Source organism: Pongo abelii, chromosome 11, assembly GCF_028885655.2.
Source record: "Pongo abelii isolate AG06213 chromosome 11, NHGRI_mPonAbe1-v2.0_pri, whole genome shotgun sequence".
NCBI lineage: Eukaryota > Metazoa > Chordata > Mammalia > Primates > Hominidae > Pongo > Pongo abelii.
Window position 1 is genome coordinate 138755004 of NC_071996.2, and position 1112781 is coordinate 139867784.

Here is a 1112781-nt window from a genome sequence, read left to right on the forward strand (position 1 = left end):
TCTGTATGATTTTAGCAAAAACCCCCTAAGAATTTCCCAAGACACACATAGAATTGGAATTAAAAACATATATGCTCCAAATGTGTCTATTGTTGGCTATTTATTTAATAATACAATTATGATCTAAGTTAAAAAGAAGAAGAAAAATAGCCATATCTTTGATTCTGTCTTGTAGTCCACATTTTTCAATACCCAAGAAAGCCTTTTTGAAGCTTACCTTCCAAGAGTTGATGTTTGGTTTTCAATATTCTCCATACTAAATCAGGTCATTGGAGAATTATTAAAAAAAAAAAAAACAAGTCATTGCCACATGCAATTTTGTTGTTGTCATTCTTCTAACAGTTTTCTTTATGAAAATAAAAATGATTCTTGGTCTTGTCCTCACTTGAAACTATTAAAGAAATATATACTATATACACGTCTCTCACAGAGCTTTCAAGTTCTACCTAGTAGAAACCATCCCCCACCACTTCAGCCCTGGCAGAAATTTAGGTTGACACTAACTAAAGGGCCTAATTCATAGATTTTGTTAAAGAGTCACTGCTTTATTCAATGTCTTCACAAAACACACAGTGAGGGCACAGAAGCACACCACCACTGTAAAAACCTTCTGATCTTCCCTTTGACCCCTCCCTTCCTTTCCCTCCCATTAAACCTTACTTGAAGCTAATTTGGAAGAGGGAGCCCTGAAAAGCCTTTCTACTTACCCAATAGATGGTGGAAGTGTGCAACACATTTCTAGGAGAAGTTCTACATTGTGAAGTTATTATATCATGTATCTTGCTTAATTCAGGTGTAACTATAGCAACTGCCTATAATTGGAGATCAGTGAAGAGTAATCTCTCGGGAAAATTAGTTTTGCCTTAGGCCACTTTAATTAAAGTATAAATATTTTGAGGAAGGAACAAGTTAGATTTTTTTAAAAGGGGAAAGTAACAAGGAGAAATTGTGTGTGTGTGTGTGTGCACGCACACGTATCTTCTTTACTTCTCTTTTCTGTCATGGGCCACAAAGCTGGGAAAACTATCAACATAAACTAAAAATGTTCTTGAAAAAGAAACATTTAATAACATTCATTTTAAAATGCATTATTTAAACACATAATACATTTGTTTTCCTCTATATGCATGAACTCTATTACAACAAGTGATATCTGTTTGGAGAATGAAATAAACTCCCATTACTACTGAGGATTGAGAGGCAGTATGGATTCTTCCAGGGGGAGGCCTGATTGGGTAACAGATGCCAGCAGCATTGTGGATGCCAATGGCGTTCCAATCCTCTACCGCCAGCAGTTAGCTACATAATCTTAAGCAAGTTTCCCAACTCTGAGCTGAGGTTTCCTCATCAAAAAAGGGAAGTAATAGCACCAGCTTCATAGGGTTGTTTGTGGAATGAAGATAATGAGTGAAAAGGACATGGCACAGGATAAAGTCAACACATGTTGGGTTTTAATCTCATCGCTAGAAGTTTCATCAGCGGGGCGGAGCTGACGGGATCAGGATGGATTGCACGGAAACTTGGGTTGCATGGAAACCTGAGACTCACTCTTCCAGGAACCAGCGAGGAAGTCTCTTCCCCTGTCTGTGCTCCAGCTCCCTCACTTACAGTCTCAGGAGATCCAACTAGACCTCATTTAAAATTAATCCAATCCCCCGGTCCTGTGCTTCAAATTCAGCCTCCACTGAATACTCCTTGCCATTGTCTCATTTACTTTTCGGAAGGGCCCAATAAAGTGGAGATCGGCGAAACTATTTGTCCCAGGCAAGGACACTGGGGTTCACAGAGTGTCTCAGAGCCAGGCTGGGGAGGAGATGAGTGTTGGCCCCACTGACTCACACCTTTCTGATTCTCCTGAGTTCAGAGTATGTGCAAGGAGATTCAATCAGAGGCAAGCTGCATACCTCATCAAACTGAGGCCACGCCCCAGAGTCCAGATTGGACCCTGAGCTCAGAGCCCGTTGATTGGCTTCTCCCACGGGATCCCCTTTGCCCTGTGTTCATCCGCGTGTCCTCTCAGCATCCGCCTGCTAATTAGCCTGGAAATGACAGCCTGGACACTGATGTAAGGTTATGATTCCTAAGCTTCCCTTGGAGCTGTGAATGATGACTCTGTGAACACATTTACCAGGATTCGTATGGAGGAATTCTGATTCATTTCAGATTTTTTTTAAAGTCAAAATACTATGTAAAAAGAAAACATATGCCCCTTCAACCCCCAACATAATTGAACGTTTAAAGGGCCTGGGTGGTTCCATTTATTAGAACCACATGGGGAGAATGTATTGAATCTGTTAAATGTACGATTCTCTTAAATGGATAATTCTACTAAGAAGGGGAGGAAAATCTTTCTCATGAAACTCCTAATTTAAGTTCAACAATTCCATAATATTTAGTGAGAATGTAGAGTGCATAGGGAAAATTAAGCCAAATTATTGCCGTAGATTTGACACCATAGATTTGAGGAGTGGGTTGGGTGCCCCATTGCCTATGGTGGTGCCAGCTTTGCCTGTCGCCCAGACAACCCTGGGAGTGGGCAGAGTGACCTGGGGCTTGGAGGGGCACATAACTTCAGGGTCTTGGGGAAGACTAGCAAGCGAACAGGTTATTCTTGAAGGATGAGCAAAACTTACAGAGTGAAGAAATGAGAGGATGGTCTTTAAGGCCGTGGCTATAACACAGAGGTCAAGGCTTTTAGCCCTCAGGTGGACCGGGTCAGGTAAAGTGAACAGACAAGCTGGCCTGCTGGGTTCTTCAGGAAACAGACCCAGGAACATGTCGGTGATGACATCTGAGAAGGAAAAAGAGATGGCACAGAGCTCCCCTGCCCCCACAAAGGCCTTCCCATTGATGGAGGCCCACATTGGTAGACAGGGCTAGGCCCTTTTACCATAACCCCTCACCCTAGTCCCACCCTACACAGTCTGGGACCTCCCTGAGAAGAGTAGGACCTGGATTCAAAAGCCAAGGGTGGGCTCTGAAGGAGCCGACAGGTGGAGGCTCCAGATGACCACCTCCTGTTGAAGGCAGCGCTGGGTGACATCTCTGTGCTGGCCACAATGAGATCCAGCAGTGACAGGAGTGAAAGCTTATCGAGGGCATGGTATGTCTCCTGCTGAGCACCGTCCCTTCATTATTTCATTCAACCCTCAGGGGAGCCCGGTAAGGGAAGTGCTGTTAGAATGATTCCCGTCTTCCAGGTGAGGGACATGGCTCGGGAAGGTAATGTTAACTCAGAACCACGAGGCTGGCATGCAGCAGGAGCAGTACAACCCCAGCCCTCCACATGCAGAGCTGGTGGTTTTAACAAGATGCAGGTGCATGGAGAGGCAGACCAGGGCCAAGCCACTGAGGCAGGAGACCTGGTCAGAGGGCTGTCACAGCCCAGCCCAGAGCAGGGGCAGGGGCAGCTAAAGAAGAAAGGATGGCTTTGAAAAAGCTTCCAAGGACAAACTTGCATGGTGCTGTCTCCACACAGATGCATTAGGTTAGAAAGGTGTAACTGGAGGATGCTGAGATGACAGGCATGCTAAGCTTTGACACCGCTCCTTTCACCCATTTCAGCAGCCTGTATGAAAAGACATCAACCACATCCAGATTCCTCATTTGCTTTAATTGTTTGTTTGTTTTGTTTTGTTTTGAGACAATCTCACTCTGTTGCACAGGCTGGAGTGCAGTGGTGTGATTTCGGCTCACTGCAACCTCCGCCTCCTGGGTTCAAGAGATTCTTCTGCCTCAGCCTCCCGAGTACCTGGGATTACAAGCACCCACCACCACGCCTGGCTAATTTTTGTATTTGTAGTAGAGACGGAGGGGGGGGTCTCACCATGATGGCCAGGCTGGTCTCAAACTCCTGACCTCAGGCAATCTGCCCACCTCAGCCTCCCAAAGTGCTGGGATTACAGGTGTGAGCCACCATGCCTGGCCATAATCTGCTTAAATTCTATTCACAATACTTCTATTTTATTTATTTAACTTACTGAATAGGTCATACATTCACAGGTTTTGAAGGGCAAAAGTATAAAGGTATATATACAGAAAAAAAATCTCTCCCTTTTCTCTGATTCCATCTAATTAGTGCCTGCCATACACTATACCCAAGCATCTATCCAGTGCTATCAAACATTTTTGATGCATTCTTCTAGAACTTTTAAATGTACATGGAAGCAAAGATGAACAACATACCCATCCTTTTGCCCACAAGTTAAAGCATTCTATATACGTAATTCTAATTTTTCCATATTAGTACATAAATGTCTATCTCATACTTTTTCACAGCACCATCTGTTCCACAGACTGGATGTAATACATTTGATTTATCTATTGATGAATATGTACTTGGGTTTTTTTGTTTTTTTGCTATTAAGAATACTGCCACTATTGTGCAGCACGCCAACATGGCACATGTAGACCTATGTAACAAACCTGCACGTTGTGCACATGTACCCTAGAACTCAAAGTATAATAAAAAATAAAAATAAAATATGAGCTACAAAAAAAAAAAAAAAGAATGCTACCACCATAAAAAACATATTCTTGGCCAAGCATAGTGGCTCACACCTGTAATCCCAGCACTTTGGGAGGCCAGGGCGGGAGGATCACTTATCATCTGGGCCCAGGAGTTCCAGACCATCCTGGGCAACATGGCAAAACCCCATATCTACAAAAAATACAAAAATTAGCTGGGCTCAGTGGCTCTTGCCCGTAGTCCCAGCTACTTGGGAGACTGAGGTGGGAGAATCACCTCAGCCTAGGAAGTTGAAGCTGCAGTGAGCTGTGTGTGATCATGCCACTGCACTCCAGCCTGGGTGATGGGAGTGAGACCTTGTCTCAAAAAAAAAAAAAAAAAGTTCTTTATTTGAAAAGTTTTAGTTTACTGTCTATCTGTGGTGATACCCTCTTTCTAATTCCAAGTGTTATATGTTTTAATTTCTTTCTTTTTTTCCCTCGATCACATTTCCCCAAAACAACTCTACTTTGTTAATCTTTTCAAAGAGCTGGATCTTTACTCTATTTATTATTTCTATGCATTTTATTTCTAACTTATTGTGTTCTTCTATCATGATTAATACCTGCTTTTGCTTATTTTTGTTTTTATGTAACTTTTTGAGTTGAATATTTCTCGTTAATTCTTAAAAATATTTCTTCTTTAATAGTAAAGGCTTTTAAAGCTTTGAATTGACAACACTATTTGTAGTTTTGATTTGTATGTTTGATTTGCATTTTTCTCATTATTATTAATTTCTAACCCATCTGTAAATTTACTTTAACAATAAATTGATTTACTTTTTGACTCAAAACTGTTTTGAAAGAGTGCTTTCAAAATGTCCCAGGATACTTATAATTTATGTTTCATTATTTCTTTGTAGCCTATTTTTAGATTTAATACAAATGGTTAAATAATGAGATGTGTAATTTCTACTTTGAGGTAAGTAATCAAGTTTTCCTTTAGCCTACATATAGCCAAATTTTATAAACATTCCCTGGTTATTTGAGGGGGAAAAGCCTCTATTACTGTCTATTAGTAGGATACAAAATTCATTGTATCTGTTAAAATAAACATGTTAATTGCAATGTTCATATCCTTTTTTCTTTATTTCTTGTTTCTGGCAAATTCTGAATTGGTTCATTAATGTCTTGTATTGTTACTGTGTCTTGATAATTTCTCCTAGCAATTCGAACAATTTGCAATTATACATATTTCGATGCTATGTTGTTTGTGCATCAAAAGGTTTATGACTTAACTTACGGCATAGCATTTCTATGGAGTGTAAAAATAAGAGCTAAAAAGCTGCATTTGCTTTTTCTTATTTCTAGACCAGGCCAGGGCACAACCCCTGACTCTAATGTAATCTCTTTAACCATCAAATTTGACCAAACCACACATGGTGCCCAGATATCAATTTGCTCAGTAATTTCACTGATGACTCAGAAACTCAGCCAGTGTCTTTTCCCTGAATGTAATCCAGTCATTTTACGGAGCTCATTAACTCTTCCAAGATATTAGTTTACAATTTTTTAAATGACAGGGTCACCATAACAACATAAGCACGGTCTAATTGGTACCCAGACATGAGTTTCTACTCTTGGCAAGATTTGCCCTTTTCCTTCAAAAAAAAAGTTTACTGTAAAGATTTAAAATTCAACCGCAGTTGGAATAGTTTCTAAAGAGATCAAGTCAAACTGCAAAATTAACATTTTGCCTTGCTACATAAAGTTTTGTCCAGCACAGTAGGAAAGAAATTTAAACACGCTTCAATTTGGAGAGGTAATAGAAGGGATTTTTTTCCCTTTTGATATCACTTTTCCAGCAAAACCTTTTTTAAAGTATCTTTATATATACACTTTCATGCACTTGAGCTACCATTCCACAGCCACAAATTCCTGGAAGTGGAATTCTCCTATCAAAGGGTGAGAAACTTAAAATGTTGATATATAATTTTAAAAGGATCTTTGAAACACTTATCTCAATCTACAAATTTAGTGTGCAACTGTATCTATATCCCCCTACCCTGACTACGGCAGATAACCTCAATTTCATGTTTCCAATTTGGCAGAAAAAATATTTCCCCACTTTAATTGCATTTCTTTCATTGATAGTAAGTTTAAACATTTTCCTAAATTTAATAGCCATTTGTGTTTCTTCCATTAATTGCTTGTTCATATGCATTGCCCATTTTTCTCTTGGTTTTCTTTCTTATTTAAGAGCTGTGAATAGAAATATTAATCTTTTGTCATATTGATGATATTTTTTAAACATTCTATATTCCATCCCTGTGCACATATGGCCTTGGCTGATTTTCTTCCCAATCATCTCAATATAAAGACATTGCAAAGTAGATTGCTATTGTTCTTCTATTTACACTTGATAAGAACAGAACTCGAAGTTAAGTGGATGTAAATGGACATAAAAACCAGGATTATGTTCTGAAGTTCCATTCATTTGTCATCTTCAGTCCCCCAAGATCTTGCTGTGCACGTTTTTCAGGATGCCTGTGGTTGCTGCTACTGCAGCTCCATACAGTGCGACCAACTTTCATTGAACTCAGAGAAATCTATTGTCCCCCAAACCCATAACAACCCTTATCCTAATCTAGGACCAACTTAGTTTAAGGTCCTGCCTCCTTAAATTCATGGAGTTTCAGTTTTCAAGAATACCTATCTATGTTCAATCTTAAGGGAAAATCTATTATTTTATTTGGTTTGGTTTGCATTCTAGAAACCAGAGAACACTGAGTTCTGTGGATGGAGACGAGACGGTCCTGCGGCAAGTCTGCCTTCCATTTGGTATTGGCCATGAACACTGGGGAGCTCTGATCATAATCACAGAAACTTCACTGCAAATTTCCCTCCAGAGAATGAGGTTGACCAGATATGCATATCATGTTATTAACAGTCTTTAGCTGATGCCAGCCTGCTGAACTGTTTCAGAGAGGAACGAGGAAAAGCTAAAACACCACAGTGTCTTGTTTCACTGCCACAGCACAAAACCAGCATCTCTCTTTTAGAACCACCGCATCTCTTTGTTGAGTAGACATTTGTGGACAGGGGGCAAACTGCCTAGCCCAGTCATAAAAGCCACTGCCAATAAGCTAGTATAATTACAGGGTGGCAGAATCGTCTAACACAGCAGCATGCCTAGGCCACGGATGGTCTTTGTTCCAGTGCCGTGTCTGTGGCCATCCCTGTCCAGGCTCCAGTTGTAGGTTGGTGTGGACTGTTCACCGTGCGCAATTTCTAGACCACTGAAGCTCTCGTTTACTTTTTGTGTGTTTCACTCTGGGCTTTAGAGACTCTCGAAAGCGGCCACAGTACAGCAAGGTCAACTTTGGGCAACTCAAATTTCTGTATAGTGAATGCCTTGAGTGCAGGGAGGAACTGCTCCCTAACATGGTGGGTGCCCGAGAAGGGTTTGTTGAATTCAGCCGACTCTGCATAAGGTTTTCTTAAGAGGTAACAACATCAATTCACGAGTTAGAGAGGAGTACAGGGGCCAGGGCAGAGATGGAGGAGGAAAGCATGCGAATCTACAGTCAGAGCGCTGGCTTGAGACGCTGACTATCCTCACAGTGCGATCTTGAGCAAGATGCCTACACTTTCCTCTGTATCCCAGTTTCCTCATCAGTAACAGAACCCACCCTGCATGGCACTGTGAGGATTAAACTGGATAACACATTCAGGGCCTTACTGTGCCTAGAAAAATCAAAGAAATCAGCTGCTGTCAACATTGTCAGTGCGGTGCTCACCCCCTCACTGGGGACGCGTGGCCTGCTGATTCAGCCCAGCTGTGTCGGGTGCTCCACCTGCTTCTACCTTCCTCGTCCTCTGCTGGCCCAGCTCCCTTCAGCTCTAGTTTCAGGGGTGATCAGACCACCTCTGTGTGTTGCTTACGATTCAATGATAAATACTGTTTGTGAATTCAAATTATGCAAATTTGAAATTATATATTATTTTTAAACTAATACAACTTAGCTATATGCAAATATTTTGAATAATACAATGCCTTAAAGCCCAAACATCAAGAATCACCTAATTTCAAGGCTGGCAAGCTGCAGGACTTTGAAACCACGTCTTTGCCATTACAGCAAGGTGGTGCTGTGTGAGCTGGTGGGCAGCTGCGCCTGGATTCCTCTGCCCAGGTCACCCTTGGATCAGGCAGATTTGAATTATTCCACAGCTCAGGAGTGCATCCTTTTCACGGAGGCTTCTTCCCAATGTGTGTCACGACAGCTACTCCTAGCAATGCTTCCATTCCTGCCACCAAGGCTATTTGGTACAGTTCGGCAAACTCACTGAACAACTACTTTGCACCAGGTACTCTCCTAGTTGCTAGAGATGCAGTAAGAAGTGAGACACATTCCCCTGAGAAGCATATGCTCCAAGGCCAAGAACAGCCCATAAATGCGATGCCAATGTAATGTGACAAAAGTGATAGCAGGAAGTCTGCAAGTGGGTGTGCAGAGGCTTGCCCAGGGGGCCGCAAATGCTTCCTGGAGAAAATAACCCAAGATTTTAAGGACTGAAAGGTATTAGCCAGGTGAAAAGCAGGGGAGAAGAGGGAGAGGTGAGACAAGAATTCAAGGCAGGTGTGATGAATACACAAATGTTTTCCTATTCTTAGACTCAACACAGAATATTTCCCCTCTGGTCAGCAAAATGCAGTGTGGGGATTTGTCCCCATCAGCAACCCATTCTTCAGCAGATACCAGCTGGGTGTCCTCTAATCCAATTCAGTTCTGGCATGATCTACTTAGAGACAGCATCAGGTCCCACAGGTGGAGGGCTCAGTCTCACAAGACTGCCCGCCACTTCAGACGCCAACCACAAGTAGTAGGTTTTCACCTGTGCTTCTGACTGACCAGCTATAAACTGGGGGTTTCCATGACACCCGCCTCAGGTTCAATTAATCTGCTAGAGTGCTCCACAGATCTCAGGGAAACACCTTCCTTATGTTTAAGCATTTAGCATAAAGGATATTACAAAGAACGCAGATGAACAGTCGGATGGAAGAGGTGCATATGGCGGCATGTGAGAGAGGTCAGGGATTTTCTAAGGCGCCCCCCTCCAGGAGCCTTCTCACATTCAGCTATACAGAAGCTCTCTGAACCCAGTTTTGGGGGCTATATGGAGACTTTGTTACATAGGCATGATGAATTAAATCATCAGCCATTGGTGATGAACTCAACCTCAGTCCCTCACCTCTCCCCAGATGCCAGGGGGTGAGGGCACAGATTCGAAAGTCCCAATCCTCTAATTGCATGGTGGTTCCCCTTGCAGGCAGCCCCCCCATCCTGACGCTGTCCAGGAGCCCATCAAGGCACTTCATTAGGACAAAAGATGCTTCTGTCACTCAGGAAATTCCAAGGGATTAGGAGCTCTGTGTTAGGAACCAGGGTCAAAGTCAAACATTAGAACAAAAGATTCTCCTGGTGCTCCCATCAACAAGGGTTTTAGGAACTCTGTCAGGAACAAAGTGACAGGTTCTCCTTCTGTGGCCCAGGCTGGAGTGCAGTGGTGCAGTTGCAGTTCACTGCAACCTCAACCTCCCAGGCCTCAGGTGGTCCTCTCACCTCAGCCTCCCGAGTAGCTGGGACTACAGGCACATGCCACCATGCCCAGCTAATTTTTGTATTTGTTGTAGAAATAGGTTTCACCATATTGCCCAGGCTGGCCATGTCAAGGGCACCTTGTCCTTGGTCTGCTAAAGCTCTTCCCAAAATGAATCTCAGGCCAATCTCATTGGCCAAACCAGGCACCCTCAAGCTGCTCTCAGACCTCTTCTGTTAACCTCAAGCAGCTCTGTCCTCAGGAGCTCTGGTGGATGGTGCCTCCAACCCCTTGGGCTCCTACCCCAACCCACAAGTCCTTCAGCCATGGCTGGAAAGACTAACCTTCTCATCCCTGGGGTTTCCTGTCTTCTGGTTGACAGATCTCAGTGAAGCCTCCTTGCTTCTCACTGCTTTTGTGAAGAGCATGCTGGGAAGAACCTTCTGTCCCAACTCAGTGCAAATCACTGTTTTCAGCACTGGCAAAGCCCTCCCTCCAAAATCCACACTGACCTCTGCTGTCTTTTTCTGTTTTCTTCTTGCAAACTCAGTAAATCAAGGATATTTTCAGCTCCCACTATATGAGCCGAAATACTGCCTTCCAAGGTCCAAATTTTTTGGGTTTTTTTTGTTTGTTTTAAGATGCTTAGCCCTCTCTTTCCTCTACATGTAGGGTCATCTTAAGAAAATATACTTAAAAGCACAAATCGCTGAGCATTGGTCTTTAGGCAGCTGCTGCATTCTGTCCCACAGTGTGTCCCTGAGTGGGAGTTTCACCTGCTGGTCCTGGCTACCCAGAACTCACGTGAGCTCTTCTAGAGTCATGCAGCTTTCTTGAGCTTCAGGATCCCCCACTGCAAAAGAAAGATGGCAACCCTATGTCACAGAATTCATTTCAAGATAACATCCATAAAGCATGTAGCATAGTGCTTGTCAAATAGCATAAGCAATGAGAAATGTGATGATTATAAATGATATTATTATTTTTGCATCTTTAAAAAATATAAGGCCAGGCACAGTGGTTCATGCCTTTAATCCCAGCACTTTGGGAGGCTGAAGCAGGTGGTTTGCTTGAGCCCAGGAGTTTGAGACCAGCTCGGGAAACATAGTGAAACCTCATCTCCACAAAAAATACAAAAATTAGCCAGGCGTGAGGGTGCGTGCCTGTAGCCCCAGCTATTCAGGAGGCTGAGGTGAGAGGATCACCTGAGCCAAGGGAGGTCAAGGCTGCAGTGAGCTGTGATTGCACCACTGCACTCCAGCCTGGGCAACAGAGTGAGACCCTGCGCTCAAAATAAATAAATAAATAAATAAATAAATAAAAATTTTAAAATATGGAATGCTTCTATTTACAACCTCTTCTTTTTTATATGGTGCAGATAATTTTTTACAAGGTTCTAAAAAGTCACTAAAAGAGTCACAGTGGTGCTGGTCAATATGGAGCTCCCTTTCCTCGCCATGAGAAGTCCAGTTTGACTACCTCAGTTACCACCCAGTGTTGAACATTCTCCTTGTAGCCTATTTGAAATGGAAAGCACTGTACATTATTTTTAGCATTTTTATTTGTAGGTTGTGCTAGAAGGCCCCGTAGGCATTTCTAGCCCTGAGTCTTCACTGGGGACAACCAGCAGATCCCACTGGTTCTGGGCTGCATTTAATATGACATCCCCACAAGCCAACTGCAGGTGACAATCAATGTATTCCTTCAGGAAGTTTATCAATGCTTTCAGATTAGTAAAACAAAGTCATTTCCTATTTGTTTTAGAGTGTTTACATTTACGTATGCAATTTCCATCACTCTCTGAAATTAAGAGCACAGATTTGTTCTCAAGGAAACTAAGGTGAGGAGAGAGACGTGTGAAGGGCCATGAAGCTGGGAAAGGAGGATTGAGGTGAGGTGGTTTCTGCTCTCCCATGCTCTAGCAAGGTGTTGTCACTATGATACTGTGGCTGACTACAGGTGAAGGTGGTCTCTGCTGTACCTGACTTGACCCCCCGGCAGTATCTGGGTGTCTCTGGGGTTGGACACTGGACCCAACCTAGGCCAGTTTTTACCTCAGGAGTATGAAGTGAAATTCCATTTGGGCAACCAGCAGGCAGCTGGCAATGTGCCTTGCAAAGCTGAGGGCGAGTGTCTGTGCCCTATCCAGGTGCCCAAGGAAGCAAAGGAAGGCTGTCTACAAAGAGAAAGCAAATGAGGCAAATGAGCAGAAGAGCCATGTAGAGTCCTCCAAGCCTTCCCCATCCTGTATCCGACTCACTCCAGTTCTTGGCTCCTGGAGACACTCCAGAACCCATATATCATACAACCCCACCTTTTCCTTAATCTATTTGATTTACTTCTAATCCTTATAACTTAAGAACCTTCTACTTTTTCCTTAGTCGACCTAACCTTCATTTCTGTTGCTCATAATTTAAGAATCTTAACAAAGACTATGAGTTCCACATGATTTGCATGCCCAAACCTCAAATTCTATGAAGATTTTTTTTTTAATTAATTAATTAATTTTTTTTTTTTTTGAGACAGACCCTCACTCTGTCGCCCAAGCTAGAGTGCCCTGGGGCCATCTCTGCTCACTGCAACCTCTGCCTCCCAGGTTCAAGCAATTCTCTTGCCTCAGCCTCCCAAGTAGCTGGGATTACAGGCACCCACCACCACACCCAGCTAATTTTTGTGTTTTTTGGTAGACACAAGGTTTCAACATGTTGGCCAGGCTGGTCTCGAACTACTTGACCTCAAGTGATCCACCTGCCTTGGCCTCCCAAAGTGCTGGGATTACAGGCATGAGCCACTGCCCCCAACCTATGAAGACTTCAAATGTCCCTTTGGAGATGAGGAACATTTGAGAATACAACAAACAGGCCAGGCTTAGCTGATTCCATTGCTGCAAAGAATTTTCCACAGCAAGAATTACAAAACTAATCATTCCCTTTTCCCTGTGGCACAAACGTGCAGATATCTAACATTTAGTAAATGATCATTAAGAAAGAAAAATGGGCTGTCAGATGGCATTTCCCCTGGCATATACAAGAAAACAAACAAAACCAGATCTTGTGAGTGAAGCAAAGTTTCAATTACACGCAACTAAACATACAGTACTCAGTTTTCTAAAATTATCTGATTTCAGGTCTGTAGCAGAGACCCGAAGCTGAGCCTGGTGAGAGGACTAATCTTTCTCCGTGAGGATTCATAGGAGGCAAAGATGAGAGGAAGGAAGAAACTTAAAGAAAGAATGGGAGGAGGAGACAGAAGACTAGGGTAGGAGAAAGGGAACCCAGGAAGCAACAGAGGAACAAACAGAGGGGGAGAAACAGAGGCTCCCACAACACCCGAGCCCTGGAACCCTCCTCGGAACCTCGAAGGCAAAGCCTGCTTTCATTTCATCTCTTTTCTTCTCTGTCTCTCTCTTTTTCTCTTTCTTTTTCTCTCCCTTCTTTTCTTCCTTCCTTTCTATTTTTTCCTTCTTCAGAGTCTCAAGGAAGAGTTGGTAATTCTTTATCCGAAGGAATTATGATAAGGTTTAGAGCGCTGGGAATGTGCGATGTTTCAGAAGCACAAAGGATTTATTATCTATTCTCCAAACAAAGCAGTAATTAGATCACTCCTGATAACTAATATCATGTTTTCAGAAGCCCTGAGTAGATGATAAGCTAATATTTGTACAGTTGACCTTAAAAGTGTGGCAGCTAAGAAGCTCTTGGAGAGATGCCCCGAAAGGCACTAATTAGTAAAGGATTTAGCAATGCGATGTGGAAAGGAACTTTCAGAATTCTTTTAAAAATGTTTTCAGTTTTGTAAATCACTATGCTAGAGTAACTGTAGAATTATTCTTTGACAGTATAATTACATTTTAATTATATAGCAATTATGTGTTCAGTAGTAATCAAGGGGAAATTCAGTAGCCAATTGGCTTTTACCACTGTGAAATGTACAGACTTTGTGGTTCACAGGGTAGAAGACTTCTGTTTTCCCTTGGCCATCTGAATCTTTAGCTGTACTTGAGCATTGACAGACATGGTGGGGACTCTCTCAAAGTCATGAGAACGCTCAAATACCCCCAAAGAACCGGCCACTGTCTATTAAAAACCTAGCTAGAGGCTATTTTATGAAATGTTCTGCTGACAATTATAGGAAAATATTCTTTCTTATGCAATCAGCTCCCATGGGACAATCAAGTAAGTCTACAGAGAAAAAAAGAAAGCATTTTGTAGGGGGCTGGGGTGGGTGCGGGAGCCTCAGCCAAGATTCTTCTTGGATGGTCCCACTTAGAACTGTTCCTCCTTTCTTTCTGCTCTAAATGTTAAGTAATTCAGACTAGAAACCACAATCTGGCACTAATGAGCAATAAAATGGTCCTTAATCCCAAAGATCTGTGTATTATCTTCCCCCTATTTTTCACATTTTGTGACTTACAGATCTGCTGTCTGGGCTGTGAGGACTGTAAAAACTATTATACCATCCTTTTTCACTGTAAAGTGTTTTTCAAAACACTGTCTAAAATACTAAGCGTTTTATCTCTGTTGTCATTGTTAACCCCTGCAGCACTGCTCATTGTGTCTAATGTGGTAGTTGTGGTATATGGACAAATTGGAAGCTATTTAGAAAACTAGAGTCTGTTTTAAAAATTGATCTGGATAGGTATGATGATAAATCAAATACTAACTGATCCATATTGTTAAGGGGGAGACAAGCCAGTCATTTATGGACTTAAGGGCAGGACCAAGCTAAACTCAAAGAGATGCCAGGGAAGGGAAAGGAATTAGCTGATGGGTGTCTAGGTGAACTTGACCACTGGAGTGATTTCAGCAGGCCTGGAGGAGGGACCATCCCAGTGTCATGGAAAATGTTTAACAAGCCAGCAGTGGGGGAGAGGAGGTGCAGTGGTTGCCAATTTCTGCGGTATAAATGCTCTTGACATGGCCATTTCAAAACTATTAACATTGCACCACTGAATGCTCAATAGGAGAGAGATGCACCCAATTCGCTTTCACAATTCTCTTTCTCATTTCTGAATTGAGAGTACAGGGAGACTCTATATCCCCCTACATATTTTAGAGCACTCTGATACCAGAGGCACAGCCTGGCAGGGTCTACAGGGTGCAGGCAGCCGGGCTGGGGGCTGTATCTCCTGCATGTGCTGACTGTGGCGGTGGCACTGGCGTTGCCTGGCCTCCCTTTTCTACACTGAACTCTTTTCGTCAACTCTGCTCAAATCAGCCAGAGCAGGTGGTGGGGCTGCCCTGACCCGGAGCAGGAGAGCGGTTTTCAGGTTTCCACAGCCAGCTTCTCACCACACAAGGCAGTATGGGGTGGCTGCCGTGGCAACAGCAAAGTCAGGAGAGAAAGGATGCCCTGTTCCCTCCTTAGTGGAACTCGGTCTGGATGTCACCATGAGATGACAATGCTGTCACTATCGGACCCGCCTCAGATCTAGCCTTGGATCCAGTCTCGCCCTCCACATCCTGATTGAGTGGTCCTTGCCTCCCTGGGCCTCTTTCCTTATGTCTCCAGTGTAGTACTAACTGGTGCAGGATGGTTGTGGAGAGGCAGGCCTGCAGAGAGTACTTCTCATGCGGCTGGTGCATGGCCAGTGCCTGGGTGCACTCAGCCCCTGTCCCCGGAATGTTCCTGTGATTCCCGTGGTCACTGTGTCTGTTTTGCTAAGCACAGTAGTGTCTCACACCATCTCACAGCTATTTGGAGAGAAACAGCATTTTTATCCTATAACACAAACTGTGTTTTACAAAGGCCAGTTTTAAGATTTTGCAGTGGAGTCATGGACCCCAAAAGCCTGCTCGTGTTCTTAGGTGTCTGTGGAGCCTGGGTGAGCCCATTCTGCAGGGAGTTAATGAGATCTGGGTGGGCTGACTGCAACCAGACATGTCTGAAATCTCCCCACCATCTGGCTTTCCCCAGGGAGGGGGATAGCATTGGTTGCACGATTGTTAAACGCGCCTGTCATGCAAGGGAAACACTGAGGCGCCTAGAGGTTATGTGACTTTCCAATTTTAAGGCCTAGAGCCGGAGTGCAGCCTGGATTCTGTGTCTCCCTGGCTTGAAGGTCAGTGCCATTTCACCTATGGCAGCAGAGGATTAGCAGGACTTTTCCAGACTTCTGTGTCAGGTGGGTAGGGAGTGGGGGACTATTGGGGGGAAGAGTGCTTCCTCATGAACAGAGAATGAGATTATAAACTAGGGGATTTTTAATGAAAAGTGATGAGGTAATATGCCACAAGGATCTTGAGATTATTCACAATCTTTGCCTAATTCTGTTTCCAGGAATCCATCGATGGGACTCAACCAGAGATACAGTCGAAGCTTTAACTTCCCCACTGTTTATTTCAGCTTTATTTATAAAAGCAGAAATTAGAAACAACATAGACAGTTTAAAGGGTGAAGATGATTGAAAAATTACAATACATCTCTTGTATGAAAATCAATGTTTTCAACGGCATGAAAAAATTCTCAACAGGCAATGTTAAGTGAAAAAAAGGACATAAAACTATATTCAGTATATCAATTTTCTGTGAAACAAAAATGTTAAGAATGATTCTTTCTGGCTACAGAGGTCATTGTGATTTATAGCATTTTCCAAAATCTCTGCAACGAGATTTTGTAGAGAATCTACAAAATTTTATAATGCACATTTTGATGTATTAAAACAAAAAGAATGTGTATAGCAATTCATCTACATAGTCTCCATCTCACTACTAAAAACAAAATGTTTTGATAAGAATACATTAAAAGCCAAAAAAAGAAACCACAAAGAAATTCAGCAAACCCACAACACAATGCTTAATGATGATGGGATAAAAACAGTGGAAAGCAAAAAGGAGGCAGACACCTAATATTAATGGAAGATGAAATTGAAATTAAGAAGTTGTACAGTACTGTGAGAAACCTTGTTATTTTGTATAGAATTCATCATGAAAGGTCATCTTCAGATGTGTACTAGGGCACTATGGTGGCCACAGAGCCTGGAGTTGAGAATTAGGTGTGAATATGAACTCTTAACAGTGACCTGCTTACCTGTAACCCCAGCACTTTGGGAGGCCAAGGTGGGCAGATCACCTGAGTTTGAGACCAGCCTGGCCAACATGGTGAAACCCTGTCTCTACTAAAAATACAAAAATTAGCCGGGCATGGTGGCGGGTACCTGTAGTCCCAGCTATTTGGGATGCTGTGGCAGGAGAATCGCTTGAAGCCGGGAGGCAGAGGTTGCAGTGAGCCCAGATCGCGCCATTGCACTCCAGCCTGGGCAATAAGAGTAAGACTCCATCTCAAATAATAATAATAATAATAATAATAATAATAATAATACAACGACAACAACAACAAAAAAACAGTGACCTGCTATCAGCCAGTGTGGGGACACCAGAACCTCTCTGCACCATTTTCTTCATCCATAAAAGCAGAAATAGCATTAGTGACCCCAAAAAGTCATGGAATTAAATGGGTTGTATGTGAAGGCACTCACACGATAACGGGTATAAATAGCTGCTCAATAATTTTCTTTTTGCATGCACTGAGCAACATGGCAACAAAATATGTAAAGAAGAATTTATTAGACATATGAGAGAAATAGACAGAAATACAATCATTACATGAGATTGTGACTCACTGCCGTCTAAATTCAGACAACAGCAACCACTCAAATTGCTGTCTGGGGATCATGAGGGATACAAAAGGGCTTTGTAAACTATGAAGCAGCATAAAAGTGTTAGCTGTTTTGCAAGATGCAAAATAATATTTATGGGAAGCGATTATATTTTTTCCAAGGTCATAAAGAAATGCTCAATAAATTTTAAAGTAGAAATGTTCCAGTCCATATTTATGACCTCAATATGATACATTGTAATATTAGTTGTTTATATATAAAGTAGAGAAATTTTATCTTCTCCAACATTTTCAAGTGCTCCCTGAACTAATGCTTGCTGAACAAGTGAAATAATTTAATAGTAAATTATTGGGAAAATAAAACATTATATATTAAAATAAAATTATAATAATAAATCAAACTATGCCTGAAAAAATGGAATTGACTATTAGCATTTAAATACAAGATTAATTTATGAGTTTTGATGTCATAAAAAATCACAAAAAAGGATATTCAAAAGATTTGGTAATTAAAAATGTTTAAAATATATAAATGAGGACAGGCTAAGAAAAATACTACCAGAAAATACCAGAGTCCATAAAGAACTTACAGAAATTGATTAGAAAAAAATTAAACTCAACAGATTCATGGAAAAAAACTATTTTAACCCATAGAGCACTACTTTGTTATTAACTAACAGATGCAAAAGATGAACAAGAATATTTTATTTAATAGTGTGAAAGTTGTCAGAATCAAAATGGAGTCACTAATGTGAAGACAACCCTGACAAATAGAGACAGGGAAGGCCGTGAAGAGAGGGTTCTCATACTTGTGTGCCTGATAACATAAAAAGACTAAAAAAACCACAACCTTGCACAAAGACTGTCACAACCTCTCTCAAAAAATACTTCTGCAAGGGTATCTGCCCGGCCACTGCCTGTCCAACCTTGGAATGGCGTCACCCTTGTTATGGATCTTTGTCACCAAAGATAATTATTTCAAAATAATTACATAATCCTCCGCATTTTTTTCCTTTGAAAACCTTCGCCTCTTTACCTTCCTGAACACACACGTAGTTTACTATGGCATTGCATATAGTAATGCTCTATTCTCAAATAAAACATCTCTTTTTTTAGACAGCCTCTCTCTGTTTGTTACTTAGGTTGACAATCTTAATATATTCTCCCATGTGCTGGGGAATGTTCTGAGCACTGATGCGTTCATTCCTTTCACCCTCACAACAACCCTCTAAGGTAGATAGTGTCATCGTTCCCATTTTACAGATGGGAAATGAATCACAGGGAGGTGAAATGACTCATCCATGGTCACAGCCAGGAAGTGGCAAAGCTAGGATTCAAGGTCAGGGTCTGTTTTCTCCTGTTCATTTTATCACACAACCATGATTGATGAAGCCGAAGGTGTACCCATAAATACGGGAATACACCAAGATTTACAGTGGTTAAAACAATAGAAACTGCCAACAATGTAGTAACGCTGAGATAGATAAGCTGCATTAACTGTAGAACTTTTATACTGTCACTGAATTTATAATTATGCCAACTTTGAGCAAACTAAAAATACAAAGTTAAGTGAAAAGAACATAACCCGCATTCATGTTATGCTTGTGACCATGTGAAACATGTATGCATAAAGATGAGGACAGGAAGGATGCACAGAAAGGAAAACAGCTGACGTGGTGATAAATTGTACCTTTGCAATACCAAGTGACAGTGGCTGGGGAGGAAAGGTTAAACAGTGTTTGAGTCTCTTTGCATTTCCCCAAAACTGCACCCCTTCTCTCATTGCAGAGGCTTCCTGGGACCCAGGGGCCCCCTGCCCATCCACTCCTTTGAGGCTGCCTGCCACCTCCTTTGGAGGCACTTCTCTGGCACCCAGCCCACACCTGGCCTTGGGCTGTTCTCTGCAGCTCCACAGCAGCTTGCTTCTCCCATCGTGGTGATCCACACTGCACGGGGCTGGCTCCTTCCTTTGCCTGCACCACCCAATAGACCCTTGAGGGTGGCGCCAGATCTTCTCCCTTGTGCAGCCTCAGCTCCTGCCATAGGACCTGGCCCAGCGTTGAAGCCCATGTGTATCTGTTGAGGAACGCAGACATCTGGGTCTAAATAAAAAAATATATAAAGCTAAATAGCTAAATATAAAGCTCTAATAGCTTTATAACATTTGTTGGACAATTTCCTTCCCAGAATACTGCAAATTTGAACCCACAATTTTATAAGTTAAGCATTCCAGAGCACCATAAATGGAAAGACCGCTAGGTAATCTTGTCATAGTGAATGGGAATGGAAGACCACCATGCCTATGAAACCCGAGATGTCACCTCTTTCATGTTCACTCTTAATTCCAAGAGTTATACATCCATCGTAGTAACGACACTATTAACATCTGCTCATCTTTCTACATAGTAAATTTCAGTATAGAACATTTTGATGAGAATTTGTTTGACCTTTAAAATGGCCCTGGGAAGTAAGGTTTTTATCCCATCTCATCTATGTGGAACTGGAGGCTCAGTGTGCTGTTGTAGGCAGTGTTGTTGGCTTCAGGCTACTCAGTTTAAAAAGCAGTAACAAAAGCAGTTAGTATATGCTGAACGGCACCTAGGAAGAGCATTTAAAAGTGAATTAGTCCAGGCATGGTGGCTCATGCCTGTAATCCCAGCACTTTGGGAGGCCGAGGTGGGCGGATCACGAGGTCAGGAGATCAAGACCAACCTGGCCAACATGATGAAACCCCATATCTATTAAAAATACAAAAATTAGCCGTGTGTGGTGGCACACGCCTGTAGTCCCAGCTACTCGGGAGGCTGAGGCAGGAGAATCCCTTGAACCAGGGAGGCGGAGGTTGCAGTGAGTCAAGATCATGCCACTGCACTCTAGCCTGGTGACAGAGCGAGACCCCATCTCAAAAAAAAAAAAAAAAAAAAAAAAAAAAAAAAAGTGAATTAAGCAGAACACTGAGATTACTCCAGCTCCTTGGTGATAGTAACAATATCTGGGTGGTTCACACCAGTGTGGCACTTTGTCATTTTCAAAGCAGTGTCATGTGTAAGCTGGGCTTCCGTTTGTACCTTCTGAAATTTCAGGGCTGTATTCACCTTATTTAATTTGGGCTCTATTGAAGGCAAGGTTGAGAGAGATGCCCAGTAACAACACAGAGCCATGCTCCGCATCCAGCAAGGAGCTCTCAGCTCTCCTGGGTCCTCCCCTCTCATCCCACAAGAGCACCTTGAGTGAGCACATTAGGATGCAGATTTTATAGATGCAGGAAGTGAAGATGGGGGAATTTAGGTAATATTCCTGATATTGCACAGCCAGTGAACGGAAAAATCAGGAGTTGAGCATCTGGGTCTGCATCCACACCCAGCACACTTAGCACTAAGGCAGGGGTTCTCACAGTGTGACCCCTGCACCAGCAGCATCAGCACCATTTGGTAACTTGTTAGAGGTGCAGATTCTGGGGCCTCCCCTGACGCTGCTGTATCAGATCTGCTGGAGGTGGAGCTCTGTCTTTTTGCAAGCTCTGGGATGATCCTAATGCTCTCATCTGTACATGCAAAGCTATAGCTATCCATGGCTGCTAACTGGTGGATGATGACTTGAACACAGGTGTTTTGATCTCCATACTCTTTCAATGGACTATATCAGCTGTTCTCAGTCCCACCTGAACATTGAATCATTTGGAGAGTTTAAAAGCAACTCACCGACAACAAAAACAAAACACACAAAGAAAGAAACAAATGCATTCTCCAGGCCCCATCCCAAGACTATTAAGTCAGAGTTGCTTGGGGTGGTGCCAGGAGCTGCCTTTGTTTAGAGCTCCCAGATGCCAGGCGGCTGTTTCCCCTGACTGTCTGATAATCCTTGGCAGTCGGTTTCCATCTAAGTTCCAGGCCTTGAAAAGCAGACTGCAAGCTCTAAGCTCTGTATGTGGGTGGGGCTGCTGGCTGCGTGGCCACTGGAAGGGTCAGTCTCCACTGCAAGGTGATGACCCAGGATGCATCTTTGGGGACACTCCCATGTTGTACACTTTTTTTTTTTTTTTTTTTTTTTGAGACAGAGTTTCGCTCTTGTTGCCCAGGCTGGGCTGGAGTGCAATGCCATGATCTCGGCTCACCACAACCTCCGCCTTCCAGGTTCAAGCAATTCTCCTGCCTCAGCCTCCTGAGTACCTGGAATTACAGGCATGCGCCACCACGCCTGGCTAATTCTTTTTGTACTTTTAGTAGAGACGAGGTTTCTCCATGTTGGTCAGACTGGTCTCGAACTCCCGACCTCAGGTTATCTGGCCACCTTGGCCTCCCAAACTGCTGGGATTACAGGGGTGAGCCACCACGCCTGGCCCTATGTTGTACTCTTAATGCTCTCTAAGTGTTTGTACCCTAAGGTGAAATGCTAAGTGTTCATCTCTGACTGACCAGAGTCAGAACCTTCTTCTCTAGAAGGTTCTCCTAGTCTCCTTCCTGAAGGAGGTGTTAGGAGTCAAGTGGGGAATAAGCCTGGGGTCTGGGTGTCTGAACCACCTGCATAAAACCTTGTCGTGGAGTTTGCAGGGGCTGAGGCATGTATCAGATTGCTTCTCTGCTTTCCCTGCTTAGGTTCACCTGCTTATACAATTTTACTGCTGTTCTCTCTTCTTTCATTCTATCCTTGAAGGTTTATGTTTTTTTTAAAAAAAAAAAAAAAAGAAACTTTTTTGTTGTTTTAGTGATATTTCAGGAATAAGGGTGACTCAATGGCTGTGTTAAGCCTGCCACTTCTAACCAGAAATCTGTACAAAATTTCCTACAAGAGTCCTCCTTCATCCCAGCCTTTGTCCAGACACACTTCCCTTGCTCTCTAGAGAAGCAGCTTCCTTCTGTCCTCATATGCTTGCATCGCTCCTTCTTGCCTCCCTCTCTGCCAGAAATGCTCTTCCCCCTGCATTCTGATGACTTAATTCCTCTTGACCCTTGGAGTTCAGTCCCAGATCTGTCCCCTTATTGGCGCCTTCCCTGCAGCGCCTGGAGCTGTGCTTGGGTCACACTGTAGTGTGGTCTGATTATATGATTGATGTCAGTCTTCCCAACTAAACCGTAAGTTCATGAGGCCTCGAACCTGGCTGATTGTGTTTGCCATTGTATCTATCTCCTCTACCCAATGCATATTTTTGAATAAATAAATGAATGAATAGGCAGGTGGGGGCTGGAAGGCCTCTTGATTTTGGCAGTAGTGTAATGTAATGTGAACTGGCTTAACAGGCTGGTGAAGTTGGCACATTCCAAAACTCTCTCAGCAATACAAGAGCAATTCACAGCTACCTTGATCAACAAAAACCAAAAGCAAATGAAACCAGGCTTTTACTGAAAATATCTGTAAGATCAGAAATACATGGGCAATTAACACCTTCCCCTTTACTCCTATTTAATGTTTAATTTCTACTATTGGCAACCTAGATGAAGCTGAAGCTAGGTCATCTGCATTGGGTTGTTTCTTTCACTTCTCATCGAAAACCTGGCCATCTGATGCGTTAGGATCTCAGTAGAAAAGGAAACAAAATCCACAGGATGTTGGTGAGTTGATTTTTGTGGCAAACTTCAGGAACTTTCAGTAAAAGCCATAAAACAAATGAAGCAGAATATATCACGGATGGAAAAAATGCCCCCTCTTGTAGTGATGCATTTCTGGATGGTTGAACATTATTCTCTGAGCTGAATTCTCTTGAATAAGGGAATTCTCTCTAGGAAACAGGAGATGCAAGGTAAAGCCCCATTCTTGGACAGGGACAGTGAAGGATTCCTCAGTCTGCTGTCATGTCAAGTGAGCACAGCCCCAGGACAGGGTATCTCCTGCCAGTCCTCCTCTGGGTTCCTGCCCCTGCCTAAGCCCCACCCCCAGACATTCTGAGTCTGGCCCTGGCCCTGGCCCTGACAAAGGCTTCCTATTATTCTACCTAGCAACTACAAGCCGTCAGGACAAGAATCCAGAAACCTGACATTTTACATCAATAGGATATAAGGAGCATATGCTGGTTATCTATTGCTGCATAACAAATAGCCATCTAACTTTGTGTTTGAAAATAACACGCATGCATCTCATGGTTTCTGTGGATCAGAAACCTTGGCACAGCTGTACTGGCTCCTCGACTTCATGGTCTCTTGCAAGGTGTCAGCGAGGTGTTTCACAGCTCACAGTGGACTGGGGAAGAGCCTGCTTCCCAGCTTGTGTGGTTGTTGGTGTGATTGCTGGTGTGATACCCACGTTCTGCCTGTCACTATGTGGTGCCTGTGGCTTGTGCACTCCCTGGCCTACCTCTGAAGTGTTGGCCTGGGAATGTTTTGTAGCGTGTGCCCATGGCTGCTGTCTGGAGGCCACCATCAGCTCCTACTGGGCCTCTGCAACACAGCCGTGTGCCAGCAGATCAATGTCAAGGGTGCTACCCTGTGAGGTGATCTAATCCCATCATCTTCACCACATCCTATTGGCCAGCACCAGTCACTAGGTTCAGTTCACACTCAAATGGCGGGGGCAGGAATACCACCTTTCTGCATCCTCGTGGAGGTGGAGTCCACTAGGGAGTGTCCGGCCATCCATGGCGGCCAACTTAGGCATCAAGAGGCCACTCAGACTGTCTTGGTTTCCTGGAGCTTCCCTAACAAAGTCCCACAAACTATGTGGCTCAAACACCGGAAATGTATCATCTCACAGTTCTGGAGGTCAGAAGGCCAACATCGGACAGGGTTTGTTCTTCCTAAGGACTGCATGGGAGAATCGGGTATCCATGGGCCTTTCTCTGTCTTCTGTGTCTTCACATCCTCTTCCCTTTATCTATTTCTGTCTCTGTGTCCAGATTTTCCCTGTTTTTAAGGCCAACGGTCATATCGGATCAGGGCACACCCCAGTGACCTAATGACCATCTTAACTTGTTCATCTGCAAAGAGCCTATTTTCAAATAAGTTCACATTCACACATTCTGAGGGTGGGACCTCAGTATCTTTTAGGGGGACAAGATTCAACCCATAGCAAGTGCTAACACAGTTTTTTTTTTCTGACATAAACCATCCTTACCTAGGGTTTTGGCTTTTTCAAGTTAAGCCACTGCTTTGAGGGTTCTTAGTTTTTTTTCAAAATATTTAACATTTTTTAAAATTAGGGTGAGCTTCACACGACAAAGTTAGCCATTGAAAAGTGAGCAATTCTGTGACATTTAGCACAGTTGCAATGTTGTACAACCACCACCTCTGTCTAATTCCAAAACATTTTCATCACCCTGAAAGGAAACTCTGTCCCATTAGGCAGTTGCTCCCCATCCCCGCACCCCAGCACCTGGCAACCACCCACCTAGGCCATTGCTATTGAGGGGTTGTTTAAAGTCCGCTGAGCTGACTGTAGCCCTCAGTCTGCACCCCATTCACATGGACCCAGACAGACCTGTCACCTTCTTTTCAGAGGCAAGGAGACTGAGTTAAGGGGACATTAAGTCACTTGTCTCTGCAAGGTGGAGTTGCCATTAGAACCGGGCTGTCTGGCTTCGCAGTCCACACCCCTCACTCCGCCTCCACAGCCTGTTCTACCCCAGCCTTGAGTGAGCCATACAGCAGCGGCTTCAGCTGAGACCAGTGATCCCTCTTCCTGCAAGTGAAGGAGGAGGACAGTGTCCTTGCTGTCTGTCTGCCCTGGTCATCATGCCCACCTCCTCTGTCCTCCTCAGCCTGCTGTGAGGATTTCTTCCAGGCTGCTGGGAGGGACGGCGCTTGCAGGAACTCCCTCTGTGCATCCCATCAAGGGCATCTGCAGGTGCTGCCTGTCCTCATGGTCGCCTCTCACTGCATCTCCCCTCCGCCCCTGCCTGTCTGGGTGTCTCCCGCTGTTCCCTGTGCCCTGCACCTCACCACAGGGTGCCTGTGTCTACTGCTACACTGATATCCTAGAATTTTCCATAGCCTTCGCTAAAATAATGTGTGCTAACCCTCCAAGCTGGAAAAACCCTACTAGAAATTACCATGAGGGGAGCAAATTGCAAGCCCCATATTCAGGTATGTGAGAAAAATCACTTTTATTTCCTAAAAGTAATGGCACTGAGGCCGGGCAAAGAGGGAGGGAGCAGCACCAGGGCAGGGTGAGGTCGGAGCAGTCATCAGCCCATCCTTGTCCCAGGCCCATGGTCTCTTCTCTGCCAGACTCTGGCTGGGCACCCTCAACCCTGGGGTCCCCTAATCACATGCCCTCTGAAGTCAGCCACATCGAGGTAACTGACAAGGAGCCCAGTCAAGACCTCACGGCTGTCAGAGCCCAGAAAATTCATTCCCTCGTCCCCAGTAAAACTCATTTCCTCCTCCACAGTCTGTTGGGATTGCCTTTGGTCTGACCAGTTCTCTCTCCTTGTTTCCTCAGAGGCACACAGTGTCATTTCATGCCCTTCAACGCCTACATCCAATTTCCATAACCAATTGGGTGTTTGGAAACCTGCATTAGGAAACCCCTCTCCGAACCTTCTGGAAGGCCTGGACATTCCACACTGGTGGCTCTCGGCTTGAACAGGCAGAAGGACTAAGGAAATACCGGGGAGGAAAAACAGCAATTCATATCTCAAATGTTATTCTGCCACACCGAAGAATGAGTTTATGGGCTGGGCATGGTGGCTCATGCCTGTAATCCCAACACTTTGGGAGGCCGAGGCAGGCAGTCTCATTCGAGACCAGCCTGGGCAACATGGCAAACCCCAACTCTACAAAAAATACAAAAATTAGCTGGGTGTGGTGGTGCATACCTGTAGTCCCCCAGCTACTTGAGAGGCTGAGGTGGGAGGATTGCTTGAGCCCAGGAGGTTGAGGCTGCAGTAAGCTGTGATCACGCCACTGCACTCCAGCCTGGGTGACAGAGCCAGACCCTGTCAAAAAAAAAAAAAAAGGAATGATCATATGGAATTTTCAGGAATGTTCTCAACGTAGGCTTCAGAGAGAAGGTTTTAGACGGGACACACTACTCTGACTTAAACACCACTTCCTAAAGCATTGACATCGTGCTTTGGAAATGACAAGAGAAACTTAGAAACTTAGAGAGAGCACGCTTCCTCAGGAGTTCAGTGCACCCCTCCATGAATAAAAGCAATGGTGATGAGAAGGAAATGAAATAAAAAATTGAGAGCTGAAAGGCACCTTGGAGATCACCTAGCCCAAAATTCTTGTCATGGATGAAGTCAAGGGCCTGAAAAACGAGACAATTTGTCCAAGCTGCCAGCTAGTTGGAGCTGTCCAGACCCTACACCTGCCCACTGGGCCTTCAAAGCCCAGGCCTCAGGGAGAAGCTCCCTCAGGCCCCCAGACATGCTGCCTGCATGCCCACTGGGGAGAAGGAGGCAGCAAAGAAATGATGCTGTCCACAGAACAAACAGCAGCCTCTCCTGCTGCCTGGCAGCATCCGTTACAGAAGGATATTTCCAGATGTGTATATGAGCATTTCACAACACAGAATGCTTTTCAAAGGCAAATTTTGCAAAATGCCAGTCCAGGAGAAATTAATATTGGGTTTTCAGAAAAAGAGGAAACCAGAATGGCTGAACATTTCTGCTCTCTTGAAAACCACAGAACCCACAGCAGCAACAAATGTGACAGAAAAAGGATTTCTGCCAAACAGGGTGGAGGGAGAGACCCTTCCCTTTATAACCAAGACAGAGACCAAGCCTCACTGGAAGTGAAAGATGCCTCTCCCAAGAACGGGCTGTTCCCACGGTCACAGAACACACTCATTTTCCACAAGACAAATGAGGTGACCCGTCAGCCTTCGGTTTATGTAATAATGCAGCTCAGTATTTATGAGGCTTTGCAACAAAGGGTAATTTAAAATGAGAGCACAGTTAAGTATGATGTCATCCCAAGAACTACTCACTTAGCTGTGACAATAGGCAAGTGACAACAAGAAATGGCATCTGTTTACTAAAAGCTAAGCAGAGAGTTTGTTTTGTTTTGTTTTGTTTTGTTTTATCAAGCTTTAGATTAAATCCAGCCTTGTAAGAGATGGAAAATATCTCAAGAGCCACAGACTTACTTCAACCTCCTACTGGGATGGTTTTGGTTGCAGCTGAGTTGTCCCAGCCAGCGTCTCAGCTGTGGTTTCAGTGGCTGGAAGAGAGGAATCCCACATGATGGCCCTTGTGGCTGAGAAGCACCATCTTCCAGCCCTACAGCTGATGAGCTCAATTTATGAGCTGATTACGATGGCCAAAGGAGATCCAATGGATATTTTGGGAAATGGCTCATAAAACGCATTCAGATCAACTAGAAATAAACTCAAAGGTTCCAGGAATCACATTTTTGGAAGCACTAGCTGGAGGAGGGGAAGCTGAGCTGACATTTTGCACAGGCACTTCTAATTATATCTCACATTGTGTTTTTCTCTGCACCTCTTTTTTCATACCAACAGTAAGTATAATTGCTGAACTGCTTTCAGATAGAATAATGCATCTTTCTTTCTTTCTTTTTTTTTTTTTTGAGATAAAGTTTTGCTCTGTTGCTCAGGCTGGAGTGCAGTGGTGCAATCATGGGTTTACTGCAACTTTGAACTCCTGGGCTTAAGCGATCCTCCCGCCTCAGCCTCCCAAAGCTCAGGGATTACAGGGATGAACCACCTTGCTGGCCAATGCAGCTTTTTTTTTTTTTTTAATGACAAGAAGACTCCAAGAGCATTTTATCCAGGTTGGACTATAAACTAATCTTGAAGAGCATGGTCCCTAACCTTTTTGGAACCAAGGACCAGTTTCATGGAAGACAAATTTTCCATGGACCTGGTGGGGACGAGGGGGAGATGGTTCCAGAAAGATTCCGGTACATTACAGTTATTGTGTACTTTATTTCTGTTATTATTACATTGTAATATATAGTGAAATAAGTATACAACTCACCATAATGTAGAACTAGTGGGAGCCCTGTGCACATTTTCCTGCAACTAGATGGTCCCATCTCGGGGTGATGGGAGATAGATCATGAGGCATTAGATTCTCATAAGGAGCGTGCAACCTAGACCGCTTGCATGTGCAGCTCACAATAGGGTTCGTGCTCCTACGAGAATCTAATGTTGCCGCTGATCTGAATGAAGGCGGAGCTCAGGCAGTGATGTGAGCAATGGGGAGCCGCTGTAAATGCAGATGAAGCTTTGCTGGATCGCCCACTGCTCACCTCCTGCTGCGTAATCTGGTTCCTAACAGGCCGTTGACCAGAACCAGTCTATGGCCTGGAAGCTGGGGACCCCTGCTGAAAAGTCCTCTTCTAAGCACCAGTTTAATGTTGCAAACTTGGAGGTAAAAATTAAAAGTTTGGGACAGTTAACAAAATTTTTTTTCTAAATCTTTCCTGAAGAAAAATTCTCCCATACTCAGCCACTCCATATTGTCATGGAGTTAACTTCTGACAGTAACACTGAGCAATAATAGATTACAGAAGAAAAAAGCATATGATTATCTCAATTGATATAGAAGTGTTTAGTAATGCTCAACACCTACTAATGAAAAAATTCTTAGCAAACTGGGAGAAGAACTGAACTCCCTTAATTTGATCATGCTTTACGCCCAAACACTTGCAGCCAATCTTATTCCTGATGGAGAAACTTTGGAAACATTTTTTGCTAAGATAATAAGACAAGAATGCTAATTTTTACTGGTTCTGCTAAAGATGTTATCAGAGGGTCTGGCCAACAGCACAAAGGAAGAAAACAAATAAAGAGTATGAGAATGAAAGAGGAAGATATAAAACCATCATCACTGAATGATTGTCTACCTAGAAAACTTGGCTCCACAAAGTATTAGAGCTAAAAAGATTGGCCATTCGATTTCTGATTACTTGATTAACCTTCAAAAACCAATAGCATTTCTCTATCTGTTATTCAGCAATAAGAACAAAAAATGTTTTTTTTAAAAAGCAATAGTCCATTCACAAGAGTAATGCACTCGTAAGTATTTTTAAATTAGCTTAACCAATAATATACAACGTTTGTGTTGTGAAATGTCAAAATTATGGTGAAGGAAACAAGAGGATATAAATAAATGGAGAGATGTTCTACTTTTGGCTGAGATGATGTAATGTTATAAAGATGTCTTTTATCACCAAACTATATATAAATTCAATGCAATTCCAATCAAAATTTCAGATCTTTTTTAAGAAACTCATTAACTTACTTTAAAATTACATGGAGAAATAAAAGTCCAACATTGAAGTCAATCTTACAAAGAAGAAACAGGGGATTTGCCTTAACAGATGTTAAGACATACTTTAAGATCACAGGAATGTGGGATTTGCTGTAGAACGGACAACTGGATAAGGCAGACAGATAAACAGCTCAGGAAGAAGAAATGCTGTGGGAATTTAGTGCATGTGAATGACACATATCTGTGAACAATGGACAAATTCAGCAGATGATCTTAGAAAACTGGCTCACTATCTGAAGGAAAGTTACACTGGGTGCCTATACCAAACCACATTTGAGAGTGGACTGTATTTAGATTAAAAACAAAATGGGACAGGTAAAATTATAAAGTTAATAGAAGAAAATGTAGCATGATATTTTCGTGACTTGGGTTGGAAAAATGCTTCTGGAATAAAACTCTAAGAGCACACATTGTATGGCAAAATTGATTAATTTGAATAATTAAAATTCAAGATTGGTATTCAAGGGAAGGCACGATGGACAAAGTTATTAGATAAAAAATACAATGTCAAAAACTGACAAGGGATACACCTGTGTAATATACAAGGGATTCTTACAGACTTTCTAGGAAAATGTATCAATAAACAACAAAATGGCAAAATATCAACAAGGACATGACAACGAGAAAACTCAAAAAGCTAAAAACATATGATGATTATTCAAATTCATTAGTTTGCATCAGGAAAATGCAAATCCAAACAACTATAAGAAATCACTCTACAACTGAAGATGAGCATAAACAAAAAGTTGAAAATATGGGGTCACAGGCCCTCTGATGTCCTGCTAGAGAGAGGACAGAATATACCAGCCATTTTGAATGATCTGGCATTACTGACAAATTAGATAATAGCACACCACCTGAGGCAGAAAAATTCTGTGCCTAGGTAGATATCACAAAGAGATACAGCACAGATTGTATAAGGAAGCATGCGTAAAGATATTCATTATGGCAGTATTTATAGGGGTAGGGTGTCGGAAGCACCCGTGTGTGTGTGTGTGTGTGTGTGTGTGTGTGTGTTTCCTGACATATCATGCATCAATGAAGGGGGACAAAAAGAATTACAAGAATATTTACTAATATGAGTGAATCTTACAAATAAACATGGATGCTAGTGAAAAATAAGAAACCAAATGCGACGTATATGAATATATATCATGATACCATTCACATACAGTTGACCCTCCTTATCCATGGGTTCCACATCTGCGGATTCAAATAACTGCAGATTGAAAATATTCAGTAAAAAAAGATGACTGCACTGAACATATTCAGATTTTTTCTTGTCATTATTCCCTAAACAGTACAATATAACAACTATTTACATACCATTTACATTGTATTAGGTATTGTAAGGAATCTAGAGATGATTTAAAGCAGGGGAGTCTAATCTTTTGGATTCCCTAGGCCACACTGGAAGAACTGTCTTGTGCCTTACATAAAATACACTAATGATAGCTGATGAGCTAAATAAATAAAAAATCGCCAAAATTCTCATAATTTTTTTTTTTTTTTTTTTTTTTTTTTTTGAGACGGAGTCTCTCTCTGTCGCCCAGGCTGGAGTGCAGTGGTGCAATCTCGGCTCACTGCAACCACCGCATCCCAGGTTCAAGTGATTCTCCTGCCTCAGCCTCCTGAGTAGCTGGGACTACAGGCACATGCCACCAACGCTCGGCTAATTTTTGTATTTTTAGTAGAGAAGGGTTTCACCATGTTGGTCAGGCTGGTCTCGAACTCCTGACCTTGTGATCCGCCCACCTCGGCCTCCCAAAGTGCTGAAATTACAGGCGTGAGCCACCGCGCCGGGCCCAAAAATCTCATAATGTTTTAAGAAAGTTTACAAATTTGTGTTGGGCCGCATTAAAAGCTGTCCTAGGCTGCATTCAGCCCGTGAGCCATGAGTTGGACAAGCTTGATTTAAAGTATGTGGGAGGCTGTGTGTAGGTTGTATGCAAATACTTCACCATTTTATATCAAGGACTTGAGCATCCTCAGATTTTGGTATGTGCAGGGAGTCCTGGAACCAATCCCCCGAGGGTACAGAGAGACAACTGTATTAAAAATGTATTCAGAGAATTCACTTTCCAACATATTCTGATTAGGTCATTTCAGGCCTAACATTTCCACTAAGAAAAACTTTAAAAGTTGAAAAACATACAGACAACATTTGTCTGAAGAAGGATCTAGAAGAAGAATAAAGCCAAGAGAGGTGAGCCCAGCATTTGTGTTGCATTTGTCCTTTTCCAAAAGGAAAGACCGAAGGCCCTCCTTTTCAGTGTCCCTGCTGTGTGGGGGCACCAAAATTGGTGTTCTGGGCCCAGTCATGGGAAGCGCCCCTTGTGAACACACCAAGCTCTCAAATGGGACCCTGAAGACTGCTCCCTAGCAGGAAAGGTGAAGAGACAATAGGCTAGCTCAAAAAAGGACTGCCATCCAGCATTCAGCCACCTGAACACCTTGACCAGTTGATGTGATATGCTGCCTTCCAGAAGCAAATAAATAAATACATCTCTTTGTTAGGAGATAACATTACTAAAAGCTTAAGGATACCATTTGGCTTTCCCTTAGTGCAGGTCTACCTATGATCTTTTCTGTCAGATTTTGTTAATCTGGAAGACAAATTTTATTTGTCTTCACTTTTAAGAGATATTTATTTATTCTATTTCAAGAGGCTCCACTTCCACGTGGACCTTTATACCTATCTCTTCTGTCTTTTAAACTTTTTTTCATATTTTTGACTCTTTAACATCTACAAGCTTATTCTGGATATTTTCTTCTGATCTGTCTTCCAATTTGCTAATTATCTCTTCATGGTATCTAATCTGCCCTTCAGCTGTGTGTACAGAATTCTAGTTGGCAGTTATTCAAACTTTCAAGGTGTTCCATTGTCTTCTGATTTTTTTGGACACATTAGAAGCAGTTTTGTTTTCTGTTGAGAAGTTAGCAATCTTATTTTTGCTTATTTGAAGAAAGTTTTCCTTGATATCTGGCTGCCTTCATTCTTAAGGCAGAAGGTAATGCTCTCATACAGAACTCAGAAATGCAGGAGGGAATGTAGAGCAATAGAAAAGATGAATAGGCGGGTAAATACAAATGAATATTGACTACATAAGAAAAAATAATGTCTTGTGGTTTTGAAATAGATATAGAATAAAATACAGGACAACAATAGGATATAGTGGTGAAAGTAGTAAATAAAGTTGGAGTATTCCATGGTCCTTAACGTTGTTTCAGAAGCATTAAAAATATTCATTTACATTAGACACTAAAAAGTTAAGGATGTGTGTAGAAATCTCAAGGGTAACTTTGCAGTACAAGAGTGTATAAGTCACAAACCATAGAGGAGAGAAAGAAAATTTTAAAAATACTTAAATAATCCAAAAAAGGAGAGAAAAAGGATCATGGAACATGTGGAACAAATAGAAATCCAATAGTAAGAGGTAGAGTTAAAATAAAATATATTAGTAATTTACTGCCTGTAGTCAAACTAAAAACTATAATTAAAAAATTAAATAGTGCAAAGATGTTGAAGAGAAAGGGGGGGATGAATAGGCAGAGCATGCAGGATTTTTAAGGCAGTGAAACTATTCTGTGTGATACTGTAATAGGAGATACATGTTATTATGCGTTTGTCAAAACCCATGGAATTTACCACACAAAGAGTGAGCTCTATTGTAGCCTGTAGAAGTTAGTTAATAATAATGTATTTATATTAGCTCATTGATTATAACAAATATAGTACACTAATGCAAGATGTTAATGAGAGAGGATGGGGGCACTGAGGGGGTACAGAAGAATTCTATGTACTTCCCACTCAATTCTTCCGTAAACCTAAAACTTCCCCCAAAGAATAAAATCTACTAATTTTTTTTAAAGATAGTATTGTTAAATGGGATAAAATAGCAAATCCCAACTATATGTTTCTTACAGGAAACACATTTAATAAAAAAAAAGAGAAATATTTAAATTAAAAGGATGAGGAAAGATATACCATCCAAGCACCAATCAAAAGTAAGCTGGGGCCAAGTGCAGTGACTCATGCCTATAATCCCAATACTTTGGGAGGCTAAAGCAGGAGGCTCACTTGAGGCCAGGAGTTTGAGATCAGCCTGGGCAACATAGCAAGATTCTATCTCTGCAAAAAATATTTCAAAACATTAACTGGGTGTGGTGGCACACACCTGTAATCCCAGCCACTTAGGAGGCTGAGGCGCCACTGCATTCTAGCCTTGGCCACAGAGTGAGACTCTGTCTCTCAAAATAAATAAATAAATAAATAAATAAGCTGGCATAGTTACCCTAATGTCAGACAAAATAAACCATAATACAAGAAGTATTACTTGAGAAATGTGGGGATAATTCATAATGAGGAAAGTGTAGTCCACTAGGAAGATGTAAGAATTCTAAATTTGCATTACTAAATAGCATAGATTCCAAATATTAAAAGAAAAAATTGTCAGGCTAAAAGGAGATGTATACAATCAGATTGGAACACTAAAACACCTTGCTTGGTACCTAATACAACAATCAGACACATCCTTCCTTAATCCATAGATACTGATTTCAACAGTATTCATAACAAACTGTATCTAATTCCTCCCAGCAACTGTAGAATATATATTCTTTTTGAGTTCATGTAGAACATTTTCCAAAATTGACAATTAGCTGGTCCATAAAGTTCAAATTTTTAATGAATTAACTCATATAGTACATGAGCTAATGAGTTTTCTGTCCACAGTGAATTTAGTCTAGAAAGCAGTTATGAAAATAAAACTAAGCTCTTCTAATTATGTAAAATAAGCAATAAAATTCTAAATAACCCACCAGTTTAAAAAAAGAAATTAAAATTGAAATCAGAAAATATTTTAAGTTGAATGGTGATTAAAACACTATAGATGAAACTTACGGGATACAACTGAAGATGTGCTTAGCAGGAAATTAACAGCCTTAATTGCATGTATTGGAAAATAAGGTTTCATATGAGGACATAAAGGCATAAAATTATACAATGGACTTTAAGGACTCAAGGGAAAGGGACAGGAGAAGGGTGAGAGATAAAAGACTACACATTGGGTACAGTATGCACTGCTTAGGTGATGGGTGCACCAAAATCTCAGAAATCAGCACTAAAGAATTGATCCATGTAACCAAAAACCACTTGTACCCTCAAAACTATTGAAAATTTTAAAAAACTTTAAAAATGAAAGTAAGGTTTAAAATCAGTGCTGATAACTCATCTAGGAAAGTTTTAAGAAGAACAAACTAAGCCCCAAGAAAGCAGAAAGGGAAGTAGTTTTAAAAAGTGTAAACAGTCAAATAGAAAATTAAATGGGCAATACAGAATTGATAAAGCCAAAGTTAGTTTACCGATAAAATTGATAAACCTTGACCAGTGCTGTTTCAGAAAGGAGAGAGAAAAGGGAGAGAGGAAGGGAGAAAGGGCACAAACACACATGAACACACACACACACACGTGCACACACGCACATGTCATAAAGTGGAGGACATCACTATAGGTTCTTCAGACGTTAAAAATATCTTTAAAGAATATTGTAAAATAACTTTATGCCAATACATTTAAAAATTTAGAAAAAAAATAAAAAACTTCCAGGGGAAAAAAACTTAAAACCACCCAAATCCATACAAGGTAGAAAAATATAAACTTTCTATTTACCTAAAAAATTTAATCCATAATTTTAAAATTATCTACAAAGAAAACTGCATTCCCACATGGGTTCACCAGTGAATTCTTCCAAATTATTTAAGGAAGAAATAGTACTGTTCGTCTATAAATTATTCCAGAAAACAGAAAAAGGGAAACATTTTTTAATTCATAGACAAATCCAGCGTAACTTTGATACCAAAATCTGACAAGGGCATGACAAAGAAGGAATATTACAGATCAATCTCACTCAAGTATATAGATGTACAAGTGCTTTAAAAAATGTTTTCAAATCAAATCTAGTAGTTTTCAGAAGGATAACATATCATGGCCCAGTCGTGTTTATTCCAGGAATGTATTTAAAAATCTAGCACAGGCCAGGCACGGTGGCTCACGCCTGTAATCCCAGCACTTTGAAAGACCTCACTGTTCAGCTCCCATTTATAAGTGAGAACATGCAGTGTTTGGTTTTCTGTTCCTGTGTTAGTTGCTGAGGATAATGGCTTCCAGTTCCATCCATGTCTCTGCAAAGGACATGATCTTGTTCCTTTCTATGGCTGCGTAGTACTCCATGGTGTATATGTACCACATTTCTTTACCCAGTCTATCATTGATAGTCATTTGGATTGATTCCATGTCTTTGCTATTGTGAATAGTACTGCAGTGAACATATGGAAGCATGTATCTTTGTAATAGAATTATTTATATTCCTTTGGATATATACCCAGTAATGGGATTGCTGGGTCAAATGGTATTTCTAGTTCTAGGTCTTTGAGGAATTGCCACACTGTCTTCCACAATGGTTGAACTAATTTACCAATTTACATTCCCACCAACTGTGTAAAAGCGTTCCTATTTCTCCACAGCCTCACCAGCATCTGTTGTTTCTTGACTTTTTAGTAATTGCCATTCTGACTGGCGTGAGATGGTATCTTATTGTGGTTTTGATTTGCATTTCTCTAATGATCAGTGATGTTGAGCTTTTTTCATATGTTTGTGGGTCACATAAATGTCTTCTTTTGAGAAGTGTCTGCTCATGTCCTTTGCCCACTTTTTAAAGGGGTTGTTTTCTGTTTGTATACAACAATGAAAACTAACCTACGTGCATCAAGAATGGCTCTCAGAAATATATTGTTGACCGAAAGAAGCCAGCCACAAAACATTGCATGTTGTATTATTTCAGTTATATGAAATGTCAAAACAAGCAAATTGATCTTTTGATATTGGAGATCAGGATTGCAGTTACATTTGGGAACAAAGCAGGACAGAGCAATTGGGGGGATCCATGAGGGAGCTGCTGGGGTGGGTAATGTTCTACTTCTCAACCTGGGGCTTATCACTCCATAAAAATTTATTAAACTACACTTAAGATTTTTATAACAGCAGACTGGAGGAAGATACTTGCATTCCACATGTAGATGATGGAGTAGTATCTAGAATATACATTTAAAATAACTCCAACAAATCAATGTGAAAAAATATCAACAACTAAAGTGCAAAAAGAAACAGATGTTTCACAGGAGAGAAAATGCAATAAAAGAATATAAAAATGTGAAGAGATGTCCAACTTTAAAAATGCACTCAAAACAAAAATGGACATTTTTTTCAGAAATGCATATGAACAAGAAAATAAATGTGATATTCATTTAAATCATTACCTATAAAAGGAGAGGAATGGGGAATTTGAAATGGGGATAAAAGTATAGTAAAAGAGGCAATTTCCTTGAATCAGTAACAAAAATGGGTCATGACCAGAGAAGTGTTATTAACTCAGTGCTCCTTCCCTGAAGTTAAAAAGAAATGAAATGATAAACCAAAGACCCACCTTATCTGCACAATCTGAGCATCTAGCTGTAACAGATTCTTCAAACGTCAACAACTTAGTTTTCACATCTAGCACGTCTCACAGTCATGAACTTTTGTTCTACCATCTCAATTCCCAAAAAGTTACATCTTACTTTAGTGAGTGCAATTCTTCATTTATTTCCAATTCTCCTCTTCCTAAAAACGACACGATGTGATTTACAAACTACTCATGATACAAAAGATAAGAAAAAGTATTTGAGGAAGTTAGAGTGATTGTAAAATATGTACAGGAAGGGAATACAGAATATTGCCCCAAAATACCACATAGTGAGTTGATGAAGTTGGTCACTAATTTGACTCTGAGGTTTGGGCAAAGAAAAGAAGAAAAGCTGTCACTTCACCTACAATAAAAATCTAACAATTGTGGCCAGGCGCGGTGGCTCACGCCTGTAATCCCAGCACTTCAGGAGGCCGAGGCAAGCATCTGAGGTCAGGAGTTCAAGATCAGCCTGACCTACATGGAGAAACCTACTAAAAATACAAAATTAGCCGGGCATGGTGGTGGATGCCTGTAATCTCAGCTACTCGGGCAGCTGAGGCAGGAGAATCACTTGAATCCGGGAGGTGGAGGTTGCAGTGAGCCGAGATTGCGCCATTGCACTCCAGCCTGGGCAAAAAGAGCAAAAAAAAAAAAAAAAAAAATCTAACAGTTATTCAAGGCCAGTCCAACCAGGCTTTTCAATAGTTAGTTCTAACTGTGAGATGGAAATAGGGAATTTTTAAAAATCACCACTTAGAACTATATATTGTTGAATCTTCCTTTTCATTCCTTGATGATACCTTGAGCAGAATCCAAAACTTTCCAGTTGCTTTGAGTATAAAAACTCAATCCAGTTTAAAGCCTCATTTCCAGCATGATTTACATCCCCTCTTCTTCCTGGAGCAAATGTTTCAGCTCAGGCTCTGCTTGGATTGGAGGAGAGGATGACAGGCCTTCTCTCCTTTCTCGGAAGTGCTGCTGTGGGGAGGAGGAAGAGGCATTCTCCACCCAGCTGCTGGGCTGGCATCCCGTGGATGACTGGTCTCTGCACCTCTGCCTGTCACCATAACTGTCAGTACCTTCCATAAACCAAAAAGTATCTAAGACAGGTCTTAATCAATTTAGAAAGTTTATTTTGCCAAGGTTAAGGATGTGCCCATGGCACAGCCTCAGGAGGTCCTGATGACATGTGCCCAAGGCGGTCAGGGCACAGCTTGATTTTATACATTTTAGGGAGACATGAGACATCAATCGATATATGTAAGATGCACATTGGTTTGGTCTGGAAAGGCAGGACTACTCAAAGTGGGGAATGGGCTTCCAGGTCACAGGTAGACAAGAGACAAATGGGACAAATGGTTGCATTCTTTTGAGGTTCTGATTAGCCTCTCACTGAATATCCAATATTTTTCTTTTTTTTTTTTTTTGAGATGGAGATTTGCTCTGTCGCCAGGCTGGAGTGCAGTGGCGTGATCTTGGCTCACTGCCACCTCCGCCTCCCGGGTTCAAGTGATTCTCCTGCCTCAGCCTCCCAAGTAGCTGGGACTATAGGTGCGCACCATCATGCCCGGCTAATTTTTTGTATTTTAGTAGAGACGAGGTTTCACCATGTTGGCCATGCTGGTCTCAATCTCCTGACATCATGATTCACCTACCTCAGCCTCCCCAGGTGAATACCCAATGTACAGGAATAGTCACTTATGCTCTAGTCTGGCTTAGTCAAACAACAGGGCTGAGGAAGCAATCTAGATACGCCTTTGTCTCCCGTGAGCAGAGGGATGACTTTGAGTTCCGTCAGTCCTTTTTCTACAAGGAATTTCCTTGTGGGCAAATTGTGAGGGAGGTTGTAGCTTCTCGATCTTTGTAGCTACCTTCTTTAGGAACAGAATGGGAGACAGGTTTGCCTGATGCAGTTCCCAGCTTGACTTTTCCCATTGGCTTAGTGAGAATCTAGTGCTGCTGCTGATCTGACAGAAGGCAGAGCTCAGACACTAATGAGAGAAATGGGGAGCGGCTGTAAATACAGATGAAGCTTTGCTCACTCTCCCACCCACAAAGATGGGTACTGGTCTGTGGCCCAGGGATTGGGGACCCCTGGTCTAGATAATCAACAAAACAGTAAAGTAAGCCCTGGTTTGTAGCATTTGACAATTGCCATGATGTAAATGCTCCCACCATGACTGGTATCAGGGTAGCAACCTGACAGCAGTAAACGAGCAGCTGAGAAGAGAAGCATGGTCACACACCATTACGTAGGATTGCTACCATGGGGCTAGGTAATATCCATCATTAGGCATCAATAATAATAAAATGTGGTGAAATAATTAGAAAATGAGTTTTGTGCATTTATCACCTTTGCTTTGAATATGATTTGTTTTCTTGTAAATTTACATAATTTAATTGTTAATCCTGGCTATACTTAACAACTGGCTCACAATAAGCTTGAAATTTTCACAGTTGGCTCTCACGAGCCCATGCAAACCAGATCCAGCACCACTGGATGAAGGACCTGAATGAGACGCATGCTGGTATGCAGCCCTGCCCACGCCCCTTCTCCAGGCACTGGTCTTGTCCACAGCCCTGCTACCAACAGGGCCTGAGGGCATACTGGGGCCTTGCAATGCCCCATCCAGAGCTGACTGGATCAGGTAGAACACACATGATCTAAGAGGACCCATCCATGGACAGACTGAATCAGAGTCTCTGTTCCTCTGGATTAGAACAAAGACACAGAGAAAGTGGCCAGCAGGTAGCAGAATAGCAAAGAGACACCTGGAATGAAACTGAGTTTGTTGATGATAAATGCCAGCCCTAGAAGGAAGTGTCAGAGATGATCTTTGCTGAGGTCTAAAACAGCAAAGATCACCATACCTTAGAGTAAATAGCCACACCATTCATTTCGACTAACCTGATATTGCCTGTACACAATTGTGGACAAGAGCAAGATGCTTCCACCTTCTTTGAGGAATGCCCATGGCATGGTCCTGATGGAAACGATGGTCAGTTTGATTGACATGTGGGTCCTGTGTCTTATTCTAAGGATCATACACAGAGAGTGACTGTACACACTTAGCAGCGACTAAAATACATGCAACTCAAGGATAGGGTCAGTGAGGAGTCAATGAGACCATGTCCCTGCAGACAGCCTTCAATGAAAAGCTAGTGAAATATCAGGAAAAGCAGGCCTACAAAGATTCATTCAATTGCTGAAAATGTGAGCCAGGTTAATTTCAGGTTGCCCACATGTTTCTTTTGTTTGGTAGCAGAAAGTGTACAGCATGCCAATCCCAGCCCTGATGGAGAGGGCACATTTGACCTTGGTGTTGTTTGAATGAATAAATCTAGAGCCAGTTTTGCGCAAACCAAAAAGAGGTGAATGTTTTTATGTATTTGCTTCCTGAAACTGCTTTCTTTGTACTAATTTAACTAAAGGGAACTATACCATCCCAGGTCAGAGAAATTATCTGAATAGAAAGAAAATATAGGTCTGTGTTGACTTGTATAAGATACATATCTGTTTCCTTTTCTGTAAAATGAAGATACCTCCCAGGGATGTTGTCAGGCTCATATAAGATCCTGGGTCCATTCATTCATTCAGTCATTCACTCATTCAATATACTGATGTAGCAAAAAGCCCTTTTAAGGTGCTGGGATCTTTTCAAGGGTATGAAAACATTCCGTAAACTATAAAGCATGACGCCTATACAAGTCACTGTTCCTTCTCATTGCTTTACATGCAGGCAGTTTATAAAGAGCATGATTAGAGAATAAAAGACAGTTTAGAAGTTAATTGTACAACATTGCATGAATCCATGACCCAGGATCTAAGGAAAATATGCCTGGTTTGAAAGCAGCTCAGTCTGAGGCAGGGTCCTTCCTTGAGCCCCCACACTGAAGGTCTTGAGTCTTAAAATGTCAACATAAGCACTTTCCAAATGCTTGCCATTCTAAGGCCAATGTATGAGAAAAACCAAGATTTGCTTTGGAAAAACAGGTTGATGAATTGAACGAGATGTTAATTCTAGATATAACCTGCAACTATCTTCAACGGAGGCAGATGTGAAATCTCAGAGAATAAGCCCAACAAAAGCCAAAATGAAGATCCTTTGACAGTCTGTGTATCTATGTAAGAAATTACAAATATATCTACTAAATTGCTAAATAAGGCTAAAGCTACACAGCACACTTTAAGATCCAAGCATGTATTTAATTTCAGATCCGTGAGTTTTCTATTCATACATATTTTAATCTTTTAGAACTCCTGAGAAAACGAAGTAAACATGTTCTTTTAAAAATAAATTCTGGGCCGGGCGCGGTGGCTCACGCCTGTAATCCCAGCACTTTGGGAGGCCGAGGCAGGCGGATCACGAGGTCAGGAGATTGAGACCATCCTGGCTAACATGGTGAAACCCCGTCTCCACTAAAAATACAAAAAATTAGCCGGGCATGGTGGCAGGCGCCTGTAGTCCCAGCTCCTTGGGAGGCTGAGGCAGGAGAATGGCATGAACTCGGGAGGCGGAGCTTACAGTGAGCCAAGATTGTGTCACTGCACTCCAGCCTGGGCGACAGAGCGAGACTCTGTCTCAAATAAATAAATAAATTCTGAAGTTTGAAAATAAAAGCAGATCATTTTCTTTGGGTAAAGAACGACAGTTTCTAAGATATTGAAATTTAAACTTTGGAATCATAGTTTTAAAGAGCAGAGAATCAAACAAAATATGAGTGAAAGAAAAGCGCTTTGAAATGTAAGTTATATTCCAATATTAATTTGCTAATATCACTCACTTATTTACTTGTCAGAATAACTTTTCCAAGAAGGAAACTTTCATGTCGGATTGTGACTTACGACAATGGCCGGTTTGATGTATTGGTGGAATCAATATGACAGAATCAGCAAAGATAAAGTCCGTGATTTAATCATGCCACAGCTTGGTGAGTAAATTCACTCTCCTGTGACATGCACAATTTACAACTGCAAGTTTAATAACTGCAGTTCTCCACATCAAGCACTTTAACAACAATTTCTAACAGCAAGCAATTTCTATGATATTCCTACACGGCCTGGAGTTTACTAACTAGCTCTCCTTTGAAGATAAGTATTCATGCAAACACCAAAATCCTGCAGGAAATTTCCCCACCCCTTTTGTTAAACAGACTCAGAAACTTTGATGGCAACATAGAGAACACGTACATATTTAATTTAAATTTTATAGTTTATATTTATAACTATCCTCTCATCTCTCTTATTTTCCTAAACCAGGGGATGTTGTTAACCAAAGGCTTCCCATTCTTGAAAGCATTTGGAATGTCCTGAGGGGCTTCTCTTTGAGTTGTGTTAAAACTTATGGCCTAGGTTTATACAACTTCTAGACGAAGGCTCAATTATGATATTCGAGGCTGGTAAGTCTTATCCCCTATACAATCTTATGATGCTGGCATCCAAGCCATTGGAATAGCTTGCTGTGATGAGCCTGACCTGCCTGAGAGCCATTGAATCTACAACTGTGCCTCATAGACATTCACTTCTCTGCCTGCTCAACTGCTGTTTCTCCTTCCTTCCCCTCAATCTTCTCACATCTTGCTTTGTTTTGTCTTCCTTATCTCTACCCCATATTATATATGGCAGTATGCGAAAGCAGTGGACTCCAAACTGTCAGAGTCCTGGCTCAGTCAATGACTCTCTGGGAGGCCTTGAGGACCTTTTGTTTGGGTCTCATTATTTGCTGTAGCTCCGGTCTATAAAGTCACTGTGAACACTGAACTCGTGCATACTGAACCATTGCTCCTAAGGAAAACACAAAGTTAGGTTCCTGTGAGCCTCTGGTTACAACAGTTCCCTCAACCAATCAATACACAACCTTGTTTTGTGTGTGTTTCCGTGTAAAGACACCTTATTTAATATAGATTGTTGATTCATTAACGTTGAACTCACAGCCAGCAGAGTTATAACGAATGTCTGAGCAGGGTTTACCTAACACACGTGTTTTTTTCCCAAGACACGTAACAGCCTTCTTGTGCTATGAACATGGAAGTTCTACAGCACTACCCTTGGGGGCCATTTTAAGAGCAAAATCACCAACCAAAAGGATGAAAATGTTAAAAACAGGGCACTCGATAGACTGAAAAGGACACTTGTTTCACGTAGTAGAGCTGAAACAAGAAGACAGTGTTGCCTTGGCTGACCTTAGTTGGAAAATGTGCACGGGAAGATTCAAATTGGTCACTGCCCTGTCCATGTCTACTGGTGATCGCAACAGTGCTGAGTGTTCACTTTAGGATCACACATAAATGTTAGCAAGTAAGGCCAATTCACAAATACAGAATTGGCAAATAATGAGAATCTACAGCCATATTTTGTTTCTCCTCTTTGGCCTCAGCCTCCTTATTTGCAAAATATATTAGAAGAGGAGACAGCAGGGTCCCCTAAACCATGTTGCAGGGACCCTAGAGATGAGCTCCCAGGAGCTGGGACACCCACTCCTTCCTTTCTTCCCATGGCAGCCCCTCCTTCTGCTGCAGAGCTGCTTTCTCCCACTTGAGGTGCGTGTTGTTGCTGAACATGGATCTGCTGCACTCGTCACCAGCCAGACCTGGGCATTTGCTCAATTGGAGCCAATCTGTGAATCTTGTCTCCCTCTCCCACCTTGACACTAGCCCAAGGGGGCAGAAACGGCTGCAGAGGAGCAAAGAGGGACCCTGGGAAGGAAAGCCACTGTTGTTTTGTCTGGATGGTAGTGCAAGGACACTGTGAGCCTCGCACTGCTGTCTCCTGCCTGGGAATGATGCCATCATGGAGGAAAACAGAGCCAAGAGATGGGGTGAGGGAGGACAAGAGAGGAAGCAATGCAGGCTCATAACAGGGTCAGTTAACTCTTCAGTCTACTCAATGAATACATTTGAAAGAATATGCGGGGCTGGGTGCGGTGGCTCACACCTGTAATCCCAGCACTTTGGGAGACCAAGGTGGGAAGACTGCTTGAGCCCAGGAGTTAGAGACCAGTTTGAGCAACATGGTGAAACCCTGTCTCTACAAAAATTACAAAAATTAGCTGGGTATGTGTGCCTAGAGTCCTAGCTACTCGGGAGGCTGGGGCGGGAGGATCCCTTGAGCCCGGGAAGTCAAGGATACAGAGAGCCATGATTGCGCCACTGCACTCCAGCCTGAGCAACAGAACAAGACACTGTCTCCAAAAAAAAAAAAAAGAATATTCAATTACTTTGAGATGGATTTCTACCACGTGAGGAAAGCAAAACACCCTATTTGCTCACAAAGGCTGGACAAGTTGGAACCCATGTAGATGATCTTTATGATTTCTCTTTATGTTTTTACATTTTGCCTTTTTTCTCCCCATAGTCCTCCTTCTCTCCTTTGCCCACCCATAACATGGGATTGCAGAAGTTAGTCCCTTATTTGTCATGTTTTTGCAACCATGTTTCATCCCTGTTTTTCTTATTTTGAAAAGCAGAGGGATAAATGTTTTCTTTACCTCTTGTATTAAAACCATAGGAAACTAATTTCTCCTTGAAAGTCATGTTTCATTTTCCCCCACATCACCACAGCCATAGGCAACTGATTGTCCTTTACTTTTTAAACAGACACACAGCATCTATTTACCCAAGTGATTAAAAAAGAAAAACAATTCCATGGCTCTGCAGTGCAGTCAGGGTGGGCTCAGGAAAGGAGCAGGCGCCACGTGGTGGGACAGCGTGATTCCAGCGCCTCGGCATCTCTCAAGGAACAGACGACTGTTGTTCGCCCTGGCTCACTTCTGAGTCATCCTTCCTGTAACTCTCGCTCTTTTGATTCCCACGTGGCATCCTCTGGGCTGTGTCTTTCTGATACAGAAGCCACCGGATCTGGCACAGAGCTCAGCAGCTACTGTTCCCATAGACTCCCCTGGTGCTGTCACAAGACATGATTTATCGAGTGGAGAGCCGTCCCTCTCAAATCACTCCAGCATTTCTAAGCCAAAGACTTTTCCCTGTCCACCAGGGCTGTGTGACATCATCTTTTTGACCTTCGGACCTGGAAAATCTGTGTTCATCCTCAGAAGATACGTGTACTGGGTCTAACATTTACTTTCTCCTTTCTATTCTCTGACCTGCTTTTCACCAACGTAGAACAGGGGCTACCATCTGCTGAGCTTGTACTGTGTGTGTGTGTGTGTGGCAAGTTAGATATGTCAGTTCAGTAAATTATCACGAACCACATAAAATGTAGGTATGTTTTTCACGGTTTATAGATTAAGGTACTGAAACTCAAAGAGGTCAGGTGACTTGCCCAGGGTCACACAGCTAGAGATGACAGAGCTGGAATTGGAACCCAGCCCTGTCTGACTCCAAAGCACACAGGTTATCACTACTCCACAGGTGCCCTCTGCTGTGGATCACAGGGAGAACAATTGCTCCTTTGCTTTGAAGAAAGAGGAAGGAAAATTATTGTAGGTTTGCAAAGAATTAATCTACATTTTTCCCCTCAAAGAGGGAGATTCCTTAACCCAAATTGTCTTCATTGTCACCCTGGCTCAGCTACTTGGCATCCAGAGACACCAAAGCTGAGTGTGCACATTCTCAAATAGGTCTCCTGTTTTCATTTTGTGCAGCAGGCAGGGAGGGGAACTCTTGGCAAGGAGCCCTTCTTCGACAGTAGCCTGGGCAGAGAGAAGACCAAGGAGGGACGCATGAGTATTAGAGTGGCAGGAACAAAGTCTACACCTGTGCCGCCCAACACAGCAGCCACTCACCCCGTGGGGCCACTGGGCACTGGGAAGGCGACACATTCAAGCCAAGCTGTGTTGCCAGGGTAACGCACCCACCAGGTTCCAGAGATTTCGTATGAAAAAGAGAATATAAAATATCTCCTTGATAAATTCTTTATATTGATTTTATGTTGAAATGATATGTTGAATATATCAAGCTAAATTAAAATGCATTAAAATTAATTCCACCTGCACAGCAGGAGGTGAGTGGCGGGTCATCGAGCATTACCACCTGAGCTCTGCCTCCCATCAGATCAGCAGCACCATTAGATTCTCATAGGAGAGCGAACCCTGTTGTGAACAGCACATATGAGGGATCTAGGCTGCATGCTCCTTAGAGGAATCTAACTAATGCCTAATGATCTGAGGTGGAACAGTTTCATCCCAAAACCACCCTTGTCCCCCTACCATCCATGGAAAAACTGTCTTCCGTGAAACCGGTCCCTGGTGCCAAAAAGGCTGGGGACTGCTGGCTTAGAGGGTTACAAGCTGTGGGAAGGGAAAAATTCAGAAGAAAGAACCCTTGGGATAGAATAGGGTGCTTTTTATGAAATCCTTAACTATCAAGATGGGTACTAAATTGATAATACTCATAACGCTGCTGTGATGAAGAATCTGTAGCAAGCTAGAATGAAATACATGATTAATGTCAGAACCTAATTAAGGCTGTAAAATAATTGAATCAATGGCGTGGCCTGGAAGCCTGTGCTGGCATTCTCCAGCAGCCCCTGCAGGTCCAGCCTCCCCGTCTTCACCCTGAGTCTGCTTCAGCAGACAGCGTGGGCTTGGCCAGCTGGAGGCCCTGGCAGGAGATCAAAGGGCAGGAAGAGACAGGGGCCAGCGTGTCAACTCGCTTGGCCCTGCGTTGCTGGGCCAGGGTTGGCGTGGCTGCCTCCCTTCCCCATCCACTGTCAGATGGCCACTTCTAGAGCCACAGCTGGCTCTCCAAACCAATTCCTCCATTCAGCCCAGGGAGCTTCATCACACCTTGCTGCCTTCCCTGAATCAGGCCCACTGTTCTCTCATTACTGATCTCAAAAAGTTGAGCGAGCCAGCCAGTCCCAGCCTATCCTCAGCATCACCCCCAGTGGACCTGAAGCCTAAGGTGAAAGTACACATTTTGCCTGTGGGGTAAGTTCAACCGTGTCCCAAACAAACCAGAGAAAAAGCAAAGGCAAACCAAGAGCCCAGCAAGCATGGGCTTCGGAGCAACCAGAGAGAACCCCACGCAGAGCCCAGGAGGGTGAGTGTGGGAAGAAGAGGGGCGGGTGCTTCTCTGCCTAGCACACCTGGGTCTCACCTGCACCAACTCTGGCCATCTGTGGGACCATTTGCATGTGACCCACCTGCCCAGGCCTCATTTTCCTCATTTGTAGGATGGACAATGTCACCCGACACTGTTGGGAGAAGTGGCCCACGCATACCTGGCCCAGAGCAGAGAGATTGCTGAGTTCCACTTTACGGCTCATTGATGCCAATGGGCAGATAAGATAACCCTGGGGAACATCAGCCCTAGTGCTCCTTGGTGCTCAATCCTAGGAGTCAGGAGAAGCAGGTAGGAACATCAGCCCTGGTGCCCCTTGGTGCCCAATCCTAGGAGTCAGGAGAAGTAGGTGGGACCTGCTCCCTGAACCTCAGCTGGCCTCCCCGCTCACCCAGCACTAGAGTAGGGGCGAGCCACTGGGTATCCTCCCCTGCTCTCCTCCACCAGCTCCTGGGGTGAAAGGGAATGATGAATAGTAAGTGTCAGACATGCACATTGGCCACCTGAGCTCAGGGAGGCTGCAGCTACTGGGACAGGGGCCCACTGGCACCTTGCTGGCCCCCACTGCCAGGCAGGGTACCATCAGCCAGCTCGCTCCTCCCAGGGAACTGCCTCTTCACCAGCAGCCTGGAGTACCCCACTTCCCAGCCCCATCGTCCTCATCCCAAGCCTGATCCCATCGTGTCCTGTGACTCCTTGTCCCTTGTTGGGCACCTGCATCTGTCCTCCCTCCTCAGCCTCCCATGCCCTCTGCATCCTGTGCTCCCGCTGAACGAATGACCCAGGCCTCCACTTCCCATCAGGACGTCCTCTGCAACATGTCCCTTACCAGCAGGCGTCACTCCCTGAGCTCACTGTTTCCCTACAGCCGTGCTACGTGGCTGCTGCTTAACGTCTCAGAGGCCCCTTCTCTCAGGGTTGAGACCTGGGGTTTGCACCCCCTCTGCCTTGATGCATCCAGCCCAGTATTTCTCCAGCCTCTCCCTCCCACTTGCCCATGGCCAGATGAGGATAGGAAGTGGCACCACTGGGCATTTGTTGAAAGCAGCAAAGACTGGGTGACTCCCTTCCCACACTGCTGCCATCGGCTTGGTGGACTTGGACTGCAACTCCGCCGACAACCCCCGGTCTTCTGGCTTCCCTGAGCCTCTCACCTCTGATGACCTTCCCCACCTCATCTTTCACTCTCAACAGATGACCTCAACTCCTACTTCACAAAGAAGACAGAAACTAGGAGCTGGGACCTCCTTCACCTTTCTGCTGCAAACCCACAGACCCCCCTGCATCTCTCCTCTGCTGCTTCCCCTTCCTTCCTTGTCACAGTGGAGGAGGCATCTGTGCTCTGGGATTGGCCTTCCCACCAGCCCTCCACCTTCCTGAGCTCATGCACCCAGTCTCCTTTCTCCTGTGTCTCCAGCCTTTCTCACTGCACTCTTTGCTCCATTGCTTTCATCAGCCTATTCTGCTCAAATTTCTCTGATCTTGAAACAAAGTTGGCCATGGACCCAGTTCCTGCTGCAGCCCCGGCTGTATTTCCTGTGTCTTCCCTTCCAACCTCTCCTGCCACAACCAAGGCCTCTCTCGGCCATCAACTCTCCTCTCATAGTCCCCCAAATTCACCAAGTTTTCCAGCTCACGCCTTTCATATTTGCTCTTCCCTCTGCCTGAAATGCCCTCCCTGCTCCTCCTGTAGCTAGTGCCCTCCTTGACCTGTTCTTCCATGAATGCCTCCACCTCCTCCCAGCCCAGGCCAGGGTTCCCTGTGTCTCTCATCAAAACAGCATGAAGCCTGAATGTTCCGCTCTGCTGGCCCCAAGTCCCCCAGCATCCCAGGCCTCATCTGTCCCTTTAATATCCCAAGTGGCTCAAGCCCAGCCCATCCCATAGGAAGCTGTGGAGGGTCACCTGACTGTAGGGTATTGCCAGAGGCCCTCACATGTCTGAGCCTTCCAGGCTGCTCTCTGCTGTGGTCTCACTGCTGGGCATCGCCTGAGATTCGGACACCTTCTCCCACCAGCCTGCCTCCAGCCCCCTGAATCAACACGAGGCTCAGAGGTGTTGAAGACAGATGAGAAACTCTTCAAATTGGACAGCAGATCCCAGCATTCCAAAATGCCTTCCTTCCTCACTAAAGGAAATTCCTCATGCCCACGTCCATCTCTGCTTTGAGGACGCCTCCTTCCCCATCCCTCCTCTCCTCCCATCCTGGAGTCACCCCTCCTGCCTGCAAACCCCAATCTCCCCAAATGCAGGTGACTTTCACCCTTCCTTGTTCAAAGACAGGCACCTTCTGAGGTATTGGACGATAGCATTTCAATGTGTGAATTTCAGGGCATGCAATTCAGCCTAGAGCAGATATCCTCTTTCTCCACTGGGGCTTCAAGTACCAGTTGTGCCACTTTCTAATTGTTCATCCCTGGGCAAATCTTTTAACCTCCCCTGAACCTCAAATCTCATATCTTTCAGATGTAGGTAATGACAGCCACCTGACCGGGCACAGGCAAGGATTAAGCGAGGTGATCCGGGTGAAACGCCCCACAGGGTTCATGTAAGTTCCCTTCCTTCTGATCCTTTCTTCCCCTCTGTGTCTGCAGACATGAGCCCCCGCTTTGAGTTTGCACAGGAGCAGTGTTCCTTGTAATGACAATGACAGGTTACTAAGGCAGGCACACTCTCCTCCGATTTTTAACCTAATGGATGACCCCATCGGCCTCCTTGAGGCCTGGGTCCAGAATTGGAGCCTCTCAAAGGGAAGTTGCTACAGTTTATGATGGCAGGAAATCTGTTTACATTCTGAGTCTAAAGAGGAAAATGTAGGCATTCTTTCAACTTCCTGTTACAAAATGCTTCATACCAAAACTTCTTGCCTCCTCCGAAGTCACTGAAGGGTTACAGAGAGATCTCCTAGTTGTTTCTCTGCGTTTCCACTTCTCAGATACTTTTTTAAAGGTGGCTTTTCTATGTTTTCAGTTTTTTTTTTCTTCTCCTCTTGGCTAAATATATATCCATAATTAACAGATTGTCACTTAGAAGATTTATATTTATCATCATTATTTATGTTTATTCCTCTTCTGCTTTTATAAACTAACAAATGACATATTTTGTTCCACTGGTTAAAAACTACTTTAAAAATTTATTTCAACCATAATTTAACTTTTGAAATTTATTACCCTATTTTCTCCAATACTCCTGCTTTGTTTTTAGTTTTCTTTAAATGGACAGCGGACTTTGTGAAAATCAAAATATTGTTTTATAAATAACTCAGTTTCTCCTCCACCCTTAACCAATGAATGGAACTACACAGTATAGTTTTTCTGCTTCTCAGAAGCTAGTTACTCTATCTGATGTGTTTAATCTTATTTCTGACTTTTAATAAATCCATTCTTCCCAGGCTCATAAAAACTTCATTAGTTCAATACATTTCTTTTTATCTTGTTGTTGTTGTTGTTGTTGTTGTCCAATACAGAATCTCACTCTGTCTCCCAGGCTAAAGTGCAGTGATGTGATCTCAGGTCACTGCAACCTCCACCTCACAGGCTCAAGTGATTCTCATGCCCCAGCCTCCCGAGTAGCTAGGACTGCAGGCGTGCACCAGCGTACCTGGCTAATTTTTGTATTTTTAGTATAGATGGGGTTCTGCCAGGTTAGCCAGATTGGTCTTGAACTCCTGGCCTCAAGTGATCCACCCGCCTTGGCCTCCCAAAGTGCTGGGATTACAGGTGTGAGCCACTGTGCCCTGCCTACATTTCTTTTTAAATGCCGCACCTTGGAAGCACCATAGTGGTTTTGTCCTTGCATGTGTGAATCCAGTTTTGGTTATTGCTAAGTGGATACACCTGCTAATAATCACTTGATCTTTCCAATGGCACCCACCAAAGACTCATCTTAAGATCTTGTAAAAAAAAATGCATCCAGTGAAACTTGGTACTAAAAGACAATGGAAGCTCTTTTCAATCCTAGGGTTCTAGTAGTCTACAAAATGCCTTACTATCCAAATTTAACTGACATTTTTCTTTGCCACAGAGTATGTCAACAATCCATTCATTCATGGTCAAATATTGTAAACTTTTTAAGGTATATAGCGCCTTAATTTTTCTCCAGAAAGAGTGAGAAGCTAATATTCAACTAAAAACATGAAAACTCAGCTTGGAAATGGAGAAATATCTTCCTAGGCCTGGGCAAATCCAGCAAGGTAAATCAGAGAATTGAAAAATAGGACATTTGGGAGTTTCGCCCATGACTTGAGCAATTCTGTGTCTGCCAGAGTGGAATCTGGAGGGTGTGGTACCAAGTTCGTGTGTGGTTGGTCTCAGCATGATGGGGGAGTATGCCTTCATAACAGCCGACGGGGGTCTCTCCACAACTCCAAGCCCAGCAACTTGTAATCTAGTTTTGACAGTCAAAAGGTATTAAGTGAATGGATGATTAAATGAATAATAGCCTGGTAGAACAACACTAACATGTCTCTATACGTGTGTGCCTTGACCTCTGTTACAGAGTCCTAGGGTCTATATTTTCTCCCCCTGTGGGAGACAAAGAAACTGAGACTGAAACAGTTCTACAACTTGCTGATGTCACACAGGGACAAGGCTCTATTTTCCGACCCCTGGGCTTTTTTTTCAACAACTGTATTCCATTTCTGAGTCAAAGGGAGTGCAGACTAGAACACGGATCCCAGTTCTCTCACTGGAGCAGAAGCTCCTATTCCACCCACACCAACTCTTTCTCCATCTGTACGATGGGATAACGTGCCATTTCCCCTACCTCACTAGAGAGAGAGGAGGGGGATCCTCTAATGAGACAGCAGGGAGAATTTGAAAAACTAAACCAACATTTAAGGCCAGCTGCTGCTATTATTTTACCAGCAGCTTCTTCTATTGTGCCAACTTAAAGCTACTTAAGGTGATATTTCCTTCCTACTTTTGATACAACTGGGTCTTTATTACGAACACTTCCTCCTGGGAAAAAAAAGAATTCCTCTGAATTCTTTGTTTCATGTTTAAAAAACCCGGGCAATGGAAAGAATATAGTTTGACCAGTGAGGATTAACTTCTAGAGTTGTTGTACCATAACCTGGAATGCCAGAGAAATTGTAAAACAAAAGCTGTGGGTGTCTGCAACACTGCCGCAACCTCAGTGGCCAGCCGGAGAAAGAGAAAGAGCCTTGAAGGAAGTTAGATTTTGGTCACAGGTAACCACAAAGAACTAGTTATCACACATTGCCACATGGGTTGTAATACATCTATTAAGAAGCAGATTTTCTTTGGGGTTTGTGAATCATTGTTCAGAATCTTAGTTCTGCTTGAGAACATGTGAACTGAAATGATCTATTTCTGTGTTACTCCTTTTTTCCCTTTTCTATCTTCATTTATTTTTTAAATTTATTTTACTTGTAGCATTCTTAAAACTCTGTAAGAACAGAGCCCAGGAGAGGAATTTTCTTTACTTCATTCCTAAGCCTTCAGATTCCTTTGTCTTAGCTCATTGCTGCCAGCTATTAGTTTGGAAAGCCTAAGACCTTCCATGAGAATTGTGTAGCCCCTGAACCCATTTCTTACCCGTTAGATTGGCAAACATTTACAAGCTTGATAATACACTCTGTTGACAAAGTTGTGGGGAAACAAACATTCCTACCATGTATTGCAAGTGGGAAGGCAATTATAAATATTCATCTTATTCAAAGAGACCCCTGCAGAAATGCCCCAAATAATGTTTGACCAAGTATCTGGGCACCCTGTGTGGTGTAGCCAAGTTGACACAGAAAATTAATTATCACAGCTATGATACTTAATCATAGCTGATTAATGATCGTTGTGACCCCTATGAAAAAGAATTTGGCAATATCCAAATTCTGTGTGCAACCCCTATGTAAAAGAATTTGGCAATATCCAAAAGATCTACCTAACGCATCTGGGCTTTGACTCAGCAACTCCTAGGAATTTATCCCAAGATTTACCTCCAACAATATGCAAATACAGATGCACAAGGTTATTCACTGAAGCATTGTTTCTAATAGCAAGACACTGGAAACTACCAAAATGTCCAAGCAAAAACAAATCTATTGAACCCAGGAAATTGGTTCAGTAAACTCTGGCACATACATACAATGGAATAATAAGCAGCTTTACAAAGAATGAGCCACATGCATGTATTTCCTCATTCTTTCAGCTAAGAGAGCCTAGAAACAATGACACTCCAGGAACAATGAGCACTCTCTACTGCCAGATCTTAGTTTCCAATCCCACTATTCAATGAAAGGAATCAGGGCTCCTTGGAGAAATAGCTGATTCTCGGACTGGAGCAGGAAATATAGAAGACAAGCCTGGAACTTCTTATAGCACCAGAAGGTAAGGAAACTCAAAAACAAACAACACACGAATGCACACACACGCACATACGTGCACACATGCACATGCACGCATGCACACACACTACAACAACAGGACACATCAAAGGGACACAGGAGCCAATGGAAAGAGCTCCCAATGACCCAAACTGGGATAATTTGAGAAGAAAATACAGTGATATTGGACTATAACCCAAGTATAAAATAAATGTCCATGAATTCATAAAGGTACAAATAAATGATTGAATGGATAAATAAAGTAATGGGTGTGGTGGCTCACGCCTGTAATCCCAGCACTTTGGGAGGCTGAGGTGGGTGGATCACTTGAGGCCAGGACTTCAAGACCAGCCTGACCAACATGGAGAAACCCCGTCTCTACTAAAAATACAAAATTACCTGGGCATGGTGGCACACACCTGTAATCCCAGCTACCTGGGAGGCTGGGGCAGGAGAATTGCTTGAACCCAGGAGGCAGAGGTTGCAGTGAGCCGAGATCGTACCACTGCACTTCAGCCTGGGCAACAAGAGTGAAACTCTGGCTCAAAAAATAAATTAATTAATTAATTAATAATAAATAAATGAGTATAGACAAATCTTCTGAGATGAATTCCAAATGATTTGTATAAATATTCTGCCCTCAGATGGGAGAAGCATAACTCCTTATTTCTTAAGTATGGGCTACACCTGGTGATTTCCTTCTAAAGAGTCCAGTATTAAAACGGGAGGTGGGGAGTAATTTGACAGTGGAGAAACGTGGCAAATACTACCTCAAGCCAAGTGATCAAGGTTAGCATCATCAATGATAAGTTATGTTGATCCAGTGTACCCTTGATTTGATGTGAAGAGAATATCGTTTATCTGTGTAGTGTCCTCCTGGAAACTCATAACCTCAGTCTAATCATGAGAAAAACATCAGGATAATACCAACTGAGGCCGGACACCGTGGCTCCTGCCTATAATCTCAGCAGTTTGGGAGGCCGAGGTGGGCAGATCACTTGAGGTCAGGAGTTCAAGACCAGCCTGGCCAACATGGCGAAACCCCATCCGTCAGTACTAAAAATACAAAAATTAACCAGGTGTGGTGGCGGCGCCTGTAATCCCAGCTTGGAAGGCTGAGGCAGCTTGAACCCAGGAGGCGGAGGTTGCAGTGAGCCAAGATCACACCACTGCACTCTAGCCTGGGTGATAGAGGGAGACTCTGTCTCAAAAAAAAAAAAAAAAAAAAAAAAAAAGAATACCAATTGAGGGGCATTTTATAAAATAACCTAACCAGTACTCATCAGCCAAAGTCCCAGCCAAGATGAATATACAGAGACCTGATGAGTAAATGTAACATGATATCCTAAATGAGATCACAGAGGAGAAAAAGGACCTTGAGCAAAAACTAAAGAGATATGACTATGGTATGTACCTTAGTAAATAACAAAGTATTGATATTGGTTCATTCATTGTGACAAATATACCATCCTAATATAAGATGTTAAAAATAGCTGTGATAATTAATTTTCCATGTCAACTTGGCTGGACCACACGGGATGTCCAGATACTTGATCAAACATTATTTGGAGCATCCCTGCAGGGATCTCTTTGAATAAGATGAATATTTAAATCAGCAGGCATTGAGTAGGGCAGACTGCTCTCTGTAATGCAGGTGGGCCTCATTTAATCAATGGGAAGCCTGAATCAAATAAAAAAAAAAAAAAAAAAAAAAAAAAAAAAAAACAGTGCTCCCCTGAGCAAGAGAAGTTTTCTCCAGGAGAGGTCTTTGGACTCGAACTGGGACATTGGTTTCTCCTGCCTTTGGGCTCAAACTAAAACCTTGACTCTTCCTAGGTCTTGAGCCTGCTGGCCCTTTGGAGTAGAACTACACCATCGTTTTTCCTGAGTCTCCAGCTTCCTCTTGTCCCACCCTGCAGTTTTGGGGACTTTCCAGCCTCTGTAAGTGTGAGCCAATTTCCTTATAATAAATCTCTTTCTAGATATGTACATACTATTATTTCTGTTTCTCTGGAGAACCTTGAGTATTACAATAGGGAAAACTGGGTGTAGGTGTATAGGAACTCCCTGTATTATCTTTGTAAATTTTCTATAAATTTAAACTATTCTAAAATAAAAAGATTATTTTTTAAAGCCCAGAAAAAATAAATTGAAAAACAAAAGAATTAGGAAGATCTGTATAAATTAATATGGAAGTAGTTCTAGAAGACATTATTAAATGGGGAAGAAAAACAGCATTTGGGGGAAATTTATAGCACAATGCCAATATTAGAAAAAGAAAAAGGTCTCAAATCAATGACTTCAGTTTCCACCTCAAGAAACTAGAAAAAATACAAATTAAACCCAAAAAATAAAGGTCAGAGAGGAATCAAAGAAATTTTTCAGTTTTAAATGAAAATAAAAATAAAGAAAATACAGCCAAAGCTGCTTCTTGAAGAATATCGATAACATTGGTAAACCTCTGGGCAGAGTACTCAGGAAAAAAAGACAGAGAAGCCATAATCTCCTGACATTAGTAATGAACAAAGTGACACCACTACGGATTCTACAGAAATGAGGAGAATAATCATGGAATATCATTAACAACTCTATACCTATGATATTGATAATTTAAACAAAGTGGACAAACTCCTTGAAATATACAGGCTATAAAAGTTCACTCAAGAAGAAAGAAATAATCTGAATAGCCCTACAACAATCTTTAAAAATGAATTTGTACTTTAAAATCCCCCCTCAAAAAAAAAAATCCCCAGACCTAATAACTTCACAGGTAGATTCTACCAAATATTTAAGAAAGAAATAATACTAACTCCAAACAAACTCTTCCAGAAAATTGAAAAGGAAAGAACACTTCTGAACTCATTATATGAAGCAAGCATTGCCCTGATGCCAAAATTAGTCAAAGATACTACAAGAGAAGAAAACTACATATCAGTATCTCTCATGAACATAAATGCAAAAATTCAAAACAAAATTTTAGCAAACAGAATCCAACAATACTAAAAAGGATAATACATTATAACCAGTGCATTTCCTGGGGAAGCAAGGTTAGTTTAACATTTGAAAATCTATCAATGTATTCACGATATTAACAGATTAAAAAAGAAAAATCCATATTATCATCTCAACAAACACAGAAAAATCTAACTCTCAGTAAAGCAGCACTAGAGGGGAATTTCCTCAATCTGATAGAGAACATCTATGAAAAATCCACAGTTAACTCCATACTAAGTAGTAAAGGACTGACTGTTTTCTCTCTAAGATCAGGAAAAAAGTAAGGGATGTCTATTCTTATCACCTCTATTTCTGAAGATTCTAGCCAGTGCAGTAAGACAATAAAAAAGAAATAAAAGTTATCCTGATGGAAAAGGGAGAATTAATATTGTCTTTATTTCACTGTGATATGATTATATATAAAAGCAAATGGAATCTACAGAAAAGCTGCTAAAACTAATAAGTAATTTAGTTTGAAATGTATACAAGATCAATATGTGAAAAAATCAATTGTATGTCTAGGACCAAATAATCTGAAATTCCAAAGCCACCAATTACAATAGCATCAAAAATATAAAATACTTCGGATACATTAGTCAAAAGATGTACAAGACCTGTATATACTAAACTATACAAACATTGCTGAAACAAAGAAAACCCAAATAAATAGAGAGATATATGGGTTGAAAGGCTTGATATTGTATGATGACAATTCCCCCCATTCTATAGAATTGATGCAGTTCCAATACAAATCCCAGCAGGACTTATAGTAGAAACTGTCAAGCCAATTCTAAAATTTTGATGTAAATGAAAAGAAAAGGACCTAGAATATCGAAAACAACTTTAAAAAGAAGAGCAAAATTGGAGGACTAACACTTTCTGGTTTCAAGACTCATTATAGATCTACAGAAATCAAGACAGTGTGGTATTAGCACAAAGATAAAAAACAGATCAATGGGAAGGAATAGGAAGTACAGAAATAGATCCACACATATAAGTGGGCATGTGATTTTTGTGAAATGTGCAAAGGCAATTCAGTAGAGAAGGAATAGTCTTTTCATTAATGAAGCTGGAATGATTGGATATCCATTTGTTTAAAAAGTGAACAAACACCTCACAAAAAGATATATGGATGGCAAAGATGCATATGAAAAGATACTCAAAATCATACGTCTTTAGAGAATTGCAAATTAAAACAACAATGAGACACCACTACACACCTATTAGAATGCCTAAAATTCAAAATACCAATGATACCAAATGCTGGTGAGAATGTGGAGCAATAGGAACTTTCATTCATTGCTCATGGAATGCAAAATGGTACAGCCACTTTGGAAGACAGCTTGGCAGTTTCTAACTAAGCTAAACATAGTCATATCATGTCATCTAGCAATTGCATTCCTAAGTATTTACACAATAACTTGAAAACTTATGTCCCCACAACAACCTGCACACAAACGTTCATAGCAGCATTAATCATAATCTTCAAAAACAAGAAGCAACGTAAATGTCCTTTAATAGGTGAATACCTAAACAAACTGCAATACATTCATACAATGGAATATTATTCAGCAGTAAAGAGAAATGTGCTAACGAGTCACAGAAAGAGATGAAGGAAACTTAAATACACATTGATAAGCAAAAGAAGCCAGTCTAAAAAGGCTATATACTGTACAATGCCAACTAAATGGCATTCTGGAAAAGGCAAAATTATAGAGACAGTAAAAAGATCAGCAGTTGCTAGGGACTGGGCAGTGGAAGAATAAACAGATGAAGCGCAGGGTGTTTTTAGGGTGGCAGAACTATCTGAGTCACACAGTATCGGTGGACACATAACATTATGTATTTGTCAAAACCCATAAAACTGTACAATACAAACCGTGAAGTTTAATATAAACTATGGACATTAATTAATATAATGCATCAATACTGAGTCATTAATTGCAACCAATATACTACACTAATGCAAGATGTTAATAATATGGGAGACTGTGTGAGAGGGAGAAGGAGTATATGGGAACTCTCTATACTGTCTGCTCAGTGTTCTGTAAATCTAAAGTTGTTCTAAGAAGTAAAGTCTATTGATTTTTAAAAAGGTTTAAGAAATCAGGCTGACCGTAAGTAATGTGTGTGGCCATAGTGTCAATTTAATAATCTATAATGGTGGATAATTGTTACATTGAACACTATAATGAATAATAAAATAACTGTCAGGAGCATTCTCTCTCTAGGGAGAACTTCATGATAAGTCAATTAAAATAGAAAGAGAGGGAGGAAGAAGGAGGGAAGGAAGGAAGGAAGGAAGCAAGGAAGGAAGGAAAGAAGGGAGGGAGGGAGGGAGGAACGAAGCAAGGAAGGAAGGAAAGAAGGGAGGGAGGGAGGGAGGAACGAAGGAAGGAAAAGGAAAGGAAAGAGGGAGGGAGGGTGGGAAGGAAGATGAGTCTGGCCCCTGGGAGTCTGGGGCCTCCTTCTGCTGCTCCCTTGACAAGCCATGCTCAGGCCAGTCTGTGGTCATTCAGCCAGAAGATGCTCCACAAAACAAGCCTAGTGGGATGAAGAGGACACAAATTTCCAGGGTCTTCATGCACCACTGAGATAAACCCGAAGGCCCAAAAGAACCACCCTACAAAGTGGGTATGGGCCAGGGACAAGATTTTTTTTAAGGGAGTTTTCCTACCCTGAGGTCTGCAGACATTAACTTCATGGAGACCAAGAACATGTTTAGAAATTCATTACAAAAAGCACGCCTGAGTGAATGTGCCTGTGTCTGGAGAGAGTTCTACAGCTCCCTTCAGATTTTCACAGGGGTTTTTAACATCCCCACACTTCCCCCTGCTTTGTTCCTAGACTGGTAGACAACCAAATCCCTTACTCATAGATCCATTCTATAATGACAACCACCATGAAAACTGTGCACAGGTGAGCAAGAGCACTCAATGGAAGCACAGGAAAGCAGGAAAGGACCATGAGTTCTTTCTGGGCCTTTTCCTGAATGCAGAGAAGTGATGTGGAATCACGTACATAATTCTTGAGTAAAGAGAGTGTGGTTGATTTGTGGATGCATATACTGAAAAGAAGCCTCAGCATATCACACAACTCTCCGCACTCCCCTTGCACACAGGCTTTGCTATGTCCTTGCTCCATCATGGGCACCTTTTTCTAGAACTGAGAATTGAGATTTAGTGTTCTGAACTCAACTTTTCTTATTTTTAATTCCTGCTAAGAATGGGTTACAATGTTTTTTTTTTTTTTGAGACAGTGTCTCGCTTTGTCACCCAGGCTGGAGTGCAGTGGTGCAATCTCGGCTCACTGCAACCCCCACCTCTCAGGCTCAAGTGATTCTCATGCCTCAGCCTCCTGAGTAGCTGGGATTACAGATGTGCACCACCACACCCAGCTAATTTTAGTATTTTTTAGTAGAGGCGGGGTTTCACCATGTTGGCCAGGCTGGTCTCAAACTCCAAAGTTCAAGTCTGCCCACCTCAGCCTCCCAAAGTGCTGGGATTACGGGTATGAGCCACTGCACCTAGCCTGTGTTATAGATTTTTTTTAATCTGGGATGTTTCGTGAACATCGTAGTGCTTTTAACTCTAGAACATCTTTGGGAAGCCACTGTTTTCTGAGAGAGGTATACCTTTCAGAAAAGGGATTAACCATTTTCTAGGCAAAGGTACACTTAAGATAAAACCATAGCAAAGCATTGTCTAGACACGTGTGAGTCACTTTCCCTTGCTCACAGATCTTAAGGAGCCTGGCCCACTTTATTTCTTCAGCTTTGCTGACAAAACTCAACTTTGCTGTGTCTCTGTTCACTCATCTGTGGAGCAGGCTTTCTTTCCCAGCTGAACTTGTGCCAAGCATGACCAATTAACTAAGAGTCTTAGCAGGATTTACTGCTGATCATATTTCACATTTGCTCCTGGAACTCCAGTATGATAACAAGGATATTTGCTTTGCATACTAATTTGTATAGCCAATGATTAACTCTGTGTTGTATACAAGTGTGTGTTAGAATCAGGGCTGGGTCTCGTGCTCTTAAAGGGGGAAGAGATTGATAACCTTCCTTCAACATATCCGGGGAATTCAGGGTTTGGAAGATATTGCTCAAAGGCTGAGCAAGCTCCTCAATTTGTTATCCATGGCTGTGTAACAAATTATCACAAATTTAGTAGCTTAAAACAACATACATTTATCTCACAGTTTCTGTTGGTCAGGAGTCTGGGCAGGAGTCCTGGAATGGTTTAGCTGGGTCCTCTGCTCAAGGACTTACAAGGCGGAAATCAAAGAGTCAGCCACAGCTGAGGTCTCACCTGAAAGCTCAATGGGGGCCTGGCATGTTATTGGCAGGAATCAATTTCTTACAGGTTGTTGGACTGAGGACCTCAGTTTCTTGCTGGCTGTTGGCTGGAAGCTGCTCTCACAGTCTTACCACATGGGCCTCTCCAGATGGCTCTTCATCAAAGACAGCAAAGAAGAGTTTAAATAGAGCAAAAGTGCTAACAAGACCAAAGTTACAGTCTCTCATAACCTAGTCACAGAAGTGACATCCTCTCATTTTAGCTAAATACTACTGGTTAGAAGCAAGTTACAAGGCTCAGCCCACACTCAAGAGAAGGGGCTTACACCAGGGTGTGACGATCAGGAGGTGAGGATCATTATGGTCCATCTTAGAGTCTGCCTGCCACACCCTCCAAACTCATATCTATTTGCAGTCTCTTTACAAAGAACCTGCAAAGTTCCAGTTCTTAAAACTTGTGTATGGACCAGGATGGCTCTGTCCAGGGTCAGAATGCAAGAAATAGCAACAAGGGTTGCAGCAATCACGAAAATGAGCCACTGAGATCTCCTGCTGTAGGAGCACAGTTAACTTGCAGCCCCAGATGCCACCTCCCTGGATCTACCACTGTATTCTCTTAGAGGCTACACTTCCTGCAGGCTGCTCACAGTCCAGGCCTGAGCACTGTGGGCATACTAATGAAAGCCCATTCCTGTCATTCAGTCTAGGTCTGAGCACTGTGGGTGTATTATTGAAAGCCCATACCTGTCCTTCAGTGGCCGTAGCCCAGGCTGTGTCTCTGCTGGCATTGCAAATTTCTGAAAGAAGTAACTCTTGGATTGCGTCTTCATTGACCCTAGCAACTGCGGCCTGGGGAGAGCTGAGAGGCTATGGCAGAAGCTCTTCTCCATGGGGTTACCTGTACCGTTTTCTTCGTGAGCCAAGTGGGAAGGGAAAATACCTTACCACGGGGCTGCAAACTTTAAAGTATCAGGAAATCTTGCTCCTGGCCCCTCTCCAGTTTCTCATCTACATTAGCTTCCCCAAGACCCACCCCCATCCTCTGTCAACATAGCCTTAAGCAGCTAGTACCAGACTGAGCATATCCTCTTTGTATGGTGACCACAGGCATCTCTCTTCCTCGGGTGCAATGACTCCACACCAGGCTTGCTCATCTTCAAGTGCATAATCTTCAGTGGCTCATCAAAATATAGGGCCAGCCTGGAATCAATGGCATCCTGGCCTGTAGTGGGGGCATACCCTAGCCTAAGAGGCATATCCAAATTCCTGTTCCATTGACACAGGTCCGGAACCACCAGGCCTGACCTCAGGATGAAAGGGTCTCTTTAGTAGCTAACATAAGGGACAAGAGAGCCTTGCCATGGGCATGGTATGTAGGGTTTCACTGTAAGGGTGACTTTGTTTGTCACCCTTTCTTGCATCCAAAGATTGTGCAAACTGGAGGAATTGGTTACAACAGCATTCTTCGGCTTTGGGTTAATGTAACTAGATCTCCAGGTTCAACAATGCAACTGATTCTCTTACTCATGATCTCAGATAACATGCTGGAAGGGCATATGGTCCGTGCTCTTCCATGCTATCTGCTAGCCATCCTCCAGAAGAAGGACTATTTAGGGGCTGCAGCAGATGTACTTATGTTACAAGCTCCAATTCCAACCTCTAGCACACAGCTTTAATCCAAACCAAGGCTTTCAGACCAAGAGTCTAAGATGTCTGACTTGGCCTCTTTTCATAATTTCACTGTCAAAAGTATTTTTTTTAGCCCAACCCAGAATTGAAATAATTAAGAATTTCTAACAAATTCCATATTTGAACAACTCAAAAAGCAAATTATATTCATTTATTATAAAACAAAAAGGGGAAAAACATTCTAAGACTTTTAAAGAAATTGGCTAACAAGATGTCAGTTCTTCTATTTTGGCTTTACTTATAAGGAATATAACTTATCTTATAAAACCTGAGTAATGATTCTGAAAAAACTTGTGCATTCATTCAGCAAATATTTAGCATGTACTATGTACCAGGCTCTGTTCTAGGTACTGGGGACACAGTGGTAGAAAAAGAAAAAAAAAGGCAGCAAAATCATACAATCCAAAAATCACAGAAATGAAAATTTGGTGTGACTCAATTATAAAGCTAAAGTTATAATTGGAGATCTTGAAAGGACTTGCTAATATATATTAACATTTCCTTAAGATACTTTTTAGATTGCAGTAATTACATTTTTGATAATTCAAGAGACTTCTAAAGATCACATACACTAGGAAGGGTCTTGATGTGGTTTGGCTCTGCATCCCCACCCAAATCTCATCTTAAATTGTAAATCCCATCTCTCGAGGGAGAGACTTGGTGGGAAGTGACTGGATCAGGGCGTCGGTTTCCCCCATGCTGTTCTCATGATGATGAGTGAGTTCTCACAAGATCTGATGGTTTAAACATATTTGGCAGTTTCCCCTCCCTCTCGCTCTTCTGCCAACATGTAAGACATGCTTTGTTTCCCTTTTGCCTTCTGCCATGATTGTAAGTTTCCTGAGGCCTCCCCAGCAATGCTGAACTGTAAGTCAATTAAACCTCTTTCCTTCATAAATTACCCAGTCTTAGGCAGTTCTTTATAGCAGTGTGAACATGGACTAATACAGGTTTACTATGCTCGTATTCTTATTTCCTGTTAAATATTCTATGCAAAATTAACTTTCCACCTACCTCTCCATTTTATTTCCAAGTAAAACAAGTAAGGCTGAAAATATCAGGATAGTGTTAAGACATTGCTAACACCGTCTTTGCAGACACGGCCCAGATGCCTCAGATCTTTAAGCTCTCTGAGTTAGCACCAGAGTCAACAAACTCAGGAGCTTGCTGTGCTGCCCCGCTTGGCAGCTGTGGTTCCTGCTGGAAATCCAGAGTGATAAAATGCCTTTCATCCATCTGACACGTTGGCAGAAACTGTGGGCAGGCAGAGCTCCCCTCTGTTCCCCACGTCTTTCGCTCTTGCCAGCCTCCACTATGGAGGCCATAAGCAGGTCTGGCTTCGTGGGCACCCAACCAGTGCAGTCACACAGAGTCATGCCCTCAGAAGGGAATCCCACCCTGAGGTTTAATGCTCTGTGGTCATCATCTTAAAATTCTTAATAATGCTCTCTTTTAATTTATGTTTTATGAGTGAAGTCCAGGGACAATGGAAGGTGTGACCATAGCTTAAGAGCCTGGGCCCACAGTCTGCCCTGCCTTCTGCCACCTCCCTACATCCCCCAATCACCAGTTCTCAGCATTTTCTCTCCTCCACCCAGCAACTGCAACCAAGCACCTGGGCACAGTCACGGGAAGGACTGGGCAGATGCACTTCCCACACTGAGTCAGGGGGCACCTGGAGTGTCTATACTTCCTTCATGAGTGTCCCTATCTCCAAGCCCCCTTGGAGACATTAAATAGCAAATTAAAACACCATTGCAGATGGAGAGAGACCACTGAAGAAACAAAAATTTTCCTTTGCCCTTAAAAAAAAAAAAAAAAAGAGGGAGAGACAGGTTTCATGCTGTTGCCCAGGCTGGAGTGCAGTGACATGATCATGGCTCACAGCAGCCTCAAATTTTTGGCCTCAAGCAATCCTCCCACCTCAGCCTCCCAAGTAGCAGGGACTCGAGGTGCATGCCACCAAAGTCAACTAATATTTATTTTTATTTTATAGAGATGGGATTTCACTATATTGCCCAGGCTGCTCTCAGACTCCTGGGCTCCAGCAATTCTCCCACCTCAGCCTCCCAAAGTTCTGGGATTATAGGCATGAGCCACCGTGCCTGGCCTCCCTTGCTTTTTGAATAAGAGGCCCTGGATTTTCATTTGGCATTGGGTCCTGCAAATTATGTGGTCAACCTTGGCCATCAGCACTGAAATTCTAAATCCCAGCCTCCTTCACAACTTAGAGGTGGCTCTGTGAGCTCCATATGTCCTACAGAGCCAAACTGCCAAATGTTGCTCCTGGAGAGCTAGGAATGTTCATGTCTTACTCATTGCTGATTTCCTACTGTAGAACAAAGAGCAGATGTTCAGTAAAATTTGATAGAACTAATTAACTAAATCACACATGCTATATATTTGTGTGCTTGATAACTGTATTCAAGAGCTTGCACCATGTTTTCTATTAGATGTGTCTGATCATGGGAATGTGGTGTTATCTTTTAACATGATAAGCTTTCATCAGATTCTCCTTTTAATTCTCATTATACTTTCTATATCAGACAGCTATGATCAGTATAAAAGTTTATATATGCAAAGTATTTTTGAATTGCATCTTTTATTAACATAAAAATCCTTTTCCATCCTTTTTTTTTTTTTTTTTTGAGATGAAGTCTCACTCTGTCGCCCAGGCTGGAGTGCAGTGGCACGATCTCGGCTCACTGCAACCTCTGCCTCCCAGGTTCAAGCAATTCTTCTGTCTCAGCCTCCCGAGTAGCCAGAACCACAGGCGTGCACCACCGCACCCAGCTAATTTTCGTATTTTTTAGTAGAGATGGGGTTTCACCCTGTTGGCCAGGATGGTCTCGATCTCCTGACCTTGTAATCTGCCCACCTCAACCTCTCAAAGTGCTGGGATTACAGGTGTGAGCCACCGCGCCCAGCCCTTTCCATCTTTTTGATGACTTTTGCCTTAAATTTATTTTGATGCCAGTATTGCACAATACTTAAAATTCAAAGTAGACTGTATCAAAGCAGAGTGCATATATATGTATATGAGTATGTGTATATATATGTATATGTATATGTGTGTGTGCATATATATATATATATATATGCACACCCATGTGTACATTTTGGCTCATATATCTTTGCCCATCTTTACCAGTAACTTCTTCGTGCCTTTGGTGGGTCTCTTATGGACGAAATAGAGCTGAATTTTTATTCTTTTTAACCCAGTGTGAAATTCTGTCTTCCAACAAGGCAATTTATCCAGTTTGCATTTACTATGGATGTATTTTTGTGTGTGCTTCCTACTTTCTGGGTTTTGAAAAATTGCCTTTTTTTTCCTTTTCTGACTTTTTATGAATTGCTAAAGTTTTTTGATATGGAACTTGACTTGTTTTATCTACAGTTTTAGGAAAGCACTAGGTCCTCTATTTTCATAACTTAATTTTTTACAAGTGTATATACAAATTCCATCTTTCTCTTTTGATATCAAGAACCAAATAGCAATAGCCTTCTCTTTATTCCAGACGAGGTCTTTGTCATGCTTTTACTTTCTCGTTTTCTCCACCTACCATACTCCTTGCCTGCCCTATGCCCAGGTTCCATGGAAATGCTCTGATTTTCCCTTCAAGACTGACCTTTATTAAGAACTGTTCCTTAAAAACTGCATTAAATGTTATCACTACATTATCAGAAGTTACTTATTTAACAATTAGATGGGTTTCCTTGTTTATCCTGTTTCTTTTATATTCCGTCTCCCCTTTTGTGAGGTTTTCATTCTGATTTATTTTTCATTCTGCTCTACTACCTCCTTGAATAATCTTTTCTTAATGAGAATAACTGTGGAATATTTTCTGAGCTCTTAAATATTTGAAAATATTTACAGGGTCTTCCATGTAAAGAATAATTAGATTGGGAATAAAATTCTAAGGTCGCCATTTTTTCCTTAGAACCTTGTAAAAATCACCGGCCTTTCATTTTGTGTTGCGACTAAGAAGCCTAATGAAAATTTGATTTCTTTCCTTCTAAACTATCTCTTTTCTACTAACTGAAATCAAGTAGGATCCTCTCTCTACACTGAAAATGCAGGATATGGCCAGGTGGGATGTTTCTTTCAATAATTCTCACTGGAGACTTTTTTTCATGGACATTGCAGCTTCTGGGTCTCTCCCTTATATTATTAAGATCTTTTCTTTGATACATTTTCATGGCCTTTTATCTTTCATATTTTATGTGGTAAGAGAATTTCTCCACTTACTCTTCTACATCCTTAGCTTGGTTTTCAACAGTGCCTACCCTGCCCTACACTTGCTCTATTGAGACTTTATCCTGCTTGTACAAGTCCCATTCATGGGTGTGTTTTGGTGACCAGGAAGCTTGCACACATGATTCAGCACTGTTTTCTCACTTGCCTCAGTGGGCGACTGAACTGATCCCTGTAGGCACCAATGTAGACTCCATCTGCAATTTTGTAAATCAAGGGGCAGTATTGCCTGGCAATGAGGCGGGTGGTTCCAGGGTTCACCTGTGAGACCACCCTCCACTCAGTGTGAACTTCTATACGGAACATGGGGAGTTGGGAGAGATGGGCCAGGAGAAAGCTTGCCTTTCTGGATGTGTAGGTGGTCTGGGAAGAGGGCGTCAGGATCTTTTGCTAGGTAACAATAATAGGTGTGTTCAGGGCAATTGTGTAATCAAGGTCCCAGCTGTACCTGGTTTGCTACCTATCCTAAGTTAAGAAAGTAGATGGGGTAAATGTTTTCATCTGCACTTTTTATGTAGGCATTTCACAGAACTCTGGAGGTTTTTTTTTCTGTTGCTAGCCAACCACAACCATCCCAGCCATTCCTCCAGTTTCCAATGAAGAGGTTTAGGTGCCTGAGAGCACCTAGAGCTGGAATCATGGGAGGACAGCGTGAAGATGTTGCACTAGTGCTGTGTTGTATCTTTGCTCTTCCGTGTATTTGCTCACTGAAACCACGGTTAGTGGAAGCAACTGCCCTTCTTTTCCTTCTGACCCCTTTAACAAATCCTCCCAATGGAATCCTATGACAAAGCCCCACCTCCCCTTCCTTTACTTAGCAAAAACTCTGGACAACACTAGCATCAAGATTGTTGGTCTCTAGTATGGGACATGGAGACTGTTCTCAAAGTGAACCTCTCCCTCTCCTCCTTTGCCCCCTCCACTGCCCCAACCTTGGTAAAAGGCTTGGTTCTCCTGGACTGGAGGTTGTCTGGGGCGCTAAGCTTTTATCTCTTAGACACCTTTTTTATTCATGGAACACATTTACTGTTTTACATCATTCATTTCTTCATTGGGCAACTGATGGACACTTTCCATCAGATGACAAATGGCCAGGGCACATGCTGCAGTGGTCCAGTTTCGTACCCATGGCAGACATCACTGATCAATCACGGTTTATTTTATCTGAGTCTAAATGCAGCCTTGGCTGTATTCATTTTCTATTACTAACTACCACAAACCTAGTGTAAACCGCATAAATGTATTAGCTACAGCTCTGTGAGTCTAAAGTCTAACACAGGTCTCATCTGGTTCTGGTTAAAATATAGGTGTTGATATGGCTGTGCTCCCATCTAGAGACTCCAGGGGAATTTCCTTGCTTACTCTAGCTATTGGCAGAATTGAGTTCCATGCTGCTGTAAGACTGAAGTCACCATTTCCTTGCTGGCTCTTAGCTGGTGGTTGCCTTTCTCACCCAGAGGTCTCTCTCAGGTCCCTGCACATAACCCCCTACAGCTCAGCATCAGAGGGTCGAGTCTGTCTCATGCTGCCATCTCTCTGACCTCTTTTGCCTCCTCTCCCACTTTTAAGGACTCATGTGATTACATTGGTCTACCTGGATAATCCAAGAAAGATCTCCCCATCTCCAAGTCTTTATCCTTAAGAACACCTGCAAAGTCCTTTTTGCTATGTCTGGTAATGTAGTCACAAGTTCCAGGGGACTAGAGCATGGACAGCTTTGGGAGCCATTATCCTGCCTACCACACACCAACGGCAGATCCTTTTCAATGTGCACTCCAGGGGTCACTGCAAATTGAATGATGCTGGAACTGGAAATGTGATCTACCAGACATATTTGGAATATATAAATGAGTATGTCCAACTCATCTCTGTATAAAGATTATTCTTAGAGTAAATAAGATTGACACTTCCAGGAGAGAAGACAGTAATTAGCTGGCCCTTGTCACCACTGCACAGTGTCTTTCTGGGTTACATCTGAGCCTCATTGACTGTTGCCACCCCACTGGGAGCATCTGACTCCCACAGCAACAGCTGCAGCTGCCAAGCTCCACTGACATCACTTGACTTCCAGCCACTTAGGGGTTATGAGGCCACAGCTACCTGACATCAAAATAACCCATCCCATTCAAAAAATAATCAGCAAAACAATTATAAACAACGCAGCTGTTTGAACAAGTGTGTTTTTTTTAATCCTTTAACTGGTTGTTTTGTCCACTGACAGCCTAGAAAGTGCCTTTGCAAAGAAGGATGCGAGTTATTTAAATAATAGATTTTTTTTGCACTGAGAATGACTTTGTGGATAAGGGTGATTGACGCCTCCATGGGTCTTGGATAGGCAAGGATGTAATTAAGAAGCCAGTTGATGGGGTTAACAAATCCCGCTCTCACTTTGGAACACTGATGCATGGAATAAATTGCATTCTTAACCAGCTTCCAAATTAACCATTTCCTTCACTTCCCCTCTTTGTCAGGGTTGGTGCATTTTTGCTTGCATTTTTAGAGGTTACTCCCAGCAGTGCTATCACTTGGGCCTTAATGGGTTATCTATCTAGGAAGAGATAATTTATGATCATTATAAATCTGCATACAAGTTTATGTCTTTAACTGATTTATTGTTTAACAAAATAAAACCTGCACATTGGTTTAAACAAATCAAAAACTTCTGCAAGAATTTTAATAAAAGCAACAAATTCCTGCTTCATTCCTTTCTCCTCAACCCTTGCTCCAGGGGCAGCACTGTTTAATTTTTTCTCCCTGATGATTATCCCTTATGTCTAAATATTATGCATATACTACTCAGCTCTGATTTGTCAACTTTTTATTTGCTGGTGGCTTTCTGCTATGATGTAACTCAGAATATCATTCCCTTCATCCAACAGTGTCAAATTATTATTTTTGGTCCCTTTCACAAGCGTGAACCTCCCAATAACCTCTTCCACCCCTAATTCAATCTCCTAATTCTTTTTTTTTTTTTTTTTTTTGAGACAGAGTCTCGCTCTGTCGCCCAGGCTGGAGTGCAGTGGCACAATCTTGGCTCACCGCAAGCTCCGCCTCCCAGGTTCACACCATTCTCCTGCCTCAGCCTCCCGAGCAGCTGGGACTACAGGTGCCCGCCACTATGCCAGGCTAATTTTTGTATTTTTTTAGTACAGACGGGGTTTCACCATGTTAGCCAGGATGGTCTCGATCTCCTGACCTCGTGATCTGCCCACCTCGGCCTCCCAAAGTGCTGGGATTACAGGCGTGAGCCACCGTGCCCGGCCTCAATCTCCTAATTCTGTCTCAGCTTCTGCTTCCCAGCTAGCACACTGCTACCAGGAGGGTCTGAGGAAGCAGGTGGTAAGATGAGCTTTGCAAAAGATCGTTCAAAGCATAAAGATCTCAGTTCTCCCACAAGTTAAATTGGTAAATTTAACAAACTTCCAATTAAAATATCAATAGGTGGTTTTATGAAGCTACGGAAGTTGATACTAAAGTTCATGTGGCAAATTAAACATGCAAGAATAGCTAGGGAAACCGAGGATAAAGGAAAATACCATGATGAGATCTTCCCCTTCCAGGTGTGAATACATGCTAGGAGTCCTCCATAAGTGAAACGGTGGAGGACTGGGGCATGAATAAACAGCCAGACAGGTGAAATCAAACTAAAAGTCCAGAAATAGGCCCAAGTGCATGTGAAAATTTAGTGTATGTTAGATAGTATTTTGAATCACCAGAGTAAAAATGAACTTTTAAATAAACGGCACTAGGGCAATGAGGGAGACACTTGGGAAAAGTTCAAATTAGATCCATACCTCACACCATATGCAAGAAGAAACTCTAAATGGATCAGAGATCTCAATGCAAATCTTGAAGCTACACATATATTACATATAAACGTGGGGAATTCTTCAACTTTAGTATAGGCAAAAGCTTTCTAACTATGACACAAATTGTAAAAGCAATCACAGTAAAGATTGTTACGTTTGACTCCATAAATATAAAAAAATCTTTTGCATAGCAAAATCATCGTAAATAAAGTCAAAAGATAAATGACAATTAGGAGGAAATATTCATAATGTATATCAGGACAAAGTGTAATAGTCCTAATATAAATAATTCTTTAAAATTAAGAGAAAAGTGACCAAAAGCCTGATAGATAAATGGGCAAAAGACACAACTTACAAAAAGATACAAAAATGACCCACAAAAATGAGAATGCTTTCATTCTCATAAAAGAGAAATGCAAATTAAAACTACAATGACACTTTGGGAGGCCGAGGCGGGCGAATCACAAGGTCAGGAGTTCGAGACCAGCCTGGCCAACATGGTGAAACCGCGTCTCTACTAAAAACACAAAAATTAGCCAGGCATGGTGGCGGGCACCTGTAATCCCAGCTACTCGCGAGGCTGAGGCAGGAGAATCACTTGAACCAGGACTACGGAGTGTGCAGTGAACGAAGATCATGCCACCGCACTCCAGCCTGGGCAACAGAGTGAGACTCCGTCTGAAAAAAAAAAAACAAAAAACTACACTGAGACAGCATCGCAGGTGTATGCATATGTCCAAACTCATCAAAATGTATACATTGAACACATGCATTTTTATGTCAAGCATACCTCAACAGAGCTTTAAAAAGAAAGCAAAATTTTCCTTGAAAATAAAAAAGAATTAAAACTCATTAATTAGTAGAAAAATCATCATAATCATGCATTGGAAGCTCAACATGGAAACATTCTTAATGACCTCCAAATTCAGTCATAAAATGTTGAAACTATACAGAAAGATATTTAGGAATACTTAAGAAAAAGGAGAGACACCATTTAGAGATTTAAAGATTTTGTATTATAAATATGTCTACTATCCCTCTGCTGATCTGTAGATTCAACAAAACAATAAGTGAAATGCAGCAATAAAAATATAGCATGAATTGATACTGGGCCCCATGGGATGATTTTTTCTGGTAAATTCAGAGATTTTTTAAGTTGTCTAAAGGGGCTGAAAAAGGAGAAATCAGATATTTTGGTAAAACAGCAATATTCATACAGTGAGAACCAAGGATAAATTAGAAAGAGATAGGTAGCCAATTAGAGAATTACAAGTGGTGTCCCATAACCCTAAATGCATCACTAGAATGAATATTTGCCAGGGGCAAGGGTGGGGACCACTTTTTTATTGGGGAGGAAAACAAATTGATTATCTATGCAAAGGCTAAAAAGAAAACTGTCAAACCACTTTCTTCAAAGCACATGGCTAACACCCTGCAGCTCATCAATAGAAAAGTGGAAATCTTGCAAGACATAAAGAGGAAGAGATAAATGCTCAGTAATAAGTTTAACAAAATATGTGCAAAGCCTCTACACTTCAAGCTACAAAATGTTGCTGTAAGAATTTGAAGATCTAAATAAATGAAGATATATACACCCCCCAAAATAAAAACAAATAAGACAGTACACTAAGATTTCCATTCCTCATACATCAGGGTGGCAAAAATTTACAAGTATGGCAACACATTATATTGGCAAAACTGTGAGGAAACAGGCTCTCTCTGATATTGGTAATCAGAATGAAAATTGGTACGACCTTTATGGAAGGGAAATTGGCAATATCCAGCAAAACTACAAACGTGTTTACCTTTTGAACTATAAATCTAAGCCAAGATGATTCCTTACAGCACTGCTTGTAATAGCCAAATATTACAGCCTAGATGCCCACACATAAGACTGTGGATTAATAAACTGTGGTACCTCCAGGTAACAGAGTACCATGAGGCCAGAGGAAAGGGGGGAATAAAATACATATGTATTAGATCATTTGTGCAAAGAAACATGGGAAGGAACCAGAAACTGCTGGCATTGGTTACCTCCAGAGAATGGGATGAAAAGGATAGGGAAGGGAGTGGGCCTTCCTGAGTTTAGTTCTGACTATTAAAACCATATTAATGTTTCATATGCTTAAAATCATTAGAAATGAGAAAAAACTACCAATAATATACAAATAGAAACAAATCAACTTCATTATTATGTGATTTCAAATGAATAGCACCACCACACTGAAGGATGAGGAAGGAGGACACACCCAAATACCACATGAACCCAGTATTTTAACTGTCCTTAGGCTGGCGACAGAAAGAACAGTAAACAAATACTGAACTCTAGCTGGAAGGTTAGTTTTTCTCGGTGCTATGAGTTAGCACTTTGGACACTACTCTCTATACATTAGCATTGAGGAAATCAGTCAATATATTGTGCATCGTGGGAGACATATTTATCAATATCTGAGAAGGAAATTATAAATAAGGAGATTGGGAAAGTTTAGAGTGAACCCTGAAGTCAGGTATTGGAGGTATCAGGTAACATGATATTTAAAATAGATAAATAGGTAGGTAGATAGATGACTGAATAGATAGACACATAGATACATACATATTGATATAAACATTTATTTTGTTCTGTCTTCTGCTGAGGGCCTAGGAACGATGATACCAAGTGGTAATGAGCAAACCTTCCACCAAGATCTTGGTTTCTAAACACTAAAAAAAAAAAAGAAGAAGAAAGAGAGAGTGGGGGAAGGAAAAAGAGGAGAGGTGCTGAGGGGAGGAGAGGAGCTGAGAGGTGGGGAGGAGCGGAGGGGAGGGGAGGAGCGGAAGAGAGAAGAGAAAACAGGGCTTCTTAGAGAAATGGCTGGTTTCAGGTCTGAAGGTGGAAAACTTCAACACAGCCTGGCACATCCTGTTGTGCCTGGTGGCCTGGAGGTAAGAATGTGCACTAAGAACAATGAAAACCTATCAAAGGACATGAGGTCATCTTGTCTATTCCACTAGCCAAATCTGGGACAATTTAAGCATCAAAACAAATAGTGATAAAATACTGATACAAACAAACAAAGGGAAAAAGAAAAACATCTCCTTCTTACAGTGGAATGCCAACTAATACAGGTACATGGCATCATGAAGTCAGAAAGCCACCATTTGGCAACCACCATGATAAACTCTGGTTCACGACATGAGCAGTGAATTAATAACCATGTGACACTCACTGTAGCGATGGTCCAGATACACTGCCTAACCTAATGAGAGAGAAGACAACTCACAGAACAGCTACCAGAAAAAGAAGGCTCTTCCATTGGGAAAACCCAGATTGGAAGACAGCTGAGGGCTGAGGGCTGATCAGGGAAGAGATTTATTTGTTCCCTGTCCTCTTTGGTTCCCCTTGAGCCCTGTCACTGTCAGGCACATCGGATAAGATGCCCAGCACAGGTCTGATGGAGCTGTGGAAGCGGGTATACCCATGAGCTACCAGACTGGTAGAATTGTTTTGCTGTTTTCAAGGACAGCCTAGGTAGCAAGTTGGCACAGAGTAAGTCAGGGTTCTTCTAAAAGCCAGTGGGTCCGTTGTGCTGAAGCAGTCCCCAGATGATTCTCCTCCTTGGAAATCGTTGGAGGGATTCATTAGCATCAACAACCCAGCCTCTTCAAATGCATGTGATTCTAATTCCCAAACCACAGGCTTTGAGTCCCTGCGTGCACCATCTCCTATGACTTGCAGCATTTTTCTTACATTGGAAGTTCCTTGTCGCCGTTCAAACGAAACATATCAAGACAGTCGTGGGGTGCGCACCGCATGGTTAGCCTCCCTGTCTCTGGCAGCCCTCCTGAATGACACTAAGAAGCATAATGACATTCTTCCAGACCTGGCTAAATCATTTTAATCACATAAACCATAAGCACCCCTGCTGCTAATCCCAGCTCAGGGCTTCCCGGTTCCTGAAGTCAGCCTAGTAGGGAATTCAATTAATGATCCACCCTGGCGGAATATTTACTCAGTTGTTACAACTGGGAAAAGAGATTCTCAGCAGAGAGAAACGGGAATTGCAGGTTACCATGCAACCCCTTTGTGTCTCATAACCAGCAGCACTGCCTCTTAGAAGAAGGATGGCGGTTTTGTTTTGGTTCATTTGTCAAATCAAAATTTCCATTTTCTTGTCTAGTCACTGGTTACCATCTGTTTAGCAAAAGGACTATGAAAACTCTACTTCTATATTTAGCTTCTTGGAATGTTTGTGTGTCTACTTAAAGAGTTTTTCTTCTTATGTTTTTGAGAGAAGTAAAACCATATTCAATGTGCATGACAGCAGCACTTTCTAGACTGTAGAAAGAAAAGTAATTCAGGCCAGGCACCATGGCTCATGCCTGTAATCCCAGCACTTTGGGAGGCCAAGGCGGGCGAATCATCTAAGGTCAGGAGTTTGAGACCAGCCTGGCCAACATGACAAAACCCCATCTCTACTGAAAATACAAAAATTAGCTGGGTGTGGTGGTGCACACCTGTAATCCCAGCTGCTCAGGAAGCTGAGGCAGGAGAATTGCTTGAACCTGGGAGGAGGAGGTTGCAGTGAACCGAGATCACACCACTGCACTCCAGCCTGGGCAATAGAGCAAGACTCCATCTCACCAAATTAAAAAAAAAAAAAAGAAAATTCAAAACTTAAAATTTTTCTTTTAATTTCACATGAATATAGTTCAGACATAGTGGACATAGTGTTCAAATAGATTTTCTTTTATTTAGTGTTCTGAAGTCCTTTCTCTCATTACTTCCTTAAACTGCCAGTTTTACAAGTAATGTTTTTTTCAGAAAAATTAAAAATGCTATTTTTTCCTCTTCTTTCTAAATGAATATATAAATGTCTTGGAAGAGTTGTGTAACCATATTGCAGAAAACATGGAAAACAGAAAATATTATTCACAGCCCCAGTGTCAGAAAACAAATGTTTGGTATTTGTTAGAACTACTTTGCCCCCGTCAGTTGTTGTTTGCCTTTTGATTTTTGCAGTTTTTATAGTCACAATTTTTTTACTTGTATTTATTTAGATATCATTTTTAAGCTCAGAAAGCATTTGAGAAAAATGTGAGGCATAATAAAATTGTAAAGAGTTTACTTAAGAAGCAATTCCTGAATTAGAGAACACCAGACTGAAAAAGGTTTAGTGTTCCAGTGGCAAACTGCCTGGGGCAAGTATTTATGGGGTAAATATGGAAGCAAAATAAAGAAATTATTTGATGGGTTTGCAACAAAATTGCCCTTTTTTAAGTATCTTGATGGAAAGTCACAAGATCATATGTTAGTTGGATGTTTATCATACGTTAGTTGGCTGGGGTTACGTTTCAGTTCCAACGCAAGCATTTATCAGAAATGATGCAAGTTTTGTTTTGCTTACGCTTGCAATTTAAGCAAAATTGAAGATATTTGTAAGACTTACCTGATTTTGTTTGCTCAGAAATTTTTCAGGCCTGAGTCTTCATTTTCATTTTTTTCTTTTAACATTTCTCCCCCTTCGGTCATTTCTTAAGCAAGCCCAGAGTGTGACCAAATCGCACAGCTTTCCTCTCACTTAGCACTACTGATGCACTTGCTGGGACGAAGAGTCAGGAAGATGTTACCGTTATCAAAAGATATGCTGGGTTCAAAGTCATATCACTGCCAGGAATTACATAGTCGTTGTTGGTTTCCTCAAGTTGTCTGAGCCGGATGGCAATCATTTGATGTTCAATTGGCTGCTGGGGAGCATTTAAAACCCTTGGGAGCATACAATACACCAGGGGTAAACCCAATCGCCATACAGAGAATAATAGCCAAGGACCGAAAAACTTCCTCTGAGCAAAGATTTCCAGGAGTCAAGATTTAACCAGCTGAATAAATCAATAGAAGAGGCAGTGCTTTTCTGATTAAGAAAAAAAAATTTGGCCGGGCACGGTGGCTCATGCCTGTAATCCCAGCACTTTGGGAGGCTGAGGCGGGTAGATCACGAGGTCAGTAGTTCAAGACCAGTCTGGCCAACATGGTGAAACCCCGTCTCTACTAAAAATACAAAAATTAGCCAGGTGCGGTGGCGGGTGCCTGTAATCCCAGCTACTCAGGAGGCTGAGGCAGGTGAATCACTTGAACCTGGGAGGCGGAGTTTGCAGTGAATGGGGATCGCACCACTGCACTCCAGCCTGGGGAACAGAGCGAGACTCTGTCTGAAAAAAAAGGAAAAAATCATATTTTTTCTTTAAGATCTTTTAGATATAGGGCAACAATTTCTAATTGATTAACATAGCAAGAACTTTTTTCATCATAGCACAAACTTGTTGCTTATTAAATTGTTAAGGTATCAAGAATTTCTGTTTTGGAGTACTGTTGAGGCTAAATTGTTCATTTCAGATTGCATTGCTTGATCGGAATTCAAAGTATTATTCTATGAAAACAAAAGAAAAACAAAGGTTAACATTTGAAGCAAATTACGGTCTTTCTTATCTGCCAAAAGGCAGCTAGTCAAGATTTTAGATTTGAGATTGAAGCATCTTTAGGTGGTGGAATGAAGATGGCAGTTGAATGTTTCCTGTGTTGACGAAAAGAGTCAAACTCTGTAAAATAATTGAAATTCTGAGCCAAATATGAGTGACCAATGGCCCGTCACACAGCCCTCAGAAAATCCTGAGAACATGCGCCCAAGGTGGTCAGGGTAGAGCTTGGTTTTATCCATTTTAGGGAGACGTGAGATGTCAATCAAATACTTGTAAGATTTACATTGGTTCCATCTGGAAAGGCAGTTAGATTGGCAATCGGTTGAAAGAGTTATTATCTAAAGACCTGGAATCAATAGAAAGGAATGTCTGGGTTATGATGATAAGGGGTTGTGGAGACCAAAGTTTCATCATGCAGATGAAGCCTCCAGATAGCAGGCTTCAGAGAGAATAGACTGTGAATGTTCCTTATCAGACTTAAGGTCTGTGTTGATGTTAATGCTGGTCAGCTTTTCCCGAATTCCAGAAGGGAGGAGGGTATAATGAGGCAGGTTCGACACCCCTTTCCCATCACAGCCTGAACCAACTTTGGAATGCCCTTGGACATGAGGAGGGGTCCACTCAGATGATTGGGGGGGCTTAGAATTTTATTTTGGTTTATAATAGATTTAGTTAAATTCACAGAGAAATAAAACCTCAAAGAAAATGAGCAGGACTACACTTTGATAATGGGTGCACTATAGTTTTCTATTGAAATACAATCTTTTTTAGAGTTACTCCCATTTTTGCCAGAAGTAATCAGTTAATTCTCTGTGATGCTGGTGCCCCTCCCCCACACGTTCCCGATGGCCTTCGTGAACAGCACGTCCCCAGGCCTTCCCATGGAACAGGGAATATCACACTCTAGTGAAGTCTTATGGCCCCTGCCAACCCAAGGGGAGCTCTGAAGAGAAGACTGTCCATTAGAAGAGTCCTAGGTTGGGCAGAAATTGATCAGTCATGGTATCCCCAGCCATGATCAATCATTGGCTGAGGGCCATCCAGGAAGAATATGCCTTCTTCTCCAACGCTGAGGCAGGTCTTGAAGACACTGACAGCTGGAGTCCATCTGCTAACTGCCCTTCAATGGCAAGTTTTTTCTTGAAGGAAGACTAAAGAAAACACCTCCAGAGTTGCTATATCTCTGGTGTGATTACAGGTGTTCTCATAATTATCTATATTCTTGTTGTAGTTTTTATGTCCTCTCAAAGGATGTGTATTACTTGTGTATTCAGAAGACCTAAACATGTACTTTATAAAAGCTAACTGATCAGTTTGGCACATTTCCCACCATATTTTGCAGTCATTGGTGATCTTAGAGAAGATAGAGTTGCAAGAATTGAGGGAAGATTAGAGGAAATAAAGGAGTTGCTAGGTATCAATTCCCTGATTGGCAACATGACTATACATTACTTCCTCATAGAGTTTTTATGCTGACCACATGAGACATCTGTGTTTTCTTCCAGTGCCATGACTGACACATGGTAGGTTTGCAGTGTGGGGTCACAGCGCTCAGGCACCAAAACAGGAGGGCTCAGGCACTGCGGAGGTGTATTAGGTCTTTCTCGCATTGCTATAAAGAAACACCTGAGACTGGGTAATTTATGAAGAAAAGAGGTCGAATTGGCTCACAGTTCTGCAGGCTGTACAGGAAGCATGATGCTGGCATCTGCTTGGCTTCTGGGGAGGCCTCAGGAAACTTACAATCACGGCAGAAAGTGAAGGGGGAGCTGGCATATCACATGGCTGGAGTAGGAACAAGAGAGAGGAGGAAGATGCCACACACTTTAAACAATCAGATCTTGTGAGAACTCATTCACTATCACGAGGACAGTACCAAGAGGATGGTGCTAAGCCATTCGTGAGAAATCCACCCTCAAAATCCAATCACCTCCCACTGGGCCCCACCTCCACCATTGGGGATTACAATTCAACATGAAATTTGGACAGGACATATATCCAAACTGTATCAGGAGGAGTCATTTACCACAATAAGAGGAGGAGCTGAAAGGGTAGTTCATGAGAAATTGAGATCAAATGAGGGCTGATCTCTGCAGATGCCTCTGGGAAGATGGAAAGAACCTACTGGAAATAATTCTCATGACCCTGGAACAAAATTTCCCCACTGTGCTTCATCTCTCCAGAGGACTCGCCTGCATGGTATCATGCTGGTGAAGCCTCTTCTATGCTAATTACTGTGCTTCCTGCTCTCCCTGGGAAAGGGCATCACCCATTTCTACCTTCATTGTATGGCCGGGGAAACCAAGGGAGAAGTGCCAAGTTATGCACCTAAGAACACACGTTAAAGAATCTCCTGTGTTTCTTCTGTGGCAACATGGATAATGCTAGTTTTTCTTGGGTACATAAATGGAAAATGAAAGCTGTGGGTTTTGCTTTTGTTTTTGTTTTTCTTTTGCAAGTAGGAATCTTAACGCCAAATTCAGCATCTCAGATTCTTTTCCTCCTGTTAGATATATTTTTAAATTTATTTTTAGGTATCTTGTTTTACATAATGAGTTTTAACACTCAAGATGCCCTTAAAGCTAATGGAAGTAGAAGTGTAATTCTCAAGCTCAAAAAAAATCTGTCTTATGGAACAAATATGAAGATTAATGAGTTAATATTTACACAAAACTTTGAGAAGATTGGCAAGTATTTTCAAATGAAAAGTCATGACCGGGAGTATCCTAATACCCTCCTCCATTCTGGAAGCTGGGGAATTCTTGTTTACTCATTAATTCTCAGTTAAGAAAAGCATGGTTTACAGCTGTCACACTTCTCTAAAGTTCCAAAATTAAGTTTCCTTGGGGACCTTCCAGTGGTTCTTCAAAAGACACAATAATAGGGGAAACAGCAATCCAGGTCTTAGTATATTTTGTTCCTCATCCAGGCCTTGCTGTCGCCCACCCACAGAAACTTCACCCACTCTCCTCTCCTCAGGCCTCCGTCTCTTCATCCCCAGTGACTGGGTTGGAGAGTGGATTTGAACTAGCTGAAGGTGACAAGTCCTGGGACTACGTGATGAAAGCCACAGACCTTCTTCTCCAGTAATGTGACACACAACATTGTCGCGGGTAGCGACTATCTGAGGCCAGTATTGTGTAGGTGGTAAAAATTTACCAAGACAGTTGTAGGTAAAGAAAGGCAGATTCGAGGCCAAGGCAGGCAGATCACTTGAGGCCAGGAGTTGAAGACCAACCTGGCCTACATGGTGAAAACCTGTCTCTACTAAAAAAATACAAAAAGTCGTCAGGCCTGGTGGTGCATACCTATAGTCCCAACTACTTGGGAGGCTGAGGCATGAGAATTGCTTGAACCTGGGAGACGGAGGTTGCAGTGAGCTGAGATCACACCACTGCACTCCAGCTTGGGTGACACAGCAAGACTCTGTCTCAAAAAAAAGAAAACGCAGATTTACTAGGAAAAGTAAGTATAAAAATGCGTTACGAGGGTACAAGGGGCAAATTAGCAAGAGAGGAGCTGACTTCAAAGAGACAAAGGCTTGCTGGAGATTTTATAGGCTGGTGCTTGTGCTGTGTGCTGGGGAGGGCTTTGTCCAGTATTGGTAACATCAGGGTTGCAGTGAGCTAACTAGCATTTTTTTTTTTTTTTGAAACAGAGCCGCACTCTGTCACCCAGGCTGGAGTGCAGTGATGCGATCTCCACTCACTGCAACCTCTGCCTCCTGGGTTCAAGTGATTCTCCTGCCTCAGCCTCCCAAGTAGCTGGGATTACAGGCATGTACCACCACGCCCAGCTAGATTTTTGTATTTTTAGTAGAGATGGGGTTTTGCCATGTGGTCAGGCTGGTCTTGATCTCCTGGCCTCATAACTTGCATTTTTCTGTCACCCAAGAGTCTGGTGATAAGCTGGGCACAGAAAACAACTGAGTTATTTGTGCAGGAGGGCCATGTGTCCTGGACCATGAAGAAGGGCAGATTTACAGCTTACCTGCTTTCTCTTCTTGCTTTCCCTTGGTCCCACCAGCCTGACTCCTTTTCCCTAATTAGAGCTCCACAGACATTTCATGTACAATGTCAGGAACTTGTGGAACAAGGAAAGCCCACTCTAGAATCCTTGCTAAAGGACCCCAGGTGACCTCTTAGGTCTCTGCCAACTCTTAAATGTAGTCATCCCAAGATGAAGGTGCCTCTTTGGAGGAGGAAACCAAATGTGGATGTATCAAGCTGCCAGCTGCCCCTAAAGAGCAGCCTGCCGGCTGAGCGCGGTGACTCATGCCTGTAATCCCAGCACTTTGGGAGGCCGAGGCATGCGGGTCACAAGGTCAGGAGATCGAGACCATCCTGACTAACACAGTGAAACCCCATCTCTACTAAAAAATACAAAAAATTAGCCAGGCGTGGTGGCAGGCACCTGTAGTCCCAGCTACTCGGGAGGCTGAGGCAGGAGAATGGCATGAATCTGGGAGGCGGAGGTTGCAGTGAGCCGAGATCGCACCACTGCACTCCAGCCTGGGCAACTGAGCGAGACTCCATCTCAAAAAAAAAAAAAAAAAAAAAGAGCAGCTTACCCTTCTCACACCTCTCCTGGGTCTCGTTCAAGTGAGACTTGTGGGGAAGAGGGCACAATGCCGGGAAAGGCTGTGGGGCTCGGCCTGCTGCCAGGCATGCTTCACGTTCTTCTCTGAGACCACAAGTATTCCCATGTTTTGAAATTGTTATTCCTTTTTCCTGGTGTGAGCTTGACTTTTTCCCCTCTAAATTATGCCCACCTAGCACTCTATTCACTTTGATTTTGTAGCTAAGACTTTCTGGTAGTCACTACCCCTGGTTCTATTCTTGAGTCCTTAACTAACTCCATGAATCCAAAGGACACTCATCAGACGTAGGTTTTAGCTGATCGTTTTACACCCATTCTTCCTGTAAAGCAATGTAATTCCTTTAACGCAGCTCACGCAGGGACACCTTGACTCACAGAGGGAATGTAGCTGATCAGACACTCTGGTACCAAAGCAGAAACACTGGCATCTCAGGGCTGTGTCCTGGGTTGAAGCCTCCCGAGATGTGTTCTCCTGACCTCCTTTTTAGGCAAGACGGCTGACCCATTCCTGGCCTTTGGCGCCTCCAGTTTTCTTGTCCCACTCTCGGTGGTTCAGAGACCTCGCAGATCCACCCCATGGTGCCTCCGCTTTCAGGGGCGCTGATGGGCAGTGCTCCTCTCGATGGGGCTAGGGTCGCACCCTGGGCAGACCTGACTCTGAATCAGTTGAAGTTGCAACAGTGCAAATTCTTTGGGTTGCAAATAACAAAAACCCAACTCAAGTATAAGCAAAAAGGGGGATGTATTTAAAGAATCATGAAGTGTCTCAATAACTCAACAGTAAGAATCCATCTAGGATTCAGGCATCAATGAACCTCAAGAAAGCTGGAGGCGGGGTGTTCTCAGGAGCCTCTCTCCCCTGTCACCACCCCACCAAGCTCCCTTCCCTTCTTTAGCCCATGTGGCAGAAACCAGTTTTGTGTTAAAACTTCAGGCACCTAAAGGAGGCTGACTTTCTCAATTCCAAGTTCTAAAGCCCCACAAAGCACTCTTGCCCACCTTGGGTCTGGTGATCCAGGTAAACTGATGATCCAGCCCACAGCAGCTGCAGTGGGGTCATAGGGTCCTCTCACGGCAGCTGTCCTGGGGAGCCAGAAACAACACAGAGGACAGTGAGTGAAGTTCCCAAACATGGGTGGAAAGGTGCTGGGTGTGAAGACCTCCCCCTCCTTCTTCCTCCTTCCTCCTCGTCCTCCCTCCTTCTCCTCCCTCCTCGTCTTCTGTCCTCCTCCCTCCTTCTCCCTCCTCTCTCCTCCTCCTTCCCCCTTCTCCCCCTCCTCCCCCTCCTCCCTCCTTCGCCCTCCTCTTTATCCTTCCTGCCACCTCCTCCCCTCCTCCCTTCTCATACTCCTCCCTCCTCATACTCCTCCCTCCTCCTCCTTTCTCTTCATCCTCCTTCTTCCTCCTCCTCCCTCCTCCTCTTCTGTCCTCCTCCCTCCTTCTCCCTCCTCGCTCCTCCTCCTCTCCTCTTCCCCCTCCTCCCTCCTGCTCCCTCCTCATCCTCCTCCCTCCTCCCCTCCTCCCTCCTCGTCCTCCTGCCTCCTCCCCCCTCCTCCCTCTTCATACTCCTCCCTCCTTCCCCCTTCTCTCTCCTCCTCCTCCCTCCTCCTCCTTTTCCCTCCTCCTCCTTCTGTCCCCCTCCTCCTCACTCCTCCTTCCTCCTCCCCTCCTCCTCCTCTTCCTGTCCCCCCTCCTCCTCCCTCCTCCCCTTCTTCTACTCCTCCCTCCTCGTCCTCTTCCCCATCCCCCTCCTCCTCCTCTTCCCCCCTCCTCCCCCCTCCTCCCTCCTCCTCCCTCTTCCTCCTCCCTCCTCTTCCTCCCTCCTCCTCCACCAAGGCCCATTCCTGTTCCCCCAGCTCCCAGCTCTCCCCTGGAAGCAGAAGTTTGCCAAAGATCAACATCAGAATGAAGGAATTCACAAAGTCAGTGAAGGAAACAACATGAAAGGACACCCTGAGACGCTGCAGCCCGTGGAGCCTTCCTGGTACCTTTCCACGCTGAGTAGGTCACACAGTTCTTATTGTCCCAGTTACCACCTCAGTGCACACCGGCCAAAGTTCTTCCTGTACCTCTGACCATCTCCATGAGCAGCCAAAGGGCCCTCCCCTAAAAATGGAAAAATGTGTTTTCTGCCACTCTGGCTTCTGCTCTACAAAATGAAGTTCTTGGCTGGGTGTGGTGGCTCACGCCTGTAATCCCAGCACTTTGGGAGGCCGAGGCAGGCGGATCACAAGGTCAGCAGATCAAGACCATCCTGGCTAACACGGTGAAACCCCGTCTCTACTAAAAATACAAAAAATTAGCCCCGCGTGGTGGCGGGTGCCTGTAGTCCCAGCTACTCGGGAGGCTGAGGCAGGAGAATGGCGTGAACCTGGGAGGCGGAGGTTGCAGTGAGCTGAGATCGCACCGCTGCACTCCAGCCTGGGTGACAGAGCGAGACTCTGTCAAAAAAAAAAAAAAAAAAGAAGAAGAAAAATAAAAAAAAAATGAAGTTCTTTCCACCTTAAGGCAGTTTACAGTCTCTCTGAGCAAAATAATTTCTGTATCCAGCCCGTCTTCAGTCTTGCTGGAAAAGACCTTCCAGGGTGGCGGTGGTTCTTCACGTGGTCGCTGCCCGGGGGAACCACGGCACTGCTGCTGTTACATCTAGAAATGTGTGCGCATTTCTCTAGGAAGTTCTTAGCTTTCGTCAGAGTCTCAAAATGATCCTTGTGAGGTGCCATAGACGTAGATTGGACAGGACAGCCACTGCCCAGCCCCAGCCAAACTTCAATTCTAATGTGAGATAAAAACTAAGCAGGTGAACTGGCTCACACCGGGGGTCAGACAAAGGGTGCAGAGTTTTGAAAAAAATGGGGGCTAAGATGGGGGATTATAGGCAGCACCCATTTCTCTGGAAGCCTCTGTAAAGGAACAACGTTTAAATTGAATGTAAAGGAGAGAGACAGCCACAGGAGGAACATTCCAGAGGAAATGGGACAAAAAAAATCTTGAAGATGGGAAGGAATAGCACGTTTAAGGGCCAGAAAAGGCACGACATTATAAGAGACTATAGGGCCAGGCCAGGAGCTGAAGGTGGCAGATGGGAGGGGACATCAGGCAGGGCCACATCCAGGTGCCATGGGAATGCTCTGAGGGCAGCACGTGGGCCGATTTAGGTGCTCGGCGCCCTCAGGGGCTGGGTGAGAACTGATGGGAACAGGCAAGAGCAACCACAGGGAGACCAGTTACAGGTGGGAGTGGCCCCGGACCACATCTGGGGGAAGGCTGGTCTAGACCTGGGGGAAGGAGAGACAGAAAACCTGGCTGCCCACCCTCCCTGGCTCCTCTGACACCTCTTCAAAAGCTGTCGCCCGACGCCACCTTCTCCCCAGATCACAGCTGCCAGCCTGCTCCAGACACCCAAAAGAAAAAAGGAACATTTTGGGGAGCAGAATCCAGTTTCAAAGAAATCATTTCCACAAGACCAGGCTTCCTCGCACCCAGTACTATCCACATTCTACCGCGCACCACTGCCAAGTCCTTGTCCCCAAAGAGCACCCCCTACTGGCATTTTTCTTTCCCAAACCTTCAGTGACTCAACCTCTCCCTCACTCTCTTTGTCCCTCTCCACAGTCTTTCCGCCTCTCTCAATAGTCTCTCTGTATATATACTTGAGGATGCATCAGCTAATGTTTATGAGAAGATTTTAATTATCTTTCATCATCGATGACTGGTTTCATTGGTTAGCAATAATGCAAAAATTGATCAGGCAGAATATACATGCAAGAAGGACCATGTTTTTAAAAGATCTTTTATGCATTGAAAATCAATGTTTAAATACATCAGTTTAAGTACGATCCCTTCCGGCCGTATTGACACACCACATCTTTATCTATGTGCCATATGAGATCAACAGCATAACTGTCATCTCCAGGAATTTTGTAGTATAAGTGGAGAGAATTTCTTTCACTCTTTTATTGCATATTGTTTTGTTCCAGTCTGTAAGCACTGAAATGCCATATCATAGACGAAAAATGAACACAGCGACTTGTTCCTTCCTAGCGAGGAGGGCTGCTAATAAAATGACAAGCTCTCACTTCAGTAGTGAAACGTAACAGGGGAAAGTGGCTTGATTAGCCAAGGTGCTCTTTCCTCAGCTGGAAACAATGAAGCTTTCCAAGATTTTACATCTGATATTAATAAGTCCTTTTAGCATTCAAAAGAAGCACATAATACTCAGATCTAGGCTAGGTGCAGTGGCTCATGCCTGTAATCACAGCCCTGTGGGAGGCCAAGGCAGGCGGATCACTTGAGATCAGGAGTTCGAGACTAGCCGGGTCAACACGGTGAAACCACCATCTCTACTAAAAATACAAAAATTAGCCAGGTGTGGTGGTGGGTGCCTGTAACGCCAGCTACTCAAGAGGCTGAGGCAGGAGAATCACTTGAACTCAGAGGTGGAGGTTGCAGTGAGCCAAGATCACGCCACTGCACTCCAGCCTGGGCAATAGAGTGAGACTCCATCTTAAAACAAAACAAATATTCTGATCTATTGATGGAAAGTACTGTCTTGTGGTGCAAATATGTTGGTTACTTGGAAAACCTAGGCTGAAATAAAGAACATTGCTCTCTAATTATAAAATGTTTCTAGTGACTCTCCAAAAATAAATTATCAAATTATCCTAAAATTCTCTCTCCTAATTCTGTTTTTTCCCTTCCATCTACATTTTCCTGGAATTCCACTGAAATACCAATTTAGAAAAATAGTTAGCTAATTTAAATATCATCAACTAATTTAACTCAGCTGAATGTGAGGTTTTCTAGAGTATGGACTTCTTGTCTTCTTGGGCCCAAGGGGCCACTCTCACTTGCCAAGGGGCACTTCTCTTTAGCTCCATTACCTATCCCACCAGACACTGGGCTTAGTTTAGTACCCAGAAGTTAATTTGGCTTCTATTAAAGAAAATGAAAAGTGATTCATGAAGAGTGACAGTAGGACAACCAAACTCAGGTGAAGTTAGTTGAGGTTCAGTGACCTCCCACAGAGTGTGCTGACCAGGACAAGGAGAAGTGGGACTCTAAACTCCAACTGTGGATGCTGAACGATCTGCAACCTGCCTTTTAGCCTGAGGGGCTGTCTGCAGAGCTGGGACTTCTGCATTCTCTGCTGGTCATAACAACCTTCTTCCCAACCCTCATCTGTCATGCCAGCTTGGTTTTCAGAACCAGCGAGGGTCTATGAATAGTCTGTGCAGGGCTGCAATGAGCTGCTGATCTCCTCAGCTCAGGGGTCTGGACCAGCACTGATTTCCTGCGGTCCCTTCAGGGCTGGGACGGTTCCTGCGGTGGATGTCATGGGCAGGATTTGCAGAGACTGGGCTCTGAACCACAGGGGTCCAGGAGAGGTGTGGCGTGCTGGGTCCAGCTTGTGACAGCTCCTGAGGGCCAATTGAAATTTTGCAAGCCAGTTGGCAAACCACTGGTAGCTTGGAATCAGCCACAGTGGAATCATTTACACTACCGAAATCAGCAAATGCTAAAATTGGGGCTTTGGGTTTTTGTTTTTGTTTTTTCCATTGAGCCCACTGTTGAACTATTGTTAAACATTTACCAGCATACCACTGCGGCTGGGTCACAACTTGGCTACCGGGAGAACCTGACACAGACTTCCTAATTGCTTTCACAGGCTACTGGAAAGCCCAAAAAGATGGTACTGAAGGAGATGAGATTTCTCAGAAGGAAGGATGATTGAAGCCAGAGGTTATATCAGAAATATTCTTCCATTTGGCACCTGGAAACATGAGTCACTTCTGCTGCCTCTCATAGGGTAAGATGGCATAAGAGATGTCTGTGACAGCTTGAAAGACTGCATCTTCATTTTCTTTTGTTTTCAATATTGCTTCTCTGAGATTATACGGGATGGCTGTATTAGTCCGCTTATACACTGCTGATAAAAACATAACCAAGAATGGGAAGAAAAAGAGATTTAATTGGACTGACAGTTCCACATGGTTGAGAAGGCCTCAGAATCATGGCAGAAGGCAAAAGGCACTTCTTACATGGCAGTGGCAAGAGGGAAAATGAGGAAGATGCAAAAGCAGAAGCCCCTGATAAAACCATCAGATCTCATGTGACTTATTCACTACCATGAGAAGAGTGTCGGGGAAACCGCCCTCATGATTCAAATTATCTCCCACCGGGTCCCTCCCACAACATGTGGGAATGATGGGAGTGCAAGTCAAGATGAGATTTGGGTGGGGACACAGCCAAACTATATCAATGGCCTTGAAAGAAAAGATGCTTTTAAAGACTTAAATATTAAACCTAAAACCATAAAAACCCTAGAAGAAAACCTAGGCAATACCATTCAGGACATAGGCATGAGCAAAGACTTCATGACAAAAACACCAAAAACAATGGCAACAAAAGCCAAAATTGACAAATGGGATCTAATTAAATGAAAGAGCTTCTGCACAGCAAAAGAAACTACCATCAGAATGAACAGGCAACCTACAGAATGGGAGAAAATTTTTACATTCTACCCATCTGACAAAGGGCTAATATCCAGGATCTACAAAGAACTTAAACAAATTTACAAGAAAAAAACAAACAACCTCATCAAAATTGGGTGAAGGATATGAACAGACACTTCTCAAAAGAAGACATTTATGCAGCCAACAGACACATGAAAAAATGCTCATCATCACTGGCCATCAGAGAAATGCAAATCAAAACCACAAAGAGATACCATCTCATACTAGTTAGAATGGTGATCATTAAAAGGTCAGGAAACAACAGGTGCTAGAGAGGATGTGGAGAAACAGGAACACTTTTACACTGTTGGTGGGACTGTAAACTAGTTCAACCATTGTGGAAGAGAGTGTGGCGATTCCTCAAGGATCTAGAACTAGAAATACCATTTGACCCAGCCATCCCATTACTGGGTATATACCCAAAGGATTATAAATCATGCTGCTATAAAGACATATGCACACGTATGTTTATTGTGGCACTATTCACAATAGCAAAGACTTGGAACCAACCCAAATGTCCATCAATGATAGACTGGATTAAGAAAATGTGGCACATATACACCATGGAATACTATGCAGCCATAAAAAAGGATGAGTTCATGTCCTTTGTAGGGACATGGATGAAGCTGGAAACTATCATTCTGAGCAAACTATTGCAAGGATAGAAAACCAAACACTGCATGTTCTCACTCATAGATGGGAATTGAACAATGAGAACACTTGGACACAGGATGGGGAACATCACACACCCGGGCCTGTCGTGGGGTTGGGGAGGGGGGAGGGATAGCATTAGGAGATATACCTAATGTAAATGATGAGTTAATGGGTGCAGCACACCAACATAGCACATGTATACATATGTAACAAAGCTGCACATTGTGCACATGTACCCTAGAACTTAAAGTATAATAAAAAAAAATTTTTTAATTTAAAAAAAAGAAAAGGTGCAGTTGAAGTAAACTGCTAATAAGGTCACTCTCTATTCCATTTCCTGGGAAAGAGGTGAATTTCTGAGTGAATGCTTAAATGACACCCAAGGTTAATTGCAGGACAGGATGATGGTGAAAATACATTAAAGACAAATATCCTGTGTGGTGCATCCTTTCACTGTAGCGATACGCCCAGCCCCATATGGCCATGGGCCTTACATTGCAATGAATGCCCACCCTACTTCCAACCCAGTAGCTGCATCTTTTTGCCTGAGGGCTTTCTGCTAGAAAATCTAAGCCCCCAGGGAGCAACCCTCCATCAAAGACTGGCAGGATTTAGTGTGTAAATGTCCCAGCGCCTATGCTAGGATATCTCTGAGGCATACGCCACACTGTCGAGGAGATTTCCCCAGCTCGTTGAAGGGCCAGTGTCCCACACTGTCATTGGCTTGATAATGCATCCTGTATTGGATTTCCTTCCTTTCTTCCCTGTTTCACTTCCCCACTCTTTACTACTGTTTTCTAGGATTACCTCTCAAACAAACTACTGGGGCCACTCCACTCCTTCTCCACCCAAAGCGTGCATCCAGGGAAGATGGACTAAGACCATCTACTCTTTCACTGAAACTTTGCTCATCCAGGGCCTGATCATTTGTGCACCCCGGTCTCCTAAAGGGACCAGGCCTGCGCTGAGACACAGTGACTGTATACTCCAGCCAGAGTTCCTCCTGCATGGGAACTTAGGGCAGGGCATTGGTTACATCATTTAATGAGTAGTCATACCCAACTGAGGCTCCATTCAATCCTAAAGCCCTTAGTCGATTATCTGTAGGGGCCTGGGGACTGAGTGGAGAATGTGTGTCTGATGGGTTTTTTTAAGTTTTATTAGAGAAATTTTCAAGCATACACAAAATTAGAGTTCATTAGAGTAGAATGCACTCTTAGGTTCTTATCACCCAGCCTTAATAGTTATCGACATATAACTAATTCCTTTTTATCTATGTCCCCCATTTCCTTTTGTTGGATTATTTTAAAGTAAATTTAAGACATCACATCATTTAATTTCTACATATTTCAACAGATATCTCCAAAAACTAAGGTCTCCTAAAAATAACAATATAAGAGCATTTATTAAAACACACTACTAACCATCCTTAATGGTGAAAGACTGAAAAATTTTCCCATAAAATCAGGAACAAGACAAAGATGTCTGCTCTTGCCACTTCTATTCAACATTGTATTGGAGGTTGTAGCCAGGGCAATTAGGCAAGAGAAAGAGAAAAAAGTCATCCAGATTGGGAAATAAGTAAAATTATCTCTATTTGTAGATGACATGATCTTGTATATAGAAAATTCTAAGGAATTTACCCAAAAAAATGAATGGAATTAATAAATGAATTCAACAAGGTTTCAGGATACAAGATCAATATTAAAAGATCAATTATATTTCTCTACACTGAACAATGAACAATCTCAACATGAAATTTTAGAAGAAAATTCCATTTACGACAGCATAAAAATAATAAAATGTCCAGGAATAAATTTAGCAAAAGAAGAGAAAGACTTGAACACCAAAAACTATAAAATATTGCAAAAAAATTAAAGAAGACCTAAATAAATGGAAGAATAATTCCATTTCCAATCCGTGTTTATGGATTGGAAAACTTATTATTGTTTAAGTGGAAATACGCTCCAAAACAATCTATAAATTCAATGCAAATCTTATCAAGATCTCAGCTTCCTTTTTTACAGAAATAGAAAAACTCATCCTAAAATGCATGTGGAAATGCAAGGATCTAGAGTAGCCAAAATTATCTTTAAAAATAAGAACAAAGTTGGAACACTCATACTTCCCATTTTCAAAACTTATCACAAGGGGATAGTTATGAAAACAGTGTGTTATTAGTGTGAAGACAGACATATTGATCAATGAAATAGAATTGAGTGTCTGGAGATAACCCCGCACATCTATGGTGCATTGATTTTTGACAAGGATACCAAGATATTCAATGGGGTAAGACTTGTCTTTTCAACAAATGGTGCAGGGATAGCTGGATATCTACACGAAAAAGAAAGAAGTTGGACCTCTATCTTACATCATATACAAAAATTAACTCAACATGAATCGCAGACTCATATGTAAGAGCTAAAATTATAAAACTCTAAGAAAATAAATAGGAGTAAATCTTTATGACCTTCAGTTGGCACACGTTCTTAGATCAGACCCCAAAAGCACAGAAAACCAAAGCAAAGCTAGATAATTTTTTTTTTTTTTTTTTTTTAGATGGAGACACACTCTGTCACCCAGGCTGGAATGCAGTGGCACAATCTCCGCTCACTGCAACCTCCACCTCCTGGGTTCAAGCGATTCTCATGCCTTAGCTTCCTGGGTAGCCAAGACTACAGGTGTGTGCAACCATGCCTGGCTAATTTTTATATTTTTAGTAGAGACAGGGTTTTGCTATTTTGGCCAGACTGGTCTCAAACTCTTGGCTTTCAATAATCCACCCACCTCAGCCTCCCGAACTGCTGGGATTACAGGCACGGGCCACCACACCTGGTCAAAAAGCTAGATAAATTGAACTTCATAAGCATGAATAACTTGTGTCTTTTAAAAGACACTATCAAGAAAGAGAGAAGACAATGCAATGGGAGAAACTATCTGCAAATCAAGTATCTGATTAGAGTCTCGTATTCAGAATATATAAAGAACTTTTACAACTCCACAATAAAAAGAAAAATAACCCAATTTTAAAATAGGCCAAAGATTTGAATAGACAATTCTCTTAAAAAGAGGTATAAATGACCATGAGTACATGCAAAAGTGTTCAATATCTTAGTCATTGAAAAATGCATATCAAATATGAGATACTACTTTATACCCACTGGACAGTTATAATCAAAAAGACGGTAACAACCCTTGGTGAAGATGTGGAGAAATTGGAGCCCTCATACGTTGTTGGAGGGCGTAAAAAGTGGTGCAGCTGCTATGGAAAACAGCTTGGAAATTTCTTACAAGGTTAAACATAGAGTTACTATTTGACTCAGAAATTCCTCCTGAGAACATACGTAAGAGAAGGGCAAACAAATGTCCAGACAAAAACTAGTGTATGGATGTTCAGAGCAGCATTACTCATAATAGTCAAGAGGTGAAAACAATCCAAATGTCCACCAACCTATGACCGGATTAAGAAGGTGGTATATCCATTCAGTGGAATATTATTTGGCAATAAAGAATAAAGTGCTGACCGGGCACCGTGGCTCATGCCTGTAATCCCAGCACTTTGGGAGACTGAGGCGGGTAGATCATGAGGTCAGGAGTTTGAGACCAGCCCAGCCAACATGGTGAAACCCTGTCTCTACTAAAAATACAAAAAAAATTAGCCAGGAGTGGTGATGCATGCCTGTAATTCCAGCTACTCAGGAGGCTGAGGCAGGAGAATAGCTTGAACCCGGGTGGCAGAGGTTGCGGTGAGCCGAGATTGTACCACTACACCCCAGCCTGGGTGACAGAGCAAGACTCCATCTCGGAAAAAAAAAAAGGAATGAAGTGCTGACACACTACCAGGTGGATGAACCTTGAAAACATTATGGTAAATGAAAGAAGCAAGTCACAAAAGACCACATCTTACATAATTCCATTTACTGAAATGTCCATAATAAGCAAATCTATAGAGAGATAAAGTAGATCGGTGGCTGCCTAGGGTTGGAGACTGGGGAGAATGAACTGATAAGGCAGTATGGGGTTTCTTTTCCAGGTAATAAAAATGTTCCAAAATTAGATTGTAGTGATGGTTACAAAATTGTGTGAATATACTAAAAATAATTAAATGCTACACTTCAAGTCAAGCTTGTCCAACCCACAGCCCGCAGGCCACATGCAGCCCAGGATGGCTTTGAATTCAGCCCAACATTCTTAAACATTGTGAGATTTTTTTGTGATTTTTTTTAGCTCATCAACTATCGTTAGTGTATTTTATATATGGCCAAAGACAATTCTTCTTCTTCTTATGTGGCCCAGAGAAGCCAAAAGATTGGACACCCCTGCTTTAAATGGATGAATCATATGGTATGTGAATTATATATCAATAAAGCTGTTATTAAAAGTGGAGGGGGACTAGGCACAGTGGCTCAAACCTGTAATCTCAGCATTTTGGGAGGCTGGTTGCTTGAGGCCAGGAGTTTGAGACCAACCTGGGAACATAGCAAGACGCCATCTCTACAAAAAACTAAAAACTTAGCCAGGCACTGTGGCATGCCTCAGTAGTCCCAGCTACTTGGGGGGCTGAGGCAGTAGAACTGCTTAAGCCCAGAAAGTTGAGGCTGAAGTGAGCCACAATTGTGCCACTGCACTCCAGCCTGGGCAACAAAGTGAGACCCCATCTCTAAAATAAATGAATGAGTAAAATGAAAGTGAAGGCACTTGGCTTTTCTGGGGGAAAGAGGTTCAAGGCATGAGAGGGGTTTGATGCTAGCTTTCAAGCCGGGGAACCACATGAAAAGGAATGGGGGCCGCCTCTAGCAGCAGAAGGCAGACCACCAGGAAACAAGAGGCTCAGTCCTACAAACACAAGGAACAGCTAACAGCCTCCATGGTCCTAGAAGCAGATTCTTCTCCAGAGCCTCCAGAGAGGAACACAGCCCATTGATGCCTTGATTTCAGCCTCGCCAGACCCTGAGCAGAGAAGCCAGTCATGCCCCACCCTGACTTCTGACCTATAGCACTATGCATTAAGAAATGAGAGTCTTTGGAAGCTGCCAAGTGCGCGGTAAGCTGTTATGCCACAATAGAAACAAATACAACTTCCTGTTTTAGGGAAGGAGGTTGTATTTGTTTCTGTTTTCTGTTTTCCTTCAACATATACCTGCAAACCTGAAGACAAAGAGTTATTGCAGAGATGAAGCTGCTCAGCTCAGAAAAATGCAACTTTAGGCCATTTGCCACTTTGAAAAAATGTAAAAGGACACTACAGAGAAACAACATAAGAACTGATATAAATAAATAAATAAAGGTATAAAAAGAGAAAAAAGAGCCAGTCACGGTGGCTCATGTCTATAATCCTAGCACTTTGGAAGGCCAAGGTGAGACAATTGCTTGAACCCAGGAGTTCAAGACCAGCCTGGGCAACATAGTGAGACCCCATCTCTACAAAAAAAAATACAAAAATAAGCCAGTTGTGGTGGTGCATGCCTGTGGTCCCAGCTACTCGGAAGGCTGAGGCAGAAGGATCACTTGAGCCCAGGAGACAGAGGTTACAGTAAGCTGAGATCACACCACTGCACTCTAGCCTGGGCAACAGAGTAAGACCTTGTCTCAAGAAAAAGAAAAGAAGTTTTGTGGTTCAGTGGTAAAGAACAAGGTAGCAAAATGAAATTTAAATATTTTATCAGCCAATATAAGAATAAATCATTATATGATGAAAATCAAGTAGAGAATATTCTAAAGAGTAATGTAACAAACTAAAAGGTAATTTTTGAAACTTAAAAGGCACAAAAATTGACATTAAAAAATGACAAGATAAAATATAAAAGAAATGATAAGAAATTTAAAGTAAAATCCTTCCCTTTAAAATATGGAAGAACAAGAGTTCAAGCTTCCTAATTCAAAAATAATTAGAAGTCAGGTGAAATAAGCAGTACCATATTATGAAAATTATTAAGTATCAGGAAAACAGTGCAGACGTCCCAGAGTCAACCCAAGACTAAGGACATGGAAACCTCGGATCCCAATAAGGCACAGGTAATGGATGTAGCTTTGAGGCAGGAGAGGAGACAACATGCAGCCCCGGCCCTCAGCCTAGGGGACTTACCCAAGTGAGAGCCAAAGGACCCTGTGCCCCAGATGCCTGTCCCTTCCCCTTTCTGACAGATTCCTGCCTCCTAGTGCTGAATAACGTCCAGGAGAATGGGGAAGCATAGCTTTTGTCTACAGCCACACTTGTCCCAGCAAGGCCCTCACCCCAGCCTCCACCCATAGCCCAGGGGTCTGATTCTACGGTCAGGGAGCCCCACAGAGCCAGGGAATCTGCACGCCTGTGCCCTGAACTGAGGGGTAGACTCTCAGCCCTGGGGAGGACCCCGGGTCCAGCCAGCATTTTGTGGCTGCCCTTACTCAGACATCATCTCTGTTGAGGCATCGATCAAGTGCCATCTTTCCTACACACAGCCTGCCCTGGCATCAAAACTCTCCTGTAGGACTAGGACTCCAATGGACACAAAATTCCCATTATACCACAGCCTAACTCTGACCCCAAGGAGATTCAGACCATGCCCCCCACAATCACAGTGGGGGAGACCCGGAGACTTAACGTGACCCAGAACCCCCGAGTGAGCAGAATTTGGTTAGTGTCCCTGGTGAAAGACAGGACAATGCAAGTCCACAACTCAGTTCACTGTCATTGTCACTGGAGCAGTCTTTCTAAAAGAGCCTAAATCACACAAATCCCACACAAAAATGAGCATGTGCGCTCATTCCCTCCCCTTCCAGATGCTTGTGTCCAAAGCATCGCTCAGTGTCATTTGTGCACTCATAGCACCTGCCCACTACCAGGCAGTGCTGCCGTGGCCCCTCCTTCTGGCTCTTGCGCAATTGTCCACGGCTTCCTCTTTGCAGTATCATTATAAGCTGTGGCCTACCTGGGGATACAGAGGAGCCATTCGGCAAGGTTTCTGAGGTCAGAGTCAGAGAGGGACTCAGCTTCTTATGCAAACAAGCTTGGCTTCTTGCCCGGAGTTCATTAAACACCATCATGGACTGTTCAGAGCACAGGCATTGCCCAGCTTTGCAGGTCTCCAGTTCTATGGCTCAGGGCCATATTCACTTGGTCCCACAAGCCCTGAGCCAAAGGAAGATAAAACTGTACTCCAGGGCAAAGTTGGGATAAAAGGCCCACTCTTCTCTTAGCTGTGGATTAGACTTCCAGTAGACACCCACACAGGGAGAGCTCAGCCACTCTCAGAGGTGAGGCGAACATGGTCCAAGCCTTTGAATGAGGCATTCCCAAGGAGAGGGGAGAAATTGGAACAAGAACAAAGAGAACATAAATATGGGAAATATCTACATTAAGGGATATACATTTAAAAAAAAATACTCAGGCCCTGTGGCTCTCCCCTGTAATCCCAACATTTCGGGCGGCTGAGATAGCACAATCACTTGAGCCCAGGAGTTGGAGACCAACCTGGGCAACATGGTGAAATCTCGTCTCTATGAAAAATAAACAAAATTAGCCAGGCATGATGGCACACACCTGTGGTCCCAGCTATTCAGGAGGCCGAGGTGGAAGGATCACTTGAACCCGGGAAGCTGCAGTTGAGCCGAGATTGTGCCGCTGCACTCCAACCTGGGCGACAGAGTGGGACCATGTCTTGAAAAAAAAAATTAAATTTAAATTTAAAAAACTATATATATATATATATATATATATATATATATACACACACACACACACACACACACATATATATAATTTAAAAACAACAAATGAAGGCATCCTTAGCTCAGCATCTGGCTGCCAACCTTCAAAAGTCAAATCACTTTTGTCTTCAGCTCTATCTCTGCAGTTCTTCCTAAGCATAGAAATCTGGGTCAAGGCCTCTCAGTGGATGGATGCCACTATATCACTATAATGTACAGAGACAGAGGTCACCTTATTGGGTGACAGGCCGACATTAGCCTAGTGTAGCAGAGACACAGGATAGAGAGGAAAGACAATTTGGTGCATTAAATGTGGTTACCGTGCCCTCCAGTTAATGAAACCATGGTGACTGTATCAGTCAGAATCCTGGCAGGACACAGACTCCCACTCAGATGGTTTAAGAGCAAAATTAATGAAGTTCCCGTTTACAGAGCTGTGGGCAGAGTAAGCACAGCAAAGGACGCTGAGGTGCCCAGAGCCCAGCCACAGTGGGAGCCATTGCCACACACCTGGGTCAAAATGACAGGAGAGGAAATAGCCTAGGGGTGGTCATGGCCCCACAAGAGCCCAGCAAGAGTGGCAGCTGTGGAGAGGGGGCTGCCCAGGAGAACTGCAGACATGCAGGGATACAGCCATCACCAAAATAAGGCCTGGAAAGAAACATTCAGATATCTCTCCCTGCTTCAATAGTCAATCATTAGTGCCTCCCAAATGCCCAACAGGAAGCCAGCAGGCAGGGAGACAGAAGCTGCAGATCTGGGAGGGATCTCAGAGCAGAGGAGTGAGGGGAATGGCTGGGGCTAGGGAGGAGGCAGAGAATACCACACACAGTGATGACTAATAATTCAGAAAGTGCCGCCCAAGTGAGGTGGCTCATGCCTATAACCTCAGTCCTTTGGGAGGCCAAGGCAGGAGGATTGCTTAAGGCCAGGAGTTCAAGACTAGCCTGGGCAAGATAGCAAGATGCCATCTCTACAAAAAAGTAAAAACAAAAAACAAAAAAAACAAATAGCCAGGCATGGTGGCAAGCAACTGTAGTCCCAGCTACTGGGGAGGCTGAGGCAAGGAGATCACTTGAGCACATGAGGTCCAAGCTGCAGTGAGCTGTGATTGCACCACTGCACTCCAGCCTGGGTGGCAAAGTGACATGGTGTCTCAAAAAGAAAGAATGAGAAAGAGAGAGGAAAGAAGGAAGGAAGAAAGAGAGGGAGGGAGGGAAAAGAGAGAGAGAAGAAAGAAAAGAAAGAAAGAAGGAAAAAGAGAGAGAGAGGGAGTGAGGGAGGGAGGGGAAAGAGAGAGAGAAGAAAGAAAGAAAGAAAGAAAGAAAAGAAAGAAAGAGAAAAAGAAAGAAAGAAAGTGAAGGAAAGGAAGGAAAAGAAAAAAGAAAAGAGAGAGGGAGGGAGGGAGGAGGGAGGGATAAGAAAGAGAAAGAAAGATCCGTTCCTTTAGGACCAGGTTCCTCAACTGCGGCACTCCGAACATTTGGGACCAGATAATTCTTTGTTGTGGGATCCTCCTGGGCATCATAGGATGTCTAGTAGCATCCGATAGGCTAGATGACAGTAGCAGCCCCCTAGTCCCAACATTAAAACTGTCTCCAGACATTGCTGATTGAACCCTGGGGGCAAAAATCATCCTAAGCCAAGAACCACTACTGTAGGGTTATAGTAATAGACTGCAATGAGATAAGGTCAAGACTTCTGATGCTACAACAATAAGAGAAAAAGACACTGAGAAGACCCATTCCCCACCTTCCTCAGTTATTGTATCTAAGAGAGAGGATAGTGGAATGTAAACTAAAAGTACTTCTGTTTCTTGCAAGATGCTTGACAAAATGAATGTGAAAATCCTTCTACTAAAAAGGCAGGAAAAAATAGAACTAAAATGAAAAACAACAATGCCTAGTTAGGTCAGGAACAATAGTGCTGGGTAAGGGATGGAGTGTGGTGGGTGGGGGCATGGAGACAAACCCAGCCGCAGAGGACAAGCTTAGGTGAGTCTATGCAGGAGGTGAAACGGGAGAGTGGAGATCCACGCTTCGTCAGGGCTTTTCATGTGGGGCTAGAAAAAAAAAAATGTGCTGACCAGCCCAAGAAAAGAAGCAGGAAGCCTGTGACTCGCTGGAATCTGGGACAGGAGAAATGCCTCCCTTCAAAAATAAAACACCACCTTTGCCTCCTGCCGGTTTGGAGTTTGATTTCCTAGTCACAGGAAACTCCAAGCTGTGAAGTTAATGGTTAAAAATAATAATAATACAGAAGCAGTGACACACCTGAGGCACAAAAATCCCCATGGATGCCTATGGCTGGGAGGTGGGGAAAATGGGGGAATATTGGTAAAATGGTCTATTTCAGTTAGATTAATACATTCTGGGCTGGGCACAGTGGCTCACACCAGTAATTCCAGCACTTTGGGAGGCCAAGGCTGGTGGCACCTGAGGTCAGGAGTCCAAGACCAGCCTAGCCAACATGGTGAAACCCCGTCTCTACTAAAAATACAAAATTTTAGCCAGGCGTGGTGGTGCATGCCTGTAGTCTCAGCTACTCAGGAGGCTGAGGCAGGAGAATCACTTGAACCCAGGAGGCAGAGGTTGCAGTGAGCCGAGACCATGCCGTTGCACTCCAGCCTGGGCAACAAGAGTGAAATTCTATCTCAAAAAATAACTAACTGAACAAATAAATAAATTCTGGGGATCTAATTACAGCATGGTGTATTTGTCCATTCTCACGCTGCTATAAAGACATACTGGAAACTAGGTAATTCATGAAGGAAAGAGGTTTAATTGACTCACAGTTCCACATGGCAGGGAGGCCTTAGGAAACTTACAATCATGGCAAAAGGTGAAAGAGAAGCAAGGCACCTTCTTCACAATGCAGCAGGAAGGAGAAGTGTGTGGCAGGGGAAATGCCAGATGCTGACAAAACCATCAGATCTCATGAGAACTCACTCACTATCACAAGAACAGCATAGAGGAAACCACCCCCATGAACGAATCACCTCCTGCCAGTTCCCTTCCTCAATATGTGAGGATTATGGGGATTACAATTCAAGATGAGATTTGTGTGGGGACACAGCCACACCATATCACATGGTGACTATAGTTAATGCACACCACTGAAATTAGCTAAAAGAATAGATCTTTTAGCAAGATCTACGTACACACAGAAAGGTAACTATGTGCAGTGATGGATGTGTTAACTAACTTGATTGTGGTCATCATTTCAGTGTGTACATGTATCAAATCACCACATGGTACACCTTAAATATATACAATTTTATTTGTCTATTATATTTCAGTAAAGCAGGAGGAAGAAAAACAGAAAACCTCATGAATTCCACAGGAAAAAAAGCAACAACAACACTTAACATGAGTTTGGGATCCAAAAACCATAAAGCAATCTTCCATAACAGACACTCAGCAATGAGCGCTTCAACATCCACATCAAACCACAGACACAATAAACAGTAAGAGGAGTCAAAATTACAAGAAAAGAACTAGACTCTGAAATAAACAAGGATAGGTCTGAAGCGAGAAATTAGCTTTCACTAACAATGTAATAACATTGTTAGTGAAAATTAAAACTCCATAGAGGAGCTAAAAAGTAAATTAGAGGCCAGGCACAGTGGCTCAGGCCTGTAATCCCAGCATTTTGGAAGGCTGAGGTGAGCAAATCACCTGAGGCCAGGAGTTCGAGACCAGCCTGGCCAAGATGGTGAAACCCCATCTCTACTAAAAATACAAAAAAAAAAAAAAAAAAATAGCCAGGTGTCATGGTGCATGCCTGTAATCCCAGCTACTCAAAAGGCTGAGGGAAGAGAATCGCTTGAACCCGGGAGGCGGAGGTTGCCGTCATCTGAGATCGCACCATTGCACTCTAACCTGGGCGACAAGAGCAAAACTCTGTCACAAAAGAAAAAAAAAAAAGTGAATTAGATCCTGCAGCAGAGTTTCACATTGGAGCCAATTGTGAGGAGTCAAAGTTTAGTGGTAACTGATTTTATCCTAGAAATAGTATTACAGTAGGAAGATCTGTTCCCAGGAGATCAATGACAACTATGTGAGAAATTAACCTAACATCAAATTGGGTGAGCTGTGAATTGCATACCTGCCCTGCGCATGGTGTAAGGGTTCCTTCATAGGACGGTGGATCAGCTAATCCATGCAAGAGTAACTAATTGTATACAGTTGTATTTGATGTTCCAGTGAGGATTCCTCTACTAGATTGTTTCCTTACATTCCTGCTTCACTTTTTTTCTGAAAACTGCCTCACCTTTATAAGGGCCAGGCAGGTGGTAAGAGCTTTGTTTTCTTTAAACTCGTGTCACCTGACAGCTTCTGAGAAACTCACCCACCCATACTTATTCACTGTATTAATATTTACTGAGTATCCACCATCCACTCTTCTAGGTGCTTGGGATTAATCTATGGGGGAGGGGAGAACCTAGCCTTGAGCAGCTTGCATTTATGATAAGGTAATAATAATAAATAAGTAAACCACACTGTACATTAAAAGAAGTAAGTGCTGTGGAGAAAAGAAATCCACGCCCCTTGCCCTGTGGAATTTGCAGTAAAGGCAACAGCTGCCTACTCCTTCTTATTGTAAATTTCCCTGAAACAAGCATACATTTTTCTGCTTTTCTTTTTGGGTTTCATGTCCTCAAAGCTATCAATGATACATTTTGTCATTTCTGATGTAAATAATCTAGGTATACAGCGATCTTTCTTGTTGCTGTTCAAATGACACATATAGAGATGGCCCTAGGTGGGCACTGCAGCCTTCCACAGCCTCCTAGGCAGGGCTATGGGGAAGAAGGTAGTCTGTCGGCCTAGCCGGGCCATGTAGTCCTACTGTTCCGCCTTCCCCAACAATCACAGGCAGCCTCTAGGGATCAGCATAGCCTGAGAACTGATTAACCTTCCCAGTTGTTGCTGCACAGTGAGGGGCCCCTGGGTCACCCACCAGAAAGCAAAACCCACAACTAGCTGCTTCCCGGGAAAACATAGGTGGCATCATGGGAAGCCAGGGAATGACACAGAGTTAGCCCAGGAGGCGATGGAGACTTAATAGAGATCACCAATATTTCTGACCAAATCCAGCGCCTCTCCCCTCTCTACCCCAGGAAACACCTGATCAGGAGGAAAGGTAGAGAAAGATGGAGATAGAGGTGAGAAATCTGGAAAAGGCTAGGACACAGACTCCATCCTCCAGCCTCCATAAGGAACCAGCCCCATTGTAAGACCTATTTGCAGACCTCTGACCCAGAACTGAAAAATGATAAATTTGTGTTGGTTAAGCTAAGTTTGCTGTAATTTCTTATAGGAAACCAACATCGTCTCTTTCTTTTTCTTTCCTTCTTTCTTTCTTAGTTTCTTTCTTTCTTTTTCTTTCTTTCTTTCTTTCTTTCTTTCTTCCTCCCTTCCTTTCTTTCTTCCTTTCTTTCTTTCTTTCTCTTTCTTTCTTTCTTTCTTTCTTTCTTTCTTTCTTCCTTTCTTTCTTTCTTTCTTCCTTTCAGACAGGCTCTCACTCTTGTCATCCAGGTAAATGCAGTGGCAAAATCACTACTCACTGCAGCCTCCACCTCCCGAGCTCAAGCAGTCCTCCCACGTCAGCCTCCTGATTAGCTGGGACTTCAAGTGCATAGCACCACACCCACTTAATTTTTGTATGTTTTTGTAGAGACGGTCTGGCCATGTTGCCCGGGCTGGCCTTGAATTCCTGGGCTCAAGCGATCCTTCCGCCTCAGCCTCCCAAAGTGCTGGGATTACAGATGTGAGTCATTTTTGTATTGTTCCACTGCAAAGCTACTAGCTTGCACACCTACATTACTCTGCAGATGTTTGTTGCATGGGACACAGCCCTAGGAAAGACGACGAGCTCCCTGCCATTGTTGAGCTTACAGTCCATTGGGGAGGACCCACCTAAAACACGATGTTTTCAGATGATTTCCTACATATCATTTATACAAGAAGAGTAACCTCACGGGGACTATGGAGGGACTGCTCTTAGAGGGCAGTCAGGGAGGGCCTCTCTGAGGTGGTGACGCTTGAGATGAACCTGGAGGAATGAGAAGGAGCCACATATGAAATGACAGAGCCAGCAGCAGGAGGGAGACGGGATCTCCAGGTACAGAAGGGGGACTGTATGGCTGGATGAAGGGCGAGTGCTGCTGCTTCAGGGAGGAGGCAGGCTCGGGAGCCAGTCACAGTGGCTGTGCAACCAGTGGAGACGGGATATCCCTGACATCTCAAATACACGGGATCCATGAGAAGTAGCAGGGATCAGCTCTGCGAAGGGCCCATGCTCCTCTCCCTTTTAAATTTTGTATTGAATTACAACTCAAACCTGATTTTAAAATGCTAACCTTGGGTTTGGTTGATTCGTGGATGAATTAGCCATAACTGCAATGCAGGGCCAAGCTGTAGATAAATAGAGTTAAAGAGACACTTGGGAAAGGGATGAAAAGCAAACTCCTCTAGGGAAAAGGAAGCCAGGTGGCCTGATGGCTCCCTGCTGGCCAGTGAGGGGGCTGTGGGGGTGCTGCCTCCCTCTGAAGCAGTAGCATTCACCTGTGTGTCCAGCCACAAAGTCCCCCTTCTGTACCTGGTCCCACCTCCCTCCTGCTGTTTCCAACGCCTGGAACCCTTTTCCCCTTGCCATTTCAGACCTGGCTCCTTCTCATCCCTCCTGGTGGGCAGAGGAGGACGAAATCACAAAAGCCTTGAGAAGCTTGGGGAAAGGAGTCCTGCTAAGTAGATGTGTTGTGAGTGTCAGAGGCGTGTGAACCAGAGCAACTCCATCTTGAACAGGAGCTGGGTAAAAGGAGGCTGCATTCCCAGACGGTTAAGGCATTCTAAATCACAGGATGAGATAGGAGGTCGACACAAGATACAGGTCATAGAGACCTTGCTGATAAAACAGGGTGCCGTAAAGAAGCCGGCCAAATCCCACTAAAACCAAGATAGCGACAAGAGTGACCTCTCGCCATCCTCACTACTACACTCCCACCAGCACCATGACAGTTTACAAATGCCATGGCAATGACAGGAAGTTACCCTAGATGGTCTAAAAAGGGGAGGCATGGATAATCTACTCCTTGTTTAGCATATCATCAATAAATAATCATACAAACCAGCAGCCCTCGGGGCTGCTCCGTCTATGGAGGAGCCATTCTTTCTTCCTCTGCTTTCTTAATAAACTTGCTTTCACTTTATGGACTTGCCCTGAATTCTTTCTTGCGTGAGATCCAAGAACCCTCTCTTGGGGTCTAGATCGGGACCCCTGTCCTGTAACATGAGGGCCAGAGAGATACGGCAGTGCCCGGTGGGGTCCAGACAGTCAAGAAGACGGCCATGCAGGCCTGAAATCCAAAATTTAATGCCTGGGACCTGGAAGAAGAGACCCCGTGGAAGAGGGGATGAAGACAAAGCCCAGGTGTGACCCCAGTGGCAAACACTTGGCTCCAGCAAGTCACCCCTTCTCCAGCGAGTTATCTATGCACTCACTGTCTGAGGACAAGTAGGGTAACCCAAGCATCACATGTAGTTCTGTTTGGTTGACAATGATGAGTGTATTTTCTTATGTACATCGAAGTAGCAAGCCTATGTAACAAACACCCACCCCACTTGACTATTTTGAACCTTACCTAGACTGTATTACAAATGAAAATTATGCTGCAAAAATTCCACTTCCATAGTTCACTATATATGGAGAAACAAAAAAACAAAAAAATTATAATTCTAGGAATTTTGTCTAAGTGGTAGGCACTAAGATATTCATTATATTGGCCGGGCACGGTGGTTCATGCCTGTAATCCCAACACTTTGGGAGGCCAAGGCAAGGAGATCACCTGAGGTTAGGAGTTTGAGACCAGCCTGGCCAACATGGCAAAACCCCATGTCTACTAAAAATACAAAAATTACCCAGATGCGCTGGTGCACACCTGTAGTCCCAGCTACTCAGGAGGCTGAGGCACAAGAATCACTTGAACCCAGGAGCCGGGGTTTTCAATGAGCCAAGATGGTGCCACTGCACTCCAGCCAGAGTAAGACTCTGTCTCAGGAAAAAAAAAAAAAAAAAGTTATTAATTATATCATTTTTATAGTGGCAAAAAATGGAAACACAAAATTCACAGATGGTAAAATAATTTGTAGAATATCTATTTGGCGGACTACTAAGCAGCCATTAAAATTTACATTAAAAGAAAAATAATAATAGTTAGAATGTATTGGGCGTTGCTTTGCAAACTGAAAGCACTTGGTTTCAGCTTCCCACAACAACCCTATGAGGTGTATGCTAGCATTATCTTTTTTCTTTTCAGAGGACAGAATAAGGCACAGAGATGTCAATTAACTCACCTAAGGACACATTGCTAGTAATTCTGAGAACTAGAATTCAAACCCAGTTGATTCGACTTACCAGCTTATCTTCTTCATCCTTGTATATACAGCGAATAAAAAAATTTGAGCAAGGCACAGTGGCTCAAGCCTGTAGTCTTAGATACTTGGGAGGCTGAGGCAGGAGGATTGCTCGAGCTCAGGAGTTCAAAGCCGCAGTGAGCTATGATTGCACCACTGGGTGACAAGAGCGAGACCCCTATCTCTTAAAAAAAAATTTTGTAATGACATGGGACAATGTTCACAATTTGTAGTTGAGTAACAGAAGTAGGTAATAAACAGTATACTCTGCATAATCTCAAGTTAAAAAAACATACAATCTACGGTATCACAGCTAAAACATTTGGGGAGAGGCGATGATTTGGGAGCAGCAGCAGGATTTTATTTTTTATCCTGATGTAATTCTTTTTTAACAATTTTTACACATTTGCAGCATAAATAAGTCCATGAGTCCACGTCTTATACTGTGCAATTTCATACACTTCTGAGAGTTCCATTCCTGACGGGTACAGTACCCCCAGGGTTGTGGGCAGGGGCTTGCTCTTCCCATAATCGGCACTTGCTTCATAATCTGCAGTCTGGAAGGATAGACATCAGCATTTTAAAGGAGATTGGGAGGACTACAGTTCACTTTAATGTCCTCCTTATGCTGTGTTTATTCTTTACTGGCCCCATTTTTAAAAAACCATGAACATAACTTATATGTATTCAGAAAATGTGATAAAGTTCCAAAAAGACAAGAGTGCACTATGGGTCGCCCATAAGTCCAAGCTCCCTCCCCAGCTCAGTCCCTGAGGTCTGATGTGGGGTCTGGTTGCAACTTGAAATGCTTCCCAAGTGATTCTAAGGTTCACCTTGATGGAGAACCCCTATCTGTCACTAGGAGGGCCGCCCCTTCGAATGGAGCCTTCAGTCTTCCAGAACAGCCCCTGTACATCCTCATATGGCACAGAGGAAGCAATCCACTTTGCCTGCTGTATTTATGCAGAACCACAGACTCCAGGGTTTGATTCTTCTTAGTATTATGGAACAGCTCCCTCAGTTACCTTTCCAGGGCTGACGGGAGGCAACTTCACTGCCCCGAGTTCTTTGAGGCTGTCAGCGTCAGCATGGGTATGAAAAGATGGAAAAGATGGATGGTTCCCCATTTCCACAAATGAACTGAAGCAGATATTGTCAGACAGAGGTCGGGTGAACGGCTATGACATCACCAAGATCCACACTGACAGCCAGAAATCCCAGTTCCAGGCTGAATGGGCCCTTGCGGGGCCCCAGCACAGGACTGGAGGTAAATGGACAGCGCCTGAGTTGCAGGAGGTAAGCAGAGCCCCTGCCCTCCAGTAGGCACGCAGGGAGAAAGTTCCCGTAGGTCCAGCCCAGGGATCAAAGGCAGGCAGGTGTTTCTGCAAAGGAGGGAGCTGGGTCTGGGGGAGGGTGGACCAGGGAGGCTCCCACGGTGACTGCTTGATAAATGGGTGCTTCCTGTCTTTCCCTTCCCTGAAGCCATGGGAGGCCCCTTCTTTCTCGGTAGTTTAAACTAATTGATAAAATGGGGTAAATTAGGGCCAGTAATGAGATTAATAAAAATGCCTTTCGCAGGGCAGTAGCTTTGCTTGGAAGCACTCCAGGTGTGAAGTGTTCTCCTTCATTTCCTGCTGTTCCTTCATTTTTAACAACAGTGGATTGAAACTGTCCATTTGAAATCGAACAACTTGTTTGTATGTGGACTTTAGGTTCAGAATGATGACTTGTTGTGTTGTTGAGAAAATTCACGTCTTTGTGATTTGATATTTGTGCCGTGGTGTAGCACGTTGAGCGAATGCAAAGTTTTGAGTATGTTAATCGCCCTCTCCCCTCCCTCCCCCAGCCTAGAGGAAACTGGCTGGAGCGTGGCGGTCTGTTTTGGGGGGTTTGTCCATGCAAGGACCCTTTTACTGACTGGGAGGTCGAGGAGCAGGCTCAGCTCTGGCAGCCTCCATGGGGGAGGGGAGTCTTGTTCACTGAACTCCACAGGCTTGGTGTCACCTAAGTCACCTGTGCATGCCTCGACCTGCCTGTTCCTGCCCAGCTGCCCCTGGAGGTACAGAGCACCAGCGGGAGCAGCAGCCCGTGGGGACCAGGAGAGGGCGGTCTTGGTCTCCACTTATGGAAAAGGGCCCAAGACCCAGAGAAGCCCAACCCAGCCTGGCAGTTGAGGCCGCCCACCCCCTGCTCCCAGCTGGTCTTAGAATCTCATTTTCTAAGGTTCCCTGTTCCCCCACCATTGCCCCAGCCCCCATCCCGGCAAGAGCAGGCAACCTGAGCTTGGGGCACCGTGCATGCTCTTGTTTCTTTGAAGGCCCTTTCTCCTTCTTCCTTTCTCATTCAAATGCTACCCTATGTCCAAGAGTTCCATGTCGCTTGGCTTCCCCAAAGCCTTTCCTGCCTCCACGTGGTCTCTTTTCTGCTCTTCCATAACATTTGCATTAGGGTACATGGAGCGGATTGAGTGTTGTCCCCCAAAATTCATGTCCACATGGATCCTCAGAATGTGACCCTATTTGGAAATAGGGTCTTTGCAGTTGTGATTAGTTAAGAAATCAGTGATAATGAAGTCATACTGGATTAGGGTGGGGTCAAAACCCAGTGACTGGGGTTATAAGAGAGAACTCACAGAGACAAACACAGGTAATAAGGCCACGTGAAGACAGAGGCAGACAGCATCACTAATGATCAGGGAAATGCAAATCAAAACCACAATGCGATGTCACCTCACTCCTGCACGAACGGCCATAATCAAAAAGTCAAAAAGTAATAGATGTTGCCGTGGATGTGGTGAAAAGGGAACACTTACACGGCTGATGGGAATGTAAACTAGTACAACCACTATAGAAAACAGTGTGGAGTTTCCTTAAAGAACTAAAAGTATAATAGAACTGCCATTTGATCCAGCAATCCCACTACTGGGTATCTATCCAGAGGAAAAGAGGTCATTATACGAAAAAGATACTTGCACATGCATGTTTACAGCAGCACGGTTTGCAATTGCAAAAATATGGAGCCAGTCCAAATGCCTATCAATCAATGAGTGGATAAAGACATTGTGATTTTTATATGTGTGTGGGCATATGTGTATATATACCCTGAAAGCCTCCAGAAGGAACGGCCTCCAGAACGGAAAGGAAATAAATGCCCAATGTCTTAAGCCACCCAATCTGCTGTACTTCACTACAGCCCTAGGAAATTAACACAGCACTGATTGTCAATTTCCCTCTATACACTGTCCACAGTGCCTGATGTGTGGAGCAAAGCAGGGGGCCATCTATGAACATTTGTGAAATGATTGAGAGAAATAATTCATCCAATTATAGCATGTTCCAAAGACCCACAGCAATTAGTGAAGGCAAAGAGCAGGCTGGGTTTTTCCTTGCAAAGGGAACCTCTGAACTGGTATTCTGAGCCTCCCCAGGCCTCCACCAGGCCCCCATGCTGTCCCTGTCATTGTTCCGTGCTGTAGGAGGCTCTGCGGAACCAGGTAACACATGTAGAAGCAGCGTGGGCTTCTAGAAGTGCTCCAGGGTCTTGCTCCACGACAACACAATATGGGTCAAGGTCAGGAAGCACTTGTTTTCCCTCTGCCCTAGCCTGGCAAGGGGGTTGTGGCCTCACTCAGGGCCGGAGGGCTTCTTTCAGGGACCGCTAGATAACGGAGAGGGCTTCTACCATGCTGGAAAAGGAGGTAAGAAAGCAAGAAAAGTTAATTAGCCATTTCCCAAATGTGTCTAACATCTAAAAATTTGCCGTAGCCAAAAGCACTGAATAGCCCATCATTGCTTTTTATTTCAGCGTTGTTTTTAGAGAGGAGAAGTACCATGAGGCACAGAGGCTGACTCCGTCACTCAGGGGACAGGTAGGTGTTAGCATCTTCATGACGTATATGGCACTTCCCTGAGGTATTACAGTCCCCAAGACTGGTGTTGTACGACTTACGACACTGTTCTTGGCACCAGATTCCAGAGGGGCAGCTCTAGAAAAAAGGTGCTTCATAATGTAAAATTGGACACGTGTGATTACTAGTGGCAGACCTCAAATTCTTTCCCTTCATGAAACCTGCAACCTTCTGAGGTTTAACTGAATCACTGTGACTTCCTCCCTGGTCTGTTTGTTGACGTTTCCCTCTAAGAATGTCAGCACTAGAAAAAGGTCTTAGAGGCCGGGCGCAGTGGCTCACGCCTGTAATCCCAGTACTTTGGGAGGCCAAGGCAGCAGATCACGAGGTCAAGAAATTGAGACCATCCTGGCCAATATGGTGAACTCTACTAAAAATAGAAAAATTAGCTAGGCGTGCGAGCGTGTGCCTGTAGTCCCAGCTACTCGGGAGGCTAAGGCAGGAGTCGTTCGAACCCGGGAGGCGGAGGTTGCAGTGAGCTGAGATTGCATCACTGCACTCCAGCCTGGCAACAGAGCAAGACTCCATCTCAAAAAAAAGAAAGAAAAAGATTTTAGATGGCACCTGGTCCAGCCCACACATTTTGCAGAGATTCTGGAATGGCACTCTTTTCTTCCGTGGTGAGCTTTTCCTTCCCTTGGGAGAGCTGTGCCTCACACTCAGTCAGGGTTCTCCAGAGGGACAGAACTAATAGGATAAATAATAGAGTCAGGGTTCTCTAGAGGGACAGCACTAATAGGATAGATACATATATAACTGAGAGTTTATTAAGTATTAACTCACATGATCACAAGGTCCCACAATAGGCTGTCTGCAAGCTGAGGAGCAAAGAGAGCCAGTCCGAGCCCCAAAACTGAAGAACTTGGAGTCCGATGTTCAAGGGCAGGAAGCATCCAGCACAGGAGAAAGGTGTAGGATGTAGATGTAGGATGGGAGGGTGGGAGGGTGGGAGGGTAGGCCAGTCCAGTCTTTTCACATTTTTCTGCTTGCTTTATCTTCTAGCCTCCCTGGCAGCTGATTAAATGATGCCCACCCAGATTAAGGGTGGGTCTGTCTTTCCCAGCCCACTGACTCAAATATTAATCTCCTTTGGCAACACCCTGACAGACACACCCAGGATCAATACTCTGCATCCTTCAATCCAATCAAGTTGACACTCAGCATTAACCATCACACTCAGCAAATCACACCTGTCAGTTACTGTCATCTGTAGTGATAAAACACAAAGTTCTCCTCATCTGTATATCTGTGGCAAATTAAAGATGACCACAAATTCTTTGACTCTTCTCCATTGAGAAGGGGATTGAGGAGGGGCTCCACGTCCTCTCCCTCAGTCCCAGGTGGCTCCATGACTTCCTGACCAGGGACTGTGGCAGAAGTAGCACTGTCTCATTTCCAGGCTCAGGCCTTCAGAAACAGGCAGCTCCATTTCCTGTCTCTTGCAACACTTACCACTGGATTGCAGCCACCCAGCTACCAGCAGCCCAAGCCACGTGGAGAGGCCATTTACAGACAGCCTCTGACTTACAATGGCTCAACTTAACAATATTTCAACATTGCAATAGTGTGAAAGCCCATTCAATAGAAACCTTATTTTGAATTTTGACCTTTTCCCAGGCTAGCAATCTGCAGCATGATTCTCTTGTATTGAGCCACAGCTCCCAGTCAGCCATGAGATCACCAGGGTAAACAACCAATGCTCTACAGTGTACTGTGTTGCCAGATGATTTTTGCCTAGCTGTAGGCTAATGTAAGTGTTCCAAGCACATTTAGGGTAGACTAGGCTCAGCTATGATGTTTGGTAGGTTACGTGTAATAACTGCATTTTCCACTTATATTTTCAACTTACAGTGGATTTGTTAGGAGGTCACTCCATCATAAGTCAAGGAGCATCTGTAAAGATGCTCACGATCCCAGCTGACAACCAGCATCAACTGCTAGCCAAATGAGTGCACCATTTTGGATGTCCAGTATAATTGAGCCTTTAGCATTAGAGTGATTTGTTATGCAGCACTAGATAACCAGAACAAGGGCCAGTTCCCACGCCTTCCATCCTAGAATCTCAGAACTCAAAGAAGTCTTAGGGGTTATTTCTTCATTCAACAAATATCTACTGAGCACTTGCTATGACCCAAGAAATGTTCCAGGCAGTAAAAATTCAGCACTGAGCAGAACAAACAAGATCCCTGTTCTCACAAAATTTATAGTCTAGCATGGAGTAGAGGGGGAGAGAAAATATCAATGATAGGTGCTATGCAGAGAATTAAAATAGAGAAATAAATGCAACCTTGAATTATATCAGTTTTTATTTTATTTTCTTTCCTTTTTTTTTTTGCTTTATGAGACAGGGTCTCACTCTATTTCCCAGGCTGGAGTCCAGTGGTACAATCACAGAGATTTTTTTTTATTATTATTAGTAGTAGTATTGCTACTTTCTAGCTACAACTGCTAGCTTCCATTCTCTTAATATTTATCTGGTGTATCTTTTTCTATCTCTTTAATTTTAAACATTTTGGGTCAGCTCATGTTTTATCTTGTGAACAACATATATTTGGATTATGCTTTATTTATTTATTTTGAGTTGGAGTCTTGCTCTGTTGCCCAGGTTGGAGTGCAGTGATGCAGTCTGGCTCACTGCAACCTCCACCTCTCGGATTCAAATGATTCTCCTGCCTCAGCCTCCCAAGCAGCTGGGACTGCAGGTGCATGCCACCACACCCAGCTAATTTTTGTATTTTTAGTAGAAACAGGGTTTCAGCATGTTGGCCAGGCTGGCCTCGAACTCATTACATTGTGATCTGCCTGCCTCAGCCTCCCAACATGCTGGAATTACAGGCATGAGCCACAGCACCCGGCCGGATTATGCATCTTTTAATAGCTGCATTCACACATTCATGTTTGCTCTAATTAGATATATTTTGAACTTATTTCTTCCCAATTGTTCTCTATTTTTTAACCATGTTTTTTACTTTATTCTCAATAATTGAATCTCTTCTACGTCATCTTCAAGTTTCTCTCCAAGCCTAGCTTCTGCTTAAATATATACAATTTAAGGGCACCAACCTTAGATAGCTAATAGATATTATGTAGGTAAATAATCAAATTCCCCTTAATTTCCACCTAGGGATCTTCATGCTGTATCCCCATAGAACCAGTCTCATCTATTATCTACCTGACAACATTGCAGCTATTTGACATGTCCAGCATGTTCCTCCTCTCCTAGGTCTTCTCTCTGTAATACCTTCCATTCTTTCATCACTCTTCCTCCAGGATAGAACTTCGAGAACTATTACTTCACTTTGCTCTCCCCCCTTTAAAATGTGGTGCTCACATCTGAAGAATTAGCCCCACAGTAATCTGATCTGTCCCAAGAGAAAATGAGATTGTTCTCTCTCTCATTTTAGACAAAATCCCATCATTGCCCGAGCTAAGCTGGCATTGACTCCTGGAAGCCAACACACACAGTGACTCACAGCAAACGCACAGGCGACCAAAGCCTCGGCATCTTCTTCCTGCTGAGAAGCCGTATCTCCTCCATCTTACGTTTCACAGCTGAATCGTCTTAACGCAAATACCCAACTGTACAATTATCCCCAATCAGACGTCATCTTTTTAGAGTCAGTCCACTGCTCCAGGCTGTCAAGATATTTTTGGGTTTTTCCCAACATTGTGTCACCCACAGAAGTAAATGTTTTCTTTGTTCAGATTTTCTCTCTACAATTTCCATGGCCTCAGTCCAATAATTCTTTATATTCCATTTCTTAGGTACAAGAACTATAGTCCTATCTGTAGGCAATTTGTGGAGAGGATGAAAGAGTGAGGTAGAAAGTTGCCCCCAGGCCAGGCACAGTGGCTCACACCTGTAATCCCAGCACTTTAGGAGGCCAAGTCAGGTGGATCACCTGAGGTCAGGAGTTTGAGACTAGCCTGGCCAATATGGCGAAACCCCGTCTCTAGTAAAAATATAAAAATTAGCTGGGCGTGGTGGCATGTGCTTGTAGTCCCAGCTAGTCAGGAGGCTGAGGCATGAGAATCACTTGAACCCAGGAGACAGAGGTTGCAGTGAGCTGAGATTGCACCACTGCACTCTATCCAGCCTGGGCCACAGAGTGAGACCCTATCTTAAAAAAAAAAGAAAGGTGCCCCCAAAGAACTTGCACATGACCCCTCTCTGAGCTCAGTAAAACTGTCACACAGTGCATGTGAATAGCCAACCCCAGGAACAAACCAAGAGATTGCTAATGTGTGACAGAAAATTCTAGGGACACTCAGAGACCAACTGAGAAAAATCTCAGGAAGGTAGGATTGCATTGTGATTGGCATGTAATAAGCAGAAATCTATGCATTTGTGTCATAGAATGCTTGTAGAAAAAAGGAGTTGGTCAGCAATAGCAGTATGGTGAGAAATGCAGGTTCTTAGAACAAAGGTTGTTGGCATCTTAGATTCAATCATGGCATGGGCTGAATTGTGCCCCCCCCCATTTATATGCTAAAGTCCTAACCTCCAGTACCTCAAAATGTGACTGTATTTGGAAACAGGGTCTTTAAAGAGGTAATTAATGTTAAATGAGGCCATTGGGGTGGATCTTAACGCAATATGACTGGTGTCCTTATAAGAAGGGAAGATTAGGACACAGACACACACCAAGGGGAGACCATGTAAAGTCACAGGGAGAGGACATTGTCTGCAAGCCAAGGAGAGAGGACTCAGGAGAAACCAGCCCTGCCAACACCTTGACATTGGACTTCCAGCCTCCAGCATTGTGAGAAAATTAATGTCTGTTGTTTATGCCACCCTGCCCGTGGTAGTTTGTTAAGGCCACCCAAGAAAACTCATATAGACTCTACCAACATGTGTGGTAACCCTCCCCTGAGGCCACCTTCCTGAGACCAACAGCTTCCCTTGTGCTGACTCTACGCTCCCAGGAAACCATCTGCCTATGGCATCCCCTGAGGCAGGCACGGGTAGGAGAACACACTTGTTGGGCTGCCCCAAGCATTTATTGTGCAGGCACGTTTCACCCAACTCTTAACAAACCAGCGTAAAGTTTGTTAACATATGTGCACATACATGCAGATACAGTGGGTGCACCTACGTGTGTCTGCATCCCACAGACTTCACTACAGGTAGAGACATGCACCAGCCTTGGAGAGACAAGCACATCTGCCTCTAAGGAAACTTCACCCCCAGGTGCATTGGCAAAATTGAGTTTCTGAAGAAGCCAAGTTGAGGGTAAGCCCAGGACATTAGTGAACAAGCCAAGATTCACTTGCCATTTTGTTACCGACCACTGGTTCTTGGGCTCTCAATGCCATAGAATTTGACATGAGGCCAAAAGAGTTTTTCCAGACAGGATTTTATTGGAGTTTATTCCTGGACATAGTGAGGGCAGCACAAAAGGGAGAGAGAATTCCCTGACTGACTCTCCAGAAAGAGCCAGTAGGGCTTTTTTATTAGGCAACACTCAGGAATTGACATCAGGAGTAGGGTATGCAGGCTGGCTGGGCAAAGCACGTGAGGGGTAGGGGATGCAGGTCAGCATTATCTGGCTGCCATGGTTCTCTTGAGCAATGGGCCACCTGGTAGTCTGGCCTGCAGCAACAAGGCTATAAATCGATTGTTTAGCATTCCTTCCCAGGACAGGACACTACCGACCTTGGTTATCTCCTAAGGCCAGTTCCTTGAATTCTTTAAGTAAAAGGCACAGTTACACATTATGGTGTCCGTGAGATATTGGTGTGGGTTTTGTGAGCAATGGGAATGCTCTACTGGAGGTGAGCTGAAGCCAAGCCCTGTCTCTGTCTCAATGTTATGGGACCATCTAGGTGGCCAGAAGGCGATGCACCAGCAAATCCTTCATCTCATCACCTGTGAACTTGGAAGTGCAATAGCACTAATACAACCTAGAAGCTTTGTTTGTTTTTTAAAAGCAGAAACATGTGACAATTTAAGAATTCAGATGAGCCTAAAGGAAGAAAGGACGGGCTCATGATCTGTGGACTGTCGCTCAGTATCTGGATCTAGACTGAGTCTTGCCTGTGACTGCATGTGATTGGCCTAGCATGAGAATCTCCTAGTCACAAGGCTTCTGGGTGAGAAAAGGGGTCTTATACATTTGATACTTCCTTGTTTTACACAATGAGCTAGTGGCACAATCGAGATCAGAACCTGGGTGCAACACTTTCTCCACTGGTTTCTCTTGACATCTGGGTGCTAGCAAGGAAAGTCACGAGACTCAAAAGAGCACAACGAGGAGGTCATGTGATCAGCACAGGGCCTGATCTAAGGGCCTTCAAGAGACATAAGGCAGTCTCTACCTGCTAAAACCTCGAGGTCCCTTCCTGGGCTCCTCCCTCCCTCTGGTCCTTTCTGCACTGATGCTCCAGGAAATGTGGCAAAATGCAAGAATAATCCTAGCAATCTCGTTGCCCACCATACCTGTTTAGACACACCCAAGACCCTCCAAGTGTTTCCACCCCTTCTCCATGGTCTGTAGGGCCCTACATGATCTGGCCCATAGGCAGACACCTTCGCCTCACGGGCCCAGGCACGAGGGCCTCCACTCCCCATGGTCTCCCATCACCATAGAGACTGGCAGGCACAAGGGTCTCTACTCCCCATGGCTCCCCACCATAGAGCCCTGCAGGCATGAGGGCCTCCGCTCCCCACAGCCCCCTACCCCACAGCCCTGCAGACACAAGTGTCTCCACTCCGCATGGTCCCCCACCACACAGCCCTGCAGGAATGAAGGTCTCCACTCCCCATGCCCCCGCAACCACACAGCCCTGCAGGAATGAGGGCCTCCACTCCTCATTGACTCCCCCACCACACAGCCCTGCAGATGGCTGCTCACCCTCAGCCCAGCCTCCTCCTCAGGCAATTCCTCCTGCTCCCTGCCACCACTTGCCCACAGAAGCCTTCCAGACATGGTCAGATTCCTCAGTTCCCTGCTCAGGGAGAACCACACTCCTTTCTAGAGCCTGCTCCTGAGTCTGTATTTAAGATGCATCCATGTGACAGGTAAGCGACTGGCTCCCCCCACTAGACAGTGAGACCCGGGACAGATGCAGAGTGGACCCTGCACAAAGTCATCCTTCATCGATACTGACTCAGTGAGACAGTTGCCACAACAGCCCTCACAGTGGGCCCTGGAATAAACAGATCAGAAGCAGCCCTTTTCCACTGACTTTAGACACAGTTTTCTCCGGATGATTTTCTTTTTTCTTAAACAGCTGTGGTTAGAAGCATTGTATTACTCCTCTAACAGAAGTTAGGACATTCAAAGGCAGGTGTGAGTAACAACAGCATCAATGCTTACAGCCTGATGGTAAGAAAAACAATATTAAAACAAGCAAAAAAAGGGCAAAATAATTATCTTGGTGGCTTAAGATTGTCATTGGAAACAGCACACAATCATGTCCTCAGGACGCCTGGTGGTGTGAAAATGTTTGTCCCTACACTGAATGCCCAGTGGCTGAGGTTTTTCTCATAAGTCAAATTATTACTCATGTATTCTCACCTTAAAAACAGACAACATAGACAGGGCATTCTGGAAATATTTCCCCCTGAAATCATGACAATGTTTTGCTGCTTCCATGATCTGGAATAGGAATTGGCAAGCTCTTTCTCTGTGGGCTAAATGAAAACAGCCATAAACAACACTGTGTAAATAGACGTGGCCGTGTTCCCAATAAAACTTTATTTACAAAATTGGGAAGTGGGCCAGGTTTAGCCCCTGGTTATCATTTTCTGACCCCCATCTAGACCATTCGTACTGAGGATCTCCTCACTTACTGACAATGTCGGATGAATGAACAACAAGACATCTTAGTCTCTGGAACAGACATCATCTCAAGCACTTTGGGTGGTAAAGAGCCATAGCTGTCATCTCATCAACTCCGTCTTGGGCTAGCCCCTTTCCTCTGCACTCTTCAGGAGCTGGGGGTGAGGTTTGACCCCTCTCTACCCTGAACCATGTCCTCCAGCGCTGTCAGACCACGTAGGGTCCTCGTGAACCATTTGGATGACAATGTACATGCTGCAAAGTCCATCCCCTCCCAGAGGAGCCCCTAGACCAATGAATGGTGTTATTAATGAGTCTCACTGCCTAATGAAGAGCATTGCCCAGCTCTTAATAATACTGCCAATTGAAGCCAAGACCCTAGTCAAACAAAAGAAGCTTGTTTTGTCACTTTTAACTTTGGGCATTAGCTTAAACGAAGGATTCTTTCACAGAGTGGTAATATAAAATACTCCTGCGCAAACAAATTCCGCATATTTACCTTTGTGAGTCCTCCAGCTATATTTTTGTCATTTGCCTGGATAAACCCTCTTCCTTCTCCTTTTCTCTCCCTCTCTTTAAACTTCAAGCATCATTGCCAAGCCTAACAGGTGGTTAACACTAGAGTTAATTAACCATAAATTAATTGCCATTCTAAATAGTCAGTTCTGGAAATGACTCCAGTGGCCATGAAATTTAGACTTGAGCAAGGCTCATAGAGGCTGTGTTTTATGAGAGGATCAGAGGATCTGAGGCTGGCATCAGCACATGAGCATGGCTGGGCAATGTTCCCCTTTTGTACTCCCTGCTTGAAGATACAGTGAAGTAGTCTGTGCTTTAGCGACACAGAAAACATTGCAAACAGAGAGAATTGCAAGGAGAAGCAATTTTCTCTTAAAGAACATGAACCAGGCAGTGGCTCACGTCTGTAATCCCAGCACTTTGGGAGGCTGAGGCGTGTGGATCATGAGGTCAAGAGATAGAGACCATCCTGGGCAACATGGTGAAACCCTGTCTCTACTAAAAATACAAAAATTAGCCGGGCGCAGTGGCACGTGCCTGTAGTCCCAGCTACTTGGGAGACTGAGGCAGGAGAATTACTTGAACCCAGGAGGCGGAGGTTGCAGTGAGCTGAGATCGCACCACTGCATTCCAGCCTGGCAACAGAGGGAGACTCCGTCTAAAAAACAAAAAGAAAGAGAAAGAAAAAGAAAAAAAAAAAAAAACCCATGAACCATAGCTTTGGAATTCCGGAATAGCTAGGTCAGTGAGGCCTCAAAGGATTCTGATTTCTGGGTAGTTAATTTTGGTTTAGGTTTCCCAGAATATCTATAGCTCCAAGAGGACATATTTAGAAAATAAAAGTAAAACTATTTTGCAAGATATGGGGACTGGCATGAAGGAGAACAATTTCAGATATTTGTTAATCAGATCTTGTTACAGTGAGGCAATAAAATAGGTCAAGCCAATCAACAGGGTTTAAAAGAAATTAAACCCTATAAATAATAAAAAAGGATTATCCTAAGTCCTTTTATTACTAGGTTCAATTTGCTGTAAATTTTCAAAAATTCAACCCAACCATGAGGAACTTTCTCTCTTCTGCACAGAGAATCAGAGGGCCTGCAAACCTGAAGCTGTTCTGCCAACCCCATTAACCCCAGCATTGCAAATCAAAACTACTTCCCCTGGATTACAAATCAAACTTGGGAAGAAATCAAGATTATTTCCAGAAATATTTAGAGAAAAATCCCAAAGAAAGACAAAAATTGAATAGAGAAAAACTATGGTGCTCCTCTTCCACCTGGGCTGTAGAAAGCTAGAAAAAAAGTATCACCCCTACCCTAATGATGAAAGGCAGACAAATTACAAAATCATCACTTTGCTGGACCTATCAGAGATCTGAGGGTACAGGCAACCAAGTATCCTGAAACCCAAAGAAATGAGGGTAGCTCCAATGCAGGACACAAACACCTGCGCGCCTCTGGCACACGAGAGGAGGAGGTGCTGAGCATCACAGAGGCAGGTAAGAACTCAGCTGAAATTCTAAAAAGTTGCAAATGTTTGAGTGTGGGCTTGCATGAGAATATAGAACCTTAGCAGACACAAGGGGGTGTGTACCCAGTTAAAGGCTCTTTTCCACAGAGCTCCAGCAAATACTTACAAGAAAGGTCAGGGGTTGGGGAGGAGATGAGAATGATGGCACAGACCTTGAGAAAGGGAGCAGATGCAGGAAAGACATGAGCCCCACCTGGACCCTACTCCATTAGGGAAAAACAGTCTTAAGCCTTAGGAGGAGGCACGGTAAGGGCTATCTTCCATAGAGCACCAAGAGAGGACCCACTGGGGCTAAGAGAACAGTAAAAATAAAAAGCTTCAGCCCCTGGGGTAGGGAATGGGCCCATGATCCTATACCAACACTATTGAAGGCCTCTCCCACAAGAATCCAGCCAAAGACACAAAGTGTTTGGCCACCAGGGACAGGAGAGACACCATCACTTTGAAAGTCACAGATTAATGACACTGGCACACAGGCCCACCCGAGTCTGAGGCTTGGCCAGGGCAACAGAGAACCCAATCACTCCAGTCACCAGGCTACCAAGAACCGAGTAACAAGAAACAAGAGTCTACTCCTGCAAGAGGGCCATGAGCATAGACAAAGACCCTTGTCTGTAACAGAGAGGCACACAGAGAAGGTCTATAGCTGAATATGGAGCAGGAACATTGAGAAAAACCCTCCAGCACCCCAGACTCCTCCACAAGTAGAAGGTAGGACTAGAAGAATTCAGTGAGGATGGGGGTGCACTGAACATAACCAGACCAACAAGAAAACCCAAACCCAGCTGAACTTCTGACCAGAGTGACTCAACCCCACACTAACAGTATAGGAGAAAAGGTTTGCCCACTCCAGGCATAATACTTTTGCCTCAGTCTCTACTGTTCTATACATGATGTCCAGCAATAACACAAAAATTTTGAGACAGAAAAAAGGAAAAAGAAGCAATCATCTTCTAAGAGACAAGGAAATCAACAAAAACAGATGCAGAGATGACCCAGATATTGTTATTATCAGGTAGGAAATGTAAAATGCATATGATTAATAAGTCAAAACTTTCACGTATGAACAGATGGAGACTTTCAATAGAAAAAAAGAAAACTGTAAGAGCCCAAAGAAAATGCAACTTTTTTTTTTAAAACCCATGGTGACATAAATGAAGAGTGCCTTTGCCAGACCTATCAGTAGACCTGATATGGCTAAGGAAAGAATCACTGAATTTGAAAATAGATCAAAAGAAACTACCCAACTGTCACACAAGGAGAAAAAAAAAGTGAGAAAATAAAAAGAGCAGGACACTGAAGAACTATGGGACAATACCAAGTGGACTTACACACAAATAACTACAATCCTAGAAGAAAAGAGAGAAAAGAGGGCAAAAGAGATATTTGAAATGAAAATAGCTGAGAATTTTCCACAAATAATGAGAGACTTTAAACCACAGATCCAGGAATATTAGAGAACTCCAAGAAATTTCACTTCCCTCTCTCATTAACTACCTAGTCATATCAATGGAGTAATGTGGAAAGGTTATGTTGATGCTCAAACTGCTCAATGTATTGACAGAAAAAGAGGCTCCAAAACATGTATTCCAAAGGTCCACAACCACACCAGAAATGCCTGAATGGTAAAAAGCCTTTCAATGAGACGTGTGGAAACAACATAAGGGAAAATTCAAGTGTAAAAGACATTATGTGTCAAACCAGTAAGAGCTGGGTCAAAACTCTAGAAAAAGTTCACAACTGTATAAAATGAAATGTTCTTTCATTCAGCAAGTGTTTTATATCTTTCCTGTTTCAAAGTTGGTAAGTTGTCTTTCTCAATGATTTGTCCATTTTATCTAGTCTGTCAAATCATTATAAAAATCTATACATAGTATCATAATAGTTTATTACCCATTAAACATAAGAATCTGTAGTGTTTTTCTCCTTTTTCATTCCTAATCATGATGATTGTGCTTCCTCTCTTTCTTTTCATGCTCAATCTTGCTAGAAGTATATTGATTTATGAATATTGCCAAAAAGTCCAGCACTGAACTTCATTGTTTTCTCAACTATACATCTATCTTCTATTTCATCGATTTCTGACTTTACCTTTATTATTTCCTTCCTTCTTTTCTTTCTTTTGTTTTCATGTTCTCTTATTTTTATGTTTTTTGAGATGAAAGCTTAAAATTTATTTTTAAACTCTCTTATTTACTTCTATTTAAAGCTAGAAATACAAAGTCGAAATTTTTGAGATGAAAGCTTAAAATTTTGATTTTTAAACTTTCTTATTTACTTATATTTAAGGCTATAAATTTCTCTAAACCCTTCTTTAGTATTTCTCTCTCCTCTCTCTCTCTCTCTATTTCTCTCTCCCTACCCCCCACCATCCCTCAGTTTTCCATACACCAGGCACTGAGCAATCCCAGGAGAATAAAGCAGTAGACAAGGAGCATCCAGCTGCTTTTGAGTCTGCTCCTGACTCTGTCCATATGATCAGCACACATGGCCCATAAAGTACCTCTGGTTCCTTCTGACTCTCAGAAATAGTCTCTCTCTGATGTCCTCAGACTTACCAATTCCCCTCAGAGAGGAAAAGGTTTGCTGATCTCAGTTCCTGTAGGAATCATTTGTCTCTCTCTGAAAATTTATTCCTTTAGACTTCTTTGCAGTCTCTTAGATAGATTTTTAAAATACACTATTTTTTCACTTTTGTAGGTTTTTCTTTCTAGTTTTTATGACACAGGTGATCTTCTGCATCCTAATCTTAGGAGGAAACTCTCATTCCACAAACATATGTTGATCAATTATTATGGAGCAGACTCTATTGCTTAGAATACAGTAGTGAATACGAGACATGATCAAAACTCTATACCAGAACCTCAAGATACCACAGCACTGCTTCCAGAAGAGTCAGAAACCACAATTAAGATTTTTTAAAGTAGGGCCAGGCATGGTGGCTCACACCTGTAATCCCACCACTTTGGGAGGCCAAGGCAGGAGGATCACTGGAAGCCAGGAGTTCAAAACCAGCCTGAGCAACATAGCAAGAATCTGTCTCTCAAAAAAAAAAATTTAAATAAATAAATTAAATTAAAATAAATATAAAAACTGTGATTAAGAACTGCTACTTTCCAGAGCAAGTTTTGATGAATCTAATGAACCTGATTTGTGTTACAAGTGGGTGATTTTTTAACATACATTCAATGCCGTTTTTACTGTTTCTTTCCTAATCCTTTTTTTTTTTTTTTTTTTTTTGAGAGTGTCCACTCACTCTGTTGCCCAGGCTGGAGTGCAGTGGCACGATCTTAGCTTACCACAACCTCTGCCTCCCAGGTTCAAGTGATTCTCCTGCCTCAGCCTCCTGAGTAGCTGGGATTACAGGTGTGCACCACCATGCCTGGCTAATTTTTGTATTTTTAGTAGAGACGGGATTTCACCATGTTGGCCAGCTAGCCTCCAACTTCTGACCTCAAGTGATCTGCCTGCCTCAGCCTCCCAAAGTGCTGGAATTACAGGCGTGTGCCACCCACCTAGGTAGTTTGTATATTTTTAGTAGAGATCAGTTTCACTATGTTGGCCAGGCTGGTCTCGAACTCCCGACCTCAAGTGATGTGCCTGCCTCAGCCTCCCAAAGTGCTGGGATTAGAGGTGTGAGCCACCACACCAGCCTCTTTCCTAATCCCCTATTTTTATGTAACCTTAACTTTGCCACCTATGCGAGTTTGCAAAGCTTTAAACACTTGTTCCTTTTATTTTCCCCTATATCCTCTTTGCCCTTAAAAACCACAATTAAAACCCACCAACTATCTCACTCTTCATAAAATACAGATATCTGTTGAAAATAACAAATATTACATATGTTAAAATATTAACAATAAACCATATTTCTAGATAGTTTTGCCTCTCTAAACCTATTATTCATTTGGATTTGCATTTTTTTCACTCTCAAATAAAATAAAACAGATCAGCCAACAGTTAATATTTACATCACCACCACTAAGTAATTGGTAGGACTGCACAAATGCCAGGTGGCAGCATGTTAAATAAAAATCATCAAAGCGGTGCCTACGAGATGCCAAGCGGCCTTGTTGGACATACCGATGCAAATGCTTCAACTGCTTCTGTAGAATCAGTTGCATGTTCTGCCATGATCAATTACCCAGGAAAACCTTCCAGGGCGGTGTGACCCAACACCACCTTCGTGGCCCCCACTGAGCAGGCAGGAACAGAGTGCTGGATTTGGAACGGCAAATCTAGTTTTCATCGAGGTCTGCCATGAATGAGCCACATGTCCTGGGCAAGTTACTTCCCCCATTCAGACTCTAATTCCTCGTCTGTAAAATGAGGAGTTGGGATTAGTTAAACACTCAGTGCCTGCCATCTGCCACAGCCTACATTTTTGGTAATTGCCATTAGTTGTTTTGGAAATGTACATGTTCATTCTGGGTTAGCTCAAAAGTGAAACAAGGAGAGCTTGCCTTTGGCTTCTCCAGCCTCCCCATCTGGGCTTCAGGAAGGCCCCCAACTTCCACCTCAGAACTTGTTTTTTTGTTTGTTTTTGTTTTGTTTTGTTTTGTTTTGTTTTCACTCTTTCCCATCAGAACCACTCTTGAAAAAGAAAGAGAGGGAACCGCTGAGTAGTATTAGGACCTGGGCTTGGAAGTCAGAAGTGCTGGGCCTCATCTGTTTCTTCCAGCTTATGACTCAGGCAAGTCCCATAAATGCTGCACCACTTCACAGGATTTTTAGGAGGATTAAATAAGAAAATGTATCTAGAGTCCACAGAACTTATGTTTGACACTAATAAGGACTCTGCAAACGTTAAATATTGTTATTGTGATTCTTCCTTAGCAAGGAATAATCAAAATGTTAAGATGATAGAATTAAGTTATTTGATAGTTCAAATTGTTGTTCAGAAAAGGCTCACTCTTCTCCCATCAAGGGGTGGGTGAAGTGTGCTGTCCTGCCCCATTGAGGCTGAGCTTGGCCGTGTGCCTTTGTTTGGTCAATGGGATGTTTGTGGTCATGATGCATGCAGAGGCTTTCCACATGCCCTCATGGTGTGGCTGGTCCTGGAGGCCTCTGAGCTCTGCCAGGAGAAGAACACACCCCAGGTAGCCACTACCCTTGCAGTCTGAGAGTCAGAATGAGGATGAACTTGAGCTCAGACTACAAACTGAAGGCAAAAGTCCAGGTTGGCCCAGACGAGTTGCAGTAAACCCATGAGTGTAAGGGTAAATGCTTGTTGCTCTGAGCTGTTGAGTTCTGGGGTAGCTTATTACACAGCATTACTGTGGCAATCACTGACTGATACACATCACAATGATGATATTGTGAGTCAAAGACTGAAAATAAGGGAAGCCTTTCAGGTGTCAATCATTGGTCCTTGACTTATGTCCATGCATCTACTTCCTTTCTGGTCCTCTGTGCTTAGGTTCTCCCCATCCCCCCACCACTTAATCTCTGGAAAAATCTTAATTGATACTCCTCTGCCAGGCCCTGGGAATATATAAATTAAGAGTAAATAATTCAATAAGTTAGGGACTATTATAGAAAAATGCCAGAATGCTGTGACACCAAACAGAAGGGACAGCTGAGCTGGGATATGAGGTCAGCCAAGGCAGCAAAGTATAAACAGAAACTTAATCAATGAGTGGGAGTAACAAAGTCTCACCCCAGAAGCCAGGTAATGAGACACAAGCCTAAAAAAGCCCTTTTTAAAAGATGAGTTCCTGCCCCAAGTCTGTCCTTTCCTCCGCTGGTGAGCCAGGTTAAACCTCAGAAAAACCTCAAGATACATTCATGGTTGCCTCCCTCTCCCTGGGGAAGCTGCTTGGAAATACCCACACTGGGACCCACTTCTGGAAGTGATAAGTTTGCACATCTTGGAAATGACTCTGGTCATCTGCTTCTGAAATCAGCTCATGCTCACCCAGTTTGGGAACCACTGAGGAGCTGCCCTCTGCATCCTTCCTGTCGCCAGAGTACCACCCTCTCCTGGGAGCCTGGAGGCTGAGGAAGTCTCCCCAAGAACATCAATCACCCCAGAGAAGAGGCGGGGAGAGGTCAGGGACCCAGGGGCTCTCTCTGCCCTTTCACCCAGTACAAAGCCTTCCTCCCCTGTAAACCAGAGATCCCCTGGGGACCTCAAGGGGCTGGGAGTGGCCCTCTGCTCTTTCCACTGAGAATCGCAGCAGGGGAGGCAGAAGTTTCAGCAGCTGCCCAGATGCCCACATCCACAAGGACCATTTGTACCCAGTGCCCACACGGAGAGCCTAAAAAGAGAGTCCAGACAGGAAGACCGAATTGGGGTGAGGGCGTGGGAAGAGTCTAAACCCGGAAGTTTGATAGCGTGCTGCTTCTGGGCCTTTAAGCCCAGATTTTCAAGGAGAGCATGGATTGCAGCATTTACTCAAGACACATTCCTGGAAACTGATGGGTTCCACTAAATCATTCATGAAACTGACTGTCCTCGGCTCTGTTCCCACACACGGGGTTACCATCTCTCCCTGCCCCTTCACCCACCCACACGCTCACACACACACCTGCACCCTCTCGCACAGGCACACTCACACACATCCACACACACAGGCAAGCTCACACACACACCTGCACACTCACACACAGGCACTCACACACACCAGTGCACTCTCGCACAGGCACACTCACACACACCCACACACAAGCACACACAGACAAACACACACTTTCTTGCACAGGCACACACACACACCCGCACACTCTCACACAGGCACGCACACTTGCGCACTCTCACACAGGCATTCACACACACCTGCACACTCTCGCACAGGCACATTCATACACCAGTACGCTCTTGCACAGGCATGCTCAGACACACCCACACTCATACAGGCACACTCACACACACCTGCACACTCTCACACAGGCACACTCACACACATACACACTCACACAGGCACGCTCACACACACACCAGCTCTTGCAAGGCACGCTCACACTCTAATACACGCATTCAGTTGCATACACACACATTGCGTACACTCACAGTCACACGCATTCAGTGTACAGACACACAGCCATGCTCACACACTGTCATACAGTCACACACACACAGACACACTTGCACACATATTCATACTCACATAATCACATGCGTTCACTAGCACACAGTCACACACACACACACACAAAGCACCCTGCTCGCACACTGTCATACACAGTCACACACATTCACTCACGTGCGTGCACACACACACACACACACACAGAGCTGCAGAATTCTGAGGAAGATGAAGGTCAAAGTTGCCCCTGAGCTTCGGTAAATACAACACCTACTCACAACTCTGCGCCATCAATGTGGATCCTCTGGTAAGGGCCGCCCGGGGCCAACTGTGAATCCACCACCCAGGGCAGGCACACAGCTTGTCTGCGGTGGCGTGTGCTCTAGTAGAGAAAGATGGCCCCACTCCACACTGAAATCTAACTCCTGTCAAAGCAGCCTGACTTAAGGGAGAAGTGGAGATGGGGCTGGAAGTGGCTGCTGTGTTCATGTGATGTGAGTGTGAGTGTGTGTGTTTGATACATGTGTATGTGGCATGATATGGCATGATATATGTGCGTGTGATATGTTGTTTGTGTGCATGCATGTGGTTGTGTTGTCTGTTGTGTGTATATGTGTGATTGTGTGTGTTTAATAGATATGTATGCAGTACGATGTGTATGCATGTGGTATGGTGTGTGTGGTGTGGTGTTTCATGTGTGCGCATGTGATTGTGTATGCATGGTTATGTTGTGTGTTTTAATGTGTGGTTGTACATTTTATTGTGTATGTGATTGTGTATGATTGTGTGGGGTTTGTATTTATGTGTGTGTATGTGTATGATTATGTGTGTTTAATACATATACACATGGCATGATCTGTGTGCATGTGCTATGGTATATGTGGTATGGTGTTGTGTGTGTGCATGCATGTGGTTGTGTTGTCTGTTGTGGTGTGTGTGATTGTGTGTGTGTTGTGGTGTGTGTGGTTATGTGCATGGTTATGTATGTGGTTGTGCATATGTGTGATTGTGTGTGTTTGATGTGTATGTATGTGGTATGATGTGTGTGCATGGGGTATGGTGTATATGGTATGGTGTGGTGCTGTGTGTGTGTGTGCATGCACATGATTGTGTGTGTCTGGTTGCACGTGTGTGTACACAGGAAAACAACGACATTCAGAACAACAGTGCCATGACTGAGAAGGAAATTTCTCTCTGAAGCCCCATTTTCAGGTTTTCCCATTTTTTCGAATTTTCTTTCTGACTGTCATTTTCCCAGCTTGGCCTTAACTCAAAGGTGAACTTTTCTCCTGGAAATAGAAATGATCGAATCAATACACTTCTGAGCAACATCAGCAAATGAAATTTAAGGGCAGATTAAAGTTTAAAATTTCTCATCCATTTCTATGAACACATTAGATTTTGAAATGTCAGAACAGCTCACTTCTCAACAAGAAGCTCCCTTCCTTTGCAGGAGAGAAATTTTATAGCTGGGCCACGTGAGGCGTGCTGTGAACATCAGACACTCTCCTCCTACAGACCTTCGTTCATGTCTAATAGCGCCAATCCAGCATAGCGAAGTCACATCAGCTGGCTGCCTCCCTTTTCTGCTGACCGAAGATCTGAGCTTATGCCTTACCTTAGTGTCTCAGTCTGTTCAGGCTGTGATAACAAAATATCACAAACTGGGTGGCTTATAAACAACAGAAATTTATTTCTCACAGTTCTGGAGGCTGGGAAGTCCAAGATCGAGGCACTGGCAGATTTGATGTTCGGTGAGGGCCAGTTCCTCACAGGCGGTGCCTTCTCGCTCTGTTCTTGCTGTGTGCAAGGGACTAATTAACCCTCATTGGTCTCTAATAATAAGAGCACTAATCCCAGTTATGAGGCTCCACCCTCAGGACCTACTGACTTCCCAAGGCTACATCTTCTGATACCATCACCTTGGGGGCTAGAATTTCTACGTAAGAATTTGGGAACACAAACGTTCAGCAGAGAGATAACAACACCAGACTAACACTAGCCCCAGGGGGTGCACCGACCCTGGCCCCATCCCTGCATCCTTCTCACATCTTTGTAAATCGCCCCTTATCAAACTCTCCTCCAATAACCCGACCTGAGTGTCCCATCTGTGTCTCGCCAGGCCCCCCGATGCATCAGGTTGTACAAACACCTCCTCTCTCATTTTCTTCATCTTTAAATTTCCATTTCATCCAAGTTTCAGGAAACACATGCTATTGAAGCAATTCCTAGGAGCACAGCCACACCTATACCCACTCTGAATTTGCAAGGTGGCTGTCCCACCACGGCTCTCATCCTTGCCACCCCCAGGCCAGCATCTCTGGCCCACTCCTCCCTTTCTGCTCTTTCCTGGCTCTCCCAACATTCCTCTCCTTCGAGACCTTTTTGCTCTGCCTCTGGAACTTTGTTCCGTTGAAAACATGCAGCGCAACATCACCATACCCCACAGAATGCTCCTGGCTTCGGTGAAACCTGGCTCCCCGTCAAGGACATCGTTGTACTTGGAACCCTCTCCAGGGCACGGCCTCAGCCCCCAGAGCCCATGGGCTGACTCCTGGGTCTCCACTGTAACTTCCCTTCCAATGAGTTTCCACCGCCATACAGAGCTCTTCACAGGTGACTCCGGCCCCAAACCCAGACACCCACAACCAAAGCCTAGAGGCCCTCACTCCTCAAGCCAATCCCCAATCTCCCAGAAGTCTCACTAATCCTAGACTTTACTGCCAAGCTTTGTCTTTGACAAATTCTCATTTTTCTTTTTATTTTGCAGAAAACCCAATCAAGTTGTGTTCTTGAGTGTGATGAGTCACCACGACCTCAAACATTACCGGATTCTGTGACTCAGCACAGCCAGGGAGCTCCAAGACAGTCGTCATTAGGCATCAAAAGGATCAGCTAAGGCACTATTTAACCATAAAATCAAAAGAAAATACTTCATCAGCGAACTCCATACAATATCAAAGGCTTGCTTATAACAGGAAATGAGACACACATTAGAGTTTGAGAAAGAGATTGACCATTTCAGCTAAGAGCATTTTACCAATTCTTGACAGTCATTATGAATTTCATGGGAAGTAAATGCCTTTCCTTCTATTAGAAATGGTGCTGCATTTAAGAACATCTAAAAATAAGATAAAAGAACAATGGTTTCTGGTTTCATTACTGGGACTCAAGCCTGCTATGATTTATTGGAACATTATTGATAAAACAATGCTTTGCCTTAGGAAAGCAATTTTTCTCTTCTTGCACAGAAGGGTGACACCTAGGAAGATAAGGTTGTACTGTAGACAAATAAAGAAGAGAAAGGAGTCTCCAGAGCTGGCCTTGGATCCTGGCAATTTGGAGCAGGTCAGCACGCACAAATCATGGTGGGCCTGGAGCTGTGGGTCACGTTGGACATGTTAGGCAGCTTCTGCCTGGAGGGCTCTCGGAGAGATCAGAACGGGGAATGAGTTGGTCTCCCTGCTGCATCCCCAAGAGGCATCCTTGCCTGTGCCTAGCCTGACACTGATTTAAAGTACTCAATTTCAGATACTCCTAAGGGGCTCCAAATGTCAAAGACACTTGAATAATTGGTCATTCGGGGAAGGTCTGGGCGCCCTGAAAATCAAGTGCAGAGAGACCACTTGCTAATGAGAAAACCTGGAGCCTCTCAGCTCACTTTACACTCTACTGTTACTGGGTTCAGTTCAGAAGGGTCCCTTGCCTTTTATGGGTTTTGGTTTTGGATGGAGGTAAAAGATAGTAATATTAATAATTACCACATACTGAGCACTTACTACATGCCAAATACTGTGTTGAGGGCCTTGCATGCCTCGTCTCACAAAAGCTGTGTGAGAGAGCTGTTATCATTAAGGATCTATGGCTCAGATGGGTTAAGTAACTCTTGCAAGAGCACACAGCTAGTACCTAAGCCCAAGTCTGTCTAACTGGAAAACTCACATTCATAACGACAGCCCATAAGCACTCAAAGGCCTTGATATGGTTTGGATTTGTGTTCCCACTCAAATCTCATGTCGAATTGTAATCCCCAGTGTTGGAGGTGAGGCCTACTGGGAGGTGATTGGATCATGGAGGCAGTTTTTCATGGTTTAACACCATCCTCCTTGGTGTTATGATGGCAAGAGTGAGTTGTCGCAAGATCTGGTTTAAAAGTGTATAGCACCTTCCCCCTCTCTTTCTTCCTCCCTCTACAGCCACGTAAGATGTGCTTGCTTTCTCTTTGCCTCCCGCCATTATTTTAAGTTTCCTCCCCAGCCATGCTTCCTGTACAGCCTGCAGAAGTATGAGCCAATTAAACCTCTTTTCTTTATAAAGTACCCAGTCTCACAGGTTGTGCTTTATAGCAATACAAGAATGGATAACACAGGTCTCCACACAATCACCACAGTGTCAAGAGTGCCCTAGAGCCATTATTTGAGATTCATTCACTCAGGAAATGTTTCTGAGGCCTATACTGTGTAATGCACTATGTCCCCAACACAATGAGTTAAGAATCAATCTTTAGGGCGAAAATCCATGTGCATGGATACCAGGAACAAAGATAGTTCACGAGAGTGTGTGGGTTAAGAAGCCCTAGATGAATGGAGAGGCAGCCAAGGACTCTGCAGCTAGGTGATCAGGGATAGGACTAGGAGGGATGGATGAGACATGCACAGTTAGGGGGTCAGGCAGCCCAGAAGGATGAGAGATGGAGCAATGGTGGAGAAACCTGGGGCACACACAGGAGCCACTGAGCCCAGTGTGGCGGGAGGGCAGCGGAGGGAGCAGAACACTCCGAGCGGACGTGGAGGAAGCAAACTCATCAGATCCCTGCCAAGCTAAGAAGTGTGAATTTCATGTTACTGGCAAGACATTTTTGGGCAAGTGAAACGACATGATCTGAGCTTGGTCTGGGGAAGTCAAACTGAAGCCTTGCTGCCTAAGTTCCACTGGAGTGAAGCCAGAGCGGGGGCAGGAGTTAAAACAAGACACAACCATCCAGGGGGGAAGTGGCAAGGGTCTAATCCATAGCCACAGCGGGGAGATGGAAAATGAGAAAACTCCTGTGCTGCCAGAAAGGCTTTGAGAGGACACGGGAATGGGAAGGGGGAGAGGCAGAGCAGGATAACCTGAGTCCATGGAGACTGGAGGAGCATCATGGAAATTTGGTTTTAAGTGTTTGAATGAAGGAGGCAACAGGCAGGGGAGCTGTAGAATAAGGAGGTAGACAAACCATTCCACCCAGACAAGGATGGGGCCTCCAGAGATGGCTAACACCATAAAGGTAAACGGAGGTCCACGGGTGGGAACAGAGAGAGGAGCATAGGAGAATGGGAATGGGAGGACAGAGACACCTGCTCTTGGGAAACATGAGACGTTGGAAAGCAACAAGGATTGCACATAGTCACAGGGGCAAAAGGAGGGGCTGGGAAACTGGGCAGGTGCTATGGAAGGCACACGGGCCAAATGGCCTCCGTGAGATGTATTTTCTGTGCCCAAGCAGATCATGGTTTCCTTGGGTGTAGGGACCATGTTTATTCTTCTAGGTACCCTGCAATGTACAACCCACAACTACTATTATTAGTTAACTATTATTAACAACCCACAACTTACATAGGGTAGTTAATAATTAAAATACAGTGTAGGACCAGGAAGGCATCCTAAGCCCACCTATTCACCTCAGTTCTCCCAGCCACCCAGCACCACAGAAGAAATGCTAACATACTACTGGAAATGAGGAAGGGTTCTCTGTTACTTTTCTGAAACATCAATGATGTCATGCAGCCAACGGTTCGCCAGAAAGAGGAATGGGGAGAGGTAAGGGGAACACTCTCCTACCTCCATGCAAAATGTGGGGTGGAAGGCCGGGCGCAGTGGCTCACGCCTGTAATCCCAGCACTTTGGGAGGCTGAGGTGGGCAGATCACGAGGTCAGGAGATCGAGAGCATCCTGGCCAACATGGTGAAACCTCGTCTCTACTAAAAATACAAAAATTAGCTGGGCGTGGTGGCATGTGCCTGTAATCCCAGCTACTGGGGAGGCTAAGGCAGGAGAATCACTTGAACCAGGGAGTTGGAGGTTGCAGTGAGCCAAAATCCCACCAGGGCACTCCAGCCTGGTGCCAGAGTGAGACTCCATCTCAAAAAAAATAAAAGAAAAAAAAAGTGGGGTGGAGCAGTCTTCAGGAAGAACACATGGGCCCATCCCCGCCTCCCCACACTTATCCTGGAAAGCCACTGCAATCATGTGGACCTGAGTAAGGAGGGATAGCAATGATGAAGTACAGTCAAGGGTGAAGAGATGGCAGTGTGGTCTCTGGTCCAGTCTCAGTGCTAACCTGAGAGTTTGGATAACACCTAAAGCCTGCTCCTTGAGGCTGCGAGAGACAGAGACGATCCTTGGAAGACAGCAGAGACATAGGGGTAAGGGAAGGGGGAGGGCATTGCTGGGGGAGGTGCCAACCTCCGCTGGCTGGGAGGGCAGGTTCCCAGCACTGGGCTACCTTTCTCTCCTACAGCTCTGCCCTTCTTTAGAAAAAATGATCAGCTGTTCAAACACTCAAGGAGAATTGTGATCAGTCTAAACATTTCCCTTCCCTCTTGACAGTGATCGAAAGATGAGAACAGTGACCTCAACAGTTTTTGATAGAGCCCATCTCAGCCACTAATCCCAAACAAGTGTCAACAGAGAGAAAACGACTACCAAGCATATTAAAAGACTTTGCTAGTTCCAAAGGAAAGAGCAAGCCAATCAAATTTAAGCCCAGGAAAAGAGTTACTGCAAGCCCAAGAACAGATTTTTTTTAACTCTACTATAGTCTCGATATGATTTGAAAGGACTTTACATCTTTAAAATCATAGCCAGCCATCTTGAAATAAGAGCCACCTAAAATCAAAAAGAAAGACACGAAAAATAGGGCAATGGAAACTTTTCACTTCCTAGTGGCAGCAAACAATTGATTATATATTGCAGAAAACAAACAACCTAAAAGAACAGATGGAAAAATGCTTCCAGAACTAAAAGAAAAAGAAAAGATGGGAGTGGAGAGAGAAGAACTGAGAGGTTCGTTCATGCGTGCACATTCAGGTAACACACACTTGAGCAACTGCTGTGTACCAGACTCTGTGCTCAGTGCTTTGATGCATCAGTGAACAAAAAAGACAAAGATCTCGGCCTTAAGTGTCTCACATTCTAGCTGGAGCAGACAGACCCTAAAGGGAGGCTACCAAAAGTTATTATAGAAGACTATGGGGCCAGGCGTGGTGACTCACACCTGTAATCGCAACACAGCACTTTGGGAGGCCACAGCAGGTGGATCACTTGAGGTCAGGAGCTCGAGACCAGCCTGGTCAACATGGTGAAACTCCATCTCTACTAAAAATACAAAAATTAGCCGGGCATGGTGGTGCATACCTGTAATCCCAGCTATTCAGGAAGCTGAGACACGAGAATCGAACCCGGGAGGCGGAGGTTGCAGTGAGCCAAGATCGCAATGCTGCACTGCACTCCAGCCTGGGCGACAGAGTGAAACTGTCTCAAAAAAAAAAAAAAAAGACTGAGTGTTACAGAAATGTCAGGTAAAGGGATTGAGAGTCCCAGGAGCAAGGGATGCAGGTTGAAGTTATAAGTAGGATGGCCAGAGTGGGCCAAATTGAGAAGATGATCTCTGAGCAAAGGCTAGAATGAGTGTGGGTATATTTGGCAAGAGTATTCCAGGTAGAAGGAGCAGCAAATGCAGTGGCCAGGCTCAGGAGGGCCCAGCAGGGTCAGGGAACATCAGGGCAGCCAGGATGGTGGTGATAAGGGGAGAGTGGTGGCTGATAATGTTTGTGGGGCGTGGGAGATTCATGTTGACCTTAGAGGGTGTTGAGAGTTTGGTTTCTAGTCTAATGAAAGACTATCCCATGAGATCGTTTTTGAGTAGAGGAGTGGTCTGATCATATTTAATTTTAAAGGATCACTCTGTCAACTGTGTTGAGAAAACAGTGGGGGAGGGAAAGGAAGAGGAGGTCAGGGATCGGAGCAGGACCAGCCTAATAATAAAGGAGAAAGATGGCAACCGCATAAACGGGGCGATAGCTAGAGAGCCATGAGAAGTAATCAGTTTCTGTATCTATTCTGAAGCCAGTCAAGTATCAGGAAGGCTCCTGATGGTTTTGATGGCGGGTGGAAGACAGAAAAAGAGAAGTGAAGGAAGTTGCCAAGTTTTCCGGCGGGAGTCTCTGGAATTCTGTAGTTGCCATCCACTGGGAAGGGGGCATGCTGGTGGAGCAGGCTTGGAGGAGTACATTGGGGAGTCAGTTTTAGACACGACTGGGTTGGAATGCCTGCTGGATGACCAAGTAGGAACGTCAAGTTGAAGTCTGGAATTCAGGAAAAAGGATGAGGCTAGAGATGTACATTTTAGAGTCTCAGCCTCTAGACAGACCTCAACAAACACCCACCTGGCTTCCATCGATAATGTTTCACCCTCTGCTATGTTATATGAATATGCTTTATTTAATCACAACATGGTATACACAAACCCACAATTCATGTCATGTTGTGCTTTGGGAATTTCATTTGCAGTCTCCTTTGACCTGAACATTGCCACATACTCACAGAAACCAATTACGTGCCATGTAAAATGTTTTAAAGGCCCATGGCATCACCTTGCTGTAAGACTGGTGGCTACAATCTGCCCATTTAAAGTTGCATCTCCAGTCGATCCTCAGAGTCCTGGTACCACAAGGAAAAGTCCCCTGTCAGTATTCAGCACTGTCCTGGGAACAAATGAATTGTTCATTTTAGCAGCCACCCGACTGTCAAGACTGCACAAGAAAACTTCAGAAGACATTTATCTGTCGGCCAGGTGTGGTGGCTCACACCTGTTTTCCCAACAATTTGGGAGACTGAGGTGGGTGGATCGCTTGAGCCCAGGAGTTCAAGACCAGCCTGGGCAACATGGTGAAACCCCATCTCTACTAAAAACACAAAAACTAGCTGGGTGTGGTGTAAGGCACCTATAATCTCAGCTACTCCGGAGGCTGAGGCACGAGGATCGCTTGAACCTGGGAGGTGGAGGTTGTGGTGAGCTAAGATGGCACCACTGCACTCCAGCCTGGGCAACAGAGTGAGACTCAATCTCAAAAAAAAAAATAAAAAAGAAATGCATCTGTCAATTAATGAGTAATAATAAAAATAATAGCAAAAACATTAGTAAATGGGAAAGAAGGTGATAAAAATGGAACATTCTTATCAGGTTATACAAAAAGACGTAACTCTTGCTGGGTGGTTTTTAACCATGATTTTGTAAGTTCCTGAGCCCCTTCTGCTTGTGAATGCAGGAGGGAGACCATTGCTTCCAGGTAATGCAGTGTTCTGGATGGAAGTACACACATTCTACACAGGCTCAGGAGATAGACCAGCCTCTGAGCACCCACCATGTGCCAGAAACCGTGTGGGGTGCTTCAGACATGAACATAAAACACAGCCACTCTCCTCGCCCAGCCCCGCCTTCCACCCCTGGCTTCACTTGGACTCCTTAGCCCAAGAGATTGAGAGCAGCTTCTCCAAGGGGAGTCACACAGCTCCCATATCCCCCCTAAAAATGGAGGAGGAGAGAACTACATACACCCTCCCTATCTCTCTGTCCTTTCTCTGCTCACCTCTCCCATCTAAATTCTGCAACAAACAAAGCAATAGATTTGCTCTACTGACCTTGAAACCTACTCTTCCTCAAGGGGAAAGGAAGGGAGGGTGTCCTCGAAAAGCAACACAGCCATTGTGATCCAAAGAGTGGTTCTGAACACAACTCGCTGTGCCCCCAGGACATTGGGAGACTTCTGCAGATGTCTTTGGTTATCTCAGCTGGGGGTAGTGGGCGCATCTAGTGGGTAGAGACCAGGGATGCTGCTAGACATTCTCCAGTGGACAGGACAGCCCCCACCAGCATGCCCAAAATGTCTTCGTGTTGAGGTTGAGGAACCTCGGTCCAAAGAGATTGAGCCAGCTAATATGGAGAGATCCAGACAAACCCATACTATCCCTGGGGAAGAAGTCAAACAGATGCTAATTTACAAATACTGTATTTACTAATTAACTTATTCAAACAGCGCAATACCTACATTCCTCAGGTTTGCCACCACAGTTGGCAGCATTGCTTATGCATATTTGATTTCCTTCCACCTGGGCGACAGGACATTGGAAAAGCAGAGGTTAGAATGAGGGGGGAAATGAGAGGCTGGCAAAACTTAGATTTTTTTCTAATTTAGCTGCACAACTGCACTAAGTTTTCATACAGACCTTCTGCCTCATCAGCTTCCATCTCATCTCATTTCATGCTGGATCTAGAAGTGACTCTGCTACCGGAACACACACTGCCTGACAGTGCTATCTTGAGGGCATTTAAAAGGAAACAGATGGCCAGGCACGGTGGCTCATGCCTGTAATCCCAGTACTTTGGGAGGCCAAGATGGGCGGATGACCTGATGTCAGGAGTTCGAGACCAGCCAGGCAAACGTGGTGAAACCCCTTCTCTACTAAAAATACAAAAATTAGCCGGGTGTGGTGGTGCGCATCTGTACTCCCAGCTACTCAGGAGGTTAAGACAGGAGATCACTTGAACTTGGGAGGCAGAGGTTGCAGTGAGACGAGATTGTGCCACTGCACTCCAGCCTGGACGACAGAGCAAGACTCCATCTCAGAAAAAAAAAAAAAAAATGGAAACAGATAACGAAGCCTGGCAAATGAAATGCTTTAAAGGATTAGTACAAAAACAGAGGCTTGTGTTTTACCTAGAATAATGAGTAAAGAAATTGGACATTTGAATCAGATGTCAAGCTTGATTCTTTTGAGTATTTTACTGCTTCCACAATAAATGGAAATCTAAATTAAAATAAAGTCAGGGATGATTTTTATATTAAACTGTCTTGTATGTTCAAAAAGTAGCTCTTTGTGAAGGCCCCTGCCTCCTCACACTATAAATAATGCGTAAAACGTTGAGAGAGGCTTTGATTGTAAAAATTATTTCACCTCTGTTTATCTGCCTTTACAGCAGCCAGATCATACTGTTTAGACCCTAAGGATTATACCACACCTCTGGTGGTTTGAGGATTTTTTTTTTTTTTTTTTTTTTTTTAGATTGATGGGTTGTATGAACTTAGTTTTCTCTTTTGGTTTTGCCGGCCACATGAACAGAAACAGAAAAGGAAATGATCTCCTTTGGCATGGTTGTTATGAGTGACATGTGTCCCGGAGCCTTCATTTAATGAACTCATTTTCCATGGCCTTGGCTTTGCCAAAGGGTGGGATCTCCCTCATAGAGAAGCTGTAATGAGATCCCACCAGGAGCCTCCCTTAACATCATTCAGGTGTGGATGATACTAACACAGATGCAGAGGGGAAAAGCATTTGCTGACAAGAGGCATCCCACTGAGTTCATGCAGTCAGCTACCAGGAGCTCCATACCTCTTCATTCAGGCTGTGTCTCTGAGTCACTGAGTAACTGACACCTTTCCACTTCACCTTGAACCAGGTAGGTGTGATGCAGGCAAGGAAATCAGCAAGGCACCCAGATGGGGAAAAGATTCGAGATAACCCACTCCATGGTCACAGGTGACATGGACGGAGGCTTAGAAGACCCAAATTTTCCTGATAAGAGTCCTAATTTTCAAACGCACAAGACAAATTTATAGATTTTTTTGTTTGTTTGTTTGTTTGTTTTGAGATGGAGTCTCGCTCTGTCACCCAGGGGCTCACTGCAAACTCTGCCTCCTGGGTTCACACCATTCTTCTGCCTCAGCCTCCTGAGTAGCTGGGACTACAGGTGCCCGCCACCACGCCCAGCTAATTTTTTGTATTTTTAGTAGAGATGGGGTTTCACTGTGTTAGCCAGGATGGTCTCGATCTCCTGACCTCATGATCCGCCTGCCTTGGCCTCCCAAAGTGCTGGAATTACAGGCGTGAGCCACCGCGCCCAGCATGTTAATATTTTTTATGGCAGCTATTGTGCCTATGGTGTGCAGATCCTGTAGAAGGTGCCTCACAGGCCAGGCGTGGTGGCTCACGTCTGTCATCCCAGCACTTTGGGAGGCTAAGGCGGGCGAATCACGAGGTCAGGAGTTCAAGACCAGCCTGGCTAAGATGGCGAAACCCCGTCTCTACTAAAAATACAAAAATCAGCCAGGAGCAGTGGCACATGCCTATAATCCCAGCTACTGGGGAGGCAGAGGCAGGAGAATTGCTTGAACCCAGGCGGCCGAGGTTGCAGTGAGCTGAGATCATACCATTGCACTCCAGCCTGAGCGATAGTGAGACTCCATCTCAAAAAAAAAAAAAAAATTTTCTTCATAGATGTTCCTTCTTTCCCCACCACCCCCAACAACCCTGCAACCCTGCCAGGTTGCCGTGGTCGTTAAATTATGATTGTAAGGCTCAGAGAGGTTGTGCAACTTGCACAAAGTCAAAGTAAATAGTAAGTACGTGGTGGAGAAGGAAGGCTGCCCCACTCCAAAGCCCATTCCTTATTGTTTGAGACATTCCAAGAACAAGTGCCTGTGCAAGGTGGGGAGGAGAGAAAAGTATACCCACTGGCCCCTGTCTCCCACTGGTCAAATTCACCTGTGGGGGTGTCACCTTCCTTGCTCATCTCAGAGGCACATGTGTCGGGGTGAGTGAGGGCCATGGCTTGTGCACCTCAGCCACAATAACAAAGCACAAAGAAAGAGGTGTGTGATGCCTGGTAGGGAGGCGCTGCTGGGTTTTGCCTGCCAGTGACACTCGGGGTTGAGAGCTGCCACCACCGCAGGCCTCAGCAGCCTCGCTCCACGGCTGCAGCACCACACACACCCTTGCTAGGCCCTGGGGTGGCACATGAGCTGCATCCCACCACGTGGTAGTCCTCATGTTTCCATGCCTCCACCACAGGCCTCAGCAGCCTTGCTCCACAGCTGCAGCGCCCCACGCACCCTTGCTAGGCCCTGGGGTGGCACGTGAGCTTTGTCTGCCGTGTGGCAGTCCTGGTGTTTCCATGGTTCCATGTGGCACTCTGTGCTGTCATTACTTGTCCTCCACATATCAGAGATCGGAGATGAAGGTTCTGCCAGCTTCTAGGAGGGTCTCTCCCAGTCATCTGTCAGGAGGTTGGGGAGATTACACCAGGGTGGGCTTGCACCCCCGGGTCTGCTGTGACCTGCTCAGGCTCGGGTTTGAGCTGCATGAGGGCACACTTTTCCGTGGCAGCTGCAGGCAGCAGCCTTCTCCCCAGGCCTTGACTGTTGGTCAGCTTCCTAGGCTGCCCTACCAAATCGCCCACAGCAGACATCTCTTCCGTCACAGTCCTGAAGGCTGGGGGTCCGTGGTTATGGTGTTGGCAGAGCCATGCTGTCTCCGAAGCCTCCAGGGAAGGGTCCGTCCTGGCCTCCTCCTCGCTTGTGGTGGTGGCGGAGGTCAGCCTAGGCATCTCTTGGTTGACTCCAGCTACATCACTCCCATCCCTGCCCCCATCATCATGGGGCAGGGCCTTCTTCCCTGTGTCTCCTCAGTGTCTCTGTAGCCTAATCTCCCCTTCTCCTAAGAGCAGCAGCATTGGATTTAGGGCCCACCCTAATCCAGTATGACCTCATCTTACCTTGATGATATCTGCAAGACTCTATTTCCAAAGAAGCAAAGAAAGAAAGAAGCTCACATTTACCGGGACCAGGAGTGAGGGCTTCTACATCTTTTTGAAGAATACAATTCAAGCCACAACTTTTTTTTCTTTGAGATAAAGTCTCACTCTGCCTCCCAGGCAGTATAAGCAATCTCAGCTCACCGCAACGTCCACCTCCCAGGTTCAAGTGATTATCCTGCCTCAGCCTCCAGAGTAGCTGAGACTACAGGTGCCACCACACCCAGCTAATTTGTGTATTTTTAGTAGAGACAGGGTTTCACCATGTTGGCCAGGCTGTTCTCAAACTCCTGACCTCACGTGATTCACCCGCCTTGGCCTCTTGAAGTGCTGGTACTACAGGCGTGAGCCACCGTGCCCAGCCACCAAAATTTTTTATCCTAGAAAGCAAGCAACACTCTGGTTGGCTGTTTCATCTCTCTCGCCCCTGAGAAAACCATCACAACCTCACTGTTATCAGCACAGATCCCCAAGGGTTAGCACTCTCTGCTTGCACTGAGGCCTCGGTGCCACCCCTGGGAGCACCTGTACTACTCTGTCTCTGCTGGTAACGTGCCCTTGGCTCCATTCCTACAAGGGAGCCAGTTCTACCTGAGCCTCTCTGAGTCTACCCCAGTCATGGAGGACAGCCTCCTCCAAACTCCTCTGAGATGCCAGCAGCCCTCCTCCTGGGCACTTCCTATCTAGCTCCGAAGGGAGTGTCCTCTAGGTCCTTCTAAGCCCTCAGATCCCATGTGGCATATCCACCCTAATATCCCGCCTCTGCAAGCCTTCTGACCCATTCCTCAACACCAGGCTTGGACACTTCACATCTTCCGTGGGGTCTGGCACCTCAGTGGAAACAGGGGATGCCAGGGGTAGGAGGCAGGCAGATAGAGGTGTGGGTATGAGTGGGGAGCTGTGAGGCCACACCTACCCACAGCATGAAGGATCAGGAGGAGCGACCACTGCAGGTGTTTCTCACCAACTGGCTCCCAACATACTGAGCCCTCTGGCCAGAAAGCAAGGCAAAGTTTTGGACCTGGAGTGGCCCCAAGGCTGAGCTGGGTCCATGTGAAGTAGGGCTTGTCTCCTCCCCACAGCCCTCTGGAAGGGGGGGCTCATGTGGATGAAGAGAGGGAGCCACAGCAAGGCTACGCACCTTGCCCAGGGTCATGTGGCCAACAGGCGGCTGGGCCAGGATTCAGACAACTCCAGAGGAAGACGCTTACTGGTTTAATGTGCTGCTGTGGTGGGGGCTTGCTTCTGCGGGATGGCTGCATGGCCTGTTAGCACCCACTAGCAGGAAAGCAGAGGCAGATGCCAATGCTTTAAGAAAACTTAAGGTTGATCTGGGCACAGTGGCTCATGTCTGTCATCCCAGCACTTTGGGAGGCCAAGGCGGGCAGATCACCTGAGGTCAGGATTTTGAGACCAGCCTGGCCAACATGGTGAAACCCCGTTTCTACTAAAAACTACAAAAATTAGCTGGGTGTGTTGGCATGTGCCTGCAATCCAGCTACTCAGGAGGATGAGGCAGGAGAATCTTTTGAACCCAGGAGTCGGAGGTTGCAGTGAGCTGGGATCGAGTCCCTGCACTCCAGCCTGGGTGACAGAGTGAGACTCTGTCTCAAAAAAAAAAAAAAAAAGAAAAGAAAAGAAAAGAAAGAAAAGAAAAACTTAAGGTTGAAAAACACTAACAATTGGAAAAGCATGTTTCATTGATACTATGCTTCCTGAAAAGCGGCAGGACCCTCGCGGTAGTTTCCTTCTGTTGCAGAACCTCAGCCCTCCTCGGAAGCAAGACTAGCAAACCTCTTGCACGCACAGGCTCTCCCACTTATCACGGACCTGGTTAGTGGAGGTGACCTCCCAACATAGAGACACATTGGGCCTGGGAGCGCCAAGCTGAGGGCCCTTGGACAAGTGGCTTCAACATGCGAAGTTTCCATATCCTCAAACCTGAAGGGATTAAATACAATTCTGTTTGAAGAGCCTCTCCTGTGATATACCAGGTCATACCATGTGATGGCCAATTTTATGTGTTAACTTGGCTGGGCCACAGGGTGCCCTGACAGGTGGTCAGACATTATTCTGGGTCTCTCTATAAGGCTGTTTTCAGATGAGACTGACATTGAAATCGGTGGACTTTGAGTAAAGCAGGTTGCCCTACCTAATGTGGGAGGGGGGGCCTCATCAAATTTGTTGAAGACCTGAATAGAACAAAGAGACTGACTTCCCTTAAGCAAGAAGGAATTCTGCAGCAGACAGCCCTCAGCCTTGAGCTGCAGCCTCGGCTTTCTCCTGGGTCTCCAGCCTGACGGCCCTTCCTGCAGATTCTGGATTTGCCAGCTCCAAAATCATGTGAGCCAATTCCTTGAAATAAATCTCTTTCTCTCTATACAAACCCACACGTCCTATTAATTCTGTATCTTTGGAGAACCCTGACTAATACACATGATTTTAGAGAATAGAAATACAGGGCAGCCTCCAAGATTGCAGGCTCAGCTTAGCTGGGAATGTCTGTCTCATTACCAGGCTTATAAAAGACAGACACCTAAAAGCATTTGGCTTACTGTTGGACTGAAGCACCCTCCCTTACTGTTCTTTGAAAACATCATGTTGCCAGCAAATCTTTTAAAAATGATTCTAGGCTGGGCGCAGTGGCTCATACCTGTAATCCCAACAGTCTGGGAGGCTGAGGTGGGCAGATCACCTGAGGTCAGGAGTTCAAGACCAGTCTGGCCAACATGGTGAAACCCCATCTCTACTAAAAATAGAAAAATTAGCTGGGCATGGTGGTGGGTGCCTGTAATCCCTGCTACTCAGGAGGCTGAGGCAGGAAAATTGCTTGAACCTGGGAGATGGAGGTTGCAGTGAGCTGAGATCACACCACTGCACTCCAGCCTGGACGACAAAGCAAGACTCCATCTCAAATAATAATAATAATAATTCTAAATAGGCAGTAGCCAAGAGAAAAACAGGCTGCCCCTTACTAGCTCATCTTTAACACCCTGTGTAGGACTTTGGTGAATATCATACTGGACAGGTCACCATAGGAAAAGTCTGGTTTCTTCCAAAACTTAAAGATCTTGCTCTTAAAGTCTATGCTTCTGAAAGAGAGGATAGTTTAGAGATGAAAAGAACATCTCAATCATGTATGACTTCCTTCCACACCAGGATTCCGTCCACCTTCCTATTCCTAAATCATCCTGGACAATGACTTCCACCCTCAGCCACACATGCCCTCAGTTAACCCTTCTTTCCATTTCGTTCCCCCATAAATGCAAAAAAAATAAAAAATAAAGAACAGAAAACAAAACGAGACTTCTTTTAAGCTTTGTAAGAAAGCTTCTTGCTGCGATGTTCCCATTCTTGTGATCATGAACCTGCTTTCTTTATTGCCAGGATCTTGGTGCCCAGTGATGCGGGTGCGATGCAAACCTCTGATACGTGTGCCTCCACGATCAATACACCAACAACGCAGGGGGAGATCTGCCCGCTCAGCTCTGCCACATCTTTTCAGTGCATAGCAGTCCCCTGGCACAAGTGCAGCTAAAATGTCAACCCAATGAAAACACCCAACTCTGCCTTCCACACTCTTGCCTTCCTCTCTACATAAAAAAATGCATGGGGCTGATATGATTAACTGAAAGGAAGACTCAGACTACCCCCAAATTGCATTGTTTTTATGTAAGTACCAAAGGCATTAATTCTAAAGAGATGGGACTAATTTGCATACCAGTAGCATGATATTTGCATCTATGTAAATTTATATAGAGATGGGTGGAATTTATGGAGTGTCTGCAACTTGAGTCAACAGTGAGATAATGGGTCGCTTTCCTTCCTCTCCCCATCAGTGAAATGCTGAAAATGCCCATTGCCTCAATTCTTCTAACTTTTATTTTATTTGTTGTTTTGGTGTTTGTTTAGCTTGAATTCATTTTATTTAGTTTAATGATGCAAAACAAATGCAAAGGGACATAAAATGAAAAGTTCAAGTTCCTGCCCCTCTGACCTGTTTCCTAGGGAATAAGCAGCTCCCCCTTCATTTTCCTGGCCTGCAGCACTTCTCTCCTAGCAATGATTCCTGGTATTTCTAAAGTTCTTCCAAGCCCTAAGCTTTAGGACAGTGGTTCTCATGCTCCAGCGTGCATCCAGCTCACCTACAGCAACCCACTTAAGTAATTTTAAATCATCTAGCAGCCACAATAAACAAAAAAGTAAAAAGAGGCAAGTGGCAGGAAAAGTTAATTTTATGTGACATATTGTAATACACAATAAAATATCTTATTAAAATTAATTTCACCTGGTTTTTGTTCTTTTTCAAGACATGGTCTTGCTTCGTTGCCCAGGCTGGAAGTGCAGTGGTGCAATCATGGCTCACTGCAACCTCTGCCTCCCAGGCTCAGGCGATTCTCCCAGCTCAGCTTCCAGAGTAGCTAAGACCACACCCAGCTGTTCCATACCACCACACCCAGCTAATTTTTGTATTCTTTTGTAGAGACAGAGACAGGGTTTCACCACGTTGCCTAGTCTGGACTCAAGTGATGCTCCCACCTTGGCCTCCCAAAGTGTTGGAATTACAGGCATGAGCCATTGCACCCAGCCTGGGAAGTTAAAATTACAAATGTGGCTCGCATTTGTGGCTCAGGCTACATTGCTACTGGACATTGAGAAGACTCAATCATTCCTTTTACGGCAGCTTTTCCCAAAATATCTTCCTGAGGAGTGTCACAGGTGGTCTCCATACAAGGCCTCCTTAGTTAAGTAATTTGAGGAGTGCCATCTTGTATTTCCTCTCTCCTTGGGAGATACACACACATTTGTACACAGGTAAGGACCCTGAGTTGTCCTGTGCTGAGAAGGCCAGCTTGACCCAGCATGTCCCAAATCACTGTATTTTTCCATCTGTCCATGGACATTCCCCAGAGCTAGAGTTCCACGGATCACAGTGTCCTTTTTTTTTTTTTTTTTTTTTTTTTTTGAGACAGAGTTTCACTCTTGCCCAGGCTGGAGTGCAGTGGCACCATCTCGGCTCATTGCAACCTCCACTTCCCGGGTTCAATCGATTCTCCCACTTCAGCCTCCCGAGTAGCTGGGATTACAGGTATGTACCACCACACCGGGCTACTTTTGTATTTTTAGTAGAGACAGGGTTTCACCATGTTGGCTAGGCTGGTCTTGAATTCCTGACCTCAGGTGATCCACCCGCCTTGGCCTCCCAACGTTTTGGGGTTACAGGCGTGAGCCACCGTGCCCGGCCTACACAGTGTCCTCTGAGAAATGCTCAGCCCACATTCCATGGGAGCAAGATCCCTCAGCAGTGAAGATCTCAGTGCAGGATTGATGAGGCTCTGTGGGAAAGGCAGCAGAGGAGAAGGCGATTTCCCTGTTCCAGGTCAGTAACAGCCAAGATCAGAATTAATGTCTGCGGAAGGAGTGATGGAAGCAGGACGGACGCTCAGTCTCATCAGTCACTAAGTCATCTTAATACCTTAATCACAGCCTGTTTTTCACAGGCAAGAAAATTTCTTCGGGAGAGAGTGAGCATAGCAAACAGGGACTCTGCCAGCAGCATCACCTATGTGGTTACAGGGCTTAAAATTGTGAATATGTCCACTAATTTAGCAAAATGCTATCTGCCTTTAGAGGCCATCAGCTGCTCTTTTGCAGGGTAGGGGGCTGATATTTAAGTGGTTTGTAAAGCCCTTGTCTCTGACAAATTGTCAACCGACTGTAGGGAAGTTAACAAAAGTCTACTCTCTGTTGTCTCTTTTTAGCAGGGGCCAGGTTTGGGGAGAGGACTCCAAAATGATCAGCAAGAGGACTGCTGTTAACACTGCCCACTTCTTCTCTGACCTGGTGGACAGCAGCCACCTCCGTCACCCTGGACTGACTTCATAGGTCCTGGGAAGATTCACTCTAGAGGCCTCTCCAATGCCACAGAAGGAGTGCCATCAGCTAGCCATGGCCTTGGGGGCAGGGGCGGCGGGACTCTCTGGATGGTTCCACCAAGGCTGGGCTTTGTCTGAGGTCTCTTCCCTCAGACACACTGAGATGGTCGCAGTCATAGCATCTGCCCCACAAGGCACTGTCTCCTTTCAGGAACCCCCATCACATGAGTGGTTGCAACTGCAGCAAGACAGACATCTCTGGACACCATGGACAGAAGCCAAGGACAGGGTTTTCTGTGCCCTCCATTCCCCATCAAACATGACTTCACGCTCTCCGCAGAAGCTGCCAACCCACCCTTGACTTCTGCCTGCAGACACTGGGGGTGGCCTGAGCCCCAGGGAGTGTCTTTGAGAGTTAGAGGTTGCCACTCAGTGACTGAGAAGGGAGGACCCACCTCTGCACCCTGTAGGGACCACAGGGTTCCCTTCCAGTGAACAGGTGGGGATGTTCTGAAACTCCCCCCTCCATACCTTGGAACGAAAGTTGCAGGGCTGTAGTAAAACTCCAGTTTTAACTTGCTTTATTCCTCTTTGGGATGCAAAGATAAGGTCTTCCTAACCTGTCCATGGAGGCAACCACATGGAAAAAAGGGAGGGAGGGAAGGAGGGAGGGAGGGAGGGAGGGAAGGAGGGAGGGAGGGAAGGAGGGAGGGAAGAAAAGAAGCAAGGCGTTTAAACAAATTTCCCTGCCTGGTTTCTGGGCTGCACTTCTCTTTCCTCGGTTGGGATCCACCACAGACAGCCTGAGAAAGCTGACAAGCTTGACCTTACTTACTGAAGAACAGTGTCTCCATCTATTAGGCTCATCTGTCCCAGTGAGAGGGTGCAGCTGTACACTCATGGGTCTCCTAAGGATTCCCCGAAGCATCCCCCTGAAGCTCATCAACAGGAAAAGGCTCCAAGGAGCTGAGGCAGGAGCTGCTATGGGAAGGGGGTCTGGGCCAGAAGGCCCATCTTGCAAGGGAGGAGCCGTCTGGGGGCAAAGCAGTAATGCTGGAAGATGCCCCCACTCCAGCATTTGTTCCACCAGGGCAGAACAAAGGAGTCAAAAATAAAGAGAGCTGGAAACTCACAAGCCCAGGAATGGGCCCCACCAAGGTGGGCAGGGCTCTGGGACACCAACAGGCACCCTTGCAGCAGAGCCAGGCACACCACACAAGGCAAGGCTGCTTCCTCCAGCCACACAGGGAGGCAGGAGCACTGGCAGCAGAGCTGGGGGCTGTGCAGGGGCTGACATCCTACATCCTCCCTCCCCTAGAAGCGTTTAGAAGCAGAGCTGGCCCTCAGTCAAGAAAGCCCCAAGATTCTTGGACAATACAAAGTGGAGGTCTCTTTTCATTTGTAGTATGAGAATTTCTGAACTTTATCTTCAAGGCACTTAGGACTTTAATAAGTTGCTGTTATTTACGTACCTACACAGATACTGGTAGTACGCTCTTTTATTCAGGGGAAAATCCCCCTAGAGGGGTGGAACAGTGTCCACTTTGCACTCCAAATGTCCCCTTCTCTTGCTGTCCATCAGCCACTAATTCACCCAGTGACAGGAGCCAGCTCCCAGCTAAACAGAAGCAGCAGCATTTTCCCCTTGAACACAGCTCAGTAGCCTGAGCTACGAGGAAGGGCAGAAAGTCCTAGAGGGATTTGGTCTGGGGAATTGGTCAGGCTGCCCTGGTGCCATAGTCTGCCTGGCATGGGAGCTGGTTACACCTTGCCCTTCATAGCCCTGACACTGGGGAAGTCTCTCTTGCTTTAGAACAAGATAGAAGAGCAAATGAATACGTGAATTTTTTAAAACAGCAACGAAGCTCACCCTTTGGTCTTATTAGAATGTGATGGCTTGGGCGATAATGGGGAAGGACCAGGGGAGGGGCTGGAACACAGCTAGGCACGCTCACACCCGAGCTTCCAGCTGACACCATGGCAACTCCACCTGGCCCTCCCACGGAACAGGTCTTTCAGACTCTTCGTGGCTTCAACCCACGCCCCAGGCTCTAGCTCCTGCCACTCTCTGCTCCCAGAATATTGAAGCACATTCTTCCCTCCCCGAGGAAGGACAGTTTCCTGACCACCCAGCCAGAAACTGAACAGACAGGCCCGTTCGTTCCATAGCTCGGGGAGGCATCAGCAAGTTAGGAAAAGAGGGTGTGGACCTTGAACCCCGTGCAGATCTGGGACAACCTTGGCAGGTCACCCAACATCTCTGCACTTCCTTAACTAGGAGCTTGCCTCACTGAGGGAGGAGCTACATAAATCAAATCGTTAAGGGGCAGGAATGAGCTAATTAGCTGGCAAAGTGCTGGGCAAGTTTTCCACGATGTTGTTATTTTTAGGCAGCGGGTTGTGAATTGTGAAGCGTGGCTTCATTACAGCAGGATGTGTCAACTTTAATGAGGTGCCTCATTGAAGTCCAACCACGCACATTACCACCTGTCCTAGGGCAGGTTCCATGGGCATGAGCCATTACGAGTCGCTAGGGGGAACAAGCAGCCAGCAGGCAGGGCCGGGAGCCCAGGTGGGGAAATCATCCAGATATGCTTGATGGTCTGTGGACCCCACTTGCAACCCCTGCTCTTTATGACAAAGCTCTTGAAAAGAGCTATCCAGCACAGATGCGTGGCTCAGTCCTATAATCCCAGCACTTTGGAAGGCCAAGGTAAGTAGATCACTTGAGGTCAGGAGTTCGAGCCCAGCCTGGCCAACATGGTGAAACCCCATCTACATTAAAAATACAAAAATTAGCCAAGTTTGGTGGTGGGTGCCTGTCATCCCAGCTACTCGGGGGGCTGAGACAGGAGAATTTCTTATACCCAGGAGACGGAGGTTGCAGTGAGCCGAGATAGCACCACTGCACTCCAGCCTGGGTGACAGAGTGAGACTCCGCCTCAAAAAAATAAATAAATAAATAAAGCCATCCATAAATGCACTTCTACCTCCTCACCCTCCCCTCACTCTTCACCCCATTCCAACAAGGTCTTCTCCTCATCACTCCACTGAATTGAACCTGGTTAAGGTCACCAAGACCTCTGCATCACCAGATCCAAAGGTCAGCTGGTCCTAATCACATTTGTCCTGCCTCAATCCCTTCTCTGAGCTTCCTTGCCCACCCATCCAACGTTCTACTCCTCACTACTCCTTGGATGTCACATCAGCATCTCAAACTTTTCCTGTCCAAAATAGAACTCTTATTTTAACTCTTCTCACGCATTTCTCCACCAGCACAGCCCATATCCGTAAGGGACAAGCTCATTCACCAACGTGATCAGGCCAAAAAATGACCTCCTTCTTAACCCTTCTCTTTTCTTTCACTCTCTATATATCCAATCCATTGGCAAGCCACGCCAACTCCACCTGCAAATATACCCAGGATCTAACCGATTCTCACCCTCACTACTGCCACACCAGTCCGAAGCACCTTCACCTCTCCCAGACTAGCAAGGTTTTCTACCTGGGCTCTCTCTGTCTGCTCTGTCCCCTGCAATCTACTTTCAACTTAAATTAGATCATGTTACTTTCATGCTCAAAATCATTGTTTTCATTTCCTCATCTATTGTTTCATTTCCTTTGGTCTATGTCAGCTCGAAAAATGTGGAAGCGTCACATCTCATGCCTGTGCTCTGCCCCAGCAAAAGTACTGGGGAAAAGGAGGCAGCAGAAGAGATTGCACAAGGACATAACGTTTTTGGTCTCAGTGTGACATGCTGGTGACAAGACCATGATAAGCACATTGACACATAGGTACCCTTCTGTTACAAAAGCTACTGACATGTCTCAGCAAGGAAGCAGTAGCAAAGGAGACAAGTTGACCCATGAGGGAAACCATTCTCCTTTCTGCCCAGCCACTAGACGGCGAGGCCTGCCAAGAGAGTCGCCACGTTGATGATGGGCCAGGGTTGTTCTTCATTTGCAATTGATAAAGTGACTTGGGATAAGAAACAGAATATGCGCTTTATTGCCTGTCATGGAAAACCCCTTGGGAAAATCTAGGCAACACACAGGGAAAAGCACCTGTCCATTTCTATGGCTAAATCAGAAAATACTGTTTTAGGCCGGGCACGGTGGCTCACGTCTATAATCCCAGCACTTTGGGAGGCCGAGGCAGGTGGATCACCTAAGGTCAGGAGTACGTGACCAGCCTGACCAACATGGTGAAACCCCATCTCTACTAAAAATACAAAAATTAGCCGGGTATGGTGGCGTGTGCCTGTAGTCCCAGCTACTCAGGAGGCTGAAGCATGAGAATCTCTTGAACCCGGGAAGCGAATGTTGCAGTGAGCCAAGATCCTGCCACCGCACTCCAGCCAGGGCAACAAAAGCAAAACTCTGTCTCAAAAAAAAAAAAAAAAGAAAATATTGTTTCAATTTTGGGGACTCTGTAATACATGCATTATTTAAAAAGCCTTTTCAGTTGTAGACTTTCGTTTTCACAAAGAAAAGGAGCAGCAAACTAAATCTGTAAAAATTTGCACTTTAAGCAAGAGAAAATGAATGTGACTAACTTAGGCACTCGCTCATTTCACAAACAAGGAAGAAAGTGTTACCATGAAGAGCTCCAAAATCACGGTTTAAACATATTCCCAAGCTCTAATGTGAGCTCAAAGCAAAGCAAATTCTCACGTTTTCTTTCAAGAGTCATCACCAAGGGGAAGTAGAGGAATGCTTGAATAAATGTGAGTAATCTAGAGTAGAATGAACTTGCCTGTCTACTCAAAAGTTTGTAAATGAAAAATCTATTTCGTGCCTTACACACTTAGTCAGTGCTCAGGGGTGAGGACATGCAGACCAAGTCCATGGCGGCCAGGCTCACCCAAACCCACTCTCTCCATCCTCCTCACCTTCCTACACTGCCCACCTTACCCATGCTAGCTCCTTTCCATCGGGCCTCAATTGTGTCCCAGTCAGCATGTACCGGCCACTGTAACAGGGACATCAACCCCAAAGAAGAGTGAAAGTAATGTCTCTACTGTGGGAGAGCTCACCACAGTCCAGGAGTAAAGGCAGGGACAACCTCTGCTTCTCCTGGCAGGATGGGGGAAGATATGAAAGAGGAACAGGTAGACTATGGCAGGAATTTGGAGGAGGGGAAGGGTCCATTCCATTACGGGGATCCAGGAAGATAGTTTGAAGGAGGGGCCTTGGACTGAACCCTGGGACTGCGAATGTTAGTGGTAAGGAGGGGCTCCCAAGGACAGGCCCCAGCACTCACAAAGACAACAGGTAGAAAAGCACATTGAGTGAACAGTGGTTGTCTGGCCTGGCTGCTGGGTAGTGTGATAAGCTGAGCAGGAGAGGGAAGGAGGAGAAGTAGAGGAAGGGCCAGGCCAGGGCAGAGAAGGCTCGCATGGTAGATGCTATAGAAGCTGGCCTCAATTCAGAGTCAAAAAGCATCACCTCTTAGAGACTACTGTCTAGGCATCCCACAGCTGTACTTCCCGGGAGGACCCCCAGAGACCAGGGACCTTCCTGCTCTGGCCTGAGTGCCATTACCCTGACTTCAGCTCATAAAGCTGTTTCTTCGTGAAACCTCCTTTGAAGTTGAGAATGACGCAGCCAAACCAGTTCAAATTGGTTCAGGTTCAAGAGCTGCCCGGAGGAAGCTCTGGGCTGAGCAGGTGCTGTATCAAGCTGGGTAGAAATGGAGGAGCCCACAGGAAGTGTGCTCAGGTATGTGGGCAGGTGCATGGGCAAGTTGGCAACTCCTAAGCTAGGCAGAAATCAACCTTTCTCCACCAAATACTATAAATGCATCATGCATCAAGAGTTCCCAAAACCTTTTTAGCTTTTGGGGTCTAAGCGTCAGACTCTAATGAAAGCTATAAGACCTCCCTCTCAGCAGCCACTCACATCCACACTAAATTGTAGACCCCCAGCCCGTGGGCATCCCATGCCCCTCCTAATTTCCCAAGACTAGACTGTGACAGTGCCCTGGGAATGGGAACGGTAAGTGATTTATCTCCACAACAGCAAACGGTTAAACTACTCAACTAACCTGTGATTCTGGACCAGAGTCATCAGGCAGAGTAAAAATAATTGCTCAGAAATTGTGCTGCAATTGCATTAAGTATTGCAATTGCTAACCTTATTGTTGTCACCTAAATGAAGCCCAAAGGCAAGAAGCCGCCCTAGAGCATGTCATGGGCACCAGCATCACCTGGGAGGCATGAGGGCTAATCTAACCCCACCTGGCCCATTCTCTCCACCTGCTCACCATACGGTTGTCCAGACTCTGGGTCCTCTCACTTCCAGACTTCCCAGCAGATCAGTTTCCTCTCATCTTATGCTTCTCCACTAGGACGGATAGATCCCCATCAACTTCTCAGCTCCACCTCAAATCCTGCCTGGAAACCTCCTTAGAGTCCCAGGGCACAAGATCAGGGCTAAATCAAGGAACCCCAGCTCAAAAGTTACCAGCTGCTCATCCATACACTCCTGCAGACTCTGAACAGCTGCCCACACACCTGCCCACATACCTGCCCATGCACCTGTCTACATACCTACCCCCACACCTGCCCACACACCTGTCTACATACCTACCCACGCACCTGTCTACATACCTGCCCACGCACCTGCCCATACACCTGTCCACGCACCTGCCCATGCACCTGCCCACATACCTGAGCACACTTCCTGTGGGCTCCTCCATTTCTACCCAGCTTGATACAGCACCTGCTCAGCCCAGAGCTTCCTCCGGGCAGCTCTTGAACCTGAACCAATTTGAACTGGTTTGGCTGCGTCATTCTCAACTTCAAAGGAAGTTTAAAATACAGACAGTCCCCACTGGCTCTACTTATAATTTTTTGACTTTACAATGGGTTTATCAAAATATTGAATCCATTTTTGACTTATGATAGGTTTATTGAAATGAAACCCCAACCATAAGTCCAGGACCATCTGTACAGATTTCTAGACCCATAAGTGGTATGAGCTGGAGCTTAGGAATCATTTCTCTCAAAAGCACCCCAGTTGATTCTGAGCTGCAGTCAAGGGTGTGAGTGCTACCCAGCCTGTAAATCCTGGCTCCCAGGTCCTGTGCCTCTAGCATTGCTAAAGAACTCCAGTGCCACCTCCATCTTCATTTCTTCAACACACATGGACCAGGTACTTTCCTCGGCCCTGCGCAGTGCTAGGGACAGAGAGATGGGTGAGGAGGGGGGGAGGGAACTTATGAGAAATTAGTCAGATATGATCCCTGCAATGAAAGAGCTCACTGTCAAGTACAAATAACAGAAATAAGAATAAATCATACAAAAATTACCCAGGTGTTGTGGCAGGTGCCTGTAATCCCAGCTACTCGGGAGGCTAAGGCAGGAGAATTGTTTGAACCCAGGAGGCAGAGGTTGCAGTGAGCCAAGATTGTGCCACTGCACTCCAGCCTGGGCAACAAGAGTGAAACTCTGTCTGAAAAAAAAAAAAGAAATATGAATAAATCATTACTGTGCACAACGAACAGGTCTCTACTAACATAATTACCAAAGTTCCATTAGAGCTCAGCAAAGCAGAGGCTGCCCAAAAGTCAAAGGTGGCTGCCCAAAACTGCATCTGGAAGAACAAGCTAACCAAACAGATAAAGAGAGGGGCCACCCCCTCATGCCAACCCATTTTCTTCTATGCCATCATTTTTCAGGGCTGTAAGGGAGGCCACTGCCAGGCTGGTTCATAATTTTGATAATCAATTTTCTATTATTCCATATTTAGGTTGCCTCTTGTTGATTTTTCCCTATTCTAAGCCTATCGCAAACTTTCTGAATTAAAAATATTTCCCCCTAAAAAATTCCATATACAACTACCAAGCCTGAATAATTTACGAGGTTTTAACATTTTCTTCATCTGTGTCCATATGAAAGGTGAAAATCTGAATATTACTTTAAATTATATCCCCAAGAATATTAATTGCAATTTTAAAAATATTTATTGACAATTTTTATTTCTTCCTCTGAGGATTTTTCTAGTCTGATGGTCATTTGCCCATTGCAGTGTTTGTGTGTTTTTCTTGCTAATTTCAAAGAGTTGGTCTTAGTCTTATAAAGATATTGACCTTTTATTGCATATATGTAATATGTATTTTTAAATGTTTTAACATTTGTATACTATGTGTTTATTTTTATTTTTATATACAACATGTTCGGGATACTACGGTTTTTTTGTATGTAGTAAAATCTGCCAATATTTTGCTTTATGATTTCTGCTTTGGTTGGCAGTACCTCATTGCTAAATTACATTTTTAAACTGCTGTACACTTAATAGCTTCTGCTACGTTGTCCTATATTACATTTCTTATCCATATATATCATAATTAAATATTGATTGAATCCATTCTTAATGGTTCATTTTAGTGCATCAAAATTTTTATCACTGTATAAGAAGCACTAGTTGCTCAAAGGAATCAATTATCCTACAAATATGAAAATCTTGTTCCTACCTTACAGATGGGTTTAGTAAAATGTCCTTTCTAATAGCTACAACAATTATCATTAAGGAACATATGCTTAAACACATCAGTCTAGCAGAAATCTTTTTTTTCCTTCTGTAATTGCATCTTGCAGAAGTGTAGTCACTATTCACTTCAAAGTAGCAAGGAATCAAGATAATGAATTAGAGAGTCCTTGTTTAATACCTAACCTCTTGCCCCCTAGGTCTTCAGAGCAGCTGCTCCTTTGCTTGCCAATTGAGAACCAGCTTCTTCTCACCCTCAAACCATCGAAATAGCTTTCCAATGACTAAGTTCAGCAAGCACATCTCTGATCCATCTGCCAGAGTATTTCCCTCTGCTGCCCTCTCCCACTGCCCAGCAACTCTCCCTCCTTTGGCTTCTGTGACCTACTTCTTCTAGTTTACACCCTCCCCCTTCTATCCCTCCCCCGCTCCCCACCCCTCGTCCAGGGCGCTCTTCTTGCATTTCCCTTTGTCTACAGATTCCAAGCTCAGCTTCCTTTGCTCTGGTTGTTCTCAAAGTGTGGTCCCTGGACCAGCAGCATCAACTGGAAACGTGTGAGGAATGCAGATACTCAAGCCTCGCCCCCAACCCACTGAATTGGAAATTCTGGGGTTACAGCCCAAGCATTGCTCCATGTAATCTCATCAAAATTTCCAAGCCGTTTTCTCCAGGCCAAACATCTTTCGTGGGCTTTAGACCCACAAATTAAATTCCCCAAAGGACATCTCCTTTTCTGATGTCTAAAGGGCACCTCGACTCCTCTGGGTGAAAATCATATCATCATTTTATCCAACCTGCCCACCCCCCACCCCACCTACCTCCATCATTACCTCTCTGGATGGACAGCACCTCCCAATATCTCACCTCCTGCCAGTCTGCTCACATCTCACCTTCTCATGAGTCCTGCCCCATCACTGTTTGCAAGACTGCAAGCTGTCACCCACCCACCTCTATCCCCCCGTCCCCCTTGTCCTGACCACTCTTTCTCCCGCACAGCACCCACCACCCCTCTACATATTTGGTGTCTAGAATGGAAGCTCTGTCAGGAAGGGATCTTTGTTTTGTTCACGGTATATCCCAGACATGCAGAATAACGCCGGACGTGGAGGCATGCATTACGTATTTAAATGAGGGACTGAAACCCTCAGATTCACTGAGTTTCGAGTTTTTCTTGCGTTAAGTCAGACTTAGAAAGATGACTAAGACACGACTTCATGAGTTTCACATTATATTCCTGAGTGGAAAAAGCAGATTATAGAATATTCTTCTAGAGTGATGCATTCGTTTGCAATGTACGCACATAGAGCGTGCACAGCCAGAGAGTGACGTCTAGGAGGAGAGTCACCGAAACACTGTATTTAGTAGTTATCTCTGGTGATCTCATTCACACCTCCACCTCATGCACGTGCGTTTCAAACTCTACCGTGCCACGGGTCACGAATGAACTCACGGCCAGTTCCAGACGAAACGTTCCGTCATTTTTCCAGAATCTCAGCCGCTAGGTTTCATCAGCTCCTTTTAGAAAACCCTCCACACGCTTGTCTCCTGTAGCATTGCTCTTCCCTGGGTCTCCTCCTTCCTGTCTGCTATTTTTCTTCCTTTGCCTCCATCTCCCCTTCTCCCTCCCCTCCCTCACCACTTGCCCACTCACTGACACCCTCTTTCTTTGCTGGTCTTTCCTAAGGCCTTCCTCACTTCTCAATCCTTCCAGAAAAGCCCAGCGACTCCAGGGAAAGCCCAGGCCCTCCTGGTTTTACTCCACCCACCTGGGTCCTTAAGGACTCCTGGGCTGCAGCCTCACACGTCTAATTCCTGGCCGAACATTTTCACCTGGCCACTCAAATCCATGGGCACTTAAGAAAAACATCACTGGCCGGGCGTGGTGGCTCACGCCTGTAATCCCAGGACTTTGGGAGGCCGAGGCGGGCAGATCACAAGGTCAAGAAATCGAGATCATCCTGGCAACATGGTGAAACCCCATCTCTACTAAAAATACAAAAATTAGCTGGGCGTGGTGGTGCATGCCTGTAATCCCATCTACTTGGGAGCCTGAGGCAAGAGAATCTCTTGAACTCAGGAGGCGGAGGTTGCAGTGAGCCTAGATCATGCCACTGCACTCCAGCCTGGCGACAGAGCAACACTCTGTCTAAAAACAAAAATCACTATGACTAAAATCAGCAGCAATAGCATTTTCCTGACTATGCTTGTTTGTTCTTCCCAAGGAACTTTATAATCAATTGATCTAACCCTAGAAAAAAAAAAAGCTGTGGATTTTTTTTGAGATTGTGTTTAATGTATAAATTAATAGATATTAGGTTGGTACAAAGGTAACTGCAGTACTTTTGCACCAACCAATAGAATTTTCATCTTTAAGTTGTTGAGTTTTCTATCCAAGCACATGTATACCTTTCCATCGATTTAAGTTCTACTACTGTGTTTTTCAGAAGGATTTTAGAGCCCTCTTTATGCAGGTGATAGGCATCTGTTAAGTTTATTCCTGGCTATTTTATTCTCTTACTTGCCATCATAAATTGGGTCTTCTCTCCTATTATATCTTCTGTCTTACTCTGCTTGATATTTATATGTTAATTTCATAACTGACTACTTCACTAAGTTTCAGCTTTTCTTTCCAGTACTAATGCCTTTTATTCTTCTCCCTTGTCAAAATGCATGGGTTAATAATTTCAACACATTATAAGCAGTTGAAATAGTGGGCGTGTGTTTGTCTTATTGCTTACTTTAATCAGAAAGCCTCTCATGTTTTCTAATCAAGTAGGTGCTAGCTTTGGGGCTGATATATATATATATATATATCACACATATATGTACCACGTATATAAACATATACATATACACATACACACATATGAACACACACAGACATAATTGTAGTAAGAAACTATCTGTCAAGTCCTGTTTGATGGAGAGAGTATTGTTTTCTATCAAGTGCTTTGGTTTGGTTTGGTTGTGCATCTTTGGAGATGATTTTGTGATTTTTCTCGTTATGTCTATTAGTATGATGGATTATATTAACGGATTTCCTAATATTGATTTGACTTTGCTGTATTAGTTATCTATTGCTACATAAAAAGTCATCTCAAAACTTAATGGCTTAAAATAACAATAAACATTTATTTTCCCACAGTTTTTGAGAATCAGGAATCTGGAAACAGGTTCACTGAATTAGCTAGACATGGATCAGCAGCAGCTATTAACATCACCAAAAAAAAGACAGTCGGCCATTGTATGCCTCCTGATGGAAGGGGTTGCTTAGAAAATTGAGCTCAGATTTGATCAAGTCTTGACCCAGCTACCAATCATAAATACAAAGAACAGAAGGACATGTAAAAGGCACCACGGAGAAGCAGCAGCTAAATCCAAACCACAGGAGACTCTATGGGACAAATACTCTAATTTTCCAACATATGAATGTTAAGGAAAAAGAGAGCCAGGTGCAGTGGCTCATACCTGTAATCCTAGCACTTCAGAAGGCCAAAGGAGGAGAATCACTTGAAACCAGGAGTTTGAGAACAGCCTGGGCAACATAGCAAGACAACATCTCAAACAAAAAATTTAAAACTTAGCCGGGCATGGTAGCACATGCCTGTAGTCTCAGTTACTTGAGAAACTGATATGGAAGGATCACTTGAGCCCAGGAGTTTGAGGTTGCAGTGAGCTATGATCGTGCCACTGTACTCCAGCCTAGGTGACAGAACAAGACCTGCCTCTAAAAATAATAATAATCAAAGAAAAAGAGAGAGATGTAGGGGAAAAGAGATAGAAAGAGATTTGAGAAGCATATTATTCAATCACAACAGAGATCTTATTTGGATCCTGACTCAAAGAAATCATAAGAAAAAAATTACAAGATAATTGAAAATTTGATCACTGGCTGAATATCAGATCATATTAAGGAATCGTTGTTAATTTTTTTAGCTGCAATGACAGCATTTTTAGTATTTCTTTAATTCCTCATGTTTTATAGATATGCCCTAAACTATTAATGGATAACAGAATATGCTATCTCGGATTTGTTTCAAAATAATATGGAAGTGGGAGGTGAGTACAGAAGAAGCAATAAATATTGGCCACAACTGGTTGCTGTTGAAATTGGATAATGGCCCCTTGGGGCTTCATCACCCTTTTCTGGGTACTTTTCATGCGTGTGACATTTTGCCATATGATTCGCTTTCCAAACATCTGCACACATCATTTTCTTGTCCCATTCTGACCTGCCCCTTTACCTCAAAGTTTTATTTCAGTTAACCGCATCACCTTCTGCCCAGGCACCTAAACCAGAAAGCGTAAAACACAACCAGTTCTCATTTCACAAAATCTGTCAAATCCCACATCCTGATGGTTTGTATCTTTTAAGGTTTTTTTTTTTTAAGGTAAAATTCAGATAACATGCAACTGACTCTTTAGAGGTGCACAATTTAGCGGCATTTAGTGTTTTCCCAGTGTTAGGCATCCACCACCTCTCTCTAGTTGCTAAACTTTTCATCACATCAGAGAAATACCCTGTACCATTAAAGTCATCACTCCCATTCCCCACTCTCCCATCCTTTGGTAGCCATGAACGTGCTTTCTAGCTCCGCGTACTTGCCTATTAGGAATGTATTATATATAAGGAGTCATGCAAGCTGTGGTCTTTTGCAACTGACTTCTTTCACTTAGCATAATGTGTGTGAGGTTCATCCAAGTTGTAGCATGTGTCAGTACTTATCTAAATTATTTTAATTGCCCCCTTTATTTTTATCTCTACCGCCCCTGCTCTGTCTACTTCAGGCCTTTATCTCCTCTTCCCTCGTCCTTCTCTCTTCTCTCTTCCTTCTTCCCTCACTGTTGCCTTGAACAGCTTCCAAGTGGTCTCCCTGCCTCCAGTCTTGCTCTCCCACCCATCCTCCTTTTGCAGCCAAAGTGATTGTGTCTTTTTCCGTCACATCCCACTCCCCACATCAGCCAACCATTCTTCCATCAAGATTCATGTCTAAGTCTGATTAAAGCACTGTTCTCCATTATTCTTTCTTCTCTCTTATTTTCTTGATCACATTCATAGTATCTATCCTAACGTTTACAACACTCCTTGCCACATTCATTGCAGCATTGCTTTCATTAGCCAAACACTGAGAATAAGCTAAAAGCCATCAATAGGGCCAGGGTTGGAGTAATTCTGCCACACCCACAGGATGAAATGTGACAATCATGCAACTGTTAAGGGAAATGAGGGTAAGAGAAAGTGACATCAGGAGCTTCCTGATGTGAGGCGCTGAGATGGCAGCATCACTTAGGCAGGACTCCTGCCAAAAATGAATCACCTGACTCTAGCAATGAGGAAACATTCAGATGAACTCATACGGATGGACAGTCTACAAAACTGGCCTGTGTGCCTTAAAAGATCTCAGTGTCTTGGAGAGAGGATGAGCAATAGTTAAAGAGACTGAAGACATAGGACAACCAAAGGCAGTGAGTGTCCCTGGATTGGATCCCAAATCAGAAGAATAAATTGCAATTAAGGACACTATTGGGACGACTGGTGGACTATCAATATAGACTTACATGGTGTCTTGCTTTAAGGTGTTTTTATAGAAAACTCTAAGGTGTTTTTAAAGAAAGCTTTAAGGTGTTTTTATGTATATTTGATAGTGGTATTAGATGGATGTTAAATTCCCTGAAAATGATTTGTACTCTGCATGTATGAGAGAATGCCCTTGCTCTCTGGAAATACACACTGAGATATTTAGTGGTAAAAGATGAAGATGTCTCCCAACTTAGTCCCAAATGTCTCTGCAATAATAGCAATCCTTATGTGCATATATGTATACACACTTATGTATATGAGAGAGGGTGTATGCTTAAATATGGCAGAACGTGAACAACTTGGTAAAACTAGGTAAAGGCTATATACAAAATCATTGCATTATTATTTTTCTGTAAGCTGGAAGAAGTCCAGGGAGACTCACACAAATCACAAGCTGTTCACAGCGGCTGCTGCGCAGGGCAGTCCTGGCTTCCACAGCGTGTCCTAAAATGTGATACTTACAAGCCTCCCTTCCTCTTACAAACCTCCCTTCATGGACAATAAGCCACTTGGTCACCAGCTATAGGAATGGGTTCAGAGGAACAGAGGATTTTACATTTAACTTCTCTTAAATTTGTACAGTTTTAATTTTTTAATGGTGATCACTGATTATTTTATAATAAAATAGTCTTTTTAAAAGTCTAAACAGTTTATCACTTACAAATTCTCTCTAATCTATAATCTAGAGGAGTGGATAATGAATTACTCATCAAAAAGTATTATAAACACCTATAAAACATGCTCAGTCTCAACAATTATTAGTGAAACCCAAAAAGCAAAACAACAGCAAGGCATCATTTTCATCAATCAGACTGACAAAAATTAGGTAAACTGGCCGGGCGGTGGCTAATGTTTGTAATCCAGCACTTTGGGAGGCTGAGGCGGGCAGATCACAAGGTCAGGAGTTCAAGACCAGCCTGGCCAACACAGTGAAACCCCCTCTCTACTAAAAGAAAAAACAAAAATTAGCTGGGCATGGTGGCAGACACCTGTAATACCAGCTGCTCTGGAGACTAAAGCAGGAGAATCACTTGAACCCGAGAGGAGGAGGTTGCAGTGAGCCGAGATAGAGCCACTGCACTCCAGCCTGGGTGACAGAGCTAGACACCCTCTCAAAAAAAAAAAAAAAATTAGGTAAACTGTACCTCAGCAAAAGTGGAGGAGGAAGGATGCCCTTCTCATAGACTGCTGGTGGGAAAATAAATTCTCTCTGTCTTTTTGCAGAGTGCTTCTGTAATATCTATGATAATTTAAAATGTGCATGCTCTACAGTGTAGCCATTTAACTTTTAGTTCTATATCCTAGAGAAACTCTATGCACAAAGTGACATGTACGGAGATGTTTGGTGTAGCATTATCTGCAATAGAGGAAGCTAGGTGCCAATGTCCATAGGTGTAGGAATGCATGAATAAAATAAGTGTAGGTCTCCAAGGTTCAACTCTTCGAAGAGATGCATTAGATCCACACATGGCTCTATGCATAGACTCAAGAGCCAAAGACTGAGTGAGAAAGACAAGATACAGAATGATAAGAAAGAGTTTATGCCACGTGTGTGAGAAATTTTGAAAACACAAAAACAATACTAGATACTGTGTACATGTGGATATATGTATTTAAATTATTTTCAAATGGAACAAACGGACGTGTGCCAAGCTTTGGAGAGTAGGTGGCTTTAGGGAAGATGAGAAGATATGGAATTGAAGTGGGGGTGGCAGATCTGATAAGTACAAGGACATAAGCTATATCTGTAATATTTTAATTTTTTTAATTAAAAAAGGAAGCCAATAAGTCAAAATACTATCAGTTGTTAATTCTAGATGGTGCAAAACATGAGTGCATATTTCTAAAATTTCTAATTTTTTCAAAATAAATATGAAGATTTAAAGATATGTTAAAGAACTATCTCACAATATTATTACACCACCCAGAGGGGTTCCTGACAACATAGAATAAAGTTCCTGCACCCCGACAAAAAAGTAGATCAATATCTCGACAACAATTTCATTCTAAGGCACAAAATGTGGCTGGAATATTGAAGTCTAGACAGAGCAGCCCACAGACATGCAAGTGGGTCAAACCCAGCCCAGAAACTCAGCCCACATGTGGGATGGATTCATTCTATAATTTTACACCTGCCAATGTGTTTTGGGGAGAAATCATGGCAGCCTCTCAGATGCATGACTTTTGGTCCCAAATTCCTCTCTGAGTTAGTGACTAATGAATGGGGGGAGGAGTGACAAAGTCTTCTTTGTCATGTAAAAGTGAATCTACTTGCTGGGGACAGTGGCTCATGCCTGTAATCCTAGCACTTTGGGAGGCCAAGGGCGGGGGGGTGGGGGGTGGATCACGAGTTCAGGAGTTCGAGACCAGCCCAGCCAGCATGACGAAACACCATCTCTACTTGGGAGGCTGAGGCAGGAGAATCTCTTGAACCCAGGAGGCAGAGGTTGCAGTGAGTGAGTAGAGATTGTGCCGCTGCACTCCAGCCTGGGCAACAGAGTGAGACTCCAACTCAAAAAAAAAAAAAAAAAAATGGTGAATCTACTTATTTCAAAATGGGAAGGTCAAAATTAGAAAACTCTTCTAATCCCTGCAGCACATCAAAGCTCCAGGTATACTCAGCATATACTAAACAGTACTCAAGTTGCATTCATTAGAATCACCTGGGGGAAACTTATTAAACATGCAAATTCCTGAACACCACAGTCAGCAATTTTGATTCAAGAAGAGTGAGATGGGGCTTTGCGTTCTGTGTCTTTAGCAAACTTCCCCCAGATGATTCAGCTTTATGTAACCTGTGCAACGTGATCTGAAAAAGAATAAAATAGATTATTAATTAGACAATCACCACTTCCCACTCAACAACAGCTTTGGTTATGTGCAACCAAAAGCTGTTTCTATGGGGGGTGGTTGGTTTGTTGGTTGTTGGGGGGAGGGGTGTGAGTGGGTTGGTTGGTTAATTGGTTGGTGGGTGGATGGGTTGGTTGGTTGGTTAGTTGGTTGGTGGGTGGGTTGGTGGGTATGGGGGAGTGGGTTGGCTGGTTAGTTAGTTGATTGGTGGGTGGGTGGACAGGTTGATTTGTTGGTTGGTTGGTGTGTTGTTTGGTTGCCTAGAATGTTTGTTTTCTCTCTAACTGGAATTTCTGTCCATTCTCTCCCATTTGGCTTCTGCTCTCCATATTAGAAATATGGCGTCTCCATTGGACATCTTCCCATTTCATCCTTGTCTTTCACATCAGAACAAGGCCTTGGATGCTTCACACATGAAGGAGGACCCCCCTGCAATCAGCTCTTTTCTTCAAATCTAGCTGTTCTAGAAACCTGTCCTAAGTTATTTTAGGACCAAACACTAAGCCTAGTGTCTGGCTTTTGGTTGATTTTCCTCATAACTTGCCAGAGGGAGAATGTGTGTAATTGTAGTAGAAAGAACACTTCTTAGACAAAGTTAGTGTGGTGGTTAATTTTATGTATCAACTTCATCAGCTACAGAGTGCCCAGACATTTGGTCAGACATTATTCCGGGTGTGTCTTTGAAGATGTTTCTGGATGAGATCAGCATTTGAATCAGTACAGTGAGTGAAGCAGACGGCCTGCCCTAATGCGGGTGGGCCTCATCCAATCAGTTGACAGCCAGACTAGAACAAAAAGGCTGACTCTCCCTCGAGTAAGGGAAGACTTCTACCTGCCTGACTGCCTTTAAGCTGGGGCATTGTTTGTTTGATTTTTTTCTGCCTTTGGACTCAAACTGAAACGTCAGCTCTTTTTGGGTCTCGAGCCTGCTAGCTTTTGGACTGGAACTACACTCTTGGCTCTCCCAGATCTCCAGCTTGCCAACTACAGATCTAGGAACTTGTCAGGCCCCATAACCACATGAGCCAATACCTTTAAAAAATTATATACATATATATATATGAATCCTATTGTTCTGTTCCTCTGAAGAACCTTGACTTATATAAGCAGCAATAGGAAACAAACACACTCCTTTCACAGGAGAGAGATCTGCAATCTAGAGAAGCAAAGGGAACTTGGCAGAGTTCACACAGTTTGTGTCAGGACAGGATTCAAGACCAGATGCCCTCCTGCAGAGCCTGGACTCCCGCCTCAGACCTCTTCACCATGTCATGCTGCTCCCACTCCTTGCCTGCCATGGTTCATGACCAATGTAAGATGATCATTGAAGATGATTGACTAAAGATGACAGCAGGCCCAGTAAGAGAATGTCAGTTTCTTTAATGGCAAAGGGTACCCCACATCTGGAGATGCCTGATGTGCTCCAGATGCAGACCAGCTCCTGACACCTGGCAGATTCCTCACTTCTGGCAGGAGAGGTCAGCCACCTGCAGGCTCAGTGTGTGCAGCTCTGAGCTTCTAGAAAGCGCATGCTGGGCCATCTCTTGCCTTAGGTAGACACCTGGTCCCCATGCCCTCCTCTATTGAGTGTCTCTGGTGTTCTTCTGTCAGTCAGTCATAGTGCCAGTGACCATCATACACTTACCTGTTTAGTTAGAAAAGAAAAGGGCCCAAAGTCTTGATAATGAAGGGCTGGAATTTCTTCTACCACATGGATCTCTGCAGGACCAGTCATGTTAAAGACCACAATAAAGGCCAGCACTCCAGGGTCACTGTACTAAGACCCTCATCCTGCCCAGTGCCAAGAGAAGTCAGTGAAAATTAAACTTTAAGAAGCCCCCAGAATTGGAGGAAATGCTAGCATTTGTCCTTTGAAGCTGCCAGCTGCATGAGTGCACAGCTGCTCGTTGAATTCCGTGGCTGAGGTTGGATGCCTGCCTGACCTGGCCTCGCCAATGCTGGGTGTACAGCAGAGGGGATAGCCTCAAATCAGGCCATCAGAAGAGTGGTGGGCAATCTCAAAGAGAAGGCACAGCTGGGAGGAAAGTTTTCCATCTGCCCTGAGTAGAGGGAGGAGAAATAGGTCAGGCCAGACAATGTAGGGGCTGTCCGCAGACAGTGATCTGAAAATCAATCACTTCTGCGTTGGGCAGAGGCTAGGTCAAATTTTCCAGAAAGGGCAGAATTCCCAGTTGGATAAATGATTGGGACATAGAAAAGACACATCGTTGGGACAGGGGAAGAATCACTGAACTTGGAGATGAAAGATCTGCCAATTCCTGTGCGCTGGGTGGGCACCTTACCTAAACTCTCTGAGTTTCAATGTCTTCAACTGTAAAGTGGGTCAATGAGATGAAATAAGAAAATCTGTTTTGCAAACTATTCTTAGATTGTAGCCATTGATATTAATAAGGGCTAATTGTCTGGCCCATAGTAGAGTTTTGGGGCAGTGTCTATTGAAGAATTCCTAACTTTTATCTTGTAAGGACTATTATGCACTTAGTGAAATTTAATCCCATAGCCATCCTATGAGTGGCCATTGGGAGCTCCTTTTACAGTTAAGAAGACAGTTTCTAGAGCTTCCAGAACTCATTCATGTACATTCCAGTCCCTGCCAGGGGAGAGTCAGCGTGTGATGGAGCGCTGGGCCTGTGCTCATCTGACCCCGGCTCCCCAGCTCCTTCTTCGCCTGCTGTTTTCCATCTCAGCCTCCTCTTCATGGAGGGGTGAAAGGAAACCAGCCCCTGCCCCACTGATACCCATTCACAGAGGCCGTTTTTGTGGCCAGCCTGGGCTCGACATGACCAGCGTGGCAATGTGGACCTCTCTCCGCCGGCGCTGCCCATATCCAGGCCCCCGCGAGCGCCTCCCCTGCTTCTCCAGCATTGTCCGAGGCCTGGCGGAAGAGAGGCTTCCCGGTGCTTCCCGCGGCCTGGGAATGTACAATGAAGTCACCAGCCTGCGAAAGAAAAGGCCTCTGTCTCCCGGGTGACGGGGCTCCATTCGGGGATACGCATTATGCAGCCCTGGTCCTCACAAAGAAAGTCGCGACTGTTCGGGGCACATCATCTGGCCTGGCAGCTCTGAGAGGGGACATTTCATTTCCGCTCTGCATGTTCCCTCCTGCCCCCTGAATAGCTCTGGGCTGTGTGGCCACACAGTGACCCGCTGCCTTTCTGCCAGGATAGTGTGAGCCACCTAGAGAGAAAAGTCCTGATTAGCACTTTCCCACGCGTGCCTCAGCCTGGCCAGGCATCTGCTGCAGGCAGAGGCATTCCTGTGGCTTTGGGGTCCACAGTGGCTGTTGCTCCAGGCCCGGACAACAAGCTCTTACAGGCAATAAGAGACATTGCCCTGTCTTGGTTCTTGAGGATAAGACCACAGGAGCTGTGAGCCCTGAGCGGGGGTCTGGCCATAATGAAGGCCAGCAAGGCAGATGGTCAGGGCCAATGCCATGTCCACCCAGCAAAGCCAGAATGGGGACCAGGCTAGCTGCTGGGTTAGTGCAGAGCAGACAGCAGATCCTAGAGGGGCAAGATGAGACAGCACAGACCAGACCAACGCCAAGTCCAGCAGCAGTGAGCAAGGGGTGGACATGCCCAAAACAGGGAAGTCAAAGTCTGTCTTGATCAGCTTCTCAAATGGACTAAGGGCCACCTGTGTCAGAATCACAAAGTGAGACTGTTAAAAATACACAATTCAGGTTCCTACCCCAGACCAACAGAAAAAGAAGCTGCAAAGCTCTGGCCTGGGAATGGACATTGTGAATAAAAGCTCTAGAGGGGCCACTTGAGCTCATTAAAACACATGTATGCCTAGTGTTCCATTACTGGAATGCTGAGCATATGGGAGTTATTTATTTCCTACTGCTCAAGGTCATCACCAAGGTCTGATTGCAAAAACTCAAAAAATAGCAACCTCAGGCATAAATGGGTTAAACTAGAAAGAAGTGTGTGAAAACAAGCTCATACGTTGCTTTTTCTAGACAATGGGAAGACCAGAACCTTTTAAAGTATTTTTTAATCTCCCTTCTCTCATCTTATTATTTATTTTGCCTCTTTTCACTGCTATTTTAACCACCCCATCCTAGGCAACCAGGCCAATGGATAATATGCATCTCGTTATTTAGATGTAACCTTAGAAAGTGCCTGTTTCTTGGTGTGTACCTGTATGACTTCCACAAATAAGGTTGCCTTGCGTAGCTGCTTCTGAATTTTTTCTTTTTTCTTTTTCTTTTTTCTTTTTTTTTTTTTTTGAGATGGAGTTTCACTCTTGTTGCCCAGGCTAGAATGCAATGGTGCAATCTCAGCTCACTGCAACCTCCGTCTCCCAAGTTATGCCAGGCTAATTTTTGTATTTTTAGTAGAGATGAGGTTTCACCATGTTGGTCAGGCTGGTCTTGAACTCCTAACCTTAGGTGATCTGCCCTGCTCGGCCTCCTAAAGTGCTGGGATTACAGGCGTGAGCCACCGTGCCCAGCCTGCTTCTTAATTTTTTCATACTGCACGAAGTTCCTAAGGTGCATTCATGTGGCTAAGTGCACCCCTCCTCCATCGATTGGAAGGACTACACAGATCCCTGTGGTGTCTGCCACATTCTATCTCATCACCCCCCCAAGTGTTGGGTGCCCAGTTGTCTTCATACCCCACCACATACACATAAACACACTGGGCTATGCCCTGTTCGACACAGAGAAGATTGTTGGTGGTATACGTCTGCATATAAATTCCACAGAATCCCACGGAATTCCAAGGACATGCTTAATTGAACTCTTCCAGATTGATCTCTCAAGGAATGTACCAGTCTACACTCCTAACATCAGAGCATGGGTGTCCCCGTAGGCCACAGCCCCGCCAACATTAGCACTATCCAGCTGCTATTCTTCCAATTTTTGCCAGTCTAATAAAGTGAGGTCTCATTATAGTTTTAATTTGCATTTCTTTTTGTAAGGGAGTTGAAGTATCTCTTCACGTGATTGTTATTCTTTGAGTTTTTTTCTTCTGTAAATTGCCTGTTCATATCCTTGTCTTGTTGGTTTGCAGTATTTCCTTACATATTCTAAGTATTCTTTCCTTTTCAATTACAGACAAATGCCTTTTCCCACTTTGATATATTTTTATTAATTTTATGGTGTACTTTTTAACAACTTGAGAAATAAATCACATGTTGTACAGTTCACCCCATTAAAGTGTGCAATTTAATGGTTTTTAGTATATTCACAGAGTTGTGCAACCAGCACCATCATCAATTTTGATAACATTTGCATCATCTCCCAAATAAGCCACATACCCATTAACAGTCAGTTCCCAGCACCCTGTCCTATAAAATAACTAATCTACTTTTTGCCTCAATAGATTTGTCCATTCAGGACATTTCGTATAATGTAATTATATAATACACAGTCTTCTGAGGCTGGCTTCTTTCACTTAGCATAATGTTTTCAAGGCTCATTTGTGGTAGCATTCATTAGTACTTCATTCCTTTTTTTTTTTTTTTTTTTTGAGACAGGGTCTCACCCCATCTCCCAGGCTGGAGTGCAGTGGCGCTATCTCGGTTCCCTGCAGCCTCAACATCCTAGACTCTGGTAATCCACCCACTTCAGCCTCCCAGGTAGCTGGGACCACAGACATACACCACCATGCCAGGATTTTTTTTTTTTTTCCACCGTGTTGCCCAGGCTGGTCTTGAACTCCTAGGCTCAAGAAAGCCACCTACCTCAGCCTCCCAAAATGCTTCATTCCTTATTGCCAAATAACATTTCTTTGCTTGACTATATCACATTTTGTTAATCCATTCATCAGTGAATTGACTTTTGGGTTGTTTTCACGTCTTGGTTATTATGCATAATGCTGCTATGAATATTCATATATACAACTTATTTTATGGAAATATGTTTTTATTTCTCTCTAATGTACACCTAAGAATGGAATTATATAGTAACTGTGTGTTTCACATTTTCAGGAGCTGCCAAACTGTTTTCCATGGTGGCTGCACCATTTTACATTTCCACTCGCAATGCGTGAGGGTTCCAGTTTCTCCACTTTCTCACCAATCCTAGTGACGTCTGTCTTTTTTATCACAGCCGCCCTAGTGGGTGTGATGAGGCATCTCACTGTGTTTTGATTTGCATTTCCCTAATGGCTATGACATTGGGCATCTTTCATGTGCTTATCATCCATTTATACATCTTATTTGGAGAAATGTCTATTCAGATCCTTTGTTCATTATTAAACTGGGTTTTTTTCAAGTAGTAAGTAGTAAGAGTTTGGTGTACTTTTTGAACAACAAAAGACAAAATCATCAATCTGATATAATCACATTGGTTTTCTGTTTTGGCTTGGTGTTACCTCATAGTTTGTGATATTGAAATTTTGTTTTAGAAGTCCTTTTCTTCCCTAGGTCAAAAGGATACACAAACAATTAATTTTACAATTTACCCTTCACATTCAGGTCCAACTGGATTCCACCTTTGTGTGTGATGCTGGACAGTAATCTAGTTTCACTTTTCTCCATAGAGATGGCCAGTTCTCCCAACACTATTTTCTAAACGGCCTGTCTTTTCCCATTGATGTATGACGCCACCTTTATTACATGTTAGATTTCCATATGCACTGATGTCTGTCTCTGAGCTCTTTATTGCGTTTCTTCAGTCTATTCTGTTCCTTTGGTCTGTTTGTGTACTCTCGAGCCAATTCCACACTCTTTTAAGCAGCCAGCCCTCTTTTGAAGGCCCCAGGGGCCAATCCCCATGGAAGCCTCTCTAGTCTTGAAGGTGCAATCCTCTCTGGTCCTGGAAATGCTTCTTCTCTTCTCCAGCTGTGCCTCTGTAATTATTTGCTTTGGAGTTTCTGCAGCACTTTGGTCATCTTAGTGCCCTCTAATTTTTCTGGGTAACTCATAATATGGCCAGGGACAGACTGCTGTGAGTTTATGGTTAATACTGTCCCAATAAGGGACCTTGGACCAAGCCTGTCACTTTAATAAGCCAAATCTGCATTCAAATAGCCCATTTCCTAAGTCACGTTTTAGGAGCTTCTGTAAAGCACAGTCTTAGTGACTAGTGCCTTGAGATGGCCCTCTGCTGTCATTATCACTAATGTTCACGCCCTGCTCCCATGAACTGACATGGTGCTGGATGCTGGGCTTGTGGGTGTGTCCAGGTGCTGTGGACAGGAGGAACAGTGCCCCATACACGGAGTCTGGATGGTGATGGGCCCTGGCAAGTGATCTACCATCATCTGTCTTTTTGTAGATGAGGTAACCCCACCCTGGGAAGTACCTGGCTGGGCCGTTCCCTATAATACACAGCCTCTCAAACCTCAAGCTTGGCTGGTGCAGTGGCTCACACCTGTAATCCCAGCACTTTAGGAAGCCAAGGTGGGTGGATCCCCTGAGCCCAGGAGTTCAAGATAAGCCTGAACAACATGGTGAAACCCTGTCTCTACTAAAAAAAAAAAAAAAAAAAAAAAAAAAAATTGCCGGCCATGGTGGTGCATACCTGTAGTCCCAGCTACTTGGGAGGCTTAGGCAGGAGGATGGCAGGAGCCCTGGGGTTCAAGGCAGCAGTGAGCTGTGATCATGCCACTGCACTCCAGCCTGGGGCAAAGAGTGAGACCCTGTCTCAAAAAAAAAAAACAAAAAAAAAAAAACAAAAACAAAAAAACTTGAGTTTATAAAATATTGCCCTTAACAATTGGCTGACACTGTACAATTTTAAAAGAGCATTTCTTCATTATTGCATTAGACCCTTAGTACCTTCTGATGAAGTATTCAAGGACTTATATTGTTAGTTTCATTTTCAAGGTAGAGAAATTGAAGTGCAGAGGTGATATGTGATGGCCGTGATCCCATAGCCCAGGCAGGAGTGATGGGCAAGCCCAGGAAAGACCTCAGCATTTCTGACCTGCTCTATAGGACTATACTAGTCAGCCAGGACTCCCATAACAAAATACCACAGGCTGGGCAGCTGAAACAACAGAAACTGGTTTCTCACAGGTATAGAGGCTGGAAGTCCCAGACCAAGGCCCAGCAGGGCTAGTTTCTGATGAGGGCTCTTCCCAGCCTGCTGACAGCCACTCTGTCCACACGTGGCCTTTCCTCTAAGTGTGCACAGGGAGGGGACATCCTCTCTGGTGTCTCTTTTCATGAGGACACTAGTCCTATCAGACCTTTACGACCTCCTTTTACCTTAATTACCTCCTTAAGACCTCATCTCCAAATGCAGTCACATCAGGGGTTAGGGCTTCCAATCTACGAACTGGGGAGACCACCCAATTCAGTCCATAGCATTGCTGTAGCAAATTACTACAAACTCGGTGGCTTAAAACAACATAAATTTACTCTCCCAGTTTTGGAGGGTCAATGTCTAAAATCAAGGTTTCCACAGGGCTGCATTCTTTCTGCATACCCTTCAGGGTAGAATCCACTTCTTTGCCTTTTCCAGTTCCAGGAACCGCCTGCATCCCTGGCTCGTGGCCCCTTCCTTGCAACACCACAACCTCTTGCTCCATCATCTCAGCTCCTACTACTCAGTCTGATCTCCTGCCTCTTATAAAGACCCTTGTGATTGCATTGAGCCTCCCAGATAACCCAGGATATAATCTCCCATCTCCAGATCCTCAGCTTAACCCCCTCCGCAGTCACTTTTGCCACATTGGGGTCATACTCACAGCTGTCAGAGACGAAGGTGTGGACCTTTAGGGATCATCATCAGTTTCCCACACTCACTTGACTCTCCTAGACCATGCCCCGCTGTTCTGTAAGATGAGGAAGTAGAATGAGAAGATCTCTAAGGCCCTGGCAGATTTCTTCCTGTTGTGGCTTGTGGTTCGCCATGCTCAAAAGGGCAATGTCTGATTTGCTTTCACAGACACGTCATCTGCCAGCTGTGCTTCTCTGGCTGGGAGCACGAATGAGGTTACAGCTCCGTTAGCCCACAGTTTTTTTCCTTGTACCGTCCTTGCACCTTCTCTGAACTCCTCTGTATCTGTAGTTTTACTTCTTAACATTATTTTCTACTCTAGAAAAACTTCAAAATGGATACATTTTGCTCAAATAATAGGCAACGTTCCCTGTTTGGTCATTTCTGCTCTTTCTTGAAGGTACTCATTTACTCATTCCACAAGTGTTTGCCAAAGGTCTGCTAGCCCCACACACTGTGCAGGCTGTGCAGACTGATTGCAGACGCAGCCACAGGTCAGCACAGGAGACTGAGAAGTGCCTTCAGGACACCAGGCACATCCGTCAGGGACCAAGCAGGAAATAGTCCAAAGGAAGAGACTCTAGAGAAAGGATTCTTTACGGAGGTATGGGTGGGGCTGGGGGACCACACAGGAGATGGCGGGGAACCCCGAGACTTCTCACAGTAGGCAGTGCCAACTTCCCTATGACTAAAGGAGCAAGGAAAGGCAGGTGAGAGCTGGAACCTAGAGGAGAAAGCTGTCGTCATGAAGGGTCAGAGCTACTGTCAGAGGTGGGATGTCAAAGCAGGGGGTGGTGGGCAGAAACACCCCAGCCTCTCTCTCTCTACCTCCCGTCCACCTTACACCAGTGCCTCTCATTGGCCAAAACCAACCAGAAGCCAATGGGAAGGGGAGCCCAAGAGATGCAACTCAAGGAGTTAGTCTTTGGAGGCACAGAGAGGACAGAGAGCAGCAAGAATGGATCCTGTTGGGGTGAAGCAGGAACCAGGAAAAAGCAGACCCCTGCTTTCCAGCCTGACTCCGTCACCAACTGTAATAGCTTTGCCTCCTTGGGCAAGTCATTTACTCTCTGTAGACTTTCATTTTCCTCACCTAAAAGTGAACTGTGGCATGGAAATCTACTAGTTACAGGATGATCTCTACCACCTGTTTCGACTTTAATAATCTGTGGTTTTAGATACACACAGAAAGGTAGAAATATGCAGCTATAGATACATAGAATATATTCAACACACTGCTGAGCCATATGTTTGTTTTCTGTAAATATATGAAATACTGTGAAGACGTGACTTTCTAGGCATCCTCATGTATAAATACACCGACTGGGCTTCCCTCGGAATGCACCGTTTAAAGCTGACTTCCACAGAGTAAGGAGGAAAATCAGCAAACCGCTGCGTGTTCTAGCATTTGGTGGGCCAGATTTCTCTGGGGGTAGAGGGGGAGACGCTCAAGCTTTCTCAGGATTTTAATCTTTACGTGGACAGCTGTTGTAGAAAAATAACAAAGCTCGTGAAGCAAACTGCTCCCTAACGTGACAGTCTTCTCCTCCAACAAGCCGTGCATTTCCTGGCGGGGAAGGCAGACAATTAGAAACATCCACATGAGGAAGAGTTTTTGCAGAGCGAGGACCGCAGCAGTGGTGGTGCCTGCCTCCCAGGAAGGGAATGAAATGAGGCCTCTCGGCGCGCATTCCGGATCGGGCATCGGTATGTGACGTCACCAGCACAATGCTATTTCCATCTGTGTGACAGTCTAATAATACCTTCGAACAGAAACAGACAGCCATCGGCAACATAAGATACCACAATGCACTGGAGAATGTGCTGGAAGCCAGCTCTCCCTTGCCGCTGGGTGACATTCCCAGTTGTTAAACCGGCGGCCCTGGGCAGCCCTGAAGCTGGGGGTTGCCCCCTTGCTAAAGGTGCCTCGTGGCCTCCTGCCATGTGGGATTTGCTTTGCTTCCTTACCCCTGCAGCCAAAGATGTGCCTCTAAGAAATGAAGACCTCCATCTGTATGAGTCGAAGTCCTCAACCAACCAGGAATCCACCCTAGGAAGAGAGGCTAAGTCCCCCAGACAAGCCTATGGTTGGAGAAAATGAACTGTTAACACTTTGAAATGCAGTACTGTGGTTTGACCATCAGCAGCAATGTCAGCTGTGACCATCGGGATGACAGACGGTAGCAGATTCAGAGACAAGATCAACCCAAAATGGGAAGAATGGGATTTTCGAGAAGGTGCCTGTCAAGGATGGTCTGCGAAAGGCTCTTCTTTTCTTGTTTGTTTGTTTGTTTGTTGTTATTGTTGTTTTTTGAGACGGAATCTCACACTGTCGCCCGGGGCTGGAGTGCAGTGGCGCGATCTCAGCTCACTGCAACCTCTGCCTCCCAGGTTCAAGCAATTCTCCTGCCTCAGCCTCCTGAGTAGCTGGGATTACAGGTGCCCGCCACCACACCTGGCTAATTTTTTGTATTTTTAGTACAGACAGGGTTTCACTATGTTGGCCAGGCTGGTCTAGAACTCCTGACTTCATGATCTGCCTGCCTCAGCCTCCCAAAGTGCTGGGATTACAGGCATGAGCCACTATGCCTGGCCCGCTCTGCTCTTTTTAGAGATGGCGCTCGTCGTGGGTACTGCAGCCTGGTTTCAAGACAGAGTTACCAGAGGAAAATAATGACCACTGATTAAAAGGGATTGGTTGTTAGTTCAAAAATAAATACAGGCATGGACATTTCTGGAATGATATACGGGTAATAGCCTACCCCTGGAAAATGACAGGAGTCCCTCAGGGGAAAAAATTGAGGTCCTGAGATAGGAAGAAGAATTTTATCTTCATTTTATATCTCTTAGTTGTCTAAATTGTTGGCATGGGCATTATGACTTTTTTTTAATTGGAAAACGCTCTTGTAAAGCACTCAACCACGCCACAGGCTCTGGGCCTCAGGTTTTCAATGAGAAAGCCGTCACTGCAGAATAGTTTTCAGAAACTCTGCGATGTCTGCATGAGTCACACAACCCTGGGGAAGGTGCGATGAAAGGGTTCAGTTAGAAGTTATAGAATCTTGCCGGACGCGGTGGCTCACGCCTATAATGCCAGCACTTTGGGAGGCTGAGGCAAGCAGATCACAAGGTCAGGTGATCGAGACCATCCTGGCTAACATGGTGAAACCCCGTCTCCACTAAAAATACAAAAAATTAGCTGGGCATGGTGGCATGTGCCTGTAGTCCCAGCTACTCGGGACACTAAGGCAGGAGAATCACTTGAACTCGGGAGGCAGAGATTGCAGTAAGCCAAGATCGCACCACTGCACTCCAGCCTGGGCGACAAAGTGAGACTCCATAGCGGGGGTGGGGGAGAATAAAGAAGTTATAGAATCCAAATAAATCAAATCAAAAGGCGATCAAACATCAAAAGACAGGCCTCTCTCTATGTGCTCACATGCTCAGTTTATAGTGGCAACCAATGACATCCAAAGAGGGCAGAAGGTCCTGCGATGGGGTCAGCTGAACAGGAGAATGGATTTTCCTTGCAAGAGAGTACGTTATTGTGGGCAGTGCAGCCCCTGCCAGCACTTCCTATTCGTATGAGGTTTCCCCTGGTAGGTCCCTTTTGGTTTCAAAGCCTTCCATCAGCCCCTGACATTCTTCCAAAGAGTGGAAAGACAGCAGAGGAGACCTCTGGGAGCCTGTGCTGACATGGTTTGGCTCTGTGTCCCCACCCAAATCTCATGTTGAATTTCGATCCCCAGTGTTGGAGGTGGGGCCTGGTGGGAGGTGACTGGATCAAGAGGGTGGTTTCTAACTGTTCAGCCCCATCCCTCTAGTGCTGTCTCACGATAGAGTTCTCACAAGATCTGGCTGTTTGAAAGTGTGTAGCACCTCCCCCTTCTCTCTCTCTCTCTCTCTGGGGCTCCACCATGGTAAGACATGCCTGCTTTCCCTTCACCTTCCGCCAGGATCTAAGTTTCCTGAGGCTTCTCTAGAAGCAGAAGTCTGTACAGCTCACAGAACTGTGAGCCAATTAAACCTGTCTTTAAAGTAAATTACCCCATCTCACATATGTCTTTATAGCAGTGCAAGAATAGACTACTGCACGTATTGACCTCGGATTTGAGTATTGTCAGGCATTCTCTCCACTACCTTATGACTCAGAGTTGTTACTCATAAGGGTGGAATTTAAGGCTTACAAAAGCCTTGATTTGGAAATACTCCACCATGACCATTTCACCTTTGGACCACAGTCCAGATGACCTGTGCTCTAAGGTTGTTCTTGAGCTTTCGTTTCAGGTTCAAATCGGCCTCTTTCCAACATCCAGACTCCATCCCTTTTTCCAAGCTCACAGGCCATAGCTCCTGACCTAACTCTGGAACTTAATCACATTTTCTCCCTGAGTTCAGATGCTACAATTTCTTGAACCAAAAGTTCTAGGTCACCTGTCTTTCCCCTAGCTCCAGCTAATCTTGGCCAAAAAACTTCACTGGATGTGAATTAGAAATTTTAAGTAATTCAAATGTGGAAAAAATTCTGAAAAAAACTTGCAAATGGTTGCAAAACCATGCAACCATTGGTGCATGAAAATTACTAATACTCAAAATATTATGTATGTTCATTATGAACCAAACTATCATCTCAACCAATTTGCTTTCCATTGACCATTTTGCTTTCTCCCAGATGGCTTTCTGGCAAATTGCTTTCAACTATATCATTTGCTACCCTGACCCTGTCCCAGCCAAATATTCACACAACTTTGTCATGTCACTCTTTTGCCCAGAACACTGCCTCCCCCACCGGTACCCCAGCTTTCCACTCCTACATCTTCCCAATCACAAAACGTCCATCTATACCTGCCCTGCCTCAAGCTGGGGAAAGGCACCTGAATGCATTTCTTCCTGTGACCTATCATTCCTCTCTTCCAGCCCTGTCACAAAAACTCTGGTTACGTTTCCTCTAAGCTTCCTCTAGCCAATGCCCATTCTGCCAGTCCTCTGTTCCATGAATAATTTAATTTCTCTCATTTTGGGGACTATAACTTAACTCTCTCCTCTCCAGCTCTGCGATTCTGAAGATGAGCATTGAGGCACCACAACACATGAGATATACCCTCATGTGCAGGAAGTCACATACAATATTCTTCATCCTACAGAACCTTTCCCAATTTGGGAGGCAGGTCCTAGAAACTGCTTTCTGAAACTACATTGAGGACAGCCCTGCAGGTCATCACCACCTAACAGAGTTTTCTTCCCCTCTGGTCTGTGATTTTTATTTAGCTTTTGGATTTCTCTCAATGAATTGAAAGCTAGAGAGTGAAAGTTGTAGAGAAAGAGAGAAAGGGAAGTAGAAAACTAGAGCACTGGAGTATCCTAGTCATAGAATTTCAGATGCATCAGCGATCTGAAACATCATTATCCAAATGCACAAATTATCTTTCTTTTTTTCTTTCTTTCTTTTTTTTTTTTGAGACAGAGTCTTGCTCTGTCACCCAGGCTGGAATGCAGTGGCATGATCTCGGCTCACTGCAACCTCTGCCTCCCAGGTTCAAGTGATTCTTCTGCCTCAGCCTCCTGAGTAGCTGGAATTACAGGCGTGCACCACCACACCCGGCTAATTTTTGTATTTTTAATACAGATGGGGTTTCACCATGTTGGTCAGGCTGGTCTCAAACTCCTGACCTCGTGATCCACCCACCTCGGCCTCCCAAAGTGCTAGGATTACAGGCATGAGTCATCACACCTGGCCCACAAATTATCTTTCTATCAGCCTCTACTTGAAGACCTGTGAAGGGAGGAACTCATTTTCCCATTTTAAGACTCCTATGGTTTGATTCCTCATGTCTCTTTCTTCTCTTTTTCACACTCAAAATGTCTTTTTTTGTTGTTGTTGTTGCAGGTTTTTCCTCCTCCTTATAACAGATACCTTTTCTTATTAACTCTAGGTTCCTTTTACACCTTTTGTCTCTATTTCTACAATAAGTAGTATTAGTGAAGATTATTTTACCTGTTAGCTACAAAAACCTACTAGCTTAGACAAAAGAGAGAAGTTATTGGAAGAACACCGTGACAGTTGATGCGGTGGAATGAGAGGTTAATGAACACCAGCACGGGACGATCAGGATGCAAAGCAGCTGAAACTACCAGAGCTGGGACTCCAAGTGTGTGTGTCTTTCTCATTCTTCTCCCATCTCAGCCTCATCTCTGCTTTCCAGCCTCATTCCCTATCAGCCTGAGCTGGCTTTCCCCATGTGGCTGGAAGAGTGGTGGCCAGCACCTGCCATGTGTGAAATCTTGGGTCTCCCATCATCAGAGACAGACTCCACCTTTACAGGTGCGGTGTGAGAAGTCCCAGGGACTTTTAGATGTGCTGAGCAGCCTGGCTTGGGTCAGGTTCTCAGACCAGATCCGTCAACGTCGACCTGAGTCAATGAGTGTTAGCTCCCGGCCCTGAGTCCTCTAACCATAGGATCTCAAGCCCACCCACACACTGGAGGGAAAGTGCTCTCGCCAGGAGAGAGATGAACAGACAAAACAATACTTCCCTATGTAAGTGCACATTCTATGTAATAATAACAGCTATGACCATAGCAAGGAATATTGGCTGGCTGAGTTGGGCCAGATTCCTGGTGTAGATAATAGTGCCTGCCATTTGGATCGTTTGCACTTAGAATTATATTTGTATAGGATGATAGGCAGATAGTGGCCCTCCCCATGAAGATATTCATGTCCTAATCCCCAAAACCTGGGAATAGGTCACATTACATGGCAAGGGGAAATTACGGTTACTCATCAGCTGACCCTAAAATGGAGAGATTGTCCTGGATTATCTGGTAGCAGCCCCTGAGTGGGTCTAATGTAATCACCAGGTTCTTTAATGTGAAATAAAGTGGCCAAAGAGTCGGAGTCAAGATGATGTGCTGTGAGAAACATGAATTTGGATGATTCTGGCTTTGGAGATGGAAGAGGACCATAAGGTAAGGAATGCCAGTGGCCTCTAGGAGTATGAAAAAGGCAAGAAAACAGATCAACAGATTCTCCCCTAGAGCCTCCAGATGTAAAGCAGCCCTCCCAACACCTGATCTTAGCCAGTGAGATCCATTTTGGAATCTTTCTATATAAATTCTATAATAAATTTGTGGCTGGGTGCAATGGCTCACGCCTGTAATCCCAGCACTTTGAGAGACCAAAGAGGGATGGTTGCTTGAGCCCAGGAGTTTGAGAACAGCCTGGGCAACATAAGGTGACCCCATCTCTACCAAAAACAATTTTTTTTTCATTGGCCAGGTGTGGTGGTGCATGCCTGTAGTCCCGGCTACTCAGGAAGTTGAAATGGGAAGATCTCTTAGGTCCGGGAGGTCAAGGCTGCAGTGAGCTGTGATTGCAGCATCGCACTCCAGCCTGGGCAACAGAGCAAGACTCTGTCTCAAAAAAAAAAAAAAAAAAAGTAAAATAAAATAATAAATAAATAAATAAATGTGTATTGTTTTAAGCCTCTGAGTTTGTGATAATTTATTACAGCAGCAATAAGAAACTAATACAAGCCATTCTCCCATGCCTATGTGTTTCCAAAAAATTGTGCTCTACCCCATTAATATATACAATTTTGTCAATTAAAAATGTACAAAAATACCAAAAAAATAAACTAATGTGCATAGTAGTGAGGTTATAAAGAGAAGGTTTTAGTTCGGAGAGAAGGGTCATCATAGCAGATAAATGACGAGGAGCAGCAATTCCTTTCTGCAGCCTTCAGCCTTTGAACTAGGCTTGGGGCCCGTGTTTAGAGGGTTTGGGCTGGGTGCTGAAGGAACTGCTTTCATGAAAGAACACTGTGAGTCTCCGAGCAGAACAGAGCATTGAAAGGTGACATGACAAAGCATGTACAAAGCATGAACAGGGGGAAGGCCCTTCTCTTTACCTCTCTTCTGAACCAGTTCCACTCTTGACTCACAAAAAGCCATCAGCTTTAGAGACGCCTGGAGGCAGCATCCTTGGCATGCCCATGTGCCCAACATGATGAAAACCACCAGCCAGGAGAGCTGTGAGGTCTTGCAGGCAACAATAGCCAACAAATAAGAGCCAGAGCAGAAAAGAAAAAAAAAATGAGGCGGATGCATGTACACAAAATACTGCAGACAATTACAGGAGCTGCCCATGGAGTCCTTCCATGAAGCCAGTCCAAGACCCCAGAGTAAGAAGCACTGGAACTATCCTTCCTTGCATTTTCCCATTAAACCTGCTCAGTTCCAGAGGACATGCACATGAGCAAGATAAGGAAAGCTGTGGGCATGCTATGACCATCACACACTCACTCTGACTTTCTTAGCTTGTTATGACCTTGATCTCATGCTCAGCTCCTGTACTCTTAATATTTCTTTGTTTTATTTTTCTTTCTTTTTTTTTTTTGGAAAGACGGTCTCACTCTGTCACCCAAGTTGGAGTGCACTGGTGCAATCATGGCTTGCTACAGCCTCAAACTCCTGGGCTCGTGCAATCCTCCCACCTCAGCCTCCCAAGCAACTAGGTGATATGCTTTGGATTTGTGTCCCCATCCAAATCTCCAAATGTCCAGTTGTAATCCCCAGTGTTGAAAGTGGGGCCTGGTAGGAGGTGATTGGATCATTGGGACAGTTTCTGATGGTTTAGCACCATCTTCTTAGTGCTGTCTCGTGATAGAATTCTCACAAGATCTTGTTGTTCAAAAGTGTGTAGCACCTCTCCCTTCTCTCTTGCTCCTGCTCCTGACAAGTGAGACAGACATGCTTGCTTCCTCTTTGTCTTCTGCCATGATTGTAAGTTTCCTGAGGCCTCCCTAGCCATGCTTCCTATACAGCCTGTGGAACTGTGAGTCAATTAAACCTCTTTTCTATACAAATTAGCCAGTCTCTTTATGGCAATGCAACAATGAACTAATACAGAAAATTGGGACCAAAAGTGAGGCATTGCTATAAAGATACCTGACAATGTGAATGTGACTTTGGAACTGGGTAACAGGAAGAGTGTGGAGGGCTCAGAAGACAGTAAGATAAGGGAAAGTTTGGAACTTCCTAGAGACTTGTTAAATTGTTGTGACCAAATGCTGATAGTGATATGGACAATGAAGTCCAAGCTGAGGAGGTCTCAGATGAAGATGAGAAACTTATTAGGAACTGGAGCAAAAGTCACCTTTGTTATGAGTTAGCAAAGAGGTTGGAGGCATTGTGTCCCTGCCCTAGAGATCTGTGGAATTTTGAACTTGAGAGAGATGATTTAGGGTATCTGGAGGAAGAAATGTTTAAGCAGCAGAGCACTCAAGCTCAGGCTTATATGCACGAGCAAAGAGATGATCTGAAACTGGAACTTAAGTTTAAATGGGAAGCAGAATGTAAAATATTGGAAAATTTGAAGTCTGGCCATATGGTAAAAAAGAAAACCCCATTTTCTGGGGAGGAATTCAAGCTGGCTGCAGAAATTTGCAAAAGTAAAGAGTGGCCAAAGGTTAATAGCCAAGACAGTGGGGAAAATGCTTGGAAGGTATTCCAGAGATCTTGACGGCAGCCCCTGCCATCACAGACCCAGAGCACTAGGAGGGAAGAATGATTTCACGGGCCAGGACCATGACCCTGCTGCCCCATGCAATCTCAGGACACTGCTCCCTGTGTTCCAGCCACTCCAGCTCCAGCCATGGCTAAAAGGGCCCCATATATGTCTCAGGCTGCTGCTCCAGAAGGTACAAGCTACAAGCCTTGGTGGCTTCCAAGTGGTGTTAAGCCTGCAAGTGTGTAGAGGGCAAGAGTTCATGCTTGGGAGCCTCTGCCTAGATTTCAGAGAATGTATAAAAACACCTGGATTCCAAGAAGAAGTCTGCTGCAGGGGTGGAGCCCTCACGGAGAACCTCTGCTAGGGCAGTGTGAATGGAAAATGTGAGGTTGTAGCCCCCACACAGAGTCCCCACTGGGGCACTGCCTAGTGGAATTGTGAGGAGAGGGCCACCATCCTCCAGACCCCAAAATGGTAGATCCTCCTACAGCTTGCACTGTGTGCCTCGAAAAGCTGCAGACACTCACTGCCAGTCCATGGAAACTGCCCTGGGGCTGTACCCTGCAGAGCCACAGGGGCAGAGCTGCCCAAGGCCTCGGAGCCCACTCCTTGCATCAGTGTGGTCAGGATATGAGACATAGAGTCAAAGGAGATTATTTTGGAGCTTTGAAATTTAACAACTGCCCTGCTGGGTTTCAGACTTGCATGGGGCCTGTAGCCCCTTTGTTTTGGCCAATTATTTTCTTTTGGAACGGAAGTATTTACCCAATGCTTGTATATCCATTGTTTTTATTTCACAGGCTCATAGACAAAAGGGACTTGCCTTGTCTCTATGAGACTTTGGACTGTGAACTTCTGAGTTAATGCTGAAATGAGTTAAAACTTTGGGGGATTGTTTAGAAGGGATGACTGTATTTTGCAATGTGAGAAGGACATGAGATTTGGGAGGGGCCAGGGTGGAATAATATGCCATGAGGTAGAATTGGCTCTGTGTCCCCACCCAAATATCATGTTGAATTGTGATTCCCAGTGTTGGAGGTGGGGTCTAGTAGGAGATGATTGGATCATGGAAGTGGTTTCTTATGGTTTAGCACCATGCCCCTAGTGCTGTCTCATGATAGAATCCTCACAAGTTCTGGTTGTTTGAAAGTGTGTAGCACCTCCCCCTTGCTCTCTTCATCCTGCTCCCACCATGTAAGACACGCTTGCTTCCCCTTTGTCTTCTGCCATGATTGTAAGTTTCCTGAGGCCTCCCCAGCCATGCTTCCTGTACAGCCTGTGGAACTGCGAGTCAATTAAACCTCTTTTCTTTACAAATTATCCAGTCTCAGGTAGTTATCTACAGCAATGCAAGAATGGACTAATACACTAGGACTATAGGTGTGTGCCACCACACCTGGCTAATTTTTTTATGTTTAATTTTTTTTGTAGAGACAGAGTCTCACTGTATTTCCTAGACTGTTCTCAAATTCCTGGGCTCAAGCCATCCTCCTGCCTCAGCTTCTCAGAGTGTTAGGATTACAGGTATGAGTCACCACACCTAGATTTGATATTTCAATATAGTCTCTCAACATTTATGCATAGAGTTTAAACACGTGATCATCCCATCATTTGAATCTTGGCTTTTTCCAGTATTGCCTTTAGGGAGAATTCCTCCCCTCTCCAATACAATTCCCTGTCCTCAGACTCTTGATTGGTGTCCTTGTCAGGCAAGCCAAGCCTTTGCAGAAAATGGGGATTTGAAGTAAAGAGTAGACTTTGACCCAGATCCTTGTCGCTAACCCAATTCCCGAAGCCATTAGAGGAACGGGAAAAAATTCACCCACATTTAAAACAGCCTACAACTTTCTCCTTCTCCAGCAGTGACTGAAATTCTTTAAATGTCTAATTTTAATTTGGTACATTTATCAGTATTTCTTAACTCTCATGAACTTATTCCAATCCTATTATGCAGAGATGTAGATTCAAATACATGTCTATAATTTGCAACAGTTAATCCTTCCCTGAATCCAATGCCCCAAGGCTAAACCTGGCTTTGAGATGTCAGAACCGATTAATGACAAAAAGGTAACACTTGCTGAGTGTGAATATTTCAGTTCATTTCTGCAACAGCTCTCATTGGCCATTTTTATCAGAAGTCATCCCCCAATGATTCTCCATTTCTCTCAGACGAGGACTAGCACAGTGAAAAAAACATAATCTTTGGCACCAGACAGACTTGGGTTTCAGTCCCAGGCTTGTAATTAATAACTATAGGATCTGGGCAAACACATTACTTCTGAGCTTCTTTATCTGCCAATGGCGTCATGATTGTTTAACTTTCAGGACAGTAGTGAGACTTAGAAGTACGTGACTAGAATGGCATGATGTGTCTGTGTCATGCCAAACTCCGTGCCTCAGGTCTTCCGTGGGGTATCCGGTCTATTTCCCACCTCCATTGGCCCTAACCCCCCTCACTGGCTTTCCAAAAGCAAAAGTAGCCTCCTTGTATGGTAACCCTGAACTTTGCCTGGATCCCTTTCAATCAAAAGGAAAGAATGTTCTCCTGCCCATTAAAGGAGTGTGACATTTTCTTGCAGCCATTGATCACTGCTCAGGATTCTATTAGGAACTTGATGTTCCTTAGCAACCCCCTAGCAACAGAAGCTTACCTGCAATTGCATAAGGCTTTCCAGAAATTGTTTTCTAAAAGCACACTTATTCCTTCCCAACATTTTTACCCTCAAGGAAATAATTTCTCTTTATTGCTTTTCCTGATCACAGAAGTAATACAAACTTGCTTTAGAAAATTGAAGCAATACACAGGTAAAGAAAGTAAAACTTCCTGGCTGATACTACTCTGTTCTCACCCTTGCACCCCGCCCCCAGGAAAACCTCCCAATAGATACTGTTAAACGAGGTTGGGGAGGTGGTGCTTTTGGTTGGTTTTTGGGGTTTTTTAATGGAGTTTAAGTTACTTTCATGGGCAATATGTGACAAAACTTTTTTTAGGTGTCAAAAATAGAAGACAGTTTCCCTTTTCTTTTAAGGAAGTGACTACCACAATGCCTGAATTCTGGGTTGTTTTGTTATTGTTGGTTTTTTTCCTTTCTTTCCTAGACAATAAATATTTCCTTTATCCTGAATTTAAGGAGACTGACAAAAGGACAGACTGTGGAAAGACTGTGAATAAGTTTGCCCAACCCAATGAGTGGTGTTGGAGTGTGTGGTATAAAGACCAAAATGAATTAGCATAAAGGTCAAGATGACATGGTCACTCAGTAGCTATCATGGCAATAAGATGAGCTGGAATCCTCTGTACCTGAAAATAATAAAGCTGCTTTTTAAGCCTTAATGACAGTCTAAATGGATGCAATTAAAGCTAAAAGGAAAAATAGGCTCTCTCGACCTCACGCACATCTTAAAACAGTCCAGAACTATTGTCTTTCTACCACAGTTAGGGCTGAGCTAGTGGAATTTCATATCAACCAGCACTGAGAAAACTAGTGTAACAGACTGGGGTCTGGCCTCTGACTTCAGAAAAGCTGAGCACCTTAACTCCAAGTCTTCATGTCTAAAAGTCAATATTAAAGGTCATTTATCCTATATGGATAAGATAAGATTGAAATCATGCTTAAATGACTGTAGGCTTCTCCAAAGAAAGAAAAAGGCTGCATTTGTATAATTACCCACTCATTCAACAAATATTATTCAGAATAAAATCTTAATCAGACCCTTTGTTAGGTTCTTAAGATTTCAAGATTAATAAGAAGAGACAAGTTGACAAATAATACTGCAGTTACCACAAAAGGCATGCTGCAGTCATGGAGAGTACTGGATTTACAAAGGCAGTGAGTATAGATTAAAATAGAATATGTACTAAAAGCACTTTGGGAGGCCAAGGCGGATGGATCATCTGAGGTCAGGAGTTCGAGACCAGCCTGAGCAACATGGCGAAACCCCGTCTCTACTAAAAATACAAAAATTAGCCAGGCATGGTGGTGCCGCCTGTACTAGCTACTCAGGAAGGCTGAAGCAGGAGAATCGCTTGAACATGAGAGACAGAGGTTGCAGTGAGCCGAGATCGCACCACTAATCAACTAATTATCAACTAATTATCTGGATCGGGGATCCCTTTCTGATAACAAAAAACAGTCATTTATTCTCACACAGCTCTGGAGGACAGCAGTCTGAAGTCAAGGCATCAGCAGGGCCGTCCTCTTTCTAAAGGCTCAGGAACGATCCTTCCTGGCCTCTTGAGTTTCGGGAGGTTGCCAGCACTCCAGCCTTGGTGGAGCGAGACTCCTTCTAAAAAAAAAAAAAAGCCACAAGAACAAGAATGTACAAACCTCTACAAATGCATCAAGGCATTTTCTCATTAGACACAGCTACGAGTTGTCTGCTTAGCAACTTTTCATTTAAAAAAGGTAGGGAGTGGCTTGATTTGTGTATTGTTTCTTAGTATTGCTGTAACAAATTACCATAAACTGAATGACTTCAAACTGTCAGAGGCGTTTGAACCAGGACACCACCATCTTGAATAGGAGCTGGGTAAAATAAGGCTGAGACCAACCAGGCTGCATTCCCAGGTTCGGCATTCTAAGTCGCAGGATGAGACGGGAAGTCAGCATAGGGTACAGGTCACAAAGACTTGCTAATACAACAGGCTGCAGTAAAGAAGCCGGCCAAAACCCACCAAAACCAAGATGGCGACTGAAGTGACCTCCGGTCTTCCTCACCACTCATTATATGCTGCTTACAATGCTTTAACATGCTAAGAGACACTCCCACCAGTGCCATAAGAGTTTACAAATGCCACGGCAGCGTCAGGAAGTTACCAGGAACTGAGGAACCCTCAGTTCCAGGGATTGCCCATCCCTTTTTTGGAAAACTCATGAATAATCCACCCCTTGTTTAGCATATCATCAAGAATAGCCATAAAAATAGCCAACCAGCAGCTCTCAGGGCTGCTCTGCCTGTGGAGTAACCATTCTTTTATCCCTTTGCTTTCTTAATAAACTTGTTTTCACTTTACTTTATGGACTCACACCAAATTCTTTCTTGCCCAAGGTCCAAGAACCCTCTCTTGGGGTCTGGATCGGGACCACTTTCTGGTAACAAAACAACAGTCATTTATTCTCTCACAGCTCTGGAGGACAGCAGTCTGAAGTCAAGGCATCAGCAGAGCCATCCTCTTTCTAAAGGATCAGGAAGGATCCTTCCTGGCCCCGTGGAGTTTCAGGAGGTCGCCAGCAATCATTGGCATCCCTTGGCTTACAGATCCATCGCTTCAGTCTCTGCCTCTTTCTTCACATGCCTTTCTCTCCTGTTGGTCTGTCTCTTTCTCCAAATTTCCCTCTTTTTAAATCGACAATAATCAGCTTAGATGTAAAGCCCACCTTGATACAGTATGACCACATTAAGTTTGATTACATCTGCAAAGATCCTATTTCCAAATAAGCACATTTGCAGGTTCCACCAGATGTGAATGGGGAGTATTACTATTCACCCTAGTACAATTTGTAACTGTGTAGAAGGAAGCGTTTGTTTTAAATTGCCACCTGAATTTCAAGTAACCTTGAAACCCACTTTTCATTGGCTGGTTGTTTAACATAAATGCTTCCAGGGTAAAGAGCAACCACAATTAATTTAAGGTCAACTAATTATCAGAAGGAACCTGCGTTCTGAAGATAGGGTCCTAGAAGAGAGGAGACCTCTTAATTTCAGCCTGATTTAAGTTATAGGTCATAGAGTAACCAACCATCCCCATTGGCCTGGGACTCTCCAGTTTTTGCTCTGAAAGTCCATGACCCAGGGATCCCTCAATACCAGGCAAACTGGGGACAGCTGGTCACTCCCCACCCCCAAGTCTATGGAAAGGCAACACATCTTTGAGAAAATAATTAAGTTACCAAAACATGGACAACAGAATTAAATATCCACCCTATACATTTGTTCTTAAAGTGTGCTTATATTCAATTAACTGATTAAAACGAAGGTTTGGGCCAGACATGGTGGCTCACACCTGTAATTCTAACACTATGGGAGGCTGAGGAGGGCAGATTGCCTGAACTCAAGAGATAGAGACCAGCCTGGGCAACATGGCAAAACCTCGTCTCTACTAAAAATACAAAAAATTAGTAGTGGTGCACGTCTGTAGTCCCAGCTACTCGGGAGGCTGAGGCATGAGAATCACTTGAATCCAGGAGGCAGCAGAGATTGCAGTGAGCAGAGATTGCACCACTGCACTCCAGCCTGGGCAACAGAGCAAGACTCTGTCTAAAAAAAAAAAAAAAAAAAAAAAAACGGGTTGGTTGGAATTTTGGTATCAATACAGTCAGCACTCAATGAATAAATATTAAGTGGATGTGTGGATGCCTGGAATAGCTTCATATGACTACAGTGTGACCAACTCTCCAGGAAGCAAAAGATCTGGAGCCCCGTCCCTATACTAACACCTGTCTCAGATCTGGAACGTTACCACACCTGAGGTTCATTTCCTTTAGATCTTAAAAGCAAAGTTTGAAACTCTTCTTGGTGCAAACATCTTTGGAAAAGGATGCCCTGCAATTGTAAAGTCTGGCCTTAGGAAGGGTTGCCCGGGCTCAATACTACGGAAAGTCCTCAGGGGACACAGCAGAGGGCCAAAGGCCATAAAGGAAAATCTTTAGAGAAAGTCTTGTAGTACAAATTGTAACATATAAAACATAATATAGAAGAACAGCCCTGCTCTTATTGAAGAGTTTGTAAATCTCTGGTATGGAAGAGAATAAATAGGATTTTAATTTCACATCTGAGCCCTGGCATTCATATCTTAGGGCAGGCAAGTCATTTAATCTCATTGGACCTCAGCTTCCTGAGCTGTAAAGTGAGAAAAAGAATCTGTGCCTCCCAAACTCATAGGGTTGATATGAAGTATGTTAGGTGCTTTGAATCTTGAAAGCACAACTCAAATAGAATGTATACTATGAGAAAGAAATAGAGAAAACTTTACTCAGCTGTCTGCCCTCAGTGTAGCTGGAACAGGATATCAGTTCTACGACTTAAGAAATTTGGTTGGGTGCAGTGGCTCACACCAGTAATCCCAGCACTTTGGGAGGCCAAGGCAGGTGGAGGTCAGTGGTCAGAGGTTCCAGCCCAGGCTAGCCAACATGGTGAAACCCTGTCTCTACTAAAAATAAAATAAAATAAAAAATAGCTGCACATGGTGGTGGGTGCTTGTCATCCCAGCCACTTGGGAGGCTGAGGCAGAATAATTGTTTGAACCCCAGGAGGCAGAGGTTGCAGTGAGCCAAGATCACGCCACACGCCAGTCTGGGGCAATGGATCAAGACTCTGCCAAAAAAAGAAAGAAAGAAAGAAAGAAATTCCACTGCCTCCAGCCTGCATTATAGTTCCAAAATTGTAGATTCCTTCCCCAGATGGAAATAATCCTCATAATACCTACATCGTATTTAAGGATTTAGTCGGGGCACGTCCAGTGATGACTGGGGGATCCTAGCAAGTAACATGACTAAAAAAAAGCGGGAGAATCTGGGCGTCGCTCTAGAGATCATTGGGCTAGAGGAGAAGCTGTCCCAGTGTCGGAGAGACCTGGAGGCCGTGAACTCCAGGCTCCACAGCCGGGAGCTGAGCCCAGAGGCCAGGAGGTCCCTGGAGAAGGAGAAAAACAGCCTAATGAACAAAGCTTCCAACTATGAGAAGGAACTGAAGTTTCTTCGGCAAGAGAACCGGAAGAACATGCTGCTCTCTGTGGCCATCTTTTTCCTCCTGACGCTCATCTATGCCTACTGGACCATGTGAGCCTGGCACTTCCCCACAACCAGCACAGGCTTCCACTTGGCCCCTTGGTCAGGACCAAGCAGGCACTTCAAGCCTCAACAGGACCAAGGTGCTGGGGTGTTCCCCTCCCAACCTAGTGTTCAAGCATGGCTTCCTGGCAGCCCAGGCCTTGCCTCCCTGGCCTGTTGGGGGGTTCCGGGTCTCCAGAAGGACATGGTGCTGGCCCCTCCCTTAGCCCAAGGGAGAGGCAATAAAGAACACAAAGCTCAAAAAAAAAAAAAAAAAAAGGATTTAGTCACATGGGTTTTATATTTAAAAAAGAAATTCTGTGTATAGGCTTATTATAAAAATTTCAAGTAGGAATACAGATAAACACTGACCAAAACAAAAAATATTTTCCAGTTCTCACCCTTACCAATCCCAAAATTATATGATGACTTTTAATATTCTATAAGTGAGCTCTAAAAATGTTTGAGGCACCAGGTGTGGTGGCTCACGCCTGTAACCCAGCACTTCGGGAGGTTGAGGGGGGTGGATCACTTGAAGCCAAGAGTTTGAGACCAGCCTGGTCAACATGGCAAAACCTCATCTCTACTAAAAATACAAAAATTAGCCGGGTGTGGTGGTGCACGCCTGTAATCCCAGCTACTCATTTCAGCCTGGAGGCAGAGGTTGCAATGAGCTGGGATCACGTCACTACACTTCAGCCTGGTGACAAAGTGAAACTCTGTCTCAAAAAAATTAATTAATTAATTATTTTAAAAAATAAAAATGTTTGGGGTGCTATGCAGACTTTCCTATTAGAGGGATTGTGGGCTGCTGAAAGGCCATTCTCTGCTGTCACATTTGAGGGGCTGTGGAGTTCAGACATGACACACACAAATTCTCTGTACCTTGCTACTCTTCCTCCAAGTCGTGAGAGCACAAGATGAAGGAAATCCAGCCAAGCCCTTGGTGTGGATGTGAGGATTCAAGTGAGGAGTCACGGGACGGGCTGGTAACGCCTTATTCTCTGAGGGCAGAGCAAGGAAGCTGGGGGGTCCTCCCTGGTCTGTGAATGCTCATCCGTAATTGTGCTGAAATTGTGGAAAACAACCTTTGATTTCCTAAACATGCAGCAGTCATCACTCCAAGATGGAACACCTGGTCAAGAGACTTAAAACCTTCCACAAGGGTGGGAGTGGTGGCTCATGCCTGTAATCCTAGCACTGTGGGAGGCCGAGGTGGGAGGACCACTTGAGGTCAGGAGTTTGAAACCAGCCTGGCCAACATGGTGAAACCCTGTCTCTACCAAAAATACCAAAAATTAGCCTGATATGGTGGTAGGGGCTTGTAATCCCAGCTACTTGGGAGGCTGAGATAGGAGAATTGCTTGAACCCAGGAGGTGGAGGTTGCAGTGAGCCAAGATCATGCCACACTCCAGCCTGGGCAACAGAGTAAGACTCCGTCCCATCAACAACAACAACAAAAACTTTCACAAATACTTTATCCAAGCCTCCAGAAAGGAAAAGAAGTCCAGAATCACTACAGACATAGTCCTGGGTCACCACTCTCCTAGTTGCACCCACTACCAGGAGAGGTAGTTTTCAAACATAATTTTGTTATACACTCTTCCTTCCTTCCTTCCTTCCTTCCTCCTTCCTTCCTTCCTCCTTTCCTTTTAAACGAGAGAAACACTTCTTTTAAATGAAATCTTACTTGGGAGCCTCTTATCCCTTCTTTCCTTCCCAATCCCACTTTCTGGGAAGACCTCACTCATAAGAACAGAAACTTTGTTGGCCTAAGTCACCAAATCAGAGGTATGCAATGACAGTTGGTCAATATTTGTAAGAAAAAGGATTGTTTGCCTCAGAAATATTTTAGCTGATAGAATCTGAAGGACACAAAGTTTCTTCCCCGTGAGACCTGAGGGACTGCTTGCTGCAGGGTGCAAAAGGGAAGAAAGGGGGAACCAGGGAGAAAAGATGCAGAACCTAGAGGGGCCCTTGGAGGTCCACAGGAGCCCGACTCTGCACTAGCGGGTTGTGACTCCCCAGGAGAAGCCGTGTTTCCACTCCCCACCACCACCAGGGAGAGAGAGGGCTGTGGTCAGCCTGGGCCTAAATTCTGGCTACCGTTAGGTGAACCAAAGACCTCTAGGAAGCTGCTCTCAGGACTCTAAGGAAGGAGGACAACAACTAGGTGGCCTTGGGGAGCAGGATCAGAAGAAAGCCTTGGCACATGTGCCTTCCCCAGGCCACTCCCCCTCGAGCACAGGGAGGTGGCTGAGTGGTCTCCTGCCAGCCTCCCAGCCAGGAGAGCAACGCTGTAGCAGGAGCAGGCCACACAGTCCTTGAAGGAAGACAATGCCCTCTTAGCATGAAGTCAGCACTCCGGAAACATTCTGTGGGTATTGAACTTGAGCCTTGAGTGGGAGAAATGGTTTTTCTTTAGTTTGAGAATGTGGCCCAGGGCCAGGAGTTTCAGAATAAAAGCTTCAACGATAACTTTCAGAATTCACCCTGCTCACTTCTGAATATGTTTATCTTAAAAAGGAAAACTACAACAACAAAAAAGCAAACAACCTGATTAAAAAATGAGCCAAGCACTTGACTAGATATTTCTGCCAAGATATCCAAATGGCCAAGAAGCACATGAAAAGATGCTCAACATCAGTCACTATTAGGGAAATGCAAATCAAAACTACAATGAGATACTACGTCATGCCCACTAGGATGGATTCTATATTTAAAAAAGTTAAAACAGACCAGTCATGGTGGCTCACGCCTGTAATCCCAGTACTTTGGGAGGCCGAGGCGGGTGGATCATTTGAGGTCAGGAGTTTGAGACCAGCCTGGCCAACATGGTGAAACCCCATCTCTACTTAAAAAAAAAAAAAAAAAAAGATACAAAATATTAGCCAGGCGTGGTGGCAGGCGCCTGTGGTCCCAGCTACTCGGGAGGCTGAGGCAGGAGAATGGCGTGAACCCAGGAGGCGGAGCTTGCAGTGAGCCGTGATCACGCCACTGCACTCCAGCCTGGGTGACAGAGTGAGACTCTGTCTCAAAAAAAGAAAAAAAGAAAAGAAAAAAAAATTAGCCAGGCGTGGTGGAACATGCCTGTTTTCCCAGGCATGTGGGAGGCTGAGGCAGGAGAATCACTTGAACCCGGGAGGCAGAGGTTGCAGTCAGCCGAGATTGCACCTAATTACACTCCAGCCTGAGTGACAGAGAGAGACTCTGTCTAACAAAAAAAAAAATTAAAACAGCTTGGTGTGCTGGTTCATGCCTGTAATTCTAGCACTTTGGGAGTCTGAGGCCAGAGGATCACTTGAGCCCAGGAGTTTGAGGCTGCAGTGAGCTATGATCACACCACTACACTCCAGCCTGGGCAACAGAGCAAGACTCCGTCTCAAAAAAAAAAAAAAGAGAAAATTAAAACAGAGCTAGGTGTGGTGGTTCATACCTGTAATTCTAGCACTTTGGGAGGCTGAGGCAGGAGGATTGCTTGAGCCCAGGAATTTGAGGATGCAGTGAGCTACGATCGTGCCACTGGTCTGCAGCCTGGAGGACAAAGCAAGACCCTGTCTCTTTAAACAACAACAACTAAAACCAAACATAGGATTACCAATTACCATGTGATCCAGCAGTTCCATTTCTGGGTAAATGCTCAACATAATAAAAAGCAGGAACTAAAAGAGCTATTTGTATACCCATGTTTGTAGGAGCGTTATTTGCAACAGCCAAAAGGTGGAAGCAACCCAAGGGTCCATCAGGGGAGAAATGGACAAACAAGATGTGGTGTACACAAGCAAGGGAATATTACTCAGCCTTAAAAAGGAAGGAAGTCCTGACCCATGCTACAACATGGATGAACCTTGAGGACATTATGCTAAGTGAAAGCAGCCAGTCACAAAAGGACAAACACTGTCCGATTCCATTTACATGAGGCACCTGGAGTAGCCAGAATCGTAGAGACAGACAGTAGAGTGGTGGCTACGCTGGGGAGGAGAGAGGGCGAGTTACTGCGGAATGGATACAGATTTTCAATTTGGGAAGATGAAAAGAGTTCTAGAGACTGGTGCACAACATGAATGTCCTTAACAAGATTGAACTGTGCTCTTTAAAATGGTCAAGATGGTAAATTTTATGTCATGTACCTTTTATATCAATTAAACTTTTTTTTTTTTTTGAGATGGGGTCTCGCCCTGTCGCCCAGGCTGGAGTGCAGTGTCAGGATCTTGGCTGACTGCCACCACTGCTTCCTAGGTTAAAGCCGTCCTTTTTCCTCAGCCTCCCAAGTAGCTGGGATTACAGGCACCCCAAATGGCTGGGATTATAGCCACCATGTCCAGCTAATTTTTGCATTTCTAGTAGATACAGGGTTTCACCATGTTGGCCAGGCTGGTCTCGAACTCCTGACCTCAGGTGATCCATCTGCCTTGGCCTCCCAAAGTGCTGGGATTACAGGCGTGAGCCACAAGCCCCACCCAATTAAACATTTTTTAAAATAATAATTTTGAGGTAGAAAAAAAGAGTCATACGAAGTCCAGACATCAAGTAAAGGTGAAGGCACAATGATTTTACAACAAAAGGAAGGCAAGCTACCACCAGCTGGTCCTATTTAATAAAGAAGGAAACGTAGAGAAATGAAGGACTCCATTGTGCCTAGTGATAAAGAAGAGAGGAAATAAATATGAACCAAGGCAAAAGAAGAAGAAAAACAAGCCACAGAGAGTATTTTTGTCAGCTTCTGAAAGGCCTAAACATGGGCTTCCAGCTGATCATTCCCACAAATGGTCTAAGCTGATGCTCCCAGAGTAGATCATTACCAACTGCTCTGTGGTCTCGTGGTCGCTCATACTTTTTCTTATTGCACATATCAAAATACATAAAATGGTGCACAGCTACTCTCCACTACACTGTCACCCAAGGAGGGCAAAGTTCAAGTCTGTTCCCCTCCCCATGTTATCCACAGAGCACTTGACACATGACAGACATTCCAGTGAAGGTTGGTTGGTTGGTTGGTTGGTTGGTTGGTTGGTTGGTTGGTTGATTGAATGATTGGTTGAATGCATGCATGAATAAATACATAAAAACCCTCCTTGGAAAGCAGTGACTGCATTGATGTGCTCTTCTCAGAAATGTAAACTGCTATTGTATTTCAGGAAAGCAATTTGGCACAATCTCTCAGCATTTCCAAAGCACATACCCTTTGACCCAGAAACTCCCCTTTTAGAAATTGTTCCTGCAGGTAAACTTCCACAAATTTGCAAAGATGTAAACATGAACATCTTTTTTTTGTTTTTTTTTGTTTTTTTGTTTTTTGTTTTTGTTTTTGTTTTTTGAGACAGAGTCTCCCTCTATTGCCCAGGCTGGAGTGCAGTGATGTGATCTCAGCTCACTGCAACCTCCACCTCCCGGGCTCAAATGATCCTCTCACCTCAGCCTCCTGAGTAGCTGGGACTACAGGTGCATGCCACCATGCCTGACTGGTTTTTTGTATTTTTTTGGAGAGATGGGGTTTTGCCATGTTGCCCAGGCTGGTTTTGAACTCCTGGGCTCAAGCGATCCACCCGCTTTGTCATCTCAAAGTGCTGGAATTACAGGTGTGAGCTAATGTGCCCGGCTGACATGCACATTTACTGCAGCATTATTTGCAATTGAAAAACCCTGAAAAACATAAAATTGTTTAAATAAATTATGGTGTATTTACATGATGAAATACTATGTTGTCATTTTTAAAATAGATCTTCATGGAAAGATATTTATAATCTATATTAAAAGCTAACAGGCAAATTATTGAAGAATATATTTAAGGGAATCCCAGTTGTGTTTCTTTTATTTAAAAAAGTGTTTATAATTGAAGAGAAGAACTGCAAGAAATACTATCTCAGGAACAGGACTATGTTTAAGAGGGGGAGAGTAATTTCTACTTTTCAGATTGTTCCTTTCTACACTCTAAAATTTTTTTACCATAAGCATGTATTAATTTTATAATATAGGCCAAGCATAGTGGCTTATGCATATAATCCCAGCACTTTGGGAGGCCAAGGTAAGCAGATCACTTGAGGTCAGGGGTTCAAGAACAGCCTGGCCAACATGGTGAAATCCCATCTCTACTAAAAATACAAAACTTAGCCAGGCGTGGTGGTGGGAGCCTGTAATCCCAGCTACTTGGGAGGCTGGGGCAGGAGAATGGCTTGAACCTGGGAGGCAGAGGTTGCAATGAGCCAAGATCGTGCCACTGCACTCTAGGCTGGGTGACAGAGCAAAACTCCATCTCAAAAAATATATATATATAATATAAAGACTAGTGTGAAACAATTCTCAAACCTAGAGCATTATATTGTAGAAAACATACCAACTGAACATTGGATGCTATACATTTCCTGTATGTTTCACACTTTCCCAAATGGATCTCTGTAGGCAGGGAGTAGCTTTGGCATCATCTTGATTTTGTGGGTTTTGTTTGTTTGTTTTTTGGGTAACCTTTGAGGAATTTCAAAGTACCTGCATTAGTCAGAATAGACTCGGCTGTGCTGCAAAACAAACCCCCAATAAAGGTTGATTTCTCACAGTGCAGGTGGGGCACCCCCTTACGTCCCTGGCTTCCAAGGTGGTTATGGCAGAAGAAGGGAGAGAACTGGGGAATCTGGAGGATGTTCTTAAAGTCAGGATTGGAGGTGGCTGATATAACTTCTGCCCACATCACATGAGCTGGAACCTAGTCCCAACCTAACTTCAAGAGAGACTGGGAAATTAGAGGACAGAGGAGTATTCAGCATTCACTACTAATCACAGCCAGGGCACCCTCATGTGCATCAGAACATTTCTACCTGCAAATATCCCTGTGATGTCAGAAGGAAATTTGCTATCCTCTTTTATAAGGCAAGGAGACAGATATTTTATTCAGCATTCGAAGAAGCCAAGGGGGCCAGGCGCAGTGGCTCACATCATCTGTAATCCCAGCACTTTGGGAGGCAAAGGCGGGCAGATCCCTTGAGCCCAGGAGTTCGAGGCCAGCCTGAGCAACATGGCAAAAACCCATCTCTACAAAAAATACAGAAAATTAACCAGACGTGGTGGCACATGCCTGTAGTCCCAACTACTCTGGAGGCTGAGGTGGGAGAATCACCTGAGCCAGGAAGGTTGAGGCTGCAGTGAGCCAAGATCATGCCACTGCACTCCAGCCTGGGCAATTGGAGTGAGATGAAGAAGGAGAAGGAGGAGAGGAAAAGGAGAAGGAGGGGAAGGGGAAGGGGAAGCTGAGGGCAGGGCATTGACACCCATTAAGCTTCCCTTGTGCCAAATTATCTGTGTAAGAGGCTTGAAGTCTGTGACCTTATATAAGTCTCACAGGGAGTTACTTTTCTTCTTCCTATTTTACAGTGGAGGAAGCCTCCTTGCAGAGATGGGAAATGCTGTGAGATCAATGACTAATAGGGAGAGAGCTCTCATGAGAACCCAGGTCTTCAGACCCTGGACCTGGGCACTATCTGTCACTCCAAGTGGCCAGTCCCTACCTTCCTGAGTCATCTTGTGATATAATCTCATGTCAACATGTAATCCCCAATGCTGGAGGGGAGGCCTGGTGGGAGGTGATTGGATTATGGGAGTGGATTTCTCATGAATGGTTTAGCACCATCCTCCTGGTACTGTCCTGGTGATAGCATCTTCCTCCTCTCTCTCCCTCCAAATCTGGCCACGTGATAGACCTGCTCCCCCTTCACCTTCCACCATGATTGTAAGTTTCCCGAGGCCTCCCAGAAGCTAAGCAGATGCCAGCATCATGCTTCCTATACGGCTTCCAGAACCATGAGCCAAGTAAACCTCTTTTCTTTATAAATTACCCAGCCTCAGGTATTTCTTTACAGCAATGTGAGAATGGACTAATACTACACCTTGCAACTGCCGTCTCAGCCCCACCCAGTCCTGGAAGAGAAGAAAATATTAGAACCTTCAGCCATAGCAGTGGGTGGAGACCATCCCAAGATACCTCTCCATTGCCCCCTTCAGCCTTGTGACTAAGCAGCAGCTTATCTTGACTTCCTGCTGCCTCCTGAACCTGTCTCTGAATCCCATCCAGGCTCAGGGCCTAGAAGCCTATGAAAATCTGCCAGCCCGTGACTCCTCTCCACACTCCCTCCATAACTGCCATCTCTGGACAAGCTGATGGCCAAAGCCCCTGGACTTCCTGGCCCAGCAGTCCCCTAGTCTCTAGCTCTGGGTACCAAAGCCTCGACTCAAATGCGCAGAAGAGCACAGGTTGTCATCTTTTACTGGTGTGATCTATACCCCATAGCCACCCAAGCCTGGGGTTCCAGTGAACCAGCCCTAGACACCCATGGAAGCAGCCAAATGTCCTCTTCCTTTTCCTCCCCTCTTGTTGACTAGACCTCCAACCTGACTCCTGATTCCAACAGCGGTCCACAGTGGAGAATGTAGGCCAACTATGAATATTGACTGGAGATCTGAGATCTTAACACCTGTTCCTCATTCCCTCGACTCCACCCACTGTATCCCATTGCTAGCTAGCCCTGCACCTCCAGAGGGTCTCCATGGAACTTCAACTTTTCCAAATGTTACCTATAAAATAATCCATATTAGCTGAGAGTGGTGGCACATGCCTGTGGTACCAGCTACTCCGGAGGCTGAGGCAGGAGGATTGATTGAGCCTAGTTTGAGTCCAGTCTGGGCAACATAGTAAGACACCATCTCAAAAAATGATAATAATCCATATTGCAACACAGGCATTTATAAATTGCTAGGGAAGAAAGCATCTCTTTCAAGGAAATAGAATGAAAAAAGAATTTAGAAAAAAAATGGTCAGAATAGTACATGATTATTTACTGTTGTTATTGAGCTGCATGGAAAAGAGCTCAGAGAAATTCCAGTGTGGTTGTAGGGAAGTGGTGCCAAAGTTGCAGGGGAGGACCCAAGAGCTCTGTCCCTGTATGGCAGTCACGATTGTTTTATCTGCCCAGCAGGCCCTTCCTCCTGCTGGGACTGAGCCTGCTTTGTTCATCTACGTGGTCCACAGGGAACATCCAGGTTCATATATCACTATGCTGGGCACCTGACTCAAGCCAGACCAAAGAACTCTTTGTGTGTGGAAAGAAGTTCCATTTGTGTACTTAATTCCTGGCATGGAAGAGGATGTTTTTAATCTGAAATTTACCAAGATTAACTTTAAATGTATATGTAGTTTAGAAATGAGGCTGTTTCCATGTAAGCTTGACTCTTGTCTTGAATGAAGCCAACATGAATGTAGGAGCTGTTGGGGCACCATTTTGAAATGCGTTGGCTGGGATGCAGAGATGGCCTTTGGGCAGCAAAGCAAAGGCTGACACAGAGAATGGGGGAAGCAGAAACTGGAGTCCCTGGCAGTGTTTTTCCTGAGAGTCCCATTGAATTCCATGGCCTGATTCCATCCTGCCCTGAAGCTCAGTAGCCTCCCAGGCCTTAGGTTCGTAGAGGTCCCGATGCCCTTAAAATGGATTTCTCTTCTTGGTTAGACAGTTCATAGGACATTTTGTCCTTTTCAACCAGAATTCCTATGTAATACAAACTGTAATTGGGGCAGGCCAGCACTGATCAACTTGCAATCAGAATTTTCCATTGATACTCTCAAAAACATTTATGGAATGTATCTAAACTGTGAACAAAATAATTTGGCATTTAGGCAGCAAATATGTATCTTCCATGAAATTATTTACTATTTTGACCAAGTTTTCTCAGAATTGGCAAACACATTGTTAAATTAAATCAATTTTACTTATTCTACAGAAGGCAAAGTAAGTTGGTAGCACAAGGTAAATTGCTATTTTCAAGGTAATTGCCTTTGACTTTTTTGGCATTCTGAATTTCTAGCAGAACCTGCCAGTCTTTCTCAGCACTGGTTAGTAGAATCTCCAGTTTCCTGAACTGGATTACAAACCTGGGTTTGTTTTTTTGTTGTTTTTTTTTTTTTAAATCACAATGGCAACACACATAGCTGATCATATGCCCTAAATTTAACAGGAAGGAGGAAATTGACTAAAAAGAAATGCAGTGAATTCCTACTTGGCTTTTCCTTGGGGTGGGGTTGGGGGGTGGGGGATTGGTGTGCGTGTATGGAAGGCCTTTGTGTGGATAGCTGCAGTTCCACTCCACGTGCATTTACCCACTTTTGCTGTCTGCCAGGTCCTGTGCCAGCTGCTAGGTGCTCAAAAATAACTGCAATTGTGTTCTGACCCTCCACAAACCTTCAGAGTCATCAGGAAGATGGACAGGTGGCCAGGAACCATGGCACCATGTGACAAGCCCAAAAGAGCTCAGTCTTTCGGCACACACATAAGAGAGCAGGGCAACCTGCCAGGTCACTCTGTGGAAACCACAGGGAAGAGTGGGTATGAAGGGAGCTGGGCCAAGCAGACAGAACTGGGAAGAGCCTTCCAGGATGAATGGGATGAACAGAAGCGTGGTGTTGAGAAGGTGCATGGGGACTTGAGAAACTGCTAGTGGACCAGTTTCTTGAATGACCCGGACCCCTGGGATCTACAAGAACAGGCAGTAGCGGTGCCTGCTTTCTTCTTTCTTTCCTTCTTTCTTCCTTTTGCCTTCCTTCCTTTCTCCATTTTTTCTTAAGTAACAGCATCATTGAGATACAATTCACATGACATAAAATTCATCCATGCCAGTGTACAATTCAATAGTTTTTAGTGCATTCACAATACTGTGCAACCATCAGCACTATCTAACTTTAAAATATTCCATCATCCCAAAAAGAAAATCCATACCCATTTGTATTAGTCAAGGTTCCCTAAAGGGACAGAACTAATAGGATATATACATATATATATATATAGGAGTCTCTTAAGTATTAACTTAACACAATCACAAAGTCCCACAATAGGCTGTCTGCAAGCTTGAGGAGCAAGGAGAGCCAGTCTGAGTCTCAAAACTGAAGAACTTAGAGTCCGATGTTTGAGGGCAGCAAACATCCAGCACGGGAGAAAGATGTAGGCTGGAAGGCTAGAGAAGTCTCACCTTTTCATGTTTTTCTGCCTGCTTTATATTAGCTGGCAGCTGATTAGATTATGCTCACCAGATTAAGGGTGGGTGTGCCTTCCCCAGCCCACTGACTCAAATGTTAATCTCCTTTGGCAACACCTTCCCAGACACACCCAGGATCAATAATTTGCACCCTTCAATCCAATCAAGTCGACACTCAGTATTAACCATCACACCATTAGACAGTGGGAATCACTCTCTCTTTTTACCAGCCCCTGGAAACCACGAATCTATTTCCCATATCTACAGATTTGCCTTTTTTGGACATTTCATTTAAATGGAATCAAAGAATGTATGGTCTTTTGTGCCTGGCTCCTTTCACTTAACATAACGTTTTCAACATTCATTCATGTTTTTACACTTCGATCATTTTATTATCAAATAATATTCCATTGTTTGGATATACCAGATTTTGTTTTTCCATTCATCTGTTGATGGACATTTAGTTTACTTCCCCTTATTGGCTATTTTGAATAATTCTGTTATAAACATTCATGCACAAGTTGTTATGTGGACATATCTTTCTCTTTCTCTTGGGTAGATACCTAGGAGTGGAATTGCTATGTCATATGATAACTCTATATGTAACATTTTTAGGAACTGCCAGACTATTTCCCAAAGTGGGTGTACCATTTTACATCCCCACCAGCAATGAATGAGGCTCCAATTTCTCCACACATTTATCAACACTTAATATCTTATTATTATTATTATTATTATTATTGAGACAGAGTCTTGCTCTGTTACCAAGCTGGAGTGCAGTGGTGCGATCTCAGCTCACTGCAACCTCCGCCTCCCAGGTTCAAGCGATTCTCCTGCCTCAGCCTCCCGAGTAGCTGGGACTACAGGCATCCACTTATTATTATTATTATTATTACAGACATCCTAATGGGTGTAACTTGGTATCTCATCATGGTTTTGATTTGCATTTCCCTGCTAAGAATAGTCAGTTTTTTTTCATGTGTTCTTTCTTCTTAAAGTCTGTCCTTAAAGTTCAAAAAATGCCTGACTTCTTGACGTAAGAAAAAAACAAAAAAGCACTGAAGGTCATCACTTTAGATTGGACAGATCAGGATTGCCTAACCCAGAAGTGACATGAACACTGTCCACAGGTATCAAGCTAAGTAAAGCCACAACGTAACAGAGGGAAGCTCTGAGAACCTATTCATGTATTTAATTCTCGGCATTAAGGAGGATGTTTTAAATCTGAAATTTACCATGATTAAATATACTTGTATATGTATAATGTGTCAGAAGGCGCTTTAATAGATGAAAAAAGCATAGACTTAGAAATCAAATGCATCTAAATGTTATTCCTATTCTGCCATTTGTTAATTAGTTGGCTTTGGGCAAGTCAATCCCTACAAGGCTTAGCTTCCTCACCGGTTACAAAGGGAAGCAAATACCTAATTCACAGGTTAGTTGTGAAAATTAAATTAAATAATAGACAGAACCTGCCACTTGGTGATCACCCCTATAAACTGTGGTCCCTTTCTCTTTCTTCTAATACTTGACAGGGGGACAGTTTCGCTGTAGCACATTGTCATGACTTTCATAATTGTTACACATTTCATAGCAACAAGATGTTCTCTTGGTCGAGGAAAGGAATTTCCTGTTGTATTTACTTAGTGTTTGTCAAGGGTCGATGATCTGGGGGCCTGAGCCAATCAGCACACACTCCAGAGCCTTCTCCTAGCCTGGTTCTCAGCAGCTGAGCAAGTTCAAAGAAGAATCTAATGCATTTTCCCCCGACCTAAGGACCTCAGAATCTTCATGTTGACAACACAAGGAGTGGGTGAGATGGCTCAAATGGTACAGAGAAAATGTGCTGCGTGCTCAGGGGCGAGATCCCTGGAAGCCTGGGTTTTCTGGGAAGGTCATGGAGAAGCTGGTCCCTGAGCCAGGGGCGGGAAGAGGAGAAAGAACTGCATGGTTTGAGGGGAGGGGCATCATTTCCCTCAAAGAGAAATTGCCATGTCATCAGGGCCTGGGCTTGGAAAGTATCTGAGGTTTCGGGAAGTGAGTTAAAATTTGGTTGGGCAGAATGCAGATAGAACAGAATGGAAGATCTAGTACTGAGAAGTAGCCTCCCAGAATCCCTGCTCTTCCACCATGCATGACTTTGTTTGATGAAATGGGACTGCCAGAGGTCTCCTGGATGGCCGCTGTTGGTGTCCCAGTGACAGTCACGTGGTTTGTGCTATTTTTCTTGTGGATAATTAACTCATGGATGGATGGAAAAAGCACTCTCTTAACAATGCCTTCCCGTCACCAAACGTGCTAAGCAGGTCTGGGGGAGAAGGCAGGGGCCCCACAAAGCTGGCCCTGCAGTCAGTGCCATCCAACCTCCATCATCAAGCCAGGACAAAAGAGCTGTGTCCCTTCTCCACTCACTTCCTCTTGGCAGCCCCTTCACACTGGCTGGATGTTCCTGGCTTTCCTGCCTGCTGGCTTTCAAGGCAACAGTCTAAAAGAAGCATGGCTTTTGAGTAAATGTATGTACAAAGTACACATTATAGACTGAATGTTTGTGTCCACCCAAAATTCATATATTGAAGTCCTAACCTCCAATGGATGGTATTTAGAAATGGGGTCTTTGGGAGGGGAATAGGATTAGATGAAGATGGGGCCCTCATGATGGAATTAGCATCCTTACAGAAGAAACACCAAAGAGCTAGCTTTCTCTCTCCCTCCACGCTCACAGAGAAGCCATGTGAGCACACAGCCAGATGCCAGGTGCCCACAGCAAGAGAAGAGGCCTTAGTGAAACCTACTACCAGCACCTTGATCTTGGACTTCCCATCCTGTAGTCCTATCAGAAATCAATTTCTGTTGTTTAAGCCATCTAGTCTATGGTATTTTGTTATGGCAGCCTGAGACAATATATATGCCAAAATATTAACTTCCTGGCAAAATTCTTGGAGTATCTTATTGTAGTTTGCAAAAACAAAGAAACAAACAAACAAAAACAAAAAAACACTGTTTCTTTCTATAAATAGTTCATCAACTTTTAAATTAATCATTAATTTTTAAAGTTGCCTTTCAGGAAGAACATGCCCCATATGATAAATGACCTCTTCCAAGACTGCAGTATTGAATGAGTTAGTTTCATACATTATCATTATACCGCTTTGTTTCTAGGGTCTTCAAGGTCTTCTAAATTAATGAAGAACACAAATGCCTTCTAACAACATTCCTTTGAGCTCTTATTCTGTGTAAGGAACTGCATTTGTACTTATCTACCTGGAAGAATACTTCAGGCCAGGTGCAGTGGCTTGCACCTGTAATCCCAGAACTTTGGGAGGCTGAGGTGGGAGGATTGCTTGAGCTCAGGAGTTTGAAACTAGCCCGGGCAATATGGTGAGATCTTGTCTCTACTAAAAATAAATTTTAAAAATCAGCTGGCATGGTGGTGCATGCCTGTAGTCCCAGATACTCAAGAGGCTGAGTTGGGAGGATCAATCAAACCTAGGATTTCAAGGCTGCAGTGAGCTATGACTGTGCCACTACACTATAGCCTGAGTGACAGAGTAAGACTCTGTCTCAAAAAAAGGAATACTTTCACATTCGATATTTTTCATTTCGCTATTTTTCAACCTTAAACTAACACTCAAAATGCTACATTAATTTTATGATCTAGGACATGCATCTTTCCAAATTGCATAAAATTCTGAGTCTCCTTAAACAAAACAGAAAAAAAAAATGTTTCCCAGGGGAGTCTGTTTGCTTCCCAGCAGTTCCAGGAAATGCTGAGCTGGAGACCTGCTTAGCTCACCCCTTGTGGAGAAAATTTGATCAGATGAGAACAGAGGGTGGTAGAACTAAATGTCCCTCTCTGAAGCTATTTATGCAAAATATTATTTCCCTACCGGCTCTGCATATTATTTGAGTGTGAACGATATTATTTGCCTACATCAAGCACATCTTATTTTTTGGTTCTATTTTGGCAGCAAACCACTTTATCAGACCACGTGCAATTTACATCTTACTTTTCCAAGGCACAATTGTTTTTAGGAGATGCACTTCTTTGTGAAGATGGGCAATACTAAACTTCAGTCTAAAGGTCTGTGGCTGATTCCTTGCATATAAAGAGATTTTCATAAATGTCCTCAATAGCTATGAAAAACTGGAAAAATTATATCATTAGCCATCCCAATGTCTTCAGAGTTGCTGAGTGGTCAGCCCTTCATTTGTGGACCACGCTGTGCTGAAACTATTCTGCCAGTGCCCGCCTGACTGAGCTGCCTCTGGGCCCCCCAGCCACGCCACAGCTTCAGAGTCTGTGTCTTGATGCCTCAGTGTTCTGCCCTCTCAGGCGGAGAATGTTAAAGCCCAAAGGAAATTTCAGATTTAAAGTGTCTGTGATGAAAGGGACCTCCAGGGTCATCTGTCCAGTGCATTTATGGATGAGGACACTGAATTGCAGCAGCGTGAAGTGGCCTGCCAAGGTCATTCAGCGAGTTAAAGGCTGAGCCCAGGCTCCATCCTGGGTGTCCTGACATCCGGTCTAAGGCCCTGTCCCCCACTTTCAGTGGCCTCATGGTGACTTGTGTTTTCCCCTTCATTGCGGGATGCAGGGAGAGTGATGGCGGTCAGCGTTCCAACTCTCAAACTCCTATTGCTTCCACACAGCCAGCCCGGGTGGGGCATCCTCTCCGTGAAGTTCCATTTAGCTAATAACTGTGTTACTCGGTTAATTAAGTGGGAAAACACAGGCGCCATCCTTGACTTTCAATAGTTTCAATGCAACCTGTTCCCATGGTGTTTTAACACCTCCTCCCTCCCCCAACTCCACCCAACACCCACCTCTCCAGCAAGGAATGAATGTACACACTGGAGCTGTCTTCTCAGTAAGAAGGCAAGCTTCCGAATGGGAGGTGCAGCTTTTTTTAAATGCTTTTCTGCATCAGAAGAGGTGGAGCTAACACAGATAGGCATGATTCACATAGGCGATCACAGAGTGGTTCTTGAATGAGATTTTTAAAATAAAGGAACAATCCATTGTGAGAATTGAGAGCATTTCACTTTGGCTTTCCAGTTCAATTCAACAAATACTTAAGTAGCACCCACTGTATACAAGTCTCTGGCCATGCTGGGAAAATAAAAGATGAAGACATGTTGTCTCTGGCTTCAAAAGAGCATATAGTTTTGAGTAGGAAGAAAGCATGTATTCAAATAAAGTGCATTTATACCATGCTAATTATTCATATAAGTTAGGAAGTATCTTCAAGTGAACCCAGCAGCAGAAATCTTTTATCTTCAGGATGGAGTTCCATTTCTGCAAAGAGCAAGACAAGGCCCTTGAACTTCTGGAACACAAGAAATCCACAGGACAGAGCCAAGTCTGTGGGCAAGGTCCCCTGACCAAGTGCTCCGTCACCATTTCTGTGTTACCAGAGCACTGTTTTTGTCTTTTTTCTGTTTTTTTTTAGACAGAGTCTCACTCTGTCGCCCAGGTTGGAGTACGGTGGCGTGATCTTGGCTCACTGCAACCTCCGCCTCCAGGGTTCAAGCAATTCTCCTGCCTCAGCCTCCCGAGTAGCTGGGATTACAGGAATCTGCCACCAGGACCAGCTAATTTTTGTATTTTTAGCAGAGATGGGGTTTCTCCATGTTGGCCAGGCTAGTCTTGAACTCCTGACCTCAGGTGATCCACCCACCTTGGCCTCCCAAAGTTCTGGGATTACAGGCATGAGCCACTGCACCTGTCCAAGAGCACCGTTTTCTTCTGTCTACTTCCATTGTGACATAAGAAGCCCAAAATTCCAGCAAGAGGGCCTTTGAGAAGGATTTGGAGCTCAGATTAGATCACCTGCACTTAGGTTAAGATGCTCCAGTTTTTGACAATGAACAGGAAGAGACGGGCACCTCAGAGCAAGCCCCGGGTAGGACACTTGGAGGAAGAGCGGACTCACTCTGAGATGAGGAAAAGTTAGGGAGTCAGTTTCCTGAGGCAGGAGCCCAAGGTGCCTGGTGCCCTGCCAGCTTACCCGGCCTACCTGGCTCTTTCAACCATCCATCTGTCCCTACCCAGTGTGTCCAGTGCCACATTAAAATGGGCCTCTGATGCCCTCCTCCCACTCACAGATTCCGTCTTTATCCCTCCCGAGCCAATTTGCACAGCACATCTAATTCCCTCCAATCCTCCCAGCCCCAGCCTTGTGATTCATTTTCCCATTGTTCCCTCCCTCCTTCCTCCCCCTAACCTGATTCCTGGTGCCTTCCCTCATCAATCCGGATGCCATCACCCGCAGAAGTACTACCTGGGCCACCACTGTGTAGTTCTCACCCAGTCTGGTCCAGGTCCCAGGGTCCCAACCTCTAAAAACACCCATCTGGGTGCTGAAGCTTTCACATCCTAGCCCTGAGCCAGGCAGATCCAGTAGCAGCCCAGAGTGGCCAGCTGGAGTGGAGCAACAGGAATGGCGACAGTTGCCAACCAGGTGCAGAGGTCACAGTCTTGGCAGAGCAGAAGTGGCTGCATCATTGTGGGAGGGCAGTGAGGCTCCAGATGACAGCAACCATGGCAAGGGGGTGTTGGGATCTGGACCAGAGAGGGGTTTGGCAGGGCTGCAAGGAACTGGACCCAGCCAGAGCAGGACAGGTGCCAACCCCCAACTCCTGTCCTGAGAGGGAGGGAGGAAAAACTAGAACATCTTCAAGGTGAATCTGGATCTGGATGGCACTTGGGGGACACTCCTAGGATAGCTAAAGACACATCCACATATGGGCGTGGTGGCTCATGCCTGTACTCTCAGCACTTTGGGAGGCCGAGGCAGATTCCTTAAGCCCAGGAGTTCAAGATCTGCTGCGCAATATGGCAAAACCCAGTCTCTACAAAAAAAAAAAAAAGTGCAAAAAAAAGTAGCCGGGTATGGTGGCACATGCCTGTAGTCTCAGCTACTCAAAAGGCTGAGGTGGGAGGATCACCTGAGCCCTGAGGTCGAGGCTGCAGTAAGCCAAGATCATACCACTGCACTCCAGCCTGCATGATAGAGTGAGACTCTGTCTCAAAAAAAATAATGATAATGACAACAACAACAAAAAAAGACACATCCGCAACACATTTGCAGCCAGAGTTGCCTGCACACAGAGGAAGAGAGAGATTCTGGGGGCTCTTCCAGACCAGTGTTTCTCAAACCTTGCTTTTGTGCATGACCCACAGTAAAAAGGCATTTTACATGGTAGCCTGTGACACACACACATTCACACACACATAAACACACACACACAAACACACACACACACAAGCACATGCACAAATGAAACAAAACTTCACAAAATATTAGTTACTCCTGCTGAGTACAGTACACTCTGATACTTTCTGTATTTCATCCTTTTTTTTTTTTTTTTTTGAGACAGAGTCTTACTCTGTCGTCCAGGCTGGAGTGCAGTATGGCGATCTCAGATCACTGCAACCTCCACCTCCCGGGTTCAAGGGATTCTCATGCCTCAGCCTTCCAAGTAGCTGGGATTACAGGCATGTGCCACCATGCCCGGCTAATTTTTGTACTTTTAGTAGAGATAGGGTTTGACCATGTTGGCCAGGCTGGTCTCGAACTCCTGACCTCAAGCGATCCGCCCACCTCGGCCTCCCAAATTACTGGGAATTTCATTTTTTGTAATGCAAATCAGAAACCTCTACATTGTTTCACGACCCCCTAGAGGTCATGACTCATAATATGAAAACACACAGATCTAGGTCTCAGGTATCTTCTGAGGCAGGAGAACACGTGACTGGAGGCCAGGTGCACATGAAGGTCGGGGGCTATAGGCCTGATGGGGGCTCAGGCCAAACCCAGCTCTCATGGTGTGCAAGCTCTTGATGGCTCAGAAAGAGAGCAGCTCCGAACGTGAGAGTGACAGCTATACCTCCAGCTTTTCCACCTATGAGAAAGCAAAAGAGAGAGGAAAGTGAATAACTAATATTAACAAACAAGAGGAGAGAGCCGAGATCGCACCACTGCACACACAGAGTGAGACCCTGTCTCAAAAAAAAAAAAAAAAAAAAAATGCACAGGCATAGTTTGCCTATTGCACTTTACAGATATTGCATTTTTTATAAATTGAAGATTTGTGGCAACCCTGCGTTGAACAAGTATATCAGTGCCATTTTTCCAACAACATGCATTCACTTTGTGTCTCTGTGTCACATTTTAGTGAAATATTCTTGCAATATTTCAGACTTTATTATTATTATTATTATATCTGTGATGGTGATCTGTGATCAGTGATATTCGATTGTTTTAAATTATTGTGATTGTTTTAGGGGCTCCATGAACCATGTCCATATAAGACGGCAAACTCAATCTATAAATATTGTATGTGGTCTGCCTGCTACACTAACCTGCGGTTCCTGACATCTCTCTTCCTCTCCCCTGGCCTGCCTATTCCCTGAGACACAATAATATTGGAAGTAGGCCAATTAACCTTGTAAGGCCCTGTAAATGTTCAAGTGAAAGGAAGAGTCACATGTCTCTCACTTTAAATCAAAAGCTGGAAATGATTAAGCTTAGTGAGGAGCACACATCAAAAGCCAAAGTAGGCCGAAAGCTAGGCCTCAAGGTACCCAAAGTTGTGAAAAGAATAGCCTTATTGCTGATATGAAGAAAGTGTTAGTGATTTAAGTAGAAGAAAAAAACCCAGCCATAACATTTCCTTAAGCCAAAGCCTAATCCATAACAAGACCCTAACTCTCTTTAATTCTATTGAAGGCTGAAAGAGGTGTGGAAGCCGCAGAAGAAAAGTTTGAAGCTAGCAGAGGTTGGTTCATGAGGTTAAAGGAAAGAAGCCATTTCCATAACATAAAAGTGCAGGGTGAAGTAGCAAGTGCTGATGTAGAAGCTGCACCAGGTTATCCAGAAGCTTTAGCTAAGATCACTGATGAAGGTGGCTGCACTAAACAACAGATTTTCAGTGTAGAGGAAATAGCCTTGTACTGAAAGAAGATGCCATCCAAGACTTCCATAGCTAGAGAGAAGTCAACACCTGGTTTCAAAGCTTCAAAGGACAGGCTGACACTCTTGTTAGAGGCTAATGCAGCTGGTGACTTTAAGTTGAAGCCAATGCTCATTTACCATTTGGAAAATCCTAGGACCCTTAAGAATTATGTTAAATTGATTCTGCCTTTGCTGTATAAGTGGAACAGGAAAGCCTGGATGACAGCACAGCATGGTTGATTGAATATTTTAAGCCCACTGTTGAGACCTACTGCTTAGGAAAAAAGATTCCTTTCAAAATAGTACTCCTCATTGACAGTGAACCTGGTCACCCAAAAGCTCTGATGGAGATGTACAAGGAGGTTAATATTGCTTTCATGCCTGCTAACACAGCATCCATTCTGCAGCCCATGGATCAAGGAGTAATTTCAAATTTCAAGTCTTAATACTTAAGAAATATGTTTCATAAGCCAATAGCTGTCATATATAATGATTCCTGTATTAGATCTGGGCAAGATAAATGGGAAACCTTCTGGAAAGGATTCACCATTCTAGATGTCATTAAGAACTTTGTGATCTGTGCGAGGAGCTCAAAATATAAACACTAACAAGAGTTTGGAAGAAGTTTATCCCAACCTTCGTGGATGACTTTAAGGGGTTCAAGACTTCAGTGGAAGAAATAACTAAAGATGTGGTGGAAATAGCAAGGTAACTAGAATTAGAAGTGGACCCTGAAGGTGTGAGTGAATTGTTGCAACCTCATGACAAACTTGAATGAATGAGGAGTTGCTTCTTATGGATGAGCAAAGAAAGTGGTTTCTTGAAATGGGATCTTCTCCTGGTGAAGACGCCATGAACCTTGTTGAAATGACAATGAAGAAATTATTTTATTTAATTTTTAACCTGGCCTGGTAATTTGCATAGAAGGGATTTAGAATCTTACATAAACTTAGTTGACTAAGCAACAGCAAAGTTTGAGAAGATTAACTCCAATTTTGAAAGAAGTTCTACTATAGGTAGAATGCAATCAAACAGCATCACATGCTATAGAGAAATCTTTCATAAAAGGAAGAGATCATCAAAGCAGCACACTTTTGTGTCTTATTTTAAGAAATTGTTACAGCCACCCCAATCTTCAGCAACCACCATCCTGATCAGTCAGCAGCATGAAGATTGAGGCAACACTCTCCACCAGCAAAAAGATTACAACTCATTAAAGACTCAGATAGATTGTTAGCATTTTTTAGCAATAAAGCATTTTTTAATTAAGGCATTTTTTTAGACATAATGCTGTTGCATACTTAACAGACTATATATAGTGTAAATATAACTTTTTTTGAGACAAGGTCTTGCTCTGTCACCCAGGCTGGAATGCAGTAGAGCAATCTTGGCTCACTGCAACCTCAGCCTCCCAGGTTCAAGTGATTCTCCTGCCTCACCCTCCCAAGTAGCTGGGATTACAGGCACACATCACCACGCCCAGCTAATCTCTGTATTTTTATTTTTTTTTATTTTTTTTATTTTTAATTTATGAAGAATTTATTGATGATTCTTGGGTGTTTCTGGGAGAGGGGGATATGGCAGGGTCATAGGATAATAGTGGAGAGAAGGTCAGGAGATAAACACATGAACAAAGGTCTCTGGTTTTCCTAGGCAGAGGTCCCTGCGGCCTTCTGCAGTGTTTGTGCCCCTGAGTACTTGAGATTAGGGAGTGGTGATGACTCTTAAAGAGCATGCTGCCTTCAAGCATCTGTTTAACAAAGCACATCTTGCACCGCCCTTAATCCATTTAACCCTGAGTTGACACAGCATATGTTTCAGAGAGCAGGGGGCTGGGGGAAAGGCCATAGATCAACAGCATCCCAAGGCAGAAGAATTTCTCCTAGTCAGAACAAAATGGAGTCTCCTATGCCCACCTCTTTCTACACAGACACAGCAACAATCTGATCTCTCCTTCCTTTCCCCACACTTCCTCCTCTTCTCTTCAACAAAACCGCCATCGTCCTCATGGCCCGCTCCCGATGGTCGCTGTCTCTTCGGAGCTGTTGGGTACACCTCCCAGACAGGGCAGCTGGGCAGAGGCGCTCCTCACCTCCCAGACGGGGCGGCCAGGCAGAGGCGCTCCTCACTTCCCAGACCGGGCGGCCGGGCAGAGGCGCTCCTCACTTCCCAGACGGGGCGGCCGGGCAGAGACGCTCCTCACTTCCTCCCAGACGGGGTGGCGGTCAGGCAGAGGCGCTCCTCACCCCCCAGATGGGGCGGCCGGGCAGAGGTGCTCCTCATCTCCCAGACGGGGCAGCCGGGCATAGGTGCTCCTCACTTCCTCCCAGACGGGGTGGCAGCCGGGCAGAGGCACTCCTCACCTCCCAGACGGGGCGGCTGGGCAGAGGCGCTCCTCACTTCCCATACGGGGTGGCGGCCGGGCAGAGGCGCTCCTCACTTCCTCCCAGACGGGGTGGCGGCCAGACAGAGGTGCTCCTCACTTCCCAGACGGGGTGGCCGGGCAGAGGCGCTCCTCACTTCCCAGACGGGGTGGCCAGGCAGAGGCACTCCTCACCTCCCAGACGGGGCGGCCAGGCAGAGGGGCTCCTCACTTCCCATACGGGGTGGCAGCCGGGCAGAGGCGCTCCTCACTTCCCAGATGGGGCAGCCGGGCAGAGGCGCTCCTCACTTCCTCCCAGACGGGGTGGCGGCCAGGCAGAGGCGCTCCTCACTTCCCAGACGGGGCGGCCGGGCAGAGGTGCTCCTCACCTCCCAGACGGGGTGGCGGCCAGGCAGAGGCGCTCCTCACTTCCCAGACGGGGCGGCCAGGCAGAGGTGCTCCTCACTTCCTCCCAGACGGGGTGGCGGCCAGGCAGAGGCGCTCCTCACTTCCCAGATGGGGCAGCCGGGCAGAGGCGCTCCTCCCTTCCCAGACGGAGTGGCCAGGCAGAGGCACTCCTCACCTCCCAGAGTGGGCGGCCGGGTAGAGGCGCTCCTCACTTCCCAGAGTGGGCGGCCGGGCAGAGGCGCTCCTCACTTCCCATAGGGGGTGGCAGCCGGGCAGAGGCGCTCCTCACTTCCCAGATGGGGCAGCTGGGCAGAGGTGCTCCTCACTTCCTCCCAGACGGGGTGGCGGCCAGGCAGAGGCGCTCCTCACCTCCCAGACGGGGCGGCCGGGCAGAGGCGCTCCTCACTTCCCAGAGTGGGCGGCCGGGCAGAGGCGCTCCTCACTTCCCAGAGTGGGCGGCCGGGCAGAGGCGCTCCTCACTTCCCATAGGGGGTGGCAGCCGGGCAGAGGCGCTCCTCACTTCCCAGATGGGGCAGCTGGGCAGAGGCGCTCCTCACTTCCTCCCAGACGGGGTGGCGGCCAGGCAGAGGCGCTCCTCACCTCCCAGACGGGGCGACCGGGCAGAGGCACTCCTCATCTCCCAGACGGGGCGGCTGGGCAGAGGCGCTCCTCACTTCCCATATGGGGTGGCCGCCGGGCAGAGGCGCTCCTCACTTCCCAGACGGGGTGGCGGCCAGGCAGAGGTGCTCCTCATCTCCCAGACTGGGCAACCGGGCAGAGGCGCTCCTCACTTCCTCCCAGACGGGGTGGCGGCCAGGCAGAGGCGCTCCTCACCTCCCAGACGGGGCGGCCAGGCAGAGGTGCTCCTCATCTCCCAGACGGGGCAGCCGGGCAGAGGCGCTCCTCACTTCCTCCCAGACGGGGTGGCAGCCGGGCAGAGGCGCTCCTCACTTCCCAGACGGGGTGGCGGCCAGGCAGAGGCGCTCCTCACTTCCCAGATGGGGCAACCGGGCAGAGGCGCTCCTCACTTCCTCCCAGACGGGGTGGCCGCCAGGCAGAGGCGCTCCTCACCTCCCAGACGGGGCGGCCGGGCAGAGGTGCTCCTCATCTCCCAGACGGGGCAGCCGGGCAGAGGCGCTCCTCACTTCCTCCCAGACGGGGTGGCAGCCGGGCAGAGGCGCTCCTCACCTCCCAGACGGGGTGGCAGCCGGGCAGAGGCGCTCCTCACATCCCAGACGATGGGCGGCCGGGCAGAGGCGCTCCTTACTTCCCAGATAGGGCGGCCGGGCAGAGGGGCTCCTCACATCCCAGACGATGGGCGGCCAGGCAGAGATGCTCCTCACTTCCTAGACGGGGTGGCGGCGGGGCAGAGGCTGTAATCTTAGCACTTTAAGAGGCCAAGGCAGGAGGCTGGTAGGTGGAGGTTGCAGCGAGCCGAGATCACACCACTGCACTCCAGCCTGAGCACCATTGAGCATTGAGTTAGCGAGACTCCGTCTGCAATCCCAGCACCTCGGGAGGCCGAGGCAAGCAGATCACTCGAGGCCAGGAGCTGGAGACCAGCCCGGTCAACATGGCGAAACCCCGTCTCCACCAAAAATACAAAAACCATTCAGGCGTGGCGGCGCGCGGCTGCAATCCCAGGCACTCGGCAGGCCGAGGCAGGAGAGTCACAGGAGCCCGAGGCAGGGAGGTTGCAGCGAGCCGAGATCATGGCAGTACAGTCCAGCTTCGATAACAGCGGGAGACCGAAAAAAGAAGGAGAGGGAGACCGAAGAAAGGGGAGGGGGAGGGGGAGAGGGAGAGGGAGAGGGAGAGGGAGAGGGAGAGGGAGAGGGAGAGGGAGAGGGAGAGCTAATCTCTGTATTTTTAGTAGAGACGGGGTTTCACCCTGTTGGCCAGGCTGGTCTTGAACTACTGGCCTCAAGTGATCCACCTGCCTTGCCTTCCCGAAGTGCTGGGATTACAGGCATGAACCACTATGCCCACCCTAAACATAACTTTAATATGCACTGAGAAACCAAAAAATTTGTGTGACTCGTTTTATTGTGATATTCACTTTATTGCAGCAGTCTGAAACCGAACCCAAAATATCTCCAAGGTATGCCCGTAATTGCAATGAAAAAGAATAAATTTCTGATCATCACAATAACATGAATGCATATCACTGGTATTATGCTAAGGAAAAGAAGTCAGATACACAAGAACACGTACTGTATGGTTCCATTTATACGAAGTCTAGAATAGCCGAAACTAACAGTGATAGAAACCAGAACAGTGGTTACCTGATGGTGGAGTGTGACCACAAAGGAGAGCCCATAGGAACTTTCTGGAGTGATGGGAATGTTTTGTAGCTTGATTGAGATAGTAATTAGATGATAGACTTATCAAAATTCATCAAATTATACATTAAAATGGATGCATTCTATTGTATATAAATTAGACCTCAATAAAATTAAATTTTTTAAAAATAGCTAAACTTAATAACCATATTCAATTGAAGACAGCATGGATGATGTACTGGTAAGGACAAAAAACCTGCCCCAAAATAAGAACCTTGAGATTCCACATGCACACATGCACACAGGCTTTGTAGAAATTTCTAGGCTGGGCACGGTAGCTAACACCTGTAATCCCAGCACTTTGAGAAGCTGATGCTGGCGGATTGCTTGAGCCCAGGAGTTGGAGGCCAGCATGGGCAACATGGTGAAATCCTATCTCTATGAAAAAATACAAAAACAGTACCCAGGTTTGATGGCGCATGCCTGTGATCCCAGCTACTCAGGAGGTTAAGGTGGGAGGCTCGCTTGAGCCTGGGAGGCGGAGTTTGCAGCAAACCAAGATCACACCACCGCACTGGGCAACAGAGTGAGAACTTGTCAAAAAAAAAAAAAAAGAAGAAGAAAGAAAGAAAGGAGGGAGGGAGGGAGAGAGGGAGGCAAGGAGGGAGGGAGGAAGGAAGGAAGGAAGGAAGGAAGGAAGGAAGGAAGGAAGGGAAGGAAGGAAGGAAGGGAAGGAAGGAAGGAAAAGGAATTTCTGGCTCTTTGTGGCAGCCAGTTTTGCTAGCAACTAAACAAATTAACTCCAGCACATGCTAGTGACATGTTAGTTTTCGCTTCTGAGTGCTCCTTTTTAGAAGTTCTTGATAACTCATTTGGAGGAGCGCTTGATCATAAATGAAACCAAGTCCTTGGACTTGTGCACTCGGCCCTTAGATATAATACATGACTTGCCTCTGGAGATCTGCCTGAGGCCACCATGTGGAGCTTCTCCACGCCACACTTTGAGAATCACGGCAGTTCCCATGTTGTCTTCCACACCAGGAACACTCAGACATCCAGCCAGTCTCCAGGGTGCATGACAAGCCTCAACTACCGCACTGCCTCCCTTGCCTCTGTGGTGCTTTGTGTCCTGTGACCCAGAAGAGTGAGCAAAGGGTTTGCCATGAGGAGTCTTCATGCATCTCCAGTCCATGCCTGAGCTGTGGTCACCAAATACCCATTTCCTGGCTTGTGACTTACCCTTATGCAACCTGGTGGGCACCCACTTTCTGTCTCACCTGAAGGCTGACTGGCTCTGCCCCTCACAGACGGGGGCCAAGGACACCAGATCTCCCGAGGGATGTCTTCTCCTAGGCAGATGCCACTCCATGGAGAGTACAGCTCGGGCCCATCAGATGACCACGAGGCAGCCCCTCTTTGCCCTTTTTCTATCTCTGAACAGAGCCACCCCTGGGTCACAAGGAAGGCTGGAGCAGGTGTCCCAAATCTGTGCAGAATCAGACAAAGAAGGAAACTCGGGGCTTATGGAAAATCAGGGATCCCCTGCTCCAAGGCTCCCCCTTACCATGTGTGGATGCACACACACAAATGGAGGACATGAACCGAACCTCGGGTCCAAACACTTATGAGTCACATGTTAAGCTGCATGTATAGGCCAGGCTGCACTCTAGGCCCTGCCGCCTAGAACCGTCAGCTTGCTCCCTCAGAATCAGCCTCCAGGCCAGAAGCTACACAGGCCCTAAGCCACCTCATGCATCAGCTGGGCCCAGCCCAGGGCTCCTGGGTGATGACTGACCTGCTCCAGCACAAGAGGGGTGTACCAGGTCAGCTCCCCAGGACCCAGGATGGGCGGGTGCCCTCCTCCACCATCTCTGGATTTCCTGGCAGCTCCAAGAGATTCCTGAACAAAAGGCATGGTTGTCTGGGGAACCCGGCCTGCCTAGATACCCACTTTAGCTGATTCGGGGAGGGGGCAGACTTGGGACTGCAGCAGCCCCATCGCTCTGTTAGCTGTCGGGGGCAGGATCAGCAGGGAGGATGGCAGCACTTGTGGAGGATCAGTCAGTGCGCTCAGAGGAGCACCACGGGATGGGCACGGTCTCAGGGGCCCCTGAGGCAGCTCTGCAGGAACTTGGAGAGCTTTTGAGTGACTCTCCTCCTGCTGGGTGCAGTCTCCCAGAGGCAGGACAATGAAGAAGCCAGGTGTGAGGGTCCTTGAAGGTGGAGTCGGCCACCAGCAGCACTCCCACTGGTCCCTGGCTCACACCCCAACCAAGGAAGCATTCTCCTGTCCCGCCATTGACTCTGCGTGCTCCCAGAGGAAAGAGACCGCTTCCTATCCTTCTTTATCAATCCCAGACTAATCTTCACAAGGGCATAAATAAAACAACGGTTTCGAAGGCTTTTTTTGGGTTCGGTTTTGTTTAGTGTGTTGTATCTGTTACTTTAAATATTTATAGGAACTAGTTCTCTTAAAAAGAAGAAAAACTTTTTAGCTCTGAAGGATTTGAATGGGAATCATGATTTTGGTGCATTGAAAAGCTATGCACTGTAAAACAATGAAAGCTGTCAGTGAATGCAGAGTGGTTGACCATTCACACATTGCTCTCTGCTGCAGGGACCCCATCTGTCCCTGGTAAGAAAGGAAGTCCTGGGTCAGAAGGGGAAGCCGGACTGGTCAAGCACCCAGCTGGACCTCACTGGAGTGGCCACCGCAGGGCCAAAGAGGAAGCAAGCCAGCAGGCAGCCAGCCGTGGACAGAGAGATGATTGCTGTGGGGGACAAACATGATTCTGGGAAAGTGCCTGAAGGACGTGTGGTAAGAAGCCTCATGGATGGCGCTCCAGCAGGAGGAGAGACTGCTGCTGCTCTTAGGTGTGAATCGTCAAAGCACAGGTGTGCCTGGTGCTGTATCCTCATCCACACGCCTGTAATCCAGTGGGACAGAGTAGGAGGGGATATTCACATGATTCTGAAGTCTAAAAGCATTCACCTTCTGGTCCGAAATGGTGCCTGGACAACAACCCCAGTCTCCATGAATATGTAGAAGACAGAAATTCAGAAGGACTCCCAGTTAATGAATGACAATATAAGCTATTGCCAGGTTAGGGAAAGAAAGTGACACTGGTTATCAGGCAAACAACAATAGGTTAGGAAACGCATCCCCAGGCTTCTGCTGAAGGCAGGCCCACCTTTGTTTCATAAAATAGAATCTCACCCTAGTTTCTACTCCCAGGTTCAGATTTAGGCATCCCAACCAGAGAACCGGCCAGTTCCCTTATTACCCAGCAAGTGCCGTGTCCTGTGAAGGGGAAGAAATGATCTCACCATGCCACACACCAAAGCAAATGACCAATAAATACATGAAAATCCCTTCAAAGCAAATGACTGATAAATACTTAAAAATATGCTCAACCCCCATAGTAATCGCAGAAAATCAAATTCAATGAATCAGGCTGGGCATGGTGGTTCACACCTGTGACCCCAGCACTTTGGGAGGCCAAGGCGGGTGGATCACTTGAGGTCAGGAGTTCGAGACCAGCCTGGCCAACATGGCGAAACTCCATCTCTACTAAAAATACAAAAATTAGCTGGTCATGGTGGCAGACACTTGTAATCCCGACTACTCGGGAGACTGAGACAAGAGAATCGCTTGAACCCAGGAGATGGATGCTGCAGTGAGCAGAGATTGCACCATTGTACTCCAGCCTGGGCAACAGACTGAGACTCCATCTCAAAACAAACAAAAAATTAAATGAATCACAGGGTCATCTTTTGTCTATTAAACTTATAAAGTCTGTAAAATGATAATACTGTTGGGAAGGGTGTCATAAAGGAATAGACACTCACGGCTATTTCTGAGAATGGAAATTGGTTCACTATTCTGGAACTAGTATGTATCACAAAATAAAAAAATATGGACATATGCTTATTTGTCCAGCATGTCCCCTTCTGGGAAACCACTGTTCTCCTTTTCTCGGGGGGGTGGGGGATTCATAATGCTTCAAATCAAGGGCCATTTCTCCCTATTCCCAAGGGTAGATGTGAGACTCAAGCTGATGCAGGTCAGGCGAGCCCCAGAATGGTGGCTTAGTCCAGGAGGGTTCTGGGCTTCACCCAGGAAAGAATCCAAGGACGAACCTATGGTGTTAGCAGTTTTTGCTGAAGCGGCATTGCACAGCAGCAGCAGAGGTATGGCTCCTTGCAAGCTGGGCTACCCCCCAGGAAGTGTGCCCAGAGTCGCTGCTCAAAGGCAGTCCTACAGTCATATTTATACCCACTTTTAATTACATGTAAATTAAGGGGCACATTGTGCAGAAATTTCTAGGAAAGGGGTGGTAACTTCTGGGTCATCGGGTTATTGCCATGGAAAGGGGTGGTAACTTCCGGGTGTTGCCATGGCAATAGTAAACTGACATGGCACACTGGTGTACGTGTCTTATGGAAAGCTACTTCCGCCTGGGACCTGTTTTACCTAATCCTCAATTTAGTCCAGTGTCCAAGCCCCACCTCTGGAGTAAGTCCTACCTCCTACCTCAAAGCTGCTAGGCAAAGCCTTCCTCAGGACTTTTCCCCAGGATACCAGGAAAGACTATTGCCACCTCTGTAGACTTCATGGGACAAAACTGGCCAGTGTTCCTTCTTGACGCCACATAGAGACTTCTTGCTTGAAAATCAAGCCCAGGCAACAGGGCAAAGATGGGAAGACACAGCACCAATGCCCTCATTACATTATTTGAACTCCTGGATCCAGCTGTTCCTGAAGCTGACTCCATGCCTTTGATCTCTCAGTTAAGTGAGCCAATAAATTTCCTTGATTACATTATGCTGTTTGAGCTGAATTTCTTTCCATTGTAAGCAAAAGGATCTAATAAATACTTACTGTCCCAGCAATACCATTTCTAAATAATGTATTCTAGGGAAGTAGTTAGTTAAGAAAGAACTCTGTTCTATGGGGGTGAGAAATGATTTCTTACATAAGATTCTGAAAGCTCAAACCATAAAGGAGGAGATTTATGGTTTAAGGCCAACAGAAAGGTAAAGATTTCAATTCAGAGATAAAATTAATAGGCAGATAACTGACTGAAGGATGACCTCAGCATATATAACAAAGAAAATTAAGCCTAGAATGTATAACAAAAAAATAGAAGATGGTAAAAGGCTATGAAGAGTTTATTCACAGATGGAAAAAAATAAATAGCTAAAAACACATCATGAAATGTCCCTATTAGAAATCATAAATTAAATCAGTAAAAATGGTCACTTTGTACCTATCGGATTGGCCCACAATTTTAAATGAGATCCCACTGGGGGGTAGGAGGGGGTGCATGAGTCCCCACATACCATTAGTAGGAGTATAAACTGGCAAAGCTAATTAATGGAAATTACTCTGCACATGTAATGGTACATAGAAATTCAACTCCAGGGTAAATACCTCCAATAAACTTGCACATCAGGCCACTAGAGTACATCTATGAGAATGTTCCTTACAGCATTGCTTATAATAGCATAAAGTTAGGAATAATCTAAAAGTTCAGCACCAGGATGGAAAGACACATGACATTGAGTTCCTGCACGTGATTGAATACGCCCCAGAAATCAAAAGGGAGGAAGGAAGCTACACAAACCAACATGAGAAATGCTCACTACATAATGTTAAAGGGAAATTGAGAAGTTCACATTTTAAAACACATAAAGCAATATATATCTTTCACCAGATTACACCTGCATGTAAATAAAGGTGTAGAAAATGGAAGATAGATCAGAAGGACCACAAAAATTACTCAAAAGTAGGATCTAGGGGGAGAAATGGAGTGAGACGTGGAATGAGGGTGAAGAAGAAAAAAAAATAATAGGAAATGTTTTTTAAAATGGATTAATGAAGATAGAGTGCCCCAAGCTGGAGATAATGCCCAATCCAATCCTGTGTACCTGGGACACAAAACAAAAATGTTGCAAACATTCATGACTATTGTTAGAAAAATTGTGGTGAAAGATTAGAAGCTATTTAATCAGTCAAGAATTAAGGGATCAATTCAGTAAATTATGGCACAACTATATGATGAAATAATATGCAGCCCTTAACATTTATACTGCAGAAATAAATTAAGCAATATGGAAAGTTATTCATAATGTATTAAGTAAAAAAGCAGGTTCTGGCTGGGCATGGTGGCTCACACCTGTAATCTCTGCACTTTGGGAGGCCGAGGTGGGTGGATCATCTGAGGTCAGGAGTTCGAGACCAGCCTGGCCAACATGGTGAAACCCCATCACTACTAAAACTACAAAAAAAAAAAAAATTAGCCAGATGTGGTGGTGGGTGCCTGTAATCCCAGCTACTCAGGAGGCTGAGGCAGGAGAATCGCTTGAACCTGGGAGGCAGAGGTTGCAGTGAGCCAAGATCATGCCACTGCACTCCAGCCTGGGTGACAGAGCGAGACTCCATCTCAAAAAAAAAAAAAAAAAAAAAAAAGCAGGTTATAAATGGCATGTGATTGATTTCCACATAACATAGGGAATGCTCTGCAAGGACATTCAGAAGTCCTTAAATGCTACCTCTGATTACAAGTGTTTTCCCCATGTTTTCTCCTGCTTTATCTGAATCTTCTGATATTTCAGCAATGATCACATATTACTTGTATCATAAAGCAATGCTAAGTTTCCAAAATGAGCTTTTATTTAGTAAGATGCTCTGACTTTTGTGCCAACTGTCTAGAATAACTCCTCTGCTTGCTTTTAACATATTTTAGTGGTTGCAAGTACCGGCCTATTTTTGTGTCATTCTAGCCTATTAACCCCCAGATGTGTTGATTTCTAGAAAAAAAAAAAAATCAGCACCTTGGGGTATTAGTAACCTGCAGGTGCTTCCCTAGATGAAGGAAAAGCCTAAATATAGAATATTCAACTGTGAGAATGAACTCACGCCAGCCTGTGATGTGAACGTAAGCAGGTTTTCTTCCTGTGCCCTGTGTATGGAGTGGGGCGTTTAGGCGGATGTCAGACTACAAGGCAGCTGTCTACTCTGTGCTCGCATCACTGCCCGTTTCAGGGCCATTTGGCACCATATACCCACACCATCCTGTTGGAAGGAGCCCAAGGGAAAGACCATAGTGGCTAAGGGCGCAAAAGCTAGTCTGTGCCAAGAACCTTCACAGCACTCTGGCTTCACAGGACATGACATGACCCAAGCAGACAGGCTCTCTCCCCTCAGAGAACACAGCTGAGAAAAGAGCCACTTGCCCAGGACCCACTGAGACATTCCCCGGACTTACAAAAATAACTGCCCCGAAGCTAGAAGAGACGCCACTTCACATGCGTGTCCTCCTCCCAACCAAAAATTGAATCACAGCCCAGGACACAGTCTCCAACGTGACCTTGAAATGCTTCCTTGCACATTCGTGACCTTTTTTGCAGGTTTAAATGGTTACAAGGGAAATATTTTTGTAATTTCCATTAAAGGGTTTAAGTTGAGTAGTATAATTCAGCCTTAAATATTTCACCATCATTTAAATAAAAAGAATTCTCATTTTCTACACCAAGGGGAGCTGCTCTAAGCTTGCCTTGAAACTGTCAGCTAAGTTAGGCAGAATTTTGAGCTTGTAAATGCATCTATGGAGAAAGAGTAGAAACTCATTTGGGGAGGAGAGGAGTGGGGGGAGAAGGAGACTGATTCCAGGAAAGGAAAACAACTCAGTTGGGAGAAAGTGTGGCCTTTCAGAGGAGGCATATGACTCCATCCTACACCTAAATCACACACATCCTACATCCTAAATCACAAATCCATCGCAAAAACAAAGTGTGGTTTGAAATATATGGAGGAGCTGGGTGTCCACCAGATGTCTCATTTGGCTAAAAGAAGAGCCTCTGGAAAGGTCTTAGCTAGTTTTAATAACAAGTTTACGCTAAGAAGATGGCCAAGGCTAGGAGAGGAACTGACACTGCTGATATAAGGCTGAGCAACACAAGATCTAATGAGTGCAGTGCAAATGACGGAACTTGGAAGACAGCCACCTTGGCATCCATCATAGCCAGGAAGGGAACTGTGCAAGGCCAGTAACACAGCTGATCTAAGCTGAGGAACTGTGACTTGAACAAATGTCACCAAAGAGAAATAGACCCTACTGAGCAAGGGAGCTTCAGCTTTTTAAATGTTGACCAGGATGAGCTGAAGCACTATAGAAAACTATCCTTTTTTCTTTCTTTCTTTCTTTCTTTTTCTTTTCTTTCTTTTTTTTTTTTTTTTTTTTTTTTTTGAGACAAGGTCCTGCTCTGTCACCCAGGCTGGAGTACAGAGGCATGATCACAACTCACTGCAACCTCCACCTCCTGGGCTGCAGTGATCCTCCCCCCTCAGCCTCCCGAGTAGCTAGGACCACAGGCGTGTGCCACCACATCTGGCTAATTTTTATATTTTTGGTAGAGACAAAGTTTCACCATGTTGCCCAGGCTAGTCTCGAACTCCTGAAGTCAAGCAATTCACCTGCCTTGGCCTCCCAAAGTGTTGGGATTATAGACGTGAGCCACTACACCCCACCGAAAACCATCATTTATGTTGACATTGGTCAGTTAATCAACGCTCTGTGGTCATAATTTTCCCACAGCTGTTCATGACTGCGTGAACTATAATCCAGGTCAGACTGTAAACCCTTCACCCTAACAATATCATGAAGATTTGGGGACCCTCTTGAGGATGTCCCTCAGATTCAGTGCTCTGCTCATCTGCTCCTCCAACCTCCCTGTCAAGAAAGGCTTATCATGTGCACAGCATGCCCTGTTGGAGGGGGACACTTGCTCGTTCCTAGTGACTGCTTTACACAACTCTTTAATAATAAGATCTTAAATATTTCAGAAAGCATGCAAAACTGTCTATATCCGTTCCCTTTCCATTTCAGATGTGTTTATTTTGTAACTTCTTTCACCTTCGTTTTCTGCATCTCCTTCAGTGTTGGACAGAATGGTCCCCCTTTGCCAGTTACTTCACTATTCTGTAATGCAGCACAACTTCATTCTGTTTAATTCATTGCCACAAACATTTTTTTTGAGTGCCAACTATGTGTCTGGTGTTGAGCTAGAATCTGAAAGTACAGGAATATATAAGGCAGAGGTCCCTGTTCTCAATAAACTTATAGGACAGAGAAACTCTCCATGTGGGCTGTGGTGGGCTGTTGTCAGAGAAGTGGGTTTCTGAACCTCAAATGCCATTTGGCCTCCTTGAAAAATGCCCTGTTGTGTAAAGACTCTGAGACAGTCCCCATGATCCCAGCTTCCTGGTGTTGGCACCTTCCTGTGGTCCCCTCTGCTTGGGTGTGGGCAGGACCTGTTACTTGCTTCCAACTAACAGAATATGGCAGAGGTGATGGGATGTCAGTCTGTGACTATGCAACATTATATAAGGCTCTGTCTCAGCAGACCAGATCCCCAGCCAGTACGCTGCCTCTTTCCTTTGCCGGACATGCTCTTCACCAGGGAAGTAAGCAACTTCACACACAGAGGTCACGTATCACCTCTCAATGGACTCTGTTCTGACCACCCTGATCTCATACTCTCCCAATCTGGCACTCCCTGTCCCGTTCCCTACTTTCTTTTCTTTTTCTTTTTCTTTTTATGAGATGGAGTTTCGCTCTTGTCGCCCAGACTGGAGTGCAATGGTGCAATCTTGGCTCACTGCAACCTTTGCCTCCTGGGTTCAAGCGGTTCTCCTGCCTCAGCCTCCCGAGTAGCTGTGATTACAGGCATGCACCACAACGCCCAGCTAATATTTTTTATATTTTTTTATTAGAGATGGGGTTTCACCATGTTGGTCAGGCTGGTCTTGAACTCCTGACCTCAGGTGATCCACCTGCCTTGGCCTCCCAAAGTGTAGGGATCGCAGGCATGAGCCACTGCGCCCGGCCTCATTCCCTACTTTCAACACACGTCATCAGCTGACATACCGATGTTTTACATATGTATTTGTTTATTGTCCCCCTCTCCTAAACAGAGTGCTAATCCCATGAGGGCGAGGACTTGGACTTGTTTACTCACATTTCCCCAGAAATGTTGTTGAGTGCATTCCATAACTATTTACTAAATTACTAGGTTAATTAATTGATTAATTGATATTATTACTATTATCTTGCCCTTCAATGGAGCCAGTTGTCATCTTCGTCTTTAGACTATAGCTTCTTGAGAGCAGAGACTCTATGTGAAAAATTTCAGGTTCCCTAAATACTTAGCAGATTGATGAATGAATGAATGAGCAAATGAACAAACAAATGGTCTAGGGACCAAAGGCAAATAGCACATTACAAGTGTGGGGCCTATTAGAATGATTTTGAATGGAGGCTCAGAATTTATTCTTACTGCAGCCACTCAAGCTTATATTTCAACTGCTTATAAAAGGAATAGCCCCGGTTATTTATTTATTTATTTTAGATGGAGTCTCGCTCTGTTACCTAGGCTGGAGTACAGTGGCACGATCTTGGCTTACTGCAACCTCCACCTCCTGGGTTCAAGCCAGTTCTCCTGCCTCAGCCTCCCGAGTAGCTGGGATTACAGGTGCATGCCACCACAACCAGCTGATTTTTGTATTTTTAGTAGAGACAGGGTTTTACCACGTTGGCCAGGCTGGTCTCGAACTCCTGACCTCAGGTGATCCACCCACCTCAACCTCCCAAAGTGCTGGGGTTACAGGCATGAGTCACTTTGCCCAGCCCAGTTATTTAACTTTTTTAATTCAATGCAATTCAGAATAAATTCTGAGCCTCCATTCAAAATCATTCTGGTAGGCTCCTCACTTCTAATGTGCTATTTGCCTTTGGTCCCTAGATGATTTGTTTGTTCATTTGCTCATTCATTCATTCAATTTGCTAAGTAGTTAGGGAATCTGAAATTTTTCACATAGAGTCTCTGCTCTCAACGGCAATTCTTTTGTGTAGAAATTCAAAAGTCAATTCTAAATTTAATTTGGAAAGGAAAAGGACCTAGAATAGCCAAAATCATTTTGAAAAAGAATAAAATCAGACAGAATATTTACATTATCTGATTTCAAGTTTCACTATAAAGCTACAGTTAACAAGATAGTGTGGTATTGACAAAAAATATAGAGATATAGATCAATACAGCAAAAGAGAATTGAACCACTCATATGTTTAATTAATTTGGAGGGATACATGTGATAATTTAATGTATTCATATAGTTTGCAAAAATCAAACCAATGTCGTTGGAATATTCATCACCTCAAATATTTATCTTTCTTTATGTTAGAACCATTTGAATTATCTTCAAGCTACTTTGAAATGTATATAAATCAGCTGAGCATGCAACCTAGATCCCTCGCATGCACAGTTCTCCTAGGAGAATCTAATGCCCCCCGCTGATCTGACAGGAGGCAGAGCTCAGGCAGTCATGTTTGCTCACCCGCCACTCACCTTCTACTGTGCAGCCCTGTTCCTAACAGACCATGGACTGATACCTGTCCACGGCACAGAGGTCGGGGACCCCTGCTATAGATTATTGTAAACTATAGTCACCTTACTGATCTATCTAACACTAGGTCTTATTTCTTCCATAAAATTGTATATTTGTACCTATTAATTTCTTTTCATTCCCTTCTCCCCCATACCCTTCCACCATCTGCTCTCTATCTTCATGAGATCCTCTTTTTTAGCTCCCACGTATGAGTAAGAACATTTAATATTTGTCTGTCTGTGCCTGGCTTACTTAATGTAATGACCTCTAGTTCTGTCCATGTTGCTGCAAATGACAGGACTTCATTCTTTTTCATGGCTAAATAATATTCCATTGTGTATGTATACCACATTTTATTTACCGTATGGCAATTTTTTTTTTTTTTTTTTAGAGACAGGGGTCTCACTCAATCACCCAGGCTGGAGTGCAATGGCTTGGTCATAGCTCACTGTAGCCTTGAACTGGTGGGCTCAGGCTATCTTCCTACCTCAGCCTCCCAAGTAGCTAGAACTACAGGCACATGCCACTGTGCCTGGCTAACTTTTTTATTTTTTATTTTTTGTAGACACAGGGTCTTGCTTTGTTGTGAGGATTGGTCTGGAACTCCTGGACTCAAGCAATTCTTTTACCTTGGCCTCCCAAAGTGCTAGAATTACAGAAGTGAGCCACCATACCCGGGTTTGGCAATTCTTAAAGAAAAATTTTTCTAGAGTCAAGTAAGTTTGGAGAATTCTAGCTTAACATGTTAGATGCACTTCTTTATGACAAAACTTATAGAAGGCTTTAAAATGCTAAATGAATCACCAGTACTCACAATTTCTTTTCTTTCTTTCTTGTTTTTTTAATCACAGAGTGGTCTGCCCATGAAATAGCCATAGACACTTTGCGGTACCAGTGTTCCATAGTATAGTGTTTGGGAAATGTCTTTCCAACATAATTATAGGTTAGAAATTAGCAATAACACCTCTTTTCCTCATGGCCCATGGCCTTGTGAATTGGAAAACTATGTTAACTTTCTGGCTGCAAAAGAACTGCAGTGTAAAAGTGGTTTTTTTTTTTTTTAAAAAAAAAAAAGACAATATGACCTAGATATGGGCCTGGCCTCTGAATGTATTAGGTGGTCAGGAAGAATCCAGTATTGTTTTGAAATAATAATAGTAATCTTTTCAAAAGGCTGTAGGTTTCAAGGTAAGGAAAAAAAAACAAAGAATGAGAAAATTCCAACCTCCAGGTACAAATAGGCAGAAGGGAGAAAAATCTCACTCTCCCTTGAGGGTAAAGCATGCCTGATATGTCAGAGAATCTCTCTCTCTCTCTCTGTCTCTTTCTCTCCCTCTCTCTCATTTTTTCTCAGGCTCAAGTGACAGCTAAGATGGAGAACAAGCTTCAAATCCCAGTAGGCACAAGGCTGTGCTTCAAACCTGTTTCTGCCCATCCTCAGAGTCCTCCAAAGTCATCCCCAATACCATGTGCCCACCCCCCACCATGCCATGGCATAGGTTGCCAAGCCCTCAGAAAATAATGGCAGAAAGACAACAGATGAAGGAAAGCCTGGCAAAAGGTCTTTTCCCTTCCAACTTGTCATGAAAAACACATACACACACACACACACACAACCAAGGTTCAGTGTCACTGGACATCTTTTCTGCTTTCTGCGAGGAGCGCTTGTTTGCAGAGCTGTTTCACTTCCGGCACACAGCACAGTGCTGGCACTGCCACCCCGCTTGTTCCTGGAGGGGTTTGAAATATCAAAGTCTGCCACCTCTATTGCTGCTGAGAAAGGGAGGCTTGGCTGAGTTGTTCCATCAACAGCTTTAATCAAAATAGCACAGTCAAGTTACATAAGCATATATATGCAGAGAGAGTTTGTGGAAAATGTAAACCAAAATGCTTGCTGTGTTTTGGTGGTAAGTCTGAAGCCCTTTGGCAGTGACGGCTCATCATAAGCAAAGATGTGCAGGAGAGGTACACAGTGGCAGGACCCCATGGCTGCAGAGGGGCCACCTGGAAGCGGGAAACCCAGCCTGAATCCAAGTCATGAGACATTAGCTATCAGGCTAAGAAATTTGGTTCTGCAATTTTTCTATCTCCTCTACATACCCTTTCCTCATTTTTGACAATGTTCATTGTTTTTGTATTTAGGGAGAAAAGAAAATAAGGTTTAAAAAAATTGGGAAGCTCAAACTCCTCTTTTCTACAATCACAAAATAATATTTTAAGGATACCCTTGTATATTCAGTTGCATTATTTACATTGTCAGTTGCATAGTAAGCTATGGAAATTGACCCAGTGATGGAAGGCAAAAGAAATGCATTATTCCTAGTATTTAATGGGTTTCTCTTATGCATCCTTGCCTTGGTGTCTGTGCTCATTTGTGGGGAATAACTAAAGTGAGTCGGCTCGTCTGTCGTGTTTTCAATGGCATAGAAATGACATAAACCACCAGCCCATGTGCATCTAACCTCTACCAAAGAATGGAACTTTCCCTGCAAAGCAGGTGGTAGGAGGAGCCCTGGGACTGTCCCACAGAGATTGGGGGATGCCTGAAGAAAGGAAGGCTGTGTTCATCCTCACTTGGGCGGTGGCTGGAGAAGCCGACTTGCTGTTCTCCAGTCTATCTGAGCAGAGGAAAGGACAGTCGGTGCCGGATGAAAAGCCAGAGAGAGGCACCGCTAGCAGCAGCAATCTTCCCCAGTTTCTCGCAGCAGGGACACCTGAGCTTCCTGAGAATCGGGGACTATTCGGCACCTTGGGCCTTCGCCACGGGAGGCTGGGAGGTGAATGGCATGGCTGGGCAGCCCCCGAGGGGGAAGAGGGCAAGCAGGAGTCTGAGGACTGGGTAATGAGGGGCTGCAGCCAAACCCGAGGGGTTTGGACACACACAGGGCACCCACACAGCTACCAAGCCCAGGGAGGACACACACAGCAGCGCCAGGTAAGCGGAGACCTGGGCCCTTCCTCCATCCCTCCTCCCAGACACCAAAATGCTGGAAGAAAAAGGGAGACCCGGGAGACGGGGAGAAGGCAAGAAGGGGACGTTCCCATTGCAGGCCCCTCAGGAAGATGCCTGATGGGTGCTGGGGCCATCGGGGAAGACAGGAGCTGGATATGAGACTGCAGGGTCAAACGGGACTGCACCGAGCTTTTCAATATCTGAAAGGCTGGGACGCTGCAGGACCCTCCCAAGAAGCTGTTGATAGACAAGAAAGGGTGAATCAATGCAGGAATACAGGGGCTACAAAGCAAATCAAATCACGATTTACCCTCAATAATATCAGACGTCTTCATGTATAGAGTAGCTAACAACAGTAGAACCCCAATTCCTCCCATCCCACATGCTGTCATTCATTTACCTGCTGTAAACACAGTTACATCGGTACTACTTTATTGATTGATTGATTGATTGATTGATTGAGACAGCGTCTCACTCTGTCACCAGGGCTGGAGTGCAGTGGCATGATCTTGGCTCACTGCAACCTCTGCCTCCCAGGTTCAAGCAATTCTCCTGTCTTAGGCTTCTGAGAAGCAGGGATTACAGGCGCCGGCCACCATGCCTGGCTATTTTTTGTATTTTTAGTAGAGACGGGGTTTCACCATGTTAGTCAGGCTGGTCTCAAACTCATGACCTCAAGTGATCCGCCTGCCTCAGCCTCCCAAAGTGCTGGGATTACAAGCATGAGCCACCGTGCCCGACTCATCGCTACTACTTTTGCTGTAGACAGTCAATTATCTTCTAGTGATTAAAAATAAGAAAAAGACGTGCATTTTCTTCGTACTTTCATTCTTACTATTTTTAGCACTCTATTTCCTGTGTCGATCCATAATCTCTTCCTAATCCTTCTGCCTGAAGAATTTCCTTTAACATTTCTTTTGGTACAAGTGTGCTTGTAATGAATTCTCAGGTTTTGCTTTACTGGGCAAAAAAAAAATAATGCTCTATCTTCTTCATTTCTGAAAGGTATTTTCCTAGGTACAGGCCTCAGAGTTGACAGGTCTAGGGTTTTTCTCTTTCACTTTAAAAATATAACTTCAGGCCGGGCATGGTGGCTCAAGTGGATCACTTGAGGTCAGAAGTTCGAGACCAGCCTGGCCAACATGGTGAAACCCCATCTCTACTAAAAATACAAAAATTAGCTGGGTGTGGTGGCGGGTGCCTGCAATCCCAGCTACATGGGAGGCTGAGGCAGGAGAATCACTTGAACCCAGGAGGCAAAGGTTGCAGTGAGCCAAGATCGCACCACTGCACTCCACCCTGGGTGACAGAGTGAGACTCTGTCTCAAAAAAAAAAAAAAATCACTTCATTATCTTCTAGCTTTCTTTTTTGTTGTTGTTTATTTGTTTGTTTGAGATGGAGTCTCTCTCTGTCATGAGGCTAGAGTGCAGTGGCGCGATCTGGGCTCACTGCAACCTCCGCCTCCTGGGTTCCAGCGATTCTCCTGCCTCAGCCTCCCCGAGTAGCTAGGACTACAGGCCCCTGCCACCATACCTGGCTAATTTTTTTTTTTTTTTTTTTTTTTTTTTTTGTATTTTAGCAAAGACGGGGTTTCACTGTGTTAGCCAGGATTGTCTTGATCTTCTGACCTCGTGATCTGCCTGCCTTGGCCTCCCAAAGTGCTGGGATTACAGGCATGAGCCACCACGCCCAGCCTATCTTCTAGCTTTCTTATCCTCTGGAGAGAAGTCTGCCATAATCTTTTTTTTTTTTTTTTTTGAAATGTGTTCTCCCCTCCCGCCATGGCTGCCTTCACTATTTTCTTTTTATTCAGTGGGTTTTCCGCAGTTTGAATATGGTGAGTCTAGGTGTGGCTTTTTGTTTTGTTTATTATTTATCCTGCTTGGTATTCTCTGAGCTTGAGCTTCTTGGCTATGTAGATTAAGGTCTTTGATGCTTTTTAGAAAGTTCTTCACTGTTATCTCTTTAAATATTTCTTGTGTCTGTTCTCTCCTCTCTTCTCTTTCCGGGATTTCAATTGTACACATATTAGACCACATGCTGTTACCATCCTACAGCTCTTGGCTGTTCTCTTCTGTTTTTTTTTTTTTTAGACGGAGTTTCACTCTTGTTGCCTAGGCTGGAGTGCAAAGTGCAATGGCGCGATCTCGGCTCACTGCAACCTCCGCCTCCTGGGTTGAAGTCATTCTCCTGCCTCAGCCTCCCCACTAGCTGGGATTACAGGCACATGCCACCACACCCGGATAATTTTTGTATTTTTAGTAGAGACGGGGTTTTGCCATGTTGGCCAGGCTGGTCTCAACCTCTAGACCTCAGGTGATCTGCCCGCCTCAGCCTCCCAAAGTGCTGGGATTACAGGCATGAACCACCGCGCCCAGCTTGGCTGTTCTCTTCTGTTTGATTTTTTTTTTTTTTCTCTGTGTTTCAGTTTGGGTGAATTTTTATTAACCTATCTTGAGGTTTACTGGGGTTTTTTTCTCTGCTATGTGAAACTGTCTGATGAACCTGTCAATGGCATTCCTCATCTCTGTTGCCATGGGTTCTTTTTTTTCCCCCTAAAATTTCCCTTTGATTCCCTCTAATAGTTTCCATCTCTGTACTGAAATACCACATCTGTTCACCTACATACACACTGTTTCCATTTGAACTTTCAAATATTAATCGTAGTTCTTTTAAATTTCCTCTCTGATAGCTCCAACTTCTGGGGTCATTTCTAAATCTGGCTTTACCGATTGCTTAGTCTCTTAACAGTAAGCTGATTTTTTTTTACTTTGTTATATGTTTTGTGGTTTGGAGTTGAAAACTGACCTTCCTACATAGGCCAACAAGGGCTGAGGTACATCTTATTGTATTGTGCCTTGAGACAGGCATGCCTTTTTTTCTTCCAGACCTTTGGCTTGAGACACTGGGTCAGTCTAGGCAGGAGTTGAACTGGGTTTGAGTCTTGTTGCTATGATTATCCTCAGTGCACCATCAGCTTCAAATTCCTCTGGAATTACCTCCTGCTAGGGCACAGGCTGGGTGGCCAGAGAGTTTTTCTGAAGGCCAGTGCTGCATCTCAGTGTTGGGTTGTTCCTGTGACACATGTCGCAGAAGATGCCTCTCCCCTCCTTCTTGTCCCTCCCCTGGTGGAAATGTCAGAGATATTGGAACCAGAGGAACTCCATCTTGAATAGGAGCTGGGTAAAAGGAGGCTGAGGCCTACTGGGCTGCATTCCCAGAGGATTAAGGCATTCTAAATCACAGGATGAGATAGGAGGTCAGCATAAGATACAGGCCATAAAGACCCTGCTGATAAAATAGGTTTCAGTAAAGAAGCCAGCCAAAACCCACATAAACCAAGACAGTGACAAGAGTGACCTCTGGTCATCCTCACTGCCACACTCCCACCAGTGCCATGACAGTTTACAAATGCCATGGCAACAACAGGAAGTTACCCTAGATGGTCTAAAAAGGGGAGACACGAATAATCCACCCCTTGTTTAGCATATAATTGTTAGAAATGCAAAATGCTTGTTCCCCAGTGCCATAAAGAAATAGCACTCAAACATAAATTTAATTTTCTCACAAGGCAACTTTTGCTTTCTGCAGAAAGGGTGCTCCTCCTGGATGGAACAATGGTGAGAGCACACCTGGGGAGGGGCAGAAGGTCTTATTTCTGAGGCAGGTAGCCCCTACTGCTGTGTCGTTCCCCTGTAGGCTAGCGTTGGACCGCACAGTCTAAGCTAATTCTGATTGGCTATTTTAAAGAGGGCAAGAGTATGAGCCAGAGTGGTGGGGTGAGTAGTTTGGCGGGAAGGACAGTTAGGAGCAGATAACTAAATGTGTCTTAGGTCAGAGCAGGTGACTAGTGGTGACTCAGGTCAAAGCAGGTGACCGGGATGAGTCAGGACAGAGCAGGTGACCAGGGGAACAGATGTGAAATACTGATTAAGACTGACAGGAAAGTTGTTTACTGAAACAAGAAGCGAGGGACCGAAGAGAACCAGGAAGTTAAGCTTTAAAATGGAGAATCAAAGAATAAGAGAGCTGAACATACTGACATACTGATTCTTTGAAGAGAAACTTGGGGTTCACTATATTTAACATTATCAAGAAATAACCAAAAAAATTGGCAACCAGCAGCCCACGGAGTAGCCATTCGTTTATTCCTTTATTTTCCTAATACACTTGCTTTCACTTTACAGACTTGCCCTGCCTGAATTCTTTCTCATGTGAGATCCAAGAACCCACTCTTGGGGTCTGGATCAGGACCCCTGCCCCGTAACAGAGATGCTGTTCTTTCTAACCCTGAGTGTCAGCCTGGGGATGCGAAAAGGTTGCTCTCTGTTGCCTTGCTTCATCCTCAGTCTTAGACAGACCCTGTGCCCCTGGGTCTGGGCCTGGAGGTGGGTGGGGGTCTCTGGGTTCCTGCCTTTGCTCCCGCCTCCTGCCTGAGAAGACCGCCTGTGTTCTGTGGGTCTGGGTCTGGAGGTGGGGAGGGGGGGTTTCTGTGTTCCTGCCCTTGCTCCCTCCTCCTGCCTGAGAAGTCCATCTGTGTCCTGGGCCCGGATGGTACCCTGTCACTATCTCAGGAGTAGAAGGCTTTTTTTTCCCTCTTTCCTCCAGACAAAATGGGTCTTCATCAGCTTTAAACCTCGGTTTCTACTAATTAAAGTAACAGGGACAGCAGGGTTTGCGCCTCCTCCACCACCCCACCCCCGCCCCACAGCAGCTTAAGGCTCTCGTTTCCCATGTGAGAAGGTCCCTGGGGGCCTCTGGGCCTTTCCCTTAGTGGCAGCTGCTCCTCCCACCCCACCCCCTTTTTTCTTGTGAGCAATTGGTGAGGTTGCAGAGAAGAGCCAGGAGTGGGTGCAAAGTCTTCTTGTGGCTGCAGTCCCTGGAGGCTGATGCTCTCAGCAGAGCCCTCACTTGGCCTTCATCAATCAGTTAAAAGTCCTGGCTGGAATCTTCTCACCTGCTGTGTGTTCCTCTGCACCTCCCTCCCCACCCCCGACCCATTTCCTCCCATGCTCTGATTCGGATAAGCCGCCGCTCAGGCCCAAGCCATGCCTCTTTCCTCAACTTTCAGGCTGACTGCCTGTTGACCTCAGTGCTGTGATGGGATTGGAAAGGCCACAGTTTTGTAGATGTGCTTGTTGTTGGGGTATGAGCCCTGCTCTTTCCACCTTCCTACAACCTAAGTGGAACCTGGAAGTCCTCCCACCTTTTTCTGAAAGAAAAAGAATAGAGAGTTGATTGAAATGATTTAATGTAATCCATTTCGGTGAGTGCTCCCTGAGTTTATTTTATTTATTTATTTATTTTTTGAGACAGAGTTTCACTCTTGTCCTCCAGGCTGGAGTGCAGTGGCGTGATCTCAGTTCACTGCAACCTCCGCCTCCCAGATTGAAGCGATTCTCCTGCCTCAGCCTCCCAAGTAGCTGGGATTACAGGTGCACACCACCATGCCCGGCTAATTTTTGTATTTTTAGTGGAGATGGGGTTTCACCATGTTGGCCAGGCTGATCTCGAACTCCTGACCTCAGGTGATCCACCTGCCTCAGCCTCCCAAAGGGCTGAGATTACAGGCGTGAGCCACCATGCCTAGCCCCTGAGTTTATTTCGTTTGGTTTGTTTTTAATGAATGGGAAAAGATCTGGGGTTGCATCGTTTGTTTCGTATGATGCCTTTACACAGCTGAACTTAGGTGCAGTGTTTTAGCATTGACAGAAGGCTTGCCTTGAATACGTTATTGAATTGATCCTCCCAGCAACCTGAGACCCATATGCTTCCTGCAGGCACACGCCTGTGAGTGGCGGCACTAAATCCTTAGCCCAGCACTCTGAGCCAAGTCCGAGATGACTTTCTCTATGGCATGTTCATCTTCACAGCAATCATATGAGCTCTACAAGTTGCATGCTGTTTTTCTTACACATTATTTTAATTAAAAGAAACTTAAATTTAAAGCAGTTAGGACAGAGCAGAACTCACTCTTCAATCAATAATGATGTATAGCATACCCCTTGCCAAGCATTGTATTAGGTTCAGAATTAATATTCACTGAGGTCCAGCTTTAAGTTGGGCATAGGCTAGACTCCTTCATTGTCAGTCCTTTTAATTCTCAAAACAGTCCCATGAGCTAGAGACCATGACATCCATTTAAAATGTAATTTTTAAAGATTTCTAAAGTAATACATATTCATGGTACTTTTTAAAAACCAAGCTGTATAGAAGTATATAAAGTGAAAACTAAGGTTCCTCTCTTTTATCCCAATTCTATGTTCCATGGGTAACCACAGGTAGGTTATTTATCCTATATGGGTTTCTTCTTCTTTTTTTTTTTTTTAAGATGGAGTCTTACTCTGTCACCCAGGCTGGAGTGCAGTGGCGCAATCTCAGCTCACTCAAACCTCCGCTTCCTGGGTTCACGCAATTCTCCTGCTTCAACCTCCCGAGTAGCTGGGACTACAGGCACCCACCACCATGCCTGGCTAATTTTTTGGTATTTTTAGTAAAGATGGGGTTTTGCCACGTTGGCCCAGTTGGTCTCCAACTCCTGGCCTCAAGTGATCAGCCCGCCTCAGCCTCCCAAAGTATTGGGATTACAGGCGTAAGCCACCACGCCCGACCCTATGTGGATTTCTTATATGTTCTTCCAGATAATGTCTACCTATACAGAAGCAGACCCATACATAAACACATTTATAATATACTTAAGTGGGCTGATACTATTTTGTCATTTATTTTTTCACCTAATAGTATATATCTTGGACACCTTTCCTTACCATAGTAATAAGCATCTATGTTACTCATCCAAGCAGTTAGCTGTCCAGCATTCCATTGAATGACTATTCAATGTACCTCCCAATAGGTTGTTGTCTGAGTGAAATTAGATTATAATATTAAGTGCTTAGAACAGCATCTGGCATGTTGTAAACACTCAGTAATTGTCAAATATTATTATTATTATTATAAACCTTTGTGTTCCTGTGCCAGAATAAATGATACGTTTCTATAAATAAAATTCACATGTAAGTACAGACATTTAGTTCTGATACATGTAGTCAAAAATCACCTTCCTAAATATTGACTCTAAAGATATTCAACCTCTCTCGTAAGTGAATGCAAATCAAAACAACAACACAATACCAATTCCTACCTGCCTAATTGTCAAAGATTAAACTGTTGGAAGATGGCCAGCGTTGGCAACAATTTGGGAGAAGGCATTCTCATACTAAGTGGCATCTTGTTTAAGACGCTGCTTGGCTAATCTGGTCAGGCTGGTCTTGGCATATCTACATGCTGGGCTTTTTAAAATAATTATGCAAAGTCTAGTTTGGCCTTCAATGATCCAGCAGCTGAGGAGGTCATGGGCATTCTCCCTTCCATGAAAAAGCCTTTCCCAGATGCCACGAGCCCATTCCTGGAGCCAGATGGTTTCTCATGAGAGGCTCTCACTTGATTTCCTCTCCTTTAAAGCATGGATTTCCCATCCCAGCAGGTACAGGTGCAGCAACACCAAGGGACAGAGTGAATGACAGAGGAGGCAAGAGGGGACCCTGCCTTCATGTAGAGGCCCCAAGGCCAATGGTTAAGAAAGCGGGTGCTACAGCTGCCTCCGCAAACTACTCCTGGGTGAGCCTGAATGAGTTACTGATTCTCAACCTTTTTTTCTCCTCTGTGAAATGAAGACAATCTCAGTTCCCATCTCCAGGCTGGCATTCAGGCTACTGGCACTAGGAAGGCCATAAAATGTTGAAATGTTTCTATACCAATTGGCAAATAACCACTGTCCCCATCTCTTTGCCTGAACCTCTCCATGGCAACTCCCCCAGCCTCTCCCCCAGGGCTGTCCCACCATTTTCCCACAATGTGGCAGCGAGACGGTTTATGCCCAGTTCTCCAGCAGGCCTCCAGGGCCCTGATCCATCACTATAGCCATGTCCATTTCCAATTGATCATAGCTTATGCCCTATGAAAGCTCCCTAAGTTAAATATCACTCTTGCTTTTGTCACAGAGTCATTAGGAATATTCCAACGGGCAACATGCGGAGCTCACCTGGCACCTGGTACAAGTTAACCATCCGGACTGGATTATAAGGGAACCTAAGCTCTTAGTGTAGAACAGAGACAAGCAATACCAGTGCGGGGTCATGCTCAGCCTTTCCTCTCTCTAGCTTCCAGGGTGAAGTCATTCTTGCTTGCAGTGTCTTGAAGAGAAAAGCCAAGGAAGCCAGAGTCAGAGGTGTCTCCACAAAAGGGGACTAGAACAGAAGGGATGGGAAAGAGAGACAGAAAAGGGTTGCTGGCCAGTGTTAGGAAGGGGCCCGTGTGGGGATCAGGGTTGAAGGTGAGAGACAGCCAGGAATAAGCCAGGGGCTGATGGCATGAAACAAATGACGTCTGCATGTCAGTGCTCTTGGCTTGCAGGGGCCTTTCCCAAGACCCCAGGAGGGCCAGGTAACATGTTAATATGGTCATACATGTTTGTGAAAATGTTGCAAAAGTAAGGTTTTTTTGTTTTTGCTTTTGTGAGACAGGATCTCACTCTGTTGCCCAGGCTGGAGTGCAGCCACACAATCACAGCTCACTGTAGCCTCCCCAGCCTCCCAAGTAGTGGGGACTACAGGTGTGCACCACCACGCCTGGCTATTTTTTTTTTATTTATTTATTTTTGAAGAGACAGGGTCTCAATATGTTGCCCAGGCTGGTCTCAAACTCCTGCCTCAGCCTCCCAAAGTGTTGGGATTACAGGTATGAGCCACTGTGCTTGGCCAAAATTAAGATGTGTTAACAGCAGTTGGTTACAACCATACACTCTCTGTCTCTCTAATCCTTCCCTCTGTCCACCTCTCCTCATGCTGGTGGCATTAAACTGCTGTGGGCAGTTTTGGGATCTCACTGAGAGGAAGTTGCCTTGGTGATATATTCAGTTGGAGTGTAATGGGTTATTTATTAATATCTGGTTTGTGGTGACTTTTTGTACAAGTTATGGTACTTCTAGCCATCTCTGCGTAGGAATAGCTGCCAGGAATAATCCTGTCACTCACTCTGTGGCTTACCTGATGTACCTGATGTACCTGATGTACTGACCGGGCCATCGCTTAGTGACGTGTGGGTTTCCAGCACTCTTCGGTTCCCAGCACTCCAAACATGTAGGTGGAAGAGTAAACACAAGTTTAAAGTCAGAGGCTGAAGCTGGTCTGTGGGAAGCTCTTCCAGCCGTGACGTGTGTAAATCATAAGCTGAGGCCTCAGTGCTCACAGTGGCTACCTCCAGTGGCCATCCTCTCTCATAAGGAATCTACCCTTTAATGCTGCACGTGCAGCTGTAAATGGACAAAGTTTTCCTTTATCCATGGGAATTGTGTGAATAGAACTTACCAGAATTTCTGTGTAAATGCACGCTAACCTGCAGCAGTGATACAAACAGCAGGCACACCTGTGGATAAAGATGCATCATTTGTGCACGTCAACCTTTAGATCGTGTTTTCACATATTGGACACATTTTGTCCTTACCAAGTCTGATGGCTCTAGATGACACAGCATGCAAATTACTACCCACAGAGCAAAATGGGCTACATAAACAAGGTTTCATTGAAAGCACAATATTTTTCTTTCTTTCTTTCTTTTGTTTTGTTTTGTTTTGTTTGACGGAGTTTCACTCTTGTTGCCCAGGCTGGAGTGCAGGGGCACAATCTCAGCTCACTGCCACCTCCACCTCCTGGGTTCAAGTGATTCTCCTGCCTCAGCTTCCTGAGTAGTTGGGATTACAGGTACCTGCCACCACACCTGGCTAATTTTTGTATTTTTAGTAGAGACAGGGTTTCTCCATGTTGGCCAGGCTGGTCTTGAACTCCTGACCTCAAGTGATCCGCCCACCTCAGCCTCCCAAAGTGGTGGGATTATAGGCTTAAGCCAACTTGACAGGCCAAAAGTGTAATATTTTTCTATAAGTCAGTGTTTGTGGTATGAGAGCAATTCAATTCCAAAATTATATATAATCAAAAATCTCTTGTACTTTCTTTACCCTTTTTAAATTAGTACTCATTTTGGTGACTAATTTTCATGGTTTTTGTACCTAATATTCATAATTTTACATTCTTCTTAAAAAGGCTCTCCAAAATTATACTTCAGGCTCCACAAAATCTGGACCTGCCCCTGCATGAAGTCATAAGGAGAGAAAATGTTTTCCTTTAAACTTTTTATTTTGAATTAATTTTAGAAATTAAAAAAGGTATAAAAGTAGTATACTGTGCTTCCAACTAATGCTAACACAACCATAGTTTAATCAAGAACAGGAAATTAATACTTCTATGGTATTATTAACCAAACTGCAGTCCTTATTAGAATCTCACCAATTAGTCCACGAACGTGCTTTTTCTGCCCCAAGATCTCATCTAGGAGCCCATGTTGCATTTAATTAGTTCTTACCAATCTCCTCCCATGTGTCACAGTTCCTAAGTCTTTCCCCATCTTTCCCAACCTTGAAATTTTTGGGGAATGTTGATCAGTTATTCTATGGAATGTTCCTCAGTTTAGGTTTGGCCAATGTTTTCTCATGATTGGTGCAAAGTTGTACATTTTTAACATTAATGTGGCAAAAAAATGGCATTGCATCCTTTCCGTGCATCTTATCAAGGAGTTCCTGACGCCAATATGTGCACATTTACCTTGATCGTGTGGTTAAGTTGGTCTCTGCCAGCCTTCTCCATTGTAAGTTACTATCTTTCTCTTCTTGGCAGTTGATTAGTATCTTGGGGGAGATACTTTGAGACTATACAAACCCTACTTCTCCTGTAACTTTCTAATTTTAATTTAAAACTACTTAGTTTTTAGTTAAACTACTTAGTGGTTTCTAGGTTTAGTTTAGTAGTTTCTAAAACTACTAATTTTATTATCAATGGGGCTGTTATCTGCAGCAATTATTACTGAGGTGTTTGCTTAATGCCCTCCTCTACTTCATTCTATTTCTCTTTAGTAATTGAAATTCTATTGCTCCCCCATTCACTCACCTATTTACCAATTGTTCATTTATACCATTACAAACTCATGATGGCTTTTTATTTTATTCTTTTTTTTTTTTTTTTTTTTTTTTTGAGATGGAGTCTCAATCTGCTGCCCAGGCTGGAGTGCAGTGGCGCTATCTCGGCTCACTGCAACCTCCGCCTCCCAGGTTCAAGCGATTATCCTGCCTCAGCCTCCCCAGTAGTTGGGACTACAGGTGCATGCCACCACACCCAGCTAATGTTTAGTTCTTTGGTTTTTGGTTTTTGGTTTTCGGGGTTGTTTTTGTTTTTGTTTTTTTGAGATGGAGTCTTGCTCTGTCTCCCAGGCTGGAGTGCAGTGGCACAATCTTGACTCACTGCAACCTCCGCCTCCTGGGTTCAAGCCATTCTCCTGCCTCAGCCTCCCCAGTAGCTGGGATTACAGGCACCCACCACCATGCTCAGCTAATTTTTGTATTTTTAGTAGAGACATGATTTCACCATGTTGGCCAGGCTGGTTTCAAACTCCTGACCTCATGATCTGCCCATCTCAGCCTCCCAAAGTGCTAGGATTACAAGCTTGAGCCACCATGCCCACCCTTATTTTATTCCTTGCATTAAAATTCAGTACTATCATCATTTATTTTCTTGCTCAAATGTTTCAGCTTGGACCACTAACAGGTCCTTTGGGTTGACTCTTGCAATCTTTTGACAAACTCCATCTTTTCTTGAGCGCTCCCTTACTTCCTGGCATCACAAGATGTTCTAGGCTCATCTTGTATTTTCCCTGCCCTGGCACCATTTCCCTTGCTTCCTTTTATTGGGGATGGTGTTTAAAGACCAAGCTACAGGCACTAGGGTTACTCATTGTTAGTGGGATGTCATTGCTTCTAGACTTTCTCAGCAGACAAAGCTGGGAAATATATGTATGTGTTAATAACCCATGTGTACACATACAACTATACCATCTATCATCTATCATGCTTGCTCTATAAAATGATGAGTTTATGCTGATACCTCTGATTCCAATCCAACACCACAGGGTCCATTTATCCTGCTCTAGGCAAGTATATCGGGGAGGCTACCAGTGTCATGGAAATGGCAGCAAAACCAATCCTCCAGAAACCCCCAGTCCATTTTGTATCCAGAGAGGACTCATGAACATCCATCAAGGGTACACTTCACTTGAGCTCCTCCTCTAGTGATGCAGCTTAAAACAGATGTAGGGGCTCAGCCTCAACTGGAAACAAATACACAACCTTTTCCTTTTGTTACCATCATAGAGCCAAGGACACGAAATAGAATGAAAATGATCCTAATAGAATTGCCAACTCTCTAAACGTTATAACTGGCAAAGAGTCAAATAAATTAAGATACTTATATCACACTGAATTTTATTTCCAAAATTACATTTTCTGTAGACATTGGAGCTGTACCAATCTACAGCAATTAACTGCATTTCAGGTGAAAGATTTGTGTATAATTTAAGTTAACACTTCAATAAGGGACACTGGAAACCCCAGAGTTTAGATGCTCATGTGAAGCTTACCATTCACAAGCTAACATAAGATGTGTCCACGACAACCTCAAAATAGTGCTAAGTGTCTAAAAGGCATTCAACTCCTCCTTAATAGTGATAACTGCATTTCCATTGCTTCTCCATTGCTACACTGGTTTCCATGAGAGAAGCTTTCCCTAAATACTCCAATTCCTTGTCCTACCTCTTACTTTTCCCTAGAAGGCTGGGGTCAGTGACCTGATTGGGAAGTTAGGGAAAGAGACGGAGCATGCATAGCTCAGGCCTGCCTCACTCCTGCCAGCAAAGAGCTGAATTTCCATCTACAGCTTCCAGCCCCAAGCTTTCCAGGCTGCCATCTTTTGTCTTTACTTATGGTGAGCCAATAGGGTACTTCTAAGCCTGGTGCTGCCATACGTCTAAACCATGATCTGGTATAGGAGTCCTTTTTGGATTACAAAAGACATAGGTCAATTGAGGTTTTAGTGACAACAGACCTTGCAGATTTTGGATATCGACAGTTTCTAGTAACTACTCGTAGCTTCTGGACAAGCAGACTTAAAACAGTCCAAATGAGGTTTGACCTTGGTGAATTGCTGCAGGTTTGGGTAGTTTTGTTTTTAAACAGGAAGGGCAGTAGGTCTTGACCTTGAACAAGTACAGGCTACCCACACCTTAGCAAATACTCCCAAGCTAGGACAGCCTATGCAAACCTGAACAGGTGGTACAAGCTGCAGGGAAGCGGCACAGACCCCGGGGCCTTAGCACAGGCAGGTGCCACAGGGACCAAGCAGGTGCATTAGCCAGACATGAGCTGCGTGGGCAGCCTTGATGTGCCGGCTGTTGTGCCTTGAGCTTGAGCCGCACTGTGCCGACACATCGGGATATGCATGCTGGTATTGCAGGTGAGGCTAAGGCTAAAGGAGACCTCCTTTGACAGAATATGTTCTGCTTTTAAACTATGAGGCAGCTGGGTTCCACATTCACTGGAGCTTTAGCATAAGGGAGATGGGCAGTAATAGATTGGTTACCCAATTCTATTCTTCATGCATCGCCAAGGAGAAAGCTGGAGGGACTCAGCTGAATCATGTGGTTCCCCACTAGGGTCTCAAGTCAGCTCTGGATCTGTTCATTGCAAAAATTCTGATCTTGGCTTTTACCTTCAGAGACCCAAACTGACTCACTCTCAGGAAGTGGTGGATTTCTGGCAATAAACAAATAAAAAAAAAACACAGGTCTCTGTTGTAAAATAATATATATTTATGCTACCATCACATATATACCCGTGTGTGTGTGTGTGTGTGTGTGTGTGTGTGTGTGTGTATACATAAGCTGCCATTTTAGATTAAGACAGAGAAACAAGTCAGTAAATTATTGCCAACCCAAAAGCTAGAAAGGCCTGTGCCCATTACATGTTGTCTTTAGAGATCATATTTGCTCAAAAATCAAGAAGAAATCAGAGTGACATTTAAGAAAAAAAGCTTAAGGCTGAAAGTCAGAACAGCAGCCTTGGAAAAATAAAAATAGGGCCAACCAGGAGGTTTCCACTGGAAAAGAAGTTTCCTTAAAATATAGGAGAAAGAGTGGAATTTAGCAGACATCCACAACAGTATTGCAGAGGAAAAATAAAATCTATGGTCTAGGAAAGACAAATATCAACAGGAAAGGGCATGCCTAACTGCTCTTACAGGGGAAAGGGGGAGGGTGCTGGTGACAACATGACCTTCATTGTTAACAGATCAGAAGCAGCAATGGTGTCTGATGAAATCTAGCAGCTCTGCACTCTCAGGGCTATGTTGGAAGGACCACCTTTCCAGGAGAACCACTTGGAGCATCAGAGTCTATGGTAAGTGTAGCTGGAAAAACACCATTAATGGCTGAACAGCTCTTCTAAGTGGGTACAGAAAATCTGAACAGATTTGAGAGAAGGCCACCAAGATGAGAGCAAAACACTGAAAGCAGCATCTTTAGGTGGATTTTAAGGTGTCACAGTCAGCATGACATGAGTACTTCTGTACCGTATGAGAACAAGCTCCAGGAATAAGAACTCTAAGAGGAGATTCAGCCAAGATGTCCTGAGCCAAGGAGGGCAGTAACAAATCAAGTGCAAGCCCAGCCTAAATACTCATCTTATGGGAGAATATCACCCAGGTAGAACTGTCCCACTCAGGAAGGGAGTTAGTCATCAGCAGAAGAGAACTTTTTGAACAATGGGTGGTTGCGACAGACCTAGAACATTTTGATTTCATTTTTCTCACTATGGCAGCCTCACAAGGCAGAGTATGGAGGAGTCAGTTAGAAAAACCAAAGCCACAAGGAAATAGGAGGCAAGGCACTCACACCAGGCAAACAAGGCTCACCCTACATGCTTAATTAGAAAGAAATTAAGAAAAAATATTAAGAACAATTAAGAAGAAATACAAAATTAAGAAAAATTACATGCTTAATTTAGGAAATAACTTAAACTACTAGAAACTCAAGGGCCCCTACCACCACTGTCAGACAAGGGCAGCAGTGGGAAACCCACACCAGCCAAACACTTCAAGGCCAGGCCCCATAAAGCCCAGTGGGGCAGCCCAGAGGTTGGGCTGAAAAGGAAAAGGCCAAATCAGAGGTCTCCTTATGCAGAATGCGGAAAAGCGTTATCTCAGGTAAGACCTGGGAATGGGGTGTGCACCCACAGCAAATGTGTAAGCTTTGCCAGAAGGCAGCGAAGTCTCTGATGAGTAGATGGATTCTCCCTGAGATGAAGCAAACACAGCATCATCACAATGTCCTGATGCAGATTCTTCCACTTGCGTTTCATTGAGAGGTCAAGGATGCCCACCAGTCCGAATGCAGCTCAAAACACTTTGCTCAACCACACCCCCACATGAAACAGCAGTGATAAATCTTTAGTAATAAATGAAAGTTTAACTAAGCTATACTAATATTTAGCGTTGGTCAATTTCTTGCCAGTCACCATGGCCATACGATTAACCTGAGCTAATAGAACACGGCGTAAAGAGTGTTTAAAGTCCACCCTCAATAAAGGTAAACTCCATCTAAGTTGTAAAAAATTCCAGCTGAAATAAAATATATTACAAAAGTGACAGTCAACTGCCTTGGACTGGTGGGCATCCTTGGAGGTGAAAGCAAGACTCTCCCCACCTCCTTCCCTCATTCAGACTCCACCCCCGGGTGGCTGCAAGGCTGGTACGAGCCTGCTTCCTTAAGGCAGAAGGTATGCCCAGGGTATTCTGTTGTTCCCATCCTTTTCACTCTTGACCGCTTTAAAAGAGGTCTATGCAAGAGGCCCACTCAACTTCCTGAGGCCTGGATCAGCTTCTTAGCCATGGCTGCACTTTGGAATGGCCCAAGGAGACTTGAAAAGTCCTGTGGCTGGGGCCTTACCCTAGAGATTCTGAATCCACAGGGGTAGGTTATGGCCTGGGTGCCAGGAGTCACTGACTCTCCCCGAGTGCAGTAGCACAAAAATTTGTGTCCACCCAGAAGCTCAAAATGTGACCTTCTTTAGAAACAGGGTATATTTGCAAATGGAATTAATTAAGAATCAAAGTGAAAGTGATATGGTTTGGCTGTGTCCCCACCCAAATCTCATCTTGAATTGTAGCTCCCATAATTCCCATGTGTGGTGGGAGGGACCCAGTGGGAGATCATTGAATCATGGAGGTGGTATCTCCCACCCTGTTCTCATGGTAGTGAATAAGTCTCACGAGATCTGATGGTTTTATGAGGGGAACCCCCTTTCGCTTGGCTCTCATTGTCTCTTTGCCTCCCCCATGTAAGACGTGCCTTTATTCCCTCGCCTTCCACAATGATTATGAGGCCTCCCCAGCCACGTGGAACTGTGAGTCCATTAAAACTGTTTTTCTTTACAGATCACCCAGTCTTGGGTATGTCTTTAGCAGCAGCAAGAGAACCGACTAATACAGAAAGCATGTGGAATTTGGGTGGGCCCTAAATCCTATGAGTGTCCTTATAAGAGACAGAAAAAGGACACACAGAATCACAGAGAAGGTGATATGAAGACAGAGGCAGAGACTGGAGTGGAAGGTCCACAAGCCAAGGCACAGCAAGGGGTGCCAGCAACCCCAGAAGCTGGAGAGAGGCATGGGACGGTTTCTTTCTTAGAGCTTCCAGAAGGAACCAATCCTGATGACACCTGGATTTTGAAGTTTTAGCCTCCAGAGTTATGAGAGAATACGTTTCTGTTGTTTTTTGTTGGCTTGTGTTTTGTTTTGTTTTGAAACAGGGTCTTGCTCTGTTGCCCAGATTGGAGTGCAGTGGTGCAATCTTGAACTCCTGGGCTCATGCGATCCTCCTGCCTCCACCTCCCAAGTAGCTGGGACTACAGGTGTGCACAACCACACTCGGCTAATTTTTTCTATTTTTTGTAGAAATGGGGTCACACTATGTTTCCCAGGCTAATTTTAGTCATTTTAAGCCATCCAGTTTGTGTTCTCTTGTTATGGCAGTCCTAGGCAACTAAGACACTAGGTAACTGTCCTCTGTGGCCAAAGTTGGAAACCCTGCCATCTCCAACAGAGGAGAACCCAACTGCAGGAAGCGCCCCGGGGCTACCCGCACATCTGTCAAGAACATCTATGGCTGAGCCCGAGACAAATTAGAAACTGGGGAGCTTGATGTTTGGTCTTTTATTTCTTTGACTTTTAACTCGCAAGGGCAAAAAAATTTAATTCCAACTTTAATTCCCTTGGACTTTCACTTCTTTGAACTTCAACTTGCAAGGAAACTTAATCTTCTGGTTTTAATTTATCCCCAGGAATTTCTTAATGAAGAGAGGGCTTATATTCAAATGAGACAACTTGTTAGTGCTTCTGAATTTTGGGGGTATCTTTAGGATGTCATTTGATCACATTGCAGAACCTCTGATAAGCAATGTCAAACAACATGGTTAGATATAATTTGAGATGAGAAATAAAAGAGAGTGAGTGTTTGGCCTTGGGGAAAAGTGACCTTGAGTTGATTTAACTCACGTGGTATTCTGACTGATTTCAGAGCTCTTTAGGAGCAAACTCTGTACTTCTCTAAGCTCCTAAGAGAATCCCTGAAAGCCCAGTGCCTGGTGTCAGATAGCATCACAGGAAGGTGGGCACAGCCCTGCTCAGACAAACTGCTGCTTTGCTTGCTCTGGGAGGTGAGGCTGGCCCCTGGTCGACCACTGTCTTGAACGGGAAGCCCAGGGAGTAAAGAGGACAGAAAGCTGGGATCAGAGAAGCCGCCCCTCTGGTTTTCTTGAAGAAGGATTTTCCCAGAGCACTCCAGGCCTCCTGCCCCCACCCCACGGTAGCAGAGCAAGCTCTCCGTGGGCAACAGCTCCAGCTCTCACTGCTCCGCTGCAAGAAGGTAACCTATCGACAGTCTAAGCCCCAAGAGTCTGTCTTTTCCCTCTGTCTCTATGCAGACCAGCCCAAGGGAGGGATGGGGTATAGTGTCTAGCTGGGCACAGACAAATCTCCCTCCAAGACCTGTGCCAATTCTACACTATAGGCAGGGAGCTAGCAGGCTGTTCCTTGAATCTGGCCTTGTCAGTAATAAAGGTGACATTGAGGTCTCTGTCCACTGATTATTTTTATTTAGTTTAGCATTGTTCAGAAGTCAGGTGGGGATCAGGTGCGGTGGTTCACACCTATAATCCCAGCACTTTGGGAGTCCGAGACGGGAGGATCGTTTGGGCCCAGGAGTTCAAGACTGGCCTGGGCAACATAGCAAGATCTCCGTCTTTACAAAAAAGTTTTTTTTTTAATTAGCCAGGGTTGGCGGTATGCACCGCTGGTCCCAGCTACTCAGGAGGCTGAGGTAGGAGAATTGCTTGAGCCCAGGAGATCAAGGCTGTAGTGATTGCGCCACTGCATTCCAGCCTGGGTGACAGAGCAAGATCCTGTCTCAAAAAAAAAGGAAAAAGAAAGAAGTCAGGTGGGAAGGGGAATGCTGTTTCCTGACCCTGAAGGCCAGCATTTCAGAAACTTCCTAAGGGCTGGCTCTGTGCTGGGCTCAGTGCCAGGGTCGTTACAGTGATGGCTGTACTGAATCTTCACTACTGTGTGAAAGGCAGGCAATCTATCATAGCCATTTCACAGAGGAGCACACTAACACACAGAGAGGCTAAATGATATCACACCAACTGTGAGTGGAAGAGCTGAGATTTGAGCCCAAGGAGTCAGACCCCAACCACTAAAGTTAATGAAAGAAAAGCATACCTGCACTGGATAGCACCAAAATCATTTTTTAAACAATATTATCATATATATCTAGAATATATATTATATATATGATATGAATATGTATATACTCATAAATCTTTTGATATATATAATACATAGTAAATATTGTGTATGTTTGTGTTTCCAGCAATTTCTCTTTCAATAATTTATTCTAAGAAACAGTCAAACAGCTATAGGGACAAATATGTACAAGGCTGTTCAATTCAGCTTCACTGTAATATAACAACAATGGAAACAATTTAAATATCCAAAACAATAGCTGATTAATTAAATGTATTACAATACAGCCATACAATACAAATACAAAAGTGTTGTTTTAAGGCATATAAATGAGAAAAATGGAAGAATAAACAACAGCCACGAGACTTGGAAGCTGGAAAGCAGTCCAGTGAGTGATAAAGACCCAACAGAGCTTGGGAACTTTATGCAGGCTACGAGAAGGCTGAGATCCAAGGTGTGGAATCACCGAAAGTTCTAGGTACCTCCAGAAGTAGAGTGAGTTGGGGCAGCGGGCATAGAACTGAACCAAGGAGAATGGGATGAGAGTTCCTTTAAGCAACACTCAGTTGAGAAAATGCCTCTTCCCACCCAACAAATCCTGGGACTGGACACTTGGGAGAGAGGAAAGCAAACGCCCTCTGGACTGGCCACACCAGGCTCCCCTGAGAGCAGAGCCTCCTACTAAAGATGGGGAGGTTAGTGAATGTTCGCTTTCAAGATGCTAAGACCCCGCCCCTTCCTCTCACAGCTCCTGAGCACCGGCTCCAGGACCTCAGCTCTAAGCAGGGCCAGGCACCGTGGCTAATGCTTGTAATCCCAGAACTTTGGGTGGTCCAGGCAGGCAGATTGCTGGAGCCTAAGAGTTAGAGAACAGCCTGGGCAACATAGCACAATTCTGTCTCTACAAAAAAATAAAAATAAAAAAATTAGCTGGACATGATGGTGTGTGCTTGTAGTTCCATCTACTCAGGGGGCTAAAATGGGAGAATCACTTGAGCTCAGGAGTCCAAGGCTGCAGCAAACTATGATGGAGCCACTGCACTCTAGCCTGGGCAACAGAGCGAGACTGTATCTTAAAACAAAACAACAACAAAAACAAAAACAAAAATCCAGTAAGAATGCTAGAGGCTTCTTTCTCCTTTACAAACAGCCCAAGGATGTCAACATCAGGACAACCACACAGCCTAGCTGTTGGGAGCTGATGTCAACTAAACAGCCCAGCTATTGGGAGAGCTGAGTGGAAGAGACTGACAGATGGAGGATTGAGATGGAGTTAGGCAAAAGGGAAGAAGAGGTGAGCCTGGAGCATGCGCTACTTGCCTGTGGGTGGCTCTTGGGTCACACTTGCCCTGTCCACCAACATTGGCGAGTTTGAAGTTCTCAAACTGAACATGATGAGTCAGCGGAGGAGATGGGCTAGATGGAATGTTCCATAAACACTGGTGGAAATTACATGCTATCTAGGGACACAGCTCAGAGTCATGCTGCCAGGGGGTGAAGATAAGAGCAAAGCTGTTGGTCTGTTAGCACAGAAAACAGGATGGGTGTCAGTGACAAAGGACCAGAATTAAAGGGATCAGAATTCAGAAGAAATGCGACAAGCATGTGCTTTCACGAGGCGATTCATTTGTGATCTCAGAGGGAAATAAGTAGAGCGAGAGAACAAGTATCAAAATTCAGTTAGACCAAAGGCTAATGGTTAGGAAGAATTTGAGATTTGTGGAGAAGAGATTTTTCAAAGATTGTACTAGCTCAATTACTAACTGTGACCCACTACATTCAATTTTTGTGCATTAGTTTCGGTTTTGTGTGACCAAATGAAGAACACAAATTACGATCATTGGTCTGCCGTCAGTAGCCAAGGGCTGCTCTTCAAGGCACTGGGGAAGAGGTAGTGTGGGCTAGCTAGATGTCATCAAGACTCCAAAGCTCTTCCTCATGACTCTCACAGTAAATATCCCAACAGCAGAAGCCAGGTTGGAAGGTGTTGAATTGTGTCCCCCAAAATGATAGGTTGAAGTCCTAATCCTGTGAATACAACTTGAATTGGAAATAGGGTCTTTGTAGACGTCATTAAGATGTGAAGTTAAGATGAGGTGTTACTGGTGTAGGGTGGGCCCTTAATGCAATACAACTGATGTCCTTATAAAAAGAAAAGACACAAAGACAGACACAGGGAGAATGCTGTGCGTGTACAGGGGCAGAGACTGGAGCGATGTGTCCACGAACCAAGGGAATGCCAAAGACTCCCAGCAAAGCCAGGAGAGAAGCATGGGACAGATTCAACCTCCGGGCCCCCAGAAGGAACCCACCCTGCTGCCACCTATGCTGTTGGACTTCTGGCCTCCATGACTGCAAGAGAGTGAATTTCTGTTGTTTTAAGCTACCCAGTTTGCGGGGCTTTGTGAGAACAGCCCAAGGAGACTCATACAAAAAGGTTCAGAGTCAGAGCCAGCACCAGGATTAGAACCCACATCCTGGCTCTTCCCTCCCCTGCCTCTACTCATTGAGGAGCTGTTTATCAATGCTGCTCAACAGATGTGGGTTGAACAAAACAATGGCTCCCCTTGAGAGAAAATGAGGACGCTCATGGACTTAGAGAAGTGGATATGGACAGGCCCCTGCTCATGCATTTAGCATTGACAAGGTGCTCAGGACAGCTCTGGCTACCGATTTATATTTCTAGGATGTAAATGCAAAACCAAAAGGCCTTCAGCATGATTTTCTTTTGTCGTTTTGTTTGTTTGTTTGTTTTTGTTTTGTTCTTTTTTGAGACAGGGTCTCTCTCTGTTGCCCAGGCTGGAGTGCAGTGGTGCAATCATGGCTCACTGCAGCCTCGACCCTCTGGGCTGAAGCAATCCTCTCACCTCAGCCTCCCAAGTAGCTGGGCCCATAGTTGCACACCACCGCATCCAGCTAATTAAAATTTTTTTTGTAGAGACAAGTTCTTGCTATGTTGCTCAGGCTGGTCTCAAATTCCTGGGCTCAAGCAACCATGCTGCCTTGGTCTCCCAAAGTGCTAGGATCCAGCCTGATTTTCAACATTCAATATCAGCAGAGGAAAATTACCTTTTGTGTTTTATTTGTGAGGAAAATATCTCAGTTCACAAGCAATTGAAAATGAATGTGGAACTAACTGGCCGATATCTATTTCCCAAAGCCCCGTTTCTGATTCTCAACTGTGCTCAGCTGTGCTTCCATAAAGGACAATTAAGCCCATTGTGGCCATGAGGTTCCCTGAATCCACCAGTCTATGGCATTTGTATAAGAAGACTACTCACTGTGGGGCACAAACTGGGTCTTCTTTAAATTTCTTATTAATTAGATACCTCTTATCTGAATTCAGCACAATTTCTACCTATGCCCATGGGGAGACCTTATAGCTGTGCCAAGAATCGTGGGGCCGTCTCTGCTGCTCATACCTGGATTCCACGGGTTGGCTCTGCTCAGCTACAGCTGCAGCCACAGCCAGGTAGGATGCCTTTCACGTGCTTGCTGCACACAGCGAGCTGGAATGGATAACGTGAAGCCTATTTTTGCCAAAGAGGACAAAAAACCTTCCCAGTAGCAGTACAAATGCAAAGAAAGAACTTCAAAATGAATCTGAATACCTGTCAACTTAAAAACTTTTCTTTTTATTTTGCTATTGTTCTAGCATTTTGTTCTAAAATAACTTTAGGTTCTTAAGTCGAGCTTCAAGACACACCCTGCCCAGGCACAGTGGTTCACGCCTGTTATCTCAGCATTTTGGGATGCTGAGGCGGGTGGATCACCTGAGGTCAGGAGTTCGAGACCAGCCTGACCAACATGGTGAAACCCCAGCTCTACTAAAAATACAAAATTACCTGGGCGTGGTGGTGCACGCCTGTAATCCCAGCTACTTGGGAGGTTGAGGCAGAAGAATCACTTGAACCCGGGAGATGGAGGTTGCAGTGAGCTGAGCCACTGCACTCCAGCATGGGCAACAAGAGCGAAACTCCATCTCAAAAAAGAAAGAAAGAAAGAAAGATACATCCCCGTGGAATTTATCCTGAGTTGACCAGGTAGGTTCTGCAGTACTCAAATCCACTCCCATCAGCAAGCTATCTTGAGAAAGACTGGAGTTTACTGGAGATCGCTGGTAGGAATTGAGGAAGAAATGGAGAAGAGTCCAACTGAGATGGGGGAGGGTGCTGAAGTGTTTTCCCGCTACTCCCACCTCAAACCCCAGATGCCTCCAAGAGAACCCTCTGTAGAGGCTGCTGGTGCCTGTGCCTCACTCCACCTGAACAGTGTCTGAGCTGCAGAAGTGCAGGCCATTCTGATGCACTGGGATGGAGCATAGGTGGGAGGGCTTGGGAGAACTGGAGCCTGCTCCCCAGCGGGGGGCTCTGACAGTGGGAGCTGGCTGGGGCACCTGTGATAGATGGCAGGGCTGGGGGAGTGGGCTGCTGTACAGTTGCGCAGACCCCCAACCTTGGGTCTGGTATGAATGCATGAGTTTTTTCTTTAGGAGGGGAGCGGCAAGTGGATGCTGAGAAGATAGGCTGACTAGAGTTGACATTATGGGAACCCACCCATGAAGGCAGCCTTCAAGGGCACAGGGTCCTCAGCTGTAAGAAGCCATGGGCTGGACCCTGGGGCAGGAGTTGAGCAGAGCTGCAGTAAGTTAGAGCACAGGCCCTTCTAAGAGCTGATATCTTGAGTGTGACAAAAGAGCCAGCACTTGGACGTGTGCCATGGCCAAGGGCTTTGAGAGCCAAGAGAGAACTACAAAGAACACCCTCAAAGTCGAAGGAGTTTTACTCCTTTCTGCTAAGCCCTTCTCTGCCTGCCCTGACCCTAGAAGACACAGACAGGAAAGAATGGGAGAAGGAAGAGCAGAGGCACCCTCTCTCCCATGTTGGGGTTCAGCTGGCAGAGCTAGGCACACCCCAGTTACAAGGTGGAAGTCTGGGTATTAGGCTGGCCTCCATCATTTAATCTTGGGAAGGGAATTGGCATCACCTAAATGAGGCTGTGGCAGCTGAGATGGCCGGAAAGCTGTGGCTCTGCCCCAACGAGTCATCTAGGACAGGAAAGGGAGAAGCAATGGAGCAGGATTGGAAAAGTAAAGAAGAAAGACAACTGGGAGTCAAGACTGTTCCTTAAGGCTCCCCCTTGGAGTTTACTCACTTGACAAATCTTTTTTTTATTCTTTTTTGAGACAGGTCTTGCTCCGTTGCCCAGGCTGGAGTGTGGTGGCACCATCTCGGCTCACTGCAACCTCCGCCTCCCAGGTTCAAGCGATTCTCTTGCCTCAGCCTCCCAAGTAGCTGGGATTACAGGCACATGCCACCACACCCAGCTAATTTTTGCATTTCTAGTACAGATAGGGTTTCACCATGTTGGCCACTCTGGTCTCGAACTCCTGACCTCAGGTGATCCACCTGCCTCAGCTTCCCAAAGTGCTGGGATTACAGTCGTGAGCCCCCATACCCAGCCAACAAATCTTACAAATCTAAGAAATCAAGTTTCTTAGCAGACAAGAAGGTGACTTAACACCCCCAACTATTAGTCTCTTCTCAATGGTTATACCAGAAATTCCCCAGCAATTTGTCATTATTATTCTTATAAAGCCAGGGATCTTCTCCCCTTTGAAATGCACATCCCTCTGGGAAGGATCCCTTGGGCTTTCCTCTGAGGGGACATTGGCTCTGTCCTTTCCTGAGAGAGGAGGGGAGCACAGGTGTGGGAGGCTCAGGATGAGCGAGGAATATCTGCTGTTTGGGATGGGAGGGCCCAGAGGTGACATGAAGGTGCTAAAACTGACCTCGCCCCCAGCCCCATTTACCTGGAGCTGGCTCCAGGTGAATGAAAACTTTGGAAAAATCTGTGTGTGTGTATGTGTGTGTGTTTTTAATTAAAAATCCCACATGTCAACCCTTCAGCTGTTTTTCTATGTTCTTTGCCATCATTGTTAGTTCAGGTTAAATATTATGGTCAAAAAGTAGAATGGGAACTAACAAAGAATAAATTGCCATCTTCTATGCTAAGGTTAGTCAATAGATGCTTCTGTTAAGCAATCCTAAGGTTCTGAGATACTGTAAGGTAGAGAAGCTCTCTGAAAGCTCTCATAAAGATATAAAGTTTCCCTAAAATCAATGAAACTAAGCAGAGTATCCAGAAATAGACTCAAATATACATGGAAATTGAGCATATGGCAATGGGGACACTTCACATCTAGGGCAAAAGCAAGGTTCTGTGCATGACATTGGGACAACTGGTATCAGCGAGTGGGGGTGGGGAAGTGATCCATACTGCAATTATTATTATTATTATTAATATTATTATTATTATTATTATTTTGAGACAGAGACTCACTCTGTCTCCCAGGCTGGAGTTCAGTGGCTCCATCTCAGTTCACTGCAACCTCTGCCTCCCGGTTCAAGTGATTCTCCTGCCTCAGCCTCCCAAGTAGCTGGGATTACAAGCATGCACCACCATGCCCAGCTAATTTTTGTATTTTTAGTAGAGACAAGGTTTTACCATGTTGGCCAGGCTGGCCGCAAACTCTTGACCTCAAGTGATCCACCCACCTCAGCCTCCCAAGGTGCTGGGATTACAGGCATAAGACATCATGCCCCGCCCCTACTGCAATTTTTTTTATTTTTATTTTTTAATTTATTTAGTTTTTGAGACAGGGTCTCTGTTGCCCAGGCTGGAGCGCAGTAGTGAGATCTCAGCTCACTGCAACCTCCGCCTCCTGGGTTCAAGCAATTCTCCCATCTTAGCCTCCTGGGTAGCTGGGATTATAGGTGCACACCACCATGCCTGGCTCATTTTTTATTTTTTGTAGAGACAGAGTTTCACCATTGCCCAAACTGGTCTCAAACTCCTGAGCTCAAGGGATCCACCCACCTGAGCCTCCCAAAGTGCTGGGATTACCAGCATGAGCCGCCTCGCCTGGCTCTTACTGCAATCTTAAGACCAGAATAAACTCTAGTTGCAATAATGTAGCCACCAGTCACCTGGAGCTCTTTAAAGTTAAATTAATTTAAATTAAATAATGGTAAAAACTCATATTCAGTTGCATTAGTCACAATTCAAGTGCTCAAGAGCCACATGGGGCTGGTGGCTGCCATATTGGACAACACAGAACATTTCCATCAACACAGGAGGTTCTACTGAATGAAGCTGCTCTGGACTGTTCAAAGATTTAAATGTAAAAGTGAACATTATTATTATTATTATTATTATTACTATTATTATTATTACTGAGAGTCTCGCTCTGTTGCCAGGCTGGAGTGCAGTGGCACGATCTCAGCTCCCTGCAACTTCCGCCTCCTGGGTTCAAGTGATTCTCCTGCCTCAGCCTCCTGAGTAGCTGGGACTACAGGCACGCGCCACCACACCCAGCTAATTTTTGTATTTTTAGTAGAGACAGGGTTTCACCATGTTGGCCAGGCTGGTCTCAAACTCCTGACCTCATGATCCGCCAGCCTTGGCCTCCCAAAGTGCTAGGATTACAGGCGTGAGCCACCACGCCTGGCCTAAAGATATATCTTATTAAAGCACTAGAAGAAAACAAAACATGGATTTTTAAATCTTGGAATGGAGATAAATTAATGCAAAACCTAAAAACCAATGCAAGAACTTAAAAACCAGAGAACAATTGTTCAAACTGCTAAATAAAAATTTAAAATGTCCTCTGTGTGAAAAATAATCTAATAAACAGGATTCAAATGGTAAAAGAAACAAACAAAAAAACCAGAAGATTTATAACCTACAAGCAGATAAAGAGCTAATTTCCTTAATAAAATAATACTAGAAGGACAAAAACCCAAGAGGAAAAAAATGTGTCAAGAACAGGGCATTTCACTGAACCAAAAAGATATAAATGGCCAACAAATACATTAAAGGATGTTTAACCTCAGAATTAAGAAAATGCAAATTAAATAATGATGGTATCATCATTAAATAATGGAAGAGGCCACTTTTCAACTATCATTGGGAAAATTAAACAGTTTGCATGCATCATTTGCTAGAACGTGGAAAATCTGGTAGGTTCACACATTGATGGTAGAAGAATAAACTACAGCAGTTTATTCAGTTTGCCAGCAGAAATCAACATTTTAAATGCATGTTACCTTTGACCCAGTATTTCCATCATTAAAAATTTACCAGGCTGGGCACAGTGGCTCACACAGGTAATCCCAGCACTCTGGGAGACTGAGGCAGGCCTCTCACTGTGTTGCCCAGGCTGGTCTCAAATTCCTGGCCTCAACTCCATCAGGAGTTCGAGACCAGCCTGGGCAACATAGTGAGACCCAATCTCTACAAAAAATACAAAAATAAGCCGGGTTTGGTGGTACGTGCCTGTGGTCCCAGTTACTCAGTAGGCTAAGGAGGAAGGATTGCTTAAGCCCAGGATGTGGAGGCTGTGGTGAATCATGATTATGCCACCATATTTCAGCCTGGGTGACAGAGCCAGACCCTGTCTAAAAAAAAAAAAAAAAAAATTCCCTACAAATATACTTCGAAATGTGCACAAAGTTATGTGCACAAAACGCTCACTTGCAGCTGCATTTGTTATTTAAAAAAAAGAAAAATCCCTGAAATGTCTATTAAATAAATTATGTCTATGTAAATAAATTATGCTACAGCTATAAGTAAGATACTATGCACCCATTAAAAATATATGTGTTGGCCGGGCGCAGTGGCTCACACCTGTAATCCCAACACTTTGGGAGGCCAAGGCGGACGGATCACGAGGTCAGGAGATTGAGACCAGCCTGGTCAACATGGTGAAACCTGGTCTCTACTAAAAACACAAAAATTAGCTGGGCATGGTGGCTCATGCCTGTAATCCTAGCTACTCGGGAAGCCGAGGCAAGAGAACCAGGGAATCGGAGGTTGCAGTAAGCCGAGATCACGCCATTGCACTCCAGCTTGGTGACAGAGTGAGACTCCATCTCAAAAAAAAGTGTTGCAATGAGGTGACTATAGTCAATAATAATTCAGTTGTATATTTTAGAATAACTATGAGTATAATTGGATTGTTTATGATACAGAGGATAAATGCTTGAGGGGATGGATACGTCATTCTCCACAATGTGATTATTACACATTACATGCCTGTATCTAAACATCCCACGTACCCCATAAATATATACACCTACCATGTACCCACAAAAATAAAAAATTAAAAGTATATATGTGCTGATAAGATCCCCAAGATATATAATTAAGTGAAAAGCGTAAGGCTAGAACAAAGCGCAGTATGATCCTAACTTGGTCTGTTTTGTTTTTAAGGTATACAGAATATTCATACAGATTCTGCTCATATGCAAACATGATAGACCCGAGGATACGTAGGAATTTGCCAATAATTACTCCCAGTGAGTAGAACTGGTGGGTGGGGATATAGTTTTGTTTCTTTCTTTAGATCATTTTGTGTTTTTTGGGGTGTTTTTTTGGCCATATATTCATTTGTTTACATTGAAAATAAAACAGACTCAAAAGTAAATAAAGGTGCTGTATCAATGGAGAATATTCATCACTTCCTGTGTAAATTTAATTCCAAAGGACAGCGTGCACCTGAGTAATGTAGATAAGAAGACCCTACGAGTCTAGGGGCTGTCAGATGGACTCTGCCCCAGCACACACGGAAGCAGGAGACGCTCCTGCCGGTCACTGGGAAGGGAAGTGGAGGCAGTCCCGTTCCTGATGTCTCAATGTCAAAAATGGCCAGGCCGGGTATCACCTCCCTCCTGCTACCCGATACTCAGCTCAGCTTGAGGACTCAGCTCTGACTCAGAGAAGGATCTGGTTCCAGGGAATTTTGTCATGAGAAGCAAATCATGTGACACCCCAGTGTGAGAAATGGCTGGCCAGTGTAAAGCTGTGGAAAATTGAAGTTAGTCTTGGCTCCGGGCTTTATGGAGGTTTTTCTATTAACCAGAGGTGAGCTCAGGTGCGAGGTTAATGGAAAGGTGCAGAGAAGGCTGTCAGGGGACTGTGGTGAAGGTTTACACTGCTGTGTAGGATGCAGTTCCTGTGACAAGTGGATATTCTCTTCTATTATAAAATAGAGCCCCATGGGACTGTGGCATCAAAGGCCTCTTGTGGGTCTGGAAACTCTTAGCTGGAGGAGAAAAACAGGCTCTGCTGAGGATGCAGGCTGACAAGCATAAGCCTTGTTTTGTTCTCTGTAGAAACAATGAAACTTCAAGCATAAGGAAAAATTGCTTAAATTCCTAACATCCCACCACCCTAAGTTAATTAATTGGCATACTTTCTTCCTATCTTCCTATGCATGGGTACATGTTTTTCATATTTCTAATTAAAATACTCACAAGTTGTAGCATTTTGCCTTTTTGAACTATATACTATAAAATCTATTTTCAGCAGGGTGTGGTGGCTCACGCTTGCAATCCCAGCACTTTGGGAGGCCCAGGCAGGTGGATCACTTGTGGCTGGGAGTTCAAGACCAGCCTTTCCAACATGGTGAAACCCCATCTCTACTAAAAATACAAAATTTAGCTGGGCGTGGTGGCAGGTGCCTGTAATCCCAGCTACTTGGGAGGCTGAGGCAGGAGAATCATTTGAACCAGGAGGTGGAGTTTGCAGTGAGCGGAGGTCATGTCATTGCACTCCAGCCTGGATGACAAGAGCGAAACTCCATCTAATATATATATATATATATTTTTCCACATCTCGTATAACCCTACTACTTGTGGTCTTACTGTACCACATTTTACCAAGTTGATACACCGTTCCCTATTGTTGGATAGTTATATATTGTTAAATACATCTGATCTGATGACCTGAAAGATATCATTCCAGGGAGCATTTTCAATGTACACAGTTTTTTCCTCCTGTTAAATTGCTTCCTAAAAATACTCAGGACTGGAACGACAAGGCCAAAGGCATAAAAATTTTTGCAACATGTTGCCACATTGCTTTCCAGCTGGGTTATAATGGTGTTCTGTGCCTATGAGTTGCTGGGAGGAATTGCTCAGACAAGACTAGAGCCAGGAAACCAGGAAGACCGTAGCTACTTTGGTCAGCTGGGGCTGCTATAACAAAATACTATAGACTTAAGAAACTGAAATTTATTTCTCACAGTTCTGGAGGCTGGAAGTCCAAGATCAGGGTGCCAGCATGATTGGGTTCTGGTGAGGGCTGTGTTCTTGGTTTGCAGATGACCACTTTCTTGCTATGTCTTCGCATGGCATTTTCTTGGTGTGTGCACTCAGAAAGACAGAGAGAACAAGACCTTCTATAAGGCCACCAACCCTATCAGATTAGGACCATATTCTTAGAACGACATTTAACCTTAAGTACTTCCTGAAAGCCCTATCTCCAAATACAATCAGATTGGGGGTTAGCATTTCAACATATGCATTGGTGTGGGGGAACACAATTCAATCCATAGCAGTAGCCCTGCCTACCAGGGAAGCTCCTGGACCATCTGAGCCCAGCTTGTCCATGGACATACCACTCCACCAGCCTCTTCTCTGCAGAAAAGCCTATGTGATGTGAGAAGAGGGAACATGAGCTCTGCACCTTTAACAGAGTTTGGGGGGAAGTCATTAAAACAGAGACGTGGGCAAGTTTGATTTCCATGTTGAGACCAGCAGACCGATTCCAACCTTGTTTGTTTGTAATTGACAATCACTGGATATGAGCTCAGCTGAAGCACACTGAGAATGAGGCGGTGGCATTCTAGACCTAAATCTGCCACTTAACAATCACCTGTCAGGTTCCTGCACCTCCAGTCTGCTCGGATCTTAGGGTGACCTGACACCACCACCAGGACCTTGTCAGCTTCCCCAGGATCCTGGAGCAGCATAATGAGGATAGACTTGTTTGCTTTAGAGAATCTCTAAGAGCATCATTGGCCTCCTGATGTCGCCAGCACCTTGGAGACAGGTGATGCAATAGCTGAGCATTAGAGCAAGCTTCACAAAGGTTGGCTTCCATTGCATCAGCTGTACCAAACTGCCCCCAGGTCAGTCCTCATCCCCTTCTATTGCCATGACCAAACAGTCCACGACTGGCCAGGGGCTCTCTGTTTTGAGGCAAGATGGAAAAAAGATGGTCTCCCTACCAATATGCTCCTTACCCACATCTTATGCTCTGCAGTGCTGGACAGTTCCCAGTGGGTGTACACCTTGGCCATAGGGATTCCTCCAGGGAGCAAAAATGGTACCCATGAGACCAGAAATGGTGGGTGAAGCTGCTTGAACAAGCAAGGCAAGACTAGGAACGCTGCTCTGACCCAACCTGCACACTTGTACCCTGGGAGGCTGGAGCCTGGGAGCATTGGCCCCCACTCTCCCACTCAGCCCCAGCACTCCTTCCATCCAAACTAAAAGGTCCACATCCAGGTCCAATGCATGTGCAAGTAATGTAGATTTTATGCATTTCCTATAGAAAGAAAAGAATGCCATATAGTGGTTTAAAAAAGATCACGTGCCATATAGTAAAATTTAATGAAGCTTCCCATTAGTTATATTGTTTCTGCCTCTAGGTTATAGACCTGACTACCCATTACCGGGTATCCTCTCCTCCTCCCATTTCTTCCCAGAAAGCCTTGAAACCCTACCTTTAATCACATAAGAGTTTTAACTTTATTCTTCTACAAACATGTATTCCTTCTCTTCAAGACAAACAAACAGGGCTGGGTGCAGTGGCTCATGCCTGTACTCCCAGCCCTTTTGGAGGCCAAGGAGGGAAGTTCGCTTAAGGTCAGGAGTTTGAGACCAGCCTGGGCAATGTAGTGAGACTCCCCCATCTCTACAAAATTTCCTTCTTTAAAATTAGCAGGGTGTGGCATTGTATGCCTGTAGTCCTAGCCACTCGGGAGGTTGAGGCAGGAGGATCGCTTGAGCCCGGGAATTCAAAGTTGCAGTGAACCACGATCATACCGCTGCATTCCAGCCTGGGTGACAGAGCAAGACCCTGACTCTAAAAAACACTTAAACAAACAAAAACTCCTATGACTTGCCAAAACTTGACCAGCTTCTGCTCTGAAGACCTATCCCTGCAACTCCAGCTCATCATGCCCATGAAGCTCAGAGTCAAAGGGAAGCTCAGGTGCCACGGAGTAATAAACGCATAAACCTGAGAGAAAGGAAAATGGAAATCTGGCTCCAGACCCTTGGGGTGCAGGCACTAAAGCCAACGTCAAGTGTGACTTACCTCATGTGCACTGGAGGGCACACTTGAAGTTAGTTAATTAGTGATGAGAAAGTATTCACTTACTCTCTGTCTGCCCCGGCAGCTCTGAGAAGGAAGTAACTCTTTCTGCTTCCTTTACCATGGCACCCTGAATCTCTAGCTCCATGCTCCCCAAATACCACCTGACACAGAGCAGGACTCAACAAACATGTGTTGATTGGTTGACTGGACCCATTTTTATGCTAACCCCAACCCACCCTATAAATGCATATATCTCGAAAAATAAGATTGCAGAGGGCATATTTAAATTCAGTTAGATGTACTTTGAGTTTGAAGGCAAGTATAAAAAGACATTAAACATTATACTTGCACGTGTGTAAATTAAAGTTATTAATGTCACTAATAAGATTGCAGATGGGGCAAATTCCTAGAAACATCATCATAATTCTGTAGGCAGGAGATGTTTTAGTGGCTCCGTTTTACAGGTGAGGAAACCAAGGACTGAATAAGAGAATGAATTCACCCCAAATCACAGAGCTAACGATGGCAGAGCCAGAATTTGAATCAAGTGGACTGGTGTATGCAACTTTCTCTTTGTGTTAGGTTTAGGGGTTCTCTGGAGAGGGCGATGGAGCTGACATCTTGTCCTCCTCTTACCTCTGCCATTGACTTTGGGGTGACTTGAGGCTCTTTCCTCATCCATAAAAAAGAGCCATCAGGAGGTGCTGCACCCAGGTCTTGCCACGCAGGACCTCATCAAACTCATCAAGCATAAGACTGATTGGGCCTAACATCACTTTCAGGAAGCACGAGCCCAGGCTGAGCCCAGGCTGCTGGCAAGGCAGAAGATGGGTGAGCTTCCAGCAGTCATGGATGGCGAGGCTCTACTCCAGGTCTGAGGAAAGATAACTGGCGAGACACCCACCACACCCCAGTGAGGACATTTTACTCTATAAACCTGGGAATGACTTTCTGCTTCTTATAACCAGGCAGGCAGTGTAGCGAAATGTACAACCAGGGCCTTTGGATTTCAGAGGGAAAGAAGCAAGGATTGTGTTCATTTCTACGAAATTTCTGGGAGCTACTTTGGTTTTCACAAATGCAGTAGGCTTCCTCAAACCGGGCTATGGTCTAAAATAGTTTAGAGAGAAATTTAATAGCAACGATTAGAACACACACAAAAAAACCTTTCCAATGACAGCTGTGTAAGTTACAACAGCCCATTCCCACATCATCCTGCCTGATCAGAGATTTAGGCGGGCTGGTGCCTCCAGGCTGGCTTCTCCATGCAAGAGCAGCGGACCTGTTCCTGGAACCTGTTGGAAGTGCAGAATCTCCTTATGGATTCTGAATATTGGTCTTTCATCAGACGCATAGTTTGCAGATATTTTCTCCCTTTCTGTAGGTTCTCTATTTACTTTGTCAATAGTTTCTTTTGCTACGCAGAAGCTCTTCAGTTTAATTAGATCCCAATTGTCAATTACTGTTTTTGTTGCAATTTCTTTCTTTTTTTTTTTTTCTTTAGACGGAGTCTCGCTCTGTCCCCTAGGCTGGAGTGCAGTGGCGCGATCTCGGCTCACTGCAAGCTCCGCCTCCCGGGTTCACGCCATTCTCTCCTGCCTCAGCCTCCCGAGTAGCTGGGACTACAGGCGCGTGCCACCACACCCAGCTAATTTTTTGTATTTTTAGTAGAGACGGGGTTTCACCGTGTTAGCCAGGATGGTCTCGATCTCCTGACCTCATGATCTGCCAGTCTCGGCCTCCCACAGTGCTGGGATTACAGGCTTGAGCCACCGCGCCCGGCCTTGTTGCAATTTCTTTTGGGGACTTAATCAAAAATTCTTTGTCAAGATTGATGTTGAGAAGGGTATTTCCTGGGTCCTTCCTTCCTTCCTTCCTTCATTCCCTCCTTCCTTCCTTTCTCCTTTCTTTCTTTTTGTCGGAGTTTTGCTCTTGTTGCCCAGGCTGGAGTGCAATGGTGTGGTCTCGGCTCACTGCAACCTCCGCCTCCCGGGTTCAAGCAATTCTCCTGCCTCAGCCTCCCAAGTAGCTGGGATTATAGGCACCTGCCACCACGCCCAGCTAATTTTTGTATTTTTAGTAGAGGTGGGGTTTCACCATGTTGGCCAGGCAGGTCACGAACTCCTGACCTCAGGTGATCCACCCACCTTGGCTTCCCAAAGTGCTAGGATTACAGGCGTGAGCCACCGCACCTGGCCTTCCTAGGTTTTCTTCTAGGATTTTTATAGTTTGAGATCTTACATTTAAATCTTTAATCCATCTTGAGTTAACTTTTGTATATGGTGAAAGGTAGGGGTCTAGTTTCGTTCTTCTGCATAAGGCTAGCCAGTTATCCCAACATCATTTATTGAATAGGGAATCCTTTCCCTATTGCTTGTTTTTGTCACCCTTGCCAAAGATAAGATGGTTGGAGGTGTGAAGCTTTATTTCTGATTTTTCCATTCTATTCTGTTGGTCTATGTGTCTGTTTTGTACCAGTACCCTGCTGTTTTGATTACTGTAGCCTTATAGTATAGTTTGAAGTCAGATAATGTGATGCCTCCAATTTTGCTCTTTTTACTTAGCATTGCTTTGGCTATTTGAGCTCTTTTTTGGTTCTATATGAATTTCATAATAGTTTTTTCAAATTCTGTGAAAAATGACATTGGTAGTTTGATATGAGTAGCATTAAATCTATAAATTGCTTTGGGCAGTATGGGCACTTTAATGATATTGATTCTTCCAATCCATGAGCATGGAATGTTTTTTCATTTATTTGTACCATCTCTGATTTCCTTCAGCAGTGTTTTGTAGTTCTCCTTGCAGAAATATTACACCTCTGTGGCGAGCTATATTCCTGGATATTTCATTTTCTATTTGGCTGTTGTAAATGGAATTGTGTTCTTGATTTGACTCTCAGCCTAGATGTTATTGGTGTATAAAAATGCTACTGATTTTTGTGTATTGATTTTATATCTTTTCAAGAAGGCTTTTGGCAGAGCCGTTAGAGTTTTTTGTATATAGAATGGTATGATCAATGAAGACAGGTAATCTGCCTTCTTCTTTTTCTATTTGGATGCCTTTTATTTCTTTCTCTTGCCTGATTGCTTTGGCTAGGACTTCCAACTTCAACTATGTTGAATAGGGATGGTGAGAGTGGGAGCTTAAACAAATCAACAAGCAGAAAACAAATAGCCCCATTAAAAAATGAGCAAAGGACATGAACAGACACCTCTCAAAAGAAGACATACAAGAAGCCAACTAAACATATGAAAAAAATGCTTATCATCACTAATCATCAGAGAAATGCAAATCAAAACTACAATGAGATGCCATCTCACACTGGTCAGAATAGCTATTTTAAAAAAGTCAAAAAACAACAGATGCTGGCAAGGCTGAGGAGAAAAGAGAACATTTATCACTGTTGGTGGGAATGTACATTAGTTCTGCTGCTGTGGAAAGCAGTTTGGAGATTTCTCAAAGAACTTGAAACAGAACTACCACTCCACCCAACAATCCCGTTACTGGGTATATACCCAAAGGAAAGTAAATCATTCTACCAGAATGACACATGCATTCATATGATCGTTGTCATGTTATTCACAGTAGCTAAGGCATGGAATTAACCTTGGTGCCCATAAATGGTGGATTGGATAAAGAAAATGTGGTACGTATACACCATGGAATAATATGCAGCCATTAAAAAACCATAAAATTATGTCCTTTGCAGGAACATAGATGTAGTTGGCGGCCGTGATCTTAAGTGAAATAACACAGGAACAGAAAATCAAATACTGCATGTTCTCACTTATAAGTGGGAGCTAAACAGTGAGCACATATGCACATAAACATGGGAACAGTAGACACTGTGGGCTACTAGAAGGGGGAGGGAGACAGCGTGGATTGACAAGCTACCTATTGGGTACTATGCTCACTACCAGGGTGACAGGATCTGTATCCCAAACCTCAGCATCACACCATATATCCCTGTAACAAGCCTGCACATGTAATCCCTGTATCTAAAATACAAGTTGAAATTAAAAAAATAAATATTAGCCATTATTAATGAAACAAAATTAAATATCTTAAGTTCTAAAAAATAAAAATAAGTGCAGAATTATTTCTTCCTTAAGACCCACTGCATCAGAATACACACTGTAAGGAAGATGTCGGGTGATGTGTGTGCACTTCAAAGTCCAAGGCATGTGGCCTCCAGGTCCTCTGGTCCAGCTGACATTTTTCAAGTGAGGACCCTGAGGCCCAGGAGAGAAAGTCATTTACTCCACATGACAGGAAGCTGGTGGCTGAGCCAGGAGAGTCCTGCACCCACCATGCTCCAGCCAAGGCAAGCCTCCTGCTCCTTCCACTGCTCCTGCACCTCCTCTACAGCTACGAACTCCCTTCTCCTGCCTGCAGCCCAGGAGATGGATGGAGGATGGTATGGCTGGGCAGCCTCCTAGAGCAGCGCCCTGCAAGGGACGCAAAACAGTCCTGTCACTTGGGCTTGAGGAAAAGCTGGACAGAGGCCAGAAGGAAGATGCTCAGCCTAGCCAGGAGGCTGCAGGGTGCAGAGAACGCTCAGTGGAGAAAAGGAAAATAGAACTGGAGGGAGGTGTCAAAGGGGAGTCTTCTTAACTAATTCCTCATTTGCCCATATCATTCCTTCACTTTCTCCCTATGTAACCAGTAGAGCAAAGACACCCGAGTGGTTGATGCCCAGGTAATAATGAAGAAGTGTCATGGCACTGGAAAGTTTTGTTTTTGTTTTTTTTCACTGCAACCTCTGCCTCCTGAGTTCAAGTGATTCTCATTCCTTAGCCTCCCAAGTAACTGGGATTACAGCTACCCAACGCCACGCCCGGCTCATTTTTTTTTATTTTTAGTAGAGACAGGGTTTCACCATGTTGGCCAGGCTGGTCTTGAACTCCTGACCTCAAATGATCTGCTCACTTCAGCCTCCCAAAGTGCTGGGATTACGGGCATGAACCACCACTCCCAACCTTGGAAAGTATTAATATCTACAAAATATTTTGACACTCAGTACCGATGGTTCTTAACTTCTCCCCGCCAAGTGAGTCTAATGGGGAACCTCATATATTAAAAAGATCAAAGTGGAGCTTTTACACAAAGGGGGTCAGGGCTTGGGGGCTACAGCCAGTTGAATAGCCAGGCTGTAGGTACCAGTCAACCCAAATCTCTGATCAGACAGGATGAAGCAGGAACGGACTATTATCACTTAACCTAGTTGTTGATGGGAGAGAGTATATAAAGCACTTACCCTCATTTATTTTAGGCTTTCCGGGGTGGCAGGCTCCACAGAACACAGTCTGATTGCCATTGTTCTAAGGAAAGGAGATGACAAGTCCAAACAAATTGTTGATGTTCCTCTTCCAAAGGCCCTCTTGTGTTCTTGGGATATATCCAAAACGTCGGCCAGCCTGCTGCATGACAAGTGTGGCCATGGATCTGGGTGGTGCACATGCTGGTGGGTATCTGCCATGCACACTCACAGTTTGACCAGAAGGGATTATGGTGAGCTAGGAAGTCAACTGGGTGGGTCATACTACACAGCCAAAAAGCATTGACAGGCCAGGTGTGGTGGTTCACACCTGTAATCTCAACACTTTGGGAGGCCGAGGCAAGTGGATCACCTGAGGCCAGGAGTTTGAGACCAGCCTGACCAACATGGTGAAACCCTGTCTCTACTACAAAAATTAGCTGGGCGTGGTGGCAGGTGCCTGTAATCGCAGCTATTTGGGAGGCTGTGGCAGGAGAATCACTTGAACCCAGGAGGTAGAGGTTGCAGTGAGCTGAGATTGCACCACTGCCCTCCAGCCTGAATGAGCCAAATGGTCAGTAAAAATGTTCTCCAATGCTACAGGAAGTCATGTAGTCACCATGCACATTGATCAACATATGATTTATAATGGGATCGTCTTCTAAATCGCAGAAAAATGTCCCTGTGATCACACAGATGAAATATCCCACTGTGTTTTTCAAATTAGGAAAGACACTGTGGTAATAATGGAAAACTTGTGGATTTACACTCAGAAAACTGAGCCTTTGGCAAGTCACCGCTTCCTCAACCTTCAGGGTTTCATCTTTGGACAGTTTTGGCTTCCTTGCAAGGTCTTAGACGGTTAAATGAGATAATGTTGAAAGGTGCCTCACATATGCTTAGTGGCAGTTCAATAAGTATTTAAACTGAATCTATTTTTGGAAACCAGGTGAAAATTGAAGAACAGAAAAGCAGTCCTTTGCAGTGGTTGTCATTTTGTGTATACTCTGCTCAGGAGCTGCATTAAAAGGAACAGCTTACCAAATGTATTAAATCCTAAAGTTTAACAATAACCCTGAAAGATATTGTAGCAGAATATATACAAAACAAATGAGCAAACAACAGCTGAAGTGCAAAGATGCTTACAAAAATAAATGATAAATGTGATGAGAAGAATGAAGTTGGTAAACACTACAGAAGCCTTCCTTTTAGCTGCCTCAATAGATCTATTCTAAATCAGTTTCTTGGTATTCACATGATCTGGGAAATGATTATATAATTTCAAAAGTGTCTGTAAACTACTCATTTGCATCTGATTTCTCAATGTCTAATTTGTGCATCAGCCAAAACTATGTGTATAAAACCAGCTTTTTAATCAGCTCACAGAATGTGTATAAGCAAATTAATCTTCCATTTTATGAGAGAAGAATTCATATACTCAGAATTATCCCGTGTTTCGCACTGGGTGCACGGAAGAAATGATTTGCACAATTGTGTTAGCATGTGTCTCTATAAACATCCACTTGAAACACTGCTGAAAGCCAAGTGGGTGTGCAAGTTACAGATGAATTGTAAGTCCCCCTCCCCCCGTCCCCATAGCTGGTGTAAACGTGGACTGGTGTTTCCGTGGCACATGCAGAAGGTGGCTTGAGGAGGTTGTTTGAAGAATGAGGCCTCTTTGCACATTACCCTCATTTGAAAAGGGAAAAAGCAGCAGCTGCTGCCTCTGTGGAAACCTTGCAGGGAAGCAGTCCTTGCGTGACTGTGTTCCCATCAGAGAAGGGGGCTGGGGCGTTTCCACCCAGCAGTAAAATTTCTGCATCGCCTCTTCCTCTTCCTCATCCCAGGGGGCGGCACCACCCTCTGCTCTGTTGCCTGACGCCACCAGTCTTGGGGTCTGCAGCCAGTTCAGGTCCACCCCCATGCTGGTTCTGCACTTGGTAGCTTCAGGGGCTGAGGTCGGCTCCTGGGTCTGTTTCTAAGGAGCTGTGTGAGGTTGGGTAAGTCACTTCATTTGTGGAGCCTCAGTTTTCTCATCAGTGTGGAAAAGGAGCCCCAAGGTCCCTTTCATAGTCGATTCTGTGACACACTTAAACAATGCACCCTTCTACTTCCCTCAGACAGAAAGCTTAGGAGCTGTAACCCTGGCCTGAATGCACAGTGAACTCCACGAAGCTGAGCTGAGCTCGTACGTGACATTAAAAGGACCTGCCTGGCTGGGTGCGGTGGCTTACCCTTGTAATCCCAGCACTTTGGAAGGCCGAGGTGGGCAGATCACCTGAGGTCAGGAGTTCGAGACCAGCCTGGTCAGCATGGTGAAACCCCTGCCTCTACTAAAAATATGAAAATTAGCCGGGCGTGGTGGCACGTACCTATAATCCTAGCTACTGGGGAGGATGAGGCAGGAGAATCTCTTGAACCCGTGAGGCGGAGGTTGCAGTGAGGTGAGATCACGCCACTGCACTCCAGCCTGGGCGACAAGAGTGAAACTCCATCTCAAAAAAAAAAAAAAAAAGGACCTGCCTTATCCTGCCTTATCCAGCAGTGCTGCTTCGGGACGTACCCAGAAGAATCAAAAGCAGGTTATGGAAGAGATGTCGATACCCTCAGGTTCATAGCGGCATTATTCGCCACAGCTAAAAGCTGGAAGCAACCCAAGTGTCCATTGACAGATGAATGGATGGACAAAATGTGGCCTAGACATACAGTAAAATATGATCCAGGAAGGAAGTTCTGACATGGGCTATACCATGGATGAATCTCGAGGACATTATGATACATGAAATAAACCAGTCACAAAAGGGCAAACACTGTATGAGTTACCTAACATAGATTCACAGAAACAGAAGGTAGAATGGTGATTGCCAGGGACCTAGGGGAGCAAGAAATGGTAGTTGTTTTTTTCAAGCATAGGAAGTTTCAGTTTTGTAAGGTGAGAAGAGAGCTGGAGCTAGCTGCACCACAACGTGAATATACTTAATACTTCACAGTGCTGAACTGCGCACCTGGAAATGACTAAGGTGGGAAATGCTGTGTTATGTGTATTTTAAAATTTAAAAGAAAGGATCAGGCCGGGCACGGTGGCTTGTGCCTGTAATCCCAGCACTTTGCCAGGCCGAGACGGGCGGATCATGAGGTCAGGAGAGTGAGACCATCCTGGCCAACATGGTGAAACTCCGTCTCTACTAAAAATACAAAAATTAGCTGGGCATGGTGGTGCACGCCTGTAGTCCCAGCTACTCAGGAGGCTGAGGCAGGAGAATCGCTTGAACCCAGGAGGCGGAGGTTGCAGTGAGCCGAGATGGCGCCACTGCACTCCAGCCTGGTGACAGAGCGAGACTCCATCTCAAAAAAATAAATAAATAAATAAAAAGAAAGGGCTTGCCTTGGAAGACCCTAACCCTCTGCCTGGGCCGGGTACTGTCCTCTCTGTCCTGGCCTTAAAGGAAACATTCTATGAACTTGAATAAGAAAACATTGACTTCTCTAATTTCACTTAACTCAAATTGAAATGTAGCATTTCCTTTCATCATGAATGTAGACAACAAATCACAGAAATAGGAATATATGTGACTTTGTCACCAAAAGGAATTAGATATTCTCCTATTACATTGAAATATTACAAATATATTTAAATATTGCTTAAGTTCACCAATAATCCAGAGTTATGGTAGTTAGAACAGCGCTGGCCAGGCACGGTGGCTCACGCCTGTAATCCCAGCACTTTGGGAGGCCGAGGTGGGCGGATCACAAGGTCAGGAGATCGAGACCATCCTGGCTAACACGGTGAAACCTCGTCTCTATTGAAAAATAGAAAAAAATTAGCCGGGCGTGGTGGTGGGCGCCTGTAGTCCCAGCTACCTGGGAGGCTGAGGCAGGAGAATGGTGTGAAGCTGGGAGGCGGAGCTTGCAGTGACGATTGTGCCACTGCACTCCAGCCTGGGCGACAGAGTGAGACTCTGTCTCAAAAAAAAAAGAACAGCGCTGCACCTTGTTAATTACTTTGTTAACAAAGAAGCACATATATTCCTATATTGTGATACAGGAATATATCATGGTTAAATATCTTGATAACTGCATTTTAATATAACTAATTTTCTCTGTACTCTATGTATTACATTGAATACATTTAAAAACATTAAATTAGGCCAGGTGTGGTGGCTCTGGCCTGTAATCCCAGCACTTTGGGAGGCCAAGGCAAGCGGATTGCTTGAGCCCAGGAGTTCAAGACAAGCCTTGGCAAAATGGCAAAACCCTATCTCTACAAAAAGTAAAAAAAATTAGCCAGACATGGTGGCACATGCCTGTAGTCCCAGCTACTTGGGAGGCTGAGGTGGGAGGATCAATTGAGTCTGAGAGGTCAAGGCTGCAGTGAGCCATGGATCACACCACTCCACTCCAGCCTGGGTGACAAAGCAAGACTCTGTCTCAAAAAATTTTTTCTTTAATTAATTCCCTGCTTTAAATGAAAATGAAGAAAGCCAACAGTGCTTGAATTTTGCACTGACAGCTGGTTTATGTGTGTGTGTGTGTGTGTGTGATGATGTGATGAAATATTTTTTGGTGTGGATATATCCAAGGAACATCCCATGATGTATTTCGGTGAAATATGCAAAGCCTGTATCTATTTCCATGCATTCTCAGCATGAGTGGTAGGCACTCAGTGGTTTGGCTCCCCCAAAATGCTCGTGTCCTCAAGCCCAGAACCTGTGAAAATGCACCTTATCTGGCAAAAGGAACTCTGCATATGTGCTTAAATTAGGGATCTTAAGAAGGGGGGTTATTCTGAATTATCCAAGTGGGTTTATTGCAATCACAAGGGTCCTTAAAGCCAAAGAAGGAAGCAGGAGAGTCAGAGATTTGAAGATGCTACGATGCTTTAAAGATGGAGTAAAGGGCCAGGGACCAAGGAATGTGGGCAGACTCTAAAAGCCAGAAAGGGTAAGGAAACAGACCCTCTCCTAGAGCCTCCAGAAAGGAATGCAGCCCTGCCCAACGCCTTGATTTTAGCTCAGCGAAACCCAATTCTGACTTCTAGGTCTGTAAGACAGATCATTCCAGACAATTACAGTTCTTCCAGATCTGTAAGACAAGAAATATGTATTGTTTTAAGCCATCAAGTTTTTGGTAATTTGTTACACCAGCCACGGGGAACCAATACAACATGGGAACTCCAGAATAGTTACGCTTAGCAAAGACATTGAGGTAGAAGGCAGGATGCAGGTTTTGCTTATGTGTTTGTCCTCTGGGAAATAGTGCTTCTTCTCTGTCTTCAATTACAAAAGTTTCACAGAACAATTGTTACCTATGGATATTACCTGTGGATAGACCTTATTATCTGCGGTGCGCTGCTGTCTTAGTCTAGCCTAGCCTAGGGATCGATTGAATTGATTTCTCAACCTATTAAAAAATCCTGACCCATAGAGGTCATCTCTGAGTAACACTCCGTAATTTAGGAAAATATGTGAGTATCATAAAATATTATGGCTTAGGGAAAATTCCTTCTTGGCAATTCAAGAGGGTGGCAACTGTGAGGAAAGGAGTGACTGCACCCAGAAGAAGGGAGAGGACAGATCAGAGGGTAGACGTTGGGTCCTTGAGGACAAAAGTGAGGCAAGGTGGCCAGGACCAGATGGTTGTGACTAAGGAACTTTCAGGAAAAGCGGTATCCAGTATTGAGCTTTCATTACCTCCTGTTCCACCTTTTGTTGCCCTAAAGCTTTCTAAGAGCCTTTAAGAAACACAGCCTTGGCTGTGCATAGTGGCTCACACCTGTAATCCCAGCATTTTGGGAGGCCAAGGCAGGTGGATCACTTGACCTCAGGAGTTTGAGACCAGCCTGGGCAACATGGTGAAATCCCATCACTACAAAAAATACAAAAAAACTAGCTACTTGGGGGGCTGAGGCAGGAGAATTGAAGGATTGCTGGAGCCCAGGAGGTGAAGGCTGCATTTTGAATGAGATTTTGAAAATTGTGATGAAAGCTATAGGCTCTATTAAATTAATTTTAAAGATATCCAATAAATGTGAAAATCTTTTTAAAAGTGACTTTAAGCAAACAGTACTGCTGCACATTTTGTTTACTTTGCACATCAGGAAAAATATTCTCTTTTTTTTAGACAGGGTCTTGCTCTGTCGCCCAGGCTGGACAGGCTGGAGGGCAGTGGCAAAATCATAGCTCACTGCAACCTCTAACTCAGGGATGTCCAATCTTTTGGCTTCCCTGGGCCACACTGAAAGAAGAAGAATTGTCTTGGGCCACACATAAAACACACTAACACTAACAATAGCTGATGAGGTAAAAAAGAAAATCACACAAAAATAATCTCATAATGTTTTAAGAAAGTTTACTGATTTGTATTGGATTGCATTCAAAGCTGTTTTGGGCCTCATGTGGCCCTCAGGCTGGGGGTTGGACAAGCTTGCTCTAACTCCTGGGCTCAAGAGATCTTCCCACCTCAGCTTCCTGAGTAGCTGGGACTAGAGGCATGTGCTACCATGCCCAGCTGATTTTTTTGTTTTGTTTTTAATAGAGACGTGGTCTCACTATGTCACCTAGACTGGTCTTGAACTCCTGGGCTCAAGTGATCCTCCCACCTTGGCCTCCCAAAGTGCTGGGATTATAGGCATGAGCCACCACATCTGGCCAGAAAGATATTCTTTTAAGCCTAGAAATAAGCACAGATTAACCTAAAAAGTATTGAGTATTCTTCTAGTTATATGTAGATGTGGATTGAGATATAATAACTGGCTGGATGTGGTGGCTCACCCCTGTAATCCCAACACTTTAGGAGGCCAAAACGGGGGGGATCACTTGAACCCAGGAGTTCAAGCTCAGCCTGGGAAAGATAGTGAGACCCTGTCTCTACAAAAAATACAAAAATTAGCCAGGCATGGTGACACACCTGTAGTTCCAGCTACTTGGAAGGCTGAGGTGGGAGGGCTCCTTAAGCCCAGGAGTTTGAGGCTGTAGTGAGCCATGATTGTGCCACTGCACTCCAGCCTGGGCAACAAAGTGACACCTCATTGTTAAAAAACAAAAACAAAAGACAATTACTATTACACCTGACAACCCCAAATAGTCAACAGGAAATGCATGTGGGACAGTGGCAAGATTTTATCAACATGTCACAGGCAGAACGGCATTCCCCACCCAAGATGTCCATGTCCTCATATCTAGAACCTATGGGTATGTGACCGTACATAGCAAAGGGGAATTCAGGTTGCGGATGGCCTTGAGATGGGGAGATCACCCTGGATTATTTAGGTGGGCTCTGTATCATCACAGGGGTCCTGAAAAGTGGGAGAGGGAGGCAAAGGAGAGTGATGTGATGCGAAAACAACTCACCTTTGCTGGCTTTGAAATAGAGGGAGGAAGGGGCCACCACCAAGGAATGCAGGTGGCCTGTAGAATCTGGGCAAGGCAAGGAAACAGACCCTCCCAGAGCCCACAGAAACGAACGCAGCCCTGCCAGCACCTTGGGTTTAGCCTGGTGAGCTCCGCATCAGAGTTCTGACCTACAGAATTGTAAGATAATGCCTGTGTGTCTAAGCCACTCGGCAGCAACAGAAAACTCATAATATTTTAGAAGATGAGTCAGGGCCATCAGATAAGGGCTGCCTGGAGATGACAAGCAGAACCAGCATAGGGACTGGACTCTCTCTCAAGGGGTCTCCTATTCAAGATAAACATGTGGCCCTTTCAACATACAATATTTGGTAAATGACGACTCAAGGAATAAAGATGTCATGCATTTGTAAGCTCTCTCACACACGCCAGAATTCTCATGTATTCTCACAGGGTTCCAGGAATGCTATAAATATCTATAACAGTAGAATGAATTACTCCAACATTTAGTGGCTTCAAACAATGACAATCATTTATTACTTCTCAGAGTTTCTGTGGGTCAGGAATTCTGACAAGGCTCAGAGGAGTCAGCTTGTTTCATTCCACCGTATCTAGGGTATCAGCTGGGAGACCCTAAGCATAAGAGCTGGAATCACCTGAAGGATCTTTTATTTACGTACAGCCTTTCCATGTGGCTTGGGCTTCCTCACAACACGGTGGCGTAGCACAAGTGGGTGGGCGTAGGGGAGAAGAAACAAGTAGAAGCTGTAGAGCTTTTTATGAGCCAGACTCAGAAATCCTGCCTCACTGCTTTTGCTGCTTTCTGTGGTGGGAGAAATTACACATACAGAAAACATGGACACCACCTTTCTATTGCTTCCCACAAAAAAAAAAAAAAGGAGTAAAACTGATCTGGATTCAAATCCTAGCTCAGTCATTTCTTTGCTATGTGAATTGGGAAAGTTGACTAGAGCTCTTTGAACAGTAATAATGGAATGTTTTAGGTGTAATAATTTATCTTTTACACGTAATAAAATGGAGGCTTAAAGAGCTTCTTGGCTCCCCTGCTGGAATAACATCTCCAGTTGACAAAGCATAGATAGCATGCATATCTTATTGATGTTCACTGCCACCCTGTGAGACATCATTGCTGTCTTCAGTGAGCCAAAGAACTGAATGAGGCACTCAATTTCAGCCTAATGACTTACATGGTCAAAGATGGTGTGACAGACTGAACTAGTAGCTGGCTCTGCACTACCTCCCAGAAATGGGATTATACACCTACACTTTTGCCACATAACTTTGCAGGGCCCTCTGCTGTGGTGGGGTGTGTGTCCCTTCCTGACTCTGGGCTCAGTCTTGTGACTTGCCTTGTCCAAGGGGATATCAGTGGACATGAAGGGTGCAGCCGCTTGGAATGTGCTTGCACACTTGCACACTGGGGTTTCTTTTCTTGCACTTCTGCCATCACTAAGATGCCTGGTCCAGCCTGGTAGTGCCAGGAGGAGAATGAGAGCTCCATAGGGTAGAGCTGAAAAGCCCAGCAGAGCCCACCCTAGATTGGCTGACTCACAGCTGGCCCTAAAAGGGTGAGCAAAGTGAATGCTTGAAGTTGTGTGCTGCTGAGATTTTGTGAGTGTTTGTTATGCAGCATTTTTGTGGGCAAAGCTAACTGATACAGATTGCTGGTAAGACCAATACATAGCCGAATGGCCAAACTACAAACTACAAACACAATCTGGGTGTATCTGGTCTTCACTGCAGAGTTATTTCACCAAAGAAGGGCAAAAAGCAAGAAAAGGAAATTTGATCTGTGGCATTTCTGGATTATTTCTCCTTGTTCTTGCCCTCCTCTCCTCCCCCATATACCCCTCCCACCCTCACCTAGGAACCCAAAGCCTTTATGAGGCACTGATTAACCAAAGCTCCCACTGCTGGCTTCACAAAGACCTGCTGCTGATCCCATGCTGTGTGAATCAAGCTCTGTCATATTACAGTCCACACGCATGTCAAATAAAAATCTCATGAAGCTCTTTATCCAAGTATGGGAAGGATACTAATGAAATTGGTTCAAGTTCAGGCAAATGGATAAAGCACACAAAAGTCTAGAGACACTTAATGTTTCATACATTTCCTAAAACACTTCTTAGAGCTGGTTGAAGTGGAAGAGCTATGTAGCTATGTGTAAGGTCTGCAGCCATGGGGGGTTGAGGAGCATTTTGATGTTTAAAGTGATGGCTGTGTCTGGGTACAGTGACTCACGCCTGTAGTCCCAGCACTTTTGGAGGCTGAGGTGGGCAGATTACTTGAGCCCAGGAGTTCAAGACCAGCTTGGGCAACATGGCAAAATCCCATCTCTACAAAAAATACAAAAAATAGCCCGGCAAGGTGGCATGTGCCTGTAGTCCCAGTTACTCGGAAGGCTGAGGCAGAAGGGTCAATTGAGCCCCGAAAGCTGAAACTGCAGTGAGCTGTGTTCATACCACTGCACTCCAGCCTGGGCAACAGAGTGAGAACTTGTCTAAAATAAATAAATAAATAAAATCAAGTGATCACTGTAAAGTTATTCCTATGAAGCTCACAACTCCTACTGCTGTGCATTAGGAGTACAGGACTATGCTGGTCACTGGCAGAATTGTCTTTAATTCACACTTTTAATTAGGCACTACCAGAACTGTTCATCCAGCTCTTGCTCAGCCACTGAATGTTCATGTGTGTGAGCTCTGTGTTCATGTGTATGAATCATCATGGCTGCCTTCATCCACAGATATTCTCACTTATTCTTTTTTTCTTTTTCTTTCTTTCTTTCCTTCTTTTTTAAGACAGAATCTCACTCTGTCACCCAGACTGGAGTGCAGTGGTGCAATCTTGGCTCACTGCAACCTCCACCTCCTGGGTTCAAGTGATTCTCCTGCCTCAGCTTCTTGAGTAGCTGGGACTACAGGCATGCACAACCATGCCCAGCTGATTTTTGTATTTTTAGTAAAGACAGGGTTTCACCATGTTGGCCAGGCTGGTCTTGAACTCCTGACCTCAGACAATCCACCCACCTCGCCCTCCCAAAGTGCTGGGATTATAGGTGCGAGCCACCGTGCTGGCCTCTCACTTATTCTTTGTTTGCAGTCTCAGATTGGATTCAGAAATTGAACCCTAGAAGCAATGTTTCTTCAAGAGATAATCCCCTGGAACGCAAACTCACTAAAGGCAAGCTTCATCTTTCACCTCTGTATCCCTAGAACATATCACCCTGCCTAGGATACAGTAGATGATCAATACAGATTTGTTGAATGAATAAATAAGTGGCAGAACGAATGAACAGATGAATGGGCTGATCATTCAAACCATCTTTGATATTTCTGGGACAGAAGACATTCACTACTTTAAGACTTGGCTTGCTCTCACAGTGGAGTTTTCACTCAGAGCTTATAAGTGCCTGGAAGGACTATGACACACATACACACACACACACACACACACACACACACACACACAAGGCTAGAATTCTTGGCTTTATTCACAGAAGATAAATCTGCAGCACATTCCTGGTAAATGTCACTGGGTCCCATGTTGCTGGAGAAACTTCCATTTTAATTCAGCAGATCTTTATTAGGCACCTACTATGTGCCTGGCATGATGAGAGAACAGCTCTTACCATAGGAGAGGTATTGTTGATTAATTAATTAATTGAACGTTTGTTGCATTACAATGCTCCAAGCCCTGTGCAAGAGAAATACGGTCCTTGTCTTCATGACAATTATAATTTAATGGGGAAGCTGTTTGTTCGCCAAACATTTATTGGGTAGCTACTATGTGTCAGCTACTGTTATAGACACTGGAATAGAATGGGGAGCAAAACAGACAAAAAATAATCCTGGCCCTCATAGAGCTTATGTTTTAATAGGGGACACAAACCATACACAAGATGAATAAGTAAAGTATATGGTGAGTTAGACAGGAATAAGTGCTAAGAAAAACATAAAGCAAGTGCATTCATCTCCCATTGCTGCTATAACAAATTAGCACAGATTTAGGGGCTTAAATGACAAAAATTTATTATCTTATAATTCTGGAGGTCAGAGGTCCAAAAATGGGTCAATAGGGATGTGATCCTTCTGGAATCTCTAGGAGAGAATCTGTTTCCTTCCATTTCCAGTTTGTAGAGGCAGCCCACATTCCCTGGCTGGCGGCCCACTCCTCCATCTTCAAAGCCAGCCCAGCGGCATCTTCCAATCTCTCTCTCTCCCTTGCCTTCCTCTCCTCTCTCTCTCCCTTACATCTGTCATCACATCCCTCCTGTTTCTGACCCTCCTGCCTTGCTCGTTTAAGGCCTCCTGTGATTACACTGGGCCCACTCAGATAATCTGGGATAATCTCTTCATCTCAAGGTTCTTAATTTAATCACACCTGTAAAGTCCTTTGCCACTTAGACTAACATATCTACTTGTTTCAGGGATTAGGATGTAGGCATCTTAGGGGACCATTATTCTTTCTACTACAGCAAGGAAGGGGGACATGAAGTGTTGGGGAACAGAGATGCCATTTTAGAGAAGATGTTAGGGAAAGTCGCATTGAGAAGGTGGCTTCGGAGCAAATACATAAGGAAACAATAGTCCTGGTGAAGGGGCCAGGGAGAAAGAGAAACCGATGACAAGGGTGGGGGTGTGATGGGTGTATTTAGGGGGCAACAAGGAGGCCAGTGTGGCCGAAGAGGAGAGAACAGGCTAGAAGTAGAGATGCTGTGGCGAGAGAGACAGTCATAGGCTGAATTATGTCCCCAAAATTCATAGTTAAAGTCCTAACTCCCAGTACCCCAGAATATGACTATATTCAGAAATTGGACCTTGAAAGAGATGACTAAGCTAAGGCGATGTCATTAGGAAGGGGTCTAATCCAATATGAATGGAGTTCTTCTAAGAAGGGGAGATGGGGACACGGACACACAGAGGAAAGACCCCGTGGGAACACAGTGAGAAGGCAGCATCCACAACAAGGGGAAACCAACCCTGCAACAGCTTGATCTTGGCTCTTTCAGCCTCCAGCATTGTGAGAAAATGGATTTGTGTTAAAGCCACGCAACCTGTGGAAGTTTTTTTTTTTTGTTTTTTGTTTTTTGTTTTTTTTGAGATGGAGTCTTGCTGTCGCCCAGGCTGGAGTGCAGTGGCGCGATCTCGGCTCACTGCGAGCTCCACCTCCCGGGTTCACGCCATTCTCCTGCCTCAGCCTCTGGAGTAGCTGGGACTACAAGCGCCCGCCACCGCGCCTGGCTACTTTTTTTGTATTTTTTGTAGAGATGGGGTTTCACCGTGTTAGCCAGGATGATCTCAATCTCCTGACCTTGTGATCCGCCAGCCTCGGCCTCCCAAAGTGCTGGGATTACAGGCGTAAGCCACCGAGCCCAGCCTTTTTTTTTTTTTTTTTTTTTTTTTTTGCTTTGAGATGGTCTTGCTCTGTCCTCCAGGCTAGAATGCCATGGCATGATCACAGCTTACTGCAACCTTGACCTCCCGGGCTCAAGCCATCCTCCCTCCACAGCCTCCGGAGTAGCTGGGACTAGAGGCTCACACCACTGTGCCTGGCTAATTGTTGTATTTTTTGTAGAGATGGGGTTTCACCATGTTGCGCAAGCTGGTCTCCAACTCCTGGGCTTAAGCAATCCTCCCAAAGTGTTGGATTACAGGCATGAGGCATCATGCCAGGCCTGTGGAAGGTTTCTATGGCAGCCCTTGGTGGGTAACACAGGTACACAGGCAGAGACACCAGGCGCCTTTGCTCTGGACTATATTCTCAAGGATGTTTGCAGAGCAAACAGCCTTGGAAGACAGAGATAATGTTTTCTGCCACAGTCAAGGGTAGACATGCTTACTGTCCATGATAAAAACACTGTCTCTCTCTGGAGTGAAGGGCAGACACACTTACTGCCCATATGAAAGATCTGGGCTCTCTAAGCTCAGGGTTAAAAACTTATAAAACTCCTATAGGGCAGCTGACTCCAAATACAGGCTTCACCTGGGCCTCATGTTGCCCATGGGAATTGGGGCTCAGTGAACTGGTGCATGAAAATGCTGATATTCCGGCTAATGCTATTATTATGAATAACAAAGTCCTTTGTTTCTGATCTGGGAGTCTCATGTCTTCTGCCAGCATCCATGAATTGTGGCAGGCTAACTTGTTAGCTTACAAGTAGGGGAATAGCTCAGCCCCTGAGCAGCTCTTGATAAGAGCTCATGCCTGTGGGGGAGGCCAGATGGGAGTCATTGGAGGGTTTTGAGAAAAGGCATGACAAGCCCGGACGTGGGTTTTGTAAGTTTCACCAGGTAGGAAGCAGGGAGCTATTACAATTGTTAGATCTAGTGATGATCCAGCTAGATGATCCTGAGTTCAGCCGAGTGGTGAGAAGTCGTGGGATTCTGGATCCTTTGAAGGTGGAGCTGACACCATTTGGGATATGAGAGAATGAGAAGCAAAAAGGACAGCACCGAATTTTTAGCCTAAGCAAATGGTGGCCTGGAGTTGCCCATGACTGGGATGGAGAAGATTTTTAGGAGATGTAGCCGGAAGGGATGGCAGGAGTTCAGCTGGTGACATGCTGGACTTAAACCACCAGCTAGGCTTCAGGAAATGTTGAGGATGCAGGTGGATGTGAATTTGTTATTCAGGGGTGAGGTCAGGGCTGGAGATACATGAGCTTCATTAACCTGTGTATGAAATTCAAAGCCATAAGACAGAGGCGATCACAGCAAATAGCAAAGAAAAGAGGCCTAACCATAAGCCCTGGGGGCCTCCATATTTAGAGGTTAGGGGACTAGAAGAAAACCACAAAAGGGACAATGAAGCCAGAAACACAGCAGGAAGCCCTGGTGAGCACTGGGAGAAGGAGTTTCCAGGCGCGCGAGTGATCAGCTGCTGCTGATAGGTCAGGTTAGGTGAGGCCACATGCCTGCCTCTTGGTTACTAGAGTTACTTATGCGTGGAAAGCCCGAGGCATGGAGTGATGACCTGTGCCTAAGTGTCAAGGAGAAGACGAGCAGGCCCGGAATGGTAAAAATGTCAGCACATTTCTGGGAAGTTGTGGAGCCCAGCCAGTAAGCCAACACGGCTGGATACCAGCGTGCTTAGGCCATAGCAAACTGCATGTGAGCCGGTGAAGATTCAGCAGGCTTTAAACGGGGATGCCGGCCCGGCTGGCTGTGTTTCAGAAAGACCACGCCGATGGCTGGGGGCAAGGACTCTGCCAGTGTCCTCAATCCAGGACCTTGTGGGACCGCCCGGCAGCCGGTGCTTTCCGCAGATCTGAAGGGTCTCCTTTGCCTCAAAGCTGCGGGACGAGGCTTCCAAGCGCTGCTGCAGTGCGGTCCCAGCTCCGCAGGGGGTCCCCGGGGATGGGCTACATCGGGGATTGCGGTGGGACAGACGAGCCAGGAGCTAAGGACCCCCGTGGAGCAGGCAGCGGCGCTCAGGAGGCAGCAGCTTGAGATCCACGGCTCGATTTTTAAAAATTGTAAGGGAGAAGGATGTCTCGAAAGCCTCCGTGGTATTTTGTCGCATCTCGCACCTCTGTCTAAACTTCAGTCCACTAGTAGAGTGTGGCCCCCACGCCGCATGGGCTCAGGAGGCGCTTCGCCTTTGGAAAGAAATCGCATGTATTAAGAGAAAGCACGTGTGCTACTTTGAGAAAGGAGGCAGAAAGTTACCAAACGCGGGAGGGGGAGGCTCGCCAACCAAGCGAGGCCGTGGGACACTGGCGAGTCGCAGAGGCTCCTGGAGCCAGCCGCTTGGAAACAAACAAAAACGCGGCGGGCGGACTCCTGGGCAGCCTCCCCAGTGCCGGGGCGCGGGGGCCGCCGCGAGAACCCGGGCAGGAGCTGGCAGGCGCGGGGCCTGGCCGGCGAGAGGGTCCCGCACCCCGGCCCAGTGTGAACACCCCGCGCACCCCCCTGGCCCGGCCCGCCGGGGGCGCGGACTACAAGTCCCAGGAAGCCCAGAGGCAGGCGCGGGGCGGGGCCTGGCGCAATTCCCCGGGATCCGGCGCGCTGGGAAGCGCCGAGGAGGACGCAGCGGCGGCGGCCGGAGGGCGGCGAGCGCGCGGGCGGGCGGGGCGCGGGCGCGGGCGCGGGCTCGGGCGAAGGCGGGGGCGGGGCCGACGTGGGCCGGAGCCCTGCGTGCCAGGGAGGGGGCCGGCCGGGCAGGCGGCGCGCGGCGCTCGGAGCGGGCTCCGCGGCTTGCGCGGCGCCTGCGACTCGGTCCCAGGTCGGCGGGCGGCGCACGGCGGGCTCGCGCGGGGGCACCGGCGCGCCGGGCGGCGCAGTACGCAGCGCGCGGACCCACGCCACGGCCAGGAGCCCAGAGCAGCGCGGCCACACTGCCCGGGGGTCGGCCCTCGGCCCCGGCGCTCGGAGCGCGGCGGCTGCCTGGGCTTTAATGGCTGCTCGGCGGAGCAGCGCCTAGGGCTGGAAGGCGGCTGCGGCTCAGGAAGGCACCCAAGCGAGCCTCCTCCGGGGCCGGCCGCACCCGCCGCGGCGCGCTCCATGGGGGCGCGCTCCCCCCGGGCGGCCCGCTGACCCGGGACGCCGGGGCCCGCTCGCTCGCCGGCCGCGCGTCCCGGCCATGAACTGAGCCCGCGGGCCAGCCCCGCGCCTGCTCCGCCTGCGCCTTTCTTCTCGCGCCTTCTCCGCCCGCCGCCGGCGGGCCCGGCTCCCCGGGGGCTGCGGCGCCCCGGGCTCGGCGGCCCGCGGGCCCCGGGGCGCGGGGCGGTGGCGGCGGGGGGCGCGCGGCTCCGGGCGCGGCGCCTGCACCATGAACTACCAGCAGCAGCTGGCCAACTCGGCTGCCATCCGGGCCGAGATCCAGCGCTTCGAGTCGGTCCACCCCAACATCTACTCCATCTACGAGCTGCTGGAGCGCGTGGAGGAGCCGGTGCTGCAGAACCAGATCCGGGAGCACGTCATCGCCATCGAAGGTGAGGGCCGGGCCGCCTTGGGGCCTCGGGAAGGCACGGACGCCTGCGGCGCGGCGGGGGTGTGCGCTGTGTGCGTGCGGGTGTCCACACTCGCCGGCCGGGGCACGCGGCTGCTCCGCCGAGGGAGCACTGCGGCGCTGCTTGCCTTGCAAGGCCGGGCGAGCGTCGCCTGCGCCCCGCGCGCCGCGAGCTCCGCCAGGAAGATGGATCGTCAGCGTTAATTTGCTAATGGACAGTAGAGTCTCTCCTGCGGGAAAGTGGCTCGGTGCCTCCGCGTCCTGGGCTGCCCGAGCGTCCCGGCCCAGCAGACGCCTGGGGGCAGCCGGAGGGGTCGGCGCCACCCGACCCCTGACAGGTTACCAGGCCAGGCCTGGGCGTCTTGCTGGACGTTGAAGACGTGTTCTGAGAAGTGCTGCCGCTGGGGGCGAGGCCCGGGCCGGCGTGTTTGGGCGGTGCAGGGCTGCCCTCCTTAGTGTGTTTGCTCAATTCAGGGGTGCAGTTGAACTTAGTGGATGCCGAGAGCCAGCCCCAGCCGCGGGAGCATCGTCCAGGTGCAGGTACATTTGCCCCTGTGCAAACGCTGGCCCCGGTAGTGTGCTTTGTACCAACCAAGAGTCCTGGGTTGGATGAGAGGAAGAACTCTACCAGGAGAGCAGGGCGTCTTCCAGCGGAAGGGTCTGGCTTTCATATGTCTGCAGTTGGAGGCCACTGAAGTGGAGGGTGCTGTGGTTTTAAGGGGGGCAGGATGCTTGGGCAGAACCCCCACCCCCTTCCCTCTGCGTGTCAGGCAGGGCCATGACCTTCCAGGAGAGCTGCAGCAGCAGTCTGCCTTTCGGGGCTGTGCCCTCTGGATTTCTGGTGGCTCTCATTTCTCTGTTTCCAGGCTGCTGATTTATTTCCTTGCTTCATCCCTTTGGTCCTGCCAAGACTCACCTGGGGCACCAGGTGGCATGTGCGTGGGTAGTGTGGAGTCATATCCTGGCCACAGTTGATCAGCACTTTCTCCCTTCTCAGCGCTGTTGGCCAGTGATGGTAAAAAGCCTGCAGAGTGGCTTGTCCATAATACAGACTGGCCGGTAAGACCTCTATTGAGGAACATTGAGAATGGCCCAAAGCCGGCAGGAATGTGCCTGAAAGCCTGGTGCTGGCGTTGCCCAGCCTCGTCCCTCTGTGAGGGAGAGGGTATCAGCCCACAGAGAGGCTTTGCCTTGGCACTGTGTAGTCTGAACTACTAACCCCGAAGTGTTTTGGTTTGAAACTTGGCCAGTTAGGTGGAGAAAGTGGATGTTATGTTGCTGAGCCCTTGGCATTTGGCAGCCCTGTAGACTTGAACCATGTCCCAGCCAGGCTGGATGACTGGCAGACTATACCCTTGGGGGACTTGCTAATTCCAGGGGAGGATCCGGGTGGAGCTCCAGCCTTATGGGGTCCTGGCCCTTTGTGTGTATCTGTCTCCCATGAGGTCACCTGGCTGCCTTGTTGGTAACTTAAGATGCTCTGTGGATTCCTCAAGAGACGGGCTCTGTCTGCCTCTGCATGACTCGTGGTGAGTGGCGGTGGGACCTGGACCCATCTGCTGATGATTGGGTGGTGTTGCAGCAAGGTTCCTCCAGAGCTCCAGCTCTGCGTCTGTTACGGGAGCTGTGAAGGCTGCACGGTGCTCATTTCAGATGGTTCTTCCTGGTTCTCTGGCTGCATCCACAGAAGTCTGATGAAACACTGTGAAAGCTGGTGTCAAGTATTGAAGGCACCTGGCTGAGAGCCTCTTTTGCTGCGTGAAGACCTCTGGCTGAGTGGGGTTCACAACACCTCGTTTTTATTTCCCATTCTTGAAGCTGAGCTCTGGGGCTCAAGCACTTCCAGCAAAGCAGTTTTGACTTTCTAGCAAGAGGATGTGGTTGCATTTTCATTTCTTCCTTAAAAGAAAAAAAATGCGTCGTTTCTAGATGATAGTTTTATTTTGACAGCATGATGCCTACCTTTACGATTTCAGATTTTAGGCCCCTTCTTGGCCGCGATCCTTGTCATTTTTAATAAGGCTTAGAATCATTGGGTGAATCCTGTTTAGGACTGGGGTGATGCTGTTATTTTTCTCTTAGAAATAGGGATGTCTACATTGTGTGGAGCTGTAGTTAATTTAGTGAGGCTTAAGAACCACTCAGACATGCTGCTGTTCTTTGCATGTTCTTCTGTTATCAGTAATGATACCACTTTTCATTTCTGTAGAACTTTAACAGAAATATTTTTGCATCTATAATCTCATTGTGTGGCTTCACCAACCCTGTGAGGGAGGGTGGGTAGCTTCCTCATCCTCATTTTATGGAGGAGCAGGTGGAGGTTCAGGGAGGGATAATGACCTCCTTAACATTTGACTGAGGTGGTTTAAAGTCTGATCTGAACCAAGGCATCATTTGAATGGAGTTTCTGTCTCCACGCTGCATGTGGATGGCAGGAACCCAGTGCTGGCAACTGAGCTTGCGCTGGAACATCACAGTAACTGCAGAGGGCTCCCTGTAAGGAGCTGCCTCTGCCTCTGCGTGCACCTTGGAGGTTTTAAAGTCTAACTGTTTCCAATCAGGACAGCAGGTGCACATCATAACAAATGGCTCAAAAAGTCACTTGTCCCACCAAATAGAAAACTGGCCACATTTTAGAAGATTTCCAGCTAGGGATTTTTTTTTTTCCCTTCCTCTGTATGTACATACACAAAATTGGGATCTGACTTCCAAAGCTTCTGGACTACCATGATGTGGGCACTTCTTTTTTTTTTTTTGAGATGGCGTCTCGCTCTGTCGCTCAGGCTGGAGTGCAGTGGGGCGATCTTGGCTCACTGCAGGCTCTGCCCTGGGTTCACGCCATTCTCCTGCCTCAGCCTCCCCGAGTAGCTGGGACTACAGGTGCCCGCCACCTCGCCTGGCTAATTTTTTGTGTTTTTTTAGTAGAGATGGGGTTTCACCATGTTAGCCAGTGTGGTCTCCGTCTCCTAACCTCGTGATCCGTCTGCCTTGGCCTCCCAAAGTGCTGGGATTACAAGTGTGAGCCACCGCGCCCGGCCGGGCACTTCTTAACGTTATGAAGAGCTTTTGAAGATAGGGTTTCTCTTGTTGGCACAAAATTCCCACATTTGGCTGCACCCTACTCAAAACTTCACTGTTTTCTGGCATCTTCAGGAATTTTTGCTGTTGGAGTGAGGTGCAGCCTTGTCCAAGGGAAGGATGTTTTGGCTAATGCTTATTTCAGAGCGAGTGGAAGTGGGTCTGGGTTGGAAAATCTCTTAACGATGGACTAAATATATTTTAGTTGAAAGGCCCACCAAGGCTCCCAAATAAAAACAGATCCGTAATCCTGTTTGTAGGCATGGGATACAGGTGATTTTGCCCTCAGTCTTGTTTTAAAACACTAGCTTGTCAGAAGAGAACGGTTTTTCTCCCCAATTTTTGTTTTGTACATTGAGAGGTTTATTCCCCCCTCCTTTCACCCCCAAATCACTAGAGTTTAAGGAAGCATTGCTGATTGTTCCAGATTTATCTGATCAGGTTTCTGGGATGTCCTATGGGGCATGGCATGCTGTGAAACGTAGCCACACAGCTGTATCGTCTCTGGAGCCTCCGCAGCCACCATGCCCAGAAATGAGCCTGAGAGCCACCTCACCTCCAGTCTGAACAGCGTGTGTTAGTTTCCCCTCTGGTTCTCCTTAGAAAAGTCCATCTGGGGTTGATGGCATTGAGGTAGATGAATCAACTGCCTTTCTTGTTCAGTAAAGCTTGTTCTTCTTTCAAGGATAAAGCCTCTCTTAGCAGTCGCACATCGTAATTCAGCTTGCCAGCAGCAGGACCGTGATATGAGTGATAACCCAGCCAGCTCATTCAGCCAGGCAGCCTGATTCCCAGGTTCCCACGCATCGCCGGGAAGGTTGGCCTTCCTCTGAGGTTGAGCCCTCAGCCAGCTCTCAAGCCTCCATCCCCACCAGGTGGCCGATGAGGGGAAACCCAGGCTCTCCACTGGCCTGGCCTGGCACTTGGCGGGAGAACCCTGCCTTGCACTTCTTAAGGGCATTTTCACAGGGAGATTCCAGGACGCCTTAGTAGTATCTGAGCCCCAGTGTTGGGGGACCTGGGAAGATGGATCAGGGTTCCCCACTTTGTCCCATGATACAGCTGCTCTGTTGAGCATCTGTGTCCCACAGAGTGCGTTGCAGAGTGTCTGATGTGCATCATCTCAGTTCGTCCTGCAGTGATCCTGTGCACAGATGCACTGCTGAGGCCCAGAAAGCTTAGGACACTTGTGCAAGAGTGGTGAGCTGGGCCCGTCTGACCTCACCTCTGGCCCTCTGTCGCCGTGTGAGATAGAAGCAGAGCCCCTGTTATTCATACTTCCCATAGGCCATGTGTGCAAAGCATCCCAAGCTTGTTTCCGCCACCCAAGGCAAGAGGGTTTGAGAAGGCCCCAAAGAACCAAAAGTATTCTGTTCTCTGTAAAGCAGCTGACTGTGGCAAAACTTCCAGAAGTGTTTGTTTTCATGTGGAAATGTATTTAGTCCGGTTGATGCAGGTGTGGATGTGTAGGGAAACATTTTCTTCCTGCCGCGGATAAGTGTCATGTTTCTTTGTCACCATTGGCCATGTTCATAATCCTTCAAGTTGAATGAAAAGTGGCAAGTTTGCAGTCCCCTCCTTAAAAATAACACTCAGTTGGCTTTTAGTTGCTTCCAGGTGAGCTCTCGTACCTTGCCAGCACCCGGGGCCTCCACAATGCGGGCGTTCCTTGTGAGTCCAGCTTACTCATGCCTCTCAGTTGTGCAGGTGCTGTTTGAGATGCCGCCTTCTCTGACTGTTGCTCACCTTGTGAGGCTCGCTGTGTGTTGGTGTCACTCATGACCAGCCTTGCCTTGCCAGAATTAAGGCCCTCCTGCTCTCTGCCCACCCCATTTGGCTCATCTACTTAATCCCACTCCGGCTGGGAGGTCTGGAAGCTGGTTGAGGGCAGAAATCAGGGCTTGTTTATTGCTGTATCCTCAGTGGTTTGATAGATCATGTCTGGCCCTTGAAGGATGCCCAGGGATTGTTTGTTGGCTGGCTGACTTGCCAGAGGGTCCTTTCCAAAGTTCCTTCTTGGTAGGATAAACAGTGTTTATACGCTGCAGAAGTGAGGGCATTTTGAAACGTCCCCAGAGCACAGAAGTTAGGGTTAGACACCTTTTGGATGTGGTGGGCTGGCTTGGTGGGAACTCAGTGTCATGTGGTGTTTGGGATGGAAGTGAAATTTTCTTTACTGTAGGTAGGGGAAGCAAAAGATTTGCTTGGTAAATCTTGGCAGATTTTTCAGATCAGCTGTCCACAACAGGTTGGTGTTTATGTTGGGTGTAAGTGAATTTCAGACATAGAATCAATATTAAGAGGACAAATGGGTGACAGCCTGTGTCACTGCCGTGATATAGTATCTTCGGTGTCACACCGAGAGCAAACATGTGTGTGTGTCAGGTCACATTGAGGGCTGGTGGAAACAGATTGCTGGCCCCTCCCGTACCTCCCGAGTTTCTAGTTCTGTGGGTTTGGAGCAGGACACAAGAATGTGCCTCCCTAACAAGTGTCCTGAGGATGCGGATGCCCTGGTCCAGGGACCACACTTTGGAAAGCATTGCTGTAGAGGAAAGGCAGCTCCAGTTGACTTGGCATCATCTCTGGGCCATTGCTTCTTCTTCCTTGCTGTACTTGTAGCCAGCTGAGAAGGTTTCCTATCAGCCTCCCCTGCAGGTTGCAGGTGAAGACACCGAAGGCCAGCTGCTCAGGGAGTTGCTTGTGGTCACACAGGCTAAGCGTGGTGGAGGAGGGACTTAAACCAGATCTGAATGCTTTCAAGCTGGTGTTCATGTGATCTTCATGATGCTGTTTGAAAAGGAGCTGAATGCTGGGTGAGGGGCCTGTCGTGCCAGACCCTTTTAAATTTCATTAGGGATGGCACCGGGTTCAAGAGACTGGAGAAGAGACCTAGAGCCAGCAAACAAAAGACAGAGGGTTTATTAGGGGAATTTATTTACAGAGCGGTCCCATGGCGGCCTGGGCAGGAGAAGCGCTGCTGCCTCCTTTCAGAAAGCATGTAGTTTATATAGCATTTTCACTTAACACCCTCCCGCAAACAACCACCACCCAGCAACCTTCTTTTAACACCAATCAAAGAGCCTCAATACCCTGTATGGCCTGCTTTCCATGGGACAGGCTGGGGGTGTAGATGTTCCTCAGAGATAAGGAATGAATCTCCGGGTTGGCCACTCCCGGATTCCTTAGCTCAGAACCCCGAACACACATTCAGGTGCACCTGCCATGCAGGGCCATTCTCAGGGTGTGCTTCAGTTATTGCTGTCAGGGGCATCTGTCAGTGGGCTGCGTTTCTGCGACATGGTGGCATGTCGGATGGACATTGCCGAGAGAATCTGGTTGGGAGGCGGAGGCAGCTGATGTCCATTTCCTTCTAGACTCATTCTGTGGTTTTGTGGATTTTCCTTCTTGTCTTTCGGAGATTGTTGCTTTTTAATGTAGTCTCACGTATATTTAGATGGGGTTCTTCAGTATTCACTTATTATATGATAATTTGGCGGATGACACATTTTGTTACCAATATTTCCAAGCTGAAAGCGCGTTTCTGTAAAAGACAGGAGCTAGATGTTACTAGTAGCTTAAAAGAGCTGTTGGAGGAGCCTGAAGGAAGTGACTCAGAAGGGAGAGAAGCAGTGGGGGCAGCTGCAGGAACCTTCAGAACAAAACCTGCAGCCCTGTTGCTACCACCTCTTGTTTTTTGCCTAAACCAGGCGTTTTATTTTGTTAAGACGAAAATCCCTTATTTTGCATCCGTTTTTCCCCCTGTATACCCTGCAGGTGTTTATAGTTTGTGAGTCTCACTCTGGCTTGTTTTAACCACTGATTTCGTTTCGTCTCATGTTTCTCTACACTCTAGCAAACCTGTGTCCCCCTCCCCGCCCCCATCCCAATCCTCCAGACCCTTCGAGTCCTTAGCTTAAGTGATTGAGTCTGGCAAAGCGGATGAGGCTTAGCTATTTTTAAAATCCTGGGTTTGAGGTTCTGATCTGGTGCTTAGCTACATAATTCCTTCCCTTTGTTAAGTACCTTTCTCTGAGAAACAAAATGCACTCTACAGATGTTAATCTCTAATCTTTGCAGCATCTGTTATTTTTATTCAGGGGTACAAGTGCTTTGTGTGTGCTGCAATGAGCCCTGGCCTTCTGGAAGCTCTGTGCTTCTGAGGGGCTGAGGGGGATTTGGGGGGTCCCTTTTCATAGTGTGGGCTGTCTTTCCCAAGATGCAGTGATGACCCATCCAGAGGCAGGGCTGGTATTGTCCGTGGAGTCCAGCCCCTCTATCTTCCAGGGCTTTTCTGGTCACAAGAGACCATGGCCAGAAGTGGGTGTTGTGCTTGTGTCTGGGGCCTGGGGAGGGAAGGAAAACAAATACCACCTCCTGCAGAAGAGATCGTTAATGGATTCTTTGAATAACCAGCCAGATAGCTTGTTTGTGTGCAAGGTTGGGACATTTTCCGTAAAGAGCAGACTAAATATAGGCTCGAGGGTGGGGACCAGGTCCCGAGAGGGGGCTGCCACTGCTTGCTCCAGTATTGTTTCTTCCATTGGTAACCAGAACTTGCCACCAGTCCCGAACAGGTGGCCACCCTGAGCTCTCTGGGAACAGATTGGTGTTTTTGTTTAACCAGGGGCTCATTTGCAAATTTCACACTTCTCCCGCTGTTTGATGGGGATTGTCTTTTTTTGGGCTGCAGTGTTGGAGTATTTGTACAGTGTTTCTACACAAGCAACTGTCTAATCTTTAAAACTGCTCATGCCGTCTGGTTGTCATTAGCATCATGGTTAGAAGCTTTTTATTTCCTTTTTTTTTTTTAAGGGTGGGAAAACACTTCATGGTTCTGGGAGAAGAATTTCAAATAATTACTGGCCATCTTCATAAATGATTTATGTTTGGTCTTGGAGAAATGTCAGCATTCAGCAGGCTCTAGTAAATACAACCATGTTGATTTCCAGCTGAGGACAAAGCTACTGTTACCCTATTCTCACTCAGATAATAGTCTTAGAGGCAGAACAGTATCTTTAGAAAGTAAATTTAGCTTCAATTCAGTAAGTTTTAGTTTTAGCCAATAGTGACTTATAGTATTGAGGATACTTGAAAGAAAGAAGTTAAACATTTTTAAAAAAATTTATGAATGCCTGCAACAAATAGCCACAAGACATACCCTTTTTTCAGGAAAGAGTTTTCACTTCTTAAATGTCACCTTGGGGGCATGCCCACTGTGTGATGGTACCCTTCAGCAGGATTAGTATTGTCGGAAGTGCTGGCTAGCTTGTGTAGTGAAAAAGAAATTGATTTGGAAAGAGCTGATTGCCCTGAACTTCCATCCTGTTTGTGCGTTGAGCTGCCCTTTTCAGTGGGGGGAATCCAGCATATTTTCCAGGGAAGGCGCTTCCGGAAGCCTGTCTGCACCCCCTTTGCTGTTGTTTTCGAAGGTCTGGGGTGCTGCTGTGAGCCGGGATCAAGTATCTGCTCCTGTTCTGACGAGACTGCTCGTGCTGGAAGTTCAGCCTGGTGAACCTGATTTGGGAGGGGATGGTGTGATTGGCGGGGAACAGCATTGTGTTAATTTTAGCTTCAACAATCAAGCCTGGGTCTCTGAGTGTTCTTGTAGTACTTGAAGTTTGGGTTTGGAATTGGTGGGATTGAGACCACTTCAAACTCTCTTATTTCTTGGAACTTGTTAGTATTTATTTATTTTTTGAGACAGGGTCTCACTCTGTTGCTCAGGCTGGAGTGCAGTGGCATTATTGGGGCTCATTTGTAGCCTCAATCTCCCAGAGTCAAGTAATCCTCCCACCTCAGCCCTCCCAAGTAGCTGGGACTACAGGCGTGTACCATGCCTGGCTAATTCATTGGATTTTCAGTAGAGATGGGGTTTCACCATGTTGCCCGGGCTGGTCTTGAAATTCTGGACTCAAGCAATCCACCTGCCTCAGCCTCCCAGAGTGCTGGGATTACAGGCATGAGCCACCGTGCCTGGCCTAGTTTTTAATTTTTGAGACAGTCTGTGTCAATCAGGCTGAAGTACAGTGGCACGATCATGGCTCACTGAAGCCTTGCTCTCCTGAAGCGATCTTCCTGCCTTTGGCTCCCAAGTAGCTGGGACCACAGGCACGCACCACCATGCCCGACTAATTTTTTTATTTTTTTTGTAGAGATGGGGTCTCGCTATGTTGCCTTGGCCTCCCGAAGTCTTAAGATTACAGGCTTGAGCCACCGCGCCCAGCCTCAAACTCTTTTTTTCTTGACACATAACATAGAGAAAGGTGCCCAAGTCATAAAGGATAAAGTTTTCACAAACTGATCACGTGTGGGACCAGCATCCAGTTCAGTGGCCAGCACAGACTCATCTGTCTTGAGGGTTGTTAGAAATTGTAGCCCCCGTTTATTGGTCTCTTCTGCCTGTGATATGCGCTTGAGTGGCTGCCTGTTTTGGGGGCTGTCAGTGTTTGAGTGGCTGCCTGTTTTGGGGGCTGTCAGTGTTTGGCTGCCTGTTTTGGGAGCTGTCAGTGTTTGAGTGGTTGCCTGTTTTGGGGGCTGTCAGTGTTTGGCCGCCTGTTTTGGGGGCTGTCGGTGTTTGAGTGGCTGCCTGTTTTGGGGGCTGTCAGTGTTTGGCTGCCTGTTTTGGGGGCTGTCAGTGTTTGAGTGGCTGCCTGTTTTGGGGGCTGTCAGTGTTTGGCTGCCTGTTTTAGGGGCTGTCAGTGTTTGGTTGCCTGTTTTGGGGGCTGTCAGTGTTTGAGTGGCTGCCTGTTTCGGGGGCTGTCAGTGTTTGAGTGGCTGCCTGTTTTGGGGCTGTCATGAATAGCACCACTGTGCAGATTCTCGCTTGCCTTTTGGTGCCCATATGGCCTCATTTCTGTTGGGTGTGTGCTGGGCTGTGTCTTTCTCTCTGTGGGTTGGATGTAGCTGCTCGTGAAGCTGCTCCTTCAGCCCAGCAGCCCCTACCTGGGAAACCTTTCAGTGCTTTCAAGGTTCATTTTATGACACTCAGGATGGCCGTTTGTCTCCCTTTGCTGATTTTCATTCTTTCAGTTGTTTGTTCATAAACAAATGTTTGCATGGCTAATGCATTTCCAGCACTTAGAGATGAGGTTTTTAAACTTTGGGATTGTCTGCAGGCTATTAATTCCTTGTTAGTTGAATAATGACGGCTCTGTGCATGGAGCTGTGTGAGCGAAATCCCTCACCAGGAAGAGGGCACAGTTCCCCTGGGACTGGAACAGGGGCCCCTTTGGCTCTCCTTGGCTCCTGGCAGAAGTCAGTTGTCAACTGGGGGACTCTTTCTGGCTGAGCCCCAAGCAGCCTCAATCCATCTCTGTGCTGGGTTTTAGATAACCCACTGGATCTGTGTTGGTGTTTGAAAGGGAATTCACTCTGTATGTTTGGCCTAAACTGTGTTATGGCCTTCATAGTTACGTATTAGCATTATTCAGTTTTTGTTGTTTGTAGCAATTATGCCGAAGACACAAAAGAAGAAAAAAAGCTAAGTGTTGCCAACTCAAGGAGTAATTTTCTTTGTTCCAGCACTGCGTCCTGGGAGCTGCCCATCCCCCTCCACAAAGGCCAGTGCTAAACAAGGCCAGAGCCAGGAAGGACACGCGGGGCCATGGATTGAGTGAGGGCAGTGTGTGCGTGTGTGGATTTCTCTGGTGGCTTTGCAAGGGCAAATATTTATTTTGAGGGATGGTGGTGGGAGGACCAAGTTTACACTCACTTTGTTTAGTAGGGGAAGTGGCTAATGTGAGAATCAATAGACAAGATTTTATCAAGCCCCTGCCCTGGGCAGAGCCCAGTTTTTGAAGCTGGGAGAACAGGCAGATGTGTGAGACAGTCAGGGCCCTTCAGATCTCACCCAGGAGCCACCGATACAGGTAGGGATCGCAGCCACACAAGGCTGTGTGGGAGGGGCCTGGGGGATGGGGCCACACAGCCTTGTGTGGAGAGTCCAGGGAGAGATTCTGGAAGCCAGCTAGCAGTCAGGAGGGCTTTCCAGGCCAGTGGGTACTAGGATTGGAGCATCCAGAACAGAGTCTCTTCAGCCTGGGAAGAGCGGGGTAGGTGGCCGAATGATGAGTGATCCTTGACAGCCCCCAAGAGCAGGCTGGGAGACCTTTTGTTGGACGTTCTACTACTGATTATGGATCCTGCTTGGAGAGGGGAGTGCTTTTTTTAAAATTCTTTTCCTTTTTTTTTTTTTTAAGACGGAGTCTCGCTCTGTCACCCAGGCTGGAGTGCAGTGGCGTGATCTCAGCTCACTGCAGCCTTTGCCTCCCAGGTTCAAGCAATTCGCCTGCCTCAGCCTCCCGAGTAGCTGGGACTACAGGCATGCACCACCACACCCAACTAATTTTTATGTTTTTAGTAGAGATAGGGTTTCACCACGTTGGTCAGGCTGGTCTCGAACTGACCTCAGGTGATTTGCCAACCTTGGCCTCCCAAAGTGCTGGGATTACAGGCGTGAGCCACTGCGCCTGGCCGGGAGTGCTTTGATACCCAGCTGTTACCACGCGAGATGGAGATGCTGGTGACCGGGGGTCTGGGCTGTGGGAACAGCATCAGGACTGTTGTAAGGGAGGGAGCTCATTGCAGTCAGCGTTTCCAGAAACGTGTATTTAGAAGACCTATTTTTCCATGGTTACTGTTACCTTGGCTCTTGTTACATAACTCTTGTTAGATCCGGATACTGAGTTTTTTTTTATTTTTATTTTATTTTTTAATTTTTTTTTTTCTTTGAGACAAGAGTCTTGTTCTGTCACCCAGGCTGGAGTGCAGTGGTACAATCTCAGCTCACTGCAATCTCTGCCTCCTGGGTTCGAGTGATTCTCCTGCCTCAGCCTCCTGAGTAGCTGGGATTACAGGCACCTGCCACCACGCCCAGCTAAATTTTTGTATTTTTAGTAGAGACGGGGTTTCACCAGGTTGGCCAGGCTGGTCTCAAACTCCTGATCTCAGGTGATCTACCCACCTCGGCCTTCCAAAGTGCAAGGATTACAGGCGTGAGCCACTGTGCCTGGCCCTATTTTATTTATTTATTTATTTAGCTTGGGTTTCAATATTTTAAAAAATTTGAAGCCAGGTGCGGTGGCTAATGTTTGTAATCTCAGCGCTTTGGGAGGCCAAAGTGGGAGGATTGCTTGAGGCCAGGAGTTTGAGACCAGCCTAGGCACAGTGGCAAGTACCTTTAGTCCTAGCTACTTAAGTGGCTGAGGCAGGAGGATCGCTTGAGCCAAGGAGTTGCAGGCTGCAGTGAGCTATGATTGCATCACTGCGCTCCACCCTGGGTGACAGAGTGAGATCTTGTCTCAAAAAAAAAAAAAATTGAACCGTGATGACTATGATATTGTCTTTTGGGGGGTTTTCTGGACATAAAATTCAGAATTTTACATAGAATCTTGAATTTATTTGTCCAAGAGTTTCTTGTTTTGAAAATAGGATGCCACTGGGAACATTCTTGGTTAGGAGCCGCCAGAAGCCGGGTCTATATGGGCAGGGCCAGTGAGACACAAAGCCACACATGAAAGCTAAGCACACACTCTTGTTTTCCTCACTCACATCCATGTTCATCCTCTTTCCTGTGTTGACGGTTTGCAAAGCTGGGAGAGAATGAGGGCTGGGGCCTCGGGAAGTGAATGGCAGAACAGGTGGCATAGAGACCTCGGCCGTCTGCCCACAGGGTATGGGCAAGGTTAGTTTTGGTGCCTTTTTCTTCCAGTTTTGTGTACATTATCATCTCTCACAGGACTTGAGCTTGGAGGGAGCTGGAGTGGCCGCTTGCTGAGTCTTTCTCCCTGGAGCCTGTGGGCAGCCGGTTACGCTTGCGCTGGGGCGACCCTGACTTAGGACCTCCTGCCGTTTCTCTGGGTGACTGCTCTGTAGTCGTGAGTCGTCTCTTTAATGCCGAGCGTCAGTACCTGCACATCCCTGAATGGAGCAGCTGCCCAGAATCTGTCTTGTCATCGATAGATGGACAGTTGCCGAGTGTCCCATGTGCCGACCAAGGAGTTTTTGTCCCTATCACCCTGTCCCCCGTGGTTTTATTCAGACGTTAGTTATGAATCCGTGTTTAGGATGAGAAAACGTAAACAGTGAGGAGGGTAAGTGAGAAGCTACCAAGAGTCTGGATGGTGATGGCGGGGGACCGCTGGCGGAGGAGTCGGGGGCGTCCCGCTGGACTGGGGCACAGCTCTGCGGCAGCAGCCGGTGCGGTTTTGCCTTGTAAGTGACACCGTTGCCTGCAGGCATCTCTGACAGCTGCTCCTGCTCCAGATTCCAGAAATTTCTGTGGAACATTTCGTGAACCATCCTCCTGGTTTCTTCCCTTCCCCTCACTGAATAAAATCCGTAATAGCACCTGCCGCTTGAGTGTTTGTCTCTGCAGGATGCCGTCCGTGTTCAGGGCTGGGTGCCTTTTGTGTCATTGTGTTATGCTGGTCACTGCCAGACAGAGGTGGTAGGACCCTCGTTTGTCAGGTCAGGAGCCTGCAGCCTGGAGAGTTTAAAGCCTTGCCTGAATCCGCCCACTCCTGAAGGTGGCAGAGTCAGGATTCGAACTCAGGACCCATGGACACCAGCCACCCATGGGTCTTTATTTTTATATTTTTAAAAACTTTTAGTTTCAGGGGTACACATGCAGGTGTGTTATATAGGTAAGTTGGGTGTCATGGGGGTCTGGTGTACAGATTATTACAACACGTAGTAAGTACAGTACCTGATAGGTAGTTTTTCAGTCCTTTCCCTCCCACCCTCCACCCTCAAGTAGGCCTTGGTGGCCGTTGTTCCATTCTTTGTGTCAATGTTGAGCTCAAGTGAGAACATGAGATATTTGGTTTTCTGTTCCTCTGCTGGTTCGCTTATGATATTGGCCTCCAGCTCCATCCATTTTGCTGCACAGGACATGATCTCATTCTTTTTATTATGGCTGCATAGTACTCCACAGTGTATATGTACCACATTTTCTTTATTCAGCCCACCATTGATGGGCATTTTGGTTGATTCCATGTCTTTGCTATTGTGAATAGTGCCACAGTAAACACACAACTAACTGCGTGTGTCTTTATGGTAGAACAATTATATTCCTTCAGGTATATACCAAGTAATGCCACCTACAGTTTTGATGTTTTAATAAAGTAGAAAAGGAAACTTCAGAAATCAGCCCATAAGTCTGCAGAAGTACTTGGGGAATTCTCTCAGCAGTTCGCAGCTCTCCTGCAAATTTCGTTTTGTGATTTGAAACTCATATTCACACTCAGTTTTTTACTCACCAAGGTTATAAAGAAAATAACAGCTGTTGGTTCACTTTTATTTCCTTGCTGAGGGTTGGTGGCGGCTGGGATGCTGACTGACGGTTTTGATTACATGAGGAGGAGGCACGGAGGCAAGCTGACTGCCTGCGATTACAGGTTCCGCAGTCCGGGAGGAGGGAGGATTTTCAAACGGCATGCTTTTGAAAATTCACCTGCGTTTAGGAAATCTGCAGCACCTTTAATCCTGGCTAGCTGAAAATACAGCTTACATTTAAGCCACACAAATTCTGTGACATTTTAATAATGGAGATGTTAGTGGGCAGTTAACTTTTTATACATGTAAATAGAAGTTACTTTCCCCCTGTGCCGTAATTAGCAAAAGAGGGAGAATGGGATGCTCTGTGCATCAAAGCGATTTGCCCAGGGTTACACAGAGGAAGGTGGCAGAGCCGGAAGTGGCAGAATCCAGTGCACGGGCGGGATGCCGAGTGTGTCGCCAAACTCTCCACTGCTTTAGTCGGGGGCATGGTGGTGGCTGCGCTATCTGCTTCCTCACTCACTGGCGTCCTAGCAGTGTGGGGTGTGTGCTCACCTGCAGCCAACCTCACCTGCTTGAACCAGATTTACCTAGAGGGTGGTGTGAACTCGTGATGTGAACGATTACTTACAGTTACCGTGAAAATTAATGGTGGATTTTATAGTTGGAATGCTTTTTCTGCACTTATTTAATTTTTGTCTATCTCTTTAGCGAAGTTTTTTTTTTTTTTTTTTTTTTTTTTAAAAACTTGAGATGGAGTCTGGCTCTGTCACCCAGGCTGGAGTGCAGTGGCGCGATCTCGGCTCACTGTAACCTCTGCCTCCCGGGTTCCTGGGTTCAAGCAATTCTCCTTCCTCAGCCTCTTGAGTAGCTGGGATTACAGACATCCACAACCATGCCTGGCTAATTTTTGTATTTTTAGTAGAGACGGTTTCACCATGTTGGCCAGGCTGGTCTCGAACTCCTGACCTCAAGTGATCCGCCCTCCTTGGCCTCCCAAAATGTTGGGATTACAGGTGTGAGCCACCACGCCCGGCCAGAGGTGTGGTTTACGTGAGGTAAACTCCAACTCTTGAAAGTTTACCATTTGATGGGTTTTGACCCCTGTAGCCACAACCGAGGTATGGAAGGCAACCATTCCCCGACCCCAACACTTCCTTGTGCCCCTTTGCAACCTGCACCACCTCTGCACGTCTGCTTGCACCCATCTGCTGTCTGTCACTGTGGATTAGTTTGCATTTTCCAGAATAAAATAGAAATAAGATCATGCATTAAAAAGGGGGTCCCCAGCTTCCAGGCCATGGACCAGTACTGGGCCTATTAGGAACCAGGCCGCACAGCAGGAGGTGAGTGGTGGGCCAGCAAGTGAAGCTTCATCTGTATTTACAGCCACTCCCTTTGCCTTGCGTTACCCCCTGAGCTCCACTTCCTGTCAGATCAGCGGCAGCATTAGATTCTCATAAGAGCACGAACCCTACTGTGAACAGCACATATGAGGGATCTAGATTTGGCGCTCCTTATGAGACTCTGATGCCTGATGATCTGTCACTGTCTCCCGTCCCCCCCAGCTGGGACTGTCTAGTTGCAGGAAAACAAGCTCAGGGCTCCCACTGATTCTACGTTATGGTGAATTGTAGAATTTTTTTCACTATATATTACAATGCAATAATGATAGAAATAAGGTGCACAATAAATGTAATGCATTTGAATCATCATGAAACCATCCCCCTGCTTCCCTTCAGTGGGAAAGTTGTCTTCCACGAAACCGGTCCCTGATGCCAAGAAGGTTAGGGACCGCTGCAGTAAAGGACCCCTTGTTTGACTGGCTTCATTCAGTCAGCATGATGATTTTTAGGGTCATTCAAGTTGTTACATATATCCGTAGCTTTTTCTTTTTCATTGCTGAGTAATGTTCCATTGTATGGATTTACTACAGTGTGTTTATCCTGTGGATGGATATTGATGGAGTTGTTTCCAGTTCTTGGCTTTTACAAATAGAGGTGCTGTGAACATTCAAGCACAAGTCTTCATATGGGCACATGCTTTCATTTCTCTTGGGTAGATACCTAGGAGTGGAGTGGCTGGGAGATGTGCTGGGTATATAATTAACTTTTATGTAAACTGCCTGCTGTTTTCCAAATCGGTTGATTTTACTCTCCCGCCGGCAGTGTGAGTGTGTCCACTTTGGGCTTAAGTTCAGCAAGCTTCTGGCAGTGATGGGATAGCAGCTGTCCTTGAGAAAGAGCATTTGCCCTCTGTGTCTCTTGGGCTGTGAAGTGTCTTGTACTGATGAGGGGGGTGGGAGGCTGTAGGAGTGAGGCTGAGGAGGGAAAGGAGAAGCCTCAGAAAGAGATGCAGACTGAAGACCACCTTAGAAGGTCGCAAAACCCGAGGGAGCAGAGCCAGTGTGCCTCTCCTTGTGACCTCTGGCCTCAGTTTCCCTGTCTGTAAATCCAGATATTTGGCCAAGATCAGTTTTCAACAAGGTGCTGGTGGGGCGGTGTATGGCGTACAAGCATTGTAGCCCCCAAGAGGACATTTGGCCATGTCTGGGGCAATTTTCGGTTTGTTACAACTTTGGGGTGGCATGGTTGTTACTGGCACGTGGCAGGTGGAGGTGAGGGATGCTGCCCAAGATCCCGCAATGCCGGCGGGCAGCCCTGGGTCTTCGTCATCCCAAGACTGAGAGCCCAGGTCGGGTGAGCTCTGTGACCCCGTCAGCCTCTGATCCACACTCACCAGGGGTTACTCTGGTGCATGCTTCTGTTTCGGTGGGAACTGGTGGAATTATCTAGAGGTGTGTCTACCTGTGTGCCCAGAGGGGCCCGCCTCGATGAGCAAGGATACCTGGTTCCTTGGGGTCTGAGCCAGGCCCTCAGGGAGAGGGCAGCCAGGAGCCGCAGGGGGCTCAGCCAGCTCCTGGCCCACAAGTGTTCTAGGAAACCGGCTTCCCTGTGGGGATGTGACTCTCCCTCTCTCCTCCCATTGCCTGAGTAGGCAAATTCCACCTAGCTCTTTATGACTAACCGCCTGGCAGCCTGAGCTCAGGGCAATTCCTAACGAACTTCTTTGATTATTAACCTATGCTGGGCTCAGGGAAATTACTCACTTGTTTTCTGGCCAAGAGAAAATCTCCTGGAAACTTACATATATAAATCTTTTTGACAATTCCGTATTCAAGAGAGTTCCCCTGGCAGTTCTTCTATTTGTAGGGTGGGGTAAAAAACCCATGTAATTTCCCCAAACTGTGGATTTTGTTCCTATAGAACATGCTTGTAAGATTCAGTGTGTGTATTTGTGTGAGAGTGTGTGTGAATGTGTGTGAATGTGTGAGTGTGAATAAGTGTGTGAATGTATGTGGATGTGTGTGTGAATGTGTGTGTGTGAGTGTGAATGTGTGTGCAAATGTGATTGTGAGTGTGAATGCATGTGTGAATGCGTGTGTGTGACTGTGAGTGTGTGAGTGTGTGTGAATGGATGTGTGTGTGAATGTGTGTGAATGTGTGTGTGTGAATGTGAATGCACGCATGTGTGTGAATGTGTGTGTGACTGTGTGAATGTGTGTGTGACTGTGTGAATGTGTGTGTGTGTGTGTGTGGTGATGGTCATTGTCCACATCGGTGGTTATGTCACTCACTTCTTGATCTGATGCTGCATCAGCAGAATGCTGGGCAGATGGCTGTATCTTGTTTGGGAGTTTGGGAGTTTTCTTTGAGTATCTGTTTTTTAACTTTTAGGGGAGAATACCAAGGTTGGGAAACACTGGTTTTGTTGACATAAGAATAAGAAAATTGGCCAGGTGCATTGGCTCACACCTGTGATCCCAACACTTTGGGAGACCGAGGTGGGAGGATTGCTTGAAACTAGGAGTTCAAGACCACCCTGGGTAACATAGGGAGACCCCCATCTCTACCAAAAACCAAAACAGCCAGGTGTGTTGGTGCTGCCTATGGTCCCAGCTGCTCAGGAGGCTGAGGTGAGAGGATTGCTTGAGCCTAGGAGGTTGAGGCTGCAGTGAGCCATGATTGCACCACTACCCTCCAACCTGGGCAACAGAGTGAGACCCTATCACTAAAAATCAATCAATCAATCAATCCATGTGTGTCCTCCCCCATTCCTGCCTTGATTTCCCTGTTAGGATTCGCCATGGGGTGGGCAGCTGGGCAAAGGCATCTGAGTTGGAGGTAGGTGAAAAGCTCCCTGGGCCTCCCACCCTGCCTGCCTCTGCTCAGTGGCTCCTGGGTCCCTCCTGACCATGTAACCTTTGCGCCAGCCAGAGAATCTGCCCTTTGCCTTCCTCTCCAGGAAGTTGTTGAGATACATGAGTGAAAATATTATTCTTTTAAGTGCTTTGGATGTTATAAAAAAATACACTGTGCCATTAATGCACGTGCAGGGCTCCCGGCTGGCCTGGGCTCTCTGCACTTGAGATTCCTCCGGCAGCATCTGTTTAGAACTGGGCACTCCTGGTTCTGGTCAAGTTTATCCTGACCAGTTCATTTCGTGGCAGTTCTGGTCATTTTTGAGAAAATCTAGTTTGCAGTTTCATTGGGCCCCTTTGTGCTTTTCTAGTTCAGATGTGGCTTCGCTAGCTTTTTCTTGCTGCTAAATGGTCTTAAAGGTTTGAGATCAGTGGTTCTCAGACTTTAGCCTGCGTCAGGATCCCCTCAGGTCACCTGTGTTTTAACTGAGGGTGGGTTAAAATGCAGATCACTGTGCCGGGTGCGGGTGGCTCATGCCTGTAATCCCAACACTTTGGGGGGCTGAGGTGGGCAGATCACTTGAGGTCAGGAGTTAGAGATCAGCGTGGCCAACATGGTGAAACCCTGTTTCTACTAAAAATACAAAAATTAGCCAGTAGTGGTGGTAGGCGCCTATAATCCCAGCTATTTGGGAGGTTGAGACAGGAGAATCCCTTGAACCCAGGAGGTGGAGGTCGCAGTGAACTGAGATCGTGCCACTGCACTCCAGCCTGGGCGGCAGAGCAAGACTCCATCTCAGAAAAAAAAAAAAAAGGAAATGCAGATCACTGGGCTCTACCCCCAGAAGTTCTGATGCAGTGGGTGGTGGGTGAGGCCTGGGAACTTGCCTTCATGATGAGTCCCCTGGCGAGGCTGCTGCTGCCATTTTGGTGCCACACTTTGGGTACTTTGGCTCTGGGCACTCCCAATTCAGGTGCCATGGCATGGGGAGCAGTGGGTGAACCAAATCCTGGAGCCTGGACTGTTCCAGTGGGTGCATTCCTTGCTGGCGGATAGAGGACCACCCAGCTGTGTTGGATAGGGTCTAGAAGCATTGAAACTGGTTTGCCTTTATGATGTCCATGAGGTTGGAGTCGTTTCTTAGTTAAAAAAGCCGAAGACCCGACAACACACAGCACCCCCACGCTCAACCCTCTGAAGAATGATTGAGCTCTTCCAAATAAAGGGCGATTTTGTAGCTTTTCAGGTTTTAACAGTTTGATAACTCCCAGGCCCCTGTTGAGATGTTTTATGATGAGGTTGTGCGTTCCCCTGTATCTTTCCTGTGGGTGTTTATGTATACAGAACACATGTATCTGTACTTACGTGACTGAGCACAGGTGATTTCCCTGAGTCTCACCTTGGTGTGTATCAGTGTATGTGCCCGCGCGCGCGTGCACACACACCCACACACACACACACACACACCCCCACACCCCTCCTCTCAGAGAATGTTGATGTGGCAATTCATGTTTGACAGCTGGGTTAACCCATAAATAGATCCCAAAATATAAATCTACCCAGACCTCAACCTGCTTAAGCCTTTAAATAGCTCACTAGGGCTTTTAGAATGAAGTTGAAATTCCTTGGCCTCACCCTTAAGCCATTTTAAAAGAAGTCATGGAGGAAGTAAAGAAATGGAAATGGAGTTGCCTCCCTGGGCTCCCAGGCCCTTTGCCGTGGCCCTGCCTGCTCTCCAGCCTGGTCTCGCCCCACCTGTGGCACCTTCGCTGCAGAGGATACCATGAACCAGGCTCACAGTTCCTGGCAGGCCACTTCCTCTGCCTGGGGCCCTGCCTGGGGCTTTGGATCACCTGAGTCCTGCCCCTTGGCAAGCTTCTTTTCTTAACCCACCTGACGCCTTCACAACCCAGCTCAGGAGTCCTGCTTCCCCAAGGCCATTCCGATGGCTCCTGCTGGCGATGCCAGGGCCCCGCCACCTGGTGGCCTGTGCACTTTGCTGTGATGTGGGCTGCACGTCTCTCCCCAGCATGGGCTCAAGGTGCTCAGGAACCAAACCCCGGTGTCTCATCCAGGACTGGACACATGGTGAGAGCTCCATGGAGCTTAACTGCACGAGGGAGGCGGGACGGACTCTGGCTTGCAGGGCACAGTCTGTGTAGCAACAAGGAACATACCTGGTGTTTAGATCAGATGTTCAATGACTCATGTCCCAGAGAAGGGGCCTGCAGTCATATTGATCAGTTGGGGAGCTTGTACACTCAGGCCATTGAGGTTGCCGTGGCCACCATTTTGGGAATCTTTTCTTTGGGAGTTGCCATCAGAATTTAGGGCATTAAAAAAGTCCTTAAATTTAGGTAATGTTTGCCTTAAGCAGATGGTCTTTGCCTTTTAGAACTGTCAGAACTTGTTTACCCTTCAAGCTGGGCACTGTGGTAAGTTGACTCTTTGGGTCCTTGGTTGAAAACATGAGAATCCCATTCTGGCTGACTCAAGCAGACATGGATTTTATTTGAAGGATGTGGGGGTGGCTTTGAGCATGGAGGCATTGGGATGGACTGAACCAGGGGCCCAGGGGGCAGGCATAGGCTGCCTGTGTATTTAGGGCACTGCTTGGGTTGCCTGGAGAGTGGTTGATTGGCCCAGATTCTGCCACTCCTTGGCCAGGGGAGGCCTTTCATGGACAGCCTCATCAGAGTGGCAGCAGAGAGAAGAGCGGGGCAGGTCCTCAAAGGAACACTGAAAAGGTTCTCTGAAAGACAGGGGCATAGATACTGAGCTGGCAATAACAGCGCTGATCCACTGGGGTGGGGAAGGGCCATGAGCTGTTCTGTCAACATGGAGTTGTTCGTCAGGCATCATGGGTATCATTTTGTGTATCTGCCCTTGTTCAGTGTTTCCTTGTAATTTTGCAGAAAAAAGTCTGCTTAGTGTTGAGCCAGACATTCTGCAGCCTTTAAAAGAGAATGGAAATGGGAGATTGTGATGTGTTCGTTGGTGACTTTTGACATGGATGCTAACCCGTAAGATGTGCAGATATATCATATGCAAAGTATTAAGATGCTGTCAACATTTTGAATGACTTCTTTCAAATAGTAAAGAAATTAAACACACACAGAGCTGGGCAAATGCTAGAGGGTGGTGTTGCCTTTTGCATCTTGGTGGGAAAGAGATATTTAAGGGGGTGAGGGGAGCTCAGCAACAGTGACTTAAGGGCCTGCTAGGAGCGGGGAGAAGTTGGTTGCTGGGGTGTGCGGCCTCTGTAGCCCAGTCCTCCGAGGATCGTGACAGGTGGCTGGGTGCCTCAGTGCTCAGGTGTGGGCTCCTGTTCCTGCTGCATGGGCTCCGCTGCTACTGCTGCTGCTGCTGCTGTTGGCCCGGCGGTTCTCATGGACTCTCCCTCACCTGTGCTTCCTTCTGCTCCCCGACTTCATGGTTGGAACGTGCTGTCTTCCCATCCCTCTGGGCACGTGGCTCCTCTTTTACATGCATGCCTGGCGAATAGTATATCCCCAGTAAATGCTTGCAGAATGAGTGTCTTTCCTGAATGTTCTGCTCTGCTCCCCAGCCCCCAGAAATAAAACAGAAATGCTGTACTCCTTACCTGTCTCAGGCCCAGGAGCATTATTATTATTATTTTTAAATCTCTTGTGGCACTTTTCTACTTTCTCCTCCAGGGTACAGCTGCTTGTTGAGAGGCAGTGTATGTTGTGTCTAAGAAGAGTCCTCAGATGGAGTCTGGTGCAGCTTCTTTCTAGCTGTGTACTCTCGGGAAAGCCATTTGAATTTGGAGCCTCAGTTTCCTCTTGCTTTACTCCAAAGAAAACAAATGTAAGTGCTTGGCACCTGCAGCCTGAGCGTAGTTCGTGCCGCCTGTATTCCTGGCTGGCCTCCCTCCTCTGGGACCCAGCAGGAATGTGTTTGTTGCCTCTGGCCCTGTGTACCCTGGCTTCCCATCGTACCTGGAGACCCTGGGACAAATGCCTGTGGAGTGGATGAGTGAGTGGATGCGGGTCCACTCAGCTCCCCGGCAGGCTTCAGAATCTTCCCTGTATTCTGGAAGTAAGTGGCGTCGCTGCCCAGTTTAGGAGAGTGCCATGTGGGACTCTGTTCCATCAGCTGGGTTGGTGCAGTGGGACTGAACTTTCTTCTTTGGTTGCCCCCTGCAAACAGCCATGCAGATGTTATTGATGGGCAGTTGCAGGTAGAAGCATTTTTGGCCCTACAGGGTAGATCTACCAGCATGGCAGTCTGATCAGCCACGGGTGCCGTGTGGCTCTGGAGGGGCTTGGCACCTGCATTAGTCAGCTCGGGCTGCCGTGACAAAATATCACAGACTGGGAGGCCCAAACGTATTTTCTCACAGTTCTGGAGGCCGAGAGTCCATGATCAAGGCACTGGCAGGTTTGGCTTCTTCCCGTTCTGTGCCTCACCTGGTCTCTTCCGTGTGTGTGGTCTTCAGTGTTTCTCCGTTCTCAGGAGGACACCAGTCTTGTTGGATGAGGGTCCCACCCTTAAGCCCCCATATTACCATGATTGCCTCCTTAAAGACCTTATCTCCAGCGACTGTCACCATGGGGTGTGAGCCTCTGCAGAGGAATTTGGGGGATACTGCGCAGTCCGTAAAGCATCCTTCCCTCCCTGGTGGTTTCTGAGGATTTGTCGCTGATGTAGCGTCACGAGTGTTTTGTCACTTAACCCAGAGCAGGGCTTTGAGGACATAGTTGTGCCTAACATAGAGCTTTATGATAATTTTATTTTAATTGAGGTTGCAGGGACTAATTTTTACTGGAAAGAAGTAGCAGCCATGAGGCAGGAGATCCTCTTTACTTTGTAAAAAAAAGTAAAAGAACTTGTTTAGATCAAAGTCATGTTTTTGAAATATAAACTAGATTGTGAAAAAAATTAAAACTTGATTTAAAAAGAAGCCTGGGCCAGGTGCAGTGGCTCACACCTGTAATCCCAGCACTGTGGGAGGCCGAGGCAGGCGGATCACTTGAGGTCAGGAGTTCGAGACCAGTTTGGCCAACATGGTGAAACCCTGTTCCTACTAAAAATACAAAAATTAGTCAGACATGGTGGCACGTGCCTGTAACCCCAGCTACACGGGAGGCTGAGGCAGGAGAATCTCTTGAACCTGGGAAGTGGAGGTTGCAGTGAGCCAAGATCGTGCCTCTGCACTCCAGCCTGGGTGACAGAGTGAGACCCTGTTTCAAAAAAAAAAAAAAAAGATAGAACTCATAGTTGCCATTGAGGTCTGAGTCCTGGTTTGCCTCAGTTGGGGTTCTTGCCCCCATTTGCAGGTGAGGGGTGGAAGCTCAGGCAGGCCCAACCTCCGAAGGTGCAGTGCAGGGACCCTAACCTGAGAGCTGGAAATGCTTTCTTAGAGAAAGCGCAGAAGGGCTGTGCCCATCTCTCCTTTGCCCGAAGACGACTGTTCTGCTGCATTGGTTTCACTGTTGTTTCTGTAACTCTGGTGTTTAATCCACGTGAAGACAGTGGAGCTGTTTACACTGTTTGATTGATTGGATGCTTATCAGGAATCTTAAAACCCAGCTTTGGGCAACCGGATGCCTTTGACTTCTCTTTCTCCTCCACTGACAGAGATCTCTGAATGCTTTTTAAAAAGGTTTTTCATAAAGAATATAAAAAGTGACAGAAATAAAATTGGCAATCAACCAAATTCCTTACCTCCCAAATTGCCTCTTCTAAGACTTTTTGTGATGATGTGTGTGCCCCGCCCTGCAATTGGTTTCATAGAAATTCCTTGGATTTCCTCTTTTTCTGACGAAGAGCCAGGGCGGAAGCTGCAGGTCACCGGGTACCAGCTGTTTCCCACTGTCAGCCTCGGGAGGGGCACGGAGCTTTGCAAATGTCTCTTCAGCTGGTGTTTTCTGCCATAGGACAAAGAGAAAGGAGAGTGACACGTGGTGTTTTGAATGTTTTAATAAGAAAACAGCCTCCACCTGCACACAAACAAAAAAAATTAATGCTTGGATATAACTTTTTTAATCCTCAAAGTAATAATAACTTTCTGTATCATAAGCCAGAGGGATGGTGGCATAGCTAACAGCAGCTGCACGTCCTCAGGTTAAACTTCACATCTTGACTGGCAGGCTTGCCTCGGGTGCACTTCGTGAATGTCCGCTGCTCCTGCAGCGGAAGGGTCTCCTGTCCTTGGGCCTCAGTGGCAGGGGCAGCAACAGGAGGCTGCGGCCAGTTGGCTTCACACTGTTTGGGAACAGCAGAATGGTCAGAGCAAACCTCAACATTATCTGAAACGAGTACTATTCACAACAGCAATTTGCAGGTTATGTGACAAGAATCATATCATTTGGTGTGTGTGTATGTGTTTATTTATGAGACAGGGTCTGACTCTGTTGCCCACGCTGGAGTACAGTGCCACAATCATAGCTCACCATAACCTCAAACTCCTGGGCTCAAGCAATCCTCCCACCTCAGCCTCCCAGGTAGGTAGGACTACAGGCGCACACCACCATGCCTGGCTAATTCTTTATTATTTTTGTAGAGACAGGCAGGGTCTTGCTCTGTTGCCCAGGCTGGTCTTGAATGCCTCAAGTGATCCTCCCGCTATGGCCCCGAGTTGCTGGGGTTACAGGCATGAGCCACCGCACGTGGCCCTAGTTTATATTTATTAATTGGTTTAATCCTCCCAGCAATTTAAAGATATAATTCCTGATATATAGGTTTCAGAATTTGAGACTAAGAGTATTGAGTGATAATTCATTTCTCACCTTGCTGGAAGAAGGTGTAATGATAAGCATAGAAAATACAGAATTTCTATATACTGATATAACACATATTTTCTTGTGTGTATGTGTATATGTGTTGTGTGTGCATAGTGAACAAAGGCAGAAGAAACATTTAGGCTTGAATTTTTTGAGCTAAGTATTATTTTCTAGAGCTTACCAAAAAATCCAAACACATGTAAGTATGTAGAATAAGCGTAATGATCTCCCGTGTACCCTCAAGCAGCTTCAGTAATTAGCTCATCCTGTATACACCCTGCCACCTACCAATATTATTATTATCATTATTTATTTTTTTGAGACAGAGTCTTGCTCTTGTTGCCCAGGCTTGAGTGCAATGGCATGATCTCAGTTCACTGCAACCTCCACCTCCTGGGTTCAAGCGATTCTCCTGCCTCAGCCTCCTGAGTAGCTGGGATTATGGGTGCTCACCACCACACCTGGCTAATTTTTTTGTATTTTTAATAGCGATAGGGTTTCACTGTGTTGTCCAGGCTGGTCTCGAACTACTGACCTCAGGTGATTTGCCCGCCTCGGCCTCCCAGTGTGTTGGGATTATAGGCATGAGCCACCACGCCCGGCCTCAATATTATTTTGAAGTGAATTCCAGACACCCTGCCATTTCATCCATAAATATTTCAGTATCTCTAAAAGATGAGAACTTAAAGCACACGTGACCACATTACCACACTTTAGAAAATGAACAGTTCCTTAATGTGGTCAATATCCAGTCTGTGCCCACATTTCCAGTTGTCTCATGATTACCATAACTTTTCCCTTCAGTTTGCCTGTTGGAATCAGGATCAAATACTGTGTGCACATTGCAGTTGGTGGAGACTTCTTCCGAAACTCCTCCAGTGACCAGGTTCCACGACCGTCTTTCTCTCCTTCCCGGGGCCTGTGTTTGTTCAGAAGCCAGCATTGCTGGTCTGGAGTTTTTTGACTGCCTCCCCTTGGAGTCAGTTAGCGTGCTCCTTAGTCTCCTGTATTTTCCTATAAATTAGTGGGTGTTTGGAGGCTTGTTTAGTTTTTTAGCTTTTCTTTGGTTTGGTTGGACTCCTTCCTGGGTGGGTCTGTGTAGTGCATCAGGAGGATCCCACCTTGTATTTGTCATTTTGCCCACGTTAGCAGTCTGGACCAGTTAGCTCGTCAGAGGTTGCAAAATGATGATTTTATAATTTTCTCATTTTTTTTTTTTGCTGTTATTTGTTTAAGATGAGATAATTCTATAAAAAGGAACTTTCAGGTCATGTAGGAAAGGCAAGATAACCCTCTTTATTTACTAATCGTAAAAATAACAAGTTTTGGTTTAGTAGACTCCCGTTAAAATTGACTAATTAGTTTTAGATCATTGTGAACTCTCCGGATTAAATGTACGTGGTGCATTCCGATGGAAGCTGTTATGGATGCTCCAGTGATCCCATCTTCGGCGTGTGGAAGCGTTTTAGGAAGCCTCCTGTGTTCTCTTGACATGACATTGACCACTTCCTGGATTTCTGATGTCACAGGAAAGATAAAGATGGAAAGATGCTCCAGGTTCATATGGTACATTGGTCATCTCTCTAGCAGTCAGGGTTTGCAGGGACACGAACATAATTCCTCATTTGCTTTGGGCTTCCCCATACAACTCTCAGAAGAGAGCTCCAGCACAGCTTCCAACAGTGTGACCACCAGAACGAGTTCAACGTGCTACAAATTGCTTTTCATCTTTAGGGTGTATCTCACTTTCGGTGATAAACTCCAGTTATTGTGTTTTAAATCATGTGGAATTGGTCTTCTCTGTGACTCTGCTATCCTGGTGGAGGTGTACTTAGATACATTTCTTTATTTTCAATTTTTAGGGAAACAGTTATGTAACTAGTTAACATATTTATGTGGAACCAATGTCACATCATCAAAATAAATTCTAAGAGTCCTGGCTTTCATTCTTAAAGATAAATTCAGAGGCTTTTTGTCGCTTTTTCACCTTGTCGTCTTCTCTTCACCTATAAATATTTTTTAATAAGTATTGTTTATACTTGTCTCTTTTAAATATAAGCAAATACATGTGTATGGGTACTTATATAACCTCCTGCTTAGATACAGGTAGCTTCCCATGCACTGTTTTTCATTTGCCTTTTTAACTTAGGAATATGTTCTGGAAACCACTCCATAGTGTGGGCTCCAGAACAGGCCTCATTGTGAAACTGTTCCCAATTTATTAACAGGTCTCTTATTGATAGACATTGGGATCGATCCAGTTTCCTGTTTTTGTTTGTTTTATGTGTGTGTGTGTATGTGTGTGTGTGTGTGTGTTGCTATTGAAAAATAGTGCTGTATGGTCTACATCTATCTTTTTCTTATTTCTTGTCAATTTATTTTTGGGATACATGCCTAGAAAGGAGGATTGCTAAGTCAAAAGGGTAATGTGCATGTAGTTTCGCTAAAGGTTGCCAAATTCCCATCCATAGTAAGTGTGCCACCAGCAGTATACGTGAGTGCCTGTTTCCCAACAGGGTGTTGTCAAACTGTTGGATGTTTGCCAGAGAGGCACAGCTTGGTTTTTGAATACATCGGATGTAATCAGGATGTGCAGTCTTTTTGGTTCCTAGAGGCTGACTGGGCTCTGAGAAGCCTAGAACATTTCCTCAAGAGTTTTAGAGTCTGTTTAGGGGTGATGAGGCTTCCTGGCAGTTCCTTAAACGTCAGTAAACATTGTTCGTGTGCCCGTCCTGGGCCAGGATCTGTTAGAAGCTGGAGCTGTGGACAGGTAGTCCAGATGGAGTGGTGAGAATGTCACGTCAGTTGAGGATTTGAACAGCCCACTGGTTTTGGTAAAAAAGGTGGTAAGGAGTGGACGCACTGGACTTAGACCTCCTGGGCTTCTGTGTGTACCAGCTCCGAGGTACCTCTCCTCCTTAAGACGCTCAGCCTCTCTGTGCCTGTAGGGGATTGGTAATACCAATCTCATGGTTCATAGGAGGCGTGATGGTGGTGATGGTGGAAGGGAGGAAGGAGAGGACGCAAGAGAATGGGAGACACCCTGGAGAAGCCAAGCTGGGGAGGGAAGGAAGACAGCTCATGAGGAAGGCTAGGTTTTTGGTTGGGAGAGACTTGAACTTGATGAGTGCTTGGAGGATACTGGCCCTGATCAGGGAGCACTTGCAGGGACGGGGTGATGCCGATGAAGAGGCTGGCCACAAGGCAGAGGGGAGGCTGAAAAGTGTGTGAAGATGGCTGAGTGGGAAAGACAAGCAAGATGGGAGGAAGGGAGGACGTCTTGGCCTTTGTGCCTGAGCGTTTTCTCTGCAAGGCTGGAAAGCTGAACTTTATGGTGATATCTGTTTGGTACTGTTAGAGCTATTTGTCCTGCATCTCTGGGCAACCTGTGGGCAGAAGAGGAGAAGGATAGATCCTTCTGGTATCTCCTGGGTTTGGCAGTTGGCATGGTGGATGTCATGTGGGTGACATTATGCCACCAGGATGTCTTAGCTGGGGCTACTGTAACAAAACACCTAAGACTGAGTGGCTTAAACAATAGTCGTTTATGTCGCGCAGTTCTGGAGGCTGGGAGTCCAGATGAGGGAGCCAGCGAGGGCAGGCTCCGGTGAGGGCTGTCTTCCTGGCTCACACACGGCTGCCTTGTCGCTGTGGCCTCTCATGGTGGAGAAAGAGAGAGAAAGGCTGGTCTCTTCCTCTTCCTGTAAGGGCACTGATCCCATCATGCTCCTCACCGCCATGACCTCATCTAAACCTAATCACCTCCCAGAGGCCCCAGTTCCTCATGCCATCACACTGGGGTTTAGGGCTTCAGCATACAGATTCGGGGGGACACATGCATTCAGCCCATAACAGGGTGAGGGTGCATTTCTTCAGCTGAAGCCCCAGGAGGCTCTTGGGGACAAAGCGTTTCCTTCCCTGTGGGGATCTAGGCCTTGCTCACCTGTGCTGCGTGGTGATTGTTGTGAATTTTGAGAGGGACTGCTTCCCATCAGCGCCTGAGTCAAGGCCTAGGACTTGATGGATGGTGCCTGGCAGGGTCAGCTGCTTGGTGCAGGTTCCTGTGCCCATGTCAGGGTACATGCTGTCCACTAAGCTCCCTCCCAGCCCTTAGTGATCCTTACTGTGAAAAGCCGATTTTGAGAAATGCTTTATCCCACCCAGGGATGAAATGGCAGGTGTTACCAGTCAGGCAGTGGGGTGGGAGTGGGTGTCTGCAGGGGAGGCTGCACGGACGTGGCGGGGGCGGTGGCCAGTGGTCAGGTGACCTTGGGTTGAAAGGCCGACTGGCCACCATGTGACCTGGCCAGGGTGTGGGATTGCACCTGCTTCTCTGCCCTTCCAGTGGGAATGACCCTGCATGGACGTAGCGGGGGGACGGTGGTCCTGGATTGAATGGCCCACTGACCACCCAGTGACCTGACCAGGGTATGGGATTGCAGCCTGCCTCCCTGCCCTTCCGGTGGGGATGACCCTGCACGGATGAGGCCGGGGGCGGTGGCCTTGGGTTGAATGGCCCACTGACCACCCTGTGACCTGGCCAGGGTGTGGGATTGTGCCCGGCTTCCCTATCCTTCCAGTGGGGATGATGACGGGCATTTGCTGAGTTCCATGGGACTGTGGAAAGGTCTGTGTCACTGTAGATGCTCCATCGGAAATGCTGATGTGTGTTCTTACCATGGGCGTCCGTGGGCCACCATTGTCTCCTGGCGTCTGGCTGTCCTTGGAACCCAGCAACACCCAGGGACTTGGGCTGTGATCAGAAGTCCTGCCCAGAGCGAGTAGGGTCACGCCAGAGTGAGGCTGGGGACAGCATGGTCCACTGTGGCCCATATGTAACTTTTAGTCCTGCCTCCTCATCTGGTTTGGCAGGAACAGGACGGGGTGGTTAGCAGGCCGCGGTGTGGTGGGAGTGAAAGTGTACCGTCCTGTGTGATATTTTTGCACTGCCTGACAGTGGGGGCAAGTTTAGAGCCTTTGAGCTGAAAATCTGGAGAGAGCAGTGGATGTGGATGGGCAGTTGCTCGTCCTTGCTGTGAGAAGACAGCAAGCCCCCATGGGTAAGTATAACCCCCACCCCACCACTGCCCGCCCACCATGCCTTCCCCACATGGATGAGTTGCTCCCTCCTATAAAGTGGGAAAACATGCTTACCGCTGGAGAGGATGCCTAACAACAGCTCCTGCTGCCCAGCGAGGAAGGGACCCTGTGTCCAAGAGAAAACCTGATGGCAGGTAACACATCACCCCTCTCTTTTAGGGACCTCACCCCTTTCTTTTAGGGAGCTCATTGGCTTGTCTTGGACCCAAACATCATTAGTAGGGGTAGGGGTGAGGAGAGAAACTCTTCAGTGAACAGGCATCTTCTTGGGCCAGTTGTTGGATATTGCTCACCAGCTAGTTATTAAATTCTAGAAAAACTAATTCTTCGTGCAGATTCTAGGTAAAATGTCCGTGTTGCAAAACAGGATTTTTCAGTTAAGAAAAAGCTTTAAAATGTATCATGTGTTCCTCCTTAGTCTGCAGAATCTGAATGTCACCTTAAAATGTCAGGGTTAAATTTCTTACCGTTAGTACATGAGGCAGGCTTAAAATTTAGCACAAAAAATTGAGATTGATTACTTTCATTTACTTTCTCTTTTTTGGGGCAGTAACTGTTTAATGTTAAATTTGTATTGTATGTCGGTGCCTCTTTTGAAACTGGAGATATTGATATGATCTTAAGCAAATGTCTTCAATGCGAGAAAAAGAGGACTGATTTATAAAGTGGAGGACTGAGAGGCAGTTGGATCTGGATGGCTATTTTTCAAAGTCAAGGCCACTCAGCCAGATGAATCCAGAGGCATATCTAGGTTCTCTTGATTGACAGGAACCTGCAGACCAGCTGTGCTCTTGGTTCTGTGGCCTTCCATGGGGGAGAGTGTGGGAAGGGCTTTGGTGCACCACAGATGTCTTGGCCTGTCTCTTCCGATGACTTCCCTTTGCTTATAACTCACACCTGTTTACTTGGAGACTGTGAATTAGATTTTTAGTTTTGCAGCAAGAAAATCATTTGAAATTGTAGACTATCCTTCTTGAAATCTCATTACATAAAAAGATTTAACAAGCCTCTTGTGAATAAGTTAGGGTGACAAGGAATGAATTATTTGGAGAAGTAAAAAAACCTTAAAAATTAAAAAAAGTTTTTACAAGTAGTAAGAACTTTACAAAATTACTGTGTGTGCATTAATATAAAAGGGAGATGCTGATGAGGACCTGAACAACATGGGTGATGGGTAAAAGGTCATTGCCACCCTGAGTTTGGAAATTTGAGCTACTCGTTGCTACTTTGGGTTCAGAATAGTTATGATTTATGATAAATCTAAAAATTGAAGTACCACAGTTTTCTCTCAAATCGTATGTGGGTGGGTTGTGTCCAGAAACAAATAGGAAAGCTTCCACAGATGGAATGAAATAGTGGAACAGATATGGTGGTTTTGTTTTGGAAAGGATTTATCTCCAAACTTTTGGGGTAGAGGCATTCTAGGTTTGTTTTTCTTCTGAGATGGAAACACTGGCAAACTTGGAGTCTTCTGTGAAACTGTATCAAGCAAAAGTGAAACGGTAGTTGTTCTGTGACAAGTTAGTATTTTGTCCATGACATGCAGCAATCAGTAGAAATAGATAAGGGATGGGATATTGGAAAATCCCCTGGAAATGAGAAACGGTGGGTGACATGTGATGAGAGGAGGAGGATTCAGGGAGCAGAATGAAAACATTGGCCAGGCAAGCATCTCAGTGTGGAGGTGGGGCTGCTTAGAAATTTAAATTGTCCTAAATCAAGTAGTTATTAATAAGTGGGGAAAACACCAGAAAAATCGCACTCCATTCCTGTGCCTGTCAGGGCTGTTCTGTTATTTGGAAACAGACTTTACTTACTTACCTTATTGATTGATTGAGACAGGGTCTCACTCTGTTGCTTAGGCTAGGGTACAGTGGCATGATCATGGCTCACTGCAGCCTCGACCTCCTAGGTTCAGGTGATCCTCCCACCATAGCCTCCTGAGTAGCTGGGACTACAGGTGTGCACCATCATGCTTGGCCAATTTTTATTTTATTTTTTGCATTTTTTTTGTAGAGACGAGGGCTCGCTACGTTGCTCAGGCTGGTTTTGAACTCTTTTGCCCAAGCTATCTGCCCATCTTGGCCTCCCGAAGTGCTGGGATTACCGTAGTGAGCTACTGCTCCTGGTCTACTTTAAACATCTATAATTTGTGTTCATTGTAGGATTATTCACAGTAGGAACAGGATGGAAAAAAATGCCCACAGCCTAGCATTTCAAGGTGCAGTGTTTTAGTTCTTGTGTCTGTCATTACAGATGTGCTTTACCTGCTCCCATTCACACCTTAGAACAGAGAGGCTCTTTAGTATAAAGGTATTCGTAAAGCCTTATGCCCTGCGTTTCACATCTAGCAATACAATAAGTAGAGCATCTTCACCAAATTCTGTCTGTATCATCTTGAGTACACAGATGTGTCATAACTAGCCACACTTCTTTGGACATGTAAGTCACTTCTCAGTTTTCACTATTCTCAGCAATGCAGTGAGGATATTTTCATGATAACCTCATTAGGCTCTTTGTGATGTTGTCCTGGATCTGTCAAAAATTGGTCTGTCAGAAATTTGTTTTTAACAATAATAGCATATTGTTGCATTAACTGCAGAAAGTGTGTACCAATTTACCCTCTAAGGAGAATAGACCTCCTTCCCCATCCCCCCCACATTCAGGACTTTGCATCTTAGGGGGAACCTGGCCGCGTGGTTGGCATTCCTGAGCCATGCCAGGCTGGTGGAGCGCACAAATTCTTTCACCCCAGCAAGCCCGGCTCCATCCACCATCTGTGCACTGAGGCCCCATCCCCCGCCCCCTCTCCTCCCACTGGCGGTTTTATTTTTATTTCTTATGCTTTATAAGGATATTGATTATGGACTTTTGGCTGATTTCGGATCTAGAATTACAGAGTGAGATGGAGAAATGACAGAAATGCAGGGAAAAGTCGAAGCACAGTGTGTGGGAGTTGCATATGGTGAGATGCCCGAGAGATTGTCATTTTCCTTTAGTCAGTGAAAGATTGGCTTCTCAATAAAAGATGTTTGCTCAGCTTGTTTTCATATAGTAGCTATAGGAGACCATACCTCTCCAGCCTTCTCTTGTGTGCATTTGTATGTGGGGTTAATTTTTTGTTTGTTTTGAGACGGAATTTTGCTCTGTCGCCCAGGCTGGAGTGCAGTGGCGTGATCTTGGCTCACTGAAACCTCCGTCTCCCGGGTTGCAAGCAATTCTCCTGCCTCAGCCTCCCTAGTAGCTGGGATTACAGTCATGCGCCACCATGCCCGGCTAATCTTGTATTTTTAGTAGAGACGGGATTTTACTGTGTTGGTCAGGCTGGTCTCAAACTCCTGACCTCAGGTGATCAACCCACCTCGGCTTCCCAAAGTGCTGGGATTATGTGCATGAGCCACCGCACCCAGCCAGTGGGGTTAATTTTTGTGATCATTGTCTGGCTATTGGTTATTACTTGATTCTTCTGCTGTGTGTCTTCTCTCTGAGAGCCACAAAACACCACGTCCCCTTGCTTGAGACTCTAGCTCCGTGGCCCCTAGGCCACACCTCTGCTGCCTGGTAACTTTCGTCACTGCTCATTGCCGGTGGCCAGGCAAGTGTTGCCTTGGCGCTGGTCCTTTCCGTGAATATGGTGGAAAGTTGATCTCAGTCCTGCCAGGGAACTAGTCTTACAGTGTATGCTGGAGGCTGCTTTGTGCTGGTGGATGTAATAGCCACAATTTAGTGGACAGCCACTGTTGCCAAGTATCTTATGTACATTGGTGACCTCTTATAATAATTTACAAAATCCATGCTGTCATTGCCATTGTAAGGATTAAAGTGGCAAACAGTGAATCCAGGTTTGGTGTCCGGGGGTGCCTGATCTTAGAGCCTGTGGATGGGGATTGAAGTGGCAGGAGGTGCAGATCTCTCAAGCATGTGGAGTGTGTGGGACAGGGGACAGCTGTGCAGTCAGCATCAGACTCCAGTTAATACAGAATGCTTGAGAGCTCACGCTCCCCACATCACAAAATCCAAGACCTGGAAGGGAGCAGTGAGCACCCACACTGAGGTTATTTCATGACTATATTCACCTGACCCCCACTGATGACCCCCCATGTGAGGTGCACACGTTTGTCTGCATGTGAATCCTCAGCTCTGGACTGTTGGGAATGTTGGAAGTAGTGGCTGGGCAGCCGAGGAGAGAAGTGAAGCTGGGTGGGCAGAAATCTAGGCCCCAGGCCCATCAGCCTGAGTAGTTGGGAGGAGGGCTCAGAGTTGGGAGTTATGTGAGAATTGGGCTGGGCAAAGGCAGTGTCCACCTTGCTGGGTGATGAGGATGGGATTCAACAACTACCTGTTCTCTGGAGATTGAAAGGTTAAAATAAGGCTTGTTGGAGCCTTTGCCATCTGAAGCTTCTGTATATGGTTTTGGGGTCAAAGTAGGGTTGGGGAGGCAAAAATGAGCCCCCAGACACTGAGAAGGCACAGGACAGGCCACCATCCATCCCCTGCTGTCCCAAAACCGACAAGTCTTGTACCAGTGACAGTGAAACTTCCCCTAGGAGTACAAGACAGGGGAGGTCCCGGAGCTGCAGTTAGCCTCAAATGCAGGTTCATGAACTGACCAGAGCTAGCTGCTGCAGAGGCTGAGCTCATTCCCAGTCTTGGTGTATCTGAACCCACAATTGAAAGATTTCGATGTACTGTTGACTTGCCGTATGCCCAGTGTGATATCCAGTTAGACTGTGCTTTTGCTTTAGATAGGTAGTAGTTACAAGAGCTTTCATGGGAGCCCTTGTGATCTTGGTCCCTGTGTCCGTTTCCCATTGCAGCTGTACAAGGTTACCCCAGATGCAGTGGCTTCAAACAGCACACATTTATTCTGTTACAGTTCTGGAGGTCAGATCCTAGTATCAAGGTGTTGGTGGGGCTGTGTTCCTTCTGCAGGCTCTAGGGGAGAATTTGTTTCCTTGCCTTTTCCAGCTTCTGGAGGCTGCCCACATTCCTTGGCTCATGGCCCCTTCCTCTGTCTTCGAAACCAGCTGCGTAGCATCTTCTGATCTCTTCTTCCGTGCTCCACTCCATCCTGACATCCCCTTCTCCAGCTCCTCTGCTTTCCTTTTTCATTTGTTAAGGACCCTTGTGATTACATTGGGCCCATCTGGATAATCTTGAATAATTTCCCTGTCTTAAAATCCTTGACTTAATCACAGCGACAGTGCCTCTTTATCATGTAAAGTCACAGTTGCAGGTTCTGGGGATTAGGACTTGGGCATCTTTGGGGAGGGTGGTGTCTGCCCACCTCAGTCTCCTTCCTCCATGTTTCTCCTGAGGGCTGACTCTTCCCTCACTGTGGGAGACCCTGCACACCTGCTGTCATTGGGGCTGAGCCAGTCAACACTGGGTGAGGATAAGGGGACACTGGCCAACCCAAAGGCTCTCGGCGGTCTCCACAGACTTCCACTTCAGTTTAGGAAGTACGGTGAGAAAACCAGTAGCTGAATAAAGATTTGGGGTATTTGGCATACATCTGCTAATGCACGTGTCCGCAAATCTAGACTCAGCACAAGGAGGCTGACTTTGGGATCACAGCTGATTCTCCTGGTCCGGTGATACCTCTGGGCTCTTCTTCACTGGCCGGAGCTCCCTTTTTGCTGGGAGGCAGTGCTTCATCTTGCAGTTCACGAGATGACTGGCACTTTTGCAGCCAGCCTCACGCTGCTGGTTATGTGCACGGAAGAGGTCTCACTCCTTCCCGTGGCTTTTCTAGCTGGGCAGACTCTGGTTCCTGTATTCTCCCCTTACCCGTGGTGTTGAGTGTTCACTGCCCATCCTTTCTGCCCTGCTCTGTGGCTGCCTGTCCTCATCTCTGCATTGGTCTCTTTTCATGTCCCGTAGCTCATGAGTGGCCCGCTCCCATGTCACCTGCCACTTTGGCCTTGAAATGTGGTAATGATTCGTACATGTGTCCTCGCTTGTGCCACATCCAGTGGGACAAAGGAATTGGGACACCTTTGGTTCTCTGGTAGCTTTGCCTTTTTATTTTTATTTTTTGAGACAGTCTTGCTCTGGCACCCAGGCTGGAGTGCAGTGGCGCGATCTCGGCTCACTGCAGCCTCCGCCTCCCAGGTTCAAGCGATTCTCCCGTCTCAGCCTCCCAGAGTAGCTGGGATTACAGGCGCCTGCCACCATGCCTGGCTAATTTTTTGTATTTTTAGTAGAGACGGAGGTTTCACTGTGTTGGTCAGGCTGGTCTGGAACTCCTGACCTTAGTTGATCCACGTGCCTCAGCCTCCCAAAGTGCTGGGATTACAGACATGAACCACTGCACCCGGCCTAGCTTTGCTTTTAAATTGCAAGCTGGGACTCCAGCCCTATGAAGTGGCTGTCCCCATTAGATCGGACACCTGGCAGACGCTTGTTTAAGTTTTAGAATTTTAAAAAGGAAAATAAGAAGAAAAAGTAGAGTTGATCACAAAAAGTAGATTTTGCAGGAAATGAGTTTAACTTTTTAAAAAGTTATCAATGTGTTATATGCTAATATGGAAAACTATAAAGAAGAAGAAAACAGTCACCTATAATTCTTCCATCTGGAGGTACCTGCTGTTACTCTTGGGGATGTTTTTTGTTTTTCTACCTTTGTAGCTTTTTGGTTTTTTTCTAAGACAAAGTCTCTCTCTCGCCCAGGCTGCAGTGCAATGGTGTGATCTCGGCTCACTGCAACCTCTGCCTGCCCAGCTCAAGTGATTCTCTCACCTCCACCTCCCAAATACCTGGGACTACAGGCCCATACCATCACACCTAGCTAATTTTTGTATTTTTGTAGAGATGGGGTTTCACCCAGAATGGTGTCAGACTTGGGCTTAAGCGATCCTCCTGCCTCGGGCTCCCAGAATGCTAGGATTACAGGTGTGAGCCACTGCACCTGCCCTTCCTTTGTGTTTTATGAGAGTTGCGTATGTGTCACATATGCAGTGGTTTGTCCAGCTTTTCTCCTACAGTGATATTTTTCTGTGTCCTCGCCTTTTCATAAACTGTCTTTTTAAATGTTTGCTTGATATTTAATCATGGATGTATTGAGATGGACTCATCTCAAACTATATTAAAAACACTCTGGATGCTTTAAATAAAAAATGGCAAAAGTTAATGTTGTAAAAGAAGTGAAAAGAAAACCAAGAGCTCCTGCCTGCCTCAGCTTACCCTTTGGTGTGTGGGTGCAGCGTGGCTCTGGCTGCAGTGGGCAGTGAGCTGTGCCATTCCCTCCTGGCAGCCGGTGCATGGCTGGCCGTGGTCCTTAGCAGTGACTGTGAACAGCCGTGGGCTACTTTGTTACCCACCCAATGCTTCTTTTGTATGTTGGCAAATGGGGCTTTCGCTTTCCTTGGTTTGATTCTGTCATTGATGCTTCAGACTAGTCATGCTTTTGTTTGAAGGGAAAAAAAAAATCAATCAATCAATATCAGTAACTTGCTATAGATTTTTATAAAGGAAAAGAACGCACCACGTGGATGGTGGGGAGTGAGTTGACGTGGAGTAAGTCATGACCACGTTAAGTTAGGAGCGGCGCGGATGTGGAGTTACAGCTCTGCTGTGGATGTTTTTGTTTTAAGAAAACATCTTTTAAAAATCTAGTAATAGTTCATTAAAAACCAGAAATGGTCAAGCTCACTGAAAACCGTCATCAGCCACATTCTGATGAAAGAGGTTTTGACTTTCTTTTTTAAAAAATTAATGAAGATACATCCAAATGTTTGTGGCAGGCAGGAAATCAAGCGGATTTTAATGGGAAATTATGTAAGAAAGCTTAATGACTAATTTTTCTGGATCAGACAAGTGGAGAACAGTCTTAGGGAAATGTGTACATCCATTACTCATTAGTTTGCTGTATTATAATTACCATTGTATAGGAAGAAGCATGTCAGGTAATTAGAAACTGGGTGGCATTTTATGCTAAGGATCAAAACAAAGATTTTGCTTGGAATGTTGAGCAAAATTATACTCTGGCTGAAATTAAACACATGGCAAGCATCCTACTCCAGTATTTAAAATCATCAGGCAGGCTTTATTATATTTTTGGGTGTTTGTTCTTTCATGTTTTGCTCTAATGAAAAGGAATGCTTAGAAAATAGCATTGGGAGGCCAGCAAGAAATCAGTGTTGGGATTTTCTCATGTGTGAGGAGCTGTTACTGCTCCTGTCCCCTGGTTTCACCCCTGGGCTCTACTCCCAGGAGCTGGACCCCTCCCCACTGGCCCCTCTGTGCTGCAAGCATCCATTTTGGGCTTGGAGATAATGGTCAAGAGAGTTGGTTGGTTTGGGCTGTGGGCTGGACAACGCTTGCTGTTTAACTGTGTTGATTGTGGCTTAACTGCTGAACCAAACCAATACTTCATGCAAAGAACTTCTCCAGGGAGAGAGTGGGCTTCAAGGGAGCCACATGGGAAGCCCCCAACCAACATTTCTGTAGCACTTGACTGGAGCCTCCAAACACCGTCGCTGTCGATGCCACGGCTGTCCTGTGGGCCGCAGAAGGAATACTCACTGTGTGTTCTCCGTCCCCTTCTGTCTCTGAGAAGCAGCGTGGCGTGTTCGGATGGTGCCCTGCTGCCGATCCAGGTGGCTCAGGCAAAGGGCTTGCCAGATGGTCGGTGTTCTTTGCCAAATGGGACCGATAGCGTGCGTATGGTGGGGATGAGGGGAGGACTGGGGAAGTAAATACAGTGCCTGCTGCCACGTCACCCGCATACAGTCCATGTTTAATAAGAGGTCGCTGCTGTGATGATAGGGGGTCGGCCAGACGTCCACTGTTTAAAAAGCAGCGCCCATCTGAGGACTCATTGGATTAAATGTACACCTAAAAAAAATACAGTGGCACCTGCATGCAGTGCCCGAGGGTGGGTGTGCTGTTTTACTAGATCCGGTGTTTTTTGGAGGTGCACATTTGGTAGTTCGTTGTTGGGTTGGTATTTTTGTCTCCATAACCTGTTTCAGCCTCAAGGTCATTTACCTTTGATCAGTGCTTGAAGCTTAGCGGTTTGTTTATATACATATTCATCTATAAATTATATTAGTCTGATCATAATATATGCCCAGTGCAAATCATTTCATTAAAGCCTCAGGGATACACGGTGCCACCGTTTCCTCATTCAGGGACACAGGGATAGTGGTAGTGTGTCTCCAGCACGGCATGGGGAAATTCAAAGGCAGCCATCCATGGAAGAGCCAACGGCAGCCCGTGCAGGCGTCAGCGCCTGGGGAATAGTAGCAGTCTACATCTTTAGCTGTCAGGGTATCTCGTTTTAGCCTCATCCTGCCCTCTTTAGGGGTCCTTGGATGAGTTATCAGTTGTAGTATTGACATTTTCTGTAAATAGTGTCACTCGAGCGAGTGACAGTGGGAAGCAGACACCAGCCCTTAGGGAGCAGCCCAGGATGCTTTTTTTTCCTGCAAATGCCTCTCGCCCATTCCCACATCCTCGCTGGAGTTGGAGGACACATGTCTGCAGATATAAAACAACCTGCTCCCCCAGGTGAATGGATTCTCGCCAGGGCCAATCCTTTTCCGCAGGGGTGTGTGCCAGGCAGCCCAGGTCAGCCTCCCTCCGCTGGGCCACCCGCACCAGGTTGCCTCCCATCGTTTGCAGAAGCGGAAGACCCGATGGAGCAGGTTTCACAGTGCCCTCGCTGCTGCCTCCCGTTTCATCTGCACGTCTCTTTCAATGCGGGCGTGCGAACTTCCAGGTAGAGCCGAGTTCAAGAAAATGAAGTACTGCATGCGACGAGCAAGTTTATTGAAGAGGGTGTGAGGTCGCGGCGCCTGACCCTCATTATGTCAGTTACTACTAAATGAAATTAGAACTTCACTGCCCTTTTTCTTTCTCCCATCGAGGTGCAGGACGAATTGATCTTAGGGTAGTATTTTGGATTTAAAAAAAAAAACATGAAATGAAATCCGTGTCCTCTTTATCCTCCCCTCTCTCTGTTCTGCGCGGCAGGTAGCAAGGAACGGTGGCGGGGCCAAAGGTTTCCTCAAAGACCCTGGGGGCCGGGCGGGGCTGTGCCAGGCACCCGCGTCGCGCTCCAGCTCCAGCCCTTTAATGCTCTTTGCCATTCAAGCCACTCACTTTCATTTTCTATAGAAAAGCCTTTCTGCCGCCTTTCACAAAACTTGTATTTTCATGCCTAATAAGTGAGCGTGTGACATGCAGTGGGCTCTGCATAGCCCGGCAGGCAGCGGCTCTGCTTTCCAGAACCTTCTGGGAGTGGCAGACACACATTGGGAGCCCACGCGCAGGTAGCCTGGCCTTTGAAGCTCTCCAGGCTCTGGCCACAGTGGCTTTCCTGCCCTCCTTGTCTGGTAGACGTAAGGCTCCTCGCCCCATCTTCTTCCTGCTCTCCTGGAGCCGGCCTCGCCTTCGAGACTCATGCTTCTAAGTTGTCTTTCAGTTCCCCTGGTGGTGCCTCCTCTAGACCCCTGTGGGGATGGAGGGGGCTGCCTTCTTTGTGGCTTTCTCACGATTTCCTCGCAGTACACACAGCAGGACCCCGGGGTTTGTGTGTGGCATCCTACACACACACACACACACACACACACACACACACACACACAACAGGACTCTGGGGTTTGTGTGTGGCATCCTACACACACACACACACACAGCAGGACCCTGGGGTTTGTGTGGCATCCTACACACACACACACACACACACAGAGCAGGACTGTGGGGTTTGTGTGTGGCATCCTACACACACACACACACACACACACACACACACACATAGCAGGACCCCCGGGTTTGTGTGTGGCATCCTACACACACACACACACACACACACACACACAGCAGGACCCCCGGGTTTGTGTGTGGTATCCTACACACAGCAGGACCCCCAGATTTGTGTGTCGCATACTTCACACACAGACACACACACCATGTGCTTATGTCCTCTACCCGTCCCTGAAAACATGAGGTCTGCAAAGATGTCTTTGAGTCTGTTTGGCATCCCCAAGTGCAGCGGTGAACCAGAGAGAGAGGGAGCATTCACTTGAGTCTTCATGCGTCAGTGTTTTTAATCTCTGTGGCTGGAGGACAGTGTGTGTCACCTTTTCTTAGTTTCCAGGGACTGCGGCTTCCTTCCACCTCTCTCTTCCCTCTGCAGTTGGACAGGCCATGGCTCCCCGGTTCTCTGCTGTGGGCAGGTGCAGGAGCCCGACCAGCTCCTCCGTGAGTCCATCTATCTGTGCGTGCATTTATTCATTCCTCCCTAGTAAGGCAGGTCCCTGATGAGCAGCTCCTCTGCACCTGCCCAGGTCCAGCGTTGGGGATGCAGTGGTGAACAAAACAGACTCAAACGCATCTTCACAGAGCTCATGTTTTGGGGGACAAGTGGAGGATATAAACAATAAGCACAATTTAGTAAAACATACGGTACCACAGCTAGCAAACGTGGCAAGGAAAACAATGAGAGCGGGGGTGGTGTGAATGTGTGTGTGGGTGCAGGGGCACCTCGGGAGCCTGGCCGGGAAGGTGGCATCTGCTGCAGACCCAGGCGGGGAGAGGGTGGGTGCTGCTTCCAGGCCCAGGGAAGAGAAAGGCAGAGGCCTTGAGGAAGCACAGAGCTTGAGGGAGAGGGCTGGCGTCAGCTTAGGGAAGCAGGGAGGCCAGGCGGGGAGGCCAGGTGGTGTGGGGCCTCATGGAGGCTGGGGAGTCATGAGGACGGGGGATGACAGGGGAGCTCTGGTTGCTCAGGCAGTGGGGAGAGGACAGCACCATAGTAACGTGCACTTGTGTTCATGTCTTGGCTGCCCCATTCCCGCGCACGTGTAAAATAAGAGAAATCTTAAAGCTTGCAGCTCTCCGTGTTGAAATGATCTGTTTGTTTCTTCTTATTACTATCAGTATTAATATTGATCTGTAGTGCTTTCACGTTCAAATTGTTGAGTTCCAAATCTTGTCTAATAATTATCAGCAATTGGGATACCATTGGCTGAGGGTCATGGAGGTTTTCAGGTTAATGTCACTGAGTGATCGGAAGGACTCACTGCTGGCAGTCACTTGTGTTGTTTTATGTTTTTTTTTCTCTGTGTCTCGCCCTCCATTTTTCGGCACGGCATTAAGTCAGCCACATTTTAGATTGTGTGCTTCTGTCATCAGAATATCTGGCATGCTTTCCCCTAAATAGCAGGCTTGACATCTTTTTCTGATATTTTGTACCAACCGCACTAAGAGGCTTCTTGTTAGCTGTTAATTCATATTTTCTGAGGCTGCTAATATGCGTGGTAGAGCCATTACTGTTGCATGTTCAAGATAAAAGCCAAATATCAGCTTATACCCTGTTCTCCCAGGATAAATTCAGAGAATCACTATGAAGTCTAATCCATACTGTGATGTTGCTGAAAAGAAAATAGGGTTATAGGCTTATTTGGAGCCTTTCACTGTTTATGGTTGTACGAGTTGGGTGTTACTGACTTACCATGTAAAATCTGAATTTCCAGGGCAGGGACAAGATTCGTTTTTGGCTGAGGCATATTGTGTCTGTGGGGCTGCTGAAGAAAAAAGAGCATCTTATTTTTATGTGATTAGCATTATTCGATCACAAAACGCATTGGATTCTACTCAGACTGTCGGAGAATATGCTTGCTCCTCTCCTAGGCTCTGGAGCAAGAACCTCAGCCACTGTGTGTGTGTGTGTATGTGTGTGTGGGTGTATGCATGTGTGTGTGTGTGTATGCATACTTGTACACCTGTGCACAGAGGGTGGGGAGGGGGCTTGCACCTAAGTCCTAGGGTCCTGTTCTCTGCACAGTTCTCTGCATAGGTTTCCATACGCCTTGCTGTCTCCTCCTTGTTGCAGGCATGGAGCAAATTATCACCTGGTGGTAACTCCAGTCTCGGCCACGGAGACTGTCTTCCCTCTTCGTCTTTGGTTCAGGCTGAACCATCCCCACTCATCTTGTAGAGCCGCCTGTTCCCATCTCCGCATCAGAGTTTCCTACTTTCCTTGAGCTTTCCTTTTTGAGGAGATTTTAGAAGTGTGTTGTCCAAGATAGGATTTAGTATCCTGGAGCCAGGCTTGGAACTCTAGTGTGGGAAAGCTTACTTACTATTACTTTATTATGACATTTTAAAAGTTTTTTCGAGTAAGTGGAAAAAGGCTTTTTGAACCTGTTATTATTTTCTTATAGCATTTTAAAGCCATTTTTTTTCCTAGTGGGAGGCAGAAAGAAAAACTCGGTCATGTTTCACTCACTACTTTCTTAAAGGGAGAGTTTTATATTATACCTTCTTGTTCACAGCCAGGTGGCAGCTACATTGCTAATTGCAAGCTTTCAGGGTGAGAAAGAGAACCCATGCCTACCTGCCTCTTCCTGATTTAAAATGGTGATCTGCGTTGGTCTCAAGACCTTGTGCAGCCTTGCAGAGATTGCTGTGCCTACATATGATTGCATCTAATCAGGACTTTTTCTGCAACCCCTGCCAGGAAAATGTGTACTAGGAAGGTTACCTTCTGCAGCTGGACTTTTATGATGCAGTGGATTGTCATGGCCTTGGAGATACCATCAGGGCATGGAGTGGCAACAGTGCTTTGCTGTCTTGACGCATCCCGTAGTGGATCTCTTAGGGAGCTTTCTGATTGAATCCCACGCCCATTTTGAGGGATGGGGATGGGCCATGGGTCTCATCCCTGTCCAGCGCTGCCTTGTGAGGGGTGCTGGCCTGTCGCCTCCAGTTCTTGCTCCTTTTCAGGAAGCCATGCTGCCTCCTTCCTTGTTGTGTGGTTATTTTTTGGGTTGTGTCTATTTTGGTATTTTTTTCTCTTTCACCTCCTCTCCCATATTTCCCCTCTAGGGTGCGAGGAAGGAGACCCAGGTGTGAGATGGTGCAGGTGGCTGCAGTGTCCTCAGAGATACTGAGCTGTGGGGCAGAGGTAGCTGGAATCTAGATCAACTCACCTCTCTTTTATCAGCCATTTGTTCTGAGAAGAGAGGCTTCGAGGAGAGATGCTTTGGTAAGGGCTTGCTGTGGGGCCTGGGGTCACAGGTGTTAGTTCTGGGTGCCACTGGGGGACACGAGAGACAGAAAGGATAGGAATGAAAATGAAGAGCAACTAAGGGACATGAAGATTTCCCTTGCACTTGTTTTTGGAATAGGAAAACAAGCCCTTTTAGTCTGGGGCAAGGAAGTGTCTAGTGCCTCCACCTGGTCATCCACCGTGGTCCTCCTGGTCTCCGTTCAGGCCCACAGGACTCTGGATCACCCCATCCCTCCCAGGGAACTGCCCCATGTCCTGCTCAGGAAGGTGGTGGGGAAGGGGTAGGCAGGATGGACAGATGGACGGTGGCAGGTGGGGACACCTCCATCTCATTTTGTTCCTCTCAATCCATTTGTTTTCTCTCTCTCTCTCTCCCTCCCTCTCTCTTTTTTTTTTTTTTTTTTTTTTTTTGTTGGAGACAGAGTCTTACTCTGTTGCCCAGGCTGGAGTGCAGTGGTGCAGTCTCAGCTCACTGCAACCTCTGCCTCCTGAGTTCAAGCAATTCTCGTGCCTCAGCTTCCCAAGTAGCTGGGATTACAGGTACACGCCACCAACACCTGGCTAATTTTTGTATTTTTAGTCAAGACGGGGTTTTGCCATTGTTGACCAGGCTGGTCTCGAACTGCTGACCTCAGGTGATCCAACTGCCTCGGCCTCCCAAAATGTTGGGATTACAGGCGTGAGCCATCGTACCCAGCCTCAATCCATTTCTTTATCCTAATTGAGAGAATTTGAAAAGAAATTAATAGAATCAAAAAAGAGAAAAGGGCCTGGTTATCAGAGATGCAAAATAAATGTTGTTTTCAAAGATGCTAGAAAGCTGTGCTCCCTCCCTGGGTGCTTTCTCTTTGGAGGGGAATGCTGGAGAAAATCTTTACAAAATCTTCCTCTTGCAGTGCCTGGGAGAGAGTAATGGTGAGCAAATCCTTGTAGAATTAAAATGGGATGAAGAGACCCTTATGGAGAAAGCAGGTGAAGATGGTGGGGCTGGGGGTGGGACGTGCAGCCCCTTCACTTTCCATGCTGGGCAGTATAAAAAGTGAGAAGAAAACACTTCAGGGCTGGTGCATAAACTTCATGTTGGATAAATATGTGACTTCTGGTATTTTGGGGGCGTGGAATCAAAAAGTTGCAGATTTGGAGGGATGTTTGCAGCCACTTTTTACCCAACATGGCTCTCTATGTGGTCATTCAGTTGCTTAAACAAAGTCTGAGTAGACTTAGAATTTTTTTTTAATACAAGTAATATTTGCTTATAGTTTTAAAAAAGGGAGTATAACCATCAAAAGTAACTCTAGCGAATGATTTTGGAATATTCCAGACATTTTCTATCCTTATATAAGCTCGTATCTCCTCCTCTAAAACAGTTAAACACGGTAGCTCTGTTTAATAATCACCATTGGGCACATGGACTTTCATCAGTACACTTAGATTTGCCTCAAACAAGAATGAACTTGAATGTACAGATTAAGGGATAATAAAAATGCCAGCCTGGCTGCCATCTGGCTGAGGAGACGTTTTACAAGAAACTTTGAAGCATCTTGTGGGCCTCTTCTCCATTTACTTTTCTTCCACCCCCAACCCCTTCCTAAATGTTCTGTTCATTATTTCCTTTTTCCATTCTTATTCTTTTTTTTTGAGACGGAGTCTCTGTCGCCCAGGCTGGAGTGCAGTGGTGTGATCTCAGCTCACTGCAAGCTCCGCCTCCCGGGTTCACACCGTTCTCCTGCCTCACCCTCTCGAGTAGCTGGGACTACAGGCGCCCACCACCATGCCCGGCTAATTTTTTGTATTTTTTAGTAGAGATGGGGTTTCACTGTGTTAGCCGGGACGGTCTCGGTCTCCTGACCTCGTGATCCACCCGCCTCAGCCTCCCAAAGTGCTGAGATTACAGGCATGAGCCACCGCGCCCGGCCTCCGTTCTTAATTTTATCACTTAACATATCTGTATCTATATCTGAATCTCTTATCTCATTATGTATATAATGTCCCTAAAGTATATATTGCTCAATTTTACCTGTTTCTGTAAACTTTATGTAGATGTAATTTACCTGTATGTGGTTCTGTGACTTGCTTTGTCAGCTAAACATGATTTCTGGTAATGAGTCATGATAATGCACGTAGCTGTAGTTCATCCATTTTCACTGCTATATAATATTCTACTTAATGAATTGCACGGTATGACCTCCATTGGTTCTTCTTTCTAACGGCTGCATTATTTATTTTTTTCTGCTGACACTGGATATTATCTTGACATATTAAATGGATAAGGACCTAAGTTGCGAAGGATCAGGTTGTTCCAGGATGGAAGTTGTTATCCTTTGTGGAAGCAGGGTTATTGCTCTCAAGGCTAGAACTGTTTGTGTGCTTTGTATTTTCACTTTCATTTATTGCAGCTGGACTTCAGAGCAGGACCTAGGAAGCAAAGTGCAGTTCAGACAGTGGGTCCCTGAGGGGGGCCAGTTGTCAGAGAACCCGGAGTTAGGTGTTTGAAGCCTAGTGAGCAGAGACCCATCCTGAGCACAAGGGCCAGGGCCAGGGCCAGGGTCTTGGCCTTGGCCCTCAGGGAGCCCGCCCTTGTATGGATAAGCGGGATTGAATCCTCAGATGAAAAGGAAGCAATCAATGGAGCTGTTTGCTCCTGCAGCTTCAGACAGCGCCATCTCTACTGGATCAAAAGAGCTCATCAACTCCCAGCCTCCATCACCGAAAAAGAAAGTCTCATCTCTGTCTGATAATACCTATTCACTGTTAAAAAGGAAAAATCCCAAATCCATACATCCTCCTGACTCATGTAATACTGATACATACCTTTGATGTGTCCATTCAGATTAAAAATTCTTAACAAAATGGTACATATTTTACATGTACAATCATTTCAAAAAATAGACTGTTCTGAGAATTGTTTGCAAATATGATCTTAAAAAGTTGATTTTCTTGGAGACTTTAAAAAACTAGTTTGTTGTATTTGCTTTGTCAATCTCTATGTAAGTAAATATATGTGTATTTTTGTGCCGAGCCGTTTGAGACGCCCTGCAGGCCCCAGGGTGCTTCAGCCTCCAGCGCTGCTCCCTCTGTCTCTCAGACCGAGGCCCCTCCCGTAAAAGGCTCTGAATCTCGCTTTCACCTGTGTGAATTGCACCACCCAAGGGGAGGGGTCCAGTTGCATTGGGCTTTTGTCCTTCATTTTCCTGACCTGGGGACAGTCTCCTGGAAGCCTGACTTCCTGTTTGCTGAGGGTGGACTTTTCTTTGGGACCTGTTTGGCGAGTTGAGCCAGGAGCCACAGTCATTCCCTCCCTGGGTATTGTGCGACCCCGCTCCCCGCTCACCCCCCGCCCCCTGCCCCTCGTTGGGTGTTGGGTGTTGGGTGTTGAGTAGCCCAGGGCTTCTCCTTCCCAGCTGGGATGCAGGCAGTAGTCAGATCATCACAGTCATCAGCAGCCAAAGTGACTCAGTGTCGCCCACAGGTTCTGGGTGGGGGCTTGACTGAGCCAGGCAGCATCAGTGAGAAATGCCTAGTCGGAACGTACCCGTTCTTCAGGGTGAAGTTAGTGGCTTCCCTGCCATTCAGTTTCCACTCCAGGAGAGAGTTGAATCAGAGCCTGGAATTCTGGCTCATGGGCTGTGTCCCCGTGTATGGGGAGAACTGCTGGTTTCAGTCTTAACCAGGGGACGAAGGACATGGCAGAGCATCCAGAGAAGAAGCTGGGGCTCGGCCTGGTCTACCTGGCTGGGAAGAACCGTACTGGATTGAGCTCTGCAGCAAGGGCTGTGGCTGGCCGGGGGTGTTTCCCCAGCCTCTCCCCAGCCTGGAGCTGTGGCGCAGGTGCCTGATTACAGTGCTCAGGAGAGCAGTGAGGGCAGGTGGGGGGTTGACCTCGCTCTCCAAGGGCTCTGTGTTTCCTGGAGCCCTTCCCTGCAGGCCTGGGAGGCTGGGCTGAAACCACCTTGGGCCTGTGCATCTGTAGGAACAGCACGAGAGCTCCTTGGAGTGGTGGTGTCAGGGCGGTAGCCGTCTGAGCTCACACTGGCCCTAGGGGCTGTACTTCGGGGTATCCAGGGGCAACACATGCCCTCTAAAAGCATAGACCTGTCGGAATCACGGGATGGTTCCAGGGTGATACCTGGTCAAGGGCTTGCTGCAGAAAGGAAGAGTTCTCTCTCTGCTGCCTGTGTCCAGGCCACTGCTGTGGCCTAGATCAGGTTGGCTCTGGCCGTGCCCGGTTCCTCATGTGCTGGCTATTGAGTCACCCCCTACCCCCACTTTAAACAAGCATGTTTGAATGCAGAGCAATTCGTGGTGACATTTTCATAAGGCTAACCTCGAATATGCTCAAATGCTTAAAAGGTCTTTCATTTGTGAATGGTGGCGTGTCTTTATGAGGGGTGCCAGATTGCTCAGATATGACTCTCCCTGGCTTTCAGGAGGGGTCTCTTCCTGTGCAGTGGTCCGGAGCGGGTCAGGCGGTGTGGCAGGAATGGAGCCAGCAGACTCCCTTTTGTTAAAATCGTGCAAGAACCGCACCACCTGGGTTTGTGCCTCCTGGCGTTGCTTACGAGGTTCTCAGTCCCGCAGGGACTGGCTTTCTTCCTCTGTAGGAGTTTCCTACCATAAAAGTTTTAGAAAGAAAGGATCCTCTTTGGGGCCTCAGCGGTCCCCTTGGGCTGAACATGGGAACCTTCCCTTGGTTAGTGTGGCAGGGAGGAGGCTTCCATCGCTGGAAATCCATTTCTCCAAGCGAGGAGCCAGCCGGGCCGACCACGGAGCCCCTTCCTCTATTATGCATGAACTCATCCAGGTGTGATCCCATCAGTGGTCCACCAAGGTGGCACAGTGCATCTTGGGCCGGGCAGAGGTGGGGAGGCCTGCTGGGTACCCCTGCTGGATTGTAGATGGCCCCCAAAACCAATGCTGCCTCTCACAGGAAGCCCTTCGCCTGAGGCTCTCCCACACTGCAACTGTCGAACACGAATTTCCAGTTGACGGAAAATCTGTCTTCCTACTGGAATGTTGAGTTGAGGGGACCTTTCATCTCAGATTTCAGACTTGCTTTGTTTTTGTTGGGTCACGTTGCTGTCTTCTCAATACTCGAGTATTCTTGGTGTGGTGGGGAAGTTTTTAAGTTAAATTTTGAATAGTTTTAAAATGTAGGTTTGAGTTCAGCAGTATTCTAACGGGGTAAGGGGTCACTTGACATACTGATAAATCTTTTACATTCTATATAGTGGAATTAGACAGTTTTCTGAACCTTCCGTCCCAACCTTCCATCCCTTACCCTGGTTCTTGCTACTTTGTTGTTTAGATCATGGTCTGTTAGCGGAAATATGACTCCATGTGGTCCACGATATGGGCACCTTACAAGTTGTTCTAAATAACGGCACTTAGGTTCAAAGGGCTTGTTAATAATAGTGCCATTGAGTAAAATCATTTTGGCCATAACCCCCTTCTCATGTTGAAAATAGTGCTAGGTGTTCAAGAATGTCATCTTGAAACACAGCTTAATTCAGCTCTACAGCCCAGGTGTGAGTATTTAGCCCTGGAAAGGAAGGGACGATTATTGCAGGAGAACAGTGCCTCCCTCCTAGTCACAGTTCTGCAGGGCTGGCGTGTGAGCCCTTACTTAGAGGTTTACTTGTAGGAAGTTTGAGACTGAGCCAGAACCTTTCTGAGTCTCTTGCACCTGCAGGGGAAATAGTAGCAGCTGGGGTTTTCTGCTTCTAGCACATTGTTAGTTTTACTCTGACTCCGTTGCTGTTTCCCAAAGTCATTTGCTCTTTCTGAAGACACTGGGCCGTGGGCGTCACTGCCGTCAGTGGAGTTCCTTCCTGGCAGCTCTCCCTGCAGATTCTGCCTCTGGAAATCAACACGTATTGCCCCCGTGCTCCCCTGGATTACTTGGCTGGAGTCCTCTTTCCCTCCTCTCACCTGCAGTGGCATTCTTCTTCCAGCCTGTGGGATGTTGCTTTATGCTGGACGGAGCTGGATTCTGTCTTGGCTCTGCTGGTGCTGAAAGTGCCCAAGGCCCAGGACCACCATCCACACACCTTCGATATCTGGCGAAGCACCAGGCATCGTTGGCACTGCTGAGTGCTTGGATTTCTGACTCCTGAGCATGAAGGCAGGGAGGGTCCCCTCTGTCTGGATGGCACCCCACCCTTTGCCCCTAGGCACCTTGGCCAGACCCTCCTCATTCTTCAAGATTCAGCAGCCCTTGCCTGCTGTGAGGAGTGAGTTAGGTTCCGTCTGTGCCCAGCTGTGCTGTGTGCTTTGCAAGTGAACTGGAACAGTCTGTCTGTGAAGGGGAGGGCAGAAATTCAAGGACAGGGGACAGCTGTCATCAAAGCAGGCCACACCAATCCGGGCTGTTGTGCTAGAATTCAGTTCATTTCTTATTTTGTGTGACTGTTGTTCATCCGAGCCCAAGGTAGAGCTGCAGGAACCCCAAGTCTGAGCGTCCAGCAGGCCCACAGGCCCTCGGTTGCCACCTGATGGGGCCATCCTGCATTTTCAGGTCCTTGATTGTATCCCACAAAGAGAAATAAATGGCTTAAAAGTCTTTTTCAGAGGCAGAAGGGACAAGAAAAGTGGAAATGCAGTCTGGAAGTAGCCAGGTTTTAAGTTAACCGGGTTACACTCCTGGTGGTTCCTGGCGTCCTATCAAGAGAAGGAATTATGGCCCCAGAGCTGTGCCTGGGACCCACATGTCTGTCACAGATCTCTGCTGGGAAGCCAGGCTGGGGCCCTTCCAAGGTGAATGGTGGTTTCCATCCAGGGTTCAGGTTTCTTAGCAGCTAGTGGTGATGGTGAGGGTGTGAGTGTGGGGACACGGCTGGGGTGGTGACAGGTGTGTGGGGGCATCATTGGGAGTGATGGCGATGGCTTGTCTTCTCACCAGCCGGTTTGGAGTCCAGAACCACATGAATGACCTCAGGGTGGGTCAGAACAAGGAGCTGTCAGTCTGAGACCTCTCACTGTGCTCTCTTGGCTAGCAAGTTACTGTACCTTGGTGGTCATTAGTTTCTTCTTTGACAAAATGAAAAGATTTTTATCTAGATGCTGCTGTGCACCTTGAAGCAGGTTAAAAGAAGTTTAAGGAAAACCAGTTTGTGGAAGCTGACTGAGCAGGCGGCTCACTGGCCGTATTCAGCTCTCCACCTGTGGGGACCTGCTGTGGCAGCCATAAAGCTGTGCAGAGGTGAACCGCTTCAGCAGAAAGATGCTTCCCCACAGAGATCTAGGAGCCTTTGACTGTTTAACAGGGAAAAAATCCCCATGCTTTTAGGATCGTGGTGTAAGACCCCACTGTGGAGAGATGCTTTCTATGCTGCAACACAGACCAGGGAGGTGACAGGCAGTAGCTTTGGGACACCATCAACTCCAAGGAGATGGCCTAGCTACTTGAGGCACACGTCCAGAGTTACACACTTTCTTTTTCTGATTCTTGAAGGCTTTAAGAAATCTCTTTAGCAAGTCTTCACCTCTTTAAAAAAATTTTTTTTCCTCCCATCACCTGAATAAAACTCCAGGCAGTAATATGCTGCTTACATTGACTTTTTTTTTTTTCCCCTGAGATGGAGTCTCGCTCTGTCACCCAGACTGGAGTGCAGTGGTGCGATCTTGGCTCGCTGCAACCTCTGCCTCCCGGGTTCAAGCGATTCTCCTGCCTCAGCCTCCACAGTAGCTGGGATTACAGGCATGCACCACCACGCCTGGCTAATTTTTGTATTTTTAGTAAAGATGGGGTTTCACCATATTGGCCAGATTGGTCTCAAACTCCTGACCTCTGGTGATCTGTCTGCCTCGGCCTCCCAAAATACTGGGATTACAGGCACACACCACCACACTGGACCAGTTTTTGTAATTTTAGTAGAGGTGGGGTTTTGCCATGTTGGCCAGGCTGGTCTCGAACTCCTGACCTCAAATGGTCTGCCCTCCTCAGCCTCCCACAGTGCTGGGATTATAGGCGTGAGCCACCGTGCCCGGCCATGAGTCCTTTCTGCTGTGGGGTTGGCCTTATTTCCCCTTGCTCCCATGAGAAGCTGAATTTGCAAGTGCCAGGGTGAGCTTGGTAATGGAGGCAACAGGCAGATGCTTGGTGTCTGTGTGTTGAACAGAAAAGAGCCTGGTGAAATTCCATGCCTGTTTGTGTTTAGTACACGGTTCCGAATTATTTCATGAGAATGCAGGTATAGCAGTGACAGGTACAATATTTGTTAGCCAAGCTGTGAACAGAGGGTTGGCCTCAGGCTGCTGTTGTTGTCCCAGTGTCATGAGAAATAGCTGTGTCCATTTTAAAGCAAGAAAACACATGGCACGATTGCTCTGCTGTTCCTGTCCTAGGGTGGAGAGCTAAGTCAAGCACTCAGCGGACTGCGTCTCGTGCCCCTTGGAATGGTAGTGATAGGGCTGCCCTCCACACAACACTGCTCTCCTGTTCCTGTAGTGTAGCTCTTGTAAAATGCACTGCAGGCTGGTGCTGCTGAATCGGCTCACTTTCTCCCATTTCCTTCTCCTCCACTTTCAGATTTCTTTCACCTCTCTCCAACTTACCTTCAGAAATGGGCCAGGTGCAGTGGCTCACACCTGTAATCCCAGCACTTTGGGAGGTGGGTGGATCACCTGCGGTCAGGAGTTCGAGGCCAGCCTGGCCAACATGGTGAAACCCCGTCTCTACTAAAAATACAGAATTAGCCAGGTGTGGCGGCAGGCACCTGTAATCCTAGCTCCTCGGGAGGCTGAGGCAGGAGAATCACTTGAACCCAGGAGGCGGAGGTTGCAGTGAGCCAAGATTGCGCCATTGCACTCCAGCCTGGGCAAAAAATGTGAAACTCCGTCTTAAAAAAAAAAATGCCACGATGTATGAAGACCTGCAGCCCCTTATCTGGAATTCAAAAACCCCAAAGCACTGATTTTTTAGCCCACTCATTTGGCAGCAGAACCTGAGTTATCTGCACATGTGAGGGTGCACCTTTCATTACAAGAGTACCCATACGTTTGACTAGGGGTGCTCTGGGACATGGGTTAGCCAACTCAGGCCACTGCCCTATTTTTGAACATAAAGGGTTATTGGAACACAGCCATAGCCTTTCACTTATATTGCCTTTGGCTGTGTTTGCACCTGGTTCTTACAGAAAAAGCATCTGGACCCCTGCCCTAGAGAGGACCTGCCCTGCTTGCTAGGTGGTCCGAGCCTGGGCGGAAAGCACTGCAGGGCAGCTTGTGCAGAAACTGGGACCTGCTCTCCTTGTAGAGACACAACCCCAGGGTACTTGGAGCTCATGCTAATGACTGTAAATCATTCAAGCCTTCCTCTTCTTGGATTTTATACCTCCTAGTTCTTTGAGGACGGCGTGCCATGTTCAGCGGGATTTTCCAGACCTTTTATTTCTAAGGAATACAAACTAGAAGAGGCTGGTTCCTGTAGATGACAAAGCTGGGAGGAACGTGGAGGACAGGGATGACTGGGGAGAGCTAGCGAGTGCAGCCTGCTGGGATGCCAGCTCTCACCTGGAAAGAGCAGTGTGCAGGGTTGCAGACTGCTTAAGCCTCCTCCTGTCAGAGGACCCCAGAGAGCTCCCCCAGCTACTTGGAGAGATGCTGTTGAGGTTGGGAGGCAATGCAGGGTATTCACCAGCCAGCATGAGACCCTCGCTTCCAGCCTGTGCCTTTAGCCCAGCCTTGCTGTTCTAGGTGGTGGTGGCAGCCTTTTTCACGTACAAAGTTGCGCTGCTCGTCCGTCTTCCGCGTGCCTGTGGGCAGCTTTTGTTCCTTTGGATTACTTTTGTTTCTTTAAAACTCCTTTGCACCATCTAATTTTTTAAAAATGAGCCTAATACTGTTCACATTTTAGCACCTGGCAAATGTATTGATACTTTTCTGAGCATTTACGTGAGTTGAAGAGTGCCCTTAGCAGTTCGCGTTCTATATAGGAGAACTGTTTACACCTCTCAGGATTCTTACTCTAACAAACAGGTGTAGACAACACCCTAGTTGCATCTCACAGCGGCCTAACATCCCCAGGAGCATGGGGATTGGTGGAGTGAGTGGGAGGACTCGCCCTGCACAGGTGGAGGGTGATGAGAGGCTGGGGACGTTCTCGGATGACCACAGGTGTGAAGTGGCCCTCAGTGGTGGAGGAACCACCTGGGCCTTGGGCCTTGGCTCTGGTAGTCTCACATAACTCTTTGGTGTCTGCAGCTGTATAACATGATGGATGTCGTTGTATTGTACATTTTTAGGAAGGACAGGTAGGGTTGCTGCTTCAGAGATCGAGTGGCATGTCCACATCTGGAGTAGACCCTGAGTGGGGCAGAACCAGCATCCTGCGTGCAGCCTGCACACTCCCACCACCCGTGGCAGTCTTAGCAGATGGATTATCACCGAGCACACAGGCAGCCCGAGACACCTCCTCATTGCAGTGTTCTCCACAGCCCCGACTGGTGAGGAGGGCACGTCCCCACATTCATGCCCTGTGCTAGAGTCCCCTCCGGCACTCTTTCTCTGGGGCTCTGTGTTCCCTTTGCCTTTTGAGCTCTTTATAAAATCACTGCCAGTGACTTCTCATAGCTGTTCGTCATTGGGAGTCACTGAGCGTGCACACGGGCTGTCAGGTCCTGGTCCCAGCTCTGCCTTCTTCACCTCAAATGCCATTCACAGCAGTGTCAGTGACTGCCCGGAGTGTGCTAGAATGCTAGTTCTTGGGCCCCACCCCACACCTGCTGACTCCAGACTTGGAGTTGGTGAGGGTCCGCAGGCTTTGGTTTGGGAGCCACAGACAGGTGTGTTTGCTGCAGAGGTGCTAAGGTCCCAGCAGGGCTGTAGCACAGGATCAGCAATCGTCCACACCTGAGGCGTGGGGCTCTCCGGGCATGATGCGGAATGTAGTGATGATCGCAGATCCTTGGCCAAGGAGTGAACTCTTTGTGGCCAGAGTGAGCTCTTTGATGCTGATGAGACAGTGTTTATTTATTTTTATCTTATTTTTTTTGAGATAGAGTCTCACTCTGTTGCCCAGGCTGGAGTGCAGTGGCACTGTCTCGGCTCACTGCAACCTCCACCTCCTGGGTTCAAGCAATTCTCCTGCCTCAGCCTCCCGAGTAGCTGGGACTACAGGCATGCACCACCACACCCAGCTAATTTTTGTATTTTAGTTGAAATGGGGTTTCACCATATTGGGCAGGCTGGTCTCGAACTCCTGGCCTCAAGTGATCCACCCACCTCGGCCTCCCAAAGTGCTGGGATTACAGGCGTGAGCCACCGCACTTGGCTATAGATAGTGTTTCTTAAGAGTGAGTTTGCTTCTGAGGAAGAGAAGGGGGGGGTCGGGGGCGTCCCACCTCCCTGGCCACCCCCAGTGGTATGAGTTGGTTGCTTGATGTCATCTGAGGTGAGGCCACCTGGGAAAGGTCTTCATGTCTCACTTGTATGCCTTCTTGGATCAGGATTTCCAGGCCTCTGCGTCTCTTGAGTTGATTCTGAGAGGGTGAGGAGAGAGGGGCTAGACAAATTTTTTTTTTGAGACAAGGTCTCACTCTGTCACTCAGGCTGGAGTGCAGTGGCTCCATCGTAGCTCATTGCAGCCTCAACCTCGCAGGCTCAGGTGGTCCTCCCAGCTCAGCCTCCCAAGTAGCTGGGACTACATGTGCGCACCACCACACCTGGCTAATTTTTTTTGTAGAGACAGGAGTCATCCAGTGATACTCAGATTGATCTCTTAACTCCTGGGCTCAAGGGATACACCCACCTCAGCCTCCCAAAGTGCTGGGATTATAGGCATCAACTACCATTGCCAGCCTGAGCTGCATACATTCTAAGGACACTTTGTGAGACTGATTAAAACGTTTTTCTTTCCAAGGCACATGGCAGGTGGGTGCTGTTTCTTTCCTGCAGGACATTTGCTGAGCATTTGTGAGTGGAGCATCTTTAGGGAAAGCAGGACAAACCCTAAAAGGCTTTCTCTGATTGTTACCTTTGCTCTTCACCTTAACTGGTAGGTCCTGAAGGCGTAGAAAGAGGGTCCTCTGGAGAACACAAACTCAGCATTGCTGGGCCTCAGGAGCTTCTGGTAATGCTGGAGGCGGCCACTGCTGTCTTTCAGCTGTGAGGAGGCAGGAGGGTGATCCCAGCTTTCTCCTGGTTAATTTTACCGTCTTTTAAAAAGAGAGGAAGTTTGCAAGATTTCTTGAAAGAACTCTAGTTGGAGTTGTGGAGCTAATGTTTTTTATCTGGTCCCTGCCACCCACTGGAAGGGGCCTGCAGGGAAGTGTTTGTTGTGTGCTTGGTGTTCAGTGCCCTGTAACTCTGGCCGCGGTACTGCCACCTGCTGGAAGGGGCCTGCAGGGAAGTGTTTGTTGTGTGCTTGGTGCTCAGTGCCCCGTAACTCTGGCCGTGGTAGTCTGGACAGGGCTTCTGAGAACCACCTGCAGTTCTGCTTATTGGTGGTGTTGAGAAATACAGTTTCTGCAGGAAGGAGAGAGACATTGGCGCCAAGAAATCCTATCGGGGACATTTAATAACTGGAAATAGCTTGGGAAGCCAGGTTTGGAGTGCTGCCTTGGTGTCCTTAACAATGCAAGTGGGATTTCATTACGTGTTGAAGGCTTGGCATTGCTGGAGGTCAGAAGACCAACTAAGTCAAGCAGAGCCATTGGCTGCTTGAGCGCAGTGCAGAGCACTGGGGAATGGACTTCCTGGGAAGTGTGGGATTTTTTTCTGCTACTCCTTCATTCACACCTGGATTCAGTTGCCCTCATGAGCTCACCTGCAATGTGTGTAGGGGGATGCTGCTCCCATTGGCCAGGCACTGGGGATGCGGGGGGATGGGCAGGTGCACACACACCTGGCAGAGGTTTGGAGCTGGGTTGTGGGTGAGGGATGCAGAGAGGCTTAACCCGGAGAATGGAGGAAAAGGAGACCAGGAGAGTTCAGAGAGGTGAAGAGTGAGCAGGAGCAGTGGTCAAAGTCGAGAGAGTTGAGTTTCAGAAAGCCAGCTGCAGAGTGCAGTGCCTGACAGAGTGTGATGGGCCCCATCTCTCTCTGCTGAGCCAGGTTCTGACTCTGCAGGGCATCGGAGGCCTTCTTGTGGGCTCAAGGAGTGCAGAGAGGCAGCATCTGCCTTGGCCCTAACTTCTCACACGCATACATCCACACACGTGTATCTGATTGTGTGTGTGACACAGTGAAGGGTATGGGGACAGCCACATCTGGGTTTCAGTTTTCAGTCAGCCCCCTAGCTGGGTGGCTCCTCTGAGCCTCTGCTTTATTTCATCTGCAAGTTGTATTAATACTGTAACCGAATACAGAATCAGCTACTCACCACTTGAGAGACGAGGGTTGGTGGGAGAAAAAGCAGGTATATTTGAAAACCAAGAAGATGGTGAACTAACATTCTCAAGTACTGTCTTAAGTCAGTACAGATTTTAGGCTTTTTGTATTAAGGGCTGGGAGAAGAGGAGGGGGTGATATCAAGAGATGACCAACGACTGTGGACATCTGGGAGGCAGTGGGGGTCAGAGGAAGTTGGGAGTTTTTTTGTCTTGGTCAGGTCACAATGCTCCTGTGAATTTGTAATAAAACATAGTTGTTTACATACTTCTCCTTTAATCCCACAGTTAGTTTTAAAAACTACATAATTGTGTTGCTAGGATTAGTTAAGAACTGATTCGAGGTCACTAGCACATGGTGAGTAGTTAGTAAACACTTGCTCCTGCTAGAATCATCATTGTCAATATTAAGAAGGTGAGTCCACGCATCTCTCTGGCCTGTTGGCTCATATTTGGGGGTGTGGCATTTGTGCGTGAAGTGGAGCCTGGTCCCTGGTGACCCAGGTACAGTTTACGTCTGGAGCCAGCATTTGGAAAGTTGCCTCCAGGGCCCTGGATTTGGAAGGAGCCAAGTGCCAGAGTCTCAAGCAGGTGAGGGTGGGGTGCAGGAGAGGAGTGTTCAGGGCACCTGTGAGCACATGTGACATTCGTAAGTGGCACTCCTCATGCTGAGCAACTGACATCGTATTTCCACCCGACAATGGCTTGGTTCACTTGATACGTGAAAGGAACTTCCACGTAAGGATCCCGAAACATGGTTGCCTCCGCCTCCCACCCCACCCCGTGGTGGGGCCTGTGCCAAGACCAGCCCTCTGAGGTCAGCCCTCCTGGACCTCTTACTGGGTGGACAAAGGTTTTCTGTGTGACTCACCTCTGGCCAGAAATTTAGGGAAGCTTATTTGTAACTAATACCACCCAGTCACTGCAGGAGACCTGCAGAAGGGCTCTGGGGAAAGTGATCTTCAAAAATAGAAAGGTTGAGTGAAGGCAGGACTCTTGGGAGAAGTGGAAGGAGCCTATAAGACAGCACATTAATTTGGCGAGTAATTAGGAACTCTGATCTTGAGCATCTCATTTTAATTAGCGTGGTCCAGCCTGTCTTAACGGTGCTCACGCTGAAGCAGAGAGTGGCCTGCTTAGCTGCTCCGCACCATTTATTTGGGTTTCTTATTTGGGAAGTTTGCATGTGACCGGGCCAAGTGACATTTGTTTTGAGGTCCCTCCCAGGGCCCAGGGGTGAGCTCTTGACAACCCCAGAGTAGAGGTGGGGCACCTGCGCCCGGGGAATTGATTTCCCGGGAAGGAAAGAAAACGCCAGGCCAGGCTGCTGTGTTACAGCCCTTTAATCAGAAGCCCCCTCTGCATCTGGGCCTGCTGTTCCCAGTGCCTTTCAGGAAACCGCCAGAAAGGCTCCAGCTTTAGGGAGGATGGTCCATTTACACGCCTGTGGTTGGAGGTTCCAAGTGCCTTGAAAAATGCCTTGATGCCACTTGGAGCTGTGTCTTTCTTCTCTTTCCTTTCTCTTTGAAAATCACGGAACCATTTCTTTCTTTCTTTCTTTCTTTCGTTTTTTTTTTTTTTGAGATGGACTTCCGCTCTTCTTGCCCAGGCTGGAGTGCAGTGGCGCAGTCTTAGCTCACTGCCTCCTCAGCCTCCTGTGTACCTGGGATTACAGGCGCCTGCCACCATGCCCGGCTAATTTTTGTGTTTTTAGTGGAAACGGGGTTTCACCATGTTGGCCAGGTTGGTCTCGAACTCCTGACCTTAGGTGATTCGCCCGCTTTGGCCTCCCAAATTGCCAGGATTACAGGTGTGAGCCACGGTGCCTGGCCGGAACTGTTTCTTGAGTTTTTCAAACAATGCTTTCTCTCCAGCCAGTTCAATTGTAGAGGGTCCTGGAGAGGTGGTGGAGCAGTTGGCTTCTCAGCATCGTGGGGTGGGGCTGGGGTGAGGACAGCGCGGCCGCCAGGGTCAGCCTGGATGCTCCTAGGCAGAGGCACAGGGGTTACTGATTCTTCTTTCCAGATGGATGTTTCTAAAGTCTTTCTTAAAGGAGCCAGAGGCTTGCCCGCTCTGCAGTGCCATCCTTCTTGCCGCCCCCACCCAGTCCTGTGATGCACAGAACCTGCCGCCCTGCCCCGTCTCTTTGTGTTCGTTGGTCTCCATTTCTAGTGTGTGAGTAAAGGCAGTCCCCAGTCCAGTCTGCAAAGCCTGGCCGCGTGCACAGGAAGGTGCTCATAGATGGCTGGTTCCTGCCAGTGACACACGTGGACCTCAAGCAGGTGGGTGGGTGGAGCTCAGGGAACAGGCATGTGGGGCACACTCTCCAGGCACATCCAGGGCTGGACTGGGGCCGGCATGGGGGTCACTGGCTGCAAGCGAAGGCAGCTTATGTCATGTTCCCTCCGCCACTGCCAGCTGTCCTGCAGCAGGAAGAGGTAGTCATGTTTGGAGGCCGGGCTGTGCATGAGCTATGCAGGCCTTGGGGTCTTGTCATCCGATTCCTTTTGGCAGAATATAAGGAAGTTGGCCCAAACCACATTTTTGAACTTCTGCTTTGGCCTTGTCAGTCTCCCTCTGTGATTCAGACCGTAGTGAAGCCCTGGTTGGCTGAAGTGCTCAGGAGAGGAGACTTTGGGGGTCATCACTCATTTCTGAGTTACAGAAGTTAAATAGTGACTTGATTCGGGGTCATGCCATGTGTGTGAGGCCTGAGTTTGCAGGTCTGTGCAGGGCATTGATTGGTTGGTTGGTTGATTGGCTGAGGAATATTTGGGGCACCTGCTCTGGGCCATGTACACAATGAGGCAAAGCAATACTTAGAGCTCAAAAACAAAGCAATGTAGACCTGGCTGCTGTGTCTTTGTGTTTCTGCCTGTGGGGTGCGTGGGACCTGTGAGGGAGAAACAGCATCCTGCAGGAGAGCGATGCCTCCAGCTTGGCTTCTGGAAGCCTCCAGAAAGATGGACGGGGGCACTGAGACCTGAAGAAGGGTTGTGCATGTGGGAGGGAGCCAGCCTGGTGGAGCATGGCCTGCACACCTGCAGCAGCTCCTCAGAGCTTCCCCCTCATGCCTTGGCCCATCACAGAGCACCCTTTCTGTCCAGGCCACTGATCAGCCCCCAGGTCCAGGTCCAAGAACAAGTCTGTGAGCCCCTGGGTCCCCTTTGTCCTTGGCCTCTACCTGCCTTCTGCATTCTGGAGCTCACCCTTTGCTCCAGTGGCTACAGAAGAGAGAGGAGGGACGCTGACCCCAAGGCCCAGGCCAGTCTCGTCCAGGCTGCCTACACCTATGTCTTCAGGATGGGACAAGGCAGTCTTGGGGGACTCTGGGGTGACACAAACCAGAGAAGGGCTTCAGTAGAGGGCCATGAGTGCCTGACTGTTTACCTGTTTTCTGCTCTGACCAGGCACCTTGGGGGAGGGAAGGCATCAGGAGCCTTCTGCTGAGTTCAGTGGAAGGTGGTCTTCCTTTCCAATACTCTGGTTCCCTCTTTCCCCCATGTGCATATAAATAATACGCTACTATATGTAAATTAACACAAACGAATGTAAGATAGTTATATGTGTCTACTGCCTTAGAAAGTATAGTAAGATGAATATTAAACTTTTCAGACTGTAAGGTCATGAATCTAAAAGTCATTGCGTATTGTATATTTGAGAAGTGGCAGTTACTTACCCTGGAGTGACTGTGTTACTGGAAGTGTCTTTTGGCTAAATTCCTGACCTAAGCTGGTGTGGTCTTATGCTCTTCTCTGGCAATGTAGAAGTCAAGTTTGAACTGAGGGCTGTCTTATTTTAGATCCAGGTTTGATGATTTTCTGAGGATACAGCATTTAGTGCGCACCTCTTTTTTGCAACTCAGGGCTTTCTGGAGGTTGGGGGGGCGGATCCCGAAGGCAGGCTTGGCCTTCCCAGCTGGCGTGGGACTGGGGACTTACGGGACTGGGTCCTGGGGTGAGCTCTGGAGCCCATGGGTCTGGTTGTCTTGCTGACCTGGTCTGCCTCCTGCTTGCTTCCATAGCAGAGCCTGTGGGACGTGAACCACCATTCATGATCCTGGGAGGTGAAGCCCTGGGAACTGCCACTTGGAATGAGAGGGGAAAGCTGGAACCGAGCTGGGCTGGCCATGGGGATGCTCAGAGCCCGGCTCTTTCATGGGATCACAGTTCGTTTCCCTTGGAAGCTGTTGCTCACCGCATGTTGATTTTATTTAAGACTGGAAAGGCTTGTTCATGTATCGCCATTGGGAAGGGAAATCACTCCGAAGACGGTGATGCTGGGTACAGGCTCTGGAGTCATCTTGATTTGGTAAAAGGCATGAAGTCTGAGTTCATTCCAAAGATTCTGGCTTTTGAGAACTTATATAAAGAGAACTTATAAAAAATGGAAAATGAGAAATGATGATGTCAGTGAACATTTATTGGCCTTTTTTCTGTGCCAATAACTCTCAGTGCTTAACCTGAAGAAGCCCACTTAATCCTTCCAGCATCCTGTCCTAGAACTTTCCCTGCTGTCTGGATAAGGAAACCGAGGCACAGAGGGTCGAGGAACTTGCTGTGGTCCACCCAGACAGCCTGACCCCAGAGTGGGCACTTCAGGTCCCGCTCCATGGCTGTGTGCACCTTCATGGTATGTGCTAGGGTTGTGCCTTATGAAAACGACAGACTTGCCTACATTTCGACAAGGGGAAGTTAGACACTTTAGATTCACAGTTAACTGTTGATGCTTAAATGACATTTGAGGAACCTATTGGTGCTTTCTTGAGCCCTGCCCCATGTGAGTGAGGTTTTGTGGGCCTGGACAGGTGAGCTCCCCTCCAGAGGCTGCCTGTTTGTAAAATGATAGGTTTAGACGAACAAAGTGGTCTTTAGAGACAGATACACCTGGGGCAGAGTCCATCTGTGAATGGGAAGAGTACCAGGCACAGGCTGTGGAGAAGCAGGATGGCGAGTAGGAGGCTGGCGGCCTTCCCTGTGTGGAAGGGGCCTTGCTGTGTGCCTGGCCCTGCAGGGTATGCAGTACACGCGCACATTTATGGGGATTATTCGGTTCCGCATGGGCTGTGTGTAGAGGTGGATGTGATGCTCAGTGGAGATGGACCAGGCTCTCCTCCTTGAGTACTGTCACCTCTTCTTTTTCTATTCTGTCACCTCCTTCTCATCACCTCTGTTGTCTGTCCCTGACAGGCTTCTGTGCTTTGGAGACCTCTGTTTGTCTCTCTTGGTTTTGGTTTCTCTGTGTCCCAGCATCTCTGGGAGATACGTGTATGATTGATTCCAAGAACAAAATGTGACCAGGAAAACCATGTTTTGAAATCTGACCTCTCAAGCCCTTGAAAATACTCAGAGCTTTTCCAGAATGTTCTCATGTCTCCATCCACTTCCTTTCCCTTTCTGCTTTAACCCTGCTACCCTCCAGTCGTAGCCTTCAGGAGAAATAAAAAGACCCCAGAGAGGCCAGCCCACTTTCCCCCACACTGAGTTCCAGGAAGCTCAGTCTGGTTTTCCCATAGGAACAATGTTATGGGATGGGGACTGCATTCCTCACAAAGGACTCTGCCTTGAAATGTGCGATTAGAAAGATGCAACCGCTTTCAGCTGCAGCAACTTACAATAATGCCGTTATGCCCTCAGCCATAAATACATTGTGCAGATTGATTTCCCGAGGAGCCCCAAGGTACTGTAGATAGAAGGAGAGCATATACACATGTGAGTGCTGTGAAATCATTACCATAGCCTCAAACATGTCTGTTCTTAATAAGGAAAAAAAAAGTTCATTACACGTCATTGAAGATTTTTTTTTTTTTTTTTTAGATAGGGTCTCGCTCTGTGTCCTAGGCCGGAGTACGGTGGCATGATCTCCGCTCACTGCAGCCTTCGCCTCCCAGGCTCAAGAAATTCTCCCACCTCAGCCTCCTAGGTAGCTGGGACTACAAGAATGCGCCACTACACCCGACTAATATTTTGTGTTTGTGTGTGTGTGCGTGTGTAGATGGGGTCTTGCCATGTTGCCCAGGCTGGTCTTGAACTCCTGGGCTTAAGTGATCCTCCCGCCTCAGCTTCCCAAAGTGCTGGGATTATAGGCCTGCGCCGCCACCACAGCTGGCTTGAAGATTTTTTAGAAACTTGCCAGCTTAGTCTTTATAAAAATACAACGAAGGGGTGATTTGGGTGCCCCAAGACTGTTTGGAAGGTTGTTCTGACAAGCAAGTGCTGATGTTTTGTACTTGATCAGCTTCTCTGCGGCAAGCCAGAGGCGTCTGTGATGAGCGTGTCTGCAGACGCTGGTGGGTGCTTGCCATGTGCCAGTGGTTGATTGATGTTAGTGTCGGTATCTCATTGTGAACATTCTTCTCTAAGGCTGAAAATCAGTTTTTCATTATGAAAGTAATGTGTACTCAGTGTAGAAAAAATTAGCACAGGAAATAGAAAGCTAAAGGATATCCCTCATGATCCCTCATCCAGATCCCCAGTTGTGACCACTATTATGTGGTTATATGTTATGTTATAGCCTCCCAGAAATTTTCTATACCCCTGAAATTTAACATTTTGGTGGGTATGATGTGGTATCTCACTGTGGTTTTGATTTGCATTTGCCTGGTGACTAATGGTGTTGACCTTTTTTTTTTTTTTTTTTTTTAAAATATGCTTATCAGCCATTTGTATATCTTAGGAGAAATACCTATTCAAATCTTTTGACTGTTTTTAAATTGGGTCTTTTTATTGTTGAGTGGTTGGAGTTATTTATGGATTCTGGATACTAGACACTTATTAGATATATGATTTGCAAATATATTCTTTTTTTCTGTGGTTTGTCCATTAATGTTCTTGATATTGTTGTTTGAGGTACTAAAGCTTTTAATTTTAATGAAATCTAATTTACCTGTTTTTTTCTTTGGTTATTTGAACTTTGGTGTCATATTTAAGAAATCACTGCCTAATCCAAGGTCATGAGGATATACTCCTTGTGTTTTCTTCTAAGAGTTTTCTGATGATTTCTTTTACATTTAGGTCTTTGATTTTGAGTTACTTTTTGTATATGGTGTAAGATGGGGTAATTGTCAGTTTTTTAAAAGGAAAATGAAATTCTATTAATATTGTTGTACAGGTTGGTTTTCCTCTCCACGGCATGTTTGGCTGTCTTCGTATCAGCATGCTTAGATCAATTGATTGATTTTCTCTTCTTTCTTTCTCTCTTTCTGATTCCTTTCCCTTCCCCTCCCCATCCCTCTCTCCTCGCCTCCCCATGCCTCCCCCCATCCCTTCCCCTACTGTGGTAGACAGAAAAATGGCCCCAAGATGCCTGTCCCCTAATCCCCAGAACTTGTGATGATGTTACCTCATACGGCAAAAGGGACTTTACGGATGTGATTAAGAACTTTGAGATGGATGATCTTGTGGGCTCAGCTTAATTATGAAAGTACTTAAAAGTAGAAGAGGGAAGTGAAAGAGGAGAGTCGGGGACTGTGGAAGGAGGGCGAGAGAGTTGCAGCGCTGTTGGCTTTGATGATGGAAGGAGGCTACCAGCCAAAGAGTGTAGATGGCATCTAAAAGTTTTGGAAAAGACGAGGAAACTTTGAGCCTCCTGAAGGGCACACAGCCCTGCTGACACCTGAGCCTGGTGAGACCCACGTTGGACTTGTGACCCTCAGAACTGTCAGACAGCGCAATCATGTTGTTCTAAGCCAGTCAGCTGAGTGGTCATGGCGGCAGTAGATGAGTGCACCTCCCCTTTCCAGCCTTCTAAACCTCAGGTGTTGCCTTCTCCGCTAGGCCAAGTGATGCTCCAGGAAACCTCAGGTCACAGCCAGATGCTCCACCCTCCGTCAGTTTCTCATGTGTCCTTGAAAAGTCATTAAAAATGTTGACCAAATAGAGGTGGGAATGTTTCTTTGGAGTGGGTGCCACTGCCTGGTTGTTTGGGCCATGCACAGAAGGCTTGTGGCAGGAGACGGTGGCTCCTGAAGGGGAGAGTGTGGGACCAGGTCTCCCAGGACCAGTGCTGGGTGCAGCCCTGCTTAGGGTCTCTGTTTAGCCTTCTGTGTTGTGTTGGCTTCCATAGGGTCACTGCCTCCTCGCCTGTGCTCTTTATGTGAACACAGAGTTTCTGCTTCACTGTGGGATGAGGAGGCTTCAGTGAATTGTCCACAGACCTAGTCGCTGTTTCCAATGTTATTTCCTTAGGGAAGTGTATCCCCAATTTTAAACTGCCCACAAACAAATGACGTTTAGGAAACCTTGTAGGTCGGGAGCTGCTGGGGTCTGCAGGGAAGAACAGGAGGGCTTCCTCAGCTCTTCTGCTGATTTAGGGGGTGAGGTTGGGAGGGGCTTCCTGACATGGTAGAATTTTTCTTTATTCCTACTCGTTGGTTCAGGTGTGTAATTATTAATAGTTACACCCTTTATCTCCTGCTTCCTCTGGCTGCTGACCTGGAGGGATGCTGGGAGAAGGGGAGGGCTGAAGGGTTGGGGATGGGTGTGCCTGGCTTCCTTCTAAGGTTTACGGCTGACCCTGGACAGTCCCAGCCCCAGGCAAGTGTTCTTGAGGCTTCTTCTTGTCTGCCTAGCTGGGGAGGATGTTGAGAGGATTACTTAGCTAATTCAGTATTTGGAAAAAGTATCTGTAAACTTAAATAGAGGCCCATTACATACTTTTTGTGGATTAGAACTGTAATTGACTTAGTGTTTAAGGCAGAAACTAAGGCCTTTGATTTAAAAACTGTTGACAGATCGGAGCCTAAGCCACTTCTGTTTGCAGAGGAAAGCCATGACTTCCAGTCAAGTTGAAACACAGCTTTCTTTACACCCTTCCCAGTTGGACTTCTGTCATATTTTACAAAATTCAAGGCTTTTAATTTAACTTAGATTTATGGGTCTTCCATGGACTATCTTGAGGTTTTTCTCCAAAGCAAACCAGCTCATACCTTGACATTGTCAAAATAGCAAAAACACACATCTTAACAAATGATGGCAAAATATTTGAGCTGAGAGATTGGGGTATGTGTAGTGTTACACCTTTGCATGTAAAAGATTATGCCAAGCAATCTTCAAAAGAAATCAGTTTTTAGTTAACTTTTAAGGCCGTTCACCATGACTTAAAGCGATTCCTTGATTCCTCTGTTACATTAAGTGTGATTGAAACTGTACCTTTATTTTCTCATGCCTTGATAAGCAGTGTAGTCAAATCGTAACATTATGACTGCAATCAAGTGATTATAGCATGTGATTACACTTCTTGCCTCTGTGGCGTGAGGAGTGGAAAGGGTGTCTTTTTTTGCACCACTTGGCACTAACCGTGGGGAGAGATGTTTCCCCGAAGCCCCCTCCCTCTTGTGCGTTTTGGGGCAGAGTGCCCTGTTCCTGAATAGCACGGATTGCACGTGTTTCTGAGCACGGTGTGTGAGACTGCTTTCCCTTCCTGCAGTCACTCGCCAAGGTGCCTCCCCAGCCCCAGCAGTCCGGCTTCTCTCCTTTCCGCTGCCCCATGCTTTCTGGTGGCCTGGCAGACTCAGGACTATCTTTGAGTCCTTCACAAAACCCTCCTCCACATGCCTTCTTTTGTGAAAACCCTCAGTCCTCTTTAAGAGCAGGGCCTCTGGAGCCAGACGGCTCTGGTTCAGTCCTGGCTGCGGTCCTCTGCAGCTGGGTGACCCTGGGCAAGTCACCATGCCTCTGTGTTTTTCATCTTTAAAATGGGGATGCTGGCTGGTGTCGTGGTTCGTGCCTGTAATCTCAGAATTTTGGGAGACTGAGGTGGGAGGATTGATTGAGCCCAAGAGGTCGAGACCAGCCTGGACAACGTAGGGAGATTCCCGTCTCTGTTAAAAAATACAAAAAAATTAGCCCGGTGGTGGTGTGCACCTGTAGTCCCAGCTACTCCAGCGGCTGAGGCGGGAGAATCCTTTGAGCCCAGGAAGTCAAGGTTGCAGTGAGCCGCTGCACACCAGCCTGGGGCAACAGGACAAGACCCTATCTCAAAAAATAATAAAAATAAAATAAAATAAAATAAGTACAGTCACTTTGCCCTGGAGCTGCTGTGGGGAGTCTGCAAACAGGACCTGCCTTGTGCTGAATGCAGCATCTCTGTTGTACTTGGGAGGTGTGCAGCCCCAGCATCTCCTCATGCCTCGCACCTTCCGAGCTGCCTGGCCTTGGCCGTGCCCCCCAGCCCTGGCCCACTCGGCGTCCCCAGCACTTCATTTCTTTCCGTCCTGCCCCCCTTTGCTGTGTCTGGTCCTTTTATCACTGCTCTTGTGTCTGCCTCTGTGCCCTTCTGTCCTGGCTGCGACTTGAGCTCACACTGCCGTGCCTCTTGCCCAGGTGACCCCCTGAGAAGCTTCCCGAGCTCCGCTAATCAGCCCCACTTTCCTCTGCCCAGGCAGAAACTAAGATGCCTCGGCCCCTTCTGTGGAGGAAAGTAATGTGTTAATTGGATCCAGGGTCCTCAGCACATACTGGGCTATTTTTACAGTCGGACAGGAAGTTGTCGTTTTATAACTTTATCCTGTGTAAATTATAGCCCGGGCCGGGGGTGGGGGGACTTGGATTGTTAAGAAAGTGATCGTCCTGTTCTTGGATAGGGTGATTTTGGCTGTCTGGGTAAGTTCTAGGAATTTGCTGTATTCTCTTCATTCTAATGAACTTTGCTATGGCTTGGGAAGGGGCCTCTGCATGGAGAGAGAGAAGGAGGCTAACATTTCTTGAGGGTCTGGTATATGCTAGGCACTGTGCTGGCTGCTGAATTGGACTGTTTGATTTAATCCTTGTCACAACTCCTGTGAAGTGGTCTTGTTACTCTCTTTTACAGATGGGGACACTGTGGCTCCAGCAGGTTAAGAAGCTTGCTCCAGGTCACATGGCTATCACTGGGAAGCCGGGTGGTGGGTGTGGACAGGTCTGTGATTCCCAAACCCATCCTCAGATGCCTCCTGGAACCTCTTTGTGGGAGAGTGCATGTGTCATAGCGAGTATGTGGCTCTGCGATTGGAGGAAATGTCTCCGGACCAGTCAATAGGTCTTCCTCTTTTCAATTAGCTTTTGTTATGTACGTTTTTCTTTAGCCCACACAACCTTTTAAAATCTATGATCGTAACCCTGGCCTTTATCCATCGAATCCTAAAGTGATCTGGCTACTAATGACCAGGGGTGACAGCCAGGATGCTTTTCTTGGACCAAGAAACCTGGCTTAAATGACAGCCTTGAGCCTTGCTTTGGAGCAGTCAGACTCTGTGGGGATGCTGTTACTATTACTATTACTGAGCATTATTTGCTGCAGAAATTGACTCCTTCTGCCTTAGAGTAGGCCAGGGAGGCCTCCAGGTGCCTTCGGTGGGGGGAGGATTTTAGTTGCTCAGGCCAAATAACCGAGACTAGCTCCCTGCAAATTCCGTGGAGCTGTCTATACTTCTGGGTATATCTTCAAGTGCTACTCCTAAATTTAAGGTTCTTCCACTTTTCATCCAGTTCACATGTGGTTGAGGGCTTGCCTGCCTTGAGCCTGACACAGGGCCAGGTGTGAGCCTGGACCACCACCCAGGGCCAGGTGTGAGCCTGGACCGGCACCCACGGCCAGGTGTGAGCCTGGACCGGCACCCAGGGCCAGGTGTGAGCCTGGACCGGCACCCAGGGCCAGGTGTGAGCCTGGACCGGCACCCAGGGCCAGGTGTGAGCCTGGACCGGCACCCAGGGCCAGGTGTGAGCCTGGACCGGCACCCAGGGCCAGGTGTGAGCCTGGACCGGCACCCAGGGCCAAGGTGTGAGTCTGAACCACCACCCATGGCCAGGTGTGAGCCAGGATCATCCTTCCAGGGTCAGGTGTGAGCCAGGGTCGTCCTCACAGGGTCATGTGTGAGCCTGGACCACCACCCAGGGCCAGGTGTGAACCTGGACCACCACCCACGGCTAGCTGTGAGCCTGAACCACCACCCACGGCCGGATGTGAGCCTGGGTCATCCTCCTAGGGCCAGGTGTGAGCCAGGAGCATCCTCCCAGGGCCAGGTGTGAGCCAGGAGCATCTTCGCAGGGCCAGGTATGAGCCAGGAGCAGCCTGGCAGGGCCAGGTGTGAGCCTGGCATTGGCCCCATGCCACATGGCACTCTGTCCCTTGTCAGCATTTTAAACCAAGGTGAAGAGGTCCCACTTAGCTTTGTGGTATCTGTTTTATAGGAATGAAGGGGATACTTTAACAAGTTCATCTTAGGGTTCTCATCTCCATTGTTGCCTGTGCAGTTACACCACTCATGCCTACCCAGCATAATAGTGTGACCTGCGAAAGGTGGGGCAGGGCTCACAGGAACTAACCAGGGATTCCTGTGTGTGAATGTTATTATGAAGATGCTTTACCTCCTTAGTTATTTGTGATGAAAATACTCTTAAAAGACCTGCTATAAAGTGTCAATACCAAAAGCTTCTCATGTCATTGACATTAAAAGACTCTTTGTATTTTTTTTTTTTTTTTGAGACAGGGTCGGCTCTGTCACCCAGGTTGGAGTGTAGTGGCATGATTTCTGCTCACTGCAACCTCCACCTCCCAGGCTCAAACCATTCTCCCATCTCAGCCTCCTGAGTAGTTGGAACTACAGGTGCGTGCCACCACGCCTGGCTAATTTTTTATTTTGATAGAGACAGGGTTTTACCATGTTGCCCAGGCTGGTGGGCAATTTGTCCACCTCAATCTCCCAAGATATTAAGAAACTATTAAAGAATGTTTTGCCACTAAACTATTGTTTTACAACATTTCATTATGAAAAAATTTCATATAGAAAAGTGGAAATAATTTTATAGTGAGTACTTGTACACTGATTGCCAAGATTCTGTAAACAATATTTCCCTCTGCTTGTGTCATCTTTCATTTGTCCATTCCTCGATTTATTTTATTATTATTATTATTATTATTATTATTATTATTATTATCATTATAACTTGAGATGGAGTTTCACTCTGTCGCCCAGGCTGGAGTGCAGTGGCGCAACCTCGGCTCACTGCAACCTCTGCCTCCCGGATTCAAGCGATTCTGCTCCCTCAGCCTCCCAAGTAGCTGAGATTACAGGCATGTACCACCACGCCTGGCTAATTTTGTATTTTTAGTACAGACGGAGTTTCTCCATGTTTGTCAGGCTGGTCTCGAACTGCCTTGGCCTCCCAAAGTGTTGGGATTACAGATGTGAGCCATCACGCCCGGCCTTGTATTATTTTTCAATGCGTTGCAAAGTCAACGGCAGACTGAAGGACTGCCACATGCGTAGCCGCTGTTATTAACTCGAGATCAATATTGATTTACTGTTTTTTTTTTATTTCCAGATAAGCATTCATAAACAGTGAAAAGCACAAATTGTCAGTGTGCCGTACATTTTGGCCAGCACTTTATTTTATGGAACAGTGCTGTGAGTGGGCAGGTCTGTCTCCTGCCTCTCTTATTTATGTTGTATGCCTAACACCTTCCTCATGCCGCAGGACCAGCTGGGACCGGGGAGAGGCTGTTCGAGGAACACAGGATGCGTATTCAGGCAGGAAGTTGTTAGGGTTAACATGAGTGGACCCTAGATTTCCCTGCCCGAAGGGGGCCCCGTGTTAGTTTCCTGTGGCTGCCATAACAGCCACAAACTAGGTGGCTTGAAACAACAGGATGTCATTCTCTCACAGTTCTGGAGGCCTGAAGCCCAAGATCAAGGTGTGCCCAGAGCTGTGCTCCTTCCAGAGGATAGGGCAGGATTCCTCCTAGCCTCTTCCGGCTTCTGGTGGCCCCTGGGAATCCTTGGCATCCCATCCAGCTGCATCACTCCAGTCTCTGCTTCTGTTATCACGTGCCGTCTTCCCGGCGTGTGTCTTCTGGGTGGGTGTGAATTTTGGGAGGACACTATTCACCCCAGTACAGGCCTGAGCCTGGTTGCGGGGGCTGTGTGGACCTCTCCCACAGGTCTGTCCCCCTAAAGGGAGCGCACTGCCAGTGTGCCCACCCCCAGGCCAGCGGGCAGCCCTTGGCAGAGGGTGTGCCTAGAGCTTGGATGTGTGGGTCGGATGTCTTTGCCTCTCTTCTTACCTGTCCTGCTTTCAGTTGGAAGGATGTTCAGATATGAGAATGGGAAAAGGTAGAGCGGTGTTTGTTCATGGGAGAGGACTGCCTTGCCCTCAGCTGGCCCGTGGCCTTCCCTTCCAGAGCCCCAGAGGGCCCCCCCATCAGCTGGGAGATGGGCCCTGGGCGTCATTTAGCTCAAGCACCTACCTGGTCATCCTTCTCTGCAAGCCCCAGTCACAGTCCCTGGGAGAAGTTCCACAGCTCCCTACCCACACCTGCAGCCTTGCTTCTCCCCCTGTGTCTGTTCTTGCGCTGTCCATCTGTATGGGAGCTGTCTTTTCATGGATCTCAGGTCTGTGCCATTATGCAGCTGGGGAGCTGTGAACCCCATGTTTTCAACCTGCTTCCCAGCCCGTCGCATACTGTGGGACTGGTGGACTATTTAGAGGTCTAGGGAGTGGTGGGTAGAAGGGGCTGCAGGGGAGGAGCGTCTGATGGTGGTGGCCAGGAGGAACATGGCACTGGGGGGTGGGAAGGGTGGGAATTGTCCACTGTCGGGGGTGGCTGAGGAAGCCAAGGGGTCTGGGCCTGTAGGGGAAGTGGGAGAGGAGAGAGGAAAGGACAAAGATGAAGGTGGAAAGGGGGAAGGTGACAGTGGCCTCTCAATACGCGGAGGGGCTTGAAAACAGGAGGGCTGTGCGCTAGAGGATGCACTGGTGCAGAACTGAGACATTTCTGGAAGGTGGCTTTGGAGCCAGCATCCTTGCTGGTATGTAAGAAATGCCAGGTATATGCCCTCTGGGAGGTTGTGTGGGCCACGTGACACTGCCAGTTCCCTTCAGTCTCTGGGGCTCTGACTCAGTGGGGATTCCCACACTGACCTTGTGATGTCTCTAGTGGTCTCAGGGCCCCTGGACAGCATCCTGAGCTGCGGCCTTCATGAAAGGAGGCCCCTGAAGGTGGCAGGTTGTCGGATCGAGGCCCACATGGAAGTCATTCCTTACTGGGCTTGGTGATGCTCCGCCAGCTAACTTGAGGGCAAAGGCGTGCTTGCAGGTTGATGAGCAGCTCTCTGGGATCCGAGCTGCTGCTGTTTGTGGGCTGCCTGCCGGGGGCCAGGCGCTTTGCAGAGCATGGACGCCCGTTCTCTTACTCTGTTGATGCAACAACCTGTTGAACCAGAGCTTGTCTCTGTTTTACGGAGAAAGAAACTGAAGCTCCTTGATGAAGTGAAGCCATGTCGTAAAGCCGCTAGCACTTAGCATGTGGCGGGCACCTGGCATGCATGCGTGGGATGAACGTGGACTCGTGGCAGAACCGAGACCCAGACAGCAGGAAGGAGAAGCTGCGTGTGTGTTGGAGGAGGATGTGGATTGCTGCTGGCTCAGTGCCGGTTGTAAAAGGAAGCAATTGCAGATGTTTCTTACTGCTACTGTAACAGATTACAACATATTTAGTGGTGAAAAACAGCACATCTCATTCTCTTTGAGGTCAGAAGTCCTTAAATGCATCCACAAAGCTGTGTTCTTTCTAGAGGGTGCAGGGAGAATCCATTTCCTTCCCTTTTCTAGCATCCAGAAGCCACCTGCAGTCCTTGGCTTGTGGGCCCATCCTTCATCCTGAAAGGCAGCAGCGGATGGAGCATCTTCCGACCTCTCTGTCCCTCTGCTCTATCCTCATGTTGTCCCCTAACTTTACTGCTTCCTCTTAGAAGGATGCCTATGATTACATTGAACCCACCTGGATAGTTCAGGACATCCTCACCTCAATTTAGTCATTAATTTGCCATTAATTTAATCACACCAGCAAAGTTCCTTTTGCTATATAAGGATATGGCAGCATATTCATAGGTTCTGGGTGTTGGGACATGGACATTTTGGGGGACCCATGATTCAGTTTCCCTCACATTGTCAGAGACCATCTTGGCCAACATGGTGAAACCCCGTCTCTATTAAAAGTATAAAAATTAGCTGGGCGTGGTGGCGGGCGCCTGTAGTTCCAGCTACTCAAGAGGCTGAGGCAGGAGAATCGCTTGAACTAGGGAGGCGGAGGTTGTAGTGAGCCAAGATCACGCCATTGCGCTCCAGCCTGGGCAACAGAGCGAGACACACACACACAAAAAAAGGATCTTGGAGGAAGTACATGACCCCGAGTGGATGCCTCTCCTGGCCTGGTGTCACCTTGTGTATGTTATCCTTGAATCTTCCTAGCAACCTTCCAAAGTAGGCTTTGGGATTCAGTTTTACAGATAGGGAAACTGAGGCACAGAGAGACTTTTGGTGGCTCTATAGGCAGTAAAGGGCAAAATGGAAAGCGAACCTGGCCTCTTGTGCCTCTGAGCCCCGAATTCTGCCCTCTGCCCACGTGAGCATGGTCTGTGAGCAAACCTTCCTGTGGACAGGTTTGGAGGATTTGAAGGGACGGACATCCCTGGAGGGGCTGTGCCCAGGTAGGGTGTGTTCACTGTGCCCCTGTGTGAGGGTTTGCAGTCTTACACCTTTGCCAAACCCTTTCTGGGTTTTGCCCCTCACAGGAGATTCAGGTCTTTCTATGGAGCCTGCAGGTTCTGAGACCGAGCCTTGGGTAGTTTTTATTTCTTAGGCTCTCTGGAGTTCTCCCAAATCCCCATTGCTAATCAGTAGCTGAAAGTGGGTGCTATTGTTTTTCCGATTGCTGGTCTCTTTACTTGTTTAGTGAAAACAGCAAAAATTTAGAATGTTTATAGAATTGAACATGAAAACCAGAGTTGTATATCTAAGGAAAACATGGTGTGACTGGCCTGGGATCAAGAATATTTGCAGCGCCTGTCATCTTTGTTAACTCTCTCAGTTCTCTTTTTCTTTCCTTCTCTCTGTTTCTTTCAGTTTTGGTTTTTCTTTTTGAAGAGGGAATCAAAGGGAAATTATTTTCATTTTCTTCACGGTGAGTTCCCAGGCTTCCCCCCAGCCTTTGCTTTACTTGCCATGCCCAGTTCCATGAGAAGGAGTTGTTACATTTCTTCTTCCTAAAGCAGCGATTGGTGCTTCTGCCCTGGTGGAGAAGGCATGAGCATTCCCCGGCCAACGGCTGTTGCCACCCACAAGCCCCCGCCTCTATTAGGAAGCCATTTATTTATGGGGCCTAGATAGGGGCAGGAGGTTCCTTTCAAGAAAACAACAGATTGCTTAATGCTGGTCTCCCTCTTGCTCGCCAAAAGGAATGTTAAAGCCAGATCATTATCTTGTTATAATGTGTGAGAGGGTCCTGCTTAAAAAGAGGACAAAGACTTATCACACAAATATGCTTGGGTCCCTTTTAATGTGGGAAGCACATTCCATGTAAAGGCAGCCTCCCGTTCCTGTCTTTCTTTGCAGAGACTTTGAGAAGAAGCAGGTGCACTCATCGAGCATTCCTTTGACCATTTGCTAGGTGTGTTTGGTGATGGTTTCAGTGCTGCTCTTTGGCCTCGGCATTAGAGACTAGTTTTTTAAAATTAAGTTTTTCTGGGTGTCCCAAGATTCTTTTAAATCCAGAGACCATTTAGGTTCCAGCTTCCTTGAGCCTCGGTTTCTTCCTTTGTGAAGTGGAGATAGTGGCAAACATCTGAAAACATTTTATCAGGGTTTGGTGTGACACTGCGTGTAGGTGATTAGGCCGGTGCCTGGCAAGTACTGGTGCTCGAGGAATCTCAGGTATCTGCATTCATCTGTTCTCACACGGCTATAAAGGAATTCCTGAGACTGGGTAATTTATAAAGAAAAGAGGTTTAACTGGCTCACAGTTCTGCAGGCTGTACAGGAAGCATGGCAGCATTTGCTCAGCTTCTGGGTGGCCTCAGGGAACTTACAATCATGACGGAAGGCGAAGGGGGAGCCCACGTTTCACATGGGTGGAGTAGGAGTAAGAGAGGGGTTGCAGGGGGATGTGCCACACACTTTTAAACAACCGAATCTCATGAGAACTCCTTATCACAGGAACAGCACCAAGGAGATGTTGCTAAGCCATTCATGAAGGATCCACCCCCATGATCCAGTCACTTCCCACCAGGCCCCACCTCCAACACTGGGGATTACAGTTGGACCTGAAGTTTGGGATGGGGACAAGGATTCACACTCTATCAGTGTCTTACACATAGTAAAACATTTTATGAATGATTGTCTCTATATGCTGTAGCTGTGTATCCTCCAGTATGGTAGCCACAGGCCACTTGTGGCTAAATTTAAATGAAATGAAAGATTCAGTTTTTTGGGTGCACTAGCCACATTTTCCAGGCCTGACAGCCATGTGCTGCTGATGGCTGCCTTATTGGACCACACAGATAGTGAAAGGTTTCTGTCACGGCTGAGAGGTTCTGTTGGCCAGTGCTTGTTCAGCTAAGGTTAAAATATTAACCACCTACACTTCCTTTGTATCTAAACCCATTTCCTTGGTTCTTTTCCAATACTTATTTCCTGGGTAGCTCTTTGTGTTACAGGGAAATTGTGAATTTTCATTTTAAAGGCAACTCACCTGGGATATGGCTTGCTGAAAGGGAAGAGGCAGACGCTGTAGTATATAGTCAGTGCTCAATGAAGGGAAAGGGGCTTCACTTCCCCAACAAAGTGGCCCTCCAAAAGGGTCTCACTTTGTAGCCCAGGCTGGTCTCAAACTCCTAGGCTCAAATGGTCCTCCAATCTTGGCCTCCCAAAGTGCTGGGACTACAGGTGTTTGCCACCACATCCATCTGCTGCTCCATCTTTAAAGTTGTCTTGCCCACACTTGTGTGTGTGTGTGTGTGTGTGTATGTGTGTGTGTATGTATGTATATATATACACACTTTTTTTTTTTTTTTTGAAGCAACTCGTCTTTATTGAAACTTGTTAAAACATCCAACCTGATTTTCAAAGCTCACAGCTCTGCTCCTGGCTTTGGGGGCTTAGCCTCTAATTTGGGTCTGAACTTTATTGAGTTTTGCTTGGCAAATGCAATGAAGAAAGTGTTACCAGGTGGCATTACTGAGAGCCCTTGAGGGTGGGGGGAGATTGCGTGCCGTGCCCTGTGTGTGCGTCAGCTGACTCTTCTTGACAGCCCCTTGCACCTCAGCATGGCTGTGTGACTTAGGACTTTCTAGATGCACATAACTTCAGGAGTGGCATTTGAGTGCATTTGGCACCAGGCATGGGGTGGCTGAGCCCCATCAGTGGCACCTCCCTGTTGCTGTGCACTGGTGGGGTAGTTCTTCAGGCAGTGGGGGTGATATCCGTCAGCCAGGTTCCACCACTGGGCACCACCGCCCTTCCTCGAGGGGTGCTCCTCTGTCCTCTAGATGTCCTGCCTCCTGTGTCCTTTGCACCACAACCCACAGGTCCTGTCACCCCTGCTCATCATCTGTCTTGCTGTTTTCATCTCTGAAGTCCCTCCTATAGGGGCTTCCTGCCCACTTCTCTGCACCTGGGCTTCTGCCCCAGCTAAAATCTCACTTCTCCAGAAAATAGTGGCCAACTTCCCCCATCACCTTGGCTAGAAGTCACCCCTCCATTTGGAATGCCACAGCAGCTGCCCTTAGAGTCTTCCTGCTCTGGCAGGCCGTTGTGTGCATCACACTGACTTCAGCCCCACAAAGGAGGACCTACTGTGTGCTCAGCGTGTGCCCAGCCGCGAGTGAGGCTACACATGTGAACAGAACCAGCTCGGCTGCGGGAGCTTCTGGTGTTGGGGGCAGACAAGCAGACATTCTGCCTGAGACTCCTTTTAGAATGTGAATGAGAAGCAGCACGAGAGTTGCTGTCAGACTCCCCCATTGCTCCATCTTTTTTTCTTCTTCTTTTTTTTTTTTTTTAAAGATAGACTCTCACTTTGTTACCCAGGCTGCATTGCAGTGGCACAGACAGCTCCCTGCACCCTGGATCTCCTGGGCTCAAGCACTCCTAGAGTAGCTGGGCCACAGGCGTGTACCACCATCCCTGGTTACTTTTTTACTTCTTTGGAGAGACCGGGTTTTACTTTGTTGCCTAGGCTGGTCTCAAATTCTTGGGCTGAAGTGATCCTTTAACCTTAGTCCCTCAAAGTGCTGGGATTACAGGTGTGTGGCCTGCACCCGGCTGCTGCTCCATCTTGAAAATCGTCTCACCCACACGTACTTACATTTGTTGCTTTTTAAAGCAGCTTGTTTCGTTGAGACTCATCAAAACATTCAACTTAATTTTCGTAGGAAAAAGTCCTCTTATTTAAATTCTTATTTAGTCAGTGTGTAAAATGTTTAATCAAATGATGTCATTATAGTTACTGTTATTAAAACTCCCATTTCATCGATTTGTGTGATCTTTAAGTGATGTGATAATAGTTAGAAGGAAGTGTATGGAAGAAAGTGTGGCAACAACACTGCTGACACTGGAGGACCGAATTCTGGTCTCTGCAAACGGCATGAGTGTGTGCCCCGTCACCAGCGGGTGGGCTTGGCAGGTGTGCCCGGCTCATCTGGAGAGTCAGGTCAGGGGTGGCTGGTCAGGATAGCTGTTACCACATGGAATGTGCATTCCTAAATCCAAATGCTTGCCTCACCCCAGTGCTGAGCCTGGCCAGCTGAGAGGCTGGAGACCCTGTGTATTCATGGCTGGAGCTGGCTCCTGGCAGAGCCTCCCAGCGGGTTGGCATTCTGTTCAGCTTTCCCCTGCTGTCCGCACAACCTTTTTATTGACCCCTCCCTTCCTGTGTTGGCCAGGAGCCCGCTGGCTTCACCAGACCCTGACTGTTAGCTGGTCAGGGAGGCAGGGCCTGGGTGCCTTGGGGCCTGTCCTATCTGAGGTCCACAGCCTGCAGGGACATCACCTAAAAGTTGTCGTCAGCTTCATTAGCAGCACTCAGGCCCAGCTGGGCATTCAGCTGTGAATGCATTCTGGAACCTGAAGCATCTGGGCCTGGATGGATTCTTTCAGGTTGTTTGGATAATCATCCTAAAAACGCCTCTGAGATCCACCCCCACTCCTGCCATCAGGCATTAAAATCTTCCGAACAGAAAAACTGAAAATGTTCCCTTACCTTAAGGGAAAGTCCTCAGTGGATTGATTTAATTGTATGTGTGAAGCATTTTTTCTTCTTTGCTAAATGCATAAACTGTATAACAAAATGTAATTAGTGAAGGTGCATTATCTGATAAAGTAAATCTCAGCCACTGGTAAGAGCCCTTTTTGGCAGTGTAGTTTCTCTTTTAATAGCTGTGATCAGATTATACCTTTAAATCTCTTTAAACACTTCCCACCACTGAAGTCCTTGGTTTCCTTGATTTGATGGTTTTTACCAGGCTGTTCAAAAAGTCAAGCAATATTCTTTTAGGTCCTTTTTGGTTCTGTGTGACAGTTAATGAATAGTCATGTGCATTTGACCCCTAAAAGGAAGGCCTTTTGCTTTTTAAAGAGACTGTATTAAGAGGAATAATGGACCAAGTACACCAGGAGGGAATGAACGAGAAAAAGAAAAGAAAGAAAATCACACAAGACCAAATAACTAATTTTGAATATTTTCTGAGACCTTTGGTTTCGAATCTAAACTTTTTGAGGCTGGGTGCAGTGGATCACGTGTATAATTCTAGCACTTAGGGAGGCTGAGGCAAATGGATCGCTTGAGCTCAGGAGTTCGAGACCAGCCTAGGCAACATGGCAAAGCCCTGACTCTTCCAAACATACAAAAATCAGCGAGGCATGGAGGCACACACCTATGGTCCCAGCTACATGGGAGGCTGAGGTGGGATGATCGCTGGAGCTTGGGAAGTTGAGGCTGCAGTGAGCCACGATTGTACCACTGCACTCCAGCCTGGGTGACAGAGTGAGATCCTGTCACAAAAAAACAAAAACAACAAACCAAAAAAAGGTGACATTAAGAATAAAGAGATGGTGGTTGGATTTGTGGCTATTTTTCCAGCTGCTCAATAGTTGTACAAAATGTAGCTTGGCATGATGAGTGTTTCCTAAATTCCTAAATTACGTGTCATGTTTGTTGATTGTTTGTATATGTTTTAATGTGTATTAAAAAGACACCAAAGGTGTGAGTTCATAAATATTAATACTTAGGATAAACTTAAGATTTGAAAGAATTTAAAGTTGAAGAGAGGTGAAGTAGGTGATAGTTTAGGTGGTCTTTGAATTTGGCAGAAGCCACAAAGGTGGTGCGTGAAGTTTGGGAAAAGCTGAGCCGAGGAAACTGGAAGGCTTTCTCCTTTAAGGACCAGTGTGATTCTAGGCTGTTGAATGATATCTTCAGATACCCGTTTGTCCTGTTGCTCTGCCTCTCCTGTGAGCTGTGCTCGTGGGTGGCCAGGTGTTTGACACCAGTATCCAGAGACAAACTCAGACATGCGCCCTGGGCTCTATTCCTGTAACCTGGGAGAAAGGGCTGCCATAGGGAAAGGTGTGAATGCACAGGTTTGCATGCCTAAAATTATAGCACTTTTTTATTGCAAAGGTTCTTTTCAGCTTTTTTCTTTTCAAGTAGATGGAGATGTGCCTTCTGTTTCTGGTGTCCTTTTTCTTTCTATAAAATAACCACCTCTTTCCTGAGATTGGGGAGGGAAGTCTGTCTCCATTGAATTGTCTCCTGTCGACGTCAGATAGGACATTCCCTTCTGTTCTGTTTTCAAAAGAAGATGATGTGGAAAATGGCATTTTTATGAGACGTGTTGTCCCCTCACATAACTTCTTGGATACCTTTCCCTTGTCCTAGGGACCTAAGTCTCTCTGGGTGTCACTGTTCATGCACAGCCTGTGATAAGCCGCTGTGTGGCAGAGACCAACTGTGGGTGATTTGCTGCTCCCCGGAGCCCGGCTGCAACAGGAGGAGCCACAGGCTGGCAGGGCACCAGGCAGGAGGCCGGGTCCATACCTGGCGCAACCCTGGGCCTCAGGTTCCCCAGTGGCAAAGGTAGGATGGGGGCTTTGGTTGCCTCTGTGCTATGAGTCTTTGTCCAGTTTGTCAGTCGCCATATTCATTTTACTCTCCAGTCTTTTGTATAAAAGTGTTTGGGGGCCAGGAGGTGTTAACCTGGTTCACTAGGGGCTAATGCATTTATTGTTTTTGTGTGTGTTGTACTCAGCACATGCTTCTCAGTGCGCTGTATCCTCATTTGCTGTTTCCCCTGAAGTTTGACGAGTATGGTATATTCTGGTCACGAGGCAGGTGGTGCTTGGGGAATATCTACTCTCGGTGTGCTGGAAGCATTGCCTGATTTTAATGAGGTGACTCACTGCATCTGGTTTTAAGAACTTTGTTGCAGGTATTGGTTGACTGCAGTGTTCCCAAGTGGTCGTGCTATGCCCTAAAGGCTGCTAGAACTTCAAGCCATTGAGGGCAGGTTCGAGTCCCGCAGGCAACAAGGTAGAACTCTAGAGAGGAGAGGGATGCCTTGGCCTGGGCCGCCTCTGAGGGAGGACTGTCGCCCCTGCTGCTGGGAGCATGATTAGCTGCAGCCCCCTCATGGAGAGATGCCCAGCTTACGGGCACATCCTATCAGACTCTCTTCCCATGACTCTTCTTCCAGGGTGTGAAGGGCAGAAAGGTGGGGCCATCTGGACCCATCATGGGACAATTCTAATGGCCTCTCCATTGCTCCCTGTTGGGCTGGCGAGATGGCCTCAGGCTTGCCTGGCAGTTCAGCCTCTCTGTGGCCAGTTCTGCTTCCTCCCCTCCTTGCACAGGTATCCATCTTCCCTCCATACCCCAAATGCCAAACTCCGCCTCCGCATCTGCACCAAGGAAAGCATTTCTGTTGTCCTGAAATATCAGGCCTTCCTGAACCCCCGTACCTCTGTCCAGGAGAAGTAGAATGCCAGCCACACAGGTCATTTAAAGTTTTCTACTAGCTACATTAGAAAAAAGAAAAAGAAACAGATGAAATTAATTTTAATAAACTCTGTTTAATCCAACATATCCAAAATATTATCCTTTCATTGCAGTTACCTGGAATTTGTGGACGAGGTTTGCTGTAATCCTGTTTGGTACTGACGCTTTGGGTGGTGCTGTGTAATGTTCATTCATCGCACATTTCAATTCAGCCACATTTTAGTGCTCAGTAGCACCTGTGGCTGGAGCTACTGTATTGGACATCATGGCCTTAGGGTTTTGATTTAAACCCCTTTCTCTTGACCTTCTGCCCAGAGCCTTTGCCAGATGAGACACCGCCTTTCGCTGAATGCCTGCTTGGAGCAGAGTCCTGTGTTTGTTTGGAAATGATCTGAAGCTCCTGTGTCCCTGGTCGCTTGCTGGAGTCAGTGGGAGCTGAGAGTCCCTTGCTGCCCCAGAGCATGGCTGTGTGGCTGCCTGACTGCATGGTTCTTCCCCCGGTTATTTTTGTTTAGGCAGTTAACTCTGAGCATTCGGAACATTCACCGAGTGGAACGTGTGTGTCGTCATCCCCTCGAAGGCTTGGCTGATTGAGCCAGTAAACAAAAAGTGCATTCAACACAGGCTTGTCTGCTGGCCTCCCCCGGGAGAGAGAGTAGGTTTGCTATTCCTGAAATGTAATCCCTCCTTCAGCGTTGCACAAAAGCCCCATGTCTGCTCGCTGGGACCTGATAGTTCGCCTTTGTACGGATGAAAAAAACCAAACACTGAGCCTGGTCTGAGCGGGGCTGTTTGTTGAGGCTCCTGCTGCAGAGAAGGGAGCAGTGTCTGCACGGGGGACCTGGATCGCACCTGACACCATCCAGGTGCCTGCTTGTGCTGGCCCCACCATCAGGACTGCCCCTCGTGAGGAACAGGGTACCACTGTTATCCTGCCTGCTGGTCTGAGGGTCCGAGCATGATTAGGAACAGAGACAGGAGTTCCAGGGGGAGCCTCAGTTCTGGGACCACCATTGACCAGTAGAGCTATAAAGGACTTGGCCACCACTGTTGGAGCTGAGCCCCCCAGGTCATGAAACTGCCACCGTCAGAGCCAGCCTGAGCTCCACGGTGCCCGTCTCCCACCTGCACTGTGCCTCACACCTTTGTGGACAAGGATCTGACCTCTCCTTCCCAAACTACAACCCAAGAACCACAATGCCTGTTCCCCTTACCTGCCCCCAGGTGTTCTGGGAGAAGTCAATGACATGATTAAGACCTTTAAAAATTATGGTAAGCATGTGACAGTGTGAATGTACTTAGTGCCACTGAGCTGCACACTTAAAAGTGGTTAGAATGAGGCATTTTATGTGTATTTTGCCACAGTTTAAAAAATTACAGGCTGGGCGCAGTGGTTTATGCCACCCCAGCACTTTGGGAGGCTGAGGCAGGAGGATCACTTGAGGTCAGGAATTTGAGACCAGCCTGGGCAACATGGTGAAACCTCGTCTGTACTAAAAATACAAAAAAATTAGCCGGGTGTGGTGGTGTGCTCCTGTAATCCCAGCTACTTGGGAGGCTGAGGCAGGAGAATCCCTTGAACCCGGGAGGCGGAGGTTGCAGTAAGTTGAGATTGTGCCATTGCACTCCAGCCTGGGCAATAGAGTGAGACTCAGTTTCAAAAAAAAAAGTAATTTTTTTTTTTTTTTTACAATAAGCTATTTAAATAAACATTTGTGTGTAGCCCAATAGTTTTTCACTGTCGAAGGTCAAAATTTTACCTTTGTCTACCTATCTGCCTGTCCCTCTAGCTGTCAGTCACACAGACGGATATAGATATGTAATTTGAATTACTTCTGTTTCTTTCTCTTTGCCAGTCTAAGTCTTGGAAGAATTAAGGGTTTTCTTATTACTGGCTAAAGTTAAAAGGTACCCAGTTTAATTATCTTGGAAAGAAAACCAGGAAACCAAATTATCACCGTGAAGCAACCTTCCCCAGCTTGTGTCACAGTGGAGCGCTCATTTTTGTGGCTTGTTTACTGCCGTAAAACTTTCATATAAGGGCGCACTGTGTCAGCCCCTGCCCACTGAGGGCTTCAGAAATGAAAGGCAGTTCTATTTATGCCCAGCTGGCTTCTGCAGAGCCGGGCTCCGTTTTTCTCGGCACCTTGGAAACTCCCTGAAGGTCTCACTCTGATGCCACACAAGGAGCATCCTGGGGTGGCCAGGCCACTTTGTGAGGCAGCTCATCAGTGCTTGAGAGTTTACCAGGCGACACTTTTGCTTTAATCCTTCCTGGTGTGACATGACCTTTCACTGTCCTTTCCATGCCCTGAGGTCTCCAGCCTTTTTGTTAAAACAAAACAAACCATATTTGGGCATGATCAATACAGCTGTGGGTTGCAATCCCAGGGGGCAACTTGGCTCTTTTGTTGTTGTCGTTAAAAAATATTATTGAGGCAAAATTTACATAACATAAAGTTAAGCATTTAAAAGTGAACACTTGGCCGGGCGCGGTGGCTCACACCTGTAATCCCAGCACTTTGGGAGGCCGGGGCGGGCAGATCACGAGGTCAGGAGATCCAGACCATCCTGGCTAACATGGTGAAACCCCGTCTCTACTAAAAATAAAAAAAAATTATCCGGGCGTGGTGGCGGGCGCTTGTAGTCCCAGCTACTCGGGAGGCTGAGGCAGGAGAATGGTATGAACCTAGGAGGCGGAGCTTGCAGTGAGTGGAGATGGCACCACTGCACTCCAGCCTGGGCGACAGAGCTAGACTCCATCTCAAAAAAAAAAGTGAACACTTACCTAGCATATGCGCCACATGATGTAACCACCCACCCCTGTCTAGTTCCAAAACAATTTCGTCACCCCCGAGGGGAAACCCCATGCTCTTCAGCAGTCATCGCCCATTTCCCCCTCTCCCTAGCCCCTGACAACCACCAGTCTTCTGTTTCTGTGGGTGTGCCCATTCTGGACATTTCATATAAACAGAACCATACAACATGTGGCCTTTTGTGACTGGGTGCTTTCCCTTAGTATAATGTTTTTGAGATTCATCGAGGGTTGTAGCATGCATCTGCGTGCTTCATTCCTTTCTACAGCTGAATGATATTTCACTGTATGGAGGGACCACATTTTGTTTATTCATTCATCTGCTGATGGGCGTTTGTGTCCATCTTTTGGCTACAGGGAACCATGCAGCTGTGAACGTGCGTGTACACGGATTTGCTTGAGTTGCCATTTTCACGTCTTTGAAGTATATCCTTAGGAGCTGAGTGGTTGCGTGGAAAGATAATTGTATTTGAGTTTGTGAAGAACCTCCATCATTAGTTCTCCCCATCATTAGTGGTGAGAATGAAGACATGCCGGCCGCTTACATTTTGTCAGGTTGATTTCTTCATTTTCTTGCATCTCCTTCACAGTGGCAGCGGTGGCTTTTCCCTTGGTGCTTGTTGGAGGCAGTGGTTGGGGAGGGCGCGCTTTCTACTCCACCATTCTAGTGTCTTCTAGAGGTAGAGTGTATCTGAGAGTGCTTCTCTCTTAGAATAAATGACATTAACATATGAAAAAACAGCTACTTGTGCCTGACTATGGGCATTTTCATGTACAGGAGTTCTTGAAGCTGAGTTTATTGAGAATGGTTTTGTTACCTGATGATAGCTATCTTTTTGTGTTTAGTTCTTTTTGACTTCTTTGGCCTCTAATATTTTGACAGTGGCACTTAGATGACAGTCAGCAATTGCAACAGTGAATGAAATCACACAGCTTGAGTTCAAGGTGGAAAGAGAAAAAAATCTAGAGAGGCTGTTATCCGACCTGGCGTGAGAGGTGATCATCCTGTCTCTGAGCAGTGGGTTCTTGCTCTCGACCTTAGGGCGTAATGTGGCCCTGCTCCTTGTATGGTGAATAACTCATGACTGCTGTGTTTACCACATGGCTTGACAGTTTACAAAGCACTTTTGTGTATATTATTGTAAGCATCCTCTGATCCTTACAATAATCCTGTGAGGTGTGGAGTGGAGGCTTTTTAAGAAACAGAGGCTGCTTTGGGAGGCCTAGGTGGGCGGATCACCTGAGGTCAGGAGTTCCAGACCAGCCTGGCCAACATGGTGAAACCCCATCTCAAGAAAAAAAAAAAAAAAAAAAATGCCGGGCGTGATGGTGGGTGCCTGTAATCCCAGCTACTTGGGAGGCTGAGGCAGGAGAATCACTTAAACCTGGGAGGCAGAGGTTACAGTGAGCTGAGATCATGCCATTGCTCTCCAGCCTGGGTGACAAGAGCAAAACTCCGTCTCAAAAAAAAAAAAAAAAAGGAGGCTGAAGGAGACTTGGAGGTTGCATACTTTTCATTGGAGGTGTAGGACTTCCGGCTTGGTCTTTGTCCCCAGCTTTTTAAGAATTCGATCATGAAGAAGATTGTTCATATTGTTCTTTTTTTTTTTTTTTAATGGATTGAGTGTGAAACTGGTGGTAATATATTCCAGGAGGCCATTTAAAAAGAAAATAGGCTGGGTACAGTGGCTCACACCTGTAATCCCACACTTTGGGAGGCTGAGGCGGGCAGATTGCCTGAACTCAGGAGTTCAAGACCAGCCTGGGCAACACGGTGAAATTCCGTCTCTACTAAAATACAAAAAATTAGCTGGGCATAGTGGTGTGTGCCTGTAATCCCAGCTACTCAAGAGGCTGAGGCAGGAGAATTGCTTGAACCTGGGAAGTGGAGGTTGCAGTGAGCTGAGATCGTGCTACTGCACTTCAGCCTGGGTAATAGAGCGAGACTCCATCTTCAAAAAAAAAAAAAAAGAAAGAAAATAAGGTTACCATGGATATCCTGCAGTCACGTGGACATTCTCAAACATCACAATGATTGGTGTCAAAATTTGAAACCTGGAAGAAGAAAACTGGACTATGATTGTTGAATTAGCACCCGGGGAGGTTTTATTGTTCTGTGTTCACCCCAGGAAATTCTTAAGGCCTGAGTGTTGATGTCCTTCAGCAACCCAACATATTAACGCAGTCTTTAGGAGACATGAAATGTTCCTTCCATCCAGGGAAGACGTGATTGCAGCAGGCAGGAGTTGATAGTGATGCTATGGGGCTGTCTGCCCTATATGAGGAGCAGAGACCCCTGGATCCTAGTGATGGCCCCTGGTCACCAGATGTGAGCCCTGGAGCGCATGATTGTGGTTTTGACCCATTCTTGCCCCAGCTTGAGCCTGACCTCTGGCAGGTCCAGGGGTGTGCTGAGCCTTTCTACCCAGCTGTGTGGTGCTGCCTGCCGAGGCAGTGTGGCTCTGTGTGCTGGCATTTAGGTTGTCATTAAAGCCCAAGACCAGGATTGCTTGACCTTTGCAGCGTGCTGGACAGGAGCCACACAGTGTAGAAGTGACTTGCCCTAAATGCCTCACTGAGAAGCATGGGTGTCCCTTTAGACATCATGGGAGCTCATTGCATCGATGAAGCCCTCTTGAGTCAGATTCTGGGGTTGGTTGGTCATGCGTGTAATTATATGGTGAGGTTTGGTGCCTTGAGATTAAAGGGATGCCACATTTTGAGCTTCTCAGATATAAAAGAAGGATTCTTTGGGGGAGGACCTATAAATACTTCTTAAAAGTGTTTTACAACAAAAGCACGGAGTGTACTTCAGAAGGAAGGATTCAGCTGCCGGAGTGATGGCCGAAGGAGCCTGGGAGAAGTCAGAGAGAGGGGGCTCGTGGTCCTTCTTGGGCTCTCATTGCTGTTAGCAGGAGTTGGCACTTGCGTCCTGCGTCCTAGCCTCCCGGGATCACAGCCTTCTGCTGCATTTCCTAAAGTGCTTTCTAGCACTGACTGACTCCAGGAGGCAGCGCTGGCAAGGATTTCGGTGAGCCTTTGATGGAGTGTGTTCCGGAATCGGGAGGAAGCTTATAAGGCTGCTTTCCACTCATTTTATGTTGTTGGGAATTTGGCTCGGAACCTGCCAAGGACCCCTGTGTGTTAAAGTTGAAATAGTTCCCTAGTAAACTGGCCTCTTTCAGACCAGCTGCATTTTCTAGAATAAACCTCATTTGTCCTTGACTCATAAAGGGAAAATCCAGAAGCCAGGGGCTCTGGGGCACCTCCAAGTGGGCCAGGGTCAGGTGTGGGTCCCCTGCCTGGGTTTTAATGTAAGAACCTGTTTTGTTTGCTTTTGTTTTTAGACCAGGTCTCACTCTGTTACCCAGGCCAGAGTGCAGCAGCCGTAAACATGTCTTACTGCAGCCTTGAACCTTGGTCTTAAATGATCCTTTTACTCAGCCTCTCGTGTAACTCTGGGGTAACCCCAAGTGGGCCAGGGTCAGGTGTGGGTCCCCTGCCTGAGTTGGTCTCACTGCCATAGAACCCCGGCCATGGTGATCTTACCAGAGAAACTCATTTGAACCTATGCGGCTGCTTCAGGCCGGTGGTTGTTGGCCTGATAAGAAGAGAGCATACTCAGCCTCTCGTGTAACTGGGACCACAAGCATGCACCACCATACCTGGCTATTTTTTTTTTTTTTTTTTTTTTGTAAAGACGGGGTCTCAGAGGCTTGGTGTGGTGGCTCATGCCTGTAATCCTAGCACTTTGGGAGGCTGAGGCAGGTGGATCACTTGAGGCCAGGAGTTGGAGACCAGTCTGGCTAACATGGTGAAACCCCATCTTTACTAAAAATACAAAAACTAGCTGGGTGTGGTGGTGCATGCCTGTAATCCCAGCTACTCGGCAGGATGAGGCAGAATTGCCTGAACCTAGGAGGCAGAGGTTGCAGTGAGCCAAGATTGTACCACTGCACTCCAGCCTGGGTGACAAAATGAGATCATGTCTTAAAAAAAAAAAAAAAAAAAAAAAAAGATGGGGGTCTCACTTTGCTGCCCAGGCTGGTCTTTGAACTCCTGGACTTAAATGATCCTCCTGTCTCAGCTCCCCCAGAGTGCTGGGATTATGGGCATGAGCCACCACACCTGGCCAGGGCCTGTTTTTAATTGTCGAATTGCCCACGTTGCATTATCAGGATTGAAAACACAGTAGTGGCAGAGCCTCCTGGAGAGTGCAGACGTAGCTCGTGATACGCTTGGGGTTTCTGCAGAGCATGACATCAGGCTGTCTTCCAGCCTTGCCTCACTAAGAACTTGAAGCATGACCCTCAATAAGCCACTTTTTTTTGTTGTTTTGCATGGAAATCTGTGAAGAAAGAAGGCCTTGGGAAAGCCTGTGTCCTGGCCTGTCATTGAACGTAATAATTACATTAACAAGTGAATGATTTAAGTTCTGCTCTCTTTGTTCTTATAGGAACAAGGTTGAGGGACGACTGTGTTGTAGGTTGAAACGTGTCCCCCAAAATAGTATGTTCAAGTCCTAACCTTGGTAGCTGTGTGTGTGGCCGTACTTGGAGACAGGGTCTTTGGCCGATGTAATTAGTTAAGATGAGGTCATACTAGATAGGAGTGGGTCCTGATCCAGTGATCGGTGTTCATCTGAGAAGAGGGAGGTTGTGACAGCAACACGCAGGAAGGGCCATGTCATGATGGAGGCAGAGGTTGGAGCAAGCTGTGCTAGGAAGAGGCAAGGAGGGATCCCCTCCCCCAGCCTTCATAAGGAGCATGGCCCTGCAGACACCTTGATTTTTGAACTTCTGGCTTCCAGAACTGCGAGGGAATACATTTTTGCTGTTTGAGCCACCTGGTTTGTGGTACTTGATTACAGCAGTGCTAACCCTCCCCACAGTTACCCACGACCTCTGAGTACCTGTTTGTCGCTCACTCCTCCCTCTCCCATTGCCACGTGGTCTCTGCTTTTATTAGTTTTCTCAGCGGAAACTTGGAGGCCATTGGCTATTGTGTATTGTGTATGTGTATCGTGTATTGTGGCTAAGCCATTACCCTTTTTTTTTTTTTTTTAAAGAAAACCCAAAACCAAAAAACTCCTTTTAGGCATCACCCCCCTACCCTCTTAGGTACAGTGCTGCTGCTGCTGCTGCCAGCTTCTTGAAACCTTCTTTCTGACTCTGAGAGAGACTCTTGTGGGTATCTTGTAGCTCTGGCCTTTTTCTTTAGCTCTGGTCTTTCCCTCTTTTGGCTGTGGATTCGTTTCTTATCGCTGTTGTAACAAATTACCACACACTAAGTGGCTTAAAACAGCATAGATTTATTATAGTTCTGAAGCTCAGAAGCTCCAAATGGGTCTTATGGGCCTAAAATCAAAGGCTGTGCTCCTTTTGGAGGCTGTGGGGTAGACTCGATTTCCTTGCTTTTTCCAGCCTCAATGGCTGCTGCATTCCTGGCCTTAGCTCTGTATCACTCTGGCCTCTGCCGTGGTAGCGGCATGGCCTGCTCTGACCCTGACCTCCTGGAAGGACCCTGTGATTACATTGGACCCACCTGTGTAATCCAGAATCCTCGCAAAACCCCGGTCTCAAAATCTTTCACCTAATCACATGCACGCGGTGACTGCCCTGTGGAGCCACATGCTCTCAGGTTCCAGGAATGAGTCTGTGGGCATCTCTGGGGGCCGTTGTGCAGCCTGAATGCATTCTGAGGCTTAGTATTTGGTCTCTTTGAGTTCTACATTCATTTTGATCCTTACATCATCATCTGCAGGGGATAGATGATTCTTAATCTAGGTTTGGGAAGAGGAACTTAAAAAGGCTTCACAGAAATTTGAGTCCATTTTTACTTAAATATACTTTTACCTTTAGAAAAACTTGTAGGGAAAAACCAACAGGTGCATTCAAACCGATCACACGTCGACTTTTACCGTCCACCACCGTCTTACCTTCTGCTGCTGTGTTGGCTGATTATTTTGTGTGGACCTGAAATAAAGGCTGTCTCATCCTTTCTGTTTAATTGGAGTGCCTGGAGAGCACAGGTGAGTTGTTAAAAACCCAGTGAATCCTGCATGGATTTGCAAACCAAACTAGATGGAGAAATCAGTTAAATTCTCAGGTTTCAGGATTGCAGCTGTCACTGAGAAGTGTATTTAGGCAGGTTTTGGCAGCAGACTTGGTGTTGGGCTTGAGTGGGAAGGGGGTTTAGGAGCTTCATGAGCGAGTCAAATGCAAGTTGAGGAAGTGGCTGGAAAAAACAGTAAATGTAAGGATTTAGGTCGGCCGTTGTCTCAGTGTAAGTCAACACTACCGTGTGTGTGTGCGCGTACACACAAAGAGGGTGAGCCCTCAGCCCGCCATACGGGCATGTTATCCAGAAGAGAGGAGAGAGAAGCCCGCTGCACTCTCCACTGACCAGACCACCCACTTTGCCCTCTGCACGCTCACTCCGCGAAGGATGCAGGTGGGCACACTGCTGCAACCCCCTGGGTGTGTGTGGAGTTGGGGAAGAGACAGATGTTGAGCCTGAAGAGGCTGTGACCTCCCCAAATACTTGGACTCCCCTGTGGAAGACAAGGTGGAGGCAGATGTTATGTGGTGTGTTGGATTCACAGCAGTCAAGGCTGCCACGAGCGAGTGTCTTGTGTGCTCCTTGTGTCCATGCAGAGGCTGACTCCAGAGGATGCTGTGCACAGGCCCGTGTGACCTGAAGGCCCTTGCAGGCTGAGGTCTCTTGGTGATAATCCACACACTGTCCTGGGCCTTGGCTTTGCAGCATTTCCAACTTGTGTTGTCAGAGTGAGGCTGTGCAGGACTCTCCCTGTACAGTATGGTTTCTGTGTGTGAACAACACAGACCACTAAGAGATGTGACAAAGCTGTTCCATCAGAGGAAACATAGCCTGGGGGATAAATCCTCCCATTCCTGATAGGACAGGAGGGAGCGGTTGGCTGGGGAAGACCCAAGTGAAGGAGCTTTCTTGAGGACGGGTTTTGTTGGAGTGTAATTCATATACCATGCACAGCCTGTCAGCATACAGCTTGAATGAACTCACGTGTGTAACTAGCAACCAGATCAAGAGGCAGGAAATTACTAGGGTGGCAGTTTTGAGTCCCATGAAAACAAACACATTTACTCTGTCTAGCTCCATCTCTAGTTAATTCTAGTGCAGTTTAAATGCTCACAAAATCCTTATTTGAATGGATGAGTCAGTGGTTTGAATTGAATAGTTTTTGAGCCATTTTTAGGGAGAAGGTATTACCCAAACAGAAACATGGTGGTGATAATAGACTCACGTTGATTTCACTTGTTAACTGAGCAAACACCTCTTGTCTCCTCATTCCGTGCAGAGCATTCTGGGTGGAAAAGTCGGACCGAGTTTCTGGGGGGAGGATGGAGGAGTCCTGTCTTTTAAGCAGATGGAGCTGCAAACAGCTGGAGAGTGACAGAGATTGAGAGGCAGCAGCTTTCTTTTCAGTTGTGCATCTTCCTTGTAGTAACCATAGGTGGGAGGTTGGGATTCCGAGCTCAGGGCAGTGGGATGCTCACCATGTGCTGGCTGCTCTTTGAAGGACCGGAAATGCATCATTTTGTTCAAGTCTCACAACAGGCTGGGCGCGGTGGCTCACGCCTGTAATTCCAGAACTTTGGGATGCTGAGGTGGGCGGATCACTTGAGGTCAGGAGTTTGAAACTACCCTGGCCAACATGATGAAACCCCATCTCTACTAAAAATATTTTAAAAATTAGCTGGGCTTTGTGGCGGGCACTTGTAATCCCAGCTACTCGGGAGGCTGAGGCAGGAAAATTGCTTGAACACTGGAGGTGGAGGTTGCAGTGAGCTGAGATAGCCCCATTTCACTCCAGTCTGGGCAACAAGAGCAAAACTCCGCCTTTAAAAAAAAAAAAAAAACTCACAACAACTGTTTCACTTCATTACGGGCTTAAGAGGCCAGTGTGAGGGTCAGGAGCTAATGCTCAGCCCCATGGGGGTCTCCAGGTCCTGATGCTCCTTCCACACCTGCCCGGTCCCTGCTGCTTCCCATGAACAGAAGGGAAGTCATCTGGCAGCATTAGAAATGCTCATTTGCGGCTGGGTGTGGTGGCTCACACCTGTAATCCCAGCACTTTGGGAGGCCGACATGCATGGATCACCTGAGGTCAGGAGTTTGAGACCAGCCTTACCAACATAGTGAAACCCCATCTCTACTAAAAATACAAAAATCAGTCAGGCATGGTGGCACGTGCCTGTAGTCCCAGCTACTCGGGAGACTGAGGCGGGAGAATTGCTTGAACCCGAGAGGTGGAGGTTGCAGTGAACCGAGATTGTACCACTGCACTCAGCCTGGGTGACAGAGTGAGACTCCGTCTCAAAAAAAAAAAAAAAAAAGAAAAGTGGGCATTTGCATCAGTGATTTCATTCTGCCGGTGTTAAATGAAAATTGTTACAGGGAAGTTAGTTCTCAGGATCCATTGTGGATAAAATACCAGAACAAAGGGAAGACTAGGGTTTCTTCTCCTCCACTTCCCTACACTCAACCACCCTTCCCATTTCTTTAATGCCAACGCACCATCACCTTCCTCACCCTTGATGCTGAGACATTCGAGCCCCCTTAGAACCCAGGACTCCCGATGGCTGCTACACCCTGGTCATATCTGGCCTCTCACACTTAACCCCTCCAAATAGTAAAATCTGGATAAAAAAAAAATTGGGTTTTCAAAGAGCTATTAACAGTCTTCTGTAGCTGAGTTATTAAGAAATTATACCATATTCATTTTGACTTTTAATTCCTTTTTGGAAAAATTTCTGAATTTTGTTAAATTCACAGAGTAACAAATGGTTATCTTTCTGTTCCTTTAAAATCCATCTTTGATTTGGAGATTACTAGGGTAAATTATAGATCAAGAATATCATACATGTCATTATTCACTGAAATTTGCAGTCAGCTCTGCAGACACCGTTCTGCCTCCTTTACCCAGCACGTTGGGGATTGTGATTACTGACGAGACCTTTAAAGAATCTTCTGGCTGGGAAAGGTCCCGAGTGGCCTGCTTTCCTGGCTTATTTGAGAATTTTGCCTGGCCCCTAGGTTTCTCAGCAGTCTGTATTTCCCACTGTTCGTTGTACTCGTGCTGAGTTGTTTTCCTATTGAAATACAACTGTGTTTTCTTGACCTTGAATAGCTCTGCCAGATTTCGCAGGTGCTCCTTTCTCTGGGAGGCCCTGAAATGCCCTTTCTGGTCCCTCTTGGGTACAGCGCTCAGGGCCTCTGGAAGGTTTCAGGAGCCCCGATGCTGGTAGAAAAGGAGATTTTGAGAAATACCAGTTAATAGCTTATTGTATTTTTTTTTTTTTTTTGAGACAGTGTTTCGTTCTTGTTGTCTAGGCTGGAGTGCAATGGCGCGGTCTTGGCTCACTGCAACCCCCGCCTCCCAGGTTCAAGTGATTCTCCTGCCTCAGCCTCCCAAGTAGCTGGGATTATAGGCACCTGCCACCATGCCCGGCTAACATTTTGTATGTTTAGTAGAGGTGGAGTTTCACCATTTTGGCCAGGCTGGTCTCGAACTCCTGACCTCAGGTGATCCACCCACCTTGGCATCCCAAAGTGTTGGGATTACAGGCATGAGCCACCGCGCCATTGCTGGTCCCAGTTAATGGCTTATTTCTGAGTTTCCCGTCCAACCGAACTTTTCAAGTGTAACTCCTGGTTCTTCATGGGCAGGAGGACCATGTCCACTGTAGGTGGCATGTCCTTTTTGGGAAGGCTCTCTTTGCATTTTAAAATTATTCTGGATGACAGAGTGAGACCCCATCTCAAAAAAAAAAAAAAATAGATAGATAGATACAGATATAGAATGGAGATAATTGGAGGAAGCAGTGGTCGTTTTAGTGTTTGTGTAGCCAGGAGGGCACAGCCAGGACTCACTCAGAGTTGGGGTAGCCAGAATTCAGAGCATCTGGAGAGAGAGAGAGGCCTGCGTCTTAGGAAAGGGTTTGGGAATGAATAGGAAGTTATTTTCCTTTTTTTTTTTTTTGAGATGGTATCTCGTTCTGTTGCCCAGGCTGGAGTGCAGTGGTGCAATCTCAGCTCATTGCAGCCTCTGCCTCCCGGGTTCAAGCGATTCTCCTGCCTCAGCCTTCCGAGTAGCTGGGATTACAGGTGAGTGTCACCACATCTGGCTAATTTTTGTGTTTTTAGTAGAGGAGGGTTTCACCATGTTGAGCAGGCTGATCTCGAACTCCTGACTTCAAGTGATCTGCCCGCCTCAGCCTCCCAAAGTGCTGGGATTACAGGCATGAGCCACCACGCCTGGCCCTTTCTTTTCTCTCACTGTTACTCTCTCCCTGAATTTTTACTCGGTGGTAACGTTTAAAAGTTCCAGCTTCAAAAACTAGTTTTTAGTCTTTCTTAAAATACAGATGTAAGCACCCATAAGCTCTCTGCCCAAAGGTAAATATTCTTAACCTTTAGGTGCCTATCCTTTTATGCCAGATGCCAAGTTGACCAGGGAGTGTCTGCACAGATTCCCGGTGTCTGCACCTCCTAGGGATATGGAAGGAGGCCTGAGCTCCGCGAGGCTGGGTGTTCAAGCTGTTGATGAACAGGTGTGGGTAGGAAGAGACGGGAGGCTGGAGACCGTGACCATCCCAGAGACAGGGCTTCTGGGGGTCACCAGCAATGCCTTTCACTGCACTCTCCACCACAACCTGCTTTTCCAGTTTAAAGATAACAGAACCTGCCAGGATAGGCCACTCATTTTTGTTTTTGTTTCTGTTTTTTATTTTTTTTAATATATATATATGTGTGTGTGTATATATATATGTGTATATATGTGTATATATATGTGTGTATGTGTGTGTATATATATGTGTATATATATGTGTGTGTATATATATGTGTGTGTGTATATATATATATATATATATATATATTTTTTTTTTTTTTTTTTTTTTTTTTGAGGCCAAGTCTCGCTCTGTTGCCCAGGCTGGAGTGCAGTGGCGTGATCTCGGCTCACTGCAAGCTCTACCTTCCAAGTTCACACCATTCTCCTGCCTCAGCCTCCCAAGTAGCTGGGGCTACAGGCGCCCACCACTACACCCGGCTAATTTTTTTGTATTTTTAGTAGAGATGGGGTTTCACCGTGTTAGCCAGGATGGTCTTGATCTCCTGACCTTGTGATCCGCCCGTCTCAGCCTCCCAAAGTGCTGGGATTACAGGCGTGAGCCACCGCCTGGCCTATATTTTTAATTTTTTGAGACAGTCTCGCTCTGTTGCCCAGGCTGGAGTGCAGTGGGGCGATCTCAGTTCACTGCAACCTCTGCCTTCCGGGTTCAAGCGATTCTCGTGCCTCAGCCTCCCCAGTAGCTGGGATTACAGGCACCCACCACCATGCCCAGCTAATTTTTGCATTTTTAGTAGAGATGGGGTTTTGCCATGTTGGCCAGGCTGGTCTTGAACTCCTGGACTCAGGTGACCTCAGCCTCCCAAAGTGTTGGGATTGCAGGCGTGAGCCACTGCACCTGGCCCTGTTTTTTAAATTCTGTAAACAGCAACAGGAATGAATTGACTGAACGAGGGGGAGTGGAGTGGGAAGCAATGTGCCGCCCGGGTCTTGGGTCTGAAACGCAGTGGCCCTGGGCAGAATGCGCAACAAAGGCGCACAGCTTTGGGTTTAGAGACTTAATCCCTCCTTCTCTTGGTGTGATGTTGACTCCACAGAGGCGAATGTGCTCCAGGCTGCAGTCACCTGTTGGACCTCGAGTCTGGGATGAGCATACAGCCTCTTCAGCCTGATGTCACTGATGTGGTTTGGATGATTTTCTCCTCCACATCTCACCTCGAAATGTGATCTCCAGTATTGGAAGTGAGGCCTGGTGCAGGTGCTTGGGTCATGGGGGTGAATCCTTCATGAATGTCTTAGCACCACCCCCTTGGCGATGAGTGAATTCTTGCTCTGATAGTTCATGACGATGAGTGAATTCTTGCTCTGATAGTTCATGACAGATCTGTTTTGTTTTGTTTTAAATTTTCCTTTACACAACAGTATACAGTATTAGATGCCAAGAGACCTGGTTGTTTAAAAGAGCCTGGCCCCCCCCACCCGCTTCTCTCTCTCTTGCTCCTCTCTTGCCATGTGACATGCCTGCTCCCCCTTCCTCTTCCCACATGACTGGAAGTTCTGGGAGGCCCTCAGCAAGAGCAGATGCTGCTACCAGCTTCCTGTATAGCCTTCAGGACCATGAGCCAAAATAAACCTCTTTTCTTTATAAATTACCCAGCCTCAGGCATTCCTTTACAGCAATGCAAGAAAAGACTCACACAGTCATACATTGAAGTGGCGCTGGTTCCCAGGGGCCCAGGCTTGGCTGGACAGCACCCTGTGGCCAGGAAGACCTGGGGTGGGAGAGTGGCCAGAGGCCAGGAGCTGTGCTCGGTATCCCTGCTCTGCAGCCAAGGAGGCTCCTCCTCCACCGCCCCGGCCACCTGGATGCTGCATTTAATTCTGGGCACCACACTCCAGAAGGAGGAGTAGATGAGCCATGTTCTGGGGGGCAGTGAGCAGCGTGGTGAAGGAGCTTAGAACCACGAGAGGACCCCGCCTTTCCAGGGTTTTGGAGGGCAGGGCTCCAGGAGAGGCTCATTTAGGGCTGACTCCGGGCTTGCGGCTGGTGGCATGAGCTCTTGGGGGTTCTCCCTAAGGAATCAGCCAATCAGGCCTTCGTTTCTCGTGGGTTTGAGCAGATTCCAAGCTGGCTTCACGGGAGGGGTGTTGAACAGGAGTAACTGTATCAGAGTCAAGGCAGGGAGGGGAGACCTCAGTACCGCTTGATGTTGCACGCGGAAATGTGGGCGCATCTTAGTTATGGTGTCAGTCCCAAAGCCTGTATCTGCCTGAGGTTGCTTGGGGACGTGATGGCTAAAGCTGTGCCCTTGCAGGGTGAGGGTGCTGGGTGGCTGCTCATCTGGAGAAGAGAGCACCCCTTGGGAAATGGAAGATGGAGGTGGGGATCAGCTTCTGCACAGCTTCCAGGAACACTGGTGTCTCAGGGAGACACCTGGCATCTCAAAATAAGGAGAGGCTGTCTGACAGCTTCAGTTAAGGATGATCGGGTGGCTGGGAGGGTGGCCTGGAGGGCTGCTGAGCTTCTGAAATGAGCCTTACATGACCCTGACCTGCTGAAGGCCCCCGTTCACCTGACCAGGTGAGAGATGGCTTGGAAGTGAGGGAGAGGGGAGAGGGGTGCAGGTTGTGGGCCTGTAATCCTTATTGATATCAACCACCCTCAACCTGAGATGTAAATTGGAATCACCTGTGGCTCCCAAGCTGGCATTCAGACGGGCAGCTTTTCCTGAGCTCTCCAGGAGATTCCGTCATGTAGCTCATGGGTAACAAGTGGATTGGGTAAATAGGCTCTTACTTGGAGGGATGGTGTTACCCCAGAGACCCGAGACTGAGCTTAGGAAACAAAAGTGGAACAGAACAACCTCCTGATTTCAAAAGCAAAGGCTTAAAATTTATTTCAGAATGAGTTACAGTGATATTAGGTTTTTTTTTGGGTGGGGAGGACAGAATCTTATTTTAGTTGTTTTAGATTACGGTACTTTTTCCTGCTTGATTTACATGTTAAATGTTTCTGATGAACTGTTAAAATCTTCGAGGTTTTTGCTTCATTTAAACAAATGATGCCTGCCAACTCTACAACATAAATATGTTTTCTGTGTATATAGATATATACTTAAATATATCTACTGTGTGTTTTGGCTTTGAGGTTTTCAAAAATGTGTATTCAAGTTGTGTAGTGCTACAGCTAATTAAGTAATAAGGACTAGGCTTAATGGCTCATTCCTGTAATCCCAGCACTTTGGGAGGCCAAGGTGGGAGGATTGTATGAGGACAGGAGTTCAAGACCAGCCCGGGCAACATAGTGAGACCCACATCTCTAAAAACAAAAAATACAAAAATTAGCTGGGCATGATGGTGAGCATCTGGAGTCCCAGCTGCTTGGAAGGCTGAGGTAGGAGGATCACTTGAGCCCAGGAGTTCAAGGCTACAGTGAACCATGACTGTGTCACTGAACTCCAGCCTGGGGAACAGAGCAAGACCCTGTCTCAAAAGGAAAAAGAAGAGAAGGAAAAAAAAATGAATCGAATTCTAAGGTGAATTTAAGAGTATGCATAAGTTTAATGAAAATTTTTATTTAGTAATAATCATAGGTGCACATGTAGTAAGGATAGTTTTCAAGTGGTATTAAGGAAGTGGAGATTGAGATGTTAAATAGAATCTGATAGGCGTTTGCTTTTCAAATAGACTTTTAGTACTTGAGCTTCTTACTCTAGAGACAGAATACAGTTCTTACATGGCCTTTAAGATGCTGCCCCCTTCTGGTGACCAGGAAGATTCTAATACCTGTAACAAATAGGCATTCTGGTTTTTTGTTTTTTTTTCCATATTTAAATATTAGTTTTATTATTGAACCTGAAAAACAAAATGAGGATCAGAGGTAGCATCTCCTTCTCTGTACTCTTTTTCCTCTGTACTCTTCTTTCTTCCTTGAGAGGAGGAATAACTTTCTGTCTCTTGCTGTTCTTTGTAAATGATAGTTTCCTTTTGACTTCCTTTCTTCTGTCCTTCCTTCCTCTGATGGGTAGAGCATCTCTGTGGGTCAGATACTGTGTTCAGCATTTCATGAGATTTATCAGTTTTAAAGAAGAATTGACAATATGATGCAGAGTTTTCCAGATTGCTGTTTTGTTTGTTTGTTTGTTTTGAGAGGGAGTCTTGCTCTGTTACCCAGGCTGGTGTGCAGTGGTGTGATCTCGGCTCACTGCAGCCTCCATCTCCCGGGTTCAAGTAGCAGGGATTACAGATGCATGCCACCACACCCAGCTAAATTTTTTGTATTTTTAGTAGAGATGGGGGTCTCACCATGTTGACCAGGCTGGTCTCGAACTCCTGGCCTCAAGTGATCCACCTGCCTCGGCCTCCCAGAGTGCTGGGATTACAGGCGTGAGCCACTACGCCCGGCCCAGATTGCTGTTTTGTTTTGTTTGTTTGTTTGTTTTATGATGTAAAAGTATCAACATATTTTTTAAAGAAAATTTCATCTGCTGCTATCTAGAGGAGGTAGCTGGAGCCAGAGCACCAGGTTGGCACTGGCAAGGAGGAGAGGGGCGCCTCCTGGCATGTGGATGGAATGACCCAGGTGAGGCAGGTGTGGAGCCAGAGGGGCCTGTTGCAGACCTGAAGAACTCCAGTGTTTTTTCCAGAAAGGCAGTTTCAGAGAATAAGGGGCAGCCTTGACTCAGAGGGCTTGGGAGAGGAGTAGGGGCAGCCTTGACTCAGAGGGCTTGGGAGAGGAGTAAGTGCAGCCCAGCCTCTGGGGGAAGGGGAGAAAAACTGAGGGTTTGTAAGGGATCTAGCCATCATGGTCTTGATACCTGGAAACAGCTCCTGGGCTTCTCACCAGTATTGGGAGCTGACTCTTAGAAAGGCAGCCTTCCTGGGGAGCACACCCCCGAGGGGCCAGAAACTGTGAAATTGACCCGAAGCACGTAGGTCCAGTGGACACTGAAATACATTCTCAGGAAGTGTGGCTGAAATCCAGAACTCACCTTACTCTCACTCCTGGGCCTGCTGCTGCCTTAATGTGCCTGCTCCTGTGTTTTAGTTCTGATAAACACATATAGCACTTTCAATTATGCTGTTACTTATAGCTAAGTAAAGCAGTACTAGGTGGATTTGTCAGCGCCACTTCCTACAAACTGAAGGCTGGATTTTTGGGGGACTCATTTCCAGCAGCCGCCAGCAGGTGGAGGGAGTGAGATGCATAAACAAACTGTCCCTCACACTTGGTGTTTGTGCAGATGTATTGCTAAAGCGCACTCACTAATAAATCCCCTGCTGATATGGCACAAATATTTATAGCTGATGATTGATGTGAAATTAACAAAAACTAGCAGTTGACAGCAATATGAGGTGGCAAAGGCTATTTGGGAAAGTTTCAGTTGTCTTTGAAAATTAAGAAAAATTATACATTTACTTGCCTTGCTAAGAACTGTTTAAGAATAAATCAACATCAACTAGGGCAGCTTCTTAAACTATGATGGAGAAGCACAAGTTCGAAGTGTTTCGTCTCAGAATGAAGCAGTAATGTTGTTACCTTGCATACTGTGTGCAGGAGCCAGCAGATGTTTCTGATGGTATGAAGCTATGCTCTTGGAAGTGGTTGTGAAAATCGCAGCCCTGTGAATTGGGTGCCCTAAGAGCCTGCCGTGCTCCTAACAGTGATGCCGTCTTTCCATGGAAATCACCCATAAGCACAGCCTTCACTCTAACTTCATGTCAAGTGTAAGTGGCACAGCTATCCATGAACACTGTAAACATTCCCAACTCCATCTAAGGTGATTAAGATTAAACGGAGTCAGAACCTGGCCATGGATGTGTATTCACTGTTACTTAACAGATGCTCAAACAAGACAGGTGGGACTGTCCAGTTGCCCGTGGGGCACTACAGAGTTTTGAGGAAATAGAGTCTCAGACTGGAGCCCCAAGGACCTTGAGGACAGGAGTCTACCTGGGGAGGGGCATCTCAGAGACTTACTCCAGCTGCTTAGACTCCAGTGTGCCTGGAGTCACCTTGGGACCTTGTTACCTGCAGATTTCGATTCAGCAAGGCAGAGTGGGCCTGAGAGTCTGTGTTTCCGGTGAGCCACAGGTAGCACCCCGGCTGCTGGTCCCTGGTCTGGGGAGAGGCAGGCAGAGCTGGAGAGACCCTTCCCGGGTTCCTGGTTGCAGGTGCTGTGTCATCGTATGGCTGTATTTGATGGGATTGTGTAAGAAGATATTGTTAAATTTATTTTTAGAATAATAAACTTTTAGATAGAAAAGAAACCTCGGAGGTCAATCAGCTTTCACTCTTCCTCTCTTGTGCCCCAGTCCTAGTGATGAGAAAACCAATGATGTTTCCTAAGGCCGGGGCTGTGGGCTGAATTGTGTCCTCGTAACCCCGTGTGATGGTATTAGGAGGTGGGTCTGTGGGAGGTGTCAGGTCATGGGGGTCGACCCCTCGTGGTGGCACGAATGCCCCTCAGGAGTGCTTGCTCTGCTTGCTCTGTACCCTATGAGGACATCATGAGGAGATATGGCTTCTGCGGGAAGAGGCCTCACCAGGAACCAAACTGACCAGTACCTTCAACTTGGACTTCCAGCTGCCAGAACCGTGAGAGGTGAATGTGTGTTGTTGAAGCGCCTCTGCCGGTGGTCTTTGTCATAGCAGCCCCAGCCGACTCATCACGGCCAGATTAAGGGAGATTAAAAGAGTTAAGGTTCCAGACTCCAGCTCCAGAGTTCTTCTGTGTGGAAAGATGCCCCTTCAACCACCAAGGCCAGGGGTGCCCTGTGGTTCAGTGTTGTCACCCTTGTTGCCAGCCTCCAGGGCGGAGCTGGGGGCACTGGAGGTGCTCAGGACGTGTGGAGCAGAATTGGGAGTGAGCGTTGTGTGCTCAGGGCCACCTCCACTCTGCAAACACAGCTCCCAGAGATGAGGACGGGGCTTGCTTCGTCCTCTGCCACACATAGCCCTTCGTGCAGGGCCTTGGGCCCTCCAGGGCCACACACCTTGGCCACCCAGCAAGCACCCCTTGCTTGACCAGTCTTTCTGTCACTTCCTTTCCTTTTTCCCTGTCTCCTGAGCTTCAGACTAGTTGACCCTGAGGAGTGTCTCCAGCTGTAAATAACTGTCCAGACTGCTTGTAAAGGAAAACATTGCAACCACCTCGCTGCACAATTGATACTATTATTATTTTAGGGTTACCCAAAAATGTGCAGCACGCCCTCGAATAACATAGGTTTGTTCTAATGTTGGTGATGAAAAAAACGGATTCCCGCTGGGGCCCTGTGTGGAGCGTGCACGTGCTCCCGTGTTTCCTTTGTGTGGAGCGTGCACGCGCTCCCGTGTTTCCTTTGTGTGGAGCGTGCACGCGCTCCCGTGTGTCCTTTGTGTGGAGCGTGCACGCGCTCCCGTGTGTCCTTTGTGTGGAGCGTGCACGCGCTCCCGTGTGTCCTTTGTGTGGAGCGTGCACGCGCTCCCGTGTGTCCTTTGTGTGGAGCGTGCACGCGCTCCCGTGTGTCCTTTGTGTGGAGCGTGCACGCGCTCCCGTGTTTCCTTTGTGTGGAGCGTGCACGCGCTCCCGTGTTTCCTCTGGGTCCTCCGGTTTCCGTCGACGTCCCAAAGCTGTGCACATTAGGTGACTGGCGTGTCTGAAGCATCCCAGTCTGAGTGAGTCTGGGCATGTGTGAGTGGCCCTGCGATGGAACAGCGCCCTGGTTCCTGCCTGCTCCCACTGAGCTGCTGGGACAGGCTCCCACCACTCTGAACTGGAATAATTGGGTAAATAATTATCTTACTTATTTTTACTAATCTTTCTTACATGTATGTAAGCTCACGTTTATTGCAGTGTTTAATATTAGAAGGGCTTTGGTCTTCATTTAGAAGTTTGGTGATGTTTTTGCGACCAGAAATAAGCCATAGGAGCTTAACTCTTGTTTATATCAAATTACCCTATGGGAAACTTGGTTGCATTGTACGTCGTTTCGTTTAAAGTTGCTGTTTCCAGGAACCTATTGGTGATGTGAAGTGAAGACTTACTGGATGACATGAAACTAATTTTAACTTTCTTTTACTCATCATCCTGGGATTATTCAAGTATAAACTCAGAATTGCCAAATTAAATGCAAAGATATGAAAAGAAGCTGCTTATGCTAAATGTACAGATGATGCGTTTTTGCTGTAACGGAGTCGTCCCTCCGGGTGCTGACTGTGCCACTCAGCATGGTGGCCCAGGGCTGCGTGTTTGGTGCACAGTGGGACGTCTTAGTCCCACTACCTCAGCTGGACTCATGGCAAAGTCTTTATTTTTTAAGATAATTTATTTTTAGATTTTATTCAAAATGAAAACCCATTTAAAAACATACATCACCCCTGAAGATTGCTGGAACCAGGTCTGCTGACCACCTTTTTGGGAAACCTTCTTCAGTACACCCCTGCTGTATTAGAGTTCTCTAGAGGGACAGAACTAATAGGATAGGTGTGTGTGTATACACACACACACACACACACACATGCGTTTATTTAGTAGTATTAACTCACACGATCACAAGGTCTCACAATAGGTGCTGCCCAGGGGGTGTTGATCTGTTCTCACTCCGTGTATCGTCCGTGAAGAACAAGGCACCACATTTAAAAAATAAAGTTCTAGGAAACCTTGATTTGACAACGAGATCTTGCATTTGAACAGAAAGAACCATAGGAACTGGGGTGAGGGGAGCCCTTGATTAAGGATGTGAGCAGAGGGCTCCTCGTAAATTAAATGCAGAGCCCAGGCAGGTGATGGGGCTTGCGGGGTGGGGAGGGTGGGAGGTCATCACATGCAGATATGACTCTGCTCATCTGGAGGGAGGGTCTCAGTGCAAGTTGAGAAGTTGGGGCTTTATCCTGGGAGAAGTCAGGAGCCATTTCCTCACATCTGGGAGCTGAGAGCTCTGGAATTGTGTGGTGCTTCTTCAGGCAGGTGAGTGTGGTGGTCCAGGTCGCACAGGGGAGGTGCACGGGAGAGCCCTCATTGTCCCTAGACAGCTGCTCTCCCTTGGTGAGCCCAAGACCCCCGAGCAGAGAGAGACGATTGGTTACTTCTCATTGATGGTCAGAGAGAGGAGCTAGGGCTGCATTCCCCTCGCGCTTGCTGTGTGTACTCGATCAGTGGCTTTATTTAAAAAGCACATGAGAAACGAGTTCTTTATTCACTCCTAAATATTTAGGGCTGTGGATGGGCTCAGCTGCTTTAAATATTTGGCTGGGCGGATGAGTGGGAGCCTGTCTTCCTCTTGTTGACATTTCCTTGTGTGGTGGTATACACAGATGGGCTCACTGCTGTCCTCGGAGCAGGTAGGAATGTATTTATTTACTCACGTGCCTTCAGATGCTTGCAGTATGTCCGTTTGAGATGCTGCTTCTATTTTTCCTTGTGGAGAACTTACTTGATGCCAACAAAGAAATTTCTAGCTGCTTGTAGAAGGCACCCCAGGTTACGCAGCTGGTCCCTTCGACGAATGCCGCGAGAACCCACACAGCTGTTCATTTCAGTGGCCGAGGGCCTGTGGGCTGGAGTACATTTACACTGTGTGTTGGGGGGTGGCGGTGTGCTTTCCTCCTGTCCCAGTTTTGCCCAGGAGTAGTCTGGTGACGGAGAAGGTGTGGCGGGCGGCGAGGAGGCTGGGGAAGTGGATGCTGCAGGGTGAGTTCTGGACGACCCAGGAGGAAGTATTTGCATGAATTAGCCACACGCAGAGGGCAGTTATGTGTGATGTGGGAAGTGACGCAAAGCTGTCTTACTCTTTATTCCATAGCCACAAAAATAAGTGTATAAAAAGCCCCCACCAAGTGAGGATCTGTCCCGAATGGTCACTCTGCTTTGGAGAACTGCGCAGAACTGTGGATCCCCTGCCACGGCCCGTGTGGCTCCAGAACCTCCCGGGAGTGGCTCGTAGAGCCTGTTCTTGTCCTTCAGAGGGGATCCTGCAGGCCGCTTGCCCAGCGCCACTTCCGCCAGTGCCCTTTCTGGGCCCCACGTGATTCCACCTGATTGCTGGCTCTCTAGGCAGATTGAACGACCGAGGGCTTTTCCCCTCCAGGTTCAGAGAGAGCGCCTGCCCCAGGGCTGGGAAGATGAGCAGGGATCCTGGGATGCGATGGCACGGTCAGTCACCCCTGGCGGAGGCAATGCCGGTACCCACGATGTGGAGCCCTGAAGGATGAGGAAAATAATTTCTGAGAAACTGACTCAGGGAAGTGCCTGTATTCAGGGCGGAGGTTCCACTGTGATTTGAAAACAGGTGATTCTTCCAGACAGTTTTAAAGATGAGTAGGTGCAAACTGCAGCCACAGTAAACTTCAGGGTGCCAACTTCAGGGGAATATAAACAGCCTCCAGGGAGCCCCTCTCTCCATCCCAGCCTTTCTTCCTCTCTCATAGCTGTTATTTACTCAGTAATTACAAGTTCAAGTCCCTTGTCTAAAATCCAAAAAGCCGACACTGGAAATATTCTGTAGCTCATCTGGCAGCAGGGCCAGAGCTGATGATCTAATTCGGATGATTTATGGCCTCTGTTTACCCCACAGATGATCAGTGTGCCTGCTTCCAGGGGGCTGCTCCTAAGGGAGGTGCTGGCACTACCTTTTCAGCCGGCATGGACTGTGCTGGAAATACTCAGTAGCAACTAAGCTCAGGGAGCCCTCACCTGAAGCCCTCCTCTTACCCACCCACTGCCCTATAAACCCCCATGCTCCTGTAGATACCCCCCTCATTACAGACCCCACCATCCCCGCTGGATTAGGGTTGTCTAGAGGGATGGAACCAATAGGCCAGATATGTAATAAATGGGAGTTTATTAAGGAGTATTAACTCACAGCATCACAAGGTCCCACAATAGGCTGGCTGCAAGCTGAGGAGCAAGGAAGCCAGTTGGAGTCCCAAAGCTGAAGAACTTGGAGCCCGATGTTCGAGGACAGGAAGCATCCAGCACAGGAGAAAGATACAGGCTGGGAGGCTAAGCCAGTCTTGCCTGTTCATGTTTTTCTGCCTGCTTTATATTTGCTGGCAGCTGATTAGATGGTGCCCACCCAGATTAAGGGTGGGTCTGCCTTCCCCAGCCCGTTGACTCAAATGTTAATTTCCTTTGGCACACCCAGGATCAATACTTTGCATCTTTCAATCCAGTCAGGTTGACACTCAGTATTAACCAGCTTACCCACCGTTGTTTCACCTGCAGCCTCCCCCATCTCAGCTGGCGCTCACTTTATTTTTACAGCTTGTTGTTCTGGCCCCAGATCTCAGAGTCCTGGGAACGCCTCTCCTCTTCTCACTGCCTTCAGTATCCAGTCAAGCTGAGAAACACCACTGCCCCAGTACCTGCAGGGTCCAGCCAGCTCCCCACCTCCACTGGATGCCGCTGTCTTAGTCAGCTTGGGCTGCCGCAGCAGAGAACACAGAGTGGGCGGCTTAACAGAAGTGTATTTGCTCGTAGTTGTAGAAGTTGAAAGTCCACGGTCCAGGTGGCGTTTCTGCTGGGGCCCCTGTTTCTGGCTTACAGATAGTTCCTCCTTACTGCATCCTCTCTGCTTGGGGGAGGGGAGAGAGAGGCGAGAAGGGAAGAAGGAGATGGAGACAGGTTTGCTATCTCTTCCTCTTGTTACAAGAACACCAGTTGTATTAGTCTGTTGTCATGCTGCTGATAAACACATACCTGAGACTGGGTAATTTATAAAGGAAAGAAGTTTAATGGACTCAGTTCTACATGGCTGGGGAGGCCTCACAGTCATGGCGGAAGGTGAATGAGGAGCAAAGTTACATCTAACATGGGGGCAGGCAAGAGAGCTTGCGCAAGGGAACTCCCATTTATAAAACCATCAGATCTTTTGAGACTTATTTACTACCACAGAACAGTATAGGGGAACCCATCCCCATGATTCAATAACCTCCCACTGGGTCCCTCCCATGACACATGGGAATTATGGGAGCCACAGTTCAAGATGAGATTTGGGTGGAGACACAGCCAAACTATATCACCGGTCCATGGAGCCAGGTGTGGTGGCTCACACTTGTAATCTCAGTGCTAAGGCGGGAGGATCACTGGAGGCCAGGAGTTTAAGACCAGCCTGGGCAACCTCTTTTAAAGTTAATTACTTCCCAACAGGCCCTGTTTCTGGTACAGTCACACTGGAGGTTCAACACAATCCAGCCACCACATCACCCAGGTCACTGCAGTAACCTCTTAGCGGGCCTCCGTGCCCCACCCCAAAAGGTCCATTCTCAAAGGAGACTCCAGGGTGACCCCTAAAACCCAAGTCCAATCACATTACTCCTGGGCCTCACACCTGCAGTGGCTCTCTAAAATACTCAGGATAAACACCGATGTCTTTACTATGGCCTCCAGGGCCCCAGAGCAGGCACTGGCAAACTGCTGCCACCTGCTTCTGTATGGCTTTCTAGCTCAGCACACTTTCTGTGGTTTTAAGTAGTTGGGGAAAAAAATCAAAAGCATAACTTGTGGTGCATGACAATGATATGAAATTCATATTTCAGTGAGCACAAATAAAGCCGTGTTGGGTCATAGCCATGCCTGTTTGCTCAAATGTTATCTGTGGTTGCTTTCATGTGACATCGGCAGAATTTACTAGTTGTGACAGAGACTTACATAATTCCCTCGATTTTGTCTCTTGGCCCACAAAACCTAAACTATCTACTCCCTGGCCCGTGGCAGTGGAACTTTGTTAACCCCTGCTTGGCCTTCTTTCCTCACTACCTCTTTGCCCGCCAGGCTCACCCTCACTCCCTCTGCTCCAGCCACACACAGTCCCTGCAGTTCCTCTAGCACACCAGCCCCAGGGCCTTTGCATCAGCTGTGCCCTCTGCCTGAGTGCCCTTCCGCTTCCTGCATCTTGCCCTTCCTTCAAGCCTTTGCTCAGTGCGGCCATCCCGTTCAGCCTAACGGTGCACGTTTCCTCCACCTCCACGGTTCCTCTTATCCTGTTTCCATTTTCCATAGCAGTTACCGCATCAGACACATTTCTTTTTCTTTTTCAGACGGAATCTCACCGTGTCACCCAGGCTGGAGTGCAGTGGTGCTATCTTGGCTCACTGTAACCTCCACCTCCTGGGTTCAAATGATTCTTGTGCCTCAGCCTCCCGAGCAGCTGGGATTACAAGCACTTGCCAGCACGCCTGGCTAATTTTTGTATTTTTAGTAGAGAAGGGGTTTCACCATGTTGGTCAGGCAGGTCTTGAACTCCTGACCTCAGGTGATCCTCCTGCATCAGCCTCCCAAAGTGCTGGGATTGCAGGCGTGAGCCACCGTGCCTGGCCCATCAGACACATTTCTTACTGATATGGTTTGGCTGTGTCCCCACCCGAATCTCATCTTGAATTATAGCTCCCATAATTCCCACGTGTTGTGGGAGGGACCCAGTGAGGGATAATTGAATCATGAGGGTGGTTCCCCCATACTGTTCTCATGGTAGTGAATAAGCCTCATGAGATATGATGGTTTCATAAGGGGGAACCCCTTTTGTTTGGCTCTCATTTCTCTCTTGCCTGCCACGTAAGATGTGCCTTTCACTTTCTGCCATGACTGTGAGGCCTCCCTAGCCACTTGGAACTGTGAGTCCGTTAAACCTCTTTTTCTTTATAAATTACCCAGCCTAGGGTATGCCTTTATCAGCAGCATGAAAAACGAACTAAGGCACCTACTGTATTTGTTTTCTTGTCTGTGCACCACTGCGGAACTGTGAGCTCCCAGAGTGCACAGATGTGTGCCGAACACTGAGATCAGAATTGGTGCTTCGTAGTGCTCAATACATTATTTATTGAATGACTTAATGTAGAGTGAGTAGTTACTCAGTTCAGGTGCTAGGAGGCAGTATAAAAGTCATAGAGCAAATGCTTTAAGAAACTGTAGCATACACCAGGAAATGCAATTCTTTAGTTAGATACCTTCTCCTTTCGGTAAAATTATGTTCAGTGCTGTAAATAGGCAACTTTCAGTGATTTGTTTTTCAGATAAGTGGCTTTTTATCTTTTCCTTTTGACAGTGAGTGTCTCTCCATGTGTGAAGTATTTTCTCCTCTCATATCTGTGAAGTCCTGCTTGTAAGTGTTTCGGTTATGAAATATTTCATGGGGAATTTGAGCACTGGAATTCTTGGTCATTAGTTAGGTGGGTCTTAACCACATTTGTCAGAAAGGAATGCATCCATCAAGTTGGTTGACCGTCTGCAAGTCGCAGTCTTGGCACAGGCACCCATCAAAATGACACACGGTGACTCTGGTTTCTTCCAGCATCCCTGAGATGAAGATGAAAAACTGTTGCATAGCAGGTGGATCTTGCTAGAAGCTCTCCAGCCATGTGATTAGTTTATTTGCTCATTTTTTTTTCCTTTTAATATAAATATATCAGAATTCAGGCTGGTTTCAGAACCTGGCATCAGGAGTGGAATTAAAAAAAAAATTGGTTCAGATGTATCATTCCTCCAATTGGCATATATAAAAAGAACAGTGTGGCTCTTGCCTGTAATACCGGCACTTTGGGAAGCCAAGGTGGGAAGATTGCTTTACTCCAGGAATTTGAGACCAGCCTGGGCAGCATAGTGAGACCCCGTCTATACAAAAGAATTTTTTTAATTAGCTGAACATGGTGGTGTGCACCTGTAGTGCCAGCTACTCGGGAAGCTGAGGCAGGAGGATCCTTTGAGCCCAGGAGGTTGAGGCTGTAGCAAACCACGATTGTGCCAGTGCACTTCAGCCTGGGCAACAGAGCGAGACCCTATCTCAAAATTAAAAAAAAAAAAAGTGCTTGTTACTGTCCTCTTTATTCCAGTTCCTTTAGGTTGCACATTCATGTTTCTTTTTTATTTTTATTATCTTTTTTTTTTTTTTTTGAGATGGAGTCTTGCTCTATTGCCCAGGCTGGAATGCAGTGGCATGATCTTAGCTCACTGCAAGCTCCACCTCCCGGGTTCACGCCTTTCTCCTACCTCAGCCTCTTGGGTAGCTGGGACTACCAGCGCCCACTACCATGCCCGGCTAATTTTTTGTATTTTTAGTAGAGATGGGGTTTCACCGTGTTAGGCAGGATGGTCTCGATCTCCTGGCCTTGTGATCTGCCCGCCTCTGCCTCCCAAAGTGCTGGGATTACTACAGGCGTGAGCCATCGCGCCCAGCCTGTTATCATTTTTTTTTTGAGACGGAGTCTCGCTCTGTCCCCCGGGTTGGAGGGCAGTGGCGTGATCTTGGCTCACTGCAACTTCTGTCTCCCAGGTTCAAGCGATTCTCGTGCCTCAGCCTCCCAAGTAGCTGGCCACAGGCGCGCACCACTGTGCCCGGCTAATTTTTGTATTTTTAGTAGAGATGGGTTTCACCATGTTGGCCAGGCTGGTCTCAAACTCCTGACCTCAAGCGATCCGCCTGCCTCTGCCTCCTAAAGTGCTGGGATTACAGGCATGAGCCACTGTGCCCAGCCTCATGTTTCTTTTGACAGATAACATTTAATAGTAATAAATAAGTGGTAATAAGTAATAAATAATGAGTGCTTTTCACATTGCAGGTGCTGTGCTGTTTTGCAGTTCACGCCCCTCATCTTCATTGATATTGTTATTCTTAATTATCCCCGTTTTACAGATGAGAAAGGCCAGGCTTAGGGAGATTGTAACCACCCCGAGTCTGCACAGCTAATACCCGGAGAGCAGAATTTCGCCACATGTGAAGATTCTAGCTAATCCTAAAAACTGTTTTTCACCAGACGATGCCAGCCCTTCCAGCACAGCATTATCTGGTACCCACCATTCGTATCCCAGCATCATTTATCTTCTCCCTACCTTGTTGCCAAGGCAAGTGTGGGTCCCTAAAGGGTGGAAACACCAATTATTCAAGACACCCTAAGGGAGACCAGAAGGAAAGCGATATTTAAGACATGCAGGCACACATACAAAAATTTAAGCATTTTAGACTCATTCTCCATCAGGAACAGGGAGGTCTTTGAAGAGGCTGCTTTTGTAAAAATTGCCAGCTGTACCCGGTCAGCACATTTTTGTTGTCTAACATTTGTTCTCAACCAGCAATTAGTCAATGACTCTAGAATTTCAGCGCAGATCCGATGAATATAGAGGACGCGGTGTACGCCCTGTGTTGCCATGGCGACGCAGGCACGCACATCCTCCTCCCTCGGCTGCAGTGTGGTGATGAACAGCACTCCGGTTGCTTAAGTGCTGTCTGCAGACACAAAGATGTGTTTGCCTGGTGGAATTACAGAGCTTTTCTTTCTACTTTTTAAGAATTTTCTACACTTTCTCCAGTAAGTATGTGTTTTATAAGGAAAACAACGAAATAAGCAAACATGTTTATAGGTCTGCAGAGAAGAAGAGTTCTTGTGAACAGTGTTGAATATTCATAGTTCCCAAGATCGGCCGTTTCCCCAGCCTTTCACAGGTGAGAAGTAAGGTGTCTGCTCTGGCCGGTGGCTTGTGTTCCATTGGTCACCCTTGGCATTGCTTCACATATGTTTGCGGCTGCCCTTTTTTAACCCCTTGGTGAATGTGATGTAGGAGGCAGAAGAAAGGCCTTCTGTTCTCCACAACAGCAGACGGCTGAGAGCTGATCATGTATCTGTTTTTAAGGAAAGCAAAACCTGTTTGCCAGAGATGAACATCCTTCACCCTGGAGCCAGCCTCTGGTAGATTTGGGGGTTTGGGGATGGCAGGAATGAGTTACTCGATTCAGAGACCAAGAACAACTTCTGTGAAAGCATCATCTGTGTTTATGTTTGGAATGTCTAGTATCACATCCATAATGAACCTTTTTTTAAAAAAGTGGGCATCAGAATGAATCTTGCATGTCACCAATTCGAAAGCCAATCCTGAGTCATAGAAGCATTGATTGGTGCCAGAACTTCAGAGAAAGAAGGAGCACTGCTTACCTTAAATTTTAATTGTTTACAGTTGTTTGCAAACCTGTTGGCTTGGTGGCTCACGCCTTTAATCCTAGCACTTTGGGAGGCCGAGGTGGGCGGATCACCTGAGGGTCAGGGAATCGAGACCAGCGTGGCCAACATGGTGAAACCCCATCTCTACTAAAATACAAAAAATTAGCCTGGCATGGTGGCGCACGCCTGCAGTCTCAGCTACTCAGGAGGCTGAGGCAGGGGAATTGCTTGAGGCGGAGGCTGCAGTGAGCCGAGATCGTGCCACTGCATTCCAGCCTGATGACAGGGCAAGACTGCCCCTTAAAACAAACAAACAAACAAACAACACTGCTTACGTTAAATTATAATTGTTTACGAACCTGTTTCACACACATTATCTCATCTGGCCCATGAGACTGGCAGGTGAGAAAAATGGGTATTAAATTATTGTTTACATCCCACTGACCAAAAAAACAGGGTCAGCTGGGTAAGGGACGTTTCCTGGATTCGTTAAGGGGCAGAGGTGGAACCACAGTGAGTTCCTTTGTTTCCAAATTCAGAGCCCCCGCTCCCTGCCCAGACCCAGGGCTGCCCCTAGACCATGCAGGGGAATGCTAGGTGGGAAATAGGACATTTTGTTGAAGCCCAATGCATGATTTAGCCCACCAGTACTTGGATTCTAATATTCCATTGTGTGCTAAAAACAATGTACTTGGATCAAGCTTTACCTTATATTCATGCAATCTCGCAGTTATGTGGGAATCTAGCTATTATACAGAATTATTAGTCTACCTTTAGGACTCCCCACAGCAACAAGCAAACTCACAGAGCCCAGGACAGGAAGAGAGCTGTTCTGACTTTAGGCGACCTTGCCAGGAGCCCGTTGGCCTGGGTGTCCACTGTCAGAGGATGGAGATTGATTTGGGGGTACCTTTCTCAGCCTTTGCTTTGTCTGTCACCTGAAGGGGCTGGATCCCGAGCCTTGTAAGGCCCCCTTCAGCTGGTGCACACAAGAGGACAGCTTTGAGCCTCCACCAAGGTCTCTGGATCCCACTTTAAGTGCGGGCTTGGGTGCGGGAAGCTGCAGGCCAGCCTCGAGGGCAGCCTCCTGGAGGTGGAAGGGCAGTGGGGCGTGAGGCTGCTGCGCTGGTGGGAGGCTTGGATTCCCAGGCCCCAAGTCACTATCAGGGAACATTCTTGAGGTTTAATAGTATTTTAGGATTTTTTAAAGGATAGATAATATCTAGATGTTGTGTTCTACCAAAACAAATATTGTTCTTTTGGAAATATGTTAGACCAGAAAAATGCATCTAGATCTTCGAGTTTTGACTTGGAAGTGCCTCGAGTGAGTGAGTGCCTGCTGTCTCAGACACGAGGTGGATGCTGAAGAGATTACCCCTGACTTCATAGTCTGCCTGTCTCAGAGCGTGGGCGGGTTGGCATCGTCTGCACGTTGACCGGGTCGTTTTTAGCTTTGCTCACTTTTCATTTTTGGCTTCACAGAGTGATACCTCTGGAGCATCCCCTTGCGGAGCCTCAGCATGTCTTCTCTGCTTGGCCCATGTCTAGCAGCGCTTCTTCGTCTTGCAGGGAAAGCGTGTTGGCAAACATGCTGGATACTGTCAGAATCAGAGCAGGCTGGATCCATGGCCGTATTCTGTAAAATTCCATTGTGTCTTTCTTTCCCTGTGTAATCTGGCTCTGGGAGGAAACTCGCTGATTGGAGACCAGCTGAGAGGGCTTGGCTGGGATTCTGTGGGGTGGGGCCTTCAGGAGGTGGAGCTGCCCCAGGCCATGGAGACCTGGAGATGCTCAGGGAGCGGGGTGGTCAGGTCCTGGGTCCCACGGCGGCAGCCTCCCTGGCTCAGCGTTGGGCTGGGACCCTCTGCCTCTCCCAGTGAGACCAACCCTGCTCTCTGGACGGATGGAAGGACATTGGGGAGCCGATGATGCCCAGAGTGGCTGGGGGACGCATCCAGGGTCCCAGGCCCAGAAAACAATGGAGCCAAGACAGGAACGAGGTCTCCGGATTCTGGAGGCCCTGCTGCTACTTGGCCTCCAACCAAAAAATTGTTCTCCTTACTTTTTTAGTAGGGGAGAGAGGAGCAATATTCCATGGAATATATCTGATGGCAGGTCTTGAGGTCAGTCTGTCAGAGGCCTGGGAGATCAGGGGACAAGGGTGAAATTTGAATAGATTGTCGGAAGGTTTGAGAGCTGGTATGACCCATCTTCGGCCATAAAACCTTTCAGCTTCTTCTTGACTTCCTCCCATCCCTAATACCCCCAACTATGCAAATGATAGTACTAGGAATAATAGTAGTAGAAGTAGTAATAATAATTACAGAAGAACAAATTTAAGAAACTAAGGAGGGAGGAAGGAGGCAGTGGTTAAGTTCTGCATAGAAATGATTTTTGCACAGAGCTTTGTCATTGGGAAGGATGCTTTTCACAGGGGGCTGGTGAATTTGTTTCGTTCTTGCCTTATTTTTGGCAGTTTTCTTTCTTGATGGTCGGGAGGGTTTGTGACCAGGTCCTAGTGAGGCAGCTTTCTGAGCACTTTTTCTTGATCACTGATGATGACCGTAAACAAGCTGTGGGAACATAAGGAAAAGCAGATGTGGCCACTGGTGCTTGGAAAAGAACACAATGAAATTGAGTCCCTAGCAGGAGAAGTCGCTGTTGAAATGGCCAGAGGACATGGGGACATGGGGCAGGGAGAGCTTCAGAATGAGCAGGAAGCCTCCACAACAGGTGGAGAAAATAGCAAGGGCTGCTGGGCATGATCATTCGAGATTCCAAGACGTAAGAACTAGGGGCTGGGCTGTGGAAGAAGCGCGAGAGGGTGTGGGGAAGGCAGGCTGGGTGTGCTGTGGTCATAGGCAGCCTACACGTCTTGAGTTTTCAGTAGAGAAGGCCTGCTCCTCGCTTTGACCCTGGACCTGCATGCGCGCTGAGGATGGCAGAGGGGCTTCTGCCTGTCTCACTGCTCTGGGGTCCTGGGCTGAGGGAGCATCCTTATTGTAAACGTCCCTGGTTCTGTACCGGAGGGACAGGAGCTCTGGAGGTCTTCTGTTTGCTGTTGCATGCTGTGACTCAGAAGTTATGTGGCCACTTTCACTCCCAACTCACAGGCCAGAAAGTGTAGTGGGAGGCTGTGGGCATATTTGGCGCTTGGCAGGATTGAAGGCACAACCCTTGGCTTCGTGTTTCAGAGGTTGGTAAATGGAGTCTTGCTCGCCAGGTGCATGAGGTGAAGTCACTGGGCTGGGTGCAGGGAGTGAGTGGCCAACCACCTTAGAATACCTCATGTCTCCTTCCTCAGGGACAGTTTGGCACTGGGCGACAGCTCCATTTAGCTAGGGTAGGATAATTGTAAAGTTGCCAGCAGCAATGCTTTTCCTGCATTTGCCCCAACTCTGTGCAGGGCCAGCACTTTTAGCTCCTAGTCACAGATATGGTGACAGGCTTGTCTCCACCTTTGGAGTAAGCTGCAGCCCAGCTCCTGGCTTCTGATCTGTGTTGACTGCTATCCGATAGAGCCACAGTTACCCTGTATGCCTGCTTGAGTCTGCACCGAACATGGCTCTAGCTTCTTAGTTGGCCAGACAGGATCTGCTTTGCCCTGATACCTGGTCATCTTGGAGTCCACCGTGCACTTGTCCACTTGAGCCGCCTTAAACCACAGAAACGCGTTTTCTCACAGTTCTAGAGGCTGGAAGTCCAAGATCAGGGTGCTGGCATGGTTGGGCTCTGGAGAGACTCTTGTCCTGACTTCTAGATGTCTGCCTTCTTGCTATCCTCACATGGTGCAGAGCATGCCAGCTCTCTGCTGTCTCTTTTTATAAGGGTGCTAATCCCATCATGAAGGCCCCATCCTTATGACCTTGTCCAGCCCTAATTACCTTCCAAAGACCCTACCTCAGATACCATCACATTGGGGGTTAGAGCTTTAAATACAAATTTCAGGAGAGCTCAATACAGCCCATAGCACAGAGCTTCTGCACACATCCACATTGCAGACCCGCCATCCTCAAATGCACTGTGCTCCCGTGAGCTCCCTGCCCTGGAGTGGAAACCCTGGGCTGGGGAGGAGGTGCGCTAAGACTGGGCCACAGGTGTGCTCTGGTTCAGAAAACTCTTGCAGGTCCTACTTCCTGCCTTGACACCACCCCCTGCCTACAACCTTCTCATTCTTGTCCTGTAGCCCAGTTTCGTTTCACCTGTCCTCTGCTTGTAATCCTTTTCAGCCCCTCTGAAGAGCCACCCAGTAGGATGGTTGGCTGATGTTAGCTTGGCTTTCTTCCTAAGGCACCGTCTTCTGCATTGAAACTGTGCACCATGACCTCCAGAAGCCTGCCAGCCGCCTGCCTGCGACCCCATAGCCAAGTCAGCTCCCTGGATGGGCTAGTGTGTTGACCTTCCACTGCCCCGAGGGGAGGACTCTGCCCCACTGGATCCTCCACCTCTCACTTCATTTTGCCAGTTGAAATGTTCCCCTGCCTAGTGTAGGGACTACCACTTCATGCTGTCTTGCCAGAGCACCTTCTCAGGCAGCTGCAAAGGTGATCTTGGTTTGACTCCCTTGTGGCCCACATAACACTGTCGTTGGAGATGAAGAGTCTCCTTTTCAGATTGCAAGCCCTTGAGGTCAGGATGCTGCAATGAATATAATAGAAAATGATGTTAATATTCAAGGTCATGGTCATCGTCAATGCAGCCTTCATATTTTCATAATGAATAGTTATCATTAAGGAGCTGATTTTTGGAGGAGTGGTTTGTCTGCAGTTGCACACACCTGTGATAACATGGGGTGGGTGGTTCTGATTCCTGTTTTGAGGTGGTGATTTATGATGCCTGTGTACTTCCCTGTGGTGCCCAGGCCTGCAGATTACAGACGTGGTGTAATTAGAGAATCCCTCTCCATATGTGTTCTCTGAACAGGGAGCCCAGGGAGGCTTGGATCTTTTGATTGATAAGCAGGATAGTAAACCAGTTGTGAGGAACATTATATAGAGAAAAAACAACCTTGAGTTTCTGCTAAAATCTAGATTTGGTATAACTGTCTTTATTTCTTTAAAGAGCATTCATCAATGATATTAATGATTTTCATTTCCTACCTTTGTAATTTTCATATAAATTAGATTTGCATAGGAGACAAAGAAATCTTTCCCTCCCTGTTCCAGTTGTGGAACTTATGGTCACTGTTCTGTGACTGGGAGCATTGCTGTTTGGCGTGCTTGTGGGCACGGTTTAAGGGTTGAGACCACATCCTAGGCGGCGGTCACAAACCCGGCCCAGCGGCCTCCCTGCTAGGCAGTCCTCCATCAATATTGATGTTAATAATTATGTAAAATCATTCCTGTCCGCAGCCTAGAGTCTCACTGGAGAACAATCAGATATGCTTTATTTTCTGCTTGTAATCGTAATCTGAGTGCAATTTCAGGACTTTGTTTTCCAGATGGCTTATTGTTTCACACGTTTTCTTTTCTCAGCAAAGCCCAGGTAACCTGCTGCTTGGGTGTACGCTGGGCGGGTTCGCTGTGCTGGAAGAGAGGGTGGACAGATTTTACACCAGCACCTTTCATCTCAGGGGTGCTCGTGAATTGATTGCACCTCTCCTGTGGCGTGGAGGCGGTGCCTGGTTAAAGTGGGGCTCAGATGCCCCTTGGTTGCATTTAATGTGTGCGCATAATCAGAGGGCAAGGACAGCAGTAAATAATTTATGTCAGCTGGAGCCCTTGGCCCTGGTAATGAAATCTCAGGGGCAGCGCCTAGAGTGCTGGACCCTTCCAGATGATCTATGGATTGGTCTTTGCCTTTGTACTTATTCAGACTGACAAATACATACTTAATAGCTAATTGTATTCGGGTGCTAAGGGAAAAGAACGTGACTGTGTGTGGGGGGTCTCCCTGACTCCTTAGAACCTGCAAATGCATGAAACTCATGTAAGAACAGTTGTGGTTCACATGGACCGAACTTGGGAATTCCTGATCAGCGCATCCAGGGTCGCTTGGGGCGCAGTGGTCCTTTTGCATGGGGTGGCCAGCCAGCCAGGTGTGCTGGGTTCCACCTGGGCTTGCATGTTGGACGCCTACCTGGCACCTGCTTCCGGGTTGGCCTGTCAGCCGATGTTGTGATCTTGTGGAGGGAATGACCCTACGTCTCTGGATTCTGGCTTCTGCTTCCACGTGAGACTCAGCCCAGGTTATGTTTGTGGCCTTTTATCTCTCCAATGTGAGGCGTCTCTGATGATGCCTAAGGTTGTCCTTCTAATTTGGAGTTAACCTCTCTTTCCCAGGTGAGGTTAGCAAATATATATAGATTGTAACGAGAGAATTTTGCATTTCAGTTTTGTTTTTTGTTTTTTTGTTTTGTTTTGTTTTGTTTTTTTTGAGATGGAGCTCATGCTGTCACCCAGGCTGGATAGAGTGCAGTGGTACGATCTCGGCTCAGTGTAACCTCTGCCTCCTGAGTAGCTGGGATTACAGGCATGCACCACCATGCCCAGCTAATTTTTGTATTTTTAGTAGAGATTGGATTTCGCCATGTTGGCGAGGCTGGTCTTGAACTCCTGGTCTCAAGTCATCTGCCTGCCTCGGCTTCCAAAAGTGCTGGGATTACAGGCCTGTGCCACTGCACCCGGCCACATTTAATGTTAGTTACTTGAGATTTTTGAGGCAAGCAGCCCTGGGGATGTAAGCACCTTTTAATTTGGCAGCTTATTTGATAAGAAAATGGGTTCTATCTTAAAAATCCAAAGTTGTTTACACTTAATGCATATTTTGAGAGCGTTACCCAAAGCTTTTTGCTTCCTTCAGTGAGAAGACATGTATCTTTTTGAGCAGAAACTGTGGATTCAGAAACCAACAGAACACTTCATTCTTCTTAAGGAGATAGAGGCCAGGGAAAGTGTTTTTAGGTAAATACTAACCCCTTCTTGCCTCTCTCCCTTTATCTCCCCATTCTCCCTAAAAAAAACTACAAGAAATGGTAAGGAAGAGAATAAAAGAGGAAAATAAATCGCAGGTAACTAGAACCACTTTATTGCTATTATTCCAGGTGATCTACTGATAAATTAAAAGAAAGATTAATATAAACTGGTAATTACTTTAAAATATTCCTTTGTGAATGTGCCTAATTGGCGCGGCCCTCCCTATAGAATGAGTCTCCTCCTGCAGTTCGAGGAGAGGCTGTAATTAACAGTGAATTAGCATATAGCAGCGCTGTGCGGCCCGCAGGCTGGCCTTGTCCATCTGCTATGTAGGGGACTTAGGTGACACCTGGCTAGCGGTAGCCTGCAGGAACCCTTTGTTAATGGGAATGTTGTGCGTGAGTCAGAATTCAGAATCTTTGGTATGGTTTTTTTTTTTTCCCTTGTGTGTGTTTTGGCCAAATGCTCAAAAGCACTAAGTTTTCTTGCGTGGTATCTGTTCATATATTGATTCGCCAAATATTGATTGTGCATCTGCGAATGTGCTAGACACCCTACTGGTGCTGGTGAGCAGAAGCAGGCAAGGTCTTTGGCCTCAGGGGGTCCTTGGAGTCTAGAAGGGTTGGTGACATTGGCCAGAGTCACCCCTTAATCATACCGTTAGCAGTGTGGTCAGTGTCACTTAAAGCGGGGAGGTGGCTGGTGCTGGAGCGTGTATGACAAAAGTGGGATCCGGAACCAGAGTCACCCCATAATCATACAGTTAGCAGTGTGGCCAGTGTCACTTAAAGCGGGGAGGTGGCTGGTGCTGGAGCATGTATAGCAGAAGTGGGATCTGGAAAGGGCTGCTGGCAAGTGAGAGTTTTCTAGGGAGCCGCTGCTCTTGCTTCAGGTCTCAGATGGCATAGGAGTGTGTGTCATCCCAGAGGAGCAGCAGCAAAGGGCCTGTGATGGGCTGGATGTATTTGGGGAGGGAAGAAGGCAGTTGTAGCTCAAGGGAGAGAAAAGGCAAGGAGAAACATGGCGAGGGGTGGGGGCTCTGCTCTTTAGCCCGTGAGCAGTGGAAAGTCATTGAACGCTGTCTGGTGTAAAATCTGTTAGCAGTTTCACTTCCATCCGGAGCACCCAGGCCTGCAGGAGTGTGGGTTGGCTCTCTACCCCCATTACAGATTGGCTTGTGGTTTGGGGTGTGCCAGGCTCAGGGGCAGGCCCCTTTTTCCACATGCTTAGGGAAGATACGAGACTGGCTAACTCAATATTCACCATGAATTCTTTTGTGTGAAATAGAACACAGCGTTGGGTACCAAGAGGGTGCTGTCTTTTCCCGTTTTCTTGGCCTCTTAGGGAATCAGTTTGATTCTGTGGCTATTAAAATAATGGTTTAGCTGAGATGTTTTCTCTACTCAGAGCCCAATGCCGTATGTGATATTTTACAACAAATTTGGTTCACTGGGGCCGACTTGAAAATAGTCAAAGTCCAAGTAAACTTCTGCCTGTGTGTGGTGCGCTCAAATAAAGGAGGCTATTCGAGGTGAGTGGTTTTCCTGGTGGTGTGGTTTTTTAAAATTTCTAATAAAATGCAAACGATTACAGCCCCTTCCATGAAGAGTGCGAGTACGCATGACTCCTCTGCACAGGGAACGAGCAGCCTCTGCTCCTTCATTTGATTGCTATGACAACCCACAGAGGCAGGTGTTGTCACTTCCACTGCCAGCCAGCTTGCACGGTCCAGGGACATCCCCATCCTCGGTTGGGTTGTCCAGGGTCACATGGCTGGGAGTCAGAACCAGATTTCAAAGGGCATGTGACTACAGCATCCATCCTCCCTGCTCTGCCTCACACCGCCTTCTAATGGGTCCCACTGAGGAGCTTGCCAGTATTGTTACAATTGGAGTGATCTAATATGACCAAAAGTTGGAATGATCCCATTCTTTACTCACAGCCTGAGCTATTTTTTTCAAAGCATTATCTCTCTACTGTTTGTAGGCAGAGAATTTATTAAATCTTGCCTAAATTTATCCGTAAGCATGGATCAAATGCACATTTGGCATGATTCTCATCTCTAAGCCATTGCAACCTATTTTTTAATGCCAAGAGAAAGTATTTTAAGGAAGTGGGGTCAGCTTTCCTCTGCTCCCCTGACTTCACAGGATAGCTATGCATTTTGCCTCTTGGGGAGCTGGGTTATTGTGAAACTAGGTCAAATTATTGTTTTTTCTCTTTGTGCTCATAGCCATTCCAAAGACAGAATCCTTTCCTCAAAAAATGAATTTTTAAGTGTTCATATATTCTTGGGGATGGACTTACAAGGGCAGAAAATAAATGAAAGGGGATTACTTTGACAGCATCTGAACAACGGAACACCTTCTGAACAGCACAAATACTTGTAGCAAAATTAAAAGACCAACAAAAATATGTATTACATATAGAGCATTGTCTTCTATATGTAAAGAGTTCTTGCAAAACAATAAGAAAAACAACTATTTCCTAACTAAAGGAAATGGGCACAAAATTCATAAAAGAAGAAACAAAGGAGCAATTAAGATGTAAATATATTTGGCTTTGTTGATTAAAGAATAACAATTAAAATGACAGGTGACTTGTGGGCCAGGCGCAGTGGCTCAAGCCTGTAATCCCAGCACTTTGGGAGGTAGAGGCAGGCAGATCACGAGGTCAAGAGATCAAGACCATCCTGGCCAACATGGTGAAACCCTATCTCTACTAAAAATACAGAAATTAGCTGGATGTGGTGACGTGCACCTATAGTCCAAGCTACTGGGGAGGCTGAGGCAGGAGAATCACTTGAACCCGGGAGGCGGAGATTGCAGTGAGCCGAGATTGCGCCACTCTACTCCGGCCTGGTGACAGAGTGAGACTCCATCTCAAAAAAAAAAAAGGTCACCTCTTTTCATCTGGTTAAGTTCAATGTTAAAAACAAAGGCCCAGTGTTGGTGAAGGTGATGGAAAATAGTTCCCCTTTTACATTTTAGTGGGAAAAATGTGAATTGAGATAGCCCTCTGAAGAGAAATTTGTCAAACTGTAATAAAAACCCTAACAATGTATTTGGCCTCTGACCTAGCAATTTCATTTCTACCTATCTTCTTTTAACTCTAGATTGATTAAACTCGTTAAATAAAACACATTTGTGGGTATAGAAAACTTCATAGGTTTCTGGCTTCCTGCCTCACCTGTGGTTTCATTCTGCCCAGTTGTGTTCAACTTGAAAACACTTGGTGCCTAGCACAGAGTAGACCCTTAATAAATGTTTCTGTCCTGAACAGATTTAAAAACAAATAGTGAAAACAAAATTCTGAATGTATGATTTTAAAAATCATTTTGTAGCTTAACTAACACTTAGGAAACATACTTTTTAGTTGCTTCACTGAAGTGAGGAGGGGTGTATCTTGTAATTTTTAAATGCCATTATTAACTTCCCTAGGGATGCTTGTAAAATGAACAAATGTGAATCTTTAATTTTTTTTTTTTTTAAGCTTCGAAAGAGTTGAAAAGTCAAAGTCACATCAGCTCTCTAGGGATTGGGCTGGGCTCACATTTTATGAATTTGCTGTAAAGAAGGGAAACATTTGCTTTCATTTTTGGCATGCTGAAGTGGCTTTACCAGGGGATTGTGACTTTAATTTTAAGAATTAATCGTAATGTAGGGGGAAAAGTGTTCTTAAAACACAAAACAAACACGTGTGAATAGATGAGGAACAGCAGTTAAAATAATAACTTTCAAAAACTAGGTTAAAATGTCCAGAGAATTAGATTTTGTTAATGTTCAAAGCACAGCCAAGTTACTTTTTCTACAAACAATTCTTGAAAACATTTTTGATTTTTAAGAGGAAATTAGAATAGTGGTTGAAATCATGACGCTTGCTGTTAATTTTGTTGTTGTAAAGAACATTTGTTTTTGGCTAGGTGCGGTGGCTCACACCTGTAATTGGAGCACTTTGGGAGGCCAAGGTGGGTGGATCACCTGAGGTCAGGGGTTTGAGACCAGCCTGGCCAACATGGTGAAACTCTGTCTCTACTAAAAATACAAAAATTAACCAAATATGATGGTGGGCACCTGTAATCCCAGCTACTCGGGAGGCTGAGGCAGGAGAATCACTTGAACCTGGGAGGCAGAGGTTGCAGTGAGCCGAGATCCCGCCACTGCACTCCAGTCTGGGCGACAGACTGAGACTCCATCTCAAACAAACAAAAGAACATTTGTTTTTGAGTTATAATCTCTGTTTCTGTGGCCTGGCTAATAGTTTGGATAGAAACATGTCTTGCATACATGAGTATTTTGTTTTTTGTTTTTAAAAACACTCCGAATTCAGATTTCTTTTATTAAGTAAGTGGATGCAGTGCATAGTTTTGGGATATGCATGCATGCACTTTTGAATTTAAATACATACTAAGATGGCAGTTGGGGGACCTGAGTCTCCTTTGTGGTGGTGTGGGTTTGTAGGGGCCGGCGAGTTAACTGAACTGAGTTGAGTAGCTCACATCTCGTGGAGCATCAACCAAGAGAATGCAACTTGTGTAATTGTGAGAAGCTCAGACTTGGAAGGTCTGCGTCTATATGTGATCATGCACATTTTGGAGGGTGGGATGTGCTTGGTCTCGGGCACGTGCAGTTTTTGCTCCCTTTTATTGTTACTGCGGTGATGATGTGTAACCCATGATATCCATGAGTTACTGTGATTTCTTCGTTTATTTTGACTCAGAGCTCCAAATACGTGGGATGTAGCAGTTTCTGTGTTATCATTACTAAACCACAAGAGCTGGAAAATTCCAGTAGGTTTTTGTAGGTGATTTTTCGGGAGCAGTTGGTTTTCCTTGGCCTTTGTCTTACTCTACAGAGTGAATGTGACTAGGTTCTCTTGTCGTGGGGCACCTGGTCTGTTCTTGCAATTTGAAGCCTCTATCTGTCCAGTTTAATTGACCTCCTGCAGGTCTGGTCTGGTCTTAGTTTTTTTCTAACCTTCACTTTCTGGTAGACCCATTTCACATTAGTGCAAAAATTTTCAGTCTCAATTCAGGCATAAAGCTTCAAGTTAAGAATTTATAGATGAAAAGGCTTTAGTTATTTTATCTTTTTGTTAAGGTCCATTTTTAAGCTTATATTTAAATAATGTACCATAAAAGCTTAAAATTACAAGACTTTAAATTTTAATAGTGGCTGTTAATAATTATTATTACTGAGCTCTTGTTATGTGGTATGTATAATCTTATTTAACCCTCAAAACAAAAGCAGAAATCAAAACCTGTGTGGGTAGATGTGGTAGATGTAATAATGGCCCCCAAAGATGTCCCAAGTCCTAATCCCTGAAACCTGTGAATGTGTGACCTTATGTTGGCAAAAGAAATTAAGTTAAGGACCTTGCGTTGGGAGATTATTCTGGGCTATCTGGGTGGATCCGTCATAATCACAGGGGTCTCTACAAAAGGAGGCAGTAAGAATGATCTTTTGGGTCAGAGTCACAGAAGGAGATGTGAATATGAAAGCAGAAGCTGGAGTGATGGAGCCATGAGCCAAGGAATGGGGGAGAGCTCTAGGAGCCGGAAAAGGCAAGGAAATGGACTCTACCCCAGAACCTCCAGGATCACAGCCCTAAGTCACATTGATTTTAGCCCATATCGATTTTAGACCTTGGATGTAAGGTAAGAAATGTGTGTTGTGTCAAGCAAGCCACCAAGTTTGTGGTTTGTTAGAGTGGTAATAGGGAACTCACGCAGTAAGGAGAGGGCAATCTCCACTTTACCATGAAGGAAACCAACACTCAGAGAAGTTGAATGATTTGCCTGAGTTCACATCGTGAAGTGGGGGAGCTGGGATTCAGTCCTGGGGCTGAAGTGGGGGAGCTGGGATTCAATCCTGGGGCTGAAGTGGGGGAGCTGGGATTCAATCCTGGGGCTGAAGTGGGGGAGCTGGGATTCAATCCTGGGGCTGAAGTGGGGGAGCTGGGATTCAAACCTGGGGCTGTTGGACCCTAGGATCTAGAGTGCAGTCTCCTGCCTGGAGGAGAGAAAAGGCTCCCTGCAGATGCAGCTCTTTTCCCCATGTCCACCCCTTTAATTTCATGAGCATCCTGGGCTGGCTGCACTAGAAGTGGACAAGATTGCCAAGAGGTGGCCAGCTGCTGGAGATCAGCAACACCAGCTTCGCGCCTGAGTTGCTGCACATTGTCCCAGCAGCTCAAGTGTCTACCTCCTCTGACAGCGCAGGTGTCTGGGCAATTCTGCATTGCAACAAGGGCCCCGTTCTACTTTTTTCTGCAAGGTTTGTCCAGAGTGCGCGGCCAGACTATATGCTGGGCTTGGTTTTCCTGAGCCTTGGCCGCTGCTGGCGCCCCGATCCTGGGCCAGTTGTTCTTGGTAGCATGGCTGTCCCAAGGAGACATGTGTTACTGTCTCTGTAGCTGCCTGTGCCTCCAGGTGTGGTGCTGCCTTCCTGGACCTCTGCAGCACCTGCCCTCGGCCCCCAGGGACCGTCTTTGTCACAGCTGAAGCCCTCGCATGCTGGAGACTTGTCATTCTCCTGCAGAGCATGGATGCTGGCAATAGAACCACCTTCCAGAAATCAGCAAATGCTGGGCTGTGCCTTCAAAGTATATCCAGGATGCAGTGGCTTCCTGAGCCACCTCAGCCATTAGCACCCTGGTCCCGGGCAGCAGCGTTGCTTGACAGGTTACTGCTCTCCTCTTCAAGCCGATGCTGCTATCTCCTGGACAGTCCACTTGCCCAGCAGCCAGGGGCATCCCTGAGAAGCCGGGTCAGGGTGTGATGCCCTCTGTCAAAACCTCCTCCTGCCCTTGCCTTCTGCCACTCTCTCCTTGCTCATGGCTTTGCTGATCCTTCAACCAAATGCATGCTGCTGCCCCTTACATGTCTGCACTGCTTCCTCTTTTTGGAAAACCTTCCTGGGGGGGCCCTTGCAGCTTGGCCCTCGCTTCCTTCAGCCTCACCTCCAGTGTCATCGAGGACCCTCTGTGGCACCTGGCCTTGCTCCCAGCCACAGCCCCGCCTCCTCACCTCCTCACCTGCTTCCTATTTCCCCATAAACCCCAGCTCCCTGACATGTCTGGTGTCTCTCTCTCCCCACTGGATGGAATATAAGGGCTTGTGTTTGCCGTGTCCCCAGCACCTAGACAGGACCCAGCCCATGCTAGGCCCTTTGTCGATGTTCGTTAGGCGTGCAGGTGAACAAGTGAATGAGTGATCCTGAGTTTGCTCTGGTTTCCTTCTAGTTGTGGGAAGTAATTCCTGAACTGCAGCCCTACAGCTTTTATTGGTGACAAGTTCTTGACTCCCCATCACCTCTGATGGAGAGGGCTGGGGTCTGTTGTGAGTTCAGGAGCCAGTGGGCTGCATCTGCGTTTCGGCTCTGCTGCTGAAGTGGCTGGGTGGCCTTGGAGATCTAGTTAATTTTTTTTCCTTTTTTTTGGAGACCCAGTCTCGCTCTTGTCGCCCAGGCTGGAGTGCAATGGCACAATCTCGGCTCACTGCAAACTCCGCCTCCTAGGTTCAAGCAATTCTACTGCCTCGGCCTCCCGAGGAGCTGAGACTACAGGTGCCCGCCACCACACCCGGCTATTTTTTGTATTTTTAGTACAGATAGGGATTCACCGTGTTGGCCAGGGTGGTCTTGAACTCCTGACCTCTGGTGATCCGCCCACCTCGGCCTCCCAAAGTGCTAGTATTACAGGTGTGAGCCACCATGCCCAGCCGATCTATTTAATTTCATTGTGCCTTGGTTTCTTCATATGTTTCAATAAAATGGGTATGTTAACAGTCTCTACCTCCCAGAGTGGTTGGGAGGGTTATGTGAAGTAAGCTTAGACACGTCCGAATGAGCCAGAACCTCTGCTGCTGCCGTTGGCGTTGTCACCATTCTTACCTTCTATACCTACGAGGCTGACATGAGAACATGTCAAGAGCCCTGTCATGTCTCTGAGCCGGCATCTCTGGCCACTGGCTGGGCTGACCCCAATGGCCCCTGCCCATCATGCATTTAGGGGCTCCTCTGACTCCGGATGTCAGTGACCCTTCTGATCTCTCCAACACAAGGGTTGGTCATTCCCTGTGCCCATTGTTCATGCGTTGGAACTTGGAGTGCCTGCTCTCTGCCCTGGGTTTATGTCCTAAGGATTTGAAGATAGAAGAGGCACAGCAGTCACTTGGGAGGTATTCCCAGTCTAACAGGAGAGGGCACATGGCAGTAACCCCCTGGGAGCGGCTGCTGATGTTCTGGCTCTCTGCAGTTGGGTAGGAGTGAAGGAGGGGTGCGATCGGAAGGGAGTGCCGTGCAGACCCCGCCACCCACTCAGAACAGTGGCCACTGTGTGGACGTTTCTGACGGCCTCTTACAGACTCTGTCCTTTTTGTTGTAGCTGATGGAGCAGAATTTTAAATGCATGCCTCTAACTAGTGGTCAGCTTGCTACTGTCCAACCTAAGATCATATTCACTTTAGAATGCCTTAATCTTTTCTTGTTGTGTTTTGAATAGGTTACATGCAGACATCCAAAATAAACTTTTTTTTTTTTCTGTACAAAATTAGATTTAGCTAAAGTAGCTTAGGTTTTATAAAAGCTGATGTTCTTCATGCTCTTCCCAATTTTGGGAATGGAGCCCGTCATCTTTGCTTCCTAGGAATGGTCATAGTCACGCCAGCCCTCCTGCTGGCTTTGTAGAGTGCTCACAGTGGAATAGACTGTCAGCAGGTCCTGAGATGTGTCTCTGGACAGCCTGTGGTCTGTAGCATTCTCATCCTTCAGAGCTCCCTGAGCTTCTTCACGGCCACGCTGCTCTCCTGCATGTCCACCCATCTCACTGGGGTGATGAATGGATCTAGACCTGGTGCCTGGACTCAATCTGCAGAGACAGGTGTCTGGGATCTGAAGACAGCAGCTGGGGAGGACAGTGTTGGCTGCTGCTGTGCTTCCTTTAACTGAACCCCAGTGGCCCAGTTGCTCTTCTTGGTGGACTCACTAAGTCAACTTTGACACTTTAGCCAACGTCAGTTTTGAGAACCCGACCTGTGAAACTGGAAGCCCTGGCTGGACAGAAGCACATGGTTCTGTGGACACTGTCAGAAGTGCTGTGGATCACTTGGACCACAGTAGCTAATGTTTGTAGTGCACTCACATATGCCAGACTCCTCTTAGCACTAAGCCATTTACCCAGACCCAGTTATACAGTGAGACTTCAGGGCAGGCAGACATGTCGCTTCCTGCACACACACTGGACAGTCATTGTAGAAAGTAAATTGTGATGTTAATAGTCTCTTCTTGGAGTCAGCATTGCTTCACGGTCCTATTGGCATGAGAACCACGTCCCCAGCTATTCCCACCTGCACGTTGGAGGGAAGCAGGAGGGGAACAAAGTCAACAGCAATGACTGTCGCTGAATCTAAGTTTATTCTGGATTGAGAAGAGTGGAAGAGGTTAGAAGCTAACTTGGACATTCTTTTTGGGGGAATAGATGTCTCTCGTGCAGCTCATTTTCCAGTGGATTGCCTGATGTTCTCCAGGCTGCTACAGCTATGATATTTTAAAATCAATGGGCCTTTCCTTTCATTTTGAACTTTCAGTACAGCTGCAGAAACAATGCATCTGAACAGATGGACTGTTTCGGAGGTTTATGCGTGTTCTGCAGGCTGACCTCTGCTTGTTGATCGTATTACAGCATGTTAGGCATATCAAATGAATCTGGGCGTTAGCCTACAAATCAAGATTTGCTTTGCCTCATTGTGTAAATATCAGCAAACCATGTTTTGGGGATGGAAAATCAGTTAATTTGGAGATGCTGGGTTATTAGACTTCACTTGTTCTGCACGTGGTGGCTTTGAGATTTGCTGCTTCAAGGTTTCAGGATGACGCGAGCCCTCGGGTTGAGTATGTTTGTTTCAGCCCCACTTGCTGAGCACTTCTCTCTTCCTGTTCCTGTGCTGCTGGGTCTTCACAGCATGGTGCGCCCAAGCTCGTTGCTGAAGCTGCGGGCCATTGAGCCAGCCTGGAGATGGCTGGTAGGTTAGGGTGCTGTGTTGCAGGTCTGTGATGCAGTTGCCATGTATTTTCTGACTTTTGGATCTTCACTCCTCCCCTCATTTTGGACGTTTTCTCAGAATGAATGATACATCTCTGCTTTCAGCCTCCCTAAGCCATTAATTTACACATCAGATTTTTTTGAGTATTGTATTTTTTTTCAATATTTATAGAATGCTTAGTATTTGTAATGCAACAAAAGGTCAGAATTAATAAGGTGTAGTGCCCAAGAGGAATATTTTGTTTCCATTTTCAAGATGATTCCAATTTGAGCTGTCTCCTGGAGAAGTTGGATCCATTTGTGTTTCTGAGTGTGCTTGTAAGCAGTCTTAGGGGATTTGTCACTACTTACTACTAACAGAAGAACACCAAAATAAGGCCAACTTGCTCCCAGGCTGAATCCAGGAAAGCCAGTGGCCAAATATCAGCTCTGCAGCCACCGTTGCAAGTGAGACTTTGTGAAAGGAAACTTCTCACCATTAAATGTACGTTTTATCTGAACTGTTGAATGTACAGGATGGCTCAAATACTAAACGCTGGAGAGAAGACCATGTTGGATGTCATTTCTCCCTGATGGGACATTTTACCATGTTTGCTTTCTCTGTATGTTGTGCGTGTTGGTGTTTATGGAAGAAACCCTACAGATACAGTGGAAGTCCCCTTACCCCCTCCTCTGTTCTGTTGAAGATGGTCTGTCTTTCCCATCTGGATCTCTTTCCTCCGCGACTTCTGTGTCCTTAGACAGTCGATGGTGCTCTGTGTGCGTGCAGGGAAGCACCTACAGTGGTTGCCTGCTGAAGAGGTCCTTCAGCGGTTGGAATGGAGAAACAATTGTTCTGCTACATGTTGCTCTGGTTCTTTCATTTTACCTGCTCTAGAATATTCCATTTAGAACTTAAAATATTTCGTTATTTAAATATTGCTTTTTCTGTTCTGTGTGCTGTAAAGTGTATGTGCATGTGTGCTGGCATTGTAATGTTTGTGCTTGTGGGGAGGGTGGAGGAGATTCTGATTTTGCCAGGGGTCTCAGCTACAGCCCCTCAGGTCATTGCAGATGATATGGTTTGGACGTTTGTCCCCTTCACATCTCTTGTTGAAATGTGATTCCCACTGTTGGAAGTGAGGCATGGCGGGAGGTGATTGGGTCATGGGGGCAGATCCCTCATGAATGGTTTAGCACCATCCCCTTGGTGATGAGCGAGTTCTTGCTCAGTTAGTTCATGCAAAATTCAGTTTAAAGGAGTATGCCCCTTCCCCACTCCCCGACCCCTGTACTCATGCTCTTGCCATGTGATGTCCTGCTCCTCCTTCACCTTCTGCCATGATTGGAAGCTTCCTGAGGCCTCACCAAAACCAGATACTGATGCCATGCTTTCTATACACTCTGCAGAACCGTGAGCCAGTTAAACTTCTTTTATTAATTACCCAGCCTCAGATATTCCTTTAGAGTAATGCAAGAATGGACTAACATAGCAGGTGTAATCATTGGATGAGGAGGGCTCTCAGAGTCATTTCAGGTGCCTGCTCTAGACTCCTGGTGCTGCTCTTCTTTCTTTCATGCCCTTGAACTCTCTGACTCCAGCAGTCCCCTCTGCACATGCCTGAACTGCTTCAGGGCACCCTACAGGTCACTCAGGCCTCCAACTCTGGGGTGATGCCTCGAGCAGCATTGAGTATAAGGTGACTTGGAGGAGGGGTGAAGACCTGCACATGTGGGCAGTTTGAAAGTCTAACTGAGGCAGCTGGAAGAAATTCACAGGAGTCCTGCATTGCTGAGGTCAGGGGAGGTTCTGTAAATCTGGGAGAAAGGTGCCTTTCCTTTGGAGGGATGGTGGGTTTCAATGGTTTGAAAGAGAAAACCATGCTTTGCATATGTCTTTTTACCATCCCAACGAAATTGCTGATTTTGGAAATACAAGTCACCAAATTTTAGTTGTTTATAAACTTCAGCTTTAAAGGCGGGGTTAATAGGGAACAACATAAATGAGGGCAGGTGTGTGTTTCAGAGATCTTTGTGCAACTTTTCTAAATACGGAGTTGGTTGTGACATACTCAGCTGGGGGGAAGATAGTCATCTGAAATATATTATGGTTTGTTTGTAGCTTCAGCTAGTACTTTTCATTGTAATCATGGCTCAGGTTTCTAAGAGAAAATTAAAATAATTTAGGATGTTGCCCCACACTATTGGGAGGTGTAGATGTTGCTACTGCATCTGGAAAGCATTGTGACAACATGTGACCAAGCATTAAAAATGTTCTCACATTTAATCTTGAAATTCCACACAGAGAAAGTTGTTTCGGGGAAGTAGAATATTAGCAGAGCTATTTGTAAAAATATTGCACAGGCATTTGCTGCTGCATCCTATGAGCGAAAAATTGGGAAGTGTGATATCTGTGTCTGCCTCCATACTGTGCAGAAATCACTGAATATAGGCCAGTGCCGTGGCTCATGCCTGTAATCCCAGCACTTTGGGAGGCTGAGGCAGGTGGATCACTTGAGGTCAGCAGTCTAGACCAGCCTGGCCAACATGACGAAACCCCATCTCTACTAAAAATACAAAAAAAAATTAGCCGGTTATGGTGGTGCATACCTGTAATCCCAGCTACTCAGGAGGCTGAGGCAGGAGAATAGTTTGAACCCAAGAGGCAGAGGTTGCAGTGAGCCAAGATCACACCACTGTACTCCAGCTTGGGCGACAGAGTGAGACTGTCTCAAGCCAAAAACGAACTGAATATGGCTGACACTCTCTCCCTCGTAAGCTTGCTTGTTGCATTCATGGGGAGAACCATGTAAGCCCTGTGTGCAGTGCATGGCACATGGGAAGTGTGTGACAGTTAATGGTGGCGTTTTTTAAAAGTACATATGTCTGTAGCAGTCTGGAAAGGCATACACCAGAATTTTTGTGGCAGTGACAGTGGATTTTGTAAGTGATTTTTTTCCCTTTACATTTTTTCTTAAATATGCATTTCTCTTTTCCTCGATGAACACATTAATTATGTGAATAGTTATTTAAGAAGAAGTAACCTGAGTAATATTAAAAATGTATTTTCTGAGGGGCGAAAGTATAGTTGAAGTAAAAAGTTTTAGTGCACTTTCCAGAAAGGGCCAGATGGTGACTATTTTAGGCTTTGAGGATGGTACCGTCTCTGGCAACTCCTCAACTCTTTTGTCGGGAGAGGTACAGACACAAATTGGCATGGTGCGTTTCAATAAAACTTTATTTACAAAAACACATGGTGGACTGGATTTGGCCTGTGGCCCATAGCGTGATCTCTGTTCTAATATGTCCCATTAAGGACATTTGTTTTTGAAATCCACTGATAGTGGGTCATTCCAGCGCATAGATATGTTGGGTTTATTTTCACTGTTCACATAACGTAAGTTTGAAACCAAACTGTCTTAAGTTGAAAAGTAAGACATAGCGTGGATATTGTTTTGTTCTTTAATTTTACACTGTGGAATCCTTTTAAGAAAACGATTCAGTGTATCTTGTAAAGGGGAGTGGCATTGTCCCCTGCTTTTCCTGTGCTGGCCCCAGGCTGTTTTGAGGTTGTTTTTTGTTTGTTTGTTTGTTTTGACAGGGTCTCTGTCGCCCAGGCTGGAGTGCACTGGCGCGATCTTGGTTCACTTCAGCCTCCACCTCCCAGGTTTAAACAATTCTCCTGCAACCTCTACCTCCCGGGTTTAAGCAATTCTCCTGCCTCGGCCTCCTGAGTAGCTGGGATCACAGGCATGCACCACCACACCCAGCTAATTTTTGTATTCTTAGTAGAGACAGGATTTCGTCATGTTGGCCCTGCTGGTCTCGAACTCCTGATCTCAAGTGATCTGTCCACCTTGGCCTCCCAAGGTGCTGGGATTACAGGTGTGAGCCACGGCGCCTGGCTGTTTTGAGTTCTTTATGTTGAGCATGCTGATCCCCCAACCTCAGCGTCTGATTGTCTTGGTACCAAGTCCAGTGCCCGTGGGGCTTATTTTGTGGTGTGAGGTGAAGCAGCAGCATCTGTTGATTTTGGGGTCTGTGTCTCCCAGATTGCCCAGGATAGTAATAGTAAAATGCCTCATCCCCGGCTCAGCCCTTAGTCTCCCATTGCAATACTCCTGTTTGAGATTATTCACAGTTGGGGCTCATGTCTATTGTTGAGAAAGAGAAATGGTTTTTCTTGGTGATTTTTCTCAGTGGTTTGAATGTTATTTTTGAGTTCTGGCCAAACAGAGATGGGACAAGGTCAGGACTAGAAAAATATGTCCTATAATCTTCTGGATGGGAGGGAGGAAGAGGTTCCCTTAGGAGCATGAACTTAGGAAAGGAAATGGTGCGTTTGGTGGAAAAGAAGGGGGACATAGGCTGAGCTGGGACAGTGCCCTTGACTGACACAGGGAGAGGGTCTGAGCCCCCCATGCACTTACTGGGCAGGCTTCCCCCCGAAGCAAGGTGGATCTGCTTCCAGTGGGAGAAGGGGGAGCACTAGAGCCCTCCGTGAGACCATTGACTGCACTGGGGTAGTTCAGTGGTGAGCAGATGGGGAGAAGGCAGGGCCAGCCCCCAGCACACATCGGGCACTGTCCTGGGCACCTGTGCATTGCTGCCTACAGTCCTTTCAGAGACTCAGCAACTCAGCCAGAGTCCCTCACTTGCCTGTGAGCTGCTCCACTTGGTGGAGCAGCTGCTGGGGCAGAGGATACTGAGCCTGACCACTGCCCTGTGCTTGTTCCTGTCCCCATGGAGGAGCACTGGACTTGTCCAGGGGTACCTAGCAGGGAGCTGGGGACCCAGGCAGGGCTGGAAAGGGGTTCTTTGCATGGATTTCTGGGAATGTGCTTGGCAGAAGGGAAGCCTGGGAGTGAGCTCCAGGCAGAAGAACAAGCAGGTGAAGTGCCCGGTTCTGGAAGAGCCCAGGGTATCTTTGGGGGAAGATGGAGACAAGATTGGGTGGGTCCTTGAATGCTCTGGAAAGAAGGGGGAGCCATTTCCCGTTTCTTTTTTTTTTTTCCATAGGTTATTGGGGAACAGGTGGTGTTTGGTTACATGAATAAGTTCTTTAGTGATGACTTGTGAGATTCTGGTGCACCCACCCAAGCAGTGTGCACTGCACCCTATTTGTAGTCTTTTATCCCTTGCTTCCCCTCCCATCCTTCCCCCCAAGTCCCCAAAGTCCATGTATCATTCATTTTTTTTTTTTTTTTGACTCCGTTACCCAGGCTGGAGTGCAGTGCTGTGATCTTGGCTCACTGCAACCTCTGCCTCTTGGGTTCAAGCAATTCTCCTGCCTCAGCCTCCCAAGTAGCTGGGATTACAGGCGCCTGCCACCACATCCGGCTAATTTTTGTATTTTTAGTAGAGACGGGGTTTCACCATATTGGCCAGGCTGGTCTCAAACTCCTGACCTCGTGATCCATCCGCCTTGGCCTCCCAAAGTGCTGGGATTATAGGCGTGAGCCATTGTATCATTCTTATGCCTTTGTGTCCTCATACCTTAGCTCCCACCTATCAGTGAGAACAACAACGTTTGGTTTTCCATTCCTGAATTATTCACTTAGAATAATCGTCTCCAATCTCATCCAGCTCACTGCAAATGCCGTTAATTCATTCCTTCTTAAGACTGAGTAGTAGTAATTGTGTGTGTGTGTGTATGTGTATACACCACAGTTTCTTTATCCACTTGTTGATTGATGCCACTGCCCATCTCTTGAGATGCAACAGGATCAGACTTGTTGGGGAGCAAGGAGGAAAGTGGGTGGTGGGAGGCTCTGGCCCTAGTCAGATACCGTAGACCAAGAAAAGGAGAACAGGACAGAGACATGAAAATCAGCAGGTGAGTATCGAGTGTCCAGCACAGGGGACAAGTGTCCAGCATGGGGACTTCATGAGGTATTTTAAGAGTAAGAAATCATTGAGGGGCCGGGCGCAGTGGCTCATACCTGTAATCCCAGCACTTTGGAAGGCCAGGGCAGGGGGATTGCTTGAACCCAAGAGTTTAAGACCAGCCCTGGCAACATAGTAAGACCCTATCTCTACAATAAATGTAAAAAAAAAAAATAGCTGGACGTGGTGGCATGTACTTGTAGTCCCAGTCCCTCTGGAGGATCCCTTGAGCCAGGAGGTCAAGGCTGCAGTGAGCCGTGATCATACCACTGCACTCCAGTCTGGGTGACTGAGGGAGACCCTGTCTCTTAAAAAAAAAAAAAGAAAGAAATCACCATTGATAATGTGGCATGAATAGACTTCATGACAGACATTACTCCAGAGATTTTTATGATGCTTTATTAATTAAAGTCTCATCTTCAAAGCAGATGTTAACCACTTCATCACTGTATACAAAATGTCTGATTACATTTAATTTTTTTTTCCAGCAGGATGGAAATGCATTAAGATGAAACTTTAAAAATATAGGACTGTAGAAAGATTTTGTGCCAAATTAAAGATATACTGAAACAAATAAGTTATTTTTTGAAAACCCAGGGAGTTATCACACGATTGTTAATATTTTAGTGGAATTCCTCCTAAACATCTTTCTGTACTTTTTTTTGGGGGGGGGGACAAAGTCTTGCTCTGTTGCCCAGGCTGGAGTGCAATGGCACGATCTCAGCTCACTGCAACCTCTGCTTCCCAGGTTCATCCAATTCTGCCTCAACCTCCCGAGTAGGTGGGATTACAGGTGTGCACCACCAAGCCCAGCTAATTTTGGTATTTTTAATAGAGACGGGGTTTCACCATGTTGGTCAGGCTGGTCTCGAACTCCTGACCTCAGGTGATCCACCTGCCTCGGCTTCCCAAAGTGCTGGGATTACAGGCGTGAGCCACCATGCCCGGCCCCTGTACATTGTTTTTTTAAAGATGTTTGAGATCGGGTTTGTAGCCTTGTTAACACATCAGCGTTTTTCCATGTCATGTTGTGATATTGCACATCCATGTTATTGGTAAGCTGTATTTGAGAAAGAATTAGGGAGTTGGTTTGGGGAGCAGCGACTGATGTGTGCCTCAGTTCTCAAGTTAATTGGTCCTGCTGCTTCTCTGTCCTGGTGTGCCCCTCGGCTCGCCACTGGCTTAGGTGCAGGTACATTTGTCCTTCATCGGAACAAGACCACCCTCCCTTGCTGCCACCATGGCAACGCTCAGCCCCGCTGCCTCCGTTTGTCATTTCTCCTCCTAATGATTTGAACTGAGGTCTGTGTGCTGGCCCAGCCCGTTGCGGGTCTGCATAATGTATGAACAAGAGTGACAGCCAGCCGCAGCCCGATCAAAACAAAGAGCCGCTGCACGAGAGGGGCAGATTGTGGAAGCATATTGTGAACACGTTCTCTGGTAACTGTGAATCGTGTCGTAAAACGCGTCTTTGGCCTGTCAAAAATATTTTGACAGAGCCCACAGTCAAGCTCCTTCAGATGCAAATGCACTGGTAATGCCTGGATACCAGGGTTACACACTCAAGGAAAATCCACAGGACGAGGGCTGATGTTAGCAGGGTTCATTACTTCTGCAAATAAACACGTTGAAAAGGCTCCTTCCAGTGGGTAAATGGCAAACTCAATAACTGGAATGCTGTTAGATCCCAGGGTAACAAAAGGGTGGTGTCCCCTAAAGGTTTGGAAGGATTGAGTTAGGAGAGTTTAACTGAAAAGTCAAGCATGGCGCAAGGAAGGACGATGGATTAGCCAACCATGACCAGCCAGGCTGTGCGAGCTAGCCAAGGAGAGGACAGGTGGCGGGAGAGCCAAGGAGGACAGCCTCCGGGTGGGCCATCACTACTGGTAGAGAGGGTTCCTGGGGGTCAGGACTGGACTGCGTGGTCCTGGTTATACCTGCTGGTCAAAGGTCAGTCTGCCGAGGCTCCTCCTTGTGAAGATGGACACTCAGGGCACCCTTCCTAGAGGACCTATTTCCTCTTGGTGCTCTTGTGCTTTTTGCTTCTTCCCTGGGCTTGCTTTCCGTGTGATTCTGGGCAAGTTGGTTAACCTCTCTGTGCTTAGGTGATCTTCGATGGCACGGGGGATAGCAGTATCTGCTTCACATGGTCAGAAAATTCTGTGAGGTGACACACGGAGCCTTAGAGCTGCCTGTGGCAGGTGGCGGTGCTAATTAAGTTCCGGCTGTTGTGATGGTCTCCTCGGCTGGGTGGCCCTTCCTGCTGTCAGGTGTGGCCACTCGTGAGATGCAACTGGAGGTGTTTTGTGGCAGCTTCTGGAAGGCCTCCCTTTGACCCTTCCTTTCTGCTTTTTCCATCTGTTACCTGCATGCATATATGATAGCTGGCCACCATCTGAGACTGGGACAGCAAGGGTCATGTTGGCATTGGAAGGGGTCTGGGTTTATGGGGTCACCAACCTCCAGGGACAGCCCACCTGGAGATTTTGTTAAGGGGTGAGAGAAATATTCTTCTGTCTTGTATAAGCCACTGTTATTTGGGGTTTTCAGACATATGTGGCCAAGTGATTCTAATTAGCACACAAGGTGAGAATGTGTTATCTGCAAGATCCAGAGCTTAGCCGCCCTGGCAGTTCAGTGACTTAAGGGGAGTTAATGAACTGGTTTTCTGACTTCATCTCCCACCACCAGAGCAGTGTTCCCATGAACTGCCCAGCCAGCCATCCCCAGGAGCTAAAGAAGTCAGTTTCTGAGCTTTAGAGCCTTTGGCTATCCTCGGGATGCCTCAGAGTAGTGAGGGCAGCTCTGGGGGACTGGGACCTCTCAGCCTCCCCTCTGCCTGTGTGTTCCTCCATGGAGCCCCTGTTTCGCCACGTTCATTACACTTGCAGTAGTCAGCAACTGCCTAGTGAGCTTTGCATGCCTAATGGGCTTTGGTGAGCTGGAAGTCTGAAACACACCTGGGGTCATCCGTGACCATCTGCTGATGGCCAAGTTTGATAGGGTTTATTTTTACTTTCTTTGCTGAAATCAGGCTGGGGTCTTGGCAGCAATTGGGAAACTTTGATTGCTTCAGTTGCTTCAGTTTTTCTAGCTCCACCTGGCCTCCCTTTGGGGACCACGGTTCTGTCGCATCTCCTGCTGTTTAGGTGGCCGTGTTTCCCATGCTAAACAGTGCCTGCTGATTTAATCAAGAGACTTGATAGCCGGCCATTGCACGTTCATCAGCCCGGTTTTCCTCTTGTGGCACCTGGTGGTGTGCTGGTGTGCGGTTTATAAAACATGCTCTGCTGCTTTGATTTCCCTGCTTAGATTTACATAATTGTTTTAGAAGAAGGTTCAGGTGCTTTGCTGGCAGAAAAAGGGAGACGACCTCTTGCAAAGTGGGGTTAGCCCTAGCCTTGCAGGAAGGGGTCTCGGCTTCCTTCCAAACCAGAAGCCCGTGGTGCAGCCTCTGAACCCCCGACTCTTGGTGGGCTTTTGAGTTCTGCTTTTGCTTGAACCTCTAGCGGCAGAAAGGGGGTGATCCCTTTCTTCTCCATCATAAGGGTCATGGCCCACATCCCTGTAACAAAAGACAGGTTAACAAGAGAAAAGCATTATACATTTATTTGATCCTGGTTTTACGGCACGCGGGAGCCTACGGAATGAAGACCCGAAGATTCAGGGGAGGTCTTCTGTGTGCCTTGGTTCCATGACTTGGGGGCAGCCAAGTAGAAGTGGAATTGGACAAACAGGGCATGAGCGGGCCGGGCATGGTGGCTCATGCCTGTAATCCTAGCACTTTGGGAGGCCAAGGTGGATGGATCACCTGAGGTCAGGAGTTCAAGACCAGTCTGGTCAACATGGTGAAACCCCATCTGTACTAAAAATACAAAAATTAGCCGGGCATGGTGGCGGGCTCCTGTAATCCCAGCTACTCGGGGGCTAAAGCAGGAGAATCCCTTGAACTCAGGAGGAGGAGGTTGCAGTGAGTCAAGATCGTGCCATTGCACTCCAGCCTGGGTGACAAGAGCAAGACTCCATCTTAAAAATAAAAGAGCTTGAGTGAATTGTCATAGATGGAGTGGGGAGACCTACAAGGCCTGTCTGTTCAGATTCCTCTTGGCCTCTGTGTAACATTTCTTCCTCTCAGGTATGCGACGGGACCCCTCTGGAATGAGGATCTTAATTACCTTATGACAGCTTTACCTAAAAAGATGGGGGAAGGTTAGAGTAATGTTTTTAGGCTTATGGCTAGCTTTGGGGAAAAGGGGTTTTGGTTTCTATGACCTGTCTTAAGGAAGAAGAATTCTAGTTCCTGTGGCTCAGGGGAGGATGAGGAGCAAGAGATCAGGAGAGCAGGAGAAGCTCAGAGAGAAACTTGGCTGCTTCTGAGGGTGGCCTTTACTTTGGGGTATCAGTTTTCCGAGTCCCAGCAAGCCCCTCCCTGCAAAGTTGCAGCCCCCAGCAAGTCCCCAGCCGCAGAGTTGCAGCCTGGTGCCCTGATTTTCTAAAGATCTTGGGTGGGCGGGGCCCACAGGCATGAGGGAAGCGGTAGCTGAGGCTTTACGGCAAGTTGTGGGGCTTCTCACTTGATTTTCCCACAATTAATCTTGTCTGTCTCCTGAATTTCTTCGAGTCCTGATGATCAATTATGGCATATATTCCAGGATACATGTTTGAGTTTGCATTGGTGCATTGCTAGAGGAAAGCACCCAGTTCACTGTGTATCTCTGTGTACCTGTGTATTTCATCTACACATCCTTTGGAGTCTTAAACACAGCAGCAGCACTGTCATTGTGATAATTACGCACCCTGCATATGTTATTGTTTAAGCAACAAAGAGCTGAGACTTCGGAAGGTTCCCAAGGGCATCCCTGAGATGGGACTCGGTCCTGCCACAAGCAGCTGTGGGAGCTGGAGCTTAGAAGCTGTCCATCAAAAAACCAAGTTTTTGTGTCAAAATGGAGTCTCTCAGGCTGTGAAGCAAACCCATCTCTAATCAGTTCAGCCACCTGTATTGCAGACTAATTGTGACCAAGACACTGCGAATCATAAGAGAAAGCTGAGCCTTGTAGGGAATCTGGGGACAGCCGTAAATTCTTCCTCCACATTCCATTTTAGAGAGGCTTGTGTTCCACATTTTTGTGGCTTTTTCCTCATCAGATTTCTCTGTGTTCTTGCTTTAGTTCGAAACTGAGAACGCTAATTTTTTTTTATTTTGATCAAAATAAAATCATCTTTTCAAAATGTCAAAATGTTTAATTTTCAATGAGAATTGAGTTTACGTACCATGAAGGAGGCTCTGTTTTGTTCTGGAACACGCTTTGGCTGGTTATCGGTGTTAGGATGTGTTTGTTGCATGCACGAGTGGATGGCGCAGACAGTGCCTGGTCCACCCCCACCTCCTCACCCTTAGCCTCCCCCCGCTGTAGACAGTGGCCAACTGTGTGTCCTCAGATCTGCATGGAATTTTCTGTGGCGCTTTCTCAATTCTGGGACCAGTTTTCCCTCTGAAGCGTGAATGTTTCCTCTCCAGTTGGGAATCTCCTGCCTCAGGACCTGGTGGTCTAGAGGTACTGTGGTATAAGTAGAAAGAGCGGCTGGACTTAGAGACAGGTGTCCTGACTGTTGATGCCAGCCTTACCCTGACCCTGTGTGTGGCAGCAGTGGGTCGGTCAAACCTTTCCAAGCCTCCGCGTCCTCATCTGAAAATGAGAATGAGGATGCCTATCCGAGGTAACTTAACAGAGCATGAAACACGCCTGTGAGTGAGCTGTGCCCAGTCTCCTTGTACAAGCAGGACATTTCTCCATTTCTCCTTTTCTCTGCTCGTAGGATTGACTTTCATCTTGCCTGGTAATAAGCCCTCCTAGGAAAACAAATTACTCTGAAAATTTGTCATTTTGGTGTGGTGAATTCGTTCTTTTATTCATCATCCAAAAAGTTCCATTGTTTGAGATGATTTAACATGATTTGGAAACCATGGGGTAAGTCCCTGAGGAACAAGAAGATAGAAGAAAGAACGCACTTTGGTTTTCTCTTGGAAACCTAGAGCAACCTACTAGATCAATGAGTTTTCTAGGGTAGGCATCAGAGTTAGCCATGGCACCTTCTCCAAAGGTGCCTCGCTCCTGTACTGATGCTGTGCTATGGGGAGCCACGTTGCCCGGAAGTCTGATGCGTGAGGCGGGAAGGTTAAAATGTGTTGGTTTTGGAGGTTTACCGATAGGTTGTTCTGGGTAGGACAAATGTTTTCCTTTCAGTGCTTTAAAAGTCTCATCTTAGACTGGGCACAGTGACTCACACCTGTAATCCCAGCACTTTGGGAGGCTGAGGCAGGTGGATCATGAGGTCAGGAGTTCAAGACTAGCCTGGCCAACATGGTGAAACCCCGTCTCTACTAAAACTACAAAAATGAGCTGGGCATGGGGGTGCATGCCTGTAATCCCAGCTACTTGGGAGGCTGAGGCAGGAGAATCACTTGAACCCGGAAGGTGGAGGTTGCAGTGAGCCGAGATCATGCCAGTGTGCTCCAGCCTGGGCAACAAGAGTGAGATTCTGTCTCAGAAAATAAATAAATAAGTAAATAAATAAATAAATAAATAAAATAAAAGTCTCATCTCATGGAGCAAAAGATTCCAAAGAGAAAGGCTGGTCCTGAATTTCATCCAGCTCGGTTCTGGTTTCTTCTCCTTTCTTCAGTGAGTGCAGGACCTTTATCCTTGGGGCACCTTTCTGGGACTTTATCTGGCTGTGTGCAGACAGACAGGGACATGTCCCCTGCCCCCAATTTTTGGGGTGACCACTAAAAAATGAACACAGCCACTCAGGGAGCATTTGTGGGATCACTGAAGTCAAATAATTCACACCCAGGAGAAAGCCCTTCGCTGTGGATGTGTTCATGCCTGTGGAAAGGGAAGTTGGCTGTCTGGTCTCAAGCTCTCAGAGTCACTGTCAGGGACAGCAGAGGACTCATCCAGAAACCAAGAGATGATGTGAAGCCTCCCCTTCCAGAGGCCCCCTAGCGTCCACTCCCCTAGGCATCCCTCACCTCTGGACCCTCCACATCAGCATCCCATGACATTGGGCTGGACTCACCATTCCAGGACTCCGCTGGCCCAGAGGTGAGTCGGCCTGACCAAGTTGTCGTGTCATCACTTGTTGGGGATTGAAGTCCTACCGCCCGGTGCCTACGAATGTGATCGTCTCTCAGAATGGAAATAAGGTCGTCGCAGATGTAATTATTTAGGATGAGGTCATGCCAGAGTGGGGTGGGCCCCTCATCTAATATGATGGATGTCCTTCCGAGAAGGGAAATTTGGATGCAGATGCACAGAGGGAGAACATCATGTGAAGGCTGCAGTAATGCTTCTACAAGCCAAAAAGAATGCCAAGGATAACCAGACAGCTGCCAGAAGCCAGGACAGACTCGCAGCAGACCCTCCCTCTCCGCCCCTAAAGGAACCCGCCCTGCTGATGCCTTGATCTTGGACTTCTGGCCTCCAGAACTGTGAGACGATGTATGTCTGTTTTTGAAGCCACTCAGATTGTGGTACTTTGTTAGAGCAGCCCCAGGAAACTAAAATGTCACCTGACTCACTGTGGGATTCAGCATCTTGTACAAGGCAATTGCCACTGGTCTCAGTTCCTTTGTCTGTAAAATGAGGCTAAGACCTGCTTTATAGAGTGGTAGTGACAGTTTGCCCAGTACCTCCTAGGAGCTCAAAATGTGACTTTTTTTAAAAGACAGAGTCTTACTCTGTCACCCAGGCCAGGCTGGAGTACAGTGGTGCAGTCATAGCTCACTGCAGCCTCGACCTCCTGGGTTCAAGTGATCCTCCCACCTCAGCCCCGCAAGTGACAGGGACCACAGGTGCATGCCACCATGCCTAGCTAATTTTTTTTTTTTTTTTTTTTTTGTAGAGACAGGGTCTCACTATGTTGCCAGGCTGGTCTTGAACTCCTGGACTCAAGCTATCCTCCTGCCTCAGCCTCCTGAGTAGCTGGGATTACAGGTATGAGCCACCGTGCTCGGCCCTAATTATTATTTTTAGGACAAAAGTGAAGGTGGAAAGTTCGGACCAGTGGGGTGTATGTTTCAGACCTTTACAAATAGGAAGAGGAAGTATTGTGTATGGAAGAAAGTGAGTGTTGCATTATTCAAGGTTCTCAGAGAACCAGAACCAGTAGGATGTATGGGTATGGAAGAGGAGGTTTGTTAGGGGAATTGGTTCGTGAGATTATGGAGGTCCAGAAGCCTCATGATCTGTCTGCAAACTGGAGAACTGGGAAGACTGGTGGCATCCTTCAGCCCGAGAACCAGGAGCTCTGATGTCCGAGTGCAGGAAGAGACAGATGTTCCAGCTCCAACAGGGAGAGTGAGTTTGCCCTTCCTCCACCTTTTTGCCCTCTTTGGGTCCTCAGTGGATTGGGTGATGCCCCCTGCATGGGTGAGGCAGATTATCTTTACTCGTTCTACCGATCGAGTTGTTGTCTCTTCCAGGAACACCCTCATAGACACACCCACAAATAATGTCTTACCGGCTGTCGGGGCATTCCTTGGCCCAATGAAATGCCCAATCAAATTGACACATAACATTAACTATCACAGGTGTGGGTAGACAGTCAGGAGAGCAAGACTCTAGTTGGTTCTGTCACATAGCAGAGCTGTGTGGCCTGGGTATACTCCTCCCATCTGCCTGGGCTGCTGTATCCTGGGCTATAAGGTAGGAGGTTCGATCAGATTACCCTGAGATGTGCTGTGAGAGGTGAGTGTGGCCCCCTCACAGTTGCAGCTCTTGGAAGGGGAGCCTGGAGACTCCAGGCCTTTGTCTTGGGAGGTGCACTGCACAGGGTGGGTGCTCCGTAAACCTTGACTGAAGTCGTGGGGAAAACTGCAGTGTGCTCCAAGAACAAGTTATGAATAGAGACTCGTTAAAATAAACATCACAATGGTGATGGAAAATGTTATTTCACTTTATTAAGTTAAAACAAGTTATAAAATAGTAGGTCACATACAAGCTCAGTTTTGTATTTAAAAACCCTCAAAACTGTATATATGCCCAGAAAAAAGACAGGAAAGAAAGATACCACAGTGTGAATGGTGGCTCCCAATTAGTAGGAGAACTAGGAGCCATCATTGTCTTTGCTTTCCGGAGAAGAATAACGTGGTGTCCTGGAGTCACATGGCTGCTCTGGCTTCCCAGTGGAGAACAGGCTGAGGCCGGAGGAGGAGGGAGCAGGCAGGAAGCTGGTTGCAACCCAGGCGAGGGCTGGCGTGGGCCTCAGGGGTCTTCAGCTTCAGCACTGTTGACATTTTGTGCCGGATAATTCTTTGTCCCGTGCATGTCAGGATGTTTAGGAGCCTCTCTGGCCTCTACCTACTAGATGCCAGTAGCATCTCTTCCAGCTGCGGCGACCAAAAATGTCTTCAGACAATCCAGATCAAATGTCCACTGGGGACCAGAATCACCTGCTGAGACCCACTGGTTAAAATAGTGTCAGTAGGGGTGGAGAGAAGGGGACAAAAGAGTCTTAGAGCCATTTGAGAGGGAGCTTCTAGAGGACTTGATGGATGGAATTTGGTCAAGGCAGGAATGAGGGTGGATGTGGGGCTTGGGGAATTGGACGGATGATAGTGGCCCACAGGTTGAGGGAGGGGATGGGTTCAGCTTTGGCCATGCTGTTGTGAGTCTGTGGTTCCCAGGGAGCAGCTGAGTAGGCTGTTGGGTGAGTGGCTCTCAAGCTCAGAGCTGAGCTGGGGGCATCCATTTGAAGGTTATCGGAAGACGGAAAGCACGCTCTGGAGGTGGGTGGGTGAGCTCACCCAGGACCATGGTGTGGCCTGAGAAGTCGGCCTGCGATAGAACCCGGGGAATCCCAGCGTTTCCAGGGTGGGCAGAGGAAGAGGAGGCTGGGAAGGGAATTTGTTTCTCTGGCCAGAGCTGTTGCTCAGCGACTGTTGGCCGGTGAGGATGGGGCTCATGAACAGATGTGGAAACATCGTGGGATGATCTCATGGTAGGTGGGACTTGTCCCCGTCATCCACTCAGCACTCTCTGGCCTTTATTGGTCAAGCTGCCTGCTGTGTTTCTGGTGCCCAAATGTTCTGGGTGCACTGTTGTTTGGGGAAGAATCGCAGGGACTCTCCTTCACTGTTAGAAAGTGGCAGCACTTGCCTCGCTGCATCTCATGTTCTCAAAATCAGCACGTTCCATCTCACATTCTAGACCATCCAGTTTTGCTTCTCAGGCTCTGAAAAACACTTTAAGAGCAGGTTAAACTGTTCTCGGACTTCTTTTTGGATTATTTGCAACGTCTTGAGGGATCCAGGGATTGATAAGAGTTGGCAGGGATGGACAGTTTCCCCTTCAGAGGAGATCAGCACCTTTATAGTTGTAATTTGCCCGTGATGGGGTTAGAGACCCACAGTTGCTCCAAAGCAGTTTTTTTTTTTCTTGATAATGGGGTTCTCCGCTGGATTTGGGTTATCTCTCAGGAAGCAGTTAGCAGTCTTTAGGGCAACCTAATTGCATTTCTTTGTTTACAAGCACTTAACTTCATCCCTCTCAGGCGCACACCAGCACTGTCTATCACTAATACTGGCAGTTCTGGTGTGAGGTGGACAGTTGCTGTTAGTCAGAAACTCAATTTGCTGTTTTCCACTAGATTCCCAGATAGAGAAGGACAGTTGTTTCAGGCAAGCTTAAAACCCTGTAACATTTCTTGCCCTTTTTGATTTGAACTCCCATCTCCCTAGCTCTGGCTGGTTTTACCCTGCAGTTATAAGAGAAAAATGATCTCTACTGGCCATATGGCCTCAGGCCAGGAGAAAAGGTGCTGTTCCTTCCAGCAGAAATTCAAGGGTCCGGGGAGGTTGGCCCAACCCAGGTCAGAAGGATAATCTCAGAAAAAGAAGGAAGCATGCATTACCCATCTCAGAACTTAGGAACAAGAAAATCCTAAAACTCCAAAGGACCATTTTTCCCCACTGACAGGCCCAGCTTAATTAGAGACCAGCTAGGAGTTGCATTTCATGGTTGTTTACTGGCTGTTCTCTTTGGTAAACAGCTTCAGTCTGTAATTAAGCTGTCTAATTGGGAATGACTGCAGGAAAAACCATGAATGGGGCTGGCCTCCCTCTCTCTAGCCCCTGTGTCTGCTGTCTGTTACCTACCACCATTTTTATTCCCGTCTTCTATTAAAAATGTCGTGGGAGCAAATTCTAAAGAATAGTCTAGGCAAGCAAACCCTTTGAACTTCACTTTGCAAACCTGCCTGAGAGTGAGTCTGAGAGGCAGATTCTTTTTCTTCCCACTTGAAGAAGTGTCAGGAATTTGGTGGATTGGAAAAGATGGGAGAGAAAAGTCCAGGAGTCCTGATTGCTTTAGGCGGGCTGGCAAGCAGTGCTGGCTACTCCACCTGTTTTCCTGCCTAATAACAGTGTCTTTTATAATTGTCTGATAACAATGTCTTTTATAATGTCTCATAACTCTGCCTTTTTGTAATGACCGGCCTAATACCTTTGCCTACAATAGTTCTTTTTTCCTCTGGGAGTTTAATTCAGGTTGTGATTAGAGAGTATTTCCCATAAATCATGCAAAGCACATGTCCTGCCCACCAGCCAATTACAGAAATAAAGTTGGTCAGACTTATACATTATCTGAAACAATGCATAGTGGGAGTTTTGAACTAAAAAAATTACCCTCTAATGTTACAAATACGATTCAGGCAAATAAAACTGCAGATGTATGTGTAGGTCCTCAGTACTGCAATTCTTTCTTTCTTTCTCTCTCTCTCTCCCCTCCCTCCCTCCCTCCCTCCCTTCCTTTTTTTTTTTTTTTTTTTTTTTAAGTGTCCTGGTTGTGTTAGGGTAATTTGTGATTAAAAAAGAAATGCCTTTCCTCTCCCAGACCCGGTGTTTTTTTGTTTGTTTGTTTTGTTTTTTTGGTAGGATGCCTCCCTTTGCATTCCAAGGCAGCACTTCAAGCAGCACTTTGGTAAATGTCAAAAAGTTGGAGAGGCTGAGTGGGTTGCGTGGCCCGTCTGTGCCTGTGGGCTCCTCTCCCGCCCAGGCGGCTGTGCCTCTTACTCAGAGCCCTGCTTCTCTTGTCTTTGTCGCAAGGCTTTACTCCCCACCCCCCGCCCCCCCCACATACGTTCAGTGGCATTATTTGTTACATTTTAAAAAATACATATTTATTTCACAAACAATGTTACTGGCATAACGTTAGCACACTATAGGATACAATGATTGAATAATGATTTCCCATAATCTAATTTCAACACATTACCTGGATTCAGTATTCTGTGTCCTCTCCAGCCTTGCTTTTCCCTTTGCACAGGTATGACCTGATTCCAGTGCTTTTTAAAAATTATTAGCATTTTCTGCATTGCTCCTTGGCCTTCACAGTTATCATTTGAACAGTGGCACAAGATTCTCTGAAACTGCTTCTCTCTCTTCATTCCCATTTTGTGAGCATTTAAGCCGTTTACTATTGATTGTCCATTCCTTCAGGTATCTTCTTACATCATCTTGCTTCTTTACTCAGCATAAAGCCTCATAGTAGATTCCCAGGTCCCAGGCGTGCACACGCCTGTGTTTTTACCTTACTTCCCCGGGGGCCCTCCAGAGGGTGCCCATCCATGGAGTGCGGCGCCTGCTCGACTTGGCCTTCTGGCACTGGGGATTCCTCTCCTAAGTCTTGCTAGCTCGTGGCATGTGCAATGGGATCTCTTTCCTGAGTGTGCATTTCTTTCCTCACATTTGGGGGCATTCAGTGGGGGAGGATTTACAAAGAAACTTGAGGTGAGGGGCCCTTTGCACTCAACCTCCTGGGACCTGAGGCTGCACCCGCTGGCATTGATTAGAAGAGAGCTTGTGACCGAGGAAAACCTGGCTTAGGAATTTATCTGCAGGGACTGTCCCCAGTAGGTCTATGAGAGCCCATGACAGCAGCAGCCCTCTGGTTGGGGATTTGGGTCTTGGTTTTGCCAGCACTCCCAGTGGACAGTCATGCCTGGACTTGTCTTCTCCACCTTCCACTTGTCCTAACAGCTGTCGGGACCATCATCCACCAGGGGCCAGCTGTCCAGAGGCAGACCCACCCTGGAAGGCAAGCCAGCCTCCGGCCTCAACGCCAGCTTGGGGATGAATCAGCGGGTGCTCTGACCACTACTTTCCCAAGGCCACTTTGCTTCAGGAAGTTACAGCAGCTATAGAGGACTCTGGTTATGTGAGATGTGCAGACATAATTCTTGCTTTTAGAAGGAGGGGGGAAAATAGAGAAGTAGTTATCTCATTGTCTTGGAATAAAATTATTTTGCTTTGCAAAGATTACGCAAATCCCAGGTTGCTGAGTCTTGGCAGATTTCTCATGGCCTAGACTGTGGTGTTTGGGGCCGCCTGTCTGTGATGTGCTGCCATGACAAGGCACGGTGGTGGGGGGGACCTGGCGAGGTACCGAACGTTGGAGGTGACTGTAGGATTAGCCCCGGCTAATTGCAGCAGGTTTTCTTGGGAGGAGAAAATACACAGTTGGGACAGACTCCAGGGACCAGCTCCTTCCCCCTTCCTTCTATTGCAGAGGGGGAAACTGAGGCTCAGAGAGGGGGACTGGCTGTGCATACATGGATTCTTTGAAAGTTTAAAGGATGGCCGGGTGCAGTGGCTCACACCTGTAATACCAGCACTTTGGGAGGCCAAGGCAGGTGGATCACGAGGTCAGGAGTTCCAGACCAGCCTGGCCAACATGGTGAAACTCCGTCTCTACTAAAAATACAAAAATTAGCTGGGCGTGGTGGCAGGCGCATGTAGTCCCAGTTCCTCGGGAGACTGAGGCAGGAGAATTGCTTGAACCTAGGAGGCAGAGTTTGCAGTGAGCCGAGATTGTGCCATTGCACTCCAGCCTGGACAACAAGAGCGAGACTGGGTCTCAAAGAAAAAAAAAGTTAAAAGGATGTTAAAAATGTTCCCCACATTATCTTTTAATGTGTTGTCAAGGAGCAGTGATCATCATAGTGGCACTGGGGAAATGGAAAAAACTGGAAAACTTTCTTGGTTTGACAAAAAGGGATAGATCTAACTGTTTAGTGTTGCCAAGTGAGCCCCCAAACATCTCCCCTGGGAAAGTCATTAGGAATTTACCATCTCCATCTGCAGGGGCCAAGTGAGATAACCATATCTAGTATATCCATCTGAGCAAAACCCTGTTTCTCTTCACTTGAATAGGAAGCCAGAAACTGCTGCAGCGCACTGTTGAAACATAGCTTAGAAATAGATACTTTGTAGGGGGAAAACAACCTACTTATCTTTCCCATTATGCTATCTCTTAATAGGGCCCCTGGTATCTGAGCCAGCATACACATTTGGTTCTTCCGTGTCCTGTGATCTTCCTCTGAGTGAAAACTGATTATCTACTCAAAGGAAGCAGATGACAGAGCCCCCGTGATGTGTGCTGCCTTTGCTCTGTGCCTCTGTAGTAAGGGAGGCCTGGAATGAGCAGAAAGATGGCTCCCCTGGCCACAAAGGGGGGTCACTCTATCGCAAAGCAGCCTTCACGTTCTGGAAGCAGGGAGCAGTGGGAGCCCAGGAAGGTCAGCCTTGCAGACTTGCAGATGTCATAGGATTATTTGAGCTGCTTCCGCTGCAGGTGGTTGGGAAGTACTGGATGGAATCCTTGGAGGCGAAATGAGAGGATGGGAGAAGAAAGTCTGGAAGAACAGTTAGATTTCTTCCTGATTAGATAATACAGAGTGAGAGTGGGAAGAACGGAGCAGAGCCTGTTGCCAGCGCGGTCTCTGTCCCGTTCACTGTCATGCGGCCTCTTCACGGATGTGTGTGTGTCTGCAGGGACTCCTGAGAGCTCTTGTTGATGTTTAGCCCTTGGACCTGCTGGTGCTTACACATACGTTTCCATGGAGTCTGTACCAAAACCACAGAGGATCGCCCCCGTTTATCTGAGAGTAGCTCATCATCATTCTCTGCTTGGGTATAAATAGCTCACTGCAGAATCTTAATCCCCAGAACTGGAGACCAACCATTTTCTCTGCACTTGGAGGGAATCATTCAAACATCCCTGTTGGGCTAGCGTGAGGAAAAGCCAAGTCAGGCGCTTGGCCACCAGGGGATCTTGGCAAGAGAGGCCATGGGATTTGAGAGTTAGAACTGATACGCAGCACAGTGCACCTTGGTGCAGGAGTTCTGACCAGTAGTGTTGCATCGATTGGTCCACTATGATCCACCATGGATTGAGAACCCCTATTACTGATGTGTTGACGCTATAGCAGTATTATTGTGTGTCAGCTTCGCTGTCTTTCAAGGATGACTTGCGTAGTTTGCATTAAAGTGTAGTGGAGCAACAGCAATCAAGGTGTAAGACTTTTTTTTTTTTTTTTTTTTTTTTGGAGACAGAGTTTTGCTCTTGTTACCCAGGCTGGAGTGCAATGGTGCGATCTTGGCTCACTGCAACCTCCACCTCCCAGGTTCAAGGGATTCTCCTGCCTCAGCCTGCTGAGTAGCTGGGATTACAGGTGCCTGCCACCATGCCTGGCTAATTTTTGTATTTTTAGTAGAGACAGGGTTTCACCATGTTGGCCAGGCTGATCTAGAATTCCTGACCTCAGGTGATCTGCCCGCCTCGGCCTCCCAAAGTGCTGGGATTACAGGCGTGAGCCACTGCACCCAGCCAAGGTGTAAGAGTTCTAATCTTAGGCCTACATTCTGCCATATGACAAACAAAGTAGAATTAAAGTTGAAAACTAATTAACTCTATATAAAACAAAAATGAAGAGGTGGGCTCACATACCTATCTCAAAGTTGCTCTGGAAGATGGATTTAGCCCATTTAAAGGAAGCTAAGGGATAGAATTCACAAGAAGTGAGGTCTCCGGGGCACTATTATTAGATGGCAACAGATACCAAATTCTCAATGACTAACCAAAGGGATGTTTATTGCCCTTTCACATTAAGTTGGAAAGAGATGCTTCTTCTGTGACTGGGCTCAGCCATCCAGGACCACCGTGAAACGAGTAGAGTTCAGAGGATGGGGCATTGCAGGGCTTTACACCCCAGGCCTGGCAGGGGCACACAGCATTGCACATCCCCCTTCCATGGGTCAGCGCGCAGTCAGATGACCACCCATTCCTGCAGAGGGAGGTGGGGAGACAAGGTCGGCCTGAGTGTCCAGGGGAAGGAGAAAACCTGCACAGAAACAACTAGCCAGTCTCTGCTACCTGTTTCTTTTGTTACATCAGAATTTATAGGAAGGTGATTTTTAAACAGCTTAAAGAGCTTTTCTAATTTTTGAGCAAGGGTCTTCTCTGGGAATTACAGCTTGAGATAAGGACTTCAGAATCCAACAATTCTTTGCTCCATTGCTACAATTTCCCCAACCCAGAAGTGGTGAAACCCAAGTCTATCAAGCTTCTTGGTTGACATCAAGAAGGTTGTTCTGGCTCGGCACGGTGGTTCATGCTTGTAATCCCAGCACTTTAGGAGTCCCAGACGGGCAGATCATGAGGTCAGAAGTTCGAGACCAGCCTGGCCAACACAGTGAAATCTAGTCTGTACTGAAAATACAAAAATTAGCTGGGCATGGTGGTGGGTGCCTGTAATCTGAGCTCCTCGGGAAACTAAGGCAGGAGAATCGCTTGAACCCGGGAGGCGGAGGTTGCAGTGAGATTGCGCCATTGCACTCCAGCCTGGGCAACAGAGCTAGACTCTGTCTCCAAAAAAAAAAAAAAAAAAAAAAAAAAAAAAAAAAGATTGTTTCGTTTGGTAAACAGAAAAGGAGCCATCTTAAGATAATGCATCTTTGTTTAATAGTTATGAATAGAATCTCTCAAGGTCCAAAATGAATCTTTTGAAAGAACTAGAAATTCTTGCCTGTACCAACCATATTAGTAAGACTTGAAATGCAGGTGATTGAAATGCAACGTTCTAAGATGTGCCTCAGAAATAATCTTATTGACCAAAACCAGACGTCAGCTTGCAGCCTTGTGAAGCCTCCTCTCCATGTAGGAACGGTGGGCATTTTGGTTAGCTGGGTTAGGCTTGCTGAATTTTAACATGACACACTTGCTTTTCCTGTGCTCGTGTGTTGCTTTTCTCCCTTGGGCCCCCCGCCCCTAACTTTTCCACCTGATCTCTGACTTCTCCATCTTTCCAACCCCTGAACAACAACTAGAGATAAGTTCAAGGTCACTGCTGGAACTGACCTGTGGGTGCTTGGGCCACCCTTAGGCCTTGAGAGTCACAGGCTGAGGCCTACTGTACAACCTCCTGGCCAGCGTGGAGGGGCCGGGCTCCAAGCAAGTTCATCCGCATCATAGAAAGTCAAGAGTCTTGCCAGGTACAGTGGCTCATGCCTGTAATCTCAGCATTTTGGGAGGCCAAGGCAGGTGGATCACGAGGTCAGGAGATGGAGACCATCCTGGCTAACATGGTGAAACCCCATCTCTACTAAAAAACACAAAAAATTAGCTGGGCGTGGTGGCGGGCACCTGTAGTCCCAGCTATTCAGGAGGCTGAGGCAGGAGAATTGGTGTGAACCTGGGAGGCGGAGCTTGCAGTGAGCCGAGATCGCGCCACTGCACCGCCTGAGACTCTGTCTCAAAAAAAAAAAAAAAAAAAGTCAAGAGTCTTCACAATGAATGTTGCCAGTAATACAAGGTCAGCTTTTTGTTTGCTTTTTAAAGGTTCCAGTCTGGTCACAACTGCATGCAACTGAGTTTTGTAATTATCATCTTAACAATGTGATCACAGTCTGCCCTGCCATTAAAGTATTTACTTGAGGGTACCCATGTAGCATGACTGTCTCAGATCAGATTGAAGCCTTTGAACTTGCTTTATAGAGGTTTTTAGTTGAGCAATCACATTTCTTTTTTCTTTTCTGAGACAGTGTCTTGCTCTGTCACCTAGGCCGGAGTGCAGTGGTGCAGTCATAGCTCACTGCAGCCTCAGACTCCCAGGCTCAAGTGATCCTCTCATCTCAGCCTCCAGAGTAGCTGGGACTACAGGCGCACACCACCACACCCAGCTAATTTTTATACTTTTTGTAGAGATGGACTCTTGCTGTGTTGCCTGGGTTGGTCTTGAACTCCTGAACTCAAATGATCCTCCTCCCTTGCCCTCCCAAAATGCTGAGATTACAGGCATGAGCCGCCATGCCTGGCCAAGGAATCACATTTTAATAGCCTCACAAAGAAATCCTAGTGTCGACAATATAGGCTTTTAGGTCTGGAATGAACTTCCATTCTAGTCTAATTTCATCATGATTTTACTGTCCAGGCTCTTGGCTGACCAGTGTGTGGAGACCCTGCTGGCAGCCTGGGGATCCCCTCTAGGTCTCTTCCTCGTCCTTACTGTAGACCACCACACCACCACTAATCTCCCTCCTCTGGCCAGGTGAGAGCAGATTGTCACCATTTCAGACAAATTTGAACCAATCAGAAAGGGAGCTCAGGAGTACTGGGGTGACTGAGATGAGCACATGTGGCTTCTTGAGGACCTTCCAACACCCAAGTTATTCTTAGAAAGCTGCACACAAGCCAGGCAGCTGTAGGCTGGCGTTGAAAAGTTTTTAGCTTTAGCTAATTACATTGTGGGAGAGACTGACTAGGGGGTGTCCATCCCCTGTGTACCATGCTGCCTCCATCTCTTTCTCCCTCTCTTCTGAGAACTTCCGGTTATCCCCAGACACCTGCCCCTCCACCTCCTGTGCCCTCAGGGTGGGCAGTTTGAGTTTCTTTCCTTTTCCTTTTGTCTGCTGCTGTTTAAGATTGTGAAAGTGCAGCAGTGCACTCTATCCATGCAACAGGCTCTGCAGTGGGCTAGCTCCAGTGTTGCATTCTCCCTTCTTCAATGGAGAAATGCACTCTTGGAACCATGAAGAGTCTGCAGATGACAGCTCTGCCCTCACTAACATTCAAGCACCTTGATTCAGAGTTTCACGAGACTAAGGTGATGTTACCTTTCCCTCTCTGTCGTTCTTCCCGTGGAAAGAGGATTTTCTATTCACATTGTACATTCAGCCACAGCTGGAAACCTCATCTTCCTCCTCCAGTTAAGACAGTCATGTGGCTGGGCGCGGTGGCTCATGCCTGTAATCCCAGCACTTTGGGAAGCCGAGGCGGGCGGATCACAAGGTCAGGAGATCGAGACCATCGTGGCTAACACGGTGAAACCCCGTCTCTACAAAAAAAAAAAAAAAAATTAGCTAGGTGTGGTGGCATGCACCTGTAGCCCCAGCTACTCGGGAGGCTGAGGCAGTAGAATCACTTGAACCTGGGAGGTGGAGGTTGCAGTGGGCTGAGATCGCACCACTGCACTCCAGCCTAAGTGACAAAGCAAGACTCTGTTTTTTTTTTAAAAAGGCAGTCATGTAATTGTGACCTCAGTTCCCAGGACTTTGGAAGCAGGGAACCCTCCCCTGTACTCCCACCAAAGCCACCGTGGTAGCTCCTCCTAATTGGATCTTGGAGGACTTGGAACAGGGTTTAGCCTGAGAATGTGACTTGTGAGAACCCCAAATGAGAGTAGTTACACTTTTCTAGAAGGCTTATTTAAAACCCCAGAACATTCTTGCATTGGAATTGAGTTGCGTTGCTCTCTGGGACGGGCAGTGGGCTCTTGGAAAAGGTAAGTGAAGTCACTGAGTGGGACACTCCTCGGGGGAGGATTTTGTGGGGCAGTGGGAACGTCAGTCTTTCCTAGGCTCAGAAGTGAGTCTAGAGGACATGTTTATGCACAGGAAGCATCTGGAAGCTTATTAACACAGATTCCTGGGCCCTGCCCAAGAGATTTCAATTCCATGGGGCCAAGTAGGCCTTGAGACTATGCAGTTTTAATTTATTGTTTTACTTTTATTTAAAGACAGAGTCTCACTCTGTTGCTCAGGCTGGAGTGTAGTGGTATGGACTATAGCTCACTGCAACCTCAACCTCCTGGGCACAAGCGATCCTCCCACCCCAGCCTCCCGAGTAGCTGAGACTACAGGTGTGCATCTCTACACTCAGCACATTTTCTTATTTTGTAGAGATGGTGTCTTGCTATGTTGCCCAGGCTGGCCTCAGACTTGTGGACTCAAGCAACTTTCCTGCCTCAGCCTCCCAGAGTGCTGGGAATACAGATGTGAGCCACAGCGACTGGCCGAGATTCTGCTTTTCTAGCACCTCCCAGGTGGCTGTGCTGATGCTGCTTGTCTGGCGCCTCGCCCTGAGGAGCACTACGCTATAGGTTCTATCACTGTAACGATACTGTAATGTACAGTGCATCAGGTATCACTAATTTAAAGATCTAGGCTGATGAAAATGAAACCAATTGCAGTACTTCAGCTCCTCCATGCAAGCATGGGCTGGCTTCTCTTATTTTACTGTGGAGTGCCTTTTACACCAGAGTAGTGGCTTTCTAATGTCTGACTCAGGTTAATTGATGAGATTCCAAGGCAGCACAATTCAGTAAATCAAACCGGATGAACATCCTCTGCCATCAGAAAAATATCTTTATGATTAGATGGTGATCTTTGGATGGAAAATATTAAAATAAGAATTGATTAAACCAGCTAGAGATGGTGGCTCACACCTGAAACCCCAGCAGTTTGGGAGGCCAAGGCAGGTGGATCACCTGAGGTCAGGAGTTCAAGACCAGCCTGCCCAACATGGAGAAACCCCATCTCTACTAAAAATACAAAAATTAGCTGGGCATGGTGGTGCGCGCCTGTAATCCCAGCTACTCCAGAGACTGAGGAAAAATCACTTGAACCTGGGAGGTAGAGGTTGCAATGAGCCAAGATTGTGCCACTTCACTCCAGCCTGGGTCATAGAGTGAGTTCTGGGAGTTGGGTTTGTTCATTCATTTGTTTATTCGTCTATCCATCTGTCCTTCCATCCTTCCATCCTTCCACCCACCTAGACATCCATGTCTTCCTCCTCTCCTCCCTCTGCCCACTCACCCATCCATCCATTATATGTTAGTTGAGCATGCTCTGTTTCAGTTCTAGTCACTGGGGATACGGCAAAGAAGAAAACATAGAAAACATAAAACTGCAGTCTCGTGCTATGGCAAGTGGTGCCTTCTGAGGTCCTGAGTGTTCCTGGAAATTAGCTTGCTCTTTACCCTGCTCTGCTGAAGAAAACCTTGACAAATAGGGCACAGAAAACTCAATGGCAAAAACGTACCAATTTTCAGAGTAGGAAAAAGTGTGTTTTTTTGCAAATTACAAACCGTGAGCTTAGCTTCAAGTAAAACTAGAAAGACTTACTAAAGGAATGTCCTATAAAAAGAGCTAGTATGTGCTCTGAAGACCTGGGTCTGGCAGAGCAGCCTCTGAGATGTGTGGCACCGTTAGGAGACAGCCAAGATAGAGACCCTGGCCAGGCGTGGTAGCTCACGCCTATAATCCCAGCACTTTGGGAAGCCGAGGTGGACAGATCACCTGAGGTCAGGAGTTCAAGACCAGCCTGGACAACATGATGAAACCTGGTCTCTCTTAAAAATATAAAAAATTAGCCAGGCATGGTGGCGTGCTCCTGTAGTCCCAACTACTCAGGAGGCTGAAGTGGGAGAATCGGTTGAACCTGAGAGGCGGAGATTGCAGTGAGTCGAGATTGTGCCAGCCAGTGCACTCCAGCCAGAGTGACAGAGTGAAACTCCATCTCAAAAAAAAAAAAAAAAAAGAGAGAGAGAGACACCCTTGCAGGCAGTGGTCACAGGCCGAGGAACCTGGTGGACTAGGTCGGGAATGACTCAATGGATGACGATAAACAGGAAGGACATCTAGTACCACTTCGAAAACGATCCGTCAGATATCTCCATCAGCAACGTTCTTAACATGTTTTGTTTTTGACATACTCCAGTCCTCATTTTGACAAGCTTAAGGGAAACATATTTGCAGTGAATGTTGCAGACAAATGGTTATTCCTGATGTTTAAACAGCCCATACAAATAGATTGGAAAAACATGAAGATTCCCATAGGCAAATAGACAAAAACCAATTAATCTGAAATGCTGTTATTGAACAGATCAGCAAAGACTAAAAACAGTGATGACGACGACATAGACAAATTCAGCCCTCTAGCCACGTTGTGGCTGTTGGCAGATTAAGCCTGTGTACTGGTGGGTGGGCTGGGAGTGAGCAACACTGAGCCCCCCGAAGTAATGATGGTGGGAAGGGAAACCTTTTTAAAAACTTGCTTGGAAATGTGAATGTATAAAATGTTGGCTTCCTTTGACTCAGGAATTATGCTTCTAGGAATCTAAGCTAAAAAGATTTTCATAGTAATTGACAGGTTGATTTATATTTATACTCGTATCTTGTTCCAGAAAGGATAAAGCGGTCCACCGGGAGGGACAGGCATATAAAGGCAGCAGGGCACCCAGAAGACAGCTTGTCTTGATGAGAAGGAGAAGGAGCCCTGTTTTACAGCAAGTGTCTTTTGGTATGAAATTCTTAGGGTTTGAGGCACCCCTTTTGTTTTTTGAACGCTTGACTTTTTTAAGGTTATAATTGAGAAATACAGGATATTGCAAACCTTAGACCATATTGAAGGGGGCAAACAGTTTCATTTGAAAGACACCTGGACTGGGCAGGAGACGTGCTGATCAGCTTTCCAGGTGGCAGAGGCAGCTTTTATAGTGACTTCCCTGACTGGCCGACTGGAAGCTTGATTGAATGTCCTGTGTTCTTCTGGGAGCAGCCCACCTGTCACTTCTGTGGCCCTGCGACAGGGCCCTGGCTTCCATGCTTATCAGGAGATGGCCATCTTAGTTATCTGGCCACTTTCCAGCCTTCTGCCCATGCAGCCCTCAGACCCCCCCCCCCACCCCCCTAGGCCACTGTGTCCCTGGAGACCCCTATCCTCTGCATGCTTCCTGCCCCTTAGAGGCCCATCAGCCTCCAAGAGCCACCCTAAGCAAGTCACCTGTCTGTGGGGTGACAGCATTGAGTCCATGTTAAGAGAGCAGCCTCTATCCGGCTGGGGGAGGAGAGCCCATGTGATTCAGGAGACGCCACATCATCATTTCAGAGCCATCACTGAACGTCAGGGAAGAGAACTCAAGGGTAGAGTTGAACAGAAACATAAGTGATCCTAGGCCGGGCGCGCTGGCTCACACGTGTAATCCCAGAACTTTGGGAGGCCCAGGCGGGTGGATCACTTGAGGTTGGGAGTTCAAGACCAGCCCAGCCAACATGGTGAAACCCCATCTCCATTAAAAACACAAAAATTAGTTGGGTGTGGTGGCGGGTACCTGTAATCCCAGCTACTCAGGAGGCTGAGGCAGGAGAATCGTTTGATCAGGGGCAGGGAGCAGGGTGGGCAGAGGTTGCAATGAGTCTGCTACTCAGGAGGCTGAGGCAGGAGAATCACTTGAACGGGGCAGGGTGCAGAGGTTGCAGTGAGCCAAGTTTGCACCACTGCACACTCTAGCCTGGGGGACAGAGCCAGACTCTGTCTTGAAAAACAAAAACGATACCAGTAGGTGTTCTTTGACCCATCAACAGGTGTGGGGAAGCAGCACTGCACCGCGAAGGATAAGAGGGTGGGCTTTGCTCTCTGGCCTTGGGCAAGACACTTGACCTCTCAAAGCCCATTTGCTGCATTGTAAAGAGGAAATCGTACCCTACAGCAGCTAACCCTCTTACCTTGCTACTTAAGGGCAGACTCTGGCCGGGCGCAGTGGCTCACGCCTGTAATCCCAGCACTTTGGGGGGCCGAGGCGGGCGGATCACGAGGTCAGGAGATCGAGACCATCCTGGCTATCACGGTGAAACCCCGTCTCTCCTAAAAATAAAAAAATTAGCTGGGCGCGGTGGCGGGCGCCTGTAGTCCCAGCTACTTGGGGAGGCTGAGGCAGGAGAATGGCGTGAACCCGGGAGGCAGAGCTTGCAGTGAGCCGAGATAGTGCCACTGCATTCCAGCCTGGGCGAAAGAGCGAGACTCTGTCTCAAAAATAAAATAAAATAAAATTAAATTAAATTAAAGTGCAGACTCCCTGGCCATCAGCCTCATCTCTTCTACCTGAATGGATTAAGTAGTAAAGGGGGAGCTTTCCAAGACAGATTTTAAAATGGTCAGTTTGAGTAAACCAAGAGATAGGTTTAAAAAACAATGTATGTTTCACTCAGAGCATAAACAAAATTGTTGAAAAGCCAGCCTACATGCAAGTTTAAAAATTAAAAATGGCCTTATGTATTGAAAACAATCCAGGCTGGGCACAGTGGCTCACGCCTGTAATCGCAGCACTTTGGAAGGCCGAGGCAGGCGGATCATTTGAGGTTGGGAGTTCGAGACCATCCTGGCCAACATGGTGAAACCCCGTCTCTACTAAAAATATAGAATTAGCCGGGAGTGTTGGTAGGCACCTGTAATCCCAGCTACTTGGGAGGCTGAGGCAGGAGAATCGCTTAAACCTGGGAGGCAGAGTTTGCAGTGAGCTGAGATTGCGCCACTGTTCTCTGCCTGGGTGACAGAGTGAGAGTCCGTCTCAAAAACAAAACAAAACAAAAACAATCCATGTTAATTTTAGAAAGTACAGATACAGAAGCAGAAGAAGAATCTGACAGTTATCTAGAGGAGATTTTAATCAGTGTCCTTTAGGTTCATTCGTTGCTTATTTCCATCTGGATTGGGACAGGATGACAGAGGCCCGTGAAGGGATTTTATATGTAACTGTGTGCTTAGTGTAACGTGGGTGTTTGTGTTTTATCCCCTGGCCTCTTTGTGGCATGTGACATCTTTGACAGGAACGCCAGTTGATTCCTCTGTGCTCAATAATGTCTTCACTGCCATGGTATTTCCTGCACAGCTGGGGATGCTTAACTGTGTAACTACAATAGCAAGATAAGGGAAACAGATTTTCCAATTGGATATTTTAATAAATGATGGCTTTAGAGGGGCACAATATTCTACGCCACTGATTGAATGATGACAAGAAATATTTAATAGGTGCATTGCTGTCGCAGTGTAGTAAAAAGTAAAGAATGGTTCACCAAGTCAGAGGTCATCCTCAGATGTCCCTATGTGTTTGTTAGTGGAGATAAAGTGATCTCGAGATGGTGACACATTTAAAGTGACGTGGACTAGGTTATTAGTAGTCAGTGGTCCCCCTGGCCACTTCTAAAGATGACATGCTTCTAATCATACCCACAGGATTTTTAAGATCCTTTTTTTTTCTCTTATCAAATGACAGTGCTTGATGATAATTTCATCAGAAAGTTCTCCATCACTAGTCTCTGCTTTATTTTCACGTAGGCAAATGGTCTCAAGAAAATTGGAATAAAAATATTCAAAATATTCAATTAGAATCTCTGAATTATTTCTCCCAGCTATATCTGGAGCAAGATTAAACAATTATAAGGAGTAGGCAGTATGTTTTCAATCCCTATGTTGTCTCTGTCACGATGATTTGCATTCATATCAGAAGGCCAGCAAACTCGGAAAGAAAATGACTTTCTGATTGAATCATATCATTTTAAACAAAGCTCTTTCATGAATAAAGAATATTAATTACTATATCCAGAATGATCCTCTTTTTTTTTTTTTGAGTTGTGTGTTAACAGAAACGTTTGTGCATTTGATACAAGGTCAGCATAGATTTAACAGGAGACATAAGCTTTGAAAATTTATTCATGCTGGAATTGAACATGGAATTAATTAAGTGTACAGAAACTGGAAGGTAGACAGGTCATTGTCTCCATTTTTGTTCTTTAAAGCACTTTATTCCATTGGGAGATCACAACTTCGTAGCCTGGTATATGCATTCTTTGTGATGTGTATTAATAAATTGAGTAGGTGAAAAAGACAATAGATGGAAAGCTGGAAAGTGATGTGGCCTGAATTTCTTTCTAGGTAATTTCGATGTTGGTCATGCCCAGGGATCTCCTTAAGTGTTGCAGAATCACACCTGGGCAACCCAGGTGCCCAGTCCTTCATTGCCTCATGGGCTGTCTAGTCTTACTTTTGATCCCTTTTCCAGTATTTCACCAGTGTAATACTCCCCGCCCCTAGAAGGGAATATCTGACCTGTGTTGAGTACCTGTATCTGATGAGTTAGTAGCTGTGAAAGCGTTTCTCTAGCAAGGCTGCCTGTGAGTGGGATCCCAGGCCGAGCAGTTCACTGCGTTCCAGCAAAGCTGGTGTCCCGTGTGTCGCTCTGCAAGTCCACATGGAGCAGGATTCCTTATTTTGTGAAGAAGGGATCTTTAGTGCTGCGTGTGTATTTTTAACACATTTCCAAAAGCATGATTTCTTCAGGATTAAGTTTATTCAGTAGAAATTTCCAAGGTCTTTTTTTAAGTGAGGCACCGTCCTGGATGCTGTGGAAGAATCTTTGTTGGAATATGACCCTGGGTTTTGTATGGAAAAGGGAGGGGGCAGTGCAGGATGTGGCAAGGCAGTTGTTGGAGCTCCGATACTTCCAATAAGTAACTAGCAGGGCTGTACACACTCTACCAGGAAAGACAAAGAAATGCAGAGTCCAGGGAAGGCAGTCCATCGCATGTTTCTTCCTTCCCGGCAAGGGCACTGCAGTTCTCCTTCACCAGGAAGACTGCAGCCCCCATTCTGATTGGCCTCAGGGGGCCGCTCCTGCTGATGATGGCTAATGAGGACAAGCAGTAGAGAATATTGCTTTCATTTATCTTGGTGCTTTGTACCGTGATGGAGACAGATATTCGGGTTTCAAGAAGACAACTTTTTTTGCAGGGCAGGCATTGTATGCTTGTTTTAAGGCTACGTTCAGAAGCACGAGAACAAACAACAGTTTCAAGCCTAAGACTTGGGTTTACATGAAGCTAATTGTTAGATATGAGTTCTAAATTTCTTTTCAAAGAATCAGTATGTCAATATGTTCAATTCTTTGCCTTCTACTTTTAAACTTAACTTTCTCATAAAGCAACCTTTTTCGATTACCTGCTCCACCCTGACTCATTTCAATCACCTACTCCACCCTGACTCATTCCGATTACCTGCTACCTGCTCTGCCCTGACTCATTCTCCACCCTGCATAATGATTTTTCCCGCCAAACCATTCACCCCGTCACTGTCTTTAAATTAGCCAATCGGAATTAGTTTAGCCTGTGCGGTCTAACCCTAGCCAATAGGGGAATGACACAGCAGTAGGGGCCACATGAGTCAGGGATAAGAACCCCTTCCCTCCCTTGTCCAAGTGTACACTCACCATTGCTCCATCTGTAAGGGCGCACCCATCTATAGAAGTAACTTGCATTGCTGAGAATTAAAAAGAAAATTTTATATTTAAGTGCTGTTTCTTTTGTGGCACTGAAACTTTATATATAACATAACGTTGCCGTCCTTTAACATAACAGAAAGGAAAAGGAGAGGCGTCCTATTCGGTTTTGCACTTGGGGTCCCTGCTGAAATTGCCGACCACAATCACATGGATTATGATTTAATATTTCAGCAAGACCAGCATGATTTTAAATGAATCCAATTAATATTCCATTGAAAAGTGGAAACCACAGTCCAGATAAGCTGACCCAGCTCTCACACATGTGCTGTTAACTTTCCTACTTTCCCCAAGAGTATCACAGTGAAATTGAGCCGTGAGGGACTCTCTGCTTCTTCCGGTTGGAAGCCTCTGAACTTCCTCCTCAGAGACGGGTGATCTTGTCTCTCTCAATCCTGAGTTTCTCTCCAATTTATAACTGTTACTTCAGTTGTAGGGCACTCGGTAGCCCTGGAGTTGAGTTGTGCAATGCATGACCTTGTTTATGTTGCTATTTGAGTTTTTACTGAGAAAAAGGCCTTTTGTGAATCCAAATGTGACTTACACACTGAATCTTCCCATTACTTTAAGAATAAGTGATGGTGGTGTTGTTATTATTATTATTATTTGAGATGGAGTTTCCCTGTTGTCTCCTGGCTGGAGTGTAATGGCGTGACCTTGGCTCACTGAAACCTCTGCCTCCTGGATTCAGGCAGTTCTCCTGCCTCAGCCTCTGGAGTAGCTGGGATTACAGGTGCCTGCCACCACATCCAGCTAATTTTTAATATTTTTAGTATAGACGGGGTTTCACCATGTTGGCCAGGCTAGTCTCGAACTCCTGACCTCAGGTGATCCATCCGCTTCGGCCTCCCAAAGTGCTAGGATTACAGGCGTGAGCCACTGTGCCCAGCCCAGTGGAGTGATTATTCCATAACCATGGTGGTGATTCCTGTGGGCTAAACTGTGCCTCCCAGAATGTGTGTGTTTTAAGTCCTAACCCCCAGTGCCTCGTAATGTGATTCTATTTGGAGACAGATTCTTTAAAGAGGTGATTGAGTCAAAATGAGGTCAGTAGAGTGGGCCCTAATCCAGTAAGACTGTGTCCTTATAAGAAGAGGAGATTAAGACGCAGACACACAGAGGAAAGACCATGTGAGGACACAGGGGGAAGACGGCATGTCCAAGCCGAGAGACCTCAAAAGAGACCAGCCCTGTCCACACTGTGCTGATCTCGGCCTTCTAGGCTCCAGAACTAGGATAAATAGGTGTCTGTTGTTTAAACCACGCAGCCCGTGGTACTTTGTTAGGTCAAGGCTGGTAAACTCATACAGTGATGGCTTTAAATGTTATGAACATTAAAATCTTTCTACTGCTAGGGAAGGTCATTAAAACCTTGGTGGCCAATTAAATATTTATGGAATTTTTTTCCTTTACACTTTTGCAAAGCGTTTTTTCTTGTTTGTGCATACCTTCTTCTATTAGCAAAATGTCTTCTATTACCAGCTTTAGAAATAACGGTGCTGATATTTTCCTTGGAAGGGTCTGGGTTGACGGACCTGCAAAAGGTCTGGATGTGTTGGGAGAAATAAGTGATGTTTTGAAGGCCCAGGCCTTTGTACTGCTCTAATTATATCCTGAATGCTTCGGATGGGAAGAATTTATGGCTTTATAAGTGAGTATTTCCGCATTAGCAAAGAGACATCTACACTTGAAAGATTTCCCTGCAGCCTCCCGGGGTCGAGGTCAAGAGTCTGGGAGGAGGTGTGGAGCGGAGTGTCCGGGTGAGAGGGTGCTGGAGGCACGCGCCCAGCAGGGGTGGAGGGGTGGACAGGCTCAAAAGAGAGACCTGGGCAGTGGACAGGGCTGGGCTTCCCTGGAGCTGTTGGCGGGGCAGAGCCAGCTCAAGGTACACCTGCCCAGCCTTTCCAGGAACTCTGGAAGGAAACAGGGACTTCGTGGTGAGGGTGGGATTTGGGAGATAATCCTAATCACCGGGCTGTTCTTTGTCCTTTGACATTCAAATGAAATGGGAGCCTGTTTTACCCCAATCAGCCTTGAGTTTTCAGCAGCCTCCCCCTCGGAATACCCGTGAGGGACCTTCTGTTTTTGTTGTTGGTGTTTTACTACCATATCTGGGTACTTTCTCCGAAAGCTCTTTTAGCATGTTGCTTTTCTCTCTGCCCTCCCTCCTCCTCTTTCCTCCTTCCTGCGCTCCCTCTGAAGCAGCCCAGCAGCATGTACAGCACTTGCTTTCCTTTGAGAGGCCCTCCATTGTTCCCGCCCCGCCAACTTCCACGCCAGCCTCCTTTTGCAAATCCACCTGCTGTTCTGGGCTTGCCCTGGGGAAGGCCCTGGAGCTGGATTCTCACACCCTGCGGAGTAGAGTTTGTGCGTTTCTGTGAATCTGATGAGTGGGTTGTGGACTTCAATCCAGCCCCACCCTTTACAGTGAGATCTTTTTACAGGGACCTTTTTAACCTGTGACTGACTTTCTGCCTTTCTGTGTCTGTAAAATCGGGATAATAATAGTACCTACCTCTCTGGGGCACTTTGTGTGTGGAATGGATGAACTGAATTAACGTCTGAAGGGCCATAGTGTTGTACCTGAGCGAGCAGCGTCCTCCTTAAGCATTGGCTTTGGTGCGCTGGGAAGGGGCATCAGCTGGGCATGGGCAGGCTGAGCCTGTCACCTTTTTCAAAATTTCCAACAACTGTGGCTTCTTGGGAAATCCTTTGACAGTCAGGGTGCTATCTGAACATGTCTTTGTGGGTCACTTCCCAGGCATCAATGCCCTGCTCGGGGTCCCTTTGCCGCTCCCCTGAACGTGCCATTTGAAGCATAGCAACCATTACTTTGAGAACCTGTGCAGGTCCAGGTGCCGAGGGCTGTCAGATCCCTGCATCAACTCTGGGGATGGGTTCAGTTATTATCCTCTCTGGAAACAGTTCTCAGTTGTTCCAAGCATTCCGTTTCTTAATGGATCTTCTAAGCCCTGGATCAATAGTGTATATTTCTTTGTCTCTCAGTTGGGGCCCTGGCCTCTGCAGATAAGCCCTTGGATGCGAAATCTGGGGAACCAGCCAGCCACCTCTGGTCCTGGGAGGGTCGGGGACTCGTGAATCAACATCTGGCTCCTTGTGCACAGTGGGCCTGGCATGGGTCCAGGCTGGTGGGGGTGGACAGGGAAGGAACAGGCCCACAGGCACCCGTCCATGGGCCCCTCAAGGCTGTAGACCCCTCTGACCAGCATCCCATTCCCTGAAGTGAAGCAGCTGCCACCAGGCTGGCTTTTCCCAGGCAGTCATGCTCTGGGATGCCCCCACCCCCTCAGCACACACAGTGAGTGTGTTTTCATGTTTTCCACCAAGGGAGGGAGGGACAGGCTTTCTCAGCGGGGCGGCCACCCAAGATCAGCTGTGGCTGAGGATTTTTGTGGCTAGGGGAAGAAGTGAATCACCCTCTTCTGTGTGTCTTTCCCTAACCACTGGAGACTTCATAGATAAACTTGCGGGGTCATGGTGGGGGAGGCACTGTGTGGAAGGGTAAATGGGCTTCCTGGGGGCTTAGCACAAGTTGACCAACCTTCTTGTTGGTAACATGACTGAGGCATTACCTGGATTGATTAAGTCAACCGTCAAGCAGCATTTATTAAGCAGAACATTGATAAGAGCTTGAGAGTGAGAGAAGTTATCCTTAACTGAAGGAGGGGATTCTATAAATGGAAGTGTCAGAGCAGGGTGACAGATGCCAAGGAAGAGTGCCCAGGTGTGCACAGGTGTGCCCAGGTGTGAGTGGAGAAGAAGGGGTCAGGGCCAGCAGGGAAAGAGCTTGGGGACTCCTGAGTCCAGCTCCCAGTGATGTGTAGAGTTGAGCTCCATCCTGCTGGTCCCAGCAGGAGATAGTGGCGAGACTGGGTATGGTGTGGTTGGGAACTAGAAAGGACACTGGCGTGTTTAGATGGGGAATCTTGGGATGCAGCAGAAACAACCTCTGCTGGTTTTCAGCATTGGAGCAGATGCTCCCCATACATCATCACATCTTATTGTCGCAGCTACCGTATTGTTATTGTCCCGTTTTTGCAGAAATGAAAACCTGATGCAGAGCCTCAAGGTCACTTACCTCAAGGTCACATGTGGTTTGCATCATTCTGGCCTTGGAGCCCAGCCTCTTAGCCACTCAGTGCAACTGTGGAGACTGGAGGGTGTCGGGGCGTTGAATACCAGTTAAGGAAATGGACGCTTTATTCTGCAGGTGACAGGGACTCACTGAGGGCTCCGAACAGAATTGTACCCTCAGACTCTGATTGCAGGAGTAAGGATGGTTTGCTGAGAGTAGGCTACATCTGGGAGTGGGTCAGCAAGGATGTGTGTGCTGTGGGAATCCCGAGACAGATGAAGAGGCTGTGAACAGTAGAGGGAGAGTGGACTCTTCGGGTAGTTCAGACAGATACGCAGGTGGGGAGAGATTGGCAGGCGGAGGAGAGGCTTTTGTTGAGGGCTGGAGGGAGGGAGGAGAGGCAGGCTGTTTCTGTTTTGTGTTAAGTGGGACGTAATCGAGTGTTTTCCTCTGCCGCCTGAAGGAAAGGCGGTGATTGTGATTGAGGGTACAGGGTCCATTTGCCAACTCTGACCGGGAGAGTTGGGTATGGGCAGGAAGCGGGACATTGAGGGAGCTCTGAAGTCAAGGCTGGAGGCCATCCTACTGAGGGGATGGGGCAGTAATAGTTTCAAGGAATCCTAGGAATGGGAAAGGGGGCTGGCCAGGGCTGTGGGGGTCGGGGGGCTGTGGGATGCTGGAAGCAGCCACAGCACATGTGCATCTGCAGCGGGGCTTGGTGATGTGGACTTGGGGCTTCCGATGCTCATGCTCGCCTGAATCTCCGGGAGACGTAGAGAATCTCCGGGAGATGTAGAGCATCTCAGGGTGGGGTCAGGTTCCCAGGTGAAGCCCGTGCTGCTGATCTGTAGACCGTGCTTGGAGAACACTGGTCCAGTGCACTGGAGTTCGTACAGATCCACCTTTGGGGCATGCCCAGGGGTGTCTTATAGGAGCCAGGGACAGGTGGGGCCGTGTCTGGAGTAGACAGTGATACAGTGATGTCCCTTGGCCTCTGCTGGACAGAGAAGGAGGCGCCAGGAGGCAGCTCTGAGTTGGGATGGAAAGGATGCATGACAGTCAGCTTCCCTACAGCTGGAGGGGAAGTTCCAGAAAGAAAGGATGGCCAACCTGGGAGTTGTGGGCAGGGAAAGGGCTTTTGGAGTCCAAGATTGTAGGGCAGTGTTATCCTGGGTGAGTTAGGGTATGGCCATGGGAGGGGGCTCCAGGAATTCAGGGAAGGAAAAGACCATGGCACTGAGGAGGCGGCACGGCCTGGCCCTCCACCTCCAAGCTGACCACCCTACTCGGCTTCTTTAGGGTGGAGTGGCTGTGAGGCCATGACCAGGAAAAAAGGGACCCAGGGTGGTGGCACATGAATCCCAGCTTTGTGTTTCCACTCAGTTCCATGCCAGGTAGTCACAACTTGTGGCACGGCCTTACAGTGTCTGTGCAGGCTGCCTCTGATCCCTCAGTCAGTGTGCAGAGTTGAGCTGATGAGGAGTTAACCTCCTTTTCCAGATTTGGAAAGTCTTGGTATGTAACCAACCAGGTCTCACCTTCAGCCACACTCCTAGGGACAGAGTGCGTCCTTGGAGGGGAGGACTCACAGCGGTTTTGAAGTAATGTAGATTGTGTGGCCATCCCAATTTAGTTTATCATTCCCCCACTTGGTCTGTCTGCCTTCATGGAAGTTGGTGATTTTTTTTTTTTTTTTTTTTTTTTGGCTCTGTTGCCCAGGCTGGATTGCAGCGGTGGCATCTCGGCTCACTGCAACCTCTGCCTCCTGGGTTCAAGCGATTCTTCTGCCTCAGCCTCCCAAGTAGCTGGGATTATAGGTATGTGCCACCACACCTGGCCGAAGTTGGTGATTTTGAACAGAGGAAAGATAGCACAGGGACATAACTCAGCAAAGGTGCTCAGCAGCTGCAGGAGTTGGGGTTGTCTGGGCTCACACCCAGCCTGTGTCCCTCATCCCCCTGCCCCGCTGCAAGAACCCCTCACCCTGCTCAGTGCTCCTGGCCACTGCTGACTGGTGCATGGCGAGCAGAGGTTTTATTCCATCTTACTGTGTCAGATGTGATCCCAGGGACACAGTTCTTTCTTAAGAGCTCCGATGCACATTCTAACTAGGAGGGCGGGTAGCTGCCGCTCCCAGCAGCCCCTGATGTGTTTTCCTTCAAGCCTGGGGAACACCAAGCTAGGGACACGCTGGCTAATAGAGGAAGGGGAGCTGGGTATGGTGGCTCACACCTGTAATCCCAGCACTTTGGGAAGCCAAGGTGGGTGGATCATCTGAGGTCAGCCTGACCAACAAGGTGAAACCCTGTCTCTACTAAAAATAAAAATTAGCTGGGCGTGGTGGTGGGCGCCTGTGATCCCATCTACCTGGGAGGCTGAGGCAGGAGAATTGCTTGAACCTGGGAGGCAGAGGTTGCAGTGAGCCAAGATTGCGCCATTACACTCCAGCCTGGGCAACAAGAACGAAACTCTGTCTCAAAAAAAAAAAAAAAAAGAAGGGGAGCGATCACATGCATCCCTCTGCTGAGATGGGAGCAGCAGCGTGGGGTTGGGCTTTGAACTGGCATCGTAGGCATTTTGTTTTCTACATTTAGAGGAAAAAGATACATCAAATATTCAAGTCCCCTGGGCACAGATAAAAGATTTTTCAGATATTTCTGCAGCCAAATCCCAAATGGGATGCAGAAGGGAGAACTGTGTAAAATCACGCTCTTTCAGAAGCTGGGCTTTGTAATGGGGCTGGTAAAAATTCCCAGGGCATCGTTTGTGGCCTCGATGTGATTTTCATGTAAGTCATGGATTTTCTAAATCTTTGAGGTTAGTGGATCTAAAGAAAAGCTTGGTAAACATCCAGATGTTGTCAAACATATTTAGGTCATTGTTCTCTGACAGTTCGTGGTATTCGTTCCTACTCCAGGAGGCTCTTAGGAGAATCCAAATCCGACTCTTCCCTGTGCTTTGAGAAGGAATGTCTGCATGAAGACCATCGTACAGATGGCGATATTAGAAAAGTTCCCTCCCGTGAATCCTGTAGAGGAAAATGTTACCAAATAGGCTTGTTCCCCTGTGCACCCAATACTAGGAAGATTAGATATTGTGTAGGGATTTCCTGGTTTTTCTGCACACAAGCTCCAGAGCTGCTTTGAGGCTGTCTGATAGACAGCTGCAGTGTTGTGTGTTACCCTTGACCGCATCCCTGCTGTCCCTGAGCTCGAAGACTGGATGGTCGATGGGAGCTCCTTTGGGGACTCTGTAGCTGTGGCCAGTGCCCAGCAGCTAGCGAGTGGCCAGAACTGGGAGCTGCTGTGTTTGTGATGTGGCTGTTCAGTGTTGTTTGTGTTGGCGCTGTAAAACAATGCTTAATAGATCGGATTTTAATATATAGTTTGTTTGGGTTTTTTTTGTTTTTTTTTGAGATGGAGTTTCACTATTGTTGTCCAGGCTAGAGTGCAGTGGCATGATCTCAGCTCACTGCAACCTCTGCCTCCTGGGTTCAAGCGATTCGCCTACCTCAGCCTCCCAGGTAGCTGGGATTACAGGTGCACACCACCGCGCCCAGCTAGTTTTTTTTTGGATTTTTACAAATATGAAAAAGGTTTCACCATGTCGACCAGGCTGGTCTCAAACTCCTGACCTCAGGTGATCCACCCGCCTTGGCCTCCCAAAGTGCTGGGTTTACAAGCATGAGCCACCACACCTGGCCTGATGTAATATCTTAAGTCACCTTTGCCTGACACTTAGCAAGAAAAACTACCAAGAAATATCTAATATTTTCCTTTTATTTGGGAATAAGAATCTACTCACAATGGACACTTACTGGCTTGTTTTAAAACCAAGCTTGCTTCTCACTGGCCTGTTTAAGTGGAAATGAAGTCTCAGTGTGGGGTCTGATGCTTCCTGTGGCTGCATGGAGGAAAGGAGTCTGGGCCTGAATCTCTCCCGTGTTCCTCATGTGTGCATAGAACTAAAGCCTCTTCTTCTGTAACGTGGCAGTTCCCATTCTCAGAGGATAAAGTACGTGTGACTGATGCCACCTCAACCCTTAGCCAGGTGCAGGCATAACAAGGGAGACCCACCTGTGCAATATAGTGAGACCCCCATCTTTACAATAAATGAAAAAAACATTAGCCAAGCACAGTGGCTCACGCCTGTAATCCCAGCACTTTAGGAGGCCAAGATGGGAGAATCACCTGAGGTGAAATGTTCGAGACCAGCCTGGGCAACGTGGCAAGACCCTCCTCTCTACAAAAAAATTTAAAAATTAGCCAGGGGTGGTGACATGTGCCTGTGGTCCCAGCTATTCAGGAGGCAGGAGGATCACTTGAGCCCAGGAGTTCAAGGGTGTAGTGAGCTATGATCTTGCCACTGCACTCTAGCCTGTCTGTGTGGTGGTGTGTTCATACACAATAGACATCGCCAGTGTTCTGTTGGCAGGAATTGCTATCATTGGTCCTTAAGGAAAAACACAGGAAGGATGCAGGTGCTCAGAGGACCTTCTGGGGTCTTTTTTCCTGCTGGATCAGTGTTCCTGCCCTAGAGACAGACCATACTTGTCCTTCCTCGACTAGCAGATAAGGGTCAAGTCCTCATCTCTTTTACAGTTCCACGTTTAACCTTCAGCTTTTAAAACGAGAAAAATAGGGTCCCCAGTGAGTTCAGCTGGAGTGTCCCGGGCAAAGGGATGCGTGCAGAATTTTCGGTTCCTAGAAGCTGAGCATCATGGCAAATCTTCGCTTAGAAACCGTTCTACCATGACGTTCTCAGATGAGAATGAGTCTCATGCTAAAAATATAAAATATTAATAAGACGTAACCGTCTTTGTAATTGCTTCTTCTTACATGTATCTGTCAGTCAGCTGGCTACCAGAAAATAGCCTTTGATGTGCATGCCATGGAGGGGCTCGTGGTGGGCTCCCAGGGTGGGCATGCTCAGGCCAGGGCAGTACCAGTGGTTGGCCAGTTTCTACCGTCAGCAGACGCGGTTCTGCTAAGATGCTGCAAACGTGATTACTGGCTGTCAGGTTCTGTTATTTGGAAAGCCAGCCTGTGTAGCAGATGGCTCTGCTGACTGGCTACCAGAAGTTTCCTTTAAATAAGGCTTATCAGCTCTAGCAACACTTGGAAATACTATTTTCAAGGAGAATGTTTGATTTATAGGTAGCTAGAAATGACCCGGGACAGAGGAGTCGTGAGAGGGTGGCCAAAGCATCTCATAAACTTGGAACTAAGGGAGCGAAGCCAGCTGCTGAGGGTGATGAATGGGGGTTAGCTAGGGCTGGCACCTTTCCTGAAGTCTCCTCTGCAGTCTTCCTCTCTCGGGCGGCATTAGTCCCTGCAGCACGGAGGCATTACCCCCTGCAGCACGGAGGCATTACCCGGCTGCTATTTGGTTTTGAGGTAGCAGTGAAATCAACTACATGCTTTTTTAAAAAAAAAAAAAATGGTGATATGCTCCATGGCATGGAAAAATTCAAGAAATGGCAGTCTAGTGTTTAAAAAGCCACAGGAAGATAAAGCATAATGCCACCTGAACATATATAGTATTGTGATTTTTTTTTTCCTCTTCAAAAAAGGCTGGTCTGGCTTTGTAGAAGGGGGTTTAGATTTTGGAGTGACATGTCGGGAGCATGTGTCTTCTTTGCATCGGGAGAGCCCATCTCTCTAGGGCAGTGGGGAAAGGCAATTCTCTGTGACCAGGTTTTTCAGCACCCACAGTCGCACTTGACATGGTATCATTATGACTGGTGTGGAAAATAAGTGTTTTCTTCTGAGGTGGAAATGCTGAAAGATCACAAACACACTGGCTATGGCTGAAAGAGGTTCCCTGGAAGAGTTAGTGTCATCTAAGGTGGATGGAATGGATTCTTCTACTCCGCAGCCTGCATCTCGTATGGCAAAGTGCAAAACCTGGGATGGATTCTCGACAAAGGTACAGTAATTGGGAGACACAAACAGTCCAGTATTTTAGCCCTGAAGGAATATTACCTTATTTTTTACTTTGGGCTCTATGAATGCTTCAGATAACAAGCCAGATAGATTTACATATCTTAATTATGGACAAGCTACTTTCATATTAAAGTTCATCTCAGTATGTGAATATTGCCATGGTCTCAAACAGTGAGAATTGACCTCCCCCTCCCACACCTGGCTAAGTTAGGAGCCCAGGGTTCTGGTCCCACCCTTGACAATAGCAAAGATCTCTATCTTTCCACGTTGCTTTGTTTCTCAGCTTACAGACCTGGGTGACCTTTAAGTCTGTACAGCTGCAGTGATAAAATTTTAGACTTTTGCCAAATTTTAGTGGTGTTCATCATTAAAGAGGCAGGATGGCCCTGTAGCTGTCTCTGGGCTTATGGAGAAGCTTTTATCTCCCTCACTGTCATGTGGTAAAATCACGTAGCCTTAGCATTTTTTAGGAGTTAGGTCAATTCTTTGAGGACAGAACCCCTGCGTTGTCACTGTGTAGCATTACAGTAGGTACTCAATATATATTCGATGAATAAATGAACCAATAGAAAACTGAGTAAGTCTGTGAAAGTTTGCTAAAAATGCTACCTGGAAATGTCAAGATAACATTTACATTTGATTTGTGTGGAGTTCAGTAATCACATGTTTACTTTGGTCTTTGTTATCAACAAAGCAGAATGCTGTTGCTTACTAAGACAAAAAAAAAAAGAGCACAGGCAGTGTGACCCCCAAACCCCAGATTTCACCCTTACTGAGGAGCTGTATAGCCCTGGGGAAGTGCCCTTTGTCTCCGAGCCTCTGCATCTCCCTAACCAGACGGGCGCTAGGCTATCATTCTGAACCATTCTGACAGATGAATCCCGCCTGGCTCCTACCCTAGGGTTCCTGGTTCTTATCAAAGAGGGCTTCTTTAGCTGGGCATGGTGGCTCACGCCTGTAATCCCAGCACTCTGGGAGGCTGAGGTGGGCGGATCATGAGGTCAGGAGTTCGAGACCAGCGTGACCAACATGGTGAAACCCCGTCTGTACTAAAAATACAAAAATTAGCCGGGACTGGTGGTGCACACCTGTAATCCCAGCTACTCGGGAGGCTGAGACAGGAGAATCACTTGAACCCAGGAGGCGGAGGTTGCAGGAGCCGAGATCGCGCCATTGCACTCCAGCCTGGGCAAGAGTGAGACTCTGTCTCAAAAAAAAAAAAAGGCTTCTTTATTGAAACTCAAAAGGTAAAATGATTCTGTCTTGGAGACCCCGCCTTACAATGAGGACGTAATCAGAGGTACCACATCCAGAGCCCTTAAAGTTTGAATAGCAGGTAGGCTGAGGTGTGACCCTGTGATGGTGAAAATCATGTTAAGGTCGAGGCCACAGAGGGTGCTCAGGTGTATTTTAAAGTATCCTTTCAAGAAAAGTGAATCACCTAGCAGTCACTCTGATTTATTTCATTAAATCTGAATATTAAATTTAACGCTGTCATAAAATCTAGATTTCCTAGGCTATAACTTCTATAACGTCCTTCAAAAGAGAGCTTGCCCAATTCAGTTTTATGCCACTTCCAGTGTCATGAACACAACAGGTACTCCCACAATAAGATTAAAGTAGGGAAAGCTGGCACCTGACAATCCCTGCCTGCAAATAGCAAATCCCAAAGTAATGCTTCCACCTGGCCTGGCCACCAGCACCTTGCCCAGAAACAGCCTGTAGCAAGCTGTGGCATTTCTAGGCCTGGAGAAGGTCGTGTAAGCATGTGGTGTGATTAGGGGACATTGTATTTTTCCTTCTGAAACTTTTCATCAGGGAAACTCTGAAACAATACATCTGTGTTTAAGACAGCTAGAGGAACTGATAAGTTGATCACCTATGTCTAAATATTGTGTGGCCTCCGATAACATCCTAGACCAGTATCTATCAGCCCACCAGGTAGGAAATGGGGGATTTGATGGAAGAGAAGTTCAGTTTTCAGTATTAATGGTGAATATTTAGCATGTATACAGAATGCCTGGCACATAGGATTTTAACCAATTTAATCTTCACAGGAATGCTCAAAGTTTAGGAGCTTTTATCGGCACCCCTATTTTACAGGTGGAAAAGCAGGTGGTTTGTCAGTGGATAAGCCTGGCTTGCGGGCAGGCACGTCTGTCTTCTTGCTCTTAACCGCAGTATTCTCCTGTCTGTTGTCATGGGGAGCAAGTGCTTATCTGTAAGGAATCTTTCCCCACACATTGGTAAAATAACCCTACAAGATTATTTTAGGAGTTTTGCACAGAGGCAGTATCGTAGCCATGGAGGTTTATCTGGGGTGAGATTATTGCTAATGGAAAATGAAAACAGTAAAGAGAGTTATGTTAGGAGACAGACTGTGGCCCTTCATTGGGAGGGCATTGGTGTAAACAGCACCCTCACAGTCACATCTCTTTGTTCTTCTCTTCCTGGAAGCCCACTTGTTCCTAGGTGAGGTGGGGGGGTAACAGGTACCAAAGACACTTTGTTTTTTAAACAAGTCACATGAGTTGCATCTTCGAGGCTGCATGGTTAGGAAAGATGCCTCATATAAACGTGCAGCAGGTGAGACATGCCCCTCGTTTTGTTTTTGCAGGCCAAGCCCCAGAGTGTGCGTGGTTTTAGGGTGCAGGCTGGTGCTGGGCTAGGCCCCTCGGAGGCTCCGGTCCGCGCTGCGCCGATCCATCCCGGCGCTTGGGACTGCACGCCGCCGCGCTCGCCGCCGCCGCCGCGCTCCCGAGACTCGGCCAGCACGGCTGGGCGCGCGGCCCGCGATCCCTGCACGTCGGCCCTCGTCGCCCGCCCCGCCCCGGCGCGCGTTTCCATTTTAAACCGCCGCCCGCCGCCCGCCACCCGCCACCCTTCGGCCGCAGCCGGTGCAGCTGTCCGCGCGTCCCGGAGCCCAGGGAGTGGCGGAGGCTGCGGAACCGCCGAGCTGTGCAGCCGGAGCGGGAGGATGCGCACGGGCCCCGCGTCGTAGACAATGAAGCCGCGGGCGCCGCCGCCCGCCCTGGGCCCTGCGCACCGCGGCCGCACCTGCCGGCGAGAGCGCTCTCGCGCCTGACCGGCCGCCTCGCCTGGCCCCGCCGGCCCATGGCTCGGGGCCCCGGGCCCGGACCCCGGCACTCGGGCGGCGCGGCGCACGGGCCGGCGGGTGCCAGGGGCGCCGTCCCTGCAGCCTGAGTGCGGCCCTCGCGGTGAGCGGGGGGCGTGGGCCACACTCCCGGCCCGCCTGCCCTCCCCGCTTGGCCCGGCGCCCTCCCGGCCCGCGGGCTCGCTGGATGCGGCGGGGCCCCAGCGCGCGGGCGACATGTACTTGTTGGACGGCAGTGGCGAGCCCGCGTCGCCACCCGCGGACGCGATGCCGCGCGGGACGCCCCCCAGAAAGACTGTCTACCGCATCTCCGTGACCATGGTCAGGAAGGAGCAGCTGGCCGCGCCGGGCTCCGCCGGCCCGGACCCACGCCCGGCTCGGCGGCCCCGGCCCGCGCGCTCCCCGGACGCGCCCGGGAGGCTTGAGGAGGAGGCCGAGGAGGCGGAGGGTGCCGAGGAACCGGACGGTCCCCGGCCGCGCGCATGGGATTTCCGTACCTTCCGCACCCGCAGCACCGGGCAGCTGGAACTGGGGCGGCTCCGGCCGTGCGCACGCGGCCTGGAGCCCGCGGACCTGGCCGGCAGCCCCCCGGCCGAGGAGGAGGGACGCGGCTCGCCCGCGCCCGGCAGCCCCGACGTGGAGGGGGCCCGGGCCGCGCCCCTGCGGCGGAGCCTGAGCTTCAGGCACTGGAGCGGGCCTGAGACGCCGCAAGGCCGGACACTGGGCGGCGGAAGGCGCCACAGCAGCTCCGGGAGCCTGGCCTGGGCGCCGTGCGACGAGGCCGCGTCCGGGGCCACCCTGGAGCCCGCGACCGCCACGCAGCCCGCCTCGGAGAAGCGCAACACCCTGGACGTGGGCGAGGTGCTCAGCAAGAACGACGCGCTCTCGGACCTGGAGCGTTGGGAGCGCAGTAAGAGCAAGAACCGCACGCTGGACAACAGCGACCTGCAGCGGCTGGAGCGCGCGCGGGCGGCAGCCGGGGCCGGCGCGGCCTCAGAGCACCGGTTGCTGCGCTTCTTCAGCGGCATCTTCGCGCGCAGGGACGGGGGCCCGGGCGGCGGGCCCTCGCCACGGAGCGGAGCCTCGCGGCCGCGCGGCTACTTCAGCCTGCGGCGGGCCCCGGCCGAGGCGCACTCGTCCAGTGCCGAGAGCATCGACGGTTCCCCGCGCAGAGGTGGGCAGCGTGGCCGGTGGTCCCGGGACGGGAAGGGGCGTGGTGGGGACTTGCCGGCTCCGCAGCGGCTATGGGACCCGCCCTCCCGGGTCGGGAACCTGCACGTGGCCTCGAGGGATGCGAACTCGGGTACTGCGGTTTTCCCCAGCAGAGCGCAGCGGTCCTGGGTTTTCTGGCTGCCCCTGCGCCTGGCTGTGCGTGCGGGTGCCCCTCGGAGTTCACCGCCTTCATCAAGGAGAGCTTGACCCGGGAGAGGTCGCCTTGCCAGGCGGCGCCGACCTCCCTCGCGTGCTGGCTCGGCCTTCTGCGGGAGCCGGCCCTGAGCGGACTGCCCGCGACACCTGTGGGGCGGCCCCAGGGAGCCGAGGCTCGCCGGTCGCCGCCGCCGCACAGGTGCCGCTGCCTGGGTGGGAGAAGCCGGCATTCATCCTGGTGCCCTTCCCTGCCTGGAGTCGTCTCCTTGTTAGTGCTGCCATCTGTGAATGTTGTGATGTGGATTCAGCTGACTCCGTGGCCCTCGGTATTGAGCTGGCTGTAAGGACACCTCACTACAATGGTGGGGCCTAGGGCGGGACGGAGGCCCCTCTCTCCACAGCTTTCTTGCCAGGTGGCATCTTAATGAGGAGAGCGAGTCTGGGACCGGATTCTGTTTCCTCATAATGTAGGCTAGCAAAGGGGCAGGAAAACCGCAGCCCTGCAGCCTATTCTGAAACCTCAGGTCTCTGTTCCCTTATGTCCTCTGACAGGGACTTTGCATGGAGGGATCTCCAGCCAGATATATTATTCCACTGCAGGAATCAGTTAACCTTTTGGTAGCATTTGGGGGTCAGAGCCTCCAGAAACCTCAAAACATAGACTCCATCAACTGCGCATCACCCTGAGGGGGAGTCTGGGGGTGGAAGGTGGGGCTAGATTGCTACACCTTATTCTCCTGGGAGGGGGATGTATGCCTGAAGAGATTGTGGCCACAGACAAGTGGCCGTGCATTTTTACCATCAAAAAAAAAAATTATTCATCTTCTTATCTGAATTATTTAACTTGGCTGGTACAGATAAAGGTAGTTGGAGAGTGGGCTTTTGATTAGCAGTTCAGACTGCTGTGTAACCCACCTCTGGAGAGGGTATTCATCCCAAGTGGACTTAACAGGTCAGCTGACTGCCCCTAGGGTTTATGTTAAAACCAACTAATGCAAATAAATGACTGTCCTTATTGAAATATTTTTAAGGTTAAACTGAAGATAAAATGGTCATGTTCTAATATGCTTCTAATGATCCTCAAAATGTGCTAGAGGATGGTTGAAACCAAGCAGTTGCATGTGCAGTAATGTTAAAATCTGACCTGTTTCATTAGTGAGGCTACACTGTTGCCACACTTAGTGTTTAGCTTGCCATGGCACATCTCGTTTTAACCTCCCTTGGAGCACTTACTTTAGAAGGCACTGTATTTAACTCCAACCATTATCCCATCCCTTCATGTATTCTCTTAAAATATGAGAAAATGATGCGTGTTATTTTGTTAAAAGAATTGGTTTGCACGAAGTTGCTCCTGTCATCATTGGCTTTCAGAGGAAGTTAAGACCTGAAGGTCTGAGTTCTCTAATAGCAGGCTTGCATCTTTGTTCTGTGGACTTGGAAGAAAACAGTAATTAGCTGCCTCGGTTCCAGACAAGTTTGTATCAGAGAGAGAAAGAAAAACGCAGACATGATTTAGAGAGAATGCATTTCATTGTGGTCCCTCTTGATACAAGTTAAAAGCATTTGGAGTTTGGATAGTTCCTCTCTGGTCAAATGGATTGATAGTAGATTTGGAGTAGTAAGGGTGTAAAGTGTGTTGGAATGTTTATAGTAATGTTCAGTTTGTTCCTTGTGGTCAGTCCTTCTCTGGGCAGAATTACTTTGGTCTGAGACATGATATTACTAGCATTGTGGGTTGTATAAGAAAACGGAAATTTAATGAACTACATTATAGCACATATGGTCAGAACTCTAGGGCCTCACTTTTTTCTGAAGTTCTGGGTAATCACATGCTCAAAAAAACTACATCTTTCACCTGGATAAATTCTTTGCCTTTGGCTAAAATGTCTGAAATGTCAATATTCTTAGGATTTTGGTGATGCCAGTGTCTTGTTACAGGTAAAAGGTGTAGCCCCCACAGGTGTCACAACTTCTCATTTTATTACATTTCTCCAGTCTTTACATACTGGCTTCCTATGACGTAAATTATTCAGAATTTAGGTGCTGTTTAAAATTTTGAATTTAGGTGAGAGTCTCTAAGGTAACAGTCAGATGCAGTAGAGCCCAAGCTCGGTTTCCCAGTAAATGTCCATAGGATGCAAGTCCCCAAACCATTGGGGACAGGTGGGTTTGTAGGACTCGGAAATTTTGGATCTGAGGAAGGTAAAATGGTGTGTGTTATATAGAACACTGCTTGTGGGGTCGGGTGGCGCCCTGTAATAACACACTAGTATTTTGCAGCAAAGCCTGAGATATCCACACTCAGTGAAATAAATAGTGATTAAAAATAGCCTCATGCCAGTTAGAGTCTGGTTTTGCCACCAAAGTAATTTGCCAGCTATTTATGAAAAGAAGTTCCATTCTCAGACCTTTTTGGATTTCAGATTGACAGCTAAACTATTGTAGACCTGCAACACGATAAGCATCATGAGAAGCACCACTGGCTTTCTCTACATTTTGGCCATAATGTTTTAACATTTGGAGTCCTTGAAAATATAAAGGAAATTAGAAGTGACCTCAGCTGGTGCAGGTTTTTCTTCTGTTAGAATCTTTTCATCTTCTTTAAAAGAGCTAGTAAATTTTTGAATTGGCTACAGGAAACTAAAGACTAAGTAATTATTGCGTTAAATAGTCTATTTGGCTTAGAGTTAAATGCTTAGACAAGGTATTTCCATTAGCGCAGGGAAGCAAGATGGCTGGAGTCTTATTTTAAAGCACACACAGGCTCCTACATACGTGTACCTTTGGTTTGCCTGTATTCTGAACTCAAGGCATTAAGGATGAAAGGATTGGAACCCACCTACCTTTTGTAGGATGATTCTCTTGTACTCTCTGATCCTTGTTGGAACTTGTCCATTTAGGCTCTTCCCAGTTCTTCCCCCTCACGCGGAACGGTTCCCTCCCTGAGTTCAGGGCTGCTCCCTCTGTGTAAGGCTTGCAACTGGATAGCAGCGAGCCAGCAGACATTCCAGAAAGACCCTGTGTCAGATCGAGGGCAGTTTCGTGTTAACTGATACACATGTATTAGGGCAGAGTCCGTTGACTCAAGTATAATTTAATACAAGGGGAGATCAAATAATAAATGATTAATGATATTGTAGGGTGTCCCCTTGCAGCGCATGCTCTCTGCATCCCAGTGGATGCCGTCTGGGCCGGCCCTGGAACCAGATGCGCTGTGAGTGAAGCCCACACTGGCTATGCCCATCCAGAGCATTCGGTGTCTTTAGAGTGTTCTCTTGCTGAGAGGATTGATTACAGTAATAAAGTGATTCATTGATACCTCTTACTGAGGTTAGCTTTTAAAATTAGTAATTTACAACTGATTTTTGACAGCACATTTTATGAGTGGCTTTGTTCTTTAATTTCTGATTCCCTTGATTTGTATCACTCAATTACTGTAGGGTGATAGACTTTTTTTTTCTTGTCCTTTTTTTTTTTGACGGAGTCTCACTCTGTTGCCAGGCTGGAGTGCAGTGAGCGATCTCAGCTCACTGCAACCTCCCACTCCCAGGTTCAAGCGATTCTCCTGCCTCAGCCTCCCGAGTAGGTGGGACTAGAGGCACGTGCCACCACGCCCACCTAATTTTTGTATTTTTAGTAGAGAGAGGGTTTCACCATGTTGGCCAGGATGGTCTCCATCTCTTGACCTCTTGATCCACCCCCCTCGGTCTGGGATTACAGGCGTGAGCCACCGCATCTGTGTTTTTTTTATTTATTTTTATTTTTTAAACCATTTTAATTTTTATTTTTTAAACCATTTAAAACAAACTGCCTTCAGTGGAGAACGTTAGGACACAGCAATTAAATGAAATAAAATTACTGAAACAATTTGAAAAGTTTTGATTTTTAAATTTGATTTGTTACTGAAAAGGACACTTGTTTTCTTGTTTGTTTGATGGGTTTTTTTTTTTTTTTTTGAGACAGAGTCTCGCTCTGTCATCCAGGCTGGAGTGCAGTGAAGCGATCTTAGCTCACTGCGACCTCTGCCTTCCGGGTTCACGCCATTCTCCTGCCTCAGCCTCTCCGAGTAGCTGGGACTATAGGCACCCGCCACCACGCCCAGCTAATTTTTTTTTATTTTTAGTAGAGACGGGGTTTCACCGTGGTGTCCATCTCCTGACCTCGTGATCCGCCCGCCTCAGCCTCCCAAAGTGCTGGGATTAAAAGCGTGAGCCACCGTGCCTGTCCTGAAAAGGACACTTGTAAGGAAACCATGTAATTCAGTGTTTCTCATGTGAAACATTTTGAACTGATTAGTCTTTTGTTATTAGAATTGATTATCTACAGTCTTTTGTTGTTACAATTGAACATTCCTAGAGTTTGCTTGCTTTTTGTAAATTACTCCAGATAGCAATTTAGGAAACTCCTCATTATTTTTGTTTAGGGCTAAAATGATTCTCCTGGAGACAGAGCAGTTGTACTTGGGGTACAAGGAAGAGCTGAGCTGAAGGTCAGCCAGAGAACCTTCTAAGTCACTGCTGTGGGCTGTGTCCTGCTGTGTTTATTTCCTTAGGTTGGAGCCCAAGTTTCAGCATAGGTCACCTGTTAACATCTTTCTCTTTGATAAGTCATCAAAGAGACTTGGGCTGGAATATCCTGCCACCAGGGAGAATGTTCAAAAGTACATCTGCTCCAGAGGTCCTCCAGTGTTAACAGGCACATTGTAGCAAATTATTGGTTATACAGTTAACAAATACCTTTTGTTTGGAGCTGTAAGACCCAATTAGAAAGCACCAGTAGTTTTTGTCTTTTTAATGCATTAACAAACATATATTGCATGTCTATGGTGTGTTCTGCATTCACTAGGCAGTGGAAGCTGGAGCTAACTAGAGCACAGTTCCTGTCTTCAGAGGTCAGTAGCATACTGGAGGAGATGGAAAAGATTGAATGAATCACAGCCTCATGGGGTACTTGAGGGAAGATATGACTATTTCTCTGCACAGCATATCTCCATTAGAGCACTACTCCACTGTATAACAATAACCTCGCATACATGCCTGCCACTTCTAACTAGTGAGTCCTTCCTGGGCATGAAGCATGTATCATTCCTCTGTGTACTGCAGAGTTATAGACACTGTGCTTGACACATAGATTTTAGTAAATGTTTATGGGAGGAACTAATGAGAGAACTAGAAGAGGGAGTGAATTGAATGTTCTTGAGTTAATGGGAAGGAGTTAATGAAGGCCTCACAGAGGGGCAAATGAGCTGGATCTTGTAGGATCTGTAGGAGTTTACCAGGTAGAGAAGAGTGACTCCACCAGCAAGGTGTTTGGGATTTCTGTAGTTAATTGTTAAGAATTTATTCCTGTTCCCCAGATCTTTATGACTAATGCCAACACTAAACATAAAACAGGATGTTACTCTTTCTACAATGAGCTTTCGTGTTTTTGTTTTTGAAAAATATTTTTGGTATATGGTTTTTGTTTCTGATAGGAATTCTCCTTTAGGCTATTGTCAATGTATTTTCCTGTAATGATTTGAAACAATTATATTAACTTAAAATGATGTCACAATGAGTGAAATAATGAAAAAAAGTTATAGTTATTGAGGGTAGTCTCGTGATGAGATAAAGTGCATACAGCTGCACTCATGTCGCCAGGTGATTAAGAACAGAGTTGGTATTAAGGTCAACGGATTAGCAAAAAGCGGAGAGATTATTGTCTTTTCATTATTTTCAGAGAAGTACCATCTACCCGTGATCATTTTGGTTTAGGTTTTATTCAGCCCAAATTAGAATCCGCTGTGGTGTTGATTGTTCCTTGTTGGTGATAGCCCTAGAACTGTGTTTCCCATTGTTGATGCATGCATTCACCTTTGCTAGTTCTCTCTTCTCCTATGAAGACATGAATGTAGCCGCTCCTTTAATTTCATTTAGCTAGTTTTAATTCAGAGATGGATCTTGGCTCTTTGTTTTCTTATAATCTTTTATTGTGTTCATTTTCCTAGTTGATTTTTAATCGTGACATCACTAACAGCTCTAAAGACTCAAAGCTTACCAGACAGCACGCTTCCCTGGGTCAGAAGATGGGAGTCCTCTCCTCTCTCATTCAGTACCAGGGTGTACCAGTGAAAGGCTTGTGAAGGGTTTGTTTTGGCGGCTCCTTATCTAACAAATGAAGATAATTTTTATGAGGTGCATTTTGGTCTGTGGGAGTGGAAGGGAAAATGACGGTTGCTTTCCTATACTGTCCTTTGTTTGGAATGGTGAAAATGTTTTGAATCTGTTTCTGGTGTGATCGTTAGGTCCAAGATTTCACGTGATGTCGTGTGCCGGGTGTTGTGGTCAACACACAGGAACGCTCCTTTATTCTCTGTACGGCCTTTGGGAGCATCATTTGAGTGGATGTTCATTTGAGACGATTGTCAGAGGGAATCTTGTGTTCCCTTTGCTCTCTGTGCCTGTCATTGCGAGGGCTTCTTTGAGCCGGTCTGCTGACTGTCAGGCACTTGAGATTGACTCAGTGAACAATGCCGCCAGCCTTTCTGATGCAGCCCCTGCCCTCTCTGACTCCTACACAGGATCAGAATCACTCCTGTTGGTGGAGGCGAGAGAGGAATATTTATCCAGTTGCTGCCTTTCTGCCCCCATTAGCTCTTTACAAAAAAAAAAAAAGCAAAACCAGTTGTTCTGTGAAATACACAAAGCAGGGTTTTGGCCTTGAGGATGCGTATTTGTGACTTGCTTTCCTGTACGGTAAGTGCTGCTGCCTCAGGAGCGGGCACAGTCGCTTATGGTGCTGGTGAGCCTGCGCAGCGCTGGCTTTTGCTTCTCTGGTGCCAATGCAGCTCGTTGACAGCTCCAAGATACTTGGATATCTCGCTCTTCTGGCTATTTCAGTTGCCAAACTAGAATCCCAACCTTCTGAGAGTCTGTTCTCTTTTGGATTTGTTCATAGATGTCTATTCTCTCCTGATCTGGTTCATGAATGCTCTGGAAGCCAAGTTCATTGAAGACACTATGGATGTGTAATTTGGAAGAGGAGACTGGAGCATGGAGGCTTTGTTACTAGTATTAGAGAAACAGACATAGAAAGGACACAGTGTCTAGCGCTGGTTAAGGAAACTTAAAGGAAAAAGATTTGGGCTCAGAATTAGGAAGTAATTTCTCACAAGCATAGCCATTCTGCTTTGGAAGAAGCTGGCTTCTCCTATCACTGGAGGCACCCAGACTCGGGCTGGTGAGGGATTGTTAGGACGGGGGCTGTGTGTGTTGTTGCGGCTAGAATTGGTGGGCTTCAAGTCCCATCCTAGTTTTCAAGGTCTAGAGTCCTTTCAGGATCTAGGATTTGATTTTTATACCTGGTCTTCTCTCAGGGGGTAGTATTCTCCCAGGTTTAAAGGAAGATATTTGTCTGGAGTTTCTTTGGACTGTCCTCCTGCCTGCCTGCCTCCCAACCCCACCTTGGGATCCTGGTATATTCTGCCGGCTCACCTGAGAACGTAGTAGGAGTTCTGCCTGTCAGCTGCAGGGTGCTGGGTGGAAGGTCCCTGCTTCCCACTCCCCCCTCCCACCTGCCAGCCCCACAGTAGTGCTGCCTGGGCTTGTGTTTGGCCATGAAGCCCCTCTTGATACCGATGCTATTTGTCTTCTGGGCATCCAGATGGTAAGTGGTGGCTGGGCATGATCTTAATCGGATTCTCCCTGTGCACAGCCAGCCTTGACTCAAAAACTGATTTCAGGTGTGTGGATAATACAATCATGGCGGCAAGAAAGAATGCTTTTCTGTTGGTTGTTGGAACACGTTTAAATTGCCACATGGAGAAAGCACAGTGTCTTGATTCGGTGGGGTGGGTTTAGTCTTGACAATGATAGTTCGATTACTAAGGTGATTCTGCCTAGTATTCTACATCCCTGAGCCCTGCCTACCTTGTGCCAGTAAACAGATGTGTCACCATGCAGCCCAGCACCGTATCTTTGCTTTAGTTTATTTAGCTATAATACGGGTTTTGCAAAAGACCTAAAAATAGAAACATTGCATATGTGGCTATGTTTGCATTTATAGTTACTATGAGATATACATTTGCCCAAGTGGATTTCTTATATCCTGAAGCTACAAGTATAAGCCAACCTTGTATTTTGCTTTCACTGTTTTCCCCTGTATTTTCTCATGATCTTCAATTTAACTACTTTCTTTAAAATTATTGACCACTGTTACCTTAAAATTATAAATGGGGAGAATAGAGTTCTCTTTTTTTCCTTTGACTTAATCCCCTTCCCACTTCTCTTATTCATAGAACTGGAGGAGTAACGATTACTTGGCAACATATGGATTCGTCTCATCCCTGGTACAAACCAAATATGTGTTTATTTTGGACAGCTAGTCTGAGTGTTGCGTCCTGACATCACCTTTCCTAATCCCCGCTGTGCCTTCTCCCAGAGGGCTGGCACCAGAGAGCATTGCCTGGAAAGCAGAGTAATCTGTGTTCTTGCGAATTTAGAGAATAAGGATAGATATTCCTTGTTGGGCGTGACTTTCAGTCTTCAGAGTAAGAAAGCACTGACACGGTATATTGATCAGGTTTGTTCAGTGGAGTGTAATAAAGGTCATTTGGTGAATTCCGTATTTTCACATATTTAGGTTTCTAATATGATGCGAATGGTATTATGTGGATCTGTGTTGTACTGATGCTGACATTTTGACTGTCGTTTGTAAGTAATGACGACTACTTTGGATAAAAAGCACTGTGGCTTACCCATTGAAGATAATGTTACAAACTTGGATAATGGTTGAACCAGCAAGTAACTAGTGAGAGGAACTTTAACTCTATATGCAGGAGATCAGAGAACAGGGAGCTGGCCCCAGGCTGACCTTCCTTGTGGATACCCATGCCTTGCGACTGAAGAGCGGTAATTAAATATATATTCATAGAAGAGTGATAAAATCTGCTTTGTTCGTGTAAATGAGCTAAAATATTAAGAATTCAAGGATGTTGGGCCAGGATTTGGGCTTTGATTTGGCTGCGGGAGAAGTGTTGGGCCTGAGCCCTTGTGTGGGTGGGATGGGGCAGGGGTTTGAGTGTGAATGCTGCTGTCCAGAGGGGTCAGGGGCCCTGCAGCGCCCTCTGGAAGCTGTGACTTGGGAAGCACCCTCGTGTCCATTTGGATCCATCTCAGGTGACTTGATGTGTGATCCCCCCATCTCTGTTCTGTAGCTCTCTGTGGGCCTGGGGAAGGGGTCGCTGGCATCCTCTTGAAGCCATGTGGGGAAGCACCGAGAGCAGGAGGCTGGCTTCTCCTGGTGTCTTGCCCTTGGCAGGGAGCAAGTGACATCCGTTTTGGCTGGTGCTGACATGGTGAATGTACCTGTGTAGGTGTGTGCAGCTGGGCCTGTACCTGCCGGGAGCATCCTGGCGCGGGTCTCCTGCCTGAGCTTCTCCTTGTTGGGCATGCTGTCCTTAGGCAGATCCTCATCTTCTGGCCTCACCAGAAGAGTCGCCTGGCCTGGTGGGAAGAGAGCGGCTGCGGGCTCCCAGAGCTTCAGCTCAGAGTTCCACTCCACACTTCTTGGGCCAGCTTCCCGCTCTGAACACCTGAGCTGACACTGGGACTGTGAACCCGGATAGGATGAGCGTGCTCACAGCTGCAGCTCAGGAAGCAGCCAGCTGTGTTTTTCCTACTTCCTCTCAGCTGGGCAGTTTGCTGGCCTCTGAAAATTGTAGTGCCACCCCCACCTCCCCCCCCCGTTTTTGCCTTTTTTTTTTTTTTTTTTTTTTTTTTTTTGAGACGGAGTCTTGCTCTGTTGTCCAGGCTGGAGTGCAGTGGTGCGATCTCGGCTCACTGCAAGCCCCACCTCCCTGGCTCACGCCATTCTCCTGCCTCAGCCTCCCGAGTAGCTGGGACTACAGGTGCCTGCCACCATGCCCTGCTAATTTTTTTTGTATTTTTAGTAGAGACGAGCTTCACTGTGTTAGCCAGGATGGTCTCGATCTTCTGACTTCGTGATCCGCCCACCTCGGCCTTCCAAAGTGCTGGGATTACAGGCATGAGCCACCGTGCCTGGCAATTTTAGCCCTTTTGACACTCTATGACCCTTCTTACATGCCTCCCGAGGAGGAAGCATGCACTAGAGCGGAAGAGCTGGTGACTACAAACCTAGTGCCGTTCTAGAGCGGGAGGGGTGACTGCAAACCGAGACCTCTGTCCTGTCACCTTTACTCCAGCTGGTGAACCATCTTGTCTACTCCCTTCCCCCAACACAGCCGACAGGTGGACAGCCAGACACATGCAGAGCCATTGTTTTTTCGAAGACCTGTTTAAAGTCTTTGTTCACTCACTCTTGAGACTAACAGTTCAAGTTCACAAGACAAGAATAAATGTGGAATACAGTATGCACCTAAAAATGTAATACACTTTTAATTTTCATCTGTACTGTTAGCATTGACCAGCACTTACTGAATGATGTGCTCTTAGGACTCTGTGTTAATTGACTTTTAAAAGTTGATTGTTAATAGAGCAGTAGGTTGGGAATTACAGTATTGGTGAAATTTACTGTTTTCCACATGTGTATACCTTAAGTCCTATAAAGGGCCTAATTTAGTTTGTTTGTTTGTTTTTTTGAGACGGAATCTCACCCTGTCACACAGGCTGGAGTGCAGTGGCGCAATCTTGGCTCACTGCAACCTCCGCCTCCTGGGTTCAAGCAATTCTCTGCCTCAGCCTCCCAAGTAGCTGGGATTACAGGCATCCGCCACCATGCCCAGCTAATTTTTTGTCTGTTTTTTAGTAGAGACGGGGTTTCACCATGTTGGCCAGGCTGGTCTCGGGACTCCTGACCCGGTGATCCACCCACCTCGGCCTCCCAAAGTGTTGGGATTACAGGCGTGAGCCACTGTGCCCAGCCTCAGTTTGCATATTTTATACTGTGTTATAAAACAGTATCAGCACTGTTTTTTTTGTTTGTTTTAATATAGAAATAACAATATATACACTGTGGACTCCTCCTTTCAAGTTGGGCATATTTCATTTTCACTCTGAACTAGGTTGGTGGCTAAGAATGAGGCTTCTGGAACCAGGATCCTGTTTTATGGGGGTTTTGTTTGTTTTGTTTTGTTTTGTTTGAGATGCACTCTCACTCTGTTGCCCAGGCTGGAGTGCAGTGGTGCAATCTTGGCTCACTGCAACTTCTGCCTCCTGGGTTCAAGCGATTTTCCTGCCTCAGCTTCTCGAGTAGCTGGAATTACAGGTGTGTGCCACCATGCCTGGTTAATTTTTTTTTTAATTTTTAGTAGAAATGGGGTTTCGCCATGTTGGCCAGGCTGGTCTCAAACTCCTGACCTCAAATGATCCTCGCACCTTGACCTCCCAAAGTGCTGGGATTACAGGCCTGTGCCACCGTGCCTGGCCCAGAAACCGGATTTTGCCGGTTTCCAGATTTGTGACCTTTAGCAAGTGCCTCAGTTTTCTCACCTGAAAAACGAGGACTGACAATGGCATTTAACCTGCTGGGCTCTGGTGAGTGAACTCGATGTGTGGGTGTGTGCACGTGTGTGTGTGTGTGTCTGTGTGTGTGTGTGTTTTCAGGCAGCAAGAGCATGGAGTTCGTGTTCCAGCCTGTTGCCAGCTGCTGTAGTTCTACAGTCCTTTTTATTGATGGACTCATCCCACCCCCGCCAACACAGGGAATGTTCTGGAAGGAAGTGCGGCTACCCTGCCATGGTTCTGTGTCTATGGGAAATCTTATTCTCCTGGAAAACGCGGAGTAAATTCTTCCCTTTAAGACAGAACGGGGGGCCGGCGCGGTGGCTTAACTTCTGTAATCCCAGCACTTTGGGAGGCCAAGGTGGGTGGATCACTTGAGGCCAGGAGTTTGAGACTAGCCTGGCCAACATGGTGAAACCCCATCTCTACTAAAAATACAAAAATTAGCTGGGCATGGTAGCATACACCTGTAATCCTAGCTACTCAGGAGGCTGAGGTGGGAGAATCACCTGAATTCGGGAGACAGGTTGCAGTGAGCTGAGATCGCACCACTGCACTCCAGCCTGGGCAACAGAGTAAGACTCCATCTCAAACAACAGCAAAAAAGAATTGGTAAAAACATTGATCCCTTGGAAAGAAGTAACTATTTTAGATACCATTGTTTTATTAAAAATGTACTTGCCTCCCTCTTATACACATTTTGATATAATGCCATCTACATTTCTATAATTTATTATACAATGCTTAATATGTATTATATTTAATATTTATAAATTATACAAATAAAATTTATAGATTATAAAATAAATTGTTATTTTAATATTTAAATGTGCAAATGTAAGTTTGTAAAATTTAGGAATAACTTGTTAGAAAGGCAAAGAAGCTCTGGATTGAAAGGTGTGTGCTGAGGTCAGGAGTCCAGCTCGCTCCCCTTTGAGGAGATGGCCTTTTTTTCCTTTCTCTTTTTTTTTTTTTTTTTATTTAAGTTCTAGGGTTACATGTGCACAACGTGCAGGTTTGTTACATAGGTCTACATGTGCCATGTTGGCTTACTGCACCTATCAACTTGTCATTTACATTAGGTATTTCTCCTAATGCTATCCCTCCCTGAGCCCCCCACAAGGCCCCTGTGTGTGATGTTCCCTGCCCTGTGTCCATGTGTTCTCATTGTTCAGTTCCCACCTATGAGTGAGAACACATGGTGTTTGGTTTGGTTTTCTGTCCTTGTGATAGTTTTGCTGAGAATGATGGTTTCCAGCTTCATCCACATCCCTGCAAAGGTCGTGAACTCATCCTTGTTTTTTGTTTGTTTGATTGTTTTTCTTTTTTGAGATGGAGTCTGACACCCAGGCTGGAGTGCAGTGGTGCAGTCTTGGCTCACTGCAACCTCTGCCTTCTGGGTTCCAATGATTCTCCCGCCTCAGCCTCCCGGGTAGCTGGGACTACAGACAAGCACCACCATGCCCAGCTAATTTTGTATTTTTAGTAGAGATGGCATTTCACCATCTTGGCCAGGCTGGTCTCAACTCCTGACCTCATGTGATCTGCCCGCCTGGGAATCCCAAAGTGCTGGGATTACGGGTGTGAGCCACCGCGCCTGGCCAAACTCATCCTTTTTTTATGGCTGCATGGTATTCCATGGTGTATGTGCCACATTTTTTTAATCAAGTCTATCACTGATGGACATTTGGGTTGGTTCCAAGTTTTTGCTATTGTGAATAGTGCCACAATAAACATACATGTGCATGTGTCTTTGTAGTAGTATGATCTATAATCCTTTGGGTATATACCTAGTAATGGGATCACTGGGTCAAATGGTATTTCTGGTTCTAGATCCTTGAGGAGTCGCCACACTGGGAGACAGTCTTTCTTTCTTTCTTTTTTTTTTTTTTTAAAGACAGAGTCTCGCTCTGTCGCCCAGGCTGGAGTGCAGTGGCGTGATCTTGGCTCACTGTAAGCTCCACCTCCCGAGTTCACAGCATTCTCCTGCCTCAGCCTCCTGAGTAGCTGGGACTACAGGTGCCCACCACCACGCCCAGCTAATGTTTTGTATTTTGTTTAGTAGAGACAAAGTTTCACCATGTTAGCCAGGATGGTCTCGATCTCCTGACCTTGTGATCCACCTGCCTCGGCCTCCCAAAGTGCTGGGATTACAGGCGTGAGCCACTGCACCTGGCCACAGCCCTTCTCAAGGCAATCATGAAACCCAGCCCATCGTGGCCTGGTGAAGGAGCAAGCCCTAGGATTCACTCTCAGTTTGGAAAAAGCCATCATTGCCCAGAATGTCCCATTACACGTTAATTCCTAAATGGAATGATGGGAGCGCTGGGTGCTCAGAGGCTTCCTTTTGAGGATTTGGCAGCTGCTTCTGGACTGTAACTTCTGCAGCAACTTGTGCACTCATTCGTCAGGTGCAGAGCAGCATCTTAGAAATGAGTGAGTCTTAGTGATTTCTTGGAGTGTGGATCCATACACACTCATCTCTTTTCTGAACTATAGATGGGAAGCTGCTGGAAAAAAGCAAGGTGCAGCCCCTTTCTTGTATGAGGGAAGCTACTGTTTACCATCCATGGCTGCTTGAGGTTTTAGAGCTGTGTCAGATGAATAACTTGTTGGTATCACTCGTCAATCTTAGAGGCTCTTTTAGAGATTAGGAATTTTGACTAACAGGAGAGTCTGTCTGGCATTAGGGACACTGGGGCCTATTTTGGATCATGCTGTACTGCTTAAGTAAGTCAGCATTGGCAACCGTCATGTCCTGTCCAATCTGGGATGACTGTGGCATACAAATCACCGTGGCCATTGTGAAGCCCTTGTTCTTGGAGACCCTGTGCTCCAGGTGTGGCTGGTTGGTCCCCTGTGGCAGGACCCCCCAGAGGCCCCAGGGGTTGTGAGAGTCAGGGGTATGCAGGTTCTGAGGGCTTTGCTGGGTGGGCCGAGGTTGAGTGGGCCGGTTGCAGAATCCTAGTGCCCAGAAGGTTCTTCTTTGCCTGTTGCTGGGCACTCACGCCTTGTGAGGGGGCCTTTCTTTATTACCCTGATGAGGACAGAAGAGTTCCTGAGAGGAAGCCACAAGCCCCCTCCCTGACCTGGCAGCTGCCTGTGTGCCCTGGTGTGTGGGTTCTTCCCTTCCTGGGTTCATGCAGCAGACTCTTGGCAGTGCAGGCCTCCTTCCAGGGGCTCTCAGGGCTCAGTTCTCATCTCTCTGGGTCACACTGAGCCCTGCTGATCCCCCTCCTGTGTGGCTGCCTCTCCGATGCCTGAAACACCTTCAGCTGTTTGTCCCACGGCCTCTCATCACCTCGATATCCTTTTCTGCTTGCTTTCTGGTTTTCAGTGGCCGCCAGCAGAGGCTGTAATGCTCCCCTGGGACCTGACCAGTAGAGAACAAATGCTATGAGTACCAGAGGCCCCTCACTGCTACCCGCCTTTACAGGGTGCATCTGTCTGGACAGCCGAAGGCCCATGGGTGGTTTTGTTTTCAAAACACAATGAAAAATGACCAGTCATGCCATATTGTTAGCACCTTTTGATTTTTTTTTACTGTAAAAATCAAAACAAACATTTGGCTCCAGAGCTCTGTGAACCCCGAAAATTTGAGACGGGTCTCAGTTAATCTTGAAAGTTTATTTTGCCAAGGTTGAGGATGCGCACCTGTTAACACAGCCTCAGGAGACCCTGACAACATGTGCCCGCGGTGGCCTGAGCACAGCTTGGTACATTTTAGGGAGACATGGGACATCAATCAATACATGTAAAATAAACATTGCTTAGGTCCAGAAAGGCAGGACCACTCAAAGTGGGGAGGGGGCTTCTGACATTCTTTTGAGTTTCTGATGAGCCTTTCCAAAGGAGGCAATCAGATATGCAGTTAGTGAGCAGAGGGATGACTTTGAATAGAGTGGGAGGCAGGTTTGTCCTGAGCAGTTTCCAGCTTGAATTTTCCCTTTAGCTTAGTGATTTTGGGGGCCTAAGATTTTTTTTTTTCGCACAGGTCTTTTTAGGAATTTTAAAGATGTATCTCATCTAGTAAAGCTGAAGTCCCCCCAAGTGGTAGCTGACTAAGCCTCCTGCTGTACAGGGCACCCGCTGGGAGGGAAGAGGTGCTGGCCAAGGTGAATAGATGGTCAGATGGGCGATAGGAATGAACACTTTGCCATGGTGGGTGTGCTTTAGTGATAGAATTTGTTCAGGAGATTATCTTTGCTCCTGGTTTGGAAAGGCAGAGCTTCTATATTGGAATTCTTTGTCTCCCAGAATAAAAATTCTGACATCACCTGTATTATATTGTGGGGATTAAAATCATGCACTTGTAGCCAAACCCAGGTATGAGTGTGAGCGTGGACACTGCTGACAGATTGAAATTTGACGTCCGAATTCTGGTTCCCAGGAAGGAGATATATATCCACACACACACACATATATGTATATATGTGTGTGTGTATATATATATATATATGTGGAGGTATAGAGATATATATATTTTTTTTTGAGACAGGGTCTCGCTCTGAAGCTCAGGCTGGAGTGCAGTGGCATGATCATGGCTCACAACCGCCATGGGCTTAAGCAGTCTTCCCACCTCAGCCACCCAAGTAGCTGAGACTACAGACACATGCCATCATGCCCAGCTAATTAAAATAATTTTTTTTTTTTTTTTTTGTAGAGATGAGGTCTTACTGTGCTGCCCAGGCTGGTCTCAGACCCTTGAGTTTAAGTGAACCTCCTGCCTCTGCCTCCCAAATGTCGGGATTACAGGCCTGAGCCACTGGGCTTGGCTTAGGAAGGCTTTTTGAATAATTATCTTCCTCACTCTCTTTCCACTCACTCTCCACTCAACCTGATGAACCCTGCTGAACTTTATTACTTGTTTGCTCACTTGACATGCAGATTGCAGATCAGGTGGGCAGGAGCTGATAACAGTCTCACTTGGCCTCAGTTTCCTCGTATGTCCAATGAAGGGATGCACCCTAGCTCTAAAAGTAAACATTATTCTCAACTGAAGAATCTGGGCATTTGCTATCAAACAGATTCCCATTCTTCAGGCAGTTAATTTTCCACACCACAGGAGATGTTAGTGACATTTCCCATTTCTTTGAAGTCTAAGGTAGATATTGATCCCTTGGAAGGAGATTAAGTTCTCCGGTTCCATCAGGTGTAATGATTTCAGTTTTAATGTTCCTAGGTGGTGAGTGCTAACCCAAACCTTTCATATGTAGGAATGTCATCCCTCTGCAGACCTTTGAGTCCAGATTTCATTTGTAGTTGACCTTTGGGGGTGACAGTCCAGTATGTGTAAATCGTAATAGCCCTTCATCATAGATACCAGTTTAAAATTCATTTTAGGTGAGTTTCCAAACAGATATATTGGATGTATATCAGTTTAATTTGATAAACATGCAGATAAAAACTTATTACGTGAGGATCAGTGTTTGAAAGATGGTTTACATGACCTGATGAGTTTTCATTTTGTCCGTTTCCAAAATACACAGGAGTGCAAGAATGCCACCTTCATTCAGATCAGACTTATCTTCCTTCGCAGGATGTGGCCAGAGATTTATTTAAGACATTAGCTGTGATGAGGAAGGTCAGATAATTTAAGTAGGGGAAAGTACGCATTACTGAGGAATCAGCACTCTCTGGTAGAAGGATGTGTTCCTGGATTTTTCTTTTTCTTTTTTTCGGATTTTTCTCCTTAATCTCTGCTCTCTGACTTTTTTTTTTATTTTTATTTTTTGAGGTGGAGTCTCACTCTGTCACCCAGGCTGGAGTGCAATGGGGCGATCTCAGCTCACTGCAACCTCCGCCTCCTGGGTTCACGCCATTCTCCCGCCTCAGCCTCCAGAGTAGCTGGGATTACAGGCACGCACCACCATGCCCAGCTAATTTTTGTATTTTCAGTAGAGACGGGGTTTCACCATGTTGGCCAGGCTGGTCTCAAACTCCTGACCTTGATCAAGTGATCTGCCCACCTCGGTCTCCCAAAGTGTTGAGATTTCAGGCATGAGCCACCACGCCCAGCCTTGCCCTTGGATCTTGAACCTCCTGTCTACTCTTGCTGGTCTGTAGATGGACAGAGGTGTCAGTATTTTAGGAGTGTGACCTCTCCTTTTGCTCGTTGGTGTTTGGGGTCCGTGGTGTCTGTTTGGGGAGCAGGTGTGTGCAGGAAGGAATATGCACTATCCACTTTTGCTTTCCCAACATTGTTTTTTTTTTCATTCTCTCTGGAAAGTCATGAGGGTCCCCTCCACTCACTCACCTCTCACATTTCCAGCCCCTCTACTTCAGACAGACTTCCGAAACTTTCTGCCTCTCTCAGGGTACTTTAGTATGCCCTGCAGACGTAAGCTGCTTTCAGAAAAAGCCAGATTCTGCCACATGAAACTGAAGGCCCTGCTAGAATCTGTTCTATCCCACATCTCCAGTTATAGGTGGGTGGGAAGTGGGAATTGGAATTTTTTCCTTTTGTTGAGAGTTTCGTCATGACCACGTGTGTACCCGTTAAGACTAGACAAGGGAGTCACCGCTGCTGAAAGAAAAGTCATTGTGTATTCATTTTGCATTGGAGGAAATGAGCATTGGGGTGCTTTGGTGACAGCTTGGAGGAGCAGGGGAGTCAGTGGTAGGGCTAGGCCTGGGTCCCCTCATCCCGCCCCTCATTCACCCGCTGGTGCTGTTTGAGAGCCAGAACCAACTGTGCCTGTGTTTAGACTGGGCTTGTTGCTGTGTCTCAGTAACGCAATTGCAGCAGCAGCAGCCACACCCGTGTAACGTTCGCCAAGCTGGGTACTGTTGGAAGCACTTTGCTTGCATTTGTGCAGCGATTCCAGCAACAACCCTGTGCGGTAGATTATTGTCCCGTAGATCTATAAGATTGGTTGGTTATCTGTAGGAGACATCTACATATACGTATTTATAGAGCAATGAAGAAATAAGCCCAAAGCTATCCCATGAGTTAGGGGCTTCTGCGCTTTGCTGGCCCTTGTGCTGCCTTTGGTAGATGGCCCCGGCCCTGCCTATGCCTTGGACACTCTTCATTGGCTGCCACTGAGATGGTTCAGGGCACTTTGGAGCTAGAGCAAGAGCAATGGAGAGAGTGAGGTTGCCGTGTCCACAGGTCACTGCACAGCTCACCATGCGGGCCTGGTGTGAGCCTGCTGCTGTTCATCAGCCCATAGGGTCTCCAGCACAATACTGGGTTAGTGAGCAGAAAGTAGTGCACTGATAATGTTTCCATTAAACCGTAGAACATAACAATTTTGACCGCAGAGAGGCAGGCAGAATAGTTCGTCCAGGAAAATAATAGTGCATTTGTAAGCCAGAGAAAGATGGTACTGTGTGGTGGGGAATTCTGAAAGTCTTAAGTCTGTGTCTCAACTCCCCTCTTGTTTTCATTGTTTCAGGCAAATAATTTCTGATGGACCCCAAATTGGCAGGTCACCATAGGGACCACCCCTAACCTCAAATCTGTGTAATGAAGTATCTGCAACATTTCCACTCATTTGAAAGTTCCACTTTTCAGGGCAGTCATAGAGCTGCGCTGTTGGTAAACTGTCCTGCATGTGTGTACATGCGCACTTGCGTGACGTGTCAGCTCGTGCCTGCAGAGACTCTGTCAGCAGGGCTGAGGCTGCTGCCAGGAGAGCGTCTGGGGTGGTGTCCTACACCTCCTTTCCAGGAGTTTTTGTGTGCATGGCGTACTTCAGAACCTATAGTGTCATTTATGGTATTATTTTTTTTAAAATACTGCTTTTGTTTATTTTCCCTGGTCTAATTTTTTCAGATGGTAAATGGATCGCATTGTTGCATGCGTTTGATGAAAGTGATATCACAGCAAATGCAAAGGTGACTGGGAGTTCTAAGCCCCTGGGTGTCTCTCCTTGTGGATTTTCATGCAGTACTGACACTCTCTTCTCCCCAGGTGCTGGGTCCCCAGGTTCCCCTCTTCGCTTACCTGAGGTACTGAGGGATCTCACTTGCTACCTGCTTGGAGCCAATCCAGTGGCTTAACTTTTACCACTCAGAGAACTTCAGTACACAGTCTTAAACAACCCTGGAATGTTGAGCTAAAAGGGACTCTGACCCTCCCTCCGCACCCCACCCTTTAAATGTGAAAGCAGCAGGCGGGTGGGGGGGACTCCTGAGGCTGGGGAGGCCATGTCCCCGGGGGCAGGTGCAGGAGGGAACCTGGCTCTTCAGGTTAAATTTTGTTTCAAAGGCAGAGCTCACATTGGAGCACTTGATATTGTGCATTTGAAACATTGAGACACAGCTTCTAGTTTAAAATAAAGGTGATAACCAAGGAATAAAGTGTGGTTTATTCCTAGCTTCCGGTAGAGGAGGCTGGCCAACTCAGACACCTAAGCAGCCACATCAGACCCAGAGTCCGAGGCAGGATGGATATTGCTAAAGCTGAGATCTACAGCAGAGCGTCTGCTTGAGGAGCTCTGACGGGCTGGGCAGCCAGTGTTCCTGGCCCTGAATGTGTTTGAAGGAGCTCTTTGGGAAGAGGTGCGGGCTTCTGACTATTGGTAGACACCTGTCTGCTTGAGGCAGGTGCATTGACTTTTTGTTGCTTTTACAGTATCTTCAGGTAAAGTCATAGTGTTTCTTCTGGATTTATTTATTGTTGTCTCCAGTCTAGTCATAGTATTGGTTTCGAGAAGTCAAAATCAATGGTTTTTTCGGAGTTCTAAATCCAGCCATATAAATACTTCGGATCTGGCCTGAGGGTTTGGCAGGGACTCATGGCTGCTATTTTAGATACGCCAGGAGCCTTCTTGGAAGTCGCTCACCACCCAGTTTTCTCCAATTAGGCTATGAGCCTGTATCTTAGAACACTCAGATTAGTGTGCCTAGAGTGCCGGGGTGGGGGTTGTAGACAAGGTTCTACCCCCTCCTCCAGACTCTGCTCCCTCGGCCGAGGCGGGGCCAGCGAGGAGTCTGCCCCATGCGATTCTGAGGCCTTGGTCCCTCCTGAGAGACCCCAGCCCCGAGAGGCTCTGGGCTGCTGGATGCTGATGCCTTTTCCCACCATCAATCACGCACATGCACATAGGGCTCTGCACCCAGCCCCAAGACTGTCATATCCAGGGAAAGGCCACTCTCTGGCAGTGGACGCTGCCCTGTTGGTGGCAAGTTAGAAAGGCACACCTTTATAATGGCCAATGGTTGCCAGTGCCTTACTTTTGGAGGCAGGAATTATTACACATTTCCATTGCAAGAAGCAAAAGTAGATTTAACACATCTTTAAAATCTGCTGAAGACTCTAAAGATACTCATTTGAGATGTGCCAACATTTATTCGGATTCTGTGACTGGTCGTGAGTCCCTCTCCCTCCACACAGCAACACTGGTTCTAAAACAATCGGATAGCCACGGTCATTTGTGGATGTGACCACAGCCAGGTCCCATGTTGACAAGTGCTGGACAGTGGACACCAGCGGGAGACTCAGTACAAGTCATGTTGCTTTGGGCTCATGCACATCTGCAGAAGGCTGCAAGCTGGGGAACTGAGGGGCCTCTTGCTCTGGGGACCACGCCTCCGTTCCCTGTCCTGAGTGTGACCTCCGTCATGTTGACCCCTGCACTCCTGCCCGCCCCGCATTCACCCACTAGGAGAAAGTACTGGATAGGGATGAGCTTGGGGACAATGGCCAGTGACTTCCAGGAGAGGGAATTTAGAGGCAAGGCAGGGATGCAAAATCGGAGTTCCCAGTAGAAACAAACGTGCAGCATATTGTGAAATGTTTCAAAGAAATAACAGCATTACGATAGCACATTCTCTAGTTGCTGGTTATCTAGTTACTAGTGGTAAGACAGAGTCAGTTAACAAAGACCATAAAGTTTTCTCAAGAGGATGTAAACCAAGTAAACCAAATAAATTCAGACCCCAAGTGCGCATATTGAGTTTGACTTTGAATATTCATCTAAGAAGCTTTTGTACATGTGTTATGTATCTATAAGCCAAAGCCTGGGACTCCCTGGCAGATACCCCTGCCTGGCCAGGTCTCATCGTGTCTAGGTGGTGACACCCATGTAGATATGCCTGCTGCCTTGCACCTGCTCCTCTGGCCTCGCCCCCATAACAGAACGTGGCCCCTGCCTTCCATCTTCCCCAGGGTACCAGTGGGGACCTTGCCTTCTCCAGCACTGGGCTGTCCACTTTCTCCTTTGTGCCTGCACTGCCAGGCGCACATGGAGCCTAATCTGGCTTAGGAAACAGGAGGGGCACCAGCTAGAAAATGTGACTCCTGTTGCCTTCCAACTCCCAAAAGCCACCAGGTGACTTCCACTGCCATTACAATGAAACCCAAACTCTGCACTCCAGCCCCAGCATCAAACCATACTTCGCCCTGCTGCCCCTATGCCTTCCCCCCTTGCCCTCCCCCTTGCCTTCGTGGGCCATCCTTTTCTGACTCGGCCTCAGTGCCTAGCCAGTGGGTCCCCCTCACTGACCCTCAGCCCCCGGTCCCAGCACCTCGGAGAAGCTGCTGACTGACGTGCACCCTGCCAGCCTCCCTGCTTGTCCTTCCTCGCCGCCTCGTGTGTCCTGCATGGCATTTGTTACAGCCTGCAGTCACAGGTCTTGCAGTGGACTTGCTGGTCGCCTGCTCTCCTGCTTCTTGAAGGCGGAGTCAGGGCGTGCTTGGCGTGCGTATCTCCCTCGGTGTGGCACTGCCTGGCTCCGGAGATAGCAAGGGAGGGAGGGAGGCAGTAAGCAGGACCTGTTGCTGTGGGCGGTGGCGTCAGTGGAGTTGGTACTGTGCATGGGAGAGGGAGTGTGGCCTGCAGGCCAGTGGCTGAGGCCCAGTGTGGACTGTAGAGTGTCAGATTCCATTTGCTGGCCTAGAGGCCTTCCTGGTGTGGGCCGCAGCAGTCACCACTGGGGAGGACCATGCAGAGGCTGGCTCCTCAGGAAGGAGGCCCTGGAAGGAGAGCATGTGCAGAACGTTTCCTGCAGCGCCTCTCGAGCTCCCGCCTGAGGATTTGCTCAGCCGGCAGGCCTAGAGGGAGGGGGCTTTGGGGCTGCAGTGCAGTCTTTGCAAAGGGTTCAGGGGTCCTGAAGGTGGTGGCACTGTGGGCTTAGGAGCTGGGGTAGCGCTCAAAGCTATCCCCAATTAGGCACGGGGGCTGGGCCTTTATGCCTGTTACCAGTCTATGATTGGACGTGTTCTGCCCTCCAGGGGTCATATCCTTGGGCCACACCACTCACTTCTCTGCCCAAGTGCGGTCTCTGGCATGGGGACTCAGCCTAGAGTGATCAGCCACCTGCATTCCCGGCAGCCAGGTACTGAAGGCTTTACCCCTGAACAGAGGGACAGGCTGGTGCCCACCACAGTCATGCGAAGGCATTGCCGAAAGCTCTCATTAAAACAGCATTAAGCCAGGCGTAGTCGCTCACGGCTGTAGTCCTAGGTACTCAGGAAGCTGCGGCGGGAGGATCACGAGCTCAGGAGTTCGAGTGCAGCCTGGGCAAAATAGCGAGGCCCCATCTCCAAAAAACCCCACAAAACATTAGAAGTAGTAGTACTTGCTATTCCCATAGGAGGATGTAGAAATTAGATAAGAGTTAACTGAGAATGGATTTGAATTAGCTTTTATTCCCACTGAAAAAATCAGAAATAAACTTGATTTCCTCTGGCATAAGTATGGGTCCTGTGAGTTGATCCTCAGCCCTTACTTGGGGGTTAATGACGTTCCCATTTGAAAAACATGGCAGTTTCAATGTCTGTTAATGTTGCAAAGCATACCAGGAACATTTTATAAAAAGTAACAAACTACCATGTGATTCTGGAAGCTGCATAGTTAACTGTCCATTTATCTCGAAGTCTAGTGATGCAAAGCATGAGGAATAAGATCGGGAAGCTGGCCAGATGTGGTGGCTCACGCCTGTAATCCCAGCACTTTGGGAGGCTGAGGTGGGCGGATCACCTGAGGTCAGGAGTTCAAGACCAGCCTGGCCAACATGGTGAAATCCCGCCTCTACTAAAAATACAAAAATTTGGCCAGGCACCGTGGCTCACGCTTGTAATCCCAGCACTTTGGGAGGCCGAGGCGGGCGGATCATGAGGTCAGGAGATCGAGACCATCCTGGCTATCACGGTGAAACCCCATCTCTACTAAAAATACAAAAAGCTGGGCATGGTGGCAGGCGCCTGTATTCCCAGCTACTTGGGAGGCCGAGGCAGGAGAATGGCGTGAACACGGGAGGCGGAGCTTGCAGTGAGCCGAGATCACGCCACTGCACTCCAGCCTGGGCGACAGAGTAAGACTCTTGTCTCCAAAAAAAAAAAAAAAATTAGCTGGGCATGGTGGCAGGCCCCTGTAATCACAGCTACTCGGGAGGCTGAGGCAAGAGAACTACTTTAACCTAGGAGGTGGAGGTTGCAGTCAGCCGAGATCGTGCCACTGCACTCCAGCCTCTGCGACAGAACGAGACTTTGCCTCGGGGAGAAAAGAAAAAAAAGGAAGCTGCTACCTTCCCAAGGACACTTGCTCCTCCTCGTCTTGCTCAGGCATCTCCTGGGCACCTTTCAGGGCAAGTCCTGCTGTCCCTGCACAGCTCATAGGTATATGTGGGGTGCTCTTCTCTCCTGAGGAGTTATGGGTGATAAGGAAGCAAACGCATCTCAGACTTGGAGATCAAATGAAGAGAGGCTGTGTAAGCACCAGGATGCATGGGGGGCTCTGGCTACTTCGCAGTTTCACCTGGTGTAACCCAAAGGCGGCAACAAGGATGCCCAGAGCGGGAGGGAGGTGCTGAGCGGAGCTCCGTCGTTGGGGAATATAAGTATTTAAAAAATCTTGTGTCTGCTGTTTTACTATTAAATAGACTGTGTCACCTCAAAACCAGGTAAGAATCTTTGACATTCATGGTGTGAAGAATGAGAAGCTGGGAAACAAGGACCTTTTCCTCATGTTTCCTCCTTAATTATGCTTGCCAGTGTTTTAAGCATCGAGGCTGACCTTTGCAGGCTTCAGGGTTTCAGCTTGATCACCATGTGGATGTGGATGAGTCAGCTCACTCCGTAATAGCTCTTAGAGGTGTAGAAAGGAACTACTTCTTTACATGAGTGCACCTTTATTGCCCTATGTTATAGAAATAGTAGATGCTCGTCGTAAAGACTTACAACAGGATTGAAATTGGTAAAGAGAAAAAGGCAATCCCCTACCCCCTGTCCCTCAGAGATAGCTGCTGTTGTAAGATCAATTGGATATTCTTGAAGACACCTTCCTTCACGGGTGTTTATATGCTGTCTCTGTCAGTCAGTGACATGGTGAACAGACGGGCTCAGGTTACAGACGACCTGTAGCCCAGTTTTTGTGCTCAGTATATTACACTTGATCTGTCGTGGAACTTTTTTCGAGAACAGACAGCTTTTGTTCCGGACACAGTATTTGGTGGGGCCAAGGTCTGCCTCTAAGCATACATATTGGCAGAGCAGTGTCTCTTCCACATCTGAGCTGGTCAGGCGGAGGGCTGGGCGCAGTGGGGGCACTTTGCTGGGTGAAAGAGGTAAGAGGTAAGTCGGCAGGGGCACAAAGAAACCATGCGTATTTACAGGAGCATCTGAGCTCCAAGCCCAGGGAGCTGAGAGGGGTCACTGTCCTTCACAAGGAGGTGGCTTCTTTTCTGGACACCAGACAGCATTGTCGTGGGAGATGCTGAATAACCAACCCCTCTGTGATGTAGTCTTTACGTTTTATTCCCTTCAGTGCACCAGCGGAAGGTCTGTGCTGAGAACAGAGGAGGGCCGAGGAGACACTTGCATGGGGTTGTCGACAGAGGGGCACCAGGATGGGTATTGCCCAGAGGGAACCTGCATGATTGTTTTGTTTACCATTTTTCTTGAGATGGAGTTTCACTCTGTTGCCCAGGCTGGAGTGCAGTGGTGTGATCTCAGCTCACTGCAACCTCCACCTCTCGATTTCAAGCGATTCTCCTGCCTCAGCCCCCAAAGTAGCTGGGATTACAGGCATGCACCCCCATGCCCAGCTAATTTTTGTACTTCTAGTAGAGACAGGGTTTCTCCATGTTGTCAGTCTTGACAACTTGGCTGGTCTTGAACTCCTGACCTCCGGTGATCCACCTGCCTCGGCCTCCCAAAGTGCTGGGATTACAGGCGTGAGCCACGGCCCCTGGCCTGTTTACCAATTTTTAAACCATAGCTTATGACCCTTACCCTGGGCACCAGTGACTGGGGAACGAAGAGTTGTGTGAGGTCCCAGGATGCATAGTGGACATTTCAGTGTGAAGGGCGGGTCGGGTGCCCCAGCTTCCACGCTTTCCAGCCTGGATTGTGGCATCTTGGATGTGAGGCCACAGACCAAGCTCACAGGGATGAGAGATGGTCTGTGTGGGTCAGTTGGCTCAACAGACCTTCTCCCAGGAGGCTGATTAGATTTGCTGGGCATTACAACCTGATGGGCAGGATTTGTTTTAATCATGTAACGCAACCACAAAATTAGTAGTGGCACCATTAAATCGCTGCCCATTTCCCATATGCATGTGCTGCAGACTTATTTGTGGGGGAAAATTATCCATGCTGCCCCTCAGAATGAGCCTCGTCCCCACCTTATACGAGACCATCCCAGCCAACGGTAAAACCCCATCTCTACTAAAAATACAGAAAATAGCTGCGTGTGGTGGCGCATGCCTGTAATCCTAGCTACTCGGGAGGCTGAGGCTGGAGAATCACTTGAACCAGGGAGTCAGAGGTTGCAGTGAACTGAGATGGCACCACTGCACTCCAGCCTGGCGACAGAGCCTGGAGACTCCATCTCAAAAAAAAAAAAAAAAAAAAATCCCAACTTTTGTTTGGTTCAATTTGCCATTAATTCAGGTTATTTTAGCTGAACCTTCCCCTTTGGTCAGTGCCAGCCCATTAACCTGAGAGAAGCTGGGACAATCCCAGGCACCAACCAGCTTTAGGTCTGCATGGAAAGGGTGTTCTTACTAAGAATAGATTCTGGGAGGTGAGAGCTGGAAGAACAAGATGCAGCCCTCCTATTTTACAGATGAAGAGATTTAAGGTCCCAAGAGGCTAAGTGACTTGCAGAAAAGCTGCCCAGGCGTTCCATGCAGAGCATGGATTTGAACCAGCATTGCCACATCAGGATGGGGAGGTGCTGGTTTGCTTGTTAGCTGTGTTGGTGGATGTACATGTTGTTCGTCTTCATGTGAGGTTGTTAGAAGTAGTTTAGCCACATTAGTGCCCGGTGCCCCCACTTCCCCCTGCAATCCCCGATGAAGCAGTGCTTCTCTGTGAGTGACATGGCAGTGGGGACCAATACCTAGTGGACTCCCTGTGTCTGTCACCCCTGTGCCTGGGAGAGTGACCCTTGGCTTCACAGACTGTGCTCCCTTCACTTTGCCCCATGGACCCTCCCCCAACCAATTTCTTAGTCTGCTGTTGTGGCGAAAATTCAGCAACAGTAAGGAATGAGTTAATTCTGATTGCTCTTCCTGTAGTAATCTTCTGGATTTATTTGTGTCTGTTATTGAGCCATCCCTTATTATAAACATTAATTTCACCAGGAATTAAACAGTATGACTGACTGAGTTTATAATTCTTTCTGGAATGAAAACTGTCAGGCCCAATTATATCCAGCCCAGGACTGACAGAAACTCAGCATATGAATTGTAAATATCTTCTCTCCTACGTTCTTGATTTTAACCAGGGAAAATATTCTCGTGTCTATCAACTTGTCTTAACTTCAGCAAATACAGTGGCTCTTGCATACTACCAGCATCTAAGCTGCAGTCGAAATTATCTTTTAATATGGTGATCTCCAACCTTTTTTGGCACCAGAAGACAGTTTTTCCAGGGATCGGGGGAGGGGGGATGGTTTGGGATGAAACTATTCCAGCTCAGATCATCAGGCATTAGATTCTCATAAAGAGCACACATCCTAGATCCCTCACAGGTGTGGTTCACGATGGAGCTCGCACTCCTATAAGACTCCAGTGCCGCCACTGATATGACAGGAGGCGGGGCTCAGGAGGTGGTGCGAGCTATGGGGAGCAGCTGTAAATACAGATGAGGCTTCCCTTTGCTCGTTCACACGCTGCTCATCTCCAGCTGTGTGGCCCTGTTCCCAGCCGGCCACGGATGAGTACTAGTCCACGTCCCCGCGGTTGGGGACCCCTGTTTTAATATATATTTCCACCCAAACTGCAGTAAGACAAATAGCTGTCTACTCTTACATCTCAGGAAAAAAAATGGCTGTGAATTTAACCTACAGATTTTGTTTTTTCTTTCAGTTTCTGACTTGTACCTTTTCATAAAATATCCCTATTCAACGTTTTCACTTTCAAGGACTCAGCAGTTTTATTTTAGGTGTTAAAATGTTTTAAAGCATTCTCAAGATCTGTTCAAAATTCTACGTCTTATGTGAAATGTAGGATTCTGGCTTTGGTCTAAGGTGACAATGTTCTACCACTTCTTAGGGGTGCCAGGAACCCCTGGCAGGAGGCCGTGTCTCCCTAGTGTGACAGCTGGCGTTCTGGTGGTGGCACTCAATGTGTTCGTACAGTCATTTTCTCAGGTTCTTCTTATTGTAGCAGCTTGATGTTGCATAATTGTTCATCACACCTATCACAATTTTAAAATTTTTATTGCTCTTCCCACTTTAGATAGAAGCTCAGTTACTCAGAGGCTCAACAATAAATTGAACATGTAGTCAGCCTGTGAAAACCCCGGGGTGGGTTTTTAGCAAGCTCCTGAAGGCAGGTGTCTGGAGATTAGAGAGGAGAGGAGCACAGGGGAGCCCTGTCCCCGTCCCCATGGCTGGTCGGTGGTGCAGGCAGGAGATGGTGGCCTGGACCACCACGGGCATCAGACAACCCCCCCACCTAGGCTCGCACAGGAGGGACGGGAATGCAGGAAGGAAAGAACTGGTTGGGCAGGTCCTCCCTACATGCCCCCTCCCTTCCCCTCCAGCTTTTCCCCTGCTTTGGTAGGGTGTTACTGCTGGGGCATGGGAACAGCGGATGAGCTGGGTCAGGGGGATAGGGGTCCAGGGCCTGGGGAGACCTCCTGTAGATGCAGGCAGTGTCTCTGGTTGGGTTATCTTGCTACAGAGAGCCTGATGTATTTGTAAGAAGGCTAAGAAGATTTTGGATGATGGTGATCAGGTGCTTGGTTCCCTTTAGCAGGGGAAATTGGGGCTGACTTTTCATAACATTGGAGCTCACTATATACTGGAAGTTGAATTGTACTTTTTTCCCCTGGAGTTCTGTGACCCCTTTGAATTCTCATGGGTTAAATGGGATCCTGGATACTCCCTCCCTCTTTGTAAAACCCCTGGAGCATTTTGTGGCCGAAATTTACTTCTTAGAGCCATGAAATGCCCTCCAAAAAGTGAAGCACCACCTCCAAATTGCATTCCATGCCCAAAGTGGTTAACATCCCTCAGAGATGCAAACTCAGAAGCATTTTTGGTTTTGAGAGCCACAGTGCTTTACCCACAGGATGGGCAGGCCGTTCCTTCTCCACTGACCGCGTCAGCAGTCCGGGCTCCAGGAGAACCAGCATTCGCAGTGGGGGTGTCTGCACACTCTACCAAGCTGTCCAGGTTCAGGAATTAAAGATGGAAGTGAGACCCTGTGAAACAAGGAAGCCATGAGATGTGGGGCTTTGCCAGAAGTGCCAAGGAGGCCGCAAAATGTATTTTGGAGGCAACCTGAGGCTGGTTCTTCTGGGGACCTCGTTGTTCGGGGAACGGCCTGTTTCAGTAGCTTGGGATGAACTTCTTCCCTGCATCTGTGAACAAGCTTGTACTCAGCCTGTAGGTTAACAAGCTGGGGCCAGGAGGCTGTACTGCACTGGACCCAAAACCTGCCCTAGGAAGATGCTTGCAACCAAACTTGTTATCACCTTGGTTTATAACAGTGAGATGGAAACTGGGTGGAATTGGGGCATGGGTTTCAGGACTGTGAAGTTATTATTTATGCATTAAATATTCCGAAGCAGCCACAGCTAATGGAACACAGTTCTTCTGAAGGAAATGCAGAAGATAATCCCAGCAGTGCGGTAGAGCTGTGCTCCGCCCCTCAAGGTTGTAGGTGGGCCTCTGTTTTCACATTTTAAGAAGGAACGGGCAATTTTCTTCCTTGCCGTTTTGACTTTGAAATCCTCATACCCTCTGCTTTGCTTCTCTCAGACATGAATCCTTTAAGCAATGCTTTACACACCCACGACAAGGGCGTTCTTGGGGAACACCATGATTCTGGAGCAGGGGTATCACGAGGCACTCAGGAATGCTTTTGAAGAAACTGTAATGAAAATGAGGCCGGGCGTGGTGGCTCACACTTATAATCCCAGCACTTTGGGAGGCTGAGGCAGGCAGATCATTTGAAGGCAAGAGTTCCAGACCAGCCTGGGGAACATGGTGAAACCCCGTCTCTACTGAAAATACAAAAATTAGCCAGGCATGGTAGCGTGTGCCTGTAGTCCGAGCTACTCAAAAGACTGAGGCAGGAGAATCCCTTGAACCCTGGAGGCATAGGTTGCAGTGAGCCAAGATTGTGCCACTGCACTCCAGCCTGGGCGACAGAGCGAGAATCTGTCTCTGTCTTTCTCTCTCTGTGTGTGTATAGTATATATTATATATATGTATATATTATATACTCTATATGGTATATATTATATAGATATATATTATATACTCTACATAGTATATATTTATAATATATGTATATATTATATATCATGTATATATTATGTATATTATATACTCTATATAATATAGTTATATGTATATATTATATACTCTATATAATATAGTTATGTATATATTATATGCTCTATTTAATGTATATTTTATATGTTTATATATATAGAGAGAGAGAGAGAGAAAAAAAAATCACTATCCTCTAAGAAGTTAAAAACCTGCAAATCCTCTAGAGCCCATTTGGGCCGGCAAACTTTTGCCTTGGGATTTCCTTAGAGGAGAAGAGAGAGGACCCAGTCAAATGCTGACATTGTTGTGACAGATTCTGAGTCACCTCAGGGCTCAGGGGAAAGAGCCTTGAAATTGCAGGCAGTGGCATGGATGTGCCTGCAGGGGTGAGCATGGTGGCATCTTGGTGGCCAGGTGTTCGTCACCCTGCACTGAGAGGGCCTGGTGAATGGCGAGGGCAGGGGATGCTGTCGGGACATGTCAGGGTAAGAAACTGTCTTGTTTGTGGATCTTTGAGGCTGCTGAAAAGGACCTTTGAGCCTGAACTTCTAGGGAAGCCTGAAACCAATCTGTGGTATCCCCAGGGTTTATGTTTTATTTCATTTATTATAGGGATTCAAGGATTTCCAAATAAGAAATTAAATCATACCATTGAAACTGTGCTGGTGAACTTCTGCTAAGTCCTACATTTGAAAGTCATCAGCGGATTATGTCTGATCCAATTTACAGCGGGCTCTTTTCCGGCTGCGTTGAAATGGATTTCTTTATTCTATTAAAGACTCCACTTCCTTCCTCGGCACAGAACTGACTGGCTGCAGCAGCCACAGCCTCCTCCAATGCTCCTCTCATCTATGGATGTGCCACCTTTCTTCCATTGTTGTTTTGTTTTATATTTGGGGGCTTTATGGCAGCTTTAAACTAAAAATAAATGCTCCTCCCCTTTTCTGTGCTAAAAATAATAGTTAAAATCCTTGTGACATTTAAGGTTTTCAAAGAAACGTCCCAATCTCTGAGATACTATGTTGTTTTTAAAATGTCACCTGCAATTTCAGGTTCCTTTTTTTACCCTTGTGTATAATTTCACGAGTTTTGTCTGGAATGCGTATTTGTGGTTCCTGGAGCCAAACAGAATTGGGGGCTGGGCTGGGGGTGAATGTGACACGGGAGACCATCAAGTCGTTCTAATATTGGCTGCATGCTGTGCTTCTAGTTGATAATTTGGAGGAGAAAATTAGAGTCCATAGTTCTGCTGGGGAATGAGCCCACCTGCCAGACGATGGCTGTCTTAATGAAGATGAGGTCCTGGCTCCCTTGTCTAATGAAGAATGTGGGGGAGCCTTTAGCAGAAGGCTCTGAAATCCCGAGGAAGGACGCAGTGGAGGCACTGCTGGACAGGAGCTGCCTTCCCTGGTCCTTGCAGCCGGGCTCCTGCAGCCTGGGAAGGTGGGGCTTCCTCATCTCAGGTCCAGAATCCTCTGAAAGTTCTCTTCCTTGACCATAGTCCTTGGGCCCTGTTCCCTTGATGCTGTTGTTTGCTGCGGTAGAATGCTAAGATAGGCCAACTGGAGGCATTTCCAGGATTACTTCCCATTCTAGAATTTTTGGTATATGTTGGTAGTCATATCACACAGATGACTTTTTTCATGCACATTTATGTGCTGTAGGTTGAACCCCACTATGAAATTGCCACTATTCAACCATGTTTGACCATATTTGTGCCTCCAGCGCAGCAGCGAGTACAGGTAGCACGTGTGCCTGTCTCCAAGCAGGAACATCTCCTCCTGGCTATGGTCAGATTGACCTGGCAATTTGATGTAATATAAATTGACCTGGGATGAAAACTAACTCCAGTAATGCCTTCTAGTTTGTTTTACTCCATGTGGAGTTAATGGTCACTGTGAGCCAGTTTTCTTGGTTTGAATTTTTTTTTTTTTTTTTTTGACAGAGTCTGGCTCTGTCACTCAGGCTGGAGTGCAGTGGCGCAGTCTCAGCTCACTGCCACCTCCATCTCCTGGGTTTAAGCAATTCTCCTGCCTCAGCCTCCTGAGTAGCTGGGATTACAGGCACACGCCACCTCACTTGGCTAGTTTTTATATTTTTAGTGGAGACCGGGTTTCACCATGTTGGCCAGGCTGATCTCAAATTCCTGACCTCAAGTGATCCGCCCGCCTCAGCCTCACAAAGTGCTGGGATTACAGGCGTGAGTCACCACGCCCGGCCTGAGCCACGGTTTTCCATCACTGGTGTGGTTGCTTCATCAGGACTTGGCAGGCCATGTGTTGCTCCAGGCTCACTTGTGCTTCCAGCGCAGCAGCGAGTTCAGGTAGCATGTGTGTCTGTCTCTGAACAGGAGCATCCTCCCCCAGCTGTGGCACCTGGGCAACAGGACATCAATCCCTGCTCTTTAATCCTACCTCCAAAGGTGGTAATAGGAGGGCTTCCTCTGTGGGTAGTTGGGCCCATTCCCAGGCATCCTGCCACCTCCTTGGCAGCATCTCCTTGGAACCTTGCAGAAGCCTTAGGAGAGAATTTTTCCCCTCTTCTCCCCTCCCCTCCCCCGCCTATCCCCCGGGCTGGAGTGCACCCTTCCTTCCCTCCCTCACTCTATCCCCCAGGCTGGAGTGCAGTGGTGCAATCTCGACTCACCACAACCTCCGCCTCCTGGGTTCAAGCGATTCTCCTGCCTTAGCCTCCAAGTAGCTGGGATTACAGGAGCCTGCCACCATGCCCGGCTAATTTTTGTATTTTTAGTAGAGTCAGAGTTCTGCCATGTTGACAAGGCTAGTCTTGAACTCCTGACCTCAGGTGATCCGCCTGCAGGCTAGTCTTGAACTCCTGATCTCAGGTGATCCACGCCTCTTGGCCTCCAAGTACTGGGATTACAGGCGTGAGCCACCCCCCGCCCAGCCAGAAATGCTTCTATTTTATGGCGAGGAAATTAACCGAGGTCACTGTCAAACCCATGGCTCCCGGCTCCCTGGCCCCTCACACCCATTTCCCTCTGCATCCTCTTGGTCTCCCATGGACACTGGGATGTGCACAGCCAGGTGCGAGAAGCAGGGCTCATCTCTGAGGGCTGTGTTATGGGGTAGGAGTTTAGCCTCAGTAACTGCAGCACTTTCTGCCCATGGCAACCTGTGCTGTTTTCACATTTCTCAGAAATTCCTGCTCTTGGAGTTTTACGCTTGTAACATCTGCTTAGCAAATTTTGAAAAATTGAAGATGGAGAGTAATAAAGTGTGGACAAAGCTCTGCAGGGAGCTTGTTAGAAATGCTGATTTGAGGCCGGGCGTGGTGGCTCACGCCTATTATATTCCCAGCAGTTTGGGAGGCCGAGGCAAGGGGATCACGAGGTCAGGAGCTCGTGACCATCCTGGCCAACATGGTGAAACCCCATCTCTACTAAAAATACAAAAATTACCCAGGTGTGGTGGCGGGCGCCTGTAGTCCCAACTATGCAAGAGGCTGAGGCAGGAGAATCTCTTGAACTCTGGAGGCGGAGGTTGCAGTAAGCCAAGATCGCGCCATTGCACCCCAGCCTGGCGACAGAGCGAGACTCCGTCTCAAAACAGAAATGCCGATTTGAAGGTTCTGATTTCCGGAGTCCCGGCTGATGCTCACCTGTTGCCAGCTTTGCTAAGCGTCCCAGGTTAGTCTAGGGCAAGCAGGCTCTGAGCAAGACAGCAGGTAATGAGGGAGGGATTCAGAATCTGGCATTGTCAAGGGGGACTTTCCCAAGTGTCCCGTTGTGTCCAGGGGCAGCAGCAGGGAGAACCTGCCCTGAAGGGCTGCAGCGGTCAGTGAGCCCGGCACCTGGCTAGCTCTTGGGAAGGATCATTACTGTCACCAACCTCGATTGTAAAACACTCACAAGACGCTGTTTTTTTGTTTGTTTGTTTGTTTTTTGTTTTGGTTTTTTTTTGGAGACAGTCTCACTCTGTCGCCCAGGCCGGAGTGCAATGGTGGGATCTCGGCTCACTGCAGCCTCTACCTCCCGGGTTCAAGCGATTCTCCTGCCTCAGCCTCCAGAGCAGCTGGGATTACAATCATGTGCCACCATGCCTGGCTAATTTTTGTATTTTTAGTAGAGACAAGGTTTTGCCATGTTGGCCAGGCTGGTCTTGAACTCCTGACCTCAGGTGATCTGCCCGCCTCGGCCTCCTAAAGTGTTGGAATTACAGGCGTGAGCCACCGCGCCTGGCCCAGACACTTCTGAGAACGAGCTACATCCTCTGTGACACTGGATTCTGGCTGGTCCAGCAGCACAGGTGTGCACATGTCCGGATGTGCATCCACACACTCATGCGCACATGCCCAGCTGTGTTTCCCTGAAGCATATTTATCCTTCCAGTGTTCCTGCACCTCGGAAGGAGGCAGGACAGCTGGCCTGGACCCTGCCCCACCCTTCCGTGACCCCACCTACTGAGTAATGAACAATTCCATGCCAGCACAGTGTCCAGCCCACAGATAGGTCCACATAGTGGAGTAGGAGGAGGGACTATTTTGGTATGTATGGCTTTCGCGAATCTTTTGTTAATTTTTGTTTAGCTTTGTATGAGGCAGCATTCCATTTTGACTGGACAGTAATGGAGGTGATGAAAGTTTTTAAAATAAATATTTTTTAATGGGAGATGAAGAGTTTTGGCCAACTGAGTCAAGCATTTATTTTATTACTCTTGTTGCCACAAACACGAGTATGTTCCATTCAAGTGAGGATGTATTTGCAAGTAAAAAGATGCCTCACATTGTTCCAATGTTTATATAATCATGCATCTTTGTTTAATGGAGCACTGCTTAATTTATAATGAATATTTTATATTTATTATTAGAAAGTTAATCTTACGGTGGTATGTGTTGAAAAATCAGCAGCGCATTGATGAATAGAGCTCATTTTAATTCACAGTTTACCCTCTTTGTTTTACTATTAAAGTTCATTTTTAAAACTTCACAATTTAATTTCTTATGGGCCAAATTGAATAAAACTTAAAAGGTGCCAGAAGGTAACAATGAAAGGAAAATCATCTCATCGCCCTTGACTTCAGCCATCTAGTTCCTAACCCTAAATCAGCACCTGTTAAGTTTGAAATTTTACCAGAAATAGTCTCAGCCTTGACAAGCATACGTAGAGAGATATATATATATATATATATATATTTTTTTTTTTTTTTTTTAATGAGATGAAGTCTCGCTCTGTCACCCAGGCTGGAGTGCAGTGGCACAATCTCGGCTCACTGCAACCTCCACCTCCCGGGTTCACGCCATTCTTCTGCCTCAGCCCCCCAAGTAACTGGGACTATAGGCGCCCGCCACCACACCCGGCTAATTTTTTTTTGTATTTTTTAGTAGAGTTGGGGTTTTACCGTGTTAGCCAGGATGGTCTTGATCTCCTGACCTCGTGATCCGCCCGCCTCGGCCTCCCAAAGTGCTGGGATTACGGGCGTGAGCCACCGTGCCCGGCCAAGCATATGCATATTTTGCACCCCTCACCCCTGATACACTTTTTAGAAACGCATTTGTGAGGATCCTATCCATCTCTGTATCGCACCTGGCTGTCATCACTTGATAGTAGCCTGGAGACTTGGCGAATCCCCACTACAGTATGTTGAGCTTCAGTTACTGGTTTTACTATTCCATGATGTGGCTGTATCCACAGTTACTTAACCAGGGTGTGGTTTGTTACAGTGCAGCAACAGAGTGACGTTCTGAGAAGCTGGACACTATTGGTGCCTGCATTTTGGAGTCATCATCATTGACCTTTCAGTTTTCCCTGGACCATTAGGGTCACTTTGCAGATCCTCTAAGGCCACATTCCCATTTTTCTGCAAGAGTAGTCAATAACAGAAAGAAGTATTTTGCAACTTAATTGGTAATGCTGTTCACTGATGGTATTAAGACACAATTAGTTACCACTGACTGAGCGCCTGCTGGGTGTCAGGCCCACGCTAGTGCATTCCTCGCATCATCTGTCCATGGGTAATGTTTGTCTGCAGCATGTTGGGGTGGTGCTTGGGTGCACAATTATGCAAAATTTTGCGCCCCCGATATTTAGCTCCCAATGTGTCCATGTCAGTGGGAGAAGAGTAGAGGGGCAGTGACTTGAAGTCTTTGCGGGCAGTGCAGGGAGAAGTCCGCCTCCCGGGCATCTTCTTCCTCAGGGCTCTTGGGCTTTCCTCCTGAGCTCCTGCAGATGGGCCTCTGCCGGCCTGCTCTGCCAGCTGGACAGGCATGTTGTGCCCCGAAAGTCTCTGCCCTCTAGAGATCACTCAGATCTCCTCCTGATCTACCCAGCCATCCTTTCCTGGAGCAGGGAGTGTTTCTCTGACGGGATGTCTCACTTGGCATCGGGGGACCCTTGACACTGTCGTTGCAGGGCCTGTGACATCTGGTTTGCTGCACAGTTGCCCCCCCCGGACAACCCCCCCGGCCCAGAACACACTGGGCGGATGTGCCCCCACTCTATGACCTGGTGGGTTGTGCTCCCCCGGTGTGTGACCTGGTAGGTTGTGCTCCCCCAGCGTGTGAGATGGTAGGACATGCTCCCCAGCATGTGACCTGGTGGGACATGCTCCCCCGGCGTGTGACATGGTAGGACATGCTCCCCAGCATATGACCTGGTGGAATGCGCTCCCTAGCGTGTGACCTGGTGGGTTGTGCTTCCCCATCGTGTGACCTGGTGGGACATGCTCCCCATCGTGTAACCTGGTGGGTTGTGCTCCCCAGGGTGTGCCTGGCCTCCTTCAGATGCTGGTTTTGCCCTCCTGTGTCACACCCGTGGTGTGGTTAGGCCCTTGGCTTCCAGCCCTGCATCCATGCGGTCCTCATATCACACAGTTCTTTGAAGGTGATGGTGTTTCTAACTTTTAGGCATCTTATGAATCAGGTCACTTCTTAGACATAATGTAGAGTGAGTAAGTTTCAGCATTGGAGGACAATATATTGGAAGTAAATCCCATGTGGAAAGAGCTATTTTTCTATCAGTGGGATGCACCTCCTCCCTCTGGTCCAGCCCACTCGGCATGTGTTGCCCGAGCTGCCATGTGATCACCGGGACAAATGATGACTGCTATCATGGGGTCTCATTTATGATAAGAAATGGCATGTGGCGGATGTGGAAAACTGGGTTGCAGGTAAAGCCATGGTCGTTTGGGTCATCTGTATCGGGTGGGTGCACTGTCAGGGGAGGCGGGGGAGAGTGCCCCTGCACAGGGCTGGGCTCTGTAGACCACCCCATGGAGCTTAGGAGCCCTCCATCTTTCTGACATAGTCTAAACCATCCTGGCTGGGTCTTCAGTGTTTAATATCTTTGTGAGGGTCAAAACTCTAGCACCAGATCTTTCTTCTGAGCTGTAACCTGTTACTTATAAACACTAAAGTGTTAACTTACATTGTGAGCGTTCAAATCTTCAAATTCAATCGTCATACTTTTTGCTGTGCGTGTGGGATTTCAGAAAAATGACTATTGTAGTAGACAAGCAAAAGACATCCAAATGTGGACCGACTGGCTGTAACAGAATCACTCCCCGGAAAGCTAGGTGTGTCCTTAAATATCTCCACACTTGCGAACAGGCACAGTCAGGATGGTCTGAAGATGCACGCTCCACTGTAGGAAGGGCTGTGGCTTAAGCAGGGGAAAAACGGAAAGTTTGATTTTCAGTAACTTTCGAAGTCATTGGACAGAGCATGTGTTACCGACCACAGACTTGGACCTGAAACTCCCCACTGGCATCTAGCTGAGTATCGTGAACTGGGACAAACTGATCTTTCTGGGGTGAGAGTGACACAGGGAGGCTTGTCTGCACCATCTTCAGTGACCTTTGGATGTGAAAATGGCCCATTGGAGGCATTTTGACTTGGCCTTTACATGAGTTATGGTGTCTGACTTTGTGTCCTCCTCTTTTTCAGATGCCTTTGTGAACAGCCAGGAATGGACGCTGAGTCGATCTGTCCCGGAGCTCAAAGTGGTGAGTGGTTCCCTCTGGCCCTGGCACCTGTGGGAAGGGAGGGGCTCTGTGCACACCCAAGCCTGCATTCCCAGGCAACTGGTCATTGACTGGGGCCCACAGTGGAAGTGTGACTCTGGGTGTGTTCCTGGGAAGGGCCAGGTATAGTTGATAGCTTGAGACTAGAGTCCAAGTCCCTGAGTGCCCCTGGGACAGCTACGACAGCCATGACTGCCACTCAGCCAGGGCGGCGTCTCCTATGCAGGGCAGAGGCCATCATCATCCTCTCTCTCACATCTCGTGGGTGGGTGTGTGTTGTGTGTGTGTCCACACACACACACCCCCATGAGTTGATTTGTCCTTTGCAGGATGTCACGGAAGGCTCCACACACACACACACCCATGGGTTGATTTGTCCTTTGCAGGATGTCACGGAAGGCTTCTGTCATGAGTCGCCAAGCTTTGGTATCCGTCATTTTTGAAATGTGACTATTTACCCTATGACCAAGTATTGGCATAAAATTAAAATTTTTGTCTTTTACAAACTTTACCCTTTCGGTGAAATTATGTAGAGCTTCAAATTGGCCTGTGTAAAAAGCGATCCATTGCAGCCACCCTTTCCAGCCACTCCCCTCTAGTAACCACCCACCGTAGGATGGAAGGAAGGGGCAAGTCTTACTTTGAAACAACCAGGTTCTTTGTCGTGAAATATGTGGCATTTGTGTGTATGTTTATGTATCTGTGTATGTATGTATATATGTGTATATATGTCTAATTTCCATGTGTGTGTTTATGTATGTATCTACGTATGTATGTATATATGTCTAATTTCTGTATGTGTGTGTATGTATTTTCTCATTTGACCGTGAAAGGAAAGCAGATGTGCTCTTGCTGTTCTGCAGACTCCGGCATGGGCCTACCTGGTGTGTCTGTGCTCTGCATTTCTATTGATAGCACCAGATCTCCTGCGGCCCGTGGACTCCTCCCCACTGACCCCAACCTCATTGCATGCTTGGAGGACAGGACAAGGGCCAGGAGTCAGGATCCTTCCGGTCCCTCATGTTTGAGATGAGGAGATAGAGCAACAAAGAACTTCTAGGTCTTTGAAGAGACTTTTGTCACCAGGAAAAGTATTTGTTTTTAAACTTAGGAAATGAAGTACAATGAGTGGGAGGTGCCCTGAGATGGGAATGCCCTGTGGTCAGTGTGCCCTCTTTCTCATTGGTGTCTGACACACCCATCCCCACCTCGACTGCGGGGTGTCATCGGCTGGGCCCATCTCCTTCCCAGTGTCTGCCCCCCGCCCCATTCCTGCCTGAAGGTCTCTGGGCTGTCTCTGCAGCATTTGCCCGTGGGAGACAAAGCGTCTCTCAGTCCCAGTGCTGTCTCAGAAGCCTGGGGTTCCGCAAGACTGGCCTGGAAAGAGCCGCCTCTTTCTGTCTTTTGTGTGCTTTGTCACCGCGGCACTGGCAGGGTGTCTTAAGCCTATTGAAGCCGTCCAGGAAATATGCGTTGAATGAATGACACAGGCTTGGCAGTGTTGTTACCAGGAGATTTTCAGAACAATCCCGCAGTTTCAGTTACTTCCTGTTAAGACAGCCGCTGCCACTCGGGTGCTGTGATGGGCACGGAACAGTAGTCACAGTGCTTTACTGGTGGTAATGGTGTCAATACAGCACCGGCTCTGTGCGGGTCGTGTTCTAAGTGCTTTACAAAATTACTTAATCCTGACAAGTGCCCCATGGGGAGGGGTAGGTACGGTTATCCCCATTTCACACATGAGGAAACCGAGGCTCAGAGACATGAAGAACCTGCCCAAGGAGCCACAGTGAGGAAGTGGCGGAGCTGAGGTGTGAGCCTGGAGGTGGTGCTTCCACCACCGCACTGCCTGATAGAACTTTCTCGACGGTAAAAACCTCCTGCGTCTGCACTGCCCAGTGCAGTCACAGCTGGCGTCACGTGGCTGTTGAGTGATTGAAACGTGGCCATTCAATGCCATCAAGGAGCTGCATTTTAAGTTTGATTCTAGTTCATTTAAATTGAAATAGCCACGCAGGGCCAGCGGCCATCCTACTGCCAGCATTACAGACTAACTGATCGTCAAGTATCGAACCACCTGACTTGGCAGTTCAAGGTGTTACAGGTTCAGAGAGGGCCCACGTGATCATTCCAGCCCATAATGGAGGATGCTTACCACCAAAAACTTGTGCTCTGCCGGTATTTTGAAAGCATGTGATTTTCTGGAATGTCTGCCCAGAGCTGGAGGAGACAGTTGCGTTTGAGGCAGCGTGGGCTCCTCATTCTGAAATGGACTGTCTTAAGGCTTGCTTCAATTTGCTGACACCGTGGACTTCCATGCTGTTGGTTCTGCAGTTCTCAGAACAGTCCTGTCCCTGGCCCAAGTGTGGATGGAAGAGATCCTGGCAGGTCCACCAGCTCTGCTCTAGCCCAAGTGCCTTCCTGTTGTGGCATCAGCGGGCACTGGTCCTCATCGGCACCCCCAGCAGATCCCTTGTGTGCTGAGGAATGCTCAGGGTCTGAAGAAAGCGCTGCTTTGTTCCCTAGGCAGCCTCCAAGTGCCTATAGGGCTGCAATTGTTTCCCTCCTAGCACAGCCCCCCCAGGACAGGTGGCACTTTAGGTCAGCGTCCCAGGAACCCAGCCCCTGCTTCACAAACGCAGCAGTGACATGATGTCATGGCAAGCCTCCAATAGGCCCTTTATGTAACATTTTGCAATAAATCTTTTGAAATCTGTCAGAGAAAAAAATTCAATGTTCTCTTTCTTCTCGAGAGTGGTAGTACCATGCCTTATGTTTTCTTTTCTTTTTTTCTTTTTTTTTTGTGATGGGGTCTTACTCTGTCACCCAGGCTGGAGTGCAATGGCGCCATCTCGGCTGACTGCAACCTGCCTCCTGGGTTCAAGTGATTCTCGTGCCTCAGCCTCCCGAGTAGCTGGGATGACAGGCAGCCGCCACCACATCTGGCTAATTTTTGTATTTTTAGCAGATACGAGATTTTACCATGTTGGCCAGGCTATGCTCGAACTCCTGACCTCAAGTCATCCGCCTGCCTTGGCCTCCCGAAGTGCTGGGATGACAGGCGTGAGCCACTGCGCCCGGCCTTATGTTTTCTGAAGTTGCGCTATGGTCAGATTGTCCATGACCAGTTGCTTTTGGTGCTGCACAGGAACCAACCGCTGCTGGCTGCAGATGTGTGCCCAACAGCAAAAGCTTGATGCTTCTGTCAGAGGGGAAGGCACATAGGCCCTGGACATCTTGCCTGTGTAGGGGACCTCAGTCCCCAGCTCCTCACATCCTATTTGTGTGTCTCCATTGACCTCCAACTGGAATTTTTACTAAAAGCCTTGATTTCCTTTTCAGCAAACCTCAGGGTTAGTGTGGGGCGCTGGAGAAATCAGTTTAGAAAGACACTGCATTCCCTTTGGCTTTGTGATATGAAGGGCCAAGTGTGGGCTCCGACGCACTTCATGTCCCTGCACAGACGATGCAGGGTTGACAGTGGCGACCTCTTCCTGCCTTAAGTACGTAGTTCTGTGATTTTCAAGACACCTCATTCCTCCTCACGTAGCTCTTTGGCTCGCTCTGGATTGATTTCCTCCATCTTGGTTTACTTCCAGCAGCTGCTCTGACAGCTTCACGGGTGGTGTGACACACTTGAAACGGCATTTTGACCCCTTATTTTATTTTCCTTTCACCATCAACTGTTAATTTCCACCAGCGTTTCAAATTAAAATAATGCCATCATGTGTGACTATGAGGTGGTCTGTGAGATGGCTGTTCCAGCCAAACCAAACCCCTTCCCACTCCACTCCAAGATTGATTGCCTTTGTTCCCCTAAGGGAGAACTTATGGGAGAGCTTAATTTTTGCCCATCTTGTTAGGCGGAAGAAGGCAGTAACGTTGCTATGCAGAGAAGGCACAGACCAAAGGATGTTTGGTTTTGGAGCATTTTCTTCCTCGAGAAAGAGAAACTGATGTTAATTAAAAATTTAATTCTGTGGCATACTGTTTTGGATTTTCCCAGCATGAAGCTGACATTAAGCGGGTGCCCCTGAGCAAAAGAATAATTAGTAGGTAGAAATTCTCTGATTATAGAGGCTCAGGGTGAAAAAAAGATGTACGTCGGATTAGGAGGGAAAACAGCTTTATTTAGAATCTGTCCACACAGCCTGGCTTGAGCCTGGCTCTGAGCCTTAGTAATAAGCATCTCATTCATACTCACCAGCAGTGGAGTCATTCATTTACTCATCCATTCTTTTACTCGGCCAGTGCTGTTGAGCGTCTGCCTTGGGCTCTGCATTACACAGGGATTCAGAGAACAAGGCAGGTAAGACCCGGTGCCTCTCTGAGGAATTGTCAGTATTGGAGGGAGCCAGATCAACATACTGATGTTTCCAAAATAATGTGTTCCCTTGTAAGATATCCTTGGGGCAGAGACCTAAGGGAGCTTTGAGGAAAGGCACCCAGTTGAGGCTGTGGCAATAGGAAGATGTCTTTGTCTCTTCCGGCTCCTGTAACAAAATATCATACACTGAGCAGCTGATAAACAACAGAAATGTATAGCTCACAGTTCTGGAGGCCAGGAAGTCCAAGATAAAGGCACCTGCAGATTTGATGCCTAAGGACCTGCTTGCTGGTTTGTAGGTGGCATCTTCTTGCTGTGTCCTCACGTGGAGGAAGACGCGAGAGGTCTTTCTCAGGCCTCTTCTATAAGGGCGCTAATCTGCTCCCACAACTGCTTCACCTTGTAATACAATCACCTTGGGGGTTAGGTTTCTTTTTTTTAATTTTTATTTATTTATTATTTTGTTTTTATTTTTTGAGACAGAGTCTCCCTCTGTCGCCCAGGCTGGAGTGCGGTGGTGCAATCTCAGCTCACTGCAACCTCTGCTTCCCGGGTTCAAGTGATTCTCCTGCTTCAGCCTCCCGAGTAGCTGGGATTACAGGCATGGACCACCACGCCTGGCTAATTTTTATATTTTTTTAGTTGAGACAGGGTTTCACCATGTTGGCCAGTCTGGTCTTGAACTCCTGACCTCAGGTGATCCACCTGCCTCGGCCTCCCAAAGTGCTGGGATTACAGGCCTGAGCCACCGTGCCCAGCCGGGGGTTAGGTTTCAACATATGAGTTTGGCTGGGAGTGTTGGGGGTAGGAGGGGGAAGCACAAACATTCCTGCCATAGCTGAAGACTTCTCAGAGGAGGTGACATCTGAACTGATAGAGTAGGTTTCGGGGAATGATTGATGTGGAAAGCTTTAGTTGCCTGGAGACAGCAAGGCCTGTTAGGATGGGGCTTGGTAGCTGATTGACTAGGAGGCCTAGCAGGGAGCGGGCAGACGAGAGGCAGCAGGGTTGTAACTGGGGTGTAAGAGGACAGGACCGGGTATAGGTTTTAGAAAGGCCACTCTGGCTGATGAGTAGAGAGTGGGAGCGGCCAGGACTGGGTGACGGAGAACATTTGGATCCGTGAGCTGTCACTCAGACAGCAGACCACGGTGGCCTGTAAATCACTGAGAACCTTTTTTCCACACTGTCATGCCAAATTTGTTCTCTCATATGTTTGTTTGTTTGTTTTCTTTTTTGTTGTTGTTTTTGTTTTGTTTTGAGACAGGTCTCGCTCTGTCACCCAGGCTGGAGTGCAGTGGTGTATCTCAGCTCACTGCAACCTCCGCCTCCCGGGTTCAAGTGATTCTCCTGCCTCAGCCTCCCAAGTAGCTGGGACTACAGGCGTGTGCCACCACGCCTGGTTATTTTTTTTGTAGTTTTAGTAGAGATGGGATTTCACCATGTTAGCCAGGATGGTCTTGATCTCCTGACTTCATGATCTGCCCGCTTTGGCCCCCCAAAGCGCTGGGATTACAGGCGTGAGCCACTGCGCCCAGCCCTGTGTTTGTTCTTATAGCTATTGGCTTCATCATCTACTTAACCAACATTCCTTCCTCCCTCCTGTCTCTCTTCCTCTCCTCTCCCCTTTATTTCCATCTCTCCTCCCTCCCTTCCTCCCTCCCTCCCTCCCTCCCATCCTTCTTCCTTGCCATCCATCTATCCATCGACCCATCTTGTGTTTACCAGGCCTTTGTTGGAGCCAGGGACTATGACAAGTGTACAGATTCGGAGTTGGTGTCTTGGCCCATATCCAGAGACAGAGATCTTGGCCCTTGGGGTCCTAAGTATAGTGGGAGGTGGAGCCCAGGGCCTCACCAGCCACTGTCAAGGTTCTCTGGGGGTGAGGGGAAAGCAGGGAAGCCTTCCCAAGAGAAAGCGAAGCCCTCGTCAGGTGAGAGGGGAGGGGTGCTCAGGTGACAGGAGCAGCGAAGTGTTCTTGTGGCAAGTTCATGGACCTGCTGGGCCCATTGGCTGCCAGCAAAGTTGTGTGTGAAGATTTGGAGGGAGACAGTTTGTTCCTAAAATGTTTGGAGTTTGGCCTCCAGGCAGCAGGAGTCTCCCAGGGCTTATGAAATGAAGGAATGCCACTTTCTCATGGTCTGTTTCCAAGAACCTCTCTCGTGTTCTCGGGGTGAAAAGCAGGTGCTTGCAGGCAGAGAGAGGCCCTAGAGGCTGCTTCCTTGATCCATGCACATTGGAGAGTCCACACCGAGGTGGCAGCAAGGTGCCCAGGAGGGAGCGAACTCCCTGACTTCCAGCCATTGGGAGTCGGGGATGGCTTCCAGCTTTCTGGTTGGAGAGGCTGGGTGTGATGTGGCCTCAGAAGCTGATGAGGAGACTGGGAGAGAGAGGCGAGGTGTGGACCCGTCGAGGCGTGAATACCGCATAGGTGGCGTATGGAGCTAAGTAGGGGCGCCTGGAGCTAGGGTGGACAGTTGCCAGGGGATGCAATTTGGAAATAGGTAACTTTTTTTTTTTTTCCCCTGCATCCAACCTTCTATCAATGAGTTATGATTCCAGAGTCTGCAGGGTGTCTCCTGTTAAATGAAATCACAGCTCATTGAGAGAAGGTTGGATGTGGACAGGCGCATGTTGGGACATTAGAGTGGAGAATCAGCTGGAGATGTGAGGATGGAGCCCTGGCGAGTCCTAGTATGTCCCAGCAGATGGAGGAAGAGCCCACAGGGCTGGGAGGGAGGTAGAGGTGGAAGCCAGTGTGAGAGTTGGAAGAGAGTGTCTTAGCAGCAGCTGCTGGTGATGGGGCCAGGTCAGAGCGAGACAGGCTAGTGGCTTTGAAATGGAAGTTGCGGGTGACCTGGTGGGCAGTTTCCTGGTAGCAACAGGGCCAGAGCTTCAGATAATTTGAGTGGAGGCAGGAGGGAGGTCAACAAGTGGAACCCAGAGCAAGCAGGGCGAGTCCCAGCTCGGGGAATGGCAGGTGGCCTTAATGAGCACCTGTGCCCAGGGATGGGTCCCTTGTGATGCTTTGGGCTTTTTAAGGAATCGATTCGATCATGCTTAAATTTGATTGCTAGAGATGTTCTAGTGGGGGAGGAAAAGATTAAAATGCAGGAGATTTTTGATGAGCAGCTTCCCAGAGAAGGCGGCATGGGGGCGTATCCAGCTCCCAAGCACAGGGAAAGGGAGGCTCCCTGTGGGATCGGCCCACTTGGAGGCTGGGAGGCCAGGTGTGTCCACTGTGTCAACAGGGAGGCTTCCTGTCAAGAAGCCCCTGGAGAGTCAGCCTTGCCGCCAGGTTACTGCTAGAACGGCGGCCCTCATGTCACCGTCACTCCTGAGGGTCGCCTTCTAATCCAGCTCAAACGAGCATCTTTGCCGTCTCTCCCAGCAGCCCCGGCACTGTCCCCTTTTTCTCGGAGATGCCTTGGTGGGTCCTGTGTCTGGGAGGCAGGTGTGTGCCCTCCTCGCCTGTGTGGCCGGCCCCTGCCTCGCTCCTCCACCCCCAGGTCTCCCCACACTGCCCTTTTCTGCTCCTGTTGTCCTGCCCCCAAGTCTACCCTTGACTCATCCCCTAGAGATGCTACCATGCGTGGGTCCTCGCCACTCTCCCCACGTCACTCAGCTCTGCCTTCGGGTGCCACCTCACCTGCTGCTTTTCCCAGTCTCTGGAGGGTGCACAGTAGATGCCGGCGGGCTAACTCGAGGAACACAGCCCTGATGTAAACAATGTGCTTGTTTTCTGGAAGAATGCCAAACCAGTGTTTATACCAGCATTGCTGATGCCGTTGCAGCTGTTGAGGCTGATGAGAACGTGAGATGTTAATTAAGAGTGTTGGACTCCCTTTTACTCCAGTAGAAGTATTGAATGAGCTTGTTTTTGGCCATCCAGCCAATGCTTGGTTATGTTTGTGTTTAGGCCTCCTGTCTATTTTAGCCTCTTTGTATTTGCAAAATGCCAAATAGAGTGATTTGATGATGCTTAACGGTTGTCCGTTTCTGTTTCAGGGAATTGTGGGTAACTTGGCCAGCGGCAAGTCTGCCCTGGTGCACCGGTACCTGACGGGCACATATGTCCAGGAGGAGTCTCCGGAAGGTATGCTGTTTGGCAGGCAGTTGCAAACTTAAGAATGTAGTTTTTTAAAATTTTTCCTTAGCATATTATAAATCATGACTTTGATGTATCACAGGTCAAGAAAGCAATGAAACATACCAAGCAGTAAAAACCCTTAAGTATGTGGTTTCTTCTGTAGTATTTTTAGCAAACCCATTATATTCACTTTGATATTTGGAATAGTACAGTAGAACCATGAAATACCATTGAATTTATTTCTTATCTAATTGTTCTGTCCTTTCAAATGTCCTTTTTAATCCAGTGTCCTTTTTATCCATTGTTACTCCTTTAAATACTGACTAGACATTCCTGTGATCTGGATATTGAATTTATACATAATTTGTATGTAATGTTACTTAGTCATAGATAAGAGCCTTTCTGGATAAGACATTCAGATTACCACCACCATATGTTTGAGTATGTTTCCCCCCTTATATTATAAACATTTAATAATCATTTTGCATGAGAGTAAGATTTTTTTTTTGCCATTAGGCATTTACTTCTTCAGTTAACATGTCCATATTTTATTTTTTGCCTTAAATAAAATTATGATAATGGTAGGAAAGCATTTAGCTCCCGTGTCCCCTAATGAAGGGGTGTAGTTGACAAGCAGTTTTCTAAATGAAATTTTCTCTCCGTGTAACTTTGTTAAATCCAACTCTGAGACACTGAATTTCTGGTTCCTTCTTTTTCTTACTGGCTGTTCCATTCTTTGCAGATATGGATGCAGGTAACTATTCATTTTCTTCATGGCAGCGCTTGTCTTGTTTTGGAGAGAGAGGAAAGGCACCACTTTGTACTGTAGCGTTCCCTTCCCTCCTTGTTCTGTGTACCATCCTATTTTGCTTCATTTTATCTTTTTTTTTCAGTTGAACATTCCACCCTGTTTTGTCCCTTAGTTGTCTTTTTAGCAGTAGTCCCAAGTAGCTTCACCTGTTTCCTGTAACACCTGTCCTAGCATTTAACTCTTGTCCTGAATACTGTAGAACTGTTCGGAGAAGTGTAAAAGTGGCTTGAGGCTCTGCCACCGTTTTGCAGAATTTTGCAGTCATGTCATGAACACCTCATACATCAGGAAAAGACCTTCCATACTGAAATGATGATTTAGGAAGATTAGAGGTGTTTAATGAAGGCTCGTATGTAGGGGTCAATAAGAGAAAGCTTGCCTGTCCACTGAGAAATGCATACAGATGCTACAAAATGGCATGATTTGGAGAAACGAGCAAAGGCCACAGTTTGCCAGGGCTCTGTCCCTGGGTTTTGACGGCTTTTATTTGCTCCTTTGTGTCAGAATATGAATTTTAGCCACGGCCAGCTGATGACACCTTTTAGAGAATCTTTTAGAGATATTCCTTTGGGTTTTCCACTTATTTTCAAGGGCTAGCTATTGCAGAGGTTATACAGAGGTTAACTCACCTGCAAATGAAATGACCACCTTTTCCAAGCAAATCTACCTTCAGGGCCCTGCAACTCTGTGGATTTCAACCTGGGACCACAGGAAGTTACATGAGTCGGGCCTGGTTTTGTTGCTGTTGCTCTGGCTGTCTCTGGCCCTGGGGTTCAGGTGTCTGGTGGGGCAGCGCTGGGGGCCCTGGGTCTCTGGAGTAAGAACAAGGACCACAACTCACTCATGGTGGCCTTTCTGCTATATGCCTATTTGGTCATTTTTGTGGCTTTTTGCTGTTTTCCCTTTGGACATTCACGGTGTGTTCCATCGTATTTGGGCCCAGCTGTGATGTCTTTTGCAGTGCATAATTGACCCGTACATTTTGACTAACACCAGGGCATTTCTCTTGAACGTTTATACATCAAAAGGAAGGATTGTGGGGTGACCTAAACTGATCACTAACAGCCCTGCTTCTTTGATTTTTCAAGTAATACATTTTTCTGCACTGAAATTTCATAGTATTGTGTATGGTTTTTAAAAATACATTATTTTTAAGAGTAGGAGCGTGGGCGAGTACCTCCCTTTCTTCATCTGCAAAGTGGAAGTAGCTCATCCCCTCCATGGGGCCCCATGCCCAAGGCTTCCTGGGTCAGGGGAAAGATCATGATCCCTGACCTTTTCTCATGCCCTGCAGCAGCCCTCCCTGGGCATGTGGCCTCTCACCTTTTGACTTGAGGTCCCAGGGATTGTTCTGTGGGAGTGTGAGGAGCTGACAGCAGCAGACACCCAGGTGCACCCCAGTGGGTGTGTGTCTAGGGCCCCCGGGTGCTGAAAGAATTATGAATACATGGCTCCTTGTGCCTGGAAGCCTCTTAGTCCTGCTGAATTCATGCTTCTCATGGCTGAGCCACCTTTCCTGTGTAGAACCAAGCAGGTGGCCACTGTCTTTGCCCCTCTTGATGAGACCAGGGAATGGACTTTTACTTCCTGTTCATGTGACTGTGTGCCTCATGACAGTGGCAGGAGGGAGCTATAACTTGTTGTAATGTAACTTGTAATGAAGGGAGCCATACTTGTTGTTGGGGAAAGAAAACAAATGAGAAGCCATGTTTCTTTCATACCACGGTCTTGCCATCCTGAAATTCCTTCTCATGCTCAGGGAGCCTATACCTGGAAAGTGATTTCAATTTTTGTCCAGTGAGTTAGTGTTGATCAATTACCCATGCTTTGCTTAATTGAGAAGCTTTAGGTATGGAGTGTTGTGGGTTTGGGATATAATTTATTGTGTTGTCACCTGGGTGTGTGGAGACTATCAAAGGGATGTGTTGTCCTCGGGCAGTGCTGGAGGCTGACAAAGCTGATGATGTCCCAGCCTCACCTGTGGTTACTTACCCACACAAAGGTGAGGGCACAGCCCATGGTGGGAGTGGTTGGCGCCCGGTTGAGGGATTGGATTTGGAGTGAGCTCTGTGACCATCCCATTTCTTGGTGTACTGCTACCTTCTTATCGGACCCCCTTTCCTTTTACAACTGCTAGAGTGATGAACTGGGCAGCTACTTTGAATGAAAGGCATTTTGCTGTGTATCTGCCTGTCCAGATAGTTCCTTGGATTCTCCCTGCGCTTGTTAATGTCTGTACCCTGTTCTGATTTAATTAGTGCGTGAATATCCTTTATATCCTAATCCTGACCTGTGGCTGGGATATGTAGATTGCTGGGAGGGATGAGGTGGTGAGGGCCTTCCTGTCTTCAGGGGAGAGCTCTCTCCTGGTAGAAACATTTCTGGTGCAGAGCCGTCTCCAGATCCAACCCTGCTTTTCCTCAGATACATCAGATGCATTTTAGCTCCATCCCAGAGGGTAATATCTGCTGTCTTTTAGTTGTATGATGCATTTGGGTTGATATTTTATTCTTGTAGTGAAGAGAGCCAACTCACAAGATTTAGATTATTTTATTTAATTTATTTATTTATTTTGAGATGGAGTCTTAACTCTGTCACCCAGACTGGAGTGCAGTGGCGTGATCTCAGCTCACTGCAACCTCTGCCTCCAGGATTCAAGTGATCCTCCTGCCTCAGCCTCCTGAGTAGCTGGGATTACAGGCACCCCCCACCGCGCCCGAATAATTTTTGTATTTTTAGTAGAGGCGGGGTTTCACCATGTTGGCCAGGCTGGTCTTAAACTCCTGACCTCAAGTGATCCACCTGCCTGGGCACCCCAGAGTGCTGGGATTACAGGCATGATTCACCACGTCCAGCCAAGACCTAGATAATTTTAAAGATGCAGTTCAAATGAGGGAAGGATATGAATATTCTGTTTTTCAATTAGTGAATTAACAATGCAAAAGTGGGTAGCACCATAGGGAGCTTGTGATTCCATGAAATCAGTCAAAGAGTAAACCTCTTGGATTGACAGATTCCTTAATATTATGTGTATGTGTGTGTGTGTGTGTGTGTGTGTATACACCTAGGTGTGTAATATATGTATGTGTACTTCAGTCCTAGCACTGTAGTAACAAACTACCACACACAGTGTGGCTTAAAACAGAAATGTGTTCTCATAGTTCTCAGAAGTCTGAAATCAAGGTGTTGATGGGGTTGGTTCCTTCTGCAGCTTAGAGGTTGAATCTGTTCCATGTCTGTGCAGTTCTGATTTAATTAGTGCGTGAATATCCTTTATATTCTAATCCTGACCGTGGCTGGGATATGTAGATTGCTGGGAGGGGTGAGGTGGTGAGGGCCTTCCTGTCTTCAGGGGAGAGCTCTCTCGTGGTAGAAACATTTCTGGTGCAGAGCCGTTTCCAGATCTGAGCCTACTTTTCAGCAGATGTATCAGATGCATTTTAGCTCCATCCCAGAGGGTAACATCTGCTGTCTTAATTGTGTGATGCATTTTGGTTGATATTTTATTGTTACAGGAAGAGAGCCAACTCACAGATTTAGATGATTTTAAAGATGCAGTTCAAATGAGGGAAGAATGTAAATACTGTTTTTCAATTAGTGAATTAACAATGCAAAAGTGGGTTACTCCGTAGAGAGCTTGTGATTTCATGAAAGCCATCAAAGAGTAAACCTCTTGTATAGACAGATTCCTTAATTGGGTGTGCGTGCTCACACGTGTGTGTGTGTTCATCTAGGTGTGTAATATATGTATGTGTACCTCAGTCCTTGGGCTGTGGTAACAAAGTACCACAAACTGTGGCTTAAAACAGAAATGTATTCCCACAAGTTGGAAATCAAGGCGTTGACAGGGTTGGTCCTTCTGCAGGCTTTGAGGTTGAATCTGTTGCATGTCTGTGCACAGTTGTTCTGATTTAATTAGTGCATGCATATACTTTATCCTAATCGTGGCCTGTGGCTGGGATATGTAGATGGCTGGGGCGGTTAAGGTGGTGAGGGCCTTCCTGTCTTCAGGGGAGAGCTTCTGGGGGCTGTCAGCAATCCGTACTGTTTCTTGCCTCACAGACTCCTAACTCCAGTCTCTGCCTCTGTCGCCACAGCATTTTCCTGGCTATCTGTGACTGTCCAAACTTTTTCTTATAAGGACACCAGCCCTTGGATTTAGGGCCCATCCTCCTCCAGCATGACATCATCTTTACTTGATCCCATCTGCAAAGACCCTTTATCCAGGTGACGTCACACCACAGGTCCCAGGGCTTAGCGCTTGAACGTATCTTTTAGGGCATACAGTTCAACCGGCAGCAGTGTGCGTGTTATATACCTGTGATGTTCTCCAGGGGTGTCCAATCTTTTGGCTTCTCTGGGCTACATTGGAAGAAGAATTGTCTTGGGCCACACATAAAATACACTAACACTAACGATAGCAAATGAGCTAAAAAAAAATACATATATATATACACACACACTAAAAACTCATGTGTTAAGAAAGTTTACGAATTTGTGTTGGGCCGCACTCAAAGCTGTCCTGGGTGGCAGGTTAGAGAAGCTTGGTTTAGACGGTCGCTGCACTTAGAACTGTTGGAGTTGGCCCCATCACTTGGTGGTGGTCACGGTTCTGCCAGCGATGCTTTTGCAAGCTCTGCTGGTGTTCTAGAACCTCACAAGGACTCATCAGCTGGCAGTGACCTTCACACCTCTGAGGACAATTTCACAGCTGCCATTCACTTCCTATAAAGAGAATCAGATGAAAATTACTTATTTGCCAAATGAGCCCTATTAATGGCTGCTGATTAGAATCGTGTGACGTTTTGGGTGTGTAATGTGACTTCCCTCGTGGTGTGTTTATGTGCTTAATATTCAGCATGCGCCTCCCTCCCCCAACACAGACCCCACATGATGCCACTCAGCTTTTAACTCTCCTTTCAAAAAAGAAAAAGTCAAAGGAAACAGCTAGGACGTCCAGTATCCAGTATTATGTGGACATTAGATAGGAAGTGTGGACCTGCCCGAGACACTTCACCCCCTGCAGGTGGGGAGAGTGTGGCGTCCTCCTGAGATCTTTTCAGGTTGCAGAACTGAGTCATTGCTCTGAGACCCGTGCCCCAGGACAACTCTCTCTGTGTCACCCATGGCATCCCAGGCACCCTGGGCCATGGGCCCTCCCGAGCTGTGCAGGGTAGCTCGTGTGCTAGAAGGACCTGAGCACCAGAAAAGCTGAAAGCCAGCACCACGTTGAGATCGTGGCACTCCTGAGGAGGGCAGAAAGGTGGCCCCACAAGCTTCCCAAGATGAGACTAAACTGTATATGGATTGAGTGGGAGCTTTTATGGTTGGTTGGTTGGTCGAGAGAGACTTAGACCAACTCCAAGCTGCAAAATGAAAGTACCGAGAGTAAGGTGTGCCATCTGAGAGCCGCCTTTATCCCAGATCTGGAAGAAACCCACATCCAGGTGTGAAAGTGACAAAAGGAGGGCCGGGGCCTGCCTGCCGCTGAGGCCCAGCGGCTGCCTGCGAGGGTCAGTGGTGTCGTAGCCTGCTGCCGCCACACAGAGGGATTTGCAGGGAAGGGCCGTAGCCAGGCATGATGTGGGAGCATTGGCCCTGGCGTTCCCGGGTCTTCATGACCTTAATTCAGCAGGGGCTCCTTCCTTCAGTGATGGAATCTGGAGTTTCTGATTGATTCTTAACCAACTCAAAATTTTAGGCAGAAAGCTAGCTCCAAGGCTGAGGCAGCCCTGAATGTGCCTAGGCCAACAGCCAGCGAGCTCCTGGCCGGGAGCCTGGTAATGAGGATGGCTGGTAAAGGCTGTGCCGGCCCTGTCTCCCTCCCAGAAGGGTGACCCTCCAGCCCCATGTCCAGGCTCTCCCATCTTCCCAGCTCGGGCCACACATAGGCAGCAGCTGCCCCCATGCTCTGTCCCAAAGATGGAACACATTGGTCACTGGGAGATTAGCCTCCCTCGTTCATTTTCCCAATAGAATATGATAGCCGAGGTAGCTAGAAGAGTATGGTCAAGGAGCTCAAGGCAGCTCTTTCACTCAGGAGCCTGCCAGCATAGGGCAGGGGAAGCCACTGCCCTCCCAGATGGAAAAGGTACCTGTAGTTGGGCGGGGGGGGGTGTTCCCTATGTAAAGAAGAGTCCAAAACAGATAAGGGAGACTGAAGAAACCTGAATATCCAGTGCTCATGAGGAAAAGCTTTAAGAGAAAATACCAGGTGCTAAGAGTAATTATAACTACCAGGTAAGGACCAGTGAGAAACAGTGGGTGAGATTAAGCTTGACAGTTCCCTAACTCAGGAAAGTCGAGTTTTTGAGCATAAGTCATAGGAAATTCTCAAACATACTTTTGCTTTGTGCCTGGGAAGCAGGAAACTACACCAGACCCATCTCATTTCTTACATCTCTCCAAGAGAAGCCTTTCGCTTGTCTCTTTGGTTTATTTGGTTCACATCAGAGTTTGCTAAAGGCTTGGAGGTTCTGTAGGAAGGCATGAGCCGCTTCGCCTCCTGAAGAAAGGACGTCTCGTTTCCAGCATGTTGGGGGTCAGGCTGTGCTGCACTGAGGCTGAAGGGTTCTGGGGTTTTCCACTGCGTGTTTGGTTTCTGTTGCTTGTTCCTAGCTGCTGACGCGGCGTGCTGGATGAGAGTTCTGGCCACTGGCTTCTGGCCTCGAGGGCCAGCTGGCTGTACAGCCACCTGCGAGTCTTTGTTCCCGGGGTTAGCCTTGCCACCCTCCTCCTGGACTGCCTAGAATTGTTTCCTGTCATCAGGGTAGTAAATGTGTTCTCAGGAGCACGTGTATCTTAAATATGTTTTAACGAATGTTTACTTAGTTTCTTAGAAACAAAACATGTGGTAAACACCCAGTCTTATTTTCTGGGACACATGAAGTGTGTTTAAGCTGTCAGCTCCAAAAACCCATTCCAAGTCAAATAACTTAAAAAAAAAGGTTGTCAGCTACCACTGCATCCCAGATGTTAGAGTTTATTTCTAAAGCTGTTCTTGGGTGCTGTTTCATGTTCCAGTAGAAAAAAAAAAACAAACCTGTAATACTCCAGTAACATTTGACTAGTCGTGAAATCTAGCCATTTAGATTTTTCAACCTGAATTTGACCGTTAGTTGCAACCAAGTGGTTATAAACACATGATAATTTTTTAATGAGGATTATCCGCAAACATTGAGATTATGAGCCTGCTGCTATGCTGGTTTAATAGATAAAGCAGAAGTCAGTTCAGCCATCTTCACCGATGATTTTCGGAATTAACCTGATCATTCACCATGGAAATACCATTCCCCTTTGTTCTTGTCTTCCTCTGTGTGTGACAGTCCCTAACTTGACCCCTGGCATGGAAGCCATAGTGAGGATCCGGTGATACTGTCTAAAAATAGGTAAAGGATGCTAACATTATTACTAGATGTTCACAAAAATAATAAAAGGGAAGCATGTTCTGTTTCATTTTGAGCAAGAAAAAAAGCTGTAAAATCAGAATAAGGAGAGAGAGTCATGTTTTTGGCATTGATGAAATTGGCAGAACAAAGTGTGTTTTTGAGTTGGCTGTATGGAACTCAGAATGTATTGTCCCATATTGTTATAATTAATTTGACAAGAAATCCAGGGCTTACCAAAAGCCATACTGGGCCTGCATTGGAGCCTGTGTTCCAGAGAAAAGACCTTTCTGAATAAGTAACTGTGATTCAGGGCTGGGACTTACACCTGGTCTGGGAGCGCCCTGAAGAGGACAAGCCCGCTGGCTTCTGTGGGGATTCACTGTCTCCTGAGGGCAGCGCACAGAGGCTCATGTGTGTCCCTTCACTCACAGATCCCAGCAACAGCACAGCACATGCTGTTGACACAACTGTTGCTTTCCTAAGAAACCTCACGGCATCAGATGTTTTAACAAAACCGTTCTTTAAGAGGAAAAAGGAGACTAGAGCCTAGAAAGTTTCACGTATGTAATTACAAATCATTTTTCCTAGAGAAATTTTACCCCAGAGGTGTTCTGAGGCTGTGGGTGCATTTACCTGTTTATTGCGGATTAACAGAGCCATTGAATCTATCCCAATGGAACCACCATCACACACCTTCACCTGTGTTCACTGCTCCTCCCGTCTGCCCATGTCTTTGGCCTTGATCACACCATCTCTCTGGAAGCCCAGCTTCAGGTCCAGGAAACCAGATTATAGCAGACCACTGTGCCCCTGGCCAGGAACCGCCTGCTCTGGTCTGGAAGCCCCGGGGCCATGCTCACCGTGTTAGTCTATGCTCTTCTGGTTGCATGAGATAGTTGAGCAACTTAGGTTAGCTAAAACAGAAAAGCAGGGAGAGGCAGGCCAGTGGTGCATTATTAACTTCTTAACTTGCATCTCTGGAGCTGCCAAGGGGATGGATTTAGTTTTAGAAAGACCCTAACCTCCTGATGCACTGAAGTTCTTGAGGAACCCTCTCCCCCATTTCTTGCCTGTGTTGGGCATCATGCCCAGCAAGGTCTCCCCACTTGGTAGCAAGCCTTTCATGGTGGTTTCGTGGTCCTTAATGCTCAGATATGGTGAGGAGGGAAAGGTGAGGATTTTTGTCAATAGCTCCAGCAAAAGACTCTAAGTCAGTTCCATGTGGCCTCCTTTGAGTCACGTGCTTTTCCCTAAAACAATCAGTATCACAGGGGTTGGAGGGAATGTTTTGATTGTTCTGTCCCTTGGGGTGGGGAGATGAGGTCAGCCTAATTGAGCTGAGTGGCTTGAGCAGGAGTATGATAGACTAGGGCTGGGCAGAAGGTGGACCCCAGAAAAGGCAGGGAGGCAGGTCCCAACCCTGTGTCTTCAGGGTTTGTCCCTTTTAAACATTTTAGCCAGGGTGGGGCTGTGGGGGGGAGGTGTTGTGCAATGCAGTTCTCTTTCCTAATTCACAGATCAGGTTATACCCAGCTTGCACGGTTTGAACTTGGGTTAAAGGAGAAGCGCCTGGGGTATGTTTGAATTCACCCCAAAGCTACCTCTGGTAAATGTCTCCCTGTGACTTTTACAATCTCACTTGGGCTGTGGACCTCTGACATTTTCAGGCAAGTTTTTGCTTCTTAATCTCCAATGCTGAAAGCTTAGTCTTTGGAATGTTATACATTGTTTGGATCTTAAAAATGTCAGCTCACAAAATAATGTTTTTACATCCTTCCTCCAACATCATCAAGCGCATTAGCTCACCACCACTCCTCCTCTCCGCTTCTCCCCCAGCCTGTTTTATTGGTGTCAGGAAAGGGGAGTGGTCAGTTTCTCAGGAGGTGCCCATATTGATCATGATACAGCCTTTCTTAGGCGTAGCAGTCCAGCAATCAGGGTTGAATGGTTTCTTGTGGAAGGTAGCATACTGAAAAAGACGACGTGCAGAGAAAAGACAGGGTGGGGGTGCAGCATGTCTAGTTTGGGGGCCTGGCTGTGGGTCAGGATGGAGAGATTGACACTTCAGAGGAGGCTGGGAATGAAATTGAATGTGTGGAGCACAGGCTCCACTCATCACCGGTTAGAGCTGGGATTGCCTCTCGCAGTTCCCCATAGAAAATGTTGCGTCCTGTAAGATCGTGCCTGCCCGGGGGGGCCTGGACACTAAGTGCCACTTCTCTGCCCATGGCAAACTCCAAGGGCCAGGACGATGGAGGCAAGGGAAGTAGAAGTTGAAAGAAACTCCCAACAGCAAATTAGGTCGAGTGCCAGAAAGAATTACATCAGGAGAATCTGACATGTAGTGAAGGTGCCCCCAAGCTCCCCCCCTCTGTTTCATGTGCTACTGGCTGGCTGTGAGATCTGAAAAGGAATGGGCCAGACTCTGTGTGTGTGTGTGTGTGTGTGTGTGTGTGTGTTCGTTTTTAAATCAATGTAAATTAGGCTATATACAGCTGCCAATAATCTGCAAAAGATGACAGTTTCATATGGTTCCAATGGCTTAACCTAATAAATTCATTAATGATTGACCCAGACCAGAAACGGAAACCTGATTCAACTCACAGTGTAGTCCTTTATCCATGCTTGGTGGCTTCTGGAACGCAGTGTTCAGGAGGATTCTGAGGCAGGGTCTGGGTGCAGGAGGAGTGCTAGTGTGACAGCTACTGGTGCCTGCCCTGGGTCCGAAAGCTGGTGGTGGTCTGTTCTTGTTGTATGAGGGCAGCCCATGTTGCCAGCATTTATTTTCTGACCCCCACTTCTTAATGTTGTGTATGTTTTTAAAAAATTAACACCACCACAAGCAAGAAGGAAAAAATCAGCACTTGCTCTTTGAAGGCCAAATACGTTGAAATGAAAGCATGCCTGGTGGAGCAAGAGCGGGGCTGGGAGGAGGGGAAGCCAGCCTGCAGCATCGCCCTCTAGACACTAAGAAGAAGGGAGTAGGTTTAGGTTGGATGAAGAAGGGAGGTTTGGAGCCTGGACAAGAGCAGGGGATGTGGAGGAATCGTCAAAACCCAGGCGTGATGTGGCCACACCATCTGGCAGGGGACCAGGCCAGCTGCTGTGTGGGTCTTCCATGTCCCAGGGACGGAGAGAGGAGAAGTGGGGTTGGCCGGGCAGGCATGATAGAGTCAGAGCGGCTGGGCTCCAGGGCTCCAGGGCTCCAGCCAGGCTATTAGCAGGAGCACTGGCTTTGGAGGGGGACCTAAGAGGACAGATAGGGGAATCCCCAGGCTACCTCTGGACCTTGACATTGACTAATGGGATGAGCTGCTGGAACCCATCACCATGAAGCCCCCTGCGCTAACTAGGGTGTGTGCCCCTTCAGGACCCGCATCTGCTTATTGGGCCTAAGAAAAACTGGTTCCCAGGTGTGTTTGGACTGTCTAGAACCATGTGACCTGGCACCCACTTTAACTTGGGCAGCATCTCGGCTGGGAGCCCCAGGGAGCCTGGCAGTGCCTCAGTGGCAGATGCAGCTCATTCCAAGATGTTCCAGAGGCAGGAGGTTCCTGGAAGAACCACTGGGCCTTGCAGGATCAGCTCAGCCTGAGAGCCAGTGACCCCCTCCCCCACGAGGATGCTGTAGGGGTGTTCTCATGGCAGTCTCACCTCTGCCACTTGTGGATGAGAGGCTAGACTGGGTCTTGGTGCTTTCCAGAACAGGGCGTTGGTCCACTTGGGTATTCCTGGGGATCAAAATCCCAGCTAGGTTGGGGACACAGGCCTGGAGACAACCTGCTGGCCTCCTTCCATTAAAGCCATTACAGTGTCACCACAGGATTGTAAGCATTACAAATGCGTTTTCCAGAGTCCCCAGAGAAAAAGGAGTTTGGCAATTAGAAGAGTAAAGTGCATCTGTCAACAAAAGAAATACCAAAGATGAGACTACAGCAGCGACCTGTCACCTTGTCTGCGTTGCTACTGCCTGAGAACAGAGGTTTTCAGTTTTTTTAAAGAGTCGTAAACATAAAAACAAAGAAGGATACAACATGCAAGGTCTAAAATACTTACTTTCTGGCCTTTTACACAGGCAGTTCACCAGCCCCCTACCCTACGGTATGGAAAAACGGCGTAGAATAGTCAAATCGCATAGGATTTCTTGGTTTCTCCATGCAGGCTCATCAAATAGCAACCACCCTTTCTCAGTTTCTTGAAACAAGCACCTTATTTACATTCAGAGAATTATATGTGGACAAACAGCTCATAAGCCCGTACTTTTACATACTCACTTCCTGAATTGCATATTGAAAAAGAGAGTTCACGTAAAGCTGATTATTATTTAATCTAAAGTTATGTTCACATAGGAAGCAGTATTGTAGAGAAATAGGGTGTGAGGGACAAGGAGCCTGTGTGCCTGTGTCGGCAGCCGAGTAACTGCCAAGGGTCCCCTGCTTGGCACTCTGCTGTCCCACTCGCTTCCCGCCTTCTCTGGATTCTAACACTTGTGCCATTGTGCATCCATCTCAGGTCATGGTGCTGTTACTTGGTGAGAAAGCCTTATTTAAATACCCCAGATGAGGAGTTAGGCACTTTCTCCAGTTTTGCAATGCTCTTTCGTTTACCTTTTTTTTTTTTTAAATGAGACAAGGTCTCACTCTGTCACCCGGGTTGGAGTGCAGTGGTGCCATCATAGCTCACTATACCTTGAACTCCTGGGCTCAAGCAATCTTCTTGACTTGGCCTCCCAAAGTGCTGGTATTACAGGTGTGAGCTACCATGCCATTTACCTTTTTTATGCTTAAAATAAATGTATAAAATATTAAAAAATCATTTTCCTCCCAAGAACCAAACGTGTATTACTAAATATATATAGTTGACCATGCAGGCTATTTCAGAGACAGCAGGAGATGCTGAAATATTCAAGCACCACTGTTTTGGTGGGTATCGGAAGATTTTCAATCAATAGTTTACTTATTTGGTTATATATTAGGTTTTATTGGGTAGGGCCCATCATTATGTGACTATTTTTTTCTTCAGAGTGGTGATTGAAAAGCAGCCCCCAACCGTTTTCTCCGAGAGGTGCAGGCTGAGCCTGCCTGCAGCTCAACCCCAACCCCCAGCCCCCAGCCTGGCTCTCCTTGTCTTACATGAGTCAGTTTCCTTCTGCTGCTACCCTGGACAAAAAACTCCATCAGGGCAGAGACCTTGTCTTGTTCACCCTATTCCTGGCATCAAGGCTGTGTCTGACATGTAATGGGGATGGCTATTTGTTTGGTGGTGGTTGAGATGACCAAGATGTTCTTGACCTGTGTAGGGTGGTAATAGAGAAACAGGCACAGGCCTTTGTGGTGTAGTTGCAGAAAAGGAGCTCACACTAATAGGAACCAGATTGTATCCTTGGCTGAGTATACAGCAGATGCGTTCCCCTTTGTTATTTTATCACTTGCTTACCTGGAAGCTCTGGTCTGACTTTAGGAACATGCCACACACTTGGATAAACATGGACTCCTTTACTGGAGATTTATAGAATCTTTTTCCTAGAGCCATTTGAGAAGCACTTGTCCAAGACGTGCTGTTTTGATGTAAGGGAAAAGACGTATCCTGGATCTTCCAGAAAGCATGGAGTTATGGCTGCGTATTAGGAAGAGGCCTGGCTTTCCTACAGGAATTGAACAGAAGACAGGCATCTCTCATGTTCTGGTTGTTGCAGTTTTGCTTCTTCTGTTCATTGAATTAGCATTTCAAAACTCTCCCTCTGTGTGTGAGTTTCCATTTGGAAATGGTATAGTCATCATCGTAATGTAGCAGTCATTCGTTAACTTTTTTTGAGCCACTTGTGACGTTTCAGGAAGCTGACAGACAGCCGACATGGATTAACTCATTTATACCTAAGGAAACAGAGGCACCAGAGGCCACAAAAGCTATTCAGGGTCACACAGCCTAGAGGTATGGGCCTGAGGTGGGTTCTTGGAAGGTGGCTCAGAGCCCATTCCCCTCCATTGCTGCCCAGAGGGCTGCCACTCATTTCACTGTCAGCAGATGTGCTGAAGGGGTTCAGAAGGACTTCTCCTCGCCCAGTGGACTGGAGCTGAGCCCACACATTGGGCCAGGTGAGACCCCAGAGCAGCTGTTGAGCTATTGATCACAGGTGTGGGCCACCGCGCCTAGCCCTGTAGCCAGTTTTGAACTCGCTGATGCCTCCTTGGAAAAGTGCTCCTTGGAACTCACTTTGAAACCCTGCTGCTCTGAGGTCTTGCAGCCAATAAGAAACCCCCCCTCGGCCAGTGTGTGCTGTTTTTCCCCAGACCTCAGTTTTCTCATCTTGAAAGTTGTGAATCTGTGTCACATTTTCCTGGTGTGTCGCGTGCACTTTTGATCTGCGGATTCAGATCTTTCTGCGTCTCAGGAACATTCCTTTGTCTTTTATCTTCGAATAGTCTTTGAGTTCTTTTGTCACGGATGTGTTGTCAGAGATAACATTTATCCTTTTGTTTAGGTTCATTTGTCAATGAACTTCTCTCTTAAATACTTTACCTCTGTCTTTTTAATCTCATTGACTGTCTGTTTCAAGCCGTTCCTGTGTGTCAGAAACTCAGCTTTCAGCCTTGTCTCTTCTGCTCCTTACTTTTTCTAATTTTATTCATCATTTCCCCAAATGCCGTTTTGATCCTCAGATCTGGACGTTTCCATTTTATCTCGTCGTTTCAAATTCTCATACTGGAGTTTCTCGTCTCATGGAATGGCTGTTCTTTCTTAAGTCACATTGGAGTGGGAAGCGGTTATAAGGGACTTCCTTCTGCTTTTTGAGCTTTGTTTTCTTCTCCATTGTTGCTTTGTTTCTCTTCTGTTCCCTTCCCTCCTTCCTCTCCCCAAGCCTTTCCCGCCTTCCCGTTATCCCGTTTTCCCTGCTGGGGAGCCCTTTGCATAATGTCCCCAGTCCTGCTCCTCAGCCTTCTCAGCTTGGACCTCTCTTCCCAGATACTGTCTTTCCTTGAGACTGACGCTGACCACTGGGAAGGCTTCTCCCTCATTCTGAGTCAGATCTAGGCTGTTGGGAGCCCCTGACCGCCCTGCTTCCTGTGGTGGGAGAAGGTGAGGGAGAGGAGATGCTCTCATCCTGAGTGTCCTAGACGAGATGGGCCAGACCATTCTACCCACACTCCCATTTGCCGGACCTCAGCCACCTCCCCCAGCCAGCCACAGGGGTGTTGGGGGCATCTTTCGAGTCTCACTGCCCGCGCTGCGGGACCTGAGACTGGATGCCGTTCTCCTGGAGATCCCAGGATTTACTGAGCATCCATGCCCTGCCGTCCCTCTAGTCGGAGGGAACTGCCTCCCGTTGAAGGAGTCTGCCCTTCATTAGGGACCAGGGCTCTGCTCTTCCTGGGAATTTACCACGTCCTCTTCCAGGTTCCCTTCACCCATCCTGGGGGTGGGAGGAATATATCATTGTTCCCCTTGAGGTGCCCCCCTGCATGGATCACTTCTGCTCACCAGGCAACGCAGGCATCTTCTTCACCTCCGGAGAGCCTTTGCCGGATGTTCTTCGCCTCCGGAGGGCCTTTGCCGGATGTTCTTCACTTCCGGAGAGCCTTTGCTGGGCCATTCACTTCTGGGGCTTTCTTATTTCCATTCCTCAGTCAGGAGACCAAAAAGATGAGGCCACGGCTGCCCCTTCCGTTTCTTCCCTGCGCACTTTGGGGTGAAGTGATGGGGTGTTGGCTCAGGTTGTAGGAGAGATGAGGAGCCTCCGCCCAGCTCAAATCTTCCTTTTTGTTCCTTAGAGCCTGCGTTTTTTGAGGTTTATTCTGTAAAGCTGTGCCCCTTTTCTTGTTGGATGGTGAAGTTCCTTCCTTCTGGCTTTAATGTTTCCCCCTTGTTTTATTAGGAAAGGAGGAAAGAAAATTCAGTTACAGTGAAGTTCTAATCTGCCATCTTAACCTGGAGTTTGGCTTTTTTCTTTTTCTGTGTTCCTTTTGTACCTTACTTAGATCTGGGTTAAATGAAACCATGAGAGACCGTGGCCTGCCCAAGGAAATCGTGTGTTAAGTGCTCACTTCACTGCGGGTCAGAACCCCGGAGTGTTTCACCCACGGAAATAGTCAACAGTCGCCATGTGCGGTGTCCTCACTCACTGCTGGTACCTTTGTATAGTAGTTACTTTGTGTTTTACAATGTAAATTAAAAAAAAAAGTTGGGAGAGGAAGTGAAATCTGATTTGGCTAAATTTTGTAAACAAAGATGTTACCAATAAAACCTTTTTCCCAGTGTATAAATAATATGTGGTCCAAAATTCCTTTTAAATGTCACAATACAAAACTTTTCCAAAACCGCAACATTAGTGACTGACTTCAGTATTTTTATCAAAGTTAAATGAGCCAAATTAATTTTTTACAGATTTCTGGCGCATTCATGATTGAAATTTTAAGTATTCTCCTAGGGAAAAACGAGGGCCGATTGTCCTTTTCAAGGTATCCATCTCATCCCACTTGTTAAAAATAATTAGGGAATAATACTGTTTGCAGATTTTCTCCCGATGTCATCATGGCACTCAGTAACAAAGAATATTGTAGATGAATTTTGAAAATGTTTTCCTGGAAGAGAATCCCAAACACGTGGCCGAAGGGGACCCAGGACCTGCCAGCCATGCTCCTCCTGTTTTTCTCCCTTCCAGTCTGAACCCCACAGCGCTGGGCAGTTGACGAGGTGTGGCCAGCTTGCATCTGCTGAAAGAACCAGGGTAGCTCCACTGCATCTTGATCAGACACTGCCATGAGGTCCCTCCCCTCTCTAATGGCAAAGGGAAACAGTGGGCTCCACACATGCAGCTTTGAAGTCAAGAGTCATTTTCATCCTTAGCTCAGGCATGAAAAAAAAATAAAGAGAACAATAAAAATTAAAAACACTTTAAAAAGATAAAAATCAACAGTAAAAAATGCAAGTTACAGACAGATGTCTGTCTTTTTAGTTTCCTAAGCAGTGATGATTATTGGAGCTAAAGACAGAGGCCACCCTTCCCGAGTGTGAGTGGAGTGAGGATAAGATAGTCCCGCCTCTCTGCCTGTTTGATGTTGGCCCTGTGGGTGCTGCAAAACGCAGCAAACACGGAGGCTGCCGGCTTTGTTTCTGTAGGGCTTGTCTTAGCAGAAGTTCACATGGAAGAGAGGAGGGGTAAGAAACAGAGCGTCTGGATTTGAGTCTTGGTCCTGCTGTGTGGTGGCTATGGAGCTCTTGCTGTGTGTCTGAACTCCTTTTCCACCTGAGTGGATTTGGGTGTTGCCAGTGATGTTTGCATCATGAGATGGGGTGAGGGCTAACGGAGATGATGTGGGAAAACAAGTGCTTTGTAGACGACAGCGTTGGAAGACACACTGTCGTTGCCATAGCTGTCGCTTGGAGGACTGTTAATGATACGTTGATAGCTTTCAGTTCAATTAGCCAAAATGACAGAAACGCCAAACATCTGTTGCAATGTTGACTCCCAAAAGGGCCCTTTTTTTTGGAATGGGAAAATTCAGTTTTCTCTTTTTTTTTTTTTCTTAAAGCAGAAATGACAGCATAGATGATCTCCCTCTCCGACTTCTCTCTGTGTAGACTGCACTTGTGTTGAAGAGGCTCTGCGTAGCTCCACCTCGCGTGAGTGCAGAAACTTGAAGGAACCCAGTTGTTTTGCTTCCCCCAGCACCCCAAATTTAAAACTGGCTCTCACATTGTAAGACAGGATTCAGAATAGTAATCATGAAAGGCTATGAGGACTTAGAAAAAGGTATTTAAAAAACAAAAGAGTGCAGCTGTATCCTTTTCTTCCCGGTTCATTCGCAGCGAATGCATCCACTTCAGCATCTTGGTGGAAATAACTCAGTTCCACCTTCCATATACTTTTCTCTCTGCAGTGTGGGATTTAGGGAGAAATTAAGACCTCGACTCGCTTACGAATACAAGCTCAAGGGCAAACTAAGGTACCCAGCGCAGTTTCCACGTGTTCTGGGAACCCCAAACACTTGCCTTGGGGTGAACCAGAAACCTAATACATTGCACATTGCACTTGAAGTTGAGTTGAGACAAGAAGATGGTACCGCTGTATCCCCAAGTAGCTCAGACGAGGTGAGAGCACTCCATTCTGCTTTAAACTCAGTGCAGAAAGCCAAGCCCAGAAAGGATGTGGGTTCTGTTCTCACCTCCCTCTGCTCTAGGCTGAGGATTCCATGTGATGCTCTTTACCTCCGGTGACATCCTTGTGTCCTGGGGAAGCACAGATTTCAGTGAGACTGGGACTCTGTTTTCCCCTCTCACTGAGATGCTGTCACAGCTGCCCAGTGACCTGGTTCCACCTTAGGGTCAGGGAGCCACGGCTGATCTGTCTGGTTCCTCAGCCTGGGGGTGCCCGCCGTTCGGAGGTGCTACGGTTCCAGGGTAGGCACTGGCCCCTGCCCGCGGAGCTCGCCTAGCACCTGTTCACAGGTGTGCCTGGGCCAGATGTCTGTCTGACAGGGACATCAGGTTTGGGGAAACTGAAAACCATTTTTGAGAATGAAGTTATGCTGATGTCATTTAATGTTACGTCATCATAATTGGCAGCAGAGAAGGTTGCACATCACTCATGGCAGGTCTGTCACATGGGCCATGGGCCAAGCTGTGCATCAGGTGCGGGGAGGATACAGGTGGGCGAAAGAGACCTGCAGGAAAATACATGGAAATGGGGACAAAATAGGCATTTAAAAAGCTACATTCAGCTTGAAACTGGATGTAGAATTTGATGGTATCCTCTAAAATTTTGGTGGAAAAAAAGATCTCCCTTTGGGAGGCTGAGGCAGGTGGACCGCTTGAGCCCAGGAGTTCAAGACCAGCCTGGGCAACATAATGAGGCCCCATCTCATCTATCTAGGTGTGGCGGCGCATGTCCGTGGTCCCAGCTACTCAGGGAGGCTGAGGTGGGAGGATCTCTTGAGCCCAGGCAGTCAAGGCTGCAGTGAGCCATGTCCGTGCCACCGCACTCCAGCCTAGGCAACAGAGTGAGACTGTGTCTCAAAAAACAAAACACAAAACAATGAAAAATCTAATGACTGGGATGAGATCTGATGAAATGGTGGGTTGAATTTCAAATGATGCAAGTGGTGGTGCCTGCGGAACACCAGCTTGTTGCCAACCATGCTGTCATCGTAAGGCTCTCCTTCCGTGGTTAAAGTGGTTCAAGTGTAGAAAAGGAATTTTAAAGTGTTACCTACCTGCCAGCCCAGACTTCTCAAGGCCCAGTGGTCCTATTGAGCTGAGCCTGCTCCTATCAGTAGTGCCCTGTAGGACCTTTTGAAAATTTCCCCAGTAAAGACATTCTTGCTTTCTTACAACCTGGCTGCTGGAGCACCTGGCTAAATTTTATCTTATTATTCACCTTTGGGTTCGTGGCAAATACTTAGCAGTATTTAATTTTTGCTTTCTGATTTAAGTGTAATATGAAAAAAAATCATGCAAATCAATTACCAGTATCTAGTGTTTGAAATTGTAAAATGCTGAAAAGAACTGTTAATTATACTCTGTATCTGCGGGGGGAATGTAAACTGACTTTAGGATTCAAAGAGACCTTGCTGATGGGAGAAGGAATCACTGCTCCTTTTAGAGGCAGTGAAAGTTGGGCCTGGAGTCCTTTGCTTGAGGTCACAAAGCCAGAGACTTCAGGAGAGCAGAAATGAGACGGTTCAGTGCCCTCCTAGGGAACTTTTCGTAACTTGAATATTGTGATTCAGCCACCTGGAAGCTTCACTTGTGAACGTGACTCTGCAAAAACATGTTAGAGGAAGCAAAGGAGAGGATGGACGTGAAATCCGTCCTGTGTGTGCTCACCTGACATGCAACAGGGAGGGTCATCTGCCAAGGTGTCATGGTCATTCCATGAGAGCTGGGTGGTGAAGCTCCCCAAGTTCCCACTCCCAGAGAGGTAGGCAGCCGAGGGACACCGGCGTTGCAGGGCCCCTGGGACAGGCTCCACTCCTCCCTTCTTGCTCTGGAGGTGACACAGTCTTAGTGATTGAGGAATGGGACCTGGGGCCAGCATGCTTCAACAAGACGAAGCCTCATCAAAGTTGAACCCTAGGGTTCATCAAGCAGGGAGGGCTTCCACGTACCCTTGTATCTGGGGCAACCATCAGAGGGCAGGGCTGGAGCCGGGGCCCTGTAGGGCACTCAGCATCCGGAGGACACAGAGGAGCACATGTGGGGCTCAGGACACAGGGTCGGGACGGTGTGGCGGCGAGGTCCCTCTGGCTGTGATATATGTTAGGGGAAGGAGGGACCGAGGCCAGGAGTGAGCGCGGGCAGGCGGGAAACTTGTGCAGAAACCTAACAAAGGAGTGTAGATGATTTCAATGAATGTGAGGGGTAGGGAAGGAGAGCAGAGGGAGATTAAGAACACTTGGGGGTGAGATAAATGGGGCAGGGATGGTGAGGATCCCTGTTCGCTGAGCTCCTCTCTGTCCCAAGCAGGGTTCTAAGAGCTTTTCACGCATTAACTCATTAAGGAAGGCTCTGTTTACCCCCATTTCACAGGTGAGGAAACTGAGGCATCGAGCAGTTGAGTTACTTGCCGGAGGTCACTCAGCGAGGGAGGGCGCAGCAGGGATTTGAACCTGGTGGGCTGGTGCCTGGGGCCATGCACAGAACAGGGTATGAAGGAGAAGATTTTTGTCCAAATAAAGAGTAACAGATTTCCTTTTCAAATGTTATTTTTCTTTCTTTCTTTCTTTTTTTTTTTTTTTTTTGAGACACAGTCTTGCTCTGTCACCCAGGCTGGAGTGCAGTGGCACGATCTCGGCTCCCTGCAACCTCCACCTCCCAGGTTCAAGCAATTCTCCTGTCTCAGCCTCCCGAGTAGCTGGGATTACAGGGCCCCACTACCACACCTGGCTAATTTTTGTATTTTTAGTAGAGACAGGGTTTCACCATGTTGGTCAGGCTGGTCTCGAACTCCTGACCTCAGGTGATCCACCTGCCTCGGCCTCCCAAAGTGTTGGGATTACAGGTGTGAGCCACTGCACCCAGCCTTAAATGTTATTTTTCTTAAAACGGTCAAATTCAATTCATGTCACCAAGATACAGCAGGTTTCCAGGATCTCTTTTTAAATTTTTTTTAAAAGGGAAATACTACTACTATCACTGTTGCAGACTTTTCTGTCGTAAGCAGGCTTATTCAATGTTAAATACGACTTTTATTAAAGCAGGTTAAAAGAACCTTGGCAGAAATTTCGAATAAGACCTGGCTGGGTACTGTCAGGGTTCTTTGTGTCAACTTGTTACTCCTCGCCTGCTAGGACGTCATCCCCTTTACATCTGGGGACACTGAGGTGGGGCGAGGTGGGGCAAGGCTACACAGCTGTGTGTGGCAGAGCCAGGATTCAGGCAGAGCTAGGCCAGTATCCGGGTCTAGGGGCGACCGTCTGCAGTAGCGTCACATATGTGGGGACGTCCAGCCGTGTCAGATGTTTCCCAGCTTGTGTCATGATGACAACAGCTCTGCTAGAAAAGCATTTCTTTTTTGCCTGTGAGGACTCGCGATTCAGGGACCCTGAGTCTTTGGGACCTTCGTACGGCTGGGGCTCACCCTGTCTGGACCCAGCGTCGTGACTGGCCTGGATGTGTCCCCTGCTAGCGGGCCTCAGCCTGACCATTTCCAGTGGGCCCTGCTGTCTTGTTTCAGTGATTGGGGGGACAGCAAAATGAGAGTTTATCTGCTTTAACATCAAAAGGTTTTCTTCATTGTTGTGTTATTGAGTGAACTGAACAGCAGATTTATTTGCTTTAGCAAATGCGGCTGCCTGTGATGGTGGCGTAGGTGTTGAGTGTGAGCACACGAGCGCGCAGGAGCTCGCGGGAACGAGCCAGCGCCCCAGCACCCCAGTCAGCCCTCTGTGGCCTCAGAGGGTAGGTGCCCGTCTGGAGGGCCTCGGACACTTTCAGGATGGGATGGGGACTCCGATTTTTTGCTTCTCGGGCACTGACGTGGTTCAGACCCAAAATTCTAGGAGGGAAGGTTCCCGTCGCAGGGGAGGGAATCAAATTGTGGCTCTGGGTGGCAGAGGAGCTGGCAGGCAGCCTGTGGGCTCTGGCAGCATTGTCCTCTGGGTCCAGCGATTTGGGGTTTAGACAGGGTTTCTGGACAGCATCTGCACAGAGGGGCGGGAGATGAGAGCTAGGAACCAATGCGTGCCTTCCCTCTCTAAAACAAGAGTTCCGAATCCCCGTGAGGGTTCCCTAGCGTGGTCTCAGAACCCAGGATCTGGAGGGGGGCATCTGTCATTGGAGAAGGCAGAGGAGCCAGGGTGGAATCCTTCCCGCTGCCGAGCAGGAGCAGGGCTGGCCTAGCGGGCAGGGCTGGGCACTGCAGCAACCTTGTACCATCCCCTCCTGAGAGCCTCAGGGGCTGGGACGTCCAGGGTAGCACCGGGCCCCTCATGCCCGCACCCCTCCTCGTGGTCACCTCTTTTCCTGCAGGGTCCTGGTGGTCTCCTGCTAACCCCGCGTGGTCTCTAACGCCTCCTGTCAGCCGCTGCTCTGCTGTCTCCTCCTGTGCGGAGGTCCCATCCAGTAGTTTCTGTCTAACCCGTGTGTAGTAGTGAAGCGTCCCTCCCCTAATTGTGACCTGTGACTCTGGAAACACCATTCTCATGATGTTCTATGTCTCCCTTTCAAGAACTGGGTTTCTCTTGAGGAGAATACAGGTTCTCGGCCCTGTAATTTACCAAGAGGTTACAGATCAGGCACCTGTTAAGCATGAAAAATTTGTTTCAGTTTTGTGAACCCAACAAGAGAATGACAATTTTGGTGTTCTCTGTTTCCCAGTGAGTGAGAATTCCTGAATTTATATAGAAAGCCCACATGAAAAGTCCATGCTTCTTGGCCATGAGTGTCTGGCATTGCGAAGGAGGCTGTGCCTTCTAACTGGAAACGCACACGGGTTCTTAAAGACAAACATTTAAATCTGAGTTCGACTCTGTTAAAATTCAGCATTTGCTGGCAACATCCTAAATACTCAGTTGCCTCCAGGGCAACAGCCTAGGGTGTATTTTTCCACAAGCGAAGCCCACGTCTGTCTGCCCTCCTCACTCTCTGTTGTTCTTGTGTAACAAGATGTTTTGTGTGTGTGGCAGGTGGCAGGTTCAAGAAAGAGATTGTCGTTGATGGACAGAGCTATCTACTGCTGATCAGAGATGAAGGGGGCCCCCCGGAGGCGCAGGTGAGTATACGTGCACGCCCCAAGCCTGCTTTTTTTCCCTTTGTTTTCTAAGGTTTGATTCAAGAAGTGCTTCTAGAAATCGGTGACGTGCTTTCCAAAAAAGTGGAAACCCCGTAAAAAATGTTTCCTCTCACTGCATTTTTTCTCATCTCTAAGAAGCTAATTCTTTTTTTGTTTTTTCCAGATTAAATCCTGCAGGGAAGTTGGGTTTATGTGGTGGCTTTTCACTTTCTGTGTTTTTAAAAAGGCAGGAAACACTCACTCTGCCCTGGTTGGGGAACCCAGTTGAAATGACATCTGGAAATTTCTGTCGTTTGGTTTGTTTTTTGGCCTTTTCCTTTGAGTGGTTTGATCTCTAGAGCAATGAGAGTTAGAGAGCTTGCTGGGTGGAATTGGGAGTCCCGTCTTCTCTCTGTCTCTGGTAACTACAGGCGTTGGCCCCTCTGTGCCGCCCTGGCCTTGGCCCAAGCAAGGCAGTCTCCACCGAAAGCCGGTATGAAGCATATTATGGTTTCTTTGGAAGTTCCTGGAAAGATGGACATTCTGGAAATAACAAAACATGAGTGTGGAAGATCTCTTTTTTTGGTTTATTTAACCCGCTTTGTTTTACGTACAGCATAATTTACCAGTTAAACACTTTATTATTATTATTATTGTTATTTTTTTTTTCTTTTTTGAGACAGTCTTGCTCTGTTGCCCAGGCTGGAGTGCAGTGGCGCGATCTCGGCTCACCGCAAGCTCCACCTCCCAGGTTCAGGCCATTCTCCTGCCTCAGCCTCCTGAGTAGCTGGGACTACAGGCGCCTGCCACCACGCCTGGCTAATTTTTTGTATTTTTAGTAGAGACGGAGTTTCACCATGTTAGCCAGGATGGTCTCGATCTCCTGACCTTGTGATCCACCCGTCTCCGCCTCCCAAAGTGCTGGGATTACAGGCGTGAGCCACCGCGCCCAGCCCAGTTAAACACTTTAAAGGAGCCAAGAGCTGGTAATGGCTAGTGACCTCGAATGCAAACAGAACGTCAGACATTTTCTTGGCGTTATTTCCTGGACTTCCCTTTTTGTGAACGTGCAGCAATAGGATTGTAAGATGGAGAAAGTGAAAGATACTGAATACAGGACTTCTTAGGCCTCAGGTCTAGTACTCCACAGGTTGGAGGGCTGTGCAGTTATACAGAAGATGCCACAGATTTGCCATGTTGCACTGACTCTGAAACACCAATATTCAAAAGAAGAATGCTGCCAATTAAACTTATGAAACAGCCGCAATAATTAGGTGCATTCTGATTTCAAGGATGTTAAAGTGTGTAAAATTTTGTTTCTTAGCATTAACAATACCATGTACTCGATCATAACAAGGAAACACCTTGAAGACGTGTTAAAAGTGAAAACAGTTACAAAGCAGTTTGAGCCCACGTTCAGTGACCATCTGGTAGTTTATAGTACAGCAGGGCAAAGTTAGAGGTCTGATAGGATCCTATCAGTCAGATGCTGATAAAAGTCAGCACTTTCTTAGTCCCACTGAATGTATAGGACCGTGTTTGTTCTGCTACAAAGGAACTCTTGGAGGCAAGGTCCCTCCTGTGGCTGGTGATAGGAGAAAGAAGTAGGTAACATTTAGAATCACCTGAGTTGATTTTCCGTTTTCCCCAGCACATAAATGTTTTGAGTGACTGGAAACAAGCTTTTTTTCTCCACAATTAAAAAGCAAGTCTTAGCAGTATATGAAGCACAAAAGCTTAAATATAGAGAAAAATCTACAGAAGAGGCTAGGTGCAGTGGCTCACACCTGTAATCCCAGCACTTTGGGAAGCTGAGGCAGGCGGATCACCTGAGGTCAGGAGTTCAAGACCAGCCTGGCCGACATGGTGAAACACCATTTCTACTAAAAATACAAAAATTAGCCAGGTGTGGTGGCACGTGCCTGTAATCCCAGCTGCTTGGGAGGTTGAGGCAGCAGAATCACTTAAACCCAGAAGGAGGCGGTTGCAGTGAGCCGAGATCTCACCACTGCACTCCAGCCTGGGCGACAGAGTGAGACTTTGTCTTAAAAAGCAAACCCCAAAGCATAGTTTCAGTTTTCTGATGGTGAACATGTTAGAGTGGGGGGTTATTTGTTGGGTGCCCCCCACACAAGGAGCTGGGGAAGTCAGAATGCACCCTTGGGAGATGAGAGCCACGGTTCACGTTTCCTGGGTGGACGCTCAGATGGGCTTCAGCTCCCGGCTCGGAAACTGAGGTCTGGTTCTGGGTCAGCCAGCACTCTTCGTGGGTGCAGGGGGAGTCTACTCCTCCCGCTTTCTTGGAAGAGACAGGAAGAGCCTTCCTCAAGGCAAAGAAGAGGAAAAGGAGATGCCTTCTGTCAGCCTTGGTCCTGGCACGCTCTGTGGAAGTTGCCATCACCATCTTCCCAGGCCTCTCGCGGCCTTCTTTGTTTTCAAGTCCTCATTCTCATTTCATTTTGTATTTATCATTAGAACTTTGGGTTACATTTTATCATATACATGTTTTACATATGACTGAATACACTTTTCACTTACATGCAGAAGTCAGAGTTTAACCCATTAAAAACTTTCCCCAAATGTATTAGAGGTGACAACCTTGGCCATAAAAACCTGTCTAGAAACTACAGCTTCTTTTAGAGAAAGCAGACAGGATGGATTTCGGTTTTGTTTTTCAAATTTGCACTTGGAAAGAGAAGGATCTTTGTTGCCAGATAGACCTGATGTCAGATTTGCTGAGCCGGTTGCAGTGAGTGTGGGAAGTCGCTGCCCTGCAGGGAGCCTCCACTCACTCAGCTCCAGTTTTCCAAGATGGTTATTGGTACTAAATGAGGTACTAGTATATGCCTGACTGTGTGGGTATTTGTCAGAAAGAGGATGTGATGTAGGTTCAACTGGCAAGACAAGAATAAAATGAATACGGCAAAGCAAGGACAAAATGGCAAGAGTCAGGCTATTGTGAAGTTTTCTTCCCTAAGTTTTGTTAATTTCCCTGAAAATAAGTAGTCATTTCTTCGCAGGGGTGCAGCAGGAGTTCAGCCAAGGATGAGCCTGGGTTGAATCTTTACCCTTCAACAGAGTAGGCCAGCCACTGCAGTAGCGAGTGGGAAGGACTGAGGGGTGGGGGGGTTCTGAGCAGGTATGAGGGGTCCAGCAAGGCTTCCTTAAGAGGTTGAGAGTACAGTGGAAAGCCCTAGGGTTTGAGGGGCTCTGGCAGGAGGTGGGGCTGGCTCTCTGTCTGCGGGGCCGCCTTGGCAGGTCGGGGCAGTGGGTGGACAGGCCAGGAGCATGAGGACCGCGGGGAGACTGTGTGGTTTGTGTCCTCTGAAGACAGAGTGGCTTGAGTGGGAACAGGATGAAGAGCCCATTCCCAAGGGGAACACCAGGCACGGTGTGCTCAGGAGGAGGACGTGGTGCCATGACAGTGTGTAAAAGTGACAGTCAAAAGTCAAGCACCCAGCGTGCGACCAAGGGGATTCCTGCCGTCCCCTGTTGCCTGCTGCCATGCAGACATCTCCGTTCTTAATGAAGCCTTCTCACTCAGCTCCTGCTCTCCTCCCCTTCTTCTCTCCCTAGTTTGCCATGTGGGTGGACGCTGTTATATTTGTCTTCAGCTTGGAGGATGAAATAAGTTTCCAGACCGTTTACCACTACTACAGTCGAATGGCCAACTATCGGAACACGAGCGAGATTCCTCTGGTTCTGGTGGGAACCCAGGGTGAGTGATGTTCGTGTGCAGATTGTTTTGAAAGGATTCTAACCGTTACATATTTTCAGTATGGGGGAGTTTAAAAAATGCTTTAAAGAAGGAAAAATTGCCTACTGAACGCTCACTTTTTTGGGAAAAATTATGGAACTGAAATTATCACATTTCCTGATTTGATTCTGTGGTGAAACTACTCATTTAACAACCTGAAAACAACACACACACACATATCCCAGGTGCTTTAGGAAAAATAAAATCTATTTTCCCTTGTTTTCTGGAAAAAAAATACATATATGTGTGTGTGTGTATATGTTTTGTATATAAACATATATAGTCAAATACATATATATTTTTTCTGCTATATTTTAATTCTCTGTTCTATAAAATGATTCATAAACAATCTATTAAAGCTTATCTTTCAGTGCACCTTGAAAATAGAGCTGATTTTGAACATAGAGCAGTTCTGTTTATTAAATTCTGTTTGTCACCATCTTACGATCTGTATCTTATTTTTAATCTGGCAGGCCCCTCAGACAGCAGAGAATCCAACTGGGCACATTTCTTGTTTTCTCTCAGGGTCACTTGGAACTTGGTCTCTTAGTGGAGTGGCTGTCACATGGCCTGAGACACAACGTCCTCGCTCTTGATCACAGACCCATGGTTGTGCTGGGTCTGCCACTAGGGTCTAAGATGTCACATAGGATGTTTATAAAAGTCAGATGGAGGTTAGCTTTAAAACTGCTTTGTCAGAAATATGGGTAACATACGAATAATCCTATCAGGAAAAATTGTATATCCCTTCATTTTTGTTGTGGCTGTTAATAGACTGTTTTGCGAATTCTTTTAAAATTAGCCTCTCTGACGTGCCCATCCATGCTCTGATGTGAGACGTTTCTCTTTAGGACGTCAGCTGTATGTACTGCACTTAGGTGTGGTCTAAGTAGGAGGTTGCCCAGGCAGATGACTGGCTGCTTGATCAGGAACCTACAAAAGCCCAGAAAAATAGTGTGGCATAAACTAAAAGCATTTTCCAGCCAGGTGTGTGGCTTATGCCTGTAATCCCAGCACTTTGGGAGGCCCAGGCAGGTGGATCACTTGAAGTCAGGAGTTGACCAGCCTGGCCAACATGGTGAAACCCTGTCTCTACTAAAAATAGAAAAGTTAGCCAAGCATGGTGGCGCATGCCTGTAATACCAGCTACTCAGGAGGCTGAGGCAGGAGAATCACTTGAACCCAGGAAGCAGAGGTTGCAGTGAGCTGAGATCGCTCCACTGCACTCCAGCCTGGGTGACAGAGGGAGATTCTGTCTCAATAAAATAAAAAGCCGGGCATGATGGCAGGTGTCTGTAATCCCAGCTACTTGGGAGGCTGAGGCAGGAGAATCTTTTGAATTTGGGGAGGTGGAGGTTGCAGTGAGCCAAGATCGTGCCACTGCACTCCAGCCTAGTAGATAGAGGGAGACTCCATCACAAGGAAAAAAAAAAAAACAAACTAAAAGCATCTTCTCAGTGTGCTAGATGGGAGATGTTAGAGTTGGGCTTCCTGGAGAGCACCTCCCCCCACCTTTTTTTTTTTTTTTTTTTTAAAGCATACGTGGAGTGGCCACTGGTCACTCTCCCTCCTGAAACCTTCAGAGCCAGAGCTGTTTATCCTGATACAGAAGGGAGAAAGGATTCTTAGGCCTAATGCGCCCTCTAGTGTTCACCAGGAGACAAGGCCGCACCACCAAAAAGTCCTTGGTTCTTCTTGTGAGAATGCAGAATTGCCGTATTTGAGGTGGCATCTTGAAAATGCCTAATCGTGTTTTAAAGTGGATGCTCATCCACAGCAGATTCTGCTTAAAGCTGCCTTGAAGTCGAATAGAGAAATTCCGAATAAGCTCCCCTTCCCGCAGGCCCGACTGTGGCATTTCTGAGCAGAGTCCTTGGGGGCCGTGTGTGCAGACACCATTCACAGGCTGCTGATGCTCAGGAGGTTTGATTTTAGGACTCAGAATTGGCTTTTGCTTAGACTCACTGTGAAAAGTGGCAGTGAAGTTCCCAGCCTGGAAAGATCCTCTGCGATCAGGGTCTGTTCTCTGAGTTCTGAGTACACATCCATGTTCCGTCAGTAGGAAGGGAGTGTCTGAGATCCCAGGAGTTGGGACCACACACACCTGCGTGTGACTGGCTGCTGGCTGGGTGACCTTGACCCCTGGGGCTCTGGTGGGGTTCAGTAGGAATTCCCCGAAGACACTCAGTGCATCTGTGGGTATGGGATAGGCGTCTAATGGTGGCTGCTTTTGTTCCTCATATTTCAATATGTGACCAGTGTTCCAGGGGTCCTGCCTGGGATCCTGAACCCCACCCCCCACTGTCCCTGCCCCTGGAGGCAGCGTATCCCTCTGAGTCTCCTGCCTGAGCCCAGGGGCACATCGAGCCTCCTGCCGTGGTGGCTGCTTAGGTTCTCGAGAAACTCTGATGAAGTTGAAGTCCTTGAGTAAAAGAGAGTACCCCCATTCATTCCCATGAATTCCATGAACATCTGTTGACCGGATATGGAAAGATGCCCAGGAAGGCCGCAGGGGAGTGTCTGCATGTGCGAGGGTGGCCTCCGGGGTGGGGAGGTAAGCCGGCCCCACACCCTCCGGGGTGAGCAGGTAACCCGGCCCCACACCCTCCGGGGTGAGCAGGTAAGCCGGCCCCACACCCTCCCGGAGTGAGCAGGTAAGCCGGCCCCATACCCTCCCAGGGTGAGCAGGTAAGCCGGCCCCACACCCTCCCGGGGTGAACAGGTAAGCCGGCCCCATGTCTTCCCTGCAGGACTCCTCTTAGCTGGGCCACCCCCAGATGAACCAGAACGAAAAGTTCCAATCAGGGCTGTATTCCTCACCTGTGGGATTCTCTTGGTCCTTCCCTAGACTTCAAGGAGCACCCTAGAAAGCCCGATGGCAGGAAGCTGGCATGCACGTGGGCTCTGAGGGTCCCTGCCGCGACGCTTGCTTCCTGCATGCAGACGTGCTCTCCCTGAAGCCCGTGCTCAGCTGCTCTTGCAGGGGTTTGGCTTCCTGGGTTGCCAGAGACAAAAGAGGGATCAGGTTGTCCAGGAAGGCACCTGGCATTTCCCTTCCTGCTGGTTTGGGGTAGGCAGCGTTAGAGGTCAGAGCATATGGGATGGGAAAGAACGGAAGAGGAATTAGGTTCATTGCCAAAGGATGCCTGGGCTGGGGTGAGGCCTCCGCCCGCTGGTGGGAGGGGCAGCTCTGCCAGCAGGAGCTCTTTCTGGGCGGTAACCAAGGACTGCATGAATGTTCATAATTGGGCAAGATGGGAATGAATGAGGTAATCATTTAATGTTTGTTAAACAAGTTCTGTTTTAAAGACTTGCAAATTAAATTGATTTGAGGGAGAAGCACGATCTGTAAAAAGCTACGGAGTTAAAAGTGGAATGAAAATGAGACAGGTATAGAACCGAAATGCGAGTGCAGAAGCCCGTTTCGGTGCAGTGGCAGAGATTCCCATGGTGCACTTTTGAAGCCGAAATTTGACAGAAACCGAGTGAGCATGCCGCTGAGGACGGAGGGGCTGCGGGATTGCTGGGCTGCAGGTCAGGGTCTCATGGAAGCGGGTGGTTGGAGGCTGCGTGGCCTGTGTTTCCAAAATTATCCTAGAGCATTGAAACATCATGGACTCCTAACTTCTTTTTACAATTAAAAAGAATTGTGTATACGTAAAAAAAAAAAAAACAACTTTCTTTTCTTAAATGTTGTGAAATGCAAGTCAGATTTACTCATCAGCAAGACAAGAAGGCAGGACGAGGTGCCCTTTGACCGTATCCCTGGAACGGGGGTGCAGCCTATGGAGGCTGTAGCAGTGATTGTCAGAGAAGAAACCCTTAACTGCAGAGTTCACTTGCCTTCCGGTAACGGGGAAACGTCAGCCCAAACCTGTTTCATAGGGCTAAGAAAATAACTGAGAAAAGGGAAAAGGAAAAACTGAATAAATTCTTCAGGACATCACTTTTTAAATATACTTCAGAAACTGAAGTTGCCAAACGCCTTTCTCCACAAAAATAAAATGTCAAAGGTGGTTGCTCTGTTGTATAACTTTGCTGCTATTTCTTTGACTGGTGGAGAAATCCTGTTGGTGGATTTTTGTTTAAAGAGTTGTTTATTGTTTTCTTTGGCATAACAGCCTTCAAGCCCTATGAAAAAGATTCAGGAAACTGTCTCTGAAGGCTGAGTGCAGTGGCTCACGCCTGTAATCCCAGCACTTTGGAAGGCCCAGGTGGGTGGATCACTTGAGGCCAGGAGTTGAGACCAGCCTAGCCAACATGGTGAAACCCCATGTCGATTGAAAATACAAAAAATTAGCTGGGCATGGTGGTGAGTACCTGTAATCCCAGCTACTTGGGAGTCTGAGGCAGGAGAATCATTTGAAACCAGGAGGCAGAGGTTGCAGTGAGCCAGATCACGCCACTGTACTCCAGCCTGGGCAACACAGTGAGACTCCATCTCATAAAAAAAAAAAAGAAAAAAAAACCACCTGCGAAAAGTCCTCTCTCCCCCCTAAGCCCTGTGGCTGTTCACATTCCAGCTCCTCATTTCTCTGTTCCACGTGCCACTGTAACTCAATAGTAACGGAATGAATGGGCGGGGCTGGGGGTGGGGAATCCTGGCAGCTGAGCTTTAAAAAAAAAAAAAAAGGCTCAGTTTCTTTTTTAGGAAACTGGTGCCGACATCCCTGTGCAGCTGCTCAAACGCCCCCGTGTACACACATGACTTAGATTGGGGGGATCCAGGTCACCTGTGACCCTGAGGGGGTCCATCAGAAACTCAGGGGACTCTCTGCTCCCCTCTCCACACACCTCCCTCCCACCCCTCTCTCCCACCCCTCTAGGCCTCACCCCTGCATCTCCCTCATATACACCAGCTGCTCTGCCGGCCTCTGCCTCAGGCGCTCTGCCCCAGGCAGTGCCTGCTGCGCCCCACCTGCTGCAGGTGAGGGTTCCCTGACCCCCTGCTCTAAAACCCAGAGTCACTCAAGCCTCCTGACCTCCTTCCCAGTATCACTTACAGTGTGGCCATCTTACATTCAGAAGCATTCATCACACTCATCTTTCTTTTCTGCTTGCCTCTCTGGCCAACAAGAATGTCTGTTTCATGAGAGTGCAGATTGTGTCTGTTTCAACAATTCACTGGGTTATCCCTGTGCATAGAACAGGAACAGACCCCAAATGGGGGCTGGGTGAGCATTCATTAAATGGGTCATTGGACAAGTGACCAAACCTGGAAGAATAATGCCAGTGTAGGGAGTGTGCTTAGCCACCTGCGTGGTGCACAGAAGCGGGCCTGCACATAGGACTGTGTGTGTGATTTTTCCTCCTTCCTAAAGTGTGTGTCCTCTAGACCCATATTAAAGTCTTGTTCCTTCTTTCTGAACATTTTAAAATTTCAGTTTCAGAAGCTCTCCTGTAAAACAAATTTCTACGAATGAGTAACTTTCTCTGGTGTTTGAGTCTGTTATGTGGGAGGCAAACTATGCTCTACAATTTCAGATTCATAAACTAATTACATTTCTGTTGAGTAAGGTACCGGTTTTCCATGCTGTGGGGAATGTGGGAAGTAGTTAGAGCTGTCATTGTCACCGTGCCATTACTTTTTGGTCTTCTGTTCCAGATGCCATAAGTTCTACTAACCCGAGGGTCATCGATGACGCCAGGGCGAGGAAGCTCTCCAACGACCTGAAACGGTGCACGTACTACGAGACGTGTGCTACATATGGGCTGAACGTGGAGAGGGTCTTCCAGGACGGTAAATGCGCATGGCTGGGAGTTCACTTTCAGTTCATGATACGGGAGGCACTTCAATAAATCAGTCCTGCCTGCACTTGTGCACGTGGGTGGCGGAAATACGTCATTGATGGGTGGGCATTAGTATTGAGAACAGTCCATTCCAGAGGCAATTCTCAGGTATGTTTCATATGAATAGTGCTGTGTTCAGAAGAGACAACAAGGCATGGCTTGAGAACAGCCTGGTGTTGGGTCTGTGTGTCACTTATGGGGCCTTTTTGTGTACAGGATAGAACATTTCTTGAGCTGTTATTCATCCATGTGCTCTGTAAAACTTGTTTGTGAGCCATTTCTTTGTTGTAATTGCCCATTCTTAATCCAGTTCCGTCCTTTAAAGCAGTTTAAATATTTGATATTAGGCTTTGAGGAGAGAACTGAAAGGAGAGAGTGTGTCAAGTTTGGACCTACCCCCACCAAAAAAATAATAAAATGACCCGATACCACTCACAGCAGAGGGTGAAGACCAGCCTTTTGGAATTGTTTTTAGGTTATTTTATTCATTATTGATCACGTACCTTCAGGAACGGCCACAAATCAGACAGAAAATTCTCTTAGAAGAGCGTGAGGTTCTGCAAGGGGGTCACACACTCGTGGATGATCGTAGCGCCAGACGTCATCTATGAGAGAGGAGCCTGTGCAGATGCGTGGGGTGGGCGGGAGAGGTGGCATCACCCTGGGGATAGGAGGGTCTGGGGTAAATAAGGACTGATACTGCTAAAGCCAGTCTTTTCAAGTTGGAAGCTTGGGAGAGGCATGGTTCTGGCAGAGGGTCCCCTTGCTGGTGGGAGTGGCGGAAGTCACTTGTAGGGTCCTCTCCCCTTCTGGTTTAAATCCATGGGGGCAGAGCCACCTGTCCCCCTGCTCTGGTGCCCAGGGGTTGTTGGGCAGAGCAGGGCAACCACGCTCGGGCTCTCCGGAGAGTGCTAGAGCCGCTTCGAGGTGATGGAGGACTCGCCGCGCTCTGACCCTGAAGACCCACGGTGAAAGCAGTGGCTGCAGACTGCTCCCGGGACTTCTTCCAAGTGGGGCAATTTTCTATTACATGTTTAAATTAGTCTTCAGATGAAATTGTAGGGATTCTGTACATTCACTGTTCAACTCAGTTTCAAAGATGACATCAGTTCTCAAACTTCACATTTTCTTTCCTGGAGCAGTGAGGTTCCTTTCTAAGCCTGCCATCTCTTCCTACGCATCTCTGCCTCTCAGATAGTTACCTGTTTTTCAGCACATTGGTCCTAGTTAGTCCTTCATGGCTTAGGTTTCTTCTCGCCTTTTCCAGTGCCAATGCTGAAGAAGCACAGGGTTCCCCTGAGAAGCAGCACAAAGTCGCCGGGGTTCCACAGCCCCTTCTTCCCTCCATTCACGTTTATCTCGGGCATCTCGTGCCGCCTCTGTCGGGAGAATGTCCTGTGGGGAGTACACCTCATTTCAAGCCATGCTGGTGAACAATAGTGAGACGTTAGTAAGACTTGGAAGAACTGTGCAGGGAGGCCCTTGGAGCCCTTCTGAGAGGTGCACCCTAATGGAGCAAGGTCACTGTCGGCCGCTGCGCTGCCGAGGCCCCTGTGAATGTTGAAGTAAAGCATCGTAGATGAAGGGTCCCCAGGTCCGTGCATGAGGCCAGCTGCCTGTTTTCATAAATAGACTTTTCTTCTTTTTTTTTTGGAGACAGAGTCTCGCTCTTTGCCCAGGCTGGAGTGCAATGGCGTGATGGCAGCTCACTGCAACCTCTGCCTCCCAGGTTCAGGCAAATCTTGTGCCTCAGCCTCCCCAGTAGCTGGGATTACAGGTACACGCTGCCACACCTGGCTAATTTTTTGTATTTTAGTAGAGACGGGATTTTCACCATGTTGCCCAAGTTGGTCTCAAACTCCTGAGCCCAGGCAATCTGCCCACCTTGGCCTCCCAAAGTGCTAGGATTATAGGCATGAGCCACCGTGCCTGGCTGTAAATAGACTTTTCATGAGCAGAGCCATGCTTTGTGTCGATGGGCTGCAGCGGGTTTGGGCCCGTCTCCAGCTGTGACAGCAGAGATGAGGGTCTTTGCGGCCTGAGAAGCCCAGAATATTTACTCTCTGGCCCCGTGCAGAGAGCTTGCCGGTCCCCGATACAGGATATCAGGGACTCAGTTGTCTGGATAAGTTTAGTCTCCACAGTGACTCCTTTGCTTTTATATTTATCATGGTTAACATACATGAGTTTTCCATAAATTGATGAATACTTCTTATAAAAATAATGTTGTCAATTAATACTGGGGGTTGTCAATTAATGAATACTGGGGGATGTCAGGATGATGCTGCCTTCCTGCCAAACAACCTTTGTACATTCTGGCCGCTCTAACGAGACCCAGTGGCTTATACAACAGATTTTTACTTTTGCCACTTACGGAGGATGGGAGTCCAGGGCCAGGTGCTGGTGGGTGCGGTGTCTGCGGTGTCTGCGGTGTCTGCCGAGGGCCATCCTCCTAGTGGGCTATGTGCTTGCGTAGTGGAGAACAGAGAACACAAGCCCTCGCCTGTCCCTTCCCATAAAGGCACTTAACCCATCACAGGGTGTTCCACCCTTGTGATCAGTCACCTGGCAGAGGCCCCACCTCTTATTCCCCTGGGGGTCAGGATTTCAGTATAAGAATTTGGGTTGAGTTCCATACCACACCCAGCACATTCAAGGTAGAGGACAGGCAGCCAGCCACCTCTGTGTTGGAAGCGTTTCGTTTTCTTCAGGTTGGGAGGTGGAAGGGGAGAATAAGGACTGATATTTCTAAATATTAGTTTAAAATATTCAGAAAAAGCGTTTCCTTTGCTGTGACAGCTCATGTCACACCTCCCCAGGTGATGCTGTGATGAGTGTCCGTTTTCATGGGTACAGGAGATTTCCGTTCCAGTTTCGTGTTATAGAAATAATACACTCTCATTATGTATTCGGATTTTGGCTGGGCACAGTGGCTCACGCCTGTAATCCCAACACTTTGGGAAGCTGAAGAGGGCAGATCACCTGAGGTCCATAGTTCGAGACCAGCCTGGCCAACATGGCGAAACCCCATCTCTACTAAAATTACAAAAAATTAGCCGGGCATGGTGGCAGGCACCTGTAATCCCAGCTACTCATGAGGCCAAGGCAGGAGAATCACTTGAACCTGGGAGGCGGAGGTTGCAGTCAGCTGAGATTGCACAATTGCACTCCAACCTGGGTGACAGAGCGAGACTCTGTCTTAAAAAAAAAAAAAAGTAGGATTTTATGGAATCTGAAAAGCAAATACCTGTGATGCTACAACTTCCGTGACTATTGCGATTTTTTTTGTTCTTAAAATATTTTCATGTGAAGATACATTTTTAAAATAAAATGAGAGTTACTTTGCATATTTTATATCATAGTTATATGATATGTGGTTTCTTATTTGTATATATATTTTCACTTAAATCACAAACACTCTCATTGTTAGTGATAAAAGTAGTTGCTGAGTAGGAGCTTTATTCAGTGCTTAGCAATCCTTAACAATAACGAAGTAAAAATCCTCAAGGAAAATTAAACATTGTAAGGTTTATATAAAGTTGAAGAAATCGAAGCTCAGAGAAATGGCATAGCTTGACCCAAAGGGACACAGCCTGGACCGGATCCCCCATCTTGGGACCTGAGAGCCTTGACTTAACCGCAGCACCGGAACATTTTGTCATTAAAATGGAAGCAGATCAGGTCCTGGGGCCTCAAGAACACACCAGCTCTGCCCACAGGTCTGGGGAGGGCCTTGCAGGGGACACACGCAGCCAGCAGGGCCCCTGCCCGCTCGCCAACTCAGTTTATTCACATTTCTTGATAACTCTGGCTTCTTTTTCGCCCTAGGGCTTACTTTGTTTATTTACTTTTTGTACCTATATATGGTAGAAAGAAAACATAAAGGAAAAGCGTGTAATTTCTACATAATGTTTGGCTTGTAAATAAAAAAAAAAAACAATCCACCTGCTTCCATCGCCCTGTGGAGTCCACGTTCCTGATTGGCTCTGTACCGAGGTTCATTTAAAAGGCCAGGGACCTCATTCTTTCTTCTTCAACATTTGACTTCTTAGTGTCTTGTAACAAAAGGACATTATAAAAATTAATGGAGAAACATTGCATTCACTTTTTGTTCACTTGTGTAGTCCTGTTTACTTTTCTTTCATTCATGGAGTTGCCCGATGGCTACTAGCAAGTGGTTTTAGGTATTGGGAAGCAGCCTAGCAAGCTGGTTCGTCCATCCAGTCAGTCATTCATCTGAGCATCAGCTTCCCACCCACTGTGCGTCTGGTCAGGGGCTAGAGGCAGATTGGGAAGCGCAGGCAGGGTCCCTTCCTCCGTGAAGTTAAGGTCCACTAGGGAGGGTAAACATCAAACAGTCATGCAGAAACATGAACTTGTGTCTTGCCCAGGGGTGGAGAAGAAGTGTGGCAGCCCAGGCTGCTTTCTGGGGGGTGGAGCGTTCTCTCTCCTGCTCACGGGCGAGTTTGTGTGGCTTGCGGGGCTGGGGGAGCTGGCTCCACAAGATGGTTTCTGCTTGACCTGGGCAGCTGAGCCGGATGTGGGCCATGGGTACCCAACTGTTTGGATTCTCAGCAGAACCCTGGGGGAGGGGGGCACTGGGGGCCGGGGTGGGCTGGATGTGTGGACTTGGCAGCTGGGGGCTGCAGGTCCGTCTGCAGGGACTGCACAGGGCTCCCGTTCCTAGATTGCCTCACAGCTAGCGGCTCTGCACCTGTCAGATTCTGCGTGGCTCTGTTTGCTTCTTCCCGCAACTGGGAAATAACCTATATACAAGTTTTTCTATTTTTAAAGTTAAAATGGTGATTTCAGTGTTTGGCATTAAATTTTTCGAAAGTCCCTGTTCATTTGTTCTCCTAGGGCCTGGATACATGAACATGAAGGATTACAGAAAAATAAAGTCCATTCCATGTAGACATTGTTTCTCTGGTCCTACGATCCTTCCCACTTCCCCTTCCCTTTTTTTGAGGCAGGGTCTCTGTCACCCAGGTTGGAGTGCAGTGGCACAATCTAGGCTCACTACAACCTCTACCTCCCGGGTTCAAGCAGTTCTCCTGCCTCTGCCTCCTGAGTAGCTGGGATTACAGGCATGCGCCATCATGCCCAGCTACTTTTTGGCTATTTAGTAGAGACTGGTTTTTGCCATGTTGGCTAGGCTGGTCTTGAAATCCTGGCCTCAAGTGATCCTCTGGCCTCGGCCTTCCAAAGTGCTGGGATTGCAGGCATGACTCACTGCACCCAGCTTGCGATTCTTCTTTAAAGAGACATTTTTCCCATTTCATATGAAGAACCAGCTTTCTGAGTGGCAGCAAGCATCTCTTCCGGACAGAGTCCATGTCTGACATGGGACTGTAGTCAGGTCTCTGGAAGGTCAGGAAGGGTGGAGTGTTGGTGATGGGATTTTTCAGCCTACATGCTGAAAGGTCACCTAAAATAGTTATAACTTAGTGACAAAAATAAATCCTCCCTCCAGAAGGCCAAGTCATGTTCAAGGTGGTAGCAAGCTGTGTACAGGTAGCGACAGGGCCCCTTTGAGCATTACACGTGCACCTTGGGAGGAAGAGAGCGGAGAGAGGGCTCTGCCTGTGTATTCTTGGAGATGGTGCATTCAGCACTGTCGTTCCCTGCAGTTAGGTTTTGGAGAGCGTAAACTTTAGCCTGTCTTCAAATGCTTTGAGTTTCTCGTCTTCCTGAGTAGCGTGTTGGGAGCTTTCTCTGTTGTGGGTGGCAGTGCCATAGAGGAACACAGGGGCCTGTGTCGTGGCATCTGTTCAATCGGGGAGACAGGATCAGGGTTTTTTTGTTTGTTTTGACATTTTTGAGCCAATGCACCCTAACTTTTATTGGGCATAGTTTGTGATTGTTAAATTATGGTGTCTTTGCAGTAGCTGTGTGGCATGTGGGATTTTAAAGGCCCCTGATTCCTAAAGAAAGAGGGGTTTCCCCTTCATATGCAATCAGGAGTACAACCTGATAGTGGTACAAAGAATTGTTTTCATTTCTTCTCCAAGCAGTTTGATGCCCTTTCTCCCTTCACTCCCCCTCTCCTAGAATGAGCTGATAAAGATGTATCTGAGTGGTCCACAGTGTGGTTTTATGCATGGATTGTTTATTTGCATCCCAGCATGTTTTGTATACAGCAGGGGTCCCCAGTCAGGCCGCACAGGAGGTGAGCAGCTTGCAAGTGAGCATTACTCCCTGAGCTCCTCCTCCCGTCGGATCAGCGGCAGCCTTAGATTCTCCAAGGAGCACGAGCCCTATTGTGAACTGCGCATGTGTGAGATCTAGGTTACGCACTCCTTATCAGACTGTAATGCCTGATGATCTGAGGTGGAACAGTTTCATCCTAAAAGCATCCCCATCCCCCGCCTGCCCCCCAACCCCTGATCCTCAGAAAAATTGTCTTCCATGAAACCAGTCCTTGGTGCCAAAAAGGTTGGGGACTGCTGGTATATAGAATTTAATATTCTTGCATGCATTTTCTGAACCTTCTAGTCACTTGTTAAATCCCAGTTCAGAGCATCACATTAGATATATGATCTGCACTGTGCGAGGGCATGCTCCCCACCAAAACGTCAACCTCTTCTTAAGCTTGTATTCATACGACCATAGGAAAACCTACATGCAGAACTTTGACTCTGATAATAGTTGTTAGACCAGGTCAAGATCCATGTCAAAGAGGTAAATTACAAATTATCATTTCTCTGCTTAATGGTCTCCAGGGCCAGTTTGGTGATCTCACATAAGAGACTTCTGTCCTAGAACAGACATGCATTATTGTGGAGGGGGAGACAGTAGGTTCTAGGTGTATGGGAAAGCTGGGCAGTGGCACTGGAAGGGCTCTGTGTGCCAGGTGCTAGCGCTCCCGGGCTCTGTATGCCAGGTGCTAGTGTGGCCACAGCCTTGTGGCTTATTAGGGCTTCCTCTGTTCACACGCTGTGTACATCATCCTGGTGGATGGGTGTTTATCTGGCAGAGTAGTTCCTGGTCTAGGCAGATCTATGTCAGTCCTTTGACCTCATTGCCCCTGGCTTTTTATGTTTGTGTTGCAGTTAACATTCTGGAAAGCACTTTTATAGAAGCCATTCCATTTGTCTTTTGTCCCTTCCCAGTAACGGCTCACCTGGGCATATCTAACCCATGCCAAGAGCCCGAGCTGGGAGAGGTTGTGTGATTTTTACCAAGGTTGCACGGGAAGTCAGGGAGCCTCGGTGTGCTCTTGATGCTTTGCTTCCAGAGACTGAAATCCTGGTGTGCAAAGAACCCCATCTCACGTTAAATGTCTGCAGCTGTCTGGTCCTAATTACAGGAGTGTCCAGAACCAGGGAAGCTGTATTAATGAGCCCGTTTGTGCAACCTAAGTGCACGCGCTAGAGCGTCGGTGAATGTAAGCAGTCTTCTGGGCCTCTTCTGGGTCCTGCATCATCTTGGACCATTTTGTTTTGCTCACACCACAGTCCTTGTGCTGTTAAAGGATATATCAGTTATGCCTCTTCCATTCTTTCCTGAAATCAGCTTAATTTTCATTGTCGGGGTGGCCTGTTTTATGATTTGTTTTTGTTGCTTTTTTTTTCTCCTTTATTATATTAGAGATTAGATTGGAACTAGTGTGTGTGTGTGCACGCATGTGTGTGTGTATGTGTGTTAGCGAGGGAATACTTCAAAAAATAAGATTTTTTATACTTGAAAGCAAGCCATGTATATGTGTACATTAGGCACTTGATATATGTTGAAAAGGTGGATTAATGGGTCATTAATTGTCCATTTTTTAATCACTTGTAATGACTAATAATTATATAACAATTTAATGGCTTATGATGTAGGATAGTGGATCTCATTAGGCCCAGTTTATAGCTGGGACTACATTGTTGGAAATGCTGCCTTCCCAGAGGTATATGGTGCAGCTGGTGTCAGGCGAGGCCATCATTTCCCGTTTCTACCTGTGATGTTGGCTGTGCACCTGTACTCATCACTGTCCCCGTCTCTACACCCTCACCCCCTTCACACATTGAAAGTCTTATTTCTAAGACTTCCTGGGACAGATGGGTGGTAGATGTGTATTAGGACAGTATGAAAGAGGTTCAGCTGCTTAAATTACACTTCATTAAGGGGGTTCATATTTGAACATTTTCTGAGAACAAAGATGACGTGAAGAAAGTGACCTACGTAAGACTCTGGCAGCACTTATGCGGTACCAATACAAATGGGGGTCGGGGGCTGAGCAGAAAACATTCTTTAAGAGTTAAATGATCAAGTCACATAAGACGTGTTGTTTTTGTTTTGTTTTGTTTTGAGACAATGTCTCACTGTCACACAAGCTGGAGTGCAGTGACACAATCTTGATTCACTGCAACCTCTGCCTTCTGGGCTCAAGCCATCCTCCCACCCCAGCCTCCCAAGTAGCTGGGATTACAGGTGCGTGCCACCACACCCAGCTAGTTTTTGTATTTTTAGTAGAAATGGGGTTTTGCCATGTTGCCCAGGCTAGTCTCGAACTCCTGAGCTCAAAGCGATCCGACCACCTCAGCCTCCCAAAGTGCTGGGATTACAGGCATGAGCCATGGCACTCGGCCATATAAGGAGGTTTGATGCTGGTTTGGGAGCCATTCTGGTGTGGTTAGCCCTACGGTCATTGATGTCATTGCCCAGCAACTTCTTTTTTTTTTTTGAGATGGAGTCTCACTCTGTCACCCAGGCTGCAGTGCAGTGGCGCAGTCTCGGCTCACTGCAAGCTCCGCCTCCTGGGTTCACACCATTTTCCTGCCTCAGCCTCCCAAGTAGCTGGGACTGCAGGCGCCCACCACCACGCCTGGCTAATTTTTTTGTATTTTTAGTAGAGACGGGGTTTCACCGTGTTAGCCAGGATGGTCTCGATCTCCAGACCTCGTGATCCACCCGCCTTGGCCTCCCAAAGTGCTGGGATTACAGGCGTGAGCCACCGCACCAGGCCCTGGCATCCAGTGCATTCAGTGCATGTGAGAATCTGCAGATGGTCTCCAGCAGAGCCACATCTGACCTGCCTAGTAGCTTATCTCCCAGTGAATGGGAGAGGTGCCGACCTGCTGTTGACTGTAAGGAGACTTGATTCAGCCTGTTGATGGGGGCGCACATGTGAGGAACAAGCCTTTGTGGGTTTGTGTGGGTCTTTCTCTTATGCCATATCCCTGGTTTATATTTGGATGGGAAAATACATAAATGTTTGATAGTGATAATTTTTATGAAACATGACATTGCCAACTCCTTTCTTCATATGCATTTTCAAATTCAGTTCTTAACCAAAGAAGCTCTTTCTACAACAGGGTTAAATTAAAAACTGAAATAGCAAATTAATACCAAAAAATTTTTTTAAAATCCAACAAAATGAAAAATACTCTTGAGTTACTATTTTTAGAAAAAAATTAGTTTGGGTTGAAAAATTCTTACTCTTGTGAAGCTATAAAAGCACATGTTTTACTGATGAGAGAAGCTTCTGGCACATCAGCTGAGACAAAAATCTTCCATATTCACTCAATAAATACAAATACAGAAGATGGGCTGGGCGCGGAGGTTCACAGCTGTAATCTAAGCACTTTGGGAGGCTGAGGCAGGCGGATTACCTGAGGTCAGGAGTTTGAGACCAGCCTGGCCAACATGCCAAAACCCTCCTCTCTAAAAATACAAAAATTAGTCAGGCATGGTGGCGTGTGCCTGTAGTCCCAGCTACTCGGGAGGCTGAGGAGGGAGAATCTCTTGAACCAAGGAGGCGGAGGTTGCAGTGAGCTGAGATCACACCACTGCACTCCAGCCTGGGCGACAGAGCAAGACTCCGTCTCAAAAAACAAAACCAAAAACAAAATAAATACGAATGTGTAAGATAGAATTCATTATGAAGCTACACCAGACATTTTCAGGACTAATTTGAGAATGTGCTTGAGATGATTATCCTTAAATCATCCAAGTGTTTTTGAATATTATTTCAATTATTTCATCTTAGAAATATGAAATCAGCTTGTTTCTTGTTTGGAGTTGCCCCTTCTTTTTATTATTATTTCTTAATTCAGACAAGATCTCGCTCTGTCACACAGGCTGGAGTACATCACTGTACTCCATCCATCATAGCCCACTGCAGTTTCAGACTCGGGCTCAAGCCATCCTCCTACCTCAGCCTCCTGAGTAGCTAGCACTACTGGTGCATGCCACCATGCCCAGCTCATTTTTCAAAATTTTTTGTAGAGATGGAGGTCTCGATATATTGCTAAATCCAGTCTCCAGCTCCTGATCTCAAGTGATCCTCCTGTCTCAGCCTTCCAAAGTGTGATGGGGTTACAGGCATTAGCCACCACTCCCAGCAGCCCAACTTTTAAAGGATTCTCTCTCAGTCTATCGCTTGATTTGCTTAACACCAGCCATTTAATATGAAAATGTTTAGGTGGGGGAGGGAATATCTTAAGTATCATTGTGCTCCATACTCCACAGACTGCACCTGCTGGCCTTAGCGATACGGGGTCAAGTATGAAACATGATAGAGTGACACCCAAGGAACCTGTAAGGAAAGGAATTTTGATTCTTTCAGAAATAACAGGAAGAAATTAATCTTAAAATCTTAAGGTTGATGTTGCAAACAACCAGAGACAGTAAATAAATTGTTATTTAGTAGTGTTGCAGAATATTGTGTTAATAGAGCTTGTGATCTCTTCTGGCAATTTCTTACCCTAAGTCTGGGATTTTTCCTGCTGTGCTTCTCTTACTGGAAACGTTAAGTGTGCACAGATGCTCATACGTGTGCAAAGAAATGCCTGAATTAACTCTCACACTGCCAACATCAGATCATTAAACACACTATTAGTAAATGTTCTCTATTTTGATTTTCATGTTAAGACTCATCTCTTTTGCTCATAGAATTAATTTTATCAATGACATAGAAAATGGTTATTTTAATACTTTTCTGCACTGCGGTATCATAACTGTGTTTTGCCCCAGGACTTCTCTCTAATGACTTTAGCCAGCTTGAATTAGTGTGATGTATCATTAATGCATACAAATGGCTTTTATTTTTGTTCATAATCTGTTCGTAATGCCACGGCATTCTGCTCTTTCTAATGCTTTTAAAATGATTAAGTAGTGATGTACTTTTTGACCTAGTTAACCCTCCATGGAATCGATGATCAAAAGAATAAGAGAATATTACTTAACTAGGATAGTCAGAAGTTGTTACAATCTGTAGCTGATGTTTTCCAGTTATTTTGAAGTTTTTTACAATTTTTTTTCCTTAGAGAATATGGACATAGGCCGGGCGCACAGTGGCTCATGCCTGTAATCTCAGCACTTTGGGAGGCCGAGGTGGGTGGATCACCTGAGGTCGGGAGTTCAAGACCAGCCTGGCCAACATGGTGAAACCCCATCTCTACCAAAAGCAAAAAATTAGCTGGGCATAATGGTGCATGCCTGTAATCCCACCTACTCGGGAGGCTGAGGCAGGAGAATCGCTTGAACCCAGGAGGCGGAGGTTCCAGTGAGCGGAGATCGTGCCGTTGCATTCCAGCCTGGGGGACAAGAGCAAAACTCCGTCTCAAAAAAAAAAAAATATTGCAGAGAATATGGACATAGCCATATGGTCCTTTTTTCTAAGTAAACTTCACTCATCGAGAAGCTACCCACAAACCACTGGGTTAGCAGCACTGAATTTGTTCACTTGATGAAAGATGAGGAAAAGTAATCCTTTTTAAGTTGTGAAGTCCTTTAACCTCAGAAAGGGTGGCTTTGTCTCATGGACTTTGATATTTTTTGCATAGTCCTTGTAGGGTGAGCCTGGCCAGACACTGGCTCCAAGAGGATGTGAGGAATTCAGGCTCCGAGCAGATCAGGGGCATCCCTAAAGGTTGGGCTCTGGAATCTGAGGTGGGTTTGTGTATTGAATGTAGAGCCTCTTCGAAGTGTTGTGACGAGGAGAGCGATGCACTGACGGCCTTAGGAGTCTTCCCTGATGTAAGCAAAAGTCAGCTGGGAAGAGTGGATTTCAACTTTGTTTTCCTAAGAGAAAAACAGACCAGATGCCGTGGCTCACACCTGTAATCCCAGCACTTTGGGAGGCTGAGGCAGGTGGATCCCCTGAGGTCAGGAATTTAAGACCAGCCCGGCCAACATGGCAAAACCCTGTCTGTACTAAAAATACAAAAAAAAATTTAGCTGAGCATGGTGGCAGGCACCTGTAATCCCAGCTGCTCAGGAGGCTAAGGCAGGAGAATTGCTTGGACCCAGGAGGCAGAGGTTGTGGTGAGCTGAGATCGTGGCACTGCACTCCAGCCTGGGAGACAGAGCGAGACTCCATCTCAAAAAAAACAGAAAAGAAAAATGGATTGTAAAACCTTCAGTGAGTACGTTGGATTTTGTGAAATTTGCCAAAGAGAAGAAAGATCATTTTTAAAGGATATAAAATATGGAAATAAAAACCACTCACAACACTGCCACCCGGGGGCAATGATTCTTAAGGCTCGGGTGTGTGTTTGTGTGTGTGTGTGTGTGTGCGTGCACCTGCCGTGTTTGAAAAAAATGGACTGTCATGCATTGTGAGACTTTATAGCGTACTCTTTCACATACACGTGGAGCATCCCTAATCTGAAAATCCAAATCTTAAACTGGAAATGCTCCAAAATCCGAAATGTTTTGAGTGCAGACATGGCACACAAGTGCTCACGGAGAATTTCGGATTCCAGGTTTTCAGTTTAGGGATGCTCAGCCTGCAAATATTCCAAAAAAAAAAAAAAAAAATCTGAAATTCAAAACACCCTGGTTTCCAAGCATTTTGGACAAGAGATCCCCAACTGTGAATACTTTTCCGACCCTGTGGTTATTGATTTTTGCACGGCATTTCCTTGAGCAAACAGAACAGCTTTTGGACCCAGTCTCCAATTAGACATTTAGTTGGATTTTTATCCCTCTGTATTTGATTTAGATGAGTGCTTCCATGCATGGTTCTCTTTACTGAAAGCTGTGTCTCTGTCCTTCCTGATTTCCCAAGGATCCATCTCTGGAAGTGAGACTGTGTGTCCACGGCTTGCAGAATGTTAAGGCTTTGAATCCTCGGTGTTGACTAGCCTTCCAGGAGGCCTGTCCTAATTCAGGGTTCTCCAGCAGCTGCCCTTTTTCTGCACCTGGCCACACTGGGTATATTCATTTTGAAAACCTCTATCAGTGTATACACAGAAGGATTATTTCATGTAAGTCACCCCCAAATATGAAAATAAGTCCACGTCCTATAATCTGTTAACTGATTTCCCACCTGTCCTAGGTAGGAAAGGTGTGCTCTTGAGGATGACACATGGGACCCAGGCAGTCCTTGCTGCTCTTACAGATGCGCCCTTTTGGGGTCATCAGGCAGTTGCAAAGGTGGGAGCAGCCGTGCGCCCTAGAATGCTGACAGCACAGAGCCCTGGTCTGAAGATCTGTGTGTGGCTTTGATCTGTGTGTGGCTGTGACCCGTGTGTGGCTCTGGCCTGTGTGTAGCTGTTGCCCATGTGTGGCTGTGACATGTGGAGGCGAACTTCCATGGCAGAAGTGCCATGCTTCCGTAAGCTTTTCCGACTGGTTGCTTTTATCGGCACATCAGCACCTTACAGACAAATATCTGAAGAACACTTCAAGGGAGGCAAAGAGAAAGCAAAACTGCCAGTTCCTTGAGCATGGCTGTGTGTTGTTGGTGCTCTGAAGGGCTTGAGAATCCCTCTATACCCTTCATTTTCATGCACAGAAACTGAGTTTCAGGGAAGAGCTGTGGCCCGCCACGGTCGCTTCAGCCCCTCCCCATTGCCCATGTTTATTCCTTTTCTGCTTCTCCTCATTGTCCATCTGGACTGGGGATCTTGGTCACGTAGACCCATGTTTCCCAGGCACCTAAAGCACATCCCCTGCTTTGGTGATCATAAAAATCTGTTATTCCATGTTTGAAATATCAGGATTTCAGAACTCAGTCACTGACAGGTCACTGCCACAACAGCTAAAGAATTAAAACCCAAACATGTCTCCTTATCTCTGCTGCATCCTGAGTCGGCTCGGCTGCCTGCATGTTCCCACCCCTGATGGGGGCACCTTGGAGCGCCTGTGGGATGGGGGTATCTGGGAGTGTCTGTGGGATGGGGGTATCTGGGAGTGTCTGTGGGATGGGGGTATCTGGGAGTGTCTGTGGGATGGGGGCATCTGGGAGTGTCTGTGGGATGGGGGTACCTGGGAGGGTCGGTGGGATTGGGTATCTGGGAATGTCTGTGGGATTGGGTATCTGGGAATGTCTGTGGGATGGGGGCATCTGGAACTGTCTGTGGGGTGGGGGGCATCTAGGAGTGTCTGTGGGATGGAGTACCTGGGAGTGTCTGTGGGGTGGGGGCATCTGGGAGTGTCTGTGGGATGGGGTACCTGGGAGGGTCTGTGGGATTGGGTATCTGGGAATGTCTGTGGAATGGGGGCATCTGGGAGGGTCCGTGGGATGGGGTACCTGGGAGTGTCCGTGGGGTAGGGGCACCTGGGAGTGTCCGCGGGGTGGGGGCACCTGGGAGGGTCCGTGGGATGGGGGCACCTGGGAGGGTCCGTGGGGTGGGGGCACCTGGGAGCGTCCGTGGGGTGGGGGCACCTGGGAGCGTCCGTGGGGTGGGGGTATCTGGGAGTGTCCTTGGGGTGGGAGCACCTGGGAGCGCCCGTGGCAGCTGCTTTGCTTTCCCCATGGGTGGTAGTCTCACGCTGCCCCCACAGGCCCGGCCCCTCCAGTGGGAACATGTGCCTGCACTGTTTAGTCAAACATGTAATTAATCAGCAGCAGTCCAGCCTAAAAAGAGAAGCTGAACACTTCGTTTGGGGACTTATCGGCTCACTGCCGCGTGGTCAGTCCTGGTGCCGTGAGCGCAGCCAACTGGACTGTACCACATGTTCCCTTCTCCCTGGGCTGAGCAATCGCTTCCCCCCTAAATGTTCGGCAGCACTTTGCCTTGTACGTGTCTACGTCTGCAGGAGGGGCTGTGACTCATCCCCAGCCAACCGTATTCCAAGCATAGCCATAGTTCAGAGTGAGTCTTTATGGTCGGTGAATTGTGGAGTTTCAGAAAACTCCCTCATTCAACTTTGTGAGTAAACTAAGAAAAAATATTGAACACCAACATAGTCATCTGGATACTAGGAAATACTCCCATGCCTGCACTGAGATTTCATTATTCAGTGAAAAGTCCAAGGTAGCGCTTACATTTCTGGCCTGACCTCTAGATGTGTAGAATTTCAGAGCTGGAAGGACAGAGACCCCACGTAGCTCTACCCTTCCCTTCACAGGTGGACAGGACGGGTCTTGTCAGATACAGTGTTTAGTAGCAAGGCAGGTGCTAGAAATTAGGTCTGTATCTTTTGGCTGCACAGTTTGATTCTTGTTTTATGAATGTTACACTTAGAAGTCATTGGCTACATTTAAAAACTTGGTAGTGAGCTAAAATAAAATGCTCCTTTACGTTATAATTATTTTTAGTAAAATTTAAGCCATTTTAACACAGGGTGCTTGGATTAAATGCAGTACGATAACACATCGATTATTTTTATAAGCTAACTAATAAAAATTGACAGCGTTTTCTGCATGCAATAGAGTATGTGAGTAACAGGACATTGGGTCTGTGACAAGGTCTGAGTTAGAAGGACTGTATGGCCCATGAAGTACAGTGTATGCAAGTGCTGTTGTAATTTAGTAAACTGCCACTAGGGGGCATTGAAAGCACTTCTAAGGATTATTCTCCTGCGCAAATTTTTTCCTTTTGCTGTCACCATGGAGAATACAGATATAATAAAACACACTGGTTTAAGAGACCATTTAGACCTGTAATAAGATACACTCCATAAAGCGTGTGAAGTTACTGGATCAGCAGCACACAAGTGCAGAAGTAAAAAAGTTTCATTCATTGGAATGAGGAGGAGAACATGATTAAAAAGATGAAATTTTATATTCTGTGGTTAAAGAATTCTACATTCTGTGGTTATATATTCTGTGATTTTGCCCTGCATATAACTTTACAGAAGAATCAAAGAAAACTTGGCCAAAGATACAAAGTTTTTTTTGTGTGTTTTTTTGAGGAGTCTGGCTCTGTCGCCCAGGCTAGAGTGCAGTGGTATGATCTGGGCTCACTGCTACCTCCACCTCCCGGATTCAAGCAATTCCCATGCCTCAGCCTCCCGAGTAGCTGGGATTATATGTGCGTGCTACCACACCGGCTAATTTTTTTTTTTTTTTTTTTTTTTTTTGAGATGGAATTTCGCTCTTTTGCCCAGGCTGGAGTTCAGTGGTATGATCTTGGCTCACTGCAGCCTCCTCCTTCCAGATTCAAGCGATTCTCCTGATTCAGCCTCCCAGGTATCTAGGATTACAGCCTGCCACCACTCCTGGCTAATTTTTGTATTTTTAGTAGAAATAGGATTTCGACATCTTGGCCAGGCTGGTCTCAAACTCCTGACCTCAGGTGATCTGCCCACCTTGGCCTCCCAAAGTGCTGGGGTTACAGCTGTGAGCCACTGCGCCCCGGCCTGATACTTCTTAATAGAGTATGATAAAGGGACTTATTATTTAGACCATCATTCTCTCTTAACAGAACGCACCAAAAGTTTCTCTGGCTTGAGTGACTGCCCAGGCACCTCACGTTAGCGTCTGCAGCCTTGAATTGGGAGGCAGGTCGGGTGCAGGCTTCTCGTGCGCACCAGCGAGCACCCGGGCCAAGCGTGGAAGCTCTGCAGGCTGGGGGTCCGGCCTACACCATCATCCTCTGCCCAGCCATTGCTTCTTCTTGTTGACTAAAGCCATGACCTTACCTTTATGCAGTCATATTTAGAGAGATGAGGTCTCAAAGGCAAAATCAGACTGACGCTCCTGGGAGAATGACGGGAGTTGATCATTTTTTGGAAATGTAGATATTCCGTTTACAAATCTAAGCACTATTACCAAGAGTGGTAAGTTTCTGCAGGCAGTAGGGACCTTTCCAGAGGATTAGCAGCTGCTGTGTTCCTTGTGGGGTTGGCAGTGGGCTGGGGGCACAGCACGGATGGGATTTTAATGTATAACATGTTTATCTTGGTAGAATCTTCCAGTTTTTTTTTCTTTTTCTTTTTCTTTTTTTTTTTTTTTTTTTTGAGACAGAGCGAGATTCTGTCTCCCAGGCTGGAGTGCAGTCGCACAATCTGGACTCACTGCAACCTCTGCCTCCCGGGTTCAAGCATTCTCCTGCCTCAGCCTCCCAAGTAGCTGGGACTGCAGGCACCTGCGCCATCATGCCTTGCTAATTTCTGCTTTTTCGGTAGAGACAGGGTTACAACATGTTGGCCAGGCTGGTTTCGAACTCCTGGCCTCAACCATTCCACTCGCCTCTGCCTCCCACAGTGCTAGAATTACAGGTGTGAGCCAACATGCCTGGCCAGAGTCTTCTAGTTTCTTGAATGTTTTTTTCTTTTTCTCTTAGTTTTTCTCACCCTAAGGTAGAGGGCTTCTCCCTACCAGTTTTCGTTTGTTTGTTCATTGTTTTCACCCTTTATTTTCTCTCACTACATAAGGTTCATTAGAATTTGAGAAATTGTAGCATCTCAGAACACTTTCAATTTCTATATTTGTGAAATAGGACTAATTGTATTTTCAGTACCTCAAATGAGAAATACATCCAATCACAAACTCAGTATTCTTCAAACATTTTCTCTATCAGAATATGTACAAATTGAGTGTCTAGAATTTATAAAGATTTTGGAGAATTTTACTACTTTCAGTATATAGAATAGTGAAAATTTGGCAGAAAGTCATGAGAAAAGAAGTTAAGTAAAAGTGGGTATTTCATCAGAGTGTAGAGCCACATTCCCTTTAGGAGGGTAGCTTTCTCAAAGTAGTCTTTTAGTGCCAAAGGACAATGTTTTACCATTCTCTAAAATTTAGGGCATTCTATGGAGAGCCAGTGGGTAGAGCTGGGGCCCAAGGTTCAGGTGTTGGAGTCGAATCAGTAAACTCCGGCGGCACCCAGGGATGCGCACGGTGCCAGGGCACATTCACAGAACCTACCTGCAGGTGGGCATGGCTGCTGTGGGATGAAGCCTGCTCCCAGCACGGTGGGCGGTTGACAGTGTTGTCAGGATCGGGGCAGCCACGCGGGCCAGGCCCCAGTTTGGCCAGCGCTGCAGCTTCCTCTGTCTGATTCATCTAGTTCCCAGATCCGTTTCTTACAGAAGAAGAAACACCTGCTGCCGAAATACAGTTTGAAAAATGCTGATCTCAGAAATAGGATTCCTGATGACAGACCTTAGCAAACATCCCAATACTTATACCAACTTTATTAAAGATCCCAGTGACTTGAGTAATTCACAATAAAAGAGTGAAAATTATTCGACTGGATTAGAAATCGCCTTGGATCCTTTTCCCAGATATTTTGTTTTCCTGGGTATTTTCTTCTGGGTTCTTGGTGCCCGTCCCCCATAGCTCCGTCACACAGTCCTGTTGCTGCTGCCTTGGGGCCCAGGCGTGTCTTTTCTCACCCAGTGCCTGGCACGGTGCCCTCCAGAAGCACTCCTGGGATTGGTGGCAGGTCATGCAGTCACTGCTCACCTGCACATGGAGCTGGCTCTGTCTCCAACCCACGAGAGCCAGGACATGCCTGGGCTGCTGAGCGGGGTGTGCCCGAGTCTTTCTGCTTTGAGTTTTCTTTTTCCTCTAATGTCAGGGTTTGCATGATCTTCACTCTTTTGCAGAAAATTGTTGGCATTGCATCATTGGCTTATGCTACTAAATAATGTTTTAAGGAATTGGAGTTTTGCGAGAGAGATGGTGACAAGCCTCACTCGGGTGTTTGGTTTCTGTCCTTCCTGGGCAGTCCCTTTGCCCAAATGGTTAAAGAAACGCAGTTAGTTGTTCCGTTCCTGCTGTTGCGTGAGATAAGTTAGGATGCTCTTGAAGAAGTTTAATGACATTCAGAGGAAATCCTTCCAACACAATATACAATTAATTGCTATAAAATATCATGGTCAAAATCTCGGGGAGGCAGTGAAAAAAAAAGCAGTGACTAAAGGTCATCTCCAGGTGCCGCCTCTCACCCGGTCCTGGATCATAGGGGAGGCACAGGCGACGCTCCGAGGCAGCCTGGCTTGTGTTGGCTGAGTTCTGCACTGGCACAGGGGAGGACGTGGCCCTCAGCTGCCAAGGAGCATCCAGTGCTTTCCATGGACTTTGGTTTTCCAGAGTTACACTTCACATCTATTTCTATTAAGATACACACTTATGTATGTTTCATATATTAGCAAATGTGTCTCTTCTCTTCAGAATACACACATTTAAACATGTTTTTATGATTAAAATAACTTGTTTGTAAAAATACAGGAAACTGTAAGCGAGTAAAAATCACCTATAATCCCACCTGCTAGTAATAACTAATGTATATACACACGCATTTTTTTCTTTCTTTCTTTTTTTTTTTTTTTTTTTTGAGATGGAGTCTCACTGTGTCGCCCAGGCTGGAGTGCAGTGGTGGGATCTCCACCCACTGTAAGCTCTGTCCCCTGGGTTCATGCCATTCTCCTGCCTCAGCCTCCCGAGTAGCTGGGACTACAGACGCACACCACCATGCCTGGCTAATTTTTTTTGTATTTTTGGTAGAGACAGGTTTCACAGTGTTCGCCAGGATGGTCTTGATCTCCTGACCTCATGATCTGCCCACCTCGGCCTCCCAAAGTGCTGGGATTACGGGCGTGAGCCACTGCGCCTGGCCTCTTTCTTTCTTTTTGAGACAGTCTCAGTCTGTCACCCAGGCTGGAGTGCAGTGGTGCGATCTCGGCTCACTGCAGCCTCTGCCTCCCAGATTCAAGTGATTCTCAAGGGGGGGCTCTAGGGGGCTCCTGCATCCTATGATGGATATTCACGCAATCATAAAATCTCCTAAAGCTGCGCCACCACACCCGGCAAATTTTTGTATTTTTAGTGGAGACTGGGTTTCATCATGTTGCGCAGGCAGGTCTTGATCTCCTGACCTTAGGTGATCCACCCGCCTCGGCCTCCCAAAGTGCTGGGATTACAGGTATGAGCCACCGTGCCCAGCCAATAACTAACATTTTATTGTAAATGCCCCTCAGTTTTCAATACTTTTTAAGTAAAATTGGGACTCTCTTCTATGTTCTTTTAAATAATTTGCTTTAATAAGGCCTGAGACTATTTACCATGTTATTTAATTTCCTCTGGAACCCATGCCTTTATGACGTCATAGCATTTTTTTCCCTGCTGACATCTGCTGACCATGGATGGACAGTCCCAGAGACAGCCATGTGCTGCTCAGTCCTTTGCTGGGTCCATTCTCTGCATATTTTTTGAGTGCCCACTGGGTAGCAAGAGTGCCCGCCTCTTGCTCAAGAGCTTTTGTTGAACTCACAGCAGCTTAGGCTCTGGCCATTTAGCACAGGCGCAGTCAGCTGTGATGTTCCTGGGTCTGACCAGAGCACCCTGGTCGTGGGGAGACAGGAGCTGGCGCATGGGAGCGCTCCCAGATAGGTGCCCAAACTCCCTGCTGTGTGTGTGAGGGGACATCAGCCTGTCAGGACCCCCTCTCCTGCGTCCCTGGTCACCCGTGAACCGTGTGGTTAAAAACTGGCTTCCAGGTAGATTTTGCCACGAGAAGTCATCAGTAGCCAGAGGGTGACAAGAGTCCATCCCTTTGATAAGTAAATGTCTCATTGGAAATAATGGAACCGATATCATTAAATAAATACATTTGATGAAAATTGCTAGGGACTAGATAGGCTCATTGAGTCCCCCTTTTGCTGGCAAATGATAAGGCTGAGCTGGATTTTATAAAGATCCGTTCCTAAACCCATGATGAGTATTCACCCAATCATAAAATCTCCTAAAATAGAAGATTTAAATAGAAGTTTAAATTGAAGGACAGGGCTTAGAACACTCAGAATCATTTCAGACTTTTATTTTAAACTACTTAGAAAAGCTGGTGGATTTTGAGAAAAAAATTGCCTTTGGTGGATTATCACAGTCAGTGCTGGGATAATTAAGCTCAAAATGGCAGATTCCAATGCTTCAGGAATGTCTGATCCCTGTACCGAGATGGTGTGGTGAGCAGGAAGGTGGGGTCCCAAAAGATACTCATGTTCTAATCCCTGGAATTGACAAATATTGCATTTTGTGTCCAAAATATAAAGAGTCTTTGCAGGTGTGATTAAGAATCTTGAATACATTCTGATTGGGCCCTGAAAGCAATTGCATGTATCCTTATAATAGGGAGGGAGAAGGGTCCACGTGGAGCAGAGGAGTTTGAAGATGCTGCCTGGATGTTGGGACTGACATGGCCCAGGAGTGCGGCAGCCGCAGGTGCTGGGAGGCCCACAGATAACTGCTCCCCTATAGCCTCTGAGTCCAGCGTGGCCCCCAGCACCTTGTCAGCCAAGTGATGGCGATTTTGGACTTTGGCCTCCAGAACTTTGAGAAAATTAAGTTTCTGTTGGGCCACTGGGTTCGTGGGAACTTGTTAGAGCAGCTGCAGGAAGCTAAGGCAGATGGTCAGAGGCAGGCTGCCTCCAGAGGGCTTCTGCTGGGGAGCACTGTCTCCAGGCTGCGCCATAGGTGCAGAAGGTTCAGGTGCACATGAGGAGCCTTGGGGCCACTCTGGGGCTCCCACCACACATGGGCACAGCTGGGAGCAGGGCACCCCCAGGAACCCACGGACCTGCCACACGATGCAGCCAGGGTGACCTAAGGCATGTGGGCGTGCAAAGACGATGGGCGTGGCTTTTCAACTGGAGACATGCCGGTCTCTGCCCCGTGGAACCAATGGCCGCGTGTTCACGTGACTTGAGAGCTCCATCTGCCCTGTTGGGTCTTCCCCGAAGAGTAATCCCAGCCTGGAGAGGCTTAGAGCCCAGGAAGCTGAAGCAAGGAGAGGCTGTGTGACTCCGGCTGTTGTGGTGGGTCCTCATCTGCATCAGTTACATCTTGTGCAGTCAGGGGCTCCCTCCTTCCTTCTTCCCACTCACTCCTTACCTCCCCCTCTTCCCAGCACTCCTGTCTCTCCCCAGTGTTAGATGTGAGTTCTAAATTTCTCTTCAAAGAATCAGTATGTCATTTTAGCCTTATGATATTTCATATTTTAATCATTCATCCTATTTACTTGTTTCGAGACCTGTGACAAAAAATTCAGATGGAATTACATAACTATTCTGTTTAGAAAATAGAAGTAAATGCAATGTTCCGGAGCTGAGATGTTTGTTTTCTTTTCTTTTCTTTTCTTTTTTTTTGGAGATGGAGTATCACTCTGTTGTCCAGGCTAGAGTGCAGTGGTGTGGTCTTGGCTTACTGCAGCCACCGCCTCCGGGTTCAAGCAATTCTCCTGCCTCAGCCTCCCAAGTAGCTGAGATTATATTAATTAACCAGCCACCATGCCTGGCTAATTTTTTGTATTTTTAGTAGAGACAGGGTTGCATCATGTTGGCCAGGCTGGTCTCAAATCCTGACCTCAGGTGATCTGCCTGCCTCAGCCTCCCAAAGTGCTGGGATCACATGTGTGAGCCACCGCACCCAGCCCTAGATGTTTCTTATAATCCCGCTAATGACAAGACAAGCAGAGCGGATCCTTTGTGACAGACCACACTGAGAAACTCTGATTTCTCTTGACGAACTTCCCTAAAGACAGCTGTTGACAAATAGCTCCTCACCAGCAGGCGCATGAATTCCAGCCCCATCAGATCTCCATCTTAGCTGTTCCTCAGTCAGCTACCAAGAAGCCAACACTTGTAGGTTATGGCCTGTGGACGGATAAACACTGGGCTGGACCACAGAGTCCTCCCATTCATGGTGCTTCAGCATCTCACTTACTCAGTTGACCCAGCTGCGAAATGGATCTGCCTTTTCTTGATTATCTTCTTCTGGGAATGCCTCTCATAGCTGAGATGTGTCTGTAGCTTGGGCCTAAGAAGGTGGGTGACACTGAACACAAGGCAGAGAGTTCATTGTCACAGGGACTGAGCACAGCTGAGCGGCTGTGACCAGCCTTCACATAGAACCAGCCGCGAGCAGGCAGGCAGAGGCCGCCCTCGGAGCCTGGGATGCAAGCTGGTCTTGCTCTGACCTTCAGGAGGTCACTGAGTCCTTGTGGGCCCTGCATTATTTATGTGCCCAGTAAAGCTGTCGGAATGGCTGTTTGATTTTGTTGGGATATAGCATGAAAAGCACCAAGCTCTCTGTAGCCACTTTTTCTCCCCTCTGTGTTTTGGAAGCAGATCAACTTAACTGTTGTTCCTGGTGGAGGGGGTCCAGGTTCTTGGCCTTTTGAGCAAAGAATTGAACAAAATGCACAAACAAAACAAGGAAAGAATGAAGTAACAAAAGCAGAGATGTATTGAAAATGAAAGTACACTCCACGGCGTGGGAGCAGCCGGAGCATAGGGGCTCAAGAACCCAGTTACAGAATTTTCTGGCGTTTGAATATCCTCTAGAGGTTTCCCATTGGCCATTTGGTGTACGCCCCCATGCAAATGAAGTAGTGGCCCCCAGTCAGTCTGATTTGTTGCAGAAAGCAACCAATCCAAGGTGGAAGTGAGGTTACAAAGGTTACACTTCTATGCAAATGAAGATCTGGCCTACGGTCAGTCTGATTGGTTGTGGAAAGCAACCAATCAAAGGCTGAAGCAAAGTTACAAAGTTACACTCCTATGCAAATGTCTAATTGATTGGTTGCAGAAAGCAACCAGGCGGAGGCACTGAGTTTTCCATCTGCCTTGCAGAAAAGGCAGGGAGGGGGTTGCAAAGGGAGCAGCCTCAGGTCCTTTTGTTACTTAGGTGTGGAAAGTTGGGGTTTTCCTTCGATTTAGTTCTAGGAAGATTTAGTTCTAGGAAGTCAGCGTGAATCGGCCTTAGGTTCCCTGCCCCCATACTCTGTTCTACTACCTCACTATAGATTCTGATCCCTTTAAATAATAGCACCGGTTCATTCATTAGAAACAGTGGATGGACCTGAGAATGGACTGGTGAGTCATGTCCTCTCCTATGAAAGTTTCCTGAGATGGGGGCTGGTTTTCTTCGGAGAACCACAGTTTATCTTCTAATTAATTGAGTGCCCTTTGTTTTCCTTTATTGTCCTTGCACCAAAAGAAAAAAAAATCTCGAAAATATTGCCAACATTTATTGAAGAGACTTTTTTCTTCTTTTCTTGCTTGAAGAGATACTTGATGTTTGAAGACAACCAACTCTTCATCTCGCCTGCTGGTCCATTCAACCAACCTTTTTTTTCCCCCTCTAAGGTTTTTAACAAAAATAAACAGGACCAAGAGATAGCAATTACTACTACAATTATGACTACTGTGAACAAAAGTTAAATTTCTTAATCTCAAATTGTTTTACTGCCTTTTATCTAAATATCCAGATCTGGGAGAAAACTATTTGTAGAAGTCTTGAAAATTCAACTCATAAATAAGCGCCCTTATTCTTGATATTATAGACATTTCTCCTGTAAAGTATGGCACACCTATAACTACAAATGCACATCTGGAAAATCCGTAAGGCGGAAATGCCAGCCTCCCCCATCCACAGCCATCAGAGGCATCCCTCACGCACCTGTCGCCAGCCCAGGGATGGGAAGATGGAGGCGCTGCTGCAGAGGGAGTTCCGTGACTCACCCCTGCTTCCGGTTTTTAAAAAGGGCTGAGTCTGTCGGGTTGAGTACTTCCCTTCCACCATGGCGGGCAGTCACTTTTCCCAAGTCAGCATGGACTTGGCCAAGACCAGTAGGCTAATGGGAAAATAAGAATCCAAACCTTCAAGTGTAGTAGCCTAAACATTGCTGATAGGAAAGCGATCAAGGACTGAGAACTGTCGCATTTAAAATGGAAATGAAGCCAGGGCTCTGAAGTAGAGCTGGGCCTAAATGCAGTAATTAAAGTAGTCGTTAGGCTGCTCGCAATTACCTTAGATGCAGCAGGCTGCCTGCGTCTTTATGGCGGTACTTTGATTCCAATCAGAGATTTCAAATGAACTTATTTTGGTATTTTCAATGAAGTCTCAGAGTAGAAAACAGTTGCAGTCCTAAAGTAATTACTAACCTTTTTATCTTGTGAAAGAGAATTCAGATGAGCGAGATCTCTGCAGTGGGATGATCTGAGTGATTGGCGCCTGCATTCACTCGCCCATTCATTCACCTCCTGTGCTTGTCACCAGGCTACAAAAATGAAGCCACCACCCTTCGCTGGAGTCCCTGTTGACATGTCACAGTGTCAGTTTGGGGAAAGCCGGAGCTTCCTTCTGAGAGCCAAATTTATTTTTTTTATGGAAGAGATTCCCCTGTAAATTCTAGGAAAGTTTGAGAGAGAGCTCCAGGAGTAGTGACGAAGCAAAAGGACTGGGTGAACAGAAGGGGCATCGGAGATTGTCCTGTCTGCCTGCAGCCAGCTGGGGAACAGAGAAGGTGAGTGGGGACAGAGCCCACAGGTCCTGCAGGTGTCCAGGAACCAACCAGTGATGAGCGGTAACCAATTTGGGATTCCTGTCCCAGACTGTTGCACACTCTTTGGCACAGAATTTTGTCGTGGGGCGTGTCACACTCAACGAAAGGAGGTTTGCATCAGTATAGCCTGTGTTTGGTGCCCTGATGACTGAAAGAATTCCTGTGAGATCATTTTGTGCCAGCCAAAAGTGAGTTTTATTAGTGGAAGCATAAAAAGCTGTTCTCTTAAATCATGGATGTAATGACTTTCTTTCCAGGACGAGTTACCATAGAAAGCTTTTTAAAAAACATTTATTTTCCTACCTTCTGAGCGTGTTTCTTAAAGACAAAAAAGAAAATAAATGTACTTTCCTCTGTTATCGTCAGCCTAGATTTCTCTGTCTGCCAGGAGATAAAGGCTTAATAACTCACGGCCACTGAGAAGTGTCATAGTCCTTCCTCCCGGCCTGCTCCGAGTTAAGTGTTAACCCCAGTACATACCTGGTTACGCTCTCATTTAGTAACGATGGTACTTTGCTGTGATAAATTTTCTCTGGGGACTTGAAGGGATGGAAGAGCCTTTACTTTGTCTTAAATTCTGTGTACGTGTAATTAATCAAAACATTGATTAATACTCCTGGAAGTATTTCAAAGATAGAAAAACACTGGAAACACGTTTTAGGAATTTCTGACATAAGTTTTCAAGGAGGTTGTGCAGAGTTGGCAATGAGAATTGAATGTGAAGACGGCCTGTTGATTCCTTTTAAGCGTTTAAGTTTTTCCGTGCCTGGGATTGCCTTATGTGCAACTGCCAGCTTCTGTCCTTTGCAGGTTTTCCTAAGATATTTTCCTAGTTTAATAGGAAGTGTGGACATAGGACATTGGACGGCTTAGGAGACTGCATTGTGTTTGGTTTTGAATGTATATTAGGTGCGTGACCCTCCCTCTTAAGAACTGATTTTGCTTTGATAAGATCTACAAGGGCCAAAAGTGGACCTGTTTCAAAATTCTGGTCACAGTGTCTAGGATGTGGCGAATTCTCCATCAGTGTGGCTTAATGAATGAGAGTGACAAGGGAGGAGGGTGGGGCTCCAAGGCCTCGCAGGGGTGGTCAAGACTGGTGTTGCCTCCTCCCTCAGCCTCTCTCCCCCTACCTACTGCGCATTCGGAAGTCCAGGCCTCCTCCTCGGTCACTGAGACCGCTTTGTCAGCCTCCCGCTTCTGTATCCAGGCAGATGACCCCGCACCGAATCTTTGCTGTGCTGGCCTCTGCACTTGCCTGTGACAGAGCTCAGATAGGATTCTTTCCTGTTCAAAAGCCTTTGATGCCTCTCTAGCACCTACCACAGTGGTTTCCAAACTTGTTTTTGGCTGTGAACCCTTCTTGTCGAGGGTCTCCTAAGTTGAAGGCCAGTGTGTAAGGCAGCGGGCAGTGCAGGGCGCCAGGATTCCTGCCCTCTGAATGTGGCACCATCTGTCCCAGTGGGCGTCACTCGCTCATGAGCAGCTCTTCCCAGAGAGCCTCCTGTGTTGCAGGTGCCATGCCCTGCAGGGAGCGGAGGGCCCTACCCCTTCCCCTTGCACACCTTGTACTCCAGGCACTGCAAGCTCGGACCCTTTCCTTAGCCTCAAAGCCTTGCTCCGAGCAAAAACCTGCCCGTCCCTCAGGCATCGGCATCAGCTCAGAGCCCCTTTTCCAAAACCTCCAGGCTCCCCAGCCCTTTCTTGGCTGCAACCTATCTCTGCCTTTTCCACCAAACTGGAAGCAGCCTCAGAGCAGGAAAAGCTGGGGCCGTGCTCACCTTTGCTTCCCTTTGCTGAGTACATGACAAGTTCCCAGCACGTTTTATCATATGAGCGTCTGCTCTTGAGAGGCCGGGCTGGATCCTGCAGAGAAACAAGGAAGTAATAGGCATAAGTGATGCCAGGCACGGAGGCTCACACCTGTAATCCCAGCACTTTGGGAGGCCGAGGCGGGTGGATCATGAGGTCAGGAGATCGAGACCATCCTGGCTAACACGGTGAAACCCCATCTCTACTAAAAATACAAAAAATTAGCCAGGCGTGCGCCTGTAATCCCAGCTACTTGGGAGTCTGAGGTAGGAGAATCACTGGAGCCTGGGAGGCGGAGGGTTGCAGTGAGCCGGGATTGCACCACTGCACTTTGGCCTGGGTGACAGAGTGAGACTCTGTCTCAAAAAAAAAAAAAAAAAAAAGACAAAAGTGATTTCCTGAGCTGCTCCAAGCTGGAGACAGAACCAGCAGACGTGGGACAGAAGAAAAATTACAGGTGTGAAGCGTCCACGTGGGGCTGATTCCCACCTCCCTCCTCGTTATCAGCAGGCAGCCTCCGTCTGCCTCTGGGAGCAGAAACCATTGTTTCACCAGCAAATTACACTGGCTGTACTCACCATGTCCTGTTGCTATAGAGGACGAGTCACAGCTGTCTCACCTGCACCCCTCCAATCGCCTTCTCAGAATCCGATGCCGGTCCTAAGTGCCTTCAACTGTCACCTGAGCACGTTCAAGGCTCCTGCCCAGCACCTTCCTTGAGCACCGCCATTGGCGTAAGGACTAGGTAGGCGGATGTCCTGATAAAGGTGCACGCTCCAGTGTTTGGGACGTTAACGAATGATGGCTGTGAAGTAATTGACTCAGTTGACAAATACAGAGATAGAACAAATATGGCAAAGGACTTGTATTTATTGGATGTTAGTGGGTTTATGGGGTTTATCTATTGTATGTTACATTTTCTGTACCTTTGAAATGTTTGTAGTGGTTGGAAGAAGGGGGCTTCCTTGGCCCCTCCTGGCTCTGCCCTGGGCCTGCTGCCCTCACCCTCTGCCTCGGACCTGGGTGATCTCCTATGTGTGTTTCACCGAGGCGCTCACATTTCCGGCCACTGAGATCCTTTCTCTGAGCTTGAGGCTTAAATATCAGCTGTGTCCTTGACATCACACCTGGGCCCCAGCTGAGTGGCCCCTCTGTCCCTGGCTCAGGTTAGACCCCTGGGCCGCTCTGACTCCCCTCCCTTCCTCCCTGTGCCTGCTTGAGCACCAGGTTGTATTGGTTCATGTACCTTGTACGACCCTTGCCATCAGAGCCCTGGCCCCAGCCACCATCGCCCCGCCTGGGTTTCTTTCTGCACTTTCCACTTTGGGTATCCACCCATTTCCCCTAGTTTTTTGACCAGTGCAGCCAGCAGGGAATTTTATTTCACATCTAATCAGACAGCACCTCTTTAGTGTCTTTCTCAGACCCCCGCTGTGCTGTGGGTCCTGAGAGCCAGAAGGTTCCTCGAGGTTCTTAAGAGTCCCTGTCCTCATGCTTCCTGCTCCATGGCCTTCCTCCTGCCCGGGCCCCTCACTCACTCGCTCCTTATCTGTGAGCATAGAGCTCCAGCTCCTAGCTTCCCAGGGAGTGTTTCTTCCCCCTCTCCTCCCTAGTTCAGTTCTCAGGTCGGAATTCCTGGCTGCCATGTGCCTACCCTGACCGGAGACGCAGTGCCAGGGTCCTCATCTGGGAAATTGGTGATGACAGAGGCCCTGCCAGTGCTTGGAGCAGGGCCCCACACAAGGTGGGACTCAGCATGGCCTGGAGATGACAGTGGCCTCTGATGGCTGTGTTCTTGGTCTAGACTGTAAACCCCATGGGATCAGGAACCACATCTAGCCCCTCATATTAGGGATGCCAGCCCGGGCACCACATCTTTGTCACCTGCATCTCTGTGGCCTCTCCAGCCCCATGGCAGTCCTCACTGCGGGAGGCTGGCACCCTCTGTGCCTCACATGGATCAACTGACTTCCCTCACCAACCCCAAGAAGCATATCCTGTGTGTACCTTTTACAGATAAGGAAACTGAGACACAAAAGGGCCAGGTAACTTGCTAAAGATTGTGCAGGTCATAAATTGCCTCACTGAGCTGGGAACCCAGGCAGTCAGCTTCGGCGCTCCCCACCTCTGTTAGGCGGCCTGTGAACATTTACCAAAAACACAGACTCATCTGCAAGGAAGCCTCAGTAACTTGACAAGGAGCAGCTAGAGGACTCGAGGGAGAAAAATCCTTGTAGACACATCAGTGGATTCAGGTGTGTTATTTTTTAAATACAGCCTCACCAAGATACAATTCACATGGTCTCCAACCTAACGATTTAGCTCTGTTTTTAAGACTGTTTTGGGTTTGACTTTTTTTGAGGGGCCTCCGCCACTCTTGGGTTGTTTGTAATCTAAAAATAATTGGGGATGAATATTGGTTGCATTTCATCCCGTAGGACCTTAGTCTGTCTGGTCACCACTTACCCCTCCAGGCTCTTCGAATGCTATATTTGGCTATGTGAGAATTTGTCAGAGCTCAGCTCAGCACTCAGAACCGGCTGACTCTCCGGGTTCTGCCCTTCAGCTCTGCGAGTCCAGAGCCCAAGCTGCTCCTTGGAAAAGTCTGGCAAGTGACAACGGAGGCCACTAGATGGCAGTACCGCCCTGGCTAGAGGTGCCCTTGGGGCTGAGGCTCAGACATCCCTGCCCCTGGTTTCCTTCAGGTGAGATAATCAGTAACCTATAGGCTTTGCAGACTGAAGGTGATAGCCAGTTAATGTGCTACATCCATTTTAATTTGAAAGATACAATTAAATAAATTAGGCATAAAGTGAATGTGATAAGAAACTGGAAGCTCATGGCTGAAGACCGGTCTGCTGTCAGAACTGTGCAGCCTAAAGCCGGGACCCCTGGTAGCTGCTTTGTAAAGGGCAGCAGCAAAATCCTCACCACTCGTGCTTGGAATGTACGCTGCAAAGTTTGTACTTAACAGCAAATGGCGTAAATAGTCTGTATTCCTTTAAAGAATTGGACTGCACAGTCTCCTTAGAGAAAATGTGATGAAGCGGTTCATGCAAGACCCGGAGTAATAGTATCATGACGTTAGCCTAAAAGAGTGTTTGAAATAGGAGGTGACATTCCTGGGGGGCTGCCCCTCCCACCTCCACCCCTACCTCCTGTTTTCGCCATCTCTTGATACAGTGGTGCCTAATTTTATTTCAAGAAGAAGACAGTTTGTTGCTTTCTTTTTTTACAGCTTTAAAAAATAAGTTGAGGAATTTAGGTTTAAAAAAATTAATAGCTACAGGTAACTGCAAAAGATATCATTGGCAGATGCAGCAAAAAAAAAAAAAAATATATATATATATATATATTTCCACAGAAAATTGGATTCTGCCCATAAAACTTAGTAATACTAATAAAGACAGGTCATTACCAGTTTTAAGCCAAATAAGCAAACTCAAAGAGATCTGCTGTCAGTGTGATTCTTCGTGGTTTTTTATTTTTTTTTGGAGAAGTGTAAATCAGCTTTAGTGCAGCAAGCACACCACAGATTTGCTGAAATCATTCCTGCCCCTTCTGACGGTGGGTAGAGTTGCTCAGCCAAGTAATTTACAGTGCTGTGGCAAGATATGTTTATATTTAAGCTGTGCAACGGTGTAGCTAATGAGAAAGATAAGAAATTTATAGTCCTTGGTGATTGATAGGATTACTACCTAGGCATTAATTGAAATCTGAGAGATCACAGCTGTGGGTTTAAGTTAGGGGGAAAAAATTACTTCAAGTAAAGGAAAACTTTTAGATTTGCTTCTTAACATTTTGAAGATAGTTCTCCCGCTGACAGTCTGGTTGGTGGTAGAAACAGTTGATCCTGGCCAAGGCTGGGGTAATTATACTGAGATAATTATGGTATCTGCTGTGTAGCCTCTTCAAGGTAGGTGGTTTATAAGTGTGGGAAAAAAAATTAAATACTGTGGGGTTTTTAAATGGCTTTAAAATTTTACATGTATAATAATAAAATTCTCTGCAGCTACTCTTTGCTAAATATTCTCTGGACTATTATTTAAGACATTTAAAAAAAAGAACAAACTAATAATGACAGAGGCAAGCCTGTGATATTAGTCATTGCCTTAAAATTTCCACTGATTATATTTAATCTGGGTATGTCTAAAGTAATCTTATAGACCTTTCCCTACCTGTCATTTTTTAGATGTACCATTCTTGTTGAAGCTCAGTCTTGTGAAAATGTCTAAATTTTCCCATTAAGTGCTTAAAAAGTAATAAAACTAAAGTCATTAGACTTCACTCATCAGAGCTATATCGGGAGAAATATTCTTTGGTGCAATAAATCTGACCAGGGGTTGGACATTCATATCCCTTGGATTCATTCCCTGGAAATGGACGTTTGAAGGTAAATTGCTTAAGTAGGGCAGTTTAAATTTTTAATACAATCTTATTGTAACTGTTAGCACATGATTAAAGTGCAAAGGGGCCTTAGATGTTTTGTAAGATTTATAATAAATGCTCTATGATGCCTTTTCTGTGCTGAATTATGGATGTTATGAAAGTTAAATGCTTATAAAGGCCAGAAAGGCACAAATGAAGAGTTGGGTCTTTATTGGAGACTAAATCACACTTACTGAATGCAGACAGTTTTTCATTGGACACCTGTTCATTCCTAGATTCACAGTCTTGGAGGCACCTAGAAGCCTTCATAAGCCAAACAGTATGCAGTGCCTCTCTTTTCTAATGCAGTGGGCTCTGGAAGGGTAAGGCCTGAGCCAATGGAAGCTGTTTTGAAAAATACCCAAATAGCAAATTATTGTTCCCGTCAGCAGTTGGCTTTTTTGGGGGGAGGAGGGGCTTTTTTTTGTTGTTTTTTTGATGTAAATAATCTCATCAAAGGCCTGATTCTCTAGTGGATGGCACTAGTGTGTACGGAGTTTCCTCATTCCTTTTGTAGAATCAAGGAAGCTTGAAGCTACATCTTTATGCATCATGGGGGCTGTGATACCCTTTAACTTTCTAGACCCAATGACACAATGTGGTTCCTTTCATGTTCACTGTTTGGCCATAGTTGATTGGAATTGTTGTTTTAAGGCCTAGTTTAACTGGACAGCAGGACTAACTCTTCATTTCAGAAGGAAGGCCTGCAGCCCAGGAGATGGAGCTGGGCAGGTGCCGTCCTCACGAGAGGCTGCAGGCCAGACGCAGGGCACCGAGAGCATGGCATTTGATTCAAAGCCATGGTTGGGTGGATTTTCAATCTATTTGAAGGATAACTGGCTACTATACAGTATTTACACTCCTGCCCATTTTTTTTTTGTATTTTTTCCATCAAAAGAGAAATCTGTTTTGAAAACAGAGGTAATATCTTTACCATCTTTTCTCATGTATGTTATTTTTTCGAGGAAGGAAATCGCTGATTTTCTATACTTGGACAATGTCACCATTTGCCATCTTAAATTTCACAAGCTGTAATTTGCCTTTTACTTACATATCTCATCCACAGATGTATTTGAGTGTCCACAGTGAAATGGTTGCATTACTTTCAGATTACTTGCGTTCATTCTTTAGATGAGTGCTAATGGTTTGGGTTATTAACTGGCACAAATCTTGAGTTCTTTTTGTCTATGCACGTTGTTTTTTCCGCCTTCAAAATGAATTTGCAAAAGCATCACTAGAAAAGCTTATATGTAAACATTTATGCTAGTAATAGATAAAAGGTGCTGTGTAGCAGTACCAGTGGGAGAACGCCGAAGCCCAGAAGAAAAGTCTGCCTTCTTTGGAATAACTGAATAGGAGTCCCAGTCACCTATTCCCACTTTCTCTTTAACTATCACCCTTGGATGGTATTGAGGAAACCGTATTGCGTGCTTAATTTTCACAGCATTCAGTATTAAGGTAAACCTACTGACTGTGTTTAAGTTGAAGTATACCTTTTCCAAGTAGCTGTGTAACAGAATAGGCGTTGTATGGGAGGCAGCATTTTCAGCTGTAAGTGCAATAAATTGTGGTTTGTTTATTTTAGTTTTTAACCTTTTAGACTACTTTGTGATCGGCAGGAGATTTTGTATGTGTGTGTGTGTGTGTGTGTGTGAGTGTGTGTAGGTTGCAGAGTGAGGATCTGGTCAGTGATTGACACTTGTTTTCAAAGTGTTCACCATGGATTTTTTTTCTTAAATACCATTTTTCTCAGTAAGCTTTGAACCATGATGTCACCAAAGACAAAGTGTTTCTCGGGCTTTTCTTAGTGAAAGATATACTTTCCTAGGGTAGTTTATAGCAAGATTTGGGGGTTAAAAAAAAGAGTTGAATTTATGGCCTGAAGAGTCGTCATAACCTTTTACCTATAGCTAACATTTGCATACCTCAGGTCAAATAAATTTAGATGTATGCTTAATGTTCTAAAAGCTCTTTGTTCCTTGCTCATCCTTGGCCGGACCAGAGAAGTTATTGATAATCAGGTGTTCCTTTCTTTGTGGTAGGACATCACCATGTTCTCATAGAGTCCTGTTAGGAAGCAGAGGACGGACTGCTCTGTGTCACTGTGGAGAGAAAAAGACCTTGTCACATCCCTGTCATCACAGGATTGTAGTATCTTGTTATGCCAGTGATGTGGTTTGAAAACTTGTTTTTACGAACGTACCCGCAAAACATTATGCTCTGTGGAAAGAGGCATGCACAGAAAAGAATTATTCCATTTATATGAAGTTCTACAACGGGCAAACTGATTGGTGATGAAAGAAATCGGAAGAGTGGTTGCCAGAAAGTGAGGAGGGATTGGTTGGGGTTGGGGGTGGCTCAGAGGAACTTCTTAGAGGGATATTTTCATCGTGGCTTGGATTACACGGCATCTGTCAACATTCATGGACTGGTACAACTAAGATGTTTTGCATTTCACAGTATGTACATTTAATCTCAAAAAAAGAACCTAATAGTTAATCACGTGCATGTTGAAATGTGTGGGAGTGAACTGATGCCTGCACTGTAGTTGAATTGCATCAGAAAATGAAATGGACAGACGGACGGACAGATGGACGGATGGGTGGATAGATATATAATAAAGCAAGTATGTAGCAACATGTTACAATTATAAAATGTAGGCGGAGTGGAAGGAGGTGTTCGCTTTCAAATTTTTTTGTGTGCTTAAAAAATGTGTTAATAAAATAAAGGGGGAAATCAAAATAATCGTTACTACATTAAAAATGTCATTATAGATCTCTTACATGAAGATGGGTCCAGATAAACCTAATTTAATGTGATGTGCTTTCTCACAAGTAGAAGTGTACAGTATAATGAGGAGCCACAACTTTTACAAAAATGAATCCTGCCAGAATTAAAAGGCATACATGATTCTTTGAAGAATTTCACTAATGCATGGGAACTGCAGTAACAGAAAAGAGTACTTTGATTTCCTCACTGTTCCTAAATCACAACAGATTACAGATTCAAAATCAATCAGTATTCTCTGCTGAACTCTAACACTTAAACATTATTAGTCACACATGTGAAATCTTGATCGGCGATGACCTCAGGTATTCTAAATGTAAATAAAATTAGATTAGATCCCTTTTAATTACTTGAGGTGCTGTGAGTAATTACAATGGCAATTGATAAACTTAATTTCTTATTAAAGCGGAAAAAAAAACCATGAAAAGTTTCTCTCTGCCATATATACTTAACTCTTCAGTAGCCATGGCCTATGCAAAAAATTTTTACCTAGTTTGTATGTTAATCATATAGAATTTAGATCGTTTTAAAAATGTTTATGTGGACCCTCAAATTCATCATGCATCTCCTAACTTTGTGGGTAATGTGACTATAACATCACAAAGGGCAAAACTTCCCCAGAGGAACTTCATGTATCAGAAAAGGTAGGTTTCTGGGAGGTAATGCTGGTTAAGTAATAATAATGGATGGGTGCCGGGGAGAGTATTACAATGACTTAATGCCCAAAGCCCTGTTGAAGACCAAGTGGAAATCTGTTTTGTCATCTCATCCTTCTTCCTAATTGCATCACAATACATTGTATAATTCAACCTGTGTGTCACTGTCACTTCCCGTGCACAGGGCCACCGCTGCTGCTCATTATTAACAGAGCAGGGAGGAGACGAATAATTCTCTCAGGTTCCAACCAAGACATCTTCTCTCCCCCACTTTAAGAAGAAAATGTCTTTTTTATGGAGATTGTTGTAAGGATAATTATTTCTGGAAATAGGAAAACAGCTTCAGTTGTGGTAGATACGTCCATTTTTCTTAAAAGTTAGAAGCTATCCGAAGGAGAGTGTGCCTGTGACAAATGGAAAGATTACAGAAGTTTCTAAACTTCTTCTGTTGGTGTTCATATCTAAAAATAGGAAGCAAATTAGACCTCATAAGTTGTTAAGCCTATATTAATCAAACTGTGTTAATTTTTTAAAAAGAAAACCAATTATTGTACTTAACTGAATCTGTCTCAAGGTTCCTGATTTCAAAATTGACTTTTGGCCTTTACATCTTACATTTTCCCTTCTTTAGGACTCTTGCGTGTCCTGTTCCTCATTTATCTTGATCTTCTCATCTTTTTTTCTTTATGATTTTTTGTAGTTTTTTTAGCTGGAATAATTTAGCATAATCTATTTTTCTTTAAAATTTTGTGTAGTTTCTTTAGCTGGAATAATTTAGCATAATCTGTTTTTCTTTAAAATTTTGTGTAGTTTCTTTAGCTGGAATAATTTAGCATAATCAGTCTGGCACGCTATCATGTTGTTGGTGGTACCTTTTTCTGTTTGTATGTTTTAAAATCCTTTACCAGTCACTTTTTCTGTATTCTGTCTTCGTAGTGTATTGTATTCCTTTGATACCACCACGTTCGTCTGCACTTATCTTAGGTCTTTCATTCCACTGACAAATTGTGTTCGTTTACTTTGTAACCCCAAATTTGGGCCTTTTAAAAAAACGTGGATGGAAAAGGGAAGTCCCGTAACCTTGCCTGGCGTGGAAGAGTGTTGAGGAGCCTCATGTGCAGACTGAAGAATAGCCGGTGAGCCTTCACCTTCAGGGGGTGGCAGAAACATTTCTGCTCCAGGATCATCAACTTTCTCTGCGAGACAGCTTGATGAGTTGAGAAGAACTGACAGGTTCATCTTTCCCTTCTTTGTTTAAGCCATTTATCTTTGAGATCCTTGCCTGCCATCTAAATTGTATTGCCAGTTTACTGGGATATTCACTTGCCTCGTCTGGGAAGATGCTGATTTGCATCCAGCTTGAGAATAAGTGAGAGAGAAAGTTAATCATCTCCTGGCCTTTTGAACAGATTTGTACTGTGTTTAATTGTAGTATTTGAAATGTTACATATTTTCTAATGAGAGTCTATATTCAACTCTTGTGTTAACCTGTATCATGAGGAGAATAGCACAGTGACCTAGTCTGGAAAGCTCTGCTCTTCAGAAGATCTTTAATTTATGCTTTTTGCATATCTTTCTCCATTTCAGATTAATCTAAGCTATGTTAGCTGCTTTTAAATTCTGCCTACTTGTTTTTGATGATGATTTATTCAATTAAGTGGAATAATTAATAATGAATTATAGTTGGGCATGGAGGGAGATGGTACGCTCAGCTCTCTAAGAGATTCTGAAATTTTTATGGAGATTGTTGTAGGGCTAATTATTTTTGGAAATAGGAAAACAGCTTCAGTTGTGATAAGTCCATTTTTCTGGAAAGTTAAAAGCTATCCAAAGGAGAATGTGCCTGTGACAAGATCTCGTCTATTTTCTTGTGCCCTGTGATGAGAAGAGCACAGCTCTCTTACTCGGAGCAGGTGAGGTCTTGAAGAAGCAACTCGTTAATAAGGTCCTGAAGAATAAGTTCATTTGTTTATAGGGTTCAGGAGACCCCTAGAGTTCCAGTGAGAAAGCATGAGCTCCGTCCATTGGTCCTCCTGGCCCTGCCACTCTCTTCCCCGCTTGTTCTGGCTCCCGTATTCTCCTTGACACCTTTTCCCAGCATATGCTAGTTTTATTTCTGTCAGGCTTCCTTGAGGAAGCTGTCGCCCCCCAAATCAGGGTCTTGATACCAGCTCCTGCCACTTTGACACATACTTAGGCAGTGCTCGGAGTCAAGCTGGCCTGGGGGCATGGCCCCACAGGCTTGTGATCAGTGGGCTCCAGTTCTCACTTCTTACCTTTGAGTTCTCAGACTTCTCCCCTCTCCTGTTTTAAGAGTTGAGCTAGCAGGGGCTGCCTCTACCCTTGGCTGCTGCTTCCAAACCATGTGGGTTTCCTATGTTATGAAAGCTTTTCTTCATCATGTGCTAATGACTTTCTGTTCCACAGACGTAACACTTTCTAATGTTTCATTCATCTATCTGAGTTTTTCCTGCTTTAAGTGCCTCTTCTGTGTCTATGCAACATTCATAATTTCTCAGTATTTCCCTCTTGGAGATTATTCCTTCTTTGTCTGCATCATAGACACACACCTCTCTTTATAGCACTTCCTATATCCCACACGCTGCCACTTACCTAACACATTGGGAGAGAAAGGTGCTGACAAGGCATGCAGGAGGTGGATGTGATGTTCTGGTTGGTTGGTTGACATTTTCTAGATGATGCAGCTGGCAGATTTGTCTGGATTTCACAATCTCCCACATCTAGCAAGTTGCCCAGCACATACTAGTTGCTCAATAAAAACAGTCAGTAAATGGGATGAGTGAGGGATGCTATAAAGCATAGTAAAGAACCCTTCCTTGACACGTTAAAGGGAAAAGCACCCAAATCCACGTATTAAAGAACGGGCAGCAACTTGCTTGGTTTCTGTGAGGACTTGCTTAATTCTGCATTGACCAAGAGCAAGCTGAAGAGCATTCTGGGATCAAGAAGATGACCAAGTACATTGTGGGACCAAGAGCAAGATCAAGAGCATACTAGACCATGAGCATTCTGGAACCAAGAGCCATGACCGTGAGCATTCCGGGACCAAGAGCAAGCAAGGCCAAGAGCATCGTAGGACCAAGAGCATGACCATGAGCATTCTAGGACCAAGAGTTTGACCATGTGTTATACATTCTGGGACCTTCCTAGGCCATTGGCATCAGTGCTGCAGCCTCTGAGTCATACGTGCCTCATGGGGTCATCGTGACTTAACCTGATGGGTAGGACTTACTTGAGTAGGGCAGGAGGTTTTGAAAGGACATGATCATACACAGTACTTAGCTCAAGTGCACAGAGAAGCAGAGCACCATACTGGGACCCTACGGTACAGCCAGCCAGAAACACAGGGTTCCAGACACAGCTTAATTCCTTCACGCTGGAGTACGACTTGGATGTACAAACTCCTAATCCCTAAGGATAGGAAAAGACCTAGAAGATTTGAGGATTTTAATTCAGGAAAGTCCACCAAAAGGATAAACAGCTAGGAGCCCACTAGTAAGCCAGGATGGTGTGGTGCGGATCTTGGATGAGGTTAGCTGAGTTTGAAAACTGGAGAAGGCATGGATGAGAGCAATGCTGAGAGAAGGCAAGGCAGGGTGGGGAGAGGAGTGGGAGGCAAGGTGGGGCAAGGAGAAGAGTGGGAGGGTCCTTCGGTGTCCTCAGTGCACATCCCAGTGCTTGGAACTGAATGGTGGGCGTCCTGTTGGCGCATGGGGCAGACTGAAGCCTGAGACATGACCCTCAGGGGTTCTCCAGATAGGATCATTTGGAGCCCCTTTTCCTTTCCCAAATGGTAGGGGAGAAGTGCTGATGGAAGCAGAATGGAGCCCTCAGAAGCGCGCATTCAGACTGGCACCTAGATAAAACCAGCTGCAGGGCCACACCACGTTAGGGTGCTTTTCAGCATCTGGCAGGGGAGTGAATGTTTGCATGTTGGTGCTTCTGAACACAGGATCCCTGGTCCTCCTGAAGCCTGGAGCCTGGCAGATGGTCAGCTCCCTGGCCCCTGCTGCCCTATAGCCCAGGGTGACTATGGGAATCAGACATTCCTGATTTTTGGCAGCCCAACTTTGGGGTTAAATGTTAAGGAACTATTGTGCTGTGAATGAATGCATGGAAGAGGAAGGGATGTGTGTTTCCTGCCGCGTGATTTGAAGTCCCCTTTACCACAAATAACTACTTTATACCAGAATTGGATACACATATTAAAAATGTCAAAAACACCATATTTGTTTCAGCACAGGGTTTTTGTTTTTGTTTTTGTTTTTAATTATGTTGTTTCCCCTTTTCTCTGAAAGGAAAAGGGAAGTCCAGCTGCCCTAGACATGGTAGAAATTTCCCCTCATTCTAAAATTCTGAAATTAATGTCAGCAGCCTTGACTTTGCTCTGTCCTGAAGGTAACTGTTTATTACAGTCGGCATTTAAATCCCCCGATTAATAGGAGCAATTAAACAATAGCTTCATTTCCAGCAAATTAACAACCCTAATAGGTAATTGCGACATAAATGAAGATAAATTTGTTTTAATACAACGAGATAAAAAGAATACAGACAAGAACTGAATTTCACATTAAGAATTCAGACTTCAGTACTTCAGGAAAAACTTAAAAGCTTCACTAGAAGAAATTCAAGCAAGCTTGACTTTTTAACCACAGCCTATTTTAGATTAGAGGGTTGTTTGCTCAAAAAAAAAAATACATATATATAGTCATATTTTGTGCTTCGATACTCAGAAGGTAAGTCATCAAAGGATTACCACCCACCAGACCCGTTCTCCTGCTGGCTTGCTTGGGGCACGGCATGTCCTAATGACTTACTCGAGCAGTTGAATCTTGGCCACAGCCTGTCATTAGGCTTTCAGTGACAAGGAACCAAAAAGCAAATGCATAGAAGAGCATTTCCTATTTACACACCCCTAAGTTAAATTTATGACCTGTTTAGTTGCAGGATGTCTTACCTTCCTTGTTAGTATTTGTTCTGATTGGAAAATTATTCTGATGGTTTAGAATTTGTCCTGTTGAAATGTGGAAGTGGCTGGACCAGACTTGTTCATAAATGCAGCATCCGTGTGAAGGATGGGTGGGAATGGGTAGATTTGGGGTGAATAGCTAAGTGCTGATTTTAAAGGTAGTGGCAAAAAAATGATGAAAGCCTCTTCTTCTAGAACAAGGATAATTTCTCCTTGTGGGGTTGCCGTGCTTATGGGAAGATGGAACGTAGGTTAAAGAAACTATTGGAGTTTAGCTAAAACTGTATCACTGAGCTTGTATCACCTTATCAGAACTCATTTTGGTAGCTTAGAATCATCAGATGGTACGTAATTAGCCTAGAATTCTGTGTGCTGCCAAAATACTAATCCAGTAAAAAGGTAGAGGGACACAGTTTTAGATATCGGAGTCTCAAAAGAAAATATATGTGTGCTTCTCTGGAAACCGCTGGAACCAGGCTGCTGAATTCAGCCCCTGAGGCTCTTTCCCAGCCCCTCCGCTCATCTCACCCCTGCACACTCCCTTTCTTGAGTGCCCAGGTAGAAATGACCTGTATCTTCCAACCACCCCAGGTATCTTTCCAAAGCATAGATCTCTTCACTTCTCTATTCAATTTGAATAACCCCAATTGCCTTAAGGACAACTTCACACTTGCCACTCTTCTCTGCCTATCAGGTCCTTAGAAATGCATTTCTAGTTGCCTATTTCAGCATTTTCTCCCACTACCTTCTTACAACCTTTCCACCCCAGCCCCACTGTTGACCCATCCATTCATTCATCCAGTTGGTGTGTGCCCGTTGAGTGTCGGGCAGGCCCTGGCCCCAGGAAGTTAAATACAGCATGGCCTCAAGCATTTCCAGAAGAGGTCCCAGCTCGGTGGAATTGGCCCATTGTCTTGGAACATAGGCTGACTATACTCTTTAGTAGACGGCACAGTTTGGCAGGATTTCCACAGGTGTGTAAGTGCCAGGCCATGCCATGCGTCCCATGGTTCACTGATTGTCATTAAGAAACATACTGTAGCCAGAAAACCCAAGAGACCGTCATGGATGTGTGTGCTTCCTCACATGGCTATGATTTGACTTAGCTTTTCTTTATTGCTCAAAACACAGATCATATGAAAACACATTTAGGAGATGGGCCTGAATTATCAACAATATAGAGTACACCTTCTTTAACATTTAACTTTGAGATTTTCATGGTGAGAAAAATTCTACGTATTTCTTTTCACTCCGAAGTCACACATTCTGTACTACATAGATAATTTGGTAATTAATTTCTTCTTAATTAATAAGATAGTTTAATGATCACTCTACTGTGATTTAAAACGGAGTTGAGACGTTAGGGGATCTTTATTTGTTACTGGAAGATTACAGCCAGTAGTGGCTTTCATTATTTATGGGAGGGTCTCCAGGTAAGCCCCCTAAGGTTCGAATGAAAGATTCTTTTTCTTTTCTTTTCTTTTTTTTGGGGGGGATAGATTAGGGACAAACTGTCCCTGATATGCTGATATGCCCTGTCCAAACTCCTGACGCACAGACTTGTGATAAACAATAAGATGGCATGTTGATTTGATTTTTTTTCTTTTTTTTTTTTTTTTGAGACGGATTCTTGTTCTTTGGCCAGGCTGGAGTACAGTGGCATGATCTTGGCTCACGGCTCATTGCAACCTCTGCCTCCCGGGTTCAAGCGATTCTCCTGCCTCAGCCACCCGAGTAGCTGGGATTACAGGCACACGCCACAATGCCTGGCTAATTTTTGTAATTTTAGTAGAGACAAGGTTTCACCATGTTGACCAGGCTGGTCTCGGAACTCCTGACCTCAGGTGATCTGCCCGCCTCAGGCTCCCAAAGTGCTGGGATTACAGGCATGAGCCGCTGCACCTGGCCTGGAAGAGCCTTTCAATGAAAAGTGAAGTAAGTGTCACCTTTGGGTGGAGACACCAAAGATAGAGACAAGACATGCAGTGCCCTCAGCTGCATAAATTTTGCTTTTAAAATATTTTCGTGGAGTAAAATTAGTGTTCAGTCTCATGTGAATTTCATCAGTGTGTCTGTGTTGAGCATTTAAAATACGGTTTTATTGGAGGTGTGGTTCGTACTTTATAATCCCTACCTGACAGTGCTTACTCGGAATTGCTCCCCCTTCTCCCGAGTTACTGGCCTCACTGTGCTCCAGCTTTCCCAGTAGCAGAGGAACCCTCTTCCCAAACGTGGGCTCAATTTACACTGAGTCGTTAGTTATCATCTAATGGTGGCTCTTCAGTGTCACTGGAATCTATACGCTTTCTCTTTGTCTTCCTTAGTTCTCTGCCCCCACTTTTCCCCACCCTTCACGTGTCATCTGGTCCCTCACAAAGCTTTTGCATGGGGTTCTTTTGAGGTGTCTGCCTATTCCAGAAGAGACTATGGTCCTTATCCAGTAGTGCTAATGTAGGGAAATACCAGGAGTGGACAAGCCACCTTCCCCAAACATGAAAGAGCCCAGTTTTGCTAAGGAGCTGTTGAAGAACTAGAAATAGAACAGCGCCATGGTAAGATTTGCCTTTGAGGTCGCCCCGCGGTGTGTTTGGGGCACTTAGGGGACAGTCAGGGAGACTCATTTGGAAGCTGCTTTGATTAAGTCTTAGACCAAGGCAGTGGCAGTGAAGACGAATTTCTGAGAAACTCTGCTGGTTGAACCAATAATCTGTTAGGTCTGTTCTGTCCATGCTGAAGAGCGGGTTGTGCCATCGACTGAGCTAGAAAACAGACGAGAAGCAGGTCTGAGAGAGGCGAGGAGGCCCAGGCTGGGTGGCGCGGACTTGAAGGCGCCTCTAACAGATCCAAGGGGAGATGCCAAGTTGGTCATTGGCTACACAACTCTAGAAGGCAGGAGGTGAGGCGGAGCTCTTCATGGCAGTGGCAATCCTGGGAGCTCCTGGCACTGAGGTGGTGACCGAGACATTCGTGAGGAGGTTGCCCAGGCAGAGGGCATGGGAAAAAAGAGGACACCAGGAGGATGCCAGGGAAGCACCCGCACTTCAGGAGCCAGTAAGGGAGGATGAGAAAGAGAAGTTCCAGCCGGAGGAGGAAAACCAGGGACATCAGGGTTCATGGAAACCCGAGGAGGATGCAGAAGAGGAAAGGAGGGAATGACCAGGAACACCACGTGCTGCTCAGAGGTCCAGGAAGGTGCGACCTGGCCTCTGGGCCGCTCCCAGTGACCATGGCAATGGCAGGCCCAGCCCAGAGATTGCAGAGAGCAGGAGAGGCAGAGTCGAGCAGCATCCCCGGGCTTTCCAGAAGGCCTGGCTGGGAATGGGGTGTGGCACACGGTGTAATCAGGGCAGCCTTGGCGAGCACCTCCTGTGTGCCGGTCACCACACTCAGTCTTTTTCAGCATTTTGTTTAGTTACCCAACCCATTTCATTTAGTCACCCAAGTACAAGTTAGAGATTGATGAGAAACTGAGGGTGCAAGGGCAAAAGAACACATGATTCGTGCTGTGGAACCAGGACAGTCTGTTGGGGTGCTGGCAGGGTGTTCGATTGCCACATGGTGGTGTCATGAGTAGTCCCGGAGCCGTCGGATTGCTCTGGTGCACTTGCTGCCTGGTTTTTCTCATCTGCAAAATGAAAGAGCTGACAGGATGAAATGCGTTAATGGATGGGAAGTGTAGGCCGCCTAGCCCTGCTCAGCCTTTGAGCAGCAAAGAGGAGGAAGGGGAGGAGGAGGAGCTGTCCTCTGGTTATAGAGGGCGTGAGGTTGGCCCGGAGGCTCCTAGTGTGACCAAGGGCCACTCCTTGCCTCATTTTGTGTGATTTAGAAACAAGGTGGAAGTAGAAATTGGGCATTATGTCAGGATTTAATTGTTTGGGAGCTGTTGCCTTATTTTTAACCACTAATTAAAGGGTGCTGTTTCCCTTTATAGAATAGAACATTTACAATTTTTGGATAAAGTAAATGTATACCTCACTTTTTTTGTTAAATTCTTAAACTTTTTTTTTTTTTTAATTGAAGAATGGAAACACATGAAAGTGTATTTGGGCTTAAAAAGTTGTCATAAAATTATCTTCAGGTCAAGAAGGGCCTATTTCCAGACCCCAGAAACCCCTGCATCCTGTCCCAGGCACTGGCCTGCTCTGCTCCCTGAAGATGGGCACAGTTCTCCCTTCTGACCCCGTGGTGAGGCCAGCTTGGTTTTCACCTTTATACAATGTACACACACACACGCACACTTGCACAGTTGAAGGTGCTAGTTAAAGGTATCTTTTATCTGTTAACCCAAATAAAATTTTAAAATTATAGAAGAAGTGACTTTTAAAAGAACACTGAGCATTACTCTTGGGAGTCTCAGGAGAGAAATTAAATTGGTAGTGTCAGTAGTAAGAGCAAATGTTTTCAGTACCCGTTGACACTGTTTTAGATTTAGGAGTAGCTCATGTGACAGAGTCATAGTGAAGTGTGCTACCCAATTTGAGAAAAGATCAAATCTCAGTGACAAAGCTTCCAGATTTTTTTTTAATTAAATTTTTTTGAGATAGTCTCACTCTGTTGCCCAGGCTGGAGTGCAGTGGCGTGATCTTGGCTCACTGCGACCTCTGCCTCCCGGGTTCAAGCGATTCTCCTGCCTCAGCCTCCCAAGTAGCTGGAATTACAGGCATGCGCCACCACATCCAGCTAATTTTTGTATTTTTAGTAGAGACGGGGTTTCACCATGTTGGCCAGGCTGGACTCGAACTCCTGACCTCAGGTAATCTGCCCGCCTCGGCTTCCCAGAGTGCTGGGATTACAGGTGTGAGCCACCACGCCCAGCCGCTTCCAGATTTTTTTTAAGTAAATCCACGTGATTGTGTTTCTGATCTATGCACCAACACACATTTACATTGAACATATTTATGTCTGTACACCCACACACATTTACATTGAACATACATATTTATATAAAACAACACATTTATTTCTTGAATAATCAAATATAGACAAAAACTCAATGGTTATAAAAAGCTTCCCAGACAGCATAGTCTGGAGTAATATTCACATGTTAAACCTATTAACATTTAAATGTTCTAAATATTATGAGTAATTAACGATTACAACCACAGAAGAACAGCTCCCTCCCGTGACATTCCATCCGTTTTCTTTGAGTTGTTTTTTTTGGGTGGGAATGGAGGGGGGTTCCTCCACTCACATAGACACACCAAGCTTTTCCCTCTAGGAGCTCTTGTGAACTCACCCAGCCTGCTGCTGGGTTGTGTGGGGAAGGACTGCGGATGTCTTGGATGGCAGTTGTCATACTAGTTTTTTGCTTCCCCAAACAATTCATTTAGGGATGTCTTTAAGTGAGGCGCCCAGAGATTCCACCCCGTCCCTGGGACATCGAGCAAATAGCAGCAACAGCCTTTGGCAAATTTGTGGCTGTTTGCAGCATTGACTCTGTAGTCAGTTTGCATTTTCAAGATGGGGGAGACGTGGGCAGACGTTACAAAGGAGTCCTTTCCCCTTCCTATTCCTCATGCTCCCCCTCCTCCTCCTCAAGTCAGATACTTTTTGTTCTTCATTAAAGTTTTCCCTTATTCTAATGGGTTACCCTATAGTTTTAAAGCATTCAAGCAGTCTGTATATTTTAAAACAATATATTTATAAATCATTTTCTTTCCTTCATTTGTGTATGGAAGCAGGAAGGACATAACAGGTACAGGGGAAATAGGACAAATATGAAAAAAATAGTAGAGTTTAAAAAATACTACCAGTTATTGGATGTTGTGACTTCGTTTTATTTTTTAATTAATGTGGTAAAATAATAATTAAATGGACAGAAGAATTTTAGCAGTTAACAATGCTAAATATTCATACTTTGTACATCCTGTCTGTAGTTTGATGAGAGGCTTTGTTGTAAAAATATTCTCTTTACTCATGAACTGACTCTTCCTAGACTCCATAGGAAGGATAGACCATTCATTTGCATTTGAAGTTTCATACAACAGGCGTTTTCATAACGTATTTGACTTGTCTTAGGAAGTTTCTCGCATCTTCCCTTAGTTTCTACAAATGAAAATGTCTGCAAAGCTCTCAAAGCATGCATCCTAGTCCTATTTAATTCTGACATCTGCGCATTTCTTAGGAGTGTAAAGTCAGTGTGGCCATCCAGCTGAATAGTAACTCTGAAGCTGGGAGTAAAATCAGATTTCAGTGTAGTTAATAATCAAAGCCCCTTATTGCTATTTTTCAAAAACAAAGTAGCAATACTTTAGCACTCACCCAGGCAATTATGATTTTTGGCTAATTTACTTTTGGTTTTTGCAGTTTCAGGATACCTAGACAACACATTTTGCATCTGTTGAAATCTTAGATTTTATTTTTGAGTTCACATAATGACTTCTAAAATATTCTAATAAATGTCTTCAAAGACCCCAGATCAATATGCCAATGGTTCTGAGATGACAGAGTGCTGCGATATTCCTCTGTAATTTAAACGTGATTAGCTGATGAAGGTTATGATCGATACACTACCGGAAGATAAATTAATTCATATCATCCTTTCAGGATGATAAGAGGCCTATTGGAGGTGGGATGTAACTAATGAAGCTGCTGCTGCTTATCTGTGAGCCATTTTTTATATATTGCATTTTCACTTAATCATATTTATACTGTCATTCATTTACATGAAACCCATAGGCTGTGGACAAACCAGTTTCTTATTAAAATTGTATTCATTTGGAAAAGAAATTATCTGCAAACACTATATGGGCCCCGTCTACGTTATAACCTATTTCTGGGGAGAGATGACGTGTTCCTTTCCGTGGACATCTTCGAAAATAGCAACTATCTAGGCAAAGACAAGGATTGAAAATCATTGAACTTAATTACTGCTAGTCCCCAAAGACACACATCTATTCAAATCAAAACTGTAGTTATTCTGCGGCAGTGACACCATTGGTGTAGGAAGAGTTTTCTAATCGTTGACTTCCTTTCCAATTACATTCAGTATGCTTTATCAGCGAGCCTATTTGCCAAGAGAAGTTATGGCTGGTTGAATTTAGATTTGTATTGATTAAGATAAACTTCCAATGTGTGCAGTAATATATTTAAATAAAAAAGGTCTTTGATATAATTACATCTCCTTGAATATAATTCTGTATGATAGCTTATAGAGTTAAGAGGATTTCTTTAGGCTTTGAGGGAAAAAAAAGACTTTTGTCTTTCCAAGGGGTTTAGTTAAATTGCCCTGCCTTATTTAGGATTATTTTTGTTCCAAGTAACTGGAAAAAAAGATGATTTTATGAGAATAACTTAAATGAGATAGGTGTGTATTTTTTTTGCTTTACATTCCTCTGAGGTGGTCTGTGCAGGGCTGCTGAAGCCTTCTGTGGAGTTGGGGGACTGGCTCTATCTGTCTCCCATGTGGTTCCTGTTCCCAGTGTCACCTCATGTTCCGCAGTGCTGCTGAGGCTATGTAACATTTGTGCATTTCAGGCAACAAGTAGGAAAAACATACAAGAATTTAGGCAAAGGGAAGCTCTCAAGGAAGATCCTTAAAAGCTGCCCTGTGATCCTTCTGCTCTCATCCTGCTGGCCAGAGCTTGTGTACCCGGCCATGTTCAGCTGATGCGGGGGTAGGGGGACGGGAGGAGGCTCTGGCAAATGTCATGTTTATTCTGGTTGTCATTTGCCCAACTAAGAACCAGGAATGCTACTACTGTGAAAGAAGGAAATAACAGATTTCGACAACAGACTGATGATCTCTGCTCTGTTCCTGAATTTGGAAATTGACATGGATTTCTTTTTGTCTGTGTGTCCACCAGTTGCCCAGAAGATTGTTGCCACAAGGAAGAAGCAGCAGCTGTCCATAGGACCCTGCAAGTCGCTACCTAATTCTCCCAGCCATTCCTCCGTCTGTTCCGCGCAGGTGTCTGCTGTGCACATCAGCCAGGTACGTTAGGTGACGTGAGAAGTCAGACTCTTAGAACCAAAGAGAATGTGCAAATAGTGTTCCCAGCCAATGCTAAGGTTGATTTTTTTTTTTCTTTTCAACTTTGTAAGTAACAGCATGTTGTAATTGACTTAACATTTTCTTCAGAAACTGCTGTGGCCAAGTGATTTTTATGGGAATCATTCTTTAATGTTTTCTGTCTTCATACTGCCTGTGTTATGAGGCATGCTGGCCCGGGTGGTGATGGGAGGTGTGTGCTGCAGTCCTCACTGGTGATTTAAACCACCCTTCTCTGGTCTTGGTCCTAGTCTGCTTATAGGTTGAACAGTTGTGAGTAAATCTTAATGGCCAAACTCGCTTTATACTTAAATTTGGTAGTGGCATTCAATTATAATTACCATCTCCCTTAGGTCCCATACAAACTGCTATCTTTCCATAACAACATTTTGCAAAATTATTTACTTGGAAGCAAACGAAATAATTGTCACTTTGAAGAACTCAACCAAAAACCTCCTAAGGAAACAGTTGGCTTTGTTTTTGCCTGTGCTTGTTTTTTGATTACGTTTCTTGGGCAGGTATTCTATTGGCACTTTTTTTTTAAGGACATGGTGAAGAGGTTCGGTGTCATACTTTCAGTTTGCTTGGGAAGCCAGTGAGTTATGGCATGTATTGTCAGAGCCTGTCAAGGTACAGTCATGAATGTTCATGCTGGCTGGGCTGAGTGGCAGATGCCTGTAATCCCAGCACTTTGGGAGTCAAGGCAGGTGGATCGCTTGAGCTCAGTAGTTCAAGACCAGCCTGGGCAACGTGGCAGAACTACATCTCTGTATCTACAAAAAGTAGAAAAATCAGCTGGGCGTGGTGGCTTGTGCCTTGGGAGGCTGAGGTGGGGGGATCACCTCTGCCCAGCAGAAGATCTAGGCTGCAGTGAGTGTGATTATGCCACTCTATTCCAGCCTGGATGACAGAGTGAGACGCTGTCTCAAAAAAAAAAAAAAAGGATGTCTTCACTTGCTGTGTTTAATTTTCTGTGAATCTTGAAATACTTTTCAAAAACATTCAGATTTTCCAGGTGTCATTTTCATAATGTTGGCTGTGGTTCTGCTGATCTAGAGCAGTGAAGGAACCGTAGAATCCATTTAGTTTAACCAACCCCTTTCATTTTCAGAGGAAAGAGAAAATAATCAGATTTGAACTTTCAGAAATCTTTTAAGTTAAATGAAAGAGACTTCTTTGTCTTCAGTCACTTTTCTTAGGGGACGCCACTGAGTGAGATGATTGGCATGTTCCAGGATGAGACTCTGTAGACGTGACGCTAATACACCTGGCAAAACCATAGACGCAAGTCAGCCGTTCTCACACATCCCTTCCGTGGGGCTCATGCCCACTTGTTGGTTATGACCTTGCCTAAGTGGAGGCCTTGGGTTACTGAGTGTGTCATTAATAAAACCTTGGGTTTTAATCATTTCAGACAAGTAATGGAGGTGGGAGTTTAAGCGACTATTCCTCCTCTGTTCCATCGACTCCCAGCACCAGCCAGAAGGAACTTCGGATCGATGTTCCTCCCACTGCCAACACACCCACGCCTGTTCGCAAGCAGTCCAAGCGCCGGTCCAACCTGTTCACCGTGAGTGTCAACCCTGGGTGGAGATTTGAATGCAATTCTGAAGCATTTCCGTTAACGTAAACCTGGTTGCCACACGGTTCAGTGGTATTTGTAGAATCTCAACTATATTAAAGTGAATACCATTGATTTCTGTGGAAGACTAAGAAAATTAAGAGAAGCAAAGATTTGGATGTTGAGTAGAATGGGAATTTCTTCATGTAGATATTCCTGACTTCGTGTGTCTGAAATGAAGAGCTGGGGGTGTGTATAAAGGCACTTGTTATCCTGTGGCTGCAGCTAAAGACGTGTCACAGTGGATACAAGGAGATGACAAAACTCTAAGATTCCCAGATGTGTGTCTCTAACCGTTCAGATGATATATAAGCTATTACTGTCCACAGGCCCTCTTCTTCTTCTGCTTGGGTGCCTGGCGCTGCCCTCGGGGTGGAGATGAGGACTGGGAGGTGCTTCCTGGAGGCTCATTGCCATGAGGCTCTGCTCTCCACTTGGGTTTTTTTCTGTAGAGCATGTTGAAAGCAGAGATGAGCTATCTGGGTTCAGGTTTATAAATTCACAATCTGGGTGCACTCGGGCATGTGTTGTTCCTTTTTTTTTTTTTTTTTTTTTTGAGACAGGGTCTCACTCTGTTGCCCAGGCTGGAGTGCAGTGGCTCAGTCATGGCTCACTGCAGCCTCAACCTCCTGAAATCCTCCCACTTCAGCCTTCTGAGTAGCTGGGACCATAGGCACTCACCACTACGTGTGGCTAATTTTTTTTTTTTTTTTTTTAAGAAATGGGGTCTTACTGTGATGCCTAAGGTGGTCTTGAACTTCCAGACTCAAGCCATCCTTCCACCTTGGCCTCCTGAAGTTCTGGGATTACAGGCATGAGCCATAGTGCACAGCCAGCATGCAAAGTGCTTAAAAACTCGCTGGGTGATTGAGATGCAGAGAATCCCTGAACTACAGAGGTGGCAAAAATGCTACCAGCCTGTTCCTTCCTTGTGCATAGCAGACATTACCAATCAACCTGGAGTCTACACAGTTGAGCCCCAAACTCCAGGCACAGCTGCTGTCAGGTGACTGAAGCCTTTGGACTTGAGAAGAACGCTTTTCCTCCCTGGATCATGCATTACACGTACATGCTTTTGAAACAGTCCTTCTGAACCAGGGTGGTTTTGCTCTCCAAGGACATTTGGCAACTTGTGGAGAAACTTTGGGCTGTCACAACAGGAGTACGGGAGTGGGAAGGTAAAGGTTCTGCAGATGTCTAGTGGGTAGCAACCAGGGGTGCTGCAAAGCATCCCACAGTGCACAGGTCAGCCCCTCACAGCAGGGAATTATCCAGCCCCACATGTTAGTGGTGCCCTGCTTTAAACCATCTGACTTCCATTTTGGTTGATTACTGCTGACCCAGATGCAAAGCTCTAGAGGGGTGGCTGGGAGTTGGATTTGCTGCCCCTTTGTGAATCCGATCTTGATGTTACGTTGCAGTTCCTGCCAAGTATGAGAGATCCCCAGCCCCTCTGCCACATGTCTGGAGCAGTCTCTCATTGGATGCTCATGACTGCAGAGGCGGTTGCCAGCTGCACACACCCCCTCCTCCCCAGTCTCTCCTTGCCTTTGCTAGTTGCCTTGCGCCACATCAGCTCCCACAGAGGCTGCTGCTGGGCAGCAGGGTGAGGACTGATCAGACAGACCAAGCTCCCATCCCAGCCTCTGCTGCTGACAGATGTTTGACCTTAGGCAAATTACTTGACCTCTCTGGGCTGGAAACCATAGTACTTCTGCAGTGCGGCTTCCTGGAAGACTTCCTGGAGGAGGCAGAAGAGATCTGGTGGCATTGCTTCCGTGGTTTTCTCACTCCCATTGATGCTATAAAATGATTTCTGATAGTGTTAAGCATATGCAATAGATTAGGAGGTGGGTATTTAGGTTTCTGCAAAATACAGGTGAGTATCTCACATGCTTAAATTAGTGCATGGATAACATGTTTTATTGGGCAGTTTCTTCAGACACACCGAGAACAGCAGCAGTCACCTAAATAGCTGCTTCCCAGCTCCGTCTAACACCTGGAGCCCCTGTCTACACCCAGACTGGGGGGCTTTGGGTTGAAGTGTTTCCTCCTAGAACAGGCTGCACAGTGACTCAGTGGCTTGAGAAACCAATATCCAAAGATGCAGCTGGATTGAGAGAGGGTGGGCTGTGGGCAGGCGGCCTGTGCCCCGGGAGGAGGGGCGGGCTTGTCATCGTGGTGGTCGAGAACACCTTCTGTGTCTCCGTTAAGGGAGTGGAAGGGGGAGAGCACTCATTCTCAGACGCCTTCTGAGAGCCACATTTTCTGTTTGTTGACTTTGCTTTCTCTTTCAAGGAGAGAAATTTTAAAACCACAAAGTATCTTTAAAAATGAGAATATTTATAAGGAGAATGCCGGCACCTTCCCATCCCCTCCCTTTATAAGCTCTGGAACTGCAGTGTGCCAGAAAGTAGTATCCCACTGGGTACCTGACAACCCAGGTGACTTAGGGAGGAGAACACTTCAAGGCAGAGAGAATCAAAATAACAGCCCATTTAATAAATATTGACTTAACATCTGCTCTCTGCACAGCCCTGGTTTTGCTCAGTGTCTAGGAGGAAGACTCGCTGCCAGAGTCAACCCATGTTCAAGGGAAAGCAGTTTAGGGTGAAGGAGAAAGGGCTCTGCACACTAGGAGGAGAGACCCTGTTGCTGTGGATTCACCCTGCAGACACACAGGTGCACTTACAGGCATCCATGAAGAGTCCGGGCAGGGCAGGTGCAGAAGCCAGTAAAAACTCATTGTTACGGTGGCCAAAAATCACCATTAATTATTTCACCATTAATGTGTCACATAATATAATGGTCTGCCTGTGGATCTAAGGGTGACCAGTGTTTGTTGTCTTTCTCCTTAATCTTGGAAAATAAATATGAGATCAGATCAGAAATTGAATCCAGCTGCCTCATTGGCATTAGTGGGAATAGAAATTTGGAGTCATAAAAGAAGCTACCACTGCAATAGGTTTGCATTGTGGCATTTAAGGAAAAGATGGTGAAAGTTCTGGGCAGTGATCCATATGTTGGTCCTCAGTGGGTTCGACATTGAACAAAATGATGGTGATGATGATGGTTGTGGTGATGATGGTTGTGGTGATGGTTGTGGTGGTGATGATGGTTGTGATGGTTGTGGTTGTGATGATGGTTGTGGTGATGATGGTTGTGGTGGTGATGATGGTTGTGGTTGTGATGATGATGGTTGTGGTGATGGTTGTGATGGTGGTGATGATGGTTGTGGTGGTGATGGTTGTGGTTGTGATGGTGATGGTTGTGGTGATGGTTGTGATGATTGTGGTGATGATGATGGTTATGGTTGTAATGATGGTTGTGATGATGGTTGTGGTTGTGGTGGTGATGGTTGTGGTGATGATGGTTGTGATGGTTGTGATGGTTGTGATGATGGTTGTGGTGGTGATGGTTGTGGTGATGATGGTTGTGATGTTGGTTGTGGTGGTGATGGTTGTGGTGATGATCGTTGTGATGTTGGTTGTGGTTGTGATGATGGTTGTGATGATGGTTGTGGTGATGATGGTTGTGATGGTTGTGATGATGGTTGTGATGATGGTGATGGTTGTGATGGTTGTGGTGATGGTTGTGATGTTGGTTGTGGTTGTGATGATGGTTGTGATGATGGTTGTGGTGATGACGGTTGTGATGGTTGTGATGATGGTTGTGATGGTTGTGACGATGGTTGTGATGATGGTTGTGGTTGTGATGGTGATAATGGTTGTGATGGTGATGATGGTTGTGATGATGGTTGTGGTTTTGGTTGTGATGATGGTTGTGGTGATGATGGTTGTGATGGTGATGATGGTTGTGATGGTTGTGCTGGTGGTGATGGTTTTGATGGTGGTGATGGTTGTGGTTGTGATGATGGTTGTGGTGATGGTTGTGATGGTGATGATGGTTGTGATGGTGATGTTGGTTGTGGTGGTGATGGTTGTGATGATTGTGGTGATGATGGTTGTGGTTGTGGTGGTAATGGTGGTGATGATGGTTTTGTTGGTGATGGTTGTGATGATGGTGGTTGTGATGGTTGGGGTGGTGGTGATGGTTGTGGTGATGATGGTTTTGGTGGTGGTGATGGTTGTGTTGGTGATGATGGTTGTGTTGGTGGTGATGGTTGTGGTTGTGGTGATGACGGTTGTGATGATGATGGTTGTGGTGATGGTGATGATGGTTGTGATGGTGATGATGGTTGTGATGGTGATGATGGTTGTGGTGATGGTTGTGGTTGTGATGATGGTGATGGTTGTGGTGATGGTTGTGGTGGTGATGATGGTTGTGGTGGTGATGATGGTTGTGGTGGTGATGATGGTTGTGGTGATGGTGATGATGATGGTGGTGGTGGTAGTGGTGGTGGTGGTGATGATGCATGTGGTGTAGTCTTAAGTTGAAGTTCCTGGAAATAGTAACTCCACTAGATGTCAGTGTCATCCAAGGAACAAAAAGAAGGCAAATTAATTTTGAAATCATAGCAATTAAGAAATTAAATTTTTATCATGACCAGTTTTCTTCTATTTTTAAATATGTAAAATTGAATAGACTCTTCATCCCTGGCAGTTGTTGGTGATTATAGGCATAAACTGTCAAAATATGTATTTATTTGGAAGTGTCTAGTCGGAGGACAGATGCATGATACGCAGACAATCTTAGTGAATAAAAATTCGTGCAGACTGGGATTGTAACACCCAGCTGGAGGGGCACTATCCACCTTATTTATTAGAACATCATAAAGAGACCATAGTTAATTAAGTAGTACACGTATCATTGTTTCCAATACCATTCTTATACGTTTTATAAAGTAGACTGTAATTTACTGCTCTGGGCTAACATTTTGTGCTCCCAGATGTTTGTTTGCATATATTCATATACAATTTTTAAACAAAAATAAATGACTTTTTTATAAAATAGTACAAACAAAATCTCTGTAATAGTCCACATTATATGTTACATTTGCAGTAGGAATTCTACTTTACTAAGCAAACAGTAAGTTATATTTTATTTCACTTATTTCTTTGGGAAAAAAAAACAAACATTAAAAGACTGTATACATTTAATCCCTAGTTTGGTAATATGGGTTCTTAGAGCAGTTAATTTAGTTTAGCGGCCCTAGTTTACATGTGGTTAAAATGTTTTATTAGAAAAATTTTTCAAACATACAGAAATAAAAAACATACGTGTACTCACCACACACTTCATCAAATACAAGCCCTTTCCTGCTACACTGCTACTGCAAGAAATAAGCAAATCCTAAGTAAAAGTTGCAGCTCCTTCCATGTGCCTCCAGGACACATTTCTGCTGCCTGTCTGCCCAGGGATCAGCATTAACCTGAATTTGGTCTATATTATCTGTGTCCATGCTGTAAACTTGTTCTATTGTGAGTCTTGAAATTATACATTACATGGATTTGTCCATTTTCAAGCTTTATAATAACGATGTCATTTATGTGATATTTTTTAAAAGCTTACCATATCATGTTGATGCCATTAAACAGAGCCAAGTGTACCCAGGAACCAAAGATTGTGAATATACATTGTCCAGCTCAGAAACTTGCCATAAAAAAATAAGGCAGCAAAAATCATAGTGTGAAGAGAACTGTTTCAATGGCATTTATTTGTTTTTGCAGAGGAGCTCCTGGGTACCTCCCATAGTGTGTTCCAGCCCCTGTTGACTTAGCCACTGGTTGAAAGGGGGAAAATGGGCTTCTCTTTGATACGGAGGGCTCTTGGCAATGATGCGCTTGTTCCTGTAGGCAGGTAGTTAGTTGATGGGAGTGTCTTTCATGGCTTCTTTCACCACAGCAGGGGAAGTTACACATTTTTGTAAAGAAACAGGTGATAATTGGCTTACCTTAACCTTTCTTTCCTCTGCATTGAGTGTTTGTTGGCGGCTAAGTAGTTACTATGGTGGCTTGCCATGTGTTGACTTTAAATCTGCAGCCCTTCTGGGATGGGTGTGATCTGCTGTTGTTACATTTCTGGCAGTGTGCAGCAGGCTGTATGCAGGGCAGGGTCACTCCTGGCAGGCGCCGTGGGTGCTGAGGGCTGCCTTGTGTCTGATGATTCCTGGGAGCCATTCCAGCATCACAGAAGGATGTGCCATTAGTGATGAAGTCTCCCAAGTTGGCAGAGAAAGGAAACCTTACTGGGAATTTGTGTATGCTGGGGTGTCTATGTCCATTAGATTTGATTTAGTCTGGTTGTTGGATTTCAATTTTATGGATAGAGCCTGATGTAGACAAAGTAATTGTGGGGCTGAGGTACAGCAAACTCTTTTGCCTAACATCTTGCCACTGTTCTTTCCCGAAATTTTAGTTTTTTGACTGTCTCCAGCAAATTGTTAAAGTTGTCAGGAAATTTTTGTTTTATTTTTGCAATGAAGTCTTACCGAAGTTTCAATCTCTTTTATCTCAGAGTGTGTGATCAGATACTGAGTTTAGTTGTTCACAGTTCATGTTCTAAGGTGTTTACAGCAGGGCAATGAGCTATTTCTTCCCATTTCAAGTGGAATCTGAAATTCTGCTCTGAGAATGGAGTGGCTGGGGGGACAGATGTGCTGCGTTGAGGAAGATGTTAATTTTTTTAATGTTTGTTTTGTTAATTATTCTGGTTAATAGAGAATAATGAAGATGGATTTCCAAATTTAGAAATTTAGAATTTGTAAAATTCCCAAAGTACTCTTAAATATTCTTTGTTAATTAAAAAAAATTTTTAATGTTATCACTGCGTGCTTTGAAATTTATTTTAAAACTAGGAACATCAGGAGCCAGCTTTTCTCATCAATTGAGATGTGGAGAAAAGAATTTAAGGCTATTGTGTAGCTCTTACTATACATTATTAAGAATTAATTAAAAAGAAAAATGAGCCCTTGACAAAGAATTGATAAATACCTCTATTTTCTTTCTAGCCCAAAGGGTTAACCTTATGTTTTATATTCTTCTGCAACTTCATATTTGTTGCTTGATTTATTCCCTGTCACCTCATTCTAGGCATCCACCAACCTAAGGGGGAAACAAGTGCACAGTGCTTGGCACATAGTAGGTGTTCAATAAACATCACCTCTTATCACCATCTGAGAAGCATGTTTCCTAATGAGCACAGCTGCCCAGGAGAGTAGCACCCTTTGAAGTGCTAGATCTGAGTTTCCATCTGGGAACTGTTCTCCTTGTCCTCCTCCTTAATTTGGTAGCAGCCTCTTCTGGAATCCTAAATGTGTCCCATCAGCTCTTGTTTGTATTATGACCCATGACATTGCCCCTTTTAATATGTATGTTTTGTAAATCAGCTGTTCCATCTCACATCCCTTTGAACCTGGATTCCATTAGCTTTTCATCGTAGCAGTGGACACCACAAAGTCTGTTCATTTCATATATCATCTCAGATTTGAAAAGCACATGAAAATGTTTCTCCATTTTCAATATTGCGTGAGTAATGTTCCCATTGAAAAGTAATGGAGTGAAGTTGTCACTTGTCAGCACAGTTATTAAGGAGGACGAGTCTCCGATCTTTCTCTCATAATAAAATAAATCTGTCAGAAAATCATTGTGCTCACACTTTCTCATGCCACAAGAGAGGAGACTGAGACGACGGAGCTCATTCAGTTTTACCCAAGTCAAGGTGCGGCTTTTGGTTGGGGCTTCCGTGGGTTAAAGGTCGCCACCCTTCCTGCCCAGTGCCAGCCACTCGTCGTCTGCAGCATGTCAGCAGTGCATCGGAGATAATTGACTCAGGACTTTGTCAAATAAAGCTGTTCATCATTTCCCAAATACTGACCTTTTTGTCCAAAGGCGATTTTCAGGGTTTTTTTTCCCTTCATTATTTTTTGTGGTATTGTCCACTAGCTTAACTTCAAATTTGCCATTTTCCAACCATCCAGAAGCAGTAAACGGAAAATGTTAACAGCACCTTGATACTAATCAAGGGTGTGCCATTAAATCGCACAGCTGACTAGTTAACAGAATTTTAAAATCATTCAAACATTAATTAAATACGTATGTTTATACAGTAGATTTTCCAAATAAACATTGAACAGCCCCTTTTTTCCTCGGCTATGTGAACTGCAGCTTTCGAATGTGTTTTTCTGTTGGGCGTTACTTTCCTATATGGCCCATTGGTTTCTAGTAATTGAATTTTGAACTTTTTAAAAAAGAATTAAAAGATAATTTTGTGGTGGAAAAGTCAGGGGGAAAGTTTAGATGATTCTCTTTAAAAATGATGAAGTCAGTGGAGATGAACTACTGAGCCGTCTGCTCATCGGACGTGTCTGTGCGCACACATAGATCGCGCGTGTTTTCTCAATGTGTATTGGCAGGAATTCTGCAAACGGGCAGAGCCCCGTCTGTGAACCGCAGCCTTTACCTAGATGCCAACTTTCCTTTTGCTTTGCAGTCTCGGAAAGGGAGCGACCCAGACAAAGAGAAGAAAGGCCTGGAGAGTCGTGCGGACAGCATTGGGAGCGGCCGAGCCATCCCAATTAAACAGGTGAGCAGCCTCCCCATCCTTCCCTCCCTGTCGCCAGAGATACACCTCAGGTCTTCCTGGAGATGATGCTGGCTCCCGCGCCAAGGTCTGTGTGATGTGCTCTGTTGATGAATGTAGAAGTCTCTCACTTGACATCAATTAGCAGAGTTCCTGTGTGTATTCAAATGGGATCATTAGAATGAGAAGAGGGAACGGAGACAACAGACCTAATGAAGTGCGGGCTGCCCGCCTGCATATGGAGTGCGTTTCCAGGCTGAGAGCCTTCAAAGGCTGCCTTTGTAGCACGGCTTTGATTGGGCCGCGGGCCGCCGGGCAACAGGGGTAACTCAGATCGCCTACAAGAGCCCCTTGTGATCACAGGAACAGCCCGATGTGGCCCTAATTTGCTCTCACAGACGGACATCTGAACACTGTTTCAGGCTGGTTTGTAACAACGAGGCAATTAGCTGTAATAATCATAGCCGGTGTGTCAGCTGTGCGCTCTTGTTTGTAATTTGCTAATGAAGGAATTGTAACTTTGATTAGGTTCGGTTTCATTTAGACCTTATTATATAAAGGAACATTTACAGCTGTAATGTGGGGCCTTAATTAAACTTCCTCATTACACAACAGGACTTGAATTCAGCCATTTGTTTTGGCCTATGTTGCTAGCCTGGAAAAGGGTTTCATTAGCCCAGAAACCAGATTCTAAATCACTTTATGTCTCCAATAAGAAAAAAAAAAACCCTGGAGTCTATGTGTGACGTAGATTGTGGTTTGATTTCCAAGGAGAATAAAAATAGAGTTCAGCCCCACACAGTGGCTTCTGAAATGTCATCTTTTGGTTTGTTAAAGAAAGCCAATTGATTTAGAGTGCATCCTTCTTGAGCAAAAGCCTCTGTGGGCAGGAGAATGGCTCTGCCTCTTAGGCACAGGGCTTGTGACTGGTGTGCACCTCCGGTCCAGCTCACTGCTTTGCTCTCCTCTCTCCTGCGGGCACCTGCACAGCATCACTAATCCCTTAGGAACCGTGTAGGCACTGGCTGCCCTTAAAAAGGGGAGAGTCTTTCCACACATGGAGTTGGATTATTCTGGTGGTGCAGGTTTCGTCCATTTGAAGCAAATAGGAACGCAGCCTTAGAGAGGGGCCAGCCAGTGTCAGCATGAAGATGTGGGAGAGGGAGGGGTTAAATAGGGCCACGGCATCTTGAGTGAGACCAGAGGAGGGAGTCCACAGAGTTTCCCAAGGAGCCCAGGAACTACTGCAAAAACCACACCTCTGCCCACAGCGTGACCGACCCTGCCCGGGAGCAGGCTTTCTCCTTCCTTGCTCACAGGGCACGCCTTTGCCAGGCAGAGAAGAAAGAGGCCTGCAGGTCATCACCAAGGCCCTCATGCATCTATGTAAGACACACGATCATCTACTGGGCCGCAAATATATGGATTGGCCCAGGGCACCTTTAGGAGAAATTCTCTTCCCTCCATATATTCAAAGACAACAACAACAGAACTTTCCACTTTGATGGTGGGTGGTGTTTTCACTATAAAACACTTTAGAGGTCTGTGCACATAGTTGCTTATTCTTTCTTGGTGCATTTATTTATAACCTAACTCTGCATAAGCTGATGTTAATGTGTAATTTTTATGCCACTGATATCTTTTTCAACTGGAATTATAAAAATCAATTATAAAAATCATTCTTTTTCATAAACTGGTACCAGGACATTTCCTTTGGGGAATATTAAAACTTAATAATAGACTGTTTTCTTAATGCCTGTCTGTGGTTGATTTGGGTGATTTGGGTGGGAGCGCTCACCAGCCTGGCAGGAGTCCCTCTGTGCGAGCCAGGCAGGCCCCCGGTATAATTGGAACCTTCATTCAATTTGTACCCTGCTCATCTGTGGAGGGGGCTAGCTTTGCAGGCTAGCTTTTCAATATGTGTGCAGATTGGAGTTGACCATCAAGCGTAAAATGAGTATTATCCAGTCCTTGGAAGCCTTTCGATTGTGAATGTTCAAAGTAATCTCGTTGAAATCTAAATCATGGTCTGATTTCCCGGTGACTCCTGGGCACAGGGAGCTCCTTGTCCCTCCTAATTGTCCCCCTCTTGCAGCCACAGACAGCTCCCTCCTCAAATCCACACCTGTCCCAGCAGAGTCCCCCCGTGGCCAGCTCTCCAGGCCTCAGGTGCCTCATCTGTAAAATGGGGAACTGGATGATGTCTGAAGCCCTTGAAGCAGTTAGATGTGGAGGTTCCACAGAGGATTTTTAAGTGTTAGCAAAACTGGATTTTTGAATTAGTCACATTCAGGGCACCCTTGTCAAAGCCTCTCTGTGCATCGGGCGGATTGATGTGGGTTTGCAGACGGTCGTATCGATCTATCTCACATCCCTGTGTGTGCCCTTGTTTCTAAAGGAACATAGATCACTCCAGGTAGCCTGAATTCCTGACCCTCCTGGTGTGATGACTTCAGCGTGGAAATGAAATGAGAGGATTGCAGGGGATGGAGCCTGATGGCCATATTCTAGAAACTCAACCAAATTATTTGTTGAATAAATGAGCAATTAAATGAGTGCTTATTATGTAAGTGCTGTTCATACGAGATCCCACTTAATCCTCGACATTGCCACAGTTATGGTAGCTGTGTCCTTATTTTAAACACAGAGATAGGGAGGGCCCTATACCAGGCAGCTAGGAAGTAGGTCCAAGGATTCGGACCAGGCCTCTCTGCCCCTATGCCTGCACTCTCTCCACTGCCCATTGATGAAAAGCCTTCAGAAAGCTTAGGAAGCAAAGTTACATGTTTTAAATTAAGTAAGTGAACCACGACCTGAGACAAAAATATCTTATGACTGTATAAAGAAACTTCTGAGACTGCCTGCAGCAACATGTTTCTCCAGGGATAACACAGCCCTGCTCAGCCATTCTCCGGGTGGCAGGCATCATTCCATTCCCGTCCTTACCGTGTTTGCTGCAAACATGTTCTCTGCTCTTGTCACTTGCTGCAGAGAACTGTGTCTTAGTGCTCAGCCCATGTGAAAGACTCGGGTCTGCATGATCGAAGCCTCACACACCAGCTAGTGGACCTTTGCCTGATGGCAGAGGAATCGTTTTAGAACCCCAGCAACTTGCGTGGAGTTGCTAATGCAGACTTCTTTCCCCCAACAGAAGTCTTGTAACGGATGGTTTAGGATCCAGGCAAGGCAGCCTTCAACACTCTCTGCAGCCTAACCCCTGAGTTTACAGATAGTACATGTCACAGTGGCTTATGTTAACCCCCTTTCACTTCCATCTGATATCTCGTTTGCTGTAAGCACCCAGGCTCCCCCCACCTCATTGTGGGAGCTCGCCGAATCATGATGGTCAATGACGTTATCTCTTTCTTCTTTGTCCCAATTAAAGATTCCCCATCAAAAATATGACTTATTTTCTGGACTATAACTTCATTTCTGGTGGACCTGGGTCTACTTCTCCTTTGGTGTCCTTTCTGGGGTCTTGGAGGAGGTTGGTTCAGAGAGTTCGGTTTCTTTTTTTTTTTTTTTTTTAAATTAATAAGGTCTATTCGAGTAAAAATTAAAAAGCAAAGCAAGAAAAAGAAAAGCCAGAGGCCCGGCTCAGCGGCGAGTGGGCTTGTCACGTATTAATTTTTCATTGCTGTGGAGAGTTGTACATACATAATCACTTGATTGCAGTGGGAGTTAGGGAGCTCCTATGGTGCCATTTGCATAAATCTTGTTAAGTCAATGGCAGTTAATGAAGTACAAATGAGCCCGGAGAAGGTGACATGCAAATCGTGGGTGGCAGATGGGAGGTCTGTTTGGGGGACGGCAGCTGTGTGCTCTCCTTTCTTTCTCTTTAGCATTTTTTAATCTCTATATTTGAGTACAGATACACAGCCGTACGCCTTGGCCTCCTCCCTGCCCTTCGCAGAGCCCTGGCCAGAGAACCTGGCCATCCCCTCCTGCCTCTGATGTCCAGGCTGCAGAAACCGTTCAAGACTTGCCTTGTACTTGGTAGCGTACACTAGAAGGATTTGAATTGTTTGAAAATCATGCTCAGTTTATCTCATTGTGCTTACGCAATTGAAAGCGTATTATTTTTACTTGGTGGGGACACACAGAACCTCCTCACTACATCTTTTGAGACTTTGTGTTGTCTCGTGAGGTTTCAGAGAAAAAAAAAAAATAGAAGATACCATCTTTGCCTTATCATGCTTCCATTTGGGAGTCTTTTCTTCCTTTTTCAGACAGGCCAACTGTATTTACCCATTATTCCCCTTCCCTGGTTCGTGGTTGGACCATCAGGGGATTGGCATTCCTAGGGTTAGTCAGGAATGAGAAATACAGAAAGTGTGCGGGGCATGCTCTGTACCTCAGGCCGTGGGGGCGACCCCTCGTTGTCATGCAGACCCCTCAGAGGGGCCGCCCCTGGCCTGGCCCAGCTTTGGCCAGGGTGTCTCGCTGTCTTGGTTTTGTGTTTAAGGATTTAAGTGCTAGCAGGACTCACAGAGAGCTCTTAGAGATTCATGGGAAAAACACTGCCTACGACTTTCAGAAGTTTTGTGTTTATTTGATCAACTGGCTGGTGTTTTGAGAGAACCAGGTCTCTGCTTGCCTTGAAGAAAGGTAGGCAGAGAGATGTGCATCAGGAGGCAACAGCCCTGTTGACAGCTGCGGCCGTCACATGCTGGAGGTCCTTTTCTTGCAGGCCACCCACTCTGGTCCTTCCTCTGCAATGCCCACCAAGGCGCTGTTTCTCAGTTCTTTGGGCTGCAGGGCACTGTGGGGGACCCTCCATCGGGCAGGCTCCCTTTTGTGATGCTCGGTGGATGCACCAAAGGAACAACATCCCTCAAAAAAAACTTTTTTTTTTAAGTCTTCATTTTGACCTTGAACCCTGATGTCATGGCCACCTCCAGGGAGTCAGCCATGAGAGCAGTCATTTCCCAGCAGCCATCTGAAGCCGTGGGAAAAGCCTTCCCAAGCTGTCAGAGGAAGAGCCAGCCTGCCCAGGGCAAGCCCGCCGCACCCGCCATCGAGCCTGTGAACTGTTTTGAAGCCGTGCGTGTTTTTGATTCTCAGTTGAGTAGAAAGAGGCAATTGTCAATTAAGTGAAAGGAACCTCTGGAGTTAATCCCCTCATCCAGCCTGCAGCAGGCCACCGACCTGTGTTGTCTGGTACCTGGGATCAACACGAGGGGTGTATTGTGTGGCGTGGGCAGAATGAAAGGAGCATAATGACGCCCGCATTAACAGCTCCTGAAACTTTGACACTGGTCACAGTGAGTTGGTTGACTGCCTCACCGGCGTGTGTTGCTTTCATGGAGGAAACAAATGTGAAGACCACGCTGAAACTTGATAGAGATCGGAGGAGGTGGAGAGAAATGGCAGTGCCCTTCCTTCAGGGGCATGGAGAGAGGAGCTCCACAGTCCTGTGGGCTCTCTGCGTAGGCAGAGTGGGTTTACAGGAGGACGGCTCACGTTTATTAAGCCCCACCATTGAGGAACCACGGTGAGCGAGAGGCTCGCCAGGCGTATGGTGCCCACCCACGTGGCAAATCAGCTCTGCCTGGGCATTGGGGCCCGTTCTGCTCCCCAGAAGCAGATAATTTACCGAGTGAACTGCCGTGCCCTGCAAGCTAATTGACCTCACTTGGGTGAACAACTCCCTGAGAGTCTTATATTCAGCCCGGTTCACAACAGACCCGGCCCAGTTACGATGATTAATGTAATAGCCAGGCAGGTGTATCAGTGCTTTTACTTTGACTCCTCAAATCTCATACTGTCATTGCCAGAACAGTCCAGAATATCTGGAGGCCTACACGTGAAATGACAGTCATCCGTCTTTGAGTATATCGGGCACACCCTCCCCTACATCCCCGCCCTTTTGGCAGCGTTGGTGGGTGACAATATGTTCCTCACAAGATGTGCAGAATGTTTATTTGGAATTACTTTACCCAAAGCACAAAATCCATCATTTATACACAAATCTGCAAAGCAATCGAAAAAAATACTTCCCGTGGTCATGAGGGCTGCGTGAGGGTGATAGGAAGTAGTGTAGCCCTAGGTGCGTCATGCACGACCAACTGCCATGCTGACAGAATGGCATTTCCAAGAACGGAAGTTACTTTTAAGACTCAGTGTGTCCTCTATGTATCCATTATCCAGAGCTGGTGAAACAGGAAAAGTTCCTTTATCTCCCTCGCGGGCATATGATGGGCTGTGGCTCACTTCTTTGGTGTCCCTCAGCTCAGACCCCTAGGCGGGCAGGCAGACAGGCGGGTTGTGGGGAGCGTGGGCTCCCACCCCACAGCATGGTCTAGGGCTGGGCGTTCACAGCTCCTGAAGCCCCAGTGGGCGCGTGTTACAGTGTGCTTTTCGGTTTGGCTGTCCACAGGCAGCCTGTGATATCAGCTCAATTAGTCCCTCTGCCTTATTGCAAGGACAGAGGGTTTCTGTATCCCAGGGTTCTTACATTAGTGTACTGGAAGAATTGGATCACACGTCAGCTTGGAGAATGAATGCAAGGTTTTACTGAGTGGTGCCAGTAGTTCTCAGCAGATGGATGGGAGCCAGAAGGGGGATGGAGTGGGAAGGTGGTCTTCCCCTGGAGTCGGGCCACTCAGTGGCCGGACTCTCCTCCTACTGCCCCCAGCTGAATTCCACGTCATCCACATCGTTCTGCCGTTGGTGGCCTGCCAGAGTCTGTTGGTGTGTTCTTCTGCCAGTGTGCTCCTCTCGACACCCAGCCGCTTGTGTGTGTGCCCACTAGGGTCTCAGGGTTTTTATAGGCACAGGATGGGGGGAGTGGCAGGCCAGGGAGGTCTTGGAAAATGCAGTGTTTGGGCGCAAAAACTGGAATGCCTGTCCTCACCTAGGTCTGTGAGCAGAGGCCCGAGGGTGGAGCTCTCGCCAGGGAGCCTGCCCTTCTCTACCCAGCACTTCCCTGCCTGCCTCCCATTTCACCGGGATACTATCTAAGTGATTTGTTTCAGCAAAATAGTGCTTATTTTCTTTAAAAGTTGAACAGTGGTGGTGAAATTCAATTTCCCATGAGCTCAGAAGTACAAACTCTCCTACAGGTAGAGGAAAGATTCTCAAAATTAATGTTGCCAGAACTTGTTTTTGTCTTGATGAATCAATAAGATACTTATTTCTGGAATTATTTCTTATCAGATTTGATCAGCTAGTAACAATTGTGCACTGGTCCTTGTGTGACATGCCCTGGGTCCTCTGCTAAGGCTGGAGGAGGCAGAAGGTGTCTGTAGCCCCCGGGCCCAGCTCAGGTGTGTACTGACGATCCCATCCCATGACCCCCAGTGAAAGTAGACGGGTGTCACGCCAAGGAATGGTGAATTCTACTGAGTTAGACAGGAGAGGGTGAGGGAAAGACAGGGAAATGGAGGTGGGGATAATCCCACTGGACTGGGATATACAAGTAGATGGTGGCAGAACAGGAGGGAGGCAGAGAGCAGAGCTGCGGATGGAGGGGTTCAGGAGGAAGTGGGAGGAGGGTCCTAAAGGCCCAGGGTGTCTGCTTGCCAAGGACTCTGGCTGCCCTGTAGAGGAGGGTTGATTTCCCCATATTATTCGTAGGAGCAGTGGTGTGGGGGGTTAGAGACTCATGGCCGCATGGAGTGGATCTCCCTCCCCTTCTTACTCTGTCCCCATAGGGTTTGAGATGATGGGGGTTCTGATGTACCAGAGTATTGGTGGTAACCAGCGTTTATTGACCACTTTTCCGAGTGCCCTGTGCTAGAGCTTTCTACTACTGTCCCCCTTACCTAGGAAGTGCCATGCTCCCCTTTCCCATATGGGAACATTAAGGCTTGGGGAGACAGTGGGGCGTGCCCGGCAGCCCCACAGAGCGCATGAGTCCCCAGGGCTGCCATAATAAAATCCTGCAGCCTGGGCGGCTTAAACAGCACAAGTTGATCTCTCGGTTCTAGAGGCTGGAGGTCCAAGACAAGGCCTGGCAGAGCCCGTTTCTGGAGAGACCTCTCCTTGGCTTGAGCCTGTTGCCTTTTTGCTGTGTCCTCCCGTGGCCTGGACTCCATGTGCACACTCCTGCTGTCTCTTTTTCTTATGATGATGCCAGTCCCATTGAATCAGGGCCCCATCTGTATGACGTCATTTAACCTTGTCTCCAAATACAGTCCCACTGTGGGTGAGGGCTTCAACATGCAAGTTTTGGGGTAACATATTTCATCCTGTAACACACAGCTGGGTAGTAGCAGAGCTGGGACGGGAGCTGAGCTCTGTGTGACCGAGAGCCATCTGCCATGTTCTTTCCATCTGCAATGTCCTAGCTTAGGCCTTCCTGGTCATATAAGGTAAGGCCACTTGATTTCTAACCAACATATTTGAGAATAAAAAAGAAAACTTATTTTAAGAGGCCGCATGCATTAGATAGGAAACATATGAGACTCAAAGTACTCCGACTTGGGGGTTTCCATTGAAACTTTTCTAAGTTGTGGTAAACTATTGTCATTTGAAATAAGACTGTTGCTGGAACAAATCCTTATACCAGATGCGTAGCTCTCACTCTGTGCAGTGCGTTTTACAGCTGTTAAGGCCTTTCGGTCCCGTCCATGGGAGACCTCCTTCAGGCTGGTTTTGAAAACCAAAGCTCCCTTCCCTTGCAGAGGCAGCTCCTCAGGGCCGCGGGTAAATGTTGGGCTTGCAGCTGGGGATGTTCAGGAAGAGCCTGTGGATTGAGCAGGTGCCCACTGTCAGTTGTGTCACTGGTTGCTTTGACAGTGGCTGTGGTGTTTTGTGTTTTGGTTAATTTCTCCCAGGTATAAAAGATGGCTGTATACTCACTTCATTACTGAAAGAAAGATACAGCTGGGCACAGAGGCTCACGCCGGTAATCCCAGCACTTTGGGAGGCCGAGGTGGGTGGATCACAAGGTCAGGAGATCGAGACCATCCTGACTAACATGGTGAAACCCCCGTCTCTACTAAAAATACAAAAAATTAGCCCGGCATGGTGGCAGGTGCCTGTAGTCCCAGCTGCTCGGGAGCCTGAGGCAGGAGAATCGCATGAACCCGGGAGGCGGAGGTTGCAGCGAGCCAAGATCACACCACTGCACTCCAGCCTGGGTGGCAGAGCGAGACTCCGTCTCAAAAAAAAAAAAGGAAAGAAAGATAGAGCAGGAGTGCAGAGACCCCAGGTCAGACTTAGGAGGCCTTTCACCTTAAAGGTTAAAATCCCCACACATGACAAGTAGCTATGTCTACTTCCCACAGTCTTTGGCCATTTGCAAACACTACATAGAAACAGATGTCTACCAGCTGGGTGTGGTGGCTCACGCCTGTCATCTCAGCACTTTGGGAGACCGAGGTGAGTGGATCACCTGAGGCCAGGAGTTCAAGACCAGCCTGGCCAACATAGCAAAAACCCATCTCTACTAAAAATACAAAAATTAGCTACACATGGTGGTGTGCACCTGTAATCCTACATACCTGGGAAGCCGAGGCATGAGAATCGCTTGAACCCAGGAGACGGAGGTTGCAGTGAGCCAAGATCATGCTACTGGACTCCTTTTTTGATCTCCGTCTCAAAAAGAAAAAAAAAAAAGATATCTACCAAGACCAAGACTCCTGAGGAAATCGTATCATTAAAGTCTTATTTCAGTTCTGCAGTATTTATTTAACAGTTCCTGACAGCAGACTCGGTTTCTCCTTGCGTAGGAACTTGGACTGTGGAATAGGACTTCTCCCAAGCTGAGTTTTGTCCTTGGTGAATAGAGAATTTGACAACCAAACAAGCACCTCTCCTGGTAGAGAGAATCACTGGCCCGCCAGAATTTCATGTTTTGTTTAGAAACAGCAACTGTGGAACTTAGGGCACTTGGCATGGCTCTCAGACCAGACACGTTTTCCCAGAAATGGTCAGGAAAGCCCAGACTGCACTCTGTCCCAAGACTTGCTGTGGTTCTCCCTCACACACCCCTTGATGACATGATTCTGCTTGTTGCCTACTCCAGAGCCTTTGGCTCCACAAGTTCTAAAGAAGGTGGCGGCTTGAGAAGTCTTCACAGTCTTCTTTTGAGGCTTTTCTGGAAAGTCATCAGACAGTGACATTTTTATCAGATAGTTTTGAGTAGCAAAAACACTTTTTCCTTTCCTACATCTAAAAGTAAAAGAATTTACTTTTAACTGACTCACTGAAGGCCAAGTTTTGAAACCAAAAAACACTATTTCCTTGGTACCAAAGCTGACAGCTGTAATTAAATATATAGGAATGTAAATATTATAAAGTAGGCATAGAAGAGTTTGTTAGTTTTAGGTTGGGTATGGTGCCTCATGCCTGTAATCCCAGCACTTTGGGAGGCCGAGGCAGGCAGATCACTTGAACGTGGCGAAACCCCGTCTCTACCAAAAAGACAAAAAGTAGCCGGGCACAGTGGCGCATATGCCTGTAATTCCAACTACGTGGGAGCCTGAGGCAGGAGAATCGCTTGAACCCAGGAAGGGGAGGTTGCAGTGGGCTGAGATCGCACCACCGCACTCCAGCCTGGGCAACAGAGTGAGACTCTGTCTCAAAAAAAAAAAAAAAAAAAAAAAAGAAGAGTTTGTTAGTTTGGGAAATATGTCCCTACTTAGACATTGTCTATAAAATACCTAATACTATAGTTAATGTTTGCAGACTGGTGAAAACAGAAACATTTCAAAATACTATTAACATCTTAGGGCTGTCCCAAGTCTAGTCCTCCTAGTTCAATCTGATCTGCTCCCTGCAATATTTACTCCCTAACCTTTCCTTCTGCTTAAAAACTCATCAGAATCAACCACATTATTATTGTGTGAGACTTGTAATAAGAATGCTGGCAGTTACATGCCGAGTACATATTGCACATTGCATTGGATACTTCATCATAGGACCTCATTTAATCCTCCACCAACCTAAGATACAACTTGCTAGTCTGTTTTAGACGAAGAGTTTGAGGTTTGGGGATGTTAAGGTATGAGACCGATGTTACATAGCTCCGCATGAGTGGAAGAGCTGGGATTCAAATCCAGGAGTCCTCTCTGAAACATTCTAGAAAAGCCTGTGCTATTGCATCCCCTTCCCGCCCCATGCCGTCTGTGCTCACCATGACCGTCTTTTTTTTTTTTTTTTTTTTTTTGAGATGGAGTCTCGCTCTCTCACCCAGGCTGGAGTTCAATGGCATAATCTCGGCTCACTGCAACCTCTGTCACCTGGGTTCAAGCTATTCTCCTGCCTCAGCCTCCCGAGTAGCTGGGATTACAGGCATGGGCCACCATGCCCAGCTACGTTTTGTATTTTTAGTAGAGACAGGGTTTCACCATGTTAAGTCAGGCTGGTCTCAAACTCCTGACCTCAAGCAGTTCTCCTGCCTCATCCTCCTAAGTAGCTGGGATTACAGGCACGTGCCACCACGCCCGACTAAGTTTTGTATTTTTAGTAGAGATGGGGTTTCACCATGTTAGTCAGCCTGTTCTCAAACTCCTGACCTTAGGTGATCCACCTGCCTTGGCCTCCTCCCAAAGTGCTGGGATTACAGGTGTGAGCCACCACGCCCAGCCCATGGCCATCTTTTCTGTGTGAGATCAAGCATCAAGTACACGGTGTACTTTCCTGGTGGGGCACCAGCAAGGCAGGCTGTTTTATGCGGGGCTGTCCTGGAGAGTCTGTGCTGTCTGGCACCTGGATCAAGATCAGATGAGGTCCTTGAGCTCCAGTGTTCATCGGAGTCTCTGTGGGCCCAGAGGTTGCCTGAGAAGGTCAGAATCGAGTATCAGGAAATTGTATTTCTTTTTTTTTTTTTTTTTTTTTTTTGGAGACAGAGTCTACTCTGACACCCAGGCTGAAATAAAATGGTGCAATGTTGGCTCACTGCTACCTCTGTCTCCCGTGTTGAATTGATCCTCATACTCATAACAGCCTCCCAAGTAGTTGGGACGACAAGTGCACACCACCATACCTGGCTAATTTTTTGTATTTTTAATAGAGATAGGGTTTTGCCATGTTGCCCAGGCTGGTCTCAAACTCCTGAGCTCAGGCAATCCACCCACCTCCGCCTCCCAGAGTGCTGGGATTACAGGTGTGAGCCACTGCACCTGGCAGGAAATTGTGTTTCTGTGTTCTCAAATGATGCTGATGCTGCTAATCCAGGAGCCATACTTTGAGATCCCCTTTCTAGGCACATGGAGTCACTCAGGGCTTCTTTCCTTTCCCACCTCACAAATAGATGACTCTTTGGTTGGTACCAGCCCCTTTAATCTGTGCTCCTGAAAATTTTCCTAGCCGTGAGGCCCGTGTCAGATGCCTTCTCTTCCAGGAAAACCAATGAGATGTGTTCTCTTTCCTCTTCTCTCCTCCGATGCCCGTCCGATCTTGGGATCTTGCTCTCTATCTTCCCTGTTTATAGATGTGTGCATCCTTCACGTCTCCTTTCCCACATGCTTCCTGATGGTGCACACTCCGAGACACGTTCTTTCTCCTGCATTGTTTACACAGCAGGGAGGGTATTTGGTAGGCAGGTTGCTGGTGGTAGTAGTACTAGGTAGCATAGGTTAATTGTGTAAAATGGCTTTTTTCTTTTTTCTTTTTTTTTTGAGACGGAGTTTTGCTCTTGTTGCCCAGGCTGGAGTGCAATGGCGTGATCTCAGCTCACCGCAACCTCCGCCTCCCGGGTTCAAGTGATTCTTTTGCCTCAGCCTCCCGGGTAGCTGAGATTACAGGCATTCACCACCATGCCCAGCTAATTTTGCATTTTTAATAGAGATGGGGTTTCTCCATGTTCAGGCTGGTCTTCAACTCCCAACCTCAGGTGATCTGCCTGCTTCGGCCTCCCAAAGTACTGGGATTACAGCCACCATGCATGGTTAAAATGTCTTTTCTTCACCAAAACAGATTTTGTTTGTTTAAAAGAATATGTTATATTGGAGAAGTTGCAGTATTCATTAAATTGTATTTTCAGGAACATTATAATTTTTAAGTCAACATTCTTTAACTTTTATGTATCTAAGATAGTATATTTAGGTTACACAAAAGTGGTCACATTTTTTTTAATCTGCAAAAAATAAAGCTTTTGCCAGTGACCCAAAATAATTTCAGAAAACTGGTTTCTTGTACAACTTTTCTACTTTTGAGTATTTATACAGAAGAAAATTTGTTTAAATAAATGTCTTCACATACATAATTTTGTTTATAAGGAATTCTTTAAGATTAAACCCACAAATTTTAGTAACACTGGACTGTTTTTGTAATTGCCAAGTTTTTTACCATATTGTTCAGTCTCTATCAGCCACAGCCTCTGATTTCCTTCGTGCTAAAAACAAGAATGTTTATATTTTTCGTGTACATAAAAATTGATTTTATATGAATATATAAAACAGCTACACAGAAATACTAGTGGAGACACGAGTAATGTAATGTGCCAAGTAATGATTAGGCAGTGAGGAACCACGAGAAGCAGATAGCTCTGGTTGGGTGTGTTGGCCTTCCTTTGCTCATATCTAAAGTACTGGAGATTTAAGACAGTATGAAATCATTGTATACTAAAATGTATCATTAACAAAGAATGATAAAATCCTACTCTAAGAAAAATAAAGAAGAGCAGAGTTGTGGAAATGCACTGCTATAGTCCTGAAACTTGACCCAGTCCTCTTGAAGGGCAATCTAACAGTCATACATGATGGACGTAAGAAATTTGATTCACTTTGTCCCAGTGATCTGTCTTCTAGAAGTTTATCCTCAAGGGAATAATTCACTAGGAGAAAGGGAAAAAGACCTTTAGTGTAAAACAGTGTGCATAGCAGTTATTTATAATATTAAAATTCTAGGAGCTACAAATTTTCAACAAGCAAGAAGTTAAATTAGTAATTGCTAACTGAATAGTACCAGGATGTACAGCCATTAAAATGGCCAATTTGAATACTCTTTAGAGATAAGTGAAAACATAAAACTGTGTATAATAATTGGAACATGAAAATATGTATATATGTGGCTCTAAATTGGATGAATAGGAACACAGTAACAAGTGAATTGGGGTAGATTTAAAACAGAACTTTAAATCTTTTTTTTTTTTTTTTTTTTTTTTGAGACGGAGTCTCGCTGTGTCACCCAGGCTGGAGTGCAGTGGCGCGATCTTGGCTCACTGCAAGCTCCGCCTCCCAGGTTCACGCCATTCTCCTGCCCCAGCCTCCCGAGTAGCTGGGACTACAGGGAACTTTAAAAATTTTAACTTCTTGTTTGAAATAATTTTAGATTTGAAGGAAATTTGCAAAAAATAATACAAAGATCCCATATACCCTTCACCCAGCTTCCTTCACTGTGGACATTTTTATATAACTAGTACAGCTATAAAAACCAGGAAATTAGTATTGGTAAGGTACTAGTAACTTATCTATAGGCCTTCTTCACATCTTACCAGTTTTTCCTGAAATGTTCTTTTTTATCTCAGGATCCAATCCAGGATCCCTCCTTTCACTTAATTGCTTTATTTACTTTGCCACTTCCACCCTGAGAAAATTCCTCAGTCTTTCTTACGTCCGTGACCTTGACACTATTTCAGGAATATTGATCAGTTACTTTGTAGAAAGCCCTTTAATTTGGATTGCCCGATGTCATCTCCTGAATAGAGAGAAGATCTACATTTCTGGCAGGAAAACCACAGAAGCCTTGTACCCCTCCTGGTGCTCTCTACTGGAAGCACCTGACAGCCACCTGTCTTATTCCTGGGGACATTGACCTTGGTCATTCGGACAAGGCGAGACCTATTGGATTTCTCCCTTGAGTTCTTATTTTTCCATTTGATAAAGATAGGGATGAATGTCTTGGGGGAGATACTTTGAGGCTGTGCTGATCATTTTTAGTGATAGACATTGTACTCAATAATAAGTAGGTTTTATAAAATGAAAACTATTTTCTTCTGATAAATGTGTACAGTCTGAAATAAAATTTAAAGTGCTCTTTTAACTCCTCCTGTATTGGAGGGAAGGAGTAAATGAGGATGATTTTGAAACTTGTTGGTTACTTAAAGAAGACCTGGGGAAACCTAGAGGTGAGGAGGAAATGGAGAAGCCCAGGAGTGAGGAGGAGCTGGAGAAGCCCAGGGTTCAGGGGGAGCTGGAGAAGCTCAAGGGTGACGAGGAGCTGGAGAAACTCAAGGGTGAGGAAGAGCTGGAGAAGCTCAAGAGTGAGGAAGAGCTGGAGAAGCTCAAGGGTGAGGAAGAGCTGGAGAAGCTCAAGAATGAAGAGAAGCTGGAGAAGCTCAAGAATGAAGAGAAGTTGGAGAAACTCAAGGGTGAGGAGGAGCTGGAGAAGCCCAAGGGTGAGGAGGAGCTGGAGAAGCCTGGGAATGGGAAGAAGTTGAAGAAGCTCATGGGAAAAGAGGAGCTGGAGAAGCCCTGAGTGAGCCCGAGCTGGGAGTGGTGAGTGTGAGTGGGCCTTCCTAGATAGATCTGGTGAGAATGGGGTGGCAGTTCTGGAACTGAACAAGAGGGGCCCCTGGTCATGGACCCCGAGGTGTGTGCATGCCATAGATACCCAGCACATCCAAGGGAAGGATGGATGGCTGTTGATTTCCTTTCAGGCCATGCCAATATGTTAGTCAAGCAACAGATGCAATTCAAATGCTACTGTGATCCAGGCATGGCTCTCTTTTTAGGTAAAGAAGCTTCACAAAGGCACTGCCACAAACCAATGTGTGTTCTTTGGGTTTCGTCTCGTAATTTCATTCATGAAGGTTGGGAATTCTGTTACTCAGAATCTTACCTATTTTTCCCAAGCAATTTCTCTCAGAGAACAAAAACTATATATAGTATGTGTATACATATGTAAATTTATGTAACTTAACATGTTATTATATTATGATATGTAACATATCATTATGTATTGTTACCAGTTATAATCTATAATTCTATAGATTAACCCTAAGATTTGTTTTTCCCTACCATCTTCCCGTTGTTGCCCAAATAACTGAGTGCTGTCCTTCCCCACCTCCCTGTATCACCCAGGCTGGTCTCGAGCTCCTGGCCTCAAGCGAACCTCCTGCCCTAGCCACCTAGCCACCACACCCAGCTCTAGAGTGCTTTTCCCTGTGCTCGCAACAGAATTACAGCGAACTGCCCAACAAAGTGCTGTTTTTAAAGCTAGAAGGGACCCTCATCTTATACCTAGGGAAACTGAGCCCCAGGAAGGGTAAAGAGCTTGCTCAAGGTCCTTCCAGATGCTCTTCCAGTACCGTTTCCACCACTGACACCAGCATTTTCTTATTCCTTGTGCACTTCTCAAAAAAATAGAAATAACAAATAGTGTTTGTTTACTGTTTTGACCCAGATATTTTTATTGTATTGCGACTGGTCAGCTTTTTCTAAATTGAATCCTTAAGCTTCATGCTGTTTTATCTGTTTTTTTTAATATGCAAGGGAATAGATAAAAAGCATTACATTTGAAAGCGTCTGGTTACTGAGAGAGAACATGACCATCCTTTGTGTGTTTATGTATCTAGCAGGCTCATTGATTCCCAGCAGTCCTGTGAGGCTAGGTGGCATTCATTCCTCTGCACATTTTATAGATGAGAAAGCTGAGGCTCACCTTGCTTGATTTCCTAGAGCCTGGAAGAGGCGAAGATAAGATTCAAACCCAGGTCTGCTTATCCTAAAACCAGTGGTCTTCACATTGAAGGACCTTATGTAGCACTGAGCTTCCAGTATGTAACTTAACTTAAACATATATAAGTTAACATTCTGTTTATGTTAAAAATTCAGGCACAGGACTACACCCAGGGACTACTGCAGAAACATTTTCTAAATAGCGCCAACGCTGAGGGGTCTTCGGTTGGTGGCACCCGCGTTCCATGGTACAGCTAGGCCTTCTGCGAGATCCCTTTCCCCTTAATGCAGAAATCCTCTAAGTGTATTCGAAAGCAGTTGTTTGTAATTGGAGTATCTGGGATTGACAGTGGTTTTAATTAGTTGATTACTAGTTCTTTAAAATGTACTGTACTCACCGTGGGTCTTGCAAATTGGTAACTGGTAGCTACCAGTATAATTAAATATTTCAGAGCACTTGGCTACAGTAGCATTGAACTGTGAAGAAATAATGTTGTACAGCCAATCAAAAAGAGATACTTGTAAACTCATTTACAGCGTCAGTGTGTGTTAGGACCATCATTGAGATGCTTATTGCAGGAGAAATTAAAGATACAATTTTGTGCTAAGAGGCAATGTAGAAATTAGTTCCCGAATTACTTGTTAATTGATTTGGTGATTCCCTCGGGTCTGCATGCTCCTTTTCCCCCTTTTTGTTGTTGCATTCAGTTAACAGTGACTATTCCCAGAGCAATAAAAATGTATTCCACATGTAGATGAGATGTGCCCTTATATCAGACGGCCCACATTCTTTCGCAGTACCAAAAAATACTCACCTAAAACACAACTGTGTTTTTCTCAGGCATATTGTTGTTTTATATATACCCATCAAGGTAACCGGCGCATTCACGGGTTTGGATAATTTCAGGAAAAGGAAAGCATGTTTTTATGTCTCATGTTTACAGGCACTTTTCTGATTTTTCTTTCTCCCTAATGGAAACTCTCCTTTTTTATCAACAGTGGAGGAGATTCAGGAGACTTGATTTATGGAAGCTTTTTCTTATTGTCTGCAATTCAGCAAGAATAACCATACGAAAGACCATTTGTAGAAAAGTACAAATTGCTACTGAAAATGATATTGGAAGAAAATGAGACCTGTTTCTCCTTGTTGAAATTGAGTGTGGATAGAAGGAGAGACAGCCATTGTGGGTCAGAGGGAGCCTCCCAGGCTTCCTGGATGCAGGCTCCCGTCTCCAGACCCCTTCCTTCTTGGTGACCGAGGAGAGAGGACACTGAAATGGTGCACATGTTGATGCTGCTAATGTGAAAGATGCAGAAACCATTATCTTTTTGAATTTCCAATGGAAGATCCAATGACCCTTTGAACAGCTGCCAACATGGTGGTGTGGCTTCATTTTGAGGAAAACATTTTTAATATCTTGTTGGCTGTGCTTATGGCCTGAAAAGCAGCATTAACAAGTTTTTGAAAACTATTATTATTAATTTTAGACCAGTCCGTTATTTTTTCTATTGCCCTTCCCGTGATCACTTATGCATATAAATATCATTATGCTTTTGCTTAACTGGGGCAAAAATCATGTGCATTGTTTCAGTGTCTACTTTTAAAAGTAGATGGTAGTATTTTATTTTCAGTTAGGTGAAGCAGAAAATGTATTTAGCAATGTCTTCATTAAAAAGCTTAAGATGGCTAGAACTAAATACACATTGAACACAGTTACTAATTTATCAAATAAATATGTTTGCATGTTGGTCAGTATATACAATAAAAAAATAGTGTTTGATTTGAAATATAAAAACCCTCTCTAGGTCCAAAAAATAGAATGAATGAGACCTACTATTTGATAGCACAGCAGGGTGACTATAGTCAGTGATAACTTAACTGTACATTTAAAAATAACTTAAAGAGTGTCATTGGATTGTTTGTAACTCAATGGATAAATGAGAGGATGGAGACCTTATTCTCCACGGTGTGCTTCTTTCACATTGCATGCCTGTATCAAAACATCTCATGTGCCTCATAAATATATACACCTACTATGTATTCAAAAAATTAAAAACAGAAAAAAATAGAAACCCTCTCAATTGTTGCTGCACCCAGCCATGGAAGAGGTGTGCTAAACCGTGCTAACATGGCGCCATGCCCTGTGATGAAAGAGCCATTTGGTTAGTTGTTGGCTCCAGTAGAAGGAGAAGGAACACACTGTTTGCTTATTGGATGGCAGAGCTGTGGCATGCTCTTTATCCCTGATAGATTCCTTTCAGGTTACCCCCAAATAGGGTAACCTAGTTTTCCTCATGAGCATGGCTTATTAAGGGCCCCAAAAGTCTAACCTCTGCCAACTCAGAGATGCTGCTTGGGCAGATACAGGGCCTGACCAGGGATAAGGAAAGGTAACCATCAGCTGCATAACCGTGCATTTGCAGGTTCATTCTTTCTACTTTCGTCTCTGTTGCTCCATTTCACAATATCTTTTGTTTCTTCCCCCACCCCCACTCCTTTTTTTGAGACAAGAGTCTTGCTGCTCCGTCACCCAGGCTGGAGTGCAGTGGCATGATCTTGGCTCACTGCAACCTCCACCTCCCAGGTTCAAGTGATTCTCCTGCCTCAGCCTCCCAAGTAGCTGGGATTACAGGCGCCCGCCACCTCACCCAGCTAATTTTTGTATTTTTAGTAGAGACTGGGTTTTACCATGTTGGCCAGGATGGGCTCGAACTCCTACCACCCACATCAGCCTCCCAAAGTGCTGGAATTACAGGTGTGAGCCACTGTACACGGCCTGCTTCCCCATATCTTTTTAAAAATGTTTTTTTGCAACATTGGCTACCCTGAAAGTTTCTTCACGAAGTTCCTGTGGAGGTGGCTGGCTGTCTTCATCACTTTTCTCCACAGAACGTTTCTAAAAGACACAAATTTGGCCAAACAGCCTCCAAAGCAATGATTTCATAACTCCTTCCCCTATTTCACTAACTTTGATTAAGTTAGAGAAAAGTACCTTCACTTTTCAGATACGGCGGCTCTGCGTGTTGGAGAATTCAGTACCAGATCTGTGGCTTATCCTAAGCAGGGCGGGGACGAGGGGAGCTCTTCACCCCTGGACAGGTTTGCAGTGCGGCTTGTGCGTCTCCCCAAATTGCAGAGGAGAGGAAATACATCCCCCTTCAAGATGAGAGGACACAGCTGCAACATCTTATTTTAAAAATATGTGTGACTTTTACTTTCTGCTTCATACACGTATCATGTGTTTGAATATACTTTCTATTATTTGTCAGTTAACATTGCTGTTTTTCTCCAAGTGTTTGAGTGAAATTGATTCTCCACGCAGACTCTCCTTGCTCACCCTGAGGTTTCAGGGCTTTGACCTGAGGGCTGAGACCACAGGGCACCCACGTGGCTGAAGGGCTTGGAGCAGGAGGCGAGGGCTGCCGGCATAGCTCCAAGGTGATGAATATTTCAACTTGATATTTCTCATGATATTTCTGCACTTTAATGACTATTTCTACTAATACTTGTACTAATAATTTTTAATGGTTCACATTGAGTAGGTGACATTTTGATACATTAATGAGCCTTATCAATGACTTTTAAAAGTTCTTTAGTGTGCCAGGATACTTTGCTGCAGCCCCTGGAAGGAAGGGGAGAGGGTGTGGCCGTGGCCGTGGCCCCCATTCTACCCGCTGAGCATACGTCACAGGTGGCACGCCTAAGAGTAACATCCACGGCTGAATCGTCACCGGCATTGAATTAACACTTCCAAGGTTAAGGGGAGGCTTATCCCTTAACATAGCTTGCCCGTGCTAAAAGCTGTCAGAATACTGGGGAAATGTAGGCCTTGAAGATAGAGGGGTGTTTTCAGGGGTGGCTGTCTTCACTCTGGAATGCTTTGGGCCTGCTGGGGTGTTGCTAGCATGCCTGAGGGGAGAGGCCCAGAGGGCCAGACTGCGAGGGAGGCTGCGCTGGCTTCTGGGAAGCCCTGGTTTCTGGAGCAGGCCAGCCTGCAGGAATCCAGGACTGAGGCTTGCCCAGCCACTGTGGGTCCTGATGGCGCAGTAGGTCGGCTGACGGAGGGGCTGTATTTTGACAGATTTACGACAAGTATCCCAGAGAAAGATGAGAGCGGATAGGGCTCCTGAATTTTGGTTTCCTGGGGACAGATGTTTTCTGGCTTGTTCTCAGGTTTCTGGGAAATAATAGGATTAAATTCGAGTATCTTTCTTGGGTACAGGAATTGATGGAAGAGGAAGTGTTTTGAACTCAGTGAAATGAGCATTCCTCTGTGCTGGGCCGACCCCTTTCTGTGGCAGCCCACTGGAACATAAGCACCCCATGTTGGGGATTTCTTTTTTTGGTCACTAGTGTATCCCAGACCCCTAGAGTAGCTCTCAGTAAATACTAATGTAATGAAAAATCTCAATTCTCACAACCACCTTAGGAGGGATAATAGCATCATCACCATTTCACAGACAGAATGAATGCCAGAGAAATTGAGCCACTTACGCAATGTCACTCAGCCTGGGAGTGGTAAACTAACACTTATGCATTGTATGGAACTGCCCACGAGGCACGTTTGTTCAGTGAGAAGGCAGAACATACCTGGGGAGGTCGTGTCCAGGGGTGTGTGTGTCTTCATTGATAAACCTGTGGAATTGGAATCAGAGAGGGTGGCCCAGGGTAGAATTTAGGCTCAAGCTTACTTTGAGAGCGTGTTGTCCTAAGAGTGTAATGTCATGGAGCAAATTCCAGAAGCTTTCGCTCACCCAGCGTTTTCCGAGTCCATCCCAAGACTGTTGGGTCCACATGCTGCTTGGGTGTCACCAGATGTCCCTGGTTGACACGTTGAGGACATGCTAAACCACACGAAGATAATGGGTGTCATTTTGCATGACTCACAGGCTTTACTGTTCGAACGTGCAGTGGATGCTTCGAGAAAGGACAGACCTTGAGTCCTCGTTTGCAAGACACAGCTCTCAGACACGGCCTGTCTAGAGTTGGGAGCCTCAGTTTTGGGGGTTGGGTGTCATTGTCTTAAGATGCAGTTTTGTGGACTGGTACAGAGTTCAGTCTAAGGCAAATCTCTCTCTTTTATTCCTGTTGTCTTTCAACATCTGGGCCAATGGGTAGATGGGCACCAGTGACTGGGCGGATTGGCACCAGGACTTTGTCTACAACCTGCGTTTCCCTGTTTGTTCTGCTCTGGGGCATGAGGCAGAGCCTGGCAGACCTTGGACTCGCAGGCGGCCTCTGTGCATCCCCCCGGCCCCTCCCTTGCTGTTAGATGGTGCATTTCATTTTCTGAAGAGAGAGAGCTGGACCACTGTGGCCTTTGTCAGAATTCCGCTTTCGTGATCAAGGATTCTTTATGTCCCTAATTTGATAGGGGCAGCATTAGCAGTCAGTCACCTGTGTTTCCAAAGGGAGAAGTATTTTCAGGATGTAGAGACTGTGGCCATGTTAATAACCAAGTTCTAACTTTCCTAAGAACCCTGAGACCTTGTGAGCAAGAAAGCGCACAGCATTTGACATCTGAGTCAATCCTGGCCAAATATGTACTGAATTGCCACTGGAGAATTCACCACCACTCCTGATGAAGCCAGTTGGGTAGTTTTCCTTCACTTGTGAAAAATTAATCATGATGTTAGCTTGTTATATATTGTGAAGAGATTTTTTATAAGTTGGTGATAGATGATTTTTAATTTTTTGGACTCTGTGTATTTCTACATCTTCTTTATGGGAAATTCTTCAAACTCCATGAGGGCTTGGTGACTCAGCCTGATGGTATCGTCCATCCTTGCAGTAGTGGGTGGCCCCTTTGTGCTGGGCTCTGTGGAAGGCACAGATAGACAGGAGGCTGCTTGGCCCTGAGAAGTTTGCCATGCAGGGGGTAGTCAAGGACCAGAGAAGGTGGTGTGAAGAACTGGCAATAGAGAGTGGGTGTGTCACTGGGCCGGGACAGGCAGAGCTTCAGGAGGTGACAGGTAGTCTCTGGGGACCAGCACATCTGGACATGGACAGTCAAAGGAAGACTGGGGGTCGGGGTGGGACAGCGTGATGCAGAGCTTTGGCGGCTGATGGAGTCGTTCTCATTTGTGAAGACACTGTCCAGGGCTAAGGCAGTACTTGCCAATGCAAGGCCACCGTGATCCGAGACTGGGAGGCCCAGAGAAGATGCAGACAAGGTAGGAATCGGCTCTGTGTGACTTCCCCATGACACCCGTGGGCCAGGCTACAGTCACCGTTTGAGTGCCCATGGAGGATTGGTTTGCTTAGTAAATTCGTTGTATTTTAGAAGTCAGATGGAATTTGTCTTCATATTTTGTTCATGTCAGTGAGGAGATAGATGTGCGCTGTCACTTAGCGGTGTCCACTGTCTTTCTTCAAATCAAGGCCAGTGAATTTTCTGATTGCAGGCACTTCGAAGCCGTCAGTTCCATTCATTGTTTTTCAAAGTATTCATTTCATTAAACATCCCATCAGAAAGCCGCTGATAGAGGGTGCCCTCTCATCAGGTCCGTGTGCACCAGGGAGTTTACAGTTCATAAGGGTCGCATGCTGAGCACTCTTTGTGAGATACTTTGGGGGCTCAGGGGGCTTGGAGTTTATTTGTTGGGGGAAGCGATGTTGGTGGGGGGTGGGGGTTGCACCTTGAGGTTTCCAAGCTAGCCCAGGACGGTGTGCGGCCCCAAGCCACTAACACTGCACTCCCAGTGTTCCTCACAGCAGGTGGAAAATGCATTTATAAGATATTTCTTCCTCGGAATTTTTAAGTGATTTTACTTCTATTGGATGCTGTTGATAGCCTCATTCTTCTCAGGTACACCTCTCGGTAGGCCCAGTAGTCAACTCCTAACTAATAGAGTAGTTATTAGCTGGTTAGTTGTCTGCAGCTAAGCAGGAGTGGGACTGGATGGTGGGGATTCCTGTGAGAATGCTGATGGGTGCTGCCTCCTCACCTGTGTGTCGCCAGTGTAAACGATACCTGGGAAGCCCTTCTACAGGGCTGGCATTTGCTACCTTTATAAGATGTCACAAGCTTGGCCCAGGAGCACACCCCGTGAGAGTCACAGTGGTGCCAGCACCTGCTGGCTGCTCTCTGCACTGATGACAGCTGTTAGGGAATCACATTCGAGACTTTAACTAGACTGGTCCAGAGTGCTTCACTCTTATTCTTTAAAAAAAAAAAAAAAAAAAAAAAAAGTAAATGTTCTTTTTTAGAGCAGTTTTAGGTCACAGCAAAGTTGAGCAGAAGGACGCCCACAGCCTCTGCCATTGTCCCCTACAGTCTGTTGCAGCCGATGAGCCCGCACTGACAGCATTGTCACCCTCAGTCCATCTGTACTTTAGGGTTCACTGTTGGAGTGTGTTCTGTGAATCTGGACAAATGTGTAATGAGCTGTATCCACCACTATGGTGTATAGGATCATAAGAAACAGTTTCACTGCCCTAAAAATCCTTTGGTCCACCTGTTCATTTCCCCCACCCCCTGAAATCACAGATCTTTCTACTGCCTCTATAGTTTTTCCTTTGCCAGGATGCGATAGAATTGGAATGATAGAGGTGTAACCTTTTCAGCTTGGCTTATATCACTAATATGCATTTAAGCTTTCTCCGTGTCTTTCCATGGCTCAGTAGCTCATTTCTTTTCAGTGCTGAGTAATATTCCATTGCCTGGATGTACCACGGTGTGTTTATCCATTCACCTATTGAAAGACATCTTGGGTGCTTCCAACTTTTTGCAATTATGATTAATGCTGCTAATACACATTTGGGTGCAGGTTTTTGTGTGGACCTAAGTTTTCAGCTCATTTGTGTAAATACCAAAGAACATGATTGCTAGATTGTATGGTAAGAATATTTTCAGTTTTGCAGGAAACTGCCAAACGGTCTTCCAGAGTAGCTGTACCACTTTTTATTTCCACCAGCAATGGATGAGAGTTTCTCTTGCTCCACATCCTGCCAGCACTTGGTGTTGTCAGTGTTAGACTTTGGCCATTCTAATGTGTGTATAGTGGTATCCCCTGGTCATTGTCATTTGCAGTTACCTAATGACATATAATGCGGAGCATCTTTTCATATGTTTATTTGCCATCTATAGGTCGTCTTTGGTGAGGTTTCTGTTCGGATCTTCTGCTCATTTTTTAATTGAGTTGTTCACTTTCTTATTGTTGATTTTAAGGGTTCTTTGTATGTTTTGGATAATACTCCTTTTCAGATGTGTTTTTTATAGATATTTTCTCCCAGTCTGTAGCTTGACTTCTCATTTTCTTGATCTTCTTTTCCCTCCTAATAATTGTTCTCCTTCGAGGTTCTCCAGCTTATTGATATGTTGTTTATGTGGGTCTTGGGCTTGATTTTGCCTGTAATATATCATTAGCATTTTCCTTACAGTTTGGTAAAATTAATTTCAACAATTTCTACACTGTTAAACCTTCTGAGTGAGCACATCCTCAAAATCATCAACTCTTCCGATAAGATAATTGCTTAGGAGCATATACAGTTCTTAAAAGCACTTTTATACATTGTATGAAATGTAGAATGGGTGACATTTTATAAGTTATGTATTGTAGACATTCTAGACTTCATTCCAGTTTATAAGCATCCAGGAATCTGTGAAGTTCTTATGAATAATAGTTCTCCCCATCCCATGTCAGTGCTAATAACATCTGTAATTAACAGCTGGGGAAGTCGTTGCCTGTTTGCAGCTGTGCTTATTGGCTGAAGTGACCACGTGCAAACCAAGCCTGGCTGAGCCTTGGTCAACCCCATGGATTAGAAGGCAGGTGGGCAGCTGGCACCTAGATCTCAAGGATCAATACTGTGCGTGTGAGAGAGGGAGGGAGAGACCGGGCTGCCAGGAGGAGGCTGGTCTCTCCCCTGCTTCGTGGGTGTACAACAGGAGACTGGCAGCCCCAAGGCAGCTAGTAGCCTATGCCATTGCCCTGACCCAGGGCCAGGGCCTTTGGCTCTGAGACCGTGTCACATCTGAAGTCCAGGGCATGGACATCTTCACAAGGAAACAAGACCTGGAGGGGGCCGGTGGGCCGGGGAGCATGGCAGAAGAGACAAGCCAGAGAGCGGCTGGCTCTGGAGGGGCACTGGCAGGACCCGAGGGTGCAGGCAGCAAGCAGGCTGTTGGGTGCTGCAGGCGCTCCCCGTTGGAGCGGTGCTGTAGAAGCACCGTCGGCCTGCCGCCGTGCTGAGTGACGCCAGGGCCTCGGCAGAGGCTCGTGTAGGCACGGGAGAGGGACCACACGTGGCCAAATGAGCAGGAAGGAAGGGACTGGGCGGGATTATTTTAGAAACTTAGAAAAATCATACCTGCTTGCCGTAACAAAATTAGAAGATGTACATGGACAAAAACATAGAAGTCACCCCCTTAATGCCATTACTCTGGGACGAAAGTGCTTACCCCCATAGTTTACACCCCTGTTCAAGGTTCACTCTCTCTGAAACACCTAAACCACCCACCCCCACTCTCCAAGGCCCTCATGCTCACCTTGACTCTCCCCATCACCCCACCCCCTCCTCGGAGTGCTAGCTAATGTCACTCTGGATCCCATCTGTCCTGGCTTCCATGTGGGTAGAAATCTTGACTTTTCGTTACAGTGAATGTCATAAAAGGTGCTCAAGAAATATATCCTGAATGAATAAATGGAACAATAACTGGTAAACCTTTAAATACATTTATCAAATGGGATCCCACTACAAATATGGTTATAAAATGGAATGACACACTTATATGTGTGCATGTTTATGAATACATGTGTATAATTGAAACAAAAGTTCTATGAAATGATCCTAAGTGCATCTCACTCCAATCCTCCAATCTGGTTTTTGTTTGTTTGTTTTTTGTTTTTAAAGCTCTGGTTGCAGCTCACTAAGGTAATTTTATGACCCACTAATTATCTCACATATTTTGTAAAACATCATAGTAGCAGCACTGGCTCTTTGTCCAGTATTGACATGTTAACTGTCATCCTGGTTGAGCCAGCCCTCTCCATGTAGGCCGGTCTGGAGAAATCCAGTGCTGTGTCTCCATGCAGTCCGCAGGCACGCTGAGTTCTCATTTGCCTTATTGGGACAGCTGACGGTTAGTTCTCAGCGCAATCACCGTGGTCAGACGGGCGCCTCATATGGTGCCTTGTGGGAGAAAAGTTCCAGGTTTTCTTTAGCTACGTCCGCAGGTACACAGAGGTGTGCTGGCTGTGGGGTTTGTGTCTCTGCATGTTCTTCCACATAGCATGAGGTGCAGGCTTTTATTTCATAGGGACACACCAGTGTCAGACAGAACATGGGGACAGGATGGCACTGCAGATTCAGATGTGCCTTCTGTCCTTTCAAAGGGTGTATCCTGGTTCATCCTCTGTCCCCGCCTGCTGGAATAACTGCTTCCCCCGCTGCCTCGTGTTTCGTGTGGGAGCCACAGAGCCGGGTCTGTGAGCAGCAGGAGGGCAGAGCCCTGTCCTCCGCGGCCTAACCCATAATCATGGCTCTTAATTTACATATTCCATGCCTACCTTGAGAAAATATTTTGCCTGGAATGTCAGTTTTTTGGGTACCATCCACTGGAGTTCACATTCATTTTCACCAGTTGTTCACTTAGCAGGCCATTAGAAAGGAGGTCCCTGCGAGGTCCCCGCAAGAGGATAGAAAAATGCCATTTAAATAAAAGGTCAGCAAGAGCAAGAGGCTCCGAAGTCAGACAGGCATCTGGAGAAAGGTGCATGTGGAAAGTGAGGTTGACTTCTGGGCGCTTGTGCAGAATATCCAGGCCCTTAGAGGCTCAGGTCGAGTGGTGGAGGATGAGGCCCCTCTGCCATAGGGAGAGCCTGCCTTAATCACGCCACGCAGGTGGAACAGATTCTATGCAGAAAACTTGCGGAAGCATTTTGCTAACATCACGAGAACATGTGATTCGTTAGTTGGGGTGGACAGGAATGACTTCAGAAATCAGAGCAGGGAGTCTCGCTTAAAGCCTTGGCATCCCCGTCCCTCAGCCTCACACCTCCCCCGTTCCTGATTCTCACTACTTCTGCTCTCCCCGATTGCACAGTAGCCTCACTGGATGGACAGGTGCCCTCAGTGTGTTCCCCGGGCATGCGTTTCCCACACTGAGCTCAGAGGTAGATTTCAGTAAGTGCCGGCTGGATTTTGTCACTGCCTCACTTGCAATCTTCAGTGGCTCCCCATGGCCTGCACCAAAATGTTTATCACCCTTGGAAGGCATCGGAGTCCTGTACACCCCAGCCAAAGTCTTGCCATCAGCTTTCTTGGTGTTCAGATACACAGTGTGTCTTGTGCTGCCACACCTGCCAGAGAGGTTCCTCAGCTTGGAGCGTTTTTCTTCCTTCATCTACGTCTTGTCTGTTTTGTAAACTTTTCGTCTTTTCAGGTGTTGCTCATGTAGCCCCTCTCTTGTGTAACCGTTCTTATTCATCTGAGGTGTAAGTTGCCCACTGCCCCACACTGTGGGCCTCTTAGCACTTTGTCCATTACTTTGTTAAAGTACCTGGCACGTTGTGTAAGCTTTTCTGGGGAGGACGAGGGGTTCATATCTGGCTCTCCATGGACACTGAGTTCCTGGAGATGGCTGGGAATTTGGTGCTTAGCCCTGTGCTGGGCACTTGACAACAAAATCATGTCTCCATTGCAAAAAGTTTGTATCATGTTAAACTTTGCTTGTGTAGTTTACTAATAAGTGTGTATCAAAGATTAAGGTAGAAAGTAGTGATTTTGCTACTGCTTCTTAGACAAAGAAGGCGGCTAACAACAGCCAACCACTGACTGGAGAGGCTTCGGCTGTCACCGTGATTATTAATACATTGTAAAGACATTTTAGGGATTCCGCCATATTTTGTATGGTTGCCAACAAAATGTTGACAGTTGTATTGTGGTTAATAAATTCATTTAGATTTATAAGCATTGTTTACAGAACCTGTTCGCCTGCTGAAACTCTAACAGCATCTGTTCCTTCTTACTAATTAACTGCTAATTACGAATGAGCTTTGTGTGTTTGTCAGTATAACTGGCTCATGCATTTTGTAAGGAACATTAACAAATTGATTTACATAGTGGAAAAGCAATCAAAAGAGTAAACTGAACAGCACGCATCTAAAGCCCTTTAGCCGGCTTTTGAATGAAGCAAACTTTTGATGGCTATAAATATTGCCATAAATTTTCCATTACCTTAATTCTTTGGTAAAGGTACAGCGATCAAAAGCAATATTGAGTGAGTAATACTCAAATTAGAGCACTGCAGCAGGTGGCCGGGAGCGCTGGTGATGGCCCTGTGGAATCCTTTAGGGGCTGATAGAGGAGAAACACCAAAAAGTGATCCCGTAGGAAATGCATCCACTCCCTGTGGGAATGCCGCTGACTTTTGAAAGCTACACTCCTGACTGGGATTGCTTCAGAACCCAGTCACTTAAGTACAGGTTCACACTGTAATACCGAAGTCAGTGTCTCAGCCAGCCTGCTGCAAGGCGCTTAGCCAGGAAGTGGAAATCTGGTGTCCATCACACTTTTTCTCCTCTTGGGTTCTCAGATTTCAAACTGTGTTGATCTGTGTCATGCTTCAGGGGCAGGCATTTAAAGTTAACCAGTTTAAGTGGATGATTCCAGAAGTCCAAGGCTCCTTCATTCACTCTTCTCAAGGAGCGGGAGAAGATGGAGACAGCCCTGAAGAATCAAGTTCCTGGTATGTTTTCTAAAGCTGCCTCCTTGAGATGGAGACCTATGACCCAGGCCAGAGTGATGGGTTCTAAAGCTCCCTCCTCGAGATGGAAAACTATGAGAGCGATGGGTTCTAAAGCTCCCTCCTCGAGATAGAGAACTATGAGAGCGATGGGTTCTAAAGCTCCCTCCTCGAGATAGAGAACTATAAGCGATGGGTTCTAAAGCTCCCTCTTCGAGACGGAAAACTATGAGAGTGATGGGTTCTAAAGCTCCCTCCTCGAGATGGAAAACTATGAGAGTGATGGGTTCTAAAGCTCCCTCCTTGAGAAGGAAAACTATGAGAGTGATGGGTTCTAAAGCTCCCTCCTCGAGATGGAAAACTATGAGAGTGATGGGTTCTAAAGCTCCCTCCTTGAGAAGGAAAACTATGAGAGTGATGGGTTCTAAAGCTCCCTCCTCGAGATGGAAAACTATGACCCAGGCCAGAGTCATGGGGGCACAGACAGAACAGAAGGAACGGGTTACACTGGTGCCATTTACATTCACGGTTAACTCTCTAGGTGATTGACAATGCCGGTGTAAAACTGGAGATCACAACTCAGGCAGCTGGACAGAGACTTCAAGGGTTTTTTTTTGGGGGGGGGAGGGGGGTAGGGGGGTGGGGTTTGAGACAGAGTTTTGCTCTTGTTGCCCAGTCTAGAGTGCGGTGGTGCAATCTCGGCTTACTGCAACCTCCGCCTCCGGGGTTCAAGTGATTCTCCTGCCTCAGCCTCCCAAGTAGCTGGGATTACAGGCATGCAACACCACGCCTGGCTAATTTTGTATTTTTAGTAGAGATGGGCTTTCTCTATGTTGGTCAGGCTGGTCTTGAACTCCTGACCTCAGGTGATCGGCCCACCTCGGCCTCCCAAAGTGCTGAGATTACAGGCATGAGCCACTGCACCCAGCCTTCAAGAGTTTTTTTTTAAGAAATGTTTAGGTTAAATATGATTAACAGCAGTTACATTAAAGTAATACTGAGTACTTTACTGAGAGGGAACGTTTACTCTAAAGGATCCAGATACACAGTTGTTGGCCTGAGCCCTGACACTGATGTTCAGGGTCAGAACAGCTGGGAAGGTGGGGAGGGCTGCTAGGTCCAGGGCCCTAAGCCTTGGAAGGAGACCCTACTTGCCAGCTGTGAGCCTCAGGCAAACCCCTAGACCTCTCCGAACCTCAGTTAACTCAGGTGCAGAATGAGGATGATAGAACAACCCTCTTCCCCAGGGTTGTTGGTGGATTAATAAGATGATGGAGACTACCTGTAAAGCAGGTGGCATATAATAATAGCTCACTAAATAACAGTTACTATCGTCATGATCTCTGTATTCTTATAAAAGTAACCATATGTAAACACTAGACATTAAACCTTATTAGATCATAGTAACTCCATATGGGAGGAGAGTCTCTTTTCTCATCAATAAATTTATTACTGTTAACTCCAGATAAATGTTAGAAAAAAATTAAGCATAAAAATAGAATAGATAAGGGAGTACAGGCTCCCTTAATAAAGGCTAAGGGGGAATGTCAGAGCCGGGTGTGGTGGCTCACACCTGTAGTCCCAGCACTTTGGGAGGCTGAGGCGGGTAGATCACCTGAGGTCAGGAGTATGAGACCAGCCTGGCCAACATGGTGAAACCCTATCTCTACTAAAAACACAAAAAAACTTAGCTGGGCGTCATGGTGTGCACATGTAGTCCCAGCTACTTGGGACACTGAAGCAAGAGAATCACTTGAACCCAAGAGGCGGAGGTTGCAGTGAGCAGAGATTGTGCCACTGCACTCCAGCCTGGGTGGCAGAGTGAGACTGTGCCCCCCCCCCCCCAAAAAAAAAAGAGGGAATGCCAGGGTTACTTTACAAAGCTGTAGTTTGTTTAACACATTTAATTGACAGTTGAACCATCTCACAAATGTAAGTAAATGGCACTATTGATAAATAACAGGCTTGCCATTGGTGAATGTTTTGCCTCCAAAGTGATTTTGCTAAAAGTATGTATATATACAGTTTCTGTAACATTTCATATGGTAGGAGGAAGAAGAGGCGCTGTGCTTTCTGAAGCATTTATTCCTCCTTTGAATTTTTCCCAGGGGTAAGTGTTCAGAAAATCTGATGAATTCAAAATAATTTGCTCCAAAATATTATGACATGATTAACTACATATTGTGCCAGCCAGCATTTACTGACCATATATATGTATTAGCCACCATCAGTAGTTATAAAAAGGAAATTGATTTAGTGAGATACAGTCTACGCTTTTAAGAACTCAGCCTAGCAAGAAAGTCAGGCTTGTCTCAGTAACTGCCGTGCGGAGCTGACCTGCACTAGAATGTGTCAGGGGAACCCCGAAGGGAGCATTTGCTTCGGTTTCCATGTGTTACGTCCATCCCCAACCTTCTAGTATTTTCTACAGATGACATTTAGTGAACAGAAAGCCTCTCTCTCAGACCCTAATTGATTAAAGACTTTTTTTTAAGAAGCATAAATTAGAAGTGAACACAACTTTTTGGACTTATATAAGTGAAAAATCCAGTGCCTAAGACTTTCTGGTTAAATTTTGCCACTCAGGAATTTCAGTTGGAAACATAAAGCCATTCATTAAGCTAACTCGGATGTATGTGAGATTTATTCAAGAGATAAATTGTTGGTGTTTCAGTATTTAGCACATTAACTCTGTTGGATATTTCGTGTGACCGAGGTCTAAACATCAGAATTCATACCCATGCCATTTCTCTCCCCAGGGGCCTGAGTGTGCATTTACTATGAAGCAATCTTTTATGGAAAAAACTTACAAAAAATAGAATGAGTTTGAAATACAGTGTCTGAGAACACAAACCTGTGCTTTTCCATTTAAATATGGCACAAGGAGATCCCAAAGCCGTTGGACCACTGATTTTCAACCCTGGATATGCCCACGGGTGCGGGCGTGCAGGCACACATACACACACACACACACACTCCGTCCACAGAGGGTCAGAGTCACACTCATTGGGCCTGGATGGGGCCCGGGCATCTATTCTCTAGTGTTTCCCATTTAAAGGTGTTCATCAGAATCACCCGGAGAGCTTAAAAAAGCAAAAAGCAAGCTGGGCACAGTAGCTCATGCCTCTAATCTCAGCTCTTTGGGAGGCCAGGACGGGAGGCCAGGAGCTCAAGGCTGTAGTGAGCTATGATTGCACTGCTGCACTCCAGTCTGGGCGATAGAGCAAGACCCCATCTTAAAAACAAAACATGATGTTGGAGGAGCCAGACCCCAGGCTTTGGGAAGGGGCTTTCCTGGGGAGGGCAGATTTGTTGAGAATCCATTTTCCCAGCGAGTTCATTTCCACCCGCTTAAGAACAACCACTTTAGAAGAACATTAGGCAGAGGAAAGGGGCTCCTACGTGTACCTCCTTTCCAGGAGACGTGGGAACAGGAGGAGTATTTGCCTTTTCATACATGAAATGGTTTTTTATTTGCAGACTATCATTTGAAAGACATTTTTGTAGCCTGATTTCCACTCAGAAATACATGTCACCAACACAGGATGAGAGAACCTTATAAAGAATTATGAACTTCTGTTAAAATGAGAAAGTCAATGAAGGGAGGCAGCATACCCAGAAAAGGGGAAAATTAAAATCTGAAATAATTTATGAGGAAAATAATTTTCCATCTAAGAGTGTATTCGCTGTTTATTCAAAACCCTTGATGGGGATGTTTGTAATCAGGTCCTATTGTGATCTTCCCACAGCCCGTGGTTTCTGTTTTTCTCCTTCTGGCCTTACAGTTGGGGAGTTAGGGCACGTTCCCTCCAGAGGTGACACCTGTTGACAGCCGGTCTTTCATGACAGCAAGCCACTGTCCATTCTGATGGCTTCAATAAACATTGCAGTGACCATTAAAGAAAGTAAAGTGGCTTAGAGACACAACATGGTGACATTTATGTAGGGGCAGACAAGACACGGCTGTTCCTCTCCTTGTTCTCACCTTTGCCCAGAAAGTGTTAGAAACAGCCTCTTCCTTAGCCTCCTTTTCTATACTTCTCCCTTTAGAAGCCGTGCGCTGTGGTGGGTCAGACCTCAATACTCATGGGTCCGTGTTGTCCTAGCGGTACCATGTTGTACTTCAGAAGGGCCATGCTGGCTGCAGAATGGAAGCTGTCGGAGGGCAGGAGCCCAGGCAGGAGGTGGTCGGTAGAGCAGCATTCCCAGGGAGAGCCTGGTGGGCTCTCAGAGTTGGGGGCTGCAGGAATGGAAAAGAGAAGACATATCTGGAGGCTTTCGGAAAGTAGAATAGATAGGACTGATGGACAGGTTGATTCGATGTGGAGGATGAAGGAGAAAGAAGAGTTTTTTTAATAGATGAGGGCCACTTGTGCTGAAGGTATGTATTTGGGAGTCATACAGAAATAGCCATCGAAGACAAGAGAGAGTGTGAGATCCAGGAATTTGGTGGAATGAGAGCTAAGGACCACTGGTGTTCTTAGGAGGGACAAAGGCAGAATCCCCAGAAAGCAAACAGGACCAGAGAAGCGGGAAAGAAACTTGAGAGACTGTTCTCCTAGGAGAACAAAAAAGAATTTGCCTTTTGAAAGAGGGAGATAAAGTAGGAAAAGGACTACAGCATGTCCGTTGGCTTGTGGGATGGAGGGGTCATTGATGACATCAGGGAAACGATGCAGCGGAAGCGGCGGCAGGGCTGTGAACGATGAGCAGGAGGGAGCCACAGCACAGCAAGTATAGACACCGCCTAGGAGAGGCCCGACTGTGATGCTAAAGGGAGGAACAGGTCTAGAAGTTATTGATTCACTTGGAATAATAAATGATACAGTGGCGAACTGTTCCAAAAAGAAGTTACCAACAGTCCCCGCTCACTAGGCAACCCTAGAGTAGACATACATTTGATTTAAGTTAGTAGCTTACGGGTCCGATGCGGTGGCTCACGACTAGTCCGAGCACCGTAGGAGGCCAAGGCGAGCGGATCCCTTGACCCCAGGAGTTCTAGACCAGCCTGGGCAACATAGTGAGGCCCCATCTCTACAACAAATAAACAAATTAGCCAGGCATGGTGGCGTGCACCTGTGGTCCCAGCTACTCTGGAGGCTGAGGTAGAAGGATCACCTGAGCCTAGGGAGGTTGAGGCTGCAGTGAACTATGATCTCATCACTGCACTCCAGTGTGAGCTGTGAGAGAGCAAGACCATGTCTCAAAAAAGAAAAATTGTAGCTTATCATTTAGCAATTCATAAACAATTACCTATGTTTGTCAAACACTTCGTACGTGTTAGACATTGTAATTTGGCTTTATGTTATGAATGCATTTAATTTTCACCAAGGGACGATTCCTTCCAGACAGCTCTGAGTTTCTGTTTTCCTCGGTTGTTGCTGAGAGCATAAGTTATATTCCTGCCTATAGGCTCATCCAGGTCGCATTTGCTCCTTATTTTCTGTTTCCTCACCCATATCCCGCTGCTCTCTCTCTTCCCCTGAAGCTCTGGGAAGTCTTCCCTACACACTCATTAGTGAGTTAAGGAACTTTGATGTGTCTCCGTGTTTAGAAGAAATCTTGCTGTCACCACTTCATGCAGACACTAGGATACTAAGGTTTTCACCTGCTGCTTCCTGTGGGGTGCTGCTCATGTGGAGGAGGGCCTCTCGTTGGAAGCCCAGGTTCACTCCATGGCTGCCCCTCTCCCCAGCCTGCTGGCGTTGGGCTTCCTCCTGCTCCTGGTTTCTTAGTTCCGGAGCACAGACTCGGTGCTGTGGAGCAAGAGTTCTCCACTGTGGTTCTGTAGATAGAATTCAGGGGTCCGCGAATGTGGCTGGGGGAAATTCGTTCGTATTTCCACTGACTTCAACTGAAAGTTAACGTTTCCTTCAGGTATGAATGTAGGCAACGATCCACAGTCGTGTTAGCAGAACCTGTGACTTTGCTGCCCTCGGAATCACAGACATGTTCACAGCACATTGCCGTTGTCCCAGATGATTGAATAGGTTGTTTTCTCTGGTCACCGTTTGACAATGGTAGGTACTAGGTCTGCCATTGGGTCTCAGTGCATTAATAAAGCAGTGTGCTTATTACCCAGCCACAAGCATTGCTTATATTTTGGTGACTGTATTTTGATATGATTGGTTCTTTTGTAATCCTGTGAATTTAAATCTAATACTTTGAGAAGGGATCCTTTGGGACATGCCAAAAAAGACCCACCTGTAGCAAGCCTCCCTGTGGATTTGAGTTTCTTACCATATGAATTCTATAAACTGAAGTTTTCATCCCGTGTGTCAGGTTTGTTTTTTTGTTTTGTTTTGTTTTTTTGAGATGGAGTCTCACTCTGTCACCCAGGCCGGAGTGCAGTGGCACAATCTTGGTTCACTGCAACCTCCACCTCCCAGGTTCAAGTGATTCTTCTGCCTTAGCCTCCTGACTAGCTGGGATTATAGGCATGCACCACCATGCCCAGCTAATTTTGTATTTTTGGTAGAGATGGGGTTTCACCATGTTACTCTGGATGGTCTTGAACTCCTGACCTCAGGTGATCAGCCCACCTCGGCCTCCCAAAGTGCTGGAGTTACAGGCATGAGCAGCCCTGCCCGGCCCATGTGAGATTTGATGTGAAGTTGAGGACACGGGTCTTCAAAATGAAACAGAGGTGCTCATTGTCCTGTTGCTATCCTTGTCAGTTTTTCACCCTGCAGCCCTTTGAGACCAAATCCACCTGTAAAGTCGCTGTTCATCCCTGCAGGCTCCCTGTACCCCCGGCTCCCAGAACCCATCACCAGCCCTCCTTCCTCTTAGAGAGTGGTCTTCAGGAGGACCTGAGCTTCGGCTGCGGCCTTCCAGCCCCCTGGGTCTCACTGCTTGCTGCCTCCCCTTTCTCACCCGCACGATTCTTTCCATCTCCTCCCTCTGTCCCACGCTGCGTCCCTTTCTCTTCCTTTCTTTGAGTTCATTTCAGAATTCCTCCTCGGTGTCTGCTTATTGCATGGCACAGTCTGATTGGACCCCACTTTCTTCCTGGAAAGGTATTTTCTGGGGCCAGGGAGCAATGTTACCATTTCCAGAAAAGCAGTGCAGCTCCTCCTGCGCAGCGCTCTTTCTTCTCTGGGATGCCTCCGCCTCCCTTCGTTCCCCATTTGGAGCCTCTAGATGCCATGTCTTGGCCAGCAGCGCCTGCCTTCTCTTCCCCATCATCTGTGGTCTTTCTGCACCTGGGCTCCCCTCCGCCCTGCATCTGGGATCTCTGTTTTAAGGCCAGCTCTCCCTAGATGTGTAGCCACTGGGATCTTTTTCATCTCATCAGCCTAGCTCCCGGCAGGACCTCCCTGTTGACTTTTCCAGGATGTCAGTGGACAGCATAGACCTGGGGTGCCAGTGGCCACCATCGAGAGTCACTACCACATTTTCTTTTCCTTTTGTGTCCACACTTGGCACAGAATCTTCTTCCAGGCAGCCTCCTGGGCCGCCAGTGGTGTGGAGCTGGCAGAGAAAGGAGCCTGCTTCCCAGCATGGCCTCACATTGTCATCAATGTCACTCAGGACCTTGCCCACTGCCCCAGCTCAGAGCTTGAACCTCTCCCTCTTGGAATCTGGCAAGAGTCCCCAAAGGACCACCCAGCCTCAGTCTTGGCCCCATTGAGTCTGTTCTCCCCACTGCTAATGAAGTCTTTCCTGCTGAAAGCCTTCTGGGCCATCCATTGTCTGCATGTGAGAGTCCTTGGCTTGCCCCCACAGGCCTCCCCGGCTGGTCTGGAGCTCAGCTAATGGCTCTCATCTCCACTCCCTGTCCATCTTAAATGTTCTAAACAATGAATTAAAATGTTTAACTTGAATGCAGGAGCCAGGCAGGTACTTGTCATGAGTGGGTTTGGAGGGGGCAAGGGTCTGGGTGAACAGGGAGGGCAGCTCCCACCCACAGGGGCAGCCGTCCCTCACTTGCGCCCTCCTCATGCTCAGTGGCCTCGTGTTCCCGGATGGTCCTAGTGTTTAAGGAAAGCCAGGAGTTTGGATTTGCATATAAAATTTTATCATTTTTAAATGTTGGCAACTGATTCCAAAAATCTATTATGCGCTTTTGGGGGCTGATGAAAATGCTTCTGCAGACTAGAAATAGTCCCCAAGTCACCAAGATGGCATCTCTGCATTAAACCCACCCCCTGACCTTCCCACGAAGCTCATGTAGCTTGGCAGGGCATTTAAGGCTCCCCCTGACCAATGTCTGCCTCCCTATCCCAGCTTCTGTCTTATCCACTCCCAACACCCAAGTCCCTAGGCATCTGAGTGGCCTCCTCTCTGTACCTGGGCACAAAGTGCTCTTCCATTCATCACTCATCCACCTGGCTGGTCCTGCTGGTCCAAGACATAGCGTTAGTGCTGTCGCCCCCTCAGAAGTCTTCCTGGCTTTCTTCTCCCTGGCCCGAGGGGGTGCCTCTTTTCTGTGCCTCATTCCTTCATTCCCAAGATGGCCTTCTGTAGACGAACATTGTAGCACCTGTCACACTGGGTAATGATAATTTATTACCTTTGCCGCCTCCCCCGCTGGAATCTGATTTTTGTATGAGCAGCAGTTATAGTTTGCTGTTCCTCGTCCCCAGGACCTAGTGGGGTCCCAGCCCAGCAGTGGGGCTCCACATGGCTGAATTGAACAGTCAACAAGGCAGCCTCCTAACAAGTCTTGTGTCATCCTGTTTAGCCGGTTGCTCAAACAGAGAACTGTGGATGGGGCTGAAGCTTAGTCCCAAGAGCCACACACGTCAAGGAAATCTGGGAGCAGCAGCCCCGCCATCCCAGGATCTCACAAAGAGGCCCAGCGGCAAGTACAGGGGAGACAGCCAGACCCCTGCACAGGAGTCTAGAGGCTGAGTCTGTAATTAATCCAGCTCAGACCACATGTATGCTGTGCTCAGGGGACCCCCAGAGCAAAATCCAACACCATGCTGGCTTCTGGGAGTGCAGATTTTGCAGACATGGAAGCAGAAAATCATATGATACCCTGAGTTCCTGAGTCAGCAAATGGAATGGGGGCTGAGCATTGCTCAGCCATCTGGGCGAACCCTGGGCTTCCTGAGGACACCCCATCCTTAGCTGTGAGGTCACCACTAGCCTCCGACAGCCCAGCCGGTTGACAGCAGACCTTTCCTTCCAGTTCTTCCTTTCCTGACCCCCCAGATCTGCTTTTTAATTTCTCAGTGTATGTTTTCTGGTATAATCTGCTTGTCTTTGCCTTTCGGTGACATCCATGGAGTCACCCAAGTCACCAGCTAGGACTATTCCTGATCTCATCTATTAACCTTCTCTAGCTGCTCCTAGATGGTCACCAAGTCCTTATTCCCTTTCTTCCTGAGCATCTGTCCCATCATGCCCTCTGAAGGAGTCGTGCATGTGTTTTGGGGCTTGGATGTGTGTTTGGGCCTCCTCACTGGTTTCCAGCCTTCAGTCTGTAGCCCTCAGATATGCCCTCCTTCCTGCACCCCCAGAATGGCCCCTCCACTCACCCTTCAGCTGCAGCCACAGGGTTGAAATCTTTCCCAGGCCCTCCAGACCTCCTGGATAAGGTTTAAATTTTTAAAATATTAAAATTAAAAAAAATTTATTTTCACTATATTCTCAAACTTCTCACGATTGCAGTTACCATATTTTACTGAGATCGTATATTTAGATGTCTTTTTCTCCGTAAGTCATTGAGTTTGAAAGAGACATCCTTGTAAATCATTTACTGGACTGTTGGAAATTTCGATCTGGGACTCAGAAGGTACAGAAGATTTTAAAGAAAGCCATTTGTGAATTCTTACCCTGAGGTTTATAGACCCTTGTGAAACCCAAAATGGAATGTAAGAGTTTGCATGTACATCTTCTCAGAAGAGGTTCTATGGGTTATTTATTTATTATTTATTTATTGACAGAATCTCACTCTGTCACCCAGGCTGGAGTGCAGTGGTGCAATGATCTCAGCTGACTGCGACCTCCACCTCCTCAGTTCAAGCGATTCTTCTGCCTCAGCCTCCTGAGTAGCTGGGATTACAAGCAGGCATCATGATGTCTGACTAATTTTTGGTTTTTTAGTAGAGACGGGGTTTTACCATGTTGGCCAGGCTGGTCTCAAACTCCTGACCTCAAGTGATCCTCCCACCTCAGCCTCTAAAAGTGCTAGTATTACAGGCGTGACCCACTGTGCCCAGCCTATTTATTTATTAAATAATTTTGTTGTTGTTGTTTTTAGAGACAAGGCCCAGGCTGGAGTGCAGTGGCATAATCACAGCTCACTGCAGCCTCTAACTCCTGGGCTCAAGTGGTCCTCTCACTCCAGCCTCCCCAGTAGCTAGGACTACGGGCATACTCCACCATGCCTGGCTAATGTTTCTTTTTTTGTAGAGAACAGGGTCTCACTATGTGTCCCAGGCTGGTCTGGAACTCTTGGTCTCAAGCAGTCCTCCTGCCTTGGCCTCCCAAAGTGCTGGGATGACAGGCATGAGCCACTGCGCCTGGTCTGGTTCCACAGTTTTGAAGAGGGTCTGTGGCCTCCCCCTCTTCCCCACCCTAAGAGGTTAAGATCCATGGATTGCTTGACATGTCCCAGGTTCAACATGTTGAGCAAAATGCTAGGAGGGTGGTGCAGAGGCCACCATGGCAGTCACACAGGTAGACCAGCAAGCACTCCAAGACTCAGCGACTTTTTGAATATAGAGGCGTAAAGGTAGAGCATCTCATGAGACTTTAGGTTTCGAGAATGGGTGCCTGTAAGAATGGTGGTTTCATTAACAGAATAGCAAACTAAGGAAGAAAAGATGGTTTGGTTCAGAAAAAATACTGCGTTAGAAAGGAAACTGGGACTGAAAAACGGCCATCTTTTTCATGTATGGCCATTCTGGCTTTTGACTCTATCCCAAAATACAGAATGCTCTTTCTACTCACTGACTCTTGCTTTCAATTTTGTCCAAAAGAAAAATGATTCACAATGAAAATGATGTTGTTACACAGTGTACATACTCAATATTAAATTCATAAGTAATGTGAACCACTTCATAAATTATTTAGCTTGAAGTTCATTTTGTATAGAAAATTACATCTTTGAAAAGATATGACAGGGTTAAAATGAATCAAGTTTATCGTAAAACTGTTCTAGCCATAGTAATTTAATCTCAGTCATTTTATCAAATAAGAAAAATTTTTACTATTTTGACTACTCATCACTCAAGCAGTACAGCTGGTGTTACTGAAGAGATCATTTCTATTTCAGTACCGTTTGTAGATCCTGAAACGGGCGCCTTTCTGTGCTTGTTTGCCACGACTGGGGCTCTCCTACACGACGCGTGGCGTGTATCTCGTGAAGGTACAGCCCAAGCCAAGCTCCCTGGGGTTCCGTTTTCCGTTTCTTGACCAAGGATGGCAGAATCCCCAGGAAGTGCTCCTGTTCCTGGCTTATGTTTTACGTGATGGATCTTACCAGGCAGCCTTGGAAGCCACTTCTCACACCAGGGTTATAAAGTCCTATGTTTTCACAGTCCGGTTAATACAATGGGGAAGAATTAAAACCTTTGGCATAACACAGCTTTTGGTCAATTCTATAAGCAAATGCCTTTCACAGCCTCCTGAGTGATACCTGTTTCTAGGCACTGCTTGGTTTCTGGGTGCCCTAGACAGGGAGGATCCCACCGATTACACTGTCTGTCACTCGCCATCATCCTGAGGACGCTGTTTCCGTAAGCCATGGCTCAAACAGCTGTCCCCACTGTGGGTTAAGAGCCCTTGCCTGGCTCCTCACAGCGCCCTGGGCATGGCCCTGTCTTGGCTTAGCTTTCACTAAACTGCATCTGTCCGTCCACCTATTAGAGCCGCCCGCCAGCATTGAGCCTCTTTAGGGATTGGCCTGTGCCCTCATCTCTCCACCTGCACCCAGCACAGGACCTGGGACAGAGTCCATGCAAGGTAAATGAATAAGGAACGAGGTCCTACTCAGAGGCAAATCTCTTATTTCTAACACTGGGAGCTATTCAGCTGCTTATACCATATCAGAACATGCTTGAGAAAAAGAGGGAAATAGGGAAATAATTATTGTCTCAACAAAGATTTAGATTTAGCAAAAACTGGAAATAATTCACAGGGAAACTAATAATCCATTGATTGTGATGTGCATGGTGACATCATTACTCTTGAGAATAATACTGGTAATTTAGTTTGCTCGGAAGGTACTATTTTCAAAGTACTTTTACATTTTCCAAACCCTGCTGTGTGTGTTGAAATGTAAATCACACAGCACCCAGATAACCAAAGGATTTTCCTCGTCCTTTTAACAGAAAGATGAGGTGAGAACGCACAGTTGCACCTTGATCATTTAGTGCTTTAACTTTTCCCCCCAGCTAGTAAGTATTTGAGGAGTTTCTCTCATTTGGGCTCTGAATGCTTTTCTGATATTGGGGAAGGTTTTAGGAATTGTATTCGGGGCTGCTTTGTTGTCGCCCCTTCCTGCCCCTCTGTGTTTAGGGTTGTCAGTATCCCAAGACTGATTTCCCTGTCCGTCTGTGTGCTTTGGAGGTATCCTGGCCATGTTGTTCCTTAAAGCTCTAAGTAAAAATGACTTCGTTCCTTGGCACTATGTTAAATTGGCTGGTTAATTCTGGTGTTATTTACCCTGTAATTCATTAGTTTCACCCCACCATTGGCAGCTGACAGGCTGTAATTTCACGCCTTGCAATAAAAGATGTCTCATAATCTGCTTCATTTAGCAGCAAGAGAATTTAATGAAATTAACTGCAGTCCTAATTATGCCAGTGAATACTAAAGACCGCCATCAAGTTTTCTCAGAAAAGGACGAGGTCCACCTCGTGGAGGATTTAGAATATAATTTCCTGGGAAAAGTTGCAAATGTCTTCCTTCCATTGGCCAACTAGGGCCAATTATGAGTACACATATGACTATAATTAACTGCTTTTTTTGTGAATGTCTTTCCAAGTATTCATTGTTTGAAATCAAATTTAAAAGTGATTTCTCTATCGGAGTGGTGTAGATGATAGAAACAAGCTAACGTTAAGTTTTCAGGCAGTGGCCTCTCCTGCAGTGGAGGACAGGTTTGCATCACAGTTTGAGAGCAGGTTTTCATGTGTGACTCTGGAGGGTTTCTGGAGTGAGCGGAAGCCCCGGCCCCCTTACGCCTGTATGCTCAGAGCTCAGCTCAGCCTCTGCAGCCACAACTTCTCCATGCTGCAGGGATGCTAGGCCTGGATAAGGGTTGCCGCCTGTTGGGCATGGAGTGTCCAGCCCCACCCGACCCCTCGCCTGGCCCTTCTCCATTCCTCATGGCTGCTAGGGCAAGCCGTCCCTTCTCCAGGACAGATGGCCTTTCTCCACTCCACCGTCCACTCTGCGTCCCGCCCCTGGAGGGGAGGAAGACAAGCATGTTCTGGGTGCCCAGTGCTCCTGTCCCCATCTCACACATGTGTGGAACAAGCCACTCACACCCTGACATGCTCCCCTCTCCCTCTCACCACGACTCTTTCTTGGTCCTGCCTTTCTCACTTTTCCCTCTCAGCCTTCTTCACAGCCTCTTCCTCTTCGGTGGAGGACAGGGCAGAGGAAAGGCAGGGAGGAGCATTGATGCCTCCTGAGCAGGTCTGGCCTGGCACCTGCCCATGCTGGGTGTACACACGCCTGTCTCCTTGCCTTTCCCACCCACCCCACGGTGTCCTGGCCCCAGGGCTCTGCAGCCCACAGCACCTCTTACAGTGCTGTGGACAAATTCAGGCAAACCGTGGGTTAGTAACTGGACGATGTTAGCAAACACAGAGGCTGCAGTTGAGCCAAAGGACTGGAGATTCTGGAAGGAAGATGTGCGTGTTCCAACTCTGCAGAAAAACAGCTGAAGCAGTGGGAGGTGGTCTGTTACATCTGAATGCGATGGAAATCTCCATAGCCACAAGTGACTGGTCTCTACCTCTCTTCCAATCTTGCTCTACTAATGCATGGCCTTTCTGTAGTTCTGAAAGGAGCCACCTCCCCAGGGGCAGTGTCTGACGTGGTCTCCTTGGTCCCAGCACCTCTGCATTATGCGCCCTGGCAGGACATCAGCCGGCTGGCTCTGCCACCCCTCATTAGTGTCCACGCACCTTGGTGGAGAAGTCGCTCTGAGCAGCTCTGATTTCCGAGGCCTCGCTTGGGAAATGAGGGTGCGGTGTTGCTTCTTGGTTTCCTAAGGCTGCTGGCAGGTAGGGCTTCACAAAGAAATACTGTAGGACATTTTGGAATGAGCTGTTGTGTATTCTCACAAAAAATAGCTGCTTCTGCAAAAAGTTTTCCTGTTTCTAGTCACCCTTCATCTTCATGCCATCCCACATGATGGGAGTGGTGACTTCACACATTTTAGATTTGAAAGCATGATGACTGTACTTCAAAGTCGGGGAATTCCATGGCCCACCCCACAGCCCACTCATGTCAAGTGCATTTCAGGGAGCAGGGGGTTTCCAGGTCCAAGTCCATCTGGGGGACTGTGGTCTGTGGTGGGCAGGGGCTGACTGACCTGCCCGAGGGGTTTAGCAAGGGAATGGCTGTTCCGGGACCTGGCCCAGCATCCTCCCACTGTACACAGCCTCCCTGCTCAACCTACAGAGGGGGCTCCCAGGCGGGCTGTTCATGGGGTTGGTGTTCACAGGACTCTCCCACAGGAAGGGTGCCAGGCTGCAAAGGAGCCAGGAGACCTGGTTTCTAGGCACGGCCCAGTTTTAGCCTTGGACACAGCAGCCAGTGTCACCAGGACCTCTGAGCTCACGGCCTGGCCTAGAGTACAAGGAGCCAGTGGACCTGAGAGGGCCCTGTCCAGGCTGTCAGTGCTGCATATAGACCATCAATGCCCGCCTGGCGCTCCTGCTGCTCGGTCGGAGCTGGGAGGGAAACGTGGCTCCACTACAGACATGGGGTTTGGGCTGGGAGGCCATGGAACAGTGAACACACTAAGCAAGGCCATTTCCTGGGAAGGGCAGAAGCAGTTTGGCCGCAGGTGTCCGCATATCACGCCCTTTCCCTAAACTTCACCCATCCACCAACGCACCATGTGCCGCAGGCGAGTGTTGGGAAAATGGCCCTCGTTTCAGGGATTTTTTTTTTTTCAAGGCAAAGTGTGTTGTGTGTTCTTGCAATTACTTCCTACCAGTGTCCCTTGGATATCTCCCCACTTGGAGCGTTTGCAGCCGGCGAGCGCCAGGATGCCCGCGGCAGCATACTCTAGGCTTATCTCCGTGTGTGTGGCCCTGAACCCAGAACACCCGGAAATACAAGTGCAAGTGCAAGGAGCCCATGAACAGAAAGAAGAAGAAGGGGACGGGGAAGCGCCTCTTGACTGCTCGCCATAAAAATAATTGAGCTGAAATTAAATCTGGGGGCTTTGGTAGCCTCCTGTTAGGAAAAGAAAGAAAACCCAATGTTTTGATGCACACCTCGCACATCTCATCTGCAGTACGCCAGAGGTAATTTTGGCGACGAGCAGTAAGGAAACCTGAAGTATTTCTCTCCCAGACCCTCCCAGCTTATTAAAAGAACTTATAGACATGAAAATACATTAAAGTGGGCAAAGCGGAGAGAGGGTGAAAGAGATTAACAACCTCCGCTGAATAGAGCCCATTGATGAAACAGGCCTGTGAGCTGCTGCCGACTCTGAAACAAGGTGCCAGGAACTGAAAAGAAGGTCAGGCCTGTCCAGAATTTAGGGGGGAAATGGAAATTTATATTTAAAACTAGTATATGCTTGAGTGCTCATTTCTCCCCCGTTTCTGATTGGGAAGATTTACTCGGGAAGAGGAAAAACGGTTCTGTAGCCGATTACCCAATTTGAGCACCCAAATTAAAAGATTCACTTAAAATGCAGCAGAGACAAGCGAGGCAGCGGAGAGGGGCCCGGGCGTGCATAATGCCTATTGTCAGCGTCTGCGTTTGCTTTTTAATGCCAGCGCCCAGCAAGGGAGCAGGGCCCTCCTAGCGTGCGCGGAGGGGGCTTGGGGTGGAAAGGGGGGGAACCCCGAAACAGGCCGCCTTTTGACAGGCGCCTGACAGGTATGGGTGCCTTTGGAGATCTTTTTAGGAAATTGGGTGTTTGCGAGTACAAATTGAAACGAGCATGCTGTGTGTGTATGTGTGCGAGAGAAAGTTAGCCGTCACTCAAGTTTTATCTCTTAATGAATAGAGAATGCTGAAGTAAGGGTTAGGTAATTGAGTTTATAATTAATTAGCCATAACCCTCATCAGATAAAGCAGTTGTGAAGAATTTTTTTTATCTCCTTTCTCTCCCCAGGGCCTGCCCTTCTTTGTCCTTGCACTGACAGCCAGCACTTATCTCGGGCCTGCTGGAGCCCGTGCCTGTCAGTCCTCCCCCTGGCCAGGGCCGAGGGGTGGTCAGCCCAGCCTGCATTGTGCTGAAGGCCCACAATGAGCCCAGCTGTCCGGGGCCATGATGAATTAGCAGTGGGAGTTAACATAGAGGTGAACTCCAGATCGGCCGATAGCTTGCAGACCGCTGCTGTTTGTCCTGACTTCAGCGCATCTCTGATAGACCTTTGACACCTTCCAACAAAGAGGTTACAGGAGGGAGAGCTGGAGAAATGGAGCGCTCCTCCAGAAAGTTGGGCAACTCACAAAAGACCCCTTAATTTCTATAGCGGGCAGTTCAGTCCACAAAGGAAGGAAATCAATGAGCATTTACGCTCTTTCTTTGAGGAACCTTTTTTTAAAGAAAAAAACATTTACTGGCGCTTTGCGTGTTTTGGGTACGAGCAGTAGTAGGAACATAAAACATTAAAATCCAAGATTGAGCAGATCTGTCTTGACTGCGTTTTATAGACTGGATGAGAGAAAAACGGGGTAAAATGGCTCCCCCTACTCTGCTTCAAGATTTGAAATATCTGACTCAGGCAGGTTGAGTGAGGAATTGTTTTAGGAACAGGGAAGGTTGTGACTTTCTTGGTACTGAGTTGGAAATAACATCAACTTCCTTGTGATTTTAGTTGTTCCTTTCTAATTAACCCCCAGGCAGGTACAGATAAATCTCTCAATACCCTAGGAATGCGGCAGATAGGAAGATGTGAGACTTTCTTTTCCTCTTTTACAGTCAGTGTTTTGTAATAGATTAAATGGAAGTTTTGTTTCTTCTTTGTTAGCAAGACTAGATACCACTTTTCCAGACCACCCTATGGTGATTATTTGGGGACTTAAGGCCAGAATGTTTTATCAGACAATATGACTGAATAATGATTTTGGATGTTAATGAAAATTTAATCAGATGAATATATTATTCAGCCTCATTTAGGGAGTAAAGTATGGTAAGTGCATCTACAAGTGCTGAAATTGGTAGAACAAACGAGGTCATTTTTGCGAAGTAGGCTGAGAAGCCAACAGACGGGTGTGTGTGGATGGGGGAAAGGATGGTTGCTAGCTTGTTTTGGTTTTAAGTGTAGGCTGTACCCTGAATTAACTTGGGAAGTACTGTTACTAGCGACAGTCCCTAGTCATTCATTGCAGACTCGTTGTCAGCCTCCCATGTGGAGATACTAGATGCCATAATTGAGCCATACCTAACAATTCCAGGTTTTTATTGAAGCAAATATGGCAAATATGTCCGTTCCAGGCTTTCTTTGAGTGTAGAAAAAGGAAGTTGATGCGTAGGCTCATGGGATGACCCCACCTTATATGACTGGATAAAATCCAAATACTCAGCTAGAGAGAGTGGAGCCGCCGTGTTGAGACAGGCACTCCCCCTCAACCTCCCCTTGTCTTCCCGGGCTCGTGGGGTCACCTCCAGCAAACCCAATTTGAAAATCGGTGATCAAGTGTTGACAACTGCCATCGCAGCTGAGAAACTTAGGCCTTGTTCAAGGCCACATGGAGAAAGAATATTGCATGGAGTAGACCCCGCTCCTCCCCCGCATCCAACTGAACATGGGCTGTGGTCCTGTTGGCTCCCTATGGGCCTTCTCCTTCCCTCTTTCTCTCCCTGATCGATGGGACCTGTGAGGCCTGTCTCTAGCTCAGCTTGGCATCAGATGGGCCACTCCTGCCAGCTCACCTCCCTGCTTGCTGTTTGCCCTTCATCACAGAGGTGGGGGAAGATGGTTGCCTCATTCCAGCCTCAGCTGCTATTGTGGCTACAAAGGCACAGCCAGCTCTACAGCAGGCCCATTTCAGCGCATGGTAGGAAACCAGAGGCTTTAAACCCAGACCAGCTTGGAGCCTGGGGCTGCCGCGTCTGCTTACCAGTGGTGGACTTGGGGATGTTTCTTACCCTCTGAGCTTGACTTGCTTTATCTGTTAAGTGGCAGTTGCTGATGGCAGTGAATTGTGGAGTGGTAGGTACTCTTATGGTAGGAGCTCAAAAGTGACTGTTTCCCCTGGTTTCTCTTGTTTATTATTAGTATTATTTTCATAGAGGAGTTAATGGAGCAAATGAGAAACAACTCTTTATTCATATTCTTATTTTTGGAGTCTGTAATCCTGTACAATGTCCTCAGAAGTGTAGATCGCTTCTGCTGCAGGAGCCCAGGACGTTTGGTGAGCTCTGACTTCATCACGTAGACTTTGTGAGAGGGAGGGTACTTCAGAGGAGGGCCCACCGTGAGGTCTGCCTCCTTGTATTTGTTACTTCTGAAATCTTAATGCCAGTTATTTTAAACTAGGGTGACTAATGGACCCTTATTTCGTGAAGGAACAGAAAAGTAGAAAAGGTTTAAAGGCAAAAAAAGATGAAGGTATTTGTCTGTGATGTTCAACAAACCAGCCTTCATCAGGCCCCAGGTGGAAAACCGGCGTGGTGACGCGTGTGCTGCCATCCCTTGGGGTGGCGCACGGAAATGGAAGCGTGAGGTCATCCCTGTGATCAGTAACAAAAGTCTACCTGGAAAATGGTTACTTTGATTTTCCAGGGAGTGAGTAGTGTGACAGGCATGTCAAAATTAATCATCAGTAGATTTATTCAAAGCTAAAAGTCAACTGAAATTCTAAGTTCTCTTTGCTATACTACATTTAAAGATAATTGCTAAAGTTTCTTTAGATGTCCTTATGCATTCAGTTACAGATTTATCATTTTTCAAACCAAATTCTAAACTGTGTTACGTTCAGTATGTTTTTGAAGTCATAAAAGTTGAGTTATAGTAAATTTAAAATCGAGCAATTTCTGCTTTAAATATAGAGTATCAGTCTTTCCTTTAGATTTGCTGCCCTGAACTTTTGATTTTGATATTATAAATACACAGCTACTCATCTCATTCTCTTACCTCCACTGTGCTGAGAAGACTGAGAGGCTGAGCAGCAGCTCCACTGAATTCAAGTCAGAGGATGTTTGTTTGAATTGGAGACTGGGTGTTGGTAAATGGGTGACAGTGACAAGTGGGTGAGTGGGGACACGTCCTTGATCCTCATGCCTTAGAGGAAATGCCTTGTTTACCCTATGTAGAATCTAGATGCACAGAGGCTACTACATTCCCAGGGTGTCAGCCTTGTCTCAGAAGTACTGAGAATATTCTTTTTTTTTTTTTTCTTTTGAGATGGAGTCTCGCTCTATCGCCCGGGCTGGAATGCAATGGCATGATCTCGGCTCACTGCAACTTCTGCCTCCTGGGTTCAAGTGATTCTCCTTCCTCAGCCTCTCGAGTAGCTGAAACTACAGGCACCTACCACCACGCCTGGCTAATTTTTGTATTTTTAGTAGAGGCGGGGTTTCATCATATTGGCCAGGTTGGTCCCAAACTCCTTGTGATCCACTCGCCTCGACCTCCCAAATTGCTGGGATTACAGGCATGAGCCACCACACCCAGCCAAGAATATTTTTGAATGTCCATCTTAAGTTAGCATCACTGAAGCTATAGCTTCCTCTCTTTAGTTTGTTCTTGTACCCAGTGATTCACCCAGAACTATTTGGGTTTTCCATATAAGAAAATGTGATTCACTTAGTGTCAGTAAGGAAGGGATTCTCTGACTCATAGAAGCAGGGTCGTCACCCCAAACAGCACCATGAGGAGGCATGGCTTGAGTCCGATCCCTCTGGGTTGGGGCTGCCGTCAGGATCTGTACATTCTCATGACCTGCGTGCTTAAACTTGGGCCCTTGAGGTTCCTGTCCTTTCCACATCTAAGCCAGCAGTAGACTGAAACCAAAGGTCCGTTAATGTCCTCATCAGTCATGAGCAGCCCCATGTGGACCACCGGCCTGTCCAGTACTGAACCAGTTCCTGTGACTGGGGCCCATTGCCTTGGCCTAGGCCACATGCTGACCCAGAGTACACAGGCCAGGATGGGAAAGGGTCACCTTCCCATGCGGAGTCACAGGTCCTGGCCATGAGCACAGGAGTTGGATGTAGGACAACCACCATAAATGTCCCTTGCCCAAGTTGTCATGAAATTTCAGAACTTCAGCCAGTGTTCCCTACTTGACACACAGACCTGAAGGCCTCCTGCAAGTGCCAGCCACTGTCGTGAGCTCAGGTATCTGAGAGCACGCTTGGTTCCCACGCTGCGGTCCGGTTGGATATGGTAGATGTGAGACCAGTGCCTGAAAGAATGCCGCAGTAGGGAAACATGAAGACACACACACTCAGCCACACTGTATTTAATGGGCCCAGATTTGTGTAAGTGGGAGTCAGACGTTCCTATATGAAGTGCCTTCACTGGAGCAGTAGTAGGGCCAGTGATCTCCATGGAGATGCAGGTGTGAGCCTGAGATGCTACACTTTAGAGCAGGGGTCACCCACTCGCGGATGGCAGCCTGGGACCAGTCTATGACCTGTTAGGAACTGGGCCACACAGCAGGAGGTGAGCGGCGAGTAAGTGAGCATTACTGCCTGAGCGCTGCCTCCCGTCAGATCAGTGGAGGCATTAGATTCTCACAGAAGTGCGAACCCTATTGAGAACAGCACATGCAAGGGATCTAGGATGCACACTCCTTATGAGAATCTAGTGCCCGATGATCCAAGGTGGAACAGTTTCACCCTGAAAACCAATCCCCCCTCCCTATCCGTGGAAAAATTGTCTTCCAGGAAACTGGTCCCTGATGCCAAAAAGGTTGGGGGCTGCTGTCGTAGATCCTTTGACGAGCGTCCCCAAGGAGACCTCAGACACAGGTTCCTGCCTTGCAGGGTCCTGACCCCGACCCTCCAGTTGCTCACAGTGTGTGCATGTCCGTTGAGCAGCTTCCCCCCCTGATTGCAGCTGTTCCTTTTTAAACAGAACCTACAGAAGTGGATACACCAAGAACATGGATGCATTGAGTGTCACATGTATACATTGTCTTTTTCTCCACATATACACCATACAGAAATGACACAGAAGAGCACCTCCTCTGTTTGCCAACTAGCTTTTGTATAGCAGCAAATTCAAAGTCAACTAGTGATGAGGAAAGACTGGAAGCAGCTAATAATAAGCATTCTTATGTAACTGATTTGCAAGAATGTAGTACAGTCGTCATTTGGGAATTGACTGGGTATAAAGAGTTTTCCAGTAAAAGCGCTGGAAGAACCAGAGCCTGCAGAGGCAGGCCTATCGCCCTGTGCCATGTTTTTTGCCACACTGTCTGCCCGTGTTGGGAGTGTGAGTCTTATACCCAGGGCTGCTTCCTGGGTGATGGGGGATTTTCATTTTTCTGGTACAAGACTGGAGAGTTTACAAGGTACCATGATGGTACAGCATTTAATTTAGTATCACCACTTCGGGAAAATGTGTATCTTAATTGCAAAAAATCTCTAACTTTGTATAAATTCAAATTGAACATAATCCAGACTATATAGCAATCTTGAACGAATTCCAACATCAACATTACCACATAAAGGAAGTTAAGTTGGGCATATAAAATCGTAATTCGGTAAATTTTTCTTTAGTTAGTAAGCAGATGACTGTTCATTGCTAAGATGCATTTTATCAACAGTTTTGGTAGCGTTAGTTAAAAAATGTAAGGATAATGCTATAGAACATGAACATAATATTTTTAGAGAAGTATACTTATCAAACTTTTTAGTTGCAGAGTTTCTAAGGGCTTCTTACTGATCAAAAACATTTTTACTTATAAAAAGTCAGCCTTTTTTATTTAAGATAAGACATTGAGCTTTCAAGTTGGCAAATTGATGAGCAGAACATATATATCCTGTTTGTACGTGTTTGAGTTTAAGATGCAGTAGGTTAGGGGGAAAATGTTTTAAAACCATACAGAATTTAGGAAACAGACCTTTTAACTAATAACTGTTACTGAGAGATGATAAAAAAAAATGAATTAGTTCACAATGCATTATATTTTGTATGCATGATTGTCTATGATCATTAATTGATGTGTACTTCCTCTTTGTCAAAAGTTATAATGTATCCATCTACCATGAAAGGTCCCTAGAACATGAAAGGTGGTTTCTCTACATGCCTGTGAAATTGATGAGCAGGGAGAGGCTTACTCATATTTTAATGCCAGCAGTAACAGTGCTCACACCCAGAGATCAGGGGCATCAAAGTTGGTGGTAGCAAGGAGTATTTGCCACTGTAATTGACAAATAATACCCCTCATAAATACTGCCAGTCTTTTCAATTAGTTTTCATCTAAAATTCGGGCTACAAAATGATGGCCTGTCAACTGACAATGAATGGCAAAAATTAATAAATTGTCTTCTAAATAGAATGGACACTTAAGAAAAATTGGGTAGCCAATTTAGCACAGCATGAAGCAAGGGGAACCTTTTGTACTGGTGCCGGGCACTAATGTTGTCTCGATCTTTATTAATGGTGCTTGGCGGCTGCTGACAGTTTTGTTGCTACTGGCAACTTTCTTCATTAAAATTAAAGCCAGCATCAAATTCCATTAGCCGTACTCTGGACACCTTGCTTTTTTTTTTTTTATACATATTGTTTCTTTTGTTAACTCCGTCTCCACCCAGAAGTTTTCAGAGACGTTAAATAGAAGGAATTGTTGGCTAAGGCCAGAGAACCATTCACTGTTGTTGTGGGGAAATGGCCATTACTGGCCCGGTGAGAACCCCCATCCTGAAATCTGCAACTCTCCCCCAACACCTGCCCCACCCCACCCCACCCCCGCCTCCCCCGCCTTTTGTTCCATCCCCTTACAAAATGGGAGCATATTACCTCTAAAAACGACACACTATCTTGGATCTGCAGCTTTCAGATAGGAACGACTAATTGGTATGAGGCCTTCTAGTTTCTTATTTTTTCTGAGCAGTTTTTTTTTTTTTAAAAAAAAAAAAAAAGTTCCTGCTTCCCGTTTCTAACTGTATTTCGGTAGCTGACTATACCTTAACACAATAGTAACTCAATGCTCAGAGAGACTCGCATTTGTCCGGAAGGCCTTAGAGTTATTTTCCCGAAGGCATTACTTTTATCTGTAGAACAAATTTCAACCTTTGAAGGAAAAAATCGAGCTTTGCTGAATAAGTTCTGAACTATTGTCTGAAAAGCCGTTGCCTGCCCTTCACAGCACCGTGTGCAGTTCAAAAGGCTCTGAAATGCCTCCGTCCTGGAGCTGCTCCTCTTTCGCCAGCAAGAGGCAACAAACAGCTCTGATTCTAGGACAACTCAGTTCTTGGCTGTGCGCAGCGCCTTCCACCAGCAAGCAGAGGTTGTATGGCCACTGCGAATGTCTCTTGTAAAGGAACTAGGCTGGGATCACCATCCCCATGGGTTACCTTCCCCTCCCAGCCCAGTCTCATAATTGCTTTCTTCTGTCCTCAGTAATGCTAAGTTTAGGGGCTAAACCTTCATCTCAGTTTGTTTTCTTCTTCTCCTCCTCCTCCTTTTAACTTGTATCTTACACTGAAAGAAACACAAATACTCATTAAAACAGTGAAAAGATAGTTGTCAAGCAACAAGGGAAAGGGCATTATACCAGAAAACATACACTGAGAAATAAAAAATATAACTTTATCTCTGAGCGTCCTAGCACTCAAGGCAAAAAGGAAGATAATAATGCTGAGCTCTGCTGGAAGTTATTACGTAAGTGCATTCTGTATTTCCTTTAACTCTCTGTTCTAACTTGAAACCATAATTATAATTACCTTTTTTTTGCCTCAAGGAGATGGCTTATGGATTTAATATGAGGATTACCTTTTTCTAACTGCACAGCTTTCTAGTCACCACTGTCTCCCCATACCTTCCAGTCTCACATCACAGGTAAGTATTTTATTAATGGTATCTAGGATAGTGTTAAAAGGAATCTAACAAATACAGTATTGTCCTTGTGAATCTTATTCTCAGTTGTGGAATTTCTTAAAAATATAGCAAGTAACTGAGATTCCAAACAGCTCATAATTAAAGACAGTACAATGTTTTGCTTTACGGAGAAGTGGCAGTAGTGCAGATTCTGGTTTTTTGTAATAAATGTTTCTGACATTTTAATAGTGAAGTAAATTAATCAAATAATTGCAGGAAGATTCTGCTATTCAGCCGTTCTTTTTTGAGTAATCTTAAATAATTAAAGGAAGAACAACATGCCAAATGATGGTTCAATTAGCATGTATAAAAATAAATATTTACCGAGACTGCATTATTTGCCAAAACGGAGATGTGCAATTATTTAATATTGTTGATGGGCCCATAAAACAAATAGTACCAAATCTCTCCCTGTGTATGGCCATCAGCCTCCAAGGGCTGTTCTCCCACTGCAGACACCCCTCCTCTCACCCCCACAATATCTGAACCAGGCAAGGAGACAATTGTGACTTGATGGCCGAGCCCACTAATATGTTACAGGAAATGGAGCATGAAGCACAATACTTTATATATAGTATGTACTGTGTGAGTCTTCCATTGAAACAAGGCCATTTTTAACTTGCCGATACAATATTTGCAGTGGTTCATCATTAGATTGTCCTGATTAACAATCAGCTTCTATAGAGGGACCATTTGAGTAGTTTTTTTTAAATGTGATGAATCAGAGGATTTGTTCAACATCACTTCATCCTCTTCTTTAAATGGTAATGGGCATTTGGGAACTTGGGAGTGAAATAAGGTGTGGTCTGTTTTATGTGGTCATTTCCAGAAGTGCCATTTTGACCACTGCTGTGCATTTCATCCAGGTTTTTGAAATTGGTAAGGTGTCATAGGCACCATTGAAATCTACTCCCTCATTAGGGAACACATTTCTTGTTGATAGCAACAGGATGCAATCTCTGTTACAGCCTCTAAGTTGGAACAGAGAATGCTTTCGTAGAGGACATTTGGTGGAAATGAAACACATCCAAGCTGTCCCACGTTAACTGTCACCTCTGTCACCCACATGCACTACCTATGTTTAGCAGGGCAGCCTCTGCCTGTGATTTGCAGGGAGCGCATACTGACAGCTGTCTTCCCTCTCCTTAGTTCCAGGAAGGTCCAGGCAGTTGAACTGACTGCTTGTCTGTAGAAAGACCCACTGTGTCCCTGGTGGACTGGTAGGTACCCTGATTCCTGCTTATCAGGGGAGTGATTCTGGGCATGACCCTTCACCTTCTCTATGCATATCTATATCTTACCTCCATCTGGTCACTATTTCCAGTAACTTGGCATTTCCTTAAATGAAACGTTAACATCTGTAGAAAAGATCTCTCTGACATGTTAGATGTAACATGACTTAAAAAGTCTCATTTGGCAGGAAGAGAACCATTGGGGACCCTGCCCCGTGGGGTTCCTGAGTGTCCTGGGCACCTTTGCTTGAGCTCATTCGTTTCGTCAGAGATCAAAAGCAGGAGTGCCTCCTTCAGCTTGTACTACCGGATGGCTTAGCACCTGGCAAGTGAGTGTCTCAGAAAGAAAACTGCAGGAGTGCATTAGACCACTCAGGGGCCCTGTTGTCCCAGGCGTTCATCCATAGCTCCGTTCATCCATGGCTCCGTGCACGTGGAGCCCGGGACCATGACTCTAATTCGATGCACTTTGTTTTCCAGAAGCACAGTTTGTTTTCACTTCTAATCAGTTTGGGATGGTATTCAAATTTCCAAGAAATTAAATTATTTGTAGTAAGGAATTATTGCTAGTAGCAGTGGTAGCGGTTCTTGTCATCGTCATCAAAGTGGCAGTGCTAGTAACAGCAGTATAAGGAAATATTTGTGCTGCTCGTAATGAAACACGCACATGGAATGTTTCTGGAATTCAGGTCCAGGTGTAGAGTGGATTTTCCGTGCCCGTTCTCATCCGTAGCAGAGACGGCGTGGAGTGCTATGTTGAGAAGGCTTCGGAGGCTCAGGCGTTGCAGATGCCATCTGCCATCACCATGGGGTAGGGCAGTGCGAACTGCAAACTGTCCCAGGTACCTTTTAGCCATTCTTGGTTTAAGTCTTTAAGACTAAAATTGACACATGGCTGTTTGTCTGCATAAACCTTTTTCTTTCTTCAATCAGGAGGAAAGTGAGTAATCCTTTTCATTTCTCCAGTAGAACCTCTAGTCCATGTCTGAATTGCCTTCACCGACCATATGCACCTCTGAACTTCCCTAATAGATGTCAGGATCCTGAGGGCAGCCCTGGGTTGTTCTTTATGCCTCTTCGCATCCAGGGTGGTGCTGTCCACTCACCGTGCGTGCGTTGAGACTGTTTGGGTTGCTTTGCTCTCTGGTGAGATCTCTGTGTGCATGCTTTTTCTAATCTCCTCTGCTCTGTGTAGGGCAGGGCATATGTATGTAGTTATCATAATGGGATTTGGAGCCCATAGACAATGTGGCTTCCCCTTTACTGCTCACTGGTTATATTACCTTGCCCAGTTATTTAACCTCCATGAAACTTTTTACCATTCATGATATTTGTTAGAATCATTCAGTAATTCATTCATCAAATACTTTTTGAACATTTGATATTTGCCAGGTTATGGGCAAGACGGGAATGGTCCTTACCGTCCATAAGCTCATGATGTAGCAACTAAGGAGCCAGACGGCAGGGGCATCCCACGTGGTCTGGACAGCCCTGTCAAATGGAAACACAGTGCCAACCACAATGTAATTTCCATTTTGCAGGGGCAAGTACATTAGAAAAAGTAAAAAGAAACAAGTGAATCTGAAGTTTATTTTAATATGCTTTATTTAACCTAGTATATCCAGTGTTTGATCATTTTAGCATATAGTCAATACAAGAAGTTACATTGTGCCCTACAGAACCTTCAAAATCTGGTGTGTAGTTCACCTATATAGCACCTCTCAGCTGGGATTGGCCTCCCGTCGAGTCCTCAGTTGGCACATGTGGCTGATGGTGGTCCTGTGGGATGGTACAGGAACAGCCTCCTCTTTGAGCAACGGATGATTTCAGCTGACCAGGAGACAGACGCTGGCTGGGGTTGGGGAGGCAGTGTGAGGTGGGCCTCCTAGGCCCGAGGTCTTCGAAGGCCCCGGTGGGGAGAGCACATGGCTAACTGCAGGTCGCTTGCCAATGCAAGGCAGCAGCGTGGGAGAAAGCCCTGGTATGAGGTGGGACACCTGGTGTGCAGGCTGAGGATGTGCCACCTGTGGGACACCAGGTAGTGATGTCTGCAGCTGTGGATGAGACCTTCTAGGGGAAGAGTTAACTCGGAAAGAAAGGAACTCTGAGCATTGAAGAGTCAGGTGGATGAAAAGTTGCCAGAAATGGAAAAGAGAAACTAGAGGGAACAAGGGAAGTGTGTCATTCAGGAACTTACTGTATTTAAAAGTGTGTGTTGGAGAGAAAGGACAAATCTTCTATGCGGAGGACTTGTAATTATTTTCCATAGATATAAAAATCGACTTCATAGCTTGCCTGATGTGCTCGGTTTTGACTCTCTAGATCTGACTTGAATGCGCAAGCGGGCCGTTCCCACGTGAGTTAATAAACAGTTGCTGTAGCATGTATAATATTTGCAGTGACAACAATTTAGGGATCATTTGCTAGAATAAAGCAGGAGCAGCAGGTTCTGATTGTTCCTTTTTCGGTATTTCCTCCCTGCCATATCCATGCGCCGCTGTGTAGTCCCGTGAACTTTGCGTTTTCGCAGAATGCCCCCATTACGTGAAGGGGTTCGGCTCACTCTGTGGCCGGCCTGGAGGCCTGGGTGCGCTTCCTAGGCAGGCAGTTGGATTCTGTTTAATTTTCTTTAGCTGTGGGACAAATGGAGTCCATTTCCAGACCATGGTAAGTGCCCGTTGGTTTTGTTTCCGGTTCTGGCCTCCGGGGCGGTCTGGGTGGGAGGGGGAGGTGGGCGGCCGGGAGGTGATTGAGCGTTTCTGCTCCACTGCGCGGCCCCCGGAGTCCCCAAACGCAGGTCAGCACGGAGGGGCAGCCTGCAGAGGTGTCACCAGCAGCCTTTAAGTGCAGATACTGTCGTCCCTGGTGTCGTCCCTGAACATCTTGTGACAGGGAGACACAGAGTGAAGGGAAAGAAAAACGAGGCGATCAAGAGATAATATTAACTAGAAAAATCAAGAGGGGATTTGTCAGTGCTGGTGGGGAAAAAAAAATTTTGTTTTTCTTAGTTTCCTTTTCCTTTTCTTTTCTTTCCTTCGGATGGAGGAGGTTTGGTTTGGTCTTAGTACCCCAGCATATAGTAGCTTCATTGGCTTTTTTCTGCCCATATTCAAAATTCCTTTGATTAGCGTTTGGTTCTGGTTGGGACTTAATAATGCTAGCCAGACCTAATGTGAACCATACATCTCGTCGGCATTACTCATCGTCAACATGGGTTTTTAAAAGGGAAGGAAAGAAACACAACAAACTTTTTATTTCTTTCCCTGTCATTGTTCTTGGTCTTGTTATTCAGTGGACGCTGTATTAAATTGGATTCTGTGTCCATCATTATTAAAATGTGAAGTGTGTCGGTCACAAAGCATACATTTCGGGGCAGTTAGCTGAATAATTCTTTTCTTTATTATCCCAAATTACTGCTGAGCTCTGGAGAGGGGAGCAGTTTAGCCAATTATTGCCATTTGAGCTGGATTTGTGGGTGATTAGCTCCTGGCCGAATCCAGTCCCGGCCGGCGCTTTGAAGCCTGTGCTGTGTGATTTTCTCAGCAGTGAGGTAGGAATAGACGCGGCTAATGACAGGAAGGTCGCACGGGTGAGCTGACCTGTGTGTGGCACAGGCTTGGGTTTCGCAAATAGGGCATCCACAATAACAAGTGTGTCACTAACCCCGCCGTGCATAATCGGGGCTTTATAGGATTGCTGGAGATGCTGACAGCTCAATTAAAGTGTAACCCTTAGTACCCTGCAACCTGGCAGAACGACAGAAATATTACTCGCCAGAAAGGGGAAGGGGTCTTTGGGGAGCTGGTTAAAGATCCAGAATCAGCCCCTCGCCCCTTTGCCCCTCCCCCAACTCCCTCCACTGTACAGAAGGAGCCACAGAAAAGCCTCCATTTGTAAAATAATAGGTGCTCTGGAGGAGGGACAGGGCGGGAAATATTACTATTTTAAAAAGCTCAGTTAAGGGGGGATTCCTGCTGTTCCTATGGAAACACTTTAGACTAGATAGAAAGTTAAAAAGATTTAGTAGCAGCAGAGCTTGTGTCTGCTGGTCACATTTTCTAGTCATCTCCTTTTACCAAAATTTACCTCCCAGCATCGTGGATGTGAATTTGCCAGAAGTTTTCCGTTTGTGGAGGACTGGGGAAAGCCAGTTAATTGGGATGTGTTTTTGCACACAACGAATGATTTCTATGTTATCGATTTACTTCTTTCACTTAACGGCATTTTCTGCAGCTTGAATGAAAGCTGTCTTGATCCATGTATGTCTGTGTATCTGTGGTCTGGTCATTTTTGCCACACTTGATTTTTTCTGTTAAACCCTACATCTTGCAGTATATGGGTCACTCATCCAGATTTATTTGATACTGTTTTAATTAAGCAGCAGCGTGTGATGCCCTGTGTGCGTCTTTATTTTTGGTTTTAGATTTTTGGTGGATTGCTTTGATATTTTATTTTCTGAGACTAGGAGTATCTATAACTTGGTGTGGTTATTCTGGTTGATGTGGGAATCTGGGAGCCAGAGCCACCTCAGACAGTCCTGACTCCCCAGAATTCCTAGCCCACTGGGGGAGACAATCCGTGTGTGTGATTGGGGTGTTCTGGACTTGAGGTACCTGATAGATACTCGGGGAAGTGTGTCCAGTACGGAATGGGAATTGAGACTCCAGCAAGTGGGGAAGAGACAGCTGAAGTCCCCAGTGTGGCACCAGGGCCTATGGGGCGTATTTGGTGAGACTGGTGAGGTCAGCATTGGACCACCTCCCATGCTGGGTGCCGTCGGTGTGCTGGAGGGGGAAAGGGGAGACAGCATTTCTCTGTCCTAGAGCAGTGCACGGCCTGTTCATGCACCTGTGTGTGAGTCAGCTGAAACTGCCATAACAGAAGACCACAGACTTTGTCTTAAACAGCAAACATTTATTGTCTCCCAATTCTGGAGGCTGGAAGTCTTAGATCAAGGCCTCAGCAGGATTGGCTTCTCCTGAAGCCTCTCTCCTTGGCTTGCAGACAGCCATCTTCTCCCTGTGTCTTCACGTGGTCTTTCTCCGTGAGTGTGTCCTGATCTTTTCTAATAAGGACAACAGTCATATTGGATTAGGACCCATCCTAACAGGCTTATTTTAACATAATTTGCGCTGTAACGGCCCTGACTCCAAATAGAGTCACATTGTGAGTGCTAGGCGTTAGGATCTCAATATCTGAATTAGGGAGTGGAGCACAATGCAGCCCATAATAGTCATCGTCTAAGGGATGGGCATTGGGGGGTGCTTGCTTATGCGGAGCCTGTGACCCTACAGCTGAGCATGGGAGGCTAAAGGGGCGCCCCCCAGGATGGCCGGAGTAAGGGGCAGGAGGCAAGAAGGACATTTCAGGGAGAAAGAATTGAATTTGCCAATTTACATTAAAGTTGGTGGCCTCTGATTGGGTCTGCATGGTTTCCTGTCCTGTAGCAGTCTTCTATAAAAGGCTAGAGAGGAGGTATGTTAGGGGTTCATGGGTTGTGTGGTTTCTCCTGAACTACCTACCTCTGCCAGTTCAGGGCAAAGGCAGCCATTCCAACCAATGAACTTGACTGTGTTCCGATAAAACTTTATTTACAGAAAGAGGCAGAGGATCAGATCTGGCCGCCATGTGGGAGCTTGCCGGCCCCAGTCAACGCTAATAGTCTGGATGAGGGTGCACAGGCTGTGAGAGTTCCTGTTAGGCGGGAAGGCTCTGGCCACTCGGGACTGTACACCTTATGCTGGTGCTGCAGAGTGTGTGTGTGTGTGTGTGTGTGTGTGTGCACGCGCACGCCAGCCTAATCGTGAGTGCAAGTGAGGGAGGGTGACTCCCACACCAAGCATACAGGGCCGTGGATTTTCACTCTCTTGGGTCCAGGCCTATTTCTAGCTAAGTGTTATCTGCACGGTATAGCTTAGCATAATGAGAGGGCAAAAGCAAGATGACTAAGTGTTCGTGATGGAAAAGTGGGGTGTCAGGGGAGCCTCAGCAGGGGCATCACCTGGTTGGACCATTTTCCGCATGGAGCTGGTGCCATGCAGGAAGAATAGGTCACAGCTTGTATGACCCGTGTGCTTCTCCAGTTTCCAGTGATGACATTCCATCCACCTACCACCCACCCAGATGCGCTTCTCTAGTTTTATTGAGGTCAGTTTGGTTCCTGTCAGTCACAATTTTAATACGTGTTATAGGGAAAAAAATCTTAATTAGAATAATTAGAATAAAATTATTAAACGCAAATGTGTGATTGGTACTCACACTCTTTGGATCTCAGTTAAAGGTACCAGCTTTTCTCTGAGCCATTTTAGAACTTCGTAGAAACCTTTAACAAGAACCTGTTCCAAAGTGTAATGAATGCAAATCATAGACACTAAATGAGCGATTAACAATATTCACTGTAAAACCACCGAAGTACTCAAACATCACTTTTTTTTTTTTTAGAAGTAGAAACATTTTTGAACTTGCATGGATGTTTTTAAGCCAGAAAAAACTTTTTTTAAAAAACTTGGTAATTAGGAAACTATTAGTGCTCCTGCAGCAGCAAGAGGATTCATTTGATCTCATTGCGAAATCACACGTGCACTATCCTTTACATTCAGTCAAATGCATGCACGGCCTCCGGTGTCTGTTAAAGCCGATGAGGAATGCTGCCCGCAGAGCAAAGGCGAGTGGTTGTGGACGTGCCTCTTGATAATCTGATCTTGACATGGCGCCGCCTGCATTGAGACTATTGCTGTTGCTCCATCACCACGTAGGAGCTTAGCCATGAAATGTTCCCTCTGTGTAACGACGATCCCTGTGTGAGCAGAGGCCAGCACCATTTGGTCCCTGAGACTCAAAACAAAGACTGATTTGCCTGGTTAAGACCCCCAGTCTCTAATGCAGTCAATAAATCTTTGTTGGTAAATAATTGCTATCGAGCAGAGTTTTAATATAAATTTATGAGTGGTGTTTTATCACAGCTTGGGGCTGCAGAAACACTGAGTGATGGATTTCAGATGGCACTTACATTCATTACATTAACTTTGTAAGTTATTTAAAGCTTGTACACTTAACATTGCTTTTGGCTTTCAATGACCTCTTGGGACTAGACAAAGAATACACATGACGAATAAAGGGATTGCAGCCAAAAGACAATTCTACTCTTTGCTCCACTGTAGAAAAAGTTCCTTGGGCTTAAAGCAAGATGTGCCTGCCAGGAATCCTGATATTTTGGTTGTAGATCATTAAAATCAGTCTTTCTGATATGTCAGTAAATTAGGTGGTAGGAATTAGATCAATATTTGCCATTTCCAAGTAAGATAAGAATAATTTGAGGTGTCACAAAACATTTAAAATTTCTTGCTTTACAAACAAGTTAAAATTTGTCTGGTGGGTGAAATGGTTTGCAGGGAGGCAGCATAGCAGCAGGGTGACAAGTACAAACCCTTGATTTGTACCTCGAATCTTGCGCCTGTTTCTTCCGCTTACTGCCGTTTGGGTTATCTATTGCTGGGTAATGAGCCCAAATTATAGTGGCTTAAAACAGTGCCATTTTGGCCAAGTGTGGTGGCTCACGCCTGTAATCCCAGCACTTTGGAAGGCCGAGGCAGGTAGATCACAAGGTCAGGAGATTGAGACCATCCTGGCCTACATGGTGAAACTCCATCTCTACTAAAAAATACACACAAAAAATTAGCCGGACGTGATGGCGGGTGCCTGTAATACCAGCTACTCAGGAGGCTGAGGCAGGAGAATCACTTGAACCCGGGAGGTGGAGGTTGCAGTGAGCCAAGATCGCGCCACTGCACTCCAGCCTGGGTGACAGAGCGAGACTCCGTCTCAAAAATAAAAAATAAAAGTGCCACCTTATTGTTTATCATGATTCTGTGGGTCAGGAGTTTGGGCAGGGCATATTGGGGACAGTTTGTCCATGCTCCACAAGATACTTTCTTAGGGCTACAGCGTCCAAGATCATTTCTTTACTGATGTATATGATGCCTCAGCAAAAGTGGCACAGCTGGCTGGAGGCTGACATGAAAAGGTCATTGGCAGTCATCTGTCTGAGACCTCAGTTCTTCCTCGAGTAGTCTCAGGGTATCTCCTCTTTACTTGGTCTCCCCAGTAGGATAGTCTGACCTCTTAACAAGGCTGCGCAGGCTTCCCAGGGGCGTAAAGCAGGCACTTCCAGGCCTCCTTCAGACTTTGGCCAGAAGTGGCACAGCATAATTGCCACCACATTCTATTGGTTCAATTGAGTCAGAGGGCAGAGTGATCACACAGGGTATGAGCACCACGGGGGATGAGGGGGCTGGTTTTTGTGTGCCATCTTTGGACACTAGCTACTTTACTCTACCCTCCTTCATGCAAAGTACCCACAGCCTGTCCCCAGCTACCCAAAGTCTCAAGCCATTATGGCGTCCGGCCCAGGCTTGAAGTTCATGGCCTTGTCGTCTATACCAGGTACACATGTGGATGAGGCTCCTTGGATATGGTCCTCCCCATCAGAAGACCAGGGTACCCAGGGGACAAGTTATCTCATACACCATGCAGTGGTGACTCAGGAACAGGAGAACTGCAACAGATACCCTTATTCTAAAAAGGTGGAGAGGCTGTAATCCCGGCACTTTGGGAGGCTGAGGCGGGTGGATCACCTCAGGTCAGGAGTTCAAGACCAGCCTAGCCAACATGGTGAAACCCTGTCTCTACTAAAAATACAAAATTAGCCGGGCATGGTGGCACATGCCTGTAATCCCATCTACTTCGGAAGCTGAGGCAGGAGAATCACTTGAACCCGAGAGGTGGAGGTTGTGGTGAGCTGAGGTTGCGCCATTGCACTCCAGCCTGGGCAACAAGAGTGAAACTCCATCTGAAAAAAAAAAAATGAGAGGGACAAGAGACATGGAGCAGTCACTGGGCCATAACAATTCTGAAATCCAGCCAGCACATGATGCTGATTCACCCTGCTCTGGGCATAAGAACTGTATATTCTCCCCAGGAGGCATCCTCCTTGGCCCTTGGCTCTGCCTTCTGCCTTTCCCATAAGAATTGACCCATGTTTGCTACTATGCAGCTTTCTCAGCCTGCTTCCTGCTGTACTTAAAGTTGAGGGCCCAGAGACCACTTTTCTTTCTGAACTTTCTCTGTGCATTTTAATCCAAGGTGGTATAATTCCTTTAAAAATCTTGTGGGCATCCTTTGTGTCAAATCATAATCCGTTCCATTAAACAAAAGCTAATGCACAGATTTCTGTCTCTAATCCATGGATCTCTAATCAGAAGGGTCTGTGAGGCATTGCCTTAAAATTTTTGAGTTCTCAAGAAAAGGGTCTGACTGCCACACCATTGAAGGGGTCCTCATTCTGAGATCACAGCTACTGGCATCCCCAGGATTTGATCTTAGTTCTGATGCCAGTTCTTATTCAAGGGTTTTCTGCTGTCAGGAGAAGCTGGGAATGAGAAACTGTTTTGTGATCAGTCCAGCAAGGTTTACAGTTGAAATATTTTTTCTAATTGTGCTGGAAAATTCCCTGGACCTCCTCTCTCTCCTCCCATATTTAACAGAGCCAGGAGCACTTCCAGCATCTGGCATGGCAATCTGGTAGCTAGGTGTGCAGACTCACGAGGCACTCTTGCTGTGCTACCCATCCCCCTGCGTGGGGTGGCTGGGAGGGGGCAGGTTGCTAATTGCCCTGCTGGTGCCGGTTCTGCTGGCCCCATTTCCATCCTCAGATAGCATTTTCCTCACTGTCCTCACAACTTCCACTCATGCTTCTTACATCTCTGCTAGCCTCAGCCAACTGCCTAGTTCCAAAGCCACTGCCATGTGTTTTTGATTTTTGTTACAGCAGTACAGGGTGCTAATTCTGTTTTTCTTACCTGTTGCTGCATAAGGATCCACCCTGAAACTTCAGGGTTTAAGAAAATGATCATTTGACTATTTCTTATAACACTGTGGCTGAGACCTGTGGACAGAGCCCAGCAGGGCTGACTTGTCTGTCAGAGCTTCCCAAGGCAGGAGCTGCCAGGCTTTCTCAAGAATTATACCCAACGGAGACAGTGTTATTCCCATTGATGCTGTTAGCTAAAGTGAGTCTCGGGCAGCCCAGGGTCAGTGTGGGAGGATTTATTTATACCAGGACACCAGTGCCACGAAGTGTGGTTCAATGGGAGCCGTCTTTGGAGAACAGATACCACGCTGGCCGTTCACGTTGGGCAAGTTACATAAGCAGTCTGTTTCAGTGTCCTTATCCATGAAATGAGAATTGTCGTGGATATCAATTGTGAATGCAGTTGATGAAATATGCAGTTGTGAATACTGAGCGATTGGTATTCATACTCTTTGGACCCCAGTTAAAGGTGTCATATCAATTCCTGTCCATGAAATGAGGATAATCAATGACCGTCCGGTTGTCATGCACTTTCAGTGGGTTAACAGTTGCAAGGCACTTAGAGCAGCAGCATCTGGTTCAGAGTGAGCCCAATATTGCATAGAAATAAAAAAAAATTTCTAAATAAATGCCGAAGCCACATAGGAGTGAAAGAAAGCGTTAACTGTAATTCATGTCTTCACTGTGACAGCTGGACAGCAAGAAAGAATCTTAAGCAGAGATGGTTTTCACATGTACAGAAGTGGCATCTGAAAGATGGACAAAGTATGCATGGTGACATGCCACCATGCCGTTTGGCCCTGGGTTATGCAGAATCAAAAAGACTTAGGATCACAGGGGCCATTGGCACTCACTGACGGGAACTCTCTGCCTGAGCATCTCAGGCAGAGCCTTCCGGCTTCTGTCATCTTCTGGCCAGTAGGATCACGGCTTCATGTCCTCTAAAAGTTTCAAATGAACTATTTTTAGGGTTTTCCATTTTCTTGGTCCTTGGAAGTGTGAGAGTTCGGACTGATTGAACATAGGGGAGGCTTTCTGCATGCTCAGCCCAGACCAGCGGGGGCCACCTTAGTACCGCTTCCTCCCTAAGGAAAGCGACGGGCCCCCTGTCTTCCCCGGTTGGTTTCCATTTAGCTGCTGCACGTGGGGGATGCTGAGTGTGTTCAGAGGGGCGTCCCATGGTCGAACTGGAACTTGCTTTGGGAAGAGTGTGGACTAAGAAGGGGCTTGGCTTGTGTTGCCACATGTGAGAAGACCTCTCAATGGGGCTTTTGTGGCGGCTCCACGGTCCCTGAAAGTCCCCACTAGCTCAGTGCAGCTCTAGAATTAGGAACCAGCCGCGCCCCAGGAGGGCAGAGGACCCTGGCTCTTTCCGAGGGAGATCGTCCAGGCAGCTCTCACTGTTGAGACCTATGGACCCCTGTCCCCAGGGTGCTTATGCAGAGACTGCGGGACCCCAGGTGGGGATCATGCAAAACATTTTTGTAGCAGATTCCGGGCTGAATGGTTTAACTTCTGGGGTCGCTCTAGACTGAAATTCTGTGATTCCCAAAAATCAGTGTTCAGAATTAATGTAAGCCAAGAAAGAAAAAGCATGTTTTTCATCCACGAAAGCTGTTTCCCGAGTCTGCTCATTTGTAGTCCAGTTGAACCTCTGATATGAGCGCTCATCTGGTCTCCTGTTCTGAAGCCCCAGCCAACGTCTTCACTCATCAGAGAGCTTCTGTCTAATCGTACTTTTGAGGAAAAGCCTTTTAAAATTATTTAAGGAGAGACAGTAGAGAGTTTTGTAGTTTTTCCTATTGTTTTGGCAAACCTTTTTTTTTTTTTAAAAAGATTTACATGTATAAGTGCAGACATGGACTCTCTGACGTCAAAGATCTGTGGGCATTAAATCCACAGCTGGGGAGTCTGGGCTTTCCCGGGATTGGGGCCCTTCAAGGAAGAGCAAGCCTGTGTAATAATTTGGAGGCCTAAGTTACCCGGCTGTGGGAAGGCCAGTGCCGCTGTCCAGTCCATGTGGAAGGACCTTGATGTCAGTCCAGAACCACATTTTTGTTTTGTTTTTGAGACAAGGTCTTACTCTGTCACCCAGACTGGAGTGCAGTGGCACAATCACGGCTCACTGCAGCCTCGACCTCCTGAGCTCAGGCAGTTCTCTCACCTCAGCTTCCTGGGTAGCTGGGACTACAGGTGCACACCACCACACCCAGCTAATTTGTGTATTTTTTTTGTAGAGATGGGGTTTCAACTTGTTTCCCAGGCTGGTCTCAAACTCCTGGACTCACGCAGTCCCCTGGCCTCCGCCTCCTAAAGTGCTGGGGTCACAGGCGTGAGCCATCGTGCCCAGCCCAGAACTGCATTCTGTTTTTTGTTTTGTTTTGTTTTGTTTTTGTTTTTGTTTTGAGACGGAGTCTTGCTCTGTCGCCAGGCTGGAGTGCAGTGGCATGATCTCAGCTCGCTGCAACCTCTCCCTCCCGGGTTCAAACGATTCCCCTACCTCAGCCTCCCGAGTAGCTGGGTCTACAGGTGCACATCATCAGGCCCGGCTAATTTTTTGCATTTTAGTAGAGATGGGGTTTCACCATGTTGGCCAGGATGGTCTCAATCACCTGACCTCGTGATCTGCCGGCCTCGGCCTCCCAAAGTGCTGGGATTTCAGATGTGAGCCATCATGCCCGGCCCAGAACCACATTCTTGAGCTGAGCTCCCGAGGTTACCTGGTGATGTACAAAGAAGTTGGCTTAACTGGGGGCGCTGCAGCAGCTTCTCAGACATGGCTGCCCTCATGCCTCCTTGGGGCCAGGGCTGTGGTTATAGTTGCTGTCCATCACTCTGGGTGCTTTCACCTAGGCAGAGCAACCGAAGTGCACTTTGCAGGGAGCTAAGAGGCTCGGTTGCTAACAGCAGACAGGTTTGGGTGGGACAGGGGTGCTCTCAAGATGCTGTGGCAGGCCTCACTTGGATCAGCTGCTCCTGTCCCCAGGGGTCAGGACAGGACTCTGTCGTGTTTCTGGCTTTGCCTTCATCTATTCTGGAAATTTCAAGAGAAGCTGGACATGTGAATATGAAAGAGGAGGCACTCATGTATAGAACTCATTACAAAGATAGCATCACTCCTAGAACCAAGATACTATGAGTGTGTGTGTGTGTGTGTGTGCACGCGCGCACATGCACGTGCATGCTCATGGATCAAGGCAGACAGAGGATGAGTTTAAAAACTGGTACTAAAATACACACTTATCAGAGAAATTGTCAATATCATGGCCCCACATTTCCATTAGATAAGCGGTAACCTCTTGTGAAGTGGAAGCAAACTAGAAACAGCTCTCCCAAACGTGGGCAAAAAGAGAAACTAGAACTGATTGAAGACTGAGTTTTGGGGGAAGAACCCTGGAGGCCAGGGGGAGTATTCCTGGGGTCGTGGGGTGGAGAGAGCCCTGTCACCCACCTCCCCCATCTGCCCTTACTGCAAGGAGGAGGTCAGCCTTGTTTTATAAATGAGGTCACTTTTCAACCTTACTGGTCCATGGCCCCTTCCTGTTTCTGTATCTGCCAACCAGAGAGCAACTCCCATTGTTTGTTTTCACCTTTCAGAATTCCTGGGACTAACAACAATTGTAATAAAATCGATGGTATTTTAAATGCTTGGGATGAACAAGCACTTTGGGTTCCTGATATCTTAGGATAAAAGCCCACTGAGGTGCGAGTCTCACCATCGTGCTTTCTGCTGAGAGTTCTGATTCCCAGGGGACCAGCCTTCCTCACTCGATGTTTGCCAGGGCTGAGAACTCAGCACAGGTCTGTGATGCCCACAAGGCTGTGCTCAGGGCCAGGTCGATTTTGAGTCACATGCTTACTGTGTGTTGGAACACTTGTGCTTTGAAGGCTGCGATTGGACACAAGATTCCCAGCGCGTTTCCTGAGGTTCCACCTGCAGCCCAGGCCTGTGGTTGAGTAGAGCTTCTCTCCCCATCTTTGCCGGGACTGTGTGGTCTCCTGTTTCCCATCTGCATTTGCTTATGGGGCGCCATGAAACCAACACATGGAGCCACTTGGAGACTTCTGTGTTAGTTGTGCACAGATGTCTATACTTCCCACTGCCCGACAGTACGTGCAGTGATTTTGATGGCTGATTATCCGGACTAATCAGACAAAAACATCTTCCAAAATACATTATAATTGCACTAGGGACTTCTAAATTTTTATTCAACTGGTAAATGTCTTTTTATTTCATTTTAAAAACTCGATGCATTGTTTGTTTATATTTAACATGGATTCATTTAATGACAGTTAAGTTTGACCATATAATGGAACAAATGTTAATTTCTCAAAAAGTAGTTGTTCTATGTCAGACCCATGACCAGGATCTCCTCGCTGTAATTAGATGACTTGTTTCCATTGTAAGGGGCTCACCTGCAGATAATTTTCTCATCTTCAATAGAGGTATGCGTTGTCTTCTCTATTTTTACTACATTGTTCTCTAGCTTCCTCATTTGAAATTGCAAATACTCATATCTGTTGTTTTCCTAAGGTGAACATGATGCTTTTTGCTATCAATTTATGTACTTTTAGAAATACTTAAAATAATTTATTTTTAAAGGAGAATGAACTAGTCAACCTATTAAATGATTACATCATGATTTTAATGATTCTCAGGAAAAATTTTGCTGACCCTTAGATGATAAATTCTTCAAAATGGGATTCTGATTCTTTGTTGGCTAAGCAGATTATAACCCGGCCCTTGCGTGCTAAACCTTAAGTGTGACCATGTTCACCCCCTAGGCTTCTTCGTCTCTCCTGGCTCCTCCCCAGCCACCCTCCGTCTCCCAGACTTCCTCCTTGAACGTGGAACCTCAATGGCTGGCCTGGCCGCCTTGCCTACCTGGGACACCAGCCCTCCAGTGCTGTGTGGCTGATACCAAAGTCTTCCTTTCCCTTCTGGTCACCAGCTCCTATACTCTCTGGCTCAGTGAATGACCCCACTGGGCCACGACAACTAAAGCCTGAGTTTGTCTGTGCTGGCCCCGCCCCACCTCACCCAGCACCTTGTCCCGATTTTACGTCCAGCGTGTTTCTTGCATCTGCATTCTCCTTGCCTGCCTTCCTTCTCCTCTCTTTTCCCCAGGCACATCCCTAATCATCACTGCCATTCTAGACCAGTCTTTCCTACATTTGAGTGGTTTGGGACCTTTTTTTTTTTTTGAGACAGAGTTTCACTCTTGTTGCCCATTCTGGAGTGCAATGGTGCAATCTTGGCTCACTGCAACCTCTGCCTCCCGGATTCAAGCAATTCTTCTGCGTCAGCCTCCCAAGTAGCTGGGATTACAGGCATGCACCACCATGCTCGGCTAATTTTTGTATTTTTATTAGAGATGGGGCTTCACCATTTGGTCAGGCTGGTCTCAAACTCCTGACCTCGTGATCCACCCGCCTTGGCCTCCCAAAGTGCTGGAAGTACAGGCGTGAGCCACCAGGCCCGGCCAGAGCCTTTTAAAAGAACAAAAATCTCATGAATGATTTAACTGTTTTGATAATAATTATGCAGTTAGGTACAAGCAGAAAACTAAGATTCAGCTCCTTGTCTTTATAGCTTTTAAATAAATATAAAAGTTATATTTATTAAACATTTAAATTAATAGCATTAATTTACTGTGCATTTAATGTTAAGGATGATGATGTTTTGCTGAAACAAAATGACGGCCATCCGTGCCAGGGGTTAGGGATGACGGTTGCAGTGCAGGCTCCTTTGGTGTTAGCTGCCTTATGACTGTATCACGTGGTGACCCCAGTCTCTTCCTTTCCTGCTTTCATACTGAGAAATCGTTTTGTGTACAGCATGCGGTGCCTTCCCCGGGGGTTGACTTGTTCTCAGAGTGAGTGATTTACATGTTGCGTCTCCCTCAGTGCTGTCCCCCTTAGCACCACTCATGACCTAGGAAGTCAGAGATGCCAACTCGGGTGGTGGAATCCAGTGGTGGTTTTGGATCACTTTTTAGATAGTGATTAAAATACACTCAAAAATAAAAAAATTCTATTGGAGAAATTACGGTTCCAGAGAAAATGACAGGTTTCCTTTGCACCTCAAATTTGCTCAGACCGTCTGGGGATCTTGTTACATTTGGATTGATCCCTCCCCTCTTGGGTACACCCAACCGCTGGTCTAAAGTGGGCCACACTTTGAGCCGGAAAGCGCTTCCGTCTTTTGCCAACTTAAAATTTGTCATAGCCAGGGGAATCTTTCCTAATGCAAATCAGATAACCCCTTCCTCCCTCCACCCTTCTCACCTATGGCAGGGCCCAGACATTCAGGCACCTCCAGGGCCAGGCAGGAAGTGGGGCTGAGGGCAGCCGCTGATTTGAGAGAAGGGCTCACAGTGTCCGTGGAAACCCAAGAGTGTGGCCTCTGAACACTGCTGCCCCTCAGGCCATGCTCCCCGTGTCAGATGGAGAGTATGGGCGCTGCAGCTGCTGGATCCTAAGATCCATAGGAGGGCAGAGGGACTCCATCCAACCCCAGTGACTCTTGGCCAGAAGTCACAAACACCGCCCGCACGTGCAGCTGGCCTGCAGCAGGTTCCGTGTAACCTGTGTTCAATGCAAAAATGTATACCCGTGGCCAGTATTTTAACATAAGAAGCCATCACACACAAGTCCAGTGTTTCTCCTTCTCTTTGATAATCAGGAAATCTGGCCACGTGGGGCCCTCCAGCCCTACAGGGTCGCTGTGTTGCACAACCCCGGGGCTTGTTGGTGGCAGCATGTGGCCCTGTCATGTTCTGGGCTAAAGTACTCCTCCCTGCCAAGCAGATCTGACCTCTAGTTTCCAGCAGCCCTGGGCACCCCATTCCTGGAATTTGCTAGTCGGGTTGAGATTTCTTGTCCTGTTGTTTCCTTGAAGACACTCAGGGTCGAGGCTTTCTTGGGCTGTTCCTGGATTTAGCAAACAGAAACTGCTTCCTCTGGAGCCGTGTGCACTCTCAGTTAAGGGAAATGTTTGCTCATCTGCTCTCACTCCGAGCTCACATTATATTTTAGTGGGAATTGGGGGTACCCTCTGTAAACTGTGCGGTGCAGCAGGAAGATAAAATGCGAGTTGTCGTGAAGTCTCACTTCTCTCCCTACAAGGGACTCAGGTGACAGAGGTGCCTGCCAGAGGGATCCTGAGCAGCCGCCCCTTGGTGTTTGTGCTTTGGAAGGGAGAGCTGAAGTTCAAGACCAAAAGTGTTGGGCTGGGCAGTGGCTGGGACACCCAGAGGTTCTGCGTGGGGAGCAGGTCACTGCCCATCAGTAGGAACAGGAGACTTTAGCAGCCCAGCAGCCCAGTGTCCTGGCAGGAGTGAAGATGGCAGGAGAGCTGGCCCTGCCACATTCCATTAGCTAACAAGACACTTCCCCTGTGTAACTCAGTCCTGGCTTTCAGGGAGCCATGACTTCCATAACTTCGCTGCCCCTGACCTGTTCCTTTGGGGAGCGGGGGACACGACTGCACAGCCGGGCTGAGCGTGGGGTAGTGCTCTGGCCACTGAAAGAAAAGTGCACCTGCCCCAGCCCAGCTGGACCACAGCCATGACGTGGCAAGCGGGGCAGCCAAATGGCTCTTGGTCGCCACAGCAATTCTTGGGGGGGCCAGATAATAAACCCAACTGGGGCTGAAGCTGGAAGGCAGAAATATGACTCCTAAGAGGCCAGGGTATTCTGTAGTCCCGCCACTTACGCAGCATTTGAATAGTGCCTAGAATCCAAGATTATCCTCCCTGGCAAGACATAGAGTTTAAGTTAAGTTTACTTATTTAATAAGCTCTTAAGTTTATTGAGAGTTTTCCTAGGATCAAAAGAAAATCAGCGTAGGCCGGGCGCAGTGGCTCACTCCTTGTCATCCAGCACTTTCTAAAGACCTAAGCGGGGGCATGGTGGCCCACTCCCCTGTTACCCCAGCACTTTCGGGAAGCCAAGGCGGGAGGATTGCTTGAGCCCAGGAGTTCGAGACCAGCCTGGGCAAGATGGTGAGACCCTGTCTCTACAAAAAATAAAATAAAAAATTAGACAGACGTGGTGGCGTGTATGTGTCGTCCTAGCTACTCGGAGGAGGCTGGGACGGGAGGATTGCTTGAGCCGGAAAGTTCAAGGTTGCAGTGAGCTTTAATGCATCAGTACACTGCACTCCATCCTGGGCGGCAGAGCGAGACCTTATCTGTACAAAAAACGGAAATAAAAAAATTAGCTGAACAGGCTGGCGCACGACTATAGTCCCAAGCTACTCAGGAGGAAGGAGGGAGGATCACTTGAGCCCAAGAGTTCAAGGCCACAAGGAGCTATGATAGCATCACTGCACTCCAGCCTTTTTTTTTTTTTTTTTAAAGTTTTAATTCAGCCTAATTTAGTTCCTCAGAAAGCTATGAAATGATGTCTTCACATGCCTCCCCATTAGACTGTTTCCCCCTTTTTCCTTAACAAATAAGTCCTCGTAGCCTTCACTGGGGGCAGGACAATTTTGAAGATATGATTTGCTCATGAAAGCACCCTCCACACGCCAGCCAGAAGAGTGGTGCAAGTCCATCCGCATGGAGCCCCGGAGGTGTGCGCCGTGGCCAGCATTTGTCTGAGTGGGAAGGGATGAAACTTTCTGAATGAAGCCTGGAGCATCTGTAATCTCCTGGTGACACCAGAGACCTGTGGCCCTGGCATTGTTGGAATTCCATCTGAAATGAATGACAGAAAAATGGGAGCCCACTGTAGAACTTGAGTGAGGGCGAGGCGGGTGGATCACCTGAGGTCAGCAGTTCGAGACCAGCCTGGCTAACATGGGGAAACCCCGTTTCTACTAAAAATACAAAAAGAAAAAAAAATTAGCCAGGCATGGTGGCACTTGCCTGTAATCCCAGCTACTGTGGAGGCTGAGGCAGGAGAATCACTTGAACCCAGGAGGCGGAGTTCGCAGTGAGCCGAGATCACGCCACTGCACTGCAGCCTGGGCGACAGAGCGAAACTGCGTCTCAAAAAAAAAAAAAAAGAACTTGAATGAGGCTTTGTTATGCTAAGTTTTAAAATCCACGGGAATCCCACTGGAGAGGGGTCTCTCATGAGTTGAAGCTATTGCTTATTTATTACTGCATCACTAATGGTGACTGCCCTTCTTCTCTAATTCCTGCCATGCAAGGAAGCCCTTATTGTCTTGGTTTGCAACTTAGCATTTTCCTGTGGGCTTGATTGGGTTGATTGGTCTCAGTTCCATATTTGGTTTATAGCGATCTAGATTCCAAGAAATCAAGGTATGCCACATTTTGCCACGTTTCCGTTAATAAGAACTTGCAAAGAAATCATCTTCCAAAGTCGTTTCAAACTCAAATATTTTCCCTTAAGCAACAATGTCTAATGGTGATTGGAGCCCCAAGCTGGCTCATACTTTATTAAGTTTGTGAAACGTGGTTACGATTTGGTAAATAAAAAACAGTATTGTCACAGTATTGGTAATTAATTGGAACTTGAACTCAATTATATCCCATAATAATACTTAATTCATTCTCATGTTGTGATTCTTGAAAGATAGCAGAATTTAGGAGGTCGATGGAGGCTGGGAAAAGTTCCAAAGGTGACTCGTGGGGCATCTCGGCTTTCTCAAAGTGTCTTCTTATATTTCAAAACTCATAACTTGCCTTCTGCCTCAGTCCAGGTGAATTAACTAGCCTGAGTCTTATGCTCTCTCAGTTATATTAAGGTTACATAAGTTTATAAAAGAGTAGGAGAAGAGGAAGTAAAGAGATTCTTCCATTTTTCTTGGTTAACATGGACCAGAGTTAGATGAGAAGGGAGGAAGACAGAGACAGAGACTCCCGATCTGAATGCTGCCGTTGAAAGGGACTGAGCTGGACAGGCCTGGAGCCCAGGCTGAGCAGGAGAGAACCCCAGCTCAAGGTGAGGGGCCTGCCCAAGCTCAGTGTTGGCCGTCAGCTTCCTTAACAAAGGGAAACCTGTAAAGGTGGAGCAAGGCTTGCTGGGAATTGGTGTTAAAACAAGAAGAAATTCTCAACGACCATTTAAGAAGACTGGATTAAACATGACTTCAAAAACGTGTTGGTTTCAAATTCTGAGTGGTTTTCAAGGAGGCCTAATATGATTTCATTAAAAATGAATTAAAGTAAATTACACGGGATTCATCTATTAAATACTGTTACTGAAATTTGCCAGTGGAATTTTAGTTTTAATAAAAAATCTGAAATGAAGGAAACTGTAAAAAAATTCTTCTTTACAAATATAAGGTGAGAATACAGTTAATGCAGTTTGGATTTTTCTGCTGGTTTTTTTTTTTGTGGTTTTTGTTTTGTTTTGGTGGTTTTTTTGTGTTTGGTTTTTCTGGGTTTTTTTGTGGTTTTTTTTTGGGGGGGGGCTACGAGGTGTGTTTTATTTTCATTATTCATAGAAATAATTTTCTATAATGTCCTGGGGCAAACTAGAGAATTTGGCAATCTGAATGGGGGTGGGCCTTCAGAGACCACAGGCCGGTGGCATTGGCGCAGAGTGCCCAGGTTCACAGTGCAGCTTGTGGCTCGTGTCCATCTTGCAGGTCGCTCTTCCTCCACATCACGACTGGGGTCTTGAGAATGACGAGGGCAGGAAATCCTCTGGGATCTTAGGAAATTTCACTCTGCTTCTGCCCAGTGGTCTCTTTGGTTGGCAGGGTTGTTCTTCTCCTGCGTCTCCGTTTTCTTCAGCTTGGCCCTGTCGAAGCTGGAGATTCCCCCCATGTCTGGTTTATCTGCCATTTTCTTAAAACAATCGGTGTCATCCCGCTCCGAGCCCACTGGTTTGTTTTTTGTTGTTGTTGTTGTTTTGTTGTTTTTTTTTGGTTTTTTTTTTTTTTTTGGCAGAGTCTCCCGCTAGAGCCCAGGCTATAGTGCAGTGGCAGGATCTCAGCTCACTGCAACCTCTGCCTCCTGGGTTCAAGCAATTCCCCTGCTCAGCCTCCCCGAGTAGCTGGGATTATAGGTGCCCACCACTGCGTCCAGCTAATTTTTGTATTTTTAGTAGAGACAGGGTTTCACCAATATTGGCCATGGTTGGCCAGGCTGGTCTCAAACTCCTGACCTCAGATGATCTGCCCGCCTCGGCCTCCCAAAGTGCTGGGATTACAGGCGTGAGCTACCATGCCCAGCCCGGTTAATGCAGTTTTTTTAGTTTGTTCTTTGTTTTTCTCTTTGTCTGTCCTCTCTCCTCTCTCTCTCTCTTTCACTCGCTTTGTCACCCAGGCTGGAGTACGGTGGTACAATCATAGCTCACTGCCACCTCAACCTCCTGGGCTCAAGAGATCCTCCCACCTCAACCCCCCACGTAACTGGGATTACACAAGCACACCACCGTGCCCAGCTAATTTTATTTATTTATTTTTTTATTTTTTAGAGATGGGGGTGTCAGCATCTTCCCCAGGCTGGTCTCGAACTCCTGGTCTCAAACGATCCTTACACCGTGCCCAGCCTGGGGTTTCTTTCTTTAAAACATTGTACCTTTAGGTGTTTCCTGTGTGTTTAGCAGTTAATTATCCAAAAGATCTAGTGTAGCACATCTCAATGTGTTTGTGTCATATTTGTTGAACTAATGGCACATCTTTTAGCATTCGCCAGTATCACAGAGTGAAGTTCTGCCCACACACAGGAGTGTTTTGAATGTATATGTTGCCTGTGTATCTGCCTTTTCTTTTTGTTATTTACGTTAGACTTTCTGTTTGGCTCTTTTTCCCTTGTAGGGCATGCTGTTGAAGCGAAGTGGCAAATCGTTGAATAAAGAGTGGAAAAAGAAATATGTCACCCTGTGTGACAATGGCGTGCTGACCTATCATCCCAGTTTACATGTGAGTATAGCCCCCTCGGAGCAATTAACAGCTGCAGACCTCAACTAAACACTGTGGGGAAGGGGAACCTACCAGCAGCCCAGCCTCTGGTCTCTGTTTGAAGTGAAAGTCGTATTTGGTCTCCTGTTCAACTGTGAGATAAATAACACTGTCCCTCACACTCCACTAGACCATATGTCTTTCTCTCTCTTCCCCTCCCTGCCAGTCAATCTGTGGCTTTCCAATTCTACAAAGAATTACAATAAAAGGCACAGATGAAGTAAAATTTTAGATGAGAGTAAAAAGACAGGGCAAGAAGAAAAGAGAAAGGAGAGAAGAGTGATCTATCTGAAAATCGAGAATGAAGGAAACAATTACATTTGAACCCAGGATTTAGCTTTGAAAAGCTGTGAACAAAAATCAGAAGTCAAATGCAATTCATGACTCAGCTTTTATTGTCAGATAACACATTCCAGTGCATTAGGCAAAAGAAACTTTCCTCTTTGTGTTATATGTAAGTTTGTGTTATATGTAAGTTTGTTATATCGGTGGTATATAAGATAGATTTATAAACAAAATTAACTTTATTCTTGGGGAAGAAATGCAGACATTCTACGCTTGATAAAATTTAAAGTTGGGGTGTTCTAGTTTCATAGCAACACATTCCATAACTCCTACTTAATGTAGAGAAATGTGTAGATTAGAATATATGGTGAAAGTCAGTCCTTCTATTCCATTGTCCCTCAGTATCTATGGGGGATGGATTCTGGGATCCCTTATGTTAAATGGCATAGTATCTGCATATAACCTGAGCATATCGTCCTCTATACTTTTAAGTCATCTCTAGATTACTTACAATATGTAATAGAATGTAAATTCTCTATAAATAGTTGCTATACTGTTGTTTTTTATTTGTATAATTTTTCACTGTTGTATTAGGTTATTTTTCACTTTTTTTTTTTTTTTTGAGAGAAGTCTCGCTCTGTCTCCCAGGCTGGAGTGCAGCGGCGCGATCCTGGCTCACTGCAACCTCTGCCTCCTGGGTTCAGACAATTCTCCTGCCTCGGCCTCACAAATAGCTGGAATTACAGGTGCCTGCCACCACGCCCAGCTAAATTTTTTTGTATTTTTAGTAGAGACGTGGTTTCACCATGTTGGCCAGGCTGGTCTCGAACTCCTGACCTCAAGAAATCTGCCTGCCTCGGCCTCCCAAAATGCTGGGATTACAGGTTTGAGCCACCGCGCCTGGCCTTCTTTTGAATATTTTTAATCCATAGTTGGTTGAATCTGCACATTCAGAATCCACAGATATAAAGGGCAACTTTATATCACTGTGTCCGGCTAGTAGTAATAGTCGCAGTAGCAGCAGCAGCAGCAGCAGTATTTTTTGTATTTTTTGATAGAGATTGGGTCTCCCTCTGTTGCCCAGGCTAGTTTTGAATTCCTGGCCTCAAGCAATCTGCCTAACCTCGCCTTCCCAATGTGCTAGGATTACAGTCATGAGCCATGACACCCAGCCAAGCTATTAATTTTTAAAATTTTGAAATGCTTTGTAAAATGGCACAGTTATTGATGAGAAGTTAGAAATAGCATATTGAAGAAAATTAATATCATTCCTAAAATAACACCTAGGGAACCTGACTTCACATTTTAGGGTGCATACTCCTGGCTGTTTCTATGTATATTTCCCTTTTCCTTCCACAAGCATATGGTCACTGTGTATACACTGCCCACAGCCTGCCTTCCTCACTCATGGTAGATATTTTCATGTCAAGAAATATACTTGTACACCACCATTTTTAATGATTATATAATATTCCACTGTGTGGATGTGCCTTCATTGATCCCACGGTATCTGAAAAATGAACCTTGGCAAATAAATTTACTTTCAGTTTTTTCACTGTCATAAAGAACTCTAATCAACGTTCCTCTGTTTATCTCTCTGTCCCCTTGTCCATTTGCCTAGGATACATTCCTAGCAATCGGCTTCCTGCGTTGAAGAGTTGCGTGTGCTCTCGTGGTTTTTGCTGTATCTTGTCAAATTCCCAGAAAGGTTGTATCAGTTTATCTCATCTGGCAGTGTATAAGAGAGCCTTTTCTCTGCCCTCTCAAGAACATTTACCTTCAGAAAGAAGAGCTTTTCCTGATACGATAGGTAGCACATGGTAACCTTGATGCTGAGTTCACTTGCTGGCGTGAGTTGCCCTTGTCTCCTTGTCTTTTAGTGTAGCTACACCTTTCAGAACCACGCAGCAAAGCAGGTCTTCAGTCAGCATCTCTCACTGGTTTCTGTTGTTACTGAGAGCACCTCCCATGCGTTACTGTTCAGTGGGATTCGAGATGCAGATACAGATAGGTTCTTACATAGATATTCTTTATTGTAGTAAGGAAATTCCTTTGTGTTCAGTGTCCTGCTAGTTTAGTTTTGGAATATAGTCAGACTGGTTCTCCAGGGGGCCTTCAGATCAGAGAGATGTAATACCTATTCCATGACGCCCACCTGGGACCACGTTGGCATCTCTCCAGGACTACCCCATGTAGGTCTCCAGTTCTGCAGCCCTCTCCACACCCAGCTTCCATCCATCAGAACAACAGCAAGGCACCGGGTCTTCCCTAGGTTCTCTCTGCAAAGTTGTTCCATCAGCAGTGGCCGGGCTGCCCTGTTGCTGATCTAACTATTGAACCAGTTGCTTTATGTAAGTTACAGAAGTGCAATCAAAATATCATTCTTGGTAAGACTCACTGACCAGTAAAAAGTGGGAGCTGATGGATGATACATTTCCAGTCAACATATGCTCACTGCTGAGCCCAGGCTCAGTTGAAGGGATGTTTGCTTCTTCTTGCCAAGTGGCAGATATGGTAACAACGATATGTATCAGAAGATTCCCTTAGGAGGCCTAAAGCCTGTTTGCTTTTCATCCAATCTCTTGAGTATATAATCACAACCAGTTCTTCAAAAATTCTCCTATCCACAGGCTTTTTTTGTGATGTCCCTCAGTGTTTGCCAATTCTATCCTTTCTCCTTCATTCATAAGTATGCATGAATCTTACTGGAGTACAGAAGAGGGGCGCAGTGGGGCTTTGTTGTATAATTGTATAGCAAGCAAGAGCCAATGTCATTTTCAAATGCAATCCTGTTAATGCCAGTCTCCTTGGAACTAAAATTTTTGATGCAGGTACATAGTTCCCTAGGGGAGGGGCTTAATCCAGGAATGGATTTGAATCACTAGAGCCTGAAGAGATGGTATGACCTTCCATGTAATCCTTCATGGGTTTCATTTTCACAGCCAAGCATTGGATAAAAGTGTGGAGAGGCCGTGACTTCCAAATGTATTCTCTGACAGGTGCATACGAGTCCGTTCCGTTGGGAGTTGTTAGGGGAAGTGCTGACCCACACCAGCTGAGTTAGTCTGGTGGTCTTGGTTCAAAATGGGAAGAGGCATTCAACGGGACATCCATGAGCCGAATCCAGATTTTCCTTCATAAGAAACTTCAGAATGTGCAAATGTGTTGCTAGTTCAAGTCTCAAAATTCTACACCGTGAGAGTGACCCAGTTATCTCAGTCTGGAAAATTTCAAAAGATCATAGAACCAGATGATCTCAGTTAAACATGGACCACGCTGTGACACCCACATCCTTGGTTATCTCCAGGACCTATTACGGCAGAAGGACCACTGAGAGTCATTGGCCACATGCAGTGGTGGCATAAGTGGTCAAGTGTTGGGAAAGCTGCCAGGATTGCTGGTGTTTGGATTTCAGAGTCATTATTGTTGCTCCTAACTCTATTACTGACCACGGTGTGAAGTGGGGCCTCTCCCTGGTTAACACCCTATCGTCTGAACATGGGAACCTGCCTCCTTTTCTCTCCTCTGGGATTCGGGCCCATGTCCAGCCTCTGTAGACCTATATCAAGTCATTAAAAGTAGATGTTAACCTGTCAGTGGACCAGAATAACTCCCTCTTTTACACTAGAGGAAAATGTTATCTGGTTTCTGAGAACACTATTCTCATCCACCTTTTCTCTCAAAGGCAGATGGGGCCCAGGTTCCAACGCAAGAGCCCCCAGAGCAGTGGCCTGCATTGAGCTCATATAGCATAGCCTACAGCCCGTTCTTTTCCACAGAGCCCAGGAAAAAAATCCCGGCCAAACCATCCGATATTTTTAGAGTTTTCTACAAAGGTGTAAGCGGGTATCAATAGTGAGGTTGCTGTACCAATTCCTGGTATATACCACTAACTTAAGAAGCCCAGGTAATTAGTGGACTAAAAAGGAAATTAACATGGTTTTGGGGAGACGGGATTCTAATCAGCTAATACTTTTATTATGGGGTGCTGACTTGAGAGCGCCAGGCTTGCAGTTGTATTAAACGTGGAAGATTCAGACAGAGATGAGGTAGGGCCGTGCAGCAGCGCATCAACGCCAACGCTTGCCCGTGGTGGTGAGGCCCTCTCCCTTCCAGCACAGACATTTATTTTCTGTCCACGTGTGTGCTGCTCACAGTCCCTGTGAGGCTGCACCGTGGTGCCACCAGCCGCCTCTTTCCATTTGCTTATCATGTTAAATTCAGGGAGCTGGGGAGAGGGTCTTGCACACAAGGAACGTTGGAGCAAGAGTAAACAACTGAGTCAAGTTTAAATGGAATAGGCCAATGTGGTTATGGGCAGGGGGCGGGGGAGGGGGGTAGTTCAAGAGGATCTCAGGATTATTTGTTCTTTAGGATCAAACCCAGAAGGTGGAATTGAGGGTCTTTACCACCCTTGTCTTTCTCCCTTTGTGACACAGGGATGCTCAGGCGTAGTGGCCGATGTCAGAGGATTGCCTGTGTGGGATAGGAGGGTCTAGAAGGCTCGACTCCCCTCCTAGGGCTGCTCCACACAGCTCCTGCATTAGTCAACCAAATTAAATTCCCAGGCGAGCTCCCCAACCAGTCCTCCCTAGACAAGATGGGTAAGCAGAGGCCGCGTTGATAGACCAGCCTGGGCAACATGGAGAGACCCCATCTCTACAACAAATAAAAAAATGAGCCAGGCGTGGTGGAGCACACCTGTGGTCCCAGCTACTCAGGAGGCTGAGGCAGGAGGATCACTTGAACCAGGAGGTCAGGGCTTCACAGTGAGCTATGATCATGCCGCTGCACTCCAGCTTGGTTGACCATGCAAGACCCTGTCTTTTAAAAAAAAAAAAAAAAAAAAAGAGTTGTTAGAGGCAGGTACAGCATTTGTTGCTGTCAGGTAGAGCGGCCACCCAGCCTTCCCTGTGGCCACCTCAGCTCCTGCGGGCTCCCAGCAGTGCCAGCATCCTCATACCTTTGTTTGGGAAAGACACCCCAGCAGTGGAGAGCTCTGGCTTTCAGTTCCTTCGCACACTGTGGAAGCAGGAGACTGACCATTTCCCAACCTTGCCAAAAACTCTGGGTGAGGGTTTTTCAATGTCTTCATTAGATGCCCTTAGAAAAAGATCTCCCTGAAGAGGTCAGTTCGATTCCTGAGGTATCTGAACATGGTATGCTTATTCACAAGTGTCCATGGAAGTGTTTGTGTGAAAGATCGATCACCTTTGGACACGAACTTCAAGTATCAGTCCCAGACAGATGTTTTCCACACATCGGTGTGTTTGAAAATAAACCCAGCTCTTGGCCAAACAAGCGGTCGGTATGTGGCCGTGCTGTGCACCAAGCTCGGGGAATCCCAGCAGGATGACCTGCTCTTTGAAACTGTGGCTTCAGAACAAAGCAGCCAGTCATGAAACTGGGGGCATCTGACATTGCAGGACACCGTGGGGCTGGCGTGAGGCTGAAAATGTACATAGAATGGGTCGGCTGCCTGGGAACCTCACGAATACTGATCCCCAGGGACTGCGTGTCTCCCTCAGAACTGGGGCAGCTTTCTACGTGCAGAAGATCATGACAAGGGATTTCAGCTGGGCGGTGGCCCTGGGATGTCACTTTCCTTCCCACTTAATTGCTTTGGATTTCTCTTTCCTTTCTCGTCATCCCCCAAAAGTGTCTTTCTCTCTTTTTTTTTTTTTTTTGCCCTGAGCCCCAAGCTCAGTCCTTACAAAGATTGTTAGGAGACTGGCAATCCCTATTTCCTTTGACACGCAGCTCAACCTCACTCTGTCCTTTACTTAGGACATAAGCTAAATCTTCATACCCTTCCTACACCACAGATGGAAGATGTGGAGGGAAACCTTTTTCCCCAGGTCTGTTTCCTGTAGTTGAAAACCTCAAACCTTTTTCTTAGGAGAGAACCTCTGTTTCTAAGCAGTGGAATAGAATTGCTTATGGAATAGCCAGGTCATAGGGTGTGATAATTTCCCTGGAAATCAGAGGGGAAAAGAAGCAAAACATTGAGCCAACTCAGACTAAGAAAGCTCCCTGAAAGTTTATGCCAGTGATACCTCCAGTCCCCAGATCTGCTCAGCTTGGGTTCTATGAAGTCTTGACCCCAGCCATCACCCACAGCCACATCTCCCAGCCTCCTTCAGCTCTTCCCCAAAGGCTTAGGAGGTGTTAGCATTGGCTGGCTCAGGATGATGGGGTCCCTGCACTTCCATGCTGTGTAGGTTGAGAGGAGGAGGTATGAGCACAGGAGGAAGTGATGGTAGATTTCCACTGTAGTTATTCCCTTTTTTTTTTTTAGACAGAGTGTTACTCTGTCCCCCAGGCTGGAGTACAGTGGCACAATCTCAGCTCACTGCAACCTCTGGGTTCAAGTGATTCTCCTGCCTCAGCCTCCCAAGTAGCTGGGATTACAGGCATGCACCACCACGCCTGGCTAATTTTTTGTTTTAGTAGAGATGGGATTTCACCATGTTGCCCAAGCTGGTCTCAAACTCCTGACCTCAAGTGATCCACCCGCCTCAGCCTCCCAAAGTGCTGGGATTATAGGTGTGAGCCACTGTGCCCAGCTGTGGTTATTCCTAAAGGCCAGTGGTGGGGCGGGATAACAAGGACAGCGCCAGAGTGGAGAGGGGTGAATGAACCTACAGTGTCCACATCATTGCTTCCCTCACAGAGTATGTTCAGCCACCAGTTGACAGTGGGCAGGGGCTGCCCAGCCTGTCCAGGAGCTGGAGCGCACCTGCATAGCTTTCAGATCACACAGAGGAGCCCTGCTGCAGACGCTCAGGCTACATCCGTTCTATGGGTGCGTTTGAAGGTGGTAGACGTTGGGAAACTGGCTGGAAGGTGTCCATTTTAGAAACGTGGAGAACGAATTCTTTCAGTGGGTAGGAAGTTTGATGACATTGTCTTCTAGGTCACTTCAGACTCTAAAGAGCGTGAGCTCTAAAACTTTCACGAAAAACTCTCAGCAAACCCAAGCTAATGGAGTTAGTTGGATTTCTAAGGAAAACGCTGTCCTGAAGTTGAAGCTACTGGGTATAAGACTAAAACTGAGGCTCAAAAAAAAAAAAAAAAAACCTCAGTTAATTCATCTTTCTTTCTCAAGATGCTATTATTAAATGAAACCAAAACCCAGTTGAGATAACAGATAGAAAGCTCAACCAAATAATGAATGAAACTGCCTTAATGGAGTGGCCGACTGCCCTGGTTTTCTGCAGGACTGAGGGGTTCCCAGGGTGCAGGACTTTCATAGCTAACATCAGGGAAGTCCCAGGCAATCTGGGACCTGGCCGCACTTGCTGCAGGACTGACCACCCTAACAGCTCCTTTATCTCCACTTGGCATTTTGCAATGATAACCCCAAACATTTAAATAAGACTGACACGGTCAAAGCAAGCACGCTGGCTGATGCTGCTGCTCCGCGGTCTACATTTTTGTATCTTTGAAAAATTGTATGTCTCCAAGACCTTTAAAAAGCCCTAATTGCTTAACTTTCTTGGGGGAAATATATATGAGTGTCTCGTGGTTTTCAGACACTTTGCTGGATCACAGTTGAGGTGGATCGAGGGCAGCCTGTTCTAAGACCCTGAGAGTCCCTTTCTGTGGACTTAAATGTGAGCCTTAGGGAGCACCTTGATAGAAAAATGGAGGCATAATGAGAAAGAACTTGGACCTCAGGGCTTCACAGTTCAGCGTGGCCACCTATTCATCTTCCATGTCGAAAGCACGGCCGTCGAGTGCAAGGCTGCAATTCCTGCTGACAAAGATGTGTGCAGTGGGATTCCTAAGTGGACCTGGAAGGATGAGCTCAGTGTCCTCACGGTCAAGCCAAGGACTTCACGGTGCCTCTGTCCAGGAAAGCTCACCTGCGTTCCGGTCCTGGCTCTCTGGGCTTCCTCAAGAGGTCGTTTGGCAGCTGTGAAACTCCTCCCCTCCGGGCCATACCTGGCAGATGTGCATGAACGGCTCAGACTTTTAAAAAAACCTCCTTCTGGCCGGGCGTGGTGGCTCACACCTGTAATCCCAGCACTTTGGGAGGCTGAGGTGGATGGATCACCTGAGGTCAGGAGTTCGAGACCAGCCTGGCCAATATGGTGAAACCCCATCTCTACTAAAAATATAAAAACTCGCCGGGTGTGGTGGTGGGTGCCTGTAATCCCAGCTACTTGGGAGGCTGAGGCAGGAGAATTGCTTGAACCCAGGAGATGGAGGTTGCAGTGAGCCGACGTGGTGCCGCTGCACTCCAGCCTCGGCAACAGAGTGAGACTCCCATCTCAAAAAAAAAAAAGTCCTTCTTAGATTCCTTTCCATTCTGCATGTGCCCAGATTAAAACAGCTGTGGCTGTGTCATTTCTCCCTGACCGGCAATACTGGAATTTTCCTTCTTAAATTTTCCTCCTTTAAAATTGTTAAAGAACTTTCCTTCTTTTCATTACTAGGCAGGTTAATTTCTAACTGAGTGGCTTGGACTCTCCTGCAACACATAAACCCTTTGATTCTGTGTGTCGTCGAGGTTTGGTTTTGTTCTTTCAAAGCCAGGGCAGCCAAACTTGGACTCTCTAAAATTATCATCAGAATGCAGATTTCAGAAAGTTTCTAGTTTCAAAATCAGACAGAAGACCCACTCTTTACTGATGTAAAGACAACAAAAAGATCTGTGATGATTCCTAAGTAGGTATTTTCCTCAAATCATTCAAGGAAAAAAAAAAAAAGATACCTATGCTATGAGAATAGCAGCTCATGGCTGTGCTCAGTGCCTGTAATTGCCTTTGTAAATACACGAATTCCTCACATAGGACTGCAACATTTTACTTGAGGATTGAAGATTCACTAAGAATCTGTGATCCGTCTCTTCACCCACCTTCACGGTCTGCTAGGGTAGACCTCAAACTTCTTGAGGTGGTGAATATTCATTTACGCTCAGAGAAACTTTTCACTGGTTTCCCCAGAACATTGAAACAGTCAGAATAACTCCTGTGCAGGCTACTAGATTGACAAATGTGAAGGCCAGATTTTCAGATGTGAAGCTGGGATGTCCAAAAAGACAGACCTCCCTTTCTTACTGAGAAGAGTGTAGTCAGACATGTCAAGTCTGTGGCACGCTGCTGCAGAAGGCGTGATTCATCTTAAGATCAAAAATTATTTCATCTTGCTTTCTTGGTCATAAGCCAAGGTGCCTGGAGCTGTCCTTTGGCCTTTCATGTGCTGTGTCTGTGGTGCGGGTGTGCCGTGTCCATCATAAGCGTGCGCCATGTCCATCATAAGGGAACACTGTGTCTTTGTCGCGGATGTGGCCTGTCTGTGGCACAGGTGTGCCGTGTCCATCATAAGGGAGCGCTGTGTCTTTGGCATGGGTGTGGCGTGTCTGTGGTGCGGGTGCACCATGTCCCTCATAAGGGTGCGCCATGTCTGTGGCATGGTGTGCCGTGTCCATCATAAGGGAGCGCTGTGTCTTTGGCGTGGGTGTGGCATGTCTGTGGCGCGGGTGTGCCGTGTCCATAAGGAAGCATCGTGGGTGTGGCATGTCTGTGGCGCGAGTGTGCTGTGTCCATCATAAGGAAGCGCCGTGTCTGTGGCATGGGTGTGGCGTGTCTGTGGCGCGAGTGTGCCGTGTCCATCATAAGGGAGCGCTGTGTCTGTGGCGTGGGTGTGGCTTGTCTGTGGTGTGGGTGTGCCGTGTCCATCATAAGGGAGCGCCGTGTCTGTGGTGTGGTTGTGCCGTGTTCATCATAAGGGAGCGCTGTGTCTGTGGCGTGGGTGTGGCTTGTCTGTGGTGTGGGTGTGCCATGTCCATCATAAGGGAGCACCGTGTCTGTGGTGTGGTTGTGCCGTGTTCATCATAAGGGAGCGCTGTGTCTGTGGCGTGGGTGTGGCGTGTCTGTGGTGCGGGTGTGCCGTGTCCATCATAAGGGAGCGCCGTGTCTGTGGCGTGGGTGTGGCTTGTCTGTGGTGTGGGTGTGCCGTGTCCATCATAAGGGAGCACCATGTCTGTGGTGTGGTGGTGCCGTGTTCATCATAAGGCAGCGCCGTGTCTGTGGCGTGGGTGTGGCTTGTCTGTGGTGTGGGTGTGCCATGTCCATCATAAGGGAGCACCGTGTCTGTGGTGTGGTTGTGCCGTGTTCATCATAAGGGAGTGCTGTGTCTGTGGCGTGGGTGCACCATGTTTGTGGCGTGGGTGTGGCGTGTCCACGAGGGTGCACCATGTCTGTGGTGCAGGTGTGCCATGTCCATCATGAGGGTGCACTGTGTCCATCTTGCAGATGTGCCTTCATGGCCCTCCCTGATTCCCAGGCCCCATCTAGTGTACATCATTGCCTCTGGTGAGAATGTCCTTTTCTGCCCCATCTAGTGTATGTCATTGAGGAGGGCTGTGTTCCCCATAGTCTGCCCAGGGGCTATCATGTGAGTGGCACATAGGTATTGCTTAGTATGCACCGGTCACGATGACTTGAGTGCCACCACAATGAAGCTTCCAATCGTGTGACTCCTTCAGCATCTTTGCTCCTGAACTGCCTGGACTCCAGCCCTCAACATGGACAATCCTGGCTCTGCTCTACAGATTGTGGTGTGATTGAGACTAACAATACTCACCATGTCTTACAACATGACCTCCGTAAGCTGACATAGGGTTGGGGGGAGAACACACACACACACACACACACAATCACAATCACTCCCTCACACGGCATTATTACAAATGTTGCAAAATCTAAACACATCACTGGAATCCAAAATACAATCTATTTAGAGGTATATGAGAAGATTATACAGATATTAAAGAACAAAGATCTGGAACTATGGCAACAAACCAACATTGCTGTTCTAGCCTGAGCTGCCTGTTTTAGGCAAATAGGAATGCTTTTGTAAACAATATGAACCGCAACAGGTGTTTCTGCAAGTTTCTAAGACTGACAGGAGTCAGCTCGGGGGAAGCAGGAAGAATCCCCAGTTGGTTGTCTGTTCTTGGGACTGAAGAGATAATCCCCATTGAACAGAGTTTACACTCACGTCCTTGAGTCTGTGATGTTCTTTGCTTCCCTGGGAACAGCCAGAGTCCAGCTTTCCACATGGATTGCTTTCACAGGGATATCTGGCCCTTCAGGCCAGTGGTGTGAATGTCACCCCAAGAACCTTGATGTATAGATACTGCCTGCTTCAAGTCATACTGCAGCTCTGCCTCTTCCCAAGATAGGATTTGAAGCAGCTTCCAACAGAAAATGGATGTGAAAATGTATTGTGAACACATGCATAGGACCATACATACATCATACACACACGTGCATACACACACACTTAAACATACACATACACATGCACATATACACACACATATACACACACACACAGCTATGGGCACAACTTCATTTCAACTTGTTTTATGTAGATTGTGAAGTAAAGGTATTGGAACTTTGTGGCTTGCAAATCTAAATTACCTCCTTCCATCTTAAGATTTCTTCCCTCCTTGATTCTAAAGTGTGAGTCAGCTCCTCTCTTAGCTGATCCTTCTGATGTGCAGGTCAAAGGAACACTGAGCTGGGAATCGGTTGTGGTTTCCGGTTCTGCCGTTGCCCCACCCGCTTCCATGTTGGTTCCAACGTGGCTTTGTGGAGTCCTGGGACTCAGGCACAGTGTGAGAATCACTGAGCCTCTCAAGGTCAATTATGCAGTGATTGCTTTGCTAGCTCTTCTTCCTCCACCCATAGCTTTGGCCTCGGCCTCTGTTTTCTCTTCCTCCTGGGAATTCATCCAGAATGATGCCAGAAGTCACACAGAGATGATCTTGCAGACCATACCCCCGCCGAGTGTGCAGGCCTGCATTTTTGCTCAGTTCAACTAGCGCAGTGGCCTGCTCATAAAGTTTTCCAAAACCTGTTGGCTGTACGAAGAATAGCAGTTACTCCTAAGCTGCTTGTAACGTTCACCTTGTGATTCTCATCATATTTTTGTTTATTTCCCTCCTTTGAGTTCTTTTATATATTTCGATGATGGAGAAGATCCTCCCTCCCTCTTGGATGATGTCCGTGCCCCTGCTCTTGCCCCAGCTTGCCTCCTCAGACTCGCCTCTCACCCACTTCCTGCTCTATCACTGTCTTTGTTTTCTTTTAGTTTCTCATACTTGCCATGTTCTCTGGCCTCCGGGTCTTCACAAATGCAGTTGCCTCTGTTGAGAATGTTCTTTTCTGCCCCATCTCTTTGCCTCACTAACTCCTCTTTCCAATCCTGGCTTAAATGCTACTTCCTCTTGGGAGTTTCCCCACACTCGGCCTATTTGGGCACCCATGCTGTGTGTGTTCTCACGTTACTCTATTGGGCCATCTCTCTGATTCTCCCACAAGACTGGAAGCTCCTTGAGGCAAGGATGTATATGTCACCAGTGTATCTCTAACATCTGGAACACTGGCTTGGATGGATGGATGGATGGATGGATGGATGGAGGCACAATTAGCCCATATGCTTAACCTTTCCTTAAATCTGTAGGACTAGAGTTCCTGAAACCTCGTGGAAGGAATCCACCACGCAACACTTTTAGGAAGCAGAAATATGTCTCAGCCGTATTCTGGCTCCATTTGCTGCAACTTAAAGAAGGATCTTGATGGGAGAAAAGCTTCAGGATTTTGTTTGTTGTTTTTTTCATTTTAATTGTAAAATACATACAACATTTGCCATCTTAATCATTTTAAGTATACCATTCAATAGTATCATGTATTTCACATTGTTGGGCAGTCAACCTCCAGAACTTTTTCATCTTACAAAACAAACTCTACGCATAAACACAAATTCCTATCCCCCCTCCACTCAGCCCCTGGCAACCAGCATTCCAGTTTCTGTCTCTATGAATTTGTCTGCTCTAGGAACCTCATATAAATGAAGTCATATGCTGTTTGTCTTTTTATGACTGGCTTGTTGCATTTAACATTATGTCCTCAAGATTCTTCCAGTTGTAGTGTGTGTCAGAATTTCCTTCCTGTTTGAGGCTGAGTAGTATTCCGTCATATGTACACACCACATTTTGTTTGTCCATGGATGGACACTTGCTTTCACCTCTTGGCCATTGTGGACAGTGCTGCTAGGAATGTGGGCATACAGATAACTCTTCAGAGCTTGGGTTTTAAATGTAAAAACTGTAACATGGGAAAGCTACCAAGTATGGCTGAAGGTTAAACCTGCCCAGCCTTACCAGCACTCTGGTCGTGGGACATTTGCTGGGCCCAGTCCTGACCGCAGGGAACTGTGCAGGCTTCGTAACCTGCATGGTGGTCTGGAAGCCACGCGATAAGAAAGCCACCCAGCAATGACATGATCACATGGGCCCTCCTGGAGTTTGCCAAGCACCTGGGTGACCTGGGAAAGAACTTTGTCATTCCTGTGACCTGTTTGAAAGAACGTGATCAGTTGTTTCTCCCATATAGCCAAGGAATTAGGCTGCCGTAAAAGTAGAAATATTTTCAGGGCATATTGACAACTTTTGTTGGAAACGGAGCCTACTAAAAAACTCACTGCTGTTACGCCAACACAAAAAAGGATTCTTTATCAAAGTCTATTTCTGTCTAAGTAATTCTTTCTTTATTTTATATACCCCCAGGGTTTGGAAATGTTTAGGATTTAAAAATAAAAGGGCCGAAAGCTATCCTCATGACATTTCATTATTGATGTTGTTGACACACAGTGAATGGAAGCAGGGTGAGACTGGACAAAATGAAGTCCTCATATTTCTTTTTTTGTTTGTTTTTTGTTTTTTGTTTTATTTGGTTTTATTTGTTTTTTGTTTTTTTTGGAGACAAAGTTTTGCTCTGTTGCCCAGGCTGGAGTGTTGTGGCCTGATCTCAGCTCCCTGCAACCTCCGTCTCCAGGGTTCAAGCAATTCCACCATGCCCGGCTAATTTTTATATTTTTGGTAGGGACAGGGTTTCACCATGTTGGCCAGGCTGGTCTTGAATTCCAGACCTCAACTGATCCACCCACCTTGGCCTCCCAACCTGCTGGGATTACGGGCGTGAACCACCGCCCCTCACCAAGTCGTCGTGTTTCTAAAAATTAGACCACTAAATAGCATAGATGCTACCTAACCTATTTTCAACATTGAAAAATTCTGCCTTCTTGCATTTCTAGTTAAAATGAAAAAATAGAACATATGTGTGTTTCTATAAATAGCAGATTTAACAGTGTGGCTGGAGGGTTTGAGTCTCTAAGCTTCCAGTGGAATCCAAGGGACATTGTCCTACCAGTACGCAGCATGATATGTCAGATCATCTCTGGCCGTCCTTTGTACCCAATTGATAACATTTTGTTTTCCATTTTTGGCCTTTTAGTGTCACTCATTGAGGCCAAAAATTCTTACACAAGGTAAATAAATCAAATCCCTCTGGTTTCCTCAGCAACAGTAAGTCACAGCCGAGGACTCAGTAGGAGAGGATGACTGTGGGGGGTCATGAGGAATGTTCTTTTACTTCTACTAAGAAATTGAATTTCATTATTATATTTTATAAATACTTTCTTCTTTGGCTCATAACCTGATTGCGGGCTTGTTGCCGAGGTCTTGGAAGGTAGGGAGGGCCGGGGCTGGAGAGGCCTGTTTCTTCTCAGGTGTGCCTGTGGCCCCAAATGGAAACCAATCAAGGTGCGATTTATGTTCATTAAGTGCTTGTCAAAACTGAAAAATTTTCTAATCAACAGCAATCTAGCTGCAGCCCCCTCGATGGCTGGGAGGGCCGCCTCTGCCGCATCGGCTATTTGCCTGTTACAACTCTAGGCTAAAAATCCGCTGATGATTACATTAGGCTAAGCTGCGAAGTAAATGAACCATGTCTTATTTAGGTGCCACTAGCTTCAGAGTAGTCCTGCCCCGCAGGGCACTTGATAGCGTTTTATGGCTTTAAAATTAGTGTAGCTTCCCATTTGCTGCGGGGTGCTACATGTTATGCCTTTGAACTCAATAAGCAAAGGGAACGGGGCCTTTTGTTTTTCCCTCTTCTTTTTTTCCCCTTGCATTTTAGCAATTTTGTTTTGCATCTTTTCCAGACGGCATTTTGCCATAAAAATGTCTGACTACCATATACATGCCTCCCCCACTTAAAAAAAAAAAAAAGGTCGGGGAAGAGAAAGAAGAAAAAGCAGAAAATGTGTGTTTGCAGAAGACAGGTTTTTTGTGTTCCCCCCCCGCCCCCGCCCCGCCGTGCTGCAAAGTAAAAAATGGCTTTGCAAGTCAACCCTAATGACTTATCATGTCAGAATTGCTACCTCAAGTGGGAACAACACCTTTAGCTCAAGAAATTGCCACATAAAGTCAGAGGGAAAATATTTCAGTATTTTTATTGGACAAGAGTGGTAAGAGCTAACATTTATTGAGGGCTTTGGCGCTCTGTTAAGCACTTCAGTATTATCTCAGTGAACCCTTGCAACAGTATCAGGAAGCAAGAACTGTTTTTAAAGATGTGGACGTGGGGACCCAGAGTGACTGAATGACAGGCCCCCAGTGTGCAACTCAGAGGAGAGTGGAGGCTTTCTGATTTCGAGGCTTTTTCCCTGACCAAGAGAAAGTCGACTTTTGTCTTCCGAAGACTTCTTTAGGAAATCAGAAAAGTGCGGTTATCAGTGAATTATGTGATTCATTTGAATGGAATCTAATACAAGGTGCTGTGAACTCCCTTGGCAGGCATTATGTTTAGGAAAACAGAGTAATTCCTGTAAAAGCAATGCATGGGAAAAATACGTATAGGAGACTTCTAAATAGGCCTAGGTAGAAAGTTTAAAAATTAGAAGTACTGACCCTTTGTCATGGGGAAAAACCGAAGTGGGAATTTCTCCATGTTACCTTAGGTCTCATGGCAGAAGACACGATGTAGCAATCGATATTCACCTCAGAGGACAGATGTATATGCTCTGCTGTCTTAAAACTCTACTGTTTGGCCAGGCACGGTGGCTCACACCTGTAATCCAAGCACTTTGGGAGGCTGAGACAGGCGGATCACTTGAGGTCAGGCGTTCGAGACCAGCCTAGCCAACATGGTGAAACGCTGTCTCTACTAAAAATACAAAAATTAGCCAAGCATGGTTGCGGGCGCCTGTAATCCCAGCTACTTGGTAGGCTGAGGCAGGAGAATTGCTTGAACCCAGGAGGTGGAGGTTGCAGTGAACCGAGATCATGCTGTTGCACTCCAACCTGGGCAACAAGAGCGAAACTGTGTCTTAAAAAAAAAAAAAAAAAAAACTGTTTGTTTTAGCGCTGCACATTTTAGCAAATTCATCCAAAGGAATCTGAAGTTTTAAAGAGACCCAGACAGGCAGTATCACCATGGTGAACATTTCCTTATAAGTGAAAATTTCTAGGATCTAACTGTTGATCCAGTTGTTTCAAGCCATAATCAAATATTAAAATACTAGGACAGCAAAGGAATGGTGCTGGCTCCTTGAAGTTCATTGTAGTGAGAGGCCTACAGTGACTGTGTAGAGACAAGCAGCTGTTTTCATATCCGAGGCATGCATTGTACAGGCTAGGTTTGAGCAGGCGTAGGTTACAACTGCATAATACTCAATTTAACCTAGAATGAGAAAAATCTTTCAGGCAGTGTAAACCTCAATACAGTAGGTCAGTCAAGACAGATACAGTCAAGAAGCAAAAGGTGTATTCATAATTCGTTTGGAATTTTTTGCTTTTTGATTTGTAGTAGAATAACTTAACCCTTTGGACTGGTGGACTTGAGCCCACGCATGTTGGACACTGGCCTCCGCAGCACATGAAGCAGAGAAGTTTGCTTTTGCCATCATGTAGGGACTCTCCATTGTACATGAAGCTGCCACCACTGGTCCCCAGCAAGGCCTCACCAGCCTTCTCTTTTACCATGTGTAGCGTAATGACCCAGACCCAATAAAGCATTTACTAAGTCAAGAATATTCCACACATACTCTTCCTTACCTCCATGATGGAGTAGTGGACTGATTTCTTCTTGATAGTCTGGGTCAGTCACGCCAGTCAGCACTGTAACTTCCTTCTTAGCCTGTTGACTTTGAGGTAGGAGGAGCCCAAAGTGGCCAGGTGACAATCTTCCAGTTTAATGGAATTGTTGTGTCTCCTGGTGTCAGCATTTCTCCCTCTGGAACTAAGACCCCTAGGCCAGCAGAACGTAATGTTGTGAGAACAGGAAGCAAAAATTTTGCTAGTGGGTCACTAGGGGTGATGGTGAGTGGTGCCACTTCCATTTCTGCCCCTTGATTCCTGGACCCGTGAATCCTGGCAATGGGAAAAACAGTACCATATATTGGACACTGATTCAGAGTATACACAGCCTTCTGGAGAACTTTGCCTCAGCCCTGCAAAGTATTGTCACCTAGTTGGCATTGTAATTGTGACTTCAAAAGGCCATTTCACCATTCTATCAATCCAGCTGCTTCAGGATGATGGGGAACATGGTAAGACCAGTGAATTCCATAAGCATGAGCCGTTTGCCTCTGCTACACATCTGATTGGCCAGGTGCCTTCTTCCTGCCATGGCTGCTGGTCACTCTCATGCACTTACAAGCATGGGTCAGGTAGTCTTTAGGAAGGCAGTTCTGAAAGTGAAACACTGGAATGCTGTTGGCTGTCTTGGGAAACAAAATTATTTCTCATGGGATTTTTCCCTTTGAAGCTGCCTCCTACCTTGCTATTGTGACTATGATCCTTTGGAGAGAAGAGAAATTGTCTTCTTGAGTTCTGTGATCTGAAGGGATGTGGCCAGAAGATTTTTCATAGTTTTACAATATTTTCACAGTATTTTTAGGAGCATGACTTTGGTCTGCACCTGTGACTACGTACGAGGCCATTGTTTATTATTCATAAATGTGGGACGTGAACATTCGCTTGATCTTTTTGAATGGGTGGTCCTATATATGTCTTTATGATTAGTTTCCTTTGAATGTAATATTAAATGGAGTTTGGGAATAGTAGTGAACTTTACAATGGCTTCTCTTACATACTTTTTCTTTGAGCCCAGAGGTGAGGCTTTTTAAAAATAGAACTTAACAAATTACTGCTTCCTTTTGACACTGGACATTCATGGAGTGCAGTGAAAATAGGGAATAATGAGTCATTCTTTTCCTCCAGGAGAAAGAGGAACAAACAAATGTGAAAACATTTACAATATCTTTCCACAGTCCAACCCTTTGCTCCTCCCCGGTTGTGTACATAAAAGCATACACATGGAGCCAATGGCTGCTTTGCAGACATGAAGCTAGACTAGTGGTTCTCAAGACTTTGGGCTCAGGACCCCTTTATCTTTTTAAAAATTATGGGCCGGGTGTGGTAGCTCACGCCTGTAATCCCAACACTTTGGGAGGCCAAGGCAGGTGGATCACCTGAAGTCAGAAGTTGGAGACTAGTCTGGCCAACGTGGTGAAACCCATCTCTACTAAAACTACAGAAATGAGCTGAGCATAGGAACGTGCCTGTAATCCCAGCTACTCAGGAGGCTGAGGCAGCAGAATCGCTTGAACCCAGGAGGCAGAAATTGCAGTAAGCCGAGATCACACCACTGTACTCCAGCCTGGGCGACAGAATGAGACTCTGTCTCAAAAAAAAAAAATTACGGAGGGACCCCAAAGAGCTTTTGTTCATATGGATTTTGTCTATTGATATCATGTTAGAAATTCAAACAGAGAAAATATGTAATCCATTTAAAATAACAATAAACCACCCATTACATGTTAGTATAAATAATATTTTTGTGAAAAGTATAATTTTCAAAATAAAAATCATGAGAAGGGTTGCATTGTTTTATATATTTTTAGGTCTCTTTGATACCCAGTTTGGTGTAAGAGAGCTGGATTCTCGTATCTGCTTCAGTCTGTTGTGATAGGTTGTTTTGGTTAGTCTTTGAGTATCTTACGTTACATAGATGTGTGGTTGGAAGAGGGAGGAATATTTCAACCCTCATTTCAGATAATTGTGGATATTCCTCTTGCATACTTCACCAAAACTCAACATGTGATAGTTTCTTAAAGCTTAGTAATGCAATGTGAAATCACTTTTTTTTCCTCCTCTACTACCTTAAAATCCATCCAACTGACTTGCCCTTTGAATGATCTTTTATGTGTGTTTTATCCATGCAGGCATATCCACATGCATCCATGCATGTGATGTCACACCACGGTCATTTCAAGAAAAACTATTTTTGAAATGAAGTATGCAGATTTCTAAATAGTGACAGTTTTCATCATATAACATCAAAAAATTTCATTCGTATCACCGCCAATCTTGTCAGAAAAGTTGCTAAGTCTTTGGAAGGTGTCAAGCTCGTAGTTAGAGATACAAGTTTGCCACATACATAGAACTGAAAACCATAGTCAGTCAATGTCTGGCATAGTCATTCTTTCAGGTAAAAATGTTGTCCCACCAAAAAAGTGGCTGGTTCAGCTTGCAACTCCCAACAGTTGCAGAAGTGCCTTTCTGCAAGACAACCATCACCCTCCCATACCCAGCAAAAATGCTTTGTGTATGCTTTCCATGCCATACCTGAGAACATGAAGACATGGACTCAAAGGTTGAAATGTTTAAAAATCAGTAGCACTTCTTTTTTAAGTGTATTCAGAACATCTGTAAGTGAAACTTTTTTGTTCGTACTTAAAGAACATGCCAGTGAATAATGTGATGATGACTAGTACAGTTTGGGGCTACTATGATTCATGTTAATCACCAGCATGTTTGCACCATCAAAACAAATTTCAGCACAGCAATAAAAAGGCAAGTACTGTATCTGAATTGTTTTGAAAATTTATTGATTTGTCTGAAAAGTGATCTATCTTTTCAGTATTATATATTAATATAAAATATTATATTTCTCAACATACATGTACAGTTATAAACTAGAACTTAATGGAGAAACCGAATTGGAACAGATTGCCACTATTTTCCATTATTTTTTCCATCATTTAACTATGTAAATTAAAAGCCTTAATACTTTTTTGAAGTATACGTAAATATGGAGTATGCTGATTACATTTTCTATCCTTGAAGAAAGTGGAGCTTAAGCACTGTCAGATTTTCAAAGCCTTATGCTTATTTCTGATCTGATGTTCAGATGCCAATCATATAGTGTATGCATTTCAGTTTAGCTTTAAGATCTTGTTAACTGCTTTTAGTACCCCTGTGAACACATCAGCAAACCATCTTTCACCAGACAGCCAAAGGTAACCTCCGGATGCGAGGCAGTGAGAATCAATATAGTAAGGGTATTTTTAGAGAATGTTGATGGATTGCTGTATTTTGAGCTTAACTTCAAGTGCCAAATGCCCCAGAGCTGACTAAGATGAACTCACCATTTACTGAGGACGGGAGAGGCCATCAGGCACATAGTGGGATCTGGGATTGCCAAGACAAGATGTACACACCTTTCCCTTTGTAGTTTTGGGGAGAATTCTTATATATTTTTTAGTAGCCTAATAAGGTATTTTGATGAGGACTTTGTACCACCCTCCTTGCTGGAGCCAAGTGTTACTCATTTGGTAACCTCCCGGTCCTGGAAACACATAACTGTGAAATTCTAGGACAATGTGATACAGCAGTGAATCAATTAATTCTCTGTATCAGGAGGGATCTGGTACACTGAGGTACTAATGACTCCACATCCTTCTCCAAAGGCAGCCCCACAGAAGGCGGGCGCCACGTTAAGCTGTGCTGCTGTCAGCAAGCTGAAAGCTGTGGGTCTCTGACATGGCTTTCAATTGCTAGCAGGTTTCTCTCATTGCACCTCATTTGCATCTGGGACATCAATTAGCATGTTTGTTGAGGCTAATTGAATGAAACTCAATCATAGCTCTTAATTGCTTGACTATGTGAAAAGAAATCACATTAATGCAGCTAATTAAGTGTACGGCAATAGATGCAACATAATTAGGAGCGAAATGTAAAAAACAAGGGATGGCAAAGGTGCCGGAGCAGGGTTGCAGGGGGACAGCAAGGCACAGTTACCGAGCAATTGGCGGGTTCGGAAACAGGTCCCTTTGCTCTGGCGCCTGCTTGGAAAAAATAAGCCGCATGATGATCATGGACAACTTGAGAAGGAAAATGCAAATAGGTTTGCAATTACTACTTTTTCAAGCTGTTGAGGGGCAGGAGATGGCACCTCTGGGGGGCCTGGCTCTTGAGTGGGCCCCAGGGACTTGTTAAGTGCTGTTTAAAAGTACTTGGCTTTGAATTACCCTCACGCCTTGTTAAAGGGTTTTTCCTCTTTTATCTTCGATCAGCATTTTCAACAAGGAACATGGAGAAGGGTAGTATCTGTAACATTTGCATATCAAAATCAAGCTTCCTGTCTTAATTTTACCCAGGTCCCTACCTCAGACCCGTGAAGGGTCTGCACAGCCCCTTGACTTCTACGGAGGACGTTGTTTAGTGGTTGTAGCTTTAATTCCTCAAGTACCAAGCTGGGGAGAGATGAAAAGGATCAGTTCTTTCAAAACCAGAAAGCTCAGTGTCGTTTCTCTTGGGAGGAACTAGAAGCCACAGATACATGTGTCTTTACCTCCCACCTGTGTGTGAAGCACTGAGTCGGAGGGCTTTTACTGAGTAGGAAATGCATTTTGTAAAGTTTTTAAAAATGTGCAGTGCCTTGAAATATAAGAATTGGCTACTTTAAATACCAATTTTATTTATTTATTTATTTTAGAGCTAGTTCTTCTGAGGTTGTAACGCCTAACTCAGGCAAGAAAACAGATCCCTTAGCCCATGCTGAGCTAAAGATAAATGGGTTCCCTTGCCGCTTTCGAATCTGGAGAGTAGACACTTGGTACATTTCTATAATAATTTTAAATAAAATATCCTGGTTATTGTATGTTAAAACATGTCTATTAAAAGAGCCCATGCTGAGGCTTAGTCACTATCTGATTAGCCTCATTTTAGAGCCCATAAGCAATAAATGCTCAATTACACTCCTGTTATTGTATTTTAATTTGTTAAGAATTGGCATTAAGGAAGAAAGTTATAGCAAGTTGATATTTTTAAAGGAGTAACTGTGCAAGAAGGAATTCATTATTTACAAGCATTAACTTTGGTTTGGAAAGTTGGGTTTGCATATTTTCAGTGGATATTAATGGAAGTAAACTAAAGATGCTTGAGAAAAACCTTTTTTAAGAAGTGACCAACACTAACCATCTACGGTGTGCTTTTCCTTTCTTTTCTCTTCTCTTTTCTTTTTGAGACAGAGTTTCGCTCTTGTCGCTTAGGCTGGAGTGCAATGGCACGATCTCTGCTCACTGCAACCTGTCTCCCAGGTTCAAGCGATCTCCTGCCTTAGCCTCCCAAGTAGCTGGGATTACAAGCATGCGCCACCACACCTGGCTAATTTTGTATTTTTAGTAGAGCAGGCATTTCACCATGTTGGCTAGGCTGGTCTTGAACTCCTGACCTCAAGTGATCCACCCTCCTCGGCCTCCCAGAGTGCTGGGATTACAGGCGTGAGCCACCACGCCCAGCCTGATGTGTTTTTCATTTGTCATCCTCAATAGCGCAGTCCTGAGAATTCCTGTGCCTCTTCCAGCTCTAGCTTTCCTTCCATCTAGTTTAACAGAGTTAATTCAATAATAACTTTCTTTCTGTCTTTGGTCTACATCCTCTCAAAGCTGATTATGTTTTCTAGAGTCCAGCATCTCAACTTCCAAGTGGAATCTCCTTTCGGGGGCTGGTGAAGTCAGATTTGTGGTTCCCAGCCCAGATACCACCCTCCTGTTACCCGAACCCACCATGACAGCTTTCCTCGAAGGGGACTGTGGCTGACTCCAGCCAGCCTGCCCTGAGAGTCAGGCCATCCTCCCTGAGCCACCCTGTAAAATGAAATGGCCAGTCACCAACCTTGGGTGGCCGGGCACCTCTGCTCCCGGCCTCTGGGCTGATGTGAGATGCACGCGTACCAGGGTTTTCTGCCTGGATGGCCTGTATGTCCTTTGTTGGGGAATGCCTGGCCTTGCCCCTGCCTCTGAATTTGCCCCACTGTAGCACAGTTTCTGATCCTTTCTCCAGTGGTCTTCAGCCCATTGTTCTTCCTCCTGGTTCTGACCTCGGTGTTTTGAGCTTTCTGTCTGCACCAAGACTTCCATCCTCAGGGGTCACCAGGGACCCTGAAGCATCTTGTCCCTCTGGGGCTGGTGTAGGGGAGCCTGCCGGGGTTCTGTATTTATCTGCCAGAGTGTCCCCCGCCAATGTGGCTGTGCCCTCATGTAAAGAGGTTCTCCTCCCACCCGTCCTGCCATTGAGAATTCCTGCACCCTTTTCCCTTGAGTCTGGTTTGACTCCATGTGGCACCCTGTAAGTCATGTTGGTTGCGGGAAGGTCTACGTTGTCACACCCCAGGCTCACCCATCTGACCATGGTTGGGCAGGGAGAAAACAGCTCTTCTCATCCTCTGCCCTGAGGACCCACGGTTTCATTCCTTTCCCCTGAACTGGAATTGGGTACTTTGTGGCTTTTGTTGTGCCATTTCTTCTATCAGCAAACATCTGCTTGTTGACAAACCTGTGACTCCTTCACAAGTGTGGGTGTTGTCCTGCAATTAAAAGGTGGACTGCTTGCCTGTAATCCCAGCTACTCGGGAGACTGAGGCAGGAGAATCTCTTGAATCCGGAAGGCAGAGGTTGCAGTGAGCTGAGATCATGCCACTGCACTCCAGCCTGGGCAACAGAGTGAGACTCTTGTCTCAAAAAACAAACAAAAAAAAAGGTGGACAGCCCGTTTGCTGGAAGCCACTGGAATCTTGCTTTGGCCTCTCTGCTACCCTACCCTGTGTCCCAGCAGCTCCCTCAATACACTTGGCCAAGTTTCCTTGTCCCTGAGACAGAGGCTTCCGACCCTTGCATAGTGATTCTAGAACTTGATCCAACTATCTCTCTGCATCGGGTAACTGCCATTGGGCAGTTAAAAGACAGTAGCCCACTTCCCCACCCTGCCTCGGTCCCTTGCATCCAGCATGTGAGTTTATTTGGCAGTTCTTCTAAAATTACGTTGGCTGAGCACGGTGGCTTATGCCTGTAACCCCAGTGCTTTGGGAGGCTGAGGTGGGAGGGTGACTTGAGACTAGGAGTTGGACACCAGCCTGGGCAACCTAGCAAGACCCCATCTCTAAAAAAATTAATAAATGAAATGGAATTATGGTCACCTGAACTTAATTACTTTTAACAAAGACAAATTTATTGGTTTTCAAATCTAAAGGGAATTCACCAAGATGCTGCCAAAGAAAGAGCATATTTATTCCCACTTCCTGCGTAGTCTTAAAACACTTGAAATGTTGTTTTTCCAAGAGTAATTTTCAAATACAATCATTTCTCTGTATTCATGGGGGATTGGCTCCAGGACCCCTCCAGAATACCAAGATCCTCAGATGCTCAAGTTCCTTATATAATATAGCATAGTATTTATATATAACCTGCACACATTCTCCCGTATACCTTAAATCATCCCTAGATTACTTATACCTCATGCAGTGTAAATGCAATATTTTCTTATTTTTATTTTTTTAAATTGTTATATTGTTACAGAGGGCTGAGTGTATATTCTTTCTTAACGTGTGATATCGAGTAATATGTGTCCAGAATGCTTAAGATACTGTGTTTGCAGACAAGGAGTCTCATTACCAAAAATAATAATAATAATAATAATGAGATGATGATGATGATGATGGTGCACTGGAGGATCAGTAACTCACTGGCCAGCAGGCCCATCCCCCGGCTCTCAGTTGCTTGTTCACCTGCCCCCTTCCCTGTCCATCAGCCAGTTTCCAGGTAGTGTTTGACTCCACAGTGAGTTGAGTGAGCTGCCAGAGAGCAGTCACTGTCCACCGAGGCTTCCCTGTAGTTCTCTCATCGCTGCTGGTCATTTGCTTCCAAGGCCTAGAAAGCCAGATACCCCTTGGACATCTTCCTGGTTCTTAGCAAAACAGTTGACCTTTTTACTTCCAGTTTTCACCTGATTTTTCACCAGAGAGCTTCAGTCGTATCTAGATTTTAATGATATTCCCATCTGAGACAGAAAGGTTATTACAAAATGGTTTCCTACTCCATGGAATTTTACTTGGAATTTATAGGAGGAGCCTAATGTACCCTCTGATAAGCAAGAGTTCAAAAAATCAGATTTTATGTGTAGACTTACTTCCTAATGCCCCTTGAAGGAGGCACCTGCTGTGTCTCTCCTTATATCTAGCTCCTGGATTAGTTCAGGACACAGAAGCAAAACTCTGATTTAAATATAATGATGATGTTACCAGTACTCTATAGATAAAAATCTCATGATTTTTAAAGTACTTTCCACAGTGGAAGGGTCATAGGGTTTTAACTCATGACGTCTGATAGACCCTTTTGTTCTAGGTTGTAAAAGGTCTTTTTTTTTTTTTTTTTTTTTTTTTAATCTCTCTTGGATGTTTAACATTTTGAACAGGATTACATGCAGAATGTTCATGGTAAGGAGATTGACCTTCTGAGAACCACTGTGAAAGTCCCAGGGAAGAGGCCACCCCGAGCCACGTCGGCCTGCGCGCCCATCTCCAGCCCTAAAACCAATGGCCTATCCAAGGACATGAGCAGTTTACACATCTCACCCAATTCAGGTAAGCTTATAGCAAATGCACTAACAAATCAAGTTCAACAGCAACAGATGGTCCAGGCTTGAGGACAGTGTTGGACTCTTAGGTTAAGTGGAGACGGTAACTATCACGTTACAGATTAAGGTTTAGAAACCTTATTACTTTCTGTGGCTGATCATTTCCTTTAAACTTTCAGTTCCGCAAATGCCAGCGAGCAAATGGTGCTTTGAGTCACAGCTGCAAAAACCATGCGTCTAGGCCTTCCCAGGGCTGCATAGTGGAAAGTGAAGTTTAACATGTGAACTGGGTTTTTAAGGGCCTTCTGAAAAACGTGAATTAATGTTAAAGTGTCAAAGATTAACTCATTTCTGATAACTGTATATATGAAAGTGGAAAAACCATTCGGAGCAAGATTCAGAGGAAACCACTTAACCTATATAAAATGTAAATTTTGTGTTATTGTATTTTAATTATCTGCCGTTCTTTAATGCAACTTTAGTTCTCAGTATTCTCTTTTAAAGGAAATGTTTTTTTTTTCATTCAGGATCAGAGAAAGCTGTATTTTCTCAAATGTTGATGTGTTTAGAAATTCCTGGCCCCTGTGCCCAGTTGCCAGCCATCCAAAATGACATTGTTCATTTTATTTACGTTTTTGCGAATAATTGCCCTGTGTCATGAACCTTCCCGTGCCTGCTCATCAGAGATAAGGTGAAGATCCTCTTGAGCCCTCCCATACACACACATACAGTCAGGCTCCTTCAACATGGGGAAATCCCTTCAAGAATTTTGCATTTTTTCCAGTGGAAAGTCCAGAACTTTCTTCTCTCCCACCTACATCCAGTCTTAAAACAGATTTCTGGCTAGGCGCAGTGGCTCATGCCTGTAATCCCAGCACTTTGGGAGGCTGAGGCGGGTGGATCGCCTGAGGTCAGGAGTTCGAGACCAGCCTGGCCAACCTGGTGAAACCCTGTCTCTACTAAAAATACAAAAATTAGCCAGGCGTGGTGTCGGGTGCCTGTAATCTCAGCTACTTGGGAGGCTGAGGCAGAAGAATCGCTTGAACCTGGGAGGCGGAGGTTGCAGTGAACCGTGATTGCACCACTGCACTCCAGCCTGGGTGACAGCGAGACTCTATCTCAAAAAAAAAAAAACAGATTTCTCTCCTACGAGAGTTTCTGGTCTTTAATGCTGCACTTTCCTCTTCTGAAACATCAAGTGCTTTTAAAGAGGGATGGTACTGACCGCCTGGTTCTGAGGCATGAACGACACTGGTAGGTGAGAGCAAGATGGTACAGAGGAGTTCAAATTTGGGTCCACCATCCTGGGCTCCGCTGCGCAGTGTTAGGCAGTCACTGAGCTGGTTCTTTCCCACCACATTGGGGTGCTCTTGCCTGGCCTGCCTGTGTTGCAGGGGGGCAGTGTCAGAGGAGACAACATGAAAGTGCTGGGAAAGCTGGATACAAACACAAGCTGTTGTTTCTAATCAAAATTAAAACTGGCTTTATGCTAAAGGAGTCTTTAGTGCCTCCCAAAAAAGTGATAACAGTATTTTTACAGGGGCTTCTATGACCTGCCAACCTTTCTTCCAAGACATCCGTGAGATTTTTCTTATTAGAGCGGTGTGCTAACTATGGGATGGGAAGAGAGAAAAGAAGGGCACAAGAAAGAAAAAAACAATCCGTAGTGAGTAAAATGCTGAAGGCTTTATTGCATTAGTACATTACATAAACTCTTGCATTTATTCAAAAAATATCTATAGGCCGGGTGCGGTGGCTCACGCTTGTAACTCCAGCACTTTGGGAGGCCAAGGTGGGTGAATCACCTGAGGTCAGAAGTTCAAGACCAGCCTGTCCAACATGGTGAAACCCCATCTCTACTAAAAATACAAAAATTAGCTGGGTGTGGTGGTGCGTGCCTGTAATCCCAGCTACTCAGGAGGCTAAGGCAGGGGCATCGCTTAAACCCAGGAGGCGGAGGTTGCAGTGAGCCGAGATCACACCACTGCACTCCAGCCTGCGCGACAGAGTGAGACTCTGTCTCAAAAAAAAAAAAAAAATGTATCAAGCACCTATTTTGTGCCAGAAATTGTGCGCACTGTAGATATGGAGTCCCTAACCTCTAGAATTCTTCCATTTCCACCTCCCCTTCTGACCCATCACATCTAGTCATCTAGTTATTTAAGTCAACAAGCATTTATTGAGTTTCATTTTTATAATTTTAAATTGATAAAAATGTATTAAATAGAATTAATTTAACTTAAATAAAAATTTATTTATCTTTGTAACATGGTGTTTTGAATTATGTGTACATTGTGGAACGGCTAAATCATGCCATTCGTGGAGTTTCTAATGTGTGCCTGAGACACAGTTCCCGCCCTCAAGACTCTCCCCTGTTGTTGGGGAGAAAGACAAGTAGATGGAGGCCGCACGGAGCCACAGGCCCCAGGAGGGCTGTGTAAAGGGCAGGGCTTGGAGACCCAGTGATGCTGCGGTCGGCTCCCCAGGAGGTGGGCCAGGCTTCAAGGAATAGGGGATACCTGCTGAGTTTGAATAAAGGATAGGAATTTGCGAGGCACACAGATATGAAGGAGGGGCACCAATTCTGTGAAGAAGTGTTCACTGTGTAAAAGTAGGATTTTGAACTTCCTAATCTTGAGACTTAGTTCCTTGGAGCCAAATACCACTTTTGTCCTAAGGGAAACACTAATGTGTGATTATAAGTAGATAATACAAAGGCCCTATAAACCGTACCATATTTGATGGTGTTGGCTGTTGCATGGGCCTTTCTCTTTGAGGGAGTGAGTTGTGTGTCCTTGGAAGGCATTTCCCATTGCCCAGTTTCATTCTCTTTAAGAGCCCCTGTTGGGCAAATGGGAGGGTTGCGACGAGATTGAAATTCCTTTTCCATGGTCACAGCCCTCAGTGTGTAACAGGACATCTCCGCAACCCTCAAACAGGTTAATCCCACACAGGGGCCTGGCTGACTTTCCCTCTTCTCTGGATTCCAACTAGGGATAGAGAAGTGGGGGTATGACCTTAGCACAAAGGCGTTGCCACTTTGGGAAGAAGAAGATGCCTCGTGGCCACAGCAGTGCTAAGGGAAGTGGCACGCTGACCAAGCATGCGGGTGCAGTCATCAGCTGGTGTGCAGCAGGAGGGCACAGATCCTCAGATGGCAGCTCCCTGTTGATTGCTCAGCTTCATTCTTGGGTTCTAAGAATAAGCCATGGGCGGAGGCACTTCTGTAAGAGGAAGCAGCTTCATTAAAATCTTGGGAAATTTTAATTTGCATTCACCTCCTCTAAACGTGAACATGAATCTGTAAAGTGATACATTCTTTCTTGCTTAAGGAATTAAAGCGTTTGGGGATTTGAGTTTTTATACTCTTTGAAAATTGAGTTTCTTGTGTCTAAAATCATCATTCACAAAATGTCCTCTCACCTGAGGAATTCCAACACAGCAAATTCAATCTGAAATAGATTGAGGCTACATTTCAGAGACGGACTTCCAGCTAAAAATAGGTATTAGAGAGCTGTTTTTGCCAAAAAATTGAATACTTAACCTTATTCTTCACTCCTGACTCATTTGTTTTGTCTCAGTTCTGGGTGAACTGGAGGGTTTTCTTTCTTTGTATTTTCATTTTTGTATTCATTTTCTTAATGTGATTGAATTAGATCAACATTTTATGCCTTCTCTTCTCATAACTTGCATTCACAGAGACCTGATATATGTATGAGCCTAAATCTTTGTGGATAACACTTATTATTGCTTTGGAATAACTGTCCATATATGGAATGATTCATTCGGTTGGTATAACCATTTACAGGGTTCTTGATACACATTTCCAAATTAACTTCTAAAAGTTTTTACATGAAAACTCTTCCCATCCATAGCCATCACCCGTTTCACCTCACACACTTGCTAATGCTACTAATATTATTGTTAGAATTTATGCTAATCTGATGAGCCATAAAAATACCTCATGTTTTGTTTATTTGGATTTCTTCAATCGGTAATGAAGTTGAACAGCTCACATGTATTAGCTGTATGTATTTCTTAACGTTGTAATTAATTGTTTAGGTATATCTTTTGCCCATTTTTGCACTAGGTTCTTGTCTTTTTCTTGTTGATATCTAAGAACTCTTTGTATATTTAGGGTATGAATATATTTTGCAGGTATTTCCCCAGTTTATTATTTGCCTTTTAAATTTTATGCTCTTCTTTACATGAAAAGGTTTTCCCTCTTTTTTATTTATAATCAGATTATCTTTTACTGTTGTGATTTCTACTTTAAGCTATTTAGAAAGCCTTTCATAATCTTGAAACCAGATCAGAGTTTATATATGTATACTTCTAAGTTTTAATTTTATTGTTTTTTTCCCTTAAAAAATACATGTATGTGTTTATGTGTGTGAATATATGTATATGCATATATATCTGTATGTATGTGTGTGTATACATGTATATGCATGTATTTAGCCCCTAATCCACCTTTAATTTGTTTGTGTCTATTGTGTGTGACAGAAATCTAATTGAATTTTTTATTCAAATAAATAATCAACTGTCCTTTTTCTCTTTGTTGAATTTTTTTTCTTTCCCTATTAATTCCATATGTTGCCTTTGTTGTAGAACTCAATCACTTCATCAAATGGGCTGTGTTTCTGGCCTCTCAGATGTGTTCCGAGACCTGGTATCCCTGCATTGTCTTACCTTATGTAGATTTACCACAGTGTCTTAGATGTATGACTCCATTTGTATCTGGTAGTATAACACAGTTGAATATTTCTCTTTTATCTTCCAGTTTTTCTTGGCTACTGCTACCTGCTTATTTTTCTCAAATGAACTAAAGAGTAACTTGAAACCTTCTCCTCCTTGATCAAAATAATCCCCTCATTGTTGCACATGACATCAGGACCTCCTGAGGCTGATACGGGCATGTAAATAAAATAATGAAAACAATTCTATCATGGCTTTTAACTGGCATTGCTTTTAAGCTATGAATTGTGGAGGAAGTGGCATCTTACTGTGTTGAGTTCCTTATCGTGGAACACTATTCTTTCCCAATTTATTCAGATTTGTATTATAGCCTCCAGCAAAGTTCAGCATTTTTTTTTTTTCATTTAGATGCTGGACATGTCTTGTTAATCTATTCTGTTTATAATTTTTGGTGTATTGTGAAGCTAATCTTTTTTAGAGGGGTGGGTCTATTATGTCATCTAATTGGTAAGAAATAAGAACACTCCTAATTTTTGTATTTTCTATATTCAGCCATCTTGCTGAACTCTTGTTAGTTGGAATAGCTATTGGATGTTTCTGTTGATTCTCTAGCACACAGTCATAATGCATTCCATATTTCAAATACTGTAATGCCTAACTGTATGCCACCAGTTTACTGATACAGAGACTGGATTGTGTTGCCTCCTGTGCCATTCATCTCCATCGTTATTGAGTCTGCTGTATGCCCACCCTTGATTAATGCTCTGGATATTGGGGTGGGGGGAGGACAAGACGTGTCTCCAAGAGCCTTACACTCAAGTGGGGGTGGAGGAGTCCAAAGATAAACACACAAGTAAGATCGTTGTAAGGAGTGATAAGTGCTGAAGGGACACATGGGGCAATTGAATAGAAAATACCTGGAGGGGCTCGGGGGTGGGGTATTCCTAGCATTTGGGAAGTGATTTGCCTGTATTGAAATAGTGACTACATTTCACACTTTAAAATGCTGGAAATGTGGTCATCTTCATGTCAGTTTTTGCCATGGGCTTTGGAGAGAGGAAGAAACACGCACTGTCAGAGCAGCTGCCTTGTGCACTGCTGATGACTAGGCTCAGACCACCCTCTGGGGGTCATGCATTGAGGAGAGCAGAGGAGCTGCAATGGTGATGGGGTGGCTCTGGGTTCCTTGTGGCGGTGGTGGAGTTCAGGAGTGGGCTGGGGCACAGCAGCAGGCTGTGCAACGAAAGCAAGGAGAGCTGGCCAGTGTTGTCCCTGCCACTGACACCCCCAAGAGAGCATGCATCGGAACAGGCAGCATGCCTAGGGAGAGCAGAACCTTTTGATGTGGATGCTGGTGCTCCAAAGAGGAACAGAGATGATTGTGAAACTCAAACATCCTCAGTCTCAGGAAGAGAAAGAAATGGAGAGGCAAGGCAGCCCTGACCGTAGGTGGTATGAAGTGCACCAGCCAGCTCACAGCCCCCCACACGGTAGGTCTAAATGAAACCCACCAGTCAGCATGGGCCATACACCTGCTCAGAGCCCACAACCAGCCTTCTGGTTGGCCAAGGCTGCAGAGAAAACCCCTTCATCTGCCTTATCAACCCACATGCTCTTATTCGTAGATAATGGACAATGAAGATGTTTGTGGGAACCAACAGTAAAATGTGAAGGATAACTGATCTTAGGAAAAAGAGTGACATTTTGGTGAAAGAGAATTTAAAAGGAAATTATAACTCCTATCAACAGAAGAATTTAATAGGTTAGTTATTAATGATACTCATAAAATGAGGCAAACAGAGAGCATGCGTTTGGCTGGGTGTGGTGGCTCATGCCTGTAATCCCAGCACTTTGAGAGGCTGAGGCAGGTAGATCACCTGAGCCCAAGAGTTCAAGACCAGTCTGGGCAACATGGTGAAACCCTGTCTTTACAAAAAATGCGAAAATTAGCTGGGCATAGTGGCGAGTGCCTGTGGTCCCAGGGGAGGCTGAGGTGGGAGGATAGCTTGAGCCCAAGAGGTCAAGGCTGCAGTGAGCCATGATCATGCCACTGTACTCCAGCCTGGGCAACAGAGTGAGGCCTGTGTCAAAAAAATAAAGAGTATGTGAAAATACTATAGGAGAAAGAGTTTTATAAATAAAGATTGCAAAAATAAAAAATTCAGTAGATAAATATGGTAAAGAACATGGCTAAAGACATGTTGGTAGTCAAAGATATAACAGAAGAATATATATGCTAGAAGCAAGGAAGGATATCTGAAGAGTCAAGTATCAAGTTGGATGGGAGAGGAGGCTCTGCAAAAACACAAATAAAATCTTAAAACACACCAAAAATAGGAGAACAACAAGGTTACCTACAAAAGAAGAGAAATCTGACTGTAGACTTCTCAAGAGCAACATGCATTCTTAAATATAATGGAAATATTCCCTCCTAAGGACAAATAATTCTGAACCTAGAAGCCTATGCAAAGACGACTACTAATCAAATGAAGACAGAAAAAAAGACATCTTTAGACGACATACAAGGCTATACAACATCTCCATCTTAAAGGGTTTTGAAAAAATTACTTAAGGGTCTACTCCAGAAAAAAAAGAAGCATCCAAAAGATATTCAGGCCTGGTTAAACCTTCCCTTCCTCATTCAAGGTCACTGGCTTCTCAAGATGTGCATGGCCATTATCCACTTCCATTCTTTTGGCCTGGAACTTACATTGTCTTAAGTTGCCATTCTAATGAGGATCCACCAGAAGCCACATTTTGGAGAATCTTCCCAACTTGAATTTCAGTTGTAGGTCCAGAGAAGGAGGTAAAACGTCAAGGTATTTTCTGACGTGAATGTTTGGCCAGCCTAGTTTGGTGAAGCTGTATCCACATGTAACAACGCAGAGTTGTATTAGCTTCCACAGTTATTTTCGCATTTAATTAGAGAGCAGGAAAACATAATGTCCAAGAGCAAGGGTTTCAGAGTCCAAATCACTGAATAGAATCCCATTTCTCCTGTCTCAGACCCTTCTGAAGTTGTCTCACTAAACCCCAGCTTCCTTGTTTTTAAAATGGGGAAATGATGTCCACCTCTGTTCTGTGGAGAACACAAGGCATTCCTTTGAAAAGCTTGGCTGATGCTGACTTCACAGAATTACATCATTAATTCATCATAATGGTTATGCCAGAAGCAAGGAAGAGGGGAAAGAAATTATGTTCTTGAATTAATTTTTCAAATACAATAAAGCGTTGACATAGCCTTTGAGTAGACGTAATGGACGTAGGGCTTAGACTTCACAAACCCATGCTCCCCAACAGACAGCATCCCGCTATCATGGCAGCGAGGGGGCAGACAGAAGAAATGCTCTTCCGGACTTTCATGGATCTCCATGGAGCTATCTGCTCCAGTTCTGTGTCCTGTGGTCACTTTATTCTGTAACTCCTGGTTGTGACATTTTTGTTCTAGGATGACAGATACCTTCTTGTCTCTAAAGTGTGTCTTTGTTGGGTTTTTGCAACTATGGATATGTTTTTATCCTAACCAGATTGATGCTTAGACCTTTGTCAAAGGAAACCTTTCCCCTTCTCCTCCACATCCCCCCCGCTTCCCCACTTGAGGCCCCCAGCAGTTTCGAAATATTAAAGCCGTCAGGAGGGTTGAAGCTGATTTTCCAGGGGAGGTGGGGGAGGCGGGGACAGCAAATGTGTTTTGAGTATTGAACTGCCGTTGACATCTAAAGTCTCAACCATGCTGTTTTCTCCACACTTCAGCAATCAGGACATCCAGCAAACCCATAAAAAACCAAACTAATAGCATGAATATTCAGTGACCTAGAATACTAATTATTGTCATGAATATTAATGTGATCGGACTTGCTTTTTCCTCTCCTCTTTCTCTCTCGTCCTTTTTCTCCCTCTCTCCCTCTCTCTTTTTTTCCACTTAGCCGGCTCTAAAGATGGGTCATAATGAGAGCATTTAAGAGGGAGCGCTCTCCGCCGTGACAGGGACCGGGGTAATAAGGAGAGCTTGATTAACGTGGTGCACTTGGGGGAGAGATGAGAGGCTTCACGTGGGCCTGTTCGGGGGAGGCAATGAGGCACCGGCGGCTCTGTTGCTGCTCCCGGAGATTAATGAGGCCTAAGAGTGCATTAGGAACAGTGACAAAGGTTTGATCTAATGGGCTCAGTCATTTTTCCTTTGAGTGACAGACGCACAGAAGTAATTGGCTGTGCAGAATGGCAGCTCATTGGCGGTACTTAAGGATACATTATCCCCGTTGTGTGGCCCGCAGAGGCTGTTTATCAAAACTGCTCACACTGCAGACGCGGAGTCGCGAAGCTGCTGTTACAGTGGTAATAGCTATTAAAAAAAAATAACGCAACATCAAAACTAGACCCGTTGTTGTCTCATGGAAAGAAAGTTTTTCTTTGTTTAGTTTCAAACGATCTAGAAAACATTATAATAACTCTGGAGTCCGGAGTCTGTTGTAGGCCCTGGATGAGCAGTGTCAGTCCACACCTGTCCCCTGCCAGCATGCGGTGTGGCCAAGGCTTGGTGGAACACAGATCCTTGCTTCCCACTCATGTCGACCGAGGTCACCCGGGAGTTTCCCACACATCGGATCTTGGTTACAACCTCTGATATATAAATTGGAAGCTTCTGCTAAGTACCCTTCTAGCACCTTGGTAGACCATTTGCAAACGGAAGCCTTACTGGTTGAGAATTATTTTTCTGAAATAAAACCTCAATATCAGTAGCATGCGATATCTGCTTTCATAAACCAGGTTTTGTTGGAATTGGTTTTAATGTCTATTTAACAATTTTTAGGGAAAATGTTAATGTTTTGTGAGGCTTCTCAGACGTCAGGAAGTTAGCTAAATCTGACATTAGAAGACACTAAAGTTCATCTTAGTTCTTTTTAAGAATTGCAGCATCTTCAGCTCTTATGAGTAATGCGTTCTCACTATTAGTTGTTTCTGTGTTTATACATTGCTCCCACTGAGGTTTAGGCAAATTCGTGTGATATTGTTTCCATCATTAAATTGTAAACTCTTTGAGGCATACACCGTTACTTCTCTTTCTTTGTTATCCTCTCTTAGTTTTGTGACCTAGCAATTATTTTTTCATTAAGTATATATTCCTGCATGTTACCCATCATGTGAAATGTAAGTGATGGATGTTAAGGAGATTAGTTGGTTTCCTGCAGATAATGTTCCCTGTAGTAGCCCTCTGTGGTCCTGAGCATTGGTGTGCAATTCAGAAGTAAGTATCGTACTTCCAATTTAAGGATAGCTTCAATTATTTGAACTCTAAGTGGAGTGTTCTTTTCTGAAAGAACCAACTAAAGCAACTTGATTCCTGATGATTTCAGCTGAGACATAATCAGGGGATGGCCAGGACCCTGAATTGGATGTGGTAACAGGTGTGCCTACAAGTAAATAAAAGGTGCTTCAAAAACTTTTTTTCTCTCAAAAATGTGTGTGGGCGATGAGGAATAGTGTTTCAGCTGCTGAACTGATGCTTCCGAGACCAGTGAAGTGGTCTGCAGGGTCAGCTGTGGGAAAGAGGAGGTGCCCGGAAGAGCGTCTGTGAATTACCCGGGCCACCTTCACCAGGGAGCCAGCTGCCAGCCCCAGGGGCCAGGGAGATCCGAGGCCTTGGGAAAGGCTTCTGGTTCTTCCAGGCTAGAGTTGAGTCCATGGCTTTCCTGCTTTCTGCAGTCCTTTCCCACACTGACAGAGGAGAGTTTTTTGAAGTAATCGTGACATTTTTCCATCTCGAAACCTTGCGGCCCATTGTTTTGAGTTACCACTCATATAGTGAGCGTTTGTCTTTCTGGAATATTTCTAGGGAGTGGTCAAACCCGGTAACATCCCAACCAGCAAACCTGTAAAACCCGCCTCATGTTATCAGACTTATGAGCCCGGGGTACTCCTTGGTGCTCTGTCTTCCCTGTGTCATTGCTGGATTCAGTTGTGAGATCATTTTGTAAGAACTGGAAGGCAGAGAAAGAATCAGTAGTGAATACTTCTCAGGGTAGAGCTGCGTGGCCACCTGCTCCTGGAAGGGGACTGTAAAATTCAGAGATGACCAGGGAACGCTCCCCTCAAAACAGTGTTGTCAAATGAAAATGAATTTTATGTTAAAAAAAAAACACACCTGTTGCATTTATCATATAAAGGAGAAAGAACATTGTAAAGATGGAACCGTTATTCATGGCAAAGGAAGACATCAGACAAAGAAAAATTCTTTTCTTCTCCGTTTTCATAATGCTTACACCCCTCATCCTCGCTGTTGCATCAGCTTGTCCATATAACCCATACCAGGAGATGGATTGTGGCCAAACAAGCCGTACGATGGCTCTCTCCATAAACACTGTCAGAATCTGGAGTAGCATGTGTTCCTTCAGCAGATAAAAATGGCAAAATGAGAATGGCACACATTGTTTTGCAAAGGTTGGAATAAAACTCCACGTTTTAGGAAGTGATGATGAACCAATTCTAGGGTGTTGAATTCTGCATGTCCACGTTGATGTATTTAGTAATCATTACATTTGTCGTTGCAACTGGGTCTGGATTCTGTATATTCTTTTTTCTGTTATGTAGAACTGTGTGGCTGGAGAAAGCAACTTTGTCTTTAGAATAAATACTTAACGCTTATTTCTAAATATAATTACTTAAATGAGAACTTAGCGTCTGACATGGCAAATATTTTGTCTTGAGTTGTACCAACTGCCACATGATAGCCACTCCCAACATGGAGCAGTAACCCAGGGATGGGAGGGAAGGGATGACTCTGGTGCTCCAGCTCACTGTCACCTGCTCTCAGGCCATGTCCTTCATCCGCTGCGTGTGCGTGGTGCCCCAAGCGCAGGGTTGTTTTTTTTTTTTTTTCTCTCCTTCCTTTCTTTTGTAAACTGTACCTCTGACAACATTGGCATCGCTCTGATCATCAGACCTTTGGGATGCTGGAAGATGGGGCGTGCCGTGGAGTTGTCCACAGCACCAAGCACTTCACTAGTTGATGGTGGGTGTTCAGTAAGTACTCACAGAGGGAATGAGTAAGCTCAAGCAAAGTGATGCCAACTACGGCACTAAAGCAAACAGGAGGCAGATGGCATGTGCAGTTCATACGTGAAGAGACACCATTACAAGGGAAACATGAGGAAAATATTCAGACATTTTAGATTTTAAAGACAAGATTAGCAACATCACCATTTTAAGCTTTTGCTAAAAAACTGTAGAGATAGGAAAACCCACTGTTGATGAGATTAATAACTGATATCTGCAGAGGTTTTACAGTTTACAGAGTGCTTTACATAATTTGATCATTACATTAACCACATGGGGCATACTGTTATCATTATCGCCATTTCTTCATTATTATTATTAGCCACTTAGAAATTATGGACTAAATTGTTTTAAAGATGCCCAGGTTCCATCTTCTTTTAGTTACTGGTCATTAAGAAAATTAATTAACAACATATATCACGAATCAGAAAGATATATTACGCTGTTTGTTCCAGTAATAACGCTGCTGAGAATTTCTCCTAAGGAAAATTCAAAAGTAGAAGATGTCCTTTGCAGTGTTGTTTATAGTCAGAAATTGGAAACAAGCAAAACTATCCAGAAGTAGAAAAATGGTAATGTAAATTATCTACATTAAATCAATAATGTTACATATCTAAAATTATGAAGATTACATAACAACATGGGGAAAATGGTTAGGAAATCATATTAAAGAAGTATATAAAGTTATATCTTTATTGTGGCCATAACCAAGAACAATGTATGCATACATTCAGTAAAAAATTGATCTGTTAGACGAGATTTTGGTGGATTTAGTTTACATTATTTGTATATCTGTGCTTTTGCCAAGTTAATTTTAACAGTACAACAAAATAGGCCCCCATTATTTTTTCCTTGACATCGTAATTTAGAACAGGGAGAAAGCAGCATACAATGAGCTGTTTCTACATTGTAGGAAAGAGCCGTGAGCTGTGAAATTCCAGGATGTGGAATCCTAAGCCTGGCCACGTTGCTGTATTTAGTAGTAATTACATCTGTCTATACTTTGTCTTGATAAACATAACATGGAAAATCTCTAACTAAAAAAAAAGGTATCAAGAAACACCAGATTTGTGTCTCCCTAGTAGATGTGTTGAATTGTACTCTTTCACAAAACAAGTATCACAGGATGCAGAGTCCTGAATGCCTACATCTTACAAGATACTGAATGTGTCCTTGGAAAAAAATCCTCTCAGCCTGAAATTCCACTTGCCGAAAGCAAGGCAGATCTCCAATGCAAATACAGGAGTGAATGGGCCCCCTTCACAGGCCTTAAATCGTGTGTGTCTTACTTTTTATGGTAGTGTTGTGAATTATATTCTTTTTGGGTTTGTAATTAGAGGACAGAACAGATGGCGAAGGCCTAGTTTGAAGTGATGTGACCATTAGCGTCGCCTCCTTCATCCAGTTGTGATTCCAGGGAACCCGGTTTTCCCACACATGCACAGAACGGGTGTGGTGCAGCTGTAGGGTTTGCAAGGTGGCTGCTCACACTGAGTTTTTACAGCATTTGAAGCTGTCTATGAATGAGATTGGACCAAAGAAAGCCATCCCTGGATGTTTCTAAGGGTGAGGGCTCCATAGGGGCAGGGTGAATTCCTGTCAATCATATTCCTATAATTAGGATTTGTTAAAATAAAAAGTATACAATTCTGCAGTGGGAATAAACGTCTGTTTTACACTCAAGTGCTCATAGAATCCTTTTTGGCTTTTTCCCCACCCTCTTTCTATGTACATGAAAGTTCCTATCACCATCACCAAGAGTTGCTCCTCTTTTCAGGCTTACTTAACCAATAAGTCAAATGCCAGCTATTATTTTCCTAGTTAAATGCTTTGGTGCAGTTAAGTCCTATTTGTGAAGACAGACCAAAATTGGAAGGTGCAGGGAATGAACTTTTGTATTTTGTTATTGTTATTGTAAAGATTGGTTGATGAATCTTTATTTGAATGCTATGAAAAGCCATCATTTCAGAGTATATTTTTAAAAATCAGAACAGGCTATTTTTAATGTAATAAGCCAATAGCTTAAAAGAGGGATTCTGTCTTTGATGTCATTTGGTGGATGAAAACATGCTTGTTCAATAGAAAACCAGCATCTTTTTCATGCTCATTTGAGATCAGTTCAGGCAACATACTGATATTCATTCAGATATAAATGCCATATTCACTTTGAAATGCAAATTGTTTAAAGAAAAATAGCATATGGTGGAGGTAAGTACCTTTTCAAATCAACTCTTCCACTTTAGTGATATAAGTACAGCTAAAATTATTCTTTGGAAAGAATCTGGCGCTTTTGACACATGGAAGCGTGCACTAATCAAGGCAGCGCAGTAAGCACACACACATATCCATATCAAGGAAGTGGCGCAGCGAGGACATGGATTAGCATGGTAATGCAGTCGCCCCCTGCTAATCGGGGCGAGTCCCAGCTGATCCGAAGATGGGGTATTTGAGGAAACGGTCTTTCTGAGTTCAGAATGGGCCAGGTCGTCAGTCATGTATTTCATGGTAACACAAATAATATTTGGGGGACAATGCCGAAAAGGTCCTTTTATGACTGCCTTCCTATTGAAGCCGGCATTGTATACTGTTTGGGGCTGGGCCACTTTTTAAGGACTTACTGCTGGTACAACTGTTTCCTTGTACAACCCTGTTCTGTCTCTTACACTTCCTGACCTGACCTCAGCATTCACAAGCCATTCCAGTGACATTTTCTAGTTTTTTGGATAAGTGTTATTGGTACAACATACACATAAGACGCACAGAATCATAAGTCATAGCCACGTTTACAGGGGTTGCCGCTCACATCCAGAAGCAGCAGGTAGCCAGCCCTCATGGACCCCTTCCTGTCACGTGCACCCCCACCCCACCCCACCCCACTCACAAGGGTGACCACCATCTGATTTCTCACTCCGTAGATGGGTTTCGCCTGTCCTTGGACAGGATCCAACACTTGGCACTCTCGCGCTTTTCTCTGGCTCTGTGTTCTGTGTGTGATGTCGCCCCAGTTGTGGCCCATGTCAGTAGTTCATTGTTGTCATTGTGTAATGTTCCGTTGTGCCGTGATGTACCTACAGTGATGGACAGCAGCGTGGGGCTGTTAAGAGCAGTGCTGCTCTGAACGTTCTAGCACCTACTTTTTGGTGGCCATGTTTATGTGCATCTGTATAATTTAAATCTGAAAGATGTGAAAGGAGAAGAGAAATCTTAAAGGAGGAAAAAAAAAAGAAGTGGACTTGAAATGTTTTATGAAAGCTTTGCATCCGATAAGTTATTAAAAGAGCGGTGTAGGTTGTCTGGGACAACCCCGAGCTTAGGAAAGCCCCATGTTTAATAAGAGCACGTAAGCAAGCCTGTCCAAAGTTTGCCTTGGAAAGCGACATTTACTGTCCCAGACAGCAAACAGTTGTGCCCCTCGCTGGGAGTAGACACTACCCCTGTCGTACCAGTCTGTTCACTCTGTCGACATCCCTTGCAAGATACTACCTTAAGTCTAAGGTAGTGTCTTAAGTAGACTTAAGGTAGTATCTCCCCTTTCCATCTATTCTTTATCTAGATGGGCCTAATTCCAAAGTCTAAAAGCTGCAGTGTCCCCTGGAGACTCTCCTGTACCTTCCAGCAGGGGTGGGCTCCCTGACCCTCATACTTTCTGGCTGCTCTTGTGTTACTCTGCCGTGCGTTTGGGCCACACGTGGATCTGCTGTGTACCTTCTACTAGACTAGATTGTAGGTTCCCTAAGACAGGGACTCCTTCCTTCATTGTGCCCAATGCAGTAGGGGCTCAGTTCCATGCGGCCGCTTGGCCCGCTAGAAGGTCAGTGTTAGAATAGGCGGCAGCTTCTGCATACCGGGTCCCATCTTCCCCTACCCACGAGTTAGCAGGTTAGCCTGCCCTAGGTTCCTGGGTGAGGAGACTCCTGGATCAAGATGAATGACAGTCTCCTGGAGCAATTGCAGTAGTGAGAGTATCAGCATTGTCATGCAATGGCTTCCCAAGCCTCAGTTCCCACAGGGTGACACCAGCACACACAGTGACTCACGTTGTAAGAGGAACCCCGAGCTTAGGAAACCCCACGTGTTTAATAAGAGCACGTAAGCAAACCTGTCCAAAGTTTGCCGTGGAAAGCGACATTTACTGTCCCAGACAGCAAACAGATGTGCCCCCCTCTTAAAGTAGACATCACCCCTGTTGTACCAGTCTGTTTACTCTGTCGACATCCCTTGCAAAATAACACAGCAGAGCACCTGCCCGTGTCCACATCCAGAAGAAGAGAAGAAACTGAGGCCCACGGAGAGCTGGCTGCCAGCAGCAGTGAGGTGGGATGTGCTGGTGGTGGCAGGGAGAGTAGATGGAAGGGAAGGGAAGAGTGGAGAGTACTTACCCCCAAAGAGGCCACGTCCTTGTACTTATCCCCGAGTACAAGTGTCCCCTCGGCTTCCGGGGTAGAAGCTTCCTTTTAAGACCCTTGTATTTGCGTGTGACTTGAGGTTGGTGAATTAGGACCACTTGTTAGACTTAACCTCGTCTGCTCCAGGAAGGAGGACATTCTAATCTGGCTTTTACAATCTCTTCCTTCTAGGGAAATACAGACGTGCCTGCAAAGAACATTTCCAACGATGGTGTGCAGAGTTCTCCCACATCTAAACGACCCCAGCTTCATATCTTATTCCTTAGACACGGGAATGAAATTCTGTAGCAAGACAGCTGTGTGTTGAGGTGGTCCCTGATGGAGACGGAATCAAGAGGCTCTCTTTCCTGGGCATTATTGGGGCTGAGGTTTGGGGCGTGGCTTCCTGCAGACCCCATGCACCTTGCAATCCTCCTGGCATTTCTGAATGTAGCTCTAGTTCTAGCAGCCTTCCTGAACTAGTAACTTTAATGCCTGGGTAGCAAGCACTCGGGCGTTTCCTTGAAGTCACCCTCTTAGCTATTAGGTCTAGGTGTGAAAATGTGATTTCGCTAATCAACACAGTAGCAGCAGAGCTTGGTGTCTTTGTTGACTGTTGGTGGCCACGTGGGTTTAGGTCCCCTGCCCTTCAGCCTGGTTGCTGGGTATGAGGCCTCCACCTCGGCAGGACTGCTTCGGGCTGACCTGGACTGTGTTTAGAACAGTGTTTGGTGCACTTGTATCCTAGCTGGTCTTGATGTCAGGATCCTTACCCCTCAAGCAATCAAAAAAGTCATCCAGCTTCTTTCACAAGTGAGGACTTCAGACCTTCAGCCTTAATTTATAACTCATTAACGTGAAATGAATTCCAGTGAGTGAGAACAGTAGCCCTCGAGTACTTCGAGTGAGAATACAGTGATTTTAAACAGAGGCTTTTTTTTATGCTTAAAGGTATAAACTCCTGTGTGGTAACACAGGGCAGGTATTGCTTGATGCTTACATAACAAAACTGGATGCCAGGACAGCATTAGTAGGTCAATCAGTTAATGACATTCATTCAAGAACAGAAATGAGATTACGTATTAGACTTGGTATGCGTATCTGTGTGAAAATAAGCATGAGAAAGTATAACACTATAATTGGATTTGGAATGTGCACGATTATTAGAAAGATACACTCCACATTTGGGGGTGGTTCGTTTCATTGACGGGTGGATTTACTGAAAGTAAGTGGAAATGCCTCAAAGTGTGGCCACTGGCCTGAGACCACTGACACGTGGCACAAGATGCTCCATGGGCCTGTTAACCCAGCATGGCAGCTTCCATAGTGTCGTGGCTCAGGCCGTGGACCACTGGTTTGCCCAGAGTTTAAGCAGATGTCTTCATGCATTTACCTTGAAAGGCAGGTACTGTGTTTGGATCCCAGAAACAATATTTCTGACCCTGTATAATTTTTTTTAGTTAAATACGTTTCCGCGTTATCACAGAAAATGCTTTTATTTCCTTTTGTTGGTTTTTCTGAAAGAAAATTTAACTGATCTCAAATATAGTGAATGGGTATATTTTGAAACAGAGATTTACTCCCGTAAGAGAAAATCGGAAATGTTTTGCTTATGGAATGAGTCTCCTCCTCCGCATATTTTTGGAAGGTCTTGACCAGAGGTCAAGAGTGAGGTGGGTTGAGTGCAGTGAGGTGGGGGGAGGCAGGTGTGAGCCTGGGCAACCCCAGAACCCACTCAGATCCTTCAGACAGATCCAGAGAGAGAGAGACTGTCAGCTCTTTGTTCATAAACACAGGCCTACAGTTCCCAGATGCTTTCATTTTCTAAGTGATGCCAGAAACCGCCAATTTTTAAATGAAATCTCCCAATTTAATTCTACTTTGAAAAAAATGATCCACTAAGTAAAAATGTCTTTATGAGCTCAGCCTGGATGTCAGGCGATAGTTTGTGGATCTGATTGAAAGTTTCACCTTTATCACTGTTTGTCCATGTATACACCTTGATGTGGCCCAAATTCAGTCATGCTGTTTCAGTTTAGTCCCGCAGTGGGAAGTGGGTGTGGTTGGGGCTGGGGCGCCTTCACGAGCTATAGGGCCCTAAGAGTCCGCCGTCAGAAGGATTGTGCATAGCTGGTCTGGTGTCTTCCATCTGGACGCCAGGAGCGTGTGGTCTTGCCAGGAGGTTCGTCACCCCAGAGGTTCCAGGTTGGTTCCTTGGGGACTCTCTCAGGAGGCAGAAGGTGGGCTCTGAGCCACATCTCCAGAGCTGCTACACCAGCATCTCAGTGGATTGGACTTGTCCTTGTATTTTGCTGGACAGACAGAAGTTTGAAAACCAGTGCATTCACAGCAGAGTCCTGTTGTTTCTCAGTGTGTAGGCTTGAAGGAATCTCTCCCTTCCTTTTTTGGCAGTGTGACGTTTGGCCTTGAGATGAAGAACTCATAAACCTAAGATGAGTTCTTGATCAGCTACCTCCATTGGAACATTTTGTGGTCCCTTGTCTGGGGTTGAGATTGACTTGGCTCTCCTTACTGTGTGTTGATACTTACTTCTGGAGCTTTATTGCAAGTAGTCAGTGATGGATGCACTGAAATACTTTCCTCTGCCTTTTAAAGGAAATTGTTCTGGAAGGTTTCTAGGCCTGGTTGTCATCGGAGAACCATTCTCCAGGGAGAAGGAGCAAGAGAAGCGGTGCTCTATTGAGTGCCATGTTGTCATCATCGACCCAAAGATGGAGAGACAGACGGACACAGTGAAATTCCTTTTTGTTTTTCAGGTATTTGGACCTTGTGTGCCTAAAACTAGTATAAAATGAGGTCTGTGGACAGATGGCATGCTTAATAATGACTTGATAGGGGTCTGATTGGGTATTGCAGTGGGGAAGGAATTACCTCCTTGTCATCTTACCCACACAGAAGGTGTCCTTGCAGGTAGAGCAGGCCCAGAAGTGCCTGGCACAGCAGTCAGGGTCCCAGCAAGGGAGGTGCCCCCCACCCCGCACCCCCAGCTGCTTGCAGGCATCTTGTCATTGTCTTTTTCCACCTTTGGGGAGTCCTTTCGCCCACCATAACAGCGTCAGCAGTGTCTGGAAGCCTTTTGTCTGCTCAGAATTCACGTGATGAAAGCAGAACCAGGCCAGGGAAGCCCCGGCAGCCACTCTTGGTAGGCGCCTCCTCCCCAAACTCACCTTCGATGGGTGGATGTGTGGGATTGAGGGAGAGAAGGGGAAGAGAAGCACGCAGGACAGTGCAGGCACCAGGGCTGGCAGAAATGCACCAGGACAACCCATGGGCCCCAAGGGCCAAGGAGAGAGGGGGTCACCCAGCAAGACAACTGCTCGGGGAACGAGCCCTGGAGTCAGCACCCACCCTCACCCTCCTCTCTCCTTTAGATTTCTGCCGTGCTCACCATTGGTTGAGCCCAGTGAGAAGCTAGAAGGTGCTGGAGCCAACAGGTGCAGCCCATATGGGTGCCTTCCCAGGAGGAGAGCAGGGCAGAGAAGGGATGTGAAGGGATGTGGCAGGAACATGGTGGGCACGGGCTCCAGGAGGGGATCCCGAGATGGGAATATCTCCTCTGCTCCTCGGGGATGCTGCCTTCTGTGGGATCTGAATGCCCTATTGTAATAGGGGTCCGGCTAAGGCACACAGTATGCAGAGGACAGCCACAGGGTGACTTCGATGGTGGCACGTGGCAAATACAGGGAAGAGCGTGAGTGCTCCCCTTAGTGCCATGTTGCCAGCCCTGGGCTGCTCCTCCATATCTCTAAGATGCCACATGCCTGGCCCACCTTCCCCGGCTGCTGCGAGGCCTGGTGCAAGAGCAAGCTTGGGAGCACCACATGGCACTGTCATTCAAGATGTGGGCTCCAAATGACGCTGTGTGTTTCTAGGACGTTAGGGCACGCCCATGCCCTGAGATAGAGCTCTCAGAACATCAGGGCTTGGGGGCATGAGAAACTGCCTCAAGACCCTACATGTAAGCAGGGGAGCCCAGACCCGAGGCTTCCGAGCCACTGCTCTGTGCTCCTCCCACCTGAGCCCCTTGGATGCCAGTGGTCTGCCGTGGTGGAGTTTTGGTTGTGATTTTTTGTTTTATGGTAGTGACTTTCTGGCTGGAGTGGTTTTTTTAATTAATGTGCACACAGATCGCCTGGGATCTTACTAAGAGGCAGGTGGCAGGTGGGGCCCGGGATTCTGCATTTCTCGCATGCCTCTTGGCAATGCTGCTTCTGTAGGTCCGAAGACCACAGCCTCTGTGACTTTCCGATCCTTCCCTCCCTGAGGCATCACTGTGGGCTTTTTTCTGGAATCAAGCAGACCTGCCTATGAATAATTTCCCTTATGACGTTCAGAATGTACTCAGTTCAGACAACAGCATAAAATAGGTATCTTTTCTTTTTTTTAAGGCAGAACTCTGTTCTTCAAAGCCAAGTGCCTCATTGTTGTTAATCGCGGATTGGGTGTAGGGCTCGTACACTGCTCTTCAGCTCGTGGTTCCGTGGCTTCCCAGTGCTGCACGGGATCGCAGTGAGGCCGCTTGTTTGAGGGGAGCCCTGGTTCCTGCCTCTGGCTTCTCATCCAAATCACCGGAGTGCTTTTGAAAATGCATCTTTTCCCAAGCCCCATTCCCAGAGCTTCTGAATCAAAATCTGTATTTTTTGAAGCCTCTAGTTTTAAAAAGCTCCACAGGAAATTCTGGTAATTGGCCAGATTTAAGAACTGCTAATATGGGCTACGTATTTATTATAAAATCCTGCACTGTGAAAAACTTCTATTGAGACAGCTTAGAACTTAGTTGGTTCTGAACTAAAACAATTGGAAGAAAATTTTTTTTAAAAAGCCCCAATACCTCCGAAGATCTGCAAATAGACCTAACAGTAATTCACTGGCAGCAGGGTATGATTGGCTGAGCTTTAGAGAAAGGCACTTAATTATGTTTTTGAGTCTAAAATTGGTATGACCAGATAATAATTCATTTTGATGTTGAGCAACTGATTCAAATCATTAAGTATACAATGGAATCATTTTTCATCACAGCCCGTGTGCTCTATGAAGTCACACAGGTTATTTTTCCTCTGCTTAGTCTTTTCAAGGTTAAGAGTAAACCTATCTGGTTGAAGAGCCTGCATTTCCTCCATGTCGTGTCTAGGGCCTTTGATTTGTGTTGATCATAAAGTATGGCTTCCCCATGAAAATAATCCTCTGGCACCAGACAGTTGACTCTCAATGGGTGATCATTTTCCGTTCCATTGGTAGGGTGACACGGCCGGGCTCCTGGAGCCCCCATCTTGCTGGCCTGCCGGATCGCGGTGTCTCTGCTGAGATTCACTGGGTCTTTTGTCTTCACTTCCACTCGATGTTGCGGTTGCAGTTGGGTTGCGTCTTTGTATAGGGTTGTTCTGTGCGAGTCATCTGCGGCATCAGGTCCCTTCACATTGCTTTGTCAGGCACCCTCAAGATTGGCGTCCCCCTTTTATTCCTCCCGAATAGTTTCTGTCTGGTGCTTCCGTTTGCCATGCAGGCAGGACAGGGGCTGCTCTCGGTGGTAAGGTGCACTGTGTGCCAGCGTGTGGGTCCCGTAGATTAACTCGCGCTGGTTTCTGTGGTCTGCAGTCCGCGGTGGTGTTCACCTGACTTGTTTATTCCTAGGGAATGTCACTAGTGCATCTGGGTCTCAGATGGCAAGCGGCATCAGCCTGGTCTCCTTCAACAGCCGACCCGACGGCATGCACCAACGCTCCTACTCAGTCTCCAGTGCCGACCAGTGGAGTGAGGCTACGGTCATTGCAAACTCGGCCATCAGCAGTGGTAAGAGGGGGCTCAGCCCCACGGACCCGCGGCCACCTCAGGGTCCTTCGTTGTAAGCCAGGGGCTGGACAGGACGCCCTAAGCTCTCATGCTTCTCTGGGAGCACAGCACCCTGTGAGGCGGCTGCAACAGAGACTCACATCTTGCCTTTCATCTGTGGAACGTTTTGTCCTTGCTAGGCTGTCTTGCCCATGTCATCTCATCTGTTCCTCTTCGGCACAGGGAGGAGATGGTCATCCCATTTGGTCAGTTTGGAAACTGAGGCTGCAGACAGGGCAGCCGGCTTACCCAGGGTCACGTGACCAAAGTGGCAGCGCTGAGAAATAATATCTGATTTTATCTCCCTGGTCACACTGCCCTACATGGCGTGGCCCACACTCTTCCACCACTAGTGCACATTTTATATCATTAGGATGAATTCAGTCTCCTTGTCTGTTTTCCAGAATTCCTGGTGTACCCTCTAAATTCTGGAGTCCCCTTTGTAATCCTTCAGTTTTCAAATTCCATCGGCATTATTATTATTATTATTTTGACAAGTGTATCCAGCTTATTGAGGAACAAACGTGCACTTTGGAAACGATCTCGCCGTCTGTGTGGAGCGTGAATGACGCGGCACCGAGGGCACCCTGGCGGCTGCGGCAGGGTTTGCCTGTGGCGTTTTGTCTCTAGCCTGTTCACCAGTATTTAAAGGAATTCCCACTGATGTATGTAATCTATCAGACAGGGTTTTAGAGTAATCTTAGCATAATTTGTTCTAATTAAAAGATTCAGCATCAGGTCTTCCCTGTAGACCCACCAGCTGCTGCAGCAGGACGTTTGCTTTGGGTAAACATCATCCTTATTTCTAGTGGCTCCGCAGACGCCACCAAGCAGAAGCCTTAAAGGAAGACATCTCCAAACCGAGCCAGGAGACGTGGAGTCAGCGAGGTAGCTCCACACCATAGCGGTGAGGATCTGGAAAAGCCTGTGACTTGGAGCAGACACACAGAGCGTCACGCGGCTGCCCCGGCTGGCCCATTCCCATCCCAGCGCCGGGGGCTCCTTCCTTCCCTCAAAAGAAGGCACTTTGTTAGATAGCAAAGGTCTGCCTGCAGCCTCTTCGAGGGCTCTCTAAGGCTCTCTGCCTCATCTGGAATCACGATGATATCCCTGAAAACCCCAAACAAGGAGGTTTGAAGTTATGATGAATTAACCGTCTACAGTTTACTCTCTTCGTAACTGTTGCATGCCCCAGCGGGCCTGGTAGTCAGCCTTTCGTCAGACCTGTGTGTGCTGCAGCTGAAGCCCTGCCACCTGCCAGCCAGGCAGCCTAGGATGAGCCTCCGTACCTCCATGAGCCTCCGTTTTCTTATCTGTTCAATGGACACGTTCTCCCCTCCCTTATGTAGAAGTTAGGCATGTGTCACAACACAGGACAGTTGGCTCTTCGTGACTGAAGAACCACTGTTAATCACGGTTCCTTTAGGAGGAGCAGAGACTTCACATAGTCGTTTCATTATCAAATACTTTAAAATATGTATTATCAATTAGTATTACTATTTGATAAGGTTTCGTTCTGTGGCCGCCATCTCATGGGGGTCTTCTTGCGTAGGGCCACGTTTGAGGGCGTGGGGAGTTCCACGCTGGGCCTTCTGGAGCCAGGTGCACAGGTGAGATGCACAAGGCCTTGCCTTACCAAGCAGCTTCTGCTGAGTGAGAGTAGTCTAGGTGCCAATAATACAGGTCTTTAAGTAGTCATATAAAATTCATCCTATACAGATTTTCCTTTTGCACGCTTACCTGTCTGGTAAAGACTCACTAGGTAACTTTACTGAATAGCTCTTTCTGTTGAGCTGTATGTATGTGCAGTGGGCATTTCCACACCGCCACATCGTGAGACACTGCTTTCCAGAGCCTCCGTTTGGTTGGAAGTCTCTTTCCATGGAAGTGGGCTGCATTGTCTGCACACATGCATTTGTACAGTACCCATGTGAGACTAAAGTCGCCTATGTTTGAATGCCAGTTTTTTATTCACAAAGCAATTTCTATAATATTAACACACGTGGGTGTCCATTAAAGACCAGTATGCTCCCTGACCTCGTAAATCTTGAACCCTGAACATAGAAGATAAGAAACAAGCAAGTGGATGCCCCAGGTGTCAGCCTGCTGAGGGACATGGAAGGAGAGCTGTAGGGAGAGCCCAGAGCTGAAATTGTGCAGGTCATTTAAGGATTGATAGAGTTGATCAAGGAAAGCTTCCCAAAGAAAATCAAACTTGAGGAATGCTTAGAGAACCAGATGGATTTTTTTGTGCAAAACAGCAGGAGGAAGTTATTATAAGCATTGGGGCACTTTGGACAAAGACCCAGAGAGGAGGAAAAGGGAAGATGGAATAGCCACGAGCTACATTGAAGTGAAAGGTGATAGTTGGGGTGCAGAAAAACGAGGAGAGACCAGAAGGGATGAGTGTTGAGAGCCCAGTGCTGCCAAATTAGCATCTGATTTTCAGACTTGGGAACTGACATTTTACACAGCAAAGATCCAGAAATACAGCAGAATGGTGCACAGAAGTCTGATTCCTGCAGTTTTATGGGGGTCTTGGTTGATTCCTGTATTTTATAAGGATTTTTTTTTTTTTTTTTTTTTTTTTTGAGATGGAGTCTTGCTCTGTTGGCAGGCTGGAGTGCAGTGGCGCGACCCCGGCTCACTGCAGCCTTCGCCTCCCGGACTCAAGCAGTTCTCCTGCCTCAGGCTCCCGAGTAGCTGGGACTACAGGCATGCGCCACCACGCCCGGCTAATTTTTGTATTTTTAGTAGAGACAGGGTTTCACTGTGTTGGCTAGGATGGTCTCGATCTCTTGACCTCATGATCCGTCCACCTTGGCCTCCCAAAGTGCTGGGATTACAGACGTGAGCCACCACCCCCGGCCTTTCTAAGGGTTAGTAATATGTCATACCCAAAATATTTTGAAAAGGGAGACGATAATAGTAATAATAAGAGCTACAGTTTATTGAGGGCTTTATGTAGATAATCTCATTTGATCCTCACAGAGTAGATCCTGTTGTTACCTGCCTTCTACAGGGGCTGCCTTTGCTACAGAAGGGTTAAATATCACTTGCTCAAAGTCACATCCTGGGAAGGGCCAGGATTCAAACCCAGGTGGCCCGATTCAGCTCTCCATCACTGCATGTCAAGGTGTGCCTCCAGGAGCAGCAGCAGCAGCCTCTGGGAACTGCTTAGAAATCTTGATCTCAAGCCCGGTCTCAGTCGCACTGAATCCAGTCCTCAGGGGATGGGACCAGGCAACCTGTGTATAGCAAGTCCTCTGGGATCACGTGGCATGCTGAAGCTTGGGAACCACTGCTGTTAGTCCTTACTTCCCAAAGCCTGGTCCACAGACCAAGTGGCATCTGACAGCTCCAGGGATTTGGCTGGTGATGCAGAATTCAGGCTCTACCCAGACCTGCTGGACACATCCTTGTCTGTCTGCGCCGAGGGCACCATCCCGGCATCCCTCTGGTTCGCGTCATTCCCCTCTTTAGTGGGCTGATTCGTCAAGTGGCCAGACCCCAGCAATTTTTAGTGAACACCAGGGCACAGGATCTGATGGACAACTTCAAGAAAACGTGTTTATGAATGGATTTCAGGACCTCAGCCTTGGCATAAACATTCCCTGCAGGGCTTAGAAAATAATCACAGAAGAAACGAACATCATTAAGAGCTTTCTGTCATGCTCTTTCTTCTTAAGTTGCTGGTGATGTAAGTCCCCCCCACCCCCACTTCCTTTTTAAATGTATCTGCCCCCATCCCTAGTCTTTGGTTTGGATTTCAGAGTCGCTTACTCTGTGCTAGCAGCAGGAATGAATGGGGAGAGGCTAAGCAGCTTTGGAATACAGACGCCCGTGTTGGCAAGTGTGCCTTCCCATTGTCGCACACTCTTACTCTAAAACATAATAATCACGGCAACATTGGGATTCACTGTTTCTCTGCCCCCATGTCCACCCTAAATTAAGACTTTGGCTCTGGAGAACTTTTAAAAGTCTCCTCTCTAGACACACCAGTGCCCCCGGGGTTTCTTCCTTTAAAGCAGCTGTGAGAAACTCCTAATTAGGTAGATTCCTTTGTAGGGGCAACCTACAAAACAGGAGGTGCTGCTTAAATTAAGGGAAGAAGAAAATAATCCATTTCGTGAAATGGAATGCCCACTGCTTTATGACTATTACTGTTGTAAGGTTTCACATTTAAGTACCTGAGGTTTAAAATTAGATGTCTAATATAATTTGGCGTTGCTAACATGAGACCCGCATCTGCCCTTAGAGAAAATGCAGACAGCTCGGTTGAGGGTTTCAAATTGCCGTCTGCCGGCTTGCAAGCCGCACGGAGGATTGGATCCCTCCTCTGCTGAGCACCACATGCTGCTGAGCGTAATTTTTTAAATGCAGAAACATATTCATCTTGAGCCTCTGCATTGAAAAAGGCCGTTCCAGGAGTACATGAAAAATTAATTTTTTTACATTTTTTCCCACTCTTCTAAGTGTTTGACAGAAGTAATTTTTGCAGCAAGAGAGAATAAAAACTGGTGGCTGTAAATTCCTGTCCTGCAACCTCTTGTGTAGATTCTTTATGGACCCAGAATTGATCTACATGTCAGATCCTGTTGTGGTTTAAACTGTTTATCACCGTAATGGCAGTAGTGAGCCCGTGAACACCAACTTATAATCCTGGGTGAAAGAAATTGGTGTTTGCAGTCAATGAAGGGGCAGCTTTGCTTTATTGATAGATTCAGAACAATTATCTCTGCAACAACTATTGGCTGAGGGTTCTCTTGAATCTTATTGGAAGCCTGTAATTTTTTTTGATTAATCATTTCCTCCATAGGTAATTTCCTCTAGAAGTGTTAGCCACGAGTCAGCATCACTGAGGGTAGCAGGGGCCCTGGGGGTGTCATATGTAGCATACTTAGCCATCTTGTCTTACTTCAAGACAAGATGCACGTTGAGATGCATCACACCTGTCCTCAGGGCCAGAGTGCTTACCTGCCTGCCTGCCTCCTGAGTACCTGGGTGAGCCTGGCCCGGCCCTCCCCGCTGGCTCCTGGCTGGGCCAGCCTCAGCTGGTGGTCTCAGCTGATGCTGTTGCCATGGCAGCCTCACTCCCCCAACCCTGGACTGTCAGGTTCTTCTGATAGCTCCACCCCATCCCCGATTGCTTCAGTCCAACAGTTTATCTTCTGCCACGCTGACTGGCCATCACTGTTAATACTGCATTTCTTCATATGACTCTTCCATGTGGCTCTTGAGCCTCACTTCCCTCGGCCTCCCTCAGGCCACCACGCTGCCTCGTCACCATCGAGCACAAACACCATGTCCATCTTCCACATGGAAGGAGTGTATCACGTGTGTGTGTGCGGGTGTATGCTCTGGTCCCTGTTTCCTTCTGGCCATGTAATCATTGTATCTTTCCAGTAGACTCTGTGGTTATAAAGTAGCTGATACTCAATGGAAAGCATTTGAGTTTTTGCCAACTTTTAAATGTCTTTTCTCATTATAAAAATGTTTTGCACGTCGATTTTGATGATGGGGGTTCGAAACATGAGTTTCAGCTTTGGAAGCTGTCTGTCCCACACTTCCTTTCGGAGCCAATGCATTTGAACCACACTTTCCAGCAAGCATGTCCACACCATTCATCAATTTTAATCATAGTTGGAGCATTTTTTTCCTCTTCTTGGATGTTATACTGACAATTTTAGTGCATGACCAGCAGGCGGCGGTAATGTGATACTGCCGGTCTCTGACCTGGAAGCTTCTTTGATGGGAGGGTATCAGTGAAGCGTGATGGGGAGGAAATACTTGTGTTGACAGCCTTCCCTGTCGTGACCTTCATACCTAACACTCATTTCCTTGGGGATCATCATCTCTGATAACTGAGCTTCCAAAAGGCTGAGAAACCAAGACCATACTTACCATTATTAGCCAAAATTCAAACCCAGATCTTTCTGATTTCAAAGCTTATAATCATTCCCCTCTGCTATTTTTTTTTTTTTAAGGAGAAACGCATGCTTAGTACTAAAACATCGTATCATAAAAATTGTTTGTCTTTTGATAGCACTTGCTTTTCAAGGAAGTATGTTCTAAGATGGTTAGACATTTTGTCTTCTCTCACTGATGCTGAAGTTTCCTTTATCAATTCTTCCCAAATCTTGGCTGGCATTCAAAAGCGTTCCCTGGGGGTTGTCATCAACCTTCAGCTTAGCTCAGTGTTAAAGGCCCCTGGGCTCTCATCTCTCAAAGCTGGGCACTCCCTGCCTCACCGCCGGGGGGGCTGCTCGGCTCGACAGGCTGGCCGGCCTAATTAAAAGGCTGACCCCGCTCCCTTCTGTGCTCGGAGCCTGCTTTCCTTTCTCTGCATGTGGCCGAGGAGCAGGCAGAAGCGTCCTGGGGTAACTGGACACGGGGTGAAAGGTGGATTTTTTTTCCTCCCAATCAGAATGTTGTAACTTTGTACTTTGTCTCCTTAGTTCCTTCCTATCAGCTATTTTCAGCAGTAGCTGCTGACCAGGGGAAACAGAGGACAGTGAAATGCTGCCCCATGATCAAAACCGAACGGGGGCAGCGCATTTCATGCCCGAAGACCAGAAATCCTCATGTTGTTGCAAGGCAAAAAAAATTTAGAAATGCTTGTAAACAGGGAATAGAGAAGGATATTGTTGCTAGTTGCTGTAGTGCCTGGACCAGACCTCTTGGCCCTCTGGCCCTCGGCGTGTCTTCACCTATTCCAGGGGCTCCCAACCAGGGGTGATTTTGTCTCCTTGGGACAGTTCGTGATGTCTGGAGGCATTTTTGGTTGTCACATAGGGGAGGGTGATGCTACTAGAAGCTAGTGGGTAGAAGCCACCAGGGTGCTGCTGAGTGTGCCATGGGGCAGAGACCAGCCCCTCACAGCCAAAACACCAGCGGTGCCACGGTCAGGAAGCCCCGATCTGGACAATGAAGGTTTTGCTTCCTTGGCCCCTTCCAGCTGCGGTTGCTGCATTGCACGGTAATTCAGTAAGAATCCTTCCCAAAGAAAGGAAAGCCGGTTTCTGGTTTGCAGGAGGGTCACTGCAGCCAACCCAGGGCAGTGCCTGGTCCTCAGGGTGCTTTCCACACAGCTTCTCAGAGCATCTGTCTGGGGGCATGGCCGGTTCAGCGGCCGTCCTGCTGCCACCAGTGTTGACATGATGTGACATTCATGGAACTCGCTGCTTGCCGGGCACAGGCCCCCAGGAGATGAGTGCCAGAGCCTTCCCTGTTTTAGATGAGGAAGCAGGGGCAGAGGGCAGTTGGGCCTATAACAGCAGCAGGTCGGTGGTCAAGGCTAGATTCAAACAGCCTGTGTCATAATTGTCACTAAGCTGTTCTCCTACCCACCCGACTGCCTCCAGGAATGCTGGGTGCACAGCGTATCCCCCTGCTGCGCATGTGAAGACAGGGAGGTGAGGCCATCAGATGGGTGGATGCCACAAGCCGAGACATAATCTACACTGAAATCTCCAGATGTAGAGACTACCAAATGGGTTGAAACTAACAAAGTGAAACAGATAAAATCTTGTATTCAGGCTCAACAAACCAACAGTACAGATAATGTAACAAGAGTACCGGACACTGCTGGGGAAGGCCTGGATGTGGTTTGTCTGCAGAAGCGCTGTCAAGACTTACATTCTGCACTAAGAGGACGAGAGAGGTTCTGAAGGCTCCGAGGATCCTTTCGGGGGCCACATTTTGAGAAAGATATCGGCACACTGGGAAGCACACGAAGCGGGAGGCCGAGATGGGGAGAGGGGCCTGAAACCCACAACACCTAGCATGGCTGAAAACCTGGGAGGGCGGGAGGAGCCTCTCGGGAAGGCATCGTCCAATGGCTGCCCATTATATTCTTGGGGGCGATTTTTTAAAATACTTGTTCCTGGGGCCAACAGCTAGAGATCTAGTCCATTTGGCCTGGGATGGAACCCAAGCAGTGGAATGTCCCGCACGTGTTTCAGATGCGCAGCCGGGGTTGAGAAGCTCTTTCAGAGGGACCTAAATGATGTGTGTGAATGGTGGTCATAGGACAAAATCTGATCCTGATTGTCATAGGACAAAATCTGTATAAACCCAGAGAATTGAACTGGGAGCAATGGGTAGGAGTTGCAGGAAAGACAACTTTGACACCAAGTAGTCTGATGCAGTGAGACAGTTCCCAGCGACTGTTTCCAACCTTCTCCTCTGGCATCTCTGCCTTCCTCTCCCTTGCCTGAAGGCCCTCTGCATCCTTTCCCGATGAAACGGGAAGATGCCCCCATCTCTCCCATGCCAAAACCCATGCCTCTCCAGCCTCTGGAGCTTCCATGTGTGATCTGTTCCTGCTTGGAAATGGGGTAGGGCATCCCCTCCACCTCTGAACTCATCACCTCTCGTCTTCCAAAGGATTCTGCTTCCGTGGACACCCTCTCTCCTGTCCCAGCGGTTTCTCCCAGGTATTGGATCACTCCCTTCAGCTTACATACCTGCTCAGCCATCGCTCACCCCAACACCATGGCCCTCTGCAGTTTCCACCTCTCCTTCTATTTTCCTTCTCACCACACGTTCCAGGACACTCGTCTGTCCTCACTGTCCCCAGCTACCACCCGCGTTCTCTTCAACCCTCACCCATGTGTCGTCAGCCCAGCACACTCCAACACTGCTCTCATCCGTGTCAGTCCCAGGAGCACCCCTTGGTTCCCGTGGTAATCTTCATAGTGGGAGCCCTGCTGACTCCCCATCTTGCTTGAAACCCTCTCTCCTCTGGGCTTCTCTGAAGACACACACGGGTTTTTCCTGCTGCTCTCTGGTTGCCCCCTGTGTCATCTTCCTTTACCAGCAGACCTCAGATGATAGATGTGGCCCAGAACTCAGCTCTCTCCCATCCTCCCTGTACTCCTCTTGAAATAGGCCTGACCATTCCTCTAGACTCAGAAGATACCCAAGTTCACATCCCCAGCCATGACTCCTCTCTCCGCATTGAACACAGGTAACCAGCTACCTGCTCGGAAGGGAGTTGGGTGGCTCACGCTCAGCATATTTGAAGAACTCCAGCTTTTATCCAGAGCGTCTGTTTCTCACCCATCTTTTCACCATCTATCCTCCCAGTAGCTCAAAACACACCCAAAGCATCAGGTGCACACCCTCCCTCGGCCTCACCTCACAGTCTTCATTTGCTTCGTTCCCTCCACTTGACCTCCAAGAATACCAGCTGGGTTTGCCCCGTACCTCCACCTCCTCTGTGTTCCCCTGGTTCTTCTGCTGCATCAGTCCTAAGTCATCTCTGGCCTATCATTCTTACTTCCCAAAAGTCCTCTCTCTCTGCAGCCAAATTCACCTTTTAAAAAAACAAAACATGAGCCAGATTGCCACTCCTCACACTCACTCCAGTGGCTTCCCACTGCCCATGGAATATATTCGTGATTCTTGATTTCTGGCTGACAAGGCCCCAGCTGGTCTGACCCCTGTTTCTTGACTGCCTCTCCATGGCTCCAGCCGGCGGCTCTGCTGAGATCTGGGATGAGTCATCCACCAGATAGTTCAGGCTTCCGCCCAGACGTCAGCTCCAGCGTGTGTACATCACTGCAGACAGCCCCTCTCCATCCCATTCTTCGTGGTTACCCAGACTTCTTGTTTTTCTCAGCATGTATTGTGGCCTGACTTACTCTGGGCACATTCTTGTTCGACTCCTACCCAGTCACAAGTGGTCATCCTGCCCCTGCCATCTTGAATTTTTTTTCCTAGCATCTGTCACTATCTGAAATGATCCTGTTTGCTTATGTGTCTTCTGCAAGAATTCTAACTCCATCACAAAGAGGGGCTTCAGGGTCTTGTCTGTCTCCACTTTCTTGAGTACCTGGAGCTGTGCCCATCCTGTCATCACAATGCCATTGCATGGTAATTATGCTGAGTTAGTGAATGAGCACACTTAGATAGCATCCCCAAATAGGAATAGTCCAAGTGTTGACAGGGGTGGGGTGGCTTGGTGTATTTCGCTAGATTTGCAAAATGAGCTCCAAGGATTCCGCCAGTTTTATATGATATAATTTTTTGAATTTTTAAGTATCTTAATGCTTTGCATATTGCTTTAGAAACTGGTTCTTAACAGAGAACCAGTGTTGCTGCCCCTTAAGACAGAGCATGTTGGTCACAATTTATACAGTTTATAGCAGAAAACACTGGCAGCAGTGTCAGCAACAGGTTCTTAAATTAGTATAAGTAGTTAGAGTGGAAACTGGGTTTCCTACCTTGGATCATCTTAGCCTGTTCCTGAATCATAAGTAAAGTCAGTGGTGTAAATTAATAGGGATTATGTAGATTAGATACATTTCACAGCAATTATTTATTTTCATATATAACTTCATTTAGTCCACAAGTATTTATTGATCACTTGCTGTGGCCACCCACTGCCCAGGCCCTGGGAGTGGAGCAGGAATCCAAACGGAGTTCCCAGGTCTTTCTAGGTGCAAAAGAAGACTCGACGGATAATCACTAAGGAAACGAAATCTGCTTTGTCAGGTGGTGAAAAGTAAAATGAGGGTGAGCAGGTGCGAGGCATACGTTCGCGTTCTGAAGTCAAGTCGTGCGTGCATGAGTGTGTGAATTACTAAGCATGTTTTCAGCTGAGACCATCACAGCAACGTATCTGTTCGTCGTTCATTCCATTCATTTGACAAATACACAACTAGTGCTTTATCATATGCAGTGGTGTCCCAGGATACGTTGGGAAATGACCCCAGAGAAGATGGACACATCAGTTGGTCCAATCCAATGAAATGCTGCCAAGAACTCAGTAGGCTAAAGGGTGTGTGGGATCCATGCAAAGGGAAGGGTGTGTGCGGCTATGGTGTGTTGTTGTTGAGGGTGTAAGAAGGGCGGACACTGAAGGCGAAGCACGGAGGAAGGAAGGAGCATTCCAGCCTGGTCTGGAAGAGTGAGGAAAAGGATTCTAAAAAGGTTTGCCCGTGATCCTGAGCCAGCAGAATGCCCTGATAGATGTGGCCCAGAACTCAGCTCTGTCCCATCCTCCCTGCACTCCTCTTGAAATAGGCCTGACCATTCCTCTAGACTCGAAATACCCAAGCTCATATCCCCAGCCGTGACTGCTCTCATCATCTCCTAGGGAAGAGAGGAATGAGATTTGAAAAGATCCCTCTTGAGTCAGCCTGGGTTATCATCTGCTGTGTAGACAGCTCATGCCAGGCAGGGTTAATCGAGAGCAGAGTGGGCTCACTGCAGACAACCTGCAATTCTCGTGGTTCCAGGAGTCCAGGAGCCGTGGGTAGAGCTGTCACTGAAATTTGCATCTCGTTCTTTGGTTCCTTTCTCATTTGCTCGGCCCAATTTTTAGTCAGGTCACTTCTCATTGGCCTCAAGACAACAATGTGTCATTAACTTACATTTTAGGCCAGGCGTGGTGGCTCACACCTGTAATCCCAGCACTTTGGGAGGCTGAGACGGGCGGATCACCTGAGATTGGGAGTCCGAGACCAGCCTGACCAACATGGAGATACCCCGTCTCTACTAAAAATACAAAAGTATCCAGGCGTGGTGGCGCATGCCTGTAATCCCAGCTACTCAGGAGGCTGAGGCAGGAGAATCACTTGAACCCAGGAGGTGGAGGTTGCAGTGAGCCGAGATCACTCCATTGCACTCCAGTCTGGGTAACGAGTAAAACTCTGTCTATTAAAAAAAAAAAAAACCTACATTTTAAAAATTTCCTAGCATACGGAAGTCTAAAATTTTACAAAATTATTTAGCATTTTATTAATTTTTTAGTCCCCATGTTTGCAGCTGCAAATTTTCAATTTCACAGGGACTTTTTTAAAGATAGAAAGCATCATTGACTACCCTAGCTTCATATTATGAATAGGTAGTACAATATAAAAAGATTTGTCAGTTCGAGACCAACCTGGGCAACATGGAGAGACCTTGTCTCTACTAAAAAAAATTCATTTAATTAGCTGGGCCTGGTGGTGTGCGTCTGTAGTCCCAGCTACCCAAGAGGCACATATATTTGAAGATTTGTCAAACATATGTGCTGCTTCTCCAACTGGAAAGAAAACTTTGTGATCTTTTGTGTTCTCAACATTAGAATGTCTGATTTTATAATGTACGTTTTTAAGCAATACAGGACTTTTTTTCCACATGACTTTATACAACTCTTGGGACAGGAAAATATTCACTTTGTGTTTCTGTGGTTTGCTCAGTTCCACAACCTAGGAACCCAACAGGTTAGGAAACGTCAGTCTGCCTGGTGACTTTGTCAACTGTTAGAATAAAATTGGTCAAATCTTTTTAATTTCCTCCTTCGCTTCCTTTTGTAGATTTCATAAACACATGCAAAAAGGCAAAGACGTAAAGGACTAATTTTTTTTTTTTTTTTTTTTTTTTTTGAGACAGAGTTTCACTCTTGTCACCCAGGCTGGAGTGCAGTGGCACGATCTTGGCTCACTCCCAGGTTCAAGTAATTCTCCTGCCTCAGCCTCCCTAGTAGCTGGGATTACAGCTGTATGCCACTATGCCTGGCTAATTTTTGTGTTTTTAGTAGAGACGAGGTTTCGCCATGTTGGCCAGGCTGGTCTCGAACTCCTGACCTCAGGTGATGCACCTGCCTCGGCCTCCCAAAGTGCTGGGATTACAGGCATGAGTCACCGTGCCCGGCCGCTTAAAATTTTGGGGGGTATTGAGAAAAAAGAAAGGCATGGAAGAAATGAGTGTTGGAGAAGAGTGGTATTTAAAATGAATAAGTTGTTATAAGATGGTTATAACATGGCTAGATCGAGAGACAGCCAGAGATGGGTGACAGCGGGTGGGGTGTGGCTGAGAAAGCCCACTGTCCAGCTTCTCCGTTAGGATTTGTATGTTACTTTGGTTTTGCATTCTTAAACTTCTTTCAATGAACATATCATGTTACATCTTGGCTTTATTACGTGACAGATAAGGTTATTAACAGAAAGTGATATTAATATTAATTATACAATGATACTAAAAATTTTATATCACACAGAAGCAGATGGTTACTTTAAATGACTTAAAATTTTACTCTTTTATGTGAGAAGAAATATTTTAAACATATTTAGTTATAAATGCTGTTTTAATTGCTACATTATTTCTGCAGTGGGATTTTTAAAATCTTACTACATTTGCAGGGAAATGTTTCTATGTCTATTTCAGATCCTCTTAAATTATATACTTATTTACAGGAAACAATTACAATTACATTGAGAAAACAGAATGGGGGGCTTCAAATTATCGATAAATACATCACACTGTTCTCACACATGATCATTCCATCTGGTCATAGTTCAAGAATTCAGCTCTAGTAGAAGACTTAATCTCTGAACGTTCATCAAGTTAACAACCTTACCAGTTATCTTTTTAGGTACTCTATTTTTATGATGTTTGTAGATAAATAGTCCTTTGCTGGATTTTTAAATTATAACTGGGTAAGCATACCACTTAAGAATTATTTCCAATGCGAAGTAGAATCAGAAAATTCCATCTACTTACAAATTCTTTATGTACTTCCACATTTTAAGCTTCCCAAGTTGGGAAACTCATCTTCAAACCAGCTGTTGACCCATCCTTTGTTCTATATCAAGCATTGCATTAATGCAGAAAGTGAAATAAGTATCTCCACTACCCAAAGTGATACATCTGAAATCATCTGGCTAGCTGTGTGTCCAGAGGCACCACATCAGTGTCTCTTTGCAAGAGCCTTTATGGGGGTGGTACGAGGGGAATTGGAGTCCGGGGGCACGTCAGGCCCTCATCAATCAGAAGGCAGTGGCAGCGACAGCAAGACAGGCGGGTCAGGCCCCCAGATGAGATTTGTGAGGCTGCAGCATCCATTCCGACCACACGTTCTGGAAAAATTATCATCCTACACCACCTTCTGAAGCAGTCAAGGTTTGGGTTATTACCTGGACCAGCACCCGGCTTTTACATAGGACCTTCTCCTGGGGGACAGCGGTAACATTGTAAACCAAAAGGTTATTGATCAAATCTTGCTAATCCAAGTTCCTGACAATTAATTTTTTAAAAAAGAAATTATTTGTCCTTTTAAAGAACTTTTCTCTTTTCCTAAAATTGTGTTATGTGAAGCTTTTCATTTTTAAAAATTTTTTTTTTTTTTGAGACAGAGTCTTGCTCTTTTGCCCAGGCTGGAGTGCAGTGGTGCGATCTCGGCTCACTGCAAGCTCCATCTCCCAGGTTCACACCATTCTCCTGCCTCAGTCTCCTGAGCAGCTGGGGCTACAGGCGCCCGCCACCGCACCCGGCTAATTTTTTGTATTTTTAGTAGAGACGGGGTTTCACCGTGTTAGCCAGGATGGTCTCAATCTCCTGACCTCGTGATCCACCCGCCTTGGCCTCCCAATAAAATTCTTTCATTACAGAAGCATGGTTAACGCGTGCACTAGCAGAAAAGTCCCACCATTAAATGGAGGCCACAGTGCGTGGCTGGAGAACAGCAGGTTGTTGGTATCTGTTGCGCATATTTTCAGCCTGTTTCTACAAATCTGCCTCTTTCTTCTAGCATATGGGTTAACTACCATTTCTCTTTGCTAATTTTACAATAATGTCTTTGCATTTTCCCCTAATAAAAAAAATTAAATTTTAGAAACATTTAAAATGCAGTTAAGCTTTTTGGTTTCTAAAAAACTCAGTCCTACACAAAGCTCTTAGATTCGGGAGTGGGTACCTGTATGAATCCGTTCTCACACTGCTATAAATAAGCACCAGAGACTGGGTAATTTATAAAGAAAAGAGGTTTTGTTCTTTTCTTTATAAATTATAAAGAATAAATTATATATTTATAGTGAGTGTACAGCTCACTATTCCACAAGCTGTACAGGAAATGTGATGTTGGCATCTGCTTGGCTTCCGGGGGGTGCCTCAGGAAACTTTACCATCATGACAGAAGGCAGAGGGGGAGCCGGCACTTCACATGGCTGGCGGTGATGGTGGGGGCGATATGGGGGGAATTGCCACACACTTTTAAGTGACCAGATCTCATGAGACCAACACCAAGAGGGAACTCTGCCCCCATGATCCAGTCACCTCCCATCAGGCCCCACCGCCAGCATTAGGGATGACAATTCGACATGAGATCTGGGCGGAGACACAGATCCAAATTATGCACTTTTCCCCTAATTAAAAAAAAAATACATTGTAGAAACATTTAAAATGCAGATAAGCTCTTTGGTTTCTAAAAAACTCAGTCCTACACAAAGCTGTTAATTTTGGGGGTGTATACCCTTCCAGTTTGTGTGTGTGTGGTTATGTGTTTATTCCCCCAAAGTGGATTGGATCATAATAGACTTTTTTTCCTTTTTTTTTTTTTTTTGAGACAGAGTCTTGTTCTGTCAGCCACGCTGGGGTGCAGTGGTGCAATCTCAGCTCACTGCAGCCTCTTCCTCCCACGTTCAAGCGATATTCCTGACCTCAGGTGATCCACCTGCCTCGGCCTCCCAAAGCGCTGGGATTCCAGGCGTGAGCCACTGCACCCGGCCAGGCCTTTTCCACTTAAACATATAAATATGTCCATTAAAATTTTCCATGTCAGAGAATATTTTCGTGTACTTAATGGCATTTACAAGAAAATAAGTATAAATAGGTTAAATTTCCACACTCTCAGTGTGGAAACTAGAAACAGTCTCAGTTCAGAAACTAGAAACAATCTCTGTGTCCAGCAGTAGGGGACTGGGGGCCCCTCCAAGGAGAGGCTAGGCAGCCATTCAAGCGCTGCTTTCTATGTAGTAGCTTGGAAAGCTGGCCATTGAAATCGCCAGGCGTCATTTGTTCTAAGAATCAGCAGGGAGGTGGCACTGTGTGGTCCCGCCCCTCTGCCAAGCCAGGCATATCCCTGCCACCCCAGTGCCTTTTCACCTGCTATGCATGGGAACCCCTCCCCACCCTCGTGTCCACCAAATACCACCTTCACCGTGAGGCCTTTCTGACCCCAGTTTAAACTTGCCCATGTCCTTCTTCCCCACCTTCCTTCTGCATGCCACCAGTCACCTTCTGGCAGCCTTTGTCATCTAGTCCTTCCTTTCCTTTTTTAAAAATTATATATAGATATTTTACTTAACTGGTTGAAATGTGATTCCTTTTTTCTGGTTTTTATTTTGATTTCAGTAGTTTTTTGGGGAACAGGTGGTTTTTGGTTACATGGATCAGTTCTTTAGCCCTGATTTCTGAGATTTTGGTGCACCCATCACCCGAGCAGTGTACACTGTACCCAATATGTAGTCTTTTATCCCTCACCACTGCCCACCCTTTCACCTGAGTCCCAAAGTCCATTGTATCACACTTACGCCTTTGCATCCTCATAGCTTAGCTCCCACTTATGAGTGAGAGCATACCATGTTTGGTTTTCCATTCCTGAGTTACTTCACTTAGAATAATGGTCTCCAAATCTGCCCAGGTTGCTGCAAATGCCATTATTTTGTTCCTTTTTATGGCTGACTAGTATTCCATAATTATATATATATATATATATATAACATTTTCTTTATCCACTTGTTGATTGATGGGCATTTGGGCTGGTTCCATATTTTTGCAATTGCAAATTATGCTGCTATAAACATGCATGTGCAAGTGTCTTTTTGTATAATGACTTATTTTCCTCTGGGTAGATACCCAGTAGTGGGACTGCTGGATCAATTTTCTGATCTGTCATCTCCCCCCCACCAGAATTTAAGCTTCCTAAAGAGAGGGACTGTCTTGTTTGCCTCTATTCTCAAAGCCTAGAACAGTGTCTTCAGCAGTAGGGGCACAGTCAGCCTCTGTGGAGTGAATTTTCCAAGTATTAGGTGGTACAATGAGCAGTTGAACATTACTGTTTGCCAATGTCTAAGCCCTGGATTAAATGCTTTATAGGTACTATTTGTTAAGTCTATGCTGAAGTTCTCTGAGGTGGTACTATTATCCTCATTTTTAAATGATTAAACTGAGTCCTAAATAATTTGAATAACTTGTGCAAGATTGTGCAGGTGATGAGGATCCGGTGTGCGATGTACGGATCGAAGCCTGAACGTTGGGCTAGGCCAGCTAGGCCAGGCCTTCCTGTGTGCCCACCTGAATGCACGTGTCCACATGAAGGCTGTGTGAATGAAGAGGGCATGGGACTCTTGGGAAGTTTTACCTGTTTTACCTGTTCCATTTCAGCTTTTAGTAATGAGTACGTACTCATCTAAAAATGTACAGGTTTTTTTTGGGGGGGGGGGGGTTGTTTGTTTGTTTTGTCTTAGAGACGGAGTCTCACTCTGTCACCCAGGCTGGAGTGCAGTGGCACGATCTCAGCTCACTGCAGACTCTGCCTCCTGGGCTCAAGGGATCCTCCCACCTCAGCCTCCTGAGAACCTGGGACCACAGGCATGCGCCACCATGCCCAGCTAATTTTTTGTATGTTTGGTAGAGATGGGGGTTTCACCATCGTGCCCTGGCTGGTCTTGAACTCCTGAGCTTCTGTGTTCCCCCCACCTCCATCTCCCAAAGTCTCCTGGCATTATAGACGTAAGCCACTGTGCCCGGCCTAAAAATGTTTTAAATAAAGTTATTTTAAAATACGAATTTCATAACGAGAATACAAATTGAGAGGTGAACACTTGAGAATTTCCATGTCCGCTTTGGCAGTAGGGATGTTTAGTTTGAAACTTTAACTTAAAAAGTGAGTGCAGTGAGTCTGTCTTTGTGGTGCTAGAGACGGGTCCTCAGCTGGCCGTGATAGAGAAGGGTGGACAGAGGCGGGTGTTTGAGACTTGGAGGGGACAGTCAGGGCACAGCAGCCAGGCAGAGGCATGTGTCAGGCCAGAGTCAGAATGCTAGGATCCTGGCCCCCATCCTCCCACTGGCCACACAGTCAAGAAAATGACAGGTGTATGGGAAGACCCAGTTCAACCCAGAGCAGCCAGGTATCAAATCACGGTGCAGCTCTGCAGAGCCTGTCCCATGTCCAGTAAAGCAGACAGCATTCCAGTGTTATCTGGAGTTATTTACAAACGCAGTGTCCACAATACGATGAATCACAACTTACAGTTTAGTTAGATTAAGCAAATTATAATTTTTAATAGTCAGTGAACATTTTCACCTGCCTAGATGGGGAGCAGGGCTCTGAATCCTCTCTTGCCCCGGCCCCTTCTCCCTGGGTGAGGCAAGCATGGCATGAGCAGATAGGTTTTTGAAAAGTACCTGATGTGCAGTCAAATACAGGAAGGCCCCTTCTTTCATACATGCACGTTGAGCTCCCTAAACCCAAAATCCAAAATCCGAAGGGCTCCATTGAGCATTCCCTTTTAGCATCATGTTGGCACTCAAAAATTTTCAGATTTCAGAACATTTCGGATTTTGGGATTAGGGATACTCAACCTGTAATTTCCATGATAATTTTTTTTCTGGAACACCTATGAAGTTGAATTGGTAAGAAGTGCTGCCATACCACTTCAAAAGAGGGCAGTGGCCAGGGGGTACTCTTCCCAAGGAGCTGAAAAATACCATGAAATTCCTGATTATGCTACTTCTCAGCCTGTTCTTCTGCACCGTGTCTCCAGATCATCATCTTAGTCTCTTTCTTCACAACTGAACAGATCTGCTTAAATCCCTCGAACACCCAAGGCTGTATAGATTTGCCGCTTTGAGCATGCCTAGCAAATTCCTTTTTTGTGCCTCTTTTGCATAGTAAGCTTATGAGCGCCATGCTCTTTTCACTAATATCAGTTAAAATATTTCCATTTTCCACTTATCCTCATAAAATAAAAGCAAAACATGAGTTGGTCCAGCTGCATAAACAGCCCTGCGGCTGAGCTACCCCAGCCACGCCGCAGCCCCGAGCACGTGGACCCTGTGCTTGTCTCTGATCACCACAGTACCAAAGGCCAGAGTCACAGCTCGTGCAGAATGGAAAGTTCTGCCAGGAAAAATAGACTTCCTTGCCTAAGCAAAAGTATCGTGGATCTAGAACTAGAAAACTAACTGGAATTTCGTGGAAGAAACTGCACCTGTTTCTTCCTTTTCTGTAGCCAGCACTGGGAAGTCTGGGAAGACACTAAAAATAGCAATGAAGCGGCTCCTTGGAGGGTTGCTGGAAGATGCTTGGACACAGAGAGTGAGGTGTTTGCTGGGAAAAGCCAGTTGGGATGGGTGAAGGTCCATGCTGGAGTTGGAGAGCACAGAAAATGGGGTGAGTGTGAAAGTCTAGCCTGAGTTACGGCCCCAGTGATCCTGGACAGATTTGGAATAAGAATCTCCCGCCAGTCTCATGCCCAGAGTGCCCCCGGAAAGTCTTCTCTCCCAGTGGTGACTCCAGGTTTCCCCAGCCCAGCACAGGGACTTGGGCTGGTGAGCTACAGAATTGCAAAGAAGAGCAGGAGCCAGCCAGCCAGACCTGGCCATGGCTGTGCCATAGGACATCACAGGGTGTGTGTGCAGGAGCAAATGCCGGGAGTGTATGCAAGATAAAATTATGGCTGGTGGGAACCTACAGGAATTGCGGGAGGAGCAAAGGGATGTACTCCTGAGGATTGGGGGCTGGCAGAGCTGGGAAGGAAGGGAGGGACCCTGATTCTGGCTGAGAGGTGGGTGGATAGTCACCTACGATTTTAACCTCACCCCAGGGGATGAAAGGCCTCTGTAGGGAAGAATGGCCAGAGCTTTCTCTGCTGAATAGCCAGCTGGCCAGGATTCTACTTCCTGCCACATCCACCACTGACCCTTCCAGCAGCCACAGGAGGTCAGGGTTTTGCTTAAAGAAAAACAGAAAAATGTCAATTATTACATTTTGGAGCACAATCTTACCTTTCAGTTTATTTTAAAGCAATTTTCCCTAAAGATCAACCACAGTATCTGACTGAACTATATTAACAAAATTTTAGCTTGATAAAGGAAATGCTTTAAACTCACAGCAAATGTAACTCAGGATCTCCAAGCACTTTCTTTTTTGGCTAGGACAGAGCCCAAATTCCAAGACACTAGTAGAAATAATATGATAAAACTTTGGTGGTGCAAACAAAGTCAGTTCTTTTTTGAAAAAAGGATGTTCTAATAGTATCTAATAGTAATGGTGAATTACTCATAGTTTTTTGCTGGAAGTAAATTTAATTCTAGTTTTTAAATATCATTAATTCTAGAGGTTGCACTCTGAATGATTTCTTATTTTGTGGAAAATACAAAATAAAGAAGACACATTTAGCCACTGTGATGGAGCTGCTTTAAAAGGCTGTGCTTTAGAAGACACTTCGGACTTTGATCTGCAGTTGCGGATGAAGATGCTCACGAGTGGAGGTGTTGGTGGAGATAGTTATCCCAAGTAGAATACTCGATCGATGTCCACAGCACATTCAAATTATCTTTCATGTTACAAACTTTTCCAGCATTTACCAGCCCCAGGTACGATTATGGACAATGTTGTCAGTCATCGTGAGACAGAGTAGCATGGAACTGAAAAATGTGTAGCAGGTTTTCAAACCTCTTACTTGCCCAAAGCTTAGTCAAAATTATTAGATATTCTCTGAACTTTGTTCTTCTCATTCTTTTTGGAATGATTGCAGGGTTGGTTTAAGATTGCCATGACCACATATTAATAATTGCACTGAGAGACAGGCGTAAACGGAGGTTGTCCCAGGAAAGACAGATGTCACCCTGGTGAAGGTGGCTCGTGTCAGTGCCCTTTGCTACAGCCTTGGTTTCTCACCGATTCATTCTTGGGAATCGCTCGTTGTCTGTTGGTACAAAGTAAACATTTCCTCCTATCCTGGATGACCGAAGCCTTGGGGTGCAGATGAGTCACACCACGCCAGTCTCCCAGTCCCGTCACACACAGGCAGTTTTTACACCAGCCAAACTTAGAGCTTCATAAGTGCGGGAAACTGTCAGGTTCCTTTCAAGAGGAAGTCTTAGCTACAGATTTTTGGTGGAAACAAATGGTCCACCCTGATCTCCTCATTTAACCATCTGGTTGGGGAACCTTCTGTCATCCTACCTGCTATGTATTTGTGACCTGATAAATTATTTTTAAATACAGTTGTTTAATAGTGTAGTCAAAAATGAAAGGTCATAAGCCTCATCTTCTCATTCACACCACATCAGATTGATTCCAGTATTCAGTGTACAGATGACCTCATGTTTTAACTTCCTTATTGATGTGAATGTGCTGAGCAGAGCTCACCTGCCTCTTGTCAGAGACATGAATGGGCTGATAATATCTAGTTTTCAAGCAGAGGAATTTAGAGGTGAACCCCAGCCTCAGAATCTACATAAAATATGCAGCACAGTCATTAGTCATTTGCAGCAGCCCAGCAAAATCCTAAAACAGCAGGAGAGAAAAATATTTTCAGTGGCTGTCAAAGAAGTCATAACATACCTTTTAAAAAAAAAATTTCATCAGCCAAACCCTCAAATTTAAATATGCGGACTTTTTTCCGGTATTTTTATCAAAAATGTTTATACCATTAAAAGGTTATCCAGGTACTAGATAGGTGCCCCAGGCAGCTCATGATGCAAATGTAGACAAATATATTTTGAGTTCCCGTGTCTATAAGTCAATCTGTATCAGTATAGAATTAGGATTGGATTAGTGTGAAGCGTTTGCACTGTAAATTTTATCTGTGTTTTTTTTTTTTTTAAACTGGAAATATTCTGTTTTGTTCCACTACTGTTTCCCCAGGGCCTTAAACAGTGCCTCCCCCTGAGTGGCCCTGGGTAGTTGTTGATCATATCTGTAAATATCTGGAGTTTCCGCGCACACAGCCTTCGAGTGTGCCGTCAAGATCGTGTCCCTCCAGTGCTGAGCCTCACCATCCTGGTGGTCCTGAGCAGTTGCATCCCCTCCTTCAGCTCAGCCCCCGGGCCTTCTGTTCAGGGTCACTGTGGATAAATTACCAGTGGAACCCAAGCCCTCAAAGCTGCCCTATGGACTGGGCGGCTCCAAGAGCCAGAGTATTGCTCTGTGACCTCCAGCCCGTTGACTGGGGCAATTGTTAGAGCCAGGTGTGGCGGAAGGACCCGTACGGCCTCTCTTTCAAGTGGCTGGGCCTTCCGTATGAGGCACCTGACACCACGATGCTATCGCCATCCTCGCTGACTGGGACATGCCACCCACCTCCAGTAAAGGCTTGGGAGTCACAAGGATCCCTTTTCATAATGAAACTTCCTGTCCACAGTTTAGGAGAGAGTCATGAAATCACCTGGAACAAGAAGTTTTTCAAATATTTTAGGTGTTTACAAAATATTTCTATGAGGACAGATAAGGGGGAATGAATTTTGCAAATTAGCATTTGATTTAACCCCCCAAAAAAGTACCCTGATGGTTCCCACAGTTGCTTCTGACATAACAAGAGGTTACATGTGATGGCCAAGGGAAAAGAAGATGTCATTTATCATTATGATATGTTAATTTTTTATTCTCCAAAATGTTCAAACTGCAAGGATATTTCATACAGATTTCTTAGCTGGTATTTAAATAATATTCAACACTCCTAAGCCTTAAATAGACAATTAGAAGTATACTGCATTTTTTTCCCTCCAGCATTTCAAAGACATTACTCAAATTTGGTTGTTCTTTGTGCTGCAGTGGTCCGACTTGGCACCTCCTTGTCTTGACAGACTTGATTACGGAGCACCTATTTTGTGCATGGTGCTTGCTGGCCACTGAGCATCCGTAAAGAAAATTTTTTCCACACCTGTAATCTCAGTGCTTTGGGAGGCCAAAGCAGAAGGATCACTCCAGCTAGGAGTTTGAGACCAGCCTGGGAGGTATAGTGAGACCCCATCTCTACAAAGAAATTATCATGGCATGGTGGGGCACACCTGTGGGAGGCTGAGGCAGGAGGATCGCTGGAGCCCAGGAGTTCAAGGCTGCAGTGAGCTATGATCATGCCACTACACTCCAGCCTGGTGACAGTGAGACATTGTCTGGAAAAGAAAATGCACTTTTAAAAATCAGGCCAGGCACAGTGGCTTATGCCTGTAATGCCAGCATTTTGGGAGGCTGAGGCAGGCAGATCACCTGAGGTCAAGAGTTTGAGACCAGCCTGACCAACATGGAGAAACCCCATTTCTTCTATTCTCTACTAAAAATACAAAATGAGCCAGGCATGGTGGCACATGCCTGTAATCCCAGCTACTCGGGAGGCTGACACAGGAGAATCGCTTGAACCCGGGAGGCAGAGGTTGCAGTGAGCCGAGGTCACGCCATTGCACTCCAGCCTGGGCGATAAGAGTGAAACTCTGCCTCAAAAAAAAAAAAAAATCAGAGGGACACAGCCAAATAAAGGAGAAATCCACAGAAGCAATCATAGCACACTAAGGGCCATGAAAGGGGTGCAGTGTCCAAGGGAGCTGGGAAGAGAGGCTGCCTCCTGTGCCACTGAAGGGCAGGCCACCCCGCCTCCACCTGCCACCCCATGTGAGTCCTTCAGTTTTGTCCACAGCACTTGTCATCCCTCCCCGTGATCGATATGCACTCATATATATGCTTATTAACTCTCTCCCTTTGCTGGAACCTAAGCTCTTTGGGGCAGGAGCTTTATTTACTGCTATTATCGCAGCTCCTAGGAGACAGCCTGACCAGGGCGTGGGTCTCTCTGTCCCTCCATGTGTCTGGATGTTGTCTAGCCCCACACCAAGCACATGGTAGATGGGCCACATGGCACTGCCTCCCCTTGGTTTGGCGTGGAGGGTAGAGTTGCCTTAGTTAGTCTTTAACTGGCTCTTGGCCATCTTAGTTGACCAAGATGGAGAAGAGCGCAAGAGTAGGGTGAGGCCAGTTGAGGGTAGAGGTTCAGGGGTGCTATTTTGTTCATTTCCTGTGTGAAGAAATTGAGGCTAAAAGAGATGACATGCCCAGGGTCACGTGGCCGGGTGGTTAGGCTGGGGCTGGAGCTGCCTTTGAGTCTGTGCGGTTCCAGTTCATGGAGCACCATGCAGTTTTCTCCCTGACCTTCATCTGCTTCCTTCTTGTACTCTGGGTGTGGGCTGTCCTGAGGAGCAGGGACCTCTCCTTCAGCACGTGGGCAGGGTGGGAGCTGAAGTGTAACAGACGTGTCGGCTCCAGCGACACACAGCTTGGACATCCTCACACACCGTTGGTGGGAGCAGCACAGAACTTTGGCTCAGCAGCATGTATCCAGAACCCCACGAATGCTCATGTTCATGAGCCTGTGTCTCGAAAACTGCCCCAAAGTCATAATTCTAATTACTGAAAACACACAGAAGTACTGATTTATGGTCAAAAATTTGGAATCCATCTAAGCAGCAGGGAACTGACTAAGCAAACCAAAGCATATTCTGCTGTTTATGATGTTAAAGAAGAAAAGAATCCTATTACTTATCTTCTTATGACATTTAACGCTCAACCCATGGGATGATATCTCACAACCAAACTGCCTCTTTTTTGAGTCTGGGCTTCTGCATATCAGGTTTTCCCATAGCTGAGGACACCAACACTTTTTCAAACCACATGATGTCAGTAGATAAGAGCAGGGATGTACTTCGAAGCAGCGGCCCGAGTTTGGTGTATTGCTGTACCTTGAGCAAACTGAAGTGGCCAGGTGCATTCAGGACCCTGGACAAAGCCCCTCGCTGTATTGGCCTGAGGAGCCCACCTTCCCCACTCAGACACGATGCTTTCCTGTGCAGCGGTGGGTCATTTGACTGCATGTGACTTTTCATAGAAACAGCTAGGTTTCTAAAGATGAGAAATTTATGTGATCAGAGAGGGCTCCTACATCTAATTACCTTCCTGATTTAATTGAGTTTTCTGCAAGACGCGCTCAGTCTCTCCCCAGCCTGCTCACCCTCAAACGTGAAACAGAATCTCTTTTCAATTTAGCAGATCTGAGCACCCAACTTGAGAAATGGTAGTGGCTGATTATGTAAAAAGAGAAGAGGCTGGGGAGAAGCGGGAATCTCTCGAAATGATTTCATTTCCACCTAACAGCGCTGCGCATCGTGCCTTCCCATTTATCGGAGTTCACCATGTTAATTCAAACTTTGTGCAGCTTGCATTCAGCTAAAAATCAGCTAGAGAACAATTTGATTTTTGAGCCTTAACTATAAATTTCTGATAGGCATTGCATTCCCAAGCATGCTCCTTTCTGTCACACTCCCCACGGCTTCCCCAGGCTTTCTGCCTCACTTGGCCACTCTGTGTTCCTTCTGTCATCCCTTCAAATTGGATGATGCCATTCGGCGCCAGCTGGCCCTCTGGCATGAAAAAAAAACTGTTGTAGTGGACAAGAAAGGAGAGATACCAGGAAACGGATGGGGTGCAAAGGAAGTGACAGGAACCAAGAGGAGAGAGCAGAGGAGTATGACCTGGGAGGCGAGAACACAGAGAAGCTTGAGAAGCCCAGGGCTGTCCCGCCTGTGGTCAGGAGGAGGCTGGGGACACCCCTTCAGGGTAGGGCCCCATGAGCAGCTCAAGACTGTGGGTCAGCTGTGTAGAGCCAGATCCTGGTAGGTGGCTGGAGGCCAGACAGCCACGTCCATTTCTTCATCCAGACTCAGCTCATGGCCCAAGTCTCATGATGGCCTTTAGCTTCCGTTTCTGGGGGAACCCAGTCCCCCTCCCGTCCCCTCTGACCCTCTCCCCCATCTCACTAGACCGTACAGTGGACGTTTTAAAATCTTCCTTATGTAATTGCTTTGTAGCATTTAACACAACGACCTCTCCCATTTTCTTCTTGTTTTTTAAACAGCTTTATTCAGATAAAAATCACATAACACACTTCCCCCATTTAACAGGTGCAATGCAGTAGTTTTTAGTATCTCACAGATACCTGCAACCATCACTACAGTCAATCTCAGAACATTTTCATCGTCTCAAAAAAGAAACTCTGTTCCCGAATTGGTGGTCAGAATATGTGTTTTTTTCTTTGTAAGGCTTTATAAACACATTTCAGTAATCAGGGTCCTCATCTCAATGGAAGATCAAATTTCCTAAATTCCTACTGACAAGGCTTAATTTAGAGATATCTCTGGGCGTAACTGAAAATGGCCCGAGTAGGCAATTCTTCTCTCCTGTGTGTTCTCTTGCTTCTGGCTCCTCCTATTGTATTCCTTTCCTCACCGTTTTTATAACTCGGTCTAACACTGTGTTGTCTTTTCCTTTCGCCAACACCTGTCATCTTCCTGGGCCCCCTGCCGTGTCCCCGCTGCCCCTCTGACATTGTGTACCTCTGTGTGAGCGGCAAAGGGAAAGGGACAATAATGCCAGTCTCTGAAACATCTTCAGAGATGGGGAATTCAAGTCAACCTCCTCCCGCTGAAAGCTCCCGTCAAAAGGACTGTGCGAAGGGGTGAGGTTTTGAACCTCACTTCACACTCACCTTTTAACAGAGACCCAGGATGTTGTGATTTCCTTGGATGGCAAAGGTGGCCTGTTCTTTATTTACCAGCCTACACATCTCTGTAAGCTTCAGAAAGAACAGAGCCCTTATTAAAGATCCAAATTAGCTTTATATCGTTGGCCGTGTATCAAAGGAAGTGTGTTTTAATTTACGAGTTCCTACAACGACTTCATCTTGAGTTCATAGGGGGCTTCAGCCCTCAACTGATTTCCCCTCCTGGCACCTACAAATGGGCCTGTCTTTGATAATTTTAAATTCTTTTAATACCAAACAAAAAAGGATTTTTAGTCATGTACCTGACACTGCCAAATAGGTAGATTAAGGTATGGGTGGAAGCCAGCGGGGGCAGGGGGCTGATACACATGTGCTTAGCATTTTCCTCTCTCTTTTCTTTTGTCTTTCTTTCCTTTTTTTTCCGTATAGAGGCATGCTTCTTATGAACATGTTTTAAAGCATTTTGTATCTTTAATCAACATGTAGAAAATTAACAGCCAACCCTTCGGGAACCATTGCAGCTCTCCCAGAGTGAGTGTTGCCTCCTTCTGGCAAATTCTTGGCTCGCCCCTCATCAAACTAAGCCCCCTGAGGGAGAGAGGTTGGAGATGTCTCTGGAGGGCCCTGCACTCCCTGAAATCCAGGCTCCAGGGTCAGGGAAGATCTGACCTGGGAGGGTATTAGGGCCCTGCTAACGGCAGCAGTAACAGCGGGAGTCCTTGCAGCAGGGAGGCCTGCAGAGGTCAGGTGCACCTACGCCCAGCACCTCCCCCAGCAGACACATTTAGAGACCCTCAGGAGCGCGAGGGACATGAGAATCACAAGCACGGAGCCTCATCTCTTGAATATCACCCGGGATATCAAAAACCTATCAGCACACCTGGCGAGGACCCTCACCAAGGCGAGCTCCCTGCAATGGTTCATCAAAAACTGCCCAGCTAATGATCGGCTGGGCAGATAATCGGAGGAGAGTTAATTGTAAGGTTCGATATGGCATCTTGTCAGCAGAGATAAGTTGTCACGTTTTCCACTTGAGCTGAAACTAAATGATTGTAAAATAAGTTATGAGTGTCCTTGGGCCTGTCTGCCGGAATGATAGCTAAGAATACATTCCTGGCCCATCAGTCTCAAGCAGGCTGCTTGATATTTATGCGGACGGAATGTTATTTTTTTCCCCTCTAGTCATGCTTGTCAGCTCTCCGAGTGAAAAGTGAAACTGCTTCTTTGACTCATACTTCACGTTCCGAAGCTCGGAGAGACTGCAGATTGTGATCATTATTGCTCGTATTATATATTTTTTGGGGTGTGCGTTGAACATTGATGCCCGATTGGGAAGAACTAATGGCTGACATTGAATGTGCGGGATGGTGCGGGCCCATCCCGGCTCAGCGCCGCGCGGCTCGGGACCCCGAGTCCCTCCGTCAGAGCGGTTTAGATGTGGAGTAATGAGGCTCTCGCTTTTTTAATTTGGCATGGCCTTTTTCTCTTCGCCTCTCCCCTCCCGCACTTAACGCCGTCGACAGTAGTCATCTGTCCCGGTGCCCGGTAATTGATACAAAATAAAATGCATTCTTTGTATGCAGCCAGGAGGAGCGGATGGCGCTCCGTGGGCCGGCTGGAGCTCATTTACAGTGTCTCAGGCGGGGCTTTCGGGGCCTCTTCAATTTGAGGAATACCTTGTCAGGCGAGGGGAGTAGTTGGAATGGAAAAGCACAGCGTGGAAGCCTAGTGCGTTGTGATTGCTCGTATTTTAAACCAGGGGAATGTTAACTCCTTGAAAGGGAGCTCTCGAGACCTAGAAGCCAGGGGCATTCATATTCCCGTGGCCGAGCTCAGCGCCCAGTGGACGGGAACCTGGTCCTTCTTGCCATGAGAACACCCAGCCCAGGAGAGGTCAGGGCCTGGCCTCCAGGTGGGTCCTCTCTGATCGGTCCTCACTGGTCTTGAGTCCCAGGTCACACTTCCTGCCCGACTTCTGTCTCCTGCCACAGCCCCCCCTCAGTTCACATCCTAATTCACCCCGCCATCACCTTCTCAGCAGCATGGTGGCCACTCCCTCGTGCAGCCGGTGCCCCTGCTGCTGCAGCCGGGCCCTCCCACAGGCAGGCATCTGGAACTGGCACCAGAGCTTCCTCCTGTCAAAGCTGTGCCACTTTCCCCGCCGGCTGCCTGTCCACTCCTGCCAAACCTGCTCCCACCCGCCTCAGCCCAGAGCACGTGGCTTCTCTAAGGGCCTGAGTGCCTCCCTTTTGGGCCACCGTAGATACCCCACCTCTGAGTGGTCAGGCGCCACTGGTTGTCTCCTTCCAGTGTTGTCTCCAAGAAAGTTGGAGTAAGATGTCCAGGGCCTGGGCTATGGAGTGTTGGAGCATTGCCATTGTAGGAGAACGCAGTGGGCAGAGATGCACCCTGCCCTGCCTGCAGCATGGCCTGGAAAGTCACTGCCTCAACTCCGTGCCTCCAAACGGGGGCAGGGAGGGTGCTTGCCGGCCCACCTTGGAAGATCTCGGCCCTGTGAGCAGCAGATCAGAGCGTGGGCTGGTGCTGCTTCCAGGATCTCGGGTGCTTTGCACACATCAGTTACTCGAGTCATAGCCTCCTGAGGACGATTGCGAGGAGCTCATGAATGCTGGCCTGGCTTTCTGTTTCCATTCTTGAGATCGCCGTTGTTTTTATCCCATGACAACTCTGTGTCCTCTGAAAAGCTTGCCTCCCTCTCCCCGCAGTGGCCAGGACAAGGCTCACATTTTTCTGTTCTCTGTCTCCCCAGCCCTCTCCTGGGCTTTCTCCTGGTGCAATGACACCTTCATCTCCCTGTTGGTCCCATTCTCTGGGGTGGCTGGAGGCGGCCAGGGTTTGCTCGGTCCAGTGCAGGTGAGCGTGCGGACTCTTCCGTACCTCACTTCTCCCCGCACCTGTGGCCCCTGCCATCTGCGTGCTTGCTGGAGATGCGATTCCCCTCTTCCTTCTTTGTTCAAGTAGCAGGGCCCAAGAAAAATCGTCTTTTATGGAAGGCATCAAGCAAGAAATTTGATAGGCATTCTCTTCACTCCTTGGAAATCAGCCCCGTGGGACAGGGGTCTTGCCCTTTATTCTCTGACAGCGGCCAGCTCCTAGGGCACGCTTGGTGCGTGGGGACACTCAACAGGGAGATGCTTTCTCTGTGTCAATAGACTTCACTCATGGACTCAGTCGTTCGCCTAAAAATAGATTCCAAATGGTTGGAAACTCATAGGACAGTGGTTTGGCACAAAAGCTTGCTTGTGACTAGTTTTAAAACTAAGTCGTGAAATTGATACACTGCTGTATGGTAGACCAGAAAGTGGTCCGTTCCATCCGCCCGCGCAAGTGCCTGTCACACAGAGGGTCAGTTCTTTCATAAAACTTAAATACGTATCGAACCCCATTACTCATCCCGAATATGTTTCAGGGAGGATGTGTGCTGGTGAAGAGGATGAGCAAAGGCTCGCCTTCCTGAAGCTCGAGCGCTCACAGGGAAGATGTTCCGTAAACAAAGAAACACGCATGGAGCATGTCGTGTCCCCATGTGGAGAGAGCCACGGAGCTCAGGGGGCCGGGAGGGGCTGGATGCACCAGTGGCCAGCCTGGGGAAGGCCTCTCTTGGGGCTTCCTCCTTTGGCTTCTGGAGTCTAAAACTTCCTGGTGTCCCTTCTGCCTGCCTAGCAGAACCCCTCAACACGGCTCCCCATCTAAGGCGGCAGGGATGAGCTGTGTGGATGCTGCTGAGACTGGTGTGACTGCTTTGAGCCTTGTCCACTGATGCAGCAACTGCAGGGTGCCGCTGGCCCCAGCAGGGACACACCATTGGTTGGTGGGATGTGAGCGGGATTGGAGTGAGGCCAGCCGTGGACAGCAGTGCAGAGGGACAGGCCCTAGGGAGATGTGCTTTAAACAAGGACAGGAGTCAGATGTCCAGGGTGGAGGTGTGTGGCCAAGGGAGAGTTGTGTTAAAAATGTGAGATGACAGGGCCGGGTGTGGTGACTCATGCCTATAATCCCAGCACTTTGGGAGGCTAAGGCGGACAGATCATGAGGTCAAGAGATGGAGACCATCCTGGCCAACATGTTGAAACCCGTCTCTACTAAAAATACAAAAATGAGCTGGGCGTGGTGCAGGAGAATCTCTTGAACCCGGGAGGCGGAGGTGGCAGTGAGCCGAGATCACGCCACTGCACTACAGCCTGGCAACAGAGCAAGACTTCGTCACAAAAAAAAAGAAAAAAAATGTGAGATGACAGCTCATGTTTAGTGCCGGGTGCTGGGTGAGCGAGGGTGGTTGAGCATCCAGTTCCCAGGGGAGGGGTCCTGCGCCCATGGAGACTGCTGGGGACAGGCTGGGGCAGGGCGGGGTGGAGGGTGTCCTCTTCTGATGGATGCTTTTGGTGTTTGGTTTGGTTTGGTTTGGTTTGGTTTCAGTGAAGTGAAAAGTGAGGTCATCATGGGGATGGTGTGGGGCGTGGGGTGTTTGAAGTGGGAGAAGCAGCTGTGAAATAGCCCCTTGGAGAGTGGGAAGTGGGTTACTGCAGAAGTGAGGTAGGATTGAAGGGCAGGCCAGAGGCCACTGAGGGGTACACTGACCACGCAGAGGCGGCCGGTGTGCATGGCACCACCCTCTCCCAGCCCTGGCCCGTGACAGTGCTGAGCAGCTGGAGGGCTGGAAGTCAGTGAAGTTGGGGCTTCCTACTCAGGAGAGATGGTGAGAGAAGGGAAACTTACAAAGGTGAGTTTCAAGTCGTGTGGGATGCTGCCCAGCTGTGTAAGAAAAACCGTGGGTTGTGAGCGGGTTGGACGTCAGATGGCCTGGAACTCAGGGCATAGAGGAGCCTCGGGAGTGAAGGCCTACTGAGCTGGGGAGGCAGGGGTGGGGGTGGCAGTTAGACCCTAGAAACTGTGGTTCTTGCTGGTAGCAAGCCTGGGTGAGACCATGAGAGAGGGTGTCTGAGGTCCAGGGCAGAAGAGCTTCATGAGGGTGGAGTGGCGCAGATGCCAGGGTGCTGGAGAGGACATCCAGGAGGCTGAGATGCAGACAGACCAAAATTCCAAAGGAGGTGTGTGCGAGAGGTTGAAAACTTGAAGCTGTGGTTGAAATTCCATGGGGTTCCTCGCTATTGATATTTTAGGTATTTGAGACTGTTCTTTGTGGCAGGGGCTGTCCTGTGCATTGTAGGGCATTTTTCAGCACCTCTGGCTTCTACCACCTGATGCCTGTAGCACCTCCACTCCACTCCACCCAGTTTGATGGTGGGGGTTCCTGGAGAACCGGTGGATCTGTGGGAATCCAGAGTCCCATGGGGCTAGAAGTGCTTGTGTGGAAGGACACAAAAGGAAAACGTGGATGTGGAGGAAATGCTGATGGGTTGGCTGTGGTGGTATTTCCGAGTGCTGTCTCCTTCCCAAGACTGCCACGTAGCTGCCTCCTCCAGGTGAGTCCGGGATTTCTCCCTGAATTATAAATATTCCAAGATATGTAGAAAGCTTGGAAATGAGAGGGCCCTGTCCCTGTCAACTGTTTCGCAAAAAGTTTTCTACAGCTAAAAGTGGGAAGGGGCCTAGAAACAGATGTGCCATTTTGATTTCCAGAAACGTGAATTCTGAGCTAGATGCCAGTGAGTCAGGTCACAACCAGGTGGGATTCTGAATTCAGTTGTTAAAGGGCTGCTTTGTGTGCACATAGAAAAGGAAACAGATGTATTTGAACAGAGATAGTTTATTAAAGAGAATGGATAGACATCAAATAGATGGCCCTTTATCGTTTTAAGTTGTCAAAAATATGTGTGAGTTGGGTACCATATAGCCCTCAGCAGAGTATTTGACAAGATTGTTCCTTGGTTTCCTCATAGGCAAGTTGAAAGATATGTGAGCTGAACACAAAGACAGTATAATTTATCTAGGCTCAGTGGTCACTCTTAGAATCTTCCAGGAGTGGATGGTGCATCTTAAGGTGGGAAGCTCTATCTTGACTCCACCCTGTTCACCATCTTTTTCATTGATGTGGATGGATATACGGGAGTATATGCTCAGAACAGTCAAGCATAACTAAGACAATAGTGAAGAGTAACGACGCATAGGCTTAGAACACAGAGAGAGACATAAAGAGTGGTGGCCTGGAATAGAGACCCTAGTGGTAGACCCACCACACCCATGTGGAAGCCTGTCATGTGGACGACATAGCTAATGTATGTGTTCTGAGTGTCTTAGAAATAGCTGTATACACTCATAAAAACAACCGCTGGATAACAGAAGAGAGTTTATGGTATAATGCACCTACTGTAGGCTCAGCATTGCACAAGTCACCACAGGGATGGTGGGCACTGGTGGTTGCCCTGGGCACAGGCATGCTAGCTAGATTGAGATAAGCGACTGGCAGCCGCGTGCAGAAGGTCCTAACTGTGGGCTCCATGGGAGTGTAGAGATGAGAAACGTTAGTTTGGGAGAGAGTGTCACAAACACAGAGTGACAGAGGGAAGGACGCACAGTTGGGGATGAACATGGCCTGTCGAAATGAGAGGACACCCAAGGGACAGAGTAAAATAATATGATTTTAATATAATAATATTACTTAATAGCGGCCCGCGGCAGCCGAGGAGAGTTGTGTTTGCCTGCTCTGCTTATCTGCCTGCAGGACTAGGGTTGAGCTCTCTGAGGGCAAAGACAGTCACGGTGACCATCGTTTCCCATGGCCTGGCACCATACCTGGCAGAGTGGGCTCCTAACACTGAATAGAGAGGATGGGATGGTAAAGACTTGGGAACCCTGGGCAGAAAATATTTAAAATGAGCAAAAAGATTGCCTGCCTGGTTTGAGCATTGAACAACACAGAGAAGGGTTGCTTTAGAATCAGGTAATGATCTTGGGGTCTCGCCCCACCCCACGAACGTTATGAGGCTTCTGAACACTGTTAAATCATACTTAAAAATTAATTAGTCTCGCCCTTTTTGTCTGAGATATCTATAGCTTTTATCTGATATTCAGTGGAATCTAGTATTCCAGAAATACATATAAGAACCACTACTTTAGAAATATTAGTATTGTGAAATCATGGGACAGCTTAAAAGGTGAAAGTCTGGGAGGAGAAGGACCTCGTGGAGCTGGCTGCACAGCCTAGGCTTGGGGTAAGGTAAGAACTGGACCAGGGGTGAGTGGTGCTTAAACGGAGAGCAGGCAGTCATGGAGCGGCTTTGTGAAAACAGACTGAGCTCGGGGTGCCAGGCTGCTCAAGGCAAGGGACGTGTCTTATTTAAACCTGCCCGCTCCCACCTCTGCAGTCCCACCACAACCAAACAGCCATAGTGCAGGCTCAGGGGGTCTCAGGACTGCTGGCTACACCTCGGGTACAGTTAACCAAGGAGGTTTACCAGATGTCCACCGTGGAAAGCAAGAGTTGGGCAGAAGTGGCAGGAAAGTGTCAGTTTCAAGGGTGAAGCCCAAGGTGATAGCGGAGAAAGCTGCCCGGAATGCAAAGGTCAGAGTGAGTGCTGTTTCTTGGGAGCCGGCTGCCGGGAGGAGAGGGTCAGGTAGAGCCAAGCGTGGAACTGGTGTTGGTGTCATGCACATGGAGAATGCCCCTGTGGACGTAGGGAGGAGAGGCAGGAAAACATGGCATCTTGGGCCAGCACAGTTAGCATGATGAGGGAGAGGAAGGCTTAAGGGGGCAAAGGAAGGCACAGTGAAACAGTGTGCCATTTTGAAGAAGCAGTGGTGAGGGAAGCCAGACTTCAAGGAGTCAGGAAGAAACGCAGTGGATTTAAACCCTGTATCTGGATAGGAACCTTGTCTGGAGAGGCCTGCAGTGGTTTTGAGCAGACCCGACCGAGCTCTGTGACTTCAGCAAGTGACTTAACTTCCCCCTGTGCCTTGGTTTTCTCATCTGTAAAGTGGAGGTGGTAGGGATACCACGTGCCTCAGCGGATTGCTTAGAGTCCTGAACGCATTGCTGAAGAGGTAGAGCCTGGAATAGCCCCTGTTGGGTAGTAACTTTGGATGAGTGTTTACTGTTGAGACTGTGGCTTCAAGGATTAAGGAAATAACCCTGTAAGGAATAATGGGGTTTAGGAAAGTGGGTATGAAAGATCTTGGGACTTCTGAGGACAGAAATGACGCAATGGAGAGGGAGGAATGAGTGGAAGTGACCTGGCCGAAACACCTGAGGATGGAAGACGGGACCAGGACAAGCTAGGAATGTTCATTTAGCAAGAGAGGGGAGCCCATTCCTCTAGGGATGGAGAGAGGGAGCCCATTCCTTTGGGGATGGAGGAGAGGGAAGCCCGTTCCTCTAAGGTTGGAGGAGAGGGGAGTCCATTCCTCTAGGGATGGAGGAGAGGGGAGCCCGTTCCTCTGGGGTTGGAGAGAGGGGAGCCTGTTCCTCTAAGAATGGAGGAGAGGGGAGTCCATTCCTCTGGGGATGGAGGAGAGGGGAGCCTGTTCCTCTGGGGTTGGAGAGAGGGGAGCCCATTCCTCTAAGGATGGAGGAGAGGGGAGTCCGTTCCTCTGGGCATGGAGGAGAGGGGAGCTCGTTCCTCTGGGGTTGGAGAGAGGGGAGCCTGTTCCTCTAAGGATGGAGGAGAGGGGAGTCCATTCCTCTGGGGATGGAGGAGGGGGAGCCCTTTCCTCTGGGGATGGAGGAGAGGGGAGTCCATTCCTCTGGGGATGGAGGAGAGGGGAGCCCATTCCTCTGGGGATGGAGGAGAGGGGAGCCCTTTCCTCTGGGGATGGAGAGAGGGAGCCCGTTCCTCTGGTGATGGAAAGAGGGGAGCCCGTTCCTCTGGGGTTGGAGAGGGGAGCCCGTTCCTCTTAAGGAGGGAGGAGAGGGGAGTCCGTTCCTCTGGGGATGGAGGAGAGGGGAGCCCGTTCCTCTGGGAATGGAGAAGAGGAGAGCCCGTTCCTCTGGGGATGGAGGAGAGGGGAGTCCATTCCTTTAAGGATGGAGGAGAGGGGAGCCCATTTCTCTAGGGATAGAGAGAGGGGCGTCCGTTCCTCTGGGGATGGAGGAGAGGGGAGCCCTTTCCTCTGGGGATGGAGAGAGGGAGCCCGTTCCTCTGGGGATGGAGAAGAGGGGAGCCCGTTCCTCTGGGGATAGAAGAGAGAGGGGAGCCCGTTCCTCTGGGGTTGGAAAGAGGGGAGTCCGTTCCTCTAAGGTTGGAGGAGAGGGGAGTCCGTTCCTCTGGGGATGGAGGAGAGGGGAGTCCGTTCTTCTGGGGATGGAGGAGAGGGGAGTCCGTTCCTCTGGGGATGGAGGAGAGGGGAGCCCGTTCCTCTGGGAATGGAGAAGAGGGGAGCCCGTTCCTCTAAGGATGGAGGAGCCCACTTCTCTGGGGATGGAGAGAGGGGAGCCTGTTCCTCTAAGGATGGAGGAGAGGGGAGAAGGCCAGTAGAGGAGCCGTGATGGCGGAGTCACAACAGACGCACCCCAGGAAGCTGATAGCCAGATTTCTGCCATTGATGTTACCTCTCACCTACCACCAGGGGACAGTGACCTGTCCCTGTGCCTCTGCATCTAAGGATGTGCGTCCATAGGAAGCACCTCCTGCCTGGTAGAGGGAAAGTTGCTGAGACACCGAATTGCCACATTTTTCGCAACTCCTTAAAGTGGTGAAGGGAACTTCTGCCTTTTGTGAGTGAGTGACCACCCACAAGGAGTGCACACGGTTGACACAGTCTCAGGGGTCTCATGGTGTCCAGTGCTGCCTGGGCTGCCCTGCAGAAGCCCTGGGGTGGCCCTTCACCCCCTTCGCAGGAGGAGCTCCCCACAGCCCTCTTCTTCCATGTGTAAAGGGTGCATGCAATGAAGGGTGATGCTTCTGACTGTGCAGAGAGGGGCGAGGGGTCTCTGCCTTAGGGCGTCCAGGAACATGCATCGGGGTGTTCTTGGGACCATATGTATTTCTCAGATACCTTAAATTGTATGTTTTTACATTTCTCAACATATGATAAAATTTCCTAGAACTTCACAAAATAAAAATATTTTCAATTCATTTTGATTTCCATTATCTTTATATTTGAAATCATGTCACTGTTCTGCTCAGAACCCTGCAGTGGCTCCCCATTTCCCCCAAAGCACAGGCGAGGGTCCTCACAGTGGCCCGCGAGCCCCCCTCCTCTCCAGTGCCACCTTCCACAGGCCCCTCCCACCCACACCGGCTGCCACCACTCGGGCCCCCTCTCCGTTTCTGGAACACACCAGGCTCCCTCCTTAGAGCCAGGCTCTGGCTGTTTCTCTGCTCTCATTACCTTCTCACTCCTCTGCCATTTTCAAGTCTTGATTTAGTGTCCCCTGCTCAGCGAGACCTGCCCCAGCTACCCTATTTTAAATGACACCCCCCATCGCTGCCGCCTCTCCCCAGCCTCCCAGCCTTGATGCCCCGCGTTCCTATTCGGTCTTTCCCATAACTCTTACCAGCTTCTGATGGACTCCAGGTTCTGGCCCGGCTGCCATGTCACCGCCACTGCCATGTCACCGCCGCTCCACTTTACAGAGTCCCCATTGGGGCAGGAATGTTTATCTGTTTCTCCTCGATGATGACTGCCAAGCATCTTGAAAAGCCGCTGGCTCACAGCCAGTGCTCAAAAAATATCAGCTGAATGGGGGCGGTGTGCTGCACAGAACTCTGACTTTGGACTTAAAGATGCTGAATCGTGAAATAAAAACTTTTCAAGACTCCGTAGGCACGCACCACCTGTTTTTCCTGCACGTTTTCAGTGTGCTTTTCCACCCTGGTTGAATTATATGTGCGTTCTGGTCATGTAGTACTGCTTTGGCCTTCTCTTTGATAAAGATACAAATGGACATAATACATTGAGAATTTCACTTATAGTGAATAATCACATGTGCACTGGTTTTGAAACTGTTCTAAGTAGCTTCAATGAATCAAAAATTGGCAGGCCTACTATAACGACTTCCAGACACTGTCACTGGACATTGGTGAGAGAGAGAAAAAAATAGCATAGAATTTTTCACTGATAATAAAACAAGATGAAGTTATAGTCATCCGTAATATTGAGGCTAGAAGAAAGGATCAGGAGTCCCTTATCCTGTGCACCCACAGGAGTCAAACCCATTTAAGATGATATTTCCAAATGTATTCTTAAATGCATCATTTTCATTTCCAATATATCAAGGTAATTTTAAGAAGAGAAAGATAACTAAAAAGCATAAACTCACCCCTCTCCTTTTGCAGAGCTCCAGTCATGCAAAGGAGAGAAGGAGAACGTATCCATAGCATGCTGGTGGTAGAAAAATAAATGCTTGTTTTTTAATAGCTGGTGGCACAGTAGAGCAAGGGGGACTGAGCCCATCTCATACCAGAGGCTCTAGGCCTCCAACCCAGCAATACAGTGATGGGATGTTATTTGCAGGGCCCTGTGTGGTATGGGAGGAGCGTGGCTGTGCTGTTTCTGCGTATTCTACTTTGTAACTGCTCACTCTCTGCATTTTTTTTTTTTTTTTTTTTTTGCCTTTTCTGGTCCAATGGCAGACACAGGGCTGGGTGACTCCGTATGCTCCAGCCCCAGTATCTCCAGCACCACCAGCCCCAAGCTCGACCCGCCCCCCTCCCCTCACGCCAACAGAAAGAAGCACCGAAGGAAGAAAAGCACTAGCAACTTCAAAGCCGACGGCCTGTCCGGCACTGCTGAAGGTAAGGGCTCCGTGATGCCCCGGGAGAGAGTCTCCACTGCGGAAAATTCTTTGTTATTTTTCAAATGCGTGAAGTTAGACACCCTTAGCACCACAAATGCACAGTAATGCTGGTCACCGTATGTGCTTTCTGTTTGCAAAGTGGCACGAGAGGGCCCTTGGGACCTTTTCATCACTGTCTGATTCTCATATTACACAACCAAATCCGCTGTCTCACTTGGCCGCTGTCGCTGGTCGCGGGTAGGAGTGCTGGTCTCCCAGCCACGAGCCTGATCCAGTTCTGAGGTCTCGCCCCACCCTGGCAGCCTGGGCGATTGTCCTCTCCAGCCAAGGTGGGCCACGCTGTGTGACTCTGCTGGGGACGGTGCCCACTTCTAGTTTAGGAATCATCTCTGATATTGGTTACTCTTAACTAACCAGACACCTGCCTTGATTTCAGCTTTTAGCAACGTGTTATGATAAACGCTTCTTCTGTTAATGTCCATCAGCTCTTTCTGGTATGTGGGCTCTATTAATATTCCAGTTGTCACAGCTCATTGTGAGTCTCCTTTCACCTTAGTCCTTCCTTAGTTTTTATTGCCACTGATGGCTGGATGTGAGCTTCCTGAAGTGGCTCCTTCAAATGAATTCCCTTTTTTTAAATTCCATAGATGCAAGTAGAGATACGTAAGTGCATGCGTACACACACACATACACACACACCCCCCACATTATGAGAGGTAAAATTAATGCAGTTGTAACAAAGGAATACTTAAAAGGAAAAATTAAAGTTTGAGAACCTTGTTGTTAGAACATGAATTATTACCTGTGAGACCGACAATGGTGAAAGAGTGTGGTTACCTGTGAGACCGACATGGTAAAAGCGTGTCTTCAGCAAGGGTCTCATGCCCAGGGGCAACGTTTATGGCTTCCGTCCTTTATCTTTCTCTACGGCTGCCATGCTTTTTCCAGATACTCTGCTTGATTGAGGGTTCAAACCTGTGAGCTGTCAGACAGTGGCCTCATTAGAGGGAGTGGCCCATCCCGTCCACATATCCAGAGCGGAGCACGCGAACCCACGGTGCGTGTGTTAGCAGGGAAGGGGCCGAGTGTGGGGTGCGCTGTGTGTTTCCATAACACCCGACGCAGGGAGCATCGTTTCTTCCATCATCAGGAAGCTGAAGTTCGGAGCTCTGAGTAGCCCGCCAGCCTCCGCAGAAGGGTTAGAAGCCTTTCTCCTTCACCACATTTCTTCCTGTTTTGCCTCCTATAAGCTTCCTGCTAACATATTTAGCCAATAAAAACTGATTTTTCATCAGGCACGGTGGCTCACACCTGTAATCCCAGCACTTTGGGAGGCCGAGGCAGGAAGATCACCTGACGTCAGGAGTTCGAGACCAGCCTGGCCAACATGATGAAACTCCGTCTCTACTAAAAATACAAAAATTAGCTGGGTGTGGTGGCATATGCCTGTAATCCCAGCTACTTGGGAGGCTGAGGCAGGAGAATTTATTGAACCCAGGAGGTGGAGGTTGCAGTGAAACTGAGACCATGCCACTGCACTCCAGCCTGGGCGGGCGACAGAGTGAGACTCTGTCTTAAAAAAAAAAAAAAAAAAAAAAGACGATTTTTCTCATGTTGTGGTGAGTGAGGATAATTCCATTAAGTCAGCGATGGTAGAAAATAATGGTTATGGGTCAGAGCAGCCCCAGATGCCACTGACCTTCCCACTGAAAACAGTTTCAGCCACAAGCGCTCTGTGTTGGTAAGACTCCTTCAGACAACCGTTTGGCCAAAATCACCCTGCCAAGCACGTGCAGCCACCCCTCCCTGATTGGGAAGAAGGTTAGCCTCCCCAGGGTGGGCAGCCTGTACCCTCCACGCCCCTAAGGTGCACACACAGGGGCGGGCGCCAGATTCCCTTTAGGGACAGGCCTAGTTCTCATTTTCACAGGTATATGTCTTCTTGGATTTGTTGTGTGTTTCCAGCCGAGGTCTGTGGTTTTTTTTTAATGCACAACCTGGTAGGAACTGACCGTTGCCACTTAGATACACGTACATTATCCCACCCACGTGTTGACTGCTGTGTAAATGAGTGAATAAATCAGTAGCGTTTCTGCACATTTAGTTGAGCAGCTGGTACCACCCAGTGTTCCGTTCAGCACCGGTGAGTTTGAAGGAAGTTTGACAAGTGACCGTGACCATGTTGGACGCCTGATGTTTCAAGTCCACTTGCTGAGTGAATGGGATGGTATGTGGGTGCCAGGCAATAGTGGATACCCAGGCTGAGACACGGGCTCTGTCCAAGCAGCAAATGGGGGCCCCTTTCCTTAAAGGGTCTTACTGCTGAGGTGGTAACACCAGCAGAAAGATTTCAGGCACCATGGAAACTCCGAGATTAGGAAATCACAGGTGTCTCAAACATGGATGTGTAAGCAGGTGACGTGTGTTTGGAAGTCCAAGGCAGAGGTTCCGAGGGAGCCACCTCACTCTTTAATTAGGAGAGTGGTCTCTACATCAGCGGCTATGACATCTTTCCAATAGAAAATAAGTCATAAGTCATTTATAAAAAGAAAATGTATCATTTTTCCCTAGGAAAAGTTACTTATCAGACTACAAATGAGTCACTTTTGTGAAAAAGTCTATATTTCATTTTTTCAAAGCCACATTTTCCCCCCAAATTGTAACATATCTAAAGTCAGAACATATCATTGTAGATTCAATGATATATAATATTTTTGATAGTTTTATTTACTGTTAATTCCTTGAAAGTACGTTGTGTAAAACACCCAAATTAAACATTCTCTTCTGGCCGGGCGCAGTGGCTCACGCCTGTAATCCCAGCACTTTGGGAGGCCGAGGCGGGCAGATCAAGAGGTCAGGAGATCGAGACCATCCTGGCTAACACGGTGTAACCCCATCTTTACTAAAAATACAAAAATTAGCTGGGCATGGTGGCGGGTGCCTGTGGTCCCAGCTACTTGAGAGGCTGAGGCAGGAGAATGGCGTGAACCCGGGAGGCGGAGCTTGCAGTAAGCCGGGATCGCGCCACTGCACTCCAGCCTGGGCGACAGAGTGAGACTCCGTCTCAAAAAAAGAAAATTCTGTTCTTGAAACTAAAGCCAGTTATATATGTTTTATTTTATTTATTTATTTATTGTATTTTTTGAGACAGGGTCTCGCTCTGTCACCCAGGCTGGGGTGTAGTGGTGCAGTCACAGCTCACTGCAGCCTCGAACTCCCAGGTTCGAGTGATCTTCCCACCTCAGCCTCCCAAGTAACTGGGACCACAGGCAGGCACCACGACACCTGGCTGATTTTTTTGTATTTTTGTAGAAACGGGGTTTCACTCTTTTGCCCAGGCTGGTCTTGAACTCCTGGGCTCAAGCAATCCTCCCACCTCAGCCTCCCAAAGTGCTGGGACTACAGGCGTGAGCCACCACACCTGGCCTATATTTTATGTTTTGAGAATACTACTCAATTACAAGAAACCATTTCTGCTTCTCTTTCCTGCAAGGCTCTGTGACTGGTTACTACTAGTGTATTCTCTATTGCCTAACCAAGTGCTGAAAAGGTGGAATTACAGATATAAAACTTCTATAGGAGATTTGTGTAAAGTAGTTGAATTTTATGGTTTTTAACATACCCTATTGGAACAAATAACTAGGTTCAAATCTCTTTAGAGTATAAGAAAAATAGAATTCCATTGAAGTAAGCAAATTCATCAGGGTCCTTTGAATGCATTGGTCAGTAGAATCCATTGAAGTCAGCTGATGAATCTGGAATGGATGGGGCTCGCTGGCTGGCTCGCCGAGGAGAGTCCTCCTGGGCATGTCTGCAGAGGTGCGGGGAAAGCGGTGGGTTTGGTGTAGAACCCGGGGTGTAACGGGGCGAAGAGAGGGCAACTATTTGGGAAAAAGCTTCCAGCTAGGAGCTGTGGCCTTCAAGAGAGAGACCTGTCCGGCTGTGGTGACCGGGAGGGTGAGGGTGACCTCACTCTTCTCCCTCCCACTGGTCTCCAGTGGCCCCTCCTTGACCAAATCCAACCAGAGGCCAAAAGCCCCAAGAGCCCACGATGTCAGTCACACAGTTGGCTCCCAGGACCAAGACAAAACCAACAGAAGCCATAGAGTGTTCGTGCCTTTCACAGCACCTCCGGCAAGCCCCTGAAGCCCGTGCCATGCCACTCTGCTGGTGGTCCACAAACACAGGAAGTGAAGCCTCTAGAGGGCAGGGATGTGTCCTCCCCTCCATCATCCCCCAGGGTCTGGCTTTAGCCTGGCCCAGGGAGCCCTCGCGGCTTCCTAAGCAGACCTCAGCGCCCTTCCCCAGCTGTGCGCAACAAGGACTCTGCGAGAAGGTCTTCCTAGACTCCCAGCTGAGCGCAGAGGTTCTCACTCTGGCCGTTTCTTACCTCTGTGGTGCGCTTATTCAGAAAGTAAAGGCTAATAGTAGGAATCATCAGTACCTGCTGCTGCAAACCCAGAAACACTGTCTACACGGGGCTGTCAGGGTGACCGATGGAAATAGGGCCGTTCCTGCCCTTGAGTTTCTCCCTGCGCAGGTCCTCGCTGTGCTCTTTTTGCTGAAGAACAGCCACTCTGTTCTGCACCAGATGGCAGAGGGTGTCAGACCCCAGCCCAAGGAGAGCATTTATTTTCTTAAGTTTACAATTTAAAATGAATCGGAGGAATCTGGAAAGTTACAGAAGCAGGGACTGTGACTGGAGAATGCCTTATCTTTTTGTGTATATTTTGGATTCTGAGGATTACCAGGAGATGTGTGGATGACGGAGCCCGTCACTAGGCTCTTACGTCACAGATGGGCTGCTGTGCTGCGTGGTCATTGTAGACCAATGGGAGGAAACTGAGATGTGACTGGGCAGGATGGTGACGGGGCCTGAAGCCTGTGCATGGAGGGAACGTGCAGTGACCAGAGAGAAGGGTGGTGATGAGGACGAGGGCCATGAGGCATGGTGACTGACCAGCTGATGGAAGGTCTGCAAAGAAGGGCGTCCCAACTTGTCCTGGACGGCCCAGGTGGTAACCATGGGACCTGATGGGTGGAAGCCTCAAGGAGATGGATTTTGATTCTGATATTAAAAGCTCTAAGAAAAGCTCTACGAACCAGGGCTGCCGGAGAGGGAGTGACTCCGACCCTGCGTGGGGTCGGCATGGGTTGGACCAGGGTAGAGGAACCCGGGCTCTGGAAGGTGATTGCACCACGGCCCTGGATTCCCGACCAGGTCCAAGTTCAAGGGTATGTGCCAGGGAAGAGCGCCTGGGCAGTGGGATTTTGCAGATCTTTAATGGCTTGTCAGCTCTTGGCATTGTCTTTGAATTACAGTACTTTCTGGGCATCTTCATATCTCGGGTCCAGTAGTGAGGTTGTCATTGCTAAAATGAACGGTCTCTGCAGTCACATTCTGTGGGCCCGAACCTGGTGGTTCTCGTTAGTTTTATAACATTCATGCAAGTTTGCATTAAGTGCTAATTTCCCTGTTTCCCCAGTGAAAAGGCTGAAGTAGAGAGAGGTTAAGTGGCTTTCTTGTCCAGGGTCAGGTTGCTGGTAGGTGACAGAACTGTCTCTTGATTCTCTGCCTCAAACTCTTTCCACCAGGCAAAAAGCAAGTCTTTGAGGTATGTGGAGCTGCTTTTGAATCTGGGAGTGGGGCACACTGAATAGCTTCCTTGATATTTCTCAGATTCCATGTAAAGACACTGACTTTTATATGGCTCATAACATCTAGAAGTTGTGTAGCAAAGATCTTTCTTTAAAAATGCAGGACCAGGCTGGATTTACCCAATCTTATTATACAAGAGGGTATGCAGAAATCCTGGTGTTATCCCCCCCTTGGGTTCACAGCGCTTTGTTCTGAAGGTCTCAGAAGGGAATTTATTTTATCCTTCTCATCTTGTTCCTTTGGTTGTTCATTCTGGTCTTTATCGCACCATTGTGTGGTTGATCCTGGATGGATATTGAAAGATTCTCCTGTAGAGGGTAAGTCACAAATGGGCCTCTCACTGTTATGGTAGAAAATGAATTGCTCATCACAGCTGCACTCACTGAGCAATGAAATGTTGACAAATTTCATTAACTCCAGAGTTGCAGAGGTCACCCAGGACTTAGTTTCCCTTCACTCTTTCAAAGGAGAACCTGAAATTGTGGATCATTTTATTCTTTCATCAAATATTAAGCAACCGCCACAGGGAAAGCGCTGTGTGTTTGGCTCCATGGGAGACGTTGAGAAATAAAACTCAGTTCCTCTCTCTCTCCAAGGAGTTTAGAGCCTGATTATGGAGATAAGACATGCAAGAAACTGTAACGAGGATGTCAGGCAGAATATTCAAGAAAGGCATGGGAATTCAGAAGAAACACAAAAATACACTGAGCTGTAAAAGTTAGGGAAGGCTAACCTGTTGTAGAGCTTAATTTTTATTGTGCAGATTTAGCACATAATGGTTATCTTATTTAATAAAACTGCAGAAAGCATTACTTTTTCATTAAATGTTGCCTACTTACAACTTTAAACACCAGTGGTAGTGATTTAATTAGTCACAAAATGGAGTTTTGTTTTTACTTAGATGCTAAGAAACAGATGTTGCTATTCTTGATCAGTTACCTTTTACCTTAGGACTTTTTTTATTATTATTAATTAGTTGATGTTTTGGAAGGCACTTTGGAGAGAAATTAAAGAATCGTGCGTGCATATCGTACAGTGTTTTTTTTTTTTTTTTTTTTTTTTTTGCAGGAAAGCAATACGTGGGTGCGTGGAAGCTCTCAGTTAATCTGTAACCATCCAGTTAGATGGACTATCATGCAGCTTGAGCCATTGCTGGGTAGTTTGGGGATTTTACATGCCGTGATTGGGAGGGCAGTGTGCTTGTTTTGTTATTTAGAATATAACAAGGTTGTAAGAGTCTTATTAGCACAAGGCTCTCATCTTTTCTCACTCCTGGGGTGCAATTAGTGTGCACATGTTGGTGAGCACATGACTGTCAAGGAGTCAGGGCCCAGAAACTGCTGCCTTCCAGGTTTATATCCGGTCTACAGGGGCTTTCACATTGAATTCTGTGTTATTTGGAGGTGGCTGGAGGGGAGATCCAGTTGCGCGAGTGTTACTGTCATTCCTCCCTCAGGTTTTCTCCTTTTCTTCTCCATGAACATTCCACCGGCACCTCCCGTGTCTGCTCCTTGTTTAACATTGGCAGCTACCCTGGAAAGGGAACGAGAAGTCTCCGCAATCAGCTCCCTAAAAACTGCATAATCAACAGTAACTTTTGATACAATTAGGACTTATTAATTAAACTTCCTTCTTAGCCAACCACTGGTTAGTGCATCTGAACAGTTGAGTTGAACAGTTCATTATAGCAGATGTGGAAAACCAAGAATCAGAACACCTTCCTGGGAGATACACTGGCAATGCAGTCATTTGACTCTGCTAAGGATATCAGGAGACTGGCTGGGTTTCATCACCCTTGAGCTGTCAGTGATGGGAGACACCATGTATCCTGATGGACTTGCCTCCTCCCCACAAACTAGATGACTTCTCCAAAGAGAGTTTGCTCTCAGGTTGTAACTCCAGCTTCCAAGAGAATGAACTTGCTGAAATTGAGTAGATCATCTGGGTTTACTCTAGCCATTGACATTGTAGATTGGGTACAGTTGACTCAAAAGCCATCCTGCAGGGTACAGTCCGGCTGCCACAAACACACAGAAGCAGTAAGTGCTCTCAGATCCTTTGTGGAAGCCAGCAGGTCAGAAATAAACAAAGATGAGTCGATCACAGCAGGGGCAGCCAGAACAGAAGATTCCCATCACGATGAACCGATGCACAGAAGGATTTTTGTAGTGTGGTTTTTTTGTTTGTTTGTTTGAATTTTTTTAACCACACACAAACTTAAAGGGGTTGGATTCAGGTCCAAGAATGTTCATTGAGCATCTACTGCACGCAAGAGTTTTGTCTGATGCTGGATGGGACATCAACTGAAGCGGCCCAGCCATCAGGACACACATAGACCAGTGGAGAAAGCAGAAACACACCGGGAAACTTGGTTATGCAGGAGCACAGGGCACCCCCAGCTGCCTGGAGGACCTCAGGGAGGTTCCCCAAAGGGGAATAGACACACACATTATATAGAGAATGAAATATCTGCTATTCCAAGGAGGAAAAAAGGAAAAAATCTGAAAAGTCAAAACAAACTAAATCTTCTAAGGAGGTGGCTTGGAGCTCCTGGGGGTACCTAGGCAACTCCTGACGCCACAGACAAGCATTTGAGCTCCTTAGCCTGCTACACAGAAGCATAAACTCACCTTTGAAAAATGCTGACTACTCACAAGGTCCCTTTATAAGACACAGAAATGTGACGGACCTCAACTCCTTTTTTTTTTAACTAGACTTAGAGATTCTCTTCTGCGAGTGGGGCTCGGTTAGCACGAGCTGCTCACAGGCTCCGGTGTCCATCAGCAGAGAACTCGGGACACCATGTTTTCCTGTGTGCACCCTGGGATTGGAATTCAGGCTAGCTTGGGAGACCCTGCATTGGTTGACTTTCATTAGAATCTAGGATCTGTCTTGAAGTCATTTTCTTGATGGTCTCAAAATGTTTGAGCTCTTAGGCTCTTCGGATGTCATTTAAGTCTCGGTGAAATTATGGTCCACTTGGAGCAAGGTCCTGAAGCCGGAAGAGGGGCTGGTTCTGGCGACCAGTGCTGTTTAACTTGTGTGTTCCTTCCTCTTCTAAATCCTCATCTACTCTTTCTACTTTCCGCAGCTGCATATATTTTACACACAAAGTACAGGGATACAGATTGAAATGGTCAGCAGCAAGGTATGAGAGGTTCGCATCTCATGCACGAGGGTGTTTTTCTCGGCCTCAGCAGCCCTCAGATGTTCCCACGCTCTGTTAGACAGGTGCGGCCTGGGCTTCAGGAAGTAGAGATGCCCGGGGGTTATATTTTCAGATGTTCTAGCTGAGCTCGCTTTGTCTTTCCTCCCAGGCCTGGCAATAATGAAACTAGGCAGTGTTTTATCTCACAGGCAGTGGCGACTTCATTCCTCTTTCTAAAGATGTAAAACAAAAGGGGATATTGACTAATGCAAAACTTAGTCTATGTGGAAGCAACTTGGCAAATGGGGAGGATGAAATAAAATCGCACCTACCGTTTGTAGCCTGCCATATCAAAATGCCACAGACTGGGGGCTTAACAACAGAAACTCATTTATCATGGTTCTGAAGGCTTCAAAGTCCAAGATCACGGTGCCAACTGACTCTTCCTAGGGAGAGCTCTCTTCCTGGCTTGCAGGTGGCCCTTTTCTTGCTGTGTCCTCATGTGGCCCTTCTGTGGTGTGCACACAGAGAGAGAGAGAGAAGCTCTTCTTTTTCTTATAAGAACACCCATCCCATCATGAGGGCCCAGCCCTCATGGCCTCATCTAACCCTCATCACCTCCCAAAGGCCCAGTCTCCAAATACCGGCACATTGGTGGGGTGAGGAATTAGAGCTACAACATGTGAATTTTGGAAGGAGACAAACATTCAGTCTGTAAGACCGTGCAACTTTCTATTCCTGGCTGTGGGATTAATGTCCCTGTGGCACCCACCCACCATATGCCATTTAAGGATTTCATGGACTGTCTCAGGTCAGAAACTGCTTGGACAGATCACAGCTGTCCTTTCCCCTTCACTCTTCCCTCCCAAGTCTTGGATTTGTTGTCAGGAGACATGATCCAGTGCAAAGGAAGAACACCATGGATTTACTGCCTGCTTGTGCGCTACCTCATTGCATCCTTAAAACAACCCTATGTGGTGTTGGCAGGTGGGTGGTGGCATTTCTGTTGTCACAAATGAGGAAGAGGGTTGAATAAAGTTGAGTAATTTGCCCAAGGCCAGTAGATGAGTGGCCTCTGGGACTTGGAAGTCTGTATTTTGCTTTGCGTTTCATCTGTTAACCTGGAAAAGGCCTCAGGGGATTGGAGTGGGAGGAGAGCCTTCTGCAGGCCTCTGACTCTCAATCCTGTGGCTCTCAGAGTTGCTTCTCCCTCTGTACATGTCCATTTCTGCAGCACAGCAGGGCCGTGCCCACGGCTCCCCACCACTGCCCTTGAGAACTGGGAAGCAGTCATTCCTTTGCTGATTTTCTCAGGAGGCCTGTTGTGTTGTGGTATGGCTTCCTTGCAAACAAGTGCATGCACACTCTGATACGTTTTTAAAAAAAAAGATGCAAATCATTGCTTCACCTGCTTTGCAGACAGTTAGAACCTACAGGATTAGATGGGCTCTGTTACAAGGGGATATCTCTCTTGAAATTTTTTTGGACTTATGGACATTTAACTCAGATGCAGTGAACCCAGTTTTTCTGTTCATTTTAAGATTGGTATGCTTTTTTTTTGGATGAGAAAAGTGTATTTGTGTTTTTTGTTTTTTTTTTTTTGAGATGTGATCTCACTGTGTTGTCCGGGCTAGTCTCAAATCCCTGTTCTTAAGAGATCCTCCCATGTCAGCTTCCTGAGTTGCTGGGATTTACAAGCATGTATCACCACAGCCAGCTAGAGTGCACATTTTTAAGGGCAGTTTGAGGTTGGAGGGAGGAGGGTGGTGATTGATTAAGCCCCCCCATCGTTCATTTGAATCCTGCATCGCTGATTTAAGTGTTAATCAAATGCCTGTCTCGCCTGGCTGCGGGGTCCGATCATAGTTACTGACTCGCGCTCATTTTATCAAGATGTATTATTAATGCTTTGGAGAAGGTGTAGTTGAGATAAACTTTGTGTGTTTATTTAGTAATCTTTGCTAATACCCTCCTGGCTTTCCACTCCACCCCTTTCTCATCTCAGACATACCATAGGCACCAAGGTGTGGAGCCAATGAAAGAACAGGTGCAGCGAACGCTCCGGCAGGCATTGCCGTGCACGCACACACAACTTCACAAGGGCCTCTTGTGCACGTGGGACATGGAGAAAATTGGCCATTTGTCTGTGGGGTAATGGGCTTTGCTGCAATATGAAAATCTATCAAATGGGTAAAATCAATGACATTATATCAGAGTTCATGAAAAGTGCCTACTGCACACAGTTTAATTCTATTTAATTTTTTTAAGTGGAAAAAAGCAAAGGAAAAATGTTTTACTTTTCTCTTAAGCTGATTTCTCTCTGCTTTTTCTTAAAAGTGCCTTTCTAGTTGCCACACAGTGATGTGATCATTATCTGCCACCTCGTCGCCTTGCTGCCTCTGCATGCAGTAAAATACAAAAAAAAGAGAGAGAGAGAAAGCAGGGGAGCTTGTGAAGTATGACTCCCTATCCCAAGACTCATTGCCTGCGATTCGTACCGCTTGACAGTAATGATCTTATTACAGTACTGTGGACCTTGAAGAGATTTCATGAGGAGAGTGAAAGGACGAACCTCCGTGTAATCAAGTGGCGCTGAATATTCCACGCGTTTTTGATCACACACTGATTGGGCACAGTTTTAGCCCATCTTCTAGTCAATTATGCATGGCCCCTGTGCTCCTCGAATAGTCGGAAACATTGATGGCTGTTGTCTGGGTTTTGGCAGGCAGCCAGGGGTTTGAAGTGCCTTGTACATCGTCATCCCAGGATAAGTGCTTTTTAGTTGGAATTGATTACCTTTCTTTGGGTTTTGCTTAATAGCAAAACTGCATTTGGAGAGGGCTTCAGGTGAAAAATGGACATATTAGCCATTGAGAGCATCCGAACTCCTAGTCAATTTTTAGGCTTCCCTTGTTTCCGTCTAATTTCTGTTTAATGATACAGTGTTTGATAATATTTAAGATATCTCACCGCATTTGCCGCTGAGCACACATGTTGAGCGTCGAGGACAGTTTCAATTATGTGGCCACCGTGTTCAGGTTCCCAGATTGATCCGGGGGAGGCTCTAAGCTTTGAGGAGATCTGGCGGTTAGTTTCCATCTTGGCATAAAAGCATTAATTATCTAAAGATCTTTTCATCTGCAGGAAAATAGGCAGAGAATTCTTCCTACTGTTGAGTGGTCGCTCTGTGTGACCGTGGAGCTCATGTCAGCATTGCTGGGTTTGGGCTCAGCCTTTTACCCTGTGCCCAAAAGACTTTCTCCCATTGTTTCCTCTCTCCCCTCGCTATTGATCTTGAAGTCTGGGGACATTTGAAAGAATGGGATTGTTTCCTACCAGAATGAGGCATGATGTTGCCTGTTAAGAAAATCAGACAATTAAACCAATGTTACTATGTAGAAGTGAAAACTGGTATAAACCAAGATTTTTTGCCTCCTCATGTTATGCTCTTAATTCTGATTCTTGTCTTACGGATTGTCTTAGAATTATTAGGAAAAATTCTAAGGTGTTTTATTTTTTTGTTTTAACATTTTGTGCAAGGCTTAAGGAATTAGACACCCCAGAGTATGTGATCACTGTGAGATGTTTCTCAAAGTCTGTCTTGAACTCGCCAACACATGCTGCCTCGGGGCCTGTGGTCACTAAAAGCGTATGTGAGGGACGAGAGCCCTAGCATTGCTCCAGCAGGTATTTCAATAACTTGATTTGACTCTTCTTAATTAAATAAATAGGTAGTTTTGTTCTTTGGCTTGATTATTCATTTGGGTCTTTCTTGCTTTCTTCAGGTAGGAATGATTTTCCCCTTCAGTTGCTTTTCTGCAGAAGCCATGATATACTGTAGGCATGGTTACCAGAACACCCCTAAGAGAGCTGACCAGAATTTCTAAGTTCATGTTCCATGCGTACACACACACACACACACACACACACACACACACACGGTGTTATTTTTTTCTTTCTGAATTTCATGAAAATAAAATATTTTCTACCAGAATACACATATAGTGATGCCTCATTCAAAGAGAAAATCAATCACAAAACAGAAACTCAAAGTTGACAATCTATTAGCAATAATATCACAATCAATTATTGACCATTGCCATGTGTCAGGCACTGAGCTTAAATGCTTTACACGCAGCGTCTCATAACCCTCACAAGAACCTGGGAGGTGGGTGCCGTTATCCGCATTTTTATAACTGAGGAAACCGAGGGTCATAAAGTTTAAGTAACTTGCTCAAGGCCATAGATGTAGAAAGCAGCGATAGGGCCACCGATCCAGGCGAGGGCAGCAGTGCTCGCCGCCTCTAACACATCTCCACGGTGACCTTCCCTCCCCTTGGAAGGGGGCGCTTGTCTTTTCAGCGGTCTTGCCTCCAAATCTTGGCTTGTCTAGGATTCTTCCTACAGCAGAAGTTCATATAAAATAAGGGGTTTTATTATGGGTTATCTGAAGAGTGTTTCTTAATTTTAATAAGTTAATATTCCAACCATAAAAACTTCTGACATTTTACCCGAGGCGGTGCTTCAGCAGATCGACAGAATGCATTTTTACAGCACTTGGAAAATACCAGATCCACGAAGAACAAATGATCAAAATTTCAAAGGCTGTAATTTTGGAAAGCTGGCATATATAATGATGATCTCTTCACAGCCTGGTAATTTTACCTGGACAAGTAAATCCATTTCTCACATTTAAAGAGAATCAAAGAGTCAGTAAACATGCAGAAACACATTTAGCTGTGAATGCAGAGTAACTCTTACAATTAACATATAATTACCTCAACAGGCCAATTTAATTAAGCAATTTAAGATCTATAACTATTTTCATTATTTTCCCCCAAAATATTACTTTATTCTGCACACCGTGGGGACATCAGCTGAGAGGGTCATAGCTAGGAGGTCAGAAGGAAGGGGGGACGATTCATCCGATGAGGCACTGCTGTTGTGGGGTGTTGGTTTGAAGAACTCATAAATGGTAAAAGTAACTTGTATTATCATTGGCTCTAGGGGACTACTGAAGACAAGAATTTTCAGCCTTCCTCTTCCTCGTCTGCTCTCCCAGGCTCATTGAAGGGACATAGAAAAAGTTTAGGCCCTGTTTCTTTTTGAGCAGTACAGAAACACCTGCCCAGTCCGTTCGTGGAAGGGAAGAACCGAAGCCAGCCCTTGGCTGCCATTCTTTCCAGACTTCCAGCATTGTGCCCTGAGTGGTTCCAGAATGTCATTGATGGGAAATTGGTTTTCTTTCCTTCTGGACATTCAAAGATTAATATGTTACTGTCATCAGTGACTTGTTACCTTCTGTTTCTGATTGCCAGCTCATCAGCTTAGTTTGCCCAGGAGAGCTACTTTTTCCCAAGTTCTTTTACATGAGTTCTGAGACAAGATTTCATACCCATTCATTTATAGGCCAAATCCAGTTCTTATTTTAATTTTTTTCCCAACCCCTAAAAAGCATTTGAAAACACTCCTCCACACTGTTCAGATGAGCGATGTGTGAGCATGAGGAGACATTCCATAAGCCCGCCAGGTCTGTGGAGGTGTGCTCGCTGCTGCAGGGCCATTTGCTGAGCAGGAAGCTGGCCTCGGGTCTCCCAGGATGCTGGGGCTGGTGGACGACCCCAGAGAAGGGACAGGATGGGGGGTTATAGAAGTGCCCAGCAAGGAGAAGCTGTAGGAGGGTCTCTGTACAGGTGTGCAAAGGACCAGCGCTGCTGCAGGGAACATGGCTGGGAGGGCATCCACCAGGGCAGGGGTCCAGGCAAGGGGCTTCTCCCCTTGCTAGGCCCCCTCCTTTTGTTCAGCTCCTCTCCAGCACCAACCTCCCATCACTTTCTACATTCTGGCCCCTTTTTCTCCTTTCCTTCTTTCTCTTCCATTCTCCTTTTTCCTGTAAGACTGTCCTTGCTTCTCTTATTTAATTTCTCTTTTTTCTTTTCCCATCCATAACTTCATTGTCTTTTTCTCCCTTTCTTATTCTCTTTTTTCTTTGAACTTCTTTTATTGTGGCAAAATACAGTCATGCGTCACATTATGACATTTTGTTCAATGATGGACCACGTAATGTGGTGGTGGTCCCATGAGATTATAATACCGTGTCCTTACTGTGTCTTTTCTATGGTTAGATGTTTAAATACACACTTCCCATTGTGTTACCACTGCCTACAGCTTTCGGTACAGTCACATACTGTATGGGTTTATGCCCTGGGAGCAGTAGGCTCTGCACATAGCCTGAGTGTGTGGTAGCCACACCGTCTAGGCTTATGTATGGACTCTGATGGTCACACAATGACAAAATCGCCTACCAACACGTTTCTCAGAATGCGTCACTTAACGATGGGGATACATGGCTGTATGTGACATAAAATTTGCCATTTTAATTGTTTTTAAGTGTTCGATTCAGTGCCGTTGAATTATATTTGCACATTCACAGTACTGGACAACCATGACCGCCATTCCCAAAACATTTTCTTCACTCCAAACGGAAACCTGCTAACCATTAAGCAACAACTCCCCAGTCCCTACTTCTCCCAGCGCCTGTGACCTCCAGCCTGTTTTCTGTCTGTGAATTTGCCTCATCTGGATATTTCATATCAGTACAATCATATGATAGTTGAAGATGGATCCTTTTGTGTCTGGCATCTTATATTTGGCATAATGTGCCACGTTCTAGTATGTGTCCGTACACTATTCTTTTTAAAGGATGGATAATATTCCATAGTGTGGATTTACAACATTTTGTTTGTTGACAGACACTTGGATTGTTTCCGCCTTTTGGCTATTGTGAATGATGCTGCGTGAACATTGTCGTACAAGTATCTGTTTGAGTCCCTGTTTTCAGTTTTTTCAGGGTATAAACCTAGGAGTGGAATTGCTGGGTCATATGGTAACTCTGTTCAACTTTTCAAGGAACCACCAAATTCTTTTTTTTTTTTTCCTTTATTTCTTCAAAAAAAAAAAAAGGATACATGCGCAGATTGCGCAGGTTTGTCATATAGGTATACAAGTGCCGTGGTGGTTTGCCGCACCTATTGACCCATCTTCTAAGTTCCCTCCCCTCACCCTCGACCCCCGAACAGGCCCTGGTGTGTATTGTTCCCCTCTGTGTGTCCATGTGTTCCCAGTGTTCAGTTCCCACTTATGAGTGAGAAGCTGCGGTGTTCGACTTTCTGTTCCTGTGTTAGTTTGCTGAGGATGATGGCTTCCAGCTTCATCCATGTCCTTGCAAAGGACATGATCTCATTCCTTTTTATGGCTGCATAGTATTCCATGGTGCATATGTAGCACATTTTATTTATCCAGTCTGTCATTGTTGGACATTTGGGTTGGTTCCATGTCTTTGCTATTGTAAATAGTGCTGCAATAAACATATGTGTGAATGTGTTTTTATAGCAGAATGATTTATATTCCTTCGGGTATATACCCAGTAATAGGATTGCTGGGTCAAATGGTATTTCTGGCTCTAGATCTTTGAGGAATCGCCATACTGTCTTCCACAATGGTTGAACTAATTTACATTCCCACCAACAGTGTAAAAGCGTTCCTATTTCTCCATAGCCTCACCAGCATCTTTTGTGTCCTGACTTTTTAATAAGCACCATTGTAACTGGCATGAGATGGTATCTCATTGTGGTTTTGATTTGCATTTCTCTGATGATCAGTGATGTTGAGCTTTTTTTCATATGTTTATTGGCTGCATAAATGTCTTCTTTTGAGAAGTGTCTGTTCATGTCCTTTGCCCACTTTTTGATGGGGTTGTTTGTTTCTTGCAAATTTAAGTTCTTTGTAGATTCTGGGTATTAGCCCTTTGTCAGATGGATAGATTGCTAAAATTTTCTCCCATTCTGTAGGTTGCCTGTTCACTCTGATGATAGTTTCTTTAGCTTTGCGGAAGCTCTTTAGTTTAATTAGATCCCATTTGTCAATTTTGGCTTTTGTTGCCATTGCTTTTGGCATTTTTGTCGTGAAGTCTTTGCCCATGCCTTTGTCCTGAATGGTATTGCCTAGGTTTTCTTCTAGGGTTTTTATGATTTGGGGTTTTACATTTAACTCTTTAATTCATCTTGAGTTAATTTTTGTAGAAGGTGTAAGGAAGGGGTCCAGTTTCGGTTTTCCGCATATGACTAACCAGGTTTCCCAGCACCATTTACCAAATAGGAAATCCTTTCCCCGTTGCTTGTTTTTGTCAGGTTTGTCAGAGATCAGTTGGTTGTATATGTGTGGTGGTATTTCTGAGGTTTCTGTTCTGTTCCGTTGGTCTGTATGTCTGTTTTGGTACCAGTACCTTGCTGTTTTGGTTACTGTAGCCTTGTAGTATAGTTTGAAGTCAGGTAATGTGATGCCTCCAGATTTGTTCTTTTTGCTTAGGATTGTTTTGGCTATACAGGGTCTTTTTGATACCATATGAAATTTAAAATAGTTTTTTCCAATTCTCTGAAGAATGTCCATGGTAGCTTCATAGGAATAGCATTGAATATAAATTACTTTGGGCAGTATGGCCATTTTCATGACATTGATTCTTCCTATCTGTGAGGATGGAGTGTTTTTCCATTTTTTTGTGTCCTCTGTTATTTCCTTCAGCAGCGGTTTGTAGTTCTCCTTGCAAATGTCCTTCACATCCCTTGTTAGTTGTATTCCCAGGTATTTTATTCTCTTTGTAGAGATTGTGAATGAGAGTTGATCCATGATTTGGCTCTCTGCTTGCTTATTGTTGGTGTAAAGTAATGCTTGTGATTTTTGCACATTGATGTTGTATATCCTGAGACTTTGCTGAAGTTGCTTATCAGTTCAAGGAGTTTTTAGGCTGAGATGATGGGGTTTTCTCAATATAAAATCATGTTGTCTGCAGAGACAATTTTATTTCCTCTCTTCCTATCTGCATACCCTCCCTTTATTTCCTTCTCTTGCCTGATCGTCCTGACCAGAAATTCCAATACTATGTTGAATGGGAGTGGTGAGAGAGCGCATCCTTGTCTTGTACCAGTTTTCAGAAGGAATGCTTCCAGCTTTTGCACATTCAGTATGATACTACTGCCTGTGGGTTTGTCATAAATAGCTCTTACTGTTTTGAGATACGTTCCATGAATACCTAGTTTATTGAGAGTTTTTAACATGAAGGGATGATGAATTTTATTGAAGGCCTTTTCTGCATCTGTTGATATAATGATGTGGTTTTTATCTTTGGTTTTGTTTATGTGATGGTTTACGTTTATTGATTTGTGTATATTGAACCAGGCTTGCATCCCAGGGATGAAGCCTACTTGATCGTGGTGGATAAGTTTTTTGATGTACTGCTGGGCTCGTTTTGCCACTATTTTATTGAGGATTTTTGCATCGATGTTCATCAGGGATATTTGCCTGAAGTTTTCTTTTCTCGTTGTGTCTCTTCCTGGTTTTGGTATCAGGATGATGCTGGCTTCATAAAATGAGTTAGGGAGGAATGCCTCCTTTTCAATTGCTTGGAATAGTTTCAGAAGGAATGGTACCAGCTCTTCTTTGTACTTCTGGTAGAATTCAGCTGTGAATCTGATCCTGGGCTTTTTATTTTTATTTATTTTTATTTTTTGGTTGGTAGGCTATTAATTACTGCCTCAATTTCAGACCTTGTTATTGGTCTATTCATGGATTTGACTTCTTCCTGGTTTAGTCTTGGTAGGATGTATGTGTCTAGAAATTTATCCATTTCTTCTAGATTTTCTAGTTTATTTGCATAGAGGTGTTTATAGTATTCTCTGATGGTAGTTTGTATTTCTGTGAGGTCAGTGGTGATATCACTTTTATCATTTTTTATTATGTCTATTTGATTTTTCTCTCTTTTTCTTTATTAGTTTAGCTAGCGGTCTATCTATTTTGTTAATTTTTTTCAAAAAAACAGCTACTGGATTCATTGATTTTTTTTTTTTTTCTTTTTCAAAAAATCAGCTACTGGATTCATTGATTTTTTTTTTTTTTTTTTGGAGGGTTTTTCGTGTCTCTATCAATTCTTCTCTGATCTTAGTTATTTCTTGTCTTCTGCTAGCTTTTGGATTAGTTTGTTCTTGCCTCTCTAGCTCTTTCCATTGTGGGCATTTAGTGCTATAAATTTCCCTCTGAACACTGTTTTAGCGGTATCCCAGAGATTCTGGTAAGTTATCGCTTTGTTCTCATTGGTTTCAAATAACTTCTTGATTTCTGCCTTAATTTCATTATTTGCCCAAGAGTCATTTAGGAGCAGGTTGTTCAATTTCCATGTGACTGTGTGGGAACCGCCAAATTCTTCTCTTACATCATTCTGTGACTTTACCTTGTCCTTCTCCATCCATGCGTAATACGGAGTTAAAGAAGCTCCTGTAATTAGGCTCCCTCCTAATTACAAAAATAGCTGATATAAACATGTTAAAAATATTGTTGCTTTTTCCAGAAAATAAAACCAAAAGTATGCAGAATGTTGGTAGTTAAAACTCCTTTTGTTATTTTGTGTTTGTTTGTTCTGTTTTGTTTTTTGAAACAGAGTCTCACTCTGTTGCCTAGGCTGGAGTGTGGTGGCACCATCTCGGCTCACTGCAACCTCCACCTCCTAAGTTCAAGTGATTCTCCTGCCTCAGCCTCCCGAGTAGATGGGGTTAAAGGCAACCACCACCACGCCCGGCTAATTTTTGTGTTTTTAGTAGAGACGGGGCTTCAGAATGTTGGCCAGGCTGGTCTTGAACTCCTGACTTCAGGTGATCCACCTGCCTCGGCCTCCCAAAGTGGTAGGATTACAGACGTGAGCCACCGTGCCTGGCCTAAAACTCCTTTTGATTGGTGCATAGGTGACAATGGATTCCCTGTCCCTGCTCCCATGAATCAGTCGCACCTGCTTCAGATACCGCTCAGAATTTCTTGTCCTTAAATGCCACCCCTCCCCCGCCCCCACCCCGAAGTCAGGAAGTGATTTCTGAACTTTAGCATAAGTGTTCTCTGGCAGGTGTGGCTGTTTCTCTGAGCAGTAGGTACTTAGTCAAGGCATGCAGGCATTTCTCCTTGTTTTAGTTTGCCTGCAGAGGTCAGCTTTTTCCATTGTCTCTGAAACACTTGCATTTTTCCTATAACTTTCCAGTAATGAGTGGCCCAGTGGGTAAATGGAATCTTAAAGACGGGAGATGATTATTTTTTTCCCGCCGACTCCACTGTGGCCAAGATGAGCTCTCAGATTGCACTTCAGAATTGGTGATGCGCGCTCATTCCCCTGCACCCACGCTTTCTGCTGTGGTCAGCATGTGTTTCCCAGACTGGGCGTCACTGTCGCCTCCTTGACTCTCATCACTCACACGGTCTCCCAGCAGGTAACTTGCTTCAGCGCCGCTTTGCCTGGGTGCTGGTGATCCTCCAGTTCTCACGCACCTGCACCTTGGGGTCGTTGAGTTTTAGTTTAGGTCTCCCGAGGAACGCACAGACCACATGTTGTCAGGCTTCCCTTGGCCAACAGTGTGGAGTCTTTTGGTTTTTCTGTTCTTCAGAGTTTGCATCCCCTGAGAATTCTTCTCCTGTGTCCTTCAAATAATGTGAGATGAAGATGATGATGATGGTGGTTAATTGTTATTTAAAACTGCAAGACTTAGGCAATACCAGATCTTAACAGCTTGTTGCCTGTGGTGTCTTCCTTCTTCCTTGGAATTAGATATGTTTCGTTCAAGCTGCTGACAGGTATTTATTGACCAGGTACTGTGTAGAGGTCGCTGCTGCGTGTGGCTTCACCCAGCTCCTCTGCCCATCTGGAGACTTTGCAAGCTCACAATGTCCTGAATGAAAACCTAGTTCCTAAGCCCTTCCCCCAGCTGGAACCATGGAGAGAGGAAGAACAGACCAGGTGAAAACATCAGGAGGAGGGTCCGCAGCTCGATGGTGATGAGTGTAGGGGAGAGATGGGTGCTGGGACAGGACGAGCTGGGCTGGAAGAGGGTTTGCCCTACGGAGGCGGCCCCAGGCAGGGCCTGGGCACACTGGTGGCGTAGCTGAGGGGCTGCCTGCGTGCAAGGAGGACGTGAGGCCACACACAAAGCTTAGGGCCACCCAGGAAGATGTGGGAGAGACTAGAGGGGATTAGGAAAGTTCGGGCTGCACCAGCTCCTTAGGTGTTGGTTGGAGAAAGAGTCATGAATCAAGGAGCCCAGGAGGACGGGGAATCCTTGGAGGAGGTGGGTCAGTGGGAGGAGGACTGAAAACACTGGCAAGCATCAGTCCATGCAGGAGAAGTGCGTGGAGTGGAACGGTCACAGCAGCAGCTCACAGGGAGGGACAGCCTTGAAAGGAAATCCATGCATCTTCCTTTTGCCCACAGAAGAAGAGATGAAAGAGAGGGGAGGGGCTGGCCAGTCAGCAATCTGGACAGTTTAGATCATTCAAATGTGTAGCCGGGGTTGGGAACCAGTGGTTTAGGTTAAGATCAGCTAGATCTGTGTGAAGGACCAGCGTCTCACGGAGATTCAGACTCATAAAAATGTGGGCCACACCCCAGGACCCACAGCCACACAAGCTGTTCTTATGTTGTCCCAAGTGCTCTACTGTTAGGATTCCTGTTAAAACCTTTTTTAATGTTTTTCCTACCCTGTTTTATTGGTTTAAATCAAATTGCAGAAAAATAAAAGCTCAAATATTATCTGTTATGTCAAAGTTACTATTTGAGCTGCAGATGCTGTTTTCAAAACAGATCATCCTCCTTAAAGCACCCATCTCTCTCCACTGACATGTGCCCCTGTGTCCAGCCACACCTTCCAGCAGAGTTCCCTGCAAAGACGCTTCCCCACAGCTTCTGTGGGTCAGGAATTAGAACGGATGCAGCTAGGAAGGCCTGTGTCTGCCTCATGATGTTTGGGGCCTCACCTGGAAGACTCAGAAGCCAGGACTGGCAACATCCCGAATCCCAGTCACTCACGTGTTTGACTGTTGATGCTGCCTGTTGGGTGGGACCTAAGCTGGAGCTGTCAGCCAGAACACCTACACATGACCTCTGCACGTGGCCTGGGCTTCCTTCCAACATGGCAGCTGGGTTCCAAGGGCAGGCATCACATGAGAGAGGTACATGGCTGGGCAGAAGTCTTGTTTCCTCTGTGACCTTGCCTCAGAGGACACAGAGTGTCAATTTTACTCCATCTGTAGTCAGCACAGCCAGAGTCCCACCTAGGGTCTAGGGTAGCAGAAATAGACTCTGCCTCTGGATGGAGAGTGGCAAGGTTCTAGAAGAGCATGCGGACTAAAATATGACCATGGCCATTTTTGGAAAATGTAATTTGCAACCGTAAATAAATGAATGTGTAATATGTCAGATTGTGATCAACACAATGGAACAAGATAGAGTAAGAGGAATTGGGACCACCAGGGGTGGGGCAAGGTTCTTTTCTGCAAAGGCAGCCAAGCAGGGCTCACCGAGGAGACCACATAGCACAGGCCCAGCAAAGGTGAGGCTGTCGCCAGGTGGCCCTCTGTGGTCGGCATCTTCCTGGCCAGGGAATTGTGTTTGCGCTGTTGTGGTGGCCACCTTAAACTCAGTACTTGTTTGTAGTTAACATCACGCGCTGTATGCTTATGTTCTACTGTATTGTGTAAAACAAGCTGAATTTTACCTAGATTTTTGTGTTGTACTTATTCTCTGGTAATATGACTGGAGAAGTATTTTATGTCTCAAGAATTATTATACATTTCTTATTTCTCTGTCCTTTAATTTGGAAGGGTCAGTATAAAAATACTTTATTCAGTATCTTCTAGCTCATTCTCCACATACAATTATATTCCAATATTTGTAGGGTTTATTCTCTCCAAGCAGCATGATCAATCAGAACATTGGACAGTTTTAAAAAGTGGTCCAGAGAACCAGCAAATATGAAGGGATGCTAATAAAAGTGCATATCACTCTTAACAGTTTCAAGGCAGTTTCCTCGGGAGACTGAGGCGGGAAGGTCGCTTGAGCCCAGGAGTTCAAGTCCTGCCTGGGCATCCCAGTGAGACCCCACCTCTTAAAAAAAGAAAGAAAACGGTTTTTAAAATCATTTCATTTCGTATAAGATTATTTTCTGAGGTTGGTGCATGGCATTGGCGTTGCCCAGCAATTGGAAAAAGACATGAGCGTTTAATACTGGGCATTCTTTCTAAGGCTCTTAAAGTGAAGGCAGTCACATAAGGCTATCTTGCTTCATGGGTAATTAAGGCATTTCCTTCTGCAGTTCCCAAATCTAATGAAGAAGAAGGAATTTCTCTTTTGCTGAAATATTTCTTGTAAGGGTTTCATTTCTTCTCATTGCTCCGACTTTGGAAAAATGTTCTTTCTACCTCTGATTTTCTCCTGTAATGTCTTCTTGAATTGTGAGTCAGGGGAAAAAAGTAAAAAATTCTCTACAGATTCAGACTTGCAAAAAAATGCTTAGAATCTTGCTGTCCGTAAAACTGAAACATCCAGCCTCACAGATGTCCACATTTCTCTCGCATCTGTGAAAGCCCATTGAGACTGCTCAGTTGGTGTCTCCTCTGTCCACAGGACATGGCCGTAGCCGTGTGTGGACAAGGGTTGTGATGGTGGCCATGACGAGACCCAGATGACAGGAGTGGTTAAGAGGGCAGCGGAGGAGCCGGTCTTCCTGGGTCCGAGTTGCGTGGTTAGGAGCGCAGTGGAGGAGCCGGTCTTCCTGGGGCCGAGTTGCGTGGTTAGCAGAGCAGCAGAGGAGCCGGTCTTCCTGGGGCCGAGTTGTGTGGTTAGGAGCGCAGTGGAGGAGCCGGTCTTCCTGGGGCCGAGTTGCGTGGTTAGCAGAGCAGCAGAGGAGCCGGTCTTCCTGGGGCCGAGTTGCGTGGTTAGCAGAGCAGCAGAGGAGCCGGTCTTCCTGGGTCCGAGTTGCGTGGTTAGGAGCGCAGTGGAGGAGCCGGTCTTCCTGGGGCCGAGTTGCGTGGTTAGCAGCGCAGTGGAGGAGCCGGTCTTCCTGGGTCTTCCGGGGTCCGAGTTGCGTGGTTAGGAGCGCAGCGGAGGAGCCATTCTTCCTGGGTTTTAGTTGCAGCTCCGCCTCTTCCTGGCGGGTGGCCTGGGCAAGTGCCTCACGCTCCCGTGTCAGTGCTCTCAGCTGTAAAATGGGAACGATCAGGTTGTCTACCTCCAAGACTGTTGTCAGGATTCACTCAATGAACTCCTGTGCTTTGAGTGTCTGGCGTTCAGTGGCAGGGGACACTCCATGTGGGAACAGAGACTGCCACCCATTCCTTTCTGAGGATTCAGTTCTTATAGACTACAATATTACTCGTGGGAGCCAAATTATGTGCAGTGTATTTTCAGATTTTATTGACTCACCTAAGAAAGGCTCGGGGACACTGTTGTGTTCTGATATAAGAGATCACTTGTTTTATTATGCTTTTTAAATGTTGAAGGCAATACTCATCAGTGATTATGCATTAAGTAGCATTGAACCACATTTTTAAGGTGACTCTTCAACTCACCAAGAATATCCTGGCCGCTAAGGTCCTGTGCACCTGGGGATGTGTCAACACCGTGGGCGCCGAGGAGAACGTAGCCTCCTGCTGCTCTTTGGGGTAGACCAGCTGTTTCACGCACAGGCCGTGCATTGCTTAACGGCCTTTGCAGTTGAGCTTGTATTGGCCTCTTTCCGTCGTGAACCATGGACGTCTTTCTTTGACCTCCTCCGTACCTGGGAGAGCCTGGCTGGCCACATAGTGGAACTGGAAATGCCTCCATGCTGTCATGTCTGCCTTTCATGTAAGATAGTAGCAAAAGTTATTGTTATACGTTACAGAAAACTAAGACATGGATTGATTTTTTTCATATGTACAACCCGAAAATGACTTTAGCAGAGATTCTAGCTAATATATGGAGTTGTGTAAGTATTGTATAAGTATATAAGTATTGATAGCAGCATATATATAGGATTCCCACAATTTGCACTTGTACAGTTCAAACACCAAACTGTTTTTGTGGGGAGGAGGGCGATTTGCAGTGATCTTTTCCTCAACTCAAGCCAGTCTATACAATACTATTGATATTCACTGCCTTGGAGCAGCCCTGGCAGCCTTGTGTTCTGACCTGCTGTCAGTATTTTAAACATTTCACTTGGGTTAGCCTTGTCCCTTCGACTAGGCTGGAAGCCCAAGAAGGCAGGAGACTCGTCTCAGGTATTTCCTGGTGTCCCTGAAAGTCCAGCACACTGTGTGCACGTGGTGTGTGCCTGATGGAAACTGCTTCTCAAAGTGGAAGACAGGGAACACCTCCGCAGGCCTACAGGGAGGTGGTAATTGGATTTGCAGTATATTTCTTTTCTGCAAGTATGGTTTTGTGTGATGTAAACCAATGCTTCCCAAAGTTCACATTGTGGAAACTGAAGCCAGCAAGATACTGTGAAGGAAAATGCTTGGAGAATGTTGCATCCTGTCTCCCTGTTGGAGTTTTTGATGCACAATACCAAATTAAGGGCTCTGAGAAACGCTTCATTTGAAAATATCCTCGTTTAACTTAAACTCTTTCTTACCAAACCATCTTTGCCACGCCCTTCTGCTTTGGCTGTGTAGATGCTGTTCCAGTCCTGGGGAGCACAGGTGTGTCCTCAGGTGCACTTGGAGAAAGTAGATTCCAGTCCTGGGGAGCACAGGTGTGTCCTCAGGTGCACTTGGAGAAAGTAGATTTTAATTACTTACCCAGCAAAATTCAGGACATCCTGAGACCTCCTCACTTCTAATTTGGGAAAAGTCTGTGAGCAATTGGGATTTTACTAATATGAAAACCCAGAACATTCCAGATGTCATAGGAACACAGGTCCTAGGTGGGTTTTTTTTAGCTTGGGAAAGTTACGACGGCCCATAAGCCTGCTCCACAGGACAGCTGTAGTGCAGACACCTTCCCCTGGGACCCCCATTGGCTGTGTGTCCCCCAGCTTCTAATTCCTCTAGAATATCATGCCCAAGTTACGGCACTGTTTCTCTATCCCCCAAAGCTTCATAACACGGTTTCCATATGTGTCCTTTTTAACAGTCTTGTCGTTTCATACTCTCATTCTAGCAAGACACCTTCATCTTAGAGTGCCTACATCCATTTCTGTTGAAACCCGTCATATTTAGCATTTCTCCATGTCTGTGCTTTTATGCCCTCCTGAAAGCTGGTTCCATTTAGGGGTGTTCCCTGTCATTTTCGTGCCGTGCAATAGTTGATGAAGATAACATAGTTTATAACACACACCTCAAAATTCATTTCTTCTCATGTAACAACTTTTTCAGTGCTCATACTTGTGTGTTCCTTGGAGTTACCTGTTGATAGGACAGCGTTAACAGGGGGCCATTTCTTTCTGGTTTGAAAGTTGAGAAATAGGTCATTACCATCATCATCATAGTGGGGACACACTGAGAGGTTACTTTCTACTGAACTGTTTCCTAATTGCACTCCCTGAATTATCTTATTCAGTCCTGACTTTACCAATGCCCTGCAACCTGATGATACAGTGACCGGGCAGCAGTGGAGAGCTCAGCTCAAGGTGTGAAGTTGTTTAGATTTCCATGTTACACAAACCTTTCAGGGGAAGAGCATGATGAATTTCTTTTTTAAAAAAAACTAAAATTAGAATAGGCCGGGCCCAGTGGCTCACGCCTGTAATCCTAGCACTTTGGGAGGCCGAGACAGGTGGATCACGAGGTCAGGAGTTTGACACCAGCCTGGCCAACATAGTGAAACCCCATCTCTACTAAAAATACAAAAACAGTAGCCAAGCGTGGTGGTAGGCGCCTGTAATCTCAGCTGCTTGGGAGGCTGAGGCAAGAGAATCGCTTGAACCCGGGAGGCAGAGGTCGCAGTGAGCCGAGATGGCTCCGTTGCACTCCAACCAGGGAGACGGTGCGAGACTGTCTCAAAAAAAAACAGAGTAAGATACAATAGTATCTTATTCTGTACCACAGTAGTAAATATGTTATTTGGAGTATAGCTTATAAATAAAATATTTAATTTACTTAAAGCTGTCATGCCCATCACCCTCCCATAGTGAAAAAAGAAAAGGCTAGGCCCACTGGCTCATGCCTGTAATCCCAACACTTTGGGAAGCCGAGGTGGGCAGATCACTTGAAGTCAGGAGTTCGAGACCAGCCTGGCCAACATGGTGAAACTGTTTCTACTAAAAATACAAAAATTAGCCAGGCTTGGTGGTGCACACCTATAATCCCAGTTCCTCAGGAGGCTGAGGCAGGAGGATTGCTTGAACCTGAGAGGCAGAGTTTGCAGTGAGCCAAGATGGTGCCACTGCACTTAAGCCTCGGCGAGAGGGCAAGACTGTGACTCAAAAAAACAAAAGAAAGAAAAAATTATACGTAAAGAAGAAAGACCCTCTGTGCATCATAAATGGAAGGCACATTCACCATGCACAGCAGCCCCGCACCGATGTGTGGCAGAGAACCTTAGTAGGGCAGCTTGACACTGCGGGTCCGATTCTGCCATCAAGAAAGCTGCACAGACCTTATCAGAAGCCATTGATGCTTTGGTCCTATTGATGATTCCATCTCTGTGTCTCGGAACCATACTCTAGATGCATCACTGCAAGCTGTGGCCTGAGTGTCGTGATGGTGAGGATGACGGTGTGGTAGTATTTCTTCTTTCTTGCCTCTGGCTCTTCTCTCCCTCACTTTCCCTCACCCATTGCCAAAAATGGGTTTGGAGGTCATTGTGCAATGGGTTTGGAGGTCAGCCTCGATAAAAGACCAGTTTTCAGCCCTCACAGCCTCCGTGCAGTGTTATTAGCTGTTCTTGATTTGGATGTGTGAGCCCAAGCTGCCACGTGGGCTCGGAGGGGTACAGAAATTAACTGGAGGCTTGCCAACCGCTTGTCACACAAATAGCAGTGCCAGTAAACTGAGATACGATAAATCATTTTTCTCAAGATTGAAACCTTTTATCAGTTGTGTCACTTCCATTATTCGATAAGCAATTAGTAGCGGCCATTATCATTTACTTATCTGTAGTTAACAACTCAAAGCTTCTGCCAGTAGGGCACCCACTTGATACCTGCACCCAGGTGGAAACCCATCCACTGCCCATGTCTCCAGCAGAAATTAGGCCAAACTCACCTCCCACTGCCCCTTGGCCGATTAGAGATTCGTATCTGACAGATGTCTTCTAATTTTTTTAACTTACACTTTGATACGTAGTTAAGTTCTACTGTAGTTATGAGAATAGTAAACAGGTGAGCATTATTCTGTTACCACCTACTGATCCTTTTATGAAAATATTCTTGCCTTTTAATGTAAATGCCAACCATCTTGATTAGAGAAATAGTGTTATTCCTGCCTGCACCCAAGCCCCGACGTCAGCGTGACCTGGTGGTAGAGCCAGGCCCTGCCAGCCGGCTGCCCACTGGGGACCTTCTGTTCACCATCAAGCCCGGTTCATCTGGAGTGAGGAGAGGGTGGAGCACAGCCCCCAGCCTGCAGGAACAGACCTCTGGAGATGCCAGGGGCCTGGAATCAGCGAGTAGGTTTGTGTAGACAGAAGTAACCATATATTGAAATTGTGGTTAATGGAAAACAAAGTCATTTTAGAACGTTGCCAAATCATGCTCATCAAAAGATGCCTGCATATTTTTTAAAAATTGGGAACCACTGAAAGAGATTAATCCTTGCCAATTTTTTTCACTTTTTCACTCGAGTCTAATTTATCAGAAAAAATAATTCCACCACTAGCTAAGTGTAGGAGAAGAAAAAAATCACTGAATGTATGTATCATTGAGACCTATTTAATGATTCTACCAGTGTTCTGGCTTTACCCATAATGAAGACAGGAGTGTGTGTGCATGCGTAGCTACATACATACATGCATATTGCCTTTAATGAAGCTCTTTGTTGTTGTTGTTACGGAGTTTCACTCTTATTGCCCAGGCTGGAGTGCCACAGCGCAATCTCGGCTCACTGCAACTTCTGCCTCCCGGGTTCAAGTGATTCTCCTGACCCAGCCTCCCGAGCAGCTGGGATTACAGGCATGCACCACCACGCCTACCTAGTTTTGTATTTTTAGTAGAGATGGGGTTTCTCCATGTTGGTCAGGCTGGTCTCGAACTCCTGACCTCAGGTGATCCGCCCGCCTCGGCCTCCCAAAGTGTTGGGATTACAGGCATGAGCCACCGTGCCCAGCCTAATGAAGATGTTTTAAAATATAGTATAACTCATAATTTAAGATGTCATTCTAAATTGCATTTCTAATGCTTTCCAGCACCTTTCTCTACTACCTTAAGGTTACTGTTTGGTATATTTGTAGTGTGGCCATACATTTTTGTGAGGCCTGGAGCCCTGTCTTGTGCCTTCCATGCCCGCAGCATCTACACTGACTGTGTGGTAACTGCCCACTGTATGTGGGGACTGCGTATGTTGATCCTTGTGAAAGCTTTTGGTTTATTGTTTAAGAAGATGTGGTTTTGAGAGCTTCTTAGCCACTCCAGCTCCCCAGTGCAGTCCGTCTCCAGAATAACCAATAAAAACTTTTTTTTTCCTAACTAAAAAATCTGAAGACCATTCCAGTGGAAGGTTCTGGTCTGCCCTCTTAATTGTATAGTAGCTCAGTCCCTTCTGTAGGGATTGTATTTTTAAGAGGACTTCCCAATGCATTTGTTTATGGGGTATTCTTTGAAACCACGAGCCACAGTCGTCTTCCACGTAGCATTTCGGGGTCTCGGAGGCTGGTGTTATACATGAAGGGCCCACAGTTTGGATGCAGTTAGGTCACTGTTTCCTGCTGTTTTACTCTGAAAGTGGACCCCAGGCATTTTTAATTTCAGTGATTAACAAAATCATGTCAGTAAATTGAGAGACTAACAAAGGATTGACCAACTTTGAGTTTTGCCAAGCAAGGACATTTAAAACAATAACCACCCTGGACTGCCACCATGGTTTCATAGAAAAAGACTGCATAAGCGCCGATGGGAGAGAGCAACTGTAAGCTCTGGCCGAGGTACAATTAACTGACTTACCCTGACGCTGCTCAGAGCCTCTTTTTCTAATTTTATTGCAGATGGGAGAAAAACATTTTTTATTAGTGTTTAGGAAGCTCTGCTCAGTTACCACCTAGTGGAGAAATCTAGGAGAAAGGGCTAAAGATTACCTGAGACACATGTCAGGTTTCCTTGACTCCAGGAACAGGAGTGAGAAGATGGATGCCTTGGAGGTGAGCCAGCAGGCTCTAGAGTCCCTCTAACTGAGCCCCTATCTTACCCCTGAAAGCTGTGGACTTCAGCCTAGTTCTTACACCTCTGGAATGGAGATAGATTAGTACTTCACTCATGGAAAGGCTGGGAAAATGGAATGAGATAAAATAATGCCTTAAGGCCAACTTTCTAAATATAAATCTATGGTAAGTGCTCAGCGTGGTACCTGGCTCAGCAAAAGTTAGGGATGGTGACAGTGATGATGGTGAGAGGTGGTGGTGGTGGTGATGATGATGGTGGTGGTGGTGGTAGCAGTGATGATGATGGTGGTGATGATGATGGTGATAGTATGATGATTAATATGGTACGGTGGTGATGATGGTAAGAGGTTATGAAGGTGGTTGTGACAGTGGTGGTAATGATTGTGGTGACATTGGTGAGAGTTGGTGGTGGTGGTGGTTGTGAGTGTAATGACCATGGTGAGAGTTGGTGGTGATGGCAATGACGACGATAGTATGATGATCAATATAGTATGGTGGTGATGATGGTGAGAGGTTATAGGGCTGGTGGTGACGGGGTAGTGGTGGTGATTGTGGTGACAGTGGTGAGAGTTAATGGTGGTGGTGGTAGTGGTGATGGCAAGAATGATAATGATAGTATGGTGACCAATATGGTATGATGGTGATGATGGTGAGAGGTTGTGGTGGTGGTGGTGACAATGATAGTGATTGTGGTGACGATGGTGAGAGGTGGTGGTGGTGATGATGACGATAGTAGTGGTGATGGTGACGATGGCAGTGTGATGACCAATATGTTATGGTGGTGATGATGGTGAGAGGTTACAGTGGTGGTGACAATGGTGGTAGTGATTGTGGTGACGATGGTGAGAGGTGGTGGTGGCAGCAGTGGTGGTGGTGGTGGTGGTGGTGGTGGCGGCAGTGGTGGTGGTGGTGGTGGTGGTGGTAATAGTGATGGTGGTGGTGGTGGTGGTGGTGGTGATGGTGGTGGTGGTGGTGGTGGTGGTGATGGTGGTGGTGGTGGTGGTGGTGGTGATGGTGGTGGTGGTGGTGGTGGTGGTGGTGGTGGTAATAGTGATGGTGGTGGTGGTGGTGGTGGTGGTGGTGGTGGTGGTGGTGGTGGTGGTAATAGTGATGGTGGTGGTGGTGGTGGTGGTGGTGATGGTGGTGGTGGTAATAGTGATGGTGGTGGTGGTGGTGGTGGTGGTGATGGTGGTGGTGGTGGTGGTGGTGGTGGTGGTGGTAATAGTGATGGTGGTGATGGTGGTGGTGGTGGTGGTGGTGGTGGTGGTGGTGGTGGTAATAGTGATGGTGGTGGTGGTGGTGGTGGTGGTGATGGTGGTGGTGGTAATAGTGATGGTGGTGGTGGTGGTGGTGGTGGTGATGGTGGTGGTGGTGGTGGTAATAGTGATGGTGGTGGTGGTGGTGGTGGTGGTGGTGGTGGTGGTGATGGTGGTGGTGGTGGTGGTGGTGGTAATAGTGATGGTGGTGGTGGTGGTGGTGGTAATAGTGATGGTGGTGGTGGTGGTGGTGGTGATGGTGGTGGTGATAGTGGTAATGGCAACGATGGCAGTTTGATGACCAATATGGTATGGTGGTGATGATGCTGATTATGATGTTGATGGGAGCAGGAGATGAGGAACCTGTATCTTGATGCTTCCCTGAATGTTGGGGGTCAGGTCTGAGCTGTGTAAAGCAGGGCAGTGTTCTGACTTCCATTCATTAAACTTGTAAGTCACGATTTTTACATTTTTGGGTGCTCCTGTTGTGTGCCCAAAACAAACCTGCTACACCAAGAATGTAGTATTATAGTCATGAGTTCTGAATAGTCTCATAGACCATTGATCCTGCGTCTAATGACTGTCAGAAAGAATGCGTGAAAGCCAGCTTCTAGACCAGTGTCCTCACGTGCAGGCATCCTCGAAGGTTTGTTGGTTAGCCGTAAACGTGCAGCGTCCATTGGGAGGACACACATCCCTGCAGGCCAGCTTTTGTCTCATCATCACTGGAGAGCTGCATATTACGTTCTTACTTTTGTCTTTCCAATTACACTAAGTCCTCAGTCAACGTCATTCACCAATAGGTTCTTAAAACTTCGACTTGAAGCGAAAGGACTTATAATGAAGCCAGTTTTTTTCCTTATCAGCATCATAACGAAACAACTAGGGAGGAAACAAAGTTATTTGAGGACCTGCTGTACACAGTTTTGCTTAAAGTCACACATTTCCAAGAACCTGTCGATGGCATTGAGGACTTTCTGTACAAAAATCACTATGCATGACAGCTCAAATAACAAACAGTTGTTTAGAGACAGTGGTACTGCGTCCCCCTTCTCCAGTCCAGTCCCCCACCCTGAGCGTTGATGGTGGGGTGTGCATCTCCCACCCCCAAAGCCTGTTCCTAGAAGGCCATGGCACGCCTGCTCTGTGCAGAGGCTGGGCGAACACCAGCCCGAGCCTGACTTAAGCAGGATGGGCATGGACATCGTTGGCACTCACTTCCCTGCAGGGAGGCGCACAGTGAAGAATAAAACACAGGTGATTTCAGATAGCGGCACGTGCCTGAGGCGATCAGCCCCACTGGTGTGGCGGGGCAGGTACTAGAGATTGTGTTTGCAGTGAGGGCCACTAAGGGGAGCGGAGAAGATGACCCGTGACAGCAAGAAGGAGCCCCACTTGTGCTGATCTGTAAGGAGGGTCCTCCAGGCACAGAGAGTGGCTGATGAGAAAGGGCCTGCGTGGAAGGAACAGGGGCCAAGCGAGGGAGGCAGATGCCGCATGGCATGAGGAGGGGGGAGAGTCCATGCCACAAAGGACTGTCATCCATCTGTCATGGGCTGAATTGTGACCTCCAGAAGGAGATGAGTTGTCCTAACCCCCAGTACCTCAGAATGTGGCCTTATATGGAACTAGGGTCATGGCAGATGTCATTAGCCATACAGGAGGGGAGGGGATGGACCCTCAGAGGCGAGACAGACACACAGGAAGCACCACATGCAGACGGGGGGTGGCTGGGGCAGCATGGCTGTGGGGCAGAGAATGCTGAGATAAACACCACCATCAGGAACCAAGAGAAAGGAAAGGGACAGGTCCTCCGGGGAGCCTTCATCGGGAGCACTGGCATGGCCTTCAGGCCTCCGAGGAACCCAGAGGAAACGCATTTTTGTGGTTTCACGCCGCCCAGCGTGCGGTGCATTGTGGCAGGTGCAGGCCGCTAGTGCCCCCTGCCCAGTCTCTGTGTCCTCTGCACAGTAGGGAGCCTGGGAAGGTGTGTGGCTACTAACGTGAGCCCGTTAACATTGAAAATTTCCCTCTGGCGGCTGGGCAGAGTGGGCTGCAGGGGCTGAAGTAGGCAGTGGTGACAGTGGCTTCCCCAGGCATCGGCGCTGCAGGAGGAGAGACACAGACTGTGGCTTGCAAGCAGAGCTGGCAGGACTTGCTGACGGAGTTAATATGGGAAGTGAGGGGACACAGAGACCAGGGCTGGGAGACCAGGAGGCCGAGAGCGGTAGAACGTCACATCCTGGAGGGGCAGGGATTTCACCTTTTGTTTTGTCTCTGTATAAATTAGATCACACCATGTATATTCTGGAATTTTACTTTTGTAATTTAACACCCCGTGGGTCTCCAGTTCTTCCACAAGCTGTTTGAAAGGCTGCAGGGCACTGCGTGGAATGCATGGTCTCTAATAGGTTATGCCAGCACCTCTCGTTGGGCATTGAAATTGCCCCAGCAGTTTTTTAACAATTACCAGTGATACTTCCCTGAACATCGTTGCAAATACATTCTGAAGCGCTCACGCTTTGCTCCTGTGGACATCCCTGCCTGATTGGAAGCTTGCGTTGCACATTCAGCCCATGCGTCCATGGCTGGTGCTGGACGGGGTGAGGACACATGAGAAACAGCCAGACTTGGGACGTCTGTGTTGACAGGGCCATGGGTGAGAACAGAGAGTTTCTCAAGCGACATGCCAGGAAGAGCTGGCTTCCCCGCACAAGCAGTGCTACCAAGGGTCCATTTGTTACTGAGTCATTCATTCGTTCAGCAAACTCGTTCAGAACATGTGTGGTAGGCACGTGCTGGGCTCTGAGAATAAACAGACAAACACAACATGACCCACGCACCCAGCCTGAGCCCAGGAGGCTGCTGGTCCCGTCCTGGAACAGCCAGTGTCTCAGAGCTCAGATCCCAACGTCACTCTCTTCCATGTATCCGTGCACACACATGTGCACATGTGTGAGTAGGGGAGAGGCTGTGTGTTTTCATAAGCGAATCCTGATTTTCTGACAAAAGAGACATGAAACAAATATGTTAACAAGTAATGTCGCTCCCTCTCGTGAGGGGGTCACTGGCTGCCCTTGTAGAAGGCCTTGGAAAGAATTACTTCATGCATTCCTGTTCATTGGCAGTCTTTGGCCTTTGAGAGTGGAACTCTGCGTCTTCTTGTCCCTCCTGGATGAATACAGGACACTTAAACATTTAAAGGGGGGACACAGAGATGGGCAGGACTGTGAGCGTCCCCCTGAAAAGCGAGATTTCATAGAAGTATTGAATTTTACCAAAAGTTTCAGAAGTGCAATTCGTTATAGATTTCTATAAATATAAATATTTATAGATTTCTTGCATTGAATTCAGTATGTGCTCAAGTTAAGTGTGGTTTGAAAAATGACCAAGTCTCCTAAGGTGAAGTTTGTGTGTGAACAGGAGGGCCGGGGTCGCTGGGTTCCAGGCATAGCCATGAGACACCTGCTCTGCACCCAGCTCTTGTTTTGCTCACCGAGAAAAAGAGGACTCAGGAACCACAGAACTAACACAGAAGTCAGTTAGAAAATTACTCACGTATTCGCCCACTGTGTGCCAACAGAGTCTTACTCTGTTGCCCAGGCTGGAGTGCAGTGGCACGATCTCAGCTCTTACTGCAGCCTCTGCCTCCCAGGTTCAAGCAGTTCTTATGCCTCAACCCCCCAAGTAGCTGGGACTACAGGCACATGCCACCACGCCCAGCTAATTTTTGTATTTTTAGTAGAGACGGGGTTTTGCCGTGTTGCCCAGGCTGGTCTCGAACTCCTGGCCTCAGGTGATCTGCCTGCCTCAGCCTCCCAAAGTGCCGGGATTACAAGAGTGAGCCACCACGCCCAGCCCAGGATGCTTTCTTTTCATGGGTCTTTGTCCTTTGGAGGGCCTTGACCTCACGCAGCAGGGGAGGATGCTGGCCCACACCAAGGCACCAAGATTTTACCCCGCCTCTGTGTGTGGTCGCACATCCTCCTCATGGCCACGCTGGGATGGAGGTGAACTCTGAGCACAGACAAGGGACCCATGGCCCAGAGCCCAGAGTCACCCGCAGCCCCCCTGGGCCGCTGCTGCCCACATGGGGTGACCTTAAGTCCCACATCCGAGCTCCCTCCACCCCACACTCTCCCTTGGATTTGCTCTTGTTCTTTCTCTGGCTGTGCACCTGGCAGTGCTGAGAGGAGGACCTGCTGGGCACTTCCACACTGATCAAATTCAGTCATTAACCCCACTGAAACCTGACACGGCCTGCGTGCAGGTCACTGTGGAGGGGTCACTGCTGTCCTACCACTTTTTTTTTTTTCTGGAAGTTTGCATGTCCTACACTATCTGTAAATATGTAACTTTTTTCCCAAAGAATTTAAAATGAAAAAATATGAGAAAACCCCTAAATAATACATATATGGTATAGATTGATGCATAAAAAAGTCAGGCCCTGGACTCCGTGGCTCTGTGGAATGGGTGGTTTAGTATTCCTTTTTCTGGCAACTCACTTAGGGCTTTTACAGGTGCAATGAGCTTTGGTGAAAATAGCCAATGGGCACCTCATATCTTGTGCCCCCAATATTCCTATTTAGGACAGTATATTCTGGATGCCTGGGTGACTGCAAACCCTCCTCCTGTGTAACTTTGTCACTGTTTTTCCTGTCTCAGGAAAGATGCTCATTTTGTCTCCTGACTGTAGCAGTTGGGGGTCTTGAGACCATTCCTGAGTTCAGAGCTTCCCAGGGGAGATCAGTGACGACAGATGTGCCTCAGTGAATTTCACAAAGCCAGCTTAGCGTGACCCAAGTCTCCAGCTTTACCAAACTTTGTCATTGTTATTAAAAAGATGATGTTAGTGTGCTGATTAGAAACTGGGATCCACATTCAACATAAGCACAAACTTTTTTTCCCAGTGGGCCAAAGCTCATTTCTGATCACTAAAAGCGAATCCTGAAAATTAGCTGGAACATGGTTCAAGCATACGTTGTAATCTGTTAAAAGCAAAAATAATAATTTCAAGCAGTGTTCTGCGTCTGTGTGGGAACAGCTGGTCTACCCCAAAGAGCAGCAGGAGGCTATAACCTCCTCCCACAATTCCAAATAAAATATAAGGAGACAGCACAGCATCCGGAAGAACTGGCATTGGTAAATTATTGCCTCCGAAGAAGATTAGTTAGCAAACATACTTTGAAAGCCATCTTCACAATCATAAATTCAATAGTACTTCTTTCAGTCACAACTGAATGCCAGTTGGGGCAGGCTTTCGAGTTGTTAAGCAGTTCAGTAGCAAATGTGACATATAGTGTGTGTGCCACAGTAAGATTTCAAATTGTCATTAATTTGTAAAATTTAGGAGAAGAAATGATATATTGTGATGAGATAATAGTTTTCTCTGTATGTACTCCAAGCTATCAAATACTTCTAGCCTTTAATTTGGCAGTGTTACTCTTGGCATTTTATTCTATGGAAACAACTAAAATGAATGGAAGAAAAAATAATATTCCTGTTCAAGATGCTTATTAGAGTGTATTTGATAGACTTTGTTTTCTACGAAAGCTTTAGACTTTTAGAAAAATTGAGGAGATATTATAGGTTATTTCCATAGGCTTCCCACCACTTCCCCCTGACAAGTTTCCCATGTTTTGTGTGTGTGTGTGTGTTTTGGTTTTTGTTTGTTTGTTTTTGTGACAGGGTCTCACTCTGTCACCTAGGCTGGAGTACAATGGCGCAATCTTGTTTCTTGCAACCTCCGCCTCCCAGACTCAAGCAATTCTTGTCCCTCAGCCTCCCAAATAGCTGGGACTACAGGAGTGTGCCGCTGGCTAATTTTTTTATTTTTGTTAGAAACGGTGTTTCACCATGTTGGCCAGGCTGGTCTCAAACTCCTGACCTCAAATGATCCACCCACCTCAGCCTCCCAAAGTGCTGGAATTATAGGTATAAGCCACCATGCCCACTCTCTCCCCTGTTAATTTACCTCTTTCATTAGTATGGTACATTTCTTACAGTTAATGAGTCAATATTGATACATTTTTATTAAAGTCCACACTTTATTTGCATCTCTTTAGCTTTAACCTCATGCCCTGTCTCTGTTCCAGGATCCAAATTCTATTCCGTTGCCATGTCTCCTTAGCCTTCTCTTGGCTGGGACATTATCTCAGACTTTTCTTGTCTTTGATGACCTTGAAGGTCTTGAGGCATGCTGGGCCAGGTGCATGACAGGAGTCCCTCTACTGGAATTCGTGCAATGCTTTTCTCAGGTTTCGTCTGGAGTTACGAGTTTTGTGGAGAAAGACCACAGGGTGAAGTGCTGTTTCCATCCTGTCCTGTCAAGGGTGTATACCATCAACTTTATTTATGGCTGCTGATGTTGACCTTGATCCTTTGACTTGAGGTAGTGTCTGTCAAGTTATTCTGCTGTAAAGTCATTGTGCCCCTCCCCAGCCCATACTGAAGTGTTGGAAGGAAGTAACTGTGCACTTAAGGAGTCGGGCGTTAGACCCCCTGTCCTTGAGGGCGGGGTGTCTATGTAAATTATTTGGAATTCTTTTGCAGGGGAGATTTGTCTCTCTCCCCTGTTTATGAATATATTCAATTGTCTATTTGTGTTCATATGGACTTGTGAATATTTATTTTGTATTCTAGGCTGCTGTCCAATACTGCCGTGGCTCAGATTATCCCACCTGTGGCTCCTGGGGGCTCTTCTGGCTGCTCCCGCGCCCTTTGCCCTACACCCCATCTCTGTGGGTTTTCTTTTGTTTGAGCACTTTCCTTCCTTTCTGTCAGTACAAGGTGCATTTTGTATCTTTCCTGCCACAATCTTAGAATTGGCTGTTTCCCAAAGAGCTCTGGTTCCTTTTACTGGAGAATGGTATTAGAAACCAGTGTCTTGGAGCTAGGAGTGCTCATTGCTTCTGGGGTGCCATTTCTTGGTTCTCTTGGCCAACAGAGTAAAGAACGAAATGTGTGTATACTAACCTGCATATGCATATATATCTACAAATATTTCTATATGTAACCATCTGTATCTATATTTAACAGATTTCATATTCTTACTGGCATAAAATTGGAAATAACTAAGTGTTTTAACATAAGGAATGGCTACAACTATGTTATACTACCTCCGTGATGCAACTGTTATAAGGGACAGGTTGGAAAACTATGGAAACATAGTACTTTACATTAAAAAGTAGTACAGGTCTCTGTTGGAGTTACGCTTACAATGTGATAGTTGTATGTGTGTACAGATGTGAACTTTAAAGGAAAAATGGAAAAGGTAGATTAGCCATGGCTTATTCTTAATATTAAACTAACATAAAATTAACTTTGCTTCTGCCATAATATTAGTCTTCCAGTGAGTTCTTGCTGAAACCTGAATGAAGTTGATGTATTTAATTTTAAATGAAAGAAATGAGACTTTTTTATTCCGTTGTTGTGTTAGCCCTGCAGTGCTTTTTCAGGCCCTCCCAGATTAATAATGACCTTATTTACTCATTCACAGTAACCAAAGAGCCTGCTGAAAAAGTTGTGAAGTTAAGGTCAAAGCAGTTTTATGGGAGGAAATCTGTGAGTGTTTAAAGGAAGGTATTTCCATAATAGCAAGAAGATCCCGAAGTTGGGAATTCTTCTTTTGCTTTTCCACTCTGATGTTTGTATTAATGCTTGATTGACTGAATAAATGCCATGTATCTTATGATTTTCATGATTTCTCAAGCCACACGTCAGGATACTTTTGGGAATTTCCAGAGAAGTCCTTAAATGGAAAAGCTAAAATTATCTCTAGTAGATATTTTCACCAGTCTTCAGTTCAGATGGCTTACACATAAGAGGAGCATGATTGACTGGATAACCCTGAAGTGTATCATTTCACCCGCTGTAGTTGTCAGAACTCAACTACAAAGATGGCAGATCAAATACTTCAAGAAGGGTGGTTGTTTGCCATTGTGGAGGCTGGTGGTCCAGCGATCACAGCCCCTCAATTATGGCCCTGCGTGAGAGCACAAGCAGCAGTCATTACATAATTATACCTTTGATTAGTTGCTTGAACTGGCCATTGCCTTTGAAATATGATAACACAATTTGGAGTTTTATTAAAAAACAATTTTTTTTGAATTTTTGAAAAAGATTTTGTGTTTAAGAAAAAAAAAAAGAACCAAAAGGCCTGCAATATATTCTGTTAGAGGAGATTAAAAAGAAGAAAGGGATGAGGGAAAAAAGAGATGAATGTTTCCCATTATCACTCATTTCTGTCTCAGGAGGGCTAAGGTGGCCCCTCCTCACCAGCCTTCCCATCTCGGCATCACCGGCCCCCAGCCTGCTCTCCGCTTCACAGAGCAGCGAGCCAGTCCTTAGAGAGGGGATGTGAGAAGGGGCATAAGTCAGGGGACCTGCGGCTGCTCCCAGGCACCAGTGCTGCTCAACATACACAATTGTGTGACCACCACTGAACAAATCTCACAAGAAAGAGGTGCATTTTACTCCACACATCATTTGGTTTTGAAAAACTAATTTGAACCTTATTTTTTTCTAAGTGAGAATTTGGTTTGCTGTGTGTGTGTTTTCAATTTTGATTGCCAAGTATTCAGTCCTAACATATGTTATGGTTGGAGTGCATGTAACACTGTGCAGCTGAATAACTAGACCTAGAAAATAAAACTGATCACGGTAAAGTTATTTTCCAGGCAGGGGATGCCTCATGATGCTGGCTGGGGCCCAGCAACACCCAAGGCCTCGTCGGTTTCTGTTCTCATGCTGTTGTCATATACCCAGAAATAGGGGAAGCCCAGGAGCCATGTAACCTCAGTGTCAGTTCCCTGACAAGCCATCCTCCAAAAAAGCCTTTCTTTTGCAAAATGAACAGGCACTCCGTGAAAACAGGGAGAGAAGTTTCTGTTTTTCACTGATGCATTTCTCATGTTCATCTGACAATGTGCAAAACAAAAAGTCTACATTAGAAATTTATCATGAAGGTATATTCTACTTCAACTCACTTCTTTTCAGTCCCTGTGACAACTTACACTCTCGGTGTTGTACTGAAATACCCAGTGGATTTGGGGTGCACCTGTACCCTTGATCTCCACTTCTGCGTGTTTCTAGGCCAAAGGGAAAACCAACTCTCTACCTAATTGGAACTTCTGGTTTTATTGCATATCCTGGAGGTCATGCTTCGTTTTTATTTTCCCAGTTTGATGGTCTTTCCCGTGTGCACCTACGTTAGCCCACTATGTAGAAGCCCTTGACGGTTTTCACAGAGTAAGAGGTTGAAAGAAGCCACCAATGTGAAAATCGTATTTGCTGTAAGGAAAGAGCCACTGTGAGTTATTGGGAACCAGATTAAAATTCCATAATTGGAGATTGATGACTTTATTTCATGAGTTTTACTTAGTTAGGTGTTTTATCTTCTGTGTTTTGTGGCTCCAAATTACAAAGACTGTTGGCCTTGCAAGAAACTGATCACGGCAAAGTTATTTTCCTTCCTGAACATGTGTCCTATATATTTGCTTGGCCTGGGGTTTTGTTTAATCCTTTCAAAGGCCCTTTGAACTGATGTTTCAACATGACTCCTTCTCTGTGAGGTCTCCGCTAGGAAGCGGCCATCATGTCAAGCCCCTTCACAGCTAAAGTAGTGAGTTCACATAGTGGAAGAATCTTCTGGGTTGCATCTTATGAAAAAAAGAAATCCACTGCCTTTTTATAAGAGAACAGAACATTTACACCGTCTTGTTGAGCAAATGAACGTTCAAATGGCCAGCACAAAAGAAATCCCCAATCTCTAACCTCACAATGAAATTGCCACGGACAAAAGATCACGGGATACCGGGCGCACTAAACTGGAAGTGACACAAAACCACAGCAGAATCCGCTCATACCTGCCGAGGTTCCTGGGGGATGATCTTTGTGTAAAGGATCCTGGTGCCGCAGTCAGCCTGAAGCACTCCGAGGAGCAGAGACGCTCCCCTCTGCAACAGTGGCATTTATACTGATGGCGGCTTTTAAAATAAATTAATACGTGTCTGATGTGGACAGAGAGTAGTGCTGTCTGACAAGGTGATCATTTGACTTTCTTAGAGGTACAAATTTACTCTCTCTTGTATGAATAGAGAGGGCTATTTGTTTCATTCGGAGACAAGACATTGTTAGAAATGAGTGGCACACCTCTTCAACCCAGCCCCTTCCTCCATGGAGGTAAAAAGATCCTATTAGTTCTCATAATTGATTCTGAGGGCTGCAGCGTGCCTCATTTAGCCGGCCCTGCTCGGTTCACGCCAGGATGTAATTCATGCACACTTGGACGTCCAACATGGCTGACGCGCCTTGGACACACAGCCTCGGCGCTGCATCATTTTTTAATCAGCTATCTGAGGAATATTTATCTGATCAACAAAGAGTGCTGTCAGGAGGAGACCAGAGGTGACATTAATAAGCCTGTGGTTTCCTGGTACAATGATGGAGGAAGAGTTTGGAATAAAACCCTGCTCATTTGAGCATGCCGGCAGACTAAAGAATATTTTTATTCTGCTTATAAAGAGCCAGTCAAAAGAGTCTCAGTTTTAAGTTTTCAGTTAAGTTTAAAGTCTCAGTGATAAGTTTTCAGGCATTCACATGTGTTAGTAAAAAAAAAAACTTTTAAAGAAACAAATTAACAAATTTTATTTCAAAATAAAAATTGAAGTCCCTCATGTCGCAGGAACCCAGATGAAAAGCTGTAGCTTCTAAAAGTAAGGAGAGGTGTAATAATTGGGAGCTGTTAACGCTAAATGATTCCAGCTACTCTAACTTAGTAGAAAGATGTAGTAAGCTGCGCACTTTCCCCTTCTGTCTGTCTTTGAAAAGCTCGTGACTGTCTGTTAGTAATTACAAGGGGCTGAGTATATTCTGCCAGGCCTCGTTTGGTCATCCAGACACAAGGTTTGCTGTTTATAACTATCAGATGCCTTAAGAAATGTTCTGTGAGTTAAAGTTTCTATCACGCTTTCTTCTTTAAATGCATCACTCTGGTGTGCACCACGTGAGACCCTCACGAGTGGAGTGACACCCATCCCATCTGCCAACCTGAAGACATAGAAAGTACATACATAGCCAGTGTAGACATCAGCACACTTTGTGCACGTTAGGATTGTGGTACCAGAAGGTGCCACAGTGATCTTAATGTCTCTTTGTAATTCAAAGACTGCCTTATGAATTCAGTTTACTAAGGCCTTCGGTGTTCCTCAACAGGAGCGCTTTGTGTGTATTTTCAGGAAAATTAATACCGTTGTTATATTACACAAGGGTAAATAAACATTTTGTGTTAGAGTTTGGGAGTGAGTCTCTCTGCATTGTCTTAACCTGAGTTTTTCAAAGCTTTGATCCTTTTAATCCTTAGAAAATACACTAAAAAAGTACAAAAAATTAGCCGGGCGTGGTGGCAGGCACCCGTGGTCCCAGCTACTCGGGCGGCTGAGGCAGGAGAATGGCGTGAACCCGGGAGGCGGAGCTTGCAGTGAGCTGAGATCGCGCCACTGCACTCCAGCCTGGGCAACAGTGCAAGACTCCGTCTCAAAAAAATGAAAAAAGAAAATATAAAGAAAAAATACATTCCAGCCAGCACGATGATGAGTTTTCCATCTGTGTTTTAAATTCCCAGCAGTCAGCGGTGATTCCCTTGTTTACCTCTTGCTGTGATACCCGCATGTAGCACCCTTGTGTTTCACCTGAGTTCACGGTTCACATTTTGGCACCATTGTGGGGACAGTGCTGTCCTCCCACGAGTGGCATTCTCTCCCCAGGCCCACTGACTGTTCTGCCTACCCAGATTAGAGCTCAGAAAGTTCCATTTAATTTGCAGACTGAAGTGAGAAGAGATCAATCTCACTGTCTACACTGGAGCTGACAGTCAGTTTGTAGCACATCTGAAATTATACTTGTGGGATTTCATGTCCATTGAGATTTGCGTATGTGTTTTTAAACGTGTAAGACAGTGCTGAGACATCCTGCTGCTTACATAGCTATGGGAGGCATTGTGAAACTCTGTTTACGAAAGAGACTTTTGCTTATGCAGCAAGCAAAATAGCAGAATGGAAAACACTAACGGAATGCTCACATCCTGCTGCTTTTTTGTTCAATAACAGGTGAAATTTTGATATTAGAATAATAGGTTTTGTGAGAAATAACATTAGTAACAAAATCAAAATAAGTTAGCCTGTGTTTAAGAGGAAGAAGCTGTATTCCTGAAAGTAGAACAGGAATTTTACTAAAAATTTTAATTAAAATAAAGACCCAGAAAGTTTAGTGTATTGCTAGACCCCCTGAAGTCCCCGAGAATCACCTTTTATTCCAAAGGCCTGAGACCAGAGGGAGGCTGCCAGTGATGGGCAGTGGCCGGGTGGCACCAAACATCAGCTCGTAGCTTCCTGGTTCCATGTGGCACAGTGTCTCCGTAGCCCCTGGAAGTGATTCCAGGCAGCAGCATCCGGCATAACCTGAGGTGTTATTGATGATAATAGGACTGTATTTTCTCGTTGAGAAGCTTCTAAACAAGGGAACTTAGAGCAATCAATGCCCCCAGAGACCAATGCACGTATCGGGACCTTGGTATCAGCCAGAAAACGTCCATTTGTTTAAGGGGAAGAAACAGGCACGACATTTTGCACATTAAAATGGATTATTTCATCAATAGGTTAATAGAAAGCCAGGCTGCAAGTTCACTTCCTGCTTATACATCCTGTGGTAACGGGAGAGCGGAGTGTGAAAAATGCAAGGCATAAAGCGGGCGAGGAAAGAGGCCTCCTGCACTCCGGCATCCCTCCCCTCCCGAGGGGTGCCCAGCCTCCATTCTGCCTATTTATATGTAAATGTTGCCAAAGGAGGTAGGTTGTACTCTGAGGAGTGCAGTCTCCTCATGGCTACCTCTTTCTGGAACTTGCGAAATACTGTCCCAGACACCAGAGCTGCAGCAGTTAAAAATTAAGTCCGTGCCTAATTCTGCATCATTATGCCTGGGGCCCCTGGTACGTATCCATCAAGCATTTCTAAAGCAAACATTTAAGACCCGGGACAGATTTGGTTTCCTTTGTTCCTCATGCATGGTATTTGTACCAGTGGGTACCTGAAGATCCTTTTCCCAGGTTTGGAGTTACCTGAGACAGATACTTAGGTAGGACCTTATAGATAGTGAAGAAACCTGAAGGTATAGACATAAAGAAGTCTTCACTTGTGAAAAATTAAATGTAGACCTGTATCCTGTAAAACTGCAGATGCCTGCTAGTTTAGAGGTTGTTTCTTACTATATTCTTCTTCTTCTTCTTCTTCTTCTTCTTCTTCTTCTTCTTCTTCTTCTTCTTCTTCTTCTTTTTCTTCTTCTTCTTCTTCTTCTTCTTCTTTTGAGACAGAATCTCTCACTGTCGCCCAGGCTGGAGTGCAGTGGTACGATCTCAGCTCACCGCAACCTCCGCCTCCAGAGTAGCTGGGATTATAGGCGTGCCCCATCATGCCCAGCTAATTTTTGTATTTTTAGTAGAGACGGTGTTTTGCCATGTTGGCCAGGCTGGTCTCGAACTTCTGTCCTCAAGTGATCCGCCCACCTCAGCCTCCCAAAGTGCTGGGATTACAGACGTGAGGACCTGGCCTATTTGTTGATTTTCACAATGCAAAGGAATTGTTAGATGTGTTTAGTTATAACAAGTTAATATCACTTTAAATCAAGAGGCAACTAAATCACAGCTAGTTTTTCCTTGTGAATAATGTAAAATTTGCATCCTAAATATCTGCTTTATCGCAGAATTTTATTTGCTTCCTTAAAGGCTCAGGTTTCTCGCGTGTGTTTTGTGTTGTCTCTACAAAGAAATCCAGTGTACTTAGAAGCACTTGAGATTCATTTCTGCAACATAACTCATCCCAGGGGCCTAGTCACCACCCTGGGTCATTTTCTGGCCACCAGAACTTGGCGCACACGCAGAACCTACAACCACAGCCTGAACTGTACTGTTTGAAATGGAGAATTTTGGCTCAAACACTACAGCAGGCAAGAAGAGTTAACCTGTCATAAGTCAGGAACACGTTGGGGTTGATTAGGGAGCTGACCGTTGGCCAACTCATGCCTTGGGAACCAGAGGGCCAGCCTGGCTGCCTGCTTTGCAGGCTTAAGACGTGCCTCTGGAAGGGTAAAGGCCTGCCCATCCCAGATAGGTGCTGCTCGCCTGCATTAAACAAACGGCCACACACAGCCCAGTGGGAGCCTGCACTGGTTTCTCTTCTTGCCTGTGGAAGTTGAGAGAGACAGACGGTCCTGTGAGACCCCTTCTTCAGAAGGTGAATGACAGTGACCGCCACTAAACATTCCGTTCCATCTGCCTGCATGGCAGGCCAAGCCCTCTGCCCTGTGACCTGGGGCTGTGCCTTTCCCTGCCATTTGCCTGAAGACTTGAGCCACCCTGTTTAACTCTTGGGTTTTTATAAAATGTCTCCTGAGGGGCGGAGAGAATGCCTGAAGTCGATGTCTTCCCTGCCACAGATGTCAGCATTTCTGAGTTGATGGTTGGGAGGGTAGGGGCCTGGTGGGGTGGAGAATGTGTCTCTGGAGGGTGGGGGTCCCATCTCAGTGAGCCAGCCAGGCACTGCACGCAGCCTGAGTGGTGGGCCTGCTGCGCCGTTGTTAAATTGGTTCTCTTCCGAACGCAGCATCCCACTGTCAGTGACTTGGCATTTTGTCCTTTCTCCTGAGAACCTGAGGTGGCATTTGCTCTTCTGGTTCCTAGGAGCTCCTTTTAGAGCCACAAGTCCCCCAAGTGTCAAAGAGAATAGACTCCTCCCTGCAGGACAGCAGAATGGCACTAGAGTTTTGCTGCTGTAGGTATTGCCTGGATCAAAATCTGTCTGGGGAAGACAACTTCACTTTTAACAGCTCTTGGTTTTAAAACCTACCTTCTGCAACACATAGGCATGAACTGCTCATAATCAGGGTCTCTTGATTTGACATGCTCCTAATATTTGGCCGAATCAAAGGGCTTGTGGCGACTGGCATCATAGCTCCTTCAAAGGGTGTCATCATTTCTCAAGGCAGAGGCCAGTTTTTGTGCTGTTTTGAGTAGCCACGTGTGAAACCCAGCAGGGCGAAGTAGACTTCTGCACGTGGGTACTTCTTTGACGTTAGATGCAAACCTGGTGACCCTGCTCCACCTCCGCCCTTCCTGAGCTCCTCTGTTCACCGCGGGGGAATTGGAGGGCTCAGCCCAGGGAGCTCCATGGCACCCACCCGCTTCGCGCAGACAGCTTGGAGGCAACGTCACGTGCTACTTTGACCTTTTTTTTTCTCCCCTTTTCATTTGTTTTCTTTTCCTTTTTGTTTTCTCTCTTTTTCCCCTCTCCCCTTTCTGCTCTCGGGATGCAGCCAAACGCAAAGCATGGAAACTAAACCGTGTTGGTAGCCTGCGAAATATATACAGCAGCAGCACCAACACCGAAGGTAACGCCTCCGCACCTCCACCTGCCTCTTCCCATCTCATCCCCTGCCTGCCCCTTCCTTTGCAACACAGGCATGGAAATGCAATTTGCCCAAAGCCGCATGCTCCCTTATTGTGTTTGCAGAGTCATTCCTGTGGTCTTCTCATCTTTTTGTTTGTGTGTTTTATTTTACCATTCATGTTCCTTTCAGCTTACTTAAATTTTGACCTTTCCCTTCAGTCGTAGAGTAGTGATGTTTAAATTACTTCAGAAACCTATTTTCTCCTCTTTTTTCTTTTCCTTTATACATGTGGGCACTCAGTGTAATATTTCCCAAGTTATTACAGTTTTTAAAAGTGTTAGTATCAGGTGTAATGATCTGTAGCCAAATACAATAGTGTGCCGTGACATTTAAGTAACAGTCTTAATTTGTTTTGTGGAAGCATTCTCCATAATGCTCTCTGCAGCTCTAATCCACAGGCAAGCAGGCCCGGGCCATTTGCATGGGCTGCTATTGCTTGTAAATTCAGTATTTTGTTGTGTTTCTAAAGGTCGTCTGGTGCCAAAGTTCACAAATTGACTTGCGTTGCTTTTTTCACCGAAGACAGCCGTCATTGCTTTTGTATAATAGCAGATTGAATTTTTCCCCCACCTTCATTTGAACAACACAATTATAAATTGCCTTTTTTTTTTATGATTGCAAATGTCAAGGGTCAGAATTATTTTGATGCCAGGCAAGGGAAAACCACCACCCTCAGCCCAAGCACACATAAGGGAGGCGGGGGTATAGGACGTGTGATGCAAAGCAGGTCACAATCCAGCGATCTTGGTATAATAGGGGGAAATTTTTTTTCACTTAAGTGCAAGCCAAATGGGTCAAGTAATCGCAAGCTCGTGCCCTAACACTAATTGACTTATTTGGGGATTATTATAACTGTAATATTTTTCTTAATGTCACTGTTTTCTGGGCTGTTGATTTTAGCGATTGCCAAGCAGTGGCATTAAATCTCTTGTAAATTTTAAATTGCACGCTATTTCTGTAAACAAGTCCCTCTCTTCACATCCTGGTCATTAACCTTTGCTGATTTATATCACCATCCTCTTTTTTCTTTCTTTCACAATTACTCCTGTCTTGCCGCTGAACGCCCTGCTCTCAGCCAGGAAAAAAAAGAAAAAGAAAGAAATCTGGAAAACAAATCTACATTTTCACTATGGCTTGTTAAAGAGCCATTTTTTGATCATAATTTTTTTTTTTCATTTCTCAAGGGGAAATTGTTGTCTGTTAAGATACCAATGGAGCTTGGCCTTGTTGGTATCTTCTTTCAAAGCACTCAAGAAATAACCAAATGAAGAGAGAAAAGAATAGAATTTAAGAAACGGTCATTCAGTATCATTTTTGTTGCATTTTAAAGGGTATTAATGTACTCTTTTCACCGTTTTTTAAATGTTTTTCAGCTTAGCGTGCATATCATTTCTCCTCCCTGTTTCCTTATCAAATATGTTGGGTTTGCTTTTTTTTTTTTTTTTTTGTATGCATGTGGGTTTGTCACAACAAATTTGTTTATTGACTTCCAGCCTTTAAAAAGAAACTTGTGAGGTCTGGTTTCAAATGCAGTTGTATAGAAAATTGGGGGACAGCAAGGGGGCATACCTCCTTAGCCTTGAGGGCAAATGGTTCCCTGAGACTTGCTGATGGGCCTTCCTGGAGACAGTGGTGGGTGACACGAGACCCAGTAGAACCAGGAGTGAGGATTTGCAGCAGTGCGAACTTCTCAGCCTTAGCTTCTCAGGTAATACACAGCATCTGCTCTGCCCAGCACCTCAGAGGGGCGGAGAGTGCGAATTCCTCTGTGAAATATGTCAGTACTAGATAGCACTGCAAACATGGGGTCCCTCTGTCAGTAGCTATGAAGGGCATTCCTGGGGATATTAAATAGTGACTGCATATCCAATCGTCCCTCACATTTTCTCTCATTTTTCTCAGTTATAGGAAGTTTCTGTTTGGTGTTCAAGGTCATGTATGAATTTTCAATTAAAAGACAGCATTCTTCATTTACTTTGGGTTTATTTTAAGATTAACATCTGTACACATACAATCCCATTTCATACGGTTTTTAATAATATATTATAGAATTCAGCCCAGACGCAGTGGCTCATACCTGTAATCCCAGCACTTTGGGAGGCTGAGATGGGTGGGTCACCTGAGGTCAGGAGTTTGAGACCAGCCTGGCCAACACGGTGAAACCCCATCTCTACTAAAAATAAAAAAAATTACCCGAGCATAGTGGCGGGCACCTGTAATCCCAGCTACTCAGGAGGCTGAGGCAGGAGAATCGCTTGAACCCAGGAGGCGGAGGTTGCAGTGAGCCAAGATCACTCCACTGCACTGCAGCCTGGATGACAGAGCGAGACTCCATCCCAAAAAAAAAAAAAAAAAAAAATACGTTACAGAATTTATAAAATTATATAAAATAATTATCAAATTCCTTTCTGATTTACAGCCTTTTGATGTATAAAGTGATCACATATTCACTGTCTATAAAGTGACCCTTCATGAAAATTTGTATCCTGAACATTTTAACTTTTGTTTTAACCTCACGTCTCGAGTGTTACACTAAATATATCCATCCCCAAGTGGAGTGTCTTTTAAAGTGGTCCACTTGAGTGATTTGCTCAAAGGCACCCAAAAAATACCACCCAAGTAAGGTGGACACTGGAGTTTCCTGTGTCTAGAGGGAGAACTTGAGCTTCAGGAATAAGAGGAGACCACCCGCTAGGAGCTGGGAGTGGACTCAGCTGCTCTGGGACTTTCCTCGGGATCCAGGTTTAGGAGAGACAGGCAGAGCCAAGGTTTGAGTCTGAGGATCTCTCTGAAGCCCTTTTTCTTTTATGTCCTCTCTCTTCTGGCCTCTGGACCACATTATCTCATTTAATCTTCACACTCCCCCTGCCAGGTAGGTATCATGTTACGGATGGAAAATTAGGATTCTGATAACTCAAGTGATTTTCTGCAGAACAAGCCAGCATGTTCCAGAGGCAGGACGTGTGCCCAAATCTCTTGACTCTGGGACCTGCTCACGGATCCACGTGGGAGGAGTTTGTGGATGGATGTCAGGAGTGGATAAAAACAAACAAAACTTACAAGGGAAATGCACAGACAAGATTAAAAAACAAAAATATTTTATCTTTTGTCTGTCCATTATGGCTAACACTGAAACCGGGATAGAAACTTTGGATATATATGATTGCACTAATGTACAAACTTTTGTTGCTTTTTAACAATTAACTTTCTCAAGATGGGTGAAATTGAATTTTCTTCAGCCAGAATGCAGCTGTAACTTTTCCATCTCAGGAGCCTGTGAAGTGAGATGGAAGGGTGTGTTAATGATATGATCCTCCAGTTAACTGCTGTCTCCCAACCCAAGGGAGAAAAAGATCTAAATACCAGATGACTGAGGCTAGATTCATGAATGTTCAACTCTAAAGTAAATGTATTGGAGAAAGAACAAAGAGGACCAAGTGGCAGAAGAGTGGACATTGTGCAGGCGGAAAGCAGGGAGGGAGGCCTCTGTTCGCTGCACTACAGGGCAGAATTGCACAACACCTGGACCCATCTCTAGGCCTCACCTGCCCCATGCAGCTAAACAGATGACGTTATCATCCGCTGTGAGTTGGGTGAACACATGGGCTCTTTCAAGAGCATTTAAGCTGTTTTTGCAGAAGAAAAGTACTTCCAGTACCTAAATAGATAAAGGAAAGAGGTGTTAGGAAACAAGGGGGCATTTCTTGGGGTGCCAAGCCCATTCCCTGGCAGCAGAATGAATACTTAAGATGGGCCTCTTCACACAGGTGGCGACGCTTGCATCCAAGTGTTAGCCGGATTCAGTATTGGCCTAAAGTCCCAATTTGAGCCCGTCTATGAAGGCCCGTTTCTGTGGATTTAGAGCTCGCCCCAGCAACAGGCCTGGGAAACCTCTGTTTTGGGTACTTCTGTTCACCACAGTGGGCCAGATCGCTGGAACCCAGTCTCCCCGACACTGCGATTCCAAGCATAGGCGTGGCCGTGGGGAAACAGCAAACCTCCTTTTGGAGATTTCATCACAGATACAGCTTCAAGCCTCAGGCCTGCAGTCAGGCCCGCACCTGCCTTCTCCACTAAACAGCCCAGATGGTCACTGTTTCTCTGAACAGATGTGAGCAGGCCTAACTTGTGGGCCATTCCCTCCACCATTCATTTTCTTGGTCACAGTTCTGAGACTTCCAACTCGTTCACAGTTAAACAAATTACAGGCCCACATCTGAGAATGATGGTCTTGGTGAGTGTGAGGTAGGCCTGCCTTCTTGTTCCCGATTCTCAGGTCCCTGCCGGGATGCGCCATGGCCTGTGCTGGGTGCTGGGGCAATGGAGAGGGTAAGGACACACCCGCCCACTGCCCTCAAGGAGCTTACTGTCAGTCAAGGAGGCTGCACAAAGGATCTCATGCAGAAGGAGGGAAGAGGCCGTGGATGCTCTGGGGGCTTTGTGGAGAGCAGAACTACATTTGATTTAGGGGTCAGGACAGGTATCACAGCCTGCGGGATGTGACAGGAACCACAGTGACGGCATCCTCAGTGCTGAGCAATTTCCTACATCCTGTCGTGCACCCCTAGCAGAGGGAGATCTTTTCCTCCTTGTTTTATAAAAGAAGAAACCGAGCCTGGGAGAAGGGCAGGCGTGAGCCCCAGGAGCTCTCAGGGAGACGGAGCTGGAATTGCGGCTGGAGGCAGCAGCCTGCACCTGGACGGGGCTCAGTACAGAGCCTGCAGCGCCCTTAGGCTTGAGTGTGAGGTGTGTGCCGAGGATTCTTTTGGGACCAGGACCAGTGGAGGGGACTAGATGATCCACAGATCTGCAGACAGCTGTCATCGTCATCTCCAGCAGAGGAAGAAGGCAGCCCTGCCTGACAATCTGTGACCCATTGTGTTGTGTGTTTCCTGAAGGACTCACTGCAGTGTCTGATCAAGGCCCCCGCCAAATGCCCCGGCAGTCTCCCCAGTACCCCGTGCAGGTTCCCACTGTGAGAGGCTGCCTTCCAGAACCTGTTCTCTGCAGTGAGCATTCTCCAGGCTCAGATGGGTTCTCTTTCACACTGAATCACTGCTCTTGTTTGTACGAGGTAGGCATGGGCACCAGACTCAAGCCCACATCTTAACTCAGGTGGTCTTGGTTGAGTCCCACATCCCCACTTCATAGCTCTAACCTTGGGTTCTTGATGTGTCTTCTCTGTACCTCAGTTTCCCCACCTATAAACTGGGGTGATGACACCCACTGCACAGGGTTGTGGGGAGGAGTCAGCAAGCTGACATACCTAGAGACGTGGAACATGGCCCCTGCGTTGGTCCTTGCCTAGGACCAGAAGCCGCACTACTCAAGCATCCAGATTCTCTCTGTTTTCAAAGAAAATTGCAGTGTTTGAACGTTGTTTATGTAGCCAGGAACAGAGATTTGAAAAGAAGTGTTGCCCATGAAGCATAGGGGGAAATTTAGAAATGAAACTTAATCTGTTTTCTAGACTTTTAAACCTACCCTCCTGCTTCCATTTGCTGTCATCTGAGAAGAATCATCAGTTGTACAAATTTGGCTAAAAGCGTGAGCTGTGGAGTCACACACGCCTGGGTCTCATCTCCTCTCTGCCACTTCCCAGCTGTGTGGCTTGGGATGCTTTCCTGGGTCTGTCCTTCCTCTCTGTTCTTTTCTTCCTCTCGCGTGGAGACAATAAAACCTACCTTGAAGGGTAACTGAAGAAGAAATGAAGTGAAGCCTGTGAAGCGCTTCCCACAGAGCTGGGCACATGGGGAAGCTGGCCGCCGTGGCTGCTATTAAATTGCTATACAGACTTATTTAATAGAAAAATGACCCAAAGCCTCCATGGAGAATATCTGTGGACTATTCGGTAGGCCTTTTTAATGTATCGGTGCAGAGCAGAGCTGGCCAAAGCCAGCCCTCCTCAGTGATGAGCAGCACCAAGTAAGAACTAATGGAGGTAGGCCGGGCGCGGTGGCTCACGCCTGTAATCCCAGCACTTTGGGAGGTGAAGGTGGGCGGATCACTTGAGGTCAGACATTCGAGACCAGCCTGGTCAACGTGGTGAAACCCCTTCTCTACTAAAAATACAAAAATAGCTGGGCGTGGTGGTGCATGCCTGTAATCCCAGCTACTCCGGAGGCTGAGGCACAAGAATCTCGTGAACCTGGGAGGCAGAAGTTGCAGTGAGCCAAGATTGTGCCACGGCACTCCAACCTGGGCGACAGAGCAAGACTCTGTCTCAAAAAAGAAAAAAAAAAAAAAACGAATACAGATAACTTCAGATTTGGGAAACCCTTACACGGGAAGAACTAATGCAGGTAACTTCAGATTTAGGAAACCCTTGCACGGGGAATAACTAGAATTGACGTTTTGGGAAGAGAAGCAAGATTGCTCATTTTTCTAGCCCCCTCCTTTTGAAAGGATGACAGTCTTGGGTATCACCTCAACGCTGAGCAGCACCTAGGAAAGGAAGCCCCCACTGTGGACAGTGGAGGGTGCCGCTGAAGGTTCCTGGTAAGCCCAGGGAGGCCGGGTCTCCTGATGGCCGTGCTGGACTCTTGCAGAGGAACCCGCCCTAGGCCTGCCCAACATGGCCGTGCTCACTTATTCCTATAATTAGGAGCCTGAGGGGACCTCTGCAAAGTGGGGAGTGTGTCAGGATGAGTAACAAACGGTTACCGCTTAGTAACGAGATAAATCGCACGTGCCTATCGTTGCTTTCTCTTTCTAAACGGAACGTTTGGGCGCGGAGCTTTCACAGGTTGTCTGGGACAGAGAAAGTACAAGGGAGACAGCAACACTCGCCCCAGCCGTATCGCGAGATGTTTTCAATTTGCAGTCAGATAACTATTTTTTTTTCCCAAGAGCTTTGTTTAGGAGTCTTCTCTTAATTTAAGACATGCGTGGGCCAGACTTGGTGACTCACACCTCTAATCCCATCACTTTGGGAGGTTGAGGTGGGCGGATTGCCTGAGTTCAGGAGTTCCAGACCAGCCTGGGCAACATGGTGAAACCCCTTCTCTACAAAAAACACAAGAACTAGCCAGGTGTGGTGGTGCATGCCTGTAGTCCCAGCTACTTGGGAGGCTCAGCTGGGAGAAGCGCTTGAGCCCCAGAGGTGGAGGTTGCAGTAAGCCGAGATGAAGCCACTGCACTCCAGTCTGGGCAACAGAGACCCTGTCTCAAAAAAAAAAAAAAAAAAAGGCACATATGGCACCCTGCAGCTCTGGAAGCCAAAGCTTTCAAATGGAGTTTCTTTACACGTGGCCCTTGAACTGCTATCCCAGCTCTTTATAATGTGTTTGAAAAACAAAAACGTCCTTTGTATGTCTTGAGAACCTTCCCGTAGTAATATTTAGTAGTTAAACATTCCTAACCTCGTAATTGACCTGTGGGGATTTGCTTCTTCACAAAATTAATCACACTGTTCTAAATTAAGCCACAGGACAACACCTCTGTTGGACTCTCTTGGCTAGACAAAGATATTGACCAAATTCAGTGTTTCCAAAAATAATTACCTGAGAACCGTGAACTGCGTGTGTTTATAATGATCTTTCGTTTTTGTTTAAAATTAATAACTTCTCAAGTATAGTAAGGGGTGGGCTTTATGTGTTATTTTCCGTAGGTTTTTTGGTTCTGTACAACCCTGGTCCATATTCTCCAGGCTTGCCTGCTTTCTTTGTCTTTTATTTTTGGACAGAGAGTCTCACTCTGTTGCCCAGGCTGGAGTGCAGTGGCACAGTCTCCACTCACTGCAGCCTCCACCTGCAGGGTTCAAGTGATTCTCATGCCTCGGCCTCCTGAGTAGCTGGGATTATAGGCACCCGCCACCACACCCAACTACTTTTTGTATTTTTAGTAGAGACGGGGTTTTGCCATGTTGCGCAGGCTGCTCCCGGACTCCTCACCTCAAGTGATCCGCTCCCCCCAGACCTCTCAAACTGTTAGGATTACAGGCTTGAGCCACCGCACCCGGTCAGCAGGCTTGTTTTCACATCAATCTTTTCCTACAAAAATGGGAGAAAATTTGAAAATAAAAACTGACTTTCTAATACTGTGTTTTGGCCGACATCTTAATGTGTGCGCTTTTTGTCATGATTGGGTAAAATATCTAAGCCACATGCCTATTTAATAGATGCTTTTAAAACAGAAATATTGGAGGATTTTACAAAGTGTATGAGGAAAAATAGCATGAAAGCCCGGGTACGTGCGTGACATTGCCACACATTGCCTCTTACGGTGTGGATCATGGTACAGGAAGAGACCACTAGGTAGCGAGTACATTCCGTCTGAGTTTCCAACCCCGTTGCATTGACAGTGGCTACCTGGAGAACTGTGTGAAGAGGAATTCTGGGGCTGCACCAGCCTCTTCAGGAACAGTTAGGAATGTCTGTTTTTAAAAGAAAAGGAGAGAGAGCTTCCCTTTGTCATCCCGGGTCCAGCCTGGCACCTCCCTTGCAGATAAAGCTGAGATCAGAAGGATGAAGTGGGCTGCTCATGGGCACCAGTCCGTCGATGGCAGAGTGGGAAGTAGGTTCCAGGAGAGAGAACCCCAAAGTTGGAGCTTTGGACAGAAACTGGGAGGACCCATAGCGAAAACTCACTTGTTAATACGGGAAAAAGAAAAAAGGCTTGGCGGAAGGTAAGCGTCGGTGGTAATGTGTTCACCAGGGCTTTGTGGTGTGTCCTAAAACAGAAGTCCCAATTCTTTCACCAAGGTCAGGAGTGGAGAAGATGGTTATTTTCTGCTCAGACCTTGGCTATTGTATTGTCCCGTCATTTTTTGGTGGTGCTGTCTGGAGGCCTCTGGGCTTGGTAGATCCTGGAGTCTTCGTGCAGCAAACATGCCCATCCCTCACGCTGAGCATGTCATCTCTGCACCGTTGCGATATCCCATTTCATTTTCATCACGGGTTTGTCATTAAATGTGTCACAAAGGCTGCTTAGCCTTGTGGATAGAACACTGGATGGGCCTCAGGAGCCTGGATTTCAGGCTATAGGGGCACCCTGGGAGAACTTCCTCTTTCCCCAGGACCCAGATTCTCATCCGGTCATTGAAGAACTTGGGGTAACTGACATCTACATCCTCCTTGAGCCCTTTTCTATTCAGAAGAGAAACAGATCTCGGCATTGCACCTGCACCCATCAGCAGTTTTTTGTTTTGTTTTGTTTTGTTTTTTTTGTCTTGTTTTGTTTTGTTTGGAGACAGTCTCACTTTGTCACCCAGGCTGGAGTGCAGTGGTGTGATCTTGGCTCACTACAACCTCCGCCTCCCGGGTTCAAGCAGTTCTCCTGCCTCAGCCTCCCGAGTAGCTGGGACTACAGGCACACACCACCACGCCCAGCTCATTTTTTTAATTTATATTTTAGTAGAGATGGGGTTTCACCATGTTGCCCAGGCTGGTCTCGAACTCCTGAGCTCAGGCAATCCACCCACCTCGGCCTCCCAAAGTGTTAGGATTATAGGCATGAGCCACTGCGCCCGGCCCCATCAACAGCTTTGAGCCATTTCACGTCGTAGCTCGGGACACAGATCCAGGTCCTCTTGGCCTTTGCAAGAGCACAGTGCAGTTGTCCTCTTCCCCAGACCCTTTCCCTGAGACCTGTGTGTGCCTCTGTGTCTCCCTCCTTCCCTCCCCTCGCACCCACTTCTCCCCCATGCATCCTTGTCAGATGCCTCCTGTTGAAAGCAACTTCCAAATGTGAAACGGTTTTCAGCTGCTTTTAGCCCTTTAACCCTTTGTCTGCTAGAATTCCGCAAAAAAATAATTGATGACGGATTGGCCCATTAACCTTTAAGAAAAAAAAAGTTTGACAGCCTGGATTCGTGTAATGAGGAGGGATTCCTTGTGAAATCAGTCTGATGGCTGAGTTTCTTGCCCCTAAGGAGGCAAAATTAGCCCCATGGGGCCTCGTCTGCATAGAAACTGGACACAATTAGTGTAATATCCGGTGTTATTAATGTCGTTTGGAATAATTGGGCAGGTTGATTTCGACAGGTTCATGGTGCTAAAATACTATTATAGTGGACCTTTCCACAGCTAACCGTTAAACACAGAAAACTGTTTAAATCCCTGTGAGCCCAATCACAAAACTTTATTAAACAGCTAAGCCCTGGAATGTCACACTGGGAAACAGTACACCGTCTATTACTTCAGGCTTTGGGGTGTGGTGGCATCTTGATTTTTCAGGAACGGGGATTAATTTTGCTGTCTGTGTGTGTATCTGAAACTTCAAAATGCTTTTAATAGATACACCATCAGGAGCTTCTACAACCTGAAATCTGTTTTTACAGTGAATGAAATAGACGCCACTGCAATTGTCACCAATAGGTAGTTTGTATTAGTGAAATGACACCACTAAAAATGGAAGCTCCTAACAGGGCATCCTCACAGGCACATGCTCGTGTTCTGCACGTTTGAAGTGAGAGTGGCAGTGGAGAGTAATGCCTGGCTCTGTCTCTGACTGATGGGCCTCACACTGCCAATTACTGTTTTGATCATTTTTAATCTAGTTGCTCATAAGTAAAATGTCATCACCATGTCACTTCGTAATGTGCTGCAGCCCTTCGGGGCCATCGGTGATTTGAATAAGGCTCTATCATCTACTAAAAATTCTTCCTTGAACCTTAGGAGGAGCATGTTCCTGTTCTCTCCACACAGAAGAAGGGAAAACACTTGGGTCCAAAAATCTATTCACTCTTTACATAATGAGCGTAAATGGTCACTGCAGTGCCACCGAAGTGTAAACACAGATTAAACACGGATTAAATCTTGAGATTTGCTAGGTGTTGACCTAATAAAGTCACCAGAGCAGCACATAGGAGATCACCACCAGGATAGGTCTTCTCTACTGGATTAGTCAGAACTAGGTTTAGTAACACCAGAAATCCAGTTTTAAAAAAAAGGAGACACTGGGCATGGTTGCTCACACCTGTAATCCCAGCTACTCAGGAGGCTGAGGCAGGAGAATCACTTGAACCCCGGAGGCAGAGGTTGCAGTGAGCTGAGATGGTGCCACTGCACTCCAGCCTGAGCGACAGAGGGAGACTCCTTCTCGGATGGGTGGGTGGGTGCATGGATGGATGGATGGATGGATGGATGCCTTATGTAACCAACTGTAGGACAGGCAGGAGCTTCAGGGACCTCAGAGGCACCAGGCTTCCTGCCACTTCCCATCCCTGGCTTCACTCTGCTGGGCGGCAGCATTCGTACCTGTCCACAGGGAGTGGCCTGATAGCAGAAGTTTTCCTTCCCATGGAGAGGGCAGAGGCACCTGCACCTGCACCTGTGGGCCATGTCCTGACAGGTCCTAGATAAGAGGGGAAGGCACTCTATGGACACAACTCAGATGTGAAACCCTGGAGGACACTTGATCATGTGCCCCCACCAGGACTGAACAGAGCAACCAGGGACATCACGTGCTCCAATTGGCCAACATAGATGGGGCCATCCCTGCTCCCCGTGCTGGCCAGGGAGCCAGACACCCGGCAGGTGGCACGTGGAAGGCCCAGAGGACCACTACCTCTGTGTACCATGTCCCCCAGCATTTACCAGACTGACCTGATTGTGTGACCGGACATCAGTTAGAAAGAAATATGACAGGCTGGGCATGGTGGCTCATGCCTATAATCCCAGCACTTTGGGAGGCCAAGGCGGGCACATCACCTGAGGCCAGAAGTTCGAGACCAGCCTGGCTAACATGGCAAAACCTCAGCTCTACTAAAAATACAAAAATTAGCTGGGCGTGGTGGCAGGCACCTGCAATCCCAGCTACTCTGGAGGCTAAGGCAGGAGAATCACTTGAACCTGGGAGGGGGAGGTTGCAGTGAGCTGAGATCGTGCCATTGCACTGCAGCCTGGGCGACAGAGCAAGACTCCATCTCAGAAAAAAATAAAAATTAAAAAAAAGAAGGACAGTAAGACAAGCTGTTGAGGGATTTCTGGGGAAACTATTTTCAAGAGGCCCAACCATCTTGTTTTCTTGGCATGAGGATTAGGAGAAGATAACGGAAAGCCACTGGGAGACCCTTCCAGCCCCTACGCCATCTTTGATTCCCAAGGAGAGCTCCTTTTTTTTAAATGTTAATTTGTTTTTAGGAAATGGAGGAAGAGTACTGCCACTTTAAGAGAGGAAAATGATTACACGCAATAATGGCTGTAAAGTCCTGGCATTGTGCCTGACAGAATTTGGAGGCCAGTGGAATTATTTTCTATATTTATTATCCCATGCAGTAGATTTGTTATGGATAAACAGATTTCTTCCTGGAAGTTGTAACATGACTATGCAGTTGCTCTGTAATCCTTGTGCTTATTTTTTTAATCTTGGGAGGCAGAGAAAAGTCATATGGCAGATATAAATTAGATGTGAAACTCTACGTGTGGGTATTCACCTATTACCCTCCTCCCTCAAAATAAAAAATAAAGCCACCTAAAGACAGGATCCTGGGAAACACTTGGGCCTGGCATAGCTGGATTCCACTCGGCAGTGTTGGTGTAGAGTGGCCTTAATTAGGCTCTGTGCTCAGATGTTAATCCTTCCTCAGGAAGCAAGGTCCAGCTGTTCGGACCCTTGTTATAAATTTCAGGGCCTGAAAATCCAAAAGAAGACACAGGGTAGTCCCCCTGCCGGGGCCCGCCTCTGCGCTGAACATGTAGGGTTCCATCTCCCGCCTCTGCCCTGCCTCCCCCAGGGCAGACTGAGCCTCTCCCCTCCAGGTGTCCCAGATGTTTGCATCACAGTTCAGCCCCGGTCACCATCAGCACAGCCTGCCTGGGAGAGGCCAGCCCAGGGTCAGCAGCACCATTGCCTCTTGATTTGGGAGCTGGTGCTGGACCCTGCATTGATGAGACAGAGGAGGCTGTCTTCTGCTTCCCCAGGGCTAGGCTGAACCATCCGGTCAAAACAGAACAGAAACCCCAAAGAGCTGTTCATCGGCGTCTCACTACATGGTGAACCGCTACTCACACGGAAAAGCGTGGCGTTCAGACCTGCCCTGTGATCACAGGGCCTTTGTGCATGCTTCATACACGTCAGAGACAGACCATACCCAAGGATCACACAGATGGCACAGCTTCCTGCTCACCACACTTTATCACAGAGCTGTTGGTCATGGGGATTGTGATTCGTGTCTTTATTTCTTCATTATTTTTATAATCCTGTGCTTTTCCAGGTTTAGAGTTATTGCACAGGACTCCCCCTCAAAAAAAGAGTATCTTAAGTGAGTCTGGGGTTGCAGTTGGTTCTTAGTTAGGATGCGAAGCTTAGCTCTGCTTTCCAGGGTCAGCAGGGCCTATCATGGGGCTGACCTTCCCAATCCATGCCTTTACCTGAAGCTGGTGCCCATCAGCCTGGGTCACAGGGTGTCTTGCATCTGTTTCCTCTTTATTCTGTTGGGCCTTGTTCATGTTTCATGGTAATTAGCCAATTAGCCAGGGTTTCATTCTCCAGGAGAGGAGGCCTGAACCTGAGCAGGCCACCCTCAGACTCTGGCTAATCCATCACCTCCAGGCAAAGTGTAAAGCCTTCTCTTTACCACCTCTTCTGAGTGGCTGCGGATACCAAGTGGTCCTTTATGTTCTTACTTTTAGGGAAGTATTTAGCTCATTCACAAGTCTTTGTATCTCTACTTTTCTACCTCAGAGATAGAAATATATGTCTATTATTTGTGAAGGCATGCTTAAATACGATTTTTGTTTGCTAATGTACAGAAATGCAATTAATATTTCTGTATTCATCTTATATCTTGCCCATTTGCCAACTGCTGTTATGATTTTTAATAATTTGTAGGTGATTTGGAGTTTTCTATGAAGACAGTCATATACCTTGTGAATGTCTTTATCCTCCTTTCCAATCTCTCGGTCTTTTATTTCGTTTTTTTTGTCTTAATACACCGGGTAGCAGGGATGAAAAAAAGCAGTTACGGTGGGTGTCCTTGTCTTGAGCATCCTGTAACTGAGTGTTCAAAGGTATGTTTCTGACATCTCACCCTTAGGATTAGTGACATTGTGGGGTTTAGGGATAGATTATCTCTGTCCAAGGTAACGAAGTTCTCTTCTATTCCTCGTCGGCTAAGAAGTTTTAATCATACTTCTTTCTCTTATTAATTTTTTTTCTTTCTTCTGGTTGAGAAATTGGACATTCTACTTATTTTCTTGCAGAGGTTTACCACATGGACTTAATTTACTTACCAACATGTGAAGTGAGTCCTTACCTCTCCCAGTAGAGCAGTACAAGGCCCCTATGACATCGTAACTGCCATGTCCTCACCGCTACTCTCACGTTCTCTAGCATTTTGACCTTTCCCATGGTAGACATTGTCATTAACAGTCATAGTCAGTATTGTTTTTGTTGAGATTTTTTTTTGTTTACATATTTATCAGTTCATTCGCTCATCAACCTGTCTTTCACAAACCTGCCTTCTAGGATCTTGAAATACATCTTTTTTTTTTTTTTTTTTTTTGAGATGAAGTCTTTCCTTTTCACCCAGGCTGGAGTGCAGTGGCATGATCTCGGCTCACTGCAACCTCCTCCTCCCAGGTTCAAGTGATTCTCCTGCCTCAGCCTACCAAGTAGCTGGTATTACAGGTGCATGCCACTGCACCCGGCCAATTTTTATTTTTTTTATTATTATTATTTTTTTTTTGGTATTTTAGTATAGACGGGGTTTTGCCATGTTGGCCAGGCAGGTCTTGAACTCCTGACCTCAGATGATCCGCCTGCCTCGGCCTCCCAAAGTGTTGGGATTACAGGCATGAGCCACTGTGCCTGGCCCTGAAGTATATCATTTAGTAATTTCCCTAGTGAAAGTCTATTGGTAATAAGCACTTTTGGGTTTTGTTGCAGAAAAATATATTTCGTTCTTTCCTTCTTTTTCTTTTCTCTTTCCCTTTCTTTTCTCTTCCTTTCTTTTCTTCTCTGCTCTTTTCTTTTCTGTTTTTTCTTTCATAGGGTCTCACTCTGTCACCCAGGCTACAGTACAGTGGTGTGATCACAGCTCACTGCAGCCTCCATCTCCCAGGCTCAAGTGATCCTCCCACCTCAGCCTCCCAAGTAGCCGGAACTACAGGTGCAAGCCACCATGCCTGGCTAATTTTCAAATTTTTGGTAGAGATGAGGTCTCACTATGTTGCCCAGACCGGTCTTGAACTCCTGGGCTCAAGTGATTCTGCCACCTCACATCCCAAAGTGCTGAGTTGGCAGATGTGATCCCCTGTACCTGGCCTGTGTTTCACTGTTGTTCTTGAGAGAGAGTTTATCTGAATCTCGAGTCTACACTGTTATTTTCTCTTGAGGATATTATTCCACTATCTTGCGACTCTCACTGTTACTCTTAAGAAGTCTGTGATCCGTCTTGATATTTGTTTAAGAGCAATCTGTCTCTAGAGATGGGGTCTCACCATGTTGACCCGGCTGGTCTTGAACTCCTGACACCTTAGGTGACCCACCAGCCTCAGCCTCCCAAAGTGCTGGGATTACAGGTGTGAGCCACCATGCCCGGCCTGTATCGGTAATACTTTGGATCTAAATCTGCTGTCTTGTTTGCAGTGTGTTGGGTGATCTCTGGCTTTGAGTTCAGATGTAGTTGGTCTCCGTCCGTGGGAAGCTTTCCTGTAGAGAAGATACCAGAAGCCAAGGGAGCTCTGAGACCTGGGGCCTCCCGGCTCCTTTCCTTGCAGGATTGCCAGGTGCTGGACCCTGGGTTTATGTTTCCTATCTTAGGACCTTATCTGTTGTGCTACCAAAGGTGTTTGCCTCTCAGGGTAGCCTTCACTTTTGCAGGTTTTTAGCACTTTAGGCTCACAATTCTAGTTTCAGCTCGTGTATTTGATTTGGGGAAGGAGAAGGAGGGTCCTCTTGAGATCATGCCTCACTGTGGACTGCCGTGTTGTGAAGCAGTCAGCTTGGAAGGGAAGCCGGGCCCCAGGAACAAGGGAGAAGTGCTTAAGTGTTGGAGAGGAGAGCGACAGCACAAACTTCTTACACGGTAAACTCAGAGAAGTGTTCAAGCTGGGCCAGAACCAATTTCACAGTCAGGCAAGGGCTGAAAGTAGAAGGAAGTGGAAGGGTACAGATTGGCAGATATTGCTAAGCAGGGCTGTGACTGATGAGATGAAAGTGGGAAGAGGGAGAGGGAGGAATCCAGGTGATTTTGAGATTTTATGATTAGAATAGCATTGTAATCATTAACAGAAATACAGAACCCCAAGAGGAGCATTTGAAAATTCTAGCAAATCTATGTAATGCATGTTAAATTTGATATGAGGACAAAGTATTTGAGAAACATCCACAGGCATTTTAAAATCCTAAACCGAGTAGATATATGAATTGGAGATATATATATGAGAACTGTACATGTCTGTAGGAAGTGACTATCTAAGCTTCGGAAGGAAAGGAACCCCTAAGAAGAAGGGAGGAGGAAGGAGGAACATTAACTAAACTTCGAGTTTGCCTTCACTAAAGGCCACATGCAGAGGAACCAGAGAAGCAGTGATCAGAAAGCTGGAAAGAGAACTGTAGTTGCACAGTGAGAAGATGGCAGGCACGCCACAGGCACCCCTCCTTGCCCTGGGGTAGACATTGCTAGCTGATCACAGATCCTTCTCCAGGAGCCTGGAGCCAGCCTTGGAGATCTCAACACAGGATTCTCTGCAGCTGCTCAAAGCTGCCTTCATTGAGAACACAGGGATTCTCAGAGTTGCAAGGGCCCTCCCAGTCACCTATGAGATGCTGAATTCCCACCAGTCTCCTCTGAAAGGGCCACATTCCAGGGCCTGAAACCCCCAAGGGAGCAGAACCCACAAGCTCCATCTATGGATAGTTGTGAGGGGGACAGAATCTTCCACTTGCAGGGTCTCCATCATTTTTTTTCTGTCCTGGGTTGACTCCAGGGCACCCGGAACAGGTGTCATCCCTCTTCCATCAGATAGAAGTCCCCTGTGCTCAGAGTCCCCAGTGAGCAGTCCCTGGCATTGGGCTCTCTCTGTGGTGCCTGCTGGCCACCACCCTGAGTGATGGAGACAGGACCACCTCCCCACCATTGTGGATGACACACTCACAGCCTCAGCTTTCACTGGGAGCCTCATTCTGGGCTTGCTGTTCACTGCAGTCCTTCAGCCTTTTCATACTTGTAGTTGGGAAGCAAAATCTTCCCCCAAACCTCACTTGCTGTTGGGGTCCAAGAGAAGGAATTCTAGTCACGCATTTGACCATTCGAGTTGTCAGTTCAGCTGAGAGATCCTTCTCTTTTTAGACCCTGGGGTTGGGGATAAAACCCTAGTTTATCTGCTATCCCCCAAAACTCTTTGCTTTCAAAATTTGGTAAGCAGACTTTATATGTCTTTATCCAAGTCATTGATAAAACACTGAATATTGAATGAGGCAAGACAGGTAAAAGTTCCATGGTTGACCACTGCAGACCTTCTGCTAGTTTATGCTACTTAGTACCCCTTAGCTGTGAATCTAGGTGACTCTATTCACATCTCTTTCATTCACCCTGATTAAAGCCTTGCTCACATCTGGGTGAGTCTTCAGGGTGATCAAGCATCTCAGAAGACCAAGGGGGAAAATGTTGCAAGATGGTGGTGCCCATCAGCAATGTCAGGTGCTCCAGAAAGAGGGGGGTCAGTGAGAAAGAAGACTGAGCACAGTCCATGACCCCTGGCTGTTCCTTGATCTGTAATCTTATAGAGTGAGGTTTCAATCGGGTGGATGATGGGGAAGCATTATTAGAGAAGAGAGGGTGGTAAAGAGCTGGATGCACGCATGCGCATGTCTGCTTTGCAGATTGTGTGAGTGAAGGATGAAGAAAAGAGGTGATGATCTCTCTCAAGGATGGAGTGAGATCAGGAGGTGAGGGCAGGAGGTCTGTAGAAGGGGGACATCAAGTTTGCAAGAGTGAGGAAACCATGCCAAATCCAGGTCTGCAAGAACGTATGAGGGGACCAGGTAAAGGATGAAGAGAGACAGGGGAGGAAAGGACCAGGAGCTCAAAGGAGAGACAGAAATGTTGAGTGACATAGAAGATACTAGACAAGGGAACTTTCTTGTGTCCAGTATACGGAGAAGACAGGTGGTGGGATAGATTTTTAAAGTGAGTGATCGGCCAGGTACAGTGACTTATGCCTGTAATCCCAGCATTTGGGGAGGCCAAGGTGGGTGGATCACCTGAGGTCAGGAGTTCAAGACCAGCCTGGCCAACATGGTGAAACCCTGTCTCCACTAAAAATACAAAATTAGCCGGATATGGTAGCACATACCTGTAATCCCATCTTCTCGGGAGGCTGAGGCAGGAGAATCGCTTGAACCTGGGAGGCGGAGGTTGCAGTGAGCTGAGATCATGCCATTGCACTCCAGCCTGGACGACAGGAGCGAAACTCTGTCTCAAAAAATAAATAGATAGAGTGAGTGATGAAGCCATAGAACAGCCACTGTAGGGAGCACATTTAGAAATTAGCTCGAAATCGGTTCTGATGTTCCTGTGAACACTTACATATATTTGTTCCCCTAAGTAGAGTTTGCATGCATAGGTAAATTTTGTTTACATAATTAATCGGGCAGAGCCAAACTGTGCTTTAGCAATTTAATTTGCGAGTTTTGTCTTTGCATGAGATACTGAGAGTATTACAGTGCAGGATACCAGCTAGCAGCTACTGCGTTGGGATGAGGCAAATAATAGAGACGTTCCCTTGGAGCTTCATTCAGATTTCCATTGTTTTTATCACTTTGTGTTCAGTCATCTGTCTGCCTGTGTGCCCGTCCTCACCACGTAGACACGTTTAGGGGGCACAGGCTTCTCATGCATGCTGGAATCCCTTTCACCCAGCCCAGTGCCTAGCACGTGGGGGACGGTAGCTGAGGACCACAGTGACCGAGCCCTGCACCCATACAATGTAATACAAGCTCAGCTCTTAGCCTTAGTTCCAGCGACTGTAGCTTCTGACTGGCTAGAGCCAGACATTTGAACAGGAAAGCTTTACTGGGGAACAGTTGTGCAGAAATGTAACCGGGAAGCTAATGGTTGTAATTTTTTTCACTAGACGATCCAATAAATGCTGATCAGAGGGAGCTTTGATACGTGCATTTGAATTTCACAGATTAAACAAAGTGTGAGCCTGTCGAGTTGATCTAATGAAAAGTTGTCACATCCCACCCATTAATTACCAAGTTTTCCTTATGATCTGACTGTGAGTTATGTAGTTTTTTCTTACCTTACCTATCCGTTCACTAGGAGAGTTTTGCATAAAATACATGAATTGGGGCACTATCCTATGAGAATCTGTATGGAAAAGGTTGTAAATCATAGTACTAGGACTTAAAAGCCCATGGATCAAGAAGCTAGACCAAGACCCACAGATGCAGTGGCTCAGCCAGTAATTGCACGGTATCATTGTAAGTCAGCCATGGTGAAACCTATGTGAAAGTTACAGTTACAATGATTTTTTTTTTTAATGAAAACTCCAAGTCCCTGAGTGTTTAAGGTCGTTATTGAAGACATGACTTGCAGACACCCTGACCCCCACCTTCCTCCCCCACCCCTCTTTCCACAGCAGGTGGAGTGTTTGCTTCTGCATAAATACACAGGTGGCGGGGGTGGGGGGGTCATTTGTTCTCCAAATTCAAGAGCCCAGTAGATTGGGATAAAATTCCTGAGCGACCAGACCCTCCCATCCTGGCCTCTTGTCACCAGCTCACCAGAAATCGGGAACCAGGGTGACTGAGAGCACAAAGGACACCCACGTACTGTGTGGGCCAGCTGAGGGCTTCCTCCAAAGACTCTTCTCTCCCCTCCCACTCCAGCCCATATTGGTCCCTTTCACAGACAGGGTGGGTCTCAGTGCCAACACCCCAAGCGGGGCTAACCAGCCAGGGCCTCAGGCCCGACCTCCACTCAGCACCTGCATCACAGCACTTTCCTGCAGCCCCCAGAATATGCTCGGAGCACAGTGGCTGTCAGTATCTAGGGGAGTCACAGACCTTTGAGGGGCTGGTGGAGGCTATGGACCCTCTCTGGCTGGGTGCTGTCCCCACACCCCTGGGAGTGGGGCTGGGGAGCTTCAGTGGGCTGCTCAGGTGGAAGGGATCTCTCTCAGCCACAAAGAGGGCTGCATATCCACCCAGCCAGAAAGGAGTGGGGAAAGGGTGAGTGGGGTGGCAAGTCCTCATGTCCCAGGCTGCAGGCGCGTCGTGAGGAAGGGCCTGGGAGAGCCAGCCTAGGTGAGGTCAGTAAGCCGTGCTTGGAAGTTGGGCTAGAGGGACCCAGAGTCTGGAAGATCAGAGGTCCGTACAGTAGACATGAGCCAGCCCAATGGCCACGGGCTGGTGACGGGGATAAGGAAAGTGGTTGGCAGGCAGGTAGATTAAAGTCAGTACCAATAATAGTTGCTCGCCGGGGGATTATAATGCAGCTAGTTCACAGGCCAGGGCCCGGAAACATTGAGTCAAATGAGATGTTGTGTCTGAAAACCCAGTTGAAGATTTCTTAATGAGGGTCTGGTGCAGTGGCTCACACTTGTCACTCAGCACTTTGGGAGGCCAAGGTGTGAGGATCACTTGAGATCAGGAGTTTGAGACCAGCCTAGGGAGACACCATCTCTACAAAAAATGTGTAACAATTGGCCAGGTGTGATGGTACACACCTGTAGTCCGAGCTACTCGGGAGGCGAAGGCAGGAGGCTCGCTTGAGCCTGGGAGGTGGAAGATGTAGCGAGCTGTGATCGCACCACGGCACTCCAGCTTGGACAACAAAGTGGGACTCCATCTCAAAAACAGTTCTTCATGGTTGTATGCAATTAGTTATGCTTTCTGCCAGTGGTGCCTCCTCCTTTGGCAGGGACTTGGGGGCTGGGAGTGGGGACAGGAATAATGAACAGAGGCCGACGTGGATCTGTGGCGTGTCTCCCGTGGACCAAGCCCCAAGTCCACATGGGTCTGTACACTTCATGGAACTAGCAGAAAAGCACTAGACAGTGGGTGCCCTTTTCCTTCATTTTATGGGTTAGAAAAAATGAACCTCAGGGGAGTCAACGAACTTGCCCAAAGACTTAGATGTGGCAGATAGAGTCACAGGGTGTAGCCCCAAGTTCCTCTCTTCCCATTGCAGACGTGGCCCCAGAGTGGCTACCAAGTCTGAGGCCTGTCTCAGCTGAGATCCTCCTAAGGCACGCGGGACCCCATGCACTATCCCCGTCTGAAAACGTGGGAATTGATGCCTCTCCCACGGTAACAGGTCCTCTGCCATAAAAGAACAGAACCTTCCCGCGTTCCTCTTTCCATGGAGTCTCTGTGGATCTACGCGAGTGCTTAGATAGAAATTAACCCTGCATCCGGAGATGAGCGGCCCTAACTTAATTTTCATCCCACAGATAAGGATGGTCAGCCATGAGTGACATGGTTATTCTCCTAAGTTGCTTTGTGTGTGCACCACACAGACGCTGACATCACTCATCGATTTCATCTGGCCTTGTCCCCTGAGCCTTGATTGAAACCTGGCTAAGCCATGCTGGCCTTAGGAACCGCATCTGGAGTGTTGGGAGGTGCATGGATTCAGATCTCCGCTGCCGTGGTTGTCCAGTGCCGTGCGCGCCACCGGCCCATGCAGGGGCAGCTGAACCCAGAGGCACTTCTATGACAGAGGGCCCTCAGGGGGACTGCTGTCTCATGAAAGCTAAACTCTTCATCCCACACTCTGTGTTTCAGAACAAGAAGAAAATTTTGAGTTTATCATTGTGTCCCTCACTGGCCAAACGTGGCACTTTGAAGCCATGACGTATGAGGAGCGGGACGCCTGGGTCCAAGCCATCGAGAGCCAGATCCTGGCCAGCCTGCAGTCGTGCGAGAGCAGCAAGAACAAGGTAAGGCCCCAGGCTGCCCAAAACCAAGGCTGCGGCTGCTCAGGGGGAATGTGGGCCCCAAGTAATGCCCCAGGGAGGGGAAAATAGAGGACTGGTGTGAATGACAGGACCTAGCTATTCTTTGTGAGCAGAAAGCTCAATAACTAAAACGATCAGAAACGCTTTGTGTCTATACCGTCATACGTGAGTATTCCAGCCTGACCATGCTTCCCTGGGAGAAGAGCCAAGGTTAAATCTTCACTCTGTCAGCCAATCCCAGAGGGAATCTTTTGGACTCTTGTGGCTTCTGGGTCCACATTTATTTTTGTTTGGGACAGAATACACTCAGAAAAAAAGAGAGACGGACTTAAAAGATGCGCTGTTCTCATAAATGCCCAGAATTCAAATTGACATCAAGTTGGAAAACCGTCTCTTGTTAGGGACATATATGAAAAGTAGATGGGTCTGTATGAGCGTGCAGGGAGTTTGGGAAGATAAAGTTTCTATTATCTAAACTGATAAAGCCTGGTATGTGTTTTATTCAATAATTAGAGGTGGTGTTGCAGCTTTTTTAGAATTTGTCTAGCAGGTTTTCTGGTTCTCACCAGAAAACGCCACCCGAAAATGTTTCTATATTAAAAAAAATAATTAGAGGCTATTTGTTTTTTGTAGTTATTTAGCTAGAAAAGAAAAAATATTTTAACCTGTATTTTTTTTTTGTCTTTTTTTTTTTCTTTGGAGAGAGTCTCTCTCTGTCACCTAGGCTGGAGTACAGTGGCACAGTCTTAGCTCACTGCAACCTCCAAGCTCAAGCAATCCTCCTACCTCAGCCTCCTGAGTTGCTGGGACTACAGGCATGTGCCACCATGCCTGGCTTGCTTGCTTATTATTTATATATTTATTTATTTAATATATGTTCTTTGTGGAGGCGGGGTTTCATCATGTTGCCCAGGCTGGTCTCAAACACTTGGGCTCAAGCGATCCACCTGCCTCAGATGCCCAGAGTGCTGGGATTACAGGCATGAGCTACTGCGCCTGGCTTAACCTGTGTTCTCTAGGCTACTGCTCAGTGATGTTCCTTCTACAAAAGTCCTTTTTCCCATCAAGGATTGCTTCAGTTTCATTATTTTAATGTTTGTCTTTAACCTCTTTGCTGGAACGTCTTAGACTTTTGGAGAGCATTTTGATATTTCAGACTATGATCAACTAGGAACTAAGAGAAAGGATGTTACCCACCGACCTGCAGTTTCATTTGTAACCATTTAAAGAAATTTCTGCCAATGATTTATGTGCAGCTTTGTCACTAAAAAGAGAGTCTGTCTTTCAGAAAGATAAAGTGTCTTATTTTATTACCCTCTTTAACCAGGGTAAACCAGACCACAGTCATTATTATTATAATGTAATTTGCTTCCCTTTTTAAAAGATGTTTTATACCTAAGGTGGGGAGAACCACTGCCTTTCATTCCACACACCCTGGCTTTACTGGGTCACGTCCACATGCATCCATGATGTGCCTCCTGAAACGAGCACAGGGTACTTTGGGGCCACCTCGATGGGGAGCAACAGCACACGGCATCCTCCAAACGTGGGCAGCTCATTCTGAGAAGGAAGGCGGGGAGGCAGGATGTGTTACCGACAAAGAGGCACAGATTCCCGCCTTCATGGAGAAATCACAATCTTTCACTGCAGACTCTGAGCCCATGCCACCTTGACCTAATTCAGGAAGATCTGGGATGGTGGCAGCCTTTCCCATTCCACACCTTGCCAGGCTCCTCCCCACTCGTGTCTCGGCTCATGCACACACCAGCCTTAGAATGCTGCCTCTTGGCCCTCACTAGGTGCCTGTGCTCCGGGGAATTGCTCCCTTGGGAGGAGGACTCGTTGAGCAACCAAAGGTGGCCGACTCACAGCTGGTCATCGTGGGCATTGGTTGAACAGGTGTGAGGGCGTAAAACATGGAAATACTGTCCACAAGGAGTAGCGGGAGGGCAAAAACACAGGCCCAGTTGACCACCAGCTTTATAGTATTTTACCTGCCAGTGGATAATTGAGAGCTGATACAGGCATAGGCATAGCTAGACAGACAGACAAACCAACCAACCACAGAAATGATACAGGTACACAGAGAGACAGAGGCACATCCCTTTGTGTGTGTGTGTGTGTGTGTGTGTGTATGATCACACACGTGCATTCCAGTTGCCAGTGTAAACTGTTTAAACATATTTTGAATACTTGGGTATCTAACCAAAGGGAATTAAAATTCAATAACCCATGATGCTAATTAGACAGTAGTAATTAATACATTATAATTTATTATTATGTAGCAAGTAATATATTGTTTCACATCAATTTGACGAGACGTTTCAATTTATGAAGAATTCTTACACAAAAATCAAGCTTATTGTAACTGTCCTCTGAAATTGATCAATTTTTGCTTTAACCATAATATAAAATGCATACTTAATAAATAAGCCTCAAAAACTGTACATATCAGCCAGACACGATGGTTCACGCCTGTACTCCTAGTGCTTTGGGAGGCTAAGGTGGGAGGATCACTTGAGGCAAGGAGTTCGAGACCAGCCTGGACAACATAGGGAGACCCCCATCTCTGCAAAAAATTTTTAAATAGGCAGGTGCATGGCTTACATCTGTAGTTCCAGCTACTCAAGAGGCTGAGGTGGGAGGACCACTTGAGCCCAGGAGATGGAGGCTGCAGTGAGCTATGATTGCACTACTCCAGCCTGGGCAACAGAGCAAGACCCTCTCTCTAGGTGGGGAAAAAGGTACATATCCAGTACATATCCTTTCACTTAGAACTTCTACTTCCAGGAATCTGTTCTTAGTAAATAATCATGAGTGTGTACCAAGACTTAGCAATCATATGTTCTTACAGCATCATTTATGATAGAGAAAAATTGGAAGCAACTTAAATGTCCATCAAAGAGAACTTGATAAGTAGGTCTTCACTAAGTGGGATGCTATGCAGCCATTTAAAATGATGATGTCAGAGAGTATGTGACAGCAGTGAGCAATGAACAAGTTTCGTTAGGCTGGAAAGGGCAGGTTTCTATGCAGCAATATGTATTACGCTGGCTTTTTAAAGTACATATGTGTATGTAGATGTGCTTAAACAACAGGCTAAAAGAACAGATATCAAAATGTTAATAATGCTTAACTATGGATGGCCATATCATTGTTTATTAATTTTATGTTCTTTTTCCCCTCTCTGTGTTTTCTAAACTTGCTGCAATGAGCATGTATGTTTTTAAATCCTTTTTAAAGAAGACCGTAGAGCCAGGTGTGGTGGCTCACACCTGTAATCTCAACACTATAGGAGGCTAAGGCAGGAGGATCACTTGAGCCCAGGAGTTCAAGGCTGCAGTGAGCTATGATCACACCACTGCACCCCAGCCTCAGCCACAGAGCGAGACACTGCTCAAAAAAATAATAATAATAAATAAATAAATAAAAATAAAGCAAGCCATCAAGTGTAAGGTTAAGAATCAGCACCCTCAGCTATACTCATGTTTCTCCCTGCCCCCACCCTGGTGAGTGGCTTTGTCACTGTGGCAGCCGAGGGTCTTCAGATGACAGGTGCATCTCCCAGGGTGATGTGTGGTATGGATGGGGTTTTCTGACAAGGAACTATGAGATACGTCTTACATTGCTGATGAAGCCCTAACCCTGGGCTTATAAACGGATTATTTCTTTCTCATTCTTCCTACCAAGTAGACATGTGGCTACTGCCCAGAAGGTTACCCATTTACCTTCTCCAGGTGACCGTGGTCCATGCCTATTCACAGATGATCCAGAACTCTCCTCTTTGCTCATTTCTGGCAGAGTCCGTCTCAGCTGATGAGTGTTAAAATGTGACATTTCCTCCCTCCCCCCACCCCATGCATGATGATTTCTCCTTTAGTTATGCTCTTTCCCAAAGACATCAAAACACGAGTGATTGTTTAGAAATTACCCTCATCCTACATTTGCTCCCAATCTGTTTGATCTTTCCCTGATGTTATCAGTGATGTGCATTTCTCCCGGGGTGCTTACGCCTTGTATTTTTGTCTTCCTCCATGCCCAGTCCCGGCTGACGAGCCAGAGCGAGGCCATGGCCCTGCAGTCGATCCGGAACATGCGCGGGAACTCCCACTGTGTGGACTGCGAGACCCAGAGTAAGTGTGCGCAGTGGTAGCAGGGGCTGGTGCTGTGTAGCTGGAGACCACATGGTCCCACTAGGCCCGGGTTGCAGGGGACTCGCAACTGTCCTGTTTGGCAGATAAGAGTTAACTGCTTTTAGGAAACTGAGATATTTTGTTTGGATTTTACCTTAACAGAGTGCCTTCCACACAAGCCTCGCCCCTGGCTGCAGGGTGCGTTTCTGTGAGTCTTTCCTTGCCTTAGGCATCCGATGAGCAGCAGTTATACCTGAGGTGCGAAGGATTCAACCCCACACCCACAGCCTGTGCCAAATCTGGGAAGCCCGGGAGTTCAAGACGAGCCTGGGCAACACAGGGAGACCCCATGTCTACAAAAAATTAAAAATTAGCTAGGCGTGGCGGCTGGCTTACTTTTTGCTTAATCAGTGATCACTTATTGATTTTTTTTTCATAAAAATAGAATATAATTGGTTCATTCCTGCCTAGAGATTCTTGGGTGTTGTTTTTTTAATTTCATAATCATATGTTCTGGGTTTTGCCATCAAATGATGTCTTTGTTTTTTTTTTTTTGGTCTTAAATCCATTACCCACTAAAGCCTCTGATTGAACTGATAGAAGTTGTAATTACTGCTTTGTGCCATTGAGTACCCCAGTTTTATTTCATGCTTTCCGTTGTCTAATCCATACTATTACTTTCCCTTTGAAAAAGTCATTTTGTTGTTCATAATCTTGAGAGTGGGGACTTATTTTCATGGTTGCAGTCCCAGCCCAGAGACAGTATTGGAGACATTCAGTAAACTTCTTCCATTCACATTTTTTTTTTGTTAAGTAGTGTTTTGAAGAGAAGGAAGTCCAGTTCAAACAAGGTAAGAGGTGCTGGTACCAGGCTGGGTGCTGCCCAGGAGTCAAACGTGCATGGCATGGTGGGTCCTGCCGTCCTGAAGCCTGAAATGCACTGGACAAGGCACCTACCTGCTCACCATGGAGCTAAGCGCTGGGGAGAGCCATCGGGGGCACGCGGCAGCCTTGCCATCCACGCAGGAGCTGTCGTGTCAGCAGGGCTCTGGAGATGGGCAGGGTTTGTACAGGGAAGAGGCTGAAGGAATCATTGTGAGCAAAGGGAGTGGCTTGAGGAGAGCTTCTCTGGGTGGTTGTAGGATCAGAGGTGCTTTCTGGGCTGGAAAACCGGTAGAAGCTAGTTGGAGTGTGAGTGCCAAGTGAATCTTTTTCCAGCTTTGTTCTTCATTTGTAAGCAGAGGGACATCATTGGAGTTTTAGAGCAGGAAGGAGATGGACCCTGAGCTCCACTTGGGGAGATGGATCTGGCCAGATCATTTTGAACATACTGGAATAGAGGCAAAGCAGGGAGGAGGCCAGCCAGGGTCGGCTCGGCCGGGAAGGGAGACGGGAGCCCAGGACTGCTCCAGACAAAAGGGAAAGGAAGCACCCCCCCCCCGCCCCGCCCCCCAAGAGTCCACTCAGCAGCACAGCAGGCAGGGGAGAGATCAAAAGTCTGTCTGCAGCCTCTCTGGAAGCCTGTCCTGCGGGTGAGGGAAGGGGTTCTTCTCTAGGTATCTTGAGGTTCTTCTTTAAAGTACCTCCTTATGTTTGAATGTTTAAGTTTTACTTTCAAATGTGTGGTGAAATGAAGTTCGAAGAGAGAAGCAGTTATTTGAAGTGTGTTTCTATCAAAAAGTTTTAAAAGTAAGAGCTTTTTTAAAAGCACGAATCTGAGAAATATTAGAACATCCATTAAGGAAAATGCCTGCAGTTGTTTCCACCGTGCATCTGAAGGTCGCTTTAAAAGGAAAGCTATCCGTGGCTTGCGGGGACCGTGATACCTGGCAAATCAGAGGTCGCAGGTCCTGTCTGAGATGAGCTTGTGCATGTGAGTGCAGATGGGGGGTGGGAAAGGGAGGCCAGTGCAGGGGAGGTATGGGCCAGTTTGTTCTGAGCAAGACCGCCTGAGCAGATAGACAGGGACAAAGGGAAAAGGCAGAGTTTGACAATTCAGGAGAAAGAGGCGATACCAAGCACGCATTTGCTAAATGTATGGTCTGCGTCAGCCCGGTGCCAAACCCTCGCATGCGCTGTGTTTTCATTCTGCAACCCTAGTAGTTGCTGCTCCTGTGGGCCCTACTTAAAGGGGAGGAATCGGGGAGCCTAAAGAGTCAAGTCATTTGTCTGAGGTCACAGAAATAGCAAGTCCCATAGCAGGATTCAAACCCAGCTGTTGGCCAGCCTGCTGTATTTTCTCAAGAATGGAAAGGCTCAGAAGATGTAGCACATTGGCAAGGATTTGTTAAGTAAAAATACCCAATTTTGGTGAAAGTACTGGGATAGGTACAGTGCCCACACTGAGGATGAACTGTCAACACCTCCATGGGGCCTTCTGACAATGTATATAAAAAGCTTTTGAAGAGTGGATGCCCTTGACTCCAGGTGTATAGACTCCAGGAACTAAACCGATGGGATTGAGTAAGGCGGGTGCAGTGATCTGTCTTTCCAGATGTTCATCACGGTGCTTTATATGGCAAAAAATCAGAAGCATCCCAAATGTCTAACAATTGAAGAGCAGTTCATGATGTTGTCTTCTCTTTGCTACCTTTAAAAATCATGGAAAAAGACTTAATTGAGCCTGGGCACGGTGGCTCACGCCTGTAATCCCAGCACTTTGGGAGGCCGAGGTGGGTGGATCACCTGAGGTCAAGAGTTCGAGACCAGCCTGGCCAGCATGGTGAAACCCCATCTCTACTAAAAATACAAAAATTAGCTGGACACAGTGGCAGTTGCCTGTAATCCCAGCTCCTTGGGAGGCTGAGGCAGGAGAATCACTTGAACTCGAGAGGCGGAGTTTGCAGTGAGCCAAGATCATGTCATTGCACTCCATCCTGGGCGACAGAGTGAGACTTCGTCTCAAGGGAAAAAAAAAGTGGGGGGGGGGGGTGCTTAATTGAGATAAAGAAACTTCATAATGTGTTGTAAAATGAAAAAGGGGTATGACAATGAGTCTAGATGAACCTAATGAGTATTTACAGGTATTTAGAGGGGAAAGATATGTAAGGCTGCACTCTGGAAGGTTAGCACCAGTTGTGTCTGAGTGGTAGGGTCTTTCGAGGCTTGGGGATTTTCATGCAGCATGGAATTTTGAATTGTGGTAACAGCTCCCTGACCCCCAGTTCTTGCAGAGAATGCTCTAGACCGCCAGGAGCCCCCTCTGTCTGTGCACTGGGCACATCCCAGAGCACTGTTTCCAGAGTGGACGCTGAGCTTCTGGAGCTTTGAGGGTGCCTGTCTAGAAAGGGATTCCGAGAGCCAGTGAATTTGGGAAACTCTTAACAACATCCACCTCCCAGGAAGTTGCAGCCTTCGGACACCTGTGCTTCCGGGGAGTACTGCTCTGAAGATACCTGTTCAGCATGGCCCAACCCAGCGTGTCCCAGGCCCATCAGACAGTGGGGCCTTTGTTTAGGGCACCTGTTGCCTGCCTTCTGCCAGGAACATGCCAAGGAAAGTCCACACCTGAGGGCCCCTGAGAATCCTAGGGCTTGGGACCCTCAGTGGCCCTCACCAGCAGGTCTGACCTTCATGGACAGGCCCTGAGAGGCAGCCCACCCTTTCTGCTGCTTTCTATCTGCCCATCCATGTTGCCCATGAAGCCCTGGTCAGAGCTGACCGTGCGCTGGTCCCTCCCGCCCTGCTGTGTGGACCTCACAGGTGCCCCTCTCTCCTGGGCCTTTCTGATGTCTAGAATCCTGCCTTATTTCCCTTTGTGAACCCCAGGCCTGCACACAAGAGGGGACTGGCACCCACCACTACCACCAGATAGCCCACCGCAACCTATGGTAGGAGCACATCCAGGCTCTCATCTTCAGCTTGGCCCACAAATAGGACCTCGGGTCCCGCAACGTCGGGTCTCCATCCCATTGTCGCCTCTTAGTCCTTCCCTGACCTCCAGGTTTGAAATCACACACACACACATCCCTACTGCCTGCTGTTCTGCCCTGGGGGCTTCCTAGCTCTAGTGTATCCTACGATTTTCTTAGCTCTTTTCTGGTTTGGGCCGGGGCAGGCACGGATTGAGATGGGGTCTTGCCCCATAACCCAGGATGGAGTGCAGCAGTGCGGCAGAAAGGGTGGGCTGCCTCTCAGGGCCTGTCCGTGATTGCAGCAGTGCAATCATGGCTCACTGCAGCCTTGAACTCTTAGGTTCCAGCAATCCTCCCACCTCAGACTCCTGAGCAGCTGTGACTACATGTGCGTGCCACCACGCCGAGCTGATTTTTTAAATTTTTTGTAGAGAGGTAGTCTCACTGTGCTGCCCAGGCTGGTCTTAAACTCCTGGCCTTCGGCGATCCTCCCCCATTGACCTCCCAAAGTGCTGGGATTATAGGTGGAAGCCACTGTGCTGGGCCTAGTTTTTTTAATTTTTTCCTGGTTGGTCTGTCCCTGTAGAATCTACATCCTACATTTCTGTGGGCAGGGATTTTTCTCCGTTTTGTTCACTGCTGTATCCCCAGAAGCCAGTGTGTTAATATTGGTTGAATATGTGAAGGAACAGATGTAATTACAGCCAACACCTAACTCTGTACTTCCCATGGGGCAGTCACTGCTCTAAGTGCCTCGTAGCTTTTAATCCTTCTGACAGCCCCTTGAGGATGGGAATTATTAGCCTCATTTCTCAGGAGGGGAGCTGAGGCCCGGAGAGCGAGAGGCTTGCAGAGGACAAAGGTGGAAAGGCAGTACTGGCAGGTGGCACGCACACAGGTGTGAGGGCCTGGAGAGCAGGCAGGGCAGGCCTGGGGCTGTGGGACCAGTGAGGCCTGAAGCCAGGTGGCGGGGCAGGAGACAGTGCAGAGGTCTGAGTCCGTGCCAGGAGGCTGGGATCAGCCACAGGCCGAGGTTCTCCACCCAGGCGGAGACACAGCGAAGTGTCCCAGTTGGGCCTTAAGACGTCTTTCAAGGAAATTGCCGTGGTGATGCTTAGATAACAACCCTTGCCGATGAGTCATTCTCTGCTGGAGCGGACGAGAGGTTCTCCCCTCAGTCATCCCCAGCCTTACTTGTCTCTAAGCAGAGGGTGGTGAGCATGGGGCCCTGGAACATTTTACCCCTACCCCCTGCAACATTTTGGGTTTCACAGAATTTGGAGTCTGGCACAGGAATGTGTCCCACGCATGAATGTCATCCTTTAGATCTGGACCTGACAGCCTGGGAGCTGCTGGGGGGAAGGTAGGAGGGGGTGCACCAAGGTCTGAACGAGGGGCCAGCATGAGTGGCTTCTGTATCTGCAACCCACAGCGGCATGGAGGGCGGTGGGGTGGGCTTAGGAGCCAAATCAGAGGTTCTGGCAAGAGTTTAGGCAAGTGGCTATGGGGATCCAGATGTGAGTGGGGACAATGTGTCAGAGCATTCCCCACAGCACTTGGTGATGGGCTGGATGCTGGGACGTAAGGGAGCAGGAGAGGTGCTGGGTTTTGAGTGGTGGTGTGACATGATCAGAGATGCCGTGTTCAGTGGGGCCCTGGCTGCTGTGTGAAGAGGTCTGCAGGGAAGTGACAGGCGAGGCCGCAGACAGGAGCCCCTTGCACCCCAGTTGCGATGCTGGTGAGGACGCCCATGGGAACAGTAAGTTCGAGAAGAAAGGGTTGGACTTATGAGAGGTTGAGAACCTTGTGATTGGCTGTGGGAATGATGGAAGAAATCAAGGTGGACCCCTGGGGTCCCAGCTTGAATAGCTGAGACAGGAGGGACCTGGCAGAAGAATGCATTTGCAGAGTGGATGTGGATGTTGACTAGGAGATTCTCCCAACTGAAATGTACGTGGTCGTTGCGTGTGTAATAATTCGGGAGCCAGGAAGAGGTGTTAGTGCTTGGGTGGTGATTGAAGTGTGGGTTGGGTTGGCCTGAAAGAGACTACAGAGTCAGAAGAGATGACCCCACAGGAACGCTGAGGTAAGGGAGGAAGAGCTGGGAAAGAGATCACAACGGAGCAACCAGGAAAGTGGGCAAAAATCCAGAGAGGTTGTTGACCAAAAAGGTATCAGAAGTTAGCACTGGCCCAGCACAGTGGCTCATGCCTGTAATCCCAACACTTTGGGAGGCCCAGGCAGGAGGATTGCTTGAGCCCAGTGGTTGAAGACCAGCCTGGGCAACATAGCAAGACCTCATCTCTGCAAAAAAATGTAAAAAGTTAGCCAGGTGTGGTGGTATGCACCTGTAGTCCCAGCTACTCGAGAAGCTGAGGCAGGAGGATCACTGGAGCCCAGGAGTTTGAGGCTGCAGTGAGCAGTGATTGTGCCACCACAAGAGACCCTATCTCAAAAAAAAGAGTAGTAGTCAGTGTTGTGAGGAGGGGTGGGGCAGTGGCCAGCCCACAAGAGGCTGAGTGAAACGTTGGCCACAGGGGTCTTTTGGGTTTCGCCCTGGAAGGGGCTGGTGACTTTGGCTGTGCTGTGTCCATGGTCAGGAGGTAGAGACCTGGTTGTCAGTGACCCGGAGGTGCAGAAGCAGAGGGGGCCAGTGGGGCGGTGGGCTGTGCAGACACAAAGGGAGAGCCACAGGCGAGGAGGGGTCCACGCCAGCTGTGTGCCATGCCTCCACCCTCCACACCCCCAGGCCAGGGCCTCCTCTATGTGCCTGCGGCCCTCTTCCTTCCCGTGCCACCTGTGCATTGGTTCTGACTGTACTTTTCAGCGTTGATTGAGTCTCTGCATTTCTCTATTCTCTTCTGCTTGGGTTTTTTTCATTTGATGCATAGGTTTCCCCTTCCCAGTCAGAACCTCTCTGAGGTCACAGACCTCTCTTCTCGCATTTCTTTTTTTTTTTTTTTTGAGGAGTCTCGCTTTGTCACCCAGCCTGGAGTGCAGGGGCAGGATCTCAGCTCACTGCAACCTCTGCCTCCTGAGTTCAAGCAATTCTCCTGCCTCAGCCTCCCAAGGAGCTGGGATTACAGGTGCCCTCCACCATGCCCAGCTAATTTTTTTGTAATTTTAGTAGAGACGGTTTCACCATGTTGGTCATGCTGGTCTCAAACTCCTGACCTCAGGTGATCCTCCCATCTCCGCCTCCCAGAGTGCTGGGATTACAGGCATGAGCCACCACCACGCCTGGCCTCTTCTCACATTTCTTGTGGTATCTATCACTGCCTTCTTGCATATGTAGTAGATGTTAAATAAAGGACTGGCTTTCTGATTTCTGATCAACTGGCGTAAGGCTATGGCTGGTTACTTGCCATTTATAAAACAAAGGATGTCTCCCCAGTGAGTCAAATGTGACCTGAGCTACTTGGTCTTTTGTTGACTCTTCAAGTGTGCCCGGAGTAAGCATTGCCTATTCCCAGGTGAGTAAGCCGTATCTACTTACAGTGGTGAAAGCCAGTGTCTATCAAGGTCAACCCTATCTCTGCACATCAGCTGTAGATTCTAGCATGAAGTCAACCCGGGCCTGAGTTCTTGGTCTTCTGATGATGCTAGCCAGTTTCACACAGTGAGTGCTCCAGTTCTGGGGTCCCATTGCTGCTGTCTGAACCCATTTCTTGTCCTGCAGTCCTTGCACTAGTCCTAGGTCTAGTTTCACAGCCCAAAGCCTGTCACCATTCATTCTGCAAGTCAGCATTGGTTGCGCTGCGTGATAACCTCACCAAAGGGCCCTGCCCACCAACTTGCCTGCAGTGCAGTTGCTTCAGTAGCTATAGTTAAATAAGATCACTGGAAACGATATTTTTTCACTGTAGTGTACCTCTCTCTCATCTTTGAAATTTGCAAGCATGCCCGTTGTGTACCTACTGGAAACTTTGATGTGCCAGTGGCTGCAGAGGTAGCAATGAAGGAATGACCAGAGTCACGGTGTCACCCAGCTGCCCCTCAGCACCACTTCTCCTTCCCTCTCGGCAGCAGCTGTCCCCAGTGGATGCCGAGTCACACGTGTTTTTTCCCACACAGGTCAGCCCTCTCAAGGTGAATGCTGCTGTGACGTATGGGAAAGTGCATCCTTTCTTTCCAAACCAATGCTGTCAATTATTTATTGTGTGGGAAATTCCAAGGCTTTGGTTTCAGCCAAATGTGTTCTGAAGCTACTACCAACTGCCAGTCATTTGGGACACCTAAAACAGGACTGAGCACTGGCTACGGAGCGTTTTTTCTAGCCATGGATGTGGTTCTGTCGATGTGAAGTTTGACTGATTCGTGGCCTTGTGTTTCTGAGAACAGCTGGAATGATACTTGATGGTCTGATTGCATTTGGCATTCTGTTCCTCTTCCCATAGATCCCAACTGGGCCAGTTTGAACTTGGGCGCCCTCATGTGCATCGAGTGCTCAGGGATCCACCGGAATCTTGGCACCCACCTTTCCCGAGTCCGATCTCTGGACCTGGATGACTGGCCAATCGAGCTCATCAAGGTGATGTCATCCATCGGGAACGAGCTAGCCAACAGCGTCTGGGAAGAGAGCAGCCAGGGGCGGACAAAACCCTCGGTAGACTCCACAAGGTAAGAACTCTGGAAGATGCCTGGCTCCCGACACGTTTGCCAACAGTTAGGCAGCTGGAAGTGATCATAATGACAGCCACAGTTGGGAAGGCCCTGATAACCTGTAGGAATTCAGGAATTCCGATTCATCCGGCATAGGAATGTCTGTGTTTAAAATTGGTCTTAAGCAGACATGGATAATTCACACTCCTTAATTTTTTATGTTTGTTTTTAGGCCTTGGGGATTTCTCTCCCCCTCTTAGAAATGTATTAAGCTTCTAACCTTATGAATATATTACTTTAATTAATACATTTCTAATAGGCGTAAGCTGTGCCGTTAACACTAATTATGAATTTTTGATCCTTTAATTTTGTTATTCTTATAGCTTTGATAAGCATCTGCTCTGTCGATCCCCCCCACCATCACACAAAAGTTATTTTTATGGTAACAAAATCTATTTTATTTTCTAAAATATATCTCTAACACATTTAGTCAACCAAGTTCAGCATAATGTATGGTGTAACTCCTCATTAATGTTAATTGTTATCCAGTGTAAAAAACGCATTTATTTTGAGGCCATTTAGTTTCTCATTTTTCATTTACAGCTATTATAAACCGTTTTTGAGTACACATGCATATTTAATGTTCCTAAGGGGTGATAAAATGGTGTGTCTTCTGAGAAGGCATATGACATGGAGGCAGAATAGAGCATTTCATCTCCGTACTTGTCTAAAGCAAGTGGCTTCCAGGGTTGCTCATTTTCCCCCACAATAGGAAGTAGGAGGTTGAGGTTTGCTGTCCCTGTTTGCCTCTCAGGTGTCTGAAGAGATGAAGGGAGAGGAGAGGTCTCCCATCGCTGGTACTTTTTAGGTTCCTCTGATTTGTTTTGCTGCTGATCAGATAAAATGAAAGTTCAATTGGTAATGTGTGGTTACGCCACAGAAACCGGTTTCTACTGCAGAGCAGTAAGAACGTGAGAAGGGTTGGTGGGCTTCAATTCATTAACGCTGAAAAATGAATTTTTGGAGCCACCTTTGGCTCACTGGAGAGAATGAAACTGGTGTGTTACTCATCTGGCTCTCTGTATGAGGGATTCTGTGGTAGTGGGGAGGACAGGAAAGGTGCAAAGCACGTATTTGTTTAAAATTGCATGGTTTTGATACGCGAGCTCTTTATGAGTTATGCTCTATAGTGTAGACAGGTAAGTTTCTTACAAACCGAAGAAATTACGCACTTTAAAAATTATTTTTCTTGATTTGTTTAATGCTACCATAGAAATCAGCTGGGTCATCAACTATGAACATGCTTAAAAGATGAATTCATGTTTTAATATCTATTTTTTCATAGATAATCATAACATTGGAGGAAACTTGGGTCTGAAAATGAAAAATGATTGGAAATTAGGTTGAGCTTAATGTATGAATGCAGAAAATGTTGAAATAAGTTGGAAAAAACTATGCATCTTACTGTCTATATGTGAAAGAAGCACATTCACTATTTTTAATATCATGAATTATTAGAAAAGTTTGTTTATCCATCCATTAAAATATAGAAACCATTTGGAATTATTGGAAGCAAAGATATGGGTTCATTTTTTACCTGATAAATATTTTATAATTTCATCTTCATTCATAAATGAAGATTGTGTGTGCACAGGTATTTTGTAGTTCTAATTTGCATCCTTGAATTAAGTTCTTGAGTGTAGAGCCCAGTCTTTTTTCCAGTGTTATGTACATCACATCATTATATTTTAGAGACCTATTGCAGAGACTTGCTTTCTCACAAGTGCAGTGGTTGCAGTTAAGTCCCGTCTTTTCTTTAGTCACACTGGCTTTCCTAAAGAGCAGACCGAGTTGTAATTCCTCTCCAAGACTGTGGTGTTGGTGATGTGGTTCTGTGCTGTTGCTGAAGGTAACTGGAATTTCTAAGTTCCCTTTGCAGCTAAGAAGATAAACACATATGATAATTGAACGTTTCTTTGTGCCTGTAGTAATTTTCCTGGGGAGTTTTGTTTTCAATGAAAATCAGCAAATAATCATTGCGCACTTTCTCGTAGAAAAGAAACGGTGAGTGATGATTGCAGTTTCCTGGTGATTGGTGAAGGTTCTCAGGGCCGCCTGAGGATGCCAGGGCTCGGGAGGGTGCTGGCAGTAGGTGCGTTCTGGGAAGTGTCACTGGAGAAATGGCATCTGAGCTGGACTCTGAAATAGGGGGTGATTCCTAGGGCCAGGGCCAGGGGACCAGGTGGGAAGGCGGGCTGGAGGGTGGGAGTGGCCTCGGTGGATGCAGGCTCCGCCCGGCCCATGGGGAGGTGTGCATGTCGGCGAGTACAGCACTGTGGACGGGAGCCTCCCATGAATGAGGAGGAGCAGGGATGGGGGAGGCCCAAAGAGCAGAAGCAGGAAGGGCCTCTGAGCCAGGGCTGGCACCTTAAAAGCGACCCTGGGGGCAGGGGAGAGGGGAAGGGTTTGTCTATTCATGGGTTCTGTCTGTCCCACCTGTTCCCAAGAGGACTAAAGGCAGCCAGCAAGGTCTGTGTCCCTTCCAGCTGGAAGGCCAGGGTCCTGGTGGAGTATGCGGGAAGCCTTAACTACACTGTCCAAAGCAAAACACACCCAGCCCAGTAACAGAGTAGAAATTCAGACTCCCACCACCTTCACCACCTCCTGCACATCCCCTCAATAGAAAATGGAAAAGTGAAAGCCGGGGCCAGAATCTCCGCACACAGTTCTGTCTATGACGTGAGAAGATTCTGCCTTTCAAAGCCACCCCCGATCGGTCTGCCCCACTCCGCCCCTCCTGGTCTCTCTGCAGAACCTACGATTGTTAGTAGAAACAGCTGGAAGGTTCTTTTAATGTGGCCCTGAGGTAATACCAAAAAGAAATATTTTAATAAATTTTTATCTCTATCAAAGGAAAAGCCAAGTGCAATATATTTGGTGTAATTCTTTGTAAAAGGGCCCAGCTGTTTTCCCGAGGAGCTCTGGTCCATTCCATCTTGTGCAGAAGATTCATTCTGACAGTGGAATATAATTAGAAATGTGTCGTTCTGCCTGCCCCCACCCCCAAACACACACACACACACACACACACACAGATTCAAGACCATGGGGAAATAGAACACAGATCTTCCTCCAAAGAGACCGCCGCACACTGGAGTCACCTATTCGTGCGGCCAGTTAGGACAGCAGGCGCCCTGGACATCTGGCCTCTGCTGTGTGCCTGCACCCCTGATTAGGGCAGCTTCGGACGGCTTATAATTGGTTCCAGTGAATCTCTGCTGCCCTGAGAACTGCCGTTCAAACTTGAGCAGCATCATGATCAATCGAAGCTGACGGCAGCTGAAGCAGTATTGACTTCCCACTCCTAAACAGGGGAATCATTAGTCAAGAAAAGCATCTTTTAATTACTCCCAGGAAGAAAAAAAAAATCTTTTTGGATGGATTCTGCAACAACTGCCATTTTTTCCCAGTGCATTCGATATTAAATTTATTGTTGCAGGAGGGGAGAGGACGCCCTTCGTCCCCCTCTGTAATGGGGATTTAATTTGGAGAAAGAAGTGCTTTAGAGAACAGATCAATGCTACAACAATTAACTACATCTGTGGTAGCATCAGAATCCCTCTCTAATTGCTATTGATACCATTTAAGCACACACTTAAAATATTGATTTTAAGTGGGGATGTTGAAGTGGTGGTGAGGTAGTAACAGTGGACAGAACTAACTAGGTTTTAGGGGTTTAAAAAGGGAGCCATCAGCTGTGTATGGGACAGGACTTCATAACACCCGGCTTGTGTGTTTGTGCGGTACCATAACGTAGCGTGTTGTAGGGCGTTGAGCAGCTGGGCCGGGGGCCACCAGCCAGGCAGGGCTCTGGGTTCCAGTGTTAGAGGTACATGGTGTTACTGTAAGGAAAAGTTGCCAAGCTCCTTGGTAACCCTTTCAAAGGCAAGAGTAATAAGCTCAGAGGTGAAGATGTTTAAAACAGTCGCGCGAATGTCTCCTGCATGAATGAATGATTGAACGAGTAAATGAGTGAAAGCGGGAACTCGTCATCATGGAACACATGTCAGGTGCTCTTGCTACTTCGGGGCCTTGGAATTCCTCATGTGAGTGAAACTGGGGCTTTGACGTTTGCAGCACCAGCAAAGCCGTCTCAGTAAACCCATCCACGCACATCCTCTCTCCCTCACGGCACAGCGGTGTTTCTGGGGCTGCACGGCAGCGCCCTGGCCCGTTGTTCTTTATTGTTGTCCCTATTGCACTTAAAAACATTTGGGATTGGCTGCAGTGCAAGTGATTTCCTAGCAGGACGGAGCAGAGCCCTCTGGCGCCACATTCCTCTTGGCAGAAGCCTCGCTCTGCGTGGCACTGCGTCTCCCCATCTTTGTGTCCTGGTGTCAAAGCATTTGGCCCCCAAGGCCCTGCAGGGACTCGCTGCTATTTGCATTTCAGTGCAGATAGCCTGTTTACTTGGCGGCTTGGGAGCCTGCTGATTTGGGCCAGGAAATCAAAGGAACCTGGAAGTGGAGAACAGTGTTTTCAATTCCGTGAAAGAGCTCTTGAGGGGAGCTCTAAGCGCAACTGAAATCACCCATTACCTCTTTGATGCCACTTGGAAGGGAACCGAGTTTGCTGATTTAGTACATATTCTTTTCCCTTTTTTAGCATCCTTTTTCTTTTTCTTCCCCCCATTATTTGTAAGTTCACCTCTGTGCCTAAACTCCCTTCTTGTCTTTAACCTATAAAAAGATGTCGCCTTCGATAGGAAGATTTGGGGCCAGACATCAGAAATCCGCGTGGGAGAGACTGGCCGTACACTTCCAGATGGAACAAGTCAGCCCAGTGATGTGAGTTCCGTCTCTTTTTGATTCTGGAACTCCACTTTCATCTTATTTATGCACATGGAGATATTGATAAAGGGGAAATGTATCCAAACTGAAAATAATTGGATCCCTACAGCTAACTCTGAGATATTAAAAGCAGTACCACTTGGCTGTGTCTTTGTCTTGTTAGGTTTGATCATAAGATCACAATATAGTAATCTCGGGCTCAAATTTCTGGCGTAAAGATGCACTGTTCCAAATGTGGCCTCAGGGAACACGACTGCCCACACAGCCCCAGGATTGTCTCATCTTATTATTTTTCAACAGTTCTTGGCCTGCTGAGGTCAATGTTTTGTCTCTTTTGAGTGTTCCTCTATGCTTGACACCTTTTCCTATTTTCTTTCTTTAAAAAAAAAAAGGGAGGGGGAGAAAGGAGAAAAAAAATAAAAAAAGGACTTTGCCGCGATGACCAGAGTCCATCTGCAGTTGGGTGGCATCTGCTCCCCACATGTCACTTCCCTCATTAACAAGCAATTGAATTAATTAAATGCTACTCAGAACACGCATAACAAGCTACCGGCAGTGTCCAAATTAGCACTGATAATCAAGGATGATTTCCTTTATTATCCTGCTAAGTGGTGTGCAGACTCTGATCTCCCTGTCTGCCCTCATCTATTTACATACCCCCAGCTCCTGCCTTTGGAAGCGGAGGTTATCTTACCTAGTTAATTTGCCACGATCACCGAGCATGGCGGATTGATGCCCTGCCCCTGCCGCCACTGCCGGGCCCGGGCCCCCTCCCCGGCTGCCCTCCCCCAGCCCCAGCCTTTGTATCTCAAGCTCACTGATAAATTAAAGGCCACCCCTGTGGTCTCTCAAGTGAGTAATAGAGGCAGAAATTTCATTTTGCAACTGGCTGATTTAATGATCCAAAGGGTAATTAATGGCCTGATTATCTTAATGTTAAATATGTCCGGCAGCAATCACTGTGACCTCCGGCTTGTCAAGGTCCGGGCTGTGCTCTTCTTTCAATTAAGTTCTCTGGGGCTTAATGGTATGAATAAACTCCTCGGATTCTATCATCCCGGACGCAGAGGGTTCAGGGAGCTGGGGGCTCGTTTGGAGTTTTAATCAGCCTGTCTTCTACTCCGGCGATCAGAGTTAACAATTATAGCAAGGACAGTTTAACTTTCTTCTTCCCCGTGCAGACCCCCCTACACGTACACACATGCACACTTTTGTGTGTGGTTTTATGTGCCTTGTTTTCATGTGTTTCTTTCAGTGCTCTCAGGGAGAATTCTGTTTGTGTCGGAAGCCGCTGTGCTCTGTGAGCCTCGTCTCTTCCAATATAAATTATCATGTGAATGCTGTGGTTTTTCTATTTGACAGGCTTAATTAATTGGCAGGAGCCCCCGAAAATGACAGTGCCACTAATTGCAACTCAAAGTGAATTTCTGTCACCGCGGCATGCTTGTCAGTGGGCATGCCCTGGCCCCAGCCGCAGAGCGGGTCCACCCTCCCAGTTCCCCGTCCAGGCGGGGACTATGCCTTGCTCAAGCCACGACAGTGGCAGCCTCCTCCGAGGAGCCGTGGGTTTGCAGGCACACCGTCTGCTTGCAGGAGTGACATTTACTACCAATAAAGTTTTTACATCCTCGGCTCTGCAAACGCAACAGCTGCTCGGGGACCTCAGCCTTTACTTAAGATATTTTAGCAACTTCTCTTAGCAAGCCAACTTGGAATCAGACTGAGAAAACCGTAACTCACTTAGCCACCCTTCATGACTGGATGGTCCTCATTAGCACACTGCTAAATATGCTTCAGTTTACTAGTGCGCCGGGCCCGGATCAGAAATATTCTGCTATAAATATTAAGCCAGTTAGGAAAATGTACAAATGAGAATTACGTTAACACTGCCTTTAAAATAATACCTATAGATTACAGTTGACAACAGATACAGCAGTGCATCTAGTGAACCTCCGCCAGGGAGCTTGGTGGGAATTCGGGCAAGCTCTCCATAAAGACTGGCTCTAATTATAAGAAAGGTGATTCTAAGATTCTCCATGAGGTTAAGTATAATGGGATCTGCTTTTTCAAGGATAACTATACTTACATTTGCCTTTGAACCAGACAGACAGAGTGGTGCTCTCGGTTTATCATGCCGCCTGCCGCACACGAACCCCAGTTATTTGTTTGATCCTGCAAGAAACCAGTGTGTGCTGGGAGCCGGCTTTGCTACCACAGAGCTGTCTAGGGTTGAAAATCCTTATCATTTACCTTCTGAAATACGGCCGTCGTGACAATTAAGGAGTTTCTGATGCTTAAGAATTTTTACTACCCCTGGCAGATGAGAAGGCAAGTCATCAGCAGGCAGCAACTGGCTTCCAGGTGCCCTGACCACGTTCAAGCCTGTGTCTACTTGTGGGAGTATATGAAGGAATGGAATGGGAAGATTAACCTTTTTAGGCTTGAATTATATAACATGGGCCAATAAATATGGCCTCTATTTTGATTCCTCCAGCAGTCAAGCATTTTCCAAAGGGCCTTGTCTTTCAGTGGTGTTTTGCTTATTTTGCACCAGAGACTCTCTGTCTTCTAGGGAACTTTTCTCTTTCTTCTTCTTAATGAAGAGGAGGGAGACAAAAACATGGCCGGAGCGCACAGTGCCCTGTGTGCTTGGATCATCCCCATTCCCAGGCGTGTGCCAGGTCACATGGGAGCACAGGTCAGACTGCAGGCACCAGGATCTGACTCCAGATGCCACTCTGCAGTCCTGCTGCTGCTCCTGTTCCTTTTCTGCCAAATCCATGTCAGTAGTGACATTGGGAGAACTGCCATGTTTAGCAGCATCCCCTCCCACTCGCCCCTGGTCAGTTTCTATCTCAGTAGCCATCGTGTGTCAAACTTATTAAATAAGTAGTGCAAACGTATTATGTAACTACAGTGTCTTTCCACTGTACAGTAGCTTCACTTACAATAATATAAGTAATCATAAAGCCTCTTCCATTTTAGTTTACATTCATGTAGCAAACTTGACTTTTTTGGAGGCGTCTCTCTCTGTCGCCCAGGCTAGAGTGCAGTGGCGCAATCTCAGCTCACTGCAACCTCTGCCTCCTAGGTTCAGGCGATTCTCCTACCTCAACCTCCCAAGTAGCTGGGATTACAGGCACGTGCCACCACACCCAACTAATTTTTGTATTTTTAGTAGAGACAGGGTTTCAACATGTTAGCCAGGCTGGTCTCAAACTCCTGACCTCAGGTGATTTGCCTGACTTCACCCCACAAAGTGCTGGGATTACAGGCATGAGCCACTGTGCCTGGCCAAAACTCGACCTTTTAAGTCACACAGCCATGATTCTGAAGTCTTAATTCTCTTCCATCAGTGCTAATCCTAAGAGCTTCCACAGAAAACAGCACTGTGAACTGTAAAATGTTGAGATCCACCCACACAGGTGCAGGGTTAGAGCCACCGCGTTTCACATAACCATATCCTGCTCATGTCCCTGACCCGACACTGCATTTTGGGAATGTAAAGCCTGTATTGCAGAGACCTCACAATCATATTTATTATCTGCATGGTACAATATGGAGCCATGTCTCAGGCCATAGAGTTCCTGGTTCTGGTTTCATGGCCAGCATCTTCTGCCATTTTAATTTTAAAAACAGGGTAATTCCTCATGTCTAAGAAGAGACTAGTCATTTTTCCACCCACTTAATTATGTAGAGTTAGTGCTAAAAGAAAATAATATTTATGAAGTTTCCTGGGCTTCCTTTCTATCCGGAAGATACAATCAGCTTTGAGGCCTGAGTCATGCATCCTGGCAGTGAGAGGGACAGGTGGTCCATGCCGTCCCCAGGGGTTTTGGAGGGCCTGCTGATATAGAAGATGTGGTCCATGTTTATTTTGCTTTGTATCTATATAGTGGTTTATTGCAGCATCAGTATCACATGGAAAGGTATATTCTTGAGCCCCACCCAAGCCTACCCAGTCAGCATCCCTAAGGGGTAGGGTCCAGTGGTGTGTTTTAACTCTCTAGGTAATTCTTATGCACATTAAAGTTTGAGACACTCTTGTCTGCACTAAGTAGTAAAAATAAAAGTCCACAATCTTGCCTGTGAACTCACTGTGTTAGTCCAAGTCCCCGGACTTCATTCCTCACTTCTTGAGACTCAAGTCTTCTGTTTTCTTCCTTTACCAGACTGTTGTCTGGCCTAGCATATCCAGTATATCCCAGCAGATGTTACAGCCAGAGAGCATCTACAAGAGGATTATACTCTGTGATCAGGTGGCATTGAATGCAAGAAAGGCAAGGTTGGTTCGACACGCAAAAATCAATCAATGTGATATACCACATTAATACAGTAAAGAGAGAAAAAAACATAATCTTTTCAAGGGATGCAGAAAATACATTTGACAAAACCTAGTGCCCTTTCATGGTAACAAACACTCAGCAAACTAGGAATAAAAGGAAACTTGCTGAACCTGATAAAGGACATCTCTAAAAAACCCGCAGCTAACATTGTACTTTATGGTGAAATACTGCAGGCTTTTCCCCTAAGATCACAAACAAGACAAGAATGTCACCAGATCTGTTCAGCATTATACTGGAGGTTCAAGCCAGGGAGTTAGGCAAGAAGAAGAAACCAAAAGCATCCAGATTTGAAAAGAAGAAGTAAAACTACCTCCATTTCCAGATGACATAATCTTTCATGTGGAAAATCCTAAGGAACCCACAAGAAACAAGTTAAGCAAAATTGAAGGATACAAGATCAGTGTGCAGAACTCTTAGCTGGCCATGGTGGCACAGTTCTGTAGTCCCAGCTACTCAAGAGGCTCAGGCAGGAGGATTGCTTGAGCCCAGGATTTCAAGGCTGCAGTGGGCCACAATCGCACCACCACTTTCCAGACTGGGGAACAGAGCAAGACTCTGACTCTTAAAAAATCAAAAAGGCCAGGTGCGGTGGCTCATACCTTAAATCCCAATGTTTTGGGAGGCTGAGGCTGGAGGATTACTTGAAGCTAGGAATTCAAGACCAGCCTGGGCAAGATAACAAGACCATATCTAAAAAAAAAAAAAAAAAATTCTATTGTATTTCTTTCTGTACACTAGCAGTGAACAATCAAAATAAAATTAAGGACAATTCCATTTGCAAATAGCATCAAAAAGAGTAATATACTTAGGAATAAATTACCTGTACACTGAAAACTACAAAGCATCATTGAAAGAAATTAAAGACCTAAATAAATGAAAAGACATCACGTTCATGGATTGGAATATGGCAGTACTCTTCAAATCAATGTACAGAGTCAGCAAAATCACTTTCAGAATCTCAGCTACCTGTTTTTTTCCCAAAAATTTGACAGCTTATCCTAAAATTCATATGGCACAGTAAGAGACCGTCAAATATCAAAACAATCTTGAAAAAAGAATTAAAAAGTTGGAGATCTCACACTTTCTGATTTCAGAATTTACTGCAAAACCATGGTGATCCAAGCCTGTGTGATATTGGTGTAAAAATAGACATATACATCAATGAAGCAGAATTGAGAGTCCAGAAATGAGCCCCTTCATCGGTGGTCAGTTGATTTCCAAAAAGGATGCCAAGACATCTTCCCCATCAATGGGGAAGGAATAGTCTTTTTAGGAAGTGGTGCTGGAACAACTGGATATCCACTTGCAAAAGAATGAAGTTAGACTCTTATCTAATGCTATATATAAAAATTAACTCCAACACTGTAATCCTAGCACTTTGGGAGGCTGAGGTGGGTAGACACTTGAGGTCAGGAGTTCAAGACCAGCCTGGCCAACATGGTGAAAGCCCGTCTCTCCTAAAAATAGAAAAATTAGCTGGGCATGGTGGCATGAACCTGTAATGCCAGCTACTTGGGAGGCTGAGGCAGAATAATCACTTGAACCCAAGAGTTGGAGGTTGCAGTGAGCCGAGATCGCACCACTGCACTCCAGCCTGGGTGACAGAGCAAGACTTCGTCTTAAAACACACACACACACACACACACACACAAATTAACTCCAGATTGATCAAAGACCTCAGTGCAAAAACTGAAACTATAAAACTTTTAGAAGAAAATAGGGGATAAATCTTTGTGACTTTAGATTAAGCAGTGGTTTCTTAGATATACCTAAAGTACAAGCAATAAAAGAAAAAATAGATAAATTGGATATTCGCCAAATTAAAAATTTTAGTGCTTCAAAGGGCAGTGTCAGAAAAGTAAAAATGCACAGAATGGGTGAAAACATTTGAAAATTAAATATCTAATATTTAATAGGGGTCTGGTATCCAGAATATATAAAGAACAGTTGCAGCTGGACATGATGGCTCATGCCTGTAATCCTAGCACTTTGGGAGGCCAAGGTGGGAGGATCACTGGAGCCCAGGAGTTTGACACCAGCCTGGACAACATAGGGATACCCCATCTCTATAAAAAATAAAAAACATTAGCCAGGTATGGTGACGTGCACCTGTGGTCATAGGTAAGCTACTCAGGAGGCTGAGGCGGGAGGATTGCTTGAGGCTAGGAGGTCAAGGCTGCAGTGAGCCGTGATTGCACCACTGTACTCCAGCCTGGGCCACAGAGTGAGACCCCATCTCAAAAAAATGAAATTTTTTTTAAAAAAAGAATACTTACAACTCAACAATAGAAAGTAGATTGTCCAATTTAAGCATGGGCAAAGAGCTGGGCATGGAGGCTCATGCCAATAATCCCAGCATGTGGGGAGGCTGAGGCAGGAGGATCACTTGAGGCCAGCATCTCAAGACCTGCCTGATCAACATAGTGAGACCCCACCTCTACAAAAACTTTTAAAAATTAGCTGGGCACAGTGGGGCACACCTGTAGTCTCAGCTACCTGGGAGGCTGAGGTGGGAGGACCTCTTGAGCCCAGGAGTTTGAGGTTGCAGTGAGCCGTTATCACGCCACTCCACTCTAGCCTGGATAACAGAACAAGACCTCGTCTCAAAAATAAAATAAGTAAAAAATAAAAATGGTCTAAGACTCTAAATAGACATTTCTCCAGAAGATATAAAAATGGCCAATAAATACATGAAAAGATGCCTAATGTCATTACTTTTTAGGGAAATGCAGATCAAAAACCTTTGAGCCCCCACCGCACATGCTCTTGGACGGTCGTGGCAAGTGTTGGTGAGGAATGTGGAGACACTGGAGCTCTCGGACGCTCCCGGCAGGAATGCCAAATGGTGCAGCCACTTGGGAAGATAGTCTGGCACTTCCTCGAAAAGTTAAACCTAGAGCTACCGTATGACCCAGCCATTCCTCTCCCAGGTCTATACCTAAGATAAATGAAAACACTTGTCCACACAAAAACGTACACATGAGTGTTCACAGCAACATCATTCATAATAGCCAAAAAGTGGAAGTAACCCAAGTGTCCCTCTGTGGATGAATGGGTGAACAAAACATGGTCTGTCGGTACACCAGAATGTGATTCTGCCATGGGAAGCAGTGAAGTGTGGATACAGGTTGTAATGTGGGTGAACCTTGAAGACATGATGCTAAAGGAAAGGAAGCAGACACAGAAGGCCACACCATGTACCATTCCATCTGTCTGATGCCCAAAACAGGCACCTCCATAGTAATGCAAAGTAGATTCCTGCTTGCCAGGTGCAGGGGAGGGAGGGGCAATGGCATATAGGGAGTGATTGCCAAATGAGTACAAAACTTCTTTTGGAGACAATGAAAATGATCTGGATTTACATAGTAGTGATGGTTGTACAACCTTGCAAATATACTAAAAACCACTGAGTTGTACACTTTTAAAGTGTGAATTTTATGGTATATAAATTGTATCAATTTTGAAAAAAAAAAAAAAAAGGAATTTCCAAAGGAAAACAGATGAGCCAGGGCGTTCCACAAAGAGAGCAGCTGGAGCAAAGGTGCAGGCGCACAGGAAGGCCTGCTGGGCGGTGGGGGCCTGGGTGCAGGGCGGTGGGGGCCTGGGTGCGGGGCGAGGGCTGGTGCGGCTGCCCCTCCTCAGGCCTGGGAGCAGAGCTCTGAGCAGGATGTGCACTGCAGCCAAATTCCTGCCCTGCAGAAGGCCCAGAGTGGGGCGAGAGCAGGGGGAAGGTGGTGCCTATGTCCAGGTGAGCAAGTGAGTCAGAATCAGCGATCATCACCACCAGACACTGGGAGTCCTTGGGAGAGACCAGGCACTTGACAAGCCCTGCCTCTTGGAATCCACACAACAAACCAATGCCATTCTTTCCTTTTGCTGGACTGGGAAACTCAGGCCTGAGTCTCCCTGAGCCTGTGAATGCAGGACAGGCCAGAACCCACCCCAGATCTGACCTCCCTAGAGGGAGGCATGGCCAGAGGGGAGGGGAGGGAGGCAGAGTCAGGCTGATATGGGATTCTAGGAGCATACTCAGGACTTGTATTTTGTTGTTGTTGTTGTTGTTACTTTTCATTTGTTTTCATGTATTTTTTTTAGAAACAGAATCTCACTCTGTCACACAGGCTTGAATGCAGTGGCATGATCACAGCTTACTGCAACCCCAGACTCCCGGGCTCAAGCAATCCTGCCTAGTCAGCCTCCCAAGTAGCTGGGACTACAGGCACATGCCTCCACACTCAGCTATTTTTTTGTTTGTTTATTAGTTTGTTTTTGAGATGGAATCTCACTCTGTCGCCCAGGCTGGAGTGCAGTGGAGCAATCTTGGCTCACTGCAACCTCCACCTCCTGGGTTCAAGCAAATTCTCTGCCTCAGCCTCCCAAGTAGCTGGGATTACAGGCGCCCGCCACCTTACCCAGCTAATGTTTGTATTTTTAGTAGAGATGAGGTTTCACCATCTTGGCCAGGCTGGTCTTGAACTCCTGACCTCATGATCCACCCGCCTCGGCCTCCCCGAGTGCTGGGATTACAGGTGTGAGCCACCGTGCCTGGCCATCAGCTATTTTTTTTTAAGAGATGGGGGTCTCACTATGTTGCCCAGGCAGGGATCCTGGCCTCCAGTGATCCTCCTGCCTTGGCCTCCCAAAGCGCTGGGATTACAGGCATGAGGCACTGCGCCCCACTGTACTCAGGACTTTTATTTTTTTTGAGCCGGAGTCTTGCTCTTTTGCCCAGGCTACAGTGCAGTGGCACAATCTCAGCTCAGTGCAACCTCCACCTCCCAGGTTCAAGTGATTCTCCTGCCTCAGCCTCCCACCTGGGATTACAGGTACCCGCCACCACTCCTGGCTAATTTTTGTATATTTAGTAGAGACGGGGTTTCACCATGTTGGCCAAGCTGGTCTTGAACTCCTGACCCCAAGTGATCCACCGGCCTCGACCTCCCAAAGTGCTGGGATTACAAGCATGAGCCACCGGGACTCTTAACCAAAGTGAATGTGGGGTGTGGGAAAGACAAGCATCCGTGTTGATGTTTAGTTTTCTTTCTTGGGCCATTGGGAGGAGGATGAGGCCTTTAAACAACAAGCAAAACACACAAAAGGTAATTCCAGTCGTAAAATCTTGACGAGATTATTCTCATGTTAAGAAAGATAGAAGTTGCACACGTTTGTGCTGGTGATTTCAACAAGATTGATTGATTGATTTCTAGGCTGGCCACCCAGTGTAGCAGAGGCCCCGCCTCACCTGTGCAGTCTTGGCTTTGTGACTGGGTCACTGGGCTTTAGAGGCAAACTGTCCGAGGCCAGTGGGATAAAACAAGCCACTCCTGGCTGCAGAGATCTGACTTCTTCACAGAATTACTTGAGGCCCAGAAAGGGAGAACAGCAGTGACAACACCATTAAAGCTTCAAATAATTAAATGTCATTTATAACTGATACAAAATTTCATCAATCAGGGGTCTGGAAGATGAACATTATCTGGAGCTCACATCACTCAATTTTAGGGAACCACTCATATAAAAAGCATCTCTGATGTACGTGATCTAATACAAATGACCCTGGAGGATACATACATAATCATGATGACTTATCTATAAGTTTCTCCTCAAGGACCTCGAAGAGCTGCCACAATGTCTTCACGCTGATCCTTGCCATCTTAATAAAATTAGGAGATAACTGTTTAAAATCAGAGAAGATGACACCCAGACAGGAAAAGTGACTTGCCTATAATTAACCCAGTGACTTGGACCAAGCCGGAATTAGCCTGTGGACCCGTCACCCGGAGGCTCCTGAGAGAAGCCAACAGCGTGGCTTAGGAGCATGGAATTGTGGCTGCAAATGCCTCCAGTGGCTTTCAGCCTCGGATGCTAAAGCCCAGGACACTCCTACACAGTGAAAATTTGCTCTGCGGTGGCTCGCGCCTGTAGTCTCAGCACTTTGGGAGGCCAAGGCAGGTGGATCACGTGAGGTCGGGAGTTTGAGACCTGCCTGGCCAACATGGTGAAACCCTGTCTCTACTAAAAAAAATACAAAAATTAGCCAGGCGTAGTGGCACACATCTGTAATCCCAGCTACTCAGGAGGCTGAGGCAGAAGAGTCGCTTGAACTCGGGAGGCAGAGGTTGCAGTGAGCTGAGATCGTGCCACTGCACTCCATTCTGGACAACAGAGTGAGACTCCGTCTCAAAACTAAATAAATAAACAAAATGCCAGTAGCACCCCTGCTGAGGAGCATGGAAAGCAACCTCCAAAAATTAAACCCACACTGCTGCAGAGGGACCCAGGATCAGCTCGCACCAGCTGATTGCTGGTATCCTTTAAACAGCACGTGAAAAGACCTGGAAGAGCCTCACACCCTTCCTGGGAGAATTCTTTGGGGGTGTGGAAGGAATGAACTGAGAAAGAGGAATATGTTTTCATTCTAAATTGCCAAACTATACCTTTCTAAACACGTAAAATGAAAATAAGAATAATCACCTGTTCTGTAATATCCCAGAGGAGCCATGGTAGACACTCAATAAATATTTGACAGATTGTATTACTTTTTCATGGTTTTTCCCCAAAAACTAAAGTCAGGGTCACAATATATGACTGATAAAAAAGGAAGTGGAAGTAAGTGGCCAGGCAAAGGCTCCATGGAGTATCAGCCTGACTGATACTGCTGGAGAGGTGAGACAGATACAGACAGACAGCAGCTTCTCGGAGGCCGGAAGGCTTACGTGCTGCCTTCATCACGGGCTTCGTCAGAACCTCTGGGTTTCAACACAGCGTTGGAAAAGGCTCTGTTCCTGACGTTCCCACTTGTGGTTTTGAAATTGCCAAGCCAAGGGAAGTTCAATAACTTGTTCGCACACAGGGGCACGTCCATTGGCTTTGAGTTAGGAATGTCGATGGTGGTGTCTTCAGCTCCTCGGGCCCCTATTGTTGCTGCCTGCTTGTGACTCTGCATTCAACTGGATGCATTTTATTTCTGAAATACACTCGCCCCGTGGGCGGTTTTCATCCGGCTGTGAAGCAGCCATCAAAGAAAGCTCCCCTAAATGTTCTGTTCTCAGGCAGCCTAGAAACCTTTTCTGACATGTTGCTAACACTCCATCAGGCTCTCTCTGGAATAGGAACAGTGTTCGGCCAGCCTGTGGACAGTTGGGTGATTATCGAAAGGGAGGCTTGCAGGGGCTGCAGAGCTCATAGAAAAAGGAGCGCTTTTAAATGTGCATATTTACAACGAAATCCTGTTTCCTAAGGCAAGTGAATGGGGTCCCATTGTTACCGGAGCAGATCATCTCCATCATCCTTTTAAAAACGGGGCTCTTCTGACAGCTGCCTCCTGCTGGGTTGTGGAGCTCTGTGGCGCCCAGTTGGGCTGCAGGGCAAATGAAGCCTTAGGACCCACCATCTAACACTGCTTTCAGCAAAGCCTTCCAGAGTCCTTCCTTCTGTCCAGCAGCTTCCTTATCAGATGGGAAAATCCTTGCATCATTAAACGTGACAAGTCACTGTGCTTGTCCCCAGCTGTTGTGCTGAGATTCTAGGGAGTAGCTATCTGATGGCCATGGTGGCGCTGTGGTCGGCGTGTGTCCAGTAGTGACATCAGAGTCACTACTCGTGGCCCTCAGTGGGATGTGCCCTCAGTAATGGCTTGCCCATGTGTCCTGAAAACCCTTCTTCCATTGCTTGTCCCACTAGGGCCACCCTGCCCAAGCTCTGGAGGGGACACTCACTGTGCAAATCCATTTACTGACACATGGGCCTCAGGAAGCCCTGATTTGCAGGCTGCAGTGAATGCACAAATTACTAGAATTTTGGTTTTTGTTTTTTATTGTTTTTGTTTTTGTTTTTTGAGACAGAGTCTCACTCTGTCGCCCTAGCTGGTGCAGTGGCACAATCTCAGTTCACTGCAACCTCTGCCTCCCGGACTCAAGTGATTCTCCTGCCTCAGCCTCCTGAGTAGTTGGGACTGCAGACACCTGCCACCATGCCCAGCTCATTTTTGTGTTTTTAGTAGAGATGGGGTTTCGCCATGTTGGCCAGGCTGGTGTCAAACTCCTGACCTCGATTGATCCACCTGCGTCAGCCTCCCAAAGTGCTGGGATTACAGGTGCGGGACACCGTGCCCAGCCAAATTACTAGAATTTTGAATACCTCATTCTTAAGGTCCCAGTATCATGCCATTCTTTTGAGATTGTTGAGATAAATCATGAACTCTTAAAATGGTTGGATTACCCGGAGCAAGTGGTATATTTTTCTTTTAGCTTTTTAAAAAATTTATAGTGGGGTATAATTTGCATACTGCGTTACACACATTTTGAGTATACAATCAATTCAGTTGGTTTTGATAACTGCATAGGTCTATCAATAATATCCCTATCACCCCAGGAACTTCTCCTGTCCCCCTCCTATTTATTCTCCCTGTTCAGAAGCAGCCGTGAGTCTGACATCTGTCAGGATAGGTTAGTTTTGCCTCTTAGAAAATTCATGGAAATGGAATTACATGGTATATACGTTTTTGTGCCTGGCTACTATCACTCAAAAATATAATTGAAAAGGATTGTGTATCTACCAATGATACATTTTCCCCATGTAAGGGAATATCTGAAAATGTCTTCTCACCAACCAATTTTTTTTTTTTTGTTACTGAGACCTAAGAGTTTACCGGAAGTCAGATGTACTCTGTGTAGATCTGCTTCTGGAGTTGGGGTTCAGAGTTCCAACTCAGGTCAGACTGGCAGTATCCAACCTGGTCTTTACCACTGGCTTGCTGTGTGACCTGGGCTGGATGTTCACCCTCACTGTGCCTCAGTTTCCCAATCTGCCAAGTGAGGGGTAAGTGTAGTACCTGCCTCATCAGGATGATTTCAAGAATTAAATGAACAATATATGTAACACAATGCTAAACACCTAATCTTCTCAATAGAGGGCTGAGTTCTAAATAGAAGTCATCTATTAGTTTTTTTAAGGAAAAATCACTAAGCTTTTAAAGGAGAAAAACTTGTAAGAGTGAGACACTTTGAGCAAGTTCAGAAACCTCGTTAAAAATTATAATGAAAAATATTATGTCTACATGTCATATTTGCTATAATGTGCTAAATCAGGTGGGCAGGACAAGTCTTCAGTATCTACAGAAATGCCTAGTATTGAGCTGGCCCGTTTGAGAAAGGAAGGATGTTTCTAGAAAGACAGTCTGATTATTTTCTTAGGAAGTAGTGTGAAATAATCTATGTTACTATGCACTAGATGATGTGGCCAAGACTGGGAGTAACATTTATTGGAAGAAGAGAATGGGGTCCTGTCTTTCCTCTGTTCTGGGGAAGAAACCTCGTCTCTTAACAGACGTTCTGCACATCCTTTCCAGTATGCCGCGTTCACGTGAGGTGAGACAAGGAAGAGCGAGTGTTTTTCACAACGATCTCATGGAACCCAAAGAGTAATGACTGTTCCTGGATGTTTTGCATCGTGTTCCAAATCATAGCCACTGGGCTGTCAGGGTCAGCCCTCCGTCCTGTGCTAGCTCATCTGGCAAAGAGAAGGACACGTTGTGTATGTTCCTGTAAGACAGAGTGGCTCTTACTAAAACCAAATAATTGGCTGGGCGTGGTGGCTCACACCTGTAATCCCAGCACTTTGGGAGGCTAAGGTAGGCAGATTGCCTGAAGTTAGAAGTTTGAGACCAGCCCGGCCAACATGGTGAAACCCCATCTCTACTGAAAATACAAAACTTAGCTGGGCGTGGTGGCGTGCGCCTGTAATCCCAGCTACTCGGAGGCTGAGGCAGGAGAATTGCTTGAATCCAGGAGGCAGAGGTTGTAGTGAGCCAAGATCACGCCACTACACTCCAGCCTGGGCAACAGAGCAAGACTCCATCTCAAAAAAGGAAAAAATCAAATAGCTAGCGCAGATCACTGTGAAACATCTGATGGTAAAAAACAAAGGTTGTTTTGTTCCATAATATAATAACCCTTCCTGTTGGCCAACTCCCTCTCCTCTCCTCTGGCACTGCTGGTAAGAGTGAAAGTTGGGGAAACCTTCCTGGAAGGAACTTGGCAGTATGTGTCAATAGCCTTTAAAATGATATGCTTTTTGACCTAGCAGTTCTTCTCTTAACATTTATCCTAAAAAATGAAGGATGTAGGCTAGGCATGGTGGTTCACGCCTGTAATCCTAGCACTTTGGGAGGCCAAGGCAGGCGGATCATGAGGTCAGGAGATAGAGACCATCCTGGTCAACATGGTGAAACCCCGTCTCTACTAAAAATACAAAAATTAGCTGGGCATGGTGGTGCATGCCTGTAATCCAAACTTCTCGGGAGGCTGAGGCAGAAGAATCACTTGAACGCGGGAGGTGAAGGTTGCAGTGAGCAGAGATCATGCCAGTGCACTCCAGCCTGGGCAACAGTGTGAGACTCCATCTTAAAAAAAAAAAAAAAAAATTTAAATAAAGCAAAAATTCAAAATAGGCAATTAAATAAATTATTACTTTAGTATGCAAGTAATACATATACTTACATTATATAAAATACATGATTTTGTGGTGTACATGTGACAATGCATACATGTAAACATGTAAACATACATACATTATGATGTATAACTGAATATATATCATAAAATCTTACATTTCATATAATGTAATTATGTATAATGTATACATTTTATATGATAAGTATATGCATTATTTATACATATGATTATAGCACATGATATAAACAGTGCAACTTTCTTTTTCTTTCGATACAGAGGCTCCCTCTGTCACCCAGTCTGGAGTGCAGTGGCACAACCTTGGCTCACTGCAACCTCTGCCTCCCAGGTTCAAGCAATTCTCCTGCCTCAGCCTCCCAAATAGCTGGGATTACAGGCACACGCCACCACGCCTGGCTAACTTTTGTATTTTTAGTAGAGACAGGGTTTCACCATGTTGGACAGGCTGGTCTTGAACGCCTGACCTCAAGTGATCTGCCTACCTCAGCCTCCAAAGTGCTGGCATTACCAGAGTGAGCCACCGCACCTGGAAATGTGATGCAGGTGAAATGTAATTACATGGGGAGATAGTTATGGTATTCTGTTAAAATATTGTGTAACCCAAATTGTTAATTGTGACACTTTCTAGGGGATAGGGTTCTGATTTATTCTTATGTATTGCTTATCTTTATTTTCTAATGTCATTTTAAAAATTTGGTTAGATTTTTAATAAGCTATCTATGACATAAGAGCCATAGAGGGCCGGGAATGTGTCATTGACATGAATGGCATGGCTTGCCTTTCACCCAGTGTGACAGTGGTGACTGACGCCACCCAAGGGCACACTGGTCCACTGTCAGTGGCGCCTAGAGCCCTGGCATCTGCTGGCTGTGGCGCTGTATGAGAGCATTGGTGTTAGGAGTACCACTGGGATGTGACCCCCACATTGCTCCCGAAAGCTGTGCAGCCATGACCCGCGCCCTCCCCAGACTCAGTTTCCTCCTCTGGAAGTGGACCTGCTAGTTCTCCTTTTGTTCCCAGTTTGCTCTTGGTTTGGATTTGGCATCAGGACAGGTGGTTAGAGGCAGCATCCAGACACCATGCTCACCCACCCGGATGAATGAGAAAGAGCAGCATTTAAATCCTCAGGCTAATTCTGAAGGATTCTTGGCAGATGAGGAGCATCTATAAAGTTATGAGTTCCTCCAAAGTTTCAGTGAAATTACGGGGCTACTCTGTGGCCTACCAATTCCACCCCTAGGTGTATACACAAGAGAAATGAAACCTGCGTTCACACAGAAACTTGCACATAAATGTTCATGGCAGCATTGTTCCTATTAGCTAAGCAGTGGAAACAAACTAAAATGTCTATCCACCAATGAATGCATAAACAAAATACAGTGTATCCACACAATGGAATATTGTTCAGCCACAGAAAGGACTAAAGCATTGATGTATACTACAACGTAAATGCACCTTCAACATTATGAAGCCAGTCACAAAAGACTTCATACCGTGTAATTATATGAAATGGCCAGAATAGGCCAATCCATACGGACAGAAAGTAGAAAGTGGATTGGGGTGACCCTGGGCCGGGCAGGGGCGGGGAGGCATCAGGGGGATGGGCAGTGCCTGCTCATGGGAGTGGGACTTCTTTTTGGGGTGATCAAAATGTCCCCAAATTGGTTGTCGTGGTGGTTCCATGACTCTGAAAAATACTAAAACCATTGAATGGTGCATTTGGAGATGACTGAATCGTAGGGTATGTGAATTACATCTCAGTAAAGCTGTTAGAAAAAAGAAAAGATATGCCACATTTTAAGTGGTGGGAAAAATCAAAGAGAGCATGTTCTGAGTTTTAAACAAAGCTAGAGGAGATCATGTTTCTGAGACTGTTAAGGAAGCCCACGGCTTTGCCGGCATGGAGTGAGAGGATGGGAAGCACCTGCCCAGTCGGGCTTGGAGGGCAGCGCTGGTTCATTTCTTTGACATCAGTGGCCTTAGCCCCGAATAATCCTTTTTAGAAAATCAAAGAAGCACTCACGCTAAATATGCAGGATTTTTGAAGTGTCCAACAGATTTTATTTGAGACAATAAGAGGGATTTGTGAACTGTCTGGGACAGTCATGGACCAAGTCTGAGCCCACCTGGCCTGCACATGGCTTCCTGCTGAGCACCTCGGTGGTCCCAGCCACTCCTGGAAGGATTGGTTCTAGCACAGAGAACAGAGCCCACCCAAGGGACTGTGAGGGCCTGGCTGGGGGTGGCAGGGCCTGACCCCAAGGATACATACAATCTGGAACATTTATTTGTTCAACAGCCACTCTCCCAGAACCACACTGGGGCCATGTGATCTGCAGACCCTTATGTGTGCTGTGTGTGCAGAGGGGACTCACGGTAACCAGTTCAGCCAGTGTTTGTGAATCTGCAGTGCGATGCAGGAAGACCTGCCTGATCTGCGGTGGACTGGCCAGGACCAGCCTAGGAAAGCCATTTGGGTTGATCTCTCTGAAAGAGCTGAATTAAAAGTGAGAGTTTTAATAACAGAAATGAAGAAGGAAAAAAATGGCCAGCAGCATGGGAGTGCTCTCCAGTGTTGCTGGGGAGTTTCGCTGCTGCTCAGCCCCTGTTCGGGATCTCCCGGAAGCCTTCTGAGGCAGACAGGTTGGAGCACTACAGCTGCCTGTGGCTGGCACACAGAGTCATAATTTTTCTTGGTTTTAAAAACCAATCCAGATTTTGGAATTATCCACCATTGTGGTAAACTTAAAATTGTCCAGAACGCCGGATGACTCTCCTTCAAATGGTGTCCCTGGCCCATCTCTAGGAGAGAACTAACTTTTTTTAAAAAAACTCACATATCCTGTGGTTTTTCAATTCTCAAAAAATGCTTTTGTCTCTCCTGTCTGTTCTCTCCAAAAGTAGTCTTTGTTGTGTTTTTTTTTTAGAGATAAGGTCACCGGGCGCAGTGGCTCGCGCCTATAATCCCAGGACTTTGGGAGGCCAAGGCAGACAGATCACAAGGCCAAGAGATCGAGACCATCTTGGCCGACATGGTGAAACTCCGTCTCTACTAAAAATACAAAAAATTAGCTGGGCGCGGTGGTGTGCACCTGTAGTCCCACCTACTCGGGAGGCTGAGGCAGGAGAATCGCTTGAACCTGGGAGGCGGAGCTTGCAGTGAGTGAGCCAAGATCGCGCCACTGCACTCCAGCCTGGCGACAGAGCAAGACTTTGTCTAGAAAAAAAAAAAAAAAGAGGGTCTCACCCTCTTGCCCAGAGTGGAGTACAGTGGTGTGATCATGGCTCACTGCAGCCTTAAACTCCTGGGCTCAAGGGCTCTTCCTGCCTCAGCCCCCTGAGTAGTCAGGACTACAGGTATGAGCCACCATGCCCAGCTAAATTTAATTTAATTTAATTTATTTATGTAGGTAGGTAAGTATAGACAGGGTCTCACTTTGTTGGCCAGGTTGGCTCAAACTCCTGACTTCAAGTGATCCTGCCGCTTTGGCCTCCCAAAGTGCTAGGATTACAGGAGTGAGGCACTACATCTAGCCCAAAAATAGTCTTTTCTTACATTTTCCCCTCTAATGTCTTACCTGCCATAGCACTGTCTGCTGTCCAACTGAACTATACCAGGAGCCATATTTGTTGTTTTAAATTTTCTAGTAGCTGCATGTTAAAAAGTCAAAAGAACCTGATGGAAGTAATTTTAATAATATAGTTAACCCAGTATATGTAACATGTCAATTCAGCATAGCAAGCAATGTAAAAAAGCATTCAGGAGATATTTATATTCTTTTTTTTTTTTTTTTTTCTAGACAGAGTCTTGCTGTGTCCCCAGGCTGCAGTGCAGTGGCGCAGTCTCGGCTCACTGCAACCTCCACCTCCCGGATTCAAGCGATTCTCCTGCCTTGGTCCCCCTAGTAGCTAGGATTACAGGTGCACACCACCACGCCTGGCTAATTTTTGTATTTTTTAGTAGAGACGGGGTTTCACCATATTGGCCAGGCTGGTCTCGAACTCCTGACCTCGTGAACCACCCGCCTCGGCCTCCCAAAGTGCTGGGATTACAGATGTGAGCCACCGTGCCTGGCCTATATTCTTCTTTTATTCCGAGCCTTTGACACATCAGTAGGTTATTTCACACAGTACATCTCCATTAGGACTAGCCACGTTTCAGGCATCTGATGGCCACATGTGGCCCATGTTTGGCAATCATGGGTCTAGATGGCTAATCAGGACAGGAGTTACATTTGCCCTATCAGCTTGCAAAACAGCTGGGGAGTGGGGATGTTGGATTATACTATCTTAGTGTTATGCCAGTCGGGAGTAATTGTTGTAAGTTGGTCTTTGACAAGGACCTTGTAATGATGCTCACATATAAAATAATTTATAAATACCTATAACATAACCTGAGAATGGCGATTAAGTAACCTGGTCTTAACTCCAGGGCCCACCGCAGCAACTTTGAGCTTAGAAGCCACTCAACCTTTTGTAACTTGTAACTTCATCGGTGGTGGGGGTACAGGCAGGTCAGCTTGTTCACATGAGCTGCAAACATGGCTTTACCCCACCGTCTCCCGTGGCCTTCTCAACAGACTTTAGAGTCTGCAGGAGACCTGCAGCCCCCCACCAGACCCCCAGAATCACACTATGCTGGTTGGCCTGGGCATGCCCCTCCCCCCAAGCATTTCCGCTGCACATCCCAGGTCAGGAACCACCCTCTGGGTGCCAAGGTCTCCTCCAGGAGCACAGGTTCTCACCTGGGGCTGATCTGCCCCCCAGGGATATTTGGAAATGCCTGGAGACATTCTGGATTGTCCCAGCATGGTGGGGGGCTGGGGAGCCCCTGCTAGCTATAGAGATCCAGTGACAGTTTGCATGAGAGGTTTCTCCATTGCATACCAGCTGACTGTGAGGAGCAGCTTGACGCGGTAGGGGCCCTAGTGAGAAACCTTGCCTTCCTGGACCATTTGGGCCACAAGTCAGCATTAAGTGACTTCTAACATCAGTACCCTCTGCAAGGGAGAGGCTAAACAAGAAGACCCCCAGGGAGCCCCTGCTAGCTTGGGAAGTGTGTGATTCTCTCCACTCTCTCCCCATAGAATCAACTGTAAAAGCTTTAGCCATTTCTTTGGGACGACTTTGGATCAGCATATGAAGATACTGGGGTGTTCTGTGCACACTCTGCACTCTGGGAAGTTAATGAGCAGTTTTTATCTGTCATGGCACAGGCTGTTCTTAATTTTTACAAGCTTAAGCTCAGCAATTTCAAGTTCATTCTAAACATTGAAAGAGTCCATTTGCTCTTACAAGAGAATAGTCTCCATAAAACCTAACACCTACATACAGTAGGTATTTCTGAACCACACTCAACCAAAATAAATGTGTAAAAATGTTACAAAACATTTATTGAATTAGACAGTGACCAAAAATTTCTTCAGTGCAAAGCACACTCAGATTTGGTTTTTATTTCCATTTCCTGTTTTCGTTTACTTAAATGTCTATAGAATTAACATAAAGGCTGAGTTCTCAGTGAAAGAAACCAGGCTGGGCACGGTGGCTCATGCCTGTAATTCCAGCAATTTGAGAGGCTGAAGCATGCGCATCAGTTGAGCTCATCAGTTCAAGACCAACCTGGACCGCATGGCAAAACCCCATCTCTACAAAAAATACAGAAATTAGCCAGGCATAGTTGTACGCCTGTAGTCCTAGCTACTTAGGAGGCTGAGGTGGGAGGGTGGTTTGAGCCCAAGAGGTGGAGGTTGCAGTGAGCCAAGATCACTCCACTGCACTCCAGCTTGGACGATAGAGCCAGACCTTCTCTCAAAAAGAAAAAAAGAAAAAAGTGAGACACAAAAGATCTATAAGTGATGTGATTCGGTTTACATGGAGTCTCAGAAAAGGCCAGTCTGTAGAGATAGAAAGAGAAGCGGTTGCATGGGTGTGGAAATGGGAATTTCAGGTGGGTATGAGGAATCTTTTAGGGGTGATAAAAATGTTCTAAACCAGATTCTGGTTATGGTTGCGTGCTGGTTTTTTTTTTTTTTTTTACTAAAAATCACTGAAGTGTATCCCTAAAAACAAGTAGATTTTATGGTATGTAAATTATACCTTAATAAAGCTGTTGGGGAAAAAAGAAGACTTGGTACTGCCCATCCCTACCCGCAAGGGCTCCCAGTTTATTAAGAAAACTAAGGAAAACATAAGACAGATGAATGGGGGATGAAGCCACAAAGGGTCCCCGCTGCTGCCCCCTTGGACATCGTAATAGTGAACTGTGTTCTGGCCTTGGGTAAGGATGAAGGAAGCTGGGCCCAGATCTTTTTCCTTGGTTTTCAAAGCCTTCCAGGTAAATATGGGACCTGCCAGGGTTTTTCAGCACTGGAAATAGCCGATGTGCCCCTCAGTGGCCTCCAGGGGAAGCCCCCCAGGAGCTTTGAGGAGCTCCTTTCTCCTCTGCTGCTTTGAGGAGCTTATAGCCCCTTCAAGCTCTTCCCAAACCTCACAGGCCTTTCTGCGTCCCTGACAAAGGTCTCAAGAGGAGCCTTTGACAAACAGCAGTGAGAGCTGATTGCTGCCCAGTGTCATCAAGATGCTGCCATTGATTCTAGCTTTGAAATCTGTGGCCACATAGGTGAGTCAATCTGAAATTTATTTGGAGAAGGCAAGCAAACATTCAGAGGAAGCAGCAGGAGTTCCATTAGAGCAAACCTCCACAGGGAGTGAGCAGGGGCCATGCTGCAGAGGAGGCCCGGGCAGCGTGGGTCACCCAGGCGGAGGCGGTGCCACCCCCTCACATGGACCAGGGGTCTGGGGGAAGCTCTGCTCCTCACCAAGGCCCAAGACTCGTGCTGTTATAACAGTCCTCCTTCAGAGACACCCCTCAATCAGATCTAGGAATTGAAAGTCAGATTGGTTTCACAAGAGAATATTGTGGAGTTTTTTAAAGTCTTGAGGCTGGGCACCGTAGCTCACGCCTGTAATCCCAGCACTTTGAGAGGCCGAAGTGGGTGGGTCACTTGAGGTCAGGAGTTCGAGACCAGCCTGGCCAACATGGTGAAACCCCATCTACTAAAAATACAAAAATTAGCCAGGCATGATGGCATGCGCCTGTAATCCCAGCTGCTTGGGAGGCTGAGGCAGAATTGCTTGAACCCTGGAGGCAGAGGTTGCAGTGAGTTGAGATCACGCCATTGTACTCCAACCTGGGTGACAGAATGAGACTCCATCTCAAAAAAAATAAAGTCTTGAGAACGTCCACTTCCTGACGGCTTTACACATGGCCCATAACAAGCTGTCCTGACCTTCTCAGCGTGTGACCCAGGACACCGTGGAATCTGGGAAAGCCGTGATTTCCACAGTATACTCCTGGAAATTTTAATCTCAGAGAATGATGATAGATGTTTCTTGAAAATTAGTTGTTGTGTTTGAGAACTGGATTAAACAAAATTACAGAGGCTTCTTTATGGTATATAACGATTTCCCAAACCACTAAAGAGGGAAGCCCCAGTGCTATGAACATACCTGGCAACAGACCGCTTCCTAGAGAAATGCCTCCAATGAGCCAGGACTACATTTTGGGAAGTGATTGTATCCTACAGAGTAGAAAAATAGGCCCATCACAGGGTCTCATGCCTGTAATCCCAGAACTTTGGGAGGCCAAGGTGGGTGGATTGCTTGAGCCTAGGAGTTCAAGACCAGCCTGGGCAACATGGCAAAACCCTGTCACTGCAGAAAATACCGCCCCCCCCCAAAAAAAGCCAGGCATGGTGGTGCATGTCTGTGGTCCCAGCTACTCCAGAGGCTGAGGCAGGAGGATCGCTTGAGTCTGGGAGGTGGAGGTTGCAGTAAGCTATGATTGTGCCACTGCACTCCAGCCTGGGCAACACAGTGAGACCCTATCTCAAAGAAAAAAAAAGAGCAGGAAAAAAATATATATATATTTTCATATTCCAACCCCCGAGAGATAATCAGTTAATGTTTGACATATTACATGTAGTCTTCCTGTGCAACATTTGTGAAAAGAAACAATGCTTTAAAGACAATTTAAGATCATTTTTTGGGCTAACACTATATCATAAACATCTTCTCATGTCGTTATGTATGTCTTTTTTTTTTTTTTTTTTTTTTGAGACAGAGTTTCGCTCTGTTGCCCAGGCTAGAGTGCAATGGCGCGATTTCAGCTCACTGCAAGCTCCGCCTCCCATGTTCAAGTGATTCTCCTGTCCTAGCCTCCCTAGTAGCTGGGATTACAGGTGCGTGTCACCACGCCCAGCTAATTTTTGTATTTTTAGTAGAGACGGGGTTTCATCATATTGGTCAGGCTTGTCTCAAACTCCTGACCTCAGGTGATCCGCCCGCCTCGGCCTCCCAAAGTGCTGGGATTACAGGCGTGAGCCACCACCCCCGGCCATGTATGTCTTTTAAAGTGTTATTTTTAATGGTGTCACAATAATCCATCCATGGTTGAGCCGTCATTACATAGTCATCCCCCTTGGACATGGGTTTGCAATGAAATATTGAAATAACTGCCGGGTTGAGCACGTTTGTGAGTACAGTTTATGGGGCTTATGATTAATTCATTTCTAAGGATGAGTTTCTAGAAGGAGCCAAACGAGGTCAAAGGCTGTGGACTTTTTCAGGTATTGATCCAGCATCACCGTGCTGCTCTCCAGAAGGGTGGTGCCCTCCGTGTATATCTGTTCTTTCTCACCTTGCACCTCCCCTGGGTCACAGCCAGCCTCACAGCGATAGGGCTCTGCTTCAATTGGGTCATTGTTCTGCTCACAGCCCTGCTGTATCCATCAGGGTTCTCCAGAGAAACAACCAATTTTTGTGTGTGTGTGTGTGTGTGTGTGTGTGTGTGTAATCTGAATTGTGTAGGGCAGGCCAGCTGGTGTGTGTGTGCGTGTGTGTAATCTGAAGTGTGTAGGGCAGGCCAGCCGGGTGTGTGTATGTGTGTGTCACATCTGAAGTGTGTAGTGCAGGCTGGCGTTCTGGAAACTCGGGCAGAAGTTAATGCTGCATGCTTGATGTAAGATCTCATCATCAGGAAACCTGTTTTTTGCTCTTTGGGCCCTCACCTGATGGGATGAGGCCCACCTGCTTTATCAAGGATAATCGCCTTTGCTTGGAGTCCGTGGACTATAGGTGACATCTACAAAAGGCCTTCACAGCAACGCATAGGTTGTGTGTGATGAAATCACTGGACGCCGTGGCCTGGCCAGGTTGACATGTGAAACTGATCATGAGTCACCCTGCTATGACTTTGATTTCCTGGAGAATTCCTTCCCAGCAAAAGCCACACGCTGCCTCTCCCAGAGGGGTGGGGTACATTTTATTGGGCACTTTTGCCTTTGAAAATGTAATCTCCCTAGATAAGTATTACCACTGAACCACCTGCTGAGCAGCGTGCTAGCATTTCTTGACACCAGATGGGTTTCACACACGTCTCTTCCCTACCTGGCTCCTGTGGCTGGGTGCTGGATGGGACCAGGGGACCCAGTCCACCCTCTGGCCCCTTCTCCCTGTAGGATTCCTAAGCTTGAGCCAGACTGGTCATTCTACCAGGCTGGTTGCCCACCCTCCCACGTGGTTAGGTGGGTGGCCACACCCACTGCCTTTCCTTTCTCACCTCCAGCTCTGTTCTTCATTGCAGCAGAAGGTCCAGCCTCACACGGTGACCCAGTGGGCTTGAACAGTGAGGTTCCAGTCCCGTCCCTTTAGCCTCATCCCTCATGGGGAAAGATATCTGATGCTGGGGCTGGGGGTGGAGGAGGTGGTTGAAACAGCCTGATCTACACCCCTGCCTGGTGGGTTAGGGCTCCGATGCTACACCAGGCCTGGCATCTAGACAGAGAGTTCCACAGAGTCCCCTCTGCCTGCTGTGTGCCAGGCACTGTGCTGGCACCACACCTGCCCTCAGGAAGCTCACAGCATGGAGGGGAGAGAGACACACCCAAAATTGCTTGATACCGTGACCCATGCTGGCCAGGCACGGTGGCTCACACCTGTAATCCCAGCACTTTGGGAGGCCAAGGCGGAAGAGTTTCTTGAGGCCAGGAGTTCGAGACCAGCCCGGGCAACATAGTGAGACTCTGTCTCTACAAAAAAAAAAAAAAATTAAAAAAAAAAAAAAGGCATGGTGGCATGTGCCTGTGGTCCCAGCTACTCAGAAGGCTGAGTTGGGAGGATCGCTTGAGCCCAGGAGTTTAAGGCTGCAGTGAGCTGTGATCGTGCCACTGCATTCCAGCCTGGGTGTGACAGAGACCTCGTCTCAAAAAAAAAAAAAAAAAATTTATATACACACACACACACATATACATATACATACATACATATATGTATAGTGATCCATGCAAAAACTGCAACAGGGGTAGGCAGACAGGAGGAAGCAGGCTGCAGGGTCAAGGCAAGCCTCAGAGAAAAAAACCTGAGACTGAGTGGCCCTGACAGGCAGTTGATGGGACACGGAAGGGGGTTGTACAGATGGAGGGAACCCCCACGCAAGGTATAAAAGAGGACCCCCCAGTATGCTAACATGTATTCCACTGTTGGTGAAGACTAACACTCAAGGCACTGGTTACCAGGGAATGAGAACTTGTGATGGGTTTGAGATTTTACTTACCTGACAAGTTGGCCTTCCGGTTTCACGGAGCTGGTCTAAGATATGAGACTTCAGGGTCAGAGACAAAGAAAAATTCGTTATTCACAGCAATAGCAGTAGCCAGAGTATTAGCATTTGGGTCATTTCCCAGGCCGCAGTGCCCATAGCTGTGATGCAGTCGGGGCCCCATGGCATCCGCATCCATCGAGGGCTGCATTGCAGGAGAGGAACCCTAAGCTTCGGAACCAAATCTTCTACAGCGGGCAGAAAGCACATTTGCCTTGTGCTCTGGAGGGAGATGCTGTCTCCATCATCCCAGGCTGTTTCCTGTGCATGTTCTTGGAAAGACAGTTGGGAAAAAAGGCAGGCAGAGCCTCTGCTGGAAAGACACAGGAAAAGGAGAGAGAAGAATTGTTACCCGGCAAAGGAAGGAAGGCAGAGATCAGACTGCCTCCTCCACCAAGTCTCTGGTCTAGATTCTGTGAGTCCAGAAACCTCCACCTCAGTCTGGGAGGGACAGCTAGGAGGAAATAAGGACATCAGTTTGCAACCAGACAAGTTTAGAGGACTGTGGAATTCCCAGGCCAAAGGAAGAGGTGTTACAGAGACTCTATGGCCAAGAGGGACAGATCACACCAGATATCAAGCTCAGTGGATGCCACAAAGGACAGCCACCTACTGTATCTTGTACACATTTCATCCATCCAGCTTTTAGCCTCTCAGTCCTTCTGTTCCTAATAGGGTAGGTATAAGATTCCCATTGCTGCTGTAACAAATTACCAGCCACTTAGTGGTTTAAAGTAACACGGAAGTATTCCATTACAGTTCTGGAGGTCAGAAGTCCAAGCTGGGTCTGCATGGTTTCATTCCTTCTAGAGGCTGTGAGAGAGTCCATGCCCCTGTCTTTTCCAGCTTCTAGAAGCTGCCACTCATCTTGGTGGCCTTGCATCTCCTCTGACCTGTTTCTGTCCTCACATCTGACTCTGATGCTCCTATTTATATGACCCTCTTATAAGGACCCTTGTAAATTGGGCCCACCTGGATAATTCAAGATACTCTTCCCCTCTCAAGGGCCTTGGCTTAACCGTATCTGCAGTTAAGTTGCCGTGTAAGGTGGCATAGTCACAGGTCCTGGGGATGAGGACGTTGACGTCTTTGGGAGCCATTTCCCTTCTACCACATTATTCTGACCTCTGTAGACACTGTGGCCCATGTCATCAAACCCCCATGACAGTCACAGCCCTGCCTGTTTCTTTCCATCCAGACAGGTGGTGCCTGTGGGTACATCTCAGCGTAGGGTGCAGACAGAGTTGTCTGTTGGAAGGAAAACCACATAGAATCGGGAAGGGAGGATCCTGGCTAGAGTGAGGACAGTGGGCAGGAGGCCGGGGTCCTGTCCTGCCACAACACTGACCACCTAGAACCTCAACTTTCTTCTTTAAAAATAAGAGCAAGAGAGTAACTACACTTGCCATACTGACCCCCCAGGTTGCATGGAAGCTCAGTGGAGAAAATGGCTGGGGTGCATGTCTGAACCGCACTGCATTTGGACGGACACTCTCTGTGTCACATGTTAGTAGCTGCAGTGTGTCCTCCACCTGACTGAGAGTCTGTGTATCAAGATGGGGGTAAATTCTTTCTGACCACTTGCAGACAGAAGTCACGCCTCCTAGTCCAAAGCCACCAAGTCATTACTTTTCAAAGCTTTTCCAGTAGAGACACATGACTCCTTCCTTAAAACAACTTATAGTGAAAATATGTGGATGGTAGAAAAAGTAATGTTTCCAGTCTGCTGAAAGTTCTGTGGGTTTTTTTTTTTTTTTTTTTTTTTGCAGGGCAATTATCTGTATAAAATACTTTTTTTCTTTTAAGTAGAATCCTATTGCTAATGAAACCATATTTTGAACATGAAAATTGTTACAAAGAAGAAAAAATGTCATTATCCAGAAAAGCTGCAATAGCTCATGCATTTGATGGTCTAAATAGAACATTTTTCTTCTCAGAGGGATGAAAGCGGTCGCCTCCTATTAGCCTATGAAATTATTTTAGAATTGGGTTTTAATCCCTGGAACGAGAAAGGGGGATGGAACCCTAACATAGGTTCCATGCATGGGAAGTCAAACCTGAAATTTAGAGACAGGAAATATAGCACGCCTAGTCACTAATCCAAAAGGAATGTGAAAAAAGAGTTGTTTTAATGTTGGAAAAAGGCAGCATGAAAGGTAAGGCTTCCTTCCTGCCGTTTCCTCTGGTGCCCTTTTCTTTCCCCCGATCACATTTGCTAGATGTCCATTTCTGTAAGTTTTCCCTCTAGAACAAACCTATCATTTTTCACCACGGGATATTTACAGCTTCAATCAGTGCCAAATTCAATTGGCTTCTGATCTCATCGCTGGAAGTTATAGATGCAGATATTATTTGCACTGCGGTTAATTATGGAGCAATCAAACCTTGGCTTTTCCACTGTAATTTCCTCTGCCAGCTAATTTAATTAATCACCCCCAGCTCAGCTCTTCCAGCTGCGACCAGCAGGGTCATTAATTAGGCATGTGGTGGGAGCTCACCCACCAGGTCCTGCTACGGGGCCGCTGCCCATTTGATCTCTCAGGGAGGGAGAGCTTTTCCTAAGCATCGATCCCCTCCAGAAAGGAAGATGGTTCCCAAAAGGCCTATCAGGGGCAAACAGCTCACCTGCAGTAGTGATTGGTTTACGAAATTCACCTAGTTAAAGAAAAGAGGGCCGAGTGCAATGCTCACGCCTGTAATCCCAACACTTTGGGAGGCCGAGACGGGTGGATCACCTGAGACCAGGAGTTTGAGACCAGCCTGGCCAACATGGTGGAACCCTCTACTAAAAATACAAAAATTAGCCTGTCGCGGTGGCAGGCACCTGTGATCCCAGCTACTTGGGAGGCTGAGGCAGGAGAATTGCTTAAACCCTGGAGGCGGAGGTTGCAGTGAGCCAAGATTGCACCATTGCACTCCAGCCTGGGGGACAAGAGCAAAACTCCATCAGCCGGGCACAGTGGCTCACGCCTGTAATCCCAGCACTTTGGTAGGCCGAGGTGGCCGGATCACCTGAGGTCGGGAATTTGAGACCAGCCTGACCAACATGGAGAAACCCCATATCTACTAAAAATACAAAATTAGCTGGGCGTGGTGGTGCACGCCTGTAATCCCAGCTACTTAGGAGGCTGAGGCAGGAGAATCACTTCAACCTGGGAGGCAGAGGTTGCCGTGAGCCGAGATCGCGCCATTGCACACCAGCCTGGGCAACAAGAGTGAAATTCCATCTCAAAAAAAGAAAATTAAAAAAGAAAAAAAGAAAAAGAAAAGAAGCCTCACCTTCCATTTAGACTGGCTCATGAACTTGCTGAAGAAGGGGCTGTTGTCAGTCGCCGAGGCTTCGGTCTCAGGTTTTTCAGGTCAGCTAGTGTGTGCCTAATAACGCAGATATCATGTGATGAGCTCAGTTTGTTACAAGGAAGTGTCGTCCTCCTCACAGGCTCATTACGTTGACATCAGCTTTGGAGGCTGATATTTTCTCTAAAGGAAAGATTAAAGGATTGTTTTCATTTTATTTTTATTATAAGGAAGAGACATTTTTGGTATAAGCCCATCAAAGTTGGTGCCTAAATGCTGCAAGTGATTCTCCTATTATTTTGAAGAGCCTGTTTATTTTCCAGCAGTTACCAGCTTAACTAAGACATCGTCATTGGAATTCCATATAAATGTGTGCATGCCCACACCCATACCTACATAGAAAGAGAAGTACCCCAAATTCGGGAGGCTTTCTTATGATCATTCTTAAATAGTTTATTTTCTTATCATAATGTGGGCTTTTCTTTTTTTACTTAATATATTACATAGGAAGATTTTTTTTTAATACCTTAAAAATAATGCACATTAAGTCTGGTTTTTTACAAAAGGATAAATGGATGAACAGGTGTTTTTAGGAGCCACAATAAATCATTGTAGAGCAAGGAGTGCCTCTTCTGAGATCCCCTTCGATGCTCTGCCCTCAATTAAATGAATCCGAGATAAATGGGAATGTGAGTGTGTATACACACACACGTGCACACATACACACACAGGCACACATATGCACACACCAAGGTTCTAGATGAGAAGGAACAAAGGGATCCAGCTCAGTAATTAAAGGGATAATATGGACTCATTGTGTGGCAGGTGGAAGAAAAGGTGCAGGAGGAAGACTCATGAAGTCTGGAGGATTGGCGCTCTCTGTTCAGCCGGGCAGGAAGGCAGGAAGCACCCCAGTCATAAAACCCCTACGGCCTGTAAACACCCAAGTTCCCTCCCATCTTGGAGTGGGGCTGGGAGGCCCCAGTGGGGAACGGCTGTAATGATGGTTCGCTTTAGTTGTGCCTTCCTGAAGAGGAGGGGTCTCTGCAGCCACCTTAAACTTAAACAAGTGTATTCAGTCTTGACGGCCAGCCCCGTGACCTGCCGGCATATTAAAATTTAAATGCACAGTACATTCATTCATTTCACGCTGTAAGGATCATTCTGGAACGAATGATAAGTAGTGGTTTTTCCCTGACATTCCTACTCTACTTTTGGAAGTGTAGGAGATTGTTGAGCATTTTTAAATAGCCATAATGCAAGGTGCTTCTGTGTATTTCTAGTTCTTAAAGAAAATGTAGCATGCAAACAAAAATTAATTTTCAGACATTTTCTTTCAGGAAAACCTCTGTTTGGATATAAATCACTGAAACCTTGAAACAAATCTGTCATTCTAGTCACAACTCAAATATCAATTATAAGAATTTTTGCTGGGCACGGTGGCTCATGCCTGTAATCCCAGGACTTTGGGAGGCTGAGGCAGGCAGATCATTTGAGGTCAGGAATTCGAGACCAGCCTGGCCAACATGGTGAAACCGCATCTCTGCTAAAAATACAAAAAATTAGCCAGGCATGGTGGTGGGCGCCTGTAGTAGTCCCAGCTACTCGGGAGGCTGAGGTGGGAGAATCGCTTGAACCCGGGAGGCAGAGGTTGCAGTGAGCCAAGATCATGCCGTTGCACTCCAGTCTGGGCAAAAGAGTGAGACTACATCTCAAAAAAATAAAATAAAATAAGATTTTTTAGGCCAGGCACAGTGGCTCACTCCTGTAATCCCAGCACTTTGGGAGGCCAAGGCGGGTGGATCACAAGCTCAGGAGTTCAAGACCAGCCTGGCCAACATAGTGAAACCCTGTCTCTACTAAAAATACACAAAAAATTAGCCGGGTGTGGTGGTGTGCGCCTGTAATCCCAGCTACTCAGGAGGCTGAGGCAGGAGAATCACGTGAACCCAGGAGGCGGAGGTCGCAGTGAGCCAAGATTGTGCCACTGCACTCCAGCCTGGGCGATAGAACGAGACTCCGTCTAAAAAAAAAAAAAAAAAAAAGATTTTTTATTGACCCAATTCTATGACTGCCTGAACTGGCCAGGACAAATAGAGCAGGGGTGGCGGAGGGTGGTATTTGATTCTTTCTGGAGCACTCAGTCACGCTAGAGCACTAGGGTGCAAATCAGAAGCGTCCTTTGTTGCTGCAGCTCTCCCCAGCCGCCTGGAGGATCTGTTTGGGAGAGGAGCACTCTCTAAGGCTAGTTTTGTTCTTGCTCAGATGATCAAATCTCTAATGCGTCTCTAGTACCAACCTCACTTCCCAGCCTGAGTTTCCATTTGTCCCCAGTTTCCCCACACAAAGAGCAACAAATACTGTCCCAGCTGGTAGGACCAGCCCATGGATCCCAGAGGCCCAGCAGGCTCAGAGCTCCTTCTTTTTTCTCATTTCTCTCCTCCCCATCTCCAGACAGCCTTTACTGTTCATAAAAAGAAATGCAGGCCTAAAGAGAACTGGGGGCTAGAAGAGGGTTAGGCCGAGTCCCATTGCCCAAGGCATGACCAGGGACCATGTGGTGGCCCCCAGGGGCATCTTGTGGTTTTCCAGGCCAAGGAGCTGCCTGGCTCCATGGGCCGCCTCAGGATGTGGCCCAGCCGGCTTCCTTTGTGAAGGCAAGCCCCACACAAGGAGGAGGACTCCTGGAGGGGACAATGGCTGTCCATCAGTGATAGCAAATTCCATGGTCCTGGCTGTGGGTTCATCTGGCCGCCGGGCTGGGCTGATGGCAGCAACCCTGACCACACTCGTCATTTCTCTGCTGTTATCACAGCCTGGGAGCGGGACAGGGTCTGTTCCATTGACTGCATTTTTAAAGCTGCCCTGATCTTCCTTTTTGCCCTAATCTTCCTTTTCCTACTGCCCTTTTCCCCCCTCCTCGTGCTTAGATACCAGCTCTGACAGTCCGAATGTAAGAAATAATTGGATTCTAAATTCTAATTCATCTGTAAAGTATTCGGTGATTAAATTAGCCTAATAGATATTATTTCTTACATGACTGCATAATTTTATCCTGATTGGATCTCAGTGGTACTAACGTGCCCCCCAATTTACTATTGACTTGAAATTCTCAGAAGGCGAGACATAACTCTCTGTCTTCTTCAGTCTGTTTTCCCAGGTTAAAAGTTAAACTGATTTATGCTAAAGGAAGATCGCCTTACTGCTCAAGTGTAGTTGCATTTAAAGTCTTTGGACAGCAATTTGATTGCAGGTAGCATAGTTTCTCTTTTAAATAGCTGGAAGTCTTATCCAAACAAAACTAACCGTCACTCAGCATAGAGCTGATAAGTGTTGTGCATACATTCCAAAAAATTTTCAGTATTCTTAGGATAAAATTTTAGCTGGGCGTCTTTAGCCATTTTTAATAGAGCTGCTTAAATTCTTGGTCAGGAACGAAGTCATGGACCCCAGAGATACACAGGAGGGCATCGGCCAGCACTTACTCATCAGCCTTATTTCTTTCTTTCTTTGCATAAATTTAATTTCTTCAAGTATGTGCCTCTCCCCTCCCCCACCCCCCTGCCCTACCCCCCTCCCTCCAGAAATCTGCAAATAAAATTCCCCGCTCCCTCCCTGGTTGAGTAGCTGGAAGCAGCTGGTGGGTTTTGTGTGGCTACTGAACAGTGGGGGAAAAAAGTTTTGGCAAACACTCGGGAAACCCAGGACAGAGGAGGTAGGTAAACTCAGGAAACTGTTTTCATGAGTAAATGAAGGAAACAAAGGCCGCGCAGCAGGAGCAGAAGGGACACACACTCCCTCTGAATAGCTCCCTAAAAACAGAGCTGAAAAGGAAGAAGGCCCATTTGCTTCTGGGAATCCAATAAATTGTTTCAGGAAGTGAAAGTCTGTCCAGGCTAATGGAGCTGTGATTGACAGGGCTTCTCATTATGGAGCCCATCAGGGGACAGGGCATTCCAGTGTTATTTAGGGGGCGAGGTGGGAATGAGAGGAAGCCAGAGCCCGGGGTGGGGGCGGGGGCTAGCTCTGTGTGTTCATTGAAAGAGTCCAGGTCCCCGACAGCCCCGCTCCAAGGACAGACAACCTCGTCTTGCAGGATCATTTACCTTTTATATTATGACCTAGCCACTTCTCATAGCTCTACCACACCATCTTCCCGAGAGAGCCTGTGCCCGCCCCACAGTCCCGGCTGAAATGGCAGATGCGGTGTAGGACTGCGGTGCACACTGCCCTTGACTGGCCACTTGGACGGCTCATGCCCACCTGTGACCAGTTTGATGTTCTGAATCGGGACCCTTGGTTAAACGTGATAACATGATCACCTGGCGTTTTTTAAAGCTTTTTTCTGTTTCCATGTGGTGTCGTGAATAGTCTCGTTAAGCCATGTAAGTGGCCTTATTGGTTAGGTGACAACCGGGGACACATCCATTTTCTTTGTCCATGAAGCACCAAATAAGAAGAAGTTGGCGTCCATTAAACTAGATTGATTATTTATTATCACAAGGCTTTTGAATGGGCTATGGGGAGGAATAGACCAGAGGTCTTTGCGGGGAGGAGACGTTATGGCAGGTCCTCTCTGGTTGGGACCTGCTTAAAGATGTGTAAAGACCTCGAACATCAGCATCTCGCACAGCCAGGGGAGGGGCAGAGAGGGCGAGAGACCTGCTTGGTATCCTTGGCCCCGGGGTCCAGGTTATTCAGTTTGTTGATGGCTATCTGGCAGGACTCCCTCGTGAGCAAGTCTCCACAATGGTTATTTCCAGAAAAGTGGGGACCTTCACCAATGTGCCTTTCCTTGTGAACCTTACCCAGCTGGGCTCCAGGACACCTAGCCACATCCCCGTCTCTGGGTCCCCAGCCTTATCATGTGTCTGAGTGTCGTCAGACAGTGGCATCCTTCCCTCACCTTACTGAGAGAGGCCGGCACTGTTTTCATTTTGGAATTGGCAAAAGGCTAGTTTTCTCCTGCAATGCTTTGAAAGGGTTTAATGCACGCTGAAGAAACAGCCAGATAGCTCCAGCTCTGCTGGAAAGTGCGAAGGCCCATTAAGCATCTGGAGTTTGGGTCCTGGGTTGTCACACTCTGTAATGACCGTCTTGGAGGGTAAGACACTTGCAGTGGGCATGTGAGTTGGCTGGCACTTCCACAGAGTCGTCCTTACTGTTGGGCTAGTGGGTGGTAGCTATGACATGAGGAGGATGCCTCTGTGAACTTAAATGTTGGTTCAGTGACTCACGGGCTCCAGGCAGATTCATAGATGCTTTCATGTTTACTGATGCATTTTGTATTCTTAAGCTTCAGGAAGTAGTGTTAATTATTTATCTGGGTTTAACTACATTTTAATTTTTGTAAACTAAGTCCAGAGCTGTCTACATAGTAAAACCATAGATTCTCTTTTGTTTGTTTGATTTCTGTGAATTGGCAGCAGTTTATACCACAGTTGTAGCCCTGTCCCCATTGTCAGGAATCTGTGTATCCATCTGCCTCTATTCACCCGTGTTCCAGAACCTATCACGGTGCAGTGCAGTACCTCATTCCTCACGAATGCTCAGTTGGTATTTCTTGAAAGAATGGATGCTTAACAGGGCATTCCATGATGATGGTGATCGTCGTAAAGACACACGGGGCTGAAATCAAATTCAAAGAACTCACTTCTACCAAAAGAGAAAGAACTTGTTTGTATAATATGTTTCAAAGTACAGAAGGTAGAAGGTACATCGCCACTGTCCATCACATGAAGGAGTATAAAGAGTGGGATGCCACACTTGGGGTAGAAAATATCCTAAAGGAAAGGGTCCAAGTCAGACCGCTCACATGGGTGGCAGCGTCCAAGTCCAGTTTGTACATTTCTGCATGGATGAGGTCTTTTCAAAACACGTACACTTGTGTGATTTTTTTTTCCCCAAGAAAAAAAATAAAAAGTTAAAGTCAGTCTAGTCAATTGCTTTAACACAAAGAGCAGACTGACACACACAGTTTCCCTGGGCATTGCTACATGTTCCTTGCTCTTCCGTAAAGGACACATGTGCCGCTGTGCCTCAGTCTCCCAGTTGCAAAGATGCCATCCCAGGTCAAGCTGAGGTCCTTGCAAATGAACTGCATGCTGGAGATAAAGCACCTACTAGGCTGCCGGGTACTGGCAGAAGAGAGTAAGCATAGCAACTGGGAGGTGGCCTGATGGCCTGCGCCTGTTGCTGTTGATGAGACCCAAAGTCTGGAATGAATCTGGTTCCATATAGAATTCATGTTCATCCCGAAGTCCTCATTTGGCACTGGAGAACAAAGAAGAGTTTGCACAGAAGAAAAGGGAGGTTGTTTAACCAGAAAGGCCCTCTGCAAATTTCTGATTCCTGTACAGTCAGCATTAATATGCTGCTTTTCAGACATCCAAATGGGGGATTGAATTGCGAGAGTGCAGGCAATAAAGAGTGCGTTTGTGGAATGATAACCTGACTGGCATCCCTGCCTCTTGAATGGCTGATGAGGTCTAATTGGCATATAACGCCCTATAAATTTATTAGCATGCCTCACTTCTCATTGGTGGACTTTCTACTGTTAACCACCAAGAAATTACCAATTTTCAGGAGTTAGTCACTCAAGTCGTACTATAACTAGGTTGGAAAAAAAAACCCACACTGCTCCTATTATAAATCAACCTTACGCCTGTACAGCAGCTCTCTGGCTGCAAATGAGTCCATCAGATACAGAAGTTTGGGGTCAGTGGAGTTGCAGGGAGGAGCACATGTTTACCAGGAAACCCACTGCTCTCCTCACCTTGCCCTGCGCACCTGAGCCCTTCACAGAGACTGGCCGTGTCCTCACCCCTCTGTCGCCATCCTGGGCTCCAGCTGCACAGGCTGGGGATGGGCTGGGTAGAAATGGCAGTTTTGTGGCCGTTCGCACCCAGGACTTTGATGTTCTTACTGATACATTCAACCCTCAGGCGTACCATGCAAAGAGGACATAGCCACCCTCCTATTTCAAGAGCATAATAGAAATATTCAGAAGCAGACATAATTATTTCAATTACTTCTCTCTGGTTTTTGAGACACACACTCAAGAGTCACAAATTAGAAAATAATATTCACATGTTACTTCTAATTGGTAACAGATTAGAGGCATTTTATCTTTTTAAATAATTTCCAAATGTGCCCCAAAGAGACTGTGAAGGGAGGGAACAGAAGCATGGAAAAACAAACGGGCTTTGCCAAGCGAGTAAGAGGCGGGGGCCGGAGAGGCCTTCCTCCTGCAGCGTGTTTCCAGTTGTTCAGATTTTTGTGTTATTTTCATCACTTTTTGATACTGAAAGCTAGTAGGGAGGGGGTCTTCCTGGTTATGCGGCCTGGCTTGCAAACGTAATCTTTCCTTGTTTTTCTTTTGTTGTTGGTGGCGGTGTTTGTTTTGTTTTTTGTTTTGTCTTGTTTTGTTTTGTTTTTTTGAGACAGAGTTTCATTCTTGTTGCCCAGGCTGGAGTGCAATGGCACGATTTTGGCTCACTGCAACCTCACCTCCCAGGTTCAAGCGATTCTCCTGCCTCAGCCTCCTGAGTAGCTGGGATTACAGGCATGCACCACCATACCCGGCTAATTTTGCGTTTTTAGTAGGGATGAGGTTTCACCATGTTGGCCAGACTGGTCTCAACCTCCTGACCTCAGGTGATCTGCCCACCTCGGCCTCCCAAAGTGCTGGGATGACAGGCTTGAGCCACCGCGCCAGCCGTAATCCTTCCTGGTAAGCACATTTCTGAACACATCAATCCGCTGCCTGCATGTCGTGTCCTTGAACCACACGTTTTCTACACACGTGCGTGCGTGTTTCCATATCTGCACGCATTTTTATGTCCAGTGTACTTCCAAAAACAGATTTGAGTCATCTATGCCTGTCTCTCTCTGCAGCAACCTTGGAGGGATGAAGACTGAGGTCGCTGCTAGTCCAGGTCGCCTGGGGCCCTGCCCTCTGACGCAGGGGATTTCAAGTTCCTCTAAATCCTGAGGGTCTCAACCATTCCTTTTTCATAATGGGATTTGGTTTTATGAAATACTGTTTTTAACATTTAGTTGCCTCTGCTCTGGAAAACAGTTTGACAGTTTCTTATAAAACTAAACGTGCACCTTCCTTATGACCCAGCAGCTGCACTATTAGGCACTTATCCTAGAGAAGGAAAAACCTAGGCTGGGCGTGGTGGCTCCTGTAATCCCAGCACTTCGGGAGGCTGAGGCAGGCAGATAGCTTGAGCCCGGGAGTTCAAAACCAGCCTGGGCAACATAGCAAGATCCCGTCTCTACAAAAAAATACAAAAATTAGCCGGGTGCAGTGGCGTGCACCTTAGTCCCAGCTACTCGGGAGACTGAGGCAGGAGGATCGCTTGAGCCTGGGAGGCATAGGTTACAGTAAGCTCGGATCATGCCACTGAACTCCAGCCTGGGCAACAGGCTCTGCCTAAATAAATAATAAAACTTAGGTTTACACAAAAACCTGTATGTGAATGTTCTTAGTGGCGTTGTTCGTAAGAGCCCAAAACCAGAAACAACCCAGATGTGCTTCAGTGGTGAAAAAGTAAATAAGCTGTAGACCATCCACACTGTGGAAAACTACTTGGCAGTGAAAAGGAATGAATTCTTAATACACACAACAACTTAGGTGAATCTACAGGGAATTAAATTGAGTGAAAAAAAGCCAATCCCAAAAGATTACGTGCTGTAGGATTCCATTTATGTAACACAGTTGATATTACAGAATTACGGAGCTAGAGAACAGGTTAGTGGTTGTCCAGGGTTAGGGATGGAGAGGGTGGGTGAGGTTTTAAAAAGGCAACAAGAGAGACCCTTGACTGGTGCTAGATACAGGAACATATATGTGATCAAATTGCATTGAACCAAATCCATGGACACATAAATACAAATGACCACAAGGAAAACGGGAAATGTGGACAGGCCAGGTGGACTGTATCAGTACCCTAATGGTGATAGCATATTACAGTTTTTCAAGATACTGCCTTTGGGGGGAAACCAGGTAAGGGGTACACGAGATCTCTCTGTATTATTTCCTTTTTTGTTTTTGGGGTTTTTTTGTTTGTTTGTTTTGTTTTGCTTGTGACGGAGTCTCGCTCTGTCACCCAGGCTAGAGAGCAATGACAGAATCTCGGCTCACTGCAACCTCCGCCTTCCGGGTTCAAGCGATTCTCCTGCCTCAGCCTCCCGAGTAGCTGGGATTACAGGTGTCCGACACCATGCCCAGCTAATTTTTGTATTTTTATTAGAGACGGGGTTTCACCATGTTAGCCAGGATGGTCTCGATCTCCTGACCTCATGATCCACCCGCCTCGGCCTCCCAAAGTGCTGGGATGACAGGCGTGAGCCACTGCACCCGGCCGTATTATTTCTTTAAACTCCATGTGAATCCACAGTTATTTCAAAAAAGTTTACTAAAAAGTTTAAAACAATCAAGCAAAATAAAAGGTGGCTTCTCTTAAAAGAATCTTGGCTCCTTGGAGAAATGGCTCATTCCAGATCTGGTTGAGAAGTAGGGAATGGCCCTGGAGCATCCTGCTGTGCCAGAAAGAAAGCACAAAGCTGCCAGGGACCAGGGCAAACGCCGCAGTCAGAAACAGGAGCGGCTCCAGGCCTCCCACTGGCCAAATCTGGAAGAATTGAAGCATCAAAAAGAATAGTGTTGGTGGCAGTTTATGTGACACATTTAATTTTTAAACATGGGTCCACGATGGTGCTCCAGAAAGGCAGTGGAGCAGAAGCTCTTCTTTATAAAAAATGCCAACCAGTAAACAGAGAGGATGAGGGAACTGGAAAATCTCCATCCCGCAACCAAAAATGTGATATTTTAATTGGTTCAGTCAGGGATCATCAACTGAAGCTGCACCCCTGGGGGAGAGGAACAAAATATTCCACCTCAAGATGTCAGCCCAGGGAAACTGAAGCTGCACCCCGGGGGGGAGAGGAACAAGATATTCCACCTCAGGGTGTCAGCCCAGGGATCACTTAGTCGTTGTAAAGGGGGAAGGGACCTGGACAGAGGCCTGGTGGCTCCTGCTTTAACCACAGACTCAGATTCAGTAGTGGAACGACTCAGAGTCTGTGCCTCCTGCTGGTGATACAGGGGAGACGTGGCACTTCCATAGTAATATTTAGACCCAAATGGAATCGAACAAACACAGTTGGGGGCATTTTCCAATAGAAATAGCTTGAAATCCTCAAAATACCAACGTAAAGAAAGACCAAAAAGAAAAATAGGGTTTGGAAGGGACTCTCACATGGGAGGAGGTATAAGAGGATGACCAAAGGCAACATATATCCTGGATTGGGAGAGAAATTCAGCCCTAGAACGTATTTTTGGATCATTTGGGGAAAACTGAATATGGACCACATATCAGTGGCTGCCTGCCAGTCATAATCGTGAAAAACACAATCCCAAACACCATAATTCCAAGTATTGAAATTTTGAAAAATTGAAATCTCTCAAGTCTGAAATCCCCAAAATCACAATCCCAAAAAATCAAAATCCCAAAAGTATAATCCTAGAAAAGATCATTTGAAAAATTACTTAAAAGATATTTCTTGACATTTTTAAAGGGTGTTTCTCTGAGAAACATGAAAACACAACAGAACACTTTTTAGAGCACTTTTCACGATAAAATAGGAAATGATTGATAACATATATTTTTGCAAGCGTAAACCCCAGGTGTACTAACAACAGTCATATGGCTGTAAGTTACAAGCAGACCGTTATTCATAGGTCAGAAATATATAAATGCATGTCACTGTGGTTGCTAATTGTGGGCACTCAGCTTTATAACACCTGAAATACAGTGACGAACAACTTCAGTCTTTTGACAAGATTGATCAAAAGCTGTGATGGAGCCAGTGTGTGGCACACAACCATAGTCCCAGCTACTCAGAAGGCTACGTCAGGAGGACTGCTTGAGCCCGGGATTTCCAGGTCAGCCTGGGCAACATAATGAGACTCTGTATATTTAAAAAAAAAAAAAAAAATTGCAAATACGATGGGTCACCATGGCCTATGAAGTTGCCAAAAGAGCTGATAATTTTTTTTTTTTTTTTTTTTTTTTTTTTACACAGGGTCTCTGTTGCTCAGGCTGGAGTGCCATGGCTCAATCACGGCTCACTGCAACCTCCGCCTCCCAGGATCAAGTGATCCTCCCACTTCAGCCTCCTGAGTAGCTGCAAATATAGGCACAGACTACCACGACCAGCTAGGTTTTGTATTTTTTGTAGAGATCAGACTTCACCGTGTTGTTCAGGCCAGTCTTGATCTCCTGGATTCAAGCGATCCTCCCATCTTGACCTCCCAAAGCACTGGGATTACAGGCATGAGCACTGTGCCCAGTGAGATCTGGAGAAATTTTATCTTTCACAAATGCAGATGTTCGTTTATTGAAGAAATGTCATGAAATTTGTGGACTGTATATCAGTGCATACAGAATGAATTTCCACATACCCAAAACAATGAAAAAGCCTGGCACAGAAGATGGGAAAATTGATCTGGGCAGCAGTGGCTCATGCCTGTAATACTAAAACTTTCAGAGGCCAAGGCAGGTGGATCACTTGAGTCCAGGAGTTCGAGACCAGCCTAGACATCACAGCAAGACCCCATCTCTACAAAAAAAAAAAAAAAAAAAAATTAGCCTGGTGCAGTGGCGCATGCCTGTGGTCCCAGCTACTCTTGAGGATGAGATGGGAGGATCACTTGAGCCCGGGAGGTCCAGGCTGCAGTGAGCCCTGATCAAGCCATTGTACTTTAGCCTTGGTGAGAGTGAGACACTGTCTCAAAAAAGTTGGGGGGGCAGGGCAGGCGTGGTGGCTGATGCCTGTAATTCCAACACTGTGGGAGGCCAAGGCGGGTGGATTGCTTGAGCTCAAGAGTTTGATACCAGCCTGGGAATTGTGATGAAACCCCGTCTCTACAAAAAAGTTAAAAATTAGCCAGGTGTGGTTGCATGCGCCTATGGTCCCAGCTACTCGGGAGGCTGAGGTGGGAGGATCACTGGAGCCCAGGAAGTCAAGGCTGCAGTGAGCCATGATCATGCCACTGCACTCCAGCCTGGTTGACAGAGTTAGACCTTGTCTTGGCTGGGCACAGTGGCTCACGTTGTGTAATCCCAGCACTTTGGGAGGCTGAGGCTGAAGGATCACTTGAGAACAGGAGTTTGAGACCAGCGTGGGCAACATAGTGAGATGGTGAGACGCCATCTCTATAAAATAAAAAAATTTTTAAAAATGAAAAAAAGACTCTCTCTTTAAAAAAAATACAAGAAAAATGGAAAATCTAACAGGAAATTCTCATGTTGGTAGATATTGACATGGGCAGTGCTTACAGTGTTGTAATAATGTACTTTGATGGAGTCAAGTTTGCAAAAAATGCATAAAACTAATTAGAATAATGCTGACAATGTAAAATTGTGGGAAAAAACTTTTAAAAATTTTGACATATGAAAAAGTATATTTGTTTAGGGCTAGATTATGGGTAGTTGCACAGAGATAGTCCCTAAGAGCTGGCCACCTTCCACGATCATTATATTTTTGAGTTTTGCATCATGGCGCATAGCTGCTTTTTTCCTTTTTTCCTTTTAGGATGTGGCTGTCCGTAGAGAAGAAGTTCACATTTCTTTTCTGTGTGACGCTGCTCTTTTAGAAATTCTTCCGTGATTCAGGGTTCGCCAACATGAGTTATTTCCCGTTAGATTTCCCCAGCTTCTGTGCCATGCTTCTTTATTGTTTTGGGTACTTGGAAATCCATTCTGCATTCACTCAGGTACAGACCACAGATTTGGTGGAAGCAATACTGATGATGGAACAGCAGTACTATATATCTTACCCTACCATGTGCATAGTTGTTTTTGAACCAGTAGGTAACTTCACTGGCTTCTTCACACAAATGTGGCTTTTCTCATTAAAAGCTCCTGGAATGTCAGCCAGGCGCAGTGGCTCACGCCTGTAATCCTAGCACTTTGGGAGGCCAAGGCGGGCGAATCCCTGAGGTCGGGAGTTTGAGACCAGCCTGGCCAACATAGTGAAACACCCATCTCTACTAAAAATACAAAAATTGGCTGGGTGTGGTGGTGCGCACCTATAATCCCAACTACTTGGGAAGCTGAGGCAAGAGAATCCCTTGAACATGGGAGGCAGAGGTTGCAGTGAGCCAAGATCACACCACTGCGCTCCAGCCTGGGGGACAGAGTGAGACTCCATCTCAAAAAAAAGAAAAAAAGAAGCTCCTGGAATGTCATCAGTTAGATGGAATGCCAATGCAGACAAATGATGCAGTTTTATTATTTTATTTTATTTATTTATTTATTTATTTTTTTTTTTTTTTGAGACAGAGTCTCGCTCTTGTCACCCAGGCTAGAGTGCAGTGACATGATCTCATCTCACTGCAATCTCTGCCTCCCCAATTCAAGTGATTCTTCTGCCTTGGCCTCCCAAGTAGCTGGGATTACAGGTGCCCGCCACCACGCCTAGCTAATTTCTTGTATTTTTTTAGTAGAGATGGGGTTTCACCATGTTGGCCAGTCTGGTCTCGAGCTCCCGACCTCAAGTGATCCACCTCGGCCTCCCGTAGTGCTGGGATTACAGGCGTGAGCCACCCCACTGGGCCAAATGATGCACTTTTAAATTGAAGTTTCATCCTCGCCGTATCACATAGCCAATCCACTCATCTGACTTTTTTACCAAATGCATTGAGCTGAATGGAAAACACAAACTTTATTGGTAATATCTTGAAATTCACTTTCAGAAGGCTTGATGACACCAATTCCAAATCTGTTCTTATGGTTTGGGATTCAAGTGAAATCTATTTCCTCCTGCAAAGTCCATCAAATCTTTAAATAAGCTTTTATAGTAAAGTGCTTTACATTTTTCAGCATTTGGGATTATGGTGTTTGGAACTGTGTCTTTCAGGATTATGATCCAAACCCATGATAGGTAAAAATGTATTAATTTTAAGCTCTTTGGCTATAATAATGTGGGCCTTCAAAATGTGGGCTTGCGACTTGAGAGACTCACACAGTGGTGTCTGTCTGAGGGAGCAAAGGAGTACCCAGATTCTGGATTTTTTAACTGTGATGAATTATACATAATATAAAAGTTATCATCCTAACCTTTTTTTTTTTTTTTTTTTTTTTTGAGATGGAGTCTTGCTCTGTCGCCAGGCTGGAGTGCAGTGGCGCGATCTTGGCTCACTGCAACCTTTGCCTCCTGGGTTCAAGTGATTCCCCTGTCTCAGCCTCCTGAGTAGCTGGAACTACAGACATGTGCCACCACGCCCAGCTAAGTTTTTGTATTTTAGTAGAGATGGGGTTTCGCCATGTTGGCCAGGCTGGTCTCAGCCAGGCACGGTGGCTCACGCCTGTAATGCTGGCACTTTGGGAGGCCAAGGTGGGTGGATCACGAGGTCAGGACATCTTAACCAATTTTAAGTGGGCTGTTCAGTGGTGCTCAGTACATTGACATTGCTGCGCAACCATCACAACCGTCCATCTCCAGAACTTTTCCATTACCCCAAACTGAAACTTTTTACCTATTAAATACAAACTCCCACTTCCCCTGGCCCCTGGCCCCCACCATTCTACTCTCCTTCTCTATGAAATGACGATTCCCGACTCCCAGCACCTCATGTGACTGGAATCTTATAGTATGTGTCTTTTGTGCCTGACCTTACTTCACTAGCAGAGTGTCCTCAAGGCTCATCATGTTGTAGCAGATACTAGAATTTCTGTCCCTGAATATTACAATATACAGCCTTTAAGAAGGCTGAGTACTATTCCATTGTGTGGATAGACCACATTTTGCTTATCTAAACTTTTGTCAATGAACACTTGGGTTTCTTCCACATTTTAGCTATTGTGAATAATGTTGCTGTGAACGTGGACATACAAATGTCTATTTCAGTCCCTGCTTTTAATTCTTTTGGGTATATACCTAGAAGTGGGATTGCTGGACTATAATTCCATGCTGAACCATCATACCAGTTTTTTAGATTCTGAATGTTTTATTCATTTAAAATATTGTTGGGCCAGGTACGGGGGCTCACACCTGTAATCCCAGCACTTTGGGAGGCCGAGGGGGAGCACATGAAGTCAGGAGTTCAAGACCAGCCTGGGCAACATGATGAAACTTCATCTTTACTAAAAATACAAAAATCAGCTGGGCGTGGTGGCACACGCCTATAATCCCAGCTACTCGGGAGGCGGAGACCGAGAATAACTTGAACCCAGGAGATGGAGGTCACAGTGAGCCAAGATTGCACCACTGCAGTCCAGCCTGGGGGGTGACACAGCAAGACTCTGTCGCAAAAATAAATTAATTAAATTAAAATGTTGGCTGACTTGATGAAATCTTTTTTCCTTTTTTTTTTTTTTTTTTTTTTTTTTTTTAGAGAAACAGGGTCTTGCTCTATTGCCCAGGCTGGAGTGCAGTGCCACAAACGTAGCTCACTGCCGCTTCCAGCTCCTGGGTTCAAGTGATCGCTTCCAGCTCCTGGGTTCAAGCGATCCCCCTGCATCAGCCTCCCAAATAGCTGGGACTACAGGCGTGCACCACCATACCCAGCTAATTTTTTTTAATTTTTATAGAAACAAGGTCTCATATTGACCAGGCTGATCTCAAACTCCTGGTTTCGAGTGATCTTGCCGCCTTAGCCTCCCCAGGTGCTGGAATGACAGGTGTGAGCCCACCTGGCCCTAAAAGCCTTTCTAAAGGCCTCCAGACATCCTAGTGCATAAGGACAGAGGAAGGAGGCTAGGCCTAGGAGCAGACTAGCCCCAGCAGAGGAGCCAGCAGGTAGGCTGCTGGGCAAGGACTTCACTGCAAGGAGGGACAGGGTGGGGCGTGGGGGGCTTCCCAGTAAAGTCAGGTTTCAAAATATATTTGGGCAATAGAAATAGGGTGCTTGGAGCCAGGCGTGGTGGCTCACGCCTGTAATCCCAGCACTTTGGGAGGCCGAGGCGGGTGGATCATGAGGTCAGGAGATTGAGACTATCCTGGCTAACACAGTGAAACCCCGTCTCTACTAAAAAAGTACAAAAAAATTAGCTGGGCATGGTGGCGAGTGCCTGTAGTCCCAGCTACTCGGGAGGCTGAGGCAGGAGAATGGCGTGAATCTGGGAGGCGGAGCTTGCAGTGAGCCGAGATGGCGCCACTGCACTCCAGCCTGGGCGAGAGAGTGAGACTCTGTCTCAAAAAAAAAAAAAAAAAAAGAAATAGGGTGCTTGGTTCTTAATTTTGCAGCATTCAGGACATTAAATAAGTCATTTCCTGTCACCATCATTTCAAAAAAAAGGACATTTTATCATAGGGAGGCCATAACATCAGAATTGCCCTACAAATTCAAAAATCTAGCTTTCTGAAAACCTCACTATATGGTTTTTTATTTTCTCAGAGGATTTGGTGATATCTTTGCCACCAACTGACACTTGAAAGCAGCTGGGCTCTCCAGGATCAGCTAGAGAATTTGAGGCCCATTTCAATTATTATCAAGAATTTCAGGCTGGGCGCAGTGGCTCACACCTGTAATCCCAGCACTGTGGGAGGCTGAGACAGGTGGATCACCTGAGGTCAGGAGTTCGAGACCAGCTTAACCAATATAGTGAAACCCCGTCTCTACTGAAAATACAAAAATTACCCAAGCATGGTGGCTTGTGCCTGTAATCCCAGCTACCCAGGAGGCTAAGACAGGAGAATTGGTTGAACCTGGGAGGCAGAGGTTCCAGTGAGCCGAGATCGGGCCACTGCACTCCAGCCTGAGCAACAGAGCAAGACTCCATCTCAAAAAACAATAAAAAAGAATTTCAAGATGGTAAGAGCAGAACCGAGCGTGGGCCCCTTCTGAGCACTGGGCCTTTGCAACTGTAGAGATCCACACTCATGCAGCCAGCATTGGACTAGCAGACCCCTGAGGCCCCCTCCATGCCCCTCTTCTAAGGTTCCTTTCTCACCAAGAAGCTCAGCAGAGAATTTTGATTTTGCATTATCTTTTTTTTTCTTTTTTTTTTATTATTATACTTAAATTTTAGGGTACATATGCACAATGTGCAGGTTAGTTACATATGTATGTATGTGCCATGCTTGTGTGCTGCACCCATTAACTCGTCATTTAGCATTAGGTATATCTCCTAAAGCTATCCCTCCCCCCTCCCCCCACCCCACAACAGTCCCCAGAGTGTGATGTTCCCCTTCCTGTGTCCATGTGTTCTCATTGTTCAATTCCCACCTATGAGTGAGAATATGCGGTGTTTGGTTTTTTGTTCTTGCGATAGTTTACTGAGAATAATGATTTCCAATTTCATCCATGTCCCTACAAAGGACATGAACTCATCATTTTTTATGGCTGCATAGTATTCCATGGTGTATATGTGCCACATTTTCTTAATCTAGTCTATCATTGTTGGACATTTGGGTTGGTTCCAAGTCTTTGCTATTGTGAATAGTGCCGCAATAAACATACGTGTGCTTATGTCTTTATAGCAGCACGATTTATAGTCCTTTGGGTATATACCCAGTAATGGGATGGCTGGGTCAAATGGTATTTCTAGTTCTAGATCCCTGAGGAATCGCCACACTGACTTCCACAAGGGTTGAACTAGTTTACAGTCCCACCAACAGTGTAAAAGTGTTCCTATTTCTCCACATCCTCTCCAGCACCTGTTGTTTCCTGACTTTTTAATGATTGCCATTCTAACTGGTGTGAGATGGTATCTCATTGTGGTTTTGATTTGCATTTCTCTGACGGCCAGTGATGGTGAGCATTCTTTTCATGTGTTTTTTGGCTGCATAAATGTCTTCTTTTGAGAAGTGTCCGTTCATGTCCTTTGCCCACTTTTTGATGGGGTTGTTTGTTTTTTTCTTGTAAATTTGTTGGAGTTCATTGTAGATTCTGGATATTAGCCCTTTGTCAGATGAGTAGGTTGCGAAAATTTTCTCCCATTTTGTAGGGTGCCTGTTCACTCTGATGGTAGTTTCTTTCCCTGTGCAGAAGCTCTTTAGTTGAATTAGATCCCATTTGTCAATTTTGGCTTTTGTTGCCATTGCTTTTGGTGTTGTAGACATGAAGTCCTTGCCCATGCCTATGTCCTGACAAGTCAGTGACATTGAGCAAGTTAAACTCGGTGTCGATTGTAGAAAATAAAACATCTGACCAGTTTCTGCCTCCTGATCCCATTAGTGATAGGTTTGGTGATTTTAATGAAAGAATTTCACTTAGCTTGTTAAATAATAGTGCTTTCCTTACTCTGGAGAATTAATTTATGTATTCATGATGAATCATTCTCATCAGCTTCCCAGCTACACAGCCAAACTTAGAGGGGGAAAGAAAACCTAGTGGGTGTGTAGATTTGACTCTGATATTTTTATTATTTTTAAGGTTAAGATTAGTTGAGGCCGGATGCAGTGGCTCACACCTGCAATCCCAGTACTTTGGGTGGCTGAGGTGGGCAGATCACTTGAGATCAGGAGTTCAAGATCAGCCTGGCCAACATGGTGAAACCTCGTCTCTACTAAAAATACAAAAAAGATTAGCCGGACGTGGTATGGTGCACACCTATTGTCCCAACTACTTGGGAGGCTGAGGCAGGAGAATCACTTAAGCCCCAGGAAGCGGAGGCTGCAGTGAACCGGGATCGTGTCACTGCACTTCACCCTGGGCAACACAGTAAGATTCCCTCTCAAGAAAAAAAAAAAAAAAATTAGTTAAGAAAGAAAAGCCAACTGTTGTGCATTTGTTGGATTTTCTCTGAAAACGCCATCCAGTCTATAATAAAATTCCAGTTGTCATTACCCTGGATGGAATTCATCTTGGCTAGAGTGAGTGGCTTCATGCAGGGCAACCCCACTGCAAAGAATGTGAGCATCAGCTAGGCTGACACAGGGATCCGCAGACCCAGGCCCCTCATTCCGTCAGTTTCTTTCAGCATGTTTCCATGTTTTCATATTTTGAAAAAAGTCAAAATCCAAATTAATTTTCAATGTGTTTCCCTTTGGTTATTCCCCACTCCCACATCTGTCCTCTCTTAAAATCTCTGTTGTTGGTACTGTTTTGTTTGGCCATTGGAACTGTTATAATCCCCCACCGCAAGCAGATTAAAAGGAATACCACATTAAGAAGACTCCTTATTGTTCCAAAGCAATAGTCCTGTGTCTTTAAAAAATAATATCACCACAGGCCGCAGTTCTTAAAGCCACTTGGCAGTTTTTATTGGAAGCCTACTTGGAGTTCTCTGCAGCTTTTTCTGAACGTGTCACCGTGTCATAGCCTGCGACCTTCTCTTTCTCGGGTTTGACAACCACTTAGCCAACAAGTCCCTGAGAAGCCACCGGCCTGTCCTGGGCCCTCTGCAGTCACTCCGGCCTGTCCCCGCCTCTCCCATGTGAGAAGAGCCTTGACTGTTCCTCTCCCTGGTGTTTAAAGGGCGTCGGTGCACGTACAGCAAGGGCTTACATCCACTTTACAGGATCCCGAGCGGAGGAAAAGGGCCATTTCTCTTCCCTTATCTGTTTATGATGCGATATGTTCCAAAGCCGATCACATCAGCCACTGTTACGGTGAACTGAATTCGCGGTGATAGGGGCTGCACCACCAGAACCGCCGTGTGCTTCATGCCACATTACGCGGAGTCTAGGACGGCCTCACCCCGCTGGCTCGGGCTCCCTCTCACTGGGTACACATTTATCAGGATTTATGCTTTAAAACAGTAGTTCACATTTTTTCTAATGGTGAAGTACAGAAACTTCCACTGTGTGTGTGATTAGCATGGCTTAGCTATGTTTCTGTGCAAACATACTCACACACAGTTTCCAAATGAATTCACAAACTTCCCTTATAAAACTTCCTTTGAGGCTGGGCCCGGTGGCTCATGCCTATAATCCCAGCACTTTGGGAGGCTGAGGCAGGCAGATCTCTTGAGGTCAGGAGTTTGAGACCAGCCTGGCCAACATGGTGAAACCCTGTCTCTACTAAATATACAAAAATTAGGCCGGGCGCGGTGGCTCATGCCTGTAATCCCAGCACTTTGGGAGGCCAAGGCGGGCGGATCACGAGGTCAGGAGATCGAAACCATCCTGGCCAACATGGTGAAACCCCGTCTCTACTAAAAATACAAAAAAGTAGCCAGACGTGGTGGTGGGCGCCTGTGGTCCCAGCCACTCAGGAGGCAGAGGCAGGAGAATGGCGTGAACCCCGGAGGCAGAGCTTGCATTGAGGTGAGATCATGCCACTGCACTACAGCCTGGGCGACAGAGCAAGACTCCGTCTCAAAAATAAAAAAAAAAAAAAGTTAGCCGGGTGTGGTGGCTCATGCCTGTAATCCCAGCTACTCAGGAGACTGAGGCAGGAGAATCACTTGAACCCGGGATGCGGAGGTTGCAGTGAGCTGAGATCGTGTCATTGCACTCCAGCCTCGGCGACAGAGTGAGACTCTGTTAAAAAATAAAAAAAAAGAAAACTTCCTTTGAGCAAAATAATAAAGGTGCCTGTGTTAAATGCCAAGTAGGTAAAATATGTCTGCAAGCGGAGAATGGCAGGAAGGGGCTCAGAGACACGATGAGACTTTGTGAGTTAAGGGGGTGTCACTGGTGATTTTTCCTGTAAACGTCCCGTGTTTTGTTGTGTTGTTTTATAACAGATTAGAAAATGGTGGGGAAATACTAAAAATAAAAATATCTCGGCTGCTTCTGGAACATTCTGGATGTTTTGCCTTTTGCTAATAGTGTAACTTTTTTTCAAAAGTCATTTTCTTAAAAGACTTCAAAATTGCTTTCTGTTCTCCCACTGCAAGCCCCCGCCCCACCTCTTGGCTCTGCCTATCCCCTCCCCCGGGGTTTCTGCCCACCCCCCGCCCCCAGGCCTGGCCTCCTGGGTGCCACATCTCCAGGGCCCGCCCCATTAATGGCCTGCATTCTGACCGTGACTCCCAGAAGACTCAGCCCCCTGCACAGCGCCTCCTCCCTGCTCCAGACAGCACATGTGTCGTGGAGGGGTCTCCCTCACCAAAACCAGCACCTCTGTCCCATTCCATCCTCCGGCCTCACCTCCGCCCACTGCCTCCCAGAAAAAGGAAAAATCTCTACACCAAGGTCACTGGTCAGTCACCCCGGGTGCCAAGCTCTGCTGTTTCCAAAGGCATGGTCCCACCCATTGGTCACAAGCCCTGAGCACCTAGTTCGGGGCATGTTAGCCCCCAAGGGGGCAGCTGGGCTGGCTGGTCCTCATTTTGTTCATACCCTGTGTAGTCTGACCCTGCTGGGCCGCTCCCCGCCCCCCCACCTCAGCACAGCCTCCATCTTTTTCTCCTGGGCCCCTTGTTTGTTTGTTTCTTTTTGTTTTTCCCTGAGACAGAGTCTTGCTCTGTTGTCCAGAGCCAGAGTGCAATGGCGTGATCTCGGCTCACAGTAACCTCTGCCTCCTGGGTTCAAGCAGTTCTCCTGCCTCAGCCTCCCAAGTAGCTGGGATTATAGGCTCCCACCACCACGCCTGGCTAAATTTTTATATTTAGTAGAGTCGGAGTTTCACCATCTTGGTCAGGCTGGTCTCGAACTCCTGACCTCGTGATCTGCCCACCTCGGCCTCCCAAAGTGCTGGGATTACAGGCGTGAGCGACGTGCCCAGCCTCTCCTGGGCCCCTTCTAAGCACCCCGCCATCCTCCCTGGCTCCTGTCCCCACCCTGCCCTTGTGCGTTTACCAAGGGCTGACCCAGGCATTGAGCCACATGCACAACCGCCTTGCAGCCTTACTAGATCCCTGAGATGTGGAGGGTTTTATCCCCTTTTTGCAGACAGGGAAATTGAATATTCAAACCCAGGCCTGCAGCAATGTGAAACCTTAGGTACTTCCCACTTGCATTTAGGTGGGGGGCCTTGGGCAGTGGGTCTGCCCCAGGAGCCCCGCAATGCGGGAGGCCTGTGTAAAGGCCCCTGGGAAGAGGCCGAGGGCCCGCTCCAGCACCCGGGGCGCTGGTAGGGCCAGGCCTGTTGGCTGCTGTGAGAGACACACCACCAGGCCAGGCTGACATGGGCAGTTGCAGTTTCCCAAGGCAGTCCAGCCTCGGGCACCCCATCCTGTTCCATCCCCAGTGCCCTCTGACTGCACGGTGCTGAGAAGTCCCCCAGCTGTGCTCCCAGACAGGTGGAGACCTCAGTCCTGCAGCCTCATCAAACCATTCCCCATCAGCGGTGGATCCTACCCCTCGACCAGCACCTGCGCTGTCTGCCCCTCACAAAATCCTTGTCCCTTCTTTGATTCCTGGGGGCACAGGGCTGTGAGGGTCAGGACCACCATCAGAATCTCTTACAAAGCCACAGCCTTCTGGCCTCTCAGAGAATCCAACCTGGGTTACAAAGACAAGCGTGCACAGGCCGGGTGCGGTGGCTCACACCTGTAATGCCAGCACTTTGGGAGGCCAAGGTGGGTGGATCACAAGGTCAGGAGTTGAAGTCCAGCCTGGCCAACATGGTGAAACCCCGTCTCTACCAAAGATACAAAAATTAACTGGGCATGGTGGTGCATGCCTGTAATCCCAGCTACTCAGGAGGCTGAGGCAGGCAGGAGAATCACTTTAACCGGGACCCGGGAGGCGGAGGTAGCAGTGAGCCCAAGATCACGCCACTGCACTGCAGCCTGGGCTACAGAGTGAGACTCTGTCTCAAGGAAAAAAAAAAAAGGACTAGCGTGCACAGAGAGCCCTCAAGGTACCAGAGCAGAGCTGTGGATGCCCATTTAAGCCTGTGCCCATAGCTCTGACTGGATTTCACCAACTCCACCCTGGCAGGTTAGCATCAGGAGAGACACTGTCCTGGCTGCTGGGTGGGAAGATAAAGCTGAGTTCCTTCTGTCTGTCTCAGTGAGAGAAGGCACAGCCCTCACCCAGGGAAGCAGAGATCAGGGCTGACTTTCCAAGCCAGCAAGACATGCATTCGGGCTACCTACAAGGCAAAGCAGTTAGATTCGAGCAAAGTGGTGAATTGGTCTGCATGGAAAAATCCAAAACATCCCGCTTTAAGAACCCGGCATGCACACAGTCTTGTGTCAACTTCAGTTTTAACGTGATAGCCAGGCAAGGGGGAAAGATGGGCGGGGCGGGGGACCAAGGACAGAGAGGAAGACAAAGGCTCTGTGAGCTGTGCCTGCTGTAACAAAATACACAACAGAAATGTATTCCTCACACTTCTGAGGAATGGGAAGCCCAAGGTCAAGGTGTTGGCTGATTCGTTTCTGGTGAGGGGCCTCTTCCCGGCTTATAGACAGATGCCTCTTGCAGTGTCCTCACGTGGAGGAGAGAGGAGAGGGGCATCTCTCTTGTGTCTCTCTTTTTTTTTTCTTTTTTTTTTTTTTGAGAATGAGTCTCACTCTGTCACCCAGGCTGGAGTGCAGTGGCGCAAACTCGGCTCACTGCAGCCTCCGCCCCCCGGGTTCACGCCATTCTCCCACCTCAGCCTCCCGAGTAGCTGGGACTACAGGCGCCCGCCACCACGCCTAGCTAATGTTGTTTTTGTATTTTTAGTAGAGACGGGGTTTCACCATGTTAGCCAGGGTGGTCTCGATCTCCTGACCTCATGATCCACCCTCCTCGGCCTCCCAAAGTGCTGGGATTACAGGCGTGAGCCATCGTGCCCGGCCCCTCTTGTGCCCCTTCTTATAAGAGTGAGAATCCCATTCATGGGAGTCTACTCTCCTGACCTAATCACCTCCCAGAGGTCCTGTCACCAAACACCATCACACAGGGGGTTAGGGCTTCAGCGACTGACTTTCAGGAGCACACACACACCAGCGCTCCTGTTGCCCCTCCCAGGGACACCTTGCACTGCAGCAAATCACTGTTTTCTGGCTGCCCTTGGCTGGCTGGCTGGCAGCCTTTGGGGCCCTAGGCATCAGGATGTCTGCTCTGTTTGTTTGCCAATTTCAAAGCACATACCGGAATCAGTGTGGCTGGAGCTGGAGAGGACCTTGGTTTTAGAACTTTGATTGAAGCCTAAGGACCGTTGGTCCATCTGCAGAGCAGCAGTGGCCAAGCCGCTCTTGGCCTTTCCTAGCATGTCGTCCAAGCCCGAGTGGGAAGCGGATGTCCATAGGCAGCTCACCAGAGCCGGCCTAAGGAGGGTTGATGTGCAGGCACTGCGGCAGCGCACAGGACTCCGGACCCCTGGGCACCTGTGTGCCACCCGGGCTGTTGCGTGCATGACTTGGCCAGCCCCTGCCCTCCGTGTGATGGACTCTGCACTTCTTCCAGCCTTGTGGCATCCCAAGTAGGCAGTGAAAAGCTTCGAGAAGGGTGGGCTCTGGGGGCCATGCTGTGATTCCGGGACCCGAGAATTCACGTAAGCCAATTCTTTCATTCTGGGCTCCCATGAATGCACTTGGAGAAGGCAGCTGGGGTCACGCACAGCCAACTGGTGGGCAGGGCTCTCTGCAGGCCATGGGCTCATTTTCCCACCTGCGTAAGTCACGGTGCTGGTGGCAGCAGGATGGGGTCTGCAGGTCTCGCAGGAGTAGGCCAAGAGGACCAGGCAAGGTCTGGCTTCACGATGGGGACCCAGGAGAGAGGACCCAAGAACCCCTGCTGCCTCCTTGCCCAACTGCGTATCACAGAGTGTGCTGGGCCCCGTGGAGGTGGCTGAAGTCTGCGAGGGGGTGGCTGCCCTGGCCTGTGGTGCATTTTACAGATGTGTCAACATGGCAAGCTGGGCCAAGGCCGTCCTGTGCGGAGGCTCAATGAGAGAGCACCCTGGGTAGGGTCTGGACCTGCTGTGTGGGCCTCTTGCTGGCAGGCAGCTCTCTGTTCCCGAGGTTGCAGCAGCTGCCTTCTGTCCTCTCTTTACCCGCACCCGCCTCACCACCCCGCCAGCAGATTCTCCTGCAGAACCTCAAACTTCAGAGACAGCAAGCCTTGAATCATGGAGCCTCTCTAGAGGGAAAACTGAAGCCTGGGAGAGGGTTGGCTGCCCAGGGCCCCACAGCCAACCATAGCCTTGCCCAGAGAGGCTTGGGTCCCTCCTTCTCTGTGCTGGGTGCTTCCTGAGCGCTTGGCACATCTAGACACCAAACAGACCCTTGGGTCTGAGCTGAGTGGGTTCACTAGCTAGCCTCATGCATCCTGCCTTCCGGGCTACTGTGGGCTGCTGGCCTGGTCCCACATCTCCTTTGTGCCTGCTTTCATGATTCCTCGGACAGTCTCCATAGGTTGCCTCAAAACTCTAGAAGAATGAGGTTGCATTTGCACTGTGACTTGTATCCAGGAATATTATCCTACTCAGGCTGGTCAGGTTCTCAACAGGCAGGGAGTGTTGGGAGTGCCCAGCGCTAATGGCAGCAAAGCCACGAGTGCCCCAAGTCTCACCCTGAACCTCAGGCGAAGGTATGGGGACAAGACCAAGCTCAGCTCCCAGTAACTGGCCCTCCCCTTGCCCCAATCCCTTCTGGAACAACACAGGCTGTGCCAGCCTTCACAGGGCAGTGCAGAATCAGGAAAACCTGGCTGGGGCCAGAGTACCCGGGCACATCCTCGCTCTCCTGGGCCGCCTGGGGCCTACATTTGCCCGGGGATCTGCCAGCCCCCACACCTGCGGCCGGGCACATTTAACTGTGACTTGCAGAAGTAATAAGCCTAATATGGTTGACTTTATTTAATTAATAATGATCCTCTTCTGTTCCTCTGTGCTCATAAAATACCCTGCAGGTTGGCAAAAACACTCATAATATTGATCAGAAGTCAGGCGGGATATTTATTTTGTCTTTGCCCCACGAGCATAAATCCTTGTCCACTGCCTCCTGCTCCCCGCGTGTGGGATTTACAGTGGCCAGCTTCTTAAAAGCATTCGGTAATTAAGGAATAAATATCCATTGGCCTTTGTGGGCTGTGCTCTGTCCCTCCGCCCGACCCCCTAGCAACGTGGCTCGGGGAGAAGGCATGCATGCAAGGGGGAGGCAGCTGTCAGCACCTGCTCGCAGTGGGCCGGGGTCTTCCCCTGCCGAGAAAGGAAGCCCCTCTCTCTTCCTCACATATTGTTCCAGCCCCGTCTTCCATGCCTCCCCTCCCAGTTCCTGTTTTGCTTGAGGCAGGAAGCACTCTGGAAATTCCTTGCTGCTAGCCCTCTTTTCTCTCCTTCCTCTGCCCTCCTCTCCTCCTGGTCAGTTTCAACACCAGGCGGGCGGGTCCCCTCCAGTGTCTGCTCCTCACCCTGAGGGTGTTCCTCCACGCCAGCCCGCTCTACTACAGAATCTCCTTGAAAATCACTGCCAAACTCCTCTTCCACCTGTTGGCGGGGGCAGGGCAGATGTTTCCAAAGGAAAGACTGTGGCAAGTGGCAGGCACACAGACACAAATTCTTCTTTTGGCCTTTTCGCACTGGAAGAGAGAGGGGGTTCCAATAAAAATGAACACATTAGACTCGACCTGGAGTGCACTTTGGGGAAGGGCTGTTGCTCAGTGTCTTATAGACGTGCTCAGAAAGTCACATTAGTGAGATTCGAAGGCTGAGAATGAAACCACCAAGAGACTGCTTTACAGCACCCCAGAGCGCCCCAGCCCTGCCACACACAGCGGCCCCTGTGAGGACCTAGGCAGACGTCTGGCTGCCCACCCCCTTGTCTGTGTCGCGTTCATCTCCCAGACCCCGCCACGAGACAGTGCTGAAAGGCAGTCAGAAGCTTTGTGGTTATTTGCTTAAAACTTTCTTTTCTGGGAATCCAACCCATTAACCTTATTGCCCCTTGGCAGTGTGCTGACCCTTCCCTGCCAGGACCAAAACACAGCTGATGGTGGCTGTGTGAGACTGCATCTTTGCAGCTCTCAAATGCATGAGGAACAGAGAATGGGGCATTGCGGGAAGATGTTTCTCTCTGAAGGTAGTTGTGTGTAGGTGTGACTCTCCCTGTGCTCTCCAGATGTCCCCAGAGGTCTTGGTCTATGCTTTGCTCATCACTGACAAGGATTTGCCAGTGCATAGATGACAGTGCCACCAGCAGTGACCAAGGTCACCTCTGGGACTCAGCTGCCTGGTCAGCCTGACCCCCCCACCCCCGAGCACCTCATACGTGGGCAGCACTTCCGTTTTGGGTACTGGTATCTATATGACTTGCCTTTTCCTTTTAGTGATCTCCTTTCTCTTCATTCTAAAATTCCATGAATTATTATTCATCTTTGTAATTATTATAAATATTTATAATAATAAATTATAGATAGTTTTGATAGGGAAGAAGAGGAGGGAGGAAAAACTGAGATGATCTAGATCCATGCATCTTCTGTAATGGCAAAAGTGTTCTCGATCAGCAGCCGTGGAAATGTCCTAGTCAGCGGCACTGTTGGTGCTGTGGACCGGCAGCCGTGGGAACGTCCTAGTCGGCGGTAGCGTCGGTGCTCTGGACCGGCAGCCGTGGGAACGTCCTAGTCGGCGGTAGCGTCGGTGCTCTGGACCGGCAGCCGTGGGAACATCCTAGTCGGCGGCAGCGTCGGTGCTCTGGACCGGCAGCCGTGGGAACGTCCTAGTCGGCGGCACTGTTGGTGTTCTAGACTGGCAGTTGTGGAAATGTTCTGGATCCGAGCATCCCAAGGTGGCAGCTGCCAACCACATATTTATGTAAAGCACTGGAAATGTGTCTAAAGGAACTGTGTTTCTAATGTTATTTTGTTTCAATTAATTCACGTCCACACCCATGGGCAGCTTATAGCTGCCCCATTGGGGGGCACAGCTGTAGATTCTTTCTCTGAAGCAAACCCTTTCTAACCCTTCGCCAGAGACCAGAGCCACGTGTTAAGGTGGCCAAAGGGAGAGAGTGAGAAAATGATGCTGTGGATCTACCCAGACTCTCGAAGCCCAAAGAGTCTGGTTGTACAGATGGGAAGAAGTTGCCTAATTTGGGAGGCATCAGATCCCTGAGCAAGAGGTCAGGCCGTGCCAGGGCAGCCAGTCTGTCAGGTGTCCCAGCTGGGGGCCCTGGGCAGTGTTCTGTATCACTGACCTTTCCTCTAAGATGGGGGTAAGAATAGGACCTTCCTCACTAGGTGTTGTTAGAATTAAAACAGATAGTTGTATAAAAGGTTCCGCCTGGGCTGGGTGCAGTGACTCACACCTGTAATCCCAGCACTTTGGGAGGCCGAGGTGGGAGGATTGCTTGAGGCCAGGAGTTCAAGACCAGCCTGGGCAACCCTGGTGGAGCCACTGCACTCCAACCTGGGCAACAGAGAGAGACCCTGTCTCTAAGAGAAAAGAAAAAGACCCCTTTCTCTACAAAAAAAAATTGAAAATTAGCTGGGCATGGTGATGTGCACCTGTAGTTCCACCTACTTGGGAGGCTGAGGCAGGAGGACCACTTGAGCCCGGGAGTTCCAGACTGCAGTGAGCTACAATTGCGCCACTGCACTCTAGTCTGGGTGATAAAGCAAGACCCTGTCTCAAAAAATAAAAAAGCCTCAAGTCAGCGGTTGGCACATCACAAATACTTGATAAGCATTGGCTGTGAACATTACTGATACTTTTCCTAGTCTGTATAACAGAGTTTGTCTATTTTAATAGTGACTCCACATTTATATAAATATATGTCCATGATCAATCACCTAAAACCCACCATTTGGCTCATGTAGCATTGTAAATAAAGATGGAGAAATTATGCAGAAAGGCCTATGTTTATTATTGTCTCAGTCCTCTGGGGCTGCTGTAACAAAATACCTTAGATGGGGTGATTTATACACAAAAGAAGCGTCTTGCTCACGGTTCTGGAGGCTGGAAAGTCCAAGACAGAGGCACCGGCAGATTCGGTGTCTGGTGAGGGCTCGGTCTCTGCTTCATGGAGAATACCTCATTGCTATGTCCTCAGGTGATAGAAGAGGGAAACCAGCTCCCTCGGGCCTCTTTTATAAGAGCACTAAATCCCATTTATGAGGGCAGGGCCATCGTCACCTAGTCACCTCCCAAAGGGCCTACCTCTTAATAACATCACCTTGGGGAGTTAGGATTTCAGCAAATGGATTTGGGGTGACAGAAGCACATAGCAGTGATAAAAGAGCAGACTTTGTTGATAAATCCGTGCAGGGAAGGCACCCTCACTGCAGTGTTTCCAGTCACTGGGATGAGAAAGGGCCGATCCCAGCTGAGCGTGGTGGCACATGCCTATAGGCCCAGCTACTCAGGAGGCTGAGGTGGGAGGATTGCTTGAATCCCAACCTGGACAATATAGCAAGACCCCTATTTCTACCAAAAAAAAAAAAAAATTACCCAGGCATGGTGGCACACGCCTGTAGTCGCAGCTGCTCAAGAGGCTGAGGTGGTAGGAGGATCGCTTGAGCCCAAAGCAATCCAGCCTGCTCAAACCCAGCCTGGGCAGCATAGCAAAACCCTGTCTTAAAAAAAAAAAAAAAAAGGAAGAGAAGAAGACTGGGCACTGTGTTTCAACACTTGGAATCCCAGCACAAAGCAGGTGGATCACTTGAGTCCAGGAGTTTGAGACCAGCCTGGGCAACATGGTGAAACCCCGTCTCTACAAAAAGTACAAAAAATTAGCCACACATGGTGGTATACGCCTGTATTCCCAGCTACTTGGGAGGCTGAGTTGAGAGGACTGCTTGAGCCCAGGAGTTTGAGGCTGCAGTGAGCCCTGGTCAAGCCACTGCACTCCAGCCTGGGCGACAGTGAGACCCTAGCTCGAAAAAAAAAAAGAAGAAAGGGTCCATCCCAGTATCAGGCAGTGTGAAGTGCCGGGAACACACAGACCTGCCCGTGGCATCCCGCAGTCACTTGAGGACAGATAAACCATCACAGTTGGTTGTTGCCTTTTCACTGGAGTCATCGGCAGTGTTGTCATGCGACTGGTCTTGCTGAGGTGCATTCTCCAGTGGGCACTGCAGTGAGGGCTCCCACGTGGTCTTCCCTCGGGCTTTTACCCCAGGACCTGTAACCCCAAGACAGAGCCCGGTGCGGCCTGCATGTGATGATCGGCCCCCATCCTGGGTCCTTGCCACAGAGAGTGAAATAAAAGCTCTCTGGAGGCCAGGCGTGGTGTCTCACACCTGTAATCCCAGCACTTTGGGAGGCTGAGGAGGGCAGATCACCAGAGGTCCATAATTCGAGACCAGCCTGGCCAACATGGCGAAACCCTATCTCTACTAAAAATACAAAAATTAGCCAGACGCGGTGGCACGTGCCTGTAATCCCAGCTACTCAGGAGGCTGAGGCAGGAGAATCGCTTGAACCCAGGAAGTGGAGGTTGCAGTGAGCCAAGATTGTGCCACTGCACTCTAGCCTGGGCGGCACAGCGAGACTCCATCTCAAAAAGAAAGAGAGAAATAGAGAGGAGAGAGAGAAAGAAAGAAAGAAAGAGAAAAGCTCTCTCTCCCCACAACCGTGACTTGCACATTTTCTTTTGTAAACATAAATGCTTCTCTCCATCCCCCGTCCCCTCCCTCCTGATCTGTTCTTGACTCTGCCTTGGTTCTGTTGTCGCTGGGTTGGCTGTCATGCTGTCTGTGCAGCACCTGCTTTCTGTTTGCAGGTTCTGGGAGTTATATGACGCTGGGCAAACCGGGAGCAGCGTGGGCATCCCGGCCCAAGCTCGGGGGCTCAGGAGTCGGGAGTCGGCACTCACACTCACATGCACACGCACATGCACAGAAGGCTCTCCCAGTCTCTCAGTCGGCACTCACACACACACTCACACGTACACGCACAGAAGGCTCTCCCACTCTCTCAGTCGGCACTCTCACACACACGCTCACACGCACACACACAGAAGGCTCTCCCACAGTCTCAGTCGGCACTCACACACACACGCTCACACGCACACACACAGAAGGCTCTCTCACTCAGCCGGCACTCACACGCACACGCTCACACGCACACACACAGAAGGCTCTCCCACAGTCTCAGTCGGCACTCACACACACATGCTCACACGCACACACACAGAAGGCTCTCCCACTCTCAGCTGGCACTCACACGCACACGCTCACACGTACACGCACAGAAGGCTCTGCTGCTCTCTCAGCCGGCACTCACACGCACACGCTCACACGTATGTGCACAGGTGGCTCTCCCGCTCTCAGTCTGGTCCCTGGGCAGGTTGAAGGCAGCTCAGCATCCATCTTTTTCCAGAGAAGAGAACTTGGCCCTGCCAGGCTGCTGGCGGCCACCTCTTGGCCCCAGGCCTGTCCTGAAGGTGGGGGCCAGATTGGGAGCCCCCTTGCTTCCACTCTGCAGCCCTGTCTGGCCTGAATGGTGTAAAATTCCCTGGGTCTTTCCTTCCTTCTTGCTCTGTTTCAAGGAAGGAAAAGCCGGGTCTGTCAGTTCTAGGCTTTCCACTCTTTTTCCCCTTTTGCAACTTGGAATAAAATCGACCTGTCTCTTCCTTCCTGCAGCCTTTCTTTTTTCCCACGATTTCCCAAAATATGGCCACCGCTCTGCCGTCACGTGTGCATCTTGTTCCACATTTGATATGGAGTTTGTTTTGTTTGTTTTTGAGACGGAGTCTCGCTCTGTTGCCCAGGCTGGAGTGCAGTGGTACAATCTCAACTCACTGCAACCTCCGCCTCCCGGGTTCAAGCAATTCTCTGCCTCAGCCCCCCAAGTAGCTGGGATTACAGGCATCCGCCACCATGCCTGGCTAATTTTTGTATTTTTAGTAGAGATGGGGTTTTACCATGTTGGCCAGGCTGGTCTCAAACTCCTGACCTCGTGATCCACCCACTTCAGCCTCCCAAAGTGCTGGGATTACAGGCATGAGCCACCGTGCCCGGCTGGAGTTTGTTTTTTAAAATGTGTACGTGCTCGGGGGTGTTACCAGGAATGATCAATAAAGTCAGTTACTGTCATCCTTACCCCCACACTAAGTGCTCCGGTTACATGGAGATTACACCTTGCCAGCTGAGTCATGCAGTGGATTTGGCATGGCAGGCACTAAGTATGCGGGTTGCAGGTGGGGAGTGTCCAAGAGAATTGTCTTTGGGGTGGACACAGGGAAGCCACCTTGGCCAAGTCACCACCCCTCAAGGTCAGGTGCGGCAAAGCCCATCAGGCAGCAATGCTAGAGTGTCTGTCTCAGAGCTGGCAGACCCCGAAAAACCCAGAGGGTTCATGGCTCCTGCAACCTGCCCAGTGATTCCTGTGTCCTGTGCTCAGTGCCCGGCTGTCCCTGTGGACAGCTTCCTGTCATGGCCTAGAGAGAGGTAAAGAGCCACCTTTACCTCTTCTTTTAGGCAGGAGGAGAAGCAAATATAAAATACAATGGCGCCTGAAATGTACCTTTTCTTTTTATTTTGGGGATTGGGTCAGTGCCTTTCTTTCAATGAGTTGCCCATTCCCTCATTTTCCCTCGCTCTCCTGCGGTTGATTTATTTAAAGGTGTGTCAGCACCGCATCAAATGAGGAACTGGGCCCCCTCCTTTCTGCTGACAGCCGGCCGCACCAATAATTCATTTTTTAGCTCATTAGCTAACAGAGGCTGTGAGCAGTGGTCCTCCCGGGGATTAGAATGAGGGGAGGTGATCTACTGCCGGCTGCCTGCTCTTGAACTGGCCTTCCTTGGGGAAAATGAAAGGCTCAGCCAAGACAAGCCAGGGATCCCAGAAGTAGAATCGTGGCCTCCGAGTGACCATTTGAGTCTGTGTGCTTTGACGTCGTGGCTTCTTAGGGCAAATGCCTCTAGACAGAATATTCTCATCGAGAAGAAGCCATTGTCAGCGTGTCCCTTGGTCATATGTGACTTGTGTATGGAGACGCTAGTGAGAAAGATGAAGGATGCTATCCAGAGTATGCGTCAGCTCAGGCTGCCAAAATAAAGTATTACACATGGGTGGCTTAAGTGCAGGACATTCACACCTCACAGTTCTGGAGGCTGGAAGTCTGGGATCAGGGTGCCCGCAGGGTTGGTTCTGGTGAGACCTCTCTCCCTGGCTGACAGATGGTGCCTTCTCCCTGTGTCCTGCCTTTCCTCCGGGTGCGCTCAGAGGGAGAGAGACATCACCAGTGTCTCGTCCTCTTATACGGGCATCTGGCTTATTGAATTAGAGCTCTAGCTTTATAGCGTCATTTAACGTAAATTCTCTCCCTGAAGACCCCATCTCCACATACAGCAACATTGAGGGTTAAAGCTTCAGCATGTGAATTTTATGGGACACGACTCAGCCTCTAACATCCGAGAAGCCTTTAAACATCTCAAGGCTGTGGGCAGGAGCCAACCAGATGTTGCTCCTGCAACTCTGACAGCTATGAGGTCATTTAAACCAGCCAGACTCCTTCTTACCCCAGAGTCTCAGGATCCTCTGCACCCTCTGGGGAGCTCACAAGATGCCAGCAGGCTTGGCAAGGCCTCTGGCCAAGAGCAGCACCCCCTACCATGCTGAGCATGAGGAGTTGCGTGAAGCTTGTATGTACACACAGCCATGATTTAGAAGCCTCCCGTGCCCAGCAGGCCTTCAGTACCCACGGCCCCGTGCCATCAGCACTTCCCCAACACGTGCTGCTTCCATTGGTGAGCTCCTGTGTGCTCACATAACGTTGAATTATCAGGGAGGTTGTTCTCTTCAGTCATAACAACAGCCGCTGTTTGCAGGGGAACCACTGTGGCCATGGTGTCATCCAAATGCGTGATCCCAAATCCCAAAACAGCCCTGCCTTGTGTAGATGTCAGCTGTCCCCATTTGACACATGAGGAAAGGAGAGTCCAAGAAGTTATTAGAAAAGCGAACATCTACACCACTAAGTCGAAAAAAGGCACATAAGCCACAGTCTCTCTAACACTTAAGAGTGCAGCCTATGAGCCTAGTGTTGGTGGGGAGATTGGCTTTTCCCTGCCTTTGGGCATTGCAGAAAGTACAGGGAGCTAAGCTTTCCCCCTGGTGTGCGGATGGGAACATCCACAGGAGGTGGGCTTCAAGTCCCAGCAGGTGGCTGACATGCATCAGGTTGCTGAAGTAGCACCAAAAAACCCAGTGCCCTTGTCTGAGTCCTGTTTTCATACTAGTTAAATTTCAGCTGCTAACAAGAATCACGTCTGATGCAGACACAAAGCCCAGTGGCTGCCCCAACTCCCTGGCCACCTCCTAGTGTCCGAAAAAACACTGAAATACTGCAGTCCCAAAGGACTCAGAAGTCAGCATTGAAAGCTCCTGTTTTTGTTTTGTTTTGTTTTGTTTAGACAGAGTCTCGCTCTGTCACCCAGGCTGGAGTGCAGTGGCGCAATCTTGGCTCACTGCAACCTCCGCTTCCTGGATCCAAGCGATTCTCCTGCCTCAGCCTCCTGAGTAGCTGGCACTACAGGTGTCTGCCACCAAGTCAGGCTGATTTTTGTATTTTTAGTAGAGACGGGTTTTCACTATGTTAGCCAGGCTGGTCTCAAACTGCAGACCTCAGGTGGCCCGCCCGGCCTCGGCCTCCCAGAGTGCGAGGATTACAGGCATGAGCCACTGCAGCTGGCTGAAAACTTTTGTTTTTTTTGTTTTTGAAACGGAGTTTTACTCTTGTTGCCCAGGCTGGAGTGCAATGGCGCAATCTCGGCTCGTTGCATCCTCCACCCTCCACAGAGTTTAAGCAATTCTCCTATCTCAGCCTCCCTTTTGTGGGTTTCGGGCCCACAAAACCTGGACCTACCTGTTATTACGTAGTTTAAACAATGCTGATTTTTTTTTCCATAAGTTATTGGGGTACAGGTGGTATTTGGTTAATTAAGTTCTTTTTTTTTTTTTTTTTTTTTTTTTTTTGAGAGTTTTGCTCTGTCGCCCAGGCTGGAGTGCAGTGGTGCAATCTTGGCTCACTGCAGCCTCTGCCTCCTGGGTTCAAGCGATTCTCCTGCATCAGCCTCCTGAGTAGCTGGGATTACAGGCGCACGCCACCACCCTCACTATTTTGCATTTTTAGTAGAGACAGGGTTTCACCATGCTGGCCAGGCCGGTCTCAAACTCTTGACCTCAAGAGATCCACCCACCTCGGCCTCCCAAAGTGCTGAGATTACAGGCCTAAGCCACCACGGCCAGCCATGAGTAAGTTCTTTAGTGGTGATTTGTGAGATCTTGGTGCACCTATCACCCGAGCACTATACACTGCACCCTATTTGTAGTCTTTTATCCCTCGCCCCCCTCCCACTCTTCCCCCCAAGTCCCCAAAGTCCGTTGTATCATTCTTCTGCCTTTTGTGTCCCCATAGCTTACCTCCCACATATCGGTGAGAACATACAATGTTTGGCTTTCCATTCTTGAGTTACTTTCCTTAGAATAATAGTCTCCAGTCTCATTGGAGGTCACTGCAAATGCTGTTAACCCATTCCTTTTTATGGCTGTGTAGTAGTCCATCATATATATATATATATATATATATATATATATATATATATATATATAGACACACCACAGTTTCTTTATCCACTTGTTGATTGATGGCCATTGGGGTAGGTTCCACAATTTTGCAATTGTGAATTGTGCTACTATAAACGTGTGTGTAAGTATCTTTTTCATATAATGACTGCTTTTCCTCTGGGTAGGTACAGTAGTGTGATTGCTGGATCAAATGGTAGTTCTACTCTTAGTTCTTTAAGGAATCTTCACACTGTTTTCCATAGTGGCTGTACTAGTTTACATTCCCACCAGCAGCATAGAAGTGTTCCCTGTACACCACATCCACGCCAACATCTACCGTTTTTAGATTTTTTTATTATAGCCATTCTTGAAGGATTAAGGTGGTATCAACAATGCTGATTTTTAAAAGTAAAGAACAGCTCATTGAAATGTGTGTCAGCTTGTCAGTTCAGATGAGGTTGCCTGTGAGGTGAGATGTGAGGACAGAGAATCACTCCAGCAGTTCCCGGGGAGAACATACTGACACAGCGAAGGGTTCAGGAGCCGCAGGTTTGTACTCATTCTTTGGCTGGGGTGTTCAAATATTAAAAAGAAATTGAATAATTGCAGTTAGCGCTGTAGCTACTATGTTAAGTTATGTGGTTTATCCCTGAGTGATTTGGCAATGACTATTAAAGTCAATCGGAGCGGAATCAAATAGTTGTGGGATTTTAATGTCTACCAAAAAATGAGAGTTAGCAAATTGGAACTGGAAAATCTGGACGTATCCTTCACTGTCATCCCTTTTCATTTAATTCACGTTTTGCCCCTTCTCTTTTGTGATTTATGAAATGCATCAACAAACGTTTAATACATTTTAAATAAGGCCTTTAAAATAGTATCAGAACTACTTCTTTTTGTCTGTCTCCCAAACCTGTATTTCCCAGACATTGTCAGTGCTTTTGTGCTTGTGTTTTTGCCCAAGTGGGGTGCAGGGGCTGCCTCCGCTGCATTTGTGGGGGCCAGTGTCACTTCTCAGCTGTAGCCAAGTGTTTGTCCTGGAAATCTCCAAATGAAAAGAGTCAGGGGTCACTCTGGGGTCACTCACATGTACCAGGAAGTGAAGCAAAACTAATCCAGATTTACTCCTGGAAGAATTTGTTTGCCTAAGTATTTAAAAACAGATTAGGGCTAACCCGACACTAGATCACTAGGTGCAATGTAAACACGGGTAAAAGGTGTAAACAAGGCCTTTCCTCTGTACTTCGGAAGCAGAAATGTCATGGGTAATGAGTTTTCTTTCTAGACTTTCGTGGAAGCCCTGAGTGATTTCTCCGTGTCGTTTGTAGCTGTGTACTCTGATTATTCCCCTGGAGAAACCTGAATTTTGGAGAGGGCGATTGTGAATCAGCACGTTATTAAAGTCTCTATGGGTAATTGCAGTCCCTTCTTATGTGAAGGGCTTTTCTTTCTTTTCTTTTTCTTTATTATTATTTTTTTTCCGAGATGGAGTCTCATTCTGTTACCCAGGCTGGAGTGCAGTGGTGCAATCTCAGCTCACTGCAACCTCTGCCTCCCGGGTTCAAGCCATTCTCCTACCTCAGCTTTCCGAGTAGCTGGGATTACAGGCGCCGCCACCACACCGGCTAATTTTTGTATTTTTAGTAGAGACGGGGTTTCACCATGTTGGCCAAGCTGGTCTCAAACTCCTGACCTCAGGTGATCCACCCACCTCGGCCTCCCAAAGTGCTGGGATTACAGGCGTGAGCCACCGCGCCCAGCCTCTTTTCTTTGTCATCCTCATCAAAAAGGCAGGCAGGGAGCACTTCCCTGGCTGGGCTCGGCTCCTGGGATCCTTGTAAAATTTCAAGAGCTACTTGTAAAATCTCACACTGTTCTTTGTAAATTTCTTGTCCCCCACCACCCCACCTTTTTTTTCCCCTCTAGCGGTGCTGCAGAGTCTTGAGTTTTCAGTATCTGTCACGCTCTTTTTTGAGAAACCAGAAACCATCATCAGTAGCCACAAAGTACAGGAGCTGCTCGCCTGGGGTCCTTCCTTTGGGTCAACATAAACATGCCTTACTGTTGCTTTCCTCTTCTATTTCTTGAGCTTCTCATCTCATCCTGTCCTGTCCTTCTCAGCCCTCCCCACAGATGTGTAGCAGGGTCTCCATCCTCTATAGACCCCCCAGGAGGAGACCACGTATTACACTGGCCAGCTCAGGCAGCCCCATCTCAGCTAGGTTGTGATGCTGGGGCCGGGGCGGGCAGGCATCAGCATCATCCGCTCTCCACACCTCCGACCCCACCCCTCCCCAGCTTTGTCCTCTCCTCTGCCTCTGGGCTCAGCTCTGGCTTCTGGGAGCTACCTGCCTGTTTCCCAGGCCCTGGAACAGTTTCCCCCAAAAAACCCAGCCATTCCTGACATTCTGTCCTTTCCACTTAAGCCTTCCCCAAGTATCTGGAGATTCCAAAAGCTGCATCTCCCTGCTAAACCTCCTCATTGAAGTCTCCACCCTCTCCTGCATGAGTCTGTTGCCATGTTTTCCTCAGCTGAAAGGGTTTGAAGACCCTGGGAAGTCCACACACACCCCCTATTTCGGAGTTTGAAGCTAAAAGCACAATGGTCACCCCCAAGTGTGGGGAGTGCACTGGCTGTCCCTTCCCCCACCCCCCGGCTCCAGCCAAGTGTCCTGTAGCCCTGACTTACAGTCCTGCTTACAGTAAAGCAGCTCTTGGCCCTGGAGACCATGCTTCCATCATGCCGGTCCGTGCTCTTCACCCCGGATACCGTGCTTCCATCGTGCTGGTCCCAGGCAGTAGGGTGGTTTCCCCTGTGCATCGGCGTGTGAGAGCCACTGATCCAAGGCCATGGCCTTGAGCCCTCACTTGGTAGTTTTTTTTCCAAGGACAGCTTCTACACTAAAAGTGACAGAAGCAGCACCAAGGCAATGTATGAGCCTGAGATCAGCGGCTCTCACACCTTGGGCCTATTGGAATCCCCTGCAGGGCTTGTTAAAACACCCTGAGAGGTTCGGATTCAGGGGGTCTGGGGCGTGACCTGAGAATCTGCGTTTCTGGGCTGATGCTGCTGGTGAGGATACTGTTTTGTGAAGGTGGATAAACGTTTCCCCCAGGGGCCTTTGTGCCGAGTGAAGACCTTTGCTTTCTGTTATTTCACTTCCCTCTCGGCTCCTCCCGACCACACTGGGCAGGGGCCGGCAGCCTGTGTTCTCGGGCCTGATCGTGACTGCACCTGTCTGGTGGCTCTTTGCAGGGAAGAGAAGGAACGGTGGATCCGTGCCAAGTACGAGCAGAAGCTCTTCCTGGCCCCGCTGCCCTGTACGGAGCTGTCCCTAGGCCAGCACCTGCTGCGGGCCACCGCCGACGAGGACCTGCGGACGGCCATCCTGCTGCTGGCACACGGCTCCCGGGATGAGGTGAACGAGACCTGCGGGGAGGGAGACGGCCGCACAGCGCTGCATCTGGCCTGCCGCAAGGGGAACGTGGTCCTGGCGCAGCTCCTGATCTGGGTAGGTGGTCTGCACGCCTGGCAGAGGACAGGGCCACAGGAGGCACTCTCTGCTTTGTTCTGCTTCCGCGGGCATCTTTCTGGCAGAAGGCTGTTGTTCTCGATCTGCAAGTGGGAACAGTTCCTAATGGGAAACTCTGATTGAAGAGCAGAGGGCCTTATGGAGAGACAGCCGGTCCTCCTTGTACAGTACTTGCTAGAGTTTCTGAAAATTGCAACTTTGTGATTGCCCCTTATCAGGCAGGGTTGGTGCTATCCCTCTTTATCATTTCCATCATCTTCTGGAGAGAAGGCGGTGTATTAACGGGATGGCTTGTAGGGCTTCCCCATTTCCAAACCTTTGGTGTTTTTATTCACTTAACACAGAAATACTGGACCCTAAACTTTAAGGTCTGATGTGGCAGGAGTTTGTCAAAGGACTTCTTTCGAACCATTCTGATTAATTTCTACTGGGGAAAAGTATTCTTTACATTCCTATTGAAGCATGTGTCACAATGCTTGAAGGAGTGAAAGAGAAGGATAAAGTGGTTGTGCAGAGAGGCCCTGCCCGTGCCACCCGGGAGCTACATCTGAGAAGCCACGCCCACCTAGGGGCTGCCTGTGGACCTCTGGGACTTCTGCTGAGGCAGGTCCGCACCAGAGGCAGGCAGAAAGCTGCCTGCAGGGAGGCTCTCCAGGTAGGGAAGGCAAGTGTGTGCCCAGAAGTGGAGACAGCACCCAGAGGTGGGACACCCAGCTGGAGGCTCTTCTGTCTCCACCCGCAAGGCAGGATGGGTCAGTCCAGCACAGCAGCATGTTCTACAGCAGCATGTGTAGAGTGCAGCAGGTTTCTGCATGTTTTTGATCTGACTTTTTTGTTTTTTGTTTTTTTGAGACAGAGTCTCGCTCTGTCACCCAGGCTGGAGTGCAGTGGTGCGATCTCAGCTCACTGCAACCTCCGCCTCCCAGGTTCAAGCAATTCTCCTGCCTCAGCCTCCCGGGAAGCTGGGATTACAGGTGCGCACCACCACGCCCAGCTAATTTTTGTATTTTTAGTAGACACGGGGTTTCACCATGTTGGTCAGTCTGGTCTCGAGCTCCTGACCTCATGATCCACCCGCCTCAGCCTCCCAAAGTGCTGGGAGTACAGGCATGACCCACCACGCCCGGCCTTGATCTGACTTTTTTGATGGGTGCAGTTGGTGAATGAGTGAGATACAGACACTACACCAAAAATCACACAGATACTCCCTTTTGCTCATGAGTCATACATGTGATGTAATGCAAATTAAATAAGAGTTGTGTGTAGTATGCTAGGGCTGCCATAACAAAATACCACAGACAGGGGTGCGTCAACAACAGACATTTATTTTTTCACAGTTCTGGAGGCTGGAAGTACAAGATCAAAGGGCCAGCAGGAATGGTTCCTGGTGAGGCCTCTGTCACGGCTGGTAGACGGCCGCCCTCTCCCTGTGTTCCCACAGGGCCTTTGCTCTGCACTCGCTCCTGGTAGATCTCTCCTTTCCCCCCCACCCCCTTCTTTTTGGGACAAAGTCTTGCTCTGTTGTCCAGGCTGGAGTGTAGTGGCACAATCATAGCCCACTGTAACCTCGAACTCCTGGGTTCAAGCACTCCCCCACCCTAGCCTCCCAAGTAGTTGAGACCACAGGCATGCACCCCCATGAATGGCAGTTTTTTAAAAATTTTGTAGAGTTAACGTTCTTATCGTATTGCCCATGGGTTTTGAACTCCTGCCTTTAAGCAGTCCTCTCACTTCGGCCTCCCAAAGTGTTGAGATTACAGGTATCAGCCTCCCAGCCCAGCCTCTTCCTCTTCTCATATAGATGCTAACCCAATTGTGACCTCATTTAAGCTAATATACCACCATAAAGACTCTATCTGCAAATACAGTCACATTCTAAAGTACTGGGTGTTAGGACTTAAACATGTGAATTGTTGGTGCAAGCAGGGGGCACAGTTGTAAATTACAGGCCATCTTTCCTTCTCCAGTTGAGCAGAACTTCCTTCGATGGCACTGGTTCCATGCTGTTGAGTGGCCTCAGACTCTCACACATTGTGAGTTGGCAGAAGTGGAAGTGAATTCACTCTTTCATGAGCAAAAAGCTTAAAAATGTTGTGTATTTTAACCTCATATTTTCCCCCTTCTAATCATCACTCTAATAATCAATCACAGATCCTGAGAAAGATTCTATGTGAAGACATACATCCGAGTACTGTTTCTTCCAGTGACAATTTTTTTTTTTTTTTTTTTTGAGACAGAGTCTCACTCTGTCGCCAGGCTGGAGTGCAGTGGCACAATCTCGGCTCACTGCAACCTCCACCTCCCGGGTTCAAGCAATTATCCTGCCTCAGCCTCCTGACACTAGCTGGGATTACAAGCGTACACCACCATGCCCAGATAATTTTTGTATTTTTAGTAGAGACGAGGTTTCACCATGTTGGTCAGGCTGGTCTCAAACTCCTGACCTTGTGATCTGCCCTCCTTGGCCTCCCAAAGTGCTGGGATTACAGGCATGAGCCACCGTGTCTGGCCCCAGTGACAATTTTTACAAAGTGTGCACAGTTGAGGGGAGAGTTCTGAATTCTGGTCATGTGGTGGCATACTGTATGACTTGCATACGTTATGCTTTTTGAGGGGTGGGGAGACAGGGTCTCACTCTGTTGCCCAGGCTGGAGTGCAGTGGTGTGATGTTGGCCCACGGCAGCCTCTGCCTCCTAGGCTCAAGCGATCCTCTCACCTCAACCTCCTGCATAGCTGGGACCACAGGCATATGCCACATGCCCAGCTAATTTTTTTTAAATGTGTTTTTTTCTAGAGACAGGGTCTCCCAATATTGCTCAGGCTAGTCTTGAACTCCTGGGCTGAAGTGAACCACTGCACCCAGCTTGTGTTGTGCTTCTGAGTAATTTTTAATGATGTGAGAAAATGATCACAGTATAGTGATCAATAAAAAATGAAAAAAATACAAATTATTTGTATAGTCTTATCTCAATTATGTACATATACATGTAGATTCAAAGAAAACTCATTGGAAGGAAATACACTAATTCACAAAGGTTATCTCTAAACAGTAAGATTATGGGTGATTTTTTTTTTTCTTCTTGAGCTCTTATGTGTTATTTATGTATTTCCTATAATGAAAATTCTGAGATCAAAACAATGATTTTCTTTGTGCAGTTGGAAAGTCAAAATAGAAACAGCAAAACTAAAGTTATCTTTGATTCCTTAATGTTGCACAAAGGAGGGGCTTTCAGTTGAAAAAAAAGACACGTTCTTTCCTTAAAAGAATCCGCTGGCCACGGGTGCAGGCTGTGCCAGCCAGTTGTGTAGCGCCCCAGCCACATTGTGTAGCGCCCCAGCCAGTTGTGTAGCGGGCCCCGCTGTGCAAGCACAAGCCACATGCAAGGGCTGAGAGAAAGCTTCCCTGCCCCCTCCCTCCATCGCATCCCCCATGATACTAATGTGGGCTCCGTTACCTCCACAGTACGGGGTGGACGTCATGGCCCGAGATGCCCACGGGAACACAGCGCTGGCCTACGCCCGGCAGGCCTCCAGCCAGGAGTGCATCGACGTGCTGCTGCAGTACGGCTGCCCCGACGAGCGCTTCGTGCTCATGGCCACCCCCAACCTGTCCAGGAGAAACAATAACCGGAACAACAGCAGCGGGAGGGTGCCCACCATCATCTGAGGAACAGCCGTGCCCGCCTGCTCGCCGCACCGGGGACGCGGCAGCCTCGCCGCATTCTCGCTAGGAAGTCGCAGCACGTGAGTCCCGTCGCATCCCCTCCCTCTTCCTGGTGGCCGTCCCCCTCCCGCCCACCCACTCTCACCCCAAAAACAAAATCACAAAACCTGGACATCCTCAAGGGGCGAAGAGGCGGCCGGGAGACTGCAGAAGTGGCTCCTTTTCATAAACTCCCCTAAACCACAAACAGGAGAGAGCGACGGGCCTCGGCCCTTTCATGATAGCACATGGCGCAGGACCCTTGTCCTGGGGGCACAAGGGACGGGGACGCAAGGGGGAGGGGAGGCGAGGAACAAGGAGAAGGGGCAACTTTCCTTAATTGGCATTTAAGCACATAGTACATTTCACCTCTACCAAACGGAACACTTGGATTCCATCTCTTCTCTGAGGAGCTTGACGGCATAAATCAGAAGCAAGCACAGAGTTTGTCAGGTTTGAAGCCCCTATGATGGTATGTGTCAAATCAGTTGTAGCTAATCTGTCCAGGGAGAATACTGGCTTCATTACACTTGTATAGTTGAGTTCTTCCAGCATTACTGCTGTTTAATAGAACATGATTAGTCATCACCGAGAAGAAAGCATATTAGCCGAGGAGGTAGTTACGCGGCACGCTCCGGTGATTGCCACGATGTGATTGCAATACTCTTAGAAGCATCATATTATCCCAGACATGTTCTTTCAAGCCCTTGGAGCCCTCCTTTCTAAATTCACTGTCATAATTTAGTATCTGTTTAATTTTTCAGTCCAAAGAGAGGAAATCAGTCGCTGAGTATTATTTGACTCCGGTCTCCTTGGTGCAAAAACAAAATGGGAAAAATAAATAAGAATAACTCAGAAATTCAAAAGGAAACCACAAATTCAGCTAATAATAGCATTTCGAGTATATTTCGTAAACTAAGTAAATACACAAAAGGCTATTTTTTCCGACCGTAAGAGATATTTTATGTCCTTTTGCCGAGGTGGATGTGTTAGTCTCAGGCCCTCCTGGGCCACATTGCCCAAGTCACACAGGCTTCTGTGTTATGTATTTAGATAAGATGTGTGAAAATATATTTGAATAAAAGAAGTTCATAAATATGCATTGATTTTTGTACAGACAAATGGCACCTCTCTTAATTTATAAATTGAACTGGATGTGAACTAATAATGTGCAACTAGTTGAGATAAGAGGGTTACAGATCATTGTACATGGAAAATATTCCCAGCAGTAAACACTTCCATTAATGTGATCTACAGCTTTTAAAAAGGAGCATCTCAAAATAAGATGGTGGTACAATTTGCTTATTAAAATTGAGAAAGAAAAAAAAAAAGACACACTGGAGTATATTAGAAAGGAAAAAGAAGGAACGTGGTTTCTCATGATTGAAAGCATGATTTAGATCGGATACGGCTTTTGCTAACCAAGGACCAAGGGGCTCTGGCAAGATGGGGTGGTTTTCCAAATGCCAGACCGAGGTGCCTTACGAAGGCAGCTGCCGATGGTTCTGTGGCACAGACTGGCTCCTGAGAACCCAGACAACCTTGACCCAGCAGCCCAGCCCTCCACGCTAGTACCTCACCTGATTTCCATTGTCGCGGTATCTGGCGGTATCCGGCCGCTTGAGACGTCCGCCACCTTCAGTGGTGGTAGTCAAAGGTAGTCAACCAAACCACAGCATCCCTTAGGTTAAAAGCAAACGGGGCAGCTTTGCCCAGAGCTCATTGGCAGTGTGACAGGGGGAGAAGGGTTGTCACAATGGAAGATGAGGACACTAGAATCATGTAGCACAGAAACACGAAGCCGCACGTGCCGGCAGCCTCCGGGGTGTTCCTCGCTCTCGTATATTAAACCTTATATTTTATAAGAGTTTTTCCTCTTATTTCACTTTTTAAAAAAAATTAAAGTAGGTGGGGAAAAAAATAAAGCTTTACACAGAATTTATATGTGGGTAAGTGTTTCATGGAAATTTCTAATCTTAACGAAGCTAAGTGGAGCTCACTCGTATCCAAAAGTATAACAGGTGCAGAAGCCACAAGTCTGAGAACCCTTGACGACAGTCCCATCGTCCTGCCATTTGATGTTTCAGTCTGCGTTTCATCACTGTGTAGCTATTGTAAATGTGAATAGAAAAAAACAGGTCATTGCCTATTTTTGAAGAACGCGTTGGTGTTCGAGTCCACTAGACACACTTGCTCCACATAGCCTTCACCATAGACTCTGTAGTGGACACAGATATAGCATAAATGAAATTGTTAAATTATTTCATTGTAGTTAATTCCCACTATAGGAATGCTTTATCATAGTGAAGCTTCTTTTGAGAAGAAACTGAACTCCTTGAGGCTTCTCTTTGGGATGTATATGAGTGTGTACATATTATTCTATGTGTTTATAATATAATATTTTCCCAAATGACTTCTTGTCTCACTTTGCCTTCCACAACCTGAATGCCAGATTGGTTTTGTCCCTTCCTGGCCCCCAGCACGGGCTGCCATGACTCCCCCTCAGAAAACACAGCCCCTCCCCTGCCATTCTCAGCGACGTCCATCTGCTCCACACCGCAGCCGCTTTCTAGGGCCCAAGTTTTGGTAGCAGAAGGAAAGGCAGTTTTTGAGGGTCTTTCGAAAAAAAGAAGACGGGGCAGCTTTGCCCAGAGCTCGCTGGCAGTCTGTTTGTATTTCAGTGTCTAACCAGAAGTCCTTTCTTTGCTGACTGCACTCTCGTTCCCACTTTCAAGCTAATTACCACCAAGGCTGGGAGAGGCAAGGACTGAGGGCGGAGCTAGGAATAACTCGTTTGAGAAGGGGGTAGAGTTTTCTTTGTTCATTTCCATGTTCAGTTCTGTGACGTGACGATGACAGATCACCACTGCAGGATCCACCTCACCTTTCCTGTTCAGAATTAAAACTCTCCCTTGATGAGAAACAGCCAGCTGAGGGAGGCCCACGAGCGGCCTGTGTAACCCCATGGGTGATCTGGACACATCTGCACCCCCACGTTCAGCTTCGCAGAGACTGAACTTGGCGGGGAGTGGAGGGGTGTGGTGCAGACCTGGCTGCAGCAGAAACACCCCGCAGGGACAGGACTCTGTGATTCTGACCTCAGGTGCTGGGATGGGCAGATGGTTTGCCCCGCCCAGCACCCCAGTCCTGGTCCCTGGTCCCTCTCTCTGTTTCATCCCAGGGAATGAGCAGCTCCAGGGTGAGCAAGTGACAGGTTCCTGAGTCACTGGCCCCAAAACCAGGTGCAGTGTCCTATCTCCCAAGTGTGTGCACAATGTATATATGCACCGGAAAGGAGAGTGAAGGCAGCGGCTCGCTCGCCAATCACAGGGTTCTCAGATGCAGGAGAGAGCGGGATCTTACTGAATTGCATTTCCTGCAGAGCCCCTAGTGCACAGGCCAGTTCTCGGCAGTGGCTTTTCAGCACAAGGGCCTTGCATTGAAGCTCCCTCTTCTGAGATTTTGCCCAGCCCGATGAGGCCTGCATGGTTCCGGCCTCGTCATCCAGTGTAGATACCCGTCTTCCCATTTTTGTGACATCTGCACATTTGGGGTCATTGCCTGTATCTGCATAGGAGCTGTTGCTAACCTTGTTAGGGAGAAACATGGTCTAATGAGAAAGACAGACCCCTAGCCTCAGCGGGCCCTGCCATCCCTCCAGAGGATTCCTCTGCAGCTCTGGGCAAGCACCCAGCTTCCTGGGCTCTTTTTCCTCATCTATGAAACTTGCAGGGTGCAGTGAGGTTTCAAACCAGTGTGATAAATGTTGGCCTCACACCTGGCCCAGGGGATGCTGGGAAAACAGGAGCACTTGTTAAGAACAGAAACACTGATGGGACCAAAGCCAGTGCACATGCCAGGAAACCTGCCCGTGGCTGACACTGTTCTCCAGCCTGCATTCTGGGGAGGTCGTGATGGGCATGTTTGCCAGCCGCCCCCAGTAGAGCCCAGGACCCTCCTCTCCGAGCTTGCCATTGCCCTGCCCTGCCCTGCCCTGGCCTCCACATGGCGGGGAACAGCATCAGTGAGGTCCTTGCTCCCGGAGAGTCTCTCTGAAACCTGCCCACTTTTCTCAACATGCATATTCCGCTTTGTAGTCTGAGGTTGATTTTCTAGAGGCGAGGAAGGGGCTGAGTTCTGCCCTCGTGCTGTTCGCTGGTGCTGATCAGGGCCAAGACGACCCTTCCCTCTCCCCCACAGCCTGTTGAGGTGCCGTTGACGTGGACAGCGCCCCTCCCTTAAGATGCCCCCTTGCCGTTGCCATGAGCCTCTGTGACTCACGCGTGCACTGGGCCTTGCTTGGTGCTCCCCTCCTCCTCCTGTCTGAGATTGGAGCTTGGTGGAGAGCACCCCAGGTCGCTGTGCTTGGCTGCAGGCCCATCCCTCTCTCCCCATCCCTGGGTTCCCAGCATGTTTTGTGCTTGAGTGCTTGAACTTGGTGGACTCATCTTACCCCACAAGAGTGACCTGCTCAACCTGCAGCCTCCAATGTGCCATAGGCGCTCTAGGTCCCTGTGGCGCCCGGGACACCAACTCTCCCTCCCTGCACTTAGGATGTTCTGGAAATGAGGGGAAATCCACGTTCCTGCCCCGGGAGGTGGGAAGCCTGGCAATGATGTAGCTTCCCCTGAGATGGGGTATGATAAGGCCTCAGCAACTACTCAGGAAGCAAAGGTGTTTGGAAAGCAAACTCCAAACCTCCAGAGGGGCCGCTCCGCTCCCGGCATGGCATCTGCTCTGCTTCCGTCCCTCACCCCCTGCACAAGGTCATTGAGACTTTTCTAGAACTCCCCAGGGTTGTATTTATGGCCTTCAAGCAAACAAATTGAAAAGCAGTCAAGAAGGAGTTCAGGTAGAAAAGTGCTGGAGACACACATCTTTCCTTCAAAGGAAATGTAATTTATTTCCAACCGCTGCCTCAGACGGGGGTTTCACTTGTTGTGAAGTCACATCTTGAATAATTGTCACCCTCATCCTTCCCCAGAAAGCTAAATAAGGGCCTTTGGCATGAATGCGTGCGTTCTCCACCTTTCCACGGCGCGCGCTTGGATTTCTGAGTGGCTTTCTTCAGGGAGTGCTTGTGGTCATGTGTCTTTAATGCCGCCCCCGTCCCCCCAGGCCAGGCCAGCATGCCCAGGTGATAGTGAGTGGAGCCAGGAGACCCCCCCTGCCCTGCCCAGTGGACAGATCTGCCCCAGCCCTGCTGTGTGGCCTTTGGGGATGGGCCCTCTATCATTTAACCACGTACATTAGGTTGCTTTTCAGCGAAATGTCAGCTTTTCTCCCATTATGCAGGAGAGAGAAGGGGCGCAGGTGTATCTCCTTGGAGTAGCTGGATCACTAAGAAACAGTCCTCAGACTGGTCCTTCCGACACAGCCAGAGAGTGATCTCGATCGCTGGCCCCTGGGATGCTGTGCTGTCTGTGATTAGAGAGAAGTGGCCAGTGCCCCGTCTGTGATTAGACAGAAACCGCTATGGCAGACTCCTCCCCTCTCCATGAAGAGAGAAATATTTACTTAGATATTACTGTTTCAAGACACAAACTTTCTTCCCCTTAGAGAAGAAATACTGCCCTTAAATAGACTGTTGAAATATTAATGCCCCCCCCCCCCCCATTTAATCGGTGTGTCTGCGGCTTTCTTCGCATCACATGTCCGCATTGGCAGGTGATTCTGGAAAGGGATTCTGGGAAACCAACAAGTCTTTTTTAAATCTGTGAGTTGTATGAGAAGGTATTTAAGTTCACCGGTGTAGTAAACGCCCACCCCAGAGCAGCGGTAAGCAAACCTAAATCTGAAAACCCATTCTTACTGTCTTTCACCATGAGGTGCTGGTTTTGGTGTAAAATGACAGCACTTGGTTTGGGGTTTTGCACCTGTTTGGTAGAACTGTTCTTGTCTGAGGCCCTCACCCTCTACAGATAGGCCTCAGGGCCTGGAAGTGGGCACATGGGGCCGGAGTAGCCAGCAGAGACTTGCAGGGGCTCTGAAAGCCCCAGAGCTCAGGCCTGAGGCTGCGAGGTGAGACCAGCAGGCAGCTGTGGCATCCATCCTTGGGACACCCAAGCTGGGCAGCCGCTCCGTGTGCCCAAAACAGGATATCCTCATGAATGTGAGGAGAGGCTGGCTCAGAGCTTGGTTTTCATTTTGACCTGGCACAGGGTACCTGTAGGGAGCAGCCCCCCAACCCGAGGATGGTGAAACCATATGATAGAGACTCCCTGTCAAAGTCCACGTGGGACTGATCTAGAATGCCCCGTGGGGGAATCGCGTGGCCTTTGCCTTGAGATACAGGTGAAAGAAAGGAACCAAACAAGGCGTGAGTGTGTCGGGGAGTCTTCGCAGTGGAGCAAACCCCCCTAACACACCAGCTGTTGGGAATAGCTGCCCCTAAATTGGATTAAACCCTCATCTCCCTGCATCTCCCTGGTGCTGAACAGTCTACACTGGCCCAGGAAGCTAACGTCTGAGCTGCTTGGAGAGCTCTGGTAAACAGAAGACACTGGAAGCCCACTCGGTCAGCAGCTGGGCATGAGGATGTCAAGGGCCTTTGGACTTGAGGAAGGACAGTCCAGGCACATGGAATCCTAATGGGCCTCACGCAGACACTGGCAGGCAGCCCAGCCCCCTTCCCAGTACCACAGCCCTGGGGTGTCCCCTGACATTCCTGGAGGTCCCTGGGCACAAATGCATTTCCTGCCTGGGTTCTCAGGGTAGCAGAACAGAGAAGGCTCCAAGGGTGTTGTGAGTGAGCCAGGGGGCGGTCTGGGGAGTGGGTCTCACGCACTGCTCAGGTTGGCACATGAGGGACCTCGCCCACCCCAACCCAGCCCCAAGGGTCCCAGCAGGGTTCTCAGCACGGCTGTTTTGAGGGTACACAGGTGGATGGAGAGGGGTGGGGCAGTTGCATGGTAGGTGGCAAAGTGTGCATTTAGAAGCTGCTTCGTGGCATTAAGAACGGGAGGAGAGGGACCAGCACTGTAATGTTAGAAATAATTCCTTCTTGCAGAGTTGAAAAGCATCGGTTTCCCTCCCACAGCTGGGTTTTTGTGTCTGAAATACATCTAATTCTCCAGACTGCAGCCCCTCTCAGCCCTGAGCACCTGAGCTCTGGGGAGGCCCTTATTCGGCTCAGCCTGGAGAGGGGAGGATCGCACGGATCCCGGGGGCAGGTCTTCTGCCCTGGCGCTTCCCTTCTGCCAGCTTGGAATTTGGATCTCATCTTGCCACAGGGGTGTGTTTCCTAAAGGGGAGTCGGAGCAGGTCAAAGGTGACAACTGAGATGCATTTCTAGGCAGGGGCAGGGAAGGCCAACCCACCTTGCAGCCAGTTTTCTGTTTCTGTAAATAGCAGTGTATAGAGATGGAAGGGCAGCGTGGGTGTATCCACAGATGGGTTTAGGTGTTTTTTTTTTTTTTTTTTTTGGATGTTTTCTATTACCTCATTCAGCAACTTTATGTTTCACAATGACTCAATGATGCTTTATTTATATTGTTTGTACTGTAATTAAAACCATTGACAGACATTTCACTTTGCTTGTTATTTCATATGATCTTGTTTTGATTAAATATGCCAGTTTGTATTTTACTGCCTTGGGATTTTTTTTGTGTCCGCTGTACAGTATTCTAAGGGAAAAAGAAAAAGATGTGTAAAGTAACAGAGAGAGGTGGCTATGGTGTAGAGACCTCTTTCTAATAAAGAAATGAAAATATGTCTACACCGCTTCCGTGGAGTTTTTTTTTTTTTTTTTTTTTTGGTGGCGTTGGTCATTTGTCACAACTAATTGTGTTTCTAAGCCCAGGCAAGGTAAATCAGAGAGAAAAGGGGCTCTGTCTGCTGCAGGGAGGGATTGCCCCAGGCCCGAGGGAATCGGCAGGCGAGTTCAAAGTCGGAATGGAGAGAGATTGGGAGTGCCTCTTCTGACTTCTTCCTTTACAAGGACAGAAACTCCAAGAGAATGTTCTTTGCCCAGCCAAGGTTGACTGGGCCCAGAAGTTCCAGATGCTTCTGTATCTTTGCACTGTGGCACACTGCCCCAGGTGTGTCGTAAGAACTATTCCCAGCAGGTGGCTAGCAGTAAAACCATCCCAGGACTCTATTATTAAGACCATTATTATCATTAATATTACTGTAATTTTTGCATACAAACTACATTATATCTCCCCCCCACCCCCCACCAAAAAAATCCCAGAAAACTGGCCAGGCACAGTGGTTCACACACACCTGTAATCCCAGCACTTTGGGAGGCCAAGGCTGTTGGATCACCTGAGGTCAGGAGTTCGAGACCAGCCTGGCCAACATGGTGAAACTCCGGCTCCACTAAAAATACAAAAATCAGCTGGGCATGGTGGGGCATGCCTGTAATCCCAGCTGCTCGGGAGGCCGAGGCAGGAGAATCGCTTGAACCCAGGAGGCGGAGGTTACAGCGAGCCGAGACCACGCCACTGCACTCCAGTCTGGGCGACAGACCAAGACTCCATCCCAAAACAAAACAAAACAAAAATGCCACCACTAATTTTGGGAATGCCTTCCAGAGACTCTTCTCTGCAAATACAGGGGTGTCCTCTGCCCCTTACTCTTCCATTCAAGAAACAGAGAACCTCGTGATCTCATGACACATTAGTGACATTTTTTGTTGAAGTTTTCCCATGGTGTGGGAGCCCATAGTGCCACAAAATACCTCGTGGACAGTCACAACATGGAACGTGAGGCTACAGGCAGGGCAGCCCCTCACCCAGCACACAGACCTGGTCACCTGCAGTCACAGGACACCCACAGGCCTCATGCACATGGGTACCGGGCTGACTTGTCTTCTAAGAAATGCGGAAGAAAAAAAAAAAAGCACAAGGGAAGGTGCTTTTAGGAGGAATCAATGCTATTTAAACGCATATAGATGGCCGAGCACGGTGGCTCACGCCTGTAATCTCAGTACTTTGGGAGGCCGAGGTGGGCGGATCACCTGAGACCAGAAGTTCCAGACCAGCCTAGGCAACATGCCAAAACCCCGTCTCTACTAAAAATACAAAAAATTAGCCAGGCGTGGTGGCGCCACATGCCTGTGGTCCCAGCTACTTGAGAGGCTGAGGTGGGAGGATTGCTTGAGCGCAAGAGGTGGAGGTTTCAGTGAGCCGAGATCATGTCACTGCACTCCAACCTGGGTGACAGAGCGAGACCCTGTCTGGAAAAAAAAAATGCGTATTGCTTATCTATTGAATTTAATAACAGATTTACAAAACAGCAGCTTAAATAAATGAAGGGTTTATTTTTCCTCCCAAAAGAAGAAGCCTGGAGAGAGGCAAGCCTGGGCTGGGCAACAGCTGCAGAGTCTGCTGGGCCCAGCCTCCTCCCGGCCGTCTGGTCAACCATGGCTCCCGGGTGCTTGTGACCTCTGGGCACCCCCGAGAGGCATCTCCAGCATCTGCATTCCAGTGAGAAGAAGAGAGAAGGTGAGAGAAGAGGCAGCTGAGTCGGTCCCTCTTAACCAGCTTCCCCAGAAGCCACCCTCATGCCTCCACTTACACACCACTGACCAGACTGGGCGGGGTCCCTCAGGGCTGCAAGGGATGCTGGGAAATAGGGGGAGGGGGTGATGTGGAAGGATGGGGAGAGCAGTTTTTGAATAGGCGGCTCACATCCCTGCCCAGCCACCTTCTTGTTTCCCCACCATTCACACGCATCCTTCGGTCAGCACACAGAACACTCCCTCCCTGGAAGAGACCTGGGGGCCAGGCTGTCCCTGCCCTGCTGCTGCTCAGTGGCTCCTCCTCTGTCCATAGCATTGTCCACACCCACCTTCCCTCCAGGGCTCTAAGTAAACCTCAGAGTATCTGTCAGCCTCCTAGGAGATGTCAGGGCCCCAGGGTAGGAAATGGAATTACCTTCCTAGACCGAGGTACTTAAGCCAGGTGCTCTGGGAAGCTATCAGGTCACAAAAGCAAGACTGAATGTTTAGATTTCATAGCCAAGACTTTTATTGTGAAGACTCTGAAAAGCTTCCCTCGTGACCCAGGAAGGCAGAACCTGGACCACACCTTCACCACGCTAGAGGCTCAATACGTGTTTATTGACCACACGAATGAATTCAGTGCCCACGAATCTGGCCAGGGGATAATGGGAATACTTTCACATGTGCCTAAAAATGTTCATGTCTATGGTATTTAGAGTAATAAAATATTGGAAGCAAGGTCAAAGCCCAACAGGGAGAGAGTTAAATAAATCATCGTGCATCTGTAAAGGGGAAGATGATTTAGTCATTTCAAACTGTGTTTATCACATGGGGAAATAATATAAATTAAAAATTAGGATATAAAAAATATTTACAGGAGTGATCTCTAATTAAAGATATTTTAATATCCAGGGAAAAATATACAAAATGTTAACAGTGCTGTCTTTCTCTGGGGAATTCTGTGTGGTTTTTTATTTCTTTCTTTATACTTTACTGTTCCCATTTTCTCCATTAGCATGTACAGGTTGAATATCTTTAATCTGAAACCCAAAATACTCCAAAATACAAAACTTTTTGAGCACCAGCATGATGCCATAAGTGGACAATTGCACATCTGACCTCATGTGGCAGGTTGCAGTCAAAACTTGGTTTCATGCACAAAATTACTGAAAATGTTGCATAAAATTACCTTCAGGCTATGTGTACAAGGTATGTGTGAAACACGTGAATTTTGTATTTAGATTTGGGCCCTCTCCCCAAGATACTTCATCGCAAATATTGCAAAATCTGAAAAAAGTCAAAAGCCAGATCACTTGTGGTCCCAAACATTTTGGATAAATGATGCTCATCCCGTATTGTAAAAAGTTACATTGAGGCATATCTTGAAGCTCACATTTTGCCACAGACTTTAAAGAAAGTGTTTGGGGTTTTTTATTAATATATTGTTCTCATGCTGAAATTGGAGAAACCATTGGTTAACTACTTTGATCCTGAAAACAAATTGATTATAAGTTAGGAAGCAGCCCAGGCACGGTGGCTCACACCTGTAATTCAAACACTTTAGGAGGCTGAGGCAAGAGAATCGCTTGAGGCCAGGAGTTCAAGATCAGCCTGTGCAACATAACAAGACCCCATCTCTACAAAAGAAAATTTCTTTTTTTTTTTTTTTTTTTGAGACAGGGTCTCACACTGTCGCCCAGGCTGGTGTGTAGTGGCACAATCTCGGCTCACTGCAAGCTCCGCCTCCCGGGTTCACGCCATTCTCCTGCCTCAGCCTCCCAAGTAGCTGGGACTACAGGTGCCCGCCACCATGCCTGGCTAATTTTTTGTATTTTTAATAGAGACAGGGTTTCACCATGTTAGCCAGGATGGCCTCCATCTCCTGACCTTGTGATCCACCCGCCTCGGCCTCCCAAAGTGCTGGGATTACAGGCGTGAGTCACCGCACCTGGCCCAAAAAATTTTTTTTAATTAGCCAGGCGTGGCATCGTACACCTGTAGTCGGCTTCTCGGGAGGCCGAAGTGGGAGGATCGCTTGAGACCAGGAGTTTGAGGCTGCAGTGAGCTATGATTGCACCACTGCACTCCAGCCTGGGCAACAGAGCGGGACCCTGTCTCTAATAAAGAAATAAATAAAAATAAAAATTTTAAAAATTAGGAAGCATTGCAATAAGGAGCAAACCAAACTGTAAGTTACAGAATCTGAAGAAATAAAGTTCAAACTGACTCCTGACCACAGCATCCAAACACAGCTGGGAACCTTCCAGAAGGCCAACCCTGCCTCCTGCTGCCCTCCCAGCCCCCTCCTCTCTCACCAGGGGACCAGCTGACTCCTGAATGTTCTCCCCTTGCCCTTTCTTGTCCCTCCCGGGGATCGGATCCTGCTCTTCACCTTTTCCTCCACCTGGGAAGGCCCTGCTCTCTGTGGCTTCTTCCTTGTCATCTCTGGGGTCTCCGATGAACTGTCCCTTCCTCAAAGAGGCCTCCACACCTGGCCCCTGGCCCCATCAGGCTTCCCTGCTCTTGTGTTTGGCAGTCCTTCTCCACGGTGCTCACCACAGGCCTTTCCTTGTGGGATCGTTCACCTCCCCTGAGCTCCAAGGCCATGGATCTATGTGAGTTACACCCAGGGCCCAGGGCCCAGCCTGAACGAATATCCACTGACTCAACCAGTGAATGAAGGAAGGAACAAGCTCTGGCCCATCAATGGTCTTGCCTTCCTTGGAACAATCGAGTGTCGAGTGTCCAGCTGCAGCAGCAATTTTCTTTGGGTCTACTTTTCAGGAAACCAAACCTCATTATAACTGTGACAGGACTGAGGACAAAACATGGGCTGGGGGGGACGCACCCAAGGCACCCTCCTTCCAAATTCCAGCCAGGCCCGCCCAGTTCCCCTGGAAGGAAGGGCCAGGCTCGCTCACCCTTCCCTCCTCTGCTGCCCATGGCACTTTGGTGGAACCTCAGCCATGGCCTGTGTCTCAGGGGCCGGGTCCCTTGTTGACCTGCGGGCTCTCCCCCAGCCTGGGCTCGCACAGGGCTCCTGGGCTCGCACAGGGCTCCCAACCCCGCCCTCGCTACACCTGGACCTGTCCGTGGTGACAGCAAAGATGACAGTGCAGCTGTACAATGGACAAAAGCCTGGCAGTCCATGCCAGCCGAAAGTGGGGAGGAGTTACGATCAGCCCTACTGTCTCCAGCACGTTCCAAAAAGCCACTCAGTCGCAATTTATCACCACTAGAGTCCAGTAAGGCTCCTAATTGGCCCATAAATGTGGTCCAGTAACCGCGCCTGACATCCAAAGACACTGCAGGCAATTAGCACTTATTTATTTGCATATGGTATTGACCAATGCGCTAGCTGCACTCACTTTCAAGATCTGTTTATTTTTAAAGCTGGAGGGGAAAAAAAGCCCTCATTTACTGCACTATAAGGGGAACTACCACACACACACACACACACACACACACACACACACACACACACACACACACACACACACACACACACACACACACACACACACACACACACACACACACACACACACACACACACACCACTGGCAGGGATGATAGGAACCTGGCATCGCGCTGCCTCTGGCTAAGGGATTCAGTGATTCACTTGTGTGCAGGGTCCTCTCAAGATCTTACAAAGTATTCAATAGATGCAACCTGTCCAGGTGACTGCCGGTGCAGCCAGCAGCAGCCTTCTTGCCCGGAGGAGGCTGAGGGGATGGAGTAGCCCGAGGGGATGGAGTAGCCCAGGACTGCACCCCACCTGTGTGGGTTTTCCAAATGTATGGCAAATTGCCTTTGCCAAACCGCACTCAGCTGGGACCGCAGGCACACACCACCATGCCAGGCTAATTTTTGGCAGAGATGGGGTTCCACCATGTTACACAAGCTGGTCTTGAACTCCGGGGCTCAAGCGATCCATCCGCCTCGGCCTCCCAAGGTGCTGGAATTGTAGGTGTGAGCCACCACACCAGCCTGAGATTAAACTTGATTTTAATTTGTTCTTTCTGCTTATTTGAATTGTTTGTCTGAAAAATTATTATTTCTATAAAACTATTTTTAAAAGAAGGAAACAAAATGAAATGAACAATGACCAACCCCCCAGAGACAGGCAATCTTAGGGTATGGATATGTGTTCTGGCATTCTGGCATCCTTTTTAAAATATACATGTACTTTTTTTTTTTTGACGGAGTTTCGCTCTTGTTGCCCAGGCTGGTGTGCAGTGGCACAATCTCGGCTCACTGCAACCTTCACCTCCCAGGTTCAAATGATACTCCTGCCTCAGCCTCTTGAGTCCTGGGATTACAGGCACATGCCACCACACCCAGCTAATTTTTAGTAGAGACAGCGTTTCACCATATTGGCCAGGCTGGTCTCGAAGTACTGACCTCAGATGATCCACCCACCTTGGCGTCCCAGAGGGCTGGGATTACAGGTGTGAGCCACGGTGCCAGGCCACATGTACTTTTCAATTAAATTAAATTTTATTTTATTTTTGAGACAGAGTCTTGCTGTGTCACCCAGGCTGGAGGGCAGTGGTGCGATCGTGGCTAACTACAGCCTCGACCTCTGAGACTCAAACGATCCTCTCACCTCAGCCTCCTGAGTAGCTAAGACTACAGGTATGTGCCACCACACCTGGCTGATTTTTTAATTTTTTGTAGAGATGGGGGTCTCACTATGTTGCCCAGGCTGGGCCCAAGCAATCGTCCTGCCTTGGCCTCCCCAGTGCTAGGATTACAGGAGTGAGCTGCTGTTCCCCACTGTACTTTTATTTTAAGAATAAAATAGCATTCTTCAAACCATCTCGTAGCCTATGCTTCCCTTCAAATGTTTGTGTTGAAAAATGTCACGCCAACAAAGAAGTTGAAGAATGGAATCGTTCAGTGAACACCCAAAGATGCCCATCTCTACTCACTAGTTGTTAACATTTTAATACACGGCCATCTCTCTAGATAGACAGACAGACAGACACTATGCTGAATTTTTTTTTTTTTTTTTTTTTTTGACAGAGTCTCCCTCAGTCACCCAGGCTGGAGTACAGTGGCACAATCTCAGCTTACTGCAACCTTTGCCTCCCGAGTTCAAATGAGTCTCCTGCCTCAGCCTCCTGAGTAGCTGTGATTACAGGTGCACACCACCACACCTGGCTAATTTTTTTTTTTTTTTGTATTTTTAATAGATGCGAGGTTTCACCGTGTTGACCAGGCTGGTCTCGAACTCCTGACCTCAGATGATTGGGCTGCCTCAGCCTCCCAAAGTGCTGAGATTACAGGTGTGAGCCACCGCGCCCAGCCACATTTTAAAGTAAAGGAGCTACAGCAGGATTTTTCAGCCTTAAATAAATAAATAAGCACAAGGACTTTCTACTCTGTAACCACAAGACCATGATGACTCCCAGGAGGGGTACCATTGGTATGATATAATATGCAGTCCCTATTCAAACTGCCTCAATTGTCCCATAATGTCTTTCTCAGCTGATTTTTCCCCTTATCCAAGATCCAATCAATAATCACACAGAGCTCTTAATTGTCATGAGAACCTACTTCTTAAAACTTAAATGAGCATGAACAACTTTTCATGGCAGAAAAAAAAGTTCTCTAACAAGATTCAAACACTTAACCACTGGGAATCAGGCTGCTCGGCTCCCCATACTTCACCAATATGGGGGTCACTTTTTTTTTCCAATTTGAAAGGCCAAAAATAGGTTCTCTTAGTTTATCTGCATTTTATTACCATTAGGGGTAAAATTTTTTATGTTTAATGGCAAATTCTATTTTGTGTTGTTACCCTTGCATATTCTTTGTTCACTTTTGTATTTATCTTTTTATTTTTATTTTATTTTTTATTTTTAGAGCTGGAACCTTGCTCTGTCACCCAGGGTAGAGTGCAGTGGTGTGATCATAGTTCACTGCAGCCTTGAACCCCTGGGCTCAAGCTGTCCTCCCACCTCAGCCTCCAGAGTAGCTGGGACATTAGGCACAATATTTTTGTTACTGATGTGTTAACTTAGAGGATACTAACCCTTTATATAACATAATGCGTTATAACATTTATCTCATTTTTTCCTTTTTAATCTTATGATTTTTTAATGTGCAGAATTTTAACACTATGAACTCAAATCAGTCTTTACCCTTATGATTCCTGCCTTTGGTGCTATGCTTAGAAAACCCTTCCTTGCAGCTGGGGAAGGTGACTCACACCTGTAATCCCAACTCTTTGGGAGGCCAAGATGGGCAGATCACCTGAGGTCAGGAGCTCGGAGACCAGCCTGGTCGACATGGCGAAACCCTGTCTCTACTAAAAATACAAAAACTAGCCGGGGGTAGGTGCCTGTAGTCCCAGCTGCCTGTAGTCCCAGCTACTTGGGAGGCTAAGCAGGGAGAATTGCTTGAACCCGGGAGGTAAAGGTTGCAGTGAGCCAAGGTCACGCTATTGCACTCCAACCTGGGCAACAAGAGCAAAACTCCATCTCAAAAAACAAAAAAAAGGAAAAGAAAAGAAAATTCTTCCTTGCTCAAGAGTATCCAAAACTCAGTTTCTCTCTAGTAGACTTCTATTATTTTATGGCATTTTATTACATTTAAATTTTCATTCATTGTTCATTTGTGAAATTTTTACTTTTTCCAAATGGTTAACTATTTGTGCCAATTAAACAATAGGATGGAAGTCTTTTTTAATGGATGACACGTAAATTATGGAATATCCACATGATAGGTTAGCATTAGCCATTGAAAAGAATCATGTAGACCTACATGTGCTGACATGGGAAGATGTTCAGAATATACTATTAAATAAAACATTTGGCTGTGTGTGGTGGCTCATGCCTGTCATCCCAACACTTTGAGAGGCTGAGTCAGGTGGCTCACTTGAGCCCAGGAGTTTGAGACCAGCCTGGGCAAACTGGCAATTCCCCGTCTCTACAAAAAATACAAAAAATTAGCCAGGCATGGTGGCAAGCGCCTGTAGTCCCAGCTACTCAGGAGGCTGAGGTGGGAGGGTCACCTGAGCCTGGGAGGTTGAGGCTACAGTGAGTCATGATCTCACCACTGCATTCCAGCCTGGGCATTGGAGTGAGACCCTGTCTCAAAAAAAAAAAAAAATTCAAGTTGCAGAGGAGTGTATGGACATGTAGCATAGGACCTCAAAGCAGAGGCTGTGTGTGCTCACACATGCACATACACACATACACAACACATTCTGTTGTCCCTCTTGGTTTCCTGTCTGCCCCCTCCTCTTTTGATTTCCAGATGTTGGAGGCCCCAGGACTCAGTCCTCAATCTATGATGTTCTGTACCCATGGTACTTTCTAGGCAATCTCATCTAGTCCCAGAGGGTCCAATATTTGCCTGTGACTTCCAAATTTATATCTCTAGCCTTGCCGCCACTGTGGATTCTAGACTCATATCCACTGATGAGTAGGTATTCAATGTAGTTAGGAGTGCTTTTGGCTGCAAATAATAGAATCCTCAAATAACAAATGCTTGTACTAAAGACATTTAATTCTATCACATAACAATATATTTAAAGGTAGACAGTCCAGAGCTGGTCTGTGGCTCAGCAATGTTATTTCTTTAAATTGAGTTGCTTCATTTTGCTCCACTATCATTAGCAAACCGGTTGCCACCTCCCAGTCAAAAGATGGCTGCCATGACTCCACGCATTCCATTCATGTCCAAAGCAAGAATAATGGGATAAAGAGATGGAACTTGCCACATCTATCGTTTCTATCAGGACAGTAAAGACATTCCTAGATTTTCTGGCATCTTCTAGCAAACTTTCCCCTATGACTTTCTCATTGGCCAGAACTTGGTCACATGGCCATGTTTGGTTCCAAGGGAGGTTAGAAAAGCAAGTATCTATCCCTTCCAGCCTCTGTTCTGTTGGTGAGAAAGAAAAAAGGAGCCGAGAATAGGTGTTGCCGTCGCCAAGCAACAGTGTCTCCAATGGCGAATAGTCACCTCAGGTGTAACTCCCCAAACGGAAATGCACAATTCCTTCCCAGTTCGACTCTCCTAAATATGCCCCATCTTGGGAAGCAGCACTCGCCCTCCCCAGATGCTGGCCCAAATGCTCAGGAGCCATTCTACACTTCTCTCTCTCCCCCTCCTATCAGTCTGTCCTATTGTCTCCAAAGATCCATCCCAGAGTTGACCACATCTCCCCTGCAAATCTGAGCTCAGCGTTACTCCAGTCGCCCCAAGCTGGCTTTCCCACTGCTCCTGCTGCCCCTGGGTTTCATCTTCACTTGGAAGCTAGAATAACCCTCTTAAAGTGAAAGTTGGCGGGCGCAGTGGCTCACGCCTATAATCCCAGCACTTTGGGAGGCCGAGGTGGGCGGATTGCCTGAGGTCTGGAGTTCGAGACTAGTCTGGCCAACATGGCGAAACCCATCTCTACTAAAAATACAAAAAAGTTAGGCGGGCATGGTGGCATGTGCCTGTAATCCCAGCCACTCAGGGGGCTGAGGCAGGGGAATTGCTTGAACCCAGGAGGTAGAGGTTGCAGTGAGTCGAGATCGCACCACTGCACTCCAGCCTGGGCGACAGAGCGAGATTCCGTCTCAAAAAAAAAAAAAAAAAAAAGTTAGCTCATGAAACTCCTGTGCTTGCCACACGGACGACTTCCTGGCATCCCTAGGATAAAAGCAAGACGCTTACCATGCCCTGCAAGATCCTACGTGATCTGGCCTGCCTCTTCTGATCTCTCCTCCTCAAGCTCCCCCCCGACCCCATGCATTGCCCCCCACCCTCAGACACACCGGCCTTGCTTTTTCTGAACAATCTGAATGAGTTCCCATTTTTGCACTTGCGGTCCCCCCCTCGCCCCGCCCCCGCCCCGGCCCCTGCCCCGTTAGCTCCTCATGCAGTCCTCCCGTGGCTCCTCCCTTGCCTTCTTTAGGTTCAAAGCTCATCTCCCCGGAGAAGCACAGCCTGACCCTGTAACTCAGTCCCTACCTCCAACACTCTCTTTTCCCTTATTCCACCTTCCTTGTCTCTGGGGCGCTTACCGCTACTGAGCGATCGCACACCTTCACTGTTACCTGCTGGAGTCTACATCCTCTCCAGAACATGGATCCCAGGAGGACAGGCCACATTTCTACCTCACTGTCCACTTTTTCCCAGCACCCAAAGCAACACCTTGCATATAGTGTTTAGTCAATATACTGAATAAATCAGTTTTGCCCTCCCCTCACTGCTCTGGAAACTCATCAGCTGTAATTACACTGAAATGTCTGCCCCGGCTCCCAGCCCTGGCCACGCAGAGTTGCCAGGTGGAAAGCAGCTGGACAGACCATCCGTGTGGACTTCCGAGTGGCTGCGAGGAGGAACTCACAATCGCTGCTGCTGGCTTTCTCTGCCTGCAGTGTCCTGGTGTGCCCTGGGACCTGCTTTGAGCCAGGTTCAGACGGTCTCTGAAACAGCTGCTCTGCCAAGAACCCAGAATCTGGAGATGGAGACAGATGGGACACAGCAGCCACAGCCTGAGACTCCTTCTTGCTCCAAGGTCCTGAGAATCTCCACCTCCTCCAGCTGCATCGCACCAGAGAGTTGTCCCGTCTGTGGGTTTGGGGGAGGGGAAAGCACCAAGAGCTCAGGAAAGGGCACTTCCTGGCTCGTTATTAGGCAGTAGCACCCCAGATAAATCAGCTCCCAGCCACTCTGCAGGAGTCCACGATGGGGAGCAGGCAGGACTGAGCCAGGCTGCCCAGAGTGGAACCTCAAGGGAGGCCCCAGAAACGTGTGCTTGGGGAGAACCGGGTTGTTCCCTTCAGCCCTGACTATCCCGGGAGAGGCCTGGAAAGGAAATCACTGAAATGTCCAATAGAGGGCGCTGGTTAGAGGCTATGGACCGGCCGGGTGTTGGGAGGCCGAGGCGGGCGGATTGCCTGAGCTCAGGAGTTTGAGACCCACCCTGGGCAACATGGTGAAACCCCATCTCTACTAAAATACACACAAAAAATTAGCTGGGCGTGGTGGTGGGAGCCTGTAATCTCGGCTACTCACGAGAATTGCTAGAACCCGGGGGGCGGAGTTTGCAGTGAGCCGAGATAGCGCCGCTGAACTCCAATCTGGGCGACAGAGCTAGACTCTGTTTTTAAAAAAAAAAAAAAAAAAAAAAAAAGAGGATATGGACCAAATGGGCCAAAAGAGCCAGGCCCTTCCATATGTTCTGTGTATTCTGATTATGGAAAAGTGACCATGATATAGTAATTTTTAAAAAGTCAAGGTACAGAGTAAAACATCTCTGCTAGTATAAAATGCAACACATAAACATATCATTTACCCATTTATATATACTGATGCATGCACAGAAACAATTTCTCGAAGAAACACAAACCACTATGACCTATGTTGGAGCACAATGAGTGGCGTCACCATCTAGCGCTCAGGTAGCAGAGGTCCCGTGAGATGTCAGTTACCTGAGCAGTGCTGGCGGTGGCTTTCACCGTCTCCCACGAGCTGCTCGTGAGTGCCTCTTCCCAATTCTGTGTTCCGTGACATCACATGGGTAGCTGGGAACTGGCCATGTGGGAGTATTTCACCATGGAAATTGGCAAATGCGACAAATCAAGGTCCTCCCCGCCACAGACACCCACCCCCAGAGCCGGTGGTTAAGCCTTTACCGCCACACCTGAAATAAAGTGTTCTGCTCTATGGAACCTCAAAGAGGACTTTGTGATCACATATATATGTGGAAAATGCTGAATATGGGACTTCAAACAGCCTCTGGGGGCTCAGGCCCCCCATCAGCATAGTGAAGCCTCCCAGAAGAGGTTGAGCAAGAAGGTCTAATGTAACTAATTGATTTTTACATGATACATGTTTTGTTACTATGTTCTCGAGGACATCCTAAGGAAAACACAGTTTTTTGAGTTAAAATCTTTCATGATCTATTTAGACCCATTTGCCTATAGAGTGTGCCATCCCCTCTAAAGCCATGATCCCCTCTAAAGCCATGATCCACTCTAAAGCCATGATCCACTCTAAAGCCATGATCTAAAGCCAGGGCAGCAGAGCCAAGAAGGAGTTAAGCATCCCCTAGCTAGGAGCTCATAATTGTCTCCATCTTACAAAAAAACAGAATGAGGCGTCAAGAGGTCAGGAACCTGCCCAAGGCCACACAACTGTGTGAAAAGGCAAAGCTGAGGCCTGAGCACTCCTTGAAATGTTACTAGCTACATCCCTGGGTGAGTGATCTAAGCCCTGGCTTGGTGGGGTGCATGTGTGTACACATGCTAAACTTAAACCTGATGCAGCCGTAGATTAAAAAGCAAAGTGAAGCATCCCTGGCAAAGTCAGGAACACATCAAAGATGCAAATTATCACCACTACCACTCATTACTACATTGGAGGGTCTAGCCGGTGCAATAGACAAGAATAAAAAGGGGTATAAATGTGGGAAAAGGAGAGAGAAAACCCACAAAAAAATCAACTGCACACTGATAACATCTGAAATTTTCGTGTAAGATAAAGGTTCCCATTTATAATAGCAACTGATATTTGTTAAGCACCTAGGCGTGCACTGCAGAAGGCATGTGTGAGCCCCACATGAGCAAAATTCTAAATCTTTCCAGAAGCACAGCAGAGACCTAAACAACAGGAGAGCTGGCCCGTGATCGCGCGCAACCAGACTGTATTGTGAAAATGTCACCTTACTTTATCCTCCAGTAGCCTATAAATTCAACACATTGGCATTCAAAAGTCCAAATGGGTTTTTCAAAACAACTCAAATAGATGATTCTAAAATTCATTTGGAAGAGAAGATGCGAAAAATCAGCTAAGAAAAAGTGGAAAATGAAGAACAACAAGGAAGAACTCCCCACACCAGGTATCAAAACTAGAAAAATTAAGATGATGTGGCGTTGGAGCAGGAAGTAACAAATAGATCAGGCCGAGCGCAGTGGCTTATGCCTGTAATCCCAGCACCCTGGGAGGCCGAGGCCAGAGGATCACCTGAGGTCAGGAGTTGAGACCAGCCTAGCCAACATGGTGAAAACCCATCTCTACTAAAACTACAAAACTTGGCTGGGCATGGTGGCTCATGCATGTAATCCCAGCACTTTGAGAGGCCAAGGCAGGCGGATCACAAGGTCAGGAGTTCAAGACCAGCCTGGCCAACATGGTGAAACCCCGTCTCCACTAAAAATACAAAAATTACCCGAGCGTGGTGGCGGGCGCCTGTAGTCCCAGCTACTCAGGAGGCTGAGGTAGGAGAATTGCTTGAACCCAGGAGGCAGAGGTTGCAGTGAGCCAAGATCTCGCCACTGCACTATAGCCTGGGTGATAGAGCAAGACTCCATCTCAAAAAATAATAATAATAAATAACAAATAAATAAATAAAATTAAATAAAATAAATATGAAACTTAGCCGGCCGTGTTGGTGCATGCCTATAATCCCAGCTACTCAGGAGGCTGAGGCAGGAAAATCACTTGAACCCAGGAGGAGGAGGTTGCAATGAGCAGAGATCACACCACTGCATTCCAGCCTGCGCAACAAGACGAGACTCTGTCTCAAAAACAAACAAAACAACAAACAAATAGATGAGAGTTATATCTAGGTTCTAGAAGAGGGACCATAAACATATGGGAATTCAGAATCCCATAAAAGTAGCACATCACATCAATGGAAAAAATGAACTATTTATAAGTAGGGAGGGACAGTTGGCCAACCATTCAGGGACAAGTATCCTTAGACTCCTGCCCTGCCACAGGCAAAAATAAATTCCAAATAGAATTTACCTAGCAAATGCAAAATCCAAAAGTATTAGAAAAATATGGCATATTTTTAGAATTCTGGACTGAAGAAGGCTTGCCTCATCAAAATATAAAAAGCAAAAGCTTAGAAGAATGGACAGATTTTGCCTACATAAAAATCATACAGTAAAATGCATCGTTTGTCTTTTCTTAGAGGCTTTTTCCCCCTCAGAACTTTAAGCAAGGCATCAGCAATAGGAAATACAAAGGCTAGAAGAAAATAAGACTTTGACAAATCTAGTCAGGAGAGCATTCCTGAGGACACTCGCATGAAACCTTCAAAAAGTCAATGTCATGGAAGGGGAGGTAGGTGTTCTAGAATAAGAGCGACTCATATTTGGCTGGGCGCTGTGGTTCATGCCTGGAATACCAGTGTTTCGCGAGGTTGGGGTGGGAAGATTGCTTGAAGCCAGGAGTCCAAGACTGCCTGGGCAACATAGTGAGATCCCATCTCTACAAACAAAAATTTAAAAATTAAAAAAAATTTTTTTTTTTTTGAAATGGAGTCTTGCTCTGTCACTCAGGCTGGAGTGCAATGGAGCAATCTCGGCTCACTGCAACCTCCACCCCCTAGGTTCAAGCAATTCTCCTGCCTCAGCCTCCTGAGTGGCTGTAATTACAGGCACCTGCCACCATGCCCAGGTAATTTTTGTATTTTTAGTAGAGATGGGGTTTCACCATGTTGGTCAGGCTGGTCTTGAACTTCTGACCTCAAGTGATCTGCCTGCCTTGGCCTCCCAACGGGCTAGGATTACAGACGTGAGCCACGGCACCCAGCAAAAATTTTTCTTGAAAGACAGACTAAAAATCGTAATAATCAAATGCAATTTATGAACCTTGATTGCTGTTTTTTTTTTTTTTAAGCTATAACATACGAATCACCTGAGGAAATCCAAATATGGACTGGGAATTGAAGGCTACTGTAAAATTGCTGATAACATTTTTAGGTGGGTGATGATTTCAGAGTAACCTAGTCATATGTCTTTATTCTCAGAAGATGCATGAAGGGTTTAGAGTGATTCAACCACAAACAACAACAAAAAATTAGCGACTATTGAATGTAGGTGACGCGTATACAGGAGTTCACGTGCTATTCTTTTAATTTTCCTATATATTTAAATTTGAGAAATAGATTTCATTAGATAAGATGTGATGCTAGAATGGGATTTATATAAGCTATGATCGTGAATAACAAAATAACCCACCATCCTACTGAAGTGCTAGAAAGTTACCAATGCCCCTGAGTATTTCTCCCATAGAGGTAACCTCTATCTATCTTCAATGCTGTGCTAATTGTTCCCTTACTTGTTTTTTTTTTTTTTTTTTTTTGAGACAGTCTTGCCCTGCTGCCCAAGCTGGAGTGCAGGGTGCAATCTCGGCTCACTGCAACCTCCACCTCCTGGGTTCAAGTGATTCTCCTACCTCAGCCTCCCACATAGCTGGGTTTACAGGCGTACACCAAATTTACTCTGGGCCCAAATTTTTATTTTAATATTTGTTTCCTTAAAGTCCATTTATTGCTCATATTCTCTATGCTGGAAATATGTACATAGCATGAATTTTTAATTTATTTTAACTTTCTCTGACCTAATTTCTCAAATTATTAAACAACATTTTTGGCCAAGCGTGGTGGCTCACACCTGTAATCCCAGCACTTTGGGAGGCCGAGGCGGGCAGATCACCTGAGGTCAGGAGTTAGAGACCAGCCTGGCCAACACGGTGAAACCCCATCTCTACTAAAAGTACAAAAAATTAGCTGGCGTGGTGGTTTGTGCCTGTAGCCCCAGCTACTCGGGAGGCTGAGGCATGAGAATCACTTGAACCTGGGAGGCGGAGGTTGGAGTGAGCTGAGATCATGCCACTGCACTCCAGCCTGGGTGACAGAGTGAGATTCTACTTCAAAAAAAAAAAAATTATACCAGCTGATAACTTTATTACTTCCTCTTCCACGTCATTGAGCACAATGCATTGAAAACCACCTGACTTGCAATAGGTTTATAAAGCAATCACTAGTCATTCACTTTTTCAATTCTGACATCAATATGTCTCAGTGCACCTAAATCTGACAATCTAGAACTTTCTGCAACCTGCGGTGATGCATCAAAGAAAAGATTTAGGCATGGGGAAGGGAAAGTAGGAAAATCATCACTTGTGAAAGGGGAAGTGGGAAAGGGGAAATGCAGAGAAGAGGACATTTGGAAGTTTGTCTGAATAGATTCCCTGAAGACTGTCAGTTTCTTGTAACTCCTTGGAAAATCATTGTGTGCATCCCTGTTTGAAACCATTGTTCTAGAATACATCCCTAAGAGTAGAGCTGCTGTGTGGTAGGCTATGCATGTGTTTGACTTCACAGGACAAAAGCCAAACTGTTTCCTTACGTGGTTGTACAAATTGACATCCCCACCAAGTATGTATGAGAGTTCCAGGTACTCCACATCTTTGCCATCACTTGGTATTGTCAGGCTTTTTAATCTTTGCCAATCTGATGAATGTATAATGGTATACCATGAATGAATGTATAAAGGTATCTCATTAAATGGCTTTAGTTTGAATTTCTCTGATTACAAATGAGGTTGAACATATACTCATAAATATACTTGCCAAGCATGTTTCTCCTTTGTGAAATCCCTGTTTGTAGACTTTTTTTTTCCTATTTTATATGGACTAATTTGTTCCTTTGTTATGAGTAGCTGTTGTTTATCATTGTTTAGACAAATCCCTTGCAAATATTTTCTTCTACTTTGTGGCTTTTTTTGTTTTACTGCCCTCATTTGATGAACAGTGCTTTTACATCCTGTTTAAGAAATCCTCCCCCAGTTAGGCACGGTGGCTCATGCCTGTAATCCTAGCACTTCAGGAGGCTGAGGTAGGAGGATCCTTTGAGGCCAGGAGTTCAAGACCAGCCTGGACAACATAGTGAGACCTCATCTTTACAAAAAATGAACAAAATTAGCTGGGTGTGGTGGTGCGCACCTGTAGTCCCAGCTACTCAGGAAGCTGAGGTGGGAGGATCACTTGATCCTGGAAGATCGAGGCTGCAGAGAGCCAAGAGTGCTCTGCACTCCAGCCTCGGTGACAGAGCAAGGCTCTGTCTCTAAAAAGAAAGAAAAATCCTCTCCTCTAGAAAATATATTCTTCTAAAATTTTTAAAAATTTACCTTTTACATTGATGTCTTTAATCTACTTGTAATTAATTTGTGTGTGTGGTATGAGGGAAGCCTCCAGTTGTGTTTTTTTTTTTTCCTGGCAAGATAATCCAGTACGGCCAGACATGGTGGCTCATGCCTGTAATCCCAGCACTTTGGGAGGCCAAGGCAGGTGGATCACCTGAGGTCGGTAGTTTGAGACCAGTCTGGCCAACATGGTGAAACCCCATCACTACTAAAAATACAAAAATTAGCCAGGCATGGTGGTGCATGCCTGTAACCCCAGCAACTTGGAAGGCTGAGGCAGAACTGCTTGAACCTGGGAGACGGAGGTTGCAATGAGCCGAGATCACGCCACTGCACTTCAGCCTGGGCGACAAAGTGAGACTCCGTCTCAAAAAAAAAAAAAAAGACAATCCATTATCTCTGTCATAAATCAAGTTTCCAGAGATGCATGGGGTATATATATTGGCCCTTTCCTTCTGTTTTCTTACCTGGTTCCCATGTCAATACTACACTTTCTTCCTTAAGAGAACTTCACAAGTCTTTTTTTTTTTTTTTTTTGAGATGGAGTCTCGCTCTGTCGCCCAGGCTGGAGTGCAGTGGCAGGATATTTCATCCTTCATCATCTTATCTTCCTCTTCTCATGGGTCAGGGCTATTCTTTTTTTTTTTTTTGAGACAGAGTTTTGCTCTTGTTGCCCAGGCTGCTGTGCAATGGCACAATCTTGGCTAACTGCAACCTACCCCTCCCGGGTTCAAGCAATTCTCCTGCCTCAGCTCCCAAGTAGCTGAGATTACAAGCATTTGCCACCATGCCCAGCTAATTTTTTGTACTCTTAGTAGAGACGGGGTTTCACCATGGCCAGGCTGGTCTCAAACTCCTGATTCGCCTGCCTGAGCCTCCCAAAATGCTGGGATTACAGGCCTGAGCCACAGTTCCCAGCCAGGTCAAGGCAATTCTTAATCCAAGCTCCTCCAATATCTTCAGGGGTTTTGATTGGTATACCACTGAATGTTATAAACCAGTTTGGGAATAACTGATATGCTTATGACATTGAATCTTTCTGCCCAAAACTGTGGTGTCTCTATCTAGCTGATGTTCTTTCATGTCTCTGAAAAAAATGTTATAATTTTTCCTATGTGCTTTATATTTTTGTTGGTTTTAAATGTATCTTTCATTAATATGCTTTGACTTTCCCCTTGTTCATCCTATGTGTTTTATTTATTTTTCTTATCTTATTGCTTTGGTTATGATATATAGTAACAATGCTGAATAAAAGTAATCATAGTAGTTTTCCTATTTTCTTTTTAATAAGGCTAGTCAAGGGAAGCAGTGAGAATGGAGAAGGAACAAAATAATCTGTAACTCATTGTGATCAATTAGTTATAAACACCACTGCACTCGGACCACCCCATAACTGTTTTTGATAGTAAAGTGTATTGCTTATTGTTTAACAAATATAAAATAGACTGAGAGAACATTTTTGCTCTACCTCCTGAACACAGAGCCCTTGTCTCTCTTGTCTGTTGCTGCCTCCCCAACCCCCCAAAGTTTATCTGGCTTGGAAGGGCATGGTGGTTTATGCCTGTAATTCCAGTACTTTGGGAAGTGAAGAGGTGAGGATTGCTTGAAGTCGGAAGTTTGACATATGGCTGCACTTCAGCCTGGGTGACAGAGTGAGACCCTGTCTCCAAAAAAAGAACAAAACAAAACATTATCTGGCTCATGGCTCATGGTGGATGCTCAATGACTATTTATTGATTTAGTGAGCAGATGTATTTCCTCCAGCCATGGACGAGTGTCCATCTAACTGCACCATTTCAGTGTCTGGTCTTAAAAATTTTTGATATTTCATTTTGGTTTTAATTTTTATCTTTTTGAGTTGGAACAATTTTATATGTATATTAACAAATAAGGAAAAAAATGCACTCCTCTGCTCTAACTCCACTAATGTCTTCCTGTACTGCTTGAAATAAAATTCAAACTTCTTTGCAGAGCCTCCAAACCTCCTCATGATTAAACATGATTAAGTGTCTGGCTACCTCTGTGAATCCATCATTCATCACTCTCCTCCTTGCCCAGTTTACCCAGTCACATTAGGCTCATTGCCTGTCCCTCTGCCTGGAATGTTCTTCCCCCAGATCTGTGCATTTCCTGAGCCCTTCCTTCTTTCTTTCTTTCTTCTTTCTTTCTTTTTTTTTTTTTTTTTTTTGAGACAGAGTTTCACTCTGTTGTCCAGGCTGGGGGTGCAGTGGGGCAATCTTGGCTCATTGCAACCTCCACCTTCCAGGTTCAAGTTATTCCCCTGCCTTAGCCTCCCGAGTAGCTGGGACTATAGGCACATGCCACCACGGCCAGCTAATTTTTGTATTTTTAGTAAAAACGGAATTTCACCGTGTTGGCCAGGCTGGTCTTCAACTCCTGACCTCAAGTGATCTGCCCGCCTCGGCCTCCCAAAGTGCTGAGATTACAGGTGTGAAACACCGTGCCTGGCCCCTTGCTTCTTTCAAAAAGTTACCCAATAGTCACCCTATCAGCAAGATGGTCCCTGACCTCTTCATCTAAAATAGCCCCTTCCACTCCCTACCTCCTTACTGTGCCTTATTCTCTTTCCTGTCACTTACATGTCTTCATAATACCTGACATTATATTACATATCACCTGTTGGTTTGTTTAGCATCAGCCTCACCCCATAGAATGCAAACTCCATCCCCAAGACGAGAACAGTATCTGACAAGTCATGACAGCCCCACATATATTTGTGGAATCAATGTGTTTGCTTTTCATCGTCCATGAACTGGCCATCCATGCCCTTTCCCAATTTTCTTTCTCTTTCATTCTAGCTCTTTATGTAGAAACTTACTAATTCACCTTGTCATGTTTCTGACAAGCATTTTTCCCAATTGTTCCTTGTATTTTTCATTGTTTTTGATCTTTGGAATGCACAGAAACCTCTGTTTTTTATGTAGACAGCTTTGCTATTCTTCCCTTGTGTCCTCCCCACACAGCAGATAATTATCCAGCTAATCCTTTTTCATAGTTTTAAAGGTTTCCTTTTATACACTGAATACTTTAATCCATCTGTAATTGATCTGCGGCAAAGTGGGAGGTGGAGATTGTTCCATCTTTCCCTCCAGTTAGCCAGTTTTTCCAAATATCATATATGCAACAATTTTTCCTTTTCCACAAATTTGCAGAGGTTTCCTTATCATAGATTAAATTTTCATCTATTCTAGAGTCTATCTCTGAGTAACATAATCTGTTGATTATATAACGTAATCTTATGAGCACAAGCCCTGCAGCCAACCTATCTGGGTTTAAATTCCGGATCTACCAATGGCGCTGTGAGACCTTGGACCAGTTCTTATTTTCTCTGTGCCTTGGTTTTGCAAAATGTAGATGACAATAATAGAAAATTGCCATTTCATAGGCCTCAAAATCATCAAATACCAGCAATTTTGTATGGTTAAAGGTAATACCTACTTCCTAGGGTTGTTGTGAGCTTCAAGGTCAAGTGCTAGGAAAAGTGCCCATCACCCGTGCACACTGGGCAATCGCTCCTATTGAAGCAAGTGCCCCTCTTCATCATGTGTCTCTTTAAAAATTCTCCAGCTGGATTCATATGTTTATTCTACCAGATGTGCTTTAGAACCATTTGGTCAAGCTTCCACGATAACTCTGCTGGGATCTGATTGGGATTGCATTGAACTAATAAATGAGTTTGGGGAGCGCTGACATCTTTGCGATCCTTGTCCTCCCACCCCGTGCCCACTGGTCTCCCTGCTGACTCCAGTCTCCTCTGAGGGCCCCAGCAGAGTTGGTTTCATCTGCTCTGGAAGGGAAAAGAAGGGAGAAGGTGGACAGGGCTGAACATCTGGAACCACTCCCAGCTTGCATCTGGAGGGTCTAACACAGGGCTGGACAAGGAAGGGGGCTCATCTTACTAAATCGGGACTTTCAGACCAAGGCATCTCTGTCAAGTAGAAATCATGTCAGTAAGAAACTTTCCAGAAAACCTCATCTAATTCCTCCAGCTGGAGCACTGGAGTGTCAGGGTGCAGGCAGCCTGTGGGCTTAATGTGCTGAATTACTCAGAAGTTGTAGACTTGCCCTCACCAAGGACTTCGCTAAATGACTCCAAATCAGACTGCCTCCTTAGCTGTCAGGTGGCTGAGGCTGGGTAATGTGGGGAGGAAGGGTTATTATTATTTTTAAAAATTTATATTATTATTATCATCGTCATCATCGTCATTATCTACTATTCATTCATTCATCTTGAGAAAGCATTCCAAAGGCCTGTGGGGTCAGCACAGCCACCTCAAGAGCTCTGGGTGGCCAGAGCAGACCCCCAGGAAGACCCTCATGCCCCTGAGACACACCGGAGGGTCCTGAGCCCAAGGAAGTGGCCTTTGAACCAAATAAGTGCTGTCCAACCTTGGCAGAGGAGAGGTGCCTTGAGAAAAGAGGGAGGGCTAGCTGCACAGAACTGGCCAGGCCCAGCCCTGAGGACTTGCCCTGCGTTCAGTGTCGGCTGTGAAACCTGGGCGCCCACAGGGCCAGGATCCCTCAGCCACTGCCTCAGCTCTGGTTGGTTGCAATCACTGAGCTCAAATGGGCAAAATCACTCCCAGAGCTTCAGAGGCAGAGTGAAGATCCCCAGGGGAGCAGGACCACCAGAGCCCAGAGGGCACCTGCGGGGAAGAACCGGTGAACTTGGAGGCCTCTGGGCGTGGAGCTCCAGGTGGCCAGTCTGAGTGAGGCCTGAATGCAAACCCTGTTATGTTGACTCCAGGCCATGGGGTCCCAAAGCATCTCCACTGCAAAGTCATTCCCTGGGGTGACACCTGCTCATCCCACAGCCTCCACCCAGGGCTCCCTGGCCCTGAGCACCTTTCTCATCCACACTGGGGATGAGGCCCCTGCATGAACTCAGGGCATACTGGTCTCCTCACACTGGGCTCTACCTGTCTTCCCCGTGGGTTCTGAACGCCTGAGGGCATGTGTTGCACACAGGCGCCTGTCAGCCCCTCATGCCTAGCACAGTGCCAGCAGAGGACACTTAACTGGGGACAGGTCTGCTTTCCTTTGGGGCACTTTTGGCTGTCACATGACAGGGTGCCCCGCTGGCATTCATGGGCAGTCCCGCACCACAAAGAATTGTCCTGTGCCAGTGCCCACAGTCCCCGTGGTAAAACCCTGCCTGTAGGTGGTGTGGGGTTAACCAGAGGACAGCCCCCGATCCTCTGTATGGCTGCCACCCACTCAGGACCAAGGGCACGGCCACAGCCCACCCAGCTCGCCCCCGCTGGCCTCTCCTTCGCTGCAGGCCTGCTGGGGGAAGACAGTAATTAGAGGAAGAATGGAAATCTCCTGACTTCACAAATGTGACTTTGCAAAATGAGGTGGGAAGACAAATCTGTCTTCACTACTATTCATTAAAGAAAGTCCTTTATAAATCCCAAATTAACAATTTCTCATTTAAAGATGGGTGATTATCATTCTTTTCTGGCAATTTATAGCTTTAAAAATGCTGAAATGTGAAAATTATTGGGGGAAAAATTCCAGCTGTGGTCATAGAAAATGGAAATCCACTTCAAGACAATTGATAAACATATTTGAAATGATCAATAACCTCAGGTTCAAAAGTAATACTCACATACATATGTGTGAAGTGACTGCTTTGGTAATAGAAACGCTCTGAATGATCACATTAAGGTCGACATTCTGCATCCAGGCGACTCGGAGCCCCAAGTTACCGGAAAATCAAATGATTCATCTGGCAGGATCTTACCCAGCTTGGAGATTCTTTGACTGAGGATGGTGACAACACAGGGTTGAAATTCTTATCTTAGTTTTCGCAACGCTTGGGCTCCTGCCATCTTTCTAACTAATCCACCAGGCACCTTTGAGGGAGGTGGGTGACCCTGTGCAAAGGAGGAATTGTGCAAATACTAGGAATGGAAAAGGCCTTTCTGAAATGACACTTCATTATTCATAATTGACACCTTCATTGAGACCTCCCCTGCCAGGACTAAGAATAAGACAGAGCCTGAATCCCGCCTCTATCCTGTGCAAACCCCAGGGACCCCTCTGCCTCTGGATCTAAGATATCAAAGTAGGTCCAAAGGTAAGATAGAACATGAAGATAATTGAGACCCTCTGGTTTTGTGGGGGGAAACTGAGCTGAGATGGTATATAGGGGTTAAAGAGGTACGTAGCCATCCTACGGAAGCACCTCTGGGTCACCAGCCCACAGCGCCATCTCCTTCCACAGACCTCAGGCTCCTCAGGCAGAGGGCACCAGCAGAGGATCTGAAGCCTGTTTGCCAAGTGAGTAAAGAAGATGCTACTATGAATTCCAAACCATCTCCACAAAGGATAGGATTGAATGACATGGCCTTAAAATGTGGCAAGACAGACCTGGGTTGAGCAGGTGGAGGGGCTGTCATGGGAGAACCTGAACCAGACACACAGCAAACCCTAACCAAGGTGGAGCCACACAGGAGGACTGCCCTGGAGCCTTGTTTCTGTTCAGTCTTCAGCAGAAGAGCCAGCCTCTGTGTGGGTGGCGAGAGAAACAGTGGCTGATGGTGACCCGCACTCACTGTGTGCCCAGCTCGGCACGACACCCTTTGCTTGCATTGGACCAGCTGGTGCTGAGGAGGAAACTGAGACTTGGAGAGTTAATCACCTGAGGATGGAAAGTCAGGTGGTCTGAGTTCAAAGCTGTGCACCTAGCCCTGAGTGGGCTGCTCGTGTGGTGTGATGTTATCATGCACTTCATCTCTATTGCACCATTCCCCTCCCCAGAAACCAAGCTGTCTGGAAGGCTGTACACCTGTGCCCTAGAAGCAAAGGGGAAGAAGCGCAGGTTCCGCTGGGTGGAGTGTTTTGATTGGGTTAGCTAAGGGGAGCCTCCACCAGAAGCAGAAGCCTCTCTGGCCTCTGGACACAGCTGTGCACCTCTCCCACAAGTTCTACCCAACTTCAGATAAGGATGATGAACTCGGCTGAGAAGAGAAGAAAAAGGAAAACTTGAAACAAGAGCAAACATCTGCAGCTTCCCCCCAGCACTGTCCGGTATCCACCAGCAGGGGTGGTCAAAGCTCTGCCTCTCCCCTCTCCCAGGACAGGCGTCCATTGTCCCGCCCTTCCCCCACAGGCCAGGGGCTCTGCCTTGGCCCCCGACCCTGGAAAGAAGTCAGTGCCAGTGGCCTTGGCTCAGAACCCAAGGCTTGTGGGAGGGAACGAGGTCAGGATTTGGAGGGATCCAGGCCGGTTCCCGCTGCAAGTGCGGCCCAGCCCGAGTTCCCTGCCTGGGTCTGGCTGCTCTGTCTGCAGAAAGGGACCCTTACCCTTGCCTCTGGGCGGCTGTGCCATACGGGAGGGCAGGTAGGGTGCTGGGTGCAGGAACACCTCTTTCTCATTTCTATCGCATCCCAGGCCCCAGCTGGCGCGGTGGGCGAGGTGCCTCGGAGGCTGCCACGCAGAGCCACCAAGCATGGCTTCTGGCAGTCTGGACTGCACACACCTCTGCACGCTCGGAGGCCCGGCCAGGCTGGGGTGGGGTCTGCTCCTCCTTTCTTTCCTTCCTCGGCCTGGTCAGGCTTGGCTTTTGTTATTCAGAGCCGGGGTGCCACTCTCTTCCTGGGGTCAGGCGGCCACTTCCAAACCCTCATGGCGCTCAGCTCTCTGCCGGGTCCCCGCCGAGCCAGGTGCATCGGCGAAGTCCGATGGGGGGCGGGGAGAAGGGGAACGCGAGAAGGTGGGGGTGGGAGATCCGTGTCCTCCCAGGCCCTGGCCTGGGGGCCCGGCCGCTAGCGGTCAGGCTTAATAGGATCAGGTCGGTGTAATCCCATTTCAGGCATTGTCATTCAGGAGGCCGCGGGGCTGGAGCTGGGGGTCCCGGCCCTTTAGGACGACGGCGGCCACACCAGAGACGCAGCGGCATGACAAAGGCCGCCAGGGACCCAGTGGCTGTGAAATAAAGAGATGAAGGCTTTGGGGGTGGGTGCCCGGAGTGACGTCCGCCCCCCCACCCCGGGCCCGGCCCTGCCTCAGGCTTTTGCCTCGGGCCCAGGCCGCTCTCGATCCTTGGGCGCGCCCTCGGGTCTCGGCCCCCGGTTTCGGTCTCAGGCCCCCGGGAGTATCAGGAGAACAAGGTCGCCCGAGATGGGCCGCCGCACCCCCCGACGGCCTCCCTGCCTCCCTGGGTGTCCGAGCCGCCAGGCCGGTAGCGCAGCCGGACCTCCTGCCTCTCTCCCTCGAGGCCCACGGGGTGCACGACTTCCTACAGGACCAGGCCTGGCGGCCTACCCCTGGGCTACCCTGGCCTCGGTTTCCCTCGCCCTAGCCTAGCATGTGCAGCTCTGGGCCGCACACTGGCATCCTTCAGTGCCCGTTCCAGAGAGGGGATGAGGGTGTACCCGACCGCGGCATGAAGCGGGTGGGCTGGGGGTGGGGCTGGGAGTCAGTTTAAGAGCCCTGAGTGTGTGTGTGTGTGTGTGTGTGTGTGTGTGTGTAGGGGGGCCTCGCGGTGGAGGCTAGGGTGTTGATGGTGGACTGCCGAGGTGGGGAGACGGAACAGCCCATAGGCCAGACCCGGAAAGAGCTCTGAGGTTCAGGTGGGGGTGGGGGCAGTGTGAACTGCGGAGGGGGTCAACCCAGGGACAGAAAGCGGGGGGTGCTCCATGTGTTGGAGGTTGGGGGTATGTGGTGGTGGGGAAAGTGGACTGCAGGATGCCGGGTGGGACAAGAGTGGTGGGGGGTGCGGAAGTCCTCTAGGCAGAGGGGAAGGAATAAGGGGAGGGGCTTCCCGCCACGGAATGGATACACTGTGAGAGGGAGCAGTCCACAGGGGCGGGCTCGGGGGCACAGGGGGCGTTCAGCTTTGCTGGGTGCCTGGGGGCAGCATTTTTGGCTCCCCCAGTGGGGTCGGACCCTTGGCTATTAGGAATGTGGAGAAACCCGGCAAAGCAGGCTTGGACGTAAAAGGGAATGGCCCACGCACACACACACTCCCACTGTCACCTGCTCATGGCCACACATAAGCAGCTGCGCACCTGCCCACACGTGCACACTCGCACCCCTGCTCATCACAGAGCCAACTCCGTGGGGACGGAGGGAGGCGCTCACAGGGACCTTTGAGTTCAAGCTGGAAAATCTGAGCAGGTTCCAGGGCAGCAGCACCACGCATGGGCCGTAAGGGCCTGGGTCAAGGGGCAGCCTCTCTGGGGGTGGGACCCCCACCAAGCCATGATCTGCCATTGGCGCCCCCAGTCCAAGAAGCCTGGGTCCTCCCGCGGCTCCCAAATGCATGGGCCTGTCCCCCCACCCTCCCTCTGCCCCAGCGGAGCAGAGTCTGCCGACTGCGGTGACAAAGTGTGCTGCCTGCCTTCCAGGCCCCTGTGCCAGCCAGGCCTCAGCGCAGCGCTGCTGGGAGTCCCACCTGTCCAGGGGAACTGCGGCTTGACCTTTCCCCAAAGCCACGGAGGGCAGGGCGGAAGTCAGCTTAGGCCCCCACTTCTGAACTGTTCAAATAGGCAATCAGTTTTGATGATGTAATTTATAATTTATGCAGGTTGTCTTCATACATATGGTGTTGCTTTTGTGCGTTGGGGTTTCAGGTGCTTTATTACTCTGCCGGTGTGATTTGCATTCATGTTCGGTTACCAAGATCATATTTCTCCTGTTTACACCATAAGGGCCTAAAATGAAGATGAATGCCACCTCCCTTCGTCCGGGCTGTCCCTGTAGAACCCCGGCCTTAGCTTCCCCCAAGACCCCAGAGCCCTGCTACCCTGGAACTGGGCCCTGAGCACTGCACTGAAGCTGCCTGGGAGGACCCAGCGGCCAGAAGGTCGGAGCAGGCCACCTGCTCTGGCTGTGCATGCCTGGGCAGATGCCTGGGGTCTCTGGGGACAGAAACAGGTGTGTGCACTGCAGCCTCCTTCCCTGGGAAGCCACGGCTGGGCATGAGCAAGCCACTCTGCCACACCGCCACTGAAGTCCAGCAGGGGAAAGAAGAGGGCCCCAAGAGGGTCTCTGCTGCCAGCACTGCGGAATATGGGGGCTCCAGCCACTTGGGACTAGGAAGGCCCCGAGGTGAGAACCAGAGGGTGATCCAGAGGCTCCTGAGGCCGGAAAGCTAGAAGGTCACTCCCGGCTTTCAGTGCACCTAGAACCACCTGCCGTGGGGCATAGCATGGGGCTCTGTTCCGGACAGGTCTGGGGCTGGAGGGAGCAGCAGCCTTGGAAGCCCTGTGCGAGCTTCACCAGATGCAGCTGAAATAATTAAGCCCATTAAGCTCAAATAGAAACAAGAGGGAGAGGGTGCTGACCCCGAGAGAAAGGGTGTCTTGGAATGCAGGTACCAGCGATGTGCCCAGGCATGTACAAGCACCTAGGCTGAAGGCCAGACGCACAGACAGCCATAGAGTCAGGACGCCCTCCGAGGCAAATCCGGGCTCAAAAAAGCCTGGGGGCCACTCCCTGCTCTCCATTTAGCTGACAAGGCATCTGTGAAAGAACCACCCAGGGGGCTGAAGACAGGAGGCAAAGGCTGGATGCACAAGCAAGCACTAAGTCTCGAAAATTCCAGCGCAGGTTGGGATTTGAGCAGCCTCCAGTGCAGGTGGTCCCAGATGCTGGGAAGGTAGTCCCGGGCTCCTTCCGGAAGAGGAAGTTGCTTGAGGCCCAGGACCAAGCTAAAGAGGGTCCTGCCCCAAGAACAGGGAGATGGCTGAGGATTTTCAGCATACCTTTGGTTCTCCAATGGGGCAGGGGTGCCTGGCTTGCCAGCGAGCAAGGGCAGTCACTGGGTGGAGTGACTGTTCTTGTGGCCCCCCTCCGACCTCTGCCTGGGTCGGTGGCTGCGGGGTGCAGGCAGCCCTGAGGCGTCCCAGTGCACGGCTGGGGGCGCAGGTCCAAGGAGCTCCCAAGCGTAATTATTTGATCTGCAGATGTAAGTGGAATTTATTGTAACAACAAATATAGTGATGTCAAAACCCAACCTTGGATTAAAGCCGGCAGCCAAAGGGGAAGTGTATTAATTTCCAACAGCATCTCAGGCCAGAGCCTATTAGAACAAGCTATTCTTCAGGCCCCCCCATCAGAATTAATCATTGGGAGTTAATTTGAAGCTCAGACAAGTTGCTGTTAATTTAGTGCAGGGAGGACGGGATGGAATAAAAAGCTGAGGTGCTGGCCGAGCCTCGTGGGTCTCATTAATCAGCCAGCTGAGACGGCCTGGCTTGATTACAATTTGCAAAAAAATTCATTAGGGCCCGGGCGATTGACAATTTTTCTCTCTGCCTGTGATGTGACTCATTAGGCAGCCAAATGAAAGCCATGATGACGGCCATGATGACAGCGGCCATCAAGCGCCGCTTGTTTATCTTCCTCCCCTCGGCCTGTCTCCCGGGCCTTGGCCTCCCTGCCGGGCTCTCGGGGGCGCCCCGGCGCTCAGGGGTTAGGGAGGGAGGGGGTCAGCGCCCCGAGGAGCAGGAGGGAGGGCGGCATCGGCCGGCTTGGGGAGCTCGGGCCCTCTCCTCCTCGTGCCTCCATAGGGCGAGGACCTCGAGGCTGGGAGGGCCCGGGGCTCGGTCCCAGGAGCGGGGCCTCCTGACGGCGGCCTCCGGTTCCTAGTGGGCTTCGCTTTCCCGCCGGGTTTGCGCGGTCCCGGCTTCGGGTCCCTCTGCCCCTCATCCCTGCCACGGGCTTTTGGAGAAGGCGGGTGGGGTTACACCTGTTATGGTGGAAGGGGATATGGGGGGCACTCCAGGATCTGTGGGGAGTGCCAGGGTCTCTTCCCCCGACCCGCAGTGCCGGCGGGCAGAGGCCGCAGCTCCCCAATCTTCCCGGCTAAACTCTTCGCCCCCAGCCACGCGCAGACTGGCTCAGGTGTGTGGGTCGGGGGACGGCGTCCCTGCGGGCCTCGAATGCTGCAGCAGCGTCGTGTGGCCAGTGGGTACCTGCCCCGAGCAGAAGGCGCTCACCGGCAACCTGCGCTCAGCGCTTCCTGGCGGGCGGGATCCGGACCTTGCGGCCCCCGCGCCAGGCCAGGGCGCGACCCGGGCGCCATCCCCTCCCTGCCAGGCTTCATGGAGCTGGGCGGGGCGCGGCCAGGAGCCTCTGCAGCTCTCGGCGCCCCGCAGAGCCGGCCGAGGCCCTCGGAGGACTGGCCCTTCTATTTTATTGGGCTCGAAAACCAAGCCTGGGCCATTTTCCGCCACCGGAACTGTTGGGAATGCGGCGGGAAAGGGTGACTCAGTCGCTCCCAGCCTTCACCCTGCGCCTGAAGTTTGGGTGGAGGTCTTGGTCCCCAGGCCCCTCAGCCGTGGGGAGGTGACGGCCTGTAAGTAGTAAAAATTAAGTCAATATTAGTATTAACCCATGGCGGGCCGCGCTTCCCCTTCTTGGGCTGAGAACCTCGCCGAGGGCCGAGCGCCGCTGCATCGCAGCGGCTCACAGGCCTCCCTTCCTTCCCCAATTCGAAAGGCTGAGGCTGGCGAAGCCCCGGCTTCTCTCGCGCTTCGGGCTGCTGGCTTGGTGGCACCACGCTCACCCTCGCTGGCCCCCTCGGCGCCCTGGGCCTGTCCGCCGCAGTATCTGGCGACGCGCTTCGGGGTCCGGCAGCGAGCGGACAGGGCTCTGAGCGCAGGGCCGGGGTTGGGACAGGAGTGGGCTTGGGGACCAGGCACGCCCCATCGAGATGGTGAGGCGCGCAGCTCCCCGTCCCTTGCAGACCGACTCCCAGCTCCCGTGCGTAGCCTCTAGCGTTTTCCCCCTTTGTGGTGCGGACTACCGGGGCGTCCTTGGGGTGGGGCGGTGGCCGGGTCCCGCCCCCTCGACCCCGCCCGGAGGGGGAGGTGCCGGGGCCGCTGGCGCTCCAGCCAGCCAGCCTCCGCCTCCGACTGAGGGCTACCAGGAAGCCGGCTGGGCTCGCTGGGTTTTTGCTCCTGTCGCCAGATAACGCCCGGAGCCTGATTTATGGACCCTCCACTCTGCCGGCAGGCGAGCACTGCTTCTTTTCGGGCCGGAGATATTTGTAAAGGAAAGACGTTTCCTCCCTGGCTGCAGTCGATTTGGAGCATCAGGAGTTTGTGCAAAGCCATCAATACCCGCACTCGCTTGCCTCCTCCGGGCACCCACCTCCTCCTCTGGCCGAAGTTTGCCGGCCTACTAGGTATCGATTAGGCTGTGCAAAAGGGGGAGATAGATTTCTAAGGTGAGAATTAGGTTTTCTTAAATTCGTAATCCTATCGGCGCTCTTGCCCTCCTATTTTAAACCTGGCAAAGTGCTGGGTGGCTCAAGTCCAGGATGCCTAAGGAGACCTGTTTCAGGGGATGTTTCTCCAGTACTGGTCCCAGACTAGTTGCCCGGCCACACCCTGGCAGTGCCCGGGACAGTCAAATTCTGGACACACTTATGAGGCCCAGGGATTGGTCTTTTTTCCCCCCCTCTCCTTTTTATTATTCACAAGACTGAAATTGTTTAAGTGTCATAACTTATAAGAAAATAAGCTACATTGAAATAAATTAACACAACGGAGATGTGCTTCACATGGCTCACATAGGATAGGCAACCCCAGGGGAAACCAAAGCCAGGCAAAACCAAAGCAAAGCAAAGCGAATTTCCAGGCTGCCTAACAATGTCTGCTTTTCAGTCAACTCAAAAAGCCAGAACGCAAACCAAAATCAGTTTAAACCCCAGCGCTTGTTCTTGGGTTTCACGTTTACCTTTGGAAAAGTATGGAAAGGTGGCTGCTAACCGCGCAGATTACAGCAGAGGTTTTGTTTTCTTCTGGAATGAGTGGAGAAATTACTGGGTAATTAAGTCCTATAACTTTCAAAATACTGCAGCTGAGATCCAGTCTATAGAGATATTTATGTACAAAGTAGGATAGTATAATAAATATTTAGCGTGTCTTCTGGTGTGGCTGTAAGCCCCTTCAAAAGCAGTCTTTTAAGCCCATTTAGTGAATATATTCTCAATTTGCTTGGGATGGCCACAGTTGGGCTGTGACTTTGTTGCTTCAAACACAGTGGAGTCCACCATGGGTTCCCTTGGGTGCGGGGGCTTCTCCAGGTGGGTGCCAGGCTCTGGCCCTTCTGGACCCTCAGGGCCGGGCCTGCTCTAGCTGCTGATGCTGACTTCTGATAGCGAACCTGCTGACATGGACAGGGATGGGGACGACGATCTTAGGGTTCCGGGAGGGCTCCCCTGTCTTGGAATTGGCATTGCCTGCCTTCACCCGTTTCCACTTGGCCCGTCGGTTCTGGAACCAGATTTTCACCTGCACCTCGCTGAGTTTGAGAGCGTGGGCGATCTGAGAGCGCTCGGTCAAGGAGAGGTACTTTTTGCAGTGGAACTCCTTCTCCAGCTCCAGCAGCTGCTCGCTGGTGAAGGCAGTCCGCCGCCGCCGGTTCTTGCCCGTAGACGTGGTGCTGCCCGCGGCGCCGCTGCTCGGCGGGCTCTCCTCCAGCGCGTGGCCCGGGTCTTCCTCCTTGTGAGCTGCCTGGCCAGTCAGATTGTCATCCGAGCTGTAGTCCACATCGCTCTCCAGCGAGAAGCTCTCCTCCTTGCCCTTCGGGTCGTCTTCCACCTTTGACTCGTCTTTCCCTTGCCCTCGGACAGCCCCGACTGAAAGCAAAACCAAACGGCATTTTATTACATTTCGCACACTGGCCTTCCCTTCTCCTTCCCACCGTCACTTGGACATTCCGCGCCCCTCCGACCCCCCCGCCCCCCGCCCTTTAGCGGATTGTCTTTCTATGACATTAACACATTGTGATTTCCTGGCCTTTGAGGGGTAGAGGAGGGGTGGGGGGAGCGTGAGAAAGCTCAAAGGAGAGGAGGCAGTACAGGCGACGGCCCTTTGCCCAGAACCATCACTCAAAGGGCCGTCATGCCTCCCCCGCACCCTCCCAGCCTCGGCAGCGTCAGGAGAAGTAGCAGGAGGCGCGAGGCCCAAGAGATTGCCCGCTTTGTCCCTGGGGTGGGGACTGGTTGAGGACTGATGGGGGGATTCACGATTCATCCTGCCCCCCCGCACCGTGAAAATTTAGTGAACCTTAATTGCTTCCTAACCGGAGTGGAGGCGTAGGGACGTGCAGATCCCAGACCGTCTTTTTTGAGACAGACAACGTTGGTCAAAGGGATGTTTTGTGGCCTTAGAAGTTCCCACCAGACACCCCCAACACAAACACACAGGCACAGCCTCCCAGCAATCCGTTTCTCCCGGACAAGTAGCAAGACCAGCGAAGGGGTTTAAAAAGTCTGGGCGCCCCTGGGCACACGCACGGCTGAGACGCGCAGCCCAACCCGTCTCCCCTAGAGGCTGCAACCTACCCGGAACCCCAGGTCACCGCGGAGCGACAGAGGCGGCCTCGGCCAAACGCATCGTCAGATAGATATGTGGCCCAGGGCAGCAGCTGGTCGCTGGGCGCTAAATGCCCCCCCTCCCCAGACCCCGCTTGTTGCGTGGCTCTGAATGTCCCCCGGAGGCCCAGCGGCACAGCCGGGCCTCATCCTCCAGCTCCTCCGGCAGGGGTCGAGCGGGGGCGCGGCCTCGCCCCCTTGGTCTCCCGCGGGAACCCGGCGCTGGCCCGCCCCCGCCTCCTCCCGCCCCCGCGTCCGGGCTGCGCGCGCCGCCAACTCACCGAGCGAAGCCTGCACCGCCTCGGCTGCGGAGAAGGCGAGCAGCGAGCCCTCTTTGGCCAGGAAGGCTTTGCCGTCCTCCGCGTCAGCCTGCAGCGCCTCCGCCTTGTCGAAGTTACCGCCGCCGGGCAGCGGCTGCGGCGCGAACTTGCGGGCCGCTGCCGCCTCCTGGTGCTGGGGCGACGCGGAGAAGCCGCCGGGGAGCGTGGCCATGAGCGTAGAGGTGAGCGCCATGCCCTGCGCCAGGCTGGAGCAGAAGCCGGTGGGCAGGCTGGGGATCTGGTGGTGAGGGTGTGCGGGCGGCAGCGCTGGCTGCAGCGCGGCCTGGGGCAGCGCGGGCGGCGGCGGCGGCGGCGGCGGCAGCACTACCGGCCGGTAGGGCATGAACATGGGGTAGCCGGTGTAGACGAAATGGCCGGGGCTGGGCTGCGGCGGGCTGCCGATCAGCGAGTCTATGCTGAAGGCGGTGCTACTCCCCAGCGGGCGCTGCATCATCATCAGCGACGGCGGGAACGCTGCGCTCATAGACGCGCTCGGTAGAGGCCAGCGAGAAGCGAAAAGTCCCCGCGCCGCGCCGCCGCCGGGAAGCCCGCCGAACGCCGGGAGCACCGCCGGGAGCGCCGGGCAGGGGCCGAGCGGGAGCCGGAGAGCAGACGCCTCCGCCCCTCAGTCCTGGGCCCGCTGCATGCCCGGCGGGTGCAGGGGGTGTGCGGGGTGAGGCCGTGCGCCCCGGAGTGGAGAGGGCGCCCGGGCCCCGCGGGCTCGCCGGAGCCCCCTTCCGCCGCTTGCCCGTCGGAGCCCGCGCGCGTCGCGGGTGCGGCCCTCGGCCCCGGTAAGCTGCCGTCCGTCCGTCCGTCCGTCTGTCCCGCCGTCCGTCGCCTCCCGCGAGCCGCTGGGGAGCGCGCGAAGCCGGCGTACTTGTCTCCCGCGGGCGCCGCCAGCACCTTTAAATCGCGCTCCTCTTTCTCATTCACATTTTGCCTGCCGCCTGGCCCGGCTCGCCTCACGTGGGGCTGGGCGTCGCTGGCCATTGGCTGAGCGGGGCGGGGGTGGGGCGAAAGCGGGGACCCGCCCTTTCCACCCAAGCTGGCCTCAAGCGGGCTGCGGGCGCCACCGTCGGAGCGCGCGGGCCGGGGAGCCGGAGCCTGCACGCCTAGCCTGTGCCGCGCAAACTTGAGAGGGGCGGATGGCGCCTCCAAGGCTCGGACCTTGGGGCCCTGCAGCCTTGTCGAGGCCACCTCGAAGGGTAGCCTCCGGGACCCGCACCCCCACGGCTGGGCCGGGGGCGCTTTATTTCTTTTACTGTATTTGCCATGGAACCAACCTGCCTGCGGCACACTCCAGCGCTGGGTGCTCCGGCTGCGCCTGGGGTCCGGGCGAGGGTCCTGGAGTTGGGGGCAGGGTCCTGCCCCTCCAGAGCCACCCGCGGGGCGAAGGCTGGGAGCTGGCAGCGCCTGCCAGCCGCCGGAAACCCGCCGGGTTGCTCGCTGCAGGTCCGCGCTCCGGGTGGGGCGGGGAGGCTGCTGTTTCCCCCATCCCGGGCAGGGCCCTTCCGTGAGCGATCCCGTCTCTCATTTTTCATGACATTCTTAATCATCGCACCTATTTACACACTTTGCCAGCGCGCACCAAAATAACAACCACGATAATTATGATAATAAAGAGAGTCCTTTATCTGCTCCATCCTCGGGGAGGAAGGGGGGAGTTGCTGTGCCTCCAGATTGTATAACGTGAGATTATCCTGATGAAAGCTTTATGATGTTTGCCCAAATAAAAGCTGCGTTTTGTAAATAGGCGCTAATTAAGCACATTGCGAACGCAAGGAGTGCTCACCCTGGCGCCGCCGCCCGGTTTCCAGCGCGAGGACTCGAGGGCGCGCGGTTCCTCTTTGCTGACTGCGGGATGGAGCCGATCCCCTCAGGATGTTTCCCCTGTTCTCGACAATGGTAAAGACCCCCAAATTTGAAAGTAAGGGAATTTGGGGGTAGAGGGAAACTGGGGACGTTCTTATCCCCTCTTCCATTTTCAAACAAAAAAACTTTCAGCTCTTGTCTTCCCTTTAAAAACGGAATCACTTCGTGACAACGGCAGACCGTGCAGAGCGCACCAGCGCGCGCGGGGCTTCCTCAAGCCTCCAAGGCCTGGGCTTCAACTTCCCGGGTCTAGACGTCAGCCCTGAACCGCCAACAGCACCGGGTTGGGGAGAAGGAAAGAAGGGCATTGTTAGTTCGGTCATTAAAAATCAGCTCACGCCGAGGAGCTAGTGGTTGGGGAGTTGGCCCGTGTTGGACGTGTGTTATGTATCACTTACAAGCACATTTAATTAGGAGATAAAGATAAATCGATCTTTATGAATTTATCGACCCGATTCTTTGAAGCTCTTTTTTCGCGTTCTTCGTCTTTCTCTCGCTCTAACCCCAAGGCCCCCCGGGGGACGTCTTAATCCCAGATCAGCTCCTCTGCCAGGAGTCCCGCCGGAGACCCACTGCCCACCCAGCAGGCCTGGAGGAAAGAGGGGAGGGTGTGTCCTTGGCGCCCCGGGGCGCTGGGAAAACTCGCTGGTCCCGCCGCCAGCCCTCTCCTCCTCCTCGCCTCCTCCCTCCCCACCACCACCCGGACAAAGACGTCTCGAGCGCGTTTCCCCACTCCAGGCCGCAGTAATAGATCGCTCCGGCAGCAGGCGGTTTGAAAGGAATTCATTAGGACGCTGCCTGGATTGCCTCCCCTGACTTCACGCCCAGACCCCAAGGTGGCTTAGGCAGTGTGAGGGGAAATGTATTCCCTTTGGGATCCATGGAGAAGGAGGTGTCTGTGGGATCTCCAGGCTCTATCCCTCCTTCACTCCCAGAAAAGAAGAAAAAGGAAAAAAAAAATCGAAGCCCAGGGCAAAAGGCTGATATCTTTATGAGCATAATAAATACTCCCTCTCATTATGAGATAGTTACAGTAACACAGCCTTGGGTGCCATTACCCTGTTTTTTGAATACTAAGAAACGCTCCACTCCTTCCTTGATTTACGTGGCTACAGCCGGTGCCCTTCCGGCTTGCCACTGACATGCCGGGGGAAGCTGTTATTCATTTTACCTAGGCAGGTTTGCCATGCACTTTGCTATTTCGCCGCAACAATATTGTTCTAGGGACTTCTGTCGCCTGATTACCCTCCGAGAGACAGGGATTCCTTTGATTATTTTGGTGATTATTCTACATTTAAAGTTCAGCAAGAAGATTTAGGTCCGTCGAATTATAGCTACACTTGAAATAATTTGATGGCATGTTATTTGCATCCATAAATTGCCATAGGAAGTATCGACTGCAGGGGTTATAATACTAATCTTTTATTAGTGAGTTCAGATAATTCTCATCAATATGAATTTTATTTACTAGTGCCTTTTTCGCAAATGCAATGCAGTAATACTTTCTCATCTAATGCTTAACTGCTTAGAAAACGACTGTTCGTGTCATAAAAGGATCCTTGTGTTTCGGCGTGATTAACAAGATTCATTCGGGGCACCTCAGCTACCTGCAAAGCGTTCATAGCGTGGGGACTGCGGATAATAAAAGCCTTTAGAGTTTTTTCTCGGCTCCTCGGAGAGATTTATGGACAGGAGCGACAGATACATGGCTTATCCATCCTCCGGATTCCTACCTGCTTAGCTCGTAACAGCCTCAAACTGCAGAGTCCTCCGTGACTCAGCTTGGCCCAGTCTGCGCGGGAAAATCACCGGGCACAGATGTTTGCAACTTTGTCCCCTCCCCCCTCCAATTAGGAAAAATGAAGGGCGCACCCGAAGGGACAGCTGGGTCCTCCAACTCCAGTTAACTTCGTGAACTTCCCTCCCCTCTTCCCCACTAGATGAAGATAGCTCAGCCCCTGGGCACTTTACTCGACAGGTGCTAGGCTAGTGTCAGGTTCAGATTATGCCACGTAAAACCTCAGACATTCCGAAAAAGTGATGGTAATTAAGTTGGCCCCTCGCTTCGGGGTTGTCCCAGGCTGCGCTTGCATGCAGATGTATGAAGGTTGAGGGTGAAATAGAAAACGCACAAGTAAATGAATATTCATGCAGCAAACTTGTGCTGGCCTGCCCAGCCCAGCCCAGCCCAGCCCAGTCCGGAGGAGGAAGCACCGCGAATCGCGCGCTTCGCTGCCGCCGCCAGAGTCGAGGTCGCGGGTGGTCGTGGAGAGGATACTGTGTGGGCACCCGTGGTCTCGGAGGACGCGGGGAATCCTGCGGCCCTCGAGGGTCTGGCGCTCCCGCCAGTCGCCCAGTCCTAGGCGACAGGCTGGTTTCTCGGGCAACCGAGTTGTTTTTATTTACAGGGATTTTGAGAAGCCCGATCGTTTGGTCATTGCCGCAGCTCTTGCTCCTGGCAATAGTTGGGAAATAACTTGGGATGGGTTTTATTTATGGAAGGGCAATTGGGATTCACACCCAGCTAACCCTGAACAGTCCCTCCCGAGTCCAGGACGCACTTACAAAGGGGTGCTTGTGTAAAATTCCCCATCAGACACACTAATTTGCAAGTAGCAGAAAGCATTGAAGCCTCATCTTTTTAAACATTTTATTCAGCTTTTTTTTTTTTTTTTTTTTTTAATCTGAAAGCCCAAAATAGACTCCATGTGGTTCTAAGTGAAGTCAGCCCTTGGCTGGCTTTGAAATAGCTCCTGCAATTATGTAAAAGAGCTATTCACCAACAGGACGGAATTAAAAGGGATCTCGCCCGCTTCCCTTTCATTGCCAGCCTCTCATGTTTGGCTTTTCAAAGCACTTCCAACACGATGTCTTTCTCCAGGACAAAAGGCAGAACAAAAAAAGTCCCCAAACTTGTAAATTGAACGTCAAGGGAACTTTAAACAATTTAAAGCCCATAAATAATGATAAAGGGGACTGGCAAAAAAGGCAAACCCATTCAATTAATAGAGTTTCCCAAGCAAAGATCAAGTGGTTTATAAAATAAAAGTCTTGGTTTCATTATTCTGCTCCTTGACCATGCAAAAGCAGGACAGGGGGTTTTCTAAAGCGCCCTGAAGAAGAAACACTTTGCGGGACTGTGTGTGCTGCGACATTCTTATGTAGAAACTTTGCTTTTTGTCCCTCACCCTCAAAGTAGCAGAAACAAAACAACCGCAAAATAGAAATGTGAAGGGGAGGGGCTTTTCTTCTTCTTCTTCTTCTTCTTCTTCTTCATTTCCTCCTGGGAGTTGAAAAATGTTATCCGCAGGCCTGAGGGCTTCGAAACGTGACCCTTCACACCTGCGCCGCCCTCTCCACTCCAGCGACGAGGAACAGGAGGAGCCACAGCCGCTGGGCCCGCGAGGCGAACCCTCGTGGGATCTGGGAATGGGAGGGTGGGGGTGGAATGCTACACAGCCCCGGAGCCCCTGGGGCGGCGGGCGCTGTCGCGCCGACGGCGCACCCGGGCGAGCGTTGCGTGCGCTTGGAGCCCGGGACTACCCCAACTCCACGCGGAACTCGGCTCCCCCGGCCGGGATCCAGATGTCCGAGGGCGCTTGCGGGTGTCCTAGTTCTTTTTCAGAGCAGCCGTAACGATTGAGGCTGGGGAGTTCAAGACCACTGGGGGTAACTGATCGCCCATCGCCTTCTTCCTTGAAGCCCAGCGCCCGCGCTCACCGCGCGTCTCTCCTGGAGCACCTAGCCAGGCAAAGGGGGATTCTCCGTGGGGACTGAGGCGTACGCCCACCCCGGGGCTCCCAGCCTGGGAAGAGGGAGCACCAGGCGGAGGCCAGGCTGGGGGCTCGGGTCCAAGGGCTGCAGCTGTGCGGGCGGAGGCCGGGGGTGCTGGCGGGAGTGGTGTCCCCTTGTGTCCTGCCCAGGTCTGGCTCCGGCCGGGGTTCTGAAGGCCTCGTCCGTCGGCGAACCCCAGCCCCTGGAGTGTTGGGGAGGGAGACACCGGCCGCCAGGCGCTTCTCACCTGGCTTTATCTCCTCGCATCTGCTCCCTCGGATTCCCGAGGCCCCACCTTTCGGGGACTTCAAACGCGCCCTGCCACCCGGTGCCCGGCTTTCATCTCCCGCACAGCAGGCATTGTTTGAGGGACTTCACAGAAATGCTAATCCCCGGGCCGCGTGAACCGCGGCCTGGGAGCCGGGCAGAGGGCAAGGAGGGGTGAGGGGGTGCGCTTTGGCCTGGGCTGGGGACCTTCGGGATGGCCTCTCGGGCAGCCCTCCTGAGAAGCCCGCGTCTGCTACCGTGCGGGAGCCGCATCTCGCCTGCCTCGTCCTGGAAGGCTGCGGGCACGTCGCAATGGGCCTGGGCTGGACGCAGCCAGCGTCCAACACACGGAGAAGGAAGAAGCAGCAGGCCAGAGACCATGGCCGGCGCTTAGCTGTGGGCCCCATGAGCTTCCAATGCTCGCCAGGAGACCGTGCGTCTAGGAGAGGCAGGCCCTGGACCCTATGAGTCTTCCCTGGAGGCTGGAACCCCCCGGGACTCCTGGACACCCCAAACCAAGTCCCCAGCCACTGCCTCCACGACGGCCCCGATCCCCTTCAGAAAAGTAGTATTTTAAAGAGGATGCGGTCTGCCCGGAGCACACGCATTTAACCCTTTAGAAACCTCGCTGGAGGGAGCAGAAGGGTGTTGAATCAACAGCCATGCACACCAGGGGCACCCCTCCAACTTTAACTTCTTCCGGGACCAAATGAGCAGTGATTGCTCTAGCAAGAACTGTTTCTTCTTCCAGAAAATCCTGCAAAGCAGAGCCTGAATTTCCTCTGGTTATTTCCTCCTCCTGAAAAGAATGTCACAAGACAGGGGCACGGCGTTGGGTATGAATGCAAAGGAGAGATGTTGGCTAAATGGGGAGTGAGAATTGGAATGGCCTCTGTCGCTTGTAATAAATGCCCCCAGGTGGAACTCCCAGGCGAAAGTCATTGTAAAAGTCATTCAAAAGTCATTGGAATTCCCAGGGAAACGTCACTCAGAAATAAGCTCATCTGTAAAACTCAAGGGTAGGTGTGTCTGTAACTGATCAACTAGCCCCATTGACATTGCTCTAAAGGACCCCTGTGCCTATCAGAGAAAGCTCCTCGGGAAATCACCCTAACTGACGGACTTTTCCCAGGAGAGAACAGGAGGGGAGTGTGTGCTGATGCGAGGTGGTGGGGGGTCCATTCTGTTAAAAAAGTGAGGGCAACAGATTCCCATCCTTTAAAGAAAGTAAACAGGATCACTTCACTTAAAGTAGGGCACCGGACTTACAGAATCAGAGAAAAGAACACTTGTCCTGAAGCCAGCTGGGGCAGACACATTTCCATATCGGAGGAGCATCCCAGGGTAGATCTTTGCTCTTGTTTGAGAAACTTGAAAGCCCTGGAGAACCAGAGCCAGTGACGACAGACTCAACTGCCCCCACCTCCTTCAGGCTCTTGGAACCCTCACCTATCCTGGGCTTCAAGGTGGGCTGTAAGGTCATGGTCTCACAAGAGGCTGAGCCAGCTCCTGAGCCATGAGAAATGCAAGGAAGGCTGGGGCCACCTCAAACAGTTCCACAGTTAAGTCACACCTCCTGATCATTCTCTGCCACTGGCCAAGAAGGTCGGGATGGGTTCACAGGAAGGAGAGCCTCTTTGTTTTTAGATCTGCAATTGTTCCCAGTGCCTCAGGTTCTTTAAGTACACAGCCCCTTCTTGATGATTGCAGAAATAATTGGGAATGGTGACCTCCTTGGCCTTTGAAACCTTTGAGTTTCTTCCATTTATCATGGGGAAAAATACGGAGAACTCAATTTGCATGACTTTGCTGAAAACAATTACATCTCCCTATGGGTGTGGCCTGAAGTTCCCAAGCTTCAGAAAAAGAGGGAGCCAAGAGTGAGGTCAGAGAACAAATCCAAAGATCCCAAAGTATTTCCAGCTAGTGACCAAAAACTGCTAGAGTGTGTGTGAAATAAATAGGAACCTGAGGGAATGAGGAGAGAGTAATTCTTTGAGTCACAGTGGGAAAAATCCAGAAAACTGCTGGAATCCAGAATGCTGTCTCTCAGACATTCCTAGAGGACATTTCTGGGTTTTGTAGGAAATGAAAACATTTTGCATGGGGCATGTGGTCCGTGTGTGTGTGTGTGTGTGTGTGTGTGTGTGTGTGTGTGTGTAGCAAGCGTTTTTTTTTTTTCTTTCTCTCCAAATGATGAACACAGAGTTAAAGAAAAGGTGCTCAGACTTCGCTATCTAGTATTTATTCTGCACAGTGACTTTAAAACACCCCTGCAGGGGGAAGTCATTCACAGGACCGTGTGTCATTTCCCTGCGGTTCCTTTACACCCACACATGGAGGCGGGCAATTGCTATCTGCAGGGGACATAGCCATTGACACCAGAAGAGGAGCTGGGGGCTGGTTCTGGGGGGGTCCTGTGAGTGTCAGATGCCTAGTGTGACCAGGCCACAGCACAGCAACCACCGCTGACAGTGACTTTGTGAATGGGCCTCTTCCAGGCCCTCTGTCTCCCATCTCTCCCTCTGGGCATATGAGAAAAACTAGTATGGGAAATGAACCAAAGTCAGAAGCTAATCTAGCTTGTCTGCACCTGGACAAACCTGTTCCCTGAAGTCTGTGACAATAATGAACATTGAAGCTTTAGAAAGAGCTGAAATTGATCATGGCTCAGAAAATGACGATGATTGGACTGGATATCATGTGACCAACTTTGATGCCTTCATTGAGTTCAAGGACTTTTCTTCTTCCTCTACTTACCCAACCTCATTCCCTCCCCATCTCCTTGTTTTATGCAGGTGAGTGTTTTAGAATCTCATTGTTACTGTGATATTCCTAGTCTATCTCTTGGTTATTATTATCAATTTCCCCCTGTTCTCAAGTTTCTTGTAGACCCAGTTGAAGCACAAACAAGACAATCCTGGAAACCTTAAGAGATGAGAGACTTTTTAAAGTTTAACTTTATTCTAACCAAAAAAGCTTCACGTTCAGTTAATTCCCCATATTGTAAGTTATTTGGAAATTTATACTTTAAAATGAAGTGAACTTTATAATGTAGTTTTACATTATATCTTTAGCTGTCTAACAAGGTTATTTCCTATCTGTAAACATAACTCAAATAAGTATTATAGATTTTATAGTTAATGAGGGAATGGCAGGAAACAGTTTTATTTAAGGCTTCACAATTTTTGAAGTATTAACCTGAAGAGCCTGGTGGGTGTGCAGGGCGCTCAAGCACCCGGAGCGCCCCCTATGCACCGCGTAAGTAATGGCATCCGCGGTGGAGGCTGGCTGGGCTCTGATCCAGGGTAGGACCGGACTGTCCATCCCCAGGGGTCAGAAGGGCTGAGAGGTATGTCTTTCTCACGCCTATAGTTGGACAGGAAAAAGATCTCCAGTTTCTTTTCATTTTAAACACCCAGGCCACCAGAGAAGGCTTTGTCATAAACGATGGGGAAAAAAATATCAGACCTCCATGATTGCTGAAGGTGTAAGAAATACCGTCAGATTTTGGAGGTGATCTTAGAAAATCTGCCTCGGCTTCCTTATAGAAACCATGTAAGGTTCTCCCGGCTCTGCCTCACCCTGAGCAGGTTCCGGAAGGGGATAGATAGGAAGCCCTCGGACGTCTGGGCCTGAGGGTCCTGGGCTGCCGCTGAGGCCACTCCCCATCTGCAGTCTCATTTGCCTAGTGGGCGGGAATCCCGGCTCTCCTCCACCAGCGGCCTGACTGTGTCCCAAAAAGGGGATAATTAATATAGCACGAGTTGATACGGGCACTGGGCACTGAACTCGATCGTGTAGCACACGTAGGCCGGGCGCCTGGCCCAGAGAGGATGCTCAGGAGGGCAGCTGCAGGAGCCAGCACGCTACAGGGCGCTTGGGGAGCGCGGGCCAGCCAGGGGTGAAAGCCTGTGCTCTCGGAGTGAGAGTATCCGTGGGAGGGCAGCCTCTGGGCACCAGATTCTGGGGCGTTTATTATTTATTTATTATTAATTGATTAATTTTTGAGACAGAGTCTCACTCTGACACCCAGGCTGGAATGCAGTGGCGCAGTCTCGGCTCACTGCAACCTCTGTCTCCCAGGTCCAAGCGATTCTCCTGCCTCAGCCTCCCAAGTAGCTGGAATTACAGGCACGTGCCACCACGCCGGTTCATTTTTTTTTTTTTTTTTAGTAGAGACAGGGTTTCGCCATGTTGGCCAGGCTGGTCTCGAACTCCTGACCTCAAGTGATCCACCTGTCTCGGCCTCCCAAAGTGCTGGGATTACAGTCGTGAGGCACCGCTCCCGGCCTCTGGAACATCTAAAAACAGACCAGAGGCCACCCAATGGAACAGAATGCAGTGTGACATTTCATAACACACGACGCCTCTCCCGGGAAGGGAGAGCCCGCGAGCGCCTCTGCTGGGTGGGTGCAGCGCCATCCCCATTGCACGAACCGAGACGGAGGTGCGGAGGCCGTCCCCGGCCCTGGAGAGTCCTCCCTCTGCCGTCTGCTCTCAGCACCAAGTCTGGCATCGCCAGGGCGCCAGGCACGGCCTTCCCAGGGAGAAGGCTTTTCTGTCATTTTGGATTATTTTACTTTAAATATGTGTGCAAAACCTCAGCTACATTCTTGTGGGCCAGGGATAGGCAACGCGTGCACCTAGGCCTCTTGCTTGCCCCCACACTCCTCCTCCCCAGGGCCACCCCCTCAACCCCCCATGCCATCAGAGTTTTGAACACCGCTGGAGATGGAGGGGGGGAGGGGGGCGAATTTAGGGGAGAGACCCGAACTGCCGGCCAAGGACCAAGGGCTGGCCTCGCCCTTCGCTCCCACTGGGCACCGTTCTCGCCGCGGGACCTTGGCTTGAGCGCGCCCCCTGCGGGCCGCGGTGGGGATTGGCCTCTTGGAAAGAGGGAAATGGGCCGCGCGCGCCGGGGCAGGAGGGGCGCTGCCTCCAGGTCCTCCCGGTTGGGGGTCTCCCCTCCGAGATCCCCGAGGGAACCCGTCCCGTGCACTAGCGGATTTCCGGTCTCTGACCAGCCGGGGCTTCATTTCTACGCGTGCTTTTACTGCTCTCCTCCTCCTCCGGCGGTTTTTTTTTTTTTTTGAAAGGAGCAAACATCCCCAGCTTTAATGCGGCCCAATTATCTCGTTTGCACGACTTAAAATGTTTCTCTTTAACTCATTTCAATCTAGTAAATATGCTTCAGCAAGTAGTTAATTTCTCAGGGATGGCTTCGCCTCGCCATTTGCATATAAAGCGCGTCGGGGCCCGGCCCCTTCTCCGAATGCGCGAGTCCCTTCTCCCGGTGCGCGAGTGGCAGGCAGCCAGGCCTCCTCGTCCAGGGAGGTCGCCTAGGTTTGGCCTAGGGAAGGCGGAGTCTGGGGTCCGCGACAGTGCCTGGGGACCAGGGTGGCAGGGAGGGCAGGGAAACTTGGGCCGGGGAGGGACCAGGACCTTCTGAGCCCCCCAAACCCCCGCCGCCCCGGCCTCCGCCGTCCCTTATTCCGAGGAGGGGCGCCCGTGGGGTAACACGTTGGCGCGAGGGTCGGGGGCGCACTTATCCCCAAGTGCGTTTATTAAATCGCGTCTGGAGATGGATGGACGTGGATACAGGAGAGGAAATCTCAGGGCTCAGTCGAGCAATCTCCTGGCTTTAAATTCCGAATAAAAGTCTCAAATATTCCCGGGTCATGGGGGCACTGTCTCATTAAAACCACTCTCGTCCTGAAACTGCAATGCAGACATTAAAGTGCAGTATTTTTCAATTAGAGCTGACGAATTCAATCAAAATTCCATAGATTAGGATGAAATGAGGCATGGGTCATTTACAGGAATTTAATTGCCGAGCCATTAGACAAATAGTATATTTGCCATTCCCGCGTTATCCATCATATTCGACATCAATACCGGGGCCGCATCTCCCCGTCCCGCGGCCGCCCGGCGTCGGCTGTAAACACTCCCTTCCCTGTATCTTCTGATTATATCTGATTTCATTTAGGGCCATGGGGGATTATAAATGTTCACGCAATCAAGTTCATTAGGACTTCAAATCGCATTTCTGATTGGGATCGCTCTGCCGCCGTCCTCCCAGCGCCTTTCAAACCCCAGCGCGTGGCTTTCAAAACATCTTTTTGAATTTAAAGCCTCACATCCTTTTGTCTTCCGACGCTCCCTCCCGCCCCACCCCTCCCGGCAGCTCCAAGCTCTTCGGGCCTCCTTCCCGGGGAGACAGCCCTGAACCCCTCTTGCTGCGAGCGGGTCTGGGGAGGGCGGGGCTGGGCTCCGCAGGCTGTCGGAACCCCCTCCCACGCCGCGCAGCCGCGGGGCGCTCGTGTCCCTGAGGCCTGAGCTGGCCGTGGAGGACCGGCCCCGCGTGTTCGCGGATCGCGAGTGGGGGCCAGCCCCGCACCTCCTGTCCCGGACAGGCGCTGTGGGTAGGGGGAGCAGAGCGGAGGGGGCGCCTCCCGCCTTTGAATCTCCTGGCTGAGGGCCTCTGGGCAGCGATTAGACCCACCCTTGGGGACTGGCGCTGGGGACCCCTTCCTGGGCTAGTCCCTTTCACTCCAAAGCCCCAGGTGAAGGCGGTAGCCGGTGGAGCAACGCGCTCTTCCTATCAGCAAACCCAAGAAACAAAGGGGGAGGCTCTTCTGGGGAGAGCCCGACAAGAAAGGCTCAAGACATCCCTTCCAGCACAGCTGAAAAATAATAGCTTAATATTAACTGCTTCTCATAAAAATATACTTTCACAGAGACACAGTTACAAGAAGCAAACCCTCATTTTATCCCGTACTTTGTGCTCATGGCTGTTAGCTGCCTCAGTAATTTAATTGGAATGGAACGTGAGAAATGTGTCATTTTTGAAGAATTTATGCATCGCTTCCTAGAAATCTCATTGTGTTAACTAGGAGCCTACTGCGTTCTGTTTAGAACCCATAATCACATTTTTATGTGTCTGTATTACGAGTTAATGTGACCTCCTGTCTTTAGCAGATAAAAAAAATGTTCTCTTGCGATAACATCTGCATCAAACTCTGGCTTACATCAAATACGCCACAACCCTGGTTTTCCAAGGTTCTCCAAACTTACGAACTTTCTTAAGAGCAGGGAAAATAAATGTGAATGGAAAAAGCATCTACCAAATGAATAATTACCCTCTAAATTAAAACCCTGTGTTAAACATAGTCGACAGCAAATACTGCATTCTCAATCATGTTTATTGCTTACAAATTGCATTACAAAGAAATCCACTGTTTTTATTGGAGTGATTAAGCAAAGAATGTTAGGACTGCAGAAATACCATTCTGGAAAATTAGATGAAGGCTGAAAACCCAGCTAGTTACATTGCAATAGTAAATGTATAATTTTGTTAAAGAACACCTTTAACACACGAATGAGGATTGGGCTGTTATTATCGTATCATAAAAGAGTCAACTGAAAATTATATTTATTTATAAACACATTGCCTATAAACTGTACATATTTAATACAAAGGAAGCAGGCAATTCCATAATCAATATTTTAATTACTGAATTTTTTATTATGGCAGCACGATTCTATATGACAGTTTATGAATCTGTAGTTTTCCTAGGCTCCCCTCCCCTTTATCATGTGAGCTAAGATCTTCCTGTTTTCCTCCTTTTTTAATTCTGGGGAGAAAAGGTTGGTGGGCGAGGGTAAGACCGTTTGCTTATGGCGCCACCTGCAGGCCTCTCTGAAAATGAATTTCAATACCTATTCAATCTTCTGCAGGGTTCTAGATTCCTCAGGCTTATTTTAGCAATTTAATGAAATTAATTTTTGTTTTAACAGAGAAAGATGTTAACAATTTCAAGGAAAATCCCAGAGTTTGAAAAGGATTTTGATGTTCCCAAACTACACTTAAATCCTAGAAATGAGATGCAGTATTGACCATAATTGAAACACAGGGGTTTCTGTATATCCCATCTGGTCATAACAAATTTGACTAAGCAGTAATTTATCCTTAAAATAATGGAATAAAAGATACAACATTCCTGGTTTATCCCTTGTTCCTGGGGCAGCCCTGAAGAGATGAAAAGCACTTGGCAAGCTAATAGCACCCGAAATTGTAGTGATTGAGCAGCTTCTTAGGTGCCTGGCGTGGACAGGAGGCGGGGGCACTGGAGTGGACCAGCTCATTCCCCAAGCCTGTATTTTACACCATTTCTGCAGAAGGTTAAGTGTTCTTTGCAAAAGTTCAACAGCCTGCCCCATCAGTATGTGTCTAAAGAGTCATTTCAGAGATTGGAAATTTGACAATTATATACAGTTACTGGGATCAGCAAATGCTCCATAGACTTAGAGAGTCAGTGGCTTTGATTTTCTTTAAACCATACTGAGTCAATGTTTATCAAGTAACTTAAATCAACATAAATGTACTAAAAAGACAGGCCAAATGCTGGGCTCAGAGTTTTAAACATAACATGTCACACAGTGCTGGGTCTGTGTACTAATTGCCTGTGAACTGTGGATTGTGTCTGATGATCCAACAATGAATGTTTCGTCCTGTCCTGGACATGGTTGGTGCTGACAGAGGCCAGCCTCCCCAGGACCAATATTAGTGGAGAGCTTCATTTGTGTATTTTATTTTTTTGAGATGGGGTCTCAGTCTGCCACCCAGGTTGGAGTGTAGTAGCACGATCTCAGCTCACTGCAACCTCTGCCTCCCAGGGTCAAGCAATCCTCTCATCTCAGCCCCCTGAGTAGTTGCGACCACAGGCATGTGCCACCATGCCTGGCTAATTTTTTGTATTTTTGGTAGAGATAGGGTTTCACCATGTTGCCCAGGCTGGTCTTGAACTCCTGAGCTCCAGCAATCCACCTTCCTAGGCCTCCCGAAGTGCAGAGGTTACAGGTATGAGCCACTGTGCCCAGCCACTTGTTTCTTTTTTAATTCCCTGTGGTCAAATGACAAGTAATAATCAAAGACAAAAGTTGGAGGGAAAATATTCCTCTGTTGTCTTTTTTTTTTTTCTTTGACACAGGGACTCACTCTGTCATCCAGGCTGGAGTGCAGTGGTACAATCATAGCTCACTGGAGCCCTGACCTTCCAGGCTTAAGTGATCCTCCTGCTTCAGCCTCCTGAGTAGCTAGGACCACAGGCGCATGCCACAGTGCCTGGTGAATTTTCAAATTTTTGGTAGAGATAAGGTGTCACTGTGTTGCCCAGGCTGGTCTTGAACTCCTGGGCTCAAATGATCCTCCCACCTCCCAAAGGGCGGGCATGAGCCCCTGTGCCCAGCCCTCTGCTATCTTTTTTTTTTTTTTTTTAAAGTAGAAACAGCCGGTAAAAGCATCCTTTACTCTTTTGTTACTTTATGAATTTTGAGCTGTGTGAATGTGTCATTAAAAACTAAATTTGAAATTAAAGGAAATAATTTAGGCCTTGTAGAATTGAGTTTAGATAATACACTCAGTGAGAAAAAGAATACTGTTCAACGTGAACTGCGTAAGAAAGGAAAACATTTTTAGACCCTTTAATAAAACAAACAAACAAACAAACAAACTGGAGTATATTTTGTTCACTGGAAAAGAAGTAAGCCAAGATAATTCTAGTCTTAAAGTAGAATGCCTCTTTAGATGTTTATCAGCTAGCTTACCTCCCTCTCTCCTTCTTTCCCTCCCTGATTCTCTAATTGCCTCCTTTCCTTTTCTTAGTCTTGTCTCCCTCCTCCTGTTCTTCCTCCTTCTCCATCTACTCTTCTTCCTCCTTCTCTGTCTCCTCTTTCTTTTTGTTCTTTTTCTCTCTCTCTCTCTTTTTTTTTTTAGACAAGGTCTCACTTTGTTACCCAGGCTGGAGTGCAGTGGTGCCATCTTTACTCACTGCAACCTCCACCTCCCAGGCTCAGGTGATCCTCCCATCTTAGCCTCCCGAGTAGCTGGGACTATGGGTACATGCCACCACACCTGGCTAATTTTTTGTATTTTTGGTAAAGATGGAGTTTCACCATATTGCCTAGGCTGGTCTCAAACTCCTGGGCTCAAGGTATCCACCCGCTTTGGCCTCCCAAAGTGCTGGGATTACAGGTGTGAGCCACTGTGACTGGCTCTTTCTCTTCTTCTTCTTGATATGGTTTGGATGTTTTTCCCTTCAAAATCTCATATTGAAATGTAACCTCCACTGTTGGAGGTGGGGCCTGGTAGGAGGCGTTTGTGTCATGGGGGCGGATCCCTCATGAATAGCTTAGCAGTATCCCCTTGGTGAGGAATGAATTCTTGCTCTGGTGGTTCACATGAGATCTGGTTGTTTAAAAGAATGTGGCATCTGCCCCCTCTTGCTCTCACTCCTGCTTTCACCATGTGACATGCCTGTTCCCCTTTCACCTTCCACCATGATTGAAGCTTCCTGAGGCCCTCACCAGGAGCAGATGCCGACACCATGCTTCCTGTATAACCTGCAGAACCCTGAGGCAATTAAAACTATTTTCTTTATATATTACCCAGCCTTAGGTATTTCTTAATAGCAATGCAAGAACAGACTAATATAGAAAATTGGTACCAAAGAGTGGGGTGTTACTATAAAGATACCTGAAAATGTGGAAGCAACTTTGGAACTGGGTAATGGGCAGAGGTTGTAAAAGTTTGGAGGGCTCCAAAGAAGACAGAAAGATGAGGGAAAGTTTGGAACTTCCTAGAGACTGGTTAAATGATTGTGACAAAATGCTGATAGTGATATGGACAGTGAAGGCCAGGCTGAGGAGGTCTCAGATGGAAATGAGGAACTTATTGGGAACTGGAGCAAAGGTATAACTGGTCACCCTTGTTATACCTAAGCAAAGAGCTTGGCTGCATTGTGTCCATGCTCTAGGGCTCTGTGGAATTTGAACTTAAGAATGATGACTTAGGGTATCTGGTAGAAGAAAGTCTGTTTTTTTTCTTTTTCTTTTTCTTTTTTTGAGATGGAGTCTTGCTCTGTTGTCCAGGCTAGAGTCCAGTGGCATGATCTTGGCTAACTGCAACCTCTGCCTCCTGGGTTCAAGCAATTCTCCTGCCTCAGCCTCCCAAGTAGCTGGGATTACAGCCACCTGCCACTGTGTTTGGCTAATTTTTGTATTTTTAGTAGAGACGGGGCCTTACCATGTTGGCCAGGCTGGTCTCCAACTCCTGACCTCAAGTGATCTGCCCACCTTGGCTTCCCAAAGTGCTAGGATTATAGGCATGAGCCACTGTGCCCAGCCTGATAGAAGAAATTTCTAAGCAGCAAAGTGTTCAAGAGGCAGCCTGGCTGCTTTTTAACAACCTACAGTTAGATAGGGAAGCAAAGAAATGACTTAAATTTGCAACTTATATTTGAAAGAGAATCAATGCATAAAAGTTTGGAAAATTTGCAGCCTAGCTGTGTGGCAGAGAAAGAAAAAGCATTTTCAAGAGAGGAATACAAGCAGGCCATTGAGCAACCATTTGCTAGAGATTAGAATGACTAAAAAGGAGCCTAGTGCTAATGTCCAAGACAATGGGAAAAAGCACATTTCAGAGATCTCCAAGGCAGCCCCTCCCATCACAAGCCCAGAGGACTAGGAGGAAAGAATGGTTTTGTGGGGCAGGCCCAGGGCCCTGCTGCCCTGCACAGCCTCAGGACACTATTCCCTGTATCCTGGCCACTCTGGCTCCAACATCAGCTCAAAGGGGCCCAGGTACAGCTTGGGCTGCTGCTTTTGAGAGCACAAGCTGCTGTATACATTGGCGGCTTCCACATGGTGTTAAGACTGCAGGTGCACAGAATGCAAGAGTGAAGGAGGTTTGACAGCTGTCACTTAAGATTCCAGAGAATGTATGGAAAAGCCTGGGTGCCCAGGCAGAAGCCTGCCACAGGGACAGAGCCTCCATAGAGAAACTCTACTAGGGCAATATGGAGGGGAAATACAGGATTGCTCAGCTGCTGAATGCAGTTGTGGGAAGGGGATCTCCACCCTCCAGACCCAAGAATGGTAGAGCTACTGGCAGCTTGCAACCTCAGTGTGGAAAAGCTGCAGGCATCTAACTCCAACGTGTGAGAGCAGCCATGTGGGCTGCATCCAGGGAAGCCATAGGGGTGGGGCTACCCAAGGCCTTGGAAGCCCACCCCTCACACCAGGATTCAGGATGCGGAGTCAAATGAGATTGTTTTGGAGCTTTAAGATTTAATGACTGCCCTGCCATTACAGACTTGTGTGGGGCCTGTTGACCCTTTCTTTTGGCCAATTTCTCCCTTTCAGAATGGGAATGTACACTCAATTCCTGTACCACCATTGTATCTTAGGAGTAAACAACTTGTTTTTGACCTCCTAGGCTCATGGGTGGAAGGAACTCCAGATGAGACTTGGGGCTTGGGACTTTTGATTTAATGCTGGAATGAGTTAAGACTTTGGGAGGCTATTGCAAAGAAATAATTGTATTTTGAAATCTGAGGAGGACATGAAATTTGGGGTCTAAGGGTAGAATGATATGATTTGGATATTTGTCCTCTCCAAATCTCATGTGGAAATATAATCCCCAGTGTTGGAGGTGGGGCCTGGTGAGTGGTGTTTGGATCATGGGGGCAGATCCCTCATGAATGGCTTAGTCCCATCCCCTTGGTGATGAGTGAGTTTTCACTCTGGTAGTTCACATAGGATCTGGTTGTTTAAAAGAGTGTTGCGCTGGGCATGGTGTTACACCTGTAATCCTAGCACTTCGGGAGGCTGAGGTGGGCGAATCACCTGAGGTCAGGAGTTCGAGACCAGCCTGACCAACATGGTGAAACCCCGTCTCTACTAAAAATACAAAAGTACCTGGGTGTGGTGGTGTATGCCTCTAATCCCAGCTACTGTGGAGACTGAGGCAGGAGAATCGCTTGAACTTGGGAGGTGGTGGCGCATGCCTGTAATCCCAGCTACTCTGGAGGCTGAGGCAGGAGAATTGCTTGAACTCGGGAGGTGGAGGTTGCAGTGAGCTGAGATTGCGCCATTGCACTCCAGCCTGGGCGACAGTGAAACTCCGTTTCAAAAAAAAAAAGAAAGAAAAAAGAGTGTTGCACCTCCCCACTCTCTTGTTTCTGCTCTTGCCACATAACACACCTGCTCCCCCTTTGCCTTCCACCATGATTGAAGCTTCCTGAGGCCCTTGCTGGGAACAGATGCTAGCACCACGCTTCCTATATAACCTGTAGAACCCTGAGCCAATTAAACCTCTTTTCTTGATAAATTACCCAGCCTCAGGCATTTTTTATAGCAATGCAAGAACGGACTAATACACTTATCTATGTGGAATTATGCAAGTCCTAAGTAGAACTTCCTAACACATGTAGCACAGAGCATAGCTAAACACAGTCATTGAAATAATATTTTTGTCAGGCATTTTTTTTTTTTTTTGCTTTAACAAAGCAATTTGCTAGCAGTAAATACTACAAAACTATGAATAAGTTCCATCTCATCTGATGATTAAGATAGGGCCAGAGAACCCACTAGCCATTTTTGTCTCAAAGAATCATGGCCATCCATAAATCAGGTACAATATTCAGCACATCTCGACAGCCACCAGAACCCAGGTGACTCAGAACTCATTTCTAGTGCCCGTTTATTTCCTACCCATTCTCTTGCAGCTGAGATGTTATGTTCCTGAGAAGTTAGGGGCAGAGTAAAGGATTCTTTCCAGCTGAGGTGGTTCAGTTCATTGCTGTGTGCCTGCTGCACATGGTCCATGCTGACCAACAGCACTTGGCTGAAGGTCTGGTTGCCATAGTTCATATGATATTGACTTGGCAGGGTGGGACTAAGGGAATGCTCATCATAGAAATCACCTGACTGCCTGTGGGACACTGATGAGAGCAATGGCCGGGGAAGCCACACAGTGCACAAACTGCCACCTGCCCTGGGAATACGACAGCCCCCGTTCAACACAGGCCCATAGGCAGAGAGAACATGGCCAAGAATGGGAGCCCTTCTCTCCAGCTTCCTAATATGCCCAGGTTTCTGCAGCAGCCTTGAGACAAGTTGTCCTATGCTTGGCTGTGAGCACCACAAGCAGGAGGGCACCAGTCAAGTCTGTCTTGTTGATGATGGATCCTTGGCCCCAAGCACTGGGCTCCACCCCCAGCAGACTTTCAAAAGTGATAGCTAAATGAATGAGCAAATGTCAAGAAAAAAAAAAAGAAACCCAGAAAATAGTAAGTGTTGATGATGATGTGGGGGAATTGGAACTCTTGCGTATTGCTGGTGGGAAGTTAAAATTGTGCAGCTACTATGGAAAATAATATAGAGGTTCCTTAAAAGATTAAATCCAGAACTGGCATCCCACTTCTGGGTATACATCTAAAGGAATTGAAAGTAGGATCTGGAAGAGCTGTTTGCACACCCATATTCATTGCAGCATTCTTCACCATAGCCAAGAGGTGGAAACAGTCCAAGTGTCCATTGACAGATGAGTGGATACACAAAATGTGGTATATACAACAGAATATTATTCAGCTTTTATTTATTTATTTTTATTTTTATTTTTATTTTTTTTGAGACAGAGTCTCACTCTGTCACCCAGGCTGAAGTGCAGTGGTGTGATCTCGGCTCACTGCAACCTCCATCTCCCGGGTTCAAGCAATTCTCCTGCCTCAGCTTCCCGAGAAGCTGGGACTACAGGTGCCTGCCACCATGCCCGGCTAATTTTTTGTATTTTTAGTAGAGGCAGGGTTTCACCATGTTAGCCAGGATGGTCTCAATCTCCTGACCTTGTGATCCGCCTGCCTCAGCCTCCCAAAGTGCTCACTACAGGCGTGAGCCACTGTGCCCGGTCTATTCAGCTTTTAAAAAGGAAGAGGCCAGGCATGGGGGCTCATGCTTATAGTCTCGGCACTTTGGGACACCGAGGTGGGAGGGTGACCTGAGCCCAGGAGTTCAAGACCAGCTAGGGCAACATGGCGTGAGAACCTGTTTCTACAAAACCTTTTTTTTTTTTTTTTTAGTTAGCCAGATACGGTGGTGTGTGCCTGTGGTCCCAGCTACTCAGAAGGTTGAGGCAGGAGGATCAGCTGAACCTAGGATGTCAAGGCTGCTGTGAGCTGTGTTCATGACACTGCACTGCAGCCTGGGTGACAGAGTAAGACCCTGACTCCAAAAAAAAAAAAAAAAAAAAGAAGAAGGAAATCCTGTGGCATGCTACAACATGAATGTTGAGGACACTACGCTGAATCAAAGAAGCCAGCTGCAAAAGGACAAATATTGTATGATTCCATTTAGTAGGAGGTATTTTAGAGCAGTCAAAACTATGGGCACAGTAAGTAGACTGGTGGCTGCCAGGGCTGGGGGGAGGGGAAATAGGGAGTTGCTTATCAATATGAAAAAGTTCTAGAGAACGATTACACAGCAGTGTGAATCTATTTAACACTACTGAACTGCACACTTAAGATAGCTAAGAGGACTTTTTTTTTTTTTTTTTTGAGATGGAGTCTCACTGTCTCCCAGGCTGGAGTGCAGTGGCATGATCTCTGCTCACTGCAATCTCCGCCTCCTAGGTTCAAGCAATTCTCTGCCTCAGTCTCCTGAGTAGCTTAAATTACAGGCGTCCGCCACCCGCCTGGCTAATTATTTTTTTTTTTTGTATTTCAGTAGAGATGGGGTTTCACCATCTTGGCCAAGTTGGTCTTGAACTCCTGACCTTGTGATCCACCCGCCTTGGCCTCCCAAGTGCTGGGATTACAGGTGTGAGACACCACACCCGGTCAGGAAAATTTTATATTATGTGCTTTTTACCACAATAAAATGTAAAAAAAATTAAAAGTAAATGAACAAATGAGCGAATGGTTTATTCCAAAGGAACTTCATGGATTAACTCTTCCCAGGAGCATCTGAATTTAAAAATTCTTAGGGGTGAAACTAATGAAAAAGAAATAATTCCTCCATGTTGGCAAAATTTCAGGCAGCTATGGGGAGACCTTTGGGGATCACTGTGAGAATCATGTTGCTGTTTTTAAGCTGCAGTTTGGGGGAAAATAAGTTTTTGGAAACCTAATAATTGATTATTATTTATTAGATTTTTAGAAGTGTAAAGTCAGTATGTTTTCATTTATTTATTTATTTAAACACAGTCTTGCTCTATCGCCCAGGCTGGAGTGCAGTGATGCAGTCTCAGCTCACTGCAACCTCCACCTCCCAGGTTCAAGTGATTCTCCTGCCTCAGCCTCTCAAGGAGCTGGGATTACAGGCAACTGCCACTGTGTCCAGCTAATTTTTGTATTTTTAGTAGAGACAGGGTTTTGCCATGTTGGTCAGAGGCTGGTCTCGAACTCCTGACCTCAGGTCATCCACCTGCCTTGGCCTCCGAAAGTGCTGGGATTACAGGCATGAGCCACCATGCCCGGCCAAGTCAGTACTTTTTGTTTGTTTGTTTTGAGATGGAGTCTCCCTCTGTCGCCCAGGCTGGAATGCAGTGACACGATCTCAGCTCACTGCAACCTCCACTTCCTGGGTTCAACTGATTCTCCTGCCTCAGCCTCCCGAGTAGCTGGGATTACAGGCACGTGCCACCATGCCAGGCTAATTTTTTGTATTTTTAGTAGAGACGCGGTTTTGCCATGTTAGCCAGGATGGTCTCCATCGTCAGTATGTTTTAAAAGAGCTCTGCATTCTTCCGGGGCTCCTGAATACATATTTAAAATTTTAGAAAGTCAGCCAAACTGTTTTCTATGGTAGGGTGGGGTGGAAGGGGTGGCTGGAGGGTGTAGTCTTAGAAGACAGGCATATTTCCATTTTCAGAATTCAGTGAGGACTGGGCTTCTTAAAGGCTATGGTGGCTGTATTTCTTACTGTTCTTACCCTTGCTATTTAAATAACATTGCTGGCTGGGCATGGTGATTCATGTCTGTAATCTCAGCACTTTTTGGGAGGCTGAGGCAGGCAGATTGCTGAGCCCAGGAGCTCAAGACCAGTCTGGGCAACAAAGCGAGACCCCATCTCTACAAAAAATAAAAAAATTGATGGTGTGCACCTGTAGTCCCAGCTGCATGGGGGACTGAGGCAGCAGGATCACTTGAGCCCAGAAGGTCAAGGCTGCAGTAAGCCACGTTCAAGCCACTGCACTCCAGCCTAGGTGACAGAGTGAGACCTTGTCTCGAAAAAAAAAAAAATGCTATTTTTCCCCATTTTTTACAGTGTCTATCTTATATTGGGCTGTTTTCTTCTTCTAATGATAAAACAATCCTAATAACAGAAGGAACCATTTATCGAGTTCTTTCTCTGGGTTGGGCTCTGGGCCTGGGTTTTTGCAGTTTCTCTGCTCAATGGGGCCTGCAGACCAGGATCCAAGGTTAATAGAAACATCCAAATGCTTGGAGCCACAGAATCTGGGCCCTACTCCAAATCTCTAGAGTCTGAATCTGCATTCCAACAAGATCCCTTCAAATTTGGAGAAGACCTGCCTTACACCAGACATCTTACTAATTCCTAAGTAAGTGAGAGAGGCGCAGATACGTTCACTTCCCAGGTGAGCAAATTGAGCCATTTCAGTTAAGTCATTGTTCTTGTTCAGTGGAGAAGCTCTGAACCTGTCTCTAAGGTGTTACCTTGGGCTGCTACTCATCTTCCAGTGTATTGCATCCCTTTCCAGGACAAAGCAATCTTCCTAGAGTCCCACTGAGACCAAACCTGCTCACCTGCTTCATGGTTCCTCATAGCCTGTCCAGTGAAGTTCAGAATACTTGGTCTGGAAGCCAAGTACCTCCTGATCTGCCCCCACCTTCTCTAGCCTTGCCTCCTTCCAGCTGCCAAAGTGTGGGGATCCTCCTAGCCGGGAGGATAAATCACTATCCCTCCACGGAACTCTGTACTTCCCTGCACCCCTGCCTTCATTCAAGTTTTCCTTTGGAGGCAGTGGTAAATCCTGAAAGTCTATGTAGGAGAGGCTTGGGGAGAGTCATCTGCCTGGGATGGGGATCTGAGGGGTCTTGAAGCTGAGTTTACGTAGCCCTTTTGTAGGACAGATCAATTGTCCATCTCAAAGGGTGGGTGAAGGTGGGTCAGCTGATGGGGCTGGGGGATGCTGTCTTATCACTCCCTAGGCAGGTCCACTGTGTTAAAACTTGATTGTCCACTAAGGTGCACCCTGGCTAACTCCTTCATGATGCCCATCCTCACTTCCTGGGCTCTGCCTGGGCCTCCCTTTCACTCCATAATGGGCTCTACTCATGGTACACACAACAACCCACCTCACCCTGCAGTTATTTGCTGGGGTCTGAATTCCCTTTCCAGATTCTATCAATGGGAGGGTAGTATGGTTTGTATATTTGTTTCCTCCTAATCTCATGTTGAAGTTTGATCCCCAGCGTTGCAGGTAGGGCCTCATGAGAGGCGTTTGGGTCACAGGGCCTTGGTGACCTCCCTGCAGTATTGAGTGAGTTCTTGCTGGATTAGTGCACTTGGGAACTGATTGTTAAAAAGCCTAGCACCTTCTCCTCTCTCCCGTGTCCCTCTCTTGCCATGTGACACACTGGCTCCCTTTCATTTTCTGCCATGAGTAAGTTTCTTGAAAGGCCTCGCCAAAAGCACATGCTGGCACAATGCTTCTTGTACAGCCTGCAGAACTGTGAGCTGAATAAACCTCTTTTCTTTACAAATTGCTCGGCCTCAGCTGTTCCTTTAGAGTGATGCAAAACAGACCAATACAGAGGGAGTGTCTTCTCTGAGGTTCATTGGGGCAGCACCTTGTGCTGGCTATAATGGAAAAAAGAGAGCCACTGCTTGTCCTTGGAGGATGACCATGAAGAGTCTTTGCTTTAAAATACAGTGTATTCATAGAAAATTTGATGTCTCATAGGGCCAACAGATCAGGAGATGACTGCTGTTGAAAAGGTGTTTTATTGCTCACTGTTCCTAAGAGGAGAGGGTATGCTACAACAGGGGGGCAGACCATGGGGAAGCCCCAGGGTCTTTCAGGAGGCAGGGGAGGAATGGGCAAGAGAGGGCAAGGCTGAAGTTTGGCTAGTTTGAATAATTTCAGCAGACTCTGGGGCATAGGGCTTTCCCAAGTTGTGTGGCACCTGCTCTGGAGTAGACAGTGGTCTGGCATGTGAGAAAGAGTGGGATATAAGAGGTGGTTGAGGTGTGGGCTCTGGGCTCCAGATTGGTTGGCTAACATTGGAAAAGCATGCTCTGTGTGGAACTGTTTACTGTTACTAAGAACCAGCTAAGCCTGGTGGGTGGGGGGCAGTCAGTTCCTCCTGGGTCAGCAAGGCCCTAGATGTCAAAGCATCTGAATAGAGAAAGTAAGCTGGGGGAGGGGGAGGGATTGAGTAGCTGCAATCTCAGCTACTCAGGAGGCAGAGGCAGGAGGATTACGTGAGGCCAGGAATTAGAGCCTGGGCAACATGCAAGATCCCATCTATATAAAATAGAAAAAATTATCCCAGTGCAGTGGTGTGCACCTGTAGTCCCAGCTACATGGGAGGCTGAGGCAGGACGATCACTTGAGCTGAGAAGGTCGAGGCTGCAGTGAGCTATGATTGCACTGCTGCACTCCAGCCTGGGTGACAGAGTGAGATTCTGGCATATATATATCTGGGCACGTGGAACCAACATACGTTTTCTTCCTAGCCAGACACTGATGGGACAAGCGGGCTTTCTATGGCTAACTGATCCCAGATAAGTGCACTGGAGAGAGATGCACCATTTTGTGGGAACCACCCTCTACCCCAAGGTGTATATATATATGGAATAGAGAAAATAAGACAAGGTTGATATAGTCCTTTTTGTCTAGAGGATCTCTCTTGGCATGTGATGCTCAGGCTGAGCTGAAGGCCTCTTTGATCAACCTGTGTCTGTTCCTGGCATCTGACTTCCTGGACTGTTCCTGGAGCTGGAGCAGTGGCTTTTGGTGAGGGTGTCACACGAAGACTCACACAGGATGGAAACTTCCACTCACCATCCTGCCGGTGTCCTCCTGGGGAGCTCTGGGCTGTAATATGCTTGGGACCACTGAGAGCATCGACAGGCCTTGGGCAGGTGCGCATGCCGTGGTTGCAAGTGTCCTTTCTCAACATGCAGGTCCATTGTGATCTAGGGTACAGAGCTTCCCCGGGTGGTCGGGCCCCAGCGGGGTGAGAGGCCTGTCTGTGAGGGGAGGGTCCCAAGGCTCAGGGGCAGCATGAGGGCTGCTAACACATTGGAAAAATACGTATACAGTAGGTCCTTAAATAATGTTTTGTTTAATGTCATTTTATTATAACACCGATAAGAAACCAAACTGATTCGGCCGGGCGTGATGACTCATGCCTGTAATCCCAGGACTTTGGAGGCCGAGGCGGGCAGATCACCTGAGATCGGGAGTTTGAGACCAGCCTGACGAACATGGAGAAACCCCGTCTCTACTAAAAATAAAAAATTAGCCGGGCGTGCTGGCACATGCCTGTTATTCCAGCTACTAGGAAGGCTGAAGCAGGAGAATCGCTTGAACCTGGGAGGCAGAGGTTGCGGTGAGCCAAGATTGTGCCAGTCTCAAAAAAAAAAAAAAAAAACCAAACAAAAAAGAAACAAGACTGATTCCTGGCCAAGGCTATTGTCTGTGTGGGTTTTCTCTGGGTGCTCCAGTTCCCACCCACATCCCAAAGCTGAGCAGGTGAGGTGAGCTGTCGTGTCTGAATTGTCCCAGTGTTGTGTGTGGGTGGGTGGGTGTGGGGGTGTGTGAGCACCCTGCGATGGAACAGCACCCCGTCCAGGCCTGGTTCCTGCCCTGCACACTGAGTTGCTGGGGTGGACTCTGGCCACCCACGACCCTGAACTAGAATAAGCACATTAGAATATGAATGAATGAATGAATGAATGAATACAAATTATTGTAAAGGAAAAATTCATAAGGCATATAATAATCATCCAAATGCATGACAATAAATGATGCGGTATGAGAGGGCCTAGCAAGCCTGCCACATTGGTGACTGTTCTGAACTTCATGGTGGTAGGAGGTGCTCCTGACAAGGTTCGTTTTGCAAACATTTATTCCTTGATCTAATCCACCAGCAGGACAACCACCATCACATACTGATTCACCAAAAATTGGGTAAATATTTATCTTACTTGTTATTAATCTCTTTTAAAGGCATGTGTAGCTTGCCTTTATTTCAATGTTTACTATTAGAATTGTATTGGTCTTTATTAAGAAGTGTGGTGATCTTTTTGTGACCAGAAATATGCTGTAGGAACATCACTCTTGTTTATATCAATCAACCTTGGGAAAACTGGCATTGTTATACCTCATTTCGCTTAAAGCTGGTTCCCTAGAACCTATCGAAGATCTTAACTGAGGACTCACTGTACCTTTTGGCTTAACTGTTGTTGAAAGGTACTTTCCCAGACCAAGTGCTGTGATAGTCACGATTTCACTGGATTTTCACAAGTGACCCTGAGAGGCAGAAAGGGCTTTTGTTGCCAATTCCATTTCGAGGTGAACCTGAAGCTTGGCAAGGTCTGTGCTTCACCCAGTCCCACTGAGAGCAAGTGGGAAGGGAACTCCCATCACCTCCATCTGCATCAGGGCACTCTCCTCAACACACAGCCCACGGAAGGGCAGTGAGGAGAACAACAGTATTGGTTGCAGCGTTCTGCGTTTCAGTGCAAAACACCCTGTGGCTCCAAAAGTAGATAATTCTGCAGGGGCTTTGGCAAGGGTAACAAGGGGATGAGGTCAAAGCACCTTTTGCCAAACAGTCTGCGAAGGGCACAGCGGCAAAGATGCTGCAGGCAGCGTGGGGTATGGGCCAAGGCAAAGAGGGACTGGTAGAACGGCTTGTGCATCTGGAAGGGAAGGCAAGTGGATTAGAAATCTGGGCACGTGGAACCAACATACGTTTTCTTCTTAGCCAGACCACTGATGGTACAAGTGGGCTTTTCTATGGCTAACTGATCCCAGATAAGCGCACTGGAGAGAGACACACCATTTTGTGGGAACCACCCTCTACCCCAGGGGCTTGTGTGCTCTCCCAAAGCATGGTTCCTGCCGAGTGAGAGGGGATTCTGACTGGGGTGACTTCAGATGCTCCAGGTGGTCTCCCCGAATTCCGTTTTGCTCTGTCCTCTTTGCACAGCAGCCCTACAGCTCCGGGGTGGCCCTGTTCATCTCCCCTAGTCACGACCAGCTCTTCCCTTTTCCCAGGGAGGGGCTCAGGAGCGAGTGCATGGCATTGGTCTGGTGGTCAGTCATGCACACATGACTCAAGTCAGTGAAACAGAAAAAACACACACAACTCTTCTCACTCTCTTTTTTTTTTTTTTTTTGAGATGGAGTCTAGCTCTGTCGCCCAGGCTGGAGTGCAGTGGCGCGATCTCGGCTCATTGCACCCTCTGCCTCCTGGGCTCAAGCGATTCTCCTGCCTTAGCCTCCTGAGTAACTGGGATTACAGGCGCTTGCCACCACACCCGGGTAATTTCTGTATTTTTAGTAGAGACAAGGTTTCACCATGTTGGCCAGGCCGGTCTTGAACTGACCTCAAGCGATCTGCCTGCCTTGGCCTCTCAAAGTGCTAGGATTACAGGCATGAGCCACCGCACCTGGCCTGTTCTCACTCTCTTTTAATGGGCAGTCACCTGTGGACTTTGTCGTGGATAGATGTAATGCCCACAGCTTCCTTGGTCATATCTTGAGCTGCTGGAGCATGAAGCTGACTCACAGGGCCGGATTAGTATGTCCTGACATGGAGCTAGGCCCATGGATTTAGGCGGCTCTGGCCTTTCTTTGGACACTGGTTAAGAGAACTCTGGCATTTTTCAGGCCAGCACGGGGCTCTGAGCTCCTTGAGGCCACGGCACCACAACTACTGTAACAAGCTCCTGGCTGTGTGACTATGGAGCCTCCAGAAAAAACCAGAAACATGCAAATACACCCTCATTTCCCATTCTTCCTTTTTCAGATGTATGATACTTAGCTGAATATCAGTGCAAAACTCCCCATGCAAAGAAGCAAAAACAGACAAAAGTTTTGTACTAAAGATGGGCAGAAAGGCAGCTCTCTTGCCTGGAATACTTCCTCAGGAATCATTTCCTTCCAGGACTCTGACACGCAGAGCTGAGGGTAGGAGTTGAAAAGCACCTCGATGACTGCGGGGACCGATGCACACGTCTTCAGCACCTGGTGGGAAGAGATGAAAGACGCAGCGTAGGCCGACTGCGTTCTGGGTCTCAGTGGGGAAAGGGTGAGGACTGTGGGGGAATGCTCTCCCTAGCTGTGTGACCTCCCTACGCCCAAGCCACACAGGGAACAGCAACAGAACAGTACCACAGGGTTGCTGCAGGGATCACATGAATTAGTGCACACAAAGACACAAGGCAACGGCTCTGCAAGGGAGCCCTCCTTCCCATCATGATGGCCACCCAGCCAAAGTCTGGCCCAAGTGCTTAAGCATTCAGGTTCCCAGGGGCGCTATGCTGATGGCTTGGCAGGCCTCCTCGGCCCCCAGAGAGCTGCTCAGAGAAAAGGAATGAAGTTCTGCTAGGAGGAAGTTTGGCCCGAGGATGGTGTTCCCAATTTCTTACCTCAATTTTCAAATGTGTCAGGAAATTGAGAATTGGGGAAGAGGAATTGTTTTGCTGTTGAATTTCCTCTTGACTTGGCATTTCCATTTTATTTTCACAGTCCCCACTGGCAAAGATTCCTATTGCCTTATTCACAAATTTATAATTCAAGTCCATTAGCTTCACCATAAAGGTGGGAACACTATTTGCTTTTAAAAAACAAACTTTTTTTGTTATGGAGAAGTTTGAACCTTCATACAAAAAAGTAGCGCCAATAGTATGATAAACTCCCATGTAGTCCCCCCCATCAACCCGTGGTTGATCCTGCCCATCCACTTCTCCTAAGATTAAAGCAAATTCCATGTATCCTATAATTTTATCTGTATTTCAGTGCATCTTTTATATGACCCTTTGAAGAAACAAAGATAATATTATAGCACCTGAGAAATTAACAATAGTTTCATAATATCATGTCATATACAGTGTTTAAATTCACAGATTTCTCTTAAATGCCATTATATTAACAAAATAATTTGTTTGTTTGAATAATCATTCCAGTTAAGGCTGACGTAATGAGACTGGTTGCTGTGATGCATTTTTAGATGTCTTTTTTGTTTCATGTGACTTATCTGTGGTGGGAACTGGGTTATTTGTCCTGTAGTGTTTCTCACTGTGGGGCTTTTGCTGATTACATCCCTGTGGGATTTGCGGACATGCTGCTCTTCCTCCATTTTCTGTAAATTAGTAGTTGGATTTAGAAGCTGGACCAAATTCAGTTGCCGGGCGCAGTGGCTCACACCTGTAATCCCAGCTGAGGGATTTGGGAGGCTGAGGCAGGTGGATCACCTGAGGTTGGGAGTTCAAGACCAGCCTGACCAACATGGAGAAACACCGTCTCTACTTAAAATACAAAAATTAGCTGGGCGTGGTGGCACATGCCTGTAATCCCAGCTACACGGGAGGCTGACACAGGAGATTCACTTGAACCTGGGAGGCGGAGGTTGCGGTGAGCCGAGATCGTGCCATTGCACTCCAGCCTGGGCAACAAGAGTGAAACTCAGTCTCAAAAAAAAAGAAGCTGGACCAAATTCAGATTCGATTTTGGAGAGGGGCAGGGCAATTTCATAGCTCTCTCTTTTTGAGGTCTAAGATTTGCCAAGTGTTGTACAATTGTTCTTTCTTTTTCTTGGTTGAGAGACCGGAGGTTATGCAACTTTTCTAAGCCCAGCTACCATATATCTGCAGCAATGACCTGAACCACTACCGGGGCCTGCCCTGCGTCATGTCTACTGGGGCTCTATGGACACAGAGTCCAACAAAAGAAAGTATTTAAGTCACTCATGGAGGCTGCTCACTTCACAACTTGGCTCCCTTCTCCACAGCTCCAGACCTAAAACACTTTAAAATACAAATATGACAAACTAAAAAAAATTCATATTCCTTTGGTTAGAGGTAACTACTATTAACATTTTGTGTATGCTAATGTTTTATGTGTTTAGACAGAAAATTAATATATATGACAATGGGTGAATGCTTTGCATATGATTTTGAAATCTGATTTTTTTCCATGCAGAATAGATTGTGAATCTATTTACAAGCAATTATCTTTTTTTCTTTTTTTTATTGGATGGCGTCTTGCTCTATCACCCAGGCTGGGGTGCAGTGGTATGATCTCGGCTCACTGCAACCTCTGCCTCCCAGTTTAAGCTATTCTCCTGCCTCAGCCTCCCAAGTAGCTCGGACTACAGGCAGGTGCCACCACACCTGGCTGATTTTTGTATTTTTATTAGAGACTGGGTTTCACCATGTTGGCCAGGCTGGTCTTGAACTCCTGACCTCCTGATCCACCCACCTCAGCCTCCCAAAGTGCTGGGATTACAGGCGTGAGCCCCCGCGCCCGGCCAATATGGACTATTTACTTTTGTTTTGTTTGACCATTTGTTTTTCTTCCTTTGTGAATTGCTCAATTATGTCTTTTGCTCATTTTTCTATTGGTGTGTTCATTTCTTCACTGATTTGTAAGTACACTTTATTTATTAGGGTTATTTTCAGGTAGACAATAATTTTGCAAATAATGATTTTTTTTCCTCCTCAATATTAATATTTCTTATCTTATTACACTGGCTAGAGCTTTTCAGTTCAATGCTAAATAACAACATTAATAGCATGCATAATTATCTTATTCCCAACTTTAACAGGATTGTCTCTAATGTTTTACCATAAATATAACCTTGAATATTAGTTTCAAATAGATACCCTGTTCTAAGTTAAGAAAATATCTTTCTATTCCTAGGTTACTACAAAGTTTAAGATGTAATTTCATTTTTTGCCTTTTTCTAACCAAGTTGATAGAAAAAGATTTTCCAGGTTGGAAGTGGTGGCTCATGCCTGTAATCCTAGCACTTTGAGAGGCTGAGGTAAGTGGATCACCTGAGGTCAGGAGTTCAAGACCAGCCTGACCAACATGATGAAACAAACCCCTTCTCTACTAAAAATACAAAAATTAGCCAGGCATGGTGGTGCACGCGTGTAATCCCAGCTACTTGGGAGGCTGAGGCAGGAGAATTGCTTGAACCCGGGAGGTGGAGGTTGCAGTGAGCTGAGATTGTGCCACTGCACTCCAGCCTGGGTGACAGAGTGAGACTCTGTCTCAAAAAAAAAAAAAAAAAGAAAAAGATTTTCCAATACTGACCCATTTTTGCCTTCATAAAACAGGCCCTATTTGGCTATTCTTCTATATTTTATACACATATTATGTATAAAAATATATAATGATGATATCACTATGTATCAGAGAGAGAGATATATGCTATTATATATACTAGATCAGGCTAGATCTTCACCATATCTACCAATAAGCACATTTTTCTCATTTGAAATAGTATAGTATATATAATACAGTGCCAGACTCAATTTACTAAGTTTTTTAAATTTCTTTTAATAAATCTGGTTTATAGTTTTATTTTTTGAGCTATTTTTGTCAAGTTTTAACATCATTTTATGTTAACTTAGTAAAACTATCTGAGAAAATTTGTTTTTTTTTAATACTTGGGAAGATTTTAAAAAGTAGACCATTATTGGAATTAGGAAGGCACAGTAGATCTTGCATTTGACATTGTCTATGCCTGGCATTTAGCTGTAGGTAGTAATTTGATAGTTTTCATTTCTTTCATGGTTATTGGCACATTTTATTTTGATTTCTTCTTGAGTCCATTTTGTTAATCTATATTTTCCTGGAAAATAATCTTCATTTTAAAGAAATTTAGCATTGCATAAATAACAGTCAAGGTCCAATAGAAAAGAGATGGAGAAGCCAGGCACGGTAGCTCACTCCTGTAATTCCAGCACTTTGGGAGGCCGAGGTGGGTGGATCACCTGAGGTCAGGAGTTCGATACTAGCCTGGCCAACATGGTGAAGCTCCATCTCTACTAAAAATAGGACAAAATTAGCCAGGCATAGTGGTGCACATCTGTAGTCCCAGCTACTCAGGAGGGTGAGGCAGGAGAATTGCTTGAATCCAGGAGGTGGAGGTTGCAGTGAGCTGAGATCACGCCACTGCACTCCAGCCCGAGCGACAGAGCAAGACTCCGTCTAAAAAAAAGAGATGGCGAGTTCGATATGGGATCATTCCAGAAGTGTTTATTGATACAAGAACTATTTAACCAGATGTGGGTACAAGGAAACTGACAAGGGTCAGGGCAGCAATGTGGGGTCGTGGCAGAGGTATTACCACCCTGGGCTGAAGGGCCAGTCAGGTGAGCTGTCTTAGCAGAAGCAGCAGTCCTTGCTTGGGGATACACAGCTAGCCTGAGGCAAAGAGCCAACCCAGAGAATGCATGTTCTGCCCTCACTCTCCTCTCCTCCCTCCTGCTGCCGGGACACCCCACTGGCTATACCCAGCTGGAAGGCAGAGGGCCGAGAGCTGTAGAATGAGGTCCAAACGGATCCATAAAGGTGGAAGGAAGAGATCTTCACTCTGTTGATGAATAAGCACCCTTTTCTCATTCGAAATTCACTGTAATTGTATTTTCAATGCTTTTTTTCCTGTTTAGTTTTGCTGGAGGTTTTTCCATTTTACTCCTTTTTTCAAGAAATCAGCTATTGGATTTTGTTGATCAGTTCTCTTTTAAAATATTATAACCCATTAATTTTTGCCTTTATCATTATTAACTCCTTTCTCGTATCTCCTTAGGTATGTTTTGTTTGTCTTTCATGCTCCTTGGATTGACTGCTCAGTTAATTTCATAACATTTTTTTCCTAGAGTCATGATAAAGGCAACTTTCAAAATGGTGTAAATTTCCCTTTGAACGTTGGTAGGGTCATAGCCAAAAGTTTTGAGGCAGTGTTCCCTTCCCTCCTTCCCTCCTTCCTTCCTTCCTTCCTTCCTTCTTTCCTTCCTTTTTTGAGACAGGGTCTTGCTCTGTCACCTATGCTGCAGTGCAGTGGTGTGATCATGGCTCACTACAGCCTTGACCTCCTGGACTGAAGTGAACCTCCCACCTCAGCGTCTTGAGTAGCTGGGACTACAGGTGCATGCCACTATGCCAGGCTAATTTAAAAAATTTTTTTGTAGAGACAAGGTCTCACTATGTTGCCCAGGCTGGTTTTGAACTCCTGGGTTCAAGCGATCTTCCCACTGCAGCCTCCCAAAGCGCCAGGATTATAGATGTGAGCCACTACACCCGGCTCGTCTTTCTTAAATAGTCTGCAGTTAAATAACTGTTGAGGCAGTAGTTATTTGAGAGTGTGCTATAACATTTTCAAATGGTTATGTTATTTTTTAAAATGAACAAACTTTTTACTATTAATTTTCTGGTATATTGCAATATGGCTGTAGACAATGTCTGTTTTGGCACTAGCAGAAGTCACATTTCATTTGGTTCAAAATATGTTTGTCACATTTATGATTTGGAGCTACTGCACTTCATTTTTTTTTTTTTTTTGGCTCACTTGGTCTGTGATAGATATGAATTAAGAATCACCTAAATTATTTTTCAGTCAATTTCTCTGTTTTAACACAATCTTCTTTAGCACATAAAGTTTATAATGGTTATCTTTTCACTATGGATTATATCCTTGGTCAATAGCAAATGAATATTTTTTCCCCTCTCATTTTGTGTATTTCCTTGGAATTCTATTTGCATATTGATATAGAAGTACTTTTTTTTTTTTGCCAGAATTATCCCTGCTCATTCTTTAATTTTTTTTTTTTTTTTTGAGACAGAGCCTCGCTCTGTCACCCAGGCTGGGGTGCAATCGCGAGATCTTGGCTCACTGCAACCTCCATCTCCTGGGTTCAAGCAATTCTCCCGCCTCAGCCTCCCGAGTAGCTGGGATTACAGGGACCCGCCATCATGCCTGGCTAATTTTTTTGTATTTTTGTAGAGATGGGGTTTCACCATGTTGGCCAGGCTGGTCGTAAACCCCTAATCTTAGGTCATCCACCCTCCTTGGCCTCCCAAAGCACTGGGATTACAGGTGTGCGCCACCACACCTAGCCTCATTTTTCAATTTTAACCTTTTGTTTCACTTTGTTTTAAATGTATTTGAGAGTCTGTGTTGGTAAGAGGGTAGTTTAAGCAATTTTCATTTATTGTTATAAATCAAGCGTTTGGTCTCACTCCGGTCTCACTTGATTCTTTTTGTTTTTTTCCTGCTTCTTGTTTCCTTTGTTTCCTGGTTCTGTTGTACATGTTTGTATTTTCTTTGGATTCATCTTCCGTATTTTGGAAGTATGCATTGTCTTTAAAATGCTATTAGTTACCTTCAAAATAAAAAAAAAATATCAACCTAGGCCTGATGCAGTGGCTCATGCCTGTAATCCCAACACTTTGGGAGGCTGAGGCGGGCAGATCACGAGGTCAAGAGATGGAGATCATCCTGGCCAACATAGTGTGGTGGCAGGCACCTGTAGTCCCAGCTACTCAGGAGGCTGAAGCAGGAGAATCACTTGAACCCAGGAGGCAGAGGTTGCAGTGAGTTGAGATCACGCCACTGCACTCCAGCCTGGCGACACAGTGAGACTCCGTCTCAACAAAACAAAAAACAAATATATATATATATATATATATATACACATACCTATAGTTCTCTAAAAATCTAAATAGTATCTTTTATGTTCTGGATATCCCATCATCCTTTCTCTTACATTTCTCTCTTAACCAGTTCTCTCCCTTCCTTTCTTAATAATACTGGAGTTTTAGTTCCAGGTTGTCATTATTATATGATCATATTTTATATTGCATATCTCCTTCAGTAACCATTTTGGTATTTGCATTTAGTTTTACAACGTGCTTCCCAATTATTTGTCCCTGTTATAGCTGGGTTGTATGCTTACCACCTGTCCTTTAAGCCATCCCTTCTTTAGGTATTTGCTGAGCTCCTACTGGAAGGCAGGGATTGTGTTATGTCTGCGTGTTATGATGGCCAGCTCCACCTTCACAGAGCTTTACAGTCCCAAATATAACAACGACAATACAGTGCTGTGGTCATATGAGGGGGAGTTCAGGGGAAGATTTCTGGAAGAAGTGGCATCCAAGCTGAGACCTGGCTGTGGAGCAGGAGTTAGCAGGGGGGACAAAAAGGCATGGAGAGTTCTGGGGACAAGAGTGTTCTAGGCAGAGAAAACGTATTGTGCCAGGTTTGGGAGGTGAGAAGGAGCAAATAATGTTGGCTGGGGCATGAGTCTGACATGGGGAGTGCTCAGAAATGAAACAGGAGAGGAAAGCAGGGAAGACCATGGAGTCCATTATCTGCCTGAGAAGGAGGCTGGCACAGGGAGCACTTGCCAGGTATGAGTGGAGGAGAGGCCGGGTCTGATTTTAATTTTAGAAATATCACCAAGACTGGGTGTGGTGGCTCACGCCTGTAATCCCAGCACTTTGGGAAGCCAAGGCAGGCAGATTACTTGAGTCTAGGAGTTTGAGACCAGCCTGGGCAACATGGAGAAACCCTGTTTCTACAAAAAATACAAAAAATTAGCTGGGTGTGATGGTGTGCACCTGTAATCCCAGCTACCCAGGAGACTGAGGTGGAAGAATTGCTTGAGCCTGGAAGGTCGACACTGCAGTGAGCTATGATTGCACTGCTGCACTCCAGCCTAGGCAACGGAGTGAGACCCTTTCTCAAAAACCAAACCAAACCAAACCAACCAACCAACCAACCAACCAACCAACCAACCAACCAAGGAAATATCACCAAGGCTGGATCTGGGGAAGAGTTTAGAGGAGACAGAGAGCCCAGTGAAGAAGATGTGTCCGTCTAGGGGAGAGATGGTGGTGGCCTCAGTCAGGAGGGTAGGAGATTTTAAGATATATTTAGGGGGCAGAGTGGGGAGAATCTGGGGATGAATTTCCCCATTCCTGATCTCTTCTTCAGTGTTATCTCTTTGTCAGCTGCAGTACATCCACCTCAATGGGCCATTAGCCCCAGCCACTCCCCCATACTGTCCTTACCAAAGGCACCAGTGCTGCTCTTGGCCCAGGCTCTGCCTCGCCAGTGGTCCTGGCTCTGCCTCACTTTACTTGCTGTGTCAGCCACGCCTGACATGTTGACGATGTCTTCCACCTCAATGCAGCCTTCACTTGGCTTTGAGGAAGGTGTGCTCTCATTCCTTCCACCTCGCTGGTTGCCCCTCCTCAGTTGCCTTAGCTGCTGTCTCATCTCCGTCCTTCAGATGTTGGACTGTCCTTGCATTCAGGCCTGTTCCTCTTTTCTGTTTACTCTCACTTGCTGGTGATCTTCTCTGGTTTCCTGGCTTTAAATACCATCCTTTGTCACTGACCCTCAAAGGTATATCTCCAGGTTGGCCAAATCTCTCCCTCTCAAACTTTGGGCTTCGATATCCAGCTGCTTACATTGTAGCTCCACCTGGCTGTATCTCACACTCAACATACCAAAAACTGAACTCCCTGGTTCACCAGGTCCCAACCTGCCGTGCCACCCATAACCTGCCCCATTCCCAAGTGATAGCAAACTCATTCTTGCAGTCTCTTGGGCTGGAATCAGAGTCATCCATTGTTCCTGTTTCTCCTACACTCCACATCCAATCTGTTAAAAAATCCTGTTGGCTCTACCTCCAAAATATATCCAGGGTCAGATCGCCTCCCTTGTCCACACCACCATCATCTCTCCTGTGAATCACAGCAACACCCTCCTAACTCATCTTTCCACATCTGTTCTCCTCCTTCTCAAGTATCTGCTTAACATGGCACCGAGAGGAGGATCTTTACAAAATATTGTTGGATTGCGTCACTCCTCTGCTCAAATCCCTCCAATGGCCAAAGTCACTACAATGTCCTGTAAGACCCCACACAACCTGTGCCCTCCCCCTTACCACCCCTAATCTCATCTCCTACTCCCATCCCACTAGCTCCTTCCATCTCCGGTCACACTGGTCCCCTGTGGTTCTGTGCACAGGGCCGGCCCACTCCAGCCTTAGGCTACAGATGGCTGGTCCTCTGCTGGACTGCTCTTCCCCAGACATCCACACAGTGGGTCCCTCACATCTCTCAAGTCTTTGTTCAGCAGTCACTGACCCTAACTGCCTGACTTAAAATTGCAACTGCCTTCCACCCTTTTAATTTCTCTATAGTCCTTATCACTTTTTTGGTCTGTTGATCATGCTCAATGTTTAACGCCTGTCTTCCCCATTAGAATGTAAGCTCCACATAGGCAGGAATACTTCTTTCCCCTTATCTGTTCACTCACTTATCCTATGTGCCTAGTATATTGCTGGGACATGACTGGTGCTCGGCAAATACTTGTTGATAAATAATTGAAGTATTTTTTCTTTTTCAGAAAATGCATTAGAAAGGCATGTTTTATGAACCCTTGATATCTAAAAGTGTCTTTCGTCATCAAAATGAAACTATCTTCACTGAGTCTAAAATTCTAGTGTCCAAATTTTCCTTTCAAAATCGGTGGATGATATTTCATTGTCTTATGTTACTATTACAGCAGAAACATCTGAGTCCAGCCTGGTTTTTATTCCTTTATGAATAGCCTGTTTTCTGCTTAAATACTTTGACAGATTTTTCCATGTCATTTTGGAACATTTTTGTTAGAATGTATATAGGTATGTGCCTCCTGTCATTGATTTGCAGAGAACACCCTTTTCGATTGCCAACCAAAAGTTAACACTTTCAGCGCAGGTAAGTTTTCTTCTATTATGTCTTTGGTTATTATTTCTAATCCATTTGTCCTAGGCTCCTTCTGCAGTAACATCACTTATCTGTGGGTTGGCTCTCTACTCTATCCTTATTACCATCACTTTCTCTTTTAGTTTCTTGGTTTTTTTTTTTTTTTTTTTTGCACTTAAGAAGAGTTTTTATCATTAGTCTTTCATTATAGTGAACATTGAAGTTGACTTTCCAACAATTCAGATGATTAGTTTAATCCAATCATGGTAATCCAATCTCCTTTGCCAGTTATTGGTTCAGAGAAGGGCAGGTTTAAGCCAACTGAGGACACCTCCTCAGGGTTTCTAGAAAAAAGGAACAACAGGATATGAACAAGGAAACGGGCCCATTGTTGCTGGAAGCCATCTTGTGACCATGAGGGAGCCATTCTGAGGACAAAGCTGACTCACTGAGGATGGCAGAGCAGAGAGTTGGGAAGCACCAGGTTCTTTGAGGACATCATGAAGACACTGAAACAACCAATTGAGAAGCCTGCTACTTCTGCATTTACTGTTATGTGAGATAAAAGGATACATTTCCTTATTTAAACTTGTTTGAATTGGGTTTTCTTCTACTTGTGATTTAAACCACCTGTATAAGAGTCCAATCAGGCAAAGGAAACCACTCTAGGTATTTCAACCAGAAACAACTTTACACATGGAATTGATTATGTAGGTAATCAAACTGCTGAGATTCCAACAAAGGGAAGGTGAAGTAGCCTAGAGCTTAGCAAAATAGAAAGCTGTCATTACTCTTAGAGTTGGTGGGATAGTGGGATGAGGTAGTCTAATCAGAGTCCAGAGACCAGGGCCATCCGCTGGAACCAAGTTGAGTCAGGGGCTACCCACTGGGGACTGGGGCCATGCAGGGAGGGGCTGTCTGGTGGGTGCTGGTGTCACAGAGAAGATGCAGGTGCTGGGGGTGAAGCTACACAAGACAGAGACAAAAGAGAGAAATACCCTGGCTTCTTTCTTCCTCCATACTCCAGTTTCCCATGGTGTCTCCCATTGGCTGAGTCCGACTAGAAGCCAGCTGATGGGGGCTCTGAGTGCAGCTTGAGGGGGCTTCTCCTTTCCCCCTGTCACCCAGGATGCAGAGCAGAACCCGGGAATAGCAGGAAAGGGTCTGAGGGCACATGGGCCAATGGCCCAGCACGGATTTGATTCTTTCTTTATGAATCAACTCTGCCTTTTCCTTCTTTAGTGTATACTTCAATCTGACTGTGCTGTTAGTTTCTTGGTGTAACTATCTCCTCCATCTTCCTTTTCATGTCATTCTATTGAGTTTTCATCTTAACCAGTACTGTTTCGATGGATCCCATAAGCTATGTCTTCTTGTACTCCACAGAGGATGGCACATACTTTCTGAGATTTTCTTGGATCTCCTGTTTTCTGGATGCTGTTCTAATTTTCGGTTTGTCCTCTTTTCCCCCATGAATCTATTCCTTTGTCTCTTTATTAGTCTTTGATTAAGGAGAGAACCAGATGCAAATTTTGCCAACATGCAGGGGAAGGGGAAGTCTGTGGTCCTGCTCTGTGCCCAGCCGGGAGACAGTGGAGGGACAACGTAGAGGGAGGGGGACGAGGGCCTGGCCCAGCCCTGATCCCAGTTGGACGGTTTGCTCGGTGAACTTGAGCTTCGGCCTGGAGGCTTCCTCCTGCTACCCTCTTTCTGGCAGTTGGCAGGTTGCTCTGAAACCTGGGTTCCTCCGATTTTCACATCTGCACTTTACTCTGGCTTCACGGGCTTCCCCCACTGCCTGGCTGACTTTTTTTTTTTTTTTTGATAATGTCTGCCTGACAGCCTGGAAACTTACGGCCGTGCAGCAGAAGGACATTGGGTCTGGGTCTTCCTAGACTCAGACATGAGGTGGCCTTGTTGTTGCTGTGGATTTCCTCTCTCTCTTTCCCTCCTTTTCTTTCTTCCTTCCTCTCATCTGTGCCTTCAAAGCTATTTTTTGGAGGACAGGAGCTGTTCTTTCTAGACTGGGCATCATATTGACATCATAGAGCTATTATCGGTGGTCCCCTCCCCACGCCCAATTATTTTTGTTCTCATCCATTACTGTCACTGAGTCAGGCTTAGCAGACTTTAGAGAAAGAGAGAGACAGAGCATGAACACGGAGACACGGAGAGACCAAGCCACAGAGGGAGTGCCCGGCAGGAGGCCTGGGGCCGGCACGGTCTTCCCTGCCCATCTCGCCAGGCCTGTCCCTCTCTGCGCCCCACACATGTTGATATTTCCGGCTCACATGAGCCCCACTAACATGCCATTTCCTCGTGCACGGCAGTCTCTGATTTCAATCATCCCCTTCTGTGTTGGGAAAAAAATCACGCCATTAAGAAGGACTCACGCTGGACCCCTCGCGATGGAGTCTGCTGCTATTTATCTGGTACCCTAGGTGATGCTCAGGTCTTGCTCACTGCAACCCTCCAGCGACCCTCCCACTGGCCCTGTCACTTCTCTGCAAAATGTTAAATGGCTCCCAGGGACTGCAGGTAACCTGGACATGCCCCACCCTGGGAAGAGCTGCCCTCCCTTAGAGCAAAAGCACCACCTCCTCCCGCCCCTCCCCCACCGGGTCACAGACTGTGACAGAGTCTTATTGCCTGTCTCTGGGAATTCATTTTCTGTCTCTCTGTTCCACCTCTCTGGGGCTCCCTGCCCCTCCCCGTCCTCTGCATCGTGCCCCCTCATGTTTGCCAGGCAGCTGGCTGCCTTCATTATTTTTACGCCAACACAGTTTAAAAATCTCCGCGGCCTCCTTGCTGTCTGTAGAGAGGCGGCTGCCACATTACTCTGACATGCTGATGTCATTAGTGTCCACGCGCACTCCCTTCAGCTAATGAGGCGGCAGAAAGAAAATTAAGGGGAAGAATCACACAGGCACATTGCTTTATATGTAGATGGAGAAATAAAACAAGAGCAAGAAAAGCACAGGCACCCTACTTATGATCTCCCCTCCCGCTGGGGACTGGGTGCATGCAGCTCTGTGAAGACGGGAAGGGAAGCCCTGGTTTTTGACTACTGCTACCCCAGAAATCTCCCACTAAAAATCCTGTGGGATCGGGATAAGCGAAGTCCCTTTATCTGATTCAGTAATTAGGTAAAAAGAAAGCATGAAAACTTTAGGTCTCCATTTTCAGTATGGTTAGTGCCCAGAAGCTGAGACAAGACCAGAGATTTGCAGATGTTTCTAGAATCTGCCTTTTTTTTTTTTTTTTAAGACAAGTTCTTGCTCTGTTGTCCGGGCTGGAGTGTAGTGTTGCAATCATGGCTCACTGCAGCTTCCACCCCCTGGGTTTAGGTAATCCTCCTGTCTCAGCCTCCTGAGTAACTGGGACTACAGGTGCATGCCACCATGCCCAGTTAATTTATTTTTAATTTTTTGTAGAGATGGTGTCTCACTATGTTGTCTAGGCCGGTCTCAAACTGCTGGGCTCAAGTCATCCTTGTGCCTCCCAGAGTGCTGGGATTATAGGTGTGAGCCATTGCCTCTGGCCTAGAATCTGTTATTCTTGCACCAACCTCCATCCCCCATGCAAGCTATGTGAATCCTTCACCTGGACCGCCACCACAGCCTGTGGTTTCCATCAGCCCCCTACCTGGTGTGTTCCCTACGTTGAGCTTAGAAATTCCAAAATACTGATTTGATGATGTCATCTCCTTCCTTGAAAATGATGTAATCAACTCTCAATATTCCCAAGTCAGAGGCCCAGGCCCTTAAGGCCCTGCCTGGCTGCCTAGTCTCAACTGGTGACCCCTAGCTGTTTCCTCTCCAATGACTGGCTCATTTTTCCAACTGCACACATTGCTGTGCCTGTCCTGCTCCAGGACATTTGCCTAGGACATCTGTCTAGAATGTTTGTCCCCCGCTTCACACAGATAAGCCTTCAGCCTTCAGATCTCGGCTCACTCATCACACACTTGAGGGAGCCTTGGACCCTGCCCCACTGCCAGGTGAAACTCGTTCTGTGCTTTCAAGGTGAAGTGAGCCTCGGCTTTGCAGCACTTCTCACCATGGCAACTTCACCTTAGTGTGTGTACTTGTCTGATCCACGTGACAGGCAGCTCCACCAGGGTGGGAAATACATATGCTCCTGCTCCTCACCGTGACTCCAGTACCAAGCACCCAAGTTCCCCCAAAATGTTTGTTGAATAAATACATAAGTACTAAAGGGATGCCCGTGGGAAGCATAGCCGATGCCTACATGACTTGGGGGAAATACTTCATTACTGGTGTTGTCCCTGCACTTCCCTGACTGGTGGACAAGTTTGAGTCTGAAGTATTATTAGTATCTCATTTTTACACAGGGGAAAGTGGAAATGATGTCCCTCTCAACCACAAATCATGCAGTTTCTGCATCTATGAATTTCTCATATCTGGGAAAACCGTGCGGGTCATCAGACCCGGAATGCAATCTATAAGTCTCACCCTGAGAAAACTACCTTTGTGATCATGGCATCTCCTCTGCCAGGTGAGAGTCTGAACTCTTTACAGCCACCTGCAGGTGCGTTTTCCCGGGCTGCTGCTGGCCTCTGCACCACAGGAAACAGAAGGCCTTTGGGAAATAGCACAAAATAGAAGACAGGGTAGGAGGGGCTGGTATGTGCTGGCCACGCATGCTGATTGCAAATGAAGAGTGTTCATGGATGGGTGTCAGGTGACATCCAGGGACAAATAAAGCTGGCCACGTAAACTGAGCGGTGAATCAAGGAGGTTCCCAAAGGAACACCTGTGAAGGAGGCAGCGGAGGGCAGGGGTTTGAGCCCTGGCTTGGTGCTGCTACTGTCAGCTCTGTGTCCCATCTCGGAGCGGGGCTGGACTTATATCTTCCCACACGCTTTGATGCTCCATCATTTTCTGGGGTCAAACCAGAAATGTGCTCCTCAAAGAGGCGAGAAGAGCAAAGTAGTGCTTCCTTGGAAAAAGATCACATGGAACTTCATGACTGTTTCACAGATTCGTCTTCCAGGTAAGGAGAGGCTGAAGGAGAGAGACTCCTGCGCGCAGCCTTTTATCCAGACCAAGCATCCAGCCCACAAAGTCACCTGTGGCAGGTGCCAAACAAGTTCAGGTCCACATCTGTGTGTGCTTCTCTGCCTTCCTGCCTGCTGTCCAACAGGCCCAGCCCCAGCCTGCCCTGACACCTTCCAGAATCCAAACCTGCCAGAATCCACAGCCTGCCCCCTATGCCTGCCCTCGGCACCCTGTCGCTGCCCCCAGTGTTAACTAGCGGTCAGCCGGGCAGAAAGGCCTGGCACTGTCAACACGTGGGCTTCCGAAGCCGTGACACCGCTTTGATTCTCACTGCAAAGCACTGCGCCGGCTTGGAAGGATGCCCTGTGTCCGCCTGCCGCGACGATGGTGCCTTTGTCTGGGCATGGGGAGCTGTGATTTATGTCATAAGCTCGCTGTGAAACCTTTTGCCTCGGTAATTCTGCTCTCCATGGGTGTCTCTTTACATCTATTCACAGTACGGCTGCTGCCCACGGACGGCTTGCCCTGTGACAGTGCTGGTGGCTCTGCGCTCACCTCGCCATGGCGCCCGTGTGGTGCCTGCCCAGCATCTTTGTGGCTGGCTGCAGCGTCTGTTGTGTCTGTTGGTTTGATGTTGCACATGATTAGATGCCGTCCCTGGAGGAGCGACTGCAGGGAGACTGGGTGGAGGAAGAGGCTGCCTCTAGCTTTCCACAATGTTTTGCTTTAGTTGTGGGGACCAGGCTAGAACATTACAGGCACTGCTGCCTTTGCTTAGGGGATTCTCGGCATGGTGAATGCATCCTCATCTGCCATCCTCTCCTGGCCAGGTGTAGGGGTACCCACTGGAGGTTTGGGGGAATCCCAGTGCAAAAAGGTGGAATCCTTATTTCCAAAGATTTAATGCAGGCCATGAGCCTGGAGTGGCTGGAATCCCTTTCATTCATTCAACAAACACTGATGGAAGGTCTGCGCTTGCAGGCGCCATGTTCAGGGAGGCAGTGGTGGGCAATGCTTTTTGGTGAAAGCCTCAAGGTATTAAGATTTCTCAAGAAAACTCCAGTTCCTTCCAGGATGGGTGGGAACTGACAAGATTCCTTGTCAAGCACTTCCCATGGCTTTTTGGCCCCCAGGTACAACACACTGTCCTCCAAATCTAAACCTACCCCCAACCTGAATGGAGGATAAGTTGCACCACTGAGTGACCCCATTTCTGTGTGGCTGACATAGTACTGGGGATCCCATCCCAGAACAGGGCCCCTGAGCACCTAAAGAGGAGGTGCTGTGCTTTGTCCTGCATCTCTAGTCAAGGCAGAGTAATTTCTACAGCCTTGGAAACGGAGTCCAGGGGTCAGAGGTCCTGTTCCAAGAAATGATGCCTGTGGGGTTGCCCCTAGGACTTGAAAGCCTGGTCAGAGATCACTCAAATTGAAATAACTTCAAGGCTAACAAAGGATTACTTCTAGTAGCTACTGAAATATATTGACTCTTTTTTTTCTTTAAAATAAATTGCCCCATTCTTTCTTGGATAAGTAAGTCAGAAAAAAAAAAATTGCCCCAGATATTTTCCCCTTGTGGCCCATCCTGTAAACTTTGTTTTCTCTTTTCATTCCTTTTTTTGGAGACAGGGTCTTGCTCTATCACCCAGGCTGGAGTGTAGTGTTGCTATCACAGCTCACTGCAGCCTCCACATCCTGGGTTTAGGTAATCCTCCTGCCTCAGCCTCCTGAGTAGCTGGGACTACAGGTGCATGCCACCAGGCCCAGCTAATTAAAAAAAAATTTTTTTTGTAGAGATAGAGTCTTGCTATGTTGCCCAGGCTGGTCTTAAACTCCTGGACTCAAGTGATCCTCCTGCCTCAGCCTCCCAAAGTGCTGGGATTACAGGTGTGAGTCACCATGCCTGGCCTCTTTTCATTCTTTATGCAGTTTCATATGACAAGGGTTGAAGTGTGTGTTGGTTTAATGCAGACACAATGTGCATGGGAAGGGCAGTGAGTCTTGTTTCCATGTTATAAGTTGATGAACTAAGCCTGCTAATGATGGGAAACATTAAAATGTAAAAGGTAGCTGTCACAGAACATAAAAATGCTAGCATTTCTTCCCTTTCAGGAATCCACTATATTGAAATCATTGCATTAGTGGAGCACCACAAGACAATTACCCAAAGAGGGGGTGAGACAGCATTGGGAAAGTGTCATCCTGTTTGTCAAGTGAGGAAACACTAGGGTAGTTGTCTGGGGGGATTTTCTAACCTTTCAGAGGCACAGTCTACTCTGAACGCATCTATAATGGAAAGTTAGCATTTGAGAGAAATGAATGAATCTCACTTCTTGATGGTTCAGACCACTGAGAACACTGTACTTTTGAATATTAGCTTTTCAGCTATTTGTTCACAACTAATCAGGCCAAAATATGTCTTATGTCTATGAGTGATGAGTCTTGGTTGATGGAGATAATTTTTAAATTAAACACACCCGGGTTTTACATCTAATGGAATGATTTCCCTTCAATGAAGTCTTTTGGGGAGGACAACCTGTTACTCCAACCAATATTTTGGAAACATTTTCAGTCTTTTGGGTTATTTTCTGAGGTGAGAAATCTTTATTCTTTATCATTATTATTTCAGGGTAGATCTGACGGGTGGAACAAGGATGAGTTGTTCAGAGTCAAGTCTGCAAGGGTAAGCCAGCAGAATGGGGGTGAGGTCCCAACACTGCAATGACCTGGGCAGGGCACTTCACCTGGCCGAACCCCAGGTTGAGGGAGAATATCACCTGCCTCTCGTGTTTCACTGCAATGTGGTGAGGACCGAATGAGAGAAGTCTGCAAATGTACGAAGCGCTCTCATTAACAAGGTGGATGATCAGATTGGGTAATTTTGTTTCAGATCAAATGCCAGATGTGGCAAAAGACTGATTTTCATCGTTCTGAAAATTACACTGATGATGAGCTGCCAAAATATTTTGAGCTCTGACTGCATCATCGAAATAAGTGCCTGGCGTCCGTCCCCAGGTGACTACTTTGAAAGGATGCATTCTTGACATGCAACCCCTTAACTGTCTCGTGGCTCTAACCAGAAGGCTTCTAGGCCCCTGTTCTTCAAAATGGGGTCCCAGGACCAGCAGTCTAGGCCACACCCGGGAGCTTGTTAGCAATGCAGGCTCTCCCACCCCAGACCGGCAGAGCAGATTCTGCATTTTCACAAGTCCCCAGGGGTGCCTGGGCCATTACACCTTGAGGGCGTCGCATGCAACCCAGCTCCCAGGCCGGTCACTAAGTGGCAAAACTCCAGGGCACGTGCCAGCCCAGCTGGATCCTGCCTTACCTTGGGGAAGGCGTCGGGCCACACGGTGGGCGAGCCGTGGTTGAGCAGCGCCTGCACCGTGAGCTGCGGTGAGGCCTGGAGAGCGCAGGATGCGGTCTGCAGCACGCGGCCCAGCGGCGAAGCCCCGCCATAGTCCAGCGCGCCCGCGTCGGCGCCGTGCCGCAGTAGGAGGCGCGCCAGCCTGTGGCTCGCGTGGCCGCAGGCCTTGTGCAGCGGGCTGCGCTCGTCCTCGTCGCGCGCGTCCGCCTCCGCCCCGCGCCGCAGCAGCAGCGCGCACAGGCGCAGGCAGCGCCCGTGCTCGTCGGGCCTCCGCGCCGCCCCGCAGGCCGCGCTCAGAGCCGTCTCCCCGCGGCCGTTCCTCGCGTCCACGTGCGCCCCGCGGCCCAGGTAGAGGCGCGCGTGCTCGTCCAGGCCGCGCTGCGCCGCCACGTGCAGCGGCGTGTCCCGGCCCGTGCCGCCCACGCGCTGCACCGAGGCCCCGTGCTCCAGCAGCGCCTGCGCGCACCTGTGGGAGGCCACGGCCTGTTAGTCGGGCGCCCGGGAGGACGCCCGCACCCTTTCACCCCCGGCCTGCTGCTGCAAATATCAGGTGACCTCTGAATGAAAAGACATGCTCCGCCCTCCCATACGAAGGCGTCAGGAGTTCAAACTAAACTGGAAAAAAAAAAAAAAGAGATTATGGCAAAACCAGCTCCTGAGTGGTGTAAATAGCCAAGGACATGCCATAAGAATCCACGTGCAGAGTTACAATTTATAAGGACATTTTAACTGCTTGGAGCTTCCTGGGAAGTTGATGTGGTTCAAATGACAGTGCTCCATGCACTGGTTACCTGGGCTCTTTGTCACACCTGGAGGTTAAGGGTTTGGCAGTCACAGTTCTAGGGAGAGGCCCTTGGGGGTCAGACTCTTTCCCGACCCCCATCTAGCCCTTCTGGAAACCGCTCAGCTTTGTGAGGGTGTGAGGTAAGCCTTGCCTTGCACCATGAAGGGACTTTCCCCATCCCTCAGGACACTGACTCAGGCTGGCACCACCCTGTCCTCTGACAGTCCGGGGAGCATTAGGTGGGAAGCACAACCAGGCCCTGTTGCGAGCCTACCTGTGCTGCTTGAACAGACTGGATATTGGCTGCACCTGAATTCCCCAGTGGTCTCCAGGAGCTTCTAGACCCCCATAGGAGCCTGCAGTCTTCCCCAGAGGTGAGTGTCTTCCTTCTGCTGCCTCCAGGAGCATGACTGTCCTCTACCCTAGGCACCAGACTTCTTCAGAGCCTCTGCCATCCCCTGGGGGCACTCTAAACAGCTCAGCCTAGGCTCAGATGCCTGGTGAGACGTGTGCCCCAGCCTGGAAGCGGGAAGACAGTCATACAGACCCTCCGCCCTCTGCTGGTCCTTGTCCTTCATGGACACTGAAAAACACAAGCCCACCCCCAACTTCAGCCACCTGCTCCCATAGTCACCTGCCATTGGTAAGGCCGCTCCAGCCTTGGAAGTTTGCAAACATGCCAACTTCAGACTACAGTCCCGGTCCTCTAGCTCCCCAACGCCTGTTGGTCCTACTTGCCATCTTTGCTCTATGGAGACCTGAGCCCTGGACCTCTTGTTTCTCTCTACCCTTCCTGGCTTCAGTTCCTTTCCTGGGCAGCACTGTGGTCACCTCGTCATCTACATCCTCAGTTCCCTTGAATGGAGGGGACCATGGCCATCCCCTACTCAAATGGCCGAATCTTCAAGCCGGAGTCCATTCTTCACCCCCCTCCTTTTCTCTGCGGGTCTGCCGAGCCCTGTTGGAGGACGCAGCGTTCATGGAGCTGGCCTTGGTCTCAGCTGGGCCTCAATTAACTGAAACCTTCAAGTGTTAAGGCCACCTCCTCATGCCTTGCTCTCCACTAACCACTCCTAATGTTGACCTTGGTCCTCAAGCTTCCACCCTCCTCCCTCTCAGCTGTCTACACCAGTTTCATTCAGGGTGCGGCTCCCAGGAACTCCCTCACCTGCCTGCCTTCTGCAAACACATCTGTTTCAACACTGATTAGAATCTGTTTTGACAACAGCTGTTGCCTCCCTCTTCCCCATGCCTAAGGAAGGCACTCCCTCTGGATCATCTTGGCCCAGAGTTAGTCTTCTTTGGCTTATTTGGGGTCTTGCTCTAGATGAGTTACTCCTTGCCATTTTCCTGTCCTTCTATTTCTCTGCCCCATTTCAACTGGTCACTGAGCCACATCTCATCACCTGAACTGCTTCCTCCCTCCACTCCCAGTGTCACTGTCCTTTGTTGAGGCCACATCATTTCTCTGAATGCTTATGAGTCTCTTCATTTGCCCCTTGCTGCAGTCTAGCAAGCTGCATACTATCTGGAAAGAGCCTTTCCAGTGCGAATCAAATGTGCCTGCCAACAACCCCACTGCTCCCCCTGCCTGCTGGGCGAAGCCCACACTGCTCTCTTCGGGACCCAGGACATATCATGATCCAGCTCCTGGGGGCTCACCGGGTTCACCTCCTGAGGCGCCGCCTCTCCATGCTTCAATTCTGCCTGACCAGGTACGGTGCTGAGAGCACACCCTGCCGTGCCATGCCCCCATGCCCCCATGCCCTCTGCTTGCTCCTTCCAGGTTGCCCCGCTGCATATGATGGCCCACACAGTCCCATCTTTCTTTCGTCCTGGAAGCCTTCCTGTGCCACCAGGCAGAGGGGTCACACCTCTGTGTTGTCACATGCCTTGCAGTATGTGCCCAGGCACCACGTTGGTCACCCCATATTTCAAATATTTGTTGGGCCAGGCGCGGTGGCTCATGCCTGTAATCCCACCACTTTGGGAGGCTGAGGCGAGTGGATCACCTGAGGTCAGGAGTTTGATACCAGCCTGGCCAATATGGTGAAAACCCATCTCTACTAAAAATATAAAATTAGCTGGGCATAGTGGTGGATGCATGTAATCCCAGCTACTCAGGAGGCTGAGGCAGGAGAATCACTTAAACCCGGGAGGTGGAGGTTGCAGTAAGCCAAGATCGTGCCCCTTACTCCAGCCTGGGGGCAAGAGTGAGACTCTGTCTCAAAAAAAAAAAAAAAATCTTGGCACCTTCAACTCCTTGAGCGTAGAAATGGAGGCTTTGTTTATCTCTGATTCCCAGTGCCTATCATAGCCTGTCACACTATTGGTATTCCCTAAAAACAAGTTGAACAAACACATTCCATTAATTAACATTTTTCAGCTTTTCTTTATATTGCCGCTGCTTTTCCTACTATATTTACCTAACTGGGGCTCTGAACAAGATCATCCATTGAGGGTTTCCCGGCTACCCTTAAATCCATTTATATTTTTACCTAGAGGCTCTCAGTATTTTAAATTCTACCTTTGGATTGTCTTGTTTCTACATCAGCAGTGTCTTGAGAAGTGGTCTGTCTTGAGTGAAAGATCTTTACAGACAAGTACAGTTTGATGTGGAGTCCTTTGGGACCAGGAGTGGCTAAGTGAGGATGCAAATTTTACAGTCAGAGCGCTTCACTTTGCTTCCTATTTGCTTCTCTGGGAGGAATTTTGAACAGTGCAGCAGGAGGTTAGAAATCAAGGGTTCCTTCTCGTTTTGCCACTGAGCCTGTGTGCACTTGCAAACAATTACAAAACATTTTCTTCTTTTTAAAGAAAAATTTTTTTTAAGCAGCTCAGCCTCTCTAAAGAAGTCCACAGGGAAATATGAACAGTCCCCTTTTCCACGTGCACAGCCTACAGCTGGCTAATGGCCAGGCTTTTCCACATGCACAGCCTAGCTGGCTAATGGCCAGGCTGCTATTTGCAACACAGATACCTTTCAGAGGAATGAGGACACTGGCCCACCCTCTGGAGGGCTGCAGATGCCCTTTTCATTTTTAATGAAGAGCTTCTAATTGGCTAAACCTTGGCACTTTTTTAGAGTGGGCAATGGTTTAAGTTGCAGAACCACGGGCATGGGAAAGAAACAACAAATTGACTGGGGCACGTCTGCTGGTACACAGTGGCAGTCATTAAAAATGAAGGTGTGAGAGCCTGTTTAATGGCATGGAAATGCATTTGCAGTGGATATGTGAACAGATCAGGTTACAAAATAGCACCACTGCACAGTCCCGTTTTGAAAAAGCTTAAATATATCTATGCGTATATGAAGAATACCAGAAATTGGCCGGATGCAGTGGCTCACGCCTGTAATTCCAGCACTTTGGGAGGCCGAGGCCGGGGGATTGCGAGGTCAGGAGATCGAGACCATCCTGGCTAACACGGTGAAACCCCGTCTCTACTAAAAATACAAAGAATTAGCTAGGTGTGGTGGCGGGCACCTGTAGTCTCAGCTACTGGGGAGGCGGGGGCAGGAGAATGGCGTGAACCCGGGAGGCAGAGCTTGCAGTGAGCCGAGATCACACCACTGCACTCTAGCCTGAGCGACAGAGTGAGACTCCATCTCAAAAAAAATTTAAAAACCCAGAAATTTTTCATTTTATTTAATTGATTTTAATTTTAATTTTAATTTAATTTTTTTAGAGACAGGGTCTAGCTCTATCATCTAGCCTGGAGTACAGTGGCGTGATCATGGCCCACTGCAGCCCTGAACTTCTGGGCTCCAGCAATCCTCCTGCCTCAGTCTCCCGAGTAGCTGGGACTATAGCCGAGTGCGCCCATGCTCGGCTAATTTTTTTTTTTGTTTTATTTTTGTATTGACAGGGTCTTGCTATGTTTCCCAGGCTGCTCTCAAACTCCTGGGCTTAAGTGATGCTCCTATCTTGGCCTCTCAAAGTGTTGAGATTACAGGCATGAGCCACCGTGCCCTGCCAAAAAACCTAGAAATTTAGAGGGCAATGTGTGTTTATCTCTGGATGATGGGCATAGTGGGAGCTTCTGTTTCCTTTTTGCCTGCATGCATTTTTCAAGTTATCCAAAATAAGTCAAGGTGCAGTTTGATACAAGAACCGCAACAGAGGTTATTAATAACAAAACCATCCCTACCTGCTCCAGCAACAGCTCATGGATCCTAAGAATATCCCTTTGGCTTTCCAGGTTCCCAGAATACGCTTGAAATTTCCATTAATCTGTTTAGGTATAAGCAGCATTTTGGAACGTATGTATGACAATGTCCATGAGAAGGTGAGGAGAGGAGAGGGCTGGGCTGGCTGGGAGCTATTCAGTGATAACAATCGTGGGGACCTCTCAGACCTGATCCCAGGACCCAGGCCCATCCTTGAAACACTATCATTGCAATCCCTCCTATCAATGTCACCAGTGGAAGAAATGGCCCAGTGGGGAAAGCTTACTGTTTGTCATTTCAGTGCCTTCTCTGTATCAGTGTCACCGGTGGAAGAAGAAATAGCTCAGTAGGGAAAGCATCCCTGAAGCCTTTGCAGGTCTATGTGTGGGACCCAGCCTTGGCTGAGCCTTTTACTCCAAGGCAAGATTTTGCGAGTGGGTTTCCTGCTGTCCTGATAGACAGGCAGAAGTCAGAAAGGCCTGGGGTCCGGGTGGAACAGTCACCGTTGGGATCTAAGGATAGAATTCCCATCTGAGGATGTCAGAACAACTTTGTCTTTATCTTGCAAGGATTAAGGAGACACCATGTTGTCTCAACAGCTTCTGATATGAAGCAACTTGGACAAACACATTCATCTCTGGGTCCCTTATCTCTGTTTTCCATAATGACTGCAATGACAGGCTGTTACAGGGGCCCAGGGTTGACAGCAGAAAGAAAAAGTAACTTGAGCCAAAAGGCAGGAGTTAATAGAGATGAACCCATCAAGGACTGTTGAATCAGTGTCATTCCAATTCATGTCTATGGGGTGGGGGTATGTGGGACTTTGGCCACTCCCTGCACACCCTCCCGTCCACCCTCCAGCACCTTCCCAAAGTGCTGGCTTTTCCTAGTCCCCTCCCAGGGCACAAGGCCTGGAGGCCTCAGCCTGGGCTCTCCCACTGTTTGCTCCTTCCTTTACCCACCTGTCTCACCCACCTGTCTCACCCACCTGCTCCCACCTGTGTCACCAGCCTGCCAAGCCTCCATGCTCCCTGCACGCTCTGCCCAGATACCTCTTCTCTCAGCCAGAGCCTGCCCAGGCTTCCATTCTCTCATCTCTCCTGCCTCCTGATCACCCTCTTTATTCAAAGCCCTGGAAATGCTGCTTCTCTGCCTCCTGGTTCTGAACTGAAAGGTCTTTTGGATTCCCCAGTACTTGGTCTTTTTTTTTTTTTTTTTTTTTTTTTTAAACAACTATTTATCTTTAGTCCCTGCAACAACTTTGCATTGTAGGTAGAATTTACAGCTGGGGAAACTGAGGCTTAAAAGGCCAGTGACATGCATAAGGCAGGAAGTGGCAAAGCAGAGGTCTCGTTGCTTCATGAGGCTTCCCACTGTCAGTCACACACCCCTCCACTGCCCCTTCCTACTGGTTTTATTTGTTAAGCACCTTCTCTGAGGCAGGTTCTGTTCTAGGCATTTTCCACAAGTTATGAGTGACCTTTTCATTCATTCAATAAGCAGAGAACATGTGCCGTGCTCCTTTTGAGGTAAGGAGAAGTGTTTCTTCTCTTATCACTCCACAAGAATTCCTGGACAGACTCACCAACAGGACACTGAAGGCAGGGCAAGGCGACCCATGGACCTCATTCTACGGGGCAGCACAGTAACTGGTTCTCACCCAGTCCTTCCAGCTACCTGGCACAGTAGATGGCATCCTCCCTCATTTTTGGTGAGGAGTTCGTCTTTGAGGTTTAAGCAGTGGTCTAAAGGGCAGGGCCCGGCAGAGGATGGTGGCCTTGCAGTCAGTGTGTCCTGTTTGGGATATGAACTCCAGCCCCCACTATCCAGTGGTGAATACAAGGACTCCACAACCACCAAAAGATGATGCTGACTGAGCAATGCAACAACAACAACAACAAACAACTGCTAAAAATAAGGCTACATTCAAGACTCAAACGTCACCTTTGTGTGTGTGGGGGGGGAAGGACATTGCTTCTGAACATTTTGTTGGTAATGTTAAACATCTCATATGGTTTGGTTGTGTCCCCACCCAAATCTCACTTTGAGTTGTACTCCATAATTCCCACGTTTTGTGGGAGGGACCTGGTGGGAGATAATTGAATCATGGCGGCAGTTTCCTTCATACTGTTCTCTTGGTAGTGAATAAGTCTCACGAGATCTGATGGTTTGATAAAGGGAAACCTCTTTTGCTTGGCTCTCATTCTCTCTCTTGCTGCTGCCGTGTAAGACGTGCCTTTCACCTTCCACCTCCCCAGCCACATGGAACAGTAAGTCCAATAAACCTCTTTCTTTTGTAAATTGCCCAGTCTCAGGTATGTCTTTATCAGCAGCGTGAAAACGGACTAATACAGCATCTGTCTCCGGAAGTCGCCAGAGTCCTTGGGCAATCCTGAGCTCTCTCTCCTGTTCTCCTTATGTGACTGCTGCTGGAATCCCTTCTGACAGACAGAAGGGGTTGAGCACTACACAGTGTGTTCAGTGGGGGTAATGGGTGTTATGAGCTCGTCTCATTGAATTACTGTTATTGCTGCTTTCCCTCCTCAGAGATGACACAGAGGCAGATGGGCTGGAGACACATCCCAGGGGAAGGGTGGCTGCAGCTGAAGGCTGGGTCCCAGGGTGGGTGCTGGGCATGTGCCAGCCTATGGGGGCAAGGTTTGGGGGGAGCCTTGGGAGGAAAACAGAGCCGTGTTTTCTAATGAAGCTGCTGCGGGAAGGTTCCCTCCTGTGGCTGTATGCCCCAGCTGACTCCGATGAAGGACGGGGAAGCCACAGCTCCACAACTTTGATGGAGGAGCAGTTCCACTTTATTTCCCTGGACCTTCTGCTAAGGCATTCCTTTGGGGATCTTCCATCTACCCCCTTTCTGTTCTGCATTTTCTTCTCTCTCCCTCTCCCCCGGGATGCTAAGCTATGAGACTATCAGACATAAGTGTTTACAATTGAAATGGCTGATGTGAATAGACAAATCCTTCAGGGTAGGAGGGCGACTGAGAAAGAAACTGGTTGGCCATTTCTATCACCATAGTTTCCCTTGGAGCAATGGCTGCCAGCCATCTTATGTTTTTCTGAAGTGCGGGATGATTGCAGTGGATGATGATATTTTGGGCAAATTCTCTCCCCATTGTAAATGGAACCTTGGCAAAGTGAAAAATGATTTAGTGAACAAGATTTGTAAAGTCAGCTCCACTGTTTGCCCCATGATATAGTTTGGATATTTATTGCTGCTGAAATCTCATATTGAAATGTAATCCCCAATGTTGGGGGCAGGATGGGGCCTAGTGGGAGGTGGTTGGTTCATGGGGGTAGATCTCTCACGGATGGTTTAGCACCATCCCCTTGGTGCTTTCCTCATGATAGAGAGTTCATGGGTGATCTGGCTGTTTAAAAGTGTGTGGCAGCCAGGTGTGGTGGCTCATGCCTGTAATCCCAACACTTTGGGAGGCTGAGGTGGGTGGATCACCTGAGGTCAGGAGTTTGAGACCAGCCTGGCTAACATGGCTAAAACCCTATCTCTACTAAAAATACAAAAATTAGATGGGCATGGTGGCACACACCTGTAGTCTCAGCTACTTGGGAAGCTGAAGCAGGAGAATCACTTGAGCCCTGGAGTTGGAGGTTGCAGTGAGCTGAGATGGTGCCACGGCACTCCAGCCTGGGTGACCGAGCGAGACTCTGTCTCCAAAAAAAGGTGTGTGGCACCTCCCATCCCTGTTCCTGCTTTCACTGTGTGGTGTGCCTGCTTGCCGTTTGCCTTCTGCCATGAGTAAAAAGCTTCCTGAGGCCTCCCCAGAAGTAAATCCCAGCATTATGCTTCCTGTACAGCCTGCAGAACTGTGAGCCAATTAAGCTTTTTTTCTTATAACTTTCGCAGTCTCAAGTATTTCTTTATAGCAGTGCAAGAATGGCCTAATACACTTCACATGCCCACTAAGCAGCATTTGACTTTCTGGAAGCTTCATTGGTGTCCCTTCCTCTGTAAGGCATGCATAACTTTTCTTTCTCTTTCCCTCATCCCCTGGTCCCAATATACTAGATGAAGAGGAAGACGCAGTAGCATCAGAGTGAGAGGAAAGAAAATGAGAAAATGGAAAAGAAAAGACTCTACTAGTTTCTTAGACAGGGATAGGGGTGAGGTGGGGGGAGCTTTAAACTGGATGAGAGAAACATTGTATGCATGTAGGTATGTATGTATATTTTAATACAATATCTTCTGTGAGGTACACACACAGAAATGCACAGGTCTTAAGAGCACAATTGAATGAATTTCAACAAAGGAATATACCTATGTAACCAATACCTCAATGAAGACGTAGAATATTTCCATTTTGCCAGGAATTTCTCCTGTGTTTACCACCAGTTAGTCATAACCTCCGTAGGCAACCACTGTGCTGATTTTTCTCACAGTGGGTTAGTTTTGCATTTTCTAAAATTTTCCACTTTTTTGTATCTGGCTTCTTTTGCTCAGCATCATGCTGTTCACATTCATCCATATTGTTGCCTCCTGAATGGAGTAATTCATTCTTTTTTTAAATTGCTGAGTCATATTCAATTGTATGGATATACCACAATTTTAAGCCATTTTCCCATTGATACTGATGGACATTTGCATGTTTCTATTTTTTGACTATTATGAATAAAGCTTCTATGAACGTTTTTGTATAAGTCTTCCTGGGGACATATGTTCCCATTTTTCTTAGGTAAACACCTAAAAATGGAATTACTGGTAGGTACGTATTTAACTTTGTAAGAAACTGCCAAACAGTTTTCCAAAGAGATATCATTTTACCCACCCAAAACTATGTATGAAAGTTCTAGTTGCTCCCTGATCTTGTCAATATTTGGTGTTGTCAGGTTTTTTTTTTTAGCCATTCTAATGCATGTGAAATGGTGAATATTTATTTGTGGTCTCATTTGCATTTCCTTGATGATTAATGATGTTGAGCACCTTTTCATTTGCTTATTGGCCATTTGTATGTTGTTCATAAAGTGTCTGATCAAGGCTTTTGCCCTGAGTGTAAAGTTTTGATTTGGCCTGGACTGGCTTTTGGGTGTTAAAATGGGACTTGCCAAGTGACCAGAAAGCTGAAGAATGTGCCTGGGATGCCATTGAGGGGCAGGGAAGGGGACACACTTGTAACAGAGCATGTTTGGAGGGAGGTGGCCAGAGTTAAGTGGAGCTACTTCCTGATTATAGACAGTTTTTGGGAAAAAAAAAAAACTTCAGTTAACAAAGGAGAGGCAATCTTTTAGCATTGTTCTCACAACCTTTGGCTTTGGGTCCTGGCTCTACTGGTTTCCGTTCTGTGCCACCTTACTGGCATAACACGGATTCTCTCTGAGCCTCGGTTTTCTAATCTGTGTACCATGTCTTGCAGGCCTGAGAGGCTCGGAGGAAATAAGACATTTACAAATGCTCAGGCATGTGTGACATTCTGCAAATATTAAATCATCTATTGGGGGCCGCCTCTCTCTGACATCTCATTCTTCTCTGAGATCTCATTCTTCAGTATTCCTCAAGATGCCTTAAAGTCCTATCGAACAAGACCATGTTCTTCTTCTCTCTACTTGAATAACCAATCAGTCACTCACCTGGGATGTGGAAAGAATGTATTGTTTTCTGGATTATGTATCAATGCCTGTAGCCTGGCATCTCAGGCAGGTGAACTTCCTGTTCTCAGGTGGAGACTACTGGGTTCCCCCACCCATAAGATAATTAGCTGTTTTTATAGATCCAACTCCAGCTGATGAATCATTTTTAATTTATTTTTTGTTTTTTTAAGACAGAGTCTCACTCTGTCACTCAGGTTGGAGTGCAGTGACGTGATCATGACTCACTGTAGCCTCGACTTCCTGGGCTCAAGTGATCCTCCAGACTCAGCCTCCCAAGTAGTTGAGACTACAGTTGTGTGCCACCATGCCTTGCTAATTTTTGCAGAGATGGGGTCTCACTGTGTTGCCCAGGCTGGTCTCAAACTCCTGGGCTCAAGTGATCCTCTAGCCTTGGCCTCCTAAAATGATGGGATTACAGGCAGGAGCCACTGTGCCCATATGAATTATTTTTCATTCAGTTGAATTAACACACCTGGGACAAAAAAGTAAACTTGCATGCTTTTCATTAATAAATTCCATGAGGAAAGCAAGTCATCCTCACTTTTGTTTAAATCAAGACAGCTATAGACAAGAAAAAGAATAGGGCGTCAACACATTCTTTTCTTATTTTAATTATCTCGAATAAAAAAAGGGTCAAGGAGAGGAATCTGATAACAAATAGGGCGAGGCTGGCATGCAGGCTGCTAATGTGAACACAGTAACTTTACTGTAACTTTTCTTTTTGGGAAAATCTCTTCAAAAGACTCCTAGATTAAAGCTCTGATATCCCTTTCAGTGTGTTGAATTCTGAATTCTGAAGCTTGCTGGTTGGAAGGAAGCACAGGTAATTTTTTTTTTTAATCCCAGGAACTCAGAGACTCAAAGGTTTTAAAGTCCTGTGCCCATGGCGAATTGCGAACTAAAAGGGGATGGAGCAGAACGGGGTCCCTAGGTGTGGAGACCATTGTCATCAAGAGTCAGAAAATGGAATGGCTCTGTATGTAGGTCAGCGACCCCCTCTCTACTGTGAGGTAAAAAAATTAAGGATGACCTAAAATCTACTGTGTTTAAAAAGATTGCAGAGAAAGTAGCTCTTTCTTGTCAAAGTGATAATGTTTATACTACCCGAAGCCAGACCTCCTCAGAGTATGACTTTAGGGGGACTCTTTAGAGCTGAAAAGCCATGGTCAAAACCTCAGGCCCTTTCGACATCTATTAACTTTTTATCCTTCAAGGTAGTTGGCTGTGTTATCGTAGAGGTGTTCAATGGGACCTGCCAGCATATTCCATTATCATCATTGATATTGAAGGGATTCTAAGTCAGCTGTTACAGAGTTCTGCCTGAAATGCTGGTTTATTCATCACTTATCTTAAACTTTCCCCCAATAATCTGGATTTAAATAAATCAAGAGTGTCAAATTAAACAGCCAAAGGGAAAGATTCCCACAGAGCGACACAGAGAAGAGAAAATGAAACCAGAAAGAAGAAAGAGGAGGAAGAAGAGGAAGATGGAAGAAGAGAGATTTTTTACATCCCCACTTTAATAAAAAGACATTTAAAAAGTCTTTATTAAACAATGGCCTGGGCCTGTATGATTTTTGTAAAACCAACGGAAGCCAGGATATTAGATTCTATTGTGCAGCACGTAAGCTAAGTAGCTCTGGTGGTGTGCACGGGGCCTCAGCTCCTTATGGTGTCCAAATGTAAGCTTGTTGGCTTCTCTTCAGCAGTGTTGTAACGATTCACAGCATTTTGTGTTTATTTTGTGCTATGATTGGGTGCTACAGTCTCATTTCTTAGTAAGAAGCAGTGTTTTTCTGATCCTTTAAAGTGGGAGAGGAGTTGGGGCCCAAGGTATGAAGCAGACTTGATTTTTAAAAACCTTTTTATTTTAAAATTATTTTAGATTTTCAGAGGAGTTACAAAGATAGCATAGAGAGTTTCTGAATACCCTTCACCCAGCTTCCCTAATATCTAAATATTAGTTAATATCTAATATTATTATGGTATATTTGTCAAAACTAAGAAATTAACAATGGTACAAGACTATTAACCAAACTGTTGACTTTATTTGGATTTTACCATGTTTCCCACTAATGTTCATGTTCAGTTTTAGGACCCAATGCAGGATACCATGTTGCATTTAAAGAACTTAATTTTGAACAAGAGAATAATAAATATAGCCACGCATTTTGGCAAGGCGGGGAGGGAGGAATGGTGAATACCCTGACTTGGAATATCATCAAATGGGTTGTATTTTCCATAGGAACATGTTATAATGGGGAGTTATGTTCTTGACTAAAGACATTATAGCAAGTAAATCATAAATGACCAACAACTATGGAAATAAAGGAAAGAAACATCAAGCCCCCAAATGAATTTGAAATAGTAAAATATAGTTTCAATTCCCATGAAAGAAATACAGTGATTAGACATGAGGCCCCAACAATTGCAGTCAGCACCTGCTTCTTACTATATGCTAGGTGCTCTTCTAAGCAAATTAGCTACAGTAATTCATTTAATTCTCATAACCATCCTATGTAGTAGGCTCAATTATCAACCCTATTTTACAAGTGAGAACACAGAGACACAGAAAAATTAAATAAATTGTCCAGTGTTGCACAGCTAGTAAGTGTTGGAATTAGAATTCAACCTGGGCTTCAAATGTGGTAAAATATCTATGTGTAGATATAAAATTGTATAGTATGAAAATGTGATCAAACTTGAATGCAATCAATACACAATTGAATAATTTTGCCTCTTTTCTTAGTATGTAGAAAGACTTTTGCAATTGATTTGGTTGGCTTATGTCCTTTAATGAAGCTGATGCTTCTTTCTGTCTTAGAAACTTTCTGGTAGAAATCCACTGGCATCCCATTCTCAACCTCCATGCATACAATATATTTGACATATTCTGGTCCAATGTTTGACACACTGCCATAGCATTACCTTCCTCTTCCCTGAAACCGCAGGCATTTTGAGGGCAGGGACTATGTCTAATGCAGCCCAGCCTCAGCCCCTTACAAGGTTCAATAACTGGTGATTGAATGCTTGCAGGAATGGAGTCAATATTGGTTGACCTTGGAGCTGTGTGTTTCAAAATAAATGGAATTTCTATAATTTTTTCACAAGATGACACCTTTTTACATCCCAGCAAATCATCTATCAGATGAGTCAAGAACAAAAATTGGAAGTGAATGCAAGGTAGAAATTAATCCATGTCTAATGAATAATTGGAAAGAAAACCTCCTGGTGGAAAGTGGAGAATGCCTGTAGCCAAGGACAGAAATGTGTCACAAGGTTAGAACTTACTCCCCAATATGATTGGCAGCATTGGATTTCTCAACTTCCCAAAGGGCCTCTGGGCTCTCAGGCTGAGGGGTCTATGAAGGGGACCCCAGCAGAACCTGGTGAGCTCTGTGAGTGGAGGAGACGGCACTGGAAGTCTAAGGATGCCAGGACAGCTGCAGTTTGTAGGGTAGGGTGCTGGAGAGGAGAAAGCTTCACACAGAAAGAACTTTGCAGAGGGCCCCCTTGGTTATTCAGCTCAATACCAATTAGTGTGTAGGCATGAGGAAACTACATAAGCTGTGGAAAGAGCCACCTGAAAGGAAGGATTAGAACCGACTGAAATATGTCAAATATTTTGTGTGCACAGAGGTTGAGAGTGTGGGCTGGTGGATTTCTACCAGAAAGTTTCTAGAACAGAAATGGTGCAGTGCTCATCACATGTACAGGTTCAGGAATAGTGGCTGTTCTCAGCAACCAAAGTGTGAAACCTTATAAATAATTAGGTATGGAGAGAGTACCAAAAAGAGTTGTCTCAGTAGCAGAAAAAAAAAAATTAACCTTAGACTAACCACCGATTGACTTCTGACTAATAAAGCTTAAAAGCAAGACCCAAAAGGATCAAACTATTTCCAAGTAACTTTACATTCCAGAGCAGAGATCAAGAATATTGACAGGAATACAAAAATATCAAACACCCAGTGAAATATAGAGAAAAAACCAAAAAATCAAAAGTGACCCAGAGGCTGGGAGCAGTGGCTTATGCCTGTAATCCCACACTTTGGGAGGCTGAGGCAGGAGAATCATTTGAAACTAGGAGTTTGAGACCATCTTGGGCAGGAAAACAGGACCCCAACTCTACAATAAATAAATAAGTGACATAGAAATGATGCAGGTGATAGAATTAGTAGGCAGGGCCATTAAAACAGTTGTTACAACTATATTCCACCTGTTTGAGAAGCTAGAGGAAAGACTCACCATGTTAAGTAAAGTACAGAAATATAAGTCCTAAGATTGGAATTCTGAAATTGAAACTACAATGTTGGAGATAAAAATATAGTGGATAAGTTTCATGGTAGATCAGGTATTTCAGAAGAGAAGATCAGTCAGTCAGAGAGAGAGAGAGAGGCTGAGCAAAATGAACAGCATCAGTGAACTGTGGAACAATTTTAAGTGGAATAGTATATGTGTAATTGGAGTCCCTGAAGGAGAGTACTGGTTGTATAGAAAAAAAATGTGAAGAAATAATTGCCAAAATATTTCTAAACTGGATGAAAAGAGTATAAACCCACAGATCCAAGATACTCAATGAATCCCATGCATAAGAAACATAAAGAAAACTTGCCTGGCATGGTGGCTCACACCTCTAATCCCAGCACTAATCCCAGCACTTTGAGAGGCCAAGGTGGGCGGATCACCTGAGGTCAGGGGTTCAAGACTAACCTGGCCAACATGGTGAAACCCTGGCTCTACTAAAAATATAAAAATTAGCTGGTGTGGTGGCATGCACCTGTAATCCCAGCTATCTGGGAGGCCGAGGCAGGAGAATCATGTGAATCCGGGAAGCAGAGGTTGCAGTGAGCTGAGATCATGCCACTGCACTCCAGCCTGGGCAACAGAATGAGACACCATTTAATAATAATAATAAAAAGAAACATAAAGAAAACTACATCAAAGCACCTCATAACCAAATTGCTTAAAACCAGTGATTAGAGAAAATCTTAAAGCCAGATAAAAGGATATTTATTAGCCATAAAAGAACAAAGATAAAACTAGGAGTTTGAGACCATCCTGGGCAGCAAAACAAGACCTCAACTCTACAATAAATAAATAAGTGACACAGAAATGACACAGGTGACAGAATTAGTAGGCAGGGCCATTAAAACAGTTGTTATAACTATATTCCACCTGTTTGAGAAGATAAAAAGGGGATAGCAGATTTCCCATTTTAAAAAATCCAAGTTAGAAGACAGTAGAGTTATGCGTCTAAAGTGCAGAAAAAATAAGAAGAAAATAAAAAACCAAACTGTCAGCTCATAATGCTCTACCCAGCAAAAATACCTTTCAAATACTCAGGTGAAATAAAGACTTTTTCAAACATACAAATACTGAAAGGACCCATTACCATTAGACATATAGTGCAAGAAATGTCAAAGAAAGCCCTTCAAGCATAAGGAAAATGATACTAGATGGAATCTTGGAGCTACACAAATAAATGAAGGGAAGTGGAAATGTTTATGAGTAAACATAAACACTTCTTTCTTATTACTTCAATATATTTCAAAGAAAATTCTCTGTTTAAACAAAAATAATAACAATGTATTGCAGGACTTATATGTAGAAGTAAAATGTATATTACCAATAATAGCACAAAGGCCAGGAGGAGAGAAATGGCAGTATAATGCCATATAGTTTTTATACTACACATGAAGTAGAATAGTATTACCTGAGGGTAGAGTGTGATAAAGTAAAGATGTATACTATGAACCAGAAAGAAACCACTTAACACAACAAAAAGTTATATCTAGTAAGCCAAAAAAGGAGATAAAATGAAATCATTAAAAATGTTCAGAATAGAAGGTAGAAAAGAAGATAAAGAGAACAAATAATAGATGAACCAAATAGAAAAGAAATAGACATTTGCTTTGAACCTAACTATATCAAAATTACATTAAATCTGAATGATCTACACCCAATTAAAAAACAAAGACAGTCAGATTGGATTAAAAAAAGCAAGACTCAATTATAATCTGCCTACAAGAAACCCGCTTAAAAAATAAAGACACAGGTAAGTTAAAAAATGAAAGGATGGTATGGTAGGCAGTCTCTAGCATGGTCCCCCACTGAAGTCTATCTTCTGGTATCCATGCTCTTCTCTCCTCTCCTTGAGCATGGGCAGAACCTTTGATTTGCCGCTAACCAATGGACTATTGCAAAGGTGACAAGAGGTTGTTTTGGTGAATAAATTACAGAAGATTGTAACTTTCATCTTGCAAGCAGATTGTCTCTATTGTCTTCTCAGCTTGCATACTTTGATGAAGCAAGTTTCATGTTAGAGAGGTCCACCTGACAAGTGCTATGGTTGAAATGTTTGTGTCCCTCCAAAATTCATGTTGAAACTTAATTCCTAATGTAATAATATTAAGAGGTGGGTCATTAGGAAGTGATTAGGCCCTCATAGATGGGATTAGTGCCCTTATAGAAGGGCTTGAGGGATTAAATTTGCCTCTTCCATTTTTTCTGCTCCTCTGCCATGTGACAATGCAGCAACACAATGCCATCTTGGAAGCAACACAGTGCCATCTTGGAAGCAACACAATGCCATCTTGGAAGCACAGAACAGGCCCTCACCAGACAATGAATCTGTTGGCAACTTGATCTTGGACTTCCCAGCCTCCAGGACTGTGAGAAATACATTTTTATTATCATCATCCCTGGCTAAGGGTTCTCACTATGTTGCTCAGGCTGGTCTCAAACTCCTGGCCTCAAGCAATCCTCCAACCTTGGCCTCCCAAAGTGCTGGGATTACAGGTGTGATCCACTGCACCTGGCCTAGACCAAAGAATATTACTAACGATAAATAATTTGATAATGATAAAAAGGTCAGTACTTCAAAAGGACAGAATAATGCTAAGCATTTATGTACCTAATAATAGAGCTTCAAATTACTTGAAACAAAAACTGACAGAACTGCAAAGAGAAACAGACAAATCCACAATTATTCTTACAGAGTTTGACACTCTTCTTTCAATAACTTGTAAAACAAGTCCAAGGAAAATCAGCAAGGATATAGAAATCTGAAACAACATGGTTAAGCAATTTGATTTAATTTACATTTATAGAACACTCCATTGAACTACTGTAGAATATACATTCTTTTCTAGTATACATGAAACACTTATCAAGGTATAGCATATCTTGGATCATAAAACAATTCTCAGTAAATTTAAAAAGGACTAAAGTCATACAAAGTAAATTCTCTAGCCATAATGGAATTAAATTAGAAATCATAAGATATTTGGAAAATCCCCACATATTTTGAAACTCAATAACATACTTCTATATAACCTATGATTCAAAAAAAAAAAAAAGAAAATTAGAAAGTATTTAAAGCTGATTGAAAGCAAAAACACACATATTAAAATTTATGGGATTCAGCTAAAATAGTATGTAGTGAGATATGTATAGCACTAAAAGCCTATATTAAAAAACATGAAAGTTCCTGACTCAATGACATTAGCTTCCACCTTAAGCAACTAGAAAATAAGAGCCATTGAAACTCAATGTGACCAAAGAAAGAATAATAGAGAGTATAGTGGAAATCAATGAAATAGAAAAACAATAGAGAAAAACAATGAGACCAAAAGCAAGACTTATTAGGGAGAAAATAAGACACATTCTAGTATGAATGAGAGAGGTGATATCATTATAGAATCTACAGCTCTTGAAAGGACAATAAGGAACAACTTTATGGCAATAAGTTAAACAACTTAGCTGAAAGAGGTCAGTCTCTTAGAAAATACAAACTATTAAAGCATTAAAGCTCATTCAAAGAAAAAAAAGAAATAATCTGAGTAGCCCTATAGCTAGTAAAGAAATTAAATTCATAGTTAAAAACCTTATCACAAAAAGACATGTCCAGATAGCTTCACTGATGAATTCTACCAAACATTTAAGGAAGAAATAATAATTTTACATAAGGTCTTCCAGAAAATAGAAGAGAAGGGCATACTTCTCAAATTATTTTTCTCAAATTGTTTTTGAGACCAGCATTACTCTGATACCAAAACCAGACAAAGATATTACAAGAAAATAAAACTACAGACCAATATCTTTCATGAACATAGATGTGGATACTAAATATTTTTTCCAGCAAATCAAACCCAATAATATATAAAAAAGGGTAACTCCTCATGATCAAGTGTGGTTTATCCCAGGAATGCAAGGTTGGTTTAACATTTGAAAATTAATCAATATAAATTATTATATTAACAGACAAAACTTACACCATATGATTATCTCCATATATGTAGAAAAAACTTGAGAAAATTCAATATTAATTCATAATACAAACTGTCAGCAAACTAGAACAGAAGGGAGTTCTCTATCTCTGAAAAAAGGAATCTGCAAAATTTTACAGCTAATATCATACTTAGTGGTGAATTAATGCTTTCCTTAGGATCAACAGGAACAAGAAAAATTATCTGCTCTCACCACTTTTATTCAACATTGCACTGGAGGTTCTAGCCAGTGCAATAAAATAAAGAAAAGTAATAAAAGGCATCTAGATTGTAGAAGAAGTAAAATTGTATTTATTTGTAGATGACATGATTGCTTACAAGAAATCCTATGGAATTCTACTAGAACAGTGAGTTTAGAAAGATTATAGGATACAAGGTCAATATACAAAATTAAATTATTATAAATTTCATATAGTAGCTACACACAGTCAGAAATGGAAATTTGAATATACAGTTGACAACAGCATCAAAAAATGAAATAATTAGGAATAAATCTTACAAAGTATATGCAAACCTTGTTCCTTAAAAACTATCAAACACAGCTGAGAAAAGGAAGAAATAAATAAATGGAGGAGTATATTGTGTGCATGACTTGAAAGCCTCAATATTTTTATTTTTATTTTTCTCCAAATTGATTTATAGATTTGGACAACATAACCCAGGAAGATATGTTGTAGAAATGGATGAACTGAATCTAAAATTCATCTGGAAATGCAAAGGAGCTAGAATAGCCAAAACAACTTCAAGAAGGAAGAACAATGCTTGAAAACTTATACTACCTGACTTCAAAATTTATTATAAAGTTACAATATTCAAGACAGTATGGTATTGGTATTAAAATAGGCAAATAGAGCAATGAAACAGAATAGAGATGAAGGGGGATGGCTCTGCCATGGCACCCTGGTGACCCTGAACATATCCACATAGGCCACAAAACAAAACTGGAACCACTACTGAATCTACGTCTTGGTAGAACACCTGGATACTCCTGGGTTGGAAGCTTGTAAGGAGTTGCTATAAGACCCTTGCCCCCTCACCTGGCTATGTCCCCTAGGAGGTTGCTATGAGACGGTTTCTCAATGCCTTCTGGATCCTGAGGACGCAGGGGCCTTCCTGCTTCAGCCCCTTCAGAATAGAGATACAGGCTATGAACCTCTCAGCTCTGATCTAGGCATGGCTGCTCAGAAATGGGGTATTCTTCAACTTGTGTTGACATCATCCAGCCCTTTTTGTCTAGGTGTTATCCTTTTTGGTGTGTGGGATAAAGATCATGAGGAGCCAACACCACTGGCTACTCTTTCTTTCACTCTTTATGTAATAGAGTGGCTCCTCACATCTTCACCAGGTGAACCAGTCAGACTTTGCCCTGCTTTGCACATGCTTGACAAGAGAGCTCAGAAATAAACTCACACATATATAGTCCATTCATTTTTGACAAAGGTGCAAAGACTGTTTGGTGGAGAAAGGAAGGGTTTAGATTCACAAATACTTATTTTCGACTAACAGTGCTGGAACTGTCAGATACCCACATGCAAAAATAAATAAAAAAGCTTCAATCCCTACCTCACATCATATTCAGAAATGAACTCAAAATGGATCACAGACTTAAATGTAAAATGTAAAGTTATGAAATTTCTAGAAGAAAATATAAGAGAAAATCTGTATGACCTTGGGTTAGGCAAATTTTTTTTTAGATATCATAACTCAACCTAATCCTTAAAAGAGAAAAAATGGATAAACTGGACTCCATAAAAATTAAGAACTTCTGTTCTTCAAAAGACATTGCTAAGAGAATAAAATCTAAGCCAGAGACTGGCAGGTAATACTTACCAATCACATATCTCACAAGAGATTCATATCTAGAATATCCCAAGAAACCTCAAACTTAAACAAGAAAACAACCAACCCAATTTTAAAAATGGGCAAAAGATTTGAATAGACACTTTACCGAAGAAGATACAGTCATGTCCCTTATAACAATGGTTTTGGTCAACAACAGACCACATATACAGTAGTGGTCCCATAAGATTATACTGTACCTTTTCTATGTTTAGATACACAAATACTTCCCATTGTGTTACAGTTCCCCACAGTATTCAGTACAGTAGCATGCTGTCCAGGTTTGTAGCCTGGGAGCCAGAGGCTTAATCATATAGCCTAGGTGGGCAGTAGGCTAGGCCATCCTGGTTTGTGTAAATATACTTTATGATGTTTACACAATGATGAAATAACACATTTCTGAGAATGTATCCCCGTCGTTAAGCGACAAATGACTGTATGTGGATGGCAAGTAAGTTCATGAAACAATGCTCAACATCACTAGTTACCAGGGAAATGAAAATCAAAACTATAACAAGATATGTATACACACCTATTAGAATGTGTACAATTAAGGCCTGACCATACCATGTATTGGTGAGGCTGTGAAGCAACTGGAACATGCAGACATCGCTGGTGCGGATGTAAAATGGTACAACTTTCAAAACTAGTTGGGCCATTTATTAGTTATTATTATTTGAGACAGGGTCTCAACTCTGTCACCCAGGCTAGAGTGCAGTGGCGTGAACATGGCTTACTCCTGTGCTCAAGCGATCCTCCCACCTCAGCCCCCTGAGTAGCTGGGATTACAGGTGCATGCCAATATGCCTGGGTAATTTTTGTATTTTTTGTAGAGATGGGGTTTTGCCGTGTTGCCCAGGCTGGTCTTGAACTCCTGGACTCAAGTGATTCGCCTTTCTTGGCCTCCCAAAGTGCTGGAATTACCGGCATGAGCCACCGCACCTAGCCTAACAGTTACGTTCTTAATCACACCATGTGACCTAGCCATTCCAATCCTAGGTATTTATTCAAAATACATAAAAGCATATGCCCATTCAAAGGCTGGCACACAAATGTGCATGATAACTTTGTTTGTAAAAGACTCACCAGACTGGAAACAATCAAATGTCTCCCAACATCTGAATGGATGAACATAACACACTGTGGTTCATCCATATCACGGACCGCTACCCAGGAATAAAAGGAATGAACTACGGATACAGCAACATAGATGAATCTTAAAATAATTATGTCAAGCGAGAGAAGTCAGATAAAAGACTGCAGATTCCATTTATACAAAATTTTAGAAAATTCAGACTAAGCCAAGTAATAGAAAGCAGATGCTAGGGATGGAAAATGAGGAAGGGGCCAGTTGGAGGGAGAACCATGGGCACCGTGAGGCCACAGCGGGAATGATAAATATCTGCCCTCCACGGACTGCAGGGTGTTGCACGAGTGTGTAAGTCTGCGGAATTTATCAAATTGTACGCCTTAAACACGTGCCGCTTGCTGAATGTCAATCACACCTTGGTAAAGCTGCTTTTAAAGAGCACTGCTAGAACCTTGTTTCCTTCCTCATTCTCAAGACTGGCGGGGGTCCACGTGGCCCTCTGAGTCCCCGCTCTGAATTCAAGTGATCTTCTTAGGTGGGTCCTCTGCCTGAGTTCCTGAATGCCCAGCAGTCCCGCCTGCCTGCGTTGCTGCCTCTGCTGGGCAGGACATCCAAGCAACTTTGACAGTCGGTGGAGAAGCAGCAAGGGCGATGTGGTTTCTGAGAGCCGCCCGGGTTCCCAGCACTAAACGTGGGCGACTTTCCTTAATCTTCCCCCAGAGACAGAAGGCCATGCAATGACAACTCCAAGGGCAGGGGCTGGAGCATTTTGACTAACAGAAATGTCAAGATGACACAATGCAAGCCGAGAAACCCCACGCGAGTCCTGTGCAAAGACACGTGGCCCCGCTGCCTCTCCGAGACCCGGAGCACCCGCTGGGAGGGCGCTTTCTGGGGACCGGGGCTGCGGGACCTCCAGACCCCGCGCCCGGGCGCGAACTGGCTGCGCGGCCGCTGGGCCTCCCTAGAGGCCGGCACAGCTCCGCTTCCGAGCGGGCCTGGAAGCCCCGCCCGAGGAGCTAACCATTTATGTCACACTGTGACAATTATTCTGCATAAAATTATCATTAAAAACCCTAATTTTTCAGCCTCCAACCCCGCCAGTGGCCTTTTAGCATCCCCGGCGCCGGCGGCTGGGCCGTGATCACCGCGCTCATTACCTCGGCGTGGCGCCTCCCGCGCGCGCTCGCAATCAAGCGCTAATTAAACCCGCGGGGGCCGGGGCGCGGGGCGAGGGCCGGGAGGTGCCAGGTCTGGGGTCCCGGGTCAGGGGTCTTGGATCTGGGTCCCGAGGCAGGGGCCCGGGTAAGCACGGGGCGGATGCGGGCCTGGGGATCCAGTGTGCAGAGTCAAGGGTGCAGGGTCTGGGTCCGGAGGCGGGGGCTGGGTCAGAGGCGGAGGCGGGGTCGGCGGTCTCGTGGAGGGGGTGGGGGCGTCTGGTCTTGGGGCGGGGCGGGCGCCGCGGGCCTGACCCGAGGTCCTTACCCGAGCGAGGCGGCCGTGCGGCAGAGGTGCAGAGGCGCCAGGCCCTCGGCGCTGAGCAGGTCGGGGTCGGCGCGGTGCTGCAGCAGCAGGCGGACGCAGGCCGTGTGGCCCCCGAGGCAGGCCTCGTGCAGGGCGCCGCGGCCGCCGGGGCTGGCGTCTGGGTCTGCGCCGCGGCCGAGCAGGTGTCGCACGCAGGAGGTGTGGCCGTGGGCCGCGGCGATGCACAGGGGCGTGGTGAGCTCGCGCTTGTACTCCAGGGTCCAGAGGCCTGCGGGGAGGGAGGTGGGATGTAAGGTCAGGGGGAGGTTAGTTGTGGTGGTGGTGGGCGGTGTTCCTTAAGGCGGAAAGAGAGTGAAGCCTTCTCTTAAAGGTAGGTACCAGGTAGGCAGGTAGGGAGAAGAGGATAGAATCAGAGACGCACACAGAGACAGCAGAGAGACACACTGGGAAGAGACAGGCGTAGACAGAGGAAGAAATACAAAGGAGAGATTGAAGGCTAAAACCGAACCAGAGAGATGGGGCGCCAGGTATTGAGAAGCAAGAGGATTTTGCCAAATACGGGGGTGACTGGAAAATGGGGTAAGTTAAAAGCTGTCCAAGCAGGGTGCGCGGTAGGCGAATTTAAGTGAGGAATTCACGTGTTCCAGGCCCTGAGTTAGGGCAGATTGAAAGAGGAAAGTGGGTTGTGGAATTTTCCCGAATCCAGCGCTCCCTTAGCTGAGCTCCAGACTTGTCCCTTTATCATTAAGAAGAGACAACAGACAAAACAAACTGACCCACACATCACCAAGGTTGTTCAAGAAAAGGACTCAGAGAAAGTTTAGCTCTCTTGCAAGTGGCTGAGTTTTTAGAAGCACACTTTGATGTGGCGGTCCACATTCAGCACAATCCTGGTTTGTTTCTTTGCGCTTTTTAGGGGTGTGTGTGTGTGTGTGTGTGTGTGTGTGTGTGTGTGTGTGTGTGTGTGTGTGTGTGTGTGTGTGTGTGTGTGTGTGTGTGTGTGTGTGTGTGTGTGTGTGTGTGTGTGTGTGTGTGTGTGTAGGGTTGCTCTTTCTTGAGGGATGAATGGAGCAGGTGCTATACATTTTTACTTCTCTGAAAACTTTGGCACTTTCAAAAAGCCCGTGGAAGGTTGTTAGCCGCCAGGAGCGCTCGTGGAAATGGGGGATGTAGTCCCTGGTGAATACACATCAAGGGGCAGGATTTCACATGGCAGGAAGGCCTTCTGATAATGATGGAAGAATAGATACTGTGGCTGTAATGAGCCGCAGAGGAGACCCTTTTCACAGGCCACCTCCTTCCCAGGACCCATGCTGAGCTGCCTTGAAAGCCCATTCGTTAATTACCTACCTTCATGTGGTGCCGAGTTCCAGCCACCCTGAGTCCCTAAGGCCCAGCCTGGAGCTTGTTGCGCACTCAGTGGGGGAAGCAGGGGCCTGTGGGACTGGCATGGAATGGTGGTGGCCAGAGGCCCCAGGGACGTGGACCTGCATGGGTTTGAGCTGCCCTTCCCAGTGAAGACCGGGTCAGATCTGGAGGGGGTGATGGATGTAGTCTATCTACATTGTTATCCCCGTGATAACAATAACCTACATTCCTGCAGGTGCCAGCTCTTGGTTTTTTGATTCGATTCGTTTTTCTGAGAGATGAAAACTACTTACTGCCTTCTCTGGGGAATGCTAAATCCCCAACCCAGCCCCACCCTACCCCAGCAGCTCAGTAAACCCACCCTGGATTCCTGAGTCTTCTCAGGGACTGATGGGAAGAAGCCGTAGATGGGGATCTAGCTCAGCCACAGTGTGGGCCAGCACTGTCTCCGGGTCCTCGGCGATGCAGTCAGGAAGCCTGAATCAGCTTTCTGTAACTCCCACCCTCTGGTCCCAGTTCTGCCACCAGGAGGGACATAGACTAAGGCTTCTCTGCGTGTTGTGTGTCCCTCTAAGCATCAGCTCCCCCATGTCAGTGCTCTCTATGACTGTGGGCTGGATGGGCCAGCATTCCATCATGGAGGGGCACCGAGGTGGTGGCCACTGGGGACCTGCTTCGTGTACTCAGACCAATCCCTTCCCCATTAGAGGAGCTGGAATTGGCCACCGAGAAGTCTTTACATGGGAGAGCACGTGGGGTCACTGTTTTCAAACAGGGTCTGCTAGTTTCTGCTGCTGGATCTGCTGCAGGGCAGTCAGGTGGCTGTGCTGAAGGAGCCTAGAATCCAGGCAGCCTGAGCTTGCCTCCCTCTCTTCCCAGCCTGCGTGGAGGCCTCGGGCCACTACTCACTGTCTGGGCTGAGGTTTCCTCAGTACCAGCCCACATCCCTTCGCTGTGGGCATGCTCCAGCATCCTGTCATCCAGGTATACCACAGGACAGCAGCAGAACTTAGGGGTGGGAAGATTCGGGAGGGAAAGAGGAAACTGATTTTGGATACAGAATGTGCAAATGATGGGTGAACATGACTATCTATTTGAAATTGTGACATTTGTGTGTGTGTGTATGTCCAGGGCTGCAATTGGTATTTTTGGTCTGGGATAGGTGAGGGAGAGGAGGCCCAGAAGGGGTCGGCTGGGACATGCAGCTCCAACAGGAACTGCCATTTGCCTTTCCTGCAGCCCCCACCGCCTCACTGGTTGGCAGGAGCTGCTTGGCCCTCTGACAGTGTTTTGAGTTTATTCTCTTCTCCCCATGTGAGGTATAAACAGAACTGTGTCAGTTCTTTGGAAGCCGACCTTCCACATTCTTTGCCTGCCAGAGCTTAAGAGTCAGGGACATGGGACACTGGCCACCAGCCACTGACCTCAGATTCTCAAATCCCATGATCTGGCAGAGCTGCTGTAGATTCCAACACATGAAACTTCTTGGTAAATATGTTGCATCTGAGCCGGTGGCGGGTGGGGTGCCCAAAGCAGGGTGCCAGCCGAGAAAGCCCCGTATGCAGCGTGGTGGTCAGCAAGTGTCTGCACATCCCGAGTGTGCAGGGGGAGGAGGGGACCTCTTTCCACTTGGGAGGTCTGCTTGTCTGCCCAGTGCACAGTGACCATGTTCAGGCAGCAAGAGCACCTGCAGACATGTACAAAGTCAAGACTTCTGGTTTCTTCCCTTTTCCTTCCCCATTCTTGGGATTCCCCAGATTCCAGGAGGAGGATCTACAGAGAGCCCTGGGGTCCTGCCTCTACTGATGCTGGCTGTGCCCCTGCTGTAGCTGTGGCATTTGCAGATTCATAGAAGGACCTCACACAGAGCTGTGTGCCAAAGGCTGCTCCGGGCGCAATTGAAGGAGAGACTTTCCTTCTTCAGCACCCACCTCCCTGGCTGCCAGATGCAGGCACAGGCAGCTCCGCACCTAAACCAATGCTCCTTTGTAAAGACAAGAGGACACCCAGCGTCATCGGATAGGCATTCCCACCAATCGCTGCTTTGCCTTTCCAATTGGATCTCTTATAGGCCATCACCTAAAACCTACACTTTACTGCGAGCAAACTTCATCAGATGTCCTTTTCTTGTGTATGTTAAACCCAGTGCCACTGTGCCCAGTCTACACACGGGAGCCTTACATTCCCAGAGAGTATTAGTAGCCCCTTAAAAATAAATGAGCTTTAAAGAACAAGGGTACCTGATAGTCCAAACGTGGCTGGAGATTTCACCTGCCATTCCATCTCATCCTTATTGATCTCAAACACCACGTTGGCATCCTGGAAGAACTGGTCCATGAGGGGCTTCAGATGGTCCAGGTCCCCTGCGACCAGGGCAGTGTGGTACTCCTGCACTGGGGACCCTGCTCTAGCTTGAGGCTCCTTCTCTGTCTTTTGAAATATTTGAAGTTTTCCTCTCACTGGCCCTGGCTGCCTCTCCATTGCGATGCCATCGATTTCAGAAGAGTTCTTCAGGAACGGGAAAGATGGTCTTATGGAGTGTGAGCTATTTCTATTGTCATTACTCAATTGTCATCCAGTTGGGGCTCCATGGTGGTATATTTATAACTCCTGTGGCCTCTGATGTGATAATGGTTACTTGATATCACCAGGGGCATGTGAGCACCAGGATGCCACAGTACTCAGCCACCCCCTTTGTGATGATATAGATGCTAACTCTGGAGACAGACACATCTGGATAGCTCCAAAGTAGCTCTCCATGCACTGAGGGCAGACTCCCAGCACACATTTAATTATGATGGACTCATTTATCCTGCTGTTGGGCAGATGATTCCCCAGTCTTAAATAGCATTGAATTTACCTGTTTATGTGGAGTAAGTGACTCACTTACAAAAATGACTTTGGTGACCAGAATACTTAGCAAATAAGTATTATCCTCTCAGATTTTTTTTTTTAAAGTACTATATTTAGAATCTGGAAATAAAAGTCTTAAGCTCAGAGGAAAGAAACAAGTATTTATGAAGCACCCGATGTACATCAGTTGCTTTTTAAGTATTACCATATTTATTTCTTTACTCCCAGTAACAACCACATGAAGGAAATAGCATGGCCATGGCTGCTTGGCAAGTTAGCGGCTGCGCTGTGATTGGAACCCATGTGCGCCTGTCTCAAGAGTCCATCCTCTGTCCCCCACGCCACTCTGCTGGCTTCCAGTTGCATCAGGTAGGACCTCAGAACTGGGCCAGCACTGTCAGGAGCCACTTTCCAGAGATGGCTCTTGGTTGCCCAGGATTTAGTCTCTCTCCAAGCAAAGGTGGTGCCAGGTAGCAGGACCTACTCTCAGGGTGATAGGGCTGAAAGGGTCTGTCTGCTGTCACTAGTTGGTGATCTCCACTCCCAGCTCTTGTATGGTTTGGGTGCTATGAATGGTTTCTACATTTATAAATAGTTGGGAAAAATCCAAAGAAGAATAATATTTCATGATACTCACTGATAGTATACTATATGTATATACTATATACTCCACCTCCTGGGTTCAAGTGATTCTCCTACTTCAGCCTCCTGTGTAGCTGAGATTACAGGCATGTGCATATCACCATGCCCTGCTAATTTTTTAAAAAATTATTTTTCGTGGAGATGGGGTTTCACCATGTTGGCCAGGCTGGTCTCGAACTCTTGATCTCAAGTGATCTGCCCACCTCGTTCTTCCAAAGTGCTGGGATTACAGGCATGAGCCACCATGTCCGGCCAATCCCAGCACTTTGGGAGGTTGAGGTGGGAGGATTTATTGAGTCCAGGAGTTTGAGGCCAGGCAAGATAGCAAGGGTTCCCCCATCTCTACAAAAAAAAAAAAAAAAAAAAATTAGCTGGGTATGGTGATATGCACCTGTGGTCCCAGCTATTTGGGAGGCTAAGGTGGGGAGGATCACTAGAGCTTGGGAGGTCGAGGCTATAAGGAGCCATGATTGTGCCACTGTACTCCAGCCTGGGCAGTGGAGTGAGACCCTGTCTCAAAAAAAAGGCCAGGCGCGGTGGCTCACGCCTGTAATCCCAGCACTTTGGGAGGCCGAGGCGGGCGGATCACGAGGTCAGGAGATCCAGATCATCCTGGCTGACATGGTGAAACCCCGTCTCTACTAAAAATACAAAAAATTAGCCGGGTGTGGTGGTAGGCGCCTGTAGTCCCAGCTACTCAAGAGGCTTAGGGGAGAGAATGGCATGAACCCAGGAGACGGAACTTGCAGTGAGCCGAGATCGTGCCACTGCACTCCAGCCTGGGCAACAGAGCGAGACTCCATCTCAAAAAAAAAAAAAAAAAAGTAACTACTACCTGAAATAAGTGAAGCTTCTCTTTCTCGGTTTGAAGAGTGTCTTTTTGCTTTTTTTCCCGTCCATGTTCTCTGTTGCCATGACCAGTGATGAGCAGATGTGTGTTCCAAGCGTTGTGGCCACCCTGAGGATGTGTGAAGGAGGCCCCGCTGGACACTGCAAATGACCAGATTCCAGATAAGTGTCCCTGGGTGTTAGGAGCCTCCATAGGACAGATGCGGGGTTCCCAAAGACATGATCTGGGGCCCTGGTATCTGTGAGTTTCTTCCAGGGACAGAGAACTGATCCCCAAATGTGCGCCCCTTGCTGAAGATGAGAAATGCCACATTTTTTTTTTTCAAATGAATGATAACAGTTCTTGATTAGTAACTTATGAGTGATTTACTAAGGTTTGGTTTGGTTCAGGGCTTTATTTTATTGTCAAAAAATTAAATAAGCTCATTTTTTTCTTGTAACATAAATAATATGCAATTCCTTCCTTTTTTTTGAGACAGAGTCTTGCTCTGTCACCCAGGCTGGAGTACGGCGATGTGATCTCTGCTTACTGCAACCTCTGCCTCCAGGGTTCCAGCGATTCTCTTGCCTCAGCCTCCTGAGTAGCTAGGATTACAGGTTCTTGTGACCAAACCCAGCTAATTTTTAAATTTTTAGTAGAGACAGGGTTTCACCTTGTTGGCTAGGCTGGTCTCAAACTCCTGACCTCAGGTGATCTGCCCACTTTGGCCTCCCAAAGTGCTGGGATTACAGGTGTGAGCTACCGTGCCCGGCCTGTTTTTCTTTCTTTCTTTCAACCATTCTTGTTTTTCCCCACCAGGAAGTTGGAATGGGCCAATGATAGTGAGCTACAGAATTCTTTGGCCTGTGCACATGAGTTACAATACAAACTGTATGAGCAGAGGCTGGAGGGAGGTAAAAAGGTCAGGAGGGCTTTGCCTGGATAAGCAGAGAGAAGAGCGGTGGAGTATGTGCCCAGGAGGGCTAAGCAGACCCTCGCCCAGGGAGGCGGACATAGCATAAGCCTCCATTTGCTCGCAGCCAGTGTTAGACCTGGGGACCCACGGGTTCCCATCCCCACATGGTGTTGCAACCGGGAAGCAACAGCAGAGAAGCAACAGGAAAAAAGCTGTGAAATCAAGGAATAGAGCTCACTGGGCTGCGCATCCTTGGTCACAGTTGAGCTTCCTAAGCCGCCTCTTATGCCAGTTTCTTCTCTCTCAGTCTTCTCTGCACACAAAGGCTGCCTTGTGACTCCCCCACCCCTCGTTAAGTACCCCCCGACCTCTGAGTGCCCAACCAGAGCAGGCTTTCTGTGTGGGCTCTTTATTTGGAAGAGTAACCTGGCCTTTGGGTTGCCCCTTTCACCAAGATCTTCTATAACTAAGGAGTGCTCAGCAAAGGGAGACCTTTGATTTTCCTTACAAGAGATGGCAGCAAAGGGTGGAGTAGCAATCGAACACATTCATGGTTTGATATAGATGTGTTTTGACCCTTGTTGTAGAACCCTTGTTCTGACCCCTGTTACAGGCATGAGTTTATGTGCACAAACTGATCCAAGGCCTGGAGGTTCACCCAAATAATAAAACCCACCTCTCTTCTACAGGGGAGGGCTGCAGGGGTGCTGGGTGGGGAGGGACGAGGCCACGTTTGGCAGTCTATGATGCAGGGGAATAAGGGACAGGGGCTGTGCCGTGAAAGCTGAGGGGCTCACACAGGTGAGAGTCAACCTCAGCTCGGTGTGGGGGGAGACTTGGCCACGACCCAAGTTGGTTGCCATGGGGGCTGTGGGTTTATTTTTTACCATGTTTGTCTGACCTTTGGGCAAAGGCTCAGCTCTGGGGCTGCAGAAGGGCCCACTGGGCTTAGCTCTTGGGGGATCAGAGCTAGCTGCCCTCGGGGGCTGCTGCTCCCTGGACACCCACTGCTAGTGACTCTGTCAGGTGTGTATCCCTGCAGGTGGATACCCTTGATGTCACTTGCAGGTGAGGAAACTGGGGACTCACAGATTCAGTTACCTTTCTCAAGGTTTCTCAATCCTGACATAGCCAGTGCCCAGCTGTTCCGTCTGCCTGCAGTCCTTATTTTCCCCTCCTCACCTGGCCAGCCTCGCTCTTCCTCCAACACAGCTTAGCCTTCCTTGACCTCCAAGACCAGTCCTGATGTCTGTCCTTGCACCCTGACTGTGGCACTGGGCACTCTACTATTACTGCTGGTTCCTTGTCTTTGTCCCACTTCACCGTGAGCTTTTTGGAGGACGGTGGGGGCTGCTGCTTCCTCTCTGGGAAGTTCTCCATGCCCCACGTGGTGTTCCACACACAGAAGGTCTTCAATGCCAATAGTGGAGAGAACGAATGGACTGGACTCTTTCAAATTTGCTCAACATTAAAACTCCTCAGTGGTTCTTGCTCTTATTCTTGGCCCTCTGTTGCCTTTCGCCCTTAAGGAAGAACACCATAACGTGGACGTTGGGCTGGCCTAGGGCAGGTCTCAGGTGCTCAGCGTGGGGACCTACCTCAGATCTGTGGGCTTCACTGCACAGCCCACCTTCCCCCACATGTAGAGATCCTTACTAGGTTTTGTAAGAAGACCCGGCCTGGCACAGTAGCTTATGCCTATGATCCCAGCACTTTGGGAGGCCTAGGCGGGTGGATCACTTGAGGTCAGGAGTTCAAGACTAGCCTGGCCAACATGGTGAAACCCCATCTCTACTAAAAACACAAAAATTAGCCTGGTGTGGTGGCACATGCCTGTAATTCCAGCTTCTAGGGAGGCTGAGGCAGAAGAATTGCTGCTTGAACCTGGGAGGCAGTGGGCTGAGATCACGTCACTGCATTGCAGCCTGGGTGACAGAGCAAGACTCCATCTCAAAAGAAAAAAAAAAAAAAAAAAGACCTTGGCTACTGTATGCCCCCTGAGAACTCTTTAAAACTTTGTTTCACATGTTTTTAAAGTTCACCTCCCTTATCCACATCATCAGTAGCAAAAGCAGCATCAATGTCATCAATGGGAACAGCAGAGATTTTTTTTTTCAAAGAGCCTACTGTGTGCCTAGGACCCTGCTGGTGCATTGGAAAATGCATCAGTAAAGAAGAAATAGACCATGTTTGTAAGGAACTTAGAGCCTTCATCGGAGATCAAATGCATTTGCATGCATAAAATGACCAACAGTAACTCAGTGGAGACCACTTCCCTTCTCAAATGTCCACTAGAACAACATGATGGACTTCGGTCTCATCTCCTTCCCCCTTCATTTATGTATTCTGTAGTTGCACTATTCATTTTCCCACCAATATGAAGCTCTTTGGGTCTTTCCTTTCTCTAAGCATAGCCATTTTGCCATTTTATTTTTTCTCAGACTGATTGTTTGTGATTGGATAAATTTCTGAAGGACATACTCATGCACAGCTATAATCTGATCCAACTGTGTTTCACTTTAACGAATTTCCTGATGCCTGATATAGCTTGTCGCTGGTTATTTTTAAAAGGGATGGGACACTAGAGGTAAGTCCAGGGATAAAAGCCATTCCACACTGCACCAGATGCTAAATTTAGCTTTCCAGTGTTATTTGTCAACAGCTTCCTAAGTATCCAAGCTTGATTTCAGTAGGTAAGGCGTAGTAGTCAAGAAACAGACTCTTTTTTTTTTTTTTGGTGAGAGCGTTAACAATAGCTCATGGTAGATAGCATTAGTTCATAAGTAGGACATGCAGATTACTTCATAAGCATGGCAGAGAGCTGTCTTTTTTTTTTTTTTTAAAGAACAAGAATAGCCACATGTTGATGATTGCATTAAAACAAACAAACCTGAAAACCAACTCATTCATTCATTCACTCATTCATTCAATAAGCATTTATGTAATCTTTATTATGTTTTAGGGTGAGTCTTAAGGTTTGAGGATTTGGAGGCAAAAAACCTAGCAATACCCCTGCCTGCAAGGATCAAACAGGAAAAAGCAAGGAGCGGAGGACTCCAGAAGACCGAAGTTCTTTAGGTTTCTTTCCCAGCAGCTGAACGATGCCCTATAGTTACGTGAATAACAGTTTCCTGACCCAGTGCTCTTGACTGTGCTCTTTGTTGCCTGCTGCCTTCACATTATCTATAGCTTGCTTGGGTCAAGTCATTTTAATCTCATTATTTTCTTGGTCCTCACCCTTCTCAGCTTAGTCAAAGCCAATACATAGCCTCAAGATACAACTCAGGTTTTATCTTTTCTGCCAACTTTAGTACATATACAAATGCAGCTTCTTTCAAGAGTGAATTTGTGTATGAAGTTGCTGAACAATTGTCAAAGTCTTTGAGGAATTGTGATAAAACAAAAGAAGGACCAGAAGACTAGAGGTTTAGTTTTCAAATGGAAAGAGAATTTGGATTCCTCAGACTCATGATCTTGACATTAGACCTGGGCAAGATCCCTACACGGATTATGAAAAAGATTGTTTGGGAGTATTTAGGAAACAGAGTGGAGTCACCTGGAGCTCTGTGAGTCACTAGGAACACATCAGGGTGGACTAGAATTTTCTTTTGTGACAGGGTTATCATAAATATGCGGAGGGGGTGTAGGCAACAACCTGCAATGCCAGTTTCATGACAGCCTCTTGGAAAAGATGGAAACAGTGTGAGTCTTTCTTTAGGAAACTCTGGCTAAATAATGCAAACTGGAGAAATAATACACATGATGCCTCAACAGCAGTGGTTCAAACCTTGGCTGCAAAAATGAATCACCTGAGGAACTTTAAAAAACACGATGCCTGGAGCCTACCTGGTAGTTTCAGGCATAATGGGTTGGAGGTGTGGCCTGGGCAACAGGACTGTTAAAAAGTCCCTAGGTGGCTGGGCGTGGCGGCTCACGCCTGTAATCCCAGCACTTTGGGAGGCTGATGCAGGTGGATCTCCTGAGGTCAGGAGTTTGAGATCAGCCTGGCCAACATAGTGAAACCTTGTCTCTACTAAAAATACAAAAATTAGCTGGGCAAGGTGGTGCACGCCTGTAGTCCTGGCTACTTGGGAGGCTGAGGCAGGAGAATCGCTTGAACCTGCAGAGGTTGCAGTGAGCCGAGATCATGCCACTGTACTCCAGCCTGGGCAACAGAGCAAGACTCTATCTCAAAAAAAAAAAAAAAAAAAAAAAAGGGAAAAAGAGTACCCCCAGGTGCTTCTAACATGCAGCCAAGGTTGAGAACCATTGCTGTGACAGGCAGCCATGGACTCCGTGACCCTTGCAATGCATGTGGAATGGCTTTTATCCCTGAACTTACCCCATTTTGTGTGATACATATTGTGATTTGAATGAATTTGTGGAAGGGTAGCTATCAGATGCGTGGCATGGAGCATGACACAGCCAGGATTCCAAAAGGTCTCCACAGGTCAGAGCAACAGGCTAATTCAATCAATGCCACAAGGCAGCATTCAAATCCCAGGCCCATAGGAATCTGTTGTCCTTGTGAATCGAATGGCTGAAACAGCTACTCACTGCTATGGGTTCCCCGTTTGGGGCACTAGAAGTTTCTTTCTCTTGTTTTTAAGTTCAGAGGTTGTTGGTTGTTTTGATGCATTGATATTTATACCCAAATTTAGATGGCATAAATGCAGCAAATTATTTGAAAACATTCAAAGCATGTCTGTACAGTAAGAATAACTCGTGTCAGACAGATGTCCATTTAAGTTCCCTTTCTCATTGGGACTCTTGGCTTTGTAGAACTGAGAGTCCCTCCGAGAACTCCAGAGAGCCCCTGTGCTTTGCTTCCTGGTGTTGTCCTTGATCTCTGTGTTTGCTTGCATTGTGTACCTTCCGCTCTCCTCTCACAATGGCAGCCACAATTGGCTTCTTTGATTTTTCTTGGTTGGTTGGTTTGTTTTCAAGCTAGCCCACTAATAGCATCACTTAGTGTATCTGGCAATCACACTGAGGATGTGAAGAGTTCCGTCACAGTTTGCACAGCCTTATTCCACTCTTCACTTCCATTTCTGTTTCCTTTCTCTCTGGTACAGCCATGGAAATCCTCTCTCTTTTTTCTTCATTGTTGTTCTGTGCACTGCCAGGGCCCGTAGGGTTTCAACGTCTATTCCAGGGTGCTGGTCAAGGAAATGCTTCTGAACAAATACAGTGCCCTTCTTGAAAGAGAGGGATTCTGATGAATATAACTTTCTCCAAGCCAGTACATTTAATATTTTCAGTTTTTCAAATGGTGTACCTATTTGACGGAGGAAGCTCATTTGTGTGGGTGGACCGTGGCAGAATACTAAACAAATGTAATTGCTGTGGTCTTATATTGCAGACCATGAAGTGAATTTAAGAAAAGGAAGGCAAGAATCCAAGCAGGAGAGGAGGCCTGGCTTGTGTCTGGCTAACTGAGTGAATAGACTCAATTTCTCTAATACTAGCCAGGTAGTCAACTGGATTAAAATATACGTTTGCAAAGAATATTTTGGAGACTTAAATAATAAGCATAATGTTTTGTCTGCAGGAGACACAAACATGAGTTCTTTATAATTGAGTCCTATAGTGTAGGTAGCTAATGAGAGGGAGTTTTTGCCTCTGGATCAAATGAGATGAAAAAGGTAAAATCCACCTTGAAATTATAATGGAGTATCCAGATGGTAGTGTTTGAATGGTGACTATTATTTTCACGTGACATTGGGATCTTTTCTTCTTGCCATTGAGTTGACTAGTGATTTTCTTTTTCCTAGAAGCCTCCAAGGATTAATCCAGCTGAGGCTGAAACCTGGAGCTGGTGGGCTTTGTGGCAGGGCCAGGCTCTTTCTCTATGGCCACAACTTTCCAAGCCTTCAAGCCAAGAGGTAGAGTTTTTGAGGCTGCAGGACACCCTGCCATTTTCTCTTGTTCTTGGGGAATGGCAAATGTTCAGATTCTTTCCTAGGTCATTGGCAAATGTCTGGCTTCCTTCTGGAAGTGTCCAAGTGGACAGACAGGGGCAGGAAGTCATTACTCTTGTGGACATTGTGAGATTCCGTGCACTCTTTCTTAAATATGCCAGTGCACGTTGTTGACCTGGTCAATTTCCTTCTTCCCTTTTTTACCTGAAGCGTTTCTGTAAATGGCCATGTACTAAGTCTGATTGGACTCTGGGATAATAACATCACTACCAACTGGTGCAGCAGCCCCAGGCCTTCCAGTGGAGTTACTTTCACACCCTTTTCTGGTCTTTATTCTTCCTGTTTTAATGTCTAAAGCCAACTTTCCTTCACCCCACTCCCTGCAGAATTAAAAAAAATACTTTAAAAGTAAGAAGCTGGGCAGGTATATAAAGTTCTGCTTTTAAGAGTTCCAGGACACATCCATCCACCAGAGTTAGTCACATAGACATTAATATCAAAAATGTTAAAGTATCTCAACCTCCTCTCTGAATAACAATGTTAGCACAGCACACCTCATTTAACAAAACATTAAAACATTTTACTTCCTCAGATCAAGTGCATCTATTAATAATGACTTAAATTGTCTGTGCTGATTTCACATTATTAAGAAACCTCATTTCCATCATGTGGAGGAACACAATAAGGGAGGAAACCACCTCACTAACTTATTTTCCCATCATTGCTACCAAGCCCAGTGCAGATAATGCAGAACAACAGTCACTTCTCATTATTAATGTGATCTTATCCAAAGGTCAAGTGCCGCTTTCATTGGCAGCCCAGGAGGGTTTTTTGGAAGCTCAGAAACAAAGATGCCCTTGAACATCGTGTATCCACTGTGGATGAGTGCAAAACGCAGCGGCCCAATCCTCAGCGTGCACAACCATGAGTAAATAGCCCTGGAAGGACATTTATAGACTCTGGGGATGTTGCTGGAAAGCGTATCATTGAAGCTCTCCCTGATAAAGGTGACGAAGTTTCTTTACAACTGGCGTGGGGATTTAATTACATGATAAAATTGCAGCTCCTGCCTCTTGAGACAAATTGCATGTTCAGACTGATTGTTTTTTATGAATCTCACACAGGGAGCAAAATACTTCTCTCTTGAAGTTGGTTTGCTCTGATTGTTCTGCCCTGTGATCCTTTATATCCCTTCTAGAAACGAGAAGTTTACCTGTCCTGCGGTTGAGAAGGGTGGTCTGGGAGACAATTTGGTTGACACTGCATCCAGCAAAGTGAGGCCAGTTTTGTCTGATGGAGTTAAATTCCAAAATTAGAACTTTAAACTTCCAATGGAAAAACAGGAAAAAAAATGATAAGAACTATAAGTGACTGCTGAAACAGTGGACTGCTGATCATGTTCAATTTTACTAACTTAAAATACAAGTTAAAAATGACAAGAGATCTTTTTGCCTATTGTGAAAGATTTTTTAAAAGTCGAGTTTTTGAAGAGTTCAGTGACACTAATGCTCTCCCAGTTTGCAGGTGGGAGGGTAAATTTCTGTTCAGTTTGGAAATGTTCTATACTGAGTTTACATGTACAGAGCATTTTTCAGGTACAAGAAGCTTACAGAAATAAATAGTAGAAATCTGGCCGGGCGTGGTGGCTCATGCCTGTAATCCCAGCACTTTGGGAGGCTGAGGCAGGTGAATCACCTGAGGTCAGGAGTTCCAGACCAGGCTGACCAACATGGTAAAACCCCGTCTCTACTGAAAGTACAAAAATCAGCCGAGCGTGGTGGTGTGCACCTGCAGTCCCAGCTACTCGGGAGGCTGAGACGGGAGAATTGCTTGAACCTAGGAGGCAGAGGTTGCAGTGAGCCGAGATCACGCCTCTGCACTCCAGCCTTGTCGACAGAGTGAGACTCCATCTCACACACACACACACACACAAAGTAGAAATCCTTGCCATTAAGGAGTGTTGAATTGAGTGGGAGGGCAGACGTGGCCACCATCAACTAGCGGTGGAATCAGATCACTGCTATATGGAGGTACAGGTATTAAGATGGGGATGCCTCAAATAAGGGATCAGAGTGATGGGGTAGGGATAGGGCCAGCTTCCCCCTAGTGTGGCATCTAAGCAAAGTGAGAGGGAGGTGTAGGACACGGAAGGTGCATTTCCTCCCCAGGATGTCTGTTTCCTCCTCTTGATCTATTGCTGTGGGGAGCTGTATCCTATGTTCTGGCCTGAGCAAGAGGCAGGTGTCACTAGCCACCATGCTATGGCGCATGGGGACACAGGTGCATTCAGGAAGGCAGCCAGCCCTTTGATGATGTGGAGGGGTCAGGCAGAGGGGCACCTGAGCAGGAAATGAAGCCGCCACAGACAGCAGGCCTGTGATTCGGGGCTGAGAGGAGGGGCCTAGATCCTTTGGTGGACACAGAGATGAACCACCTAGGCCCCAGCTGTAGGGAGGACTTGTCACCCCAGCTGTCAGCTCCTCCACGGTTTGCCTCAGCTGCAGAGCTGCCTCACCCAAGAACACTCCTCCCAACGTGGCCAGATCCAGTGATGGATCCAGGTGCAGCTAGAGCTGTCCTGCCATTTTGGCCCCATGCAGGGAAAACTGTGACAGGTCATCTCTGTTCCAGAGCTGCCCCTAGGGTCAGCCAAAGCATGGTTAGACGGCATCAAGGATCCCCACCGCCCTCACCATCCTGGCTTTCTAGTTGTTGATCCTAGGAAGTTTCCTGCCAAACTCTGGTCGGCATCCAACGCTGATCCCTGAGCTCACGAGCCACTGGGAGGATGGTGGGTGTGTTGCTGGCACACAAGAGGACAGGAAGCAGCAGAAGAGGCAGCTGTGCAAACGCCAGGAAGGGACTGGGGACTGAGGTATTGTGGAGATGTGGCTTGGACCAGAGTTTCTCAAGCACCTGAGGTGAGGGACCAGGGATTTTCTTTTCTTTTCTGAGTCTAATTTGTTGCAGTTTGATTCTCATTCAAGGGGCTCAGTCTTTATTTTTGTTTTTTTTTTTTAAGGACAGCGTCTCACTCTTGCCTAGGCTAGAGTGCAGTGGCACAGTCATAGCTCACTGTAACCTGAACTCCTGGGCGCAAGCGATCCTTCCACCTCAGTCTCCTGAGTAGCTGGGACTATAGCCACTTGCTGGTTAATTTATTATTATTTTTTTTGTGTGGTGGGAGATGGGGTCTCACTATGTTGCCTAGGCTGGTCTCTAACTCCTGGCCTCAAGCGATCCTCCCGCCTCAGCCTCCCAAAGTGCTGGGATTACAGGCCTGAGCTACTTCACCTGGTCTGATTCTCTTTCAAAATACAATGAAATTAGTTACCGGCAAAAACAAAACTGAAAAACGACAGGTAATTACAAGTCTGCAAATCACACAGACTTGGATGTTATGTTAATGTGTTAAATTGCTGTAAACATGTCTAAATACTTACTGTCAGTTTCGGTCAAACACTTCCCAGAGTGACTCCCGCCTCCTACCACATTCAGAGTAGCCCCTGTGACTGATCAGCCTCTGGGTGGGTGCAGGGATGCCGGGAGAGAATGGCAGGGATGCCAGAGTTAGCTCAGGGTACATCTTTAGGCCTTTGGATGCCTGTTATAAAATTTAAACTGTGTGCTGTTGGACAGGAGTCACCAAACTTTTTCCATAAAGTGCCAGACAGTAAATATTTTACATTTTGCAGGTCATATGGTCTCTGCGGCAACTGCCCAATTCTGCCACGCTCACATGAAAGCAGCCATAAAGAATGTGTAAATGAAGGAGGTGGCTGAGTTCCAGCAAAACTTTATTCATAAAAACAGGAAGCCAGCCCACAGGCCATAGTGTGCTAGCCTTTGCTGTAGGCAGTACAGAGCATGGCAGCTTTGTGGGAAGAAGAGTTACATGATGCATCTCCATGTATCGAACTGATTGCACCCTTCTCTCTGCACATGTTTCACCCCTTCACTCCCATGGAACCTGCTCTTTATTCTCAGAGTAAATCTGACTCAACAACAGGAATTGAGCACCCAGGCATGCGAGCCCGCACAGCTGACTCCCTTCTATCAACTCTGCCCTTCTTCTGGTTGGCTGAACTTCTTGAATCTATAAACTTATGTTTTTTTACCACTAAATTTGGGAAATGTTTGGTAGTTATTTCTTTAATCATATTTTTCCACCCTGTTATTGTTCTTCTCTTTCTTGGACTCCAGTTGTGTATGTTAAAGCTTTTATTTTGTCCCACAGATCCTATTCATTTAATTTCCCATCATTTTACTTTCTCCTTCAGATCAAATATTTTTCTATTGATGTTTTCAAATTTGCCAGCTCTGTCTTCTGTCCTCTTCCATCTGCTGTTAAGCCCATTGTTGGTGGGAACAAGACCAGCCCTAGCTTCAAGGGAAGTGGGTGATTGGGTTTGGGTTTGTGTCCCCGCCCAGATCTCATGCCGATTGTCATTCCCAATACGGTGGGAGGTGACGGGATCCTGGGGGCGGAGTTCCCAGGAACGGCTTCGTGCCATCCGCTTGGTGCTGTTCTCAAGATAGTGAGTGAGTTATCGTGAGATCTGGTTGTTTAAAAGTGTGTAGCACTCGCGACCCCACTCTTTCTCCTGCTCCTGCCCTGTAAGCTGCCTGCTCCGCATTTGCATTTCCCCGCGATTGAAAGCTTCCTGAAGTCTCCCGAGAAGTCGAAGCCGCTATGCTTCCTGTACAGCCTGCAGAACCGTGAGCCAATTAAACCTCTGGTATTTCTTTCTTTTTTTTTTCTTCCTTTGAGACGGAGTCTCATTCTGTCGCCCAGGCTGGAGTGCAGTGGCGCGATCTTGGCTCACTGCAACCTCCTCCTCCCAGGTTCAAGCGATTCTCCTGCCTCAGCCTCTTGAGTAGCTGCAATTATGGGCGCCCACCACGAAGCCCAGCTAATTTTTGTATTTTTTGTAGAGACGGGGTTTCACCATGTTGGCCAGGCTGGTCTTGAACTCCTGACCTCAGGTGATTCGCCCCCCTCGGCCTCTCAAAGTGCTGGATTTAGAGGTGTGAGTCATTGTGCCTGGCCTGGTATTTCTTTATCGCAATGCGAGGATGGACTAACAGAGTGGGGAGATGTATTTATTTTTCAGGTGGGCACATTGCATGCCACAAGGATTTTGCTGGTAAAGCAGGGAAGGAGGGTGGCTGTGAGGGAATAGCTGGTGGCTGGTGGCCTCTCCTGGCACCTGTCCTTTCTCCTCTATCTTCTGCTTTACCTAAGTAAAAGAGTCAGGTGTTTTCTTTCCAAATTAAGTCATTCCTTTGCTGAATGGCTCCTCATGGCCTTTCCAAGTAAGTGGAAACACCTGTGCCTAGAATGTGTAGCCTCACACAATATCATCCCATCTGTTTGCCTGGGTCTTCCTCTTTTCTCTGATTTACACACCCAAGTCCAAGTTGTGTCCCACTTCCCTGTCCCGCGTGCCATGCCTTGGGTGCACTACATTTCCTGCTCGCCTCCCTTTATCTGGGCTTCCTTCCTTTGGATCACAGCCTCCCAGGAACATGCTCCTCTTTCGAGGGTCAAGCCAGAGGATTTCTACAGTGTTCTCCCTGTGCTATTTGGCGCATTAATATTTATTTTTTATTTATTTATTTTTAATTTCTATGTATTCATTTGTTTTTTGGAGACCAGCTCTCACTGTTGCCAGGCTGGAGTGCAGTGGCACGATCCCGGTTCACTGCAGCACCTTCCAGCTTAAGTGATCCTCCTGCCTCAGTCCCCCAAGTAACTGGGACTATAGGTGTGTGCCATCACGCCCAGGCTAATTGTTGTATTTTTTGTAGAGATAGAGTCTTGCCATGTTGCTCATGCTGGTCTCAAACTCCTGGGCTCAAGAGATTCGCCCACCTTAGCCTCCCAAAGTGCTAGGGTTACAGGCATGAACCACCATGCCCGGCCCATAAATATTTATTAGGTACCTACTATGTGCAGGGTGTGGCAAATAAGACAAACCTAGTCCCTATCCAATATCTAGGTGCAGAGGTTGGCATTAAAAGATAGTGGGGCATTGGATGGGAAGCTAGAATCAGGCTATAGAGAGCATGCCTGCCATTTCCAATTAGTTCCTTCGGAATGTTTATTTCTCAAGCAGAGCACTTGTGACAGGAAACTGTCGTCATCTTGGAAAGGTAGAAAAGCCTCTTCGCTATTATTCTCATTTCTTTTTGTTCTTTCCAAACTCTCCAGTGTGCTTGGGAGTGATGCTAATAGATGGATGTCATCAGCATACATTATTTCTTTATTAGCCCGTTTCTCAATTTTGATTCTGAAAATATCCTGATTTAGTCTAATTGCGATTTCACTGTGTTCCACAGGCAGTGATGGTTCATACTTGGGGGGAGCTGAGACGCGACCCTGTAGGATTTTTTTTCTTGTCCATATGCCTTTGAAGCCGGACCATTAGCTCTAAGGCATGCATCTCATCTCATCACAGTGTGATTCAACCTGCTTCTGGGGAAAAAAAAAGAGCCTAGGGTGTGTGTCTTGTAGAAAGCAAAGAAACATTTTAATTCTAGGTGGTGGGAGATATTTTTCTGTATCTAAAGAGAGGGCTGCTGCAGCAGCCATTTTATTCCTAAATAATTTAACTATATTCAAAGATAATCTGATGTTATTGTAGGAAAGTGTATTTCTAATAAATTCCACTTGATCTGGGTGAATCAATTCAGGCAGCGCATAATTGAGTCTGTTAGCAAGGACTTTAGCAAGAATTTTGCAATCAGCGTTAATTAAGAAGATGGGACAATAATTTGTGCATAATTCCGGATCTTTTCCTGGCTTGTGAATCAAAGTAATAAGAGCAATGCTCAGGCTGGTGGTGGGATAGTGTCATTAGGTGCTGATTTATAAGTACTTAGAAAGGTTTAATTTCATTTTGCTTCGAGCAGGGTCTCCCTGCCCCCACGCTCTCTGGTGGAGTGGGCAGTCAAGACAGCAGAGCGCTTCTCTCCTGCCTGCCCTGCCGTGGGTGACCTCTCGCTTCCCATTTCTGTTTTTATTCTCCAGCCTAGCACCCCACTCACTTGCCCATGATTTTTTTGGATTATTTTTGCTCAATGATATGAAACCAGGGACTCTATCTACTGAGATTGTGTGTGTGCACGTGTGCATGACTGTGTGTGTGCGTGTGTACATATGCATATGTGTGCATCATGTCAGATTAAAGGGTTGTAGACAGCTTTGCTGGGAAGTATTTTTCAGGGACGTTCCTGCAAGATGTCTCTGGGTGGGTAGGCAGCAAGAGCCCCTGACTACAAGTCAGGAAGCATACCTGCTCCTGCTCTGCTCCTAACTGGCTGTTGACCAGCAAGTGAACACAGGTGAGCAGCAGTATTCCCGTCTGTAGAACGCAGCTGTGGGATGAACAGGCGCCGTGGAGCACGGGAAAGGGTACTGGGTTTATATTGCCAATTGTCTGTGGAACCAAGGGTGTGTCATGCAACTTCTCCAAGCCTCATTTTCCTCAGCTGGAGGAGTGGAAAGGCGAGAGCTCTTGGAGATGCTTTCACCTGTTCTCCAGGGAACAGCAGGGGCTTGCGGCATTGCCAATTCTTCCTTCTTTGACTCTGTGTAGGACCAGTTTCAGTTTGAACATACCCTGATTTGGGGACTTATTCTTCCTAAGCCTTGAGCCAAGCTGCTGCTTAATCTGTGCATATGAGTTCGTAAACCAGCTTCCTATGCACCTTCCAGCTGGTATCCTCACTGCCTACTTGACCTGAAACTCACCACTGGAGCCCTTCCTTGGAAGGTGGGGTGTGGCCTACACAGGCCCCTGTTAGAATCCACCACTCCTGGGAAGGCAGTGGGGGTCGGGAGGCTTTGTTGATCCCCTCCACAAACACAAGTCATTCGTCTTAGAACCTGAGTTAGTCCAATTGGTAAAGATGCTTAGAGATGATCCAGACCAATCCATTTTTGAAAATGAGGAAATTAAGGTTCAAAGAGGTGGTCTGACATGTTCAAGGTCACACAGGTCACGGGAGAGCTTAGGCAAGAACCTGGATCCCCTTCCTCTCAGTCCCTTGCCCTTCCCATTACACCACATCTTGGCACCATCATCAATGGGTACGCTCTTGTCATTGCGTTGGAAAATGATTCCTCTAAGGCAGGAGCTGTGCTCATTTAATTTAGAGTCAACCGTTTGGTTTGTCCTGAGTGATGTTATTCTCTAGGCATAAGGAAGGATGTCTGACTTAAAGGGGCAGGGGATATGGCCCATGTGTCATGGTTCGTCCTGCATCAAGCCTTAGATGAGAAGTCTAATTCTGCAAATGAACCCCATTTTCACATGTGTGCACATGTCCGTGGTGTGTTTACCCACACTCATTCCCCACCTATACATGAGGCTGATGAGATCTCTTAATAAAAACTCAATTAGTATTTCTTTAACTTTCCTCTGGATGCTTAAATACTATTACCCCAAACACAACATAATGCCTCTATTTTTCTATTTCCATCAAGAATTCAAGTAGCATCTTGACTTGTATATGATATATCAGCTGCAAAATCATGGAATGCTGACATCCTTAATAATAGCAATTAGTAATCAGTTGTTTCTTAAGTCGTTTGATTACACCAGTTACCAAATTGTACAGTTGATGCATTTGGGGGGTGAGATGGGTCTCACTTCCCCTCCCCCAGCCATCCTTTCTCCCTCTCTGTGTTCTCTGCAGCTACTGAGCCAATTGGTATTGAAAAGAGGCAAGCACAAATAATGCAGTTGTTGCTAATATTAAACAGTAGAGACTTGGCTTTAGCAGAAAGTAGAATTCAATATTTCTTTGCAGAAACCCAAATCCCAATAGTGTCTGTGGAAACGCACTCTGTGCCCACCCAGCTGAAGGTGAGCAAAGGAGCTTGGCTCCTCCGTGCCAATCACTGCACCCAGAGTCCGAGCTTTCTCTCAGGGCTAAAACCCTGTGCTAGGCTCTGGATATAATTGAGTGTTAGGCGAGGTTCTTGCCCTGGAGGAGGTGGCATTCAGGTTTGAATTATCCAGTTGGTATATAAAAACCAGCCTAGCAAGGCCATGCATTTCCGTAATGGATGGAGACTAAGGGCATTATGCTTTCATGCAGGGAGGATGCAAGATTTCTGTCCCAGCGGGCAGTGATGGCCTTCCAGTGGAGGTGACCTCCCCTGCATGGGGTCTGGAAGGATAAGATGGAAAAGGTGAGCAGAGGAGGTGCAGCCCTGGCTGGGAGGATCCTGTTGGGATGGGGAGGCTGACTGTAGGGAGTGGGGGGCTCAGCCTCAGTGAGCCCAACAGGATATTGGGCATCTCAGGTCCATCCTTGCAGGAGAGCAGGTGCCTTCGCAAGGGCACAAGCCAGTCGCCTCTTTAAAAGAATTCTGATTGATGGCCATTCTCCTGCCTAATGCCTGCCTCAGCAGGGTATGTTCTGTGCTTTCCCCCAGTGTCTGCGAGGGCTAAAATTTTCAGTTCCTTTGACTTCTGCCTGCACCACGGTGGGAGCACATGTTCACCTGAGGGACTTCTCCAGAAAAAGCCCTTTCCACCATTGGATACCACTTTTTCTCTATGCTTTTTTTTGGTGATGTTGACATGGATGCATCAAAATCAATTGTTTCTTTCTGTTCTATTTGGTGGGAGTAATAAGTTCACAGGCCAATGAGCATGGCGATTGCCCTGCAAGAGGCAAGGTCCTCAAGTGATCATGTTAACATGCAGAGAGAATGGTTACTTTTCTTTTTCTTATTTTTTCACATTGTCATCTTTTGAACAAAACTCAGAGCTCTATCTACTGGGCTTGTCCTTGGGATAGAAACCTCTTCCCTCTTCTTTCCCCCAGGTACTTTTGCCAACATCACCCTTGACTCTTGCCTTCTCCTGGCCCGGGTGGGCATTGCCAGCTCTGCCCCCTCTCTTGGCCCAGCCCCGTTTTCCTGTGTTATCATTCCTTCCTCTTCACATTCCTCCTCTCAGGGATTTAGGTGTTCGACACTGTCCATTCCCAATATGTGCTGCATTTCAAGGTCATTGCCATAAGTTTGGACCACTGTTCAAAAATTGTAAAGACCCTACATGTAGCTTAGAATCCAAACAGCTCTTTCTGCCATCAAGGATGGTCCCCCCAAACTTGCCCTTACCTTGAGAAAGAGAACATTTGCTCCCACAGGAAAAAGGAACCTATGCCCATTTTAGGCTGCGACAGTGAGTCTTTGGGATTATGGCCTCAGAGAAGCATGGAGAAGGAGGGAACCTAAACGATGAACCAAGCCAGCAGTGATTCCCCAAGAGCACCTGCAAATCACCAATTCTACGGGTTGTCAGCAGGCATGAAAGTGAGGTTCTGGGGTGAGATGAGAAACCGTGCCAAATGCAATTGCAATCCTTAAGTCCCTTTGTGGTAAAACTCCTCTAAGCCTTTGATATGTCATTGTGCCAATCTCTGAGGGGAGGACCCAGCCGAAAGCAGTTCCCAAGCTCATCCCATCATGGAGCTCTTCTCAGGAAGCTTGTGGGCCTCTATGTGGGAAGCACTAATCTAATCTCGTACCCTCGTTAATAAGTGGAGAAGTTGGTCTGGAGACAGAAAGTGACTTTCCTGAGGTTACACAGCTCAGTGGAGTAGAGGTTCAATAAATCACCATAATCACAGATCCTTCTTGTTTCTATCTTAGCCAGCGGCCCTATCCTCTACTCATCACCACAACCTTCCCATTGAGCCTCCCAAATATTTGTAAAGATGCTTAGAGATGATCCACACCAATCCCGTTTTTGAAAATGAGGAAATTAAGGTTCAAAGAGGTGGTCTGACATGTTCAAGGTCACACAGGTCACAGGAGAGCTTAGGCAAGAACCTGGGTCCCCTTCCTCTCATCTTTGTCACTTTGCCTTTGTGTCTTCCTCTGCCTTGGCTTAGACTCTTGCTATCCCTCACCTGGGCAACTGCCTTCAATGAACTCCCAGCTAGACTCCTCTTCTTCCTAGCCTTTCTCTGCCTCCTTCAAATCCTAGTTTCCCATGTTAGCCAGAGTGGCATACCCCAAATGAACGTCTGACCGTGTTGCTCCCTGCACCCTCATCCTGAAGTCCAGCCTGCTTTCTCTGAGATAAAGTCACTGATAAGGCATGCCCTAGGATCACGTGTTTAATCATTTAGCATAACATCATCCTGAATTGAAGCAACCTGGAAAGACCCAAGCACTTTAAACATGTCATCAGTGTCAAATTGTCCCTGCACTGCTGAATCATTAGGTAGGAAAAAGTACATGTGTATGTGTATCAGTCCGTTTTCTTGCTGCTGATAAAGACATAACAGAGACTGGGTAATTTATAAAGACAAAGAGGTTTAACGGACTCACAGTTCCACATGGCTGGGGAGGCCTCACAATCACGGCAGAAGGCGAGGGAAGAACAAAGGCACATTTTACATGGCGGCAGGCAAGAGATAAGGAGAGCCAAGTGAAAGGGGAAGCCCCTTATAAAACCATCAGATCTTGTGAGGCTTATTCACTACCACAAGAATAGTATGGTGGAAACTGCCCCCACGATTCAATTATCTCCCACTGGGTCCCTCCCACAACACGTGGGAATTATGGGAGCTATAATTCAAGATGAGATTTGGGTGGGGACACAGCCAAACCATATCAGTATGTAATTTATAACTGTGGAAGGAATGTAACTTTCTTATAACAATTTTCATAGTTTCAAGTGTTTGGTAAAATGAGACACACAGTAAAGATTTTGCAGGGCAATTAGCAATGTGAAAAGAAAGGATATTTAGGTTCAAGATTCCCAGTACACAAATCTTCAACTGGCTGGGACTGGTTTATGAAGGAAGAGCTGTTGAGAGGATGCTTGCTGTAGTCAGGATCCCAACAGAAAGCAGATGGCATGAGCTCAGGGCATGCTGAAGGCAGGCAGGGTTACAGGGGCTACAGGAGACCACTTACAGGTGGCAGCAGCCACAGTGGATGGCCATTCCTAACCCTGTACCTGATAGGGCTGGAAGAGGGGCAGGAGCTGCTGGGCAGGAGCCAAGCCTTCCACAGAAGGAGGCTGCTAAACCCATCAGTGATCTGGCAGGGAGGGCCGGGGAAGCACTCGCCCTGCCCTCGCTTTCCCCCAGCTCCTATCATTAGTAGCACCCAACAGGAGCCAGAGGGCCAACGGGACTGATGCAGTTTGCAAAGATCAGCCTCATGGGGTGCTTGGGCACGGTGGGCCTCAAGGGTGAATGCAAGATGTACAGCTCAGCACTCCCAGTCCAATCACTGCTTGTGATGACAACCTCCCCTAAAACCCCCAGGGCAATCTTCTAGAGAGATGGAAGTTACCAAGTTTGGGATCACGGCTCCTGGGCCAATGGATCCCTGCCAGATATTAGGAAAACCAAGGTGAAGGGGAAGCAAGAGAAGCTTCCTCCCTAAAGCGGCTTGCTTAAGTCCCCACTGAAAGGCAGCCCAGAAGTAGATCCAAACCAAGGGAGTCGGGGGTGGACCCCCTCGGAAGTTCCAATCTCAGACTCCTCACCTCAGCACCCTGAAAGCTCCATTCCCTAGCAGCAACTCCCACGCATGTCCCATCCATGTTCCTCCTGCATGTTGCGCACACGTGTGTGCATGTGATGAATGTACATGCGTGTGCATGTGTGCACCTATGTTGGGAGGGAGAATGGGGGTGGAAAGGAGCCCTCAGCATCCCTTAGGGGCCAAGACTAACCTTGTCCCCTAGTCTGACAAGCTGGGAAACAGCACAATACAACTAAAAGTAAATCACAGGTTGGGAAAACACTTTCAGGAAACATAAGAAAGGGATGGTGTCTACGTTTCGTGAGGAAGTCCCACAAAATGATAAAAATGATTCCAAAAGATGGAGAGTTCCTGCCCAAGACCTAAACAGACAAGTCTTGCACCTGATGAGGCCTACAAATAAAAAGTCCTATGGACGAGACTTCGTCCAGACCTGCAAAGAAAGGATGGCGACAGGCAGTGAAGAATTACCAGTGTATGCTTATTAAATGGCAATTTAATACAAACATTCATTACCAGTGATGCTCCTTGGTGAGGTTGTGGTGAAACACATCACCTCACTGTCGGAATAGAAACCCTTGCGGAAAACAATTTGGAACCAATTTAGAAACGATACGCTTTGAAAAAATGTTATGTTCTTGTTCCAGTTATATGGCTCCCAGGAATTTATGGTAAGGATATAATCCCAAATAAGAAAAAAGCCATATGAATCCTAATAAAGATGCTCATTACAGCATTATTTATAGAAGCAAAAAGGTAACCAAATATTATCTTTTTGTAGGCATTTGGTTTAAGTATTTCAATAGGGGATTGAAATTGGGAAGACTACGTAGCAACATGGAAAATACTTTAGATTTAGATTTTGTAGATCTCAAGGGAGCAGAACACACAATTATGTGTATGATATGGTTATCAGTGGGTGAAATTTACACACACAAATGGACAGGCTTGTTAAACAATGGAGTCACAGAACAGCCACTGTGGTAGGATTAGTTTTTTTGTGTTGTGTTGCACTTGTTGCTTACGTCGCACACGCATGTACATGGTCTATGCAGTACACATATATGCATGTATGTATGAGAGTCAGATATCCGAGTACATATCGTTTGCTTTTTCCAAACATTTGCCCCTCTACCTCCAGGATCTGCCCACCCCATCAGCGTAACTTAGTAATTAAATCCCAGATGCAGCAGGCTCGTTCTGGTTACCTAGCAGCATGCCGGTAGGCAGCTGAGCCGAGGGGTCTTTCATCCAGTCGTCATTGGCCAATTCTATCACAGCGTCCACAGGCGTGACTTCAGTGCAGATTAAATCCCTCACTCTCTCCTCATCTTTGGCATCCAGGGCAGACTTTAATCTCTTCACTAAGTCTGAGTTGAGTGGGTAGTCGGGAAGGTAATCCGAGTTGGACATTTTTATGTCATTTGTGCAGTGACCAGCCCTTCTTTTCTTCCTCTAAAGCGACTCCAAAGTCAGCAGCTGTCCGTGAGAGTGGCGTGGGGGCTGCTATAAATAGCAGCACCCTGGCTCCTCTTACAGTCCCTGCGGAGGGCCACCTGCCAGCAGGGAGGTGTGAAGTAATCTTTCCAGAGGCCTCAGCAAAGGATTATTCTAGAGATGGGGGCAGCAGACATGTTTGTAAGTGGTGCAAGAGGGAGAGACAATATTTTCAAAGACAGCTTTCATGGGTATTGTTGAACAATGTCTTCTTTTATCAAAAGTGAGGCTCTCTCCTGAAACTTTGAAAACCTCTTCCTGGCACTGGGCTTGGACCTCCGTTCTGTGGAAAGGAACATTTTCTAATATTCTATCCCTTGTGTTCCTTCGCTTCCTCTAAAAGGAGCGTCTGGTCACCTGTAAATTGAACATGCCTCAAACTGCATAGAATGGAATGGAATCTTTGGTTTCCAAATGCAGAGAAGGACTGGCTGATCTCAGGAAGATGAAAGCATCACAGAAAAACAAAAAAAGTAACCTAAATATTACCTGCGACCTCCCTATGCCTCAAGGCTGGTAAACTTGGCTCAAAGCCTATAATTCCATGACTGGTGGAAGTGCGGAGCCCTCAGGGATATTTCTGTGCACTCCTAGGGGCAAAGGTGGGGCTTTCTCTCCTTGACCTGTGTCTTCAGTGTGCTTGGGTCTCCATGTGCCAACCTGTGCATAAGCACAGCTGTGCCTGCAGCTTCTCTGCTGATGCCAATTGTGCTGTGGTCTCTGATAGCCCAGGGCAGGCCGTGGAGCTTACAGGGCCTCCTTTGCCTTGCCTTCTATCTCGCCATCTTTTCCATTCCTTCCTTCCTTTCTTCTCCCCTGTGCTTAATTTTATGTCTCAATTTGGCCAGGACCCCAGTGCCCAGAGACTTGGCCCAACACTAGTCTAGATGTTTCTAAGAGTGTGTTTTTGGCATCATATTAGAATTTCTTGAACCGACGGACTTGGAGTGAAGCCGATGGCTCTCCCTAATGTGCGTGGGCCTCCATCAATCAGTTGAACATCTGAATAGAACAAAAGACTGACTTTCCCTGAGCAAGAAGGAATTCTGGCGGCAGACAGCCTTTGGTCTCAACCTCAGGTCTTCCCTGGGTCTCCAGCCTATCAGCCCACCCTGCTGATGATGGATTTACCAAGTCTGCACAATAGTATGAGCCAGTTCTTGAAGAGAAATTCTCTCTCTCTCCCTACATACTGTTGGTTCTGTTCCTCTGGAGAACACTGACTAATATGCCCTCTTCCTCCTTTCAGCTCCTTTGTGTGATTTTCCAGCTTCTGTTCCATCTGCACTTGAGGTGCCAGGCACTGTAGTTCCTGCCCAACATCCATCTTCCTTCCACCTGCCCAACACAGCCTGGTTCTCTTGGCGGGGGCACAGTGCCCAGCCCCTGGGGATGAGTCACGTTGACTTAGGTCAGTAGTGTCAGGCTCAGTCTCCTTTGCCTGCATTCAATGTACGGTCTCCCTTGAAACCCAGTTCTGGCTGCTGGTAAGCAGGCATGGGCTGCTGGGGTGAGTCTGGGAAGTTATGTGCTTTCCTGATCAAGAGGGACAGAAGTGGCTGGCATCTCCCTTTCCTATTCTTGTTTCCTTGAACATGGATGTGATATCTGGAGGTGCAGCAGCCACATCACAGCTGGGAGGCAACAGATATGAAATGAAGGGTTAACACACAAAGGAGAGTGGGATGGAAAGAGGGGGAGAGACTGGGGATGACATTTCTGAACCCCTGCCCCAGCTCTGGGGCCCCAGCCACCAGACCTCTTGTCTTTATGCCATAAGCACTTTCTGTGTGTTTTCTGTTACGTACAACTGAAGGCATTCTTGGTTGATACAGGTAGTGTATTTAGTCTGCCTTTCAATCATGGAAATGTCCTGGTTTTAGTCTAAGGAGGTGCAGGGGGAATGGCTCAGCCAGTGAAGAACTTGAGTTGATCCTCCCAAGCCTTCTATTCTTTAATAATAGTAACGACCTGCCTTCTATGATAAAACCCCAGTGGATTTTGCAACAACAGCCAACTCCAGACTCCCCGAGTGGAGGAGCAATGGCACCATAGTCTGGGCTCATGAATGAATAGCAGCTAGCGCCACCGGAGTGACTGCCTTTTAGTGTCACAGACCCTGACAAATGGACCCTGATGGAGACATCCTTGGAATCTCTGGCAATGGACTCTGCCCAGAAGGGAAATACAAACTCTGAGGATCTGCCTGCTATTCAGAGGCTTGACCGAACTGCAGAGTATAATTGGTCTCTGCTTCTTTCTTTGACCAAAGAACTGGGGGTTTTGGAGATTTTTGAGCTTAAATTTCCAAGCACAAATACTTTGCAGCATCACATGTCTTACATGTAGGGAGAAATCTAGCACTAGTACATTTGTGTAGATACAATGAAATGAGGGGTAGTGACCACAGGAAAATGATCAGCACTGGGGTAAGGCAATTTAAAAAACAAAATGAGAATTATTAGAGACTGCTATCAAACTTCAAATCAGAAGGGAGGTAAAGATGAAGCACTTGTTAGGCAGATAATAAGATGACAAAGCCTCAAAATACGGCACTCACGGATCTTAATTACCAAGCTATCTGCTGGGTGTTTAATCAGTGGCACATACACTATGCTAATTATTCCGGCTAATTTCGTTATAATGCAATTCTTTATCAACCCTGCTATGTATAAATTAGGAATTGAAATGTAACTAACACAAATTATATTTAAGGCAACATGAATTTCTTTATTTCAGCATGAAATCTTCTAGTCTCTATTTCTTTATCTTTCTTTCTGTGATTATCTAATGTCACCCCCTCCCCACCCCAGTCCCCCACAGCCTAAATCATCATTTAAGGAGAAAGGAACCCAGCACAAATATTTCCCCTTTTAACTTCTAGGAAATCATCCATTTGACTTTCTCCTTCAGCGATTGTCCTTGAAAGGTGTAGAATATATTTAAGCAATCAGTGACAGACAGATCCTAGCTTTCTCTGCATCAGATAAAGGTCGCTTTATTGTTCTATTTTAATTTTTAAATAACCATTGGAGGGTACCATAATTCATGTATTTTCAGTGATATATTGTATGTAACTTACATCAAGTTATGTTTACAAATGTGTTTAGATGAGGACTAATAACACGTATCTTATAGAGAAGCATAAATATTGTCTGGAATTTTTAATGTCATGCGGCTCTGCATCCAAAGAGGTCAGGACTGCCAGGCTTGTGATTTTCTCCTCCATCAGTACTTTTGGTTTTGAACAAATTTGCAGCAAAATAACAAAGCCTAATAAATCAGTTGATAAAACTGGGGTCTAATTTGGTCCCAGCACTAAGTCCGTCACCAAGGGAGGGCCATGGTCTGGGAGAAATGAACAGTAGCAAGTCCTCAGACCCCCCTGTGACCTCAGAGTAAGGGACAAGTACTGTGCCCGTTTAGACTCACTCAAACTGACCGAGGCATAGCCCTGTCTATGGATTCACCTCTGAGACTCATTTCTTCTTTGGGCCTGAAATGTCCCTGCTTTTCCCTGAGAGCCTGGAGAGCAGCTTCATCCCCTGGTCCCCTGAGTGCTGTTGGGTGCTCCCTCGCCTCCAGATCCAGCTGCTGGGCCCTCCCCACTCTGGGTCAGCTGGGGCTTTGCTCCCAGGACAGAGGCTTCCATCATCTCGCATCATCCTCTCTACTGTCTTTGATTCCCACTGTCTTATTTTTATTTCTCCTAATTCCCAGCTCCAGCGACGTAGACATTTCTTCTTGTGGTCAGAAGCTTTTTAATTTTGCTAAAGATTAATGCTTTTTTTTTTTTTTTTTTTTTTTTTTTACAGAATCTCACTCTGTTGCCCATGCTGGAGTGCAGTGGTACAATCACTGCTCACTGCAGCCTCTACATCCTGGGCTCAAGCTAATCCTCCCACCTCAGCCTCCTGAGTAGCTGGGACTACAGGTGCGTGCCACCGTGCCAGGCTAATTTTTAAATTCTTTTTAGCAGAGAGAGGGTCTCACTATGTTGCCCAGGCTGGTTTCAAACTCCTGGGCCCAAGCAATCCTCACGCTTCAGTCTCTCAAAGTGCTGAGGTTACAGGTGTGTGCCACCATGTCCAAATTGAATTCCTTTTCAATGAGTCTTTTCTAGCTTTTCTGTCTTTACAGTTTTGACCGAGATGTTTGTGTGAATGTATTTTCCATTCCGTGTGGGGCCAGGCTCACCCATCAATCCACCAGGCTGCAGTAGCCACTTTGTAGTGCAATCTTGGTACTTGAACTTGAGGCGGCTTTTTGTGCAATGAGAGAGCAGGAGCCACTTTCATTTCCTGTGTGTCTTCAGAGTCTGGAAACAATGCAATGGGATGTGGGCACAGACTAGATGTGATGAAAGTCATTGACAATTCTTTTTTTTTGAGATGGAGTCTTGCTCTGTCACCCAGGCTGGAGTGCAGTGGCGTGATCTCGGCTCACTGCAAGCTCCGCCTCCCGGGTTCACCCCATTCTCCTGCCTCAGCCTCCTGAGCAGCTGGGACTACAGGCGCCTGCCACCACACCTGGCTAATTTTTTGTATTTTTAGTAGAGACGGGTTTTCACCATGTTAGCCAGGTGGTCTCGATCTCCTGATGTCATGATCCGCCCACCTCGGCCTCCCAGAGTGCTGGGATTACACTTTGGTGGGCGTGAGCCACCGCACCCAGCCAAAAGTCATTGACAATTCTTGAAAGATTTTTTTTTCTCTACTGGGGCATGATTTGTGATGATGCAAGGATGGAGTTGTACAATTGGAGATGTGGGTATTTTCTACCAATATAATCATCAAAGCCCAAATAACACACAAATGATTTTCATTCAGTAAACACTTTCTGAACCCTGGTTAATGCCAGGTACTTCTTGATGTGCTGAGATTATAGTATGTTGATTATATAATTCACAATATGTGCCAGGCACTTTCTAAAGGTGTTGTGAATATAACTTGTTTTCTCCTCTCAATGGTACTGAGGTTGTTATCACTTGGGAGATGAGGAAACTGAGTGGGGAGCTACTGTTGAAGCCATATGGCTATTAAATGGCAGGGTTAAGATGCAAACACCCAGCCTGGCTGTGCGTCCCAGTATTGTGTGGTCCTGCCTCTTGCTCTGTGCCCAGTTCTGCCATCTCCTAGTCAGCTGCTTCTTCTTCCTTCCTGATATGGTTTGGATTTGGGAAGAATGGTTTCATAGGCCAGGCCCAGGGCCCTGCTGTCCTGTGCAATCTCAGGACACTGCTCCCTGTGTCCCAGCCACTCTAGCTGTAGCTGTTGTTAAAAGGGCCCCAGGTGTGTCTCAGGCCTCTGCTCCAGAGGGTGCAAGCCAGAAGCTTTGGTGACTTCCATGTGGTGTTAAGCCTGAGGGTGCACAGAGAGCAAGAGTTGAGGCTTGGAAGCCTCCATCTACACTTCAGAGGATGTATGAAAATGCCTAGATGTCCAGGCAGAAGTCTGCTGCAGGGGTGGAGCCCTTATGGAGAACCTCTACTAGGGCAATGTGTAGGGGAAATGTGGGATTGGAGCCCCCACACAGAGTCCCCACTGGGGCACTGCCTAGAGGAGCTGTGAGAAGAGGGCCACCATCCTTCAGACCCCAGAATGGTAGACCCACCAACAGCCTGCACCATGCACCTGGAAAAGTGGCAGACATTCAATGCCAGCACTAGAGGGCAGCCATGGGAGCTGAACCCTGCAGAGCCACAAGGGTGGAGCTGCCCAAGGCCTTGGGAGCCCACCTCTTGTATCAGTGTGACCTGGATGTGAGACATGGAATCAAAGGAGTTTATTTTGGAGCTTTAAGATTTATGACTGCCTTGCTGGGTTTCAGACTTGCATGGGGCCTATAGCCCCTCTTTTGGTTAATTCCTCCCTTTTTAAATGAGTGTATTTACCCAATGCCTGTACCCCCATTGTATCTTGGAAGTAGCTAACTTGTTTTTGGTTTTATAGGCGCATAGGTGGAAGGTACTTACATTGTCTCAGATGAGACTTTGGACTGTGGACTTTTGAGTTAATGATGAAATGAATTAAGACTTTGGGGACTGTTGAGAAGGAATGATTGTATTTTGCAATGAGAAGGACATGAGATCTGGGAAGGGCTGGGGTGGAATGATATGTTTGGATCTGTGTCCCTGCACAAACCTCACACTGAATTATAATCTCCAGTGTTGGAGGGGAGGTGATTGGGTCATGGGGGTGGATTTTCCCCTTGCTGTTCTTGTGCTACTGAGTTCTCATGAGATCTGGTTGTTTAAAAGTGTATAGCACTTCCCCCTTGTATGTCTTCCTCCTACTCCTGCCATGTAAGATGTGCCTGCTTCTCCTTCACCTTTGGCTATGATTGTAAGTTCCCTGAAGCCTCCCCAGCCATGCTCCCTGTACAGCCCATGGAACCAAGAGCCAATTAAACCTCTTTTCTTTATAAATTACCCAGTTTCAGGTATTTCTTTGTAGCAGTGCAAGAACGGACTAATATACTTCCTGTTTGTTATTTTGGTCTTTCTTGATACGTAGTTTTGTGAGAAAAGATGTAGAAGGGGTGGGAAGGAAGAGAAGGGGGTAAGGGCCAAGGCAAGGACCAGGAGTATTGGAGGAGACTTCGACAGAAAGAGGCCTGAGAGTAGGTGGGAATTGGATAAAGAAAGAAAGGCCATTACTTTCATATAATCTCTTGGTTGCTGGATGGTGTTTTCCTAATCAAGATTCTTATTTGAGACTAGACCACAAGGGTCATGGCTTTTAAAGAGTTATTTAACTAATTATGTGAGTCCCTGTTGTGAAAGGAAAATCTTGGCACCCCAAAATTACTAAGCTAAGGGAAAAGTCAAGCTGGGAACTGCTCAGGACAAACCTGCCTCCATTTTATTCTAAGTCATCCCTCTGCTCACTGAGATAGATGAATATTCTGATGGCCTCCTTTGGAAAGGCTTATCAGAAACTCAAAAGAATGCAACCATTTGTCTCTTCATCTATCTGTGGCTTGGAAGACCCCTCCCTGCTTCAAGTTGTCCCTGCCTTTCTGGATGGAACCCATGTACTTCTTACATATACTGATTGATGTCTCATGTCTCCCTAAAATGTATAAAACCAATCTGTGCCCCAACCACCTTGGGCACATGCCATCAGGACTTCCTGAGGCTGTGTCATGGGTGCATGTCCTTAAATTTGGCAAACAAACCTCCTAAAATGATTGGGACTTGTCTCGTCATTTTTTCTCGACTGACACTGTCATTGGGGGTAAGGGGTTCATCAATCGAGCACAATGATGTAAGGTGGAAAGTCTGCCCTCTGATAATTAGACATTAAAATCACCCTAATAGATCAAAGCAGGACAGTGTAAAGTCACTTAAAGGATGAAGAATAATTTGAGACAACATATGCTTTCAAATTTAATCCCCTACCTCCATCTCAAATCATCTCTGAAATAAAGGAAAATGAAAAAAATGGAGAAAATCTGTATCAGTGATTAAACTTAGGACAAAGTGTATCCCTGTGACAAAAATTTTAAGAAATTTCTGGCATCAACAGGGTGGGCAGGCTTGAGGAAGGGTAGACCAGCTTGCCAAGGGTGTGAGTAGACAGAAATGCAGGCTGAGGCCCTGGTGTGAGGATGGGGCAGATCTTGCCTCATTGGCAGGTTCAGAAAGGGCCCCTGAGCCCCACAGTGTGCCCAGAACCTCAGCATCTCATGTCACGCTCGGCTGCTGGTGGCAGTCAGCAATGTGAGGAGGGCTGTGGTGGGCACATGGGGGGCAGTCATGCATGCTTCAGAAAGGTGCAAAGTGCCTGCCATTCAGGATGGTATGGATTAAAAAATGAAACACACAAGAAACAGGAATGGAATACATCGTCCCAGTGGTGAAGCTCCTTGGCCATCACTCTTGATAGTTTTTTTCAATTTCCATGCCTCTGTTACAGAAAAATAAAATTTCCATATGGTTAATGTCTGTCCTCTTCTCTTTGGGCCTGAAAATATTTGACCACAGACACACATAATCATGATCCAACCCATCTGCGGTGGGCAGCCTTGGAGATGGCCCTCATATTCATGCCCTTGTGTAACCTGCTCTCCTGTGGGCTGGGCCAGGCTTTGTGACTTGCTTCTCACAGATATGGTGCCACTGAAGCAGAAGTGTCTCAGATGAGACTTTGGCCTGTGGACTTTTGAGTTAATGATGAAATGAATTAAGACTTGGGGGACTGTTGAGAAGGAATGATTGTATTTTGCAATAAGAAGGACATGAGATCTGGGAAGGGCTGGGGTGGAATGATATAGTTTGGATCTGTGTCCCTGCCCAAACCTCACACTGAATTATAATCTCCAATGTTGGAGGGGAGGCCTGGTGGGAGGTGACTGGATCATGGGGGCAGATTTTCCCCTTGCTGTTCTAGTGCTACTGAGTTCTCATGAGATCTGGTTGTTTAAAAGTGTGTAGCACTTCCCCCTTCTATGTCTTCCTCCTACTCCTGCCATGTAAGATGTGCCTGCTTCCCCTTTACCTTTGGCCATGATTGTAAGTTCCCTGAAGCCTCCCCAGCCATGCTCCCTGTACAGCCCATGGAACCAAGAGCCAATTAAACCTCTTTTCTTTATAAATTACCCAGTTTCAGGTATTTCTTTGTAGCAGTGCAAGAACAGACTAATACACTTCCTGTTATTTTCCTCATATTCGTGTCCTTGTGTAAGCTGCTTTCCCATGGGCTGAGCCAGGCTTTGTGACTTGCTTCTCACAGATATGTTGCCACTGAAGCAGAAGTGACGGGTGGCCACTTTTGCGATTAGTTATAAAGACACCGTGGCTTCTGTGTCGGGTGCTCTCTTTAGCTTCCTCCTGTGTGGCTCCCCTTGGGGGAAGCTGGCTGCCTTGTGGTGAATCAGCCCCAGAAGTGGGGCTGGGGAAGGAACTGGAAAGAAGATGTGCTGGGGCTGCCAACCGTCCCGTGAAGGGGCATGGCAGGAAAACCTTCAGCCCTAGTGGAGCCTGAGGGTGATGACAGCCTCCTGAGAGACAGAACCACCCACCAAAAGCCATGTTCAGTTTCCTGGCCTGCAGAAACTATAAAATTATGAGTGTTTGCTGCTTTAAGCCATTAGATTTTTAGGGTAATTTGCTATGCAGCAATAGATAATTAATATACCACCTTAACTAGCATTTGAAGAAAGCCACAGACTTTATCCTTCCCTTTCTCATTCTCTCCTTCCTCACTCAAGGATAAGCAAAGCATGAACTCTGATTCAACAGTGCGAAAGAATGGATGATTTTTGAGTCCCAGGGTAAATGTCTTTTTATGAAACAAGAGTTGCTGCGAGAAGCGAGAAAATTTGTGAAAATCCCAAATTCATACTATCACTGAGAATCTAGATAAACATTGTCTGAAAGAGGAATGAGAGAGGGCCAAGGAAGAGTCCTCTGGGTTGAAAACCATATTTCAAGTTTTAAAGTGAAATTTATACAGTGGTTGATACTGCAGAAAACCAAGCTAGCGATTTAAAAGACCAGACACAGAAATCCTCTCAAACTCAGAGTATAAAAGAAACAAAATGGTGCACATAAAGAAAAGTAACACCAAAGACAGATTCAAGAAATATATATATCTTAGAAGAAATAAGAGTAGAGAGAATATAATAAGTAAAGAAGTAATACAAGATACCTTTTGCTATGGACTGAATTGTGCCTCATGCCTCCAGTTCATGTGCCAAAGCCCTAACCCCCCATGCGATTTTATTGGAGACATGGTCTTTAGGGAGGTGTATTAGTCTGTTCTTGCATTGCTATAAAGAAATACCTGAGGCTGGGTAATTTATAAAGAAAAGAGGTTCAATTAGCTCATGGTTCCACAGGCTGTACAGAAATCATGGCTGGGGAGGCCTTGGCAAACTTTCAATCATGGTGGAAGGTGAAGCGGAAGCAGGGATGTCTTACCTGGCCGGAGTAGGAGCAAGAGAGAGAGACAGGGGAGGTGCCACACACTTTTAAAACAACCAAATCTTATGAGAACTCACTCACTCACTATCACAAGAACAGCACCGAGGGGATGGTGCTAAACCATTCATGAGAACTCCACCCTCATGATCCAATCATCTTCCACCTCTTCCACCATGTCCCACCTCCAACACTGGGGATTACAATTCAACAGAGATTTGGGAGGGGACACAGATCAAAACCATATCAGGAGGTAAATAAAGTTAAGTGAGGTCATAAGGATAGAGTCCTAATCCTATAGAACTGGTGTCCTTATAGAAGAGGAAGAGACACTAGAGCTCTCCCTCTCTCCATGGATACACAAGGAAGGGGTCATGTGAGTACACAGAGGGCAAGATGGCAGCTGCCTCCAAGCCAAGAGAAGAGGCCTGAGCAGGAAATCTGACTTACTGGCACCTGATCTTGGACTCTGCAGCCTCCAGAACAACCAAGCAGCCCAGGAAGACTAAGACGAGTTCCCTGAGCTGATGAGTAGAATGTCTTCTCTCCAAATTAAAACCCCCTTCAAGCACCCTTAAAAAGTAAGACTTGCCTTTAAATTAAAAGTATCTTTCAGGATATTTTGTGAAAATACAGAAACACACCTGAACATATTCTGATGACATTTTGGTATTTCAGGGATAAAGAAACATCTCCTAATTTTTACAATAGAAAAACTAGATTAATTAATTGGTGTTAGGTTTCTTCATATGACAAAGTGGCACAAAGCAACAGAGAAATGGCTACAAGGTGAGGGGAAAATATTGTAACCCAAGAACTCCATTCTCAGCCTATCTAATGTTCATGTTTATTGGAAAGAAATCCTGAGACATGCAAGGATGCAGAAAATATTTCAAACACATCATGTTTTGAAAAAATTATTTCAATAATTATTTTTAGTTGTTTGAAAAAAGTTGAAATTAAGAACTCAAGACTTGGCTGGGCATGGTGGCTCAAACCTGTAATCCCAGCATTTTGGGAGGCCGAGGCAGGTGGAACACTTGAGGTCAGGAGTTTGAGACAAGCCTGGCCAACACAGGGAAACCACATCTCCACTAAAGATACAAAAATTAGCCAGGCGCGATGGTGGGTGCCTGTAGTCCCAGCTACTCAGGAAGCTCAGGCAGGAGAATCGCTTGACTCCAGGAGGTGGAGTTTGCAGTGAGCCAAGATCGCGCCACTGCACTCCAACCTGGGCAACAGAGCGAGACTCCATCTCAAACAAACAAATGAAACAAATAAAAAAAACCCTCAAGACTTGAGATGTGGTTTAAAGAAAAGTTGGTGGTAAGGTCTGAATGTATTCCTCAAAATCCATATGTTGAAACTGACTTACCAATACGATAGTACTAAAATAGTAGGGGCTTAAGGGGATGATTGAGTCACAAGGGCCCCTCTTGTAGAAATAGAACTAGTGAACTTGTTAAAGGGTGGAGGAAGCTAGCCAGGGTCTTTTGATCTTCACCTTCTGCTATGTCAAGACAGTGTTCAAGATGCATCTTGGAAGCAGAGGGAGGCCCTCACCAGACACCAGAACAACAAATCTGCCATTGCCTTGATCTTGGACTCTGCAGTCTCCAGGTCTGTGAGGAAATACATCCTTGTTGTTTATGAACTACCCAGTCTGTAGTATTTTGTTACAGCAGCAGGAGTGGACTAAGGCAGCTGGAAAAAATAAAAGTTGGGAAACAATAAACAGTACAGTGAAACAGGAAGTGGCCTAATGCATCTAAGGCCCAAACTGAGTATGAAAGTACCAAGCACCCCACATTCCAAGTTCAGAGAGCTGCCCGCAGTTGGGAGTCAGGTTCTTCTTGGCAGCAAGGACTGAGGGCTGCCCCAGCTGGCCCTAAGACCCTGTCTGATATGGTTTGGATCTGTGTCCCCACCAAATCTCATGTCAAATTGTAATCCTCAATGTTGGAGGTGGGGTCTGGTGGGAGGTGACTGGATCATGACGGTGGTTTCTCATGAATGGTTTAGCACCATCCCTCCGTGGTACTGTATAGTGAGTGAGTTCTCTCGAGTTCTGGTTTTTTAAAAGTGTGCAGCACCTCCCTCTTGCTCTTCCTCTTGCTCTGATCATGTGAAGTGCTGGCTTCCCCTTTTCCTTCTGCCATGATTTTTAAGTTTCCTGAGGCCTCCCCAGAAGCTAATGCTACCATGCTTCCTGTACAGCCTGCAGAATCATGAGCCAATTAAACCTGTTTTCTTTATAAATTACCCAGTCTCATGTATTTCTTTATAGCAATACTAGAATGGACTAATACACTGTCCCTTGAGAGGAGAGAGGAAGTTGATTTTTTGTGGAGTTTTGAGTTAAAGGAGAAAGAGTATCCCTTTTTCTTCCTATAGAGGTTGGAGGTGGATGTGTGACTGTGGAGTCCCAAAGCTAAGGGAGAGTTTTCAAGGAATCATGCAAAGATTATGGGGACTTGCAGGAAGTAGGGACTGACATTTGCTCCCTGGTTGTGAGCCTTTTTCACTATATACTTGCTAATCTTCCCTTGTACCACCTGAGAAGAAGGGAATTGCAGAGAGAGGTAGTGGAGCTCAGAAGGTAGAGAAGAAGCAGGTGCACTCAGCTATCGGCCTGGCCGAGGAAGCCAGCAGCCTCCATGTGAGGTGAATGGATGGGCAGGATGGAAAGGAGCCAGGCCTGGTCAGAACCCACCCAGGGGCTACTGCTGGGGGAGGAGCTGCACACACATTGACTGCATAGAATTGTCATAAATCTTTCAAGAATAGCAAAGCCACACTTCCTACAAACTAAGGTGAGAGAATTAGCTCTAGTGGAAATTAAGGTTTACTATAAAACTATGGTCATTATGACCATGTGGCATTGGCACAAAAACAAACATGAAAACAATGAATAGACTAGTGGGCCCAAACTAGACATAAACATACCTGGTACCATTGCAGAGTGGAGAGGGCAAACAAACAAATAAATTTGACCTATATCTCAAACTCTATGTAAACAATTTTTTTTACCTTCAGGTGGCTTGTAATGAGAAGCAAAAGAAAAAAAAAGGAAAAAGAAGATTCTAGGTGATAAATGAGCATCTTCATCACTTTAGGTAAGGAATAATTTTTAAAGTAGAACACAATAATTGATTAATTATACTCTTTAAATTAATAACTAGTCATCAAAAGATACTATTAAGAGAGGAAAAAGCAAGCAAGCCATAGAGTGAAGAAAGACATTTCCAGCATATAAAGCTGACAGTGCACATATTTGGATCATATAAAGAACTGAACTTCTAAAAATCAATAAGAAAAAGAGAGGCAACTCAGTAGAAAAATGGGCAAGAGACTGGAATGGATACTCCGTAAGAGAATATCCAAATAACAATAAATAGATGAAAGGGGCTTAATCTTATTAGTCAGCAGAGAAACACAAATTAAAGCTACACTGAAATACCACTACACAGCCACTAGAATGGGTACAGTTTGCAAAGACCAGTGTTTTTGAGGATTTGGAGCAATATGGACTTCCATACACTGCTAGGGTGTACCAATTTACACCCTAGCAGTACAACTACTTTAGAAAACTACTAAAAAAGTAGTTGTATTGGTACAACTACTTTAGAAAACTGAGATTATCTACTCAAGTTGAAGTTACCCAAAATTTTCACTCGCAGGTGAAATGTGTACAGAAATGCCCAACAGAAATGTGTACCCATGTCTAAGACACCTACTAGAATGTTCATAGTAGCATTGTTCCTAATAGCCCCAAACTAGAAACAATCCCAATGTCCATCAACAGCAGAATGGATAAATTAATCGTGGGTATATTCCTACCATGGAAAACGTACAGTAACGAAGATGAATATACTGTAGTTACTGGTAACAAGTAACAAGTTACTGGATGACTCTTACAATATAATATTGAATAATAGAAGTTGTCAAATACTTAAGAATAAATCCTGTATTACACAACTTATGTAAAGATTATAAAACAGGCAAAACCAAACTATAGTGATTACAGTTAAGATCATGATTGCTGGCAGGGCATGGTGGCTCAAACCTGTAATCCCAGCACTTTGGGAGGTTGAGGTGGGAGGATCGCTTGAGCTCAAGAGTTTGAGGCCAGCCTGGGTAACATAGGGAGATCTCATCTATACTAAAAAAAAAATAGCTGGGTATGATGGTGCATGCCTGTAGTCACAGCTACTTGGGAGGCTGAGGTGGGAGGATTGCCTGAGCCTGGTAGGTGGAGGCTGCAGTGAGCTGTGATTACACCATTACACTCCTATCTGGGCTGCAGTGTGACCCTGAGACAGGTGAGACCCTGTCTCAGAAAAAAAAAAAAAAAAGATCATGATTGCCTTGAAAGAGCAAGAGGAGGTAATAATTGGGAAGGGACATAAGAGGAATTTCTGGGAGTGTTTTATTTCTCAAATTGGGTGTTAGTTATAGGAGTATTCGTGATAATTCACCAGCATTTTTCCTGGTGTGTGTACTTTTCTATTTGCATCTTACACTTCTTAATACAAAATATAAATAAATTAAAATGGACTGTCTCAAAGAAAAAAAGCAATGGAAACAGATGCCAGGTAGAAATAATCAGAGGAGTTTGTAATGAGAGTTTGTCCATAATTTGAAACCAAAAAAGATGGGGTTGTAAGGAGTGGAGATGTGGGTGAAGATATCCTCAGATGGATTAGGAAGAGCGGAATTTCTGTTGTGAGTACCAGCAGGCTCCATGGGGACTGGCTCTGGGCTGAATTATCCCTTAGCTCACCTTCTGAGCCTTACATGTCAAAGGCCAATCTGTCAGCACTGAGCATCTGGTTTGGATGATATTTGGTGTTCCCAAGACTTCCCACTTCTTCCCCTCTTCCCCTTATTGACCCTTAGTGGTCTAGGTACCCAAAAATTCCACTGAAAAGAGAGATCCTACAAATGAATTAGTAAAACGTAGGCAGTCCAGTAGAAAAATGGGCAAGAACTTGTAGTGGAATGGTGGTGTAAAGAGAAATAACCAAGAAACAACTATTTTAAATCAGGAGGAAATTACCCAATGTGTTGGGTAGTGGCAGAGGCATTGCCTACTATTATATAATAAATAAATAGACTTAATGTACATATTGCACTTTGTAGTTTGTAAATCAACAATACACAGTCTTTTCAAATATCTACAGATTTGTTTTTGCATGGACATTTGTTCATATCCTAGGCCATACAGAAAATATTAATAATTTTCAAACAAATGTATTTGTTTATTCTCTGGCCACAAGTGAATAAAATGAAAACATATCAGCACTCTTAGAAAAAAGCAAAAATCACCAAAGCACTTGGATATTAAAAAAAAAAAAAAACAGGCCAGGCACGGTGGCTCATGCCTGTAATCCCAGCACTTTGGGAGGCCGAGGTGGGCAGATCATTTGAGGTCAGGAGTTCAAGACCAGCCTGGCCGACATGGTGAAACCCCATCTCTACTACAAATACAAAAAATTACCCAGGTATGGTGGCAGGCTCCCATAATCCCAACTACTTGGGAGGCTGAGGTAGGAGAATCGCTTGAACCCAAGAGGTGGAGGTTGCAGTGAGCTGAGATCTCACCACTGAACTCCAGCCTGGGTGACAGAGCAAGACATCATCTCAAAACAAACAAACAAAAATTTTAAATGAATAACTTACAGGTTACAGAAGAAATCAAATCAGTAATAAGATATTTAGCTTCAAATGAATGTCAGTGAGAGTACTACATCAAAAAATTTGTGGAAGGTAGCCAAAGTTGTCTTCAGAAGAAAATTTGTAGTCTTAAATGTCTTTATTATGAAACAAGGAAAGAAGGGAAATAAAAGAACTAAGCACTTATACAACAGAGAAAATAATATAAAAATAAAACTAAAAAGGCAAGAATATAGAACTAACAAATTTAGAAATGAATAAAATAAATAGAAAAATAGTTGAAATAATTGAAAAACTCAATATCTTTTCAAAAAGAAAATGTAAAAAAAACCTCTACCAAGGTCAATTAAAAAAAAAAAAAAAGAGAATGAGCACAGATGTATAGCGTTTGGGAAAGGAGGCTAAAATTAGATAGAAAGTAAAATTTTTAATATTTAAGAAAATATAATTTAATTCATTTGAAAGTGTTAATGAAATGGATAATTTTTCAGGAAAATAAAAAGAAATAAAAATGAAATAATGGGGGAGGCTGAGGCAGGAGAATGGCGTGAACCTGGGAGGCCGAGCTTGCAGTGAACCGAGATCGTGCCACTGCACTCCAGCCTGGGCAACAGAGCGAGACTCCATCTCAAAAAAAAAAAAAGAAAAAAAAGAAATAATGAAAAGGTAGAAAGCCAAAGTATATCCATTTTGTTGAGGAAATTAAAAATATTGTCAAATAAATATTTAGAAAAAGACAAAATAAAACACAACAAACATAATAGCCATCAGGAACAACAGCAAACAAAGCCAGAGTGACATCAATTACAAATATAATTGCAAAAATTGTATATAAAAAAACTAGAACATCTAGAGAAAATGGATAAATTCCTGGAAGCATACAACTCTCCTAGATTAAATCAGGAAGAAATAGAAAACCTGAACAGACCAATAACAAGCAGCAAGATTGAATCAGTAATCAAAAAAACTTGCCAACAACAAAACAATCCAGGACCAGATGGATTCACAGCTGAATTCTACAGACAATCAAAGAAAAATTGGTATTCTCCTGAATCCATTGAAATCCTTCTGAAACTATTCCAAAAGAGAGAGAAAGAGGGAATCTTCCCTAAATCATTCTGTGAAGCCAGTATCACCCTAATACCAAAACCAGGAAAGCACATAACAAAAAAAGAAAACTACAGACCGATATCCTCAATGAACATTGATGTGAAACTCCTCAACAAAATACTAGCTAACCAAATGCAGTAGCACGTCAAAAAGACAATACATCGTGATGGAGCGGGTTTTATACTGGGGATGTAGGGATGGTTTAACATACACAAGTCAATAAATGTGATACATCCCATAAATAGAATAAAAAACAAAAACCATATGATTATTTCAATAGATGCAGAAAAAGCATTTGACAAAATCCAGCGTCACTTTATGATAAAAACCGTAAAAAAATAGACATAGAAGGGATTTACCTCAAAGTAATAAAAGCCATTCATGACAAACTGACAGCCAACATCATACTGAACAGGGAAAAGTTGAAAGCATTCCCCATGAGAATTGGAACAAGACACAGATGCCCACTTTCACCACTTCTATTCAACAGAGTACTGGAAGTACAAGCCAGAGCAATCAGACAAGAGAAAGAAAGGGTATCACAATGGGAAAAGAGGAAGTCAAACTGTCACTGTTTACTGATGATATGATCATATACCTAGAAAACCCTAAAGACTCATCCTAAAAGTTCCTAGATCTGATAAACAAATTCAGTGAAGTTGCAGGTTACAAAATCAATGTACCCAAATCAGTAGTACTGCTATACACCAATAACAGCCAAGCTGAGAATCAAATCAAGAGCCCAATCTTTTTTACAATAACTGCAAAAAAAAAAAATCTAGGAATATACTTAACCAAGAAGGTAAAAGATCTCTGCAAGAAAAACTACAAAACACTGCTGAAAGAAATAGATGACACAAATAAAGAGAAACATATCCCATGCTCATGAATGGGGAAATGACCATACTTCCCAAAGCAATTTACAAATTCAGTGCAATTCCCACAAAAATATCATCATCATTTTTCACAGAACTAGAAAAAACAATCCTAAAATTCACATGGAACCAAAAAAAGAGCCTGCATAGCCAAAGCAATACTAAGCAAAAAGAAAAAATCTGGTGGCATCACGTTACCCAACTTATACTACAAAGCTATAGTTACCAAAACAACATGGCACTGGTATAAAAATAGGAATGTAGACCAATGGAACAGAATAGAGAACCTTAAAATAAAGCCAAGTACTTAACAGCTAACTGATCTTCAACAAAACATGCAAAACATAAATTGGGGAAAGGACACACTATTCAATAAATAGTGCTGGGAAAACTGGCAAGTCATATGCAGAAGAATGAAACTGGACCCCCATCTCTCACCTTATATAAAAGTCAATTCAAGATGGATCAAAGACTTAAATCTAAGACCTAAAACCATAAAAATTCTAGAAGATAACATTGGGAAAACTCTTCTTGATATTGGCTTAGGTAAAGAATTCATGACTAAGACCCCAAAAGCAAATGCCACAAAACCAAAAATAAATAAGTGGGACCTAATTAAACTAAAAAATGTCTGCATAGCAAAAGAAATAATCAGCAGAGTAAACAGACAACCCACAGAGTGGGGAAAAAGTAGTCACAAACTATGCATCTGACAAAGGACTAATATCCAGAATCTACAAGGAACTCAAATTAGCAAGAAAAAAGCAAATAATCCTATCAAAAAGTGGGCAAAGTTCACGAATAGACATTTCTCAAAAGAAGATATACAAATGACCAACAAACATGACAAAATGCTTAACATCACTAATCATCAGGGAAATGCAAAATAAAACCACAATGAGATTCAACCTTACTCCAGCAAGAATGGCCATAATTAAAAAGTCAAAAAACGATAGATGTTGGCATGAATGTGGCGAAAACGGAACACTTTTACACTGTTGGTGGGGATGTAAATTAGTACAACCATGATGGAAAATAGTATGGAGATTCCTTAAAAAACTGGAAGTAGAACTGCCTTTTGATCCAGCAGTCCCACTCCTGGATATCTACTCAAAGAAAAGTCCTTATATGAAAAAGAAACATGCACTGAATGTTTTATAGCAGCATAATTCACTGTTGCAAAGATATGGAACTAATCTGAGTGCCCGTTGATCCACAAGTGTATAAAGAAAATGTAGTATATATACACCATGGAATACTACTAAGCCATAAAAAGCAATGAAATAATATCTTTTGTAGCAACTTGGATGGAGCTGGAGGCCATTATTCTTTTTTTTTTTTTGAGACAGAGTCTCACTCTGTTGCCCAGGCTGAAGGGCTGTGTCGTGATCTCAGATCACTGCAACTTCTGCCTCCTGCGTTCAAGGGATTCTTGTGCCTCAGCTTCCGAAGTAGCTGGGATTACATGTGCCACCACACCCAGCTAATTTTTGTATTTTTAGTAGAGACGGGATTTCACCATGTTGGCCAGGCTGATCTTGAACTCCTGACCTCAAGTGACCCGCCTGCCTTGGCCTCCCAAAGTGTTGGGATTACAGGCATGGGCCACTGTGCCTGGCCTGGAGGCCATTATTCTAAGTGAAGTAACTCAAGAATGAAAAACCAAATATTGTATGTTCTTACTTATAAGTGGGAGCTAAGCTATGCAGATGGAAAGGCATAAAAGTGATATAATGGACCTTGGGTACTCAGGGGGGGAATATTGGGGAGGTGAGATATGAAAGCCTATATATTGGGTACAGTGTACACTATTCAGGTGATGGGTGCACTAAAATCTCAGAATTTACCACTAAAGAGCTTATCCATGTAATCAAAACCCACCTGTACCCCAAAAACTGTTGAAATAAAAAAAGATAAAAAATTGTATGTAAAATATCAACAAATCAAATCCAGGAATGTCCTCAAAGAATAATACATATGATCAAGTAGTTTATCATAGGACTGCAAAATTTGTTTAGCTTTAAAAATACTATTAACATATTTTACCATCCTTTGGCATATTATGAGAAAAAATAAAAATAAAATATGATAAAATACGATTGTATCTCAATAGATGATACAATAACATTTAATACCATTAAATATCCATTTCTTATTAAAACTAGTAAGCTAGAATTAAAGGATACTTTCTTACATGGTAGAGATTATCTGTCCAAAGGTAACAACCAACATCATATTTAATTTTTACTGATTTTTACTATCGTCAAGAGCAAAACAAGCAAGCTCACTATCACCACTTCTTCCCTGTCTCAGTGTGAAATCAATTGAGAGGAGTCATCAGACACATGGGTCAAAATGTCAGCTTCATTACTGATAAAGCCAACTGCAGCATGTGGCTTTAGATCTGAAGCCAGAGGAGCTTGCCAGCAGTCCCTGAATTAGACAACATACCACAGTCACTGGCAGCTCTGACTCTCCCCACCCACACCCAGCTAGGACTGGCTCTTTCAGGAAGCAGAGAAAACCAGACAATGCTGCCTTCTCAGATGGCAGATTCAAAGAGAATCTAGAAAAGGCTAAGCCATGCAGGCAAATTCTTTCTCCCAAACTAATGCTCCCAAGAAGCAAAATACGAGAATTAGAGGAAGGTCAGGAGCATCACAGAAATGCAACCTTTACCATGTGGGAGCATGTAGTCAAGGGGACCCCTAACAGTATTCTACACTCTTTGAGAAGTTTTAGCCATTGTGATAGGACAGGAAAAAGAAACAGGAATGATAAATATCTTAAAGGAAACTCAAAATGATTGATCATTATCTGCAAATGTTATAGCTATCTATTTAGAAAATCCAAGCAAATCAATTGAGAAACATTAATTAGAGCTTATAAAAGTGTTTGGTAAGCTAGCCTATTGCTTTCCTTAAATGATAGAATTAATGGCTTTTCTATATACCAGCAAAGTTAGAAAATTGGGCAAATTGTGGAAGGAGGGATCCTGGGAAAAATAAATTCATAACAATGTCCAATAAATACAATAAAAGAATTTTGGAAGAAAATCTGCCTTGTCAAATGACAAAATATGTTATGAAGCTGCAATAATTCTTAAAGTGTGGTAGTGGCAAAAGAATGTATGCAAGATCAAGGGAAGAATACTAAATTCAGAAACAGAACTAATAAATAGGTTTAGAATATGAAATAGTGGCTGTGATGGTTTGAATGTGTCCCCTCCAAAATTTAAGTGTTAGCAATGTGATGACTTTAAGAGGTGGGGCCTGTAAGAGTGATTAGGCCGCGAGGGCTCCTTCCTCATGAATGGGATTTAAGGCCCTTATAAAAGAGGCTTCATGCAGTATTTAGCCCTTTTTGTCCTTCCACCTTCTGCTATGTGAGGACACAGTGTTTCTCCCCAACAGAGGATGCAGCATCAAGACGCCATCTTGAACGTGGAGATCAGACCCTCAACAATGAATCTGCCAGCCTCTCGATCCTGGACTCTCAGCCTCCAGAACTGTGAGAAATAAAATTATGCTGTTTTTTCACTGTCCAGTTGCAGGTATTGTTTTGTAGCAGCCCAAACAAAAAGAGTGACATTTAAAGTCATGATTCTAGGAAGGATTGTCAACAAATGCAGTTGGCATAACTGAAAAAATACAAGTTAAATCTGTCATCCCAGGCACCAAAAGAAATCCCAGATGATTTGAAAATTTAAACAATGAAAATGAAATCATACCACCACTAAAGGAGAATGTAGATACACATTTTTATTACCTTGGGATGAAGAAGGGCTTCCTAAACTTCAAGACAAATGTAGAATATCGAAGATAGATTTGCCCACACAAGCAATTTTAAACTTCCAAATACCAAAGAGCCTTAAAAATTAAGTGGAAAGGGTACCTGTGAGAAATGTGACAGAGGGTCAAAACTTCACATCAAGGACTTCTTAATATTCAATAAGGACACCTCCACATCTCTGATGGCAAAAGGGACCAATGACAGTTACAGCCAATTCACAAGAAACAAAAAACCAAACAACGCATATTCTCACTCATAGGTGGGAATTGAACAATGAGAACACATGGACACAGGAAGGGGAACATCACACTTCGGGGACTGTTGTGGCGTGTGGTGGGGGGGGAGGAGGGATAGCATTGGGAGATATACCTAATGCTAGATGACGAGTTAGTGGGTGCAGTGCACCAGCATGGCACATGTATACGTATGTAACTTACCTGCATATTGCGCACATGTACCATAAAACCTAAAGTATAATAATAATAATAAAAAAAAGAAGTCAAAATGCCAGTAAATTCCTGAAAGTGATGTTCAATCTCACTAATATTCAAAGAAATGCCAACTAAAATATTGAATTGATGAAACTTTGAAAATGTGCGTGTGTGTGCTGGGATGCCTGTAGGAAAGGGACATTTCTGTACATTTCTGGCGGGCGTAAAGTTTCTGCAGGACGGAACACATGGCGTGACACGATTTCATTTTTGGTAAAGTATGTTTAAAATTTGCTTAGAGAAAGATGGGAGATTCCAAATATTAACCGTGGTTATTTCTAAATGAGTGTTTACAATTTTTATTTGTGTGTTCTCAGTTATTTTCAACAAAATGGTCTTATTTTTGTAACCATACTGAAAGCTATTTTTTTTAAAAATAAAAGAATACAATTATGAGGCTACTTTAGAAAACTTTGAGGAGTGAATAAAAGATTGGGAGCGTCCTAGAAGGTACAAAGTGACAGTGATTAGAAGTGTGGTATGAGTGTGGGAATTAACAGACTAATGGAGTAGATGAGATGGACTAGAAAGAGTCCTCGGTGGATATTAGATCTCAAGACTGTTGGAGCTGAAAAACTGTCATTTGGAAGATTGCAAGCGATTCCCATAGGGGGAAGGTTTCCCTGGGAGAGGCCGCTTACTAAACCCCTTTAAATTGGAAACAACCCAAATATCCAACAATGGGGAATTGGCTAAGTAAATGATGGTACATTGATTCATTGGAGTTCTATGTGGCCCTACAAATGCCGTGTTAGCAGAATATTTAATGGGATGGAAATTTGTTTACAGTTTATTGTTAAGCGCACATTTGGTTTCAAAACCAAATGCATATTATGATCCATATTTGTAAAAAATATGTATTTATTTACATAAAAGTCTTGAAGGATGCATTTCATTTTTTTCTGTTGACTTACCGGTATTATATTTTTTTCTATAGTGAGCATCTATTTATTTTATAAGACAGTACACTACAGATGTAATTTATATATAGTTTACATAAAAATGTAAAAAGAGAGGGAATGGTTTTCAGGTCCATAAGTCTTGACTCTGAGATGACGCAATGAATCAATGCACCCAGGAAGGGTGAGTCAGAAGGGGGTTTGTCAGCAAAAGGCAAGAGGGGCAAATGCTATTGTGGGCCTCCTAAATCTTGTCCATGGGAGAGCCCCCTGGCATCCAAAGAGTAAAGAGCCACAGGCTAAATCCTCTGTCCTCTGAGGCAGCAGCTTGAGGCCACCTTGACCAGGAGTCATGTGACATCTGCTTCACGTCGCTGGCTCTCTGGTTCTGGCTCTGTGCACATGGCTAACTGCTGGTGGTGTGGGCTTCCCTTGGGCTGTGGAGAATGGATTAATGGGACATTGTCTGGGACAGGAGGCCAGCTGAGTCAGGCTTCCCGGTAGGGAGATGAGCGATGACTGGAGAGTCTGAAATGACGGTGAGGGAGAGGCGTTAAGAGCCACAGGGCTGTGTGCCTGTGGGGTTAAGGGCAGGTGGAAACACCCAGAAGAGAACTGTTCTGAGAGGGGAAATGATGGAACAACTTTGAACATGTTGCACTTGTAGGCCTGCAGGACGTATAGATGGAGATTTCTTGGGTGTGGTAAGATGTTCATGTCTGGGAGGATTCTGGACCAGAAGAACAAATACAGGGTCATCAACAGATGATATTCTTGAAGGAGGTCACCCAGGAAACCCAGAGAATGAGACAGAGAAGCAGCTAAGGACAGAACCCCAGTGCTCCAACACCCAGGGGCATGGAGGGGAAGGAGAACACACACAGAAGTGTGAGGGGATGACCAGAGAAGTGGGGATCAGCACGGAACCCAGGGCAGAGCGGGATGCTGAGGCCAGGGAGTCATCAGCGGTGTTTAGTGGCACAGAGCAGTGCAGAAGGACAGAGGATGAGGGAAACCATTTTGGTCAAACCCCAGGGGCAGAAGGCAGGCTGCGCCTTGCTGAGAATTGGACTAGAGGGAAGAGAAGACTGAGTGTCCCCTGTCACAAGGAGACAGGGTTTGAAGGGAAAAGGATGGACCTGTCATTGTGTGAGACTGCAGAGCTTTGAGAATGCTTGTATCCCAAAAAGTAAAAGTGTACACAGAGAGACTTCATTATATGGAAGTTACTGCAGCCGGAGGAAGAAAATGATGGAGCAGAAAGGCTGATGATCACAGAGAGTTAGGGACCCCACCTCCAGCTGAAGCAGGAACACACCCACTGGTTCAGGAGGGAAGAAGGATGGACAGATGGATGTCAGTTTGTCTTGGGAGTCCAGATTAGTGAGAGAGGAAGTTTAGTGGTATCTATTCTTTTAATAAGAGTCAGAATCATTTGCTGAGAGAGAGGCAGAGATGGTTGGGCACAGAGCTTGCACAGCAGTAAACGTTAGAAATGGCTGTTGTGGTTAGTGGGAGAGTATATTAGTCTTTTCTGAGACTGCTAATAAAGACATACCGAAGCCTGGGTAATTTATAAAGGAAAGAGGTGTAATTGATTTATAACTCTGCAGGGCTGGGGAGGCCTCAGGAAACTTACAATCGTAGTGGAAGGGGAAGCAAGCACATCCTTGTCCACATGATGGCAGGAAGGGGAAGTGCTGAGCAAAGAGGGAAAAGCCCCTTATAAAATCATCAGATCTCGTGAGAACTCACTCACTATCATGAGGACAGCATGAGGGTAACCGCCCCTCCCTGATTAAATTAGCTCCCACTGGGTCCCTCCCACAACATGTGGGGATTATGGGAGCTACAATTCAAAATGAGATTTGGGTGTGGACACAGCCAAACCATATCAGAGAGGTAGCTGATTAGGAGCAAAGGGAAAATGGGTGGGTAGCATGGAGAGACCATGAGTGTTAGTGGCACCTGCAGTAAGGGATGCTCCCTGCTATGAGCCTGTCACATGTCTTATTCTCTGATCTATCACGAAGGGTTAAGGAGAGACATGGTCTTTCAGTTGTCCTCAATCCCGAAGAATTGTTCTAGTAAGTCTCTGCGCTAGGCTTGCAGAACAAGGTTCATGGTCTCTAGGGGCATCTAGCCAAAAGAAGTGGGGAGATAAGAACATAAAATAAGGAACTTGATCAGCCTGGGCAATAAGTGGTGGTGATGGGGAGGCAACTTCTTGCTATAGTAACCAAAGAACTCATGGGCGGGTGGCTTTTGCACTGGAATCCAAGGGATGGGCATCATTTTGGAAGGTAGAAGGTTTTCCTGGTTGGAGGGAGGTGGGCAAGCAAAGGGATATGATATGGAAGCACCAACAGGTGTGTAGACCAGGCCAGCAGGAGACGAGGGCATGGGTGAGATGGAGCCTCAGGAAGGGGCTGGGGCAGCAGGGAGGGTCCTGAATGCCAGGGATCAACTGTTCATGAGCAACTATATAATTTTTTGGAGAAAGCTTGTGAAATGACCAGGTGCTGTTTTAGGAAGGTGAATCTGGCATGATTTCTAGGAAGGAGAGGAAAGGAGAACCTGGGGATAGAGAGAAGGCTCCTGTGTCTCAGATCTCTAAAGAGTAGCTAATGAGTGGCAAAACAATGAGATTAAACAATCCACGTGATTATGCATTTACACTTCTAATTTTAAATCCAGCACCCTAATTAAGCATAAATTATTTTGCCATTCAAATGTATTCTGGTTCGAAGCTCCCTCTCTGTTGGTGGTGAGAGGGAGGAGGGTGGAGAGGAAGTAACCACAAGTCAACAATCAGAATCATCCGTCTTTTCTACCGAAGAGTTCCAAAGGCCTTGCAGCCGTTCCTAGGTTTCTTGCCTTCTAAACGGTGCTGGCTGCTTGCCATCCTGACCTGGCTGTGCCTTCTTTGAGAGGTGGCCATTGCTGGAGGTGGGTTGTGTCCTTTGGCTGTGACTGATTCTTCATGTAGCCCTCCCAAGTCCCTGCCCTGTGAAGGACAGCTGGAGTAGGAGCATGGGAGAGTCCAGTTGCCCCCATGTCTAGAATCAATTAGAAGCCAAGTTATCACCAAGAAGAACTTCCAGGCACCAAACAAATTTACACAGGATGCCAGACATTCCCTCTGTGACAGCTGAGGAAGGGGATGCCCAAGCCCAGCTGGGCAGGGAAATGCAGCCCATTCCAATCCCCTGTCAGTGGCACAGATAGCTCGAGGGGAAAGCTGGGTAGGATGGAGGGAGGGAACACCCAGGTAGGAGGGGAGGGGATGCTGGCTTCACGCAAATCTGCAGGACCAGCCTGCATGTTTGGGAACCTGTGCTTCTGCAGAGCTGCTGCTCTCCCTCTGGCGGATGAGCTGCGGGCCTCATTTGTCCTGCAGTGGTAAATCCCCTTCCCTCACCTATTCTGCCAGTGGGACAAAGCCACTATTGGGGTGGGGGAAATGTGTGCCCAGGAGGAAGAGGGGCTCATTCTCCTGGTAGCTTCCAGACTGCCTGGGGTTGTAGGGAGTTGGGTCACCCACTGCTGAGGGTAACGCTCCCTGAGTGGCCCATTAGTCCTGAGTTTGGGACCCCTCAAGTGTGGACGTTGGGACAAAATAGAGAGTTATCAAGTGTGTGCTTATTGTCTTTTCAGTTCCAGACTCTGTAAGAGGGCACAGGATAGAAACATTAAAACCACATAATCCCTCTTGCTGAGGTTTATAATATGACTGACAGCCAGTCCTAAGTCTAGAGCACATTTTAATGCGTGATGTCAAACGCAAGGATGGTAGACACGATATGAAGTGATAGAGGAGTTCATAAGAAAAAAAGATGATTGTGAGTTTGGAATGTATTCTGAAGACTTCCTGGAAGGGGTGACATTGAACCTGCTCGAGAGTGGTGTATGAGGCAGACGGGGGGCTTCCTAGGGAGGGAAAAGCCCGGCAGAAGCAGGGGAAGGGTGACTGGTTAATTCAGGAACTCAGTTAGTAATCCCCTGTTCCAGGCACCAGGGTCACAGGAGTGAACAAGAGAAAAGGTCCCCGTGCTCCTATGGGAGACAGTGAACAAATAAACACCTCGGAGGCCACAAAGTGCCTTGAAGGAAAATAAAGATGAGGAGCACTAGGGCTGAAGGGTGGCTGCTTTTTGATATGGCGTGATCTGGACGCCTCCTTGGATAAGGTGACGTCTGAGCAAACACTAAAGGAAGGGAGGAAGGAGCCATGCAGATACTGGGGGGTAGGTGGAAGAGTGTTCCAGGACAAGGGGACAGCAGGTGCAAAGACCCCTGGGCAAGGAAAGTGCTAGCTGTGTTTGAGGAACAGCCAGGAGGTTCACTGGGCTGGAGTGCAGTGAGATGAAGGGTGGCTAAGTCACGGAGAGGCTTAAAGGTCATTATGAGGAGGTTGGCTTTTCTGCTGGGGGAGATGGGAGGCTACTGGAGGTCTGGAGCAGAGGATGACTCACCTGCCTTGGTTGCAGAAAGGATCTGAGGGTGGACTACAGGGGGCAGGGGTGGGATCAAGGAGACACTTAGGGAGCTACTGCAACAATTTAGGTGAGAGTTGGTGGCTTGGACCAGGGCAGTAGCAGTGGACGGCATAAGAGGAATTTGGAAACTGAAAATATTTTAAAGATAAAGGAGTCAGGATTTCCTGATGGATCAGATGTGGATGTGAGAGGAGGAGGAGCCCAGGGTGACTCTAGGCTTTTGGGCTGAGCCACCAGAGCTTGGAGTGTCCATGACTGGGATAGGGAAGGCTTGGGGAGAAACAGGCATCAGTGGGCAAACCCAGGACATCAACTTTGGACTTTTAAAGTTGGAGTTCATCATTATATATCCAAGGCAGGGGTTGAGTAGGCAGTTGGAAACACTCCACTATTTTTAGTTTGAGGAAAAGATCCTGTTGGAAGACAGAAATTTGGGAGCCATCAGCATTTAGATGGCATTTGAGACCTTTTGGTGAGATGATGCTATACAGAGGGTGACTGTGGATAGAGAAGAGACAAAGCCAAGAATGGGACACCTGGGACAAGAAGACAAGGGGTGACTAATGAGAAAGAAATAGGGAGGCAGGTTGGCTGTCATGGACACAGCCTTGGGGAGTGCCGGGAAAGAGGAGGTGTGGGCTGACGGAGAGCCGCGAGCCACAGTGGGGCATTATCCCTTGATCTAGTTGCATTAGGGTCTTTGCAGCACTTCCTTGCCTGGAAGCTATTCTACTGAGCACACTGGTCTACACCAGTTGCCAAATCACCACTGGAAGGGATCACAAAAATGCATTGAGCAAACTTGGGTTTCCATAGGATGATTTGCACAAAACCAGAGAAAGTACATGGGTCCACCTTGCACAAAAGAAAACATTGCCAAGTAAGTATTTTTTAAAGAAACAACTTTATGGCCAGGCACGGTGGCTCATGCCTGTAGTCCCAGCACTTTGGGAGGCTTAAATTAGCTGGGTGTGGTGGCGGGTGCCTGTAATCCCAGATACTTGGGAGGCTGAGGCAGGAGAGTCGCTTGAACCCAGGAGGCAGAGGTTGCAGTGAGCCTAGATAGTGCCACTGCACTCCAACCTGGGCAACAGAGTGAGACTCCATCTCAAAAAAATAAAAAATAAAAAAACCACAACTTTATTGAGCTATAATTGACATGCAATAAAATTCCCTCATTTTAAGTGTAAGGTTAGAGTTTTGACAAATGCATGTTGTCATGTATGCACCGTCACAATTGATATATAGGATGTTTTTGTTACCTCAAAAACCCAAGTAGGAATTAAAAAATATTCTTTCCCTACTCTGACCCACTGCTGTGGTCTATTTTTGTGCAATGTGTTGGCATCTTGCTTGATGCAGTGGAAACATCATAGAACCTGCGGCCATCCGGCTGCCGAAGACTGAGTGTAGCAGTCAGCATTCGCAAAAATTCTGAATCTAAATAGTGCAGAAATAAAGGACTTATTTTATCATCTAAATCTTAAATGGATTAACTTACTTCCCGAGTAGGAGTCTGGTTCAGGAAACCTCCCTGAATGTAACGTTGAGAGACAGTTTTTATGAAAGGACATGTTTATCCCCATTGGACTAAGTATCTCTCAGACCAATACAGTTAATGGAATCTTGGTTTGAGCTCGGCCACAGATTACTGGCTGCTCGGGTCCTGGGCTCCATTTTGACAGGGCTCAACTGCCTAACCACTAGGAGACATGACATGGAACTCTTTCCTGGGATGAAGGACAGATCACATCTAGGGCTTCCAAACTGGCACAGGCCACACGAGAAAGCTGGGTGAGGCTGTCTTCAGGAGGCTGAGAGATCCACTCACAGCTCTTCTGCTGTGCCTTGCCAGACTCAGAGCAGCAGGGGAGAGAGGAACTATTTTGATGGGAGAGATCTCCTCCCACCACTGGCCACTCACAGAAGTGACCAGAAGCCTGTCCCCAGGGCCTCTCTGTCCATGTTAGGCCCTGGAATGTGGCTGATGAGCCCAGGCCAGGTGAGCCTGGGGCAGCAGCCCCCAGGTGTCTCTTCTGGGGCCAACCGCTGACCTCCCAGCCTCTGCTCACACCTGCTCAGAACCCGCAGAGCTAAGGCCTCGGGAGAAGAGGCCTTGCAGGTGGTGACAGGGCAACACCCATCAGGATGCTGTAGAGGGCGAGTGGGGTTAGTTGTAAGAGTTGGATCCACAAAGATCTGGGATTTAAATCAATCAGCTTGAGGTTGGGCAAAACCCCCTTGCCACTGGAGTCTTTGGAACTCGCCTGGGTTAACATCCCTCACCAGCCACGTGCCATGGGGTGTTACCTGACATCTCTGTGCCCAAGTAGTCTCCTCCATCAAATGAGGGGAACACAACACTCTCATGTGCGTTAACACATGAACGGTGCTGGCTCATGGCAAGGACTCAGTCAATGCTCTCTTTATGATTATATGAATGTTGTTTAGTGAGGCGTGAATGTGACACTGTACACATTGGTGTGTATAGCAGTTCAGCCAGGACTCTGTGGCCGTGGGTGTAACCTTTGTGAGGACAGGAGTTTCTTCTTCCTGGGAGAGGAAAATGGATCTATTTAGCCGACAGTCTCATGTACATGATGGTAAAAATCATCCGTGGTTGGGCCAGGCACGATGGCTCATGCATGTAATCCCAGCATTTTGGGAAGCCAAGACAGGTGGTTCACTTGAGCCCAGGAGTTCGAGACCAGCCTGGGCAACCTGGTGAAAACCTTGTCTCTACCAAAAATACAAAAATTTGCTGGGCATGGTGGTACATAGGTACAATCCCAGTTACTTGAGAGGCTAAGGTGGGAGGATTGCTTGAGCCTGGGAGGTTGAGGCTACAGTGAGCTGAGATCACCCCACTGCACTCCAGCCTGGGTGATAGAGTGAGACGCCATGTCAAAAAAAAAAAAAAACAACAAAAAAAACATCTCCGTGTGGCCACGGGTAGGAAGTTGAGGTGTGTTTCTCCCAGGGGCATTTGACTACAATAACAACCTAATCGGGGCCTAGATGTGTGATAAATGGAGCACTAAATGCCCAAAGTTGGTGTAGGGCCATGGGCAGCGTCCTGGGTCTATCCCTTCCTGCTCTGATAAGTGGTCTCAGTTTCCCCATATGGACTATGATGAGCTTGGATGATATTATCTCTGGGGTCCATTCTAACTCCGAAGCCCTTGATCTCTTAAGAGTTAGTGCTTAGACTCTCCCAAGACAGCGTCCACTGGGTTTGGTAGAGATAAAAATGTGAACAAGTATCTATTTAATACCAACAAGACCTCAATTTCCCTTAAATTCCTGCTCCGAAGCCAGTTTTTTTTTTTCCCTGCAGCTCCGAAGGGCAGAGGAGCATTGCCAGGTGAGCCTCATCAGGCTGGACTCAACTGCTGGCAAATTGGAAAGTATTCTTTGCTTCAGAAGGTAATGAGAGTTTGTTGCCAGGTCGTTAAACTTTGCTCTTTCCTGGAGGTGTGGGGAATCAAAACAAGGCACTATGGAGCAGACCCAGCCAGTTACTGGGAAGGCCACAGATCCATGTGTGTCCAAAGTGGACAGTCCATCTTTCTTCCTTTCTCTTTTTTTCCTTTTTTTTTTTTTTTTTTTTTGACACAGAGTCTTGCTCTGTCACTTCACTGCAACCTCCCCACCTCCCAGGTTCAAGCGATTCTCCTGCCTCAGCCTCCTGAGTAGCTGGGATTACAGGCATGCACCATGTCTGGCTAATTTTTGTATTTTTAGTAGAAATGGGGTTTTACCATGTTGGCCAGGCTTGTCTCGAACTCTTGACCTCAGGTGATCAGCCTGCCTTGGCCTCCCAAAGTGCTGGGATTACAGGTGTGAGCCACTGCTGCCGGCATTCTTTTTTTTTTTTTCTTTTTCTTTTTTTACTTTGAGACGGAGTCTCTCTGTTGCCCAAGCTGGAGTGCAGTGGCATGATCTCGGCTTGCTGCAACCTCCACCTCCTGGGCTCAAGTGCTCTTCCCACCTTAGCCGCCCAAGTAGCTGAGACTATAGATGTGCACCACCACACTAGGCTAATTTTTCATATTTTTGGTAGAGACAGGATTTCATCATGTTGCCCAGGTTGGTCTTGAACTCCTGAGCTCAAGTGAACCGCCCAACTTGGCCTCCCAAAGTGCTGGGATTATAGGTGTGAGCCACTATGCCTGGCCTCGTTTTTTCTAAGTTGTGATAAAATACACATAATGTAAAACTTGAAATTTAGCCTTTTTTTTTTTTTTTTTTGAGACAGGGTCTCACTGTATCATCCAGGCTGTAGGGCAGTGGTGTGATCTCAGCTCACTGCAGCCTCAGCCTCCGGGGCTCAGGTGATCCTCCCACCTTAGCCTCCTGAGTAGCTAGGACCACAGGTACATACCACTGCTAAGTTTTGTACTTTTTTGTAGAGATGGGATTTCTCCATGTTGCCCAGGCTGGTTTCGAACTCCCGGACTCAAGTGATCCACCAGCCTCAGCCTCCCAAAGTGCTGGGATTACAGGCGTGAGCCACGGTGCTTGCCGCATTTTAGCCATTTTTAAGTTCAATGGCTTTAAGTGCATTCACACTATTATGAAACCATCACACCATCCATCTCCAGAACTCTTTTTTCTTCTTCTCAAACTGAAACTCTGAACCTGTTGAACAACTCGCATTCCCGCCTGCCCCCCAGCCCCTGGCAATCACCATTCTGCTGTCTGTCTCTATGAATTTGACTACTTTATGTACCACATATAAGAGGAATCAAACAGTGTTTGTCATTTTGTGACCTGTTTATTTCACTGAACATAATGTCCTCCAGGTTCATCCATGTGTGAGGATTTCCTTCCTTTGAAGGCTGAACTGTATTTCATTGCATGTAGAAAATCACATTTTGCTAACCCACTCATTGTCAGTGGCCATGGGGGTTGCTTCTACTTTCGGCTATTGTGAGTAACGCTGCTTCACGTGAACATGGTGTCCAGGTGGAAAGAGCACTTCTTGTGCCTTGTTTCCTCATATGTCCCTTGACCCTGCTTGGAGGGGCTGAAATTCCTCTCCCTAGAGTTGGGACTTCTCTCAAATACAGCAGCTCCAGTTTGCTTATTTTCTCAAATACTCGAGTGTCTTTCAAAATGCTACAGCACAGAGCAGAGAAGGGATGATTGTGGCCAGGAAAGCTGTAAGCCCCTTAATGTCCATTGCTACCAAAATAGCATCTTAATGTGATGCTCATCACACAGTGTATTAGGATTGGGACTGCGTCCTAATGGACCCTCTAGGACACATTAGCCTTATTCTCAACACACCCACCCGCCTTCAAATAGGCACAGACGGTGACCTGTGGAAGAGCATTGCATAGGAATATCCTTCTGGGGCCTTCAAAGAACCTGGCAGAAACAACCGAGGCTTCGGCTTAGGTTATTTAAATGTTCTTCTTGACAACAGTTGTTCAATAAATTCAGCTAATTCTTCTGGCCATTTCTGCAGGTCATTCCATGAAAGTTTGAGGAGGCATACCTTCAGATTTTTTTTCTGCCAGAGATTTGTGCTTCCTGATCCTCTAAAAGTAGCACCACATTTTTTAGTTAATTAAATTTAGTTAAAAGAAGGGAAAGGGGCAAAAGACATGAACAGACATTTCACCGAAGGGGAAGTACAGATGGCAAATATACCCACAGAAAGATGTTCACCATCATTAGCCATCAGGGAAATGCAACTTCAAGTCATAATGAGTTATCCTGCACACCGATCAGAATGGCTAAAATAAAAAATTGCAACAACATCAAATGCTGGTGAGGATGCAGAGAAACTGGCAGAGAAACTGGCTCACTCATCTCTGGCTGGCGAGTGTGTAACATGGTACAGTCACTCTGGAAAAACAGTTTGGTGGCATCTTGGTAAACTATATATGTAATTTCCATAGACCCAGCAATTTCACTCCTGAGCATTTATCCCAGAGAAATGAAAACTTATGTTCACCCGAAAACCTATACATGAATATTCATAGCAACTTTATTTGTAATTACCCCAAACCAAAAATAACCCAAGTGTCCTTTAATGGGTGAATGGCTAAACAAACTGTGGTGCAGACATACTGTGGGGTACTGCTCAGCAATGGAAGAGGCACACAGACGTATGCAGTAACTTGGATGAATCTCACTGGCATTATGCTGAGTGAGAAAAGTCAATCCCTAAAGGTAACACACTGTCTCGTTCCGTTTATATGACATTCTCGAAATGCCAAAATTACAGAGTTCGGGAACAGACAGTGGTTTCCAGGGCTAAGGGATGGAGGAGGACAGGGGGGTGGGTGTGCTTGTAGGAAGGCAACAAAAAAGATTCTTCTGGCGGAAATTTTCTGTATCCTGACCATGGTGGTGGATACAGGATCCTACACATGATAAAATTGCATAGAACTAAGTGCATGTGCGCACACAACAGTGAATACACAAAATGAGGATAATTTGAAGAAGATCAGTGCTTTGTATTTTTTCTCAATGTTCTTGTGATGTTGTATTATAAATTTTGCAAGATGTTACCATTGGAGGAAACTGGGTGAAGGGGACATGGGATCTCTCATCTCTCTTGTATTATTTATTACAACTGCATGTGAATCTACAGTTATCTAAAAACGAAAGGTTTAATTGAAAAACAAGGGAAGGGGCTAAGCCATTAGACTCCTGTTACTCCATTTGAGATGAAGTTTGTTTGGCCAGAGGGCAGCATCCACCCATCCTGATTCTCAACGTGTCCATGAAATCGCTAAAGAATCAGGAGGATAGCTTAAGCCCAGGAGGTTGAGGCTGCAGTGAGCTATGATCATGCCACTATACTCCAGCTTGGGTGACAGAGCAAAATCCTGTCTCTCTGAAAAAAATACATAACTGTAGTGCCTGGTGAACCCCAGCTTGAGGCATGGGGTTCTTTATGTATGGGGTTGGGGCCTAAGAGCTGGATGTCTTGGTTTAGAGTCCAGCTCTGCCACTTATTGCTGTGTGAATTTAGATGAGTCACTTTACCTCTACTCCCCATCTGAAAGGGGATAGCAATATTACCTACCTCACAGGCTGCTGTGAGGAGCAAATGATGTAACACTTGGAAAGGGCTTAGATGGTGCCTGCTGTGTAATCTGGGCATGATACTTACTACCATACTCTTAACTACCCCTCCCTTTCAGGTCTTCATTTACAAGTGACATGGGCCAAATTAGATGGGGCATTCTGGCTTCAATTTTTTTTTTTTTTTTTCACCAAGAGCTGCCATTAAAAACTGCCAGAGTCACGCTCCCTACCCTTATTTAGTTGGAGATAGCAAAGCAATCTGGAGCAGAGATTTTTGGTCTTGAAAAGCCCCTCTCAGTTATGTACATACGAGGTCAGGGGGCAAAGGGAACTCCGTCTCTAGATCAGAGAGCCTGGAACACACAGGTGGATTTTATCAGAGATTTTCTGATGGATTGAGGGGGTGCTGACACCTGCTGATGGGAAATGACAGAAGCCTCTTGTGGCGGGCTGAATGGTGGCCCCCAGAAGATAGGCCCCCTGGAACCATGAATGTGCTCTCATTTGGAACGATGGTCTTTACAGGTGCTGTTATGGGGAGGATCTTGAGATGAGACCATCTTGGTTTATCTAGGTGGATCCTAAATCCAGTGACAAGTGTCCTTGGAAGAGAAGGGGAGAGACATAGGAAGGTCATGTGGTCACAGAGGCAGAGGCTGGAGTGAGCTAAGACACAAGCTAGGGAGCACCCAGCATTGCTGGATGGAGGCCAGATCCTCCATCACAGCCTCCCAGAGAAGTTGCCCCCACCCATGCCTTGATTTCAGACTTCTGGGCTGAAGAACTGGGAGAGAATAGAGTTCTGTTGTTGGAAGCCATTCAGTTTGTGGTGCTTTCTGCCAGCAGCCCCGGGAAACCTCCGCTTTCCTCCAGCTGGCTTCCTGGCCTGGAAGGGGCAGCCTGAACTGGAGGGGCAGCCTGAATCAGAGGGGCAAACTGAACCGGAGGCCCAGGCTCAATGCCGGGCTCTAAGTGGAGTTTGGGACCCACTGGCTTTCGTGTGGGCCCCCCTCAGGGAGGGGCTGAGCCTGAGGGTGGGGGATCAAGACCTGGCACCTGGAACCTGAGCAGGACTCACCTTGACAGAGCAGGGCCCCGAAAGAGTAGACCCTTCTCTCCTTGGAAAAGAACTGCTACAGACAGGCAGGCGGCTGAACAGACAAGGGCCCAGCAGTGGAGACAAAGGCCAGCACTGTGGGAAAAGGTCTGGCTGAATGCAGGGCTGCCTAAATGGCATATGACCTTGTCCTCCTATCAGTGAAAACAATGTGTGTGTGCACAGCACCATAGGCACACTTGTTCACTTGTTTACACGGGTATAGATGGACTGTGGCTGATGCATGTAGTTGGTGTTTAAAAACTTCACTTCTGGCCAGGCATGGTGGCTCACACCTGTAATCCCAGCACTTTGGGAGGCCCAGGCGGGTGGATCATGAGGTCAAGAGATCGAGACCATCCTGGCCAACATGGTGAAACCCCATCTCAACTAAAAAGACAAGAATTAGCTGGGTGTGGTGGCGCACGCCTGTAGTCCCAGCTACTTGGGAGGCTGAGGCAGGAGAATCGCTTGAACCTGGGAGGTAGAGGTTGCAGTGAGCTGAGATCGTGCCATTGCACTCCAGCCTGGCCACAGAGTGAGACTCTGTTTCAAAAAAAAAAAAACTTCACTTCTTCCCTTTTTTGATAGACAATTGAATATAAATAAAAGTTTTAGTATCTCCTCTCCATATCCCAAGGGAGCACTGCGTGCACCCCTGAGGTTTGAGCACTTCCCTTTGGAGCCCACCGTTGAGTGGATGGATGGGATTCTTTGGCTCCAGTTTTTATCAGCATAGGAGAGGTGATATAGGCTGGATATTTGTCCCTGCCCAAATCTCAACGTTGAATTGTAATCTCCGGTATTGGTGGTGGGGCCTGCGGGGAGGTGGCTGCATCACAGGAGTGAGTTTCTCAGGGATGGTTTAGCACCATCTCCTTGGTACTGTCCTCGAGACTGTGAGTGAGTTCTTGTGAGATCTGGTTGTTTAAATGTTGTTTAGACATCTCTCCTACTTCTTTTCTCTTGCTCTTCTCCTGCCATGTGAGGCACCTGTTCCTCTTTCGCCTCCACCATCATTGGAAGCTCCCTGAGGCCTCCCCAGAAGCAGATGCCAGTGCCATGCTTCCTGTACAGCCTGCAGAACCGTGAGCCAAGTAAATCTCTTATAAATTACCCAGTCTCAGGTATTTCTTTATAGCAATGCAAGAACATGTTCATATGACAGATGTCACTGGTGGGAGGTGAGTGGCTTCTAAGAGATGCACAGACTCAGCCTTCAAACACATCGGCTCCCCTAGTGAGGAAATCAGTTGCCCATTTGCAACTGTTTTTAATAATAAGAGATGAGGACTCCTTTGGAGTGAGAGCCTTTGCAGACAATCATATCTCGCTATAATTTTGTATTTTTTGTTTTCATTTTGTTAGTATAGTTCCTTCCTTCCTTCCTTCCTTCCTTCCTCTTTCTCTCTCTCTCTCTCTCTCTCTCATCCAAGCTGCAGGGTAATGACATGATCTCTGTTCACTGCAACTTCTGCCTCCCGGGTTCAAGCAATTCTCCTGCCTCAGCCTCCTGAATAGCTGGGATTACAGGCACATGCCGCCATGTCTGGCTAATTTTTGTATTTTTAGTAGAGACCAGGTTTCACCATGTTGGCTAGGCTGGTTTCGAACTCTTGACCTCAGGTGATCCACCCACCTCAGCCTCCCAAAGTGCTAGGATTACAGGAGTGAGCCACTGCGCCAAGCCAGTATAGTTACTTTCTACTTAGGTCAAGTGAGACTGGTCTTTTTGTTTAATTTTTTTTTTTTTTTTTTAGACGGAGTCTTGCTCTGTTGCCAGGCTGGAGTGCAGTGGTACAATCTTGGCTTACTGCAAGCTCCACCTCCCGGGTTCAAGTGATTCTCCTGCCTCAGCCTCCCAAGTAGCTGGGATTACAGGCACCCACCATTGTGCCTGGCTAATTTGTATCTTTAGTGGAGATGGGGTTTCCCTATGTTGGCCAGGCTGGTCTCAAACTCCTGACCTCAGGTGATCCACCCGCCTCGGCCTCTCAAAGTGCTGGGAATACAGGCATGAGCCACAGTGCCTGGCTGAAACTATATTAATTTGGAAAGAAAAGCAATGCAATCATATTCTCAATCAAAATTATATCATTCAATGTTCCTGGTTACCTAAGCAAACACAGGTGACAGGAGCAGGAAAAAATTAAAATAAATTAGAAAAACATAGCCAGGCATGGTGGCTGATGCTTGTTATCCCAGCATTTTGGGAAGCTGAGGCAGGAGGATTGCTTGAGACCAGGAATTCAAGACCAGCCTGGGCAACACAGAGTGACGCTATCTGTACAAAAATTAAGAATGTAGCCAGGTGTTGTGGAGCATGCCTGTAGTTCCAGCTACACGGGAGGCTGGGAAATGTCCATTTAAAGTCTTTGTCTATTTGTTAACTGGATTACTTACCTTTTCATTATTGAGTTTTAAATATTCTTTATATATTCTAAGTCCCTTATCAGATAACATGATTTACAAATATTTTCTTCTATTCTTAGGGTTGTTTTTCCACTTTCCTTTTTTTTTTTTTTTTAAAATGTTATTAGGTGTGTTTGTTTATATCTACTTAAAGCAACAGAAAAGCAGCAAAATAAAAATTGGTAAAGTTGTACATTTTGAAAATTCAGATTCTTATACCTGGGATGCATCTTGGACTAGTCAGATGACTGGTTTTAGAGACTAAGCAACTGAGGTTTGGGGAGACTGAGTCTTGCCCGAGGTCTGTCCGTGCCTGTTGGTGGCAGGACTGGGCTTCACTCTTCTGTGTTTTTTATCCTCCTTTCCTGCTTCTTGTTTTTGTTGCTTTGGATAAAACATATGTTCCCTTTTTTTAAATTCTTAGTTTAAGGAATTATCTCTTGCTGATAACCTGTAGGGTTTTACTCAAACCGGTCAGTAGGAAGATTTTAAAAATGATTTTCTTTCTTTTTTTCTTTGAGACAGAGTCTTGCTCTGTCTCAGGCTGGAGTGTAGTCATGTGATCATAACTCATTGCAGCCTTGAACTCCTGGCCTCAAGTAAGCCTCCCAATGTCTGGGAATATAGCATGAGCCACCCCATCTGGCCTAAAAAGTGTTTTTTTCTGTGTCTATTTCTACATCTATTTCCCTTTTCCCAATTATGCAAGCAATGACTTGTTTCCTACAAGACATAAAATCAAAGCATCTGGAAGTATTTTAGTGTTTGTGTGTGTGTGTGTGTGTGTCTCTTTGAATCTTCACATAAACACAGATGAATTTGGCTTGTCAAAGAAATTCCATGTTCTGGTGCATCTATATTTTAACAAAAGACCATTTGGGTTCCTTGCCTTTTTGCCGTCATGTATCCCTGTTTTTAAAATAATTTTCTCATATGGCCAGGAATGGGGAAGGCGTGTCTAATGCCCATTTCTGACTCTGGCTTCAGTTACTTCGGAGAAATGCTGTGTCAAATTACAGGATAGTTGGGACATGAAAGAGCATGGCCAATTCTTTGGGCTAGAACTGTACACCTGGCCTAATAGATCACTCTGTCAGCTCCTGACATTTGGTGTCTGAACTTTGTCCATAGAGGTGAGCGATGGGTGAGCAACCACTCTCTGGTATGGGACACATTGCTGTCTCTATACTTATCAAGTGACCCAAGCACGGTGCCAATGTTTAACCCTGAATGTTCAGAGCAGTGGGATAAAAAACTTGGACAGACACAGGTTTGTAGTGATGGAAACAGAACTGTGATGTTGGGGTCGATAGGAGAAGTAGGTTATCCCTGTTCCACAAGGTGGACCCAATGACTGCAAGTAGGGACAACGATCGCATATGGCACCATGGGCCACTGGAACTGGAGCCATGACAATCCTGAAAGGCCACCAGTGTTTATCTGCAGCCATATGGCCAGTTGCCACTTAGGCCAGTGTCTTCACTTAATTTTACAAACATAAATGACACCCAGCTCAGTCAGTTATCCTGCCTGTGCATCTGCTCAGACATAAGGAGAATCACGAGAAAGCATATGGATAGGTCAGTGAAAACTGAGTCCTAACCTCAGGGCTTCCCTTGGAAGTACCTGGCAGAGGCTACTGGAATGTGTACACCTAGGCAAGCCCAGGGGTTTTGACATGTGGACAAAGACACACATGTACACGTGCATACACATGTACACACACCCATGCTATCACAACTTGGAAGCATTAGACCTCAAACACAAATACAAATCTAAATACAAATTCATGATAGGGAATCAGAAAATACACAGAAACAGAAAATTATAGAACTACAAATAATCCTATATTCCTGTAATAACCACATTAATATTTTTCCTTTATGACCTTTTCAAAGATAGCATCATACTTAAAGTGTTTTGTAACATTCCTTTTCATTGAATCATATATCATGGAATTTAAAATCAATAATAGAAAGAATAGATAATTTGGTAAACAGTATTGGGATGAATGACTTCGTTCATTGGAAAAGAAGTACAGTTAGATTTTTAACTAACAGAACACATAGAAATATATTCCAGACGTATTAACTAGATTTTAAATAAAACTATAAAAGTTTAATAAATGAGAATTTTAGAAAACTTTAGAGTGGGAAAATGAACAAATTTGATTAGGTAAAAATGACAGATATTTGTATGCAGATATTTGTACGTGGAATCAAAAGACAAAAGACAGACTAGGAGAGAACATTTAGATTTTATAAAACAACCAGAAAGAGTAATACTTTCAACATACGTAGAGGTACTCTAAGCTAATAAGACAAGGATATTCACAGAATATTCCAGAATATAGAAAAAAATGTTCAATCTCTATGAAAGTAAACAAGAAGCAAGTTAAAACAAATTAAATTATTGCTACATCAATATCTCTCCAGGTCTGAAATTTGCTGAGGAAGCAGTAAGGAGGAGGCTAGTCCAAAGATAAAAATCCCACAGGCTCCTGCTTTAAGGAAATTGGTTTATTATACCGCATTTTATAGAAGTTTTTAAAGAAGTGCTTGGATCATGGGCACTAAAGTTGGCATGTATTGCTGCAGGCAAGGTGAGAGCCAGGGTGTCGACTGCCGGGAAGACCCTGGCATTCTGAGTGTTGTCTTCGCAAGACAGTTTTCCTGAGTAGAATACCAGCTTCCTCCAGGTCCTGCTGACTGGGAAATGGATTCCATGTTATCTTATCTTATCTTATTTTTTATTTTATCTTATTTTGAGATGGAGTTTCACTCTTGTTGCCCAGGCTGGAGTGCAATAGCGTGATCTCAGCTCACCACAACCTCCACCTCCTCCACCTCCCCCTCCTGGGTTCAAGCAATTCTCCTGCCTCAGCCTCCCGAGTAGCTGGGATGACAGGCATGTGCCACCATGCTCAGCTAATTTCGTGTTTTTAGTAGAGATGAGGTTTCTCCACATTGGTCAGGCTGGTCTCGAACTCCTGATCTCAGGTGATCCGCCTGCCTTGGCTTCCCAAAGTGCTGGGATTACAAGCATGAGCCACTGCGCCCGGCCGGAAATGGATTTTAAATGGCAAGTGCTATTGAGCTTTGTAGAACCCAACTGCCTCTCAGCCACCATATCTGATCCATCTCCATTGGGTTCCAGTTACTGTCCTCACTTTAGCAAATGCCCGAGCACCTGTGCCTCAGTACACTTGAAATGAGCCAACTCAGGGACCCTATGGAGCCATCACCTTGGTATTTCAGCTCTCAGGGTACAAATCCATTGTAGTGTAGACTCCACCAGATGAATGGTGATCATCTTAGTCTGTTCTGTGCTGCTACAACAGAACACCCGAGACTGGGTAATTTATAAAGAACAGAAATTTATTTCTCACAGTTCTGGAGGCCAGGAAGTCCAAGATCAAGGCTCTGACATCTGATGTCTGGTGAGGGCCTTCTGGCTGTGTCCTCTCATGGTGGAAGATGGAAGGGCAAGTGAGACAAACCCCCTTTGCCACGCCCTTTTATAGGGGCACCTAATCCTGTTCATGTGGGAGGAGTCCCCATGGCCTAATCACCTCTTAAAGGGCCCACCTTTTAATACTATCACCTTGGCAACACCTGAATTTTAGGGGGGACACGTTCAAACCATAGCAGCTATCAAGCCATGGCCAGGCAATTCAGTCAGTAGCTTATATATTATGTCCTAGCTGCTCCCAGGCATGGTCCATTCATAAGGGGCCTCTGGCCATTTGTCTGGTGGCAAGAATGCCCACAATCTTCTTCAGTTTCTCCTCTTTCTGATTTTCAGTGCATAAGACTGGGTGTCTAAACAGAACTTCTGAAATCTTAATGTGCATTTGAGTCACCTGGGGATGTCATGAACAGCAGATTCTGATACAGTAGGTCTGGGGTGGAGGATATGATCCTGTATTTCTAAGAGTGTTTATGGGGACCTGCAGCATCAGTATCACCCAAAGACTTGTTAGAAATGCAATATCTTGGGCTCCTACCTTGACCCACTGATAAAGAATCTGCATATTAACATGAGCCCCAGGAAAGTCAAAAGCACATCTAATACCAAGAGGCGCTGCTCGTGGGGAGGGTGCAGCATGGCACATATGGGATCCCGGAGCTGCAGGCGAACATCCCTCAGGCAACCAGCGCATCACCTTCTGCCAAGTGCCCTCACATGCACTGGGGCCCCATTCAGTTTCTTTAAGTCCAATCCGGATCTTCCATCCTTTTTGCTTCCAGGCGATATGTGCGATCCACTGCTGTCTCTTTGTGGTGTCTCCTGATGATATCTGCAGGGGCCCCCTGTGAACTCTTTCTAGTTAACAGGCATCTCTTTTGTGCAGTGAGCCTTCCTGTCCCCACTTACCAGCTCTGCCTTGCAATCGTAGGGGCCCTGGACAGAGATGGGGTCCAGTGGGCAGGGTCTGAGGATGTTTTATTGACCTGCAGCTGTCCAAGGGCTCTCTGGGAGGTTGCAACATAAGGCCACATCATGCTGCCCCTGCCAGCGCTCCTCCCCCTCACGGCTGTCGGGTGCTGGGCTCCTGGGGTAAAGTGCAGGGAGAGAGAATCTTAGGAGTTTTATTGGCCTAATAATGCCAGCAGGACACCCTGGAAGACAGCGGTGTAATGTCCTCAACTTGTATCCAAGAAACCAGCTTTCAAGAAGATTTTATTGGCCCCAATATACTCATATCAGCCCCACTCTCCTGATCCAGCTCCTCTTATCACCCGGACAATCTCCATTCCATAGGGATTCACCCAGGCAACAGGAGGAGGGCTTGGAAACTCCCTCTTGTTCAAGGGGCCCTTGCACCTCTTTCCACAGTCAGTGGAAGTCATTAGGATGTCACATTTCCAATTATACATGTCACCCTACCCCACAATGAAACCAAATTAGATATGTCAACTGAAGTGTGTGTGCGTGCCCTGGATATGGCGGGGATGGTGGTTTGGTAAGGTCAACATAACTGTCATATTCTAATATAATTGGCCAAGACAAAGAGAAAGTCATGGACAAACACACATTTATTTAGCTTTGGGGAAGGCATGTCAGATTCCTCATTCTAATAAGGAGAGAAGGAGAAGGGGCCAATGTCAAATTTTCTATTCCTAAGCATTTCTTCCACATTCACTCAAATACGAAGCCTGTCTGGTTAACATCACACCTCTTCAAACATCGGCTCTTGCAGCCTTAACTTGCTAATATTATCCTGTGTATAAATTATGACAGAGGCTAAAAGAGTTTATGTCCATCCCACTGTATACTCCTCTCCCGTTCTGCACCCCATTCTTACACCATTGCAGCCCTGTCCTGTAATAAAGTGAGGGAAACATTAGGAGGGATGGGGCAGGTTGATTGTGGGATGGAGTCTTCACTTGACCATCAGAGATGTTTGTCCTCAGAGTCAGGTCCTTCCTCCTCAAGTGAGTCCTTCCATCCCATGCACACAGTACTGCCCACACTAAGCAGTCCTGTCCTTAGGGATTTTGAGATTCAGGGAGGACATTTTCAGGTGGATTCGTCAATTCCCGGATTGTCAATGCTCAGGACTTGCCTCTTCAACATCTGGCATGAGAAGAACCCATACAGAGCGTGCATCTCAAGCAGACCCCCTGGCTCCTAAGACAGTGCCCCAGGCTTAGAGGCATGCGGGAGGTGGAGCCTGCAAAAAGCACCATCCAAAGGAGAGGGGAGGCTGCGAGGAGGCCTGCAGACCCCTGTCCCTGAGCCAGGGCTGTTTGAGCCACTCCCTTTAAAATGCTATTTTTAAAGCTTATTTTTAAGCCTCACAGTGACTCATCAAGACAGCAACTTCCTGGCCCCCTTGCATTTAGACGGCCCTCTCTCCATTGCCCGTTTTTGATTTAATTCTGGTGTTTTCCTGCAGCCCAGCTCAGCATCCTAACAGTGGCCCAAAGGGTGGTGGCAGGGGTGTCCTCTTGGATCATCTAAGGCAGGGAGTGTGAGGATGCCAGACTCTTGCAGCAACATTCTATGGAGCTGCCTTTCAGAAATGTTCATCCCACCGATGATGAGGGTGTGGAATTAAAATCTGATGGAAGCATTTTCTCTACTCTCAATGTATTTGGAATTCATTTCAGCTTTTCCCTGACAATAGCTTCCCTGCTGCTTGCTTCTTCCCTTTTGTGTCTGGTGTGGCTGGGAGGTCCTGGGGCCTTTTAAATGCACAGTGATACAGGTGTCCTCATATGCTTGTGGGGGCACAAGCATCGTGGTGTGCTTGCAGTGACACAGTCATCCTTGTGTGCTTGCAGTGATGCAGGCATTGTGGTATGCTTGCAGTGACACAGGTGTCCTTGTGTGCTTGCAGTGACACAGGCATCCTCGTGTGCTTGCAGTGATGCAGGCATCCTTGTGTGCTTGCAGTGATGCAGGCATCCTTGTGTGCTTGCAATGACGCAGGCATCCTTGTGTGCTTGCAGTGACAGGCATCGTGGTGCGCTTGCAGTGACACAGGTGTCCTTGTGCGCTTGCAGTGATACAGGTGTCCTTGTGTGCTTGCAGTGACACAGGTGTCCTTGTGCGCTTGCAGTGATACAGGTGTCCTTGTGTGCTTGCAGTGACACAGGCATCCTCATATGCTTGCAGTGATGCAGGCATCCTTGTGTGCTTGCAGTGACACAGGTGTCCTTGTGTGCTTGCAGTGACACAGTCATCCTCATGCGCTTGCAGTGATACAGACATCGTGCTGTGCTTGCTTTACCAACTGAAAAGTGACCTGGGAGAGGGTGGAACCAGCCAGTGTCTGGGTTCCTCTGAAGGCATTTGCAGACACTGACAATTCAGGAAATGTCTCCAACCAGGCCTTGCTTCTCTCAGTGTGGAACACACCTGCCTTTGGGCAGTTCCTCTGATGGCAGGAATGATTGACAGGCAGCCTCTGCTGGGGGTGTCCATCATCCAGGAGACCCCCCTTGGAGGGCTGGCAGGAGGCCGTGTCCCCTGGTCTATGATTTTTATCCTTCACACCACCTTCTGTGTGTGTGAGCCTCCACGCAGCTGTGCCACTTTTGGGAACCTACCCAGCAGACACAGATGCAGCAATGCACAGAGATCTCTGTGTGGGGATACTCGTGGCACAGTTGTGAGTGGCCCAGATGGGCAGCTGTGGCAGCTCATGCTAGTGCTGCTGTGTGATAGTGAGCCCTCTGCGGCCAGTGTGGGGGCTCTGCCTTCCATCCATAAGGAACATGCAGCATTTGTCCTTCTGTGCTTGGCTAATTCCACTTAACATGGTATCCTCTAGGCTCATCCACGTTGTTGAAAAGGAATTCATTGAGTTTTATGGTGGAATAGTATTCCATCTGTGTATATACAACATTCTTTTAATCCATCTCTCCATAGATGGACGCTTGTGTTGATTCCATACCTTGACTATTGTGAATAGTGCTGCAATGAACACAGGAGGGCAGGTATCGGACCACCACACTCTACCCCATAAATATGCACAATTATTATCCAACAGTTAAAATAAAACGTAAAGCAATGAAACAACAACAAAAAAGAAGGAACACGTGCTTCTGCTGCAGGGGAGCTGTGAGTGGGAGCCTCCAGCTGTTGGGACCTCTGGGGTCCACCTTTAAGCCAAAGTCTTTCTCTTCCTTTCTGGGCAGCACCCGGCAGGTGATGAGAAGCCAAGAGAAAAGGTTAATGGCTGATGACCAGGTGAGACCCACAAGAGAGGCATCAGAATACACGTGTTACCTGCGCTGTGCGTTTCCTATAGGACATAAGCAGCCGCACAGTGGCCGAGAACTCCCTCGCGGCGGCTCCCTGCTCCAGGCACTCCCTGAGGTTGTGCCGTGCCCTGGCCCAAGTCCAGCCAGCCCCGTCAGTCCACACTTCAGAACCACACCGTGCATCACAAGGTCGATGGCTACGGGGGCCTTGCACAAAATTGGCCCAGTGAAAATGTTCATTAAATGAGTGTTTCTTTCAGTCCTAGTCACCCTTCCTTCCCTTTCTACCAAGTCTAGCCCATCCCAAGAGGTTCTAGGGTCCCAGGGAAGAGACATCCCATTTACTCACAGAGACATCCTGTTTACTCACAGCTGGTCATTGCCTGTGAGCATCTGCAGAGTGGGTGGGAAGGCAGGGGCAGGAGGAGATGTGGAGGCCCCCCAAGCAGGCTCAAAATGGTCATTCTTTAAATATTTGTCCAACATTTACTTACTGGAAATGGCGAATAGCTTATTTCCTGTTAGAAAATAAATATACTCATCCACAAAATGACATGTCTCCATCTTTATATTTAGAATAAGAGATTTCTGACACCCATGGGTCATCCTAGAGCATGTTCTTAATCTGGAATTGATGGAGAGCAGTGCTTGCAAGTCTCCACTTGAGGGCACTGTGACCCCAGTGTTGTGTTGGTGTCCCTTTCAACTGGACCCCTGGGCAGGTGCCCGACCGTCCATCTCCTCATCCAGCTCTCACTGTGTTCCTGGAGGACAGAGGGATGTTTCTAGCCTCACCAAGGAGGGAGGCCTTGAGCTGAGTGAGTGGCATATCTGCTTGGGCACCCTTGGCCACCGAAGGAGCAATGTTGGTGAGAAAAGCTGGTGCCAATCCCTCCTGGGGTGGCAAGCTCTCTGGTGCTGCCCGTGCACCTGTGCCTGCCCACTGTTTGATCAGTGATGGGTACGGGAGAGGCTGGGTCCACCTTCCTCACAAAGCAAAGTGTGTAGGGCAGCCTGGCCAGCAGCAAGGTCACTGCTAAGCCTAGGAGAACAGGCCCATGAAGCAGCAGTGGGGATCCTTTGCTGTCTGGTTGCCACCTTTGCCTTGGTTGACCTCGGAAAGATCTACACTCCTCCCTTTCCTGAGCCCAGGAGAAAAGGCAGGAGCTGGCTTCACCAAGGCCCAAGGTATCCCAAATCCAGATGCTAAGCATTTGGAGGATGGCACAGAAACATCTGCAGAAGAAACCCAGCCCTGGCAGTCCAGAAGTTCCTCCCCAACTGGACACGGTATTACCGTGCCCCAGGGACATACAGGGAACCTCGATAGTTCCAGTTTCATCAGCTCATTATTATCAGCATTATTTAATCCTGGTAGTGCCATAATCCTTTCCCCTGTGTATGTGTGAGTATGTATTATGCAAGATTCAAAGTCACTTGATGTCATGAGGAAAATAAAGACTCTGCATAGAGCAGAAATAATTTGCACGACCAACTTGGGGTAGAGTGTTCTCAAATGAACTCCAGTGGTCCCTGGGCTTTCAGAGGGCCAGGCAGGCACCACTGTCGAAGGGCTGCGTAACAAAAGGCCCTGGCTGGGTGCATCATAATTTGCTCCAACCACTTCCAAAGTACTCAGATTTCCAGTGATATGAAGAGAAATACTAATGTCACAGGACGTGGGCATTGTGCCTCATAAATACACACATAAAAGCTAGGCGAGGGTATTTTGGATGTCTTGTTGGGGAGGATGTAATTAAATTTCCCTTAGAGAATGCTTTGAAGTCTGTGGCTCACTGTTTTATATAAAAGTAGCCTCCCCATTCGCCGATCTGTCAGTTGTAGAATTCTAGCCAACTGGGAAAGTTGCTGAGGGAGAATCAATTAGTTTCCACTTGGAGTAAAATCAATCTTTCAAGAGGGAGCTATCATGCCTGCTCTGGCTGTTTGAGTCAAGCGCCAACCAATCTCACCTCTGGGGATGACACACTGTGCTCAGGGAGCCTGGGGGTCCCTTGGCCAAGTGCAGTTCTCTGCACAGCCCTCAGGTGTGTGCCATGGGGAGGCATCAGTTTCTAGCTGGTATCAGCTTCCGCCAAGGCCTCACTGCCTCTCAATGAGATCTCCCCACTCCTCTGAGCCCCATACACACTCCAGCCTGGCTGGCAGGGCAAGCGCCACGCCTGGGTGGGTTGTGTTGGAGGTAGCAGGTGATGGTGCTCACTCCACAGGGTTGGAGGCAGTAGGCAGATCTCAAGCTCCCTGTGAGCTCAGGAATCTGCTGGCAGTCTTGCGTCTACCAGTTTCTCCCGATTCCAGGGAAGATGCCTCAGAGTGGGGCCTTGCTCCTGTGTCTTATCAAGAGTGAGCCTTGTCCTTCACCTTCCCTATCTCATTCCGGTCACATTTCTCCAGACATGGCCAGAACTAACCTTGCTCTGCATCCAATATTCCTGTTTTCTTAGGATCCTGGAGGTCTGATGGTTGCTGTGGTAGCACAGGGTGGTCCCAGTGAAGCAGATATTGGGGTACTAGGTTCAGAGCAGAGATAGTGCAGAGCACAAAGGGAACCAGCCAGGACAGGCAGCACTCTGGGCTTGGCCAGCTGGATAAGGGTGCGTGTGTGTGTGTGTTTGTGTGTGCGTGTGTTGGGCAGTTACTGGGGCTCACTTTTGTCTCACTGGGTCTCCTCTTTGAGACAAGCTCATGCTTGGACGTGCAATCCTAGGCCTTGGAGTGTGACAGGATGCTAAGCCAGGCCGGAGAGAGCAGTGGCTACTAGTTGGGGATGCAGGTGGGGTTTGCAGAGGATGAAACTGTGCAGCCCCTTTTCCTCCTATTTCTTCTCCTCTAGTGTTTTCATTCTACAGATATGTTAAGGTGATGTGTCCCTTCACTTTCCAGGCCATTGTTTAGCTAAGTAGATATAAGCTTTTGTATTGTTTTCTATGATATTTTAAATCATTAATTGATTCCTTAAAACTCACATTTCCCATTGTTCAACAGGTTACCCACTTTTCAAAAACCTATCCTAAGATTCCAGATGTGCTCCCTAAGGACATATAGAGATAAGGATTTAGTACAAAAATTAAAACTAACATCAGGACTGAGCCACCACTGAATCTGATTTTCCACAGTTACTCAATTTACGGAACTTTCAAAGCCATTTCAGTCTACCATGCCTTCACACAGAGCATTATAGTGGCCCAAGCCTCCATTTTAGAATTGTGATCTAATTTCTTTTAATTTACATGTGTACATCATAGTTCTTAAAAAATAATATTGTATTCTAATTGCAAATGTAGTATGTATTACACAGGAAAAGCCTGTAAAGTGACAAAGAAAATAAGCATTCCCATAACTGATTTTGATATATGCCCCCCTAATTCTATATGCACATAAATATAGCCTAAAATGCATAATGATAACTATATTTCATACTTGGAGATTAAAGAAAATCTTAGTACCTAACAGGAGACAGATTTTCAGAAAAAATTGTATAGGTCTAAATCTATATAGTGAAAAGAAAAAAGTAAACATTAATGAGTTAACTATACTCAAGAAGTTAAGAAAAATAACAGCAAGTTAAATCTCAAGAAATAGAAGGAAAGCAATGATAGAGATAAGAGTAGAAATTAATAAAGTAAAAAAATCACAATAAAGACAGCCATCAAATCAAAAAACTGGTCTCTGAATTTTTATTTTTAAAGGAAAGATAAAGCCCTGATGAAACTGATTGAGGGAAAAAAGAGAAAAGGCACAAAAAACTAACATCAAAGAATTAAAAATAGGACACCATTTCAGGTCTTACAAATATTAAAGCTAATTAGAAGATACAGTGAAAACTTTATGCTGATAAATTTGAAAATCTAGATGAAATAGACAAATTCCTTAAAAAACACAACTTACCAAAACTGACACTAGAAGAAATAGAAAATCTGAATAGTCTTAAATGCATTAAGAAATTAAAATCCTTTCTATACAGATGGATTTACTCATGAATGCTACTAAACCTTTAAGAAAATATAATACTAATCTTACAGAAATTCTTGCAAAGAATAGAAAAAGAAAGAATATTTTGCTACTGATTTTATGAGGTCTTGATATAAAGACCTAACAAAAATATTGCAAGAGAAGAAAGTTATAAAACAAGTCTCATTTAAGAACATAGATGCAAATATTCTAAGCCAAATATTATTAAAGAAAATAAAATGATATACAAAAAATAATACACTATAAACATAACCTTGTACTTGAAAATGCAACACTGGTTTAACCATTATCAAACAATCAATTCTTACATATATATCAGGTAAAAAATTGTGACAATACCAAATGCTGATAAGGATGTGGAGAAACTGGATCATTCATACATTGCAGTTGGGAATGTAAAATGGTACTACCGTTATGGAAGACGGTTTGACAGTCTTGACAGTTTTTTATAGAGCTAAACATACATAGAACCAGCAAGTGCACTCTTGGGCCCTTATCTCAGTTTTTCACTGAAAAACATATTCACACAAAAACCTGTACAGAAATCCTCATAGCAACTTTATTTGTAAGAGCTAATAATTGGAATGAGCCCAGATGCCCTTCAACAAGTGAATGGTTAAACAAACTGTGATGAATCCATACCATAAAGTACTATCAAACAATAAAAAGCCATGAACCTTTAATACATGCAACCACATGGGACTTATTCTCATGGAATTATGCTGAGTGAAAAAAGCCAATCCTAAGAGGTATCAAACTGTTTATTCCATTTATATAACATTTTTAATATGATGCCATTTTAGAAATGGAGGACGGATTCTTGGTTGCCAAGGGTTAAAGGAAGAGGAGTAGGAGGGAAGTAGATATGGTTAGAACTGGGTAGCATGAGAGATCCTTGTGGGGTTGGAATTGTGCTTCTGTATTTTGGCTGTGCTCATGGATACACAAACCTGAAAAGATGATAAAACTTAATACATATACACACACAAATGAGTACAAGGAAAACTGTGGGAATCTGAATAAAATTGGTATATTGTATCAGTGATATTATACTATAATTGTGCAAAATGTTACCAATGGGGGAGATTGGGCAAAACCTATGCAGGATCTCTCTGATATCTCACTAAAAATTCAATTAAAAGTCATTCAATAAAATCAACATGGTAACAAAAGGAGAAAGTCATGTGATCATCTCCATTGAGGCAGAAAGAGTATTTGCTACAAGTCCACAACCATACATGATAAACATTCTTAGCACACGAAATGTGATAAAGTCTAGTTTCAAAACTTTGTACTAAATGATAAAATGTTGAACATTTTCCTGCTGAAGTCTGAAACAAGGATGTCTTCTATGATCACTTCTAGTCAACAACATAGCTAAAGGGCCAAGCCAGTGCAATAAAGCAAGAGAAACAAAAAGCTATGAGAATTGCAAACAAATAAATAAAACTGTCATTTTCCAAAGGCAATATGCCTATGGACATTTAAAAAACACCATAGAATCTAAAAATAAATAATTAAAATTAGATAATAAGTTTCACTTGTTGCTGGATATACAAACAATTCAAAAAGTAAATTTTATTTCTATATACCAGCAACAAACAGGTATAAAGTAAAACTTCAAAATGTAATTTATAACGGAAAATTATCAAATACCTAGAAGTGAATCTAAGGAAAGATGTGTAAGATATCTACACAGAATATTACAAAACATTATTAAGAAAATTTAATGGCTAAAACATGTGCTGGGAAATATCACTTTCATGGACTGGAAAACTCAATAATGTAAAGATGTCTGTTCTTCTCAAATTGATCTATAGATTCAATATAATTTACATTAAAATATTAGTTTTTTGGTGGAAATGCATAAGCTGATTATAAATTCCTTTAGAAGTGCAAAATGTCAAGCATATCTAAGACACTTTGGAGAAAAACAAGGTGGGGTGACTTACTCTATGGAGGCAAACCATTATTGTAAAGCTACAGTGCTCCAGTCAATGTGATATTGGCAGAATGATACACAGATGCAGTAGATCAGAACAGAGGATTCGTAAGCAAATCACTGTCTACATAAACACTTGTTTTCATTGTTGTTTTTAAATACTTGTTTTCAATGATAGAGGGCACTGAAAAGCCGTGGGAAAAGAACAGTCTTTTCAATAAATGGTGCTGGGTCTTTGGGTCAATCACATATTCATATGGCTCTGAAATAAGACTTGAACCATGAACAAAAATCAATTCCAGGTAAACTGGCAGATATAAATGTGATAAGTGGAACAATAAAGCTTCTGAAAAGGGGAGAAATAGGAACATTTTTACACCATTGGTGGGAATGTGAATCAGTTCAATCATTGTGGAAGACACTGTGGCAATTCCTCAAAGATTTAGAACCGGAAATACCATTTGACCCAGCAATCCCGTTACTGGGTATATACCCAAAGGAATATAAATCATTCTATTATAAAGATACATGCACGTGTATGTTCATTGCAGCACTATTCACAATAGCAAAGACATGGACTCAACCAAAACGCCCATCAATAATAGACTGGATGAAGAAAATGTGGTACATATACACAATGGAATACCATGTAGCCATAAAAAGGAATGAGATCATGTCCTTTGTAGGGACATGGATGAAGCTGGAAGCCATTATCCTCAGCAAACTAATGCGGGAACAGAAAACCAAACACTGCATATTCTCACTTATAAGTGACAGCTGAACAATGAGAACATGGACACAAGGGGGGAACAACACACACTGGGGCCTGTCGGAGGACGGTGGGTTTAGGAGAGCATTAGGGAAAAGAGGGAATGCATGCTGGGCTTAGTACCTAAGTAATGGGTTGATAGGTGCAGCAAACCACCATGGCACACATTTACCTATGTGACAAACCTGCACATCCTGCACATGTACCCGGAACTTAAAATAAAAGCTTCTGAAAGCTACTAGCAACAATGGTGTCATAATCTTGAGGTAGGCAAAGAACTCTTAACATAGGACACAAAAAAACTGTAACCACAAAGACAAAGTTGATAAGCCAAGTTACCTTAACATTAAGAACTTATTTTCTTCTCTCTCTCTCTCTCTTTTTGAGATGGAATCTCACTCTGTTGCCCGGGATGGAGTGCAATGGTGTGATCTTGGCTCACTGCAACCTCTGCCTCCTGGGTTCAAGTGATTCTCCTGCCTCAGCCTCCAGAGTAGCTGGGATTACAGGCACCCACCACCAAGCCCAGATAATTTTTGTATTTTTAGTAGAGAGAGGGTTTCATCATGTTGGTCAGGCTGGCCTCCAACTCCTGACCTCAGGTGATCCACCTGCCTTGGCCTCCCAAAGTGCTGGGATGACAGGCAGGAGCCACAGCAAGAACTTTCATTAAAATACACCATTATGATGGTGAGATGGAAGCTAAAGAGTGGGAGACGATATTCACAACCATACACCTGCAAACAGCTTCTCACTAAAAGTATAAAATGAATAAGAAAGAAATAGACAACCCAGTGGAAAAATAGGCAATCAACTCAGCAGGGGTTTTATTAAAAAGTACGGTAATATTCAAATGATCACTACGCATATGAAAAGATGTGCAACCCCAGGAGTCATTAGGAAAGAGGATATTAAAACCATTGTGAGATACCACACACTCCAGAGTGGGGACAATGAAAACGCCTGACCACACCATGTTGGGAGGATGTGGAGTAGTGGGAGTTTCCACGCATCGCTGGTGGCAGGGAAATTGAAGCAGCCACTGCAGTAAACTTGGTGGCACTGCGACCACATGTGATGATGCTCTGGGGCGAGCAGCTGTCTTCCCAGGCATATACAAACAGCAGTGTGTGCACATGTGTGCAGAGAGACAGACACAGATGTCCACAGCAGCATCATTCATCATAGCCCCAAACTGAAGAAAAATCATAGGTGCTTAGCCAGGCGTGGTGGCTCACGCCTGTAATCCCAGCACTTTGGGAGGCTGAGGTGGGTGGATCACGAGGTCAGGAGATCGAGACCATCCTGGCCAACATGGTGAAACCCTGTCTCTACTAAAATACAAAAAATTAGCCGGGCATGGTGGTGCACACTTGTAGTCCCAGCTACTCAGGAGGCTGAGGCAGGGGAATCGCTTGAACATGGGAGACAGCGATTGCAGTGAGCTGAGATCATGCCACTGCGCTCCAGCCTGGCGACAGAGTGAGACTCCATCTCAAAAAAAAAAAAAAAAAAAAAAAAGATAGGCTCTCATTAACAGTAAAATAAGAAGCCTAAGTATGGCATCTACAAGGAGATACTATGCAGTGATGGAAGTAGACGAACTGCGACTGCTGAAAGGCTGCAGGAGTCTCACAAGCTAATGTTGGCTAGAAGAAGCCGGACGGAAATGAATATACACTCTTTACTTCCATGAACATAAAGTTCAAACCCAGCTAAAAGTAACCTAGGATGCTGGAAATCAGGACAATAGTTGCCTTTGCAAATGGAGAGGGCAGTGATTAGGAGAAGGGCTTCTCGGGAGCTGGGAGCATCTCCACTTTACATTTTGGTTGTCGAGCCCTTTTCTGTGCTTGTGTCATAATTCAACAAAAGCATACATGTTTACACTCCTCTCATGGATATTTACATTTTTCTAAAGGATGACTAGAAAGATTTATTTCAATATAAGGAGTCTGCAATGGCGTTTTCAGGCACAATGAGTGCTATGGTTTAAGTATTTGTCTCCTCCAAAACTCATGGCCCCTGGCATGTGGAGTGCCTCTATCTGAAGAACAAGAGGAACTCAGAGCTAGAAGCCTCTTTATGGGGATGACTCCAGGTCTTTTATTGATGAAGAAATAAATATGGCTTCCTGCAGTCCCCTGGGAGGGTCCCAGATCACCCCTCATTCAGTCTCCATCCTGCTCCTCCCAGGCAGACACCGGTCTCACGGTGCAGTGCAGGGGAGCCACACTGTGTCCTGGAAAGTTCATTAGCTGGTAAAGTGGCGCAGCGCTTCTGGCCTGTTGCCAGTCCACACGGCTCTCCTTGGGTGCAGCAGTCCCGCCCCACCCCGCCCGCCCTCCTTGGGCTCAAGGTGCAGCTGGGAGCCGCGGTGTCTGCGTCAGCCTTTCCTGCAGCTGGGGGCTCCTCTGACTCCCACGGGGAGCAGGAAGCTGCTTTCCCGCTGCACTCGATGTAAACAGTAAACACATCCCAGCACCTGCCAGGCCTCCCTGGCAGGCTGCTCCTGTCCCTGCCACAGCCCTGGGAAGGGGCCTGAGGCCCAGGGGTGTGCAGGCCATCAGCATCTGCCATGAGCCTACCGAGGAAATAATGGCGGCTATGGGACTGCACACATGCCTACGTGTGCATACATGTGTGTGAACACGTGCATGTGTGGGGTGTTGATGTGTTTGCACATGTGGGATGTGTGTATGCATGTGTATCTGTGCATGTGTGTTTTTGTACGTGTATATGTATATATGTATATAAGTGTGTGTGTAGGGCATGGTCCATGTGTGTTGTGTGTGTGTACACATACACATGTGTATGTATGTACAGCATGTGGTGTGTGTATATCGTTTGTGTTTGTGTGCATGTGTTTATGTGTGTAGTGTGTACAGATCACATGTGTATATGTGCATAGTGTGTGGTATATATGAATGCCGTGTGTGTGTGCATGCATGTGTATATGCTGTACATGTGTATGTATGTGTGCGGCCACATTGACCCAAGGTCACTCAGAAGGTTTGTGAAATTAGCCCAGCCCAGCGAGCTTTCCATAAAGCCACAACCCTCTTGACAGCACCTGGCTCATCTTCCTTTCCAGACAGATTGGGAGTGAGGCCTGAGGAATGGTGGGCGCCAGGGTTATTCAAGAGGTGGTGGACAGACGTGCAGGGCACCCCCAAAGCGGCCCCAGCAGGAGAAACAGCAGAGTGAAATGAGAAGGGTAGTGGGAGGATCTGGAGAAGGGCCCCAGCTTTTTTGGGGCCCCAGGGGCTTCTCACAGGACCCTTCTGCCGTGCCCCTCCTCCTTCATCGCAGCCTGCACTTCCATTCCAAGAAGGTAGAGCCCGCCCCATGGCACCTGTTCTGCTGGGCAGGGTCTGCTTTGGGCACTCAGCAATAATTGAACAGCAGGCGGCATTCACTGAGAATGTGCCCTCGTGCCAGGCATTGTGCAGGGTACACGGCTCAGTTTACTCCTCACGATAGCCCAGGGAGGCAAAGATGAAATGCACGTCCAGGGAGAACACTGTGTGCTGAGCTGGCTCTGCCCAGGCTCTGCCCAGGCTGTAGCTGGGATGAAGCCTGAGTTAAGGTCAGTCAGAACCTTGTTGTAAACCACTAGAGTTGACTGAAGAGACTACATTTCTAGGATGCTTAATCTCTTGACCAAAAAAAAGTACTGTGTTTGTTTGCCACGTTGAGGAACTGGGTTGGTGGCCTTGGGAACTGTGACAGTCACCTGACAACAAAACCAGTATGCAGTGGAGAGGCCAGAACCTACCCCGCACTCCTGGGTTCCCAATCGCCTCTCCAAAGCTCAATGTGAGAAACTCACTTACTGAATATCTGTAAAGCCATAAACACTTACTGATTGTACCCTCTGTGCCAGGGACCTTAAATACACTATCTTGGGTGATTATATAGGCGCTAAGTGCAGCTGTTAAGAAGAGCTAAAGAATCAGAGAGACCTGCCACTTCATCAAGAACTTTCAGATTCTCCATCAGAAAAGGGTTCTTGCAGGGATGAAGCCAGGCAGTGCTCAGCCTGATCCCTCAGCCTAGGTAGGGTTTCCTCTTCCTCATGTTCATTGCATGGATCTGGCCTTGCACATTCATTTGTATGACCATTTTCTTAATGTGCCCTTCCCCCTCAGACTGCAAAGCAGCTCCCTCCTGCATCCTCAGCCCCTAGCACTGTGCACGGCACAGAGAGTGCTCGGTGAAAGAATTGGAGCGTGAGCCAAAAAACCACTGCTATGCTGCAACTGTGAATTCAAATGCAGCAGAATTGTTAGGGGACCCTGCACTGACGAATGAATGACTCTAGTGGTGGAGGTTTCAGGTGCTTTCACACACATATTTTGGACCAAAGTCCTTTTGGTTTCCCACATCCTGTTGCTTGGGCGGCTGCCAGCTTGGTTTACAGCCCCCAGTCTTTGTCTCCTTGGCTTCGTTTAGCATCATCGCATGCTTCTCTTCAATTAAAGTCTTAAGACTTTCAAGGACAGGACAAGCCACTTATGCCGGTGGCTTGGGTCCCACAGTATCATTAATGGCTAAAAATCATGTCAGTCCTGTGAAACAGCCCTGTGACCACCTACCACAATTACGGCCTTCATATTAAATGTGGGTACGTGTTTAAAAAGGGTCTCAAACATAGATTCTTCAGCATCAGGGCGTTTTCAATTCGCTATCTCTTAACACAGGTTTTTGGTGAAGCCCCGACAGTCTCAGTCTCAGGAGCATCTTTTCAGCAATGCCCTGACATTGGTTTTGGACCTGGGACCTACTTATTCCTAAATGCAGAGTCACCTGAGAGCTCAAATTGCACTTTAATCAGACTCCATCCTGCAGAATGCTCCCTTAATGAGGGTTAATGGTATTAATTACTGTCCCCTCCACTTCAGAATGTGCTCAAGGGGAGCTAATTGTCCCATAATGGCCCAGGGCAGCTGAGGCCCTAGCAGAGCTCTGAGGGGTCTACCGCTCCGTCCGCCGGTCCCTCCGCCGGTCCACCCCTGCCATCGCCTTCCTCCCATTTCCTCCCACAGGGCTGCCGTGCTTCTGCTCCGCATCAGATAAAAGTGGGAGTTCTAGGGCACGGCGGCCTAACCTTTCAGGAGGACTTTGGATTTTCAGCGTGGATGGCCAATAGGCTCACAGTTTGCTGACCTGCTCCGTGGATGACAAGATACCATGCCGTCTCCTACCCAGTCGGTGTGACCAGTGCCTCTTTAGAGAACAGTCTGTCAATAGCTACCCAAATGTAAGACTCACAGGTAATCTGACCCAGTAATTTCCCTTCTAGGAATTTATCCTACACACTTTTTTTTTTTTTGGTTATACACCCACGAAGACTATGTCAGGGCACTTATTACAGCAAGGATGGAATAGCAAAAGGGTGGAAATAATGTAAATATCTGTCAGAATGGACTGATTAAATAATGGTATATCTATAAAGTGGGGTAGTATGGACAGAATACAAAATGAGGCCCATCTGTATGTGCTGATATGAAACAATATTCAAGTTACAGAATTAAGCAAAAAGAACATGAAGGTAGAACAGTATATATGTTCTAATGGCATGTTACCATTTGTGTAAAACACGCAGAATATGAGTATGTGTGTGAGTGTATCTAAGGGTATCTATACCCCCTCTCCACACCCACTCACACACAAAGCAGCAGGCTGTGACGTAAATACCAGCATGTGCTGAGCTATGGCATGTTGGCTCTGGTGGACTTTGCAGTGACAGACAAAGGGGCCTCTGATCCATAGGCAGTGGAAGTGTGTGCATCTTTGGCTGAGAGGAGGGGCTGGCTGACACTACCAAGCTTTCAGACAGAGCTCATGGCCCCATGTGTGACAGAGCAGGAGCACCCTCATCTCAGACAGTTCCAGCTCCCTTTCTAGCCTCATGCATTTCAAGGATATCACTTCTCTTCCAACTGCAAGCAGCCAGAAAGAGCAGACAGTAAAACCCATATAAGACATCTCAGGCACAGAGGGTTGGGGGAGAGTCTCTTGGGTAACCACCAAACTTCACACTCATACAACGGGCCCCAGTAAAACAATGGACCCTAATAAGTACGTTCCTTTCCCTTTAGGTGCACTAAGATAGGGAAGCTAAAAGCAGACTCGGGGGTATGCCTGCAGCTGCAGGAAGACACACAACTCTCCATCCCAGGTAAGTGGGACAAAAAGACACAGAAACATTCCAAGCCTGTGATAAGCTCTCCTGCCCTAAACCTTTAAATACTCTTGGTCTGTAAGAGAGAATGCCTCTGACCTAACTCAGCCAGAAGCCCCTCTCAGGTTTATTCTCCAAAATCAACCTGCCTTTGACTGTTGAGCTGCTTTTCATGTTTCTTTCCTCTTTTTTTTTTTTTTTTGAGACGGAGTCTCACTCTGTCGCCCAGGCTGTAGTGCAGTGGTGCGATCTCAGCTTACTGCAAGCTCCGCTTCCCGGGTTCACGCCATTCTCCTGCCTCAGCCTCCCGAGTAGCTGGGACTACAGGTGCCCGCCACCACGCCTGGCTAATTTATTTATTTTTTATTTATTTTTTATTTTTTTTATTTTTAGTGGACACAGGGTTTCACCGTGTTAGCCAGGATGGTCTTGATCTCCTGACCTCGTGATCCACCTGCCTCGGCCTCCCAAAGTGCTGGGATTACAGGCGTGAGCCACCGCGCCTGGCCTCTTTCCTCTTTCTTTAATTCTTACACTGTGGAAGTAGAGCACAAACCCAGCACTGGGCAGGGCAGGAAGCCATCCTTTGGGAAAAGGCTGAGTGAGGCCCTGGCAATCACGTCTCCATGTTAGTGTGCTGGGAAAAAGGGAGTGAGTGTGTAGAAAGGATCTTTAGCTATCTTTACCAGTTTTTAAACTTAGGTTACTCTAACACTGTCCTGCCCAGTACATCAGTCACATCAGCCATGTGTGGCTATTTAAATGGAAATGAACATTGAATACAATAAAATATTCAGTTCTTCAGTTGCACCAGCCACATTTTGAGTGCTTAGTAGCCTGGTAGCTTAGTGTGACTATGGACTACTCCTACTGGGAGATCACAGATCTAGAACTTTCCATCATTGCAGAAAGTTCTACTGGATGGTGCTCTAAAGCATAAATATCAAGTTTCCATCACTTAATACTGTTTATTAAATGTTACCTGCACAGGTTTTTATGAGTTCTGAAAAAGTGTGCTTGTCATGAAACTAAGACCAAGTGAAATGGTATTTTAAAAAACGGTTTACTTTTACCCTCATACTTTTCGTTTCTTTGCAGTGCAGATGTCATTGCTTTGCAGCAGACATCAAATCCCAGAGCCCTGATGTTCTCTTCTTGGGCCATAAGTGGGGTCCCATGACCCGTGAAAGGATCTTGGCAGGACCATCTTGGAGATATGAATGTCAAAGGGCTCTGGGATGTTAGGGTGGGGGACTCTGCCGTTTCTCAGGCCACCCTGGGCTTTGGCTAGACATCATCTGAAGTGGGTAAGGGGAGTCTGTGGAAATTGGGGCACCTTTGGTAATGAGAAGGCAAGTCTGTGGAGGGCACCCTGAAGCTAGTAGTTTGTTCGAGGGGACACTCAGGAGGATGACTTTGTGGGGAGTGCAGAACTGTCCAGGGCACATTGGCCTGTGACTGTCTGTCTGTCCCAATTTGTATCAGTCTGATGTGTACAGACACAGCCTGGGGGGGTGTGCTGGTGGCCAGAAGACACCTGGAAACCACAAACCTTCTTGGCCATTGATGATCCAAGCCACTGGGAATCCTGGTAAAACTTGGATGCCTGACCTGGTCTATGCAGTGTGAGATTTTATGAATTTCTGTGGTCTAACCCCAAACTGTCAGACAGGGTATTCTTAAAATTCAAGTTAAATTCATCCCATCTCAATTGAAGTC

The 1112781-nt window shown here is 46.5% G+C and overlaps 4 protein-coding genes, 4 long non-coding RNA genes, 1 other non-coding gene and 1 pseudogene across 26 annotated transcripts; 6 read left to right on the plus strand and 4 right to left on the minus strand.

Annotated features, from left to right (window-relative positions):
• Positions 1–187957: 187957 nt before the first annotated feature.
• LOC100454269 (coiled-coil domain-containing protein 167-like) lies at positions 187958–188539 on the plus strand. The gene has a single exon (XM_054549061.2). It carries the CDS (start codon positions 187980–187982, stop codon positions 188271–188273), a length of 294 nt encoding a protein of 97 aa, XP_054405036.1. The 5' UTR covers positions 187958–187979; the 3' UTR covers positions 188274–188539.
• A 92338-nt stretch (positions 188540–280877) lies between these two features.
• Positions 280878–916187, plus strand: AGAP1 (ArfGAP with GTPase domain, ankyrin repeat and PH domain 1). 15 transcript variants are annotated; one of them, XM_054550020.2, is made up of 20 exons: positions 280929–281143; positions 495669–495727; positions 504081–504168; positions 504905–504916; positions 527484–527569; positions 531146–531287; positions 536932–537066; positions 585043–585170; positions 586642–586797; positions 595240–595332; positions 671585–671689; positions 697410–697578; positions 719360–719518; positions 757374–757535; positions 804119–804193; positions 825935–826089; positions 830150–830240; positions 838492–838714; positions 910870–911125; positions 914610–916187. In XM_054550020.2, exons 1-20 carry the CDS (start codon positions 280981–280983, stop codon positions 914811–914813), a joined length of 2661 nt encoding a protein of 886 aa, XP_054405995.1. In that variant the 5' UTR covers positions 280929–280980; the 3' UTR covers positions 914814–916187. The 15 variants fall into 15 exon arrangements, 13 of the variants coding, with proteins under 13 accessions (XP_054405996.1, XP_024099024.1, XP_024099025.1 ...); XM_054550014.2 differs by lacking the exon at positions 280929–281143 and adding an exon at positions 456325–457430; XM_054550021.2 differs by lacking the exon at positions 504905–504916 and having other exon boundaries at positions 280878–281143.
• On the minus strand, positions 670475–670607 carry LOC112132285 (thymosin beta-10-like; annotated as a pseudogene).
• Positions 698487–705360, minus strand: LOC134759623 (uncharacterized). Its single transcript, XR_010136127.1, has 2 exons — positions 704980–705360; positions 698487–700795 (listed from the first exon to the last, which is right to left on the minus strand). It is a non-coding gene; the product is annotated as an uncharacterized LOC134759623 (long non-coding RNA).
• On the plus strand, positions 826624–826687 carry LOC112132454 (U7 small nuclear RNA). Its single transcript, XR_002914222.1, has one exon. It is a non-coding gene; the product is annotated as a U7 small nuclear RNA (small nuclear RNA).
• Positions 838721–848627, plus strand: LOC129058175 (uncharacterized). The gene is made up of 2 exons (XR_008523126.1): positions 838721–843336; positions 843446–848627. It is a non-coding gene; the product is annotated as an uncharacterized LOC129058175 (long non-coding RNA).
• Positions 916188–951163: 34976 nt separating the features above from the next.
• Positions 951164–957986, minus strand: GBX2 (gastrulation brain homeobox 2). 3 transcript variants are annotated; one of them, XM_054550027.2, is made up of 3 exons: positions 955881–956779; positions 953958–954861; positions 951164–952570 (listed from the first exon to the last, which is right to left on the minus strand). In XM_054550027.2, exons 1-2 carry the CDS (start codon positions 956401–956403, stop codon positions 954338–954340), a joined length of 1047 nt encoding a protein of 348 aa, XP_054406002.1. In that variant the 5' UTR covers positions 956404–956779; the 3' UTR covers positions 951164–952570; positions 953958–954337. The 3 variants fall into 3 exon arrangements, with proteins under 3 accessions (XP_054406002.1, XP_009236543.1, XP_054406001.1); XM_009238268.4 differs by lacking the exon at positions 951164–952570 and adding an exon at positions 955570–955606 and having other exon boundaries at positions 952600–954861; positions 955881–957986; XM_054550026.2 differs by lacking the exon at positions 951164–952570 and adding an exon at positions 952611–953415.
• On the plus strand, positions 956016–1074295 carry LOC129058179 (uncharacterized). Of its 2 annotated transcripts, none has more exons than XR_010136129.1 (3): positions 956016–956101; positions 1065596–1065675; positions 1073634–1074295. It is a non-coding gene; the product is annotated as an uncharacterized LOC129058179 (long non-coding RNA). The 2 variants fall into 2 exon arrangements; XR_008523130.2 differs by lacking the exon at positions 956016–956101 and adding an exon at positions 1044737–1047810.
• ASB18 (ankyrin repeat and SOCS box containing 18) lies at positions 983355–1052550 on the minus strand. The gene is made up of 6 exons (XM_002813024.3): positions 1052346–1052550; positions 1029688–1029810; positions 1026080–1026347; positions 1002771–1003275; positions 984784–984897; positions 983355–983567 (listed from the first exon to the last, which is right to left on the minus strand). Exons 1-6 carry the CDS (start codon positions 1052548–1052550, stop codon positions 983382–983384), a joined length of 1401 nt encoding a protein of 466 aa, XP_002813070.3. The 3' UTR covers positions 983355–983381.
• Positions 1036986–1042797, plus strand: LOC129058178 (uncharacterized). The gene is made up of 3 exons (XR_008523128.1): positions 1036986–1039615; positions 1039807–1039882; positions 1042304–1042797. It is a non-coding gene; the product is annotated as an uncharacterized LOC129058178 (long non-coding RNA).
• Positions 1074296–1112781: the final 38486 nt, after the last annotated feature.

Excerpts from the sequence above, each read along its gene's own strand:
- LOC100454269 (XM_054549061.2), top strand. The coding sequence starts at position 187,980 with ATGACTAAAAAAAAGCGGGAGAATCTGGGCGTCGCTCTAGAGATCATT.
- AGAP1 (XM_054550014.2), top strand. The coding sequence starts at position 456,473 with ATGTACTTGTTGGACGGCAGTGGCGAGCCCGCGTCGCCACCCGCGGAC. Across the intron at positions 495,728-504,080 it reads CTGTCCCGGAGCTCAAAGTG|GGAATTGTGGGTAACTTGGC; the intron begins GTGAGTGGTTCC and ends TTTCTGTTTCAG. Across the intron at positions 527,570-531,145 it reads GGGGCCCCCCGGAGGCGCAG|TTTGCCATGTGGGTGGACGC; the intron begins GTGAGTATACGT and ends TTCTCTCCCTAG.
- ASB18 (XM_002813024.3), bottom strand. The coding sequence starts at position 1,052,550 with ATGTCCAACTCGGATTACCTTCCCGACTACCCACTCAACTCAGACTTA. Across the intron at positions 1,003,276-1,026,079 it reads CGCACGGCCGCCTCGCTCGG|GTGCGCGCAGGCGCTGCTGG; the intron begins GTAAGGACCTCG and ends GGCCTCCCACAG. Across the intron at positions 984,898-1,002,770 it reads GGCCCGACGCCTTCCCCAAG|GTGCTGAAGACGTGTGCATC; the intron begins GTAAGGCAGGAT and ends TCTTCCCACCAG.
- GBX2 (XM_054550027.2), bottom strand. The coding sequence starts at position 956,403 with ATGAGCGCAGCGTTCCCGCCGTCGCTGATGATGATGCAGCGCCCGCTG. Across the intron at positions 954,862-955,880 it reads GGCGGTGCAGGCTTCGCTCG|TCGGGGCTGTCCGAGGGCAA; the intron begins GTGAGTTGGCGG and ends TTTTGCTTTCAG.